Genomic DNA, 1153433 nt, shown 5'->3' with positions numbered 1-1153433 from the left:
CGCCGACGCGTAAAGTGACACTAGGGTATGTCGGGCGTGCATCCTGATGTCACCCCGCGTCATTTAGATTTTCAGTTCAGCGGGCACGCAGCCGATTCAGCTGTGTGCCCGACGAACTATCAATGGCCTGTTAAGGCCATTAAAAAACTAATTTAATTAACCTCATTGATGGACCTACCCATCCAACCTTAAGGTTGGCGGACAGACCGGGAGCCCAGGCGGCCTCAGAAAAAGCATGAAACCTCATCCATGGGCGGGATGAGGTTTCATGAGGGTATTTAAATTTATAAGAAAGGTTTCAATAAAGCTTATGGACATGTCCCAACTTATGTGGCAATGTCACATGAGGGGACATGGCAGGGAAAATTTTTAAACATGTTTATTAAAAGTTTTAAAATGGAGCCGATCTCCCTGGGGCAGCACTTTGCCTCAGGGAGATCTGTGCACTGAGGGAATCCATCCCTGCCCGCACAGGGAGCACATGGTGCTTCCTGGTGGGTTTCACGCTGGGTGGGCCTTAATTGACCCGCCCACTTAAACTGTCTGCGCCCTCCCATGACCAGGGGTGCCAATCAGAAGGCCACCCGCTGGCGCCCGCTCCTGCACGTCCTCCACTGACGGGGGGAAAATGTTGCCCTGTTTCTCTGAGCCTTCTGTTCACCAGGAGGTGAGCCAGGAGGGGTCAAAGATTTCCTGACATAATGGATATGAGGTGTTTATTGATTACAAAGAGGGCCTATTGATTTTCTTACTGTTTACAGTCTTTGGTAAAAGACAATTTCCTCTAGTGTATTAACTAACTTGGTGACTTGACTTCCCCTGTACACTTTGCTTTAACACCCTAACGTTTAAAATTAACTTTTTGGCAACTTTCTGTAGAAAAATTGTCAGAACTCACAAAACATATGTCTGGACAGTAAATTAGAACTGTCAGCTTGGCAAGTGATGTCAGCTTGCACAATAATAGTATAATTATTTCAGCAAAGAACAGTTGTTTTCAATTGTTATGTCCTTGTTGGTTGATAAATTACAGTATGAAATAAACAATCTCTTATGATTCCTGACTGTCCTCACAAACTTCTGACGGCCAGACTAGATATAAGTAGTGAGAAAAATAAAGGATGTAAGACAGAATAAAAACAAATGGTATTACTTTTGTCAGCATTTCACAACAAGTAAAGATATGACCAAAAACACTGTAAGAATAGAAGCTATTCTATATGCCTACTAATCACAATTTTTTATGTTTTGCTAAATATTTAATATTCTGAGATGCAACAATTTTAATATTGTCTCTTCATTTCCCACTGTAATATCTCCAAAAACTATTAGACATTTTGCCAAAGCTTTTCACCTTGAACTCATCAGGACAATCAAAAGAATACCAATGTCCTGATGAGTGCAAGATGAAAAGCTTCGACAAAATACCTTTTTTCAGCAATACTCAGGTTCTGACCTACTAAACAACAATTTAAAAACATAATAATTCTTTTTGCTACAAGTAATGGCACCAAAGTTTTTGTAACAAAGTAGAATAATGCTTAAAATGATATGTCTATTGTTTACAATTTCCCAAATAATATTTACAATAAACCATAGATATAACTGAGCAGAGATAATGTCAACAGAATTTCACCCAACTAATCCAAATTGGTCAAAGAAAATAAATGTTAATGTCTTATAATGATTATACTAAGTGTAGATTTAAATGGGATTACTGTGCAGATATTGTCAGAATATGGATAGATTTTGTAAGGCAATTGGATGAGACTTCTCTACCATTAACCTTAGTATCTCTATCACCCTGTAGTGTCTGCATTCACTAGTCTTCCATGGGCCACAAACCAGAAAAATACTACAAGCTATCCTATTTCCAGGAAACAATACACTGAGTATATAAACACGTACTTCTTTGAACACGATGCTTTATTCTAAGCAAAACACTTGTGCTAATGAGTTATATTCAGAAATTGGTTCGCAACGTTCCTAACTAACTGATGTTCAACCACATACAGACGAGCTTTTCTAGCCAGCCAATTTTACAAAGAGAGCTTCATATTGGTGTTAGGCATGTGTAGAGGCATTACTCTTTCAGACAGGGGTCCCAAACACTTCTTTTTGATTTTGGGCGGAATTTTCCATGCCCGCTGGTGGTGGGCGTGATAGGTGGCGTGAGCGGAAATATGGCGTGATCGGTTTCACAACGGCGGGAAGGCAGATCGCGATTGTCTGCTCAGCCCGCCGATGGCATGTCGCATTTCCCGCCATCAGTCGTCAGGAATCTCATTGTAATACATCAGCATATCATTATCAGGCCATCCTGCGAGGCTCTTACACACCCGCTGGATTGTTTGTCCACGTCAGTGGGAAAGCACGCCGATGTGTTTCGCAACAGCACAGAGGCGACGCGCACTTGGCGGCCTTCACTTTCGGTGAACTGGAGGTGAGTGCACAGCATCGTTTTACAGAGCTCGCCATGGTCGCATGTTACTTTGCAGGCTTCAGGGGCACCAGGGAGTCGGACTTAAGTTCCGCCCTGCCCAACTGGTGGCGGAGGTGGGTTTCAAGGGGCAAGTGCAGCCCTGCCTGTGGGGCGACTTTTGAGGGTGAGGGGAAGTGGGGGGGTGGGGAGGGGGGGCAAGTGCAGCCTTACATTGAGGCAACTTGTGAGGGGGTGGGCAAGTGCACCCTTGTCGTTGAGATGACTTGTGATGGGGCGGTAGGTGCAGCCTTGCTGTTGAGGCGACTGGTGGCGGGGAGTGTGGCAGTGGTACAGGGCAGCCCTGACTTTGAGGCGACTGGTGGTGGCGGGGGTTGGGCAAGGGAAGCCCTGCTGTTGAATATAGCGCACAAGCATTCAGGGTGGTGGGGGTGGGTTGGGCAGTCAAAGTGGCCATGCATTCAGGACACCTGTAGAAAGTGACCATTCCTCTGCAACTGAGACAGTTCTGGTCATGATATGATTGGGGTTGGGCTCCTTGCTTATCTGCCCACTCAAGCAACGCAGAGGCATCAAAGTGCCACCAAGTTCTGCAGAGCTACCCCCACCGGCGTGGCACAGACTGCAAATTCTTGAGCACTTTAGTGGACTGCAGAGCAGTTGGACTGCACACGTTTACAATCTCCTTGCTAAAGCTAGCCATGGAGCAGTCACTGCTGGAGGCGCTCACAACCGGCTTGCAATGTCATCATCCCAGTTTGGACCAGTCTCCCCCATGGATCAAGCTGATGGGGCAGCCATGCAGCTCACTAATCTCTTACCACCCAAGTAGTGGCCCGCACTCTCGGGGATGCATTAAGGGACCATCACACTTAACCAGGACAGGTTCTTAGTGCACCCATGCTAATCATGTGTCTGTCTCTTTCATCCTGCAGGAGGAGTCTTTCAGGATTATGGAGCCCAGTGAACTAGCTGTATGCCTGGTGGCCTACAGAGCATGAAGAAAATGGAGGAGAGAGCGATGGAGGTGCCTGGCTGCGCAGATGTAGGAGCAGCAACCTCAGGAAGAAGAGGCAGCTGGGACTCCCGCACATGCTGCCCAAGAGCCACAGCGAGACGTTACTGGTCAGTGCCTAGTGAGACCCAGGGTCTATAGACGCCGCCTATCATTCCTGCAGATGACCGAGAACCAGTGTTGCCGAAGGCTGCACATGTCTAGGGAACCGGTCGGTCACATCTGCCATTTACTACAGGATTTGGCACCACGGGGACATGGAGGGCATCCACTGTCAGTGGCTGTGAAAGTGGCCACGGCACTCAATTTCTATGCCAGTGGCTCCTCTCAGGGCTCCACGGGCCAGCTCTGTGGGATCTCTCAAGCCTCCACCCACAAATGCATCCATGAGGTCACGGATGCCATCTTCATGAGGGCACATAATTTTAAGCATTTTGCCCGGGATCAAGGCAGCCAGAAAACAAGACCAAAAACACAATTACCTGGGAAAACTCAGCAGGTCTGGCAGCATCGGCGGAGAAGAAAAGAGTTGAAGTTTCAAGTCCTTATGACCCTTCAGCAGAACTGGGTGAATCCAAGGAGAGGGGTGAAATATAAGCTGGTTTAAGGTGGGGTGGGGTGGGGGTGGGGTGGGGGTGGGGGGGGTGGTGGCGGTGGGGTTGGGTGGGGGGAGAGAAGTGGAGGGGGGTGGTGTGGTTGTAGGGACAAGCAAGCAGTGATAGGAGCAGATAATCAAAAGATGTCACAGACAAAAGAACAAAAGAACACAGAGGTGTTGAAGTTGGTGATATTATCTAAACAAATGTACTAATTAAGAATGGATGGTAGGGCACTCAAGGTATAGCTCTAGTGGGGGTGGGGGGGGCATACAAGATTTAAAAATAACGGAAATAGTTGGGAAAAGAAAAATCTATATAAATTATTGGAAAAAACAAAAGGAAGGGGGAAGAAACAGAAAGGGGGTGGGGATGGAGGAGGGAGTTTAAGATCTAAAGTTGTTGAATTCAGTATTCAGTCCGAAAGGCTGTAAAGTGCCTAGTCGGAAGATGAGGTGATGTTCCTCCAGTTTACGTTGGGCTTCACTGGAACAATGCAGCAAGCCAAGGACAGACATGTGGGCAAGAGAGCAGGGTGGAGTGTTGAAATGGGAAGCGACAGGGAGGTTTGGGTCATTCTTGCAGACAGATCGCAGGTGTTCTGCAGAGCGGTCGCCCAGTTTACGTTTGGTCTCTCCAATGTAGAGGAGACCGCATTGGGAGCAACGAATGCAGTAGACTAAGTTGGGGGAAATGCAAGTGAAATGCTGCTTCACTTGAAAGGAGTGTTTGGGCCCTTGGATGGTGAGGAGAGAGGAAGTGAAGGGGCAGGTGTTGCATCTTTTGCGTGGGCATGGGGAGGTGCCATAGGTGGGGGTTGAGGAGTAGTGAGTGACGGAAGAGTGGACCAAGGTGTCCAGGAAGGAACGATCCCTACGGAATGCTACCGGGGGGGTGAAGGGAAGATGTGTTTGGTGGTGGCATCATACTGGAGTTGCCGGAAATGGCGGAGGATGATCCTTTGAATGCCGAGGCTGGTGGGGTGATAAGTGAGGACAAGGGGGACCCTATCATGTTTCTGGGAGGAAGGAGAAGGCGTGAGGGCGGATGCACGGGAGATGGAGCGGACACGGTTGAGGGCCTTATCAACTACCGTGGGTGGTAAACCTTGGTTAAGGAAGAAGGAGGACATGTCAGAGGAACTGTTTTTGAAAGTAGCATCATCAGAACAGATGAGACGGAGGCGAAGGAACTGAGAGAATGGGGTGGAGTCCTTACAGGAAGCGGGGTATGAGGAGCTGTATTCGAGGTAGCTGTGGGAGTCGGTAGGCTTGTAATGGATATTGGTGGACAGTCTATCACCAGAGATTGAGACAGAGAGGTCAAGGAAGGGAAGGGAAATGTCAGAGATGGACCACGTGAAAATGATGGAGGGGTGGAGATTGGAAGCAAAATTAATAAATTTTTCCAAGTCCCAACAAGAGCATGAAGCAGCACCGAAGTAATCATCATTGTACCGGAGAAAGAATTGTGGAAGGGGGCCGGAGTAGGACTGGAACAAGGAATGTTCCACATACCCCATAAAGAGACAGGCATAGCTGGGGCCAATGCGGGTACCCATAGCCACACCTTTTATTTGGAGGAAGTGAGAGTTGTTGAAGGAGAAATTGTTCAGTGTGAGAACCAGTTCAGCCCGACGGAGAAGCGTAGTGGTGGATCGGGATTGCTCGGGCCTTTGTTCGAGGAAGAAGCTAAGGGCCCTCAGACCATCCTGGTGGGGGATGGAGGTGTAGAGGGATTGGACGTCCATGGTGAAGAGGAAGCGGTTGCGGCCAGGGAACTGGAAATTGTTGATGTGACGTAAGGTGTCAGAGGAATCACAGATGTAGGTGGGAAGGGACTGGACAAGGGGAGAGAGAAGGGGGTCAAGATAACGAGAAATGAGTTCCGTGGGGCAGGAGCAAGCTGACATGATTGGTCTACCGGGACAGTTCTGTTTGTGGATTTTGGGTAGGAGGTAGAAACGGGCCGTCCGAGGTTGGGCGACTATCAGGTTGGAAGCTGTGGGAAGAAGATCCCCAGAGGAGATGAGGTCAGTGACAGTCCTGGAAATAATGGCTTGATGTTCAGTGGTGGGGTCATGGTCCAGGGAGAGGTAGGAGGAAGTGTCTGCGAGTTGATGCTCAGCCTGCGCGAGGTAGATGTCAGTGCACCAGACAACAACAGCACCACCCTTGTCAGCGGGTTTGATGACAATGTCAGGGTTGGACCTGAGAGAACGGAGTGCAGTAAGTTCAGAGAGAGAGAAATTAGATTGGGTGAGAGGAGCAGAGAAATTGAGACGACTAATGTCGCACCGACAGTTCTCAATGAAAAGATCAAGAGAAGGTAAGAATCCAGAAGGTAAAAATACCTCTCCCTCCAGCAGCATCGCCATACCCTTTTTCAAAGCTGCACGTGCCCCCAGTTTCATTTTATTCTTCGTCTCATCCGACGCCTCAACAAGAAACTTTTTCTCTTTCTCTCAAGTGCTAAGGAACGCAAGCTCCAACAACTCATCGACACCAACACCCATCTAGCAACCTCCACCCCTGCCTGTCCCTCCGTCCCCACCCGATCTTCCAATCCCAGCCCCAGCCGTGTATTCACTATACCCCCTGACCTTCCCCTCTCCGCACTGAACGTTCAGTGCTCAGCAAAGGATTTCGTTTCATACCCTTACGCCCTCAACTCAATGAATTTCGGGCTCGGCACGATGCTGAACACTTCTTCCGCCATCTTCGTCTCCGGGCTCACTTCTTTGGGCAGGAGTCCTCTCCCCGTTCAACGGATCCTTTTACCCATCTCCAATATTCTCCCTCCACCTGGACCCCTCCCTCTGGATTCTTACCTTCTCTTGATCTTTTCATTGAGAACTGTCGGCGCGACATTAGTCGTCTCAATTTCTCTGCTCCTCTCACCCATTCTAATCTGTCTCTCTCTGAACTTACTGCACTCCGTTTTCTCAGGTCCAACCCCAACATTGTCATCAAACCCACTGACAAGGGTGGTGCTGTTGTTGTCTGGCGCACTGAACTCTACCTCGCGCAGGCTGAGCGTCAACTCGCAGATACTGCCTCCTACCTCTCCCTGGACCATGACCCCGCCACTGAACATCAAGCCATTGTTTCCAGGACTGTCACTGACCTCATCTCCTCTGGAGATCTTCCTCTCATAGCTTCCAACCTGATAGTCACCCAACCTCGGACGGCCCGTTTCTACCTCCTACCCAAAATCCACAAACAGAACTGTCCCGGTAGACCAATCATGTCAGCTTGCTCCTGCCCCACGGAACTCATTTCTCATTATATTGACTCCCTTCTCTCTCCCCTTGTCCAGTCCCTTTCCACCTACATCCGTGATTCCTCTGACACCTTACGTCACATCAACAATTTCCAGTTCCCTGGCCGCAACCGCTTCCTCTTCACCATGGACGTCCAATCCCTCTACACCTCCATCCCCCACCAGGATGGTCTGAGGGCCCTTAGCTTCTTCCTTGAACAGAGGCCCGAAAAATCCCCATCCACCGCTACTCTCCTCCGTCTGGCTGAACTGGTTCTCACACTGAACAATTTCTCCTTCAACTCCTCTCACTTCCTCCAAATAAAAGGTGTGGCTATGGGTACTCACATGGGCCCCAGCTATGCCTGTCTCTTTATGGGGTATGTGGAACATTCCTTGTTCCAGTCCTACTCCGGCCCCCTCCCACAACTCTTTTGATGATTGCTTCGGTGCTGCTTCACGCTCTCGTCGGGACTTGGAAAAATTTATTAATTTTGCTTCCAATCTCCACCCCTCCATCATTTTCACGGGGTCCATCTCTGACACTTCCCTTCCCTTCCTTGATCTCTCTGTCTCAATCTCTGGTGATAGACTGTCCACCAATATCCATTACAAGCCTACTGACTCCCACAGCTATCTCGACTACAGCTCCTCACATCCCACTGCCTGTAAGGACTCCATCCCATTCTCTCAGTTCCTTTGACTCAGTTGCATCTGTTCTGATGATGCTACTTTCAAAAACAGTTCCTCTGACATGTCCTCCTTCTTCCTTAACCAAGGTTTTCTACCCAGGGTGGTTGACAGGGCCCTCAACCGTGTCCGGCCCATCTCCCGCGCATCCGCCCCCACGCCTTCTCCTCCCTCCCAGAAACATGATAGGGTCCCCCTTGTCCTCACTTATCACCCCACCAGCCTCCACATTCAAAGGATCATCCTCTGCCATTTCCGCCAACTCCAGCATGATGCCACCACCAAACACATCTTCCCTTAACCCCCCCGGCGGCATTCCGTAGGGATCGTTCCCTCTGGGACACCCTGGTCCACTCCTCCATCACCCCCTACTCCTCAACCCCCACCTATGGCACCTTCCCATGCCCACGCAAAAGATACAACACCTGCCCCTTCACTTCCTCTCTCCTCACCATCCAAGGGCCCAAACACTCCATTCAAGTGAAGCAGCATTTCACTTGCATTTCCCCCAACTTAGTCTACTGCATTCGTTGCTCCCAATGCGGTCTCCTCTACATTGGAGAGACCAAACGTAAACTGCGCGACCGATTTGCAGAACAGCTGCGGTCTGTCCACAAGAATGACCCAAACTTCCTTGTCGCTTGCCATTTTAACACTCTACCCTGCTCTCTTGCCCACATGTCTGTCCTTGGCTTGCTGCATTGTTCCAGTGAAGCCCAACGCAAACTGGAGGAACAGCACCTCATCTTCCGACTAGGCACTTTACAGTCTTCCGGACTGAATGTTAAATTCAACAGCTTTAGATCTTAAACTCACTCCTCCATCCCACCCTCTTTCCGTTTCTTCCCCCTTCCTTTTGTTTGTTCCAATAATTTATATAGATTTTTCTTTTCCCACCTATTTCCACTATTTGTAAATCCTTTATGCCCTCCCCACCCCCACTAGAGCTATACCTTGAGTGCCCTACCATCCATTCTTAATTAGCACATTCGTTTAGATAATATCACCGACTTCAACACCTCTGTGTTCTTTTGTTCTTTTGTCTGTGACATCTTTTGATTATCTGCTCCTATCACTGCTTGTTTGTCCCTACAACCACACCACCCCCCTACTTCTCTTCCCCCACGCAAACCCCCTCCCACCCCACCCCCACCTTAAACCAGCTTATATTTCACCCCTCCCCTTGGATTCACCCAGTTCTGCTGAAGGGTCATGAGGACTCGAAACGTCAACTCTTTTCTTCTCCGCCGATGCTGCCACACCTGCTGAGTTTTTCCAGGTAATTCTGTTTTTGTTTTGAATTTCCAGCATCCGCAGTTTTTTGTTTTTATCAGGAAACAAGACCGATTGGATTTGCACAGATCTCGGGTTTCCCACAGGTGCAGGGTGCAATTGACTGCACTCATGTGGCGTTCAGCTTTCCATCGCAACACATGGTGGATGACATCAACTGCAAGGGCTTCAATTCACTGAATGTGCAGCTGGCATGCAACCACCAAAAACGCATCCTGCAGGTGTACGCAAGTTTTCCAGGGTGTTTGGACAATGCCTCCATCCTCAGTTGGTCACAGATCCCTGGAGATTTCCGGGCTCCACAGAGGTTGCAGGGTTGGCTCCTCAGGGACAAGGGCTGCCCGCAGAGGCCGTGGCTGATGACACCCATGCAGCGGCCTCAGACTGCAGCAGAGTGAAGGTATAATGAGACTCATGCTACAACTTACATCTTGGTAGAGCAGACCATCGGGATGCTAAAGATGGTGTTCTGGTGCCTGGACTGGTCTGGTGGAGCCCTACAATACAGTCCACAAAGGGTGTCATGCATCGTCGTCGTCTGCTGCACCCTTTACAACCTGGAGATGCAACAGAAAGAAGAGCTGGCTGAGGAGGAGATGGAGGAGCTGCACATCTCCAATGAGGAGGACGCCAACGAGGATGAGGCTGAGCAGGTCCTCGGAGATGACGATGACAGGGATGAGGCCCTTGCACTGACTAGATGAGGCAGGCGTGCTCAGGAGGCCGTCATAGCTGCTAGATTTGTGGAGGATGATGGTGACATGCAGTGAGGTGACCCCATAGATCCTCACATAGCATCTGTGAACATTTGACTCCAGTCTGGATTATGGCAGTGCAGATGCGCTCTGTGAGAATGCTCCTGTCATGGAGACGTGGTGGAGTCACTCAATTGCAGGAGGATGCTGATGACATGCATTGAGCACAATCCATAAATCTATAGATAGCCTCTGAGAATGTCCGACTCCTCTCTGGCTGGGGGCAGCTCACTTGCACTTCGTGATCAAGGTCATATTACAGAGATGCAGCCAAGAAACTTTAGAAGTTCTGATGCTTTGTTCGCCTTCAGCACCTGAGCCCTTCAGGAGCTGGAGCACAGCATTAGTGGTCACACTTGCTGAAGAGATGGGGGGGCAGACCCTCCATAAAGGTGCGGGGAGCATACCGAGAGAGAGTGGTGCCTGCCCATTACATTCTGGCAGCAATGACAAGCACCATCGAGGTGCAGACATCAGTAATGTTTCCAGGGGGTGTGAGGCCGGACTATCATTTTGGTCTGAAGGCTGCACAGAGCACAGGGAAGAGACCCTGGACTGAGACACTGGCCTTTATCTTGTGCAAAAAGGTTTCACTTCTGAGTGACAAGAACACTGTTCATCAGAACAAGGAGCCATAGGCAGGGGGACAATCTTGGGAGTTTATTGACAATAGTGAACTGTATGTACAAGTGATTAACACCCGTGCCTAGGCTGCGCAACTAATTCTCCTTTACCGTCCTAACCCTACCGCAACATCTTGGTGCTCCCCGGACATCCACAGTGGAGGTGAAAGGCAGCCTGCTGACTCTGATGCCCTGTTTGTGATGACTTTTGCGGGCGTCCTGTAGAGGGCCGAGACTTGGAGGGCTCTGGCCTGCATTCAGGGTCCTGCTGTATGGCAGTGGCACCCTCCTCAGCCTGTGAAGCTAGACCTGCTGATGTTACAGGAAGAGGGGAGTCAGATGACACTCTCGGAGTCACCTGGATGGGTGGGCCCAGAGGGAGCACCTACGGATCCTCCTCCCTATGGGTCCCCAGGGACCCCAGGCTGACTCTTTGAGGAGCAGGGGTAGCTGGAGTGAGATCGAGCTGCCCGGCACCTCTCTCGAGTACACGCTGTTGGAGGCCAACTATAGCACCAGCGATGGCGTTGAGCCCGTGCAGCAGTGCAGGACGAAGTCCTGGACCAAGGTCTCCATGGCGGCTGCCATCTTACAGGATTTGACCTCTGTGCTTTGGCATGCAGGCGCTATCACCTCAAACTGAAGGCGTATGGACTCCTCCATCGTGCCTTGCAACCTGAGGAGTGCAGCGGACATCCCTTCCTGATGTTCCTGAGTTTGCCTTTGCAGCTCCAGCAACTGTGACATGACCAAGTCCAGAGGCTCATCATCTGACTCAGGCTCAGCAATGTTCTGATATCCAGCAGTCCTCCGAGTACCAGACACCTGGGAAATCCCTGCCTCCACCTGCTGTGGATCAGACAGTGCGATGTGCTCACCAGATTGTGATCCCAAAGCTATTCTAAAGCTAGGTCCCACCAAGGTGTATGTCTCTGTGCTGGTGGAGGGTGTGGGTGAGCGCTGTGACGGGACCTCATGGAGGGTGCCTCCAGATTCCTCTTCAGTGGTTTCTTCGGGGCTTGATTGGAGGTCAAGGGCCCTGTTGACTCTTTGGCAGATGTGCCTGCGAAAGCAAGGAGAGATAGTTAGTGCATGGCAGTGGCCTGTGAAAGAGGACACATCATTCATGCATGGTTGTCTGATGGGTGTTGCACTGCTGGACCCTCACTTGGTAGAGCACCGCCAATCTCGCTGTCAGCACAGAACCAGCCCCTGTCATCACCGGCCAGCTGGATGGCTCTGTTTTCAAAGCCCGTGAGGACCTTGATTTCAGGCATTCCTCCACCGGTCTGCGACCTCCCTCTCTTGTGTGCTAGCTTGTTTTGCATGGATAGAGATGGAGAAAGTGTAAGCAGGACATCTGCCAGGTCAAATGACAAGTATGCCTGGCCGTGTGGGTGTTGAGTGGTCCCATGGACGGGATGAGGACAATGATCGTGAGTGTGAGAGAGTAAATGGAGATGTCCTTTGAACTGGTAGTGAGTGTGGGCCCTGTGGATGTGTGTCTGACAGTGAGTCTCTGAAGAAGATTCATATGGACTCAAAACATTAACTCTGTCTCTCCACAGATGCTGTCAGACCTGCTGAGTTTTTCCAGCATTTTTTGTTTTTGTTTCAGATTTCCAGCGTCCGCAGTATTTTGCCTTTACCCTGTGGATATGTGATGGGCTTGTGAGTGTGTGTGTTGAGTGATGAGATTAGTGACTTACACTGGTGGAACGGAGATCATTCATCCTCTTGCGGCACTGGGTGTCTGTCCTCTTTTGCAGGGCATTGGCACTAACCACTGCTGCCACCGCCTTCTAAGCCAGGTTGGTGCTGTTGCTGCCCATCCTGTGGCCAGAGCTGGGGGTAGAGGATATCTCGGTAGGCCTCTATGGCATCCAAAAGTCACCCAAGAGACAAATCGCTGAACTTGGGTGCTGCAGTCTTCTTCAGCTTCAGGGCCATGCCTTCCATGCAGCAGTGTGAGTTGGAAGCACTGAGATATGTGTTTGCAGCTGGACTTTAAACATGGTGCCCGGTGTGATTCACCGACGTGTGATGGTGGGCAGGCGAATGAGAGCCCGCCCGCCATGGATACAGCGTGTTTCCCGGGAGTGCATAAATAATTGAGGAGGGTTCTGGACCATATGGCATCTTTTTTCCCGCCCGCTACTGCATTTAGTGCAAATTTGGGAAAATTCCGCCCTTTATCATTATGACATATTTGAGCAGGCATGCCCTATTAAATACTAAGGAGCAATTTTGCATCTGAAAACTGGAAGTGGGTGGTGCCATCAAATTGCTAGGCCATGTCGTCTTAAAATTCAGCTCAGAATAATAGTGTCAATACCTAAAACACTTGTATGAAATTACTTTGCTGACTTCCTAGTGTTTTTAAACCATGCAAATTAATTGATTGAATTATCTCTCAAAACAGAAGAAAGGAACTTCATCCCAATGCATTAAATGTTCAGTGGAATTTGAAGGGACATATTCTACCTCAACAACCATTTGTATTTGCCTAGGCTTTGTACTTAACGCTCAAGTCAATACATTGGAAATGCTCCAGCTGTCAATGAAAATGTGTTGCAATTTTGTAAAGCTATTAAGAAAGTATCTGTAGTCAATAAAATTCTATAAATATCAAAGATTTTTCTCAGAAAATGTGGTATTCTACAATTGAGCAATATACATAATATTAAATTAGTATACATATATTATATATATATAATATATATATATATCCTGAACATATTGTTAAGCGAACTGCAAAGCCAAACAGATTCAAGAACAACCACCCGCCCAGACATTCATTTATAATCTCTTAGCAAATCAAACCAAACTAGCTATGCTTCAGCAATAGAACTGTAGAAACTTTCCATTTTCATTTTAGCAAATACTTATTTTTAATTAAATAGAGAATAGAATTGAAATGTTTTCCATTTGTTTATCAAATTCCTACAGATCTTGGTATTTAGGGATTAGCTGGGTATTAGTTAGCAGCACTGTATTACCCATTGCACGGAATCAAATGCCTCTGTAATGTATTTAAACTCCCAAATATGAATGATGACAAATCCATGAATCAATGCACGTTTTGTTCAAGAACATGTTTCTGAAAAATCCATAATATAAAGGCAAACAATGAGGACTGCATTTTCACAAAATTTAGTCTATTTGCTGTGTGACCTAGGTTCTTAAAATAGACTTTAGCAACTGAGCTTCAGCTGCTGGAGCAGAATGTGAATGAGGTTTCCCTGATAACGTGAGATCTAGACTAGCTCACTGACACCAATGAAATAAGAATCCTCAAAGGCGTGTGTTTGGAGGCATTTGCATTTTAATAGAAATCCTGACAAAAAATGTACTGTATAAAATCATTTTTGTGCCCAAAACAGATCATACAATGTTAATAGCTTATTTTTCTAAAGAATAAATTCTGTAATGTAGGCAGGAGTATTTATTACAATGTATTATTATAATGCTCTGTGTGACTCGGTGTCAGATTTTGTTTGATTAAGCTCCGGCAAAGCATCTTGGGGCATTTTACTACATTGCAGATGCTCTACAAATCCATGCTGTTGTAAATTGTTGTTGAAACTCTTTTGGGGGAGTGTTGTGTAGTTTTTAGATTGTTTGGCTTTCATACATTTATTATGAGATTGCTTCATAGGAGGTCTGAATAAAGTAATTTGTTTCTTCTGTAAATTCTATTGACTTTGTGAACACGCCTCTTCTTGGACCAAGACATCAAGTAATCCACAAGCAGTGGCTTCACTTTAAATGTAATTCATTGGATGGCAAGCACTTTGAGGCTGTGATGGGGCACAATGTAAATGTTAGCCCTTTACTCCTTTGGGGTGAAAAGTATTAAAAAGAAATAGTTGTATCCTTTTCAGGTAATCACACTTTTATCTCATACTAGCCTTATTGATTAGCTAACTTCATGTGCTTTTTTGCAAATGAGGCATTTAGGGTAATTTGCCAGTCTACTGAATTTGAATCAGAATTTTAAATTGGCATTCCAGAGGTTTTCACATTTAATTATTTAATGTTCCTTAAATTTCATGTCCAAGTTTCACAGACAACATCGAACTAATACTAAACTGGGGCACTTGAGGAATAGAGAGAATTCCCATCATACTATTGACTATTTGACCAGACCACTGAGGCTTTCAGTAGAGGCCTATTATAAAAGCAAATTGGAGTGAAATTCAATCACAGAGCTATGAAGGCCTACCTGGCTTTCTTGGGGCAGGCTGCTCCACTGGCTGCTATCTGTGCAACATTGTCCATTGATATGGGCATACACAGCTGTATCCCCCGCGATGCCCGAACACATTGAATTAGCATTAAGCTGCCAGGATTCTAAACTTCGTCAATACAGCTCCTGGTAATACTTGCATTGTCCACTCTTGGAAAAAGAAGCTTAAAATAGCGAGATGGGCCCTGCCCATCATTTAAAGGGCCAGGCAAGTTACAGTTTTTGAACTTTTTCTATTGTAAAGTGGGATCAGCACATGGGATTGGGAGGGGTTGGGGGGTGAGGGTGGCATCAGGCATGACTGTGCTGCAACTAGGCCAGGGTGAAAGAATGAACACACTCGGCCTCTCCCTCCAGCAGCACCGCCGCATCCTCTTTCTAAGCTGCGCATGCCCCCAGTTTCATTTTATTCTTCATTTCATCCGACGCCCCAACAAAAATTTTGTCTCTCTTTCAGGTGCAAAGGAACGCAATCTCCAACAATTCATTGACACCAACACCTATCCAGGACCCTCCACCCCTGCCTGTCCCCTTGTCCCATCCCATCTTCCAATCCCAGCCCCAGCCGTGTATTCACCATACCCCCTGACCTTCCCCTCTCCGATGCTGAACGGTCAGTGCTTAGCAAAGGACTTAGTTTCATACCCTTACGCCCTCATCTCAATAATTTTGGGCTCGGCACAATGCTGAGCTCTTTTTCCGTCGTCTTCGTCTCCGGGCTCACTTCTTTGGGCAAGAGTCCTCTCCCCATTCAATGGATCCTTTTACTCGCCTCCAATATTCTCCCTCCACCTGGACCCCTCCCTCTGGATTCTTACCTTCTCTTGATCTTTTCATTGAGAACTGTCGGCGTGACATTAGTCATTTCAATTTCTCTGCTCTTCTCATCCACTCTAACCTGTCTCTCTCTGAACTTGCTGCACTCCGTTCTCTCAAGTCCAACCCTGACATTGTCATCAAACCCGCTGACAAGGGTGGTGCTGTTGTTGTTTGGCGCACTGACCTCTACCTCGCGCAGGCTGAGCGTCAACTCGTAGACACTTCCTCCTACCTCTCCCTGGACCATGACCCCACCACTGAACATCAAGCCATTATTTCCAGGACTGTCACTGACCTCATCTCCTCTGGAGATCTTCCTTCCACAGCTTCCAACCTGATAGTCTCCCAACCTCGGACGGCCCGCTTCTACCTCCTACCTAAAATCCACAAACAGTACTGTCCCGGCAGACCGATCATGTCAGCTTGTTCCTACCCCACGGAACTCATTTCTTGCTATCTTGACTCCCTTCTCTCTCCCCTTGTCCAGTCCCTTCCCACCTACATCCGTGATTCCTCTGACACCTTATGTCACATCAACAATTTCCAGTTCCCTGGCCCCAACCGCTTCCTCTTCACCATGGACGTCCAATCCCTCTACACCTCCATCCCCCACCAGGATGGTCTGATGGCTCTCCACTTCTTCCTTGAACAGAGGCCCTAACAATCCCCATCCACCACTACTCTCCTCCGTCTGGCTGAACTTGTTCTCACACTGAACAATTGCTCCTTCAACTCCTCTCATTTCCTCCAAATAAAAGGTGTGCTATGGGTACCCGCATGGGCCCCATTTATGCCTGTCTCTTTATGGGATATGTGGAACATTCCTTGTTCCAGTCCTACTCCGGCCCCCTTCCACACCTCTTTCTCCGGTACTGCTTCATGCTTTCGACTGGACCTGGAAAAATTTATTAATTTTGCTTCCAATTTCCACCCCTCCATCATTTTCATGTGGTCCATCTCTGACACTTCCCTTCCTTTCCTTGATCTCTCTGTCTCAATCTCTGGTGATAGACTGTCCACCAATATCCATTACAAGCCTACTGACTCCCACAGCTACCTCGACTACAGCTCCTCACACCCCGCTTCCTGTAAGGACTCCATCCCATTCTCTCAGTTCCTTTGACTCAGTTGCATCTGTTCTGATGATGCTACTTTCAAAAACAGTTCCTCTGACATGTCCTCCTTCTTCCTTAACCAAGGTTTTCCACCCACAGTCGTTGACAGGGCCCTCAACCGTGTCCGGCCCATCTCCCGCGCATCCGCCCTCACGCCTTCTCCTCCCTCCCAGAAACATGATAGGGTCCCCCTTGTCCTCACTTATCACCCCACCAGCCTCGGCATTCAAAGGATCATCCTCTGCCATTTCCGCCAACTCCAGCATGATGCCACCACCAAACACAGCTTCCCTTCATCCCCCCAGCGGCATTCCGCAGGGATCGTTCCCTCCGGGACACCCTGGTCCACTCCGCCATCACCCCCTACATATCAACCCCCTCCCAAGGCACCTTCCCATGCAAATGCAGAAGGTGCAACACCTGCCCCTTTACTTCCCCTCCCCTCACGTCCAAGGGCCCAAACACTCCTTTCAAGTGAAGCAGCATTTCACTTGCACTTCCCTCAATTTAGTCTACTGCATTCGTTGCTCCCAATGTGGTTTCCTCTACATTGGAGAGACAAAACGCAGACTGGGCAACCGCTTTGCAGAACATCTTTGGATTGTCCGCAAGCATGACCCAGACCTCCCTGTCACTTGCCATTTCAACACTCCACCCTCCTCTCATGCCCATATGTCCATCCTTGGCCTACTGCATTGTTCCAGTGAAGCTCAACGCAAACTGGAGGAACAGCACCTCATCTTCCGACTAGGCACTTTACAACCTTCCGGATTGAATATTGAGTTCAACAATATTAGATCATGAACTCTCCCCTCCATCCCTACCCCTTTTCCGATCCCCACTTTTTTTTCCAATATCCCACCTATTTCCATTATTTTTAAATGTATTTCGATCCATTGTTTTATCTCTGCCTTTTAGCTTATTTTGATTCCTTCACCCCACCCCACCCCCACTAGGGCTATCTGTACCTTGCTCGTCCTGTTTTCTACCCTTAATTAGCACATTCCTTAGATAATATCATCACCTTCAACAACTCTTTGTCCTTTTGTCTGTTACATCTTTTGGTTATCTCCACCTATCACTAGCCCTCTATCCAGCTCTGCCCCCTTAAACCAGCTTATATTTTACCTCTTTTCTATTTTTACTTAGTTCTGTTGAAGAGTCATACGGACTCGAAATATTTACTGTGTTCCTCTCTGCAGATGCTGCCAGACCTGCTGAGTTTTTCCAGATATTTTTATTTTTGAAAGAATCGTCTGTTTGCCAGCTCGTTGGAAGATGATGTGGTAGACAAGTGTTAATGCAGGGGAGTGTTTTTGGAGATATTTTGGTGAATCCCTGCAATTGCCAGAGGACATTGCTGTAATTCACAGGGATGGCAGAGGAGTAGGTGATCTGTCTACACAAAGGCTGCAACAAATATAGGAGCAGCAGTGGCTATGCCTCTGGGTATACAGGACTACAATGAAATGGAGCAGAGGCTATGGAGGGAGCAAGCTCTGTGCCATCCCTTCTGTCAAGTTAGAGCCAGACTACTCTTTGCTCCCCAGCTGGCCAACCAACGTACCTAGGCACTTGCTGTGCATGCCCATTCAGCATTCACCTGTAAGCTGTCCATTGAGGTCGTCATCTGAGTCTCCTGCCTTAGCACTTGTCTACCACCTCACCCTCCAGTGAGCTGGCAAACAGACCATTCTTTCACCATGGCTTATTTGCAGCACATTTGTGCCTGATGCCATCCCCCACCATCCAACCCCACCCCATGTGCTGATCCCAACTTTATACTAACCTCCAAGATATGTGCGCTGCCAGTGTCTGAGCTGGTGGCTGCAAGTACCAAATCAACTGACAGGGTGTCTTCAATCATTTCTGCACTGTTTCTCTCTTTCCTCCTCCTACAGCTGGCCAGGTGACAATTCTATCGTGTCTGAAGGCAGGAACTCAGTAGGGAAAGATTGGGGCGAGGGTAAGATGTGGGGTGGGAATCAAGAGATTGATGGGCACACCATCAGCAATTTGGTCATAATGACAGACAGCAAAATGAGGGTGAACTGTGGGTTGAAAAGGGGCAAAAGGCAGGATTGTACCATCATCTACAATGTTTTGAGTGATGTCACACGTCACAGTCCTCACCGCAACTGGATCCACAATGTAGAATTACAGAATTGTTACAGCGCAGAAGGAGGCCATTTAGCCCATCGTGTCTGCACTGGCTCTCTGAATGAGCAATTCCCTTAGTGCCATTCCTTCACCTTCTTCCCATAACCTGTTCATTTTTCCTTTTCAGATAACAATTTAACTTCCTTTCAAATACTTCAGTTGACCCTGCCTCCACCACACTCTCAGGCAGTGCTTTCCAAACTCTAACCACTGACTGTGTGAAAGTTTTTGCTCATATTGTTTTTGCTTCTTCTGCCAATTGCTTTAAATCTGTGCCGTTTTGTTCTTGATCCTTTCACCAGTGGGAACAGTGTGTCACTATCTACTCTGCCCAGTCCCCTCATGATTTTGAATACCTCGATCAAAATCCCCTCTCAACCTTTTGTTCTGAGGAAAGAAGTCCCAACTTCTCCAATCTACCTTCATGCTTGTGTTTCTCATCTTTGGAACCATTCTCATGAATCTTTTCTGCACTCTCTCCAATGCCTTCACATCCTTCCTAAAGTGCGGCGCCCAGAACTGGATGCAGTATTCCAGCTGAAACTGACTATACCCCTATTAATAAAGTCTAGGATATTGTGTGCTTTACTAACTGTTCTCTCAAGCTGTCCTGCCCCCTTCAATGACTTATGCACATATACACCCAGGTCCCTCTGCTCCTGCAGCCCCTTTAGAATTGTACCTTTATTTTATATTGCTTCTCCATGTTCTTCCTGCCAAAATGAATCACTTCACATTTTTGCACATTGAACTTCATCTGCAACCTGCCTACCCATTCCATCAATGTGTGTCTATGTCCTTTTGAAGTTCTGCACTATCCTCCTCACAGTTTACAAAGCTTCATGTTTCAGAGAACCATCTCCTCTGTAGGGCTGTGTAAGGCTCAGGTGATGCAGACATCCTTTTCCCCCACTGTGCCTCCTTGTCCTGCAAGAAAGAGGGAAGAATGCCAGTGGTTGTATAACACTGTGTTTTGATGATACAAGAACACAAGAAATAGAAGCGGGAGTTGACCATGTGGTCTGTTGAGCCTGCTCCACCATTCAACATGATCATGGCTTCAAATCCACTTTCCCACCTGCTCCCCATACCCCTTGGTTCCCTGAGAGACCAAAAACCTGTCTATCCCTGCCTTAATTGTATTAAACGATGGAACATCCCTCTGGAGTAGAGAATTCCAAAGATTCACAACACTTTGAATGAAGTAATTTCACCTCATCTCAGTTCTAAATCCTCATCTCAGTCCAAAATGATCAGCCCCTTATCCTGACACGGTGCCCTCCTGTTTTAGATTCCCCAACCAGCAGAAACAACCTGTCAGTGTCTACCCTATCAACCTCTTCAGAATCTTGTATGTTTCAATGAGAATGCCTCTCATTCTTCTAAACTCCAGAGAATATAGGCCCAGTTTACTCAGCCTCTCATCATGGTTCTCATCCCAGGGACCAATCTAATGAGCATTTGCTGTACCGCCTCCAATGCAGATATATCATTCCTTAAGTATGGAGGCCAAAACGGCGCACATTATTCCAGATGTGGTCTCACCAAAGTCCTGTACAATTGTAGCAAGACTTCTTTATTCCTGTCCTCCAATCCCTTTGCAATAAAGGCCAAAATGCCAAAAGCCTCCCTTGATTTCTGTAGCTGCATGCCAAATTCCTGCATTCTTTTTATGAGCACACCTTGAACATCAACATTTACAAGTTCCACATCTTTCAGAAAATATACTGCTTTTCTTCCCTTACAACAAAAGTCAATAGTCTCACACTTACCCACATTATACTCCATCTGCCATCTTGTTGCCCACTTGCTTAACCTGTCTATATCTCCTGGCACCCTCTCTGTGTCCTCCTCATAGCTAGCATTTCCACCTAGCTTTGTATCATCAGCAAACCTAGATACATTGCTCTCTGTCTGTACATTTAAGCCATTAATATAGATGGTAAACAGCTAAGGCCCCAGTACTGATCCTTGCTGTGTTCCACTATTCACTGCTTGCCAACTTGAAAATGCCCTGTTTCTGCTACTCTTTGCTTCCTGTCCATTAACCTATCCTCTATCCATGCTAATATATTAACCCCAACTACATAAGCTCTTGTCTTGTCATGATCATGTCATTATGCCCGCAAATGTATGAAAACAATGGACATTTTTAGTTTTCCAAAAAAAACAACATGGCATACGGACAATTTATCTTCACCCAAGATGGAGCCCAGGGCATCAAGTGGTTTTTGTGACTTCTGCACAGACAAAGAACTAATTCATGTCTCTGGAAAGTCATTAAAATGTAAATATCCTTGTGTGGAGTAGCGTCTCCTTGAAGAAGCATTCTGGATATGAAACCACTTGTGGAATTTACAGCATCAATTGTCTGGGTATTTACAGAAACTCAAATTCAATGATTCCCCTGACTCAGTGTCTGTGAGATCAAAACCTAACAAAGAGATATAAGAAGAAAACAGTTTAGCACAAGCCAGTGTGAACAGCGACCAATCCATTCTCTATGGCGTATAACGTCTTATCATCTGTATGGTCACATGACTGATTAGGGATAACATATCTTGTTATTCTAGGACCAGCCAGGGGCAAGGCAGTCTGGACACTAATGGAACACAAGAGAGACCATCCTCCAGCAACAAGTAAGGAATCCTGCCAAGTACAAACATTCTTCCCAGGCAGTAAGAGAGAGGCTAATTTGTATTCACCTGCAAAATTCATCTCTACAGAAGCTCTCCCACAACTTCATAGGAAAAATCCAGAGACTTTCAATCTCCATTTGTTTCAAAGAACCACAAGAGAAAGCCCAATCAGGCCTGCAACACTTGCATCTTACATGACTAATTTAAACACATGATTTGCTTCTTGTTATTCTATTAGTAACCGAAATGTATGCTTCATCTCTAGAATTCATCTTATCTTGTGTGTCTGTGCGTGTGTGTGTTTTCATTGCATTTATGTTTTGAAGTGTTGTGTTCAATAAACATTTATCTTTTTTTCTGATTTAAACTTACCAGAAAGCCTATTTTGTGTTTATCCTTTAAAGACACAACACTTAGAAGGTTTAAAACACTCCCTCTAAAATGTACACCTTGTTGCGAACAACCGAGAGATGAGGACAAAGGGGGAAAGTTATCCCGCCATCTCTCCGCATCCATAACACTTTTTAATCAGCTTTTTGGTGGCCCTTTGTTGGTTTCTAAGACATTCCCAATTCTCAGACTTGCTACTGTTCTTTGCAATATCATACGCCTCTTCTTTTATTCTAATACTATCCTGAGTGAGCCACCTATGTGTCTTTCTTGCTGGATTTTTGTTTTAAATGGAATCTATTATTGTTGAACATTTTGAATTGTGATGTGCCTGCTGTAGCTGAATAATTGGAGGTATGTGGAAGTAGTAAGAATATTGGGACTGATAGGTGTGGGGGTATGCAGTGGAGTATCTGAATGTTAGGTATCTGCTCCCACTCATTATTGAGGATGGTCTTTGCAGTTCTTCGGGCTCCTGGTGAAACCATGATGTATCTTCTCCTGCCCACCTATACCACTAATGCCTTCAAATCTGCACCCATCAGTCTGGACCCCTCTGCCTTCCCTCACAGTCAGCTTGCAAGAATTTCATTTGCAGCGATTGTTTTGTGTTGCTTCCTTTTAAGAGGTAGTTTGTCTTTAAGAAAGAGCAGGCTTCCTTTACCATGCAGGCTGCAGCAACACTGCCTGGGCGTCTATCTGTGTGCAGAGCTTGTTTGTAGTGTTGAAGAAAGGAGCAAGAATGGAGGCACACCTAAATCATTCAGATAAGGTGGATAGACAAATTTTATATCTTACCACCCTCAATCTGAACTGGCACAGGCATGCTATGGATCATGTTTCCCTCAAAAATTGGAGTGAATAACTTTCGCATCCAATATCTCTTGTAAACATGCAAATAAAATAAAATGACTGCTTTATTTTATTTCAATTTTTATTTTCCTTACATTGTCATTATCTTTTTCTTTCAAAATTAAAGCCCATCTGATAAAACATAACACACTATACCACTTCCGCTTGGATTTTCCTGTCAGCAGCGAAGCAGCATTTGTCTCTGAGAGCAGGTTGCACAAAAGCTTCCTCTTCTTGCTGCAACAGGGCCTAGCATCAGGATTAAGAGTGAGGGCTTCCACTAGGTCGCATTGCTGACACCACCCCACCCCAACACCGGCTTCTCTTTCCCAACCCCCGAATCCTAAGTTCTGCCGTTGAAAGGGGAAAACCAAAGCCAAACCGCCTTTTTTTATGTTTGTCTCCTCTGATCAAGTGCTGTTTCTGACAACCACAGGACTGAGGAGGCAGATTTTGGGGTGGTGGGGGAGAGGAGCTGAAGGAACTGGAGGAGGCAGGTTTTACTTTTGAACTGTTTTTCATCCACAGCAGTGAATCGTGAATTTGAAGAACTGTGATTTTATTGCTGATATTTTCTTCTACACTGCCTGACAGATTTATTTTTCACCATTCTCTTGGTCCTTTTGATTGACCTGACCTGTGATTATCAGCCCAAGGGCAGAAATTGTCACTGAGCAGGCAGGCACACGCCCGACCCGCTCGAATGTAAAATAGCGCATGAAGATTTCGGGCAAGCGTCGCGACATCATCGTGCACTTGAGCAATATTTCGGTCAGCGGGCGCGCGCAGAAGACAGAGCCACACCCACCATGAGTTATGGGGCCAGTTAAGGCCATTAAAAATGCAATTAAGCTAGATTTTACATTGCCCATGCAATTTTATGCTTGTCGCATGGAAGCCGACATTTTGCAATCCAAGGACAGAATAAAAAAGATCAGCAGTGTGAGTAGTGAGGACTTTTGGAGATAGTTTGCTGTTGGTTGCTTATTGGTACTTGGCAGCTTCATCTCTGTTCACTGTTTGCACTTTCAGGCTTCATTTCAGAATTCATTGCTGTCTCCAAGGCCCCCGGAGGTTTTTGACCATGTGGACCCTTCCAGGTATCAGACAGCCTTCCCTTACCCTGGTAATGGGGATTGTGGTCTTCGCTGGTGGCACCTTATCTGAGGAGAAAGAGAGGTGCAAAAGGGAGAAGAGGCCAAGTGTCCCACTGCATCTTCCAGGGGAGGGACCTGTGGGAGGAGAGGCACAGTCACAAGGGATGCAGGACCAGCAGGAAGTCCAAGATGGAGGACACCACAGAAGACAACACTATCCTGCTGCCAGGGTTTACAGGCCACGATGTAGCTACCTCAAAATGCCCGAGATGCAATGCCAAAGGAGGCTCCGCCTCTTCAGGGAGACAGTGACCTCCATTTGTCAGATGATTTGGTTTGAGATCAGCTCCAACTGTGTGGGTGGACTCCCCATGCCAGTGACTCTGAAGGTCAGAGTGACCCTCAGCTTCTATGCGTCCGGCTCTTTCCAGGGGTCAGTGGGGGATCTGTGTGGAGTCTCCCAATCAGATGTGTCAAGTTGGTGACAGAAACTATGTTCAGGTGGATACTGACTTGCCTTCATTTCCATATGGACGAGGCCAGCCAGGGTGAGCGAGCCAGAGGGTTTGCAGTGATTGCTGGGTTCCTCCCTCCAGGGTGCCATTGACTGCACACATGTGGCCATCAAGGCGCTGGAAGATGAGCCGGATGCCTTCTTCAAGGAAGAGATTCCATTCCATGAACGTGCAGATAGTGTCTGACCACAGGATGCAGATTCCGCAGATCTGTGAAAGCTACCCTGGCAGCTCCCATGACACTTACAACCTGAGACACTCCCAGGTGCCAAGGTTATTCAGTGCTCCAGCGCGACTGGAAGGATGGCTCCTGGGTAACAAGGGCTATCTGTTGAAAAGGTGGCTTACGAAACTTCTCCGCCACCCAAGAACAGAGGCAGAACAATGCTACAATAGGAGTCATGCCTCCACAAGGGCAGCGATTGATAGGACTATACGTCTTCTCAAGATGTGCTTCCGATGCATGGACCATTCAGGGGGTGCACTACAATAACACCCACCCCCCCACCCCCCAGCCCCCACCCCAGATTGATTGATAGTGATTGCTTGCTGCACTCTCCACAATCTGGCACTGGCAAGGGTGGACCCGCTGGAGGAAGAGGATCTTGAGGCAGCTCCACAGGCCACAGACGATGATTCCAGTAGTGAGTCTGAAGAGGAACTTGGTGAGGAGAATGCTGAGGCGTGGAGACAGACCTTTGTAACCTTCAGAGAGGCAGGAACACCAGGGACGCCTTGATCGAAAAGGTAAAGCATACTCAGTCCATCAGAACCAAAGCATATTTAACGTTATTGTCACATTGAATGCATAATGACATACCATTACTGGTGTTGATGTCCACACCAGCAGACATACAAGCCAAACATAAATGAACAGAAAACCACCAGTGAACTGTCCCTCTTGTGCTCATTGTGCCGTTAACTTACGTATCCGAGTGCTACGCCTTGGTGCCCCTACCCCCCTCGTTGGCATTGGCATTGGAGACAGCCTGCTGACTCTGCTGTCTTGTTGGCCTTGATGACCTTGGCAGTTGTCCTCTGGCCAGTGGAGCCTGTGCTAGCCCTGCCTGGGAGGGAGCGGCCTGTGCCATGGCTGGCATCTTCCATCATCATCGCAGCCTCATCAGATGCGACAGTCACTGGCGGAGGGACAGATGAGCTGCTGCCGTCATTCAGAGTGCCCTGACAGGAGTCAGAGAGATGACAAGCAGCTCGTGCACAAACGTGAGGTTGTTCTGGACCTCCCTGCTCACCACTGATGGATAGGCACTTAGCTGAGATACTGGGTGCCTCATCCATCTCTCACACTGAATCTAACCACGTGAAGTCATTGCCTGTGTGAGGGCTTGCAGGTCTGAGTGCAACCCCAGGAACCCCTGATTCTGTCCATGGAGCTGCCTCTCTATGAGAGTCATCAATCTCTCAATGGAGGAGGCAAAGTGCTCGGCCATGAGGGTCAACGCAGTGCTCATGCTCCACATGGACTCCACAACAATGGAAACCATGGCATGCAGACCCTCATGGATTTCCACCAGATCCTCCTGAACATCCTGCTGGACATCCAGCATCTGCTGCCTAATGCCCCCGCCAATATGCACCAATATTTGATGAAGTGCCCTCACTGGTGTGCACTGACACTCTTGCTGCCAATCTAATGCCCACTGAGGTGCTGGTACCTGCGCTGGTGCCTGGTTCAGAAGGTGGGTGTGACGTAGGTGCAGCTGAAGCCGGTGGTACTCCAGCATCAGGGGTGGCCCAAGTGCATGCTGGCGAATCTAAGGGAGAACAAGAACATGTCATGAGTTAAAGTCATCATACTGTCACTGTGCATGCTAGGCACCCTGCTGAGACAATGGAGATTTGCATTATGGTGCCATTGTCTTGCAATGATCAATGGGGACTCCAGGTGCGAGGCTCACATCAATGAAAAAATTACACTAGAATGGTTGCACCAACCAAAACTCTCATCTCTGGGCACTGCACTCTTACCTTCTTCTGGCACCCACGCCTCTCCACGACAAGTGCAGCTGGAGACGCCAGGCAGCAAGGCAGGTTGGGTGGGCGCTCGGCCCCTCGCTTTTTGGATGAGTGCCTCACGGTCCTCCTGCAGGAGGTGTCATATTCACCGCATCACTAAGACCGCCTAACATTGTCTGACTTTAGCCATCTCAGCTCATCTGCTGCTGAAACCCTCACTCATGCCTTGGTTACCATGAGATCTGATTATTCCAAGCACTCCAGCCTGGTCTCCCACATTCTACCCTCCGCAAGCTTGAAGTCATCCAAAACTCTGCTGCCTGTGTTCTAACTTGCACTCAGTCCTGTTCCCCTATTACCCCTTTGTTCACTGACCTACATTGGTTGCTGGCCAAGCAACAGCTTGATTTTAAAATTCTCGATTATTCAAATCTCTCCATCTCTGTAATTTCCTGCAGCCCCACAACACTTCAAGACTTCTGTGCTCTTCTCATTCTTGGGCATCTCCTGATTTTAATTGCTCCACTATTGGTTCAGTTACCTTAGTCCCAAGCTCTGGAATTCCCTCAAATACCTCTCTACCTTTCCACCTCCTTTCCTCCTTCAGGACATTCTTTAAAACTGCTCTCTCTCTCTGACAAGGTTTTGATTATCTGACCTAATGGCTAGGATTTTATTGGGGCTAGAGAAGCATGCTGGGTGGTGCGGAAGGGCTGAAAAGCCAGGAGGGAGAGCTGGTTAAGGAATGTCCCTCACCTTCCAACAACCATGGCATTTTGCCAGCATTGGGGTAGATAGAGGTTGGCCCTCTTGGCAATGGCCACCGACATGACAACAACCCCATGCCCTTGCCAACCAACCTCCCCCCTCCTTGGGGCCTGCCTGACTGGCCCAGCGACCTCTGACCCCATTTACCTTGCTGCAAGGGTTGTGTCCACCACTGCGTCTGTTGACTGAGTCCAATCCAAGCTGTGGCCACCAATCCTGGTGGCGCTGCTGAGACTGAGGAACTTCTGGCCCTCCGAATGTCCAGGCACTCTTGGAGGTGGGCTTTCATCTTTTAAAGGGACAGGAACCCCAATAGCAACTCTTAGCTACAAAATTGACAGAAAATCCAGCCGGGGGTCCCCAAGTGGGCTAGGCAGAGTTGTGTCCAGCCTCCCCACTTATCGTTGGGGGCACCACCACACCGTCAAAATTCTGGCCAATATCGCCAATGTGGCTCGGTGTCACAAATGGTTTTCTAATGCTCCTGTGAAGCACCTTGGAATGTTTATTACATTAGAACTGTTGTATAAATATAAGTTGCTGTTGGGGGAAACAGAGTTTCTCACTGTCTTGTGGAGGAGGGGACCCAAAGAATGAATTCCAAAACCGTGACTGGTGGGACACAATTACCCAATGTAGCCCTACCAGCCAGCCTCCTTTCCTGAACTAACTACAGCCAGCTTTTGGGTCAGCAAGCATCCCTCCTTACGTTATTTTCCCCATCATCAGCCACTCTGTTCTTCTTTCTAGTTTACCTTAAACTAATGAGTAAATTGTAGTGAATTTGCAGACTTATACAGTCCTTAATAAATATAAATCCCCACACGAAACACCTCAGAAATACTCCATTGGTTATTGCTTTGTGTCACTCATTTTTTAACCAAAAAAAATTCTTGAACCTTCAAAAACAATTCAGAAAAGAAGATTTTTAACTGAATTTTCAACCTTTTGATTGAGGAAAGCCCATCCTTGATAATAGTAATATTTTTCGACAGTTAGAATGGAAAACAAAGACACAGCTGATAATATTTACTGATGTGTTAGTCAGAGTAAACATTTTATAATAGAAAAGTTATGATTATTTTCAAATGAGATTTGTCTGAAATCCCCTCAGGATGACAGGATGCAACTTTTTACTCTTCTCCTGTAGCCATAATGATTGCATGTGAGTAAATCTTCAAACTCCACATGTTCAAAATGTACAAATGTGGTTAGAACTTCTTCTGAAGTTTTCAATAAAAGTGTTCATTGAGACAGACAGAGGCCCTGAAATAAAAACTGTAAGGAAGATATTAAAAGATACAATATAACAATTCAGTAGGCAAATTAAGTCATTTTTTAATTTTCTTTTTATTCATTCATGGGATGTGGGCATCACTGGTTAGGCCAGCATTTACTGCCCATCCCTAATTCCCCTTGAGAAGATGGTGGTGAGCTGCCCTCTTGAATCACTGAAGTCCATGTGGTGTAGGTACACCCACAGTGCTGTTAGAGAGCGAGTTCCAGGATTTTGACCCAGCGACAGTGAAAGAACTATGATATATTTCCAAGTCAGGGAGGTGTGTGGCCTGAAGGGGATCTTGCAGGTGGTGGTGTTCCCATGCATCTGCTCCCCTTGTCCTTCTAGATGGTAGTGGTCGTGGGTTTGGAAGGTGCTGTCCAATGAAGTTATGAAATATTTGTTCTCTTAAAAAGTAGTTTAAACTTATTGTGCATGAAATTGGTTTCCGGCATTAATGCAGATAACAAATCAGCAGCGCTTTTACACCCCACACAAAATCTCTTTTCCATTGACTTCAAGCTGAAATAAAATGGAGTGAATTGTAAAGTGAGTAGCCATTTTGAAAATTTTGCCATTTTGCGCCATGACACAAGACCTCCAATGTGTGAATTAGGAATTTCTATATGAAAAATAAATGGAAGGCAAAGTTGTTTTTAAAATCATTTGGAGTGATTCAATTAGTTCATCAACAGATTGTGACATTCAAAGTTGACATAGCAACGTTGATTGTGCAAAGTTGACAAACCAATTTACAATAGAAAAAGCTGGCACAAGAATATGACCAGAAATCATGGTAACAAGAAGTAAGCTTTGCAGTCAGGAAGTGTATTCACTGTGCCAGATTTTAAATAATGTATAAATATTCAACATATCTATAGATTATATCCCGGTGACCATTTCTACAATGGCTTTGCATGCACTTAAATTTTAATTTTAAATCCATCCACAAGCATTCACTTCCTCTACCACGGACGCACAGTGGCAGCAGTGTGTATCATTTACAAGATGCATTTCAGGAATTCACCAAAGCTTCTTAGACAGCACCTTCCAACCCACAACCACTACCATCTAGAAGGACAAGGGCAACAGATGGATGGAACACCACTACCTGGAATATTCTCCTCCAAGCCAGTCACCATACTGACTTGGAAATACATGCCATTCCTTCACTGTCGCTGGGTCAAAATAACTGGAATTCCCTCCCTAACAACGCTGTGGGTGTACCTACACCACATAGACTGCGGCAGTTCAAGAAGGCAGCTCAGCACCACCTTCTCAAGGGCGACTAGGGATGGGCAAAAAATGCTGGCCTAGCTAACAATGCCCAAATCCAATGAATAAATAAATAAACAACAGCAAATTTTTGCTTTCTCTACAACCCTTCTTTCCATTCCTCAACAGCATTTTCCATTTAAATACCTTCTGTAATTTAGTCATTCAGACATTAATATTTCCTCTTCATATAAATGGAGGCCCATTTTTAATGCCTCCCTTGTGGAACAAAATCCCACATTGGAACCAAGATACTATTATGGTCATCCAGTTCCCTTTTCATTTTAAGTGCTGAGGTTTACCTTGTGTTGATGGCTTAGAGGGGAACTCTATCCTTTAAATGGTATTCACTTTCCAATGCATCAGGCAAAGTGATAGAAGTCTCTGTCTCTTTGCCACGCTACATTTCCAATTGGTTGACAATCAGCTGGAAAGATTGGTGTGTGAATTCAGTTGGAGACATAGCATCAACCATTTTTTTAAACCACTTTCAACATCTATTGAGTTAAACAAAATTAGTGACTTTGTATATAGAAAGCTTAAAGTTTGCTTGTAAGAAAAATGTTCCCTTTAAATATTACCATAAACCACAATGCTTTGTGTGAAGGTTTAATGACTATAAGCAGGAGAACCTCAATTCTAGATTGTGCTTGCCTAAATAGTAACAGACACTGCGAGCCTATTGATAGTATACGAAGCATATTGAAATGTTTCAGATAAAAAAGACTTGCATTTGTATGACATCTTTCATGACCTCCAATGTCCCAAATCATTTTACAGCCACATAAGTACTTTTGATCTGCAGTCACTGTTTTAATGTAGAAAATGCCACAGGCAAAATGCTCACAGCAAGGTTCCACAAACCAGATAATGACCAGGTAATTTGCTTTAATGATGTTCATTGAAGATTAAATATTGCCCTGGACACAGGAGAGGAAAAAACAATTTTGACACTGCAGCATATCCAGTACTGCACTGGAGTGTCAGGCTAGATTCTGTGCTCAAAATTCTGGAGTGACACTTGAATTCACAACCTTCTGAATCAGAGGCACAGAGGAGGGTGGAAAATATGATTCATGATACATAGGCATAATGCACTATATAAATATAAGTCTTTCTTTACAATTAGTCAGATACAAACTTAGTGGTAGTAAACTCGATAAAATATAGGAGGCATGGTGATGCACTGCATCAATGCTGTCTCCACAGCAACATATGAACCAACCATCTGAGGTTAACCACACTGTCTGTTGAGAGGAGATGTTGCTTGGAGGAAAGTATGATTTTGTTTCTGGAAAAAACTTCATTTTGCTTGATTGAGATTGGATTCAAAACATTTACCAGCAATTCATCATAAGTGTTACTTAAATTAACGGTGAATTTAATCAAACACTAAAGATATGCAACTCAGGCTACTGTAATAGAATTAACCCTTATTTGACATTTAAATTATTGTATTGATTTTCAATATTATGTAAAGCATTTACAAAATGTTTCAAATCGCTTAAAGTTAGTAAAACATTCCCAAAATATTCTTGCTGTCACTTTTATTGAAAGGGTTACTTATTTTCAGCCAGTCTGATTCATTTGATCCATGTTCTATTTATAGACTACCATAGCAACTGACGCACATGAAAGATGAGGGTTCTCCATGAACAAAATACAAATAGCTATCTGTGGAAATAAGGCAAAGCGTACACTTAAAAAGCATTTGGGAGCATAGAGTAATCAAATCTGTGGGTCATTTGTGAAAGCTGTGGAGATGTGAAGTGCTTCAAGCAAAACAAATGAAATCCCAATAGACTTATTATGTTACAGAAATGTTCCTAATAAAAACACTTCTTGTTTTTGAATTTGTTAAGAGACACATGTTTCATTTTGTTGCATTGTGTCAGATTTCCATAAAATGTGAATGTTTCTTTATTCAGTGGATCTATTTTAAAGATGCAGTAATCCTAACCTTCCCAACGATGAGCATTCAGATGTCAGCTTTAGCTTTGTTTCTGACTTCAGCTAAGGAAATATTATTTTGCTATTTGCTTGAGTAAATTTTATTGAAACCGAGTCCGAAACTTCACTGTGCGTTTATGCAATTTAGTAATTTGATTCAGTTGTCAAAAGCCAGAATTTGGCCGAACTAGTGCTGCGACAGTAGTTCTCCCCCTGCTACTGAGATCCTGATATAAAATCCATCACCTGTTCAGAGGCAGATAGCTTCCTAAAGGAAATGGGGAAAATAGGAAAATTTATCCCTCAGTTGTTGTGATGTGACTCCCGTTAACCAACAATGATGGAAGCTTTGGGGGAAATTATTCACCTTTCTCTTTTACATCTTGGCCTGGAAGACCAAGGCAACTTGGAATGAAATAGGACTTCTTACCTTTGTAAAGAAAAACAAAGAACTTCCTTAATTCTCGGTGAGATTTCCCAAAGATCAGCTGAACCACACGGACCTTAAGATCATGACGATATTAATAACATGAGTAGGCCATTCAGCCTCTTAAGCCTGCTACAACATTCAGTTAGACCATGGCTGATCTGCACCTAAACACCATTTAGCCATATTTGCCCCATATCTCCTGCCTAACAAAAATTTATCACAGTCTTGAAAATTTCAATTGACCCAACATACACAGTCTTTTGCAAGGGAGAGTTATACTTTATGTAACAAAGAAAAGTGCTTCCTGATTTTGCTTCTGGATGGCTGAGCTCTAATTTTAAAATTATGTCCTGTTGTCCTTTCCCCCGCTGAGGGAAATAAGGCCTGGTTTTCACTTCCAACGTTGGTAGCTTGAGTCGGGAAATTTCTCAACTTGGTGGACCGAACTTATTTAAAGTGCCCAGTCACACACAATTTTCACTCGGGTGTGGGGTTGAGTGGGGAGGTGGGAGTGTGGGGGGCTCTGTGCAGGATAGAGTCGAGCCTGCTGACCCACAACACAGATCCTGGGTGGCCATGGGGCGGGCGAGTGTCATGTGAGACTGATTAGAAGGCCTATTTTGGTTCTCTGGACTTCATCCCAGTTATGATAAAAGCATTAAAGCCCTCTAGTCTTCACCCTTCACAGCACCTCACACCCCTCCACTCCTCATGGCCCCTCATACCTTCCATGCAAACTCAATGCCAACTGATGTCCACCAGCCACTCCCCATTTTCTCCCATACTCTTCAACCATTCAGGAAAGTTCTTTGAAAAAAGACTGATGTTCCTACAACCCTATAACAGAGGCTTCAAACACTTCACACTTTTTAATCTTGTCCAAATAAACACTGAGACAAAAACAATCACAAAAAGAACAACTTATTATAACCACTCAAAGTTGTAAATTTTTTTAAAAATTCATTTATGGGATTTGGGCATTGCTGGCTGGGCCAGCATTTATTGCCCATCCCTAATTGCCCTTGAGAAGGTGGTGGTAGTGAACTGCCTCCTTGATCTGCTGCAGTCCATGTAGTGTAGGTACACCCACAGTGCTGTTAGGGAGGGAATTCCAGGATTTTGACCCAGCAAAAGTGATGGAACAGTGATATATTTCCAAGTCAGGGAAGTGTGTGGCTTGGAGGGGGAACTTCCAGGTGGTGGTGTTCCCATGTGTCTGCTGCCCCTGTCCTGGATGGTAGTGGTCATGGGTTTGGAAGGTGCTGCCTAAGGAGAAGATCAATCAAATAGAGTTAACAAATCACTTCACTTGTCAAAGCAAATGCTATGCTGAATTCATGCTTTTATTGGTCTGGGCTTTCAGCCAAGCATACATAATGAGGACAGGTGGAAAACCAGGTATCTGATTAACACTTTTATAGAGTTGTGGAAACAGCAGTTTTTTTTTTCAAAGAACACTTCTGAATGGGTGATTTTTTTCTGAGCAGTTCTACACTTGCCATTGTTATTACATGGTTCACTGGTTATGTAAATAGTGTATACTGGATAAATGGGCATGGAAGGGGCATGAGTTGGAAATGAGCTGGCTTGGAGAGTATGAAGGGACATGGCGAATGGTTGGGGAGCATGAGTTCGCATTGATTTGACAAGGAGAGTATGAGTGGACATGGGGAGTGGCTGGGGGCATGAGTTGGCATTGAGTTGACATGGAGAGTATGAGGGACAATGGGGAAATGCTGGGGGGCATGGGCAAGACCCTTTGGCTTACCTTTCAAAAGATTCCCAAATCGAGACTATGGTTCATGGCTCCAAACAAAATTGCGGGGGGCTAGGAGATGCCTACCCCACAATGGAGCCAGCCAGATCATGAGTGCAGGGTGCACATTGCTACTCATACTCTTACACAATGCTGGTGAAAATTGTTAGCAACGGGAATGGCGGTGGGAATTCCAGAATTGGGTCCTGCTGCCACTTTTAAATGGCTCCGAGCTCTTCCTGACTCTGTGAAAATCCAGCCCATGGTTCCTGTATCAAATTGTTTTATTACTCTAAACTCTTCAATTAGATTCGACCAAAAAATATTTCACATTTGGTCTTGAGTCTGTGTTGGTGTTAACTGTGGCAGGCAATGCCAAGGTTAGCCTCAGTACCCTGAGCTGAGAACGGAAGAATTGATTAGAGTGTTCACTTGTGATTGCTATTCAGTGATCCACACTGGAATTGCATGTGTATGGACATCAGTTGATGTCAGCCTTACGCTCAACTGGATTGTTGCCTCAATTGAATAACCCACTATTAAGCTGTTGTGGCTCTCAAATAAATAATAGCATTTGTGTAAGGTAACACAAAGTCATCAGTGCCTGTGCAGCAAGAAATAGCAAGGAAGAAAAAGAGCACTGACATATTCAATATTTATTAAAATATATCGGGCAAGTGTAAAAAAGAAAAATCTATTTCTTTGTTTCGTACCTTGGGTTAAATTTTAACTTCTACTGTCAGATGAGAAACAGGTAGCAGTGGATCATCTGTCCATTGTACACGATGGGAAGGTTAATCAGATGAGGTATGGGTGACTGATATGGCGCAGACTGTTTTCCACAGTGAGAGCTTAACTCTACCCTAGTTTTGATCATGGAATAAAACCTTACCTCATTTGTATTTGCCACATTGGTGGTCTCTCTTTACTGGCTTTCAGTACCATGTAATTAGCCAGAAAAATAGTCAGCTGTGAAGCATTATAATGTTATACACAATAAAAAAACTAATTAGCATTTACTTCAGGCAACAGCAACTGTCAGACTCTCAATATCTTAAACTCCAATCTGGCTCTGCACCTTAATGGCCCATATATCATCTCTTTCTGCTTTAGAGAAAAGCATTTCTTCACTTAAATTGGTTTAAGGATAGGAGATAACGATAACAGGCTCATTTTAATTTCTGGCAGTATCCATGGATTTACCACCTGCTGGTCAAATGGCCACTAATTATGTGTGGTAGTGCAAATATGTTGCTAGAAGTGTGTATGAATCACAATTTAAGCATCCAGCCAATGGCACATGTAGACCAAGCATGGTGCCAAATAAAATATTCATTTTACACTAGGCACTGTTATTAGCAACTGCCAATAAATTCTATCCTACATGTTTTAGGACCTTAGCAACTGAGCTTAAAACATATTTATTCATAGGCAGTATGTGTGGTATTTTCAACTTGCTGTCCTATGAAAAATAAGTTTCCAATAGTCCGTCATTGGTGTGAAATGAAAATTGCTTTGCACTTACTGTGGTTAGACAACTCTCAGATACATAGGATCCAGGTTTGTAAAACATCTGCACTTCAGGGAGTCACATCACCTGCAACTTTGATGAGTTCTTATTTTTTATCTGCTTTAGAGAAGAAGAGGCTTGAAGGGCACCCCACATAGCTCCAAGAGAAGAAAAGAGATAACCAAAAAGATTATTGCCTTGAGCGAATATTGCTGATATCCATACAGTCAGTTCATGATGGCATGAGGAGATGCCTGAAAAAGGTTCCCCACTTCTGCTTTCAGTTGTAAAATTATGAAGAGAAATGCTTAACAAATAATCTTAATCATCATAATTATTTCTTCCAATTCAATACAATTGTAGCCTTTAAATAATAGTTTAAGTTGTAAGTGGAATACAAAATGATAAAGGATTAGATATCCATTTGAACGTATATATTGTCATTCTCTATTATACTAACAAGAATGTATGATAATGCAGTTACTTGCTTAATGCATAATACATACATTAGCTTAATGTATTCCATATAGGAACAGGCCTACAGAATATGAGCATCTCAAAATATGAGTGTTCAATTGTATATATTGGTGTAATGATTCATTGATGGAAGAGTTCCAGAAAAACTTGAAAATATGTTTAGTGTCCAAGGGCAGCTTAGAAATACAACTAGGTGAAATAAATACAACACATATTAAAGGGAACTGTGGTAATTTAAGGTGCAATACACCTTAAAGAGAATGTGAGCAGATTGACCACGTGATTGTATTACCCAATTGCTGTGTAGTGCAGGCTACATTGTTGATCAGTAGTTTTAAAATAGGTTTTGATTTGAGAAAACACTTGTGCTAGTGTTCTGTTACTTAGCAGCAAGTGCTTCATCTTACAATGTTCTCTTCATCAGCATCATCTTGTTTACCAACTCACTCATCAGTAGATAGGTGTGCAACAACTGGCGACAAGACAAAACACGACCAATGACACCAAAGAAAGCCACGAAAATAATATAGATGCATATCAGCTGTACCTTGCAGGCAATTCAAAGTACAGCCTTCATCATAGCCGTTGAAGTTATCTCCCTCCAGTATGCTATGGTTTGGCCGTATCGAACTATTTGATCAGACCACCGATGACTGCGTTCTTCTTTTTGTCCAATGACATATCGGGGGAGGAGAAGAAGCGAGCATGGCAGTAAAACATATGGCCTAATTCGTATTCTAATGGTACTTGACATCCCAGATTCCAAAAGCTTTGATATGTTGGTAAGTCTTGTGAAAAGCCACTTTCAGCCGAAACCGTCAGTAACAATGTAGTGTTTTAAATTTAATTCGAGGTATCGCGACCCTGGAGAGACAGTTGCTTGCTATGCAGCAGCCTTAAAACAACTGACAGAGCACTGTGAGTTCAGGATGTCGATTAACGACATGTAAAGAGACTGATTAGTATGTGGGATTAATGAAGACGCCATTCAAAAAAGGTTGTTGTCAGAAACGAATGTGGACTTCAGCAAAGTGCTGGAGTTGGCGCTCACAATGGAGAGGGCAGTCAGGGATTCAGAAGCCATCAAAGGGGCACAAAATGGCACCATCCTTCACATCGGGAGGGAAGCACCGGTTAGAAATGGCGTGGAAGAGCTAGGCTCCGCGGAAAGGTGGGTAACAACTATCATTAACAGACCAGAAAAAAGCAATGGATTAACAGAGAAAACCTACAATAATAATGACAGAACTGGCACCAGCCAGCCAACAAATGAACAACAATTTAAAAGAACTGAATCTTTCTTCTGCCATCGTAGTGGACACATTATACGGTATTGTAAAAACAGATTAAGACAAAACTTTAAGCAAAAAGGTAGAAATCATGAAATCCACATAATAGAGGAACCAGAGGAAATGGTCAGATACATATTACATAACTTAAAAATGGGTAAAACAGGACCAATCTACGTGACAGTGAAAGTCAATGAGAAACCCATCCAAATGGAGATGGATACAAAGGCATCCACGACAGTTATAGGAGAACATACATTCAAATATCTGAATGGAGGAGACCACTCAGTAAATCGGAAAATTCAGATGCTAACTTAAAAACGTATACTGGTGAAGACATACAAGTAGAAGGTATATTCAACGTTCCAGTACATTATGGAAATAAGTCTGTTAATCTACCCCTAATAATGGTAGCAGGGGAGGGTCCAAGTCTACTTGATCAGAACTGGCTTAAGCAAATAAAGCTGGAGTGGACCGAGATTTTTCAACTCAGAATGAAAGAATTATTACAGAAATACACCTCTGTTTTCAGGGAGGAGCATGGAAAGAGTTAGGGGCTGCAAGCTAAAAGCCACATGGATCCTGAGGAAACCCTCAGATTCGTAAAGGCGGGGCCAATACCCTATGCACATTGAGAAAAAGTTGATGTCAAATTAGACAGATTTGAAAGGTTGGGAGTCTTTGGGAGTCTTACCAATCTGTACAATTTTCTGAATGGGCAGCACCTTAGTTCCAGTACTAAAGCCTAACCAGAGCATGTGAATATGTGGGGACTACAAGTTGACCGTTAACATAGTAGCTAGACTAGATAGGCATCCTGTACGGAAGTTGATGAATTGTACTCCAAGCTGTCAGGGGGAACCGTATATACAAAGCTTGATATAAGCCATGCTTACCAGCAAGTCAAACTAGAAAAGGCCTCTCGGGACTTTGTGACTATCAACACACATAGGGGGCTATACCAATATACCCTGTTACCCTTCGGAGTTTCATCAGCTTGTGCCATTTTCCAACAGACTATGGAAAATTTACCTCAAGGGCTGCCCCATGTTATGATTTATCTCGATGATGTCCTAGTAACAGGACCAACTGCTGAGGAAGACCTGGCTAACCTGGAAGAGGTGTTGAAGAGTTTCTCACAAGCTGGAGTACGTTTGAAAAGAGAAAAATGTATCTTCCAAGCAAAAGAAGTGATTTACCTGGGTCATAGCGTCGACACGCAGGGCCTTCAACCAGTGGAAGAAAAGGTGAGAGCTATTCGTGAGGCGCCAGCACCGAAAAACACCACAGAACTCAAGCCTTTCTTGTGAATGATTAACTATTATGGCTGTTTTCTCCAAAATTTGTCAACGGTACTGGCTTCATTGTACGGTTCACTCAGGAAAAACCACAGGAGCTCTTGGCAATCTCCACAACAAGAGACTTTTATGATGGTAAAGTAGTTGCTACATTCATCAGCCCTGTTGGTACATTTTGATCCAAAGGGGGAATTAATTCTGATCTGCGATGCATCCCCTTATGGAGTAGGGGCAGTACTCTCCCACTGGATGGTCCAAATGGTCCATTGGTTACGTCTCAAGAACGCTCAGTGTTACAGAACAAAGATACTCACAAATAGAGAAAGAAGGCTTTTATTTAGCGTCAAGAAGTTCCACCAATACATCCACTTTACCATTGTATCTGACCACAGGCCAAGCAAATACTAGGCTTTTCTTTCAGTTGGGCATCACTGACTAGGCACACCCCTATTTGCACTTGTTCAGAGGGCATTTAAGAGTCAACCATATTACTGTGGGTCTGGAGTCACATTGTAGGCCAGCAGATTTCCTTAGCTAAAGGATGTTAGTTTTTATAACAATTGGCAGTGGTTTTGATGGTCACTAACAGACTTTTAATTCCAGATTTTTATTGAATTTAAATTTCACCATCTGCCATGGTGGGATTTGAACCCAAAGCCCCAGAGCCTTACTCTGGGGTTTCTAGAATGCTAGTCAGTGACAATACCACTATGCCGCTCCTCAAGAAAAATGTATTGGCGAAGACAAGGCAAACCCGCAAATTGCCTCTGCACGCATGCAAAGGTGGGCACTGATTATAGCTGCTTACAACTATATTTTTATTCACCGGCCAGGAAGCCAGATTGCAAATGCCGGTGCACTAACCGATTACCTCTGAAAGACAGCAATGTGAACATCCCAATTCCTCAAGAACTTGTCTTGTTATTAAACTTTCTGGATTCATCACCAGTACATGCCAAACAAATAAGAGAGTGGACAAACTGCGATCCAGTTTTGTCTCACGTAAGGGAACAAGTCTTACAGGAATGGTCTAAGGAGCCAAAATCTGACAAAATGAGACTCTATTTTAAAAGGAGATACGAGCTCACCTGCAAGGATGACATCTTACTGTGGGGAACGAGAGTCATTTTGCCTCCAAGAGGAAGAAAGCCATCATTGATCGAATTGCATAGTGCTCACCCCGGTATCTCTAGAATTACAAAGCTAGCGTGCAGCTACTTATGGTGGCCAGGGATGGATACAGAAATCGAAAACTTAGTCAAGAGCTTCATACAGTGTAAACAAGTACAGAAATTGCCTCCTTCTGCTCCATTGCATCCCTGGAAATGGCCAGGAAAGCCATGGGTCCACCTCCACGTTGACTATGTGGGGCCCTTTTTGGGCACAATGTTCCTCTTGACCATATATGCCCATTCGAAGTGGATGGACGTATACAAGGTGAGATCATCCACACCTGACGCTACCATAGACAGATTGCGTCAGAGTTTTGTGATACACGGGTTACCAGAGATAATAGTGTCTGATAATGGAATGGCATTCACCAGCAGGGAATTCCAAAGATTTGCAAGTCTTAATCGCATAACACATGTTAAGACCTCTCCATACCACCCTACATCCAATGGGTTCGCCGAGAGGGCAGTGCAGACCTTCAAGTCTGGAATGAAAAAGGTGGATGGAGACTCTATTGCAACTGGATTATCATGTTTCCTATTCAACTATAGGACTATGCCACACATGACCACCAGTATTGTCCCCGCAGTGTTATTGATGAAGAGACCTCTCAGGATACGTTTGAGTCTCACGAGACTGAATTTAGAGGGGAGGGTAGAGAGAAGGAGGCCCAGAAAAATGAACATGATTACCACAGTCATGAAAGAAATTTCACTGTTGGAGACACAGGTTTTGTAAAGAACTTTGGAGATGGACTCAAATGGCTATCAGGTGAATTTAGTGCAGCAACATGACCCCCTTCCTATCACATATCGGTCAAAGGTCGGATAATTAGGCGATTCATAGAGCACCACAGGAAACGGGAAACAGATTTACAAGAAAGGATGCATCAAGAATTCTCATTTGAGTTTAGTTTGGAAGTACCTATAGGATCCGTTGAAACTGAGAGAGTTGAAGAAACAAACTTACAGGTTCCTGCTGGAGAGTCTAGTGGGCAGATGACTTCTGAGAGAGAGAGGCCTCAGATAAACTATCTGATGTCATAGAACTACAAAGTTCGACACATTTGAAGAAGCCTCCAGAGAGACTGAATTTGTAAATAGTATATTTATGTAAATAGTTGATGTATTGTAAATTGTACCTCTGACTAAAGGGGGAGGGATGTGGTAATCTGAGGTGCAATACACCTTTAAGAGAATGTGAGCAGATTGACCACATGATTGTATTAGCTAATTGCTGTGTAGCGCGGGCTACATTATTAATCGGTAATTTTAGGGTAAGGTTCGGTTTGAGAAGGCGCTTATGTTAGTGCTCCGTTACTTATGTTAATAAACAGCATGTGCTTCATCTTACACTGGTCTCTTCCTCTGCATCATCTTGATTAGCAACTCACTCATCAGTAGATAAGCGTGCAACTGTGTTTGCTGAACAAAGTGACCCGATAGAAGGAACATAACAGGAACCCACTGATCTCCCCTGCCGTTTAGTTCACTGCTTCTGTTTGCTTGTGTTAAACATTTACTGATGACCATGGATGAACACAGAGTGATGTTGGTAGGTGAATACATAGCAACAGAGAGTAACGTTGTGTATTAACTGCAAATCAATAGGCAGCACCGTCCTTTGGAGACTTGTGAGGCACATCAGGTTGAAAATGATCGTTTCTTCTTTGGGCAACATTATAGTTGGAATGCACCAGAAGGGCAGTGTGGCCAGAGTGTTTAGATTATAGCAGGATAACATTCATGCTATCTAAATACTTCAGCTGAAGTAAGAGAGGTTTTCAAAAAAGATTTATACTCCATGTTGGTCTGGATTTTCATTCCCAAATCGGGTAGCAGGAGTCATGAAATTTTCTAGCTCGTCGCACCCACCTTGAGGAAAAATGCCCCAAATGGCATGCTTTTTACTCCAGTGTGGGTGGGGCGCGGGTGCAGGAAGGAGAAGGGCCCACTACCCCCAGAAGCAGTAGCGATGTGGAGGTGGACTCTGCATGCAGAATGCATCTCAGGCAGACTATAAAAGGCCAATCCGTAATGAGTTCCTGCTGGAAGGACACAGAAGGCTCAGTAATGGATGATTTTTGAATGCTGCACCTATGGTGGGAGACTTGGCACATTCCTCTCCTATAGCATGGAGGCTTGTTTGTCCAAGGCTCTCATGTAGGTCCAGAATTACCTGGAAAAACTCAGCAGGTCTGGCAGCATCGGTGGAGAAGAAAAGAGTTGACGTTTCGAGTCCTCATGACCCTTCGACAGAATTCTGTCGAAGGGTCATGAGGACTCGAAACGTCAACTCTTTTCTTCTCCACCGATGCTGCCAGACCTGCTCAGTTTTTCCAGGTAATTCCGTTTTTGTTTTGGATTTCCAGCATCTGTGGTTTTTTTGTTTTTATCTCGTGTAGGTCCACCCAGTTGATATGTGAATTGCCACTGTGATGCAATGCCATATTCAAGAGCTTTGTCCCTGGCGACACTATATAAAAGGCTAACATCGCCTTGTATGTTGTATTTGCAGGACTACAGGGCCCACAAGGGAAAAGAGATGGCCACATTGGGGGTGTGTCTGCAAGGTTTCAGGCAGTTCAAAACATTGAGGAGGCAACCATGGGTGTATCCAGGGTGCCCTCATTGTCAGGGATGGAAAATTGCTGGTAGCAGGTGCCAAAGGCAGTATTAGAAGCACTTTGGAACATGTTGTTAATGGTGGAGGTTATCCTGTTAGTGCACTAAGCGGAAAGGGACATTGATATGAGGGGGAGTGCGAAGGTTGGGTTGCATGATAAAGGCATCACAATTATGGCTAAAGGCTTGTATCTGAGGTACATGTATCCGAGCATACTTTCAGAATGTCACAGGCTAAATCTCATGAACTCCTTTTGTGTTCAACACAGATCCCAGCATCACTCTCTCATCCCCCATTCCACAGGCCACCTCATCTCTTAGGCATCAGGAGGATGAAGAGGTGTCTGAGGAGGCAGTGTCACATCTGACCAGCAAACACAACACCAACATATATACGAGCACATCAGAGGGATGTAATGTGTATATAGTGTCAGTGGCACGTGGCCAAGGGTGCAAGAGGAAGAGGAGGGGACAGAGTCAGACATCTGTGCACAGTTCCCTTGGAGAAGGGAGGACAGTCATGATGATTCTCCAGTAGGAATTGAGGTTGGGTCTCAGGAGTCACCTTATGGGACACAGTACTTGGAGCATCAACAGCAGATGTGTGGTCATCTGGCAAAGTTCCCTGAGGCAATGCGAGCTCACGCTCTACAAGTAGAATAGTCCATCACGGTGGTGAGCTCTTCCTTACCTCGAGTGTTCGAATGCATGAACTCCAGCCATGAGAGATTGGCCACTGTCATGGAGAGACACATGCAGCATCACTCAGAGTGCATGCAAAAGCAGCATGACACCCTGCAAAGGGCTCAAACTCACTCTAGCCTGAAGCATTCTGTTCACAATATCTCCACAAAATACATGAGGAGATGCATTCCCATAATAGGATGTTCACACTGGTGGCTCAACAACTGCTGGAATTGATGAGATCTCCAGGGCTGTGAAGGTTGGCAAGGAGGATGGGGACTCCAAGAGCATCTTGGCACCCTCATCTTCGACTGCTTCCCCAGCCCTTCTACCAGAGCCCACATCTACAGTACATGTCCCAGTGACAGCACCTGCCCCTGCAGAAATGAAGATGCTGCAATCTCAGGTAGGTCCCCAATGGGTTACTGCACAATGAGGCTGCCACCAAGCTCCTTCATGCCATTTAGCAGGAGAGGTGAGCAGCCTGTCTCCACCTCGGACACCATACAGGAGTGCTCGTGAGTGCAGGGTGCCCTGATGATTCCATCACTGATGGGTTTACCATGGTTTTATTTAAGAGCATTGTGTCAAGATCATAATAATTCACTTTGTGCATACACATATCTTATGCTTTGAATGTTTTGGTCTGTCCTTGTATACCGATACCTTCAATTAACATGTTAACATAAAACATGAGATTCTTACCTTCGACACTGGAGAAGTCTATCTCTTCATCAGGAGCAAGGATGTGCCCATCCACGTTGGCCAGTGGAAGGCTGGTTCATTATCCAGACCAAGAGAGAAGATGGTAGTACACCGAGGGTGATGGATTGATAGGTTCCTTGCAGCATTTCTTGTCCATCAAGGATCAATGATCCAGTTCAGTGTTCAAATCTAGCTTACTTCAACCATGACTAATGTGTGGAAAGCAGTCATCCACACGTCCACAGCAATGAAAGTGGATGTCCTGCATGTCCAGATGTCATGTATGTTCCAGGGAAGCATGTTTGTTTGGTATCTCCCCTGCAACTGAAGCTTTTGTCTTCCGGGTAGTAGAGGCCTTGGGTTCACAGGGAGCCAAGGTGTTTTGCTGTACTGCATGTTGCAGATGTCACACACAGCTGACAATGGGTGCAGGTGTTGGATAGGTAACGTGAAAGGTAGTTGAAGGTGTGGTGACCAAACGTGTAGCATTGCCCTGCACAATGTGTAATTGCTGCAGCACTGTTGGCACATAAAGTCATATCTGTAGTTCATGAACCTTAAGTCATATTTCCTGTGTGCACTCTTGCCCTCATGGGCATGGTTTAGCCAGGCACAAGGTGAATTTTTCTCTGGTTCGTTGACAGCCTCATACAGAAATGTGCATGGTCCAATTTGTAAAGGATTTCTCAAGGTATATCTGTGGACCATGTTGAGCCCAAGGCTGATGGTGGTGCTGGATTCAGCCAAGCTGATGACACTGATTTCCAGTATGTCCTGTTGCTATTCTCTCTTGTTGGGGATGGACATTTCCTTGAAGATATTTGGCTTCCATGTAAAAGTTCAATTATGTGGCTCCTGCTCACTGGGGACTGACTAGTGGACTTGGTTTGTGATCATCATGTGCCGCTAAGTGAACCTCCTCTATATTAAGAGATTTCTAAAAATAACCCCTCATGCAATATAATGGCCAGGGGTACATGGGTCTGCCCCTCAGGTAATCTTCCATTGGCGCCCTCCTCCTCCTCCTCCGTGTCATCTCCATCGCCTTGGATGGGGGTCTCCCCCTGCACCTTCTCCTCCTCATTCTCCTCCTCCAGTGAGCTAACTCTTTCACTGGGGCCTGAGGATCTTGATGCACAGTGGCACATATCTCTTCAACTATTTCTCAGCGATGGTAAGCCTTCGTGTATACTGGGTCTTGGTCATGTTAGGATATGACCTTCTAATTGGTAGACCCTTACCTTGGGACAATACCTAATTGTCATCCTCCTCCTCTTGCTTTCTACTGCACTCTGCGATGACTCCACCAATTCCTGGCTATGTCCCCTCACTCTGGCAGATCCTCTTGCTGCCATGTCTCTAAGGCCCTTAAGAGATGGTGCCATACCCGTTTTAACAAATTGTTTGGCTCTTTGCTTACTCCTCACTGCTCAGCAAGCTGAGCATTCTATGCTACCTCCCACCTGGATGCCCGAGTCAGGGAATCATCTTGAAGGGCCAACCACTTACACCCTTCCAAGGTCACAGGCCCCACGCTCCTACTCTCTTAGGGATCAGCCACAAACCTGTCAGTGTGCTGGTGGACCATCTGTGGTATTTCTTTAAATTTTCTGCACTCTCCCAAATAAAAACACACCTTTCCAGAGACCTTCTGGGAGCTTTACAGCTTTTGCACAAAGTTGTAATCCCACAAGGCGGGGGGTCTGTCAGTGGCGTTCATAAAAATTCCTTCTGCTACACCCCAGCTGTTGTTTTAGATGTTCCAGCTGAGTCGAGAACCACGCATGAGTTAAATACATCCCGTCCCTGTTTATGCCTCCCCTCACCCGAGTCCAACTGGTTTCTGCTGGATATAGGGGCGGGACTTCTGGATCCAAGGACCATCCGTCATTTTGGAGTTGCCATGGAGTCTCTAGGACTACGCAAAAATCCAGGCCATTGTTCTCCACACACCTCCATTGAGAAATTTTTCCGCTGCGCCCCACCACCCCAGCCCCCACTGCCCCCAACCCTGCAGTAGCCCAGATGGAGAAATATCTCCCAGTCTGTCACTGAGGTGGTGTTTCTTCCCACAAACTTTAAGACAGCTTATCCTGCCCACCAAGGCATTATTTCCCCACCTTGTGTCAAGAGAGTATTACACTCTCTCATTTTCCCTCTCTCACATTCTCTCTGCCACTCCCTGGTCCAGTCAATCCCCCATTCTCTGACCTCGCTTGATCTGAGATTTCCCCAAGTCAGGGAAAATCAGCTACTTTTCTCAGTATATCCATTTCTAAGTTTTATATAAATATCTAATTTTCGAATCTTTGGCTGGAATTTTCCCATCCTGCCTGCTGCAAGTTTTGTGGTGGGCAGGACCAGAGAATCCAACGACTGGCCATGAGTTGCAAATCCACCGTTGTAAAAACAAATCGCAATTCTCCCAGCGGTGTATTCATGACGGGTCAGTTATCCTGCCGACTAGTGGCTCGAACGCCATTTGCATTCATTAGCATGTCATGACTGCTCATTAAAACAGCTGCTCATGGGATCTTGTCACGCTTTCCAATCTTCCATCATGCCAGTGAGAAATTACATTGGCCTTAAACACATTTGAAAAAGGGGTGGCGTGCACAAGTCGGACCTCAGTTCACAGGTAACTTCGAGCCAAGTGGAACATACCTGCCATAGTGCTGCGCTGGTCTTGTTGCGATGAATGCCACTCCATTGGGGCTGTAGGGTTGGACTGCCCCTCCTCTTTGCTTTCATTGTCCCGAGGAATACCACTGTGGTGTGGTACTCATGCGGGCCTCCACTTTCAGAGACTAGCACTTCAACTGGGGCGGGCTGTGAGGCAAGAGTGGGGTTGACAAACATGATGGGGGCAACAGGGGGGAAAAGGCTGTGGAATGGCAGTGAGAGAGAAGGGTGAACACAATGGGGGCCTTTCTAGGGTCACCCTCTAACCTCTTGCTGCCGCCGGAGTGAGCAGGAGACTGCTTAGAAAGAAAGGAGGAAGACCTCCTTGCGATGAAAACCACTTAAAGCCAATGGCTTCATTAGCACTGTTGAAGGGCTACTCAGAATTCAGTGGCTTCACATCACAGTCGCATCTCAAGAATAACACATAGGAATATAGAATTTGGGAAGGCAGGTGATAGTAAAGGAGACACAGCTGTATCATATATGGCATTCCATCAATGAAGGCCTGTCATGTGTTCACAAGATTTGACACTCCTAATGGGCCAAAGGGCATCCACTCATTGACCATGAGCAACTGATTGGTCATTAATATGCCACATCAGAGATTGGAGAACAGAGCTAGGTTGGGTCACTCATCTCACTTAAACTTTAGCATCCCAAGCAGGGCTCAAGATGTTATACATCTACGATGCCAGCTTGATGTGTGTGCTAGTGTCTCAGGGACAAGGCAGCATCAATCACCATGCAAGTAGGACAGGAAAAGCTATGGACCCTTACAGTTTCCAAACATTTCATCTTCTGAGCTTTGCTTTCTTGCCCCTTGAATCATTAATGTCTTCAATGTTTCCTTTCAGAGAGAAGGCAAAAGCACATATGGATCCAGGGCTCAATGCTGCCTTTGTCAGGGTCCTAATGCAATGGAGGAGGTGAAGGAGGGAGAGGCAACTCCGCGAGCAGCTCCAGCAGGAGGGCCATGGTCAAGCGGAGCCAGAGCATGAACAAGAGGGTCAGGAGGAGAGACCTAGACAACGGGGGTGAATCGCCAGACTTAGGGTTTATCATAGAAGAGTCTCCTATTTACAAATGAACGTGAGGCAATGCCATGCACGTCTGAGCTTGTCCTGAGATCTCGTACATCACATATACCACATTCTTCATGAAGACCTGACACCACGTGGAGTTGGAGGGTATCCACTGCCAGTGGCTTTGAGGGTGACCACTGGACTCAATTTCTTGGCCTCTGGTTCTTTCCAGGGATCAACAGGGGACCTGTGCGGCATCTCTCAGTCTGCAACACATTGATGCATAGTGGAGGTTACAGATGTCCTTTACAGGAAGGCCCATCATTCTCTGGACAAAGATAGCCAGGCTGTCTTTTGCAGCTATTTACCGGCTCCGCTCAGGCTTCCCAAGAGTGTAGGGTGCAATAGACTCACCCACGTGGCTATATGGGCTCCATGGCAGCAGCCCCTAATGTTTATGAACCGCAGAGGCTACCACAACTGGTGTGTGATTACTGGAAACACACACTGCACATTTGTGCACATTGATACCCTGGGAGTTGCCAAGACTCATACATCCTGAGTCACTCCCAGGTGCCTGAGATTTTCGAGGAGTCATTACATCTGCAAGGATGGCTGATTGGGGATAAGGGGTACCCACTGAAATGCTGGCTGATGACATCAGAGTGTCGTCCTCATTCTGAGGAGAGGTACAACGCTGCTCACAGCTCCACACGGTCCCTTATGGAGCAGACCATAGGAATTCTGAAGATGCATTTCGGAAGCTTGGACCACTCAGGTGGCTCACTCCAATACACTCCCGACAGGGTTTCCCGCACCATCACAGTGTGTTGCGACCTTCATAATCTGGCAATGCAAAGAGGTGACCCCCTGCCAGAGGATGACCTGGAGGAGGATGAGAGCTCATTGGAAGATGAAGATCCAGAGGCCCAAGAACTTCAGGAAGCTGCTGATGGTCAGTATGAGCACAATTATGCCATGGAGGAAGGAAGATGTGGGAGACATGCCTGTGATACGTTTAATTGCTGACAGGTTCCAGGAAGAGTAAAGTGAAGTGAGGGAATATTGCCACATCACTTCTAGCCCTCAATCCAATTTTATTTCAACTCAAGGGGATGTCCAGCCGCTTGCGGCGAGAACAAGTCCCACATTCACAGTTTCGCATTCTGGCCTCATGAATCACCAGGCCACAATCAGCTTTAGTCTGTGGGGCCCTGTGAGTGATCTCACTCTGGGAACTGAGAGGCCACTGAGGAACAAGAGCAATGTGAGAAAAGAGTTGAAGACTTTGTCGTTATCTAATGATGTAATCACTGCTGCAACTGAGATGTGGACATGCCTGGGGATCTCCTCCTCCCAAGCATGACTTTTCTTCTGCCACTATCACTGAGGAGATACAAATGCTGCTAGAATATCAATGCTGATGAGCTGCCCTCATTCAATTGTGTTATTTAAGGAAGAAGGGTTAGAAAAGCTTATAGCACACGCTTCAAATAAAGATTTAACCACATCTCCCTGACATCACACAAAGGTGTGGAGACTAATTCACCTGAGGTTGACATCACAGGAATGTGAATCTCACAGTGGGACATTATCACTGAGTGGGAGGAAGGCTAAACCTCAAAATAAGTGGACTCCAAAGTACAAAATCACAATGCCTTCAGTTGACAGGAACATTCATAAAACCATCAAATGTATTAACAAAAGTGCAATTTATTTACATATCTAACACACCTGTGACCCAAACGTGACATCAAATTTTCTTAACTTTTCTAACTCTAGCACTACACCTGGGTGCAGCCCCAACATCTGCAGCAGAGCTGGAGGCAGCCTGCTGACTGCTACGTCCTGATGTCTGTGATGACCTTGGCGGATGTCCTCTGGTGGCCCATGGCCTGGAGGACCCCGGTCTGCTCAGGGGCAGAAGAACTCTTGGCAGCCTGAGAAGCTGGAGTGGATGAGGTCACAGGCAGAGGAGGCTGTGAGCAGCTGCACATCCTTGGAGTGTTCTGAGAGTAGGCCCCCGGGGTGTCCAGCTGACGCTCATCCTCCCTGTGGGTGCCCTGACTCCTGCAGGAGATGCTGCACCTGGAGGGGGTGTCAAATTGCTTCTTCCTCATGTCACCTACATCCTGATGGTGCCCACCAGAGTGTGTGGCCATGGAGCGCAGGGCCGAGCGCAAATCCAGCAAGACCGGCTGGGCCAAGGTCTCCATGGTGGTTGCCAACCTTCCCATGGTGACCTCGAGGCGCTCACATATCAGACAGAATGAGGACGGACTCCTCCATTGTTCGATCTAGTCTGCTGAGTGACTGCCGAATCTCTGCCTGACGTTCCACTGTCTGTCATTGCATCTCCAGCATAAACTTGGCTGCTGCTTCCAGAGGCTCATCATTTGACTCGGACTGAGTGGGTGGCTGGTCTCCAGCAGCCCTCTGAGCACCAGGGACCTAGGCTGTCCCTGCCTCTGACTGCTGCGGGGACGTGTCAGTGAGCCTGAGCCTAATCTACATCTGTGCCCCACCGACATGTTTGGCTGAGTTGGTGGAGGGTGCGTGTGGGTGCCATGACAGTTCATCTGTAGCTCCCTCTTCAGATGTAATATGGGGGCTTGCACTGGGGTCTGACTGGTTGGGGGCCTCAATCTGCGGGTGCCTAAAAAATAGAGAATAGAGTTTCAGTGAATGAGCATGAATTATATAAGACTGCATGTGACTCACTGTGAATGTCAGGATTTGATGAGGTGAAGGAGCTGTGATCCGCACTGGGTTTCTGGGAGAGGCCGATCTCCCTTCCCCACAGGAGGGATCCCTGTCCTCCCCAGCCAGCTCGGCTGCAGCCTTCTCAGACTCAGTGAGGGTGATGATGTTGCTTTCCCTCCCCTGGTCTGTGCTCTCTTGCACCTGTTGTGCACCAGCTTGGCCTGTATGAAGAAGATAGGAAGGCATGTGATGAGAAGGGATGGAGCAGAGGTTGGGTGAGATGCATGTTCTCTGTGCATGGTAAGCCCTCCTCAGAAGAGCCAAAGGATGGAGTGTGAGCAACATGACAGATGTGATGGTGTTGATGTGAAAGTCTCGGTGAGAGAATGAGTGTTGATTTGTGTCTCCCGCTAATGGTTACGTAAGACCCCTGAAGAGAGTAGCCGTTTAAATGCATGATGCCCTGATGAGGGTTTTGATTTTGGAGGGGGTTGATAGATTACGACCTGCTTACCAAGCCAGAGCGGTGAGATCACTGGACCTCCTGTGACCAGAGCTAGGGTGATGGAGATCACGGCGGGCCTCCAAAAGGCATTTCAATGACGGGTCACTGAACTCTTCTTGGCTTTCAGGGCCATGTCTTCACTGGAGCAGTCCTGGACTGCGAGCATTGAGAACAGTGTGGTGACTGCAGTTTAGATATGGCACCCAGAGTAAGGAAACGGTCAGGCGATGGTGTGGCAGGTGATTCAGAGGCTGCCTGCCAGTGAGGCAGCATGTTTCCTGTGGCTGCATTATTAATGAGGCAAGAAGTGGAAGATACGGTGTAAAATCCTGCCCACTGCCGAACTTCATGCAATTCTGGGACCATTCCGCCCAACAAGCTGCATTGCACTGTTTGGGCCATTGACAACTCCCAACCAGTTCCCCTGCTCTTTTATTCAACATTTGCTGTTTAATTTTCTTTCCCCTGTTTTAACAAAACTGATTTCACACAGGTTTATAAGAATTCCTAAAAGGGTATTGATGTGTTCCTTGTTCCTTAGAGAATTTCAAAAACAGAATGCATGAACCTTGAAGTATTTGAAATATTTAAATATTGATGATTTCTCCCTCCACCTCATTGAGGGAGGCTCTCAATTCTGAACCTTAATACCCTAGAGTTCTGCTTTAATACTAAAATAAACACAAACTGTATTTTCAGAAGAAACTTCTAGATTTCAATATACTGATAGTTTTCCTCCTTCTTTCTCCAGCAGAGCAGCCAGTGCACCCGAGACGAGTGTCATTCTTGCCCTCATTGCAACACTGCATTTACTATAGCTGATTTTCTTCAGAAGTACATCAGAATAAATCCTGAACCCTGTGGACAAAGAGCTTTGCTTATGTCTGTCAGCTGAAAGCTCACATTAATTTTGATAGCTGCCATTATTGTGGGAAAGTCTTCAAGGATTCAGCAGCTTTCAAAGTTCACAGGAAAAAATGTTTTGAAACCTAAGGAAGAGAATGGTAACTAATTTGTAATTTTCTTAAGTTTGGATATTTCTTTTTATTTGAATTGCCTTGAATAATTACTATTTATCTCAGACTATTATTATCTATTATTATCAGACTTATCTATTATTTAAGCTCTTAACATTTCATCCTTGACAATATTTTTGTGTGGACAGCAATGGTATATAAGAGTAAATTCATGACTCCTCACTCCCATTGAGTGCTGGAGATTTGAAGCTATGTTGTGGCAGTCTAATGTCAGGCCCTCTCATTCAGACCGGGTTTTCAAATTGTTTGTTCTGATATAAACTGCAGCTTCTGAAGATTGTTTAATCTCCGTGGGCGGGATTTTACACTTAATGGTGGGGTAAGAGAGGCGGAAGAGAAACTGCGTGATCTGCGCTTTCTGCCCCCACTGTTACATTAAGTCGAATAAAGCGACAGTCGGCAATTAGCAGACAGTCAGTGAGAAGCTGGCCAATTAGCATGGTGCAGGGGACTCCGCGACTGATCAAGCACTTTGGGTGGGACATCCTGCAGGAGGGGAATCAGGCCGTCAACTGGAAGTCATCCGGGCCATCAATTTAAAGGTCCCCTGCCTTCTCCCTCCCTCCTTAATTGTTCTGTCAGCTGCAGAACCTGAACAAATGAAGTACACTAAGAACCAGCTGTCACCTTAGGCAGCAGACTCTGCTGCTACATTCACCCATGGACCCAAGTGCAGGCTTTTTCATGGACCCCTGTGCTACCCCCACATACCTGGCGTAACTCACTCCCAGTGCCTTCCCCATGTGCTTCCCATTAAATAGAGTGAGTCACAAAAACATTATGGATGATTAGGTTTTTAACAAGTTCAATGGCTGGTTAGTTGACTTGTTCGTAAAGGCAAGTGGGCTTCCAATTTCGTGACTCGCTCGCCTTCTGCATTATCAGGGACTGGCGGGATAACATCAGATTGCTGACACAATGTCATCATGCCATATTTTGTGTAGGCACAGGGGTTAGGGAACCTGATTTGCCTCAGTAGAATCCAACCTCATGGTTCTTTGTCACTGACTTGTCACAACCTCTTTATTCTGATGGCGAAAGGTTGCTGGGATCCATGCTATTTTTATATATTCTGGTTGCATTTGTGTCAGTGGGTAATCAGAAAATATACAATATATAGTGATGGAAAATGTAATGTTGCCACAAGTGTTGGAAACAATTCTGTGCTATGGGTTCATTATTCCAATTACTTCTCTCAGATAACTGTTCCCCACATATACATCTCACTCCTTAACCAAGAGATCTCATCAACAGGTGATCAGTAAAATGTTGTTGTAGCATTCAATGTTTAAGAAAGTGTCAACAAAAGTTTAACCAGAAGCTGAATTTGAAAATTGAAAAGTTGAATCGGATGAATCTAAGTTGAAAGTAATTTATTTGGCCCATGTCAGACTTGCCAAAATGTACTTTAATTTGTATTATTCCAAATTGTGTTTAAAATATTTCCTTCAAAATATTATCAGTGCCCCAAGTAAAATCTATGTTGATATTTGCACTATTCAAATGTTATTAAACAAGAAAAATAGGATCTGATTAATTGTCACTGAGCTGTTGATTCAACGCTAATGTATTTCATACCTAGCACAAAGGAAGATGGTTTTATTTGTTGGAGGGCAATCTCCTCAACTTCAGGACATCACTGCAGGAGTTCCTCAGGGTAGTGTCCTAGGCCCAAGCATCTTCAGCTGCTTCATCATTGACCTTCCTTCCATCATAAGGTCAGAAGTGGGAATGTTCGCTGATTGCACAATGTTCAGCACCATTTTCACAACTCCTCAGATGCTGAAGCAATCCATGTCCAAATGCAGCAAGACCTGGATAATATCCAGGCTTGTTCTGACAAGTGGCAAGCAACATTCGCGCCACATCAGTGCCAGGCAACGACCATCTCTAACAAGAGAGAATCTATCCATACCCCATTGACATTCAATGGCATTACCATCACCGAATCCCCCACTATCAACATCCTGGGGGTTATCATTGACCAGAAACTGAACTGGACTAGCCTTATAAGTACTGTGGCTACAAGAGCAGATCAAAGGCTAGGAATCCTGTGGCAAGTAACACACCTCCTAACTCCCCACAGAGGACATGGCTGATGACACCCTAGAGACGGCCTCAGACTGGGGCAGAAAGAAATAACAACAAGACTCATGCTGCACCTCGCACCTTGGTGAAGCAAACCATTGGAATATTGAAAATGAGATTCCAGGGCGTGGAGCCTTCTGGTGAAGCCCTGCAATACAGTCCACAGAGCCTGTCACGCATCGTCATTTTCTGCTGCGGCCTTCACAACTTGCTGCTGCAACATGGGGAGGAGCTGGCTGAGGAGATGGAGTAGCTGGAGGTTTCCTCTGATGAGGAAGACATCAACAGGGATGAGGGTGAGGAGGTCCTCAAAGGCGAGGATGGCAGTGATGAGGCCCTTGCACTGGCTAGACAAGGCAGACACTCAGGAGGCCATCGTAGCTGCTTAATACATGGAGGATGATGACATCATGTAGTGAGGAAACACCATGGATCCTCACATTGCATCTCTGAAGGTTTTACTCCGGTCTGGCTGATGCCAGTGCACATACCCTCTGTTATAAGGCTCCTGTAATGGAGACTCAGTGGAGGCCCTAATTGTCGCTTGATTCCAGGAGGACAATGAGGACACTCCATAGATCTTCACATAGCCTCTCAAAATGTCTGATTCTTGTCTGGCTAAGGACAGCTCACTTGTACTCTGTGATCTGACTCGGACTCAGCAGATTTCTGGCCTCCAGCAGTCCTCTGAGTGCCGGAAACCTGGGAAGTGCCTGCCGCCGCCTGCTGTGGATCAGACAGTGCGATGTGCTCACCAGATTGTGAGCCCAAAGCTACTCTAGAACTAAGCCCCACTGAGGTGTGTACCTCTGCACTGGTGTAGGGTGTGGGTGAGCGCTGTGATGGGTCTTCAACTGGGGTTTCAGCAGATTCCCCTTCCAAGGTTTCTTCACTGCTTGTGTTGAGAACCTGGGTCATGGATTCCCTCAGCTCTTTCCCAGATGTGCCTGCAAAAGCAAAGCAAGATAATTAGTGCATGGCAGTGACCTGTAAAACAGGACACATCACTCACAGCATGGTTGTCTGATGGATGTTGCACTGTTAGATCTCCACTTGGTAGAGCACTGCCGACCTCACTGTCAGCACAGGAATTGTCCAGATCTTTGCCCGCCAGCTGTATGATTCTATCCAAAGTCTGTTAGAAACTTGATGTCGGGCTGTGACCTCTCCCTCTTGTTGTATGCTAGCTTGTCCTGCATGAATACAGATAGAGAGAGTGTAAGCAGGTTATCTGCCAGGCCAGATGCTAAGGATGTCTGGTATATTGGGTGGTGAATGGTGCCATGGATGGAATGAGGACAATGAAGGTGTGTGTGAGAGTGAATGGTGATGTCCCTTGAACTGGCAGTAAGTGTGAATCTTGTGGATGTGTGATGGGTTTGTGAGTGTGTAGTTTGAGAGTGTTAAGAAGAGTGGCTTACCCTAGTGGCACTGGGTGTCTGTCCTCTTTACAGGGCATTGGCACTGGCCACCACTGCCACTAGATTGGTGATGTTGCGACCAGAGCGAGGGTAGAAGACAATATGATGGGTCTCCAAAGCATCCAAAAGGCATTCCAGGGACACATCACTAAATTGGGGGCTGCAGTCTTCTTGCTTTTCAGGGCCATGTCTTCTGTGCAGCAGTCCCAGGCTGGAAGCACTGAAAGGTGTGCATGCAGCTGCACCTTAAATATGGCACCTGGTGTGATGAAGTGGCCAGGTGATGGCGTGGCGGGCAAATGAGAGCTCATCCACCATCGAAACAGTGCATTTCCTCAGAATGCATGATTAATGAGGAGGGATTGGGGCAATACGACATGAAAAGCCACCATTGCGGCTGGCGGGTAAAACATTCTTTCTCCTGTCCGCTTTGGCACTTAGTGCAAATCTGGGGCGATTCCGCATATATTTAGCTATTAAAGTCATTTTTCAGTCTTCCAAGGCATTGCCTATAGGTTAGCAAATTAGATGAAGTTTTCTGAAGGGTAGGTCACATCTGGCTATTTGAGAAAAAGGAATTTGAGGATGTCACTGACATGGTGGAGAGGGAGTGACTATACATGTTGTCTGTATGGACTTCCAGGGATATTTTGTAATGGTCCACACAGGAGATTGTAATGAAAGTGAGGGTAGATGGAATTGAAGCTACCTTTGTGGCATTGGATGGTATTTAGTTGAGAGTTAAGGGTGTTGTGATCTCTGATTGACAGGATGTGAAAAATTGTGTTCCCGGGAATCTATACTGAGGCCTTAGCTTTTCATTATGTTATTCAATGAATGAGATGAAGGAATAAGAGAGCTGTTTATCTAAGTTTGTTGATGGCAATAAGGCAGGCGGCACAGTTAGTATGAGTGGGAGCAGAAAGTCAAAAAGGAACATTGATCGATTCAGTGGGCAAATGTGCATTCAATTCAATGTGGGGAAGTTGCAAAGTCACCCACTTTGGACCTAAGAAAATTGATCAGGATATTTTCTAAATGGTGAGGATCTGGGAACTGATGGACAGGCCAAAAAAAATTAAAATGCTAATGAAATCTTTGTTTTCATCTCAAAGAGGCTGGATTGGTTGAAAGCTGCACTACAGTTGTACAATGACATTATCTAAAGGATTGAGTTCAGTCTGGGTTCAACATTCTCACAAAGGATGTATCTATCGTTCTGGGGGCGGGTTGAGGAGGTGGGTATAGATTCACAAGAATAATACTGGAGATTAGAGATTAAATGATAAGGGCATGCTGCCTAGGCTAAGCTTGTATTCCCTTTAGTACTGAAATTTAAAGGTTAATCTAATTGAAGTGTTTAAGATTTAATCATGATATGATAATGATAGATTAGGTTGGAAGAAATTATTTCCTCCAGTGAGGGAGTTCAGAACAATGGACATTTTCTTAAAATTAGAGTTAGACTGTTCAGGGGTGATGTCAGGAAGCATTTCATCACACAAAGGGTAGGGGAATTTAGGTTAGGTTAATTGAAATCTTTAAAATTTAGATTTATGTTAATTAGGTTATTATGGGAAATGAAAGAAAAACTGAGTTAAGATACAGATTAGCCATGATCTAATTGTACAGGGGAACATGCTCAAGGAGCTGAACGGCCTACCCTTGTTGCTGTAAATATATACCACTAGTGAACATGGTGACAGGAGGCAAAGATTCCCATCACCGCCCACTACTCCCTGTTCACTGGGACATGATGACATGGAAGCCTGTTATATTTTGAATGAAGCCCAAGGGTCTAACAAAGAAAATTTCATCAAGATGTGGCCTCTTGAGCTGAGGGCTCAAACTGTAACATCAGACTGCAAGCCTCACCGTCACCAAGTTTATCACAGTGATATCAGACATCACAATACATTTGTAAACTGGGTAAATTTGAAGCAGGAGGCCGCACAATCAGTTGAAGTGAAGAAAATGAAGCTACCCGGACTGTTAACAAGCGGCTGCTCTATCTAGGAGTGAATGCGGTCAGCTTGAGGATCTCAATAAGTTTATCTTGTGAAGGGATTGTGAACAATGATAACAGTCACCAACCGGAAGGTTGCATGCATTGAAAATTTTGGCTTAACATGGTCATCTTGGATTGTAATTTGTGAAGGACATTACAAACTCAGTAATACTGCTACACAGTTGGGTGGAGTCGTATTTGTTGTCACGAGTGATTCTTTCATATTGTTGCTCATAGGTAGTCGGGTGCATGGAGCCTGATCTCTGATGGTTAGTCAACTGCACACTCAGGTCCGTCCCCGCAGACCCTGACTGACCCTCTCATTGTCTGTGAGTTTGGTTCTCATGCCCTGTTCAGCTACTTATATTCAGCTACTTAACATCATTGGTAGATCTTCCATGGCATTGTTCATAGGTTAGCAAATTAAGTCAGCACGACTTTGTGAAGGGTAGGTCTCCTCTGATTAATCTAGTAAAAGGAAGGTGGAGAGGGAGTGTCTATAGATGTTGTCTATTTTGAGGTAGTGACAGCGTGTTGGGAAAAGAGAAATTTCCCTGATTGACAAGATATGACAAGTGGTGTCCTCAGAAAACTGCACTGGGGCCTCAGCTTTTCACTATGCTTTTCACTGCCTGAGATGATGGAATTGAGAACCGTATATCCAAAGTTTCAGGTGGCACAAAGACAAGAGGTGCAGTAAGTAGTGTAGATGGGAATGGAAAGCTGCAAAGAGACATTGATAGACTCAGTGGGCAAAACTGCGGCAGATGGAGTTCAATGTGGGGCAGTGCAAAGTCATCCACTTTGGACCTCAGCAAGATCAATCTGAATATTTTCTAAATGGGAATCAATAAGCAGGTGATTTTGCAGCAGGCTTCACTTCATGAAATAGAAGGATCTAGTGCTTACTGTCAACAAATGGGAGGTAGATAAGGAATTCCAAGCCTCAGACCTGCTCTTTTAGCCACAGTATTTATATAGCTAGCCCAATTCAATTTCTGGTCAATGGTAACCCCCGAGGATATTGATAGTGGGGATTCAGTGATGGTAATGCCATTGAATGTCATGGGGAGATGGTTACATTCTCTTTTGTTGGAGATGGTTATTGTCTGACACTTGTGTGGTGCAAATGTTACTTGCCACTTGTCAGCCCAAGCCTGAATATTGTCCAGTTCTTGCTGCCTATGTACATGGACTGCTTCAGTATCTGAGGAGTCACGAACGATGCTGAACATTGTGCAATCATCAGTGAACATTCCACTTCTGACCTTATGATGAAGGGAAAATCATTGATAAAGCAGCTGAAGGTGGTTTGGACTAGGACACTAGTTATAGACTTTAGGAAAAAGCCAGTTAATGATATTGTTCCTGTGAATATTCATAATGTGGACGTTGAAATAGTTGCCAGCCACATAAGTATCTAGGCATCAAATCAGATGATAAGTTGAATTGGAGAGAACAGTGTGCAGATGTGTGGTCAAGGGACATGCATGATTATACTTGCTCAGAAAATTAAAATCCTTTTAAGTAGCTCCCACAATCATGAAACTCTTCTATACAGCTGTAGTTGAAAGTGCCATCCTTTTTAATGTGTAAAGTAGGCTCTTCAATGGTACAGAGATTGTTGTATGAGATGAGAAGGGTATTTTTTTTATCAAACAAGCAATGTACACGAAATGAATTTCCGGATGGACAAGAAATTGAAAATGAATTGAATTGAATTGATTGAGTCACACCCTTACACTGACCATCACACTGAGATCAGATATCACAGGTTCATTAACTTAGTAAATTTGGGAAGGAGGCTGCAGAACTAGTTTCAGTGAAAGATCTGGACTGTTACTAACTGGTTGATCTCTCTAGGAGTGAATATAATCAGCTGGATGAACTGAACAGATTTACTTTGTGAAGAGTCATCGGATAGTTCGTTTTGCAAACTGGAGGAACAGCACCTCATCTTCCGACCCACCCACGGTGGTTGACAGGGCACTCAACTGTGTCCGGCCCATCTCCCGCGCATCCGCCCTCACAGCTTCCTCTCCCTCCCAGAAACATGATAGGGTCCTCCTTGTCCTCACTTATCACCCCACCAGTCTCCGCATTCAAAGGATCATCCTCCGCCATTTCCGCCAACTCCAGCATGATGCCACCACCAAACACATCGTCCCTTCACCCTCGCAGCGGCATTCCGCAGGGATCGTTCCTTCCGTGACACCCTTGTCCACTCCTCCATCACCCCCTACACCTCAACCCCCTCCCACGGCACCTTCCCATGGAACCTCAGAAGGTGCAACACCTGCCCCTTTACTTCCGCTCTCCTCACCATCCAAGGGCCCAAACACTCCTTTCAAGTGAATCAGCATTTCCCTTGCACTTCCCTCAATTTAGTCTACTGCATTCGTATCTCCCAATGCGGTTTCCTCTACATTAGAGAGACCAAACGCAGACTGGGTAACCACGTTGCAGAACACCTTCAGTCCATCTGCAAGCATGACCCAGACCTCTCTGTCGCTTGCCATTTCAACACTCCACCCTGCTCACATGCCCACATGTTTGTCCTTGGCCTGCTGCATTGTGCCAGTGAAGCTCAACACAAACTGGAGGAACAGCATCTCATCTTCCGACTAGGCACTTTACAGCCTTCCGGACTGAATATTGAGTTCAACAATTTTAGATCATGAACTCTCTCCTCCATCCCCACCCCCTTTCCGATTCCCCCTTTTTTTTCCAATAATTTATATAGATTTTTCTTTTCCCACCTATTTCCATTATTTTTAAATGTATTTCCATCCATTGTTTTATCTCTACCCTTTAGCCCATTTTGATCCCTTCCCTTCACCCAACACCCACAAGGGCTATCTGTACCTTGCTTGTCCTGCTTTCTATCCTTAATTAGCACATTCCTTAGATAATATCACCATCTTCAACACCTCTTTGTCCTTTTGTCTTTGACATCTTTTGGCTATCTCCACCTATCACTGGCCCTCTATCCAGCTCTACCTAACCCATCCCCACCCCTTAAACCAGCTTATATTTCACCTCTTTTCTAGTTTACTTAGTTCTGTTGTAGAGTCATACAGACTCGAAACGTTTACTGTATTCCTCTCCGGAGATGCTGCCAGACCTGCTGAGTTTTTCCAGGTATTTTTATTTTTACTTTGTGAAGAGATTGTGACTAACGGCAACATCATCAATCTGTGGATTAGACAGGAGGCTGCAGACATTGAATAGTTTGTCTGAACGTGGTTATCTTGTATTGTAATTTGTGAATGTCATAACGAGCAATATGATCAGCTATAACACACCCAGTGATATTGATGCAGAGTCGGGTGGTTTAGTTGAGTTTACTGTTGAAATAAATCTTCAATTTTGGTTCACGTAGGTAGTCTAAGTTCTGGAGTCTGGTTAATGATGGTTACACAGCCCCACTCTCATGTACTTCCCTGTTGTCTCTTACCAAGTGGTTGCAATCTATCCTGGAATTTGATGCTCACTTCCTGTTCTGTAAATGTATAAAACTACTTAACGTCATTGGTAGATCCCTCTTGGTATTTCTGGTGTCAGTTCTGAAGGGTGAGCAGTAGTTACCAGACTTTACTGAGCCTCACATTAAAGTCCCAGGAAGGCATTTACCCAACCCCGGCTCACCCCCTCTACCTGCATTACATCATGGAGCCTAACAGAACTGGTTCATCAATCACGACTGTTCCCTCAGGCAACAACATGTTGAAAAGCCTCAACCTAAACAATACATATAGAGCAGCTGGGGAGGTCTTGTGGTGCAGTGCATCGCATCCCTACATCTGAGCCAGAAACTCTGGGTTCAAGTCCCACTTCAGGACTTGGTGGCCATGGAAGGTGCATTTATAACATGGACAAAAAGGTTGATTATCAGCCAGTAAATCCTTTCAATATGCCTGATGGCAGGCAATAAGAGCAGGAGAGTTTCCTGGCGAGCCATGCTGCAGAAGGCAATGGCAAACCACTGTAGTACTTTGCCATGCATAATCATGGACCAATCCAATGGAAGGCCATGGTCGCCAACACCCTCTCGGGGCATGGTACCTGAAGGAGGAGGAGAAGTGCAGCTGGAATTGGAATCAGCTTCATCTAAGATCTCAGCCTAAATCTATTAATTCCTCCACCTTATTGATACCAAACCAGCATCAGTGGATCCTGATCAGCGATGTCTGGCCATCGAACATCTGGAGTCCTCAGCTCTACAATGATCCAAAACCAAGAAAGACAAGCACTGTTTCAGAAGGACATTGGAGTGTTGGAACCATCCTCCACCAAGAGGAGGGAGTACTAAAGAGGCAAACATTCCTATGACTGTCCATTGCCCCTGGGCTCTGTTCTGTGGCTTGTAATCATATGGAAACCTGTTTCCACATTAACTCATTCTGTCATTGTGGCCTAAAAGAAACCCAAGGGTGTTTGGCCAAACATTTCATCAAGGTGAGGCCTTTAATTGGATGAGGGAAAGGGCGGGAATGCTTACTCAGTGAAACTGTCAGGCAGGGAAGACTTCAAACAGTGACACTGAAGAGCTGCAAGCATATCCAGGTGAGACCTGCTGCTTATAACACTTCTTAAAGTGTAATGTTATGGCCTAATAGGTGATTTCCAACTTCTTGGAAATCAGTTCTCCTGTCGTGATCTTCAACCTTGATCTGCATTTTATTGCAATCAGGCTTCGCCAGAGCACGGGAGCAGCTTATGTGGCACCAATTTCAATCTCTAACATGGAACAAGAAGAGCTGCAATACCAACAGTATCAGCAGCAGCAGGAGCAAAACCAACAGCAACAGCACCAGTTGCCTTCTCCTCAGCCACATGCTGCTCCACAGGGCAGAGGACTGGATACCGAGTTTCAGCTGGGAGGTGAATTGACCACCTAATATGGGGTCCACAGCAGAGAGTCAGCTCTTTCGACATGTGTGAGCCCCAGAACCAAACAGTTACACTTAATCAGGAGGCTCAGGATGTCATTGCAGGTTGTTGCTGACGCTGACATCTGCAGCCTTGTGGAATAAGAGCTCCTTCTCAGTGGAGCAGGTTGGGCACACATTGACAGAGGTCGTCAAGGTGCCTGTTATTGGAAGGCTAGCCTAGTTCTCTGCCTCTCTTTGCAGTTTTGCACTCCCTTCTTCCGTAAAGAGAAAATGAAGAAAATCATGAGTGCTGCCCTTGGGGAACAGTCTCCAGGTTTAAGGGACGACATTCCTGCTGCTCACTTCCTCGGCCACAACCATCCATCCCTGCTTGGCTTGATGGGCTGGCCTCTTCCTCTCATCCTTGTGAAGTATCACATCATTTCAGTCCGTCAGATCCCACAGCAGGACCTCCAGCTAAGTGGAAAGTGGTGTACCATGCACCTTTAAGAGAATACAAGTGGACTAACCAATATTGTACTGACCAATCAATGTACAGCGCAGGCTACTGGTTAACTGTAAGTCTAGAGCTGGAGGTGGTTTTGGGAGAACGCAAGGACCTAGCGGTCTCTCTCCTTTATTGAGAGTGAGCATCGACTAACGAGTGTATATGAAGGCGTGCAATTCGAGTATAATCGACTAGCGAACTCATAAACTCAAGACATAAAACTGGTGACAAGGGTGAAAATAGCAAAATTATAAGACCCCTGAGTGAGAATCCACAAGACAGGTGAGCAAAATATTAGAAAGGGGCGCTGTAGTTATGTTGCAAAATCGATGGCAATCAGAGCAGAAAACAGTGCTGTAGTTTTAAATTTGAAAAAAAGAGAAAAGGAAAGAAACCCCCTGCAGAATCGCGATCACAGGGATCCTGCTAAAACTCAAAAGGAACGCGAAACACAACATAGAAAAGCTGATAGCTGCAGAGAAGGAGTTGAAAAAAACAGTGACCGCTCTTAAAATGGCAATACATTTAAAGAGGTACATGCAAGAAAAATGGCTCTGGACAGAAAATTATAAGAGGCCCCAGTGAGAGGGCAACTCTGCAGAAAGCAAAACACAAATTGATCGACAGCAGTCAAGAAAGCCCGTGGTAAGCCAAACATCTGAATTCATCATTAACTGGGAAGCCATAGGAAGCGCAATCCCCTTGCAGTCATTCACAATGCTGCAGTTTGGATGTGTCAATCAATTTGACCCTATTTCAGACGACTGGTCTCAGTATCTCGAACACCTAGAGTTATTTTTTACCACTAACGACATTACGGGGGTAGAAAAGAAGAGGGTGATTCTTTTGTCTACATGCAGGGGCAAAACATATAGGCTGATCCGCAACCTCACGTTATCTAACACCCCCACCTTGAAGACTTTCAATAAGTTAATAAAAATTGTGCAACACCACCTGAGACCAAAGCCCTCAGTTACTATGCAGCACTTCAAGTTCAGTTCAAGGAATAGGCTTCCTAGGGAGAGAATAGCTGACTATGTTGCTGTTTTAAAGGCATTGACTGAACATTGAGCATTCGGAATGTCCATTCATGATATGTTGTGAGACTGATTGCTACGCGGAATTAGAGATTACATTACTCAAAGATGTTTGCTAGCCGAAGCTAATCTAAACTTCAGTAAGGCATTAGAATTAGCTTCAGCCATGGAGAGTGCTGTTAGAAATTCAGAAGTTATAAGAAATGCACAAAATGGTGCTGTCCATCTGATAGGGCAGGACAGACTGGCAACAAAAGGCGCAAAAACATCAGACCCCACAGAAAGGCAGGAAATGCCCCTACGTACAGATCAGTAAAAAACAGCAGTACTACAGTGAAAACCTACAAAATGAAAGAGAGATATGCATCCAGGCATCCAATGGGCGATTGACAATTCAAACAAGTTGAATGCTTTTTCTGCCACCGCTATGGTCACATAATGCGGCATTGTAGAGATAGGCTGAAACAGCATTTTAAAGACAAAGGTAGAAATTGTGAGATATGTCTCATGGAAAAACTAAGAGAAATAGAGTAGACATCGACTCAATATATCGCCTGAAAGTGGGTAGAACCATGCCAATCCAAGTAGTCATTATAATCAACGAACAACCTGTTCAGATGGAAGTTGATACTGGAGCATCGATGTCTGTCATTGGAGAACACACATTCAGATACTTGAATGAAGGAACCCATCCTTTAAGATTGGAAGTTTTGGACACCAAACTGAAAACATACACTGGTGAAAAAATAAGACCAAAAGGGATCTGTCAAGTCAAGGTGCAGTATGAGGAACAGTCTGTAAAATTACCCCTATTTGTAATGTCAGGCAGGAGACCGAGTCTCCTTGGAAGGAACTGGTTGGGAGAGATAAACCTTGTGGGCCGGCTAAATTCCCAATTGTAACCAGAAGTGTTACTGCAGAAAAGAATGAAGACCCAATGGGAGAAGCCCGTAGAAGTGTTACACCGGGACAAAGTTCAAGCTGAAGTCAGCATCCTTTAAAAAGAAAAGGAAAATCTATTAAGGGACTTTTGTGCGCTCCAAAATTCAATCAGCTCCCAATTTGTGCCACTGAAAAGATATGAAGAAGAAAAGGAAGAGTTAAACCTGTCTCTGGCCAATTTAAGAACGAATTAGCTGAGAAGGGGCAATGATATGCAGTTCTCCAGGAAACTGTTAATGAGAATAGGAAAGAATTGAAAGAGCTAAAGCAGCAGCTGCGTAAAAGCCCTGAAGTTTTTAAACTAGAAGGTCCTGAGTTCTCAGAACAGCTGTTGGAAAACTCAACTATTGAGCTCACTCACATTCAGTTCACACCTGAGTCTAGTCCAGCCAATAGCGAAATTAAAGAGAAGACGGAGAAATGGATCAGTGCTACCAAGAAAAGGACATACAGGAAGAAAAAGAGGAATTATTGAAATGAAAAACATTTTTTTTCTCTCTGTGTGTTGCTTTGTGCTTCTTGCCCTTCATCTGTTTCAGATTGGAGGGGAGGGGCAGCAGGAGTGAACATGACCATACCCGGAAGATGGTGAAATCGACAACTGTTCCCTGAAAAGGGGGTCTCGGAAAAGCCAGCCAAGTTTGTTGAACCGTGATGCTCAAAACGTCTGAGAAAACCTCCTGAGAGACTTGATTTGTAAATAGTTATTAGTGTAAATACATCACAAGTTTATCAACTGTATTTTTTAAGTAAAGGGGGATGGATGTGGTAAAGTGGAGTACCACGTACCTTTAAGAGAATGCAAGTAGACTAACCATGTGACTACCCTGACCAATCAATGTACAGCACAGGCTACTGGTTAACTGTCTGTCTAGATCTGGAGGTGGTTGTGGGAGCATGGAAGGATCTAGTGCTCTGTCTTCTGTTGTAGTAAACAATCACAGTTTGTTCTTATGTCAGTCTCCTTTATTGATAGTGAGCATCAACTAACAAGTGTATATGAAGGCGTGCAATTCAAGTTTACTCGGCTAGTGAACCCATAGATTCAAGACATAAAAGTGTCGGGAACCCAGGGGCAGCCGTCCCTTTCTCCTCTCCCTTCCTGTCATTGCTGAAGCCTCAGGAAGCAATGTACAGTTCAGCCATCCTAACCTCTGCCAGGGTCAAATGTTGTCCAGATCCTGTAGATGTCAGCAATGGCCTGCCATGAATGCCAGGGCCTCCTAAGAAATCCTTCCTTTGACAGATTCAGGGCATCAGCAAACCCAATCCCTCTGATTGGCCAGTAAACACGGAAGCAGGATGTTGATGTCATGTCTAAGTAAAATATCCTCGGTAAAACCCGCTACTGAATCAAACAGGTTCCCAACATGTTACTGACCTCACTGCTGTGTGCAGGTCCATTAGGATGCGATTCCACCCATTGTTACTTGAACCATGAAGTGAGATTCCTGGTGCCACATTTAGCCACAGTGGGATCACGACAGTCAGGGCAATCAGCTGCCCTGCAATCTATCTTGACCAGTGGATGATCCACCCTGATGGAGTCCAGATGCTGCAGAATATTGAAGCAGAAGGTGGTTCTAGTTAATACTTTACTGGCCCACCAACTGTGCTCCTCAGACTGCCCTGGTGTTGAATGCTGCCAGTCTGAGCTCAGGGACACACTGGTGATGCCAAGTCATTTGATGGATAGCCATCAAATGGATCAATAATGTGTTCTTCATGGGTGCTAGTTCCAAATAATTACACTTAATTGCTTGGATCCATATCTTGCAAGTTTCTGGCAGCTATGCCCTTCAGGCATCTGCCAGCTCAGTCTGTAGTGGTGCTACCTCTGGACATTGAAGGTCCCAGTCTCCAGGGTACCTTATGTGCCCTTGCTCAGTGCTTCGTCCAAGTGGTGTTCGACATGCAGGAGTACTGAATCATCAGCTGAGGGTATTAAAAATGCAGTAACAGAGAGATTTAGGGTCCAGGGGAATTAAGGAACAGCTGTCATTGGCTTTGCCTGTGGTTGAGTTAATAGACTGACACTTCATGAGGTATGAAGTCAAAATGTTGAAGTCTTGCAGGGTCATTCCCTCCTGATAGTCTGCTTTTTTCAGAGGTTTATTTAATTAACTAAATCCACAAAATGCACTGGTGGGATTTGAATTCACTTTTCCCAATTATGAGCCTAGTCCTTTGAATTATAAATCTACTAACATAGCCATTATACCACCATATCTGAGATTAATGCAATGGGATCAGAACCCAATGAATTCAAGGATGTTACAGCTGGCACTTTAAAAAAAGAAATTTTGAAAGAATTTTTGTTCAAGCTACAACAACACAGTAGTGGGAACTGTGAACAGCCATCAACAGCTTTCAAGTCATTGACAGATGTTCGAAAAGTGGCATCTGGTACTGAGCTAGACTGGAGATGGGTGGAATCCAGGATCTGAGGCCTAACTGTGTTCAGATGGTGTCTGCAAAGAGGAAAAGCAATCACCTTTTGATGCATGCCTTCATTAGGACCAGAGCAATAACATGGACTAGTTTCCAACTGCCTAATGGGATTGGAGAGCTTTTACCCCGAAATGTTTTCTACAAAATTAACCTCAGCTTTTAACCCGTTCATCACCTCATCCAGGAGATCAGACTGTCTCGACTGGACTGGAGAAGTCGATATATTTTGCTGCATAAGGCATTGCCATTGTTTGGGACAGGTTGGACAGACCAGAGAATCTTTTTCCTGTCTATCATATTTGGTATGCTCTTATGTTTTATTCCAATGATTTATATGTGAGAAGTTTAACATCTAGAAATAAACCTGGAAGGAAAATAATTAACTGTGTGTTGTCTGATTTGTGCACGAATCCTAGAGAGGAATAGAAGAAGAACTGAATTATCTAATGGGGGATTGCAGTCTGGGGATTGTCACTGGGTTCAACTACTGACTGAGTGAACCCTCTGGGCCACACACCAGGCAAGACCAAGATACAATTCACAGTCTACACATAGTCTTTACTTTGCCCATCATTTTGTGCATTTCTATCAGACCCACGAGGTTTGTCCAATCCTGCAGACACACACTGCTGTCCCACCACCTAGGAATGCTGTCTCTTGGAACATGGCCATTTCAAGAAAACTCTCAGCAATTCCACTCTCCACCCCCCAGCTCCCTGAGGCACCAAGAGAGTCACAAGACAATCTAATCTGACTTCTAAATCCCTGTAACTGGCAATGTTCTCTCAAGAAATGGTCAAATTTTCATTTAAGAGAGTGTAGTGACCCCACACTCACCACATATTGTCTACATTTCTTCTCGCACATGACAACTGTGTGACAAGTCATACCATCTTACCATCTTGTATCTATCAGCATGCCTGTCAAAATTCAAATAACCAGGCGGTGAATGACAGAACAATGATTTGACTTACCTATCAAGTTTTATTAGCAAAGCTACAGATTACATAACAAGAGTAACAGCACTCTTTCACCCTGTTCTTATATATGAGCACAAGTGAGTGCTGAATTAATACCTACCATCTGAGTACAATTAACACTCAATTAATGTGCAATTAACAGATTCTATTCTCTCACTTTAAATAAATTTAACAAAACAGACTGTCAAAAAAATTAAAGACTTCTATAGACTATTAGACTAGGCATATGGGAACATGTATACAAAAGTATAATGCCTGAAGGCATCAAAGCCGCAGAGCTGTGCGTGCGCTCTATTGTAAAGCAACAATGAAACTACAACAGGATCACAACATACTTCCTTTCTAGTGATGTCATGCTGCAATCCAATAAAGACATATTACAACACCATACACTGTGTAAAGTATTACATTGTGATGTAACCAAGGGGGAAATTTGTGGGAAGGGAGATTCAAGGGGAGAGGATTCATGAGAGGCAGATTCACAGAGGGAAGTTTGGGGGGATATTCATTGGTGGACAGTCATGAGGGGGAATTGGTGGGTGGAATTCACAGGGGGAGATTCCTGGGTGGGAGATTCACGCAGGGAAATTCATGGGGGAACTCACAGAGGGAGAGCTAGGGGGAATTGCGAGGAGAATTTACAGGTGCAATTCATGGAGAAGGGGCAGGAAAGATAGGATAAAGAAGAAAGAGAAAGAGGAAAGGGAGTGAAAAAAAGAGAGAAGCCTCAGAAAAGAGAGGGAGAGGAAAGGAGAGAAAAAAAGAGGAAAAAAAGATAGAAGAAGGAATCAAAACCCTAAAACTGACTCCCAGACAGCATTGCAGGAGTATCTAAATCACAAGGACTGCAGGGTTCAAGGTGGCTCATCAGAACCTTCTCAAGGGCTTAACTAGGAATGGACAATAAATGCCAGTCTTTCCAGTGTTGCTTACGATTTATAAATATATAATAAAGAACAGTGGATGAAGCAGCTATCGTGATGTTGAGGTTATATCTATCAGGAACAAATGATACCAGAACTGAGAGGTTACTAGAATTGAACAGGTGTGGCTTCTTTTCTTTAGAAAAGAGACTGTTTAGAGATGACTTGACAAATGTCTTTATGGTTATGAAGGTTATACTTGGGGAAGCTGTTCCATTTGTGGGCAAGATTAGAACTTGGAGACTATAAATATAAGACTGTCACTAATAAATCCAATTGGAAACTCAGGAACAGTTCATTGTGAGTATCAGCCCTGGCACAGTTGGTAGCATTCTTGCTTCTGAGTCATATGATCCCAGGTTCAAGTCCCAATTCTGGGCTTAAGCACAAAAATCAAACTTGATATTCCAGTGCATCACTGTCAGAGATGCTGTCTTCAGATGAAGAATTAAGACTGTGATGCCATCCAGTAGATGTTAAAGATCCCTGACACTATTCAAACAAGAGCAGTTGAATAATTCTCAGTGTCCTAGCCAATATTTATGCAAAAATCAACATTTGAAAAAACAGATTTTCTTGCCATTATCACGATGTTGCTTGTGGGAGCTTTCTGTGCTTGGATTGGCTACCACATTTCATACATTACAACAGTGACCACACTAAAAATACTTAATTGGCTGTGAAGAGCTTTGAGATGTCTGGAGATTGTGAAAGATGCTATATGAATGCAAGTTCTTCTTTACCCAGTGTGTTAAGAATGAGGATCTCTCTACCACAGAAAATGGTTGATGTGAATAACAGATTCATTTAAGGGGAATCTGAATGAGTGAATGTGGGAGAAAGGAGCAGAAGGATATGTTGATGGAGTGAGATGAGGCTGCACTGGTGAGGAACCAAGCAGGGAGGGTGGGGGGGGGGGTTGGGCAGGAACAGAGACACAGCTTCTCATGCAGAGCAGAACAGCAGCCACAGTCTCTCTTCCGCCTCTTTTGGTTCAATTTTCAATTCCACTATAAATAAAACTTACTCACATTGAAGCAAAATGTTGCAGGTGCTGAAATTTTTTCTTGTGCCAATTGAATTTTTTTTATTGAGTCAATCTTTGTTGTGTTATGGGCTTGTTTGGTGTCTCATTGATGAGATCTTAAAACTTCTATGTTTAAACATGAGCCATTTTTTAAATTCATTCATGGGATGTGGACCAGCAGGCTGGACCAGCATTTACTGCCCATCCCTAGTTGCCCTAGGTGGTGGTGAGCATCCTTCTTGAACCATTGAAGTCCATATGGTGCAGGTACATCCACAGTGCTGTTAGGAAGGGAGTTCCAGGATTTTGACCCAGCGACGGTGAAGGTAATCCTTGGTAATCCTTAACTATGTACAATCCCAGTTACTGCCATGCATGGTGCTGCTCCCCTGCAAGTTCCTTCTAGACTGTTCTCTGAGTCTATTACCATGTGACTCTATACATCATACCATGGCAGTGCTATTCTCCAGTCTAACGTTAACTCTTACTCTGTCGAGCACCTTTACATTACAATGGCATGCAGGCACACACAACTGCCCCCTTTCTTCTCAAAAGAAAACTTCCCTCCCTTCTAAAGGAATATAGCTATTTAAAATACAATCTTTACTTGCTATCCCTTCCCCACCACCACCTCAAAACTCTGACTTTATAAATTCAGACAGTCTTCAGGCTTAACAGTTCTTCTACACCTCAGTCTGTTTGGAGGAATGGTAATGGCACTCTGGTATTTGGTTATCCCCATTTGATTAGCTTTTTGAGCTCCTTCGAGTTGCATTTCTCTTTATTAGACACACTGTCTTTTTTCAGACACTGTAGGTTGGTCCTGTTCCTTCCGAAGGGAATGTGCACTCCGTTCATTCCTAGAGCGGACTTGAGTTTACTTTTTCCAGTGTGTCCGTCATGTTCTTGCTGGACATTGATGTTTCGCAAATGGAACCTTCATTTCGACTTGTTTCACAACTTCAGTCAAACATGCATTTGTTGTTTTATTTTGAAATCATTTTGCAAGCTGATGAATCTTTTCATTCAGCTCAGCAATTACTCTGGTGAGTTCAGTTGTCTTTACTCAGAGTTATCTACGAGATTTTTATTCACACTTAACTTCACCTGGGCATTCAGTTCCCCTCAGAATCTTTCATCCATTGTCATTCACAGTTCTTTATATCCTTCCAATTCACTCCTTAGACCATCAGTCTGTTTCTCAGGATTTTCCTTTTCGGCTTTTAAAGTCTGGATTTGCTCTTCCATACTGCGCATCTCGTCTTTCATTTTCTTTGGATTGGATCAAAGGCCAAGAATTTCATTGCTCTTCTCAGAATAAAGTTCCAAGGTTTCATCAAACTCACGTTCCGTACGTGAAAGTTTTCTACATTGATCAGTTTTTCCTTAGCAGAGTCTGATTCGTGTGTGCTATTCTTCAAAGCTCACATTCTTTAATTTTACTTCTGCTAGTTGTATCTGAGACTTTTCATGCTCCTTTGTGACAACAACTACTTTTCCTTGCAACTGCTCAACTTTTTCTTGACATTCTTAGTTCTTGATTTTCATTTCAGCCATTTCATTTTTCAACAACTCAATGGTTCTCAGTACATCTGAGACATTCAGTATTATTTCTTCTTCTAGTTCTTTGCGCTTCAGTGTCAGATTCATAATTCACAATCTTATTTCTGTCTTTTCTTTCTCTGTCTGCAACAGAACATTTTCCTTGTCTTTCATTTTGGTTTCACTGTGGCCAGGCCTATCTCCGGTGAAGTCTTAACTTGTTTCAGTTCTGTAATTGTGCTACTCATGGCTTCATTATCTGCTCACAGCTTGCAAAGTTCTACAGTTTTTCCTTTCAATTCCTCCTCTATTTATTCGGTTGGTTCTTCAGCTCTTCTGTCTTTTTCTTTTTCTTTTGGTTTCATCCTGAATACTGAACATTGCTGAATCTTATCTACCAACTGGCTCTTCAATTTGTTCAAAGTGACATTAAATTTACTTCGCTTCTCTTTGTAATTCTTCAGAGGAACAAACTTTGTCCTAGGGGGCTCATTGTAACTTGTGAAGATTCTTCAACAGCTTTTTTTCCTTGTGAAATTCACTTGCTTCATCTTGAGCTTTCCCGTAATTCAGCAGAGTCTCCTTGAGTCTCTTCTGATGTTCTTCCATTCTGCTGTTTAAGACAGCCTTCATTTCTTCATGTTGCTGAATGGTTATGCATTCCTTTTGTATTTTATCTGGAAGGTCAATCAGCTGTTCTTTCAACTGTTTATTTTCTTGTTGACCTCGTGCCAGTCTGGGCTTCAGTGCATTGTTTTATTGCTACTGATAGCTCCATCACAGCTTGTTCTAAAGTAATATTCAACATCCTTTTTAGCTGCTCAAGTTTTTCCATGGCTACGTATTGATTCTTCAAGACTCTGTGAGGGTCACAACTTCTTTTTGTGCCTTTTATGCCTACTATTCTGCCTGGCTCTACAGCTGGCTGAGTTTTCCCAACTCCTGCTTTGATTTGCCAACAGTGGAATTGAGGGTCATTATTTCCTTCTGATACCTTTGTTTGTCTCTGAAATTTGTTTGTTCAGAGCTTGAACAGTTTGGTTCATTGAAGACTTCAGTTATTGTGTGTTTTCAAAAGTATATACTCAGCTTGAATCTTCTGCTTCAAATCTTCCAGTTCAGCTCTGATGCGAACATTTTCCTGTAGCACAGCTTCATTTACTTTTTGCACATTTTGCTTCTTTTGAGTTACCTCAGATAGCTTTCCTTCATTCACAGCCATCTGCTCACTCTGCATTGTCACCTGCTGTTGCAGTTTGGGTACTGTGCCAGCATTTTCAAAAATTTCTATTTTTAAGCCTTTCATTTGTTTCTCAGCCATTTCTTTCTTCTGCACTAAACTCTTTGGCTTATGTTTTTCATTGAAATCTCATGCTTGGCAACCATCTTGTGGTTTACTTGAATATCGTCTCCCTTGCACTGCGGTCTTATGTCTCTCTCGCTCTGGGGTCTTTTGGCTCCCTCGCTCTGGGGTATTTTGTTACCCATGATACTTTATTGGGGATGTGCTAGACATTCTTCTAGGATCTGCAGTCTCTGCAACTTGGAGTTTAAAATATCTATCAAAGCCTTTTAATTTCTCATCAAATGTTGTTGAGTATTGATCTATACATTGGCTATGGAGTATTTCACTCACAAATGAACCAAACATGAATAAAAACTTGTCAACTTGTACTTCTGATTTCTTATTTAATCCTGTAATTCTCCTGTAAACTAAAAGTTCTCTTCTCCAAGATTTCCACTCTTGGGTCTGGTTTCACCATTTCTTAATCCAAAATGGGTCTAACTCTTCTAATTTTCTGTCCAAGGCTTTTTTTAAAAGTAGATGCAGCTTTAAATATTGTTGCCCCTCAAAGGCAGTAACTGTTTTTTTTTTCCTCTCAGGCTGTCTGCAGCCTTTCAGTTTCTTTGTTTTTGATTTTCACATGCTTTCACAAATTTGGCAGGGTCTTGGCTGATCAGCACCTCATTCCTTCCCAAAACTTTCAAACTTTTCTCTGCAGGCCTTCCTTTTTAAACTTTTTTTTTACTTGCAGCTGTCTTCCAGCTTCTGCAACCTGCTGAGCCTCTGGGATTGCCACCCTATTCAATAATGTAAATACAGCTTATTCTTTTTTTGTAGTTTTGCTCACCTGTCTTGTGAGCTGACCAGGTTCCCTCACTCTGCATCAATCAGGGTCTTGCAATGGACTTTCACTCTTCTGGTGGATTCCTCAACTTCCAAATCTGTAGTGAAGCCTCTTCAACTGCTCCTTCAATTTTTCTTCTTAGGCACATGTCTCTCTGATCAGGCTTCAGCTGCTTTTAGTTTTTCACATCTTGGGATTCTGTTCTGGGTTCATTGTTTAAATCCCACCTTTCATACCACTGCTGATCACCGTGTTGTATTATTGTTCATTTGCTGCCTCATTGATGAGATCTTGAGACTTTCATGCTTAAATGTGAACCATTTATTGGTAATCCTTAACTATGTACAGATCCCAGTTACTGCCATTCATGATGCTGCTCCCATGCAGGTTCCTTCAAGACTGTTCTCCAAGTCTATTAAGATGTGACTCTATACATCATACCGTGGGCGGTGTTATTCTCCCGTCCCACATTAACCCTCGCTCTACTGAGCACCTTTACATTACAATGACATGTAGGCACATGCAACAGTCTTCCTTCTATTTCCCCCTCCTAGTCACTGCTGTCAATCTCTCCCTTTCTGTCCCTGAGTCAGACAGATGGAGTTGAGGGTTCACAATTGGACAAGCCCAGCCAAAGGGCTTGGGTGGGGGGACAGGACCAGGATGAGGAAGCAGAGCCAGGTTCAGTACATGAACTGACAACCCCAAGGCCTCTGCTTGGCGGCTGCTCAGGAGGATGGGAGTGAGTCCCTTCTTGACCACCATGTGACCCGATATTGTAAACAATTCCCTCTCTTCAGGTTCTGTCCCTCTCTCCTTCAAATATACTGTCATCACCACCTGCCTCAAAACAGTAACTCCTGACCCCACCGAACTTGCAATCTAATATCTCATCTCCAACCTCCCTTTCCTCTCCAAGGTCCTTGGGCAGAATTTTCCGTGCCCACTGGCATCAGGCGTGTTTGGCAGCATGAGCGGACAATACGGCAAGAAGGACAGAAATCGGTGTCATTACATCATGAAACCAGTTTGCAATTGTCTGCTCTGCCCGTCAATGGCGGGCCGCGTTTCCCACCACCAGATATCAGGAACCTCATTGTAATACATCTGCATATCATTATAAGCCCAGCACCACGGAATCATCCCCCACATGCTGGATCATCCGAGCATTTCAGCATGATTGCATGCCGACGTGTTTCACAATTGTACGTAAGTAACATGCACCTGACAAGCTGCACTTCACTCAGGTCTTTGAGATTTGTTTGCCTACTTTTCTCTAGGCAGCACTCACAGTTATCAGCGCCAGGCTTCGAAGGCACCACCACACATCACCTTTAGTGGGGCTCACGGGCAGGTCTCTACCTACCAGACCAGCCACAAGGCAGGGTGGCTTTCCAATGGTTGCAGAACTATGGCTTGCTTGAGGAAGGGGGAGAAGTTGCTCAGGCAAGGGAAGAGGCTGCAAGGCAAGGGCTGTACTGGGGAAGGGGAGTATCCCAGGGTGTGTGTGGGGGCACAAGTTGATCTGTGAACGTGGCCTCAAGGTGGTGAGGGCTGAGAAAGCAGTCTCCAGAGAAGGTGAGGTCAGATGGAGAGGTGAGGGTGTGTGTGAGCGAATGAGTGGTGATGTCTCTCGAGCTGGCAGTGAGTGAAATGCCAGTGAATGTGTGATGTGTCATGAAAGTATAATAATTCTCATAATATTATTGTGATTTATTGTAAAAGTAGGCTAATAGGAGGGTTTGGATAGTTTGTGTGTGTGGGGGTGAGGATTTAGTTGAATTGGAGACAGCAAATCTGGAGGCTTTGATTCATCAAAAGAAGCTAGCTAAATACATAAACATGGCTGAAGTCTTAGAATGTAAGGTGAGGAGAATTTGCATTTTTAGATAAATCAGGGCAGTTTGAATTTCAAAGAGATGGTCAGATGTTTATACCTAGCCAGAGAAGCTAGGCCAAGCTGTGTGTTTATTTTTTCCAAAGGTTATTGATAATATTAGCACCATTAAAAGATTTATATTATGAGAAAGGTAATGTTCCAAAGACATATAGGAACAAGGGAATTTACATTAAAAGTGAGAAACAAGTATAAAGGAGAATGAGGCTGTGTGTTAGGGAAGGCATTGTAGGATCTAATAGAAGTTTGAGAAGGCTCCAGTATTTGTGCATTAAGCCTGCTGTCTACAGAAACCGAAGCTGGGAAAAGCTACTTTGAATTACAGGGTACTGTGTTAACTTGATGGAATGTTTAAAATCTACATTTTTTTTACCATTTCCTGAATGGGGGTGAAGGTGGAGGCCAGATTAATTAGGGGCTTTAGGAGTTATTATGGTAGTAACTTGTAGACATATGCACATGCTTGAAATCGTTTCTTTTGTTAATGTTTAATTTAGTTTTCTAAAAAAAAAAACTGAGGTCTTGGTGGACTTATTACTTCTGAATTCAGGGCATGCACATTGAAGTAAATACAAATTGCAAAACCATTGTGATAGTGGGATCAAGTTTCTCTCATGGATTTGATCCACCTGGCACACATCATCTGCCACTCCATAACAGCTGGGCTTGAATGTGTGAGTTTAGAGTGATGAGATGGTTGTCTTACCTTGGCAGTATGGATGAGATCGTTCATCCTCTATATATATTGGATGGCCAACCTCTTCTGTACAGCACTGGCACTGATCACCACTGCCATTGCCGACCAAGCTGGAGTTGCTGACCCCTCCTGTGGCCGGGGGTGGGGGAGGGGAGGGTGGTGGTAAATGATATCATGGTGGGCCTCCAAAAGGCACCCGAGGAACTCATTACAAAACCGGGGGGCTGCAGTCTTCTTGCAGCAGTCCTGGGCTAGAAGCACTGATAGGTGAGCACGTGGCTGCATTTTAAATGGCCGCCCAGCGTGATGAAGCGGCGAGGTGGTGAGTGAATTGGAGCTTGCCACCATCGAGACAGCACGTTTCCCGGGAATGCCTGATTAATGAGGTGGGATTGGGACAATATGGTGTGAAAAGCCACCATTGCAGTCAGCAGTTAAGACATACTTTTTCCTGCCTGCTACGGTACTTGGTGCAAATCTGGGATGATTCTGCCCTTTGAATGTCTTGTTATCTCCCAAACCTGTTCCCATCTTTCCTGGAACTCCATATTTGAAACCCACCCATCAGGTTTCTATCCCTGTCATGGTACTAAAACAGCTCTTATTAATGTCACAAATGACACCCTATGTGAATGTGACACAAATAAACATTCATTCCTCGTCCGTCTTGACCTAACTATAACCTTTGACACAGTTGACCACACCATTCTCCTATGCCATTCTGCTACCATCCAGATTGAAGGGACTGCTCTCACCTGATTCCATTCTTGCTTATCTAATCGTAGCCAGAGGATCACAGACAATGGTTTCTCTTCCTGCTCCCGCACCATTACCTCTGTTCCCCAATGATCTATCCTTGGTCCCCTCCTATTTCTAATGTATATGCTGTCCTTCAGTAACAGCATCCAAAGGCACACTGATAAAAACAAAAAACTGCGGATGCTGGAAATCCAAAACAAAAACAGAATTACCTGGAAAAACTCAGCATGTCTGGCAGCATTGGTGGAGAAGAAAAGAGTTGACGTTTCGAGTCCTCATGACCCTTCAACAGAACTAGGTGAATCCAAGGAGAGGGGTGAAATATAAGCTGGTTAAGGGGAGGGTGTGGGGGGGGGGGGGGATGGGGGGTTGGGGGGGGGAGAGAAGTGGAGAGGGGGGTGGGTGTAGGGTTATTTTTTTTCTCCGCCGATGCTGCCAGACCTGCTGAATTTTTCCAGGTAATTCTGTTTTTGGTTTGGATTTCCAGCATCTGCAGTTTTTTTGTTTTTATCTCTGTGTGTAATTGACTGCCACTGCTCTTCAAGAAATGCCTATCTTGAAAAAGTTTTGTTCGTCTCTGCAACAAGATTTCCATATCTCTCTTTTGCCTTGTTCACCTTCATTGCTTTCCATTTCTCTCCTGGTGTTTGACAAGGTGTTTACTAAAACCCGCTTTCACAGCCATATCTCTTTTCTCAGTCACTGTCTCCGTCTCCGACTTACCCCACGTGGATTTCAACTGAAATTCCACCCCTCATGTTTCGAACCCACCCAGGATTACAGGTCTCTCTGGGACATAAAATGTTTCTTGGACTGCTGTTCCCGTCACATTCTGAAATCCACACTCAGTGCCATGTGCCGCCATATGAACACACTTGACCTCTCCCTCCAGCAGCACAGCTGTACCCTTTTTCAAAGCTGCGCGTGCCCCCAGTTTCATTTTATTCTTCGTCTCATCCAACGCCTCAACAAGAAACTTTTTCTCTTTCTCTCAAGTACTAAGGAACGCAAGCTCCAACAACTCATCGACACCAACACCCATCTAGGGCCCTCCACCCCTGCCAGTCCCTCTGTCCCGACCCCATCTTCCAATCCCAGCCCCAGCCGTGCATTCACTATACCCCCTGACCTTCCCCTCTCCGCGCTGAACGTTCAGTGCTCAGCAAAGGACTTAGTTTCATACCATTATGCCCTCATCTCAATGAATTTCGGGCTCGGCACGATGCTGAACTCTTCTTCTGCCGCCTTCGTCTCCGTGCTCACTTCTTTGGGCAGGAGTCCTCTCCCCGTTCAACGGATCCTTTTACCCACCTCCAATATTCTCCCTCCACCTGGACCCCTCCCTCTGGATTCTTACCTTCTCTTAATCTTTTCATTGAGAACTGTCGGCGCGACATTAGTCGTCTCAATTTCTCTGCTCCTCTCACCCATTCTAATCTGTCTCTCTCTGAACTTACTGCACTCCGTTCTCTCAGGTCCAACCCTGACATTGTCATCAAACCCACTGACAAGGGTGGTGCTGTTGTTGTCTGGCACACTGACCTCTACCTCGCGCTGGCTGAGCGTCAACTTGCAGACACTTCCTCCTACCTATCCCTGGACCATGACCCCACCAATGAACATCAAGCCATTGTTTCCAGGACTGTCACTGACCTCATCTCCTCTGGGGATCTTCCTCCCACAGCTTCCAACCTGATAGTCGTCCAACCTCGGACGGCCCGCTTATACCTCCTACCCAAAATCCACAAACAGAACTGTCCCGGTAGACCGATCGTGTCAGCTTGCTCCTGCCACACGGAACTCATTTCTCGTTATCTTGACTCCCTTCTCTCTCCCCTTGTCCAGTCCCTTCCCACCTACATCCGTGATTCCTCTGACACCTTACGTCACATCAACAATTTCCAGTTCCCTGGCCCCAACTGCTTCCTCTTCACCATGGACGTCCAATCCCTCTACACCTCCATCCCCCACCAGGATGATCTAAGGGCCCTTAGCTTATTCCTCAAACAGAGACCTGAACAATCCCCATCCACCACTACTCTCCTCCGTCTGGCTGAACTTGTTGTCACACTGAACAATTTTTCCTTCAACTCCACTCACTTCCTCCAAATAAAAGGTGTGGCTATGGGTACCCGCATGGGCCCCAGCTATGCCTGTCTCTTTATGGGGGATGTGGAACATTCCTTGTTCCAGTCCTACTCCGGCTCCCTTCCACAACTCTTTCTCCAGTACATCGATGATTACTTCGGTGCTGCTTCATGCTCTCGTCGGGACTTGGAAAAATTTATTAATTTTGCTTCCAATCTCCACCCCTCCATCATTTTCACATGGTCCATCTCTGACACTTCCCTTCCTTTCCTTGACCTCTCTGTCTCAATCTCTGGTGATAGACTGTCCACCAATATCCTTTACAAGCCTACCGACTCCCACAGCTACCTCGAATACGGCTCCTCACATCCCGCTTTCTGTAAGGACTCCATCCCATTCTCTCAGTTCCTTCGACTCCGTTGCATCTGTTCTGATGATGCTACCTTCAAAATCAGTTCCTCTGACATGTCCTCCTTCTTCCTTAACCGAGGTTTTCCACCCATGGTCGTTGACAGGGCCTTCAACCATGTCTGGCCCATCTCCCGTGTATCCACCCTCACGCCTTCTCCTCCCTCCCAGAAACATGATAGGGTCCCCCTTGTCCTTACTCATCACCCCACCAGCCTCCGCATTCAAAGGATCAACATCCGCCATTTCTGCCAACTCCAGCATGATGCCATCACCAAACACATCTTCCCTTCACCCCCCCGTCGGCAATCCGTAGGGATCGTTCCCTCCGGGACACACTGGTCCACTCCTCCATCACCCCCTACTCCTCTACCCCCACCTATGGCACCTCCCCATGCCCACGCAAAAGATGTAACACCTGCCCCTTCACTTCCTCTCTCCTCACTGTTCAAGAGCTCAAACACTCCTTTCAAGTGAAGCAGCATTTCACTTGCATTTCCCCCAACTTAGTCTACTGTATTCGTTGCTCCCAGTGCGGTCTCCTCTACATTGGAGAGACCAAACGTAAACATGGGCGACCGCTTTGCAGAACACCTGCGGTCTGTCCACAAGATTGACCCAAACCTCCCTGTCGCTTGCCATTTTAACACTCCACCCTGCTCTCTTGCCCACATGTCTGTCCTTGACTTGTTCCAGTGAAGCCCAACGCAAACTGGAGGAACAGCACCTCATCTTCCGACTAGGCACTTTACAGCCTTCTGGACTGAATATTGAATTCAACAACTTTAGGTCTTGAACTCCCTCCTCCATCCCCACCCCCTTTCTGTTTCTTCCCCCCTCCTTTTGTTTTTTCCAATATTTTATATAGATTTTTCTTTTCCCACCTATTTCCATTATTTTTAAATCTTTTATGCCCCCCACCCCCACTAGAGCTATACCTTGAGTGTCCTACCATCCATTCTTAATTAGCACATTCGTTTAGGTAATATCACCAACTTCAACACCTCTGTGTTCTTTTGTTCTTTGTCTGTGACATCTTTTGATTATCTGCTCCTATTACTGCTTGCTTGTCCCTACAACCACACCACCCCCTCCACTTATCCACCACCCCCCCGCCCCCCCCCCCCCACACCTTAAACCAGCTTATATTTCACCCCTCTCCTTGGATTCACCTAGTTCTGTTGAAGGGTCATGAGGACTCGAAACGTCAACTCTTTTCTTCCCCGCCGATATTGCCAGACCTGCTGAGTTTTTCCAGGTAATTCTGTTTTTGTTTTCCAAAGGCACAGTGTTTGTTTTCACATGCACAGTGGCAAAACCCATATCCACCTTACCACCACCTCTTTCAGCTCCTCCACTGTTGCTAAATATCAGCCTGCTTATCCAACACCCAATACTGGATGAAGATAAATTTATTCTAATTAAATATTGGGAAGACTGAAGCTGTTGTCTTTGATCCATGCTACCAACTGTATTCTCTCATCACTGACATCATCCTACAAGCAATTGTTCAAGGCAGAACAAGTCTCTTTGTGACCTTGGTATCATATTTGCCCTTGGCATGAGCTTCCAATCACACATCCATGCCATCACTAAGACTGCCTATTTCTAACCTCATAACATCCCCTCACAGAATCACAGAATCACAAGAGGCCCTTTGGCCCATTGAGTCTGCTCCGACACGTGAGAAACGCCTGACCTACCTACCTAATCCCATTTACCAGCACTCGGCCCATAGCCTTGAATGTTACGATGTGCCAAGTGCTCATCCAGGTACTTTTTAAAGGATGTGAGGTAACCTGCCTCCACCACCCTCCCAGGCAGTGCATTCCAGATGGTCACAACCCTCTGGGTAAAAAAGTTTTTCCTCACGTCCCCCCTAAACCTCCTGCCCCTCACCTTGAACTTATGTCCCCTCATGACTGACCCTTCAACTAAGGGGAACAGCTGCTCCCTATCCACCCTGTCCATGCCCCTCAATCTTGTACACCTCGATCAGGCCGCCCCTCAGTCTTCTCTGCTCCAACAAAAACAACCCAAGTCTATCCAACCTCTCTTCATAACTTAAATGTTTCATCCCAGGCAACATCCTGGTGAATCTCCTCTGCACCCCCTCCAGTGCAATCATATCCTTCCTATAATGTGGTGACCAGAACTGCACACAGTACTCCAGCTGTGGCCTCACCAAGGTTTTATACAATTTCAACATGACCTCCTTACTTTCGTAATCTATGCCTTGATTGATAAAGGCAAGTGTCCAATATGCCTTTTTCACCATCCCACTAACATGCCCCTCCGCCTTCAGAGATCTATGGACACACACACCAAGGTCCCTTTGTTCCTCAGAACTTCCTAATGTCATGCTGTTCATTGAATACTTCCTTGTCAAATTACTCTTTCCAAAGTGTATCACCTCACACTTTTCAGGGTTAAATTCCATCTGCCATTTATCTGCCCAATTATCCATCCTGTCTATATCTTCCTGTAGCCCAAGACACTCAACCTCGCTGTTATCCACCCGGTCAATCTTTGTGTCATCTGCAAACTTACTAATCCTAACCCCCCACGAACACCCCCCCAAACCCCCGCCACACCCCCCCCCCCCGCCCAACGCCCCCCACCCCCGTCCCACCACCCCCCAAATAGTCATCTATGTCATTCATATAAATGATGAATAATAGGGGACCCAGCACAGATCCCTGTGGTACGCCAATGGTCTCAGCCTTCCAGTCACTAAAGCATCCTTCTGTCTTCACCCTCGGTCTCCTACAACTAAGCTAATTTTTAATCCACCTTATCAAAGTTCCCTGTATCCCATGTGCATTTCCTTCTTTATAAGTCTCCCATGTGGGGCCCTGTCAAAGGCTTTGCTGAAATCCATATAAACTACATCAACTGCACAACCCTCATCTACACACCTGGTCACCTCCTCAAAAAATTCAAATTTGTTAGGCATGACCTCCCTCTTACAAAGCTATGCTGACTATCCCTGATCAAACCTTGCTTCTCCAAGTGGAGATAGATTCTCTCCTTCAGAATTTCCTCCAAAAGTTTCCCTACCACTGACGTGAGACTCACTGGCTTGTAGTTCCCTGGTTTATCTCTACAACCCTTCTTAAATAGTGGAACCACATTAGCTGTTCTCCAGTCCTCTGGCACCTCCCCCGTGGCCAGAGAGGAATTAAAAATTTGGGTCAGAGCCCTTGCGATCTCCTCTCTTGCCTCCCTCAGCAGCCTGGGACACAAATCATCCGGACCTGGAGATTTGTCCACTTTTAAGCCTGCCAACACCTCCAATACCTTGTCACTCCCTATATCAGTTTGCTCTAGAACCTCACAGTCTCTCTCCCCAAGTTCAATACTTTCATCCTCCTTCTCTTGGGTGAAGAAGGATGTGAAGTATTCGTTCAACACTCTACCGATGTCCTCTGGCTCTACCCATAGATTGCCCCTTGGTCCCTAATGGGCTCTACTCTTTCCCTAGTTATCCTCTTCCTATTGATATACTTTCACCTTACCTCAGCTCATCTGCTGCTCAAATCCTCACCTGTGCACATGTTACCAATTTTATCATGCTCCTGGCTAGTCTCCTACATTCTATTCTATGTAAACTTGAGGTCATTCAAACCTCTACTGCCTGCCCATGGCCTAACTCACACCAAACCCTGTTCACCTATCACCCATGTGCTCGCTGACGTACATTGGGTCCGGGTTAAGCAATGCCTCCATTTTAAAATTCTCATCCTTGTTTTCAAATTTATCCATGGTCTCTAACCTCACTACCTCTGTAACCTCCTCCAGATGCTGCAACCCTCTGGGATCTCTGCGCTCCTCCATTTCTGGTCTATTCAGCATCTCCTGAATTTAATCCGTCCACTATTGGTGACTGTGCCTTCAGCTGCCTGGGCTCTAAGCTCTGGAATTCCCTCTCTAAACTTTTCTAGTTTTCTCTCTTCCTTTTAGGTGCTCCATAAAATCTACCCCATTGATCAAGCTTTTGTCACCTGTCCTAATAGCTCCTTATGTGACTCAGAATCACAGAATTGATATAGCACAGAAGGAAGCCATTCAGCCCAGCATGTCTGCATCAGCTCACCGTAGGAGCTATTTACCTAGTGCCATTCCCCTGCCTTCTCCCCCTAGCCGTGCACATTCTTCCTTTTCAAATCATAATCCAATTCTCTTTTGAATACCTTGATTGAACCTATCTCCACCACACTCTCAGGCAGTGGATTCCAGATCCCAACCACTCGCTGTGTGTGAAGAAGTGTTTCCTCATGTCTCTATTACCTTTTTTGCAAATTACCTTAAATCTGTGCTCTCTTGTTCTTGATCCTTCCACCAATGGGAATAGTTTCTCCCAATCTACTCTGTCTAGGCCCCTCATGGTTTTGAGCATCTCTATCAAATCTCCCCTCAACCTTCTCTTCTGCAAGGAAAACAGTCTCAACTTCTCCAACCAATCTATGTAACTGAAGTTCCTCATCCCTGGGACCATTCATATGAATCCTATTGGCACTCTCTCCTATGCCTTCACATTCTTCCTAAAGTGTTGCACCCAGAATTGGATGCAATACTCCAGTTGGGGCCGAACCAGGTTTTATACAGGTTTAACAATAACTTGCTTGATTTTATAGTCTTTGCCCCCATTAATAAGTCTAGGATACTGTATGCTTTATGAACTGAGCTCTCAACCTGTCCTGCCACCTTCAATGATTTATGAACATATACGCCCAGGTCCCTCTGCTCCTGAACCCTCTTTAGAATTGTACCCTTTATTTTATATTGTCTCATCACGTTCCTTCTACCAAAATGAAACACTTCACACTTCCCTGCATTAAATTTCATCTCCCACTTGTCTGTCCAATCCACCAACATGTCTATGTTCTTTTACAATTCTATACCATCCTCCTCACAGTTCACAATACTTCCAAGTTTCATATCACCCTTAAATTTAGAAATTTTGCCCTGTACACCAAGGTCTAGGTCATTAATATATATCAGAAACATCAAGGGTTCCAAAACCAACCTCTGGGGAACCCCATTACAAACATTCCTCCAGTTCAAAAACCATTACTTTCAATTTCCTGTCACTCAGCCAATTTCAAACCCGTGTTGCTACTTTCCCTTTTACTCCATGAGTTACAACTTTGTTCACAAGTCTGTTATGTGACATTTTATCAAATGTCTCCTGGAAGAACATGTATACCACATCAACAGCATCACCCCTCTCTGTTACCTCATCAAAAAACTCCAGAAAATTAGTTAAACATGATTTTCCCTTAACAAATGCACATATTTGCTCAAGTGACAATTAATTTTGCCCCCAATCTTTGCTTCTAGAAGCTTCCCCACCACCAAGGTTAAATTGACTGGCCTGTAGATGCTGGGCTTATCTTGTCAGAAGTGGTGTTTTTAGAACATTATAGAATGCATTTAGAATCAATATGAACAATATAAGGCCACCTAACAAAAGGCTGCTTTCTCTAGAAAAGTCAACATCTCCTGGTTCAGGCTTCCATGTTGACATTCCTAAGTCATTAGGATGGTGTCTTGTAGCCTCTTATCTATAGAAGTGTCCGGTTAAGGCTAGAAAATGGCTCCCAGCATGAGATGACCTTGAGCAAAAGTGATGAACAAGTGGCAGGAGATGACCTTCCGGCACGTTGGGCACCTGGCGTGCGGTCATTGGCCAGAGCTATTCAACCAAGTGATTGACATAGGGTAAACAACCAGCTCCTAGAAATAAAGTATATTAACTGGTGCTCAGAGGCGGAGGGCAGTCCTTGTCAGGCAACTGCCTTCTTAAGATGGAGGAAGACAGGCAGGGAGTGCTTCCGAACACTTTGGCTACTGAGCAGGAGGCTGCCACCACAGAATTCAACATACCCTCCGCCATCCATCTGTTCGTCCTCCAGATCAGTAAATTGATCGAGTCAATTGTCAAGGGTCATATGCTTTTCCTATCTAGTGAGCTTGTGGTTCACAATAAATTTAATAAATTACCTTAAAATCACTTAAGAGTTCTTAACTGCCTATAGTTGGATAATCCGTGACCCCCCAAGCCTTAAAACTTACAATCTTTACAACAGTTTTTTTAAACATGTGCAATTCTCCAGTCCTCTGGCACCACCCCAACTCTAAGGAAGTTTGGAAAATTATGGCCAGTTCATCGACAATTTCCACTCTTACTTCCCTCAGTATCCTTGGCTGCAAGCCATCTGTTTCCTGATTCCTTATCAACTTTAAGTACAGCCCAGGGATCAAAATGATCTTTTTTTCAAGGACTATTTTTGAGATTTTCTCAAGGGCTACTTCTTGGTTTTTGGGGGCTATGTTTTGGTTTTTGGGGTTCTTGAAGCAGGAATTTGAAAGCTCATTCGATGGCACCATTAGAGGATATTAAAGAAACAAGAGATTTAGTGCTGGGCAGGTGGCAAAGAATCTGTAAGTTAAACCTTTCCTTATTGTTAAGGGGATCATGTGACTGTACAGATGAATCAACCCTAAGCCCGAGGAATCTTAGGGGCGGAGCTTTTTAGCCTTGGTCTTGGAACAAGCATGTAGCTTCATCAGGAGCTCTATAAATAAAGTTTACTGTTTCTTACAAGAAACCAGCCCTGCATTCCAAGTTCATTACAATTGGCAATGAGGATAAATAGCGCCGACACAGCACCTCGCCTCACAACTGTGAGTATTTTGATTTTTTAGGGGACAAAAGAAAAGAAGTATACTAAACAGCAATGCCTCTCTTTGGCAGAATTGACCCGTAGGACTCATCCGTCGAGGACTGGAGTCAGTACATAGAGCACCTAAATTTCTACTCTGTGGCTAACAAAATAACGGCGGAGGAGAAGCAGTAGGCAATTCTCCTAAGTGTCTGTGGGAACAAAAGGTATAACCTAATCCATAGTTTGACTGCCCAAATGCACCAAATTCAGATCCTTCACCGAGCTAGTAGAAATCATGAAGGGACATTTTCAGCCTAAACCCTCATTGATTATGCAAAGATTCAAATTCAACTCTTGAGTAAGGGCCCCCGTTGAGACAATCACAATGTACATCTTGAAGTTAAAACAGTTAACAGAGCACAGTGGCTTCAGTGATAACTTTAAATGACATGTTGCGAGATCGTTAGGTTTGTGGCATAGTGCTGTTTGCTTGCAGAAGTTGAGATAGACCTGAAGCGCGCCATGGCAATAGCACCAGCAATGGATTGTGCTGAGAGGGACTCCCAGGCTTTGCAAAGTGTGCAACATGCGCCATTCTCCAGTTCTGGTGGAAGCTTGCTGCTGGGCGTGGCATGAAGATCAGAGAGGCAATGGTGAAGCGGGACATGGTTCCTACCATTAGAAAAACAAAAAGAAATGATGGAAGCAGCTTACCAGTAATCCAGAAGTTAAAGTGTTACCAAGGTGGGGGAAATCATGTACCCAAAACCTGCAGATTTAAAGAGATAGAATTCCACTACTGTCACAAAAAAGGGCATGTTGTTAAATAGTGCAGGGCTAGATCAAGACAGTCATTCAGACAGCAGGCCAAGTTAAGTGAAGTGCACAATATATATCAACCAGGGGCTGCTGTGACTAACATTTATTCCATATACACTCTGAAGGCTAGGAAAACTGAACCAATCACTGTTATCTTCAAGTAATGGAAAGTCTCTGCTCATGGAGGTTGACACAGAAGCATTGACCACAGTGGTGGGAGAACACATCTCTAACTACCTCAGAGAAGGTATTTGGAGAAAACTGCTGCTCAGTTAAAAACATACACAGGAGAAGAAATACAGGTGAAAGGCATCACCTCTGTACCTGTATCCTACAGGCAACAGACAGCCCAGCTGCCATTAATTGTTGGAACAAGAGAAGGACCTAGCCTTCTGGGCCATGATTGGTTGAAAGAAATTAAATTAAATTGGTCAGAAATTTTTCAGGTCAGAACAGGAGGAATTTCTAAGTTGCTAAAAAAGTATGACAAAGTATTCCAAGATGAGGTGGGGAAAATCAAAGATCTACGAGCTAAAATATACGTGGACTCTGAAGCAACACCCCAGCTTTTTAAGGCAAGACCTGTGCCTTACACTCTAAAAGAAAAGGTAGATACAGAATTTTGTCATTTGGAGAAGTTAGGAATAATACAGCTAGTCCAATTTTCAGAATGGGCAGCACCCATAGTCCCGGTGATGAAACCAGGCCAAATCATTCACATCTGCCAGAATTATAAATTAACGGTAAAAAAATGCTATGAAATTAGACAAATACCCAATCCCAAGGATTGAAGCTCTGTATGCTAAACTTGCAGGAGGAAGACCCTATACTAAACTGGGCAAGCTAGAGCTGGACAACTCATCAAGAAGTTATGTCACCAAAAACACGCACAAGGACCTTTACCAATATACATGCCTATCCTTCAGTGTGTCATCTGCCTATGCAATTTTCCAAAGAACCATGGAAAGCTTACTACGAGGACTCCCCTGAGTTATAGTATACCTGGACAATGTCCTGATCTCAGGATCGACGGAAACAGAAGATGTGGCCAACCTGGGTGAGTTTCTGAAGAGATTTCTGGAGGCTGGTGTTCGTTTGAAAAAAGAAAAGTGCACTTTCCAAGCAAAGGAAGTTACATATTTGGATCATCAAGTGGACACCCAAAGGTTGTATCCATTAGGGGAGAAAGTGAGGGTAATCAAAGAAGCAATGTCACGGAGTTCATGTATTTTTTGGGAATGGGAAATTATTACAGCCGATTGTTGCCTAATCTATCAATCTTTCTACAGTGTTAGCCCCTTTACGCTCATTATTCAAGAGGAATCACAGATGGTCCTGGAAGGCACAGCAAGAAGAAGCCTTCACAAGAGTTAAGAAGCTTTTACACTTGTTGTGTCTGCTAGTTCACTATGACCTGTCAAAGGAATTGATACTCACTTGTGATGCATCTCCCTGCACAGCGGGCACAGCATTGTCACACAAAATGGAGGATGGATCTGAAACACCGATAGGATATGTCTCCAGAACTCTTTCTGCAGCCGAGAAAGGTTCCTCACAAATTGAAAAAGAAGGCCAATCTATCATATTTGGAGTAAAGAAGTTCCATCAATGTTTGCACGGTCGACACTTTACCATAGTGTCGGATCACAAACCACTGTTAGGGTTGTTTAGTGAAGATAAGGCAATCCCACTGATAGCCTCTGCTAGAATTGAAAGATGGGCTTTAATTTTGTCGGCATACGAGTACACTTTCACACACCATCTGGGTGTGCATATATCGAATGCAGACGCTGTCAGTCATCTTCCTTTGCCAGATGGCATTACACATGTTCCAGTTCCTCGAGAGGTAGTACTTGTGTTGAATTTCCTGGACTCCTCACCACAAGACAGATAAAGAATTGGACAAACTGGGATCCAATTTTAGCAAGAGTCCGTGAACAGGTATTGCAAGGATGGCCAAATGCACAAGTCTCTGAAGAATTAAAACCATTCTATGCCTGTAGATCTGAATTAAGTTGTCAAGATGGTAACTTGTTATGAGGAGCAAGAGTCATCAACCCTTTGCAAGGAAGAGAACCATTTTCGACCGAGCTTCACAGTGCATATCTTGGTATTTCGAAAACGAAGATGCGTGCATGGAGTTATATCTGGTGACCACGTATAGACAGTGATATAGAAAAAATGGGGAAACACAGTGTCTCCAGTGTCAGCAACAGCAGAAGCTGTCCATTTCAGCTCCACTGCATCCGTGGGAGTGGCCTGGTCAACCCTGGATTAGACTGCATATAGACTATGTAGGTCCATTTCTAGGTACCATGTTTCCTGTGATCATGAACATACATTCAAAGTGGATGGAATTGAATGAATGAGATCACCTACTTCATCTGCACCAATGTTTCAGTGTTCATGGTTTACCAGAAGTTATTGTGTCAGATAACGGTAGTGCTTTCACTCGTGCTGAATTCCAAAGATTTGTGAAGTTAAATGGGATTAAAGATGTCAGAAGAGCACCTTATCATTCCTTGTCCAATGGATTAGCAGAATGAGCAGTACAAACCTTTAAAACAGGCGTGAAGAAATTATCAGAGGGAACATTAGCAACACAAATTTCAAGATTTCTGTTTGGCTATCGCACAGCTCCTCATGCAGCCATTGGTTCAACACCTTCTGAATTGCTAATGAAGCGCCGACTTCGTACAAGATTGAGTCTAGTATTCCCTAATTTAGAGGGGAAGGTGGAGAGAAACCAGGGTAGTCAGAAAGTGAATCATGATGTTCACAGTAAAGATTGAGGAGAGTTTACTGTGGGAGTCTCTGTCTCAGTCTTTATAAGAAATTTTGCATCTGGACTGAGATGGGTTCCTGATACAATTGTCTCTGAAACAGGATCTTTATTTTATCAATTGGAACTGGAAAACAGGACTGTTAGGAGACACGTGGATCATCTTAGAAGTCGGGAAACCCTCCAGCATCCAGTTAATCCACCTGAAATCAAAGTCGAACCTTTGACTCCTAAGGTGCTAGATAGACAAAGTATAGACATACCTGATGTCTCTGTTGAAGTAAATAATTCTGAACTGCCATTGTCTAGGGATGTCCCTGAAGCTGCAGTTCCTGTTCAAGCAGATGCAATGGAAGAACCTCCAGTTGTAGAGTTGAGACGCTCTACCTGAATCCGAAAACTTCCTCAAAGACTAAATTTATAATTGTATGAACTGTATATATTTGTATATGGTATGAGTTAAGATATTTTTGTAAATAAGAAGGTAAAACAAAATTAAAGGAGGAGTAATTGTAATTTAAATCTTTTCTTTCTGTTATGGGATCATGTGACTCTACAGATGCGTCAGCCCTAAACGCTGGTAATCTTAGGGGCGGAGCCTTCGAGCCTTGGTCTTGGAACAAACATGAAGCTTCATCAGGAGCTCTGTAAATAAAGTTTCCTGTTTCGTACAATAAATCAGCCCTGCATTCCAAGTTTATTACAGCATCCAACAACAGTTAAACAGTTTTCCTTCATTCATAGCCCCCAAACCGTCATCCTCCTCCCAGGGCTGATATTAAAGCAAGTTCAAGGCCTGGAAGGTCAGGCACTTCCGGATCGACTGGATTCTCAACTTTTGCTACCATCTGAGCATCCTTTTAAAAAAGAAAATACACACACACACCCACAATCTCTCTCTCACACACACACACACACACACACACCCACAATCTCTCTCTCACACACACACACACACACACACACACACATACCTACAATCTCTCTCTCTCACACACACACACACACACACACACACACCTACAAGCTCTCTCTTTCCAACACACACACACACCCACAATCTCTCTCTCTCCCACACACACACCCCCACAATCTCTCTCTCTCACACACACACACACCCACAATCTCTCTCTCTCCCACACACACACACACCCACAATCTCTCTCTATCCCACACACACACCCACAACATCTCTCTCTCACACACACACACACCCACAATATCTCTCTATCCCACACACACACACCCACAAACTCTCTCTTTCACACACACACACACCCACAAGCTCTCTCTCTCCCACACACACACACCCACAATCTCTTTCTCTCCCACACATACACACTCACAATCTCTCTCTCTCTCACACACACACACACACCCACAATCTCTCTCTCTCACACACACACACACCCACAACATCTCTCTCTCCCCCACACAAACACACCCACAATCTCTCTCTCTCCCCCACACATACACACTCACAATCTCTCTCTCTCACACACACACTCTCTCACACACACACACCTACAAGCTCTCTCTCTCCCATACATACATACTCACAATCTCTCTCTCTCACAAACACACACACCCACAACCTCTCTCTCACACACACACCCACAATCTCTCTCTCTCCCACACACACACACACCCACAATCTCTCTCTCTCCCACACACACACCCACAATCTCTCTCTCTCCCACACACACACACCCACAATCTCTCTCTCTCTCTCACACACACACACACACCCACAATCTCTCTCTCTCACACACACACCCTCTCACACACACACCTACAAGGTCTCTCTCTCCCACACATACACACTCACAATTCTCTCACACACACACACACGCTCTCTCTCACACACACACACCCACAACCTCTCTCTCTCCCACAAACACACACAACACACACACACCCACAACCTCTCTCTCTCTCGCACACACACACCCACAATCTCTCTCTCCCACACACACACACACCCACATTCTCTCTCTCTCTCCCACACACACCTACAAGCTCTCTCTCCCACACATACACACTCACAATCTCTCTCTTTCACAAACACACACACACACTCTCTCACACACACACACTCACACACAGCCACAACCTCTCTCTCTCCCACACACACACAGACCCACAATCTCTCTCTCTCCCACACATACATACTCACAACCTCTCTCTCTCACAAACACTCACACGCACACACACACACACACACTCTCTCTCTCTCACACACACACACTCACACACACCCACAACCTCTCTCCCACACACACATCCACAACCTCTCTCTCTCCCACACATACACATTCACAATCTCCCTCTCCCACACATACACACTCCCAATCTCTCTCTCTCGCACACACATTCACTCATACTCTTTCTCACACACACATATACACTCAGTGTCTCTCTCTCACACACACACACGGACACCCACAATCTCTCTCTCTCGCACATACTCTCTCGCATACACACGTAGTCACATTCTCTCTCCCACACACGCACATTTACTCACACTTTCTCTCTCACACGCACACTAAAACTCTCTTTCTCTCACTCACACTCACACACTCAATCACATTTTACCTCTGAATTTTACCTTTGGAAACTGTGGGACTGGTCTCATCCTGCAGTGATGTAATATCTGATGTGATGACATTGGGTCACGTTCCTGATGTCATCACACCGGTAGGCATTAACAAAGTAGATGGGCGGGACTCAAAATCAGCGGCCCACCCACCATTTTGAAACTGATAATTAAACTTCTTAGCAATCTAATCGACTGCAATAGTATGTTCTGGCTGCAATAATTCATTCCGAGTGTGTCAAAAACAACAGGTGGGAAACTGTCTTTGTTTCATGGTTGCTTGTCAGGGCACATATAAAAGCTAAAGCTGGGTCTGTGTGAGAGAGAGAGACTGCTGAGAGGTTTTTGACTTGGTCTTTGTGAAAGGTGCAGACTCCGTGGCCATTGCCAGGTTCTTAACCATTCATTTGTCTGGAAACCTATCGACGTTGTGATTTATCTACACTGCAGCATTGAGGAATATGGAGATAGTGTTCTCAGTGGAAGATACATCCTCCAGTGAGGAGGAGATGAGAAGGAGAGGGAGGAGGCTAGCTGTTCAAAGGCAGGAGGTGCAAGAGGTGCAAGGGGGAGTACAAGCCAAGGAGAAAGGGGCTGCTGAGGGCAGGCGCGGAAGGGGGCCTTACCCACTCAATCATATCTACAGGATAAGGATGTCCTATCTGCAGATGGCAGAGACACGGTGCCTGAGGAGACTCTGGCTTTCAAGAGTGGCTGTGATATTCTCTTTGTGAGATGCTGGCCAAGGAGATAGCATCTAACTGTGTGGGGGGATATCCAATGCCAATCGCTCTGAAAATCACTGTGCTCTGAATTTTTTTGCCTGAGGCCCATTTCAGGACATGTGTGGAGCTCTCAGTGACATTACACAGCCTACAGCACAGCATAAAGTTCTTTACAGATGCAAGGCTTAGACATGGAGGACAGTACCTCTCCTTCAGCACTGACCACAATAGTCAGATCAGATGGGCCATTGGATTTGCAGGTTTCCCCAGGATGCAAGACCATGAAGGCACCAGCTGGCCAGCCCAGGGCATTTGTTAATAGGAAGGGCTACCACTCAATGAACATGCAGTTAATGTGTGACCACCAGCAGTGCATCCTGCAGGTCTGTGCTAGGTACCTGGACAGCAGCTATGGCTCCTATATATCCAGGAACTCCCAGGTGCCAGCCATGTTCCCAGGACCTGATGTTTTGAAAGGTTGCATGCTGGGTAACAAAGGCTACCCATTAAAGAAGTGCTACTGAGTTCCTAGGATGGACGCTGAGTGCCAATGTAATGAGAACACAACCAGGGCCATCATCAAGCAGATGATTGGTTTCCTCAAGATGAGGTTTCGCTGCCTAGACAGATCTGGATGAACTCTCCTATACACCATCCAGAGTGTCGCTGATGGTGGTTGTGTGCTGAGCTCTCCACAACCTTGTGCTCCAGAGAAGGGATCCCCTAGAGGCGGAGGAGCCAGGTAAGAACATTCATTCCTCTGATGGGGAGATAGAGGAGGAAGTGGGGCAACTGGCACCTGCAGATGTGCAAGGGCTTGTCAAGAAGCAACTGCCTAGTCAGGTGGCACGGGAGACCTTAATCCTCTGGAGGGTCCAGTAGCCCCAACAATCGAATCCTTTTCTCATCTTCTACACTGCTTCCTTCTTCTCCTTCTGACCTCTCAATGAAACCAGTTCCTCACGTCATGTGAGCATAAACAAAACAACTGTCTTACTTCCCCTGGTTGCAACTTAACACATTCACATAAGACCAACCATGGAATCCATCACCATCAATCACACAGGAGAATTCAGCCACTCTCTATCTCACACAATCACAATCTCTCTCACACACACTAATAGACACACACTCTGTCTCTGACACATACACACTCACATACGCAATCATATTCTCTCTTTCACACACAAACACACACCATCACACACATTCTCTCACACAGACCCACAGACACACACTCTCACACTCTCTCACACACACAAGCACTCACACACACACTCTCATTCTTTCTCATACTCACACTCTCTCTCACACACAGACACACATATTCTCTTTCTCTCACAAGGACACACACACAAACTCACACTCTCTCTCACACCACATACACCCACACTCTTTCTTACACTCTCTCACACATGCACACTTGCACTCTCTCACCAACACACACACACACATGCTCACACTCTCTCTCACACACGCACACACTCATTCACTCTCACACACATGCACTCACTCACACATACTTTTTCTCACACCACACACACATACATTCACACTCTCACACATACATACACTCGTTCTCTCACACACACTCACTCACACATACTCACTCTTTCTCTCATCACACACACACGTTCACACTCGGTCTCACAGTAACATAAACACACACTCACACTCTGTCTCTCACACAAGCACACAAACTTTCTCTCCCACACACACACTCTCAAACACATGCCAACACACACCAAATCTCACTCACACTCTCTGCCACACACACGCACACTCTCTCTCATACACATGCAGACACATTCTCTGCCTCACAAACACACACCCATGCTCTCCCACACCAACGCACACATTCACATGATGTCTCTCTGACCCACATATGTAGACACTTACATTCTCCACCTCACACACACACTCACACTCCACCACCAACACACACACCCTCACACTCTCTCACACACACACTCATTCTCTCTCTCATACACACACTCACTCTCCCACACCAACACACACATTCACACTCCCTCATGCATACACACCACATTCTCTCTCCCACACACACACACTCACACACACAAAAACACACACATGCACTATCTCACTCACACTCTCTCTCACACTTACTCACACTCTCTCTCTCACATACACTCTCGTGCACACACACAGTATCTCGCTCACATGCACTCACACTCTCACACACACACAGACACATACACACATGCAGACACTCACACTCTCTGCCTCGCACACACACTCTCAATCACTCACCCACACCAACACACACACTCACACTCTCTCTCCCACACACACTCTCACACTCTGTCTCTCACACATACATTCACTCACACAAACACTCACTCACTCTCTTAAAACACACACACTCACACCTTTTCTCATACTGACACTCTCCCTCACACACACTGACAGACACACACTCTCTTTTTCTTACACACACACAAACACACACACAGGCTCACACTCTCTCTCACCAACACACACACACATTGACTCATGCTCTCTATCACACATACTCACACTCTCTCTCACACACACACTTATTCTCTCGCACACACAAATATTCACACTCTTTCTCACACTCACACAAAAACACACTAACACTGTCGCTGACACAAGCACGCACACACTCTCTCACACACACAATCTCACACATATGCAAACACACACCAAATCTCACTCACACTCTCTCTCACACACACACTCTCTCTCTTACACACATGCAGACACATTCTCTGCCTCACACACATTCACACCCATACTGTCCCACACCAACACTCACATGCTCTCACACACATACACACTCACACTCTCTCACACACACACTCACACTTTCTCTCACACACAAATGCAGACAATTACATTCTCCGCCTCACACACACACTCACAATCCCCCACCAACACACACTCACACTCTCTCACACACATACACATTCTCTCTCTCACACATGCAATCACTCACACATACTCACTCTCACACACAGTCACTCTCTCAAACCATACACACTCACACTCTTTCTCATACTCACACTCTCTCTCACACACACTTACAGACACACACTCTCTTTCTCTTAAACACACACACAGGCTCAATCTCTCCCTCACCAACACACACACACTCTCTTACACCACACACACACATTCACTCATGCTCTGTCTCATACACATTCACACTCTCTCTCACACACACACTCACACTCTCTCTCTCTCACATACATACTTATTCTCTCACACAGTCTCACTCACACATACTCACACACATTCACATTCTTTCTCACACTCACACAAAAATACACTCACACTCTGTCCCTCACGCAAGCACACACGCACTCTCTCAAACACACAATCTCACACACATGCAAACACACACCAAATCTCACTCACACTCTCTCTCACTCTCTCTCTCACACACACGCAGACACATTCTCTGCCTCATACACATACACACACCCATACTCTCCCACACCAACACACGCACTCACATGCTCTCACACGCATACACACTCACAATCTCTTTCTCACACACACAAACATTCTTTCACACACACACACTCGCACACACACACACACACACACACACTAACTCACTTGCACTCTCATACATACACTCTCTCTCTCATACACACATGCAGACACTTACATTCTCTGCCTCACACACACACTCACACTCACTGTCCCACACCAACACACACACATTCACACTCTCCCCACACACACACACACACTCACACTCTCTCACACAAGCACATACACACACTATCTCACTCACACTCTCTCTCACGCACACTCATACTCTCTCACAGACACACACACTTATACTCTCTCTCTCCCACACACACTCTCTCTTTCACACATACACTCACTCACACATACTCACTCTTACACACACACACACACTCACTCACTCACTCACACCACACACACTCACAGTCTTTCTCATACTCACGCTCTCTCTCACACACACTTACAGATGCACACACCCTCTTTCTCTTACACACACACATACACAAACTCTCTCTCACCAACACACACACTCTCACACCACACACACACGTGCACTCATGCTCTCTTTCACACACACTCACAATCTCTCTCTCACACACACACACTCACACTCTCTCTCTCACACATACATACACTCATCCTCTCACACACACACTCACTCATACGTACTCATTCTTTCTGACATCACACACACACATTCACACTCATTCTCACACTAACACTCACACTCACACAAACACACTCTCACACAATGCAAACACATGCAAACACCAAATCTCACTCACATTCTCTGTCACACACACTCACACTCTCTCTCACACACACTTACAGACACACACTCTCTTTCTCTTACACACACACAAACACACACAGGCTCACAATCTCCCTCACCAACACACACATTCTCTCTTACACCACATACACACATTCATTCATGCTCTCTCTCACACACACTCACACTCTCTCTCTCACACACTCACACTCTCTCTCACGCACACACATATTCTCTCGCACACACTCACTCACACATACTCACACACGTTCACACTCTTTCACACTCACACAGAAACACACTCACACTCTGTCTCTCACACAAACACTCACACACTCTCACACACACGCACACAATCTCACACACATGCAAATACACACCAAATCTCACTCACACTCTCTCTCACACACACGCTCACATTCTTTCTCTCTCACACAAACACATGCAGACACATTCTCTGCCTCACACACACACACCCCATAGTTTCCCACACCAACACACATACTCACATGCTCTTACACACATACACATTTACACTCTCTCTCACACACACACTCTTGCACACAGACACACACACTATCTCACTCACACTCTCTCTCACACACACTCACACTCTCTCTCTCACACACATGCAGACACTTACATTCTCCGCCTCACACACACACTCACACTCACTCTCCCACACCAACACACACACATTCACACTCTCTCACACACACTCTCTCTCCCACACATACATTCACACTCTCTATTACACACACCACACACTCTCTCTCCCACATACACACTCACACTCTCTCTCACACAAGCACACTCTCTCACACATACTTATCAGCCATAATTGAATGGCGGAGGAGACTCGATGGGCCGAATGGCCTAATATCTATTCCCACATCTTATGGTCTTATGGTCATACACTCACTCATACATAATCACACTTACACACACACACAAACACACACACACACTCTCACTCTCTCAAACCACACACACACACACTCTTTCTTATACTCACGCTCTCTCACACACATACTTACAGATGCACGCACCCTCTTTCTCTTACACACACACACACACACATACACACAAACACACACACACAAACAGGCTCACACTCTCTTTCACCAATGCACACACACTCTCTCACACCACACACACACATTCACTCATGCTCTCTTTCACACACGCTCACAATCTCTCTCTCACACACACACACTCACAGTCTCTCTCTCTCACACATACATACACTCATCCTCTCACACACACACTCACTCACACATACTCTTTCTCACATCACATACACATGTTCACACTCATTCTCACACTAACACTCACACTCACACAAACACACACTCACACTCTGTCTCTCACAAAAGCACACACACACTCTCACACAGATGCATACACACACCAAATCTCACTCACACTCTCTGTCACACACACTCAGACTCTCTCTCTTGCACACATGCAGACATATTCTCTGCCTTACACACACACACACCCATACTCTCCCACACCAACACAGACACTCACATTCTCTCACACACTTACACACTCACACTCTCTCTCTCACACACATGCAGACACTTACATTCTCCGCCTCACACACACACTCACACTTCCCCACCAACAGACACACTCACATTCTCTCACGCACACACATTCTCTCTCTCACACATACACACACTCACACATACTTAGTCTTTCTCACACTCACACATGCTCTCTCTTACACCACACACTCTCATGCTCTTTCTTATACTCACACTCTCTCGCACACGCTTACATACACACACAATCTCTTTCTCTCACACAGACACACACAGACTGACATTCTCTCTCTCACCTATACACACGCTTTCTCTCTCACACCACACACACTCACGCACCCACTCTCCCACACCAACACACATACATTCACACTCTCTCTCACACACACACTCTTTCTCCCATACGCACATACTCACACTCTCTCTCCCACACACACACACTCACACTTTCTCCCACACACACACTCTCTCACACACACACTCTCTCACACATACTTATCAGCCATGATTGAATGGCGCAGCAGACTCGACGGGCCGAATGGCCTAATTTCTGCTCCCACGTCTTATGGTCTTATGGTCATACACTCACTCATACATACGCACACTTACACACACACACACACTCACTCTTTCAAACCACACACACTCACGCTCTTTCTTATACTCACGCTCTCTCACACACATACTTACAGACGCACGCACCCTCTTTCTCTTACACACACACACACACACACAAACAGGCTCACACTCTCTTTCACCAATGCACACTCACTCTCTCACACCACACACACAAACACACACACAGATGCATACACACCAAATCTCACTCACACTCTGTCACACACACTCAGACTCTCTCTTCTGCACACATGCAGACACATTCTCTGCCAGACACACACACACACACACACCCATACTCTCCCACACCAACACACACACTCACATTCTCTCACACACTTACACACTCACACTCTCTCTCACACACACATGCAGACACTTAGATTCTCCGCCTCACACACACACTCACACTCCCCCACCAACACACACACTCACATTCTCTCACACACACACATTCTCTCTCTCACACATACACACACTCATACATACTCACTCTTTCTCACACTCACACACACTCTCTCTCTCACACCACACACGCTCATGCTCTTTCTCATACTCACACTCTCTCACACACGCTTACATACACACACACTCTCTTTCTCTCACACAGATACAAACAGACTCACATTCTCTCTCTCACCAACACACACGCTTTCTCTCTCACAGTACACACACTCATGCACCCACACTCCCACACCAACACACATACATTCACACTCTCTCTCACACATACACTCTCTCTCCCATACACACACACTCACACTGTCCCTCCCACACACACACACACACACACTCTTTCACACATACACTCACTCACACATATTCACTTTTACACACATATACAAACTCACTCACTCTCTCACACCACACACACTCACACTCTTTATCATGCTCACTTCTCGCTCACACACACTTACAGTCACACACACTCTCATTCTCTTATACACATATACACACACACACAAACACACACAGGCTCACACTCTCTCACACACACATACAGACACACACTCTCTCTCACACCACACGCAGTCACACTCTCACAAACACACAATCACTCTCTCACACACACTCACTCACACTCCCTCACACATGCTCACTCAATCTCTCTGTCACACAGACCCACACACAGAGTCACACACACTCACACTCTCTCACAATCACTCATACTCTCACACACACAAACATACTCACACTCACACACAGGTTCATACACTCTCTCTCACACACACATTCCCATTCTTTCACCACACATTCACTCACTCACACAATCTTTCATACATACACACATTCTCTCTCTCACTAAACACACAAACACACTCACACACTCTCACAGACGTGCACACACAATCACCCACATTCTCACGCTCATTCAAACTCTCTCACACAAAACATACTCTCTCACACTCTCTCACACACTCTCTCACACTCTCTCACAAATACATGCTCACACATTCTCTCTCACAGGCACAGACTCACACACTCTCTCACACACACATACAGACACACCCTCACTCTCATACACACAGACACACACAATCCCTCACACACCTACTCACACACTTTCTCTTTCTCACACAGACACTCACTCAGATTCTCTCTCACACACACTCCCAAACACAAATTCATACTATCACACACTCATACCATCACACACACATACAGACACACACTCTCTCTCACACCACACACACTTACACTCTCACAAACACACAATCACTCTCTCACACACACTCACTCACACTCTCTCTCACACATGCTCACTCACTCTGTCTGTCACACAGACATGCACACAGAGGCACACACACTCACACTCTCTCACACTCACCCATACTCTCACACACACAAACATACTCACACTCACACACACGTTCATACACTCTCTCTCACATACACATTCCCACACTCTTTCACAAACACAGACACTTACTCACACGCTCTTTCACAACACATTCACTCACTCACACACTTTCACACATACACACATTCTCTCTCTCACAAACACACGCACACACTCTCAGAGACGTGCACACACAATCACTCACACTCTCAAGCTCTTTCAAACTCTCTCACACAAAACATACTCTTCACACACTCACTCACACACTCTTACAAATACACGTTCACACATTCTCTCTCACACACTCTCACATACACACAGACACTCACTCTCTCTCACATACACACACATTCACACTCACACACACTCACACTCATACAGTCCAACTCTCTCACACATACACACACACTCTCTCTCTCTCACACACACTCTCTCTCACACACATACTCTCTCACACACATTCTCACACTCACACACACACACATACTTACACTCTGTCACAAATACACACTCACATTCTTACACACACTCTCTCACCAACACACAATTACTCACATTCTCTCACCTTACACACACAATCATTCACCCTCCTTCTCACACTCACTGTCTCACACAAACACACACACACATTCAGACACTCATGCTCTCTCACACACACACACATACACACTTACACACACTCACGCTCACACTTTCTCACACACCCACAATCTCTTCACACACACATACACATTCCAACTGTCTTGTCATACGTACACAAATTCTCTCACACCCACTCACTCACACTCTCTCAAACACACACACACACTCACTCACACTCTGTCTCAAACAGTCTCACACATACAGACACACTGTCTCTCACATGCAAACAGACACACACACTTATACTCTCTCTTTCACACACACATTCACACTCTTTCTTTCCCTCTCACACACACACAAACACTCCAATTGTCTCTCACACATACATACACACACACACTCTCTCAACACACACACACTCTCACACATGCACACACATACTCTCTCACACACACACACACACACTCCCACAAACACACATACACATTTATGAACACACACACACACAGGCACACTCATTCACACTCTCTCACTGACACACACACACACACTCACACTCTCTCACCAACAAACACATACTCACACTCTCTCTCTTACCAACACACACACACTCATACTCTATCACACATACACACACTCTCTCACACATACACTCACACACAGACACTCACTCACTCCCTCTTACTCACCAACACACACATTCTCACACTCTCCCTCATACACACACACTCTCTCACATATGCACTCTCTCTCTCACCAACAAACACACACACACACACCTACACTCTCTCTCACACATACAGACACACACACACACTCTCTCTCTCACACATACACATACAGACATATACTCTCTCTCTCTCCCACACACAAATAGACTCTCACACTCTCTCACACACATATACAGACACTTGCACTCTCACACACTCTCTCTCTCACACATACACATGCACACTCTTTCACAGACACACACACATACACTATCTCTCGCACACACACATACACACACTCACTCACACTCTTTCACAGACACACACACACATACTCACACATTGTCTCCCACACACACACTCATACACAACACACACATTCTCACCAACACACACACACAAACACACACACTCACACCCTCTGTCTCTCACACACATACAGACACTCACATTCTCCCTCTCACACACACATATACAGCCACTCGCACTCTGTCACACACACAGACACACACACTCACACTCTCTCTCACACACAGACTCACTCACACTCCCTTTCACAGACATACACACATACTCACACTCTCTTACACACACTCTCACACACACACACACTCACAGTCTCTCTCCCACCAACACACACACACTCACATTCTCTCATACACATACAAACACACACACACTCTCTCTCACACTCACACACTCACACTCTCTCTCTCACCAACACACACACACACACACACACACTTACACTGTCTCACACATATACACTCACACTCTCTCACATACACTCTCTCTCAAACATACATACAGACACAAACACACACACTGACACTCTCTATCTCGCACACACATACAGACGCTCACACCCTCACACACACGCTCACACTTTCTCTGTCACCAACACACACACACACACACATACTCTCATACACACACACTCTATCACACACATATACATATACAGACACTCACATACTCTCTCACACTCACAGACACACACACACTCTCTCTCACACGTATACACACTCACTCACAATCTTTCACAGACACACACATACTCACGCTCTCTCTTGCACACACACACTCATACACACACACTCTCATCAACACACCCACTCTCACCAACACACACACACACACACACACACTCTCTCTCTCTCTCTCACACACACATACAGACGCATGTCAGCAAAAAGCCATTGAAACTGATAGAACAGCTTTTTCAACTCTCACAAACACAGGCAGGTGTTTTTTTTTTCCTAATTTTTAAAGGGCTTTTAATGACTTGACAGCTTGACAGTTCTACAGACCTTATCAGCCCATCAGAGACCTTTATGACTTCTCTAAGATTTGTAATTTCTGCAGCGTGGAATAAGGCCATTGCCCCAGAGTAAGTGAGGTCTATTTGAACTCAGTACCCTCCCTCCCCATCCCACCCTCCCTGCCCCACAGCAAAAATAGGAACAGTCAGAAATGAGGGCTGGATTCTGGATCCAGATCTCACCCACTATTTTGGAAGGTCCCCAGAGCCTCCACAACACTAAGAAAATCAAGGCCACTGTGCTAAACTGAATAACTGAATCAGTGTTGGGATATTACCTCTAGACAGTCTCACTGCACTGCATTGCAGTTAACTTATGCACAGATTCTGGGTTTAGCAAGTTTAGCATGATGTGAGGAAATTGTTTTGCATTGATACTAAGGATGCAGTGTCAAGACACATTAGATGTAGAAGCTATTTCCATAAAGCATCTGTATTCCAAGGAGTCAAGTTATCTATCATTATGCTGGCCAAAGGTAAGCATTTAAATTTTGAATAAGTTAATTCCCTTTATCACTATAATTTAAAATAATCCTACTTGTTTTGTTTATTTCATGTTATCAGTTCCAGCGTATGCCGGTTTGAACACTGTCACCTGTCTACATCTTAGTAATTAAAGTGAAGCAGAATTAGTGCATACATTGTACATTGTAATTGCTGCTTTCTGTGTGGAGAAGGAACTGATGCATTTGAATTGTGCTATTTTTGCCAATATCTTGCTGTGCAGCTTGGTGACTTGATCAGTGAAGAACATTTTGTTCTCTAACTGTATAGAGGAGTTATGCTCCACAATGAAGTTCTCAAAGTTAATGTTACTTTTATTAATTACAATACACCTTGTTGGGAAAAATAACAGGAACAACCAAAGTTTTATTCATTTTGATAGCTTTTTATATACATTCAGTTTATCAGTGGATTGTGATTGTTTATTTCATACTGCATCTTGTAGTCAGACTCTAGACACAATACAATTTTAGAGTTTACATACACAGTAAAAATTATAAGTCTCTGCTGCACTCTGTTCTGGCATTCGCTGTCAAGTTATTCAACAACTAAGGTATTAGCAGCTCAATTCATAGCAGATAGCGGTTGATCCCTGTAATTAACTTGATATTTGAAGCACATGGTTGTGCCATGTTATTTTCTTAAGTAGTCTGATCTTCTCCTGACACAATAGAGGAACAAAATATATCTTCATGCTAATGTATATCAGTGCTACCCATGTACAGGAGAAATCATTGGGGAGCAATATTGCTCGTCTTGACAACCCAAATCTAATATTCCAGAAGTGCAGCAGGACCAATTTCTGCTGGATTTCCTGGTTTCTGCCTTTGGTTTAGGGCCTTGCTGTACATTACAACTGGGGGCTGGGTGAGTGACTAAAGAGTTCATCTGTAGCATCTGCAAATACTTCATTCCCAGATGTAAAATGGTGCACAGAAGGGCAGCAAGGCCAAATACTGGCCCAAATGCATGCTGGGTGGCGAACTCTCAGCAGTCCCAAAGGAAGTTGGTGGATAGGAGGCCTAAAGCTGTGGGTAAGGGGTCTCATCCTAAGGATTAGAGGCCTTAGGCTGTGGATAGGAGGCACCCAACAGTGTGTAGTAGGCCCTATGACTGGCAGAGCAGATTGGCCACTAAAAGGCCTACAGATTTTAAAGGTAGCTGGATTCAACCTTTTAAAAACCCAAGTCATTTGCTTTCATTTTTTTCCAGCAGGTTGTTAAGTTCTTATGAGCTTTGAAGCTAGATGCTTTTTATTTATTTTTTTGCCCCAAGGTTCCTTCATTGACATCAGTGTTTACTGCAAGAGAATCTGTAAGCTTTAATGTTTGGAGGAAGAGGATGAGCAACAAAGAGGATGGCTCCGCCCGCCTGCTTGCACCCACCCCCATCCCACCTACTGCAGTGAGAGGTGACATACTTCACATTGGCAGGTATTGGTGGAGGTTCTCTTCCTGAACGCGACAGCACCAGCATATCTCTGGTGATATCACAATGGAGTTTTAATACCTGGCCAGACATTCAACTCAAAGGTTCTTTAGAAGCATTCAATTAAATGGCAACCCATTCTTCATTCGATAGAACACACAAAGGTACTGACCTGTGCCACCTGCTGCAAGGGGACTTATGGCTGCAGTATAATGCATGCACACATGTAGGGGCAGTGAGGGGCAGTATGAAATCTGGTTGTATTTTCTCACAGATCTGCTTACAGTGCTAACCTATGAAATGATGCTGTGAAGTGGCATGGAGAAAAAGCTTCCAATTGCAAGCAGCACATGTGGAGTCACCTCAGCTTCAACAGTCATCATGGGCAAGACTGGATGCTGAGCTGCACAGGATTAATCTCCACTTGGAGAGGCAAGAATTAATCAAGGATTATCAGCATGGCTTTGTCAGGGGGAGATCATGTCTAACAAATTTGATTGAATTTTTTGAGGAGGAGATGAGGGTAGTGCAGTTGATGTAGTCTACATGGACTTCAGTAAGGCTTTTGACCAAAGTCTCACATGGGATACTGGTCAAGAATGTAAGAGGCCATGGGATCCAGAGCAATTTGGCAAATTGGATCCAAAACTGGCTTAATGGGGGAGGCAGAGGGTGATGGTTGAAGATTGGTTTTGTACCTGGAAGCCTGAGTCCAGTGGCATACCACAGGGAGCTGGGTCCCTTGCTGTTTGTAGTGTACATTAATGATCTAGACATGAATGTAGGAGGTATGATCAGTAAGTTCGCAGATTACATGAAAATTGGTGATGTGGTAAACAGCAAGGAGGAAAGCCTTAAACTACAGGATGATATAGATTGGCTGGTCAGATGGGCAGAACAGTGGCAAATGGAATTTAATCCTGAAAAGTGTGAGATGATGTATTTTGGGAGGACTAACCAGGCAGGGAGTACACAATGAATGGTAGGACCTTAGGAAGTACAGAGGATCAGAGGGACCTTGGTATACATGTCCATAGATCCTTGAAGGCAGCAGGACAGATAGATAAGGTGATTAAGAAGGCATATGGGATACTTTATTAGTCAAGGCATTGAATACAAGAGCAGAGAGGTTTTGATGGAGCTGTATAAAGCATTAATTAGGCCACAGCTGGAGTAGTGTGTGCAGTTCTGGTCGCCACACTATAGGAAGGATGAGATTGCACTGGAGAGGGTGTAGAGGAGATTCACCAGGATGTTGCCTGGGCTGGAGCATTTCAGCTATGAAGAGAGACTGGATAGGCTAGGGTTGTTTTCCTTAGAGCAGAGAAGCCTGAGGGGGGACCTGATAGAGGTGTACAAAATTATGAGGGGCATAGATAGATAGGAAAAAACTTTTCCCCTTAGTGAAGGGGTCAATAACCAGGAGGCGTTGATTTAAGGCAAGGAGCAGGAGGTTTAGAGGGGATTTGAGGAAAATGTTTTCACCCAGAGGGTGATTAGAATCTGGAACACACTCCTGAGGGGGTGGTGGAGGCGGGAACCGTCACAACATTTAAGAAGTATTTAGATTAACATTTGAAACGCCATAGCATACAAGGCTATGGGCCATGACATTAGAGTGGATAGGAGCTTGATGACCGGTGTGGACACGATGGGCTGAAGGGCCTCCTTCCGTGCTGTAAAACTCTATGACAGAATTTTACAGCCTCATTTCGGCAGGGACGGGGCCATAAAATACGGTGGGCCGTTATAAATCCCATTGATGACAGCGGGAATGTAAAATCCTGCTGTCGTAAAATTCTGCCCTATGGCTCTATGACCCTAATTGGTCTGTGGACTCAGAAGCATCTAAGCATCCATTTCTCTTCCTGTTGGCCTGCAGTTTATTAATCCCTTGCTCCCTCAGCCTTGGAAATGGCTTCAGATGAGTTAAGGCACCAATGGTCTCCAGAAGTTTATTAAATTTTATCCCCCTCCTTGTGACACCCTCTTTAACTATCCCTGTTCCTTTAAATGGGACCTGTGCATGTTTCCTCTCCTACCAAATGACAGACAGTACTGTCCAATGATTTCCAGGGCAGATTCAAGCACCTCAAATGCTTCACCTTGAGAGTTCCACAGAACCATTCATAAAAACACACACACACACAAAATATTATTAAAAATATAAAAACATAGATGGAGGAACACAAACATATCTTAAAATAATTTCACAGCTGTGGGTGTTATGTTTTGATTTTAGTTTAATTCTGAAAGGGAAACCTAACTCCCTCACACCCACAGTGTCCTTTGACAATTGTGAATTAAAATCACTGCTGTATTATCCTGAGCGTAAAATGTATATATCATTGTAGAACACTATTGTGCTGATCATTTCTACTTGAAGCAGAATTTTATTCATCTGAAGATGATTCATTGTGGTATTCCGTGTCACTTTCTGTTAATTGGATCTGATTATTGTGTGGCTAACAATTGTAGTTGAATTATCAAGGCTTTACATGTTGTAATTTATATATAATATATTGGAGTATGTCAATAAATCCAATCTGTATTGATTGGAATCTTTCTGGAGTACATCACTTTCCAAAACTTACATCTGGAGCATTCATACTATTATATTCTGCCCTTTATTAAATAGATTCCACTATAATCATCAACATAGGTGTAGTATAGCATTGATGATTACAGTAAAAACATTACTTTCATACATGGGCCTGGATACACAACACTCTGCAGATATAAATGTTGGAAGATGATGTACTCCAAGACCATGCCAGTCAATATAGATTGGATTTACTGAGATTCTGCAATATATCAATAGACTGTGATGGCAGTGTGAAAATATGCTTTGCAGTTGAGATACAAATTGAAAACTGATAGCCATGTAATTTGTAACATAATGACTATTCATTTTTATTTCAAAGTTAAATCGTCTGGTCAAAACTAATAAGAATAATAAATACAGGACAGTACAGGAAAGGTATGAAGGTTCTGAAATGTGATATATATTGTGGTGCAGAACAAAAGGCAATATTTTCAAGTGTTCTTTCAGAATTCACCCAACCCTCCTCTCCTTCAGGTACTGACTCACACTGGGAATAAACTCCAGAAATATCAGCTTAACATCTGGGACTTTGTGTTCAGCTGATTTTATCATGAGAGACATCAAGCCACCAATCTAATTGTGTTTCAATGTCCATGCATGTTCATGTTCTGACAGGGGTCAAAGCACAGACATTGGGGGGGGGGACCCCAGGAATGGGAAGGCTCGATAGTGTATGGAAAACCCAGAAGTGTCCCCCCACCATGACTATGTGGAGTTTTAAATTCATAGCACGCATGTGACATCACTGACAAGTTCCCTACCAGAGGTTAACCTAATTGGTAGGCTTGGTTTCTAGTCTGGCAGGGTATGCAGGGTGTAGGTAAATCCAGGCCCTGACCCTGGGTGTGGATGGGGCCAATCCTGAATCCATGGAGGGTGGGTTATTGGAGATCACGGTGTGGGAGGGGAAATCAGGGATTTTGAAGAGTCGGGTGAATGCCTGATGGGCTGGGGGGGTTAGTTCGTGTTTCTGAGACAGCTGAGCTGGTGCAAGCAGGTAAGCGCTCCTGGATCCAGCAGTCCTTGCCCCCGCCGCCGCCCCCCACCCCCACTCCCCCCCCCCCCCCCCCCCCCCCCCACCCCCGCAGCTGCTGTGCTTTCTGAGGCTCGGGAAATGACTGCCCAGACTTAAATTCCAGCACCACACAGTAGCAGTACAAAGGTTTTCAATCTCAGCCGTCTTAGTGTGGGGCAATAACAAGAAAGAGGATGTGAATATTTCCTTAGTAAAAACATTATCACTCAACTGAAATAATATTAATGTAATATTTCCTAGATTAATTGCTAGGCATTAGTTTTCCAGAGAACCTCTTTGTCCTTGTCTTTTTAATATTATTACCCAGACAATAAACCCTAGTGTAAGCCAGCTGCAGAAGTGTCAGCTATCTGTGTGGACCACTTATATTTTCTTTTATTTATGTTTTCTCTAACTTATCAGCTTATTTTGGTTCCAGACTATTTGCCCAATACCAGTATGATATTTCAAACATTGTGGTCCAGATTTTTGCCACAATGAATATGTTCTCCATCATGGAAAAATAGCAGAATTTGTCATGATGACTAAGTCCTGTCGCTGAACATGGCATGTCCCATTTTCATGGAGCGGGTTTGGAGACCAGCCAAGTTTTGCACATGCGCAGTTTGCGGTCATTTAAATCATCAGCCGCCTCCACTGATTTCGCATTTTGCATCCCTGCTCTGTGATCCCGAAGTGCACGGAGCAGACCATGTGTGCATTTGTTTAAGATAGCCAGGGTACCCCTTCGCAGAGGTGAGGTACCACAGTAGAGTTATACGTTAGTTTGTATTAACAACTTTGGGGAGATGTGATACCCCAGTAGAGTTATCTATTAGTTTGTATTTACCCTTTTGAAGAGGTGGGATACCCCAGTAGGGGTATCTATTAGTTTGTATTTAGTGTCCCAGAGTGCCAGGAATTTAACTCCTGCTGTCTTCTCGTGGCCCAAGGGAGTTGAAGAATTGGGCTGATGGTCTGCCAGGGCAATTTTTTGTTGCCCCCCCACTGACTGTTGCCCCTAGGCGCAAGGAAAAAATTAATGCTTCAGAAGTGCGCATAGTGCTTCAGCCGAGGGAACATTGGGGATGGGCATGGCACCCTCCCACATAGAGGATGTGGAAGCCAGTCAAAGTGAGCAGCCAGATTCCAGAGGGAGAGCCAAAGTTCAAGAGGAAAAGGCAGCAGCAGGAAGGAGGGGGAGAAGGAAAGGGAGGACAACCAAGTTCTACAGATTGAGAGCGTCATACCTCAGCATGACAGAAAACCAGTGCCAGTGCTGTGATGTTGTGACAGACATTTGTCACATGGTGCAGCAACTAGAGGCACAATCCATTGACCCCCATGCCCTGCAATGGCATTGAAGGCAACCGTCACACTAAACTTCTTTGCCTCAGGCTCTTTCCGGGCCTCAGCAGGAGACCAGACTGGTAAATCCCAGCCAGCAACACACACTAAGGAAGTGACTGATTCCCTGTTTGCTCAAATGGGGGAATACATTAGTTTCTCCATGGATCTTGAGTCTCAGACTCAAAGATCCACGGCCTTTGCCCAAATTGTAGGCTTCCCTCAGGTGCAGGGCATCATTAACTGCACCCAGATAAAAGTAAAATGCTGCAGATGCTGGAAATCTGAAACAAAAACAGAAAATGCTGGAAAAACTCAGCAGGTCTGACAGTGTCTGTGGAGAAAGAAACAGTTAAGGTTGTGAGCCCATATGATTCTTCTTCAAATGCTGCCAGACCTGCTGAAATTTTCCAGTATTTTCTGTATTGACTGCACCATGTTGCATTAAAGGCTCCAATTCAGCAAGTGGACACCTTTGTGAACCACATGTCTTCTCACTCAATCAACGTCCAGATGGTTTGTGACCACAATAAGGTCTTTTTTCAAGTCTGTGCAAGATTCCTGGGCAACATCCACAATTCCTTTGGTCTAAGGAGGTCCCAACTACCCCTTCTATTTCAGCCACCTACGCAGATGGCTCCTAGGTCCCCCAAAGGCTTCCTGTTAAGAACATGTATAATGAACCACTTTAGAAACCCACAATCCAAGGTAGAGTGCAACTACATAGCAGCCATATCATCACCAGGAGCACTATCGAGCAGACAATTGACATTTTAAAGATGAGATTCAAATGCCTCAGTCACTCAGGTGGAGCTCTCCAATATTCCCCAAGAAGGGTTTCAAGAACAGTTGCGAATGCTGCATACTGTACAACATTGTGCTGTGGAAGGGCCTCCAGCTAGATGACATGCTGTATCATATCACTGGTACCATGGTATAATTTGCTGTTGCGATGCTTGAAGGATATGGCTTGGACACCATGAAATAGTCTTATATAAGTCACAAGAAAATCTTCATTAATAGCACTTAACTTTGTACATATTCACAGTAGATTTGGAGAGGACTCCAAACTAGGTCCTTGCATTATTGCTATTCATCCCTAGACTGGCAGTAGGTCTAGGTCACGTGCCTTCTTATATCACTCTGCGGGCAGTACTGTACTCAGTCTCATGTTAACCCATTAGATACCAGATCCTTCTACTACAATGATGAGGCCATGGACAGAGCCTCAACTTCTGAGGAGGAAGAAGATGAGGAAGAAGAGGAGGAGGCAGGAGCCCATGTACATTCAGGCCATTCTGAAATGTTTGAGGATTATGAGCCTGCCAATGGCAGAGTAGCAGGGAAGCATAAACACGTTTCCAGGGCTGATACCATGTAGGAGGGGATCATTGCCAGACAGTTCCTTGTTCAGAATAGGTCCTTCAATATAACAGCTGCCAGCGGACAGTCCCTGGTGACATTCCTTCACATAAAGATCCTTGTACCTTGACGCCGCAGTCTCTGAAGGGCTGCCCCTGCCCGACAAAGAAAAAAATGAACACCAATGGATGGAAAAGCCCACCTCCCCCCACCAATGTCAGGTGTCGTGGTGGGTGGGGCAGACAACCCTATGGCAAATGAAAATCGGTTTCCTGATGGCAGGATTTGATGACAGGAATGTGTGGTCCCCACCATCGTGGTGGGATAATTGTATATTGCCAATCCTGCCACAGTCCGTCAGGAAACCCTTTTGTATCCCATTGACGGGATTCAAATTGACCCCAGACTGGGTCACCCCTGTCCAGTCATTCACCCCTTCACCCCCACAACCCACCCCCCACCCCCCCCCACCCCCCCGCCCCCCACCCACCCCAGCAGAACACATACGTACCAACAAGGGCCAGGATTTTCCATGCCTGCCGATGCCCAGGCGTGTTTGGTGGCGTGAGTGGACAATATGGACTTCACGACGGTGTGAAACCAGTTTGCGATCATCCGCTCAGCCCTTCGATGGCAGGCCATGTTTCCCACCATCAGATGTCGGGACCCTCTTTTACATCCCATTGGCGGGAGCTTCATTGTAATACATCTGCATTTCATTATTAGGCCAGCTTGCCGGAATTATTTCCCACCCCCCTCCCCCCCGCCACTGGATCGTCCGCCCACGTCGGTGGGAAAACACGCCAATGCATTTCACAACAGCATATAAGCAACGTACACCTGGCTCGGGGCTTCAAGGTTTGTTTCCTACCTTGCTTCGGTCAACACTCTCAGTCGTTAGCATTAGGCTTCACAGACAGCACCACATCACTTTTAGGGGGCTTAACGGGTAGGTCTCTACCTATCAGTTCAGTCATATGTGGGTGGCTTTTCAACAGCTGCAGGGCTAGGCCTTGCTTGGGGAAGGAGGAGAAGTGACCTCAGGCAAGGAAAGAGGCTGCAGGGCAAGGGCTGTACTGGGGAACGAGGGTATCCCAGTGTGTGTGTAGGGGCACATGTTGATCTGTGCAATGGCTTAAAGATGGTGAGGGCAGAGGATGCAGTCTCCAGAGGAGATGAGGCCAGATGGACATGTGAGGATCTGTGTGTGAGAATAGGTGGTGACGTCCCTTGAGCTGGCAGTGAGTGAGATGCCAGTTAATGTGTGATGGGCTTGAGTGTGAGAGTTTAGAGTGATGAGATGGTTGTCATACCCTGGTTGCACAGATTAGATCATTCATCCTCTATCTGCATTGGATGGCCAACCTCTTCTTTGCAACATGGGCACTGATCACCACTGCCATTGCCGACCAAGCCTGGTTGGGATAGAGGACATCGCAGCAGGCCTCCACGGCGTCCAAAAGGCATTCCAGTGACTAAACCTGGGGGCTGCAGTCTTTTTGCCTTTTGTGGACATCTTCCCTGAAGTAGTCCTGGGCTGGAAGCTCTGAGATGTGTGCGCGCGTCTGGAATGTAAATATGGTGCCCAGCATGATGAAGTGGCGAGGTGATGATGTAGCGAGAAAATGAGAGCCCACCCACCATCGAAACAACATGTTTCCGGGAATGCATAACTAATGCAGCGGGTTTGGAATGATATGGAGTGAAAACCCACCATTGTGATTGGAGGGTAAAACGTATTTCACCCACCCGCTGCCTCACTTAGTGTAAATCTGAGACGATTCCACCCGTGGTGTACACTTGTCTGGACTTACCTGGATGAAGGCCTGGCATGGCTCTCGGGCACTGGGAAAGACTGGAGGACTCTGAAGCTGTTGGTTTCTTGAGCACCATGTGGTCCATCGAATAGATAGACCATCGATCTGGTGGACTCTCCAGCAGGTAACTGGCAGCATGAGGTTGTGTGGCACAGTGGTGGTCTTCATGCTGTGCAGGCAAGAAGGTGGAGAGGATAAGGAAGAAGAGGTGGGGCGGGTGCAGAGGCTTAGAAAGGGAACAGTGGACGTTAAAGGTAGTAAGTTCGGGAAAAATTGAAAAGCTGCCGGGAATCTCTGAGTGATTTCCTGGACCACAATTCAGAGTGGGATAAAGCTGCATTGTCCCAGCACCTTTTAAGTTTGCTGCCCAGATATGACAGCGAGGCATGCAACTTCCTGCCTGGCCCACCACTAACAAGGTTGGGAAACTCACAGCTGCATTGTTAATAAGCCCAGCAGTGTGATTTCCCTGGGCTCGGTAGAGGGAAATACTCCCACTTCCTGCCCCTGGCACAGGAATTAGGCCCAGCAAGAAAATCCCGCCAATGAGTTTGATTCAGTCGCATTCAAACCATAGCTACCCTCTCCTTTATAAACATGGTCATCAGCACCTTTCAAGCACACATGGTAATCAGTCCCTTTCACCCAGATCCCCTTACATGAATGCAAATGACTGTGAATGAGGCAACCATGCTGCCAACTTGACTATAATCAAGCCATGCCCACAATGCAGATAATGACATAAATGAAGATGTAAAACCCTATACACGCTGAAATGAATGTATGTTGCATCACACATGCAGTTATGGCATCTCGCTCATGACGATTACATGACTGTGCCGTAACAGCTCACTGAAATAACTTGCGCTACATCCATTCTGGCCAGTGGTCTTGATTAAGAACTGGGAGCCACAAGCATTAATCCTGGCTTACATATACCTCTGCAAACCACACGAACCACATCCTGGGACACCAGAAATGACAACGCAGCCACTGTAGTGGCAACAGCAGATGACCTATATTAATTGTACAATACCAAGGCCAAAGTACAACACTGCAGTGTGGATGAATATCTAGCGCCCAGCACTTACACTTCACATATACTTGCTGACCAGCGTCTGGTCATGGAGTTGGATTATTAAGCCGCCCTTAAAGTCAGGCTTAGAGTTTTTATTCATTTGTGGGATGTGGGCTTCGCTGTCTGGGCCAGTATTTATTGTCCACCCCTAGCTAGCCTTGAGAAGGTGGTGGTGAGCTGCCTTCTTGAACTGCTGCAATCCATGTGGTGTAGATAGACCCATAATGCTATAAAGAAGGGAGTTCCAGGATTTTAACCCAGCAACAGTGAAGGAACAGAGAAATGTTTCCAAGTCAGGAAGGGTGAGTAACTTGGAAGGGAACTTCCAGGTGGTGGTGTTCCCATCTATCTGCTGCCCTTGTCCAAGATGGTAGTGGTCATGGGTTTGGAAGATGCTGTCTAACGAGCCTTGGTGAATTCCTGCAGTGCATCTTGTAGATGGTACACACTGTTGCTGCTGTGCATCGGTGGTGGAGGGAGTCAATTTTTATGGATGTGGTGCTAATCAAGCGAGCTGCTTTGTCCTGGATGGTATCAAGCATTTTGAGTGTTGAGGAAGCTGCACTCATCCAGGCAATGGGTATTCCATCACATGCCCGCCTGACTTGCGCCTTGTACATGATGGACAGGCTTTGGGGAGTTAGGAAGTGAGTTACTTGTCACAGGATTCCTATCCTCTGACCTGCTCTCCAAACCATAGTCTTTGTATGGCTAGTCCAGTTCAGTTTCCGGTCAATGGTAATCCCCAGGGTGTTGTTAGTGGGGGATTCAGTGATGGTAACACCATTGAACGTCAAGGGGCAATGGTTAGATTCTCTCTTGTTGGAGATGGTCATTGCCTGGCATTTGTGTGGTGCGAAAGTTACTTACCACTTGTTAACCAAAGCCTGGATATTGTCCAGGTCTTGCTGCATTTGGACGTGGACTGCTTGTGCTGAAATTGTGCTGAACATTATGAAATCATCAGCGAACATCCCCACTTCTGACCGTATGATGGAAGGAAGGTCATTGATGAAGCAGTTGAAAATGGTTGGGCCTAGGACACTACCCTGAGGAACTCCTGCAGTGATGTCCTGGAGCTGACATGACTGATCTCCAACAACCACAACCATCTGCCTTTGTGCTAGGTATGACTCCAAGCAGTGGAGATCTTTCCCCGCCGATTTCCATTGACTCCAGTTTTGCTAGGGCTCCTAGATGCCACACTCAGTCAAATGTGGCCTTGATGTCAAGGGCCATCACTCTCACCTCAACTCAGGAGTTTAGCTCTCTTGTCCATGTTTGAACTAAGACTGTCATGAGATCAGGAGTTGAGTGGCCCTGGCGGAACTCAAACTGGGCGTCAGTGAGCAGGGTTATTGCTAAGCAAATGTCACTTTATAGTACTGTCGATGATCCCTTCCATTACTTTACTGATGATCAAGAAGAGACTGATGGGGCGATAATTGGTTGGGTTAGATTGTCCTGCTTTTTGTGTACAGGATATACCTGGGCAATTTTCCACATAGCAGGGTAGATGCCAGTGTTGTAGCTGTACTAGAACAGCATGGCTAGGGGTGTGGCAAGTTCTGGAGCACAAGTCTTCAGTATTATTGCCGGAATATTGTCAGGGCCCATTGCCTTTGCAGTATCCAGTGCCTTCAGTTTCTTGATATCACGTGGATTAAATTGAGTTGGCTGAAGACTAGCATCTGGGGACCTCCGGAGGAGGCTGAAATGGATCATCCACTTGGCACTTCTGGCTGAGGATATAGCAAATGCTTCAGCCATTTCTTTTGCACTGATGTGCTGGGCTGCCCTACCATTGCGGATGAGGGTATTTGTGGAGCGTCCTCCTCCAGTGAGTTGTTTAATTGTCCACCACCATTCATGACTGGATGTGGCAGGACTGCAGAGCTTAGATCTGATCTGTCACCTGTTGCTAATACTGTTTGGCACACAAGTAGTCCTGTGTTATTGCTTCACCAGGTATGCCTGGTGCTGCTCCTGGCATGCCCTCCTGCACTTTTTATTTAACCAGGGTTGATCCCCTGGCTTGGTGGTAATGGTAGAGTTGGGGATATGCAGGGCCATGAGGTTACAGATTGTGTTTGTGTACAGTTCTGCTGTTGCTGATGGCCCACAGCCCAGTCTTGAGTTGCTAGATCTGTTCAAAATCTATCCCATTTAGCACAGTGGTAGTGTCACACAACACGATGGAGGATAAACTCAATGTGAAGGGACTACGCCTCCACAACAACTGTGCAGTGGTCACTCCTACTGATACTGTCAAAGGCAGATGCGTCTGTGGCAGGCAGGTTGGTGAAGATGAGGCCACTGCCTGCTTTCTGTCTCTCTCCTTTCTTGAATAAAAGTGTTACCTTTCAATCCAACCCACTGGGTCACTTCCAGAATCTCAGGAATTTTGGAAGATTATAACCAATGCATCCACTAGCTCTGCAGTCACTTTCTAGCATGCAGGCAAAGTAAGGACTGCAGATTCCCTTCTCTAAAGGACATTAGTGAACCAGCTGGTTTTAACAACAATCGACAATTGATTCATCATTAGACTTTTAATTCCAAATTTTTATTAAATTCAAATTCTACCATCTGTTGTGGTGAGATTCAAACCTGGGTCCCCAGAGGATTACCCTCCAGATTACTTGGACTCTGGATTTCTAGTCCAGCAACAATACCACTACACCATCACCTCCCCTAGAAACAGAAAAATACAAGGAGCATCTTAGTGCTTGGGCCCTGACCTCTGGGCTCTTATGTGCTACAACAGGAGAAGAAAGAAGCACTCACATACCTCACCAATCAGGCCACATCTTTGCTCCTGGTGAAGCCACATCGAGATGCAACTCAGCCGGAGTCACTGGCACAAGTGGAGCAGGGCTCTGGCAGAGGGGCTGGGAATGTGAAGGAAGATGAGGATGCTGAGGAGCGCTTGGCATCTTCACCCTTCTCAGTGACCTCCACAGCCCTCGTTTGGCCTTCAGGTGGGGTTGATGGAGCTGGCTGTCAGTGTGCAGCAGTCGTCCAATCCACAAACCGTTGGGCCAACTGTGCGACCATCCTGTTAAGGGTGCACAGCTCCTCATGTGATCCAGGGATGTCAGCACTCAAACTCTGAGTGGACTGCTCCAGGCCACTGAGGGAGGCTTGCACCCTTTCCTGGCCAAGACACTCCCCTTGCATCCACTCTGAGTGCTGCTGCATGAGATTGGCAAATCTCCCATGGTCAGAGCTCAAGCGGTTGAGCCCCTGAGACAATGTGGAGCTCATATCAGTGATGCAACCCTCCATTCACAGTCCAAGAGTTCCCACTGCCTCAGGGAACTCAGCCAGATATTCACACATCTGCTCCTGATTGGCCAAATAATACACCCCAAAAGGTGACTCCTAAGGTTCTATGTTCCTTCCCACTGGAACATCATCATGACTTTTCACCCACCTCCAAGGGGGACTGTGCACAGATGTTTCTGACTCGGACACCTTATGCACTCCGGTGTAATGCCCTCCTGCAGCGGGGGAACCGTCAGCTTTCCAGTCCGCTCTTGAGGCCACTGCTTCCCACATGAAATTCAGCCAATAGGATGACCACTACCTGCAAGTTCCTCTCCAAGCCATGCACCATCTTGACTTGGAACAATATTGCCATTCCTTCACTGTCACTGGGTCAAAAACCTGGAACAACCCTATGGGTCTACACCACATGGACTACAGAATTCAAGAAGGCAACTCACTAATACCTACTCAGGAATTTTTAAAAAAATGTATTTTAATCTCCAAGATTCAAATTACAGACATAACCAGCACAAATTAGTAGTGTAAGATGCAGTGAATGATGCCATTTGAAGACCCAGAGGGTTATAGTTCACTTATCTATTACCCTTTCTAAGTCATTTTCACCAAATGAAAACTGTTCAAATGGTATTCAGTGAGAACACCTGAATGATAATAGCACAAAACTGCGAATGCTGGAAATCTAAAACAAAAATAAAAATACCTGGAAAAACTCAGCAGGTCTGACAGAATCTGCAGAGGGGAACACAGTTAATGTTTCGAGTCCGTATGACTCTTCAACAGAACTTCAGACTCTTCTGTTGAAGAGTCATACGGACGCGAAAGGTTAACTGTGTTCCTCTCCGCAGATGCTGTCAGACCTGTTGAGTTTTTCCAGCTATTTTCATTTTTGTTTTGAATGATAATATCATTTGAACTTCACTTTTGAAATAGTACTACATGGACTTATAAAGGCTAATGGATAAATGAACTCTAATCTACTGAGGCTTTAAATGGCATCTTGTACTGCATCATATACCATTAAATGTGAACTGGTTATGTCCATAATCTGAACTTTTGAGATTAAAATACTGTGTCAAATGCATTTATAAATATCACTAGGCAGTGATTTTTCTTCAGTTTAAATTCTTCTTATGCAAGTGCATTCCCAAAAATCTGTTGGTTTTTCTGATGAAAGGAAAGCTGACAGACTTAGAACAAAACTGTGCCACATGATCAAGTAATCAGTATTACCATGTTTTCAGAGTACATTAGAAAAATCACTATAAATATATATTTTATGCTGTTATCACATATTTCAGATGTTCTGTGTCATACTAAATCACAATCAAATTTACTAATTTATAAATTTATGCTACAAACTTCTTGCAGTAGATTAGATTGCAGACAAATCTTAATCTCAAACAAATGTCCTCCAGTTGATTAGATGACATGTAAATTTATTTATTCAGATTTATTCATATTAGAAAGGCAGCCAAGCACACTAATCAAATTGATCAAAAGAAATTCCAAATACTTCCAGCTGCCATTTCTCCAGTAATTTGAATCTTTTATGTCCAAGATAATTCATTAATTTAATTTAAAAAAATGAAGATTAGATTTCTCAACAACATAATTTGACTTTACATATGAATTGAGTAATTTTGTGAATGTTTTTACATGAAGACTTGGTTTAAATTGGACCTAAAGCTATTAGTCTGTTTGATAACTATTGTAGTCACTTTGCCCTACTACACAGCGCTCTGAGGTAGCTTCCTGCACATGAGTACTATCTAACTGCTGGTTGTTATAAAACATTAACTTTTCTTTTATGAGGTAATTTTGGCACCAAAAAATGTATGTGCTTGGGATTGTAAATATATTAAATTTACAGTTATTAAAATAGCAATATTTTTCTTTCCTGTTAAGCTTAGATTTTCTGACATGGAGGCAGTTTAATGGAATTTGGATGGTGTAATGGAATTAATAGTGACCTGAGGAGAAGTGTGCCATTTATGCTCAATTTTTTGCTCATAATCATAATTATATACAGCTTCAGGTGAAGAGTTGAATATGTGATAGCAGCACATTTACAGTGAGAAAATGAAATGAAAAATAAGTTGCGCTTTAAATATTCTGTTTCAAAACATAACAAGAGTTTGATCATTCTCAACTTCACCACTTGGGTGAAACAGATTGTCCACCTCTTATTGAACTTGTCTGATATTTGGAATTTGGCCACTTATTTGCATCACAGCCAATCCCATACCACCTATTTTCCTCACAGCCGATCCAATGCCACTCATTTTCTTCACAGCCAATCCAATTACACTCATTTCCCTCACAGCCAATTCAATAACACTTATTTCCCCACCTGTCCAATCCAACACCAGCCTTTCCCCACCTGTCCAATCCAAAGGCATCCATTTCCCTCATAGCCGATCTCAAACCTCCTATTTCCCACAAGCCAAACCAATAACACACATTTTCCTCCATTACCAAAAATAAAAAGCAGCTCTATTAAGTGGCTGATATATTAACTGACTGAGACGGTGATATTTTGGCACCATTGGAGATTTATATTACTCAGCGCAACATGGCTTAGAGAACTGCCCTCCACTTTACACAATGGCAATGTCCAAGGAGTCATGCAGATAGATGTGTAAGATGTCTTAAGCTGAATTGATGGCTTGCAACATTTATTGGAAGTTTAGCTGGCACAAATTTTATTCAGTATACAAATTACCTTAACCTGCGTGGGACTGGTGTACAGTCTGATTTCATTGTTGGCTTCTCTAGCCTAGATACTGCAGTATAATTGGCCCATATTGATGGATTTGATGACACAGATCTGGAATACGTTTATCTCTGACTGTAGATTTGGCTGACATTAAGGACGATTGGCTTCCTGTTTGCACCATGAAGGATTAACAAACATGCACAGTATCAATCACACTGATCTCAACCATGTCAACAACCATCTGCCAACTCTTAAACATTCCTGTATAGCTTGATTTAGAAACTTTTAAAGCAGAATGTATCCAAGATAGTTTTCTGTAGCAATATGACATAAAACCAATAAGGGAACATGTCATATTTGATTCAGTAATGAATAACCAGCCCAGGTTTAGTTAACAACCAGCCTAAACATACATGAACATTTATCTATTAGCCCAGATTTTGCAGTCAGTGACACAGAGAAGGAAGCTGCCACAGATATTGAATCAACCTGCGCATGAACTTACCGCAATCCCCATGGCAAGAATTCCGATTGCCTTGAGGAAGGATTCCTTTCTAGCTGGGCTGTTCCCAGGGACACACACCGAGACAAACATCAACTGCAGCTGGAGGATCATCAACTCAGTGAAAGACGCTCTTTGGTCTGCCCGAAACTTGTTGGTCTTACAGTGCAAAGAGTTGTCCCCGACCGAGTGTTGCAGACAGGCACATTCCAAGGTCCAAGACTACATGCTGAGGGACACACTAAAGCTTGGAATAGCCACCGCAAAGGCCCAATGGGGAAAGGTCGCTGTCTAAGACCTTTCTGCCATAGTGCACTGAGGGGCTGGGAAAGGTATAGACCCGTCAGGCTGTCCGACTCGTAATGAATGCATGTAGTGAATACTAATTGTATTATAATTGTATTGAAGCACCTCAGAATGCAACATGATGTATGTTGACAACTCCAATACCATTGCACTGTCTGACTGTAATGACCATATTGGAATGATTGTAATATTCATTGATTTTATTGAAGCACCTCGCGATCCACGTGTAAAAGTTGAATATGATTGCACTTTTTGTGATGGCGATTTAGAAATATTTTGTAATGTTCTTTCAGATATTTTATGAATAAAGTATATTTTTCAAAAAAAAGGATTCTTTTCTAGCATAGGCTACAGCAAGGCCCAGCAATACAGTCTAGTGCCAGCAGAAATGGAGGCAGTAGTAGCCTTCCAATCACTGCTCACCCAAAATTGTATAAAGCAGGCTGCTGCAATAAGAAGGCATTGAAAAGTCAGATTTAGCAGAAACAACGAATTTTACAAAATCAAAATGTAACCATATTTTTACAACATTTAAACATCCATATTTTTCAAAATTAAAAATGCAAACATATTTTTTAAAAGTATGATAACTTTGAACAGATTACTCATTTTGAAAAGTGATATTTAAAAGGTCTGATAAATCATGCTTACATTTTAGATTTTACCTTTTAATAAGATTCATCAGACTTTCAAAAGGTTTCATTTTAAACGAAATCATTCATCTCCTCATTAATTATTCACAAATTGAAAGGAGGCCCCTCATGCTTGGAAATACAGGTGTAAAAGTGTAGTTAATTTCTACTTAATGGGCAATTAGCCCAAGTTCACACTGGTTCCACACTTTGCCTTAAAAGTAGCAAACACTTGGCAGTCGTGTTGGTTGGCTTGCCACGGCTTTTGGATTTCTTCGAAGTTGTGGAGTGTATGAGGGTCCCGAGTATAAGGGTCTGGCAATTAAAAGGTTAACATGGGACTGAATGGAGCACTACCCACACAATGGTGAAGAGAACACATGACCCGCAACTAAGGGTCAATGCAGAAATTCAAAAAGCAAAGGCGCAGAGGGATATCACCAAAGAAAAGTTCCAAAGAAAGGGATGGAAGCTAAAGGCAGAAATTAAATTCCTACCTGCAGCAGCAGATTCCATTGAATCCTGTGGAAGTCCAGCTTCAAAACCCAGAGAGCGCAGAGTCAGCAGACCTAGCAGGGGTGAACTAAAAAATTTTAAATTCCTAGACAATACAAGCTCTGAAAAAAATTAAACATGGCAGTGGTCAGAAATTGACATTTAATTCAGTCATAGAAACCTGATTCTCGAGTCAGCACCTGAACACGTGGTGGCCAAGCTTGCTCCAAACAAAGAAAACAGTATATAATTAAGATGATGGCGTAGTGGTATTGTTGCTGGGCTAATAATCCAGCGACCTAGGGTAATGCTCTGGGTTCAAATCCCACCACAGCAGATGGTGGAATTTGAATTCAATAAAAATCTGGAATTAAAAGTCTAATGATGACCATGAAACAATTGTCAATTGTTGTAAAAACTAATCTGGAAAGGAAATCTGTCATCCTTACCTGGTCTGGCCTAGCCTACATGTGACTCCAGATCCATAGCAATGTGGTTGACTCTTAAATAGCCTAGCAAGCCACTCAGTTGTAACAAGACGCAAAAAAGGAATGAAACCAGATGGGCCACCCGGCATTGACCCAGGCACCAGAAACAAAAATGGCAATTGCAGCCCTTTTGACACTGCAAAGTCCTCCTAACATCTGGGGGCTAGTGCCAAAATTGGGAGAGCTGTCTCACATCCTCATGGAATCATACTTTACAGATAATGTCCCAGTCATCACCATTCCTGGGTATGTCCTGTCCCACTGGCAGGACAGACCCAGCAGAGGCGGCAGCACAATGGTATACAGTCGGGAGGGAGCGGCCCTGGGAGTCTTCAACATTGACACCGGACCCCATGAAGTCTCATGGCATCAGGTCAAACATGAGCAAGGAAACCTCCTGCTGATTACCACGTACCGCCCTCCTTCAGGCGTTGAATCAGTACTCCTCCATGTTGAACAGCACTAAGGCTGGAAAGGCCGCAGAATGTTCTCTGGTTGGGGGACCTCAATGTCCATCACCTAGAATGCCTTGGTAGCACCACTACTGACTGAGTTGGCCGTGTCCTAAATGACATAGCTGCTAGACTGTGGCAGGTGGTGAGGGAACCAACAAGAGGGAAAAACATACTTGACCTCATCCTCACCAATCTGCCTGCCACAGATCCATCTGTCCATGACAGTATCGGTAGGAGTGACCATCATTGTGGAGACGAAGTCCCGCCTTCACATTGAAGATACTCTCCGTCATGTTGTGTGGCACTATTATCATGCTAAATGGGATAGATTTTGAACAGATCTAGCAGCTCAAGACTGGGCATCCACGAGGCGCTGTGGGGCAGCAGCAGAATTGAATAAACAGAATCTGCAACCTCATGGCCAGGCATATCCCCCACACTACCATTACCATCAAGCCAGGGGATCAACCCTGGTTCAATGAAGAGTACAGGAGGGCATGCCAAGAGTAGCACCAGGTATACCTAAAAATGAGGTGTCAACCTGGTGAAGCTATAACACAGGACTACTTGTGTGCCAAACAACATAAGCAGCAAGTGATAGACAGAGCTAAATGATCCCATAATCAACGGATCAGATCTAAGCTCTGCAGTCCTACCACATCCAGTCGTGAATGGTGGTGGACAATTAAACAACTCACTGGAGGACCTGGCTCCACAAATATCCCCATCCTCAATGATGGAGGAGCCCAGCACAGCAGTGTAAAAGATAAGGCTGAAGCATTCGCAACAATCTTCAGCTAGAAGTGCCAAGTGGATGATCCATCTTGGCTTCCTCCAAAGGTGCCCAGCATCACAGATGCCAGTCTTCAGCCAATTCGATTTACTCCACATGATATCAAGAAACTGCTGAAGGCACTGGATACTGCAAAGGCTATGGGCCGTGACAACATTCCGGTAATAGTACTGAAGATTTGTGCTCCAGAACTTGCCACACCCCTAGCCATGCTGTTCCAGTACAGCTACAACACTGGCATCTACCCAGCTATGTGGAAAATTGCCCAGGTATATCCTGTACACAAGAAGCAGGACAAATCCAACCCGGCCAATTACCGCCCCATCAGTCTACACTTGATCATCAGTAAAGTAGTGGAAGGGATCATCAACAGTGCTATCAAGCAGCACTTGCTTAGCAATAACCTGTTCACTGATGCCCAATTTGGGTTCCGCCAGGGCCACTCAGCTCCTGACCTCGTTACAGCCTTGGTTCAAACATGGACAAAACAGCTGACTTCCTGAGGTGAGGTGAGAGCATTTGACCAAGTGTGGCATCAAGGAGCCCTAGCAAAATTGGAGTCAATGGGACTCAGGGGGAAAACTCTCCACTGGTTGGAGTCATACCCAGTGCAAAGGAAGATGGTTGTGGTTGTTGGAGGTCAGTCACCTCAGCTCCAGGAGATCACTGCAGGATTTCCTCAGGGTAGTGTCCTAGGTCTAACCATCTTCAGCTGCTTCATCAATGACCTTCCTTCCATCATAAGGTCAGAAGTGGGGATGTTCACTGATGATTGCACAATGTTCAGCACCATTCACAACTCCTCAGATACTGAAGCAATGCAGCAAGATCTGGACAAAATCCAGGCTTGAGCTGACAAGTCACAAGTAACATTTGTGCCACAGAAGTGTCAGGCAATGACCATCTCCAACAAGAGAGAATCCAACCATTGCCCCTTTATGTTCAATGGCGTTACCATCACTGAATTGCCCACTATCAACATCCTGGGGGTTATCATTGACCTGAAACTGAACTAGACTAGCCATATAAATACTGTGGCTTCAAAGCAGGTCAGAGGCTAGGAATTGTGTGACGGGGAACTCATTTCCTGACTCCCCAAAGCCTGTCCACAAGCCACAAGTCAGGAATGTGATGGAATACTCCTCATTTGCCTGGATGAATGCAGCTCCTACAACACTGAGGAAGCTAGACACTGTCCAGGACAAAGCAGCCTGCTTGATTGGCACCATATCCAGAAACATTCACTCTCTCCACCACCGACGCACAGTACGCAGCAGTGTGTACCATCTACAAGATGCACTGCAGGAATTCATCAAGGCTCCTTAGATAGCATCTTCCAAACCCACAACCACTACCACCTAAAAGGGCAAGGGCAGCAGATACATGGGAATACCGCCACCTGGAAGCTCCCCTCCAAATCACTCACCATCCTGACTGGGAAATATATCACCGTTCCTTCACTGTCGCTGGGTAAAAATCCTGGAACTCCCTCCCTCACAGCACTGTGGGTGTACCTACACTAGATGGACTGCAGCAGTTCAAGAAGGCAGCTCATCACCACCTTCTCAAGGGCAACTAGGGACGGACAATAAATGCTGGCCCAGCCGGTGAAGCCCACATCCCGTGAATGAATAAAAAGTAATTTTTTTTTAAATTATGACTGAGTAGGCAGCTTTAAAACTCAGCAAAATCTGAGATTTGATGCTTCCACAACCCGAGAACATTGCGCTAAAGCAGGGAAGAAAATTTAAACACTGAGATCGCGAATGCCAATACCAGCAAGTGTGGGAAAACCCTTTATGAAGGAGCGTACATCGACAGCATCTTGGATTTTCGGAAATCTCTTAAAGCTGAACCTACAATTTAAAACCTTTAACCATGGATCAGAAATCCACTCTTCCAGATCAGTTTGGACTCATGCAAGAGCCAAACATGACAAAAAGTGGGCCTCCTGGAGAAGAACATTTTTAAATTACAAGAGTATATCAGGTCTAAGTAGGAAATCAGAAGAGGTCCACATTAATATGCTTTATACTTGTTCGGTGAGTTTGTTGATGAAATAATCCTAATGCAATTCATTGATGAAACCTCAACCAGCTTTGATGAAATATTAAAGGCCTTTGACAAATAAGTTAAGACCATAAGATCACAAGATGTAGGAGCAGAAGTAGGCCATTTGGCCCATCAAGGCCATTCCATCATTCAATGAGATCATGGCTGATCTAATAATCCTCAACTCACTTCCCTGCTTTTTCCCCATAACCCTCGATTTCTTTACTGATTAAAAATCTGTCTATCTCAGCCTTGAATATACTTAATGACCCAGCCTCTACAGCCCTCTGCAGTAAAGAATTCCACAGAATCACTACCCTCTGAGAGAAGAAATTCCTCCTCATCCCCGTCATAAATGGAAGCCCCCTTACTCTGAGGTTATGCCTTCTGGTCCTAGACTCTCCCACAAGGGAAACAACCTCTCAGCATCTACCCTGTCAAGTCCCCTAAGGATGTTATATGTTTCAATAAGGTTGCCTCTCATTCTTCTAAACTCCAATGAGCACAGGCCCAACCTACTCAATCTCTCCTCATAAGAAAATCCCTCCATAGCCAGAAGCAGCCTAGTAAACATTATCTGGACTGTCTCCAATGCCAGTATATGTTTCCTTTGATAAGGGATCAAAACTTGTTCACAGTATTCTAGGTGTGGTCTAACTAGTGCCTTTTAGCAAGGCTTCCCTATTTTTATACTCTGTTCCCTTTGAAATAAAGGCAAACAATCCATTTGCCTTCCCTATTACCTGTATGCTAGCTTTTTATGATTCATGCATGAGGACTCCCAAATCCCTCTGTGCTGCAGTTTCCTGCAGTCTTTCTCCATTTAAATAATATTCAGCTCCTCTATTCTTCCTGCCGAAGTGCATAACCTCACATTTTCCCACATTATATTCCATCTGCCAAGTTTTTGCCCACCCAGTTAACCTGTCTGTATCCTCCTGTAGGCTCACCACTTGCCTTCCCACCTATTTTTGTGTCACCCGCAAAATTGGCGATGGTACATTCACTTTACTCATCCAAGTCATTAATATATATTGTAAATAATGGTGGCCCCAGCACTGATCCCTGTGGCACTCCACTAGTTACAGGTTGCCATCCTGAAAATGCCCCCCTTATCCCAACTTTCTGCCTTCTATTAGTTAGCCAATCCTCTAACCATGCTAATACTGTACATCTAACACCATGTGCTCTTATCTTTTAAGTAGCCTTATGTGCAATACCTTATCGAACGCCTTTAATCTTCAAGTTGTCAAGTGCATTGAGCTTAAAAGAAGGGGTAGAAGACCACTAATAAAGCTAAGGAAGGACAGAAGACACTACCCAAGCAAACCACATGAAGATGCAAGAGAGGCAGGGAATCTTCTAGAAGTCTTAAAGATAAATCTTTTTGAAAATGCCAACTCATTTCCCAAACTGCAACAGCAGGTAGCAGTGATGAGCCACATGACTATAGCCAAGGGGAAAGTTGTGGACCATGCTATGCTACAAGCGATAGTGAAGTCACGTGCAGCACCATTACAGAACTGGAACAAGTTAGAACTTCACAGGAGGCAGACCAGGCTAACACTGAAACCGAAGTGAATGACAAGGACAAAGCTCTGTGGTAGGCAGAGAAAGAAAATGCAGAAGTAAAATTGGAAAATATTCGTATGAAAGCTGAACTGGAAAATTTAAAATGCAAGATTCAAGCTGACCATGTACCTTTGGAAACACATGATTAATTAAGGTCTTCGATGAACCAAACTCTTCAAGATTTGAACAAACACATTTCTGAGGTATCAGGAAAGCACAATGAGGCTTTGAAAGAAACAGAAAGGTTGAAGGTTGAGAAAGAATTGTTGATGCATCAGAACAATTGCTTAAAAGCAGAATTAACAACCAAAGCTGATGAAATTCTTGAACATCGATCTAATCAGAAAACATACAAGATGAGATGCAGCATGGAAGGACAAATCCAGACTTTGAAAGCAGATAAGGAAAATTTTAAGAAACAGACTGAAGATCTAACAAATGAAGTGAAAGAGTCTAAGAAGTAGTCAGCGACTATGGAACAAAGATTCAGAAAGGAACTAAATGACCAGGTGAACTTGTTAAACTTATAAAAGAGGTCCACAGATAACTCTGAAACAAAGACAACTGAATTTACCAGAGTAGTTGCAGAGCTGGATGTAAAGACTTATAAGCTCAAAAAACAACTGGAAAATAAGAGAGTAATCAAAGATTTGGATACAAATGTGAAACAAGTGGTATTGATGGTTCCATTCTTGAAACATTAATCTCAATGTGCACCACACCAGCCACATGAAGGGACAAATATAAAACACACTATACAGATGAGCTGAGAGTTCATTCTTCCTTTAAAGAATGCGATAAACCAACAACCATCCATAACAAAAAATGCGGAATCAACAAAGTGCAATTCAAGGAACAGAAAAAGAAGATGAAAAGGCACCAAGATGCCACACCAACCCCCGATTAAACAAAGTTTACCTGCTCTAACAGAGCCTACCATTCCTCTGACAATAGTGAGAACAAGATATAGAAGGGTTATAAGGTCTCCAGACTGCCTGAACCTGTGAACTCAGAGACTTGAGGAGAGGAGGTGGGGTGGTAGTAATAATGCAAATACATGGGGTAAACTGGGATAATTTATAAATACAAAAACAGAATTACCTGGAAAAACTCAGCAGGTCTGGCAGCATCGGCGGAGAAGAAAAGAGTTGACGTTTCAAGTCCTCATGACCCTTCGACAGAACTTGAGTTCGAGTCCAAGAAAGAGTTGAAATATAAGCTGGTTTAAGGTGTTGGGGGGGGGGAGAGAGAGAGAGAGAGAGAGAGAGAGAGAGAGAGAGAAGTGGTGGGGGTGGTGTGGTTGTAGGCAAAAGCAGTGATAGAAGCAGATCAACAAAAGATGTCACAAACAACAGGACAAAAGAACACATAGGTGTTAAAGTTGGTGATATTATCTAAACGAATGTGCTAATTAAGAATGGATGGTAGGGCACTCAAGGTATAGCTCTAGTGGGGGTGGGGAGAGCATAAAAGATTTTAAAATATTTAAAAATAATGGAAATAGGTGGGAAAAGAAAAATCTATATAATTTATTGGAAAAAAACAAAAGGAAGGGGGAAACAGAAAGGGGGTGGGGATGGAGGGGGGAGCTCAAGACTTAAAGTTGTTGAATTCAATATTCAGTCCGGAAGGCTGTAAAGTGCCTAGTCGGAAGATGAGGTGTTGTTCCTCCAGTTTGCGCTGGGCTTCACTGGAACAATGCAGCAAGCCAAGGACAGACATGTGGGCAAGAGAGCAGGGTGGAGTGTTAAAATGGCAAGCGACAGGGAGGTTTGGGTCATTCTTGCGGACAGACCGCAGGTGTTCTGCAAAGCGGTTGCCCAGTTTACGTTTGGTCTCTCCAATGTAGAGGAGACCGCATTGGGAGCAACGAATGCAGTAGACTAAGTTGGGGGAAATGCAAGTGAAATGCTGCTCACTTGAAAAGAGTGTTTGGGCCCTTGGACAGTGAGGAGAGAGGAAGTGAAGGGGCAGGTGTTGCATCTTTTGCGTAGGCATGGGGTGGTGCCATAGGAGGGGGTTGAGGAGTAGGGGGTGATGGAGGAGTGGACCAGGGTGTCCCAGAGGGAGCGATCCCTATGGAATGCCAATAGGGGGGGTGAAAGGAGGATGTGTTTGGTGGTGGCATCATGCTGGAGTTGGCGGAAATGGCGGAGGATGATCCTTTGAATGCGGAGGCTGGTGGGGTGATAAGTGAGGACAAGGGGGACCCTATCATGTTTCTGGGAGGGAGGAGAAGGCGTGAGGGCGGATGCGCGGGAGATGGGCCGGACACGGCTGAGGGCCCTGTCAACGACCGTGGGTGGAAAACCTCAGCTAAGGAAGAAGGAGGACATGTCAGAGGAACTGTTTTTGAAGGTAGCATCATCGGAACAGATGCGACAGAGGCGAAGGAACTGAGAGAATGGGATGGAGTCCTTACAGGAAGAGGGGTGTGAGGAGCTATAGTCGAGGTAGCTGTGGGAGTCGGTGGGTTTGTAATGGATATTGGTGGACAGTTTCTTGGACTCAAACTCAAGTTCTGTCGAAGGGTCATGAGGACTCGAAACGTCAACTCTTTTCTTATCCGCCGATGCTGCCAGACCTGCTGAGTTTTTCCAGGTAATTCTGTTTTTGTTTTGGATTTCCAGCATCCGCAGTTTTTTTGTTTTTATATTAATTTCTAAATACGTTGGATAAAGACTTGGGGGGGGGGTGTAGTATAAGGGTTTGGCAAATAAAGGGTTAATGTGGGACTGAGTACAGTACCACCGACAAAATGATGCAAGAGAACACATGACCCACACCTAGGGGTCAGTGTAGTGTTGGATAGAACTGTGAGTAGAAGCAAAGATATAGATCGCTCCTAGCTTAGATCTTTATCTATGTATATAGCTTCTAGTAGTTAATAAATACTTACTGTTGAACTACCTAAGACTGCAAATACCTGAATAAGACCTACCAAATTACACCCAACGCCTTGTAACATGGACCCTCTTCAATGTTCATGGTGACAAATGCTGAACACAGTACCCTTAATGGCACCACCAAATCTGATCCAATAAGGATCAAAATATAATTGAGTTCAATAGTGTTTGAAAGGGAGAAACAAGAAACAACTATTAATCTAGATATAGGTAAGGCTGATTTTAACATGTTGAGCTAGAGACTGTCCAGAGTAACCTGGTAAAGTCTGTTAATGAGTAAAATGGCAGGAAGTCAGTGGGAGATGTTCCAAAAAATTTAATGAAGCACAGAAGCAGTATATATTGCTAAGGGGCATGAGATCATGTTGCCAAAAAAACAGCTGTGGATGACAATCAAGGTAAGAGACAATAGAAGTAAAGAGGGTCATAAACTGAAAGGAAAAAGCATACAAAAATGCAAATAGCACAGCTCCAGGAAAATGGGAAAGATACAAAGAGCAGAAAAGGGTGACAAAGCTGATACTAAGAGCTGCAATAAGGCAGTATGAAAAATCCTGCAAAGGATATCAAAATCAAGACAATTTTTAAAAAATTATATTATGAAAAAGAGGATAGTCAGGAGCAATGTAGACTGTGAAAACTGACAAGAGTGATATTGCCAATGAAAATGAGGAAAAGGCAGATTATGCTGAATATTTACTAAGGAATATGCTGAATAATTACTTTGCTTCCTTATTTATTTACAAGTATTTACAGAAGAGGTCACCGTGCCAGATATCCTAAGGAAACTAATACTGAATCATGGTCAGGGATCAGGAATTGCCAAAACTAGCATAAGTAAAATAACAATAATGAAGAAAATAATGGCACTAAAGAACAACAAATTCCCAGGATTTTAAGGAAGGAGGTGAGAACATTGTAAATGTCCCATCTATAATCTTCCAAAGTTCTATTGATTTGTAAACCATTCCTTTAAATTTGAAAATTGCACATCTCACTCCACTATTTAAGGAAGGTGAGAGGGGGAGAGTAAACGTCTTACCTTTACAATTGTTGTTGGGAAATTACTAAAATCTATAATTAAGGATAGGGTGATTCAACATCATCATCATGAACATTTTCTGCTGAGCAGAGAAATCCAGCATGGATTTATATGGGTCCTGCATGATTTTTTTGAAGAGGTGACCAAAGTAGTGGGTCAGGGAAATGACCATGGATGTTATATATTTGGACTTTCAGAAGGCATCTGATAAAATCCTTCGTAAGAGACCGCTAGCTAAAGTTGAAGCCCATGGAATTGGAGTCAGATTATTGACCTGGTTCCAAAATTGGATGAGAACCAGAATAGGGCAGATACTGGCCAGATACAACTGTCATTTCCTCACCTGCAATTGTTTGCCTGCTCAGTGTGCACCTACCTATGCCAACCTCCGTCTGGAGCTACTTCACTACATATGTTCTCTAAATCCTAGAAGGCCAAGGGGTGTGGACTGTTAACAAACAGAATGAAAAGAGATGACTGCCTCCAAGGATACCGCTTTTGCATTGGCACTTAAGCCAATGAAGTTATCATGAGCCATCTCTCTGCTTCTTGCCCAAATTATCAAATCCTTGACTTCATCAGTAGCATATCACTTCTCACACTTGTCAACGACCTTAGTCAATCTCCTTGCAAGCCATTTATGGGAAGGTGAGCAGATGCTGCATGTTCAGCTGTGTCACATGGCCTTGAGAATATAAATCACACCACACACATTACCATCCAATAAAGACTGACCTCAAACAACGGCCACATTGTTGCCTACATGAATGAGATGTCCCTCAGTCTATATATCTGCACAACAGTAGTCGGAATTTTCGTCCCCATTGGCATCAGGTGTCACGGCAGGCGTTAGTGGACAATATGGCAGGAAGGCCAAAAATCGGTTTTTGAAACCGGTTTGCGATCATCTGCTCCGCCCGTCAATGGCGGGCCACCTTTCCCTCCATCCAACGTTGAAAACCTAATTTCAATGCAATTGCATCTCATCATCTTGTTTGCCCACTGGAATCACCCACTCCGTGCTGGATCATCCGGGCAAGTTTCACAACAATATTTAAAAGGCGTGCACTGGTGAGCTGAAACTTTGAGGGGAACTCGGAGGTGAGTGTATTGTAACATTGCGCAGTGCTCGTAAGGGTCACCAGTTTGACTTCAAGGAAGAGGTGCTGTGCATTCAGGTGAGGGCACAGACAAGTCACTTTTTCTTGACTGGCTGACAGTATGGTGCTAGGGCAAGGGCAGCCCGGCCTGACGGTAGTGCACCAGCGCATGCGGGTGGTGGGGAGGGAAGTGGCCTTGTATTAGAGAAATCTTGTATTCAGTGAGCATTCTTCTGCAACTGAGACAGTTCAGACACAGCCACATTGACATGTTTGGAGTCAGCCTCTAGTTTATCTGCCCACTCAAGTAACGCAGAGGCATGAAAGTGCCACCAAATTCTCCTGAAGTTTTCACTCCTCGGGTGCAGGCTGAAAATTAATGAGCATTTTAGGAAGATACAGAACAATTAGACAACTGGGAATGTTGTACAATTTCCTTGCGGAAACCGGCCATGGAGCAGTCACTGGTGGAGGTGCTCACAGCCCCTTGCAATGTCATCATTCAGGTTTGGACCAGTCACCCCCATGGTTCAAGCTAACAGTGCAGCCTTGCAGTGCAGGTTAGGAGAAAGACTATGCCTGACCTGAGAGCACAGCATGCAGTGCAGTGGACGAAGCCGCCGCCAATCAGTCAGGCGCAGTGGGGCGGAGGTGGGTGAGATTTCGGGCAGCCATCCAAGTGGTGGGCCAGTACTCTCTGGGATGTGTTAAAGAGCCTTCAGACTTAAACAAGAGAGGTTCTTAGAACAACGAGGCTAATCCACGTATCTCTCACTTTTATCCTGCAGGAGTACAACATCAGGAGCTGTATGCCTCATGGCTTACAGGGAGTGGAGACAAAAAGAGGAGAGCAACGGAGGTGCCTGTCTGGGCAGAAGGTGGAGCAGCACCTTCAGGAAGAAAGGGCGGCTGGGACTCCATGCATGCCGCTGAAGAGCCACAGCGAGCCATCGTGGGTCGGCGCCTAGCTAGATCCAGGGTCTACAGATGGCACTTGTCATTCATGCAGATGACCTAAAACCAGTGCTGCCGAAGACTGTGCATGTCTAGGGAACGCATTGATCACATACGCCACCTGCTGCAGGATTTGGCGCCATGGGGATTTGGAGGGCATCCACTGCTAGTGGCCATGAAAGTGACCGCGGCACTCAAAGTTTACACCAGAGGCTCCTTCCAGGGAACCACAAGTTACCTATGTGGAATCTTACACACACACAAGTGCATCCAGGAAGCCACAGATACCATATTCATGAAGGCGCAGAACTTTGTGCATTTTGCCTGGGATCAGGAAAGCCAGGAAGCAAGAGCACTGGGATTTGCGCAGATCTCTGCTTTTCCACAGGTGCACGTTGCCATCGACTACACTCATGTAGCGCTTAGATCTCCGTAGCAACAAACAGTTAACTATGTTAACTGCAAGGTCTTCTACTCGCTGAATGTTCAGCTGGTCTGCGACCAGACCAAACGCATCCTACAGGTCTGCACACGATTCCCAGGGAGTGTCCACAACTCCTACATTCTCAGCAGGTCTCAGATCCCTGATATCTTCTGGGGTCGACAGAAGCTGCAGAGTTGGCTCCTCGGGGACAAAGGCTACCCACAGAGAACGTGTCCGCACAGGGAGCTCATAGCACTTCCCACCAGATGTCACGCTGGGCAGGCCTTAATTGGCCCACCCACGTAAAACAGCGATGCGGCCCACTTCGCTGGCGGGGTTCGACTCCCCGGCCATCGCAGATTGGATCGGGCCCGACAGGCAGAAAATTCTGCCCAATGTGTTTATTTTTCTCAAAGATTACTGGTAAAATTGGTACTATGATAGATTTTTATGATTAGAGAGGTAAAGTCCAAAGACATAGCGAAACAATGGGAATTTGCATTCAAAAGGGAAAATATGTATAAAGGAGAGAAAGTTGTGTGCAAGGGAAGGTATTTTAAGATCTAACACAAGTGTGAAAAGCCTCCAGCATCTAAGCCTGAAGCTGCCGTCTACAAGGAAACGAAGTTGAGAAAAACTCACTTTGAATTCGACGGTTCAGGGTATTGTGTTACTTTGTCCAGCTCTTTTAAAATCCATGTGTCTTACTGTTGCCTTAAAAGAGATGCAACTCTGAGTTAGATTAATCAGGGGAGCTAGAAATTATTATAGAAGCAATTTGTAAACCTGTGTATGCATTTAAAATCATTTTTTTTTGTTAATAAAGGTTTAATTTGGTTTTGTAAGAAACCTATAGGACTCGGTGGTCTTATTATTACTGAGTTCAAGGCACGCATCTCAAAATATATACAAACTGCAAAATAGTTGTGGCAGTTGTTTTGAGTTCTCCTTTGGGATTTTAGCAGCTCAGCATTTACCATCAGCTGTGCCATAACAGTGCCTTCAGGGCTTGAGTCAGGACCTGGCTCTTGGCCCCCTTTGGCTGCTTCCCAGATGTGCCTGCAAAAGCAAATAGAGATAATTAGTGCATGACAGGGGCCTGCAGAACAAGGGAACTGACTCACAGCATGGTTGTCTGATGGATGTTGCATTGCTGGGTCCTTGCTTGGCTGAGCACTGCTGACCTCACCATCAACACAGGAATGGTCCATATCATTGCCGGCCAGCTGGATGACTCTATTTTCAAAGTTTGTGAGGACCTTGATGTCAGGCATTCCTCCACCAGTCTGTGACTTCTCCCTTTTGTTGTGTTCCAGCTTAACCTGCATGAAAATAGATGGAGAGCGTGTAAGCGGGACACCTGCTAGGCCAGACAAGAAGGATGCCTGGCAAGTGTTGGGGGATGAGTGGTGCCATGGATGGGATGAGGACATGATCCACAGGGCAGATGAAAGTGTGAGTGAGAGAGTGAATGGTGATGTCCCTTGAACTGGCAGTGAGCGAGATCCCTGTGGATGCATGATGGATTTGTCAGTGTGTGAGATGAGAATGATGAGAAGAGCGATCTAACCTGGTAGAATGGAGATCATTCATCCTGTTTTGGCACTGGGTGGCTGTCCTCTTTTGCAGGGCATTGGCACTGACCACAGCTGCCACCACCTCCCATGCTGGATTGGTGAACTTGCTTGCTGGTCTTTGCCCAGAGCTGGGGTACAGAACGTCACATCAGGCCTCCACTGCATCCAGTAGGTGCTCGATGGAGATGTTGCTAAATTTGGGGGCAGCACGTTTCCTCCCTTTGGCAGCCATCAGTTGCCAGCAGCTTCCTATCCCTTGAAGAGAGCTAGCTCTGTGCAGGGGCGGCCTTTAAATATGGTGCGCGGTTTACTGAAGGCCTGAGGTGACAACAGGGCAGGCGAATCAGTGGCCATCCTACCTGCGACCCAGTGTTTCCCAGGAATGCACAATTTATGAGGTAGGATGCGCTGGGAAGGGGATGATACGGCATGTGGCCAGCAGGTAAAACCCCCTTTTTCCCATCCACTACTCCAGTTAGTTCAAATCTGGGACAATTCCACCAAGTGTTTCAGCATCTGTGCCATCATTCTGTCCTCAATACTTTTTACTTTTTATCTTTTATGACCACTATGCTTTGATGTGATCTCAACAGCAGCAGCATTGTACGCATTGGTCACAGCACCAACATTCAAAACACATCGGGCAGCAGGCAAATTCATCTTTGAAGTCCCCTCCAAAACCCATGAAAAATCAAAAATGGTGCATCCATTGAGAGAAAATTCACCCCCTGTACATGCAAGTGAAAGAATTTGTGAGGAGCTGGTCCTCCAATCACAGATTCTGAGTCTCCTATGCTCACTGTTCCAGTTCCTCCAATCACAGGTTCCCTCTTTCTCACTCTTGCTGCTCCTCAGGAGACAGCATTTATGATTGCAGGAACATCAAGGGCAGGAGAGAAGGAACTTGCGATTGGAGGAGATGGAGCAATTATTCTGGTGGGTCCCACTGCCACCATCACTCATCACTTTGAGAGGAGGCCATTTCGAAGTGAGGTAAGAAATGGCTTCTGCTGTTAGGTTTAGATAACCTAGGTAAATTAGTGTAAGACAGTGCTTAGAAGCTGGCCACTTTCTCCTAGTACCTAGCAATGTTCATTGAAAGTGCTATAAAATACAAAAGCAAATTATTGTGGAACCAGATTGAGGGAAAATTGAGTCCTTTTAAGCAATACAATCAAATATTCACAGATAATTTCAGTAGTTTTGTCACCAATCTACAGCAACTGCACAGGATTTTTTTTATTCTAATGAAGAGTTAATGCTCTCAGAAGTGAACAGATTCTCAATGATAACATGAGCAGAGCTGGCTATTATCAAAAAATCCAACCTCTGCCTTTTCTAGTAATTTTGCTTATTTTACTATTTGCCATTCATATGCCATTAATTGACACCCATTTTGAGGAAGTAAGCTCCCTGACTTGCTCCCTGGGTCAGTGCTGTGTGAAGGCACTCTGGGATCAGGAGGAGGATGATGGCAGGGAAGGTGGGAATTAGGTCAGAAAGGGTGTTCCATTTGTTCTCCTCCTGACACTGCCTAGGACCACTGAAACGGCATCAGAGGAGGAGTCTTAGCCAATTAGGGCAGGTCTTTGATAGTATTTAAGAAGCAGTCAACACAACCAACCTATCTTCTTTTCAGGATTTGGTGCGATGACTATCAGGAAAGCGATCCTCAGGTTTTGAATTTATTCAAGCCTGTTTTACCCAGTATCTGCAAAGTTCATCTCCATCTCTGCTGTGGCTTTTGTTCAGGGATAATAAAGTTGCTGGGTAGCTTCTTTACTGCAAGTCTAGTTTTCAAAAAGATCATTGTAGGTAAGGGAGGCCATTCAGTCCATCTTGCCATAACACCTGCTGTTCCATTTTCCCCATTCTGTTCAGCAAGCCTCATTTTTTTATATATGTTTCAGGAGGTGGGATGTACAGCACAGGAATTTGATCAACAAGGTACTATGAACTCACTTAGTAATCACATATGTCAAATTAGAAGTTGAGATACATTTGCCCATGTTCACATTCTTTACTGTTACCTGCTGGTTAACACTCACAGACAACATATAGAACCCATCCAATTCAATAAATCTGTGCCTATTTACCAAATGAAGAGGCACTTTGTGAAATGAGTAGTTTCCATTAAAAAGAGTAAAACCCAAAACCAAGGAGCATCAGCATCTAGCTAACCTAATTTCGACAAATCATAACGTGTTCAATCTACTTTGATGATTGCAGCAGATCCCATTTTTATCCCAAAAGGGTTTCATTTGATGCAGGATGTTAGAAAGTATCTTTATTTTATGGTGGCTAATACAACCGTAAGGGGATTTGCTATAAACCCTGTGAAACGCTTCATGAGAAGGAACACAGACCGGCAGTCAGCTGCAACTTAAACTTATCTATGGACAGTGAAAATGGAATGTCCATCAGTCAGTCATGCAGTAAGACCGCACACCAGGCAAGTCCTTTTTACAATACATGTATTTTTAGAAAAATAGAACTAACAAACATCCCAAGGCACCTACCCATGCATGTGCAGGGGGTGCGGATGCCTACACTTTCACCTCCTTTCTTAGCAGGGCCCGAACCAGTCCATGGAAGGTGTGTTTTGGGTGATGGTTTTTTGTGTGTAGAAGTGCATGTCAGCCATTTTGAAAAAAAACTTGTTGCTAGATTATGCCTGTTATTTTCTTTTGACAATGTAAGTACCGGGGTGTCTTGGGAAATTAACACTTTCCTTGTGTATTGAGGCTTTAAATTTAATGGAGGGGGTGATGACTATTGAGGATATTGATAAATTCTTCTAATTCTACTTCTATGTGAGTCCAAATGCCCCATATGTCATCTAAATATCTGTAGTAACGCCTAGGGAGCCTGGTATACATTTTAAATACACTCTCTTCCCATTCTGTCATGTATGTATTGGCTATGGCTGGGTCAAATTTCTTACTCATAGCTGTGCCTTTGATTTGAAGATAAAATTCATTGTTGAACTCAAAGTCCTTTTTTTGTTAAACCTAAGTGTAGTATTGGGTTATAGCTTCATCCAATCTGTAAGGCTGTGGAAATTTATTAAACCTGTTTCAAACAGCCAGAATTTTTCTGTCTGTTTCTGTTTTGGGGTAGGGACTTTCAATGTCCATTGTAAACAGTATGGCATTAGGTTAGTAAGTTAACCACCTCTGTAAAGTGATAGTGTTTTTAACATAACCAGGTTGCTTCTGTTCTAATTTATGTCACATTGAAGCATGGATGATCATATATAAGTATATGTCAATTAAACCATTTGTTATCTGATGGTTTGCTTGGTGCTCCAGAATTATATTTGTGTGTATTCCCCTTATTGCACAGTTGGACCTTTGGAAGTCAGTATCCTGATGTGTTTATCAGTGTTCACTTTAAACAATAGTGCTGAGGGGAAATAAACTTGTAATTGGCAGCACAAAACTGAAGAATGATGGAGAACGTTAGTTGCTTGCAATTAATTTTTAAAAGGGGCTGCAGATATGAGACTCATTCCCAATAAGGAACCTTGTGTCAAGTAGTTAGAATTTTCATTATGGAAATGGAGTATGGGAGATTTATTTATACCAAATTAACAAAAACATCTCATTTATAGATTCCAAGTTAAAAGATTTAATTATTTCTACAATATTGTATTATGTATATATAGCATTTATGCTTTCTGTTATGAAGATGTGTTACATAAAATATTAATTTATAATGTCATCAGCTGACCATACATATGTATTGAACTTTTCTTGAAATGAACACTTTTCCTAACCAAAGAACACTGGCTTGCAGCAGCTACTATGTTGTATTAGCAAGAGACACAAGCTGCTTTTTATAGAGACGCAGATGGCAGAATTATTTGTCCCGCAGACGGGCGCATGCCTGATCCGAACAGGAATAATGTTGGGCAAGTGTCTTGACACCATCGTGTATTCGCGCAATATTTCACTTGGCGGGCAAGCACAGTTGCCAGATCGGCACCCGCCATTAATTAAGCGGCCAGTTAAGGCCCTTAACAATCCAATTGACTGTGATTTTATCTTGCCCGTGCGATTTTCTGCTCGTCGCACAGGCAAAACAGGCAGGCAACCAGCTGACATTTTCACAAACCTTATCCAAGGGTGAGATAAAAAGGGTCAGCAACATTGCCAGTGTGAGTATTGAAGAGTAGTGGAGATAGTTTGCAGCTGGTTGCTTTTTGGTACTTGGCAGGTTTGTCTCTGTTCAGGGCTTCATTGTTAGCATTTCCAGGCTTCATTTCAGGACTCATTGCTGTCTGCCAGGCCCCTAGAGGATTCAGATAGTGTGGACCCCTCCAAACAGTCTTCCCTCACCAAGGTAATGAGGATTGTGGTCTCCGCTGGAGGCACCTCCTCTGAGGAGGAAGAGATGGGCAGAAGGGAGAGGAGGCCACATGTCCTTATGCAGCTTCCAGGGGAGGGACCTGCAGGAGGAGAGGCAAAGGCACAGTGGGGGCAAGGCCAGCTGGTAGTCCAAGGTGGAAGGGACCACAGAAGACGTCACTATCCTGCTTTCAGTGTTTACTGGTGGTGATGCAGCTACCTCAATATGTCCGAGTTGCAATGCAGAAGGAGGCTCAACCTCTCAAGAGAGACAGCAGCCTCCATTAGCCTATTTGCGGGCAGCGGACAGTTTCACAGAAGAAGGGAAGATCCTGCCCCAGAAGACTTCTTTGCTGTAAGTCGAGAGTTTGTAAAGGAGAATTCCGAATCAACACCACTCTGTCCAGAGAGAACCACCAAGAACCAATAGTTACTGTGGACAGGGTGTCTTCAGCAATAAATAAGCATCTGGACACTCTATTACTATTTTTTTCTGGCTTTACTCGTTACTTGGCTGAGTTTTTAATAACTGATACCCTGCAGTGTTTTACTTATTTTATTGCATGCTTGGGGGCAAAACCCTCAAAAAATTAACTTGAATACAGAAGGTAGCGTTACTACGTGATTGTATCATCTAACAAAGGAGTTACTGAGAATGAAAAATTAGCCCCAGCAAACCAAAGAATAGCTGTCAAGAAAATCTCTAGAAGAACCACCAAAAAATATATATATATTTTAACCCCTGCTTGGTGCGCGTCCTCTGGTGATCCAAACCCTTGAGGGCCTAGCCTACTGCAGGACTCCTAATCAGGTGCAGACACATAGTCCTTGGCCCTGTCTACTGGAAGTTCTGGGGTCAGCGGCAGATTGGAGGAGTATCCACTCACCCTGGGAGTACCCTGAGAGGATGCTCCCAGAGTGGCTGAGTGGTGCTCCTCCTCTTCTTGATGTGCAATGGTGCCTCCCTGTATCCTCAAGGAAAATTGGCATCTGGAGGGAGGTCCAGGTGCCTCATTTCCCTCTCACCTAGCCATTGCTTTACTGAGTCCAAGGCCCAGGTGAAAGAATGTAAGATCTCAAGAATATGGGTTTTATGATAGACCTGGCTCTCCATGGAGGAAACCATGCACTCACATGCTGGAGCCATGACAGACATCAAGGCTTGAATGAATACCTTCACCGTGCACGCTAGGTTCCACACAGTCTCTAGCACCTCTGCCAGATTTTACCCAGCCTGTCTCTGCATCTCCAGCAGGCTTACTGTAAGCCAAGTCCAGAGGCCCAGTATCAGTCTGGAGCTCAGCATGGGCCTGATCTCCAACAGTCCTCCCACTGTCAGGGATCTTGGCTGACACAGCCTCTTTCAGCTGCTGGGACATGTCTGTGAAGTGATCACCAGCATGTGGCCCCAACTCGACACCTCGGAAAACCAGTGAGGTGAACTGCACTGATGGAGAATGATGGAGAGGCAGATGAGGGCATTAATAAACTTGCACAATGGGCAAATAATTGGCAAATGAAATTCAACACAGATCAATGTGAGGTAGTTCGTTTTAGTAGGACAATAGGAAGGTCACTTATTATTTGAAAGGTGCAAGCTTGGTAGGCCACAGGAACATAGGGATCTCACAGTACAAATACATCAATCACCAAAAGTTGCACCACAGTATGGCAAGGCCATAAAACAAAACAAACCAAACACTCAGCTTTAAATTTTCAAGGGATAGAACTGGGAAGTAGGGAGGTTATACTAAATCTGTAACAAACATTGGTTAGATGACACTTAGAGTATTGCATACAATTCTGGTCACCATGGGCAGAATTTTGCCCTCGTCAGGTGAGTGCAGAGGGAAGGCCTGGGAGCAGCCGCAAAGCTGACCACTGCCCTCGATTGGGCCCTGGCATGGATTTCACGCTGGCTGGCCAATTAACGGCCAGCCAGGGGGAATCGCGTGCTGCAGTGCTCAGCGCTGCCGGGGTGTGGGTGGCAGGAGAGCGAGTGCTGATGTTTGCACATGCATGCGAGTGCGTGCAGTAAAAGCTCCCTGAGGCGCAGAGCTGCTTCAGGAAGCTGAAGATTTTTATCAATATAAATAAGGAATTTTAAAATAATGAAAACATGTCCTCTCATGTGACTCTGTCACATGAGCAGGGACATGTAAAATATGAGTGCAAAAAGTTTTTATTCTTTATTAATCACTGGATGAAACCTCATCCTGCCCGTGGATGAGGTTTCATCAAAAATGCAAAGGCTGCTTGGCCTTTTCGCCTACCTGCCAACCGGATGGTTGGATGGGCAGCAAAAAATTCAAGTCAATTAGTTCCTTAAAGGCGTTAGTAGGCTGGTTAATTGGAGGTGGCGCTGCTGACTCCTGTGTGCACCCGCCAACCGAAATACAGCGGGTCATTTTACGTTTGTTGGGGTCGGGCTCACACCTGCCCGACAAGCGCAATATTCTGCCCCATATTATGAAAAGGGAATGGAGACACTGGAGAGGGTGCAAAGAAGATTTACAAGGATGATACCTGAGTTGGGTGGCTGTATATATGGAAAGAATTGGCAGGTTGTGTCATTCCTTATGAAAAAAGAAGGTTAAAGGGTGACCCATTCAATAGCAGTGTGACATGCACATTTTTTCTATCGACAGAAATAATTCACAAAATGACAAAGCTTTAAGAGACTATAATTAAGGCACTGCAATGCCCTTAATTACTTTCTTTGAAGTTTTGAGATGAAAACCACATGGTCCATGCTATCTGTCACTCTTTGATGACATTATTTTCTTTATCACTGTTATTTTGCTTACATTAATTCTGGTGAGGCCCTGGGCAGAATCGTTCCAGATTTGCACTGTGTGGTAGGGGGCAGGAAAAAGAACGTTTTACCCTGCAGCCACACTGGCGGTTTTTCACGCTGTATCATCCTAATTGCACCTCACTGATCATGCATTCCCAGGAAACACACCTCGCCGCATCCTCACACCAGGTGCCATATTTAAAGTGCAGCCACGCACACACCTCTCAGTGCTTCCAGCCCAGAACTGCTGCCCAGAAGACATGGCCCGTAAGGCAAGAAGACTGCAGCCCCCCAATTCAGTGATGCCCCCCTGGAATGCCTTGTGGTCACCACTGGAACCCACCGCAATATCCTCTACTTCCACTCTGGCCACACCTCCTGTGTCCCATCAGTGTCACCTTTCCGGCTTGGGAGGCAATGGCAGTGTTGGTCAGTGTCAACGCTGCGCATGATAGGTTGGCCATCCAGTGCAGAAAGAGGATGAATGATCTCATACCCTGGCCACCAGGGTAAGGGAACCATCTCATCACTCTAAACTCACACACTCATAAGCCCAACAGACATTCAGTGGCATCTCACTAACTGCCAGCTCAAGGGACCTCACCACTCACTCTCTCACACACACCCTCACATCTCCATCTGGCCTCATCTCCTCTGGAGACTGTCTCCTCAACCCTCCAGCCTCTTGAGGCCACTTGCACAGATCAACATTTGTCCCCAGACACACCCTGAAATACCCCCTTTCCCCAAGCAAGCCATAGCCCTGCAGCCCTTGAAAAGCCACCCCCATCTTACGGTTGGTCTGGTAGGTAGAGATCTGTCCATGAGCACCCCTAAGTGATATAGTGCTGCCTGCAAAGCCTGACGCTGATGACCATGAGTGCTGCCTGAAGCAAGGTAGACAAACAAGCCTCAAAGCCCCAAGCGAAGTACAGCTCGCCCGGTGCACGTCGCTTACGTTCAGTTGTGAAACACATCAGCATGCAATCGCACTGAAGTACTCGGATGATCCAGCGCTTGGGGATGATTCCGGCGAGCTGGGCTTATAATGATATGCAGATGTATTAAAATGAAGCTCCTGACATGCAGCAACAGGAAATGAGGCCCGCCATTGACAAGCGCAGTAGATGATTGCAAACTGGTTTCACGACTTGGTGAAACTGATTTTTGGCCATGAAGCCCAAGGCCAATGGGCACAGAAAATTCCACACCCTGTCCTGATTCAATTTTAGTTTCCTTGGGATGTTTTGGAATATTGACTCAAACATTGACTGAGTAATTATTCAACAAGTCCGCCATTTCCTTATTTTCATCGACAATATCACTGTTGTCAGTTTTCAAGGGGCCCATATTGCTCCTGACCACCCTCTTTATCCTAAAATGATTGTTAAAAAAAATTGTATTGATTTTCATGCTCCTTGCAAGTTTCTTTTTATATTTCCTTTTGGTAGCTCTTATTATATGTTTTGTCACCCTTTGTTTATTTGCTATCTGTGCTTATTTTTGCATTTTTGTATGCTTTCTCTTTTAGATTTATTTTGTCTTTTATCCCATGAGCCGTTTTTTTGGCGACCAGAGCTCTTGTTCCTTCAGGATATAAACTGCTTCTGTTTCAATTATGTTTGAACATCCCCCATTGACCTTATGTTGTTTTACCCATTAACAGATTTGCTCAGTTTGCTGTGAACATTCACTGGCTCATTACATTGAACTCAGCCTCACCAAAACCTAGAATCTGGGTAGTTGTTTTGCATTTCTCCCTTTCAAACACTAAGTTGAACTCATTCATATTATGATTGCTATTATATAAATGTTCATGCACCATTAGAGGCTGTTAACTAAATCTGGCTCATTAGTCATGACTAATATGGCATGTACCTCCTACCTCCACCGTTCTAGGATATATTGTTGCAGAAAACAATCCCAGATAAACATCCTTGTATTGTTCTCCATCCATATCCTGCCCTTTCCAACCCTACTTCCTTCTGTGTCCATCCCTGGAAAAGCTCTCTCCAAAGTCACTTTCAGTTGCAATTTCAAACTCCCAACAGTCTAATCTTTGTCCCTCCACTCAACACAACATCTCTGCAGCTACTGAACTGCTCAACCACATCCAGAACTCCATCTTTGATGCCCTGGTTTCCATTAATAACATTATATTCTCTCACCTTGACCCTCTCACCCTCAGTATGGTCCTCATCTTCACATCCTTAAGTACAAGGGGCGCCAACTTGATTGAAAGTGGCAGACAGCTGGTTTAACTACTCCCTGCCAGATCTGGCTAGACCACATAAAACATTATGAGCCCTGCTACGTAAGTACACAGAAACAGGAGTAGGCCATTACCCCCTCAAACCTGTTTCACCTTTCAATGAGATCATGGCTAACAAAAATCTATCAATCGCAGTTTTAAACTTAATAATTGGTCTGGCATCAAATGTCCATTTATGGTAGAGAATTCCTAACTTCTACCACCCTTTACCTGTAGAATTGTTTCTTATTTCACTCATGAAAGGTCTGGCTTAATTCTTTAGGCTATGCCCTCTAATCCTAGACTCCACAACTAGCAGAAGTAGTTTCTCCCAATCTGTTCTGTCTGTTCCCCTCAATATCTTGAATATCTTGTCTTCCTGAGCAGCCCTCTATTCTGTGACATCAACAATAATCCTGGCTTCCTTTCTCTACTCAAAACTTTCTTAAACCCCTCCCCCTTTTCTCCTCCACCCTCATGTGAAGAGTTTGTGGATTATCTTTTGTCACTAAGATTGAGACCATCTGATCAGCTACCTCTGCAACTCTCCTCCTTTCCCCTAGCCCACTGGGTCTAACTTCCTCTGAAGGTCCCACTTCTCAAAAACAAATTGTCCATGAAATCTTCCACTTGCTCCAAGGACCCTATTCCCATTAATCTATTGACCATCCAACTTTACTTCCTGGCTCCCATGTTGACTGACATAGTTAACAGTTCTCTCTCCTCACATACTGTCTGCCTCTCCTTCAAATCTGCCAGCACCAACTCTCCTCTCAAAAGATAACCCTTGACACCTCCATCATTGCAAACTACTGCCTCATTTCTAAATTCCCTTTCCTTTCCTTAGTCCTTAAATATGTTGTCACCTCCCAAAAACATGTCCATCTTTCCCAGAACTTCATTCAGGTTTCTGCCTCTGTCATTGTACTGAAACAGGTCTTATTGAAGTCACAAATAACATCCAATGTGACTGTGACAAAGGTAATCTATCCCTTCTCATACTCATAGCCAAAGAATCATATGCAATGGTTTCCACTCAGCCATCTAAACAAAATGCTAACCCATTGCTGACCATGGGGCTTGGATGAACATGAACTGAGGGCCTCAATGTGGATGTTGCTGCCTGGTGTTGCCCTGTGCATACGTCCACCACCTGGTCTCACAGGCATCTTTTAATTCATGCTGGGTTTCCAGTTTGCTGCTTTAAATGCCACTCAGCTTTCCGGACCATACTCACAGAATCACAGAATCACACAGTGCAGAAGAGGCCCTTCGGCCCATTGAGTCTGCACCGACACGTGAGAAACACCTAACCTAACTACTTAATCCCATTTACCAGCACTTGGCCCATAGCCTTGAATGTTATGACGTGCCAAGTGCTCATCCAGGTACTTTTTAAAGGATGTGAGGCAATCCGCCTCCACCACCCTCCCAGGCAGCGCATTCCAGACTGTCACCACATTCTGGGTAAAAAAGTTTTTCCTCACATCCCCCCTAAACCTCCTGCCCCTCACCTTGAACTTGTGTCCCCTTGTGATTGATCCTTCAACTAAGGGGAACAGCTGCTCCCTATCCACCCTGTCCATGCCCCTCATAATCTTGTACACCTCGATCAGGTCGCCCCTCAGTCTTCTCTGCTCCAACGAAAACAACCCAAGTCTATCCAACCTCTATCCAACCTCTCTTCATAACTTAAATGTTTCATCCCAGGCAACATCCTGGTGAATCTCCTCTGCACCCCCTCCAGTGCAATCACATCCTTCCTATAATGTGGTGACCAGAACTGCACACACTACCCCAGCTGTAGCCTCACCAAGGTTCCATACAACTCCAACATGACCTCCCTACTTTTGTAATCTATGCCTTGATTGATAAAAGCAAGTGTCTCATATGCCTTTTTCACCACCCCACTAACATGCCCCTCTGCCTTCAGAGATCTATGGACACACACACCAAGATCCCTTTGTTCCTCAGAACTTCCTAGTGCCATGCCATTCATTGAATACTTCCTTGTCAAATTACTCCTTCCAAAGTGTATCACCTCACACTTTTCAGGGTTAAATTCCATCTGCCACTTATCTGCCATTTGACCATCCTGTCTATATCTTCCTGTAGCCCAAGACATTCAACCTCATTGTTAATCACCCAGCCAATCTGTGTCATCCGCTAGGTCATGAAATCCCTTCCTGCACTGGATCCAGGTTCTTGCAACTAATCGCTGCTATTATTTCCTCAACCGCTTCCAACCATGCATTCTTCATGAGGTTTGCTGGCCTGCTCCTCCAATCTTCTGCAAACAGGGCATCTCTCCATTGCCTTGTCACCTGCAAGAGCACTGCCAAGGAGGTGTCACTGAATCTTTGGAGCAGCCCTTTCCTGCAATGAAGTGATTCCTCCAGAGCCTCCATTGTTCAGCACCCATTCCACAGGACCCTGTGTCCGCAGCTTGCCTCAAGACACCACACCGCCCTTTAAAAATGGTGACTTCCAGCAAGCTGACACACCCCAACCAGTCAGGCCCCCATATGACAGTCCCAAATTAACTTTTTCACACAACATCATGGCCAAAGTCCCACCACCTGCCTCTGCGGACTGCAGACCCAAATATCATCCCATCATTGTGTTACAAACCTGATCAGTCAAATCTGGAATTAAAAGCTAGTCTCGGTATGGTGACCATGAAACTATTGTCGATTGTCGTAAAAACCCATCTGGTTCACTGACATCCTTTAGGGAAGGAAATCTGCTGCATTTACCTGGTCCACATGTGACTTCAGACACAGTGCAACATGGTTGACTTGTAAATGCCTCTGAAATGGCCTAACAAGCCACTCAGTTGTATCAAACCACTTCAAAGTCTAAGAGGAATGAAACCAGATGGATCAGCCAGCATTGACCTAGGCACTGGAAATGACAATGGCAAACCCAGCATCATCAATCCTGCAAATTCCTCCTTATGATCATCTGGAGGCTTATGCTGAAAATATGAGAACAGTCCCATGGGCTAGTCAAGCAACAACCTGACAGAGTCATACTCACCGAGTCATGCTTTACATACAATGTCCCAGACACCACCATCACTATCCCTGGGTATGTCGTGTCCCACCAGCAGGACAGACCGACCAGAGGTGGTGGCACAGTGGTATACAGTCGGGAGAGAGTTGCCCTGGGAATTCTCAATGTTCACTCTGGGCATCATGGAGTCTTATGGCATTAAGTCAAACATGAACAAGGAAACCTCCTGCTGACTACCGCGTCCCCTCAGCTAATGAATAAGGACTTCTCCATGTTGAACAGCAATTGGAAGAAGCGTTGAAGGTGGCAAGGGCACAGAAGGTACTCTGGGTGGGGGACTTCAATGTCCATCACCAAGAGTGGCTCGGTAGTACCAAGACTGGATCATGCTGGCCGAGTCCTGAGGCAACTCCCTGCCTTCAGGGAGCTTTCAGCACATGCTCCCCTGCACATGCGCAGACTTTTGCGCTTGAACTCCTCCCGCCCCCACCCTGCCAGCACTGAACTTCTCAGCGCATGTTTCATGCTGGCTGGCTGTTAATTGGCCAGCCAGCGTGAAATTGCAGTCAGGGGCCATTCACGGGAAGCAGACCTTTTCTCGGCCGCTCCCAGGCCCGCCCACTGCATCCACCCGGCAACCTGAAAGTCCTGCCTCAGGAGGACTGCTATTTCAGTAAAGCTGCCCTGAGTGGTCATGGAAAAATGGCTGCCATCTAGCAGGATGCAGATGATGTTTGCGATAGCAACCCCACCAAAAGACTGATCCCAGGTGAAAAGAGAATGAGCAATAAATAAATAATTAGAAAAGCTTGAGCCTTATAGTTTAGAAGACAGCTGGTAATAGAGGACTTCATCAAATTGGGTAAGGCACAAAGGAGTTAAATTTGTCCTCACTGACAGCACAGAACAGAATGGGTTGATAGCGAATCAACAACCTTGACTTTTTTTTCTATTGATTTCACATGGGTATGGTGTAAACTGGGCTGCCAATTTGCTATGAGATCATTTCACATTACTGTGAAAGACCAATTTCACCCCTAAACTGCTAAGATAGTGCTAACACAGATTGTTACAAAGTCAAATCAGAGAACCGAAGTAAAAATAGCCAAAAGATAGAACAGCAATTAAGAAAAACATTTTTACGTACAGAGTTCAGTGTTTAAAATAATCCAGAAAAGCAGGATAATAAAGGCAAAAAACATCAGCATTCTTCAAAATAAAATAAAATGCCATGACTAAGTGTGCTTTTGAAATGGTGAGGTCAGCTTTGATTAGTCAAATTGTCTTTTCCTCATTTCTGATGTTTCTTACAGTCTTACACCATTGTCCAGTTCTCAGTACACACAAACTGAGGGCAGGACTTTCACTCCCGAGTCAGGAGCACAGAGTCAGGAAAAGTAGGGGCACGGGTGCGGTTGCTAACAGGAGTTAGGCCCGCTGATCTGAGAAAGAGTTCAAAGGCAGTCACAAGGGCTGCTGGCTGCCTAGGCAGGCTGGTTAAAAGGTCCGCCTCAGTGCTCTGGGACATCGTCCCAGTTATAATAAAAACAATAAAACAAAAAGCAGTCCTCTAGCCATCACCCATCTCTTGATCCCGCTTGTTTCTTAAACATTAAGCCCTCGAGCTCTCGTCCCTCACACCCCCTCCACCCACAAATTTACCATGTCCATACATGGCAACACATGCCAATTGATGCCTCCAAACTCTCCTCGTGCCCCAACCTTGCCACCTCATGCCCCTCACCTGTCCCCATGGCTCTTTATAGCCCCTATGCCAACTTACTGCCAATTCATGTGTTATGACTGGGTGATGAGGGGTCAAATGGCTCCCTCTTTGTTCTCCCCTCATTTAACTGAAAAGGATATACTTACCAATTCAGTGAATACTTAATTATTTACACACTCTGATCATAAAAGAACTAATAGAACAGGTTTCTTGAGTTTAACAAAGAAAGAGGTTAGCTTTATTACACTTAAACTGATCTAAGTAAAATAATAAAACACGCACCGACATTCACTTACACACAAACACAAATACACACATACCCAAAGATCACATCCACACAAATACAGATTACAGAGTGGAAAAGGATAGGCTGGCCAAATTAGAGTCTGTAAAATAAAAAGTAAAAGAGTATCATAGTCTGTAGTTTAGTAACTCGGCTAGCTTCAGAAGGTGGTGCTGGTTTGGATTCTTTTAAGAAATCTGTCTGCAGCAGGATGTCCCAGGATGATCACAGTCAGCAAACAGAACTTGAAGCTTACTGGGTGGGTTAGAGAAAAAAGGAGGCAGGTCCAAGATTCCACTTGGGTCTTCTCCCTAAGCTGCTTGATCTCAGTAATGCTGAGAAAACCTATGTTTAAAAGAGGCAAAGGGTTGGCTTGTCATGTGACCTTCCTTCTCCAACTGCGAGGATTAAAAAAAAATACATTGTCCATGTAGTCCATTAGCTCATGCCTGGAAGTTAACCTAGCCAGGGTCCAAGAAATTAGTTTTAATGGCCCATCTACAACAGTTGAATAACTCAGGTGATTGCTATAGATGTTTCACTAATGAAACAGGAAATGTGAGTCCTTCACACTCCCTTGATGTCATTGTCTTTGATTGGTTTTACCAACAGACTGACTCCATTTCAACGAATTAGAATGTGGAATGGATAGAAATGCAAATTAAGTTTAGCCATCTTGATCTGTGAGCTCAAATCGCTTTAGCCCCTGTGTTTTTACAAAAGTCTGTTTTCAAAAGTTAAATTTAGATTTCCAGCCCATGGAATAAAAATCATTATCTGGCATAAAGCGCACCTTCATGCCAACACATGCCTCCGCACACACCCTTTGCCCTTACACCCTCCATGATAACTCACCCAGTATCTACCATGGGCAGATGAAATAAAATAAGTGTCTATTCCAGACTTCACTATATTAAAAAAAACTCACATTGATAACATTTAAGTTCCTTCAAGTACTTAATCCTGTACAAAAAATAAACATTTCCTTCTAGTGCTTAATTCATTATGAAAGAAACTGTTTCCTTCAAGTACTTAATCCCTTATAAAAGCAAATGTTTCCTTCAAGTACATAATCCTTTATGAAAACAAACATTTATATTCCTAGCCCCACATCAATGATAGCTCATCATTTGGAGTTGTCAATCAAACTGTATGAACTTATAGGTCCTGCCCTCCAACTATGATAACCATAAATTGTGGAAGCAGTCAAGCAGCCACTAATCTTATAATGATAACCCTCAGGCTTATGTCAACAGACAATGAAATAGCAAGCATTGTTTTTACTGGACTACAGGCTGGAATTTGTTTCAAAAATTTAAAGGGGCTGGGTGATTTAAATAACTTGACAGCTTTGCAGTTTCATGGAGTTTATCCACTTTTTACATGCATTCATATCTACTCTTAACAATCCCAAAGGGTTACCTGACCTCTCCCAAAGGTGTACCTTGCTTCTCTAAAAGGGTACTTTACCTCTACAAATAGCTCTGGCAGCTTTAGATTTTCTCCTCAAATGTCTAAAGTCTACAAGCTGTGTTTTGGACATTCCAGTAATAATTGTTGCTTCTGTTTGAAGGCAGCTGCACTTTAACATGTAGATCTGTCTCCATGAACCATAGGTGTGCAAAATACGACCTGCCTACACTCCTTGCCATCAACCCCCTGCCCCCAATTGGCCTTAATAAACTATTTATTGTTGAATCATAAGAACAGAAAAAATAGGAACAGGAGGAGACCATTTGGCCCCTTGAGCCTGCACCGCTATTCAATAAGATCATGGCTGATCTTCTTATGCTTCTATTTCCACATTCCCATCTACCCGTGATAACCTTTGATTCCGTTGCCTAACAAGAATCATTCTACTTCTGCCTTAAAAATACTCAATGACCCTGTCTCCACCACATTCTGAGGCAGAGGGTTCCAAAGTCGCACAAACCTCTGGGAGAAAAAAATTCTCCTCATCTCTGTCCTAAAAGGGTGACCCTAATTTTAAAACAGTGCCCCCTAGTTCTGGACTCAACTACAAGAGGAAACATCCTTTTGATATCCACCTTGTCAAGGCCGTTCAGGATCTTGTATGCTTCAATCAAATCATCCCTCGCTCTTCTAAACTCCAGTGGAAAAAGCCCAGTCTGTCCAACCTTTCCTCATAAGGCAACCCACTCATTCCAGGTATCAATCTAGTAAACCTCCTCTGCACTGCCTCCAACACATTTACATGCTTCTTTAAATAAGGAGACCAAAACTGCACACAGTATTCGAAGTATAGTCTTACTAATTCCCTGTAAAACTGAAGCATAACATTCTTACTTTTAAGTTCAATCCCTCTCGTAATAAAGCATTCCATTAGCCTTCTTAATTACTTGCTGTACCTGCACGCTAACTTTTTGTGACTCATGTGCTAGAACACCAAGATCCCTCTGCACCTCAGAATTATGCCGCTGTTCTCCATTTAAGTTGTATTCTGCTTTTTTGTTCTTCTGCCAAAATGAACAACTTCACATTTTCCCGTGTTAAATTCCATTTGCCAGATCTTTGCCCACTCAACCTATCTATATCCATCTGCAACCTCCTCATGTCCTCTTCACAACATATTTTCCTACCTATCTTTGTGTCATCTGCAAATTTAGCTATTGTGTCTTCATCCCCTCATCTAGGTCATTAAATTAAATCGTAAAACGTTGAGACCCCAGCAGAGACCCCTGTGGAACTCCACTCCTCACATCCTGCCAATCTGAAAAAGACAATTTTATGCATACTCTCTGCTTCCTGCAAGATAGCCAATCTTCTATAAATGTTAATATGTTGCCCCCTAAACCGTGTGCTTTTATTTTCCTTAATAACCTTTGATGTGGCACCTTATCAAATGCCTTCTGAAAATCCAAATACAGTACGTCTACAGGCTCCCCTTTATCCACCACATGTTACTCCTTCAAAAAACTCCAATAAATTGGTTAAACATGATTTTCCTTTCTCAAAACCATGCTGACTCTTCCCAATTGCCGTGAGCTCTTCTAAGTTCCCAGCTACCAGCTATAACTTCCTTAATGATCGATTCTAATAACTTCCCCATAACAGATATCAAGCTAACTGGCCTATAGTTTCCTGTTTTCTGCTTCCCTCCCTTCTTGAATAGAGGGGTTAAATTTGCTACTTTCCAATCTGATGGAAGCTTTCCAGAATCTAGCGAAGTTTGGAACCAGTGCATCAACTACCTCATCAGCCATGTTTTTTAAGACTCTAGGATTTGCCAGCCCGCAGCTCCATCAAGTTGCTCAGTACCATTTATAATTTCACCAAGTTCCTCTCTCTCTTTCACCTCCTGATTTGCAGCTACTACTGGGAATGTTTTTGAATCCTCTATAGTGAACACAGAAACAAAATATTTGTTCATTTCTTCCATCATTTTCTTATTATCTACTACCAACTCCCCATTGTCACTCTCTAGAGGACCAACACTCACTTCACTTACTCTTTTCCTTTTTAAATGCCTGTAGAAACTCTTGCTATCTGTTTTTACATTTCTAGTTAGCTTCCTAATTTCTTTCTCCTGGTTAACATTTTAGTCATTCTTTATATTCTGACCAATCATCTGTCCTGCCACTCATCTTTGAGGAGTTGTATGCTTTTTGAAATACATTTGAGGCTTTCCTTAACTTCTTTAGGTAACTACAGATGGTAGTCCTCCCCTTCGAATTTTTCTTTATAATAAGAATGTACTTATTCTGAATGTTCTGAAATATCCCCTTAAATCTCTGCCACTGCTTCTCTATTGATCCATCTCTAGCTTAGTTTCCCAGTTCACTTCAGCTAGCTCAGCTTTCATCCCCACATAGTTGCCCTTACTTAAGTTTAAGATACTAGTCTTAGATCCACTCTTCTCCCTTTCAAACTGGATGTCAAATTCAATCATATTCAATCAGTCGACTACCCATTGGTTGAGGGATAGTAGCTTTGCATTTCCCCCCCACCTCGCCCCTATCCTGCTTCCAGGATAATGGCCTGGGGGCGGAATAGAGCTGGGGAACTATCATGCCTGTCAGCAGCAAGAATTTTCATCCCTGCCTGATTGCCCATTCCCCCAACAGAGTCTAAAGGTCCTCCCCTAAGTGTGTCCACAGATTTTCCAATCATTGTATGGCAACAACCATATACAATGGTTTGCCTCTGCGAATTCTCATTCACTGCAACAAAATTTTAATCAGATAGAACCTTTACTGTAATAAAACATTCCAAGGTGTGTCACAGGAGAGTTCTGAAGTAATAATTGACACTGAGCTAAAGATCAGAAATATTAAGGCAGATGACCAAAAACTTGGTCAAAGAGGTAAGATTTAAGGAGCATTTTTAAAGAGGAAAGAGAGGCGGAGAGGTTTAGTGAGCATACAAGAGAGGTAATTGTGCAGGAATGGGAAAGAAACCATTGTTAGTGATTTTCTGCTACACTTAGATAGATAAGAATGAAACCAGATGAGTGCAGAGGAAGCGGGGGCATCTTTAGAGGGAGTTTGACCAGATGGGCTAGGGGAAGGGACAGATGTGACAGAGTTAAATGATTACATGAACTCAATCTTAGTGATAAAGAAATCCATTAGCCCTTTGCAATTGTTGTTGGAGATGAAAGTGGAGGAGACAGGAGAAGTTGTTTACAAAGTCAATTTGCAGTAAAGATGTTGGGGTTTATATATGCATTACAGGAGGCTGGATTTTACTGTCGGCGAGCGGAGGCGTGGCCCACTCACCGACGCATAAAATGACGTGCGGTAACATCAGGCGGAACTCCTGATGTCACCACACCCCATTTAAATTTTCAGGAAGGCGGTAGCACAGCAAAATCAGCTGTGCACCCACTGACCTGTCAATGGCCAATTGAGGCCATTGATAGATCAATTAAAGTAATTAGTGGACCTGCCCGTCCAACCTTAAGGTTGGCAGGCAGGCCAGGAGCCCCGGTGGCAACTGGAAAAAACATGAAACCTCATCCATGGGCGGGATGAGGCTTCATGTAGGGTTTTAAAAATTTTAATAAAGTTTTTTTGGAAATTATGAACATTTCCTAACTCACGTGACATTGCCACATGAGGGAACATGTTAAAGAAATTTTATTTTTCTATTTTGAGCTTTTTCATATTTAGAGCCGATCTCCTTGAGGCTGCACCTAGCCTCAGGGAGATGAGTGTGCTCTTTCTTGCGCATGCACTACAGAGCGTACTCTCAATTTTGGGATTCCCCCCACCCGCCCACACAGGAAGTGCATAGCAGTTCCGTGTGTACGTCACACTGGGTGGGCCTTAATTGGCCCACCCACATAAAATGGCACTGCACCTCCGATCGGGGACGCCAATCGGAAGCACGCCCGCCCATCAACTTCCCCCAAAACGGGGAAAATTCAGCCCAGAATGATTGTGGAATAATGAACAGTTTTGACAGAGAGCAGGAATATAATGTGGAATATTGTGTGGAATATAATGTAGAAAATGTGAAGTTTCCATTTTGGTAGGAAGAGTATTTAAATGGTGAGAGATTGGGGACTGTTCATGTCCAAAGGGACCTGGTTGTCCTTGATCATGAGTCACTGAAAGTTAACATGCAGGTTGTACAGCAAGCAGTTAGGAAGGTAAATGCTATATTGGCCTTTATTGCAAGAGGATTTGAGTACACTGTGTAAAGAAGTTTTGCTGAAATTGTGTAGTGCCTTGGTGAGGCCTCACGTGGAGTATTGTGCACAGTTTTGATCTTCATACCTATGGAAGGGAGCCGTGGAAGGCATTCAACTAAAGTTCAGCAGGTTGATTCCTGGGATAGTGGGTTTGTCGTATGAGGAGAGATTGAGGAGACTTGGCCTGTATTCTACAGAGTTCAGAAGAATGAGAGGTGATCTCACTGAAGCATATAACATTCTTACTGGGCTTGACACAGTAGATGCAAGAAAGATGTTTTCCTGGCTGGGTATCTAGAACCAAGGGACACAGTTCCAGAATAAGGGTTAGGCCATTTAGGACTGAGATGAGGAGGAATGTCTTCACTCAAAGGATGGTGAATCTTTGAAATTCTCTACTCCAGAGGGCTGTGGAGGCTCAGTCATTATGTTCAAGACAGAGATCGATAGATTTCTAGATATTAAAGTAACAAGGGATATGGGGATAGTGCAGGAAAATGGCGTTAAGGTAGAAGATCAGCCATGGTCTAGTTGAATGGCAGTGCAGGTTCGAGGAGCTGAATGGCCTACTCCTTCTCCTATTTCCTATGACCTAATGGTGCTTTATGTGGTACAGCTAGATAAAGCAGTTGTCCACCATATCCATGCAATCTGTGTTCCTTGGACTTAAGGAAGCAGAGATGAGGATTCTACCAAGAAGAAAAGGCCAATATGAGAGAGAGTAATGGTTTTATTGAGGACAATGGCATCAAAAGTAGAGGTGAGGATCTGGCTGAGCAAATCAACAGTTGCAGGAATATTGTGGTGAACAGAGGTCCAACGATTAGGCAGTTAGGGAGGTTATGTTTCAGTTATACAGGGCATTGGTGATACCATCTTTGGAGCACTGTGTACAGCATTGGTCACCTTATTTAAGGAAGGATATAAATGCATTGGGAACAGTTTAGAGGTTTACTAGACTAATACCAGGAATGGGCAGGTTGTCTTATAAGGAAAGGTTAGACAGGCTAGGCTTGTATCCACTGGAGTTTAGAAGGGTAAGAGGCAACTTGATTGAAACATATAAAATCCTGAGTGGTCTTGGTGGGGTGGATGTGGAAAGGATGTTCCCTCTTGTGGGGGAATCTAGAACTAAGGGATCACTGTTTAAAAATAAGGGGTCGCCCATTTAAGACAGAGATGTGGAGAACTTTTTTCTCTCAGAGGGTCATGAGTCTTTGGAACTCTTCCTCAAAAGGCAGTGAAAGCAGAATCTTTGAATATTTTTTAGGCAGAGGTAGATAGATTCTTGATAAGCAAGAGAGTGAAAGGTTTTCAGGGATAGGCAGTAATGTGAAGTTGAGGTTAAAATCAGATCAGCCATGATCTTATTGAATGGTATAGCAGGCTCAAAAGGCCGAGTGGCCTATTCCTGCTCCTAATTCTTTTGTTCATAAGTGCAGTTGTAAGTGAATTCGTGGATTGGTTTTTCCAGAGGCTGACACAGAGGAAGTAAGGTGTGATGAGGAAGGAGGATGTGGGGAAAGTGTAATACAAAGGAGTGGTCAGAGATGACTTACCTGTGATTGATATCATGGGACTAGAAAGACCATGTTAGATAATAAGGTCAAGGGGATGGCCATGAATATGGGTGTGGAGTTTACATGGAAAAAGAGATCAAGGGAAGATAGTTCAGAACAGAGGGGATATGATGAGGTGAGATGGAGGTTGAAATCACCAAGGATAAGAAGTCACTCAGTGTAGAGGCTGAGGGAGGAAAGAAATGAAGATATGGGAAAATTTTATGGTACTTGGGCGGACGATAATGAATGAGAACTTTGAATGAGAGTTCAGAGGGGTGGGACAAAGTGAGAGGTTCAAAGGAGGAGAAAATGCCAGAAGAGTATGCGGCAAACCAAGATGTGATTCAGTGATATGAACCACACCACCTCTGCAACTGTTTTGGTGGGGCAATTGGTGAAAGGTATGGCCAGGCAGGGAAGCTTCACTTAGGGAAAGGTGTCATCACCCCTCAGCAAGGCTGCTTTGCCGATGCAATCATACACAATAAATTCATGGATGGCAAGAGTCTTGTTGATGCGTGTACAGATATTTTGCAGGGAGATGTGGAAAGGATGGTGATGTGTGATCCGGTGGCAGAATTCACAGTGTCAGCAGCAGGAGCAGTAAGTTGGACAGAATGGAGATTGGCAGGATTAGCTCCCAGTGGACTGCTGGACGGGGAGGTTGGTGAGAGAGTAGCATAAGGCAGTTGGGGTTGTTTCTTGTAACGAAATGGAGCTGTCTCGATGGGCCCTTCAGAAGATGTCAACGTGGTACAGAGGGAAGCTATAGGTGTATCTAAGGGACCCAAGCCTCGGGTGGCATAAGGAAAGTAGGAAGGTCGAGGAGTACTGAAGGGCTGATGTTGGAATTTTCAGAATTCACCATCAGAAGTTTGAGGCACTGCTGCTGTAAATAAAGGGCTGCAGCTGCTTTTTGTGATGCTTCCTTTTCCAGGAATCCTGGTAAGCCCAATGATGAGTGCTGCTTCTTGATGAATCTATACCATAATTATGCAAGTATGTTTTTGATAATGAAAACAGCTTCCTGTGGCTTGTCCTCAGATATCAGTTTCTTTTCATGAATAGTAACCACATTGTGTGGGTGCATGTTTATGCCGGCTGACTTACACCTCAGTAATTAGAATTTTTTTTGCAGTTCATAAAACTTTGTTAAAACCAATGTGTTTCTTTGTGAATGGGAATCCTGTGATATGTGACTGTGTGTACCCATTAAAAAGTAATTATTAAAACCATTCTAACTTATATTAAGTCCTATAAATGTTTTGTTGTGTGGTCAGGGGGCGCTTTGAGGATTGTCTATTCTCCCACAGTATGCTCCCCGAATCTGCAGTGTCTCAAAACCATTACTCTTTATTTACAGAAAGTATTTACACATTTGGGCCTCGATATGAGGTTGGTGCCTCTCCTCCTTCCAGATCTCTGTTACTTCTCAGTCATGTGATCTGACATCATTATTACATCAGCATCATGTATGCTTCTGATGTTAACCCATTACATCTCTCCACAAGTCTTTATCCTATCATATTTACAACCTCCTACATCTCCCCACAAAATCTCAGACTTCACACGGTTATTTTGAGGTGCCTTGGCCAATCTCCCTGATCTGGTTCTGATCCCTTTTTGAGGCTGAAGATATTCCATACTCTCCCTTCTGTTGGTGTGAATGATCTTCTCCTGGGTGGCTGTTGAGATTCTAGTAAGTTTTTCTTCTCCATCATCAGGATCTGAGTAATAATCCCAAGTTTCTATCGGATTTCTCTCTAAGGATAGTAAGGTACTGCGGTTTCTCCTAATGATACCCTGGTCTGTCACAAACCTGTATGATCTTGATTGTGGAGTATTTTTAATGATTGTGCCTTCTTTCTGTTGGTCTCAGACCCATACTGTCTCCCTGGGTTTTAGCACTGGTAACTTACATGCTCTATGCCTGTGATTAACGTTCTGAGCCTAGTTGCTTCTCTGTTCTCCCGTACAGCACATATCTCATCCTTTATTGTTCTCCATGTTGTATCAAAGTTCAAGAATTTCATTGCTCTTTTCATGGCGAAGTTCCAGTGATTCATCAGTCTCAGTTTTTAATTCCACATTCAACCAATTGTTCTGATTCATCAGCAATTCCTTTTCCTGTTCAAGGCATTTTTCATGATGCTTAATAGAGACTTCTGATATTTGAAGTTGATCAAGTTTTAATTGAATATCTACCTTTTTTGAAATTTTTGCTACAAGTTTATCACTTAGACATTTCAAGTCCTCATTTAATGTTCTACTCCCTGTGACCAACACTCCAGTGTTCTTAGAAGTTCTCATTTTTCATTAGTAAACTCATCTTTTGTATATGAAAGTTGGTTCTTACACTACCATTTTTATTGACTGGAACAGCTTCTCTTAAACCATGTAACTTAAGTTTTTCTTGAGCCAGTTCATACTGTCCGCTTTCTCTCTCATTGAACCTGTCTCTTTCCTTCTCTCTTTTTTTCCCTTGATAATTTCTCTCGCTGGAATGCAAGTTTATGCTTCATGTTTCTCCTTCTTTCTCCTTTTCGAATTCAAGATTTTGCTTTTCCATTTCTTTTTCAAGTTCAAGTTTGTCATTTCTTTTTCTGTTTCAAGTTATTTCATCTGCAGTTGAATTCTAGCTAACTCAGCTGAATTGCTATCTTGATTAACTTTTCCTTCTTCTGATCCCTGCTGCTATGCTATTACCTCAACTACTTCTGCTTTCTTAACCCCTGTAAACAATTTTGGGAATTCATTTCGAAATGTTCTGCTGTAGTTTTCATCAGCAACTTCATCCATTTACAGATTAATTTCAGTTCTAGGCATGCCTTTCTGCTTAGTAGAGAGCACTTTTAATTTTGAATGACATAGAGAGGCTTGAGGATTTCTCAGTCTTTATATTCAGCTTTGCCATGAGTTAGCCTTTCACTTTTAAAGTTGTCCCACCAGGATCTTGTAATTTAATAGATGAGGGTTACAAAGTAATCTGTTTGAGCCATTTGACTTCATCTGATAAAATGGAAACCCCTGCTCCTGAGTCTAGTTTGATTTCATTTTGAGTTTGATACTCGCATACTTGTTTTCAATATCATTTACTTCCCCCAGGAAGGTGGTTTCTTTGTTTGTGGTTCTTTCACTTCTTGTTTGTGGCTCAGTTTTAAAATTTTCTCCCCCTTTTTACAGCTTGTCTGCATTTTCAAGCGGCAGTTTTGAAGTGGTCTATTTTCCCACAGTTGTGGCACTCTGCCCCTCCCCAGCTGGACATTCTTCTCACTTGTGCAGTTTGTTCCTGTTACACCAAAGACATTTCAAAATGGCAGTTGGCACACTTTTTCCCGGTTTGCTGAGCTTAGGCTTTGTCTCATTTTCTCCCTTATGGCCTACAAACTGAATAGTCTCACTCAATCTTCTCCATGGGACCTCTCCTTCCCTATGAACAAATGCCCGATTCTGTTTCCTGAGTTCTTTTTGCCTTAAAATCTGCACTGCTCGAACTAGTGCTAAATCCTCTCTTATCTATAAGAGATCCAATAATGCTTTGTCCAGGACCTCAACTATGATCCTGTCGTGAATCAGCTCATCCTTTTAAGATTCCATAATCACAGTTCCCTGCCAACTTATAGAGATAGTTACTGAACAAATCCATGCCTTTGCCTGGTCTTTGCTTTATTTTATTGTATTCCAGTGGACACAAATAAAAATCGAAAGCTTGCAGAACTTCTTAAGAAGTTGAAGTCTCATCAACCCCATGCCTTGCTATAACATTATCAGTGATAGATCCTGCATAAAGTAGTGTACTAACTTAGCCTTGTTGATCTTTTTTGTGTAATCCTGAGGCAGTTCTGTACCTTTTGAACCTTTTTCTCCAGTTGTCCCAGTTCTGGGCCTGTTGCGAGCCTTTTTCACTCTGAAATGGTTCTGGGAGTGGTAGTCTGCTGACCTCTGGAATTGTTCCTGCTTTTATGCTGCTGCTTGTTGCTTTGGGTCTGTGCTCACTACTATCCAGTTTCCAGGTCCATGTCTCAGCTTGTATCTGCTACTCCTGTATTGTGTCAATGTCTTGATGAGTCTTAAATTTATTTTTGCCCTTCCTTCAAGGATGTCTTTTATTGCCAGCACTGTATCTTCTTATTAAAGGTCTACTGGGTCCCTTTACTCTTTGCCACCATGTTTTGCGTGTGGTTGGGATCTAGACTGGGGTTTTGTGGAATGCCTATTCTCCCAAAGTATGCTCCTCGAGTCTATAGTTTCTTAAAACAATTGCTCTTCATTTACAGCAAGTATTTACACATTTGGACCTCTGCACGAGGTTGGAACTTCTCCCTTCCAGATCTCTCTTATTTTCCGGTCATAGGATCTGATATCATTATTACATCAGCATCATATATACTTCTGATGTTAACCCTTAACTCTACAATAGATGGTACTCAAACATCAGAAATAACATCCTTCGCTCAAAGTTGAGATTTCTGCACAACTAAGTGTTGGCCACAAAATATCCATCTCCATTGCAATGTTCTTTCACTGTAACCTCAGTGGGCTAACGTCAGTACAACAGGAAATTAGGCTGGGACCCAGATACACCAGCTCTCTTGTAATTATCTTTATTCATTCATGAGATGGGCTATGACATTACTAGCAAGAGCAACATGTTTTGTCCACCCCTAACAGCCCTTGAGAAGGTGGTGGTGAGCTGCTTTCTTGAACTGCTATAGTCTGTTTGGTGAAGATACTCCCTTGGTGCTGTTTGGGAAGGAGTTCCAAGGTTTTGACCCAATGATGATAAAGGAATAACGATATATTTCTAAGTTAGGATGCTGTGTGAGGGACAGGAACTTGGAGGTGGTGACGTTCCTGTGTATTTGCTGCATTTGTCCTTCCAGGTAGACCCACTTCGGACCTTATGATGAAAGAAAAGGTATTGAGGAAGAAGCTGAAGATGTTTGGGCCCAGGACACTACCCTGAGGAACTCCTGAAGAAATATCCTATGGGGCATTTTGGCCTCCAACAACCACACCCTTTATGCTAGGTATGACTCTAGCCATTGGAAAGTTTTCTCCAAATTCCCATTAACTTCAAAATTACTAGGGCTCCTTGATGCCACACTCGGTCAAATGCTGCTCTGATATTAAGGGCAGTCACTCTCACCTCACCTCTGGAACTCAACTATCTTGCCCATGTTTGAACCAAAGCAGTAATGAGGTCAGAAACTGAATAGTCCCGGGCAGATCTGAGCATCGGTGAGCATGTTATTGGTGAGTAAGTATCACTTGATAAACTTGAGTGGGCTTTATTCTGATTTTAACTACATCAGAACCAACTATGTAAAACTATTGTCATGAAGTCATTACTAAGACAGGTTATGGTGTGTTATGATTGAACAGCATGAAAGCAGGCCTGAATCTTCCAAGCAGTGGCTATGTTGAGTGGATTGCCACTGTGCTTGTAGATTGTACTCACCAATAACATGCTCACCGATGCTCAGATCTGCCCGGGACTATTCAGTTTCTGACCTCATTACTGCTTTGGTTCAAACATGGGCAAGATAGTTGAGTTCCAGAGGTGAGGTGAGAGTGACTGCCCTTAATGTCAAAGCAGCATTTGACCGAGTGTGGCATCAAGGAGCCCTAGTAATTTTGAAGTTAATGGGAATTTGGAGAAAACTTTCCAATGGCTAGAGTCATACCTAGCATAAAGGGTGTGGTTGTTGGAGGCCAAAATGCCCCATAGGATATTTCTTCAGGAGTTCCTCAGGAGTTCCATTGCTGCTGCGCACTTCTTCTGGAATCTTCAGATCCTGGCTGTTAAAGAAATGTGCAGCATAGCATTCCTCAGGGAACTTGGTCAGAGTGGAGTATATTCAGGGATGACAACACATATCTTTTTTTTTATTACACTAGCTGCTGTAGGCTAAGTTTATGCTAAGGTCCATTCTTAGTGAATGGGTGAGTGATTGAATGGGTTGTAGGTAGGTAGGTGACTGAGTAAGTGGGTGGGATGTGTAGATGGATAGGTGGGGAGTGAGTTGGTGGGTAGAGTGTGTAGAGTAGGTGAATTGGGGAAGAAGGGTGAGTGGGTAGGTGGATGAGTGGGTGGGTGGATAGGATGAGTAGATGGGTAAGTGGGTAGTTGGGTGAGGTGGGTAGGTGGGTGAATGGATAGGTGGATGAGTGGGTAGGTGGGTGAGATATAAAGGTGGTTAGATGGGTGTGTAGGTGAGTGGGTAGGTGGATTGACGGATGAGTTGGCAGGTGGATTAGTGGGTGAGTAGGGAAGGTGGGGAGATGGCTGAGTTGGGGTTAACGGGTAGTCGGGTCGTGGGGTAGTCAGGCCTGGTTGGGGGGATAGTCAGATCTGGTCAGGGGGGTTTGATAATCAGGGTCGGTAGTCAGGGGTAGTCAGGTTGGGTGGGAGTTAGTTGAGTGCTCGGGAGTAGTTGGGTGGTCGGAGGTTAGTTGGGTAGGGCCAGGGTAGTAATCCTATGTTCGGATGGTTAGTTGGTGGATAGGGTGGGGTGTAAGTTGTGGAGTCACCCAACTGTCAAACTAGGTTTTAATCTGTCTAGCATTTCCTGGATAACTATCCAGGTAAATACCGTGAATCTCTCCTAAGTCTCTGACTCTAACTCAGAGTCGGAGGCATTCACATCGGGGCCCAAGTAGCAGGGGAATTTCTCATTGGAAGTTTAAACTTTCCAGGCAATTCCCACGGAGATCCGCACATCAGGGCTTCCACAGGGTCCTGATGCACATCTTCAATCATACATCCAGCCTCTAACAATCCTGAGACCGGATGAATTAGCCCTAGTGTTCTGAGGTATTAACTGGGAGCTTCAAAGAAATCAACAACTACTGACCTAGTACCTCACTTGCAGACAGGCCAATAATATTCTGAAAAACAAGTGTGCATAAAGATGGTTTAATTATTATTCACTGAAACCTTACAGATTTGATAGCCTGACTTTCAAGGCACATTAGTCAGTTTTATTCAGAAGGAATGTTTTCTATATATATGATTGCAATGCATATTTAAAGTTAAAGATTTAGAAGTCAATCTAGGCCCATTTCCAGTCTCAGGCTTGGCTCTAAATGATCAGTGCACACTGAAGCTGAAAGGCCAGAAGACTGATTGGTCCTTGGTCCTTGAACAGCACACATGGTACAAGCTGGTTGCACACTTGACCAAAGAGATTCAGACCGGCAGCCTAAATGGCAGCAGCTCTCGGGTAACTGCCAGAAGAGGGGGATTGGAGTGGGCTCTGGCGATGGTGCAGGGGGGGGCGGTTGTTGGGGAGTGTGGGGTTGGTGTTGGGGATGTGGGAGGACAACCAAAACTCCCATAGAGTCGGGGATCACTGTTTATTTTCATTAAGTTGTTTTTTTAAAGCAGTCTTTTATTTGGGCAGCTGTGGCAGGCTTAGCAGGATCAAGATTGAGTCTGACATGTAGCCCACTCATTGCTGATGAATTTTTCAATGGGATCTGAGGGTTATTAGGTCCTTAACTTACATATTTAAAGGCGCTAACCTTTTTAGGTATTTGCCTGGGACACCTAAATAAAGGGACCCATGAATTTAACTGTGGGATGATTGCCTGTGCAGATTGGTTTGTTTTACATCGGACTTATGTCTAAAAATGGAGACACAGCACACATATTTCTACCTCAAATATTGCATGGGGTGCATTCATCATAAAACTGTCCATTGCTATCAGTCTGATGAATCAGATACAGCTTCTTTGAAAATTGCATTAAAATGTGTGCTCTTGAATTTTAATTGGAAGTAAATGGTGTACTGAGTAGAAATACAGTGAATGCAGAGAGATCTGTTATGACTTACACAACAAACCATAACAAGCATGTTATAAAATACATTTTATAGGAGCAATAATGAAAGGAACAGAATAGTTTGCTCCTCCTGGGGCCATTTTTTCTCTGTGCATTAATTTTATGGAAAAGTACACACAAAGGGAATAAGATTGATAGAAAACTAGAATAGGCCTTATAGCAATTTGTACTGCCACCAGGCCTTATTTCCATTCTAAAATGTATTCATAGAAATTGCTAAGAAATAAACATTGCTTGTGAAGGACCAGTAAGTCCAGACTCATGCTGAGTTGCTTAGGAGGGCTGGGGGGTATAAATGAAAACTTAGTCCTGTACTCAGAACACACTAGCTAATGAAGGAATGAACTCCAAGTGTTAGCACAGTTTTTAGAAAATAAAATCATAAGCATTAAATCCAATAGTTTGTGCAGCATAACTTTTATTAAAGTGAATGCTTTAATCAGCTTCACAATTTTTGTTCCTTACCTTCAGGGCTGATGCTGCAAGATTGAGATTAATGGAGATAAAAAATCGTGAAAGAGGTTTTTGATCTATAAAGGAGTAAAGGGTTATTGGGGACAGGCGGGAAAGAGAAATTGAAACCGTGATCAGGTCAGGTATGATCTTATTCCTATTGCTCCTATTCCTGCTCCTATTTTTTATGTTCCTGAGGTAAAACAGGCTGTTATCATCTGATTCTATCACTCATTTTACAATGTCACACAAAGTCACATCACTCAAAGAGTCTTCAGCACCTGAACTGACTTCCAGATAGAGAGCAGAAATAAACAACTTGGAATCATCTAAAGAAACAGCTGGCTGCCACATTAGCATGTAGGCATTTTCTTAATTAGATGAACTAAGATGGTGGACTAGCCTCCTCATCATATTAACTGCTACAATCCTTTGAAATCTATCTAAATGTTCTGATCATTTGAGCTAAAACCTTGTACTAACGGCAGTTATGTATTAAAAATGTATTATGCATTGAAAAATGTGGAATATCTTATAAGGCCATAGGAGATTCAAAGTGGGCATGATATTGGAATACACCCATCATGCCCATGGCACTGTCAGGATGCCCAGGCTTGGACCTCATTTAAATTTTACTGGCACACTGTGTACAAAAAATGAGCATTCCACTTAGCTCAGTGGTTGGGTGTGAGAAAATTAGCCAGCGTCTGCACAGAGTGGGCCAGCAAGTAGGGCATTTTGTGGCAGGGGGTGGGGGTTGATGGGGGTGGGGGGTGGGGGGGGGGGGGTGGTTGTTGTGGAAGGAGTAGAGACCAGGGACAGATGAGAAAAGTGGTCAGAAATTTCTTGTGAGGCTCAGAAGTGGTCTCTGGTGGTCCTTTTAAGGACCGCCAGTTGACTACTCAATGCCTGGAAAAACTGGGACCAACATACATTTTACATGTTTAACCTATTTTTTCATGAGAGTTGCAACCAGGCTCCTGGCACAGACAACTGATATTCAAATTTAAATAGTCTCCTATCTATTTTTGGTGATGATGCTGGGCCCCTATTTAAAATCCTGCTTAAAAATTGAATCAGACAGGCACATGGATGTCCAAGGTTGCCTGCAGGTAAAACAGGCAAGAAATAGATAAAAGCAAAAAACTGCGGAAGCTGAAAATCCAAAACAAAAATAAAAATGCCTGGAAAAGCTCAGCAGGTCTGACAGCATCTGCGGAGAGGAATACAGGTAACGTTACGAGTTTGTATGACTCTTCAACAGATGTAAGGAAAAATAGAAAAGAGGTGAAATATAAGCTGGTTTAAGGAGGTGGGGGTGAGACAGGTAGAGCTGGATAGAGGGCCAGTGATAGGTGGAGATAGCCAAAAGATGTCACAGACAAAAGGACAAAGAGATGTTGAAAGTGGTAATATTATCTAAGGAATGTGCTAATAGGTGACATTAAGGGTAGAAAGCAGGACGAGCAAGGTACAGATAGCCCTAGTGGGGATGAGGTGGGGGGAAGGCTAAAAGGTAGAGATAAAACAATGGATGGAAATATATTTAAAAATAATGGAAATAGGTGGGAAAAGAAAAATCTATATAAATTATTGGAAAAAAGGGGGATCCGAAAAGGGGTGGGGATGAAGGAGAGAGTTCATGACCTAAAATTGTTGAACTCAATATTGAGTCCAGAAGGCTGTAAAGTGCCTAGTCGGAACTGTTCCTCCAGATTGAGTTGAGCTTCACTGGAACAATGCAGCAGGCCAAGGATGGACATGTGGGCAGGGTGGAGTGTTGAAATGGCAAGTGACAGGGAGGTCTGGGTCATGCATGCGGACAGACCGAAGGTGTTCCGCAAAGTGATCACCTAGTCTGCGTTTGGTCTTTCCATTGTAGAGGAACCAAATTGGGAGCAGCGAATGCAGTCTACTAAATTGAGGGAAGTGCAAGTGAAATGCTGTTTTACTTGAAAGGAGTATTTGGGCCCTTGGAGGTGAGGAGAGGGGAAGTAAAGGGGCAGGTGTTGCACTTTCTGCGGTTGCATGGGAAGGTGCCATGGCGAGGGTCGGGGGGGGTTGAGGTGTAGGGGGTGATGGAGGAGTGGACCAGGGTGTCAAGGGAACGATCCCTGTGGAATGCCGCCGGGGGGGGTGAAGAGAAGATGTGTTTGGTGGTGGCATCATGCTGGAGTTGGCGCAAATGGCGGAGGATGATCCTTTGAATGCAGAGGCTGGTGGGGTGATAAGTGAGGACAAGGGAGACCCTAGAAATAGATAGCTGGCAGTTGAAAATCCACCCAATATGAATTCAAATATTGTGATTGCACGAGGTGCAACACTATTGACTCCGTTTTCATTATCACAACATCTAATTAATGAGATATCCCATGGCAAACATTGAAGTTTCTTGCTATTTTTAATTGGAGGTTTAAAAAAAAAATGGTTATTATTGTTTTTCTTACAAAAGGAAAACATGGCCCTCAGTGAATGTGGAACTGCTGATGTGTTTAAACTGACATTGAATGTGAATATTTGTGCCTGTTGCTGAGAAGTGTTTGCGTGCAGAAAAAGATGAGGGTTGAGATGTTCCTTTTATCTTGGATTAACACATTATTTGCAGAGTTCATTGACATGGAGTGAGTTCAGCATGAACTTAGGAATCTGGCAGATTTTCCAAGTGGAAGTGAAGTATTTGCCCAGAGGGAAGGTTGTAAAATCATAATTTTTTCACCCCAGCAGCTGGTGGACAAAGACATGGGATCAGAAACATTCCATCTGCAAAACATTTTAGTGAAGAATGGTTAGTGAAGCATGGGACTTAAAATGGGAGGTGAGGTGGAAAATTGGGCATAAACTAGATTAATCAAAGCACAGAATTGGAATCATGTGAATTGTTCACTCATGCATAGTGCAAGCATACCCCAACTTGAGAATTGTAGCACACAAAATGGACCAAGTTAACGTATCTAATTTTACGCTGGCTGGATTTTACACTCCCAGCAAAATCAATGGACTTTTGAATTGAGGAATTTTACAGCCCCACCCCTACCGCGAGGGGGGCTGTAAAATTCCACCCAAGGTCTTAGCGAAGGAAAATCAAATTGTATAAAAGGAATAAAATAGAATTTTTAAAAAGCCGAGAGTAAACCTTTGTAAATGTTGCGGCATTTTTCTGTCCATTATTTTTAGTGACAAACATGAGTGTAGATTGACGGTACCGCCATTATGCTCATAAAAAATTTTCATGAAACATAGTGCGCAAAGAAAAATGTACCCGAGATATCACTCCATTTTTATCTTATGCACAAAAAAGCTACTTTCAAAATTGTTTGCACATTTAAACATGATTGGAAAACTTATTCTAGCAGAGTAAATACAAGGTGAAAAGCTACTACTTTGCAATGAAAAATTAGCAGGAGTTTTTAATTAATAGATATAAGAACCCATTGTTTTTGGGGAGAAATACCCAGCAACTTGGTCAGCATCTGGGAGAGAAAGATAGTCTGACATTTCATGTGTCACTCTTCATGAGAACTTCCTTTCTGAATGCTTTTGTATTAAACAATTCCTGTTAACGGATAAAACAATAGAAGAGTTATTTTTGAGATTTAGTGCAAATATAAATTATTCCAATTATCCTAAGGGCAGAATCATCCAGTCCCCATGGGCAGTGGGCGTCACAGTGAGTGTGAGTGGACAATATGGCGAGAAGGCCAAAAATTCGTTTCACGCCGACATGAAAGCAGTTTGTGGTCGTCCGCTCCACTCGTCAATGGCGGCCATGTTTTCTGCTGCCGCTGTACTTCCGGAACCTAATTTCAGCATCTCATTATAAAGCCTGCTGGCCAGAATCATTCCCCCATGTCAAATTTACCACCTACGTTAGTGTGAATTCAGAATGGTGTGCTTCACAACTGCTTTTCAAAGGCATGTACCTGATGAGTTGAACTTCCAGGCGAATTCGGCGGTGAGCGCAGACAACATTGCGCAACACTCTCGAGGTTCACCCATAGGACATCAAGGAAGAGGTGCCGAGGGGTGGAGGGAGGGCGCATAGGCAAGTTGCTTTTTCCTGGCTGGCTTTCAATGTGGTGCCGGGGCGAGGGCTCCAGTACAGGTGAGGCCAAAGGGAGGGGGAGGCAGGGGCAAGGCAGCATAGGCTAAAAGAAGTACACAAGCAGATACTGGAGGGGGGTTGGGATTGTGGACGAGGCAGCACAGACTGAAGGAAATGCACAAGCACATGCTGGTGGGGATGTGGTGAGGGAAGTGGCCATGCATTTAGAAAAGCTTGTCTAAAGTGAACATTCTTCCGCAGTTGAGACCGTTCAGCTGCAGTTCCACTGAGATGCTTGGAGTCGGGCTTCTGAAGTATTTCTGGCCACTCAAGCAATGCAAAAACATGAAATTGCCACAAAATGCTCCAGAGCTTTTCAGCCCTTGAGCACAGACTGCAAATTATTGTGCATTTTAGGGGGCAGAAGAACAATTGGCCGACTGGGCAAGTTGTTAGAATCCCCTTGTGGAAGGTGGCCATGGAGCAGTCACTGGTGGAGGCACCCACAGCCCCTTCCAATGCCTATATTAAGGTTTGGACCACTATCTCTCATGGTTCAAGTTAACAACACAGCCTTGTTGTGCGGGTTAGGAGAATGCCTGTGTCTAACATACCAGAAATGTTGGGGAACACAGGGTTTAGTGAGAGGGAGGAACTGAAAGAAATCAGTATTAGCAGGGAAATGGTGTTGGGGAAATTGATGGGACTGAAGGCAGATAAATCCCCAGGGCCTGATAATCTACATCCCAGAGTACTTGAAGAAGTGGCCCTGGAAATACTGGATGCATTGATGGTCATCTTCCGAGATTCTATAGACTCCAGAACAGTTCCTACAGATTGAAGGGTAGCTAATGTAACCCCACAATTTAAAAAGGAAGGTAGAGAGAAAACAGGGAATTATAGACCAGTCAGCCTGACGTCGGTAGTGGGGAAAATTCTAGAGTCCATTATAAAAGATTTAAAAGCTGAGCACTTGGAAAACAGTGGCAGAATCGAACAGAGTCAGCATGGATTTACAAAAGGGAAATCATGCTTGACAAATCTACAGGAATTTTTCAAGGATGTAATTAGTAGAGTTGATGAGGGGGAGCCAGTGGATGTGGTTTATTTGGACTTCCAGAAGGCTTTCAACAAAGGCCCACATAAGAGATTAGCTTGTAAAATTAAAGCACATGGGATTGGGGGTAGTGTTTTGAGATGGAAAGAAAACTGGCTGGCAGACAGGAAACAAAGAGTAGGAATAAACGGGTCTTTGTCCGAATGGCAGGCAGTAACTAGTAGGGTATCACAGCGATCAGTGCTGGGATCCCAGCTATTCACAATATATATTAATGATTTAGATAAGGGAACTAAATGTAATATCTTCAAATTTGCAGATGACACAAAGCTGGGTGGGAGGGTGAGCTGTGAGAAGGATACAGAGATGCTTCAGTGTGATTTGGACAAGCTTAGTGAGTGGGCAAATGCATGGCAGATGCAGTATAATGTGGATAAATGTGAGGCTATCCACTTTGGTAAAAAAAACAGGAAGGCAGATTATTATCTGAATGGCTATAAATTGAGAGAGGGGAATGTACAACGAGACCTGTGTGTCCTCATACACCAGTCGCTGAAGGTAAGCATGCAGGTGCAGCAGGTGGTAAAGAAGGCAAATGGTATGTTAGCCTTCATAGCCAGAGGATTCGAGTACAGGAGCAGGGATGTCTTGCTGCAATTGTACAGGCCTTGGTGAGACCACACCTGGAATATTATGTGCAGTTTTGATCTCCTTATCCGAGGAAGGATGTTCTTGCTATCGAGGGAGTGCAGTGAAGGTTTACCAGACTGATTCCTGGGATGGTGGGACTGACATATGAGGAGAGATTGAGTTGATTAGAATTAAATTTGCTGGAGTTCAGAAGAATGAGGGGGGATCTCATAAAAACCTATAAAATTCTAACAGGACTAGACAGGGTAGATGCAGGAAGGATGTTCCCGATGATGGGGTGATCCAGAACCACGGCTCACAGTCTGAGGATACGGGGTAGACCATTTAGGACTGAGATGAGGAGAAACTTATTCACCCAGAGAGTGGTGATCCTTTGGAATTTGCTACCACAAAAAGTAGCTGAGGCCAAAACATTGTACGTTTTCAAGAAGGAGCTAGATATAGCTCTTGGGGCGAAAGGGATCAAAGTATATGGGGAGAAAGCCGGAGCAGGCTATTGAGTTGGATGATCAGCCATGATCATAATGAATGGCAGAGCAGGCTCGAAGGGCCGAATGGCCTACTCCTGCTCCTATTTTCAATATTTCTATGAGCTGAGAGCACAGCATGTAGCCTGGAGGGCAAAACTGGCGCCAATCGGTCACGTGGAGTGGGGCGGAGGTGGGTGGGGTTTTGGACAGCCAATGAAAGCACTACACACTGACTATCCAAGTGGTGGCTAATACTCTCCAGCATGCATGAAGGGGGTTTCAGATTTAACTAAGAGAAGTTGTTAGGACACATATGCTAACCAACATGTCTCTCTCTTTGATCCTGCAGGGCATCACACTGGCCAGATGGGGCAGGCACACTCAGGCGGCCCTCATAGCCGCAAGATTTGTGGAGGATGATGACGACATGCAGTGAGGACTCTCCATAGATCTTCACATAGCCTCTGTTAATGTCTGACACCTGCCTGGCTGAGGGCAGCTTGCTTGCACTCTGTGATCAGGGTCATATCATAGAGACGCAGCCGTGAAGCTTTAAATGCACCTAATCCTTTGTCAGCCTTCAGTACCTGTCCCCTTCAGGAGCACAGCATCACTGATAACAATTGCTGAAGAGATTGGGGGGGTGGGGGGCAGCCTCACCTCAAAGGTGCTGAGAGCACGCAGAGAGAATGACAGAACTCTGTGGTGCCTGCCCACAACCTTCTGGCAGCAATGACAAGCACCACCGAGGTGCAGGCATCACTAATGTGTCCAGTGGGTGTGAAGCTGGTCTTTGGTCTGAAGGTTACTTTGGTCTGAAGATTACACACTGCAGAGGGAAAAGGTCTGAGACTGAGGCATCTGCTTTTATTTTGTGCAGGAATCAATGTTTCACATCTGAGTGACACAAACATTGCTCCTCACAACAAGCAGCCATAGGCTAGGAGACATTGTTGGGAGCTTATTTACAAGAGTGAACATTGTATACAAGTGCTTAACACCCGTGCTGTGCAACTACATCTTCTTAACTTTCCTAACCCTGCCGCTACGTCTTGTTGCTCCCCCGACATCCACAGTGGAGGTGGAAGCAGCCTGCTGACTGCTACACCCTGTCTGTGATTACCTTGGCAGGCATCCTTTGAAGGGCCAAGAGTGGGGTTAGAGGACTTTCAAAGACCAATGATCTTTGCATTATCACAAGACGATTCGAAATTCAAGTTTTTCCCCAAGAAAATGTCATTTTTTTCAAGTACACGAGTCTTTTCTAGGAATTCTGTGAACTGCAGAATTTCCTTGCCAAAGAGAACTTTCCTGCAGTCAATACCTGTTCCAAAGAAAACATTACTGATATAAATATATATTATAAAACAGAGAGAATAGAAATAAAAAACAAAAACAGAATTACCTGGAAAAACTCAGCAGGTCTGGCAGCATCGGCGGAGAAGAAAAGAGTTGACGTTTCGAGTCCTCATGACCCTTCGACAGAACTGTCGTAGTTCTGTCGAAGGGTCATGAGGACTCGAAACGTCAACTCTTTTCTTCTCCGCCGATGCTGCCAGACCTGCTGAGTTTTTCCAGGTAATTCTGTTTTTGTTTTGGATTTCCAGCATCCGCAGTTTTTTTGTTTTTATTTATAGAATAGAAATAAAGTTATATAAGCATGCTGATCATTGGAAATTTGCAACTTCAACAACATTTGCTGCAGTGCCAGCTGCAAATAGCTTTCTTTATAACACACATGGTCATGGAGGTTGTCCTCTTAAGTCTGCAAGAAAAGGTGGGAGGACCCTGGATGCTCATTTTTTTACTAGCTATGCAAAAGGTTAATTTTTAGTTTAACTAAAACGATGATATATATCACCTACAGTTTAGTGGACTAATTCTTGTTCAACTTCGCATACAGTGCAAAATCTATCCTGTGAAAGAGAAGAGGAACAAACCAGCAGCTGATAGGAGATTGCACGCAGTGATGCAAGTCAAGATTGTCTCCAAACAAATCAAACCATCCATATCTGGCATTGTTTGATGAGTATCTTCACAGTAATAAGAATTTCCACTGATTTCTTAGTTATTTAATAAATTCTATGTGGCATATGTGATTCACAGGATATCTCTTTTTCAAATCATTAACAAATTGATTATTCAGAATGGAAAAAATATGTTCTGCATTTGAAATAATTATTTGTGTGGGTCACACAAGGTAAGCTAACTGTGTATTAATGTGCAAAACAAATAACACTTGCCATTGTTTAGCTTTTAAGTGCAAAGTGGTTGTCACTCTTACATTTATTTTATCTTTACCTACAATTGAAAGTGAACATACACAACTAAGAATAGTGGGAAAGATAAGGAGAGAAATGTAAAAGTGATTGAACAACCATTTAAATAAGGGGAGGTATAGTTATTTTAATTCTCACTCAAACCCATCCTCTAATCTGATGGAACAGTCTGTTTCTTGACTGATTTTGAGTAAGGATTGGTTTTATTCCTCTCTGTATGTTCATTATTTGTATTAATTTTGTTCAGTGTTACATTTCGTATCTATGCAGGAGTCATACAAGAAATTTGTAATGCCCAACCAGCGAAGTCCACATCCCATGAATGAATAAAATAAGTATATTATTTCACACTTTGGTTGTCTGAAAAAAATACGTATTTTCTATAAATTTGTCTGTATGAAGAAGGTAGTATGTCTGCCTCAATAAAATCATTCAGGGCAAATAAAGTATTTTTAACTACATTCAGCTAACATCAGTGGATAATTGAGGTAATAAAAGGGATTGTAGAAAAGCAAAGGTAACAAAATTTGGAAACACATTATCGAGTATCTAATAAGATCCAAGCAGATCAGTAATGGAAATTCATAAGTACTCCATTTCCCCCATGACATATGTAAATGAAAATCATGAATGCTGGAAATGTGAATTTCAACACAACATCCAGGAAATATGCAGCAGGTAAAACCTAAAGAAAGAAGGCTTAGGTGTTACAGGCAGGAACTTCCATTAGAATGCCTTCATCAGGCCAGGTTTTATAGGAAGGGCCTCACCCAAAATATTAATGTTTCTTGCTCAAATGCTGATCAGCTTGCTATGCATTTCCAACAAATTGTCCTTTAATATGTCCTGGACAAGACATTTCCAGATTCAAAATTGCAACTTATTTCCCAACAAAGTTGCAGTAATTATGTCACAGTATTTAACCCTTCAGTGTAAATGCCACTATAAATCATTGTCTTAAGAGTGTATCTGCACTGGCAAGTGCTGATATCACAAAATCAAATACAAAACTAAAAATAACTTAGAAAGTTCACAAGAAATGGACCAAGCTGTATCTCGGACTGCTGTTCCCGTCACATTCTGAAATCCACACTCAGTGCCATGCGCCGCCATATGAACACACTCGACCTCTCCCTCCAGCAGCACCGCCATACCCTTTTTCAAAGCTGCGCGTGCCCCCAGTTTCATTTTATCCTTCGGCTCATCCGACGCCTCAACAAGAAACTTTTTCTCTTTCTCTCAAGTGCTAAGGAACGCAAGCTGCAACAACTCATTGACACCAACACCCATCTAGGACCCTCCACCCCTGCCTGTTCCTCCGTCCCCACCCTTTCTTCCAATCCCAACCCCAGCCGTGTATTCACTATACCCCCTGACCTTCCCCTCTCCGATGCTGAACGTTCAGTGCTCAGCAAAGGACTTAGTTTCATACCCTTACGCCCTCACCTCAATGAATTTCGGGCTCGGCATGATGCTGAACTCTTCTTCCGCCGTCTTCGTCTCCGGGCTCACTTCTTTGGGCAGGAGTCCTCTCCCAGTTCAACGGATCCTTTTACCCATCTCCAATATTCTCCCTCCACCTGGACCCCTCCCTCTGGATTCTTACCTTCTCTTGATCTTTTCATTGAGAACTGTCGGCGCGACATTAGTCGTCTCAATTTCTCTGCTCCTCTCACCCATTCTAACCTCTCTCTCTCTGAACTTACTGCACTCCATTCTCTCAGGTCCAACCCTGACATTGTCATCAAACCCGCTGACAAGGGTGGTGCTGTTGTTGTCTGGCGCACTGACCTCTACCTCGCGGAGGCTGAGCGTCAACTCGCAGACACTTCCTCCTACCTCTCCCTGGACCATGACCCCACCACTGAACATCAAGCCATTGTTTCCAGGACTGTCACTGACCTCATCACCTCTGGGGATCTCCCTCCCACAGCTTCCAACCTGATAGTCTCCCAACCTCGGACGGCCCGCTTCTATCTCCTACCCAAAATCCACAAACAGAACTGCCCCGGTAGACCGATCGTCTCAGCTTGTTCCTGCCCCACAGAACTCATTTCTCGTTATCTTGACTCCCTTCTCTCTCCCCTTGTCCAGTCCCTTCCCACCTACATCCGTAATTCCTCTGACACCTTACGTCACATCAACAATTTCCAGTTCCCTGGCCCCAACCGCTTCCTCTTCACCATGGACGTCCAATCCCTCTACACCTCCATCCCCCACCAGGATGGTCTGAGGGCCCTTAGCTTCTTCCTCGAACAGAGGCCCGAACAATCCCCATCCACCACTACTCTCCTCCGTCTGGCTGAACTTGTTCTCACACTGAACAACTTCTCCTTCAACTCCTCTCACTTCCTCCAAATAAAAGGTGTGGCTATGGGTACCCGCATGGGCCCCAGCTATGCCTGTCTCTTTATGGGGTATGTGGAACATTCCTTGTTACAGTCCTACTCCGGCCCCCTTCCACAACTCTTTCTCCGGTACATCGATGATTACTTCGGTGCCGCTTCATGCTCTCGTCAGGACTTGGAAAAATTTATTAATTTTGCTTCCAATCTCCACCCCTCCATCATTTTCACGTGGTCCATCTCTGACACTTCCCTTCCCTTCCTTGACCTCTCTGTCTCAATCTCTGGTGATAGACTGTCCACCAATATTCTTTACAAACCCACCGACTCCCACAGCTATCTCGACTACAGCTCCTCACACCCCGCTTCCTGTAAGGACTCCATCCCATTCTCTCAGTTCCTTCGCCTCCGTCGCATCTGTTCCGATGATGCTACATTCAAAAACAGTTCCTCTGACATGTCCTCCTTCTTCCTTAACCGAGGTTTTCCACCCACGGTCGTTGACAGGGCCCTCAACCGTGTCCGGCCCATCTCCCGCGCATCCGCCCTCACGCCTTCTCCTCCCTCCCAGAAACATGATAGGGTCCCCCTTGTCCTCACTTATCGCCCCACCAGCCTCCGCATTCAAAGGATCATCCTCCGCCATTTCCGCCAACTCCAGCATGATGCCACCACCAAACACATCTTCCCTTCACACCCCTTATCGGCATTCCATAGGGATCGCTCCCTCCATGACACCCTGGTCCACTCCTCCATCACCCCCTACTCCTCAACCCCCTCCTATGGCACCACCCCATGCCCACGCAAAAGATGCAACACCTGCCCCTTCACTTCCTCTCTCCTCACCGTCCAAGGACCCAAACACTCCTTTCAAGTGATGCAGCATTTCACTTGCATTTCCCCCAACTTAGTCTACTGCATTCGTTGCTCCCAATGTGGTCTCCTCTACATTGGAGAGACCAAACGTAAACTGGGCGACCGCTTTGCAGAACACCTGCGGTCTGTCCGCAAGAATGACCCAAACCTCCCTGTCGCTTGCCATTTCAACACTCCACCCTGCTCTCTTGCCCACATGTCTGTCCTTGGCTTGCTGCATTGTTCCAGTGAAGCCCAACACAAACTGGAGGAACAACACCTCATCTTCCGACTAGGGACTTTACAGCCTTCCGGACTGAATATTGAATTCAACAACTTTAGGTCGTAAGCTCCCTCCCCCATCCCCACCCCCTTTCTGTTTCCCCCTTCCCTTTTTTTTCCAATAAATTATAAAGATTTTCCTTTTCCCACCTATTTCCATTATATAAAAAAAAACCCCACTAGAGCTATACCTTGAGTGCCCTACCATCCATTCTTAATTAGCACATTCGTTTAGATAATATCACCAACTTTAATTTTAACACCTATGTGTTCTATTGTACTATTGTTGTTGACATCTTTTGATGATCTGCTTCTGTCACTGCTTGTTTGTCCCTACAACCACACCCCCGCCCCCCCCCCTCCACCTCTTTGTCTCTCTATCTCTCCGCCCCCCACACACACACCTTAAACCAGTTTATATTTCAACTCTTTCTTGGACTCGAACGCAAGTTCTGTCGAAGGGTCATGAGGACTCGAAACGTCAACTCTTTTCTTCTCCGCCGATGCTGCCAGACCTGCTGAGTTTTTCCAGGTAATTCTGTTTTTGTTCTGTATCTAATATTGCCAGTTTAAGTGACATTTCTAAATTGCTTGATGTTTGATATTGTGTAGTGTGATGTAATTTGATTCTCTCAATTAGATTATTAGTCTACAATCACTTCCATGAAGCCATTAACTCACTTGTACTTTAAAGTAACTGAACAATTATACAAATCTGCTCAGATAGTTAGATAGAACTGAATGTTGGCCAGGTTTATTTCAGGTATAGGGTGGTGGTGTTGTGTTACAGTTGATTCAGATAGGCAAGTTGCTGTAGCAACTTGCACATTGTAGTTTACAGGTATGGATAGTGATAGTAGAGGCTCCAGCTTTCTTTCTATCACTTGGCTGATCAGGGATCTCTCCAACTCTTACCACCTGCCCATTGGTATGTGTCGTAAGGGTTTGCAGGTTGATATTCAACCTGTCTGGTTGCGTTGTGAATGCACTTTCCTTGGGCATCAAATACTGAGGTAGGACTTGAATCCAGAACTTCTGGCTGTGGGACAGGGAGGCTACCAACTGCACCACAGGACCTCCCCTGGCATAGGGTATGTCTGTAATTATTTCCAGGTGAAGGTGCTGAGATGTTGCCAATTTAATTCAGGAGGTTTCTCCTGCCCCACCCCCCAAAAAAAGACACCAACCTGGACCTAAAAGCTACAAAAACAAGTGATTTTAATTAGCCATGAGCTTTTATGATAACTGTATTCTTAAAACCTACAACAGATCTCTTCAGTAATCTGCTCAGCTGAACTCCGTTAGAATTATAAAGCCCCTACTTTCCATCCTAATTAGCATGCATTTCCAGTTTCAGGTTTGGATGAAGATAAATTTTATGATATATGCTCCTGTCATAAGAAAAACTTGAAAAGTGTGATTGTGCTTGGATTTAGAAAGTGGAAAGGGAAGGGGAAGAGCCAGATCTTAAAAAAAATGGTTCACCATAAAAGAAGTTTGTTTTGTAAGAGAAAGAATGTCTGATTGTTTAAAACAGCATGGCAGAGACCTGTAGACCACACTTGTGTTAAATGCAAAAGACTGGGATGGCTTGCTGCAGGCGGTGTCCTAAAGGAGGTTAGCTTCATTGAGAGTTGTTACAGTTTCTCCATTTGGTCAGCAATCATAGATATGGGTAACATCCTAAGATCCATCCACCCAGTATCATGACCCTTAATTAATGTTGGCACTATGCATTGCCACGTAATGAAGCCATCATGGCTGCTCCCTGCGTAATGACCATTTCTGTCCCGATGGCCTTTTGAATATGGGGGAACCTTGCGTTCCTGTGGAAGCTGCGAATTCTGTCCAACTGTTTGCTCCATTCTTCAGGTAACATGAGCAAGCTATTGTTCCTCGTGAAAGTTAAAGGTAATTTTCAACTTTGGCAACTGGGCTGTAAATTGATTGAGTGGATTGCCTGCACCTGACTGAATTTCATTCCACAGAAATCACCGAAGATTAGATGAAAATCAGATGGGTGCTACAATGGGCAGGTGATAAGAACATAAGAACACAGTAAGGCATATGGCTCCTCGAATCTGCTTCACCATTCAGTAAGATCTTGGCTGATCGTCAACCTCAACTCCACTTTTCTACCCAATCCCCATATGCCTTGATTCTTCACAAGTCTGAAAATCTATGAATCTCTGTTGAATATATTCAAAAACTGAGCATCCCCAAAGCTCTGTGGTAGACAAGTCCAAAGATTCACACCCTTTGAGTAAAGAAAATCCTCCACCTCTGTCATATATGCGCAACCCCTTATCCTGAGACTATGGGTCAGATTTTCACCCAGTCGGGCTGACTCCAGAAGCCTTTAAAAATGGCAGGCATGAGCTGGATTTCCAGCAAATCCCATTTTTGCTGGCAAGGGAAAGGGGGCAGGGGGTGATGAATCACATTGGCAGGAAACCTGAATCCAGCAAGCCATTTGAAATTATACTGAGTTTAAACAGACCCCATTTTCGCTGTTCCAAGGCCCTTAACCCGCAGTGTGGGAACCATATTCTATGGAGGAGGCATAAATGCTTTTGAAGGGCAGATAAGGTCTCTTTAAGTGTCATGATCTGATATTTAAATCCCCAGCACATTCAAAATTAAAAAAGAAAGCACACTCCAGCTGTCAGTAGAGTAAACAAGCATATACTACTCCTGGAGTGTATTGATTGACAGGCCATCCGGTGTAGCTTAGAATAAACATTAGCCATCTATTCCTGATGTTTCAATAGATTTCACTGTTGACATTTTCCAAGTGTTGATATTACAGCTAAGCCCATTATGAACGCTTAGCCGTGTTTCAAACACTCCAAAATCACTTAATTCAGCAGGAGGCTGAGTTCACATTTTGATTGACAGTTTTAAGAGGCTATTAAATGGATTATCCATCTTTGATATGGTTAGTGAATAGAAGTTTATTAGATTTTACAACAGATTTATCATTTGATGGGATTTAAAATTTTTTGAATAGGTTTCATGAACGAGAGTTATTTTCAGTATCAATTATGTAGTGTGAGTTTTCTTAGATTGTTAGGGCCTAATAGCTTTTTAACAACTGGCTGAAGTCTCAGACAACCATGGCAAGCCTTCTAACCAGCTTGTCCAGGCACTTGCCTGCCTCCGTAGCCGTCTATGAATAGCCTTGGTGGGTGGCGAGCCTGACTCCATCCTGCCTCACTTCCCTGAAATGAAAATATGGCAGGAGAGGATCCTTTTAAAAGAGATGGATCTGCCAAGTCAGGACATTTCCAAACAGAACTTCCCACTTCAACAGCAAAAATCCAGCCCTATGTCTCCTGGTTCAAGGCTTTTCAGCCAGAAGAAACAACCATTCAGCATCTATCCTGTCAAGTCCTTTAGAATCTTGAACGTTTCAATGAGATCACCTCCCACTCTTCTAAACTCCACAGCTTGTGGGTCAATCTACTCAATTTCTCAAAATAGGAAACATTTTTTATTCCAGGAACCAAATTAGTGAACCTTTGCTGTACTGGCTCCAAGGCAAATATGTCCTTCCTTAGATATGGAGGCCAAAACTACACACAGTATTCCAGGTGTCTTACCAAAACCCTGTAAAATCGGAGAAAGCCTTCTTATTTTTATACTCCAATTCCTTTGTAATAAAGGCCAATATGCCATTTGCCTTAAATTGCTTGCTGTACCTGCCTTTTAACTTTCTGTATTTCTTGTACAAAGACACTCAAATTTCACTGAACATCAACACGTAAAAGTTTCTCACCATTTAAAAATATTCTGCTTTTATACTTTTAATACTAAAGTGAATAACCTCACACTTCTGTGCAATATACTCCATCTGCCATCTTGTTGCCCATTCATTTAAACTGTCTATATCTCTTTGTGGCCTTTATGAGTCCTTGAAGCTTACTGTCCTATCTAGTTTTGTATCATCAGCAAACTTGGGATATATTACTCATCTAAGTCATTAGTATAGCTTGTAAAGAGCTGAGGCCCAAGTTCTGAAGCCTTACAACATGCCATTGGTTATTTTCTGTTTATCCCTATATCTGCTTCCTCTCCCCTATGCGTGAGTCTAATATTGTGTAAAAACATTTTATAGAACCGTAGAAAAGCTACGGCACAGAAAGAGACCATTTAGCCCATTGTGTCTGCGCTGGCTGAAAAATAAAAAACTAGCTGCCCATTCTAATCCCACCTTCCAGCACCGGTCTGTAGCCTTGCAAATGACAGCACTTCAGGTGCAGATCCAAGTATCTTTAAATGAGTTGAAGGTTTCTGCCTCCAACACCAAATCAGACAGTGAATTCCAAACACCCACCATCCCGGGTGAAGACATTTTTCCTCAGGTCCCCTCTAATCTGCTTACCAATCACTTTAAATCTGTGCTCCCTGGTAACTGACCTCTACTAGGGAAGACAGGTTTTTCCTGTTTATTGTATTTAGGCCCCTAACAATCTTGTACACCTCAATTAAATCACCCCTCATCCTACTCTGTTGCATGGAAAACATCCTAGCTTACCCAATCTTTCCTCATAGCTGCAATTTTCAAGCTCTGGCAACATTCTTGTAAGTCTCCTCTGTACTCTCTCCAGAGCAATTATGTCCTTCCTGTCATGTGGTGACCAGAACTTTACACAAAATTCCAGCTATAGTCTAGCCAGCATTTTATACAGTTCCTACATTAGATCCCTGCTTTTGTATTCAATACCTCGTCCAATAAAGGAAATCATTTTATATACTTTTTTAAAATCACCTTATCCACCTGTCCTGCCACTTTCAGAGACCTGTGAACATGCACTCCAAGGTCTCTCACTTCCTCTACCCCTCCCAGTATTATCTCATTTATTGTATATTCCCTAGCTTTGTTTGCCCTCTCTGAATGCATTACCTCACACTTCTCTGGATTGAATTCCATCTGCCCCTTTTCCACCCACTGTGGAGTTGACAGTTATCCATTTCATAATCAACTACACGGCCAATTTTTGTGTCATCTGCAAATTTCCAAATCATGCCTCCTGCATTTAAGTCCAAATCATTAATATATCTGGCACCTTGTCAAATGCCTTTTTGAAATCCTAATATACTACATCCACTGGTTCGCTTTTATCTACCATGTTAGTTACATCCTCAAAAAGTACTAATAAATTTGTCAGACATGATTTCCCTTTCATAAAACAATGTTGAGTCTTCCTAACTGATAGAAGGGCCGAGTACCAGAGGACATGTATTTAAGGTGATTGGCAAAAGAAGCAATGGCAACATGAGGAAAATCTTTTTTATGCAGCAAGTCATTAATGCACTACCTAGGAGAGTGGTAGTGGCAGATTTAAGTATGGCTTACAAAAGGGAATTTGATAATCATCGAAAAAGGGGAAAAAAAAATCAGGGCTATGTGGAAAAAACAGGGAAGTGGTACCAGCTGAGTAGCCAGCATGGACAAGACAGACCAAATGACTGAATTCTGTGTTGTAAACATTCTATGATTCTAATCAGCATTTATTATTTTCTAACTGCCTTAATAACACCTTTTAATAATAGAATGCAACATTTTTCTGAAGACTGATTTCAGTTTAACTGGTCTGTGGTTCCCCGTTTTTTCCCTCTCTCCTTTCTTGAATAGCAATGTTCCATTTGCTGACTCCCAATCTGCTCGGACCGTTCTAGAATTTAAGGAATTTTGGAAGCTCACAATCAAGGCATCCACTATCTCTATAGCCACCTCTTTAAATATTTGGGATGTGAACCATCAGAGGATTTGTCTGCTTTTAGTTCCATTAGTTTCTCTGGTATTTTCCTCTACTGGTATGTACTTTAAATTCTTCACTCTCACTAGCTTCTTGGTTCTATTGTGAAGATGGATACAAATTATTTGTTTACTGTCTCTGCCATTTCCTTATTCCGCATAATAACTTCTCCCATCTCAACCTCTTAGGGACCAAAGTTTACTTTTGCACCTCCCTTCCTTTTTATATAAGTGTAGAAACTCTTAAAACTATATTTATATTTCCTGCTAGTTTATTCTGATATTCTACGTTTCCCTTTTTATCAATCGTTTGGTTGTCCTTTGTTGGTTCATAAAACTCCTCCACTGTTCTGCAACATTATAAGCCTCTTCTTTTAATCTAAAACTATCCTTAACTTCTTTAGTCAGCCATGATGGAGCATCTTTCCCACGCTGAGAAAAAGCACCATTAATCTAGCAGTTGCGCTCTCCCTGCACCTGCTCTTCCCCTTGCAGCTGCTGGCAAGAGCCCATTGAGTCTGCACAAAAGGGATAAAGATGCAAAGGCAGTGGCACAACAATTAGCCCCCTCCCCACAGACAGTAATTAGCCCCCTCACCCCAATACACAGTAATTAGTTGCATCTCTCACACACAGTAATTCATCCCCTCTTCCCCAGACACAATAATTGTGTCCACTCCCCCTCTCCCCACTCCCACACAAAATGCGAATGGGTGCAGAAAGTGAAAGTTTGACGCAGCTTCATTACTTCCCGGCATTGAATCAGTGGTCTGGATTTTTGCTCTTGAGATGGGTGCGCAGAGTCAGGAGATTTTCTGGCTCGCTACACCTAGCTCAGGAAAAAGTGCCCTGAATGCTGGGAGCTTCATTCTAAGGGGGTGCAGGGACAGGTACAGTCAAGCACGGAATGGAGGTGGCCGCAGGGGCTGCCGAGTGCCAAGACGGGCTGGTTAAAAGGCTCACCTCAGTTCTCTGGGACATCATCCCGCTTGTGTTGTTAAATATTAAGCCCTCTAGCCCTTGTAGCTCACAGTCCCTCACCCATCTCCCACCCAAACCCCATGCCCCATATATGCCAACTCATGCCTAATCATGTCTCTCCACCCATCCCAAATGGCCCCTCATACCCTCCATGCCAACCCAAACCCCCTCCCCCACATCCCCATGGCCCTTTACAGCCCCTATGTCAACTCATGATCCCCATTCATTCCCATAGTTTTATTGTCCCTATGCCAACCTAGTCCCACCTCATGACCCCCACATACCACACCTTACAACCTCGATGCCAACTCACGCCGTACCCACTATGGCTGACCTCAGGAGCCATGCTGACATGAAATGAATTTCTAAGTATCTATTGCAGGCCGCTGTATAAAAAACACTCTCATTCATAAAAGCCCATTCAAAACATTTAAATCCTCTCAAATGCTTAATTCTTTATAAAAATAAACATTTATTTTCATAGCGCCACATCAAAGAAAGCTAATACTTGGGGTTATCAATCAAACTGTGAGCTTACAGGCCCCCACTGTGATTATGACAGGTTGTAGAAGCAGTCACGCAGTAATAACACTATAATGACAGCCCGTAAGGTAACGTCAACAAACATCAATTGAAACTGCAAGCACAGATTTTTTTTTCCAACTCTCAGACACAGGCAGGCTGTTTTCTTAAAAATTTAAAGGACAGGGGATTTAAATAACTTGGCAGATTGACAGTTCCATAGACCTTATCCACCCTTTATGAGCATTTACATCTACTCTAAGAATTCGTAACTCACACATTGCTGGATAAGGCCCTCCTTTTGGTGAAAGCGGGGCTGTTTGAAGTCAGCAATAAGTTCAAACAGCCCTGCTGATTTTGGGCTTCCCCCATGTGTGAGTTACATCCTGCCCCCATTCCACTACCAATGAAAACAGGAACTGTTGGAAATGGGAGTGGTACTTCCAGATCCCAGCACCATTTTGTATACACTGTGGAGTCTCCAAGGCTCTGTGAAAATCTAAGCCCTTGAATCCAGGGCTGTTTCAGTGTCACAAGTGCCGAGCTTGAGAATTGTAGGGTGGCAAAAAAAAGTTCTGGACAATTGGTGCTTCCGGATTGTGTACGGGACGCAGAACAAATGTTAAAAATACAGGACAATCCTGTAAAATACAGGATGGTTAGTCACCCTTTGGGGAAGGGGAAGGACCATATGAAAATGGAACCCATCCAGGGAATCTCAAAACTGCATGGAGCAAACTGCATCCTATCATACATAAAATTGCAATAAACAAAAACAAAAAAAACAAACAAGGCTTCTCCATCTAGGGGGTCTCTTTGAGTACACAAGCACTCACTGTGTGTCTAATTTTTATGGGCTAGGCTTATTTTGGGGGTGGAACCACAAAAAAGTTAAAAATGTATTTGCATGTTTTAATAAGATTTGGCATGCCTGTAACATACCCTCATTCTTGGCCCCACATCATAGATTGAAAAATCAGGTCTTTGAGGTCAGACACCTAACAGTATAACCCACATCCCCACAGTCGCCATACTAGCAGTTCAAGGCTAAAAAAATGGCTGCATAAAATCAATGGTGCGCCATTATTTTGTCAGGTATTCAGAAATTTTACTTAGTATGTTAGATGGGAAAGCTGAAAATCACGTAAGGAACAGCAGTCACTTGAAATAAATTAAATAACAAGAACATGTTACACTGATGTGAAATCACAAAACCCAAAGCTATTATTGATTATAATCTTACCACTGATGTTCCATACTATTTTATCAGGTTCTATCAACACTTGAACATATTTTAAACCAGCATATAACAGAATAGCATAGTTTTTTAGTGAAATATGTCTTAATATTTCACAAAATAAAAATACACATGCACATTAGTGTTGTTTTTCCACAGAGTTTAATTATTAAATGCAACTTAATTTTATGAACCTGCAATTATTTTTGAATTGAAGTTATTATAAAGATTAAATACCAAGATATTTTGCATGTTAAAGAAAATCCTGCCTTGTTATTTTTATTTTTTAAGTGAAACTCACTGGAACAGCCATTTCCTTTGTTGCAATTGGGTTCTGTTTATATTTCAAGGCTTTCTGATGTCAAAGTGCTGGTGGGCTAGACCTAGTCAAGTCCTGTATGAGCAAGTGCTATATTGAATTACAGCATTACATTCTTCTGTTGCTTTTCAAAATACATTTGTTATTTCCCTGCTGTAAATACTGCAAATTTTAAATTGGCTATTAAAAATAAACAATTCAAATTTATCAGTGATTCACTTATAATTGTTTACAAAATTGGAAACAAATTAAAACTTAAATTGTATTTATCGCACTGTATTGAAATACTGGGTTTTGATCTTCTACCATAAGATTTTAAGTAGCTACAGAAGAAATATCATTGAACATGAAAGCACGTCATCAACTTTGAATGTATCATACACCCGCTGCTAAATAAAGCTCATGTTAGGTTTTTCTCCAAATTACTGTGTTGCACAAAGGGATCTATTTGAGTCTCTGAGGTAAAGCAACGAAGCATGTCTGTGTACAATGTGCCCTCATGTTTGGAGATTGCTTTTGGGGACATTAAGGGGATTAGCACTGGTATGCGTTGCAACCTTTAATTCTATCAACAGGAAAATGAAATTATATAATTTGCGTCTGCAACATTTTTAGAAGATTTGACATTGAATAACCATCAAAAGACTACAGCTGTGATAATGGTTTCTATAAGTAATTAAAATGCTGCCTGCAATTCATTTCAAAAATACCAGACTAAATGCTAGTTTACAAAAATATCAGAAAGTAGTACATAACCTATCGCATACTTTGTAGCATGAGTATCATTTTCCTCTGTATGTTATATCGCCATATTCCTTAACAGAAAAATAACATAACCTGTATGGCATCAGGATGTTTTATTACGCATATAAATAACTGAAAAGGTGTTATTTATTGGCTTAATTTTTCACACATTTTCCTGGCCAGAATGGAGATGACTGGCTAATACCCCCATCAATCAGAATTGGAGATTCCATTGCTTAAAGTGACTAGAATTGATTTTGTGAATAATTTCTGTTTGTTATAGTTTTTGGATTTTTAAAAATAGACTTTGTAAATAAACTTTGTTTGCTTTAAACTTTGCTGCTGTAAAATTAATTGTTTGCCTGTAAGGCCTGGTGGCTGTTAAGTCCCGGCTTGCCTCCAATTCATTTTCTGACACAGTGGTGTCAACAGTCACTCTGAATTTTATATATCTGTGAAATTAACCTTGAAAAGATCTTTATTGCAGTTGAAAGTTTTATGTTTCTTTTCCCCAAAAGACATGAAGTGCTTTTATTTTTATTATTTATATATATATATATATCACCTTTCACAATTCCTCCAACCCCTAAGCACCAACTGTCATGAAAACATGCTTTATGTCAAATAATGATTTTTAATCCACTGGCTGAAACCTGAATTGAACTTTTAAAAAAGAGACTTTTTAAATGGAGACTAAAAATGACTTGAGCTCATAGCCAAAGATAGATATCCCAATTTGCATTACTGTACATTTAATATCCCAATCCATTGGAATGTAGACAGCATGTCTGCAAAAGCCATCAAAGACAATAACATCAGGGGAACAAGAAGGACCCACATCTCCTGTCCCATTAGCTAGGCATTAAGCCAATCACCTGAGGTATTCAACTGTTGGAGACAAACCATTAAGACTAATCACTTGGATAATGGGGCCCTGGCTAAGGCAGCTTCTCAGGCATGATTTAATCAAGTTATCCTTGGAATACACTGGCAATGACTTACTTGGATCCCCTGGGAAGTTAGAGGGGGTGGGTCATATGACAAGCCAATCCTTTGTATGTTTAAGCACCTGTTTTCTCTACAGAACTGAGGACAAGCAGCTGAGGCACTGAAAGAGAAGACCCAAGTTAAGGGTTCCCCCTGCCTCCCTCTCTCTTCAACCCTGGCTGTTGTCTGTGACCATCCAGGGATTTCGCTGCTGCAGACAGAGATTTCTTAACATAATTTAACCCAGCACTACCATCTCCAGAAGAACAATCAAAGCAGACATCTACATATTTAAATTGGAAGCATCAGGACCACCAAAATCGTAGCACCACCTAATTCAAACTAAAATTAGCTGAGTCACCAAACTACAGACTGTATATTCCTTTTCCTTTTGTGGACTCTAATTATGTAAACAGTTAAGTACTCACTGAATTGGCAAGTATATCCTTTTTAAACTAAAAACCTGTTGTGGCCAAATGGGGAGAGGGAAAAGAGGGCCATTTGACCCCTCCTCACCTGATTATAACATAATTTATAGTTGGGCATAGTTTCATAAAAACGGTCCATTTTCATGCACGTTGCTCAACCAGAAATACATTTATTAGAGTGAAAATCTGGGGCCTTTTGATAAGTTGTTTCAAAAAGAGGCCATTGGACAACAATCACTGGTGATATTTGTTTATGACGTTCTTTTTTGAGACTTCTTGTTACATTTGGATTTTAGTTCCCATAAGATATAAATATTGCATGACAATGTCAGTAAAGAGCCCAAACTGAAATAGTTCTCAAAGGAGTTGGCTGGTGGTATTTTGACTCTGTACAGTACACAGTGCCCCATTTTTAGCACAAAAACAAATTACTGCAGGTGATGGAAATCTCAAAACAGAAAATGCTGCAAATATTCAGCACGTCAGGCAGCATCTGTCAAAAGACAATCAGAATTGAAATTTCAAGTCAATGACTTTTCATCAGAAACCATTTCTAAGGCGCAGAATCATGCTATCCATCATGATGTGCTTAGCAGCCACCTTGTTTAGGAGTATAGTTTGACCTGAGTTCATTTACAGTATGCTATAATGTGGACAGGCTGTATATATAGGGTACTGTGGATTCCACTGCAATTAAGAATACTATTGTTCATCTGCAAGCAAACACATCACACAACATATAGGTGCATGCAAAGAGCGGGAGAGACTTCAGTTCGAAAAGGGTGCGGAGAGCAGTGAGGACTTCAGTTTTATAAGGGCACAGAGAACGGCGGGGACTTCAGTTTGGGTACCTTGCTGGGAGTCAGAGCAGAGCGGAGCGAACCGCGGGAGACAGTCAGGAGCTGAGGAGCGCCTATAAACAAAAACAGAATTACCTGGAAAAACTCAGCAGGGCTGGCAGCATTGGCGGAGAAGAAAAGAGTTGACGTTTCGAGTCCTCATGACCTTTCGACCGAACTGAGCGCCTATAAATATGGGCTGGGGATTCAAGTGAGGAGTGGAGCTGAGGAGCACACTGTTTCAGCTGCTGTGGGGCTGTAGTTTGGGAAAAAGTAAAAAGCAATTGTGATGTCTTGGGAAGTTAGTAACTTGACTGGCCAGTCTAAGGGCCAGTGTGTGAGAAACCAGCTTAGGATAGGCATGTTAAGGTAGATCTATAAATAAAAAGAACCAAAACTTTAAAATAATAAACCAAAATTTGAAAACTTTAAAGTTAAAATTAAACAATAAACATAAAAAGAGCAATAAAAATGAAGTAATTTAAAAAACATCTAAAACACATACCTTGGAGTTAAGAAGCACATAACATTTAGTTGTTAGTGGTACGAGCATTCAATAAACACAGTAAATTGTACCATACATAGGAAGAAAGTAATTAAAGTAAATTAACTAAATAACGTAAATTAGAATGGTGGGACAGGTGTTATGTTGCAGCTGTGAGATATGGGAGCTTTTGGATGTCAAGGCGATCCATGACAAACTCATCTGCAGAAAGCGTAAGCAGCTTGAGGAATTTCGGATCAGGATTATTGACCTGGAAGCCAAAATGCAGACACTGCGCAACATAAGGGTGGGGAGAAATACCTGAATATTTTGTTCCTGAAGACAGTCACATCTATTAGAATAGGGTCATCTGTTTTGGTCAACAGTGAGGGACAGGAGGATATGACTGTCAGTGAGGCAGGTAATCGGACCGAGCAGACAGTAGTGGAGGAGCCTCAGGCTTTGCAATTGTCACATAGGTCTGAGGTGCTCACAGGCTGTGTGGATGAAAGCGAAGTCTGCAAGGTGGATGAGCTGGCTGGCCATGGCACTGTGGTACAGGAAGCCATTCAAGCAGAGGGAGCAAAAAGGAATGTAGTGGTAGTAGGGTACAGTATAGGGAGGGGGATTGACACTTCTCTGCAGCAACGAGTGGGAGTCCAGATGGAAATATTGCCTGCCCAGTGTCATGGTTCAGGATATCTGCTCAGGACTGGAAAGGAACTTGCAGTGGGAGGAGGAGGATCAAGTGTTCATGCTTTATGTAGGTACCAATGACGTAAGTAGAACTAGGAAAGAGATTCTGCAAAGTCAGTATGAGGAGCTAGGCACCAAATTAAGAGGCAGAGCCTCAAAGGTAATAATCTCTGGAATATTATCTGAGCCATGTGCAAATTGGCATAGGGCAAATAAAATTAGAGAGATGAATGCGTGGATCAAAGACTGGTGTGGGAGAAGTGGGTTCCAGTTTGTGGAGCACTGGTATCAGTACTGGGGAAAGTCGGGGCTGTACCGTTGGGACAGTTTACACTTGAACCGTGCTAAGACCAGTGTCCTTACAAATTACATAACTAGGGAAGTAGAGAGGACTTTAAACTAAACAAGATGGGTGAGGAATCAAGCTTGGTAGAGGTAGAAATTCAAGGTGTAGAGTCAAGACAGGAGAGCAAAATAGTAATATGAGAAATGAGGGTCAAAGAATGGCAGGAAGGGACAGAGAGAAAAGAACCAAAGAATACATCAGCAGTCAAGTCTAGATGTTACAAAGGTGACAAAATTGAAGGCTCTCTATCTGAATGCACGTAGCATTCATAACAAAGTGAATGAATTGATGGCCCACATTGAAGTAAATAAATATGATCTGGTAGCAATTACGGAGATGTGGCTGCAGGACAACAAAGATTGGATCCTTAATATTGAAGGGTACATGATATTCAAGGAGAATAGGAAGCTAGGTAAAGGAAGAGGAGTAGCACTGTTAATCAAATAGGGCATTGGTGCAAGAATTAGAGATGACCTTGGTTCAGGAGATCAGGATGTAGAATTGGTTTGGGTGGAGATGAGGAATAGCAGGGGAAAAAAAGTCACTAGTGGGAGTGGTCTACAGGCCCCTTAACAGTAGCCACAGTGTAGGTCAAAGCATTTAAGAGAAAATATTGTGTGCTTGTGATAAAGGGATGAAAATGATCATGGGTGATTTTAATCTACAAATAAACTGGAAAAATCAGATTGGCAGTAGTAGCCTGAATGAGGAGTTCTTAGAATGCTTTTGAAATAGTCTTTTAGAGCAGCACGTTCTGGAAGCAACCAGAGAGCAGGTTATATTAGATTTGGTAATGATCTTAGAGAAAAGGCACTCCTAGGTAGCAGCAACCACAATAAGATTGAATTTTACATCCAGTTTGAAAGCGAGAAGAGTGGGTTTAAGACTAGTATCTTAAACTTAAATAAGGACAACTATGTGGGGGTGAAAGCTGAGCTAGCTGAAGTGAACTGACAAAGCAGGCGAGAGGATAGATCAATAGAAGCAATGGCAGACATTTAAGGGGCTATTTAAGAGTATTCAGAATAAGTACATTCCTACTATAAAGAAAAATTCTAAAGGGAGGACCCACCATCTGTGGTTAACTAGAGACATTAAGGAAAACATCAAACTTAAGGAAAAAGCATACAACTCCACTGAGTGGCAGGACAGAATATAAAAAAACGGCAGAGAATGAATAAAAGATTAATCAGGAGAAAGAGAGTATGAGAGGAAGCTAGCTAGAAATGTAAAAATGGATAGCAAGAGTTTCTACAGGCTCTTAAAAAGGGAAAGAGTAAGTAAAGTGAGTATTGGTCCTCTAGAGTGACAAAGGGAGTTAATGGTAGACAATAAAGAAATGACGGAAGAAATGAACAAATATTTTGCTTCTGTGTTCACTATAGAGGATACAACAACATTCCAGTAATAGCTGCAAATCAGGAGGTAAACAGGAGAAAGGAACTTAGTGAAATTGATATCACCAGGGAAACGGTACTAAGCAAATTGATGGAGCTGCAGGCTCACAAGTCTCCAGGTCCCGATGGACTACATACTAGGGTCTTAAAAGAGGTGGCTAATGAGGTAGTTGATGAACTGGTGTTAATTTTCCAAAATTCGCTAGACTCTGGGCATTTAGAAGAGCTCGAGGCAATTAGGGAGAGTCAGCATGGTTCTGTGAAAGGAAAATCATGTTTAACCAATTTATTGGAGTATTTTGAAGGAGTAACATGTGCAGTGAGAGCCAGTAGACGTACTGTATTTGCATTTCCAGAAGGCAATTGATAAGGTGCCACAATCAAAGATTATTACTTAAATTAAAGCGCATGGTGTAGTGGGTAACATATTATCATAGATAGAAGATTGGCTGGCTAGCAGAAAGCAGAGAGTACAGGTCTTTTTCAGATTGGTAGGATGTGAGGAATGGAGTTCCACAGGGTTCTATGCTGGGGCTTCAACATTTTATGATTTCCATCAACGTTTTAGATGAGGGGAGTGAAGACATGGCACCTAGATTTGTAGATGACACAAAGATAGATAGGAAAGTATGTTGTGAAGAGGACATAAAGAGGTTGCAGGTGGATATAGATAGGTTGAGTGAGTGGGCAAAGATCTGGCAAATGAAGTTTCACATGGGAAAATGTGAAGTTGTTCACTTTGGCAGGAAGGACAAAAAAGCAGAGTATGACTTAAATGACGAATGGCTGCATAATACTGAGGTGCAGAGGGATCTAGTACATGAGTCACAAAAAGTTAGTATGCAGGTACAGCAAGTAATAAAGAAGGCTTAATGGAATGCTATCCTTTATTATGAGAGGGATTGAACATAAAAGTAAGGATGTTGTGCTTCAGTTATACAGGACATTGTGAGACCGCACCTCGAATACTGTGTGCAGTTTTGGCCTCCTTATTTAAGGAAGGATGTAAATGCATTGGAGGCAGTTCAGAGGAGGTTTACTAGATTGATACCGGGAACGAGTGGGTTGTCTTATGAGGAAAGGTTGGACAGACTGAGCTTGTTTCCACTGGAGTTTAGAAGAGTGAGGGATGATTTGATTGAAGTTTACATCTCAGTCCTAAATAATCATCCTGAGGCTGTGCCGTGTTCTGGATTCCCCAGCCAGGGGAAAACAACCTCTTATTGTCTATCCTGTCAAACGCCTTCAGAATTTATATGTTCCAATGAGATTACCTCTTATTCTAAATTTCAGAGAGTAAAGGCCCAATGTACTCAGCGTCTGATCATAGGACAACCCTCCTATCCCAGGAACTTGGAGAAGGTGGTGGTGAGCAACTAGGGATGAGCAATAAATGCTGGCCCAGCCAGAGAAGCCCACATCCCATGAATGAATTTTTAAAAAAATCATTTTCCATATCTAAGGAAGGATGTACTGGCCTTAGAAATTATTCAATGAAGGGCCACTAGGTTCCTGGGATAGGTGAGTTGTCCTATGATGAGAGGCTGAGTAAATTGGGCTTTTACTCTCTGAAATTAAGAAGAATACGAGGTGATCTCATTGCACAAAGTTCTCCAGGTTTGATCTCACCAAAACCCAGAATGCCTCTGCTAAATGCGCTAGACATCAACATTAAAACATGCTGGAATTAAATTATATTAACCTCCTAACCCACCTCATAGGATGTTCTATAGTATTTCACACCCTATTAATTACATTCTTAAGTACAGTCATTGTTAGGCTACCATTTTTCATACCTATTTGCATAACTGAGACAAATGGCCCACGTTTGATGGATTTGGTTGACAGGAGAAATATTGACTCAAGACATCATGATAACATTGTACAGTGGAAAGGGATTTTATGCATTCAGTTGAACAGGCAGACAGGCTCCAATTTATTGTCTGATCCTCCAAAAAGCAGTGCCTCAGACAATGCAATACTCCCTTACTTCTGCAGTGAAATGTTACATTTCAGGATTCAATCAAGTCCTGGAGTGAGTCAGGTAACAGTGATACCAATTGAGTTAAACCGACTTTAAAATAAATGTTTATGTCCTGGGAAATAAATGTATATTGTTGACATTCGCAATGCCAATGGATAGTTGAGGAAACACGAATTAATTTGATAACCAATTAAACATAGCATTTTTAGAATTATTTGCGAAATAGTAATTGGAAGTCACCAGTTCAGGAGGGTAAGAAGCATTTCCAAAGACTTAATTGCAGGTCGAAAACTTCACCGTATAATTACAAATGAAAAACTATCGAATAACTAATTGGGAAGGAGGTTGTTGGTAACCCGAGGTAAATGCAGTAAAGAGGCACGTTAAAAGCAGAATAACAAAATGTAAGAATTGCGCGTTGACCAATTGTAGGAGCAATAGCGGTAAAAGCGCTATTTTGATCATCGGTGGAATGGGTAAAATATATATAGTTATTCTGTACCATGTTAAGAAATTGTTCCTCAGCCATTTTATAACTACCTCCAGCAACATTCCCCTCCCCCTGCCAGGAGTTACTTGAGACCAATGCACCACGGCTATTGTAAATAATTTTACTTCAATCCTACAAGTTTGAGTACCAGGCTATGTTTACGAGCGAAAAAAGTTTAAATTTCACTCAGAACACAATATGCTTTATAGAAAGCTGATAGACACACATACAATGGTATAATTTCTCGGGATTAAACTCCACGTTTAATATGGACTTTTCTATAACTGCCAATACAGAAAAATACTTAACCTCGCAAAATTAGTCCAAACTGTTTTGCAAGGTGACTGTGAGTATTAATTTCTCAATAATTATGTTTCGATAATTATGTTATCCTTGTCCGTGAGGTAGCAGCACTGAGGCTCTGAGCCAGGAGGTGAGTGCAACTCGTCAGCAAATTCATCAGCCGCGGACACCATAAACCTGTTTTTGATTGCAGCCTCAATGTATTCTGTCACTTCAATTTGAATTTACAGAGCTGATGGAAGTGTTAGAATGCAACATTGCTTCCCTCTTCCTCCTCGAAATCGGAAATCAGATGGAAATGTGATTGATTAGTGTGGATGCATTCCCCTTGCAAGAGCAGGCAGCGAAACTCGTTTTTTCAAGCTTACGGTATTTTTAAACTTCCCTGGCCTCTGCAGCTACATTGCTGCACTTTGGAAAGTGTAAAAGGCTGTAGTCATGTCAGTTGGCGTCATTTCCCAAAATATATCGTTTACATTTAGATGAAGTCATAGCAACCAAGACAATCCTTCTGTTTACTTTGTATTTCTGTGATGGGGAACAGTTTAATACTGCAGCAATATTCCAGCGAAACAGTATCGAAAACTGGGTTTTGCAAACAATCGTTTCATTGCAATGTTACGAAAGGTTAGGATTTCGGGCAAGCACGTGTTGCTACTGTTTTACTTATTAGGATTAAATTATCTCGAATTGGGGGGGGGGGGGGATGTATGCGAAAGTCTATAGCATCAGAAATGCAACATGCAGGTTGTCGGCGCCCGTTCCACGTGTGTTAATGTTTATTTCTGCTGTAATCGGGGAAAACTGGAAAGAGACGGATGTCTGGATAGTTTTGCGCTCTACTTGGCGCTAAAATCACCAATCCTTTCCATCGTCCGCAATGAGTGATTTAACGACAAATATAAAAACTGCAAGTAACAATTGGCTGCTGTTGGTGGAAAGAGGGACAATTCCCAGTGAAAAGAGTGTATGGCAAAGATTTACCTTCCAACCAACATCCGCGCTGGCATGAAATCCACCAGACTGCAGTAGTGAGCCGGACACTCAACCCCGCTAGACTTACTGGAAATGGGCAAACTTTTTTCGAACAAACCTTAATGCCAACTGAATAATGGCTGTTGTGGGATCTTGCTGTGCGCAAATTACTGTCCTGGGTACAGCAGTTCACTACATATTTCACTGGCTGTAAAGGCGCTTTGAACCCACCTGAGAGCTGGAAAAGCCCTATCTAAATACAAGTCTTTAATTTATATAGTGTTTGGGAAGCGTTGAAAGCTGCCTGGAAAAAAAGTCCCTTGAGATGACAGGATCGGATGAGCAGCGGACATTCACGTTGTGGCCGCGTTCCTGCATCTTCCAGCAAACTCCCCGCTCCAGCTTCACTGTTTGTGCTTTCACTGCTGTCTACCGACAGCGCGCCGATACCGCCGGGAACGGCGAGCGGGAGGCTTCCGGCTCGCTCTCTGCCGCGCGCCCCCGTCGAGCGGGCACGAGCATCTTGGACAGAGCGCGCTCCCAACAGCAGTGATCAGAAACTCCTGTCCTACAAGCAAAACACCAAGAGAATCTTCGGCTACATTTAAATAAAAGTAAAAAAAAGGGAGAGAACATTTTGTCTTTGCACTGACCGGTCACGGAGCTAATCCTCTCATCGTCGACTCTCTGATAATTTTTTTTTTAAAAAAGGAAGAAAGATTACAGCTTGATAACTCTTGTTTATTGCGGAAAGAAGAACTGGAGCCGGGTGTGAGGTGAGTAGATAAGAATTAAAGAGAGGGAGGGATGAAGCAGCGCCGCTTGTGGAAATGCAAGTGTGTTTGTTTTTAATCAGACTTTTTTTTGGGGGGGGTGGGGGTGGGGGGAAGTGGTTATTGTTTGCCTGCCTGAATGGTTGGCAGTGAAAGGTGTAGCGCGGTGTTTGGGTTGTAGAGGGAGGTGTGGGAGAGGGAGCCTGGCGCCTTTTGCGAAGCCATCGCCTGCACCTCGCCCCTGTCACTCGGGCTGTGCTGCCGAAGCGCCCCCCTCGTCCAGGCGGAGGGCACGACACGAGCGGGCGCCGGCTACACTGCCCCAGCCTTGGAGGTAAATGCCACTCATACCCTGTCCAAGTCTGCAGCGGCATTTCTCTTTCTCTCTCTCTCTCACGCCCTATAAAGCGCACTTGGCTCTGCAGCGTCCTATTCGCACGTCAATCTCTTGATTTCTTGTGTGTCGATTTTAAGACATTTTGTTTTTTTTAAAAGTCAGCGTGTTGAGAGATACGGAAACCTCAAACATATCCCCCCCCCGCAAGTTGATAATTGTATATGTGACAAGTTGTGAGAGCTCGTCTGAACGTAGCTAAAAGTTACACATTGTGCAACAGCACAATGTTACCGCAGTTCTTAAGGAAACCCATGGACAGAGGGTTATAAACTCAACATGGGTATTTTACTTCCAGTGTTGTATTAAAAAACAGATGAGTAAAATGGACTGTTATGAAGCCAACTTGGTCTGAAGCTTTTCTGTAAAATGTTTATAAACTACTGGGATCATCCAATCCCAGAACCTAGGACATAAATAGTGGCCGACCCTATAAACTTTACATAGTTCCCGTTCCTCGAGTTCAGAATTGATAATTAGCAGTTGGAAAATGCTATATAATTCAGCAAATATTGATTAATTGTTCCATTCTGTAATACTAGAGTTGAAGCTGGAGTTTTAATGCTGCAAAAGGTTTTGACTATTTCAAAGTTATTTCTAATTCAACTGTATTGGTCCAGGGCAGAATTAGGCCAGTTTGAACCAAAGATCCCTAAGCGGCCCCCTCCAGGTGATGATGGTTAACATCTGAATCTACTATGTTCACTTGTGTAATATATAAAATTGGTTGTACGGTTAAGAACCTGAATTTTGGATTTAAAACCGGAAATCCAGATTAATTTCCTAACGTGTTCAAACCTGTCTTAATTAGGTGTCACCAGCCTAAACAAATGGCAACGATCGAATTACAGCCTAAAATAGATGGATTTCTGATGATGTAATATTGGCCTCCAGATTAACAATGGCCTTTTTTAGTATTCAGGAGTAAATCACAAAGATTGATCAGCATGATGTCACCGAAAACCCTCGAGTGAATGTCAAATTCATTGTTGACCATAGCGTTTTAAGATTGAGGCTGGAAGAATAGGTGGTTGAAATCTGAGAGAGTCTGCAAAGGTTTGGTTTACAGAATTAACAGAACTTTGTTTTCTTTTCTGTGGAGTGATAAAGGTTAAGATTCATAATAGAAATCTCATGTTGGTCAGATGAAATTGATTTTTCCAGTTAGATATTCATAGTTTGTATTGCTGAGATCTCATTTACTGTGCAAAACTCTGCCACCAAGAAAGTTCATCACATATGCTAGAGCACTTGCTTTTTCAGTGTTCCATTCAATTTATCAGCAGTCCTTGTGATGGTCTGTCCACTTTGTTACAAAATGGCGGCTTCCAATTTATTTTACATCTTGCTGCTCAAATCAGTATATTAAGCAGTATATTAAGACATTTTCTTATTTTATATTTTTTAAAAAAGCTGTAGTAGAGGCCCAGTTGATTTATGAGAAGTGTGACCTTTTGTTTAATAGCTTTTTAGCCACAGGCATTTAAATTGTCAGTTGAGTGATTTTCAGTAGCTAGTGGCCCTCATACTAGAGAGTGTCTTGATCTCGTGGCTTACATTAATATTTTGTGACATGGCTTTTTATTCTTTTGGCTCGTGTGGAAATGAGGGGATTTTAAAAACTGCAAACTTAGATGTCTGAATATCTAGTGTAGAATGTCATCTAAATGATTATGCATAGATATCGAAAGGCCTGAGTATTAACTCCTCCCATTCAAAAGGCATGTATTTGTGTTATTCTATACTTGGTATTAACAGACACCCATCCCAGCAACTGAAATTAAAGTATGAGAAAAAGATCATTAAGGTTTTACGTTGAAACCTTGCATCAGATGAAATACTAACATAAATTGTCAGACACTGAGAGACTACCTTTGCATTTCCAGTTTTTAATATTTTTGGCTGTACTTTTGTTTCCTTGCAGTATTTTCCTAAAGATATAATGTCTGGATAATTGTGAAATAAAATTTGAGAGGCAAAGGTATTTTGATGTATTACAGAAAAAACAGCTCTTTGGTAATACCCATCTGCACGCAAATTATAAGTACACTTTTTCTATGTAATATTTCAGACTTTATTAAACTAGCACTACTCGGCTTGGATAAAGTTAGCTTTTGTTCACTAAAATGTCCTTTGTGTCTATGCCTATTTTATCAAACAAAATAAATGTACAAGAGTTTGAAGCTAACATTTTCATTGCTTCCCTTGATGGTTCAGCTGAATAAGACGGGGTATAAATAAACCATAATGACAAAGTATGTCCCACCTGGTCAGTGCTGAGTTGTCTGAATTTAGTTCGGTTAGCAGTAAAGACAATCCATGGGCTCTGAAACCAACCATTTAAAAATGATAGAATTGTCTGTGTTGCTGCTTACTGTTCAGTGACCCCTGCTGGAAAATGCACTTTGGCCATAAGGTGAGGTTAAGGCTGAGTCTGGCTGTGATGTGCCCAGTGCTCGAGTAGCCTCGGGAATGGCCGTTTGGGCAAGTGCACCAGAGTCTGGAGAGCAGGAGGGGAGAAAGCTAGCAGAAAAAAAAATCTTAAAACCTTCACCCTCTTCTTCCAGTTGTTCAGATTTGTGTTGCGACAGAGTGAAATGAACAATAGAAATCCAATTCCCTCTGACTTTTAAAATGACGTTCTACATGAAGAAAAAAATCCAAAGTGCAGACTGCCACAGTTTGCTGTCTGTTTTTAATAAGGTAAGTCTACATTCCCCATGTCAGTATGACTTATTATTTCAAAATACTGACAAATATTTCTTGTTACATATCTTGCTTTTCAAGATCTGTGCATGAAAACTTATGTAAAATTTAAATATTGCAATGTGTTAGCTGCCCAATAACCGGTACAATTGCTACCCGCTCAGTGATTTGAATAGCATCAAAAGATCTTGATTCAGCTGAATGTGAAAGCTCCTGGTGAAACCTTATACACTTTCCTATGATTTTTCTTTTTCAAACATGTAAACATTGTGATCAGAATCTAAGCACAACACTCTGGAGGGGAGAAAATAGAGCATGTAGTTTTTAAGTGGACTGAGTTTAGCATCATGAGGTAGTGATGCTGGCATATGTTGGCTACTGTATCTGTACCTGTACGTTTTTCTTTTTATATTTGAAAAGCTTAGATTCCGTTGACATTTTGATTATTTGGCAGTATGAAGCAAGATGCCACAATGAAAGGTTAATACATTTAGAAATTTTTGTCAGATTGTGTTTGATAATGCTCCTGTGAAGCACCTAGGAATCTTTTATTACATTAAAGGAACTTTATAAATGCAGGTGTTGTAAATGTAATACAACTGTACAAAGCAATTAGAATTCCTGAAAAAATGTTAGGTACATCTAGCAAATATAAATTGATATTATATGCAATATATTCTTAGGATCAAAGAAATTTTTAAAATTGGTTTCACTTTCTCGCTGCTTACCTTCTTGATCTCCTCATAGCATGTAATGTTTCTAGTCGAAGGACCACTCACTGGATACATGAGTTGCCAGATGACACTCCTCCCTGTGAGGAATTGCTTAACCTTCAAATTAGAGCATTGTCATGATGATAAATCTGAAATTGATAATTCACCTTGAGGAAATGGTGAGCATAAATGCAGGCCCTAACAATGGTGCAGCACAATGGTGCTGTGATGCTCTATGATGCCTTTGTCCTATCATTATATGACTACGCCATGTAGATAAAGATTTCTCAAAAAATGTAAGATCTGAAAATATGACCTTAACCTTATTAAGCTAACACACATGTAGGTTATTTAGGAAGGAGGCATGTGAAAGAAACTTCCAGATATTCTTTTCTTTTTGTACTGTGACCTAAATCATGTCATGTTTGTGGTTACCAGAGAGTGAAGAGTAGAAGTAACATTTTTCCAGTAATTTTTTGTTCTTTTTTTAATCTACACAGTTTTGGGTTTATCTCTCCTCCTTCTGTCCCAACACCCTTTACTCTTGGTGGATTACCATTATCTTTCTTCAGGTTTTTTAGAATATGAAAAGTTCAAAGCGCTAGCATCCTTTTTTTATTTATCAGCTTCAGGCAAGCGACACTCACTGTTACATGTTTTGTGCATAACTGTAGAGCTGGTCTCACTACCATGTTTTATGCAAGTTGCAGAACTGGTCTTACTATGAGATGTCTTGTGAATTATCGCAGAACTAGCATCACCATGATATGCTTAATGCATGTCACAGAACTGTCCTTACTCTGACTTGCCTTATGCAATACCACAGAAGAACAGCAATCCAAAAATTAATAGGAAGGTTTACCTGACATCCAAAGTCAGTGTTTCCTACCAAGGAGATAGACCTGAGAAACCAGATTTCATTTAGTAGCTTGTTTCTTGCAACCAGGAAACTTTGTTTAAAAAATAGAATGCAAGAAAAGTTGATTTTATCAATGATTTGGCATCCTTTATTTCCTACCCTCTGGTCAGCCTATGTTAAATTAGAACTCTGCATGACATAGTCAATATATTAAAGCACTGCATGTGATAATAAACTTGTACAGGGCTTTTGAGCAGTCTTATAAAAACACATTTTTCATTGGTATAAAATTTAAATGTGAAAAATGTAAGTACTAAAAGTATTAAAATGTTTCAATTGCCTTCAACACTTAAATCCTAAACAGTTTAGCATTTAACATATCTAGGATACAGATTCAGCTCAATCTGCAAAGAAGCTACTTCTCTTCCATTGTCTCCTTTGTTTAACGTGCAGTTTACTGTGAGATGTCCATTACTTGCAAGGCACCTTTTGATGCATTTGACCATCTTTTTAACAATGCTTTTGGGAATATTTTGAAATAGTGGTATTACAAGTTCTAGAGAAATTAAGACATTACAAAGGAATTAATGTTAGAAAAATCTAAAAAAATTTTATACAAAGAATCTTATTGTAAATATTTTGATTTTCTTGTGTTTCATTTGCATTTTTTTCCTTGTTTTCTAATTCTTAGTAAAGATATGAATGGTGGTGGGGTGGCGGCTGGTGACACAGTGGTAACGTCACTGGGCTATTAATCCAAAGGCCCAGACTAATGCTGTGGGGCTGCTGGTTGAAATCCCATCATGGCAGCTGTTGGAATTTAAATTCAATTAAAATCTGGAATTGCAAACTATTCTAAGTAATGGTGACCATGAAACTATCATCCAAAAACCCATTCTAAACCCAAATTGTTCACTAATGCCCTTCAGGGAAGGAAATCTGCCATCCTGGCCTGGTTTGGCTTACATGTGACTCCAGACCCACAGCAATGAGGTTGACCCCTAACTGCCCTCAGAAATGGCCTAACAAGCCACTCATTTAAGGGCAATTAGGGATGGGCAACAAGTGCTGGCATTTCCAATGATGCCCACATCCCATGAAAGAATTAAAATAAATCAGCCATGACCATATAGAATAGCAGAGCAGGCTTGAGAGGTCAAATGGCTATCTCTTTCCACCCTCCCCCAACCCCAACCATTTCCTAAGAATTGAGAAACCGAGGTGATAGTTATCCTTATATCACAAATTCATTTTTTGTCAACACATTTATGATTTTGCTACAGATTTTAAACCAAAGAAGTATTCCTCCTGCAACTCGATAGTCTTGGATGTTGAATGCTAGTTAAATTGAGAGTCAGTGAAAACTAATGTTAGGCCCTGTAGTATACAGAAAATGTTACGACAGCTTACCTTTACCAGAAGCACTAGTGAATAGATTTTAGGTAAACAATATAGCTTGGATTGAGGTAACAAAAGTATGTTGATAGTTTTCCCTCTTGTACAGGTGTATATGGAATACTTTAAGTGAAATAGATTTTTGAGTGTATTTGTGTGGTGTAACATGGTAAGACAATGACAAATGGTTTGGATGAATTCAACATTTGTCTATGTTCAATTTCTCTCGCTATCCCCCAATCTTCACACCCATTCCAAGCTAATTTACTCTCATCAGTAGGATTTTGAATTTATCATTGCACCATAGCTGATTGTCCAGATATGTCATTACTCCCTTGTTCTTGATATTGTTAAAATAATGAATGCATTTACTTGTTACAGAAAATTCATAATGCAGAATTTTCTATTGAAGGACCAGAATCTCTCTCTCTTTGAGTAAAAGGTTTATTTGCTGCCCAAATCACAATGAATGTAGTACTTCAGGCCAATTCATTTCGTGCTTCTAGAGTATCTCAGCATCTTCCCATTATGGAATCAAGTCGTTTTGAAAATAAGCTCGTTGTCCTGACCTTTGCAAATCTTCTGGCAGGTCTTTTTAATCTGATTTGGATGTGCATTTGTTATATATTGTTTTGTATGCAATGCTTTCTGGTGATCAAGAAGATGGAGAGTAGTTTTTAGATATTGCAATGAATAAAGCAGTTTTGTTTTACTTCCAATCTGGGGCATACATCAGCTTGCAAATATATTCCACATTTTAAGCTTACATATGCTTGTGTTCATTTGGTCATTTTCAGAGTGATCCTACCACACATACATATAATATGGACTAAAACTACTTTTTCGTAATTAAAGAAATGGCAATATAAATGTAGCTTAAGGTATTTTTTTTTAATAAAGGCAAATGCATTTAAATTCCAACCAAAATGTCCAAGTCCAGTTTACCTGTTTGGAAAATGTGTTTTCAAACATTCTGTTTTAAGCAGCTTGAAGTTCCTAGATAATTTTGCAGGTTTAAAACCTAGCAGTGGAAAAATATATTTACGTTAAGGTAGTGCTTCACGGTCATTAGTTGCTTTTACAGAGTAGTCAGTGTTGTCATAATAGCTGATTTGTGCATTGTTGATTTTTTTTGAGATATAGATAAACTTTGGTCAGGAAAATCACCTTGCTGTTCACAGTGCCAAAAGTTTCAAATGTGCTGTCTTCATATGGCGCACCTTTGCTGCTGGCTGAAGAGGCCAATCCTTGAGAGGCAAATTCTGCCACAAGTGTTGCACATGAAGCTACCAGGTGTTGTTGTTTTCAAGGTTGGCATCTGTTGCCAAGCCATCATGGTGATGCATGCCTGCCCAAGGCAGGTGTCGCCAAATTCCTCTGTCATCAGTTAGTGACCTCCAGGTGCAATTATTCAATGTCTAGGGCCTTCATGTCATGCTTGCAAACATCCTTGAAGTGGAGCTTTGGGTATTCTACTGGTTGTATGGCTCCAACTACCTCACCAGACAGAAAGTCCTTGGGTATGCGACCATATATCCATCCTGTGGATATGCCTGAACCAAAGAAGCTGCCTCTGTTGCCGCCTCTGTTTGAATGCTAACAAACTTGGGAGCTCTGCCTTTTGTAGATCCCAGTTAGACATTCAAAACCATCAGCAGAGCAAGATCCCATGAAAATTTTGCTATCCACCAAAGCTTCTTGGTCTCATCCGCTTCTTTCATGACAGCATGCACTGTACTATACAGTTTGATGGCTCCACTTCTGACGCTTTGACTGAAGAATGGAGTTAAACAGGTGTTAGGCATTTTCTTGTCTATGCTCCTGACCTCTGCCCCCCTGCAGATATTGGTGGAATCTACTTGCATACTAGGTTATGTAGCAAGCTTTACAGTGTGTCAGGACTGTATGCGAAGAGAAAACACATTATGTCCTGATTAGAGAATGCTATGCTGATGCTGCTGCATTAATCGCCCACACGGAAACTCCACTACAAGGCCGTGGACTATCTCTCCCATACCTGTAACTTGTTCTCCCTGACAAGTATTAAGAGAACAATGGTTGTGTGACAAGCTGTTGCATCACTGCAGCTGGGGTCTCAGAAAATCAGAATAATAACATAAGAAATAGGATGAGGCTATTCCCCACCTTGAGCCTCCTTCACGCATTCAATAAGTTCATGGCTGACCTGATTGTGGCCTTAACTCTACTTTCCTGCCTAACCCCTATATCGCTCGACTCTCTGTAGATCATAAACCTGTCTAACTCAACCTTGACTACAGTCAAAGACCTAGCCTCTATTGCTGTCTGGGGAAGAGAATTTCAAAGCTTAACACCCCTCTGAGAGAAGACATTTCTCCTAATTTTGTCTGTGATCCTGTGATAAAGGGGAGGCTCCTTTATTTTGAAGCAGTGCTGCCTAGCTCTAGATCACCCCTACAAGGGCAAACATCCTCTAAGCATATACCCTGTCTGAAGCCCTCTCAGAATCTTGTATAAATCACCTTTCATTCTTCTAAACTCCACTGAGTATTGGCTCAACCTTTTTCACATAAGACAACGCCTTCATCTTAGGAATCAACGTAGTGAACCTCTGAACTGCCTCCAATGCAAGTATGTCCCTCCTTAACTAAAGAGACAAACCCTTGTTACAAATATGAAGTTTGTAAGATTGTAATTTTTTGAAATAAAATTTGCAGGTTGCCGTAGTCCCAGAGGACCATAGGTTGCTCTCTTACCAGAGAGAGACGACTGGTGGTGAGTTTAACTTAAGGTTTACCACACCTCAAGCGAGGTTGACTGTGGGTGACCTCGGCCAGTACGGGAATTGAACCAGCACTGTTGGTGTCACCCTGCATCAAAAGCTAGGTGAAATAAAAACAAGGATAGCAATGGGCAAGACCGTATTTGGTAAGAGGTGGTTGCAAAGCAGAAAGCTGAATAAACAACTCAAGAAGTGACTTGCAAAGAGCTGATTTGGAGTGTTGAAAACAAAATAGTGCTGTTACTGGAAATCTGAAATAAAAACAGAAAATGCTGGAAAAACCCAGGTCTTGGAAGCACTTGTGATTTGGAGTGTTGTTTTGTATGGATGTAAGACTTGGACTTTAGAGAAAGAGGAGACCAACTTGCTAAATAACTTTGGGTTTGGAGGAGAATGGAAAGGGTCAGTTGGGCAGAATAAGTAACAAATGATGAAGTGCTGTGGAGAGTGAATGAGTAAAGAAATTTGCTGAATGTAATTAGGAACAAAGACTGGGCAAAGCACATCTTAAGAGGTATTGTGAGAGACTTTATGGAGGGAAGATTTCAAAGCAGAGGAAGGAAGAGAATATCAATGTTGGATGGCTTGAAAATTGAAGGAAGCTATAGGCAAATGAAAAAAATAGCATAGGGTAAAGAGACATGGACATCCTTTGGGAAGAGAACACATGATATGTTTTGGGACTGTCTTTAATTTGTAGTAAAATAGAGGAATGATGGCGGTCATGTCATCAGTTCTGAATTCTGCCTGGTAACAAACCTGGGGCGGTGGGGTGGGGTGGGGGGGGGATTGGTTATTAAAACTTAAAGGGGCCCAAGTTGTTTTCCTGGGAACAAGGTGAAAGATATTTAGATTTATGAACAATGACCAGGGCTGATGGTGAATAGACTGTTTGTCTCCTAGGAGTACTAGATTTTGTAAACGTGTTATACTTTATACTGTCTATTTCTATCCAAGATAGAATGAAGCGGGGGTGGGGGGGTGGTTAGAGAATAGTTAATTATGATTTCTACCTGGATATAAGACCCATGTGCTTCATACTGCCATTGTGATGGAATTTGAAAGGAGAAAAATCCAAATGAAGCCATTGTAGGTTTCTATAAATATCACTGAACTCCACAGACAGGGTCAGTCTGCAAGAATCTGAGATAAAGGCAGCAAGTTTCTATTCACACAGGATGCAGGTAGGAGCTCATGCTTTGACTGAGGAGACAAGATTTCTGACAGTTTTGATGAAGCCAGAAGTTTCATCTAGCTTTGGCTAGAGGGAGGGATTTCCGATTTGTCTCTGGCTGTAAAAGTCAGTTCCGGAAGTAGGAGTAGAAGTTATCCAGCTGGAAAAGATAAAAGGAGCAGAGAAAAACTTTGGACTGATTTCTGGAGAATGAAGTGTCTACTTAAAGGACAGAGTAAAGTATTACCATGGAGGGAGATTTTCAGTTGTGTTAAATGGGGAATCTTTTCTGAAGTTCCAATGTTGATTTAGTTTTTGTTGCAAGTAAAAGTCTTAATTTGAAATCTTGTCGTGATCCTTTTGGTCAGTTATTGAAAGTTTGAATTTCTTTTCAAAAACTTATTGATCTCTAAGGGTATTGTATAACACTGTATACAATATCCTTGGTCTCACCAATGCTCTTCACAGTTGTAGCAAGAATTCCCTACTTTTATACTTCACCCCCTTGCAATAAAGGCCAACATTCCAGTTGCCTTCTTGATCACTTGCTGTACCTGCATGCTAACTTTGTGTGATTCATGTGCCAGGACACCCAGATTGTTCTGTCCTGCTGCATTCTGCAGTCTCCCTCCATTTAAATAATTTAAATAATATCCAGCTCTTCTATTCTTCCTGCCAAAGTGGACGACCTCCCATCTTCCCGCATTATACTCCATGTGCCAAATTTTTTGCCCATTCACTTAACCTGTCTGTATCTTTTTGCATACTTTGTGTTCTCCTCCTCAACATGCTTTCTGTAATAGCTAACCTGAAAGGTGACACCTTTGACTCTGCAACACTTCACCAAAGTATCAGTTTGCTGAAGTCCTTGGACTAGGGCTTGAACATCTTACCTTGTGCAAGGAGGGAGTGCTACCACTGGGCCAAACTGCCCCTAACACTAACTACATGACTAGTTTATGACCAGGCACTGCACAGTGCAAAATGTAACTGGCTGAGCTATACTATCAACTACTTTGCTGGACCAATGTGCAAGATTGTCGTATATGTTTGTAATTTCCAGTTGTCACTTTCCAACCTTTGTGAAGATGTGTATCAGTAAATAAACTACAGCTATCAAAGCAAAATGGCTTAAAAGGCTTTTTTTTTCCAAATTGAGAAAATATCTCCATTGTTGAAAAGGGTAGGCAAAGTGGGAACTAGTTGGTTACGTGACTGCTGAGGTTTAGTTTTAAGTGCCTAAAAGTTACCATTTGAGGAAGAAACAGCTGAGAGAGGCAGAACAAAGAATGGAGGTGTCAGGAAATAATGAATTGGAGTAATAGACTATTAAGGAACTTTGCTTTCAGCATAATGGGAATGAAGGCATGCACAATACATATTCAGTAAGAAACTATGCCCTCTTTTTTAGTATGAAAGCAGGGAGCATGCAAATCAAAGTTAATCAAAAATTAACACATTTGAAAGAAAGTTATCTGAGAGTACCCAGGCTGAGAATGATGAACCAAGTGCTGCAAAGTTCATCATAGAATTCAGTTAAATTTAGCAATTAAATTTAGCAGTTTGTGGCTCACTTTACAGCAACTGAGACATACCAATTTAAATGAATTTTTTGTGTACAACATTTGAATTTAGTGATTTATTCTTCTCCACTTTGAACTAATTTCATTGATTATTGTCACATAAAAAGCCTTTTCCTTTGTTTTCCTTCCTCTAATGCTTGCTGCAGTGGGTTGGTACTGAATTGACTGGGGTAATTACACTTGGAAAGTTTTATTGCCAATTTGTCTCCTGATTCTTCACTTTTAAAAACGTAGATGTCATTTTTTTTTAATAAAAGCTCTCCTGTGATATGATTCTGTCCTTGGGTTCAGGTACCCAAAATAATTGGATTTTTTTTACATTTCCACTTGGCTCCCCATTTACCCCTTGAATATTTGGTGGCAGTTGCAGACAAAAATGCTAAGTGCCAAATCTGTGTTGGATTCTAATCTTATTGTAAGAGGAAAATGATCCAAATGGATGGTAACCAGATCTACTTAACAGTAATATAAAAGCAAAATACTGTGGATGCTGGAAATCTGAAGTAAAAACAAAGAACTGGAAGTATTTAGCTCGTCTAGCAGCATCTGTGGAGAGGGAAGCAGAGTTAACACTTTGAGTTGAATATGAATCTTCAGAACTGCTCCTTTTAATAGTAACCCATGCAGCTTGACCTAGAGCAGAATCAGAGCTTGTTATATTCATTTTTGTTTATTTTCCCTAACAATGCAGAATGTTGATTAACTCTAACTCTTGGGATACTCTTACATTGGATTTAGAAACATACAAAAATAACATTGAATTTCTAATATTGATTTTTTTTAAATTACCATATGGTTGGTTGTCAAGTGGGTTTTAAACTTTTCTCTTGGTGATATCATTGAATACTTATTCACGCTATTTTAAAAAAATGTTTTAACTGACCTTCAAATAGCTTGCATTGAAAATAGCACCTTTAACCATGCCAAGCCACTTCAGAGAACACTTCATGAGCAGACAATATTTGGCTACAAGTTGCAGAAAAAGATATTAGGATAGGCGACAAGGTCAAAAAGGAGAGGGTTTTAAGCAGCATCTTAGAAGGGCAGCAAGGTTTAGGGAGGGACTTGCAGAGCTTAGGACCGAGACAGTTGAAGACTGCAATTGGAAGGGCAAAGGAAACCTGGACCACATGGACCAGAATTGAAGAAATCCAGGGTCTTTAGAAGGTTGTAGGAGGTTACAGAGGTTGGAACACAAAGGTGAGAATCTTAAATTTGAGGTGTTGCCTGTCAGTGAACCAATGTAGGTCAGTGAGTTGATTGATGCATGTCAGGATACGGGCATCATAGCTTTAGATGAGCTAAACTTTATGAAGGGTACAAGTTGAGAGGCTGACCAGAAGACGGTTGGAAATAGTTGAGTCTGGAGGTAGCAGAAGCATTGGAAGTTTGAGCAGTAGATGGGCACAGGGATGGGTGATGATGTGCAGATGATAGCTGGCAATCTTGGTGATGTAGCGGATTATGGAGTTGGAAGCTCAGCTCAGGGTTGAATAGGATATTGAGATTTTTAAATCTAGTTCAGCCTCTGACAATGGCCAGGAATGGGGTGGAACTTGGTGACTAGAATGGAGTTCATGGCAGAGTCCAAAGACAGTGGCATTGGTCTACTCCATATTTCATTGCAGGAACTTTTTACTCATCTGATACTGGGCAAGCAATGTAACACATCAGGCAGTGAGTGGTTAAGAGATGGTGGTGAAATAGAACTGGGTGTCATCAACATACTTGTTGAATCTGGTTTTGTGTTTTCGAATGATGATGCCAAGGGGTAGCATGTAGATGAGGAAGAGCAGGACAAATGATAGAACCTTGGGGGACTCCAGAGATCATGGTGCAGGAGTGAGAAGCGATTCCATCATTCTACTTGCAACCACAGTAGTCTGAATTATTCTATTTCCCACATCTTTAAATCACTCCTGATAATATACCCACAAGGACTGAGTTGAGGCCAATTCAATTTCACATGCGATCTTTTTATCCAGAGCAGAAAGGGAGAGAATTTTCATCTTACCACTCTGATATGAATTTAAAGTCCCATTTCTAGCAGTGAGAGATTTGCTAACCTGTTGCACTATGGAATTAAAAAAAAACTGTTCTCCTTTCTTCGTTCCTTTGATACCTTTTATTTGCCTATCTGTACTTCATCCTTCTTCACCATTGAATGTTTTCCTTTTAACCTTGCCCTATAGCAAGGATAATTTAATTCTCCTTGCCAACCTGCTTGTTGCCAGGTAAGATAAAGGATTCTAAAGCATGTTACATGTAAGGTCTTGAGGAATAAACTGATATGAAGATGGAGTTGGAAAAGTGGTCGCTATGGAGACACGGCCTTGCAGCCACCAAAAGCAACAAAATGAGTCATGGCCAAATTTATTGCACTCTACATTCAGTCCACAAATTCCATTGATGCTTGAAAGATTATGGCTGCACATGTTATAGCCAAATAGATGTTCTGAATATGCCCCACATATGCAATCTGATTTTAGTCAGGAGGCCATGACTGGCACATGCAAATCCTCTGGTCTAACCCCTTGACATATAAATATTTTCCACACATTAATCAAAAGAGATGATGTAACAAAAAAGGAAATTTTTTATAGTACTTTCCATTTCCTCAAGAAGCCTCAAAAGTAATTTAATACTTGTGAAGCATTTTGAAGTGTCGTCACTGTTTATCCGATAAATACCAAAATGATTTGTTTCGATGGTGCTAGAGTAAATGTTGGCCTTGACACTAAAACAACACCCTGCCGTAGCTCACTGGGTTGCACTCTTGTCTGAGTCAAAAGGCTGCGGGTTAAAATCCCACTCTGGAGGTTTGTGCACAGCTGACACTCCAGTGCAGTACTTAGTGTGCAGCATTGTTGGAGGTACCATCTTTCATATGTGATATTAAACCTAAGCCTCCTTGCACACTCAGATGAATGTAAAGAATACCAGGACACTATTACAAGGAATAGCTGGGGAGTTATTGCTGTTGTTTTGACTGATTTTAATAACCCTCTCAATCAACATCGCCAAAACAGATTATCTGGTCATTATCATATTGCCGTTTGTGGAACCTTGCTGTGTGCAAATCAGCTGCCACATTTCCTACATAACAATAGTGACTCCACTTCAAAAGTATTTAATTAGCTGTAAGCTGCTTTGAGATGTCTTGAGGTTATGAAAGGAAGGTGTTAAGGTTTTTTTTGAATAGTGCATTAGGACCTTTAGCATGTACCTATGCAAGCAGCTGGGTATTAGTCTAATGCTCCATCCTCTCATTGTGAGCTGTTCCAAAATTCTGCTCCCTATACGTCAAATCTTGCACTGAGTCCCACTCACCCACTCCTGTGCTCGCTGACCTACTTTGGCTTTTGGTTTACTAATGCCTTAATTTTAAATTTCTCATCCTTGTGTTCAAATTCCTCCATTCCTCTATACTCCTTCCTTTTGTCGGTAACACAACAGCTCCAACAACTGAGTTCCTCCTTCTCTGGCCTCTACTGCATCCCCCACTTTCGTTGCTGTTCCATTAGTGGCTGTGCTAATATCTTCTCCTTTGCCTCACGTCCATTTTTGCTTGATTATGTTTCTGTGAAGTGCTTTAGGGCATTCAAGGAGCTATATAATTGCATTATGTAGTTGTAGTATTAGAAGGAGGGAATGGAATGAGATTAGATGAAATGACTCATGAAGAGATAAGCATGAGGCAATACTTAATGGCCTGGAAGGCAATTTATGAACTGTCATCCTCTTTGATTCCATAACCATATCAACAAAATATCTTGTGTATCTCACCAGTAATTTGTCTTCATAAACAGTTTCTGAAATTATAGTTACTGAACAGGTTTTAACTGCTCAGACTCTCCCAAATATTTAAAGGAATTAATATTTTGCTGTTAGTGCCTCATGGTATTTGTGTAGGTGTTCATTTTATGTCATAACAAAATTTAACAAGTATCTGAATTTGCAGGAAGTATACTGTAATGGTACCTAACACTCAAATATTCCAACTTTTAGACATAGTGGTTCTGTGCAGTATTTTTGATTACAAAGCCGATTTGATTAAAAAGAGGGATGTATTTAAAGAAAACGCATGTACAGTGAGAACACTGATTCAGTTTTCCAACCTATTTACTTTTGATCCATGTTTGCAATACAGAACATGAATGAAATGACAGAAAAAACAAAATGGCAAAAAACCCTGACCTGAATAAGTTGGTGAATGTAATGTGTTGTTATACCTGCACAGACAGGTGCCTTTTTTTAAAAAAAGAAATGAATTTCCCAGCAACCTATGGAAAGAATCACATAAGATTTCAAGTTTTAAGACTTCTGTAACAATGTGACACTTGTGCAATATGGACTTATGAAGTATAAACTCAAAATGGACATTTCAAAACAAAATGGAGTTGCAAGGTCAGGTGAGCCTTTCTTTCCTGTAAGTACAAATGGTGTCACAAGACCCTCTGAACTAATCTTGTCTGGACAAGCCTTGACAAAGTCATTAAAATGCAAAAGACCTTCCTGGACATATCTTTAAGAAGTCGTTAAAATGCAAAAAAGCCTTCCTGTAGTTAATGGCTGCATTTCTCCAAATCATTAAAGAAACTGGTTTAATAATACTGTCTGCAAATGATTCGACTCCAGAGTTGAAATCCAGAGAATGGGTGTGAAAAAGCTCTCTTTTATCACAATGGTATGTGAATGGGTAATATCAGGACCCCAGTGTTTGACAAAGGTGAGGACAATGAAAAAAGATGTTCTGGTCACATAACAGACTAGGATTCTGATAAGGAGATTTAATATGGCACTTTTTTTTTGGGAGAGGGGAGAATCATTTAGACCAGTGAAGGAGCAAGACCTAAGAAACAGCGGTAGGCAGAGCTTTTGGGCTGGCCTTGACCTCTCTGCTTGGGAAACCAGACCAGGATTTCACTATAGGGCTTTGTACCTTGACTGGAGTGGAACAAGAGAAATCTGCTGCTGTGTACAATAACCAATTTGTCTTCCTAAAACCTCAACTTTCTTCAGTGCACCAAAAAGGATTAGATTTTTACTGCTGTGGCATGGGGAAAAGCAAGTGTGACAAAGAACTTTCCAACTCTTGAGACTTAAAACTTGTTGTTTTTCTGGTACTGACAGTTAACAGCACTCGGAGGTTAAACTTTTTTTAAAAAAAGAAGCAAGCTGCCTTCGGTCAGTCGACAGGTGGGGAATAAAGAGGAACATCCCTGTCATCTCTCCCCTGTCTGTAACACAACTTAAACTAAAATCAACATCGACTAAACATTACTTGATAGGTAACGATTATACCAAACTACATAACAAGTACTTCCTCACTATTTAACTCAAACGAAAATGCTTTATGACAAATTTGTACCTTACAGCACACTCTCAGATATGTAACCTTGTAAATTAAGTCCCATGCTCCTCCCGGCTTTTCAATAGGCCCCCCTTCTCCCAGTCGCACTAGGGCAAGTCTTTCCATGTCCTTTGAAAATCCCTTCACTTGAGTCTTCTGAGTATCCTCGAGCTGACTTACAGCTGCAAGGTTAGGTCTTTAAATCTCCAAATCCCATCACCCCGAATAGAAAATTGGTTCTCCTCAGTGTCTTATCTGGTGGCAAACACAAACTGCCTTTTCCTTTGCTTAGCAGTTTTTTTCAGTCTCCCTCTCCAGCTCTCTCGAGCCTGACAGCCAGAAAGACTAGTTGCCCCTCTTTTAGGCCAAGGTGTGAAAACTGGTACTTGATTTTCTGTAGCTTTCAGCCTTGCCTCTTTCCCAATGATAATCAAGGCCCATTCTGTTGAAGAGTCATACGGACTCGAAATGTTAACTATATTCCTCTCCGCAGATGCTGTCAGACCTGCTGAGTTTTTCCAGTATTTTTGTTTTTGACATGGGCCTGTGTCTTGGCAGAATTCATATGATCTCACCATTCTCCTTCCCAGACATTCTGCTTTACCTCAAAATTATAGAGGACAGTGTCTGATTAAGTGTCCCGTTCGTTTCGAATGGTATAAATGGGCACAGCACTGAGATCGACCAATGTGCTACTTTGCTTGGGTAAGGGTATTCATTAATTGCAAAATGTTACTAAGAAATAAATTTGGGCCCTCTCCCTTGTGTTATATCTCCCTCTTCCATAGCAAAATGTAGTAGGTTTAGGCAGATCAACACCTGCCATAATCTAATTGTGTGCTGAATGGAACGAGCATATCACAGCATTAATGATTCCATTTTTGCTAAATTAGTCATTTTGCACCAGGTACTGCATGGGCATTCCCTTTTTTTGACACTACACCATATTGTTCTGGTGAACACTAATAATTGAATTTATTTACAAGATTTATAATTACACAGTAACAAACAAACGAAACAAGAAACTGATAGCACAAGATCTTTTAAAACGTGCACAAACTGAGACATATCCACGTGGGTTTCAGTTGGTTATCCTGGATAACCAAGTCTGAGTCTGAATGTGCAGAATTTCTAGTTGATGCAAATCTCAAATTTAAAGATTCAGGATCAACATTTTGATCTCAGGATGGGACCTAATGATGTTGCAGTGTCTTTAGACCAAACAAAGCATTCCTGGTCACAGGTGCTAATCTTGAAATTTCCTTCACTTTCTCTTCCTTGAGAGCTGGCCTATGTTGGGGGTAAGCCATTGCAAATGATAGCTTTTCAATATTGCATACTGGTGAAGTAGACACACATGTCACTTCATGTCTTTTGGACAATGACTGGAGTTTAGAGGTTAAAATATCATTTCAGTTTTTAATAAATGACTTCTGATTTGATTAGTTTTAAGTCAAAAGGCTACTGAGACTCCAGCCAGATAACCCAATGGGATTCCTCGTGGTAGAGACCATCAGCTTCTCCCAGCGAGAACACTAAACACTCTTTTTAAAATTTGCAATACGTTTTCATATGGGAAAGTGCAATGATGTTATAGTTTGAAGGAAAATGATGCACTAATTCTATCATCGCTACAACTGCCCAACCTCCTTAGTCAAAAGAAAACATTATACACTCCAATGTCACATGGATTGATCAGTTAATTTTTTGCTAAATGCCCGTCAATTTATAATGGTGCATATTATAAAGTTATATTTAGTAGTTTAATAAATCTACATTTGCTAAGAAGCTCCCAAATAAACGAGGAGGGCATACTAAAGAATGTTGAGCAGAGAATTTAATAGAGGTGCTCAGTTATGAAGGGTATTACTGACTGAATTTTTTTTTATTCATGTGGGCATTGCTGGCTAGGCCAGCATTCATTGCCCATCCCTAATTGCCTTAAGTAAGGGTAAACTGTATCCATTGGTTGGAGGGTCAGTAACCAAAGGACATCAATTTGATGTGATTGGCAAAAGAACCTCAAGAGATGAGGAGAAATGCTTTTGTGCAGCAAGTTATGATGTGGAACTCACTGTCTGAAAGGGTGTTGAATACAGATTTAATAGTTTTTAAAAGAGAATTGGGTAGGTACTTGTAAGAGTAATTTTCAGAGCTGTGATTGAAGAGTAGAGAAGGGATTATTTGGATAGTTTTTTGAAGAGGTCTACTTCTGCGCTGTATGCTTCTAAGCCAAGTAATTTTATCATTGTGAACCTCTGTGAATGAATGATCCAGGTTAATTTAGTATAAGGCTGCTATCATCTGATATTTATCTTAATTACATTTATAGATTTATGGTGTATGTTTAAAAAATGATTTTGTTTGTAAAACACCATGAAAATCTTGATCTAGGCTGCACTCTTATCACATTTTTGAGGTTAGGAGGTAAACATGACCATTTTCGTTTATTTGATGTTAGCTCCCAGTATTTCTGCTTTATGAAAAAAAACATTAACCAGTAAGAGAACATATTCTGCGTGCAGAGGAAAAGTTTCATGTTTTCATGCATAAAAATGCTACAGGAGATAAGCTTTTTCATGATGAATTAAAATCAATATCATTTTTAGATATTAAACGTGCAGGTAAATTTCCTAAATGCCTGAAGATAAACATTTGTGCAACATTGAAGCTTGCATCAGTAAAAAGGTTGCTTATTAAAGAGCATTTGTTACAAGGTTTGTATGTATGGTATGTTGCATGGTTACTTTGTTAGGGGAGATAAGCATATTTTGATATAGTATTGTTTAGAATATATGAATACATGAATCATATACAATAAGCTCATACATGAGAAGACTGAATGAAGGCAGAAGTATGCAAAATGTAACTGACAAGTGAACAAAAGTACCTTCTGGCATATTGGCATTATCACTGGATTGTGCTTGGCCGTGTTATAAAAGCAGACCTAGGCCAGCAGGAGACCAATGCATCACAGTAGAGTGCAGAGAAACTTAGCTCATCTACTGAATTGTTTTCATACTGTTTGAACAAGGCTCAGACTCTTGTACTAAATGTGCGTTTTACATTGAAAATTTGATTTCAAAATTAAACAGCTGAAAATTCTGCGCTGAGGTGGTTGTTTTGATCCCTTTGTACATTGAAGGCGAATCTTTTGAAATTTAAAATTTGTAAGAACGCTAGTTTCAGTGCACTGGTTGGCACATTTGTATTAATCTCCTGTAAATGGTGTTTTAATAAACTTATTTATGTTTGATGCAAGCAACTCTAGTGTGGATGGGAATTTGAAGTAAAGTTACACAAAATGGCTCAAAAGAATCTTGAGCCTTTGCTGTTTAAAAAAGAATAAATTACTAACTACAGTAATTTGGTATTGTGAAAATAACATGCCTATCATTGTAGTTTTATCACTGAGACAATATTCTCCTAGATACTATGAATTCTCTCCCACCGATGCAATGAATCAGATTGCTGTTTCGAGCCTGACTCCAGGAACTTGTGTTTACAATGAGACCTGATATTTCTGCACAATTTCAGGACAGTTGAAGGTCCTGACTTTTGAATGAGTCAACAACTTGGATTTATATATAATCTTTCACATACTAAAATGCCACAAGGCTTTTTACATTAGTATAATCCAACCAAAATTGACACTGAACCAAAGAAGGAGATAATTAGACGGGATTAACTAAAGTTTTGTTCAAAGAGAGAAGTTACAAGGAGATTCTGAGATCAGTAGAGATAGTGGAGAGGGTTAGAGAGGGAGTTCCAATGCCTAGATCCTTGATGGCTAAATGTATGGCTGCCAGGTGGGATGAAGGAAGCTGGGGAAACGCAACAGGCCAGAATTAGAGAAACATAGAATTCTTGGAGAATTTTAGCGTTGGTGAAAGTCACCGAAATACTGAGGGCATGAAAGAATTCAAATATAAGGATGAAAATTGTAAATTTGAGAGACCGGGAGCCAATGTAAATCATTGAGTACATGGATAGTGGATGAGTGTGACTTAGTGTGGGCTGGGTTACAGGGAACAGAGTTTTAAATGAGTTGAAGTTTCTGGAAGGTGGGAAGCCAGCCGAAAGAGCATTGTGACAGTTGAACTTGGAAGTGAAAAGTGCATGGATGAGGGGTTTGGCAGTAGATGGGCTAAATCAAGAGCTTGATGTTACAGGGGTGAAAAGAGGCAGTCTTTTTGACTATGCAGTTCTGATGTTGGAAATTCAGCACAATATCCGGTAGGATACAGAAGTTGTGAACAGTCTGGGTTCAATCCCTTTTTTTCAATAAATAAATGTTTTAAAATTGTGCACTCTATTTCAGTTAGTTTGTGGCAGAAAATCACATTGTAGCCACCATCTGCAAAGAGATTGAGTGCTAAATTGGGCTATGTAGTGCTTGTTTTGTTTCGGGGTGCTCAGGCTTAAAATGAGGTCCAAGGTGTGTGTGTGTGCAAACCTCTGACAGGAAATACACAGACCTCAGTCTATTAAAGGGGTCTGAGCACGCCCACCTAACAATTGCTGGCAGTAGGTAGAGTAGCAAAATGATACAAATAAGTGTGCAATGCAGATTTGAAGCTACCGCTGCCATTTTTGAACTGTACACCCCAGCCAATGCCCTGTCTTAACCTCTCAAAGCTGAACACATGTTAAATGGACTCCCGCCAGTGCTATTTAAAGGGTTCATGACGTACTTGCAGTATAGTGGTCGCTGGATTATTTCTTATAGCTGGTGCAATTGTGTGCATTTTTGGAGCTTTCAGATACTTGGCTAAAGTTATAGGAATTGACTGAGTTTTGTGGTTGGAGTTTTTTCATCACTTAAAATATTGTAATGAAAGAAGTTGTATCCACACATAGATGGCCCGGCAGGGCTTTCTTTGGGAATTTACCGTGTATAACAGGACAAGCAGCTAGAAGAGTAGGAGGGAACTTGATAGGCAGCCATATCTGCTGAGGGTCAATTTCAGTGAAAACCAATGTGTGAGAAGATTTTTTACTTCACTAAAGAAATTGAGTGAAATCTATTTAATTGTTGCAACCACAACTGCATCTTCAAAGCAGGGTAAAAAGAGCATTGTTTGTGACTGTCAAGTGACAGTGGCCTTTAACTTTATATGTCTGATCCCTTTTGGGCTGTTGCTGGATATGAAAGCAGTGCTCTGTTCTATAAGGGAGTGTGCTAAGTCTGTGTACACAGGGAGAAACATATTCATCTCATTCCCTCTTGCTAAAGATGAGCAGGTGGAGTGAGCACAGGGTTTTGCATGGATTGCAGACTTACCCATGGTAGGCCATTTGCTGCACAAACGTTGCCTTGCAATCTTTTCATCTGAATTCTGCCATTTTCATTAACTAATAATCCCATCATAGGCAGCATATCATGCAGGCAAATGCACATTACCCTGGCAGCAGTTAATTCCTTCATTCTGTGGCCGTCCTCTATTCCACCTGTATTTAACCCACCATAGGAAGTCAAAGGCTGGCTACTGGGTGACCAAGGTTATTCCCTCGTAATATGGCTCATGACTCCAGTTAGGACCATGTGACAACAGGCCTGCTATGAGAACCATACTGCCACAAGGGATGTAACACATCATCCGTATCCTCTCTCAGTACTCTGAAGGCACCCTCTGGTAGACAGCTGAATGAGTATCAGGGTTTGTGGCAAAATACTGCATAAGGGAACGCCTGTTGCTGCCACTTATCAAGCGAGGATATGAGCAGCAGAAGCACAAAGAAGGGGAAGAGAGGTTGCAACATAGATGACTTATTTCTGCCTGGGCTCTGTGATCAAGTTATTCATGAATAATAACAGTATCCTCAACCACAGTTCTCTATTCACCAGCAGACCCGGCTCCTTACCTTTCCTCATTACTGTTAGCCTCGTCTTTTCAACAACCCCAACAAAGAGTGCCTGTTCAAATCCAATTTTATAAATTCATTCATTAAATAATGCACGCAGTATTAAACTGACACTCCTGTGCATTCTTTAATGCCTGTCTTCAATGAGCCTTTCTGTCCTCGGGTTCTTTCTGAGGGTGTTTCACCAGTGGCTGGTGCTTCTCCAGTGGCTGTAGCATGGGTGTGGAAGGCTGTTAACGTTAGAGGAGATTGCAGATGGCCTTTGAAGACAACTTTTGAGCAGCTCTGGGCCTAGAAGGAACTGGCATCAGACTATACCATCTCATCTGGGCTGGCAGACTGGTATCAAAGGCACTGGTGTTGTACAACACTGGTAGTAAGAATGCTGTTATCCCGAGAGAGAAAAGCAGGTTTGCGTACTGTCGAACCCATGTCACTATCCTGGGGCAGCATCTCGCAATTCTGCTGCTCTGTTGGATGATGCATTGATAGACGGCTGTGCTGCGCCAACAGTTGGTACTCAAAGCCATGGTGGCAGCAATATGAGCTTCTACTGCATCACTCTGATCTTAGGTGGAAGCTGTTTCTGCTGTGGTGTAAGTTGTAATATCATCCTTCAGACACTATATCGTTCTGGGTTCCACAGGTTTACTGTTGGAGATGGTCATCTTTTCCATGTCAAAAAGTCCTGTGCCAAGTTGGAGCTGATCTCCCTGCTCCTTGATGTTGTGCACAAGCTTTTGGCAGGGTTTACAATGTACCAAGCATTTGGCTGTTTACATCTATATCAGTATTGTTCTGCAGCCTGGCTCTTCAAAGCCATCAGTATGAAAGCAGGAAATGCTGGAAAAACTCATCAGGTCTGCCAGCATCAGTGGAGAGAGTGTTTTGCTTTCATTTTATCATTAAACTCACCATCTGACTCCTCTGGAGTGGAACCAGTGTACACCCTCGTTCTCCAGCAAGCTGGCACCTGCACTCTCCTCCCACCCTGGCTCCTGTGCACTTCTCAGTGTCGTATCATATGCAGATCCCTCCTATATCCCTAGCCTCTAAATTATAGGTGGTAAGATCAAGTGACAGTGTCTCTTTATGTTCACTGTCATCTTCCCCTTCCTCTTCTGACTGGGAAGGTTCCAGTTCTTGGATATCTGAAAAGGGACAAGATTGAGTTGTGTTAAGGGGAGAGGAGGAAGTCAGAAGTGCAAGCTTGCAGCATCTTCCAACTTCTGAGTGAGAAGAGATTGGGGCTTGGGGGAGAAGTAGTCTGAGAGAAAGTGGATTAGGTATGCAGATAATGCTCATCAATCTCTCCATCGTTGCCAATGCCCACAGCGTCAGCCCTTTCCCATGCAGGTCAACATGGTCCTCTCATTGGGCATCAAAACATGCTTGTTGTCCTCCTTTAGTCCTTTCGGCTGCCTCCTGTTAGGCACTACTTTCTCCTGCAAGAAAGAAGTAGTTGTGTCCATGATTGTTCTACAGTTAAGTTTGTGTGATGTAGCCGTCATGATTAAATAGCTGCCAATGTGTGCAAGCTGCGTTGTAGGTGCAAAACTTAAAATGGCGCTGAGCCTATGAAAGTGAGATAAACCATATGAATTGAAGGAACTGATGGAAATTGTGGGTGTAGTAAATTGAACAGTGGATTGAAGTTAGTCCTGCAGTAAGCATTATATGTCACTTGAAGATTTAGCTCAGTATCACCATGACAACTTGTCTCAGATTGTTAAATTCTTTCTGTTCTGTATCCATGTTCCTTAAGTTACATGCCTGGCATTAACCTCCACTGTAACTTCCCACTGCCTCTTGAGCATCTATCTGGGTGACCTCCTGCTCCTCTGCAGGTACAGGATGTGTCTCCTTCTCTCCGTGTCTTGCACCAAGACCTCCAGTAAGTTACGGGTGCATGGTCTTGAAAACCTTTTTTACAATTGGTCTTTAACTTTTTTGGGTCCTGAGGGGAGAATTGGGAGCTGGAGTGGACCTGGAAGAAATCTGGAGCACTGGCTTGGGGTCCAGGCTTGAGGCCTATTGCTCACCTGAGGAAAGAATTGGGAGCTGGAGTGAACCTGAGCATGCTGGAGTTTGAAAAAGTCGGGGTGGGAGCAGGGAACTCAAACTGTGATATCCAAGAAAGGCTGACTTGATTTGCTGGTGAGTATTGTTGCTGTGTTTCCATTTTTTCCAAAGTTAAGGAGTTAGTCTAAGCAGCTTGGAACTTAAATATTTTTAAGTCAAGGGTTAAGTAAAGCATTCAGTTTTCCTACATTTACGTGATTTCAACAGAAGGAGTGTAGCTAGTGAGTATTTCTGTTTTTTTAAATAGCAAGGTTTGGTTGTAGTATAGAAGAGCAATAGCAGTGAGATTTGATCGGAGAATAGACAGGTGTTTCTATGGCTGCAGACCTGAACCGGGGATGGTATGTTGCCTTCCTGATGCCAGGGTCAAAGATGTCACTGAACTGCTGCAGAACACCCCTAGGATCGGGTCAGGTGGGGTGAACAACCAGCAGTCTTGGCCCACATAGTACCAAAGACATATGTAGAAAGAGGAATGTGGTCTTGCAGTCAGAATTTGGGGAGCTAGATAGGAAGTTAGCAAGGTCCTGAAAAGTGATAATCTCACAATTACTCTTGGTACCATGCGTGAGTATAGAAATAGGAAGGTAAGGAAGATGAGTATGTGGCTGGAAAGCTGGTGCAGGAGGGAGGGCTTAAGATACCTGTGACATTTGGAGGAGAGTGGGAGAGAGGAGATGGAGAGAGGAGAGTGCGAGAGGAGGACCCTGGGACGGACAGTCTGCAACATCTGGAGGATCTAACCTATCTAGAGGATCTAGCATCTAGTCTATACTCAAGTAGGAGTAAGGGTAAGATAAAAGCAAGGATCTATATTCTATTCAGTCACTATTTCTGGGGAGCTCAGTCCCGTGATTTGCACATCCTGTGCTATATGGGAAATCCTAGATGCTCCTGGCAGTCTGGATGACCATGTGTGCAGGAGATGCCTCTGACTGGAGCAACTTGAGCTCTGGGCTTTGGAGCTTGAACGGTAGCTGGGAGCACCACGGTACATTCATGAGGCTGAGAGGTTCGTGTATAGCACGTTTCAAAATGTAGTACTTCGCGTAGCTTAAGGAAGTGCAAGCAGAAGGAAATGGGGATTGCTAAACAGAAGAAGGGGACCAGGTAGGCAGTGAGGGAATTCCCCCAGTGTATCGCACTCTCAAATCATTTTTCGACCTTGGAAAATGATGAGAGTGACAGTTCTTCCGTGGAGGCCAAGCAGAACCAAAGCTATGGCACTGTGGATGGTCCAGCTGCTCACGGTGGGAGGAAGAAGTGTGGAAGGGCAATAGTGGTAGAGGACCCATTATAAGGGGAGTAGACAGGTGCTTCTGCAGCCGTAGACGTGACTCCAGGATAGTATGTTGACTCCTGGATGCCAGGGTCGAAGATGTCATGGAACAGCTGCAGGACATTCTGAAGGGGGAGGGTGAACAGCCAGATGTCATGGTCCATGTTGGGACCAATGATATAGCAAGAAAGAGAAATGAGGTCCTGTAAGCAAACTTTAGAGAGTTGAGTAAGAAATTGAAAAGTGGACTTCAAAGGCTGGATTACTCTGGTGCCACGCAGTAATGAGTACAGGAAAAGAAGGATAGAGCAGATGAATGTGTGGTTGGAGAGATGGTGCAGGAAGGAGAGCTTTAAATTCCTGGGGTATTGGGATCGTTTCTGGAGGAGGTGGGACCTGTACAGGTTGGATGGGTTACATCTGAACAGGAACCAAATTAACATCCTCATGGGGAGGTTTGTTAATGCTGTTGGGATGGATTTAAACTAAATTGGCAAGGGGATGAGATCCTGAAAAGTAGTTCAGAGAGGAGAGAAGCTGAGATGGAATTAGAAGCTAAAACATGAGTAAATGAGTCTGAAAGGCAGAGGGAAAAATAGGCTAGATAAGAAAGAAGTGAGTTTAGCAAGGCTAAATGGAATATATTTTAATGCAAGGAGACTGAGGAATAAGACAGGCGAGCTGAGGGCACAGATAGACATGTGGGAGTATGATATCATAGCTATGACCGGGACTTGGCTAAACGGGCAGGATTGGCAGCTCAACATTCCTGGTTATAGGGCATTTAGACGAGATAGAGAGGGGGATAGATGAGGAGTGGGGGGGGTCACAAAATATTGATCAAGGAATCAATTTATAGCAGTGAGGACGGATGATACCCTGGAAGGATCAAATGAGGCCATATGGGTAAAAGTAAAAAAACACAAAAGGGGCAACAAACACGCTGTTGGGTGTGTACTTTTGGCTCTCAGGAAGAGATAGGGGATCAACTATGTAATCAAATTTCAGAGAAGCATAAGAATAGTAAGGCTGTAATAGTGGGGGATTTTAACTACCCAAATATTAACTGGGATAGTTTTAGTGTGCAAGGTAGGGATGGAGCAAAATGCTTAAGTTGCATCCGGGAGCACCTTTTTTTAGCATTTTTTTTTAGCTTTTTTATATAGAAAGGCCAATAAAGGAGGGGGCAATTCTGGACCTAATATTCGGAAATGAGCCTGGGCAGGTGGAAGGCAGGTCAGGAGGAGAGCATTTTGGAGATAGTGACCATAACTCAGATTTAGGATAGTTATGGAAAACGATAAGGTTGGGCCGGGAATAAAAGTTCTAAACTTGGGGGAAAGGCTAATTTTACTAAGATGAGAAATGATTTGGCCCAAGTGGACTGGGAACAGCTACTTGCAGATAAAACTGTCAGAGCGGGAGGCATTCAAGGAGAAAATAGTGAGAGTACAGGGCAAATATGTTCCTGTAAAGACAAAGAGGGGGATGTAAGTCTGAAGAACCCTGGATGTCAAAAGACATAACGGTTAAGATTAAGAAAAAAGAGAAGCTTATGGCAGATACCAAGGGCTCAGTAGAGCAGAGTCCTTATAGGAGTATAAAAATTACAGAGAGGAACTTAAAAAGGAAATTAGGAAAGCTAAGAGAATGCATGAGAAAGCATTGGTGGGTAGAATAAAGGAAAATCCAAAGGGGTTTTTTAAATATATAAAGAGCAAGAGAATAACTAGGGAAAGAGTAGGAACCATAGAGGTAATCTGTGTGTGGACCCAGAAGACTTTTTTTGTACAGTCCTCAATGAATACTTTGCATCCATCTTCACGATGGAAAAGGGCGACTTAGGTATAGACATCAGGGTGGTGGACTGTGAAAAATTAGAGGAAATTAACATAGAGAGGAAGTATTAGTGGATTTAGCGGCCTTAAAGTTGGATATATCCGCAAGCCTGGATGAGATGTATCCCAGGCTGTTGAGGGTGGCAAGGGAAGAGATATCGGTCCCTGGCAGTAATTTTCAAATTCTCTCTGGCCACAGGTGAGATGCCAGAGGACTGGAGGACTGTCAACGTTGTCCCATTATTTAAAAAAAGGGAGGAAGGGATAGACAGGCCAAACAGTCTAACCTTGGTGGTGGGGGCATTAGTAGAAAGAATCCTGAGAGACAGAATATATCTGCACTTGGAGAGAGACGGATTAATTGGGAATTGCCAGCATGGATTCATTAAGGGAAGGTCATGTTTGACGAATTTGATCGGATTTTTTGAGGAGGTAACCAGGAGTGTTGATGTGGTCTTCATAGACTTTATCAAGGCTTTTAGTAAGGTCCCTCATGGCAGACCGGTCAAGAAAGTAAGAGCCCATGGGATCCAAGGCAAAGTGGCATGTTGGATGCAAAATTGGCTGAGAGGCAGGAAGCAGAGGGTGATGGTAGAGGGGTGTTTCTGTGCCTGGAAGTCTGTTTCCAGTGGGGTTCCTCAGGACTCGATGCTGGGGCCCTTGCTGTTTGATTTAGACTTCAGTGTAGGGGGTATGATATCAAGAAGTTTGCAGATGACACGAAAATTGCTAGGGTGGTAAATAGTGAGGAGGATAGCCGTAAACTGCAGGAGGATATGAATGGACTGGTTAGGTGGGCAGAGCAGTGGCAAATGGAATTCAACCTGGAAAAGTGTGAGGTAATGCACCTGGGTAGAGTTAACAAGGCAAGGGATTACACAATGTATGGTAGGACCCTGGAAAGTACTGAAGATCAGAGGGATCTTGTGCATATCCCTGGAGGTAGCAGGGCAGGTAGATAAGGTGTTTTAAGAAGGCATATGGGATACCTGCCTTTATTAGCTGAGGCATAGAATATAAGAGCAAAAGAGGTTATGCTGGAACTGTTTAAATGCTTGTTAGGCCACAACTGGAGTACTGCGTGCATTTCTGGTCACAGTACAGGAAGGATGTGATTGCACGGGAGAGGGTGCAGAGGACATTTACCAGGATGCTGCCTGGGCTAGAGGGTCTGAGCTATGAGGAAAGATTGGATAGGCTGGGATTGTTTTCCTTGGAGCAGCAAAAGTTGAGAGGGGACCTAATAGGGATGTATAAGATTATGAGGGGCATAGATAAGGTGGATAGGAAGGCACTTTTTCCATTAGTAGAAGAGTCAATAACCAGGGGGTATAGATTTAAGGTAAGAAGTAGAAGGCTAAGAGGGGAGTTGAGGAGAAATTTTTTTCACCCAGAGGGTGGTGGGAGTCTGGAACTCTCTGCCTGAAGGATAGTTGAGTCAGAAACTCTCGTAACATTTAAGAAGTATTTAGATATTCACTTGCATTGCCATAGCCTCCAGGGCTATGGGCCAAGTGTTTGAAAATGGAATTAATGTAGTCAGATCTTTGACCGGCATAGACACGATGGGTCGAATGGTCTCCTTCTCTACTGTAAACGTCCGAGTCTAATGGAACCAGCTCAGAGGAGAATGGGACCTGTACAGGCTGGACGGGTTCAACCTAAACAGAGCCAGGACCAATTTCCTTATAGGACAATTTGCTAGTGATATTTGGAGGTTTAAAGTAACTGTGGGAGCCAGGAGATGATATTAGAGAGGAATACCAAGATGTACAGAATATTGGGAGAGACATAGCATTAGAATACACAATGGTACCCTGTTGGTTGAGTGCAGATTAAGTCTAAATTGGGGTTACTGTGCCTGTATGTGAATGTGTGGAGTGTGGCCTACAAGATTGGTGAGTTACAGGTGCGGATAGCTATCTGAAATATGATACTGTGGCTATAATGGAGATCTGTAACTCAAAGAAGAATAGGACTGGGTATTAAATATTGCTGGATACAAGGTGTTTAGGATAGATTGGAGAGGGAGGGGCAGCAGTATTGGTTAAGAAGAATATTGCAGTGCTGAAGAAAGATTATGTCCCAGGGGTCAAATAGAATCTATTTTGCTAGAGCCAAGGAATAAAAAAGGCATAATTATGTACGAGCGCACAAATTAGGAGCAGGAGTTGGCCATTCGACCCCTTGAGCCTGCTCCGCCATTTGAAAAGATCACGATTGATCAGATTGTGGCCTCAACTCCACTTTCCTGTTTACCCCCTATACCTCTTGTCAATCAAAAATCTACCTAAGTCAGCCTTAAAAATATTCAGTGACCCAGCATCCACTGCTCTCTAGGGAAGAGAATTCCACAGACTAGTGACCCTCAAAGAGAAAAAAAAATTCTCATCTCAGTCTTAAATATGAGATTCCTTATTTGTAAACTGTGTTCCTGAGTTTCTAGTCTTTCCCAACAACAGGAAACATCCTCTCAGCATCCACTCTGTCAAGTTCCCTCAGGATCTTTTATGTTTCAATAAGATCACCTCTGAATTCTTCTAAACTCCAATGGATACAGGCCCAACCTGCCTAACCTTTCATCATAAGATAACCCCTTCATCCCAAAAATCAGTGGGTGAGCCTTCTCTGACCTAATGTAATTATATCCTTTCTTAATTAAGAAGACCAAAATTGTACAGAGCACTCCAGATGTGACCTCACCAAAGAAAGCCCTGTAAAATGTAGCAAAACTTCCCTACTTTTATGTTCAATTCCCCTTGCAATAAATGATAACATCCCAATTGCCTACTTACTATACCTTTTTGTGATTTGTGGACTAGAACATCCAGATCCCTTCATACCGTATAGTTCTGAAACTTTCTCTCTTTAAATAATATGCTGCTTTTTATTCTTCCTGCCAAAGTGGATAAGTTCACATTTTCCCACATTATACTCCATCTGCCAATTTTTTTTGTCCATTTACTTAATCTATCTATATCCTTTTGCAGGCTCCTTATCTCCTTTTCACAACTTACTTTCGTACCAATCTTTGTATCACCAGCATATTTAGCAACCATACATTTGGTCTCTTCATCCAAGCATTGATATAAATTGTAAATAGTTGAGGCCCCATCACTGATTCCTGCAGCATTCCACTTGTCACAGCTTGCCAATCTGAAAAAGATTAATTTATTCCTGTTCTATGCTTCCTGTTAGCTAACCAATCCTCTATCCATGCTAATATGTTACCCCCTACACCATGAGCTCTTATTTTATGTAGTAGCATTTGTTGTGGCATCTTCTCAAATGCCTTTTGGAAATCCAGGTACACCACATCTACAGGTTCCCCTTTATCCACATTGCTTGTTACCTCCTTAAAGAACTCTAATAAATTTGTCAAACACTTCCTTTCACAAAACCATGTTGAATCTACCTGATTGCCTAAAGATTTTCTAGGTGCCCTGCTAATAACTTCCTTAATAATAGATTTTAGCATTTTTCCTATGACAGATGTTAGGCTAACTGGCCTGTAATTTCCTGCTTTCTGTCTCCCTACTTTCTTGAATAGAGGAGCTACTTTTGCTATTTTCTAATCTGAATGCACCTTTCCAGAATCTAGGGAATTTTGGATAATTATAACCAATGCATCTACTATCTCTGCAGCCATTTCTTTTAAGACCCTAGGATGCAGGCCATCAGGTCTTGGGGACTTTCAGCCTTGAGTTCTAATAGTTTTGTCTGTACTCTTTCCTTGGAGGTTGTTTTAAGTTCTTCCCCTCCCTTTCACCCCTTGATTTTCAAATATTTCTGGGATGCTTTGTGTTTTCTACAGTGAAGACATGCAACATATCCGTTCAACACTTTTTTTACCATTTTCTTATTTCCCATTGTTAATTCCTCATTGTCACTCTCTGGAGGACCAAGACTCACTTAAATAGTTATAAATGCTCTTACAATTTGTTATTAAATTTCTCTTTTAGCCATTCTTTGCTGGTATCCAAATTCTGTCCCATCTTCTGACCTAACACTAATATTTGCAGTATTTTATACTTTTTCAATTTGATACTATCTTTAATTCAATTAGTTAGCCATGGATGGTGTATCCTTCTCCTAGAGTCTTTCTTTCTCACTGGGATGCATTTTTGCTGAGTGTTATGAAATATCTCCTTAAGTGTCTGCCATTGCATTTCTACCAACCTACTCTTTAACCTAATTTCCCAGTTTGCTTTAGCCAGCTGTTTTTATACCTTGCTATTATTTAAGTTTAAAACACTCGTCTTAGACCCGCTCTTGTCTCTGTCAAAATGAAATGAAATTATATCATGATCATTGTTACCTAGAGGCTCCTTTGCTGTGAGATCATTAATTGATCTTGTCTCATTGCATATTACAAGGTCTAGAATAGCCTACTCTCTGGTTGGCTCTCGAATGTGTTGCTGTAAGAAATTGTCCTGAAAACACTCAAAAGAACACATCTTCCAGGCTACCTTTGCCAATCTGATTCACCCAATCTATTTGTAGATTAAAGTCACTTGTGATTATCGCCATCCCTTTCTTACAAGCCCCTATTATTTCTTCCTGTAAACCCCTTTCTAAGTGTGGTTACTGTTTGGGGCCCTATAAACTCCTTCCGCAAGTGAATTCTTACCATTGCTATTTCTTATCTCTATCCAAACTGATACTACTTCTTGGTTTTTAGAACTAAGGTCTTCTCTCACTATTGTACTGATGTCATCCTTCAGAGCTATCCTGCCACCTTTTTCTAGTTTCCTGTCCTTCTTAAACATCAAGTACCCTTGAATATTCAGGTCCCAGCTTTGGTCACTTTGTGCCACGTCTCTGTAATGGCTGTTAGGTCATTCATATTTATTTCTAAGTGAGCTGATAATTCATCCATTTTGTTACGAATGCTATGTGCATTCAGATACAGAACCTTTAGTTATGTCTTTTTACTATTCTTTTTCAAACTCTGGCCTTATCTGCTGTCGCACTGTTCAGTTTGTATGCTCCATCCTTTCCCGCCTAGATCTTGGTGCACAGGACACAATTTCAAAATTTACATATGATACAAAACTTGGAAGTATTGTGAACTATGAGGGGGATAGTATAGGACTTCAAAAGGACACAGGTTGGAAAGGGGGGGAAATGATGGATGAAATTTAATGCAGAGGAGGGTGAAGTGATTCATTTTTATAGAAAGAATGCAGTTAGTCAATATAAAATAAATAAAGGGTACAATTCTAAAGTGGGTGCTAGAGCAGAGGGATGTGAATGTATATATGCATAAATCATTGAAGGTAGTAAATAAAAGTACAGTATCCTAGGTATAATTAATAGAGGCAAAGAGTTCAAAAGCAAGGAAGTTATGTTAAACATATATGGAACACTGATTAGGTCTCAACTGGACTACTGTGTCCTGTTCTGGGCATCACACTTTAGGAAAGATGTGAAGGCATTAGAGAGGGTGCAGAAAAGACTCATGAGAATGATTCCAAGGATGAGGAACTTCAGTTACATGGATAGATTGGAGAAGCTGGGGCTGCTTTCCTTGGAGAATAGAAGGTGAGAGGGGATTTAAAAAGAGGTATTCAAAATCATGAGGGGCCAGGATAGAGTAGATAGAGAGAAATTGTTCCCATTGGTGGAAGGATCCAGAACCAGAGGGCACAGATTTAAGGTAATTGGCAAGAGATCTGGAGATGGCAAAGGTGGAAATTGTTCAGCCTTTTCTCTTGCCTAGCGTATGTTGTCTAGGTCGCACCACCGTAGTGGAGTGCGCTAAGGACTCAGACTTGAGACATTTGCAGTTTGGTGTTCAGTCAGGCTGCTGTTGTTCTACACTCTCGTGCATTGATTTCAGCTTCCAAGTGACAGATTATTGGTCATTATGGAGTCTAAATATGTGAAGCTATTAACAACTTCCAGTGTCACAATGTCAGTGCTGGTAGATGGCAGTATGACAACATTCTGGATCATGACCCTTGTGTTCCTGATGCTGATATTCAAACCAGACTCGAAAGACATGAGAGATTCTGTCCATTTGCTGCCGCAAATGTTCCTGCAATATAGAATGTTAGTGCATCATTTTCGGCGTAGAATGCTCTGATGAGGACTTGGCACAGCTTTTGTCTTGGATCTTCGGCAAGCAAGACTGTGAACAACTTTCCATCGGTTCTGAAGTAGATGACTTGAAGGCTTATGACAGTGTGCCAGAACAGATCCCTGTTTGATCCCTCTGCAGATCTCAAAAGGGTCCTGATGTTGCCCCGTCATAGCTCGCCTTTGCCATCATCTTGTCACAGAAAGAGGAGATCACATTGAGCAGCTTTGGCAGTCAACCGGTTTTCTCCAGCATCTTTAAATAGACTGCCTCTGCTCACATGGTTGAATGCCTTGGTGAGATTTACTTTGATCTACTTTGTTCATTTCACTTGCAGCTGCTTATCTGAAAAGATCATGTCAAATTATAGATCTTCCAGTTTTGAAACTACAATAGGATTCTGGGTAGCTGCATTCAATTAAATGTGCAGTCTGACAAGAACAATATGGACAAGTACTTTTCCCACACAACAGAGAGAAGCCTTGATAGTTGCAGTTGCTGCGGTTGTTCTTGTACAGGGTCATCATGTTTGCATCACCTGTATCCTGGTGCACTGCACTCTCCCTCCAGCAGAGGCAGTGAAGTTTGTGCAGATGCTTCAGAAGTGCTGATTTCCCATGTTTGATGCGTTCAGGTGGTATGACATCAGCACCTGGAGCTTTGCCCATGACAAGTGAGTCAATAGCTCCGCTAAGCTCCTCCACTGTGGGTTTGATATCCACCTCTGCCATGACAGGCAGGCTTTTTATCATGTCTCGAGCTTCCTTGTAACAGTGTTCTCACGAGAGTACATTCCAGGTATGTTCCACTCATCTCTCCAACTGTTTTATTACAGTCGGTGATGACCTCTTCTGTCTTTGTCTTCAATGGAGCCATTTTTTTGTCTTTTTGATCCCTTCATACTTATCCCTGACATTCCCTGTGTCGAAGGACTTCTGGATATTCTGGATATTCTGGTATTTGTTGACACCCAGAAGTCTGTTTGACTTTACTTTGAGCAGTTCTTTGTAGATTCAGGGTTTTCTTGATTGGACTCGCTTGTGATTAATGATAGCGGACTGCTTGGCTTCAATGACAGGTTCCATCATAGTAATGATGGCGTTGAATTATCAACATTTTTCTGCTCACGCTTCTATGCTCATACTGCATGCCTGAGGATAAAACCACCTTTGAGTTTTTCAATCTTATTCAGGGCTGCGAGGGACCTAGTTTCTGTGTGTCGCCACAAGGAGGCATAGTTGAGGACTTGTCGATTTGAAGAAGCTATATGTACTGACCGGGAAAGGCGTGCATATTTGGTGCGCTCTTTCGTATTGTTGCTTTCCAGCAGTGTGGGCTGAAAATGAGAAGCACACTAGTACACTGCGTGCGAACTTTCTTCACCCACATGCTGGATGCATTGCATTAACCTGTTGGATACACCTTTTATTGCAATGCCCAAAAATACATCATAACTGAAGTAAAATCTTCTACAAATTCAGTGAACCCTCTATTTGTCTGTATTCTGTGCTGAGATGCATAGTCAATGATTCTGTATGCCCTCTTTTCAATTTCCAAGGATGAAAACCAGGTCCAGCTCCCAACATCTAAATGGGCCATGGTTAAGCATATAACCGTTTAAATCGGGCTAATAGCACTAACTGTGTGAGACGATGAAGCATGCCAGCTCTTTTGGGAAGGAACTGGTGCACAGTGAGTCGTTTGCATCTCATAAGGGTGCAGTTACTCATTATGTTACTGAAGCTTTTCATCTTGTATTTATCAGGACAAAAGCAAGAATGCCAAATTTCAAACGACCATGACAATTTATACCACAGGAGAATTGTTGTGATTGTTTGAAATTTAGCATTCTTACATTTACCCTGATGACTGCAAGACAAAAAGATTCAACAACATGTCTCTCTTTTCAGCAGTAGTTAAGTTCTGTACTATCAAGCTTCTGTTGCTCATTATGCTTGGTCACCTTGAAGTGGTATTGGCTACATGTTACATTCTTTGTAGTATTCTCCTCTTGCTCTGGCTAATGATTTAGGAGTTACTCTTTGAATAAAACACTGGTACTTCTACTAATGTTTTGGAACTGTGATGTTTGGGAATGTAGGATTCCAGCATGCATATGTGTACATTTAATGCTGACACTGTGTGGCATAAGTACTCCATTTGTCAGCAGCAACAGTCTGCCATTTTTTTTAAAGCGTAAAAATGAGTTGTAGCATAGAAATCAATGTTGCTGGAATCTGAAATGATTGTGTAAACAATATATTTAAATATAAAGCACTTTAGACAGAGAAAAATATTTCTTCACATTACACACAATTATATATTTATTTTATTTACACAATTTTGGTACCCTGCTATATGAACTGATTTTATTCCCTTGTTTATGCTGTATCGTAGGACATTCTGTTGACCATCAGTAAAGAAATGCTTCCTTTACATGTCTCTTTGAAGGGAAGTAATGTTCTTATCACTATAATCAGGAATGGTGCAGAGCAGTGGCTGAGTGTGGTAGAATAAAACCCAAGGACATGTTGACTCATTCTATTGGAGTTTATAAATGCTGATGACAAGTCTGGCACACATCCAAGTAAAATGTTTCTACCATGCTGAGACTAAAGAGGACTAGAGGAGAAAATGCAACAAAAGAGCCTTCCTTGCCTCAATTTTGGAATAAAACTGATGCTATGGACAGGGTGAGAGAGGAGTACTGAAATCCCTGTTCCCTTCTCTACTGTCTGTAATCAGTAAGCTTTTGAAAGGAGGGTGTGTGTTTCCTAACCTCTGGTGTATGAATAATTTGAATGACCGGGTGCGAGCTTCTTGTGGTTTAAATAAAGAGGATTGTTTATTCACATGCTCACCCCAAAATCTAACTCTATGGCACTCACTCAAAGTCACACATACGAACACACTCGAGAAAGTACTTTTGAAGAGAGTGGTGTACTTTTACAAGTTATAAACAAAAGGAACAGCTCATACTTCATGTAATTGTCCTGCTTGGAAAAGATGCAAGCCTGATGGAAAAGACATCTTCACTCCTGAAATGCTGTTATGGTAAGTTGAACTGCCGGAGTTGCATGTTGAAGTGGTTTTCAGGATTCCCTCGAAGAGATATGCTTTCTGTGGGTCACAAACTTAGTTGTTTTGTAGTCTTGTAACCAGGTCAGTTGCTGTATTGGTGGACCTGAAAAGGAACAGGTTTGGAGACCTTGTGATGTTATAGTCTCCAGTTCTTAAGGCACAGGTGTTACTGCCCTTTCTGCTACTGCTGTGTCTTTCTGCAAATAAAATCTAAAGATTGAAAGGGCAGTCAATATGGCTGCCCTATCATGTGGCATATTTTAATACCAGGAGTCTGGCAACAGCTAATAGATTAATCAAGTAAGAAATTAGACAAGCCCAGTTGTGATTTCTCATTAACAATTTTGATCGAAGCTGCTGGTTAAAATGAATCTGAGATTTTTGTTCCTCAGCGGAATGAGCTGTAGAATTTTTGGAGTTATGCAAATACCATTTTGTGAAGTTTGGTATTATTCTCCATGCACCCATTAAGATGATAACTGCTCAACACACAACCTGTCTTTTTTAATACCAATTCTTTGGTCTGTACTGAGTACAGTCTTGGGCTGCATTTGAGTGGTTCAGTTGGAGCTTGGTGAGTGAGGGAGTTCGGTGAAGAAGGAAGGAAGGTTATCTTTCCATTTTCTACCTTTCCACAGAAAGAAGAGCAGCGACCTTGGTAAGAAGAACTTGGTGAGTATTCCTACTGTCCTTGATATTCTGTAAACTAGAGAAAGTAAAAGGAATAATTTAAGGGTAAGTCATGGCTGGGCAGCTCGGTCATGCAGAATGCTCCTCCTTTGGGATGTCAGGGACACTTCCTGCACCCATGGTCGCCATGGACACTAGTATCTCCAACTGCAGCTACTTGTATGGACACTAGTATCTCCAACTGCAGCTACTTGAAATCTGTTTTTCAGATCTGGAGCAATGGCTGGAGTCACTGTGGAGCATCCGCAGGGCTGAGATCTTCATGGATAGCATGTACAATGAGGTGGTCACACCGCGGGTGAAGAGTGCATAGGTAGTAAGGGACTGGGTGACCATCAAACGGAGTAAAGGCACTAGGCAGGTAGTGCAGGAGCCCCCTGGGTCTAACTCCCTTTCTAACAGATTTTCCGTTTTGGATACTCTGGGAGAGATGGTTTCTCAGGGGAATGCAGCAAGAGCCAAGTCCGTGGCACCTTGAGTGGCTCAGATGCACAGAGGGTAAGAATAGTGTTGGGGGATAATATGGCAAGGGGAACAGATAGACATTTCTGTGGCTGCAGACGTGACACCAGGTTGGTATGTTGCCTTCTTGGTGCCAGGGTCAAGGATGTCACTGAGCAGCTGCAGGACATTCTGAAGGGGGATGGTGAACAGCCAGAGGTCATGGACCATATCAGTACCAACAACATTGTTGAAAAGAGGGATGAAGTCCTGCAAGTGGAATATAGGGAGCTAGGGAATAAATTAAAAAGCAGGATCTCAAAGCTAGTAATCTGGGATTATTGCCAGTGCTACGTGCTAGTGAGATCAGGAATAGACCAGATGAATGTGTGGCTGGAGGGATTGTGTAGCAGGGAGGGATTTAGATTCCTGAGGCACTGGGATCGATTCAAATCTGGGACCAATATCCTCGCGGGGGTATTTGCTAGTACTGTGGAGGAGGGTTTAAACTAGATTGGCTGGGGGATGGGAACCTGAGTGGGGAGACACAGAGGGAAATAAAGATAGGAATGAAAGACAGAAAAGGAGGAAGCAAAAGTGGAAAGCAGAGGAAATAAGGGCTGGCAGCAAATGGGGCCATAGTACAAAAAAAAATCTAAAAATGTTAAAAAGACAAGTCGAAAGAACTGTATCTGAATGTGTGGAGCATTCGCAATAAGGTAGATGAATAACAGCGCAAATAGATGTAAATGGGTATGATATGATTGTGATTACAGAGACATGGCTGCAAGGTGACCAAGGCTGGGAACTGAATATCCAAGGGTACTCGATATTTAGGATGGACAGGCAAAAAGGCAAAGGTGGTGGTATAGCGTTGTTAGTTAAGGATGAAATTGGTGCACTAGTGACAGAGGATATTGGCTCAGAAAATGCAGACGTAGAATCAGTCTGGGTGGAGCTAAGAAGCAACAAGAGGCAGAAACCATCAGTGGGAGTTATCTATAGGCCTCCTAACAGTGGTGGTAAGGTAGGGGATGTTATTGAACAGGAAATTAGAGATGCATGTCACAAGGGTGACTTTAATCTATATATAAACTGGGCAAACCAAATTATCAATAATACTGTGGTGGGTGAATTCCTGGAGTGTGTACGAAATGTTGTTTTTATTTAAACCAGTACAACAAAGAACCAACTAGGGAACAGAATATTCTAGATTTGGTTTTGTGCAAAGAGAAGGGATTAATTAGTCTTTTCGTGTGGGGTCCTTTGGGGAACAGTGACCATAACATGATAGAATTCTTCCAACAGTTGGAAAATTAAATAGCCCAATCCAAAACAAGGGTCCTAAGGAAATGATGAAAGTATGAGGTGTGCGTTGGCTTAGATCGGTGAACTTAATTAAAAGGCATGAAGGTTGATAGACAATGGCTAATATTTAAGGAACAAAAGTATGCATTGCAACAGTTACACATTCCTTTCTGGCGCACAAACACAATGGGAAAATTGGCCCAACCATGGCTAACGAGAAATTGAGGATAATATTAGATTCAAGAAGAGTCATATGAAGTTGCTAGAAAAAGTAGCAAGCCTGAGGATTGGAAGCAGTTTAAAATTTGGCAAAGGTGGACCAAAGGATTGATTAAGAGCGGAAAAATAGAGTATGTGAGTAAACTTGCATATGTAAGAAGAAAAAGATTGGTGAAGACAACTATAGGTCCCTTACAGTTTGAAACAGGAGAATTTATAATGGAGAACAAGAAAATTGCAGAGCAATTAAACACGGAGGAAGACACAAAAAGAAGTTCCCAGAAATAATAGGGAATTGAGAGTCCTAGTGCAAAGGAGGAATTGGTATTACTAAAAAAAACAGGGCTGGAGAAATTAATGGAACTGAAAGCCGATAAAATCCCCAGGGCCTGATAATCAACATCCCAGGGTATTAAAGGAGGTGGCCATGGAAATAGTGGACTTGTCACCTTCCGAAATTTTGTAGATTCTGGAATAGTCCCAGCAGATTGCAAAGTGGCAAATGTAACCCCACTATTTAAAAAGGAGGGAGAGAAAAAAACATGGAATTACAGGCCGGTTAGCTTAACATCAGTATTAAGGAAAATGCTAGAGTATTTTATAAAGGATGTGATATTAGGACACTTAGAAAATATCAATGGGGTTAGATAAAGTCAACATGGATTTATGAAAGGGAAATCATGTTTGACAAACCCGCTGGAGTTTTTTGAGGACATAACTAGCAGAATAGATAAGGGAGAACCAGTGGATGTGGTATATTTGGATTTTCAGAAAGCTTTTGATAAAGTCCCACATAAGAGGTTAGTGTGCAAATTAAAGCACATGGGATTGGGGGTAGTAAATTGGCATGGATTGAGAATCCATTAGCAGACAGGAAATGGAGAGTAGGAATAAACGGGTCTTTTCATGAGTGGCAGGTAGTGACTAGTGGGGCATCGCAGGGGTCAGTGCTTGGGCCCCAGCTATTCACAAGATATATCAATGATTTGGATGAGGGAACCGAATGTAATATTTCCAAGTTTGCTGATGGCATAAAACTAGGTGGGAATGTGAGTGATGGGGATGTCAAGAGGCTTCAAGGCAATTTGGACAAGTTGAGTGAGTGGGCAAATACATGGCAGATGGAGTATAACGTGGATAAGTGTGAAGTTGTCCACATTGGTAGGAAAAACAGTACGGGAGCGTATTACTTAAATGGTGATAGATTGGGAAATGTTCATGTACAAAGGGACCTGGGCATTCCTGTACACCAATCACTGAAAGCAAACATGCAGGTGCAGCAAGCAAGTTAAGCAAATGGTATATTGGCCTTCATTGCAAGAGGACTTGAGTACAGGAGCAAGGATGTCTTACTGCAGCTGTACAGGGCCTTGGTGAGACCACACCTGGAGTATTGTGTGCAGTTTTAGTCGTCTTATCTAAGAAAGGATATACTTGCCATAGAGGGAGTGCAGCAATTGTTCACCAGTCTGATTCCTGGGATGGCAGGTTTGTCGTATGAGGAGAGATTGGACTGACTAGGCCTGTATTCATTGGATTTTAGAAGAATGAGAGGGAGTCTCATTTAAATGTATAAAATTCTGACAGGGCTGGACAGACTGGATGCAGGGATGATATTTCCTCTGGCTGGGGGGTCTAGAACAAGGGGTCATAATCTCAGGACATGGGTGGGTTATTTAGAATTGAGATGAGAAACTTCTTCACTTGAGGGTTGTGAACTTGTGAAATTCTGTACCACAAAGGGCTTTGGAGGCCAAGTCACTGAATATATTTAAGAAAGAAATAGATTTCTAGACTATAAAAGCTTCGAGGGGTATGGGGAGAGAGCGGGAGTATGGCGTCGAGAGAGAGGATCAGCCATGATCATATTGAATGGCAGAGCAGGCTTGAAGGGCTGAATGACCTACTCCTTCTGTTTTCTATGTTTCCAGAACAGTCATGTTCAAATTTGTCTTTTCCAAGTAAAGATAATTTACTCAATGTGCCAACAGTGCTTGCAACCAACATAAAGTAAGTAAACCACAAGATGTGTTGATTAGGATTGAGAGTATATATCGTTTGAGCAGTTAGACACAACTCAACCAACAACAGATGTTCAGTTCAGCTCATACTTCAAAGCTGTCTTGTTGAAGACTTGATATTAGTTAGTTTTTGAATCAGCGACTGTCTGTCAAAATATAAGGTAAAAGTAACATTCTTTCCTCCAAACAACCTATTGTCTTGCTATGGATGAGGAAAATTTTATAGATGCTGTTGCTTGCTCAGTCTCATTTTTTTCACTAGCACATTATCATAAGTGCATTCAGTGAAAGCTGCCTTTCAAAAATAATGTTTTCAAAGTGTTCAATACAATCTTCCAAAAACCTAGAATAATTGGTAATTAAAACTGGTGGAAGCATGTTATTCTTAGTTATTTTTTCCATTTGGCAGCAGTGGTATGAATTATTTTCCACTCAGCTTGTAGTTCTTAGCTCTCTCAGAATGCGGCTATATAGTGGACATGAAGGTGGGGCAATGAGCATAACCACATGATCTTTGGATGATTCCCTTAGTTTGGTGTTGCTGCAATCAGTTAGAACCTGATCTCATCTTCAGCAGTCACATCTGAGCTCATTACACGTTGCAGGCAACAAATGACCTGTAAAGGCTCTTGAATGTTTTACTTATTTCCTCCTGGAGCTTCAACTGGGCTCTTGTTTTTTTAACAAATTCCAAACAAAGAAACATACAAACAAAGAAAATCTATCCATAAATCCTTTGACATCAATATGGCCACTGCAGTACAAAATTAATTATGCTTAGTGTATGATTGCATTCACAAAATTAGCATAGTATTGTAATTAGATGGACAATTAGAATATGCAATGAGGAATTTCCTGCAGGGACTGTTTTGAGAGCAAAATCACCATTAGAAAGTTCCCAGGCTTTTTCTTCCGTTCTTGTTTTAAAGATTCATATGAAGTGTGATTGAAATAACATATGTGAGTAGAATAGTTCTATCACACTACATCAGGTTGATACTAATAGCCATCTCAAAATTGATGCCATCTCAAATTTTGCTGTAATTCAAAGAATTCATGTAAAACAACTTCAGTTTATTATTTTTTACAAAGGTCTATTGATTTTAGAATGCTCCACAATGGTTTCTGAAATAAACAAATTCAAGATTGAAAATGTTTTAATGTAAGGCATTTCTTTCCAAGCTTATTTAGGTAAGTTTTTTTAAGGAAGATGTCTTTTTTATTCTTTCATGGAATGTGAGTGACACCGCCAAGACCAGCATTTGTTGCTCATCCCTAATTGCTCTTGAGAAGGTGGTGGTGAGCCACCACCTTGAACTGCTGTAGATACATCGGCAGTGTTGTGTTGAGATTTTTGCCTAATTGGCCTCGAAGGCAGGCATTTTAGGTTAAATTTGATCATAAGTTAAATTTAGCTTGCAAAGGGTTAATTTGCAGAAACCCACAAGCTATTATGGGATGTTAATTAGGACAAATCTGTTGGTACTAACAGCCATCTCAAAATTGATGCCCTTTTGAATTTCAGATGGAGATCATCCACCACCTCGAAACATGCACATCGATGAAATAGTTTCCCTTCATTGAGCATATCAGGGGTCACAATTAAACAGGCAATACAGCTGCCATGATTCTCATTAGTCAAGGGAGATTCCTCATCTGAGATGGCAATTTGAATAGGCATTTAGACACAGAGCAAAGGGATTAAACAACCCTCTTGGGCTCCAATGCTCTCTTGTTCCAGTGTGCCAGTGAATAATTTAAGTGATGAGTTGAGTGCCAAGCAAGTGACTTGCTTTGTCTTGAACAATGTTGAGCTTCTTGAGTGTTGTTGAAGCTGCACTCATCTAAGTAAGTGGAAAGTATTCTATCACACTCCTGACTTGTGCCTTGATGAAGCTGGAAAGGCTTTGAGGAGTCAGGAGGAGAACAGAATGCCCAGCACCTGCCTTGGTCTTGGAGCAACAGTGTTTGCAGTTGTAGTCACAGTATTTGTGGTTGGCCCAGTTAATTTCTGGTTAGTGGTGACCAGGATGCTGAGGGTGTGGGGATTTTGATCATAGTAATGCCGTTGAATGGTTAGGCACTCTTGTTGGAGAGGGTCCTGGCCTGGTACTTGAGGTGTGAATGTTGTTTTCCACTTATTAGCCCAACCCTGATTATTAGCCCTACCCTGAATATTCTCGAGCTCTTATTGCATGCAAGCCCAGACTGCTTTATTACCTGAGAAGTTGTGAATGGAACTGAAAACTCTGCAATCGTCAGTGAATGTACACACTTCTGACTTTATGTTGGAGAGAAGGTCATTGACGAAGAGGTGTAAATGGTCAGGGTGAGGTCACTGCTCTGAGGAACTTCTGCAGTGATGTCCTGGAGCTGAGATGATTGGTCGCTAGCAACCACAACCATCTACCTCTTTGTTCGCTATGACTCCACCTTGTGGAGTGTTTTCCCCCTGATTCCCATTGACTTCAATTTTACTAGAATAAAAGCAAAAAACGTGAATGCTGGAGGTTTGAAATAGAAACAAAGTGCTAGAAAAACTCAGGTTTGGCAGCAGAGTTAACATTTCAAGTTCAAATGAACTCAGTTCCGAAGAAGTGTCTTATTGGACTCGAAATGTTAGCTCTGTTTCTCTCCACAGATGTTGCTTGACCTGCTGAGATTTTCCAGCACTTTTTTGTTTTTATTTCATTTTTATTCAATCTTCTTTAGTACCCTAAGCACCCTACACTATTATATTTTGAGGGGAAATGGGGTATTTCACTATTTAAAATGTGCAGCAAAGGCTTCATGTGTGACTTTCAAAAAAATCAGTAGCTAATGTGGAGGACAGATTGCTTTGTAAACAGGGTTCCAAAGTCGGGAGCTTGGTGTAAGTGGCAATTTAGTGCAGAAGGGGAAGAAGGTGCTGCTTTTTGTTTGTTTTACCTCCAGTCAATGCTGTTTCAATTTCATCTCTCAGTTAGGAGACGGGAACTTTTTATTATGTTGCTAAATTAGTAATGAATTAACTAAGCAAATGAATAAGGTTAGACAGATCTGGCAGGGAAGTTAGTGTGTGGTAACTGCAACATGTGGGAGTTTATGGAGATCTTTGCAATCCCGGACAATCCTAAGGTAAATGTCTGCAGTTTGCCCAACTGCAGCTCAGGGTTGCTGAACTGGAGTCTGAGCTGCAGACATTGCATCAGGGAGGGTGGGGGGTGGGGGGGTGTGTGTGCCTGGGCACTTTTTCTCCTAAGAGGCAGTCATGCTTAAATTAAGTAGAACTTTACAATTGGTCAGGGACAGAAGGGTGTGACTGCAAGCCGCACAGGTACGGGGATCTAGAATGTAGTGATGGAAGAGCCTCAGCCCTTGACTTTGATCAACAGTTGCTAGGTACTTGGCACCTGTGTGGATGAGAACAAAGCCTGTAGAGTGAATGGACAAACTGACATAACACTGTGATGTAGGAAGCCATTCAAGTGGGGGAGCTGTTAGAAATGTGGTAGTTATCGGGGACCGTATAGTCAGAGGGATAGTAGCTGTTCTTTACGGCCGTGACCTGAAGTTCCAAAGCTGGTGTTGCCTGCCCAGTGGCAGATTAAAGATATTTCACAGCTCGAGATGAACTTGGGAAAGAGGAGGATGCAGTTGCTGTGTCCATGTAAGAGTCAATGATGTAGATAAGACAATAAATGCTCTCCTGAGAGAGTTTGAGGAGTTAGGTTGAAAAAAAATTAAAAAGCAGACCTCAAAGATGATCACCTGGATTGTTACCTGAGCTGTGTGCCATTTGACATAGGCTGAAGCAGATTAGAGCATTAAAGGCATGGCTGAGTGGTATGGGGAGAAAGGGTTTCAATTCATGGGACACTGGCACCAGTACTGGAGTAAGAGGGAACTGTTTCATTGGCATGAGAACCACTTAAACTGGGTTGTGATCAGTATCTTGGAAATTCAGATAATAGGACCTTTAAACTAAAAGGGGTGGGGGCAGGGTCAAGTGAAGGATCTTTAGAAATTGAAAGAGAAAGGTCAAGGCAATTAAGCAATGCAACAATTTGGCCGGAGGCAATTAAGAGAGTGGGACACAGACAGAGTTGAACAGTAATAACACATTAGCAAGTAAGGGTCCATGCAAAGATTAGTACTAAAAAAAGGCTTTTATTCTTAATGAGTAAAGCATTTGTAATAAGGTAGACAAACTTGTGGCACAAATAAGAAATAAACGGTTTAGATCTAGTCACCATTTCAGAGACATGGTTACAATGTTGGAAATAAATGTTCCAAGGTGCACAACATTTTGACAAGACAAGCAGAATTGACAAGGAGCAGGAGTAGCTCAGATATTAAAGGATGATATCAGGACACTAGTAAGAAAGGACCTTGGCTCAGAAGATCAGGAAGTAGAATCAGTGTGGGTGGAAATGAGGAGTAATATGGGTCAGAAAACACTGATGGGAGTAGTTTGTAGAGCCCCCAGAGTTGTTAAACCATTGGACAGAGCATTAAGCAAGAAATTGTTGGAGCTTGTAACAATAGCAATGAAGTAATCTTAAATAGGCAAGATAGATCAGTCGGCACAGCTAGCCTGGAAGATTAGTTTGTAGAATGCTTTTGAAACAGTTCCAAGGAACAATATGTTGTGGAAACAGTTAAGGACAAAGCTATTTTAGATCTAGTGTTGTTCAGTGAGGCAGGCTATATTAGTAATCTCATAATAAAAGATCTTCTGTGGCAAGAGTGATCATAATACAATCAAATTCCAAATGAAGTTTGAGAATAGCATACATCAATCCCAAACAAAAACCTTAAAGCCATTTACAAAGGTATGACGGGAGAGCTGGCTAATGTTAAATAAAAAACAAAAACAAAAACAGAATTACCTGGAAAAACTCAGCAGGTCTGGCAGCATCGGCGGAGAAGAGTTTCTTCTCCGCCGATGCTGCCAGACCTGCTGAGTTTTTCCAGGTAATTCTGTTTTTGTTTTTGTTTTGGATTTCCAGCATCTGCAGTTTTTTTGTTTTTATCTTTTTATCTTAATGTTAAATAAAAACAGAAAATGCCGAGTATCATGTTGATAGGGTAAATAAATAGCGGGGAAAATTTGTTATGGCACGGCAGATGGCAAATGCCAAGCTACTCAAGTCCCAGAGGGAAACTTGAAATAGCTGCCAAAATGTTTTTTTGCATTTGTGAAGTATGAGAAGTTCTGAAATCAGGAAATGATGTTCCCGACTACTTGTGGCGATTTTATAGTAATGTTAACATTTTTTAATAGAATAAAGAAAAAAATACAATTACACTTAAACATAAGAATGGCTTTACACTGTAAACAGTGCTTTAAATCAGTTCCACAAGATCTTAACTACCCTCAGAACTAACTTTTCCCTTTTCTGTTCAGCAACTATCCCTATAGATTTTGAAATCTACAGAATTCCAGCGATTTTTACTACACAGTGCTTTTTCCTTGGGGTGTCCTCTGAGGCTGACAGCAACTGAGCCTTAACATCTACCTTGTTCACACTGTTTTTGGTGTTCTGACCAGCTACCTGCTGTCTTCTGGGAGATCTGACCAGCTATCCCTTCACAGGTTTCAGTGCTTCCTTAAATGCATTCCTTCCCTTTGATCTCTCTATTGTTTCAACCTTCAGAAATGCTTTCTTCCCAGAATTGATTAAACTTGGTTTGTTACCCTAGCTCTTCGACTCGTAAAAATAAACTTTACCCTATCTTTACCTCACTTATACCTTTTACGACCTGCAAATATCCATATAGATAAAAACAAAAAACAAAAAACCCAAAACAAAGACAGAATTACCTGGAAAAACTCAGCAGGTCTGGCGAACATCAACAATTTCCAGTTCCCTGGCCCCAACCGCCTCCTCTTCACCATGGACGTCCATTCCCTCTACACCGCCATCCCCCACCAGGATGGTCTGAGGGCCCTTAGCTTCCTCCTCGAACAGAGACCCGGACAATCCCCATCCACCACTACTTTCCTCCGTCTGGCTGAACTTGTTCTCACACTGAACAATTTCTCCTTCAACTCCTCTCACTTCCTCCAAATGAAAGGTGTAGCTATGGGTACCCGCATGGGCCCCAGCTATGCCTGTCTCTTTATGGGGTATGTGGAACATTCCTTGTTCCAGTCCTACTCCGGCCCCCTCCCACAACTTTCTCCAGTACATTGATGATTACTTCGGTGCTGCTTCATGCTCTCGTCGGGACCTGGAAAAATTTATTAATTTTGTTTCCAATCTCCACCCCTCCATCATTTTCACATGGTCCACTCTGACATTTCCCTTCCCTTCCTTGATCTCTCTGTCTCAATCTCTGGTGATAGACTGTCCACCAATATCCATTACAAGCCTACCGACTCCCACAGCTACCTCGAATACAGCTCCTCACACCCCGCTTCCTGTAAGGACTCCATCCCATTCTCTCAGTTCCTTCGCCTCCATTGCATCTGTTCTGATGCTACCTTCAAAAACAGTTCCTCTGACATGTCCTCCTTCTTCCTTAACCGAGGTTTTCCACCCACGGTCCTTGACAGGGCCCTCACCACGTCTGGCCCATCTCCCACGCATCTGCCCTCACGCCTTCTCCTCCCTCCCAGAAACATGATAGGGTCCCCCTTGTCCTCACTTATTACCCCACCAGCCTCTGCATTCAAAGGATCATCCTCTGCCATTTCCGCCAACTCCATGATGCCACCACCAAACACGTCTTCCCTTCACCCCCCCCCTGTCGGCATTCCATAGGGATCGTTCCCTCCAGGACACCCTGGTCCACTCCTCCATCACCCCTTACTCCTCAACCCTCACCTACGGCACCTCCCCATGCAAACGCAAAAGATGCAACACCTGCCCCTTTACTTCCTCTCTCCTCACTGTCCAAGGACCCAAACACTCCTTTCAAGTGAAGCAGCATTTCACTTGCATTTCCCCTAACTTGGTCTACTGCATTCGTTGCTCCCAAAGTGGTCTCCTCTACATTGGTGAGACCAAACGCAAACTGGTCAACCGCTTTGCAGAACACCTGCGGTCTGTCCGCAAGAATGACCCAAACCTCCTTGTCGCTTGCCACTTTAACACTTCACCCTGCTCTCTTGCCCACATATCTGTCCTTGGCTTGCTGCATTGTTCCAGTGAAGCTCAATGCAAACTGGAGGAGCAGCACCTCATCTTCCGACTAGGCACTTTACAGCCTTCCGGACTGAATATTGAATTCAGCAACTTTAGATCTTGACCTCCCTCCTCCATCCCCACACCCTTTCTGTTTCTTCCCCTTCCCTTTTGTTTTTTCCAATAATTTATATAGATTTTCCTTTTCCCACCTATTTCCATTATTTTTAAATCTATACCTTTTTATGCCCTGTTAGTCTTATTTCACCCCATCCCCACTAGAGCTGTACCTTGCTTGTCCTGCCATCCATTCTTAATTAGCACATTCTTTTAGATAATATCACCACCTTCAACACCTCTTTGTTCTTTTGTCTGTGACATCTTTTGATTATCTGCTCCTATCATTGCTTGCTTGTCCCTACAACCACCCCCCCACCCCCCCACCTTAAACCAGCTTATATTTCACCCCTCTCCTATTTTTACTCGGTTCTGTTGAAGGGTCATGAGGACTCGAAATGTCAACTTTGTTCTTCACCGCCGATGCTGCCATACCTGCTGAGTTTTTCTAGGTAATTCTGTTTTTGTTTTGCATATATCCATCCCCATTTGAACTACAACAGCTCAATCCAAAAACACCCTTGTTATTGCTTTATATAAAACTCTCTAATTGGACTTCCTCTTGACCGCATCAAAACCACTGTTAAGTGAGTTTAGACCCTTGCCTTCACTCTAGCCCTTAATCCAATTACAGCCTGACATCCAGTACATAAGAAATTATGCCAGGGTGATTACCAGAAGAAAAATATTACAATTTCCTGTTTTCTTGACAAAATTTAAAGAAATTATTCAATGTTGAATAAAAATATGTTCCATTAAAGAAAATAGATTCATTTGTGTGGCTTGCGAGGGATGTTTAAGATAGTATTTGATTAAAAGAAGAGGCTTATAGAGTTGTGAAGAATAGTAGTAATTAGTGAGGATTAGAAACCTGTAAAGGGCGGCCTATAGACTGATGAGGGAAACAAATAGCATAAGAGTAAAATGATCAGAAATATGCAGATTTTAAAAACTTTTACATATGAAAAGAAGAGGAGCTAAAATAAACTTTTGATCCCATGGAAGCAAAGACAGGAGAAGTTGTCATGAGGAATGAAGAAATGGCAGAGATATTGAACAAATATCTTTTCTGTCGTCACAGTAGAAGACACAAATTCCTTAGAAGAAACTGAGGGTTACTAGGGAGTTAATAAGAGAGAAGAGGTTAGTGTTGTGAAAATGTCATAGTCATAGAGGCCTACAGCAAAGAAAAAGGCCCATCGAGTCTGCGCCGGTCAAACAAGTACCGAACTATTCTGATCTCATTTTCCAGCACTAGGCCCCTAGCCTTGTATGCTATGGCATCACAAGACCACATCCAAATACTTCTTAAATGTTGAGGATTTCTGCCTCTACCACCCTTTTTCAGGCAGTGAGTTCCAGATTCCCACCACCCTCTGGGTGAAAAAATTCTTCCTCACATCCCCTCTAAACCTCCTGCCCCTCCCTTACCTTAAATCTATGCCCCTTGGTTATTAATCCTTCCACCAAGGGGAAAAGTTCCTTCCTGTCTACCCTATCTATACCCCTCATAATTTTATACACCTCAATCATGTTCCCCCTCAATCTCCTCTGTTCCAGGGAAAATAACCCCGGTCTATCCAATCTCTCCTCATAACTAAAACTCTCCATCCTGGTAAATCTCCTCTGCACTCTCTCTCATGCAATCACATCATTCCTATAATGAGGATTCCAGAACTGCACGCAATACTCTAGCTGTGGCCTAACCATTGTTTTATACAGTTCCAGCATAACCTCCCTGTTCTTATATTCTATGCCTCGGCTAATAAAGGCAAGTATCCCATATGCCTTTTTAACCACCTTATCTACCTGTCCTGCTACCTTAAGCAACCAGTGGACATGCACACCAAGGCCCCTCTGATCCTCGGTACTTCCCAGGATCCTAACATTCATCGTGTATTCACGTGTCTTGTTTGTCCTGCCCAAGGGCATCACCTCACACTTATCCGGATTAAATTCCATTTGCCACTGGTCAGCCCATCTGACCAGGCCGTCTATATCTTCCTGTAATCTAAGGCTATCCTCCTCACTATTTACCACCCCACCAATTTTTGTGTCATCCGCGAACTTACTGATCAACCCTCCTACATTCAAGTCTAAATTGTTTATTATAAACCACAAACAGCAAGGGACCCAACCCTGATCCTTGTGGAACCCCACTGGACACAGGCATCCAGTCCCAAAAACACCCCTCGACCATCACCCTTTGCTTCCTGCCACTCAGCCAATTCTGGCTCCAATTTAGCAAATTGCCTTGGATCCCATGGGCTCTTACCTTCGTTATCAGTCTTCCATGCGGGACCTTATCAAAAGCCTTGCTGAAGTCCAAGTAGACTATGTCATATGCATTGCCCTCATCTACACACCTGGTTCCCTTTTCGAAAGATTCAATCAAATTGGTCAGATATGACCTCCTCTTAACAAAACCATGCTGACTGCCCTTGACTGCCCTGCCTCTGTAAGTGTAGATTAATTCTGTCCCTCAGGATTGCTTCTAATAGTTTCCCCACCACTGAAGTTAGACTGACTGGTCTGTAGTTCCCTGGTCTATCCCTTCCTCCTTCCCTTGAATAACAGTACCACATTGGATGTGCTCCAGTCCTCTGGCACCTCTTCTGTGGCCAGAGAGGCATTGCAAATTATTGCCAGGGCCCCTGCTATCCCCTCCCTTGCCTCACTCAGCCTGGGAAACATTTCATCCGGGCCTGGAGATTTATCTACTTTTAAGTCTGCTAGACCACTTAGAACCACTTCCCTTTCTATGCTAATTTCTTCTTAATTATATCACAGTCCTTCTGTCTGATTTCCATACCCATGTTGTCCCCCTCACTTGTGAACACCAATACAAAGTATTCATTCAGAACCCTACCTACGTCTTCTGGCTCCACACACAAATTACCACTACGGTCCTTAATGGGCCCTACTCTTCCCCTAGTTATCCTCTTACTCTTAATGTACTTGTAAAATAACTTTGGACTTTCCTTTATTTTATCTGCCAATGTGTTTTCATGCCCCCTTTTTGTTCTCCTAATTTCCTTTTTAAGTTCCCCCTCGACACATACTCCTCTAGGGCTTCTGCTGTTTTGAGCCCTTGGTATCTGCCATAAGCTTCCCTTTTTCTCTTTATCCAATCATGTATATCCCTCGACATCAGGGTTCTCTGGATTTGTTGGTCCCACCCTTTATCTTTACTGGAATATGTTGGCCCTGTACTCTGCCTATTTCCTTTTTGAATGAGTCCCACTGCTCTGACTCAGATTTATCTAAAAGTAGCTGCTCCCAGTCCACTCTGGCCAAATCACATCGGATCTTATTAAAATTGGCCTTCCCCAATTTAGAACTCTGATTTCTGGCCCATCCTTGTCCTTTTCCATAACAACCTTGAATCTAACTGAGTTATGAACTCTATCTGCAAAATCTCCCCCACTGATACCTCTCCCACTTGCCTGGCTTCATTCCTTAAAATTAAGTCCAGGACTGCCCCCTCCCTTGTAGGACCTTCCACGTACTGGCTTGAAAACCTTCCCTAAGAATTCTGCTCCCTCTAAACCTATCAGACTATGACTAACCCAGTTAATGTTGGGGAAGTTGAACCCCCCCCCCCCTCCCCAACACACACACACACACACACACTATTACTTTTACTTTTATTATATATTATTTTTACACTTATCTGAAATTTGCCTATATATCTGCTCTTCTATTTCTCTCTGACTGTTTGCTGGCAGTGTACTATAGGCCCCCAATGTGATTGCTCCTTTTTTGTTTTTCAGTTCTACCCATATGGCTTCATTTGAGGAGCCTTCTAAGATGTCACCTCTCCTTACTGCGGTAATTGATTCCTTGATCAATATTGCGATATCCCATCCTCTTTTACCTCCTTCCCTGCCTCGCCTGAAGACACTATATCCTGGAATATTGAGCTGCCAATCCTGCCCCTCTCTCAACCATGTCTCTGTGACAGTGATGACATCATGCTTCCATGTGTTAATTTGTGCCCTCAACTCATCTGCCTTATTCGTCTGTCTCCTTGCATTAAAATAAATACCATCCAACCTTGCCAAACTCCCCGTGCCTTAATTGGCCTATAATTTCTACGCCTTCCAGACTCGCTTGCTCTCTCTTCTAATTTTAGCAGTGCATCTCCCCTACTGAACCTCCTCTCAAGATCCCATCCCCCTGCCAAGTTTGTTTAAACCCTCCCCAACAGCACTAGCAAACCTCCCCACAAGGATGTTGGTCCCATTCCAGTTCAGGTGCAGCCCATCTGCCTTGTCCAGGTCCCACCACCCCCAGAAGCGGTCCCAATGTCCCAGAAATCTAAAGCCCTCCCTCCTGCACCATCTCCCCAGCCACGCATTCATCTGGACTAACCTCCTATTTCTATACACACTAGCGCATGGCACCGGAAGTAATCCAGAGATTACTACTTTTGAGGTCCTGTTTTTTAATCTGTTTCCTAGCTCCCTAAATTCTGCTTGCAGGACCTCATCCCTCTTTCTACCTATGTCATTGGTACCAATATGTACCACAATCTGTCTGTTTCCGCTGCAGCCATTTAGTGACGTCCTTGACCTTGGCACCAGGGAGGCAACATACCATCCTGAAGTCACATCTAGAGCCGCAGAAACGCCTGTCTGTTCCCTTTACTATCAAATCTCCTACAATTATTGCTCTTCCCCTCTTTTTCCTCCCTTCCTGTGCAGCTGAGCCACTCACAGTACCATGAGCGTGGCTGCAGTCCCCAGAGGAACAGTCACTCTCACTGTTTTCCAACACAGAGCGAGATGCACCCTGCGGATTTCCTGACACCTTTCTTCTGATTGATGGTCACCTATTCCCTCTCTGTCTGCACTTCCGTAGGCTATGGGGTGACCAGGTCTAAAAATGTGCTATCCACGAAACTCTCAGCCTCGCGGATACACTTCAGTGCCTCCAGCTGCTGCTTAATCCCCGAAACTCGGAGCTCAAGTAGCTGCAGCTGGTGGCACTTCTTGCACACGTGGTCGGTCAGAGTGCAAGGAGCATCTAGGATTTCCCACATGTTGCAGGCGGTACATAACACGGGACTGAGCTACCCTGCCATGCCTCTAGTTGAATGTCTTATTTTGTTTCATATATTATAGGAATATAACTTTTTTAGTTTTGGGAAAATATGAATTGTTCAATGCAAGAAAAGTGGAAAAACCTGGGTTTGAGAGACTGGTAAATATCCCTAAGAAAATAACAATTCAAAGGGTAGCTCATGTATACTTAGAGTTCAGAGGTGAAAGTGTGAAAACAGTGGTTAACTCCTTCCAGAGTTTCTTGGTAGAGACAAGATGTCTGTAGCTGTCTTCATAAGGAGTTTACATTATCCATGTGGGTCCCACATCAAAGAGAGGTTGAAAGCAAAGGGTAATCAAATTCTTAAAGTATCCACATACTCTGCAGATCAGAGGATAGTTAATTACTTGAAATCTCTATTTGGGGCATCCCAGGTGTGCCACATTGACATGGGGACAGATTGTAGGGAGGCAGTCTTTTGGTTTTATTTGTGTGCTTTTCTCACACAAATTTAGTCAGCCGGAAAGACTGTGAGAAGGCAGTTTTGTATCTGCCAGCAGCCAGAACAATGAGCAGAGGGGCCATTAGGAACCGTGGATGTTCCTGTTGGTGTCACTAAGAAGGAATTTCAACTGTAGCTCATGCTTGGAATGAAAAGTCCAAATTCATGAATTCAAATTCTTAGATCTGGTAAAGCTAGCAGAGGAGATGAGCAGTCTAATCCTCAGAGAGAGAATGCGCTCAGGAAGTCTATTTGCCAAACTGGGAAACTGAGGAGAGTTGAAGTGAATTCCTGAGAGCCATGGCACACCTTGCTTTCATCTCAGCAGAAGTGAAATAACTCTCAAGATCCTGGAAAGCGTAGAGGGACTCTTGGGTGGAAATAACAGACCATTTACCGTTCTTTTAAAGATTTTTTGGTTTAAAGAATAAGGGCTAACAAGGTATTAAGTGTTAAATTAGTAGTATTTGATTTGTTCTTGTACACCCTTGGCTGAGAGGTGGTGATGTACTGGTAATGTCACTGAACTAATGCAGCGGGTCACTGGTTCAAATCCCACATCAGCTGGTGGAATTTAAATTCAATTAATAAATCTGGAATTAAAAAGCTAGTCTAATGGTGACCATGAAACCATTGTCGATTGTCATGAAAACCTACCTGGTTCACTTATGCCCTTTTGGGAAGGAAATCTTACCTGGTCTGACCTACCTGTGACTCCAGCCCTTGGCAATTTGCTTGACTCTTAAATGTCCTCTGAAATAGCCTAGCAAGTCACTGTTGTATCAAACTGCTATGAAGTCTAAAAGGAATGAGTCTTTTAGTTTTATTTGTGTTTTTCTCACATGAAATTAGCTGGAAAGACTGTGAGAAGGCAGTTTTGTAACTGCCAGCAGCCAGAACAATGAGCAGAGGGGCCACTAGGAACGGGTGATGTGACATTGAACAGGCACTAGAAGCAGCAACGGCAAACCCAGCCCTGTCGACCCTGCAAAGTTTTCCTTATAAACATCTGGGGGCTTGTATTAAAATTGGGAGAGTTGCTCCATAGAATAGTCAAGCAACAGCCTTGCATTGTCTGTAAGATATGATTCAGTGAGTACAACTATGTCCCAGACATAGCATCACCATCCCTGGGTATGCCCTGTTCCACCTGCAGAACAGACCCAGCAGAGGTGGTGGCACAGTGGTATAGTCAAAAGTGAATTGCCATGGGAGTCCTCAACATTGACTCCAGACCCCATGAAGTCTTATGGCATCAAGTCACATGTGGGCAAGGAAACCACCTGGTTGCCACTCTGGCCTCCCCCCAACCCACAACCGCGAGCTAATGAATCACTGCTACTCCATGTTGAACATCAGTTGGAAGAAGCACTGAGGGTGGCAAGGGCACAGAATATAATCTGGTTGAGGGACTTCAATGTCCATCATTAAGATTAGCTCGGTAGCACCACTACTGACCGAGCTGGCCAAGTCCTAAAGGACATAGCTGCTAGACTGGGTCTGCGGCAGGTGGTGAGGGAGCCAACAAGAGAGAAAAACATACTTGACCTCATCCTCACCAATCTGTCGCAGATGCATCCACCTGTCCATTACAGTATAAATAGGAGTGACCACTGCACAGTACTTTTGGAAACAAGGTCCTGTCTTCACATTGAGGATACCCTGCAACATGTTATGTGACACTACTGCTGTGCTAAATGGATAGATTTCAAACAGATCTAGCAACTCAAAACTGAACATCCATCATGCACTGTGGAACATGAGCAACACAATTGTATTCACCCACAATCAGTAACCTTATAGCCCAGCATATGCCCCACTCTACCATTGCCGTCAAGCAGGGGGATCAACCTTGGTTCAATAAAGAGTGCAGGAGGGCATGTTAGGAACAGCACCAGGCGTACCTAAAAAATGAGGTGTCAACCTGGTGAAGCTACAACACAGGACTATTTGCATGTCAACAGCGGAAGCAGCATGCAATAGACAGAGCTAAGTGATTCCGCAACCAATGGATCAGATCTAAGCTCTGCAGTCCTGCACATCCAGTCGTGAATGGTGGTAGACAATTAAACAACTCGCTGGAGGAGGCAGCTTCACAAATATCCCCATCCTCGATGAAGAGGGAGCCCAGCACACCAGTGCAAAAGAGAAGGCTGAAGCATTTGCAGCCATATTCAGCCAGAAGTGCTGAATCTATGATCCATCTCTGCCTCATCTGTAGGTCCCCAGGGACTTGATGCTCAGTTTGGGTTCTGCCAGGGTCACTTGGCTCCTGACCTCATTACAGCTTTAGTCCAAGCATGGACAAAAGAGCTGAACTCCAGAGGTGAAGTGAGTGTGACTGCCCTTGACATCAAGGCAGCATTTGACCAAGTGTGGCAAGAAGGAGCCCTTGTAAAACTGGAGTCAATGAGAATCAGGAGTGGGGGTAAAACTCCCCACTGGTTGGAGTCATACCTAACACAAAGGAAGATGGTTGTGTTTGGAGGTCAGTCATCTCCGTTCCAGGATATCACTGCAGGAGTTCCTCATGGCTGTGTCCTAGGCCCAACTATCCTCAGCTGCTTCATCAAATGACCTTCCTTCCATAAGGTCGGCAGTGAGGATGTTCGCTGATGATTGCACAATGCTCAGCACCATTTGCAACTCCTCGGATACTGAAGCAGTCCATGTCCATGTGCAGTAAGACCAGGACAACATTTGGTCTTAAGCTGACAAGTGGCAAGTAACATTCCTGCCACAAAGGTGCTAGGCAATGATCATTTCCAACTAGAGAAAATCATCTAGAGAGAATCTAACCATCAACCCATGAAATTCAATGGCATTACTGTCATTCAGTCCCCCACTATCAACACCCTGGTGGTTACAATTGACAGAAACTGAACTGCATCAGCTATATAAATACTGTGGCTACAAGAGCAGATAAGAGGGCAGGAATCCTGACTCTCCAGAGCCTGTCCACCATCTAGAAGGCACAAGTCAGGAGTGTAATGGAATACTCTCTACTTGCTTGATGAATGCAGATCCAACAATACTTAGAAAACCTACACCTTCTCAGGACCAAGCATCCCACTTGATTGCCACCCCATTCACCACCAACAAAAGTGGCACCAATGTACCTACAAGATGCACTGCAGCAACTTACCCAGGCTTTTTGATGGCACCTTCTAAACCCATGACCTCTGACACTTTGGACAAGGGGGCAGTCACATGGGACATCCTACCTATAAGTTCCTTTCCGGGCCACAGAGAATCCTGACCTGGAACTATATCACCATTCCTTCAAAGTCCTGGAGCTCCCTATCTAACAGCACTGTGGATGTACTACACCATATGGACCGCAGCGATTTAAGATGGTGTCTCACCACCACCTTCTCCAGGGCAGTTAGAGATGGGCAATAAATGCTGGCCCAGCCAGCATTGCCCACATCTTGTGAAAGAATATACAAAAAAGTTGAAAGCCATGAAACTTCAAAATGTGGATGTTCACAGAGACATGGGTGTATTTGTACAAGGAACACAGGAAGTTATCAGTCAGGTACAGCAGGCAATTAGGAAAGCAAATCTCATGTTGATTTTTATTGCAAGGGGATTGAAGTACAAGAATAAAGGTGCCTTGCTACAGTTGTACAGTGCTTTGGTGAGGCCATATCTGGAGTATTGTGCACAGTTTTGGTTTCCATTTAAGGAAGGCTATACTTGCATTAGAAGCGATACTGAAAATGTTCACTAGATTGGTTTCTTTAAGTGTTCCATGATGAGAGGCTGAGTAAATTTGGTCTGGAGTTTCGAAGAATTGAGAGGTAATCTGATGGAAACTTGCAAGGTTCTGAAGGGCTTGGCCTGAGAGATTGTTCTCCATGGCTTGGGAATCTAGAGCATGAGAGCATAGTCTGAGGAGGGGGTTGATCATTTAAGACTGAGATAAGAAATTTCTTCGCCCACAGGATTGTGAATCTTCTGAATTGTCTACCCCAGAGGTTTCTGGAAGCTCAATTGTTGAATATGTTTAATGCTGAGATAGATGATTGCTCTCTCAGGGTATAAGGGGAGCAGAGGGAAAGTGGAGTTGCGGCAGATCAGTCACGATCATATTGAATGATGGAGCAGGCTTGAGGGAATCTATGATCTATGCCTGATCCTATTTCTTAATTCTTAAAACGTTGCTCAAACAAAGCCAAGGGAGAGAGAAGTGGGAGATATAAGACTGAGATTGACTCCTTGTATGTATCAGATAATGGAAAAGTGAAACTAACTTTTTGGGAAAAGGTGAGTAATGCTCTGTAAATTTTATAAAGTATAAAATACCTGCTTTTAAAAATGCATGGAATTAGAACGCCAATAAAATAGTCTACAGTTGTTTTGACCTTCTCAGTCTATGTGGAAATATAAATCTCTCAAATTTCCAGTTATTCACTCTAGATTGACCAGATTTAGTTTAGTGGCCTCTGAAAGGATATCCTGGGTACATGTGGTGTGATTCAATATATCTATTAAACGCATTATGGATAAAGACTACATGTTTCAGGGAACTTTAATTTTGGAGAAAATAATTATTCTTTTTAAGTTCAACATGGACTGGTACAGAAACAGAAAATGCTGGAAAAACTCAGCAGGTCTGGCAGCATCTGCGGAGAGAGAGTTAACGTTTCAAGTCCATATGACCCTTCTACAGAGCTGAAGAGAAGTGGAAATATGATGAAATTTATACTGTTTAAGGGGTTGGGGCAGGTGGAGCTGGACAGAAGGCCAGCGATAGGTGGGGACAAAGGAGAGGTTGACAAAAATGTCATGAAAAAAAGGGCAAAGAAAGTGTTAATGGTAGTGATTAGTGCTTAAAAAAGGTGCTTTGTGGCATAAAGGTAAGAATGCAGCATGTGACAATAGCAGAACAAGGGTAGCATTGTGTGCAATTACAACATGGAACAAATAACAGATGGCCCTAAAGGACATGGGGTGGTGGGGGAAAAAAAATGATAGAAAATGGGATAGAAGGGAGGATAAAAAGGGGGATAAAACCACAGATAAATGAATAAAAATAATAATAATTGGATAAATAAAATGTATGTAGAAAAAAGGGGATTAGAGAAAGATGGAGGAGAGAGTTCATGGTCCGAAGTTGTTGAACTCAGTGTTAAGTCCAGAAGGCTGTAAAGTGCTTAATCGGAAGATGAGGTGCTGTTCCTCTAGTTTACATTGGGCTTCACTGGAACATTGCAATAGGCCAAGAATGGACATGTGGGCATGAGAGCAGGGTGGTGTGTTGAAATGGCAAGCGACCGGAAGGTTTGGGTCATGCTTGCGGACAGATCGGAGGTTTTCTGCAAAGTGGTCATCCAGTCTGCATTTGGTCTCCCCAATGTAGAGGAGACCACATTGGAAGCAGTGGATGCAGTAGACCAAATTGGAGGAGGTGCAAGTGAAATGCTGCTTCACCTGAACGGAGTGTTTGGGCCCTTGGACAGTGAGGAGGGGGGAGGTAAAAGGGCAGGTGTTGCACCTTCTGTGATTGCATGGGAAGGTGCTGTGGGAGGGAGTTGAGGTATTGGGGATGATGGAGTGGAGGACCAGGGTGTTCCGAAGGAAATGGTCCCTATGGAATGCTGAGGTAGGGGGTGAGGGGAAGATGTATTTGGTGGTGGCACCGTGCTCAAGGATGTTCTTTTGAATGAAGTGGCTGGTGGGGCGAAAAGTAAGGACAAAGGGGACCCTAACATGGTTCTGGGAGGGAGGGGAAGTTTTGAGGGCAGAGGCGCGGGAGATGGGTTGGACACAGCTGAGGGTCCTGTCAACCACAGTGGGGAGGAAACCTTGGTTAAGGAAGAAGGAAGACATTTCAGAAGTGCCATTTTGGAAAATGGCACCTTCGGAACAGATGCAAAGGAACTGAGAGAATGGGATGAAGTCCTTACAGGAAGCAGGGTGTGAGGAGCTGTAGTCGAGGTAGCTGTGGGAGCCGATAGGCTTGTAATGAATATTGGTGGACAGTCTATCACCAGAAATGGAGACAGAGAGGTCAAGGAAGGGATAGGAAGTGTCTGAGATGAGCCATGTGAAGGTGATAGAGGGGTGGAAATTGGAAGCAAAATTGATAAATTTTTCTAGGTCCAGATGAGAGCATGAAGCGGCACCGAAACTGTCATTGATGTACCAAGAAAAGAGTTGTGTGAGGAGGCCTGAGTAGGACTGGTACAAGGAATATTCCACATACCCGTAAAGAGACAGGCATAACTGGGGCCCATGTGGGTACCCGTAGCCATACCTATTTTTTTGGAGGAAGTGAGAGGAGTTTAAGGAGAAATTGTTCAATGAGAGAACAAGTTCAGCCAGACGGAGGAGGATGGTGGTGGATGTGGATTGTTCAGGCTTCTGTTCAAGGAAGAAGCGGAGAGCCCTCAGACCATCCTGGTGGGGGATGGAGGTGTAAAGGGATTCAACATCCATGGTGAAGAGGAGGCGGTTAGGGCCAGGGAACTGGAAATTGTTGATATGACGTAGAACAGCAGAGGAATCGTGGATGTAGGTGGGGAGAGAAAGTCAAGATAGGAAGAAATAAGTTCTGAGGGGCAGGAACAGGCTGACACGATTGGTCTATGGGACAGTCCTGTTTGTGGATTTTGGGAAGGAGGTAGAAGCGGGCTGTCCGAGACTGGGAGACTGAGGTTGGAAGCTGTGAAGGGAAGATTTCCAGAGGAGATGAGATTAGTGATAGTCCAGGAAACAGTGGCTTGATGCTCGGTGGTGGGGCCATAGGAAGAAGTATCTGAGAGTTGGCGCTCAGTCTTTGCGAGGTAGAGGTCAGTACACCCAGCAGCAACAGCACCGCCCTTGTCAGCAGGTTTGATAACAAAGTCAGTGTTGGACCTAAGGGAACGGAGTGCAGCAAGTTCAGAAGGAGACAGGTTCGAGTGGGTGAGAGGAACAGAGAAATTCAGACAGCCCGATATCACGCTGACAATTAGTAATGAAAAGATCGATAGCTGGCAAGAGGCCAGAGGAGGGGTCCAGGTGGAGGGAGAATACTGGAGGCGGATGAAAGGATCTGTGGAACAGGGGGAGGATTCCTGCCCTAAGAAGTGAGCACGGAGACGAAAACGGCAGAAGAAGAGTTCAGCATCGTGCCGAGCCCAGAATATATTGGGGTAAGGGGGCAAGGGCATCAAACTGAGCCCTTTGATTACAGAATGTTCAATATCAGAGAGGGGAAGGTCAGGATATGGTGAATACTCAGCAAAGGCTGGAATTAGAAGATGGGATGGGGTCAAAGGGGTGGAGGGTCCTGGATGGGCATTGGTATCACTAAATTGTTGGAGCTCGAGAGCTTGAGTTCCTTAGCATCTTAAAGGAAGAGAAAAAGTTTCTTGTTAAGACGTTGGATGAGACGAAGAATAAAATGAAACTGGGGACAAAGGCAGCTTTGGGATAGGATGAGTCGGTGCTGCTGGAGAGAGAGGTTGGGTGTGTTAATATGGGGGCATGTGGCACTGAGAATGGACCTTAGGATGCAGCGAGAACAGCAGTCTGAGGAACGTTGTATGTCCCTGAGTTACCTGTAATCCTAGGTGGATTTGAAGCATGAGGGATGGAACTTCAGTTGGAATCCACTGGGCTAAGTCTGAGATGGGGACTGGAAATATGGCTGTGAAAGTGAGTTTTATAAACACCTTGTCAAACACCAGGAGGGAAATGGAAAGCAATAAAGGTGAACAGGGCAAAGGAGACAAACTGAAACCCTGTCCAAGAGCAGAGCAGTACTTCTTCAAGGTAGGCATTCCTGGAAGAGAAGTGGCAGTGAATTGTACACTAAGATAAAAGCAAAATACTGTGGTCAGAAGGGTCACACAGACTCGAAACACAAACTCTGTTTTTCTCTCCACAGATGCTGCCAGACCTGCATTTTTCCAATATTCTCTGTTTTTGTTTCAGATTTCTAGCATCCACAGTATTCTGCTTTTATGGACTGGTACAGATTTATCTAATAGCCCTAGCTCCAAAGCTACAATAGGATTAAACCCCGAAGGGCAAAAAAGTTTCATATTATATGATATTCAAAAGCTAATGATGAAGTGTGAAAACTAATTATAACTGACAAAATCTATTGTTTTGAGAATATGGAATTACATAAATGGAGTACTGTATCTATTTAATAGTTGATGTATAATGGTTCAGATTTTGTGGTCAGCAGTGAAGGAAGGAAATTTGTTGATCATCATGTTTACAGCTGCCCACAGAGTTTTCGCGGGCAATGAGCAGCAGCTTTTGGCTCCTAGAGAACATTTTTAGTGGGGCTCATCTTTTGGGGATCTGTGGCATGTATGAAGAAAGCAAGCAATAGCATGGCATTTCAACCAGATTGAAAAATTTTCACTGAGACACTGTCTAAACCAGGAAGTATATGTTAGAATATTTAATTCATTGTAAAATCATGTACAGTAAGTAAAATAAAGCAAGGGAAAGAAAGATGGGATAAGAGAGAGAAATAAATATAGGTTTTATTTTCATTAGATTGCCCAACAATTAAATTCTGAGGGGATGAGACTCTGTACTCATTAAAAATTAAATGTTCACTGCCAGAGAGTTTGTTCATAAGTAATTAAGACTTATCCCGCCATTAAAAATTCGCTTGCCCATTAAATATAACAAAAAATTTAGGGCTGGTATATTCAGGTAACTTCATCTGTTTATATAGATTTGAATACTGAGTGCCTTAGCGAGGTACTGTTGTAACCAAGCTTGTGGAGGAGCAGGATAACATGGAGAGCAACTTCTGAACTTCTGTTTTTAATATCATATGCAGACTCTTACCATTGCTGTTTGATTCTATTATAACAGAATCTCATTTTGCCTCGATGCAAAACCCAGGACCATGTTTTTAAGCAATATGATTTTTGGTGCTGTTAAGCAGGATGTTTACTGTTGAATTGACTACATTTTTCCTCTTTTTCCTTTGTATGAATAAATGTGTGGTGCTATTTGAATCTTCCAAAGAGTCACTGAATCGCTTCCTACCACAAACTTGGTTCTCTAGCCACTGACTCCATCCTTCTCCCTGGCAAATGTCTGAGCCTGAGCTTGCAAGGTTTGCAACTTTGGTGTTTTATTTGACCCTGAGACGAGCTCCTGACCACATACCCATGCTACCTGTAGGATCGCCTATTTCCACCTCTGTAACATTGCTCGATTTCATGCCTGCCTCAGCCCATCTGCTTCTGAAATCCTTGTCCATGCCATTGTTACCTCCATACTTGATTATGCCAACTCCTGTTCAGCCTCCCATTTTCGTCACTAAGCTCATCCAAATCTCTGCCTGTGTCCTAATTTGCAGCAACTACCATTCACCCATCACCCCAGTGCTCACTGACTTACATTTGCATCACGATTGAGTAACACCTCAATTTTAATATTCTCATTCTTTTATTCAAGTCCCTTCAGGGCCTCCCAATCCCTGTAACCTCCTCCTCCAGCCCTACAACACTCAGCAATTGGTGGTCCTCCAATTCTGACTTCTGAGTCTCTTTGCCCTTGCTTGCTCCAGCACTGGCGGCTGTGCCTTCATCTGCCGAGGTCCTAAGTCTAGAATTCCTTCCTGAAGTCTTTGCGTATCTGCCTCTCTTTCCTCCTTTTAAGATGCTCCTTAAAACATCCTACCTCTTTGGCCAAGCTATTGGTCATTTGCCCTAACATTGCCCAGTCTGGCTTCATGCCCCATTTTGATAATGCTCCTGTGAAACACCTTGGGACTTTCCTTACTATGTTAAAGGTGCTATATAAATTCAAGTTGTTGGAGCAATTGCAAAAATTGTGACTGAACAAATGTGAAAAATAAATTTGAGTATTATTGTTTGACATTCTGGGGCTACTAAATCAACTGGGCTAATACCATGCAAGTATGCACATGTTATGTGTTCAGATTGTGCATTGTTTTGTGTACACGCTGTGTGTTTATGCTCTGCTTATAACAGGGATGACAAAACGCTCGGACATTGCATGTCAGATTTTTATTTTACTATGACGACCATGTTTAAGCATGCAGTTTGTCTTCTTCAATTTCTTAATACTGCACCTTGGTTACTGTTAAGTGACTGTGTAACTGAAGGGAGCATTTGTAATTTTAAGTTGGAAAGGAAGCATCTTCTTATGATGTTGAAGAAGTGGCTGTCAGCATTTAGAATGGAGGTGTTTAGTTAGAGCATTGAAATGGTTGACTTTGGAGGTAGCAGAGAGATGCAACAAGAGATGGGTTCAGGCAGGGATGGAGGTGACGGATGTGAGTGAGGTTGAAAAAGATGGTCCATGTAATGGAGAGGATATGGAATCACCTCAGCTAGGGATAAAATAAGATGGCAAGGTCATGGACAGTTTGCTTTAGCCTGAGGCAGATGGTGGGGAGGTGGGATTTTTCAGGGTACAGTCTGTGGTTGGGTAAATTTTTCAGCAAGCACAATTCAGCTAAGCGATCGTGTCGGTCTTTTTTATTCTGTAGTAGTATCATGAAACACTTGAGAAAGAATTGAGAATTCAAAGGCATAATTTGACCCAGAAGCAGTACAGTAAGGATATTTTGTATTTCTTTAAAATCCTGTGAAACCTATAATTGTTTTAAGAATATTTGAAAGTTTATATCCATTGTAAAGGGATCAATTTTACTTTTCTTGGATAATAAGAAATATTGGTTTACATGACCTGCTGACTCTGGACTTGGAAGCAGTATCAACAGCAAGGAAGTTAAAATACAGATGCTGAGTGGCCAGACACAAAGGAGAGCTACAGGCAGAGGAGCTGGAGGGCGAAGGCCCAGATGCAGACAAAGAGAAAGCAGACTGAAACAGAAAGGGGAACACATCGAATTCTTGTGAGAAGAAGCAAATCATGCTTGCGAAGTGGTCAATTTTTCTGTTTGGCAGAAAAAGAGGCAGGAGCTCTTGGAGGTTCTGTGTGAACTAGCTAAAACCTTGAAAGCTCTGTCAGAGACACTGAAGAGCTCAGTGTTTTCCCTGAAGTGGCCAAACCATGAACCAGGGTGTTATTGGTTAGTTGGTTGAAAAGGAACTCTGGAAAGGAATACCATCAGGACTGTTGTGACCTGAGGGAGAGGGGATTCATAGAGAGTGCCTTGCTGTTGATAATATCCGTGAAACTCAAAGGTGAAAATTGTTGTTGGATAGGACTCCTGAAGTTCCCTGAATGTATAAAGAACAGCATATTGTGGAACTGTAGCTGTGTATTGCCACATTTATGCAGTGAGTGATGCAGGTGTCTGTGGTTGTGTTAAGACGTATCTTTGTTGATTGACAAATTAGTGAAATTTACCCTTTTTGAAATGTCATCTGCTTGTTATTTCATGTGTAATTTAAATTGTTCTGATTTGTGTTAAAATAAAAGCTACAAAAAGTGGAAACCTCTTGGTAATTTCTTCATTTGGGGGTCATTTTGTAAATTTGGTTATTTTAGTTTATGGATTCCCCACAGGGGTCATAAGAAAGAGGCAACACTCAGCCTGAAAAGGTGTGGATATAAACCAGCTTATCTATATGTGGATGTCAGTGCATTTAGTGAGGTATTTTGAGGCTGTGAAAGGTCAGATTTCATCTCATGAAAATGGGGCCAACCTCTTTGGGGTCTAATCTGAAACACCATTTTCATTTTTATGATCAAATTGTTCAATGTATTTTTTTAATGTAAAGTTCATGTGTGTGGAATAAGATTTTTTTTGCTTCAGTTTGTTTTAATTAATTAAACAAATGGTGAACATATTTTTAAAAAATAAGCTGATCATTGACTTTCATCGGACTATTTTAGTCGATTTAATGGGTTAATAGAAGCACCATAAATATTTAGTGGCAATGTGTTAGAATGCATGTCTCACCATGAATGTCGAATATTCCACGTAAAGGATACAGCAGTTCTTGAAAAATAAGAGGATTATAAGCTGTGAAAAGCAGCTGAAATAATTTTGAGATGCAAATGGAAATAAAATAGTGCATAATTAACACAAGCAATATTAATGTTGGGTACAGTAACCCATCCCCCTGTTCTGGTGTGACTGGAGAGTTTAGCAAAGCTCCCAGAGCCTGGAACTGCTACAATCAGTTATAGCTGGCAGTGGTCTATGTAATTAACTTCATTTGATTTGAACATTAAACAAGTAGAGATTTGAGAAAATAACAAGCAGCTGCATAAAAATGGCAGTGCTAATGGAAAGGGATTCTTGCTGTGCCCACTGTAATGTATTCCCATTTTCCTTCATTCAAAAGGTTCTATGTCCAAATTCTCCTCCACTTCGAACTGAGGTACAGCGAGCCATTCATTAGATGGCCAGTTGTAAGACCACGGGCCCAGACGACTTACCGGCAGAATTATTTGAGGTGGGAGGAGAATGAGTAGTGAACAGGATGTATAGAATGTGCATGGCACTGTGGGAGACCAGTGATTAGCTGAAGGACTGGAATGATTTTACCTTTATCCCTCTACTAAAGAAACACTGCACAAATTAAAGAACAATTGCTTTGATCTCCCATGCTAGTAAAGCCTTGTTCAGGACCATCATGGAAGATGCAAAGTCTACCAAAAAAATGTCTAGACTTAACAAGGGTCATGGCATTCTGAACTCACCTTAAGGGTGTGGAGTTGCCACAGCGTCTCGATTACAATTAAAATTTGTCTTCTGAAAGCCCTTATGCGGCCAGTGACAATGGCTGTGAAAGCTGGGCCATCATGAAGAGTGATGAGGCTCGAATAAGAGCATTTGAAAGTAAAGGACCAGATAGACATTACGTGGGTCATTGATGGTCAAGTGGACAGACAATTGGGTGCTTGAGAAAGCTGGTGTTAAGAGGATCCTGTTGGAGGCAGCAACATCGAGGAAGCTGTCATATTTTGGACACGTGATGTGACGAGGACAGGCATGTTTAGTAAGAGAGGTAACGCAAGGCAAAACCACTGAAAAATGTGCAACAGGAAGGTCAAACATGACATGGATGGATAATGTCAGAACATGGGCTAGTCTTTCTATGGGACAGGCAGCGAAGGCAGCAGAGAATAGAAATCAGTGGAAAAAGATTGCTCACAGTGCAGCCAACCCTCAGAATGAGGATGGATGAAAGACAAGAGAGACATGTCCAAATCTCTTGGTAAAGTAAAAAAGCAAAATGCTCTGAATGCTGTCAATTTGAAATAAAAACAGAAAATGCTGGAAATTTTCAGTAGGCCTGGGCGCAATTGTGCAGAGAGAAACTGAGTTAATTGGCTGGATTTGTGTGGAGTTGGGTAGACTCCGTGGACCTTTTAAAAATTGTGGCTGGGGGCTCAGTCTGGGATTCCCAATCCCATTCCCAGGTTCACAACCCCTCAGAGGTATCATGAACCATAGTCTGCATGAGGGGACCTTGTGAAAAGTAAGTTCAAGAGGTCCTTCCCATGCCAAGGTTTGCCCCCCCCAATCAACCATATGGTCCCTTATGCCCCCATGCTAAGGTATACCCCCAGCCATCCCCTATGGCCGCTTATACCAAACTACGGCACTTCCATTCTCATTCATCCACCCTCCACCCTATATAACCAGTGAATCCTATAATGACGATAGGGTTCTTTTAAAAAGAATAAACAAATTAAAATAAGCATTCATTGATGACTTTCCACTTAAAGTGAAAAGCCTCTTATTACAGGTAAATAAAAGTGTCAATCGTCCAGACCTTTATATACAAACGTGCAAAATAGGAGCAGAAGTAGGCCATTCAGCCGTTCAAGCCTGCTCCACCACTTGATCAGGTCTTGGCTGACCTGTTTGTGTTTAGAATTCCACATTCCTATCTTTCCTGATAACCTTCGATTCCCTTGCCTAACAAGAATCCCATCTAACTCCGCCTTAAAAGTATTCAATGACCTCGTCTCTACTGCCTTGAGGCGATTTCCAAAGTCGCACAACCCTCTGAGAAAAAAATTATCCTCAAGTGCCCTAATAGGGCAGCCCTAATTTGAAAATAGTGCCCTCTAGTTCTGGACTCATCCAAAGAGGAAACATCCTTTCCAAGTCCACCTTGTCAATACCAATCAGGGTCTTGTATACTTCAATCAAGTCACCCCTTGCTCTTTTAAACTCCAGTGGAAATAAGCCCACTCTGTCTAACCTTTCCTCATGTGAAAAGCTGTTCATTCCAGGTAGAAACCAATTAAATGTCCTTTGAGCCACCTCCAATGCATTTATCTCCTTCCTTAAGTAAGGAGACCAAAATTGAGCGCTCTATTTGAAATGTGGCCGCACCAATGCTCTGTGTAATTCGAACATAACATCCTTACTTTTATAAGAACAAAAAAACTGCGGATGCTGGAAATCCAAAACAAAAACAGAATTACCTGGAAAAACTCAGCAGGTCTGGCAGCATCGGCGGAGAAGAAAAGAGTTGACGTTTCGAGTCCTCATGACCCTTCGACAGAACTTGCGTTCGAGTCCAAGAAAGAGTTGAAATATAAGCTGGTTTAAGGTGTGTGTGTGGGGGGCGGAGAGATAGAGAGACAAAGAGGTGGAGGGGGGGGGGGTGGGGGTGTGTGGTTGTAGGGACAAACAAGCAGTGATAGAAGCAGATCATCAAAAGATGTCAACGACAATAGTACAATAGAACACATAGGTGTTAAAATTAAAGTTGGTGATATTAACTAAACGAATGTGCTAATTAAGAATGGATGGTAGGGCACTCAAGGTATAGCTCTAGTGGGTTTTTTTTAATATATAATGGAAATAGGTGGGAAAAGGAAAATCTTTATAATTTATTGGAAAAAAAAGGGAAGGGGGAAACAGAAAGGGGGTGGGGATGGGGGAGGGAGCTTACGACCTAAAGTTGTTGAATTCAATATTCAGTCCAGAAGGCTGTAAAGTCCCTAGTCGGAAGATGAGGTGTTGTTCCTCCAGTTTGCGTTGGGCTTCACTGGACCAATGCAGCAAGCCAAGGACAGACATGTGGGCAAGAGAGCAGGGTGGAGTGTTGAAATGGCAAGCGACAGGGAGGTTTGGGTCATTCTTGCGGACAGACCGCAGGTGTTCTGCAAAGCGGTCGCCCAGTTTACGTTTGGTCTCTGAGGGCCCTTAGCTTCCTCCTCGAACAGAGGCCCGAACAATCCCCATCCACCACTACTCTCCTCCGTCTGGCTGAGCTTGTTCTCACACTGAACAATTTCTCCTTCAACTCCTCTCACTTCCTCCAAATAAAAGGTGTGGCTATGGGTACCCGCATGGGCCCCAGCTATGCCTGTCTCTTTATGGGGTATGTGGAACATTCCTTGTTGCAGTCCTACTCCGGCCCCCTTCCACAACTCTTTCTCTGGTACATCGATGATTACTTCGGTGCCGCTTCATGCTCTCGTCAGGACTTGGAAAAATTTATTAATTTTGCTTCCAATCTCCACCCCTCCATCATTTTCACGTGGTCCATCTCTGACACTTCCCTTCCCTTCCTTGACCTCTCTGTCTCAATCTCTGGTGATAGACTGTCCACCAATATCCATTACAAACCCACCGACTCCCACAGCTATCTCGACTACAGCTCCTCACACCCTGCTTCCTGTAAGGACTCCATCCCATTCTCTCAATTCCTTCGCCTCCGTCGCATCTGTTCCGATGATGCTACATTCAAAAACAGTTCCTCTGACATGTCCTCCTTCTTCCTTAACCGAGGTTTTCCACCCACGGTCGTTGACAGGGCCCTCAACCGTGTCCGGCCCATCCCCCGTGCATCCGCCCTCACGCCTTCTCCTCCCTCCCAGAAACATGATAGGGTCCCCCTTGTCCTCACTTATCACCCCACCAGCCTCCGCATTCAAAGGATCATCCTCCGCCATTTCCACCAACTCCAGCATGATGCCACCACCAAACACATCTTCCCTTCACCCCCCTTATCGGCATTCCATAGGGATCGCTCCCTCCGGGACACCCTGGTCCACTCCTCCATCACCCCCTTCTCCTCAACCCCCTCCTATGGCACCACCCCATGCCCACACAAAAAATGCAATACCTGCCCCTTCACTTCCTCTCTCCTCACCGTCCAAGGACCCAAACACTCCTTTCAAGTGAAGCAGCATTTCACTTGTATTTCCCCCAACTTAGTCTACTGCATCCATTGCTCCCAATGTGGTCTCCTCTACATTGGAGAGACCAAACGTAAACTGGGCGACCGCTTTGCAGAACACTTGCGGTCTGTCCGCAAGAATGACCCAAACCTCCCTGTCGCTTGCCATTTCAACACTCCACCCTGCTCTCTTGCCCACATGTCTGTCCTTGGCTTGCTGCATTGGTCCAGTGAAGCCCAACGCAAACTGGAGGAACAACACCTCATCTTCCGACTAGGGACTTTACAGCCTTCTGGACTGAATATTGAATTCAACAACTTTAGGTCGTAAGCTCCCTCCCCATCCCCACCCCCTTTCTGTTTCCCCCTTCCCTTTTTTTTTTCCAATAAATTATAAAGATTTTCCTTTTCCCACCTATTTCCATTATATATTAAAAAAAACCCCACTAGAGCTATACCTTGAGTGCCCTACCATCCATTCTTAATTAGCACATTCATTTAGATAATATCACCAACTTTAATTTTAACACCTATGTGTTCTATTGTACTATTGTCGTTGACATCTTTTGATGATCTGCTTCTATCACTGCTTGTTTGTCCCTACAACCACACACCCCCACCCCCCCCTCCACCTCTTTGTCTCTCTATCTCTCCGCCCCCCACACACACACCTTAAACCAGCTTATATTTCAACTCTTTCTTGGACTCGAACGCAAGTTCTGTCGAAGGGTCATGAGGACTCGAAACATCAACTCTTTTCTTCTCCGCCGATGCTGCCAGACCTGCTGAGTTTTTCCAGGTAATTCTGTTTTTGTTATCCTTACTTTTATGTTCAGTTCCACTCGTAATAAAGGATAGCATTCCATTAGCCTTAATTACTTGCTGTAGCTGCATACTAATTTTTTTGTGATTCAGTATTAGAACACCTAAATCCCTCTGCATCTCTGAATTCCTGCAGCCCTTCTCCATTTAAGTAATACTCTACTTTTTTTATTCTTCCTGCCAAGGTGAACAACTTCGCGTTTTCCCACATTATAGCCCATCAGCCAGATTTTTGCCTGCCCACTCAACCTATCTATATCCATCTGCAACCTCCTTATGTCCTCTTCACAAGGTACTTTCCTACCTATCTTTCTGTTATCTGTAAATTTAGCTATCATGCCTTTGCTAACTGGCCTGTAGTTTCCTGTTTTCTGCCTCCCTCCATTCTTGAAGAGGGGTTATATTTGCTACTTTCCAGTCTGATGCAACCTTTCCAGAATCTAGGGAATTTTGGAAAATTAACACCTAACGCATCTACTACCTCATTAGCCACCTCTTTTAAGACCCTAGGATGATGTCCATCAGGACCCAGAGACTTGTCAGCTTGCAGCTCCATCAGTTTGCTCAGTACTTCTTCCCTAGTGATTTGTAATTTCACCAAGTTCCTCTCTCCCACCTCTTGATTTACAGCTGTTACTGGAATATTTTTTGTATCCACTAATGGAGACGGAAGCAAAATATTTGTTCCTTTCATCTGCCATTTCCTTATTATCTATTAACTCTCTATTGTCACTCTCTAGAGGACCAAAGCTCACTTTACTTTCTTCCTTTTCAAATACCTGCAGAAACTGTTGCTATCTGTTTTTACATTTCTAGCTGACTTCCTCTCACATTCTAATTTCTTTCCCCGATTAACCTTAGTCATTCTCTGCTGCTCTTTATATTCTGACCAATCCTCTGACCTGCCAATCAGCTTTGCACAGTTATCTGCTTTTTCCTAAAGTTTGATGCTTTCCTTAACTACTTAGTTAACCACAGATGATGGGTCTTCTCTTTAGAATTTTTCTTTATATTAGGAATATACTTATTCTGAGTATTCTGAAATATCCCCTTAAACATCTGCCCCGCTTCTGTATTGAGTTAGCCCCTAGCCTAGTATCCCAGTTCACTTCAGCTAGTTGCCCTTATTTATGTTTAAAACGCTCGTCTTAGACCCACTCTTTTCTCCCTTTCAAACTGGATGTAAAATTCAGTCATATTGTACTCGCTGCTACCTAGGGATGCCTTCACTCTGAGGTCATTAACTAATTCTGTCACCTTACACAATACCAAGTCTAACATAACCTGCTCCCTTGTTTGTTCCAGATTAAGGCAGGAAACCATAATAGTAATATGGGAAATGAGGGTCATAGAATAGCAGTAAGGGACAGAGAGATAATACCTAAGAATATACCAATAGTGAAGATACTAAAATACTATCAAAAGCATCCTATGAACTGCTCATCCAGGCTACTACTGCCAAACTGATTTTTCCAATTTATATGTAGATTAAAATCACCCATGATTATTACTGTCCTCTTATCTCACACACCCAATATTTCTTCTTGTATACTTTGTCCTACATTGTGGTTAATGTTACAGGGCCTGTAGACCATTCCCACTAGTGACTTCTTTCCCCTGCTTTCCTCATCTCCACCCAAATCGATTCTGCATCCTGATCTCCTGCACCAAGGTCATTTCTAACTATTGCACCAATGCCATCTTTGATCAACAGTGCTACCCCTCCACCTTTACCTAGCTTCCTATTCTTCTTGAATATCATTTACCCCTCAATATTCAGGACCCAATCCTTGTCATCCTGCAGCCATGTCTCCATAATTGCTACCATCACATTTACTTGCTTCAGTATGTGCTATCGATTCATTTACTTTATGAATGTTACGTGCATTCAGATACAGAGTCTTTAGTTTGTCTTGTTGTCTTTCTAACATTTAATCTTCACTATTGGTATATTCTTAGGTATTATCTCTCTGTCCCTTACTGCTATTCTATGACCCTCATTTCCCATATTACTATTATGGTTTCCTGCCTTAATCTACCCCTTGATTGGCTGCATCTACTCAAGCTTGATCCCTTACTCCCACTTTGTTTAGTTTAAAGCCTTCTCCGCTTTCCTAGTTATGCGATTCACAGGGACACTTGTACCAGCACGGTTTAGGTATAGATGGACCCAAAGCTACAGCTCCCACTTTCCCCAGTACTGGGGCCAGTGCTCCATGAACTGGAACCCACTTCTACCACACCAGTCTTTGAGCCATGCATTCATCTTTCTAATCTTGTTTGCCCTATGCCAATTTGCACGTGGTTCAGGAATAATCCAGAGATTATTACCTTTGAGGTTCTGCTTCTTAATTTGGTACATAGTTTCTCATATTGACTATGCAAAACCTTTTTCCTTGTCCTACCTATGTCATTGGTTTGGCTTAGTTTGGTTTGGCTTAGTTTGGTTTGACTGAGCTTGAACACTGCTTAAAATAAGAGAGGAGAGTGATTTTTTTTTAAAAACTTGATACTTTTGTGTATTTTCTTAGCATTTGCAAAAAGGTGCCCTAAAAGAAAATAGCAAGAACTATTCATTTAAATTGTATGATGTAGCATCCTAATCTTCTGCCTCAGTTACCAAAGAAATCTCTGTTGTAATTCTGCTGCCCCAAAAAGCCATGTTAGGATTGGTTGACCCAAATCCTTTGGCCTCCGCTACTTCCGGTGGCTAGAGTGTGTGGTTCGCTTACATTGCTTTTCTGTTAAGTAATTTTGCATGTTTATATACTTGAAAAACTTTGTGTCTGATTTGCACTACTGGAGAGTGGTGAGGCTGCTTGTCAACTTTACATCAGGTTTTCTTGTTTTGTTAGATGGCAGACTGCTGACAGTGATGGCTTAGTATGATATGTATTGCACTTTCCAGGGGCAAAACAGCTTTGGAAGGGAATGTCTCATACAAGCCTTACTCTTGTTCCAGATTACATTTTGTGCTTGGTGCTCACAACTTTTTGAAATATATTTTTGCAGAAGCAGCAAGCACTTGAAACCTCATTATCTTGTGTAACTAAACATTGTGCAATTGACAACTTGGATCAGAGAGCCAGACCTGGAAATCGAGCAGTGTTTTCCCCAGACTCGGCTGTTACAACAGATTAATGGATGTCTGGGCTCTCTGCCAAGAATGCATGGGGTTTTTATTATAACTTGGACAAAGTCCCACAGCACCAAGCTGGGCCTTTTAAATAAGCCCGCCTTGGCATCTTCCAGCTCCTGTGGCTACCACCGAACTTTTTCCCAGACGGGCTAGCCTGAGTGCAGCCTGCAACCAACCTCTTTGCGGGCACTTCTGCCTGCCTCTGGAAAGCCGAGCTGGGAAATTTCCCTACTCCTGCCTTGAGGATGAAAATCCAACTCACTGTTTCAGGAATGTTGCTAATGCTGCCTCTCTTGGTAAAATGTTAACCCTGCAGGTGGAAAGGAATAATAAGTTTTAAGATCGGATTCCCTGTGTATGCTATCAGAATCCTGCAGATAATTTTGATAACTGACCCAGAAACTCCAAATGTGGCGAATGTAGAAAGGAAAGAACAAAGAAGAAAGTCATTTATGGCATAGAGAGGACAGAAGTAATTAAAATAACAAAAAGGGATAATTTTGGAGAATAATGGGACAAATAACTAAGCACAAAATGGGCCCAGAGGAGGTGTGAATGTTAACAGTAAATGAGCAGAGGGACAGGGAAGCATGGGAAAATCTGGAAAATAGAAAACTCCTGTGCTGCAGGAATGTGCTGGTGGAAAGTCAGGTAGAGTCCAGGGGAGGGCCCACCATGTAGGGATAGGGGATGACCCCCCCACCCCCCCAAGCACCACCTTGCATCTTCTGCACTTCCAGTGGGTCTGATGCAGTTAATTTTCTGTCGCCAACAACTGCCGAACAGAAGATTGGAGCAGTGGTTATGATTTAAATTTGTTGAACTCCATATTGAGGCTGAAACACCTTAAGGTGCCTAAAGGGAAGTTGGGATGCTTTTCCTCGAGCTTGTGTTGAGCATTGGTGGAACAATGTAAAAGGTTGAGGAAAGGGGGGTCAGGGTGAGATAGAGAATTCCTGCCCTCTATCACACAACTTGCCCTTTGTTCTTTCCTTTCCTCCCCTCTCCCTGACTACTTGCTTTAAGTACTATTAATCACTAACAATTTCCAGTTATGACAAAAAGTTGACGATCTGAGATATGTTAATTTTGTTTCTATCTTTGCAGATGCTGCCTGACCTTTTGAGTGTTTCAGCATTTTCGGTTATTTAAGATTTCTGGCATCCACATTAGTTTGCTTGTGTTGATTGTAACCCAACATTTGCTTTCTTTTTGCTTCTCTGCATTGTTTATATATGATAAATGCCAAGTCAATCCACACTAACTCATCTTTCTTTTGGATATGCGTACCTCCTAATTGTAGTTGCCATTCATGTAGGACCTTGGGTTTGCCCATGTTGAATTTTTATTCGCCTCTCATCAGCCCAGTTGCAATTGTTGTTGAGCTGTATTTGTAATCTCTCTGCTCCTAATTTGAATTCACAGTCCCTTTCTAACTTGGTGTTCTCTGTTCTGATGGCAAGAATTCATTTTGAATTCATACTTTAGAATATTTAATGGTTCCTGGGTGCTGATTCACTACGCTGACTAAGAAGAAAGGCAGATTGGGCTGTTGACTAATTCCTGAAAGTTTTCATCATGAGGAATGATACATAGTAAAATAAAGAATAACAGGAAATTCAGCAACCCCTTGCTCCCAGCTTTGCTAAACAGGAGCATGCGTCGGAGAATCAGGGCTTACTCTATGATCTTTGTAACCTTGTCCCCTGTTAGTGAAATGCAACATTGGGAACATGGGCTTGTGGAATAAATCCTACAGTGAGAAGTTTATCATGTCAATGTAGTCTGACAACTACAACAGCAACCTGCACTTGAACACCCATTAAATGAAAAGGTGATGTACAGGTTGTTTCACAGGGAGCAAGCAGATGCCAAGCAGTAAGAGGAGAATTCAAGATCTGGCTAGAGACGTGGCCAAGGAGTTAGGTGTTCAGCAAGCTTTTCAAGATGAACCTTTTGGACCATCTGAGAGATGCACTCAGTTATTAATTGTGGGGAGGAGAAGATACAAATGAATTGCAAATTGTCACAAATTGTTGGAGCACTCGTGCCTTTCTATCAGTAGCTTTGCAAAAATGGCATTTCACCCTTAACCTCCCTGTGATTTTCATGAGGTTGCTGCATTTGTGCATTAATTGTCCATTAAACACACCACAGAAAGTCTAGTAATTAATGGCAAGCTGATAATGTCTGCTGATCAACCTCTTACTCAGAATATAAAAATAAATGTGGAGTTTCATTCCTTCAGGTTGTTAATTGTTCAATATCTTTAAAATGTCAATTTTTTAAACTTTATTTTCTACCACTTCTGTCTCTTTTCTCAATAAATTCTTTCTCTCACCCTCTTCATTTCTCTTTCTGTATTTCACTTTACATTGAACTCACCCACTCTTATTCACTCTCTCCTCAGCCCCTTCTTTCTGTATTTCTCAAACCTTTAATCCCGTTGCTTAAGGGAATACGTTGGTTGTTCCATTGTTCACCAAGGTTGCAGAGGCCCTGTTGGCCTTGTTGCACTGTTATCAGCTCGCACTTCTAGGAATTTTGTGAGCAATTGTAAGTCTGTCTAATGGTCATGCTGTGAAATGCCCTGCTCCAGTGAAATATGGCCCATGAAAGGTTTAAGGAGCAGGGTTCAAAATAGACAGGGGCATTAGGTGAATTTGCCCCCAAAAAGCTTGCAAAAAATCAATGACAGTGGTGACAAATATTAGAATAGTTACCCCTGTATGTGAAAGTGGCAGAATCTGCGGGCAGCTGCTCCTCCAGTCACCCGGCTGTTTCTCTCCTTGAACTTGCTGCTGATAGGCTCTGTGACATCTTATCAGTGAGCCATCAGCAGCAAGTGTGGGAGAGAAACAGCCTGAGATTGGAAGAGCAGTGGGAAAATGAGTGGCGATGCATGAGCAGGGTTGGGAAGTGGGGTCATTTGTGTACTTACCCTGCTCCTGACCAGTAAATCTTTAGATTTTTGCTGTTTTTAAAAGCTAATGTTGTTATATTGGCTCAGTGATTTGACACCCCTTTTGTAACAATTCAAAATGATCCTTAACCACTTTATATGTTGGGTCATTGTGCAGTATAGTGGCCTTGGTGTTGACCTATTTTGTAACAGTGGGTTGACTAGCACTCTCAATGAATCAGACTTGATATGTCTGAGGAACCTTTTTGTATTTTCTCTGTCTTAATGCAGTAAAAAGGCTGGTAACTGCCTGGTTAAAACCTTCCAGCTTTGTGCGTTTGTGATGAAAATGCATTGCCCTCACCGGTGCGTAGAAGGTGTGTTTCGGGTGATGGCTTTTTGTGTGTAGAAGTACGTGTGCGCTATTTTGGAGAAAAAAAACTTGTTGCTAGATAATGCCTGTTTTCTTTTGACAATGTAAATACCGCAGTGTCTTGGAAATTAACACCTTCCTTGTTTGTTGAGGCCTTAAGTTTAATGGAGGGGGTGATGACTATTGAGGATCTTGATGAACTCTTCTAATTCTGCTTCTGTGTGAGTCCAAATGCCCCCTATGTCATTTAAATATCTGTAGTAACGCCGAGGGAACCTGGGATACTTTTTAAATACACTCCCATCCCACTCTGTCACGTATGTATTTGCTATGGCTGGGGCAAATTTCCTACCCTTTGATTTGAAGATGAAATTCCTTGTTGAATTCAAAATCATTTTTTGTTAAGCCTAAGTGTAGCAACTTGATTATAACTTCATCCAGTCTATCAGGCGAGGAAAATTTATTAAATATATTTTGGATAGCCAGCATACCTCTATCAGTATTTGTGTATAGACTTCCAGTGTCCAATATAAGAAGTTTGGCATTGGGAGGGTACGGTTAGTGAGTTAACCAACTCAGTAAAGTGGTTGTTTGTGTCTTTAATGTAACCAGGCTGCTTCTGTGCTAATCAGTTCCAATCTATGGGTGGAATTTTCCGTTCCTGCTGGCATTGGGCTTGTTTGGTGTGGACGGATAATATGGCGAGAAGGCCAGAAATTGGTTTCATGATGTTGTAAAACTAGCTTGCTCTGCCCGTCATTGGTGGGCCGCGTTTCCCTCCGTTGGACGTTGGGAACCTCCATTGTAATACATCTGCATATTGTTATAATCCCCCCACGCTGGACCATCTGAGCATGTCTGCATGATTGCACACACTGTTTCATAACTGTACATAAGCACCTGGCGAACTGCACTTCATTCAGGACTTTTGAGACTTGTTTGCCTACCTCGTTTCGGACTGCACTCACAGTCATCAGTGTCAAGCTTCGTGGTTAGTTCCACATTACTTTTGGCGGGGGGGGGAGCTCATGGGCAGGTCTCTATGTACCAGACCAGCCATAAGGCGGTGGTGGATTTTCAATGACTGCAGGGCCTGGGCTTGGTTAGGGAAGTGGGATATCTGGCCTCGGGCAAGGGAAGAGGCTGCAGAGTGAGGATTATGCTGGAGATGGAGGGCATCCCAGGGTGTGTGTGTGGGGGTACAAGTTGATCTGTGCAAGGGCATCAAGGTGGTGAGGGCTTAGGGAGCAGTCTCCAGAAGAGAGTGGGCCAGATGGAGATGTGAGGGCATATGAGAGTGATGACGTTCCTTGAGCTGGCAGTAAGTGAGATGGCTGTGAATGTGTGATGGACTTGTGTGTGTGAGTTTAGAGTGATGAGATGGTTGACTTACCCTGGTGGCACGGATGAGATCATTTGTTCTCTAGTTGCATTTGATGGCCAACCTGTTCTGTGTGGCATTAGCACTGATTACCACTGCCATCATCTACCATGCTGGAGTGGTAATGTTGCTACCTCTCCTGTGGCCAGAGCGGAGATATAGGGCATCACAGGGGGGTCTCCATGGCATCCAAAAAGCGCTTGACAGATGTGCCATTAAATCTGGTGCTGCAGCCTTCTTGCCTTTCAGGGTCATGTTTTCTTTGCAACATTCATGGGCTGGAAGCAGTGAGAGGTGCACATGCGGTTGCACTTTGTTACAGCCGGTGTGATGAAGTGGAGAGGTGAAGGCATGGTGGGTGAATCTGAACCCGCCTGCTGTTGAAATGGTGTGTTTCCCAGGAATGCATGATTAATCTGATGGCATTGGGATGATACAGCGTGAAAAGCCATTGTTGCGACTGGTGGATAAAATGCCCTTTTTCCTGCCCGCTACTGCAATTGGTGCAAATCTGGGACAATTCTGCCTTCATGAAAGCACAGATGATCATAAGAGAAGCTTGGAAAAAAAATCACTGAAATAAGAAATATATGTGAACTAAACCATTTGTTACCTGTTTGTTAGCTTGATGTTCCAGAGTCAGTTTGTGTGTATTCCCCTTGTTGCACAGTCAGAACTTTTGGAAGTCAGCATCCAGACATGTTTGGCAGCACTCACTTGAAACAGAAATATTGAGGGGAAGGAAACTTGGAATTGGAAGCATAAAACTAAAGAATGATGGAGAGTGCTATTTGCTTGCAATTAATTTTTAAAGGGAGCTGCAGGTGTACGATTCATTCATAAAATGTTACCTGTGTCAAGTAGGTAGAATTTTCATTTTGGAAACCAAATGGGAGATTTATTTATACCAAATTGCAAAAAAAAATCTTATTTCTATATTCCAAGCTAAAAGATTTTATAATAGCCAAGGTAATGTTACTAAGTGACTGCATGACCCAATAAAGGATTAGTGAGAATGAATAAGGAGCCCCTGAAAACCAAAAAATACCACCTGAGAGAATCTCAAGAAGAGTCCTCAAAAAAAATATATATTTTGACCTCTTTTAAGGAGAGAATAATGAATGCAGAAAGGAATAGTGAACATGAAGCCAGAGTGATTGTGAACATTTGAGGTGGAAATCTGGCTGGAAGATGCTCATGTAATTAAGGTGAGGACCTTAATGTTTTGGCATTATTTTCTACAAACTGGGCTAGCCATCCTACTTCTGGTAAATAAAGAGGTGAAAGTTAAGATTTAAATAAGATAAAATGTGTTCGGGTTCATTTTAGGTAAGATGTTTAGGTATAGACTGATGTGAGATAGTTATGATCACAAAAATGTTTCCATGAAGTAATTTATTTGAAGCATTTCTTATATCCAACAGATTGCATTCAACAATTCACATCATTACCTTCTTTCACACAATTATTTTAGTTAACTATTTTATATATAAATATGAAACATGCAACTTAATTCTCACAATTATTATACTCAAAAACATTATTTGACAAAAATATTTATTTCCGCAATGAATTTATTTGCTTTCCTTGGCCTGTCTCTGGTTTAATTAGATTTACAGTTTTAACTATGATTCCTATTAATCATTCTCTACATTTTTAGTGTCACACTCAAAATCCTCAGGATCAAAATCTACATCTACACCTATTTCCTCAATGTTAATGTTTTCAATATTTCAACATCAGTGTCAAAGGCAATACCTGTAATTTCACTCTCTACGTTCTCAATGTCACTGTCTGCATTTTCAGTGTTTTGTTCAATTATTAAATATTTCTACGTTAGAAGTTCTTCCTTGACCTTAAACAAATAGATTTCTTGGTGATCCTACTCAGCTATTTTCTGATGTTTTTCAAGAGGTGTTTTGATTTTATTGTTATTATTGTAAGAACATTCAGTGGGTCAGTTGGCTCTCTTAAGGGTTGCGATCGTACATTAACATTTGTACAACACATTGAAGGTAGCTGTTTTTTTCCACTTGTTGCACCATAACATTGACATGCCCATGATCTACTGTCAATATCATATTCTGAGTTGACTCATAATTATGATGAGGATCATAGATGAAAGCTTCCTTAAAGAGTCTTGGCCTCTTACTTGCAGCACTGGGGGTTCTCGTATTCTGTTGCATTCTGTCACTTCCTGCCAACTTTTTGCATTTTTGTTCTAGCCTCATCATCATCCTTGCCTTTGCATGCTGCCTGTCCTTAACAAGTAATGACATGTGTTTCAGAGCATAACTTAAGTGAAGCAAATAAAATATGAAGAAAATAAACAAAAAATATGAAAAAGTAAGTCAGGGATTCATTACATTTTTTTTTTTGAATGTATGGTTAAGGATGAGAGAGGTCGGGTGTCAGTGGTAACACAGTATAAGCATGTCCTCGGGATGTCAACTCCCCTACGAAATGCCCTTTGGTCTAAGGTATCATCCCACCAAGCTTGGTTGAAATTGGCCCAGAGTCTTGGAGGAGTTTACCAGCAGACAGACAGACACATTTCGCTTTTTTATGTATACAGATTTGGGCCAGAAGGGATGTAATCGTTTTAGGTTTTTCGTATAAAATCAGTTTAGTCATACCAGAAGTCCTAAAATGAATTAGCAAGTTGATTGTTGATTGTTGATGTTTCAAGTTTCTTTTCACACTGCCGTATAAAAAAAATTATTTCAGTATTTTTAAGGTTAGAAACCCAAAGGTCCATTAGATTTCTTCTCTAAATGCTGGAGTCACTGGAACAAAGGTTGATTGCATGTTGTTGAGTTCTCCCAACAGGGGACGGCAGAGTTATCCATATCAATTTGTGACCATGAGAGATAACATGTTCAATTTTGTACATTGGAATGGTTTCATTCATGTGACTGCAACAGGGAATTACCATTAGTTTAGCTGGTTTGATTGGCAGCTCAAATAGCCAATCCTAGTTACTGAGAGCACAGCAGGAATGTGAGGAGGATAAGGAGGGCATGGATTAAGTCTCTGGTTTTCTGTGCAGCAGGACAAGTAGAGACAGTCAGGAAAGTCTTTTCTGGTTGAGACCATGGAGTAAAAGGTTTGATGCTGATAGTTTGAAGAGAATTGCTAATCTGCAAAGTAAATCTAATCAGCTAACACAGTGGTTTGCTTTTTTTTTTGCATATGAATGTATGAATTAGGAGCAGGAGTAGGTCACTAGGGCCCTTGAGCCTACTCTGCCATTCAATAAGATCATGGCTGATCTGAATGTAACCTCAACCCCACATTCCTGCCCTGATAACCCTTCACCCCCTTGTTAATCAAGAATCTATCTAGCTCTGCCTTAAAAATATTCAAAGACTCTGCTTCCACCGCCTTTTGAGGAAGAGAGTTCCAAAGACTCTCAACCCTTAGAAAAAAATTCTCCTCATCTCTGTCTTAAATGAGAGACCCCTTATTTTTAAACAGTGACCCCTCTAGTTCTAGATTCTCCCACAAGAGGAAACATCCTCGTCACATCCACCCTGTCAAGACCCCGCAGGATCTTAAAAGTTTCAATTAAGTCGCCTTTTACTCTTCTGTATTCCGGTGGATACAAGCCTAACCTGTTCAGCCTTCCCTCTTTAGACAACCTGCGCATTCCTGGTATTATTAGTCTTGTAACCCTTCTCTGAACTGCTAATGCATTTACATTTTTCTTTAAATAAGGAGACCAGTACTATACTGTATTCCAGATGTGGTCTCACCAATGTACAATTGAAGCATAACCTCCTTACATTTGTAATGAATGAATACATTCTATTAGCTTTCCTAATTACTGCTTTCTCTGCAAGCTAACCTTTTGTGATTCATGCACTAGGGCTCCCAGATCCCTCTAGATCCCAGAGCTCTGTAATCTCTCACCATTTAGATAATCGTTTTTTATTCTTCCTGCCAAAATGAACAATTCCACATTTTCCCACAATTTACTCCATTTGCCAGGTCTCTGCCCACTCACTTAACCTATCTATGACACTTTGTAGCCTCCTTACATCCTCTTCACAATTTACCTTCCTACCTATCTTAGTGTCAGCAGCAAATTTAGCAACCATTCCTTCATTCCCTTCATCCAAGTTATTTATATAAATTGTAACAAGTTGAGGCCCCAGCACTGATCCCTGTGGCACACCACTCGTCACATCCTGCCAACCAGAAAAATACCCATTTATGCCAACTCTCTGCTTCTTGTTAGCTAACCAATCTTCTATCCATGCAAATATGTTACCCCCCCCCCCACACCATGAGCTTTTACTTTTTGCAATAACCTTTGATGTGGCACTTTATCAAATGCCTTCTAGATATTTAAGTACAGCACATCCACTGGTTCCCCTTTATCCACAGCAGATGTGACTCCTTCAAAGAACTCCAAAAATTGTTTAAACATGATTTCCCTTTTACAAAGCCATGTTGACTCTGCCTGATTGTCTTGAATTTTTCTAAGTGCCCTACTATAACATCTTATTAGTTTCTAACATTTCCCTGTGACAGATGTTCGGCTAACTGCTTTCCTACTTTCTGTCTCCCTCTCTTTTTAAATAAAGGAGTTATATTTGCTGCTTTCCAATCTAATGGAATCTTCCCTGAATCTAAGGAATTTTGGAAAATTAAAACCAGTACGCCAACTACCTCACTAGCTGCTTCTTTGAAGACCTCAGGGTGAAGTCCATCTGGACCTGAAAATTAGTCAGCCTGCAGCCCCAGCAATTTGCTCAATACCACTTCCTTGGTGATTGTAATTTTCTCGAGTTCCTCCCCACCCCCCTTCCATTTCCTGATTTACAACTGTTTCCGGGATGTTACCTGTGTCCTATATATTGAAGACCGAAGCAAAATACCTGTTTAATTCATCTGCCATCTCCCTACTTTCCATTATCAATTCCCTAGATACGCTCTCTATAGCATCAACGCTCACTTTGTTAACTCTTTTCTTATTTAAATATCCATGGAAAACTCTTACTATTCATCTTTGTTAGTAGCTAGCTTGCTCTCATACTCTAATTTTTCCCTCCTTATCTTTTTATCATTCTTTGCTGTTCCCTTTTATTCTTTCCAATCTTCTGATCTGACACCCATCTTTGTGTAATTAATTATATGCTTTTTCTTTAAGTTTGATACTGTCTTCAACTTTTTCCGTTAACCACAGATGGTGGGGCCTCCCCTTGGAATTTTTCTTTCTCATTGGAATGTATATATTGTGTGTATTCTGAAATATCCCTTTAAATGACTGCCACTGAACTTCTATTAACATATCCCTTAACCTCATTTGCCTGTTGGTTTTAGCTAGCTCTGTTTTCATGCCCTCATAATTGCTCTTATTTAAGTTGAAATATTAGCCTTGGATGCACTCATTTATGCCCCAAAATGAATGTAAAATTCAACCATATTATGATCGCGGTTACCTAGGGATGCCTTCGCTAGGAGTTATCAGTGAATCCTATCCTATTGCTCAATACCAGGTCTAGTATAGCCTGCCCTGTGGTTGATTCCAGAGCAAGCTGTTCTAAGAAACTATCCCGAAAACATTCCATGAACTCCTCATCCACACTACCTTTGCCCATCTGATTTTTCCAGTCTACATGTAGATTAAAATTCCCATTAATTATTGCTGTACCTTTCTGGCAACCTCTCATTTTCTCTTTTATATTCTGTCCTACTGTGTAGTTACAATTAGAAGGCCTGTGCAACACTCCCACAAGTGACTTCTTGCCTTTATCATTCCTCATCTCAACCCAAACTGCTTCTACATCCTGGCTTCCTGAACTTAGGCCATACCTCTCTAATGTGCTAATACCACCATTAATTAACAGAGCCACTCCTCCAGCTTTTCCTAACTTCCTGTCCTTCCTAAATGTCATGTACCCTTCCGCGTTTGGGTCCCAATTTATGTCATCCTGTAGCCATGTCTCTGTAATGGCTATCAGACCGTACTTATTTATTTCTATTTGCACTTTCAGTTCATCTGTTTTGTTTTGAATGCTACAAGTGTTTAGATACAGAGCCTTTAGTTTTGTCCTTTTTATTATTTTTGTAGCATCTAGTCTTATCTGCTGATTTACTCTTAGATTTGTACTTTCTGTCCCTTCAGTATTTTTATGATTTTCCATCTTAATACCTGTCTCTCTCTTGCCTTGTTTCTACTCTTTGGTTTACCATATCTTCCCAAATTTGATCCCTTGCCCTCACTATTCAGTTTAAAACCCTCTCTACTTCCCTAGTTAGGCAGCTCGCGAGGACACCAGCGCCAGCACATGTCAGGTGCAGACAGTCCCAATGGTATAGATCCAACTTTCCCCAATACTGGTGCCAGTGCCCCACAAACCGGAACTCACTTCTCCCACACCAGTCTTGAGCCACGCATTCATTTCTCTAATCTTATTTGCCCTATGCCAATGTGCGCGTGGCTCGGGTAATAATCCAGAAATTATTACCTTTGAGCTTCTGCTTCTTAATTTGGTGCCTAGCTCCTCATACTGACTATGCAGAGCCTCCTTCCTCATCCTGCCTATGCTGTTGGTAACTACATGGACCACGACTATTGGATCCTCCCCCTCCCACTGCAAGTTCTTTTCCAGCCCTGAGCAGATATCCCGAACCCTGGTACCAAGCAGGCAACAAAGCCGTCTGGACTCTTGCTCTTTCCTACAGAGAACAGTGTCAATCCCCCTTACTATACTGTCCCCTACTAACACTACATTCCTTTTTGCTCCCCTCACTTGGATGGTTTCCTGTACCACGATGCCATGGTCATACATCCACCCTGCAGCCCCCACTGTCATCCAAACAAGCTGAGAGAACCTCAAACCTGTTGGAAAATTTCAGAGGCTCACACTCCTGCCCTCTGGGTCTCCTTACCTGCCTGCCTTGTGGTCAATAACCTTATTAAAATATTTAAATGAGCAACTCAGCTCCTGAGAGTTGGTTTAGATTGGATTTGATATAAAAAATCAAAATAGTTATGGAGAGAGAGAGAATAAGTAAGAAGAGTGACTAGCAAGAGAAAATAAAGCAAAACTAGTATTTAAAATCTTAAGTTTTGTTTTTGTTTTTTGATTTTATCATACAGAGCCAACTTTAGACATTATCCTTACAATAAAGCAGATACTGTACTGATTGTTGGTGTTATTGTGTGTGTTGAAATCCAGATTAAATTGCTGCTGCTCCTACATTACTTTTCAATTGGTCTTTCCAGATGGAGATTGGTGCACATTTGCTGTGACATTTATTTGCAATCTTTTTAATTTAGAATACCAAAATATCCCAATAAATAGAATTTAAACCAATTTGATATGTTACTGTATATTTTAACCAATGAAGTAAAAGTAAGTATATATTCACAAGTGTGTTTGCCATAAAGTAGATTCAAATCTTTTCTTGGGCCAGAAACACTGATCAAACGAGCCTCCTTCAGTGATGTAAGTTTCTATGAAAAGCTTTGAAAATTACTTTCCAGTTGAAAACCTGTTGTCATCGTAAGTAGAATATTTCCATTATCTCTATTTTATGGGTAACCATAAGTCACAAATGTTTTCCGGTCAGCCTGATCTGTGAAGATGGTTATCATACATGTCTTAGCTGGCCACAACATATCCGCTTTTTATACAACAGTGCGGTCCCTAAACCAATGATTTTATCGATTTATGCCTCACCCAAGCGACCACCAGGACACACTTTCATTCTGCGTTCGTACTACGAAATGTTGAATGAGACTTTCACGTTTAGCAATTCCTGAATGCCCACCTTATTGTCAATTGAGCTGCACCAATAGTGGATTTTTACACCTTTTTAATGCATTCAGGTCTTCTGTATGCCTTACTTTCTGAGCTCCAGTCTCAATGTGTCACCTAAAAGGAAATGTATTTGACCACATTACCTGAACACAAAATAATAACATTTCATAGCCACAACAATAAGTATGCTTGAAAGCAATGTTTGGAACTGATCAAGCAGAATATATGTTAAGGGATGGACTCTTTATAGAAAACACAAACTTACAGGATAGTTACCATAACTCAGTTGTGTCTGAGTATGCGGTTAGTGCAATTCAGTGTTAATTTTCCATTATCAGCTACCCAGAACTTTTACTTAGGTTAGGATTTAGTGAACTTGTTGACTCTAGGATTATTTGAAGCCCTACAGCATGCCAAAGTTCCCACATGTCTCTGAATGTTTCCATCGATACTTAGTAACTGTTGCAACTTTGTGGAGATAGGTGTCCATGCTGGAAATTAACTTCCACATTTTAAAAGTGTTCTTGGTATTTTCAGCACTTTCATGACACTTGATAGACATTTTGTTATATTTCAGAAAGCCAGTTGAAGGATAGACCTGGAGCCCCTTTACACACTTTTATAAGTATTTATTTACAGAGTTACACATTGCAATCATGCACCTCCTTACCCAAGAAATACAGTTTCAGCCTGTGTCTATTATAAGGGCCCAAGTCAATCCCAAAGTAATGCCCATCACCTGCAACAGATTCCCTCCTCTCTCTTCCAAATAAAAATTGGAGTTTATATGGTCAACCAGAATTTCAATCAAAGACCTCCATACTCTGTACAAGGCATTACATTGTGAGTCACACCTCCTCTAGGACCCTTAAAGTTTTCATCATACTTCTTTTACAGCAAGAAATGCAATCAGATAGTTGATGACTTGCATCTACCCATTTAATTTAGATTTCTTTTCTCTCCATTTGTTTCATGCCAACAAGGTCAATCTATAACCACCTTCTCACTCTCTCTCTTCATAGAGTGTACATTATCCCATCATGAACATTCAATGGGTATACTATCCTCAGTATATCCTATGAACAGAATTTCACTTAAAATTTCTGACAAATAGAATCTCATATCCACTGTCTCCACAAGAGCCAGTGTTTCAGCAACCAAGGTGCTTTTAGCAACCCCTTTTATTTTCTTCTCAAGCTGGAGGACTATATATATATATATATATATATATATCAAATATATCAATAAGAAATATTGTGAAACTAGCTGCACTGAACACGCAAGAGCAGGATTAGCATATGAAACATAGCTAAAAATGTCAGGTTTTGTGTTCTTTGGATCACCTATGAATAGGAACTTTATGTATTTCCTCAGATTTAATTTTGTTCATGTTTTATTTACCCTTAAAACATGTTTGAGTTTGGGATGTTTCATCATAGTACTTAATTCAATCATATCAAAACTCGTATCTGATCTAGTCTGCATGCATAACTAGTTGAACTGACCGATCAAGCTTTGCAATTATTTTCTGTCTTTAGATATAACATCTTTTTGTGATGACCTATTACGATTAATCAAGATTGGAGTAACACACTCTAAATAGGATTGTTGATCTAAAGTTATCCCAAAACTACTTTACCTAATAACGAATCAGATATATTTAAAAGCCCCACAATCCTGACTCCCAAATTTAAATTCTACTCTGATCTTATTAGTAATGTATTTCTCAAATTCCACAGTACCATCCCATAAGAAATCATCTGTCTGAACATTTTCTTTAGGTTACCAATAAAACCTTGTGGGATCTGCTTTTAGCTGAACAAAACCGATTTTCAGAAAAACAGATCTCACTTCCAAGGCATGGTATTTTAAGTATCATTTAGGTAAGAGATGCATTTGTTTAAGTTTTCAGTTTTCCTTCTGTGTCTGCTGCCTCTCTTGGAGATTTTAGAAACACTTCTTTCTGAAACATATCACCCTGTAGAATTGCGGCTTTTATATTGATTGATCTACAGTCCAGTGAATATGTGGAGATAAGAGCTAAAAAGGTTTTCAGGATTACTTTTTCAGCTGTGGGAGAGTCCACTCTAATGTCTGTATCACTCAGTCACTCTTTAAAACCCTAAGTAACTGGTCTTGCTTTGGCCTTGTAAGTCCCATCTGCAAGCACTTTGTCTGCACAAATCCACCAATGTGACAAACTGGTTGCTCCCTACCTGGTCAGAATAAACTCCAACACACTCTAGCTATCTAGCTCCCTTTGTTTTGCCCCTCTCTTAATAACTTATCTTCAAGGTTTATTGGCAGCCACTGCAACCTGATGATAAGAGGCTTCCCTTTTCTAGTTTTGTTCTGTGATCTTTATTTCATTGTGTAATCTGTTAAAGCCATGGCCTCCCCTTGCATCTTTGTCTGTCAGGTTTACTGCTTCAACATCTCCCTATTGCACAATCGGAAGCTCGGGGTGTGATTATTTTCCAATGCAAGTGCCACTTCTGGATCCATTATCGATATTTGCTCTACATTTAATTTCACCACATCTGCCAGCTTATGGGCCTCACCCGTGACTGTACCTGGCCATCATTCTGAGCGTTTAACCAAAATTTAAACTTGTCAGCGGCTTTTTCTGCACACCCCACAATTGCATCTCTCCATTTAGGGCCATTCAGGAATAGATGTCACCCAAGTACCTACTCTGGGCAATTGACCTGTGGATTTGATGGGTTTATCGTGTACCATGATCACTCCCATTATCACTTCCAACTGTTGCTTAGGTCATTAACCACAAAACATATGAGCATTTGAGGTACAAGATGCTCCTTTTATGTCTATCAGCTGCTCAGATTCTGAGATTTTTTAATTCTGGTTAATTATGACTAATGAAACTTAACCATTTGATTGCCATGTTTGATAATTACTGTCTTCCCATCGCAATCCATTACCTTACCATTTCCATTCCCTATTACTCTCATTTATAATAGACAAGTCTCCTGTATTAAATTCTTGCTTGGGTGGTCTTATGATGCCTCAGATCTCTGAATTTTCTTCAAGCCCTGTGTGTAAAGCATTCAGGTGTGAAGGAAAAAGCAAACTAATTGTAGTACCTTCTAGAGCAGGAGAACTATCGCACAGCACAGAAGGCAATTTGGGATTTTGACCACAGACTAATTTGACAGGAATTATATCCTTCCAACCATCTGGAGTGAATTCTTTACATGAACTTCTATGCAAGGGTGGTTGTCAACTTGTAGTCTGGCTGCTCACCTAAAATTTTATGTAGCATTGCATCTATCACCATATGAATCTTTTCACATTGCATTTATCGCCAAATGAATCTTTTCACAGAGTCCATTTCTGAAAGGATTTTCAGCTGCAGTACTCATGACCATGTTGTTCATTTTTTCACATGTCTTTGAACTAGTCATTGGCAAATTGCTCTCCATTATCAATCAGAAACTTCACTGGTGCCTGAAGTCTAGTCCCTATCGATTTCTTCTTGATTTAGTCTATAATGACCCTTTTGTCCTTCCTAAGTATTATTATAGAAAGACTAAATCTGGTTGCAGGTCTACAAAATGTAGAATGAAAATATTTCTGTATTTGTCCTTACCTTTAAATCCATGGCAACTGCCTTGTTGAAGTCATGTGTCAAATGGAAGGCTTGAAGGCTTTCAATAGGACATGGTAGTGCCTTCATAGTTGAAGATGCAGTTCTTCAACGACATCTGCACCTTTTAGCTGGATTTTTAACCATTGACAAGTAGTGTGAATAAATTGTCTATGTAATCTTAAGACAATTTGTTTTTTTCCCCTCTGACTCTTATCACTTGATGCCATTGATATGTGCCTAACATTCTGATGAGAAACACCATTTTTTGTTAACAATAATATCCTGACTGGATAAACTGTAGATCCACTGACTTCACAAAAATAATTGCCTCATCACTCTCCGTGTGAAGTTTAATTTGTGCCTTTTTCATAAAAGGTGTACTCAACAGCACGGGTATCTCACTAGAGACTATTTTGGCATTTATAAAATGGGTTCAATTTAATGCATTCTCACCAGTTGAGATATAAAAATACATTTGGTGTAAACATTGATCGTTATATTATATGTCACTTTTAATTAGATTATCCAATATAATCTCGGATCACCACAGCAAATATCGATAAAGTTTAGGCCTCAATTGAGCATTCCTGCTAAGACAGCAGTTTTAAGTGGTGGTAGTAATAACTGACAAGTGGTGTTGATATTGCCTCATGTTCACAGTTCAAAACACTAAGTCAAACAGCTCAAATATTTTAGCGGAACAGATGACCATGAATTACAAGGCAGGAATAAAACTAGTGATTCTATAGACATTGTAAATTAAAATGGTAAAATTCAGTTTGTGAACATCGCTAGCTGAACTGAGACTCAATTATTGCTTTAAAATTACCACAAGTCATTCACTTTTAACTGCTCAATGTTTCACATGACAGTTAACTCATTCAGTATATTACTGGGAAATATGCCATATCTTATAAGAGATGTTTATATATTGTCATGACATCCATTGATCTTGTTTTCCTGGGTACTAAATTAGAAGCCTCTGGAGATTGTAACATTTAAGGTACAGGATGTTCCAATGCTTGTTGCATTGGTTCCTGCCTAGTAATAAGGTTGGGACCCTCTGGGAGTGTTTTGATAGGTTCCCAAATCAGTTCAAGGGTCAGTGAGCAGCTGTTCTTGAGGCAGTCAGTTAGAGGGCTGCAGGGAGCAGAGTTTAAGTAAAGAGGGCTGTTGAGGCAAAGGTACCCTTTTGGAGCAATGACGTTCAGCTTGGCATGGCCATAGATCTGAAAGTGTGCTTGTAAGCTAGTGCTTGAGTATCCTCTGGAATCCAGGGTGAAGGACTCTTGGGAGGCAGTGGTGTCAATGGACTGGTAATCCAGAGACCCAGGGTAATGGTCTGGGGACCTGGGTCTGAATCCCACCACGGCAGATGGTGGAATTTGAATTCAATAAAAATCTGGAATTAAAAGCCTAATGATGACCATGAAACCATTGTAGATTGTCGTACAAACCACCTGGCTCACTAATGTCCTTTTAGGGAAGGAAACCTGCAATTCTTACCTGGTCTGTCCTAAATGTGACTCCAGACCCATAGCAATGTGTTTGACTCTTAAATGCCCTCTGAACAAAGGCATTAAGAGATGGGCAGTAAATGGTGGCCTAACCAGAGATGCCCACATCCCATGAACAAATAATAAAAAAAGGCGAGATCGAAATCCTGAGGTGGGCCATTGTTAAAGTCGTCTGAGTGGGAGGTGACTTTTGGAGAGAATTCCAAGGAGAGATCTTCAAAGATTAAGCTGGGAATCCCTTGTGAGACAGAGTTTCAATGAGATTGTTTGACTTGGTGTTTACTGACATCTGGGTGGGTTCTTGAGAAATCCATGGAACCTGTCTTGGTTGCATCTGTCATTTAAGCTATAGTATGGTGTGTTCAATCACAGCTTGCCTGTTAATTCACATATACTCTGAACGTTAGAGTATAAGATACATAATGTAAATTATTTTATCTTTCTGAAGTTGTATAGTAAAGATTGTTTCTGTTAGTTCAAAACCATGGAATCTTGTGGCTTTATTTCCAAAGCAGATGTCTTGAATCTTAACCTTTATCTACTCTAAACAAAAAAATATTGGTCCCTAACAGCCCCATGTACCAGTGTCTGGCCAAGGATTCAAAGTAATTGGTTATCAATTTGTGAGACTGTGTGGGTGAATAAATAGTTGTAGTTATGGTTACTGGTATTGCTTATGAATTAGTAATCATGTAGAACCCAGGCAGAAAAGGAATTCTCTCTTCCTCCACCTCCTGTTTCACTCTCCCCCCGCCCTCCTTCTACTCCTCCTGCTCCTTCTCATGCTTCTGCTCCTCAACTTCTCACCTGGTGGGTGGCTGCAGGGACTGTTACCTCATAATAGCAAGGTCGTGTAGAATGCCAGATAAAAGTATGAACCTTGATTCACTTAGCCGAGTACTGCAGGGTCTTCCCGTGCATTCGATTGAGGGAGGGTTGACATGAGACACATGCATATAGTTGAGGGTACCCCTCATCAAGCAGAAGCCCGCATTCTGAGGAAAGTTTTGCCTGCTTGCCCCTGGCAAGGGAATGAGATAAGGATATCTCTCTTTTGATAGAGTGCCTCAGGGACTTCCCTTATTCAGCTGTGTGCTGCAACCTGAGAGGTTTTGGCTTAAATTTCCAGCAGCAGCCTGGAAGGAGCCAGATGCATAAAATCTCAGAGTCAAGGTCACCTTTACAGCCACATGCAGCTGGGTCGTTGTCTTGCTTTGAGTTTGCAGATGTGACTGTATTGACAGATTTCAATCACAGCCTCTTAATGAAACAAAAAAATGTTTCATGCATTGGCTGTTGCTGAAGTTCAGGTAAGATAATTCCTCTCTAAAGATCCTTAGCAGATAAAGCCTTCTGCTGAGAGCCCTTCTCTTCACAACACCCAACCCGACTCTTCCACCCCCCCACCGACCCCAAACAATCCCTGCCTTTCTCTTCAGTCAAATTCTCCTGCTCTGCATGGCCTTTTTCATTTCTCCCAGTCTACCTCAATTCCAGGAGAAAGGCCTATGGGACCACCCATGCCTGGAATCAACTGGTTTTTGCAGAAACCTCTAAATCATGAAAGGATGCTTCAGGATCAGCCAGACTACTTCCTGTAGACTATTGAAACTTTCAATGAGTATAGGAATGTTTGACAAACATGTAGAATTGCTTGAGCAGCCAGAACAAATAATTCAGCAACTAACCTGTAAGTGGTTAATCCCTTTATTTAGCATTGGTGAAGTGTCTTTCCACTGAGTGTATGTTCAGCTATGGGAAGTTAAGAGAGGACATAGGATGGAGCATGGAAAATGGCACCACTGGCATCAAATCAGTGTTGCGCACTGACATCATAACTTACCTTCTCTGCATGCTGCTGGCATGTGCAAGCTATGTACCAAGATGGCATCTGGCACACTTCCTGTCACAAGTATTGCTCTCCACCTAGCAGCAATTTTTTCCCCAACCTTTTAAAAAGACACTTAGAGCCTTCAAAAAGAATAGGTGCTGCAGAGCCAAGCTTCTTTCCCATATCTTTGAATTACTGTATGTCAAAATGTATCATTATAGGTACTATTTCTTTGTCTTAGTTGTGTGTGTGGAGACAGTCATGTGGATCAAGCTATTGGACGGTTTCCTTTCATGTCATTAGTTAACCTTTTTGGTACATTTTATTTTCATTTCCTGTCGGTCATGTTCCGTTTTTATTACTCACCAGACATATTCTGCAAAACCTCTGTCAGATTTCACTATAATAAAACTTTCTTTCCAGTCACATTGGAGTAAAAGCATTGAGATCATTCAGCTCTTAGGAGCCTTCCTTGTCCACTCTGTCATATAATCTTCAAATACAGTTTTTGTCACCTAGAAAATAAAAAGAAATCGCAAACTTTTGAATAAACCTGCCTCTAACAACTATCCCCACTTTCCCCTAAACAGCACAGTGCACCATGCTGCGTATGAGCATTCCAACTCTTGAGCACACTCTTCTACCATACTTCTCAAGCCGCACCCAAATATCTGACTGAAATGTCTTGAGTCCCTTTGTATGCTTCAGTACACATCCTTCAGTTGTCAATTTGAAATTCTTATTACACTTATGAAGTTATGCTCCAATGCTTGTGTAAACTGACCAGTTGACTTCCTGTGCATTTGTGAATCTTTATGGCTTAAGAAAATAAATATAGAATATAGCTAGTTATCATGCTGCTCTGGGACAAAGATGGAGAAATTAATGTAAGGAACATATCTTTTTATTTCTGTTGGACTGTGGTTTAGAATTATAACAGCTGCAGGGTTGAAAGACATGGCCACTGGGACAGGATAAGAGATATATACAATGTTGCAATTCTGGAACAGAGTATGCCATGAAAGACAGGATGGTGCTGGAAAGGAGTCCTGGATCAAGGGAGCTGTCTGACAACAGCATTTTAATTGGCTCCTGACCAGGTGACTAGGTTTTGTGAGAAGCAGTGCATCAGAAAGCTCCTGGCCAGCAAAGAGAAAACATCTAAATTCTCTTTTCCTCATATCTCTATAACCTGCTCTCTTTCTGAGCAAGCCCCTGTAAAAAGGAAAATGGGAGAACCACTGTTAGAGACATTGAAAAGCAAGTTCTGAACTAGTGAACGAAACACTGAAAGTCCTGGAAGACCACCTCGTGTCCTCAAGAACTGACAGGAATTTGGAAGACATCTACCAAAATCAACCCATGGAATCCTGTACTCTGGATTGGTGCTATTGAACTGTTTTATCTCACCCTTAAAGTCCACTTTTTGGTGTGTCTTATGTGGCTCGTATATGTGTGTATGGGGATTTAAGAAAGAAGAGGGTAGAGTTTAAGTTAATGTTAGAAATTAACAGTTCATATTTCTTCCTTTTGCCACTGGTCAATGATAGTTTGTTCAATAAACAGTAATTCACTTATTAAGTTTACAAACCTGGTGCTCGTATTCTGTTAACCTAAATTAAACAATTGGGTAGAATTGGGACAATCTGGTGGTTTGATCAAACTTTTTTCACATTTGTCACAGCTCGGGGAACAGTGGAGTTTGATGTTACAGCGCACTATCCCCAGTGAGTCGTGACACTAACGTATCAGAAATGGCAGGGAATGTGCTTACCCAAGTGAGAAGAGAACTTTGTAGTTGAAGGGATTTAGCTGGGAGGTTGCAAGTCTTCCTGATTTGACAGTAACATATTGGACACAGTCTGCCAGTAGTAACCTATCCACCTCCTAAATTTCCACTATTTGTAAGGCACAAGTCAAGAGATTGAATATTACCCACTTGCCTGGATGAATGCAGCTCTAATGATACTCCAGAAACTTGACATCATCCAGGATAAAGCAGCCTGCTTGATTGGCACCCCATCCACCACCTTAAATATTCAATCCATGCATCACAGGCACACAGTGGCAGCAGTGTGTACCACTACAAGTTGTAGTGCAGCAACTCATCATGGCTTCTTTTGATAGCACCTTCCAAACTTGTGAGATCTACTATCTGGAAAATAAGGGCAGCAGATGCATGGGAACATCATCACCAAGTTCCCCTCCAAGTCACATACCATCCTGACTTGTAAATACATCACTGTTCCCCCACTTTTACTGGATCAAAATCCTGGAACTCCATCCCAACAGCATTTTGGGAATATTTACATCACAAGGTCTGCAGCAATTCAAGAAGGTTTGTCAATACCACTTTCTCAAGGGCAATTAAGGATGGGCAATAAATGTTGGTCTCACCAGCAATTTCTACATCTGTGAATGAATTAGAAAAAAAAGTGATGAGCAGTGCCAGAAGTGATTGACTGGCAATGTATAACATAGCAGGTAATTGGGTAATCTGTGTCCTTCTCGGCCCTTCATTCTGAAACAGTCATGTAGAAAATAACAACAAAAATGCATTAAATATAGGACCAGATCCTGTTCACATCCTGTCCCAAGAGCCAACATAACATCTGCCCTTGAGACAGTTTGTCACACATCATTGGTTGACCAATGATCCTTACAAATAGCTCTGATTTGCTGCTGCCCCAGTGAACGAAGTTTGCCTGAAAGTCACAATTGAATTAGAACCTAACGTACTTCCAAACTTTATTTTATTTTGTGTTGCTTTTATATTTCAACATGATTCTTAAACAAGCAAACTTACTGCACTACATTTAGTGTGGTTACAGCAGTCGGTCTGTTGCAGGATTCTCAGTATAGTGTAGAAATACAAATTGCCCATGGTAGTTTGGCCAGTGCACCTGTGCAGCTTAGTAACATCATGATGCCACCGCAGAGGTAATTTGTATGTGTAATGACATGGTGGTGTATTGTATACTGCTACCAAAATGCATTGCAGGCCTGCCCTGGCCAGACAGTGTATTTATCAATAGAAAGATAGAAGTAGTTCAAAAAAAAGAGTTAAACAAAATGATCCTGTAGGGCTGCTGATCTTCAGCTTTGATGTGCATGTTTTTCTTTATCTTTGATTTTGCCATGATCGCCACAAGATCTGCTACATGCAAGTCAGCAGCTGAGGAGCAATACAAGAAACTTATTGTGATTTTTTTTCTTGTTTCTCATTAAAAACGTCCTTTTGTAAAGCACTCCTTGTAGGAAAAGACTGAATATGTTTTAAAATGAGGAAAATTATGTAACATGATAGTCTTATGCAACAGGAAGCTAAGCTGCATTAAAGTGCTATATTCAGAAACATTTTTTCAATTGGTCTTTTATTCACCCTAAAGAAGAGTGATTAATAGAATGTATAAAACCATTATATTAAACTGAATTGCATTAAAACTAAGACCTGCTTATCTTAGTCACATCACTTAGTCCTTTCACTTGTCTTCTGATGTGTTCGTTGGTTGCTTAGATTTCTGTGGTTAGTTTCCTGCCTCATGCCTATCTGTCCAGTCTATTATTTATAAACTGCAGTAAAATATTTGCAAAATACTGCAGATGCTGGAAATGTGAAATAAAAACAAAGTTCTGAAATACTCAGCAGGTCGGGCAATATCTGTGGGAAAGACAGAGTTAATGCTTCGACTCAATGTTAATTTTGTTGCTCTCTCCACAGATGCTGCCAGAACTCCTGAGTATTTCCAACACTTTGTTTTTATTGAAACTGCAGCCTTGGCTTACGGGGCAGAACTCTTGATACTCTTTTGAGTAAACCTGTTTCCATCTGTTTCAGATGAAGTTACATTGTTTCATAGTTTGCCATTGTGAGATTTGAACTCTTGATACTCTTTTGAGTAAACCTGTTTCCATCTGTTTCAGATGAAGTTACATTGTTTCATAGTTTGCCATTGTGAGATTTGAACTCTTGATCTTGGGGTTACAAACCCAGTACCATAACCACTTGGCTATTTAGGCCAAGCAAATGAACTCTTGATACTCTTTTGAGTAAATCCGTTTCCATCTGTTTCAGATGAAGTTACATTGTTTCATAGTTTGCCATTGTGAGATTTGAACTCTTGATCTGGGGGTTACAAACCCAGTACCATAACCACTTGGCTATTTAGGCCAAGCCCAAAGTGACAGTGGCAATTTATCAATGCAGGGCAGAGTGATGTGGTAACATTCAAATCATAGTTTTGCCATTGTGAGATTTGAACTCTTGATTTTAGGGTTACAAACCCAGTACCATAACCACTTGGCTATTTAGGCCAAGCTCTTACGGGGCAGAAGGGGAACTAGTTTTTTTTCCTCTCTAATTGGATAGCCAATGGGAAAGAAGACCATTAACTTAATTGTTGAATTGAGTCAAGGTGATCTGCAAGCCAAAGTGCTGCTGGTTCATACCCATGAACCTAACCACTTGCTTTATAGAGAGTTTCAGGAATGAACTCTAACAAATCCATTACCATTATTTGGTGTACTCATTAATATACTCTTATTCACCTTTAATCCTGTGCCTCTCCTCCTTGGAGCCTACAAAACAAAATCGGGGTATTTTGAAGAAAAAAGGCAGTCTTAAAAAATATGGTGCTTTTTTTTGTATCGCCATTTCATTTCTTGTGATGTTGTCCTCAGGATCAAGATCAATTGTACTCTTCAGAAGAAGCAGAATTGAATAATAGGGGGAAAAAAATTGAACCAACATGCACAAAACTAATTTAAACCTTACTTTAGAATCATGCATTCAAGTAACAGTTTTGTTAGATTTGATATTGCGTATGGTATACATAAAAAAAACTTGTAACTGCATTCACTCCTGTTAGTTATTTCCATTAGAAATTTGTGTGACCATACTTATAATCTGGGAAAAATAATCCCAAGGAAACAGCCATTGCTGTAATTACATCATCCCAGATGTCCTGATGACAGGTCATCGAACTGAAATATTAGCTCTTTCTCTCTTACAAAGATGCAGCCAGACCTGACTATTTCGAACATTTTCTGTTTTTATTTCCACTTTGCTTTGTTCAGTCCTGTAAAGGATCTTATCTTTCAGTTCCCAGTGTTGACGAATTTGCATTTAAAATACTAACTTTTCTCTCCTGGTTAGTAACATTATTTTTTATCAAAGAGAAGTAGGTGATGGATTTTAGATAATTAAAGGAAAAACCAATGCCACCAGCAACTCAGAATTAAACAGTCATGCCCACATTGGTTGGCATTACTAAAATACTGTAAAATTATTTCAATTTGTGCTTATTTCCTTGTAAACTCATTGTACTTTTTTATGCTTTTGCAGATTTGAAAAAAAACTTGTATGATTCACCCTTCAAAAATATGAATGGATTTTATTCGACGAATCTTGTTACTGAAACAATTAAGCAGAGAGTCTAAGCACAGCTAATCAGCAGAAATTATGAACGATTAATGAGCAGCTTCCTTGGGAGGAGAAGTGTGGTTGCCCAATTTAAAAGCAAATGTAAACCACATCAGCAAGAGTAAACAAAACATCAGAGAAGTTCTTCTGTCCATTTAAAAAGAAGAGGCCATGTCTTCTGGGACCATATCTTTCTAGAAGCACTTTGTGAATTGTTGTACTATCTTCATGAGTAACAAATTGGTCTAAGCAGATTTGTAGAAAATGAGTGATGGAAAGTGGGTTATCCTAAGTCCAGCAGAGTTTGCTCAGCTGCAACAGTATACAGAATGTAAGTACAATCTTAATTGTATTGCCACTAAAGCAATAATTATAATGAGCCTATAAAGAGAAACTGCAGAATGCAAGGGAGAAATGGAAGGTTTGTGTTGTAGTTATCTTTGAATACTTCCATATTGTACTATTCTAGTTAGTCTTCATGGTATTGCTGTTATTTAAATTTGCATAAGATTCGTATTACATTTTCCTTTGTGATGGTGGAAGAAAAAGTTATAGTGCGAAATTGAAGACCTGCATACAAACTGGTCGGGTAGGCCAATTTTATTGTCTAAATGGTGTTTAGTATAAATTCGAAATATGGAATTCCTAAAATCAGTCAATCCTTTCATGCTTACAAAGTGTTCCTTTAATGCTTTTCAAGCAGCTAATGACCAACTTAACCAGAAATGGACAAAGCATGTGTGAATCTAACTGTAGAGCATGCAATATTCTTGTGTATTGGTTAAACAGCCAATTTGTATGGCTGCTTATCCATGAAGAAATAATGATTGAACTGCACGAATCGTATCCCCTTTTGAAAGAAGAAAGCATAATGCGAAGACAGCAAAGTTAACATTGTCATTTTTATGGTTATGACAGAAAATGCATAACACAGTTTGCCATCCTGTCGGGGGGTTTTTCGGCATCACCATATAAAATGCCTAGTAATGACTTGAAGAGTCAGGTGCTGATTATTGCAGATGTTCCAGACTTAAATAAGTTTATATATGGAGACTATTGAATGGTACAGCCATGTTATTGTATAAAATCAACCCTGAGTTGCATTTATAAAGACATTCTTCAGTACTTGTTTGGTCAACTGTGCTGATTAGTGTACAGTGCCAGCAGGCTGGTGAGCAGTTCTGCAATTAAAGAAATACTTCACACTCTAGATTAATTCTACCTTGATATTGAGGTAAGCCCCATCTGGTGTTTCTAGCCTTTTGCACAATCTTGACTTTCTTTGCCCCGCCATGTCCTCATCTAAAACACTCTTCCTCTATACCTCTCTCCCCCTTTTTAAAATGCTCTTTAAATCCTACCTCTTTGTCTAAGCTTTTGGTTACCTGTGATAATGTCCCATTCTTTGACTCATACCAATCTTTTAGTCTGATTTATGCTCCTGTGAAGTACCTTGAGATGCTTTACTGTGTCAAAGGCACTATATAAATGCAAATTGTCCTTGGCATGTTCATATTTTCAACACTTTTTTTTACTGTTCCTATTTATTATTGCTGAGGCCTGCCTAGGACAAAAATATTTTCCCATTTTTCTTTTGACTAAAAACATAAGATGAAAGAACCTTCTGGAGTTCTAAAGTCAGACAGCATGACCCAGACAATTGAAGCATTGATTCCTTTACTGGCTGCAGTATGTAGTCACTGACCCTAGGAAGAATTAAACAACTTTACACTGTCAATTTAAAAGAATGTGACTGTAGTATTTTAAGCTTCAAAAAGTGTTTGAATAGATGGTGCAAATCAATTTCACATCTGCTCATATACATTATGCATTGCTTTTGGTTGTAGGATAACTGCATGTCTTGCATATATTTTTTAGGTTATACAATACTTCACAGTTCCTGAGGTTAAAAATAAAAACTATGCTGCTTGCATTGAGTAACATAAGTGCAATTTGTTGAAAATCTATTGCAAAAATATTGGCATAAAGAAAAAAACAATTTGTTGAAAATCTATTGTAAAAATATTGGCGTAAAGAAAAAAACATTTTACTTGCATTGAAGTTAAACATCAGTTACAGATGTGATAACTGGATGTGAAATCAGTTAAAATAGATATATAACAATACTGACCAGAGTACTGAAAGCTCATTATTTTACTCTAAATGAGTTATCAGCTTTTTCTTTTCTCCAGCTTTTAAGTAACATGCAAAAAAACTATTCAAAAACAGGATCTGTAGTTAATCTGTTTATGGTTTGTGCTTTCAATGTGACTATTTCAGGGATTTTGAAATGTGGCTCTTTGTTTGGAATGAATAAGTCCGCGTGCTGGTAGCCGAATTTGCTGTGTGTGGGGGATTCCAGCTTATTTGTGACAATGAGATGGACTTTGTGTGCCTGGAGACATATTGCAACTGATGTTATTTTCAGATAGCTTGGTAAAATTAAGTTGGTGAAATGAATAGTTGTTAAAGATCACACTTAAATGTTAGAAGGAAGTGTGGGGATAACTAGCAGATTAATGTTGGTGTAATTGAAACATGAAAGACTTGTAAAATGACATTGTTGAGTACAGCGCTGTAGATAATGTTTTGTGGTAATCAATGCTACAAATTAGAATTATTTTGGTAGCTTTTCTTTAAAATATGCTGTGTACTTAAACTGAAAGAAAGTTTACCAATGATTAATTTCTATTTTTAAATAATGTGGGTCTCAATCAGTTGTGTATTTTTTTTACAAATGTAATAGAACGCTTGTTAGACAATGTGGCTCGTTCCACACTTCCGATCTTTTCCTGATTTGTGTCTCATAATTGGATACGCTTGAACTATTTTTGCTTAGCTGTTGAATTTTGCAGTTAAAGTTTGACACATACCATCAGTAATCTTTCAATGTTTCTGTTACACTTTGTGGAAGTTTACTGTGCGTTTTGAAATGTGCACACAAATCAACTACTGAATGCCATTATACATCGTAAGATTCTGTGAAAAGCTCATGACAGTAGTACATATTCAAGAGTATTTTGCCTATCTGTCCCAATGTCACTTACCATTTTTTAACGTGCCTATATTTTGAAATTTTGGTGCAATTAACATGAAACAATCTTCAAGCTTGGAATCCCTTCAATTATCACCAGACTCTAGATTCTTTATTTTCTCTCTGCCACCTTAACTTTCATCAACACCAGTCCTGAATTCCTTCAGTCACCAGCAAGGCTTGACCCTTATTTGGTACCCACAAAAAGTTCTATCAAAGATACACACACAAATGCATAAGCCATCCAGTTTATTTGCCATCCCTAACCAATCCTCTGTGCCTGCTACATGGAAATCTGCTGCCTGTTCTGGTTTTACATTTTGATCACTTGTCCTACCGTCAATTTTTTTGTTTCCTGTCGCTTCACTTCCTATTTCTCACTCTGCTGCCCCTAGGTCGAAGCCTGGCTGAATGGGACTATGGACTAGCTTTTGATTTCATATAGGATTCTCGGTTCCGCATGCTCACATCACTGGTTCTTCTAAAGCTGCCTCATACATCTATCATATCATGAAGCCCATCCATCTCCCTCTCTGAAAAGAAACCTGTCCAATTTCTTCCATTGTTCCTTGCTCCTCATTGGTCTCTGACACATCCACTCCATGTCATTTTTCAAAATATTCACTCCCTTGCAAATAAGGAATGAATCACCACAAGACCTGTATAAATGAGTTCACTGATAACCTCAGTCTTACAGAACTTGACTTTTAGCTAATGATTGCACACCCTCCCACCCCCCCCCCACCCCCCACCACTTCCCCTTTAACTGAAGCTGCCCTTCCCAGCCAAACATTACTATATCACTTAGTCCAACTATCATGCCATGCTTTTCATTGTCCGGTTTCCTTTCCATTTATCCCCTTACTCTTGCTATTCTTTGTTTATCACTTCATCTTATAGTAACCCACCCATTTCTTCACCTCTACTTCCAAGGTCTCTCTTGTATACTACCGTACCTTTTGAAAATCTTTTTTATTTCCTAACTCAGCACCAAATAGCTGCTTATCCCCAGGGACTTTGTGGAATATCAGAGAGCTCATGGATTTCATTGTCTGAGGTTGAGACTATTTGCTTGGTTGTCTCAGTCACTGTCCACCTACTCCATCCAAGTACAGACTGCTTTTATACCTTCCCATCAGTGCCAAGCTTTTACCGGTTAATCTTGTCTGTGACCCACTTCCTGTGCTATGAGCCCCTGAGACTTGGCTCCTCATCATACAATGACCTGTGTTCAGCCAACTACTCTCTTACGACATCAATATCTCCCTGACTTCAGACTTTGTCTCCAACCTTTTGAAGACTGTGGTTATCAGCCATGGCTCAAAAACCCTAATTTTCATCCCTAGTCCTCTCAATCTACAGGCCTAAGTCCAAACTCTCATACCTCTTGCAAATTCTGAAACTTATTGTTGTCATGTAGCACCATCCCATGTAGTTTCTGTCCTGCCCTTAGCACTGAGACTGCCTTGTCATTTGAACAATCAACTTCTTGGAATCTGACTATGGAGCCTGCTCCATCCTGATGCACTTCGACCATTCCATTCTTGTCCAGCATTTCCCATCTGTGTTCTACCAATGTGGCTGTGTCTTGATTTGTTTAATGTATATCTGCCCCACTTAAGACCTGTCAATTCCTACTGATCAAGTAATATGAAGCCCTGGATGCTCAAGTTCACCTTTAATCCAACATCTGGAAAGCTAAAGTCATCAATTTTGAATCCTGCATAAAATCCATGTTGCACCTGCTTCTCCCAACCATCAGTCCCCCCTACTGACAGTTTCCTCAGCCTGAACTTGACCATGCCTAACCTCAGTATCATATTTGATCTTGAACTGAGCTTTAAGCTTCTGCCATCATCAAACCCACTTGTACCTCTACAGCATAGAATTTTACAGCACAAGACAGAAGGTCCATTGCGTGTGGGCACTTTCAAAGAGCTATCCAATTCATCTCACTTCCCTGCTCTTTCCATATGGGAGTGGGTCGTTTATCTCCTTGAGCTTGGTCTGCCATTCAGTGAGATCATGGTTGATCAGCTGTGCCCTAACTCCATATACCTGCCTTACCTCCTATCACGTTAGCTATCAAAGATTTATCAGATTTAAAATGAACAGATGAGCCAGCATTGTATCATTGGTGAAAGTGTTCCAGACTTCCAAAACCTTCTGTGTGAGAAGTGTTTCCTAACCACTATGAAAGATTTGGTCAAACTTTTAGACCATGTCCCCTAGTCCTCGACTCCCGAACCAGTGAAAATAGTTTCTCTCTCTCTCTCTTTCTCTCCACACTATCCATTCGCCTTATAATTTTTAATCAAATCATCCATTCATCTTCTAAATTCCAGGGAATACAACCTTAGTTTGTGTAATCTTTCCTTATAATTTAACCCTTGAGGTCCAGGTATCATACTGGTAAATTTACTCTGCGCTCCTTCCAAAGCCAATGTATCCTTCCTAAGATGTAGAAGAAGAACTGAACACTGCTCCAGGTGTGGTCTAACTAGGGCTTTGTGTAGATTTGGCATAACATTTACCCCCATGGGAACAATTTTCGGGTTGGCGAGGGGGGTGGCAGGGCCCGCACGCTGACGTGTAAAATGACGCACGGTGGCGTTAGACGTGCATCCCAATGTCACCACACATCATTTAGATTGTCAGTTCGGCAGGCGCGCAGCCAACTGTCAAAGGCCTATTAAGGCCATTAAGAAAGTAATTAAAGTTGTTAAGAAGGTAGTCTGTCCAACCTTAATGTTGGCGGGCAGACAAAGAGCCCAGGTGGCCTTTGCATTTATCATGAAACCGCATCCAGGGGCGGGATGAGGTTTCATGAAGCGTTTATTAATTAAATAAAAACTTTTGAATAAATTAATGGACATGTCTCAGCTCATGTGACAGTTTCACATGAGGAGACATGTCCTTAATTGTTTTTTTACCTTTATTCAAAGTTTTATCATTGAAAGTAATCTCTGAGGTACCTCTGTGCCCCAGGAATTATTTCTGCACTTCTCCGCGCACATGCAGAAAAGAACACAGGCCCCGACTCAGGGAATCCACCCCCACCCCGCACGGGGGAGCGCTCAGCGCTTCCGGGCACGCGTCACGCTGGGTGGGCCTCAATTAGCCCGCCCACGTAAAACAGCGGAGCGACCCCGAATGGGTTCGCACCCGCCCCCACACAACCCCACCCCCACACAACCCACCCCCACCCAGACGGGGGAAAGTTCTGCCCATGTGTTCTAGTCCTTTGTAAAGAAGCCAGAATTCTTTGTGCTTTTTTATTTTATCCTGATCCTATCCATTGATCCCTAAGTCTGTTTGGATCTCCAATGTTTCGAGATTTTCGCCACTTAGAAAGTACTCTGGTTTACTGCTTCACTTCTAAAGAGGATGACCTTACTTGCACATGCCTGCATTGAAATCTATTTGCCATAGGTTTGGCCATTCACTTCATCTATTAATATCGTTTTGTAATCTAATGCTTTCACTTAGGCTTCTGACAATGCTGTCTAACTTTGTGTCATTGGCAAAGTTAGATATGTGGCGCTCTACTCCACCATCTTAAGTTCATATACATGGTGAATAGTTGTGGAGCACCACCCTCTATCTCCTGCTGCTCAGATAATTTCCTAACCAGCTCAATATTTTGCCTTCAGTCTTATGAGCTTTAACTGAAGCAAACCGTCTCTTATGAGGAGTTTTTATCAAATGCCTTTTGGTGGTTCATAGAAATTCATAGGCATTTTCCGGTCTTGTTTTTAAAAAAATGAATCATCTTCATCAGACATTACCTACTGTTGACTGATCTGCCCTGGCTCTCTCCAATCAGCTGAGAATTTTCAAGTTGTTCAGTCACCTGGTCTTAATTAACATCTATTATTTCTTGAATTGTGGAGTCGATTGAATTGTGGAGGCAATTTTCCAATTTAAAGGAAAACCTCCTCAATTGAAATAACTTTGGAGGGTTATAATTAGGGCATCTGCAATATTCTCACCTACTTCCTCTCAAACTTTGGGAAGCCATTTGGTCCTGGGTATCTGTTACTCTTTGACATTATGTTCTTCATTACTGTTACTTTGCTTATATTAATTTTGGTGAATTCATGTTGTATTATCATTGCCGCCTACCATGTTGTGTTATGGTGCGCAGCGATGCCTCAATGATATCTTAGACTTGAATGTTTAAACGTGAACCATTTATTGTTAATATCGTTAATCATTTATTTTTAACTATGTACAGGTCCCAGGTTACTGTCATGCATGGTGCTGCTGCCGTGCAGGTAGGCTGCTCCTGGATTGTTCTCTCTAGGTGTTCTCTCTAGGTAATACTATGTGACTCTCTGCATCATATCATGGGCAGTGCTATTTTCCAGTCCCACATTAACCCTTGCTCTGCTGTGCATCTTTATATTACAATGGCCTGCATGCACGTACTAAAACACATGTCCCTGATTCGTTATTAGTTTCCTGGGGTTAATTAGCATGCTGACTTTTTTCTCCACCATAAATATTGATATAAAGTAACTATTTAATGTGTCCTCCATTGGCAATATCACCATTATCAGTTTTCAAAGGGCCCACATTGTTTCTGACTGCCCTCTTCTTCCTAATTGTAAATATTTTCTGTTTATTTTGATATCCCTTGCCTATTTCTTTTCATTACCCCTTTTTGTAGCTCTTGTTATCTGTTGCTCTTTACTATCTCTTGCTAATTGTCACAAAGAAACATAGGTTACAGCAAAAAAAGGGGCTATTCAGGCTGTCGTGTCCATGCCAGCTCTCTGCAAGAGCAACTTGTGTAATCACGTTTTCCCCACCTTTTCCCTGCAGTCTTGCAAATGTTTCCTCCTTGGATAATTATTCATTTCTCTTTTGGAGACTTCGATTGAATCTGCATGCACTGCACACTCAGACACTGCTTTCCAGATGCTAACTACTCACTGCATAAGAGTTTTTCCTCATGTCGCTGTTGCTTCTTTTGCTAATAACCTTAAATTGGCATTCTGGTTTTCATTCCATCAGCCAACAGGAACATTTTGGCCCATCTACTTTATCCAAACCCTTTATGATTTTGAACATCACTATCATTTTGTTGTTATTTGTGTCTCTCCCAGTTGCCAGGATCTGTTCTTTTTTTGTGTACTTTGTGTGTGCTTTTTTATTTGTTTTATGTTGTCATTTACCTCTACTGTTGTCCATGGCTGTTTTCAGCAAGTAGATCTCTTGCCCTTGTCCTATTCCACTCTTCCCCAATTAAACTTAGGCTCACCAACCTTCTCTTACTCCCTATTTTCCTATCTGTCAACATAAAGTTCCTTGGCTTCATCCTACAAATCTTATATATCTTCACCTTACACAACCCAACCTCCACAACTTCATTCAGTCCTCTACTTTTTTCAGTTCAGGTCAGGTAATGTTTTCATTTCACATTCAGTGACAAAGACTTCTGTCATTTTGGAAACATGTGTTTTGGAACGTTCACTAGTTTTCTGTCTGGTTCTGTGGTTATGGACTTGTACATTTCAATAAATATGTAGTAACACTTAAAATTTTGATGTATCCAACTTTCAGTAAAGGAGATTGCAATTTCAGTACAGCCACTTTGGTAAAAACATTCTCCAGTGCATATCAATCAGCTTAACTACTGACCATTCCAAAAGGCTTTGTAGCATTGGCTTCCTCATCTGTTGTTACACTGGTAGAAAATATATTTTGGTTACCTGTCAATGAGAAACTCCCTTTTTTATTTAAAATAAAACCAGAAAATGCTGTAAACCCTTAGCAATACAGATAACTTTCCACAGATGTTAACATTTCAGGTCGATGACTTTTCATCAGAACTTTTTTATTTATCTTTGCATTTTAGTAATAAAGAATGAAAAAATAGATTTCCAGCAATATTTTGGTGCATTACTGATGGAATGCTGTATTGTTTAAAGGATCTACCTTAGAGATATAGTAAACAAAGGCCCTTTGAAGAAATGGTGAACTGTTCATTAATGTAATTTGATATGTCTGGTACATTGCTGTATGCAAGTAGGTAGGTATGCTGGCCTACATAACAACAGTAAGTCCTTCAAAAGTATTCACTCTGCTTTGAAACATTGCTGAGGATATGAATGAGTGCTACATGAATGTAAGTTTTTTTATTTCTGTAGGTGAAAGGAATTTTGTTCATCACCTTAAATCTTTGTAAAGCTTAGACAATTTTTTTGTGGAACAGTACACATTGTGGGCACAATAGGATTTGTTTGCGGCTACAGACATTTGATTGGCATTGTCAGCAGAGTACATAGAGATAATATTTAATATTGCACTGCCTCTCTTTAATGAGTTTGAGGCAGTCTGAAAGTTTGCGTAATGGCAATTTCTGAATTGTCTTTAGTATTTATTCTACATTTGTTTAAATGCACTTTTATTAAGTACCCATAAACCTTTTGTTTTATTTTTCAGTATAGGCCATGGTGTGTCCTTTTTTAAATAAAATGTGTGCTTTAATTTGTTTTGAGTATTCAATTGTGCATGTGTGTTAATTTTGTTAGTGTTAATGGAATGAGTGCAAATTTCTGTTCACGCTAAAATGCTCCCAAGTATAAACAAGTGTGGCATGCGTTAACTACCTTGTATTCTCTTTTGCTTAATAAATAACATTTAATAGAACATGGGCAAATTTACATGGGATTGTATTATTTTTGGCCCACTGTACAAAACTAATCAAAGGTCAATGACTTGGTGAATCCAGCAGTATGCGTATACAGCACCAATCTCTCAGACATGAAAAGGAGAAATAGGGACTGTAGGGCAACAGTAATATAATTTGAGCTATTTTCAACGCTTTTGCTTTGTCTGCCAAAAAGAATCTGTTTCTATTCTGATCAGTTTCAACTATTTTACAAGTTGGCTGTGTAATTCTGCAGAGCTTCTCCTCATCTACTGCTATAACCTCAGTGGGCACCCTTCAAACCTTTCCGCTGGGGGCTCGGCCAACAAAGTTATGACAAGAGACTAAGGGAAGCTCGAATTACTGGATGGCATACCTTGGATTAATAGTTATTGTATGCTTTTCATTTTTTTATGGGATGGGGGTGTCGGTGACAAGGCCATTTTGTTGCCCATGCCTTATTGCCCTCGAGAAGGTCGTGATGACCAGCCTTATTGAACCACTGCAGTCCGTCAGGTGTTGGTACACCCACAGTGCTTTTAGGGAGGTAGTTCTACATTTCAGGCCCTGCGGTAATGATGGAAATGTGAAATACAGCTAACCCTTATTCAACACACCTAATATGTTCCCGAGAAATGGCACGTTAAAGGAAAATGTGCTAAATAAAAATAATTTTTCCATAAGAAATCCGGTTACATGGCGTAGTGGTATTGTCACTGGACAAGTAATCCAGAGACCCAGGGTAATGCTCTGGGGACCTGGGTTCAAATCCTACCACGGCAGATGGTGGAATTTGAATTCAATAAAAAATCTTGAATCAAAAATTTAATGATGACCATCAAACCATTGTCGATTGTTGTAAAAACCCATCTGGTTCACAAATGTTCTTTAGGATCTGTTGTCCTTATCTGGTCTGGCCTACATGTGACTCCAGACCCACAGCAATGTAGTTGACTCTTAAACGCCCTCTGAAATGGCCTAGCAAGCCTCTCAGTTGTTAAAACTACAAAGTCACAAAAAAGGAATGAAATTGGATGGACCACCCAGCATCGCCCTAGGCACCGGAAACCACAACGGCAATCGCAGCCCTGTCGACCCTGCAAAGTCCTCCTTATTAACAAATGGGGGCTAGTGCCAAAATTGGGAGCGCTGTCTCACAGACTAGTCAAGCAACAGCTTGACATAGTCATTCTCATGGAATTATACCTTACAGATGATGCCCCAGACATCACATCTCTGGGTATGTCCTGTCCCACTGGCAGGACAGACACAGCAGCGGTGGTGGCACAGTGGTATACAGTCGGGAGGGTTTTGCCTTGGGAGCCCTCCGCATCGATGCTGGACCCCATAAAGTCTCAGGGGCAAGGAAACCTCCTGCTGATTATCACGTACCGCCCTCCCTCAGCTGATGAATCACTACTCCTCCATGTTGAACACCATTTGGAGGAAGCACTAAGGGTTGCAAGAGTGCAAAATTTACTCTGGGTGGGGCCTTCAATGTCCATCACCAAGAGTGGCTCGGTAGCACCACTACTGACGGAGCTGGCTGAGTCCTAAATGACATAGCTGCTAGACTGGGCCTGCGGCAGGTGGTGACAGAACTAACAAGAGGGAGAAACATACTTGACCTCATCCACACCAACCTGCCTGCCACAGCTGGGAGATAGATAGTTTAAATAAGTTACACTTGTATGTGTAAGGAATGAGTTTTAACTTTTAACTTTAAATTGGTGATTTGTATTTCTGTATCTGTGGCTTAAGAAAGATCAAATGGAGTTTTAGTTTCACTTTAAAAGGCTGCTTGCATTTCTAATGAGCCATTTACGACCTTTATAAAGTGAAAGTAAACATAAGTAAGAAGAACAATGCTGTTGCCTAGCAACAGGGGGCCAGATAAGGCAGGTTCCTCCCACAGGCACACACAAACAAGAAGAAAGACAGTTCGTTTTGGAAGCTGTTTGAGTTCAGTTGGTTTGAAGGCAACTGTGAACCTAAACAGCCTAAAAAGGGACAGATAGCAAGTCCCAAGCTAAGGAAAACCCCAAAAGCCAAGGGGAGTGGAAGAAGAGAAAGTCCAAAGAGGACCTTCTAGTTAAAGAAAGGACAGCAACCTGGGAAAGGTCCTGTTAAGTGATGTTGAGTGGGGAGCAGAAAGACACCAAGCTTCAGATGTAAAGTGAGAACAACTTGCAAGAAGGTTCAAAGAGGCAACTGAAGGTCTGTAATTCTTTGCTATGGGCATGTGAAGCTGTGGTGTACTGTTAAGGCTGAGTTGATGAGAGAGAGTGCATGGAAGACAGCTTGAATGCATGTGGTGACCCAGGGAAGAGGAATATCAGAAATCCTGGAGGAGAACCCTTGTGGAAGGCGTCCGAGAGAAAACACCAGTTTGGCAATAGATTCCAAGGCGAGGTCCTGAAGAATGGAGATTGGAATCCCTCTTGTGAAGGATGGAGTTCAGTGAGACTGGTTGGCTCAGGGTGTGACAAGCATCTGGGGGGGATTTGAGGAGAGACATCATAGCATCTGTTTGAGGCGGCATCTGTCACTTGGTGTGGTGTTTGCATGGACACTGTACTTATGGTGAACATTTAAAGTATAAGATATAGCTTTGGTAACCAGCGTTATCCTTACAAATCTGTATACATCTGTAAAGGTATAGTTGTGGGTGAAGGAGCAATGTAATATAGTTCACCTTTTCTTGTTGAATAAATGTTTTATTCTTTTGTTAAAAGTTCATCAGCTGACTCCTGTGGCTCTGTTCAGTAGCTACTTTCCACTTTTCTAATCAAACAAATAAAAGTTAGGACCTATCAAGCTGGGTTCCACTCCGGAATCAGGCTTGTCCAAGGGTAACCTTAGCTTGGATCATAACACATCTGTCCATGACAGTATAAGTAGGGGTGACCAATGCACAGTCATTGTGGAGATGAAGCCCCACTGTTACATTGAGGACACCCTCCATCGTGTTATGTAGCACTACCACCGTGCTTTATGGGATAGATTTCTAACAGATCTAGCAACTCAAGACTGAGCATCCATGAAGCACTCTGGGCCAGCAGCAGCAGCAGAATTGTACTCAAACATAATCTGTAACCTCATGGCCTGGCATATCACCCACTCTACCTTTACCATCAAGCCACGGGATCAACCCTGGCTCAATGAAGAGTGCAGAAGGGCATGCTAGAAGCAGCACCAGGCATATCTAAAAATGAGGTGTCAACCTGATGAAGCTATAACATGCTACTTGCATGCCACACAGCATAAATAGCACATGATAGTCTAAGCTAAGCGATCCCACAACCAATGGATCAGATCTAAACTCTGCAGTCCTGCCCCAACCAGTCGTGAATGGTGGTGGACAATTAAACAACTCACGAGGAGGAGGCTCAACAAATATCCCCATCCTCAATGATGGAGGAGGCCAGCGCATCAGTCCAAAAGATAAGGCAGAAGCATTTGCAAGCGTTTGTGCTGAGTGGATGATCCATCTCTCCCTCCTCCAGAGGTCCCCAGCCTTACCGATGTCAGTCTTCAGGCAATGCGATTCACTCCATGTGATATCAAGAAACGGCCGAAGGCACTGGATATTGTAAAGGCTGAGGGCTCTGACAATATTCTAGCAATAGTACTGAAGACTTGTGCTCCAGATCTTGCCATTCCCCCTAGCCAAGTTGTTCCAGTACAGCTACAACACTGACATCTACCCGGAAAATTGCCCAGGTATGTCCTATACACAAAAAGCAGGACAAATCCAACCTAGCCAATTACCACCCCATCAGTCTACTCTCGATCATCAGTAAAGTAATGGAAGACAACATCAACAGCGCCATCAAGTGGCACTTGCTTGGCAATAACCTGCTCACTGACACCCAGTTTGGGTTCTGCCAGGGCCACTTAGCTCCTGACCTCATTACAGCCTTGGTTCAAACATGGACAAGAGAACTGAACTCCATAGGCGAGGTGAGAGTGACTGCCCTTGACATCAAAGCAGTATTTGACTGAGTGTGGCATCAAGGAGCCCTAACAAAACTGGAGTTAATGGGAATCAGGGAAAACTATCCATTGGTTGGAGTCTTACCTAGCACTAAAGAAGATGGTTGTGGTTGCTGGAGGTCAGTTATCTCAGCTGCAGGACATCACTGCAGGAGTTTCTCAGGGTAGTCGTCCTCTGCCCAACCATCTTCAGCTGCTTCATCAATGACCTTCCCTCCATCATAAGGTCAGAAGTGGGGATGTTCGCTGATGATTGCACAATGTTCAGCACCTTTAGCGACTCTTCAGATACTGAAGTAGTTCATGTCCAAATGCAGCAAGACCTGAACAATATCCAGGCTTGGGCTGACAAGTGGCAAGTAACATTCACACCAAAGAAATGTCAGGAAGTGACAACCTCCAACAAGAGAGCATCTAACTATTGCCCCTTGAAGTGCAATGGCATTGCCATCACTGAATTCCCCATTATCAACATGCTGAGGGGTTACCATTGACCAGAAACAGAACTGGACTAGCCATATAAGTACCGTGGCTGCAAGAGCAGATCGGAGGCTAGGAATCATATGACGAGTAATTCGCCTCCTGATTCCCCAAAGCCTGTCCACCATCTATAAGTCACAAGTCAGGAGTGTGATGGAATGCTCCCCACTTGCCTGGATGAGTGCTGCTCCTACAACACTGATGAAGCTTGACACCATCCAGGGCAAAGCAGCCCGCTTGATTGGCACATCCACAAACATTCACTCCCTCCACCACCGACGCACATTAGCAGCAGTGTGTACCATCTACAAGATGCACTGCAGGCATTCACCAAGGCCCCTTCAACAGCACCTTCCAAACCCATGACCACTACCATCTAGAAGGACAAAAGGGCAGCAGATAGATGGCAACACCACCACCTGGAAGTTCCCCTCCAAGTCACTCCCCACCCTGACTTGGAAATATATTGCTGTTCCTGCAATCATTGTCCTTTGGTGTCAGGTAAGGCACCAGCCACTGGAGAGTTTTCCTGCTGATTCCCATTGGCTTCAATATTGCTCAGTCAAATGATACCTTGACTGCCTTGACATAAAGTGAATTAATTCTCACCTCCTCTGGATTTCAACTCTTTTGCTAATGTTTGGACCAAGGCTGTAATGAAGCCGAGAGGTTAGGGGTCCTGATTTGTTCAGTTAGAAATGTGTATTAATCAAATCTACTGCAGCAAAACATTTTTGAGAGTGCAATATTTTAATCTCCTTTACCCTGTCTATGTTAAATCATATAAGGATATAATTTAGACATTTCTCTGTTTAGAACAATCACTGTCAAGAGGGTGCAAGAACGAAACAATTGGACCTTTTGAAAGATGCCATTACCCAAAGAAGCATATGTATTGCTGATGTGCTATCTCACTAGACGTAAGCAAAGAAAAAATATGTAAGGAGATAGCACCTCAACAGTAGTTGACTAATGTTAGCTCCAAACCCACGCCTGCAACCAAGGAGCAATAGTGAAAGTGAAAATGACATTGTTGCAAAATCTTTACCACAGCTCCTTGTGCCTGAAAGGGGTCAATCAGTCGAATAAATTAGTATGATTTCTATCAGAGTACTGAGAGTTTAGGGGAGGGGGGTTGGGGGGGGGAGGGGGTTGTGTAATATTGTTTTCCACAAAACAGCAGCACTGCGTCTGATTTTCACCCTGTAAGTGGGTGGGTTTTGAATGAGCTTAGGTTTAGTCCGTTCTGCTCGAGCAGAAATGGCTTTAGAGACGGACCCAGTTATTTTGGTCCTGTGTGCTGTTGATTATATTACTGTTTTGTGTGCTTGGACGTGAACTTGCCACCACTTTGGTGAAAATGAGGGAGAATTTATTGAAAGAAGCCTACATAGACTCCAGTACACCATGCAATGGAAGTTGCTTTGATCTGTCAAATTTTGTTAGAGTTATTTTAATATTCTAATTGTTCCAAAACTCTAAATGTGAGTACTTATGTTATCAGATGTATGGACAATTTATAATCACTGGAAGCAGTACAAACTTAGTGAATAAACTCCTGACATAGCAGCAAATTTATACGTATTTTTTCCCTTTTTTTTAAATGAGCTATCATTAGTTCACCTTAAAAACATTACTGGTCTTTGGGTCTTTTAAACTGTTTTTCTGGATTATATCAAGTGTTGAAAATGTTTTCTTCATGGGATGTGACACGCTTGAAAGGCCAGCATTTGTTGCCCATCCGTAAATGGTTGGCTTGCTAGGCCATTGCGCAGGGTAGTTAAGAGTCAGCCACTTTGCTGTGGATCTGGAATCAGATGTAGGCCAGGCCAGGTAAGCATGGCAGATTTCCTTCCCTACGGGGCATGAGTGAACCTGTCGGGTTTTTACAACAATTGTTGATGGTTTCATGGCACTGTTACTGAGTTTAGCTTTATATTCCAGATTTATTATTCAAAGTTAAATTCCACCAGCGGCCATGGTGGGATTTAAAGCCATGTCCCCAGAACATTAGCCTGGGCCTCTGGATTACTAGTCCAATCACATCGTCCCTACTCCCCCATCTCCCATAGATGAAGAGACTGGCTGCGATTTGTTTCACAACTTCATTGGAACTGATGGCAAGAAAAAGGAAGCAATATAATGGCCTAGATTTTCCTTTCTCAGTGGTTACGAGCGTATCATCGTTCACTGCTACTGAGGAACGCAACGGCACCTCAACTTCTGCTGAGCTCAGGGATACTGAAATCCGAAAGTTTGCAGTACACCTGAATGCATGCTGACTGTCCCACCATTCCTATTTTAGTGGTAGGGACCATTAGTCTGAAAAAATTGTCTGTTTGCCTTCAACTTGCACAAGTTTGTCTCGGCAAAAAGTGATGGCTATTAATCACAGGCATAGATCAAGGAGTCAGCCTCCAAATGCTTATGCCCCATCCATAAAATGAATAGATGGTTGCTAATTTAGATTAAAATGGTTATCATTTCCCCCTGCTCTTCTGCATCCATGGCTCCTCAGCCCTGTCGATGTTGGAAACAGAACCTGAGGGAGGGAGGGAGGGGGTGGTTTACCTTGTTAATATTTGCGGGACAGACCATGGCAGACATTTTTCAAAACTGTTTAAACTACTTAGAAGTATATAAGAGTTTTAAAAGGGACACTTAAAAAGCGTCATAACTGTTTGAAGATATTAAAATCTTATAAAGAGTAACTTTGCTGAAATGAGCTGAAGACTCACTTCGAGGAGCATATGTTCAGATTGTGATGCTATTAGGGTTGTGGCTGCACTGGTACATATGCCTTGAAAGCCCTCACTGCTTGTTCCAATGGTAAGCCCTGCTGCAGGATGACAGCAAGTTTTAGCTATGGACAAAGTAGGTAGGGAATTTCTAGGGCAGTCAACGATGAACACCGCTGCTTTGCTGTTCAGTAGATTTTCCAAGTTTCGTAAGCACATTGACCAAATGTTCAATGACAGTTAAAAACTTTTTCCCTTTTCAAAAACTGAAGTATTTTCTGCCTAGTTTTTGGTAGCTGTCACTTGAAAATGTACCCACTGCACACACACAGGAAGTTTAGCAGGTAACTGAAGTCGGTCCTAATACAAAGTTGTGAATTTCATTGTTGATAGTCTGCCTGGTTAAAAAGGATTGGGAAGTGTGAAACCTGCTTTTCTTGATCCTTGGCTCAGTTTATATTTTACTGATGAGGGCCATTTTTAAATTTGATTGGATTGACATTCAGAGTCCATGTTATCCCAGTTACACTCTTCTAGAATATGAAATGGATAGGTTTGTTCAGGTAAAAAAGAATAATTGAAGTTAAAGGATCCTCTGAGGAAGGTGATTCCTTAAAAGCCTCAGAAGAAAGGCTCCCTGAATGATAAGAACACAAAGTAATTTATAAAATTAAATTTGTAATTTCATTATTTTGTCAATTTGAGCTAGACTTATAAAAAGATAAGGTGTAAATAAATATTGTGTTAATTAAATCTTCCATTTCATTATTTGCATGATAAATTTACTTATCATCTTTAAAGTTTAAAATATGATCTACTGGAATTTACTGTTTTCAGAGACTCAAAGTGAGGCATTGGATAGACTAGTACACTATTAATTAACAAACAGGAATTACTGTTCGCTACCTGCAGGCACATTAATGAAAACTTTCATAGATTTCAAGGCAAGATAAACATTTCTGAGGATTTGCCACAGTTCGTCACCAACCTCTGTGTATGAAGGTCAGTGAGCCTGGGTCAAAATATAAATGACTGTTAGGCTGGAAAATTTGGCTAAAGCTGTTAATAAATATATCCTTAAGGCAACTGGAAGCCTTTAAGATGCTCCTTTAAAAACTAGCTCTGACCAAGCTTTTATTCGCCTGCCCTGATACCTCTTTCTTTGGCTCTGTTTTTCTCTGCATTTCCTGTAATGCTCCATAGGATGTTTTCCTATGTTAAAAATGCTATTTAGATGCAAGATGCTTTTAATGTAGGTATGTCGAAACTCATATCTTATATGTATAAGCACAAATAGGACAGGGTGGGCTGGATTTTGGAATCAATTGAGGTGGCAACTGGAGTAAGACAAGTTCTTTAGAGGCTGCCACCACAAATTTGCTGCTACATCTTAAAACCTCTGCAATAATTACCACTGTTAGCTAGCCGATTAGTTTTAGATGAGCTTGCTCAAAAATGATCTTTTTCACTCTGTCTCTTGAGTTTTGGTACAAAGCAAGCATTTATTTATGCCCGTTTATGTGCTTTAGATTAGTAACCCTTTCTTACCCATGTTCCTAACACTACCACTATAGTTGTAGGAGCTGCAGGAAGGTGTCCCTTAGGCAGGTAGTCCTTGTGAAGGCCATTTTGTATGCTGCCACCCAAGGTGGATGTTGTTCTGCCTTTATATCAATCACTTTAGTGATTGAGAAAAACTCGAGCTTTTGCTGCTATTTTCATTTAACTTTTGCATTAGAAACATAGATTTAACAATGAGAATTTCTCCAGGAGAAATGTGATTATGTAGAAAAGGTTATATTTTAGGCTGTTGGAGTCAGGCTTCACAAAAAGCATCGCTTCCCTACCTGCATATACCCATTCATCAGGATCCACAGACCAATAGAGCCTCCGATCTTCTGAATGCCAGTGCTTCAGAAGATTGTGTTTCCCAATGGAGGCTATTGCAGAATGATGTCAGCTGCTGGCTGAAGACCTGTAGCACTCTCCCACTAAGACAACAGTGCCCCCTGTAGCACTCAAGGTCAACGCTATCTTCAGTTCCTTTATGATCGATTTGTTCCAGGCAGCACCTGGTGATGTTTGTTATCTAAGGGAAATAGCATTGCATCAAGAAGGTCACTGATGTCCTTTACAGAAAGGCTGCAGGATTCATGTCCATTCCATTGAAAAAAGCCAAACAGAGAGAAACCAAACACAGAAAAAGATATGTCTAGTCCTACAAATTGGCCTGATTCTCAGAAGTACAAGGAACAACTGAATATCATAATTCCCCAGATTTTCAAATAGCTATGATTCTACCCTAACTCTTGACACAAATCAGCCAAGTGGCAGGACCTGTGCCACATTTACTCTCAACCCACACTCTGTCCGCTGGCGCATGTGTAGATTCTCCCGCTGTTGACATCACTGGTGCTCCCGTCATCTGGTGCCGGTACTGGTTGTACCTGAGTTGCCTAGTGCACCACTGGCCTGAGGCCTCACTCACCACCCCTTTGCCGAGCCTTCACCGTCTCATTGCCCCTCTCCCTTCCCTCTGCAGGCTCAGAGGTTGCCGAGTGTTTGATTACGGATCAAATAGTCCCAAATGGAACTTTGAAATCCTGTGCTAGTGTGGCTTTCTGGCTGTCTCAGAAGGCATCTTCCACTTTGGAAACCACCAATGTATTTGGAAGCTGTCCTTGTTGCCTTTCTACTGCGCTTGGCTATTCTGAATGTGGTGGGAAATTTGTTTCAATGTATTGGTAGATGTTGGTAGAGGATCCAACATCTCATTCATGCCAGCATGGAAACTGTTTCCACTGTCTGCATACAAGATTAATGCACTTCAATTGTAACTCTTTGAAGACTGAGGCCTGGCTCCCTAGGCTCCTCTGCCAAAGATGGCCATTTTACTATCCTCACTGGAGGAATGGCAAAGTCCTCCTCCCAATTCCAGCTTTTCATGCTCACCACTGCTCAGTGCATTGCTTGGTGAAAATACATGTGAGGGAGTGGCAGCAGTTGAGACTGAGAGCCTGGCAGCAGATTCGCTAGTGGAAAAGTCTGGCTAATTGTCATGGCCTGCTGGCCTGTTGCTGTAAGGGCTGTGAAATACAGAAAAGCTTGTTCAGCTGTTCACACACTGACACTCCCATTTTGAAGAAATAGTTGCTTAATTTAAGCATACTGCAATACTTTGTGAAAGTACCTATATGCTAAAAGTATGAGCATTTTCTAAGTTTTATGAATGGCTTTTCTCCAACCTTTCCCTCTTCACATAGGCCCTCCTATATATCTGTCATAGTTTTCAGTGTCTCCTCTTCACATTCACTCAATGAAATATTTCAATGAAGCTCCTCTCTAAGTGTAATTCAGTGCCACTGGTTATGCCAAGTTTTTCTTTGAAAGGAAGGAAGACCAATTTAAGGGTATGTGAGTGGAATGGGCAGTTTCTTCACTTGAGCACATTTGTCCCATGATTGAGATTTGAAGGTGCATTTGAACTTTAGTCGAATGTCTAAGACTGGCAGAATTTCTCTGACAATTTTGAATAAAGGAGGCCATATAGGCATTTACGGCTCAAAAGGTGGCCAATCAACCCATTGAATCTTTCCAGGCTCTCCATGGAGCAATCCAGTCAATCCCACCATCCATCTTGTTTCCTGTAGCCCTGCAAGTTTATTTCCTTTAAGTGATCGTCCAATTTCCTTTTGAAATAATTATTTCTGCTTCCAACATCCTTGTGAGCAGAGAGTTTAAAGTGCTTGTGTGTTTTTCCCTTTCTTAGAAGAGAGTGCTCTTGGCACGGGTGCTGAGTGAGAAAGAGTATTTTCCAATTTGTTCATGGGATATGAGTTTCGCTGGCCAGACCAGTGTTTGTTGTCCATCCCTAATTACGCTTGAGAAGGTAATGGTGAGCCACTGAAGTCCATGTGTTGTGGGTTTTCCCCATAGTGCTGTTAGAAAGGGATTTTCCATTTTTGACACAGCGATAGTGAAGGGATAATGATATATTTCCAAGTCAGGATGGTGTCTGGTTTGGAGGGGAATTTTCAGGTGGTGGTGCTCCCATTTGTCGCCGTCTTTGCCCTTCTAGGTGGTAAAGGTAATGGATTTGGAAGGTGCTGTTGAAGGAGCCTTGGCAAGTTGCTGAAGAAGGAAAAACCAGCTCAAAAATTTCAAATCTGTTATACTAGCACCAGTAGTACTCGAGTTCCATTTTAAGGTATGCAAGACCAGTTAAGACAAGTTTTACTGGTACCCTTCATTTCCAAGTTTTACTGGTTTTTCCTTGGTGTTTGTACATAACTGCTGACACTGTGTATTGGTAGTGGAAGGAGTGAATGCTTAAGGTGATATTTGGGATGCTGACCAAGTGACTGCTTTGTCCTGGATGGTGTTGAGCTTCTTGAGTGTTGGTGCAGCTGCACTCACCTAGGCAAGTGGAGAATATTCCATCACACCTTGACCTTTGCCTTGCAGATGGTGGACAGGATTTTTGGGAGTCAGGAGGTGAGTTACTTGCCTTGGGATTCCCAGTCTCTGATCTGCTTTTGTAGCCACAGTATTTACATGGCTGGTTCAGTTCAGTTTCTGGTCAATGGTAACCCCCATGATGGTTATGGTTGGGGATTCAGCAATGGCAGTGCTGTTGAACATCAAGGTGAAGACAGTTTGATTATTCTTTGTTGGAGATGGTCACAGCTTGGCACTTGTGTGGCGCAAATGTTACTTGCTACTTATCAGACCAAGTCTCATGCAAGTATGGACTGCTTCACTATCTGAGGAGTTATAAATGTAACTGAACATTGTGCAATCACCAAAATTCTCACATTATGGAGTGATTGTCAAACAATGAAGATGGTTGGACCTAAGACAGGACCCGAGGAACTCCTGCAGTGACATCCTAGGTTTGAGAAGAATGGCCTCCAAAAGCTACAACTGTTAGCCTTTGTGCTAGATATGACTCCAATCAATGGAGAGTTGTCTTCCTGATTCCCATTGACTTCAGTGCTCAGGACTCCTTAGTAGACCAACTTTGCTAACGGCTCCTTGATGCCACACTTGGTCAAAAGCTGCCTTTATATCAAGGACAGTCACTCTCACTTCACCTCGGAAACTCAGCTCAGTTATCTATGTTTGGACCACTGCTGTAATGAGCTCAGGAGCTGAGTAGCCTTAGTGGAAACTAAATGGAGCATTGGTGAGCAAGTTATTGCTGAGTAAGTGTCACTTAATGGCGCTGTCCATCCCATTGCTGATGATTCAGAGTAGGCTGATAGGGCATTAATTGGCTTGATTGGATTTGCCCTGCTTTTTGTGAACAGGACATACCTGGGCAATTTACCACATGGTCAGGTAGATGCCTATGTTGGAGCTTTACTGGACAGCTTGACTAGGACATGGTTAGTTCTTCTAGCACAAGTCTTTAGTACTACAGTCATGATGTTGTCAGGGCCTGCAGCCTGTCCACCATCTACACGGCACAGGTCAGGAGTGTGATAGAATACTCTCCACTTGCCTGGATGAGTGCAGCTCCCGCAATGCTCAAGAAGCTTGACACTGTCCAGGACAAAGCAGCCCACTTGATTGGCACCCCATCCACAAACATTCATTCCCTCCACCGCCAACAGTTGCAGCAGTGTGTACCACCTACAAGATGCACTGCAGGAATTCATCAAGGCTCCTTTGACAGCATCTTCCAAACCCATGACCACTACCATTTAGAAGGACAAGGGCAGCAGATACATGGGAACTCCCCTCCAAGTCACTCACCATCCTGGCTTGAATACATCGCCATTCCTTCACTATCACTGAGTCAAAATCCTGCAATTCCCTTCCTAACAGCACTGTGTGTGCACCTACACCACATGGACTGCAGCAGTTCAAGAAGGCAGCTCACCACCACCACCTCCAGGGCAACCAGGGATGGGCGACAAATGCTGGCCCAGCCAGCGAAGCCCACATCCCACGATTGAATTAAAAAAAAGCCATTGCTTTATTCATTGCCTTCAGCCACTTCTTGATATCACATGGAATGAAACAAATTGGTTGAAGACTGGCATCTGTGATGCTGGTGGTCTCAGGAAGAGGCTGAGATGGAACATCCACTAGGCACTTCTGCCTGAAGATGGTTGCAAATGTTTCAGCCTTATCTTTTGTGCTGATGTGCTGGGCACCCCCATTGTTTGAGATTGGGGACTTTTGTAGAGCTGCCTCCTCTGATTAGTTGTTTAATTGTCCATTGTGGTCTTGCAACAGCCAGTAATAAATGGTAGCGCTTTGATTTGATCCATTGGTTGTTGGATTGCTTGGCTCTATCGCATGCTGTTTCTGCTGCTTAGCATGCATGTTGTTCTTTGTTGTAATTTCCCCAGGTTGGCACCTCATTTTAGGTATGCCTTGCTACTCCTGGGATGCTTTCCTGCACTCCTCATTGAACCATGGTCAATCCCTGGAGTGATGGTCATGGTAGAATGAGGGATATGCCTAGAATTGATGTTACGGATTGCTGTTGAGAACAATTCTACTGCTGCTGATGACCTGCGGTATCTTATGGATGCCCAGATCTGAGCAACTAGATCTGTTCTGAGTCTTTCACGTTTAGCACAGTGGCACTATCCACAATATGATGGAGCGTGTCCTCACAGTGAAGACCAGACTTTGTTTCTAGAATGACTGTGTCATGGTCACTCTTGGACAGGTGTATCTGCAACAGGTAGATTGATGAAGATAAGGCCAAGTAGGGTTTTACCTCAAGCTGGCTCTCTCTCCATGCCCAGGCTCAGTCTGGCACACATGTGCTTAAAGACATAGCAAACTTGATCAGCAGTGATGCTTTGAACATTGAAATTCCCCACCCAGAGTACATTCTGTGTCCTTGCTACCCTCAGTGCTCCTTCCAAGTGGTATTCAACATGGAGGAGCATTGATTCATCAGCTGAGAGAGGGTGGTAGGTGATAACCTGCAGGAGGTTTCCTTGCCCATATTTGACCTAATGTTGTGAGATTTTATGGGTCTGGAGTCAACATTGATGATTCCCAGGGCCACTCCCTCCTGACGGTAAATCACTATGCCACCATATCTGGTATGTTTGCCCTTATGGTGGGATAGGACATACCCAGGGATAGTAATAGAGAAATGTGAGACAATTTGATGAGTATGCAGATGTCAGGCTGTTACTTAACTACTTCATGGGACAGCTCTCACAAATTTGCTCAAGTCCTCAGATGTTCCTGATGCGGACTTTGTAGGGTCAAATGGGCAGGGTGTGCCTTTGTTGTTTCGTGTGCTTAGTTTGATGCTGGATGGTTCTTCTGGTTGTCTTCATGTTTTTCTCTAGTGGTTTGGCACAATCATAGTGGCATTCTAGACTATTTCAGAGGATAGTTAAGAATCAACCACATTGTTGTGGGTTTGGAGTCATGTATTCCAGATGGGCTAAGGATGGTAGATTTTCTTCACTGAAGAATGGGATGTTACAACAATCTGATAGTTTTAGTATTATTGAGACTAGCATTTTGTTCCAAATGTTATAAATTGAAAATAAATTCCCCCTGCTGCAGTTGTGAGATTTGAACTCGTGTCTCTGGACCATTAATCCTGGTCCCTAGATTAATAGCCCAGTAGCATTATGGCTATGCTATCCTCCCTTTTGTCACTAAACCTATCTAATGTAGAGCCCCAGAGACAATTTGCAGTGCATTAATTGCAGATTCTCACTGGTTGAGAGAATTCCTGCTCCACATCTATTCCACCAATGAGAAAAAGATTCAACCAGTCGAATAATCAAAACAAACACCCTCACACTTAGTTCTGGGTTATTATTGGTGATTTGGGTAGACTTCAGTCCTCTTTCCATTTTGTAGATTAAGATAACACACCTGAGTTGTATAACTAGTTCTAATTTCTTTGTTTTGTAACACCTCTTAAGGTGCTTTTTGCATGTTGGTGCACTTATTCTAATTTGCATAATTTCGATCAATTATTAGGCTGCAGTTGCTAATTTATATGATTTTGCATAGTGTTAAAACACCATGGATTGCCAAAGCAAGGACCAATTCCTGTCTGCGTGAGATTGTTTAAAGTTGTGCTGTGCGTGCTTGGAGTTGTCTATTTTTCCTCTAATTTTTCATTCCTATTGCAAGGTGATTCATTGTCTGCACAATATCAGTAAATTTATCTCTTGTTCTATTTCCAAAAAAACTATTGGGGGAGGTGGTGGCATAGTGATGTTAGTAATCCAGAGACCAAGCGTAATGCTCTGGGGACCCGGGTTCGAATCCCACCATGGCAGATGGTGGAATTTGAATTCAGTAAATCAAATCAAAAGTCTATCAAAACCCATTTGGTTTACTAATGTCTGTTAGGGAACTTCTTATCTAGTTTGGTGTACATGTGACTCCAGACCCACAACAATGTGGTTGACTCTTAAATGCCCTCTGAAATGGCCTAGCAAACCACTCAATTGTATCAAACTGCTATAAAGTCTAAAAGAAATAAAACCAGACGGACCACCCAGCATTGACCTAGGTACCAGCAATGACAATGGCAAACTCAGCCCTGTTGACCCTGCAAAGTCTTCCTTACCAACATATGGGGGCTTGTACCAAAATCAGGAGAGCAGTCTCACAGACTAATCAAGCAACATTGCCTGTAAGGTATGATTCTGTGAGTATGACAATGTCCCAGACACCACCATCCCTGTCCTGCCAGCAGGACAGATCTAACAGAGATGGCGGCACAGTGGCTTACAATTGGGAGGGAGTCGTCCTGCGAGTCCTCAACGTTGACTACTGACCCCATGATGTCTCATGGCATCAGGTCAAACGTGGGCAAGGAAGCTTCCTGCTGATTACGATGTACTACCCTGCGCCCCTTCAGCTGATGAATCAGTGCTCCTCCATGTTGAACACCACTTGGAGGAAGCACTGGGGGTGGCAAGAGCGCAGAATGTCCTCTGGGTGGGGGACACCAATGTCCATCACCAAGAGTGGCTCAGTAGCACCACTGCAAACCGAGCTGGCCGAGCACTAAAGGACATAGTTGCTAGACTGGATCTCCGGCAGGTGGTGAGGGAACCAACAAGATGGACAAATGTACTTATCTCATCCTCACCAGCCTGCCTGCTGCAAATGCATCTGTCCATGGCAGGTATCAGTCATGCACAGTCCTTGTGGAGACGAAGTCCCACTTACCCGCATTGAGGGTATCCTCCATCGTGTTGTGTGATACTACCACCATGCTTTTTTTAAATTCAATTATGAGATGTGGGTGTCGCTGGCTAGGCCAGCATTTATTGCCCATGACTCATTGCTCTTGAGAAGATGGTATAGATTTTGAACAGATGTCGCAACTCAAGATTGAGGAACCATGAGGGGCTGTGGGCCATCAACAGCAGCAGAATTACACTCAACCGCAATCTGTACCCTCTTGGCCTGGTATATCACCCTCTCTACAATTATCACCGAGCCAGGGGATCAACCCTGGTTCAATGAAGAGTGCAGGAGCAGCACCAGCCATACCTAAGAATGTCATGGAATCCTCCATCATCATACCTGTCTCATCAGGGCAAACCCACCAGAAGTGGTAGCACAGTGGTCTACAGTTGAAAAGGAATGGTCCTGGGAGTCTTCAGCATTGACTCCGGACCTCATGGCATGAGGCCAAATACAGTTGAGGAAACCCCCTGCTGATTACTACCTACCTCAGCTGATGAATCAGTACTCCTCCATGTTGAACACCACTTGGAAGGAATATTGTGGGTAGCCAGGGCGCAGAATGTACTCTGGGTGGGGTCTTCAGTGTCCATTGCCAAGAGTGGTTTGGTATCACTGTTATTGACCGAGCTGGATGAGTCCTGAAGGATATAACTGCCAGACTGGGCATGCAGAAGTTGGTGAGAAAGACAACACAAGGGAAATACCTACTTGACTTCCTCCTCATAAATCTACTTGTTGCAGATGATTCAATGACAATATTGATAGGAGTGACCACTGCACGCTTTTCCCACAGCAGCAACAGAATTCACCCATAATCTGTATACTCGTAGTCCAGCATATGCCTCACTCTACCATTACCATCAAGCCAGGGGACCAATCCTGGTTCAATAAGGAGCATAGGTGAGTATGCCAGGAGCAGCACCTGGCTTTTCTATAAATGAGATGCCAAAGAGGTGAAGCTACAACACAGGATGATATGCATGATAAACAGTGGAAGCAGCATGTTATCAACATAGCTAAGCAATCCCAAACCAATAGATCAGATCAAAGCTCTGCAGTCCTGCCCCAACCAGTTGTGAATGATGGTGAACAATTAAACAACTAACCAGAGGGGGAAGGCTCCACAAATATCTTCATCGATGATGGCAGAGCACAACACAATAGTGCAAATGGCAATTTTAAGTATTTGCACCTTTAAGCTAGAAGTGCCAAGTGGATGATCCATCCCAGTCTCTTCTGAAGTCACCAGCATCACAAATGCCAAGTTTCAGCCAATTCAATTCATGATATGAAGAAACAGATGAAGGCGCTGGATATAACAAAAGCTGTGGACGCTGCCAACATCCCGGCTGTGGAGCTGAATACTTGTGCTCCAGAACTAGCTACATACTGAGCTAAGCTGTTTCAATACAGCTACAACATTGGCATCTATCCACCAATGTGGAAAATTGCATAAGTATGCTCTGTTTACAAAATACACAGCAATCCAATCTGGCCAATTCATGTCCCATCAGACTACTCTCAAACATCAGAAAATGGAAGATGTGGTCAACAATGCTATCAGATGGCACTTAGCAATAAACTACTTCCCGATGCTCAGTTTGAGTTCCATCAAGAGCACAAGGCTCAACCAGACCTCATTACATATAAATAAAAGCAAAACACTGTGCTAGAAACCTGAAATAAAAACAGAAAATGGTGACAAACTCGGGCCTGGCCGCATCTCTGGAGAGAGTAAACAAGAGTTAACATTTCAAATCCATATGACTTTTTTTTTTCAGAGCTCATTACAGCTGTGGTTCATTCATGGACAAAAGATGCCCATGACGTCAAGGCAGTATTTGATTGAATGTGCCATCAAGGATCCCTGGCAAAACAGAAATCAAATGGGAATCTGAGAGGGTGGGGTGTTGGGGAAAAAAAATTAATAGTTGGAATCATACCGAGCACAATGGAAAGCAGTTGAGGTTGTTGGAGATCAGTCATTTCGGTCCCAGGAGTGCTGCAGGAGTTCCTCAGGGTAGTGTCCTGGGCCCAACTATCTCCAGATGCATCAGTGATGTTCCCTCCAACCTAAGGTCAGAAGTGGGGACGTTTGTTGATGATTACACAGTGTTCAATATTATTTAAGACTCCTCAAATACTTAGCCAGTCCTTGTATATGTGCAGCAAAATCTGGACAACATTTAGGCTTGGGCTATTGTGTGACACTAATGTTCACTTGCATGCCAGGCAATGACCTTCTCCAATAAGAGAGTCTAATTATTTCCACTTGACATTTATTGGCATTACCACTGCTGAATCCCCCACCATCAACATCTTGGGTGTTATCATTGACCAGCAACTTAACTGCAACATCCACATAAATACTGCGTTCACAAAAGCAGGTCAGAAACTGGAATTCTGTGGAATTCATCTCCTTACTCCCCAAAGCCTGTCCACCATTATCCTGACTTGTGCCTTCTAGATGGAATAATTTCCCTTGCCTGGATGAGTGACCCTCCAACAACACTCAAGAAGCTCAACAACATCAAAGGAAAAACAGCCTACTTGATCAGTACTGTCCATCACCTCAGGCATTCACATTCTTCATCACTGGCATACAGTGGCAGCAATGTGTACCATTTATAAGATGCCCTGCAACAATTCACCAAGGCTTCTTCAATAGCACCTTCCAAATCCACAACCCCCGTCACCTAGATGAACAGTAGACACATTGGAACACTATCACCTGCAAGTTCCCGTCAAGTAACTGATTTGGAACTATCGCCATTCCATCATTGTCGCTGCATCGTAGACCTGGAACTCCCTCCCTAACGATACTGTGGGTGTGTTTCCACCATGTGGACTGCAGTGGTAGAGTATTTCTTAATGCAAGGTATTTCCTAAATGGTGAGAGATTGGGAAGTGTTGATGTCCAAAGGGACCTGGGTGTCCTTGTTCATAAATCACCGAAAGCTACTATGATTAGGAAAGCAAATGTTATGTTGACCTTTATTGCAAGAAGATTTGATTACAGGAGTAAAGAGGTCTTGCTGCAATTGTTTAGAGCCTTGGTGTGACCGCACCTGGAGTTTTCCATATAGTTTTGGTGCCCTCACCTAAGGAAGCATGCACTCGCCATAAAGGAATTGCAATGAAAGTTCACCAGACTGATCCCTGGGATGGTGGGATTGTCCTATGAGAAGAGGTTGAGGAGACTGGGCCTATATCCTTCAGCTTTCTGAAGAATGGGAGGTGATCTTATTGAAGCATACAAAATTCTTACAGGGCTTGACAAGGTAGATAAAGAAGGATGTTTTCCCCGGCCAGGGGGCCAATAGCCAGAAGGCACGATTTATGGATAAGAGATAGGCCATTTAAGACTGAGTTGAGGAATTCTTTCCACTGAGGGTGGTGAATCTTTGGAATTCTCTACCCCAGAGGGCTGTCATTGAGTATATTCAAGGCAGAAACATTAAAGATATAGAGGGATAGTGCAGGAAAATGGTGATGAAGTAGAAGACCAGCCAAGATCTAGTTGAATGTGGACCATGATTGAGGGACCAAATGGCCTACTCTTGCTTCTGTTTCCTATGTTCCCGTGTCCCTGTGCTCATCCCCACCCCTTAAGGGCAGTTAGGGACAGGTAATAAATGCTGCCATCACCAGTGATGCTCACATTCCATGAATGAATTTTTAAAAAAATTGTTCAATGGTGAGGTTTGTAACTGCCAGAGCAACAGTGTGCAAAGCGTAGATCATGTATGGATGATTCTGAAGAGGTGGAGGAGGAAGACTAGGAAAGCAATGAGGGCATGGCAGCACCAGCTGCTCCGGTTATTAATGCAAGGTTGAATTAGGTTGCTTGACCGATGTTGGAACCTCATGCTTTGACCATTCTACCAACAAAACCTGTCACCCCACCAAATATCATTAGCGCAAAGCAGTCTTGTAAACAACCAACCACCACTTGTGCTTTGTGTCCCCCGCTGTTAGTTTGTTTTTCCAACCATCAAGCAAGTTAAAAGGTGACTTGCAACCCAGCAACCAAGGATGGGCAAGACGTGCAAGTGGTGAAAACTTTAAGAAAAAAAGGTTGTACTTTTAAAGAGAGGAAACTTCATCACCATAACGTCTTCTCACATGCTTTTGTGCACCTACAAAGCTTTATAGTTTATAGTCCTACTCTGACATTGTGCAACCCTTGTTGCTTCAAGAGAGGTGGTTGCAGGCTGCTTAGATCACTGTTCTGGCTGAGATGTTTTTGGTTGATGACCTTTGTGTTATTGAGCTCATGAGGGTCCCACCAAAGATTGTAGCTATGCAGGAGCAGACCTAGATGTCATCAGACAAGGTAGTCTGTCGTAGCCTGTCGCTTACTGACTGGGGGCGGTGGGGTGGCCAACAGATTAGAAATGGAGGCATTTTGGGTGCAGTCCTACTTCTGTGTTCGCTTTTGCCACCATCTAAGAGCAAAGAACAAAGAACAGTACAGCACAGGAACAGGCCCTTCAGCCCTCCAAGCCTGCGCCGATCATATTGCCTGTCAACTAAAATATTTTGCACTTCCGGGGTCCATTTCCCTCTCTTCCCATCCTATTCATGTATTTATCAAGCTGCCTCTTAAATACCACTATCATACCTGATTCCACCACCTCCTCTGGCAGCAAGTTTACTCACCACCCTCTGCATAAAAAAAACTTGCCCCACACATCGCCTGTATAGTTTTCTCCTCTCACCTTAAATCTATGTCCCCTGGGAAAAAGCTTCTGGCTATCTACTCTGTCCATGCCACTCATAATTTTGTAAACTCTTTCAAGTTGCCCCTCAATCTCCTTCGCTCTAGTGAGAACAATCTGAGTTTCTCCAACCTCTCCTCATAGCTAATAACTTCCAGACCAGGCAGCATCCTGGTAAACCTCCTCTGCACCCTCTCCAATGCCTCCATATCTTTCTGGCAATGTGGTGACCAGATTTGCACACAATATTCCAAGTGCGGCCTAACCAAGGTTCTATACAGCTGCAGCATGACTTCCCAGCTTTTATACTCAATACCCCGATGAAGGCGAGCATGCCATATGCCTTCCTGACTATCTTATCCACCTGTGGACCTGTACACCTAGATCTCTCTGCCCGTCAATGCACTTAAGATGATAATTGATAGTTTCATGGCACTATAATTGAAACAAGCTTCAATTTCAGATTTATTAATTGGATTTAAATTCCATCAGCTGCCATTGTGGGATATGAACTTGTGTTCTCAGGACCTTAGCCTGGGCCTCTGGATTACTAGTTCAGTGACATTATCACTACGCCATCATCATTCTCATGGGCTGGCCTCACTTCATTGCTGCTGTTCTGCTGGGGAGCACTTGGGTGCAAATCAGTGTAATGATGGAAGGTGAAGACTAAGGTACTTGTCATCATATTTAAGGTGGTAGACATTTTGACATCCAGAATGTGCACGGCCCTGGTCAAGGCATGCATAGACTCATTTGGTTGTTGAGTTTGATGTTTCACAGATTTGGCTATTCTATCCATCCACAGGAACCTTGTCACAATTCCCTGCGACTTTATCTCACTCATGCTTGAAACATAGAAAGATTTACAGCGCAGGAGGAGGCCATTTGGCTTATAGTGTCCATGGTAGCTGAAAAAAAGCTATCCAGTCTAATTTTACCTTTCAGCTCTGTGTCCGTAGTGTCGTATGTTATGGCACCGCAAGTGCATATCCAAATGTTTTTAAATGCGATGAGTGAGTTCCAGACCCCCACCACTCCATAAATTAAAAAATTACCCTTCAACCTCCCTCTACTGCTTCTGCTTTGCTCTCTATGCACTGCAGGTCATTGTGTTTGAAAGACCTGTTAGTACATCATAAATTATCTGCTGTTCCTCAAAGATTCTCTATTTCACTCACAGTCCTTGAAATATAACCACTATGTCCAGCTAAACAGAGATTGGTGAGGCCTGTGCCCATTAGCACCAAGTCTCAGCAACTATCCTTGCCACCACCATCTGTACTTGCTGATTTGCAATGTGTATTTTTAAAATTAATTATTTTGCGGGATGTGGGCATCACTGGCTAGGCCAGCATATATTTCCCATCTCTAATTGCCTTTGAGAAGGTGGTGGTGAGTGGCCACCTTGAACCACTGCAGTCATGTGGTGTAAGTATACCCTCAGTGCTGTTAAGGAGGGATTCCAGGATTTTGACCCAGTGACAGTGAAAGAACAGAGATTGTTTCCAAGTCAGGAATGCTGAGTGGCTTAAAGAGGAACTTCCAGGTGATGGTGTTCTCATGGGTCTGCTTCCCTTGTCATCCTAGATGATAGTGGTCATGGGTTTGGAAGGTGCTGTCGAAGGAGCCTTGGTGAGCTCCTGCAGTGCATCTTGTTGATGGCACACACTGCTGCCACTGTGTGTTGGTAGTGGAGGGAGTGAATGTTTGTGGATGGGGTGCCAAGCAAATGGTCTGCTTTGCCCTGGATGATATCAAGCTTCTTGAGTGTTGTTGGTGCAGCACTCATCCAGGCAAGTGGAGAGTATTCCATCACATTCCTGACGTGTGCCTTGTCACTGGTGGGCAGGTTTTGGTGAGCCATGACGTGAGTTACTTGCCACAAGATTCCTAGCCTCTGATCTGCCCTTGGAGCCACAGTATTTATATGGCTAGTCCTATTTAGTTTCTGGTCAATGGTAACCCCCAGGATGTTGATAATGGGGGATTCAGCGATGGTGATGCCATTGAATGTCATGGGGCCGTGATTAGATCTTCCCCTGTTGGAGATGGTCATTGCCTGGCACTTGTGTGGTGCAAATGTTACTTGCCACCTATCAGCCCAAATCTGGATATTGTCCATGTTTTGCTGCATTTGGACACGGACTGTTTCAGTATCTGAGGAGTCGTGAATGCTGCTAAAGGTTGTGCATTCATGATTGAACACCCCCCTGTCCTGACCTATGATAGAGGGAAGGTCATTGATGAAGCAGCTGAAGATGGTTGGGCCTAGGACACTACCCTGACGAGCTCATGCAAAGATGTCCTGGAACTTATATGATTAATCTCCAGCAACCACAACCATCTCCTTTTGCGCTGGGTATGACTCCACCCAGTGGAGAGTTTTCCCCCTGATTTCCATTAACTCCAGTTTTGTTAGGGCTCCCTGATGCCACACTTGGTCAAATACTGCCTTGATGTCAAGGGCAGTCACTCTCACATCACCTCTGGAATTCAGCTCTTTTGTCCATGTTTGAACCAAGGCTGTAATGAGGTCAGGAGTTAAGTGGCCCTGGTGGAACCCAAACTGGGCCTTAGTGAGCAGGTTATTGCTAAACATGTGCTGCTTGATCGTACTGTTGATGACTCCTTGCATCACTTTACAGATGATGGAGAGTAGACTGATGGGGGCGGTAATTGGCTGGATTGAATTTGTCCTGCTTTTTTGCACAGGACATACCTGGACAATTTTCCACATTGTTGGGTAGATGCCAGTGTTGTAAAGGAACAGCTTGGCTAGGGGTGCGGCAAGTTCTGGAGTGCAAGTGTTCAATACTATTGCTGAATATTGTCAGGGCCCATAGCATTTGCAGTATCCATTGTCTTCAGCTATTTCTTGATATTAACTGGAGTGAATTAAATTGGCTGAGGACTGGCATCTGTGATGCTGGGGACCTTCGGAGGAGGCCGAGATACATCATCCACTCGGCACTTCTGGCTGAAGATTGTTGCAAATGCTTCAGCCTTATCTTTTGCATCACCAGGTGAAACCCAATTATCTGTCCAACTGGCCCCATTGAAGTCAGGTTTTTGAGCTGGTATGTGGTAAGCATGTGTTCTGTGATTGTGTGTACTCAGAAGGAATCTGTTGTTCTGAGGACTTGTCATCCAAGAGGTTTATAGACTCTTGCTGCAGTCATGAAGGCATTAACAGAAAACTAATACAGCAAGTCCTTGTTTTGCATTGCACCGATTTTAAGTAGATTTGCTATAAAATATTTGTATCAGGTCCCGTTTCCCCTATATAAATCCCGATTTCTTGCATTTTTTCTTGTGTCATTGCGCAGCCCATGTCGGTTCCTTTCAGGCAACATTGGGTTCTGTCGGCTCAGCACCATTGTTAGTAATGTGGTATTTGATGCAACATTATTTTTTTCAAAAAAGTGGCATCCAAATCCAGAATTTATTAAATTTTGGAGCTTTGCTGTGGGTGAGACCTTTAAATCACTTTTAAACATGCGTGAGAAACGCCCAGTAAATGGTGGGAGTTTGCCTGCAGCATCAAAGAAAACAAGCAAAGCCACCAGCCCAGCAGTGAAATTGGATATTTTAAAACACCTTGTGGCTGAGGAATGAGCAGTCGATATTGCTAGAGTGCTTGGGCTACCCCCTACGTTGCAACAGCCAGGTCTTCCCCCCAAACCAACATGCCCAGCATCAAGGCTCTAAATCACTCAAAGCCACCTCCACTGAAATACTTTAGGGATGGACTCAAAGCATCCCCAAATAAAATATCACCCCAACCCATCATCAGCAAGTTATTTCAGTTAGGAATGCACAGTGATGCACACGTATGGTACTGTATTTCAACTTGTACCTTGTTTTCTTTCAGGGCAAGAAATGTCTGACAGAACCCAACTCTAGCTTTAACATTGATTCCTATAGGAAACCATGATTCACTTAAAGCGGATTCACTTTAAAGTTGTGATTTTCAGGAATGCAACCACAACTTAGTGAGAACTGACTGTATATGGATCATATTTCAGAGCCTACTGAAATAAAGTCATCATGACTTGAGTGTTGTATAACTCGTGGATCACTGATATATAATTGTGCCAGCAGGTAGCTAGGTGGTCCCCATCTCCAATCTTTGATGATGAGGGACTCCAAAGCACCTGATCTGCCTCAATTGCTCTTCTGCAGATGTTAGCTAGGAATTTTGTGGAGGACTACCACCAATGTTCTCTCTATCCCCAGTGTTTGACGCTGTGCTTACCTGATAGATCTGGTGTTTTTGGATATGGGTGAATATCAGGGAGAGGCATCAAATTGTGTAAGGATGAGGGTGAGTGGCTATGGTGGAGATAGGGATAAGACATAAGACATAGGAGCAGAAATTAGGCCATTTGGCCCAACAGGTCTGCTCCGTCATTCAATCATGGCTGATAGTTTTCTCAACCCATTCTCTTGCCTTCTCCCCGTAACCTTTGATCCCCTTACCAATCAAGAACCTCGGTCTTAAATACACTCAATGACCTGGCCTCCACAGCCTTCTGTGGCAATGAATTCCATAGATTCACCACTCTCTGGCTAAAGAAGTTTCTCCTCATCTCTGTTTTATAAGGTCTTCCCTTTACTCTGAGGCAATGCCCTCGGGTCCTAGTCTCTCCTACTAATGGAAACATCTTCCCCACGTCCACTCTATCCAGGCCTTTCAGTATTCTGTAAGTTTCAATCAGATCCCCCCTCATCCTTCTAAACTCCATCGAGTATAGACCCAGAGTTCTCAAACATTCCTCATATGTTAAGCCTTTCATTCCTGGGATCGTTCTTGTGAACCTCCTCTGGACCCTCTCCAGGGCCAGCACATCCTTCCTGAGATATGGGACCCAAAATTGCTCACAATATTCTAAATGTGGTCTGACCAGAGTCTTATAAAAACTCAGCAACACATCCCTGCTTTTATATTCTAGTCCACTCAAAATAAATGCCAACATTGCATTTGCCTTCCTAACTACTAACTCAACCTGCAAGTTAACCTTAAGAGAATCCTGGACTAGGACTCCCAAGTCCCTTTGCACTCCAGATTTCTGAATTCTCTCCCCATTTAGAAAATATCTATGCCTCTATTCTACCTACCAAAGTGCATGACCTCACACTTCCCCGCTTTGTATTCCATCTGCCACTTCTTTGCCCATTCTCCTAACCTGTCCAAATCCTTTTGCAGCCTCCCCGCCTCCTCAATACTAACTGTCCCTCCATCTATCTTTATATCATCTGCAAACCTAGCCAGGATGCCCTCAGTTCCTTCATCCAGATCATTAATGTATAAAGTGAAAAGTTGTGGTCCCAACACTGACCCCTGTGGAACTCCACTAGTCACTGGCCGCCATCCTGAGAAGGACCCCCTTATCCCCACTCTCTACCTCCTGCCAGACAGCCAATCTTCTATCCATGTTAGTACCTTGCCTCTAACACCATGGGCTCTTATCTTACTGAACAGCTTCCTGTGCGGCACCTTGTCAAAAGGCCTTCTGGAAGTCCAAATAGGTAACATCCATTGGCCCTCCTTTGTCTAACCTACTCATTACCTCCTCAAAGAATTCTAACAGATTTGTCAGGCATGACCTCTCCTTGATGAAAGTATGCTGACTTTGCCCTATTTTACCATGCACTTCCAAGTATTCTGAAGTCTCATCCTTAATAATGGACTCTAAAATCTTACCAACGACCGATTTCAGGCTAATCGGCCTGTAATTTCCTGTCTTTTGCCTCACTCCCTTCTTAAACAGGGGGGTTACATTAGTGATTTTCCAGTCCTCTGGGGCCCTCCCTGACTCCAGTGATTCCTGAAAGATCACCACTAACTCCTATCTCTTCAGCTATCTCCTTCAGTACTCTGGGGTGTAATCCATCTGGTCCAGGGGATTCATCTGCCTTCAGACCTTTCAGTTTTCCTAGCACCTTCTCCTTGGTAATGGCCACCATACTCACCTCTGCCCCCTGACTCTCTTGAACTTTGGGGATGTCACTTGTGTCTTCCACCGTGAAGACTGACGCAAAGTACCTATTCAGTTCCTCCGCTATTTCTTTGTTCCCCACTACTACTTCTGCAGCATCATTTTCCAGCGGCCCAATGTCCACTTTGCCTCTCTTTTACCCTTTATATATCCAAAAAAAAGTCTTGCAATCTTCTTTTATATTACTCGCTAGTTTGCCCTCATATTTAATCTTCTCCCTCCTTATTTCTTTTTTAGTTGTCCTCTGTTGGTCTTTGTAGGCTTCCCAATCCCCTGGTTTCCCACTGCTCTTCGCTGCATTGTATGCTTTCTCTTTAGCTTTTATGCTGTCCCTGACTTCCCTTGTCAGCCATGGTTGCCTCGTCCTCCCTTTAGTATGCTTCTTCTTCCTAGGGATGAATTTTTGCTGGGTCTCCCAAATTACTCCCAGAAACTCCTGCCATTGCTGTTCCACTGCCTTTCCTGCTAGGCTCATCTCCCAGTCAATTCTGGCCAGCTCCTCCCTCATGCCTCTGTAGTTGCCTTTATTCAACTGTAGTATCGTTACATCTGATTCCAGCTTTTTCCTCTCAAATTGCAGGGTAATTTCTATCATATTATGGTCACTTCCTCCTAAGGGTTCCTTCATCTTACGTTCCCTTATCAAATCTGCCTCATTACACATCACTAAATCTAGAATTGCCTGTTCCCTAGTGGGCTCCACCACAAGCTGCTCCAAAAAGCCATCTCATAGACATTCCACAAATTCCTTTTCTTAGGATCCACTACCAACCTGATTTTCCCAGTCTACCTGCATATTGAAATCCCCATGATCATTGTACTGGCTGATGGCAATTGTGACATCGGAGGACCTAATGAGAATCTATTTTGCACAAGGACCTGTCAGGCGATGATCTCCTCCTGCACTCCTGGCTACATGGCCATGCCTTCCAGTTGCTCTGCCATTGGCGGCCTCCTCACCCTCAACCATTTTGGACAGGGTCTTCCTCCTCCTCCTCATCTCCCTCCTCCTCAAAGATTGGAGCTGTGCCCATGGCGTCACTGTCATTGATTTCCAGGCGCCTCCGCTGTGCAATGTTGTGCAGCGTGCAGCACACCATTACTAGTCTTGATACCCTTGCTGGGGCATATTGTAAAACCCTCAGTGATGGAGGCAACTGAAGCACATATTTAAAATGACAATGGCCTGCTCGATGGCATTCATGGTGACAATGAGGCTGCTGTTTTGGTTGTGCTCTGCCTCCATTTGTGGGTTACTAAAGAGGGTTATTATCCAAGTTCTTAAGGGGTAGCCCTTGTCCCCTAGAAGCCAACCATGGATCTGTATTGGTGGTTGAAGTAGTTGAGGGAGTTGGGAACTGCTTAGTATGAAGGAGTCATGTCAGCTGTTAGGACGCCTTGCACACACATGAAGGAAAACCTTATTTTGGTCACATACCACCTGATCATTGACTGAGTGGAAGGACCTGCCATTGATAGAGGTGTCCGCATGTTGAGTTGGGGCCTTTATGGTAATATGGGTGCAACCAATATCACCCTGCACCTGAGGGCAGCCTGCTAATTGGGCAAAGGTTGTGACTCTCTGTGTCTGAGATGCCAAATCTACAGGGAAATTAATGCAATCCTTCACATGAACAAACAAGGCATTAGTTACAGCATTAATGCCTCCTCCTCATCTCCCACCACCACTGCCCAACTCCCAACGTGAACTCAAGTTAGTATTGGGGCCAAAATTTGAGCCAAGGTCTTGAAAACTTCTTATATTTCTTCTGAAGTATTTAGAATTTTCTTTTTACCAGTCTCCAGTTTCTTGTTCCATTGTGGCTAAGAGGAGGCAGTCAACTCTTATTGTAAAACTGTGATGACTGAGGCAGCTGGCTGTATTTTCCCATTTATTGAATGCAGTCCTTGATTTTGGGAAACTGGTGACCAGCATTTGTTAATCAGCAATAAACTTTGCCCTTAAAAGATGGGTGAAAAAATCCTGATGGAATAGATTTTGGAGAAAAGTATTCCTCTTTCCTGGCACTTGCGCTTGTCTCCATTTAGGAACTTGCAAGAGATTGCAATTGAACATTTTTCATTGCTAACTCAAGTAAAATGGATGCCATCAAGTCTTCAACAGTGTCATGGTTACGTTGACATGAGTTCCGGTTACACAACATTTAAAGTTCCTACACAGTGATGTGTTTCTGTTTCATAAAATGTGATTAATTTTGTTTTTTTATATAGCTAATGGTTCAAGAAACAGTAGCAAATGTTTAGCCCTTCACATGTCACATGATCAGTACAATTCCAATTATATTTCTACAACCACATTCTTACATTATACTTTTAAAAAGAGTCATTTCATTCTGCCATTGATGGGCCCAGTACACCTTCGCTGTCTCACGTGCATTCCTGTTCATCCAATTTCTGCAGGGGATTCAGATTCAGTCTCAAACTACCAGTTTGCTAGCATGAAGGACTTCATCCCTTCTGCACATCCTGCACTCTTCATTCTTTCATGTTTATTTGTAATCATACTGCTCTGGCGTTGCAGAATGCCAACCGGCAGGTTTATATTCTTAGTTCTTAAGATGTAATATCCACTCCAGGCTGCTCAATAGGAAGTGATTTTGGGATAATGCTGGAATATGTGATCCAATGTGCTAAATGTGCCTCCATTTAAATCAGAAAAATGATGATGCTTTTCTTGCTTTTTGAAAATATCACTGCATCTTAAGCATTTGTAGATGGTTACGATGATAGGCATCATATGAATGGTACTTTAAAGAAAGAAAAGAAAGACTTGGATTTATAAGGTGCTCTTGATGACTACAGGACAGCACAAAACATTTTATAGAAAGTGAGGCACTTTTGAAGCACAGTCACTATTGCAATGTAGGAATCATAGCAGCTATTTTGCACTCAGAATGTTCCCACGAAGAGCAATGTGATAATGACCAGGTAATACATTTGTGTGATATTGATTTGAGAGATAAATATTGGCCAAAATCCCAGGGTAGCTGCCCAAGCTTCAAAATAGTGCCATACAATCTTTTACATCCCATCTGAGAGGACAAATAGAGCACTAAACTGAGGCCCAACATCTCCAACAGTTGGGCTGTTACTGCACAGGGTGTCAGGCTAGATTTTTGCACTCAAGTCCTGGAGTAGAACTTGAACCCACAACCTTCTGACTTGGAGGTGAGAGTGCTACCAACTGAGCCATGGCTGACACCTGTTCGGCTTTGCCTACTTAGTACATGTACCTGCATGTGTTATGCCTTTTGATAACCAAGAATTTACAATTTAGCCAACATAATGCACTCTTGTATTAATTCTGGGAATGAGATTAGAACCAACAAATTGCAGACCTACTGAGATCTTGGGAAATCTACCAGCCCAGCATCACCACACTGGCACATCCAACTTCCAGCATTAACCATTTGATCAATGGTGTGCGTCCACTACAGTCCCCACCACTTAAACCGTCACGTTTACAGCGATCAAAAAGCACAAACCATTTCTGTTCTTGTCAATCTAAAAAAAAGTGCCACTGTGTTAAATGTGCTGGATGCTCTGGGCAGAAAAAGGCTCAGTACTGTAGTTCACATCTCATTAAGGTGAAATTACCTTGTATTGACTGGTTCCTGGGTGCAGCTTGCACTACTCAGCCTTGACTGCAATAGAAAAGTAAATAACATTTTGTTAATGTTCAAAGTAGCCATCCACCAATTTCAACTCATGTCCTATGACTGTCATTGCCTATTCTTACATCTGAATTTCCACTTATTGTTTATTTTCCACTTTTTAATTATAACTATCTCTGGAATATTCTAAAATATCCAAAGTCATGATATATTGTGACAAAGGAGTCTTGATAAATTATTAATACATGGCTGTTGATATTTTAGCCTTAAATTAATTTCATTAATAATTCAGTTTTTTCTGAACATCAAATTTTCCAGATGGAGATTATAAATGATCCAGTAGATCTAACCAGCAAATCGAGTGAGAGCTAATTTGCCCGCTAGCAGGGGTATGAGAAGTACAAAAATTAAATATGAAAGCATTTGGTATTTATTAACATTTGTTTACACTTTATTTGTAGGACTGTTGAGAAGGGCAGATAAATGGGGCTAATTGGATAGCTCTTTCAAAGAGCTGGAACAGGCACAATGGAGTGAATGGCTTCTCCCTGTGCTTTCTGATTCTATAATTCTAGCTGTAATGGAGATTTAGCTAAGACTACAGTGTTTTTGTAATAAAATTATAATCCTACAGACTGTATAATGAAGTTTGATATTTTGGTATCTGATTATTTAACACATGGTTTCTGTTGAGGCTTATTTACTATTTTTTGATGGATGCCACACAATCTTAAATTTGCATGTAATTCACAAGATCACATGTTAGTTATGTATAAAGTTGACTCGAGATTGACATGAACTTAACTGACGATTGATACCTTTTGCTTCTATTCGGTGACCCACATTGCTTATACAGATAGGATACCTCAAATACAACTACCTGAAAACTGGTGGTGTCCGAAAACAGGACATTTTTTCCCATGCTCCAGTGAACCTTGACCCCACCCAACCCAGCTCGGAAAGGTTTAGTACTGATTGGCTTCACGCGCCTGTCATTGACCCCATCTAATCCAGTGCTGATGTGACAGAGGTGGTTGAACTCACCTAGGAAGAACAAAAGACTCTTGCAGAATGAGGTAGAATATTTAGCTATGTATTCTACTTGGGATCAGGACATATGTCTATTCTTTTTACAGTACAGGCTCATGCTTTAGGGTGTCACCAATAAGGCCACCCAAATAGAAGGCAGTTCCATGGGCACTGGTTGCTTTCTTGCAGCTGGACCAAGTCAGTTCAGAGAGCATTACTGAAGAATACTGTACAATCTTGCATGAATGAAAAAAAACATGGTTTTCAGTTACAACTACAGGGCATTTTTAACATCATCTTCAATTTGATTGATCTATTCTCATTTTAAACAGGGTGCACTGATGGGGGAGGCATGAAAGAGTTATTATATCCAATGTGTGAGAAGTGAATTAATATCAGTAGCAACATGGCCATTCATCAAAAGTGCTTTGCAGTCATATCAGTTTGTTTTTGTGTCCCCTATTCACTGAATTAAGGCGTTCTGGTTTGAATTGAGGCATTCTGCTTTTTTTCTGAAAACTGGCAAGTTCTGAGGTTGCCAGATTCTAGGTACCCTACCTATATTGGAATTTATCTCATTTTGAATTGAAAATAATCTTTCACGTTGACAACACCAAAATATGCTAATTTACTCTGTGGTTTTATGGTCTTTTGAGTGTGATTTTTGCATTCACGATTAACCCATTTTTAATTTTCAGAACTCGTGATAGTGACACTTGACTATGGATGGTTAACATGGATGAGCAGACCTATTCAAGTCCTACTCAAGTCAATGGGAGAGTGTTTAATATTTGTACCTATTTGTTTGGTTCCTTATTGTTACTGATGGCCATTAGCTCTAGATCATTAGTGTGCTGTGCAAGTACAATAACAAGCCTCACTTTGATAGCTGCTCTTTGTGTTTTCAGTGCTTCAGTGAAATGCCAAGGTTAAGTAAGGAGAAAACATGTCAATTTTATATTGCTTTGAAGTTGCCATTGCCCATATTGCTCTTAATCACAGATGGAGTGTTCAAATACAGTAAAAAAAAATGACGGAGTTCAGCTTTGAATTTAAATCATACTGGATTATATTAAATGATTAAAAATAGCAATTTCTTTTGATAAGATTGTGACATGCTGATTTCTATGTAGGATGATGTTGGATCAAAGCATTTGCATCACTGTGTAAAACATCTAATGTCAATTCAACTGTACAAGCTGTGGGGCATGGTTATCAGCTTTGCCTAGGTGGTAACCTGGCCAATTGGAATGCTGCCCAAATCTTTCAACCAGTGAAATTACTGGAAAACAAATTGGGCAAATTCCACAAAGTCAAGTGATCCATTCTACCAGGTTATAGCCCAGTTCGTGAACCCAATTACCCCAAATGTATTTTTCTTTATGATGAAATTATCATTTAACACGTTCAGGAAATGACAACCAACCCATATCAGATGATTGGCTGATGTACTTTCCTCTACTGTGAATGTGAAGTGCCAAAACAAGAAGTGCCACAGCATTTCAGAATTCAAGCCTAGGACAAAAATAACATTTGAGTGGCTTTAATTTTACATGAAATTTCATTTGCAGATTCCTCAAAGAAATTGAAAGATGTGCTGGAGGAGTTTCATGGAGATGGGGTGCTATCCAAATATAACCCAAAGCAGGTAACAATAACTTCTCTCTTTTCACTGTAAATATGTATATAATTATAGCACAAGTGCTATAATTGACCCACGCAGTGCTGAATGTTCTTTGTAGCTTTCCAAATAACTATTCCTAGAGTAGAACAAAATAAATATATGAAAGTAGAACATTTTTATTAACTTGCAATTTTCGTGAACTGTGATTATTTAGCCATCTGATATCTTGATTATCCTCAAATGATCCTTTTCCAATAGTAGTTATGAAAGTATTATTGTTATTGCTATATTCTCTGCATAGTATTGATTGCACTTACCATTGCTCCTATTCATAATGGTAATTTAACTTCTCATATAGTAAAGATTGCAGTTGTTAATTTTGCCCTATATTAATGTGTACCTTTATTTAATTAGTGGTACTAATGAAGTAATAAAACTGTCTATTTTTAGTGAAATAGCATTAGACTGTAAGGATGAACAGCAGATTGGGATTTTGAGTTATGCAGTTTATTTAATATTAATTATAAGTTAAACACACTGATGACTCCTGTCACATCAAAGTTCCAATTGTTCCACTTGGCACTCATACTGAATAACAGAGATTTTAAGACAAGGGCTGTTTTAATTAGTATATAGATAAAATATATTAAGTAGTATGCTGGAGTCATACTGCCAAGAAGGACTCCAGGTTTGACCCTGGTCTAGGCTGAGTAAACTAATCTCAGCCTGGCAATGATCAAGTTGTTACACTTCTCCTCTATTCCCCTGGGTTAGATGCTCTCTAGACAAGGTAGTAGAAGTTGTTTTTTTTTTTGGGCAGTCATGGGATATGGGCATCACTCACTAGGCCAGCATTATTGCTTATCCCTAGTTGCCCTTGAGAAGGTGGTGATAAGCCACTGCTTTGAATTGCTGCAGCCCAGGCACACCCACAGTGCTGTTGGGAAGGGAGTTCCAGGATTTTGACCCAGCAACAGTAAAGGAATATAGTTCCATGTCAGGATGGTGCGTGGTGTGCAGTTTGGAGGGAAACTTGCAGCTTGTGGTGTTCCCATGCATCTGCTGCCCATGTTCTTCGATGTGGTGGAGGTTGTGCATCTGGAAGGTGTTGCATTACCTCTTGCAGATGGTGCACACTGCCACCACTTTGCGCTAGTGATGGAAGGAATGAATGTTTAAGGTAGTGATGCTTTGAATTGGTTAATGTCGAGCTTCTTGAGTGTCAGTGGAGCTGCACTCGTCCAGGCAAGTGTAAAATACTCCATCATGCTCTTGATGTGTGCATTGTAAATGGTGAACAGACCTTAAGAAGTCAGGAGGTGAGTTATTCTCTGTAGAAGTCCCAGCCTCTGACCTGCTCTTTTAGCTACAGTATTTATATGGCTGGTCTAGTTCAGTTTTGGTCAATGGTAGCCCCCAGTATGTTGATAGTGGTGGATTCAGCAATAGTAATGCCATTGAATATCAAAGGAAGATGGTTAGATTCTCTCTTGTTGGAGCTGGTAATCATGTGGCGCAAATGTTACTTCCCACTTAACAGCCTGACTCTGACAGTAGCAACAATAGTGAGCCTGATGCTTGTTTTAGAAACAAGCCACCAAAAAGTTGATAAAATTGGAAAAATGGAATATGAGAGCCAACTAGCCAGGAATATAAAAACAGATTGCAAGGGCTTCTATAAATTTATAAAAAGGAAGAAAATAGTTGTTTGCCCTTGAGAAACAGAGACAGGAGAAATTATCATAAGGAATGAGGAAATTGCAGACAGAAAACAAATATTTTCTGTCTTCACAGTTGAAGAAACAAGTTTCATACCAGAAGTAGATGGTAACCTAGGGGCTAAAAAGAGTGAGGAAATTAATATCAGCAGAGAAACAGTACTGGCGAAACTTGAGACGAATCTCCAGGACCTGATGGCCTACACTCTGGGTTCTAAAAGAGAGAGCTGCAGAGACAGTGGATGTGCTGGCTATGATTTTCCAAAATTCCTTAGATTTGGGAATGGTCCCATTAGATTGGAAGTAGGCAAATGTTACAGCACTTTTCAAGAAAGGAGGGGGAGAGAAAACAATGAACTACAAGCCAGTTAGGGAGGATGCTGGAATGTATTATTAAGGAAGTCTTTAACAAAGCACTTAGAAAAGCATAGTATGGTTAAAACAAGTCAACGTGGTTTTACTAAGGGGAAATCCTGTTTGGCAAATTTATTAGAGTTTTTTGAGGATGTAACCAGAAGGGTAGATAAAAGGGAACCAATAAATATAGTATACATGGATTTCCAAAACAATTCGATGTGCTACACAAAAGGTTAATAGGCAAGATAAAGGACAAAGGCTCATGGAGCTGCGGGTAGTATTTTAGCACGGTATTGGTTATTGGATAGAAAGCAGAAAGTGGGCATAAATGGAGCTTTTTCAAGTTGGCAGGCAGTGACTATTGCAGTGTCACAACGATTAGTGCTGGCGCCCCAGCTATTTACAATCTATTATTAATGACTTAGATGAAGGGACAGTAATGCATCAAAATTTGCTGATGATACCAAGCTAGGTGCGAAGGTAAGTTGCCAGGAGGACACATGGAGGCTGCAAAGAGATATTGACAGGTTAAGCAAGTGGGTAACAAGATAGCAGATGCAGTGTAATGTAGGGAAGTGCAAAGTTATTCACTTTGGTCATAAGAATAGAAACAAAATATGTTTTAAAAGGTGTGAAACTTTTAAGTGTTGATGTTCAAAGAGACTTGGGTGTGCTTGTACAAGGCGCGCAGAAAGTTAGCATGCAGATGCAGCAAGCAATTAGCAAGACAAGTGGCATGTTGACCTTTTTGTAAAGGGATTGGAGTACAAGAATGAAGAAGTCTTGCTACAGTTGCACAGGGTTTGGATGAGACCACATCTGGAATACTATGTGCAGTTTTGGCCTCCACATTTAAGAAAATATGTACTTGCATTGAAGGCAGTACAGCGAAAGTTCACTAGATTGGCCCCTGAGATGAGGGGGTTGTCCTATGGTGACATGCTGAGTAAATTGGTCTTTTATTCTTTGGAGTTTAGAAGAATGAGACACGATCTCATTGAAACTTACAAAATTTTGAGGTGGCTTTATAGGATAGACGCTGAGAGGTTGTTTCTGCTGGCTGGGGAGTCTAAAACACGAGGGCACAGTCTCAGGATAAGGGGCCAATTATTTCGGACTGAGATGAGGAGAAATTATTTCACTCAAAGGTTTGTGAATGTTTGGAATTCTCTTTATAGGGTTGTGAACGCTCCATTGTTGAATACGTGTAAGGCTGGAGTAGACAGATTTTCAGAATTTTGTCTTTCCGAGAATTAAAGATCTGTGGGGAGCAGGCTGGAAAATGGAGTTGAAGCCCAAGATCAGCCATGATAAGATTGAATGACAGAGCAGGCTCGATGGATCATATGATCTACTCCTGGCTCCTATTGTGTTCTTATGAATGTTGTCTAGGCCTTGCTGCATGTGGGCATGGACTGTAAGCATCTGACGTGTTTCAAATCTAACTGAACAATCTGTGCAATCATCAGCCAACGTTTGATCTTATGTTGGAGGGCAGCTGAAGATGGTTGGACCGAAGACTCTACCCTGAGAAACTCCAGCAGCGATGTGCTGGACTGAGAAGATGGTTCTCCAGTAACCTCAACCACCTTCCTTCGTGTTGGGTATGAATCCAACCAGTGGAGCATTTTCCCCCTGATTCCCATTGACTTCAGTTTTGTTAGGCTTCCTTGATGCCAAACTTGGCCAAATGCTGCCTTTTTGACAAGAGCAGCCACTCTCACCTCAATCCAGCTCTTTTGTCCATGCTTACAGACCAAGGCTGTAATGAGGTCTGGAACTGAATGCTCCTGACAGAGCTCAAACCAAGCACTGAGTGAGCAGGTTGTTGCGGATTAAGTGCTGCTTGACAGCAGCGTCAATGACATCTTCTATAACTTTGCTGATAATTAAGAGTAGACGGATAGGCTGGTAATTGACCAAATTGGATTTGTCCTCCTTTTGTTGATGAGAGAATTTTTGATATTTTTGGGTAGATGTAGTGAAGCAGCTTGACTTAAAGGCTGCCTAGTTCTAGAATACAAGTCTTCAGTAATACAGCTGGGGTGTTGTCATGGCCAATAGCTGTTGCATACAGAATGTTCAGCTGTTTCCTGATATCATGTAGAGTGAATCAAATTGGCAGAAGACTAGAATCTATGATGCTGGGGATCGCAGGAAGTGGCCAAGATGGATCGTCCCCTTAGCAATTCTGGCTGAAGATGGTTGTCATTTGCACAAATGTGGGTGGCCTGTCTGGTTTGATACAACTGAATGGCTTGCTTGACCATTTCAGAGGGTCTGTTAAGAGTCAGCCACATTGCTATAGGTTTTGAGTCACATGTAGGCTTGACTGGTTAAGTACTGCAGATTATCACCCCTGAAGGCCATTTGTGAACCAGATGGCTTTTTACAACAACCTGGTAGTTTCACAAATGTTACTAACGAGACCAGCTTTTTTTATTCTAGATTTATGAATGAATTGAAGTTAAATTCCCCGAGCTGCCATGTTGGGATTTGAACTGATGCCTTGAGAGCATTAGTCTGAGCCTCTAAATTAGTCATTCAGTTACATTACCACTATGCTATTGTCCTCTTAAAATAGCCTCTGTTCTTGTAACAATTTGGTAAACAAATATGAATAAATTATTCACTATTTAGCTGTTTCTTAATGAACAATCAATGGAGTCACTCCTTTAATTACTGTTCTGGTGTAAACCTTTTCAGTTTGTAATTTTTTATTTCAGAAATGGTTCTTATGCACTTTTGTACCTGGACTTGAATTTCCTTTTTAATTGAATGAAGGCAAATATATTCATAACAAAAATCTTTCATTGGCAGAGTGTGTATGCTGTCTTTGAGGGCAGAGGGAAATTTTGAAAAAAAACTTAAATGTTAAGTAATAAAGTGCAGCAGCAATAGACTACAATGAGGTTATGCAGAGCACTCAAATTTTAGTGCAATAAATGGATTTTAGTTGGGGGGGTTATTCATTGTGTGGATATGGGTATTGCTAGCAAAGCCAGCATTTATTGCCCATCCCTGGTTACCCTCAGGATGACGGCGAACCAACTTCTTGAGCCACAGCAGCCTATGTTGTGAAGACACTCCCTGACTGCTATTATATAGGGAGTCCCTGGATTTTAACCTTGCAGCATGTGAACTTGGAGTTGGTAATGTTCCATTGCACATGCTGCCCTTGTCCTTCTAGTTGATGGAGATTGCAATTTTGGGAGATGCTGCAGAAGCAGCTTCGGTAAGTTGCTGCTCTGCAACCTGTAGGTAGTGTATATTGCCTCCACAGTATGGTAGTGATGGAGGGAATGAATGTTGAAGATGGTGGCTGCACAGCTGAGTATGTGGATTGCTTTGTCCTGGATGTTGTTGAGCTTCTTGAGTATTGTTGTATCTGTACCTCAGAAGGCAAGTAGAGAGTATCCTATCACACTTCTGATTTGTGCTTCATAAGTAGTTAAAAAAGGCATTGGAATGAAGGAGATGAGCTACTTGTCACATAGTCCCTGACCTGCTCTATTAGCTGTAGTATTTATGTGGTTGGTCCAGTTGAGTTTCTGGTCAGTTGGTGACTCCCAGGATGTTGACAATGGTGGGTATTCAGCTATGGCAATGGCATATATCTTGAAGGGAAATGGTCAGACTCACTCTCTTGTTGAAGATCATAATTGCACGCCACATTTGTTCAGGTTCATGATAATTTCCTTGCTTTTGTACTCTCTGCCTTCATTACTGAAGTCAAGGACTGTCTATCCCTCTTTAACCACTTTCTCAACCTGCCCTGCCACCTTCAAAGATTTATGCAACTATACCCTTGGGTGTCTCTGTTCTTGTGCCCACTTTAGAGTTGTACCTTTTTCATTTCTATTGCCTCTCCTTGTTCTTCCTACCAAAATGTATCACTTCAACATTTCCCTGCATTAAATTTCACCTGCCACATGTCCACCCATTCCACCAGCCTGTCTGAGTTCTCTTGAAGCCTATCATTATCCTCCTCAAAGATCACAATGCTTCGAAGTTTTGCTTCAGCTGCACATTTTGCAATTGTGTTCTGTATACCCAAGTCTAAGTCATTAATGTGTATCAAGAAAAGTAGTAGTCCTAGTGCTGACTCCAGATGAACCCCACTGGATACTTTCCTAAAGTCAGGAAAACAGCCGTTTACCACTCCTCTCTGTTTTCTGTCAGTCAGCCAACTTTGTATCTGTGCTGCTGCTGTTACCTTTTTTCATTGGGCTTCAACTCTACTGGCAAGTCTGTTACATGATACTTTATTACATGCCTTTTGGAAGCCTGAATAGACCATGTAACTGCATTACCTTCAGCCCTTGGTTATCTCAACAAAAACTCAATCAAGTTAGTTAAACTTGATTTTGCTTTAACAAATCCAGGCTGGCTTTTTGTCCAAGTGACTGTTAATTTTGCCCTGGGTTATTTGTTTTGAAAAGCTTTATCACCTTTGAGGTTAGACTGATTGATTGATTGGACTGGACTTGTTGGGTTTGTCCTTACACTTGCTCCAAACAGGGGTGTGAACATCTGTCATTCTCCAGTATTCAGGCATCACCCCTGCCTTGAAGGAAGATTAGAAGACTACGTATGGCCAGTATCTCCCCAGTTTCCACCCTTACTTCCCTCTGCATCCTCTGATGCATTCCATTCAGTCCTGGTGACTTATCAATTTTAAGTACAGTCAACCTTTCTAACTCCTCTATCAATTTTAGCCTATCCAATATCTCAACAATTCTTCATTATGACATGGACTGTATCTTTTTTCTTGATTAAAGACAGATGCAGAGTACTTGTATAGCATCTCCGCAATGCCTTCTGACCCCATGTGTAGATTTTTTTGTTCCTAATTGCCCTGCTCCTCCCACCCCCCCCCCTGCCCCTTACTACCTTTTTTGCTACTTATATAGCTATAGAAGACTTTTGGATTTTCATGTTTGTTAGCTCCCACCCTCTTCTGATACACTCTCTCTCTTTGCCTCACTTTCTTTTGTACTTCCCTCCTGAACTTCCTATATTCTGTTCTCACTTTTATTATCCATTTCACGTCTGTCATATGCACCCTTGTTCCGCTTCATCTTACTCTGTCGTGGGATTTTCCAGTCCTGGTCACCGCTGGGATCGTCTGGCCCTGCCAAAAGTCAATGGAATTTTGGCTGGGCTGCTGAATGTCCCGCAGCGGATCTTGCCATGACGGGGCTGGAAAATCCTGGGCAGTATCTCTTTCTTCAGCCAGGGAGAGACTTTGTCTCTCGGTTTTCCCTCATGGGAATATATCTTGACTATATCTGCACCAACTCTCCTTTAAAAGCAGACGATTGTCCTGTTGCAGTTTTGACTGCCAATCCATCAATCCAATTTACCCAGGATAGATCAGTTCTCAACCTCTGAAATTTATCCTCTTCCAATTCAGCATTTTCACTCTAGATTCAACAAAAATATACTCCATTTAAAAAAACTCAGCATGAAAAATCCGTCTGTGGCTTACTAGTGCAGTTAACGGTGGTATTAGATTAAAGGAAGAGGCAAAGAAGAGGCAAAGAAGTTGCAAAGAATAGTAGTAAGGTGTGTTTTAGAAGCAAGCAAAGGACAAACAAAAATTCAATAAAAAGGGAAAATGTAGAATATGGGAGTAAACAATCAGGAATATGAAAGCAGACAAGTGTATGAAAAGCAGGGGAGTGTCTTAAATAAACATTTGCCCCTTAGACAGGAGAAATTATCATGGTGATTGAAGAAATGGCAGAGATGTTGAACAAATATTTTATCTGTTTTCACAGTCGAACATATAAATTATGTACCAGAAATAGAGGGAAACCAAGGGGCTAATCAGAATGAGGAAGTTGAGGTAATTACTATCAGCAGAGGGAAGGTAGAATCATAGAATAGCTATATTACGGAAGAGGCAATTCAACCCATTGTGCCAGTGCCGCTTCTTTGAGAACGACTTGGCTAGTCCCACTCCCACGCCCTTTCCCCGTAGCTCTGCATTTTATTTCCTTAAGGTGTTGATCCAGTTCTCCTTTGAAAACTAAGATTGAATTTGCCTCCACCACACTCTGTCAGTGCATTCCAGATCCTAACCCCACATGCTTAAAAACCATGCTCCTTATGTTGGCTTTGATTCTTTTGCCAATCACTATTAATCTGCCCCCTCTGGCTTTTGATCTTCCACCAATGGGAATGGTTTCTCTCTTCCTACTGTATAGACCCATCATGATTTTAAAAATCTTTTTAGATCTCTTCTGTTGAGAGAAAAAGGTGATGTGTATTAATTGTCTTTGAACACATATAAATAGGCGATAGCTAGAACACTGGGTTGTGTAGGAGGAGAGCTGTGAGACTGAACAAGTCAATAAACTCCCTCAATAAATAAAAGCTCTGTCTTTGTTTTGGCTTCACCAACCGGCTTGGATCCTATTAACATACTCTCAACCTTCTTTTCTCTAAGCAGAACAGCTCCAACTTCTCTAGTCCATCTACATAACTGAAGTCCCTTATCCCTGGAACCATTCTCATAAATCTTTGCTGCACTCTTTCTGAGGTCTTTGCATCTCCAAGGGCAGTGCCCGAAATTGGACAAGTGAGCAGAATTTTCTGCCCTCTCTGGCATGCTCGGAGACAGGAACAGCAATTAGTTAGTGGGATGATGACATACCCATCACCACCAGAATTAAGTTGTGGGCGGGAAGGCCCATAATCAACCTTCCTGCCCCACACCCAATTGAGGCTCTTATATGGCCAATTAATGACTACTTAAGAGCCTCATTCCACCACCACTGGCATTAACCCAGCTGCAGTCACCATGTGGCATATATAGCAGATAAAACCATGTGGCCAGCTTGTCATCACCTGGTTTGGTTGGGGGGGGTGGTGGGTGGGTAGGAGGTGCTTTGATGAGGACTCCACATCAGGAAAGGGGGAGGGGGGACTGCTAAGAGCCACCCCCCCCCCGCCCTTACTGTTGAAACTCCACACCCTCTCTACATGACCCAAACCCCGTGAAACCCCCACTCCTCCACTTTACATACCTGTGGCCTGGGTTGATCTGCGATCCTGGGTCTCTGGTGTCTACCCTTCCAACAGCAGCCCTGGCCTCCCTAGTGGCACTGCTGGCTTCTGATAGGCTGGTAGCTGTCGGTAGGCAAGACTTCCACCGTTGTGTTCTTGAATCCAGGGGAAGGCCCACCCCTGGTCTCACCACTTGTGTGGTTTGGTGGTCCTTCCCGAAAAGCGGCTGTATGGGCTTCTCGCCGGCTCTCCAGTTTGCAGGTGAGACTCCTGATGCCTCAGCAAGATTCTGCCCATGATTGCAATTGAGAGTTGAGGCCAAAGCTCCTCCTTCAGAGTGCTGTGCAGTCACCCTGGCTCCAGGAAGGCAACATATCACTCTGGAGTCACATCTGCAGCCACAGAAGCAACTACCTGTTCCCCTAATTATAAAATCCCTTGTCACAATTGCTTTTCCAAATTTCCTTCTCCCCAACCTAACAGCTGAGCCACCGATGAAACTGTGGACTTGGCTTTGGCTTCACTCCTTCAAGGAACTATCACCCTCATTGGTATTCTGAATACTGGTTGGACAGTGTGATGCACTCAGGGGACTGCTGCACTACCTGCCTAGTGTGGCAGTCATTCATTCTCTTTCTGCCTGCACACCCTTAAGCTGTAGGGTGGCATCCTCCTGAAGTGTGTGATTCACATATCGCTCAGCCTCATAGGCCACAGTGACTCCAGCTGCTGCTCAAGCTCCAAAACCCAGAGCTTGAACTCCCTTAGCTGATGACTCTTTCTGTAGATGTGCTTGTCTAGGACATGAGAAGCATCCTGAAGCTCCCACATGGAACAAGATGCACAGTCCCCAAGACAGATGTCCTACCATGTTTCTATTTGTTATATTATTCAATGACTTAAGAGAAATAAACTTGTGAATTAAATAAACGCTTGTCATGTACTCACCAATCACTCACCAATACCCTTCTGTTGATGTTCGCGTTATTTTATAGGTAGATGAACTTAAATGTTTTAATTTGACTTTAAAATCCATGTCCCAGATTTTAATTTAATGAGCAAAGAAGCCTTTAATGTTATCGCTTTTTATTTAATATCAACGTTGTACTTCTATAGCTGATTTATCAATTGAAGACTGATCATAATTATATTATAAATTATTACTATGTACATCACAATTATTACTAGATTGTACAATGAAGGAAGTAAGTTAAAGTTTGTGTATTCAACCAAATTGGCTTATTTTTAATTTTTGTACAACTTACTTGATTTAACTTACTTTATAGCCTGTTTAAATTAAATCCCTGTAGATTTGACCCTGCAGGCACCCTGGTGCTGTGATGTCGTTCTATGTTGATCTTTCTCCAACTGCTCTGTTCACTGGTGCACATCCGGCCTTGTCCTTCATATTGCTCCACCTTGGCATTGCTCTCTCTGATCACCTCTGCTCTGCTCTTGGCTGCGCCCTTTAAATTGCTCTGCTCTGTTTTCAGCCTTGCCCTTCCTGATTGCTCAGCTCTGTCTTGCTCCCTTGGTGCGCTATACGTTGCTCTCGGGTCTCACTTTGTCTGACCGCTCCTGGCCTCACCCTCTCAGACCTACAGTTAGAAACCTGATGTTTTGAACTTGTCACTCATTGTGGAAATTGATCAAAATTGCAACCACATGGTTTCTGTAACTAGTGGCTGATCCACTACTTGAGTTTTAAGTCCAGGAGACAAGTTAAATCTGAACTTCAGCATGTTACTATGGCCATTAACTCATATGCTACAAATGTGGTATAAAATATTTTTTTATTGACAGTGGGACTCTTTCTTTCCAAGTAAACTCATTTCTGATTTTGTTTTGTGTTACACCAAGATGGAAAATTTGATGGTGGAGTGTAGACCTTTGACACTCAAGAATTCCTAAGTCAGGTCAGGCACAGAATAGAACTCTCCCTCCTCTGCTTTAACCGTGTACATTAACCACAACGTCAGTAAAGAATTTCCCAGTGGACCAAGAAAAATCTTTCCATTTCCCACAGCAGACGCTGCCAGTTTAAGTTTTAAAAAGAATTATAAATTTTAGTGTGTGGTCTTTGAACCTGGTTTGAGACTGCCAGTAGTGATTCGGTGAAAAACACTTGTTTCTAGATACAGTTATTAAAGTTCCACTTTTAACATTCAATCTGAGAAGAAATTGCCTCTTAATTGATGATGTAGTGACTGAGGCCGAGTTGACTCATTCTGTGCAATGGTGCCAAATAAGATGAAGAAACTGTTGCCACAAGTGATCATTGAGCTTCAGCACTGGCAAACTCTTCATTTCCATCTTTCTAATAATTTTTGCTGTATCTTGGGTTCTTTGTAAGGTCATTGCTCAAGATTTGCCTATGACAAAGTGGCACAAGGTATCCCTTTCCATCACTAGAGTTCCCTTTCAATACATCAAATTGTAAGAGGTGCCACAATTTAACCCATGTCTTTGAAACCACTAGTATTCGAGCAGTTCCCATGTATTTGAGAATTAAGTAAATAATATTTATGATGAAGTCAGTGTGTGTTTTCATTGAATGTAGTTTGCAAATTTAAGGACTATTTTCAACAAATGGAGGGATGCTGATCTTGTCAATATTGCCCTTTTTATGTTTAAGAAATCACTAATTTTAGGGACAAAGGAGCTCAAGACTCCTACAAAGTGCTTTCAGTTTACAGAACAGAAAGAATAGCATACTCCAGGGAAGGCCCATGCACACCAAGGAATCATATTTGCAAGCCTGCCTTTCTGTGATGTAAGCTACAGAAATGTGATGTCAATTTATACTTTTTGGGATACTTTAATTTTCATATATTCCTTGCTACCGATTTGGAGATAACTGTACTGCTGAAGTTTTACTGCAGATCAACTTGGAAGTTTAGTATTTTACAGATTAGAATCATACAGTCCCTAGTTCTGCACCAGGCCTATTGAGCACAAAATGTGGGGTGACACTTCAGTGCAGCACAGAAGGAGTGCTGATTGTTGGAGCTATCATCGTTCAGCTGAGACATTAAAACCTGTTGGGTGAATGTAAAGGTTTCCATGGCACTATTCGAAGATGAGTGGGGAATTTGCCCCGTGTCCTTGTGAATATTTATTCCTCAACCAACACCTAAAACAGCAGATCTGGTCACTTGTTTCATTGCTGTTTGTGGGATCTTGCCATGTGCAAATCGGCTGCCAATTTTGCAAGTTACTTCAAAAGTACTTAGTTGTATGTAAAGTGTTTTGATACACGGGTTTGTGAAAGGCACTGTATAGATGCAAGTTTATTCATTCTTTTGCATCAATTCATTACTCGCTCTTTTAAATTAAGTTGCTCTTCCAATGATAGCCCAAACTAAAAGATGCTCTTGTTACAGATTCAGCTCTTTGAAAAACATCAGTTTATTTCTTTGGGATTTTCAATTTCAATTTTCCTGTCATGTCAACCAATTAAATACCTATCTTTTACAATGCCAAGTTGAGTGGATCATCCCTTATGTCCTGTAGTTTTTGAGTTGTACCAAAATTAATAATAGTCCTGTAAAAGCAAAAGGCAGACAAATCACAGTGTAATTCTTTATCAGTAAAACAGAATGAAACTAACAAGATTAGTACTCACTGAATGCATTTTGCTCACATCAGAGGTCCTATTCTATGGCTGTAAGTATATTGCTGTCTACTGAGTGACAGACTTTTAAGGAAATTACTTTGGAGGAAAAAAATAAAAGTTATATTTCAGATGTGTGTGCAGAGTAATGCTTTATCCATTCATTTTTTGAGATGTCAGTTGTTGAAGCAGCTGTGAGGGAGGGATCCCGATTTAATTCTATTTTGTTTCTTTCTAATATTTTAGAGTAGGTTTCTGCAGTCTTAGGTTCAGAGTCTCAGGCAATTATTGCAACATAATGCTTCATTTTGGGATCTGTTACTTTACTTTTTATTTCTGTGACCTGGCGAAGTGACTCGACATGCTCAGATTGGTCTTCAGCAATAAATATTTTGTTCTTTGTGTAGTTTCATTGGCATGCAAAGATTTTCTTTTTACAATTACCAATGTCCATTTGATTTTCTATTATGGTTTTAATAACAGCAACCTGCATCTGTATTGCATCTTTAACATAGTAAAATCATCTCAAATTGATTCATAAGAGCCTCATCAGTGATAATTTGGCACTGAATCATTTAGAAATATTAGGTCAGAAGAGCATAAGATTGGTCAAATAGATAGGTTAAAGAGTGACTAAAAGGAGGACAAGAGGTGGAAAAGCATAGAGGTTTAGGGAGGGAATTCTAGAGGCTTGGACTTATATGGCCACGATGGTGGAGCAATGAAAATTAGGGATTTTTTTCTCTTCTACTTATTTATTCATCAATGAAATGAGGGTTTTTCTGGTATTTATTGTCCACCCTTCATTTTCCATGAGGTGTTGATGGTGAGCTGCCACCTTGAACTGTTGCAGTCCAAATGGTAAAGGCACGCCCCAGTTTGGTTAACTAGGGAGTTCCAGGATTTTGGCTCAGCAACAATTAAGGAATAGTGATATATTTCCAAGTCAGGATTGTGTGTGACTTGAAAGGGAATTTGCAGGTGGTGATGTTTCTGTTCCCAATTGCCTGCTATCCTTGTTCTCCCAGTTGGTAGAGGTTGTGGATTTAAGAAGTGCTGTTAAAGAAGCCTTGGCAAGTTTTGCAATGCAACCTTGCCTTATTGCACCAGAGGTGGAGGGAGTGAGCGTTTAAGGTGGTGCTTGGGATGCTGATCAAGTGAACTGAATTATCCTGGATGGTATTGAATATTTTTGCGTGTTGGAGCTGCACTCAGGCTGGCATGCTGAGAGTATCCCATCACATTTCTGATTTATGCCTTTATAGGTGTTGAAAAGGCTTTCGGTGGTTAGGAGGTTAGCCATCCACCATAGATTACCTACCCTCTGAGCTGCTCTGGTGATCACAGTATAAATGTAGCTAATCTAGTTGAGTCTCTGGTTGATAATGACCCCTATGATGTAGATGGTGAGGGGTTTGATGGTATTGACACTGAAGTTTAAGGGGAGGTGTTTAGACTCTCTCTTGTTGGAAATATGCATTTCCTGGCACATGTGTGGTGTAACTGTTGCTTATCAACCCAAGCCCTTATTGCATGCAGCATGGACTGCTTCATGAACTGAGCAGTCGCAATTGGTTCTGAACACTGCAGTCATCAGCGGACATACTGACTCCTAACCTTATGATGATGGGAAGATCATTGATGAAGCAACTGAATATAGTTGGGCCTAGGATGCAACCCTGAGAAACTCCTGCAGTGACATCCTGGGGCAGGGATGATTAACCCCCAACAACCACAACCATCTTCCTTTGTGCTAGATATGACTCCAGCAGTGAAGAGATTCCCTGATTCCTATTGACTTCAGTTTTACTCATGTTCCTTCAAGCCACGCTGTCAAATGCTGCCTTGATGTCAAGGGTAGTCGGTCTCACCTCACTTCTGAAATTCAGCTTTTTTGGCCGTGTTTGGACCAAGGCTGTCATGAGGTCTGGAGCTGAGTGGCTGTGGTCAAATCAAAGGTGAGCATTGGTGAGCACATTATTGGTGGGCAAGTGCTACTTGACATCACTGTCAGTGACCCCTTTTGTCACTTTGCTGGTGATCGAGAGTAGACTGATGTGCAGTAATTAGCCTAATTGTATTTGTCATGCTTTTTCTGGACAGGGCAATTTTCCACTTTGTCAGGTAGATTCTGGTCTTGACACTGTCAGAGGCCACAGGCCGCTCAAGAAAGATAACGGGGATAGTTCACCAATCACATTCACAGAGGATGTCATTTGAGTCTTTGGTAAGTACTGTGTCAAGGGTGGAATCCTGATGAGAGGAGCTTCAAATACTGAGTTGTGAGATATGTGGCCGCAGATTTGGAATGCTACAGCACATTGAGGATGTTGGAGAGGAAAGGGACATTGGAGAAGGGGTGGTTGTTTACAGGGAAAGAGGGATAGTGGGTGTTTCTGTTCAGAAGGGGTTAGTAAGGACAGAGTTGTAATAAGGAGGAGAGGAGATTCATTAACAATATCAGCTCATGGGAACCAAGAAAGACTAAGATAAAAGCAAAATGCTGCGGATGCTGGAAATCTAGAACAAAAACAAAAATACCTGGAAAACCTCAGGTCTGACAGCATCTGCGGAGAGGGATACAGTTGACGTTTCGAGTCTGTATGACCCTTCATCAGAACTAAGACATATTGAAGTGAGATGAAATATATATTTCATTTGCATTGCTCTGTTGAGTCTTGCATTCCCAAAGTGTACAGTGTTGAACTAATTCTACTATTGTCATCTGCCACTTCTTGTGCAATTTTGTCAATTTGTCTGCCTTGACTGCTGCATCCTTTATTCTGTTATTATATTCTAGAAGGAAGGTTTTCTCGTGTTCGACTTTTGCTTTTCTATTTTTGATATTTTTGTATGTATCTTAAATTTACTTACTGTAATTCAGCCTCTGGCAGTGATGGAGTTGACTTTAATAACAATAATAGTCTGCAGCAATGCGTAAAGAATTGGATAAATACTCGAAGGGAAAGCATTTTGCAGGGCCATGGTGGAAGAGTAGTTGGGAGTGGGGACTAATTTGACAGGTCTCTCTCCAAAGAGCTGGTACAGGCATGAATGGCCTTCTTCTGTTCTGTAACATTCTATGGTTTCTGTGATTTCAGACAGCGAACATACCTTGTTTATTTCTGTATTTGTGTACAGACTTTCAATGTCCATTCTAAAGTGATATTTGTCTTTAATGTAATGAGAATGCTCTGTGCTAAGGGTTCCAATCTATGTCTTAGTAAAGCATGGATGATCATATGAGAAGGTGCATTACCTTGGAAGAAATAACTGAAAAAGGAACCATATGTGAATTAAACCATTCATTATATGATGGTTAGCTTGGTGCTCCAGAATCAATTTGTGTGTATTCCCTTTGTTGCACAGTTGGACCTTTTCAAGTCAGCATCCTGATGTGTTTATCAGTGTTCACTTTAAACAGTAGTGCTGAGGGGAAATAAACTTAGCAAAGTACTGCAGTGGTTTACTGTTGGCTTCTACAGCATGGCTGATCAGGAGACTCTCCCACTCTCATCGCCTGCCATAGGCATATGGGAAGGGTTTACAGGCTAATAATCAACCTGTCTGGCCAGATTATGAACAGAACATCCTGGCCCTCAAGTCCTGAAGTGGGACTTGAACCTGGAGCTTCTGGCCCAGTGGTGGGGGTGCTATCACTATGCCACAACACCTACCATTTATACAGACTTGCATACAGAAGTACAAATGGACACACATACCTACATAAATTCCACCCTTTGTATTTATTTTCCAGCCCTTTTGGTGTCAAGTGTCATGGCAGGCGGGGGAGGGATAATATGGCGAGAAGGCCAAAAATCGGTTTTACACCATTGTGAAACCAATTTGTGATCGTCCACTCCACCTGCCGATGGTTGGCCGCATTTCCTGCTGCCACATGTAGGGAATATCATTTTAATACATTTACAACTGGATATAAGCCCTGCTCATCGCCCATGTCAAATTTACTACGTGACTTCACTGCATGCTTTACAATTGCCTTTTAAAAGCATGCACCTGGTGACCGGAACTCGGAGGTGAGTGCACACAAACCTTACGCAGCACTCGCGAGCATCGCCTGTAGGACATCAAGGAAGAGGCAGCGCGCATTCGAGGGGGCACAGGCAAGTTTCTTTTTCTCGGCTGGCATTCGGTGCGGTGCCATGTCAAGAGCTCCAGTGCGAGTCTGGTCGGGGTGGGTGTGGGTTTTGGGGGGCAAGGCAACACAGACTGAAGGAAATACACAGGCACGTGATGGGGGTGGGGGACAAGGCAGCATAGGCTAAAGGAAATACTCAGGCACACGCGTGAGGGGTGGTGTGAGGAACTTGGAAAAACCTGTCAAAAGTAAGCATTCTTTCACAGCTGAGACCGTTCAGCTGTGGCTCCGTTGACATGCTTGGAGTTTGGCCACTGAAGTTTTCCTGCCCACTCAAGCAACGGAAAATCATGAAAGGGCCAACAAATGCTCCAGAACTTTTCACCCACTCGGGCGCAGACTGCAAATTAATGAGCATTTTAGGGGGCAGCAGAACAATAGGCCGACTTGGCAAGTTGTAAAATCACATTGCGAAAGGTGGCCAGAGCACAGTCACTGGTGGAGGCGCTCACTGCCCTTCGCAAAGTCTTTAATAAGGTTTGGACCAGTATCCATTATGGTTCAAACTAACAGCGTAGCCTTGCAGTGTGGCTTAAGAGAATGCTTGCATCTGAGCTGACAGCACAGCATGCAGTCTAATGGCTGAAGCCGCTGCCAATGGGTCAAGTGCAGTGAGGCCGAGGTGGGTGTGGTTTCATATGGCCAATGAGCGCATGACAACCTGGCCATCCAAGTGGTGGCCAGCACTCACTGGAATATGTTAAGGGGCCTTCAGAGTTAACGAGGAGAGGTTCTTCGGACACGCAAGATAACACATGCGTCTCGCTCTTTGATCTGCAGGAGGAGGACATCAGAATCTTGGTGATTTAGAGGAGAAGAAGAAGATAGCAGTGGAGGTGCTGGCTCAGCAAAGGGAGCAGTACCTCCCTCAAGATGAAGGGGCGGCAGAGCCTGCTACACACCCAGCTGAAGATCCCCAGCATTGCTTGTAGGTGCCTCGCTAGACCCAGGGTTTATAGACGGAGCCTGTCATTCCTGCAGATGACTGAGAACCAGCGTTGCGGAAGACTGTGCATGTCTAGGGAACTGGTCGGTCACATATGCCACCTGCTGCAGGATTTGAGTTCACGGGGACATGGAAGGCATCCACTGCCAGTGGCCGTGAAAGTGCCCATGGTGCTCAATGTTTATTTAAGGGCTCTTTCCAGGACTCCACAGTTGACCTGTGTAGGATCTTGTGAGCCTCCACGTGCAAGTGTATCCAGGAGGTCATGGACTTTTTGTGAAAGCAGAGAACGTTGTGCATTTCGCACATGATCAGGAAAGCCAGGAAGCAAGAGCTCTGGGATTTGTGCAGACCTTGGGTTTTCCACAGGTGCAGGTGTCATCGACTGAACTCACTTGGTGCTTAGATCTCCGTGGTAACAAGCATGTTCAGCTGGTGTGTGACCAGCACAAACACAGCTTACAGGTCTGCGCATGATTACCAGGGAGAGTACATGACTCCTACATCCTGAGCAGGTCTCAGGTGCCTGACGTCTTCCAGCGTCCAGAGAGGCTGCAGGGTTGGCTCCTTGTGGACAAGCGCTACCCTCAGAGGATGTGGCTGATGACATCCATGCTGCGGCCTCAGACTGCAGCAGAACAATGGTATAATGAGGCTCATGCCTTTGGTGGAGCAAATGATAGGCATTTTGAAAATGAGGTTCCAGTGACTCGACAGGTCCAGTGAAGCACTGTAATACAGTCCCCAGATGTGCATCATTGTCACTTGCTACGTGATCCACAATTTGACATTGCAATATGGAGAGGACCTGGCTACGGAGGAGATGGAGGAACTGCACATATCCCCTGATGAGGATATCGAAGGGGAGGACGATGAGGTCCTCAAATACGAGGATGCCAGCAATGGCGCAGGTGCACTTGGGCGGGCCTCATTGCTACATGATTCATGGAGGATGATGAGCTGCAGTGAGGACAGTCCTGATATCCTCTCCTTGCAGCTGTGAATATTTTTGGAGCCCTGCTGTGTGGCAGTGGCACCCTCCTTGGCCTGTGGAGCTGGAGCTTCTGGGGTCACAGGAAGAGGGGATTTGAATAAGCTGGACACACTCTGAGTCACCTTGGTGGATGGCCCTGGGGTGTGCATCTGCTGACCCTCCTCCCCATGGGTATCCAAGGCCCCTGGCTGACTCCATGAGGAGAAGGTGGAAGCTGGAGTGAGATTGAGCTGCCCTGCACACCTTTCACCAACTATGGCGTCGCTGATGAAGTTCAGCCCGTGCAGCAGTATAGGACCGATGTCCTAGACCAAGGTCTCCATGGCGGCTGCCATCCTGCCAGGGCTGACCTCAGTACATTGAAATTTTGGCACTATCACCTCAGACTGAAAGAATTTGGACTCCTCCTTCGTGCCTTGCAATCTGTGGAGTGCAGGGGATATCCCTTCCTGATGTCCCTGAGCTTGCCTTTGCAACTCCAGCAACTGAGGTATGACCGAGTCCAAAGGCTTCTCATCTGACTGGGATTCGGCAGATTTCTGGTCTCCAGCAGTCCTCCGAGTTCTGGAAACTTGGGAAGTCCCTGCTGCCGTCTGCTGTGGATCAGACTGCATGATGTGCTCACCAAATTGTGAGCCTGAGGCTACTCCCCAGAACTAGGTCCCACTGAGGTATGTGTCCCTGCGTTGGTGGAGGTGTGGGTGAGGGTGTCATCTGATTCATCTTCCAAGATGTCTTTGGGGCTTGAGCTGAGGACCTGGCTTGAGGGCCCTTTTGGCCGCTTGCCAGATGTGCCTGAGAAAGCAAGGAGAGATATAATTAGTGCATGGCAGGGAACTGTAGAACAGGGGAACTAACTCTCAGCATGGTTGCCTGATGGATGTTGCACTGCTGGATCCTCATATGATTGAGTACTGCCAACCTCACGGTCAGCACAGTTGGTCAGCGGTGATCTGGACTATTCCTGCATGACTTTATTTTCAAAGCCTGTGAGGAGACCTTGATGTTAGGCATTCCTCCACCAGTCTGCGACCTCTCCTTTTTGTTGTGTGCCAGCTTGTACTGCATGAATACAGATGGAGAGAGTGTAAGCAGAATGCCTGCCAGGCCAGGTGAGAAGGCATGTGTGGATGGTGAGTGGTGCCATGGGCAGGATAAGGGCATGATCCACAGAACAGTTAAAGGTTTGTGTGTGAGAGAGTGAATGGTGATGTTTCTTGAGCTGGCAGTGAGTGAGATCCCTGTGGATGTGTGATGTGATGAGAGTTGAGAGTGATGAGAAGAATGACTTGTCCTGGCGGAACAGAGATCATCATTCATCCTGTTTCGGCATTGGGTGGCTGTCCTCTGTTGCAGGACATTGGCATTGACCACCGCTGCCACCACCTCCCATGTTGGATTGGTGACCTTGCTTGCTGGCCTCCCCCCAGAGTGGGAGCAGAGGACTTCATGGTGGGCGTCCACCACATCCAGTGGGCACCGAAGAAGATGTCATTAAATTTGGAGGCAGCATTTTTCCTCCCTTTGGCAGCCATAACTTTGCAGCAGCTTCCGATCCCTTAGGAAGTGCTAGCTCTATGCAGGGGTGCCCTTTAAATATGGCACCTAGGTTACTGAAGGCCTGATGTGATGGCAGGGTGAGTGAATCAGAAGCCACTCTTCTAATGATCTGGCCTATCTCCCGGGAATGTGTTGGGACATGCCGGGAATGGGATGATATGGCGGGAAAGCCACCATTACAGCTGTTGGGCAAAATACCCTTTTTCCAGCCCGCTATCGCACTTTGTGCAAATCTAGAAGGATTCAGCATAAAATCTTCGGTTGCTGTCTTATCTGTCTAAAGGAAACCCTAAAAAGAATTTGACATAAATACAGAAGGTAATGTGATTGCATCACTTAATAAAGGAGTTAGTGAGAATGGAAATAAGAGCCCTGAAAACCAAAAAGCAGCCCCCCCAAAATCTCGAAGAGTCCTCAAAAAAAAACCCACTGCTGAACATCTTAAAAATATTCAAAGGATCGAAGAACATGAGTTTTTAAAGGGTAGGTCAGGCCTGGTCAACCTGTTTTGAACTTTTTTCATTAAGTGACTAAAATCGGGATAGGGGAATGTCAGTGGATGTTATTTATATGGATTTCCAACAAGCATTGGATAACTCCCTCAGAAGAGACTGTTAGCTAAAGTTGAAGCTCATGGAAATGAAAATACAAACAAATTTTTGGCCTGTTTCGGAGGTTGGCTGACAGCAAGAGACAGAGTAGCGATAATTGGCAGGATGTCGCTGGTGGCATTCAGCTGCTTGATCATTGTTTACAACTGTGGATGTCTTGCACCTTCTCAAGCAAGAGTTGGAGCAGGTCACATGACTTCCGTACTCCATTTTACCTTAAACCATGCTCAAGCATCATAAACTTATAAACTTTGTATTGTAACAATGTAAACAGTGTAGATGGAAGCATAAATTACAAAGGCATATTAATATGTTAAGAGAATGGAGAAAACTGTAGCAAATATATTTCAATATAGGCAAGTATGTTATGTACTTTGGACCTAAAAAGGATAGAACTGCGTGCATTCTAAAAGGTGAAAAGCTGAAAACAGTGGCAGTCCAAACAGACTTGGGGTTCCACGTACATTGATTATTTAAATGTCATGGATAGATACCAAGATCATTGAAAATGCAAATGGGATTCAAGCATTTATTTCCAATGAACTAGAATGGAAGTAGATGGGAGTCATGTCATAGCTATGCAAAGTCCTGGTGAGATAGCACCTGGAGTATTGAGCTCGGCATTGGGCAGCACTCCTCAGGAAGGATATATTGACCTTGGAGGGAGTGCAGCTTAGATTTACCAGAATGATACCTGAACTTCAAGGGTTAATTTATAAGGAGAGATTACACAAACTAGGTTCATATTCTCTGGAATTTACAAGATGAAGGACTGATTTGCAAGGTATTTGGGGAACAGATAGGGTAGATAGAGAGAAACTCTTTCCATTAGTTGGAGAATTTTGGACAAGGAAACATTGCCTAGCCTAGAGCCGGAGCTTTCAGGAGTGAAATTTCTATGCTCAGAAGGATGGTAGAAGCTTGGAGCTCTCCTCAGCAAACCAATTGATGCTAGATCAATTAATTTTAATTCTAAGGTTAATAGGTTTTCAGTAAGAGAGGTATTAAAGGATATGAGACCAAAGCAGGCAAATGGAGTTAAGTCACAGATGAGCTATGGCCTCGTTGAATGTTGGAGTGAGCTCAAGGGGCTAAATGGCCTACTCCTCTTCCAGTTTTCCAAGGTCTCTTTATTATTGGAAGTCATTGCTTTTAGAAGTGGAGTAGAGAAGTGGTTGTTATCTTTGCATAGCCAGTTCTTGTGATGAATAGCTAAATCTGTTGTCCACTATAAGTGCTCAAGTCTACATCTCTTAAACTTAAATGAGCCAATCTAGGGAACAACTATAATGAGAGAGCTTTCCTTGGGATATGTGTATCAAAGGTGGAGCTGATGGGAAAATTCATCAGATCAGTAGCTACTGAAATGTTGTAGACCAAAGACTAGACAGTTGGGAATTTGAAATTGCAGGCGTAAGGGAAGTACGGAAGTAACCGGGGAAGGCACAGAAGTATAAAAGCAAAATGCTGCGGATGCTGGAAATTTGAAATAAAAACAGAAAGCAGATACTGGAAAAATTCAGGTCTGGCAACATCTGTGGAGAGAGGAACAGAGTTAATATTTTGAGTCCATATGACTCTTCAGAACTCAGGTAAAGGGTTAACTAGGCGTTGGAGAGGAAGGTCCATGTGAGTGGACAGGGATACAAGGAAGTGATCAGAATTGGCCTTATCTGTGATTGAGATGATGTAAGTAGAGAGGGAATGGCCATGAATCTGGATAAATAGGTTTATATGGAGGAAAGGGTTAAGGGAGGACAAGAGAGCAGTGAATTCTTAGGATGGAGGGCAGCAGGAGTTGAGATGAAGGTTGAAATTGCCAAGGATGAGACGTCATTCAGTGCAGAGACTGAGGGAGGAATACAATGAAAATATTTTGGTGAGGAAATTTGGCTTTGTACCTGGGTGGGCAATGGAGAATTAAGATTTTGGAGGAGAGGCAAAATAGGTGGAAAAAAGTGAAATGCGCAAAGGAGAAGATGCTGGAGGTGGGGGGGTTTGGCGGGGAGTGGAATAGACGAAGCTGAGATCTGGTGATATGGGCTGCAGTACTACCACAGCAGGTAGAGTAGGGCTAGTGCCGAAAGGTGGAGTTAGGCAGTTTTTCTTTATTAAGGGGAAGTTGCCATTACCTTTGTGCAAAGTTTCTGTTAAGGCTGTGATAAAGCAGTCATCCACAATAAGCTGATGGATGTCAAGGGCTTTGTTCACAGGTAAATGGTCATTCTTGAGGAAAATAAGAGAGGTGCTGATAGTTGATTTGCTGGCAAAGTCCAGATCCTCTGTGTTGGGAGGGACAAATGGGATGGGAAGGAGGATTTGGCATGATTAAGCCTTGATGAGCATGCTGGTCAGAAAGAACAGCAAGTAGAATAGGAAAGATAGAGTTGCTGCTCATAATGAGGCAGCAAAAAGTGGCTGGTTGGGTCTTTTGTAACATTGGGAAGGTGTGGGCTTGGGATGGTAGCAGGTGAGTAGAAGGAACAGAGGATTGGGTTGAGATTTTGGGGGTGGGGTGGGAGGGTGGAGTGCCTGAAAAGGGGGAAATGAAAGGAGTCATAATGACTAGAGGGAAGAGCGTAAGAAAGATAGAGAAAACAGGAAACAAGGGAAATAGAAGTGATGTGCTTGGGTCCAGAGCAAAAGCTAAAATGCACATGTGACTAGAAACAGGGACACATGGGTTAGCTTGACAAATATTAGGATAGATATCATGTTTTATATTTTTGTGATTTTAATATTGTGGTCAAAATATTTTCAAACTCTTGGATTCCACCAACATTGAAACACATTACAATGACTAAATTATGTTTTTAATAATTTCTAGGACTAGGGGTGATTCAACTATTGCCCTTGCAGATTTATTTATACATAATTTATAAATGTGCATTATTAACTTATTGAAACGAAAACCCTGCTAAAAGATTCTACCAAGTCATCTGCTGGAGGCTTTTAAAATTCAGAAGTAATGTTTTGGCAAATTGACATGTTGTCTTGGAGAATTTTAGTACAGACGAGGAACAAAGTGACTTTGATGACAAGCAACAGAGAAGAGATTTGAGACCAAGATTGTGAGTTTGGCAGAGAGAATCCACCTGTAATTATGAAACTCTCACAAGAGAGAAAGAAAGGCGTGTGTACAGAAGGAAGATCAAAGTTTCTTCCCATGTTCCCCATTGACTTTAAGATGATGCTATTATTGGCTTGAAACAATGATACCAACTGCACGACAGTTGACTTGGCCCTCTACAAGCTTTGCTCCCTGGCCACTATCTGAAACTAAATTGGGCTGTTCAGAATCTTGCTGTGCTGTTTGATCGTGAGCAGACTTTCTGACTCCATGCCCTCCCCATCATTAAGACTGACCACTACCACCTCCATAATATCACACGCCTCTGCCCCCGCCTCAGTGTACCTGCTGTTGAAGCGCTCACCCATACCTTTGTTATCTTTAGACTCAACTATTCTTGTGCTTTCCTGCAAGCCGTCCACCGTCCAGTCTTTGTCAATTTGACCTCATCTAAATCCCTACCAGTGTCCAAATTTGCATCCAACTCCTGTTCACCCATCATTCATGTGCTCGCTGACCTAAATTAACTCCTAGTATGAAAGTGCCTCATTTTTACAATTCTCATCCTTGTGTTCAGGCTTCTCAATGGCTTCCCTGTCCTATCTCCTGATATATTTCAAAAATACTCTTCAACCCTCCACGATCAAGTAAGCAGTAAAAGGTGATAAACTTTTGAGTAGAGCTCAAAACCCTCTGCAATGACTGGTTTACTTGTAATCTGCTGCTTGCTGTTCAGCGAGGACATTAGCTCAAGCTTGAGTGATCAAAATACAGTACAGCTTCCTTAATGTGTGCAGGCAGGGAATTTAAGTGGGAAGCAGCCTGTTTACTATGCTTTGGGTGGCTATGGTAATCAGCAGTTCACAGGATCGCAGAATTGTTATGGTGAGAAGGAGGCCATTTGGCCCATCATGTCGGCACCAGCTCTCCGAATGAGCCTTATGACTCAGTGCCATTCTCCTGCCTTTTCCCTGTAACCCTGCATGTTGTTTCTAGTTAAATAATCATCTAATGCCCTCTTGAATGCCTCAATTTAACATGCCTCTACAACACTTCCAGGCAGTGCATTCCAAACCCAAACCACTCGCTGTGTGAAAAAGTTTTTTCTCTCATCGCATTTGCTGCTTTTGCAAATCATTTCAAATCTGTGCCCCCTCGTTCTTGATCCTTTTTATGAGTGGGAACAATTTCTCCTCATCTGCTCTGTTCAACCTCCTCATGATTTTGAACATCTCTATCAAAACACCTCTTAGCCATCTTCTCTCCAAGGAGAGCAGTCCCAACTTCTCCAATCTGTCTTCATAACTGAAATGTCTCATCCCTGGATCTATTTTTGTAAACCTCTTCTGCACTTTCTCCAATGCATTCACTTCCTTCCTAAAGCGTGATGCCCAGAACTGTACTCACTACTCCAGCTGAGGTCTAACTATTGTCCCATACAAGTTTGGCATAACTTCCTTTCTCTTTTACTGTATGCCCCTATTAATAAAGCCAAGGATACTGTATGCTTTATTAAATGTTCTCTCCACCTGTCCTGCCACCTTTAATGCTCTTATGAACATATACACCCATGCCGCCCTGCACCTGAACACCCTTTAGAATTGTCCCCCTTATTTCATATGATCTCTCCATGTTGTTCTTATCAAAATGCATCACCTTACACTCCTTTGCATTGCACTTCATCTGCCACCTATTTGCCTACTCTAACAACTTGTCTACGTCGTTTTTGAAGTTCTACCCTCTCCTCACATTTTACAATGCTTCCAAGCTTTGTACCATCCGCAAATTTTGAAATTGTTCCCTGCACACCAAGATGTAGATCATTAATATATATCAGGAAAAGCAAGGGTCCTAATACCGACCTCTGGGGAACTCCACTACAAACCTTCCTCCAGCCCGAAAAATATCCATTAACTAATACTCGCTGTTTCCTAGCACTCAGCCAATTTTGTAGCCATGTTGCTATTGTCCATTTTATTCTATGAGCTACAACTTTGCTGGCAAGTCTGTTGTGCGGCACTTTATCGAATGCCTTTTAGAAGTCCATGTACACCACATCAACAACATTACCCTCATCAACCCTCTTTATTAATCTCTTCAAAATACTCCAGCAATTTAGTTAAACACGATTTTCTCTTCTGGTTCTTCCTAATCAATCTGCACTTTTCCATGTGACTATTAATTCTATCCCGAATAATTGTTTCTAGAAGCTTCCCCACCACTGAAATTAACCTGACTGACTGGTCTGTAATTGCTGGTCTTATCCTTACAAGCCCCCCTGAATTTAGAGAAGACTGAAAGATTATGGCCAGCACCCGTGTAAATTGCACTTTCACTTCCTTCAGTATCCTTGGATGCGTCTCATCCGATTCCGGTGCCTTGTCAACTATAAGCATCGACAGTCTATTCAACACTTCCCCCTTATCAATTTTGAACCTTTCTAGTGACAGAGTTTCCTCGTCTGTTGCCATGGCCTGGGTAGCATCTACCTGCTTGGTAAAGATGGATGCAAAGTATTCATTTAATACCTTAGTCATGCCCCCTGCCTCCATGTGTAAATCCCCTTTTTGGTCCCATATCAGCCGTACAACTCCTTTTACTACCCTTTTACCATTTATGTGTCTATAGAAGACTTTGACATTCCCGTTTATGTTGGCTGCCAGTCTTTTCTCATAATCTCCCTTCACTTCTCTTATTTGCTTCTACACCTCTCCTCTGAACCTTTGTATTCAGCTTGGTTCTCAGTTGGTTTCCACCTGACATCTGTCATAAGTGCACTTTATCATCTTTATCTTAATGTGTATCTCCTTTTTCATCCAGGGGGCTCTGTGTTTGTTTGTCCTACCTTTCCCTTTTGATGGAATATACCTTGACTGTGTCCAAACCATCTCCTCTTTGAAGGTACTCCATTGTTCAGCTACAGTTTTTCCCGCCAATCTTTGGTTCCAGTCAATCAGGCCCAGCTCTGTTCTTGCCTCATTGAAGTCAGCTCTCCCTAGTTAATTATTCTTACTCTGAATTGCCCATTGTTCTTTTCTGCCATCATCCTAAACCTTGTGACACAGTGAGCACTGTCTCCTAAATGTTCTCCCACTGACACTCGACCTACTTGGCCTACCCTCATTTCCAAGAATCAAGTCTAGTAGTGCCTCCTTTCTTGTTGGACTGGAAACATACTGCTGTAGAAAATTCTCCTGAACACACTCTATGAACTCTTTCCCCTCTCTTCCCTTTATGCTACCACTGTCCCAGTCTATATTTGAAATCCTCCATTATAACTACTCAATAATGTTTGCACTTCTCTATAATTTCCCTACTGATTTGTCCCTCTACATCCTTCCCACCAGTTCAAGGTCTATAGACTACACCAAACAATGTAATTGCACCCTTTTTGTTCCTTGTGCTAGCAAAATTGATTCTGTCCTTGAATCCTCAGGGACATCCTCTTTCTCCAGCGCTGCAATGCTCTCCTTAACCAATACCACCATCCCTCCTCCTTTTCTTTCTGCCCTATCTTTCCTGAATGCCTTGTACACAGGAATGTTTAACACCCAGTCCAGCCTTCCTTGAGCCAGGTCTCTGTTATTGCCACAACATCATAATTCTGCATGGCATTCTGCACCTGTAACTCACTAATCTTATTTTCAATGCTCAGTGCATTCACATACATGCAGTATTACCCTGATTTAGACTTCATTACTTTCTCCCTTACTCCGACTTTGCCTATTGACATACTATTCTCTATTCTATTGCCATCTGTCTCCCCCACTACTTTGGGCACTTTGGTATTCCTCTCTAATATTCTCTCCTGATTCCCACGCCCCTGCTGAGTTGGTTTAAAACTCCACCAGCACTAGCAAAATGTCCTGCAAGGAACTCAGCCCAAGCTCTGTTCAGGTGCAACCCATCGGCTTGTACAGGTGCCATCTCCCCCAGAGTCCGTCCCAGTGTCCCAGGAATTAAAGCCTTCCCTCCTGCACTATCTTTCCAGCCATGCATTCATCTGCCTTATCCTCCTATTTTTATGATCACTTGTATGTGGCACTTGGAGTAATCCAGAGATTACCACTTTTGAGGCGCTGCTTGCTAATTTTCTATCTAGCTTCCCAAATTCTGTCTGCAGGACCACATCCCCTTTCCTACCTTAGTCATTAGAACCAATGTGGACCATGACCTCTGGCTGTTCACCCTCCTCTAGAAGAGTGTCCTGCAGCTGCTCGGTAACATCCTTGACCCTGGCACCAGGGAAGCAACAAACCATCCTGGAATCACATCTACGGCCACAGAAATGCCTGTCTATTCCCCTAACTAACGAATCCCCTATCACCTATTGTTCTTCCCGCTTGTTCCCCTATGTTCCCCTAACTAACGAACCCCTATCGCTATTGCTCTTCCTGTCTGTTCCCCTAACTAATGAATCCCTATCGCTATTGCTCTTCCTGTCTGTTCCCCTAATTAATGAATCCCCTATCACTATTGCTCTTCCTTTTTTCTTCCTCCCCTACTGTACAGCCAAGCTGCTCGTGATGCCACAAACTTGGCTGTGGCACTCCCCTGAGGAGCCAATGCCCTCACCAGTATCTGAAAAGGAAAACTGATTAGTGAGCGTGACCCCAGGGAACTCCTGTACTACCTGATTAGGGTTCTCTTGCGCTGCTTGGCGGTCACCTACACTCTTTCTGCCTCTGCTCCTAACCTGCAGTGTGACCACCCCTCTGAACATGCTATCCAAGTAGTACTCAACCATGTGAATGTGACACTAACTCCAGTTGCCACTCGACCTCTGAAACGCAGAGCTCAAGTTTCTGCAGCTGACAACATTTTCTGCACCTGTGGTTGTCTAGGTCACCAGTAATGTCCATGTCTTCCCAAACATTAAAAGACGTGCATTCTACACGACTGAGCTGCTCTGCCATGTCTTGTCTTTACTTTCCTTACGTCAACTTTATTTTATCTTGGTTTACTTATATTACTTTACATTACCGGATCTGACTTCCCCTTATTCCTAGTGTTTCTTACTCAAATCCAAGTAGCTACTAATTTAAAAATAATATGCTTTTCTAACTTAAAGCTACTTAACGACACTCTCTAACAGCAGTTTTTTAATGAACCGATGAACTTATGGTTTTCCTGTGATGTCACTGTTTGATTTATTTTTTCAAACTCTGCTCCAAAGGTGAGGTTTACACCCAGGTCCATTTCTGCTCAGCTGCTCCTGTTCCTGACTTGGAATAATTCCTATGTATACCACATCTCTTTCCCCTGTGCACGGAATGCCCACGTGAGCCTAATTTGCTACTCACTCAGTCACTGTCTCACTCCGGCATAGTTGCCTGTCTCTTCGTGTGCCCCTTACTGATCAAAATTGGGACCAGAATTGTGTTCTACCTGTTGACTGAACATTTGGTCACCTGCATTAATGTCCATTTACATGGCTGCGAATCAGATTTTTGTCTGATGTTGTCTATGTTGTACCATGGGTCTTTTACCACGTCAGTGTACTATATAAATGCAAGTTGGTGGTGGTGTCAGGAAAATATGCAAAGTATAATTTCCTTATTACTTTACTGTTTTCCTTATTAGAAACCAAAAGCATTTAAGAGTATTTAATGAAATGCAAAACCAGGTACAATTTGTGCTGTTGGATTTGTCTTCATACTGAGAAATGATGTAGAAATTCCATTGTTCACGATTTAAAACCGTTGATGCTCTCTTGCAGTTGTTAGCGATGGGAGAAGCTGTCATCATCTAGAAACCAAGATTATAATTATGAATAGTCAGCATGGATTTTAAAAGGGAAAGTCTTGCTTGACCGCCCTCACTGAAATTTTTGAAGCAGCAACAGAGAGAATAGACAGGACAATGCTGTAGATGTAGGTTATCTAGATTTTTAAAAGGCTTCTGATAAAGTACCACTTAATAGACTAATGAATAATGTCAGAGAACATATTGTCGGGGGCAAGTAGTGGAGTGGATTGCTAGCTGGTTTCAAGCCAGAAAGCAGAGTAAAGGCAAAGGGTAGTTATTCAGAGTGGCAGACGGTGGGAAGTGAATTGGTGTTCCACAAGGATCAGTGCTGAGATTGCTGTTATTCAGAATTTATATTAACCATTTGGAATTCAGAATGAAAAACATAATTTCTAAATTAATGCATGACACCAAGCTGGGGAAGAGAGGCAATACTGAGAACGACGGCAACAAATTACAAGAAGACATTAACTTGCAGAATGGCATATAATTGACAAATGAATTTCAGGATAGATAAATAAGATATTACATTTTGGCTAGAGAAATGAAGAGTTTGGAAACCAAGAATTAGGGTTTATTTCTAAAGGGATAGAATTGAAAATTGGAGAAGTTATACTAAATTTGATTTTAACCTTTTTTACTCCGCATTTGGCACATTGTATCCAGTTCTAGTTGCCATAACATAAAAATGATTTAAAGGCACTAGAGAGAGTGCAAATAATGATTTACAAGGATGAAACCAGAAATGTAGGACTATATCAGGATAGGATGAGCAGCTTGGGTCTTTTATTTTGCCCTTGAAAAGGCTGAGACCTTTTAGAGGTCTTTAAAATAATGAAAGGTTGTGATAGAGTAGACACAGAGTATTTTCACTGGTGAGGAATGTAGAGGGTACTGCGCTGTGAGCAGTGAATACAGTATATTAAATTGAAAAATGCATAAGTGAGTCACTCTTTCACCTAGAAGGAGTGACTTGGGTACTTGACGGTGGGAAGAGGTGAGGTAAAAGGGCAAGTGTTGCATCTCTTCTACATTGGGGGTTCACCGTATTGCAGAATACCTCTGTTGTCAAGTGTGGCACCAAGCATCTGGTTGCCTGTCATTTTAATTCTCAGCTCCACTCCTACTTTGAGCTCTCTCAGCTCCGCCTCCTCCTATGTTCCAGTGAAGCTTAATGTCAGCTTGAGGAATAGCATTTCATCTTTCATTCAGGCACTTTGCAGCCTTCCAGACTTGGCATTGAGTTCAACAATTTCAGAAGTTGCTGGTAATGATTCTGTTTTTCCAGTTTACACCTCCTAGACTCATCACATTTTGATTCTTTATGTTTCTTATTACCATGTCCTTTTGCCTTTTGTCATTGAACCTTTCCTGCCTTCCTCATCATCACAATTATTCTATTTTGTTCTCCACCATCCCACCACCCACTTTCCCTGGCTCTCAACTAGCTTAAAATCTGCTATATCTCTTTTTCTAGTTCTGACAAAACATTACCGACTTGAAACGTTAACTTTAACTCTCTCTTCTTCGACGTTGTGTGACCAGATGAGTATTTCCTGCATTTTCTGTTTTTATTCCACCCAACCTCACCACAAAATCAGTCAACAATGCCACCACCACCACTAGTGGTACTGTCAAGCTTTCACTATCTCAAGAATTGATTTCTCTAATGGTTTTTTCACTGCTAAATACTTTCTTGGACTGGACTAGTATATTTTGTAATATTACGAGATTTAGAGCTGGAAAAACTGGTTCCATATAAAATCTTCCGATGAAAGGTCATAAACTTGAAGCATTAAATCTGTTTCTCTCTCCACATATGCTGCCAGACCTGCTGAGGTTTGCCTGCATTTTCTGTTTTGTTTCAAATAAAATCTGAATTGCTTCAATATACTCAACTTGAGTGGATCATGGCACAGCAATTATAGAAATTCTTAACTCTTGGTTAGTGGCAGTTAGCATTTATTTATGTATATGAGTAACATAAGAATATCCCTCTGCCAGTCTAGAATAACCCCTGCTTTATGATGATCAGAGTGTCCAGTAAAACTGATTTTATGTATCATTATTTATTCAGAGTGCTCCAGTAGCAGTCTGAATGCTTCAAACCTTGTCCTATGGCTGTGCTACATCATAGCTGGGGGAGAAATTTATTTGCATAGTGCTTTTTCTAACAGCACTACACTGACTTAAATACTTTGGGGGCTGGCAGCATGTAGGCTGCCACTTGTACAACCTCCTACCCCTGTGGTGTTTCAAAAAAATGTGTGGGGTGTGGGTCACATAAGTAATATTCTAATATTGTGTGCTTTGATGTGAGGGCACTGGATTGCCCCAACTTTACAGCTGGCTGAAAGCAAAACTGGCTGCCGGGAAGGGAAGTGCTACTTTCCACAAGGTGGAAAAGTAAACTCAAAGGATGAGTTACAGTTACCCTAGACTGGTCCCACCCACTATTCTGCATCTAGTTGCAGAGCAGCAGTGACACAGGTGTGGGAGATGATCATTTGCCTCTTTCTCAGTTGGGAGTGAGGCACAATGTCAGAATCTTAGAAAGTAACGATTTAGGGGAAGAAATAGGTAGGTAAAGTATTAATCTATTCAACACAGAATTTTAAGCATTTAAAATTAGGATTTTTAAATACTGGTGATAGTGTATTGTAGAGTTTTCAAGTTTAAAAGCCAGTGTTTGGTCATTTTTTTTTGTGTTATTTTGCCACAAGAAATAGCAGCAAAATTAGCTGCAAATTCAAAAACTATTTCAGAGACATCAATATCTTTCAGCAGCCTCCACAAAGAGAAAATATTTTACACTGATGTGGCTATGAATAAAAGTTGGATTACATTATTGCTTTGCACAACATTTTAGAAATGTAATATGTAATAATAATAAATGTCAATGCCCCCCACTGTACTTGGCAATAAACTGTACCAACTTCAACATTTTATCAAAGTTTATTATTATGGCATACACTTTGAATTCTGAAATCCATTGCTTGGTAAACTACTAAAATTTATCATGCTCTTAAAAAAAGGCATTGGCACATTGTTTTTAAATGATGTTAATAATCTGGCACCTTGTCTGCAGCATTAGTAAACAAAAGACCCATAGCTGTGCAACATTTTTCAGCTAATCTTAATATTTCTATTGTGCCCACAAGGCACCTCTCACTCTCCATAAGCCTAATATACACAAACATCTAGTAATGAAGTATTGCTCGGAGGCAAACAGGAATGCAGTGTTACTGAAGAAATTCAGAAAATGCTGGAAACAGTCAGGTCAGTCAGCATCTGTAAAGAGAACAGCATTCGCTCCATAAATTTTACTTGCCTGGATTAATGCTTCCTGTGTTTTCTACTTTTGTTTCAGATCTCCAGCAGCTGCAGTATTTTGCGTTTTACAGCGTAATTTGTTCAGACTCTTTTGCATCACAAAAATAATTGGTCAATTTGTTAGACCTTATGAATCAGATTTATTAAAAATCAAAATTGTAAAAGGTCAATCCAGCAGAATCCACTACATTGCAATTTAAATTTACACTTGAATGAGGTTCACAAAATGCTAAGATGCAAGACATCACCAATTCTCCCTTCTTCTTTCATGTGGCGTGGGTGTTGTTGGCAAGGCCAGCATTTGTTGCCCATCCCCACTTGCCCTTGAACTGAGTGACTTGCTTGGACACTTAAAAGGGCATTTAAGAGTCAACTACAATGCTGTGGATTTGGAGTCACATGTAGGCCAGACTGGGTAAGGGCGGCAGATTTCCTTCCCTAAAGGAAGGAATTACTGAATCAGGTGGGTTTTTACAACAATTGATACTTTTATGGTCACCATTACTGAGATTACCATTATATTACAGGTTTATTAATTGAATTTAAATTCCACCACCTGCCATGATGGGATTTGAATTCATGTCTCAGAGCCTGGGTCTCTGGATTACTAGTTCAGTGACATTACCCATAGGCCATCGTCTCCCCCTAAACCTGAAACTGGATCACTTGTATGTGCGATTGAATCCAAACCCAAATGGAACCGTTACATACTCGGTGTTATACAGGATGCTTCACATGAGAACAGGAAGAGCTAGTGAGCACTGATTCATCTCAGGGTTATAACAGAAGACCTCTCAGTAGATCAAATGGTGATTAGCAGATAGCATGGTTCAGCTGGCTGATATCTATCAAATTAAAGTGGTGATTTCTTATACCTCAATAGATGCTAGAAAAAAAACTGTACATGGCTAATTCCAAGCAATTTTATTGTGGTTATTTTGAAGAAAATTAAGCAGGCTATTCACAATAAGGTTAATTGCGAAATCCTAAGATTATTGCAGAAAGTAAAGGCTAATGGTGTAGGGGTAACATTGGCATGGAGAGAAGGATTGACTAGTTAACAGGAAACGGAGGGTAGGCATAAATGGATAATTTTCTGGTTGGCAGGATGTGGTGCGTGGTGTGCCACAGGGATCAGTGCTGAGGTCTCAACTCTTTACAATTTATATAAATGATTTGGATGAAGGGACCAATGGTATGGTTGTTAAATTTGCTGGTGACATAAGGATAGGTAGGAAAGTGAAAAGGACATGAGGCTACAAAAGGACATAAATTAGGTGAGTGGGAAAAGGTCTGGCAAATAGAATGTTATTTGGGAAAATATGAGGTTGTCCATTTTGGCAGGATGAATAAAAAAGAAGCTTATTATCTAAATTGTGAGAGTTTTCAGAGCTCTGAGATTCAGAGGGATCTGGGTGTCCCTAGCGCATGAATCACAAAATGTTAGTATGCGGGCGCAGCAAGTAATTCGCAAAGTTATTAGAATGTTATTGTGTATTGCAAGGGGAATTTAAAACAGAAGTTGGGAGATTAAGCTTCAGTTATACTGTTATACAGGGCATCAGCGAGGCCACATCTGGAGTAGTGTGTACAGTATTAGCCGTCTTGTTTAAGGAAGGGTGTAAGTGCGTTAAAAGCAGTTCAGAGGTTTACTCGACTAATACCAGGAATGGGCAGGATGTCTTATTAGTAAAGGCTGGACAAGCTAGTTTTATATCCACTGGAGTGTAGAAGAGTAAGAAGTGACTTGATTGAAACATATAAGATCTTATGGGGACTTGGCAGGGTGGATGTGGAAAGAATGTTTCCTCTTGTGGGAGAATCTAGAACTAGGGGTCACTGTTTAAAAATAAGGGGTCACCATTTAAGACGAAGATGAGGAAAACATTTTTCTCTGGGAGGGTTGTGAGACTTTGGAATTCTCTTCCTCAAAAGGTGGTTGAGGTAGAGTATTTGAATATTTTTAAGGCAGAGGTGGATAGATTGTTGATAAGCAAGGGGGTGAAAGGTTATTGGGGTAGGCAGGAATACGGAGTCGAGGTTAACATTAGATCAGCTGTGATCTTATTGAATGTCAAAGCAGGATCAAGGGGCAACGTGGCTTACTCCTCCTAATTGGTCTGTTCATATGTATGGTCATGTAAGCCAAGGAAAAAATTTCACAGAAATATACTTCCCTTATCAAGTTTCTAGGTTCCTCCAAATGTTAGACTATCAAAATCTCTTGTTGCTTCACAGGATTTCTATGGCTGTGCACCAGTGCACGTTAAATGTGTATTCTTTTTACTGTAAACAGGCCAAAGTAACCTAACGACACTGAATCGAATTTTGTATTCAATGATAACACCAGTGTGTCTTGGGTCTGGGCTTCAGGGGTGGGGGAGGCGGGGTGGATGGAAAGGATATTTTCATAATTTTTTGTAACTTATTGGCTTATTTATGTGTTTTGTTTTTGGCTTTCCCAGTAGATTACTTGCATCTGGGTGGGTAAGGAACATCATAATGGTGGAGCATTTTTAACACTGTGTGAGATGCCTGAGTAGCAGCCTGTAGTGCTTCCTGCCCCTGGGGAACAAAGTTAAGTTTGCTAGTGGTGCTGCATAAACAGATTTCTCCCCCAGTAAATCTATGACATTACGTTAAAAGGTCAGCGTATCAAAAACACCAGGTAGGAAAGACCAGCTAGTCTATCTAGCTTGTCCCATTCATAAGGATCTTAGACACTGTATTACAATAGGCCAATTTCCATAAAATTCACTTTTAGCACTGCAAGTCTTTGACCACCAATTTTAGGATACCCCACATGCTTTTAATGTAAGATCCAGTCTGAGTTATTAACAGATTATTTGGATTGATGGTGTACACTATTGGAATTTAAAATTGTGACTGTATTTGGTTAATTCAAGGAGCAACATTTAACAGTTGATTTATCAGAGATGGGGAGAGTTACCTGGACACTTTGTTCCAGAAAACAGTCAGACCTGTTAAATATAACTTGAGTTTGTCAGTGGTTATGGATAGGAGGGTGTGACTATGAGTCAGGTGGGTATGGACATTCAGGATATAATGATGGAGGAGCCTCAGCTTTGACTTTGACCAACAGGTTCAAGGTATTTGCTACCTGTGTGGATGAGAACAAGGACTGCAGAGTATTTGGACAAACTGACTGTTGCACCATGATGCAGGAAGCTTTTCAAGTGCTGGGAATGAGGTAATTGTAAGGAACAGTTTAGTCAGGATAGATACTGTTGTCTGTAGTCACAACCAGCAGTTTTGAAAATTATGTTGCCTGCCCTGTGTTAAAGTTAAAAACATCCTCTCATGGCTGGAGAATCCAGTTGCTGTGGTACATGTAGGAACAAATGACATAGGTAAAACTAAGAATGAGGTCCTGCAGAGTGAGTTTGAGGAATTAGGATCTAAATTAATAAGTGGACCTCCAAATGTCTCATAACCTCTTGAGTTACAACTTGAGCCATGTGAAAGTTGGGATAGGATCAAACAGATTAGAGAATTAAACATGTGGCTCAAAAGAATGGTATGTGAAGGAGGAGTTTCAATTCATGGAACACTGGCACCAGCATTGGGGAAAGAGGGAGCTGTTCCAGTGGGATGGGCACTACTTAAACCAGGCTGGGGATCAATGTTCTGGTGAATAATATAACTTGAGCTCTGGATAGGACTTTAAACTCAAAGTGGGGCTGGGGGGTGTGGTGGGGGGTAGGTCAGGGGAAGGGAAATTTAGAAATCCAAAGAGAAAATTTGAGGCAATAGAACACTAATGATTCAGGAAGGGACAGGAAGTTTAACAATAATGGTGCATCAATTAATAAGATCCAGGAAAAGAATAGTGGTAAAAAAATAAAATTAAAAGCTCTTTATCTGAATGCATACAGCATTCATACCAGAATAGATAAATGAGCAGCACAAATAGAGATAAATGGGTTTGATCCAATTGCCATTAAAAAGACATAGCGGAAATGAGACCAAGGTTGGGAAATAAATATTTCAATATACTTAATAATCAAAAAGACAGGCAGAATGGAAAAGAAGGAGGCCTTATAACAAAGAATAACATAGCACTGTAGTAAGAAACGATCTTGGCTCAGGAGATCATGAAGTAGAATTAGTTTGGATGGAGATTAGGACCAACAAGAGTCATAAAATGCTAGTGAGAGTAGATTTTAGGCTCCCAACAGTAGCTGTACTGTGGATAGAATGTTAAATAAGAGATAATTGGAGCTTGTAACAAAGGCAATGTGATAATCATGGGACACTTTAACTGTCATATGGACTGAACCAATCAAATTACCAAAGATAGTCTGGAAGATGAATTTGTAGAATGTTTCATGACCACTTTCTACAGTAATATGTTGTGGAACCAACAAAGGATAAAGCTGTTTTATGTCTAGTATTTTGCAAATGAGACAATAGTAATTAGTAATCTCATAGTAAAAAATCCTCTAGCAGAAAAATTGCTCGTAATACAAATTGAAGTCCATATTAAGTTTGAGAGTTACATACTCTAGTCCAATTCAAGAACCTTAATTATATAGGTATGAGGGGAGAGCTGTCTATTTTTGATTAGGTAAATAAACTAATATGCATGGTAAGTAAACAGTGGTAAACATTTATAGGAATGATTCAAAATATTCAACAAAAATACATTCCACTATAAAACAAAATCTCAGCAAGATGGTTACTAGGGAAGTTGAGGATATTAATAGACTAAAAGAAGAAACTTATAAAGTTATGAAGAATGGTAGTAAGCTTGAGTATTGGGAGAGTTTTAGGAGCCAGTACAGGGTGACCCAAAATTCGATTAAAAAATGAAAAAAAAAGTATGAAAGTAAATTAGTCAGGAATAAAATTAAAGGCTCTTTATCCTAATGCACAAAGCACTTGTAATAAAATAGATGTTGAGCCAGCAACACAAATAGGGTAAGTAGATTACATGAGCTTTTATGAGTATATAAAAAATGAGAGTAGCTAAAAGTAAGTGTTGATTGTTTAGAAACAGAGACAGGAGAAATTATCAGGGTAATGAAGAATGGCAGAAACATTGAACAAGTATGTTGTGTTTATCTTCACAGTAGCAGAGACAAATTGCATTCCAGAAATGGAGGGTAACCAAGATTCTAATAAGATTGAAGAGCTTATTATTAAATAAAGACGTTATTTACTTTGGACAGAGTAGGCAAGAAGAAGTTGTTACCATTGATGGAAGAGTCAAGAACCAGAGGCTACTGGTTCAAAGTGAATGGTGAAAGAACCAAAGGCGGCAAGAGGGAAAGATTTTGTTATGTAATGAGTGGTTAGGATCTGAACTTCACTGTCTCGGAGTTTGATGGATTCCAATTCAATCATGGCTTTCAAAAGGAAATTGGATAATTATCTTAAGAGAAAAAAAATGCAAGGCTATAGTGGAAGGGCAAGAGAATGGGACTGGCTGGGTTGCTCTTGCATGGAGACTAAGGGTCGAATGGCCTCATTTGTGCTGAAACCATTGTTACGACTCTATAATATCAGCAGAGAAAATGTATCCGAGAAACTTGAGAGACTAAAGCCTGACAAATTCCCAAGAACTTATTGTCTACATCCGATGATTCTTACAGAATTGGCTGCAGAGATAGTAGATTCACTGGTTTATGATTTTCTAATGAAATTCCTTAGATTCTAGAACAGCCCCAGTGGATTGGATGTTAGCAGGTGTAACACTGCTATTCAAGAAAGGAGATAAAGACAAAACAGGGAACAACAGACCAATTAGCCTAATGTCAGTCATCAGGAAATGTTGGAATCTATTACTAAGGAAGTCTTAACAATGCACTTAGAAAATCATTGTGTGACTAGAAAGAGTCAACTTGGTTTTATGAAAGAGAAATCACCTTTGACAAATTTTAGTGTTCTTTTTTAGGCTGTTAGATTTTTGGTGTCTCAGTGAATTAAAGGCTTTGGGGAGTGGGCTGGTTGAGGCAGATCGGTCATGATCGTTTGAATGCTGGAACAGGCATGAGGCATTGTACGGTCTATTCTTCCTTAATTTGTTCTTCCTGGCTGTTTCAATGGCAAAATTGTTGCTTGATGTAATATACAGTATAAATTAAGGAAGGTTTGATCCCTGCTAGTAAACTTCAACCAGAAGAGTCATGGGGATAGCACAGTTAAACATAGCATTTCCAGGCTAATGGAATGGGAAAGATGCTCAGTCTTCCTGTGTGCTCAGTATTCCTGTTTCTATCAAGTGACCTATGCTGTGCACAGGCATAGGCCTTCTAATGAGAAAGAGCAAAATTGACTTTGATAGCCTCATAGTTGAAATGGCCTGTTCAACCTCTAGGGTGAAAAGTTTTTTTAACGATGTAGATCTGTGAAATGTTGAACAAATCATTAGGTGTTGTCTTAAAAGAATGGTAGTGCCTTTCAAAATGATGTGCATTAAAACTGTTTGTCTCAAAGAAAGCAAGCCAAAAGAGCTTTGTTGCTTGACACTGCAATAAGCATGGCACAAAAAACAAGGCTGGCATTCCAGCGTAGTACTGAGGGAGTGCTACCCTATTGGAGGTGCCATCTTTCAGATGAGACATTAAATCAAGACCCTGTCTGTCCTTTCAGGTGGACTTAAAAGAACCCACGGTGCTACTTCGAAGAGCAGCAAGACATTACCCCCCTGGTGTCCTGGACGATATTTATCCCGCAATCAGCATCATAAGAATCAGATTATCTGGTCATTATCAGATTGTTGTTTGTGCAAGTTCGCTGTGCGTAAATTGGCTGCCATGTTTCCTACATTATAACTATGACTACACTTCCAAAGTATTTCATTGACTGTAAAATGCTTTGGGATATCTGGTGATTGTGTTGTAAATGCAAGCCCTTTATTCCTTTCATTTTCATTGGTGTTGTTCATGTGTACGTAAAGCAATAATACATCAACTTAAGTCATTATATTAAAAAGATTCTTGCCAAATATTTAGTGTGAGCTCCCCTTGAAGAAACAAAGGGTTATGGATGTGTTATTTTCTTGTAAGTAAAACATGGCCCTATTGTCCTACCATGGTTGGTACAAATCTGTACATATACAATGTAGTTAATGTTCTGAAACAAAAATCCATTCTATGAACAATTTCTATTCTTTTGCAAATCTTTATATTACTGTTCAATAACCTATTTCTTCCTTTGTTTCTTTCTGTCTGTCCTTCAATTTACACAACTCTGCAGAAGCAAGATATTCTAAATCAAGTAAGCATGTTACTATTATTGCTTTTATCTTCTATTTTGATGCCTACATTTTACCTTTCACATTGCATTTAATCTCTCAAAGTTATGAGGACTTACCAAAATTTCAATGCTATTGGTTTGAAATTTTCTTGGAAATGAATCATTGAAGCTGCTGCAAGTGGTAGAAAGACATGACATCATTTGTGATCCTTACTCTTTCCTAACTTTTAAATCATTGATTTTAAGTTGCACAATGGTAAGAAGTAAACCGACTGTTTAAGGCAGACAGGTTTAACTGCCACTAGCAGCTGAGAGTCCCATGCCAATCCCTTCCAACTAAATCGGAGGGAGATTTTGCCACTGCTGAGCGACCGACACGGGGCCTTTCCCGCGATTAAGTGGGCCTGGCCACTATGTTTCCTGCCATGACCGTCTGCATTAAATCTAACCCATGCTCTTTTATCTGACTGTATGAATAATATGATGGGATCATTGCAATTCTCATGAGACATAATTTGACCATTGCCTGTTCATTATTTTGGAGGGAATTTTAAACTGCATTTGTTCTGGGGAAAAAATATAATTTGCACACCTGCCATGGGAAAAGTAGGCTGCTTATGCCTGTGTTTTGAATGTAATTCATTGTTCTGGGTCTAAGTTCCAGAGGAGACAGTGGCATGGTGGTATTAACCCAGAGACCCAGGGTAATGTCCTGGGGGACCCAGGTTTGAATCCCACCACAACAGATGATGGAATTTGAGTTCAATAAAAATTAAAAGGCTAATGATGACCATGAAAACCCAGATAAAAGCAAAATACTGCAGATGCTGGAAGTCTGAAACAAAAACAGAAAATGCTGGAAAAACTCAGCAGGCTTGGCAGCATCTGTGGAGAGAGAAACAAAGTTAAAATTTCGAGTCCATATGTGATCCTTAGAGCAGTATTGGCCATGAAAACCCATTTGGTTCACTAATGTCCTTTAGAGAAGGAAATCTGATGTCCTTACCTGGCCTGGCCTACATGTGACTCCAGATCCACAGGAATGTAGTTCACTCTCAGCTGCCCTCTGAAATGACCTAGCAAGCCACTCAGTGGTATCAAACTGCTTAAAAAAAGTCAATAAGGAATGAAACTGGACGGACCACCCGGAATAAACCTAGGCACCGGAAAGAACAATGGCAAACTCATCCCTGTCGACCCTGCAAAGCCCACCTTACTAACATCTTTGGGGCTTGTGCCAAAATTGGGAGAGCTGGCTCACAGACTAGTCAAGCAACAGTCTGACATAGTCATCCTCACGGATTCATATCTTACCCACAATGTCCCACACACCACAGTCACCATCCCTGGGTATGTCGTGTCCCACTAGCAGGACAGACCCAACAGAGGTGGCGGCACAGTGGTATACAGTTGGGAGGGAGTTGCTCTGGAGTTCTCGACTTTGGGCCCCATGAAGTCTCATGGCATCAGGTCAAACATGAACAAGGAAACCTGCTGATTACCACATACCGTTTTCCCCCCTCAGCTGATGAATCAGTATTCCCCCATGTTGAACACCACTTGGAGGAAGCACTGAGGGTGGCAAGGGTGCAGAATGTACTCTGGATGGGAGACTTCAATGTCCGCCACAAGGAGTGGCCTGGTAGCACCACTACAGGCCAAGCTGGCTGAGTCCTAAAGGACATAGTTGCTAGATTGGGTCTGCGGCAGGTGGTGAGGGAACCAACAAGAGGGAGAAACATCCTTGACCTCATCCTCACCAATATGCCTGCCTCGGTGCATCTGTCCATGACAGTATTGGTAGGAGTGACCACCTCACAGTCCTTGTGGAGACAATGTCCCGTCTTCACGTGAGGATATCCTCCATCGTGTTGTGTGGCACTACTACCATGCTAAATGGGATAGATTTCGAACAGATCTAGCAACTCAAGACTGGACATCTATGAGCGGTGTGGGCCATCAGCAGCAGCAGAATTGTACTCGACCACAATCTGTAACCTTAGGGCCTGGCATATCCTCCAGTCTTACCATTACCACCAAGCCAGGGGATCATCCAGGCTTACCTAAAAATGAGGTGTCAAGCTACATCACAGGATTACTTGCATGCCAAACAGCATAAGCAGTAAGCAATAGACAGAGCTGATTCCACAACCAACAGATCAGATTTAAGTCCTGCCACAACCAGTCGTGAATGGTGATGGACAATTAAACAACTCACTGGAGAAGGAGGCTTCAGAAAAATGCCCATTCTCCATGATGGGGGAGCCCAGCACATCAGCAAAAGATATGGCTGAAGCATTTGCAACCAGTGCCAGGTGGATGATCCACCTTGGCTTGCTCTGGAGGTGCCCAGCATTACACGTGCCAGTCTTCAGCCAATCCGATTCGTTCCATGTGATATCAAGAAATGGCTGAAGGTACTGGATACTGCAAAGACTATGGGCCCTGACACTATTCCAGCAATAGTACTGAAGACTTGTCCTTCAGATCTTGCCACGCCCCTAACCAAGCTGTTCCAGTACAGTGACAACATTGGCATCTACCCGACAATGTGGAACTTTGCCCAGGAATGTCCTGTACACACAGAGCAGGACAAATCCAACCTGGCCAATTACCACCCCATCAGTCTACTCTCAATCATCAGTAAAATGATGGAATGGGTCATTAACAGTGCTATCAAATGGCACTTGCTTAGCAATAGCTCAGCTTGGGTTCAGGCAGGGTTATTCAGCTCCTGACCTCATTACAGCCTTGGTTCAAACATGGACAAAAGAGCTGAACACTAGAGGTGAGGTGAGAGTGACTGGCATTAAGGCTGCATTTGACTGAAAATAGCATTAGGGACCCCCTAGCAAAACTGGAGTCAATGGGAATTACGGAGAAAATACTTCGCTGGTTGGAGTCATACCTAGCACAAAGGAAAATGGTTGTGGTTGTTGGAGGTCAATCATTTCAGTTCCGGGACATCACTGCAGGAGTTCCTCAGGGTAGTGTCCTAGCCCAACCATCTTCAGCTGCTTCATCAATGACCTTTCTTCCATCATAAGGTCAGAAGTGGGGATGTTCACTGATGATTGCACAATGTTCAGCACCATTTGTGACTACTTGGATACTAAAGCAGCCCATGTCCAAATGTAGCAAGACCTGGACAATATCCAGGCTTGGGCTGACAAGTGGCAAGTAACATTTGCGCCAAACAAATGCTAGGGCAATGACATCTCCAACAAGAGAGAATGTAACCATTGCCTCTTGACATTCGATGGTATCACCATCACTGAATCCCCCCCAATCAACAACCTGGTCATTACCATTGATCAGAAACAGAACTGGACTAACCATATAAAGATTGTGGCTATAAGAGCAAGTCGGAGGCTAGGAGTCCTGCGGTGAATAACTCACCACCGGACTCCCCAAAGCCTGTCCACCATTTACAATGCACAAGTCAGGACTGTGATGGAATAATTGCTACTTGCCTCTGAGTGTAGCTCCAGCAGTTTACTGTAACCATAGCTGACAAGAAGAAAGCACCAATTTCCAAGAAGGGCACCAAAAAAGCCCAGAAGAGGGCACCACTGAAAGGCGGCAAGAAGAGGGTGGGATCCTGGAAAGAGTGTTACTCCATCTACATCTGTAAAGTGATGAAGCAGGTTTGCCCCGACACCAGCATCTCCTCCAAGGCCATGAACATCATGAACTTGTTCGTCAACAACATTTTCAAGCGTATCGTAGGCGAGGCTTCCCACATGACCCATTACAACAAGTGCAGCACCATCAGCTTCCCAGGAGATCCAGGCCGCCGTGCACCTGCTGCTGCCCAGAGAATTTGGCCAAGCACATCGACTCGGAGGGCACAAAGGCAGTGACCAAGTACACCAGCTCTAAGTGAAGTTCCACAATGCACTGAAAAACAAACACTCAAGCAGCTTGACACCATCCAGGACAAAGCAGCCCACTTAATTGGCACTCCATGCACAAACATTCACTCCTTCCACCACCAACCCACAGTGGCAGCAGAATTTATCTTCAAGATGCACTACAGAAACGCACAAAGGCTCCTTAGACAGCACCTTCCAAGCCCATGACCACTACCATCTACAAGGACAGCAGACACATGGGAACATCACCACCTGGAAGTTCCCTTCCAAGCCACTCACCATCCTGACCTGGAAATATATTGCTGTTCCTTCACTGTTGCTGGGTGAAAATCCTGGAGCTCCCTCCCTAACTGCACTGTGGTGGACTGCAGCAGTTCAAGAAGGCAGCTCACCACCACCTTCTCAAGGGCAATTAGGGGTAAGCAATAAAGGCGGGCCTAGTAAGCGACGCCTACCTCCCATAAATGGAAAAAAAAACTTTAATAATCCTAGTAATTCTGTATTCAGACATTCATGAATAATATCCTTGACTCTAGTTCCTGCAAAGGTTCATAAAATTATCCATGGCATAGTATAGCCTGTTTTCGTTGCATAAGTTATTAGGTTCACAAATCACTACCAATTTTCAGTAGTGGCTCCTCATCAGTTATTGATTGGTTCCTTCACATCACCATACTTATCGCTATAGTCCCCGTCTCGTTATCATGTGTCCAGACATAGTCATCACTCATAACCAGTGTAAGCATTACTTTGTCAGCACATATCAATCACCATCACTGCTGAATACAGTACTATTACTACTACAAGATTTCCACATGTCACAGCACATGTCCTAATTTATCAACTGATTTATTTTTCTAATCATGAATCTAACTGTGGTTCATTTTTTATTGAAGAAAGAACAAAAAATCAGTTAATTTAAGTTACAGAAAACATTTTCTTGCATTGGATGTGGTTAAGTTTATTTTTGTTAGCCTTTTATAGTAACTGTTTTAGGTATGTACACGAGAGAATCTCCTGTGACTTCCCTTAATGTGTTGGCAGATATATTTACATGTAATGAGCAATATATTATCATTGCTATGCATGATGAAAGAAGTTGAATTATATTTTATTACAAAGTAATATGGGAGTTAGTAATCCTTTTGGGCTCAAACTGTAATTGTTAGAGCATGACTATAACATAATTATAATATTTTACTACTATGTTATAGGTGATGTAATTAATTTCTGAAAGTCAGCCCTCTCTCTTTCACTCTGACATGTTTTCCGAAGCAAATGTGGGGAATTTCAATGGGAAAGAGGAGGCAGGTTTGGGTGCTTGAAGAGAGTTAAATTTTCTAAAAGTGACATTGGATCGGGATCCCAACATCATCCTCCCGCTTCCAGGTTTTAGTCAGGTGCCTGTGAAAGGAGCAGGGAACCAACTCTTGGGACTGTTAGGGACATAAAATATTCAAATAGGCCATTACTTTTATTTTAAGTAACCTGGCTTCAATAGCCAGAGCATCCATTTCTCAAGCTGTAAGCAAATCACCAGTGTAAACCAGTGACATGGCAGGGGGTGAGAGGCTGTAGCTTACAGCATCTCTTCTCAAAGTATACGTTCACTGCTTGACTGTTCATTGCCAAGTTCTTGGAAGTCAGTTCACCTGTCTTGCGTTTCTCTTAATTTTTGATCCCTGTTGTTAGCCTTCATCACAGCATCAAAGCAGCTTATGCAACTCTACATTGCACCCTGATGAGGAACAAGAGGAGCAGCTTACAGGGAAGAGGGGATGGACCCAGCTCGAAGAAAACAGGACCCCCACCACGTCGTCTACAGGTAGAGGATCAGCTCTCTTGATCTGAGAGAACTGATCAGGCTTCATGAGGCTCAGGCTTTCACAGCAAATCATTGATGGCATCAGCAGCCTCCTGGGCCAAGACCATCACCTCACTGGGCATTGGAAGCTCCCCTCCTCACTGCTGTGTGCTTCTTCCCAGGCTTGTGTACTCTCCTTTCTTGCAAGGAGGGATGACAGAGTTAAGAGTATTAAAAATGACTGGTGTAGAGAGGAGGGAAGGGCCACATCTTTGAAGTGTGACTGTGAGGCAAGGCTGAGAGAGAGAGAAATAAGATGAGGATGAAGGCGAGTGAGAGCGTTGGCTGTCCAGATGGGGATTTGAGGAGATACCTGAAGAGAGAAGAATGAGTGGAGATGTTTTGATTAGAAGAGCGCAGTGCAGAAGAATACTATGAAGATAAGAATATGGGTCCTGGCATCTGGAAGTGTTATGTCACTCACCTTTTTGGGTGCTTGAAGAGAGTTAAATTTTCTAAAAGTGACATTGGATCGGGATCCCAACATCATCCTCCCGCTTCCAGGTTTTAGTCAGGTGCCTGTGAAAGGAGCAGGGAACCAACTCTTGGGACTGTTAGGGACATAAAATATTCAAATAGGCCATTACTTTTATTTTAAGTAACCTGGCTTCAATAGCCAGAGCATCCATTTCTCAAGCTGTAAGCAAATCACCAGTGTAAACCAGTGACATGGCAGGGGGTGAGAGGCTGTAGCTTACAGCATCTCTTCTCAAAGTATACGTTCACTGCTTGACTGTTCATTGCCAAGTTCTTGGAAGTCAGTTCACCTGTCTTGCGTTTCTCTTAATTTTTGATCCCTGTTGTTAGCCTTCATCACAGCATCAAAGCAGCTTATGCAACTCTACATTGCACCCTGATGAGGAACAAGAGGAGCAGCTTACAGGGAAGAGGGGATGGACCCAGCTCGAAGAAAACAGGACCCCCACCACGTCGTCTACAGGTAGAGGATCAGCTCTCTTGATCTGAGAGAACTGATCAGGCTTCATGAGGCTCAGGCTTTCACAGCAAATCATTGCTGTCATCAGCAGCCTCCTGGGCCAAGACCATCACCTCACTGGGCATTGGAAGCTCCCCTCCTCACTGCTGTGTGCTTCTTCCCAGGCTTGTGTACTCTCCTTTCTTGCAAGGAGGGATGACAGAGTTAAGAGTATTAAAAATGACTGGTGTAGAGAGGAGGGAAGGGCCACATTTTTGAAGTGTGACTGTGAGGCAAGGCTGAGAGAGAGAGAAATAAGATGAGGATGAAGGCGAGTGAGAGCGTTGGCTGTCCAGATGGGGATTTGAGGAGATACCTGAAGAGAGAAGAATGAGTGGAGATGTTTTGATTAGAAGAGCGCAGTGCAGAAGAATACTATGAAGATAAGAATATGGGTCCTGGCATCTGGAAGTGTTATGTCACTCACCTTTCTGGCCCCCCCCCCCCCCCCCCCCCCGCCCCACCACTGAGGTTCTTGATCTTTGAGGTGCACTGTCTCAAGATTGGAAGGACCATACTTCCTCCCGCCCTTGGAAAACATCACCTCACTGCAGTCCCTCAGCTCCTGCACCAGGATTTTCAGGTAAGCATGAGAAATCTGGGAAATAACATCTTCTCTCCTCTGGTTGCTTTAGTTTTAGGAATCCTTGTCCAATTGAACCATTCTAAGGTATGCTGGAATCCCTTTAATGAGAAATCCTTTCTTTGACAGAGCTGATGCGTCTTCCTTCTTACCCTCTCTGATTGGCTGGAGAACCAGGGATGCTAATGCTGTGGCTCAGCTAGAACTATAGCTATTAACGGGTTCCTGACCTGTTACTGATCGTTCTAATTCAAAAGGGATCATCAATTGAAAATCCTGCCCAATGAGTGTCTTTTACTTAAAATCCTATTCATTCAACATTGTGTTTTTAATAAAATGTCAATTCTAAATACATACAGCCTGAAATACACTGTACAGAGATATCTTTAGATTTTTCAACTTATAAAATGGTCAGTTGAAAATGTAAATGGATTTCTAACACAAGTTGTTACAGATGTGTAATCTGTATTACTTCTCACGTTTGAGGTGGGTCAGCACTGGTTCTCATTCCCTTTTATCCTCACGCACAAATAGGCTTCTCTTTGAAAAGATGCATCCACATAATAGTTGCCTGAATAAATCAAAATTTTCTTTTTGGTTTTCCTTTGAATATTATTTCAAAAACAACCAAAGAAATTCTGTTAGAAGCTGAGAACCATTTTCTCACTTAGTCTGACAAAATACTACTCATGTATCTCAGGAAATTGTGTGCCTACTTTTCCATTAATACTTAATGGTGAGGACGCCTTTATAAGGTTCATGGACGAACCGTGACATAAGTGAATTTGTTTTCATAATTTTAATTTTGTTCTCTATTATCAGCTATCGAAAAGAAACCTTGTAGTTAGTTTAACCTTGTTATCCGTTCGATTTTACAGTTCTTTGGAGGCTGAAGTCATGATTTATTTCAGAAGGCAGTACCTAAGAGTTCAATTTGAGATTGTCATGTAAAGTTAGATGTTGGCCCATTGTAATCCATTAGTCACATTAAAATTATGTTCACGATGCTAACTGCAGGGCATATAACCTTTTGGAATCCTGTGACAGCTCATGCTTTTAAATAGAATAGACATGTCATATAAAAATATGTTGCATCAAATTTATTCAAATAATTTAAAATGTATGATGAGTTTTTTTACAGACGATCTGATAACATATAAATTTATCACAACTCAAAATTTCTTCTTGGATAGAGATTTCACAGTAATGTTATGACAGGATTTATTGTTTGATTTGAAAAGTCAAATTGGAATTGATACATAAGCAAAAAATTACAATGCCAACCTTGTTGAAAATCAAACAACAGTCCAAGTAAACTATCCTCTGAGTCAGTAGATAGTGAATGTTTCTGATTTAGGATCAGCTGGTTGGAAACCGGTGCTTGAACCATGAAACTAATCTTGCCATAGAGCAAGGATATGTGGATGGTCACTATAAATAGCTCCAAGAGTAGTCCAAGTAGGAGGTCCTCTGACCTGCTCAAACTACATGCTGAATGACCAAATATAATCGTTTAGGTGACAATTGTAACTAAAAACAGCAAATATGAAGAATGAAAAGGGATGGGGTATGATCGTTGAACATTTTCTGAGAGTTTCTAATCGCCGTAAAGCTAATGAAGTACGAGGATATATTTGAGTATGGCTACAAGAAGTTGTTCTAATTGTATAGAATACTGGTGGGGCCAAACTTAGAACACTTTGCAGCTTTTTGTAGCGGGCCTTTTCTGAAAGGAAGCTATTTATGATTCGGAGAAGAGGCTCAGATTTTAAAAAAGTTTAATTGGCACTTCCCTTGTACTTCTTTTGGATAGGGTGTATTTAGAATCTGTGGAAAGATTGAGTTAATCGTCTAATTGGTCTTTTGTCTCCATGCTTTTGGAAATTGTTCTGAACTTTGTTATGACCCTATGCTATTGGCCACCCATTTAAAAAAGATGCTTTGTACAGTCTATTGACTAATTTCTAACCACCAGTGCTTTTCAATATGGTACACAAAGCTCTTATTACACCCCTAGTAATTGTTACATTTAACTTTAGAATTTGTATCTCCGTTAAGCACACACCATTTATTGTTCATTTTAATATATGCCTCAGCCTCACTAAACATTGTTATGGTGTACATCTGGCTGTGATGGAGCCTACTTTATTGGAAGCAATTGTTGATGTAACTGCCACACTAATTAGTTACTTATTTTATCATTTAGTTACACTGAATATCCATGCCAGTTAATGAGAGCTCATTTCAAAAAATCAAAGAAATTAAAAGGTGATGAATAAATATGAATGTAGTTCTCAATTAGTGTGTATGTCATTGTGCTCTGGTGTCAGTTCAAAACTCCACTGCAATACATTGGCCAGGACGTGTGCAAAGTTGAGCTACATCACGAGATAATTGGCAAAAAGTACAGCACTCAAAACTGCGACTGAGCTGAGGCACTGTGCAAAATAGTGAGGTTTTGTCCATTTTATCTGTGGAAAAATGTGGATTTTTATTTACAAATAGTAACTAGGTTCCACTGCTCATGGAGCTGTTAAAAGTAGTAATGTGTCTTAGCTTCCAACTTAACCTGTAACTAGAGTATAATCTTGTGTATTTCCTACCTGATCTTGCGCTGCTGTAGCTCAACACTGAGTGAATCCAAACCACAATGTCACAAGTACAGTAATTCAATAAAACTAGTAATTTGACACGACCAACATCATTTAGCTCCGCTGATAAATTTGTTATAATGAGGCTTAATTTGTTAGAATTAATAGAGGCTTGCTCCATGAGGTGCGTTACTGAAATGAACATATAAGGAAGCTTTCAGGTTGGATCCAAGCATTTACTAGTTAGTTGGTGTTAGCTGGAGTGTAGTTGCTGTAGAATCAGTGTCCTTTAATTGGACAGCAAAGCAAGTTAAACTAGGTTTCTCTCTCCTGATTGTTATTCAGCCAACTTTAATAAGAATTATCTATGTGTGAACATCAGACAAAAACAAGATTGGGCTTGGTTACTTCCTGCAGCTAAGTAGCTTGTTGGAAATTGCTCCCTCATTTCAGACATAAAAATGGCTAATTTTTAAGGTAATAGAATGTTGTTGCCACTCATGAATTGTACCCCAGCATGAGTCATCAACTGCAAGAGAAGAAGCAAAAGGAAAAACTAGTATTAACAAAATATGCATGAAATGCTGTGTGCGTACAGGTACAGTGTCTCAAATCTAACAGCCTCGGAACTGAGTCCATGCCAGATTTCAGATCTTGCCTGTTTCACAGAGTTGTTACCGCTCAGAAGGAAGTCATTCAATCTTAATTTAATTAATAGACACGTGAAATCAAGTGAATAAATTTCTCTTTATTAAGGCTTATTAGGAAATAAAGTTTGGAAAAAAATTAACATGGTAAGTAAGGCTGATGGGTCGGGGTGGGCAGATCGGGCAAAGCCGGGTTGTGTGGGGTCAAAGGTCATCGGAGAATGGATAAGATCCCGTGAAGCTGATAAATAGTCAGGTGCACCATTGCAGCACCTAGCCAAATTGCCCTGGTATGTTATTTTACTCATTTAACAACAATTATAATTGATGCATGGCAGCATATCAAAAAAAAGTCCTGTTTTTAGACAACTCTGGTTTTCAAATAGCTGAATTTGAGAGACTGTACCTGTATATACAATTGTATATGTTTGTCTTTAACAGATTTTAATTGCAAATAGATAATTTATGGCTAGTCACAGATACTGGGATAGCACAGTTAAATCCATGATTTCAACCAAAGTAAAACCAGGGCTGTCTGTACCTTGCTTGTCTTGCTTTATACCGTTAATTAGCACATTCATTAGATAATATCACCACCTTCAACACCTCTTTGTCCTTTTGTCCGTGACATCTTTTGGTTACCTCCACCTATCACTGGCCCTCTAACCAGCTCTACCTGTCGTTTCCCCCCCCCCCCCCCCCCCCCCCCCCCCCCCACCAAACCAGCTTATATTTCACTTCTCTTCTATTTTTACTTAGTTCTGTTGAAGGGTCATTCGGACTCGAAACGTTAACTGTGTTCCTCTCCGCAGATGCTGCCAGACCTGCTGAGTTTTTCCAGGTATTTTTGTTTTTGTTTTGGATTTCCAGCATCCCCAGTTTTTTGCTTTTATCTAAAGTAAAAACTGACTTGGACTGCAATATCATTGGCTTTTATTTCACAGTAGTGTGCAGTACAGTGGAGTATCCTTCATTTGTAGCAGGCTAAGTGAGCAGGCAAGAACATGGCAGATGCAATATAATGTAGAAAAGTACAAAGTTATCCACTTCAGTTGGAAAAACAGAAATGCAGAGTATTTCTTAAATGGTGAGAGATTGGGAAGTGTTGATATCCAAAGGGACCTGGGTGTCCTTGTTCATGAGTCACCAAGCAATTAGGAAGACAAAGGTATATTGGCCTTTATTGCAAGAGGATTTGAGTGCAGGAGCTAAGAGGTCTTACTGCAATTGTATAGCACCTTGGCACCTGGAGTATTGTGTATAGTTTTGATTTACTCACCTAAGGAAAGATCCACTTGCCATAGAGGGAGTGCAATGAAGATTCACTAAATTATTTCCTTGGATGGTGGGATCGTCCTGTGAGGAGAGATTGAGGAGACTGGACCTATATTCTCCAGAGTTTAGGAGAATGAGAGGTGATCTCATTGAAACATACAATTTTTACAGGGCTCGACAGGGTGGGTGTTCTTACAACACATAAACTGCACCAGTTCAAGAAGGCAGCATACCACCATTTTCTCGAGGGCAATTAGGGATGAGCAATAAATGCTGACCTAGCCAGCAATGCCCACATGCCATGAGCGAATAGAAAAGGTAGATAAAGGGCAGGAAGGATGTTTCCCCTGACTGGGGAAACCTAGATGGGAGTGGTGTTGCTGGGCGAAGTTGGTTGTTCTAGAAATAGAGGACACAGACTCAGAATAAGAGGTAGGCCAGAAACAGGCGACACTGTGTCAGAATAAGAGGTAGGCCATTTAGGACTGAGATGAGGAGAAATTTCTTCACTCACAGGGTGGTGAATCTTTGGAATTGTCTACCCCAGAGGGCTGTGGATATTTAGACATTGAAAATGTTGAAAACAGAGATCGATAGATTTCTGTATGTTAAGGACTTCAGGGATATGAGAGAGTGCAGGAAAATGGCATTGAGGTAGAAGACCTGCCAAGAGCTAGTTGAATGGTGGAGCAGGCTCGAGATGAGCTCCCCACCTCCTCAGACTGCTATTTCCTATGTGCCTAGGTAAAATAAAGAAGGGGCTTAAGAATGCATTGTAAGATTGTGAGAATGAACCTACAGTCCTAAGATTGTGTTATTGTCTTCCTTCTTGTACATGTTATTGTAAAATTATGTTCAATTTTGAATGAATTCTTTGGACTTGTTTTAATTTGATGTCTTGGTATCATTGTGAATCTGATAGTTATAAAATACACTGTGTTGCATGCATTTTATAAGCATTAATTAAAAATATTAATTCTCATCACTGATTGTGTTTTGTAGTGGTTTATTTACTTTTTTTGCATACAGCTCAGGTTCCTAAGAAATAATTCAAATGAATTACCGCAGGAAACTTACATTAGAGCAGCTCTGTCATGTTAAAATGATTATCTGTACAGAAGGCGTAATTAGCTAATGGACTCTTGTGATCATAGCGGCTGCCTTTAACTGACTAGCTAGATAAATTAATAATCAATGCCTGATCCTTAGATTTAACCGACATTTTCAATACCTTTTCCTTGTATCACCTCTGTGTCATGCAAGCTACAATTTTGAGTTTTCTTTTGTTACCACATACATCATTAATTTTATGATAATGACTGGATTTTTTTCCTTACGTGCGTTATAAATACAATTGTACACTGTTCATACGAAAATATTGAGCATCATAATAATACAAGTCCCACGAACAGGAACATTTACAATCAGGTTTTTGCTTGTCTATTTCAACATCTAAATATTTTTGTGGAAGTAATATGGTGCATTAAAACAGTTGCCAAAAACTTTTGGCCCAGGAAAGGGATTTTTTTTAAAAATACATTTCATTTGTGACCCAACTTGTTACTATTTAATATTTTATATATATATGTTATTGAATGAATTGTTGGCATTATATGCTCATTGTTTAAATATAATTTTTCCTTGTTACCAGCCTATCGATTATGAAGGCTTCAAATTATTCATGAAGACATATCTGGAGGTGGAGATCCCAGGAGAGCTCTGTCAACACTTATTCATGTCTTTTAAAAGGAAGACATGCCAAAATTCACCAGAATCCCAGAGGCAAAGCTCAAGCAATTCACAGTTTAATCTGCTGGGTAAGGATTAAAGTTAGTGTGGCATCATGTTGACATTCAAATAGCTAGATTTGGTTTATCGGACCCAAATGCTGTTATAGAAAATGGGGATTTAGTTATTAGATTACAGAAATATAGAAAGCCTAATGTCTGCAAATGCTAGGGTAATGATACTGTTGTTTTGATACAAATTCATTAGTGCACCGTTAAGTGAAAAATTGCCATTGTGTGTAGAACCATCTCAAAATGCTCACGACAGCATTCTATCTCTCAAATGGTTAAAGGGCATTCGAGTTTGACCATATGTGTGTTATGGGCAGTTACTTTCTCCCTTTGTCCAGGGAAGAACCTTTTTTAATTAAAGGAGACGTTATCTAGAAGATAACTAAAGGTAAAGTGAAGAATTATTTTGAAAGAGCTTCTTAATTTAACATTTCCAGTACAAATGTGGAACTTTATTTGTTAGGGTCAGAGCACTCGTTTAGCAGACCTCTTGTTTGTTTGATATTACCACATAATAAAGGCCGACCTAGTTATTTCTGTGCTGTGACCATATCAATATTTTAATTATGATTTATTATTTGGCTGCAAAGCTGCTGTTTCAGGCTATTTTTTTACCAGTCAATGAAATAAAAGTTGCTTAAATTTCCAAAATAGGTACTACATTTGGGAGGATTAAAAGAAAGGGTCAGTAAAATGTTTTGAAATTGAGAAATGTGAGAGTAAAACATAAGGGCAGAAGCACAGGTTAAGGTGTGTCACCCGATTAAGTTGTTTATAAAAACACATGGGAGTATAAGGAATAAATTAAAATTAATTGCAGGCACAAATTCACCTTGAAGTGTATGACATGGTGGCCAATACTGAGATATGGCTGCAAGATGGTGAGGGCTGGGACCAAATGTACAAGGGTTATGAAGTCTACAGCAAAGATAATAAAATTGGTGAGGAGGAGGAATAGCCTTGGTGCTTAATGATAAATCCTATCCATAAGGATGTCAAGAAAAGACCTCATGAGAGGTAAGCAGGCAATGGGAAATTGAGAAAATAGAAAAGCACTTAAGCCTGTAGTGGGAGCGTGGAAACAGCTGTGAAGTGGATTAGACAGAAATTAGACAAACATGGTAAAAGCAGAGTGATTTTAACTTTTATATACAAGCAAGCTAGCACATGTCAGAAAGGTAATGAATTTCTTGAGCATGCCCGAGACAGTTTTCTATAATAATATGTCTTAGAACCAACAAAGGGGTGTGTTATATTTGAGTGAGTAATGAGGAATGACCAGATTCAGTTAAAGCTTATTAGTGTGTGAATGTTTATCTAATGGTGATCATTATATAATTGAGAGGAAGAAATGTAGAATAGCTATGGAGATTCTAGATTTAGGTAAGGCTGACTTCAATGTGATTAGGCAGAGACAGTCTGTAATAAACTGAGCAAATCTGTTATTGGTTGAAAAGGCAGAAGATCAGTGGAAGGCGTTAAAATAATGTGATATGGAACCAGTTACACCTCTAAATGTCAAGATCTTAAAATAGATGTGTTGATTAATTATTTGGCATTAGTATTTACCATAGAGGAAGAGGTAAGCATGCTGAACATCTGAAAGAAACTAATATTGAATCAGGGATAGGGTCGAACCCAAATTAATGTGAACAAAGTAACCATTATGAAGGAAATAATGGTACTGAAGATTGACAAATTCCCAGGTCCAGATGATTTCCATCCCAGATTTTAGCGAAAGTAGATGAGAACTTTGCAGATTCCCTAACTATAATTTTACAAAGTTCTATCTGTTTGAGAGCCGTTCCTTTATATAGAAAATTACCATCCATTCTACTATTTAAGAAAGGTGACAGGAAACCAAGGAATTATTGGGCAGTTAGCCTAACGTGTTGGGTAATTACTACAGTGTATAATTAAAGAAAGAATGACTGAACACCTCGAAAATGCTCAACTGATCAGAGAGTCAACATGGATTTGCAAAGGCTAGGCCATACTTGATGAATCTGAATTTTTTGAATTCAAAAAGTAATAGGTGAGAATGTCTATGACTGCTATTAAAGTGATCATGTAGTAAACACCTGATTAAAAAATCCCTCATAAGAGATTGTTAACTAAAGGTGAAGCTCGTGGAATTGAAGGCAAACTGTTGATTTTGGTTAGGATATTGACTGAGTGGCAGGAGACTGAGATTAAGGAAAATGGACAGATGCTCTTAATTGGCAAGATGTGACTAGTGGTTTCCTGTAAGGATCTGTGTTGGGTCTCAATGATTCACCACATTTATGAACAAGTTATGATAAAAAGCCACATTTTTGCCAATGGCGTGAAGATAGATGGCACTGTAAGCAGTGTGGATGGAAGCATAAAATTACAGATAATGATAGGTTAATTACACGGCAAATGTATTTGTGTATGCAAATATGAGGTCATCAACTTGAGACTGATGAGGGATATATCAAAGTACTTTCTAAGTGATAAACTAGAAAGAAATAGAGATTCATGGGGGGTCCATGTGCATCATTTAAATGTTGTGGATAGGTATAAAAATAATCCAAAAAAAATTAAAGGAATTCCAGTATTTTTATCTAGAGGACTAGAATAGAAGTGAGTGGAAGTCATGCTACAGCTATACAAAGTCCTAATTGGACCACACCTACATTATTGTGTTTAGTTGTGACATCACACCTTAGGAAGAATATATTGATTTACCAGAATAATGTCTGGACTCTAGAGGTTAAATTATGAGAAGTTACACCAACTAGGATTGCATTTCTTGAAATTTAGAAGGTTTAAGATTGTTTTAATCAAAGTTTTCAGAGGGTAGATAGAGAGAAACTATTCCTGCTGGTTGGCGAGTCTAGGACTAGGGACATATTCTAAAATTTAGAACCAGATATTTGAGGAGTGAGATGAGGAACCATATCTGCATCCAAGGTTCGGAAATATCTTCCACAAACAACAATTGACGCTAGATGAACTGTTAGGTTTAAATATGAGATTGATAGATTTTATGGTAACCAAAGGTATTAAGGGATCTGGGGAAAAGTTAGGTCACAAATCAGCTATGATGTAATTGAATAGTGGAATAAGCTTGAGGGTCTAAATGGCCCTGTTCCTATGAGCACACAAATTTTCCCATATCCACTTGCAGTAAAGGCATCAACTTGTTGGTTATGTACAGGTCCATAGGCATCAGGGATCCTCCTCACCTCAAATGACCATTACTGTAATTGTGTGCTCTTTGACAGTGACTTGAAAGGCTATTCTTTTGCAGGTGGGACATCCGCATCTTCCTATCCCCGCCTGATGTCCACCCATAAGTTCTGGCATTTACTTGCCGAATAAATTTTCTGAGTCATTGAAAATAATATTTTTAAATGGACTATAATTTCATTTTAAAACATTGCTTAAAAGGGAGACATGGTTAAAGCTTTTCATCTTGCGCTCATCAGGACATATGCAAGAAATGCCAAATTTCAAATCATCACAATTTATTCTACAGGAGAAAAGGGTGCTGATTGTTTGGCAAGTGGACTCTGATTGGCCAAGGCATTGCCACGGAGAAAGCAATGAGAACTTTAGACTCCCCAAACTCCCAGATTATTCAAAAAAAGACGTGAGACTTGAACATATTCCTTTGGTTACTGACTATGGATCCCTGTGTATGAATGTGTGTCACTTTTATAAAGTGTAAGTGAGCCATGTTGCAAGCTGGACTGATTGTCTTAAATTGGTTGTTAGTGTAGCTAATAGCGTACTCAGGATTGTTCTGCAAGTGTTACCTAATTGCAAAATCACATCTAACACTAGATGTTTTGTTTTGGGTTTTGAAAGTGTGGACTGGTTGAGTACAGTCTGTACTCTGTCTATTACGAACAGCCAAAGGAATATGTTGTTTGATTCACTCAGTCGCTGGGGGACACAGCCCATGTACCTGGCATCAAACCAATACTGAAATTCAGAAACAACATTGTTCAATTGTGTGGTAAGCAGAACGTCTTTTTGGACTGATGTCAGCATCATGATTGGAAAATACTAATTGCATAACCACTGCACTGTAGCAGCGTGAAATGACTCGCTCAATTGGTTTTTCAATTTCTTGAGATACTTTGCCTTTGCAGGGTAAGTTGAGGTAGACCCGGCACTTTTCAGGTCTGAACGTGGCAGCCTTTGCACCATTTGAGTTTGCTCACTATGTATTGTACAATGATCTAATCAGGATAGCCATTGCTCTGCAGGTTAACATTGATGCGCTTTACTTCTCCATCAATCTTGCAAGGTGAACAAATGGCTAGGGCCCTATTTACAAGATTGCTGATAAGGCCAAACTTACAGCACATGGAGCTATACGAATTCCAATGTGCATACTGACTGAAGCCAGACTTGCGATAGACAAGAGTGAAGAATCAATTCATGGATTTCTCAACTATCATGTTGAGGAAAGAAGCGTCTTAGACTGCTCCATCTCAGAGGTTCTGTGGAGACAATGGCTGTCCTGTTCAGATCGTTGTTTGCTGTATATCGTGCAAATTCACAAATGGGCCAAAGGCCGCCACTTTTAGGCCTGACAAGTGCCTGGTCTACCTCAGATTATCCTAACGCAAAGTATCTCCAAAATTTGAACAAAAGGTTAAGCAAGCAATTTCACACTGCTACAATGCAGTGGCTATGTGAGTGATCTTTTCCACTAACAGGATGCTGCTGTCAGTCCCAAAACACTTTCTATCTACCACACAATTGAGCAATGTGTATGAACTTCACTGCTGGTGCAATGCCAGATGCATAGACAAATGTCCCAACAATTGGCTGATCGAATCAAACAGCATGTTCCTTTGGCTGTTGTACTCAACCTTAAAAAACCCAAAACAAAAAGTCTACTTTTAGATGTGATTCCATGGTTAGGAAGAACTTGCTGAGCAATCCTGAGTGTGTTAGTGACTACACTAACAACCAATTTAAGATAATCAGTCAAGCTCATAACGTAGCTCATGTACACTTGCTGAGAGTGACACATTCATAGGCAGGGACTTGTTCTCTGCAAATAAAAGGAATATGTTCAAGTCTTGTGCCTTTTTGAATTACCTGGGAGCTTGGAAAGTCTATAGCTCGCCATTGCTTTCTCCATGACAATGTCTCAGCCAATCAATCAACACCATTTTCTCCAGCAATATAAATTGTTCTGATCATTAGAAATTCAACATTCTTGCATTTGTCCTGATGAGCGCAAGACACAAAGCTTTGGCAACATGTCTCTCTTTTCAGCAATATTCATTTTAAATGTTACTTTTGGTTGTTATGGGTTATCGTTATTACCATAATAGCATATGTTTGAATATGTGTGTTGAAAATATACAAAATCATTCAGCTCAGGAGCTTATGTTTGGGTAGCAATCTGCTAATCAAAAATAGGTTTGTTGCAGGTTGTACTAATATAAGGACCCAGAGATGTTCATTTTAAAAATGTTGAAATGTCAACAGATGACAAAAAGATTAATTAACAGGAGGATACTGAAACATTAAAGGTTGCTGGCAGTCAGTTAGTCAATAGTCTCGTATGCCTAGCCCTGGTAGCTCAATTAACAGGATTCATGATATGCCAGTTGTAATTGCAGTCTGAAAGTCTTGCTTATTAATAAGAATTATCAGCATAAATTAGTGGCTAAAGACATGTATATTTCAAAATGTGTTTTGCCTGCTGATGAGCATTGCCACAGATTCATACAAATTGCATGTTTAACTACCTATGCTCCCCCTCATAAAATGTGGTCCTAGAAAAGAACAAAACAACTTCCAAAATGGGATGGGGAGAAAAAAAACCTAATTCAATATAATGACTGAAATTTCCTAATCATTTTAAAGTTTGCAGTGTGCGTGTATAGTAATGGATGATTAATCAGTTATGTTTTGCCTGTGATATGAATGACATTGTGACTGTATTGCAAAAGCTTCTGTTACTGAGACATGGTGGGGTGAAATTGGTGATAGTGCAAAATAGCCAAGTGGTGAATTGAGAGCCTGTTTACAACCTGCTTGAATGTCTTTTCCATTGTCTGGTATAAATAATTGAATATGCATGTTTTGTAGAAGATTATTATCCTCAAAACACTTTTTTACACCATGCCTCGCCCTGTTTTCAGCATTGCTTGGTGTCTGGTTATTTTTTATCTATGAATCAAATTTGGACATGTTATCACATTCAGCTGCCATTTATGTTCAGGTTGTTGTGTTGGTAATATCTGATGATTTGATAAGTATTTTATTAAATAATGACTCTTTTTTGGCCCGAGCTTCTAGTAAACCTGCCATCAACAACAATGTTGTACCTCACTAAATCTAGAATTGCCTAAGTTCTTCGTGTGTAAGCTTTTACTTTATTTCTTGATCTTCTGATCTTCAAGTACATATTTTCTGAATTTGGATGAAAAAGAATTGGTAAAATCACCTGAAGTCAGAATGTCCTTTATCAGGTTAAAAAAGTACAAAGTATTTGTAGTCTGAAAATGTCTTAGTTTTGGAAACTTCTAAGTAAATCTTGAGCACTCGCAATGTACCATGCAAAATGTAATTGATGAACATGGTTAGCTTTATCTTGTCGCTCTGGAGCTTGACTGCACAAGAGGGGGTAAGCTGAAGAGGCATTTTACGTTGATGCTGCCTTGCAGTATGGAGAGAATATAAAGTGCTCTCTGCACAAAATCACTGTCTGTGTGTTACACTAGGTTTGCATTATGTTGAATTTAACTTGTTCACATTTTATAACATAATTTGGGAATGTGCTTTTAGCAGTTATATTGGGTTTAAAACTAAAATATGAGAGCTTAGTTATTTCCACACCATTTTTAAAAATTCACTTACGGGATGTGGGCATCGCTGGCTAGGCCAGCATTTGTTGCCCATCCCTAGTTGCCCTTGAGAAGCTGGTGGTGAGCTGCCTTCTTGAACCGCTGCAGTCCCAGTGATGTAGGAATACCCACAGTGCTATTAGGGAGGGAGTTCCAGGATTTTCACCCTGCAGTAGTTCCAAGTCAGGATGGTGAGTGGCTTGAAGAGGAGCTTCCAGGTGGTGGCGTTTCCATGTGTCTGCCATGTTAAAATAGTTGTCTTTTTGCATGAAAAATTAAAACCATAATCTTTTTTAACTTTGTCTTCACTAATGTTCCATTGTAATATGTTATGCTATTAATTTAAAATCTAAAAGATGCAGCTTAAGTCTCGAGACCCTGAGGAAGCCCCAATGAATGCACATGCACAGTATTTACATGGGAAGTTTAAACTTCTGATTGCCGGTTTTACACTGCAGTGGTTGCTGCATGTTTCACTGATAGTGGGATGAGATGGCCAGAACCACGCAGACTTGGGCTTTTTGCCTAATACTTACCCTGGTTTTTTTTTACATGTATTTACTAGCAGGTGTAAAACTTGTTGAGGAGCGCAGCTCAAAGTAACTCAGCTGGAGTGTCAAAGCACAGCAGCGACCACAACAATGTTCATCTCTGTTCTGGCTTTGTTCAGCACCCCCCCGACAATGTTCACCATCCCCATTTACCCCTCCACCGCCCTGGCAATGTTCATCTCTCTACCCGCGCCCCCCCCCCCCCCCCCCCAAACCCCCCAACTCCCTTCCCTGTTCTGGCACTGTTTAACCCCCACCCCAACCCAGCAATGATCACCAACACTACCCTCGACAATGTTCTCCTTCTCCACCCCACGATCTGGTGATGTTCGCTTTCCCCCCTGTCCCGGCAATGTTAACTCCCTTTGACTAGTCTCCTAGAACACCTGACTCCTGTCTGGTTGATGTTGGAAGAGTCAGCATTGTCAGAGTTAGGGAGGGTGAGTATTTATGTATGAGGGAGGGGTTTGAGCAGTGTCATGGTAGGGGTGATGAGCATCATTGGGGAGTGAAGAAAGGGTTGAGCGTTGTCGGAGTGAGGGGGTGGACATTGGGGCGTGAGGAAGGGCGTAAGGATTGTCAGAAGAAGGTGAGGGAGAGAAGAAGGATTGTTTGGGGGGAGGAAGGTGAAAGAGGGGGTGAGCATTGCCAGTGAGAGAAGGTTGTCCAGTGTCAGGAATGGTAACTCCATTTAAAGCAGTGCAAGTTAATGAATGCAAGACAGACCTTAAGGGGCATGTCTTCAGTTCATGATGAAAAAAAGAGGATGTGACTTTGCTGGAATTCCTCTCACCATTTGGCCTCACGACTTTGTTCTTGCATTCCTGCTGGAACCAGCATCGGAAGATGCAAAGGCTCCAGTGTAAAAAGATCAGTGAGCAGATTACATTGCAGTCTGCAGCAGGCGCACCCTCACCACCGTTGACCAGAAAATCTGGGCCATTGAATTTTAATTGCCTCTCGAAGCATCAGCTAAGTGAAGTTTGAACAGATTTTACACATAATAGAACTTGATCACAAAACAAACTTTAACAAAGACTTCTACTGAGTACCTTTTCAAAGTTTATTTCTTAACATCAAGATTCACAGTTAAATAAAAGCAAAATACTGTGGTTCACAGTTCAGAGAGGAAAACATCAGCTGATGGGCTAATAATGATTCTCTTTGGCCTTATTTATTTGAGGCTCAGACTGCGTGAATAGGATTCAACATTCCAGGTGTGTGTGCACACTCTGCCCTTATTATTACTATCCCAGTCTTTATTAGGATAATTAAAGTTCCCCATTGTAACTACTCAGTTTTTGTACCTCCCTGTAATTTCTTTGCAAATTTGTTCATCTATATCTTTCACAGTAGGCATTGGCCCATATAATATTCCCAGTAGTGTAATGGTACCTCTGTTGTTTCTTAAGCCTAACCAAATAGACTCTGCCCTTGATCCCTCTGGGATATCCTCTCTCTCCAACACTCTAATCTTATCCTTAATACTGCCACCCCTCTTCCTTGCATTCCATGTCTGTCTTTGCTGAATACCGTGTATCCAGGGATATTTAGCACCTTGTCCTGCCCTTTTTGATTCAGGTCTCCGTTCTCGCCACATGTGGCTATCTGCTCCTCCAGCTCACCAACCTTGTTTATCACACTTGGTGTGTTCACATACAATGAACCCAATTGAGGCCTTATTGAATTCCTGCTTGCTCTGACCCCACCTAATATCTTAGTTTTCCTACTGTGGTGCTATGTATCTCTCTCAATTCTTTGTGCACCTTGTTTTGCCTGATTCTCATCCCCCTGCCAAGTTAGTGTCATGGCAATGTAGGCATGAAGATATTACGTTCTTTGGAACAAAACTTCCTTTTAAAATTGACCCGGATGAACTGCAGGATGCCTGCCAAGAGGTCACCTGACTTTTGCAATTTTAACAGCTTAGCAAGCTTTCCGGAAAGTTTCAAATTGGATTATAATGGGCAAGGGTCTCCTTTGAATGGACATGCCTAAATAGCACTCTTCTGTGGAATTTCATTGTCAAGGCTTACTTCAAATGGCAGAGATAATAAACACCCTGACCCCATTACTCTGGGTCTGCTTTGTAACAAAAGAGGGTTATTGAGACTGAGTATCCACAATGAATTGCTAAAGACCACTATCTATCTTTGACCGTATATCAATGGCTTTTGACCATATGACTGAAACTCCTCCTTCACTATGAAAGGCCATCATTTGCCTTCCATTACATATCAATGGCCATTCATCATGTGATCAAAACTCATGTATGATTTTGAAATCTGAAAACTGAAAGAAAGAGACTAGACAGTCTGCAGAACATCAGCAACAATATCACTGTTGCAAAAAAGGCTGTGTCATCTTGTATTTTCAAGACTTGAGGCTTAAAGTCTTTTAAAAGCCTTCAACTTGTTCACCTGTAAGAAATTGGACCTCCGGTTACAACACCCATCAGAACCTGTCTACATGCCCTGCTAAACCATCTTTACTTCGAAAGAACCCTGCAGTTAATCTGGGTTTGAATCTAGACATTTGAACTTAGCTGTACTTCAATTCCAGTGCGGGAAAAGCTCCCTCCTTTACTAGACTCTCAAAGACACGTGAGCTGCTAATTATTCTGTTTGGTTTTAATATTTGTATATAAGTACACTACTGTCTTTAATTGGATTGATCTTGAGTGTGAGTTGTGTGATTAACTGAGTGATACTTTCTGGGGTGAGTGTGTGAATAAATGATACTCCTTTTTCTTATTAATTCACGGGATGTTGGCTTTGCTGGCTGGGTCAGTGTTTATTGCCCATCCCTAGTTGCACTTGAGAAGGTGTTGGCAATAAGAGCTGCCTTCTTGAACCACAGCAGTCCATGTGGTGTAGGTATACCTGCACTGCTGTTAGAGAGGGAATTCCAGGATTTACTTGTCGCAGGATTCCTGGCCTCTGACTTGCTCTTGTAACCACAGTATTTATATGGCTAGTCCAGTTCGGTTTCTGGTCAATGGTAACCCCCTCCCAAGATGATGATAGTGGGTGATTCAGTGATGGTAACGCTGATGAACGTCAAGGGACGATGGTTAGATTCTCTTTCTTGTTGGAGATGGTGATTGCCCGGAACTTGAGTGACGTGAATCCTACTTGCCGCTTGTCAGCCTGGATATTGTCCAGGTCTTGCTGCATTTGGACATGAACTGCTTTAGTATCTGAGGAGTCAGGAATGGTGCTGGACATTGTGCAATCATCCCCACTTCTGACCTTTATGATCCCAGCTGAGGTTACCACTGGACAAGCCTGATCCCAGTGTGGAACACAGCTTGACAGATCCTAACTTTTTATTTTGTTTGTTTATATATGTGGAAAGGGGCTACTGAACAGAGTCACAGAGGTCAGCTGATGAACCTTTAAGAAAAGAAAATATTTATTAAACAATGAAGGATGAACTATAATACAATACTCCGTCACCCACAACTATACCTTTACAGATATGTACATATTTAAGGATAACATAAGTTATAAAAGTTACCTTATGCTTTAATGTTCGCAGTAAATACACAGTCCATGTAAACCAATAGGCACCCTGTGGTCAGACACACTGCACTCTGAAACCAAGTGACAGATGCCACCTCAACCAGATGCTCTGGACCTCTCCACAACTCCCCACCCGACGCTTGTCACACCGTGAGCCAACCGGTCGCACTGAACTCCGTCTTTCACATGAGGGTTTCCAATCTCCACTCTCCAAGATCTCACTTTGGAATCTTCTTCCAAACTGATGCTTTCTCTCAGTTGCTTTCCTCAAGGATTCACCTCCAGGGTTTCGAACTCTCCTTCTGATGTTCCTCCTCCCTGGGTGGCCACATGCATCCAAATCTTCCACACACTCTATCTCACCCACTCAGCTGTCAACAGTACCACTACTGCTTAAATCCTCATAGCAAAGAGATACAGAACTTCAGTTGTCTCTTTGGACCTTCTTGCCTCTTGTAAGCTGTTCTCGCTTTAAATCTGCTTTCTGCAGCTTTTGTCTTTTTAAATCTGAAGCTTGGAGCCTTTCGGCCACTCACTCTTAACTTCATTAACAGGACTTTTTCCAGGTTCCCGTCCTTCCTTTGATTAGAAGGTCATCCTGGACTTTCCTCTCTTCCACCCCTGGATTTTGGGGACTTCCTTAGCTTGGGACTGGCTACCTGTTCCTTCCAGGTTGCTTCTGTTGCACCTGGCAGCCACTTTCAGAACCAACTGCCCTCAAACAGCTTCCAAAGCAAAACTGGTGTCTGTCTTGCGTGTGTGTCTGTGGGAGGGACCTGCCTCTCTGGCCCCCTGTTGCTGGGCAACAGTCCAATTCTTCTACCCTTGTACGTTTACCTTCTTTCAGAGACATAAAACTCCTCAATAGAAACATAATCAGCTTTTTAAGGTGAAATTAAAACTCCATTTGCCCCTTCTTAACACATACACATGCATACAGAAATACAAATCAAACTGAAACTTTAAAGCTAAAACTCAATGCTAACACCTACAATTAGCAATATAACTTATTTAAACCATCTCTATTTCCTAACCCCTTCCCTTTGGAGGAAAGAAAGCTTCACAACAGTGAATGTTTTTTTACAGTGGCCTTACATCCACCTCTCTCAACCTTATCATAAATCTCTAATAATAGCTTGCATATTATACAAATAAATTTTCCATTTTGTTTCACAATTAGACATGCTATCATACAATTACAAAAATGTACTCAAAAGTCAATAAATATAAGATTAGTAGAATTTGCACATCATAGTATTATCATAACTCAACTTTTATATTTCTTTTTCCTCTTATCCCCAGTCTTTAACTCAGTAAAACATGTTCCATTTAAGTCTACAGCCCAATCATCCTTTTCATTCACTATATTCTTAATTCCATCTTCAAGCTTATTTTCTGAACTCAAATTTGGTAAATTCTCATTTCAATTGAACAAAGTCAAAATGGCATTTTTGTGCATTAGCATCTCATTACTGATCAAAATCTCTTGTCATTTTAAGGGTGTTATTGAGATGCTTATGTTCACACAAAAGTGTTTCATACTTCTGCATGGTTGATATTTAAACTTTTATGATACTGTTGTTTCTCTGGATATCATTTTGAATAGATCTTTTCCACTTCCTTTTGAGCAGTATTAATTATACTCTCCCTGTGGAGTTTCGTAGCTCATTCCAGCCCTTCAATTCTTTTACATAACCTGTGAATTATATCATTCCACTCCTTTACAGTTTTTGCAACCTGTCCACTTGCCTGGATTCCAACTGCTGTATTTCATATATTAGCACCAGCAAACACTTTAAATCAGAGTCTCTGGTCATTGACTTGGAAAAGTCATTTTGCGATTTCAGTCCTATTTGTTGGAAATTCTTGATTTCCAATTCTGCATGCACTTTAGTTACTTTCACATTGTCCATTACTGAGGTTGATACATCCGTAATTTTACTTGGATCAGTTTTTTGCTCAGTTGGACCACAATTCAGCAAGAGTTTTTATTCACAGGAACAAGTATGGATCTGTGATACTTCATATCATTCATCTTTTCCTTCATCTTCTCCAGATTGCACTGAAGTTCGAGAATCTCATTGCTCTTTTCCTGATAAAGTTCTGATAGTTCACTGGTTTTGGTTTTTAATTCTGCATTCAACCAATTATTCAAATTTACCAACAATTCCTTTCCTTGTTCAAGGCACTTTCCCTGGTATTTCATAGCAACTATTGATGCTTGAAGTTCATCAAGTTTTAATTGAAGATTGACCTTTGTTAAGTTTGCTTCTGCAAGTTTATCATTTAGACATTTCAGTCAGGTGTTCTACTTTCTGTGACTGATTCTCATTTGATCTCACCAATTCTCTTTCATACGTGAAAATTGATTTTCTACGTTAATCAGTTTTTCCATCAATTGCTTGTTATTGGCAATAAGCATCTGATTTTTGGCCACAGAAGTTTTCTGAAGTTGGTTAAGATCAACATGATCAACCACCTGCTGCAACAGTCATTACCACATTACTGTCTCTACGAGCCAAATTGTTACCCAGAATAAAATCCACCCCTTGAAATGGTGATTTAGGAATAATTCCCTCTGTAACAATTCCATTTACAAAGTGACTTTGTAAATTAACTTTACACAAATAAACAGGTTCATAAATTCCTCATCAATACTTTTTCCCTTCATAAAACTATCTTGAACACCAATTATATTATCAGCCACCATCAATGATCTGTCCCTGTATGTCTCAAAATTTTAATCTCTTTACTTATTGGAGGAGTAAGGGAATACTTCTCCCTTCGACACAAAACACCCAGACCCTCTGTTAGCTTGACTTCCTTCACCTGTAATCAAAGAAGAATTTTCTGGGCTACCCTGAACCATATCCCCCTTTTCTGTACATTCTGAGGGAACACGATTCACCTGTACCACCATTTTCTTTTCTGATGCAACCTTTCCTGAGGACTTCTTTGGCATTCCTACTATTGTAATACATCAAGCATTTAATTTCCAGCAATCTGCCCTAAGATGTCTCACCTTCTTACAATGAAAACACTTAGGCCAGAATTTTTCCGTCGGTAAGGTGGGGGTGGGGCCCACTTGCCGATGTGAAAATGATGCGGGATGACTTCGGGGGGAACCCTGATGTCATCCCGTCCCATTTAAATATTCAGGAAGGCGGGCGGACAGCAAAATCAGCTGTCCGCCCGCCGACCTGTTAATGGCTAATTGAGGCCATTGACAGGGTAGTTAACCCAATTAAAGGCCCTGCCCGTCCAACCTTAGGGCAGCCCGCTGGGCGGGCCTTAATTGGCCCGCACAATCAAAATGGCAGTGGCAATTGGCTGCCCGCCCGCCGCCGAGCTGGTCGGGCTGCCCGCCCATCAAGGGCAAAATTCTGCCCTTAGGCCTCCCAATGTTACTTCCACCCTCAGCACCTTCCTTTCTGGTTTAAGGAGAAATTTGCTGAGAATTCCCAACTGTCACTTCTCTTCTCTGGCTACTTGCCTTCCTGCCACGTTCCCATCTTCTATCCTTTTTGGGTTTATGGGGATTACAGAAAACAAGTTTAGACTTATGGACCATCTCTGCTGCCTGTCTAGCTGTTTTAACCTTCTGGTCTTCAACATGGATTCTAACTACAAGAGGAAGTGAATCTTTAAATTCTTCCAAAGGAATTATTTCCCTAAGAATTTCATACGTCATCTCTACCTTTAATGCCCTTACCCAACAGTCAAAATTACTTTGCTTTACCCTCTGAAAGTCAATATAGGTCTGCCCAGGCTTTTTCCTTATATTCTGAAATTTCTGCTTGAATGCCTCAGGAACCAACTCTCATGCACTCAAAATAGCCTTTTTTTAATCACAACATAGTTCACATTTGTTCTGACAGTGAAACATAAACTTCAAGTGCTCTACCCACCAACCTGGATTTTCCTGTGGCCATTTCATCTGTTTAGCTATCTTCTCAAATGAAATAAAGAATGCTTCAACATCCCTTTCCTCAAACTTTAGAAACGCTTGTACATATTTAAACATCTCACCACTGGGTTCTGATCTGAAAATAAGTCCTTCCTCACACCCTGGCATCACTTTAACTGCCAGCATTTTAAGTTGGAAAGCTCTCTCTTTTTCTCTCTCCTTTTCTAACCTTGCCATTTCTAATTCCCTTTTCCTTTTCCTTTTTCTTTTGCTACTAGTTCAAGTTTTTCATTTCCTTTGTTCAAGTTCAATCTTCTTCATTTATAGCTGAAGCGTCACTACCTCCAGCTGTGACTCACTCCATGGAGAACGTGGTGTCTCTGTTATCCTTTCCAATTTTAAATGTTGTGCTATGATCTCAACCATGTCTGCTTTCTCACCCCTTCAGGTAATTCTAACTGCAGTTTATCTGTTAATTCCATGAGCTTACTCTCGGTTAATTTCTGTAAACCAGTCAGAGTTACATTTTCCATCTGTAGAAAAGTCCAGTGCCATTTTGAATTCCAACCCATATAACATACCTCACAGCAACAGCAATTCCTATCTCCAGTACCTCTTTACCTCCACATACTTGTTAAAAGGACTCTCAGATCCCACCAATGTTCAAGGATTTCCAATCCCGCTTTTAATAATAATCTGAATCAATTATTATTCCACGTCCAGTCACTCACTGTCCAAGTTTCAAATCCAACAAAAGCCCGCACCTTCTGTTATGGCACAGCCAATGGTAAATGCTGAGCTGCCCAAACCCCAAAGGGAAACTTCAAGCAACTGCCACAACTACCTTGCAATTTGTATATATTTCGAGATGCAGCTTTGAATTCAGTAAAAAGAAGGCCATCAAGTCTTTTAAGTTTCTTACAAAACTAAATTAAACTTTTATTAATAGAAGAAATGATTTTAAGCGCATACCTAGATCTACAAATTACTACTATGATAACTTCTTAATCCCCTAATTAATCTAACCCCAGTCACACTTCTGTTAAATTAACAGTAAAGCACACAGATTTAAACAGACTCAGGCAAAGTGCACATCCTGGACAGTCTAATTCAAAGTGAGTTTTCTCAGCTTCTGTTTCTTGTAGACAGCAGCTTGAGGCTTAGATGCTGGAGGCTCGTCACACTTGTGCTGGATCTTAGAATGCCTGCCCTCTCACACAGCCTTCTCTCCTTTATACATATTTTCCCCTTTGACTGCAAATTCCCATTGTTTCACTGTCTTTGGACTTTACCCCTCTAATAATAAAAATCTATCATTGTACCAAATTTGCCAGTAATCTTTGGGAAAAATAAACACACTGTTTCTTAACTTCTCCGATTAGGTGTAGCATTTCACCCCTCTTTTGAATTGAGGCTAGTCTGGTTTATTTAAAAATGCAAATGTTTCCTTCACACCTCACATTCTTTCCCCATGTTTACCTGTTTAACATTTCAAACCTAGCTTATCTTACACATCAAAGCCTTCAGACCTGCTGCATTTAATTCAATTAAGTCCTACACCCACATACACAGACCGCACTATTATTCTACAATAAATTCCAATAACATTATGAAAATTATTATATCTTCCTGACACCTTATGATATAAGGAAGGTCATTGATGAAGCAGCTGAAGATGTCTGGGCTGAGGACACTACCCTTGTTTAACTCCATGAAAATCTGCTGGTGACTTTTAAATTCACCACGCACTAACAGGAGTGGGGGCGGAGGTTACGCATCAAAACTACACTGATTACTCATACAAGGGGAAAAAAAAGTGAAGGTTTCAGTCTATCTCTCTCCCATGTCCTTAACATTAATTTGAACACTCCATAATGGCATTAGTAAACCAATCCAATAGGATGTTGGTTCAGGTTCTGTTCAGTTGCAACCCATCTGATCTTTACAGGTCCCATCTACCCTAGAAATGATTCAATGTCCCAGGAATCTAAAAATGCTCCCTCCCGCACCATCATTCCAGCCATGTATTATCTACACTATACTCATATACACTCTATATATTTTTGATAGCATGTGACACTGGGAGGAAACTGGAGATTACTAACTTTTGAGGTCCTGCTTGCTAGTTCCTTTGCTAGCTGCCTAAAATCTGCCTGCAGGACCATATCTCTCCACCAATGTCATTGGTACTGACACAGACTATGATCGCTGGCACCTGAGCACCAGCACCACCCCCATACAACCTCAAACCCCCAGACTGCTCTGTAGCTGCTCTGTGATGTCCCTGAACTAGGTTACCAGGGAGGCAACATAACATCCTGGATTCACTACTGCAGCTGCAGAAACACCTGTCTGCCTCCCTAATCACCATTGCTGTCCAAATCTTCCCCCTTCCTGACCCCTCCCCACACTGTACAGATGAGCACTCCTACTGCCATGTACCGAGATCCTAGCTCTGGCTAACTCCCCAGAGGGAGCATCACTCTTTCTAGTATTCAGAACTAGTCTGGCAGTCGCCAATTCCCCCTCTGTCTGCACACTCTTAAGCTGCGAGGTGACCACATCCAGAAATATGCTATCTATGAAACTCTCAGTCTCACGGATTCACCGCAATGACACCAGCTGCTGCTCAAGTTCCAAAACCTAAAGCTTGAGTTTCTCCAGCTGATAACATTTCTTGTATGTGTGGTTATTCAGGACACGAGAAGGATCCTGGAATTCCTACATTGAACAGGATGTGCACTCAATTGGTCCGAGATATCTTACCTTGCCTCTATTTATTGGACTATTAATTGAAATAAAGTTAAGACCAGTGACTCACCAATCAGCAGCTTCCCATGTGCTTACTTTCACTTCATTGAAATGTTTTTAACACAACTGTTATTATCTAAATATGTCAGATTTTAATTTACTGAAAAAATTAGAGCCCTTTAGTGTACCTTTCTTCATTATTTAGTTTTTAGGTTACTCACTAGATCTGATTGATTAATTGAACACTGATTTTAATTATAATGAATTATTAAAATAGCTGTAGATTACTCTACCAATTAATTGATCTAGTCTAACTTTATAGTTTAAATTATTCTCACCCAACATGATTTATTGTCCAATAATGTGACTTTGCGAATTTTTTCTTGCCTGGATCAAACTCTGAGTTCGATCACAGCGCTTCTCCTCTCTTAGGCTTCTCTATAGCTGTTGCTGCTCTCCTGGGCTTCTCTTTATCTAATCACCATTATTAGTGCTACATGGAAATATTTCCATCATCCCCTGCACTTTGCTGCCTTCCCTTGGGTCTTCTACAGTCCTTGCCCTTCTTGTTCCTATTTCAGCTAAACCTTTGTTTGCATCTATACCATTAGGCAATTTTTCCTTTTATTTGCCACAACAACTCTTCTCTGGGACTGAACAGAATCTGACATGCTTACTTACTGATATCTTTCTCTGAAATTTTTCTTACCTCTGAACTAAAGCATATGACTTTCTGAAATCTAGGGCAAGACATTTTTTTAGCTTAACAAAGTTATTTTGTTACTACAGGCAAGTTGATCCATTAAGTTACTCAAAACCAAATTTGCCATTTCCACTAAATATATTCAAATATGTTTATCCAATTACTTCAACATTAACATTGGTAATGAACAGTCACTACTTTTGTCAATAAAACTTGTCTCCATTTTCAGCTGTTGATGAGTAAATGAACAAGGAAGCTTCCTTATCTGATGAACACTTGCTCACCAGGGACCCAACAGGTTAACAGCTTTAGTGAAGATGCAAAAATGTTGTTCTGTCAGATTGATTAAAATGTACTCTGTGCTTATTCAGTAGGCTTTCAGTAAACATTTAATGTTCTAATTTAAAATCATACTATTTATGAGGTGAGGTTTGAAGAGCTGGGACAATTGCCATTGAGGCAGAGTAGGTTAAGAGGAGATTTCAGGGCTTTTGAAATGAGTGTTTTGTTAGTCTGAAGAGGAAAAGACTATTTCCTCTGGGGAATTGATGCAGAAGGATCATTAATTTATAAATGTCATTAATGAACAGAGAGGTGAGAAGATAATCTTTTAGACAGAAGGTTGTTGGAACCTGGAATGCTTTGTCTGGTGGAGTGGTTGAGGCAGAAACCATTATCTCCATTAGGGGAATGTTGGATGAATATTTGAAAAAGAAAGATGTAAAGTTATGAGAAAGGAGCAAGGTAGTGAATTTTGGAAATGGTCAATACAGAAGGCTATAGACTTCTGCGGTTCTATGTGCATGAAAAAAACAGCTCTATTGATTTTAAGTTAATTACTTTATTGTTCTAAAAACAGAAAATGCTAGAAACATTCAGCTGGTCTGGCAGCATCTAAGGAGAGAGCAAGAGTTAACATTTTCCGGACTGTTTTCACATTCGTCAGAACTGGGAAAAGTTAGAAATGGTCAGAATTGGACAAGCTCAGATATCTCAGAAGGTTGTAAGGCTGGAGCAGGCTGCAGCGATAGGAGGGCAAAGCCATGAACATATTTGAAAATGGGTAAGAATTTTAAAATTGAGGTGTTGCTCAATGGGAAACTTAAGCAGGTCAACATTCGCATAGGTGATTAATGAACAGGACTTAATGCAATTTAGGGTAGCAGAGTTTAGGATGACAGATTTATGGAGGGTAGAACACAGTTGGGTAACCAAGATTGGAATAGTCAAGTCTAGAGGTAACAAAAGGGTTGAATGAGTGTTTAAGGAGCAGAAGAGCTGAGGCATGAATGCAGTTGGGCAATACTAGAGGTGAAAGTAGGTGGTTTTAGTGCAAATATGTGGTCCGAAGTTCACCTCAGGTTAACAAGGTTGCGAGCAGTCTGGCAGTTGCCGGGGTGGGAGAGATAGAGTTGCTGGCTTTGGAACGGAGTTTGTGCCAGGGATCAAAGTCAATGGCTTTAGGAGTTCCATGAATAGGCATGAGAATTAAAAGTCACAATATAATCTTGTGTGTGTTCAAGTATTGCACTTGAAACCGTTTTGTGAAAGTTTGTTTTTTCTGTTGTGCTTTTTGATTTGACTAAGCTGGCACAGGATAATATTGCAACACTAATTATGTTTGGCACAAGCATCATTGTTATAATAATCTTTCATAACAATTTCACTACTAAAACTTCAGCTCAGCAGGAGACCAAAGTGATGTAGACAGATTGAGTCCATGTTACCAGATTCATTCTTTTGCACAATTTGTGAACTGGGCCACTTCATTGCATTTCTGTTCAAGGTACGACTTTTGCGCGTAATCTGTCATCTATCTGCTATATCCACGCATCTTTAATTTAGAATTTGTTTGCCTTGTAGATTTAATGCGTACAGCTGTTTTTTACTTTGTGTGGATTAGCAGGTGTCATTTGTTAGTTTCTTTATCTCCAGTGGTTATGTATATCTACATTAGTTATATGATTATGATTTGACTGTGGTTAAATAATTGAAGAAGATATGATTACCTTCCCCATTCTTACTTTCCGTAAAGTTGGATCACTGTCAACTTCAGAAATAAAAAGTTGAAGGCATTAACTATGTACAAAATAATTTGTCCTTCAGCTTATGCAGCGCATATTGAGTCTTCATTTGTAAATATAATTAGCTAAAAAATAGACAGCTGAAGTCTGCAGTATGTTAATGATGTTTAGCTGTGAAATTGCAACTGTATTGGACTTGCCACAAACTCTTAATAGCCCCTACACCGGTACTGCTTGTGGAAAAATGAGCTAAAGGGGAGGGGTAGGCAGATCAGACTGAGATTCCGGAGCTCTGACTGCACTAGAAGAATGATCCTTTAGTCTGGATGCAAAGGAAAAGCCAGGTAGAGAAGGGAAAGGGTAAAGAATCATGATGTCTATGAACGCTGGGATGCAAGGTTATGAATTCTGCCAGCCCTGGAGAGGGTCCCAAGATCTGGGAACACACAGGAGGAGGGGATCCTAGTGTCTGGCAGCTCAGCTTCCTCGTGCTGCCAGTTCCTGACCTCCTCAGCTAGTCCCTTCACCCTGACCTTCATCCACCATTATCCTCTTGTTAGTTCTGATGCCAGCTGGCTAATAGGCTTAGGCACAGCTAGTACCAGGTTGCAGAGTGGGAGGATAACTGATAGGAGGAGTAAGAAATCAGATGAGGTTCAGGGTGAATGACGAAGAAAATGTCTACAATTTGGCTACATTTCTGGGTTGGAAATGGAGTTTGGTGGAGGCCAACAGCTTTCGTACTACCACACACTGCTACTCCAGTGTCAGCTGTGATTCAGTTGGAATGTTCTCACCTTTCGAGTTAAATGGTTGTGCGTTAAGCACCACTGCAGGATTTGAGCACAGCAATCAAGGCTGACACTCAGTGCATTACTGAGGGAGCACTGCACTGTCTGAGGTGATGTCTTTTGGATGAAACATTTTCTGATCGTCCACTACAACATCGGCTTCCTCTTTGGGGAATTAAAATTTGGTTAAAGACGTAAGGACTGATTGTCCTATGCTCTTCTCTCAAGTAGCACCCAAAAAAGATGTAAACAGATGAAAATACTGTGTGCTGATCTTTTGCTCCCATTTTATCCATGATTAGCACTTCACATGAACTTGCTGTCTGACTTCTCTAATATCTGCACCTCAAATAGATTCAGAATTTACAGTAAATGAATATCTGAAACCCCTGCATGCAGCTTTCCTCTAATAGCATCAGATGAGGACAGACTATTTCCATTAGAAAACCTGGTGCCAGTGCTTCCTAATCTGGCACATATTTCTGATAGAAAACGGGCTGTCAAAAAATGGCTCAGCAAACAGTAAATTTTAGCTCAAAAACAAAAATACCTGGAAAAACTCAGGTCTGGCAGCATCTGCGGAGAGGAGCACAGTTAACGTTTCGTGTCCGAATGACCCTTCAACAGAACTAAGTAAAAATAGAAGAGAGGTGAAATATAAGCTGGTTTAAGGGTGGGGGGTGGTGGGACAAGTAGAGCTGGATAGAGGGCCAGTGATAGGTGGAGATAACCAAAAGATGTCAGAGACAAAAGGACAAAGAGGTGTTGAAGGTGGTGATATTATCTAAGGAACGTACTAATTAAAGGTAGAAAGCAAGGCAAGCAAGGTACAGATAGCCCTAGTGGAGGTGGGGTTGGGTGAAGGAATCAAAAAAGGCTAAAAGGTAGAGATAAAACAATGGATGGAAGCACATTTAAAAATAATGTAAGTAGGTGAGAAAAGAAAAATCTTTTTAAATTATTGGAAAAAAAGTGGGGGGGAGAATCGGAAAGGGGGTGGGGATGGAGGAGAGAGTTCATGATCTAAAATTGTTGAACTCAATATTCAGTCCAGAAGGCTGTAAAGTGCCTCGTCAGAAGATGAGGTGCTGTTGCTCCAGTTTGCGTTGAACTTCACTGGAACAATGCAGCAAGCTAAGGACGGACATGTGGGCATGAGAGCAGGGTGGAATATTGAAATGGCAAACGACAGGGAGGTCTGGGTAATGCTTGCGGACAAACCGAAGGTGTTCTGCAAAGCGGTCATCCAGCCTCTCTAATGTAGAGGAAACCGCATTGGGAGCAACGAATGCAGTCGACTAAATTGAGGGAAGTGCAAGTGAAATGCTGCTTCACTTGAAAGGAGTGTTTGGGCCCTTGAACAGTGAGGAGAGGGAAAGCAAAGGGGCAGGTGTTGCACCTTCTGCGGTTGCATGGGAAGGTGCCGTGGGAGGGGGTTAAGGTGTAGAGAGTGATGGAGGAGTGGACCAGGGTGTCCTGGAGGGAACGATCCCTGTGGAATGTCGCCAAGGGGGTGAGGGGAAGATGTGTTTGGTGGTGGCATCATGCTGGAGTTGGCAGAAATGGTGGAGGATGATCCTTTGAATGCAGAGGCTGGTGGGGTGTTAAGTGAGGACAAGGGGGACTCTACGGAACTCATTTCTTGTTATCTTGACTCCATTCTCTCTTCCTCGTCCAGTCCCTTCCCACCTACATCCATGATTCCTCTGACACCCTACATCATATCAACAATTTCCAGTTCCCTGGCCCCAACCGCCTCCTCTTCACCATGGACGTCCAATCCCTCTACACCTCCATCCCCCACCGGGATGGTCTGATAGCTCTCCGCTTCTTCCTTGATCAGAGGCCTGAACAATCCCCATTCATTACTACTCTCCTCCATCTGGCTGAACTTGTTCTCACACTGAACAATTTCTCCTTAAACTCCTCTCACTTCCTCCAAATAAAAGGTGTGGCTATGGGTACCTGCATGGGCCCCAGCTATGCCTGTCTCTTTATGGGGTGTGTGGAACATTCCTTGTTCCAGTTCTACTCCGGCCCCCTCCCACAACTCTTTCTCCGGTACATTGATGATTACTTCGGTGCTGCTTCATGCTCTCGTCTGGACCTGGAAAAATTTATCAATTTTACTTCCAATTTCCACCCCTCTCATCATTTTCACATGGTCTATCTCTGACACTTCCCTTCCCTTCCTTGACCTTACTCTCAATTTCTGGTGATAGACTGTCCACCAATATCCATTACAAGTCTACTGACTCCCGCAGCTACTTCGACTACAGCTCCTCACACCCCACTTCCTGTATGGACTCCATCCCATTCTCTCAGTTCCATCGCCTCCGTCACATCTGCTCCGCAGATGCTGCCAGACCTGCTGAGTTTTTCCAGGTATTTTTGTTTTTGTTTTGGATTTCCAGCATCTGCTGGTTTTTGCTTTTATCTTAGTAAATTTTAGCTCTCTGAAAAATGCAGCATCAGTTGCAATCTCTTTTATAAAAACAGGAAATTATGAAAATACTGAGCAGATCAGGCAGCATCTTTGCAAGTGGAAAAGAATTAATGTTTCAGTCCATGATTTTTCATCAGAACTTGGAAAAGTTGGAACATCATAGTCTTTGAGCAAGAGAAAGGAGCGAGGGTGGAAAAAGAACAAAGGAGAAGCTCTGTAAAAGGGTGAAATTCAGGAGAGATTAAATGACAAATAAGTTGATGGTTCAGAGCAAAAGGAAGTGTAATGAGGCAAGTAAAGAAACTAAAGATGTTCCCAGAGGAGGTAATAATGGCAGGATGGTGAACAGCTACCATCTGAAAGTAAAAAAAACTAGGGAAGAAAAATGAAATCAGCCAAGAAAACAAACAAAATGAGGGCAGAGGTTTTGGTTTGAAATCAATAACATGGATTTTCATTAGCAAGGCGGGTAGCAGGAATCGGGAAAATTGCAGGCTTCATGTGCCCACCTTGAGAGTTAGGGCCCACATAGAGGGGATTTTCATTGTATGTGTTTGGGGGGGGGGGGGGGGGTGCAGTGGGGGCGTGGTGCAGGCTGCAGTTGGGCCAGCCGACCCGGAAAAGAAGTCGGAAGCAGCTACATAGTTACCAGTTGCCGAGACACGCTATTTAAAAGGCCTGCTTCGATGCTGTGGGATTTCACCTTGTTATAATGAAAAAATGCCCCCTAGTGCTCACCTTTCACAATCCCCATGCCAGTCTGTCCCTCCATCCACCTCCATTGCCCTTCATGCTCCCATACCAGGCAATGCCCCCATCCAGCCCCCATGGCCACTCAAGCTATGGCACTTCCATGCCATTAGCCCAATATACATTGCATGGAACCAATAGTGCATAATGAGGCTTGGTTGAGAGCCCAGAAATCCATTGCTCCACTGAAATATCTAAGCACCAGGGGTAACATTTCTTGATTGATGACTCAGGCTCCCTGATTTCTGCTGTCAGTTGCGCAAGGTTGAGCTTTCAACTGCTTGCAGTTTCTGCTATTGATACGTTAAAGGGTCTGGATGTTTAATACTTTTACTGCCTTGTGGTAAAATGACTTTCTTTTAACATAGTGGAAAATAATGAGCGAATTTTAAAAAGCCTTTTTAACACATCGTTTTGTCACTATCGAGTTCATTAGTTCTATACAGTGCCAATGGGCATGGAAATGCCATAGCTTGGCATGGGGAAGCATTAGGGGCCATGTGGGTGGGCGGAGAGGCATAGCATGGCATGGGGAGGCATGAAGGGACTTGGGGGCGGGGGTGTTGGCAGGTAGGTGCAGGACCATAACCTGACATGGTGGGGGAGGGGGCCATAGCCTGGCATGCGGGGCATGAGGGGCCTTGGAGGTGGGTGGGCGGGGGCCGTAAGGGGGACCTTTTAAACTTACCTCTTTTATAAGGTTTCCTCATGCAGACTTTGATTCATGACACCTCTTGAGGTTCCATGAACACTGACCCTTTGAAAAGTTGGCCCAGCCCCATGAATATGAACAACAGCTGCAAATTTGGGGTCATGCTAGTGGACTGAACCAACTCATTCCTTTAATCTCTCCTGTCTTCCACCTAATCACAAACCTTCCCTTTGGGTTCTTTTTCCACCCTTCCCACCTACCCACCTACCACTTGCTTAAAACCTATTACATTTTTAACATTGCCCAATTCTGATTAAAGATCATTGACCTGAAATTTTAACCCTGTTTCTTCTCCAGAAATGACGTACCTGACCTGTTTTATTTCAGATTACCAGCATTCGCAATATTTTGCTTTCATCTTAGTTTCTTTCCTGGTCCCAGAATGGTGCAGATTCCAGTGACAGCTTCTATCCTGAGTTGTGTCTTTCAGGAGTTTTGACTCCTAAAAGTAAAGCTTAATCCTGAAATTCTTCAGAGATGTATCCTTTCTTTTTATTTGGTCATGGGATCTGGACATCACTAGCAAGGCCAATATTTATTGTCCAAGCCTAATTATTCTTGAGAAAGCGATGGTGAGCTGCAATCTTTGTGGTGTAGTTAGTCCCACAGCTCTGTTAGGAAGCAAGTTCCAGGATTTTGACCCAGTGTTTGTAAAGTAATGCTCATATATTTCCAAGTCAGGATAGTGTGAGCCTTGGCGACTTGCTGCAGTACATTTTGTAGATAGTACACAATGCTGCCATGGTGCGCAGATGATGAAGGGAATGATGTTTAAAGTGGTGGGTGTGTTGCTAATCAATTGGACTGCTTTGTGTTGTATGTTGTCGAGCTTCTTGAGCACTGTTGGAGCTGCACTCATCCAGGCAAGTGGAATTATTCTATCAAACTCTCGACTTGTGCCTTCTAGATAGTGGACAGGTGAGTTACCCACCACAGAATTCCCAATCTTTCTCCTATTTGCATGGCTGATCCAGTTTTGTTTCTTGTCAATGGTAACTCCCAGGATATTGATGATGGGGGAATTCAGTGATTGTAGTGCCATTGAATGTCAAGGGAAGATACTTAGATTCTCTCTTCTTGGAGATAGTCATTCCTTGCCACTTATCAGCACAAGCCTGAGTGTTGTACCTGCATGCAACAAAACTAGGATATGCTGCTTCAGTATCTGAGGAGTTGTAAGTGATAATGAACACTGCGTAATCATCAACGAATAATCCTGTTTTGACCATATGATGGAGAGAAGATCACTGATGAAACAGCAGAAGATGTTTGAGCCTTGGAAACTACACTGAGGAACTCCTGCTGTGATGCATTGTGGCTGAGAAGGTTGACCTCCAACAACCCACAACCATCTTCCTTTGTACTGGGTATGACTCCAACCAGTGGAGAGTCTTTCCCATGGTTCCCAGTGAGTTCAGTTCATGTCACACTCTGTCAAATGCTGCCTTGATGTTAAGGACTCTGGAATTCTGCTCTTTTGTCCACGTTTGGATTAAGGCTGTAATGAGTCCTGGAGTTGAGAAGCCCTGGTGAAACACAAACCGAGGGAATGCTGCTGGTACAACTAAAAATTTGATGGAAACAACCATTTGCAAATAAAAAGAAATACTGTACCTTTCCATCTGTATTCGGAAATAGAGTAAAAGATTTTTTGAGTTGGTTTTATGATTATTTTAATAATGCTTGAGATATTTTTTAATAAAAGGATGTGAAGCCATTACTGCTTGTTTCATTTCTGTATGTGGTGAATATAATCCTGAAATCTAGATTTGTGGGTTTGCGCATATGAAATTGTTTTTTATAGATCATATAAAACATTTTGTAACTGTCATTGAAAATGTCATCAAAATAATAAAAATTGGATATGTTTTGAGTAAATGTCATACAAAATGGTTACAACGGAAACCTGTGGTTTCTGCTGAGGTTAGGAGAGCGTTCCATTTCAGTTAAAATGTTGTAGTACTCCAAATTTTGTTTATTTGTTCATAGAATGTAAGCATTGCTGGCAAGGCTAACACTTATTGTCCATCCCTAATTGCCCTCGAGAAGGCGGTGGTGGTGGTGAGCCATTTTCTTGAACTGCTGCAGTTTGTGGTGTAAGCACATCCACAGCGTTGTTAGACAAGGAGTTCCTGGATTTTGACCCAGTGACAATGAAGGAACAATGTTATAGTTCCAAGTCAGAATGGTATGTGACTTGGATGGAGCTTGAAGGTAGTGGTATTCAGTTTGCATACTGCCCTTGTTCTTATAGGTGATAAAGGTTGCAGGTTTGGTAGAGGTTGCGGGTTTGGTAGATGCTATCTGCTCAGTGGCAGCAGTGTATCCTATCTACAAGATGCTTGACGAGCTGTTGCAGTGCATTGTGTACATAGGACATGCTGCTGACACTTTGTACTGGTGGTGGTGGGAGTGAATGTTTAACGTGGCGGATGGGTTTTCAATCAGGGGGCTGCCTTGTCCTCGAGGATGTTGATCTTCTTGAGTGTTTGGGAGCTGCACTCATCCAGGCAAGTGGAGAATATTCCATCACACTCCTAACTTGTGCCTTGTAGATGCTGGACAGGCTTTGGGGAGTCGGGAGGTGAATTACTTGTTGCAGTATTGCCAGCCTCTGACCTGTTCTTGTAGCCACAGTATTTGTTTAGCTAGTTCAGTTCAGTTTCTGATCAATGGTGACCACAGGATGTTGATGAAGGGGGATTAAGTGATGATAATGTTGCTGAATGTCAAGGGGAGATGGTTAGATTCTCTTTTGTTGGAGATGGTCTTTGCCTGGCACTTGTGTGACGCGAATGAAATGCCACTTATCGGCCCAATCCTGAATGTTGTCTAGGTCACGGACTGCTTCAGTATTCAATGATGGCCTGATTAAATTTGTGGATTTGCAAGGGGCCAGGTTGAGTGGGAGGAAAAAGACTCTTCACAAGAGGGTCACCTAGATACCTGCAACATCTCATCTTGCACCAAGGTTCCCACTTAGCTGCACATGTGGGCAGCCTGCAGCAGCCTGGAACATACTGCATGGACCTTGTTCCATGTTAAATATCATGCAAATAAATTTTAAAGTTATGCACAATGCATGGCCACACACAACAGCAAAAGCTCAAAGGGAACTATTGCTCTCCACATTTACAAGCCTAGAGAGTAGGTGCTGCATTCCTTAGACTCCTTTGAGGGACATAGGACCTGGTGTTTCATGATTATTGGCAGTTGCCTCCTGTGGTGGGGAAATTGCAGGTTGTATGACTGAAAAAAATCATTCGCAGCAACCGCAGGCCAGGCGAGTCTTGTGCATCTGGCAATAGTGTTGGTGCGGGAGGAGGTGACCCTGGGGACAGCTGCCTTCCTGCTTGTCAGCAGCATGTTTCTCATGATGCTGTAATGTGAATAGTGGCTGGTTGTTGCAAAGGAGAACATGCATATCAGCTGCAGTGCAGCAAGCAAGTTAATTTCCTGCACAATAACCTGGCACAAGTTGTCTAGCCCTGCTGTGACAATTTTGTACCGAATTTTGATAGGGCTCCCTGACAGAAGCAGGGAGTCTTTTCCATTATGTTAGTGGCCCTGTGGCTGGAAATGCTGCCAGTGGGCATCTTTGTAGCAAACAAAATTCTGATCCTACCAGCGATACATTCAATTGGAAAATCTAGGCTAAATTGCTGTAATCACATCTGTTTATAATAATGTCCGCTCCCATACAACAGGATTCTCTACCTCTTTGAATTGTACCTTTTTGAGAAAAACATGAATGTTTTTGATGCAGAAATGTTAAACAAACACATTTAGCAATTAACAAGTCCTAAATAAGATTCACCCCCACCCCGTCTTACCTTTAAATAAAGTAATTTGGAAATGAATGGACACATCTTTAGACTATATTAACTCGGTTTGTAAAAAAAATTTCAAAAACCTGTTCCCCATGGCATGTTTTTACAAAGATTTATATCATTAGTTTCCAAACTCTTAGCCATTGGACCATTTGCAGGCTGTAAGACCTTGCAGTTTGGTTCTTGAAGCTCTGATTCTACAAGTGCACTGCCCCTTTAAAACTTCTGTATCTACTTTCCTGATTTGCTCTCTTTTGAATTTTGTGGGCCTGGAGATTTAGAAAGGGCTATTGTTGCCTCACTGTTAGATAAGTATAAATCAGAATATCCAGATCTGTTGGTCTCAGCAGTTTGCAATTGTGCCAATTAATAGAATAATGGGCTAAATCTTTTCAAGTTAAATTCTGTGTTGCTTTCTGCTGACAAGCAGATGTTCAATAGGCACAGAGGAAATCACAGAATTGGGAAAGCAATTCCTGCACTGATTTCCTACCAAGTGACATTCTGCTGCATACAAGTTGAAGTGCTTCCACCCATGTTGTACCTTTTTGTCTTAAGGATAGATTATCTGCAAAAATACTTAAATGAATAACCAGCTGAATTGTGTGGTTTTTAATTGACACACGGATTTTTTTTTTACCTTGAGTACCAACCTGAGTGTGAAAGTTCAGGATTAAAGCATCTAAATAACCTGTTTAACATCAGCTAATGTGATGCTCACACATATATCAGTTAGGTGATTGATATATTGATCATCACTTTCCTGCTGAATGTCATGATATGGCTACCTTTGTGCCGCATGTCCACGATACCTTTTTTTTTAAGTGTTGCTGCCAGGTGTCCAATCTGAATCCCTTCCTGGTTGTCAGTAATTGCCTATATTTGTGGAAGTGGGTTGGCATGATGGCAAAGCTTTCAACTGTACATTGTAGTTTGAACTTATGGCTTACAATGGTATGGATATTTCATGAAGTGATATTAAAGTCTATAATGTTATTGGAAATTATTTTTTAAAATAGTGTTCTAGTGGGGTCTGTGTCTATGTGTATATCTTAATTGGATTAAAGTCAGCTAGTCTAGGTTCTTTGTTTAGTAGGTTTGAGCTGTTAATTAGGTAAACGTAAGGAGGGTAGAAGGTAAAGTGTAAATTTTCATTTGTTAAAAGAAACCATTCAAGACTGCAGGTGAAATCTTACATCTACTAGAAGACGCTAGCAATGTGTTTTTTTTTCAGTTTACTAATAAAATTGGTGGGATGAAAGGATGTTATTGTTAGAAGAGGTAAAATTAAAAGTCTAGTGATACCACGGAAAATTTACATTCAAAGAGAAATTTATGTATAAAGGAGAAAGAAGATTGTGTATAAGGTAGAGGCATTTTCAGATCCAACAGCCTATAAGCCTCAAGCTGCTGCCTGCAGGGACCCAGAGCTGAAAGAAACTCACTTTGAACGCAACTATCCAGTGTGTTCTTTGCCAGGTATCTGTTTAGATCTGAGGTTCACTGTTGCCTTAATAGAGGTGTAACTGAGTGTCAGGTTAATTTTGTAGTTATTATAGTAGTAATTTTGTAGACCTAGGTATAGGTTTACAACCTTTCCTGTATTAAACGATGTTTAATTTAGTTTTATAAAACCTCTTGAGACTCGCTGGAGTTATTACTACTGAATTCAAAGCCTGCATCTCGAAACATACAAATTGCAAAAAAATGAGTTATGATAGTTGTTTCAAGTTTCCCTCTGGGATTTGAACAACTCAGCTTTTACCATCGGCTGTGTCATAATAATATGTAATGAAAGAGGTGTAAGATTTAATGAAGGCCTGGCACGTGAGCTGTACATGTTGAACAGTTTATGGTAAGGTATTGTGGAGGAAATACCTGGCACTTAGTATTTTTGGGCTGTCTTACCCTGGCCAAATTCCTCAATGTGTATTGCTGAAAAAAGACATTGTATTGAAGCTTTTCATCTTGCACCCATCAGGACAATCACAATAATACCAATATCAGAAGAAGCAACAACTTTATACTGTATGAAAAGAGAGTGATTGGTTGTCAAGTGGACTCTGGTAGATATATTGCCATGGAGAATGCACAAGTTTCAGTGCCAGTGTGATGCTAGGTATGTAGGCCATATGTCCCAAAGACTGGCGGATTTGATACATGCTGTATCAAACAGCATGCCCCTTCCACTGTGCTCAATGGGCAAGGTACAGACTGTACTCATCCACCACTTGCTTGCAAAACTCAAAACACAGTGTCCAACATTAGATGTGATTCTGCGATTGGACAACATTTGCTAATTCATCCTAAGTGTGCTAACATTACGATGACAACCAATTTAAGATTGTCAGTCAGGCTCACAGTGTATTGGAAGCTACATTATATTAATACACAGGGCCCTGTTTTTTGCAGACAGAAAGAACATGTACACACATTGCGCCTGTTTCAGCTAAACAATAAGTGATAGCCATTTTCTGGTTCATTCCCTAGGGCCGTGCCTTGACTAATCGGAGTCAAGCTGCTTGGTTTAATATTCAAACAATGATTGGCAGTTAACTGTCAGCTGGCATTAACTGGTGCATTTTCCATGGCAATGCCTTTATTAATCAGAATCCACTTGCCAACCAATCAGTACTCTCTTCTCATATAGAACAATGTTATTGCTTCCCCTGACATTGGTATTCTTGAGATTGTCCTGTGACAATGGAAGGTTGCGAAATCAGTCATTCAGCACAAACTCAATAATGATAGCCCTCAGTTTTATGTCCATAGAGTGAAATAACAAACAATGATTTTTAACACCCCACACAGTTTTTTCAAAGATTTAAAGGACAGAACTTTTAAATGCCTTGACAGTTGCTTTTGACAGTTCTCTTGACAGTTCCAATGAGTTTGTGCACGTTCATGCCCACTTTTAACAATCCTAAATGGCACCTTACTCTCCCAAGGATGTCCTGGGACCATATCTCTATAGATACCCTACCTCTCCAAAATACTGTACAAAGTTCAGATTTGCTTTACCAGGTCTAATCTGCACATGTTGTTCTTTCCACTCTTGGCTAATGAACATTGGACATGACTGGAGGCAGCTGCTGTTTACAGTGGGCAGCTACCCCTGCAAAATGTGTATGCACAAATTCCAACCCGGGCCCCTCCCTGCTCCTGTGAAAATGGTAGATGCCATTGGGTGTTCATGGGTGGGAACTTCAGTATTTCAGCCTCTGCTATTTTCACAATGGAGAGGCTCAACATTAACACCATCATCTAGAGGAGGTGCTGCTTGTAGCTTTGTAAATTGCAACATTACTATTATTAATACTATGTATACATTCACAAACTTCTGTGAGAAGAAATGGTATCCTTTTTATGGAAATCCGGTATGTTGTCCATCAGAGTTTCCAGAATAAAGGGTGCTAAGACGTTCAAAAATATCTTCTGAGTTTTATTGCTATCTTGCTACTGTCAATTTGAGGCCTGTAAATTTGTTTGATTGTTTGACAAACTGCTAAATTTAATCTTCAAATGCCTAAAAATGCATCTTTTATGGTAATGTTCAGTGTTTATGTGAACTGTTTAATATGTTTGTATTTTTCTTGGTTCAACATTCTCGGCTTAATTGTTTGACCTTTCAAACCCAAAATTGATTTCCCCTAATTTGGTTTGAAGGCCTCAACTTGATCTATATTTAAATGTTTGGGTTTCTAAAAGAAGAGATGACTTCACACTAGCATGCACCATTTATAAATTAAAGACAATGAAAGAGGCTGCAGTCTTGATTGTGAAAAATCAAACCCTGTGATCTCAAGAGTTAGCCTGTTTTTACCAATTTATCGTGGTAGTTTATGTTGACCAGTATGTTGAATGAAAGTTAACTTAACTGTGCTCTTTTGTTACATGGCTTTATAACAAAAAATTGCCCAATGTACCTGACTACTCCATTTATCAGATAGTTATAATCTTTCTATTAGCACAAGAATAGCTTGTGTTTCAATTTGGTAACATAAACTTAATTGCCATAGCTTGTTTTTCTTGCTTCATATCTTGTTCTTTCAAACATAAATTTAAGTAATAATGTTAAACCGAAGCTACAACATGTTGTAATTAAGTGAAATTGTTTTTAATTATTATTTGTTATAGAACCAAAAACTATAGATGCTGGCATCTCCTTCCAGACAGAAGTAGCTTGTGCCCCTATTACAGGTACATCATGCATTCTTCTTTGAACCTTTCTGTTCCGTGAACCTTTTTTGGAGGTTGGCTGGAATTTTCTAACTATATAGTGGGTTTGTTCTTGATACAGCACAGACGTGTAAATAGAGCTAAATAACTCCCATTTTGCAAGCTTACTACTGTGAAGTGTTGTATAATGTATTGTTATCTGTGATTATGGTTGCCAATCTCACTTAAGTGATTCCTATGTAGTATAATCTTTATTAGATAAGTGAACAATGTGTCTTTATTGCTTCATGGATCTGATACTCTTTCAAATAGATACTCACTGTCATAAACTCAATACGGCTCTGTAACTGTACCACATTTCTCCATTGGATAAGTAGGATCTCAGAACAGGTGTCTAGCCTTGCTCTGCTTACAACATGGTGATAACAGAATGCAGTAAGTCTCATGATATGAAAAGCATTGTATGCTAAACTTGTTAAATTAATTAATTTTATGGTGACATTTTAACATCAATAGGACAGTCAAAATCATAACTCAGTACATAATGAGTTGCACTAGGGTTCTCGCCTTTCAAGTCAGAAGCTTGTGGGTTCAAATCTCATTCGTGATTGAGCTCGAAAATGAAAGCTGATACTCCTGTTTAGTACTGAGTGAGTGCTGCACTGTCAGTGGATGCTGTCTATCAGGTGAAACATTAAAGCAAGGTACATACTGTCTGCCATCTCGGGTGGGTGTAAAAGATCCCATGGCACTATTTTGAAGTAGAGCGGGAGTGTCATTGGTGTCTCGACTAATATTTATCACTAAATCAACATCAGAAGAGTCTGGTTATCTGGTCACTGTCACAGTGCTGTTTGTGGGAGATTGTTGTGTGCAAGTTGGCTGCTGTGCTTCCTATATTACAATAGTAACTACACTTCAAAAGTACTTCATTGGTTGTAAAGCACTTTGGGATATCCAGTGATCATGAAGGGTGCTATATAAATGCAATTTTTTTTTCTTAAAAGCAGACACCTATTAAAAGATATGAGGAAGTGGGCACATCCGAATTATGAGCAGGAGTTAGCCACTTGGCCCCTTGAGCCTGTTCAGCCATTCAATAAGATCATGGCTGATCTGGTTGTAACTTCAACTCCACGTGTCTGCCAACCTCCAATAACCTTTCATCCCCTTGCTTATCAAGATTCTATCTAGCTCTGCCTTAAAAATATTCAAAGACTTTGCTTCCACCTTTTGAGGAAGAGAGTTCCAAAGACTCGTGACCCTCTGAGAAAAAATGTCTGCTTATCAGTCTTAAAAGGGCATCCCCTTATTTTTAGACAGTGATTCCTAGTTCTAGATCCTCCCACAAGAGGAAACACCCTCTCCACCTCTCCACATGCACTCTGTCAAGACCCCTCAGGATCTTTCAATCAAGTCACCTTTTATTCTTCTTAGCTCTCTGTTGAAGGGTCACGAGGACTCGAAACGTCAACTCTTTTCTTCTCCGCTGATGCTGCCAGACCTGCTGAGTTTTTCCAGGTAATTCTGTTTTTGTTCCAGCGGATACAAGCCTAACCTGTCCAACCTTTCTTCATAAGTCAACCCACCCATTACAGATATGAGTCTATTAAACCTTCTCTGAACTGCTTCCAATGTATTTACATCCTTGCTTAAATAAGGAAACAAAACTGTGCACAGTACTCCAGATGTGGTCTCACCAATTCCAATATAAAAGAAGCATAACCTCCCTACTTTTGTTTTCAATTCCCCTTGCAATAAACAATAACATTCTATTAGCTTTCCTAATTACTTGCTGTACCTGCATACCAACCTTTTGTGATTCATGCACTAGGATTCCCAGACAATCTGCTTGATTACCTTGAATTTATCTAAGTGCCCTGTTATAATGTCTTTAATAATAGCTTCTAACATTTTCCCTATGTCATTGAGGTGATTGAGGGCTATTTTTGCAATGGCTAAATCAGCTGCAGAATCTTTTCCACTCAAGTACTTTGCTACACTCCTATCTAATGCAGCCGTAGTTTAGGAAAAATTGTCAAATGGACCCACTGCACAGCATGTTACAAGCTTTGGGAGACAGAATTGTCAATCACTGTATACCTATTTTTATAAACTAACTTTAGACAATGTAGTGCAGTGTTTTTTTTTGCCCCTCTGCAGCCCCCAGTCTCTCAACATCCTTCCCTAACTAGGAAGGTAAAACCAGCTGGGCTGCATACTTAACCATGAATACCCTCAAAGCTGTTTTGTAATGACTTGGCTATAGGCACAATTCAAGGAGGGCTTGCTTTGTATTGTGACTCTCTTGGCAAACACCGAGATGAAATGTCTGCCTTCTGTGCGATACTCCATCTTGCACATAAAAAAAAATAATTGGGTAATTTGGAAACTTGAACTTCTGTTTAGGAAGAAGTGTTTCATTACTTTCGATATTGGGCCACTATATGATTTGCACTGTTATCAAAATTGCATTGATGAATTGTTTTCTGTGTGAAATATTTATGCGTTTAGCATTGGAACTTCAAATGAAGTGCTCAGTGCAGAAGCAGGAATTTAATTGAGGTACAGTACTCAAATCAATTTGGTTATCAATACAGATGCTTAGAATTATGAAAACTTTTCTAGGGTAGCTCTACATACAATTTCATTTTGACGCACTTGAAAGTGCTTTTAATTTACCTTTTCAGAAATAATTTTTGATTTTCTACTAAGATAAAGATTCAATGTTTGGCACCGCCACTTGTGGCTCAGTTGCTAAATGTTTTGGGTTAAAGTCAAAAGACCCAAGTCCAATTCTTACTCAAAGGTAGGGATGCATCAATTGGGCTTTGTGACTGTGAGCTGGGCAGATTTTCACTCCTGCTCATTCTCCAATAACACCTACCAGAAGGAGCATGGGAGTGTGATTAAGAACAGAAAATGCAGGAAACACTCAGCAGGTCAGGTAGCATCCATGGAGAGAGAAATTGAGTTAGCATTTTGGGTCCCTGAACTTTCATAAGAATTGGAAAATGTTAGAGATGTAACTTGTTTTAAGCATGTACAAAGCCAGGGAAGGAAAGAACAAAAGGAAACATCTGTGATAGGGTAGAAAACAAGAGATTAAATGATTAAAGAATTGATAGTGAATGGCAGGAGATAGTAATGGGACAAGAAAAGAAACAAAAGCTGGGTCTAGAGGAGGTGTAAATTATATCATCACTAACAGCTGCTTTCTGAAAATAATGGGACCAATGGTTATGATCTGTAATTATTGAATTTATTGATGAGTCTGGAAGGCTGTAAAGTAACTAATTGGAAGCTGAAGTGCTGTTCCTCTATTTAGCTTCATTAGAACAATGTAGGAGATGTAGGATGAAGACAGGCTTGAAAGTCATACAAGTAAATCTGTTTCATCTGTAAGGCTAGATTGGGGACACCAAACGGATATTGGGTAATCGCTTTGCAGAACATCCCCATTCAGTCCTCAAGTGAGACCCTAAACTCTGGTTGCATGTGACTTTAATTCTCTGCCCCACTCTCATTCTGACTTATCTGACCTTTATTTTCCCCTCCCCACTTTCCTTACCTCTGGGCTTGTTTAAAACCTGTTACATCTCTAACTTTTCCCAGTTCTGATGAAAAATCATTGACCTGAAACATTAACTTTGCTTCTCTCGCCACAGATTCTGCCTAACTTGCTGAATATTTTCAGCACTTTGTTTTTATTTCCAAATTCCAACAGCTGCAGTATTTCACTTTTGCATGTGTGAATATAGATGTCTGGTGAGGACATGAGTGGGTTGAGTTGTGATGCTACCCATGAGCTGTCAACACTCACTAGGTTCACACAGGGAAAAAGAAACAATTTGGATAAGATGCTGGAGGGTGACTGTACCTCTGTGCGAATTGGCAACTTCAGGTGAAAAGTTGTTTGAAGTGCTTTATCGGTATATAGATATTAGGAATTTCCTCCAGGTGATACTCTGTTGTAACATCAACAGAATTCCTGAAAAAGATTTTCACAGGAGCAATGGTTGGAGAGTGGAAGTCACAAGAACATGTCTGGTGATTAAGCTCTTTTGTTTCAGTCAAAGCTGCTGCAAAATAAACACCTGGGGATAGTTGAGAATTTTTTTTTCCTCATTGGCTTTATACTAACCCTTATTATCTTTGTAATAACACTGCAGGAATTAATGGCAAAAGTATTCTGAACGCCATGAACAGACATACTCCGGATGGCCGGAATTCCCAGGTTAACCTCAGCGATCAGCAGTTTCCCAGCTTAGCTCCTGTTGCTACAGCTGCTGCTGCCACAGCAACTTGCTCTCCCGGTTCCTCTCGGTCTTCCTCCCAGAAATCCACTGTCGGTGCTCGCTCTGCTCATAACTCCTCTGGCTCCTCCAAGATTTCCTCTGCCTCCATGCTTAACTCCCAATCCCCAGGTAGTGGTTATACCTCATTTTCACTCTTTCCTGTGTTTTCAGCTGCTGTTTTCAGTTGATGTTTGCAGGGGATCCGGTGTTTATTTATCTTTCAAACTAAATCCTGCTTCCTGGACTTATGAATATGCTGTGCTTAATATTAAGCTGAGTTGATTTTTAATCGGCTCCTTCTTGCATGCTGCAAAAGACTGGACTTGCTTAGCATAAATCAGAATCAATGAAACCAGCATGAATTTCCTAAGTATTTTTATAGTCATGATATATTTCCTGGGGTCTTGATAGTTGGAACTGTCACTATCCTATCAGCAGCTACAATCAAATTCTAACCCATAATTTTTGCAACTAAGGTGCCTGAGTCATCGCAATGTCCAAGAGATAATCAGATTTCTATATTTTTTCTTTATGAATTGACTTCTTAACACGTTATTTCTGTTGTTGTATGTTAATTAAATATTTTTGTTACAACAACAGCCTGCTTTTCTTTTGATTAATAGACAGCAGCCTTTGGAAGTTAGGGCAAGAACCTTGGGTAGTTCATCCATGTTAGCATGGGTCTGTGGGACTGTCAGTGTTTTCAGGGGTCCTGCACCAGAAAAAAAAACACCACTGTTGCAGTCTTTCCTAATTCACTTTGAATTGTAGCTGTTTATTTGATCATTATTCTGTTTCGTTTCATTGTGCATGATGGTATTATAATAAAATGTTCACTTTACCATTCATTACTTCATAACCGTCTAAGCATTATACAAGAGAGGACTGCAACTTTGCTAATCGCTAAACTGAGGGAAATAATAGAGAACGTAGCAAATTGAATTCAAAAAGGTAAAGAAAAATGTAATAAATAATAAAAATTGATTTGTTATTTCCAGAAACGGTGTCCTGTGTAACTCCATTTTCAATTTAACAAATGGAATTTGGTTCTGTGGAGAATTTTACATGCACCTTTGTACGCACTCTTAATTTTAAAGGTATTTTGAGTCGGGAAAGTGGAAATTATGTTGGTAATCCTATAGTAAATACAGGCAACATAGAGGGAGTAAAAACAGGATATGCTAGAAATACTTATCCAGCCTGGCAGCATCTGTGGAGAGGGAAAAACTGAATTAATGTTCCATGCAAAAGACTGTTCAAAAACAGCCTGTAAGAAGCTTATATTTCTATATTTCTGTGCTGTAAGCAATGCCTTTTAAATGTCCCAGTTTTATTTTTTGATTTACTAAAGCAAAATTTTGTTTACTAATATGTACCTCAAGCAGAGCATTGATTTTTAAGTTTGCAGAGCTGTCTTCCTTTTGATGCAGACATAAGAGTTTCATATTAGAGAGGCACGATTCACACAATAGTTATGGGTGATGAAATCTATCTTGATTCATCTGTCCAGAGAGAGATCTTAATGTCATCCAATCCTTAAATGATTCCAGGTTTTTTTTTAATCTCCACCACTCTTATCTGGAAATTTATTCCATATGCACTTCTTTCCTTTGTAGGAAGTAGAATTTCTACATCACTGTCTTACATGTACTCTGCTCTAATTTGAACCTGACTCCTCCTGTTCTGCCCCTGCAGTTTTATTTAAAGTGATATTCCAGGTAAAATTCTTCAAACCCTGAGCAATATTCTAGACCTCTAAGATTATCTCTCGGATGACTCAATTATAGCCTGAAAGGCCCAAATGTCTTCACTTTTTTCCATAACTGGTGCCTCTGACTCGAAGGGTTAGCTTTGTGGTGGTTCTTTGCACTGCCTCCAGCGCCTGAATGCCTGTGTTTTAATAACCAAAACCGGATGTCATATTAAAAGTGCTTTCTGACCAGAGCATCATGAATTTTGATAATTGATCTATATTCTACTGTACTGCTATGTAGAATCCATGTTGTTTGGTGTTTACTGGATAATGGTCCTCAAGTTTACCCCTGGCGATCGATTCCATCATTTTACATGGGAGATTGATGGATTTGTAATTATCCATATCTGTTGTGTTCTTTTTTGAGTTGGAGTACTATTTTAGCCTGTTTCCAATCTCATGGTACATCAGTAGGGTTCAAAGAACACCACATAATCATTTTCAGTCTCTCCTCTTCACTCATCTCTTCTAATATCTAGTATAAGTATCATCTGCCCCTGTGGTTTATTTGTTTTGAATAAGCTGCCTGAGATATTTGAAACAAATCCAATGATTTTAATTGGGATATTTTTGGACAGGGAATGTTGCTCATGTCTTCCTTTCTGAAAACTTTGGATTTAGGGTACAAACTATTTGGTGCTCATTGTCAATTTTAAGGCTGTTTGTGTCTTTAATGGTTTTCACCTCTTCCTGCTCTTATGCTGTTGTGGCACTGATTTTGTTTAGCTGCTTAGTTTCATGTTATTCTTCAAATCTCTCTTGCCTCTGTCATCAATTTATTCATGTATTTCTGTTCTTTTAACTCTTTGGCCTGTAAGAATGGTACAAGCCATTTGTCCTCTTTTTCACGCTTTGTTTGCTGACGCATTTAAGATCACATTAGATTAATCTGTTGCATTTTAGAGTCAATATCCAGCATGCTAAGCATTGAGGGAGATGTCGCTGAAGTTCTCAGAATAACTTTAATCACTGATTCATAGTGGGAATGGCTTCATCTGATACTTAGGGGTGATTTTCAAGAATTGAAGCATTTTCATGCCCCCTCTTTGTTTAAATGGAAATAATCAAATCTTTGCCATTACCTTTGTTTACTGAGGATTATATAATCAGATGGAACTTTTTAAGGAAATGCCATCTCCTAAAAGGCAAGAGATACATCATGTTCATACATACAGTCAGAAGAGGAAAGGAGAGAGAAGTGATGGTCAAGAAGTGAATGAGAATGAAAGACAACAAGAAGAAGGGAGAGAGAACCAGAAAATGTAGTAGAAACACAGAAATAATTGAAAAAGGATTATTTGGGAGAATGGAAGGAGGGTGCAATTGAACAGAGAAGAATGAGTGAGCAGATGAATTGCCTCATATGATCTCACATTTTTCAGTTTCTTTTAAAATTAACTCTTTGAAAATGGGTTTCATTGGCAAAGTGAGTACTTTTTACCCAATCCTAGTTGCCCTTGAGAAGCTGGTGGTAATCTGCCTTCTAGTTGAACTGTTGCAGTTTATGTGATGAAAGTGCTTCCATGATATTGTAAGGTAATGAGTTCCAGAAACTTGATCTATCTATAATTAAAGAATTACAATGCATGTCCAAGTCAGAATGGTGTGTGATTTGGCGGTAAACCTGGGGGTAATAGTCCTTTGCACCCCCCTGCCCTTGTCGGTAATGGAGCACGTGGGTTTGGGAAGTTCTGTCAAAAAATCCTTCACGAATTGCTGCAGTGTATCTTAAAGGCAAGACACGCTGCAGCCATGGTATACCAGATGGACTACATTGTTTTTTCTGATCCAATCCCTTCCTACATTCCAGACACATGCCATTAAAAGGCATGAGGTACCCTGTTAGACTGGATCTGGCAGATAGAGGAGACCTTGATTTGGTGGTTGCAGATGGCTGTATTCGGAATGAGCAATCTCCCCTTTTCTCCGTGCTTGATCAGGGCTATAGAAATCTATAAGGATGTAAATTTATACTGCTTCAGAATCAATGGACGATGCATATTAATGCCATCATCTCTGGTTAACTTGCCAGAAGGAATGTATTAGTGGTGCAGGAAGCAATTCTTTTATGCCCCGTTTCTTCGTCTCTTGGGTAACTTAGAGAACCAGCCAACTTCATTCTGGAAGGGAAGCCCAAATGATTCCACAATTTAAATTCAGGGTAGAAATCTAATGCTTAAACCACATAGGTCATTATCCCTTGTAATATAAAAAAAATTGTTTTCTTGTTACCCAGTACCTATGCATTTATTTTTCTGTTAGTATATTGTGGCATTAAATATTTTTTACAAAAACCTTTGTTTGAGATTTAATTGATAGTAGCCCGTTGTGTGTGCATAGATTTCTTAACTTGGATGCAAAAGCTTGATTGTATTATTCAAGTTTGAAACATCAACACAGGAACAAACTTGCATACTGTAAATGTTTGAACGTTGGCATGCTTTGGTAGACTTGTCCATTATTTTTGGACAGGTTTCCTAAATAAATATACAGCTATAATTTACTTTTGATTTTTTTTGCTAAAAAGAAATTCCTTGGCAAGATCAGCATAAACATTGGCAGTTCTGAAATGGTTATTAGTTATTGGCAAAAAACATTAAAATACTCAATTTATTTTTTATAAAGAAAACCAGAATGTAACAGGGATGAAATTGGCCTGGTAGCAGCGCAAAGCAGGCTTGTAGTGAATAGGCAACTGATTTTTCATTGTGCCTGATCTTCTTTCCACTAAAGTTCACAGGGTAATAGTTCAAACTCTCTTTTGATACATATTTTCTAGTCTCACTTGGTTTGAAATTAAAAATCTTGGCAATATTTTCCAAGTTACTGAAAAATAAAAACAGGCAGAGTGAAAAATGGCTGTCAAAGCATTACCATGCCATTTCGTACTGCTGAAGCTGACAAACTTCACCCCCATAAGGTTCTTATTTGAATTGTAATATTTATTGTTAATTATGGTGAAAAGGTAGGGCAATAAATCAGCCTTAATGGGTGAATTCAGATATGCAGCAATATTAATTAATTGGTTATATTTTCTTTCTGTCTTGGTTTGGGCTTGGTTGTTTTTTCTGTCTGCTAAATGGAAGCATAAGTCTTTGAGGTTAAGGAAATAACATAATTAAATGACTAGTCTGGAAATTTATAATGGTAATAAAAGACAATGTTCCTGCTTTGAGGATTTCAAACAAAACTGAACTCCACAAAAGAAAAGATCACTGCAAGAATGTCAAAAGCATGCTAATTGAAAGTTTTTTCTTAAGTTTCAAAATCTTTGAAGAAAATGTTAGAGCAATTATTTAGGCAAGTATAAAGCATGACACTTTGTAAGGCCAAAGATGTTTCTGTTGATCAACTAATTTTACAACTAATTTACTTTAATGTTTCGCAAAAAAAAACTCTTCTTAATGACAAGTAGCATTTATTACTAGGTTACTAGTCCATCTCCAGTAGCATTCCTCAGAGATTTGTAAAGATTGACTTCTTACATCTGCCTTGCTACTCACACTGTTTTGCTTTACCTCAGTCAGTGTTTCAAAACCAGCATTTGGGTAATGTCTGCTTTGCAAGACCAGGGATGCAAGAAGTGTAACTTAAGTTTCGCTGACCAGCACCTCAATCCAGATTCTAATTTTAAACCGTCTTAAATGCCATCTGAACAAGGGCATTTAAAGACGGGCAATAAATGCTGGCCTAGTCAGTGCCACCCACATCCCATAAAAAAAGGAATAAAAAAAAGTAACAGAAAACCACTGAGCAAGCAATGAAGACCCAATTGATTCTTAGAGCAGCAAGTATTGTTTTCATTTATTCTTGGGATAAAAGCAACACTGGCAAGGCGGGATATATTATCCATCTCTGGTTGCTGGAAGCCATTAAGAGTAGGTCCTTAAAGGGAATTACTGAACCATTTGGGTTTTTAACAATCTGACAACCTTTATGGTTCTCCTCTGGTACCATCCCACAATTGACCAGATTTATTGAATTCAGTTTCCATAAGACCATAAGACATAGGAGCAGAAAATAAACCATTTGGCCCATCGAGTCTGCTCTGCCATTCAATCATGGCTGATAAGTTTCTCAACCCCATTCTCCCTGTAACCTTTGATCCCCTTACCAATCAAGAACCTATCTATCTCAGTCTTAAATACACTCAATGACCTGGCCTCCACAGCCTTCTGTGGCAATGAATTCCATAGATTCACCACTCTCTGGCTAAAGAAGTTTCTCCTCATCCCTGTTCTAAAAGGTCTTCCCTTTATTCTGAGGCTGTACCCTCAGGTCCTAGTCTCTCCTACTAATGGAAACATCTTCCCCATGTCCACTCTATCCAGGCCTTTCAGTATCCTGTAAGTTTCAATCAGATCCCCCCTCATCCTTCTAAACACCAACGGGTATAGACCCAGAGTTCTCAAACGTTCCTCATATGTTAAGCCTTTCATTCCTGGGATCGTTCTTGTGAACCTCCTCTGGACCCTCTCCAGGGCCAGCACATCCTTCCTGAGATACGGGGCCCAAAATTGCTCACAATATTCTAAATGTGGTCTGACCAGAGCCTTATAAAGCCTCAGCAGCACATCCCTGCTTTTATATTGTAGTCCCCTCGAAATAAATGCCAACATTGCATTTGCCTTCCTAAATACTGACTCAACCTGCAAGTTAACCTTAAGAGAATCCTGGACTAGGACTCCCAAGTCCCTTTGCACTCCAGATTTCTGAATTCTCTCCCCATTTAGAAAATAGTCTATGCCTTTATTCTTCCTATCAAAGTGCATGACCTCATACTTCCCCGCTTTGTATTCCATCTGCCACTTCTTTGCCCATTCTCCTAACCTGTCTAAATCCTTCTGCAGCCTCCCCGCTTCCTCAATACTACCTGTCTCTCCACTTATCTTTGTATCATCTGCAAACCTAGACAGAATTCCCTCAGTTCCTTCATCTAGATCATTAATGGAAAAAGTGAAAAGTTGTGGCCCCAACACTGACCCCTACGGAACTCCTCTAGTCACCGGCCACCATCCTGAGAAGGACCCCTTATCCCCACTCTCTGCCTCCTGCCAGACAGCCAATCTTCTATCCATGCTAGTACCTTGCCTCTAACACCATGGGCTCTTATCTTACTGAGCAGCTTCCTGTGCGGCAGCTTGTCAAAGGCCTTCTGGAAGTCCAAGTAGATGCACCTCAAAGAATTCTAACAGATGTGTCAGGCATGACCTCCCCTTGATGAAACCATGCTGACTTCGCCCTATTTTACCATGCACTTCCAAGTATTCTGAAATCTCATCCTTAATAATGGACTCTAAAATCTTACCAACGACCGAGGTCAGGCTAATCGGCCTGTAATTTCCCATCTTTTGTCTCACTCGCTTCTTAAACAGGGGGGTTACATTAGCAATTTTCCAGTCCTCTGGGATCCTCCCTGACTCCAGTGATTCCTGAAAGATCACCACTAACACTTCCACTATCTCTTCAGTTATCTCCTTCAGAACTCTGGGGTGTAATCCATCTGGTCCAGGTGATTTATCCACCTTCAGACCTTTGAGTTTTCCTAGCACCTTCTCCTTGGTAATGGCCGCCATACTCACCTCTGCCCCCCGACTCTCTTGAATTTTGGGGATGTTACTCTTGTCTTCCTCCGTGAAGACTGACGCAAAGTACCTATTCAGTTCCTCCGCCATTTCTTTGTTCCCCATTACTACCTCTCCAGCATAATTTTCCAGTGGCCCAATGTCCACTTTTGCCTCTCTCTTACCCTTTATATATCTAAAAAAAACTCTTGCAATCTTCTTTTATATTACTCGCTAGTTTGCCCTCATATTTAATCTTCTCCCTCCTTATTTTTTTTTTTAGTTGTCCTCTGTTGGTCTTTGTAGGCTTCCAAATCCTATGGCTTTCCACTGCTATTCACTGCATTGTATGCTTTCTCTTTAGCTTTTATGCTGTCCCTGACTTCCCATGTCAGCCATGGTTGACTCGTCCTCCCTTTAGTATGCTTCTTCCTAGGGATGAATTTTTGCTGTGTCTCCCAAATTACTCCCAGAAACTCCAGCCATTGCTGTTCCACTGTCTTTCCTGCTTATATTATCTGACTGTGGTAATTATGATTTTATTTAGTGTATAATACACCTTTAAGAATAATACTTGTTAAGGAAGATCACATGATCTTTAGTACCCCATAGGAGAGTAGCGTGGGCTACCTCTGTAGTTAGTAGTGTAGAGATAGAGTTTGAAGTGAAAGCATTTGTGTAATTGCTGCTGAGTACCTTTGTAAATAAACTATGAGTTTCTACCTAAGAAGTGTCAGCTGATCAACTCTATCAATAATACCAACCTTGGCCACATCTCACAACAAACTGGTGATGAGGATCCACAGGATCCAACACTTAATCTTTTGTTTAAACCATGATTTGTATCTACCTAAAAAACTGTCCATCTTTTTTGCGCTTTCTCCAGTAATTTTCCTTTATGTGAAGCCCCTTACTGTCAATTTTCCAGGAAAAGATGTTTGTATTTGCTGGAACATTGTGCTTCACCTTATCTTAACTCAAGGCCTAGTCTTCATAAACTAAAGCATTAGTGTCTCAGGCTGATCTGTGTTATCACTGTTGTTACCAGTGCGTATGGCCCATTTGTTTTGAGTTTCTCAACAAGTTTAATTTTAAAAGACTAACAAACTAGCATCGCTTCATCGGCATGCTGGTTGAATATCAAACTTTAAATTAAGTCAAAAGGTCTTTTTTGTCCTGTACCGGTATGTATGGCCCATTTTGGAAACTTTCGGATGAGACAATAAAGCTTGCCTGGAAGGTAAAGACTTACAAATGTGCAATCTCATTCCTTGGAGTTGTTATACATTTTAAAAGATCAAACTCTGATCTATTCTGTCAGATGGACAAAAAAGATTCCATGGAGCTATTTGGAAGAAGAGTCAAGGGAGCTATCCCAGGTGTCTTGTCAAATTTTTAGTTCTCATTCTAAATGACTAAAACAGGTTATCTGGTCATTATCACATGGCTCTTTGTGGGAGTTTCCTGTACACAAACTAGCTGCTGCATTTCCTACATTACAACAGTGGCTAAACTTGAAAAGTACTTGACTGGCTGTTAAGTGTTTTGGAATGTCATGTGGCGTGAAAGAAGCTGCAGAAATGCAACTCATTCTTTTTCTGTTCACAATTTGGCTGGGATTTTCCAGCCCTGTTGTTGTGGGACCTGCTGCGGGTGATGCAGCAGCTCAGCCAAAAGTCCATTGACTTTCGGTGGGACCAGATGATCGCAGCAGCAGGCGGGGCCAGAAAATCCCACCCTTAGATTCTTTTACTGATTATTCTCTCCACTGATATACAACATACTCATTGTACAGTGTGTCTAAAAGCCACAGAACGTCGGCTTCTTTGCTTTGCTATCTAAATATGTGCATCAAGAATTTTCTTTTTTAAAGTGCGTTAAAGGTCTATTTATTACATAACAATCAAACTTTTTAATTTCAAGGAAGTGAAATAGTTAAAACCTGTTTTTTTTTTAAATCTATTGGCTGGATTTTACTGAAGAAATAACAATGTGAATGATGCACGCTGTTTTTAATGCACAAATGACTCAGCAATTTGTGGTGTGAAAGAGATGCCTTGTGAATTGTGGATCATCAAAAGTTGCTGTTTTATTTACGCTGCTCCAGCGTTAGCTTTATGAAAACAACATTTCGTGCTTAACCTCCCTGTGATTTTCATGAAATTGCTGCATCTGCACATTACTTTACCATTAAACTTGCCACAGCCTGGCTGTATTTACAGAATAACTACCCTTTTAGTGACGGGATAATTGTTAATGACTGCCTATAAACTTTGCCTAGAAGGTAAAGACTTACAAACGTGAAGTCTCATTCCTTCAGTTTGTGAATTGTTACAGATTTTAATAAAGCAATTTTCTTCATTTCTATTCTGTCTCTTGACCCAATCATTCTTTCCCTCTCTTTATTTATTTCGGAATCTGATTTGATATGGAATTCACCCACTCTAATTTACCCTTCTTCGTAGTCCTTCCTCTGTTATCTCTCGATCCTTAAATCTCATTGGTTACAGCTACACTGCTTGTTCACCAAGTCCCCAGATTCTTGTTGCCCTCGCTGCACTGTTATCAACATACACCTCCAGCAACTTTTTGAGCAGAAATTTTGAAAACCTAAACACGTGAATACGTCTTACTAACAGGGGGCACTTGTAAGGTGCCCTAATGCTGTCCTGTTATCTTTTGAGCTTCTTCGTGTTTTGTCTTATAGCTGAAATTTGTTGCTAAATAATCGGACTTCCATGCTTTTTGAGCAAAAATTTCTCCCAATTAAATATTGGAAAGGCTGAAGACATTCGGTTACCGCTCTAAGCTCTCTAGCAACCAAATCTATTCTTCCCTCGGCAACAGTCTGAGATTGCCTGTTCATAACTATGCGTCATGGTTCCGCCAGGATCACTCAGCTCCTGACTTCATTACAGCCTTCGTTTGAACATGTGTGAAAGAGCTGAACACCAGGATGAGGTGAGAGTGACTGCCCTTGACATCAACGAACACTTCCAAAATCTGAGTCGATGGGAATCAGGGGGAAAGCTCTCCACTGGTTGGAGTCATACCTAGCACAAAGGAAGATGGTTGTGGTTGTTGGAGGTCAATCATCTCAATTCCAGGACATCACTGCAGGAGTTCTTCAGGGTAGTGCCCTCGGCCCAACCATCTTCAGCTGTTTCATCAATGACCTTCCTTCCATCATAAGGTCAGAAGTGGAGATGTTCACTGATGATTGCACGATGTTCAGCACCACATGTCACTCCTCAGATATTGAAACACTCCATGTCCAAATGCAGCAAGACCTGGACAATATCCAGGCTTGGGCTGACAAGTGGCAAGTAACATTCGCACCACACAAGTGCCAGGCAATGACCATCTCCAACAATAGAGAATCTAACTATCACCCCTTGACATTAATGGCATCACCATCGCCGAATCCCCCCACTATCAACATCCTTGGGGTTACCATTGACCAAAAACTGAACTGGGATAGCCATATAAATACTGTGGCCACAAGAGCAGGTCAGAGGCTAGGAATCCTGCAGTGAGTAACTCACTCCTGACTCCCCAGTGTCTGTCCACCATCTACAAGGCACAAGTCAGGGATATGAAGGAATGCTCACCACCTGCCTGGATGAGTGCAACTCCCACAACACACAGGAAGCTTGACACCATCCAGGACAAAGCAGTCTGCTTTATTGGCACCCATTCCACAAACATTCGCTATCACAACCATGGCAGCAGTGTGTACCATTTACAAGATGCACTGCAGGAACTCACCGAGGCTTCTTCGACAGCACCTTCCAAACTCATGACTGCTACTATCTAGAAGGACAAGGGCAGCAGATACATGGGAACACCACCACCTGGCAGTTCCCCTCCAAACCACACACCATCCTGACTTAGAAATATATCACCGTTCCTTCACTGTCGCTGGGTCAAAATCCTGGAGCTCCCTCCCTATCAGCATTGTGGGTGTACCTACACAACATGGACTGCAGCAGTTCAAGAAGGCAGCTCACCACCACCACCACCTCAAGGACAATTAGGGATGAACAACAAATGTTGGCCTCGCCAGCGACGCCCACATCCCATGAATGAATAAAAAAAACTTGTCATTTTTGACCCTGACTTGAGCTTCTGTCCTCATATCTGCACCATCACTATGTCTGCCTACTTCCACCTCTATAACATCATCTGACTTCACTTTGTTTCAGCTTATCCACTAATGAAACCCTCATTCATCCCTTTGTTACCTCTAGACCTGACAATTCCAAAGCACTCCCGGAAGACATTGCATATTCTACCTTCCATTAGCATGAGATCATCCAAACTCTGCTGGCCAGGTGTTAACTCACCCCCAAGACCCTTTCACCTATCACCTCTGTGATCTACATTGGTTCCTGGTCAAGCAACATCTTCATTTAAAAATTTTTATCTCTCCATGGCCTTGCCCTTTCCTATCTGAATTTCCTGCAGCCCCACAATCCTCTGAGATACTTGTGCTGCTCTCAAACTGGCCTCTTCATCTTTGATTTTAATTACTCCACCATTGGTGGCTGCGCCTTCAGCTGCCTGGGCCCTAAGCTTTGGCACTTAGTAGGGAATTTGGTACAAGTGGGATCTCTCTGTTAAGTATTTCTTAAGCTCTAACTACAATCTGACTAAAACTTTAAAAATGCAAAAGGAACTGCAAGCTAGTTAAGAATACCTAGTTAACAGAAACTGCCTGCCAGCAACAGTTAACTGTTGATCAGTGGAAAGCCTGGATAAGTGTTCATGACTCTAGCAGGAAGCTGACTTAGTTGTAATTTGGGTGTGAGTCAAATACTGTCTATATAAGTAAATGGTGTTTGATATTGTATACAGTGAGCTAGTTTTGTGAACAGTATTAAATTGGGAATTTGGCACAAATGGGAATTCAGTGCAGAGGAGGAAGGTGGTGTTGCTTTTTATTCTTTTTACGACCAATAGCTAATTGTTTTCTCTTTGCTTCCAATCTAGGCAACTGTAGCTTTCTATTGCTTTAGCTAACTAGTTACTAATTTAATAAAGTAATCAAATAACTAAGGTTAGACAGGCATGGCAGGGCAGGCATTGTGCTGCAGTTGCAACATCTGGGAGTTTCTGGAATGCATTCCAATCTTGGACAACCATATCTGCATTAAGTGTCTACAGCTTTGCAACTTTGGCTCAGGCTTGCTGAGTTGCAGTCTGAATTGCGGACATTAGACATAGGGCTTGCAGAGCATCAGGGACGGGGAGAGTCAGCTAGACACTTTGTTCTGGGAGGCAGTCACACCCCTTAGGTTAAGTAGAACTTTACAGTTGGTCAGTGATCAGGGACATGAGAGTGTGACTGCGAGTCAGGCAGGTATGGGGGATCCAGTATATAGTGACAATGTGGGCCTCAACCCTTGACTTTCACCAACAGGTATGAGAACCTGAATGGGTGAGAACACGCGACTGCAAGATGAATGAGCAAACTGACCATAATACCATGGTGCAGGATGCCCCTTGGGTACGGAATGTGGAATGAAAAGGAGTATGATACTGATAGAAGACAGTATTGTCAGTGGGCTAAATACTGTTCTCTGCAGCCATGACCAGGAGTTCCAAAGCTTCATATATTAGCATGGATAGAGAATTGGCTAACTCACAGGAAACAGAGCCAGGATAAATGGGTCATTTTCAGGTTGGCAAACTGTAAATAGTGGAGTGCCGCAGGGATCAGTGCTGGGGTCTCAACTATGTACAATCCATATTAATGGCTTGGAAGAAGAGACCAACTGCACCCCAATTTGCTGATGGTACAAAGATAGGTAGGAAAGCAAGTTGTTAGGAGGACACAAAGTGCAAAGGGATTTAGATAAATTCAGTGAGTGGGCAAAAATTTGGCAGATGGAGTATAACATAGGAAAATATGAGGTTGTCCACGTTGGCAGGAAGAATAGAAAAGTAGAATATTATTTAAATGGAGGGAGACTGCAGAATGCTGCAGTGCAGAGGATTCTGGGTGCCCTTGTGCATGAATCACAAAATGTTAGTATGCAGGTGCAGCAAGTGATTAGGAAGGCAAACAGAATGCAAGCGGTATGGAGTAGCCTTTTCGGGTAGCACTCTAATTCCCTTTTTAATGCTTCAATTGATTCTGCCTCCACCACACTCTCAGGCAGTGCATTCCAAATTCTAACCACTCGCTGCATAAAAAAGGTTTTCCTCCTATCACTTTTTTGCTTCTTTTACTAGTTACTTTAAATTTGTGCCCCCTCATTCTCGATCCTTTCAAGAGTGGGAACAGTTTCTCCCTGTCTACTGTGTCCAGACCCCTCATGATTTTGAATACCTCTATCAAATCTCCTCTCAGCCTTTTTTTCTGTAAGGAAAACAGTCCTAACTTCTCCAATCTATCTTCATAACTGATGTTCCTCATCCTTGGATCCATTCTCATGTATCTTTTCTGCACTATCTCCAATCCCTTCACATCCTTCCTAAAGTGCAGTGCCCAGAACTGGATGTAATACTCTGGCTGAGGCTGAACTAGTGACTTATACAAGTTCAGCATAACCTCCTTGCTCTTGTACTCTATGCCCCTGTTAATAAAGCTCAGGTTCCTGTATGCTTTATTAACTGCTGTCTCAATCCGTCCTGTCGCCTTCAATGATTTATACACGTGTTTGCCAGGTCCCTCCGCTCTTGCACCCCCTTTAGAATTGTATCCTATTTTAAATTGTGTCTCAATGTTCTTACTACCAATCTGAATCACTTCACATTTCTCCACTTTGAATTTCATCTGCCACCAGTCCACCCATTCCACCAACTTGTCGAGGTCCTTATGAAGTTCTACACAGTCCTCCTCACAGTTCACAATGCTCTCAAGTTTTGTATCATCCACAAATTTTGAAATTGTGCCCTGTACACCAAAGTCTAGGTCGTTAACATATATCAGGCAAAGCAAGGGTCCCAACCTTCCTCCAGCATGAAAAACATTAACTACTACTCTTTGTTTCCTGTTGCTCAGCTAATCCTGTATCCATGTGGCTATTGTCCCTTTTATTTCAATGAGCTGTAACTTTGTTCACAAGTCTGTTATGCAGCACTGTGTCATTCACTTTTTGAAAGTCCAAGTACACTACAACAGCGTTGCCCTCATCTGTTACCTCTTCAAAAAAAATTCCAGTAAATTAGTTAAACATGATTTTTGCTTAAGAAATCCATGATGGCTTTCCTTAATAAACCTGCATTTGTCCATGTAACTATTAATTTTGTACCAAATCATTGTTTCCAGAAGTTTCCCCACCACTAAGGTTAAACTGACAGGCCTGTAGTTGCTGGGCTTATTTTTGCAATCTTTTTTGAACAAAGATGTAATGTTTGCAATTCTCCAATCCTCCAGAACTGCCACTGAGTTGAAGGAAGACTGAAAAATTATGGCCAGTGCCTCCGCAATTTCCACACTCAGTTCCTTCAGTATCCTTGGATGCATCTCATCAGGTCTCAGTACCTTATCAAATTTAAGTACAGATAATCTATCCAAGGCCACCTCCTTTTCAATTTTAAACCCATCTCATGTCTGTATTGGCTCATCTTTTACCATGGCCTGGGTAGCATCATCTTCCTTCGTAAAGACAGATGCAAAGTATTCATTTAGCACCTCAGCTATGCCCTCTGTCTCCATGTATAAACATTTTTTTGGTCCTTAATTGGCCCCACTCTTCCTTTTACCATCTTTTTACTACTTATACTCCAATAGAAGACTTTGGGATTCCATTTTATGTTAGCTGCCAGTCTCTTTTCATACACCCTCTTTGCTTCTCTTATTTGCTTCTTCACCTCTCCTCTGAACCTTCTATGTTCAGCTCAGTTTTCAATTGTATTTTCTTCTTTTTCTTAATTTCTGTCTCCTTTGTCAGCCAGAGAACTCTGGATTTGTTTGCCCTAGCTTTCCCTTTCGAGGGAATATACCTTGGCTGTAACCAAATTATCTCCCCTTTCATTGATCAGCTGCAGTTTTTCCTGCAATCTTTGACTCCAATTTATTCAGCCCAAATCCGTTCTTACCCCATTGAAGTTGGCTTTCCCCCAATTAATTTTTCTTAATCTGGACTATTCTTTCTCCTTTTCCGTTGTCATCTTAATCCTTATGGTACAATGATCACTATTCCTTAAATGTTCTCCTACTGACACTTGATCTATTTGCCCCACCCCATTTCCAAGAACCAGGTCTAGCAGTGCCGCCTTTTTATTGGACTGGAAACATACTGAAGGGAATTTTCCTGAATGCACTCTAGGAATCCTTTCTTCTCTGTCCTTTACACCACTACTTTCCCAGTCTATATTTGGATAGTAAAAATAATAAAATATAAATAATAGAATATTGTAGTAATTTAGGTAAAGACAAGCAGAGTGGACAGGTAGGGACAGAGAGTTTAAAGTAATAGTGCATCAGCGCATAAGGTCCATGCAAATAATAGTAGTAAATAAAGTAAAATTAAAGGCACCTTACCTGAATGTGCAAAGCATTTGCAATACCATAGATGAACTATTGGCACAAATAGAGATAAATGGTTTGGATCTAATCACCAATACAGAGACATGGTTACAGGCTGACCAAGGTTGGGAAATAAATATCCTAGGGTACACAACACTTCAGAAAGACAGAATGGAAAAGGAAGAGGAATATCCCTGATAGTAAAGGATTACATAAGGGCAGTAGTGAGAATGAATCTTGGCTCAGAAGATCAAGAAGTAGCATCAGTTAGGGTAGAGACTAGGAATAACTAGCGTCAGAAAATGCTGGTGGGAGTAATTTGCATGCTCCCAAGCAGTACTTATACCATTAAACAGAGCATTAAGCAAAAAATAATTGGAATTTGTAACGAAAGCAATGTAATAATTGTGGGAGCCTTTAATCTTAATATAGACTGGACCAGTCAAATTGGCAAAGGTGATCTCAAAGATGAGTCTGTAAACTGCTTTCATGAAAGTTTCCTGTAGCAGTACAATATGGAACCAGCAAGGGATAAAGCTATTTTAAATCTAGTATTGTCCACTGAAGTAGAATTAATTTGTAATCTTGTAGTAAAAGATCTACTTGGGAAAAGCGATCATTGTACCATTGAATTCCATATTAAGTTTGAATGTGACATACTCCAGTCCCAAACATGAATCTTAAACTGAAAGCCAATTACACAGGTATGAGGGGAGAACTGGTTAAGGTTAATTAGGTAAATAGACTAAAAGGCATGGTCATAAATAAACAGTGGGAAATTAAATTAAAGAAGTAATTCAAAATTTTCAACAAAAATACATTCCATTAAAGAAACAAAAATTTAGCAAGAATGATCCATCCGTGGCTTACTAAAGACATTAGGGATAGTATTAGATGAAAGGAAAGGGCTTATAATGTTGCAAAGAATATCAGTGAACCTAAGGGTTGGATGTGTTTGAAAAACTATGTTTTTGTGCTATGACACAGCAGTTGGTAAAGCTGAGTTATTTAAAATCCCAGAGGGAAACCTTAAACAACTATCATAACCTATATTTTTAAATGGTATGTTTGAGAGGCAGCTCTAAGTTCAGGAATCAGCCCTCCAGTCCGCGAGAGGTTTTTATATCAAATGACATGAAACATTTATTAATTTACACAAGTTAAACATATACACATGACTACAAATTACTACTATCATAACTTTTAACAAATTCCCAAACTAATCTCCACTAAGGCAACAGCAACCCATAAGCAGACACCATGCAAAGCATTTTCACCTTACAGATTCAATATGAGGTTCCTTTGCAGACGCAGTGGTAGGCTTACAGGCTTTGACCTTACATTGCCTCTGCCCAGCGCACACACAACTGCTGTCTGTTATAACCAGCACATCTCACTGAATGTAAATTCTAATTGTATCAGCAGCCCCTTTGAACTCCACTTCTTGCAACAATAAAACCCCTTTCATAGTACCAATGTTATTAGTAATATAGACATTGCTTGGTCTCTGTTAGTTAGGTGCCAGATTTCACTCCCCTTCTTGAAGACTCTATTCGACAAAATGCAAATGCACTCTACCCCTCTTGATCTCAAAACTAGTACACATCAAAGCACCCAGACTAGCTGGCTTTAATCCAATTAAGACACACCCACAGACTAAACCTCTATTTAAAAAAAAAAATAATCTCCAACATTATGTACACTAATATCTTCATGACAATCTGAGAGTGAGAGAGAGAGAGGCAGGAGCCTGTGTTGGGGGGGATGTGCAAGAAGGAGAGTGTGTGTGTCTGCTTTACCCCTGCTTTACCTCAGGTTTCTCCCTTTCCCTCATCCCCACATCCCAACATATACTCACACCCATTCACACAGTGAGTGTGGGTGGATGAGTGAGTGAGCACCCTGAGACTGGGAGTGAACCAAACGTAGACATCTGACCCTCTTACACTCGAATGGTCATTTTTTTAAATTACTCTTAAAATGATCAATTTATTGTTTTGACATTGCTTTGTTTATGCTCAGCAAGTTGTTTCTTCTTACCTCAACTTTATTTTGAAATTCAGTTTAATGTTGTGCCAAACCTCATCTTGTCGGTCCCTTGAGTGAGGAAAAAAATGGACATGTGGTCCCCACGAGTGAAAAGGCTGACAAAGACATAGGTAAGAATTTCGGCACCAGATAGACTGAGGTTAGAGGCAGAAAATGTTATGGAGGTGTAGTAGGGGTTGTTTGTTACTGTGAGGATATAAGGTGGAAGTCAGCTCTGAATCGGAGAGGATGGCAAGATTGCAATCAGTTTGGGTCAGACAGTTGGCAATCCTTGTGCCCTTTCCGGCCCCATACTGAGTTTCTGACTCCATTCAGAAGTCAGCATGGTGAATACAAAGGATTAAAATGACCTGGTGATTCATCCATGTGTATGACAGAAGAGGGAATAGGTCTGTCAAAACCCTAACTACAGCATGAAGACTGCAATTATATAGTTGCAATGGTATTCAAGGCTGATTTTGGTGATCATCACTGGTTTTATTTATTTGTGAATACAGAACTAATTTTGTTTGAACTGAATATAAGTTAGTGTCCTGCTCAAAGCAGACTTTTCCACAGATTGGTGGTGAGGTCAATTTTGTTGCCCCTACTGTCAGCCTGGCTGTGATTATCTAACTGATCAATAATTTTCTAAAATTGTTGCATGTTTCCAATAGCCCACTTAAAGTTGATATCATTATTAATTCCCCAGGGCTATTCTGATGGAAGGGTGAAAACAGATGTTAAATAGGAGCTGTGCTAATAAATCACGTCTGTTTGAAAGTCTCGTTTTAGCACAAAATTTTCATTGTAATTGCTAATTACAACAATTTGAATTTTCATGGGTGTGCTAAAACCAACTCCTGCAGGTTTATCAGGCGAGCAATGATGGACACAATTTTCTAGGAGCAGTATGCATGGACTGCATGCACCAACTTCCGCTGAAGGCATGAAATGTACTGACTGAAGCACAGCAACTCATTTCAGGATGGCTCAGGTACAGAGTGAGATGGTGCAGAGGTTGTTGGCTGTTGCACTGGAGGTGTTGGTGGAGGAGGTCCAGAGGAGGAGGGGCATTTTATAACACTGCAGAGAAGGAATCCACCTCGCCCTCCTGTTCCTCTCTTCTGCAACAGCTGATCTGCTCTGCCTGGCCTTGTCGTCCTCCCATTTTTCTTGCAAAGCAAGACCCCTAACAAGATTCCAATGACTAAGCACTGCCTTTCCCCTAGTGATTCCTATAAAGTGTCCAATAATGTAGAGCAGCACAGCATTTACTCTTTTTAGGTGAATTTGCTTGATTTCAGGAATAGATATTGATATTATGTTGATGAAATCTTGCGGAAAATCTTGCAAGGTGTTTCAAAAGTTCTCTTTAAACCTCCAGCAGCAAGTGAACAGTAAGTTTTGGTAGCTGTGGGAAAGCTGACATACTTTATGTAGCACTCAATCCTCTGCAATGACTACTTATTCCCAATCAGCTGGTCACTTAAGAAATGGTGTTACTGCTAACTAATAAAATGCCATGCAGCCTCCTTAATGAATGCTTTAGGCATTAATGATCCTCCAGGTGGTCGTTCCTAATGTGCACTTCAACTTCTTTACCAAAATAACATCTTGCGTTAAACACAAGCTAAACTGTTTTAGCTTAAGACTCCCATCTTGGCCACCTTGGAGGCTCTTCCATGCCTACTGTGTCCAGGGAAAATCACCATCTCTGTCTCTCCACTTAGTTTAAAGAAGCCAGATAGCACAGATTGTGCTTCTAACAGTAACTCCAAAGGCAGTTGAGTGAAACTATCAATTGGCACTGCATGAAGTATTTTTGATGGAAAACTGGACCATGGATCTGCAACTCTCTTGGGGAAACAAAAATCATCTTTAGTCTTGCTAGATTGAGACTTGTTAATTTTTTGCCTCTGCCACTGAAGGTGGGTAAAGGTAATTATTTTGCTCCTGTTTGTTAATTCATTTTTGAGATATATTGTTTACAAACAAATAGATTTCAATGAAACTTGGTACACAGTGAATAAAGACAGGAAATGCTGGTAAAACGCAACAGGTCTGACAGCATCTTTGGAGAGAGAAACAGAGTTAATGTTTTGAGTTCGTATGACTCTTAAAAGCTACAGAGTCATACAGGCTCAACGTTAACTCTATTCCTATCTCCACAGATGCTGCCAGACCTGCTGAGTTTTTGCAGCATTTTCAGTTTTTATTTCATATTTCCAGCATCTGCAGTATTTTGTTTTTACACAGACAGGGTATGGCCCGAGGAATAATTAATTGCTTTTGGCGAAGATACAGATCCGGATCCTAGAATTTTTTAAAGGTTCCGTTAACATTAGGAAATGGGATGAATGAACTTCTTTTTAGAATGTTGTGGGTTGTTTTAATTAGAATGTTGTTGATTGTTTTAGAACGTTGTGATTGTATTAGCTGTTGTGGTGAAATTTGTCACAACTTTCAAAAGGTAAGCAGAGTTTTCAGAACAGGTCATTGGATGTGGATTGGTCTGAAAACACCTCAGTGAGATGGAAGTTCTTAATAAAAATTTTCTTTTACAGCTTTGTAGTTACACATCATCACCAGCAGGGAAAGGCCTCAAGGAAGAGCTGTGTAGTTGTGATAACATTGAGTTAACATAGCATGCAGAGGAATACACATTTCTGTACACTTCTCACTTGTTTACTGTTGTTTTCTGATAGCATACAATAGAGCAAAATTGTTTTGTTTGCTTGGAACAGTCCTGAAAAGCGCAAAGCATTATATTCAGCACTGTAGATATTCACGTTGCTGGATAAATACGTTCCAGCTTTTTTTTTAACAACTCTTTTTTCTTTGTTGAAGATTCAAAAAAGATACTGGAGTCTATTTGGTCTTCACTAGTAGCACATAATTTTAGAAAAGAAAATCGAATATGTGTAAAATGGGCCATCGACTTGTTACGAGTGTGTTCATATTTTTCAAAATTCACAATTATTTAAATTTATCAATATAGCCCAGTCTGCAGTGATTACATTGTGGATGAATATTGATCCCCATTGTTAGATTTTGCAATTCTCAGCTGGTCTTAATCTGCAGGGATGTTATTAAGAGTTCACTGCCAACAGCCTGGTCTATCCCTGGAATTGCTTGCTTGCCAGAAGTGACTGGTGAGCTGGCATAGGAGGTAGATTTAATCTTTGTTAGTACCAAAGTACGACTCAGAAAGGTCTGCAGAAAGGGATGTTGCAGTTTTAATTAGGACCTGCAAACATTCATCTCCTCACCAGGTTTGCCTTCCATAAACATCTTAATTAAATCTCAGCATGTTTGCTGAAGTCATAGGTGTGTTACTGAAGTGCCATTGCATCCGGACATAAGGAAGCATGGGAGGCTTTGCTGAATCACAACATCCCATCTGCCCAACTGTCAAGGTCACAGTACATTAAAACAAGGTGGTCTTGGACATCCACTAAAAGTGACTTTTCTTGTTTTCAGCTTTTAGTTGAGTTTGAAAGCACCTGTTGAATATCAGTCATCTCCTTAGTCAATTCAGGCAGAAGTGAATGATCAGAGAATCTAATTATCTCAATGGGGGAGGAGGGATGAAAGAGTCCCTGTGAGAAAACATGAATTATCTCCTTATAAGTGCAATAAATGACAATTGCAGGGGCAGTCTATTTACCGGAGTAAGAGACCAAAATCTTTTCTAAAGTATTTTGAAATAATTTCTAAGGTTTTTTGATCAGCTACAATCTGTGATTAAAGGGTCTCCACCTCAAGTTAAAGAAACTTTGGAGATTAATGGTATTGTTTCCAGATATGTCCTTAAATTAAACAATGTGAATGGTGCTTTAGGAATCTCCAAATGCCGTGACACCTTTCAATGTCATAACTTAGAGAATATAGTGCAGCTCATTTTACAAACTTGTGCATCCAGAATTTATTATCAATACAGCATTTCAATTTTAGTGTGATCTGAGCAATCAGTTGTCTCGTGTTTTATGGAACTTAACACTCATGCACGGTTATGGGTAAATTAAGTACTAGTAATAGCAAAGTGGTTATGAATTTCAGGAGAAATAACAAATGCAAGTAGAAATTAAAAATGTTTTCCCCCTATTTTTTTAAGCAAGCTATATTTATTAAAAATAGAAGGAAAATGGAATTTGTATATTAAACACGATTATTAAATGAGGGAAGTATGTATGCAGTAGTCAAACTATATAGAAAATGACAAAATATGGCAAGATAGACAGTATAAATGTATCCATTAAAAGTAAAACATGCTACTTAGTAGGAAGGTGTTAATGCATCTATTTCAGCTTTGCACCTAATCTAAATTTCCCATGTGCAATTAGTTTTGATATAATTAAATGTTGTTTTAAATTGTTATATTATGCCAACAAGAAGTATTGTTGATATTTTGGTGATTCATTGGCTAAATGCTTTTGGCAGCATGTTAATAAGTTTCAGGAAGAAACCAGGTTTGATTCTGGACTTTTATAAATTAAGAGATACTTGATTAACTATTTTTGAACAGCTTGCAGGCTGTGAACTAAAAGCGCCTTCATGCACCATGAAGCTTTTACCTCACTTTAAGCATTGCTTTGTTCACCTCAGCCAGAGACTCAACATTCTTGAGGTTAGGGAGATAATCAGCTAGGGTTCTAGCAACGTGCCCACTGATCCCTGCATGAATGCCAGCTGAAGACTAGATTATGCTCAACTGTGATGTCCCCCAAGATGAAGTGGCTTTGTAGGAAGAATAAGGAGTTAACTTGTTACTTGGAAGGTGCAAATCTAGGATGGGGCAGAGAAACAAAGGGATATTGGAGTTCAAATGCATCAATCACTAAAATCTGTGCCACAGGTTAGCAAAGCCATAAGCAAACCAAGCACTAAAGGTAAGCAAGTTATACTAAACTTATGTTGAATCCTGGTTAGACCAAGCTCAGTACTGCGTGCAGTTCAAGTCACCATATGGTAAAAAGAATATAGAGGCTCGAGAGAGAGGGTGCAGAGAAGATCTACAAGGATGATACCAGAAATATGTGGGTATACATGTCAGGAAAGAATTGATAGGCTGGGTCTTTTCTCCGTTGAAAAAAGAAGACTGAGGAGTGACCCAATAGAGGCCTTTAAAACTACAAAAGGTTTGATAGAGTGGATACAGAGAGAATATTTCCTCTTGTGGGGAGGAGCATAACTACAGACCATCAATATAAGACAGTCACCAAGAAATCTAGTAGGAAATTCAGGAGAAATTTTCTCATCCCAAGGGTAGTTAGAATGTGGAACTTGCTACCACGGGAGTAGTTGAATAGTATAGCATTTAAAGGGAAACTGAACAAGCATATGCAGGAGAAAAGAATAGTTTGTTGCAATGGTAGATTTAGATGAGAAAAGATGGGAGGAGGCCCGAGGGCAGCACAAACGCTGGCATGGAATCGTTGGGCCAAATGTCCTGCTTCTGTGCCGTACATCCTATGTAGTCCTATGTAATCCTCATTACCCAAGCTCACATCTGAAAATTGGCCACTTGAATGAAGTACAGGCAGGAAGTGCTGATCCATATTGATACTAACAGGTATAGCAGACCTTAGTACAGAAGGGGAGAAAATTGGAAGAAGAGATAATATTTATTGTGGAGAATAAGAGGAAAAAACTTGTGCATATGTATAGCATCTTTTACAACCTCAGGACATCCCAAAGCATTTTCTAGTCAATGGAGTACTTTTTAAATTGAAGTCGCTGTTGTAAGGTGGAAAATTGTAGGCATGTATGTATCTATTAGAAGGTCAGAAAAATATTCAGATGTGTAGGCTGGGTGATTAGAGACTAATTTACCCTAAAATAATATTTCCAATGTCTTCTGTAAATGAAGTGAACTAATCTAGTTGAAATTTCACAAGGAATCTAGCAAACCAACAAATGTTTCCTTCTGAGAGGGAGGGAAAATCACATTGCAAAATATCAAGACAATCTTTGCTTCATTTTCTGACAGCTTTCTCAGCAGTGACTTTGGTAAAAGCCTGAGAGCAAGATTTATTTCCTGTCCTGTTGGTAAAGCAGAGACAGACCTTGGAAAACTAAAGAAGAAAAATCACTGAATCATAGAATCATTATGGCCATTCAGCCTGTCATGACTGTGCCAGATCACTGCAAGACCAACTCAGCTGGTCCTATTCCCCTGCCCTTTACCCTTAGACTTGTATATTTCTAATTTTTTAAGAAGTAAAACTACATAAGAATATTGCTAAATGTTATTATAAACTTAACAGGAAATGTTTTAGCCGTTTTTGCCATCTGTGGTGTCATATGAAACTTTGTTTCATTTATCATTAATAGAGATTTTATTGGATGATCAGGATCTTCATTATTTTGCTGTAGTTAACTGTTAGCTATATGGATTCCTCACAAAACTCAACGTGAGCATTATTAAGGAAACCACAAATAGACAATCTGCCTTCCCTGAGGTGATCCAGCAGGGGAATTCTGCAATAACCCAACTGTTTCCAAAGACCAGCTTTTTTTTTTCTGCTTGAGTAAATGAATATGTTAAAGTTTAATATAATGCCATAAATTAAGTGTTAACTATTCATTTCAGAGAAAATCCCTGACACTGGCAAGGTATTGTAGTCATGGGTCTGTTCTAAAAATGACGTGGCTGAAGACACAAATTGTGAAGCTGTATTTACAGATCAGTGGTGTAAAGAATTTCAGTTAATGTTTCAATAAATTATTATAAAATATTAATTTGATTAATGGGAATTAAATATGTATTATTCCCTAAAATTTTGAATTGCTGTGCGAAAATATATGATGAAATGAAATAAGTTGCGGGGAACAGTTTTATTAATTTCCATGAGATTTACCTTCAGTGGTTAAAGCAAGGTTGATGAGTAGAGTTGGAACAGCTATGGAGATCATCAGGGAAGGAACCATGAGAATAATGGCAGATCACATAAAAGGCTTTAAAAACAATTGAAAAGGTGAGTAGGGAATAAAAACAACAGAGATGAAGTGAAAGTCGACAGCCAATAAAAAGATGATAGAGAAATAGGTGAAGATAATACAAATATTTTTTCTCCTTGAAAAAAGATGTCAATATGTAAAGAAGCTTTATTCTGGGCTGGTGCTGTACAGTTTCTGTATTAGTTAGAAACTTGATCAAGAACTGCTGGAAATGCTCAGCAGATCATTGCCTGCAGAAAAACTGACAAAGTAGCATTTCTACTCTCCAATTCTGGTGAAGGGTACATAATCTGAAACATGAGTTTATGTATGCTCCACAGATGTTGACTCACCTAAGTGCTTATGATGTTTTATGTTTTTGTATCAGATTTGCAGCATCTGCCCCTTCTTTGCCTTTTGGGGTTACATATTTACATATCTTAGTATTGATTTTTAATTTCAGTAATAGAATTGCTGTATGCCAAATAATTTTGACACCACAGATAAGTTTTACAATGATTGTCTATGCAATAATGTAAATGGCGAGTTGAGCCTGCTTATTTTTAAAAAATATTTTTCACTCCTAAAATTTGTCTGAAATCTCTTAAACTGCAAACTAAGACTGTCATTGCAAAAATGACAGTAAAATGCTGAATCAAGTTTCTGATCTGACTGGAGATCCCTTGTGGAGACTTGTTCATACCATTAGAGCTTAAGAGTGCAATGAAGTATGGCTCTCTAATTGTGTCAAAATGAATCTAAAATGTGCTAAGATGGTCCTTTGGACTTCCTGGGCATCTTATAAATTTGAGCAGCATTTTTGTTAAGATATGGTTTAAGAAAGGGACAATATGCTACAATTCCAAAACATTCAAAGCTTACCATCTAGAAGGATTGCTCTGGGCATGCATGGTCTGCCTTGGCAGCTAGAGTGCAATTTGAAAGCATTTCCACTTTAATGGATATTGATTGGAGACTAGTGGACCAGTAAAACAGCACAAAATTCACTCATTTTGTTCATGCAATTTCATTATTTGTGGAAATGGTTTTGCTAAGAACCAGGTATTTCTGAAATACTAAATCAAAATATTGTGGATGTGGAAAATCTGAAATAACAATAGTACATGCTAAAAATACTCAGCAGGTCAGGCAGCATTTGTGGAGAGAGAAACGGAGCTAATGGGCCCAAATCTTGTGGTCTTCGGATTGTCAGGAGACCGGATGTATGACTGAAGATGCATGTCGGTACTTTGCGAAAGTCCTAACACGCGGACCTATGTGGGAATTGCCTGGGAAGTTTTATCTCCAGATGGTATTTCCCTGCTTCCTGGGACCCTCCACAAATGTCTCCGACTCTGGGCTAGAGTTGGAGATGTCGGACAGCTCCACAGTACTTAGCTGAATAGTTAGCAGCAAGTGTTAGATTAAAGCCTTGCCCAACACCCTGGGTAACTATAAAACTGACCCCCCCACACTGACCACCCTCCTGATCACCCCACTGACCACCTGACTATCTGCCAACCCAACCCAACTAACTCTCCCAACCACCCGACCCAACTAACTCTCCCAACCACCCGACCCAACTAACCCCCCAACCTTACCCAACCCAACCCAACTACAGCCCCCAACATGACTACCTCTCCTGACCACCCGACCTGACTGCCCACTCACCCACCCAGCCACCCAATCATCTACCCATTCACTCACTTGCCCACTTGCGTGTTCATCCATTGACTAACATTATGACTGGACCTTTAAACTAGCGTATGACAGTTAGTGCCATTAAAAGGGTCCGTGTCCTGTCTTCCCCCGCTTCTACCCCACTCCGTTGGGATTCCCTGCAGGACACTGCACTTGCAGTCGCTTTCTGTGAAAGCCGGATCAGAAGACCGAGGATGAAATGCACAACAGCATTAAGTTAGGGAACTTTTGAGCGCAATGACAATCTGGCCATCATTGCCACTACTGGGAACATCTGGGCCATTGTTTCAGAAGTTCTGATGATAGATCATTGATCAGAACCAACTCCATATCTCTCTCATCACAGATGTTGTCTGGCCTGCTGAGTAGGTCCAGCATTTTCAGTTTTTATCTCGGAACTTGCTACTCTATTACCATCAGTAACAGGTTGAATTTATATAGTATCTATAACTTGGAAAACATCTTAAGGATCTTCATAGAGGTAAAACCAGAGTGGCCAACACAGGCTGTGTCAGGAAGGTAGATTTTAAAGATGGTTTGAAGACAGAGGTGGGGGTTTAGGACAGGAAGTTCAAAGCATGGTAAAAGCATTGATGCACATGGTGGGTAGAAGGGTTCACATCAGAAAAATAGAGATGGGACTTTGTTGGTTACAGGGCCGGAGTAGCTACAAAGATAGGGATGGTTGAAGCCATGGCAATATTTAAAAATATTGATGGGAATTTAAATTTGAGCTTTTGGGGTAATGGAAGCCAGTACAAGTCAGCGAGGACAGGGATGCTTGACAAGTAAGACTCTGCGCGATAGGATACAGGCAGCAAAATTTTGGAAGAGCTGAAGTTTAAGATCGGTGGAAAAGGGGAGGTCAGCTAAGGGATCATTGGAGCAACAGAGTCTGGGCCAAGGCATGAATGGAGGTTTATGTGGCTGGAGTAGATGTGGAGGTGCAAGTAGGTCATTATCAAGGAGTAGATATGTAACAGCCAAATTAGCTGTTCAAACAGAATGCTGTGGTTCTCCAAGGCCAGTGGCCAGGGAAGGATATGCAGTTAGTGATGAACGTGCAAAGTTAAAGCAATATGAAGAAGAAGGTTTTGACTAAAACTAATGTCTTCTGTCTTCCCAGTATTTAACTAGAGGAAATTACAGCCATCCAGATTGGATGTTGCCAAGTAGTTAGATAGTGCAGGATTAGTAGAAGGCTTGGAAGGAGTGATGGAGAGGTAGAGCTGGGTGCTATCGGCAAATAAATGAAAGTTGACCCATGTCATTAAATGATGTTGCCAAGGGGTAGCATGTAAATGAGAAAGAGGAAGGAAGGATGGATCCTAACTGACTTGTGAGAGTGTGAGGTGTGAAGAGAAGCTATTACTGGTGATGCTGTAGCGACAGTTGGGTAGGTAAGAGTGGAACCTAGTGAGGGCAGTTTGATGAAGCTGGACAATGTAAGAGAGCTTTGGAGGAGGATGGTGTGGTCAACTGTGTGGAAGGCTGTAAAGAAGGGGGAGGAGGAATATTGAATCATGATCAATCAGAGAATGCAGTTCATGACTTAAGCATGTTAAGAAGATGTGGTGGGGGCAAACCTGATTTTAAAGATTTAAACAAGGGGTTGTGGACAAGATATGGAAGGAGAAAACATGCTGTAAGTTTTTGGAAAATAAGGAAAGTTGAAGATGGGGCAGCAGCTGGTGAGGCCAGAGGGTTTAGGCTGTTTTAAATTTGAGGGGGTGATGATAGTGGTTTTAAAAGACAGGGGACTGGTGCTGGAAGAGAGGGAACCACTTAAAATTTTATGTAGTATCAAAGCCAAGAAGGGAAATTGGGTGGTCTATTTGGGTGAAAGTTGAATCAATGTAGCATTGTTTGTTTCAGGGATGTGATAAGCTTGGAAAGAAAATGAGGTTGAAATTCAAGAGCAAGAAGGATTCAAGCGCTGGAGGAGGTTTGGCTCATTGACTCTGGGAAGTGAGGGAAGCAGTGAGGATAGCTGATTAGATAGTATCTAATTGATGAAGCTATCCATGAGCCTTTCAAACTTATTTGAGATGAAGTTGGAGGGGCAGGGAGACGAATTTAGAAAGCAATTGATAGTGAAAAGAAGCTTAGGTTATCTTTTTCTTCCAAGATAATCTTAGAATAGTTGATGGTTTTAGCAGTGGACAGAGTCCCTAAGCCAGTCCCTTTGCTGGATGGCTAAAGCAAATGTACATCAGGCATCTGAAGTTTTCACTGTGTGGGTTTGCAAAAGAGGGAAAGGCCAGGAAGGAAAGCAGTGAAAGTTTTGCTTGGCATGAGGGCATCAAAACTAAAGGTGAGAGACTGGTTGATCTAATGAACAACTGCAAAGATGTTGTAATGAATGGAGGACCAAAGGTTAGACAACTGGGAGTTTGAAAGTGCAATTGTAAGTAACTGTTGGGAGAGATATTTTAAAACAGGTCAATTAAAATGGGATTGGAAGTAGGTAGGGGAACTTAGGGAGTCAGAGATATGAGATAGTGGTCAGAGGTGACTTGATGTCACTTGTGGCAGGCTGGTTTATATGGAGGCAGAGATGTAGGGAGGCCAGAAGAATAGCAATATCAGGGGAGAGAGCGAGAAGAGATGGGAAGTTGAAATGGAAACTGAAATCACTGAGAATGAAAAATCACCCAGTTCAGAGACTGAAAGAGAAAAACAAAGAAAGGATATCTTCATGAAAATTTTGGGAAGAAGCACAACAACAAAAATTTTAGAGACAAGAAGGTGGGTGGAACCAGGTGATACAACCAAAGAAGAGAATCGAGCCCAGGTAGCAGGGGAAGAGACCAAAGGGTAACTTGATGATAAAAAAAACACATTATCACTGCAGTAATGTAGGCAGGACAAGTGATGAAAAATACCATCACGCAGGGAGGCCTTGGTTAGTAGTAATTTGTCATCACCCAGAAGTCAACTTCCAGTTCAAGCCAAGTTATCAATACATGAAAGGGAAGACATGAAAGGTGACATGGCTAGGTAAGGGGAAGGAAAAGGGTGAAAGTAAAAACAAGAAACCCTATTTTGAAAAAAAAGGACAAATGTCTTTAACTTTGCTCCTGTCGTCATCTGTTGTTATTGGGTAGATGCAGTTAGGATGTTCTTGACTTCATGATACTTTTAAGACTATAGTTACACCATAATTTGTATTTATATTTATAAATAATAATGGTCAATTTGTCTAGGGAAGAGTGTGTAGATAACCTGGATCATGTTGAGATCAAAGAAGAGGAGGTGTTAGGCATCTTGAAGAATATTAAGGTGGATAAGTCCCCAGGGCCAGATGGGATCTACACAAGAGTACTGAGGGAGGCAAGGGAGAAGATTGCTGGGGCCTTGACAGAAATCTTTGTATCCTCACTGGCTACGGGTGAGGTCCCAGAGGACTGGAGAATGGCCAACGTTGTTCCATTGTTTAAGATGGGTAGCAGGGATAATCCAGGAAATTACAGGCTGGTGAGCCTTCCATCAATGGTAGGGAAATTATTAGAGAAGATTCTTCGTGACAGGATTTACTACCATTGGAAGCAAATGGGCGTATTAGTGAGAGGCAGCATGGTTTTGTGAAGGGGAAGTCGTGTCTCACTAACTTGATCGAGTTTTTCGAGGAAGTGACAAAGATGATCGATAATGGAAGGGCAGTGGATGTTATCTACATGGATTTCAGTAAGGCCTTTGACAAGGTCCCTCATGGCAGACTGGTACAGATGGTAAAATCACACGGGATCAGAGGTGAGCTGGCAAGATGAGTACAGAGGCAGGGGTATTGAGTATAAAAACTGGGAAGTCATGCTGGAGCTATATAGAACCTTGGTTAGGCCACACTTGGAATATTGCGTGCAATTCTGGCCACCACATTACCAGAAGGATATGGAGGCATTGGAGAGAGTACAGAGGAGGTTTACCAGGATTCTGCCCGGTCTGGAGGTTATTAGCTATGAGGAGAGGTTGGAGAAACTCGGATTGTTCCCTCTAGAGCGACGGAGATTGAGGGGCAACTTGATAAGTTTACAAAATTATGAGTGGCATGGACAGTGTAGATAGAAGCTTTTTCCCAGGGTGGAAGAGTCAATTACTAGGGGACATAGATTTAAGGTGAGAGGAGAAAACTTTAGAGGAGATGTGCGGGGCAAGTTTTTTACGCCAAGGGTAGTGAGTGTCTGGAATTTGCTGCCAGAGGAGGTGGTGGAAGCAGGTACGATAGTGGTGTTTAAGAGGCAGCTTGACAAATACATGAATAGGATGGGAATAGAGGGATACTGACCCCGGAAGTGCAAAATGTTTTAGTTTGACAGGCAATATGATCGGCGCAGGCTTGGAGGGCTGAAGGGCCTGTTCCTGTGCTGTACTTTTCCTTGTTCTTTGTTCTATAACAACTGATAACAGATCAATATTTATGGAGTACAGGAGCAGATCAGAATTCTGCCAACTGCAGATCTCATTGAGCAGCTCTGTTTTTGTGTCTCATTTTGGAGCATTCTTCCTCTGAGTGATAAGGTTGTGGGTTCAAGCCCCACTTTAGAGACCTAAGTACAAAACTTGGGCTGGCAGTCCAGTGTCAATGAGGGAGCACTGCACTGCTGCAGGTGTCGTCTTTTGGATGAGATGTCAAAGTGAAGCCCTGTTTGCCCTCTGAGATAAACAAAAAAGATTCCACGGCACTAATTTGAAGAAGAGCAGGAGAGTTCTCCCCAATGTCTTGGCCAATATTTATTCCTCAACCAACATCGTTAAAAGCAGATTATCTGGTCATTTCAAGTTGCTGTTCGTGTGAGTTTGCTCTGTGTTATTGACTGTCACATTCACTGCATCATAGCAGTGACTACACTTCCGAAATACTTAATTGACTACAAAACTCTTTGGGACATCCCAAAATCATGAAAGGCCCTCTAGAAATTCAAGTTCTTTATTTACATATGTGCTTGGATGTATTCCCCTGACTAATTCTCAGTGGATGGAGAGTGAAAATAATTGTACCTGAAGCCATACTGCTACATTGGTGTCAGTGCACACCAGAAGCTGCTATGGACTGATGTGCAAGGAGGAGGATAACTCTGGCCTAAGTTAAATTGGCTGATGTGATGAGCATTGACCTGGAAGCAGTACAGTAAGGAAAATTTTGGAATTTCTCTAAGAGTTTGCATCAGTTGTAAAGACATCAGTTGTAATTTTCTTGGATAAGAAATACAGGCCCATGTGACCTGGTGATTTTTGACCTGTAAGCAATACCAGCAAGAAGGAAATTGTGCAAGAAACTGTGGCTGGCAGACGCAAAGGAGAGGATCTGGAGGATGAAGCCAATCAGTGCACTGATGCAGACACAAAGAGAAAGAAGACAGAGTCAGAAAGAGGAACACATTTCTTGTGAGGGGAAGAAGCAAATCACTTTCAGGAAGCAGTCAGGTTTTCTGTTTGACAGAAGGAGGCAGGAGCTGTTGTAGGCACTGAGAGCTGGCTAAAACAGTTTAAAACCTGGAAAGCAGTGTGAATAGTTCAGTGACTCTAAAGAGCTAGGTATTTTCCCAGAAATGGCCAAACCATGAACGGGGGTGTTTATTGGTTGCTCGGTTGAAAATGAACTCTGGAAAGCTGCACCATCAAGGCTGTTGTGACCCAAGAGAGAAAAGGTTCATGGAAGTTAGCCTTGCAGATGATAATTGTACCCGTGATACTTGAAGGTGAAAGCTGTTGTTAGATAGAACTCCTGACTTACCCTGTGTGAATAAAGAACTTGTGGAACTGCGTTGCTATGTAGTGCCACATCTTTGCAGGGAGTGATGTGAATGCTTGTGTTTGCATAAGGCGTCTCTTCATTCTATTGACTATTTAAAATTTATTTGAAGTATCATTTGCTTGTTAATTCATGTTTAATTGACATTGTTTTGGATTCATGTTAAAGTAAATGTTGCAAAAAGTGAAATTTTGTTGGCAATTTCTTCCTTGGGGTCATTTGGTAAATTTGGTTATTTTGGCTTATGGTTTCCCCATGAGGTCATAACATTGAACTGAAGCTTTCTGATTTAAAAACAGCTTATCTCTCTTAATTTCACATACAGTAAAGAGCAGTACTGTAAAATACCACTGCTGGCTTCATTATTTGAACCAGTTGGCTGGTCTCAAGCCTGAAAAGCTTTTAGACTGCATTGTAGGTACAGCTTTGCATTGACCATCTGGCTTCATTAATTAGGATAAACCTAAAGGCAATAATAGAAATAATTATCCCATAGTAATACTACTGATGAATAATGTTTACCTAATTTAAAATTTAATATGAATGTATTATAGTATAAAACTGTAGCTGTCTCAGGCATTTCATTACATAGAGAAGTTATTGGTCTGCACATGTTTTTATATAAATGTTTCTTTGGGCATGTTTACACACACAAATGTTCTCCAGCTTGTTTCAAATAAAGTCTTGGCCACTGGAAATCTTACAGAAGTTGCTCAGAGATGCCAGTTGTTTGAGTTCTGTTTGGCATTACAGTAAAACAGTGCTTTGAAATAACAGCTATCTCAGTGCACTCACCATCAAATGATGTGGACCACTGGTCCAGGTTTTTTAATGGCTTACACTACCCAAAACATTGTGATAATATTCAGCTTTATGGGCTTGGTTTTTCAGCTCAACAAGGGTTGTTTTTGCTCCATAATTGCATCCCTAGTGCCTGCACGCAGCGCTTGCTTGTGTGCAGGGAGCATCCACTGGATAAATGTAGGGTAGGCAGATCATGAGATCAGTCAGCGTGTGACACCAGTTTGATGCCAGCACTACTAATTTGGAGCCCAATGCTCCAGCTAACGTCATCTCTTAAATATCCACACCTGAACTTGTTTTCAGCAGCAGGAAGGACCTCTCACCTGTGTTATTTAAAGAAATCATCAACTACTTAGACGTTCATTGTTGATTTTCTACTAGCTGTTGCTGCGATTGTATAAGTGTTTGCTGGTTCCAGAGTTCTTCAAAGTTGCTGAAGTCTACAGGGAGCGAAGTGGCACTTGCTGAAGGACTTTGTCTTAGTTTTAGAGATTCTGCACAAACCACTTGCTCCCAGACATGCGTGCAGTGCTATCCATCCCTCTTGGTCTACAGCATGATGGGGAGAATGAGCAGAGGTGACACAGCTGTATAAGCTATTGGATAATTGAAAAGTCGGAGGGGAGAGAAGGGCTCTGAGCAGGAGGCCAAATCCACCTCGGGTTCAGGAAACGGGAACAATGTGTCAGATATCTGCATTTCAGCAACAGTCCTCACTAAAATCTACCACCTACTACAGCTACAATTGTAGCCTCAGTGTAGGGTGAGGATGGCATTGCTGGTGGCTGTGAAGATGACCATGGCCAGGAACATTTATGCTTTAGGTTCCTTCCAGTCTGGAGCAGGTGATATTCACAACAGTTTGCCATCCACTGTTGCATAAGGGAGTCCACTGAGGCTCTGTGTTCTAAGAGACCTGAATGCATTCTCTTGCCAGAGAGAAGCAGACGGAGTAAGCATGTGGCTTCTTGAAGATTGCAGGCTTCCCCATGGTGTAGTATGCCATTGGCTGCGTGCACTGCGCTTTGAGTACCACATGTCAACCCCGAAGATGTACTACAACCGAAAAGAATACCACTACTTCATGTCCAGCTGGTTTGTGACCATTGGCAAGATACCACTGCCTGATATCCTGACAGTAGCTGATACCTTCATTCTGCAGCAGTCCGCATTTGATCTACCATGAAAAACCAGACAGCTGCTACTTGGTGACAAAGACTAATCTTTAATAATTTGGCTGATGCACATGCATTACGCACCAGAATAAAATGGGTAGCATGCCAATGAAATCCATGCTCCCACATGAAAAGTGATAGAGCTGACCATAGACATGCTGAAACAACACTTCAGCACACCACCCTGCTCTCATGCCCACATGTCCATCCTTGGCCTGCTGCAATGTTCCAGTGAAGCTCAACACAAACTGGAGGAACAGCACCTCATCTTCTGACTAGGCACATTACAGCCTTCCAGACTTAACATTGAGTTCAACAACTTCAGATCATGAACTCTCTCCTCCATCCCCACCCCCTTTCCGATACCCCTTTCTCCAATAATTTATCATTTTTTATATATTTTTCTTTTCCCACCCATTTCCATTATTTTTAAATTTATTTCCATCCATTGTTTTATCTCTATCTTTTAGCCTATTTCGATCTCTTCCGCCCACCCCACCTGCACTAGGGCTATCTGTACCTTGCTCGTCTTGCTTTCTACCCTTAATGTCACCATTAGCACATTCCTTAGCTAATATCACCACCGTCAACACCTCTTTGTCCTTTTGTCTATGATAGCTTTGGTAATCCCTTCTTTGCCTCCCCTATCTATCTAGATCTACCTGTCCCACCCCCTTCAACCAACTTATATTTTACCTCATTTCTATATTTCCTCAGTTCTGATGAAGAGTGATACAGACTCGAAACATTAACTGCGTTCCTCTCCGCAGATGCTGTCAGACCTGCTGAGTTTTTCCAGCTGTTTCTATTTTTACTTTCACTGCCTGGATTGTTCTGGAGAAGCCCTGCAATTCATGCCAGAGCTTGTTTTGAGATTTGTAGTGCTGTGCTGATTGCGGCATTACTTTTACATCATGAGGGCATAGCCCTTGCCACCAGCCATACACTGACGAGCTAAGGAGCAAGAGCAAATGAGGCTGTAACCAACACAGCTACTTTCTGGGCAAGGTGTCCATGAGCGACTCATTGAACTGCGATACCAGTAAATGCGATGCCAGTTCCCATTCACCAACAGTTCCACATCTTGCCTTCCTTCCGTTACTGACCATCTTACTGTCCGTGTGGCCGTAATGTCAATAGAAAAGCCAACATAACTATACCTTTCATGGCATATCAAACCATGCCATATTGCATACAAACATCAACTAATCACCCTTGCATACCCTTGGTGCATACCTTCCATGTGCCAGCAGGTTGCCTTGCAGAATGACTCTTCTTTGGTCTTAGAAGGCCTGGCATTGAACTGCACCACTTCAGCATGGGCAGCCGCAGTCTGGATTGGCTGGCTAATCAGCAGCAGCAAGAGGTGGGAGCACAAATGCTGTCATCCTGAGAGATAACAGCAGGTTCATGTTCCACGGAGCTACTGCTGCCCCTCTCATGTGGCACTTCAACAGTCCGAGTAATCTGTTGGAGCACAGATGCTGGGTAACTGTGACACCCTGCATGACCCTTTGAACACTGATATCCACAGTCATATGGCAGCAATATGAACTTGTCCTACAGCCAGCTTGTAAGACTTCAGTCTGAGCTTCCACTGCAGCACCCAGACATTGATTACCTTTTACTTGTGCTGCAATGGAAGTTGAGACATTGGTCATCATGTGCTGCATCTTGGTTGGGTCTCATTGAGTTGCCCATCACTTCCATGGTAGAAAGGATGGGCTCCAAGCTCTGCATAAAATCCTGTGACAGATGATATTGGACTCCATCATGCTCTCTGATGTTAACTGCAGACTTTCTGGCAGCCCTGCCAATGCATCAATGCATTAATTTTGCATGCACATCAGCATTCTTCTGTCATTGATTGACCAAAGTCCTCTAATGAGTCCTCTAAAGCAGAACTTGTGCAATCTTGCCCTCCAGCAAGCTACCACCTGAGCTTGTCTTGCTCATACCCAGGCTTCAGGCCGCCAGTGCCAGTGTCTCCCTATGTACAGATCCCACCTCTATGCTTTTCTCTAAACTGCACAGTGTCAGTATCTGAGCTGGTAGCTGAGTGTGTGAAATTAGGTGACAGTGTTTTCTTCTTCACTGTCTTCTTACTCTTCTACCTATTCCTCTTTCACCACTGCCTGGCCAGGTGGCAGTTACTCGATAAAAGCAAAAAACTACGGATGCTGGAAATCCAAAACAAAAATAAAAATACCTGGAAAAACTCAGCAGGTCTGGCAGCATCTGTGGAGAGGAACACAATTAACGTTTCGAGTCCGTATGACTCTTCAACAGAACTAAGGAAAAATAGAAGAGAGGTGAAATATAAGCTGGTTTAAGGGGGGGTGGGACAAGTAGAGCTGGATAGAGGGCCAGTGATAGGTGGAGATTGCCAAAAGATGTCATAGACAAAAGGACAAAGGGGTGTTGACGATGGTGATATTAGCTAAGGAATGTGCTAATAGGTGACATTAAGGGTAGAAAACAAGATGAGCAAGGTACAGATAGCCCTAGTGGGGGGGTGGGGTGAGGGGAAGGGATCGAAATAGGCTGAAATGCAGAGATAAAATAATGGATGGAAATACATTTAAAAATAATGGAAATAGGTGGGAAAAGAAAAATCTATATAAATTATTGGAAAAGAGTGGGATCGGAAAGGGGGTGGGGATGGAGGAGAGAGTTCATGATCGAAAATTGTTGAACTCAATATTCAGTCCGGAAGGCTGTAAAGTGCTTAGTCGGAAGCTGTTCCTCCAGTTTGCGTTGAGCTTCACTGGAACATTGCAGCAGGCCAAGGACGAACATGTGGGCATGAGAGCAGGCTGGTGTGTGTTGAAATGGCAAGTGACAGGGAGGTCTGGATAATGCTTGCAGACAGACTGAAGGTGTTCTGCAAAGCGGTCACCCAGTCTGCGTTTAGTCTCTCCAATGTAGAGGTAACTGCATTGGGAGCAGCGAATGCGGTAGACTAAATTGAAGGAAGTGCAAGTGAAATGCTGCTTCACTTGAAAGGAGTGTTTGGGCCCTTGGACGGTGAGGAGAGGGGAATTATGCGATGTTTGAATGGAGAAAGATACAAGGATAGAGTTGTGGTGAAGGTTAGCAGGAAAGTCAGAACTACAGCTTACACCATCTGCAGCTTGCAAATCTGAAGAGAATTGTTGGATGAGGGAGAAGTGGGGTGTGAGAAGGAGGATTAAATGTGAAGCTACCATCATATTCAATGATTTCAGCCCCACCACGGACACAGAAATGGGCATTCCCGTGATGATGTCATGTCCATTGCACATGCAACCATGTCAGTTGCCCACTGCTTGTGTGGTGTCGTAATTGAATAGCTGGCAGTGAGAGATGTAAGTCTGAAGCTTGCAGCATTGCTAAGTGTGAGGGTGAGGTGAGACTATTAAGCATGTTGTGACTGAAAGAGATTGTTGGTAAGCTTGAGAAGAATGGTGCATAGACCAGTCTGTGAGGCGAGTGGTTCAGTTAGTGGGATATTGCATTTGAAGTTGCATTCACTGGCCCGAGCCAGTCATGTGAGGTCTTTGAAATTTTTGTTGCACTTCATCCTAGTCCTTGGGTTTTGACTCTTGGCATTGATTGCCATGGCTATCTGGTCCCACCGCCTTATGAGTGTTTGTCTGGTCAGCCCCCTGCCCCCTCCCCCTTATATAGATCACATTTCTCCTCCTGCCCATCTCCTCCTTCAATGGGTTCAGTAGAGAGTCAGAGAATCTAGAAGCATGCTTTCTCCTGTGTGGCACCATAATTCTTGCTTTTCTTTCTGCTTTGACTCTCTTCCATAAACAGTCCTAGTGCCTGCTCCAGTCAGAGTAAACTTCCCCTTTAAGAAGTGCAGGCTAGCTTTAAGTGCCACTAACCTCTCTCACACCTGGCCCCTCGCTAAGGCATGTAGCCACTAAAAAGCATATTTAGCGCTGGCTGTACACGGCAATCATGCAAATTAGCAAACAACATATAGTTGGTGTGCTATCTGCATCGGAACCAACAAGCATGGGTTAGTTGCACATTGCGATGCCTGCACCTGTAGTTGGGGGTTATCAAATTTTTCTCCCTTGTAAATATCACATGAAATAATTAGAGCTGTAAGGCCCAATACTAACTGAGATTATACACCAAATATTATTCCTTAGCATAAGGATGCAATTACATTGACTGGTTAAATGCTCTCCTGCCTTTGGTGGAAGAGACAGGATGTTTTAATATGTTGTTTGAACCATTAATCAGAGACAGAGCTACAAATATGATTCTTAAAACCAGTAGTCTAGCCTGCTTACAATCAGTTTACTGACTAAAATGCGATTAGTGATGGGTTTATAAAAGTCAATGGACTCAAACCAGTATAGATACAGCTCAATACATCAGCATTGAAAATGAACACTAGATGCAAATGAATTCCCTTGTAGCCTTGTTACTTTACCATTTATATTATATTAGATGCTACATCTTGTAAAAGCCCCAAAACAACTTGTCTAATCAGCTAAGAACAACATTTTTCATAAGTGATAGGATCCAGCATTATTAATACACAAACTATTGTGACCCTGAAAATGGACACTGGAATCGCAATGCATAATTAACCTTCACCCTTTGCTTCCAATACAGGCATTATGCAAACTTTGTGCTCTCTGCTGATTTGCATGATAGCTGCATACAACCAGCATTATATGTGCTGTTGAGTGGCCACGTGCCTGAGCAGCTTCCTAAGTTTGTGTGGCACTAGCAACATTAAAGCTAGCCTGCACTACTTAAAGGGGAGGTGCACTATTGTTGGAGTAGCTGCTGAAACTGGCTGCAGAAAAGAGTGTGAGCAAGAAGAACACCAAATTATGATGCAACGGGTTCTCTGGACAGCTTGGTGGAGGAGATGAACAGGAGGAGAGAGGTCCTTTATTGACAGGAGGCCCTGCAATCAGACACCAATAGAGCCACAGGAATGGATTATTGTGGCACTCAATTCAGGAAGACCCAAGAACGATAAGACATAGGAGCACAAATTAGGCCATTCGGCCCATCGAGTCTGCTCCGCCATTCAATCATGGCTGATAAGTTTCTCAACCCCATTCTCCCACCTTCTCCCCGTAACCTTTGATCCCCTTTCCAATCAAGAACCTATCTATCTCGGTCTTAAATACACTCAATGACCTGGCCTTCACAGCCTTCTGTGGCAATGAATTTCATAGATTCACCACTCTCTGGCTAAAGAAGTTTCTCCTCATCTCTGTTTTAAAAGGTCTTCCCTTTACTCTGAGGCTGTGCCCTCGGGTCCTAGTCTCTCCTACTAATGAAAACATCTTCACGTCCACTGTATATACCTAGGTGCATTGCCACTTACAAGACTTCACATGAATATCAAGGTTATCTTCGAATGCCATATTCTACCAAATGCAACCCTAGCCTCTCACACTGTTCAATGCACCCTCAGCTTCACTCATCTGCCAATGATCTCTATCAATCATGACTCATACCTCACATTCATTACATCACCTCAAATGCTTAGCCTCACTACAAACCTCACACTCACATCTAACAACTTGTGCAAATTGCTAGCTAGTCAACCATGGTAACATATCACCTAACCTCCTGGCTCCACACTCGACACGCTTCCCTCTCTCTTGCAGGATAAGATGGTGCATAACCGGAGATAGCAGCAACTAACTTATAGGAAGTAGGCATGGCTGCATATCCTTACCTGATGAAGGAGGCAGTGTTGACCATTGGAGTGGCCATGACTGAGGCTGTGTCCAGTGTCGGATCTGAACCCATTGAAGATTACAGGAGGCTTTTACCTGATTCAATCCTCCTCACATTCCACTCCCCTCTCATTACACCATGTCTTCTGATTTATAGCACGGGTGGCTTAAGTGTGCTTTCTTCTCATCCCCTCACCACAGCCCTATCCTTGTGCTTTTCTTCTTTCAGATATCTGCCTGGTGGTAGTAGAAGAGGAAAATGGTGATGAAGAAAAAGTCATCATCTCCCTCATTCACAGCCACCAAATCAGATACTGACATTGTGTGTACTTTAGAGGGCAGCTTATTGTGGAGATCTGCACAAGTGGGCTACTGACAGGGCAGGGGAATAGGAGATCACAGGAGCTGGCTCGTCAGAGAGTGAGGTCACACATGAATTCTGCTGCAGTGAAGGCGCATAGGGACTTTGGGGCAATCTACAAAAAAAGGCTGATGCTATGCACACTGAAATGCATGGTGCATTAACAGGCCAGCCTAAAAACCAGCATGCAGTATCAATGAGTATGAAGGAGTAAAAAACCACCTTGGCCCAGGGCTTTACATAGTGTTTGGGCTCCATCTTTTCTAGCAAGAAAGTGGTGGCCAACTCCATGTGAAGGCTTGCAGACCCAACCACATGTGATGGTCCATGCCTCAGCTTCCACTGCAGCACTAGCCAATGCCCTGGATTGCCGTGCAAGTTCAGACTGCTTTCATGCAAGCTCAGTTTGCTGGCATGGAGGCTCAGACTGCTGCCATCATTATTGCAGCTAACAGGCAGTCCAGCAATCTATCTTCCAGTACGTTGCTGGGAGAGCTGAGACGCAATCCCGGAGTGGCAGTAATACCATGGGGCACAAACCTGATGTTTTCCCTCAGGATGACAGCGTTTGAATTCCCATACAGCCAGTCCCCTTGCTGTCACCATTCTGAGGTCCAAAGCCAGGTCTTCTAGGACCAGAGCATCTCGAGGTTGTCCTGCACAGCCATCTGCAGTGGAATCATCTCCGATTGCATTAGTCCTCAGAGTTGACAGTGTGCATGCAATCAGTGACACCCTGCACCATGCACCACAAGCCTGAAGTCCTCATAAAGTTAAAGTTGCATGTTCACTCAGCTGTTTCTCCTTCAGTTCTCTTGGAATACAGACCCTCAGTGACCTTCCTTCTGCAACAGTGGATGGCAAACTGCAAAATGTTGCAGATCTCATTAGCTTCAGTCTGGAAGGAGCCAAATGCATGAAGGTTCATTACTACAGTCTCCTTCACAGCTATTGGCAGTGCTGTCCTTGCCCTGCTCTGAGACTAGTTGTGACTGCAACAGGTGGCAGATTTCAGTGAGGTCCTCCTTGGTGAAGCATAGACATCTCACACATTGTTCTTCGCTGAGGTTCAGGTAGGAAAATTGCTTCCTGATTACTCTGTGCAGGAATGGCTGGATGTCTTGCTCAGAGCCCTTCTCCCCTCGTCAACCTTCCTCTTCCAGCAGTTTGCTCTGCTCTTTGCTCCTGCTTTTTTTCTCTGTAATGCTGCATTCCAAAGGGATTGCATACCATTGCACCCATGTCTGGGAGCAAGTGGTTTGTGCAGAATGTCCTTCAGCGCCTACCACACATTTTCTGTAGACTTCAGCAATTTTAAACAGGCCTAGAAACCACCAAATGCTTTTACAATTTCAGTAAGGTCCAGTAGTAATCAATCAATAACTAATCTGAAAGAAGTTGTTGATCTCTTTAAATAGCACTGGTAAGGAGTCTTTCCTGCTGCTGAATGAGGGTGTTAACAGGAGAGTTTTGCTCCAAAGGAGCAGTGCTGGAGTCAGATCAGCATTACGCACTGGCGTCACGATCTGCGTTTTCTGCATTATCCCAGTCGTGTGCTAATTCTCTGGCAAAAACAATGTCTGGCACTGCTAAAGTCAAATTATTCCCCGGTGGCACTGACACAATTTTTTACTCAAGTAGCCTCAAGCTCCAAAAAACTGTCCACTATGGAGCCAAAATTTGTGGCCTTTATGTTAACATAAGGATGCAATTGCATTGACTGACTAAATGTTTTCCTGCCTATGGTAGGAGAGGCAGGATATTTTAATACAAGAATTATAGTATTCGAGCCATTATTGGAAGACAGGCATGTCTTATGATTGTCATAAATGTATTAGTTTGTTTTCACTAGATCACAATCCGTTCCTTTATCTTAAAAAGTAGTTAGTGACAGCGCGACAGGTGGCAATGGACTCAGTTCAGCGCAGTTACATCTTGGGGTATCCATGTTGGAAATGAACACCAGACACAAATTAATTTCACTGTAACCATGTTACTTTAGCATTTATGCTAGAATATATTTTACATCATGTAACAGTTAGCCTCAGGACTGCTTGCCTGATCAACCAAGGAGAATAATTTTTCATAAGTGCTGGAAGCGCAGCGTAACAAATTTCATTCATATCCGATTCAATTTCCCTGTCTGCTACCGTGCAGTAGTGCTAAGGAAGGGAAACAAAATGCATTTGGAGAACCTGAGAACTTAATTCCTTTTGTCAGATTCCAAAATTCTAAGTAGTAAAGTAGCAAAAGAAATATAAAACCTCTGTTGTTCAATTGGGCATGGATCACCAATTAACTTTGCAATTTAAAATCAATCATTTAAAGCATTGGTTGTATTGCAATATGTCTTTGATGTTGTGGAAGCTGATCTGTAGTACAGACAGGATTGTTTTGCCATATTCCTGGAGGTTTCATAAAATAACATGCTGCCTTCAACCATTCCGCTCCCACAGTCTCACTATTGGTCACCCGATATGTTCTTCATCTTGCTGCACAGCCTTCCTGCACCAAGCGTAAAGCAAATGAGGGGATGAAATTTTGACTATTAGTCAACCAGCTTTTTTTCCATTTCAGCTATTTTTATTATTAGTAAACAAGCGTCTGAAAGAGCCCATCTTCTATAACATGCTGTTAATATCCCTTTGAGTTATCTCCTGGGTTGCTTGCAGCAGTGTCCTGGAGACTAGTCCTTCATTCCTGGAGACTGTGGGGTAATTATGGAGGATTGGCAACCCCATGTGCAGAGCAGGTTTATCATCTCCTGCTTTGGACTGTATAGAGCTCAGGAACAGTTGAAACTCACCTTGCAGCCTCAGTGACCATCGCGCTAGCTTCTCGGCTCTCCCTATTGTTGCAGATTCTGACGTTTCAGATATACTAACCATCACACATCTCATCTACGAAAGCAGCATGCTCTTTTCGGTTGAAAGCTTTGCTAATCCAAGGATTTGAAACACATTTGTTTTGATGCTGTTGTGAACAAGTGATAAAGGTAGTTTGAAAAGTTGATTTTTAAAAATGTGTATATATGTGTGTGTGTATATATATATATATATATATATATACACATATATAATTCCACATGTCCAACCTGTATTTAGCCACAAATGGAATAACATAGCCTATTCTGACAAGTTGCTGTAGAAACCCTATTTTTTGCTCGTTCTCTGTTCCACTCCAAACGTTCTATAACATCAGGGAAAAGGTAGCCAGGTCATCAGTCCACTAGAAGGTTGTCGGGGTCGTACTTTAGGCTGTTCCTTTGTGTATTAGAGGGAGCACTTTACATGCATTGGGGTCAGGGTCAGTCACGGTAGGAAAGAGATGCTTTAAATGCAGCTGGTGTTTTACCATTTTATCATTTGCAACTGTATAGACATCATAAATTAAGCTTTGAGGTGAAAACTGAAACCTGGCAATAGGTACTAAATTAAAACAGAATCATGTTAGGGTTAACTATTCCCCAAAATGTTCTGTTCATTTGCATGTCATTATTGTTGAAATTCCCATCAGATGTACATCGGGGTATTGCTTTTTTCAATAGGGGTTTTTGCAGATGCTATCAAAAAGACTTTAAGAAGCATCAAAATGTATGGGCCTACTCCATCTTGCATTATTTACTGATGTTCGCTTTTTTTTAAACATGTGAATGTACTCTTTGGCAGCTGGGCTCTCCCGGGAAGTCCCTGTTATAATTCTTGTGCCTGAATATTATTCACCACAAAAATGAAAAATAAATAAATAAATCATCGCCCTATGTGGGGCTTGAGACCATGACTCTGGGATTAAGAGCTCCATGAACCACCAAATGAACAGGCAGGGGTGTGGAGCAGCTGCCATTGGCCGACACTGAAGCTGCTGCGGCCTGGCGCGCATGCTCATTTCCGGTTGGCAGAGTCAGAGTGCTAATTCTATACGAACATTGGAAAAGCTATTGCAACTGCATTTCAGTGTTCAGCCACCTCAAGCAAATACACAGAATACCAGCAATGAATTGGATTGCTTACCACAAATGAATCATTCTCCCCGATCATGTCATTATCTGGTGGCAGAAATTCAAGGTAGAACTAACTACTTTACTTGCTGAACCAAAGTTTTTTGCATCATGAATTAGACTATAGAGCACTTGTAACCTGCCCATTAGTATCCGTTAAAATTTCTGCAATCCGTGCTCTCAGCAAGCAACAGGATCAAATCTGTGAGGCAGCAATCCTTGTTAGAGGTGCTTTTGTCTGGTTCCTGTGGTTATGGCACTTAACATGTGGAAAAAAAGCAACAAGCTCCAAGAAAACAAAGAGGACAAGCTAAAACTAGAATTAAACCTTCCCCAATTAAAGGGCAGCATTAGTAGATGGAAACCTGCTCATTCTCTTGGATCAGCAATGTTCCATACCAAGAGAGGAAGAAATAACAACAAAAATGATTAGAAACTACTAGTAAATTAAAATTTATGAACATAACAAAAACTAGGAGCAGGAGTAGGCAATTCAGCCCCTCGAGCCTTCATTACAATCATGGCTGATCTCATTTCGGCTTCAACTCCAATTTCCCGCCCTCTCCCCATTAGCTTTCAACCCGTTGCTAATTAAAAAATCTGTCTATCTCCTCAAATTTATTCAGCGTCCCGACATCCACGGCACTCTGAGGTCATGAATTCCACAGATTCACGACCCTTTGAGAAAAGTAATTCCTCCTCATCTCTGATTTAAATCTACCACCCCTTAGCCTAAAACTATGGCCTCTCATTCCAGAATGCCCCAATTTGTCTATCCCCTTTAGCATCTTATATACCTCAATTAGATCTTCTCATATCTTTTTAAACTCTAGTGAGTATAGGCCAAAACTGCTCAATGTCTCCTCATAAGGCAAGCCCCACATCTCTGGAATCAATCTAGTGAACCTCCTCTGAACCACCTCCAATTCAATTACATCCTTCCTCAAGCAAGGGGACCAAAACTGTGGAGAGTACACCAGGTGCGGTCTCACCAATGCCTTGTACAGTTGCAACAACACTTCTCTATTTTTATATTCTATTCCTTTAGCAATAAATGCCAAAATTCCATTTGCCTTCCTAATTACCTGCTGTACCTGCATACTAGCTTTCAGCGATTCATGCACGAGGACACCCAGATCCCTCTGCACTGAAGCATTCTGAAGTTTCTCTCCATTTAAATAATGTCGCCATTTTATTCTTCTGACCAAAATGCATAACCTCACACTTATCCATGTTAAACTCCATCTGCCAGATTTTGGCCCATTCACCTAACCTATCCATTTGTAACTTTCTTATTTCTTCATTTCAACTTATTTTCCCACCTATTTTGGTGTCATCTGCAAATTTAGCTATAGTACCTTCTATCCCTGAATCCAAGTCATTAACATAGATTGTAAATAGTTGGGGCTGAAGGACCGAACTCTGTGGAACACCACTAGTTTCAGAAAAAGACCCATTTATCCTGACTCTCTGCTTTCTGTTGGTTAGCCAATCCTCTATACAAGTTAATATATTACCCCTAACTCCGTGTCATCTTACCTTGTGTATTAATCTTTTGTGTGGCACCTTATCAAAGGCCTTCTGGAAGTCCAGATATACAATATCTACAGGATCCCCATTATCTACTTTGCTTGTCACATCTTCAAAGAACTCTAGCAAATTGGTCAAACTCGATTTACTCTTCATAAAACCATGCTGACTCTGATGGATTGCATTTTGACTTTCCAAATGCCCCATTACTACTTCCTTAATAATGGATTCCAGCAATTTCCCAATGAAAGACATTAAACTAACTGGTCTATGGTTACCTACTTTCTGCCTCCCCCTTTTTGAATAAGGGCTTTATATTATCATTTTTCCAATCCATTGGAACCTTTCCAGAATCCAGGGAATTTTGGAATATTATAGCCAATGCATCCACTATCTCCACTGCCACTTCCTTTAAGACCCTGGGATGTAGGCCATCAGGTCCTGGGGACTTGTCACCCTTTAATCCCAATAGTTTGCTCAGTACTTTTTCTCTAGTGATGTTGATTGTTCAAAGTTCCTCCTTCTCTATACCCTCTGCACTACTTGTTACTATTGGGGTGGTACTGGTGTCCTCCACCGTGAAAACTGAGGCAAAATATTGATTAAGCATCTCTGCCATTTCTGTGTCCCCCACTATTAACTCTCCAGTCTCGTCCTCCAAGGGGCCAACATTCACTTTAGCTACTCTCTTTCCTTTTATATACTTGTAGAAGCTTTTGCTATCAGTTTTTACATTTTGCGCTAGTTTTCTTTCGTAATTTACCTTTGCTCTTTTGATTTTTTTTTTTTAGTAAGCCTTTGTTGATCTTTAAAAGTTTCCCAATCTTCCAGCCTGCCACTTTTCCCCCTCTTGCCATCTTTCTTCCTCTTTGGAATATATTTTAGTTGGGAGGAATTGAATATCTCCTTAACTATCTGCTACTGTTCATCAACTATCCTACTTTCTTGTCTTCCTGCCCAGTCCACCAGGGCCAAATCTGCCCTCGTGCCTATGTAGTTACCTTTGTTTAACTCCAGAACACTAGTGTGGAACTCAAGTTTATCGCTGTCAAACTGAACTTGAAATTCTAGCATGCTATGATCATTCTTTCCTAGAGGATCCTTTACTATGAGATCGTTAATTAATCCCATCTCATTACACAAAACCAAATCCAGAATAGCCTGCTTCCTAGTTGGTTCCACAACACATTGCTCCAACAATCTCTAATACACTCTATGAACTCTCCCTCAAGGCCTCCCTTGCCAATTTGATTAGTCCAGTCTATATGCATATTAAAATCACCCATGATTACTGCCGTGCCTTTCTTACATGCTCCCAGTATTTCCTGGTTTATACTGTGCCCGACTGCTGAACTACCATTTGGGGACCTATAGATTACTCCCACCAGGGACTTCTTTCCCTTGCTATTTCTTATTTCTACCCAGACTGATTCTACATCTTGCTCTCCAGTGCCTATATCATTCCTCACTATGGCACTGATCTCTCCTTTACTAACAAAGCTACATCACCTCCTTTTCCTTCCTGCCAATCCTTCCGAAACACTGAGTACCCTTGGATATTCAACACCCAAACCTGTTCTCCCTGTAACCACGTCTCAGTAATCGCCACCAAATCATACCTATTTATCTCTATTTCCACTGTTAGCTCGTTAGTTTTATTCCGAATGCCAAGTGCATTCAAATACAAAGCCTTTAAGTTTGCCTATTTTCAATTTTCCCTACCCTTATATGATTCTTGGCGTTCAATATGGCATTCACACACTCTGTCCCTTCTTTTCACTTTTTGGTAACAATCAGCCTCGTCACTAACCTGCACTCTTACCCTCTCCTTAAACTTTGATTTTTTATATTTCCATGCAACTGAACCCTCCTCCCCACTATTTAGTTTAAAGCCCTATCTACAACCCTAGTTATGTGATTCGCCAGGACACTGGTCCCAGTACGATTCAAGTGGAACCCGTCTGAACGGAATACCTCCCTCTTTCCCCAGTACTGGTGCCAATGTCCCATGAATTTGAACCCATTTCTCCCACACCAACCAACCACACACTTACCTCGTTAATCTTATTGACCCTGTGCCAATTAGCCCATGGCTCAGGTAATAATCTGATGATCATTACCTTTTTTGCTTTTTAAGTTAGCCCCTAGATGCTCGTATTCCCTCAGCAGAACCTCTTTCCTTGTTCTACCTATATCGTTGCTACCTACGTGGGCCATGACAACTAGATCTTCCCCCTCCCATACCAAGTTCCTCTTCAGCCCACATGAGATATCCTTAACCCTGGCACCAGGTAGGCAACACAGCCTTCAGGACTCTCGATCCTGGCTACAGAGAATAGTATCTATTCCCCTAACTATACTATCCCTGACTACAATTACACTTCTCTTTTCTCCCCCCACTTGAATGGCTCCCTGTACCATGGTGCTGTGGTCAGTTTGTTCATCCTCTCTACAGTCCCCGCTCTCGTCCACACTTCGAGCAAGAATCTCAAACCTGTTGGATAAGGGCAAGGGCTGAGGCTCCTGCGGTGCTACTTCCTGGGTCCCTCTGTCTGCCTCACTCATTGTCACACCCTCCTGTCCCTGACCGAGTTTAAGGTAGTTAATCTAAGAGGCATGACTGTCTCCTGAAACACAGCGTCCAGGTAACTCTCCCCCTCCCTGATGTGTCACAGTGTCCGAAACTCAGACTCCAGCTCATCAACTCTGAGCCGGAGTTCCTCGAGCAACCAACATTTGCTACAGATGTGGTCATTAGGAATCACAATGGAGTCCACCAGCTTCCACAACACATCGCCTGGCCCTGCATCTCTATTTTATTTAATTAGTTTTTCAATTTGTTCTTAAACTAAACACCAGTAGGAAATTTATCAATCTGTAAATTATTTCTCCTATCTACCTTTAATCTAAAAGCAATTTAGAATAGAGATTCAAAATACACTTTTTAAATTGAACTGGAACTCGCACTCTCTGCTGAGTTGAAGCTGAAGTGTTAGGCCTCCAATCCTGGGCCCCAGTAGTCACCTTTAATCTGAAATCAATTTAGAATAGGTAGTTCAAACTAACAGTTACTTATCAACCAATGATCTTACAGTTTTCCTATGATGTCACTTTTTTTTTCTCACCCTGTGACAGTGACTGCAGAGGACACTCTTCCCAGACTAAGACCATCGATTAAACATGAAATACACAAAAACCCTTGTAAGATTCTTCATGTGACTTTAAAAGGACCTTCTGTACCTTTAATGAATCATGGATTTCCAACCTACTTGATGTTAAAATTGTGGTATAATCCTATTGTATAGTTCCTCTTTCAAAGCCAGCCTACATTAAACTAAATTGTATTGTATTCATTTTAAAGTGTTGTTACTTAGACTAATTGTGCTGGATCTTCACATACCTAAATACAGTAACAAAGAGTTAACTTGCCTTAGGCAGTAAATTTAACCAATTATTTTCAAAACCTTTACATTTTTTACCGTTAATTAGTTGGTTCATTGGATTTATGGAAATACACAACTTTTGGCACCCATGTCAAAGGGCATAAATTGAGTGATCAAGGACAGATTTCCTCTGTTCATTGTGTGGTGAAATTATAAACTCACTTTATATATATATATATATATATATATGTTTACAATTTCATTATGTACAACACATTTCAAAAATTTTCTCCCTGTGGTGAAACCTAAAATGTTTGATAAATAAGGCCAGTGTTAGATAATATCAGTTCACTCGGATGATATATTTTAAATAATAATTATGCTGTGCTTTTTAAATTAGGTAATTAGCACTGAACTAATGTTCTACTGTTGATTGGCTTCAGTTGGGCGACTGGATAAGTAATTCTGCAGTGTTACCAAGATCAAACTGGGAATTAGTAAGATTGTTCTTGAGACAAACAGTAACATCAGGACCTCCAAAAGCACAGTGGGCAAAGAATTACACTGAGTAATAAACCACATAGGCCAGAATGCCCCAGGTTTAATTCCCAGCCTGTGCTGGTTAGGGTGGGGCAGCACTTGTAGCAGTATAACTGATATCACCATCCCTGTTGGTTGCTATCCAGTTGTTCTTGCTGGAATATATTGGGCAGACATTGAGTAAGGATAAGCTTTAGGCTCAGTTGCAATACCTGCTATAATCAAATAGTCTGGTGTTTAGGATCACACTTCAAGAATGGCTTTTTGGGCAAGGTGCCAGAAGATTGCCAGTGCCCAGATTATCACAGCATAGCTTGTGCTTTAAGTAGAGATGGGGAACAAATTGAGGGAGGGAGGAAGGGAGATGAGAAATAGTAGCACAATATCTAATCGAAACACCTAATCTGATTGAAGATGACAAAAACAAAAAACTGCAGATGCTGGAAATCCAAAACAGAAACAGAAATACCTGGAAAAACTCAACAGGTCTGGCAGCATCGGCGGAGAAGAGTACAGTTGACTTTTCAAGTCCTCATGACCCTTCAACAGAACTGATTGAAGCTGGACTGCTTCTCTTGCATCAGATTACTCAAGTAAATTTTTCAATAAGATGGGTGTAACAAAAAATAATTGAGATTTGACACTGTGTGCACAATCAATTTCCTTTTATAAGCTGCGAAAATGACATTAAGCTGGAAGTGAGTTTCACACCATTGCAATGCCACTGTTATTAGATAAATATTCATGATGAGCCATTTTTAATATAACCATGACATGACTGAGTTGTGCTATCACAGTTACCATTACCACAGTCTTATGCAGCTTTTGATTCTATGTTTCATTTACCAAGAGGTCTGAACATATGCACTTAAACTAAATCATTGGAGTGTTAAGGTAGAAAGTAGACAGGTCACTATTCAAAAACAGGGAAGTTCTGTGGCACAGCTTTTTTCAGTGTTTGGAAAAGTTTATTTTTGCGCCAGATACAGTGCGACAAAGCAATTCATATCAACTTGTATCATAGTACTGCAGAACCAGTGTTGCACAACTTCTATTGGGTACCACAGCAACAGGGACTTGTTAGATGAGGCTGTGAGAGCAATAGCAATAGCCCTATAGCCAGAAGGAAAGGAAGCTATATGCAATGTTTGAAGTTTGGGAGGAGAGGGAGACTGCAGAGGCTGTTCTGATTTATATGGAAGTGGCTGGGCAAATATTACAGGCAACAAAGACCGAACCTTTAATTGGAAAAAGCTGGAAAAACTCAGGCCGAACAGCATCTGTGGAGAGAAAGACAGAGTTAACGTTTCGAGTCCTTATGACTCTTATACGGACTTGAAACACCAACTATGTCTTTCTCTCCACAGATGCTGTTAGACCTGCTGAGTTTTTCCAGCTTTTTCTGTTTTTATTTTAGATTTCCAGCATCCGCATTGTTTTGCTCTTAAACCTTTAATTGGGCTTAGTGTGACAATGTTACCACTGTCAATACATCTACTGAGTTATAACATTATTATTGAGATACTGTTACCCATTGGGGATGGAGAAATGCGAGAGAATTCCTTCATGGCCTGTCAGTGGTATTCCATTTTAATGATGAGGTCTGTATGCCATTACTCTTATTTATAAATTCTTCCTCTTTACAAATGTTTTAATAACCAAGCTAATGGTTTTAAAAATAGTTTTCAAGAAATGAAAGCATCTTTTCAAGCCACCTGTCTTGAAGATTAGAGAATAACAAGAGAAGTGTAGGTGCTGATGAGTGTTAAAAGTTGGCACAGGGTGGGGTTAGCAATAGATGACATCTATTGGCTGAAATGTGAATCAGATCTGTTGAGACAAAATTGGAATTTCGCATCATATGACTCTCTTGCTCATTTTCATGTGTCTGGGTCACAGGCACAAGTACTGGAGCATCTCCAGACATTTAAATCAGGGCAACATAGAAACCTTAGCAACTAAGAGAGTGCTACACAAAGTGGGAGAGTTTAATACAAATGCTAAAAAATGAAAGTAAGTGATGTTCATTGAATTGAATAATCATTCTTTAAAATTGTATTAAATAATGAGTCATAAAATCATTTATTTTAAACTAGCAACTGAACGAGTGATTATTAGATTCAGGGAGTCCCTTCATATTAAACCATTTCAAAAAAATTTATCCTCAACTTTCCTTTGTTGCAAGCAGTAGAGGATATTACCCCTGAAAGAGTCTCAGAACTTCATGTAAGAGCTTAGAAGAGAAGTGAAGAAATATATATAGTTGAATTAGATAAACAGCGAAGACTTCATTTTAACTGAATTCAATTTCCTCACCCCATCAGGCACGTTATGCCAGTTTAAGATCTCCACTTACTGCACTGTTGCCCTCCTTTTTAATTACTACCTTTGCCATGCTATTTTCTCATGGGATGGTGCAAACATTATCCATGTGTGAGGAAATGACACAGTTCAGTTACTTTGATCATGTACTTTATTGAAGTGGCCTGCTTTCATTTTGTGGGAAGCTGTGGCTGATAAATTGTAAAATTTAATTTGCCTCTAGATTGTTCCATTGCCATATTTTTTTGACAACAGGCTAATTCTTCCCAGACAATGGTCTATGCTTGGAGGTGGAATTAAATGTTAATGCTGCATAGTGCATTCATCTGTCTCGTTTATGCTGTTTATTAATCGATGCACTCATTTTAGCACAAAGCCATTTGTGGGCAGTGAAGTAGGAACTAAATAGAAAGACAGGTGTTTACAGAGTTGTGCAACAGTTGGTCTTTTATGAAATAATCATGTGCAAAAAGCAAACATTACATGCACTTTACTCTGACTATTGTACTCGTAGTGAGGCTTTGTGTTATTGATAGAAGTGGGTAGGGGGAGAGCTAGATTCACTTTTCAGCTGTGACATGTTCCAATCATTATCATTTTCCTTCTTGTTCCAGACAGCATTAGTAATTACTCCATAAACCTTCGGCAGTAGGGAAAATACTAGAATCTATTATAAAGGATGTGATAACTGGACATTTAGAAGATAATAGTAAGATTGGTCAGTGTTAACATGGAGTTATGAAAGGGAAAACATGTTTGACAAACCTGTTGGAGTTTTTGAGGATGTAACTAGCAGAATAGAAAAGGGGGAATCAATGAGTGTGGTGTATTTGCATATTCAGAAGGCTTTTGATAAGGTCCCACACAAGAGGTTAGTAAGAAAAATTAGAGCACATGAGACAGGGGATAATATACTGGCATAGACTGAGAATTGGTTAACGGACAGAAAACAGAGTAGATGGGCAGGCTGTGACTAGTGGGGTACCTCATGATTCAGTGCTTGCGTCCCAGCTGTTCATAATTTATATCAATGATTTGGATGTGGGGACCAAATATAATATTTCTAAGTTTTGCTGAAAAAAAAGACATGCCTAAGCTTTTCGTCTTGCACTCATCAGGACACTTTGTAAGAATACCAATGTAAGGGGAAAACAACAATTTATACCATATGTGAAGAGAGTGCTAATTAGTTGGCAAGTAACATTGCCATGAAGAATGCACCAGCGATAGTGACTGACAGTTAACTGCCAAGCATTATTTGGAATTTAAACCAGATAGCTTGAGCCTGATTGTTCAAGGCATTGCCCTGAGAAATGGTCAATGAATGGCTGTAACTTATTTTGTTTAGCTGAAACAGGCGCAATGTTTACATGTTCTTTCTGTTGCAAAAAACAGGGCCCTTTGTATTAATATATGTACCTCTCCATGGCAGTGCCACTTGCTAGCCAATCATACAGTATAAATTGTTGTTTCCGCTTTTTTTGGTATTCTTGAGTGTCCTGATGAGTGCAAGATGAAAAGCTTAGGTATTTCTCTTTTTTCAGCAATATTCAAGTTCTGTACTACCAAATGACTATTTCCAAGTTTGATAATACAAAACTAGGTGGGAATGCACATTGTGAGGAAGAGGTTTGAAGGGGATTTAGACAGGCTAAGTGAGTGGGCAAGAACATGGCAAATGGAATATAATGTGGAAAATATGAACTTATCTACTTGGTAGGAAAAATACAAATGCAGCGTATTTCTTAAATGGTGAGAGGTTGGAAAGTGTTGATGTTCTCGTTCACAAGCCACTGAAAGCTAACATGCAAGTGCAGCAAGCACTTAGGAAAACAAATTCAATTTTGGCCTTTATTGCAAGAGGATTTGAATACAGGAGTAAATAAGTCTCATCATAATTGTATAGAACCTTGGTGAGACTGCTCCTGAAGTATTGTTTTGGTCTCCTTACCTAAGGAAGGATATGCTTGCCATGGAGGGTGTGCAGCAAAGGTTCACCAGACTGCTCCCTGCATGGGATGTTGGGATTGTCCTATGAGGAGAAATTGAGGAGACTGGGCTCATATTCTCTATACTTTAAAGGAATGGGAGGTGATCTCATTGAGGCATACAAAATTCTTATAGAGCTCGACAGGGTAGATGCAGGTATGATGTGTCCACTGGCTGGGCAGGTGTAGAACAAGGGGACACAGTCTCAGAATAAGGGGTCGGCCATTTTAAACTGAGATGAGGAGGAATGTCTTCACTCAGAGGGTGGTGTAACTTTGAAATTCTCTACCTCAGAGGGCTGTGAAGATTCAGTCATTGGGCTTGAAATTCCACGGAGTGGCAATCAAAGTCAGATTGCCACTCTACTCCTAGTTTCTTGCCTCGAAATCCTTTTGATCCTATCTCGCCCAACATTCCAACTCAGGCTGTGTGAAAACTGTGCAGTGCAGTGCGCTCCTGAGGTCTTCTATTGAGGGTTGTAGAGTCGGGCGTGAGGAGGCCACACTGCCTTTTTACAGCACTTGTGATGTAAATCAGGCAAGTTTAAAGGTCCAGCCACTTCAAACCAGCGATATGGTAGGCTTTTAAGGTAAGTGGGCAGGGTTTGAGGTGGTTCAGGCAGCCTGTGGAGGTGGGGGTGGTGCTTTGCAGTCAGGGGATCCCATGGAGAGTCGGGGGGTGTGTAGTGGGGGGGTGGATTAACTGGTCAGGTGGGGGGGCTAGTCAGGGGGCCCTGTGGGGTATCAGTTACCCAGAAGCTTCTTCTAACTAATTCTCCTAACTTTATATGGGTACCCATTGTTGTATGACAGTCGAAACCACCCAAAGTTTGCGATTTAAATCAGCGCATCTTTGGGTAATCCCCAGCGCATCTTTTGAGGTACCGCCTCGCAGATGCATTGCCTTGGAACTTGGAAGTTACGGGCAATTGAGTATGTTCAAAGCAGAGATAGATAGATTTCTAGGTATTAAAGATATCAAGAGATATGGGCATATTGCGGGAAAATGGCATTGAGGTAGAAAATCAGCCATGATCTAGATGAATGGCAGAGCAGGCTCAAGGGCCAAATGGCCTCATCCTGCCCTTTTTCCTAAGTTCCTATAAGATATTAGCTGCCTGTTTAGAAATAGTGTAAACTAAAACTGTGCTTTTTAGTCTGCTGAGATTTGTGACGATAATCGAGGACAGGAATAATTGCTATTTAAAGTTGCTTTGTGCGTATATTGTGAAATATAATACACCTGAATAAGAGTTATTTAATATCAACAGAATATGGTAAGATAGCACTGTGGCCAAGGTTTAGAGCTGTGTTGCAAAGTTAGTCCCTGGGGCCCTGCTTATCAAACCAGTCTCTCTCCATTCTAGCAGTTGTTTCTTTTGGTAAATTATGTGAAAGCTAAAGGTGATTAATATATTATTACCGCTGGATAAGGATCCATAATGCTGAATACAAATTGGCGCAATTAAGTCTTGCATCTGTCCCATATGTAATGTTATACTTTTTAAATGCATCGTACTTAAAAGTATGGTCACGGAAGCATCATACCCCCAAACCCCCTCGCCAACCTCATTCTTTTGGGAGAGGGCAAAACTGTGATTGAATTAAATAACCACCTCTGTTTGACCCAGTTTACTAATTGACTAATTTTGAGCAGATCAACAACGGCTAAATGTACATGTGAAGAATGAGTAACCAGCAAAAAAATCTGAATAAGTAAATCAGTTAGTTTGCTTTACCACAAAACTGGCCAATCAGATTGCTCAATAACTTATTTGTTCCTGATGCTATTTCCCTCAGGTCTGTTCACCCAATTAAAAATGCAAGACAGAATTTTCCCAGCCAAATGGAGGTGGGGTCCAGTGCATGTGGGGTGGTAAAGCCCCCAAAATTGACATCAGGTAGCAATCTTGATATCATCCTGTCCTGTTCTGGCTTTCCTCAGGGTGGGTTAAGAGTCCAGCAGTGAGCCCTTTGGGTCTGGCTGAAAAGCAAATGATCCAATTAAAAGGGCAATTGAGAACCTTTTTAATCATAATTCCTTTTTTCAATTGTGCAACAGGTTGCATACCATGTCAGGGCCAGGGTCACTAAGTGCAAAGCGGTAAGAGCTTTGCCATTGAAACCAACGGGCTGGGAAGGCTTTGATCAGTTACATTGAAGAGACCCAGCCATGGCTAGTGAGAGGCTGCTGTTTGAAACACTGCTTCTCCATGAGAGTGCTGTCACTGCTCGATAGGTTGACAACTTCTTAGAAAGCAGTTCACCTGTCTAACATTTCATTCACCTTCAGCTGCCCTTCCCTACTGCCAGTCTTCAAAATGGCATGAAGTAGTTTATGCAGCTCTACCTTGCACATCTATTAAGGTTCAAGAGCAGAACCAGAGCACCGCCAACAGCTCCAGCAACACTAGTAGCGCCACCAGCTACCACCCTCAGCAGAATGCTCTTCCACAGGGCAGAAGGAATGGACACCAAGACCCAGCGTGGCATTTCACTGGAATAAGACTCCCTGGTGGACCAGATAGGCACTTACTGCCAGTGGCCAAAAATGCATCAGTGGAGGACCCTCACATCCCCAACGCCCCCCCACTCTCTGCCTCCAAGTTTTGTGTTCTCTTTCTGCGAGGAGAGAAAGCAGAGGTGTGAGTGGTTGTATTGGCTTGCATGTAGACGAGGGAAGGACACCATTTATGGAAGGTCACTGTGCAGCATTGGTGTAAGGAGGGCATTAAGTAGATGGTGAGTGAGGGTGTTGCTGTTTGGATGGAAATGGTGAGGTGTCTGCAGAGAGAGGATTGAATGGAGCTCTAAGGTCTGTTGGCCTGATGAGTGCCGTGCTGGAGAATGTTGAGCGAATACGATGTGGGGCTTGGCACCTGAAAATGTTATGCCACTCACCTGTCGTGCCTGAGGTCCTGGATCTTACTTGTGCACTGTCTCCTGGTCAGAGGGAACACACTTCTGCTGCAAACTTTCTTATCCACTTCCATCCATGTCTGCTTAGTTGAAGAACTTGTCCTCTTCCGCTCATCATTGGGAGCACTCTCCTCACTGCCATCCCTCAGATCCCACGGCAGGGCCTCCAGGTAAATGCCTTCGGGGCACAGTCTGCCCAGATCTTGTCTCAATTCCTGTGGTTGCTGCAACCTCAAAAATCCAAGTGTTGGCGAACCCTTGTAACTCACGCTACGGCCTCTTGAATTGGAAATCCTTCCTTTGACAGAATGGACATGTCATCCTGCTGGCCTCCCTAAAAGCTCCAGGAGCCCAGAGGCAGGGTGCTCATGTTGTTAATCTGGATAAGAGCCTTGGCAAAGGCTGTCCATTAGAAAAATGTGTTCTTGACCTGAAAGTGGTGGTGCCATTCCGACAGGAGCTGCCTGTAAGATTCCACCCACAGAAATGGCTACAAATGCTGAAAAAGTGACTAAACTATAAAATATGGCTGTACGATTCTTGGAGCAGCTTTGCGTTGTCAGAACATGCCTCATCAGTATCAACTGCAACTCATGAATTAAATAATTAGTTAATTTCTAAATGTGAAAATAAAGGAATTCACTCCAAAAAGAGGGTTGGTAGACAGCTTAATGACTGTACCTGTAATACTTATTAAACCTCTCATGTCAACAGTTAGTCAGTTGAAAACTGGAGTCATCTGTGGTGCTTTAGCTCCTAGCAGCAAAGCTAACTCCACAGGTAGACTCTTAAGTTAACAAGAACAGAGAGAGAGGTTGTAACTGAACAGTTGGGAGAAATAAGGCTGGAGAGAGGATACAGGACATCACTAACTCATTGCATTGCTTGACGCAGGAGGAGACTAATCCAGTGTAAAAAGAGTAGATAGATTGGTACTGAGAAAGAGACTAAGGTGCAGTTCAATGATTAACAGATTCATCAGGCTGGCAAGTGGGCAGTCTTATGATTGTAACCCAACAGTTGGGAGGAAAAGGGACTTTTTAAACTGTGAGTGATGCAGACTGCAAATAAAGCAATGCTTCTTTGTATTTAGTTGTTTATCCGTTTCTAATGTACTGAATGGACGTTTTTTACATCAATATGTTTGCATTAAGCTTATGTTATTTAAATGCTTAAATTATTTCATTATGCAAGTAAACCTACACCTCTGATAGCTTTATTGCATAATTGAGCTTATGCATGGATATCGTTCAATTCTGCCATATGCATTATAGATTACTACTAATGTTTAATGCGAACAATAAGTTAGTTTTAACTTGCTTTCCTTGTCATAAGCTATGATTTGGGCTGCTTTAAATTTATTTTTTTTTTAATCTGATTAGCTGATTAGCTTTCCATTTTAGTGTGGTGTACGCATAAAAACAAAATATTTTTTCAACTTAACATTCAACTATACTGTGCAGCACTTGGCTAAACCTATAGTGGCAGCTGTTGGTCAGTAATTGAATTACAAAAAGGAAGGAGTTTTTTTTAAATCCTCAAATTAGCAGTTTCTTAACTGACAAGTATCATCAATGTAGAACACATTTACCTCACTGAATGATAGGAGTTGCACATATGAAATAATGGCATCCCCTTAGATTTTACATTCTGAGAGGAAAGAATGAATGCGTAATTAACTTAATTTTCTTGATGACTTGTGTTACCTTTTCATTTTTTCTCCTCCTGTTTTTCTCCCTTTCTGATTATTTATAGATCACTGTGCATTTCTGCACACAGGGTGGACAAGCAACCTGCTCCACATGTGATTCCAGCAAACCATGTGCCTCAAAGCAGTGTTTTCTGTAAGCTGGAGACCATGGCCTAGATTTACTGATTGGCAGCCGTTGTTGATGAGCTGAGTCTTCTGCTCACCACATACAGCCAACCATTTCCAACTTTAGGATAATTTACATGGCTGGTGTGGTGTCCAGCTGGAAATGCGAGTTGATGTGGGACGCTTTGAGCCTACTGCAGTGTGAAAAAGATGGCAACCACCAAGGTGCCTGAAGGAAATCATCTTTTTAAAAAAATAGATTATCTTTCTTAGCCGTGGTACATCCTCTACCAATATTAGAAACTCCAGATTTAGTAACCTACTAGGCAACCACTGAATCCAGCATTCCGTCAGCGAAAACAGCGAGATGTGCGGTGAAGGCCCTCCAGCCCAGATTCACCAAAGAGGACCTGGAAAACCTAGGACTATGCCTAGGCTTTCATGCATCCAAATGAAAGAAAGGAAAAGACAAGCTGGTCCATCAGCCCCTGCCATCCCATTTTGATGTAACTTACAAACGCCATAAGCACTATCCTACTGTCTTACCTGCAGTCACCTAATCTCCTGTGAAAGGCAAAAAAAGAGAAAAAAGCCTTAAGAGCAATTTAGGGAAAAAATCTCTATGAAAGCAATTAAGCGAGCTCTGGGCAACCATAGTTAATGGCATCACTTGTCCCTGTTAACCATCTATCATCTGAAAAAAAAGACTCGCATTTATGTAGTACACTTCATGAGCACCAGATGTCTCAAAGCGCATTACAGCCAATGAAATACTTTTTGAAATAGAGTCACTGTTGTAAAATTGTGCTAACCAATATGTGTGCAACAAACTCCCACAAACAGCAGTGTGATAATCTGTTTTTCTTTTGTGGTATTGATTGAGGGTTAAGTATTGGCCAGGACACGGGATAATTCCCATGCTCTTCAAAATAGTGCTGTGGGATCTTCTACATCTACCCAAGCAGGCAGATGGGGGGGGGCTCTTGTTAATGCTTCGTCTGAAAGACAACATCTCCAACAATGCAGCACTCCATCAGTACTGCACTGTGTCAGCCTTAAATTTTGTACTCGAGCCCTGGAGTGGAGTTTGAATCTGGAATCTTGTGACTTAGAAGCAGGAGGTGCTACCAATTGAGCCATGGCTGACGGTGACAAAAAAGAAGCTCGACAAGATTCCTTTTGAATGTTTTTAGTGAACCTATGCTCTTTCCAATGTTGTCAACCTGTCCCATTTAGTATCTACTCTACTTGATGCTTTCATAACTTGTATTGATGATTGAAGCCCAACAGAATGTATAATCCCGATTTTCAAAAATATCAGGTTGGATAAAAACTTTTGCTTAAAAAGGGGAAGCTACTATTGCAATGAAACAAAATGCAGAAAAAGCTCAGCAGGGCAGGCAGCATCTGTAGAGACAGCAACAGAATGTTTCAGGCTGATGACCTTTAATCAGAACCAATAGCATGATGCTTGATCTGCTGAGTGGTTTACACCAGGTTCTGTTTTTATTTCAGATTTCCAGCAAGTGCAGTACTTTGCTTTGGTTTTAGTTATTAATGATAGTTGTGTGGGTCTGCGAAATTAACTCAAATAACCTACCTATTGGGATAGAATCTAATCTCTGTTATTCTAAAAACCTCAATCATATTTCCTTGAACAAATCTTTTTCCAGAATTAAAAGTTCAGCTCTCTAAGCCTGTCCTAACTAAGGGGCCTTGAACTAAGTATCAGCCAAGTGGGGTTCTCTTTTGAACCTTTCCTGGAGCTTTGATATCCTCCACTATGTGAGGGCAACAAAACTGAGCATAGTAATCCTGATGCAGCCAGACCAATGTTTGTATATGGAAATGATTATATTTCTAGTCTTATATCTAACATATGCCCAGGCATCCTATTAGCTTTCTCTGGTTAGTAGAATTTTAATGTTTTGTGGACTATAATCCACAAGTACTTTTGCTGCTCAACAACTTTGAGGTGCAACCTTGTATTAAGGTAAGATGGTGCAACTATGTATGACATATATTACTGGCCATGGTTATTTTGAACTGCCCCCCCTCAAGGGCATGAGACTGCACCTGTCTATATCGAAAGGTATCTTTCAGACACACTCCATTTTCTACATTGGACATAGAATTCAACTTTGGTGGGGGATTCAATAGGGTGTAATTCATACAGCTACCTTTGTCATTTACCCTACAAGGTTTTTGAAAATCTAGATCATAGAATTAAACAAGACAGAAGGAGGCCAATTGGTTCATTGTGTCTGTGCTGGCTCTTTGAAAGAGCTATCTAATTAGTTCCACTCATCTGCTCTTTCCCCATAGGCTATAGATATTCAGTATCAGCTGGTCTTCCATCATCTACCTACTTTTCCAATCCCAGGTTGGTGAGATAGCAACTCCTTTTCCAGGACTCATGCTGTGACTACTTAATGCACCTTTCTCTTTATTGATTATGAACACACCACTAATAATCTCTTCCAGCAACTTGCGTATAACTTAAATTAAAGTGGATCTGAATGAACTAGACTCACGTATGAAGAATTACCTCATGTGAGGCAAAGGGTGCAACACTTGTGGGACCATATGGGAGAATGAGTTATAAAAACAGAAAATGTTGGGAATGCTCAGTCCCAATCTGAAATGTTAACTCTGTTTCTGTCTTCACAGATGTTGCCAGACCTGCTGAGTTTTTCCAGCATTTTCTGTTCTCATTTCAGATTTGCAGCATCTGCAGTATTTTGCTTTGGGAGAGAGAGTTGGTGACTTTGACAGGGGGTAAATGGTGATTCATGTTAAATTTGCATAACAGAATACACTTGTTAAGGGCAAACTGTTTTCATCACAGGTACAAATTTGAAATTGCTTTGTAAATTCTGTTGTGCTCGAGGCATTTTTGATGCTAAATTCAAAACTTGGGAAGAATTTCCTTTAAAGAGCTAATAGCAGAAATGTTTCTGCTGATTATTGATCAGAAATGTTGTAAAAATAATGACAAGTTTTGGCCCCTGCCATTATTAATGTATCAAATGCCAGAGTTTGTGGTGAACAAGAGGTATGGCATGAGCTATGAATCGCCACGAATTGCTGGATAATTGGTGCTGCTCCACTATTTGCCTCAAAAAATAGCTCATCGTCAATCTCACCAAAATGCAAGAAATTGCTGGATTTGTGTGTAAGTACAATTTAAAAGTCCAGCAGAAAGTTAGGGCTGCTAGTTAATGGTAGAAGGACTCAGGAGTGATGTATGGCCAGGCACTCAACCTTGGAGGTCCAAAAGGGGAATAATTCAAACTGTGGTATCTCGTTCTTGCAGGTTGTAAATTATCCCTAGAGCTTTTAAAATGTCATATTTTTCCTTTAGTATGTGTTTTTTCTCTCTCTTAATTCAATTTTTCATACTCAGTTTCTTTCTGCATTTAATTGCATTTGAACATATTTTCTTCTTTGGCATTTGCTCGATTTATTTCTCTATTTTTAATTTTTATTCTTTCGTGGGATGTGGACATTGCTGGTTGGCCAGCATTTTTATTCCCCATCCTTAATTGCCCTCGAGAAGTTGGTAGTGAGCTGTTTTCTTGAACCACTGCAGTCCATGTGATGCAGGAACACCCACAGTGCTATAGACCCACAGACTTAAATGTCATTGCCTAAGGAGACAGACTGCTGATTTCATCATTCGCCAAGGTCCCAGAGGCTCCATTAACCCCAATGCCGTTATCAACTCTCATATCCAGCACAAAAATAATTAGATCTGAAGTGTGCAGGTGGTGGGCTGGGGGGAAGCCAAACTCGTGCTGCATGCCATGAGATGCCCCACTCCAGTAAAATCTGGAATAATGTAATCTCATGTTGTGACAGTTGCAGAAGGATGAGCTTGCATATGTTTAGCACCTTAACACATTTCTCAGCAATTCTTCAAGTCACTTCAGTTACAATGAATTACCTTGGAAGTGCAGTTTCTGTCTTTATGCAAATAATGTTTTGCACACTGCAAAGACTTCGCAGCAGATATGAATGACCAGTTAAGCTTTTTTCATTTGTGATTATGGCCAAAAGAAAAATATTAGCCAGAACATCTGAGAATTTCATGGTCATTATCAATAGTGGGATTGGATCTTAAATTTAGACCTTGTCCTTTGTTCAAATGGCCATTAGACATCCACATGAAGGATAGCACTTTGTACAAATCAGCACTCTGAATACTTTCAGTGAATTGTTAGTCACAGCTATATGCTGGAGATAAACAAGAATGATTTGATTGTAGTTTTTCACCCTTGCCTTCTCTGTCTATAATGCTTTTTTGCAACGTATACAGATGATGCTGTGATATGAAGAAGGGCATTTGATCCATTATAATTTCATCATAATTCCTTCAGCTAGAAATATCCTACAGTTTTCCCAATTGCTGGCAACATCTCATTGCATTTTATTAATTTAAACAAGTGTGTCCTTGTCCCACTCCCATAGTTTTAATGAATCTGTTTGCCCATGTGCAATTCCTATCTCAAATAAAAATCACATTAGATTTTTTTTCAAACTCCTATTACTATAATATATACTTTTATAATACCACCTCTCAGGTTCCTCCTTTCCAGGCTGAGAAGCCCGAGCCCCTCCAATTTGCCCTCGTGACTCAGCCCATCGACACTTAGGATCAACCTTGTGACTATTCTCTGCACTGACTCTAGGATTTAAAGATTGGAAAGATTTACCACTTTGTTACTTCCTGAAAAATTATCAGCAGTTATTAAGAAATACCCAGTTTTTTTCCTTTACTCTGCAAAGTCATGCAGCCAGTTAATAGGATTATGACTGAAAGTGCAAGTCTTGAGCCTTTTTGAAAGGTATTAATTTCTGATTAAAATTAATTTCTCAAAAAGCTGCAAATGTTATTTACATAGCAAACTGGGCATTAGCATTCACTTCAGCAAAATGAAGGGCTGTCTCTCAGTCTTCCCATAATTCACTTGTTGACAGCTCACTGCAGTGAGCATTGTCAGATGTGTTGAACTTTGGAAGGTTCTGCTTGAACCATTCACAGAGCCATAGTTTCAGATTCTATGAATTATGTTGCATAATTCAACAATTTCACAGCTTGTTTTTTTCAAATTTCAACTAAATTTTTACTTTCTAATGCAGTCCTCCCCTTTTGCTTCTTGTTTAATTTAGAAGTCCCTGAAGAATATAGCAGCCTTAAAATGTATTATGCCCTACTGCGGTGCTAGTTTGAAAAGAGTATTATTTTGATTAGTTACTCCGAACATACAGATGCCATGATCTACATGGGGAAAATTTTAAAATAGCTAGGCAATGCTGGTTTTTCACCACAAAAATATTCTTTGGCATTCTGTCATGCAGCCAACAGGATTATGACAAAGGACAAGCAACTCTCTGGATGCAATTCTTCAGCACACTGAAGAAATATTGGCTGGATGCTAAAAATATATGTTTACCAGAAAAAAATAACTGTCAAAAATGTGAAGTGTTTGTATTGCATTTGAATGAAAACATCCTTTTGATCTGTTGGTTACAGCTGTAAAAGAATAAAACATTCCAGTTAGCTGAACAGTACATATTGATTGTCAATTAGTAACAGTCATGTTTAGCTGAGGAAATCATGGCCTGTTTCAGTTCTTCGATAACCATCAACACCAGTAGAGAATTCTGTGGTACTGTTTGAACCAAATTTATTTCAAAGCTGCAAAAGATTAAATAAAACAAAATGACTAAAACTGGACCAAAGATAACAATGAGCCCTGTCGACAAGCTGCCACGGAACTGAGGAAAGGCAGCTTATTCAACATGTGTCTGGAATACTAAAGAGTGCTTGAAAATTCTGTAGCTTTGGGGGCAAGGACATGTTGAATGGAATTTTCTTAAAGTGTGATCCAGAGGAAAATTTTGTATTTTACTTGCATTCAGCACAATATATGATTTAAGAAAATGGTAATTGGCATGCTGTTTTACTGCAAAACCAAAGGAGTTTGCATAAAGAAAGAACCAACATTTTGAAAGTGGCTTTAATAGCTTCAGAACACCCAAAAAGCGTTGCATTTCAAAATGCAGTCACTGTTCTTATTCTAACAAACACAGCAACCAATTTATACACAGCAAGGTGTTGGACTTCTTTCTTCTTGTAATTTGTTTCATTATTTTAAACACCGGAGTACACAGGCACCAATTGTCATCTTTGATGCATTACACTTCTCGATTCCAGTATGACTAAATGGGTCTTTATTGAGTTTGCTATTCAGCATGAGAACTCAGATACTCAACAGTCCAACATGTGTGCTGATACATCACACTCCAAAATCCAGTACGTGTACAGCATACAGTTGTTCACTGACAACTTATATTAATTCTATCTTTGGTCTGTACCTTCCTTGCATATTCCTACTAAATAATGGTATGTGAAAAATATATAAAAGTGACATGAGTATAACAATGTGGAGACAACAAAACACACTTAGCTTTTCTCAGACTCTTCCAATCATTCTGCTACCATGATTATATGGCCTACTACATTTTATTATTATAAACACCAGTGACTAGACCATCAAAATATCGATTTGTGCGTTTCACGCATTCCATCAGCTCCTTAACCCTGCTGAAGACCCGCTCTATACATGTTCAGCTGAAAGTTGTTCAAACTCAATGTGTTGATCCAACAAAGAGCCTAGGGCATTGAGGTACATAGGCAGAATGAAGCCTTGTTCTTTCAAAAAGTACCCCAAATAAGAAATATTTTTGATGATGATCATTGGAGGGAGGAGTCTAACCTTATCACCAAACTTCTAATGTCATCTGCCATTAGATCTGTGTAAACTGCAGTTAATATTTGATTATCTGATCACTATATTGGGTTTTTCATTTGTTGTATATGCATCAATGAAATCCAGTCTCCTAGTTTTGCTATAATGCACCCATGACTTCGACTTCCCTGGTTTTAAAGCACAATGTTGCTGGACTAAGGGATATGCATCTGTGGTTTGTATCATCTCTTTTACCTAACAGGTTACTTCCAGCTTGCCACTGCTCTACATCTACAAACACAAATAGTATTTTTTAAAATGATCCTCTATAGGCAAGGCAAGTATCATAGAAATTACTTACATGGATAAATGCACATTTAATAAATGTAATTTAATAATCACAAGAAGAGACTGTCCAGATGCCTAACCCATTCTTTCCTCAATCCATGAGTGACTGTCTCACAGCATTTCATACAATTAATATTAATTAATTTCTTATGTTTCACAGGTACAAAATGCTTAGACAGGAAGATGAGTTTAGCACTTCGGAAGAGTCATAGCCCTCTGAAGACACCATCTCACATGCTACAGTCACAGGTGCCGCAAGTGGTCTATCTAAAGGATATTGTCTGTTATTTGTCACTGTTGGAGCGAGGACGAGCTGAAGATAAGCTGGAGTGTAAGTTACTGCAGGTTTGACTGAAACAACTAATTGGCAGATGTAATATTATGATTTTGTTCTGGGAACAACATCTTGGTAATTTTCCACAAGTTGCATCTATACTGCAGCTTATATGTAGCGAATATTCCGAAAGGGCTTCATACAGAGAGGCACGGAACACAGCAGAAAATGGGAAAAAGAGTTTACAATGATGGCTGAAGATATGGCAGAAGAGAGGGGCATTGAGAATGTGTTATGATCCAGTAGGAACCAGTATCTTTTTGTTTAAATTATACAAAAGCTGGTATTTTCCCGAACCGCCATGGGGGATGCAGTGGGCCAGCCAAAAGTCCATTGATCCCAGTGGTGGGCAGAGCTGGATAGTGTCGCCCAAATTTTTAAATCCCAGTTCCCACTAGGAGAATAGAGCCTCAAGATTCCACAGTTTTAAACAAAATAAACTTTACAAAGTCAGAAGTAAAACCACTTAGAATATCTATCCTATACACTAACATTCGGAATTAACATAAGAGAAATATGAATTAAAAGGCAAACTGTAGTCAGATACACCACACTGCACATTAAATGACAGATGCGACCAAGACAGATTCCACGGATTTCTCAGCAACTCACCCAGATGTCAGTGACCATTGTGAATCACACGATGTCGATAAAACTCTGTCACCTTCACGAGGCTTTCAACCCTTCACGTTGGAAGATCTAGCCTCTGAGTTCCCTTGAAAGACCCTCCAACTTGGCCTACCTCAATGACTGCTCAACTCCTGATAGTTCAGTCTCTTCTCCTGAGTCTGTGTTCCACAGAATTTATAAAGCTGCACTCCCCCTCTAATTACTGGCACACTTCCAACTTTTTCTCAGACTGCTAGCTTCACTAAACTGGCACTGCCCTTGGGTTTTACCAAACTCCAGTCGCCTGGCTATACTGAGCTGTAAATAGCACCTAGGGCTGCTTCTGAGTCCTCACCCTCTCTAGCACATAACTAGTGACCTTCCACCACCACCTCAGCTCACCAGGACTTCTCTGGGCCCTAACTGCCTGGTGCTGAAAGACAGCTCCCAAGGCTTCTCTGTGAGCTGAGAACTGCAGTCCAAACTGTGACCCACAGCAGCTCCAGTGGCTTCTGGAGCTTTGTCGAACCCTAATTTCCTGGAACCTACTAACAGCAGCAACCTTTCAGTACAGCCTCTTGCTCTGCTGCAGAACACTCAGATGAATTGAAACTGGAAAACCTTCTTAAGCTCTGCCCATCTGCATAACGATGCAGTCTTTTAGGGTTGACTGAATCCTTTTAAAGTAATTTAGCTGTAACTTTCATAACCAAAAATATCTCTCTGGACTGTACCTTTTTGCCAGTGTCGACATCACATCTGCAGCTAAGTAAGCCCGCCTGCTGTTTTATGGCTCTTACCTTGGCTGTAAACCCCTCAAATCAGCATGTCCCCAACCTTTTTAAGTGTAATGGACTGCATTTAGTTGCATTTAGGCTGCTTTAGTTGCATTTAACCCATTTTCTGTGTATTTCCCTAGAACTAAAAATTATTTCTAAATTATTAACATGGGCCATGAACCAGATATTAGTCTCAGATGCAACAAGATGTAGCAAGGTAGAGATATTGAAGAGAATTCCAAAGTGCTAAGATAAAATAAATGCTCACGCTAATGGGAAGGTAGGAGAGAAAATGCACAGTAATCCAATTCTAGATGAGAACAGGGTAAAATTGGGATGTACACCTGGAGGAGATTTCCGGAACAAATCCATGAAGGGATTCATAAATAGATTTGGAATCACTTAAGTGGGGATTATGCAATGCTGCAGAAATAATGGAAAGTAAGGTGTTATTTTCAATTCTGTGCCTACATAATTAAAATTTGCATCTGGTATGATAAGAACACAAATAAGTCTAATGCGTCTTTAAGTCAAGATATGTGAGATTTGGCTCATATTTTACTTTCAGTGAATAGCACATGATCAAAAGACACACACACACACACACACACACACACACACACACACATGGTTTCACTATCATTCAAAAAATCCCCTAAATGCACAAATAAGAAACCAGTCACATCCTGTTTAAAACAAAAAGAGAAAATATTTCGAAGCACTGTCAGTTTTCTACTATCTCCCCTTGTAAATCCCTTTCCCCCTCACTACCAACCTTTTAAGTATCATTAATATTGATATAATAGGAAATAAGGCCGCCATGGCTTTTATAATATTTTTGATTGGTCCTCATAACCCGAGTCTAGGCTTTTTACCAGCTTTTGTTTTGCATTTTACTCAGGACTTAGGAGCAGGAGTAAGCCATTCAGCTCTTAGAGCCCGCTCTGCCATTCAATAAGATCATGGCTGATCTGGTTATGGTCTCAATTACATTTTCCTGTCTACCCCCATAACCTTTGGCTCCCTTGTCTATCAAACATCAGTTTAACTCAGCCTTGAATAGATTCAATGATCCAGCCTCCACTGCCCCCTGGGTAAGAGAATCCCACATAGTCACGACCCTCTGAGAGAATAAGGCTCTCCTCATCTCAGTCTTAAATGGGAAACCTCTTATTCTTAAACTGTGTCCCCTGGTCCTCATCTTCCCTACGAGTATCCACTATCTACCCTAGCAAGTCCTCTCAGGATCTTCTGTTTCAATAAGATCACCTCTCATTTTTCTAAACTCCAATGGGTTTAGGCACAACCTGCTCAATTCACTTACTGAAATCTTTGCCTGATTTATAATCTAGGCTCTCTTTGCAGGCAGTGCCACAGGAGACCTATTAGAACTGAAATAAGTGCTATCCCTCGCGCTGAAACAGCAACAGGTGATCTCACTCACATCTGTGAACTGCAGTTTAGTAACAACAGTTAGAGCAGTCAAAGTCTAAAATATTATGAGGTTAATGTTGTCAGTCGTTTCTTTCAAAAGTTGTCAGATTAACTTGCGCCTATCTCATTGAACTGCACAATGTCAGAAATTAGACTCTTTAAAGGTCCTCGCTATTGAATCTGGCCTTAATTAATTCACTGATTAAGAAGTTAACGAGTTTACAATCCCCTTTCAGAAATAGGCCTGAGAAGATAAACCTGTTCTGTTCCAGAAAGGCATGAAGTGCAAGATAAGAGTAAGAGGCAACTTAATTGAAACATATAACAGGGTTGATGTGGGCAGGATGTTTCCTCGTAGGAAATTTTAGTACTAGGGGCCACTGTTTAAAAATAAGGGGTTGCCCATTTAGGACAGAGATGAGGAGAAACTTTTTCTCTGAGGGTTGAGTGTCTTGGGAACTCTGCTACTGCTGCCTTTTGAGGAAGAGTGTCTTTGAATAGTTTTGAGGCATAGATTGACGCAGTCCCCATGTTAGATTCTTGATTAACAAGGGGGTGAAAGGCAATCGGAGGTAGACAGGAATGTGGGGTTGAAGTTACATTCGGATCAGCCATGATCTCATTGAATGGCGGAGCAGGCTGGAAGGGCTGAGTGTGGCCTACTCCTCCTGAATGCATATGTTCATCAGAATTGTAGCAAATATTCACATGCTTTTATAAGTTTTTTTATTTTCAGAGAAGCACAATACAAACATGAGCCTCCTTTATTCTCTCATGGAATGTGAGCGATGCTGACAAGGCCAGTATTTGTTGCCCATCCCTAATTGAGCTTGAACTTAGTGGCTTGGTAGGCCAATTCAGAGGCCAGTTAAAAGTCAACCACATTGCTGTGGATCTGGAGTCCCAAGTAGTCCAGACCAGATAAGGATAGCAGATTTCCTTTCCTAAAGGACATTAGTGAATGAGATGGGTTTTAACAACAATCGATGATAGTTGCCATGGTCACCATCACTGATGCTACCTTTCAATTCCAGAATTTTATTAATTAGATTTAAATTCTGCCAGCTGCTGTGATGGAATTTGAACCCCAGAGCATTAGCCTGACCTTCTGGATTATGAATCTATTGACACTGCTACCACACCATCTCCCCCAGCTACCCCATGCCAACTTAATACCAACTCACAACCCCTGCCATCCACCACCCTTTGTCATTACACCCTCTATGCTGCGACCCACCAAGGACCAACCTCAGAACCCATGTTGAGATGAAATAAAATAAAGTTCTAAATATGCATTACAGTCTTTACTATATTAAAACAAAATCCCATTCATGAAAGCCCATTAAGAGCATTTAAATCCCCTCAAGTACTTATTCCTTATTGCATATAAACAGACTTGTATCCATAATCCCACATCAAAGGTAGCTAACTCTTTAATAACCTCTGAGCTATCAATCAAAATGTATACTTAGGATCCCCTGCTGAGATAGTGATAGGTTGTGGAATGCAGTCAAGCATTAATAATGACATAATGATAGCCCTTGGCATAATATCAACAAACAGCTATTGCAACTGCTAGAACAGATTTTTTTCAACTCTCTCTGACACAGGCAGCCTATCTTCTAAAGAAAAAAAGGGCTGGAGATTTAAATAACTTCCGAGCTTGACAGTTTTGCAGACCATACTCACCTTTTAAGAGCATTTACAACTATCCTAAAAATTCGTAACTCCCACACTAGGGGTTAAGGCCCTTGCTGCAAATGAAAATGGGGTTTGTTTGAACTCAGTTTTGAGTTCAAATGGCCTTGCCTAGTTTGGGCTTACCTCGTGTGAATCAGGCCTTCTCTCCCTTTCCCTGGCAAAAATAGAATCTGTTGGAAATAGGAGCAGGACTTCTGGATCTGGATCCTGGCAGCCATTTTTAGAGATCCTGGAGTCTCCATAACTCTGAAAATCCAGCCAGTTAGTTCCAGTCCAGCGAGAAAAGAGGCATTGCTAGACCCGGTTCTTTGGAAAGAGGTAGGCCAAGTGGATCAATTGTTAGTAGGGGAACATTTACGGGACAGTGTATCATAAAGTTTAGGTTGGTTATGGAAAAGGACAAGTAACGATTAAGAGTAAGAATAATTAATTGGGGGAAAGCCAACTTCAATGGTGTAAGAATGGATCTGATTCTGATAAATTGGAATAAGAGGTTGATGGACAAAACTGTAACTGAACAATTAGGGATGGGCAATAAAAATGCGAGCCTAGCCAGCAATGCCCACATCCTGTGAAAGAATTTTTAAAAGTCTTTAAAGAAGAAATAGTTTGGGCACAGTCAATGTTTATTCCTAAAGAGGGGAAAAGTAGAGCAAACATATCCAGAGCTCCTGGATAACAAAAGGGATCGAGATTAAAATGAAGATGAGTAAGTGTGCTTCTGATAGATGTTAGGTAAGTAATACAATTGAGAACCAGGCTGAATATAGAAATTTCAGAGGGGAATTGGAAAGAGCAAATAAGAGAAGCAAAGAAAGAGACTGTAAGCTAACATAAAAGAGTATGCAAAAGTCTTCTACAGGCATGCAGTTAGTAAAATGGTGGTGAAAGGAGGAATGGGGTTGATTAGAGACCAAAAAGACAAATTACACATGGAGGCAGGGGGCCTGGCTGAAAGATTGAATGAATACTTTACATCTGTCTTCACCAAAGAAGATGATGCTACCCAGGCCATAGTGAAAGAAGAGGTAATTCAGTCACTGGAAGAGTTTAAATTTGATAAGGATGTGGTATTGGATAGGCTGTCTGCACTTAAAGTTGATAAATCAACAGAAGCGGTTGAAATGCATCCAAGGATACTGAGGGAAGTGCGTGTGGAAAGTGCGGAGGCGCAGGCCATAATTTGCCAATCTTCTTTAGACTCAGGATTGGTGCTAGAGGGCTGGAAAATTGTAAATGCTACATCCTGATTCCAAAAAGGGTGTAAAGAAGAGCCCAGCAACTACAGTCCAGTTTAGTGAGGAAGCTACTAAAAATGATAATTCAGGATGAAGCTAATAGTCACTTGGGCAAATGCAGGTTAATTAAGGAAAGCCAGCATGGATTTGTCAAGGGAAAATTGTATTTAATTAACTTGCTTGAGTTTTTTGATGAGGGAACAGAGTGTTGATGAGGGTAATGCTGTTGATGTGGTGTACATGGACTTCTAAAAGTTAATTAATGAGTGCCACACAACAGACTTGAGAAAAGTTAGAGCTTGTGGAATAAAAGGGGCAGTAGCAACATGGGTAAAAAAATAGCTGAAGGATGGGAAACCGAATGTAGTGGCTAATGAATACTTTATGGACTGGGGAAAAGGTTTATAGTGGAGTTCCATGGGGATTGGTGCTAGGACCCCTGCTCTTCCTGATATATATAAATGATCTAAACCTTGAGTACAGGGCACAATTTCAAAATTTGTGAATGGTACAATACTTGGAAGCATTGTGAACTGTGAGGAGGATTGTGTGGAGCTTCAAAAGGATCTAGGTAGGTGGGATGGACAGACAGTGGCAAAATGAAGTGATTCATTTTGGTAGAAAGAACATAGGCAACATAAAATAAAGGGTACAACTCTAAAGGGGGTGCAGGAGCACCTTGATCCACATTTGCATAAATCATTGAAGATGGCAGGACAGGCTGATACAGGCTTTATCAGTAGGGGCATAGAGTACAAATGCAGGGAAGTTATGTTAAATTTGTAAAAGCACTGGTTCGGCCTCAACTGGAGTGTTGCATCCAGTTCTGAACATCATACTTTAGGAAGGATGTGAAGGCATTAGGGAGAGTGGAGAAAAGATTCATGAGTATGGTCCAGGGATGAAGAAATTCAGTCATGTAGATAAATTGCAGAAGTTGGGATTGTTTTCCCTGGAGAAGAGAAGGTTGAGAGGAGATTTGATAGAGGTGCTCAAAATCCTGAGGGGTCTGGACAGAGTAGATGGGGAGAAACTATTCCCATTGGTGGAAGGATCAAAACCAGAGGGCATAGATTTAAGGTAATAGGCAAAAGAAGCAATGGCAACATAAGACATAGGGGCAGAAATTAGGCCATTCAGCCCATCGAGTCTGCTCCGCCATTCAATTATGGCTGATAAGTTTCTCAACCCCATTCTCCCGCCTTCTCCCCGTAACCTTTGATCCCCTTACCAATCAAGAACCTGTCTATCTCTATCTTAAATACACTCAATGACCTGGCCTCCGCAGCCTTCTGCGGCAATGAATTCCATAGATTCACTACTCTCTGGCTAAAGAAGTTTCTCCTTATCTCTGTTCTAAAAGGTCTTCCCTTTACTCTAAGGCTGTGCCCTCAGGTCCTAGTCTCTCCTAATAATGGAAACATCTTCCCCACGTCCACTCTATCCAGGCCTTTCAGTATTCTGTAAGTTTCAATCAGATCCCCCCTCATCCTTCTAAAGTCCATCGAGTATAGACCCAGAGTCCTCAAATGTTCCTCATATGAGGGAAATCTTTTTCACACAGTGACTGGATCTGGAGTGCACTGCCTGAGAGAGTGGTGGAGGCAGGTTTAGTCATGGCTTTCAATAGGAAATTGGATTATTATCTGAAAAAGAAGAATGTTCGGGGCTACTGGAACAAAGCGGGGAGTGACAGTAGATGAATTGCTTCTTCAGAAAGCGAGCACAGACATGACAGGCCAAATGGCCTCCTGCTGTGCTGCAACAATTCTATGATTCTGTGATTCTAAGAATGCTGTTATGCAACGAATGCTTATAACTTGAAATGCACTGTCAAATAGGGTGATAGATACAGATTCCATAGTAACCTTCAAGAAGGAATTGGATAAATACTTGAAGAAAACGATTAAAGGGCAGAATAGTGGGACTAAGTATTGCTGTCCCAGAGAGCCAACTTGGACTTAATGGGCTGAATGGCCTCCTTCCGTGTTGTACTATTCTATGATTGCTGCAAGGTTGTAGTTATTCAATGGACTCACCTGGACAACTTGTAGACAGAAACTTTTTTGAATACAAATTTTAAGTACACATTTTCACTTGGCCATGACAAAATAAAACATCAAAAATAAAATGCAGGAAACAGGCTCAATTTTTCTAACATCTAAGTTATCTGGTACCTTTGTGAAAATAATTGTTTGCATTGTGAAAATGTGTCCTTGTTTTCAATGGACTTTTTTTAAATACAGTATAAATATAATCACCTTGGGGTGAGACCAAATTAAAAAAGGCCACCCCACTGTGCTGGATTCAATCTAAATTCAAACTGTTTTGATTTAAATCAAAGTAAATCAAACCCTGCAGTCCAAATGAAAAGTAATTTAGGTTCCCTACTGTTGGCTGCATATGGCACTGCCTTTGTTTAAATTGGCAAAATGCATGATCAATCTGGGGGAATATGAATGCTGGTCTATATGTGTAAAGGGCTGAATCTAATTAGCTGCTGTATCTTGTAGAGAAAGAGATACTGCACAGTCTCAAATGTCACTGCTACATCTTCATTCTTGATCTACTGTGCAAACACCCACCTTCAAGCTTATGAACATAACTCTACCCCACAATATCACCTGATCAGTACCCCTGACTACATGGACAGTCCGTTAATCCTTTTACACTACTCTGACTTGAATTTATTTTGATTTTATGACTGTAGTACTGTTTGGTTTGAAAGCCCCGGTGGTTGTGTTTTGACACTGAGCTATCAAATTCTGGACAATCACAAATGCATTTGCTAGTAATTGGTGGGTTGGAAAGGTAGAACAGTTTACATTTTCCTTTTTTGAAAACCTGAAATGGATTTAATTCATGTCAGAACTAAAAAATAGTCAAAGTCTTGTTCAGTGCCTCGCTGTACAGGGGGTGCTTGTACACATTTCCAATAACAAACCAGAAATATAAACTTACTTTTAAATAAACTCACCTTCTCTTTGAGTGTCCAGTACAACAGAGTGTACTAGTGCAATAGGGATTTCTTAGTAGGAATGCAATAAATATTCAATGAATTGAATAACTTAGGCAGGGTTGGCTGCTAGGAATTTTATTTGGAGCACTTTGCTGGATCCTTGTTTTTTTTTTAAGGGTTGTTGAGGATCTATATGGAAATATGTTGTAGTTAGTTATTGTGTTAGGAATATGTAATGGCACACTGGGGGGAAAAGAAAGTAATTAAACAACAGCAACAACTTGTATTTATGTAGCTTCTTTAACGTAATAAAATGTCCCGAGGCACTTCACAGGAGCATTATAAAGCAAACTTTTCCATTGAGCCACTTGAGATATTAGGGCAGATGACCAAAAGCTTGGTGGAAAGGAAGGTTCTAAGGAGTGACTTAAAGGAGGAAAGAGAGGTAGAGAGATGAAGAAGGTTAGAGATGGAATTCTAGAGTGTAGAGCCTCAATAACTAAAGGCATGGACACAGCGGTTTAGCAATTAAAATTGGGAATGCTCAACAAGTCAGAATTAGATGAGCACAGATATTTCTAAAGATTGTGGAGATAGAGGACAATACAGAGACGGAGGTATTTGAAAACGAGCATGAGTATTTTAAATTCGAGACATTACTTAACCAGTAGCATTAATATGTCTTATTTTGATTCCTGAACATTCTCATTGATTTTTTGTGTTTTAATCTTACTCAAATAGGTTTTATTAATATTTTTTATTGGGCAATGCAGTTTAATAGTGTGACAAGTTGGAGTTCATTGTGCAATTGCAATCCTTTGTTTGCAGAATGCACATGGAGTCATGAGATGGAGCACAGCTGTTGTGTGTTGTCTGTGCCTCAAGCTTATCACTGACTTCTCATGTAGGTTGAATAAATGCTGCTTTCCAGATATGTCAAGTAACCAGTATTAATTTAGCAGTTCATTGTAATATCAGCAATATCCAATGAATGCACAAGGATTCTATTGGAATTTATTACTCCTGCCTGATTTTAATGCACCTTGACTTCAAAGGATGGTTAACTAAGTTCTGGCAGTGGGACATTTTGCTGCCTGTGATTGTGCACTTCTTATGCTGCAACTTTTATGTTAAACCAATTGTAACTTGCGGCTAGGTCTGTATTTATAGCAGCAATGAAAACAACGTTTTCCACGTGGCCATTGATGACCAGAATTAAGTGTTGATCCAAACCAAGATGTGTAAACTAATATCTAGTTCTGATGACAGGTCATCAACCTAAAACAAACTCTGAGTCTCTCCACAGATGCTGCCTGAGTTTTCACAGCATTTTTTGTTTTCATTTCAGATTTCCAGCGTCTTCAGTGTTTTGCTTTTGAACTAATAATAGGACCAGTTTAGACAGGTGTATCATATTAGTTACCATTTCAAGTATGACTGAAATTTATTTGCCCTACAATACACCCCCACCTGGAGGGCAGGACAAATGTGGCTGGAAGGGTATGTAAAAAAATTGACTGCCTCCAGTCCACAGCCCACCCAGAATACATAAGGGCATATGCAATGTCTTGTTACATTTTCGTGATTTTCACATTAGATTCTAATTTTAGATTACCTATTTTTAAGGTAAATATTCAGGAATGATTTTACCTTTTGACTTTTGTGTAACATCCAATAACAGTTGCTACACTTCAAAAAAATATTTCATTGGCTGTAAAGCACTTTGGAATGTCCAATGGTTGTGAAAGGCTCTGTACAAATGTGTTTTTTAAAAAAAGATTTTGAAACAAATTTGCTATTTCTACTTGTAAATATATTTGAACACAAAATATTGCCTGACCTTTATGTGCAGGACCTTATTAAAGGCACAGTTGGTGTAGTGAAAGGAAATGAAGATGACTCATTTATCTGGTTTGACAAAGTACCACAGCTCTCAGCATGAGGTTATTGTGCTATGGAAAAAGACAAAACAGGTTATTGCACAAGTTACAGTTGTCAAGGATTTAAAGCTGGTTTAATGGGAACTAGAAGTATTTTAATCAAACTATTAGAATATTGATTTGGAAGTAAAATAATTCATATGACACCTGAAGGATGGCAGAAACTAAAAACCCTATGAAGTTCTGGGTCTTTTCTTCTTTGGGTGGATGTGGGAGCAGTTCAAAAAGTTTGACTTTCCTGGAAGACCAAACATTGGAATGGTTTCCATCATTATTAATTTTATCCAGACTTTCTCTTCAGGATGATGTTTCCATTTCTCCCTTCTTTCTTTGTCTCTTTATCTCCTTTCCTTCCACTCATCTTACCTTACTCATACGCACATAATCCTATGAAGTAATTGTTTATCCTAGTTTACTTTAAGTAATAATTGCATGCTCTCTGCTCATTTACACAGGATAAATATAATTCATTGTTCAGGGCAATTGAAAAGTTACATGATGAATTATGCATTTAAAAAAATAATATCCACAATAACAATTTGAATTTATGTAGCATCTTTAACATAATAAAATACCCCATGGTGCTTCACAGGAGCGTTTGGAAAGTTTGACAAAGAGCCACGTAAGGAGATATAAGGAGAGGTGACCAAAAACTTGATCAGGAGGTAGGTTTGAGAGAGTGCCCTGGGAGAGAAAGAGGTGGAGGGCTTCAAGGAGGAAATTCCAGAGAGCTTTGGCAACTGAAAACACAACCGCCAATGTTGGAGCAATAAGAATCAGGATGTGTAAAAGGCCAGAATTGTAAGAGACAGATCCTGGATGATCGTAGGGCTGGATGATTGGAAAACAAGGATGAGAATGTTAAAATTGGTACCGTCAGACAGGAAGAGAATTTAGGTCAGCAAGCACATGGGTGACAGGTGAGTGGGACATGGTATGAGTTGGGATACAGGCTGCAGGGTTTTTGATAAGCTTAAGTTTGCAGCATGTGTGAGATGGAAGGCTGACCCACGACTGCATTGGAATAGTCAAGTATGGAGGTAACAAGTGAATGAGAGTTTGAGCTGCAGATGAGCTGTGACAGGGGTGGAGATCAGGGATGTTACCAAGGTGGAAATAGGCAGACTTAGTGATGGAGAGGATAAGCTCGATGCAGGGTCAAAAGGGCAACAATATTGCAAATAGTTTAGTTTAGTCTCTGATAGTGACCAGAGAGAGGGCAAGTGATTTAATGGCTGGGACTAAAAATAATCATTTTGACCTTCCCAATATTTGAAAAAGCTGAGCTGAAAGCATGGTAGTTATAGCTAAGAAAAAAAGCAAGGGTTGGGGAAAAGAGGTATAAAATATTCAAGAAATTATATTGTAATTTTGTATGGTTGCAGATGTTAAGCTTCATATTTTTATTTAAAGCAGCCAATTTGTTTTAAAGCATTTTACTAATTTATAAAGAAGTAATGGGCAAATGGCAGACAAATTTAAAACTACGGGCTGAATTATCTGAAACTATTCTTGCTCTCTGATATGGGGACAATAAGGGATGCAGGCAAGCAGAAAAACACATCTTCCCTTCACCCCCCTTATCGGCATTCCGTAGGGATCGCTCCCTCCGGGACACCCTGGTCCACTTCTCCATCACCCCCTACTCCTCAACCCCCTCCTATGGCACCACCCCATGCCCACGCAAAAGATGCAACACCTGCCCCTTCACTTCCTCTCTCCTCACCGTCCAAGGACCCAAACACTCCTTTCAAGTGAAGCAGCATTTCACTTGCATTTCCCCCAACTTAGTCTACTGCATTCGTTGCTCCCAATGTGGTCTCCTCTACATTGGAGAGACTAAACGTAAACTGGGCGACCGCTTTGCAGAACACCTGCGGTCTGTCCGCAAGAATGACCCAAACCTCCCTGTCGCTTGCCATTTTAACACTCCACCCTGCTCTCTTGCCCACATGTCTGTCCTTGGCTTGCTGCATTGTTCCAGTGAAGCCCGACGTAAACTGGAGGAACAACACCTCATCTTCCGACTAGGGACTTTACAGCCTTCCGGACTGAATATTGAATTCAACAACTTTAGGTCGTGAGCTCCCTCCCCCATCCCCACCCCCTTTCTGTTTCCCCCTTCCTTTTTTTTTCCAATAAATTGTAAAGATTTTCCTTTTCCCTCCTATTTCCATTATATATAAAAAAAAACCCACTAGAGCTATACCTTGAGTGCCCTACCATCCATTCTTAATTAGCACATTCGTTTAGATAATATCACCAACTTTAACTTTAACACCTATGTGTTCTATTGTACTATTGTCGTTGACATCTTTTGATGATCTGCTTCTATCACTGCTTGTTTGTCCCTACAACCACACCCCCACCTCTCTCTCTCTCTATCTCTCCGCCCCCCACACACACACCTTAAACCAGCTTATATTTCAACTCTTTCTTGGACTCAAACTCAAGTTCTGTCGAAGGGTCATGAGGACTCGAAACGTCAAATCTTTTCTTCTCCACCGATGCTGCCAGACCTGCTGAGTTTTTCCAGGTAATTCTGTTTTTGTTTTGATAATTTCACACCATTGGTTGGTGTGCCAGTTTGCCAGCACCATCCCACCCACAGGCCAGTTTCCTGGGGGTGGAAGGACTACCCACCTGCAGCCAGCAGCTAGCCAGTTAAGGTAAAATAAAGGTTAGTTAAGGCCAATTCAGCTCTCCAGGATTGAGAGCCTACTTGCTGTCCTTAATTCGATGGGGAGCAGATCCGCCGACCACTAATTGGCCAATTCCAGGAAAAACACTGCTGGTGACTGCTCAAGGTCAGGAGCCCCACTTAACAACAAAGTCAGGGTCCTAACTGAAAACCCCAAAATCCTGCCCTTATCTTTGATTCACAGTGAATTAGTGCAAAGTGCTTTCTTATCACGTTGGTGGAACAAATGGAATGCAGGGTGGGGTGGAGCAAAGATGAACCTGAGACTCTCCACGGGATCATACTAACCCATCAATGTTCGTACATTAGCGATAGTGTAGGTCCAGTACTCCAACTGACCCTGGAGCCAAAAGGTGCAATTGCCTATTTGCTGGGCTTTACATGACATCATTTCCAGCATCAGCAAATCTGGACTGAGAATGCACTCAAGAGCTTTTCGGAACTTTATGACAAACTTTATAAAGTTAGACAGAGGTTTTTAAAAATGCTGTCAGAAAGTGGACACTTCCACGCAGACTCTTAAAACAGTGAGGGGTCGAAATCCATCTCAGACAGTGCTGAAAAATGGGTGGTATCAAGCCAGCCATTCATTAAATGCAACACTTGATATTCATTTCCATTGTAGTCACTGGAATGGAATATTAGGCACAGCTTATAAGGGGCAGCAAGTCCAATATTGCCCATTTTACATCATCACACATGACAAATTTCTGTCCCTGAAATGGAGATCATGAGATGACTATGCACGATTGTAAGCTCTCATGATAAATAGTCCTTTGGTAGAATGGAACTTGAGTATTGCTGAAAAAAGAGACATGTCTAAGCTTTTCGTCTTGCACTCATCAGGACACTCGCAAAAATACCAATATAAGGGGGAAAACAACAATTTATACCAAATGTGAAGAGAGTGCTGATTGGTTGGCAAGTGTTGTTGCCATGGAGAATGCACCACTGATGACGACTGACCGTTAACTGCCAAGTATTGTTTGAAATTTAAAGCAGGCAGCTTGACCCTGATTGGCCAAGGCATTGCCCTGAGGAATGAGTCAGCGAATGGCTGTCACTTATTTTGTTTAGCTGAAACAGGGGCATTGTATGTACATGTTAATTCTGTCTGCAAAGAACAGGGCCTTTTGTATTTATATATGTAACTTCCAGTGCGCGCACACGTGCCAAACTGTGAGACCGACTGACGATCTTCAATTGGTTGTCAGCGTAATTCTTAGCACATTGGACGACATTTGCCAAATAATCTGCAATCGTGGAATCACATCTAACGTTGGACATTCTGAGTTTTGCAAACGCTGGCTGGTTGGTTACAGTCGGTGCCCTGCCCATTGTGAATAGTGGCTTGGACATGCTGTTTGATACATTCCACCGGTCTTTGGGACATACGGCCTACATACCTAGCATTACACTTTGCACTGAAATTCATATACCACATTACTCATTTGTGTGATAAGCAGGAAGTCTTTTTGACTTGACTGCAGTATCCTGTTGGTGGTGAATTCCATGCATGTTGCTACTGCATAGGAGCAGCATGAAACAGCTAGCTTCACTTGTTGCTCAAATTTTTGAGATACCTTGCCTTTCCAGGGTAATCTGATGTAGACTGAGTAATTTTCAGGGCCATAGGTGATGGTCATAGGTCCGTTCATGAGTTTGCGTGATATACAGCGTGGAATGATCTGATCAAGGTAGGCATTATCCTGCAGAATGCCTTTTATTTCAGCATCGAGCTTGCATGGTGAGCAAATGACTCAGGCCTTACTTACAAGGTTGCCGATAGGACCAATCTTATGCATGGACCTGTAAGAATCCCAACGTGTATATTGACCAGTGAAGTTAGACTTGTGCTAGACTATGATAGAGAGCCCCCTGGTAGATCTCTCAACTAGTATGTCAAAGAAAGGGAGTTGATTTGACTGCTCCGTTTCATAGGTGAATTTGAGCGCAGGATGGAGCCCATTACGACATGTAAGGAAATTGTAACATGCAGCTGCAGATTTAAATATAGCAAACGTATCATCCACATATCGGAAACATGTGAGGGGTAGAAGGTTAGGTGTCATTCTATCCGTGACATGTTTCTCATGGAATCCAACAAAGATGTTTGCGAGAGCTGGGCCTCAAAGGGATCCCATGGCAACAGCATCTATTTGGGCATACATGATGTCATGAAAACTGAACTCAACTGTGTGAGTTGCCGAGCTCATAAGTTCAATGAATACTGATTCATGCTATGTAGTATACTGTGGATTTCAGTTCACAGTAAAGGATGCTCTCCTGGCTATATGGTATAAAGGTAACATTAAGACCAGGAGAATGAGACGAGCAAAAGTGAACTGGGAGAAGCCAGTGGGCAGCAACAAACCCTGATTAAGGTATGAGGAACTTAGGAATAAAAGCAAAATACTGCAGATGTTGGAAATCTGAAACAAAGAGAAAATGCTGGAAAAGCTCAGCAGGTTTGGCAGCATCTGTGGAGAGAGAAACAGAGTTAACATTTCGAGTCCCTATGACCCTTCTTCAGAGCTGAATTCCAAGGTGAAGAGGAATTTGGCAACTGACTATTAAACATGCAGAGGGAAAGTTGTTTTTCACAATGACCCTGTATAGCAATGTAACTTGTGCATTGATGTAGGCAGAAGAAAGAAGGTATTATTTGGATGTTTAATCATATTAAATACACACATGCAGAACCTGTTGTACTCAATTAAATCACGAGATTGCATAAAATCACCCATATCTACTGATTTTTAAATGAAAATTGATAGAAACTACCAAATATTAGCAAACATTGAAATAAACAGCCCAAAAGCTTTCGAATGCATAGACAGAAAGTGTCTGTATTTCTCCTGAGGTGCCACGATGTGCTATTATTGCACTGGAGCTATCCATTGATTTGAATCTACTCTTAGCACTATTGCCACTAGATAGAGCTCCAACACAACCAAAACAATTTGCCTAGATATTTTTATATAGCAGAGTATCTAATGAGGTATGTCCTTAGTTAAATTTGCCCCGAACCTTTCAGCTCAAAAAGGAAATTGTCTAGAAAGTTGCTGTTAACGGTGCAGTGAGGGAAAGAGGGGACCGGAGTGACAGGGCAACCTACAGAGCAACTCCTTACCCAGTCAGATGTAAAGATTGTGAAACAAACAGTGGGAGAAGTGAATTTAAGGGGGTGAATTCAATGCCAAATCAGATACAGAAAGGGAAGAGAGAAAGAAAAACACGAAAATTAAAAGTAAGAAAACAAAACTAAAATTTTAATATTTTTAATAAATCCCTTAAAAGCTCAAAACACGAATGATGAGACTGCGTTCTTGTACTAGTTAATTTTCAATTCCAGAGAGGTTGATTGTGAGCAACGACATTGTTCTTACATTGTTAAAAGGGGCACTATTGATAATTAGCCCTAAATATGCATGACAGTTTAATTTATACCTTTCACTCAACTAAAGCAATTTGACAACTCACAATGCATGTCAATGGTGAGATGCAAGTGGGACAAAAATGTTTGGGTGTTGGCATTTCCCATGTATTTTCCGTAATTAACTGTGGACATTACTAGCCTAATTGTTGCTTTGACAGTGAAACCTAGCCCAAAATAAAGCAAAGTATGAACAATTTGCTATTTAACAAAATCTAACATTTGTCAATATGCATCTCTTTATTAGCTACTGACTTAACTACTGAAAGTTAAAGTAATCTTAAAAATTCCAGTGTATAACTTTGAAAATGTCTCTACATGCTGGAAAAAATACAAGCATGAATTTTGTGAAAAGCAACAGCACTTGCTGTTAACCTCAAAGAAAGCTTTCCATAAAGACCTTATTGATTTCTGTGGCATGCATTTCCCCTTTCTCGACATCAGTTTGAACCTGTTGTCAAGTCAAAGGGTTCACCAGGCATTCAGTAACAATTTTATCATTGGCTCAAAACTGAGCATTGCTCAGACATTGCGGGCCATCAGCAGTAGCAGAATTATATTTCATCACAATCTGTAACCGTGCAACCAAGCATATTCCTCACTCTGTCATCAAGCTAGGGGACCAACCCTGGTTCATTAGAGAAAGCAGGAGAGCATGTAAGGCCCACAAATACCTGAAAATGAAATGCCAACCTGGTAAAGCTACTATACACATGCAAAACAGCAGAAGCAACATGCAATAAACAGAGCTAAGCAACCCCACAACCAATGGATCAGATTAAAGCTCTACAGCTGAATGATGGTGCACAATTAAACAACCAAGTAGAGGAGGAGGATCTAGAGACGTCCTCACGCACAATGGGGGAGTCCAGTCTGTTAATGCGAAAGATAAGGCTGAAGCATTTGCAGTCATTTTCAGCCAGAAGTGCCGAATTAATGATCCATCCTCCTCAGCTTCCTCCTGAGGCCCTCGGCATCACAGCTGCCAGCCTTTAGTCAATTCAGTTCACACTTTGATATTAAGAAATAGCTAAAGGGACTGGATGCAGCAAAAGCTATGGGCCCTGAGAGCATCCCAGCCGCAGTGCTGAAGACTTGTGTTCCAGAACTAGCCATGCCCCTAGTCAAGCTGTTTCATTACAGCTACGACACTGTACAGCATCTACCCGACAATATAGGAAATTTCCTGGGAGCGTCCTGTACACAAAAAATAAGACAAATCAGATCTGGCCAATTGCCACTCCATACATTTACACTCAATTATCAGCAAAGTGGTGGAAGGTGTCATTGACAATGCTATTATGCAACACTAAGACACCAGTAATCTGCTCACTGATGCTCAGTTTGAGTTCCACCATGTGTTTAGCTCCAGACCTCATTACAACCTTGGCCTAAATATGGACAAGGAGCTGAATTCCAGAGGCAAGGTGAGGGTAACTGCACTTGAAGCCAAGTCAGCATTTGACTAGGTGCAGCATGAAGAACCTTAGCAGAATTAATGTCAATGCAAATCAGGGGAGAAACACACCACTAGTTGGAATCATATAAAGCACAAAGGAATTAAGATGAAATAAAAACAAGAAATGCTGGAAAAACTCAGGTCTGGCAGATTCTATGGAGAGAGAAACAGAGTTAATGTTCTCGTTATCTTGACTCTCTTCTCTCTCCCCTTGTCCACTCCCTTCCCACCTGCATCCGTGATTCCTCTGACACCTTACGTCACATCAACAATTTCCAGTTCCCTGGCCCCAACTGCTTCCTCTTCACCATGGATGTCCAATCCCTCTACACCTCCATCCCCCACCAGGATGGTCTGAGGGCCCTTAGCTTCTTCCTCGAACAGAGGCCCGAACAATCCTCATCCACCACTACTCTCCTCCATCTGGCTGAACTTATTCTCACACTGAACAATTTCTCCTTCAACTCCTTTCACTTCCTCCAAATAAAAAGTGTGGTTTTGGGTACCCGCATGGGCCCCAGCTATGCCTGTCTCTTTCTGGGGTATGTGGAACATTCCTTTTTCCAGTCCTACTCCGGCCCCCTTCCACAACTCTTTCTCCGGTACATCGATGATTACTTCGGTGCTGCTTCATGCTCTCGTCGGGACTTGGAAAAATGTATTAATTTTGCTTCCAATCTCCACCCTTCCATCATTTTCAAGTGGTCCATCTCTGACACTTCCCTTCCCTTCCTTGACCTCTCTGTCTCAATCTCTGGTGATAGACTGTTAGACTGTCCACCAATATCCATTACAAGCCTACCGACTCCCACAGCTACCTTGACTACAGCTCCTCACACCCCGCTTCCTGTAAGGTCTCCATCCCATTCTCAGTTCCTTCGCCTCTGTCGCATCTGTTCTGATGATGCTACCTTCAAAAACAGTTCCTCTGACATGTCCTCCTTCCTTAACCGAGGTTTTCCATCCACGGTCGTTGACAGGGCCCTCAATCGTGTCCAGCCCATCTCCCGCACATCCGCCCTCACGCCTTCTCCTCCCTCCCAGAAACATGATAGGGTCCCCCTTGTCCTCACTTATCACCCCACCAGCCTCCGCATTCAAAGGATCATCCTCCGCCATTTTCTCCAACTCCAGCATGATGCCACCACCAAACACATCTTCCCTTCACCCCCCCTTTCGGCATTCTGTAGGGATCGTTCCCTCCGGGACACCCTGGTCCATTCCTCCATCACCCCCTCCTCCTCAACCCCCACCTATGGCACCTTCCCATGCCCACGCAAAAGATGTAACACCTGCCCCTTCACTTCCTCTCTCCTCACCGTCCAAGGGCCCAAACACTCCTTTCAAGTGAAACAGCATTTCACTTGCATTTCCCCCAACTTAGTCTACTGCATTCGTTGCTCCCAGTGTGGTCTCCTCTATATTGGAGAGACCAAACGTAAACTGGGCGACCGCTTTGCAGAACACCTGCGGTCTGTCCGCAAGAATGACCCAAACCTCCCTGTCGCTTGCCATTTCAACACTCCACCCTGCTCTCTTGCCCACATGTCTGTCCTTGGCTTGCTGCATTGTTCCAGTGAAGCCCAACGCAAAGTGGAGGAACAGCACCTCATCTTCTGACTAGGCACTTTACAGCCGTCCGGACTGAATATTGAATTCAACAACTTTAGGTCTTGAGCTCGCTCCTCCATCCCCACCCCCTTTCTGTTTCTTGCCCCTTCCTTTTGTTTTTTCCAATAAACTATATAGATTTTTCTTTTCCCACCTATTTGCATTATTTTTAAATATTTTAAAATCTTTTATGCTCCCCCCACCCCCACTAGAGCTATACCTTGAGTGCCCTACCATCCATTCTTAATTAGCACATTCGTTTAGATAATATCACCAACTTCAACACCTATGTTTGATGATCTGCTCCCATCACTGCTTGCTTGTCCCTACAACCACACCACTCCTCTCCACATCTCCACCCCCCCCCCGCAATACCTTAAACCAGCTTATATTTCACCCCTTTCCTCGGATTCACCTAGTTCTGTTGAAGGGTCATGAGGACTCGAAACGTCAACTCTTTTCTTCTCCGCTGATGCTGCCAGACCTGCTGAGTTTTTCTAGGTAACTCTGTTTTTGATTTGGATTTCCAGCATCCGCAGTTTTTTGTTTTTATTTAATGTTTTGAGTCCGTATGACTCATCAGAGCTCTGAAGAGTTATATGGACTCAAAGTTAACTCAGTTTCTCTCTCCACAGATGTTGCCAGACCTGAGTTTATCCAGCATTTTCTGTTTTTATTTCAAATTTCCAGCATCTGCAGCATTTTTGCTTTCATTTTAAGGAATTAAGATGGTTGTGTTTGTTGGAGGCTAACCATTTCTGTCCTCAGAGATCACAGCAGAAGTTCCTCGGGATAGTATCCTAGGCCCAACCATCTTCAGCAGCTTCATTAATGACATACCTTCCACCATGAGGTCAGAAATGAAGATTTTTGCTGATGATTTCAGAGTGTTTAGTACCATTTGCAACTTATCAGATACTGCAGCAAGACCTGGACAGCATTCGGCCTTGGACCAATCATTTTCAAATAACATGCCAAACAAGGGCCAGGCAATGACCATCCCCAACAAGGTCGAATGTAACTATCTCCCCATGACATTCACAGGCAAGTAACGTCTCTGAATTACCCCATCAATATCCTGGGGATTACCATTGACAAGAAACTTAACTGAATCAGCCATATAGATACTGTGACTGTGAGAACAAATCAGAGGCAGGAAATTCTGTGCTAAGCATCTCCCCTCCTGACTCCCCAAAACCTTTCCACCATCTACAAGGCACAAGTCGGGAGATTGACATAATACTCTGGACTTACTTAGATAAGTGCTGCTCCAACAATATTTACGAAGCTCAACATCATACAGGACAACTCAGCCTACTTAATTGGCACCAAGCCACCACCTTAAACATTCACTCCCTCCACCATAAGCACATCATGTACCATCTGCAAGATGCACTGCAGCAACACACAAAAGGCTGCTTTGACAGCACCTTCCAAATCCATGACCTCTACTACCCAGAAGAAAAAGGCCAGCAGACAGGAGGGAACATCGCCACCTGAAAGATCCCCTCCAAGCTGTGCACCATCCTGACTGGGAAATATATACCTGTTCCTTTACTGTAGCTGGGTCAAAGTCCTGGAATCCCCCCTCCAGTGCCAGGTTGGGTATACCCATACCACTTAGACTGCAGCAGTTCAAAAACATAGGTCACTATGACACTCTCGAGCAACTAGGGATAGGCAATAGATGTTGGCATTGCCTCTGACACCCACGCTCCATGAATGAATAACAAAAGCAGGGTAAACAGCGAATCATGTTGAACTATCCTCACAGACAGCAGACACTGAACTTTTCACTTTTCGTTAAAATTTTGTCAAGAACTAAATAAATGATTGGGACATAAACATGGGATTAATGTAGAAGCTGAAATATCAACAAAATTTTAGAATAAAAATATAATTTTTTATCACAATGAAGAAATTTGACATTACACAAATATAAAATTAGTTTTTCAGGCCAGTGTGGCTATTGAGCAGTAATTATGAATGTTGTACACTGTTAAAAACCCAATTACACTTGATGGTTGTGAGTTGCTTGTGTGTACTGCCTCCATTCTTACACCCAATTTCACCCCCTCCCCCTTTTGAGATGACCTCATATTTCCAAGATTTAGTGACTGAGCTGTTTGAACAGTGGGCAGGTTACTTCAGGTCATTTAATAGTGAATTGAATTTGCAAGTGCAAATCCTTTTGAATATATGGTTTTAACTTTCGTAATTTAATTCAAAATCAGTAAATCTGACTAATGTTAGATCACCAGAAGCTGATCCCTTTAGGCTAGATTTTCCTCTGCCAATGGAGGTACAAATTGGGTCACGAAATGAACTTAGTTTCTTTTTTTGCTGGAAAAACATTTGTCCCCTGTTGTCCCAAACCTGCACTGTTATTGTCAGGCTTTTTCGTGGCTCGGGAACGTATTGGGTGCAAAACATTGTCTTTTATTTCAAAGTCAGGGCCTCTATTGTGAGGACCACAGGAAAATTGCATTTCCTCCTGCACACAAATTTTGTGTGCTGGTGTGTTTTTAGGAAGCTCTAAGTAAGACACACCTCTTTGGAGTGTTTGTCACCACAGAGGGAAAACCTGCTGGGGAATTGGAAGCATTGTGGAAGGTAATTGTAAAATGGTTGACACCTTCAATTGTCACTATTTGACGCTGGTTAAAAATGTAGATGTGCTTTTAATGCAGTGATTCATCATAGGGATCTGTTCTGCAAAGCTAAGTTGACTCTTACACTGACCACCATCGTGTAAGTGTTGTCATGCATCACAGTACTTTTTCTATTGGAGAAAGTGCCATAAAGTATCATAATCCATTAAAAAGTGTAAAAAAAATGCTCTGTCAGCCTCTGCTGTCATGTTTGGTGCTCTGATTTAAATCGACTAATAGCCCTGGCTGTTAAAAAAGAACCCCCATTGAAAGTTACAAAATATCCCTGCGCCTGCTCTCCTGTGCTTTGAAAAGAAAATCCTGTTTTGTTAGTCTCAGACAAGGTAGATGTGGAAGTTTTTGTTATGGCAGCTGTAGCTACTGGAGTGCTTGGCTGGGTTTCAAAAGCTCTAGTGACTTCAACTCAGGACGTGGTCTATTGATCCAAGAAGGATTGAAACATTTAAGAGGCTAGATTAATAGAATATGCCTTTGATATGGTTTCTTGTTTGTAAGGCACTTAAAAGGATTACAATTTTTTTGCACTGAAGTAATTTTTATTTCCAGTATCAAATATAGCTTTTAATTCGGAGCTTTATTGGATTGTTAGGGATTTAATTTTTTCCAATGATTTTAAAATGATTCCCATCGCTAATAAATGGCTCCTGAGGACTGTACGTAGTGCACACTGGGTGAGTGGCTATGGAGGATACAAGGGGGCCATGGAGAAGGCATGGGGATCTGAGGGACCATGGAGTGGCATGGAGGTGGCATGGTGGACCTGTGGGGGGTATGAGGTGGCATGGTGGATTTGAGAGGGTATGGGGTGGCATAGGGTAGGTGGGGGGAGGGTTCATGGTAGATCTGAGAGGGCATGGGGTGGGTGGAGAATGAGGTGGCATGGGATTGCATGGGTGACCTGAGGGACATGGGGAGGGTGGGGTTGGCAGTGAGAGGATTGAGGGGAGAGATTTTGGGAGCTTTTAAATGATGTTGGGAGCTGAGCTGCTGTGTTGGAGAAGCAAGGCGGCCCTTCTAATAGGCCCATATCCACACCCACACCCCTCAGGAACATCGTTGCAGCTTGCAAAATGCACCGCAAAACCGACCACTGTGTGAAGTGCTCATAAACCTGTCAGAGGATAAGCTGTAAGCATGTTGACTGTCTTAAACAGATAAGCAACATTAAACAACATTAAACTATAAAGCCCTCCTAAAGTCATCCTAATAATCAGAAGAACTCTTTTCACCATCCTCAACCTTCACCCAGTCTTAAAAGGTTTAAGTAGCACAACTTTGATATGAAGCAAAGTGCATATTTAAAGCAATGAGGTTGATGTCACAAATGACCTTGTACATGCCTCCTACCATCCTGCCAAAGAGCTGTATTGATCATAGGATACCTAATCGTCATCTCAATTATGTTTTACACATGGTCCAGAAACACCTAGAGAAGGTGGTGACCAAATTTAACAATAGCCACTTGGAATGGAGTTACAGTGTAAATAACCTGTAACCTACTAAAGGCCATTAACATTAGAGTTTTTATGCAATAGGTTAACACATGAAGGATCATTAACCAGTAACGTATTAGTACCAAGAGTCACTCAGCATGTCATAGGATGGTGAGATATTAAAACCAGCTTGCAGATCTCACTTGGATTGAAATGTTTCCCATTTCGGTCAGCTTTTAAACTATGGGAGGTTTCCATGTTTAATCTTGCCCAATTGGCTGAATTGTGTACTTGCATCAAATCACAATCAGAATGGTAGCCTAAAACAGTTTTTTTTTTAAAAAGCAGAAAAGATTTTCAGGGTAGCATAATTATTTTTTGTTGAAGAGAAATGAAAAGAAAACAAAATGGTTGCAACACACTCCTGACATATTTTCTGAAGCCCTTCAGTTTTTAACAATATGTACAACTTCTTCAATTCTAGTTGGGAATGAGCAGAACATTTGGACTGAAATTCTGCTTACTTGGGCAATGGGTTATTAGAATGATCAAAAATAGTAAATATCTTTGCTTTGTTTATTTTATACTAACAGTTGCTGAAGGAGAGTTCTTGTAGTGCCATGTTTAGCATCGCTACCTCTGGGCCAAAAGTTCTGGGTTCAAGTCACACTTCAGGACTTGATGGTCATGGAAAATGCGTTTGTAACGTGACCAAACAGGTTGATTATCAGCCTATAAATCTTTCCAGTATGCCTGATGGCAGGTGGTAAGAGCAGGAGAGTTTCCTGGTCAGCCATTCTGCAGAAGGCAACGGCAAACCACTGTCATACTTTGTCAGGCATAATTACGGACTGATTCAATGGGAGTCTATGGTCACCAATGCTCTCTTAGGGCATAGTACCTGAAGGAGGAGGAGGAATTGTTGCTGGAACTCGGAAAAAAATCTTATGGATTTGGCTGTTTCTGCTTATGCATTTCTGAGCTATGACAATGTTAACTGAAAGGAATTTCGTTTACACCTGCACAGTAAGTGTTGGTGTAATGTTCACGTGTGATTTGCAGTACTGGGTCACTAATTACTGATTAGGAATGGGAACCCAGACACACCACCACACCACCACTGCCCCTATCCCTTTATCCTTGGCTCAAAGGTGAGAAGAATTATTCATTTACTGCACACAGACCAGTGTGTTTACCTACCTGCAACTTTGCTTCATGGCTGATTTCTAATATTGTTTTTAAGTTGCATCAGTATTGCAGTTAATCAGATATGCAAAATGTGAATTACTGGCTTCTTAATAAACCCTTTCCTCCAATATTACACCGACCAAAGATATTATAATTGCAGTGCAATTCCATTGCTTGATCAGTGGGGAACTGTAACTAGGATTTCAGGTTTAATCATTATGGCCCAGATCTTCCAGTCCCCGGATAGTCGGAGACTAGTCATGTACCCCCACAAGGTGTGCTACGGGTCCCCTCAGAAGTCCCAATACAAGGACTCAGTGGGAATTGTCTGGGAAGTTTGAGCTTCCGCTGGTCAATTCTCTGGAAAAAATCTCCAATTCTGAGTTAGATTCGGAAACTTTGGAGGGATCTGACTTACTTACCTGGATAGTTACCCAGGAAATTATAGACACAAAATGCATCATCTAACTCCTGTGCAACCGCAAAACTGACACCCCAGTCACTCACGTTGACCTCCCCGATCTGAACTCACTCCTTGACACCCCCTCGACCCCCGACTCCCCCCAACCCAACCTGAGCTGACCCGACTCCCCCTCAATCCCCCCCAACCTTCTGACTTCACCCGATTCATTTTAACTATTCCTCGCCAAACAACTCCTGATGCCCAACTCCCCCCTCCCACCAGTCCCAACCGACCAGCTGCGACCACCCCCAACTTGTACCGAGCCGACCTCACCACCCTTCCCAGCTGCCACCCTACCCCCTCCTCAGCCTACTCCCTCACCCACCATACCTACTGCCCCACCTTACCTACTTAATCATTTTACCTCTTTACCCACTTAGCTCACCCACTGTACCCCCTTATCCACTTACCTCACCCACCCTACCTGCTTACCTCATTTGCCCTACCCCCTTACCACACCCGCCCTACCCTCTTACTTCCTTACCACACACGCCCTACTGTCTTCCCTCCTTACCTCACCCACCCTACCCCTTACCCACTTTTTTCCGTATCTTTTCAAAGAAGCTTTAGAACATTTAAACTCTCTACTTACCAGAATACAGCAACTAGGACCGTAAAACGGGGACGTGGCTAGTCTTTCCCCACCGATTCAGCGCTACAAAGAAATAGTTCCATTTTGGGTACACTCTGTGTTTCTGGGGTAGCTAGGATTGGAAGTCCCATCCAGAAATCCAGAGCCTCAGCATGGTGCAGCAAAGTAGGTGCAGAGTGGCAATCTGAAAGTGATTGCCACTCCCCTGAAGATTTGGACCATTGTTTCCTTTCTCTCCATTACAGAGCTGTGAAATAAGATTTTCATACTGAGTTTGTTAGCCGCTACTGTGGTTTCAGAGTTGTACTTTTTAATCAGAAAGTGCTCATAATTGCATTTAATGTTAAATGCCTTGCTTCCTAGCACAAGGTAATTAGAAATGCTTATCTATTGTTGTCAACATTGGATTGAATAATGACTTCTGTTTAACAAAAGGTCTAATTTAATGCCTTCTGGTTTCCCTGTACTTGTTACTATAAGCTAAAATTTTACACTTTTGAGCTGAGCAATTAAACAAAGAGTTTTGTAGCTTGTTATCTTGAGAACTTAGAAAAATTAGTTGGGAATGGTTCTTTTCAGTCACATGTATAATTTATGGGGCACTCTTGTAAAGTGAGAATCTACATCATTTTAAATGTGGGAGTTCTGGATAAAGGTAGTTCTAGGTTCGAGTTGTTTCATCGCAAATCAGTTATTATCTCCATTTGTTTTTTTTTCTCAGAAAATGCATCCCCTTCATATCTGTCTAAAAAAAGTCACTACAACTGTGAGGAACATGCCATACAAAATTAGACCAGGGTCCATCTTGTTCTCTTCTACATCCTGGTGGTCATATGATACAATGATAATGGGAGTTGTTGACCAATCATTGGAATCAATCTGTATTAATTAGTCTCAGACATGAGTTAGGCAAAACCCTAGAGGTGGAATATTATGTGAACCATAGGTTCAAAGGTACCTGTTCCTCCCAAGCATGCTACATTCCATCATGCCTCAAATTACTCATGGACTGTATCTCAAAATGTTATTATCTATAAGAAATCGACTAATTTGTATTTGAATGAATCAATGCTAACTGCTACCATAATTTCTCCAGGGAGCCTGTTCCATAGATTTACCACTCACTCATTGAAATATTTCTGTAGATTTGTTTTGAATTTGCCCCGAGATAACCATATCTGTTAACATACCAGAGAGTCATAAAAGGAACTAGATTTGAATAAGATACCCAAATGTGGTGCTGGAACCCGTCTTCTCCTTGTAATAATTACTTTGAAATTGAAATTGCGGTATTAATGCAACTAACTTCACAGATGATGCCAAGCTAAGAGCGACTGTCGGCTCTGAGGAATTAACCAAGGAACCAGAATATGCTGCAAAATCCTGGGGTGATCTATGACATGTGAAGTTCAACATCAATAAATAAGGTTTTGCATATTGGAAGTAAGAATTGGAGGCACCTGTAATTCCTGGATAGAATAGAACTTGCTGAGAGGCAACTTAACAGGGACTAGGATGTTCTTTGGTTTGTTACTTCTTGTCCAAACAGCACAAGATGGCAATAAATAGAACAAGATCATGAGTTACATTGACAAACATTCCTACAAGTTTTTCTGAACGTATAAAGTATCTTAGCCAGGCTACACCTGCAGCACTGCTTAGAAAATTATTGTGATATAACGGAGCTGTCCAGATCCCAAGGCCAATAAAGACGTGGCCAATAAGACTGATCTCTGAGGACAATTTGATCATCTAGGGCTCTTCATCCCCAGATGATCCTTAATTAAGTTATCTAATGGAATAGAAACAGGAAACTGGAAACATTATTTTCAGATGTGTTCGGGCAGCAAGACAGATTCAAAGTTGTGAAGGCACCAGTTTTTCTCAAATATCAAGTACTTGTGTACATAGAGGATAAACTGTACTGGACTCATTTAAGAAAATGCTAAGTTGCTGAAATAAAGAGAAATGGTACAATTGATATTGTGGAAGGATGAGATCAGTAGGGCTGGAAGATTTACATTATCTGCTCCTATGTTGTGCAGTAAAATTGGCTAATTAAATGCCTGCACTGTATAAGAAAATGTTTGCATATGTAGATTTGTTAGCCAGGGTGTTGCGATGCTCAGAAGGAAGGTGTGCATATGACTATTGAAAACATTTCTGCAAAGGCTATCCCAGTTTTCTATAATGAAACCAGAAATGTTTTATTAAATCAAAACCAACATAACCCCCCAGATTGTGGTTAAAATGGTCCTGAGTTCTGTAGAATTAGGATGTTACAACATGATGGCAGCAGGTGAATGATCCCAAAATCCCTAAGAATGAAGAAATAAAGAAATTGTAGTCTGACCTAAGAGAAGTGCGTCTACCTTGAAGACCTCAAATACACAGCTGGAGATCACCCAGGAAGTTATATTACAGGTCTGGGGGTTGAAGGGCAGAAGAAAGATCCACCGTGCAGCATAAAAGGACTCCATCAGAGCACGTGGAGGTCCGTTGCGAGACCTGATTGACAGCAGAATCAAAGGACCTTACCAGATTGCAAAAGGGTGAGCAAACCCCAAACAAAAGCTGAACTAAGCTTTTAAATGCAGTGCAATAATCCGGCAGCACTGGCAGATCGATTGTTTCAACAAATGCAGCTAAAAAAACACTGCAGCCCAGATCCAGAGTTGGTGCCATAACTACGTGTGAACAAAAAAATAACTAAGCAAGAGTCAGAGCAAAAAATCAGTTTCAGTTTTTTTTTTCTCCAAGCTCAGAGAAACAACTAGCTGGCCAAAACTATTCATTCAAAAGATTTTCTGTAGAATTGATGAAGTTTAAAATGGCTCCATTACCACGACAGGAGCCTGCCAAATTGTGATAAGTGTGGGAAGAAAAAAAGACCACTGCGGCACCATTTTTTTTTAAATGAAAGCAATGTTCTCCTGTGCTAGTTGGTAAATCAACACTGCCACACAAATTAAGGCAGATGGATGGGCCCGACCAGATGCAAAATTGAGCATTATGGAGAAGAAGATTTTTAAGATATATGATAACATCAGGGGTTGAATAAGAAAACAGAGGCTGAACAAGTGAATACATTATTATATTCAGTAGGTCCAATAGCTGACAATATAATTGCCAGACAAGGAATTAGTGAATCTTCAGATAACTTTGGAAAGGTCATGAAGTCCTTTGACACGTACTTTAACCTAAGAAGCAATAACATTTTGGAGTGAGCAGAATTTAACAAGAGACTCCTAAAGCTCAGGGAACCCATAACCTTTATCATGAATTAGTTATTATAGATTGGCCGGCTGTGACTATGGTGACCTTAAGTCGGAGGTCATGAGAGACTAATTATTAGTGGGAGTGGCTGATACTCTTTCGGATATACTCCAATCTAAAGAAGATCTGACTTTGGAAAAAGCCATCCAAATCATCAGCCAATTGAAAGACCGCCAGCAAAACTGACCCATTTTGAGCGGTGGAGTTAAACCATGGTACAGACCAACCCTAACAGTTCGGCTTATAAAGCAGCAAAAGGGCACAGAGACTCCAGGGCAAAGAAAGCAATACCCAAGCAAACCACAAGATGGTGGCAGACCATGTTAGTGCTGTGGTGCCAAAAGACCTCACAGGAATGAGCAGTGTCCATTAGTTGCTGTGCAGTGCTTTCACTGCAACCATCTGGGACACTTTGGGAAGAGGTACAAGTCCGAAACCTCGAGAGGAGTGGAGGATCTCAAATGAGTCCATCAGATAGATGAGCCACACCAATAAGAAGTCCAACAATGCTCCTTTGGAGAAAGTAAGGATCCCTGATTCACATTTTGGAATGTTGACCTATCTGTAAATGGTCACAATGAGTTTCAAGTTAGACACACAAACCAGTGTGATGGTCTTGTCAGATCAGGAACCGTGGCTAAAAGACCTCTAGCTACGGATGACAGATAAACCATTGTATCGTTCCAGAGGAATCCAGCTACCAGTCATAGGCATGATTCACGAGCTGCTCTAGTATGGCAATAATCAAATAATCAAAATTCTGTATATCATTCGCAATCAACACTTTTCTCTCCTGAGCAGATACCTCTATTGCCCTCATCTTCCTCAAAATGGCAGAAGACACCTAAAACAACCATTGTAGTTAACTACACTGAATCAGAGACTCTCAAGAGGTCCACCAGTGCTGATGATCTCGACTGGGACTTCAGTTCGAAATTGTCCTCACTCTTTGCAGAGGCAGTTATTCCAGCCCTTTTGCAGACAGCAAAAAATATTCTTCTTCCCTCAGACCCCACAAACCTCCAGATGAGCGCCAACATACTTAAAGCAGAAAGTTGAGCCCGAACTTCAGGTCAAATGGTTGCTGTCACAAAACCAGTAAAAACTACAGCAATAAAACTGGAGCTTCAAGATCATATGCACAACGTGGGGCAGGATTTTATGTCCCGTGCCTGACCAAATCAGGCGTAAAATAGTGCACGATGACATTGGATGTTTGACGTTGGAGGGTCCTGATGTCTTCGTGAACTCATGCGATGTTTCGCTTGGCTGGCGTGCGTGGATGCCAGAGCCGTGCCCGCCATTGATTAACTGGCATTAATTAATTAAGGCCATTAACAGTCCAATTGACGGTGATTTTTCATTGTGCGTGCAAGTTTGCGCTCGTCGCATACGCAAAATGGACAGGTGGCCTGCCGACATTTTCAAAGACCTCATCTAAGGAGAAATAAAAAGGGTCAGCAGCATTGTCAGTGTGAGTAGTGAGGAGTTTGGTAGTTAGTTTGCTGGTGACTTATTGGTACTTGGCAGCTTCATCTTTGTTCAGGGCTTCATTCCCAGCATTTCCAGGCTTCATTTCAGGGCTCCTTGGTATCTGCCAGGCCTTCAGGGAATTCCAACTGTGTGGACCCTTCCAGGTATCAAACAGCCTTCCGTTACTCTGGTAATGGGGATTGTAGTCTCTGCTGGTGGCACCTCCTCTGAGGAGGGAGCGAGGGGCAGAAGGGAGAGGAGGCCAGGTGTCCCAGTGCAGCTTCCAAGGGAGAGACCTGTGGGAGAAGAGACGTGGGCGCAAGGGACACAGGGCCAGCAGGAAGTCCAAGGTGGAAGGGGCTGCAGAAGTCGCCACTATCCTGCTGCCAGGGTTTACAGGTGGCAATGCAGCTACCTCAATATGTCTGAGGTGCAGTGCCGAAGGAGGCTCCACCTCTCAAGGGGGACCGTGACCTCCATTTGTCAGATGATTGCCTGAGATCAGCTCCGACTGTGTGGCTTGACACCCAATGCCAGTGGCTCTGAAAGTCACAGCGGCCCTCAACTTCTATGCCCTTGGCTCTTTCCAAGGCTCAGTGTGGGATCTGTGTGGAGTCTCCCAATCAGCTGTCCACAGTTGCATCAAGCAGGTGACAGGAGCTCTGTTCAGGCGGGTACTGACCTTTATTCTTTACCATATGGACGAGGCCAGACAGGCTGAGTGAGCCAGAGGCTTTGCAGTGATTGCTGGCTTCCCCCGTGTCCAGGGTGCAATAGACTGCACATGTGGCTGTCAAGGCGCCAGCGGGTGAGCCCGGTGCCTTCGTCAACAGGAAGGGCTTCCACTCCATGAACGTGCTGATAGTGTGTGACCACAGGATGCTGATTCTGCAAGTCTGTGCAAGGTACCCTGGTAGCACCCATGACGCTTACAGCCTGAGACATTCCAAGGTGCCGAGGCTCTTCAGTGCTCCAGCCCGACCGGATGGATGGCTGCTGGGTGACAGGGCAATCCATTGAAGAGTTGGCTCATGATGCCTCTCCACCACCCAAGAACAAAGAAGCATCACAATATGAGCCATGGCTCCACAAGGGCAGTGGTAGAGAGGACCATAGGTCTTCTCAAGATGCACTTCCAATGCCTGGACCATTGAAGGAGAGCACTACAATACCCCCAGAGCGGGTATCACTGATAGTGGTTGCATGCTGCGCTCTCCATAACCTGGCACTGGCAAGGGGGTCCCACTGGAGGAAGAGGATCATGACACAGCTGCACAGGCCGCATCATGGCTGCTCACCATTGTTGCCACCTCCTCCCATGCCCTCTCAGTGAGGTGTGGTGGCCTCCTCCTCCCATCTCTGTGGACAAGGGTGTCCCTCCTGGTAGCCACGACCTCCAGGAGGACAGGGAGACACTTGTCAGAAAAGTGGGGGGTGGGGTGCCCACCCGAGCTGCCCTCCCGCCTGCTGTATCCAGCCTTACTCGACTCCATAACTTCGTTTTGGGAACGCAGGAGACATCCTTCCTTGGCAGCCTTCCAGGGGCTGCCTGGGCCACTTTTAATCCGGCTGCCGGGTCACATTGGACCCAGCGACCAACAGGCCCCCACCTCCACTCGGCCCTTCCTGACCAGTGCGGAGCTACATTTAATGCTGGGTGGGCCTTAACTGTACGCCAGGGTGAAATTGCAGTCGGGGGCGATCGCAGGCGGTGGACCTTTTTCCCGGCTGCTCCCAGGTTCGCCCGACAACCCAAAAATCCTGCCCATGAAGCCGATCCTGGAGTAGGAGAAAAGCAACCACCAACTCACCAAGACAAAACTCAGGGAGGCATGAGTGCACAAGAATGAACAGAGAGCATCATTTGAAGCTAAACTATAGGTTGAGCTCAAGGATGAGGAACATACAAACATAAGGGAGGTAAACCTTCAACTTCCCGGAGGAACATGGCAGACCCTACTGAGAAAGAAAACCAGAGTCCACTCAATAAATGAACAGAATGAACATTCCCTCTAGAAGGAGAGGGAAGAGCCAATGGTCTCTGAACAAGGAGGACAGATTGTCGAAAAGTAAAATGCAACACTAAGGAATGCAAGAAATGAACCAGATGTTGACGCAGAAGCAAGAGAGTGGAAGATCAGTGAGGAATATGGAACACTACTTCCTAAAAGTTCATGACCAATGCCTTGAAGCTATAGTTTAAACCAACCGGATTCTAGGCTGGATTCACAGGACAATTCACTGAAACAGACTATACAGTTTTATCAGTGTTCAAGACCTTGGCTAGAGTACAGTTCAAAAAGGATGCCCAGTTTTGGTGGTCTCATCGTGAGGGATTTTTGAAGCTTGTAAGGGGTGCAGAGGACGGTCTCAAGATTCCCAGTTTACAAAAAATCTCAGTTCATAACATCTTGGCTGCACTAAAAGGTTTAAAGAACTTGGTCTATATATTTCAGAGGAGGACAGAGATTTATAAGATAATGGAAAAACTAAATTGTCTTTGAGTGGTGTGGACCAATTACTTCAACTGGATACAGTAGGGAAGACGAGGTGTCATGCTTACAAGTTAAGTAAGGGCAGAACTAAGTTGCATGTTGAATCATTCTTTTCCTAGATAATAATGAGTTCGTGGAACATGTTGCTAGCTTGTGTGGTGAACACTGATTCACTAAATTTCAGGACCATAAAACATAGGAGCAGAAGCAGGCCATTCAGCCCATCGAGTCTGCTCCACCATTCAATAAGATCTTGGCTGATCTGTTAACCCTCAACTGCACTTTTCTGCCTTTCCCTCAACCCTTGAATCCCATACTGATTAAAAGTCTGTCTATCTCAGTCTTGAATATACTTAACGACCCAGCCTCTACAGCCCTCTGCGGTAAAGAATTCCACAGATTAACTACCCTCTGAGAGAAGAAATTCCCCCTTATTTCTGTTTTAAATGGGAGCTCCCTTAATCTGAGATTATGATCCCTGGTCCTAGACTCTCCCAGAAGGGGAAACAACCTCTCAGCATCTACCCTGTCAAGCCCCCTGAGAACCTTATGTGTTTCCATAATGTCGCCTCTCATTCTTTTAAACTCCAATGACTACAGGCCCAACCTACTCAACCTCTCCTCTTAAGAAAATCCTTCATCCCCAGGATCAACCTAGTGAACCTTCTCTGGACTGGCTCCAATGCCAGTATATCTTTCCTTAGATAAGGGGACCAAAACTATTCACAGTATTCTAGGTGTGGTCTGACTAGTGCCTTGTAAAGTTTTAGCGAGACTTCCCTATTTTTATACTCCATTCCCTTTGAAATAAAGGTCAACATTCCATTTGCCTTCCCTATTACCTGCTGAACTTGTATGCTAGCTTTTTGGGGTTCATGAACGAGGACCTCCAAATCCCACTGTGCTGCAGCTTTCTTCAGTTTTTCTCCATTTAAATAACGTTCAGCTTTTCTATTCTTCCTGCCAAAGTGCATAACCTCACACTTTCCCACATTATATTCCATCTGCTGTGTTTTTACCCACTCACTTAACCTGTCTATATCCCTCTGTAGACTCTTGTGCCATCTTCACCACTTGCTTTCCCTCCTATATTTGTGTCATCCGTAAACTTGGCAATAGGACATTCATTTCCCTCCTCCAAGTCATGAATATATATTGTAAATAATTGTGGCCCCAGCACTGATCCCTGTGGCACTCCACTAGTTACAGGTTGTCATCTTGAAAATGCCCCCTGTATCCCAACTCTCTCTTTCTCATTAGTTAGCCAGTCTTCTATCTATGCTAATATACTACTCCCAACCCGTGGGCTCATCTTATTAAGTAGCCTTATGTGTGGTACTTTACCGAACACCTTTTGGAAATCCAAATGTGTTACATATTCCGGTTCCCCTTTATCTTTCCTACTTGTTACCTCCTCAAAGAATTCTAATAAATTTGTAAGGCATGATTTTCCCTTCATGAAGCCATGCTGATTCTGCTTAACTATATTATGCATTTCTAAATACTGTGCTATTACATGCTTTATAATAGAATCCAACATTTTCCCAGTGACAGATGTTAAGCTAACTGGCCTATAGTTATCTGGTTTCTTTGTCTCCCTTTTTGAATAAGGGTGTTACATTGGCAGTTTCCAAACCTCTGGGATTTTTCCAGAATCTAAGGATTCTTGGAAGATTACTACCAATGCATCCACTATCTCTGCAGCTACTTTCTTTAATATCCTAGGATACAACCCATCAGGTCCCAGGTGACTTATCAGCCCTTAGCCGATAAGTTTCCCTAGTACTTTTTCTCTAGTGATAGCTATTGTATTTATTTCATCCCCCAATAGAGAGCTAAACCTGTCTCCATCTGAGTCAGAGATCCACCTCGCACAAGATGGGTGCCCTGTAATAAAAATCGGGGTTAAAATTGCCCCCTAAAGGGGTTGATGAGGAATTATCCTTTTTTTTTGCATAATTGACCTTTGTTTTTATCGGGTTATCATCTCTCCCAGGAGATTTAAGTTTCAGGTTGGTTGGGAGTAGTCTGTATCATAATTCATTAGTAATCTCAGCTATATGGGTCAGGCTTGATGGACCAATTAGCCTTTAATTGGCCATTTTTTTAATGTTCAAATATGTTGCCGTACTTCTAACGGTATGTTACTCCTATAAATTGAATTAAAATAGTCCACAATTACAATTGGGTGAGATTTATCGTTTGATTACGAGTAAGAGACTCTGTACCCAAGGTTTAGTTATGTTACTCCCAATCTGTACTGTGCTTTTTTCAAAATAAAAGTTGTTTTGGTGTTCCATATCATGACTTGAGTTCCATTAGTTACTTGGGGCTGGACTGTATATGATAAAAAGAGAGAAATGTTTGCTACTAAAATGAGGAGGCTTTCCATATCCATATATGCCATGAAGTATGTTCTTAAATGGCAAGTTTAGAGACAATCAAAAATGGTGTGTAGAGGAGAGAGTTGATGGGGGGTGAATGTAGTCCCTAGGTAAACTAGTCTCATCCCATTTCAGTTTGGCATCATGGGTGTAAGTTCAGTGCCGTGTCAGATCTTGATTTTGTGGAATCTCTTTAAACATACCATCAATTAATTTAAATATTTAGATAGTGCAGGCATCAGTGTTCACACCATCTGGATACCTAGATGTAACTCTACAAGTGGATCTTGTGAGCATGCATTTAATAACAAATGCACAAAACTCTCCTGAACATAGGAGCAGGAGTAGGCTATTTGTCACATCTGTCTGCTCTGCCATTCAATGGCTGATCATTTACCTCAATTCTGCTTTCCTGCGCTATCCCCATATCACTTGATGTCATTAGTATCCAGAAATCTATCGATTTCTGCCTTGAACATGCTCAGTGATTAAGCTTCCACTGCTCTTGGGTAGAGAATTCCAAAGATTCACCACCCTCTGATCGAAGAAATTCTTCCTCATCTCAGTCTTAAATGGCCTCCCCCTTATTCTGAGACTATGCCCTCTGGTTCTAGACTTAGCAGCCAGGGGAAGCATCCTATTTTCATCTACCCTGTCACGCCATGAAAGAATTTTGTAAGTTTCAATGAGATCACCTCTCATTCTTCGAAATTCTAGAGAATGCAGGCCCAATGTTCTCACCTCATAAGACAACCTTGGTTGCACTGCCTCTATGGTAAGTATATCCTTCCTTGAATAAGGAGACCAAAACTGTACACAATACTCAAGGTGCGACCTCACCAAGGCTCAACACAATTTCAACAAGACATCATTACTCCTATATAGAAGCAAAATACTGTGGATGCTGGAAATCTGAAACAAAAACCGAAAATGTTGGAAAAACTCAGCAGGTCTGACAGCATCTGTGGAGAGAGAAACAGGGTTAACATTTCAAGTCTGTTTCACCCTTCTTCAGAGCAAAAGAGAGGTAGAAATGTGATGAAATTTATACTATTTAAGGGGGTGGAGCAGGTGAAGCTGGATGAAGGCCAGCAATAGATGGGGGCAAAGGAGCGGTTGACAAAGATGTCATGAACAAAAGTGTTAATGGTAGTGGTAAGGGCTATAGGAGGTGCTGATAGTGGCATAAGGTAAGAAAGCAGAATGTGATAATAGCAGAACAAGAGTAAGCACTCTGAAAGGAACATCATGAACAAGTAACAGATGGCCCTTGTGGTGGTGGGGTGGGGGTGGGGAAGAAAGGATCGAAAATGGGATAAAAAGTGGGGATTAAAAAAAAGGGATAAAACAATAAATGAAAATAAATTAAAAAAAATAAAAAGTTGATAAAAAAAATAAAAATGAATTTTGAAAAAAGGGGTCAAGTTAGAGGAGAAAGTTCATGGTCTGAAGTTGTTAAACTCAGTGTTAAGTCTGGAAGGCTGTAAAGTGCCTAATTGGAAGATGAGGTGCTGTTCCTCCAGTTTGCATTGGGCTTCACTGGAACATTGCAGCAGGCTAAGGACAGACTTGTGGGCATGAGAGCAGGATGGTGTGTTGAAATGGAAAGCGACAGGAAGGTCTGGATCATGCTTGCAGACAGACTGAAGGTGTTCCGCAAAGCGGTCACCCAGTCTGTGTTTGATCTCTCCAATGTAGAGGAGACCACATTGGAAGCAATGAATGCAGTAGATCAAATTGTAGGAGGTGCAAGTGAAGTACTGCTTCACCTGAAAGGAGTGTTTGGGCCTTTGTACAGTGAGGAGGGAGGAGGTAAAGGAGCAGGTGTTGCACCTTCTACGATTGCTTGGGAAAGGGATGAGATGATGGAGGAGTGGACCAAGGTGTCCTGGAGGGAACAGTCCCTAAGGAATGCTGGGGGGGGGGGGTGAGGGAAAGATGTATTTGGTGGTGGCATCATGCTGGAGTTGGTGGAAATAGTGGAGGATGATCCTTCGAATGTGGAGGCTGGTGAGGTGAAAAATGAGGACAAGGGGATGGTATCATGGTTCTGGGAGGGAGAGGAAGGTGTGAGGACAGAGGCACGGGAGATGGGTCAGACACGGTTGAGGGCCCTATCAGCCGCAGTGAGTGGGAAACCTCCATTAAGGGAGAAGGAAGACATGTCAGAAGAGCCGTTTTGGAAAGTGGCATCATCAGAACAGATGTGACAGAAGTGAAGGAACTGAGAGAATGGGATGGAGTCCTTACAGGAAGCGGGGTGTGAAGATCTGTAGTTGAGGTAGCACTGGGAGTTGGTGGGCTTGTAGTAAATATTGGTGGACAGTCTATCACCAGAAATTGAGACAGAGAGGTCAAGGAAGGGAAGGGAAGTGTCGGAAATGGATCGTGTGAAGGTGATAGAGGAATGGAAATTGGAAGCAAAATGTACAAATTTTTCCAGGTCCAGGCAAGAGTGATGTGGTCCCCACATTCAAATCATTACTCCTATACTCAGCTCCCCTCGTATAAAGGCCAACATATTATTTGCCTTCGTAATTGCTTGCTGCACCTACATATTAGCTTTTAGTGACTTATGAATAAGGACACCCATGTCCCCTTGGCCATCAATACTTCCCAACCTCTCTCAATTTAAGAACTCTGCCTTTTTGTTTTTTTTCTACAAAATGGATAACTTCACACTTATTCCAATTATATTCCATCTGCCATGTTTTTGCTCACTGTGCAGGTCCCTTGAAGCCTCCTTGCATCCTCCTTGCAACTTACATTGCCAACTAGTTTTGTGTCATCAGCAAATTTGGAAATATTACATTTGATCCCGACATCCAAATCATTTATATAGTATTTAGTGAACAGCTGTGGCCCAACTGCTGATTCTTGTGGTACCCCTCTAGTAACAGCCTGCCAACTTGAGAATCACCCATTTATTCCTTCTCTCTGTTTTCTGTCTGTAGACCAATTCTCAATCCATACAAGTACACTACCCCCAATCCTATGTAATCTAATTTTGTTTACTAATCTCCTTTAAAATTTCCTTTTGGCAAATCCAAATACGCCACACCCACTGGCTGTCCTTTATCTATACTACAAGTAAGCTACTCAAAAACCTCCAACAGGTTTGTCAAACGTAATTTTCCTTTCATGTTGACTCTGCCCAATCATATCGTTATTTTCAAAGTGTCTAGATATCACATCCTTTATAATAGATTCTAACATTTTTCCCTACTACTGATGTCAAATTAAGAGGTCTGTAGTTCTCCGTTTGCCCTCTCTTTCCCTTCTTAAATAGCGGGGTTGCATTTTCTACTTCCAGTCTGCAGGAACCTTTCCAGTATCTACATAAGTTTGAAAGATAACCATCAAAGCATCCACTATCTATATAGTCACCTCCTTCAATACCCTGGGATGTAGCCTATCAGGCCCAGGGGATTTGTTAACCTTCAATCCCATTAATTTTTTGAGTACCAACTCTTTATTAATTTCTTTTAGTTCCTCATTTTCACAAGTCCCTTCATTCCCTAGTATTTCTGGGAGATTTTATGTATCTTTCTCTGTGAAAACAGACAAAAGCAAGTGTTTAGCTTCTCTGCCATTTCCCTATTCTCCATTATAAATTCTCCTGTCTCTGCCTGTAATGGACCCACATTTGCCCTTGCTAATCTTTTCCTTTTCACATACCTAAAAAAGCTTTTAGTACTTTTTCTGGCACCCTTATAAGCCACTCACTTTGATCTAATGCAATCTTTAACTTCTTTCGTTAGCCATGGTTGATTCACCTTTCCTGTTTGGTTTTTTGTACCTTGACGAATGTATATTTGTTGTAGATCGTATACCTAGTTTAAATACTAGCCTTTGCCTGTCTACCTTCAATTTTTTAGCATATTTTCCCAATCCACCGTAGCCAACTTGCCTTCATAGTTTCCTTTGTTCAGATTTAAGACACCTAGTTTCAGAATTAACTTTCAAACATAATGGGTGGAATCATCCTAGAATTGCATCAAGTGGTCGTGGATGTGAAAAATAACAGTTTACCTGCCGACCGCACTGAGGGGTTTTCATCCGCTTCCCACCTAATTAATTATGTAGCTACAGGATACACGCCGTCTCACGGGTGGCCTCTGACTCACCAATCCACCGTTACCTCACCATTTCCGCACTCTGGGTGCCATATCTAAATTGCAACTACACACACAGTTCTCAATGCTCGCAGCCCAGGACTACTCCAGTGAAGACTTGGCCCTGAAAGCTAAGAAGAATTCAGTGACCCATCACTGGGGTGCCTTTTGGAGGTCCTCCACCCCCTCTCTTGCCGCACAAGGTCCAGCAATCTCACCACTCCAGCTTGGGAGGCGGTGGCAGTGGTGATCAGTGCCAACGCTGCACAGCAGAGCTTGACTATCCAGTGCAGAAAGAGAATGAATGATCTCATCCGTGCCGCCAGGGTAAGGCAACCATCTCATCACTCTAAACTCTCACACTCACAAGGCCATCACCCATTCACTGGCATCACATTCAATGCCAGCTCACAGGGCACCACCACTCTCTCTCTCACACAACCTCACATCTCCATCTGGCCTCATCTCCTCTAGAGACTGCCTCTTCAGCCCTCACCATCTTGAGGCCACTTGCACAGGTCACCACCCACACACACCCTGGGATACCTCCACATCCCTAGTACAGCCCTCACCCTGCTTCCTCTTCCTTTGCCTGAGGCCACCTCTCCCCCTTCCCTAAGCAAGCCCTCACGCTGCAGCCATTGAAAAGCCGCCCCTGCCTTACAGCTGATCTGGTAGGTAGAGACCTGCAATGAGCCCCCCTAAAAGTGATGTGGTGCTGTCTGTGAAGCCTGGCGCTGATGACCGCGAGTGCTGCCCGAAGAAAGGTAAGCAAACAAACCAAGTGAAGTGCAGCTCGCCAGATGCTTACATACAGTTGTGAAACACGTCGGCGTGCAAACACGCTGACATGCCCAGATGATTCAGTGTGGGGAGATGATTCCGGCAAGCAGGGCTTATAATGAGATGCTAAAGTATTGAAATTAGGTTCCCAACGTGCAGTGGCAGGAAATGCAGCCCACCATTGATGGGAGGTGCGTACGATCGCAAACTGATTTCACGACAGTGTAAAATCGATTTCTGGCCTTCTCGCCATATTGCCCATTCATACCGCCAAACATGCCCGACACCAACGAGAGCGGAAAATCCTGCCCAACCTAAAATTCTGTTATATTATTGTCCCTATTTCCTAATGGCTCCTTTACAGCAAGATTATTAATTAGCCATTTCTCATTACATAACACTAAATCTAAAATAACCCACCCCTAGTTGGTTCCTCAATGAATGCTCCAGAAACCCCAGCTTGTTCGCAATCCAGGAGTTTATCCTCCACAGCATTAGTGCTATTTAGGTTTACCCAGTCTATATGTAAATTGAAGTTGCCCATTTTTAGTGTATTTCCCATGTTACATGCAGCTCTAATTTCCTGATTTATACTGTGTCCAACATTACCACTACAGTTTGGTTGCATGTAAACAGCTCCCACCAATGTTTGTTGCCACTTGCTGTTTCTTAGTTCCATCCAAACTGATTCTACATCTTGATCCTTCGATTGAAAATCCTCTGTCACAAATGTACTGATCTTGTCCCTTATTAACAGTGCTACCCAACCTCCTTTTCTTTTTTGCCTATCCTTCCTAAATAACGAATATCCTTGAATATTCAGTTCCCAGTCTCAATCATCCTGTCACCAGGCCTCCGTAATGGCAATTAAATCATACCTGTATTATTAAATCATACCCATTCATTTGAGTGCCAACCAGTTAGGAGTCCCGTAATGTAAATATGGGGGCATCGAGACCTTACCGTCAGTCTCAGATGGGATCTGAAGCCCAGACTGTATGAGGAGCTGTCGCTCACCTGTGATTTTCCCCAAATTGGCAGATTAGTGGCCAGAAGGTGCACTTGCTATCCAATTAAGGACAGTAGGTGAGCTCGCGAAGCTGGAGAGCCATGACCAGTAAGTGAGGGAGAGAATGCCAACTTATTCAAATTTAAAATAAAAAAGGCATTTGGAGCTGGGCCACCATTGTGTGTGTCGGGCGGGTGGAGGGGGTAAAACCCTTCACAGGGTGGCCTGCTGCTACCCCTGCCTCTGGACAGGCATAGAGGGCATCTAAGCCTGGCTGGAATGCTGACCCACTGTTCAGTTGCCGGGAGAACGCACCCTACCCCCAGCCCACTCGCCACCCTGCCCAGATCCAGATCTGAAAGCTGATTGTAAAATTCCAGAGGGCCTCTGACAAAATGCCTCAGTAGGCCCTTAAGCTGGTCAATTGACTATACACCACTATCCAGCAGATCGTCCGCTTGCCACCCCCCAATCCTACCTCCAGGAAAATGATGCAGGGCGGTATGGTGTGGGGAACTGGCCAGCAGCATGAAATTTCTCAATTGCCTGCCTCCATTCCTGCCTCCAGCAGGGCCAAACTATACCCAGGATGTCGTGTACCTGCAGTGTATATGTTGCGTAAATTTCAAGATCAATGACACAGTAACTAACAGACTATTTGGTTCAAATTGTATAATTTAAAAATTCTTGAAATGTTAAACATACATCTACTATATAGGAACTCAGTGGATCGACACCACTGCAAACTCGAAGTATTAAATAATATTGCAACAAAAATTGTAGATGCATTTAGATTGATCTTTGTCTCCTACCAGACAAACACGTTGATTATAAACATATCAACAATTTCCAGTTCCCTGGCCCCAACCGCTTCCTCTTCACCATGGACGTCCAATCCCTCTACACCTCCATCCCCCACCAGGATGGTCTGAGGGCCCTTAGCTTTTTCCTCGAACAGAGGCCCGAACAATCCCCATCCACCACTACTCTCCTCCGTCTGGCTGAACTTGTTCTCACACTGAACAATTTCTCCTTCAACTCCTCTCACTTCCTCCAAATAAAAGGTGTGGCTATGGTACCCCCATGGGCCCCAGCTATGCCTGTCTCTTTATGGGGTATGTGGAACATTCCTTGTTCCAGTCCTACTCCGGCCCCCTTCCGCAACTCTTTCTCCGGTACATCGATGATTACTTCGGTGCTGCTTCATGCTCTCGTCAGGACTTGGAAAAATGTATTAATTTTGCTTCCAATCTCCACCCCTCCATCATTTTCACGTGGTCCATCTCTGACACTTCCCTTCCCTTCCTTGACCTCGCTGTCTCAATCTCTGGTGATAGACTGTCCACCAATATCCATTACAAGCCTACCGACTCCCACAGCTACCTTGACTACAGCTCCTCACACCCCGCTTCCTGTAAGGACTCCATCCCGTTCTCTCAGTTCCTTCGCCTCCGTCGCATCTGTTCTGATGATGCTATCTTCAAAAACAGTTCCTCTGACATGTCCTCCTTCTTCCTTAACCGAGGTTTTCCACACACGGTCGTTGACAGGGCCCTTAACCGTGTCCGGCCCATCTCCCGTGCATCCGCCCTCACACCTTCTCTTCCCTCCCAGAAACATGATAGGGTCCCCCTTGTCCTCACTTATCACCCCACCAGCCTCCACATTCAAAGGATCATCCTCCGCCATTTCCGCCAACTCCAGCATGATGCCACTACCAAACACATCTTCCCTTCACCCCCACTGTCAGCATTCCGTAGGGATCGTTCCCTCCGGGACACCCTGGTCCACTCCTCCATCACCCCCTACTCCCCAACCCCCACCTATGGCACCACCCCATGCCCATGCAAAAGATGTAACACCTGCCCCTTCACTTCCACTCTCCTCACCATCCAAGGGCCCAAACACTCCTTTCAAGTGAAGCAACATTTCACTTGCATTTCCCCCAACTTAGTCTACTGCATTCGTTGCTCCCAATGTGGTCTCCTCTACATTGGAGAGACCAAACGTAAACTGGGTGACCGCTTTGCAGAACACCTGCGGTCTGTCCGCAAGAATGACCCAAACCTCCCTGTCGCTTGCCATTTCAACACTCCACCCTGCTCTCTTGCCCACATGTCTGTCCTTGGCTTGCTGCATTGTTTCAGTGAAGCCCGGCGCAAACTGGAGGAACAACACCTCATCTTCCGACTAGGCACTTTACAGCCTTCCGGACTGAATATTGAATTCAACAACTTTAGGTCTTGACCTCCCCCCTCCATCCCCACCCCTTCCTTTTGTTTTTTTCCAATAAATTATATAGATTTTTCTTTTTCCCACCTATTTCCATTATTTTAAAATATTGTTAAATCTTTTATGCTCCCCCCATCCCCACTAGAGCTATACCTTGAGTGCCCTACCATCCATTCTTAATTAGCACATTCGTTTAGATAATATCACCAACTTCGACACCTATGTGTTCTTTTGTTCTGCTGTCTGTGACATCTTTTGATGATCTGCTTCTATCACTGCTTTTGCCTACAACCACACCAACCCCCTCCATTTCTCTCCCCCCACCCAACCCCACCCCCCCACCATCTTAAACCAGCTTATATTTCACCCCTTCCTGGGATTCGCCTAGTTCTGTCGAAGGGTCATGAGGACTCGAAACGTCAACTCTTTTCTTCTCCGCCGATGCTGCCAGACCTGCTGAGTTTTTCCAGGTAATTCTGTTTTTGTTTTGGATTATAAACATAGATTTCTATATCATAGAACGATAATGTCAGCAAGAGTTGCCATTTATATACTAGTTTAAATAAACAAGGCAAGGGACTTCATAGTTGGGGTCAGACTAGGGGGGATAACTGAAGGCCCAATCGAAGCAGTTGGTTTTAAGGTGGATCTTGAAGGTGGGGCCAAGTATTTGGGAAGAGATTTCAGCGTGGGGAGGAAAGATGGCTAGCGACTGCCACTGAGGGAGCAAGTGGAGCAGACTTGGAAGAGTGAATGAGGGGTACGGCTATGAAATAATTGGGAGACAAGATAAGAATTTTGAAGGTGATGCACTGGGAACAGAGAGCTGTTGAAGGTTGGTAAGGATGATGGTGAACAGTTACAGGCAACAGAGTTCTGAATACATTGGAATCTGTGTGGGGGCAGGGAATCTTGGGGTGCCATTGAGAAGGGTATTGAAGAAGTGAGTCTGGGGGTGAATAAGACTTGTAACAGCAGTGTGAGTGATGCACAAATGAAGATGGGTGATGTTTCAAAGTTGAAGGTTTCACCAACCAAGTAGCATGAATCAGTTGATTTCCTTTTTATCATTTATAAATGAACATACGTTAGATTTTGTGCTTATATAGGATTTAACTTGGACTAATTTGGAGAATTGCAAAATTTTGGGGCATGGAATCGAGATGAAGTTAGAAAACCACCACAATTATTAAGCGCCAGCCCAGGCCTTGGAAGAAGCCTTCAAATTAAAACTCTAGTAAGCATTTAAGAAAATGCAAAAAACAGTTCAAAGAGTACATGTAATGTGTTATTATTGTAGCATAAATAGCATCTATTTTATAAAATCGAATTAACTTTAGTAGAAATTTCAGGCACTGAGGAAAAATAATGGCTGAAAACGATTCAAAAAACCGTTTGAGCCATTTGTGGGAACATGGTGTAAATCATGGTGCACAATCAAAGCGGGATAATTCTACATGAGTAAAACGCACAAAAATGGCCATGGGAATTAATATTAGGAAAATGCTTTGACTGAAATTGTATATGAATGTCATAACAAAAGGGAGCCAAGGTCTACCGACAGGATATACAAGTAGATGTTTAATATAAATAGGAATAAAACAAATATAGTTTTCCCATTTATTTAACTGTATGAGAGATTCTTTGTTACTTAAGGGTTTTAATGAAATGGTTGTTCTCCAAACTCAAAGCCCAGTTTGGTGGCACAGTACATATATACATTGGTGCATTTCAACAAGTAGTAGGATTGAGTTTTGCACCTGTTAAAATCTCACCTGTGGCCAAGTCTTCACAAACAGTATAAATTAATGTCTGGCATTCCCACATAAAACAGTGGAGACATAGTAAAGGCCATGTTCCATCAGCTGCTTTGATGCATCTCGTACCAGATGAACAATATGGGATTTGGTTAAGGAATAGTATGCAGAATCTGACAGAATTTTTATGGCTGATACTAATGAGGGATATAAAATTAATTTAAAAATGAAGCTGAATAGTGCACCCTCATCCACAATAATGAGTGTTCCATTCTTAACATTGAGTTCAGCGATTTCAGACGGTAGACTTTGCCCCCATTTTATTTCCTTTCCTTTGCATGTTTCGGTTTTTCTAATATTTTCCCTTTCAGACAGCAGCATACCTGCTCTAGGTACATCTTTTGTTTGTTTTATTTTCTTGCCTCATCATCATCCCTATAAAACAAACCCTTCTGTCATTCAGTCTCCCTGTCTTCCACCCTATCACTGATCTTCCTTTTGGCACATTTTCCCACCCACCTCTTGCTCAGAACCAGTTACATTGCTAACTTTTCCCAGTTCTGATGAAAGGTCATTGACCTGAAGCACTGGGCAGATTATTGTTGAGGCATCGGGGTATCACCTACTGGCTGGAGACCCGGCGAGAGACCGGTACTGCCTCTTTTCGGGAAAGCCTGCTGAACCACAAGCCAATCAGGCAGTGTTGAGGCCAGTGGTGTGCCTACTCCTGGAATCAAGACCCCAGGAGCAGAAGTCTCGCCTACCGAGTGCTGGCAGAGGTCGGCAGCTCTTATGCTCAGCAACACCGCTGGGGAGGCCATGGCTGTTACCGGACGGACAGGCACTGTAGTGCCAGGATCGCAGAGAGAGACAGGTAAGTTACATCAGTGGTGGAGGGTTTCACGGGGTGGGTTTGGGGGGGTGGGAGGAGGGGTTCGAGATCATAAGGGAGGGGTGTAGGGGGGGTTAGCAGCAAGGGCAGAGGGGAGGCTCTCAGAGGGTTCCCCTTTCCCAATGCCCAGTCCCTCAATCAGGCGCTAAGTGCCTTTAATTGAGGGATCCCCTACCACCCCCCCCCCCCCCCCCCCCCCCAAGGAGGTGACGAGCTGGTTTTAGCTGCTGTGCATGCTGCGTGGTGACAGGCCTGTCCACCACTGAGTTAATATTGGCGGTGGTGGGATTTGACCCTTAAGTATTCATTAATTGGCCACCTAAGGGCCTCAATTGGTGGCAGGGCAGGAAGGTCGAACGTGGGCTTTCCCACCCAGAACTTAATTGTGGCTGAGGCGGTGGGATTCAGGTATGCCACATTCCTGCCTAATTAAATGCCCTTCCTGCCTCCAAGCTTGCGACCAGATAGGGCAGAAGATTCCACCCATTAACTCTGTGTGTCTCTCTCTCCTCGGATGCTGCCAGAACTGCTGAGTATTTCTAGCATTTTCTGTTCTTATTTCACAATAATGATTAATATTGGTTCACATTGAAAATGCTGTTCAGAATTTATTTTCCACTTGATCTAGCTGCTCTAGTTCACTTGTTCTAGTTTACTTCTTCACTTATGTTTTCTGTGTCTTCCAGCAGAGAGCTACTTCCTCCATTTATATCATGTTTCAGAAATTGTATTGGAAAATTGATAACTATCTAGTCACTGACTTTTTGAACTAGTTCTATAAGTTTGATTTTAGATCAGCCAGTTGCTTCAAGTTGAAATTTTAAGATTACTAATCCACAATCTCATTGTTAGCCCATATATTTGTTGGGCAACAGGGTGATCCTAACAGGTTCTTTGTTCCAAGATAATAAAGAGATCAGGGGTGGGGGGCAGCAAGAGAGGAGTATGTTGCTCAAACATAACTAAACCACTTACGTGTGAAAACATTTTTTAAAATCAACTTCAATTATCAGCCTTGATCATGAAATATATCCCTTACCACCAGTTGGCTCCCACAAGTGCAATGATGGGAATAAGGTTCATGACCATGTGTCCAGACTACATGTGTTAAGGTACCAAGTCAGCACCAGATAAGGAAGAAGCAAAAAAAAAAAGATTTTTAGCTGCAAAAATAGCTAAATTAAGTGCTGAAGATAATTAACAACTTTGAAAACTTGTGAACGTTCTTGATGGATATCAAAATTATGTTGCTTTTACGACTGCTGAACATTGGAAGTAGAAGTAGCGAAATAGATGAGTCTGCAGCACCTTTCAGAAATTTGTAATGGTCTGTGAATAAACAAAACATCAGTTTCATTACTTGATGGAGAAATCTTGCAGTCCTTAAAAGGACTGGAACCAAGTTTTTCCAAGGGCACAGAAATAGAGGATGGGGTTGATATGATTTGATTTATAGGTCCACTGTAACAAGTGGTGTAATGTCTGTACTGTTTTAATTATATACTATCTGCAAATTAAACACTTCTGAAATAGTTACTTTGATTTTTAACCATTTTTGCCTGCCATATGGAGTAGTTTTGTTGCATCATGGCATACTTGCTGAATTATTTGAGGTGTTCCGCCATTAGACTACATTTTTCTTTCACAGGATATCATTGCTAATTATTTTGAGTTTAGTCGTATGCTGCAAGCATGCTCTGTTGTGACTAGGCCACCTTCTCTTGATTTAGTAATGAATGAAACTGGGCTCACTTTGTAAGTCCGTATCTTAATATCTTAATTCAAATTAGACTGTTTGGTTTTCACAGTCATCAGCTGAGACTTCAAATATATTTTTCAATATGTTCAGTGGTGATATTGGCTCCTTTTAATAAGATAGTACCGGGGAAAATACACAAGTGTTAGGACTACTATCTGCTTAACGCCAAACATTCACATGAGCATCTAGTCCATACAATTGAAGAATTATTGAGGTCATTCTTGCCATGAATCGGCCATTTTGCCACATAACCCACCCCATTTACCACAGAAGCCAATTTGAAAGCATGTTTACAAACGAGATATTTTATGAACTTTATGAATTATTAATATAAGGGAAAATATCAGATTTACTCAAAATCATTGAAGTAATTTCCTGCATTCTCACTATATAAGTATTAAAGGAAAATGTTCATTGTTGCATCTTTTAGGGAATTGTCAAATGTCAGCATTAACATTATGCATAATGTGACCATAATTGCAGCAGTGCATTATTCTGCACATTTACAGCGGATGATTGTTGACCAGGTGATAATTCCAGGGGGTACGTATGACAGTAATGATGCAAGGAGGGTGGGGAGTGGAAGAGATCCTGTAAGCCTTATAGGTTTTTTCAGGTACCCTGGACTAGCCTTTCTCGCAGTTTGGATCTTACTCTTATGAATCAAACTATCCTATCTGTAAGTAATAGTAGTGCCAAATCTCAAAGACCTTGCAGTACTTTCAAATGTATTGGTGCGTTAACAGTTCAGTGGATCCCAAACATTTCTGAGGTAAATCTGAGGGGAAAAAAAGCACAGCAAAGATCTTTCTGTCTCCAACCTCTCCTCATAAATTATTTTGAAGATGGAATGCCGCGTTTACCCATTCAAATAATTCTGAGAATTGGAACTGATCTCTTAAAATGCTAAATTACTGTTAATACTAAACTTCTTTTTTTCAAGTCACATAGAGAATAAAGATGATAAATTAGCTCATAAAAATAATTAATATCTAAGGTTCAGTATTGGAGTGCATCATTAGTCACTTTCTAATATTTCTTCTTTGACAGTTATGTTTCGACTCTATGACACAGATGGAAATGGTGTTCTGGATAGCTCAGTAAGTTTTTTTTTATTTAATAGTTTGCAGCTGTAATCCTTGAGACTCGCCTACCCAACAGAAATAATGCCCCTCGCTTTCCAAAGCCCATATTTTTCCTGAATTTCACAGCAGAAGTACCAGTAGTAGTTAACAAGTTTATGATTTCTTTTTCCTGCAATAATTAAATATTGTAAACTTCGATATTGTTTTCAAGGGGCAACAGGGATTACTTGTCCATGGTAAATTTGCAGCATATCTTGAGCTACAGCTGAGAGACTTGGGACCGCAATCTTGCTCTCAAGTCAGGTATGAAATTTCCTGACTCGACGAACCCTACTTTGGAGAAAGTGCCCCAAATAGCTGGATTTTCATTTCGGCAGTGTGGGGGTTGGGGGAGTGGGTGGGGGTATGGGGTGGAGGATGTTGCTAACTGGTGTCAGGCCCCCTGCTCCCGGAAACAATGCGGAGGCAGCCACAGGGGCTGCCTGGTGTCGAAGCAGGCTGGTTAAAAGGCCCACTTTGGTTCTCTGGGACTTTGTTCCAGTTGCAGTAAAAACAGTAAAACAAAAACCAGTCCTTTAGCCCTCTCCTTTCACCCCCCCAGCCCCCCTCTCACCCTCCACCCAATCCCTATGCCCCATCCACGCTACCCACCCACACACACACACCCCCCCGATCCCCCCGATGAAAATGATGGATGCCAGGTTCGGGGGTGGGGCTTTCGGAATTGAAGCTCTGGTGCCACTTTGGCTAAGGCGCAGAGCCCTTCCGACTCTGCCAAAGTTTGGGCCTTAAAAAGGAACCTGCGAGCATTTATAGTAATTGCTTTTGCAGTTTCGGTGTCCAGAAATGTGTTTCAGCTAAATTAAGCTGTTTAGCCAGAACAAGAGAATGTAAGTCCGCAGAATGTAAGCTGAAGTTTTCACAATCAGTGAACTAATAACAATTAGAGTATTGTATCAGCTTTCTTCGTGACCAGAAAATAAGCTACTCTCACTGGAAAGGCTCCAGCAATGAGGGTTCCAAGTGTAGTGGTGTAATTTTGTTTTAATTTATGTTTCATCTTTGTCTTTAATTTGTTTTTGGGGCTGGAGTGGAAACTTAAAATAGTCTGATTTGAAGCCAAGGTTTGTGCTATTTATACAGTGATTTGAATTGATCTTATAAATGTTATCTGTGAGATTCATGTTCTAAAGTATATAGGGCAGAATTTTGGGAAAACTTAGGAAGACCTGCTGTCAGGACAAAAAGTAGGTCCAAGCCGACATAGGTGGATGCAGGACCCTAGGTGGGGTATTACCGTCGGGGGTCAATTATAGATGGCTCATCTGAGAGCTGCCAGCCCTCTGGGCCGGCAGCCTCGGTATCACCACCAGTAGAGGTGGCTGCTGCTGAGGCTGCAGGGAGAAGGAGAGGTCACCTCCATGTTGAGGTGCCCTCGTAAGTGAGGTAAGTTTTTTTTTTACTGTGGCAGGCAGACCCTGATAATCAGAGGGGTAAACCCTCCAGCGGTGGCATGGAGCCGTGAGTGCGGCCATTGCTGCTGGAGGTCCACGCGATCGGCCATAAAGCAGCCAGAAAGGTAGGTCCCTTAACTACCCCTTCCCACCACCATCACCGGAAACCTGCCAGAAGGCCACCATGGTTTACTGGGTAGTCTGTTCACATGCCAGTAAAATGTTGGTGAGGGCTGGAAGTGGCCATTTGGTTGGCTGCCAGCCATTGTGCAACCATTCCTGCCTTTTGATGCCTTCCGCTGTCATTTTATGAGGCCTCTGTCTCCCAGCCTGTTTCCAGATGGCTGATAAAATCCAACCCATAGTGTCTTTGCAAACAAAAGATAAATTGTCGGTTGATTAACTTTTATTTTTACTTTAACTTCAGGAATTAGACCGTATCATTAACCAAATGGTCCATGTAGCAGAATATCTGGAATGGGATGCTACTGAACTCAAGCCAGTAAGTGTTGCTTTGAAGCAGAATTGTTTTATTAAGCAAGTGATGTACTGACCGTAGCTCATGATAGCATGGTGGTAAGGATATACACCACTGTCAAACATTTAAAAAACACATCATACTAAATAAACCCCCCATGCCCTCTGAAAACTTCATATTATGTTGCTTAGAAGTTACATACACATCTATTCTATTATTTTTGTTGGATTTATGCCGTTACTGAGCCACCATTAGCATACCCACAAATCATTAGGACAGAATTAGTTTAATATTTCACATACGGCATGCTGCCACATGCCTCCTGTTTATTTTAAAGTATACTATTTACAAAAGTTTTTTGAGAGTTTAGTTTCACAGAATCTTCACAATGCCAAAGGAGGCCATTTGACCCATCGAGTCTGCTGTAAGAGCAATCTACCTAATCCCACTCTCCTGTCTTATCCCCGTAACCTTGCACATTCTTTTTTCATATAGCAATCCCATTCCCTTTTGAATACCTCAATCAAACCCGCCTCCACCACTCTTTCAGGAAGTTCTTTCTAGACTCCAACCACCGTCTGGGTGAAAAAACTTTTCCTCACATTACTTCTCCTACTGCCCACTATTTTGAATCTCTGCCTCTAGTTCTTGATGCTTTCTTGAGTGGAACAGTTTCTCACTATTTACCCTATAGATACTCCTCAGGATCTTGAATAGCTCTATCAAGTCTCCCCTCAGTCTTCCTTTCTTCAAGGAAAACCATCCTAACATCTCCAATCTATCTCATAGCTGCAGTTCTTTGTCCCAGGAATCATTCTTGCGAATCTCCTTTGTACTCTTTCTGATGCCTTCACATCCTTCCTCAAGTATGGTGCCCAGAACTGGATGCAGTACTCCAGATGAGGCCTACCTAGTGTCTTAAACAAGTTCAAAATGACCTCCTTACTCTTATACTTAGTACCCTATTAGTAAAACCTAGGATACCATATGCTTTATTAATTGCTCTCTCAACGTGCCCTGCCACCTTCAATGACTTATGTACATATACAGCGAGGTCCCTTTGTTCCTGCGCCCCCTTTAGAGTTTCTCCCTTTGTTTTATACTGTCTCTCCACATACCTCCTGCCAAAATGAATCACCTCACACACCCCTACATTGAACGTCATCTGCCATTTGTCTGCCCAATCCACCAATATGTCTGTGTTCCTTTGAAGTTCAAGACTATCCTCATCACAGTTGACAATGCTTCCAATCTTCGTATCATCCGCAAATTTTGAAATCATGCCCTGCACACCTTAGTCTAAGTTATTTAATATATTTCAAGAAGAACAAAGTTTTTCATTGTTTTTTTAGCCACATTGCATTTATAATTCCACCAGACCTCCCTCTGCATCCACATTAGTGAAACTTACTAAGTTCATTGGAAAAGCAATTAGGAGAAAAAAAATTAAATGATTTCAAAAGATCGTGTGGTCTAAATTATGTAATGCAAATGTGAGAGTACAGTATGTAAAAATACATGCTGATATTTATAAGGGAGATTTCTTCACAACGATCTTTTTGTTTTCCTTGCTTAGACTTTGCAAGAATCTGTGCCCTCACCCTTTCTTAAAATTTCCCTGGTCCCATCCTTCAATTTCACCACCCTCCAATCATTACTTAACCTCCACCCCCACATGGCCACCAGTTCTTCACAGGAAATGTACTCCATAAGAATCCACGCTATTTCCTTCTTTGTATCAAAAAACAACTTCTGACCTAACATGCACCTTTCCTTTGCTCTGTGCTTTTCGACATTATTCCCTCATGCACTCTTTCACTTCCTTCAGAACTGCAGTTATTGTTCTGTCCTCAAAAAACTCACCTTCCACTGTCTCAGTCTACTCCTACTTACACCCCACCTCAACTTTCACATTCCTATATAAGGCAGTAGAGTGCATCCTCTCCACCCAACTCTGCGCTCATCTCACCCAGAACTGCCTGATCAGATCCCTTCATTCTGACTTCTACCAAGATGCATCGCTTCACATTTCTCTGCATTAAATTTCCTGTGCCATGTGTCCACCCATTACACCAGTCCCCTTGATGAGGGTAATGCAGCTGATGTGACATATACTGACTTCCAAAAGGTATTTGATAAAGTGCCACATAATAGGCTTGTCAGCAAAGGTGTGCCATGAAATAAAAAGAACAATAAATACAGTGAAGGAAACAGCGTGTAGTGGTAAAAGGTTGTTTTCTGGACTGGAGGGAAGTATCCAATTGGTTTCCCCAGGGGTTAGTATGAGGACCACTGCTTTTTAAAAAATTTATGTTAATGACTTGGGCATTTGCAGATGACAGAAAACTTGGAAGTATTGTGGACTGTGAGGGTGGTGGTGATGGACTTCAAAAGGTCATGGACAGGCTGGTGGAATGGGCAGACACATGGCACAGGAAATTTAATCCAGAGAAATGTGAAATGATGCATTTTGGTAGGAAAAGTGGGGAAAGACAATTAAACTAAAGGATACAATTCTGGGTGCATATGAACACAAACCATTGAAGCTGGCAGGGTGGGTTGAAGAAGTGGTTAAAAAGGCATTTGGATCCTGGGCTTTATAACTCGAAGCATAGAGTTATGATGAACCTTTATAAAATATTGGTTCGGCCTCAAGCAGAAATCCAATTCTGGGCACCGCTCTTCAAGAAGAATGGGAAGGCTTTAGAGGAGCTGGAGAAAAGATTTAAAAGAATAGTTCCAGGGAGGATAGAGAAGAGAAACTGAGGTTGTTGTTGTAGTAGTGTCTGGTAGATACATGGTTAATTTGGGACTGAATTTGGTACTGCCTGCACAGTGATGTAGAAGGCATATGACCCAGAGCTTGGGTCAGGCTAGAGATAGACAGAGATGTGTAAAGACCTAGGATGGAGTCAGCTCCATACCTGTACTCCCTACCTTATATATGTACAGAGTTATAAGTTGTTAGTAAAGAGATCTTGTAACTTTTAAATTGAACAGTAAATGCATATACTCAAGACTACGAAGCCTACTTCATGGTGTCCAGTGCAGGATTCTTCAGAGGTTCTTAGAGAAGAGAAGGTTGAGAAGAGATTTGAAAGAGGAACTAAAGATGATGAAGGGTCTAGGCAGAATAGATAGTGAGAAACTGTTCCCTCTGGTAAAGGAATTGAGAATCAGAGGGCATGGGTTTAACATAATTGGCAAAAGAACCAAAGGCTATCTGAGAAAACATTATTTTATTTGGGAGTGGTTACGATTAGGAATGCACTGCCTGAGAGAGGCAGATTCAGTCGTTGCTTTCAAAAGAGAATTGGATAAATATCTGAAGCCAAAAAATTTGCAGGGTTAAATGGGATGGGCAGGGGAGTGGGGCCACCTAAATTGCTTTTGTAGAGAGGTAGCTCAGACTTAATAGCCGAATGGTCTCCTATGTTGTAACTATTGTATAATTTTCTGATTCCAAAATTTCCAAGGCTAAAACAAACACTCTTAGCTGCGCCAAAGATGCTGCACGTGTTCCATATCCTTGTTGCAGCTCACTCAGATTGAACTTGATAGTGTTCACCCTCAGGATCCTACCCAAAAGCTTCAAACTGCATGCCTTATCCATTTATTTTAAGCCCCAAAATTTCACCTTCAGTTGCCCTGGATCCGTATCTTCCTTCCACTCCTCTAATGTTCTCCCAGACTCCATCCTACAAAACTTTTACTCATCTCAAATTCCACAGCTCCGTCATGTAGCACCCTAAATCTAGCTCACTATCACTTCTGTTATCACTGACCACCATTATTTCCCTGGCATCTAATCCTCATTCACAAATCTCTCCACAACCCTTGCCCCACTCCGCATTTTCTCTTCCTGCATTCCTATTTGTCAGCTCATGCCTTCAGTTTTTACAGCTCCAACTTCCTGTGCAACCCCTCTCATTTCCTTCAACCTTTAATGGCAATGGCTTGGCAACTATCTCACTCTGCACTCTAGAACTCCTCTACCTCGTTACATCTGTCCCCTTTCCCAAAAGCCTTCTCTAGATTTAATTATTCCACAATGCCTTTGGTCATCTACAAAGCTCTACCATTCGTGCTCAACATCCAATTTTTCACCTTTGATAAATATTTTGGAATGGTTATACAAAGAGTTGCATTATCCTATCCTGTAACTTTTAAAATGAACAGTAAATACATAAATGCTAACTTGGCATTTGTTTTAAAAGCAATGCAATGCAAAAAGCAAGGAAAATATCTTCAATATGTTCCATTGCAGATTCTTATGGAGATGATGGAGGAAATAGACTATGATCACGATGGTACAGTTACACTGGAAGAGTGGATAAGAGGAGGAATAACTACCATTCCATTACTAGTCCTCCTTGGCATGGAGACGGTAAGTAAAGAGCTGTGAGCATTCATCAGTAAAAATTACGGTGTCATTTAGAAGTAAAATTTTAAACAATGAGACAAGTTTTTAACAACCATCATTGATTTCTTCATAACAACTTGTGGCACTAGTTAATGACTTTATTTGACCATCTACTGAAGCTTACAGTATAGTACAAATAATGTTAATGTATCAGTAATAAAATTGCTAAAGACCAATGATGTTTCTTGGCTATTTACATAACTATGGTAAATAATCCTCCTTACATTGAAAAAATGACAGGATTGTAGGGGTGATTTCCCAAATAGTGACTATTAATTCCCTTTCACTTGTTGCTCAGTGGTCCATAATGTTTTGAATTCCGAGATACAGAATCTCAATTTATCTGCAGTTGAGCCATTTAATCAGTTATGTACTATTGTACATAATAAACTATTGTAATCCATTACCTTCATCGGTAATAGGGAAGTTTTTCTGAAATGTTATTGCATTCTAATGAATGTAATACTAAAGATTGCAAAGGGATGGAAGTGGACTCAACAGGCAACCATGTTTTGTGGAAAAACTAATTATCTTTTGCTCTTGTGCTGTAAGTTGTCCTTAATCAGATGGACCATCCTGTGGAAGATCTTTTCAGTGCAGACTCCTTACAAAGTGGTCCATAAGACACAGGAGCAGAAATTAGGCCATTTGGTCCATTGAGTCTGCTCCGCCATTCAATCATGGCTGATATGTTTCTCAACCCCATTCTCCTGCCTTCTCCCCGTAACCTTTGACCCCCCTACCAATCAAGAACCTATCTATCTCGGTCTTAAATACACTCAATGACCTGGCCTCCACTGCCTTCTGTGGCAATGAATTCCATAGATTCACCACTCTCTAGCTAAAGAAGTTTCTCCTCATTTCTGTTCTAAAAGTTTTCCCTTTACTCCAAGGCTGTCCCTCGGGTCCTAGTCTCTCCTACTAATGGAAACATCTTCCCCAAGTCCACTCTATTCCAGGCCTTTCAGTACTCTGTAAGTTTCAATCAGATCCCCCCCTCATCCTTCTAAACTCCATCTAGTGTAGACCCAGAGTCCTCAAACGTTCCTCATATGTTAAGCCTTTCATTCCTAGGATCGTTCTCGTGAACCTCCTCTGGACCCTCTCCAGGGCCAGCACATCCTTCCTGAGATACAGGACCCAAAATTGCTCACAATATTCTAAATGTGGTCTGACCAGAGCCTTATAAAGCCTCAGCAGCACATCACTGCTTTTATATTCTAGTCCTTGCAAAATAAATGCCAACATTGCATTTGCCTTCCTAACTACCGACTCAACCTGCAAGTTAACCTTAAGACAATCCTGGACCAGGACTCCCAAGTCCCTTTGCATTCCAGATTTCTGAATTCTCTCCCCATTTAGAAATAGTCTATGCCTCTTCTTCCTACCAAAGTGCATGACCTCACACTTCCCCATGTTGTATTCCATCTGCCACTTCTTTGCCCATTTTCCTAACCTATCCAAATTTTTCTGCAGCCTCCCTGCCACCTCAATACCACCTGTCCCTCCACCTATCTCTATCCTAGTCAACTAGTGCTTAATCTCCACATAACTCAAAAGAATACCATTTAAAAAATGTATGCTTTATAATGTTTTTAAATGAGGAAGATAGTAACAGAGAGCATACACAGTATAGTGGAATGGGAGGACACATGGCGGATGAAATTCAAAAAAGTGTGAGGCGATGCATTTCAGTCAAAAGGATGAGGAGGAACAAAATGTGTGCAAGATCCTGGAGACCCGGGGGTGTTTGTTCACAAATCTTGGAAAATGGCAGGACAGGTTAACAAAGCAGTCGGTAAAGCATATGGAAGCCTGAGGTTTATGAATGGAGGTATGTAGAACAAAAGCCAAGAGCTATGCTAAACCTATTTAGAGTCAGGGTCATTAAGGCACTGGAGGAGCTATTCAGCCCATCAAGCTCATGCCAACTCTCTTTAGAGCAATCCAGTCAGTCCCATTCTCCTGTCTATTCCTGCAGTCCTGCAAACTTATTTGTCTCTAATTTCTTTTTGAAATCATTGATCGTCTCCACTTCCACCAAACATTTAGTCAGGGAGTTCTAGGTCATTCCCACCCCCTCCCACCTTCCCCCTTTAACAAGATGTCACATTTACCACTCTCTAATCCTCAGGTAGTTCTCCTGCATGGAGGGAAGATTGGAAGATTATGGCATGTAGTTCTGTTATCTTGTCCCACACTTCCCTTATCAATCTAGGATGCAAGCCATCCGGACCAGGTGTCTTATCCATTCTAAGCACAGCCAGCCTTTCCCTTACATCCTGCCTATCAATCTTCACCCCATCCATTAACTCTACCATCTCCACTTCTACAGATATGTCGGCATACCCTTCCTTCATAAATATTGATACAAAGTACTTATTAGATATTCTAGCCAGGCCCAATAGCTCTGTGCCTATAATCACCTTCACTGTCACTATTAGCTACACCCTGCCTCTTACTACCCACTTACTATTCACATGCTGGTGGATGGTTTTTAGGTTACCTTTTATGTTAACGCCATTCTATTATATTCTCTCTTTGTCAGCCCTATTACCTCTTCATTTCCCCTCTCAACCTATTGTATTTGGCCTAGTACTCAATTGAAGAATTCACATCACATGCATCATACATTCTACAGCAGGTTAATGTCTTAGGCCAACGATCTTCAGTTGCTTCATCAATGAGCTTTCCTCCATTTAAGGCCAGAAGTGGGGATGTTCACTGATGATTGCATAGTGTTCAGCACTATATTCAACTCCTCAGATACTGAAGCAGTCCATGTCCATATGCAGCAAGATCTGGGGAACATTCAGGCTTGGGCTGATAAGTATTTATATGGTTAGTTCAGTTCAGTTTCTGATAAATGGTAATGCCCAGGATGTTGATGTTGGTGTGATTCAGTGATAGTAATGCCATTGAATGTCAAGGGGAGATGGTCAGGTTCTCTCTTTTTGGAGATGATCATCACCTGGCACTTGCGTGGTGGATATGTTATTTGTCTTGAGAGTACTGGTACAGTGAGGAATGTGCCAGGCCATGAGATTACAGATTGTGGTTGAATACAATTCTGCTCCTGTTGATGGTCCACATTCTCATGGATGCCCAGTTTTGAACTGCTAGATCTGTTCTGGGTCTGTCCCATTTAGATGAGAGTTCCACCTGTGAAGGATGTCCTCATTGTGAAGAAGTGACTTCATCACCTTAAAGACTGTACAGTAGTCTTCCCTGCCAGTACTGTCATGGACAGATGCATCTGCAGCTGGTAGATTTGTGAGGACGAAATCAAGTAGGTTTTGTTCCCCTCTTGTTAGTTTTCTCACCACCTGCCGCAGACTCAGTCTGTCAGATGTTTCTTTGGACTCAGCCAGCTTAGTGCTACTGAGCAACTCTTGGTGCCGGAGATTGAAGTCCCCCACCCAGGGTGTGTTTATTACTCTTGCTACCCTTGATGGTGCTTCCAGCTGATGTTCACCATGGAGGAGTACTAACTCATCAGATGAGGGAGGGTGGTAGGTGGTAATCAGCAGGAAGATTTCCTTGTGTTTGACTTGATACTGTGAAACTTCATGCAGTCTGGAGTCAATATTGAGACTCCCAAGGACACTCCCTCTCCATTGTAAACTACTGTGCCACCTTTGGTTGGCCTATCCTGTCAGTGGAGTCTGGGACATTGGTTATAAGCTATAATTAATTGAGTCTAATTCTGTTGCTTGACCAGTCTGTGGGACAGCTCTCCCAAATTTGGCCCAAGTTTCCAAATATAAGTGAGGAGGATTTTACAGAGTCAACTGGGCAGTGTGTGCCTTTGTCATCTGTTGCCTAGGTCAATGCTTATGATCCATCTAGGTTTATTCTTATTTTACTTTTCTGTAATGGCTTGAACAACTGAGGGCTTGCTGAGCCATTTCAGAGGGAAGTTTAAGGGTCAACCACATTGCTGTAATTCTGGAATCATGTAGACCAGATAAAGTAAGGATGGCAGCTTTCCTCCCCTGAAGAACATTTTTGAACCAGATGGGATTTTGGACAATCAGTGGTCTCATGATTGTTATTATAAATGAGATTAGCATTTTATTCCAGATTTATTAATTAATCACAGAATTGTTACAGTGCAGAAGGAAGCCACTCGGCTGCTGTGTCTGCACCGGCTCTCCGAATGAGCAGTTTACCCAGTGGCATCCCCCTCTGCTTTCTTCCCATAACCCTATACATTCTTCATTTTCAGATAATAGTCTAATTCCCTTTTGAATCGCTCAATTGAACCTGCCTCCACCATACTCTTAGGGAGTGCATTCCAGACTCCAGCCGCTTGCTGCATAGAAATGTTCTTCTCAGGTCGCTTTTGCTCCTTTTGCCAATTGTTTTAAATCTGTGCCCTCTCATTCGTGATCCTTTCATGGGTGTGAAAGGTTCTTCCTACCTATACTGTCCAGACCGCTCGGGATTTTGAATGCCTCTATCTAATCTCCTTTTAGCCTTCTCTTCTCCAAGAAAAACAGCCCTAACTTTCCAATCTATCTTCATAGCTGAAGTTCCCCATCCCTATAATCATTCTCTTTAATCTTTTCTGCACTCTCTCCAATGCCTTCACATCTTCCTATAAGTGCGGAACACAGGACTGGATGCAGTACTCCAGCTCAGGCTGAACTAGTGTCTTTTACAAGTTCAACATAACTTCCTTACTCTTAACAAAGTCTAAGATACTGTATGCTTTATTAACCATTCTCTCAACCTGTCCTGCCACCTTCAATGACTTATGTACATATTTACCCAGGTCCCTCTGCTCCTGCATTTCTTTTATATTGTGTCTCCATTTTCTTCTTACCAAAATGAATTACTTCATATTTCTGTGCATTGAACTTTATCTGCCATTTGTCCGCCTGTCCCACGAACTTGTCTATGTCCTTTTTGAAATTGTACACTATCCTCCTCAGAGTTTACAATGCTTCCACATTTTGTATCATCTGCAAACTTTGTAATTGTGCCCTGGACACCAAGGTTTTCGCCATTTAATATATATGAGAAAAAGCAAGGGTCCCAACACTGAACCCTGGGGAACTCCACTATAATCCTTCCTCCAGCCCAAAAAACATCTATTAACCGCTACTCTTTGTTTCCTGTCATTCAGTAAATTTTGTATCCATGTTGCTATTTTTTGTGAGCAATAACTTTGCTCACAAGTCTATTGTGCAGCACTGTATCAAACGCTTTTTGGAAGTTCATGCACACCACATCGACAGTATTGCCCTCATCAACCCACTCTGTTACCTCTTCAAAAAATTCCAGCGAGTTAGCAATGCACAATTTTCCTTTTAGGAAATCTATGCTGGCTTTCCTTAAGCAATCCACATTTGTCCATGTGACTATAAATTTTGCCCAGAATTATTATTTCTAGAATTTTCCCTACTACCAAAGTTAAACTTACTGGCATGTAGCTGCTGGGCTTACCCTTCACCTTTTTTTGAACAAGGATATAACATTTACAATTCTCCAGCCTTCTGGAACCACCCCTGAGCCTAATGAACACTGGAAAATTACGGTCAGTGCTTCTGCAATTTCCACTCTCACTTCCCTCAGTATCCTTGGATGCATCTCATCTGGTGGTTTACCAACATTAAGTATAGACCACATATTTAATACCTCCTTCTTATCAATTTTAAATCCTTCTAATGTCTGAATTATCTCCTATTTCACTATGACCTGGATAGCATCTTCTTCCAAGGTAAAGACGGATGCAAAGTATTCATTTAATAACTCAGCTATTTCTCTGGCCTCAATGCGTAAATCCTCATTTTGGTCCCTAATCGGCCCAATTCCTTCTTTTATAATCCTTTTACTATTTATATGCCCGTAGAAGACTTTGGGATTCCTTTTATATTAGCTGCAAGTCTCTTTTCATAATCCCTCTTTGCAGCTGTTATTTGCTCCTTCACTCCCCTCTGAAACTTCTATATTCAGCCTGGTTCTCCACCGCCATCTATTATTATCCACCGCCATCTGTTACAAGCACACTTTTTCTTCTTCATCTTAATATCTATGTCTTTTGTCATACAGGGAGCTCTGGATTTGTTTACCCCACCTTTCCCTTTTGAGGGAATATTCCTTGGCTGTGCCAGAACTATCTCTTCTTTGAAGGTAGCCTATAGTTCAGCCTCCAATTTTCCTGCCAACCTTTCATTCCAATTTGTTTCTCTGCATCTTTCCCACTAGTTGGTGGCCTATAGACTATGCCAAACAATGTAATTGCATATTTTTTGTTCTTTAGCTCTAACCACATAGATTCTGTCCTTAGCTCCTCTGGGATGCCCCTTTTCTCCAGCACTGCAATGCTCTCCTTAATCAATACTGCCAGCCCTCCCCCTTTCCTAGCTTTCCTGAACACCTTGTATCCAGGAATATTTAACACCCAGTTCTGTCCTCCTTTGAGCTAGGTCTCTGTTAAAGTCACATTATATTCCCACATGTCAACCTTCGCCTGTAGCATACTAATCTTATTAACCCTTCTCCAAGTATTCACATACAAGCACATTGATCCTGATTCAAGTTTATTACTTTCTCGTTTACTCTGACCCCACCTATTAATTTACTATTCCTTATTCTTGTGCTTTCTATCTCTCCCAGTATTCTGTGCACCTTGGTATTCCTCTCTGATAATTCCTCCTGGTTCCCACATCCCTGTCAAATTACTTTAAACCCTCTCCATTAGCACAAGCAAATCATAGTCAGTCCTGGTTCTATTTAAGTGTAACCCATCCGGCTCGCACAGGTCCCATCTCCTCCAGAACCGGTTCCAATGTCTCAAGAATCTCAAATCCTCCATCCCGCAGCATCTCTCCAACCACGCATTCATCTACTTTATCCTCCTATTTTTATGCTCAGTTGTGCATGGTACTTGTTAATTTCGTACCTAGCTCCCTAAGCCCCGACAGCAGGACTACATGCCCCTTTCTGCCTATGTTATTCACACCAATGTGTATTTTGACTGCTAGCTGTTCACCCTATGCCCTCAGTGTGCTGTGCAGCCATTCAGTGACATCCTTGGCTGTGGCACCAGGGAGGCAACGCACCATCCTGGAATAACAGCTGCAGCCGCAGAAACACCAGTCTATTCCTCTAACTATCGAATCACCTATCACTATTGCTCTTCCAGTCTTCTTTGTAGCCCGCTGTACAGCTGAAGCACTCATGGTGTCATTGACTTGGCTCTGGCTGCATTCCCCAAATGAACCATCGCTCTCATCAGTATTGAGAACCGATTAATGATTGGAGAGTGGAATGTACTCAAGGGATTCCTGCACTACCTACCTGTTTCTACTTTAATGTCTGATGGTCACCCATTCCACTCTCCCTGCATACCTTTAAGCTGCAGGGTAAACACATCTATCAATATACAATCCAGAAAGCTCTCAACCTCATAGATGTGCTGCAGTGATGCCAGCTGCTGCTCAATTTCCAAAACCCGGAGCTCAAGTTGCTGCAAGTAATTACACTTTCTGCACAAATGGTTTCCAGGGCACGGAAAGCATCCTGAAGTTCCCACAAAGCATAGATGTGCACTCTAGAGCTAGGAGCAGCCCCGCTATTCCTCTATCTGTTAGTTAATAACTTTGCTACTGCTAATAAGCCTTTACAAATACTAATAAGTCTTAGTAATACCAAATAATACTTAATACAGCTTACTACTAGTAGTAAGCCTCAATTTAAATAAAACAAAATATAAGTTTATTCCTTCCTTTAGATAAAATCGATAGGAAATACTCATTTTCAAATCACCTACCTACTTCCCTGTCATGTCACACCTTGATTTTTCTTTCCAAATGCAGGCTTTGAACCCACAGACTGGCTCCCAGTGGCGGTGGATAGCCCCACGCTGCTGTCACTGTTTCCTGCCGCTCACCAAGTTTAACTTTGGAGGAAAAAAAGCAGCAGAAATACTCACCAAGCCAATCACCTCTTGGCTTTTCTGTGATGTCACAGTTTGATTTCTTTTCTCTTTCACTTCAGTGATGCTGACCTGCTTCGCATTCCTCCTGGTCTCATTACAGTGATGCTGACCTGCTTCACACTATTCCCGGCTTGCTTCACAGTGATGCTGACCTGCTTCACACTTATCTTGGGAGGGATTTGCCAGAACAGTTTCAAAGATTACAGTTATGTGGATAAACTGTAAAAGCTAGGATTGTGCTCCTTGGAGCAGAAAAACTAGATGGCACAGATTTAAGATGATTGGCAAAAGAACCAGAAATGATATGAGAAAAATGTTTTAATGCAATGCATGATTAGGATTTGGAATGCACTACCTGATAGGGTAAAAGAAACAATTCAATAGTAGTTTTCAAAAGGGAATTAGATAAATACTTGAAGGAAAAAATACAGCAGGGGTATGAGGAAAAAGCAGGACAGTGGAAACAACTGGGTTGCTCTTCGAAAGAGCCAGCACAGACTCAATGGTGTGAATAGCCTCCTTCAGTGCTGCAAAGATTTGCAGGTTTTCCAGTGTAGGCACTGTTTGTTTTCATTGTGTATGTTTTTTTCACTGTAGAATGTGAAAGATGATGGTCAACATGTTTGGCGATTAAAACATTTCAACAAGCCTGCATACTGCAACTTCTGTCTGAATATGCTACTGGGTGTTAGAAAACAAGGTCTTTGCTGTTCTTGTAAGTAAATCCTCCACTTGTTTTACTACTAAAGTGTACACAGTTCAAGGAAACACTTATGTTTTAATGTTCCGTGGCATTTTTTCTGAGCATCCACACGATTGTATGCAACTATTTTTGATATGTTATGGAATACAGTATTTCACAAATCTGATTTCATATTTGCATTTTCAGGTTATGATAACTTAGCTGCTGTCATTATTATTTATCTGTTTAATCTTGAATGTATGCAAATTTAACCAACATAAAACAAGTGAAATCCTAATTACAAATTTCTCTGTGCATTATAGTTAGCACGTGTTAAACCTGTAATAACATAAGGCAATTTGGTGTGTTTCTGCTAATGCAATAGATACCATGTTGTTGAAATTAGTAATTTGAGGGATGGGGTGGTTTAGAGAGAGAAAAGAAGCATAATGCACAGATGGTATTTGTGCTTGTGAAGTGCTGAATAAGCACTAATTAAATGGTAAGACAAAATATATTGCAGAATACCACAGGTAATGAAATGGTTTTGTGCAAGTCTGCTGAATCTTACTGTAAACTTATTTTATTATGTTAATTGCTTGACGAGCTGGGTCTAAAACTGGGTGGAACTTACCAAAGTGAGCCCATAGATTTCATTCTAAATTTCAGCAGATCTTGGGCAGTTAAATTTCAACATGCTGTGGAATTTCCCATCCTATGATATAGCATTGGCCTTTCCTGAAGTTACTTTACCTTTTACAATTTGTTTTGAAAAAATCATTGTGGTTTTAAATGGCAGCAACATTTCAGCGAACTGTTTTTTCTTCCTGTGGAGCATATCATGTTATACCAGTCAGACATTTAGATGATTTGATGTGAATTTTCATAAAGGGGCTGCAAGAAACACAAGAAGATCAACTCCTCTGCACAGAAAGAACTTTGCTTCTCCAGGGACAGTGCCAAAACTTGGTCAAAGGGTAGCTTTTGAGGAGCATTTTAACAGAGAAAAGAGAAGCAGAGAGATTTACAAAAGGAATTCCAGAGCGTGGATCCTCAGCAGCTGGAGGCATGGCTGCCAGTAGTGTGGGAATTAAAATCAGGGACTTGCAAGAGGCCAGAATTGGAGGAGTGTAGAGATCTTGAAGGATTGTAGTGTTGGAAGAGATTACAGAGATAGAGAGGGGCCAGAACACCAGAGGGATTTAAAAACAAGGATAAAAGTGTTAAAAGTGAGGTACTGTGCAACCAGTGAGCAGTGGCTGAAGAGGACATGGAGCGAGTTGGGATACAGGCAGCAGAATGTTGGATGAGCTTAAGTTTATGGAAGGTGGAAGATAGGAATTTGGCCAGGAGTGCATTGAGATAGTCAAGTCCAGAGGCAGCAAAGTCAGGAATGAGTGCTTCAGTAACAGATGAACTGAGTTTGGTGGTTTTAGCAAGGTGGAAACAGATGGGATGGGATGCATATGTGGGCAGAAGCTCATGTCTGGGCCAGGCACAACATCAAGGTTGCTAATTGTCTGGTTCAACCTCAGATAGTTGCCAGGGAGAGGAGTGGAGTCAGTGGCTAAGGAATGGAGTTAGTGGCGAGGACTGAAGACAATGGCATTGATGTTCTCAGCATTAAGTTAGAGAAAAATTCTGCTCATCCAGTACCAGGTGTAAGATAAATAGTCAGACAATTTGGAGGTTGTGGGGGTTGTGAGGGAGAACTGAGTGCCATCATCATACTTGCAGAACCTAATGGATTTTAAAATGATGTTGCCTAGGGGTAGCATGTAGATGAGAAAAGGAGGGGGGTCAAGGATAAATTCTTGGTAAAATCCAGAGTTAACAGTATGGGAATGGAAAGAGAAGTAAAGCCATTGAAAGTGATTCTGTGGCTACGATTTGATATGTCCATGTCCAAGGCAGAAGGCAGATTGAGAAGTATGTGGAGGGAGGCAGCACCGTTCCGCTCACACACAATGCAATTTGTAACTTTGATTGGCACTTTCTGCCATGCTTTTTTATAAAAAATGTTTCTCTGTGGTTCATTGATTTCATGTGATAAAGGGTTTAATTCTACCTTTTAGCAAGGTTGCATACTTACTCTCATTTTCAATACGTTATTTTCTCCATGCTGATTTTCTAAGAACTTCAGTCCCAGTATGGAGCTTTCATATGCAGAAACATGGGTGAAATAAGCTGATGCAGAGAGCCAACCTTCCCAATTTTTAGAAAATTGATTATAAAAACCCATGAATCATTAGACCGATCACCATGTCCATTTCTCCTCTTCACATTCCCTTGATGTTTGAGCTTCTTTACTATATGTCACAGATATGCAATGGAGCTGCCACAGACATTAGCAACAGAACTTGATGGGGCGACCACGTAAGTTAAAATGCTGCAGAATTCTTTGATGCTGATTTAAATAGAAACTTCTCACTGAACTGATGAGGGGCAACTGTGCAGGTGCAAAGCTGCTTCCATGGTTCTGGTGGAGACTTTGAATGAGGAGCAAGAGCTCCAGGGAGGGGGAGACCACCAGCCATGGGAAACATTCCACTTGGGAGTCCGTTCTTTTTAATGGATTGTAAGTACCAGAGTTGTTTTAATTAATTCCTACCCAAACTGCAGGAAAGTTGGTTGAAATCTGTCTGATCAAGAAAACTATTGTGGAACTACACCATCTGACAGAATAAAAGCAACAACCCAACACCACGTGGATAAAGTCATGGCTGTTTTACGTTTTAATACCACCAGACCCTTTCAGACACCTTCAGGAGACATGCCATGGATCAAACAGTTTGTTTTGCACCTTCAGCATTATTGAAGTAACTGACACCCTATTTTAACATGGCACATGAGATTATTGAGGGGATGCTGCACTTTAAGTGCTGCCATCTTAAAGATCAAACATTAAACAAAGGCACCATTGACCTCTTAAGGTGGACATAAAAGATCCCACAGGGTATTTTTTGACGAAGATTTGGGAGTTTCACCACCAAAACAGCTAAATTGTTCATTCATCTCATTGCTGTTTACAGAATCTTGCTATGTGCATTTTGGCTACAGCACTGACAATGTCTGTGCTTCAAGACAAATTTATTGACAGTGTAGCACGGTAAAAAACTTGGGTACATTGTAGATGCATCCTCAAGTTCAGCTTCAGCAGTCTAACCATTTATTTCACTCGATGAGATATCCAAACAACAAATATGCTGCATTACCACACTTCAGCATTTCTCTTAATTTAAACACACTGGCTTCAAAATTTGGCTCGGCGTCTTTTTTGGTGCAGTGTGCACATTTTGGCTCCAAAATGGCATCCATAGTGCATGCACATACTTCTGGTGCAAACCACAATGGATGTCATTTGGTGAGGGCGTGAGCATGTGCACAGCAAGCATTCATCGGAATTATGCAGAGTAGGCGGATGGTGATGCCAATCAGTGTGTAACGTGGATTTGATGCCAACACTGTCATTTTGGAGCTCAATGCTCCAGCCAACATCCTCTTTTAAACATACGCAGCTGCATATTTATTGAGCAACAAGAGGGACACATCCACCAATTCTCTTTAAAAGATCATCAGCTGCTCAGGGACACAGTTTAAGAATAAGAGGTCTCCCTTTTAAGATGGAGATGATAATTTTTTTTTCTCTGAGGGTCATTAGTCTGTGAAATTCTCTTCCCCAGAGGCTGGGCTGTTGAGTTTATTCAAGACTGAGGTAGATAGGTTTTTGATAGATAAGAGAGTCGAGGGTTGGAGGGCCTGCCAGTGCATTGAGCATTTCATTGTGCATACCCAGCAGCCACCTTCTGTAGACTGCTCCATCAAAGTCCTCAATTGAGATCTCTGCACCGTACTCATGTGCGACCTTGCCCTTCTGGTGAGTAGGAACTTGCCTACTGGCTGTTTGCGCACAGAGTCTCACTATGTGTAGACCCCGTCTTTATGCTGTCCTCTAAATTACCAACAGTGTCAGCATCTGAGCTGGTGATTACAAGTGTGAGAGCAAGTGGCAATGTTTCTTCTTCACCGTTATCTTCCTGCTCTTTTACTTCTTTCTTTTCTACTACTGCCTGACCAGGTTACAGCTCCTGGGTATCTGAATGGAGAAAGGCACAAGGATAGGATTGATACAGGAGGAGTGGGGGGAAGCAAGAAGTGCATGCTTATGTGATCTGCAGCTTATAAATCAGAAGATTTTGTGGGATGAAGGGGAGCTGGGATGTGTAAGGAGGATTAGGTATGAGGATACCATCAACTTCAATGTTTTTAGCCCAGTTGTTGGCCACAGCCCCAGTGATGGCCACTTTAGTAATAGCCACTGCAATAATGGGGACCATGGTCTGCTTCATTGGGGTAAGACCATATGTCTGTTTTTGGCCCCATCAGTTAGCTCCTGCTGCCTCTGGTTATGCACCAACTTGTCTGGCAAGTGAGGGGGAAATGTGTCACTTTGTGTGGTGCAATGTTTTTGGATGGCCTACCTGCCTGTCATGATTGAATAGTTGGCAGTGTGTGCAAGTGCAAAATGTGAGGGTGTGAGGCTTGCAGCAGTGCTAAGCTTGTGAGGATAAGGCGAAACTATGAATGTTGGGGGATGAGTCATGATTGATAGAGATTGTTGTTAGTTGAGTGATGGGGATGTGGTGCATTGTGTAGTGTGTGAGGCTCATGGTGCAGTTGGTGGGTTCTGGCATTTGAAGATGCATTCACTGATCTTGACCATTCTTATGAGGTTAGAGAACTACTTGCTGCACTGCATCCAGGTGCTCAGGGCTAGAATCTGGGATGGACCACCATTGTTATTTTGAATAATGGATCACTAACTCCAGTTGTGTGTGGTACAGTGCCTGTTTGGTTTGTCGTATTTCCAAAGGAATTTGGAGTTTTATTTTGGATGGTGATACATTAAGACAGCAATCAAGTGAGGCTGTTGGGTATACAAGGCAAATCAGAGACTCTGCTGTAATGGCTAAACACGTAACAAAGCAAGTGACCATGTTTCACAATTTTATATGGAGTTCGCACAGAGAAATAGTTTTGTTTTTGATATTTCAAGGCACATGATGTACATCACGGATTATTATTTATCCAATCATAGCCAAAGTATCACCTGCAATGGCTTCTCTTCCTACTCCTGCACTGTTACCTCTGGTTTCCCTCAAGAATCTATTCTCAGCCCTTCCTGTTTCTCATCTGCATACTGCCACTGGGTGACATCATCCGAAAGCACAGTGTTAGTTTTCACTTTCATGATGATGACACCCAGCTCTACCTCACCGCCACCTCTCTTGACACCTCCACTTTTGCTAAAGTAATAGACTGCTTATCTGATATCTAGTACAGGATGAGCATAAATTTCCTTCAATCAAATATTGCAAAGACCAAAGCTATTGTTTTCGGTCCCTGCTCCAAACTCCACTCCCTAGCTACCAAATCTGTTCCAAAGCTACCAAATAGAAATCAGTCTATTCACAACTTTAGTTGATCCTGAAATGAGCTTCTGACCATATGTCTGTGCCATCACCATGACTAGCTATTCCCACCTCCATAGCATCGCCCTATTTCGCCCCTTTCTCACATCATCTGCTGCCGAAACCATCATTCATGCTTTTGTTACCTTTAGATTTGACTCTTCCATCACACTCCTGGCTGGTCTCCACCTTCTATACTCTGTGAGCTTGAAATCATCCAAAACTCAGCTGTCTGTGTCTTAACTCACAGCATTTATTGCCCCTGTGCTCTCTTACCTAATTGGCTGTCAGTCAAGCAATTTCTTGATTTTAAAATTCTCATCCTTGTTTTCACATCCCTTCATGGTCTCTCCCTTCCCTATCTCTGTAATCTCCTTTGGCCCCACAACCCTCAGTGATATCTGTGCTCATTAATTCTGGCCTCTTGTGCATTCCCGATTTTCATTGTTCCACAATTAGTGGCATTGGCTTCAGCTGCCTAGGGCCTAAGTTATGGAATTTCCTCCCAACACCTTTTGCCGCTCTACCTTGTTTCCACTTTTAAGATGCTGCTTAAAACCTGTTACTTTGACCAAGCTGACCTAATATATATCCTTTTGTGACTCAGTGTCATATTTTGTTTTATAATGCTCCTGTGAAGTGCCTTGAGACATTTTAATGTGTTGAAGTTGCCATATAAATAAGCTATTGTTTGCTAAGCCCCTGGGTCTCACTACATTTAGATAAATGCACATTTGGGTCATAAAAGTATGGCCTGTAATGATCTGCTTCCTGAAGAAGCTATCTAGCCCTTGATCAAAGCACTGAAGAAATACCACCAGCGGTGCATTCGCATGATCCTCCAAATCTGGTGGCAAGAAAGGAATTCCAACAGCAGCGTCCTCTCCCAAGCCAACTTGCACAGCTTCAAGGTGCTAATCACTCCAAACTAACTCCACTGAGACATGTCATCTGTACGCCTGACACCAGACACTTGCTGTACGCGGAACTCAGTGTCGGCCTGAGACTCACGGGAGGGTACCAAAAATGCTTCAGGGATGTCCTCAAATCATCCCTGAAGAGGTCAAAAATACCCACTAACTCATGGGAGACCCTGGCTTGTGACCAACTAAAATAGAGAAGGCTCATTCCGAAAGGCAACGAACACATCGAGAGACTTCATCAGGAACGTACAGAGGTGAATTTGAGGCGTTGGGAGGGAGAGCACTAACCTCCAAACTATCTACCTACCCAACCCTTTAAGCATCACATGTCCCGCATGTGGCAGTCTGCAGATCGCACATTGGACTCATCAACCATCTCCAAACCTATCGAATCGGAGTGGAAGCATATCATTTTCAATCCCAAGGAACTGATTAAGAAGATGGAGGAGGATCTCATGCAAGAATGTAACAATTTATAAGAAATTTTTAGAGCACAGACCCCTGAAATATATCTGCGCTTATCTAATTTGGCCTCTTGAGCTTCTCCAATTATAATTGTTCCATCATTGGAGGCCACGCTTTCAGTAGTCTAGGACCTAAGCTATGAAATTCCAAACTCTCTCATATTGGAGTTTTGCTCCTTGTTCCTAGATGCTGGCTGAGGGCAGACCCACATCCTCAGAATTCCAAATTTAATTACAGCTTGCAGAGCTTATTTAACTAGCTGTTGAAAGATTCCTAGTATGAATCAAATTAATATAGCTTACTCCTGTTAATTTGAAGTTGACTTTTGATGAACTCGATCTGAATTACCAAGAAATGCGAATTAAACAATTTTAATAAAATAACCCTTTATTGTTATTGAAATGCTTGATTGCTATTGAAACATAGCCAGTCTAAGATTCTGAGGGGGCTTGACAGGGTAGATGCTGAGAGGATGTTTTCTATCGTGGGGGAATCTAGAACTAGACTGCTCAGTTTCAAAATAAGGGGTTTCCCATTTAAAATGGAGATGAGGAGGAATTTCTTCTCTCAGGGTTGTTAATGTTGGAATCTCTTCTCCAAAGAACAGTGGAGTTTGGGTCATTGAATATATTCCAGGCTGAGTTCGGTAGATTTTTGATCGACAAGGGAGTCGAGAATTATGGGGACAGGTAGGAAAGTGGAGTTAAAACCACAATCAGATCAGCCATGATCTTATTGAATGGCAGAGCAGGCTTGATGGGCTGAATGGCCTACTTCTGCTCCTATTTCTTATGCTCTTGAGTTAACAAATAATTCAAATTAAGTAACTTCAAATTAAGCAGAGTAGACTGTCATCCTATAAATGAGAAGTCCATACTTGCTATAAAAACTGTTTGAACTCCCTCCGTTTTGTTTTTCAGTTTGCAAATACACAGTCCATGAGAGATGTGTTTCCAAAGAGATTGCATCATGCATAAGCACATATGTAAAATCCAAAAGGAATACTAATGTAAGTGTAATTTCACTGAACATTTACAATGCACCCAGAAGATAGATTTTTAAACTTGTGAATACTGTAAATCTGAAAATGGAGCATTCATTGATGTATTGGAACCTTGCTTGAAGCATACGTTACATACGTTTTGTAACAAATAAGTTAGCTGTTTGAGCAAATGCTCAAATAACCAACCTCAAGCGATGATAATCGGAATCTCTTGAGTGCTACTTCTTCAGGGTTATAAAGAGGTTTATTTGTAAGATTTTTGTATTTGAAAATTAATTGTGCTATTAAAGTAATTGTTTAAATATATTTAATATGTGTACCTAGGAAATACATATCTGGGGCAGGATCTTCAAAGTCTTGACCATAAGCCATTATAATATTTATGTGACCTATGTGTCTTTCAAGGCACTTTCAATGAATCAGTCTGATGAAAATACACCCCGATTACAAGTAAACTCCTCTGGTCTAGATTTTGTTAAAACATAGCAAGTGGTCATCAAATAAAATGGCCCAGATTTTCTGACTCCAATAGTGGCTGAGCCATTCGTTGCTATTGAGGGTGGCAACGGCATTGGAACTTCCAGGAGGTGATTAATGCTCGAACCCCAAACTTGCGGTTCGCTAGAAATGGCTCTGTGGGAGCCCTCACTGATGGTACCCCCCAAAACCTGTTGACGTGTAAACTTAGGCCATTTGCCCATTACTTAGGTAGTTTATTACCCAGATTTATTAACACCTTTCAATGCAGCTCTTTAAATTAGGAAGAGTGTGCAAGCACTCCAGCACCCCGGTACATCTGACACTGTTCACCTTGCACCCTCCAACACTGTTCATCCCCTCTCTCAACCACTCCCCACCACCCCCATCCCTGACACTGCTGAATGGCTGCCCCCCAAAAGCTGCTCAACCCCTTGCTTGACACTGCTCAATTTCCAAACACTGCTCCCACCTCCAGAAACCTAGGGTGCTGCACCCCTTACACTGCTCACCCCCCCAACATTGCTCATCCCCTGCACAGCTCACCCCCCTCCTTCCCGTCCCAAAAAACTGCTCAACCCCTGACACTGCCCACCCCCTCCCAAACCCAAAACATTGATTACCCCCTGACATTGCTCATCCCCTCCTGCACCCTGCAGGGTGCCAAGCCATGTTGGGGGTGGAGGGGGCCGAGTCGTGTTGGTGGGGTGGGGGGGGGGGGGGGGGGGGGGGGGGGCAAGCTGCATCAGAGAGAGGGTTCTGAGCCACAGCAGGGGGAGGGGGCCAAGCTGCTTCAGGGAGAGGGTGCTGAGTAAGGTTACAAGGGTGAGCAGTGTTGGGGGTAACAGGGTTGATTGGGGTGGGGGTAAGGGAACCTTGAATTACAAATGGTTAACAGGTATATTTAAAACTGTGAAATTCACTGAACTGCAGGCAGACCTCAAGGGGATGGGGGCATGTCTTCAATTCATGACATGAAAGGGGGCTTGGCATCATTGGAATTCCACCTGGACCACCTCATCGCTAGATTCAAACTGGAGCAGGACGGGAAGGTCCTAATGTGGTCAGTGGCATGCACTCCTGCTCTGCTGCTGACTCGAAGCTCCAGGCCATTAAAACTCACAGACTATTGCACTCCAAAAGAATGTCACAAAAATTAAATGAACACCACCATACAAGGTCATTCCTGCAAGAAAAAGGGCTGCTATCAAATTGGAAAACTTGTTCAGGATGGTGAATATTAAGTTTGAGATTGTGACCTCTGTTTTTCCCTGTGTGCCTTCCCCTAGCCCCATACAGACTTGACAGATGAAAAGCGTATAGGGTCTTTGAGCATCTTAAGATTTTAAAATTTAATCATTGTGAATGACTTTTGAAAAGATGGTTGTTCCAAAGATTCTTTTATGGTGATGATGTCATTCTGAAAATAGTGCCCTCTTTTTTAATTAATGTCAGCGAGGTAATTAACTTTTTACATTGGGATTATTTGAATTGAATCTGCTGGTGCGCTTGTTTGTGTTATGCAAAGGTCCTGTTTGATTCATATAAACTAGCTAATTTTCTGATTAATATATGTTACTGAACCTATGTTTTCTATGTTTTTTTTCTACTTGTTTACCTGCTATCAAGGTTATGCAGCATGTTTGGGTGGAAGGGAACTCTCCAACCAAATGTGATCGGTGCCACAAAAGCATTAAATGTTACCAGGGTCTCACAGGTCTCCACTGCGTTTGGTGCCAAATTACTGTAAGTACGGAAAAAATAAATGGTATTTTTTTGAATGAATGGACAAGGATTTTTGAGAAGACCCAGTACTATGTCATGAGCACTAGAGGGCAGGCTGATTTCTAGGCGCAGGCAAAGGCTTATTGTCAGCTAATGGTGAAATGTTATCCAGAAATGCAGTGTATGGAACAGGAGTGGTGATGACCATGAAAAAAAAATTGTTCTTTGCGAATTTCATAGTTCAGCACATGAATAAGATCTTTTCAGTCTGTGTTTTATACAAATCCAAGTGATGAAGATGAGTTTCTTTTTAAAATGAAGGGAGAGGAGCAAAACAGGTGATTCCATGGATTCGGTTAAGATCACAACTCTCGAGACATGGGGAAAATAAAAGAAATAGATATTAACCATTGATGTATTTCATGTTAAAAATCGCTCATTTTGTGTTGGATGTCATGCTGTTGATGGACTGTAAAACTACGGCATTTCAGTGTACAGCTCTTCCTTGTGTTGCTGAAACTAATTTTACACTAAATGCTGCCTCACTTACCTTTCAATTTACATTTTCCGAGGTGCTTCCACTGCAGTTCTCTCTACCAATAAAATAGTGGTTCATCTGCAGGAATGCTAATGTCTGATTTTTTAAATAATATAGTAATGGAAAGAGGGATTCTTAAAAAGGGAAAAGAAATGCTCACCTCACTTCATTGTCAAGTCCTCAGAGTGGGATCTCACTCTGGTGAAATTAAATTTCCAAAGAAGGGATCATAACTGCACAAATCCAGGTTGCTGCAGGAACCCAGAATGGGGGTGGGAACCAAGATCAATTATTGTACGCTCTAGCACAGTATTTCTGAGCTTAATTATTTCACCATAATTAATGCCCCTACTGACATCGTTAACTCAAAACAGATCTAAGCATGAAGATTAAAGATACTCCTCAGGTCCAAACACTATTTTCAGTGTTATTGATGCGTTGGCTTATGGACTTCGCCTCAATTTCTGTATTTAAAACTTTGCCCATACAAGAAAAGCAGAAAAGCTATTACATTTCCAATTTTTCCCAGGTTTATATTCATTCATGGGATGTGGGTGCCGGCCAGCATTTATCCCTAATTGCCCTTGAGAAGCTGCCTCCTTGAACCACTGTAGTCCCTGTGGTGTAGGTGCACCCACAGTGCTGTTAGGGAGGGAGCTCCAGGATTTTGACCCAGCGATAGTCAGGATGGTGAGTGACTTGGGGAACTTCCAGATGGTGGTTTTCCCATGTATCTGTTGTCCGAGTCCTTCTAGATAGTAGTGGTCATGGGTTAGGAAGGTGCTGTCTAAGGAAGCTTGGCAAGTTCCTACTGTGCATTTTGTAGATGGTACACACTGCTGCCACTGTGTGTGGTTGGCAGAGGGAGTGAAGGTTTATGGATGGGGTACCAATCAAGTGGGCTGCTTTGCCCTGGATGGTGTCAAGCTTCCTGAGTTCTGGGAGCTGCACTTATCTAAGCAAGTGGAGAGTATTAGATCACACTCCTGACTTGTGCCTAGTAGATGGTAGATAGGCTTTGATAAGTCAGGAGATGATTACTCGCCACAAGATTCCTAGCCTCCGACCTGCTCTTCTAGCCACAGCATTTATATGGCTAGTCCTGTTCAATTTCTGGTCAATGGTAACACCCAGGATGTTGATAGAAACTGAACTGGGCTAGCCCTACTGAGTATGCCTACATTTTATATTTTTAGTTCAGATTTCCAGCATCCGCAAGATTTTGCTTTGGCTTAACAAAGAAAGCAGATTATTTTTTAACATTTGAATTCTTAGTCGTCTTAACAGAAAAGTGCTACATTTTTTTAAATGAAAAGTTCATATTATATTGTGCATCATCAGGATATCCAGTTTGTTAATCTGTTTATCATTAACATTGCACAGCAGGATTTCAAATGTCAAAGCCAAGCAAACACTAAATATGTCTTTGTCAGAGTTCATACAAGGAATAACAATCCTGAGGTACTAAAATCACATGTGCTATATAATTATCAGTTCCTATTAAGTTGAGATAAACTATTTTAATACCTGTGACCTCTAGGCCGTGCAGGTTATGGTGCAATGTGTGCAATGTCTTATAGAGCACTGTAGAAATCTAAGGAAGTCAGACAAATAAATGCAAACGTGTATTTTATAAGTGGTGCACATAAGGAGTAGTTTTTGTATTTTGTGGTATGTCAGTTTAATGTACAGCTGACCCCTCATGACTATTGTCACTATGAGGAATGTATTAATTGTACTGATTAGTAATTGAATAGCGCATATTACATAAAAGCAAAAAACTGTGGATGCTGGAGATCCAAAACAAAAATAAAAATACCTGGAAAAACTCAGCAGGTCTGGCAGCATCTGCGGAGAGGAACATGATTAACGTTTCAAGTGCGTATGACTCTTCAACAGAACAGAACAGTGCATATTACATGTTTGCTTTCGAAGAAAACTAAATTGCTGGACATATAATTAGGTTCACCAAGGGGTGGTTTTTGTCTTTACTATTTGAATATTCTTACCTTTTATTCTCAATTTGATTATAATTTCTTTAACTTGTGTACAAAGTTAGGAATTTCTGTTGTACGTAGCGAAAGCCACCATCCCCAGAAGTGTCACGTTTCGGCAAAACTCAATATGAATTGTGTTTGCTGGTGGGTGGGTTGTTTACTCAGTTTGCTGTCCTATTGCAACTAATGCAGCTCTGCCAAGTCACTGATTTCCTTTAGTAATGATTAAAGCATAAGGTGTTTTACCTCATAAGTATGAGAAGAAATGTATTGGAAATGGGAGTATGATCTGTGCAAAAGTTTGAGTACATTTAGTGGACTATATTTTACCTAATTTTATAACAGAGAAAACATGACTGCCATCTGAATTACGATGAAAATTGAGTTACTGGTGTATTAATTATCACTTAAAAATGACATGGCATAAAGTTAAAAAATTGCATTTATACATCATCTTTTAAGACCTCAGCATGTCTCAAAGCACTTTGCAGGTAATCAAGTACATTTTTGAAGCATAGTCACAATTGTAATGTAAGGAAGAGGTGAGAGTGACTGCCCTTGATTTCAAGGCAGCATTTGACTGTGTGTGGCATCAAGGAGCCCTAGCAAAACTGGAGTCAATGGGAATCAGGGGGAAAACTCTCTGCTGCTGGAGTCATACCTAGCACAAAGTAAGATAGTTGGGGTTGTTGGAGGTCAGTCATCTCAGTTCCAGGACATCACTGTAGGAGTTCCTCAGAGTAGTGTCCTCAGCCCAACCATTTTCAGCTGCTTCACCAATGACCTTCCTTCCATCATTAGGTCAAAAGTGGGGATGTTCGCTGATGATTGCATGATATTCAGCAGCATTTGTGACTCCTCAGATACTGAAGCAACCCATGGCCAAATTCAGCAAGACCTGGATAATATCCAGGCTTGAGCTGACAAGGGGCAAGTAACATTTGTGCCAGGCAATGACCATCTCCAACAAGAGAGAATCTAACCATCTCCCTATGACATTCAATGGCATTACCATCGCTCGATCCCCCACTATCAACATCCTGGGGGTTACCATTGACCAGAAGCTGAACTGGACTAGCCATATAAATATTGTGGCTCCAAGAGCAGGTCAGAGGCTTAAAAACCCTGCAGCGAGTAACTCACCTCCTGACTCCCTAAAACCTGTCCACCATTTACAAGGCACAAGTCAGGAGTGTGATGGAATATTCCCCACTTGCCTGTTTGAATGCAGCTCCAACAACACTCAAGAAGTCCAACACCATCCAGGACAAAGCAGCCCACTTGATTGGCACCGCATCCTTAAACATTCACTACCTTCACCATCAACGCACAGTAGCAGCTGTGTGTACCATCTACAAGGTGCACTGTAGGAATTCACTAAGCCTCCTTAGACAGCACCTTCCAAATCCACGACCACTACCATCTAAAAGGACAAGGGCAGCAGACACATGGGAACACCACCATCTGGAAGTTCCCCTCCAAGCCACATGCCATCCTCACTTAGAAATATGTTGCCATTCCTTCAGTGTCACTCGGTCAAAATCCCTCCCTCCCTAACAGTACTGTGGGTGTACCTGCAGCAGCTTAAGAAGGCAGCTCACCACACCTCAAGGATAATTAAGGATGGGCGATAAATGCTGACCTTGCCCACAATGCTCATGTCCCAAATTCAATTAAAAAGAAAGTGCCACAGAATTCCTAGCCTCTGACTTGATTTTGCAGCCGAAGTATTTATATGGCTGGTCCAGTTACATTTACTGTCAATGGTTAGCCCCAGGCTATTTATGGTGGGGTTTCAGCAATATCATGGGGAGATGGTTAGATCCTCTCTTATTGGAGATGGCCATTGCCAGACACTTGTGTTGCATGAATGTTACTTGCCACTTAACAGCCCAAGCCTGAATGTTACCCAGGTCTTACTGCAAGCAAACACAGACTGATGAGTTGTGGGTAGTATTGAACACTCTGCAGTCATCAGTGCACATCCCACATTGGGCTGTATGATGGAAAGAATATCACTGATGAAACAGATAAAGGCCTAGGACAATATCTACAGTGGTGTCCTGCAGCTAAGATGATTGGCTTCCAACAACCACACCAATTTCTTTTGTGCTAGGTATGACTGCAACCAGTGGAGAGTTTTCTGCCTGATTCCCATTTACTTCAATTTTTCTATGGCTCCTTGATGTCACGCCTGTTCAAATGTTGCATTTATGTAAAAGGCAGCTATTTCCACCTGACCTCTTGAAATCAGCTCTTTTGTCCATGGTTGGACCAAGGCTGTAATGAGGTCAGGAGCTGAGTGATCCGGGTGGAACCCAAACTGAGCATCAGTGAGCAGGTTATTGCAGTGTAAGTGCTACTTGACAGAACTGTCAATGACATCTTCCATCAAGTGCTGATAACTGAGAGTAGATGGATATGGTGGCAATTGGTCAGATTGGATTCGTCTTGTGTCGTGTGGACAAGATATACCTGAGCAATTTTTCACATTGTTGGGTAAATGCCAGTGTTTTAGCTGTACTGGAACAGCTTGGCTAGGGGAGCAGCTAATTCTGGAGCACCATCTTCAGTATTACAGCTGGGGTTTGTCAAGTCCCATAGCCTTTGCTGTATCCAGTGCCTTCAGCTATTCCTTGAAATTCCCTGAACTGAATTGAATTTGCTGAAGATTGGTATCTGTGATGCTGGACACCTCAAGAGGAGGCCACGATGGATCGTCCACTCAGCACTTCTTGTTGGAAGATGGCTGTTGGTGATTCAGCTTTGGCTTTAGCTCTGAAGTGTGGGCTTCCCCCATTGAGGATGGGGAAGTTTTTGGAACCTTGTCCTCCATTTAGTTGTTTAATAGTCCACCACCATTCACGACCATGTGGCAGAGCTTTGATCTGATCTGTTGGTTGCGGGATTGCTTTGCTCCATTTATCGCATGCTGCTTCTTCTGTTTAGCAAGCAATTCCACAGTGCTACTATGCAGTGTCTCTGTGAGTGGTATTTTCCGTCAACAGGGTGCTGCCTCAGTCCAAAAAGGTGTTCTGCCTACCACACAATTGAGCAATATCATGTACGAATTTCAGTGCCGGTGTGATTTATAGGCTGTGTGCCCCAGTGATTGGCTGATCGAATCAAACAGCATGTCTCTTTGGTTGTTCATAATAAGCAGAGTACAGACTGTACTCAACCAACCTGTACTTGCAAAAACTAATGCAAAACATCTACTGTTAATGTGACTCCACATTTACTAAATAATCCCGAGTGTGCTAATAACTGCACTAACAAGCAATTTAAGATAATCAATCAAACTTGCAATGTAGTTCATTTATGCTTGCTAGAAGTGACATACATTCATACGCAAGGACCTGTTCTGTGCAAACAAAAGGAATAAATTCAAGCCTTGCGCCTTTTCTGAATTAGCCAGGAGCTTGGGGAGGCTATAATTCCCTGTTGCTTTTGCCATGGAAAATCCTCAGCCAGAGTCTACTTCCAACCAATCAGCACCCTTTCCTCCCGTAGTACAAATTGTTGTGATTGTTTGAAATTTGGCATTCTTGCGTTTGTCCTGATCAGTGTAAGAATAAAAGCTTTGACAATGTGCCTGTCTTTTCAGCAATATTCAAGTTCTGCACTACCAAGTGACTGTTTGAGATGTTAATTTTGTGCTGGCTTTTATTTTTGCACTTTGGCCAAGTGGGCATTGTGACTGAAGCAAGGTGAGGTGCAGGTGAACAGGATGTTGGTGTTGCAGTTACTGACATTACACACTCTTGGTAGTAACCTCGTACCTGTTGACAAAGGCTAAGGCTCCTCCACCACTTCATCTGCGACTCCCTTACCTGCCCAGGAGCAGTCTCACCCTCCATTTTCTGATCACTTTAATGAGATGTAACCCACTTTCTAACATAAGGGGTGTGACTGCCTGGGGAAAAATGTTCTGGTAACTCTCCCCTTCCTGATGCTTTTCAATTTTTGCATTTTGAATCCCAGCTCAAAAACTCTTAAACCAAAGTTCCTCGAGTTGCAGACATTTGCTGCAGATGTAGTTGCCTGGGATCACGCTGCTCTCCACAACTTCCCACATGCTGCATATATGGAACACTTTTGCACTGTCATCTCTGTCTAATCTTGCTTTATGCATTAAAGTTTTATGAAATTAACTCATTTGGTTGATTGTAAACTAATTACTTAAGGTAGAGAAACATATCCTTTCTCTGCACTGAATTCACACACTCACCAAATTCTTAACTGCTAACTGTCTTACCATCTTTAAAGTTTTAAGTTAAGTTCTAAATGTTAACCCTAAATTTCAATTTGGTCTACTTAGCATCTTACCAGAGAGTCCCACTCTGACCAAATTCTCAACTTCCCAATCTGTTTAATATCTACTTGGTTAAAATTGTGCTTAGTTTCTTAGAATATTTATACTCCACATCACGCTGAGAGATGTCAGTATTCAGGGTAATAATGCTTTTACTCAGCAACCAGTGTCAACATCACTTAATCCCAGGTAAATATAACACAGTTAGAGCAAAGCAAATACCCCTCAACTCTGTCTAAGCATTGTGCCAAATTTGGGGTAATTTATGCTGTGGGTTCATGGACACCCAAAGCTTGCTCATATTGAACCTTTGCAAAGAGAAAACACGTGCTAGTTTGTTCTCATTCTCAGGATAAATATGTGGTGTGAAACCCATTCCAACTCTCAATTTCCAAAAATATAGCTTTAATAAACAATATTAACTTTATATCTATGTGAAATTAAAATTGGCTACGGTGATACTTGGGGAGATTATTTTCCAGTTCCTAGTACCTTGACTAAGACAACGCAAGTATAACATTCCTCCACGTAACAAGCTCCTCAATTCAAGCTGACTTTTAGAAGGGTCCTTCTCCACAGTGAGGGAGGGAAATCAAAGGATTGAATCACTCCTGTGTGTCTGTGAGCAGCTGGCTCATGAGAAGCATTTTCAAAAGCCATTGATAAGGTCATCCAGTTACCATCTTTACTGGAGATTGGCACATAGCATTGAGGAGATTTACAGAGAAGAAGGAAAGGGATTATATAAGGCTGAACAGTGAAATGAAAAGAAAAGTCTCTTCAGCTCTAGAAGGATGCTTGAGAACATTTTGAGTGGGTGTTTTCATCAGTTGAGTGGGAGAGGGTTAAATATCAGCAGAAGTAGATCTAAGAGCTGCCTTGTAATTCGATTGAAGTCAAATAGATTCAGTTGTTTGTGCCAAGGGTGGCTCATGGAAACTGCAGTCACCAGAGCATTAATTATGTAGGATCCAGAGTTTGTTTTCTGTATTTGTGATCTTGGAGATATCTCTTTGAAGTCTGCACCTACAGTAACCCTTATCATATCCCAAGTGTGTTCACTCTTTCTGAAACTCTGATAGATTTTTTTTTAAAGTTAAATTATTGACAGCTAGTAATAAATACTCTGAATAAAATGTATTTTGTGACAATAGACATATGTGACTAATTTAAAAAAATCCTTTGTTGTGTCATTGGCCTACATATGTTAAAATTTTGAATCCAGGAATAATTAAGCCGGCTCAGAATTCAGTTTCAATTAATTCCCCACATTTTGTTTTTAAATCTTTAAATTATAAAGAAGACAGCTATGGCATAGTTGCCATCATTGTAAAAATAATCATCTATACATTGGATGGATGAATTTCAACTTGGAAAAAGCAACAATAAAGAAGAGGGAATCCTTCCAATGTACATATTTGTTTTTTATATAGGTCGAATTACTCTCATCTTATTCACAACATGATTCCAGTTTAGCCCAGTTTATGCAAAAAAGAATCTACAGCCAACAGCTGTTCCCCACAATGTCACACATGAACCAGTAATCTTGGCAGTGAGTGTCGTGCTATGTGGAAATGCACTGTAAACTTCCAAAGCAGACTCCAAGTGCATTTCCTAAATGAACCCTGGGTTCAGTCTGCAGTCAAAGGTTTTGATGCAGGATCAGGCCAAATATTCAGATCTCAGATGGAATCATGTAGAATATTCTAGTCTTAATTTGTCCAAAGCTTTGCCTGAAACATGAGTCTCACTGTGGGCCAGAAAATGAGATGCATATCCAATTTGTGGGCACCCAATTTTCCCATGGGTAATTCTTTTACTGATATACATGGGCCTCATTTCTTTTTTAAAATTGTGTTTCGAATGGGCCCCTGTAGAATTTTTTGGCTTTGGATGAACCACTGCCCAAGTAAACTGGGCTCTTGATAATTCAATGCCTTGGCCTGCTCATGCAGGCTTCTTGAAGCAGTCTTGTTGTTGATAAAAGTCATTTCTTACTGCAGTTTGAATTGGAATTTGCTCTATCTTTTAGTTGGTTTTACTGGATAGTCTGCAATTTTACCATTTTAAAGTTTTCTTCCTTGATTTCCTTCATTATTCTTGATTGCTGATGGCATTTAAATCACACTGTACAACGTGGTAAGGATGGGTATTTCAAACTCTTAGATAGGCATCATCCACTGAATCCAGTATCATGGGGCTAACTATAACTGTTCTAATGGAGTTAATATTCCTCAAGGTATTGAAGACAAAAAACCACTTCCTTTTTAAAGGGGTAATGATGGTGAGACTCGAGACTCATGTTGCCACATGCCCTTATTGCTTTTGATAAACTTTCACCGTATGAACTGCTGTGATTCAAGAAAAAGACCTGCCATCATCTTCCTGACAGTAATTAGGTAGACAAGGACGGTTAATGATGACATTGCCAGAAATGTTGACACCTTGAGAGAGAATTTCTTAAAAATGAGATTCTCATTACTGGTCCAAGCTAGCTTATCTCCTATTCCACAGGCCCAACCCAAACCATTGTGAAGCAGTGAGGGCCTTGCTGAAGTGCCGTTATTTTATTACCAAATATTATATTTGTACTTGATCATTTTTTGAAAATTAACAAATAATTTGCAGCATAAAAATGAACTTTCAGCCTCCATCTTGGGTAAATGTTGTTAGTTTTGCAATTAGTAATTTTTTTTTAACATGCCATGCTGGTCCTGTGGGGAAGAATGGTATTTTGCCACCAGAATGCTAAACTGTTTCTTTCAATCTGCCACTCTCTCTCCTGCAATCGTCCACACATTAAACGTGCTGTCTATTAACTTTAAAGTGTTATTACTGTGTCTTTAGCCACCAGAGCATGAAAGAATTTACCAGCAACATTATGCCTGTTACAAATGTATGAGAGCAGCTACAGGCTAATTGTCAATTCTCTTGGAAGCTTGCCTTAATGTTGGTAGTGAGTGCAAACTCTGTCAATGTAGCTTATTCTTTCTCTGAAACCTGCCTGCTCGTTTGGGAGGATGGCTTCTAAAATTAATTTTATCCGGTTAAGGGCGACCTGTTGAGCCACCTTGTAGACCATAGATAGATGGAACACTTAGTTCTTGGAATATTGGGCTGGTTTTCCTGGCTTTAGAGTGGCAATGACTTTTGAACAGCATCAGACTTCTGGGATTATCCCAGTGTCAAAGATGCTGGAGGCAAGTTTTCCAAGCTACATCCTTCCATTTGGACCCTGGTTCTTGAGGAATTTGGAATAGATGCCAATGATCCCAGTGGCGTTCCCAGATTTGGTGGCTGTCAGCACTGTCTACACTTCTTCAGTGGTGAAGGCAGCCAAAAAGGTGCATGGAGTGGCTTTTTACAGAGAGAGCTTAAGCAACTTTTGTACTCTACATTTGTTTTCAGTGTTGGTCATTGCCTTTGAGTTGGTTAGGATCTGCACTGACCTTTGGTGCCTCATGTCAGGGCAGTGAGGTAGCACCAAGCTGGTGAAGCAAGTTCCAGGGCTTCCTGCTGGATTGTGAAGAATCAGGTTTTAAGTGGTTTCTCACCATTGTGCTAATCTGCCTTCATTTTGGAAATCTTTGAATGCTGTTACTTTGCCTGGTTCTTGAGTGATATTTAACCTTTTGCTCTCCTGGAACCAACATGGCTTGTAGTCTTCCAGAAAGGCCAGCTGTGTCACCATCAAGCATCACCTATATGACCCCACGTAATAGCTGAGTATCACCCTGTACAGTACTCTCACTATCTGCCTCATCTCATCAAAGCTGGTCAAAAAATAAAAACCAGGCATGAGCCTGGTCCAGAAACTCCCTGAAATGTCATAGGGCAATGAAGCAGAACACACTGCAGCACTGGCCCTATTCTTCTCTGCTGCAGAACACTGCTCTGCCTCATGATCCTGCAGCCGCCAGACAAAGATTGTGGGCATGTAGCTAAACATGTCCATCAGGATGATATCAGGAATGCTTAACTTCACACTAACCAAGTAGCTTCCAGTGCTGTCCCACATTACCGCTGTGGCAAATGGCAGGGAAATCATTGTGCTGTATGAGATAGACAAAGCCATGAGCAACATTGACCTTCCCAATCACTATGACTCAAAAACCACCAAGAAAGCGCTTAAAACCATGCCATAATTCTGGGAAACAGCATTTTCATGCAGCTGGTTTAAACCCACTATTCAGATGGGCGAAATCATGGGATTCATGTAGGTTGAAGAAATAGCACCTCATCACTGACCTAACAGCAGAGACCCCTGGCTTCGACCTTCTTCGAAGATAAGGGAGTGTTCAACCGCTTCTGCACAAGACATGGATGATGCAGCTGCCTGCTCCATAAGTGGAAGATAAGGAATGGCCTGATGAGAGATTGTGGCTGGGAGTCCCAGACCGTCAAAGACATCACATTACATCAATGCACCCAAGGAGATCTGTTGCAAGAGGTGCCTCATTTCTCCATTTGGCATCTCAGGAGGCCATCAAACAGCCAAATTAGACATCCCAGGATAAGGTTTTCTTGTCATAAGAAAATAGAAACAGCTGTTAAACTTACATACTCTATGAAAAATGCCAAATGTGAAAATACGCTATTTAAACATTATTGCCAGCTGCATCTCTCGCCAGGATTGAAAGCATCAGAGTCCTTTGGCTATACTCATGTGTCTTGTTTGGCCTTTTTTTTTTTACTATTCAATCATATTCATTAACAGGTAAATTAAGTTGTAAAGTTATAGGCTTTGCCATGGGATCGATACTGGTAGGAAACATGGAAGGATATAAATTCAGGCATTGACATCGCAATTCACAATCTGCCCATACCCATTCAGATCGAGGTGAGCAGCAACAAAATTTTGCGCACCCACCTCGTCTAAATAATTATAGCATCAGATTGATGGGGTCCTGTGCTGCTGCCACCTTTTTTTTTTTACTATCAGCTGCCTCTGCACTCAGCAAGGATGCCCAGTACTGTTATTCACAAACCACAGTTCACCTAGCCTGCTATTCTTAAAGGCAGGCTGTCCCTCTTAAATGCTGGTGAGCACCAGGGAAGGGAGACGGTTCCAGGATGAAGGATGCAGCGCTAGAGGCATTTGTGGCAGAGGTGGGCAAGAGGAGAGGCACCATGGTTCTGCAAGGTGACTTAGGAGGCTTTCAAGGATCACACTCACAAGAAAGTAGGAGCTGATGGTCAGCGAGGTTAACTCCTAAGGATCTGGCAGCAATGTCACAAGAAGTCTAATGATCTCATATAGGTGTTTGTGTCTTCACATGGCATCACCTATTCACAAAATTACTAACCCCTCATACTGCTCAATGAACCAGGCTCACATCAGTATTCTGGAAGTACATCCCAGCACTCAGGACTCATACCTAAATCCAGATACTCCACCTCACCCTCACCCACTGCCAGTCTCTCACCTGCCTGTCACTACCTACACATATCTCCAGCTATTTCATCACTTCACCCAAACGTAGCATAACACAATCACTGGCATTCTGCCCTTTCTCTTGCAGAATACGTTAGTACACAAGGGAGCAGAGAAGAACCAGAGAGGGACAAGGCTGCTTGCATCATCCTGAGCCCTATGGCGGAGATGGTTGTCTGCACGTGGCGCCGGCTCCAACAGTGCCTGTGGTACCCAGCGTCGCTGAAAACATTTGAGGGTGACAATTTTCTGCCTTGTGTCTCTTTTCAACTAGCAGCACATCCTCATCCTGCTATCTGGCATGATGAGCAAGCTGCAGGGTGTGACCATGGTGGGTGAGGTCATGGGTGGGTTCTGCTGCAGAGGGCTTAGATGAGGACATCAATGGGTATTCAGAAGAGCACTGAATAGACAAACAAACAGATGCTGGGTGCATTGGTGGGCTTGCCAAATGGCCACCTGTTACTGTTAAGAAGCATGGAGGACTCTGGTTCCAGGTTGACAGAGGGCGTTGTGCAGAGATTGCCCCCTCTAACCTCTGCTGCATCATCTTGTTATGTTGAAGACCTAGAGGTTCAGCCACTGTTGTCCCTGTGCTTGTTGCAGCCTATGTGTGCGCAGGTCTCAGTGACTCCCTGCCAAATTCAGGAACTCACCACAACACCTCCAAAAATACTCTAAAGCACTGCCAGTCATTTTGCAGTCATTCTTCAAAATGGCCATACCTCCATTTTGTGTGCCAGGTGGTTTAAGTAACCCTAGTGCAGGACCAATCTTGCAGTGAAACACTCTTTTGAAGGTTGATCTATGAATTCGTGCCAAGACTAGCATTGGCCAAATTTAGCTGATTGAGTCTTCTGGTGCACATGGGAAACCCCTTCACCTCTCAGAGCACAGTGCAGGAATCAGCCAGTGGTGCAAGGCACCCAACTAAAGCAGCGCTACGCAAGGAAATTTCGTGGCCCGTAAACCATCCAGGAACTGGATGTCAAAAGATACATTTCACATTGCTTTTGATTTGCAAATAGAGGGAAAACTGATTTTCAAACACATGTCGCTCTGTGATTGTCTTTTGTAGTTAGTGATTTTACTGCCTCAAACTTCTGCCACATAAATAACTAACAAAAACTACCTTCTACACCAGCATATCAACTTTTCTCAAACTGTGTAGCAGCAAACACTAGCTTTACAGTTTGCTGTCATACCACAGAATGCATTTGTAATGTTTCCTGAGAACAGAGCTATTTATAAGAGTGGGCTGAGGGATATTTGCATTTTGTATCTCAGAACTTCCTTAAATTTTCAAGAAGGCACTACCTTTTGACCCCGAATCATAAAATAAATTTGTAAAATAGTTACCACGTGAATAACTCCTCCTTTTCCAAAAAATTTTACTTTTCCCCTCTCTCTTTTTGAATATTTTCTCCCGCTATCCTGAATGTTAATTGTATATCAGCTGCGTGTTAATTGTGTTCAGGTGCTGGGCATTAATTGGGACTTACCTAAGCTTATGTAGAAAACTGAACACTCATTCTTAAGTTAAATATGCACGATATGTAAATAAAGCTTTTAAGTGTATTTCCTTTTCTGTTTGACTATGAGTTGTAACATAATAGCAGAGAATTGTTGTCTAACTATGAAGGTTGGAAGCTATGTTTTTTTTTTGGATATAAAACCATAATGCTAGAGGCCATTATGGAAAATAGCAGAAAGCAAGTTTGAATTGTCAGGGTATCATTTCCCTCTGGTGTTCTGAGTTTGAAGCTTATGACCAGTGGAAGAATGAGATTGACAGTTGTACAAGGGTTACTACTTTACCAAAGACTTGGTATTTGGTATTAACCAAAGGCCTTGGTATTAACAACAAAAAAACTGCGGATGCTGGAAATCCAAAACAAAAACAGAATTACCTGGAAAAACTCAGCAGGTCTGGCAGCATTGGCGGAGAAGAAAAGAAAAAACTCTTTTCTTCTCCGCTGATGCTGCCAGACCTGCTGAGTTTTTCCAGGTAATTCTGTTTTTGTTATGGCCTTGGTATTGTTGTTTCCTACATAAAATAAAATAACTAGTTTTTCTGAGATGGATGCCAGTCAGTTGGATAATGATGAGGGTTTGGATTTTCTAATAGAATTAATTACTGGACATCTACAGGAAAGATAATCTGTTAGATGCCTATGAGGCCTGGTCAGAAGTTGATAAATTTCAGAAAACAGATGGCAATTCCATGGAAGAATGTATCCAAGGGTTTTAACAAATTAAGGTGACAAAGTTCATTTTGCATCAGTACGAGAGTTTAACATGCTAGAGTATGCTAAGGTTTCTCGTATGTACAGACAACTGGTTCTAATTAGTGTTCAGTTCTCAGAGAACGAGACCCTGTTGGATCAGATGTCTGCTCCTTTTGAAAAAAATACCTGCAGAAACAGCCATTTGTTTTAGTCTTCATGTAACAAATGAGGCATTAAGCTGTAAGAATAGAGGACTTAATGATTACTAGTGTTGTTAATGCGTGATTCATATATTTTAGAATATAACTTTTAATTTGGAGGTTGTTTGTTACACTTAAAAGGTTGGGGCCATGTTGACTTAAGAGGCTAACAGCTGGAAAGGTAAGACCATAAAATGGCAGGTGGGCTTAATTAGCTAAAGAACTAGAGACATGACATTGGTGTTACTCCAGTAAAAGGAGAAATTCACGTGGTTTCCTAGAATTAAGAAAAGATTTGTAAGTAAAAGGTGGTTCATTTGCATCTTCTTGAGAATAGGCAATGTTTTGTTCCATTCATTATGGAATGTAGGTTTCATTGGCTAGACCAGCATTTTTTTGCCCATTCCTAGTTGCCTTTGAGAAGGTGGTGGTGAGCTGCCTTCTTGAACCGCTGCGGTCCGGTTATGTAGGTAGGGATGGAGTTCCAGGATTTTGACACAGTGACAGTGAAGGAATGGCAATATATTTCCAAGTCAGGATGGTGAGTAGCTTAGAGGGGAACTTCCAGGTGGCGGTGTTCCCATGTATCTGCTGCCCTTGTCTTTCTAGATGATAGTGGTCATGGGTGTGGAAGGTGCTGTCTAAGGAGCCATGGTGAATTCTTGCAGTGCATCTTGTAGGTGGTACACACTACTGCCACTGTGTGTCGGTGGTGGAGGGTGTGAATGTTTGTGGATGTGATGCCAATCAAGCAGACTGCTTTGTCCTGGATAGTGTTGAGCTTCTTGAGCGTTGTTAGAGTTGCACTCATCTAAGCAAGTAGACAGTATTCCATCATATTCTTGATTTGTGCCTTGTGGATTGTGGACAGGCTTTGGGGAGTCAGGAGGAGAGTTACATGCTGCAGGATTCCTAGCCTCTGACCTGCTCTCGTAGCCGCAGTATTTATATGGCTAGTCCTGTTCAGTTTCTGGCCAGTGGCAACCCCCAGATTTTGATAGTGTGTGTCATATTGGCATAGAGATGGGTGGAGCTGAATGAGATTCTTTGTTTTGAGTTTATCACTGAACTCAGTTAGGACATAATCAGCAAGCAAGACTGGCCGAGAGAAGCAGCTGAGAGGCTGTTAGCTTTGGGTATTATATAAACGCAAAAAACTGCGGATGCTGGAAATCCAAAACAAAAACAAAAATACCTGGAAAAACTCAGCAGGTCTGACAGCATCTGCAGAGAGGAACACAGTTAACGTTTTGAGTCCGAATGACCCTTCAACAGAACTAAGTAAAAATAGAAGAGAGGTGAAATATAAGCTGGTTTAAGGGGGGGTGGGACAAGTAGAGCTGGATAGAGGGCCAGTGATAGGTGGAGATAACCAAAAGATGTCACAGACAAAAGGACAAAGAGGTGTTGAAGGTGGTGATATTATCTAAGGAATGTGCTAATTAAGGGTAGAAAGGACAAGCAAGGTACAGACAGCCCTAGTGGGGGTGGGGTGAAGGAAGCAAAAAAGGCTAAAAGGTAGAGATAAAACAATGGATGGAAATATACTTAAAAATAATGGAAATAGGTGGGAAAAGAAAAATCTATATAAATTATTGGAAAAAAAGTGGGGGGTTGGGGGAAACAGAAAGAGGGTGCGGATGGAGGAGAGAGTTCATGATCTCAAATTGTTGAACTCAATATTCAGTCCAGAAGGCTGTAAAGTGCCTAGTCAGAAGATGAGCTGCTGTTCCTCCAGTTTGCGTTGAGCTTCATTCGGACTCGAAACGCTAACTGTGTTCCTTTGGGTGTTGTATAACTTGTAGCTCTTCGGAAGTCAAGAGATAAAGCCAGACTTACACCTTCTGTTATTTGTGCTAACCCTTCTGCTATGGAAGGTACAACAATTACTTCCAATTTTTTTTCTAAGCACTTAACTGCTTTGAATGAAAGGGAACTAGCTTTATCAGGTGAAATTTGTAGAACACTGAGAGATCTTATCAAACCGTCTAAGACAGAGTTCAATTCAGGAGATTTGGTATACGATAAGAGACGATTGTGGAGAATGGAATGGCCCTAGTAAACTGACATGTCGTGATGGGATAATGCTTTACAATTATGACTTTCAAACTTTAAGGTTCATTCTTCGGGATTAAATGGAATTGATTTTATAATCTCAGACTTGGAACAGCTAATAGAAGTAAATCAACAGGCATCCTACAGCTCAGATGCTCACAGTTTCTTGTGAGGGTCCCAAAGAACAGAATGAGGTAGATTAAAGACTAGATAGTGGTAATGCAAGGAATCATGACACATGTGACAGGACTATCACATCCTCAGCACAATTGCCCACTGTGGGTAGGTGAATTATGTTCCAGAGGGGTGTAATGAATGGAGATGCAATGATTGTGGGTCGTGTAGGAGAAACCATGATAAGTTTAAATTTTGGTTGAATGTTCAGGATGATGGCCAAGAAGCATCCATGGACTAACAGAATGGAATGAAGGAGTGCATAAGTAAGAAGACGCAGTACAAGTAATGATAGCGGGTTCCAGTGTGACTCTTGGACCAGAAAGCAATCACAACTTACGAAAAAAACTGAGTGCAAGAAGGAGATCTCGCCGCAGTAATTCCTACAGGCATAAAAATTCAAGTAGTATCTGCAGCATGAAGAGATTACACAATGAAATGAAAACCACGGAACAGTCACTTAACAGAACTAAAAGAAGAAGTTATCTTGATCATGTCATTATTGGTGGCTGCCAATAAACTTGAAGATAAACTAATAACAGAAGCAAAACAAAGGGAGCTGGATAATTGTAGAGAGTTTTGAGTTTATTCTGCGGTACCAACTAATAATTCCAATAATTATATATTGTAGAAGAATGAATCCAAAGCTCAAGCAGGTTTATTCTTATGACAGCTTAGCAGGGTGGCAGTCAATTGCACCCTGGAGTGTTACTGCTGTACCCATTTATAGGTGAGCCTATGCCCATCGCATGTTTTAACAGTGCCATTGTCTTAACAATGTAATTGCTATATAATGTAATTGCCAGTCAAGATGATTGCTTTTGGACCTTGACAATGTAATTATTGATACATTGACACTAGCCAAGAGTCAACCAAATTTATCACCTTAGGTGGGTTTGTACTGAAGAAGTCCTTGCAAGTAGGACTTATGAGGCTAAAGTGAGGTTAGCAGTTAGGGATTTTGAAGAGAAACTGGATGACACAGATGTTAGCAAGGATACTCCCACCGCTGGAAAAGTAATCTTAACAATCAAGCACAAAATACTATGGATGCCAGAAGCCTGGAATAAAAAAAATGCTGGAAACACTGATCTGACGACATCTATGGAGAGAGAGAGTTAACGATTCAGGTCTGTGACCTTTCTTTTTTTGACTCTTTGGCCAGGTATTCATGGGAGTGTCAGTCAATTGACACCGAGGTTGCATTTCTGCAGAGTAAATTTCTCATAGGGAAGTGTTTCTGAAACTGCCTAAAGAGACAGCAGATGGGGGAGCAAAACTATGGAAACTAAACACGTGCATCTAATGGCTTGAATGATGTTTCCAGGTGTTTATTGGTGAGATCTGTTTTGTTGAAACTGGGACATGTTCAACCAAAAGCAGATCTCTCATGTTTTATGTTACCATAAAGGAACACTTTGAGGTATCCACATGATGCAAGTTGATGATTTCTTATAGAATATTACTATGGAATTTGAGAAATGTGTTAAGGAAAATTTAAAATTGGGAGTCAGGCTTGTAGGCTTTTAAATGATTTGGTTTAGAAAAGCCCATTATGTCTGATGTAACCTTAAGTCAGCAATCCAGTTTAGAGGATGTTGCTTTTATTCCAGTTGAACATGTTGCACATCACAGAAGAGTGATTTTATATCTACAGAAGAGTGAATTTTTATCTAAAGGAGAGAAAGAGCAATTGTAAAGCTTGATTGGCCAGTTGATCTGGTTGTGCATTCAGACTATACCAGAAGTTAGTTTTGATGTGTTGGTGTTCACTACTTTGATGAAATAGCCCAAAGCAGAGGATATTTTACAGGCAAACAAAAGATAATGAAATTTAAATCTGGAAAAATGTGTGTTTACATTCCCATATTTAGGTAATCCAAAAAACATGAAGCCAGTTATGTTTAGTGATGCTTCACATGCTAATCTCTGGCCATTTTAATGCAGCTGGTTTCTTCAGGGTGAGAATGAGAAATGCTGTCCTGGAACTCAAAATAAAAAGGATCATTAAAAGTACTCTGGCTGCTGAAACATTGGCTCCTGTGAAGGCAATGCATATGGTACTCTATTTGCCAAAAATTGCAAAATTTTGTGTAGTAGTGGTGCTGAGAATAGTATACCCTTTGAATGTTATGTAGATAATTGTTCATTGTGGGATAATATACACTCGACAAAAGTGCCAGTCTGAAAAGTTTACAGATTGACCTTGCCAGTTTGAAAGAAACAGGAAATCTCACAAATTAAATGGGCCAATTCAAGCAACAAAATGTCAGATTATTTTACTAAATAAAGTGCATTTCTCTTCCACCCTTGCCTCAAACAGCAAGTGAAAGAAACTTATGGACTTCTGTCATGGACATTGAGACCATCCTATCAGCTGCCCCGTCATTTCCTCCCTTCGCCTTGCCAAGTTTCCTTTAAGGTACCCGGCCCACTAGACCCACCATGCCTCCATGAGACCCACCTCCTATTCTGTTGACCTTATTCCTGCTAAACTACTGACTACAACTTCTTATCCCGGTCTCCGTGTTAGCTGATATTAATGAGTCTCCCTCCTCAGTTACTGTTGCCCTCTCCGTCAGATCCGCCACCGCCACCCTCTCCATCTGAGCCACCGCCGTCCCCTTCATCCGAGCTGCCACCATCGTCCTCCCCGCCACATCCACCACCACCCTCTCCGCCACATCCACCGCCGCCACCCTCTCCGCCACATCCACCGCCGCCGCCCTCTCCGCCACATCCACCGCCGCCGCCCTCTCCGTCGGATCCTTCGCCCTCTCCATCCAAGCTGCCACCATTGCCCTCTCCGCCACATCTGTCACCGCCGCCCTCTCCGCCACATCTGCCACCACCGCCCTCTCCGTCGGATCCGTTGTCCTCCCTGTCTGAGCCACCGCCGCCCTCTCCATCAGATTCGTTGCCCTCTCTGTCTGAGCCACCGCCGCCCTCTCCGTCGGATCCGTTGCCCCCTCTGTCTGAGCCACCGCCGCCCTCTCCGTCGGATCCGTTGCCCTCTCTGTCTGAGCCACCGCCGCCCTCTCCGTCGGATCCGTTGCCCTCTCTGTCCGAGCCACCGCCGCCCTCTCCACCACATCCGTCACCTCCGACCGAGCCACCGCTGCCCTGACCTCAAAAGCCAATCCTTGATCCCACCGCTTTTGCAAACTACTGCCCCATTCAGAATCTCTTTCTCCTCTCAAGTGCCTGAATGTGTTGCTGCTTCCCAGATATGTGCCTATCTTTCCTGGAACTTCCATGTTGAATTCCTCCAGTCAGGTTTCTCCCAGTGCCATAGTACTGAAAAATATCTTAGCATAGTCATAAATGGCATTCATTGTGACTGAGATAATGGTAAAGCATCCCTCCCGGTCCTTGATCTTTCTATAACCTTTGATACAGTTGACAACATCAAGCTCCAATGCCTGTCCAGCTATCGTACAGCTGGATGGGACTGCACTCACTTGCTTCCATTCTTATCTATTTAATTGTAAACAGAAAATCGCCTTCAATAGCTTCTCTTCCTGCTCCCACACCATTACCTTTGGTGCCCCAAAGGATCTGTCCTTGGACTCCCTTCTATTTCTCATCTACATGCTTACCCTTGGCAACATCATATGAAAACACAAAATCTGCTTCCACACATACACTAACAACTAGTTCTATCTCACCACCTCTTTTGCTGAAAGGTCATCGCCTTTTGATGAAATATCATTTACCTGAAACATTAAATCTGTTTTTTTCTCCACAGATGCTGCCTGACCTGCTAAGATTTCTAGTATTTCCTGTTTTATTTCAAATTTCAGCATCCACAGTATTTTGCTTTTGTCAAAATTGTCAGATCGCTTATCCAACATCTGTACTGAATGAGCAGGAATTTCGTCCAGTTAAATATTGGGAAGACTGAAGCCCTTGTCTTCAGTCTCTATCACAAATTCACTCCCTAGCCACTGACCCCACTCCTTCCCCTGGTAACTGTCTGAGGCTCAGCCAGTTTGTTTGCAACCTTGGTGTCATATTTGACCCAAAGATGAGCTTCCGACTGTTTATCCACACCACCACCTAAACTGCATATTTCCACCTCCATAACATCACCTGACCCTACTCCTGCCTCTGCTCATCATTGTTACCTTTAGAATTTACTATTCTAATGCACTCCTGGCTAGCCTCCTACATTCTACCCTCTGTAAACATCCAAAACTCCATGTTCACACTCGCATGAAGTCCCATTCACCCACCACTCTTGTGCTTGTTGACCCACATTGGCTTCCAGTGAGCAATGCCTTAATTTTCGAATTCTTATCCATGTTTTTAAATCCTTCCGTTGCCTCACCCCTACCTATCCCTGTAATCACTTCCAGCTCCATAACATTCTGAGTACTGTGCTTCTCCAATTCTGACCTCTTGAGCACCCCTAATTTTAATCACTCCACACCCCCCCCCACCCCCATCTTTCTTTCCTCCTTAACAGAAATGTTTAAATCTTATCTCTTTAAGCAAACTTTTGGTCATCTGTGCTTATCTCCTTTTGTGGCTTGCTGTTATATATTGTTTTACTATGCTCCTCTGAAACACCTTGGGGATGTTTTATTATGCTAAAGGTGCTATATGAATGCAGCTTGTTGATGTTGATAACTCCTGTGCAGTGTAAGGAGTCAAGCAATGCATTGGTGAGGTAGAATTGGTATTGTCAACTTATATTGGAAACTTATATTGGAACCTGACCCATGGCTTTGGATGCTGAGGCATTTCATGTGAGGAAATGGAGAAGACCAAGGATAGATTCTTGGGGGAAGTAATGTTGCAGAGCAGGAATAGAAGCCATAGCATGAGATTCTCTGGCTGTGACTAGATAGATAAGATAAGTGTGGAACTGAGTGCTATTCACACTCAGATCATAATATGGAGAGGTGTTGTTTGAGAATGGTATGGTCATCTTGTCTAAGGTTGAAGAGAGGTTGATACGAGGAGGGAAAGGTGACCACTTAATAATCATAGAAAATGTCACTTTTGACTTTGATTAGGATTGTTTGGATGTTGTGGCAGAGCCAGAAATCTAATTGGAGAAGTTCAAACATGGATTTGCAGGAAAGATGGGCACAGATTTGGGAGGCAACTACACATTCAAGATCTCTGGAGAGGAAAGGGGAATTGGAGATTGGGAAATAGTTTGCAAGGATTGAAGGGTCAAACAAGGGGATGATAGCTTGGAAAGGGAGGCTGATATTACCTGAGGAGAGGGAACTATACATTGTCAGCTAACATGGGGGCTAAGAAAGGAAGTTGGGTTGTCTGCTGTTTAGTAGAAATATAGTAAAGGGAATAGGGGGAGTTGGGTCTTGCAGATAATATGAGCTCAGACTGGGTATGAAGAAAGATAGGAGAAAAATTAGAGAAAGATGCAGGTTCAGGCTAGGGCAGTAAGGGGTGTTGGATTGTGATCTGCAGCAGCTGTAGAATTCTGGATATTAACATTTCCTTAATACCAATGAAGTACCATATATGAATTACAAATATAACTACATTTTAGCTAATTTATTCAGCAAAGTGTCAGTTTGGTATTGAAATCAAATAATGCAAGTAAAAATAAACTAGAGAGTTTTAGTACAGAAGTGCAAAAAGCACAAATTGAATTTTATACTTAGCACAGAGAATGTGCATCTGTTGAGCTATGTTCATACAAAAATGCCCTTTAGTGTTGTCAAATTTGCCTCAGATCTGTAAATTCACCTGTAAGAAACACCTTGCACTGAGTTATTGGCATTCATAGAGCACTGGTAATGCAGTCCTGGCTTTGTCCTGAGGCTGAAGTTATAGATACTGTAGATGGTACATTTCAGTGATTTCGGTTTCAATGGTACATTCCACTGAAACGTAGACTTCTCATACGCTGTTCATCACTCAGGCTAAGGTTGGAGAATTGCTTCCTGAACACCCTGGGCAGATCACCTCCTAAGAGCTCTTCTGTCCCACCAGGCCCCCTTGACCATATACCAGCACCTTCTCTAGCTGTTTTAACTCTGCACATTCTCCTAGGCGAATGCAAGCTACTGCACCAACATCTGGGAGCAAGCATTTTGTGCAGAATTGTTGACATCAAGGCAAAGTACTTCAACACCCTCCACATCACTTCATTTAAATTTCAACAACTTAAAATAACTTACAAACCACCAACTCTTTTACAAGCTCAGCAAGAGCCAGTAGAAATCAATCAGCAATTAACCTGAGAGTAGTTGATGATCCCTTTAAACGGGGCTGGTGGAGGTTCCTTCCTGCTGCTGAATTCATATCCAGCTGTGCACGTTTGAGAGAACAAAAGCTGGAGCGTTGAGCTCTGAAATGGCAGTGCTGGTATCAAATCACAATATAATGCTGATTGATGCCACTATCTACTCTGCATACTTCCGCAACACTGCTCTATCCAAGATGGTTTTTGGCGCACAGTAAAAGTATGCATGCTTGCTGTGGATGCATTTTGGAACCAAACCATAGCGCCCGAATAACTGCCAATGTGGAGACAAATTTTGTGGCCTCCATATCCAAACAAATCTCTGGATAAAGTATTTCTCCTCAACTGTCCTTTTGTTCTGTTGATGGTGATTAATTTATGCCCTTTAGTTACAAACTCATCAACCAGTGGAAATAAATTTTCCCTATTTACCTTATCAAAATACCTCCTTAATTGAGCACATTATAATATTCTTGGTCTCATTATGCTAATACAGAACATTGAGTCCGCTGAGGTAAGGAAGACACTAACTTTATTGAGAATCATCTTACAGTGGCTTTATCCTGCCATGTGGTCTACAAGAGGGAGCAAGATCATGTGACATTGCATCTCTTCCTGTGATTATGCATACTGTGTATCATTACCATATCGCACAATTAGAATTAACCTCTTATGCTACATCTTCCCACCCCCCCCCCCCCCAAGCCACTAACTTCAATGTCTTTTTTTCATAGGGACAACCGCTGTGGCAGTTTCACTAGTCTACCTGAACAGGTCCTTTGCTCCTTTGGGGATTTGAGTCCTGCATGTGATCTCTAAGACTCTGTTGGGCAGGAGGAGAATTGGCAGAAGACTCTGGTCCACCAGTCTTGTTGCCATCTGGATTGCTAAATGAATGCAACATCTCTGGCCTGTTCGATTTGGTACTTAACTGCTTCGACTGGGTAGAAGATTGCTTCTGTGTGGCAACTGTGCACATCTGTTCTGTTTCACCATACCATTATCTGTTTGGATGAGGTAGAACTGTGGAAGAGATATCTATTCAACTACTTGTCTTTAATGAGCTTGGTCTCAGGATCCAAACAGACTCTCCTGGTTGGAGGTCTGGCAGGTTGCGTGTTTTCTGATGTTTGTTGTTGTTCCACATCTGGTTGGAACGATATGCATCCTCTTTCTCCCTTACCTTGTCTAAGTCATCAATTTGTACCTATGGCATGAGTGTGTGAGAGAGAATAGGGAATTGAGTTCTCAGTATTCTTCCCATGTAACATTCATGTGGTGCTGGACCATTTTGAATGATAGAAGCTCAAGTTGGATGTCATTCTTCTTTAGCAATGCTTTCGCTGTACTCACTACTCTTTAAGCCTCACCATTGGCTTGAGAGTACCTTGGTGAGCTGGTGGTTTAGACAAATCCATACGATGCCGTGAACTCTCCAAAGTATTCATTGGCGAACTGCGGTCCACTGTCCGAGATGACAAGGTCTGGGATTCCATTTGTTGCAAATAGCTCCTTCTGCTTTTCCTTCTTTATTCTTTCATGGGAGGTGGTAGGACCAGCATTTGTTGCCCAATCCTCATTGCCCTTGAACTGAGTGGCTTGCTAGGCCATTTCAGAGGTCTGTTAAGAATCAACCACATTGCTGTGGGGCTGGAGTCTTATATAGGCCAGACCAGTTAAGGATGGCAGATTTCCTTCCCTTAATGGCATTAGTGACCCAGATGGGTTTTCTTTACAATAATCAGTGATAGTTTCATGGTCACCATTACTGAGAATAGTTTTATATTCCAGATTTATTAACTGAATTCAAATTCCACCAGCTGCCATGGTGGGATTTGAACCCATGTTGCTGCAGAATTAGTCTGGGGCCTCTGAATTACAAGTCCAGTGTCATTACCACTATGCCACCATCACCCCCGAAGCTTCAGAAGTGTGACCCTTCAGTGCTTGAGTGGTAGTCGACTATGATCAAGAACACCTTGCCTCTGTGTTTGAAGAGGTCCATCCCAAGAGATTCCCATGGATTTGATGGAAAGGAAGATGGCATCAATGGTTCTTGCCTCCTGACAATGAATAGCACAACTAATACAGTTTGAATCATAACTTCTAACAACTTTGAGACCTGGTCACTAAATAGAATATATCTCACTCTGGCTCGACATTTTGAGATGCCAAGATGTCCCCTGTGGAATCATTGCATTGTAAAAAGTCTCAGAACCCTCAGAATGACCACTCTCTCATCTTAGATTAGTAAATCATCAATTGACTTCTGTTCATAGCACTGCATGAGAATGCGATTGTGTGGCATGTATGCTGGCCATCCTTTGACACAGTACTGCCTGAGCTGAGTACATCCTTCATATGTTTTCTGTGCATCTCTGATTTCATTCAGTCGCTGAGTTGTTTTTGGTAACAAAGGTTTCTACCTCTTCGACAAGGGTACATCACCTTGTTCAGGCCTTGCCACTGGGATACAGGACAAAACATCTGCTGTTTTCCCAGAACATACTCTGTCTTTGCATCAAACTTTATCATCCATGGTCTGAATCGTACTTGTGGAGATATTTTTGCTAACTCTTTATTAATGGGCTGTGGTCTGTCTCTGTCTTGAAGTGGAGACCAAGAACAAATCTGCAAACTTTTCACAAGCCCATGTAGCAGCTAATGCTTCTTTCTCTATCACTCCATATCTCTAAACAGTCTCTATCAGTGAACAGGATGCACAGTAAACTGGTCTGCTTTCTATCCATCTGTATCCAAAAGAGTGCAGCTCCCAATCCTGTAGAAAATGCATTTGCAACAGTGATAATGGGTATAGCTGTGGATCTTAGTGAGCTAACAGCATCTCTCTGATTTTCTCAAAAGGCCTCTGCTGTGCTTCCTCCGAGCACTATGCATTGTCATGTCGCAACAGTTGACATAGTGACGCATTAATGACCGCTAGGTTGGGCAGGAACCTTCCAACTTTGTTTACCATACCCTTGAACCCTCTAGAGCTCAGTCACATTCCAAGGAGCTAGAAATTCCTTTTTTCCCTTGTGTTCTGGGGCTCAACTCTTGACACCAGATGCATCCCAAGGAACTTGACAGTAGGCAGCAAGAATTCATATTTGGTGTTGAGTGTTAGTCCTGCATCCTTTAGGCATCATACCACCGTTCACATTCTAGTGTCTAGATGGTTCTGCATGAGTGGATCCATGGATCAGGGCATCATCCATATGACGTGACTCCACCTGGTCCTTCTAGGATACTTGACATTGTCCCCTGGAAGATTGCTGGTGCCAATAAGATACCAAAGAGTAAGCTGTTCAAACAAAACCTCCCGAACAGTGCAATGCAGTTTGTGAGCAACTTAGACTCTTTGTTGAGGGGGAGTTGCCAAAATCCAGTATTTGCATCTAGCTTCGTGAAGATTGAAAACTCTCCCAATTTTTCTAAACTCTCATCCACAGATGACATATGATGAACTGCGTGTTCAATTACTTTGTTCAGCTGTGTAAGATCTATGCAAATTCTGATAGGTCTGTTGGGTTTTGGCACTGGGACCATCCCTGAGCACCAGCTTGTTGGTTCTGTCACAGATAAAATAACCCCTTGCTTCAACACAAAGTCAGTTACCTTCTTTACCTTTGGCAAGAATGGATGAGCAACTTCTGTGGTGTAAACAGACACATTGTCTTAGCTTCAGGACATAGTCATGTGTTATGCTGCCTTCAGCTTTCCTAGCCCTGTGAACAGCTGTGGAAGTTCAGCTCCAAAGATTTTAGGCTGATCTTCTCAGCTTTCCAGTTCCTCCACTCTGCAAATCAGATGTAAGTCAGTACAGGCTTTCCTGCTGAAGAGTGAACAGCTCTGGTTCAAGATCACATATATGGTTTCAGTCACTTTTCTCTCTCTATAGGGTCGCATTCAGTTCTCCTATGACATTGAGTTCTATGCCTCCTGCTTGTGTAGTTTTGTGCATTATGGCTGAAGATAACTTTTCTCCAGCTACAGTTCATCAGAAAAACTGAAACTGCTGCACCTGTGTCTAACTTGAAGCGTGTCTTGTTTCCCTCTACTAGGATATCAGCACTCCAGTAGTTTCCATTTTGTTCCTGGATCTTTCCAAGGAAAGACACCTCAGTACCATTGATTCGACCTCTGGCAGGACAGTTTTGATGCCTGTGCTTTTATTTCCTGCCATACCAATTACCGTTAGCTGAGGCGGTTGACAAGTGCTTTTCCTGCCTCCCCTGCTTTTGTACGACCACCCCTCTGATTTTAAATTTAGCATACTCCATTGAGTCAGATGTTTTTGGGATTTGGTTCTCTCTCTCACCCCAAAACATCAATCGATTTTGCCTCCTGCCCTCAGTTTTTCTGTTCCGTTGAATTGCCTTTGTTAAAGTTAAATCATCCACTGACTCTAAGTGTTCAGACAACGCTTCATTAAAGACTCCGACAGCAATTCTGTCCTAATTAGTTCATCTTTTGATCTGCCATCTATACAGCCTGTACAGATCATTGGGTAAGCTTGTTAAATTTAGCCCAATCGACAATGGTATTCTTTTGCAGGTTGAAGGAGGCATCAAATGCTTTTATTACTTAATCTTATGTAGCCTGTTGATCCCTTGCCTAACTTGGATATGCCCTCACAGACACCCATCGTGTATAATAACATACTGACCCGCTCACTGCTCTCCTTTGCAGCGAGGTCCAGTGCAGTACGATATCTGGCAAATCTGCAGCGGCAGTTCAGCCACACTTCTGCTTGGTTGACACCTGTGACCAGCTCGAAGCTTTTCAGTAATGGCAAAGACATTTCCTTGCTTGCTCTTTCGCTCGCTGCCACCACATAATATTTTTGGTCTCGTGCAAATATAGAATATTCACAGAGTCTGCTGAAGTAATGAAAACAGTAAATTTATTGAGAAACATCTTACAGTGGCTTCATCTTACCATGAGGTCCACAAGAGAGAGCAAGATCATATAACATTGCATCACTTCCTGTGATGATGTTTAGTGTATCTCAGTAGCATATCTCAGAACTACAATTAACCCCTTACACTACACACATGGCTATCAGATCTCCTCTTAACCTTCCCTATACTGATGAAAATTGCCTTAGTTTTAGAATCACGGAAAGAGGTCACTGGGTCTAATGTGTCTGCGCTGGCCACAAAATGAACCACCCAGTCTAACCCCACTTTCCAGCATTTGGTCCGTAACTCTGCAGGTTATGGCACTTCATGTGCATGTCCAGACCCCTTTTAAATGATTTGAGGGTTTCTGCCTCTATTAACCTTTCTGGATGAAAAAGATTTTCCTCATATCCCCTATAATCTTTTTGCCAATCACTTTAAATCCAAGCCCTAGTCATTGACCTCTCTGCTAAAATAAATAGGCCTTTCCCATCTAATCTATCCGGGCCCCTCACATCTCAGTCAAACCTCCCCTCAGCCTCCTCTGTTCCAAGGAGAATAACCCCAGCCTATCCAATCTTTCCTGATAGCTGCAATTTTCTGGCTCTAGCAACATCCTCTTAAATCTTCTCCATAATGAGGTGACCAGAACTGCACACAGTAGTCAAGTTGTGGCCTAACTAATGTTTTATATAGTTCCAGCATACGTCTCTTCTCTTATATTCTATGCCTCGACTAATAAATGAAAGGATTTCATATGCCTTCTTAACCATCTTATCAAACTGCCTTCAGGGATCAGTGGACGTTCACTGCAAGATCCCTCGCTTCCACTACTCCTCTCAGTGCCCTACCATTTATTGTGTAGTCTTTAGCCTTGTTTGGCCTCCACAAGTACATCACCTCACAATCCTCTGGGTTGATTTCCATTTAACACTTTTCTGACCACCTGACCAGTCCATTAGTATCTTCTTGCAGTCTACCACAATCCTCCTCACTACCTACCATGCGGCCAGTTTTTGTGCTGTCTGCAAAATTCTTGATCATTCCCCCTACATTTACGTCCAAATCATTAACATATATACCACAAAAAGCAGGGGACCCAATACTGAGCCCTGCAGAACTCCACTGGAAACAGCCTTCCAGTCACAAAAACAACCATCAACAATTACCTTTTATTTCCTGCCACTGAGCCAATTTGTATCAATCCTGCTACAATTCTCAGGACCCCATGGGTTTTTATTTTTTTAACCATTCTGCCATGTGGACCTTGTCAAAAGCCAGCTAAAATCCATGTAAACCACATCAACTGGAGTACCCTCACCATTCCTCCTTGTTACTTCCTCAAAAGTTCAGTTAAATTAGTCAGATATGACCTTCCCTTAACAAATCCATGCTAACTGTGCTTGATTAATCCACGCCTTTCTAAGCGACAGTTTATCCTGTCCCTCGGAATTGATTCCAGTAATTTGCCCACTACTGAGTAATTATTCGGTCTATCCCTCGCTTCCTTTTTAAATATCCCTTCATAGTTTTGAGAAGTTCTCATCCTTAATATTATCTTAGTGAATATGGCCTTGGCATCTTTCTAAAGTAGACAATACAAAATGGGGTGCAACTGTGGGATAATCAATAACTCATGTAGGTTTAACATCATCTCATTGCTTATGTATGTTGTGCCCCTATTTATGAAAGCTTATTGCATATGCAATTTTTACAAGTTTACCAACTTGCTCTCATATTTTTCAAGACTTGTGTATCAGAATCTCCAAAAAGCCCCTCTTCCTTTTAAATTCATCATTTATTGCTTATGTCCACACTCTAATTTGACCTTCTAAAATATATTTCAATTGAAAGCTGCACAATCTATTAGCCTACCTGTGCCTTTCTGAAGTCACTGACTGTCACAGTTAATCAGTCTCTTTTATTGTTGTCGGTAAATGTGCTATTGTGCCCCATAACTACCACTACTACTTCTTCTGATCTCTGCCCAAAGGCAGATCCAACCCACGGCACCACAATCTCCTCCATGGGTAGAGCAAGGGAGTAGGTCCTGAATCCACCCCATTCGGAACAGGAATCGAATCCCATGCTGTTGGCACCAATCTGATCCACACCGGCCATCTAGCCAACTGAACCAACCAACCCCCTCCATGGAGTCTGAGTTGCTGTGACAATGTACAGTTTTACATGCATAGTGTATGCATGGATAGTATCACAAGGATAGTGATGGTGGACCACCTTCCAAACCTGCAACCTCTACCACCTAGAAGGACATGGGCAGCAAATGGATGGGAACACCATCACCTGCAAGCTCCCCTCCAAGCCAACAACCATCCTGATTTGGAACTATTTAGCCATTCTTTCACTGTCACTGAGTCAAAATCCTTGAACTTCCTTCCTAAATATACTGTGGGTGTACCTACGCTACATGGACTGCAGTGGTTCAAGATGGCAGCTCACCCCTACCTCCTCAAAAGGCAATTAGGGATGGGCAATAATTGCTGGCTGAGCCAGCCAAGCCCACATCATGTGAAAGAATAAAAATAAAGCTCCAATTTCTTTCCATCACATGGCTGACCAGGAACCTCCCTTGCTCTTAGCGCCTGCCATTGGAGTATGTTGTTAGGATTTACAAGTTGATGCACAACCATTTAGCTGTGTTCTGAACACACCTTCCCTGGCCATCAAGTCCTGGAGTGAGACTAAATCCAAAGCTTATGGCTCAGAAGCAAGGATGCTACCCACTGCGTCACAAGACCTCCCCTACCTCATCTACAAATGAATAAAGGAAGTTCATGAACTCAACACAGACATTTGAGGAATTCTGGTGTTTATGTATCCCCAGTCCATTGGACATCTATTCATCACCACTCTGTTTGTAGTCCATGCTGCCTGAATTCATACAATACCATGGACTTAATTTTATCCACAAGCCTCCAATGTAACATCTTGTCATGCACCTTTTGAAAACACAAAGATACAGTATGTATTACATTCCCACAAATAACTGCAGACAGCATGCAAAATTTTTTTTTCACAGATACATCAGGGCTACCTCCTGAAAGAATCCAGCATGAGTAGGACCTTCATTTCTAAGCTAATGTGTCAATGCTAGCCTGAGTTTAGTTTTTTATTTGTCTATTGATTTTTGTTTTTATTTTTCAGGATATCCGATGCCTTTACTTTTCCCCTGGTCATATTTTACTTTGCACTTCAGAGGACAAGTGTGTTAGATGCTTGCAGGCCTCAGCAGTTTGTGCATGAAACCCTTAATGCACTTTCACTCCTTGTCTTTTGCTTTGAGAATATAATACTTTTGATAAAGCAATTGGGAAACGTACAAGTTGTTTTAATCATAGTGGCTCAGAACTTCTGTTTCCTGAGGGTCGTGTCCTGGAGGTACCCCAGAAGATATGCGGGGTGGACCCCTTGGAATTCCCCACACTTCTTCCTGGCATCTTAAAGTGGCTGGGACCTTTAAACTTGCCACTTTACGCAGCTAGTGCCATAAAAAGCGATTGTGGCTTCAATTCCCCCTACTACCCTGCCCTGTGTTGGAAGGAGTCTGGAGCTGCTGCATTGCAAATTTCTCACCGAGCCTGGGTCAGAAGTCCGGATGAGAAATGTGTAACTCCAGACTAAGTCAAGTAAGAAGGAGCAAAGTGGCAATCCAACTGTGATTGCCACTGCACGGAAGATCTGTCCCCACATATCAATATACAATCCTAGAGCTTTGATTCTTGACTTCGTTGAATTACATTAGAATCTATTTTGCTATATAGCCCTCCACCAGTGATTGCCATTGAACATTAAGGTAATCTTTAGCTGTTAGGAATTTCTTGTTTGAGTTACTAATTGCTTGTTTTTTTTACAGCTTCACAACAAATGCGTGTCGCATATCAAACCTGAATGTGATGGTGGCCAACTAAAAGACCACATATTACTTCCCTCCTACATATGCCCTGTAGTTCTGGTAAGACTTCAACAATTTAGAGTTTCTTGTACAATGCCTGAGGATTTCAAGTGTAATTTTGCTTTACTTTCCCCCTGATCCTTTAAACTTCCTCTGGTTTTTGAATTCCACTCTTGGCGTTCTCACTTATTACAAATGTTGACTTGATTGAAATATTTTAAAAAACACAGTGGACCATTTCTTACTTCAACAAAGAATAAAGGCATGCAGGTACACACAAAATCAGGCAGTGGATAAAAATATCCTGTGAAAACTTTGAGTGGCAGAACACATTGATCTTTATTTCATTTCTGTCTTTAAAACTTCAAGCATTGTTAGAAGTAAATAATTAAATTAGTCACCATTTATTTTAAAAAGGTTACCAATTTCTTCAAGTGTGTATATTTTACGTTCAGGTACCATTTGGGTATTGTGAATAAATAAGTGTTGCTGTCTGGCTGAAAAATTACTCTTAAAGTATAAATACTGTGAGCAGGTTTGAATATTTGCGACTTTTCTATTGGTATGTGATAAAGCAAGACATTAGTTTACAAATTGATCAATTCTTGGGTATTTTCATGACTAGTTGCTGGAGTAATAAGGGGATCATGACCTAACATAGGAATTCAGCCTCCCTAATTGTTGTTCCAAGTGTAAGATCCAACCTACACGTAAAGTGTTTAGAATATGGGAACTTAAAGGTGAAGATATTGTGAAATGATTACCATTTAAACTTACTGGTCAAGTATCTAATTGATAACATTAGGAGTACAGTGGCCTTGAATTCCCTAGATTGCATTCAGACAAAAAGTTAGGCCTACTTTTCTGTTAGTTTCTCTGTCGATATTGATGACAGAAACTTATGCAGAAATTTCCAATGTGTCTAATTTCCCTACACCAGAACATTTATAATGAGCATAAATGTAGTGACATCAGTAGGGGTAACAATGGGCAGAATGTAATGCTCCCCTCCACCTGAGATGAGCAGGGGGTGGGGGCAGTGCCACTTGATCAGGCAGGATGGTACAGGGTGGGCACCCCATAGCCGTCCCAACTCCCCACAGTCAAGCTTAGGGTGGGAAGGGTGGAGGGCGGCCTTCCTGTCCAGAGGCCACTTAAAGTTGAATACCAATGGTGGGTGGGAGACATGTCATCCGAGGAGTCCGCCCACCAAACCCTGTCTGCTTTGCCTGCAGCCCACAGGGATTGGGGGTAAGGGTCCCTTGTTGATGGGCACTGTATGCCTAATTGAGGAACCTGGCAATAGGAAGAGGGCTGCTCACTGAAAGCCACTCCTCTGCCCAAACTGGTAATCCCTTCCCCGTGACTTCCCTTCTACCCACTCTCACCTCTATCTAGGGTTCCATCTCTAATCCTTTCTGCAGGACCAAGTCTGGTATTGGCCGTGGCCACCGCTTTATGACAGTAAGCCGGCAGCTTGCAGGGGTGGGATTGTTATGACCAGGTAAGGAGAAGTGAACTGGCTTCCCTCTATTCAACCTCCTTGGTCGGTCCCAACAAAGGCTGAAGTTTCTTTTTCACAAGCATGTGCCTTTTCCAATTAAAAATGTATTTGACTATTTAACCTGTGGGCTACAAGGAGCCAATCAAAAAAGGTTTTCTTAAGCCAAAGAAAGAGCAAATGTATTAGCCACTAAACCAGAGGGAAAAAAATAATAAAAATGCAAGGTCTCACACACAGGTATCAGAAAAACAGGAAGGTAGAGCCCAATTGAAAAAAAGAATGTAAAGAATATACGGTTAGGTATCCTTTGATAACACTTGAGGCATAGATTTTTAAACGTTGCGGCCAATTTGGAGTAGCTTGTTTCGTGGATGTGGTCGTATGTAGAAAATGTTGTAATTATCATGCAACCTTGGTTCGCTGGTAGATTTCTAGTAAAGTTGGCTTCCAAACCAGGTAATACACTTGTTCTAAAAGAGAGAGAGAAAGCCTGTTTCCTCTGCTGAAAACTTTCCTGCAATCTCTCTGCAGTGGCTGTTGTACTTCACCCATTGTGTATTCCCAAGGAGTTTTTGGCTGGGTCTGTCTGTGGCAGCCATTGTTTCAATATCCAGCACTTTGCATTTTAATGTGTCTTCCTTAGACAGTGACCAGTTTCGATGGGTCTCTGAATTATAGGAAACGTCTCTCTCTTCACTCCCCTGAGTATGACCTGTTTGTTTTTCACTTTAACCTTGGAAGGTGGCCTTGTATATTTCAGTAGCTTGTTCTGTCTCATTTCAAATTGCAAAATTTCCAGTCAGTTTAATATTTTCAAAATTAAAGGGGCATAGCCTCGAGACAGGATTTCCATCCTACTGGGGGCTTAATCAACTGGGGGAGCCTGGTTGGTAAGGACCCCATTGCACTCATTAGTGAGTGGACTGCTGTCTTCTGTCAGGGTGCCTTGCTCTCAGAGCCTTTTGTTTCTGCTGCTCCTCTTCCTGTTCCTTTATCATGCACGACAGGGGTATTTCAGGTGTAAATCCACTCTTATGCTGCAGATGCCTGCAAATCCAGGATTTCCGGCTGGTGTGTCTAACAAAATAAAGATAAGCTGTTACCAGATTTAATTAATTGTTTTGGTTGTTTTTTTGTTTTAAAGGATAGACAGCCCAATCAGAGAAAGGCTGAAAGTGATTCACCAACAACCACAAGTTCAGATGATAACAATCAGGCTTTTAAATACAATTCGACAACAGTAGATGGGCAAGGACTGCAGGTATGTTGAATAGATCAATTTATCAGTAATCCCCATTCTGGAAGAGTGATAAAAAGCAATAAAGGGATGCAAAGGAGGTAATAAGAGGTGCAAAAAGAGGTAGGAGCAAAACCTTGCAAGGGATGTCAGGACTAACAGTAAAATGTTTCGCTTATTAAGAGAGAGTGTTAAAAGGGAATATGGGCACATTAAAGACAGATGCAGTTCATACAATATGGATTATAGGGAAAGAGCAGACTTGTAAAATTAACACAAAATACCAGGGAACCTAAAAAGAAGTCAAGAACTTTTTGGATTTAATATCAGTTTTTAAAATATGGCAATTGAAAAATTACAGGACATCAGATAGACATATCTCCAGGGCCTGACGATTGCTACCAAAGGTTAATAAAGAAGGCAGATGGGGAAATTTCCAGTGGGTTCATCATAATTTTCTAAAGCTATCTAGATTTGAGAATTGTGCCTTTTGTTGGGAAAATTGGCAATTTCAGTCCAATAATTAAAAAGGAAGGACAGAAAAACCAGAAAGCTACTGATCTGACAGCTTAATGCCAGTTCTGGGGAATTGACTGGAATCTTTCATCAGGAATGGAGTGACTGAGCACTTGAACATGCATAAGCTAATCAGATAGTGTGTAGATTTGGGAAGGGTGAATCATACCTGACTAAACTAGTTGAATTTTTGAAGAGGTCACTAGCATGATGAACAGAGGAGTGTATATGGATGTTGCCCATATGGACTGCTGGTCAGTATTAGTAAAGATTCCACACAAGAGGTTATTAAAAAAAATTGCAGGAATTGAAGGTTACCTTGTGATATTGATCAATAATTGGTTGGCAGGTAGGAAACAAATAGGGATAAAGGGAATGTACCCTGATTGACAGGATGTGACAAGTGATATAATATATATATGTATAGAAATAGATATATAAATGATTTGGAGCAAGGATTGGAAAATTGTATATCCAAGTTTGCAGATGACACTAAGTTAGGAGGTGCATTAAGTTGTGTAGATAGGAGCAGGAAATTACAAAGGGATATAGATTAAAGGAGTGGGATAACTGTGACAAATGGTGTTCAATGTGGCAAAGTGTGAGTTCATCTAAATTGGACCCAAGGAAGACAAATTTGACTAATGGTGAAAGGCTAGGATCGAAGGAGTGAAGGGATTTGGGTGTCCAGGTATATAAATCAATAAAAGTTAGTGTATCAGTGCAAAAAGTAACAATCTCAAAGGGGCTGAAATACAAAGGAGAAGAGATGATGCTTCAATTGTACAAAGCCTTTGTCAGACCCATCTGGAGTACTGCATCCAGTTTTAGGCACTCCACCTCAGGAAAGATATATTAGCCTTGGAGGGATACAGCACAGATGCGTCAGAGTAGAAGCTTAAAAATGTAAATTATGATGATAGGATGCATAAATTTAGTTTGTATTCACTTGAGTTTAGAAGGTTAAGGTTAATTGAAATGTTTCAAATGAGATATATATTATAATATACACATCAACACCTATCCAGCTTTGATTCACAGGCCTGCATTTTTGCTGTCAAGGCAAGTAGCTCAAGTTGGGAAATTTCCCAACTCACTGGACCTGTCTTGAAAAAAGGCCCTTGAATGTCATGATCTTCGCTAAGGGAGGGCATGGGTATGGGATAGAGACAAGCCCACCAATCCCAGAAGCAGAACATAGGCAACCATGGAGGCAGGCGGGCAGGCGAGTGCTGAGGTGCGCTAGTTAGAAGACCCGCCTCGGTTCTCTGGGACCTCATCCCAGTCGTGTTATGAAATTTTAGGTGTCCCCCCAGTCACCCCCCTGGCCTCATATACCCTCTTGCCAAATAAAGCCCCCAACACCCCATGGTCCTTTATACCCTGATGGCAACTTACCCAATACCCACTCTGAGCAGTCCCCAGGGGCTGTGTGGAGATAAAATAAAAGAATTCTAAAAATCTGATACAGATTTCACTATACAGACTTAATAGTTGGAAAACAAACTCCCATTCATGAAATTCCAGTCAAAGTTTATTTTTAAATCTCGGTATTTAATCTCTTATAAAAGCAAACAAATTTCTATTCATACTCCATATTGATCCTTTAATGGGCTCTAATCAGTCAATCGAACTATGACCTCAGAAATCCCTCTGCTGAGATAATTATTGCTTTTGGGAATAAGCCAAGTATTCATAAAGGGCCCTTAGGGAAATATCAACAAACAATTATTGCACCTCCTACAACAGAGTTTTTCTTTTACTCCACTGACGTCTGTAGCCTTTTTTCATTTTTAAAGGGCTGGGGATTTCAATAACTTCAGATTATGAAAGTTAAACAGACCTTATCCAACATTCAAGAGCGTTTACGTCTACTCCATAAATTTGTGTCTCCCATACTGCGGGTTCATTCCTTTGCAGCAGCCAAAGGCCCTGCTGAGTTTGGATTTTCCTTGTGTGAATTCTGTTCAGCCCCCTTTCCCCTACCAACGTAAGTGAGATTTGTTGGAAATAGAGGTGGGACTTGCACATCTGGACCTCATCTGTCATTTTTGAAAATCTGTGGAGTCTTCCCACTCCACAAAAATCTGGGCCATATTCTTGATAGCTTTATTCAACAAAACTTCTTGATCTCAGTCTTGAATTTTTTGTTTGACTCAGCATCAACAGCCATTTAAGGAATAATATTCTAACTTTCTACTATCCTTTGTGTGAAAAAATGCTTCCTGATTTCACTTCTGATTATACTATTCTTAATTTAAAATTTTTCCCCTTGTTCAAGACTTGGGCAAAGCCATAAGAACATAAGAACTAGGAACAGGAGTAGGCAATTTAGCCCCTCAAGCCTGCCCCGCCATTCAATATGATCATGGCTGATCTCATTTTGGCCTCAACTCCAATATCCCGCCCTCGCCCCATAACCTTTCAACCCATTACTAATTAAAAATCTCTCTATCGCCTCCTTAAATTTATTCTTGGCATCCACTGCATTCTGAGGTAGTGAATTCCACAGTTTTAACAGCCCTTTGAGAAAAGTAATTACTCCTCATCTCTGATTTAAATCCACCACCCCTTAGCCTAAAACTATGGCCTCTCGTTCCAGAATGTCCCACAAGGGGAAACATCCGCTCCATGTCTACTTTGTCTATCCTCTTTAGCATCTTATATATCTCAGTTAGATCTCCTGTCATCCTTCTAAACTCTAGCGAGTATAGGCCTAAACTGCTCGATCTCTCCTCATAAAACAAGCCCCACATCTCTGGAATCAATCTAGTAAACCTCCTCTGAACCGCCTCCAATGCAACGACATCCTTCCTCAAGTAAGGGGACCAAAACTGTGCACAGTACTCCAGGTGCGGTCTCACCAATTGGTACAACAACACTTCCCCTATTTTTATAGTCTATTCCTTTAGCAATAAATGCCAAAATTCCATTTGCATTCTTTATTACCTGCTGTACCTGCATACTAGCTTTCAGCGATTTATGCACGAGGACACCCAGATCCTTCTGTACTGAAGCATTCTGAAGTTTCTCTCCATTTAAATAATAAGTTGCCTTCTTATTCTTCTGGCCAAAATGGATAAACTGTCACTTATCCACGTTAAACTCCATCTGCCAAATTTTGGCCCATTCACCTAACCTGTCCATACCATTTGTATTGCAACAGGACTGTGAGTTTAAGGGTGGTGGGAATTGGAGTAAGCAGAGGTTACCTGGCAGGCTCCTATCCCATTGCTTTGTTATGATGTGGCAGATGAAATGTGCCAATTGGACCAAATCCACAAGAGAAACTTAGCCGTGCAATCACAACGGTTTTGCAATTTGTATTTACCAAGAGAAGCTGTGCACTGAATTCAAAAGTAACGAGTCCACCAAGACCTTTAGAGATTTAAAAAATTAACTTAAAATATTTATTAACAAAATAAAAGATTTCAAGCACATACATAAGACTACAAATTATTTATTACTATAATAACTCCTAAAATTCCTAATTAACCTGACTCCCAGTTACACACCACCTTTAAGGCAACAGTCCAAAATAGATTTTATATTTAAAACAAGACCAGCAAGTTAACATGGTGCCCATTTGAGAGTGGAATTCCAAATGGTTTTTCTCCAACTTCAGTTACTTTACATCGCAGGCTTATGGACAAATGGCTGGAGGCTTCTTGAAGGCTGTTTCACACACTCCTGTTAGATCTTACATGGCCTTCTCTCTTTAATATGTAAATTTTATTGTTCCACATGTCTTTGAAACTGATTCTTGTTCATAATATAAAAATTTTCATATTACCAATATTGTTAGCAACCTTTGGGAAAAATAAACAGACTCAGTCTTGCTTATCTGGCTAGTTGTAAAAAGACTAACATCCCTTTGAAATCCAACAATCCCTTCATTTATCAAAAAATGCAAATTCCATGCTACACCAGCACCCATGTGTACTCAATAGCATGTCAAGCACATTTCTACACCTAGCTTCTTTTGATGATTTTCAAGCTTGCAGCCTACTTGACTCCAAATGTAATTAAATCACACAGACAGACCCAACTACAATCACAATAAACCAGAAAAATTTATGAAAGTTATTATACTTTTGACACAAACTTTACACACACACAAGATGCAGAGTTACCTGGACAATGATTGAAACACACCTGGTTAAGCAAGGCACTAGCATATGCATGCAGTGTAGTGGACAGATAAAAGCAATATTGAGATTCATGTCAGCTATGCTCTAACTGAATGTTGGAACAGTCTTGAGGTGTCAAATGACGTACTACTTCTGCAGAGAGCAGATAAAATCCTGACTCTTGTCTCCACTATTAACCTACTCTCTAAACCCCTTTCCTCTAAATCCTCCACATACCTATCACCAAGTGGAAGAAACTAATGGGCTTCTTTGTCACTAGGTTGAGACCATCTGTTAAGCTCCCTCTATTGGTTCCAACCATTTGCTTTGCCCACTATGCCCTCATGACTCCTTGTGCTGACCTACTTATCTCTTGATTCTCTCTCACATCCCCTCATTCTTTCTCTGAGATCACCTCATCCAAGAGACCCACTTGAGCTCTCATGATCCCATTTCCAGTAAACGGCTGACCACTCAACTTCCCTTCCTGACTATCATGCCAGTAGCTGACGTGGTAAATGTCTCATCTGGTTTGCCCCCTCCCTTTATAAACTGTCATAACCATCCATCTTCTCAAAAAAAAAGCATCCTTGGTCCCACTTACCTTGAACACTACCATCCCAACCCAACGCCCATCTTTCCTGTAATTCCAGCTTTGAAGCATTCCAATTACATTTCCATCTCTGCCACAGCACCAAACCAACCCCAACTAACATCATAAGTGACATCCTCTGTGAAAGTAGTGCATTATTCATCCTTGTTCTATGTTGCCTTTCTGCATTTTTTGACATGCGGATCACCCCATTCTCATCTAAAGCTCCTCTTCTGTAGTCCAGCTCAGTAATATTACCCTTTCTTGGCTTTACTCTTAACTATTTGATCGTAGCCAAAATACTGCTCTCCATTTGAGATTAACGGGGAGAAGCTTTTGAAATACGCTTCACAGACCCACCTATTGGCCAGAGCATTCAACAACAATATAGAAAAGGCCAAGAAAAGACCAGCTGATCCTATTGTAATCCCTTAGAGCACGATTGAATAGAAAATATTGGCTATTTGCAATGGTAAATGTCGACAGTAAGGCATAACCAAAAGCTGTGAAAAAAGGAAGTAAGATCTGTGATCAGGAAGTGCATGTCCAATGCAGATTACATTCACTTTTGGTGTCACCTCATTCACAATTTTGGAGAGGTTTACTATCAGTAGTATTAGGCACATATAATAAAAACACCATAAATAAAATTTAACTTCCATGGCAAAATATATCCAGTTTATTTTCAGTGAAATGGCTCATGTAAAGTGACATTTCGTTTCTAACCTTGTGGAAAGCTAAACTTTGTGCTCCCGTCAGCCTTCAATCCTGGAAAGATAACATGTTTGGTTCAAGCACATAACCATAAAAAATAATTTTAAAATTGTCATGTATTAATATTTAATGTCAAGAAAAAAATGCACCTTTAGTGGCTGTACAGTGTATTCATGTGCAGAGTATAAACAACGTTTCTGTGTTAGAGGTCCAAAATAATCTCTGTCTAACACAATAAGTTTCATGTACTGATTTTAATCAGGCCAGCAAGGTTGAATGTTTTATACGTGGTTGTGCAGTACAGAAGGATAATTATATGGTTATTAAATATAGGTTGACAAACCAGTGACAACAGTTTACAAAAAAATTTCATGAGCCATTTATATTTAGAGGTTTTTTTCATGTTCTATATATATCTTGAGGGAATGTTTTTAGCATACACCTGAGGTCTTCGAATGGATGATCCACAATAGCGATTCAATAGTAAATTTGATTTCTTATTCAATTGCAACAAATTATCAGAACATTGGGTAATTAACTCATACAATTGTATAATAAAGGTATTTTGAAATGAAAGTAACCTGTTTATATTTTTACTGGTATTGCATGATGCATAAGAAGAAATGCAGTATACTGAGTAATACGGCTTTTCAGAACATGGTGGTTTAGATGAATGATAATGAATTATTTGAAGAAAAGTGGGGAGTTCTTCAAATTTTCTGGCCAACATTGCTCCCTTAACCAGTTACCAAAAACTGATTACTCATCTCCTTATTATATAATGCACACAATGCCTGCATTATTTAGCTATATTACAACAGTGGCAGCTCATGTTTTTAGATTCAGTGCTCTATTAGATTCAGTCACTGGGTTAAAATCCTGGATTGCCCTCCCCTAACAGCACTCTGGGTGTACTTACAGTACATAAACTGCAGTGATTCAAGAAGGCAGCTCATCTCATGGGCAATGAATGCTGGCCCAGCCAGTGACACCTACATCCCATGAGTGATTTTTATAAAATTTTACAATGCCAAGTATCTCATATGTTTTCTTAACTGCTTTATCAACTTGCCCTGCCATGTTCAAAGATTTGTGAATATGCACTCCCACGTCCTTCTGTTATTGCACGTACTTCAATACAGTACCATATATACTATACTGCCTCTCTGGCACAACCAGTCTTCTAAACCATGGATGATTAACCAAAAGCTTTAAAAGTAATAAGTTAGTTTTGTACATTTTAATCAGTTTTACAGTGCACAATTTAGAAAGAATAGTGATTTCAGATTATGATATGAAAATCAAGCTAATTAGATTAATTAGCTTACTTCACTACTATATTCATCTTAGGATAACAAATGTATTGTCTCCAAATAACTTGGAGAAAGGAATTACCTTTTTTCTGAGTAACAGGAGAAAATCTATTTAATAATTACCGAGGTTGCATATTGAAATTGCCTAATTAGTATATACATGTTATGCCACTTTTATTAATGTAACAAGTTTTCTTTCCAATTTCACAAAGACAGAAGTCAGTAGCTATTGTGAAAATTTACACTACCATTGTCACTGCTTTCACCCAGTCCAATACTTTATTGTATTTGCAAAGAAGTGTACAGAATGTGCTTTGAATGGTACAAAGTAAATATCGCATCCAGCATTAAACCCTACAGTTTATCTTCTATTGTGAGCAATTTGTACTATGGCTGGCACATACACATTCCACTAAACATTTGTTTATGCTTGCAACTTAGGACTGGATTAGGAAGGAGGGGTTTCATTTCATGAGACACTGGCACCAGTACTGGGCAGGAAGTAGCTGTACCCAGGGATGAGCTCCACTCAAACTAGAGTGGGACTAGTGACCTAGCGGAAAGGACAAAAAAGGGCTGTGGATAGGGCATACAACTAATAAGATGGAAGAAGGCTTCTGGTACAAATAAGTCTGAAGGTAAAAGAAATAAGAGATGAGAGCAAAGGTTAGACAAAGGTAAGGAAAACGATGGCATACACTGCCAGGGAACAAATACAGTTATAAAACAGATATATAAAAGGATTGTTAAAGTAAAGTAAAATAATAACTATTGAAGGCAAGTTAAACAACTTGCACAGCAATGGACATAGCAGACAAGTTAAATTGGGGAACTGGAAGCAGTAATCCAAAGCAAGGGACCAGATGTAATAGGGATAACTGAAACATAGATAAAGAACAGGGCTGATAACTAAATGTTGCGTGGTTTTACCATAGTTAGAAAGGACAGAGAAGGAGAGAAAAGGGCTTGAGATACTTTATTAATTAGAGATAATATCATGCTGTAGATAAAAAGGATATAACTAACAGAAGGATAGGAACAGAACCCATATGGATTAAAATAATAGATACAAAATCAATTACGTTAGTCGGGATAGACTACAAACCACCTGTGGGTCAAAAGGAGGTGTGGGAGAAACATGTAAACAAATATGTGAAATGAATCAAGTACATAAAATCTCCCATGATTGTTGTGCTCCAAAATAAACTAGCAAGAAGAGGTAGAGATAGGATTGCAGGGAATGGAGTTTTACAATGTGTGCAGGACTTCTGTATTACCAACATGTAAGGGAGCATTACTGGATCTAGTAATGGGAAATGAACCAGAACAAGTAGGAGTAGGGGAAAATATTGGCAATAGTGATCACATCACAATTGGTTTAAGATAAACATTGAAAGGGACATAAGTGTGATGAAGAATTTTTAAATTTGAAAGAAGTTGGATTTTATGGGGATGAGAATGGATTCAGGGGAAATAAACTGAAAACATTTACTGAGAAGCAACGAAATGCAACATTTAAAACCTTGAGCAATAGAGTCCAGGAGAAATATGCCCCATTAAAAGCAAAAATAAAGTAGCCAATAATGAAATATCCTGGATGAATGAAGAAATAAGAGCTAATCTGAGAGTAAAAATGAAGGCATACAGTAAGTATGTAGGAAAAAAGGAGAGGATGACAAAATGTAATACAAAAAGTTTGGAAACAATCTAACAAAGTAATTTGGAAGGCAATGAGAAACTACAAAATTAAATTATCAAAGACTATAAAAAGATATCTGAATTATTATTCAGTTCTTGTGTGTCCAAACCATTTTGATTGGTCTTCTTAAGGAGTGTATCTGCTGGTGGGTTTATTTGGTTGGCAGCACCTGGCACAGGCAGAGGCTCATAGAGTGTATGGATGAGAGCGCATGACGCATGTGTGGGTGATGATGGGTGTTGGAAGAGAACAAAAACAAGTGGATGGTAAGGGGAGCCCAACAACAAAGTTAACTTGGCTGCAGCGATTGTTTCTGTGAGGGATGAGATGGGATTGATGGGAGCAATGGGATGGTGATGGCACAGGGTTGGAATAGGAGGACTGGATGAGATTAAGAAATTGGTGAAGAATGACAAAATGGCTGGGACAATTATTTGAGGCAACTGATTATTCGCAAGCTATTCTCTATGCTAAAAATGAAGGCGAGTTAGATTTGAATGAAAAAGTTTTAGAAAAGCTGTCAGGTGAATTAAAACAATACGTTAACAATGATTCTGTACATGAAGGGGATAACAGTCTAAACTCTCCAGAGTTTGTACACAGTCCAACTCCAACCGCACAAACTTAGACTCAAGGAAGGAACAGTTATAATATTGCTACGAAACTTGAATCCTAAACAAAGCCTTTCTCATGGAACAAGATTGGTTGTTAGGAAGCTGTTCTCTCCAATGATAGCTGATGGAATTATAATAGGCAAATTTCAAGGAAAAAAAGAAGTGGACTTTTCAGCAGCATGGATTATTCTCCCCCTGAGCTAAAAGTCATTCGCCACCTCGCCAAATTGAAACCTAGTTGCCCTACAACAATTTACTTTGGGGGCAGCCTTAATTAGTATTAGTAATTGGACCTCAACCCTTCGGGGACAGAAAATCCCACCATAGAGAGCTGCTGACCAATCTGTTTGGCTGGCAGCTCTGTGGTCCCAGAAGTGGCCGCTGTTGGGACATAACCACTCTCTATGAAGATGTGAAAATGTCTCCTGGACTAGTCCGGGGATTTTGGGCGGGAACAGCTGGGAGAGGCCAGTGAGCAGGGGGAAGGGGAATAGGAGGTCAGGTTAGAGAGGCCAGGGGGAAGGGATGGGGGTGGGTTACCATCTTGGGGAGGTGGCCACAATGGGCAAAGGACCCCCAAAAGGAGATATTCCCCCTCTCCACTTACTGGTTGGCAGCAGCTTGCGCTGTCAAAGCTGCCAGGCTGCCAACCTTCCTTTAGTGTGCCACCAAAAAATAGTGATGGAGGCAGAATAAAGCCCTTAATTGGCAGCTAATTGTCCACTTGAGGGCCTCAATAGCCCTAAGGAAAAGCATACTGCCTGATGTCTTACCCCCTCCCTATCTAATATGAGGGTCAGGTCAGGTGTGGACGGGAAGGCAGCGGGATTGCCACCTGCTTTATTTTACATGACCCCACCCCCCACCTTCAGATATGGCAGCACGGGGCCATAAAATTTACTCCAGAGTATTTATTCCTCAAATAATATTGAACCCCTCAGATGTAAACTTGCCTTTAACATTCTGGAGAAAATGGTTCCCAATTAGACTTTCACAGAACTGTTACAGCGCTAAAGGAGGCCATTTGATCCATCGTGTCTGCACCAGCTCTCCAAATGAGCATTGATTTAGTGTCATTCCCCTGCCTTTTACCCATACCCATGCACGTTATTTCTTTGCAAATAATCATCCAATGCCCTCTTGAATGCCTCATTGAACCTGCCTCCACCACACTTGTACCCCCTCTGCCAACCCATGACCCCAAACCCAACCACCATGGCCTCTCATACTCGCTATGACTCCCCATGGCAACTTAGTGCCAACTCATGCCAACCCATGTTGCCCCCCCCACCCACCACCCTTTGCCGCTCTTCATATTTTATATTTTAACAGTTGATTGACAGTTCCTTGACCGTTCTTTGACAGCTTGACCGTTTGACAGTTCAAATCGTGTTTACTTTTGACAATCCCAAAGGGTGTCCTTACCTCACCTGAGGAGGTGGGGTTTGGGGGTGGCCTTACCTCTGCCCTAGTGGGGTGCCTTGGCTATACAAACAAATTCACCAACTTTAAACCTTTTCTTACCTGGAACTTCTATGACAAAACTTGTATTTTTATTTCTAGGCCTGTTCTACGCATTGCCAGTTGTCTATAATTTTTTCCAGAGTGAGAAGTTTGGATTCTGTTGAAGTCTTTGGTGAAAGAATAGCTAGAAATCCTGTATTTAAAGAGATACTATTGCAATAAAGTTCCTAATTTGACTGTAAATATTTTGCGGGTCTCAGCTAGGAGGAAAATATTCTGCAGGCACACAAATTACAAAAGAGAAGTCATGATAGGGAAAGGGCCACTAAGGGATGCACACGATGAACTCATAAGTAATAACAGTGGAATGGCAGAAGTATTAAATTATTACTTGACCAAACTGTTTACTGGGGAGATTAACATAATGGGTGTGATATTAAGAGAAGACATAATTAAGTGTATAAAGACTTTAAGATAGAAAAGGGGAAGATGATTTATAAACTAATCGAATATAGAGTGGCTAAAATCCCTGTCTGGGTTGATTGCATCTGCATATATTAAAAGAAGGAAAACGTTATTAGGGGAGGGAATAGTGCCAGAGGACTGAAAGACAGTTATTGTGATATCTGTATTTTTTGAAAAGGAGCTAGAACAAGTCAGGGTACCATAGATTAATTAGCTTAATGTTGGCAAGTGTAAAGATAATGGAATCCTTAATCAAATATGCAATAGAAAAGCATCTAGAAACTGAAAATGGAATAAAGAATAGTCAGCATGATTTCAATAAGGAAGGTTATACTCGACCAATCTTTTTGAATTGTTTAAAGATAGCAGAAAGAGTAGACAAGAGGAATGCAGCAGATATAAAGTAGTTGGATTTTCACAAGGTCTTTAAAGAAACCACACAGTAGATTCATGGCTAAGATCAGATCAGGTGGAGTTGGGTTCAAGTAAGAGAATGGTTATACTAACAGAAATTATGGGAAATCTAATGCCTGGCAGCATGCGGAGAGAAAGAAGCAAAGTTGTGACCTTTCACAAGAATGCATAGCAAACTGTCTACAAACAGAGTCAGGGCTAAAAGTAATTAATCAGACTCGCAAAATGTGGAAAGTGGTGTTCACAAGAATTGGTTCTGGTACCATGTTGTTCACTATTTGCATAAACAATTTAGACTCAGCAATCAAAAGCACAATTTTGAAAGTTGTGCATTATTGTACACCTAATCGGGGGCATTGTTTTACAAAGGAGTGCTGTGGCAAAATATAGGAAAACCTTAATAAATTTAAATAGTGGGCGTGTAAGTGGCAAATGAACTTCAGTATAGATAAGTGTGAGGCAGAGCATTTTGCTGGTAAGAATAAGGAGACCACATACTCCTTTGTCTAAATAGAGTTGGGAGCAGAGGGACAGATAAACAAATCACTTAGGGTGGAATTTTACAGCACTGTCGCGGCTAGGGTGGGACCGTAAAATGTGGCAAACCGTTCAAAAGCCCATTGACTTCGGCGGCACTGTAAAATTTCACCCTAGTAGTGAGCCAGGTTAATAAGGACATAACAAGGCAAGCAAAACACTCAGGCTCCTTTGTAGGGGAAGAGAATTGAAAAGCAGAGAAGTTATGTTAACCTTCGTTAGAACCTTGGTTAGGCCACACTTGGGAGTACTTTGAACAGCTCTGGTCTTCGTTTTATGAAAAGGAGACAATGTCAAATAGATTTACTGTGATGATGCTTAGAGATTATACGTATCAGGAAAGATTGAACAACTTGAGTTTCTTTTCTCTCGAAAAGAGAAAACTGAGGAGTGGCCTTTTCTTGTTCATTCGTGGGTTATGGATGTTGCTGACAAGAACAGCATTTATTACCAATCCCTAAATGCCCTCAAGAAGGTGGCAGTGAACTGCCGCCTTGAATTTTTGCCTTCCATGTGGTGTACTGAGGCCTGGCGCCAAGCAATCCTGGCAGGACATCATTCAGCAAGTTATTAGTGAGCAAGTGCCACTTGCTAGTGCTGTTGATGCCGCTTTTCTGATGATTGAGAGTAGACTAATAGAGCAGTAATTGCTCGGATGGGATTTGTCCTGCTTTTGTGGACAAGACTTATTGGGCAATTTTCCACTTTTCAAGTAGATGCCAGTATTGTAGCTGAATTGGAACAGGCTGGCTAGAGGCACAACCAGTTCTGATCAAACTTTTAAGATTATGAAAGGGTTGATACGTCAATGACGTGGAGAAGATATTTCCATTTGAGGTGGAGACCAAAACTAGTGATCAAAAATGTAAGGGAGTCACTAATAATCCAATAGTGAACTCAGGAGAAACCTCTTTACCCAGAGAGTGATAAGAATGTGAAACCCACTACCCTAGGAGTAACTGAAGCAATTAGCATAGATGTATTTAAGGGGAAGCTAAAAAATCACATGAGGGAGAAAGTAATAGAAGGGCTGTTGATTAGGGTTAGCTGAGGAAGGTTGGGAGGAGCTCATGTGGAGCATAAACAATGGCTTGGACATAGAAACAGAAAATGCTGGAAAAACTCAGCTGGTCTAACAGCATCTGTGGAGAGAAAAAAAACAGCTAACGTTTGAGTCCTTATGACTCTTCAGAGCGGAATCGTAAGGACTCGAAACGTTAACTCTATTTTCTTCTCTGTCCACAGATGCTGTTAGACCTGCTGAGTTTTTCCAGCATTTCCTGTTTTAGTTTCAGATTTCCAGCATCCGCAGTATTTTGTTTTTATCTTAATGGTTTGGACATGTTGGATTGAATGACCTGTTTCTGTGCTGCAAATGCTGTTATGATGAGTGGCAGCTTTTAGTTAAGCCTTGTTTAGTGTTCACTATGAGTCACATTCATATTCTTTGTTGTTCAGCTTTACTTTCCACAATATAGGGGAGAATTTTCTCCCCATCTGGGGGGAGTTGTGCAGGAGTGAGCGCAGGCGGGCGTGCAGCTGATCGGCGCCCCTGATCGGCTGGGCACCAATTAAGGCCCACCCAGTGTGAAGTGCGCCCGGAAGCGCTGAGCTCTGGAGGCATGTGCATGAAAGAGCACAGAAATCTCCTTGAGGCACAGAGCTGCCTCAGGGCGATTAGTTTTACCTATAAAACAAAGATTAAAGGGAGAAAAAAATTTTAAGGACACGTCCCCTCGTGAAACTGTTACATGAGTTGGGACATGTCCATGAATGTTAATACAAATTCTTCCAACACTTTAAAAACGTTCATGAAACCTCATCCCGCCTGTGGATGAGGTTCCATGATAAATGCGAAGGCCGCTGGGGATCTTCGCCTGCCTGCCAACCTTAATGTTGGGCAGGTAGCTCAGGTCAATGTTTTAATTGATTGTTAATAGGCCTTAATTGGCCGAGTTGGCTGCACACCCGTTGAACTGAAAATCTGAATGACGCACGGTGATGTCGGGACGCACGCCCAACGTCACCCCGCATCACTTTATGCCTCAGCGAGCGGGCCCCGCCCCCACTCGCTGAGCTGAAGATTCTACCCATAAAGTAGGAAATTTATGGAAAATATTGCACAATTACCTCTGACAACTTGTGAATGCTATACACTCATCAACATTGTTTTAATGTGTTTTTAATCTTTAATTGCATTTATTTTCAATGGCTATGTTCACAACATATGGTTATAGTTATGATCAAAGAGCAGAATATCTTCTATAACTCAGTGAGCACTGGGGATGAAGTCTCTAGCCAGAAGTGGTTAATCATAATAAAAGTTTATTACTTTTGGAAATATGAATATACCCAAAGTTAAATGGCACCCACTTGACAAACTGATACAGTGCATGTTTGTTATCAGAACTTCATATTTATTAGGACATTTATTTTACAGATTACATCAGTGCCTGGAACACATCCACTTCTCGTGTTTGTGAATCCCAAAAGTGGTGGAAGACAAGGGGAAAGGTAAATGAGAAAAATATCAGATTAGAAGAGCCTTTGTGCCCTGGTGAAACATAATTTTGTTTGTGGTTCATAATATCTGGTAACTCCTGTGAAGTACTACATAAAGGAAAATCTCTTTGACATAATAAAACACTCTGCACGGAAAAATTTCCTCCATCCACTTTGCAGCTAAACAGAATAATGTTTTTGAGATTAGTTCACAGTTCGATGAAAATCTGACCTTCCACTTTTGATATAGAAGCAACATAATAGATCGTAAAATAGTAGAAATAAATAATTTAACCTTACTGCACACTTACAACATTTTTCTATAGCTAGTAAAAGCAGTCATTTCAGCTTAACTACAGGAAAGTGTCTCCAAATGATTTTTGATGAATACATAATGGCCTGTGTTTTGCAGTAAGAATAACTGTGAAGTTATCAGTGTTAGCCATTATTAGAGTAAATCAAACAGCTTCTAGCAACCACACGTGTACATTTAAATGTGGAAGTCAGGGAGGTGCTATCTTGAGTTGCCCTGCTACTCCAGAAACTTCGCAATAACTGTCTCATTGAGAGACTCAGCATTGAAACATGAGCAGCGATGTGAAGTGGAGGCTGCTTACATGATAAATACCCATTAAACCTGACAGAAAATGCTAGGGCTTGTCCATTCCAGTCTAAATTAATTTTAACTGCATGATATGTGTTAATTACTAACAAACACACTCTGGCACTGGAAATTTGCTTTTGGAAGTCTGGCATGTCATCCCTTCAGATTTTAGTTACTGTTGAAGATTTTAAAGAATTTAAATAAAAAGTTTTATTTTTCTTTGTTTCTTTTATCTCTCTCTTAATCCCGCCTTTTTTTTCCCTGTCTTTATTTTGCTTTCTGCACATGATTTGGCATTGAATTAAATATTCTAAATTACACTTCTTGATCTAGATTCTGCAGGTCTCATTAAAGATTCTTCAGTCTGATTGGTTAAGGAGATATGCAGTTGCTTGGTGTGTTCACAGAAGCCTCAGATCCCCTGTTAAGAGCACTGTGCAGTTTTGGATTTCTAATTGGTGCAGTTTCCAGTGCAAAAATCCATAGTATGTGAACAAGTGTAGGTATAGTTAATGGCTAGTGCCATTCATTTGACACTGACTGCAAAATCCAGGCTTCAATTTCAGATGCTAGAGCTCTGATTTTAACTTTGAATACCCAGTAGGAAAAGGGCAGGTGAGCATTTCAGCAGTATTCGGCCGTATTTGAATTAAGTCTTAAATCCACAATCCTCTGATTCAGGTGAGAGCATTGCATCTGAAGCAAGACTGAAAGCAAACATCACCCAACTCAACACCTGCCTCAGCTCATAAGACCATAAGACATAGGAGCAGAAATTAAGCCATTCGGCCCATCACGTCTGCTCCGCCATTCAGTCATGGCTGATAAGTTTCTCAACCCCATTCTCCCGCCTTCTCCCCGTAACCTTTGATCTCCTTACCAATCAAGAATCTATCTATCTCAGTCTTAAATACACTCAATGACCTGGCCTCCAAAGCCTTCTGTGGGAATGAATTCCATAGATTCACCACTCATGTACCTGCTGAAATCCTCATCTCCGCCTTTCCTACCTCTAGACTTCAGCAACCCACTCCCAACCAATCTCCTACATTCTGCCTTTTGAAATTCTGCCATTAGTCAAAACTCTGCTGCCTATATCCTTACTCACAGAGGCCCAGCTTCTCGTCCCCGGGTCGGATTCGCTGAGTTGGGAGATTTCCCGGCTCAGTTAACCCAACCTTTAAAAATGATCACTGCAGGTGCAATTTTCAGTTGAGGGAGTGAGGTAAAATAGAAGTCAGGGTGGGTGGCCCTGCACTGTCTTGAAATAAATAAAAAATAATAATAAAACAAAAACACCCCTTCAGCTTCCACCCCACACTGCGCCCCCCCCCCAATCTCACAAACTCCCAATGCCCCACCCATGCCCTACATATGCCCATACCAACTTAGTGCCCCTCTACCCACTCCCCATGGCCCCTCACACCCTGTGCCAACTTAGTGCCAACTCATACCAATGCATGCCCCACCACCATTTCCCCCCAAGCCAACTAGTATCCTTGGATAGTTCCTTGACAGGTTGGGCACTTCCTGGACAACGTTGACAGCTTTGAGACTTCCTGGATATCTTTGACAACTTTAACAGATTTGAGGCTTCTTGGATATCTTTGACAGGTTTGACAGCTGGTCATGTGGGGTGGTGGTGGGGTAGTGGTGTAACTGGACAGGTAATCCAGAGACCCAGCATAATGCTCCAGCGACCTGGGTTCGAATCCCATCACGGCAGATGGTAGAATTTGAAATCAATAAAAATCTGGAATTAAAAGTCTAATGAAGACCATGAAACCATTGTTGATTATCGTAAAAATCCATCTGGTTCACCAATGTCATTTAGGGAAGGAAACCTGCTGCCCTTACCTGGTCTGGCATATGTGTGACTTCAGACCCACAGCTTAAATGCTCACTGAAATGGCCTAGCAAGCCACCCCGTTCAAGGGCAGTTAGGGTTGGGCAATAAATGCTGACCTAGCCAACGACGCCCACATCCCATGAACAAGTAAACAAAAAATCCCTGGACAGCTGGGCAGCTCCTGGACATTTGCTGGACAGCTGGGCTGTCCCTTGACAGCTGTGCAGTTCCAATGAGTTTGTGCATAAAAAGTTCACTTTTAACTATCCCAAAGGGTGCCTTACCTCTCCCAAAAGTGTCCCGGGACCCTATCTAAAGGGATACCTTACCTCTCCAAAGGGTTTCCCTGGCTATCATTAAGAATCTTACCTGTTCTAATCTGCAAACTCTGGATTCCACACATTTGTTCTTCCAAAATTCCACGTCATTGGAGGTACCTGGTGATTTAAATGGCCAGCTTCCTCCTCGAATCCCGCATGTGTGAACCCCAGTCTGACTCCATTTGTGCCCCTGCAAAGATGGGAAATTCCGGATCTGGGGCGGGTCTTAGAATTTTTGGCCATTTTAGGGATTTTCGCAATGACAGTGAGGCTTTGTCATGGCGAAAATTTGGGCCAAAGTCCTGTTCACCTATCACCTGTGCTTACTGAACAATGTTGGCTCCTGGTTAAGCAACACACAATTTTATCATTCTTGTTTTCAAATCCCTCAATCCCCTCTCTCTTCCTTACCTCTGTAATCTCCTCCAGCCCCAAAGCCTCCAAGGTAGTTATGCTTATCTAAATCCGGCCCCTTCAGCATCCCGATTTTAATCCGCCCACAATTCGGTACCAACAACATGGAGAGCTCAGGTATTGAGGTTCTATGCTCAGACTTTCAGGAGCTAGGGAGGAAGTTAAAAAATAGGACATCGAAGGTGATAATCTCTGGATTATTCCCAGTGCTGTGTGTTAACGAAAATTAAAAATAAGAAAATGGGGTATGGGAGGAATTGATGCGTGGCTTGAGGCATGGTGCAGGGGGGAGGACTTCAGATTCTTGGTGCATTGGAACAGGTTCTGGGACGGGAGCACTTCATCAAAAGAGACAGTTGCATCTCAAAATGACTGGGACCAATGTCTTCATGGGGTGGTTCACTCGTGTGGTTGGGGAGGGAATTGAACTAAATTGCAGGGGGGTGCACACCAGCTTATAGAAATAAAACAGAGGAATGAGGTGCATTAAGGAGTGTGTTGGGTAGTGCTAGAGAAGGAAGTAGTACCCATATTAGTTAAGAGCAGACTAAGAAGAACTGTGAGGAGTTCAAAGACAGGTTTACAATACTTAGATGGAATATAAATTCCCTCCCCTGAGTTTGGAGGCGGGGAGGGTGGCATTTAATCAGGAGGGGTGGGTGTTGTGTGAGGACCCATTAGAGGCCCTGGTTAAGTCTGGGGTGGGAAGGTGCCCTGCTGTCAACTGAGTTACTGAAGTAGGCAATTAATGCCCATTCAAGGGCCTCACCCCACCCTCACTTATATTCAACCAGCACCAGGTGAGGTGGTCACCATGCAGGGAGCCTGAAAAGCAAACTCTGTCAGCACTGCTTGCATTCTCCCAGGGCGTTGGGGATGGGGGGTAGTGGGGATGTTTTCAGACTAGATGATGGTAGCTGGTAGTGTTCCCAAGGGTCAATGCTCAGACTCTTACTTTTCTGAAACATATAGATATATATGATATATATTATAAAGCTCTGATTAAGCCACATCTAGTGTATTGTGAGTTCTGATCACCACACTTTAGGAAGGATGCAAGGTTCTTTGGAGGGTGCAGAGGAGATTTACCAGAATAGTTCCAGGGATGAGGGAACTTAGCTGCAAGGTTAGTTAAGGTTGAGGAGCAAGGGAGTTTGAAGAGCGATTTGATAAAAGTGTACAAGATTATGACAGGATTAGATAAGGTCAGCAAAGGAAAGCTGTTCTCAGCTGATTGTGCAAGGGCTAGGGGACACAGATCTAAAACTTTGGGCAAGAGATGCAATGAGGAAGTGAAGAGGAATTTTTTATCGCAGTGTGTTAATGACCTAGAACTCTTTGGCTACAATTAGCAATTTCAAAAGGAAATTGGATAGGCACTTGTGGGAAATAAATTTGCAGGGCAATGGGGAAAAGAGTGAGGGAATGGGACTGACTGGATTGCTTTACAGAGAATCAGCATAGTTTTGATGGGTTGATTTGCCGCCTCCTGTGCGGTTATGACTCTGACATTGACGACTGAGCCTTTAGCTGTCTAGGCCCTAAGCTCTGGAATTCTCTACCCCAAAGCCCCTGCCTCACTACCTCTCTTTCCTCCTTTAAGATGCTCTGTAAAACCTACTTCTGTGACCCAGCTTTTGGACATCTGCCCTAATATGTGGCTTGATGTCAAATATTGCTTTATAATGCTCCTATGAAGTGCTCTGGAACTTTTTATGTTAAAGGTGCTACACGAATAAAAGTTGGTGTTGTACCTAGGATGAAATATATAGATTGCATGCAAAATGCTTTGTTTCTTGAAAATTAAGAATAATTTCCGTTGTACTCTTTTTGATAGAGTTCTCCGAAAATTTCAATATCTCCTCAACCCAAGACAAATTTATAATCTTGACAGAGGAGGACCTGTGCCAGGGTAAGTGTGTAATATTTTAAACAATGGATAATACTTATGCATTATGTTTTTTTTCCATTTATGGAGGAAGCTACTACAGGAAATGTTAAGACCAAAAGCTCGATTGATACTGTTAATCTGCCTCAGATCAGCCAATTCCACATAGATGAGAGGTCAAATCTGAGATGCTCCTAGTTTATATGTCTCAGTGTTATCTAATTCACTATTCAGTACATGAAAAATAAATATTCAGGAGTATCGATAGAATGCAGAAACATAATTTATTATTGGAGTGGCAGATGTTAACACTTATGTGTTTGTCTAATAAACTTTGAGACAAAAGTTTAGTTGCTGTTAAGTTTGTTTGAGTCAGGTTCGACAATCTGGTTTGCATTAAGATGGAAACAGAAGAAATAAGATTGGTTATACAGTGCTATCACAGAAATAGTTTATACATAGTACAGCATATTTTCATGATTTCCATGATGATGATTTGATAACCATGGGATATTGTTGGGATATAAAAACTGATTGATCTTAAACAGCAAAAAATTGACTTGGGTTATAGTCAGGTTATGTTGGGATCACCATAGCAGCAAAACAAAATTAAAATATAATCATTTAATAACAGAGCATCCAACCCTTACATAGTTAACATTCAATTTATTGAAAAATCTGATCATCACCCTTTTACCTGTATTTGAAACTATAGAATGAAAGATTTCTGTATGTCTCATATAATTGTGTTCTATGCCATTTTGTCAGATATACCCATTACCTCTTTTGTTTTTCAATATAACAATAGTGAAGCAAATTACAATGGAGCAAAGTCCTAAGATTTAACGTTAGTTCATTTACAGCAATATTTTATTATAGATCTTTGATAGAGTTTCTTTTTAAAAGCAGCAAGTGCTAGAAGCACTCAGCAAGTTAAGCAGCATCTATGGAGAGAGAAACAGAGTTATGGCCCAGATTTTCATGCCTTTGTCCATGTCAGAATGGAGGTGAGAGGACATAAAAGTGGAAGGTGGGACTCAAATCTGGGATTTTTGCGCCTATTCCAGTGTGGGCTATTTTTGGCACTGGCATAAGAATGCAGGTACTGAGCCTATACTCAACAATCCTGCCTCTGCCTACTCGTTTGGGCAGGTGGGCATTTTGAATCCTCTGCTATTTTTATGGAGTCTGGCCTGTTTTGTGAGATGTGGTCACGGAACCTCAGAGGGTCATGATCAGGTGGGGAACCAAAAAATTCACTTGTTTCTGGAATTCGTTCATTGACTACCTTCGAAATATAGATTTTTTCCCCCCAGTTACCAGAATTAGAGGCAGTATTGTAACATAGATGTGTTTTTACTGCAGTGATTAATTATAGGGCTCTGTTCTGCAAAGGTAAGTTGACCATTACGTTGACCACCATTGTGTAAGTGTTGACATGCATTACAGTACTTTTCCCAATGGATCAAGTGCCATAATGCATTCAGAACTGTAGAAAAATGTGCTGGGAAACTTGCCTGTTGTGTTTTGGACTGAGATTTAAATGTCTAAAATTTAGTGTTAGCTTTGGAAAAAAATGATGCTGCTCTTGAAAGTTTAAAAAAAAAATCTAAGCACTGCCGTACTACATCAACTCACAGGCAACCTGCTTTGAAATGGAAATGAAACAGCAGTTGCAGCTTTTAAAAAATGGCCATCTGCTGTTTTGGTGAACTTCACTGTTGACATTTCCAAGGATTTGTTTTGATACCTGGGATTATTATAAATGCTTGGCTGAGTTTTAAAAGCTCCAGAACCATTTGTCCCAGCAGGGGGCTGTTTTCACATTTAGATTGACTGCTTTAAGAAGCTATGAAAAGATTATCTGACTTTGATGCTGAAAGTGGATAAGTGTTTGTTTTTACAATAGATTGGCCACATGAAGGGATTTACATCTTTTTGAGTGGGTTTGATGGATGAGGGTTTTTTTTCAGAACAAAGTCTCTTTGAATATGACAACTCCTTTCAGATTGTTAGAAGTTTATTTTTTAAATGTAATTTCAAAAATACTCCGAGGTCTGCCATGTAGTTACTGGGTGAGTGGCTATGGAGGATACATGGGAGATATGAGGGTTGTGAAAATCCAGCCCAAATTTTCAGTTGATAACCTTTCCAGCATAGGCACTATGGGTCAAATGGCCTCCTCCTGTGCTATTTCATGCTATGATTCTCTAAATAGGGTTTTGCCTATTTCAGCTGCACTGTTATGTTCTGCTCATGTTCTCATTGGTTGTAAACCATAAGTTTAATGTTTTTGTCTGGGTGCAAGAGTGTTAGGGATTATGACATTAAGATAGGGATCAGCTATGGCCTAATCGAATCTGGTACATGCTTGAGGGGCTGAATGGCCTTCTGTTCCTATTTAGCCAAATAGATGGATCAAGTAGTTTTATGTTAGCTCCAATCCGTCAATTTGGAATCCGGGTGTTAACCCCCGGAGTCCATACGATGAGTTGATATTGTTAGCTTGTATCAGTAATTAAATTTGGCTGAAAATGTGTGCGAGGTTTGAGACTTGGGTGTAAGGCTTGTTGCAGCTAAATGTGTGAAGGTGCAAGATATATAAGATATAAATGGCTGCTATGAATCCTAATTGATATTTAATATATGAGTCATAGTATGGTGCATATCCAGGTCCTCAAAGCTTGACCTCTTGCATTAACCTCCATGACTGCCTCAACCCACTGTCTTCTGAGCATGTGCCTGGATGGCTTCTTGGTCTACTGCGGGCATAGGCCTCCTTTGCACCTGTTCCATCAAGGCCTTGAGTGCAGCTTTGGAAAACTTTGGAGTTGGCTGTCTTCTATATTGTCTTCCCATGTCAGATTAAGCTTGCAAAGGACTCCCTGCATGTGCTCCAGCCACAATGCACCACCCCTTTAAGAAGTGAAGACTAGCTTTAAACAGCAAGCTAGCTTTAAGTGGTAGTAACCACTCACGTTACTGGCCTTTTGCTCAAACTCCAGCCAATCAACAGCGCAGTTCATGCTAGCTGGATACTGCAATCATGCAAAACAGTAGGCAGCGAAAACTTAGTGTGGTACCTGCATTGCAATCAATTGGTGTGGGTTAGTTACAAGCACTGTGCCTTGTTTCGGGGGCATCAATTTTTACCCCCAGACCATTTGATAACAGTAATAAGGCAGTGGCAACTAAATCCACATCGAGGAAAAATGGTAAAAAGTTATAACCGAAGACACTATAAATGCAGAAAATATTTATAATAAGGTAGATGAATTAATGGTAGAAAGAGATGAATACATTTGATCTAATAGCCATTATTGAAATTTGGTTGCGGGGTAACCCAAGATTGGAAACCAAATATGCTAGGGTGCTTGATAGGCAAAAGGTCATCAAAATGGACAAGGAGGAAAGGTAGCTCTGAAAATAAAGAAAGAGAAAAAGGTAGTAGTGAGAGGATCTGAACCCAGAAAATCTGGATGTTGAATCAATAAGAGTGGACCTACAAAATAACAAAGGGCAGAAAACATTAGTGGAAGTAGTTTATAGGCCACTTTACAGTAATCATAGTGGGCAGAATTTTCCCCCCGCTGGGGGGTAAGTTGAAGAGCGGATGCATGGAGGCATGCCTCCGATTGCTGACCCTGATCGGGGGCGTGCCGCCATTCTACTTGGGCGGGCCAATTAAGGCCCACCCAGCGTGACATCCGCACAGAAGCGCTATGTGCTCCCTGGGCCGGGGGGGGGAGGAATCCCTAAACCCAAGAGTGCGCTCTTTCACACATGCACACGAAAGAGCACCCCCCTTTCCCTGAGGCTAAGTGCTGCCTCGCAGATCGGCTCTACAGTAAAAGAAAAAGTTAAAAATAGAAAAAAAAATTCCCTGACATGTCCCCTCACTGTCACATGAGTTGAGACATGTCCATCACTTTTAAATTCAGTTTAATTACATTTTTTAAAACCTACATGAAACCTCATCCTGCCCGTGGATGAGGTTTCATGCTTTTTCTAATGTCCACCAGGGCTCCTAGCCTGCCTGCCAACCTTAAGATTGGACGGGCAGATCCATTAATTACTTCAATGACTCTGCCAATGGCCTCGATTGGCCATTGACAAGTCAGCAGACGCACAGCCTACTTGAAAATTTAAATGGGGCACGATGACATCGGGAGTTCCGCCCAACGTCACCGCGCATCATTTTGTGTGTCGGCGAGCGGGCCACGCCCCCTGCTCACCGACTGGAAAACCCTGGCCATAGTGTTAGACAGACTTTAAATCGGAAAATTAGAGGAGCATGTAACAAGGGTAATACAATATCCTGGGAACTTTAATCTTCATATTGTCTGGGTAAACAAAACTGGCAAAAGTAGCTTGGAGGCTGAATTCATGGATTATATTTGAGGCAAACTTCTAGAACAATATATTGAGGAATCAACTATGGAACAGCTCTTTTAGATCTAGTATTGTGTAGCGAGACAAGGTTAATTATTACTTCTACGGTAATGGAAACTCTGTGGAAGAATAATCACAGGATATGATTTCATACTAAGCTTGAGAATGATGTGGTTAAGTATAAAACTAGGGCCTTAAATTTAAACAAAGCCAATAATGAAGATACAAGGGGTATGTTGCCTGAGGTAGATTTGGAAATTAGATTGAAAGTTATTAGATCTAAAGATAAGCAATGGGAAACCTTTAAAGAAATAATTCATAATTCCCATGAATATACATTCCCTTGAGGAATAAAATCTCCACTGGAAAAATAACACAACCATGGCTAGAGATTTAAAGAAGTGGATTAAAAGAAGTTTACAATGTTGCCAAAAAGAGTAGTACCCCTGAAGATTGGTAAGGTTTTTTAAAATCAGCAAATAGCAAAATCAGCAAATGAGAGAGAGCAAATGGAATATGAGAGTAAATTGGCAAAAAATATAGAAACATCATGTAAGAGCTTTTGCAAGTGTGTAAAAACAAAGATTAGTGAAAGTAAACATGCATCCCTTAGAGGCAGAGACAGGGAAAATTTAATGGAGAATCAGAAAATGGCAGAGACTTTAAACAAATTCTTTGGCCCAGACTTTTGTGGACGCAGGTCCACTGAAGAGCCTTTAACAATGACAGGCAGGACCCAATTCTGGAATCCCACATCCACTCCAATTTCTGGCAATTTTTGCCAGTTGTTGGGGGGAAGTCAGGGTCTTGGTACTGTGCCTGCATCCTGCACTCTCAACCTGTATTTTGGGGGGTTTTTTCATGATCATTTCAAACACTTTTTATTGCCCTTAAATGGCTCATTGGGTTGGCACATAGTGCATACTACGTGAATGGTATCATATCTTCCCCACACTCCCCCACACAATTTTCATGGAGTCCGGCCAACTTCTTGAGGACCCCTGGTTCACAGCTCCTCAGAGGAGTTATAAACCATAGCCTGGATTTGGAAACCCTTTGATGGGTAAGTTTAAAGATCTTACCCATGCCCACCCATACTCCATGCTGCCCCCATGCCCCCTCCTATCCCCTTTGTTCCCTCTTCTCCCCATTCCCCTTCCATGGCTAGACATCTGTTGAGCCAGATGACCTTGTTATGAATGCTTGGCTGTGCTCCAAGACACTCTGATATAATCAGCTTAGTAGAGGGTCTGAAAATACATCTTAAGGGGGAATGTTAGCTTTGATTGACATCTTTATAAGGTGATAGTAAGTTATTTTTTTCTTTGTGGTGTTTCAATGTCTATTTATTTGGACAAGATTCGGTGGTATAAAGTAGGAAAAAACTTCTGCTATTGATGCTATGAATGGCTGTGTCTGATTAGCACTTTTGTTGTAAAAGCAGCGGTCTGTTTTAAAAGAGATTTCTTGTGTATATTTTTGGGGGGGTTTTCCCATGAGCATTTGCTATTGTTGTATGGTTCATTGGTTCTATACATTGTGCATAGAAGATGCAAGGAGCATGGAGATAATGGAAGGCATATAAGGGGGCATGAAGAGGGCATGGGGGATATGATGGGGCATGGAGAGGACGTGGGGGTGGCTGGGGGAGGTGAGGGCATGTGAGGGTTAGAAGGCTGAAAAGCCTTTAAACCAAAGTCCCAAAGAACCGAGATGGGCCTTCTAACCAGCCTGCCTCAGCACTCACACACCTCCATGGCCCCTCCAAACTAGCTCTGGAGGTAGCCGGCCTGACTCTGTCCCACCCCAGCCTCTCTGGAATGAAAGTTCGGCAGGTGGGCACATAATTAAAGGAGACAGGCCTGCCAAGTTGAGAAGTTTTCCAATTCGACCTTCCTACCGCCTCCACAAAAATCCGGCCCTTTGTGTCCCTCTACACAATAGAGAAAGCACCAGAAATTGTGCGGAATGAAGAACCTAATGTGGATGAGGAAATTTAAAATAATTAATATTAGTAATGAGGAAATGGTAGAAAAGTCAAAAAACTAAGAGTTGACAAATCCCCTGCTCTGATGGCCTACACCTAGGCTTTTTAAAGCACTGGCTACCGAAATAAAAGATGTATTGGTTTTGATCTTTCAGAATTCCTTGGGTTCTAGAATGATTGGAAGGTAGTAAATATCCCGACCATTTAATAAAACAGGGAAAGAGAAAACAAGGAACTATAGGCCAGTTAGCCTGATATCTGTAGTGGGGAAAATCCTAGAATCTATTATTTGGAAAATTGCAAAATGATTCGGCAGTCAGCTCTGTTTTATGGAAAGGTAATTGTGTTTGACAAATATAATTGCACTTGACAAATATATTTAAGTTTTTAGAGGTTGTAATTATCAGGGTAAATAAGGGGGAACCAGTGAATGTAGTATATTTGGGACAGAATCTTCTGTTCTGTAAAATGACGTGCCATGACTTCAGGCATGCATCCCAATGACACCGCGCATCATTCTGATCATCCATTCGGCAGGCATGCACCGGAGTCAGTTGCATGCCCACCGAACTGTCAAAGGCCTATAATGGCCATTAATGAACTAAGTAAAGCAATTGTCAGGGCTGTCCATACAACCTTAGGTTGGCGGGCAGGCGAAGAGCTCAGGCGGCCTTTGCATTTTCCACGGGCGGGATTGAGGTTTCATGAAGGGTTTATTAATTAAATAAAAATTTTAATGAAAATTCATAAACGTGTCCCAGTTCACGTGACACTGTCACAAGAGGGGACATGTCTGAATAATTTTATTTTTTTTATTTGTTCCATCTTTAACACTGAGCTTAATACCCCTGAAGCAGCTTTGTGCCTCAGGGAGATTTCTGCGCAACTCCGGTGCGCACCCGCCAAACGGAAGATCAGAATGATGCGCAGTGACATTGGGACACACACCCGCAAGTCATTTTGCAGAACAGAAGATTCTGCCCCAAATATACAACATTCACTGGTTCGCCCTTATCCACCCTGATAGTTACAACCTCAAAAACCTTAAATCTCCCCAAGAGAGCGCAGGCCCCGACTCTCCCTCTTCCCCCTGCCCACACAGGTAGCACTGAGCGCTACCGGGCATGTGTCATGCCCATGTAAAATGGCGCACAGCCAATCACAGGCGGCAATCGGCTCCGCACCCGCTCCTGACCAAGCTACCCGACGGGGAGAAAAATCTCCGCTTGGATTTTCAGAAGGCAGTCAATCAGGTGCCATACAGCAGGTTGTTACACAAGATTAGGGCTCATAGAATTGGGATTATGTGTTGGCATGAACTGAGGATTGGTTAACAGGCAGAACAGGAAAAAACAGGGTCATTTTCAGCATTGTAGGGCCTAATTAGTGGAATTCTGCAAGGGTCAGTGCTTGAGGCTGAACTACTTACAATCTGCATCAGTGACTTACAGGAGGGGACCAAGCTGAGAGGGTGTTTCCCTACAGGCTCAAGTCTCCGGATAAGGGATCAGCCAATTTGGACTGAAATAAGGAAAAGCTTCTTCACTTAGAAGGTTGCGAATCTTTGGAATTTTCTAATCCAGAGGGCTGTGGGTATTAAGTCAATTAAATCTATTCAAGACAGAGATCGATAGATTTTTGGGCACAAAGGGAATCAAGAGAAATGTAGGTAAGAGCAGGAAAGTGAAATTGCTGTAGCAATTCAACTGTGATCTTGTTGAATGGCAGAGCAGGCTTGGGGGCCATGTGGCCTACTCTTACTCCTATTTCTTATGTTCTTATCTACTGATTAATGTTCTCTTAAAATTTGGTTGAATGTGGCCAGTTTTTCTTTAAATGTGCAGCAACTTTGAACTTTTCTGCACTGCTGTACATCCTCAGTATTTATCACAGGAAAAGACTTTGCAGTACCTTCCAGGCTGCTGCACAGCCACACTTAGCCATAACTTAACAGGAACATTGGTACTGCTGAGTAATTTTCATGATTTCAAGCACTGTAGACCTCAAGCATTTTAAAATTACCCACAACATGAGAGAGCATTAGAGTCAAACCAAGTCCTACCATCTCTGTTTCTTGAAGCTGCATGCAGATCCGGCTGAATCTGATATTGTGTGCTTAAGCCATTTATGATATGGTATATATAATTTATGAAATTCATTACCATGTTTTTTTGTCAAGTATAGCACTTTTGATGAGTGATTCATAAGATAAATACAGGTACAGTACCTCAAATCCAGGTGTCTGAAAGCCAGACTTTTTTTTTTAAAGTGAACGCTTCCATGCAGTATCACGCGCCTGTCATGTCCCGCACTTCAAGTGGTCAGAGTGACCTTTGACCCTACTGGACCCAGCTCGGCCTGGACTGAACAGAGCCTTAGTTGAAACATGTTCCAGTCTCACCATTAGAGCCCTGCTGCCGGTAGCACTGGTTAATGAGGAGCACACTAGATGTTTGGTTTGAGTGCACTGGATAGCTTTGAGTGCACTATCAAATTTGATGTTGAATTCATTCCAAATTAGAGCTTTTAGTGTCAAACTGTAATTGAGAGCATTGAGTATACTTGAAAGCAAAAATGATGAAATTTTCAGGTAAGAAATATTGATACCTCCCTCCACTAACTAGTACTACTGGCAAACCAGCAGTATCCCCTGTTAGTGACAGGTAAGCAGCACCTATAACCACCCATGGAAACTATATCTTACATGACCGTTAGAACGAACAGAAGCAACATAGCAGAGGGAAACAGTTAGACCCTAGGGCTAAACAAGCCTCAAAAGGGAAGGATAAGCACACTCAAGGACAGACAGACATGTTGCAATATGCATGAGGCTGAAGCCAGTCATCACCTTGCCTCCAAAAACCAGCAAGATTCAAAATCTGGTACAGATTCTGTCCCATGGCTGCCAGTTTGGAGAGACACTATAAGATGTCAGCAATGGCTCAGTAATGCCACTATTCCCTACCCAAAAATGTTAACATCATTTTTGCTTTCAAGTCTTCTCAATGCTCTCAATTACAGTTTGATATCAGAAGTTCTAATTTGGAATGAATTTCACATCAAATTTGATGGTGCGCTCAAAGCTATCCAGTGCACTCAAACCTATATCCAGCGTGCTCAAAGCATTCAAATGCACTCAGCAATCTGCATTGAAAAATACAAGGAAATTAATTATTTAAATAATACCTGAATTTATTCAGTTTTTCATTTTATCCAAAAATTCTGTTCTGCTATACAGTACATGCATGAGAGCACCACCTGATCCCCAGCAGTTCTTAATTCATTTCAATCTCAGAATCTATACTTGCCACCCACCCATCCGCTCCCCGTGCACCCCCCCTCTCTCTCTCTCTCTCCTCCCCACCGCACCCCCCCCCCCAGGTCTCAGGGTCTAAACCCTCCCCTCTCTTCTCCCCCTCCCTCCAGCCTCCAAACTCTTCCCTTCCCTCCAGCCTCCAAAATCTTGCCCCCACCCCTTCCATGACGAACTTCCCCCACTCCTCCCGCCAGGCCTCAGGCTTCACCAATCTCCCAGGCCTCGAGCCTCACTGACCTTTGGGGCCTCCCAACCTCTCTCAACTCACCTGCATGCACCCGTTTCCACCCCCCCCCGCAAAAAAAACCTGGACTTCCCAGGGGCAAGGGTTGTGCTATACAAGTTATATGTTATAAAGAAAAACATAAAAATACTCATCAAAACAAGATCTGCTTTTTCTAAAGTTAGCTCAGTTTTACGATAATTGAAGCTATCGAAATGCAGAAATATGGAAAATAAACTCTGTTTTTGGTATCTGAATGCTTAAATGATGTTGCTAATCGCAAATGTTTGAGTGCTGGGGGTTGGGGCAGTTGATAACTTTGATGTCAGTTATGGTACATATAATATTAAATGATCGCTAAGTGTTTGGTTTTGAGCACAATTGATATAAAATGAGTGCAAATGAACGCTGTTGGACACAAATGATGTCAAACTGTTCAGGTAGGGCACCACCTCTGAGTCAGAACGTTGTGGGTCAAGGCTTGAGTGAATAATTTAGGCTGGCATATCATTATTGCAGAGATGGAGGTGCCATCTTTCAGACGAGATGTTAGACCAAGGCCCCAGCTACTGTCTCAGGTGGATGTTAAAGAACCTACAGCTCTATTTTGAAGAAGAGCAAAGGAGTTCTGCCTGGTATCCTGGGCAATATTTATCTCTGAAGCTACTTGCACTAAAAAACAGATTATCTTGTCATCATCTCTTGCTGTTTGTGAGGACTGGCTGTGCTGTCATGACTTCAAGTATTTGATTGTCTGTTACGTGCTTTGGTACATCACAAGTTTGGGAACATTCCAAATCAATGCATTTTCTATCTTTCTTAAAAATTACATGGGAATATTATCCTGATAAGCTCATCATGTATCCATTTCATTATGGAGCCAAAAAGACTAAAAACAATAGCTCTATTTCGCTCAGCTGCTGGAAGGCTTTAGTTCAAGTGCAGTTTGGTTGGTTTAGTGAAAGGTGCTACTTTGAGTATCATTTGGAAATGGATGTTTGAGGCAGTATTTTAGCAACAAAGCCCAGCTTCCTTGGTCCACATCAAGGAAACTCTTAATCTTCCCATTTTTGTTCTCTAGTCATCTGTTTTACAAAAATAAAGCTGAACCAATATGAAATCTGTGGGAAGTCCTCTTTGTCCATCCAGGAGGTTAATTTGGTTTGATAAATTAAACTGGTTTTATGAGCAGAATACTAATTGACAAGGTAAGGACGGTTTTGGGTATAGAAAAGGAGTTAAATTCCCCAAAAATCGCAGCAAGTCAGAGACCCAACATGATCCAGTGTTTACCAAGCATTTGTGAAGATGCATGGGGAACCCCCATGGAGCTATAATTTAAATATATTAAGAGCCAATTTATGCAGACTTTCACTAATGTGAAACCGTTAAGAGCATAACATGAGAAATAGGAGCAGGAATAGGCCATTTGGCTTCTTGAACATGCTCTCTCATTCAGAAAGATCATGGCTGACCTGATTGTAGCCTTAACTCCAGTTTGCTGACTGACCCATAACCCTTGAAGATCAAAAAGCTGTCTAACTCAGCCCTGAATTCAATGACCCAACTTCCACTGCTCTCTAGGTAGAGAATTCCAAAGATTGACAACCCTCTAGGAGAAGATATTCCTCCACAGAAGATATTCCTTCCATCTTAAATGGGAGACTCATTATTTTTAAACTGTGTCCTCTAGTCCTAGATTTTCCCATAAGGGAAAACATCCCCTCGCCATCCTTCCTCTTGAGCCCCCTCAGAATCTTATTTGTTTCAGTAAGGTTCTCATTCTTCTAAACCCCAAATGAATATAGGCCAACACTGCTCAACCTTTCCTCATAAGATAATGCCTTCATCTCAGGAAGCAACCAAGTGTACCTTCTCTGAGCTGCCTCCACTGCAAGTATATCCCTCCTTAAATAAGCAGACTGTATGCAGTACTGTAAGTGTGGTCTCACCAATACCCTGTACAGCTGTAGCTAGACTTCCCTATTTTTATACTCCACCCCCCTTGCAATAAAGGCCACCATTCCATTTGCTTCCCTAATCATTTGCTGTACCTGCATAATTTTTTTTGTGATTCAAGTATGAGGGCACATACGTATCTCTGTACTGCCGCATTCTGCAGTCACTTTCTGTTTACATAATATTCTGTTTTTCTATTCTTCCCTCCAAAGTGGACAATGTAACATTTTGCCACATAATACTCCATCTGCTAAATTTTTTTCCCACTCACAACCCATCTACATCACTTTGCAGCTGCTTTGTGCTCTTCTCACAACTTGCTTTCCTACCTATCTTTGTATCATCAGAAATTTGGCTACTATGCACCTGCTCCTGATCACTAATGATATGCACTTCACTATGTGACAACCTAGCTTGGAGGCTCCACCAAGATGTGGATATTGGAGTTGGTCAGTGGCATGCCTGAATCATGTGACGGTGCTTCCTCAGAATGCAAGAACTTCTCTAAGGTCCACATGGTCATCTTCTGCTCCAGCACCTGTGACGCGCTTATTTTGAGTGATTTGGAGGAAAAATACCGCATTCAGGATTCTAACCTATAGCTTCCCTCTGCTAAGAGATTTCCCAGTGCCATTGATGCAGAGGATAGCCTGGTTACCTAAGAACTATTAACCTCTGTCATCTCCAAAACTGCACCCTGAGCTACAGTTTACTGATGGTATCATAGCTTTATGCTTGGAGAACAGACATTGACATCCTTTTTGTGGCAAAGTGCTACCTGAGCATTGTGTGCAAACCCTTTATTTACATACCAACCATGAGGTTGATAAATGAGGAACCCTGATGCCTACTTGGTTGCCATTAGAGGTGCTTTTCACTCATTAAAAGCCTAAGAAGTCCTATGAGACCTCTATATCCTGTTCAGCTAATGTCTTTGCCAAATGGAGAAAGTGATGAAGGCCTTGCAAATACCATATTTGTCACTTGTTTGATACAGGTTGCCTGGTGTAGTGCATGTTCCTGAAGTGGTTTAGAGGGTTCTGGTAGCATACAAGTTTTGTGTTATGGTAACTTTCAGTTCAGCAGAAACAGCTGTCCATGTTCCAGATGTTCTGCAGCAGGTGGTACAATGACAGCTTGTCTTGCAAAGGGAATGTGACAAAGGCAAGTCCCCTCTAACATGCCAAGGTGCAAAAGGAGGGATGTATAGATGCAACAGGCAGACAGAAAGCCTCAGATATCATTGAAACTGCATTTAGATTTGGTAACCTCTCATGAACCTAATCCTAATCTGAAGCATCCTGTACGTTCAAAATTTGGTAACAAATGTTCATTTTGTACATTGCAATTTATATGTCAAGCAGCAACATAATAGAAACGCAGAAGTAAAGCATTGGCAGCAGGAATAAACCCACAAAAATGGCAAAGATCCCAGCAAAAATAACTAATGGATGGAGTAAAGTACATTAAACTTGTGCCAGAAATGGCAAAAAAATCCCTAATGTTTAACAACTAACAGGTCCTTTAAGAACTCTACTTGATCAAGCCAGAATATAATATTTCCAGTGTATGCAGTCATCTAGAACGATCAATATGCTGTGACAATCCTTCACTTGCATGTGAGGAATTGCAGTGAAGGAACGCATTTAAAAAGTTTTTCAGTGAACATGAGAACAGTAGCATGACTTCATTTCTGCACCACAGTCAGGAATTGACTGTGATTTGGGCACAGTGCCATGAGCCTAATTTCCTGAGGTCTGTCCATTTCCTGTGAGGCTATGTACTGCTGGCAGTGCCTTGGAAAACTTGCTTCTATTTATTAGTGTTCTCAATTCCTCATTACATTTGGTAGTGAGCAATGTAATAAGAGATGCACATATGTTAAAACAGCTTGTGTCCATCCTACATCTAAAGTGTCCATCACAAGAAGTCCGAATGGATTCCTGAGGATATCTCTCACATTTCCAATTCCAATTCCTGCCATGTGCACCTCTTCCCTACCCAAGGGCCTCTGCTCATTCTCTTTACAGCAGTCTAACTTCAACAACAGTACTCTTCCCAAGAAAGGAACTAAGTAACTTTTATCCAAGAAACATGTCCAAAAGCAACAGTAATTTGCTTTTTAAGCCTTACTGCATTTTTTTTTTCTGGGCATCTCACCACACACACTACCTGAGCACTGACCTTAAAGAGATAGGCCAGATTAGTAGCTAAACGTTATAATCATGTCCATACCCAAATTATCCACAAGCAATGCCAAGGGAGGTCAGGCTTTCGAGCATTGCACATGTCTAGGATTACCACTTTCATTGATTGGTAGCTCAAAGCATTTAATTATGCACGAGTGATAGACCATTTATTAAAAAGTTACGTTCAAGGTGAGTTTTCAAAATCTGTCAGGTGGATTTAGCGTGCAACATTTATTTCAGGCAAATATACATTCTAAGAATATCTAAGCTGCTGAGATTAATCTCAAGCTCAAATGTATGGTGTGATACAAGTGTAGTGAAATTTTAACACCATTTTGACAACCCAGGTTTGGAAATATTATAGCAATTGCAGAGGAGTACTGAAGTTCTTTAGTGCAGATGTAAAATGTTGAGATCACATGTTGAGTCATAAGGAAAACACTAACGCTTATAGAAGTATTACAGTACTGAGTACAAGTGACTGTGATTGCATGACTGCTATGAATATTTCAATCATCTGCAGAACATCCCTTAACCAAACCTCAAGATACAATGCATCATTCAGCTGTAATTATTTGAAGCTCTTCTGGTTGTTTTTCATAACACAGCTTGCAAGGACTGAGATAAAAGGGAAAACAGATACATAGGCTTTCACAGAATATGTTAAAGAGCCTTTGAACATCAACAATTCTTAAGACTTTGCCTGGCCCTGCAGAGAGTAAAGAGTTTATTTTAAATTGCTTTCCAAATGCCATTTCTCTAACAAATCTGTGCTTCTATTTTATCAGACTGTTCTCTATAGAAAACCTTTGAGCTCCATACAATCTAAATGCTATTGCTCCTGGAGTAATTTCCTTTGTTGCCACCAACTTGCATTTATACAGAGCCTTTAACATTGTGAAATCCCTTAACAAGTTTTCCTGAGATTTAATGAGAAGTCTAAAAATTATGTTGGTTATAGTATTACTAAACATTGGATTGAGTGAGATTCAGCCAAACAGAACTAAACCGAGTGATCACTTGCCAATTGTTGGACTACCTCTGCTATTGGTATTTTTGAAATATACTTAGACATTTATGATTATTTCTATCATCAGTATGCATTCAAAATTTTTTAATGTTACAGATTATTAGCATTCAGTGCTCTAAAGGTTTAAAAGTGTGTTCTAATTTCCGTTTTTTCAGGTTAAATACTTTTCGTGACATACCCGATTTCCGAATCCTAGCCTGTGGAGGAGATGGAACTGTAGGATGGATACTGGATTGTATTGGTATTTGCAATATTCAGAAAAATTCTAGTAAAATACAATTATGTTTTATGATCTTCAAAATTATATTTAACCCAAGCTTCTCTTACTAGTGTAAAAAATAACACTTTTGCTTCTTAACCATAATGCTACTTGTGTATTACATTTTATTATCAATCTGCCTTTCATTGAAAATACTTTGATATCCAGTGGATTGTAAAGACTGTACAGCTCAAAATATGTAATATTTCTAATAAAAGGAGCTAATAAACCTTTTCATTGTAAATGCCTAAATCTATATTCAAGACCCACATTTGTGTTATGATTGGTGATGACTGGTTTATAATCTTATCCTTGTGATGAACAGCAGTCTCTTTTGTGCCTCCTTTCCCAGCTTTCATTTTATCTGAACCACACATATCTATTGTCATTATTGCAGATAAAATCAACCTTATAAAACACCCACCAGTAGCTGTATTACCATTGGGCACTGGAAATGATCTGGCTAGATGTCTGAGATGGGGAGGAGGTAAGAATGAAACCCAGCATTTACTGTAGATCCAATGATGTGTTTCACCATTGAGAGTGACTCTTGGCTTTGTGTAAATAAACCATATATGTTACCCAAATTTAAATGAATATATTTTTTCGTAATATAATAAAATATAATTAAAAATCCTGTATTGTTTCCCTCTGGCCATAGCAAATAATACTATATCCATATTAAAGATTGTGCTTTGCTGCTAAGAAAGAGGTGGTTTGCTTTTATCATATTTTATGAAAAGCTACAGATTTAAATTGTGATTCGTAAGTGTGATTGTTTTGCACGGCTATAGAAAACTTTCAAAACAAAACACACCTTAGCCCCCCTGACTATCCAACTACACCCTCAACCGTCTAACTACCCCAATACCGCCCGGCGCCGACTACCCATCAGCCCAAATCCCGCCCCCACCCGACCACCTAACTACCCCAAACCCTCCCACCCCTACCCCGCCCAACATAGGCCACTGACACCCGACTTGCCCCCTGACTTGACTAGCCCCAGCATAACCCCTACTCCTCCGACCACCGATTATGCCCCTGATCACCAACTCCCACCCCGTCTCCGTCCCCCTCTCTTCCCCTGCCGACTCCCCTCCCATCCCCCCCGATTCCCCTCCCCTCCCCCCGACTCCCCTCTCCACCCCTGACTCCCCTCTCCACCCCTAACTCCCCCCAATTCACCCCCCCCCCCCGACCTCCTCCCCCCCCACCCCTCCGCCCCTAATTCCTCTCTGCTCCCCACACCAGCCCAAGTCCAAGTGACAAATGTGGATCTCCACCGGAAGGTAAGAAAATAGGAGCAGAGCAGCAATCTGATGCTGATTGCCCTGCTTTGGAAGCTTTACCCCATTTTATTGTGTCCAATATTTCCTGGGTAACTATCCGGGTAAGTAGGTTTGAACCCTTCAAATCTCCGACTAACAGAGTTGGAAGCATTTTTGGAGGGACCAAGGGAGTAGGGGAATTGCCCGTCAGAAGTTGAAACTTCCGAGGCACAGAGTCCTTGCATTGGGATATCCAAGGGGCCCGGAGGACATCCTCTGGGATAGGGCCGGTTTCCAACCATCGGGAGACCAGAAGATAATGGCCATTATGTTAAGTTTGTATCATTGTGCCTGAAAACAGATTGTTTAGATTACATCCATTTTACTAGTATCAAGCCTGTAATGTAAGTGGGATCCTATGAGGATAATTTTATCAGCTTTAACTGTAATGAGACATTGTCATTTTGTCTCAAGACTGTCTTTTCAGGTATGGCACTGAGAGTACACTTGCATTGACGGATTTGCTGACTTTCATGATTTTCATCTTTACTACCTCATGGCAGTTAATCTCATGGCAAGGGTCACCATTCTTTATAGAATGCACCAGATTTTCATTGCATTGAATTCAAAGTCAAATGGGTTCTACAAAGAGCGAACAATCTGTTCCTCCAGAGTACCAACTACAGAGGAAGGCAAAGATGTAGCCCATTGAATTGACATCCTATTTAGTTAGCCAACAAAGATCCCATGATACTATTCGAAAAAGGCTAGTAATTCTTCCAACATCCTTCCTTAAACAAAAATATCTTTTAAGTAAAAATAGTCCTATATCTCAATGGCTGTTAATGGGATCTTGCTCTATTTATGGGACTTGTTTAAAAATTAGCTGCTGGAGTTCACCTACAAAACAGCAAATACACTCCAAAAGTAATTTCAGTGTGAAGCAGTTTGGGATGTCCTGAGGATGTGATCAGGTGACAAATACATACAAATTGTCTTAATCTTCAGTGCAGCACTCAGAGAATGCTGCATTGCTGGAGGTGCTATCTTTCAAATTTGATGCTAAACAGAGGCTTCAGCTGACCCTCAACTGAATTCCATTCCACTTCTCAGAGAAGAGCAGAGCAGTTCTCCTGGTGTCCTGGGTCAACATTTATTGCTCATCTAACATCACTAAAAACAGATTATCTGGTCATATCTCTCACTGCTGTTTGAGCGACCTTGCTGTGTTTAAAATGACTGCTGTGCTTCCCACCATTACACAAATGACTACACTTGGAAAAAAATACATCATTGGCTGTAAAAGGCTTCGGGACATCCTGAGGTTTTTGAAAGGCGCTATACGTAAATTTTGTTCAAATTCATAATCAGTCCAATGTTCTGCTTCAGCAGTCTGAATAGCATTGTTACATCAGCCATGAAGAGTCAAAGATGAGTTTTAAACGTGTTTCTTTATGCTTATAAAAGGATATGAAGGTGGAAACTTAATGAAAGTTCTCAAAGACATAGAGAACAGTATAGAAATGATGCTGGACAGATGGAGTATAGAGGTGATACCAAACAACAAAGATGAAAAGGGGGATCCAGTGCCATACAGCATTGTGAACAACTATTTCTCTATAGGTGTGGTAAGTACCAAAGGATGTTCTTACCCCTTTATTTTCTAAAAAAAATTCTATTGCGTTTGCTAATTCTCGTATGACTTCTCCACACACTGTTTTTCATGGCCTTTATTTTAGTGCTCAAAATATTTGGTTTTGGTGCAAATCATATATTTCAGAAAACATTTTTGTCATAGGGAAGCAAGTCATAAATGTGCCACCTTTGCTTTACTTCTTTCATCAGTCACATGTGGCCAGTAGCTTTCAGTTCATTGGTTATCCAAAATGAGAGAAACTACCACCAAAGCAAGCATAGCAAGTAGAACTGATGTTTAGGTTTCATTAGAGGTTTAAGTATGGGTTACTGTTGTCTCATTCACTGTGCAGAGACCATGATATATTCTCATTCCACTTTGACAAAGGTATTGAAGAGTTTTTGTTCTCCAGTGTTCAGGGAAAGACCCACTAAGGAGAAGCAGTGTCAGGGTAATTCTGGCCATCCAGTATCATGCAGCTTCAGCACTTTTGAACCCAGCAGAATGTGTCAAAGCTGTGGCATTCCATTAGGTACATAATTTATTGAAGGAAACTATCTTTCAGAACCTTTTCCCCCAATGATTTCAAGAAATCTGATCCAGTTCAAGATCATTTAATTACATTAAGACTCAAATGAGCCGAAGTCACTTCCAGCAGTTGGGTTTCGGAGATAGATTTCATTACCAGTGTGCACTACCTATATTGACATTAAGTGCTTGTATTTTTTGTTCTATGGTAATGAGGTGCATTTTTGGAAATGTGGAATTTTTCTCTACAGTTATAATAAAATAGTTCTATTTGAGGTAGTGTCTAAAGCCCAAAGTCAGCAAGGGTCAGCTTTTTCCTCATTTATACCTTTTGTCTAACCTAATGTGAAAAACATCATTGGCTGTGAAAATACGAGCAACTGTTAATCAGTATAGATATACTATTGTGTCAGAAAAATCTGTTTGCCTAGTTGTATGATTATCTATTAAGGGTAACTTTCAGTGTTGTTGTGCACATGGGTTATGAGCACAGTAATGAATAATTTCAGATGACTATTTAGTTTCATTAGAAAATCTAAGACTCAGGCTTCTCATGATTAACCTTTATAGAAAAAATGCTTCAGATCAGCAATTAGTATTTATTCCAATGAAAAGTTTCTAAGGCGTTCATTGTCTGTGGTGGACCTTCTTCCCAAAATGTGTTTACACTCGCTGTTACTCAGTGGATACTATAACTTGGCATATTTGTAGTGTGCACTATGGCAGAGTGTTTGGGGTCATAGCTAGTTTTTATTATCAACAAAAGTTAAGTCAACTGAGAAATATACCAGAATTAAAACAGGCTAGGCAGCTCCAACACAGAATAGAATATATCTTACAGTGACAGAAATAAACTTTAGGGGCTCTAGAAATCATAGTCCCTCCGTATATGCTTGATTCTCATCATGTTCTGGACTTATTAGAAGCTAAAAGGATTGAGATCTACCTCAAAGTTACTAAAATGTTGCAGGATAAAGTGAGTTATCTTTCATGAGCTCTATATTAAGAATGTCATGCTCTATTTCACTGAGCATGATTTTTAATAGAAAAAAAGTTCAATCACGAGCATGGACTTTTACAGTTGGCGGAGCTGTAACTATGGGAAGTATCCATGGTATGTATTTAAAGGTCAAGGACTATGGTAAATTGTTGCCTTTTATTTCATTCAGGCAATGTATTTTGTCCCGAAACTTCTGACTTGGCTAGGTATTTGGAGTAGTAATTTGGCAGTTCTATTCTTGAATTTCTTAATATGTAATCCGTAAAAAGAATATGAATAGGGATTCAAAATTTTTGAGGGGATCATGTTCAAGGACTTAGGTCAATGTCTTTATCTGTTCCCTACCTGTGAAAGAGATTTTTCCTTTTATTTTTTTCTAATTCCCTTTTCTTTACCTTGTTCCTGATGACAATAATTAAGATTGAGAATAATTGTGTGTTGTCCAGTAACTAAGTGGTCATTGTTTATGTGTGTTCTGCAACAGTTGATGTTAATAGGCAGTTAAATCTTGGGCCATCACAAGTTCACACCCATGCCCGTTTGGGCATAGAGCACTGGATTTGTCTAATTTATAGTATCTTTTAGTACTTGCATGAATGTAGAGAATAAATTTGACAATCTAAAAGATGATCATTGAGCCAGATTTTCAGCATGAAAGTGGGAATTGGGAGTTAGAAATTTTCCCAAAGTCATAATTTCACCTCCAGCCCAGCAGTGTCAGCCTGCAGGGATTTTATCCAGGGGAGGAGGGGACACACAAATCTGGCAGCATGCCCGAGGCAGCAGCACAACCAATGCTGAAGCAACCAGGTTAAAAAGACCGCCCCCTTTCACAGAAACATCAAACCAGTTATGCAGATCAGTATAATGCTCCCCTTACCTCACCCCTTCACCCTAGCACCCTTCACATCACCACTACCCCCTCATCCCCACTAATCCACAAACCCAGTACCTACTTTATAAACAAAACTCATGAGCCCTATAATAACATTTGGAAGTCTTTTTAAAACCTCATAAATCTGTCAATATGAACAAATATCACTTGATTAGGCACTTGAAAACTATTATCCTCTTAGAAGCTCATAAATCTATCATAGTAAACATGCTCTCATTTCCCAAGCAGCTGCGTAAATAAACCCTATAGTGCAGATTCTATTAGAGGTTTGGAAGGTAGCCAAGCTATCAAACTCTCATTCCCCAGAACAACTGTATAAACAAAGCCTGCAGTACATAATCCATTAGTGACTTTGAAGACAGCCAAATTCTCAGACATCTGTCAAAGCCTTGAAACAACCAAACAGATGGTTGATCTTTTCTACAAAGACTAAGTGAAAACTGAGATATCTGTCAAACTTTCAAAAAACCAAACAGATGGCTGTTCTGTAAAGAATGAGTGAGAACCTTGTGAAAAGTTAACACAATTTGCTCTTGATCGCACGCTGGGCTGCACATTCCATATTGTAGAAGATGGAATAGCACTTTATCCAGTGAATAATCTATTCGGATGCATCCGAAGACTTATTCACTTTTACAGTGCTGTTCTTTCACTTGACAGATTGCCAGTTATCTGAAGTAGCAACCTGGCAACCACAATATTTAATGTCACCTTTTCCAATCATTGAACCATCATCAGTCACTTCAGTAAGTATAGATATAACTCATGCTACAGCATTTCATGATGAACTGTAAAGGGGGAAACATCATTTTTACTCAAGTTTTAGACTCTTCCTGCCTCCAATCCATGGTTCACCTCTCCACTCACCAGCTGCGCCTCTATGAAAATTGGAGAAATTCTAAAATGCCCATTTCCAGAATGATGCTGGAAACTTCTAGACAGAAGCATAAGGGGTTCCTGACCTGCCCCTTTTCCAGCTCTCTGAAAATAGCTGGGGGATGAAAATGGTGGAGGGGGTCTAAGGATTTGTATTCTGGCTGCCATTCTTTTTCTCCTGCCTGCATACATGTGGCCCTGAATTGGGACCACAGAATCTAACCCATTATCTCTGGGAATGCTGAGGTTTCTTAATAAATCTCTTGGAGCTAAATTGGGATATGTAACACCCATGTTTTAGGTGTTACACAGCACCTTAAAGCTTAAAGTGTGGTTTGAGGTCCACGTGCAAATGTCACAAAAGGAAGAATGCCAAATGTCATCTTGGTAAAGGAGTTTGCATACGCATGCACACAACAACGGCTGAAGCATGCAGAGTGTGGCATCAATCATTGTGTGACACCATTCTCCATACAACATATTGCCTTAACCTCACACAACTAAACACAACATTTAATGGAAAGAAGCAAAGCTCTATGCACCGCCCCCACCACCCCCCCACCCCCACCCCCACTTTACCTCAACTAGTGCTTTTAAAGGCATCATGAACTATGCTTACAAATTAGTTGCTGTATTATTTTGTTTGGTGGATGTAGCAATGGTATCCATTTTTGGAACATTCCTATATTTGCCTAAAGTTTCAGTACTGCAGAAGGAGTTGTCTGGCTGGTGCTGAAGTACTTTCTTCTTTATTTAAAAACTTGTGCTGAAAGAAATTGATTGTAGACATGGCTAGTCTTGGAATTGAGCATGGATGTGAGAATGAAGGGACTTCACACACAACCACACACAGGCTGGCAGAAGAGGGAGGATGGGATGGAGAGGGGGGCCATATATGCCCAGGGTCTTTAGAGAACAACTCTCTTACCTCAACTTTCAACAAAAACCATGCCATGTTTTTGCTTCAGGAAGGAGCTTGTGACCGAAACCTGCCAACTGTGGCAGCTGTGAAGTTCTTGGGAAGAAACAGTAAGATTTAGTAAGATGCATTCAGAATCAGAACTGCGTGTGCTGTTAAAATATGGATTTCTTTATTCTCCATCTAGACTCCCTCTGCTGGTACGTGTGTACGTTAACCTTAAGTGGACAAAATGCACAAGGCAATTTTCAATACACTACACCCTCTCCTTAGTAAATGAGAGGCATAGTGTGTCAAGGGTTTCTTTCCAAAAATGTAAAGAATAAGCTTAAGCATAATGCAAACATTCAACTTCACCAGTAACCCAGTTGCATATTCTTACTTTTCTATTGATTTAACAACACACTCAGTCAATGAAAGATTCACTCACCAACTGAAAATAGTTCACTTTGTAACATAATCCCTAAAGTATGGTGGACCTCTTCTGTCATGAGTAGAATATCATCTAATATTAGATGTGGTCTCATTTAACTCATGTTCTTCATCTGAGATGTCGATGTCGGAATCTGATTTAATGCTTGTGAATGGTGTTTTCAGTGCTTTGAAGAAAGACATGTTTTGATTGATGACTTGCGAACCATGCTTAGCAGTGATCGTTGATCATTTTGTATTGATCACGGCAAATAGCTTGATGTCGCAAGGCTTTGTTTGCTCTCTAACATGATTATCGCATTTCACAAGCGCTTTAGTGGTATAGCTCTGAATTACATGTTTTGCTCTGCATTTACTCTAATTCTATCCTTCTGTTCTCGATCACGTTCGTTTATATGATGATCATTAGCTCCACAGGGTAGCCCAGAAAGACGTGTGCATAGGATGTTCAATGATGAGCATATCTGTAGTCAAGTGAGGAGTCACTCTATAATTATTAACAAACGACACAGCTCTCGCCTCCATAACTTGCTCTCAACTGTAGCGGTCCTACCATATGGTCAATTCCTAGGAACCATACCTTTTTCCTAAGGAGTTGTTTGGTTTTGACAATTTCCTAGTGACCTTTATGTGCTAAATCTACAACACATTCAATGGTTGCAAAATGACAATATAGTTGCTGTGTAACACAAGCAATTGTAACAGTGAACTCATTTCAAATATTCTGAAAACCTTGTAGTGAGTGAGCGACTTCATTTGTAAACGCTCTCTCTCGATCATATCTTTCCAGTTTTGTGATTCCATAGCCACCGTACATATTGCAATGCCTCATCTTGTTTTGTTCTTGCTGTGATGTCAGCTAATTTTAGTGACTTTGGCACTACGTTTAGGCTTACATAGTCTTAATGACCATTAGGACTGATTGTTGGCAACAGATGCCGTTAAAGATAGTCAGCTGGGGTGAGGTTGCCTGGCTTATATTAAACATGGAACTTTACTCTTGTAGTTTAAGTATTCCACACTCTATTTGAGTTGGTGGTTTGCTATATGGATTGCTAAACAAGCTTATTAGTGGTCTATGCTCAGTTATTACTTCAAACCTGCTTCCATACAAGTAGAAATAAAAGTGTAAGATACCCCATGTGATTGATGGTGCTTCTCTCTCTCTCTCTCTCTTAGCAAATAACATTGCTCTACAGGCATTAACAATCTGCTTGCCATCGCAATGATTGATAGGTTGCCTGCCTTATCTTTCTGCATGAGAACTGCACCTAAGCCAATTGGGTTTGCATCCAGAACCAAGCTGAATGGTTGTCTTAGGGTCAAAATAGGCATTTATGAAACTTGGTGACAACCGTTGATTTGGTGTGCAGCCTGGTTGTGTGATTTAGTCTACTCCCCTTTGATTGTCTCCTTTGTCAGATCCTGTAAAGGGGTGGGTGGAGGGGGAGGGAGGAGGGGGTCATGGATAATATTGCGAAGTCAGGAATGAAATGACTACACAATGGATCAGCAATGTATGCAATGGCTTCAACTTTCTGTGGATCAGGTGATACTCCTTCACTGCTGAACACATGACCAAAGAATTCAATTCTGTTTTCATTGAAAATGCACCCGTCTTGTTTAAGGTGAGGTTACATTCTCTAATATGTTGTAGGCATGTTTTTTTTAATATATTCATTCATGGGGTGTGGGCTTCACTGGCTGTATCAGCACTTATTACCCATTTCTAGTTGCCCTTGAGAAGGTGGTGGTGAGCTGCTGCCTTGAACCGCTGCAGTCCATGTGGTTTTAGGTACACCCACATTGCTGTTAGGAAGGGAGTTCCAGGATTTTAACCCAGCGACAGTGAAGGAACGGCAATATATTTCCAAGTCAGGATGGTGAGTAACTTGGAGGGGAACTTCCAGGTGGTGGTGTTCCCATCTATCTGCTGCCCTTGTCCTTCTAAATGGTAGTGGTTGTGGGTTTGGAAGGTGCTGTCTAAGGAGCCTTGGTGAATTCCTGCAGTGCATCTTGTAGATGGTACACACTGCTGCCACTGTGCGTCGATGGTGGAGGGAGTGAATGTTTGTGGATGTGGTGCCAATCAAGCAGACTGCTTTGTCCTGTACAGTGTCGAGCTTCTTGAGTGTTGTGGGAGTTGCACTCATCCAGGCAACTGGGGAGTATTCCATCACATTCCTGATTTGTTCCTTTTAGATGGTCTCAAGTTCAGTTTCAGTGTGACTGTAGAGGAGACTATCATCACTGATGTTCAGCATGGCTTGAAGTCCTTGAAGTGCAGACTGAATCATGTGCTGAAATACCTCAGCTGCTGAACTGACTGCAAAGTTTTGAGCCTCTTGTATCGAAAAATTCCGATGCGAGTGGCGAATGCTATAGGATATCTCCATTCTTCAAGTTCGATTTGATGGTGTCTTGCATTGAGGTAAAGCTCAGCTAAGTGTTTAGCACCATTCACTTCCACTGTCATATAATTGATTTGTCATAGTCAAGTACCTTTCTTGTTGTATGGTTTGGTAACCACACATCAACCCAGATTCTAATCTTGCTGTTGGGCTTCTTGACAACTTTTATGAATGAGACCCAAGGGGTGGATTCATCCCCAACTTTCTCAGTAATGTCAAGATCAGGTAGAATCTGAAGTTCCTTCTCAATCTGCTTTCTGATGTGAAATGGCAGTTGTCGCTGCTGATAAATGATTGGAGGCGCAATAGGGCCTACATGCAGCTTGCATTAACATCTTTCAGTCTGTCGATATCAGTGAAGTTGTCAACTTACAATGCAAGAATGTTGTTAGTAAGCATCAGACTCGTGTATGTGACTGCAATCATGTATGTTGCTGTGTGTAAACACTCACCAGATTAGACATAGGATACATTAATGTTAGTCTCTTTGAATGAGACTGACCTTTCAAAAGTTTCAAGAATTTTCATTAGTTTGTCACTGTTGTAAGGGAAAATTTTCATATTCGCTGGTTGGCAGAGAATGGGGCAATCCTGAAGCTTGTTGAACGTTTTGTCTCCCATAACATGGACAGATGCTTCTTTATCTAACTACTTCGTGCAGTTAATGGTGACTGTCACATGTGGCTGGTTGCTGTGTACAAAAACGAGCACAAAAGTATATTCAGGGTCATCCACCCCTACATTGGTTACATTTTCTCGCCCTTTTGTTGTGATATTGGCCTTCGTCATTGAATTTGTTGATGAGTAACAAATGTGAGCAAAGTGGTTGAGTTTCCCACAGGCTTTACTTTGTTTACCAGCAGCAGGACATCCAGTGTGGGTAAGCAGCACCATGGTGTAAACATCGTTTGGACAAGTCGCAACCCTATTTTGGAGACTGCTGTTTTTGCTTCTGGGGTGGTTTCCTGGCACTAGCGATAAACAGTATTTACAGGAGTTGAGCTTAAGAATGCTGTTTACTGTTAATAGCCTTAACTCAGTAGCCCTGAACTCTGAAAGGTGAAAGCGATCTTGCTAACTCAGCAACTCTGACAGCCTTGTCTTTCTCAAGTGCCTTTCGGCATAGTTGGGAAGAAGCAGGTTTCCCATTCAACATGTTCAACATCGCCTAAGTCATATTTGTTTGCCAGTTGCCTCAATTTGTGCAGTACAAGTCAATTGTCTCATTTGCTTTGTGTGTGAAAAGACATTTTGTATATAGTATTTTTCTTGGACATAACATAGGCCTTCAGAACATTTTTTTGCTGACTCAGGCCTGCACAAGATGAAAACAACTAAACGTCTAAAATATATCTTGCAATTCTTCACCTCCATAGTGGAGAAGTAAGGCCTTTTCCCTTTTGTCACCTGTAATTGCAAAACCTGCTATCGCACCTTCAGGATGTCGCAGACACTTTTGCCAACATGGGAATACAGATGATGGCCCCACATGCACATCAAAACGTCTCCAGAAAGTAGACAAGCACCTTCCAAAAGTTGCACACTTGAAAGCAATCTTTCATATTTTCACCCTCTTCATCACCACTGCAAAGTTCTTGGGGAGAAACAATAAGATTCAGTAAGATGCATTCAGAATCCAAATTGCAAATGCTGTAAAACATGGATTCCTTTATTCTCCTTCTAGACTCCCTTAGCTGGCAGATGTGAATGGTAGCCTTAAGTGGAGAAAATATACAGTGCAATTTTCAATACACTACAGCAGCCGCAACTGCGACCACAGAGCAAGGATCACATTGTCTATGGCTGTTAAGATGACCGTAGCTCTTAACTTTAATGCACCTGGCTTTTTCTAAGCAGCTGCTGGTAATGTAATTAACATCTCTCAGTTTGCAGTTCAGTGTTGCACAAGGGTTATCACTGAGGCTCTCAATGCACAGAGCAACAGCTTAATCCAATCCCTCTTGCCAGAGGCAAGAAGGCAGCATGGGCACAATAGTTTGTAGGTACTGCAGGCATCCCCATTGTGTAGGGTGCCATTGCCTCGCACGTGCCTCATGTGAATTCACTCACTTTCATGAGCCGAAAGGGATTCCACTGCCTCGGTGCAAAGCTGGTGTGCAACTACAGGCAGCACACAGTCAGGATTTCTTCATTCTGCAGCAGCCCTCAGTCATTCAAATACAGCTGTCAAGATGAGAAGTTAAAGGCTGTCTACAGGATGACAGATATTATCCATTCATGACATGCCTCATGAATCTAGTCCAGAAGTCATTACATGGTGCACAGAAGCCTACAATGAGAGCCTTGCTGCCACAAGCAACATTAGAGAGCCCCCCATTGGCATTCTCAAATAACACTTCAGCTGCCAGACGTCTCTGGAGGAACCTTGTAGATCTCAGCTGAGTGGTACCCAAGATTTGTGGAAATACCCTGCATATTGCCCTTTATGAGGTTATGAGGGAACAATGCTTGTCATCACCTATCAGATTGGAAGCCAAGGAGGAGGAGCATGAAGAGGAGGAAGGCAGGCTAAAATGCAGACAGCCCCTTCCTGCTGGTGCGTTACATGATCAAATAATTCATGAGCAATGCCAGTAATCTCAACCCACTCATCATTCACTCAGTCTTTGTTATCTTTCCTCCTTCACAGACCATCACATTCCTCTCCTCTGAACAACACAAAAATAAAAACCACCAGAAAATGCACATTCTAATTGAATTTTGAAAATTCAATCATAGCGTGTAATGTTTGAACCTGAGCTATCCTTCCCCAATCCACCCCATGCCACCCCCTCCCCGCCCCACCACATCCTGTCCCCTGTGCACTTGAACTCAGTGTCTCATGTGTAGATTTCCCTATCTTAGCCTCTGAAATATGCAGTGTCAGTCTCTGAGCTGGTGGCTGTGAATATAAGATCAAGCGATAGTATCTCTCCATCTTCACTGAGTTCCTTATCTTTCCCCCTCCACTGAATAGGAAGGTTCCAGTTCCTGGGCATCTGAAATGAAAAAGTGACAAGGAACTAGGTTGTGGTGAAGGGAGAAGAGAAAGTAAAAAATGCTTGTGTACACCATTCACAGTTTGAGATTTGGAAGTGATGTTGGAATAAGGAAGTGGGATGAGAGCAGGAGGATTAGGTATGCTTATACCTTCATCATCGATCCATCCAGCCCTGCCATCCCATGATGGCCAGCACTGCCTCCCCCATTGGAGTTAAAACATGCAAGTGTGCTTGTTCTCCACCTGTGCTTTCGTGCTGCTTCCTGTTATGCACCATTTTCTCTTGCAGGAAAGAGGGAAGTGTCTCCTGCAATATGTTTGGGTGATATCAGTGTCATAGTTGAAAAGTTGTCATTGTGTCAAAGCTCCAAGTTGTGTTTGTGAAGTCATAACAGTGCTGTGCGTTTGAAGGTGAGGTAAAGCATATCAACTGAAGGATTGAGTACTGATTGCTAGACACTGGTAGTGGGTAGTGGGGATCTATTGAGTTGAGCAGTGTATGGAGCAGTGGTAGGACGTGCCATTTGAAGATGAGCATGCGCACTTTGACAAAGCCTGTCAGATCATTCAAATGTTGGAAGTACGTAGGTCAGATAGCATCTGTGGAAAGAAACTAGATTTAATGTTTCAGGTCAATGACCCTTCATTAGAACTTCTTCCTGCAGTCCATCCATGTTCTTGAAGCAACACTCCTGTCATTAACCTCTACTGCTATTTGTTTCCACTGACTTTCTGAGTATGTGTCCGTAGGGCCTCCTGCCCCTCTATGGATACGGGATATCATTCCTCCGTCCCACCTTTTCACCAAGACCTCCAGTGGTGCATTATGTGAAAACCATAGTGTTCATTCTCTCACATATTCAGCCATTGGTCAAAGTATCAGAGCCCATGTTCACTTTTCAGTAATCTTGCACCACTTCTTACAGCCACAATGCACCTCCCCTTTAAGGCTTCTTTTAAGTAACCCTAACCACTTGCAATATTGGGCTCCTGCTGATGCATGGAGCCAGTGAACAATGTGGATAAAGCACTGGCTGCACATAGAAATTGTTTGAAACAGCAGGCAACACCAATTTAACATGCTACTTGCAAAGCAGTAAATGGGCATGAATTAATTGTGTAACACAATCTCCACACCCTTTTTCAGGGATTAGTTAGTTCAACCTCCATACATTATAAAATGTTTAATTTTGCAGTCAACTCTTGTATTCATATATAAACACTTATAAAAGAAAACTGTATAATCTTTAATGAAATACTAAAACTACATTTATTCTACCACAGTAAATTTGATCATGTACTGAAATAAAACCATTTATAGTTGATGTATCCAACAGACTGAGCATTTGTTTTTAGAAACCCTACATTTATCTTCTTTTCAAAATAACTCGGAGCATTCTGTTTCTATCAGACTCTTGACTTGCTTTCATTTCTGCTTCATATTGATTAATGATGGATGAAAGGAACCTTTTGAATTCAGTCTCCAATATTTCTTTTTAATAGCTCATTCCACTAATGAACTGCCTGTTTCAAAGGCAATGCTACATCCCTTTCTTGTCATTATAGTATTGGCACAGATTGCCTGGTTTTGAATGGCATTTTATCAGAACAATACAAACTTTGCACCAACCATAATGTAAGACCATTCTTTTTTAACAAAAATGCACTTATTTGGTGTTCACAGCTATGAAAAAATAAAAAAGAACTTGCATTTACATAATCAGAATTTTCACAACCAATGGATTGTTTTTGAAGTGTACAAATAACAATGAAATGTGTTTTTTGTGATATAGACTGATTTAAATGCTGATAAGAACACCAATATAGCTCGCCTTCTGTTTTTGAGTAATGCCACAGGATATTTTACATCCAACTGAACAGGTAGCCAGGCCTCAGTTTCATATCATCTTAAAAGATGGCACTTCTAACGATGCAGCACTCTTCAGCAATGCAGTAACGTATCATCTTAAATTACATGCTGAAGTTCTTGGAACAAGGCTTAAATCCAAAACTTTCTGACTCAAAGCAAAGAGTGCTTTTACTGAAATTGTCATCATGGGGAAATTAACATTTTCACTCTTCACACCAAGAGTCAGCACCTGCAAGTCAGAATTTATATACCTGGGAATATGATTTCCTTTCTAGTGCACTGGTCAATATAAAATTCCTTTGTGTTGTTTTAAGTCAATCCTTAAACAATTCAAAATAAGCAGGTTGACAACTGAATTGGGGCAGGCAGTCAGCAGCATCTAGAGGAGAGTGCCAGAGGAGGACCCTGGAACAGGCAGTCTGCAGCACCTAGAGGAGAGTGAGAGAGGAGGACCCTGGGATAGGCAGTTGGCAACACCTAAAGGAGAGTGCGAGAGGAGGACCTTGGGACAGGCAGTCAGCAGCAATTAGAGGATCTAGCTTATCCAGAGGATCTAGTCTATCTAGAGGATCTAGCATCTAGTCTATACTCAAGTAGGAGTAAGGGTAAAATAAAAGCAAGGGTCCATATTCTATTTAGTTAAGGTGTGCCTGGGGAACTCAGTCTTGTGATTTGCCATCCTGCACTATGTGGGAAATCCTTGACACTCTGACGGTCTGGATGACCATGTGTGCAGGAGGTGCCTCCGACTGGAGCAACTCAAGCTCCAGGTTTTGGAGCTTGAGCGGCAGCTGAGGGCACTATGGTGCATTCACGAGGCTGAAAGGTTCATGCATAGCACCTTTCAGTGTGTGCTTTGGGAAGTGCAAACAGAAGGAGAATGGGTGATCACCGGAAAGAAGAAGGGGACCACGCAGGTAGCGAGGGAATATCCTGAGTGAATCTCACTCTCAAACCATTTTCGGCCTTGACAAACAGTGTGGGTGACAGTTCTTCTGTGGCGGCCAACCAAAGCAAAGGCCATGGCACTGTGGGTGGCCCAGCTGCTCAGGGCGAGAGGAAGAAGTGTGGAAGGGTAGTAGCGGTAGGGGATTCGTTAGTGAGGGGAGTGGACAGGCACTTCTGCAACCATAGATGTGACTCCAGGATGGCATGTTGCCTCCCGGGTGCCAGAGTCAAACGTGTTATGGAACAGCTACAGGACATTCTGAAGGGGGAGGGTGAACAGCCAGATGTTGTGGTCCATGTTGAAAACCAATGACATAGGAAGAAAGAGAAATGAGGTCCTGCAAGCAGACTTTAGGGAGTTAGGTAGGAAATTGAAAAGCAGGACTTCAAAGGTAGTAATCTCCGGATTACTCCCGGTGCCACGCAGTAGTGAGTATAGGAACAGAAGGATAGAGTAGATTAATGCGTGGCTGGAGAGATGGTGCAGGAGGGAGGGCTTTAGGTCCCTGGGGCATTGGGACCATTTCTGGGGGAGGTCGGACCTGTACACGTTGGACAGGTTACATTTGAACAGGAATGGGACCAACATCCTCGCAGGGAGATTTGCCAATGCTGTTGAGGCGGATTTAAACTAAATTTGGCACAGGGATGGGATCCTGAAAAGTAGTTCAGAGGGGAGAGAAGCTGAGATGGAATTATAAGTTAAAACATGAGTAAATGAGTCTGGAAGGCAGAGGAAACATAGGCTAGATAAGAAAGAAGTGAGTTTAGCAAGGCTAAATGGAATATATTTTAGTACAAGGAGCTTGAGTAATAAGACTGACGAACTGAGGGCACAAATAAGCATGTGGGAGTATGATATCATAGGTACGACCAAGGCTTGGCTAAAAGGGCAAGATTGGCAGCTCAACATTCCTGTTTATAGGCTATTCAGATGCGATACAGAGGGGTATAGAAGAGAGGGGTTACAATATTGATCAAAGAATCAATTATATCAGTGAGGACGGATGATACCTTGGAAGGATCATCAAATGAAACCATATCGGTAGAAGTAAAAAACACAAAAGGGCAAACACACTGTTGGGTGTGTACTATAGGCCCCAAGCTGTCATGGAGAGATGGAGGATCAATTTTCAGAGAAGCATAAAGTGTAATAATAGGGCAGTAATAGTAGGGGATTTTAACTACCCAAATATTAACTGGGATAGTTTTAGTGTGCAAGATACGGAAGGAGAAAAATTCTTATGTTGCATCCAGGAGAACTTTTTTAGCCAGTACTTAGAAAGCCCAACAAGGGAGGGGGCAGTTCTGGATCTAATGTTTGGAAATGAGCCAGGCAGGTGAAAGCTGTGTCAGTAGGGGAGCATTTTGGAGATAGTGGCCTTAACTCAGTTAGATTTAGGATAGTTACAGAAAAGGATAAGGTTGGGCTGGGAATAAAAGTCCTAAACTGGGGAAAGACTAATTTTATTAAGATAAGATGCGATTTGGTCCAAGTGGACTGGGAGCAGCTACTTGCAGATAAAACTGTCAGAGTAGTGGGAGGCATTCAAAGAGGAAATAGCAAGAAACTATGTTCCTGTAAAGACAAAGGTGGGGGGGAAACCAAGTCCGGAGAACATTGGATGTCAAGGGATGTAAATGTTAGGAATAAGGGAAAAAGAGAAGCTTATGGCAGATACCGAGGACTCAATATGGCAGAGTCCTTAGAGGAGTATAAAAAGTGCAGAGGGGAACTTAAAAAGGAAATTAGGAAATCTAAGAGAATGCATGAGAAAGCATTGCGGGTAGAATAAAGGAAAACCCAAAAGGGGTTTTTTTAATATATAAAGAGCAAGAGAATAACAATAGCAAGGGAAAGACTAGGGCCAATTAGGGACCATAGAGGTAATGTGTGTGTGGACCCGGAAGACGTGGGTACAGTCCTCAATGAATACTTAGCATCGGCCTTCACAAAGGAAAAGGACAATGCAGATATAGACATCAGGGGTGGAGGACTGTGAAATATGAGAGGAAATTAACATAGAGAGGAGGTACTAGTGAATTTAGAGGCCTTAAAAGTGGATAACTGCACAGGCCTGGATGAGATGAATCCCAGGCTGTTGAGGAAGGCAAAGGACGAGATATCAGGGGCCCAGGCAGTAATTTGCAAATCCTCTCTGGCCACAGGTGAGGTGCCAGAAGACTGGAGGACTGCTAACATTGTCCCATTATTAAAAAAGGGAGGAAGAGATAGACCAGAAAATTACAGGTCAGTCAGTCTAACCTTGGTGGTAGGGTAGTTACTAGAAAGAATTCTGAGGAACAGAATATAGCTGCACTTGGAGAGACATGGATTAATCAGGAATAGTTAGCATGGATTTGTTAAGGAAGGTCGTGTTTGACAAATTTGATTGAATTTTTTGAGGAGTTTTGATGAGGGTAATACATTTGATGTGGTCTACATGGACTTTAGCAAGGCTTTTGATAAGGTCCCTTTGATAAGGGTGGTTGAGTCAGAAACTCTCGTAACATTTTAAGTATTTAGATATTCACTTGCGTTGCCATAGCCTCCAGGGCTATGGACCAAGCGCTAGATAATGGGATTAGTGTTGTTAGATCTTGGTTGACCACTGCGGACACGATGGGCTGAATGGCGTCAACAACAAAATATTTTTTGCATAAGGATTGCCAGAGGAAATTAATCACTTGGTTTTGGTTCAGTTTCATATTATAGTCAATTTATATTTGGGTAAAATTTTATATTTCAGATTTTACATGTCATTTTTTATTGCCCAGCTTTAATTTACTCAGACCCACTGTAGCAACATAACTGGAATGGAACAAAGGCAAAACATTTTTGTCTTTTATGCGTGTTTGTTCCAAAAGATTATCTGTAGCCAATGCTACATGAACCTGCATAAAGTAAATTTAGTGGAGAAACAACTTTTACACCTTTCATTGTCTTTTCCAACTACTTTCTATGTACAAGATATTCATTTTGGTAAGAAGAATATAGAGACAATACAAAATAAAGGATACACCCTAAAAAGGGTGGAGGAGCAAAGGCACCTGGGCGTTTATGGGCATAAATCATGAAGGTGGCAGGACAGGTTGAGAGAGTAGTCAATAAAGCATACAGTATCTTGAGCTTTATTAATATAGGCATAGAATATAAGAGCAAGGAAGTTGTGTTGAATTTATATAAGTCACTAGTTCGGCCTCAACTAAAGTATTGTGTCGAGTTCTGGGCGCTGCACTTTAGGAAGGATGTGAAGGGATTGGAGAGAGTGCAGAAATGATTCACGAGAATGGTTCCAGGAACTTCAGCTATGAAGATAGATTGGAGAAGTTAAGACTGTTTTCCTTAGAGAAAAGAAGGCTGAGAGGAGATTTGATAAAGGTATTCAAAATCATGAGGGGTCTGGACAGAGTAAATAGGGAGAAAATATTCCCACTCATGAAAGGATTGAGAATGAGGGCACAGATTTAAAGCAATAAGTAAAAGAAGCAAAAGTGATATGAGGAGAATTTATTTACACAGCAAGTGTCTAGGGTTTGGAATGCACTGCCTGAGAGTCTGCTGGAGGTAGGTTCAAGTGAAGCACTCAAAAGGGAATTTGACTGTTATCTGAAAAGGAGGAATGTGCAGGATTACAGGGAGAAGGCGAGTGAATGCTATTCATGAGTTGATTATTTGGAGAGCCAGTGCAGACATGATGAGCCAAACTGCCGCCTCCTGCACCGTAATAATTCTGTGATTCTGTGATGTAACATAGGCACCAAGTCAGAAAATACCCGACCTTCGGTCGAGTTCTCAAAAATAGCTTCTGCTTAATGCAGCAACTATTTTTATGTAATAAAATTAATGGAAAAAATTGCTCATCATTAACAGCCATTGCTTTGCCCAGACCCACAAGCTTAGATTTTCCAATTGCTATTCTGACGCTGTGACCCATTCATTTTCAGTGAGTTCCCCAGACACTAAAGGAAAAAAATGCCGTGAAATATAAAACATAAAATTTAGAGGAAATATAAATCAACCAGAATGTAAAACTGAACCAACACAAAAGGAACACCAGCTAACATACTTTCCTCTGCAATCACTGGTTAGCACATGTGTAGAAAATTATTTTTTCAGCTATTTTATTGCAGTTATTAACTCTTTTATTGCAAGTTGTTTAAAAGTTAGATTAAAATATTGTGGTATCATTTTGAGAAACAAATTTTGCAATTGTTATGGTTGCTGCAACCATAATTTTATCTAAAGAAGAATCCTGTCCAGAAGGATTAGCTTTCGTTATGTCACATGGCTCAGTGTTAGTACTCTTGCCTCTGGCTCACAAGCCCTGCTGTGGCATTTGGATCATCTGGGCTGGAAATTCAGTGCAGTACTGAGGGAGTGCTGCATTGACTGAGATGCTGTCATTTAGATAAAACGAGGATTTATAAGATCTCAAGGCCAAACATATTTCATTAAATAGTGCCAACATTCATCAGTCAACCAAAACCACCAAACAGATTAACAGGCCACATATTTATTCCTTGATGTACCTTGCTGTGTGCCCACAATAGTGACTACACAACTAAAGTAATTCATTGATAGTGAAGCTTTTGGAATGTTTTGGGGGTGTGAAAATGCTATAAATGTAAGGTTTTGTTTAATTTGTTCTCATTTTGGGCTGGACTTTTGGTCAGATTGTAGGCTGGCAGCGCCAGAAAAGTAGCCTGGCCAGCCAGTGTGCCAGTTCCTCTGCTCCATCCCAACTCCTGGCAATTTATGCAGAGGCGAGGTCAAGGCTGGCAGGCTACCAACAGATCAGATTCAATAAATTCCTAACCAAAGCCAATGAAAGGAATTTTGCAGTCAGCCTCCACGTTCCCGCATCAGTGGAGGCCAGTTTATATACCAGGCAGTGCACACTCCATGGCAGGCCAAGTGGCCAGCACTCCAGGCGGCTCCTGCACCAATGAAGGAAGGAATGGCCTTTAGGAACAGCCTCTGTATCCTGCACCCAGAGAGGAACTCCAGCCCCTTATCAGGAACCTTGCCTGGAAGTCTGTAACTCTTGACACTGATTAATGACAAGCTATTTGATTAATGGAGGGTTATGGTACAACCCAATTTCATCATCAACAATGTCAAAGACTTGGAATCATAGAAGGTTTATGGCAGAGAAGGAGGCCACTTGGCCCATCATGTCTGCTCCAGCCAAAAAACAAGCCCCACAGCCTAATCCCACTTTCCAGCATTTGATCCATAGCCTTGCAGGTTAAAACTTCAGGTGCATATCCAGACCCCTTTGAAATGAGTTTAGGGTTTCTATCTCTGCCACCCTTTCAGGCATTGAGTTCCAGATGCCTGCAACCCTTTGGATGAAAAAGTATTTTGTCATCCCCCCTCGAATCCTTCTACCAATCACTAAATCTATGCCCTGTTGTCACTTATTTCTTCACTAAAATAAATAGGCCCTCCCATCCACTCTGTCCAGGCCCCTCTCAACTTTGTACAGCTCAATCAAATCTTCTCTCAGCCTCCTCTGTTCCAAGCAGAACAATCCCAGCCTATCCAGTCTTTCCTCATAGATGCAATTTTCCAGCTCTGGCAACATCCATGTAAATGTGATTGGAAGGTTGCTTCCGGTGGGGTTCCAATCCTCTGTACGCTCTTTAATGCAATTACACCCTTTCTATAATGAGATGACCAGACCCAACAATATTCAAGTTGTGGCCTAACGAATGCTTTATACAGTCCCAGCATAACCTCCCTGCTCTTATATTCTATGCCTTGGCCAATAACGAGAAGGATTCCATATGCCTTTTTAACCCCCTTATTGACCTGCCCTGCTACCTTCAGTATGTGGACATTCACTCCAAGGTCCCTCACTTCCTCTACACCTCTCGGTATCCTCCCATATATTATGTATTCCCTTGCGTCATTTGACCTGCCCAAATTCATCACCTCATACTTCTCCATTTGCCAATTTTTTGCCTACCTAACCAATCCATTGATATCTTTCTGCCGTTCATAATGATTCTCCTCTCTATCAACCACGCAGCCAATTTTTGTGTCACCTGCAAACTTCCCGTTCATTCCCCGTACATTTATGTCCAAATCATTAAACATCACAAAAAGCAGGGCACCTAGTACTGAGCCATGCGGAACCCCACTGGAAGCAACCTTCCAATCACAAAAACAATTACAGTTTCCTGCCACTGAACCAATTTTGTGTCCACCTTGTAATATTCCCCTGGTTCCCACTTTTTTAAACAGAGTGCCATGTGTGACCTTGTCAAAAGCCTTGCTAAAATCCATGTAGATAACATCAACTGCACTACCCTCATCAATCCTCCTTGTTACTTCCTCAAAAAATTCAATCAAATTTGTCAACATTACCTTCCCTTAACAAATCCATACTGACTGTGCTTGATTAATCCATGCCATTCTAAATGACAGTTTATCTTGTCCCTCAGAATTGATTCCAGTAATTTGACCACCAAGGTCAGTCTGACTGGCCTGTAATTATTTGGTCTATCCCTCGCTCCCTTTCTAAACAAATGTACAATGTTAGCAAACCTCCAACCCTCAGGTACCACACCTGTATCCAGTCAGGATTGGAAAATGATGGTCAGACCATCCGCTATTTCCTCCTTGACTTCTTTTAACAGCCTGGGGTACATTTCATCCGGTCCTGGTAATTTATCCACTTTCAAGGGTGCTAATCCCCTTAATACCACCTCTCTCCCTATGTTTAGCACATCCAATATTTCACACATTTCCTCCTTAACTCAATATTCACATTGTCCCCATCTGTTGTCAAGACAGGTGCAAAGTATTCATTAAGAACCATACACAGATTCTCTGCCTCCACACACAAGTTACCTTTTTCGTCTTTTATGTCTTTCCTTAGTTATCCTCTTACTCTTAATGTGCTGATAAGGTGCCTTTGTTTTCTCCTTGATTTTGCTTGCCAATATTATTTCATGCTCTCTCTTTGTTTTCCTAATTTCCTTTTTGATTTCACACCCTCTCTTTTTGTACTCCTTTCAGCTTTCTGAAAGAGTTCTTGGTGGCTGACATAAGCTTTCCTTTTCTGCCTTATCTTACCTTGTAAGCTCCTTGACATCCAGAGGACTCTAGATTTGGCCATCCCACCCTTATTTTTTTGTGGGAACATGTTTACTCTGTACTCCTTGAATCTCCCCTTTGAATGCCTCCTACTGCTCTGACACTGATTTACCTTCAAAATGCTGTTTCCAGTCCACTTTTGCTAAATCACTCCTCAGCTTTGTAAAATTGGCCTTACCCCAATTTCAAACTTTAAGTCCTGTTCTATCTTTGTCCTTTTCCATAATTATGCTAAAACTAACAGAATTATGATCACTACCACCAAAATGCTCCCCCACTGTCATTCCTTCCACCTGCCTAGCCTCATTGCCTAAAACTAAGTCCACAATCGCCCGCCTCTTGTTGGACTTGCTGCATATTGGCCAAAAAGGTGCTCCTGAATGTACCTCAAGAATCCTGTTTCTTCCATTCATTTTACACTAAAACTATCCCTGTTAATGTTAGGGTAGTTAAAATCCCCTATTACTGTCTATTACTGTCCTTTTGTTTTTGCACTTCTCAGAAAATTGCCTATATATTTGCTCTTCTATCTCCCTCTCACTGTGTCACTGTGTGGGGAAATATAGTACACTCCCAGTAGTGTGACTGCCCCATTTTTTTTTCTGTTTCTAAACTCAATCCATATGGCTTCAATTGATTATCTTTCTCACATGTTATCCCTCCTCACAGCTGCAATTTCTTCCCCAACTAAACTTGCCACCCTCCCTCCATTTTTATCCTCTTCGTCTGAAAACCCTGAAATCAGGAATGTTGAGCTGCCATTCCTGTCCCACTTTAAACCATGTTCTTTAATAGCTATGATATACTGCCACATTGCTATTTGTGCCCTCAGCTCATCTGCTTTATTTGCTATACTCCTTGTATTGAAGTATATACCCTTGAGCACTGCCAAACCTTGTTTTTTTCTGTCTTTTGTTTCCTCTGCCTTCCAGACTTACTGATTTTCTGCCTTCCATTACCATTTCTGACCTTGTTCCATCTGAGTCTATTCTCAGGTTCCCATCTCCCTGCCAAACTAGTTTCAATCCTCCCCATACTTCCATTCACAATACCTTTTTATTTTGAAATATGTCCCGTGGTGCTTCACAGAAGTATAATCAGGCAAAAAAAAGGACATCAAGCCAAAGGGAATATTTGGAATGTTGATCAAAAGCTTAGTCAAAAAGCTGGATTTTAAGGAGAAAGGGGGCTGAGTGGATTTGGGCAGGGAATTGCACATTGTCGGGTCTGAATAGCTGAAGATATGCTGATTGTTGGGGCAAAAGAAAGGGGGTGCACAAGTAAAGGGAGAATAGTCGCAGGATTTAAAAGACTAAAGAAATTAACAGAGATAGGGAGAGACAAGATCATGAAGAGTTTTAAACATGAAGATGAGAATTATAAATTGGAGCCAGGAACCAATATAGGGTAGTAAAGACTTGGGTAGGAAGGACTTGCTGCAGGATAAGATGCAGGCAACAGTTTTAGATCAGTTGAAGTTTACAGAGGGTGGAGAGTGGGACACCAACCAAAAAAAGATTGGAATAATCAGATCTGGGGGTTGCATTTTACCAACCTTCTGAGGATGGCTTTGGAGGTGGGGGGGGTGCCCTTCGTCTTCCCGCTACCATGATCATTTTATCAGCGACAGGGAAGATGGGGAATTGCCTTCCCACCCAGAGGTAAATTGTGCCACTTAAGTGGCCAATGAAGGGCCTCTTCCCATTGCCATTTGCATTTTACTAGCAATGGATGGGCCCTCTGCCACATGGGGAGACTACATGGTGAGTCCTGGTGAACTCATGGGTGTGTGGGGGAGGGCCTCCTATTTTGGCACTGTGACCCATGGTATGCCTCCCTGTGGCAATGGTTGCTTCCATGGCAACCAAACCCCTGCCATTGATCTCACCAAACCCCACCCCACCTCACCTCACCTCACTGGGGCCTGCCTAACTGGCTGCAATACCCCCAGACCCCACTTACCCAGTACGGAGGGCCTGCTTCCATGGCATCCTCTCTTCCAAATGTGACCCCCTGATTGGCCAGGAGCTCCTGGGGGCTCATTTCAAGGGAGGGGAGCCCTGGCATCAACTCATTAGTTGCCAGACAGCCAAAAAATGTGAATGGGGTTCCCACAAACAGCTGAGGCAGGATTGTCCCTGGCTTTTGGACCCTCATTGGACCCTGGCGGTGGCAAAGACAAGGATAAAGATTTCAGCTGCAGTTGGGCTGGAGGAGGTGTTGAGGTGTAAGATGTTATTGAGGTGGTAGTATTCAGTCTTAGTGACTATGAGACTCTAGCCATGGAGCTATAGGGAATCAGTGGCACAGGATGGGAACGGAACAAACCTTGGAAATTGATCAGGTAACATTACAAGATCTTTCGAATGAACAAGGTTGATGGGCAGTGTCAGTTTTTCTTGTGTTGGAGAGAGTACATAGAATTGTAAGTGTTGTGACAAGGCCCACAGACAAGTTACTTTGAACTTTTACTATTCAGCTGGTTCACACAAGTCTGGATGTTGGGCAAGTAGCCTGACAGCACAGAGGCTCAGGTTAGGGTTGCGGGAGGTGAAGGAAATATAAAGCTGGTTGTCTGCAGCAGTCTTCTTGAAGCTGACCCAGCATTGTTAGATGATGGCACCAAGCAGTAACAAGTCAATGAGCAAGAGAATAATGCCAAAGATATATTGATGGAGGAATCCAGAGGTGGCAGGTTGGGAAAGAAGCTATTGTTCAAGATGCCAAAGCTGTCATTGAATAGGTAAGCAAGGAACCAATCAAGGACAGTCCCACTGAATTAGGCAACAGAAAAGAGTTGTTAGAGCAATGGTTAAAAGCGTCAAAAGCTGTAGGAAGATCAAAAAGGGTAGTACACCACACTTCCAGTCCTAGAGCAATCATTTGTGACTTTGATTAGGTCCATTTCAGTGATATAGCAGGGGTAGAAATGCAATTGGAAAGGTTCAAGCTGGAGTTGCTAGATTTGGGAGCCAACAACCTATTCTGAAACTTTGGAGAGGTTGGAAATGGGGCTATAGTTAGCAAGGATAGAGGAGTTGAAAGATTGTTTTTTGAAAAGGAAGATGCTGGTGATGTTGAAATTGGGGGGGGGGAATCCATTTACATACAATATTACCTAGCATGGGAACCCCCAAGGTGAGTTTAGTAGCAATTTAAGGGGAATGGGGTCAAAGGAACACCCTTTATGCACACAGATAGTGTTTGAGCAGGAAACTGGGTCCATTATTTTTCCTTTCATAGCCAAAATGCACTGAGGTCGATTTAAGCACTCCTATTAAACCTGCGATCTTCCTGAACTATGTGGCTTCACTATTCACTGGTAAGCTCAATGAACTATTAAGGAAGCTTCTGGAATGGATCATTTTGGCAAAAATATTAAAAATAGTTTTCTTTCACAAAACATCATTCTGCAAACTACATCTGCCGATGGATTGTTATATATGTATAAATGTGCCTGTTTTCCAGTCCTACTGTGAAAGCGTGATATTCCCATTTCCGTCCATCCATCATTATAGTCACTTTGTCCAGTAATTACTAGATTGCAATTTATAGCATTAGTTTTGTCCGCTTCACTGAAAATAGAGTTCTAATGGAAAGATATCAATGCTTTAGCGAGAATTCTCAGAAGAGAATCAAGGATAATTCTATGTCTTAATGCTCTAAATTATGAAGAAAGATTCAATTTCATTTTTTTTACTGAAGCAAAGAAGATTGAAAGGAGACATGAATTTAACTTGAACATAAAGATTAAGAAAATATATGGAAAGTTAATCCACATTTAACAGCAGAGTTTAGACAAGCTGGATAGATATCTGATTAGGAATCGGACTCCAGATTATTATGGTAGATGGAGACAGAGACAGGAAAATACTCCATTGAAAATGATCATTTCTTGTTTATAGGGGCCATGGAAACAAATCTTGTAATGCAATCACTCATAATTGAGTTATGCAGGTTGGAGATTTGATATTTCTAAAATAATTCCATTACCTTTTGGGAGAGGATGGAACTAATCTCGGAAATTGATTGGGTAACATTACAAGATCTTTGGAAGGAACAAGGTTGATGGGCTGTGTAAGTTTTTCTTGTGATGTAGAGTACATGGAGTTGCAAACAGTCTGGTTCAGGCTAAGGCTACGTTCATGGAGGAGTGCAGAATCAGTGGAAAGGGCACATAACGTGTGCCTAAGGACATTGCTTTCTTATACATGTTAACTTATTTTGTTCAGAACCTTGAACAGACATCAAAAAGGAGGATACCTTTTTCTTGTCATTTTGCGTTTGATTCAGACCTATTTTTCAGAGGTGAAGGACATTATGCTACAAGCATTTCCAAGTAAAGTATTGTGTGCTTACAGGATGTTTGTTAATGAAGGTTATACAGTTGATGACAGGACTGGTTTAGTGCATGAGGCATGGTGTTAATTATTGTGCAGCTGGTGCCCTGATCCAAATTCGAACTGACTGGAAGTAATTACATTTGCAAATTAGAAACCCATCAATTAATGTAACTTGAAACTTTGCATTTCATTGGTTTAATTTCAAAGTCATCAGAAACAAAATTTATAAGGCTGATTTTCTTAAATATATTATGAACATCCAAGGATGCTGTTATAAGATTTTAAACTTTGAAGACAGCTAAAACAATTCAGTTTAATTGAGATCTAAGATAACAGAGGAAGCATTGAATTTGTTTGTCAGGTTACAGAATTAATTCCAAAATGGCTTTTATGGTTTCACAGCAACGTTCATGAATGAGGAAAAGGTTGTGTTTGGTGATTCATATTTAAGGGACCCTGTTGTATTGTACACAATGATAATAAGCCATAGAACATGAGAGACCATAGGCATCTCTCTCTATTAGAGAGAGACAAGTGGTTATGTGGCTTTAGGTGCATCACTCCACATCAAACGTGGAACAAGGCAAGGAGGCAGGCCTCCATGAAATATCACAGCTAGTACCAGGATTGAACCCATGCTTTTGGTGTCATCATGTGCCGCACTCTAGCCATGTCGCCAACTGAGTTCCATTGTGTTGTACACAGAAAATTGCTTTCTCAAAATGGGCAAAGCACAAATTTGAGGTCACTTAAAAACTAAATCAATCAATCCAAAGGAATAATGTATTAGCAAAGGAGTAGTTTATTAGCTGTTTTCAACAATGTCTTTTATAGTGCTACTGCATTTGTGTCTCTATCAGTCCTGTATGTAATTTTTTCTTGCCAAAATTTATTCTAAACATGATCAACTTTTCGACTTTAACTCTGCTGTCGTCCAGCCAGGTGGCTTGTGACAGTAAAATTAACTATGACATTTATTTTAAAAGGTGATTGCTGAACTGACGCTGATAGTCTTAAAGAAATAAAGCTAACTATCCTTTAATCCAATTCTAGATAATTTATCACTAAAAATACATACAGTGCTTCCCAATGAATGAAGTTCTTGAAGTGAAATACTGCTTTCTCTATGTACCAATTCTTGTTTTAGGGGCTTTCAAGTGAGCAAATGAAGGATTTTTTTAGTCAAGATAATACATTAATTCATCATTAAAACTGATGGTGTTTGTAATATTTGAAACCATCTCTCTACCTTCTTGCTGTTTCAGCCATTGACACACCAGTCTTCCAACTGTTTGATTTATGATCACTTACAAAGCATTGGAAGCTCAGAGAAAATCATAGAACCATAGAAAAGTTACAGCACAGAAGGAGGCCATTCAGCCCATCTTGTCCATGCCAGGTGCCCTTTCTAATCCCACCTTCCTGCACCCGGCCTGTAGCCCTGCAGCTTACAGCACTTTAGGTGCAGATCCAGGTACTTTTTAAAACAGTTTAAAGTTTCTGCCTCTACCACCAACTTGGGCAGCGAATTCCAGACACCCACTACCCTCTGCGTAAAAAAGTTCTTCCTCATGTCCCCCCTACACCTTCTGCCACTTAGCTTGAATCTATGTCCCCAGTTCTAGAATTGTCCATTAAGGGAAACAATTTTATCCTGTCCAGTATATCTATTCCCCTCATAATTTTGTACACCTCAATCAAATCACCTCTCAGCCTTCTTTGTTCTAAGGAAAATAACCCCAACCTATCCAATCTCTCCTCGTAGCTACACTTTTCTAACCTTGGCAACATTCTTGTAAACCTCCTCTGCACTCTCTCCAAAGCAATTACGTCCTTCCTGTAATGTGGTGACCAGAATTGCACACAATACTCCAGTTGTAGCCTCACCAGTGTTTTATACAATTCCAACACTATATACTTACTTTTATATTCTATACCTCTGCCAATGAAGGACAGCATTCCATATGCCTTCTTTACAACCTTGTCTACTTGAACTGCTGCCTTCAGGTACTTGTGTACTTGTACGCCAAGATCTTTCACTTCATCTACCCCTCTTAGTATATTCCCATTTATTGTGTAATCCCTGTAACTGTTTGACCTCCCTAAATGTATGACCTCACACTTCTCTATGTTAAAATCCATCTGCCACTTTACCGCCCACTCCACCAACCCACCTATATCGTTTGACTGTCTCTTACAATTATGGTAATTGTAGCACTGAGGCACTACATTCATAATAAGAAAGATGTCAGTCTTTCTTGTTCTTATAATCTATGCTAAGACCAATTTCTATTTTTTTCTAAATTTCTATTTTTTCTAAATTTCTACTTTTTCTGTGTAGCTGGGCAGTGCATCATCCTCTGTAACTGGGGAAAGTCCACTAAATAAAATTTAAGCATGACTTCATTTCTGAGTGTTAAGCGTGGTTATTTTAGGCTTGTAACTGAGGAATTGATTTGTTTCTGATGTACATCAGGTGGGCAGTGGGTAAGGGCTCCATTACACCCACCTGATGACATTGGTAAGAGGCCTGATTGCGCTTTCTGTGAATTAGCTCATTTAAAAACAGAATACTTCAGGTCACTTATAAGAGTTGCCAACACTAACATTCTGCTAATGTGCAATTTAAGAGAGCAGGAAATCTTGCAGGGCAGAGACTGAAGTGAGCCTGAGACAGCACCTTAAAGGAGAAGGCTGAAAATTTACTGGGCTGGTGTCAATGGTGTTGTAGAATGACATGGTAGGGAAATGTAAAGAGTACATCACAGCAATGATTTAAAGTTAAGGGTGCTTCTAAGGCTTAGAGGTCCCCAAAATAGTGAAGAAAAATACATTTCCAGACTACTTCCAACTTTACCTGATTAATTTATAATGCTTTTAATGACCGCTATGAGTGGTCACCTCCTAACCATGGATCGTAGATGGATTTCAGGTACAGTGGTGGTTGACACAAATATGGCCCTGTGGTCTTAATGTCATAAGACCCTCAATCAAGTTTATTAATTAGGCCCCACTAGTTTCAGGGAGGACATTGGCCCACCTGAAAATCAGAGCAAGCAGATTTTCAATTAATAAGTTGGCAGAATTTATTTGCAATTCTTATCACATTACCATCCCGCTCACTTCAAAAAATGGATATTTAGGGCAATGAAATTCAGCCCCAGTATTTCTTATCCAACCGTATTTACTCCCAACTGTTTTCCATCACAGGAAGATTATGTGGCAATGATGATGCCAGTTTGTGGAACAAACATGTCCTTTAATTGCAGAAATATTTACTGGTGTGATTTTGCAATTCTGATTCTGCGTGTGGGTGCCGTAGAAACCTTCCCTTTATACCGCATTTCTACAGTATCTGAACAACAGAAGAACAACTGTACAGGCACAAGCTAGAATGTGGGGAGTTGTTTTAAAATGACAACTTGTAGCTGTGTTGCTGGGCAGTGCATCATCCGCTGTAGCTGGAAAAAGTCCATGCAGTCTAGTGAGTGCAATAATTGATCTGTGACCTAAACAGAAGAGCTGAGCTATAAATTATTTTTAAACCCTCAAGAGTCATCCAGTTACATTTTACCATTGCCTTTAGCATTGCTGATTCCTGAAGAAATATGAACAAAGTTTTGTAGAGTTGATTTTTATTTTCTGAGTAACGCAGCATGTTGTTACTGAATTACTGAGTTACTGAATTGTGAAGAATCCTTATGAACTAGGAGTTCATATTGCGATGTTGGTGTTGGGATGCTGTTAACTATAAACTGTATGTATCCAAAAGTAGCACGTTTGTTTAAAATAAATTTGTATCTATTAATAAAAGAATTTGCTTTGCTGAAGGAGGTGACACTCAATTTAATATGTTAATCTTGTAGAATGCTCCTTTACCCTCACTGAGAATACCCAGTGTCTATAAAAGGAGTTTTAATAACAATTACACTTTTTGGCAAAAGTCTAAAGACAAAGATCAAAAAGATTTATTAAACCGTAAGTATTCTTAAAAATAGGCAAGTTTAATAGTTTAGGAGTAAGTTTCAGCTTTACTACATTCTTAAGAGATTGAATGTGTAAGCCGTTCAAGATTTACTTTTGAAGTTTTCCTGCTCATTTTAATCCCTTAAGTGTACTCAAGTTTGTAATATACTCTCAGCTGTCTTTTATCTTTTATTAAAAATATGGATGTTCAACTAGATTTGTAACTCCCCTCATAATTTAGTGAGCATATCCATTGAGCATATCCAATGAGCAGTCAAGCAGACTTGGAAGATCCCAGGACTGAGTGCTGAGTTAATTGACCTCAACCAGACTGATGCCAGGGATAATCCAATTGGCCTCCATATTCTTGGGTTAGAGTGAGGTAATCAGCTACATTTCCTACAGTGTGCAAGCCATGTGAGGATTGGGTTAGGCTTGATTTATTTCCACCATCCCCAACTTTCCCACCTTCCTCCATTACACCCGCCACTGTGGTTGTATGGCCTGTTCATAGCTATTGTCAAGGCCTTAAATTAATGTTCATGTGAGTGAAGTACAACAGGATCATTGATGCAGCTTTTTGTAAAGGATGCAGGAGACATTTCTACCCACCATGTAGCACTTATTTTTGGCTGCTAAAGAGTTCCTAATCTTCACAGGATCAGAAGATTGGTTTGAATAGGTTTGAAGGCGCTCCAGACCATTTGATCTATTCCTTGCAGAATATAGGCTGCTGGAAGACAATGTGCAACATATTACTAATGGAAACACGTGTTGTGTGGGCCTCCAGGGAGGTAGCCAGATTGCTTGGCACTTCCTCACTTTCCCAATTCCATATGGAAACAGTTCAGACTGTCAAATATTATGCAGCTGTCTTACCCACACATATGCTGCTGAGAGGGCTTTATTTCCCCTTGGTAAGCTGGCATCTTCAAGAACTGCACTACCCCAGATGCTGGAAGGCTTTCATTCCTTATTAGGCAGACTTAGCCAGGAGGAGCTAACTGGCTTTTAGAGAGGGAATTTAAGGTCACTTGTGGAGCTGAATTTTAATCCTGGGTTTGGGACCCCATCATCTGGACCATTTCTGGGGCCTAACCCCACATTGTATTGCCATCTGAAATCTGATTTAAACACTGGCCAATTAGCAGCCAGGTTATGTGCACACTGTTCAGTTAAGGATAGCAAGCAGGGTCCAATAGGACCCTATCGTCTCTCTATCTCTCCGCCCCCCACACACACACCTTAAACCAGCTTATATTTCAGCTCTTTCCTGGACTCGAACTCAAGTTCTGTCGAAGGGTCATGAGGACTCGAAACGTCAACTCTTTTCTTCTCCGCCGATGCTGCCAGACCTGCTGAGTTTTTCCAGGTAATTCTGTTTTTGTTTCCAATAGGAAGCCTGCTTTGGAAGCCTGGAAGATGCTTTGGTTCAAATAAGACTTGCCACGGCTTCCAGACTGCCACTATAGAGGGAGAATGTCAACTGCAGGATTGGGGGTGGGCTTAAAATGAAGTTGGAGTGTGGGTCCCCTGGTCTGCTGGTGGAAGGCCACCACCTCCATGCATCGACTGAATTTGGCCATCACAAGGAGCCCGCCAACCGACTGGAAAATTTGTATTGGCTTCATAAATTGGCCTTAATAGGTCCTCTACTCGTCTTAATAGGCAACCTACCATTGTAGGCCAGCAGCCATCACCACCCATCCCCCGCCTCCCACCAAAGCAGCATGTTCCAAATGGCCTGGAAGAGAGAACATGCTGACACCTCAGCCAGTCACAGGAAATTGTAGCCTTGTTTGATTAGTTCAGAAATCGACAATTCTATCCGTAGTCTTCGTGGCCTCCTAGACTGATGTTCAAAGTTATTGGAGTTGGGAAAATATTTGAATATGTGCAGCATAGAAGTAGGAGTAGGGCATTTAATCCCTCAAGCCTGTTCTTCATTCAGTGAAAGCAGGATTAATCTGTGACATAATGTCACATGCCCATATGCTTTGATGCCTTTAGTTAACAATAATCTATCAATCCCAATAAATATCAAATTCAAAATTAACGATTGAACTAGTATTAACTACATCTTGCGGAGGAGAGTTCCAAATTTTGCCCACCTTTTCTGTTTCCAAATTTCACTTCTGAAGGGCTTGGCTCTAACTTTTAGACTATGTTCCCTAGTCCAGATTCCCCAACCAGTAATTTCTCCATCCCAAAGGTACCCATTAATGTTTTGAAACTTTGATCAAAATCACCCCTTAATCTTCTAAATTCCATGGAATACAACTGCAGTTTGTGTAATTTCTCCTTGTAACTTAACCCTTGGAATCCAGGTACCATTTTGGTAAACCTGTGCTGCACTACAGGGCTGACAGCCCTACATTATACGGAAAATTTGGAAAAGTTAGGATTATTCATCTTGGGACATAAAATGTTAAGAAGTGACTAATTGAGGTTTTCATCTTGAAGCGAGGTTTTAATAAGAATAGACAGAGAAAAATTAATCCTCTGGCAAGGACATTAACTAGAGGTCCTATGTTTAAAATCATACATCGGCAAAGGTTCAAGGGTGATGTTGAAGAGAAGTTTTTTCACTCAATTGTTGTCGGCATCTGAAACGCTCTACTTGGAAACTGATCCTATTAATAATTTGTAAAGGCAATTGGACAAGTCTTGAGCACGAGGAAGGTACAGGGCTCCAGATAAAAAGTGGGAAGTGGGTTTAAGCGTGACTGCTCTTTCAAAGAGTCAGCACGGGCACAGTGGGATGAGTAGCCTCCTTCTGTCCTTGAAGTTTTAATACTCTAACTGCTGGACAGGAAGCTTGGAAGAACCCTGAGGCATTGGCTAAGGAAGAATTTGCATATATAGCTCCTTATCTCATTTTTCAAGAAAATCTCAAAGTACTTCACAGACAACGGCTGCTGTTATGTTTATAAACATAGCAGCTATTTTCTCCACGACGAGGTCCCACAAGTAGCAATAAGTAACTAGTCATTTTGTGTAAAACAAAAATAAAAATACCTGGAAAAACTCAGCCATTATGTGTTTTAGTTTGAGGGAGAAATGTTAGCTAGGTTACAAAGAGATTTCTGACATAAACACAGAAACTGCTGGAAATGCTCAAGGTCTGGCAGCATCTGTGAAGAGAGAAGCCGAGTTAAAGTTTCAAGTCATGATTTGTACCAAGAGAATTCTCTGCTCTTTGAAAGGTAATATGAGATTGTTGACATCTACCTGATTCACCAGAATAGATTATAGTAGTGACTTTTTGATTTAACATTTCATCAAAAGGATAGCATTTCCCTCAGTACTCCTAGCCTAGATTAAATGCTGAAGTCAAGCAAGGTGTGAACTCATAAACATCTGGCTTTAAGATGCTACCAGTTGAGCCATACTGACACTTGGAAGAGTATGTTCATTTTTCTGGGCCCAGATTTTAATGTAAAAGTACATCTAACAGTATCTGCCATTAGTTAGATTAGCTCGCACAAGCATAGGTTTTAACAGGTTTTATGTTGGCACGTTACTGAAAGTGCAAGCTGGTAATGGTGAAGTGAGTGAGGCAGGACATCTGGTACCTGAGTGACCAGGGCAACCAACTGTATATCTCCTGAACTAGATTGAAGGATTGAGAAATAAACAGTGGAAGAACTGAGAAGGCAGCACAAATTATTGGGTGAATTCAATATCAATTCGGGTACAGAAAGAAAAATAAAGGGAAAGAACGATTGTATTCAGATAAAGAAAAGAGAGACAAAGGAAAAATTTTAAAATAAATTTGACAGTGTTTTACATCTCCAGCAACAATTAATAACTGAGAGAATGTGACACCACATTTATACTGGCTAATTTTCAGTGCCATAATTAATGATTATTAGAAGGGTATTTACACTTATAATAGACATAGGGCAGGATTTTCAGGCCCCGCCCACCACCCAGGATCACCCAGGATCATCCAGTCCCTCTGAAAGTCAATGGACTTATGGCTGGGCTACCAAATCTCCTGTGGCGGATCCTGCCACAACAGGGTCAGAAAATCCTGGCCTTAGCTTTCTCTGCTGAGTTTAGTATGTATCTACCACACATGAATATGACAGACCAAATTGCCTCTTCCAAGTTCTAACCATTCTAGGGGGTGCAACTCCTTTGATGGGTGCCTTCTGCCCATCAGGTGCACGCAACCCCCTCCCCCCAAAGATATTACCCCATCTTTGTAGCTCTCTCCATGACCTCCAAAGCCTGACCCTCCAAACCTCCCCCCCCCCCCCCCCCCCCCCCTCCCCCGCCCCCCACCACCCCCAGATCCCCAAACCCTCCCAGGCCAAGAACCCCAGACTTAGCTCTAGGTCTGGTTACCACGGGTCATCTTCAAGAGATTACTTGTAGTCCCAGCAGCAGCCACTAATGAGCCCTGGCACTGCTGGGACTACTGAGCTGCCAACCACTCAGACTGGCCAGCAGCTCTCAAGGGCAGAGCTTCCTTTCCCTGAGGGGTGCTAGCCCCACAATTGCCTTGTTAAGGCAGCCCCCAGCATATTATCGTTGGGCAGCCCTTTAAAGTCAGTCAGCTCGCAACCAGCTCACCCCTTCACCCCTGTAAAATTCAGCTCCATGGGTTCCCCAAAATATGGTACCTTCACATGGGGCAGTTAGCGAAATACCGTTTTTTGTGAAGCTAAGCATGGATTGACACAACTCAGACAGTAACTTTTGGATATTGCCATTTAAATACCCATCTTCTCTTTGCCTGAAGTTGCTGTACCATTTAGGTATAAATAATAGTGAGGGCAGTTAGCCTCACTGTTACTTTAACAGCAATTTTTTGCCCATTGTGTTTGTCCTTCCAAATGGTAGTGCAGACAAAATCAAATTGGAAGAGTATTGTACATCTGAAATGAGTCTGTTTGTGGGGGTGGGGATAAGGAAGTGAGTATGTGTACATGAGTCACTCAGCTAATATGTCTACATTGTAGATTCACATTTATAATACAATTACAGTTCCTCAGAGAAGTATTAGTGTCTAATCTCAAGATAGAGAAAATTATGATGCAACAAAATGATTAACATGAGTCACTATACCAATGACATACCTGGAAGCAGTTAGATGTTTTTAATTAATTCAATCATGATTTTATCCTATAAAAACATCCACAAGCCTAAAATGTAAAAAGGAAAATCAGATCCATGCCAACAATAAGTATTCCTGCCTAGTACAAACACTAATTTTTCTTCCGGTTGTACTCATTAGCTGCCAAATCTTGTTTCTTTACACTACCTTCTTCAATTTTCCATCTCCAAAGTTTGTCAACAAACCTTTCCTCCCAAATCTGTGCCTATCTTTCCCACAAATCCAATGAACTGCTGAATCATAACCAGGAAGGTTGCAGGTTCAAACCCACACCAGAAGGGAAGAATTGATCAAAATTCCTAGTCCATATCCAGTGGTCCCTTCAAGAAATACGTGCCAGCTGGAGGTTGGGACCAGGCTCGGCTTTGCTGTTCCTCTAATTCACTTTCAGGACTCGCACATAGTCAATGCACTGGAGGGCAAAAGATGCCTGTGGGACAGCAAGCAGCCAAGTCAATACATTCAGGAAAGAAGGAAAGAGAGCTGGCAATGGCAGCAGGAGGAGGAGGAAGCAATTTGATACCCTTCTTTGCTTGTGCAGCAGTAATAATCTTTGCTAAATAGTTTATTGCCGCACATTTATTTATATTTAGGAACCAGCTGTTACAGTTGGAAAATTAATTACTTAAATCACAGGGTTACCTTTAAAATATAACATATAGCTTCATATAGCAGTGATTCAATTTCTGGTGTGCGTGTTTGCTATCAGTAACTTTTCCAATGTGTTTACTCCACTAATAAAACAGCCAAATAATATAGCACCAGCTGCTTACTGGCCTATTTTCTATCTTGAAAATAGCCTTTTTGATAATAAAGCAGCCCGTGCCAATCTACAGCAGGGCCTGGGGAACAGCAAAACATGGACTGACAAATGACAGGTAACATTCACGTATATAAATGTCAGACAAAGGGCATCTTCAACAAGAAAAAATTCAGCTCCTTGCCTGTCTTTCAGGAACACCCGGCATCATTGATTCCCCCAATATCAACATCCTGGGCATTCCCGTTGGCCAGAAACTGAAGGGGTCCAGCTATGTCAACATTATTACAAGAGCAGAACAGAGGCTGTGTATTCTGTAATGGGTGGCTCGCCTCCAAACCCTTCAAAGCCTTTCCGCCATCTGAGGCTCAAATTTAATATTTGATGTCCTCCTGGAGGAATGCAATGAAATGCTCACCACTTGTCTGTCTGGGTGGATGCAGCCAAAACAACATTCAAGAAGTTTGACACCATCCATAATAGAGCAGCCTGCTTAATCCTCCATTGTGCTATTAGATAAATTATTCCACCCCACCCCCACCAGCTGCATATTGTGGCTACAGTATGTGCAAAATACAGGTTGCACTGTGGCAACTCACCAAGGTCGCTTCAGTTGTTCATTCCTTCTGTTGAGAAGGTTTGTCATGGGAACACCATCACCTCCAAGTTCATCTCTAAGTCGCACATCATCCTCACTTGGACATAAAGCATTGCTTCATCAGTGAATATATTTCTTGGAATTCCCTAGCTAACAGCACCTTCAGCACATAGAATGTAACAGTTTAAGGGGAAGGCACACTCTCACGTTCTTACATCAATGTGACCCTGCCAACAATGCCCACATCCTAGAAGCAAATATATATTTTACAAATTGAACTCTACTTAGAAGGTAGGCCCACTGTAGTGACATATTTTAGTAATTTCAGATAGGTGCAAAAACCATGCAAAATCAGGAATAATTTGTATACCAGAATATCAGAAGTGCTTAGAATCAGATATGCTGACCCCCGTTGAGCCTAACTTGTTATTCCATGCTTGCATTCAATCAAAAGAAGCTTTTGGATCAGGACATGTTTCTCTTTTTAAAGTATAAACTTTCCCGTTCCATTCAATTTCCCATGCACCAACTGTAGCTGAGAAGGCAGCTGAATGGCCGAGACCAAGGCCTTCTCTGTGCTACTCATAAGCCCAGCTTCAGTGGTACGTGAGAACCTTGTGACCACTTTCAGATTTTTGCTACCTTTGTAAGCCCCCATCTGGCACCACTCCATAGCAGCATAGTTGAGCTTGGCAATTCAATGGAGTGGAACGCCAAAACCAGAAAATTTACATGTTACCACATAGTGGTACTTCATTATGCCACAGCACCACTTGGATTAAAAGGATTTTCTGCAAATTACTCCAAAAAGTAAATTGAGCAAAATGCTTGTTTTTTTATATAATGGCTTTTCAATTTAAAATTTTGTTTATTTTTATTCATATTGAAAAATTTGAGGTTTCCTTTCAGATAACATGGCAGTTTTCTTTTTTTTTCATTAATGTGATTATCCCACTTATCCATGAAGCAGAATATTTCCTCTCTGTAGTGAAGGTTCTTTTTTTATTTCTTTGCACCTGCACAGAAAATAAATCTCTTTATTACCAGCAGAGTTTTCTTCCTTATGCAATCTTCAAACAGCAGATAGACCCTTGAGCTGTGCTATACATTCTTGTGATGCAAAAGAATAGAACCACTTTTACAGCAAAATGGACAGGCTGAGAAAGAGTTACAATGCAGCAACAGCAATGTGGGATCAAATTAGATCAAACTCTGGAATTGAAGCTCAAGTAGTTTATGAATGACATGTGAATCATAAGGTCATGTAACTATCTTTAACTCCTTTCAGCCTGTCTATTTTGATAATGCTGAATGCATTTCAAATTTGATTTTGCCCTTTTGTAAATTCCTTCAGATCCTAGTGAAGGTGGATTGTCAGTACATATTACAATTCTGGATGATGCAAGCAAAGGTGTGATATCAATCTTGTAACTGGCAGAAAGAATTACTTATATGAAGGATAGGAGATTGGTAGTAGTAAATTACAGGTTGCTAATTCAGAGCTTAAGCCTGAGATTGAATTCTTAACCTTACCACCAGCTTTTTGTCACTCATTATGAAGTACTTTAAATTGTTTTTTTTTCATATTTATTTTGTTTCCAACCTTATTTACCATAATATGATCATATAGCAAAATGGGAATGAGTTCATGAAAGGGTGGTAAATATAGACCTGAAGATTTGTGGCATCACATGACAAATGTTCTTTTTTACCCAGCCACAGACTACCAGGAAATAATTTTACAATATTCGTTATGGCATTTATGTTCTTGGGCAGGCCTTATGAATGTTTTACATTGATATGGTTTTGTTTCCGTGGTTGTCCTTAATGATAGTTCCAGTCATTGCAGTCATATTCATAATTTAGCAAGTAACAAAAAGGTGGCTCTATTTATTGTGCAATTATTTCAATTTATCTTCAGCGTTTAAAAAGATTGAAATATCGTCTTTTTATGAAAAATCATCAATTTACTTTTCTGAATTCTTTTTAAACTCTTTATCCATTAAAAGAGGGAATTTAAGAAAATGCACAGTCACATTCCATGTTTTTCAGAGGTGCTCTTTACAAGCAGAATAAGGCAATTAGAGCTAATCGTATTAATATTTAACAATATTTTGCTCATACATTTCTTCAAAAACAAATATTTCTTTTGGCTCTTTATTTATTACATCAGAGATAGTGTTTGTGTTCACCTTTTGAACTGAACTGGGCTCTATCTCGATGTAAGTAGATCCAATGATAGTGACTCAGTGTTAAGTAGATCAGTTCTGTTATTTAAATGTTGGGCTTATAATTTTAGGTTTGCTTAAAAAAATACTAATCTTCAGTAGCATTTTGCATGTAGATATCTAGAAGATCATGTTGATTACATCTGGTTAAAAAAAAATTGCAAGCGTAGGATTAACTGTAAATGTATGCTTGTTACATCTTGAAAGATTTGCTCATCTGAAAAGAATTAGTGCTTGAATCTTTTTTTTAAGTCTGAGCACCGTCAGAGGAAGTATCAGTAACAGGACGTTGGTTACAGAGTGGTTTATTTTTTCCAAAACTAAATTTAATTCTTAATTTATGCTTAATGGCGCTCTAGTTTCAGTTACACATTCCATGTCGTCCAATATTGCAATTTACAAAGAACTAATGGCCTGAGGTTTACGGCGCAGGAGTGGGTACAAGATACTCTCAACGCGCTGTAAAATAGATCATGATGACGTTGGGAGGGGGTCTCGACACCATCACGCCACATCCCAATATATCAAGAGGCAGGCGTGCCCATAAGACGACAGCCTGCCCGACGTCAATTAAAGGGGTAATTGAACTAATTAGAGAGGCAATGCACTGCAATTTTAAGCAGTCCATGCAGTTTTACAGTTGGTTCAAGTGCAGGCAGGGACCTCACAGTAAGCACTTTCTCAATCCAGGGCAGGATATCAGGCTGCAGAAGGAGCAAAGTTTGTGGCAGTAGGAGTTAATATCAATTGGTTAAGTTTTGACTTGCTAGATTGTTCCTGAACCATTTTGTTCAAAATTGTTCAAAAACCTATGGATAAGAAGCTTTTTTGCCTTAAAAGAGCCACTAACAGACTGACCATAACATCAGTCAGTCTGCACCTCAGCAATCTAATTGCTTAAACATGAGGATTGTTATGTCAGGTGGAGGCTCTTCCTCAAATGAAGGGAGAGGAGACAGCATCAATGCATCTGCCAACAAAAGCAAGCAGCATACCCTAAAAGGGTTTAGGGCCAACTAGGTTTACAAAAGCGAAGGGGCCAGCAGAGGCACCGTTACCCTGCTGGCAGAGTGTAGAGTAAGATCCAACTATCTGGCCATGACGGAGTGCAGTACAGAAGAAGGATCTGCCTCTCAAGGGAGACAGTAATTTTCATATGTGAAATTATAGGCCCTGAGATTGCATCCAACTGTGTTGGGTGACACCCTCTGTCCAAAAGTGACTGTTGCCTTAGATTTTTATGCTTCAGGCCCATTCAAGGGTGCTGCAGGGAATCTCTGTGGCATGTCACAGTCTGCAGCACATCACTGCACAAAGCTTATCACAGATGCACTCTTGTGGAGGGTAAATGCCTTATACATTTCAAAACAAATGAAGATAGCCAGCAGAGCATGCTATTGCTGGCTTCCCACAGATTCAGGGCACCATTGGTTGCACCAATGTGGCGATCAAAGCACCTGCAGGGGACCCAGTCAATGGGTAATTGCTGTCGGCAGCCAGTGTTGGACATGACATCCACTTCTGATCCCGCCGATTCAACATGCACATGGCGAATATAACTCATTCAGGAATGGGACTTGCTGTTATATATGTAACACCAGACCCATAGCAATGTGGTGGACTTTTAACAGCCCTCTGAAATGGCTGTAGCAAGTTGTATTAAAACCACTACAAAAACTTTAATCCACATAGACTTGTGGTTCTAGAAGGCACCGCCATTTTCTCAAGGACAATTAGGGATGGGCAATAAATGCGAGTGTTGAGTGACACCTAAATCCCATGAATGAATAAGAAATATGTAACCTGTTTTCGATGTGAAATAGCAGAAGTGTGCTGATGCAATTATCTTTCCAAATTTAGCTACAGGTATATTAGTTTTGTATAAAACATAATGTTGTAAGAATGTTGTACCAATCAAAATTCTAGTTGTTGGCTCAGATCTTCCATTCTCAGGGGGGTGGTATCCTGGAAGTACCCCAGAAGATGCACTGGGGGACCCCTCAGAAGTCTGCACACACTGACCACAGGTGGCGCCAGCAGTATTGCTTCATGTGTTACAGATAGCCTGTGGTTTTCTTAAAGGCAGGCTGCCTCTTAAAGGGAAGGTGAGAAAGAGATTGCCGCCATGGAAATTCTTGAAAAATGAATATCAGAGGACACAAAAGGATCCATTTTGACCGAGGCAGTATTGGAGGCTAGTGGTGCAGATAAGTAGGAGGAGAGAAGCACCATGTTCACACAAGGGAACCAGCTAACCCTCAAACGCCACCCTCGAAAAGCAATGGGTGTAGGTGGCCAGGAGGGTTAATTCCTGGAGTCTGGACCCGTGGACCCGGCAGCCGATGTCTAATGACCTCACATGGGTGGTCAACATGACATCATCTACTCGCTGTACCAATGCACCAAAACTCCATCACTCACCAATCAGCACCATTTCCTGGCACTCGGGACTCATGCTGAACGTTCAGATACTACACATCATCCTCCTCGCATGTACCAATCCTGTTAATCCTACTCACACTAATCTCTCATTGCTTCCACATACCAATAGCTATTCAGCTAAAGCAGGCACTTTACCCACTACCTTCTAACTTGCAGGACAAGTTGGCACGTAATAGAAGGGAGGACAGCAGAACTGGCAGGGGACCGGTACACTTACAACTGCTGAGTCCTAAGGAGAAGATGGCCCTCAGTATCATGGACCTCAACGGGGCATATGGTATCCAACATCGCCAAGAAAAACAGGCAAATGGAATGTTGCCATTTATTGAAAGGGGAATGGAATTTAGAAGTAGGGATGTTTTGCTACATTGTACAGGGCGTTGGTGAGACCACATCTGGAGTACTGTGTACAGTTTTGGTCTCCTTATTTAAAAAAGGACATAATTGCATCAGAAGCGGTTCAAAGAAGGTTCACTTGACTTATCCTTGGTATGACGAGGTTGTCTCATAAAGAGAAGTTGGACAGGCTGGGCTTGTATCCATTGGAGTTTAGAAGAATGAGACATGATCTTAACGAATCCTATATGATCCTAAGGGGGGTTTAACAGAGTGGAGGCTAAGAGGTTGTTTCCCATTGTGGGAGAGACCAGAATTAGAGGACATAGTTTAAAAATGAGGAATCCCCCATTTAAGACAGAGATGAGGAGGACTCTTTTCCCTGAGAGTAGTGAGTCGCTGGAACTCTTTTCTAGAGAGTGGTGGAGACAGGGACATTCAACGTTTTTAAGGCAGAGGTGGATAGATTCTTGACTTTCAAGGGAGTCCGAGGTTATTGGGGTAGTGAGGAAAGTAGTATTGAGGCCACAGTCAGATCAACCATGATCTTATTGAATAGTAAAGCAAGGCTCGAGGTGCCATATAGCCTACACCTGCTCCTAATTCGTCTGTTCGTATGTATGTAAGAACATTGGGAATGATGGCATGTTCCTGATTATGCCCCTTATCAGCTCCCAGCTCATCCTCATCCTGCTATCTGGCATGATGGGCAAGTTGATGATGGTGTGACCACGGATCTCTTGCTTTCCACCCATCCCCTTCCCTCACACCAACCTTCCCCCATCTAATTTCCTGCTTTCAGACACCAAAGAACTGCCGTCTGCCCAACCACAGGAACACAAGGATGAAAAGGGACACAGTAACATATCACTGATGAAGCGGCCCTTGATTTGACACTCGCAGCCACCATCTCGGACGTTGGCATTGCATGTGACTCAAAGTATAGAAGGCTGCACACCACCACCTTCTCAAGGGCAATTAGGGATGGGCAATAAATGCTGGTCCAGTTAGCGATGCCCACATCCCGTAAATTAATTTTTTTTAAAAGGTGGGAACAACACACACTGACTTATCCGGGCACAACTGGACAGCAGGTAAAGGATGGTCATTTGCCAGGCCTCCTGAGGTTGAAGTGGCAGACTAGTTCCGCTGCAGAGGACTCACTTGAATGGGGCAGCATGCAGGAGAACATTGATGAGCGAGATTCTGAATGCATTGGCTAGCCTGGCAGACAGCCTACTGTCACTCTGAAGAGCCTGGCAGAGTCTGGCTCCAAGTGAGCAGAAGGCATGGTGCAGAACTTGCCCTCTCTGCAGCATCTGTTCCATCTTCCATTAGGTGTTGCAGATCGGGGGGCACCGTAACTGCTGCCCTGATACCTGTTGCAACCTTTGGGTGGACAGGTCACCAATTCCTCAGCCAACCCTGTGTGGATGCAGAAGCGTTCTCCAGCAAATACACCAAAGCACCTCCAAAAACATTCCAGAGTACTTTCAGGATCTTTTCAATTGGAAAAATTTAAAAGTCTTACTCACCTGCAACCAGAGTACCTGGCCCTTTATATAATGCTACTACAGGCCGCAAGTGCCATTTCATGCTTCTTTGTTCATTTCTAAAAACTTAGGCGTTGCGAGGATCTGCGTTGCCCAATCTTGGGATCAAGCATCACATCAGCTGGTTGGGATGTGTGACATCAGGACAGTACCATTTCCACATGTTTGGACACACACAGCTTTGTGCTCTCATATCAGTTTAAAACACCGTGCGGGACATGCAGGAAGCAGTGAGCGGGCTGCCCACTACAGGGAAATTGAGCATGTCTAGCAGCGCTATGCGAATGATTTCTCGCCTATAGTATTTGACGCATAATCAAATGTACAATTTTGCGATTTAATTAGTTGCAGCAGCTCCCATGCAGTCAGTTCGGATTAGTTGAAGCAGCTCCCACGCGGTTAGTCCAGGTTAGTTAAAGCAGCTCCAATGCAGTCAGTCCAGGTTAGTTGAAGCAGCTCCCACGCTGTCAGTCGAGGTTAGTTGAACCAGCTCCCATGCGGTCAGTCCAGGTTAGTTGAAGCAGCTCCCACGCTGTCAGTCGAGGTTAGTTGAACCAGCTCCCATGCGGTCACTCCAGGTTAGTTGAAGCAGTTCCCACGCTGTCAGAGCAGGTTAGTTGAAGCAGCTCCCATGCTGTCAGTCCAGGTTAGTTGAAGCAGCTCCCACGTGGCCAGTCCAGGTTAGTTGAAGCAGCTCCCATGCTGTCACTCGAGGTTAGTTAAAGCAGCTCCCATGCAGCCAGTCGAGGTTAGTTGAAGCAGCTCCCACGCTGTCAGTCGAGGTTAGTTGAAGCAGCTCCCACGCAGCCAGTCCAGGTTAGTTGAAGCAGTTCCCACGCAGTCAGACCAAGTTAGTTGAAGCAGTTCCCACGCAGTCAGACCAGGTTAGTTGAAGCTGCTCCAACACATTCAGTCCAGGTTAGTTGAAGCTGCTCCAACACAATCAGTTCAGGTTAGTTGAAGCAGCTTCAATGAAGTCTGACCTGGTTAGCAATGGCTCCCATGTGACCAACCAAAGTCAGCTTCATGAAATTCAATGATATAAGAATCCAGTACGATCTGATAAAAGCTTGCACTTCCAGTCACTGATCTTAGTGAATCCCAGCAAGATTGCTTTTGAATTCACCTCCTGACTCCCCAAAGTCTGTCCAAGGTATAAGTCAGGAGTGTGATTGAATATCCTCCACTTGCCTAGATGAGTACAGCGCCAATAACGCTCAGGAAGCTCAACATCATCCAGAGCAAAGCGAATGGCTTGATCAGAAGCTCATCCATCCCCTTAAACATTCACTCCTTCCACCACTGGTGCACAATGGTAACAATAGTGCACCATCTACAAGATGCACTACAGCAACTCACCAAGGCTTTTTCAATAGCATTTTCCAGACACGTGACCTCTACGACCTAGAAGGACAAGGGCAGTAGATGCATGGGAAAACCGCGACCTTCAAGTCCCCTCCAAGCCACACACCGTCCTTGCTTGGAACTATATTGACACATTGGTGAAGTGGGAAGATAGGTAGCAGATGAACGCGGAGAAGTGTGAGGTGATACAGTTTGGTACAAGGAACGTGGAGAGGCAGTATAAAATGAAGGATACTATTCTAAAGAGTGTAGAGGAGCGGAGAGACCTGGCTGTATATGTACATAAGTCATTAAAGTGACAGGACAGGTAGTAAGAGCTTTTCTAAAGCATTCAGTATTCTAGGCTTCATTGATAGGGGCATAGAGCACAAGAGCAGGGAGGTTATTATGAAGTTATCTAAGACATTGGATAGACCTCAGCTGGAGTATAATGAAAGGTTCCGGGCATTTGAAAGGATGTGAACGCATTGGAGAGAGTGCAGAAGAGGTTTACAAGAATCGTTCCAGGGATGAGACACTTCAGTTATGAGGAAAGATTGGAGAAGTTGGGAATGTTTTCCTTGGAGAGGAAAAAGCAAAGAGAAGGCTTGATAGAATTTTTCAAAATCATGAGGGGTCTGGACAGAGTAGATAGGGAGGAACTGTTGCCGCTCATAAACTGATCGAGAACCAGAGGGCACAGTTTTAAAGTGTTTTGCAAAAGAAGCAAATGCAAGGTGAGAAAAAACTTTTTCACGCAGTGAGTAGTTAGGGTTTGGAATGCACTGCCTGGAAGTGTGGTGGAGGTAGGTTCAATTGAGGCATTCAAGAGGGCATTGGATGATTATCCAAGTGGAAACAATGTGCGGGTTACGGGGAAAAGGCAGGAGATTGGCATGTTAAAATGCTCAGAGAGCTGGTGCAGACATGATGGGCTGAATGGCCTTCTACACCATAACAATTCTGTAATTCTATGAAATCACTTTCCTTCACTATCATTGAGTAAAAGTCCTGGAAATTCCTCCCTAACGGCAAATACTGGTGTACCAGCACCACACAAACTGCAGTGGTTCAAGAAGCTGACTCACCACCTTCTCAAGGGAAATTAGTAATGGTAAGTAAATGATGGTCTTAACAGCAAGGTCTACATTCCATAAACAAATTAAAAAATGATCCCATCTGTGATATCTTCTAAAGTACATGCGGTATCAGTATCTGAACTGGCCTCAGAGCAAATAACAGTGTTTCTCATTGTCAGTTTCTTCTTTTGCTATCACTTCTTGCTCCTGCACCTCTTTCAGACCAGGTTGCAGTCTTTCTGTATGTGAAAGGAGACAGACAAAAGGGTGGCCCTTTGGTGAGGGGAGGAGGGAAAAGCAGCTGGTGCATTCTTAAGACATCTGAAGCTTTGTAAATCAGATAAGATTGTGGGATGAAGTAAAGAGGGACATTAGAAGGAGGATTACATACGAGTGCACCAACATCTTCAATGCTTTGAGCCTTGCTGTTGAACAATGCTCAATTGTGGTCTCTCCACTGATGTTGAGTCTCCACCATTGGATGAGGATATAACATCCCCCATTCCTATCTTTGGCTGGTTAAGTACTGCTGTCTACAGTTATGTGCTACCTTGTCCTGTAAAAGAGAGGGAGATGTGTCAATGAGTGTGATGCAATATGTTTGGGTGATGTGGACATCGTGGTTCAAAAGCTGGAAATGTCTGCAAACTGAGAGATATGTGTGTGGTGCTTCCAGCAGTGCTAAGTATGTGAAAGGGAAATGAAAGTATGAATTTGAGGTATGAATTATGATTGATAAAGATTGTTGGTAGGTAGTGCAGATAGAGTTGAATTTACCAGTCTTTGAGGCTAGTTGGTAGGAGAAGATGTTTGAAGATGAATTCACTGGCCTTGACAACTCATGTGAGGTCATTGAATTTCTTGGAGCACTCAATCTAATTCCTTAGAGCTACAATGTAGCATTAACTACAACAACTCTCTGCTTCTATTGCCTTTTGAAAGTCTGTTTGAAGGGCCTCCTGGACCCTGCGGATAGAGGATATCTCTTCCCCTGTCCACCTCCTTCACCAAGGCCTTCATTACTATACCTGAGAACATTGGAGCATGCTTGTTGCTGTTGCACTACTTTTTTCTGTTTTTCCTACTCCCAGAATATCTTCTCCACCCTCTTCCAGCTGCTTTAGCAGAATGTGCCTCCTCTGTAAGATGCAAGGGGAGCTTTAAATGGTGTTGGCCTCACTCAGCAATGCATTTATCATTAGACTGCAAGTAATGTAATTGAGTAGGCAGCACCAAGATTGCTTGCTGCCTGAATGAGAAGGAAAGGGTGAGGGTTAATCGCAAATCGCCCCCATTTTCGGGGGCTATACGAATTATTTCCTCTCTTTCTGCTACATACAGTTTGTTGGTGCAAGCTAAAGAAAGTATTACTTCAGGGCAATTGATATCTAAATAAATCAACATAATATTAAATAACCATAAATGTTTTATAATTTAGTTTAAAAAAATGATAGTGAAGAATCTAATTTTGGAACAAAGCCAGGAAAATCAGCAAGTTGCTACAATATAATGAGTTGTCACTAGATGAATCAATGCAAGCAGAATAACATTAAAGGGTGAAGTGAGAAACTTCACTCTTTTATTGGCTTGGTTTTCTTTTCATCCCAGGGCTCAGCAAGTAAAGCAACTTGAAAATTACTTGTGTCCCTGAATCCGTAGTCTCAAAGGGACTTGGCTGGACTTGCAAACCACAATCATTGTAGACAGTTAAGATTTTAACCGAATGGATCAGTCCCAAGAATACTTTATAGGGGGATTTAAGAGAAATTAAACTTTGCCGTGCTGTTTTTAATGGATTAAATTGATATTTAAAAGCACATGAGCTGTGAATAAATATGTAAGTTGAGGGAAGTCAAATAACAAATGAGTGTTAAAAGTGACGCTCATTAGATGAAATGCTAATTGTGTGTCTTTTTTTTAATTAAGCTACATGTAAGGTCAAAAGACAAAACAAAATATAATGTCGAACTCACATGAAGAACTTTTCTGTGGTCATTCTAATTGCAAATTGGTAAAACTGAAATCTGAGTAATGTTGAAGTGATTTGCATTGCAGCAACCGTTGTAGGATACTAATGCTTTTCAGCTTTTCTGACAGTTACATTGAAAAATGAAGATATTTTTGTTTGATTTAATTCAAATAAAGTCAATATGGGTAATTAACAGTCATATGTAAAACTGGTCCATATGCTTCAAATCACCGTTTAGTGTGTTTATACAGTCCTGTTTTGAAAAAGTCATAATTATTGTCCTGTCCAATTTCATTACACCACTTCCATTGAAAGCCAAGCTTTTCGCAGCTGTAGTGGATGACAGGCAAAGGCAAATGTGAGCTAATGTTGCACAAAATAGGTGGGAGCCTAAGGCATAGTTAAGTTAGTTGCATGGATTTGAGCAAAAAGTTACAAAAGGACATCAACAAAATCAGGCAAGTGGAGCTTAGTGTGGTGAAATGTGATCTTTAGATCTGAAGAAGATAAGCCAAAATATTCTCTTGATGGTGCGAGACTAGTAGCTGTACAGGAGCAAAAGAATTTAGGTGCCCATATGTTATACCCAATTTGTGAAACTGCCCTTTTCATGAAATGGGCACTGGTAGAACCCATTCCATGAACTCAGGAAAGATTTACCAGAGCATTTGAGGACAGCTTATATAAACTTGGTTTGTATTCCCTTCTGCTTAGAATGGAGCAGAGGTGAACTCATTGAAAATGATAAAGGAATTTGATAGGATAGATGCAGATGTTGGGGAAATCCCAAACAACATGACCTGAGGCCATAACTTCCACGCTCCCCAGCATCGGATTTGGGGGGTACCCCAGAGATGTGCTGGGGAACCCCTCTGTGAAGTTCCCAGGTGAGGGTTTGCGTGGCAATTGTCCAGAGTTGCACACTGCCTCTGGACAATTGTACTACGCTGGGAACCATCCGAAAATACAGCTTAAGTCGCAAACTTCAGATGGTTCTGCCAGGGTTACAATGATAGTTACTCAGAAAAAGTTAGAATTAGAACCTCTTCTGACTTCTGGGTAACTATTGTAAAGACACAAATCGAGCCCACAGGACTACTGCAATATCCCTGACCCGACCCACACTCCATCCTACCTCTACCCCTTGACCTCCAAACCCCCACCTTCTCTCCAGCCTCTGAACCCCCACCCCCTCCCCCAACCTCCTCCCGACCTCCAATCCTCACACCTGTCAACCTCAGACCCCCCCCCAACCCACCCGGCTGGACCTCAGATTTCCACACCCCACCCCCCCAAGCCCACAAATTCTACCCACTTACCTTAGACACCTAGCTTCTCCTTGACCTGTCAATTTCCCTGGCCCTTTAAACTTACCTGCTTTACAGCAGCAAGTGCTGTCTAAAAAGGGGGTGTGGCCTCCTTGAACCCACTGGAGCTAGAGTTTGCTGGGGCCTGTGTGGAGCCTTTCGATGCAGGCCCCAAGCAGCTCCGGCGAACAGAAGGGTCAGCGTAATTTTCAAGACCAAGTAAGTAGGTATTTATTTCTTCTAATCCCTGCTGTACGGCATTTTCCGATATTAGTTGAATGTTACGGCCCATGGTCTTAAAATTACCTCTACCATTTCAGAATAAAATCAGTAAATACGTTTTGCACAACAGGTAGTGGAAATCTGCAACTTGATCACCAAAAGGCTTTTGCTGCTGAGTCAACTGAAATTTCGAAGACTACGATCAGTTTTTGATAGGTAAAGGTATTGCGGGCTATTCACAGGTGAATAAGTTGAGGGGTTGAGGTCAGATCCACATTCTAATTGAATAGCAGAACACAGTTAAAGGGTTGAATGGCCTACCCCTGTCCCAATGACATTTTACTCCCATGTACCTAATTTCCCAGGAGAAATAAGTACTCCTCAGTCAACTCTATTGATGGAATATTTTGACAGCTTCTGCTCAATAATTCTTTGAAAGGAATTGAAGACTAGAGGATGTACTTTAAAAGCTTTAGTCAGGTAATATTTATAATTTCTTTTTAAACAGACAGGAGGCTTTTTTAATAGAGAACTTTTAAAACCAAGTCTGTTGTGTGTGAGAAAATGAGAAAAAAAAAAGGCAGACTACTAATTACATATTTGTTGTGCTTTTGGCCTATAAACTTCAGAAAGTGCAGCATTATGTTCAGGGGGAATGAATTAATTGCTTTTTGTTGAATGTGGGGAAAAATAGGTTATGAAGCAAACCTGATATAATTGTTTCACATGATTTAAAGGCAATTTTGTTAACAATTCAGACGAGTATTTTAATCATCAGTAGCTGTCGGACACAGAGACAAACATATTCATGGTAGAAATTGAAATGTGTTGCACACGTGTTTCGGGCATGGAAAGGATGCAGAGCTTCCAAATTTAGAATTGGGTACCCTGCACCCAATCTTCCTCAGCATTAGTCCCACTGCTAAACTTGTGTGGACCTTTTTTAGGTGATCACACAGATGTTAGGCCCTTAGTATTTAAGCTGCCTGTTGCCCACTCTAGGACTAAATTGAGATATGAGTGGGGCAGGTGATAGGCCTGTACCACTCGGTGTTCTTCAATGGCCTTCATGGTTGCCAACTCCAAACAAGTTTTCTTTTTTGCTTTAAAAAAAACCTCTTCCTGCGGTACCAGGAAGAGCAGAAGTAAACCCCGACCTCTACAGAAGTCACTGTCACTCCCATTAGCCTGTATCAGTGCCCCGTTGAAATCTGCCATCAGCAAGGCAGGCAGTGCTATGGCAGGCAAGCTGCCTGTGGACGCGAGACCAGCAGCAAGTGTGTTGATGAGGCCTTTAACAGGCACAGACTATCTTTTTGGCTGTGGCTTTCCTCATTTCATTTGTTTTCTTCAAACAAAAAGCAAACTAGTTGAATTTTAAATGGCCTAATTACTGCCTGTGTTTCATTCATATTAATTAGAAGGACAGAGAGAGAAGCAATGACAAAGACGCAAGCAGAGTACACGCCGAGGAAACAGTCACAAAAACACCAAATACAGTTTTTACATGGATCGGTTACAACGTCACAAACCAATACTGCTAGCATGGAATCTCACCACACCATACCCTCCATCTTGACCACAACCAATAATATCAGGCTCTCTTTCTCATCCCTACTCCCTAATAACATGTAATACAATGAACCAACCTCTTCTTCAACCCTTAGTTGTGCCAAAATCCAGAACCACCACTTGCAGTTTAACTAAATCGTCCTCTCAAGAGATTCCCAACCAAAGTATTACCATTCTTGTTCCCAAATTTCAGCTCCTCAAGCTCTTCCAAATCCCAAGCCCATACCACAGTCAGACTCCAAAACTGCCCCCATTTGTTACCCAAGCACAACACTTCCTCAAGGGCAGTTAAACTCCATACCCAACTCAACTGCTGAATACTACATATCTCCAATCGATATATATTGCATACCATTTACCAATGTATTAAAAATGGAGAGTAAAAAATGCAATGCACAGGTAAAGAATAAAGTTGCAAAACTCAATGCCCAAAGCAGAAGGAAAGAATACAGAATAGGTTCAAAAAATGAAATGTGACTTGCCTCATCACCATAATTTAGTGATCCTAATGTTATCCGCTGGCTTAAACATCCCGATTCTAGCTGGTTATATTATGTTATGAAAAGGCTATAGTGGTAGTGGAGAGAGTGCAAAAGAGATTTACAGAAATTCGAGGTTACAGTGATCAGAAAAGGATGAAGGCTGTTTTATTACTCTTGAATAGAGAGGCTGTCATCCGCTGGTGGGTTCGCAGGTGAGGGCCTGTAAAATTCCCAAGATGGCCTGCCCACTGCCCTCCTGCCCACCCCTGACCCTGCAATTTTACATGGGCTTGCCCTCACCCAAATTGAGGCCTTTAATTATTGGCCACTTAAGGGCCGCTTCATGTCCGATATCAATTCTGAAGCTGGCAGGCAGAGTTCAATGGCAGAGGGAGCCCCGGCAGGTTACCCTGCTCGAGGCTCTGATGGGAAGACGGGTGTCTCTCCCCCCCCCCCCCCCCCCCCCCCCCCCCCCCCCACCCCCCACCCTGGTCCCCTTTCCATATTGGTTTCCCCCTCTCCCTCCACCCAGGTGCTCCCTTCTCTTCTGGCCTCTCCACTGAGGTCCCCACCCCGTCCCCTGGGCCTCAAGTCCCCTCCCCACCATTGGACACTTATTTGGTTCTGGACTCCGGGACTTAGAATTTCAGGACTTCTTGTCATCCCAGTCCTAGCCGCTGGTGCTGCTGAAGCTACAAAACTATCAGCCTATCAGATTGGTTGGCAGTTCTCTGAGGCAGGTCTTCACTCAACTGAAGGGCAGAAGACCTGTCTCCAGCCAATTGATGTTCCTCTGAGTGTTAAGTGGCTCTGGGACTGCTATGATTGATAGGGAATGCATCCCCACAGGTGCTGGGGCAGGAAACCCCACCATCCAAAAAATTCCTGCCCATAATCACCAAGAAATCAAATAGGGAATTCAGAAGTAACATCTTTGCTTAGAGATTGGGGAGGATGTGCAATTCACTACCAAATCAGCTGATTAAGTGGATTGTAGAGATATATTTAAGGTGAGGCTAGATAAGCATGCGAGGGAGATGGCAATAGAGGGCTATGCTGATGGAGTTAGGTGAGGAAGAGTAGGAGGAGCCTTGAGCAGAGCATAAACCATGTAGTGGACTGATTGGGCAAAATGGCCTGTTTTTGTTCTGTGTACTCTATGCAATTGCACCTATATAATGAAACACACGTCTTCTGACTCATTGTGAGCAATGTCACTAAGAGAGCCAATAGTTAATTTTTCTAAAAATCAGTGAAATGCATAACTGGTACCAAAATTTATGAAATATAGAATGAGGGACAGCCGAATGATATATCAGTTAAATTGTACTGATTATTGTCCTCTTTTCTTTGCTTCTTGTATAATACATTTTGAAATATTTTTGTGTAGGATGCATCAATTGCTCACAGATTTCACGTAATGAGAGAAAAGCATCCAGAAAAATTCAACAGCAGGTAAGAGTTATTTTCCTCTGTCTTCTTCTCCTTTTCTAAAAAGACTGCCTCACCAGACAGTCACACTGACATGATTTTATATCAAGCGATAAAATTGCACTGCACATTGAAAATTGGGACCGTTTTTGTTCATTTCAATTCATAACTGAATTACAGAAATTTAAGTACACATATTTTTGTTTCTGCTCATTATCTGTCTGGGTTACATATGACTTAAGAATAGTCACTTGGTAGCAGAGTATTGCTGAAAAAAGAGACATGCTGTCGGAGCTTTTCATCTTGCACTCATCGGGACAGATGCAACAATGCCAGATATAAAAGGGAACAACAATTTATACTGCATGAGAAAAGGATACTGATTGATTGGCAAGTTGACTCTGATTGGTCAAGCCATTGCCATGTAGAATGCACCAGGGAATTATTGTCTACTACGCTTTTATTTAATTCAAAAAAGGTGCAACGCTCAGGCATGTTGCTTTTGCTGCAGAGGATAGGTCCCTGCATGTGAATATATGTAGTTTCTAGCAAACGAAATGAGCCACATTGCAAGACTGACCAATGATCTCAAATTGGTTGTTACCGTAATTCTTAGAACATTCAGGATTGCTCAGCACATGCTGTCCAATCACGGAATCACATCTTATATTCTGAGTTTTGCAAGCATGGGCTGGTTTAGTACAGTCAGTACTCTGTCTATTCCTTCAACAGCATAGTTTAAGAATTTGTATCATGTATTCTAGTGTACAATAAAAGCAGAAACAGCAAGGCTTGAATGAAAGACCTATTAGCGATGCAATATGAGGTTTCCTGAAAGTGTTGTAAGAACCAAGTAGAGTGAAAAGTTAAATGGAAATAATTAATTTTTGTGAACTTTTATTCTGTTTGATTTTAAAATGTCAGTTGGGAAATTGTTTATATTTGTGACAAAATGATTACAACAGGCATTGTGGTATTTCCATTCCAGCAGATATCTATTTGAATGTTCGGCTACCTAATGATTATGAATATATAATTCAAAGTTAAAGAAACAGTTAATGAACTGATCTTTTTTATTGGTTTATATTTTCATTATTGAACCTTCTAGAGGTAATCCCTAGAACATTTTAGATCAGAAGAAAATAGTTTTGTAATATAACTTGATATTACTGTTGGCCATGTTAGCAGATATATGTTTAATACTTGGAATTCCTGAGTCTACTTGTTCAACAGAAACACGAATCCATTTATTTTAAATGCATTAGTATCTTACCTTTGTGCCTTTGAGAGCTGTTTAGGTGCATACCATGGAGGACTGTGGGCCACATATCAAGCTGAAACTAAGGTGCCTATTAATTTATATCTCAAGCTTCATATATGAACAAGTGTTCATCCTTCCAGTTCTGTAAACCCACAAAGTTCAAACAGAACAGGCCTGCAAGTAAGAAGTATAAGTTGATATAACATTGCTTTGCCTGGAGTTTGTGCACCAGATTCCCTAGCCTCACAGGCCACATAAGGCCCAAAGGCTTTACTTTGCAGCTCTTGAGTTCTGATAAAAGGTTAGGTGGAATTTGGTTGTGTTGACAGGGCCCCCGCCCACTGGTTGAAGAACTGGTGGTAGCCCCGTGTCGCCTTTCCACAGGAGGCCTGCCACAATTAAACAATAAGCATGCACTTACCTGGACTATATTGGGCCTCTCACTGAGTTAAGACCTCAGTAAAGCGGAAATCCCACCCTCCAAAAATCAAGCTACTGGCTGATCAGAGGCCGGCGGCTCTCCGTTAATAGCAGCTGCCAGTAATACTCCAAGGTCTTCATCAGTGATCATTGCTGGATTCCTGTAGAGAGGTAATTGAGGTGGGATGGGGGGGGGTCACTGAGACGGGATTGCCAACTAGGGGGAAGGAGAATGCCGGTGAGGAAGGTGGGAGAGCAGTCAGGCTCCCCCTTTCCGATACCAGATTGTTTTATCGGCTACTGAATGACTATGAATGAGGCCCCCCCGGTACACTGCCGGCAAACCTGGCAGGATTTGCTGGTCAGCTCTCTGAAGGTACAGGGGACCTGTGCGTTAAATACCTGTCACCATTAAATCCTGGTGAGTTTAGGGTAATTGGTTTCAAGTGGCTCGTTAACGAGACAAATTCTCTTCCCATCACCAGCAGCAATTTGCCTGCATTGGGCCCTTCCCACCCCTCACCAAATGCAGGATAAGTTTCCTGCCACCGGGAGTCGAACACATGACCCCCCATGCCATTCTCCGAGCCCTCCCGTCATCTTGTTCGCTCCAGCGGGCTCCAGGAAATTCTGCCCATTGACTCTGTTTCTCTCTCCACAGATGTTACCTGACCTGCTGAGTATTCCTAGCATTTTTTGTTTTATTTCAGACTTCTACCACCTGCAGTATTTGGTTTTCGCTTTTGGAACTCCTCAGTAGAAATATTCTTTAAATAGTGGGCAAAGGAATGTTATGCAAATGATTTAAGGAATCGCCCACTAGTATTGATAACAGTCATCACTATTACAGCTTTAAACATTGGGTGTCAGCATCTTTATTTTGGTTTTAATTTAGTATCCCTTTAACCTGGCTTCTGATACTAACAAACCATACCTGGAAGACAAAATGGATTCCACATCCCCTATGCCAGTTTTTTTTTTTAGGGAACATTTTTTATAGTGATTATTGAAATGATTTGGCATTTTAGTTCTTTGGTACTCTGTGTTCTAGTGTTTGCAAAGAGTATATTTACGCATCTGGATTAGGGATGAATAAACCAATCCAGATTCCTGATCCTAATCACTGTGCAGCAATTATTCCTGGAAATATATGTGGTAGGATACTGGGTGAGAAGGAGGTTTCTGCTAGTATTTGGTGACTGGGTTCACAGACGAAGAATCGCAACCTGATGAGAAATAGGAGGGCAGACTGTGCAACCGTGTCATAGCAAGGGATCGACATCTTCAGGAGAGGAGAAAATTGATGGAAAGAAAGAGAAAGGGTTCTGATTTGCTGAGTGTAAACTCAATCGAGATTAGTCAGACCTGTTTTGATGATCTTTTGAAGAACATCAATATAATTTGATGTCAATTAATTCCAGTTGTCAAAGTGGCTCTGCTACTGACAAACTACACGCTGCATCAATTGAGTGCATATTCTTATGATAAATGGCATAGAACCAGAAAAGCAAGCTGCAGTAATGCCCAAGATTATATATGAGCATAATAATTGTTCCACCTAATCTGTATTGGAGGTATCACCAAGAGATTTACTGAAAGACTCTGGCTGCAAAATTTGGCTCCAAATTGTCAGTAGTTTTGCCGCTATGTGTTAGGTGCTGCATTTCTTAATACTAAACCTTTAATAGAGGTCTCTTGCCAGGTCACTCTAAAAGTGGCAACAGAGGAAAATCTTGTTGTAATTTTTTTTTATCTGCAGAGTTCAGATATTCATGGCTTGAAGCTGGATTATTTTAGCTTTTTATATCTAGTGGTTAATTTGGCAACTACTTAGTAATTGGGGCTTTCTTCTTTGTTCAGATTGAGCTAAGAAGTGTGCTGGAATTTGGTGCAGCTGCATGTTTGAGTCATGCAGGAACCTAACACATAATGTTGATTGGTCTATGTGGATTGATCAAGAATACTCATGTCTGAGCAACTCCAAAATCTACACAGAGATCAAAATTGGCTTTCAAATTCCTGCTTCAAAAACCTGCAGCTGGGGAAATCCCATTGCTGTACAATATCAAAGAAAATTCAGTTTTCTACGCTGCTTTAATTAGCCTCCAAACTATATTTTGTTTTATAGGATGGTTTTCCATTCAGAGTTGTTTTTAGATTGGAGATGTAGGTCTTTTTTATTTTAGCAACTTACCTATGTTACACTACAGGAGAAAAATATTTAGTGTTTTCTTATTCGTAAATGGAAGTTTTGCCTTTAAAAAAGACAGGGCCTCAATTCAATTCTGTTTGATGCAAAGAACCCTCTCTACTTTTTGGTTGTTAGCTTGAAATGTTTCTATTTCATCTAAATGTGAACACTTTCCAGCTATTCAGAGCAGCCATTTCCTGCTCAGAATAGCTCTTTAGCCACCTTTTATCTTTGGGTGATGTCACAGTTTTTTTTTAAACAGCTGGATAAAATATACAGATAAGCTGCAGATGTCAGCTTTTGAGGGCTTTTCAGTGTATTTTTACCAATGAATGAGCAGAGAACCAAGTTTCTGTGTGTCTGTTACCATTATTACACACAAAACCACTGTTAGAAAATGTTGGAACTTCCCAGTAAATCACCCTGCATCTGAGAGCAAAAAGTAAGTGAACTCTTAAGGTGTGATCATTCATCAAAGCTGCTGAAGGACGTGGAGAAAGATCACACCCAACATGTTAGCGTACTTTTCATTCTCAGATGTGCTGTACGTAAGTGTCTTTTTCAGATTTCTATTTATTTTCCTTCGGTCTTCGATGTAATTTTATTCAATGAACCATTTGACATTGTCCTGTTGTCAGACATATCCAGTTTGAAACAACCATAAGGAATGTAATATGCTATTAAGTTTGGTAATAGAAGTTTGAGTCTGCAAGTACTTTCAACTAAAGATTATCACAAGCAAAGTTTCAACAAAAAATATTGAGATTAATGCTGTAATCATCAGCTATTGAAATTGCTGGCATCTGTATTAGTTACCAAGCCACGACTTATTTCATTTCCATGTTACTAAAACTCCTGTTTACTAAACCAGTCTGCAAATAATAGCAAGCATTTCACGTTGTAAATGTTTGCCTTCAAAATGTGTCGTACTTACTATTTAAGAGAAGCATAGCAATGCTGGAGCTTTAAGATAACTAGATTATTGGTGGATAAGAAATGAATTCTTCTGTAGTGTGTAACATTTCTTCTGATTTTTGAACTAATTTGCAGGGAAACACCAAAATTTGACTTCATGAAAATTTTCCATTTTCGCCACTCTTTTTGTTGCAAATCAGGGGTGTAGGATTTTGTTCAGATCATATATCTTTCTCTATATAACTTTGCATAAGACACACAATTCTGTCAACAAACCATACTTACTGTTTCCACAATATTTTGTTGTGCCTTGCTCTCAGTATTTCCCATTGAATTTTGCTATGTCTAGTTTCAGGCTTTACTCACTGTGATTCTATGGAGCAAGTTTCCAAAGTCTCCCAACTCTTATCGCAAACTAGTGCTTCAACAGAAACTGCTATTCATCGTTTGAATATAGTTCATATCACAAGCCATTTTCTAGTATTTTATACAATTATTACTAGCCAAGCAACAAAGCTGCTGTGAACCAGTAATGATTCCGTTATTCCATTTACACTGCCTCTTGACGCATCTTGCGTTTTTAATCTCTAGTCCGATGACTTTTGTCATTTAATCTCTTCTGCCCTCTCTTTTGTTTTTCTCTCCTCCCCCATTTCCTAAATCAGAAGAGATTGTGAAATGAGGAAGAAATAGGATGTTAAAAGAAAGATTAGACATGATTATATTGTCATCTTCGCTTGCTTCCTCCCAGTTGCAGGCCGTGACACCAGTTGTGGACCCTCCAATGATGGCAACTGCCGTTTCCTCCATCAGCATGAGGACATGTAGGCACAATCCCCACCATTGCAATCATGCACAATGACCTACAAGATAGAGGAAAGCATGTCAGTGAGTGTGGTGCAATACATTTGGATTGTTACGATCCAGTTAGGGACCAGTAACTTTGTTTAAAGTAGACAATGTTTGAAACCCCAATTATCCACTAGGAGAATAATGCCACAAGATTCCATGGCTTTAAACAAACAAAATAAGTTTTACTATACAAAATTTAAGGAAAGTCAGAAAAGTAAAGCAATTTACAAAACCTGTCTTATACTTTAGCATTCAGAATTAGCATGTGGTAAATATGAATTAACAGGCAAACCATGGTCAAACACACACTGCACATTAAATGGCAGATCTGACCAAGGCAGATCCCATGGTTTTCTCGGCAACCCACTTAGACATCAGTGACCATTGTGAGTCACAAAATCTTGTTTAAACCCTGTCTTGCTCACAAGGGATTTCTATTACTCGTTTTTGAAGAATCTACCCTCTGAATTCCCTCAAAAGCTGCTCCGACCCGGACTGCTTTAACGACTGCACACTTCTCGATCATTCAATCTCTTTTGAGACTGTGTTCCACGAGATTCACAAAGCTGCACTCCATCCTCTAATTACCGGCACGGTTCCAACTCTTTTGCAGACTGCTCACTTCATTAAGTCGGCACTGCCCCTAGGTTTCTCCAAACTCCAGTCTCCCAGCTATAAATGGCTTCTCAGAATCCTAACTGCCTGGGGCCCGCTAACAGCTCCCAGGGCTTCTCTGTGAACTGAAAACCACATGAGGTCCAAACTGCAACCAAACCCCCTCCCAGCAAAGACGCAGATAAATTGAAACCAGAGAACCTTCTTAAGCTCCACCCATCTGCATGATGATGTAGGCTTTCAGGGTTCACTGAAGGCTTTTAGACTATTTTAGCTCTAATTCCCAAAATGAAATGTCTCTCTGGACTGCACTTATTTGCAAGCAGTATGGATATCGCATCTCCAACTCTGCAGCTAAGTAAGCCTACCTGCTGTTTTAAGGCTCCATCTCTTCAACTCTGACTCCCTTAAACAAACAGGGGTAACTTTCTGAACTGCCATTTTCTTTTATGGGTTCTGCCAATCCCTAATGCCCAGTATTTTAGTTACCTTACCTTCGCAACAACAATCTTCCCAGAAATAAAATAATAACATGAACCATGAACTAGATATTCATCACAGGATGATGTGGCTGTCATGGTTGAATACCTGCCAGTGTATGCAAGTTGTGAGATGTGAGTATGAGGTTACAGCAGTGCTAAGTAAATGAGGGTGTGGTGAAGCTATGAATATGAGTTTGAGTCGTGGTTGGTAGAGATTGTCAGTTGCTAAGTGGGCACTGCTCAGTCATAAATCTTGCTGCTCAAAGGCACCTCTGTCCCAACATAGGTGCCCAATGACTTTCGTGCATCTGTCACCTGTGTTCAGATTTTTGACTAGGGACATCTAGATTCACTGCCCTGTCCCCGTCACCAATTCTCAGTTGCCACAATACTTGGTAAATGGATCCTGTTAGAACCCTTTAACATGGGGACCTTAGACTGCTGTTATTATTCACACAATCTTGACAGGTTGGCAGTCAAATTGCAGTGATGTGTCAAACCACGATTACCAGGACCACTTTGCCGCTACAGCTGCCTTCTGCCTTTGCAGGTGACCTGTTCTGCCGTTGAGGATTTTTTGGACCGTTCTTTGTGTGGCAACTACCCCTGAACTTGCTGCCATAGTGGCCCTACCAGGAGCAAGTAATTCCTCATGGTATCACTCAAGGATCGTCAGAGCGCACAAGCCTCTCCACTACTTCAAGGCGGTGATCCACAAAGGGTACATACATGGAACAGGGTGGTTAATTGAGCTGTGTGTGAGGCTCATGATTGTTATAAGGATTCCTGGACTGCATCCAGGTCCCCAGGGCTACGCTGCTTACATTGAGGTGAGGGGAGTGTGACCGCTCTTGACATCAAAACAGCATTTGACGGAGTGTGGCATCAAGAAGCCCTAACAAAACTGGAATCAATGGAGATCAGGGGGAAAGTTCTTTACTGGTTGAAGTCATACCTAGCACAAAGGAAGATGGTTGTGGTAATTGGAGGTCAATCATCTCAGTCCCAGGATGTCGCTGCACGAGTTCCTCAGGGGAGTGTCCTCGTCCCAAACATCTTCAGCTGCTTCATCAATGACCTTCCTTTCATCATAAGATCAGAAGTGGGGATGTTCACTGATGATTGCACAATGCTCACTGTTTGCGACAGTTCAGATACTGAAGCAGTCCATGTCCAAATGCAGCAAGACCTGGACAGTATCAAGGCTTGACTGACAAGTGGCATGTAACATTCACACCACACAAGTGCCAATCAATGACTGTCTCCAACATGAGAGAATCTAAACACCTCCCTTTGACATTCAATGGTATTACCATTGCTGAATTCCCCACTATCAACATCCTGGAAGTTACAATTGACCAGAAACTGAACTGGACTAGCCATATAAATACTGTGGCTACAAGGGCAGATCAGTGGCTGGAAATTCTGAGGCAAGTAACTCACCTACTGACTGCCCAAGGGCTGTCCACCATCTATAAGGCACAAGTCAGGAGTGTGATGGAATACTCTACACTTGTCTGGATGCAGCTCCAACAACACTCATGGAGCTTGACACCATCCAGGACAAATCAACTAGCTTGATTGGCATCCCAGCATTCACCACCTTAAACATTCACTCCCTCCACCACATGATGCACTGCAGAAACTCGCCAAGGCTCCTTAAGCAACCTAGAAGGAGAAGGACAGCAGACGCATGGAAACACCACCACCTGCAAGTTCTCCTCCAAGCCACAGACCAGCCTGACCTGGAACTATGTCACTATTCCTTCACTGTCGCTGGGTCAAAATGCTGGAACTCTCTTCCGAGCATCACAATGAGTGTACCTACATCACATGGATTGTAGCGGTTCAAGGAGGCAGCTCTTCTTATACCTTCTTGAGGGCAATTAAGGATGGGCAATGAATGCTGGCCTAGCCAGCGACATTCACACCCTGTGAAAGAATTTTAAAAATTGATAACAATTGCTATCTGCTCCCACAGCCTTTGCAATGTTTAGCTCCAGCTCCTCTGGCCTCCAAGGGCCCCAATGCTGCATCATAGAATCTTGGAACATGCTCTTTGCCTTGTAGCATCATATTTGATCATCTTGCAGATCAGACCCTTTTCCAAGTCATTTCGAGCACCTGCTGCAGCCACAGTACAACTCTCCTTTAAGAGATGAAGCCTGACTGCTAACCTCACACAAACTTTGGACCATTGCTGATCCACATGGCCAGAATTCTGCACAGTAAGAGTCCAGAGTGGAGGAGCAAAGATATGTATAAATCATTAAAAGTAGCAACGCACGTTTACAAAGCCATAAAAAAATTTAAACAAAGCATTATCATCTTCTTTAGAGGAATAGAATTGAAAATCAAGACAATTATGTTAAACTTGTGTAGAACTTTGATTAAACCACACTTAGAGCACTGTGCACAGTTCTTGCCTTCCAGTTACACAAAGCATATAAAGGCACTGGCGAAGTACATAAAATATTTACAAGGATGTCAGCAGAACCAAGAGGTTATAGCTGTTAGAAAACATTGAACAGGATGGGGCTCTTTTCTCAAGAAAAGAAGCTGAGGGGAAGCTAATAGAGATATTTAAAATGAATGTAGAACTTGATATCACATGGAGTAGTTGAGGTGAATGGACTTTTAGGGGAATCAAAGGTAAGTGCGTGAGAGAGAAATGAATGGAAGGATATGCAGATAGGGTTAAATGAAGGAGGTTAGGAGGGGGCTCATGTGAAACATAAACACTGACATACCAGCTGGGCTAAATTATCTGTTTCTGTGCTGTGAATTCTATATAATATTTACTAAACTAACAGGTTGAAGGGTCATGAGGACTCAACGTCAACTCTTTTCTTCTCCGCCGATGCTGCCAGACCTGCTGAGTTTTTCCAGGTAATTCTGTTTTTGTTTTGGATTTCCAGCATCCGCAGTTTTTTGTTGTTGTATTTTATAGCAGGGATAGATATTTGATGTTAGAGCTTTAAGGAAATTTGTGCAGAAATAAAAATGAAGAAGAGAGTAACCAAGAATGCAGATATATGTGAGCAATTTTTGTGTGTTTATGGATAAGTGATGGAAAAAATAACTTTTTTTTTTCAAAATCCCCATTAATTCAGTGAATAGTTTTCACCATCTAATACTGATACGTAAAGAGTTAACAAACTGAAGTAATTGGGCAGCTTGCATTTTCTCCTTATCCAGTTTTTTTTTTCCTTCCCCTCCTCTGTAGTAGCCATCGACTCGTAATTGTTGTACAGTTCCACTGGAGCCAATTGCCCATTGTTACCTTTGGCAGTTCAGTTATTTATATGTGTGCTATGATATTGAGTGTCATTGTGCAATTGTCTAATGGGGTGAGGGGGAGGTGGGGTACCACAGTGCCTTAACTCACACCAAGTCCCATTCACCACATACTTGCTGGTCTTTATTGGTTCTCTGTCAAACAGCATCTTGATTTTAAAATTCTCATCTTTGTTTTGAAATCCCTCCATGGCCTCACCCCTCCCTATCTCTGTATCTCCTTCAGCTTCCAAAATACTTGCGCTCATCTATTTCTGGTCTTTTAAGCATCGCCGATTTTGGTGGTCATGCCTTCAGTTGCCTAGAGCCTTATCTCTAGAATTCCCTCCCTACATCTCTCTCTACTTTGCTGTCCTCCTTTAAGACTCCTTAAAACCTACCTCTTTGCCCGCGCTTTAGGTTATCTTTTGTTTTATAATGCACCTATGAAATGCCTTGAGACGTTTCATTATGTTAGAGATGCTATATAAATATAAGTTGTTGTTGTTGTTGTTCACAGTTACACACTTTCAGCTGCAGTCTCTGGATAGTCAAGAGCAGGAACCTGGCTGATATTTCCATCCCTAACCCCAGTGGCAGTACAGCCAATCGTAGAGCCCTGTTGCTCTCCAGTTGTGATCAGCTAATTCAGCCCAGTCGAGGGATGGAACCTCAGACCTTCCTAGTTTATATGTCACATCCAATCAATGGGTAAAACTCACTTGAAACATGTTTGCCTTATAACTGGCCAAAACACCTTAATATGGTAATGGGAAGTACCAGTTATAATTCATATAACAGTAAAATGTCCTTTGGATCAATGTTAACTACAGTATTGCTTCTTGTATTATTTCTTGCAGATTGTGTTTAGTCTGCAAGTTTGGACCTGTAATACCCATAATGCGTTGCTTCCACTTAGGGATTCCAAATTCTCCTCTGGCTTTCTAAATTTACATGTTCAGGCATTTGTGAATGTCTGCCATGTAGGTGGGATATTTTCGTTAGCTATTTGAATGACTTCCTTTCAACTGCTGCACATGGTCCTTCAATCTTTTAAAATGTTGGTACGTACTGTAGCTATTTGAAGTTATGACTCATCAACACCACACTTTGTACCACAATCATTAGAAGCATTTATTATTTTAAATTATCAAATCATTGTCATGACTATAATCAAAGATCCAATAGGCCTGTTTAGAATCAGGGCCACAAAGTTTATTAAAGCATGGGTTGGGAACATACTGCTTCAGTCTTTCTTAGAAATGGTGTGGGAAACTGTTTCCATAAGCAGGAGGGTTGGTGACTAGAGGGCACAGATTTAATATAATTAGAAAAAAGCTAGGGGGAGATGAGTCTTTTTTTATGCAGCATCTTATGGGTCTAGAATGCACGGTCTAAAATGATCATGGAAGCAGATTCATTCGTAGCATTCAAAAGGCAAATGGATATATACTTAAAGAAAGAAATATTTGCAGGGTAATGAGGAAGTGGAACCAATTAGGTAGTTCTTTCAGAGAGCCAGTAAAGGCTTGACAGGCTGAATGGCCTCCTCCTGTGCTACAACGTTCTATGTCGTATTAAAGTTGCAGTTTAGAACCAAGTGGATCATTCAGTTCATGCTTGGTTCGGTATGAGCCATTGTTAGCACTTCCTTATGCAAACATGTTTTTTCCAGTTAACAGTTTTCAATTAAGAATATTGTCTCAGGTCTTCCGGTCTCTGGACGTACAATCCAAGATGCACGCTGGGTCCCAATGGAAGTCCAAATACACTGATCTATGTGGGAATTGTCTGGGAAGTTTAAACTTGTGACGGGAATTCCCCTCGTCGCTGGGACCCTCCATGTTTTTCTCCAGCTCTGAGTGAGAGTTGGGGACTTGGATAGTTCTGTGGTACTTACCTGAATAGTTACCCAGGAAATGTTAGACAGAAAAATCCTAGTCTAACTCCTGGGGAACCAAAGAACTGACCACCACCCCCCCCACCCCCACATCACTCACACGGACTCTCTGACCTGACCCAACTACCCCTCCTGACTACGCTAACCCCCAACCATCTGACTACCCATCCCCCCCGCCCCGACCAGTCCTAACTACACTTCCACCACCCGATTAACCCTCGACCTGACTATCCCCTGACCCCTGGCCATGCTACCCACTTACCTCGCCCACCCTACCCACTTACTTTACCCACCTATCCACCCTACCATCCTGCCCATTCACCCATTCACTGACATGCACACTGGGCATTTAAACTTAGCTTACAGCAGCTAGTGCTGTAAAAAGCAGGTGTGGCATATCTTCCCCCTCAACCCAATGGAGTTATTCGTGGGATTGTAGGCTCCACATTTCTGAAGAAGCTGATCTCGGAAGACCCAGCAGGAAATGTGGTGCATCGTTGGGGCATTGAAAAGTTCAAGCAGAGTGGCAATCCAACGATGATTGCCACTTTGTGGTAGATTTGGGCCATTGTATTCATTTTTTTCGACTGGCACTATTATACTTCCTTCTGATTAGAAAAAGTCTTTGCTACATTTTTATTTTGCTATTATATGTCATTCTTCCATTCAAAGGCATACACCATGAATTTATGATTATTGGTAATCCAACCTTTATCTTGGGTTCAACTTCATTGTGTATTAATGCAGTTATGGCGAATATCCAAGTATGTTTTACATTCAGAGCACACTTTACACTCTCTAAATCACTCAGTGCCTCATGCTTTAAACACCATTTTGTCCACATCTGACAGAAAAATGTTAGTGTCTGTTATTTAATAAATAGATTAAATTGGTGCAAAGCTCCTACACTGTAGCCATTGAGCTTGTTCTAGGAAATATAGGCTTTTATTATGCATTGGTGTCAACTCACTCAACCAATTAAACCTTTCATTTACAGTAATCTATCCACTAATGCACTTGGTTGACTTAATGGCAACCATGAGAAGCTTTTAGTTATTTTTTTCCTATTTCAGAGGGAGAAAAAACCTTAGAATACAAACACCTTCCTTTAGGAATTACAAGATTGTTTCTTCCCCCGAAAGAGAGAAATATTGCTCTGTTTTAGAAAATGTGGAAGTTGCATGAGGAAGGCTCGGCTTGTCAGCACATAGTCAAGGCTTATACAAGAATAACGACCACTTGGGCGAGATACTAGAGCCTGGGAACCTTACCCTTGTAAGGAGAAACAACTTTAACATCAGATTTGAAAGGAGACAATTGTCCAGAAAAAGAAAGGCAAATGTATTTTTAACAGGCTTGAGGGCCATCTGTTAACTAGATTGTCAGTAAGGAATGGCCGTACTGTACAAAGGAAATGATTTGAAACATTAATTTCGAAATGAAATAATTTAAAATCTCATGATCTTGCTTTACAGGCCTTTAACTATATTTTAGAAGTAGAAATGAAATTGTAAAGCATATTAACTTAGCCTGGTGGTAGCACTCTTTCTCTGAGTCAGATGGTCCTGGTTTCCAGACGTTTAACACTTCAAGCTCAAACTTTGCTGGAGTGATGTATCTCACATGCTTCATTATTTTGACTGTTTTTCTCACTCTTCAACTGGAAAAGCTTTTGCACTGCAAATACCAAAAATGCAAGTTGATAATGGTACCACAAGATCAACTGGGCATCTTGGACCTTGATGAACAATGGGGCCAACAGTTTATCTCTCCTTAACAAATGCTATTTAAAGGCTGAAAAGAAGCAAGAAATACGTTTTTGAAATAATTTTACATTTTGTTTTTAAGACTTCACACTTCTAATAAGTTAATTTTGTTACCAGCGAGGGTTGACTGGCAGTAATTAACATTTATCATGCTGTTAAAAGGATACTTGGACTTGAACTGACTTGACTTTCACTGACAAATTTACTTTGTAGCTATGTGCAAGCACAGGAACTTCAGACTTGCTCAGTAAAACTGAACAGGGAGCTAGACACAAGGTGCTTTTATCCCATAGCCAACAGCAGAGTGGTTCAACTCAGACAGCAGCTTCTCACTTTCTGCATTTAATTGCACATCTGCCTCACTTGAAGCTGCTGTGGTGTTTGCACATAACTGATGGTGAACACTATCACTCTCGCTGTTATTTTCACAGCAAAATTTGTGCCAATTAATTGTTTGCCCTATCTTTCACCTTGCAATCTCTGGCAGTGTCAGCACTGGAGATCATGGCTGTGTATCCTGGCACGAGCAACAAATTGCTTGCACCATTGATTTTTGCCCTCAATGAGACAGGCACTTATGATGAAGAATATTTCCTATTGGGGAAAAAAAAAGTGCTGAGTGCTTTGTCACAATCTTTGATAATGCTGTAGATATTTCTTCAGGGCTAACATTCTGGATTGCATTTAGGAATCCCTCATCTGACCACTGAGCCAGGCATAGAGCCAGAATCTTCCAACAAGTAGGAGCTAATCATCTTAGGTCACCACTTCTTTTAGATCCTTAGCTCATTAAGGATGTTCCAATGTGTGGTGGTGACTGTAAGCCCTTTGTTTTTTGAATGTCACCAGTTCACTTCATTTACACTCATAAAGCACTTTCTGTATTTTGGAAAGTAATTAGTTGTATGTAAAGATCTTTGGGCAGTCCTGCAGGGTTAATGCATGTTTTATTTCTTTCTGATGCTCACCTATAGTCACCCTCCTGATCCTTGCTTCATTTATTTCTCCCAACCTTTTGGCTTTATTGAATTTTCTCTGAACTCTACTTTGCCCACTGCTCCATCTTTGTACAAAATGTTTGCAATATTTTGCCTACTTGGAGTACTTGATCAAATGTACTTGTGTGTTTGAGCTGCCTGATCACTAACAGCTGAAACTATTGGTTACGTAGTGGTAAGCTGGTCCATTAGAAGTTGAAAATTGTAGCTAAGCTGTACTGCCAGTACAGCACTCGATGCCCTTACCACAGAAATATGTCAGGTGCTGGAGGGCAGGGGAAGGTGTAATGGATAAGCAATATCTAGGTTGTGCCATTCATATAACATTTGCTTTTTCTTCACTTCATTCGCGTCAGGAACCATATACAAGTACAACCCAAAGTTTCAAATTTGGTTGGCGGGAGTTGTTGGTTGAGGGGTTGGAGGTCATCGTGGTGATTGTGGAGCTGGAGTTATTGGTCATCATGGTAGTCATGTGCACTCACAGTGGGGAAGGGGTACGATCATGGATGGGAAAACAGGCTAGCTTAGTAGGGCCAGTGGGAAGGACTCCTATTTCTCCTGGTCCACAAGGAGTGCTGAGAAGGCATCTTCCACCCAGTAGTCCATGCCTCCTTTAGTTGCTGGATTTCCCAAAGCCCACGAACCTGGTTGGCCAGCATTTAAAATGGAGATCAAATTTGAGGCTTGAGGCACGCAAGCCCATTAAAATATTTAAATGGACACAATGCCTCCTAGGGTAGGGTTGGTTTCATGCCCTCCCACAAGTCCCACCCCATCTCAAGTCCCACCTATGTTAAATCTGGACAAGCTGGAAGTGGTGTGGACATTCAGGTTTGAAATTTATAAACTTTTGTATCCCAGCTGACCAAAACCTACCTATCTTTTGGGGGTTAAAATTACCCTCTTTATTTTTCTCAGTTTTCCTTTCTTCCCAGAAACTCCAATCTTTCCAAACACATGCTTGGTACCATCAAAGATAAAAGCAAAATACTGCAGATGCTGGAAATCTGAAATAAAAACAGAAAATGCTGGAAAAACTCAGCAGGACCAACAGCATCTGTGGAGAGAAAAAAGAGTTAACATTTCGAGCCACTATGACTCTTCTTCAAAGTGATACCATCTATTCTGATTTACTTTGTTGTCTTTTTCATACTTTTTCAACCTTGGTGGTGTTCTGCACACTGCATCTTGGTCCTTCACCTTTCCTCAGTCATAAAATGAAGAATCTGCCCTCTTTTTGTAACTTGGCATCTGCATGGTCCATGAGATTATGCAATTGCTTGTTATGTAACAATAGCTTCACCACCAAGATATAGATATAGATTACTTTAAAATTCTAAGTGGCATTGGGCCTTTAATTGGCAGCCCAGTTATTTACTTAAGTTCTTAAGGAATACAATTTGTACTGGTACACTCTATTTTCTGATTTAACACTGGGGACACGCTTTGCATATTTGGTTTTCAACAGATCTCATGTAAATTCTGAAGGATTGAAAAGACCTGTCTCTTTTTAGCTAATTATCTTTCATCTTCAAAGGCAAATTTACATGTCATTTAAAATTCAATCACTTGTTTTGAACATTTTGTTTGTAGTTCTAGGCAAAAGGCCCAGACAATCTTTCTGATGTTTTATTTATTAGATTTTTTTTTCTATCTCTGTAAAAAGCTTACCACAAAGAAAGCATTACCCATTCATACAGTGAAATCAAAACCTATCAGTCATCATCAGATATCCTTTTTTATTACAGGAAATGTTCGTTGACAAGTAAACTGCCTGTGTTTACTTCACCACGGCTGTTAAGAGACAGGTCAAATTAAGTTTGTAACTTAGATTTGAAAAAGATGGTAGCTAGTTCTTAGTCTCTACCACTGTTGCCACATGCTTCAGCAGAGGAGTAATTTAAGCTATAATACCATCTGTTTTCAGCCATGGATCACCTATCTATGCATAGTTACTTGTCTCATCAATAAATTAAAAATGTTTCATAACTGCAGCCTGTGGTTTCTTCAAAAATTGGGCGTACAGTCACTACTAAACTTCCTCTGTAGCTGTTTACCTATCTGTCTCTCAGTTAGTGAACACTATAAAATAGCAACTTGACAGTCAGGAGCCTGCAAACAAAAACCCAATCCTGCTCTCTTTGAAATGTATTCTTTGACATTCAAAAGAAAAGTAAAAATAAATTTTAATTTTGTTTTAAATTATTTGTATTCCAAATATATACATCTTGTCACATTCTGGCTAATAATTTCAGATTTCTAATAATCCAAATAAATACACAATGCAGAAAAAAAATTTGGTTCACAGTGACTGTGTTTATCAAAAATAGATGTGTGAGTATTTGTTACCACATTTGAAATATTTTTCACAAACAGTTTTTGTAAGCCCTGCTTAATTTCCAGATGTCCTATTAAGATTTTTTTCTGTGTCTTGTTCTATTTCCTTCCGCTCTGATTCTTCTATAACTGAATTGTTTTCTTAATTAAGTTATTATTTCTTTCTATGGCATTGTCTCAAAATTGGTAATGTCCAACCAGCTAGTATCTGCACTAGTGGGAAGTGCAAAGGTAAGATGTGACAGTACAGCCTCTGAGACATGGCTGCCCTCCTACTCAGAGGTGGACAGAGGGCCACAGATGATGAAGCAGACCATCCGTCCGGAAAGCGAGGATCTGCGTTGGAGATCACACCAAATTAGCTTCACGTTATTCACTCTCCCTCCTTCCAGCTCTCTGTGGCACATGTCTCCTTTCTGCCCAGTGTTCGGCACCAGGCTCGAGGCCTCGTCACTCGCTCCTCTCTGCACTCCTCCTTCGCTGTCTGCGATGGTCCAGCCACCCTGCTCTGTAGCTAACTCCACCGCCGCCTCCTCTGCAGGTGTGAGTGTCTTTACGTCAGGTGTTTGTCCACCTGACTTTGTCCATTTCTTGTCAATATGGGCCATTTTGTCCGACAGACAGAAGGGGAGAATGAATCTCATCTCGGTGAATGCCCTCTTTACCAGCGTGCGTCACTCTGACAGATAATGAGGCATCCCAGGTAACCAGTCCACACTCCAATTCTAGTGTTACTTGTACAGGGATGGAAGTAATACAGATCCTGGCCCCCGTATGTTCAGGCCTCATGATGCTACTTCTGCTGCACTGCATTCTACCCCCTGCCTACTCCCTTCCCTCAATGTCAGACATTGCTTGACATTGTCATAAGAGCCGCATTGATTACCGCCACGGTTGTATTCACCCTGGCGGTACAGAGTAGGCAGTTGACCCCTTTCCTGCACTTCACCCAAGTGCAGCTGTGGACCTCCCACCATAATCTGCATCCAGGCCCTCCTTGGTCAGGCAGGAGGATTTCCTGATGCATTTGGTGAAGAAGTGCACCTCCCGCTGTTCCTGAGCAGTGTGGAGGAGAACGGGCAAGGAGGCATCGCTGAACTGCATGGGCCACGTTGGCTGATCTGAGAAATTTGCCAGTTGAGTGTGAAGTCCAAGGTGATACTCCTGGGGTCAATGGCAGAGAGGAAGGCCGAAGTCAAGTTAAAGCTCCTGAGGTACTAACAGCTGTTGCCACTCTATTGCTGCTGTGGGTACTGGAGGCATGTCCGGGCACTACTGAAAAATGGTGCCCGGACCTCTGACCCTGTCAACTGACAGCAGGTTCAGCGACTTAATGCCTGCTTCCTTGTGTAATTGGCTAAACCCCGTGCCTATGTGTACTTTGTTGGCCGACAGACAATGATGACGACACCTCACCTTGTCAAAGAGCAGTACAGCAGAAGCTGATCAGCCACCTGTGGACAGAGGACATGGACAGATTAAGGGAAAATGGAAGCAAAAGGGAAGGTAACGCACCCTAAAACAAACACCACATGTGGAAGCCACAAGAGACATACCAGTGAAATCCATGTACAATGTGGAATTACCCACTGGTGACTTAAAAAGTCAAGTCCAAGTTTCAAATCTCAACAACCCAGCAGCTTAGATTCAGAGCCCATCGAAGACGAGGTGCCGGAGGTGAATCTAGACATCTTACCGGGATTTAAAAACAGGTTACAACCCACTGTCACCCTAGAAATAAGATTTGCCAATATGCCCAAAATGGGTTGGGGAAGTGGCAGTTGAAAGGTTAAAAGCTGTACAGACAGTACAACCAGGTAGTCAGAGACATTTGCATGGCACAAGCAGATCTCTTCAGCTTGTGGGCACAGCTCCTTCAAATGCAGAGGCAAATTTTAATCTCCACTACCCCCACGGTTATATGTCAGATGTCACATGTTAGCAAGAACGTACCCAGAGCACTACCACCAGATGTTAGTGAACACCCAGACATCCCCTGCCTCCCCCCAACCGTTGACATATGGGCAGGAGAACATGAGGTTCTGAAACAGCACCTTCCTTAAGCCCAACACTAAAGAAAATTCAAAACATTAAAGGAAATTCAGAACCCTAAATGTAAGGCTATTTCAATGAAGCCTGCTTTTGCAACCTTACCACCTAAAGATTTCCCACATTGCAAAGAAAAACAATGTGATAGGTGGTGCTTTATCCAGAGGTAACTCAGCACAGAATCATCCCGAAAGAAAATTTAAACAGAGCACAGTTGTAACCATGTAACATGGGAACATAGGGAATAGGAGCAGAGGAGGCAATTCGGCCCCTCAAGCCTGCTCCACCATTCACCTAGATCATGGCTGATCTTCTACCTCAATGCCATTTTCCCACAATAACCCCTTACTCCTGATATCTTTAATGTACAGAAATCTATGCATCTCTGTCTTCAACATACTCAATGACTGAGCCTCCAGAGTCCTTTGAGATAGAGAATCCCAAAGGTTCACCACCAACTGAGTGAAGAAATTCCTCCTCATCTCAGCCATAAATGGCCGACCTCTTATTATGAGACTGTCTTCCCTGGTCCCCTGGTAAGGTTGACATGTGTGTGTTTGAGGATGAATGTGTATGTATATATTTTATTATTTACAACCTTACAATGAAATGTTCCTATTGGTCGTCTTTCTTTTTGTATGGTGTGGAGGTGTCATGACGATGTGATTTTTTCCAAAAAAGTTTTAATTCACCAGCTGGAAATATGAATTGAACTTTTGAAAACATGAACACTTTTTAAAATGCGAACTAAAGTGAGCTGAACTTACCAGCAAGATGACTACCTAACTTGCATTACTGTACATTCAACATTCCAACCCACTGAGATAGAGATGGCATGTCTGAAAAAATTGTCTTCAAAGACAATTACCTCAGAGGAATGTGAACGAAACATATTTCCTATTCCATTAGGGCAACTTTCAGATACTCAGCTGGGTGGAGACAAACCATCAAACATAATCACTTGAAGAATAGGACCCTGGTCAATAGGAGGAATTCCAAGCCCTGATTGGAATACACAATGATGTTTGAATTACTGGCCAATGGGAGAGGGTAGTCACATGACAAGCCAACCCTTTGTATGATTTATGCACATGTTTTCTTAGCAGAACTGAGGACAAGCAGCTCAGAGAGATGCTCCCTCTCCATTTTCCTCTTCCTCTTTCCACCCAACTTGCAAGCTTGCAACTGCTATTGTTGAGTCTCATGTGCAGCAGACAGAAATTTTAAAGAAATAACTCAATTCCACAGCTATGTCTCCAGAATAAGAGAAAGGTCATCCACCTGCAGTTTTAAACCACCTCAACAGTGAAAGCAGAAGGCCACCAGATTCAGCCTGAAGCTAGCCGAGTCACCAAACTACAGATTGAATCCCTTCTAAATTTTATGGACTCTAATTTGGCCAACCTATTCTCCCCCACTTTGTAATCTGTACTTGTATATGTGCGAACTTCAAGAGCTGAATTTTAAGTTGATGTACGGGCGGTCTTCCGATTGGTGCCCCCGATCGGAGTCGCAGCGCCATTTTACATGGGCGGGCCAATTAAGGCCCACCCAGCGTGATGTCTGCACAAAAGTGCTATGCGCTTCCTGCGCGGGCGGGGAGAGAACACCAAAATCGAGAGTGCACTCTTTTGTGCATTTGCACGAAAGAGCACATTCATCTCCCTGAGGCTAAATGTAGCCTCAGGGAGATAGGCTGCACATGTAAAAAAGAAAAAAATAGAAAAATAAAACTTCCCTTACATGTCCCCTCACATGAGTTGGGACATGTCCATAATTTTTACAAAAGCTTTATTAAAATATTTTAAAGCCGACATGAAACTTCATCCCTCCCGTGGATGAGGTTTCATGTTTTTTCTGGTTCCCGCCGGGGCTCCTGGCCTGCCCGCCAACCTTAAGGTTCGACGGACAGGTCCATTAATTACTTGATTGCCTCTGAGGCCATTGACAGGTCGGCGGGCGCGCAGCTGATTTTACTGCACCCCCCGCCTTCCTGAAAATTTAAATCAGGCACGGTGACATCGGGAGTTCCCCCGACGTCACCGCATGTCTTTTTACACGTTGGTGAGTGGGCCCTGCCCCCACTTGCCGACTTGTAAAATTCTGCCCCAACTGAGTATATGTGCATGCGTAAGCTGCCGCATATTTTATTATTTTACTTAAATCAGTTTAAGTATAAAACAGCTAACCTCCTTGTTAAACTCGAAAACCTGTCCTATTGGTTCTTACATGACCACAGCACGTAAACAGTTAAGTACTCACTGAACAGCAAATGTATCCTTTTCACACACAAACCTGTTGCGGTCAAATGAGGAGAGGACAAAGAGGGGAACCATTCAACCCTTCCTCACCTGGTCATAACAATATGAACGTACAAATTAGGAGCAGAAGCCCCTTGAGCCACCTGCTCCATTTGATAAGATCATAACCGATCTGATTGTGGCCTTAATTTTACTTTCCTGTCTACTTACCCCCACAGCCCCCAGAACCTTTGACTTCATTGTTACTCAAGCATCTATCTAACTCAGCCTTAAAACCTATTCAATGACCCAGCCTCCACTTCTCTCTGGGGAAGAGCACTCCACATACTAACAACCCTCTGAAAGAAAAAAATCTCCTCATCCCTGTCTTAAATGTGAGATCCCTTATTTTTAAATTGTGTTCCCTAATCCTGGTATTTCCCAGAACTAGTGTCGAGTAACTTATCTTCTGCTAATTTCTTCACAGTTCATAATACCTTCTAGTTTATTATCATTTTCACTCCTGTTTTAGCTGTAATTCCCTCTTCCAAAATCCTATTAATTTATATGTAAAGTGCAAAGCTGTGCCTCCCATGCCCACTGTTGGGGATACTAATGTTATATGTTGATATTCTAGAATACCCCCTTGATCCTACTTGTCACTACCTCCCATTTGCTATCCAATTTCCTATCAATGCTATGAGATTCCCTCTAGTTCACTCGCCTCAATATTAGTTAGCAAGCTCCTACAGTGAATTTTATCAAATGTTTCTGAAAATTCACATAGGCCAGGATCTTTAGGTCGGTGAGTGGAGGGCGGGGCCTGCTCACCGATATGTTAAGTGATGCAGGATGACATCGGACGGAACTCCCGACGTCACCCTGCGTCATTTCAATTTTCAGTTCGGCGAGGGTGCAACTGATCCAGCTGTACACCCGCCGTCCTGTCAACGGCCTATTGAGGCCATTTAAAAAGTAATTGACTTAATTAATGGACCTGCCCGTCCAACGTTAAGGTTGGTGGGCAGGCCGGGAGCCCTGGCGGGCTTCAGAAAAAGCATGAAACCTCATCCACGGGTGGGATGAGATTTCATGAGCATTTTTTAAAACTTAATAAAGGTTAGAGTTAAAGTGATGGACATGTCCCAACTTATGTGACAGTGTCACATGAGAGGACGTGTCAGGGAAATTTTGTTTCTGCTCCTTGACCATTTTTAAATTTGGCACCAATCTTCCTGAGGCAGCACTTAGCCTCAAGGAGATGAGTGCGCCCTATCGCGTGCATGCACGAAAGAACGCACTCTCGGCTGAGGGATTCCCCCCCCCCCACCCGTCCGCACAGGGAGTGCATAGCAATTCTTAATTGGCCTGCCTATGTAAAATGATGGTGCGCCCCAAAATGCGGGCGCCAATCAGAGGCATACCCGATCCTGCACTACCACCACCCCCCCCCTCCAAACAGGGGGAAAATTCTTCCCATAAATGGCACCCATTGATCCTTTTCCTATTTTCCACCGGTGATTCTCCCAAAGAACTCAATAAGTTTAATGAGATATAACCTACCTTTCGCAAAGGCATTATAAAAACAAAAATTTGCTGAGAACACTTGGTGAATCAGTCAGTATCTGTGGACAGAACTGATGAGTTAACATTTCAAATGCGAACCCTTAATAAGTAACTCATTTATTCTCTCCACAACTACAGACTACTCTGCTGACTGTTGCTGTTTTGTTTTTGTTCTGCTTTTAGATTTTCAACATCTGTAGTGTTTTCTGTTTTCTTTTCATAAAATTACGCTAGGTCTCCCTGATCAGACTATATTTTTCATTGAGCTTACTGACTCAAATGTGAATAAGAAATTCCAAGAATTTTTCCATGACTGGAAGTTCGCCAGCCTGTAGTCACTTTGTTTAGTTCTTCTTTTTCATATGATGCAATATATGCTACATTACAATACCCATTTATTCCCATTTACATCTTCAAAATGAAATCAAGGAACACCCAACATTGGCCATCAATCCACCTTTAATCTACTATTAGCTGAGGTGTACAATTTCACTGCTCTCAAAGGTGTGCCATGTGATCTTTTTGAAAACTAATTAGTGCACGAAACTTTAAATCACTGTACTATGGAAAGCATTGTTGCTATCTTAATCCCACCACAGTGCCAGTTTGAATTCTCCCCTCCTTGAATCGAGTTCATCCCACTGTCAATCTAGACACATGCCAATACAAACAGAGCATTTGCCTAACTACCTGTCCTGTTTTGAGTGCTATTAAACATAAACCAACAGTTTCCTCAGCCTATTATGTAAAGGCCCCTCTAAGCAGAAGCATTAACCTGTGGTGACTACAAGATCCTGTGTTTGATTCCCCATCTCTGCTCTGTTAATTCCGCATTGAAGTAGCATCCTGGTTCTAAAGTTGACTTCAGTGACCCTGTATTATTGAGGGGGAAAAAAAATCAATCTAGACTCTATGGAAATCGTAGAAAGTTTATGAAACAGAAGGAGGCCTTTCAACCCATCCTGTCTGTGCTGTTCCTATCCCTGATAGGCAATTACTTTCGCTGGAAAGTATGCATGTGGACAATACTGGGCCTCAGCTGTGATGCTATCCATAATTGATTATCCTGCTAATAATCACTGTTTTTGGCTTGCAGGTCTCTTGCGTGAGGTGCATGTAATTACATAGGATATATGGCGCAGAAACAGCCATTCAGCCCAACCAGTCCATACCAGTGTTTATGTTCTGGCTGAGCCTCTTCCCATCTTTACCCATCTAAATTTATCATCCTAACAATCTATTCCCTTCTTATATACTTGTCTGGTTTCTCCTTAAATGCATCAATACTATTTGCTTCAACCACTTCCTGTGGTAGCAAGTTCCATGTTCTCAACACTCTCTGAGTAAAGAAGTTTCTTCTGAATTTCCTTTTGGGTTTCTTGGTGACTACTTTATATTGATGGCCTCTAGCTATACCCTTCATTCTGTCTGTATTAGTCTATCAAAATCCTTCATAATTTTAAAAGCCTCTATTAGGTCACCACTCAGCCTTCTTTCTTCAAAAGAAAAGAAGTCTAGCTTGTGAGTCCCTTCCTGATATGTATACCTACGCATTTCTGGTATCATCCTTGTAAATCTTCTCTGCATCCCCTCCAGTACCTAATTCACAATACTATCCCTCTAGAAATAAAGCCTAATGCTTGGTTTGTGTTTTGTAATGACCTTGCTAACATGTGGCACAACTTTTAGAGATTAGTGTTTTTGAACTCTAATCCACCTTCCAACTAACAAGTGACCTCCCTGTGGTACTACCTCTCACTTATCTGTGTTGAACTCCATTTGTCAATTATTTGCCTATTCTGCAAATTTATTGATATTCTCCTGTACTTTGCAGACCTCTGTAATATTGATTATCCCACCAAATTGGTGTCATCCACAAATGTGTAGAAATTGTTTTTAATTCCAACATCCAAATCGTTAATGTAAATTGTGGTTAGCAGTGGTCCCAGAGCTGATCCTTGTGGGAACACTACTTTCCCACCGTCTGCCATTCTGAATACCTACCCCCTATTCACACAAAATGCTTTCTATCCTGGACAGTTTTCACATCTCTGGAACTTTAATACCTTGTACTATAAGAATATGGTATGGTATTAGAAGAGGGAATGATTCCTTTGGAAGTTTTCAGCCTATATCTGTCAAAATTGTTTATCATTGTGAGAAACTGTTAAATGGACATTAACAAGTGTTTATATACTTTTTTAAAAATAACAGTTCACTTGGAAATGGCTAAAGATTGTTATGTGTTCTTTCCAAGTAAATAAATAGTTTAATACCCTGTTTTACACACAATCTTTAAAGAAATAGCAAGGTTACTTCACATCTTCATGCCACCATAAATCAGTGGGTGATTGTACCTTCCCTGCCTTTTCACCATGTCCTGCCAGCCATCTCAAGTAGTATTTTTGAAACCTTTAAGATGAAAATTCCCACAATTTACTGCAAATTAAAAGGCTCCAAACATTTATATTGCTTTGCCTGAGAACAACTGAGGATCTTTAAAATATTGATTGAATTTCTTACCTCGTGACTTGCTAAGATTACAGTGTTTGTTACAAAGGGACATAGATGGACTCCAAAACTCAAGAGAACTGTAAGGCTTCATTGGATTCCAGAAAGATCATTCAGAATATTTTCTTAATGGTGATAAACTAGGAGTTGTTGAAGAGCACAGAGATTTGGATGTCCATGTGTACTGACCACTAAAAACTTGTACATAGGATAATCAGAAAGCTTCATGGAATTTTGACCTTTATCTCAAGGGGATTGAAATTTATAAGCGAAAAAGTGCTACTTAAGTTAGATCAGAGCCCCTCTGGAGTATTGCTATGGAGATATGGAGTACAGGTAGGCAAATAGAGTTGAGATACAGATCAGCCATAATCTAAGGGAATGGCAGAATAGATCTGAGGTGTTGAATGGACTTCATCCTGTTGCATTGTTGGTGAACAGCACAAGAAGTGTTGAAAATAAAAACAGAAAATGCTATTAAGTCTCAGGTCTGGCAGCATCTGTGGAGAGAGAAACAGAGTTACGTTTATGACTCTTCAGAGCTAAAGAGAAGTATGATGGAAATTTGATGGATTTTATGCTGTTTAAGAGGGGGTGGACAAAATAGTCAGGCATACTCAGAAGCTCAAGAGAAAGGATTTCTGTGTATTGTATTAATGAATTGTGTCGAGGGACATAGTTTAAAAGTAGCAGATTCTACATTTATTAATATGCATGACTGTGTTAAAGCTTAGATGAATTACTGAAAGCAATGTGATTAACAGCGTAAATGCATTACCCAAATAAAAGGGATGTTTTGTACCTCATTGAGCTAGTGTTTCATATTTGAAAAGACACAAGTAAATGTTCGTCTTCACTGGGCAGTATTCTGGAAGAGTGGAGTACCCCCACACTTTATAGAAGTTACAACCAAATGGACTGAAATCTGGCACTTTCTATAATGAAGAGCTGATCCACTCTATCACAGTATCGCACAGCTGGTGAAGACAGAAATCTACCCCACAGTGTGCACGGATCACAACCAACAGTTGAATATTTGCTAATAGAGGTTGTCTTTTCTATATTGTAGCAACACAACCATAAAAGTCTTACTCCATCACACCAGCTTTTAGATTTTTCAGGATTTGTTATTCATGAATTCCAGAAAATGTTTTTATTTGAACCAGAATGTTCATTTTTTTCCTGCAGTAAAAATTGTCTCTTTGGTGAAATAAAACAGAACATGCACAAAGGGTTTAAGATTCTCTACTCCAAGTGATGGTTCTAAAAAAACAAACTTCCCATGGCCTGATATACCTATGTATCTCTCTCTATCTACCTTGCCCTCTTTATATCTAATCATCCAAAAGCATATACTAACTTATAAGATGGTGGTTCTCTAGGTCTCTGCAATGAGTCATTGTCCTCTTATTGTCAAGTTCACAAATTCTAGGTTGTAAAAATTTCAAAATTGATTGTTTACTTCTTTAGTTCCACAGAATATTCACCAGTTTTACCATCTCTCCGCCTGTAAAATTAAATGTCTGCGTTGTCCTTCACAATATTACTGTTTCTATTTTAACTTCCTTTTCTCAGCATTCTAAGTAAAGGTACATGTAAATACATAACTTCAATTATATCGTGTTGAAAAATGATCTTTTAATGTAGAGAATAGAACGTACCAATTAGTCTCGGTGAAGATATTTCTAACATTGGAGCATATGAATGGTAGCAAGTAGCAAGCTAATAGAAGAAATGTAGTAGCTATGTTGAATGTAAAGCTCCATAAAAGACAAAATATTATGTCCAGATTGAAGCACAAGCTCTTAGTGGATGGTTTCACATTTCTGCCATTACACACTTAACGTCCAATGTAAAGTAATCTCAGAGAATGATGCATTAAAGTTGCATGTATGTAATTACAGCCTGTGTTATAGAGATCTGCCTTTGATATCCCTGGGAAGCAGCGCTGACTGTCCAATTTAAGTCCCCTGCTTGCTGATCGCCTTCAAAGCCAGAGCTAACGTTAAAGATGTGAAGTGCTTTCGAGCTGCATTACAGTACATTAGTGCTTAATGTTTTCTAACTCTGGCCATGGATCAGAATGATGTAGTGGGACTGATGGAACTAATGTTCAAATTGCACAAAAACAGCAATTATTTTGATACCTTGGCAAAGCAAAGGTAATTGCTGCAAATTCAAATTCTCCTCTTGAGTATTCTGTGCCATGTTAGGAGCACATATTTTATTATTTTTAAAATGAATTTTAAAACTTCTTTGAACAGTACAACATTTCAAAGTGACATTTTTCTATTTGACTTACTGCTCTTGGTGGGTGTCTGACACGCTGCCTGAAAAAGCGACGAGACACCCACACTGATTCTGAGGAGGAAGGCCCATCCTATTTTCTGCCCATCAGGCAATTAAGTGGATAACAGTGGGCCTTCCTCCTGACTAAGGACCCCAGAAGACGAAATACCGCATGCCGAGAGCTGCCGGCCAATCAAAGGCCAGCAGCTCTTGCACTCAGTAGTCCCATGGAGCAGGCTGTAGCTGCTGCTGGAGCAACACCCCACAGAGTCCCAGTACCTTGAGGCAACCCAGGAAACAGGTAAGTGCTGTTGGGGGTGGCTCATACAGTGGGGATCACAGGGAGAAGGTGGCCATGGGAGTCAACAGCAGCCACATCCCAAGCCCATGTCTATGCCCTTGACCATGCACAGATTAGTGCAGATCAAGGGAACCCCAACCCCAGCTGACATGTACTCTGCACAGTTTTACCAGTACTGGAGGCTGCAAATCAGCAGGCCTCCCTGGAGCTGGGAAGATTGCAGCAGAGATGAGAAGAAGCCCTTAAGTGGTCGTTAACTGGCAACTTGAGGTGCTCAAGTGGAGACGGGGCAGGGAGGTTGACCATGCGCCTTCCCACCTAGAACTTCTGATGGAGGTGGGAAAGTGTTGGGTACTAGTCCTCGATGCCAGTCCACCAAATTTTCAAGCTGTCCTGCCTCTTTCCTCACCTCCTGCAGGGGCAGAAATTCTGGCCTTTGTGTTCATTATTAAAACATTTTGAATATAGCCTTTCACTTATGAAAGATAGTTTTACTAATAGTCATTACCTTAAATGTTAATAATAATATATACACAGAAAATGCTGGAAAAACTCAGGTCTGACAGCATCTGTGGAGAGAGAAACAGAGTTAATGTTTCAAGTCTGTATGACTCTTCAGAGCGAAAGAGAGATAGAAATGTGATTAAAATTATACTATTGGGGGGGGGGGTGCAATAGGTGAAGCTAGATAGAAGGCCAGCGATAGGTGGGGGCTAAGGAGAGATTGATAAAGATGTCATGAACGAAAAGAAAAGGGAGTGTTACTGGTCGTGGTAAGGGCTAAAGAAGGTGCTGATAGTGACATAAAAGTAAGAAAGCAGAATGTGATAATAGCAGAACAAGGGTAAGCACTCTATGAAAGAACAACATGGACCAAATAACAGATGGTCCTTTTGTGGTTGGGGTGGGGGGAGGGGCCAATGGTCGGTGAAAAAGGATTGTAAAAGGGAAATTAATGCATTTTTCAAAAAAACTGACAAAATTGGAGGATGGCAGAGTGGCACTGAAATATCAACATTTGGCAGCTAGTTCAGAATTGTTGTTTGATGATATTAAAATTCCATCATGGATTTTATTGTTAAACCTACAGGTGCTGAAATTCCTTTAGAATTTTCCTTAATTTCAGTGGGAGACCAGTAAAGCCCCTTGGAACATAGCAGCAATCCCCTTATGCCAGGTGAATGCAACTTCCAAGATTTTCGAATCCTCTGTATACAGGTGGGACCACCATCAGCCCTTTTCACAGCAAATGATACCTAGCAGATAGAGCCATGAGCAGAGATCTCCTGCATCAGATGCCCCAATCCAGTGCCTCGTTCGGGGCCCAGCACACCCTGTGGACAAGAGTGTGGGCAGTGAGATGAAACGTGCTGGTCTCCACATGGGAAGTTGTGGGCCCCACCAGTAGAGTTGTGACCTCAAACCCCAAAGAAACTTAATTGCTGTTTTCATTTTTCAAGGATAGCTCCCTTTGTGGGTTGAGTGAATTGTCCATTCACTACATTCTTTACCCCCATCTCTCCTGAAGACATGTTATAATTTTAATTTTAATTTCTATTTGTGGACTGAAGGAAAATCCGGTAATGTATAAAATTAGCTGTTGGTTCACAATCAACTGTTTTTCACCTGGAGATAAAGAATAAAATTGATCCCAGTGACTATGGCTGGAATCTTCCGTGCCTGTTGGCGTCGGGCGTGTTCAGTGGCATGAGCGGACAATATGGCGCAATTGGTTTCACGATGGTGTGCAACCAGTTTGCGATCGTCCCTGGCTGTGTTTCCGCTATCAGATGTCGGGAACCTTGTTGTGATACATCAGCATATCATTATAAGGCCAGCCTGCCGGGCTCATCCCCCTCCCACCGCCCCCCAGCTGGATCGTCCGCCTACGCCGACGTGTTTCACAACAGCATTTATAAGGCATGTACTTGGTCTGCATTTCACTATGAACTTCAAGGTTTGTTTGCCTACCTTGCTTCAGTCAACCCCCACAGTCATCAGTGCCAGGCTTCACAGACAGCACCACATTACTTTTAGGGGGGCTCACGGGCAGGTCTCTACCTACCAGATCAGCTGTAAGGCAGGAGCGGCTTTTCAATGGCTGCAGGGCTAGGGCTTTCTTGGGGAAGGAGGAGAAGTGGCCTCAGGCAAGGCAAGAGGCTGCTGGATGAGGGCTGTACTGGGGAAGGAGGGTATCCCAGGGTGTGTGTGGGGCACACCTTGATCTGTGCAATGGCTTCAAGATGGTGAGAGCTGAGGAGGCAGTCTCCAAAGGGGATGAGGACATGGAAGGGTATGTGTGTGAGAATGGGTAGTGATGTCCCTTGAGCTGGCAGTGAGTGAGATGCCAGTGAATGTGTGATGGGCTTGAGTGTGCATTTAGAGTGATGAGATGGTTGTCATACCCTGGCTACACGGATTAGATCATTTGTCCTCTATCTGCATTGGATGACCAACCTCTTCTGTGCAGCATTGGCACTGACCACAGCTGCCACCACCTGCCGTGCTAGATTGGTGATGCTGCTGTCCGTCCTGCAGCCAGAGCAGGGATAAAGGACATCACAGTGGGCTTCCATGACATCCAAATGGCATTCCAGTGATGCGTCATTAAACCTGGGGGCTGCAGTCTTTTTGCCTTTGTGGACATCTCCCCTGCAGTAGTCGTGGGCTGGAAACACTGAGATGTGTGCACATGGCTGGATTTTAAATATGGCGCCCAGCGGGATGAAGCAGGAGGTGATGGCATGGCTGATGAATGAGAGCACATCCACCATGAAAACAACGTGTTTCCCGGGAATGCATAAGTAATATGGCAGGTTTGAGACAATACAGCATGAAATCACGGCCAGTGGGTAAAATGTTGTTTTACCCGCCCACTACTGCACTTAGTGCAAATCTGGGACTATTCATTCCAATATTATAATTCCATAGGTCCCATCAGCTCTAGTATTGTAGCCAAATGGCCATTCTTTGTGCACAAGTCCAGCAGGTTTTTACAGAATATTTAACCACAGAATATTTAGCCATCCTATCTGAGCTGGATGATCCCTAATTGACATCAGCACATGCATACTTTCAGAAGCAACCTCAGGATTATATACTTCCCTCTGCTTTTCAAGGGATACTGAAACACGTACTTTTCGAACAACTGATCCTACCTCAAATGGACAAATCCAGTTCTGACAATGTCAGTATTATGATTTTCGCCTTCCCAATGTGTATGGCTCTGTGCAATGCAAGAGAGATATCCATCCACTACCCTATGGCATAAGGAATCATAGAATCAGATTATATACATGCAGTGTTTTTTTGAATGCATGACACATTTCCAAAGATACACTGCTATATTTCACGGGAGAGTGGAGTATTGTACAACATTGTACATTAAGTTAAATAAAACTGAATTAGTAGCAGCTGGACATACATTAACACAAGCTGTATCCCCTTCTGTTGTGGCATTGTACAGAAACAAAGCCTTAAGAAGTTATTAGGTTAGAATAAAGCAAATTATTTTCATTTAAGCAAAATGAGTATAACAATTGCTAGAATATTAAATTTTGTTGTGACAGTAAAATGAAAGGTAGTCTGTTTTTTGTAATATTTTCAGCGGCTAGCACCATAAAACCCATAAAACATTTGGTTCAGAGAATCTCAAGTTCACATTTCAGCTGGAATAGGAAAAATTTTGGGTGCAAAATTCAAATTATCACAAAGGCTTATCTGTCTTTGCCCAGAGCAGGCTGTGCCACTGGCCTCTACCTTTGTAGCCTGCGCGATGTTCTCCACGGATATCGGCTCATACATTTGAGCACGGTGAATTCGTGCTATCCTGTTGTCACACAGCCCAACCAGCTATTGTGATGCTAGGATTCCAAATTTGAACAATGCAGGTCCTGGCAATGCCTGTGTTGTCCATTTTTGAACAAATAAGTGTGAAACAGCAAGGTGGGCCCTGATGTAAGCATTATTTTAAGGGCTAGGCATCCTGATTGCAGGAAAGTAAAATTTTTGTAAGTTTTTTATTGCAAAGTGTCTGAAAACACTGCTCAATGGAATATATCTTTATTTGGGAGTTATGAAAAATCTCCTTAAATCTCTCCAACTTCTTCACTGCCATCTTACCTTTTAACCTATTTACCTAGTCCATCCTAACCAACTCTGTATTCATACCCTTGTAATTACCTTTATTTAAGTTTAATATACTAGTTTTGGACCCACATTTGTCAGTCTCAAAACAGAATGTGAAAATCTATAATGTTATGATCACTCTTGCCTAGAGAACCCTTTACTATAAGATCTTTAATCCTGTTTTAGTTCACATTACCAGCTCCAAAATAGCCTGGCCCCTGATAGATTCCATAATGTATTGCTCTAAGAAACTGTTCCAAATACACTGTTAACTCGTCCTCCAGATTACCTTTGCCAAATTGATTTGTCCAATTGATGTGAAGATTAAAGTCGCTCACGATTATTGCAGGCCTTTCTTGCAAACCTCTATATTTCTTGATGTATACTCTGTCCTACTGTATAGCTACTGTTAGGGGGCCTATAAACTACTCCCGTCAGTGACTTCTTTCCTTTGTTATTTCTGGTCCACTATACCGATTCTACACCTTGATGTTTTGAACCAAAGGATAGGAGGAACTTGAAACAATGTCACTAGAGAACAAGTAATAAGAGTGCTAATGGGGCTTAAGACGAATAAGTACCCTGGACCTCATGACCTGCATTTTAGGGCCTTAAAAGAAGTGGCTGCAAAGATAGTGGATGCATTGGTTGTAATCTTCCAAAATTCCTTAAATTCTGGAAAAGCCCCATAGGATTGGAAAATCACAAATGTATCACCTCTACTGAAAGAAAGGCAGAAAGGAGGTCTGCAAGAAAGAAGAAAAATGTCACTGGTTGTGTAGCATTGTGTTTGAGTGATGTGTCAGCCTTAACTGAATAACTGAAGGTATGTGGAGACAGTGAGAGATCGGTGTGAGGTTAGCAGCATTGATAAAAGTGTGAGGGTGAGGTGCAATATCTGAATATTAGGTGAGAGTCCTGGGTGCCAGGGAGTGCTGCTGGGTGAATGATGGGGGTGTGATGTATTGAGCAGCATGATTTACTGGCAGTGTACTGGGTAGGAAATGTCATATGAAGAAGCAGCTACTGACATTGAACACCCATGTGAGGTCATTAGAATTTTTGTGGCACTACTGCCAGATCCTCGGATCCAGACTTAAGGAGTTAACCTCCTGGGTCACCTGCTCCCATTCCCTTCTGTGGTGATCCTTAAGTGTCTCCTGCCCATCTCCCCACCCCACAGAAGCATGATGTGTCATGTATCAATGCCTCCAGGACCCTGTCTGTCGCTTTCGACCCTTTATCCTCCTTAGTGTCAATTTTCCACAAATTTCCATTGTAGCAATTGTTTTATGCAGCTTCCCTTTAAGGGACAGCCTGCTTTAAGAAAGAGCTGGCTGCCTGTACCACATGATTGACAAACAACCTTGCCAGCGCCACCTGCTGTATGCAGAGCTCGCTGGCAGCGTTGAAGATCAGGGAGCATTGTTGGAGGCGGACCAGCCAGTGCCACAATCATTCAGATGAGATGTATATACAAATTTTGCTTCTTACCCACCTCAACCTGAACGAGCGTGGGCAGACTGCAAACACAGTACCTGTGCTAAAAAATCGGGGCAGATGCATTTCTAGCCCTTTGTGTTCTATCTCATCAAATGACATAAGAAAGAAAGTTTGTACTTCTGCAAATACTTGGATGGAAACAATTTGATAGGACAAAGAAAATTCTGTTATAAATGGAAAGGTAAAATACCTTCTATAAAAAAATGTGCCCCATTTTGTATTACTGATTTTTTTTCAAAAGTAAGTAAATTACCATTGGTTTGTATGTCATGAGGACAGGAAAGGGGGTATGCTCCTAGATCCCCTGTGTTCAGATGGTAAACGATGTGAGTCACCTATTTTATCAGATTAAACTATCTTGTCCAATTGTCCCTTCTGCCTGAGGCACTACAGCTTCCTCCAGCAGTCCCCTGCTTGTTGGTGTGGCTCAGATCAGGAAGTGAGCAGAGTAACAGCTCAAACATATGTTTCTCACCTTGATACTTTCAGTGTTAGTGCTCCATACCACCTGTTTTTTTTTGTACAAATATGTCTGTAATAGATCTAACATAGAATGCTCATGCATTAATCCGAACCAAATTCAGATCATTTGGGGCTCAGTGTTCATCCTCTTTCTAAAATGTTTTATTTAAAATGCTCCTGTTTAAAACTGGGAATGAATGTAAGGATATCATTTAGTTAATTAAATTGATCGATGTTTACATCCATTTCTGAAGTGCTTTAATAGAATCATGTGTTGGTAGTCAGTAGTTGCTGTGTAAGCATCCAGTTAAAAATTTATATTGGCAATTTTCAATTATGAAAATTTATGAGTCTTTCTAATAGCTTTATCTGAACCCAACTAACCTACTATTTGATTATCTGTCAAAGAAATCCTGTTAAAACTTCCATCAATACTTGTCCTGAATGCTTTATCTTAGAAATACTTAAATATATTAATAATTACATTAATACAGCCTGATAAGGTGGACAGCATTCTCAAAAAAGTTCCTGGGATGAATTTTTAACATTTTTTAAAATTGCATCAGTATAGTTGTCAGCACAATGTGTTTCAGGAGTTAACACTTCATGAGCGAATCAAGTAAGACCAATTGAAATGAACGGAGTTGTGTTTATTATTTGGATTGGGATACAGAAATTAGTTTTGTGTTTTATTGATCAGTGAATCTCAGAGAAGAAAATTGTCTTCCATGAAGCATTTCATAAAGTACTGCAAAGACAGCTGTTAGAAAAAAAAAGATTAGTTAGGCTAGTAGCTATTACATTGGATAGATAACTAAGTGAAATCATCCAAGCAGTTTGTTGTATTAATGAGTGGATCTGATTGTGGTGTGGTCCTAGTAGAATTCCACAAGGCTCTATTGGAGCTGTTGCTGTTAATCATTTTCATTAAGGATTCGGAGGAGAGTTTAAAAGGCACCATTTTTAAATTCTATGATGATGCAAACATCTGTGCAGGAGTTAGTAATTCAGGCAAAATGAGTTGGCTGCAGGCCAATGGATAGGTCTATGCGAGTGACAGATGCGATTTAATGTGAATATTTATAACGTCATGCACTTTGGAGTTGGGAAATTCCAGGCAGGTTTATGCAATGCAGTAGTAACCGTTAATGGTAGAAAATCGAGAAAGAATCCTGAGGATAATCATTTTTTAGTTGATCATTTTTTAAAGGTGCATTAGTGGTGAGATGTGATTATTGAAGAAGGAAATAGTGTTGGGTTTGCATTAGTACAATCATGAAGTACAAAAAGATTATCATACTTAAAGTGTCCACTTGAGAGGAAGATGAGGCTTTGTCTCATTTGAAAGACAGCGTCTTCACTAGAACAGCATTCTCACAGCGCTGCACTGAAGTATCAACATTATCTGCTCAAGAGTCTGGAGTGGGGCATAAACCTATAATCTTGTGACTCAAAGACGAGACCACTCCTGCTGAACCAGGGCTCACAATATAAGGCTCGGATATGTCTGCACTCGGATTATTGTGTGCACTCTTAGTCTCGCGTGATGGAAGGTTGTTGAAGCTCTGAAGAAGATGTGAGAGGTGACTTGGAACTTGTTGTTTTACTATAGGCTGCAAAATGCAGTTTTGCTTGATTTAGAGAAATGCAGACTTTCAGGAGATGTAAGTAAAGTTTTCAAAATAATGAAAGGATCGGATTTGCCATGGTTAGATTTTTTTTCTGAGATAGATATGGATGCTAAGCCTCAATGTCATTTCATACATATAAAATCCCTAGACAAAATGTTAGCTTAGATGTCAGAAAATATATTTTCCAGCCTTTAGAACATGCTGCTCAAACATATAGTGAGTAAGGGGTTGCTGCAATCCTTCAAAAGGGAATTTAAGAAGATCCTGAGGGAAGAGGACATTTCCGTGTTATAGAGGATAAGTTTCTAGCTAATTACAAATGTGAGCAGTTATAAGCTACCATGGTCTCTTGAAGCTTTATCTGCCTAAAAAGGGAGAGTTGGTATCTCTGAATTCCTTGCTAAGTTCCTTGCTGGATTGGCTACAATCTTCTTTCACTCCTTTTTTTCTCCTTGTGAGAGAGATTGGGTGTGTCAGTGATACATGAGGTTGCACATTTCCTGGATGGTCTTTTCTATCCCTTTCTGTACACTCAAACAAGACTTGCTAGACAGTTCAAACATGAACAGTTCTCATAGGAACACAGGACAGTGCAGTGATGTGCGACAATTTTTGACCCGGAAGTAGTACAGCAAGGAAAATTTGTAATTTCTTTAAAAGGTCTGCGGAATCTCTAAGTGTTTTTAAGAATGCTTGAAAAAGACTTCTAAAAGTTTGCATCAATTGTAAAGGGATCAACTGTAATTTTCTTCAACAATAAGAAATACTGGTCCATGTCACATGGTGACCCTTGACATGGAAGCAGTACTAACAGGAAGGAAAATACAAAGAAGCCATGTAGCTGGCTGACACAATGGAGAGCTACAAGCAGAGGGACCTGGAGGGTGAAAGCACAGATGCAAATACAAAGAGAAAGCAGACAGAGACGAAAAGAGGAATACAGAGATTCTTGTGAGAGAAGAAGCAAATCACTCTCGGGAAGAGGTCAGTTTTTCAGTTTGGCAGAAAAGGACTCACGAGTTCTTAGAGGCAATGTGCGAGCTGGCTAAAAAGATCTACAACCTGGAAAGCTGCATGAATAGCTTGGAGAGTCTAAAGAGCTAGGTGTTTTCCCAGAATTGACCAAACTGTAAACTGGATTGCTATTGGTTGGTCAGTTGAAAAGAAACTCTGGAAACCTACAACATCTGACCTGTCATGACCCAAGGGAGAGAGGGTTCGTAGCGAGTGCCTTGCTGATGATAATCATATCCGTGAAAGCTGTTGATGGAGAGGACTTCTGAACTACCCTGCTTGAATAAAGAACAGCATATTGTGGAACTATGTAGCTACGTAGTGCCACATGTCTGCGAGCAGTGATGCAAATGCTTGTGGTTGCATGAGACGTTTCTTTGTTGTATTGATTATTTAAACTGTAATTTACCTTTTTGTTTGAAATAGCATTTGCGCCATTTCATGTTTAATTTATGTTGGTTCTGATTCATGTTGACGTAAAAATTACAAAAAGTGAAAGCTTGTTTGTAATTTATCCATTTGGGGGTCATTTAGTAAATTTGGTTATTTTGGTTTACAATTCCCCCACAGGGATCATAACAGATGTTACACTAGATGCCAAGTTGCCTTATGAGCAATCTGGATCTAAACTGAACACCAGTATTACTTTACCAAGAGGTAATCACAAGCTGGACAAGTAAACTAGCATCTACATGCAGCATTTAGACTGCATTCACCCAGCAGTAATTAAGCTTTGCGCTTAAGCATTGGTTATGAATATGAATAAGCAGTTGTTTTGTTCAGTATTAGCATGTAAATTTGTTTTAAATTCCTGAGTTAAATGGGCTGATATTTCAATTTTTAATTACAGTCATTACACAGAAAGGTAAAATGCTGTGGATGCTGGAAATCTGAAAGAAAAACTGAAAATTCTGGAAAGATTCAGCAAGTCGGGCATCATCTGTGGAGAGAGAAAATGAGTTAACTGTCCTGAAATGTTAATTCTGTTTCTCTCTCCATAGATGTATCCTGAGCTGCTGAGTATTTCCAGCATTTGCTGTTTTAGAATACAGAAAGGCCTTGTTTAATAACTAACCTCTTTGCCACATATGGCAAATTCCTCAAAAAGAATTTATGTTGATGAATGATTTTATTCTATAGGAAAACATTTGAAAATTTAATGTTGTCGAATGTAGATTATTTCATCAGTATGAAACTCAATGCAGATTAAAACTAAGTACTTGCATTTATATAGCTGATATATCTCTGAGGGCTTCACAGTATAGTGACTGTTGTTGTGGAGGGTTTCAGTGGAGCTGCCTTGAAACCTACTTGTTACACAATTCCATAATTTGGGTCTGATCCAAGTAGTCTATTTTTGGGGCTGTAGCTTCTGCCAAGTTAGTAATTCACCCCCATTCAAGATGCACAGAGGCAGATTATCTATGCTCTGAGTGTAAATCTCAAACAGCTTACATCCCCTATTAAGATACTTCTGGAATGCATGGGTAGAATTTTTCTGGCTCTGGATGGTGGGGTTGCAGGCAGGGGGCCAGGAAGATAGGGGGAGCTATGTCAGGACTAATCTCTGGCACATTCCTGTGACTGGGGAAGTTTCCCAGGAATACGGATCAGTTGCCTGCTGAACAGAGGTGAGCATCCAATTTAAATAATTAAGGCCCCAATTAGGGGTGATTTAGAGGACCCGGGTCAGTGGAGCATTCCCCCACCACATGGGGAGGCCACCACACTGCGCCAGGCTGGGGGGTCATTGGCTCCATCCACAAAGAGAGGACTGTCAACATCAAAGGCCACACCTATAGCCCAAATGGTGCAGTTGGATCAGTTTCCTCTCTAATCAGCCTTCATGGCTCATCTAAAATAATTATTTTTCTGCCTCTGAGGGGCATCTCCATTTTAGGCATTTTCCAGTTCTCCTACCTGCCTCAGGAGTGCTCACTTTGCCCATAGCGGCTGCAAGGTGCTAGAGCTGCTGGCCCCAGGGTTGTGCTCCACATCAGGCTCTCACACACAATTGGGCAGCGAACACAGAGGTGGGCAGTTAGGAGGGCACCTCTGGGAAAATAACTCCCCTGGTTTGCTTCCTGGCAAGGGCAGACTTGAGACCCCCATTTGGCCCCGGCATTGGAGCCTTCAGGGGAAAATCCTGTCCTATGTGTCAGAAAGGACTGAATTGGTGGTCATCATTTAAATTAATTTTATGCAGATAGCACCTCATTGTTTTTAGCTAGCTTTAATAAAGCTAGCCCATCTCAATTGGATCTTATTTACAATTTTAATTTCTTATCTGGTTGCCTGATTAACTCCAAGCAAATGCTTGGAGTTAATGACTTGCCTTTGGCATACACAGGGAACCTGAGGATCCTGTGTCATTGCATATTAGCCTCATTCTGCACCAGAGGGACTGCATTCTATTGCTCATCTCTTTAATATCTCTTTGGAATGGAGTGGATGTTATAAAGATTAATGCGATTCCTCAGGATCAGTTATATTAAAATGATGCTCTTGGTTCCTCTTATTCACTGCTTTATTTGAATGAGTTGTTTCTATCTATTGTTCCTTTTAAAGCAGCACAGATTATATTCGTACTGCCTCACTGACAACAGAGACAGGGATTGCAGCAAGATCAACTGGCATTCCAGATTTAGCTATTAGTGTATGGGTCCCCTTTCACAACCTGAAGAGGAGCCTAGCTGACTAAAAGTATAGAGCAAGTTGGCAAATTCATCGTTAATCTCTTCCTTTCTCTGTCCTGATCTGTATATAGCCCTGTAGTTTAAGTGTTACCTTGGACTTCAAATTGTGTGTTCTGATTTTAGGTTGTGGGGTAAGGGGATCTACTGAAGAAAAATGGTCTATTTAAATATCAGCTTTTGTTATCTTGTGCTTGTAAAAGGCGCTATATAAACCAAGCTCCCTCCTACAAAAGGATAATACTGCGAATGCTGGAAATCTGAAATAAAAACAGAAAATGCTGGAAATACTCAGCAGGTCTGGCAACATCTGTGGGGAGAAAAACATAGTTAGTGTTTCAAGTCAGGGTTCTGATAGGTCATTGACCCGAAACGTTAATTGTTTCTCATTTCACAGATGCTGGAAGGCATGCTAAGTATTTCCAGCAATTTCTGTTTGTCTTTCTTATATAGCTTTAAGTACAATACTCATCATTTTCTAATTACAGCCATATTCATCAAATGCATCTAATCACTGCAATATGCAAAAAAATGCAACTTGCCCAAGATCACAGGCTTGATTTTTCTTTCATTTGTTGGCAAGGTGTCCAAATAGAACTGAATGCACATTTACAATTAATTTTGGCTCAATTCCAATTTTAGCATATATGCAAAAGAGGTGGCACTGAAAGGAATTGAAAACCTTGTGGTTTATGCAAATTAGGGTCATATTATGGAATGTGCGGTGGAAATTAAATAGGACCCAGTTGTTAAAATATACCAGGCCTTAAAGTTAGGCCGACAAGTGTATTTCGCATTTACCCAACCCCGACCTCCTGAAACCTGCTCTGGGTTAAAATCGACCCCTTTGTGTCAATTTTTAGAAACAATAGTGAAGTGAGAATATGGATGTGCCTGAGAAGCTGTGATATAATTATTAGAGGTAACTACAGAAAAGAAATGGGCTTTCAAAAAAATACCATAACTCAAAGTGCAGAAGTCTCTGGACCTGGACTTGGACAGCATGCACCCAAGGCTGTTGAAGGAAATTGGAGAGGGGCTACCAGAGACACTGACGACAATTTTTCAATCCTTAGATATCCAAATTGTACATGGGACCAGGTGTGAAAATGCCTGTTCCCTAAGGAACGGAAAGATAAACTAAGTACCAGACTGGTTAGCCTAATATCCACCTTGGGCAGACTCTTAATGCCCATGATTAGAGATAAAACTAATGAGCATTTTGAGTTACATAGCATAATCAGGACAGCCATGTTTATTGAAAGCAAGATTAATTATCAGAAAAGCCAGAACCAGTAAGATCACTATTCTTTAGAAAAGAAGAAGACTGTGCTGTTAAAAGATCTTAAAAGGAGTATGAAGAGGTTTGGTAAGGTAAATGCAGAAGGGACATTTCCACTTGCGAGTCAAATCTAAAACTCAGGGTCATATGTGTAACATAGTCAGTAATAAATCCAGTTAGGATTTCAGGAGAAACTTCTTTACCCAGAGAGTGGGGAGAATGTGAAACTTTCTACAATAGAGTTGTTGAAGCGAATAGCATAGATACATTTGATAGAAAGTTAGATGTGAACATGAGGGAGAAAGGAATAGATAGTCAGTTGAAATAAGGTGAGTGGAGGCTGATGTGTAGCCAAATCAGTGAAAGACCAGTTGGGCTGAATGAGAAAAAGAATTGCAAGATTTTCATGTGCATGGCACCTTTCACAACCACCAGATATCCAAAAGTAATATACAGCCAGTGAAGTACTTTTGAAGTGTAGTCACTGCTGTTATCTAGGTAACGCGGCAGACAATTTGTGCACAGTAATCTCCCACCAAACAGCAGTCTGATAATGACCAAATAATCAATTTTTGTGTTGTTGATTGAAGAATAAATATTAGCTCAGACGCTGGGAATAACTCGATAAAAACAAAAAACTGCGGACGCTGGAAATCCAAAACAAAAACAGAATTACCTGGAAAAACTCAGCAGGTCTGGCAGCATCGGCGGAGAAGAAAAGAGTTGACGTTTCGAGTCCTCGTGACCCTTCAACAGAACTGGAAGTGTTGAAGGGTCATGAGGACTCGAAACGTCAACTCTTTTCTTCTCCGCCGATGCTGCCAGACCTGCTGAGTTTTTCCAGGTAATTCTGTTTTTGACTGGGAATAACTCACCTGCTGTTCTTCAAAGCAATGCCATGGAATCTTTTACATTCATCTGAGATGGAAGATGGGACCTTGATCTCATCCAAAAAATGACATCCTCAACACTGCAGCACTCCTTCAGTACAGAATTGGAGTGTGAACCTTGAATTTTGTGCTCAAGCTCTGAAGTGAGGCTTGAATCCACTACCTTGTGCCCTGTATCTGTGCTGTAAATTGATTGTAAAGTTGTGTCTGATAAATTTACTAGGGATTTGGTGACGAAGTGATTGATTGCAATAGATATACTGTATATAGATTTTCAAAAATCAAATCCAGGTATATAGTGTAAGATGATGACCAGTTTGTATCCCAGAGGTCAGTGCTGTATCCACTTTTATTCCCTCATATACATGGATAATTTAAACATGGGCATGGAACCATAATATTCACGCCACACAAGTGCCAGGCGATGACCATCCTACAAGAGATAATCTAACCATCACATTCAATGGCATTACCATTGCTGAATCCCCCACTATCAACATCCTGGGGGTTACCATTGACCAGAAACTGAACTGGACTAGCCATATAAATATTGTGGCTACAAGAGCAGGTCAGAGGCTAAGAATCCTGTGGCAAGTAACTCACCTCCTGACTCCCCAAAGCCTGTCCACCATCGACGAGGCACAAATCAGGAGTGTGATGGAATACTCTCTACTTGCCTGGATGAGTGCAGCTTCCACAACACTCAAGAGGCTTGACACCATCCAGAACAAAGCAGCCTGCTGGATTGGCACCACATCCACAAACATCCACTCCCTCCACCACCAATGCACAGTGGCAGCAGTGTGTACCATCTACAAGATGCACTGCAGGAACTCACCAAGGCTCCTTCGGCAGCACCTTCCAAACCCACAACCGTTACCATCTTAAAGACAAGGGCAGCAGACACATGGGAACACCACCTGGAGTTCTCTTGCAGGCCACTCACAATCCTGACTTGGAAATATATCGCCGTTCCTTCATTGTCACTGGGGCAAAATCCTGCAACTCCCTCCCTAACAGCACTGTGGGTGTACCTACACCACATGGACTGTGGCAGTTCAAGAAGGCAGTTCATGATCACCTTAAGGGCAATTAAGGACGGATGATAGATGCTGGCTTAGCCAGCAACACTCACTTCCAATGAATGAATTTTTAAAAATTGCAATTTGATGACAACATGAAAGGGGAGGTTTTGTCAAACAGTGAGGAGCTGTGTATAAGTCCTCAAGAGGCCAATGAAATGGATAGAAAGGTAACAGATGCCATTTAATGCAGACACACCTGATTTAATATATTTTATGGGAGGGAAAGAATAGAAATATAAACTAAAGAAAATACACTGAAGGGCGTAAATGAAAGACTAGCCTAGGGTGCAAATACGTAATTCCTTGAAAATGAGTACAGATAGATCAAGCCCCGAAAATGTCATGTGTAAATAGAGGTATAGTGTGCAAGAGCAAAGAGGTAATAAATTTGTATATGATATTTTGGTCAGAGTACGAACTATTGGAACTTGTGTTAATTAATACTATTATCTCTGCTATTATCTGTTGTGACATCTGATAAAATGAATATGTTTACATAAGACACTTCGTATATTACAGCCTAGAAATTTTGTTGGTAATATTAGCAGATGAGCATTTAACATATTTGTGACAGTTTTTCGTTATTATTTTAGTGACCATTAACCTGTTTATTTGAAAAAAATTAATGCAATTAGAATAATGGACAGAGAAATATAATATAATGGTTTTAAAGTTCGTATACTGAGATCATCAGCATTTTTTGGCTCATGTCTTTTGTAAATAAAATACAGGAAAAAAATCACATTAAAAGCTATGAAACATATAAACCGTTATGCTATAGCAGATTACATTAAAGTTATATTAATTTAGATAAAACTATATATAAATGATGTTTAGCCGGTGATTAAACAAGTTGAATGAACTTGCGCAAATGTTATAATTGACCCATACTCAGAGAGAAATTTGCGCTGAAGTCCAAATATAGTGAGATAAAAGCAAAAAACTGCGGATGCAGGAAATCCAAAACAAAAACAAAAATACCTGGAAGAACTCAGCAGGTCTGGCAGCATCTGCGGAGAGGAGCACAGTTAACATTTCGAGTCCACATGACTCTTCTGTTGTTGTTGAACAGAAAAGTCATGCGGACTCGAAACGTTAACTGTGTTCCTCTCTGCAGATGCTGCCAGACCTGCTGAGTTTTTCCAGGTATTTTTGTTTTTGTTCCAAATATGGTATTCAATATATTTTTAGCTCAAACATAAGACATTGCTAGAGAGTATAGATAAGCCCTGACTTTATTTCCATTGCTAGTTGTCCCCTTAACATCCCTCACCAGTCCAGGAGCTCATGGATTTCTTTGTCATTGTGATCAAGGTCATCCTTTCAACTGCCTCAGCTGCTTTCTCCCAACTCCTTTCCCGACCAAGTCAAACCTTCCCTAGTCTAGCTTACATCCTAGCCCTAAATCTGAGAGTCATTTAATTCTTCTCCTATATTGCCTCGTAGCTAGTCCAAGTTCAGCTTATCATCCTGCCCCCTTGCCCACCCATCATCTTTTTCTGGACCCTATGCTAGCTGAAATTGTGAATGCTTGCTTCTCTTCAGGTACCTCCCCGCCACCAGCCCCCCATCCTCTTTTTCTGAACTGTTTTCATCAACTCATTTCAAACTCACCCTCAATCAGTCTGTCCTTGCAAACTACTGTTCCGCCTCCAATCTCCCATTTCTCTCCAAAGTTCTTGAGAGTTTTGCTGCTTCCAGCTTAGTATTTATCATTTCAATCTCTCCAATCAAGTTTTCCATTCCTGCCACAACACAAATGGCATCTGTGGTGCATTACAGCTCTTGTCCCTCTTGATCTTTCTGGGTGTTTGGCACACTTCATCACCCTAATCTCCTTCAGTTTCTTTCCTATTTTGTCCAGCTCAGTGGAATTCTCCTCTGCTCTTACCCATCTGATCATAACCAGAACATCTCCAGCAAAGGCTTCTGTTCCCATCGCTCATGTTGTTCCCAGCACTGCCTCCGCACATCTGTCCTGAAACCCTCATCCTTAACTTTGTCACCCCCAGAGTCAGCTATATCAATTCTCTCCTGATCAGTTTCCCAGCATCTTCCAAGTAAACATTAGGAACTCGTATTTGAACCCCATCACAAATTCCATTTCCTAGACACCTATGGCATCCCCCAATAGAAAAACAAAATACTGTGGATGCTGGAATCTTAAATAAAAGCAGATAATGCTTGAAATGCCCAACAGTTAAGAAACAGAGTTAACTTTTCAAGTTGATGATCTTTTGTCAACCCTTCAAGCTATTTTTCCTGTGACTGACCTTTTAGGCATTCTCCTTCCATGGAGAAGCAAAAAAACACAATTAAACACAATCCGCAGTTTAGGAAGATAACCTGAAATGTTTTACCAGGTTAAAAGTCTGATAAAATAATCCAAATTGTTGTTCAGAAAAATGCGTGCGCTGTAGATGCACAAGTGTGTCCGCTTATGAGTAATGTATAATTTTATTGTGGCTCCAGTATTTTTAGTAAATAAATCCAAACTCGAAAAATTCCAAGTAATTATTAACATAATACATGATCTTTAAAAATTGTCTAACAGGTTTAAAGATTGTGTACTGTTTTTAACCCTCACAACATGCTGAAATGTAAATACCGTATTCACTCACGTAATGGTCAATCTGATGCAAAAGTCGACCCCTGACTTTAGGCCAAAAAATCCTTCATTTTTTATAAATCTCGTGTTTGTGTCAATCCCTGTTTTGGCCAAAAAGATCCAAAAATCAATCTACTTGCCACCCACGCCCCATTAAAGTCAAACTCGCCCTGGTGCAAACCTCCTCATTCATAGAATCATAGAATAGCACACTATTGAAGGCGGCTGTTTAGCTACTCATTAACATGTGCTGTCAAAGCTACCACCTCACTGGTATGCACTGCATTCCTGCCAATCTTGCCCTCTAATATGACAATGTGGTATCAAGAAGGTACAGCAGATACAGAGCACAGTTCAAACTTAAAGTTGTTGAGATTGCAGAGCAAACAAATAATTGTGCAGTAGCTAGAGAATTCAAGGTATCGGAGAAGAACATTAGAGATTGGATGAAGCTCTCTATAGAGATAAGGCAGATGCCTAAGAATAAATATGCAAACAGAGGAAAGCTTAGCACCTGGCCGCAATTGGAAACAAAGTTGCAAAATGGCCAGAATGGACTTTCAGTTTGTTGCAGATCTATCTGCATTGTCACCCTGAAACAAGCAAGAAAATCATGCATTGCAAATTTCAAACCAGCTCTGGATGGTGAACCAAGTTTATGAACAGAAACAATTTTGTACTGCAACAAAAGACCAAGATTTCACGGTGTCTCTCAGCAGGACTTGATGATAGGCTTATCATATTTTAGCGGTTTATAATCAAACATCGTCTAAAAGAATAGATGCAGTTTAGCCTGTATTGGGAACATGGGTGAGACTGCCATGGGTTTTGACAAGCCAGTCAATCAAATGGTGAGTAAAGTTGGAGAGAAAACAGTGTTCATGAAGACATCTGGCAGTGGAAAGAGTAGATTCATCATTCTGCCGCCGTGTATGTCTGACAGGACAAAGCTTAATCCAATGGTGATCGATAAGAGAAAAACCCTCCCAAAACAGCAACTCCCAAATGGAGTAGTCATCCACATTCATGATAAAGGATGGATGGATGGATGAAGGTGGCTGGACAATATGGCTGAGGAAAGTTTGGAGTTTCAGACCCAGAGGATTACGTAAGGAAAAACATCGTCTCATCATCGGATTACATATCGTCAATGATGCTGTTGCTGAAGTTAGATCGCTGAGCAGTGAAATTGCAGTGATTCCCACTGGTCTAACCAGCCTTGTTCAACCATTGGATGGCTCTCTAAACAAGCCCTTCAAGGATAGCGTAAGAAAAAAAGTGGAATAACTGGATGATCGAGGCGACAAGACATTTACCAAGGGAGGCAGCATACAGGTTCCGATGTTAATGACCCTGTGTGGATAGGTTGTAGAGGCCTGGGGTGAAATCAGAATGGCAATTGCCATCAAATCATTCAAGAAGTATGGGATATCCAATGCACTTGATGGCACAGAAGATAATCATTTGTGGAATGATATGGTGACATGGTTGCTGACGAAGATGATGTTGACTATCTATATGATCATGCAATTCAAGAAGGCAGTTTAAGAGGATGAATAAATAGAAAAAAGTGGATTGGGACAGGTTATTTAGTTCTGAAGACGAGGACGGTGATTTTTATGGATGTTAACATGTTCAGTGCGTGCTATGCTGCGAAGTAGTATTTTCTGTAATGTTGGGGGGTGTGGGGAACTGAATGAAATTGTATAAATTTGTATATTTGGCTTTGTTTTTGATGAAATTGATACATTTGGATTTAGTGTCATCATGGAAGTTATTATAAATATGGATTTGATAATACTTTTGGTTCTTTTTGCACTACTTTTGGGGGCAGGGTTGGCGGGAACAGTCTCCAATCTGGCAACTTGGTGATAGTGAGATAATGGGAGAGGGTGGATTTCAACCCCTCGAAAATATTACACGTGTAAAGGTTGATCCCCTACATTTTGGCTAAAAATTAAGTCTCAAACTCTACGTTTACACGGTATATACGGTACTGTTGGTTGGATTAGTGTATTTTAGATTTTGTAGGATTTTGATGACAGGTATATTTTTGTTTTGTAAGTATTAGCATTTTGTTTTTTTGTTGCTGTCGCAGCTACGTAGAACACGATGCAATTTATTTTTAGTGCAATGAGCTGTTGGGAGTCAGATGTGAAAATTGTGTGATTTATTGACAATAATGTGACTACACCATTTGGGAAGTATGTTGACATTGAAAGGAAAGCCTGACACCTAAAGCATTACCAGAACCTCAGGCCTTACATTAAACTGACTGTACCCACCCATTAGCACATCACAGGCTTGTGAACCATGGCGAGTATGAAAGAAGAAGACTATAATTCAGCATGTGTACGCATACCTAGATAATGTGCTTGGTATACAGTTACCAAAGAGGAAGAAACTGTGTTGTGCATCTTATTTCTGTATACTGTGCTATTTCTTTCCGCTTCAGCTTTATTTTGCTAAACTAATCAATTCAATATATTTTCATCTAGATTCTACATCACGTTGAAGAGATACCTCATTGAAAATAACCTTGAAGCACATTGCTTTTTTAACATATCAGTGAACCATTGCTTATTAAGGCAGTATTCAGTTTAAAATATAAATAATTATTGTTTACAGATCTTTATTTAGCAACTCCATTTTATAGATATATATTATTTTCCATGCTATGTACTCAGAAGGAGGAATTTGTTTCTAATGGGGATGGAAGACAGCAATCTGTTCCCAGAAGCTGTCAGTACCACCCAGCATGAGGTACGGATCAGCGATGCTCCTTTTCAATGGGGCTCCAAGGAACTTCTAACCCTCATAGGTTTAGCCAATGTTTAAAGCTCACGACACAGTAGCTAAACACCACTCCTAACTATACTGTGCTACAGCATGATTATAAGGAACATGGGAACAGGAGTAAGCTATTTAGCCCCTCAAACCTGTACCTGCCATTCAATGAGATCATGGCTGAATTGTGACCTAACTCCATTTACTCGCCCCTGCCCCATGTTCCTTAAAACCTTTAACAGTCTACCAATTTCAGTTTTGAAATTAACAATTTATCTAGCACTAATTGCCTTTTGTGGACGAGAGTATCAAACTTCTACCACTCCGCATTGTTATGATCCCTGACCAGACCCCCAAATTTATGATCCAGCTAACGACTAGTAATTTTGTTTTTAAAGTAGATGAAATTTGAAATCCCAGTTATTCACTAAAATAATAAAGCCACAAGATTCCATGGTTTTAAACAAACAGAAGAATCGTTCCTATACAAAAGTTATAAAAGCAAACAGTCAACATTATCTTATACTCTAACATCCAGAATTAACACGAGGTAAACATAAATTAATAGGCAAACTGTGGTTGAACACACCACAAACGGTACATTAAATGGCAGGCACAACCAACACAGGTCCTTTGAATTTTCTCAGCATCCCACGTAGATGTCAGCGATCACAGAGAGTCATCAAACCCTTTAAAACTCTTGTCTTCCTCCCAAGGGATTTAAGCTCCTTTCCTTCGAAGATATAGCTTTTGATTTCCCTCAAAAGCCTCTCCAACTCAGACTGCTCCAACGACTGCTTGCTTCCCTGTTGCTCAATCTCTTCTCTTGAGACTGTATCCCCACTGGATTCATAAGGCTGCACCCCATCATCTAGTTACCAGCACGATTCCAATTCTTCAGCTAATCTGAACAAAATCCACTTCTCATGGGCTTCCCTTTGCCCTTCCTGCCAGCTTAACTGAACTGATACTGTGCCTGGGCTTCTCTGAGTCCTAATTTCCCCAGCTGCACTGAGCAATTACTGCTCCTGGGCCTCTCTGCACCCCAACTGCAGGGAGCTAACCACAGCACTAAAGATGCATGGAGCTGAAATCTCCTAGCTCCACATAGTCTGCTGTCACAATGATGACTTCATTCCCTCCGAGTTTTGTGACCGAATCCACTGCATCATTGCAAGGAGAGCCCATTCAGTAATTGTGTCTCTCGGCCTGCTGCCTCTCCCGCTCTGCACTGAAAACTATTCTGTTAAATCTTCCAATAGAGTTAGTCCTGGTTCTGAGGCACTGATATATCAACCTTGGTACATTCTGTATTTTAAGTGTTAGAATCTCCAGCCAGCCGAAGGTCACTCCCACAGGTGAAAAATTACCATGGCTCTGCACACAAAACAAACAGACAAAAATATAGATTCCCTCAAAGCATAAAGAAGTGTTTCTCAATTTCATTTATAGAGATAGAGTCATAGCGGTCTACAGCCCTTCAGCCCATCGAGCCTGCGCTAGTCAAACAAGTACCTAACTATTTTCATCCCATTTTCCAGCACTAGGCCCATAGCCTTGTATGCCATGACATCACAAGAGCACTTCCAAATACTTCGTAAATGTTATGAGGGTATCTGCCTCTACCACCCTTTCAGTCAGTGAGTTCCAGATTCCCATCACCCTCTGGGTGAAAAAATTCTTCCTCACATCCTCTCTAAACCTCCTGCCCCTGAGCTTAAACCTATGTCCCCTGGTTATTAATCCCTCCACCAAGGGGAAAAGTTCCTTCCTGTCTACCCCATCTATGCCCCTCATAACTTTATACACCTCAATCATGTCCCCCCTCAATCTCCTCTGCTCCAGGGAAAATAATCCCAGTCTATCCAATCTCTCCTAATAACTGAAACTCTCTAGCCCAGGCAACATCCTGGTAAATCTCCTCTGCAATCTCTCTAGTGCAATCACATCCTTCCTATAATGCGGATTCTAGAACTGCACGCAATACTCTAGCTGTGGCCTAACCAGCATTTTATACAGTTCCAGCATAACCTCCCTGCTCTTTTATTCTGTGCCTCAGCTAATAAAGGCAAGTATCCCATATGCCTTCTTAACTACCTTATCTACCTGTCCCGCTACCTTAAGTGGACATGCACACCAAGGTCCCTCTGATCCTCGGTACTTCCCAGGGTCCTACCAATCATCGTGTATTCCCGTGCCTTGTTTGTCGTGTCCAAGTGCATCACCTCACACTTATCTGGATTAAATTCCATTTGCCACTGATCAGCCGATCTAACCAGCCCGTCAATATCCTCCTGTAATCTAAGGCTATCCTCCTCATTATTTACCACCCCATCAATTTTCATGTCATTCGCGAATTTACTGATCAGCCCTCCTACATTCAAGTCTAAATCATTTATTATATACCACAAAGAGCAAGGGACCCAACACCGATCCCTGTGGAACCCCACTGGACACAGGCATCCAGTCACAAAAAACACCCCTTGACCATTACCCTCTGCTTCCTGCCACTCAGCCAATTCTGGATCCAATTTGCCAAATTGCCTTGGATCCGATGGGCTCTTACCTTCGTGATCAGTCTCCCATGTGGGACCTTATCAAAAGCCTTGCTGACATCCATCAAATGCATTGCCCTCATCTACACACCTGGTTACCTCTTTGAAAAATTCAATCGAATTGGTCAAACATGACCTCCCCTTAACAAAACCATGCTGACTGCCCTTGATTAATCCCTGCCTCTTCAAGTGTAGATTAATTCTGTCCCTCAGAATTGCTTCCAATAGTTTCCCCACCACTGAGATTAGACTGACTGGCCTGTAGTTCCCTGGTTTATCCCTTCCTCCCTTCTTGAATTACGGTACCACACTGACTGTCTTCCAGTCCTCTGGCACCTCTCCTATGGCCAAGATTATTGCCAGTGCCCCTGCTATCTCCTCCCTTGCCTCACTCAACAGCCTGTAATACATTTCATCTGAGCCTGGAGATTTATCTACTTTTAAGCCTGCCAGACCACTTAGAATCTCTTCCCTTCCTTTGCTAATTTCTTTAATTATATCACAGTCCTTCTGCCTGATTTCTATACCCACATCATCCCTCTCAGTTGTGAACAGTGACACAAAGTCTTCATTTAGAACCCTACCTACGTCTTCCAACTCTACACACAAATTACCACTATGGTCCTTAATGGACCTTACTCTTTCCCTATTTATCCTTTTACTCTTAATGTACTCGTAAAATAACTTTGGATTTTCCTTTATTTTACCTGCCAATGTTTTTTCATGCCCCCTTTTTGCTCTCCTAATTTCCTTTTTACACATTCTGTACTCCTCTAAGGCTTCCGCTGTTTTGAGCCCTCCGTACCTGCCATAAGCCTCCCTTTCTCTCTTTATACAATCCTGTATATCCCTTGACATCCAGGATTCCCTGGATTTGTTGGTCCCACGCTTTATCTTTACTGGAATATGCTGGCCCTGAAAGATGGAAGGTTTGGCACTAATTCTTTGACTATACCCCCAGACCTAAATTCCCCAAATAGTAGAAGTGGTTTCTCCCAATCTCCCCAATAAGTTTTCCTTTATCTTGAAAGCTTCAATCACATCACCCCTCAACCTTCTAAATTCCAGGCAATACAACCTTGGTCTGTTCAATCTCCCCTCATAGCTTGACCCTTGGAGTTCAGCTATCGGTCAATCTATGCAGCACTCCCTCCAAGGCCAATATATCCTTCCACCTCACCCACAACCCCCAACTACCTGACTCCCCCAGCCCCAGACTAAGATTACCTGCCTAACCACCCACCTGATCCCTCCCACACCCCTGACCATCCCACCTCCCATCCTACCAACTCAGCTTACACATTTCACTTACGTTCTCCTTGGCATGTCAAAGTGGCATTTAAGCAAAGGGACATTTAAACTTAGCAGTAGCTGCTGTAAACCGCTGTTAAGAAGTGGCTTTACTTCTCCTGACACTGCTGCAATGCACATTTCTCAGCAGGCCCAGACCAGAAGTCACATGCTGCCAATTAGAGTTCCTGCCCATTTTACCTACACTCCGTCTTCTCCTTCCACTCAGCCAATTTTCTAACCAGATCAATGATTTGCCATTAATTCCATGTTCAACCTTAGTTAACTGACTTTTATGAATTCATCAATTCTGGATTTGGTTTTGTGTAATGAGATGGGATTAATTAATGATCTCATAGTAAAGGATCCTCTTGGGAAGAATGATCATAGCATGCTAGTATTTCAAGTTCTGTTTGAGAGCGAGAAACTTGCGTCCCACACTACCGTTCTGGAGTTAAACAAAGGTAACTGCATAGACATGAGGGCAGATTTGGCCCTAGTGGACTGGGCAGGAAAACTACAAGGTAGGACAGTTGATGGACAGTGGCAGATATTTAAGGAAATATTCAATTCCTCCCAGGTAAAATATATTCCAAAGAGGAAGAAAGATGGCAAGAGGGGGAAAAAGCATCCATGGCTAAGCAAGGAAGTTAAAGATAACATAAAGGCAAAATCTAAGGCGTACCAAATTGCAAAGGTCAGTGGCAGGCTGGAAGATTGGAAAACTTTTAAAGATCAACACAGGGTTACTAAAAAAATAATAAAAAGAGCAAAGGTAAGTTAAGAAAGAAAACTAGCGCAAAATGTAAAAACTTATAGCAAAAGCTTCTACAAGTATATAAAAGGAAAGAGAGTAGCTAAAGTGAATGTTGGCCCCTTGGAGGACGAGACTGGGGAGTTAATAGTGGGGAATGCAGATATGGCAGAAACGTTTAATCAATATTTTGCCTCAGCTTTCACGGTGGAGTACACTAGTACCACCCCAGGCTGTGCAGAGGGTATAAAGAAGGAGGAACTTTGAACAACCACCATCACTAGAGAAAAGGTACTGAGCAAACTATTGGGAGTAAAGAGTGACAAGTCCCCAGGACCTGATGGCTTACATCCCAGGGTCTTAAAGGCAGTGGCAACGGAGATAGTGGATGCATTGGCTATAATATTCCAAAATTCCCTGGATCCTGGAAAGGTTCAAGTGAATTGGAAAAATGCTAACACCCTTATTCAAAAAGGAGAGGAAGGCAGAATGTAGGAAACTATAGACCAGTTATTTTAACGTCTGTCATTGGGAAATTGTTGGAATCCATTATTAAGGAAGTAGAAATGGGGCATTTGGAAAGTCAAAATGCAATCCATCAGAGTCAGCATGGTTTTATGACGAGTAAATCATGTTTGACTAATTTGCTAGAGTTCTTTGAAGATGTGACAAGCAAAGTGGATAATGGGGATCCTGTAGATATTATATATCTGGACTTCCAGAAGGCCTTTGATAAGGTGCCACATAAAAGATTAATACACAAGGTAAGATCACACGGAGTTAAGGGTAATATATTAGCTTGGATAGCCAACAGAAAGGAGAGAGTCAGGATAAATGGGTCTTTTTCTGGAGGGCAAGCTGTAACTTGCCACAGGGCTCAGTCCTTGGGCCCCAAAGATTTACAATCTATATTAATGACTTGGATCCCGGGATAGAAGGTACTATAGCTAAATTTGCAGATGACACCAAAATAGGTGGGAAAGCGAGTTACAATGAAGAAATAAGAAATTTACAAATGAGCAGGTTAGGTGAATGGGCCAAAATTTGGCAGATGGAGTTTAACGTGGATAAGTGTGAGGTTATGCATTTTGGTCGGAAGAATAAGAAGGCGACTTATTATTTAAATGGAGAGAAACTTCAGAATGCTTCAGTGCAGAGGGATCTGGGTGTCCTCGTGCATGAATTGCTGAAAGCTAGTATGCAGGTACAGCAGGTAATAAAGAAGGCAAATGGAATTTTGGCATTTATTGCTAAAGGAATAGACTATAAAAATAGGGAAGTGTTGTTGCACCTATACAAGGCATTGGTGAGACCGCACCTGGAGTACTGTGCACAGTTTTGGTCCCCTTACTTGAGGAAGGATGTAGTTGCATTGGAGGCGTTTCAAAAGAGGTTTACTAGATTGATTCCAGAGATGCGGGGCTTGTCTTATGAGGAGAGATTAAGCAATTTAGGCCTATATTTGCTAGAGTTTAGAAGGATGAGAGGAGACCTAATTGAGGTATATTAGATGCTAAAGGGGATAGACAAAGTAGACGTAGAGCAGATGTTTCCCCTTCTGGGGCATTCTAGAATGAGAGGCCATAGTTTTAGGCTAAGGGATGGTAGATTTAAATCAGAGATGAGGAGGAATTACTTTTCTCAAAAGGTCGTGAATCTGTGGAATTCACTATCTCACAGTGCAGTGGATGCCAGGATGCTGAATAAATTTAAGGAGGAGATAGACAGATTTTCAATTAGTAACGGGTTGAAAGGTTATGGGGAGAGGGTGGAAAATTGGAGTTGAGGTCAAAATGAGATCAGCCATAATCATATTGAATGGCGGGGCAGGCTCAAGGGGCTGAATTGCCTACTCCTGCTCCTAGTTCTTATGTAAATGTCTTATGAAAGTCCATATAAATAACATCCATAGACATGTCCCTGTCCATTACTTTAGTCACCCCTTCGAAATGTCAGATTTGTCAGGCATGATCTATTCTTTACAAATTCATGCTGACCCTCTGATCAGTTGAAAGTTTTCAGTGTTCAGTCACCCTAATTACAGATCCAGCAATTTCTCGACAATAGATATTAGGCTAACTGGACTACAATTCCCTGGTTTCTCTCTATCACCTTTCTTAAATAACAGAGTGACATGCACAATTTTCCAAACTGACAGAATGGTTCCCGAATCAAAAGAACATTGGAAGATTATAGTTAGGGCAACTGCAATGTTCTCACCTACTTCTTTTAAAATCCAGGCATGGAAATTGTCTGGTCCTGGAGATTTGTCACTTTCTGGTGCCATTAATTTCTTCATTACTGTTACCTTGCTTGCATTTTATTATGTCCCTGAATCAATATTAGTTTTCTTGGGATATCTGTCATGCTGATGCAAAGTAATTATTTAGCATGCCTGCCATTTCCTTATTTTCAGTGACAATATCACTGTGATCAGTTTTCAAGGGGCTCACGTTGCTCCTGACCAACCTCTTTTTCCAAATGGAATTGTAAAAGTCTTTTGTGTTGATTTTTGTATCCCTTGCATATTTCTTTTCGTCACCCTATGCTACTCTTTGTATCTGTCCATTTTGCCGGAATCCGTGCTATTCTTTGCATTTGTATGCTTTATCTTATAATTTTGTGTTATCTCTTATCCCTTTAGTTGTCTATGGCTGTCTTTTCTGGCAAAAAGCACTCTTGCCCGTTAGGGTTATAAACTGGCCTATATTGCATTAAATTCTTTTTTTTAATACCTCCCACTGATCCTCTATTGTTTCACTTATTAATAGATTTGCCCAGCTTACTGCAAACAGTCTCTGCCTTACCCCATTGAGATCGGCCTTACCTAAATGTAGAATCTTATTAGCTGTTTCATGTTTCTTTCAAACACTACGTTGAGCTCCATAATAATTGCCCTGATCTTCCAAGCAGCGACAATAGTTGTTGGATTGCCGCTGCGGTTGAAAATACCCCCAGCTCAATGCTGCTGCACGTTTCTACCGGGGTCTTCCAAGCCAGGCTTCCACAGAAATGCGCAGTCCAGCGTCCATCTGTAGGAACAGATTAGAGTCAGGGGAAGACAGGACATGCCATCTTTTTACACACTGGCTGCCATATGGTAGGTGTAACGGTCCAGTCTGAATATTAGTGAGTAGATGAGTGAATGAGTGAGTCGATGAATGGATAAGTGGGAAGGGTATGAGATGGCAAGGTGGATAGATGGGTAAGAGGGTGAACTGTGCATCTTCAGTCATACGTCTGGTTGTTGACCGAAAGATTTGGCCCAATTTGATCACTATTAGATAAATGTTCACGCACTGTTAGGCTGTTAACTAAACCTGGCTCATTCCTCATTGCAATTTACTAAATCTAATATGGCTGCCCTCTTATTTTCTTTTATTCATTCACAGGATGTGGGCTTCACTGGCTGGACAATCATTTATTGCCCATTCCTAGTTGCCCTTGAGAAGGTGGTGGTGAGCTGCTGCCTTGAACTGCTGCTGTCCATGTGGTGTAGGTACACCCACAGTGCTGTTAGGGAGGGAGTTCCAGGATTTTGACCCAGCAACAATGAAGGAACAGCAATACATTTCCAAGTCAGGATGGCGAATGACTTGGAAGTCAGGTGGTGGTGTTCCCATCTATCTGCTGCCCTTGTTGTGGGTTTGGAAGGTGCTGTCTAACGAGCCTTGGTGAATACCTGCAGTGCATCTTGTAGATGGTATATACTGCTGCTACTGTGCGTTAATGGTGGAGGGATTGAATGTTTGTGTATGTGTCAATCAAGTGGGCTGCTTTGTCCTGGATGGTGTCAAGTTTCTTGAGTGTTGTGGGAGCTGCACTTGTCCAGGCAAGTGGGGAATATTCCATCACATTCCTAACTTGTGCCTTGTAGGGCAGTCTTTGGAGAGTCAGGAGGTGATCTGTTGGTTGTGGGATTACTCTGTCTGTCACTTGCTGCTTATGCTGTTTGGCACGCTCATAGTCTTATGTTATAGCTTCACCAGGTTGACACCACATTTTTAGGTATGCCTGGTGCTGCTCCTGGCATACCCTCCTGCATTCTTTATTGAACCAGGGTTGATACCCTAGCCTGGTGGTAATGCTAGAGTGGGGGTTATGCCAGGCCATGAGGTTACAGATTGTGTTCAAGTACAATTCTGCTGCTACTGATGGCCCACAGAGGCTCATGGATTGCTTCTAGGTCATATTGGCCAGAACGTTATTGAATTGGCATAAATTTTATCATGCTGTCCCACTAGGACTCAAGTTCACACTTAAGGGCGACGAGACCCTCGGTAACATTTTACCAGTGGCAGCCAATTAAGAGGCCACTTCCTACAGCTGACGACCCAATCGGAGACCCCGCAGCTTGGCAACCTCAGCAATGCCATCAATAGAGATAGCTTCCAGTGGGGAAATACAATAAAAACTGGGAAATAAGAGTACAGGTCTGAACTGGCATTCCATTTTAAGGTATAAAAGACCAGTACTCTTATTTCCAGTTTTTACTGGGGTTTTTTTCCCAATTCTGAGGCGCCAGGAAGAAGGGGGAGCTCCATGTTGAGGTACTTTCAAAGGCCAGACAAGTGTTTAAATTTGATCCTGGTGATCGGAGGGGTGAAACCTCTAGAGGTGACATAGGACCCACGTGGGTGGCCATTGCTGCCAGGAGAGGCTATTAATAAAGGTCCTCTTCTGCCCCCCCATTTGCTGGAAACCCACTACGAAGCTGCTAGAAGTTACCTGGCAGTTTCCCTTCCTGCCGAGGGCCTGTCCTGATGCTGGTAAAATGCTGGCAGGGGCAGGTCATGACCCTTAACTGGCCTATTGGTTCAATTGGCCACCCACCTCTGGTTGGCAAATATCCACGCTGCTGCCGTTCCCAGCATTCGGAATATCCAGTGGTGGTGGGAAGATATCGGGCTCCCCTTCCCATGTCTTCCGCCGCCATTTTACCACCCCTTCCCCCTTCCTGCCATCTCCCAAGGGCTGATAAAAATCCAGCCCATTGTTTCAGGAAACTATTCCAGATATACTCGAAATTCACAACCTTTCTAACGTGTGCTGATCTGCATTTGCCAACCTCTGTGAAAGTTAAAATCCTTCATTAAAACTATTCTGCCTTTACTACATACATGACCAATCTCAGCATTTATATAATCTGCCACTTCACAGCCTATACACATTCCCATTACAGACCTAACTGCTTTTCTATTTCTTAATTCTACCCATAAAATCTCCACTGCCTGCTTACCTCTCTTTAGATCCTCTCCTTCTATTGAAGTGATTTCATCCTTAATCACTAAAGCTAATTCTCCCACTGTACCATTTTCCCTATCTTTCCTGTAGACTTTATAACCTGATATATTTAGTTCCCAGTCCTGACCATCTTATAATCATTCGCAATAGCTACCATGTCAGATCGTCCCAGATGTGTACCTGCAGTTCATTCAATTTGTTCCTCATTCTCCACATCTGTATAAAGAATGCTTATTTCGGCCATACACCCAACCTGTCCTTTTGATTTATGTTGTATTCACACGTTTTTTATTCCTCTCAACTGGCTTATTTACTTTGTACCTTTTAGTTTTCCTTTTGCCTGCTGTAATTCTCAAACTGTGGGTCACAAGGCATAGTCAGGATGAGTGCGGTAAAGGACCTGGAGAAACAAAAACAAAAGTCGAAGAATAAACATAATTTGAATAATGCTGTTATGTTAGCAGTTATTTTGAATGTTGCTGTTACTTCACAGCTTAATTTGAATAATGTTTCAGTCCACAGTCCATGTTAATCGTGTCAAGGTTCTCCCCTCAACAGTCACGTGTGCATTTAGTTTTCTTGTGACATTGACCTGCACTTAGTGCTGCTTTTGCAGAAACCCAGGCCCGCTCCCTGCCAATATCTTGGTCCTTGTTCAGAGGCCCAAGTCTCTACTCTATGGTCCCTGTTAAGAGGCTACATCCCACAGTCTCCACAAACTCCTCCATAATTGTGAACATCCCATTAAATCTCTCCTTAACATGCTTTTTCCTTTGACGCTCCTCACAAGGAGAGCCTTGGTATCATCTTGCATGAAGAGGTCTAAAGTGATGTGATTTTTTTTTTCAGTGGACACTGAAAAGTTTGCAATGACTGGGCCCAGTCTGATAAAAATTTCAGAATATCAAACCACCTTGTTGGCCATTTGTTAGAATTAGGGAATATATTGGATAAAATTTATGAATAAACTTTGGATTTGTACAGAAATATGTTTTGTAATTGGCCTTGTAATATTTGCAGACTAAAGCAATTATAAATAATTTGACTACATTTATTCTTGAATCTCAGCATTTTTGAAACATTTTCTCTCTTGTTTAGCAACGATGTAATTGACCTTCAGGTCTTAGAAATATAGCAGCGTACAAGAATACTTTCTAGTACTGAGTCAGTTCAGGCTTACATTGTTCCTTCCATGGACCTGCATTTCTGTGGGTGTTATTGATTAGACAGTTCTATTTCTTCTGTAGTTCTTCCAGTTTGTCTAACTTATGGCGTATTTTTACTTTCGTTATTGTAATTATATGTTGACATTCAACTCCCTGTCTGGAAATGTTGTTCTGCTTTCTTCTATTTATTCTTCTTTAATTTATTTTGTTTACTTCTATTATGTTTCATATTCTGAATCTATGATGGTTGCATCAGTCACTCCCCATGGGCTATTTCAGCTGCTTAAGCACCTGATCTCTGGAATATTGATGGGAATTTAATGTGATCCTGGCAGAAGGAGAATATAATTTTCTGAAACTGGCTTTGATCCAGAAGACCATTTATCAAATACTCTCCACACTGGCCTCCTCTCCATTATTCTGTGAAACTATACTTGGATTTGAAACTGAAGCCCTAACCCTTTTTCATGGAAAGACTTGTACTCTTATTCCCTCTGCCCATGCCAAGCTCTTTTAGCTCCCTCTCCCTGGGATATCAACTTCAAGGTCCTCCATTGTTATTTTCAAATCATTCAACTGCACCTTATCCAAGCCATTTTCTCCGATCATGTATCCCAATCTACTTCTTCCACTCCTCTGACTCTGGATTACTATTTAAGGTTAAAGCACTTATAAATTAATACTCAAGGTGGTGATGATGCCAGCAGAAGAAGGGATCAGGGAATGGTATAAGCAGACTATGTTATACTGTGGAAGGGGGTACTCTTTGTGATGAGCAGGACATGGGGGTAGAAAACCCAATATAGGATTGAACAGATGATTAAGATTGCAGACCATTGGGTTCAGCTTGAGCAGCCAGCTCAGGAAGTTGATGGAGTCAGTGCCAGAGACAGGTAGATAGTTGTTGGTCAGCGCCTGTAACAATGTCTTCAGTTTCTCCAGTATTGGACTGTGGGACATTGCAACTCATCCAAGATCTACCGCCAGCTGGATAATCAGATGTGCGTATAAATTCTACCAACAAGGGTTGCCATGTAGGGGATGTAAGAGTAGACCAAGGTTAAAGCGCTGGAACACATCAAAGATGGTCATAAAGCCACAGGAAGAAAAAGAAGAATATGAGGGTAAATTCATCAGTTATGCACCGCCAGTAGCATACTACATTCAAAAGCAACACAGGACGAAGATGGGCCTACAATATTGTTGTGTGATTCCCTTACCTGCATTCCCTACTGGGAACATTTACTCAGCAATGATAACATTGGAATGGTTACAAGCAGAACACGGGTAGAGTGTCCTCATAGTGATAGAGGAGAAGCAGTTAAGGAAAATGGAGAGGTCAGCTGTGTCAAAGAAGGAGATTGATAAAAGCTCAAGTGGAGAGGCAGTCAGGAACCTGAAAACAGTGTGAGTGGAGAGGCAGTCAGGAACCTGAAAACAGTGTGAGTGGAGAGGCAGTCAGGAACCTGAAAACAGAGCGAGTGGAGAGGCAGTCAGGAACCTGAAAACAATGCGAGTGGAGAGGCAGTCAGGAACCTGAAAACAGTGTGAGTGGAGAGGCAGTCAGGAACCTGAAAACAGTGTGAGTGGAGAGGCAGTCAGGAACCTGAAAACAGTGTGAGTGGAGAGGCAGTCAGGAACCTGAAAACAGAGCGAGTGGAGAGGCAGTCAGGAACCTGAAAACAGAGCGAGTGGAGAGGCAGTCAGGAACCTGAAAACAGTGTGAGTGGAGAGGCAGTCAGGAACCTGAAATCAGTACGAGTGGAGAGGCAGTCAGGAACCTGAAAACAGAGCGAGTGGAGAGGCAGTCAGGAACCTGAAAACAGAGCGAGTGGAGAGAAAAAACAAAAATAAAAATACCTGGAAAAACTCAGCAGGTCTGGCAGTGTCTGTGGAAAGGAACACAGTTAACGTTTCGAGTCCATATGACTCTTCAACACAACTCTGTTGAAGAGTTATACGGACTCGAAACGTTAACTGTGTTCCTCTCCACAGATGCTGCCAGACCTGCTGAGTTTTTCCAGATATTTTTATTTTTGTTTTGGAATTCCAGCATCCTCAATTTTTTGCTATTATCTGAGTGAAGAGACAATTGAGAGATTGAAAACACAGTGACTGGAGAGTTAGTTGGGAGTTTGAAAACAGTGCAAGAAAACAAATAGTGACATCACAGCAAAGAAGCAGTTTGGTTAGTTGGAGAAGAAGCTGGCTGTTTCGTGAGTATCTAGTAAGTGGCTAAAGTTTATTCTGCTCTTTGGGTTTAAAATAGTATAGGCACTGTACATTTGTAAGTTGATAGTAAATTGACTGGCTGATAAGTGCATAGTGTTAGGGACACCAGCTTAGGACACAGGAGTTAAGGTAGATCTATAAATAAAATAGAACTAAAACTATACTTTAATTATTTTATTTTAATTTTAAATATTTAAAACACATACCTGTGTAGTTAAGAAATGTGTAATTTTTAGTTGTCAGTCGTTCTAGTATTTCATAAGCACAGTAAATTGTAGCATATGTTGGAATTACTCTAAGTTAATTAAGAAAGTAATTAAATTAATTAAATAACAAAAGTAACAATTGCAGGACAGATGTTATGCTGCATCTGTGGAATGTGGGTGCTTTTGGACACAAGTCAATCCAGGACAAACACATCTGTAGAAAGTGTAAGCAGCTTAGAGGATTTCTGAATCAGGATAATTGATCTGGAAGCCGAACTACATACACTGCACAATGTAAGGGAGGGGAAGAAATATCTGAACACTTTGTTCCAGAAGATGATCACACTTCTTAGAATGGGGTCATCTGTTTTGGTCAGCAATGAGGGACAGGCGGATTTTTAAAAATTCATTTATGGGATGTGGGCTCACTGGCTAGGCCACAATTTATTGCCCATCCCTAGTTGCCCTGGAGAAGATGATGGTGAGCTGCCTTCTTGAACCACTGCACTCCCTATGGTGTAGGTACACCCATAGTGCAGTTAGGAAGGGAGTTCCAGGATTTTGACCCAACAACAGTGAAGGAACGGCGATATATTTCCAAGTCAGGATGGTGAGTGGCTTGGAGGGGAACTTCCAGGTGGTGGTGTTCCCATGTATTTGCTACACTTGTCCTTCTAGATGGTAGATGTCGTGGGTTTGGAAGGTGTTGTCTAAGGAGCGTCGGTGAGTTCATGCAGTGCACTTCGTAGATGATACACACTGCTGCCACTGTTTGTCGGTGGTGGAGGGAGTGAATGTTTGTGGAAGGGGTGCCAATTGAGCAGGCTGCTTTGTCCTGGATGTTGTTAAGCTTCTTGAGTGTTGTTGGAGCTGCACCCATCCAGGCAAGCAGAGGGTATTCCATTACACTCCTGACTTGTGCCTTGTTTATTTATTGGTGGATAGGCTTTGGAGAGTCAGGAGGTGAATTACTCACTGCAGGATTCCTAGTTTCTGACCTGTTCCTGTAGCCACAGTATTTATATGGCTTGTCCAGATCAGTTTCTGGTCAATGGTAACCCCTGAGGATGTTGATAGTGGGGGATTCAGTGATGGTAATGCCATTGAATGTGAAGGGGTGGTGGTTAGATTTTCTCTTGTTGGAGATGGTCATTGCCCGGCACCTTTGTGGCGCAAATGTCACTTGCCACTTGTCAGCTCAAGACTGGATATTGTCCAGGTCTTTCTGCATTTGGACATGGAGTGCTTCAGTATCTGAGGAGTCGCGAATGGTGCTGAACATTGTGCAATCATCAGTAAACGTCCCCATTTCTGACCTTATGATGGAAGGAAGGTCATTGATGAAGATAGTTGGGCCGAGGACACTACCCTGAGGAACTCCTGCAGTGAGTAAAACAGGTAAAGGCAGACTGTACTGGAGGAGCCTTAGAATTTGCAATTGTCAAATAAGTTTGAGGTGCTTGCAACCTGTGTGGATGAAAGCAAGGTCTGCAAGGTAGATGAGCAGGTTGACCATGACACCATGGTACGGGAAGCCATTCAAGCTGGGGGAGCAAACAGGAATATAGTGGTAATAGTGAGGGAGGTTGACACTGTTCTCTGCAGCAAAGAATGAGAGTCCGGAAGGCTGTGTTGCCTGCCCAGTGCCAGGGTTTGGGACATCTGCTCAGGACTGGAGAGGAACTTGCAGTGGGAGGGGGACAATTTAGTCTTCGTGGTCCATGTAGGTACCAACAACATAGTTAGGGCAAGGAATCAGTATGAGAAGCTAGGTACCAAAGTAAGAAGAACTTCAAAGGTAATAATTTTTGTATTATTATCTGAGCCATGTGCAAATTGGCATAGGACAAATAAGATTAGAGAGATAAATCCGTGGCTCAGGACTGGTGTGGGAGATGTGGGTTCCGGTTCATGGCTCACTGGCACCAGTACTGGGGAAAGTGGGGGGTTGTACCATTGGGACAGTCTACACCTGAACTGTGCTGGGATGAAAGTTCTTGCAAATCGCATAACTAGGGAAGTAGAAAGAGTTTTAAACTAAATTGTGGGGGTAAAGGATCAAATGTGGAAACATGTGGTAAATTAAAGAGTAAAGAAAAGGTAAGAGAGGAAAGTATTAATTTGGGAAATGATAAAGACCATAACAGGAAGGGACAGAGAGTACAGGTCTAAGAGTAAACCAGTAGAAAAGGTTAAAGGTTACAAAAATAATAAAAGGACAAAACTTAAAGGCTCTTTAACTAAATGTACGTAGCTTTCGAAACAAAACAGAGAACTTATACTGCAAATGAAGATAAGTAAGTACGATCTAATAGCCATTACAGAGACATGGCTACAGGGTGGGATAAATTGGGACCTGAACATTGAAGGGTAGGTGATTTTTAGGAAGGACAGGAAGTTAGGAAAAGGTGGCGGGGTGGCTCTGTTAATTAAAGATCACGTTAACACAATAGAGAGGGATAGCCTAAGTGCAGACACCAGAATATAGAAGTGGTTTGGGTAGAGTTGAGGATTGATAAAGGTAAGAAGTTGCTTGTGGTAGTGGTGTACAGGCTCCCTAACAGTAATCACATGGTAGGACAGGGTATCAAAGAAGAAATAGTGGGAGTTTGTCAAAAATGTACGGTGATTATCATGGGGGATTTTCATCTACATGCAGGCTGGAACAACCAGATGGGCAAAGGTAGCATAGATGACAAATTCATAGAATGTTATAGGGATAATTTCTTAGATCACGTTCTGGAGCCAACCAGGGAGCAGGCTACACTGGACCTGGTATTGTGCAATGGGATAGGATTAATTAATATCCTCGTAGTGAAGGCACCCCTAGGTAGCAGTGATCATAATATGATTGAATTTTGCATTCAGTTTGAGGGAGAGAAGACTAGGTCTAACACTTGTATTTTAAACTTAATTAAGGGCAATTACGACGACATGAAAACAGAGCTAACGAAAGTAAACTGGCAGTTTAGGTTAATGGATAGGTCAATAGAGATCCAGTAGCAGACATTTAAGGAGATATTTCAGAATACACAGAATGGATGCATTCCAACAAGAAAGAAAAATTCCAAGGGAGGATCCATCATCTAAGGTTAACTAAAAATTTAAAGATAATATCAAACTTAAAGAAAAAGCAAATAATTGTGCAAAGATGGGTGGCAGGTCAGAAGATTGTACAGAATATAAAACACAGCAAAGAATGACTAAAAGATAAATAAGGAGAGAAAAATTAGAGTACGAGAGAAAGCTAGCTAGAAATATAGGAAGAGAAAATAAGATTTTCAATGGATTATTAAAACAGAAAAGAGTTAACAAAGTGAGGGTTCGTCTTGGAATTAATAATGGAAAATAAGGAGATGGCAGACGAATTGAATAGGTATCTTGCATCGGTCTTCACTATAGAGAATGTTTAACAGGTGAATATCCATTCACCAAATCAGGTAGCAGAAGACATTATGTGAATCATAACTGTTTTATTGTTAAACTATAGTTCACAAATACCTCTCTTGCCATCTGGATCCTTTCCCTGTTCAGAAGCAAAAAAACCTCATTACTAGGGAAAAACCTACCTCTTAAGTACAGGCTTCAATTTTTTTATTACTCGTTCATGGGATGTGGGCATCACTGGCTAGGCCAACATTTATTGCCCATCTCTAACTGCCTTCTTCAGAGGGCATTTAAGAGTCAACCACATTGTTGTGGGTCTGGAGTCACAAGTAGGCCAGACCAGTTAAGGACAGCAGATTTCCTTCCCTAAAGGACATTAGTGAATTAGATGGGTTTTTACAACAATCGGCAATGGTTTCATGGTCATCATCAGACTTTTAACTCCAAATTTTTATTGAACTCAAATTTCACCATCTGCCATGATGGGATTTGAACCTAGGTCCCCAGATCATTATCCTGGCTCTCTGGAATACTAGTCTAGTGAAAATGCCACAATGGCACCGCTCTGCTTTCATGCCCTCGTAATTGCCCTTATTTAAATTTGAGCACCACCTGCTCTCCATTCACTCTGAAGCTTGTCCTGGTTTATTCTTAAAGGGACCTGCATTTCTAACATTGTCAGAGAATGCACATAACATCCCAGAAATAGCTGTAAATCAAGAATTGGAAAGGAAGGAGGAACTCAGGAAAATTACAATCACCAAGAAAGTGGTACTTGGCAAATTGTTGGAACTGCAGGATGACAAGTCCCCGGATCCTGATGGATTTCGTTGTAGTGTCTTAAAAGAAGTGGCTAGTGAAATAGTTGATGCATTAGTTTTAATTTTCCAAAATTCACTAGATTCGGAGAAGGTTCCATTAGATTGGAAAGTAGCTAATTTAACTCCTTTATTCAAAAAGGGAGGGAGACAGAACGCAGGAAACGGCAGGTCGGTTAGCTTAACATCTGTTATAGGGAAAATGTTAGCTATTATTAAAGACGTTATAACAGGGCACTTAGGTGAATTCAAGGTAATCAGGCAGAGTCAACATGGCTTTGTGAAAGGGAAATCATGTTTAACCAATTTATTAGAGTTCTTTGAAGAAGTAACAGCCGCTGTGGATAAAGGGGAACTGGTGGATGTGCTGTACTTAGAATTTCAGAAGGTGCCTCAATGGCTACGGAGAAAGGAGTAGTTGGAATGAACTCAAATCCGCAGGATCAGTTCAGATGAGGGAATAGCTGTAGAGAGATGAGAAGCACACAAGATCAGCAGCGTGAGGATCTGCTTGTTCAACTCAGTTCAGCAAAGGCAGACAAAGAAGTTCTGAAGGGTGAGTGAAGTTTGCAGCCAGCAACCTGGAGAAACCCAAATGGCCGTTCAATCCTGGGTCCTGATGGATTTCCTGATGGTGAATTGTCATCTCAAATGCTATTGTGCAAGTAAAAGCTCATGGAATAGGGGTTAACATATTGGCATAAATAGATTGTCCATCTAACATGAAACAGAGAGTAAGCATAAATGGCTCATTTTCTGGTTGGCAGGATGTGATGAGTAGTGTGCCACAGGGATCAAAGCTGGGGCCTCAGCTCTTTACAATTTATATAAACGATTCGGATGAAGGGACTGATGGTATGGTTGCTAAATTTTCTAATGTGACAATGATACGTAGGAAAGTAAGTTGTGAACAGGACGTAAGGAGGCTACAAAAGGATATAAGTAAGTTAGGTGAGTGGGCAAAGACTTGGCAAATGGAGTATAATGTAGGAAAATGTGAGGTGCTCTTGTTTTGGCAGGATGAATTAAAAAAGAGGCATATTATCTAAAAGACCTCTGAGATGCAGTGGGATCCGGGTGTCCTAGTGCATGAATGGCAAAAGGTTAGTTTGCAGGTACAGCAAGTAATTAGCAAAGCTAATAGAATGTTATAGGTTATGGCAAGGGGAATTAAATACAAGAGTAGGGAGGTTATGTTCACTTATACAGGGCATTGGTGAGGCCACATCTGAAGTACTATGTACAATATTAGTCTCCTTATTTAAGGAAAGGTGTAAATGCATTGGAAGCAGTTCAGAGAAGGTTTACTAGATTACTACCTGGAATGGGTGTATTATCTTATGAGGAAAGCTAGAGAGGCTAAGCTTGTATCCACTGGAGGTTAGAAGAGTAAGTGGTGACTTGATTGAAACATAGATCCTGAGGGGACTTGACAGGATGAAAGTGGAAAGGATATTTCCTCTTGTGGGAAATCTAGAACTCAGGGTCACTTTTTCAAAATAATGGGTCACCCATTTAGGACAGAGATAAGGAAAGATTTCTTACTCTGAGGGTTGAAGCAGAGTCTTTGACTATCTCTAAGGCAGAGATAGATAGACTCTTGATAAGCAAGGGGGTGAAAGGTTATCGGGGATAGGCAGCAATATGAGGTTAAAATTAGATCAGCCATGATATTGAATGGCGGAGCAGGCTTGAGGGGCTGAGTGGCCTAATCCTGCTCCTAATTCGTAAGTTCATACGCGAAGGCAGCATGAACTGTGGTTATAATTATTCAGGACACTTTGCTCAGGACAATCTGGGTGTTTTGGACTGGTGGAAATCAGATCAGAGTGACTTGAACAGAGAGAAATTAATGCATAATTAAATGACAACAACTCTTGAACACTTCAAGAGAAAGAATTGTTGAATATAGGGCAGCCATTCATTAAAGTAAAGGGGTTCTCAAGAGTGAGCTTGGTCAGTTGGAGCTGTGTTTCCGATTTGGCTAAAGCAATATATTCAATTTACTTTAAACAAAAGAGTAAAGATGGATGTGTCAGAGAGGACAGATGGGCGTTCTCAACGAGCTTCAAGCAAGCTGGAGATAATGCCAGTTATGTAAAATTATGTGTGTTATTTAACTCACTAGACATCTATTATAAATTATTAGTATGCTTATTTTCTTATGAGCGTTGGATCTTTTTAATTTTTATGACATTGCTCAGAACTCATTATCATCAGTGTGATATTTTCTCATTCTTGACATCATATGTGCATTGTAATGATTTTAAAAGTCCCATTTTATGCAGTTTCTAAAGGCATTCCACTTGAGAACTCGTTTACATAAAATGAATAGTTGACACACACACTTTTGAATAAGAAACATAGGCTGTAATTGATGTGAAGTGATTTTGTATGTACATCAGCATCACTGTGCTAAAGTAATTCTGGAGGCAGCTCCAAGACTGCATCTGTTTCTGTTATACATTAACACAAAGTTTGTGAGAGATTATCTTGAGTAGCCATTTGGGCATCTCCAGGTTGGTGGCTGCTAACTTCACTCACTCTTCAGAACTTCTTTGTCTGCCTTTACTGAACTGAGTTGAACAAGTAGATCCTCATGCTGCTGATCTTGTGTGCTTCTCATCTCTCTACAGCTATTTCCTCTGAACTGATCGTGTGGACTTGGGTTCACTCCGACTGCTCCTTTCTCTGTAGCTATTGTATTGGAACTACTGATGCATATTATTAACATATAAAGACACTGTGCATCTCCACTGGACCCCTGGATTAGCCTCTACCGGTTTATGGTTGACTTTCCATCCCTCCTCAACTCTCTAATTCCACTGAACAGCTTCCAGCACTAACACACTGTCCCTCAAACAACTCCTAGATCCATTGTTTCTTCCCAACTATCTTCAAACCAATATATTGAGTTGCAGGCACTTATGTAACTTGGCTATATAACATGAAATCCATCTGTGCCCTTTCGCATGTGCATTTTGGTTGCTGCTCTGCAAACAGCTCACCCATCTTGCCCCACATTCTCAACACAATTCATCATTACTTCATTGCCCTCCTAATTTCCTGCTGCTATCGTGGACTTCAGTTACCCTTTCTCTGAAGGGGCCATGGAGCTACCCTTTCCTGCCCTCTTAAGAATAGAAATACCATTTGCCATTTCCTTCTCTCTCACTCTCTCCCGCCTTTCCATCTATTATGTCCTTTGGAGGCTAATCTTGCTAAACTTCTTCCCATCTCATTGAGACCAACCACAACTACCCCTTGGGCAGCTGGTGGATCAGCAATCCCCTGCATGTTCTTCCAGAATGTTCATACCTAAGTAGGCCCCTACAATATATGATCTTAATATGATGATTTCATTGGCATCATAGTTTTGACTGAAACTTGACGCACCGGTGGTGACGCCTTGTCCCTTATTGAAGTCACCTGGCTATACTTTCTGCCACCCTCCTCACCTAAACAAACACACTGTGGCCCTTAACATCAAAAAAAATACCTTGGGTCGTTCCCCCTGTCCCTCTATAACATTATAGACCTTTGAGCAGGTGATCTCACCTTTCATCCTTCTTTCCTTTAAAATCTCATTCTCTACTGCCTCCAAGTTTCTCAAAAGATATTCTCCCTCAGCCTCCCTCCTGTACATCCACTGTCCTCCCAAAACTTTTCTTTCCATATAAACTTTCCTACCCATTTGCACAGCCACCCCCTTGCCCCTGTTATTCCCATGGCTTCTCTTGGTCTCAATCATAGACCAGGCAATTTCTGACCATTTCTTTATATGCCTCACCACCAGCCCCTGGTAGAACTCTCCGGAGTTTCAAACTATAAACTGAAAACCTTTGGCCATCTATTTATTGCAACTCCAATAATGCAATTGATGTGCTCAACTATTTCCCCATCTCTAATTGATGTTGTCCCCGGCATATCCTTTACTCCCATCCCAATTGTTGTCACTGGTACAGCCCCTTCTTCATTTCCTCAAGACTTTGAATGTATTTGGTGTGCAATTGGTTTAGCCACTCATTAGCAGATTTGGCTCAACCATGCCAAGCGCTGTTGGATCTGGCTGTCCTCTGCCATACTTGCCAACCATTTCAGGAACCTTGACAAAGCTTTTGCTCATGCCTTCCAATATCTCCTTCATTGGCTCAGCATCCATTTTTTTCTGGGATATATCTGTGGGATACGTTGTATATTTATTTTACATTAGTAGTGCTACATAAATGTAAGTTGAAGTTTTTAAAAATTGTGCACTTCTGAATTCAATTTTGAGTCTAAGGGCCCAATTTTAACTCTGCAACTGGATGAGTTTCAAATGAATTCAAATCTCAACCTATAATATTGAGAAGGTAGCCCTTACCACACTCACCACCAAACATTAAAAAATTGCAACTGATGAGAGGATTTTTTCAAAATTGTCCAAAGGAAAACACAAACAATTCTCCCCGGCAGGCAAAGGTGCAGCTCCCAGCTAGGAGTAGGCCCTAGACTACTGCTAATTGAACTCAGCAGCTCAGTGTAGGTTAGCCAGAGTTGTGTGTATAGGGTTAACTTGCTAATACTAATCATTGTTCTATATCACAAACGATGACTCACTCACTGCCCTTGGCTGTTTTCAATTTGGTGATTGACAACAAGGGGGGAGGTCTTTGTGGCTGCATTCTCTCTCCTGCTGAGATTACTATTGATAAAGTATCTGCTGTTGCATTCATTTGTTGCAATCATAATAATAAAACCCATGGGGAAGATTTTTCAAATTAGGTCTGTTCAGTCATATTAGTTACTCAATTTTAAATAAAAGGTTATGTTTCTTCCTATTCTTTTCAGAATGAAGAACAAACTATGGTATTTTGAATTTGGAACAACAGAGACGTTTTCTGCAACTTGCAAGAAGTTAAATGAATTTGTAGAAGTAGAGGTAGGTACCTAATTTTCTCATTGCTAAGTTTAAAAAAAACCGTGGATCCTCAATCTGAGATAAAAACAGAAAATGTTGAAAACGTGCAACAACATTGGTCAGTATCAGGAAAAAGAAAGGTAGGTTACTGGTTCCATTGTAGGCCCTTCAAGCCATTCTGAGGAAGGGTCTGCATCTGAAACATTAATCTATCTCTTACAAATGTTGATAGACTTGCCATGTATTTGGTACTTTTTCTGTACTAAGAAGCTAATGTGCAATTTGTTGAAAATTAGAAAAGCAGCAATGAGCAACTGCAGGAAAATCATTCATGCTTTCTCACATGATTTTGTCTACATTCTAAATTTGAACAGAATGAAATTGTATACAAATCTTTTGCCATTTGCTGAAAATATGATTTACTGATGCATGAGAATATCAATAAGACTAAGAAATTTTTCCAATTTCCTTCAGCCTAAAATCATATTTCACTAGGTCTTCCATTTAATATGCACCATCTGGTGTAGGAATGAATATTCTAACCATAGATGTACTCAGCAAATACTGATTGTGTTCTCTCTAAGTATATGCTCTTGAATGGTTGCATTTCGGCAAAGGTGCTAATTAGCTTCAAGGAATAAAAAGCCTTATTTGAGCTCCTGCTTACGCAACACCAAGCAAACTCGTAACATTGCAATTGTACTCATTGAGTTATCTAGGAGTAAAAGAGTACAAAGAAAACCTTCATTTTATTAAATCAAAAACAAAAACAGAATTACCTGGAAAAACTCAGCAGGTCTGGCAGCATCGGCGGAGAAGAAAAGAGTTGACATTTCGAGTCCTCATGACCCTTCAACAGAACTAGGTGAACTTATTAAATCAAACTGTTTAACCTGGTTATCAATTTTAATAGAGCAATTTCTAGCTTAATTGAAATGGCCAGTTTATGTTGCTTTACTGGTCACCACTTCACACATTTCATTTCCACATGTTCAATCCTGTTATGAATTCATGATTTCATTTACCACCTGTTTCACTTCATGCAGTTACAAGTAAATCACAGTACAAATTGGTGTTTGCCCTGGTTCTAAGGAATTTTGCAATGCTCTGAACAGTAGTTTTTTTTATTCATTGACAGGATGTGGCTTCGCTGGCTGGGCCAGCATTTATTGCCCATCCCTAATTGCCCTTGAGAAGGTGATGGTGGGCTGCACCCTTGAACCGCTGCAGTCCTTGTGGTGTAGGTACACCCACAGTGCTGTTAGGGAGGGAGTTCCGGGATTTTGACTCAGCAACAGTGAAGGAATGGCGATATATTTCCAAGTCAGGATGGTATATGGCTTGGAAGGGAACTTCCAGGTGATGGTGTTCCCATCTATCTGCTCCCCTTGTCCTTCTAGTTGGTAGTGATCATGGGTTTGGAAGGTGCTGTCTAAAGAGTCTTGGTGAGTTTCTGTAGTGCATCTTGTAGGTGGTACACACTGCTGCCACTGTCTGTCAGTCGTGGAAGGGGTGAATATTTGTGGATGGGATGCCAATCAAGCGGGCTGCTTTGTCCTGGAGTGATCTTCCAGAACTGCAACAGATTTAGCTTGAGGAGGAACCATTTCCCCTCTCAGGTTTACATAACCATTCAGTTAAAGGCTTATATTGGAAACCATGATAAATCTTTATTGCAGCTGGTTAATTTCAAGTAATTGGCTTGATTCAGAGTTAATTGAAGAAGAGAAATATCTCTCAAAACAGAGGTATTGAAGGATAACGGAATGATTTCCGGTTCCCTAGTCTGGCTAGTTCTTGATGGTGAGAAAATGAGGCACCACAACTTTGGATTTGCAAGTTGAAACAGCAGCTTTGTACTTTTGAGATTTTGCTGCTTCTCAATACAAACGCCCAGATGAAACTATTACAAGTAGGACAGTTACTCTTGTAGGAAGAAGAAAAAGTCCCAGGCTTGTGTCGTGCACTCAGTTGGGGTAACAAAGAGGAGTGCAACAATTACCCTCAACTCCATTTGGCTATAGAGAGGGGAGGAAAAAATTTAGCCAGGGTTCCCACGTTTGATCTCTGGTCAATAGAACCCTGCTCAGAACTGTAAAGTTCAAATGAGAACAATAGCTGGCTTGCCCTGTCCCTGGGATAAATTAGCTCTCAGCAAACATTATCTAGGCCCACCGATGAAAAATTACCCATACAGCAAGGATTCAGAGTGTAGACAGCACCTGTGGAATTGTGACCCAGCAGAAGTTAATGTCTGAAGGTGAAGTGGAGAGTGAAGATTGTCAGTAAATGAGAAAGAAAAAGATGGTTATAGTGACCAAACGACGTGGTTTTTGTCAACTTCTTCCTTTCCGTCTGTAGCAATTTACCTTCTTCCCCAGCTATTATTGCAGCAATTTGGAGGCACTAATTTCTATCCATTTGGCTGCTTTGTGAGATTTAATGAAAGTGGTTATGAAAAAAAATGATACAAATAGAGGTTTTAAAAAAATTAACTCCCTTGATGGTCTAGTCAGTAAAAGCAACATGCATTTTAGCATGAACCATTAAGGCCACAGGATCCTAAGTTTGTTTCCTCGGTGTGTGCTAAGTTAATGAATTTATTTGCATGGTATTACTTAGATGGAACAGAGCACAAACTGTTGCTGTTGCAGTATTGACAGTTAGTAAGAGGGAAGGAAACCGCCATATGATTTGGCTTCACCAGACTTTATTTCCCTGCCACTACAAATTATGGCAGCAGTGAAAACAATATTAAAGTAATTTCAACTGCCAAATTTGAGGTATCCAGTGTAAAATGTGAACATCTGTGAAGTTTTTTGAAATTGTATTGTCTGTACTGCCACATGGGCTAAACTAAAAATAGACACACACTGCTACTTCCACGTAATGGAACCTGATTGAAAATGATAAATGGCTGCTCTCTCTCCTCTTGCCCCCAACCACACCAAAGGCTTTACAAGTATTTTTCATCAAGGTAATGTTCTTATTTTTCTTTTCAATGTGAATTTTGTAATTGTCAAGCCAAGCAGTATAAATGCTCTTTTGGGCATCCAGTGGGCAGTTGGATACAAACAAAGCTCCCCTTATTTTTTCCCAATAGTGTTCTTCAGCCTCAGCCTTAGAAGAGACTTCTACCTGCAGCAATGTGATGTTTCCCATTTCAAACACTAGCCATACTTTGAACTCTGAGCATTCTTACACCTGGCACACATACAAGACTTTCATCCCATAACACAGTATTCCTTTAACAAAATTTTAGCCAAGATCTTCAGTACTTAAATGAACAAAACATCTTTCCTTTTTTTATTGTATTGGTGAAACTCTAGTCTGTGAGTTTTCCAGATCACAAAAATTTCCTCAATTGTCTTTAAAATTGGCATTATTCCTGGTTTAACAATTCAGCGTATCAGTTGCACTTTTGGAAGAATTTATTGTCTCATTTGTATGTTTTTATGTCTGTACTTGTGACTGTGTTAAAATTTAATATGATGGGTTTTGTACTTCCTATGGAGTTGTCGTCCTGACAGCTCTGGCTGGCTCTTGATCAAGCTACAGGGAGGGAACGCTTTCTGATGTTGGACAGTATAGTAGACACAAGGAAATTCCCTTTTTTTCTCTATGGTCAGTTTCATATTTCCATTTTGTTTCAATGATTTGACAAATTAAAAGCAATCAGCTTACTTAGAATTTCAGCTAATTTGAAGACAAGCATTTTGACTAGATTCAATTCTTTAATCTCAATTAACCGTATTTTAATGGTGTTATGTACCAGAATTGCTGCAGATAGATTCACAAAATCATACTTCATTCCAGCCTATTATGTGGACATCCTCTATTCATGGCTTTTAATGTGTGTAATAAACAACATATGCCAGCCAGTGCCAAGTCATCATAAATGTACAGCTCACAACGCAACCATTTAGTAAAAGCATTCCTAATGAATGACTTTCATCCATTCATCGTACAGATCCATTTCTGGCAGCTTGCCAATTGCTGTAAAATCTGTCATCTGTTTCCATTGCAGTTTCAATTCAAGACTGGACTAAAGCAATGAAAAATAGTTTTTCCATTCCCTGTTGCTCCATACATGATTGCTTTGACCTTGTTGGAAGCAGTAGGAAAGAGAAAGCTCCCCTGAATAGAAGCCAAGGGCTATACAGAGTAAACACATGCAATGAAATGTGACGCTTTTCTTTTTAGACCTATTGCTATAATCTGCCTGTGATTGGAATTTTAAATTGTTCCTTCCATTTTGGAACAGACTACTTGCAAAAAGTAGTTAATTCCATGTCAGTTGATACCTTTTAGAGGAGCTGTGTTAGTATCTGTCAAGAAAGTTGATTGGGGGTTATATGGATCTGTTTGACTTTCATGATTAGAGAATTGATTAGAGAATGAGAGGTTGGGGGGAGGGCGCATTCATCATTATGATCATCATCCTTGGACAACGGAAGGAGTGGGCTTAATGGACCTTTTTTCATAATAAACTTTTTGCTATTGTAGGCATAAAATCTTATTTATTTTGAAAATGTTTAGGCTTTAGTTTAAGAGAAAACAGATTTTGAAAATGCTCAGCTTATCAAACCTTTTTATCATGACATTACAGTAGTGATCTCAGCCAGGGTAGTGAGAAAAAAGCTGCAATTGGCTTTGTACGCCAAGTTAGAGAGTAGTAAATCAGCTCATATTGTAGTATGTAACCACTATCTAGAAACCCCCGCTGGAAGTACAATGTGTGACCATCAGTTATCATGATCAGATTCGGCAGTGACCTCCCCTTGCTTAAATAATTTGCCAACATTCACTATCTAGACACAAACAAGATGAACAATTACTTTCTCAAGATATCAGAGGGTAATTTTTGTTGTGGAACTCTATCCTAGCAAGAAATCAATAGCTTTGTGGGAATGAGTTGAAAAACAATACCATCGGATTTTCTGTCTATTTGTGTCCACTCTATTTGACGCTGTACTTTGTTTCAGCTGCCTTCCACTTTTGTTTACTACTTTTGTGCTTCCCATTACCAGCTTTGCTTTCCTCCTATCTGAACTCTCTCTGGTTCCCATCCCCCTGACAAGCTAGTTTAAACTCTTCCCAACAGCACTAGCAAACATCCCCATGAGGATATTAGTCCCAGTCCTGCTATATAATCCATCCTCCTTGTACAGGTCCTACCTTCCCCAGAACTGGTCCCAATGCCCCAGAAATCTAAAGCCTTCCCTCCATTTCTCCAGCCATGTGTTCAGTTGTTCAATCCTCCTATTTCTATACTCAATAGCATGTGGTACTGGGAGTAATCCTAAGATTACTGCCTTGGAGGTCCTGCTTTTTTAAAATTCATTCATGGGATGTGGGTGTCGCTGGCTAGGCCAGCATTTGTTGCCTATCACCAATTGCCCTTGTTCAGAGGGCATCTAAGAGTCAACCACATTGCTGTGGGACTGGAGTCACAGGTAGGCCAGACCAGGTAACCAGGTAACGATGGCAAATTTCCTCCCCTAAAGGAAATTAGTGAACTAGATGGGTTTTTACAACAATCGACAATGGTTTCATAACCAAATTAAATTACCTGGAAAAACTCAGCAGGTCTGACAGCATCTGCGGAGAGGAATACAGTTAATGTTTTGAGTCCGTATGACTCTTCAACAGAACTAAGGAAAAATAGAAGAGAGGTGAAAAATAAGCTGGTTTAAGGGGGGGGTGGGACAGGTAGAGCTGGATAGAGGGCCAGTGATAGGTGGAGATTGCCAAAAGATGTCATAGACAAAAGGACAAAGAGATATTGACGGTGGTGATATTAAATAAGAAATGTGCTAATAGGTGACATTAAGGGTAGAAAGCAGGACGAGCAAGATACAGATAGCCCTAGTGGGGGCGAGACGGGGTGGGGTGGGGGGAAGGGATCGAAATAAGCTAAAAGGTATAGATAAAACAATGGATGGAAATACATTTAAAAATAATGGAAATAGGTGGGTAAACAAAAATCTATATAAATTATTGGAAAAAAGGGGGATCGGAAAGGGGTGGGGATGGAGGGGAGAGTTCATGATCTAAAGTTGTTGAACTCAATATTCAGTCCGGAAGGCTGTAAAGTGCCTAGTCGGAAGATGAGATGCTGTTCTTCCAGTTTGCATTGAGCTTCACTGGAACAATGCAGCAGGCCAAGGACAGACATGTGGGCATGAGAGCAGGGTGGAGTGTTGAAATGGCAAGCGACAGGGAGGTCTGGGTCACGCTTGTGGACAGACCGATGGTGTTCTGCAAAGCGGTGACCCACTCTGTGTTTGGTCTCTCCAATGTACAGGAAACCGCATTGGGAGCAGTGAATCCAGTAGACTAAATTGAGGGAAGTGCAAGTGAAATGCTGCTTCACTTGAAAGGAATGTTTGGGCCCTTGAACGGTGAGGATAGGAGAAGTAAAGGGGCAGGTGTTGTACCTTCTGTGGTTGCATGGGAAGGTGCTGTGGGAGGGGGTTGAGGTGTAGGGGATGATGGACGAGTGGACCAGGGTGTCCTGGAGGGAACGATCCCTGCGGAATGCCACCGGGGGGGTGAAGGGAAGATGTGTTTGGTGGTGGCATCATGCTGTAGTTGGCGGAAATGGCGGATGATGATCCTTTGAATGCGGCGGCTGGTGGGGTGATAAGTGAGGACAAGGGGGACCCTATCATGTTTCTGGGAGGGAGAGGAAGTTGTGAGGGCGGATGCGCGGGAAATGGGCCGGACACGGTTGAGGGCCCTGTCAACCATCGTGGGTGGAAAACCTCGGTTAAGGAAGAAGGAAGACATGTCAGAGGAACCGTTTTTGAAAGTGGCATCATCAGAACAGATGCAACGGAGGTGAAGGAACTGAGAGAATGGGATAGAGTCCTGACAGGAAGTGGGGTGTGAGGAGCTGTAGTCAAGGTAGCTCCATGAGTCGGTAGGCTTGTAATGAATATTGGTGGACAGTTTATCACCAGAAATTGAGACAGAGAAGTCAAGGAAGGGAAGGAAAGTGTCAGAGATGGACCACGTGAAAATGATGTAGGGGTGGAGATTGGAAGCAAAATTAATAAATTTTTCCAGGTCCAGACGAGAGAATGAAGCAGCAGCAAAGCAGTCACTGATGTACCGGAGAAAGAGTTGTGGGAGGGGGCTGCTTCATGTTCTTGTCATTCAGTCTCTTTCCTGTCTCCCTAAAACCTGCTTTCAGGACCTCATTCCTCTTTCTACCTGTGTTGTTCATACCAATGTGGACCATGACCTATGGTTGTTCACCATCCCCCAAAGGAACGTGCTTCACCAGTATCCAAAGTGGAAAACCACTTAGCGAGCGAGATAGCCTTGGGACTACCTGCCTGGTCCTCCAAGACCGCCTGGTAGTCACCCATTCCCCCTCTGCCTGTTCACTATTAACTTGCAGTGTGACCTCCCTAAATGTGCTATCCACATAGTTCTCAGCTTTGTGAATGAGCCACAGTGACTCCAGCCGTGGCTCGAGTTCTGAAACCCAGAGCTGGAGTTTCTGCAGCTGGTGACACTTGCTGCATATCTGATGCTGATTGCAGCTTCACAGAAAATCCAGGCCTATCAGTTTGGTTGGACTGTGGGACTGCAAGATCTTAAAAACAATCTGACGGTGACTTTCTTCCACTTTGAGTCATGCTCATGTTTTCAAATAAGCTAATGATTTCTGAGAGGTGCAATTAGTTAGTGTTCATTCCTGAAGTGATTACATACAAGCAGGCTGCCAAAATTCAATTTCTAAGAAAAAATGCTGTCAAAGGAATTTCATGGAGATGCCTGACTGTTGATCTGTGTGCACATTTTTCTTCAAGACCAATTGCAGAAACCTTTTTGAAGAACAAGGTTATTCTACTATGATTATGTTACTTGGCTTTTTATTTGAGCATTCCTGTCACTTACGTAAGTGTTAAGCTTTGAAAATAAAATTGGAATGGTGACAGGTTTGTTTAATTTATATTGCGATCCTTATATTCTGGATTTACTACATTATACAACCATGATGTATGATGCAGATGCTTGGGCTGTGTAGGTGAGTTATAGTAACTTCTGTAACTTTGAAAGCAGTTTGCACTTTGTTTACAAAGTAGTGGTTGACATCCCTTTTTGACCATTTAACTTTCAGGGGGTGAGCCCACAACATCCATAATAGAGGAGTCAGCATCCACAGGGAAATGTGAGGAGTAATATTAGTAATTGTTACATCATGCTTGTGAGCTGAATAGATTCCACACCCATGGCTAGAAACAGTCAATCAATGCAGTTTTTTTTTTACTGATTGCAAGGTACACTAGTTTTTCTTCTCACAAGGAGATGTACCTTTTTGACATAGTCAGGAATTACTATATGTAATATTGGAAAATGAATGCTTAAATGTTTGAATGACTTTGCTCCATTGCTATTTTCATGGAGAGCATTAACTCATTTATTTTAAATTGATAATTCCTCAATTAAAGTAGTAGTTAAAGGAATCTGTATGTGTGTATTAAGCATTCATCATCTTATATCATCAATGTCAATTACTAACTTCATGCATTAGAAAATGTTTGAAATACGTCGCAGGTTAAGCAGCTTCTAGTAGATGCAGGTTAATGCTTGACTGAGACCTCTAACAGAACTCACTTCCAAGATTTTGTTTCAGTGATCTGACTCACCCTAGTCCCTCATAAAGCCACAACTAGCTTTTGCTTGGTAGCCAACTGGCCCTCAATGTTAAGTTGTATGCTTCAGAAAGCCCTATTGCCATAAAGCCAGAGGGCTACTCAATGTTGAGACTGGCGGTTCTGCTGGGACTGGGATTCCACAAGGAGGCTCTTTCAGAATCTTTGAATTTTCTCTTGGAATTCAGTCTGCTGGTAGCATCATTTGCTTCCCCTTGGTCCTGATGGGGTGGCAATGTGAATGCTGATCCATTGATACAGTGCCTGCAATACAGTACGGCACACTAGCCTGCTCCTAAAGTTGTCCAGAGCACTTCCAATCTGGGTTGGGACAGTTGTCAAAATGGTCCTTCATAATAGACGATTCAGAGTCCACCTTGGGCAAGGCAGGAGTGCATTGAGAATACAGACCAACAGACTACCAGTGTTCAGTGCTAGCCCAAACCCTCTTCAACATATGTACAAATGACCAGCCAACAACCATATCTCACAAGTTCATCTATGCTAATGACACCTGTTGTGCCACCCAAGCTCCATCCTCCTGCACTCTGGAGCAGTGGACCAGATCGTTAACAAAGACATTACAAAGTTGACAGACTACTGCAGGACATGGTGTCTAACGTTGAATCCCTCTAAAACCATATCCAGTGTATTCCACCTCCACAGTACCAGTGCATATCCACATAGATGGCCAGAGACAAAAGCATGATCCCAACCTGACACACTTGGGAGTGATTCTAGATAGGACTCTGTCCTTCTGGGAACATTTGAAGAGAACAGCAGCAAAGGTCAAAACCAGAAACAACCTACTAACCAAACTTGTTGCATCTACTTGGGGTGGTGCTGCTAAAACACTCCACACCTCAGCACTTGCCCTATCATACTCAGCAGCAGAGTACTACGCACTGTCTGACAAAGGTCATCACACACACACACATCTTGTTGACACTCAGTTGAATGCAAAAATGTGCAACATAACTGGAACCCTCCATTCAGCACCCCTCCTTTGGATTCGTGTCCTTACAAACATTACTCTGCCACACATCCACCAACTGATGAAAACTGACAAGCTTATTTAAACCATTCATGTTGCAACTCATTTACCACTCCGTGATAAAAACAAAAACAGAATTACCTGGAAAAACTCAGCAGGTCTGGCAGCATCGGCGGAGAAGAAAAGAGTTGACGTTTCGAGTCCTCATGACCCTTCGACAGAACTTGAGTTCGAGTCCAAGAAAGAGTTGAAATATAAGCTGGTTTAAGGTGTGTGTGTGTGGGGGCGGAGAGAGAGAGAGAGAGAGAAGTGGAGTGGGGGTGTGGTTGTAGGGACAAACAAGCAGTGATAGAAGCAGATCATCAAAAGATGTCAACAACAATAGTACAAAAGAACGCATAGGTGTTAAAGTTAAAGTTGGTGATATTATCTAAACGAATGTGCTAATTAAGAATGGATGGTAGGGCACTCAAGTTATAGCTCTAGTGGGGGTGGGGAGAGCATAAAAGATGTAAAAAAAATAAATAAATTTTTTTTTTCTTTTTTTCTTTTTCTCTTTTTATAATGGAAATAGGTGGGAAAAGGAAAATCTATATAATTTATTGGAAAAAAAAGAAAAGGAAGGGGGAAACAGAAAGGGGGTGGGGATGGGGGAGGGAGCTCACGACCTAAAGTTGTTGAATTCAATATTCAGTCCGGATGGCTGTAAAGTGCCTAGTCGGAAGATGAGGTGTTGTTCCTCCAGTTTGCGTTGGGCTTCACTGGAACAATGCAGCAAGCCAAGGACAGACATGTGGGCAAGAGAGCAGGGTGGAGTGTTAAAATGGCAAGCGACAGGGAGGTTTGGGTCATTCTTGCGGACAGACCGCAGGTGTTCAACAACTTTAGGTCGTGAGCTCCCTCCCCCATCCCCACCCCCTTTCTGTTTCCCCCTTCCTTTTCTTTTTTTTCCAATAAATTATATAGATTTTCCTTTTCCCACCTATTTCCATTATAAAAAGAGAAAAAGAAAAAAAAAATTTTTTTTTTTACATCTTTCATGCTCTCCCCACCCCCACTAGAGCTATACCTTGAGTGCCCTACCATCCATTCTTAATTAGCACATTCGTTTAGATAATATCACCAACTTTAACTTTAACACCTATGTGTTCTTTTGTACTATTGTTGTTGACATCTTTTGATGATCTGCTTCTATCACTGCTTGTTTGTCCCTACAACCACACCCCCACTCCACTTCTCTCTCTCTCTCTCTCCGCCCCCCCACACACACACCTTAAACCAGCTTATATTTCAACTCTTTCTTGGACTCGAACTCAAGTTCTGTCGAAGGGTCATGAGGACTCGAAACGTCAACTCTTTTCTTCTCCGCCGATGCTGCCAGACCTGCTGAGTTTTTCCAGGTAATTCTGTTTTTGTTTTTGTTTTGGATTTCCAACATCCGCAGTTTTTTTGTTTTTACCACTCCGTGATGTTCTGTTCAACCCACCTATTTGCCCGCCTTCCATCTCAGTGCCCCATATGGAGCACCCTTCCTGAGCAAGATCTCCCAGCAGACATCCTTTGGTGCAAGGAATTGGAAACATGGGAAGTCATTAACACGTTCCTGATGATGAGCCCCATCTGTCAAATGATGGATTTTGAACTAATCGATGCAGGTTAATGCTTGATTGACACCTCTAACAGAACTCACTTCTAAGGTTTTGTTTCAGTGATCTGACTCACCCTAGTCCCTCATAAAGCCACAACTAGCTTTCGCTTGGTAGCCAACTGGAAGTCGGTAGGCTTGTAATGAATATTGGTGGACAGTCTATCACCAGAAATTGAGACAGAGAGGTCAAGGAAGGGAAGGAAAGTGTCAGAGATGGACCATGTGAAAATGATGTAGGGGTGGAAATTGGAAGCAAAATTAATAAATTTTTCCAGGTCCAGACAAGAGAATGAAGCAGCAGCAAAGCAATCATCGATGTACCGGAGAAAGAGTTGTGGGAGGGGGCTGCTTCATGCTCTTGTCATTCAGTCTCTTTCCTGTCTCCTTAAAACCTGCTTTCAAGTCCTCATTCCTCTTTCTACCTGTGTTGTTGATACCAATGTGGACCATGACTATGGTTGTTCACCATCCCCCAAAGGAATGTCCTTCACCAGTATCCAAAGTAGAAAACCGCTTCGTGAGCGAGATAGCCTTGGGACTACCTGCCTGGTCCTCCAAGACCGCCTGGTAGTCACCCATTCCCCCTCTGCCTGTTCTCTATTAACCTGCAGTGTGACCTCCCTAAATGAGCTATCCACATAGTTCTCAGCTTTGTGAATGAGCCACAGTGACTCCAGCCATGGCTCGAGTTCTGAAACCCAGAGCTGGAGTTTCTGCAGCTGGTGACACTTGCTGCATATCTGATGCTGATTGCAGCTTCACAGAAAATCCAGGCCTATCAGTTTGGTTGGACTGTGGGACTGCAAGATCTTAAAAACAATCTGACGGTGACTTTCTTTCACTTTGAGTCATGCTCACGTTTAGCTAGAATGGTCTTTGCTGAACAGGTTAGGGCCCCTGTGCAGCCAGCCTCCGCTGCTGGTGCCTCGCCACAAACCCCTTGTACACTTGTGGAGAGACACAAACAATGCTGCACATTTCCGAGTGTCTCTCTACGGACTAAGTGGCAGACTAATCACCTTAAACTCAGCAAATGAGGAGGCGATCGCTTAGCTTTGGGGATTTGCATTTGTTTTATTAAAATAAATAAAGCCACATTGAAATAATAGTTCAAGGTAAAAATACTGCAAATACGCTGGTAATCTAAAACGAAAACAAAATTCTGAAAATGCTCAGCAGGTCTGGCAGCACTTGTGGAGAGAGAAGTAGAGTTAACGTTTCAGGTCAGTGACTCTTTGTCAGAAATAAAAATTGTTTATTTAAATAGTTCAATCAGCAAACCTCAGTTCCATCCTGTGGGCTACCATGGGATGATAGACAGGGACAGATGTTCTGGCGACAATTTTAGTTTTTGCATTTGGATATGCTGTTGCTTGGGTTTATTGCAGGCATGTGCTGTTGAGGTTTCAGTTCATAAATTGTGTTCTGTTTGTAGTTTGACTTACTACACCCAGCTATGTTTATTTTTGTTTATTAATGAAATATTAGGGGACTTAAAAAGCCACATACCTGGGGACTTGCTCAAAATGCAAAGGTAGAGTATACCAAGTAACGTTCTCCGCTGTACTTACATGTGGGAAATGCAAAGCTGTTCACTTCGGCAGGAAGAATAATAAAGCAATGTATGATGGAGAACGGCTGCAGAATTCCAAACTGCAGAGGGACCTAGGTGTCTAGTACATGAGTCACAAAAAGTTATTATGAAGGGGGAGGTGGTGGTGTAGTGGTATTGTCACAGGGCTAGTAATCCAGAGACCCAGGTTAATGCTGTGGGGACCCATTCGAGTCCCGCCACGGTGGATGGTGGAATTTGAATTCAACAAATGTCTGGAATTAAAAGTCTAATGATGACTATGAAACCATTGTCAATTGTTGTAAAAACCCATCTGGTTCACTATGGCTCTTTAGGGAAGGAAATTGGTAGATTTCCTCACCTGGTCTGGCTTACATGCAATGTGGTTGTCTCTTAAAAAAATGCACTCTGAACAAGAGCAATGCTAGCCAGTAACACCCACATCCCACCAATGAATAAAAAAAAGGTACAGCAAGTAACTAAGAAGGTTCATGGAATGCTATCCTTTATTATGACAGAAATTGAACATAACGTAAGGGCACATATTATACAGGAAATGCAATGGAGACGGTTCAGAGGAGGTTTACTAAATTGATACCTAGAATGAGCAGATTGTCTTATGAGTATAGGTTAGACAGACTGGATTTGTTTCCTGGAATTTAGGGAGTGGGGGAGTTTAGAAGAGGGCAGTGTCATTCAATAGTTTTAAGGCGGAGGTAGATAAATTCTTGTTAGGCAAGGGAATCAATCTATTTCCACCTTAAAAATATTCAATGAACTTGCATCCAACATCTTCTGAGGCAGAGAGTTCCAAAGTCTCTCAACCCTCAGAGAAAAAAATTCTCTTCATCTTGTCCTAAAAGAGCAACTTCTAATTTTAAAACTGTGCCCCCTAGTTCTGGGCTCACCCACCAGAGGAAACATCTTTTCCATGTCCACCTTGTCAATACCGTTCAGGATCTTGTATACTTCAATCAAGTTGCCCCTCACTCTTCTAACTTCCAGCAGAAACAAGCCCAGTCTGTCTAACCTTTCCTCAAGACGTGCAGTTCATTCCAGGTATCAATCTCGTACACCTCCTCTGAACCGCCTCCAACGCATTTCCATCCTTCCTTAAATAAGGAAACCAAAACTGCACACAATATTCAAGATGTGGTCTCACCAATGCCCTGTACACCTGAAGCTTAACGACTTACTTTTATATTCAATTGCTCTTATAATAAAGGATAACTATCACTTGGCTTTGGAGATTTGCACTTGCTTAAATAAAATAAAGAAAGCCACATCACAGAACCTCACAGTGCACAAGAGGCCCTTCGGCCCATCAAGACTGCACCGACACATGAGAAACACCTGACCAACCTACTTAATCCCATTTACCAGCACTTGGCCCATAGCCTTGAATGTTATGACGTGCCAAGTACTCATCCAGGTACTCTTTAAAGGATGTGAGGCAACCTGCCTCCACCACCCTCCCAGGCTGCACATTCTAGACCGTCACCACCCTCTGGGTATAAAAGTTTTTCCTCACATCCCCCCTAAACCTCCTGCCCCTCAACATGAACTTGTGTCCCCTCGTGACTGACCCTTCAACTAAAGGGAACAACTGCTCCTGATCCACCCTGTCCATGCCCCTCATAATCTTGTACACCTCGACCAGTCTTCTCTGCTCCAACGAAAACAATCCAAGTCTATCCAACCTCTCTTCATAACTTAAATGTTTCATCCCAGGCAACATTCTGGTGAATCTCCTCTGCAACCCCTCCAATGCAGTCACATCCTTCCTATAATGTGGCGCCCAGAACTGCACACAGTACTCCAGCTGTGGCCTCACCAATGTTCTATACAACTCCAACATGACCTCCCTACTTTTGAAATCTATGCCTCGAATGATAAGGGCGTGTCCCATATGCCTTTTTCATCACCCTACTAACGTGCGCCTCTGCCTTCAGAGATCTATGGATACACATGCCAAGGTCCCTTTGTTCCTCAGAACTTCCTAGTATCATGCCGTTCATTGAATACTTCCTTGTCAAATTACTCCTTCCAAAGTGGCTCACCTCACACTTTTCAGGGTTAAATTCCATCTGCCACTTATCTGCCCATTTGACCATCCCGTCTATATCTTCCTGTTGCCCGAGACACTCAACCTCACTGTTAACCACCCAGCCAATCTTTGTGTCATCTGCAAACTTACTAATCCTACCCCCCACATAGTCATCTATGTCGTTTATATAAATGACGAATAATAGGGGACCCAGCACAGATCCTGTGATATGCCACTGGACACTGGCTTCCAGTCACTAAAGCTTCCTTCTGTCATCACCCTCTGTCTCCTACAACTAAGCCAATTTTGAATCCACCTTATGAAATTACCCTGTATCCCATGTGCATTTGCCTTCTTTATAAGTCTCCCATGTGGGACTTTGTCAAAGGCTTTGCTGAAATCCAAATAAACTACATCACTGCACTACCCTCATTGGCACACCTGGTCATCTCCTCAAAAAATTCAGTCAAATTTGTTAGGCATGACCTCCCTCTGACAAAGCCATGCTGACTATCCCTGATTAAACCTTGCCTCTCCAAGTGGAGATAGATTCTCTCCTTCAGAATTTTCTCCAATAGTTTCCCTACCACTGATGTGAGATTCACTGGCCTGTAGTTCCCTGGCTTATTTCTACAACCCTTCTTAAATAGCGGAATCACATTAGCCATTCCCCAGTCCTCTGGCACCTCCCCCGTGGCCAGAGAGGGATTAAAAATTTGGGTCAGAGCCCCTGCGATCTCCTCCCTTGCCTCCCTCAGCAGTCTGGGACACAAATCATCCGGACCTGGAGATTTGTCCACTTTTAAGCCTGCCAACACCTCCAATACCTTGTCACTCCCTATATCAATTTGCTCAAGAACCTCGCAGTCTCTCTCCCCGAGTTCCATACCTTCATCCTCATTCTCTTGGGTGAAGACAGCTGTAAAGTATTCATTCAACACTCTACCGATGTCCTCTGGCTCAACCCATAGATTTCCCCCTTGGTACCTAATGAGCCCTACTCTTTCCATGGTTATCCTCTTCCCATTGATATACTTATTGCTCTCCTAATTGCTTTCTTAAACACCACCCTGCACTTTCTGTACTTCACTAAAGCCTCTGCTGATTTGCTCCCCTTGTACCTGCTAAAAGCCTCTCTTTTCCTTCTCACTGTATCCTGAATATCTCTGGTCATCCATGGTTGTCTGGGCTTGTTATTCCTTCCTATCACCCTAGAGGGAACATGTTGAGCCTGTACCCTCCCCATTTCCTTTTTGAATGCCCCCCACTGCTCTTCTGTAGATTTCCCCACAAGTAGCTGTTCCCAGTCTACCTTGGCTATATCCTGCCTTATTTTACTAAAATCCGCTCTCCCCCAACCCAAAACACTTTTTTTGCAACTTGTCTATTTCTTTGTCCATAACAAGCTTAGAAATAAAAGTTCAAGGCCGTCTTACTTTATTCGCTGTACTTGCATACTAACATTTTGTGACTCATGCACTAGAACACCTAGATCCCACTGTACCTTGGAATTCTGCAGCCATTCTCTGGTAAGTAATACTCTGCTTTATTATTCTTCCCGCCAAAGTAAACAACTTCATATTTTCCTACATTTTATTACATCTGCTAGATTTTTGCACACTCAATCAACCTATCTATATCCATCTGCAACCTCCTTATGTCCTCTTCACAACATACTTTCCAACCTATCCTTGTATCATCTACAAATTTAGCTACCATGCCTTCACTCCCCTCATCTAAGTCATTGATATAAATTATAAAAAGTTGAGGCCCTGCGGGACTCCATTCGTCACATCCTGCCAACCAGAGAAAGACCCATTTATGCATACTCTTTGTTTTCTGCCAGGCAGCCAATCTTCTAACCAGGCTAATATGTTACCCTTACACCATGAGCTTCAATCTTCTGCAATAACATTTGACATGGCACCTTATCAAATGCCTTCTGGAAATCCAAGTATGGCATAGCTTTATCCATAGTGCATGTTACTCATTCAGCATAGCCATCTGTCTCCTCACACACTCCTTCCTGTGATATGATGAGAATATCAGAACCATGGCTGAATCCAAAGGATGGAAATAAATATAATATTCAAAGGTCTACTGTATTTTAATAAAAAAAAGTGGACAGGAAAAGAGGTGGTGTAATGTTGTTTTGTTGGGAATTCCTGGGAGATAAAAGAAGTTGATACTAAATGTGGTAGAAAGCTGCAAAATGAATCACTCTGGTTAGATGCTTCTAATGATAAACAATTACAAGTTAACAATTGGGCAATGCTACAGATCAGCATAAAGAGGAGAACATAATAATAAAGGCAAAATACTGCGGATGCTGGAAATCTGAAACAAAAACAAAAATGCCGGAAAAACTCAGCATGTCTGACAGCATCCATGGAGAGAGAGACAGAGAAAACATTTCGAGTCCGTATGTCTTTTCTTCAGATCTAAAGGGAGGTAGAGATGTGGTGAAATATATACTGATTAAGGGGGGGTGGAACTGGTGAAGCTGGATAGAAGGCCAGCGATAGGTGGAGGCAAAGGAGAGGTGGCAAAAGATGTCATAAACAAAAGGTAAAGAGTCGTTAATGGTTAAATGAGTTACTAATGGTGACATTAAAAAAGCAAAATGTGATAATGGCCGGACCAGGGTAAGCACTGTGGAAAGTGACAAATGGCCATTGTGGGGGTGGGGACGTTGGTGGGAAGAAAGATCGAAAATAGGCTAAAAGCTGGGGATAAAACAATGAATGAAAATGGAAATAATTTTTTTAAATAATAATGAAAATTAGTGGGGGAAAAATTAATAAAAATTAAAATAAAAAAAATGAATATGGAAAAAAGGGGATGAAAAAGCGGGGGAGGAGAGAGTTAATGATCTGAAGTTGTTGAACTCGGTGTTAAGTCTGGAAGGCTGTAAAGCGCCTAATCGGAAGATGAGGTGCTGCTCCTCCAGTTTGCGTTAAGCTTCGCTGGTACATTGCAGCAGGCCAAGGACGGACATGTGGGCCTAAGAGCAGGATGGGGTGTTGAAATGGCAAGCGACAGGAATGTCTGGGTCATACTTGCAGACAGACCTAAGGTGTTCCGCAAAGCTGTCACCCAGTCTGCGTTTGGTCTCTCCAATGTAGAGGACACCGCATTGAGAGCAGCGAATGCAGTAGACTAAATTGAGGGAAGTGCAAGTGAAGCGCTGCTTCAATTGAAAGGAGTGTTTGGGCCCTTGGACGATGAAGAGGGGGCAAGTAAAGGGGCAGACCTTGCACTTTCCGCGGTTGCATGGGAAGATGCCATGGGAGAGGGCTGAGGTGTTGTGGGTGATGGAGGAGACCAGGGTTTCCTGCAGGTGGGAGGGGAGAGGTGGGGGTGAAGGGAAGATGTGTTTGGTGGTGGCATCATGCTGGAGTTGGCGGAAGTGGTGAAGGATGATTCTTTGAATGCAGAGGCTGGTGGGGTGATAAGTGAGGACAAGGGGGACTCTATCATTGTTCCGGGAGGGAGAGGAAGGTGTGAGGGCAGAGGTGTGGGAGATGAGCCAGACACGGTTGAGGGCCCTGTCAACCACCGTGGGTAGGAACCCTCTTTAAGGAAGAAGGAAGACATGTGAGAAGCACTGTTTTAGAAAGTGGCATCATCAGAACAGATGCGACGGAAGCAAAGGAACTGAGAGAATGGGATGGAGTCCTTACAGGAAGCAGATTGTGAGGAGCTGTAGTTGAGGTAGCTGTGGGAGTCAGTGGGCTTGTAATGAATATTGGTGGACAGTCTATCATCAGAAATTGAGACAGAGAGGTCAGAGAAGGGACGTGTCGGAGGTGGACCATGTGAAAGTGATGGAGAGGTGGAAATTGGAAGCAAAATTGATTTAAAAAAATTTTCAGGTCCAGGCGAGAGAATGAAGCGGCACCGAAGTAATCATCGATGTACCGGAGAAAGAGTTGTGGGAGGGGGCCTGAGTGGGACTGGAACAAGAAATGTTCCACATACCCCATAAAGAGACAGGCATAACTGGGGCCCATGTGGACACCCATGGACACACCTTTTATTTGGAGGAAGTGAGACAAGTTTAAAGAGATATTGCTCAGTGCAAGAACAAGTTCAGCCAGACAGAGGAGAGTGTGGTGGATGGGAATTGTTTGGACCTCTGTTCAAGGAAGAAGCGGAGAGCCCTCAGACCATCCTGGTGGAGGATGGAGGTGTAGAGGGATTGGACGTCCATGGTGAAGAGGAGGCAGTTGAGGCCAGGGAACTGGAAATTGCTCATACGATGTAGGGTGTCAGAGGACTCACAGATTTAGGTGGGAAGAGACTGGACAAGGGGAGAGAGAACGGAGTCAAGATAGGAAGAGATGAGTTCCATGGGGCAGGAACAGGCTGACATGATTGGTCTACTGGGACAGTCCTGTTTGTGGATTTTGGGGAGGAGGTAGAAGCAGGCTGTCTGAGGTTGGGAGACTGAGGTTAGAAGCTGTGGAGGGAGGATCTCCAGAGATGAGGTCAGTAACAGTATTGGAAACAATGGCTTGATGTTTGGTGGCGGGGTCATGGTCCAGGGGGAGGTAGGAGGAAGTGTCTGAGAGTTGGCACTCAGCCTCTGCAAGGTAGAGGCCAGCACGCCAGACAACAGCAGCACCAAACCATCGGCTGGTTTGATAAAGTCAGGATTGGACCTGAGAGAACAGAGTGCGACAAGTTCAGAAGGAGAAAGGTTAGAATGGGTGAGAGGAGCCAATGTCACGCCGACAGTTCTCAATGAAAAGATCAAGGGCGGGTAAGAGGCCAGAGGGTGAGGTCCAGGTGGAGAGAGAGTACTGGAGGCAGGTGAAAGAATCTGTTTGAACGGGCGGAGGATTCCTGCCCAAAGAAGTGAGGACTCCTGCCCAAAGAAGTAAGCACAGAGACGAAGGCGGCGGAAGGAGAGTTCAGCATCATGCCAGGCCCGGAATTCATTGAGTTTAGGGTGTAAGGATATGAAACTGAGTCCTTTGCTGAGTACTGAATGTTCAGCATCAGAGAGGGTAAGGTCAGGGGGTATGGTGAATACGCGGCAAGGGCTGGGATTAGAAGACGGAATAGTGTCAGAGGGATGGGAATGGGTGGAAAGTCCTGGATGCACATTGGTGTCAATGAGTTGTTGGAGCTTGCGTTCCTTAGCACCTGAAAGAAAGAGACAAAGTTTCTTGTTAAGGCGTCGGATGAGACGAAGAATAAAATGAAACTGAGGGCAAGGACAGCTTTGAAATCGGGCAAGGAGAGCAATTTTCCCTGCAGAAGAAATCTATGTGAGAGCGGAAGGTACTTTCAATATGTCCTGCCATCTTAAAAAATCTATGCACATGAACAGCCTTGACCCTCTGTTCCTACACACTCCCTAGAACTACCATTAACTTTTTTCCACATCTTGGGAGCCTCCTCTTGATGAAGGCAAATATAGATGACAAAATTAGTCATTACCTCTAATGTGCCAGCTCAGCCTTTGACTGACTTAGGGAAAAACTATTTGTGGACCAGGATCTCAAACCAAGACTAAGGTCATGGTTTACCAGGCAGCAGTAATTCCCACGCTTCTATATGCTTTTGAGACTTGGACAATGTACAGCAGTCACCTCAAAGCATTGGAGAAATATCACCGGCAATGCCTTCACACAATCATCCACATCCAGTGGCAAGAAAGCTTGTCCAACAGTTGCGCCCTCTCCCAAGTCAACATGCTCTGCATTGAGGCACTAATCACCCAAAACCAGTTCTGCTGGGCAGGACAATGCCGTATACCCCACACTAAATTCCCAAAACAACTGTTCTGCTCAGAACTCAGTCGTGGCAGGAGACTCCCAGGAGGACAACAGAAACACTTTAGGGATGTCTTCAAAGCATCCCTGAAGAGGTCAAATATCTCCACCAACTCATGGAATCCTTGAAATTGGGGAGGTTCATTTGGGAAGGCACTGAACACATCGAAAGATTTTCTAGCATCACCTGAGCCTCAAGGGATTTTTCACTTTTATTTCAAGTATTATTAATTTCCCAAAAACTCACCTACCCCACCCTCTGTGCACCACCTACCCCATGTGGCAGTCTGCAGATCACACATTGGACTTATCAGCCATCTCAGAACCCATCGAACTGAAGTGGAAACAAGGGACCGCCTAAGAGAAAGAAGATTGCCTCTCCCAATCTCTTCTGCCAAAATGCATCATCTCACACTTAAATACCACCTGCCACTTGCCTGCCCATTCTGCTAGCCTATGTTCTGTTGCGGTTGATTATCATCTTCGCTGTTGCCACACCTCTAAGTTTGGTATCATTGGCGAATTTTGAAATTTGATTCTGTATCTCAATATCCAAGTCATTTGCTATATATAAAAATAAGCGGTACCGCCAGCACTGATCCTTGGGGAACACCATTGTCTACCAACCTCCAGTCTGAAAAACAACCATTTACTATGACTCTCTGTTTTCAGTCCTTAAGCCAATTTTTAATTCAACGTGGTGCCAACCTACCTATTCTATGAGCCTCAATTTCTTAACTAGCCTTTTATATGGTATGTTATCAATCGATTTCTTAAAATTCATATAGAAAACATACATTGCATTCCCTTCCTCAAACTTCTCTAATCATCAAAAATTAGTTTGATCGAGCACGATTTGCCCTTTACAAATTTGTGCTGGCTAGCCTTAATGAACTCAAACCTCTCCAAATACCTGTTGATTTTTTACCTGATTTTTATTTCTAAAATCTTACATACTATTGCTGTTAAACTGACCAGCCTGTGGTTACCAGGAATTCCTTTACACCCTTTCTTGAATAAGGGTGTCACATTTGCCACTTTTCAATCCCCTGGCATTACCCACCTATTTAGGGAAGATCGGAAGATTTTGGTAAGCCTTTCCACTATCTTCAACCGCACTTCCTTTGGCAACCTGGGATGTAAACCATCTGGACCAGACTACTTATCCACTCTAATCATAACTAGCCTTTCCAGTACATTGTGTCTATCAACTATCACCCCACCCTCTACCATCTCTGCTTCTAACAGCATCCTCTTCCTTTTTAAAAGCTGACACAATGTACTCATTGGGTGGGATTTTCCCCTCAGTGCATTAAGTGCCGTATCAGGTATGAAAATCAACGTTTTACCTGGCTGCCTCAATAGAACGTTTTCACGCTGTATCATCTGCTTCGTGCCTCATTAAATATGCACGCACGGGAAACACGCCAAATCGCTGGCGAGTGGCCTCTGATTCACCCACCCTGCCGTGAGCTCATCACTTCCTTACTCCGGACGCCCTATTTAACGTGCAGCTGCACACAGCATTCTCAATGTCTGCAGCCCAGGACTGCTCCACTGAAGACATGGCCCAGAAAGCCATGAAGACGGCAGCCCTCAAAATCAATGAAAACTCACTGGAACACCTTTTGGACGCAGTTGAGGCCCTCTGTGATGTCCTTTACCCCCGTTCTGCCGCAGGGGGTTCAGCAAGCTCACCAATCCAGCTTGGGAGGCGGTAGTCAGGGCCAACGCTGCACAGAAGAGGCCAGGCACCCAATGCAGAAAGAGGATGAACGATCTCATCCGTGCCGCCAGGGTAAATGAACCACCCTCGTCATTCTCGACTCTCTCACTCACAAGCCCATCACGCATTCACTGGCATCTCACTCACTGACAGCTCCAGGGACATCACCACTCACTCTCTTACACACCCTCACACCTCCATCTGGGCTCATCTCATCTGGAGATTGTGTCCTCATCCTGTCCATGACTCCCTCATCCCCCACACATGCCGGGCATCATTATCATCTGCCCCGCCATGCGTCTTGCACACACTCTCTCCATCTGTCTTTATGCAGAAGAAGATCTCTCACAATTGCAGGGAAAGATCCCAGACTGGGGTTAGAATTCAAGGTCTTCAGTTCAAAAGCCCGAGCCATTGAGCTGCCCAGAGAGGATGTGGACCTTGCCTGCAGCAACGGAGAGGTCAGCAGCAAACACCCAAATGAAGATCCTGCACTAACTCATCTCTCAGGCAACCATGCAGTTACTGCATTGTCCTGTTTTAGAGTCAACTGCCATGCACTAATTATCTCTACTCTCTTTCATGGGAACCTCAGCCAAGCGCTTAACAGCCTCAACTAGCCAGGCCTTTAGTTTGAGTCCCGACGATACCTCAGATGAGGATTCTGAGGACACCACAGTAGAAGAGCACAGCGCTTGCCCACACCCTACACCAGCACAAAGACATACACCTCGGTGGGACGTGGTTCTAGAGCAGGCTCTGGGTCACAATTTGGTGAGCAAAGCACACAATTTAGTCCACAGCAGGCGGAGGTCATGGCACACGGAGGACTGCTGGAGGCCAAGCTTCTGCTGAGTCCAAGTCAGATGATAAGCCTCCAGACTTGTCCTAAATCAGTTGGTGGAGCTGCAGCGACAACCTCAGTTACGTCAGGAAGAGATGTCAGCTGCATTCTGCAGATTGCAATGGACGATGGAGGAGTTCATCTGCCTTCAGCCTGAGGTGATAGCACGGGCATGCCAATGCACCGAGGTCAACACTGCAGGATGGCAGCCACCATAGAAACCTTGGTCCAGGACATCAGTCCTGCATTGAATACAGGAGCTACAATCCATCGCTGTAGCCATTGGTGGCATCCATCAGTGTCCATGTGAGAGGGGGATGGGGTACCTCAATCTCACTCCAACTTCCCTTTTTCCTCAAGAAGTCAGCCAGGGGCCCTCAGGCACCCATAGGGAGGAGGACCAGCAGATGGGCACCCCAGGCCATCCAGCCAGGTGACTCCGGGACCGTCCAGCCAATTCCAATCCCCTCTTCCTGTGACCCCATCACCTCCAGCTCCACAGGCCGAGGAGAATCCACCTACCCCTAAAGGGCAGGGCACCTAAAGCAGTCTCGGTCCTCCAGAGGACACCTGCCAACGTTATCACAGACAACAGGGTGTAGCAGTCAGCAGGCTGCCTCCACTTCCATTGTGGATGTTGTGGATGCACCCAGACATAGTGGGAAGGTTAGGAAAGTCAAAAATTTTAGGAGCACAATGGTGGCACAGGTGTTCACAACATGTAGATAATTTTCACAAATGTAAATAAAATAGCACCCATTTCACATCTCCTCTTGTGTATAATTTTATAATGAGCTATGTTCTGTCAATCAGGTTTGACACCATGGTGCCTCCCCCACTTATCACAGATGTCACTATGACGGGCCTCTTGTCTATGTAGTGTGCTTCCGTATCACCACAGTGTGTGCCCCTTTTTCTGATCATTCCCGACATCAGTGATGCCTCAATCTTAATGTGAAGTGTGCGTGTGGAAGGAACCTTGTTCACATGCTTTGCAGGGTCATGTCATGTTTATACTTGGCTGTGTAAGATTGAGGCAGGGGTGTTCTGCTATCTCGTCTGCATTCCTGAAAGGTAAAAGTGGAGTGTAGAAGTAGATGTGAGTTTATGCATGGAGAAGGGTCATATATCCTGGAAATCCATCTGTCTTCGAGCAAAGTTTTCTATGAGCCCAGCTGAAGGATTCCTAGCCTCTGACCTGCTCTCGTAGCCGCAGTGTTTATATGGCTAGTCCTGTTCAGTTTCTGGCCAGTGGCAACCCCCAGATTTTGATAGTGTGTGTCATACTGGCATGGAGATGGGTGGAGCTGAATGAGATTCTTTGCTTTGAGTTTATCACTGAACTCAGTTAGGACATAATCAGCAAGCAAGACTGGCCGAGAGAAGCAGCTGAGAGACTGTCAGCTTTGGGTATTATATAAAAGCAAAAAACTGCGGATGCTAGAAATCCAAAACAAAAACAAAAATACCTGGAAAAACTCAGCAGGTCTGACAGCATCTGCGGAGAGGAACACAGTTAACGTTTCGACTCCGAATGACCCTTCAACAGAACTAAGTAAAAATAGAAGAGAGGTGAAATATAAGCTGGTTTAAGGGGGGGGGGTGGGACAAGTAGAGCTGGATAGAGGGCCAGTGATAGGTGGAGATAACCAAAAGATGTCACAGACAAAAGAACAAAGAGGTGTTGAAGGTGGTGATATTATCTAAGGAATGTGCTTATTAAGGGTAGAAAGCAGGACAAGCAAGGTACGGACAGCCCTAGTCGGGGTGGGGTGGGGTGAAGGAATCAAAAAAGGCTAAAAGGTAGAGATAAAACAATGGATGGAAATACATTTAAAAATAATGGAAATAGGTGGGAAAAGAAAAATCTAAATAAATTATTGGAAAAAAGTGTGGGGGGCAGGCGGAATCAGAAAGGGGGTGCGGATGGAGGAGAGAGTTCATGATCTCAAATTGTTGAACTCAATATTCAGTCCAGAAGGCTGTAATGTGCCTTGTCGGAAGATGAGGTGCTGTTCTCCAGTTTGCGTTGAGCTTCACTGGAATACTGAGTTCAACAATTTTAGATCATGAACTCTCTCCTCCATCCCCACCCACTTTCCAATTTTCCCCCTCCTTTTTGTTTTTTCCAATAACTTATATAGATTTTTCTTTTCCCACCTATTTCCATTATTTTTAAATGTATTTCCATCCATTGTTTTATCTCTACCTTTTAGCCTTTTTCGATTCCTTCACCCCACCCCACCCCCGCTATCTGGACCTTGCTCGTCCTGCTTTCCTCCCTTAATTAGCACATTCCTTTAGATAATATCACCACCTTCAACATCTCTTTGTCCTTTTGTCTGTGACATCTTTTGATTATCTCCATCTGTCACTGGCCCTCTCCAGCTCTTCTTGTCCCACCCACACGCCCCCCCACCCCCACTTAAACCAGCTTATATTTCACCCCTTTTCTATTTTTCCTTAGTTCTGTTGAAGGGTCATTCAGACTCGAAACGTTAACCTCTCCACAGATGCTGCCAGACCTGCTGAGTTTTTCCAGGTATTTTTGTTTTTGTTTATGTGTTGGAGTGCCTGTTGTCAAGGAGCTTTTATAGACAAATGAGTGCAGTTGATGGCATTCTGCTCCTGTGGGTATAAAGAACTCGCTGCGAAGCCCACTGCTCTGGCGTCCTGGCTTGCTTGATCTCTGTCAAAGTTGACGTAATCATAGGCCTTGGCAAAAAGGAATTCTGTGACTTTATGTGTGCTTTTGTGTGTGGATGCTTGAGAGATCCCTGGAAATAGAGCCCATAAAGAGCCACTCGTAAAAATTCAGTTTAGCAGTTACTTTCACAGCCAGTGGCAATGGATTCCCTCCCAGTCCCTGTGGTGCCAATTCCTGGAGAATGTGGCAAATGTGAGTCACCAGATCCCTGGGCACGCAGAGACGTCAGCGACGCTGTCTCTCGCTCATCTGCAGGTAAGACATGCGAGTTCTGTACACCCTTGATCTGGCGAGTCACCTACACATGTCTCTGTGAGCCTCATCCTCTGCGTCCATAGGGAGCCCTGCTGCCCCTTAGTCTTGAGGGTTTAGCTGCTCCCTTTGGCAAGCCAGGCGCCTCTGTTGCAATCTTCTCCTTCTCTCCTACCTGTCCGCAGGAGAGCAATTATGCATGCAGCAATAAATCCAGCCTTCATCTTCCTGATGCCCCCTCTGCAGCATCAATGAGAATCAGACATGAGTCAGCATCAGTCTACAAAGGTCCTATTTCAGTCAATGACTTGTCAGTGAACGTTGGTTCAAGGGCTTTGTTCCTGTATTGGAAACTAATTGCCACAAAAATGTAGGCCAACGGAGGGTTTGTTTCAAGGTGTACATTTCACCACCCCTCCACCACTTTACATGACTGACTGCAATGAGATTACTTTGGCCAGGTGCTTGGATCCTCATTCACGGCACTCTAATACCTCACTCTTTAGAATACACAAGGGAAAATGTTTAGTCAGGAACTGAGATTACTTGAGGGGGGTCTGAGGCTTCTCTCTTGTGAAGCTGCCAGCGCCACAATTGTAACATGCATCTGAAGCTTGTCCAGTCGCTCAATTGGCCTGGAGTGTGATAGTACTCTGGGGAATCTCCATACTGCGAACAAGGCTTAATACAAAAAGATCAATTAGTGCCACTTTGCGGATTAGTCTCACATGAATACGCATCATAGCTTCATTTTCCTGATTCCCTGCATTGTCATTCAAAGGCTGCTAACATATCTCAGCTGTGCATTGCTCCTCATTTAGGAATGCGAAGTTCAGTTGGGTGCCCCTTTAATCGCACCCCCACCCCCTTTCCAGTGCATTCACCTGCCATCCAAAAGGCTCTCAGAGCCCTCAGCAGCACAGTTTCTCCTCCTTGTAATTTTGTACTGTGCCATCGCTGCAGGTTGAAAGATGGCGGTGCTGAGACCTCACTAACAATCCAGCCTGGATCCTCCCTGCATGAGTGTGGAAATCCCTCCCATCATCCTGGAGGAGTTTAATGTTCAGGTTTCCCTTCCTCCAAGAACCTCTGAATCCTCCCCCTGTATTCCTTGATCCCATTGTGATTGTGGTGGATATCCCATTGTTACCCCCTGAGCGCAGTGAGGCAGATGTGCCTAAGCCCCGTGTGGACCTCACCCCTCCCAATCTTGAGGACACTTGCACAATCTGACACATATCCCCCTCCCATCCGACACCCTTGAATGCCCCCACAATACCTTTTTCCCATCTAAAGGCTGCAGATGCCTCCCCTTACTGAATGTGCCAGCTGCAGCCCAGTATGATGCCGGAAAGCCACCTAACCAAAGCACATGATGTTACGACAATGCCCTCTGCGCACAACATCCTTGGCACAGTTGAGACTGGACTGACATGCCTTCCCCTGCCTGGGACAGTGTTTGTAAGCTGAATGTTGAAGTGCTTCTCGTTACTCAATGATCCTCCCATTCTGGCCCATAGTCACATGTCATTCTGTAACCGACTCTCTTCCCCCTCTCCCCACCCTGTCGCTGAGGACACTCCCCACTGCCCCCCCCACTTCACCCCAGTCAAATGTCAGAGTGCACCATCCTCTGTTACCCCCCCTCCCCCAGTGGCGGCCTTGCCCTGCAGCATCTTAGAAGCCACCCCCAACTTACCGCCGGTCTGAGGCAGAGGCCTGCCTCCGACATCACCTGAAAGCAACGTGGTGCTGCCTGCGAGGCCTGACGCTGAGTCCGAGTTGCCACAGGCGATGCACGATGCAGGGAAGGCGAAAGAACCTCAAAGTCAGGAACGAAGTGCAGAGCATGCCGCTTATATACCATTGTGAAACATGTTGGTCTAATTGGATGCCAACATGCCATCTTGATCCAGCATGAAGGGATGATTCCGACGAGTAGCCCTTATAATGAGATGCAAATGTATTAAAATGACATTCCTGACCTGTCGCGGTAGGAAACATGGGCCACCATTAACTGCTGGAGCAGACGATCCTGACCTGAGTTTTCCGCTCCTGCCCGCCATGACACCCGCGGGGCCGGAAAATCCGACCCATTAGTATTCTAGCCTTGCCCTGCAGCTCGAAGCATTTAATAATTTCCTTGTCCTTAAGAGGACCCACCCTGCTTCTTACTACCCACTTACTTCTGGTAGAAGATTTTTGGGTTACCTTTAATTTAAATTTCCTTTCTATTCTCATATTCTCTCTTTCAGTTTCATTTTCCTCTTCATGTCCCCCCTCAAGTTATTTGGCCTAGGTCCCACTTGAAGGATTCACCTGACATTTTTTTTCTTTTCATTATATGCCCTATCTTCCTAGCCATCCAAAGCTGTGGTTCCCCATTCTTTCACCCTTGGTGGAAAGTACCTAAAACGTCTATTCCTTAAAGATCAAACATTGTTCCATTACAGTTTTACTGTCCGTCTTTGATTCACATTTACCCTCAGCAGATCTCTTCATCCCATTGAAGTTAGCCATCTTCCAAATTACAAGTTCTACTTTAGATTGTTGCTTGCTCCCCTCCATTGCTAATCTAAACTTATGATACGATGATCACTCTTCCCAAGTGTTCCCAAAGACACTTGGTTTACGTGGCCCACCTCATTTCCCAGCAACAGATCCAGCAGTACCTCCTTCCTAGTTGGACTGAGAACACACTGGTCAAGGAAGTTCTACTGAACACATTTCTGAAATTCCTCCCCCTCCATTCCCCATACTCTAGAATTGTCCAAATTGATAATTGGATACTTAAACTCCCCACCCAAGTATTACGGTTCTTTCGTTCTCGCACATCTCTGTGATTTCCCTGTGGACCTGCTCTTCTATCTCTCTCACTAATTGGAGGCTAGTTGATTACTCCCAGTAGTATGATCATACCTTTCTTGCTTCTCAACTCTAACCAAATAGATTTTATCCTTTCTCCCATAAGGACAGCCTCTCTTTTCAATACTGCAATGTCTTCCCTAATACTACTGCCAGCCCACCCCATTTCTCCTTCGCTATCTTTTCTGAACACCTTGTATCCTTGCATATGAAGTGCCCAATCCTCACTGTTTTTAAGCCATGTTTCTGTAATTGCTATTACATCATATTCCCACACGGGTATTTGTGCTTGTGGCTCACCAATCTTATTCACCACACTTTGTACATCCAAATGGATCTGGGATTGGAAGCTCAATTGCTGATTGATCTAAAAAAAAAGTTGTCATGTCAGGAGATCCAACATCTTCAGCTGCTTCATCATTGCCTTTCCCTCCATCATTAGGTTAGAGGTGGTGTTCACTGACAATTAAACAGTGCTCGGTACCATTCGTGACTCCTCAGATACTGAAGCACCCTATTTCCATATCCAGAAAGATCAGCTGGATTGTTTCTGCACTTTTCAGCAAGGTACTTACATATTTGTTCTTCCAACTCCCACTGACTGTTAGGGAGCTCTATTGTATACCCTCAGCACTGTGATTGCCCCCTTTCTGATCCTCACTTCAGCCCATGTGGCCTCATTTGTTGATTCTTCTATCTTGCCTCCTGACAGCTGTGTTTCTTTCTTTAACCAATATTGTGACCCTGCCTCCTTTTCTTATCCCCCTGTCTGTGAAAATCCCCTGTGAAAATCCTATAAGCAGGAATGTTCAGTTGCCACTCCTGCCCTTCTTTAAACCAAATTTTAGTAGCAGCTATGATATTATATTCACAAGTGTCTATTTGTGCCTTCATCACATTTTTCTTCATCACTGGACTTCTTACATTAAAGTATATACCATTAGTCACTGAACAAGTCCTTTGTTATCAATTTTCTAGCCTTTGAATCTATAGAATTTATGTACAAATTTATTATGTCAATTGTTATTTTAACAATACGGTAACCAAAGACAAGTTATTCAAACGTCTGTCTCTTTATTGTGAGTATAGCTGGCATCGTTGGCAAGGCCAGCATTTGTTGCCTATCACTAACTGCCCTTAAGAAGATGGCTGTGAGCTGCATTCTTGAATTGCTGCAGTCTATCTGATGTGGGTTGGGCTGCTAATTGGCAAGTAACACTCACAAGTGCCAGGCAATGATCATCTCCAGCAAGTGAGAAGAAAAAGCGTGAGATTCCTAAATCTAGAACGCCCAAGAAGTCAAAGAGCACATGAGAGGAGGGTAAGGCAAAAAGGGGAAGCCTTGTATCAGGTAATGCAGAAAGCCCAGAGGAATATAGAAAGTGAAGAGGTAAAATTAAAAAGGAAATTAGGAAAGCCAAAGCAGGGGACAAGGTAGTTGAGGAGGAGGATTGTGAAATATTGAATGGAGTAAATGTAATGAGAGAGGAAATAACAAGGCCTTTAGCATTTTTTAAAGTAAATAAGCTGCCAGGCCCAGATAAATGTATCCCAATCTGTTTAGAAAAACAAGGGGGAAAATGGCAGCAGTTCTGACCAACTTTTTCCAATCCTTTCTGGCTACAGGTGTGGCACTGGAGGACTGCTAACAATGCACTGTATTTTAAAAAGGGAGTAGGGTATAGATCAGGTAGTTGCTAGTCAGTCAGCCTAACCTCAATGTTGGGAAAATGATTGGGCAAACATTCTGAGGAACAGTATAAATTGTCATTTAGAAAGGCATGGATTAGTCAGGGACAGTGAGCATGGATTTGTTTGGGGAGGGTAATGGCTGACTAACTTGGATGATTATTTTGTGGCGATAACAATAAGGGTAGCACATTTGGTGTAGTCAATGCAAATTTCAGCAAGGCTTTTGATCAAGTCGCATGTGGCAGACTGGTCAGAAAAGTAAAATATGGAATCCAAGGGAAAGTGCAGTTCGGATCTAAAATGGGCTCAATGGCAGGAAGCAGAGGTTAACAGTCAATGGATTTTGCTTGTCGTAGCATATGTGAACAATTTATGCTTAAATGCAATGGGTATAATGAGGAAGTCCGCAGATGAGGGCTAGAACTCTCTCCCTAACATTACTGTGGGTGTACCAGCACCACATGGACTGCAGCACCAAAGGCAGTCATTGATGGGCAGCAAAAGCTGACCTTGCCAGCGACGCTCACATCCGAAGAACACATTTTAGAAATTATTTCCCCTAACAGAGAGGTCATAACAAGGGGATAAGTGCAAAACACTGCAGCTGCTGGAAATCTGAAATAAAAGCAGAAAATGCTAGAAAAAATTCAGCAGGTCTGACAGCATCTGTGGAGAGAGGAACAGAGTTAATATTTCGAGTCCATATGACTCTTTAGCTCTGAAGAAGGGTCATATGGACTTGAAACGTTAACTCTGTTTCTCTCTTCACAGATGCTGTCAGACTTGATGAGTTTTTCCAACATTTTCTGTTTTCATTTCATAACGAGGGGATATAGATTTGGTGGAAGGATTAGAGTCTCTCGATCAAGTATTGGAAAGGGGAGTTAGACTGAATAACTCCCTTTTCAGTTGGCTTAGACCTGATGGATCAAATTAACCTCCTTTTGTGGTGTAAATTTTCTATGCTTCTAATTTTCTAGTAGATTGTAGTGAAGATATTGGCTATTTTCTGTATGCTGAGCAAGAACCATTGTTTTGAAGCCATTTTTTCCCGTTAGCCTTTCCTGAGGATTTGCATGTTCTGCACCTTCTAAGGACCAGAAGGTGGGATGACAGTTCACTCCTAGGCTTTACCCAGAGTTGACTTTGGGTACTTTTGAGCAGATGTGTTTATAACAGTGCAGAAAATGGATTGAGATCCCAAATAACAGAGCTGGTTGTAGTAAATCAAAGTAGAAAGCTGGCATCCATTGTCAATTTCCTGTGAGTCAAACTAAAGAGCAATAAATATAAAAACATCAGGAGACTTTCATAGTTTGCCGTCGTGAACGCCTGCTCAATGTCAGCATAGCTGGGATACATATAGCAATGCGTGGAAGGCTCCAGCTGCAAGCTTATATCTTCCATTTTATGTGCTAGAACTACAATTGCTCGCCCCTTCCGCATCCCCCGACATTTTGAATCAGTAGTCCTTGGTTTAGCGGTATTTGGAATATCAGATTGGCCTGTGAGGTTGCTTGATATTTTGCAGGCATTGCAAAACTCCTGCTTTGTTTGTAGTCATTGTCCAACCAAAAGCTTTTCAGCACCAAAGTACCTCTAAACCCCTCTACTGCTTGCAATTATTCTGATTTGTATTATGGGACTAGGTCGTTCAAGCAGCAGGGATGAAAAAAAGTTCACAAGCTGGGCTGGACTCCAGAAGTAGACATGCAATGAAAATGTATCCTATGCAAGGTTGTAACAGTCTACAACAATAACCTGACCAATACCTACTGAACTACGCAACACTCTTTTTATTTAACACAGTAAAAAGTATAATCACTCGACACAATTCAGCTAGTACGAGTTTGATGTTGAGTAGTATTTAACAGAGGCACAGTTGCTGGAAACATATCAATGTTTAGAACTGACTGTTAATAGAAAGCAAAGGGACATTAATCAAGATAGCTAACTAGCCTAAAAACAAAAAACTGCGGATGCTGGAAATCCAAAACAAAAACAGAATTACCTGGAAAAACTCAGCAGGTCTGGCAGCATCGGCGGAGAAGAAAAGAGTTGACGTTTCGAGTCCTCGTGATCCTTCAACAGAACACTGAAGGGTCATGAGGACCCGAAACGTCAACTCTTTTCTTCTCCGCCGATGCTGCCAGACCTGCTGAGTTTTTCCAGGTAATTATGTTTTTGTTTTAGCTAACTAGCCTTTTCAGTCATGTGAAAAGAACCCCATAGTTATCCCCAAGCTGGTAGCATATAAAGGAACAATATTGTAATCTTCCAAACTGTCCTCACAAGTTTGAGAAATCATTTTGCTATTCAAATTTTTATGCTCCTCAAACAGTATTTCTATACTGTGGCTAGGACCCAGTGATAAAACTGAGGCATTATGACCTTGGAGCAGCAGTTTACTGTACCTGTTGGAAGGCCAATAGGAAACAGTCCTCAATTTCTACACCACCTGTGATGCTGTTGAAATCCACCATAGTCAAGTTCTGAACACTATTGGAAGTGCCTAGGTCAATTTCTTTATGTTACAGTTACTTTCCACCAACAGCACACTATCAGTCAAAAAAAAGTCTTGCATAATCAGGTGTTGTCATACACCGCATTTAGCAGAGTTTTGGGGTGTGAAGAGATTTCGGTAACATCTTTGCCAGGGTGAACTTGGTGGGGGGCAGTGTGGTGGGGGTGGGAAATGTGTGAGAGTTGGAGAAGAGTACCATCATAAACTTAAGGAGAGGAAGGAGGAGATGAAGAACACCAGTATGAGCTGAACAGGTAGGAGTAAGTGTACCAGTATTATAGTGCCACTATGCATACGAACACACGAAATAAGATCAGAAGCGTATCATTCGGCCCCTGAAGCTTCTTCAGCCATTCATTAAGATCATGCTGACCTGTTTGTGTTTTGAATTCCACATTCCCATCTACCCTCAGTAACCTTTGATTTCTTTGCCTGCCTAACAAGAATCTACCAATGCCTTAAAAATATTCAATGACCCCGCCTCCACCGCCTTCTGAGGCAGAGAGTTCCAAAGTTGCACGATCCTCAGAGAAAAAATTCACCTCATCTCTGTCCTAAAAGGGTAACCCCTAATTTTAAAACAGCAGCCCCTGGTTCTGGACTCACCCACAAGAGGAAACATCCTTTCCATGACCAGCTTGTCAATACCATTCACGATAGCATTCCATTAGCCTTTTTAATTACTTGTGTACCTGCATACTAACTTTTTGTGACTCATGCACTAGGACACCTAGATCCCTCTGCACCTCAGAATTCTGCAGCCATTCTCTGCTTAAATAATACTCTGCTTCTTTATTCTTCTTGCCAAAATGAACAACTTCATATTTTTCTCCATTGTACTCCACCTGCCATATTTTTGCCCACTCACTCAACCTATCTATATCCATCTTTAGTGAATGTTAGTCCCTTGGAGGATGAAACTGGGGAGTTAATAGTGGGGAGCGTAGAAATGGCAGTGACGTTTGATCAATATTTTGCCTCAGTTTTCACGGTGGAGGACATTAGTACCACCCCAATAGTAACAGGTAGTGCAGAGGGTATAGAGAAGGAAGAACTTAGAACAATCACCATCATTAGAGAAAAAGTACTGAGCAAACTATTGGGATTAAAGGGTGACAAGTCCCCAGGACCTGATGGCCTACATCCCAGGGTCTTAAAGGAAGTGGCAGCAGAGTTAGTGAATACATTGGCTATAATATTCCAAAATTCCCTGGATTCTGGAAAGGCTCCAGTGGATTGGAAAAATGCTAATATAACGGCCTTATTCAAAAAGGGGAGGGAGGCAGAAAGTAGGAAACTATAGACCAATTAGTTTAATGTCTGTCATTGGGAAATTGTTGGAATCCATTATTAAGGATGAGTGTGAGGTTATGCATTTTGGCCAGAAGAATAAGAAGGCGACTTATTATTTAAATGGAGAGAAACTTCAGAATGCTTCAGTACAGAGGGATCTGGGTATCCTTGTGCATAAATCGCTGAAAGCTAGTATGCAGGTACAGCAGGTAATAAAGAAGGCAAATGGAATTTTGGCATTTATTGCTAAAGGAATAGACTATAAAAATAGGGAAGTGTTGTTGCACCTATACAAGGCATTGGTGAGACTGCACCTGGAGTACTGTGCACAGTTTTGGTTGCCTTACTTGGGGAAGGATGTAGTTGCATTGGAGGCGGTTCAGAGGAGGTTTACTAGATTGATTCCAGAGATGCGGGGCTTGTCTTATGAAGAGAGATTGAGCAGTTTAGGCCTATAATCACTTGTGTTTAGAAGGATGAGAGGAGATCTAATTGAGGTATATAAGATGCTAAAGGGGATAGGCATAGTAGACGTGGGGCAGATGTTTCCCCTTGTGGGGTATTCCAGAATGAGAGGCCACAGTTTTAGGCTAAGGGTGGTTAAATCAGAGATGAGGAGAAATTACTTTTCTCAAAGAGTTGTGAATCTGTAGAATTCACTAACTTAGAGTGCAGTGGATGCCGGGACACTGGATAAATTTAAGGAGGAGATAGACAGATTTTTAATTAGTAATGGGTTGAAAAGCTTATGGGGAGAGGGCGGGAAATTGGAGTTGAGGCCAAAATGAGATCAGCCATGATCGTATTGAATGGCGGGGCAGGCTCAAGGGACTGAATTGCCTACTCCTTCTCCAAGTTCTTATGTCTACAACCTCTTTATGTCCTCTTCACAACATACTTTCCTACCTATCCTTGTGTCATCTGCAAATTTAGCTATCACGCCTTCACTCCCCTCATCTAAGTCATTAGTATAAATTGTAAAAAGTTGAAGCCCCAGCACAGACCCCTGCAGGACTCCACTCGTCACATCCTGCCAATCAGAGAAAGACTCATTTATGCATACACTCTGTTTTCTGCCAGCCAGCCAATCTTCTATCCATGCTAATGCATTACCCCCTACATCATGAGCTTTTATTTTCTGCAATTATCTTTGATGTGGCACCTTTTCAAATGCCTTCTGGAAATCCAAGTACAGTACATCTACAGACTCCTCTTTATCCACAGCACATGTTAATCCTTCAAAGGACTCCAATAAATTGGTTAAACAAGGTATCCCTTTCACAAAACCATGCTGGCTCTTCCCGATTACCTTGAGTTTCTCTAAGTGCCCAGCTGTAACCTCTTTAATGATCGATTCCAACACCTTCTCCACAACAGGTGCCAAGTTAACTGGCCTAAAGTTTCCTCTTTTCTGCCTCCATCCCTTCTTCAATAGAGGGGTTATATTTGCTACTTTCCAGTCTGATGGAACTTTTCCAGAATCTAGGAAATTTTGGAAAATTAGCACCTACTACCTGTACCAAGCTCAGATTTAGCGAGAATACCACCAAAACATGTCCACACTACATGACGGGCTCTCTGCAAGAAATGAAGGTGAAGAAAGCGAAAATGTTGAGCCCCAGTCCTCCACAAGTGAGGAATGTTATACTTGCAGCTTAAGTAACAACAAGAACATGCCCTACAATGGCTGCAAGTCTCAGGCCACTTCTCTGAACTGTCATTTCTTTTGTGGAGTTTTTTTTTCAGGTTGTGCTGGTTTTCTAAGGCGGCCTGTATAGGGGAAAAGGTAAGTATTTGTCAGGCAATGCAGCAACCTTGTCAATTTGACAGCATGCAGCATTTTGCAACATTAAGTTTTAATAATGTGAACATTTTTAGAATGGTTGTTTATATTAGGAGTAATAAGTTTTGTTGGTGGATCAACATGCCAGCCAGCCACCATATACACTGGGAAAGAATTGTGTGTAAACAATTCTTTTCAGTAAATTGTACATAACTCTCATTTTCAAAAAGGTATTTTTGAACTATTTATTGTAGCTTTAGCTTTAAAACCATATGACACCAGTAGTCTAGTAACACAATTGGTAGTTGTTCTTCATTCCACACATTGTTAGGAGTGTTTATTCCAGAGGGTGTCTGGAATATGAACTCTAACCCACATCCTTCAGCAACATGAGATGAATTGAATCACAGCAAAAAAAGAAGCATTGACATAAAGTAATGAGATGTAGGTTTGTGCTTGTAAATTGTACTCAAATAGAGTGATGTGATACCCCAACAGTGAGGGAGGAATAGCCTCCTTCTGTGGTGTAACTGTTTGATTTTAAGTAATTAATCCTAGAACTGTTCATAGTTCTGGTTGCCTAATCATCAGAACAATATTTTTGTCCTTGACAGATGACAGGAGATAAGCAACCAACATGACTCCAGCTAGCAGGAACCTAGATTAGCTAACTCTCTTCTGATGGTTTGGGAATTAATCCAGTGACTAGCTGAGTCATGAAGACTACATTGACTAATCTCATCAAAGTTTGTGGTGAAGATCTGCAATTGGTCCCAGCACCTTTGGAATAGGGAATGGAAATTCAATCAAGATACCTTCTCCTGATTATTTTTCAAGGGTGCCTGCTTTAAGTGGATATGTGTGGATGTTAAATGAGCCCAGGATTGGGCTGGACTATGGTGTTATCCACTGCTGAAAGACCTGCAGACAATCACTGTCAGGGTTCAGATGTGAGAAATGGCCATATGAGCAAGGTGGCAGAAGACAAACAATGCCTGTGGACATTCAACCCAACTTATTGTCAGAAAACACAATTTGGGCTTAAGGAGTGCATTCTGTTAGTGTTGCATCTGCACATACTTTTCAAACAAACTGCTCTTTGTTAGCAGGTGGCTGAACACAGTGACAGATGAGTTTATTGGTACTAAGTAATGTAGGCACAACAGGTGTAGATATCATAGAGCCCCAATTCCGCTCCATTTCAGCTGTGATTCTTTTACTGTATATAGTTCAATGCATTTGCAATCTTCAAAATGCTACTTGTTAGTAGATTATTTCACTGTATGTGCAAAATGAAATCTGATCAGATCATTTAGATTAGGTGAAGTGTCATGTGGTTTTAGAAACAATTTATTTGCAGATGATACTGCAGCAGACTTTCTTATAAATACAAACTCTGCACCAAATATGGCAGTGAAGGATAAAAAAAAGTTAATCATTCTTAATGAGGAACATTTTTTGAATTAATGGCAAATTAATTAAGCTAGTGCAAACAATACAGCAGAGTTAAATTCAAGAATGGATAAGCTGTCAATTTGATATTTAAAAGAACGCTGCAAACATATGACAGTTAGTGCAAAGCGGTTACAAAATCCTTGCTGAAGAGCAGGTGACCTTTCAGAAATCGAGTCAAATGGAGGAGGGCAATTATGTTTATGTTATTCCTTTCAATTTTTTGTGCAAGATCAACAACAGATTGATTTTCCATCAAACTATTTGGCTTTGTGCCATGAATTCCATCCTTCCTTGCAACTGAACTCTGCCATTTTGTGACCATGGCAGTGCATGTGAACAGAGCCTGATTAAACAGCAGTTTTTCTTTCCCAGTCACACCACTGCTAAAAATATCCCAGGCTATTTACTGTTTCTCATGGCTTAGCCCCATCCTGACCTCTGAATTCAGCTCCATTTACCCCACCCTCTCCTTTGGATGGAGGCTTATCTGAAACTTTAGATTTATGGCAACTTTGTGTTTGACAAATTGTTTATACCAGGACTTCACACAAGGACATGCACTAAAATGAGAAACTTTCATTAATATAAAATAGCCTACTGCAGCTGAATGTTCATTCAAATGTGAACTTTATTGTTACTCTATTACAAGCATAATATCCTGGTAATTTAGAAACTATGACGCACTTAAATTTCACAGAACAGCTTTCCCACATCTGGTCAGCCACTGTACACAGTAAGGTAATGCTTTTGAATTGAGTCAATAATCAAATTTAGTTTTTCCTGGCATAATCGCACTTAAAACAACTATGTAGCATCACAATATGGTTATTATGCTATATCGTAGAGCACCTTATATTTGTATAACTGTCTCCATAATTGAATTTTGTCAGGTATTCAATTATTTTTTTCTCATCATTGCCATCTTCCTCCTTTTATTCTTTCATGGGATGTGGGTGTCCCTAGTAAAACCAGCATTTGTTGCCCATCCCTAATTGTCCTTGAATTGAACTAAGCCATTTCAGAGAGCAGTTCAAAGTGAAACACATTGTTGTGGTTCAGGAGTCACATGTAGGCCAGACCGGGTAAGGATGGCAGATTTCCTTCCTTAAAGGACATTAATGAATCAGGTGGGTTTTTACAACAACCGATGATAGATGTCATGGTCACCATCACTGAGACTAGCTTTATATTCCAGATTTATTAATTGAATTTAAATTCCACCACTGTCATAATGGGTTTTGAACCTGTATCTCCAAGGCATTAGCCTGGGGTTCTGGATTTGTTTTTATTTTTTCACAGGATGTGGCATTGCTGGTTAGGCCAACATTTGTTTCCCATGCCTAATTGGTGAGCTGCCTTCTTGAACTGCTGCCTTCTTGAAGAGCAGGTATGTGCATGGTGCTGCCAGGGAGGGAGGTCCAGGATTTTGACCCAGTGACAGTGGTAATATAGTTCCAAGTCAGGATGGTGTGTGGCTTGGAGGGTAACTTGCATATGGTGGTGTACCCATGCATCTGTTGCCCTTGTCCTTCTAGGTGGTAGAGATCGTGGGTTTGGAAGGTGCTGTTGAAAGAGCCTCAATGAGTTGCTGCAGTGCATCTTGTAAATGATATAAACTGCTGCCATTCCATGATGACGGTGGAGAGAGTGAATGTTTAAATTAGTGGAAGGGGTGCCAATCACACAGGCTGTTTTGTCCTGGATGTTGTCCTTGGATATTGTTGGAGCTGCAAACTCAACTTCAGAATCTCCTCTCTATTTATTGCACATTCTTCTTCCTTTCCAGACTAGAGCAGGTTAGTGGATATTCCAGAATGGCAGCCATCACTTTATAACTTATGAATCTTAGTGCCTCCAAATGCCCACATACGTTTTGCAGCAGCAGCCCCAGAATAGCAAGTTGGCACAGGAACCCTGAATAATTTTTATTTTTCCTGCCCATTTGGCTGCTTTTATATTACAGACTGGATCTTGTGATGATGAGCAGTGCACATGCACAAAGTGGCAATGTCACACCAGTGCCTTGTGGTATCTCCCCCAGTGAGTATTCTGCTGCAGAAGAAACAATGTTTTTAATGGCTCCAGGATGAATGGCGGCAGTTGGGAAGACCAGTTCTAAGAACACAGTCCTTCCAGGCCACTAGCCTTTTTTTTAAAGAAAATCATAGTAAATTTATCTTCATGTTGGAATACTGTGGATGTTGGTGGCTAGATGTAGCAGCTCAACTATAGCTTCAACAGCAATCAGCAGACCATGACTGAATCCATTGTGTGGCTGCAAGTGATACATCACAGTACTGAACCATGTGCAGTATGTTCTATCAGACTAAAAGAAAATATTGTATGTATTTCTGGAACAATGTCCCTTTCTCCTTTGCCATGTCAGCTGATCCTCATTGTATCCTTAGTTTAGGAAATCTGTTAGAAAGCTAATTAAATTCAGATTCCACATATGATGTGCAAACTATTGTCCAAGACCAAGCCATAAGAAATTGCACTATAGATTATAGATGTGTACATATATTTCCTGCCAGTTTTCATCCCTTTTCCTCTTATGATAGTGACTCATGCTGAGGTGCAGGCACTCATCTGCTACTGTAAACTGCCATAGAAATGCCATATAAATCAGTGAGGAAGTGGGGAAAAATTGGCATACTGGTAAAAGATGCTGAAGTTGGGGCCAAGTTCATTGTAGGTGGAAAATACAGGTATTGAAGGGTAGATAGGGGTTTACACTGTATGCTGTATCTAACACAAAGTACTTAATACTGACATTAGACTAGAATTTCATGAAGCCTAGTAGAACGAGGAGCAAATTGCCAGTGGGGGTGGGGGGGTGGTGGGGGGGGGTTGATGGGTGATGCTGCCGTGGGAGGCACCGTTTTGGACGCCCAACGGTGGGAACACTGGGCTGCAACAGGGTGGTGATGCCACTTGGAAGCAATGGGAAGGCAATTGATCTTGTTGGAGAGGGACTTAGGTCACTTTTCCATGCCTCTGAATGCAATTAAATGTTGCCTTGCTGATTATCTTGCAGTGCATGGGTATCACAGGCAGTCAGATCCGTGATCATTCAAAGGTGGCAGGATCCAGATGAGGCCTCAGATTCTGAAGGGAAGGTCAGCCACTTCCATTGGAGTGGAGACTTGAAGAAAGGGGAGAGGAGGCCAGCGAACTTGGGGCCTCGGGGTTTGTGGGGGGGTGGGGGGGGGGGGGCGATGGTGGGGTGGGGGCAGGGCCTGGAGTCAGAAGGGCAGAGTTGCAGAATGCTTAGAAGAGGTGAGGGGCACTGCCTCAGGCACCAGGTGCATTTGTAAGGCCCGAGTCCTACTGGAGGACATTGCCTGCAAGGGCAGCAACAATAAAGGGGAAGTGAAGCTGTTTTTAATTCATTCATGGGATGGAGGTGTCACTGGCTAGGCCAGTATTTATTGCCCTTCTGAAAACTTAATAGCTTGCTCGGCCATTTCAGAGGGCATTTACGAGTCAACTACAATGCTGTGAGTCTGGAGTCACATGTAGGCCAGACCAGGTAAGGATGGCAGATTTCTTTCCCTAAAGGACATTAGATGGGTTTTTACTTAATCAACAGTGGTCATCATTAGACTTTTAATTCCAGATTTTTTTTATTGAATTCATTTTCCATCATCTGCCATGATGGGAGTTGAACCCGGGTCTCAAAATTATCTAGTCTGGTGACAAAATCACTACACCACTGCCTCATCTGCCCAGTCCTCCTGGATCCCTGAGTGGAAGGGAAGAGGAAAATAGGGAGAGTGGACCAGGCACCGGAGGCACCAAAGCCAGCACAGCAGGAATAAGAAGCGCAGCCTGTAGCTAGGCAGCTGCAGAAGGATACCGAGGGTATGAGTCCAAAGACAGGTTATGCTGCATACCAAAGTGACCAGGAGTTGCATAAGCTTCCTCCAGATGGTGGAGTGCCAGTATCATCGAAGCTGCCTAGGGAGTTTATCACCGACCTCTGCAATGCTGCGGTAAGGCTTGTGATCGATGGGACTAGGTGGGTGCCCAATGGCACTGGTACTGAAAGTCACAGTAGTGCTGAAATTCTATGCATCCGGCTGCCTCCCTCCAGAAATCCACTGAGGATATGTGTAGGATATTCCGGACAGCCACTGCATTAAGGAGGTTACCAATGCCTTGTTGGAAAGGGATGAGAGTTTGTGCGCTATACACTAACTCTGATAGATCATAGACCATAAGACTTAGGAGCAGAAATTAGGCCATTGAGTCAGCTCTGCCATTCAATCATGGCTGATAAGTTTCTCAACCCCATTCTCCCGCCTTCTCCCCTTACCCTTTGATCCCCTTACCAGGGAATAGCCAGGCAGGGAGGAGCTTTGATGTCAGGCCATTGCATGTTTCCCACATGTGCAGCATGTAATCAGTTGTACCCATGTGATAGTTAAAGCTCCATTGGACCAACCTGCAGTGTCCCTAAACAAGAAGGGGTTCTACTCGATCAACATCCAAGTGGTCTGCGATTACAGCAATCCTGCAGGTGTGTGTCTGTTTCCCCAAAAGTAGGCACAATGTACATGCACTTCAACACTCCAAGGTGCCGCAACTGTTTCAACCCGGTGCCTGCCTTCAGAGATAGATCATCAGGGACAAGAGCTACCCATTTGAGACATGACTGTTAATGTTGGTGAGGAACCCTCACACTGCAGCCAAGGAATGTTAAGTACAGCCATGGGCCTCAATCAGGCAGGCAACTGGCCTACTGAAGATGCAATTCTGTTGCCCGATTGCATGTTGCACTATAACCCAGTGAGGGTTTCCAGGATCATAGTCATCTGCAGTGCTCTGCACAACCTGGTGCAGCAAAGAGGGGAGGCCTTGCAGCCAGAGCACTTGAATGAGCATCACTCCTTGTCTGATGTGGAGGAGGAGGCAGAACAGGTAGGACAGTATGATGAGCCACCTTTCTCTGGGATGCAGAGACACACAAAAGAAGCTCGTGAGAACCTCATTCACACTTCCTTCCAGGAGCCATGATGCCCTTGAGATGCCTGCCACAAAAGGCCCTCAACTCACATTGCCCCTACTTGTCATCGCACAGTACTTAGCAGCATCCATCACACAGCCTCTCCATGTGCATTGCCCCGTTCACGGAGAGGGCCAAACTCTGCCTTCCCTCTACAGACAGGCAGATGAGGGTGCAAAGGTTCACACTGCAACAGTCACTGAATAAAATTCACAGGAATAAGTTTACAACACACTATTTAATGAGACACAACCACCAATCAAAAGTATAACCACTTGTGCTAGCTGGTGCATCTAGATGCATTTTCCTAATGTATTTCTGAGCGCTCTGATGAGGTGCAGCTCCAGCACCTCCGGCTGCCTGAAGCTTGGAGGGCCTAGCACAACTACAGCTACCTTCTCCATGGCTACGGGCACTAGAGGCAGATAGGTCACTGGCAGAGGGGCTGAGGAGTGCCTGTCCACCCTTGGAGCATCCTGAGAGGACCCCCAGAGATTTTAGGAGGCTGATCCTCCTCTCTCTCAGTGCGCAATGGCACTTCCCTATCTGAAGGGAAAGCTGGAAGGAAGTCTAGGCCCTTCGTTCCCTCTTGTCTGGCAACAGCAGCATGGCCATAGCAATGGTATGCAGGTCTGCACACACAACTGGCAGCCACTGAGTGGTGCTGGATCTGCTCTCCAAGAGGGTTACCAGCCTCTACTTGGTGAAAGCCATGAACTGACACACCTGAGACATGGCAGAACACATGTCATGGATAAATTTCTTTATCATCAACACTTAACTTAGCATAGGTGCTGCGCATGCGCAGCATCCCCCCCCCCCCCCCACCCCCCCACCCCCCCCCCAAGTCCAACGCAGCAACTCCAACAGGTTTTATGTGGCTGACACCAAAAGCCCATCATCAGCCCTAGGGCTCAGCAAGGGCTTGGTCTCCAACAGTCCTCCAGTTGTCAGGGCCGTTGGCTGCAATAGCCTCCCTCAGCTGTTCCTGCTCATCTGTGAGGTGCTCACCAGATTGTAACCCCAAATCAAGTCAACCCATTTCCACCAAGGTGAAGGTATGTGCACTGGTGGAGGACGCAGGGGAATGATTTGATGATGGATCCTCTGAAGCTTAAATGCTCTTCTCCTCACAGGTGATCTGCAGAGTTCCTGTAGAGACAGCAACCCATCCATCCGGAATATGAAAACCTGCAAAGGAGAATGCAAACCTTCCCAGTCCCTCTTCCTATCCATGCCTAATCTGCACTTACTTTCTGCACAGCAGTAGATGCCAAGCTCGAGGCCTTCTCACTCTCTTCCCCCAGCACTCCAATCTCACCATCCGCTATAGCCCAGTTACCCTGCTCTAATCTAGGTCGAGAGATTTGGACTCTATAGTAAAATTCAAAGCAAAAAAATTCTTATCGAAGAATAACCATATTGGCAAAAAGGACAATCACTAATTTAGAATGCAATCTAACAAAGTTTATTGGGGGTTACCATTGACCAGAAACTGAATTGGACTAGCCATATGAATACTGTGGCTACAAGAGCAGGTCAGAGGCTAGGAATCCTGCGGCCAATAACTCACCACCTGATTCTCCAAAGCCTGTCCACCATCTATAAGGCATGAGTCAGGAGTGTGATGCAATAATCTCCCCTTGCCTATCTGAATGCAGCTCCAACAAAACTCATGAAGCTTGAAACCATCTAGCTTGATTCGCACCCCATCCACAAACATTCACTCCCTCCACCCCTGACATACAGTAACAGCAGTGTGTACCATCTACAAGATGCACTGCAGAAACTCATCAAGGCTCCTTAGGCAACACCTTCCAAACCCACAACCACTACCATCTAGAAGGACAAGGGCAACAGACTGGAAGTTCCCCTCTAAGCCACTCACCATCCTGGCTTAGAAATATATCACCATTCCTTCACCATCGCTGGGTCAAAATCCTGGAACTCCCTCCCTAACAGCATTATGGGTGTACCTTTGTTTTATTTATCCATGCGATGCCCAGCCCTAACTGCCCTTGAGCAGGTGGTGGTTAGCTGCCTTCTTGAGCCGCTGCCGTCCATGTGTTGTAGGTACACCACAGGGACTGCAGCAGTTCAGGAAGACAGCCCACCACCTTCTCAAGGGCAGTTAGGGCCGGGCAATAAATGCTGCTGTACCCAGCAAAGCCCACATCTCTTAAGTGGATTAAAAAAAATAAAGATTGATACTTATCATTTCATCAGTCAAGGCATGCCACGATGCACAAGTTCAGCATGTGTTGGCCTGTCTTTCCTGTGGATCCTGGGGCTTCTGGGTTCTTCTGTTCTTGGTTCCTCGAACCTGGTCTCTTGACTCACAATGCCTTTTGAGATTTTAATTAGCCAATTTAACTCTAACATATATACAAATCCCTTTGCAGCTTTGAGTTCGACCCCAGTGGATCCTTTTCCAATCCCCAACCTCTCTCACGCTCGCTCTCGCTCTCTCTCACCCTCCTTCCGATTACTTTAGCCATGGCAACCTGTCTATACTGGATTCTTATGGTATTACTAAGCCCAGCTACAGTGACTTTAGTCACTAACAAAGCCTAATTCTTGATTCATAAAGCAACCCCTCAGCCTTTAGCAAACACCCAACAACTGGCAATGTCCCACACAAATGCTAAGCTCCTAGCAAGTGCCGTACTCCTAGCAGATGCTCACCTGGCAAGTGCACTACTTATAGTTCTCTCTCCCAACAAATGCCCCCCCAGATACTAACCCATGGGAAGTGCAAAGACCTCAGTGATGCACCCCTATTTTTATATCATTTTTGTAGGTAGCTTTGCAATATTTAGCCCAAGTATGTACACCTAGATCAACACAATTAACAATTTCTAAGCCAAAATTGACAACTCTCCACCAATGGGAAGAGTGCTCCTGGCTTTCCCACAACAATCTTACCTTAATTTCTGTAGTAAACAGGGTTAACAAATGGGATATGCTAATGTATTACATCGATGATGCACCACTGACATCAGTAATATGTTAGACTCTCTTAGAGAGAGGCTGGAACCATGCCTAGGAATAATGCCTACTCTCTAACTTGTTTAAATGTAGTGCTAATAAACAAGTGTTAAACAGATATCAGAGTATATCTACAGTCTGTCTACTAACCAACTCCCACACCTAGAGTCCAAGATAGAAGGACCATCCCAGAACATGCGATGGCACGTTGATGTAAAAAAACTGCATCAGTGTTACCAAAGGAACCACAGAGTGAAGAAAATTTTGAAAGTAGCTCGTAAAAAATCAGTGGAAGAAGGAGGCACACTGGAGAGGGGTAACGACCGTTCCTGCCCTCTCCCTGCCTGTTTGACTGCCTCACAGGCTGCAGAAAGCCAACAATGGGAGTTATGTATTTATGAAACACAGTCCATCCAAGAAATGAAAAGTCAAGAAAAAGACTAAATTACAGAGTTCCTAGAGAAAGTTGATAGTCTTAGTCCAGTCTATCGGTCAGTTACAGTGCAAATTCAAGGCTTAGATACTACTTTTAAAATTGATACCGGAGCTGCTGTTAACATAATAGCAGATGACCCCAACTGGCTTCAGGCAATGACCCTTCATCGATTAGACATCAAAATACTAGGCAGCATAGACCTTCCAATCAAAGGCTGGATTATTGCTCCTCTCTGCTACAAGAGGCAACATATTGTTGATTCTCTCTCTGTTCTTCACAATCAATGTACATCCCTATTGAGCGGCGATATTGGCACACTTCTAGGAATCCTAGAAAAATCTGATAATGCTCATCATTTGAACAACCCACTGAAGTTCGTGCAACAATCTTCAACCTTTTATTTAGAAGTAGTAGAAATTCAGCCTTCAGAAGCTGAGGAAGTTTGTAAACTCAGCAGTTAGTTCCTTTCTTTCACAGAGACACCATCCAACAGACCAGGTGGAGATTATGTCATGAAGCAAGACCAGAGGTGGTGGATACAGAAGGCAGTAGATGCTGACCATCCCCATGAAGACCTGCTGGACCTGAACTGGCTCTTCCTAGAAAGCGACGAAGAATAATTACTTGCAGCACTGAGCGATCTCTTGGAGATTGAAGTCCTAGAGGATGATTTATCTTTCCAGTCGATAGACACATCATTTGAAGTCTCTTGTTATCTTCTTAGAGGAGTCAGCTGCGTTTCTAGTGGCTGAGCAGCATTCAGACCTTAGTTCCACTGAACCTACCAATGTATTGCCATGACTATCACTCGTTATCCATGAGGAGTCTTCCAGAGAGGATGCCTTGCCTGAGTCCAGGTCAGAGTCCATGGAGAATCATACTGCCAAAGGGCTGGTAGTTTCCAAGGATAAAAGTCAATTGCCATCCATACTTCAGTTCACACCAAAAGTCATCTTCCCTCCAGAGCTGGAGGTCAGTGCAGAAGCTGCAGCAGAATCTTTAGCACTTCTGAAGCTTCAGAATTCTGTACAACAATCTTGACCCCAAGTTAATAGCCTCCAGAGAATTTGTCTCATTACAGAAGATGAGGCTGTTTTGTCTCCATATCCTCAGCAATTCTTCCCATTGCCCAGAGTGAAGCAGCCTCACACAGAGAGAAGTATGGCTGTCTTACCACTGTCTACAGAGGGTAACTAGTCCCTCCAAAATATCATTGGGAAATCATGTCTTCTTTTTCTGACAGTCTTTCAGGAATTTAGTCATTGTTTTCTCCTTCATTATCTAAGTTCATTGAAATCTCGGATCCTCAATGCCTTTTCAGTCATTGCTACATCAGAGGTTGATACAGCTATGACAGCCTTCCTGAGAGCTGAAGACAATTCCTCTTCTGAAGGTAGTTCCCTTTGTGCTTCGAGGGTGCAAAGGTCAGTTCTCTTCACTCTTCTCTTGTGGATCAGTCTTTTGTTGAAAAGTTTTAATTGTCCTTGCAGCTCAGTCATCCTGCAACCTACACTCTGCTTCCCAGCTACGGTAACAGCAGTGCTGCTAAATTGCTGTCCTATTCTGCAGATGATGATGTCCTACCAGATGCAGAAAAAACTCCACACCTCTCCAAGGCGCCTTTCCTAAGGGCCAAAATACTCTGGGAGATTGAGTGCCCCAGGATTGTGACTTGAGAGGGAATAATAGGAGTTGGAGTTGTCAAAAGGGAGGTACAAAAATTTAATGTAAATAATTAAAGATGTAGTTTCATGTTGTTGTTGAAAATAGGATAGTAAATTTGCGGGGAGGTGTAGTATAAAGGGTTAACAGATGGGATATGCTAACATATGACGTAGATGATGATATACCACTGACATCAGTTAATCATGTGTTAGGCTTTAGAGAGAGACAGACAGACAGAGAGAGGTTGGAATCATGCCTAGGGGCAGCATGACTACTCTGTATTCTGTTTGGATGTTAAACAAATAAATAAGTGTTAAGCAGATACCAGAGTATATTTACAATCTGTCTACTACCCAAGTCCCACGCCTAGAGTCCAAGATAGAAGGACAATCCCAGAACAATTAGTATCTCTAACCAGATGAGCTCAGAACATTTTGGCCCTCCGGCACCTTTCAGGCCAATCGGCTTTGCAACTTTGGCTTCCTTTCTAACTGCTAAGCTATAACTTCCATCTTTTGACCTGAGGCCCTGGAATATCTTGTCATCAGGCCACCTTCCTGGCCAATCAGCATTGTAGCCTTAGCTTCTACTTACTGCTAATCTTGACTCACTGGAGCCCGAATGTGCAAATGTGTCCTAGTTATGACTACACATGTTAAAAGCTACACAGTATTTGGCACTTAGAGATGTCAACTTTAAGACTTTCTTAACAATATATCCCAAAATTCATGAATCATCCCAATAATGCACACAAATTAGGACTTTTCACCACTAAGCTTGTGTACAGTACAATTTGACAAATTAAGCCTTATTAATTGCACAAAAATGCCAATAAAGTGAAGTCTAACAGTTGCCGCCTCAGCAGGTGTCACAATTCGTATACCCAGCACTCCTCCGCTCATTTTCGTCATTTCTCTGGTGTTGGGTACTCTTTTCTCCTGCAGCCATATGGGGAAAGTGAATCTGCAAACATTGATCAACTGACCCCTGAATTAGCTGGCATCCCTCTGACACATGATTGGGACTCCCGGATATATGTCTCTTACATCCACTCTCATGGAACTCGGAGGATGCCGGCACCAAGAGGCAGGTGCCTTTCATCCACCTACAGCCATTCTTCATTGGGCAGCTTCTGTTGGGACATACAAACTCTTTCACCCACCTGGTCAATCCCTCCCCATGTTGAACCCCTCGTGTATTTCCCACATGAAATTTGCAATGCACTCAACTCACCCCGGTAGTGCAGAGGAAGTCATTGACCCTCTTTCAACATTGGATCCCAGGGATTCTAACCTTCACTGCCATCTCCATCCATGCTTCCTTAGTCAGGTGTCTTCTCGCCATCCATAGGGAACAGGACCTCCCGCCATTCCCAAGCAACCTGAAGGAGAATTTGCAGGAAGGCAGCAGGGAACTTTTGGGCAGCCATCATTTGTCCTCTGACATTTCCCTGTTTACAGCCTCCTGCTCCACTCCATTGATTGTGCAGTGGAGACACAAGAGCTGTTGGTCCTCGGTCCGGGAGCTGTTGGCCCTCAGTCTGTGCTAGAAGTTGGGGCCCTCGCAGGAAGATCAGAAGCACTGCAGTCAGGTCTGGCCACTGTTTGAAAATGGCACCAGCACTTGTGTTCCTGTCCTCTGACGCCAGATTCCTGCCCATCCTGACACTTTATTTACTAGGCCCCATGCCTCCATCTTATTAATTGGCTGGCTGCCACATGGTTGTTTTTGGCCAGCTGCTTCCACCTCAAACACCCACTTCTGGGTACACTGCCAGGACCCACACTGCTGACATTAAATTCCACCCAGGATGTCTTAATATGAAAAGTCCTATTTCTGAACACTAATGTTTCTCACCTTCATGTGCCACTTAGAGTAGAGTTTTCCCACTGTCCTGACCAACATGCCTCCCTCAACCAATATCACCAATAACAGATTAACTGGTCATCCATTCTTGAGAAAAGTGACAAACCAGTCTATGGCCAGGATTTCCCGGTCGGTGAGCGGGGCGGCGGGGGGGGGGGCGGGGCCTGCTCACCGACGCGTAATGACGTCGGGCAGAACTCCCAACATCACCCCGTCTCATTTCAATTTTCAGGTCGGCGGCGGGGGGGTCAGCAGAATCAGCTGTGCACCCGCCGACCCTATCACTGGCCAATTGAGGCCATTGACAAAGTAGTTAAAGTGTTTAATGGACCTGGCTGGCTCAAGAAAAAGCATGACCCCTCATCCACGGGCGGGATGAAGTTTCATGTAGGTTTTAAAATTTTTAATAAAAGTGTCAGTGAAAGTGATGGATGTAAGCCACAATTCATGTGACAGTGTCACATGAGGGGACATGTCAGGGGAATTTATCTGTTCTGTTTTTAAAATTTTTTCACACAGGAGCCGATCTCCCTGAGGCAGCACTTAGCTTCAGGGAGATGAGTATGCTCTTTCATGCGCATAGCACTTCCTTGCGGACATCACACTGGGTGGGCCTTAATTGGCCCACCCACGTAAAATGGCAGCATGCCCCAGATTGGGGGCGCCGATAGGAGGCGCGCCTCCACGTGCCCGCTCCTAAACTCTCCCCCCCCCCCCAAACGGGGGGAAGATTCTGCCCTATATGTCTATTTTTGACTAACTAGCACTACCAAACCATAGTGTATATAACATTATCTTGTTGATATTGGATGGTATCGATTATAAGGTTGTATACTTTCTTATTGTTTCACAGTGCTCGTAAAAACAAACATTGAAAATGAACTGATCCTAAGCCACAATTCTGTTACAAACCGTAATGAGCAGGAATGACCTTTACAGTTTTCATATAAATGGTGCTTCAACAAACAAAATACATGCTCTTGAATCCTTTCTGTACAAAACGTTTTGATGTGTCCGTGCATAAATTTTACTTCTGTTAAACATTCTCCAGAAAAAAATTCTATTCAAATTATTCTTGTAGCAGAACTCATGTTTGATTTATATGCCAGAGTTCCAACCTGTATAGACTTAGAACAGATCCCTGAACTTCATTCAGTAACACAGTTCAGATGTCCCAAGTTAATGAGCCTCAGCTGTAGGACATCCGAACCTGACAGCAAAATTTCTGATAATAGTGCCATTTTCCAGTTGTTCTCCAAGTGGAAGTGTTCTTTGAAGGTAGGAAATAAATGTTGCTCACTTTAGTACTTTATCACTGTACCTTCCATCAGATATTTGGGAATACCATTTGTATACCAAGCAGCAGCGAGATGTTTCCCCAAAGGAAGTGATGGAATAGTCAGAGGTTGAATTATCCTGACCATGCCCTGGTAGCCAGAGTGACATCCCCAGGGAGCTAGGAACAAGTTGCCTACTTAATCCTTTAGCTAAAATTTGGAACATGGTCAAAAAGTAATGTATGTATGGGAAGACTTGTTTAAAAGCCTTTTTGATAGCTTATTGTTCATTTAGATCTAACAAATCACTTCCTATTGAAACAGCTTACTTCAGGGTTGTTCATGCATGCCCACATTCTTGCACCACATACTGAATTGGCTGTATCTTTGCCAAGGGCAACTGCATAGATTGTAACAGGTTCAGTCGGTTCTAGGCTTGCAAGGCATCTTGTCAATCCCTTTCCATCTGTCGATGGTAGCACAATGAACAATGTTTATTGAATTTTTAACAAAATCCATCACAAACCAGCCAGGAGGAAATGTTTCTAAACTAGAAATAGGTACAACTGATGCTGTGCTACCTTTTTAGCACATATACAGTACAAAAGCAGAATCAAAAAGTGCCCCATTCTCCCTTCATTGGTTGTGCTCCAAGAGAAAAGTAATCCTATGTTGAAATTATTCAATAGTAGACTTACCAGAAAAATGGTTTCAAAATCTTCCACAGGGTTCTGGTAACCCAGGCAAAGTTGTGTAACAAGTCTCCTGCCATGTCATCCTTATTACAACCAGATCCTTTCATAACACAGCAAAGCCAAGAACAACTAGATATCAGTCTTCAGCCAATTGGATTCACTACACATGATATCAACAAATGGCTGAAGGAACTGGATACTGCTATGGATAAGGCTATGGGTCCTGATAAAATTCTGTCAATAGTAATGAAGACCTTTGTTCCAGAAGTAGCTGTACCCCTAATCACGATGCTCCAGTACAGCTACAACACTGGCATCTACCTGGCAATATGGAAAATTATCCTAGTGTGTCTTGTCCACAAAAAGCAGGACAAATCCATTCTGGCCAAACCACCCCATCAGCCACCTCCTGGATCATCAGCAAGGTGTTGGAAGGTGTCATCAACATCACTATCAAGCGCATTTACTCAGCAATAACCTGCTCATTGATGCTAAGTTTGGGTTCCACCAGGGCCACTCGACTCCTGACCTCATTACTGCCTTCATCCAAACATGGTCAAAAGAGCTGAACTCGAGAGGTGAGGTGTGAGTGACTGCTCTTGACATCAAGGCAACATTTGACTGGATGTGGCATCAAAGAGCCCAAGCAAAATTGAAGTCAGTGGAAATCAGGGAAGAAACTCCACCACCGCCTCCTCCTCCCCCCCCCCCCCCCCCCCCCCCCCCCCCCCCCCCCCCCCCACCCACCCACCCACCCGGTTCAAGTCATACCTAGCACAAAGGAGGATGGTTAAGTTTGTTGAAGGCCAATCATCCCAGTTCCTGGACATCACTGCAGGAGTTCCTCAGGGTAGTGTCCTAGGTCCAACCATCTACAGCTGCTTCATCAGAAGGTCAGAAGTGGGGATGTTTGCTGCTGATTGCGCAATATTCAGCACCATTCGTGACTCCTCAGATACTGAAGCAGTCCTTGCCAATAATCTGCAAGACCTGGACAACTTTCAGGCTTGGGCTGATAAGTGGCAAGTAACATTCACACCTACAAGTGTCAGGCAATGACAAGAGAGAATCTAGCCATCTCCCCTTGACATTCAATGACATTACCATCATTGAATCCCCCCCAATCAACATCCTAGAGGTTACCATTAACCAGAACCTGAACTGTACTAGCCATGTAAATATTGTGGCTACAAGAGCAGTTCAGAGGCTGGGAATTCTGAGGCAAGTAACTCACCACCTGACTCCCCAAAGCTTAACCACCATCTGCCAGGCACAAGTCAGGAGCATGATGGAATACTCTCCATTTGCCTGGATGATTGCGGCTCCACCAACATTCCATCAACCAATTTAAACATTGTCTCTCTCACCATCAACACAATGGCAGCTGTGTGTACCATATACAAGATACACTGCAGCAACTCACCAAGGCTCCTTTGACAGCAGCTTCCAAACCCACAACCTTTATCACCTAGAAGGAGAAGGACAGTTGATACATGGAAACACCACCACCTGTAAGTTCCCCTCCAAGCCACACACTGTCCTGACTTGGAAATATATCACCATTCCTTCACTGTTGCTGGGTCAAAAGGCTGGAACTCCTTTCCCAGCAGTATTGTGAGTGTACCTACACCACATGGACTGCAGTGGTTCAAGAAGGCAGCTCACCACCACCTTCTCAATGGCAACTAGGGATGGGCAGCATATGTTGGCCTTGCTCGCAATGCCCACATCCCATGGAAGAATTAAAAATACAGAAACTTAGTGAAAAACAAATGGAGAGAGATATACAAACACTTTCCCTAGACCAAAACATTTAAAATCAGTCAGTATTAAAGTGATTGAAATAAAACTAGATCCTTTATTGCAACATTACTCATTTTATAGTGCTAATTGTATGAAATTCTTGGTTATTCCACAGGATAGAATTTCAAAGTCAATGATCTTTCTTTGGCTTTGATCATTCAATGTGCAGTTTATTTTTCAAACAACCTTTTATTAATTTTAAATAGAGACCAAACAGTAGGTCATCACTGCAATACATCTCATCCAAGCATTAGAATGTTAAATGTCAGACATTCTCTAGAGAATAGTAACTCACACACGTACACCTTACTACCAATAAAAATTCATTGAGTTGGCACAGCAGAAAGACAGATATGATAAAACCAGACAAAAACCTAACACACAACCATCAAATACTGATGTGCAATCAGCAATTTCATCATATTTTACCAACAACAGCCCATGATCTCCACAACTTTAAAATCCAATGCGCTCTTTACCTCAACGGCTCAATTAATTTATCCAGTGTGTACTTGAATTACATTGACCATGTTTAGTCACAGTTCAGGCGGTGTGGGAGTGTTATATATGTCAACATGGGTTAAGGAGAGGAAAAATAAACACCTCATTCCTGGTAGCTCTTCAGTGGCCTCTTGCTATCAGTGTATTATATGGATTTCAGATGCAAATAGGATTGGCTATGATTTTATCTGCAAGGCTCAAACATGATTGTTACCTATTTAAACTAAGCATTGTAATTTTCAGCATTCTGTACAGTATTGCCTAATTGCACTGTGTAAACTTTTATCAATTTTTGTTCATACCCAAAGAACAATCCACATGTACCACTCATTCCCATTAACTTGTCAACAGGGGCTAGTCTCCACAGGCATTCTGATCTCTGGATGGAAATATAGCTGATCTTATGCGAATGCTTTGAGAGAAAAAGGAGCAAAAGGGACTCTTCAATTTTTGATCCTATTTGCTCTGTGAAAGGTCAAATGAATGTTGAGTCATATTCTTGATTAAAGTTCAATGCTTAGCCTTATGACAATTTCTATCCCATTTATGCTGGTTAGAATTCAGGAAAACTTAGAGGTGAAATTTGTCTTTTCTAAACTTGATGGAGTAAAACAGGCAGCCAGTTTGTTGTTAGCCATTTTCCACAGCGGCCTGAGACAAATTTTACCCTTGCCCCCACCTCGATGTCAAAAAGTTTGTAAATTCCTACTCAGACAGCTGATTTCAGTCAGGTTGGGGTCCTACAGTCAGCCACAGCACCCACGATTTAAGAAGGGGGACGAGCCAGGCTGCCTGTTTCACATCAGTGATTCCTGTTTGAACTGCTCTTGTTTTTGCATAGAGTGAGGACTGAATTTTGTTTCATTGCCAGTGCTTATTGTCAAGGTTCATATGAATAATTTTCTGGCCAAAGTACTAGGTTGAAAAGTGCCTGTAGAACCGTGTATAAGTATGTCAATGCTTCTAAGAGAGGGAGAAAATTTGCAAAGGATTGGATTTACAAATCTTGGTAATGGAATAGGTTTTAATGATAAAGCTCTTCAGAGAAGGGGACCTGATTAGTGAAGAAGTGGCCCTACCAAAATGCAGGATGGCAAATGATGCTAGCTGGAAATTGTAAAATTTATGTCGGATGATTATGAAAGAGTATGGTGAAAAAGGTAGGAAATATATCTTCATATCTGGGCTGACACCTTACACATCTGTGTTCCCCCTCAGTAGAAAATCCTGAGTGGTAGCAGGAAGCCACAGTTGGCCACAAAAATTTCCTTCCACATCTCCCTAGGTCACACTGACAATTTGCAAACTTTGATCTGAAGTAATTTTGTGGTGAAAATTAATCTCATTATCCTTTGAATATTGCTTATAAAACACTCAGTTTGGAAATTAGTAAAACTTTTTTGTGCCATTTATTACTAATTTTATTAAATTGAAAAGATTTTTTCTAATAGGCTCTAGATATGGCCTGTTACCCCTATTTTATTTATATGTATAATGTTAAATTGAAGATTTTTTAAACATTGTCCTCATGTTTAAACTTATTACTGGTACTTAGCTTCCAATTATTTGTATATATGAATCCCAGTCTGAGGAGAGAAGAAGAGGCAACCTGATCTCATGTTTTTGTTTTTGCCACTTTGGAAACATGGATATGCAAAAAATGTCCCAAATTGGTTATCATGTCAATTTTCCATTCATCCTTTTGAGGCCCATGCCAGGTCTTTGATCTCTCTTAATTGTATTTTCATTTAGGAATGTAGCTGAAAATCGTATTGCTTACCTATTAGCTGTATTCCTCCATTGTACCTATTTAAAGTCATAACCTTAAGTGTTTTGGATTCATTTGAATTATATTTAAATTACAATAGTGAGCTTAACATTTTCTCACAATGTGGATGAGAGCCAGATGGTTGACATAAAGTGAAACATATGCAAGTGTTCCTTTAGCCCCGAAAAGTACAATGGAGTAATGACCGGTGGTATGACAGAGCTTATTCCATGCCTCCCTTCAGACTTTGGAAGATTTGGTTAAGCAGTTCAGCTGAAAAAAATATGTATTATGATTTATATCTTTTAGTGCGATGGCATTGTCCTTGATCTAAGTAACACATCACTGGAAGGAATTGCAATCCTCAACATTCCAAGCATGCATGGAGGGTCCAACCTTTGGGGTGAGACAAAGAAGCGAAGGAATTATAATCGTATGAGTAAAAAAGTCCCAGAGAAACTTTCCTCAACAACAGTGATAGATGTGAAGGAGCTGAAGTTCTGTGTGCAAGGTAGGAAACACAAGCTATCATGCTATTTAGCTCATGGGTTTGTATCAGTGTCTTTGCCACCAGTAAATTTTCGAAGTGCTGTGAAACATTTTAATTGCATAACTATTGTAATTAGCATTTGAGGAAAGCTTGTTGCAAGCAGTACAGCATTGGTGAGCCAATGTTCAATATCTCAGCTACATTATCAACAGGGTACCATGATACCTATTCAAAGTATAATTCAAACACATATTAAGTTGGTTAGTTTGCTCTCCACTATTAAACTTACATTTTTTGTTAATAAATATAACAAGTCCCAAGTTTCAAACCATGTAAACAGCAGATAAGTGTTGACATTTTTTAAGAACTAAGCAATCATCATGGCTACAAAGACATTAGCTGTTGTAAATATTGAAATAATCCTAATTAAATATCGGAAAGGCCAAATCTATTGTCTTTATCCTTGTCACAAACTCCACTCTCTAGCTATTGACTCCATCCCCCTCCTTGGCAAATATCTGGGGCTGAACAAGAAGACAGTTCAGATTTGACCTGAAATGATCTTCCGACCACATAACTGTGCCATCACTAAGACCCCCTAATTCCACCTCTGTGACAGTGCCTGACTTAACCCCTGCTGAAACCCTCATCTATGTCATTTTTGCCTCTTGACTTCATAATTCTGACACAAACCTGGCTGGCCTATCACATTCTACTGTCTATAAACTTGACATCATTCAGATCTCTGCTGCCAATGCCCTAACTCACACCAAGCCCTGTTCATCCTTCACCCCTGCGGTCGGCTGGCTTCCAGTTAAGCAATGCCTTGATTTTAAACTTCTCATCCATGCTTTCAAATCCCTCCGTATTCTTACCTCTCCCTATTTCTGTAATGTCCTCCAGCTGCCTAAGGCTTAAGCTCTGGAATTCCCCCCCTCTAAACTCTGGAATTCCCACCTCAACCTCTCTACCTCTCTACTTTGCTCTCCTCTCTTTTAAGACACTTCATAAAACCCACCTCTTTGACCAATCTTTTCATCATCTGCCCTAATATCTCCTGATTAGGTTTTGTGTCATACTTTGTTTTATAATGGCTCTGTGAAGTTCCCTAGGGCATTTCGTTACATGAAGGTGTTATATAAATACAAGTTGTTGTTGTAAAGGACTGGTGCACTGCTGTGCCAGCAACAAAGAAAAACCATGGCAAAGGAAGGTTTTAATGGTAAGCAAGCAAATACACTAATACGTTATGCTTAATGTCAGTATTTATTTTCTTTCCCAAGCTTTCTAGTTGTGAAATGATAACCAAACATTAATGGAAATTTGCTTCCATTCAGGGAGATCACACTGTCATTACAATACCAATTATGGGTTACTTCCTTGTCATAGCTGCTTCACTCTATACATTCAGCACAAATAATTAATATATATGGTAGAAATCACTGTTAGCTGCTGAACGTTGTTGGTGTGTTTCTGTTATATAATTCACTGCTCAGGATTACCCAAATGAGAACACAGGCATAGCAAATGGATACTGTTACTTCACATGGAGTTGATTTTCTGAGAAGGAAACTAGTCCCATGTTTTTTTTCTGGTTGCACAAAACATTCTTGAAGCTATTTGCTGTGCTATCAGATACCCTTGATAATCTATCATTGGAATGCACAGAACTTGGAAAAAGACTATCCAGGCTCCAGGCAATACAATATTCTTCAATAATTCTTATAGCCCCATCAAATTTTTCTGCAGGTAGTAATCATATCTCTTCCAAATGTGTTGATACAGTTAGCCTCTTGTTGCCTGTCTTGACAGTCCATTCCATATATTCATTGAATTCTAAATAAAGTTGCAAAATCCAAATTGTCATTTTCTCACTTTTTTATGATGAAGCCTTGTTGTAGAATCTGTGATGGTGTTACATACATTGACATTTATCTTGTCCATACCCTTTGGAATCTTACTTTCTATAAAGACCACGCCTGAGTAGGCATTCCAGTCTGTTGGTGCTTAATCCCTAACTATCAATTTAATTGCTTTCACTGTACCTCCTTCAGTGCCTGTGTAGTATGGTGGGCAGAATTTTATGGAGCCCACCATGTTTGGTTACTTTTAGGAATGTAGAATTAGCAACATTACCACAGAATTCACCCAAGGCTGCTACAGTAGAATAGTGAAGTATGTTGCAGCAGTGTATGGTATTGTAACAGCCAGCCATCCCTCAACCAAGAGAAGGGAAAACAGAAAGGAAGGAGAGTTATTCCTGACCCACTCTTGCAAGCATCTTCCGAGCGGTATTAACAAAAGTCAGGTAGATCAGCCAACCCACCCCTCAATCAGTATATTTTATAACATAAGAAGACCAAGGGAGAAAAAAAACACTCAACATCTTGCCTGTATTGCTATGTTTTGAATACCTTAAATGATCTAATTCAAGTCATTAAAATGGTGGCTGTGGCTCAGTTGGTAGCACTCTCGCCTCTAAATCACAATGTTTCAGGTTCAAGTCCCATTCCAGGGCTTGAGCACAGAAATCAAGGCTGACAATCCAGTGCAGTACCAAGGGAACACTGTCCTATTGGAGGTGCTGTCTTTCTGGTGAAACGTTAAACCAAGACCCCCATCTGCCTGTGCTGGTAGATGTAAAAGTTCCCATGATACTATTTAGAAGAAAAGCAGGGAAGTTATCCCTGGTGTCCTGGCCAATATTTATCCCTCAGTCAACCTCCCGAAACAACAGAATATCTGGTCATTATCACATTGCTGTTTGTGGGAGCTTCCTATGCGAAATTAGCTGCCCTGTTTCCTACATTACAACAGTGACGACACTTCAAAAAACACTTCGTTGGCTGTAAAGCACTTTGAGATGTTTGATGGTCATGGAAAGCACTATATGAATATAAGTCTTTCTTTTTCTTTTCAAAGAGATTTGATAGCATGTTTACAGGGAAACTATCTTTTGAGGAATCCAGGGCAAGTAGACAAGCTGAAAAATTAGAGCTAAGTGAAATCAGGAAGCACATTTACACCCACTGAGCTGGATTTTACGCTCTACTGCGGGCGGGTTTGAAGGTGGGTGGGGCATGTAAACTCCTGAGGGTGGCCTTCCTGCTGCCCACCCAACCCAACACCGACCCCCCACACTCCCCACCACCACCCTGCCTGAAATTTTACGTGTAGGGCACAGGAGGCATCAGTGGCCCGTGCATCCTTGCATCTATTGAGCTCCTTAAGTAGCCAACTATTGGCCACTTAAGGGCCTCGTCCCTTCCCCATGGATGTTTTACCCATGCTGGATGCAGGCTCGCCCCGTGCAGGAAGTCCAGCAGCTTTAGCTGCACAGGCTGGTGTCGACTAAGGGGAAGGGGGACTTTCTTTGCCGATTCCCTGTGTCCATCAGAGGAACGCTGCCCCAGGTCATCTCCCTCTTTATCTCTCCCCCAACCTGTTGAACCTACTCCGCCCCCAACCCCCCTCGCTGAGACTCCCAACCTCAGACCTATCTGGGCTCCTCGGTGTGGACTACAGCTTATAGTCCCAGCTGTGGCCACTACTCCCGGTTGGCACTGTTGCGACGAGAGAGCTGCCAGCCATCTGAGTGGCTGGCAGATCTCTAAGGTGGGACTTTCCCCCAAGAAAGGGGCAGAAGTCTCAGTCTTAAAACAATTTAACACTCTCACAGCATTAAATTGCTGTGGGGTGACCATCAGGATTGTGGGCAGGATTCCCCCATCTTGACCTTTTTGCAGGGGGGAATGGGGACTGTGGCATCCTGTTGAACCCAGCCAAATGCTTGGAAATTTGGAACTCCAACCCCCCCCCCCCCCCCAAGAGGCTATCAATGCTGAGGGGTTAATTGATTCGTGTTAGGTAAGGCATCAAAGGGTACGGAACAAAGGAAGATAAGTGGAGTTTAAATACAGATTGGTCATAATATAATTGAATAGCAGAACAGGTTCAAGGAGCTGAATGACCTACTCCTGCTCCTATGTTCCAATGCTGACGGATGCAAAACTAGTTGTTGTTGGCAAACATTTATTTACTAGTGTGGTTAGTTTATCTAGTTATGCACTGCTGAGCTTGCGACTTAGTATTAATCCATGATAATGTGATGTGTTTTAAAGCAGATCATCATCCCACAGTTCTCTTCTGGAACAGAGATCAGTGTAATGCCATATAGTGAATGTAGTTTTAATGTCACCACAGGCTGATGAAGAGTTATTAAGAGCAGCCTCAATGACTGACTCTAGCGACCCCAAAAGAAAATAAACTTGTGGATTTTGGGTGAAAATAGTAAATGGCTCGACATTGTGCCCACTTGGGCCCAATATCTTCCCAACACACATGTTAATTTCAACATGTGAAGAATAATTAGTTTTTGCTTGAGATCCTGGAGGGCGGTCGGTTCTTGTAAAACTGTATTCAGCAGGAGTTGGTGCCTCCAGCAATTAGTAGGAGAGAGGGAAAGTGGGGGTGATGGTAGTGGGGCGGAACTCTGTTTATGGCATCTGAGTGCTTTGATGTGTTGCAATCTTGTAACATACCCACATTTCCTATTGAAGTGACCACATCTCTTAAAATCAAAGTGCTGAGTGCTGCTTTTATACAGAGTTTGGTTACATTTTGATATGACATTACAGCAACTTGTATTTCATTAACAACCTTTAACATCAAAAAATGTTGCAAAGTGCTACACAGAGATGTAATTTTAAAATGGGTGCCAAGTCAAAGAGCTATATTAGCAGCTTTTTCTGAGGTTGTGGACGTTGTGAATCAATCTTCCCATGGCTAGGTGTAATTCATTGTCATTTAAATACAATGTAAATCTTCAAACAATCAGAATTGCTGCACTTGGTGTAGTCTTTCACTATATATGCCAAAGGTTATACAAAGCTAAACATTTATTTCAGTTGAACCTTTGAAGCCTTTGAGGTAGAAGTCAATCTACCTGCAAAAGTAATTGACAAGCGCAATAATAGGAAATATCCTCATGCATTTTCCTTTATTCTCTATCAGAACTTTTGTACTCCTCACATGTTGTGTTTCCTGTGTGGTACCAATTCAAACCAATAGCAGAGGAACAGGCAAAATATAGCTGCACATCAAAGGCAGAGTGCACAGGGCTCAGTGGTTAGTTGAAGGCTGATTTTCAAGCAGATTTTCGAAAAAGCCTTTAAATGCTGTTCAGCTTTTTAAATTTGTATCAGTAGATGGAATAACACTTTGCCTGAAGGTTTATGTTTTACTAATTCACTGCCCATTGCATACTGCTCAAAAAGCACGTGTGCACGCAAAGGTAGAAGGCGGAATCAGGTTTACAGCCAAAAAACATCCTCCTCTTCGATACCAAGACTGGTAGATGAAGAATGGGTGTGTAGCCAAGGTTCCACAGAAGGTGAAGAAATGTATCAAAGCATTACCTGCAGTGTTGATTGTTTTTAATCAGTAAAATTAGAAATTTTCATATCAAGTATTAAATTGAATAAGCTATTTGATATAAAATAGAGCTCTCTTCCTTCTTCCTGTATTCTCACCTTCTCTCTTGAGGGTGTTGAACATCACAGGATTGTACAGAAGGTTTGAATGAAGATGGCTTTTCTACTCACTTGATCTCATCCTTCCACAGATTCAGTCCTGTCCTCTTCCCATTACAGCATCTGACTCTTTTTAACTGTGCCCAGTGTACTGGCCTTAACCACTCTTCATGTCAACCAATAGGGGCTGTTGATCTTGCTCTGTTTAAATGCATAAATATTTCCTGACATCCAACTTAAACTTGTCCTTCAGAATCCTGAACTTGTGCCCTAACGTATATGAAGGTATTCTTTTCGTTTTATGTTCTCCATCTTGTGTAGTTCAAAGATGTCCGCTGTCAGGTATCTCCTTTCAGTGTTAAAGGGCCCTAACTTATCATTTCTCATTGCCCTTCTCAGCCAGGTTATTTCACTGTGCACTGACTGGAAGGCATGCATGGCTCCTTGATGTTGAGATGATCGGGATTGTAAGCAGCATTCCAATGTGACCTTATGCATAGCAAGAGATTCATTCCTGGGGATTCAAACTCTACTGATATGTCAGTGTTGTTCAGCTGCCACAAACATCCTGTGCGTCGCCATCATTATTTCCATCATTGCTCCCCCAAAACTGTCAACCCTGCCCAACACCATTACTTCCCTCTACATCTCCTTTGCTCCCTTCATCACCACCATTTCTCTTGCATCACCTTCACCAAAACAACATCACTCTCCTCATAGTCATTGTTCCTCTCATAGCCGTCACTTTCCCCAACACTAATACTCCTTCCCCAGTTCCACTCACCCCAACCACAGTCACTGCGCCGCTACCATCACTCCCTTCATCTCTGTTGCTCCGTCCAAAGCTGCTGTTCCCCTTCCATCAGTGCTTTATCCATTCTATATATAGTTATGATCAATTTCAAAGAATTCTGCATTATTTATTGTTCAATGTTCACTTTTACTGCAGCTAAAATTCTCCATTCCTGGCAGCATCCAAGTGAATCACCACTGTACCTTCTCTGGTGCAGTCACATGCTTCCTCTAAGGTGATGACCATAACTGTACACAGCACTCTAACTGCAGTCTGACTAGTGTTTTATACAGGTCTATCCCAGCCTCTCTGTTCTTATCATCTATGCCTCAGCTAATGAAGGAAAGTATGCCATATGCCTTCTTAGCCACCTTAAACTACCTTTGTGCTACCTTCAGGGATCTGTGGACAAGCACCCCAAAGTCCCTGTGTTCCTCTACACTGTACAGTTTTCTATCCATTTGCCACTTTTCTGCCCACCTGACCACTCTATTGATATCTTTCTACAGAGTACAGCTTTCTTCCTCACTATCAAACACGCACCCAATTTTTGTATTAGCTGCAAACTTCTTCATTATTCCCCCTACTAAGGCTCGATCATTTATATGCACTAAGCAAGGCACCTTGTACTGAGCTCTACAGAAGCACATTGCAAACAGCCTTCCAATCGTATGAACACCCATTGACCATTATCCTTTGCTTCCTGCCACTGAATCAATTCTGGGCCCAACTTACCACTTTCCCTTGAATCCCATGATATTTACTTTTCTGACCAGCCTGCTAAGTTGGAACTTGTCAAAAGCCTTGCTATAAAATCCTTGTAGATTAAATCAAACACGCCATCCTCATCTACCCTCATCAGTGTCAAATTTGGTTTGATAATACTCCTATGGAACCACCTTGAGACTTTTTACTGCGCAGAATTTTGCCTTTGGCATGCAGTATCAGCAGGCGGGGGAGGTCGGGAAGCCGACTGTCACCTGCGATCGGCCACACACTGCAATTTTACGCTGGGTGGGCCAATTAAGGCCCACCCAGCGTAAGACATGGCTGCGAAATGAGTACATGGCGGGTACTCAGTGTCCACCGGGTCCAATGGTGATCTGACAGCCGATTCAAATGTGGCCTCGGCAGTGTTTGGAAGGCTGCCATCAAAGGACACAGCAGTCATGCTGGAGAACGGTTGTGAGTGGACAAGGCAGGCGGGAGGACAGGTTTGCCTTTCTCCGAGGAGTGCCTCACTGCCCTACTGGAGGAGGTGGCAGCGCAGAGAGAAACCCTTATCCCCGGGAGGAGGAGGAGGCCCCCCAACCTCACCAAAAATGCCCGGGAGGAGGTGGCATCCAGGGTCAGCAGCCACGATGTGGTGAGGAGCACTTGGGTGCAGCGCCGCAAGCGCTTTAACGATCTGCTGCGATCGGGAAGGGTGAGTACCGTGTTGGCATGGGTCACTTTGCACAGTAATTTAAGAGCTGCCCATCCCCTGTGGACCTCAGTGGTGTTAGAATGTGAGTGGAAAATGTCAATGAGACAGCATCTGGGCAAGTGGGTGAGCCCTGGCTGCTTGGACTGAGCGCTTTGCGGTTCCAGGGTCACGAATCGGCTGAGCCCTGCGAGGTTTTCCTCAGGTGGGGTTGGCCAGGCTGCAATGGCGTTGCAGGTAGAACCTGGTCTAATCAATGCTCCTCTCTCCTTTCAGGAGAAGACATCCCATAATGATGCAGAGAGGTCACGCACTAGCTGGGGGACCGCCACACCTACTAATCCTCAGTCGTTACGAACAGGAGGCCCTGGAACTGCAGAGGCGGCATGCACCTCGGTCAGGCAGCCATGGAGAGGTTGGGATGCCACAGGCAGATAAGAGTGCAGTGCACTGAGGTGAAAATGTCAGTGATTGCAACCATTCCACTGTAGTTTCTATATTGATGTGAGCCTCGAACCTGGAATCCCCATTGATAATGGAAAGACGAGGCACCCTGATGCATATCTCTGTCTCATGAGGCTGCCAGGCATGCACAGTATTAGTGTGATGACTTCAACTAATGACATCTCTTTGTTGCTCCTTTTAGGCTCAGCACCAGCCCTTCGGGATGAGGAGCCTGAAGGCCCACCCTGACCTCAGAGGACCACACTGATCAGAACGCACCTGCATCACACCCGCTGTCTGAAGCAGGCACCAGCGCAGATACAGATGGTGGGCATTAGATCGCCAGCTACTATCTGGGTGCACATTGGTGAGGGCACTTCACACTCATTTGAGGTGCAGGCAGTGGCAGAGGGGACCAGAAACATGCTCAGTCAATGGCTGATTATGTGCCTCTGGAGTCGCCCCTGAGGCAGCAGATGCTGGATGTGCAGTAGGGTGTGCGGGAGGATCTGGCGGAGATACATGAGGGAATGCGTGCCAGGGTCTCCATTGTGGAGAAGTCCTTGCAGAGCATGAGCAATGCAATAACCCTCATGGCCGAGTGCACTGCCTCCTCCATGGAGAGAGTGGCATCTCTCATGGATAAGCTCCTCCAGGAGCTGAATCAGGTGTTCTTGGGGATGCGTTCAGACCTGCAAGCTCTCTCACAGGCAATGACCTCAGCTGGTCAGTGTGGGAGATGGATTGGGCACCCAGTATCCCAGCTAGGTGCCCGTCCATCAATGGTTAGCAGGGAGGTCCAGAGCGACCTCACTTTGGCACACGAGCTGCCTGTCGTCTCTGTGGGCTCTTCTCAGGGCGCTCCAGATAAGGGCAGCAGCTCCTCCACCCCTCTGCCAGTGACCATGGCATCCAATGAGGCTGCACCTCCCAGGTGGGGCCAGCACAGGCTCCACATGCCAGAGGACGCCCACCAAAACCATCAAAGCCAACAGGACAGCAGAGTGAGCAGGCTGTCTCTAATACTGGTGCCAGTGAGGAGGGAACATCTTGATGCAGCACACTCAAGTGAAAACTTAAAGCAGCTTAATCACAGCCTGATCAAGGGTGATATTTGTTCCCCTCATTTTTCTATTCAGTGTTTATTGGTGTGATGGAAACACCTGTCAATGTTAATTTGTAGAATGTTTGCCAGGTACCAGTTAATTAAATGTGTTTTTGTGCAACTGGCCTTTGGCTGCTTCATTTGCTCTGCAGGTGCAGGGTAAGCCATTATGTTATAATGGACATGTTTCTCCTTACACTATGTGCCGTTTCAATAAAGTTTATGTTGTTGATCAAGGAACTGGTCCTGTCAGGGATCGAGTATGGAGCCTGCAGCCCTGGCAAGTGGTGGTGGCTCTTAGTTGGAGGCTAGCTGAAGAAGCGTTGGACCAAAGTGTCCTGAGTGTCCCTGCCTCCCTTGAGGTTGCCCAGGTCAGCATCTATGCCCTCAGCGTTCTCCTGAACGTGCTCATCCTCAGACTCACTACTGGACTCATCATCTGTTGCCTGTGCAGCTGTGTCAAGATCTTCTTCCTCCACTGCATCCCTCCTTTCCAGTGCCAGATTGTGGAGAGCACAGCATGCAACCACTATCAGTGACACACGATCTGGGGGGTATTGGAGTGCTCCCCTTGAATGGTCTGGGCATCAGAAGCGCATCTTGAGAAGACGGATGGTTCTCTCTACCACTGCCCTTTTGGAGGCGTAGCTCCTGTTGTACTGCTGCTCAGCCTCTGTTCTTGGAAGGTGGAGAGGTGTCATGAGCCACCTTTTGAGGGGATTGCCCTTGTCACCCAACAGCCATCTATCCAGTTGGGCTGGAGCACTGAACAGCCTCGGCATCTGGGAGTGTCATGGAGCTGCCAGGGTACCTTGCACAGACTTGCAGGATCTGCATCCTGTGGTCACACACTATCTGCACGTTCATGGAGTGGAAGCCCTTCCTGTTGATGAAGGCACCCGGCTGACCTGCTGGCGCCTTGATGGCCACGTGTGCAGTCGATGGCACCCTGGACATGGGGGAACCCAGCAATCACTGCAAAGCCTCTGGCGCACTCAGCCTGGCTGGCATCGTCCATATGGTAGTGAATGAAAATCAATACCCGCCTGAACAGAGCTTCTGTCACTAGCTTGATGCAACTGTGGGCAGCTGATTGGGATTCTCTACACAGATCCCCCACTGACCCCTGGAAAGAGCCAGAGGCATAGTAGTTGAGGGTCACTGTGACCTTCAGAGCCACTGGCATGGGATGTGGTGTCCATCTACACAGTTGGAGCTGATCTCGGGGCAGATCCTCTGCCAAATGGAGATCACTGGCTCCCTTGAGAGACAAAGCCTCCTTTGGCATTGTACCTCAGACATCTTGAGGTAGCTGCATTGCTGCCTGTAAACCTTGGCAGCAGGATAAGACCATAAGACATAGGAGCAGAAAGTAGGCCATCAAGTCTGCTCCGCCATTCACTCATGGCTGATAAGTTTCTCAACCCCATTCTCCCGCCTTCTCCACGTAACTTTTGATCCCCTTACCAATCAAGACCCTATCTATCTCGGTCTTAAATACACTCAATGACCTGGCCTCCACAGCCTTCTGTGGCAATGAATTCCATAGTTTTACCATTCCCTGGCTAAAGAAGTTTCTCCTCATCTCTGTTCTAAAAGGTCTTCCCTTTACTCTCAGGCTGTGCCCTTGGGTCCTAGTCTCTCCTACTAATGGAAACATCTTCCCCACATCCACTCTATCCAGGCCTTTCAGTATTCTATAAATTTCAATCAGATCCCCCCTCATCCTTCTAAACTCCATCGAGTATAGACCCAGAGTCCTCAAACATTCCTCATATGTTAAGCCTTTCATTCCTGGGATCGTTCTTGTGAACCTCCTCTGGACCCTCTCCAGGGCTAGCACATCCTTCCTGAGATATGGAGCCCAAAATTGCTCACAATATTCTAAATGTGGTCTGACCAGAGCCTTATTAAGCCTCAGCAGCACATCCCTGCTTTTATATTCTAGTCCTCTCGAAATAAATGCCAATATTGCATTTGCCTTCCTGATAGTGGCGTCTTCTGTGACCCCTTGTGCTTTGGACTTCCTGTTGGCTCTGCGCCGCTTGTGCTTGTGCCTCTCCTCCCACAGTTTACAACCCTGGAAGCTGAATAGGGATACCTGGCCTCCTCCCCCTTCTGGCCCTCTCTTCATCAACAGAGAAGCTGCCTCCAGCAGAGATCACAATCCCCATTCCCAGGGTAAGGCAAGGCTATCTGATATCAGGAAGGCCCCAAGTGGTATGAATCCTCCAGGGGCCTGGAAAACAACACTGAGTCCTGAACTGAAGCCTCTCATTTCCTTCTATCAATGCAGCTCTGAAGCAAAATGAAGATATCCTGTTCACACAAACAACCAGCAGCAATTTATATCCTAAACTACAAAATACTCGCATCTACAAGCCCACTGACCCCTCTTATCCCACCTGTGGATGGGGTTTTTGAAATTGTGGCCTACTCGTTTAGCCTGTGCGACGGCCTAAAAATCACACGGGCTATGTAAAGCCCAAGACAATTGGTGTCTCAAGGGCCTTAACTGGCCGCATAATTAATGGCGAGCGTGTCTCTGTTTTCATCACGCGCCCACCTACTGAAATATCATGAGAAGGTGTGTTGATGTTGGCACACTCAGCCAACGACAACACACTTTATTTCACGCTTGGGCATGTCAGGCGTGCACCCATACGCCAAGCTAAAAATTCTGGCCACTATGTCAGATGCATTATATAAATTCAAGCTCTTGTTGTTCTATTATGTATATGACTGGCACCCCCTTTTAGAATGAGACAGTTATTTAATTCCAACTAGCCCTGACAACTGATTGAGTGGCTTTTGAATAAGTTAATCTTCAAATCATTAAATGGTTGGATTATCTGGAGTAATAGTTTAATTAGGCTGGGCAGTTAGAAGGACTGTAAGGTGGAAAGCTGAGAATTTAAACATTATCTACAAAATTGACTTGGAAATATATTGCCATTCTTTCACTGTTGCTGGGTCAAAATCCTGGAACTCCCTTTCTAACAGCACTGTGGATGTACCTACACCACATGTACTGCAGTGGTTGAAGAAGGCAGCTCACTACCACCTTCTCAAGCGCAACTAGGGATGGGCAATAAATGCTGCCTTAGCCAGCGAAGCCCACATCCCATGAATGAATTTAAAAAATGTGTTAGGATTGCTCCCACTTGCTATTTTCATTCAAGTAACTGGCTAGTGTAATATCTACATTATGTTACTCATATATATTCACTTAATTATCTTTTGATCAATACATATTCTTGTTGGTTAAAATCTAAAATGAGTGCTGTTGTTATTATGCTCTCCCAACTTGGAGAAAGATTTTAATTCATTATCCTGGTCTCACTATTAGAAGTGATTCTTAGGTGCCAGAATTAATGGAGTTACAGTTAAGACTGTCAGGAGTTCAGACTCACCTGTGAGAGTAACGCAAAATATTAGCATAAGGAATAGGAGCAGAAGTAGAACATACAGCGGAGCAGGCTCAAGGGATTGTATCTGTATCTGGGATAAGAAGTTAAAAACGATGCAAAACCAAATTACCCCTTCCTTTGGTCCACTTATCCGCTAATTCTCACAGTCAGGACTCACACATCAACTTTGTTGAGGGACCAGAGAGTTATTGCTATCCATGGAATGATACCCAAGCCTGACAGAGCATTTACAGAAAAGGCAGGGAAAAGTTGTGAAAGGTGGAATTACGTCTTTTTTCCCATTAGGATGCACTTGGCTTTGGTAGAAGCAAAGGAAGAATATAATATAGAATTAAATGTACTATAACAATTAACTGAGCAAATTCTGTTAATTTGACATGCAATAGTACATTGAGTCTAGATTACAGCAATAGTTCAGAACCATGTAATTAGTGAAGAAATTTGTATGTAGACTGATAAGTGCCAGTAACTTAGGAAGCTTTCAAGTTTAATCAGGAAGTCACTTTTCTAAGGGTCATCATACCAATAAAATGTAATAAGCCATAATAGATTCCCCATCACATTCTCCGATCACAAGCTATAATTCTTTCATTATGGAGAGAGCACAGTAATGGAGTGTGATGATGAACCAAGATGATAGCTATTAACCAAAAACTTGCTGTATGAAACCTGCTGATTCAGTTTGCAAAGCTAGTTTGTTGCTGTGCTGTACAAACAAGTAGTTGGCAGACAGAAATCCCAATCTCAGTTGAGATTTGTGATCTCGTCCAGGAGATGATGGAGATACTGCAGCTGACATCAGTGTCTTGCACTAAGAAGGAGAAAAATCAGTGGATGATCTAGTTTCTTTCCACTATCGAATGATCCCTGTTGGGAAGTATATATGTGTGTTTGGGATAGAAACGGAATGGTGTTTGCATGTGATGTCATCTATAGTTGAATAGCCTATTAATATGCACTGTCCAGAATGGCCACTTGGATGAAGAATTAGATAACACACTTGGCACTGTAACTTATCAGGTACCACCATCATTAGGAAAGGAGAACAGAACAGAAAATTTGCAAAAACTGATAAAAGGAACTGTGTACCTGTATTCAGCAAAATAGTGCAAAGCTTATTGTTAAATGCCAAATCATAGTAACTCCCATGTAGTAAAAGAACAACATTAAGAACAGACGCATGGGGCTGGACTTTTGTCTCCCAGGGGAAGTACAAATCGGTCATGAAACACAGAACTTTTTTTTGTTGGTGAAACAATTTTCCCCTGTCTTCCCAACCCCACACCATTTTCATGTGGCCTTTTGATAGGTCAGGAAGGCCTTGGGTACAAAACACACGTGCATCTCTTCTGATGTCAGGGTCACCACTGTGAGCGCCACAGGAAAATTGTATTTCCTCCTGCAAAATATTTTTGTGTGCTGGTGTGGGTTTTGTCAGGCCCTGCTTTTGAAAGTTAAAAAAAATCTCTGCATCTGCTCCCTACCATTGATTGACAGGCACTCGGCTTCAAAATGGAAAGGGGACACCATCCTGTTCTGTCAGTTTAAGACATTGCAGCTGGAAGCTTTTGTTTTGACAGTTGTAGCCATTATGAATGCTTGCCTGCTTTTCAAAAGCTGTTAATTTTTTTCCAGTCATGGGATGTGGGTGTCTCTGGCTAGGCCAGCATTTATTGCCCATCCTAATTTCCCTTGAGAAGGTGATGATGAGTTGCCTTCTTGAACCACTGCAGTCTACAGTCCATGTGTTGTAGGTACACCCACAGAGCTGTTAGGGAGGGAGTTCCAAGACTTTGACCCAGTAGTAGTGAAGGAACAATGATATATTTCCAAGACAGGATTGTGAGTGGCTTGGAAAGGAATTTCCAGGTGGTGGGGTGTTCCCATGTGACTGCTGCCCTTGTCCTTCTAGATGGTAGTGGTTGTGGGTTTGGAACATGCTGTCTAAGGAGCCTTGGTGAATTCCTGCAGTGCATCTCGTAGATGGTACACACTGCTGCCACTGTGCATTGGAGATGGAGAGAGTGAATATTTGTGGATGGAGTGTCAATTAAGTGGGCTGCTTTGTCCTGGATGATGTCAAGCTTCTTGAGTGTTGTTGGAGCTGCACTCATCCAGGCAAGTGGAGAGTATTCCATCACACTCCTGACTTGTACCTTGTAGATGACGGACAGGCTTTGGGGAATCAGGAGTTCAGTTACTTGCTGCAAGATTCCTAGCCTCTGACCTGCTCATGTAGCCACTGTATTTATATGCTAGTCCAGTTCAGTTTCTGGTCGATGGTAACCTCCAGGATGTTGATAGTGGGGGACTCAGCAATGGTAATGCAATTGAATATCAAGGAGCGATGGCTAGATTCTCTCTTGTTGGAGATGTTCATTGCCTGGCATTTGTGTGATGCAACTGTGACTTCAGCTCAGCTGGCGGTCTACTGATCCAAGAATAATTGAAGCTTTTAAGAGGCTGTAAAAACAGAATATGCCTTTGACGTGGTTTCTGGTTTGTTTACAAACCTATTTTTTTTTTACATTGGAGTAATATTTTCCAGTATCAATGATAGTGAGTTTGAATTTAGGGCTTTTATTAGATCCTCAATGATTTTAAAATAATTTACATTGCTATTGCAAGGTTCTTAAGGACTGTACATAGTGCATATTGGGTGAGTGGCAATGGAGGATTCATGGGGGCATGGAGGTGGCATGGACGATCTAAGGAAGCTTAAAGTGGCATGGTGGGGTGTTGGGGGTTGAGGTGTAGGAGGCCTTAAAATGGTGTTGGGTGCTGGGCTGTTACGTTGGAAAACGGAAGCGGTCCTTCTGAACAGCCCACCCCCACACCCAGGCACTCCATCACGACTTGTAAAATGCACTGTGAACCCAACCCCTGTGTGAAAAGACAGAAATCACGGGCAAAGTCACACATGGGTCAGGTATGTGTTTCAGAAGGCACAGAAGTGTGCAGGTCAGGTTTTCGGGAGCCCACATGAAAGTCCAGGGCCTGGTTTCAAGTTACTTTCAATAGTGAACAGATTTTCAGATGCACTTCATCCATTGAAACTGCTGTGAAACAGTTAAGGAGAATAACTTCCTTGCTGCATCATCAGTTGCATGAGTAATTCACATCCATTTACAGTAACACAAATACATTAGTGAGAATCGGCATCAGCAAGAAAGGAGTAATTATTAAAATATATTGCTGTATTGTCAACCATTTATTATATCATGTAAGCACAGACTTGCAACAACTATGTGATCAGTGACTCCTATGTGTTTTTAACTTGATAGCTTGTTTAGGAATAAAATATTTATGGCCTTGTTTTAACATGGATTCAAAGATGGATTACTGACAGGAATATGCACACTCTACATTTGAACAATGCAGAAATGCACAAATGATGAATTAAGACTTGAGTAATTGAATACGACCAAAATAGCAACAATAAATAGCACACATAGATTTGGTAAAATGATGGTAAAATTCAACCAGAATTGTAGCCTACAACATGATCCACGCAGATGATGATTACTAAATCCCTTCAACAGTCATTAATATGACAGGTTGGCCTAAATGAAGATGAGAACCAAATCAAAGAAGGTTAAATTGGGTTGATTAGATGTTTGGATTTTGTTTGGTCCATTTTGTGGTTTAAGTGCAAATGCTTAAATGGCCTTTTCTTGTATGAAAAGTGTCACATGACATGTGAGATTTCTGGCATTTTCTCTATCATGTTCTGTATCATGGTATTGACAGCAATGTGGTGAAACAAATGAGGTGTCGCAGCTGCTTCGAGAGCCCAGACACATGAGTTAGAGGTTGTTTTTAGAGGCAGGGTTGTTCCAGGTGCCAGCCTACATGGAAGGTAGAGGCCTACCTGTACAAGTTAGTTAAGCACCATTGTGCTCACTGCCATTTGCAGACTTCCCAAAGCCAGTGGGGGTTGAAATTACAGAAGCCAGAGGTACATACAAAGTTACAAACCATAACTTAGAATCAGCAGCTTGCTCTCCCGTTGATTCAGTGCATAAATTTCACTTGCCTCGTGCAGACTGCCTGATGTGTGAAGAGTTGCCAACTCTCACGTATTGAAACTTTCATATTATCTCAAGTATCATAATTCATAAGCCATCTAATAAAAAGTAACCATGATGTCACTGAATCCAATTACAATTCCCTTTGAGATGACTGTGTAACACACTATCTTTAACGACCTTATATAAATGTAAGTAGTTCCTAATCTTGCAGGGTCTGACCAAGCAAATTTTGATAGAGGCATATGCGTATTGTTTCCTGCAGATAAAAGAATATCCTCTGTTTATTTAGGCCCCGTTGATTCAACAGGTTCTTACATGTCGTCCTAGGTAAGGAAGTGCAATGACTCAAACTTGCACTTCACTCAAATTGTAGCATATGTCTCCAGTCTTTGTGTCAGGCTCTACTTCTTCATCTACTGTTTGTCTAAATTAAAACATTTCAGTGAAGTCAGATTGGCCAACATAAAAACCTATTACTGTTAGCAGTGCACAAAGGCTTTTCTGAAAACCTTTATTTTAGCCAATAAACAATCTGCAGGCTGCTACATCCACAGCATACATCACCATTGCGCAAATCCCTGATGGTGAATGTATGTTTCCAAACGTCTTCTGCACTATTGACATCTCTCATTATGAACAAAAACAGAATTACCTGGAAAAACTCAGCAGGTTCGCAAACTGGAGGAACAGCACCTCATCTTCCACCAACACCCACCTTCTCTCATTATGATGTTAATGAATAAAACACTTCATCATCCTTACAATTATCACAAAAATGCATAAACAATGAAAAGACCTTTGGCCTCCAAAGCTGATTAGCTAATTGCACAGAGTGAGTTTGACACTGTCACATAGATGAAAGGGGTTCCTGTTTTCGCCAAGATCTGTGCTGAGCTACTTACTCTCACATATAATAAAAGCAAAAAACTGTGGATGCTAGAAATCCAAAACAAAAATAAAAATACCTGGAAAAACTCAGCAGGTCTGACAGCATCTGCAGAGAGGAACACAGTTAACGTTTCGAGTCCAGATGACTCTTCAACAGAACTAAGGAAAAATAGAAGTTGGGTGAAATATAAGCTGGTTTAAGGGGGGTGGGGGGTGGGACAGGTAGAGTTGGATAGAGGGCCAGTGGAGATTGCCAAAAGATATCATAGACAAAAGGACAAAGAGGTGTTGATATTAACTAAGAAATGTGCTAATAGGTGACATTAAGGGTAGAAAGCAGGACGAGCAAGGTACAGATAGCCCTAATGGGGGTGGGGTGGGGGGAAGGGATCGAAATAGGCTAAAAAGTAGACATAAAACAAAGGATGGAAATACATTTATACATTTCACATATTGTTATGGTGTTATTGACCTAAGCACCTACATTCGACACCTGGGTTCTAGATTCTGATCACTGTCCAGTGACTCCTGTTGGCCGCAGGTAAATTGGTTTGGCTCTTATTCCAGGAAATTGCCCCAATGGCACTTGAATGGAGTTCAATCTCTCCAAGTGCTTCTGTCTGTGTGCCTGTATGGACAACTGCACCTCATGTTGAGTTGCAGGTACACTTGAGACAGCATTTGGATTGTCTCCTACTTATTGCTGTAAACTAAACAATTGCAAAAAAAGCATAAAGCCCACCATTTTGAGAAAAGGTTTGACTTCGCTTTTCTGATGCTTTGGTGTTAATGAAAGCAAAATCCATGGTGGTCAAAAGAAATGCTTCTCATTACCTCCTGCCCACCTCAAACTGTCCTATTACTGCCCTTACTCCTGCTGTTTTTTGGGAGACTTGCTGGCTGCCTGCCTCTTCATTTTTCCTGTTTGGCATAAAAATGAAACCAAATGAAAACTGTCGTTGAAAAGAGTTTTAGGAGCCTATCCATGCACTAAAATGTTTCCTGTTGTTGGGACAGTTATTCCACAACTTCTTAACTCCCTCCACCCTCCTTTTGCTCCTTTTACACTAAATGCTAGAGCATGTAAATAACCCTTCATTTATGTGGTAATATTACCTGTACAGAAGGTTGTGTAGAAAAATTGTGGTTACGAAGACAAAGGCGGCTCTTTGTCCTGCCTGCAGCTGGTGAAAACCACTTTTACCATCAATCAGGTGCCTTTAAGCTCCTGTGATGTTGAGTCCAGTAGACTGTCAGCATCTCAGTTATGACCCCTGTTTCTTGCAGAACTAACTGATCTCAATAAAGGTGATTGTAGGCATGACACAGTGGGCCTCATTATCTCAACGAGCTATGTGTGTGGCCCAGATTTTCACTTCTGAGGCGGTTGGTGCAAGTTGGGAAATTTCTCGGCTCACCCGCCTCGAAAGAAACTTGCCTAAATGGTAGAATCTTTGTTGTGAGGTGGGGGGGAGGGCGGGTAGGCAGGTGCATGATGAGTCAGCCCACCACCCCCCGGACATAGATTGGAGGTGGTCAGAGGGGCTGCTGAGTGCTAGTGTGGGTTGTTTGAAAAAGTCCACCTCAGTTCGCTGGGTGTTTGTTCATATTTTAAGCCCTCTAGCCCTCACTCACTCATGCCAACTTGAGACTCCACCCACTCCAGTGGCCCCCATACCCTCCATGCTAACTTAATGCCAACCCACCCACCACCTCATGCCTTCCCACCCTCATGCCAACTCACCCAGTATCCACCATGGACAGATCTCAGGAGCCATGCTGAGATGAAACAAAATAAAGTTCTCGTTACCTATTACAGCCTTCGGTATATTGAAAACAAACACTCCCATTCATGAAAGTCCGTTAAATCCCTTAAATCCTCTCAAATACTTAATCATTATAAACACAGATTTATATCAATCCTATATCAAAGACAGCTAATTCTTTAATAACCACTTTGAGCTATCAATCAAACTGAATTTAGGACTCCCTGCTGGGATAATTATAAGTTGTGGAAAGCAGGCAAGCATTAGTAATGACAGAATGATAGCCCTTAGAGCAATGTCAACAAATAGCCTTTGTAATTGCTAGACCAGATTTTTTTCCTTTCTCTGATACAGGCAGCCTATTTTTTTAATGTTCAAAGCATTGGGGAGAGTTATGGAGAAAGTTGGCAAGAGCAAAAACAAGGCACAACTATCCTTTCTGCTGGGGGGCTGAAATGGCAAAAGAAACATTGTTTTTTCCAAAGTGACTGTATACAATAAACTGATGTAAGCAAGTTGTTTCTTTAAGCAAGACTTTATGCAAATCAAGTCTTTAATACAATGAGTGGCTTTATTAATCAATAGAGTTCAGTTGTCAGTTGGAGTGAATTCCACAGCTGTATTCAGAAAAGTTGTGTGAACTGAGGAGGGACTAGGATTTCAGAATTCTCTGTTTACACATCCATTGGGAACAGCAAGTCACATCCTTGAGAACCAAGTGACAATTCACACAATAGAATGCACAGATCACCCCCAGGATGTACAGTGTGGTTTTCTTAGCTTTTTATTGTGTATTTCAAATCTGTTAACTAGCCAGCAGCTACATATTTTAACAAAGTGATTCAGCTCACACAAAGAAAAAACTTACATTTTTATAGTGTCTTTCAAATCTTGAGGATATCCCATGTATAGTGTAGTCAATAAGCATTTTGAAATGTAGGCAAATAGGATTCAAAAGTTTTGTAGATAATCTGCCAACTTTTAACAATATCATAAACTGGGATGATGAGGACTAAACTTAGCCTACCCTTTCAGAAAGAGCTTGCGCTCCCCTCTTACCTGTATCCAATTGTTTCTTAAATGATGCAACAGTTTTTTGCCTCTAGTACTTTACCCAAAGTCTATTTCTATGTTAATCACCTTTTGCTGTGAAGTACTTCCTGAAATCAGCCCTCAATTTCAGTTATGCTAGTTTGAACCTGTCCACTTATTTTAACCATATCATGATTTAGTTTGAAATAATTCTCTATATTAAACATTTCTATTCTGTTTACTATCTTGTATAAGGTCTCTCAGATGCAACCTTTCAAAGCTGAGAAGCCCAGGTTTCTCCAATCTTTCCTCATACTTCATTCATTTACTAATTTAACTAGATGATGCTGGTAAGGCCAAATTTTTTTGCCCATTTCTAGTTGCCCAGGAAAGGTGATGGTGAATCAATTTCTTGAACCATTGCAGTACTTCTAGTGACAGTGCTTTCACAATATGGTTAGATAGAGAATTCCAGATTTTGAATCAACAGTTACCAAACCCAGGCAAGTGATGAAGATGCTATCAGACTCCTGACTTGAGTTTTAGCTGGGGAGAAGCATTGAAGGGTGAGCCATTCTTCATAGGACACCTCAAACTCTGACCAACCCGTGACTTCTGCTGTCCTTAAGTGCATCCAGGACTTGAATATCTCCTTTGCTTCTCAATGACCAGAGCTGGTGTGGTCTGGCCAGAGCATTAGACAGTTTGGCTTCCTTTGATTTAATGCTACTGTTTTGGTTAATAAGTTTAACATTCTATTTGCTTTATTAATTGCTGCCCTGTCATGTTGAGCATAATGTCAATTTCTGCCCTTGATTTCACATGGTTTCATCTTTAAATTTTTTCTTCACTATTTCTGAAGGGATTGTATTGTCCATTTTTCTCCCTTTGTGAAGTACTCTATATTTGGCCATATTAAATATCATTTTACAAACTCTGGCCCACATATATATTTTGTCCAATTCATCTTGTCATTCCCAACTGCCTCAGATTCCGTTGCTCCCCAATCAACCTTATCTTTGGTATCTTCTGAAAATGAAACCAATCTGTATTGAATTCAAAATTGGAAACAATGTTGATAGTGAGGTGTATTTTTTTTTATTCATATGGCTGAGGAAGCAGTTATAATTTGATATCCAGGTTAACATTTTCAGCAGTAACTTCTGGTCACCAGAACCAAAGTCAAGACGAGCGTGAATCTCATATGGAAACTGGCAGGTACCACCTGGGCAGCAGTACTAACATACTACGCATTGCTCCACTCGCCCTGCTCTACCCAACAGCAAGGCACTGCTGCTCAACCTGGATCAGAAGCTGCCACACAAACATAGGTGGATATCCATGTCCAGGAAGTCATGCGGATTATTTATGGGATGTTGAGACCAACACAGCTCAAGTGGCTTCCTGTATTAGCACATATTGAACTCCTGATGTCCACAAGGAAAATACCCTCCTCAAAAGAACACCATTAGTTGACAGGTAACAAAGCACTCCTTTTGACATAGGGCCTCAAAAAAAAAACCCACGCACTTGTCTGAATTCCCATAGCCCCTGCTGGACCACACTCCACACTGTACAAACTGACGGCAACCCCAGCTTTCAATGGCAGACCTCCTGGTTGAGCGCAAACATCACCAACTACAACCTGGTAACTGACCCGAGTGGTGAAGGCCCAGGTTTCAACCTTCTGTGTAAAATCTGGACAACCCTCAGCCACCTGAGGACGGGCCAGGAAAGATGTGGCCACCTGGTCCATGAGTGGAACATGAGGAACACCTTACATTGTGACTCTGGCCATCCAAGTCAGACAATCACCCACATACTGAATTTCTGCCGTGAGAGGTCCATTCCAGGTGGCATCGCAATCGTTCACACTGCATCACCTGAAGCTGTTGAATGGATTGTTAACCTCGTTGTACTAACACTTCGCAAATCAAACATGATTAAAAACCTTTAGATGAAAAAAAATATTGGATTAAAATAAAATTGTACCTGTTGTCTTGGATAAGGAACAATTTATTCTATTTGTTCCATTTATACCTTAATGCCAGTACTGACTACTTCAGTGCGTACATGGTCATGCAGTAGTCATGTGGATACTACTGCTTCAATTGGGGCAGGGAAAAAAGCTGGAAAATAAATGTAAAACTTCGATAGATAACAAGCACAAATCAGTGGCTGGGACTTGCACCCATATAGCTGTGCAACTAGGGGCAGAAGTTATTTTCAGTAAATTATGACATTTTTGAGAGGGTGTTTGAAGTTGCAGTGTGCGATTAGCAGCAAATACAAATGAGTTAAGATAATGAACAGGAATTTCATATGACCATGTTACTGTAATGTGTTTGTTAGTACAGTAATACTTTCAAAATGCAATTTCAAACCTGGACTAAGAAGGCATTTAGATTTAAGTCAGCTTGAGAACTCCTAATTTAATTGATTTTATTTCACATTAACTTTTGCCAATACAATTACCCTGCAAAACAACATATAATTTGTCCATGTACCAAAATTATTGGGCCGTCAGGCTGTTCTTTGATACAACGTAACTAAAACATTATAGTCACATTTCTCACATTTTATTCACTAATTAAGAACATTCAGTCATCATGGTTTCATTGCAAAGCATCAGTACTGCACAATTTATGCATACTTTCATTGTATGAAGATGTTCCAGATTGTAACTGAGCTCAATCTATTTGCTCCAGCTGGTAGCAGCTAGGCAGCAGTGATCTGTGCGTAATTTGGACTGTGACTAGAGCAGTGTAATGCAAGCGGAATCCTATTCTAACTGACCCATTTCTCTTTATGCCGTGATTTCCCTGCAATTCAGGAAATGAAGCATGAAATCTAGCTCTGGTTGGGTAGCCATATTGAGTTCTTTCTGAACTCTGTAAATTGGAACAAAGAAAATCAGCATACCTTACAGAGATCTCTACAGCTTGGAATAAGTCATTTCTTTTATTCCTGTTCCAATTTTCTTCTTTTTTTCAGTGTTACTCCTTTTTCTCTCAAACGTTGAGGTTCACATTGCAATTTGGATCTACTGGTGCCAGTAGCCTTTCAATACTTCATCCAAGGTGCTCTTGTTCATGTTCGAGCCTAGACAATGTGTTGATAGTTTCTTACACATTGGGGCATTATAACCGAGCCCAAGTTTGTCCTCCCGCTTCATCTATGCAAGTAGATGTTCCATTAGGGAACCCTTGATTGCAAGTGCATCTTTATTGTTCCTCTTGTTGACAAACTCATTCTGCAGTATAAACAGGGTGATTTCACCACATTCGAGCAAAGAGGCAGGAACACAGAACTGATTTACTCTCATCACTCATTGTAAATACTTATCTGAAACTGAGATCTTGTGACTTTTTCTGTGCCTGATCCAAGGTTTGAGAGCCTCCCAACCATCTCAATGACCACAACTGGACAACAACAAAAGCTTCCATTTATATTACACCTTTAACATGGTAAAATGTCCCAAGGTACTTCACATGAGTGTAATCAAACTAAATTTGGCTATGAGCCACATAAGGAGATATTGGGTGAAGTGACCAAAAGTTTGGTCAGAGGGATAGGTATTAAGGATTGTCGTAAAGGATAAAGTGAGGTAGAGGGACGAAAAGGTTTAGGGAGGGAATCCCAGAGCTGAGGGCCTAGGCAGCTGAAGGCACAGCCACTGACGAGCACAGTGTTCAAATTGAACATTGTAATCTTTTTTCTGCTCTATTGCTGTGTCATTATTTTTACAATGTCAACTTATACAATAAGAATAAACAAGAAAACAATAAATGCTTCCTTTGTAAATTTTTATTGTTTATCTTATTTTTAAATTCAATCCATAATCTAGTAAGTCACTTTCCATTGCTAGTTCACCAGTGATTATCATATTTCAGCACTCTTCAACTTTTCTTTTCCCTCTTGCAGTCCTATCCTCACCCAACATCCATACAAATACAATTTCTGAAAAACGAGATAGCAATCCAGAGTTGTAAATCTGGTCACATTTTTCCTCCCCCTAATTCAGATGCAGAGATTAATTATAATGCTTTCCCAACAAGCTGAAATGAAATAATTCAGCACAGGCTTATGATCAAAGCTGGGATCTTTGTTATGTATTTTTTATATAAACATGGTCTAACTAGAAGTGATCCCATGGAAGGAAGAAGAGAAAACACGACAGACAAAATAATGAGAATTAGTAACACTGATGTGGATCTTTCCCCCCGCCCAAATGTTAAATAAGTCTCAAAACATATATATATATATAATACAATAGAGCGCACTAATGATTTTAACTTTCTTCTTTCCGCACTATTTAACCCTATTCTTCTGAAGCTGCTACTTCATGTGGGAGTGTGGCCATTGGTACATCCGGTCCTCTGGGACCTTTCTTTGTATGTAAGGTTGGACGTTGAGTGTTGGCAGATTACTTGATCATGGAGTTGTTTGGTCTAATATAGTCCTTTGTTAACATGCACAAATGCATCATTTAACTGAGGTCACTGGATAATATTTATGAGCAGGAACTCTGATTTTTCCCCTTCCTAGCTCAGGTGCTGAGGCCATAGCATGTCAGCTGGAATGAATGTGTGAATTATTTATTCAGTGGCAGAGCTAGATTTGGCTGACTGGGGGTGGGGTTATAGGGTGGTGACAGCTGACCTCAAGATTTGACCAACATGGCAGGAAGGGGGACTAAGCTCAGAACCAGGCTATAACGACTTGCCAAGCCTGAAGGCTGAATCAGGAACTGCCCAGACTTGCCAGCCAAAGATAGGTGACAGAGATTCCCTGGAACAAAATGGATATAGCTCTCCAAAGCCGCCTTTGGCCAAGTTCAAAATGATTTTGGGGTCATGATGCCACTGGCCCTGCCACTGGAATTGTTCCAAAAGTTGTTACATAGCAAGTTAGCTGCATGTGGCCTGAGGCTGGAAGAAAAACTGCACTGAGGTCAGAAGAATACAATAGTTGAAAAAGTTAAGGTTAATGATATTACTTGTTCCTATAGCAAGGCAACTGGTGTAAAATGAAAAGTAACTAACAATTTCTAGGGCTAATTGTACATCTAGTTTCTGTGTCGTTAGTTCTGGACATTTTAAGTGAGAAATACAGTTCGAATGAAAACCAAACAGGCTGGGATTCTTTTCTTTAGAAAAGGAAAGGCTAAACAGTGACCAAGTAGAGGTCTTTACAATTATGATGGGGCTTGATAGAATGGACATGGATAAAATGCTTGCACTTCTGGGAAAACCAAAATTAGAGGTCATTAAGATAAGAGAGTCACTAATAAACTAATGACAAGTCGAAAAAAGCTTCTTTACCCAGCGAGTGGTTAGAATGTAGAGCTTACTATCGCAAAGACTAGTTGAGAGAAACAGATGTCTTTCAGAGAAAGCTATATAAAGACATGAGGAAGAAAGAACTAGAAGGATGCATTGATGGGGGTTAGATGAAGTGATATGATAGAAGACACGAGTGGAGCATAGACCAGATGAGCTGAATGGCCTCTTTTTGTGCTGTAAATTTTATGTAATTCTGTATAATTGTTTTAAAACTGTACCAGAAGTAAACATGTGTTGCTGAGCCACCAAAAGTTGCAAAGCTTTGGTTTAACAACAAGCAGAATTATCAACAAAGTTGATGTAACATCCTTAGTACTGCAAGACAAAAACAGAATTACCTGGAAAAACTCAGCAGGTCTGGCAGCATCGGCGGAGAAGAAAAGAGTTGATGTTTCGAGTCCTCATGACCCTTCGACAGAACTTGAGTTCGAGTCCAAGAAAGAGTTGAAATATAAGCTGGTTTAAGGTGTGTGTGTGGGGGGCGGAGAGATAGAGAGAGAGAGAGGTGGAGGGGGGGTGGTGTGGTTGTAGGGACAAACAAGCAGTGATAGAAGCAGATCATCAAAAGATGTCAACGACAATAGTACAATAGAACACATAGGTGTTAAAGTTAAAGTTGGTGATATTATCTAAAGGAATGTGCTAATTAAGAATGGATGGTAGGGCACTCAAGGTATAGCTCTAGTACAGCTTCCAACCTGATAGTCACCCAACCTCGGACGGCTCGCTTCTATCTCCTACCCAAAATCCACAAACAGAACTGCCCCGGTAGACCAATCGTCTCAGCTTGCTCCTGCCCCACAGAACTCATTTCTCGTTATCTTGACTCCCTTCTCTCTCCCCTTGTCCAGTCCCTTCCCACCTACATCCGTGATTCCTCTGACACCTTGCGTCACATCAACAATTTCCAGTTCCCTGGCCCCAACCGCTTCCGCTTCACCATGGACGTCCAATCCCTCTACACCTCCATCCCCCACCAGGATGGTCTGAGGGCCCTTAGCTTCTTCCTCGAACAGAGGCCCGAACAATCCCCATCCACCACTACTCTCCTCCGTCTGGCTGAACTTGTTCTCACGCTGAACAATTTCTCCTTCAACTCCTCTCACTTCCTCCAAATAAAAGGTGTGGCTATGGGTACCCGCATGGGCCCCAGCTATGCCTGTCTCTTTATGGGGTATGTGGAACATTCCTTGTTGCAGTCCTACTCCGGCCCCCTTCCACAACTCTTTCTCCGGTACATCGATGATTACTTCGGTGCCGCTTCATGCTCTCGTCGGGACTTGGAAAAATTTATTAATTTTGCTTCCAATCTCCACCCCTCCATCATTTTCACGTGGTCCATCTCTGACACTTCCCTTCCCTTCCTTGACCTCTCTGTCTCAATCTCTGGTGATAGACTGTCCACCAATATCCATTACAAACCCACCGACTCCCACAGCTATCTCGACTACAGCTCCTCACACCCCGCTTCCTGTAAGGACTCCATCCCATTCTCTCAGTTCCTTCGCCTCCGTTGCATCTGTTCCGATGATGCTACCTTCAAAAACAGTTCCTCTGACATGTCCTCCTTCTTCCTTAACCGAGGTTTTCCACCCACGGTCGTTGACAGGGCCCTCAACCGTGTCCGGCCCATATCCCGCGCATCTGCCCTCACGCCTTCTCCTCCCTCCCAGAAACATGATAGGGTCCCCCTTGTCCTCACTTATCACCCCACCAGCCTCCGCATTCAAAGGATCATCTTCCGCCATTTCCGCCAACTCCAGCATGATGCCACCACCAAACACATCTTCCCTTCACCCCCCTTATCGGCATTCCGTAGGGATCGGTCCCTCCGGGACACCCTGGTCCACTCCTCCATCACCCCCTACTCCTCAACCCCCTCCTATGGCACCACCCCATGCCCACGCAAAAGATGCAACACCTGCCCCTTCACTTCCTCTCTCCTCACCGTCCAAGGACCCAAACACTCCTTTCAAGTGAAGCAGCATTTCACTTGCATTTCCCCCAACTTAGTCTACTGCATTCGTTGCTCCCAGTGTGGTCTCCTTTATATTGGAGAGACCAAACGTAAACTGGGCAACCGCTTTGCAGAACACCTGCGGTCTGTCCGCAAGAATGACCCAAACCTCCCTGTCGCTTGCCATTTTAACACTCCACCCTGCTCTCTTGCCCACATGTCTGTCCTTGGCTTGCTGCATTGTTCCAGTGAAGCCAACGCAAACTGGAGGAACAACACCTCATCTTCCGACTAGGGACTTTACAGCCTTCCGGACTGAATATTGAATTCAACAACTTTAGGTCGTGAGCTCCCTCCCCCATCCCCACCCCCTTTCTGTTTCCCCCTTCCTTTTTTTTTCCAATAAATTTTCAAGATTTTCCTTTTCCCACCTATTTCCATTATAAAAAAAAATAAAAAAAAAACACCCCCACTAGAGCTATACCTTGAGTGCCCTACCATCCATTCTTAATTGGCACATTCGTTTAAATAATATCACCAACTTTAACTTTAACACCTATGTGTTCTATTGTACTATTGTCGTTGACATCTTTTGATGATCTGCTTCTGTCACTGCTTGTTTGTCCCTACAACCACACCGCACCCCCCCACCTCTCTCTCTCTCTATCTCTCTGCCCCCCCACACACACACCTTAAACCAGTTTATATTTCAACTCTTTCTTGGACTCGAACTCAAGTTCTGTCAAAGGGTCATGAGGACTCGAAACGTCAACTCTTTTCTTCTCCGCCGATGCTGCCAGACCTGCTGAGTTTTTCCAGGTAATTCTGTTTTTGTTTTGGATTTCCAGCATCCGCAGTTTTTTTGTTTTTATCCTTAGTACTGCACTGGAATGCCATACTATGGCTGCAAATGTTATATTTGGTATTTGAGCCTCAGCCGTTAAACCCACAAAGTCTAGACAACACAGGAAAATGTCCTACTCTCACTTAGATTTGTGGCCTGGAGATTTGGAAAGTAACTCTTTTGAACATTGCTACTAAAATAGTGGATAAATCTTCATCAGAAACCAAGATCTGTTTGTATCAGTAATTTGAGGAAAGGTGAAAATTGAAAGGACTGTGTATTAAAGTTTTATATATGGCCCTCAGGACCCATGGTATGCTCCAATGCTGCCCCACAAAACCAAAGTTTGAACATCACTAAACTTGATTGTATGTCCGAGTTCTGGCGTGGGCTTGAGCCTGTAACCTTCTAACTCAGATTTGGATTGCAACCACCTGAGATGAGCTGGTATTGTAAGAATATATTTAGAAGCTAGTCACAAGATAAAGTTGCACTTAATTCTTTCATCCAGCCTTTTGATTTATGAAAATAATCAACTTAAGCTCTGCCAATGAAAGCCCACTTCTCCATGTGTTTAGTCAGCACACATCTTTTGCAGCACTATCTTGACCTCATTACATGTTAATTTCCTTTGAACTGATGTTTGAATGCTGATAAGACAGTTGGTATGGTAACCAAAGCTGAGAGACTTGCCTGCCATAACAGGCCATGCAACATCAGTCGACATCATCACTTCGTCTGACTCATCCAGCTTGATAGCTTGTTGCTGAACTCAGGAGAAGGCGACAAGAAGAGCATGTAAGGCCTGAAGACAGATGCAGGTTCTGACAGACCAGCTGAAAATATCTCTGTAGTATACTTTTAATAATCATCACTGCGTAGGCTGACTAAATTCTGCTACGTTTCACTTAGCAATTCCAGTGATGTGCTTTGTAATTTGCTTTAATACCGTGTTTCCAAAAATAGAATATATAATGGAAATCAGATGTATACAATACGTTGAGGCAATTTTACCTAACCAACTAGACTCTACCATCTATACCATCACTGATTGTCTCAGAAAGAGGGATTTGCATTTCAAACACTAGGCACTAATAATATATGAAATTCTCTGTTCTGCAATCTAACATTGTGGGATCCTACAAAAGTCAATTTCAATATCCATTACCATTCTACTTCACAACACAAAAACAGACAACGTGTTTTCTGTTGGGGAGATGGTGGTAGGGCCAAAATATTGGGATGAAAAACTATTTTGGGGTAGAATTTTCACGGGAGTTCGCTCAATCTCTTATCAATGGAGGATCTGAAGTAATTCTGGACATATGGTGTAAACCATTCAAATTAGCAGCACATTTGGCAAACATCAAACTTAGGTTTTCTCATTTCCCCACCCTCGATATTCATTACCAATGGTCCACATAGATGATATTTTTTTCATTGCTGGCTTCAGCTCCACATCACCACCAGAGTCACCTTGGGTTGTAAGTAGCTGTGGTGATATGCCACTATCCTCAAGAATAATGCTAAGAAAACATATTGCTCCCAGTTTCTCATCTCTCCTGCACTGGAAATCAATAGCCCTTGACTATCTTAACTAGGAGGACATTCTTCATCTGAGTGTAGACAGCGAGAGCCGATAAGGTATTGGCCGATGAGGATCATCAAAACTTTGCCCAATCCCTGTCCTAGCTAAATTTCACTGAAGGAGTAGATGTAACCTTGGATATTTCTTTTCTTTATAGCTGAGTAAACCACCACATGCTAAGCTATTGAACAAATATTTTGTATCTGCCTTCACAGTTACTTATTTAGCAAATGCCTGAAGCCATGAGATAGCCTCCTCATTTGCTGACTTTAAGGTGATTAGTCCACCACTTAGTCTGTAGAAGGGACACTCCTCAGTTATATGAAGCATTCTTTTTCTTTCCACAAGTGCATATGGAGTTTACACTAAGGCCGCAGAAGTGGAGGTTGGCTGCACAAGGGCCCAGGCCTGTCCTGAACCTGTTTAGTAAGGACCAGTCTAACTGTGGTAGTTCAAAGCCTGTCGTTCAACAGATGGGGTTTGTCACAAGAAACTCGTGACCTCCTGTGTTTCCCATTCATTGATCCAAAGGATATCTGCTGATAGATCTTGCTCAGGAAGGATGCTTCATGTGGGGTGCTGAGATGGAAAGTGGGAAGTTAATGGGTTGAACAGGTCATCATGAAGTGGTAAGTGAGATGGTTTCAGCATGGATGGTTTCAACCAGCTTCTGAGTTTTTGTCAGTCAGCGGATGTGTGGCGGAGATGTTTGCGAGGACAGGAAGCCAGAGGAGGGGAATTGAGTGGAGGATCCCAGTTATGATGCACATTGTTGCATTCAATTGGGTGTCAACAAGATGTGTGTGTGTGATTACCTTTGCCAGACAGTACAGGACTCTGCTGCCGAGTATGATAGGGCAAGTGCTGAGGTGTGGAGAGTTTGGACAGCACTGTCCCATGTAGATGCAGCAAGTTTGGTTAGCAGGCTGTTTCTGGTTTTGACCTTTGCTGCTGTTTTCTTCAGATGTTCCCAGATGGACAGAGTCCTATCTAGAGTATGTTGGGTTGGGATCATGCTTTAGTCTCTGGCCATCCATGTAGATTTGCAATTCTTTTTTGGCACTGGCATTGCGGAGGTGGGATACATTGTATATGGTTTTAGAGGGATCTAATGTGAGATGCCATGTGCTGCAATAGTCTATCTTCACAGTAGAAAACACAGGAAGCATCCCAAGAATAGTTGCAAATCACTATAGAAAAGGGAAGGAATCACTCACTAGGAAAAAGGTACTGAGAAAACTAATGGGACTAAAGGCTGACAAGTCACCTGGACCTGATGACCTGCATCCTAGTGTCTTAAAGAAGTGGCTGCAGAGATAGTAGATGCATTGGTTGTAATCGTGCAAAATGTCCCAACGGATTGGAAAACCGCAAATGTAACACCTCTATTCAAGCAGGGAGGAAGCCAGAAAGCAGGAAACTATAGGCCAGTTAGTTTAACATCTGATATAGAAGTGCCTGAATCCATTATTAAGGAGATAATAGCAGAACATCTAGAAAATCATAATATAATCAGGCAGAGTTAACATGGTTTTGTGAAAGGGAAGTTGTGTTTGACTAATTTATTAGCGTTCTTTTGTGAAGTAACAAGCAGCGTGGATAATGGTGAACCAGAAGATGTGTGGTGTATTTAGATTTCCAAAAGGCTTTTGATAAGATGCCACATAAAGGTTAGAACACAAGATACGTGCTCATGGTATTGGGGGTAACATATTAGCATGGATGGAGGATTGGTTTGCTAACAGGAAGCAGACAGTCGGGATAAATGGGTTGTTCTTGTATTGGCAAATTGTAACTAGTGGAGTGCCACAAGGATCAGTTCTGGGGCCTCGACTATTTATAATCTATTTCAATGATTTGGATAAAGGGACCAAATATACAGTTACTAAATTTGCTGATGACACAAAGGTAAGTAGGAAAGCAAGTTGTAAAGAGGGCATAAGCAGTCTGCACAGGGATATCAGTATTTAAGTGAGTGGGCACAAACTTGGCAAATGGAGTATAATGTGGGAAAATGAGAGTTTGCTCATTTTGGCAGGAAGAACAAAAAAGCAGAATATTTTTGAAGTAGAAATCTGTGGTGTAGAGAGATTTGGGTGTCCTGGCACATGAAGCGCAGAAAGTTAGTATGTAGGACAGCAAGGGATTAGGAAGGCAAGTGGAATGTTGGCGTTTATTGGAAAGGAAATGAAATATATAAGTAGGGAAATGTTGCTACAGCAGTACCGGGCCTTGGTAAGACCACATCTAGTGTACCGTGTACTGTTTTGGTCTCCTTTGATCTCACCAGGAAGTGTCAGTTGGAATATTTAATTCCATGTCAAATCAGGTACAGAAAGCAAAATAAAAAGAGGAAAAATGGGATTAAGAGAGAGAGGGAGAGAAAAAAGACAATGGGCAGAATTTTCCCCCCGTTGGGGGGGGAAGTTGAAGAGCGGGTGCACGGAGGCTCGCCTCCAATCAGCACCCCCAATTGGGGCGCACCAACATTTTACATGGGCGGGTCATTTAAGGCCTGCCCAGCGTGAAGTCTGCACGGAAGCACTGTGCGCTCCCTGTGCGGGTGGGGGGGGCGGGGGTAATCCCTAAACCCAAGAGTGCGCTCTTTCGTGCATGCGCACGAAAGAGCGCACTCATCTCCCTAAGGCTAAGTGCTGCCTCAGGGAGATTGTCTCTACTGTAAAAAAAAAATTAAAAATAGAAAAAGAAAAATCCCTGACATGTCCCCTCATGTGACACATGAGTTGGGACATGTTCATAACTTTTAAAAACACTTTAATTAATTTTTAAAAAACTTACATGAAACCTCATCCCGCCCATGGACGAGGCTCCATGCTTTTTCTGAAGCCCACCAGGGCTTCTGGCCTTAAGGTTGGACGGGCAGGTCCAATAATTACTTAAATGACTCTGTCAATGGCCTCAATTGGCCATTGACAGGTCGACAGGTGCACAACTGATTTTGCTGAGCCCCCACCTAACTGAAAATTTAAGTGGGGCTCGGTGACGTCAGGAGTTCTGCCCAACATCAGCGCACATCATTTTACATGTCGGCAAGTGGGCCCTGCCCCCAGCTCGCCGACGGGAAAATCCTGGCCAATTAAAATATTGCTTTTAAATCTCTAATAATAATTACAATCTGAAGGAAATAGATTCCACACTTGAAAAGTTAATTTTTCGTGCCAGAGAATTGTTTGGCAATAATTCAGACTTATCGCACCTTTAAAAATAACACAGGAATGGACAAGCCCAAACTTGTCCCAGCATCTTTTAATCTTATCTATCACATAAGTACAGTATCTTTCATGCTGTTCCATCTATTTGAATATCAAGGCTATCAAGGAGATACCATTATAGCAAAGCTCCTGGAGGGCAGGGAAACTTGGACAGAATATTTTAGGGCGGAATTTTACAGCCTTTCCCACCAGCAGGATCTTCCGGTCCCACCAAAATCAATGAACTTTTGAATGGCTCCAGCATTTTCTGGCCACGCCCCTATCACAGTGGGCCCATAAAATTCCACCTTTAGATTTCTGCATTCGACTGCACAGGTGCAGGCGCTGGATATTGCCATCTTGTTGACACTTAAATAACACTGAGCACTGTTAGCCTTACCACTATTTGTACAGCAAAATCCACCCCTTAACAAAAGCACAGCAGAAATAGATTTCACTTTATTGGGGAATTTTAACTTGCACGAATTTCAGGACCATATAAAACATTTCAATTTGGTGATTTTGTGACTTCTTTACCACTGTTCATGAAATTGCATTGATATCTGTGTTAACACAAATATAAGTAGCACAAATAAAAGTTAGCCTGCTGAGTGAAGTATAGTTCCTTGAATCATATGCAGCTTTTTCCCTAAATTTTAGCAATATCAAAATAACCATAGTATCCTTCTGTGAACATCATTGTGCACAGCACTGAGACTTTCTAACACCATGAAGATGGCAAGAAATACTAGAACTTTCACAGGAATTCTGAAAGAATTTAGCTCCACATTTCACACACACAAAGTCATATTATGTAAAATAACAAACACCAGGAGTGACTTAAAAGTTCTAAACTAATCATAGAAGTCAGATGATACTCTCCAAACCTCTTGATCAGTTAACATGTGCAATGGTGAAGGCAGCAGAATGGCCCAGGGATGGGAAAACATGGCCAATCTTAACAAATGGGTCTTGTGTCCATAAATTTTCCCCAAGTCCCAGCCAGATTCACTAACTGGCTGGTGGGTTAGATTGGGAAATTCTGCAGTGAGTGCCACAGCTGGGGACCTATGGGAACCAGGTGGAGTGAAGGGAGTGTTTGCCATAGGGAAGGAGTCCAGGGTAAGGGAGACCCAAAGCTTCCTCATTGAGCTGGAGGAGCACTCTTGGCCCCACAAAGAATACTCAAATTAAAATTTCAAACCTAGCTACTTGGGCTGCTTCTAGCCCACAACTCACCTCCCGACAGGTTTGAACTGATGGCTAAACTTGGAGACTTTTGCCTTTGAGTCAGATATTTAAAATACTGACTAAAATGCACATACCCAACCAAAGTAAACATTCATTTCCATTGTACATTCGTATCTTGAAAAAATATAGCAGACAGTGTCATGGACATAAGCATTTTTAAGCAGCAAAATCCCTGCTCAAACCTCCTAGTTATATTGCATTTGGTCCCGACAATCCCATTGGCATCGATCTACATATTTAAAGAAAGGTGTTAACATCGAGATACAGCAAGAAAGTGGAGAGATAAGTGACTCCCCCGTTTTAGTTGCCTCCTGCCTGGTTTCCGCCAGGCATGGGGAGTTAAAATTGGGGCCATGGTGCATTAACATACCTCCTAACAAGAACATTAACCATGGAACACCATTGGTTTCATTTTAAATTACTATTTCAGGAGCTGGAGATTACTCTGCTCAATGGGTTTTTTGTTGCAACTGCTGCTGAAAAATGCCTGTGTCCATGACACTGCCACATTTTTTCAAGATACGAATGTACAATTGAAATGAGTGGTATTATTTATTTTGGTTGGGTATGTACATTTTAGTCAGTATTTTAAATATCTGACTCAAAGAAAAAGATCTCCAATTCATGCACTACCATCACAAAATAACATTTGCACTATAATGCTCATTTTCAACAGGGAAATTTTCAATCAGGAAATGTACTCAACAACATCTTGCTAGCTATTAAATTGGCCTAATTGGGATAGGCTTTTCAAAGGCAGCTCTTCACGGAATCCTCAGTTTTACTGACTTAGAAAAGATTGCAGATTAAACAATTTGCCCAATCCAAGATGTTGTCAAATGGAGACAGACCATTCTTCAAACTATACACTTCCATTTAAGTGGTGTCTCCTCAAAAAAAATACAAAGAACGCAGAGTTCTGAAGAGTCACATTCGACCCGAAACGTTAACTGTTTATCTCCCCACTGATGCTGCCAGACCTGCTGAGTATTTCCAGCATTTTCTATTTTTTTTTACAAAGAACACAAGATTTGTTTGAAACAGGAAAGGGCTGTTCAATCCAACAAGCCAACTCTTTTGCTGTAGAAACTGGATAAATACTTGAAGGGGGGGAAGAAAATCACAGGGGCTATCGAGAGAAAGCAGGGGGTTGAGACTAAGTGGATAGCCCTTTCAAAGAGCCTGCACAGGCAAGATGGACCAATTGGCTGCCTCCTGTGTTGTATCATTCTGTGATTTTATGATGTGCATTACTTTCCAGTTCCAAGTGCTTCAATGAAGAGCTGGCTTGGATGTCGTTAAGGCTTCGTGAGAACAGAATGGACAGAATTATCAGAAAAGTCTGGGAACTCCCCCTGTACACAAGCCATTGATATGTGTGGGAAGTGGGGGTGTTGGGGGTCGGGGAACATGGGCAGAGGTTTTGCACAGACCTCCCTATGGGAAAATAGCAGGATTTCAATAACAGTGTAGAATCCCAACAGAACCTGGTTCTACCCCATTTTCTGCTCCCCAAACTGTAGATCTAACAGACTTCCATCTTCACCCAGCTAACTTTCAGGACTTTCATTTATAAAAGGTTAAAACATAGATTGATAACCAGGGTTAGACAATTGAATATATTCAAAATTCTGCTCGAGAGGCTCAAATTCAAATTGTCAGAATTCAAAGCTCCAACAGCAGATATATGGATAAAGACGTAGACATATTTTGGTTCCCTGATTTCCCCAGGAGCAGCTGAGCCGTGCAAAGCAGGAAGACTCATAAAAACAAGAGTAGGTAATTTAGCCCCTTAAGTCTGTTCCACCATTCAATGAGATCGTGACTGACCTGTGACCTAACTTCATATACTCACCTTTGTGAAATATTTCTTAATACCTTTGGTGAGCAATCTTAAATTAAAATGAAAATTCTAACAGTAATCCTCTTTGCCATTTTGATTGACTGAGTTTAACTCCATTGCCATACTGCAATAAAAGCTGTGACAATCCAGTGAGATTCTTAAAATTGTATAACTTCTTCGGCCTTTGAGATCCTGTCTTCAGTAAAGCTTATTATCTGCTTGTGTGGTTTCAATAGGGATGAGATAGTTGGGGTTAAGATCTTTTCTTGTGTTCTGCTGGACGATTTGAGTTATCCTTTTGCTTTTTTCTCTTTCCTTCATAAGTAGATGCAGTGTCTCCTTCTCCTGTGATTGGCAAACAAAGGGTTATAACATAAGATGAATTTTGGTTACTTCTGTTTTCCCCAAGGATCATTTGCAAGCTCGCTCACCTCTGTTCTGTGATATGCCATTTCGGTGCCAATGACTTTAATTGAGCAAATAATCATAAAACACAAATGTAGTCAGTCATCTGTGCAGGGATATTCCAGTCTGTGCTAAGTGACATAGATTTACATTTTCCATGCACCTCCCACCCTCACTTCTCACTGCCTCCATAACACATTTCCTTTCTAAAGCCACCAGTGAACATGCTGAGTCAAATAAGGTGCAAATTACCACAAAGCCACATGTAACAAGGAACTGTGAATTTTAGGAAGTGCCCTAAATAAAAGCTTACAGATGTAAACTGCTTACCAAAAATTTAATTTACAAAAAAGACTAGTTAACAAGCCTCCATCCTTCCTTTTATGCACAATTCATGAAGCCCTTTGTAACAAATAACTGTATTGAGATAGGCCTAGAAAGTAAAAGAGGCTTTACTGAAATGTCAGAAATGAGGTTTAATGCTTTGCAGTTTTCTGAAGTTGTGACTGCTCTCTTTTAAAAAAAGGGCTATGATGATAACATACCAGTGAATCACTCACCAAGAGGGCAGCAGGGAACTATCTTAACTCCCAACCTAATGGAACCTAATACTACCTCTGGTCCTCCAGCCAGGCTGACCACAAAACAGGGATAGAGGTGGGGGGAAAGGGAGAAGGGCATCAGTGGACAGAAGAAAAGAGGCTTTTGATAAATGTCAGATTCTTATTTCAGTGGAGAACCAAGCTAAATGCAGAAAGTACAGAGCAAACCAAAAAAATGACATAAGGGTGCAGATAGTGTGAGAATAAACTTAACAAAGAACCCAAAAGTCATTTATAGACATATAAAGAGTAAAACAGTCATCAAAGAAAAGTGTGGGGTTTATTGGGGCTAGAAGGAAAATCATCTTGTGGAAGCAGAGGACACAACTGAGGTACTAATTGAGTATTTTACACATGTTGCCACTAATGAAGAGGATATTGCTAATGACACAGTGAAGGAAGAAGCAGTAGAGAAATTGTATAATATAAAAACAGATAAAGAGGAAATACTAAAACGGTTAACAACACTCAGTAGAAAAGTTACCTGGTATCGATAGGATGCAAGCAATTTTCTGCTTTCTGTTTCTTGGCCAATTTCATATCCACACTCTGACTATTCCTTCAATCCAGTAGGCTTTGCTTCAGTTTTGCTAACAAGTTTTTAACGTGGTCCTTTATCAAATGCTTTTTGAAAGTCCATTTACACAACATCAACCACACTAAGTTGATGAGAAAAATAAGGTTGGAAATTGTAAAGGCTGTGGCCATAATCTTCTAATCCTCTTTAGATATGAAAGTAGTGCCAGAGGCCTGGAAGATTGTAAATGATACATCACTGTTCAAAAAAGGGGAGAGGGATAAACCCAGCAACTACAGCTCAGTCAGCCAAATGTCAATGGTGGCAAAACATTTAAAGATATTAATCTGGGACAAAATTAACTGGCACTTGGAAAAACATGAAAGCCAGCCCAAATTTGTTACAAATGAATGATGTTTAACTAATTTGATTGAGTTATTTGATGAAGTAACATAGGGGATTGATCAGGGTAGTGCTGTTGTACATATAGACTTACAAAAGATAAAATACCACATAATAGACTTGTTAGCAAAATTGAAACCTATGGAATTAAAGGGACAGTGGCAGCTTAGATACTAAATTGACTGAGACAGAAAGCAAAGAGTAGTGTTAAACGGTTGTTTTTCAGACTGGAGGGGATTGCATTTATATAATGCTTTTCATACCTCAGGACATTCCAAAGTACTTTATAACTAGTGAAGTACTTTTGATGTAAAGTTACTGTTGTAATGCAGGAAGCATGGCAGTCAGTTTCCACACAGCAAGCTCCCAGAACAGCAATGTGATAATGACCAGATAATCTGTTTTAGTGATGTTGAATGATGATTGAAGGTTAAAATAGCTGGAACACTGAGGATAGCTCCCCTGTGTCCTTCTGGGGAAAAAAAGTGCCATGAGACCTTTTATATCCACCCGAGAAAGCAGACCTCAGTTTAAAATACTGGAAATCTGAAATAAAAACAAAAAGTGCTGGAAAAACTCAGCAAGTCTGACAGCATCTGTGGAGAGAAAGATGGAGTTAACGTTTCAAGTTTCTATGACTCTTCAGAACTAAAGAGAAGTAAAAATGTAGTGAAATATATACTGTTTAAGGGAGCTGGAACAGTTGAAGCTGGATAGAAGGCCAGTGACAGGTGGAGGCAAAGGAGAGATTGCAAAAAATGTTATAAACAAAAGGTCGAACCATCAACACACACCATCAACACCCCTTCGACCTTTTGTTTATAACATCTTTTGCAATCTCTCCTTTGCCTCCACCTGTCACTGGCCTTCTATCCAGCTTCACCTGTCCCACCTCCCTTAAACAGTATTTATTTCACCACATTTTTACTTCTCTTTAGTTCTGAAGAAGAGTCGTATGTACTTGAAACGTTAACTCTGTCTCTTTCTGCACAGTTGCTGTCAGACCTGCTGAGTTTTTCCAGCACTTTTTGTTTTTGCCTCAGTTTAACTCTCATCCGAAAGATAGCATCTCCATCAGTGTTGCATTGTCTAGATTTGTGGTCAAATCTCTGGAGGGGACTTGAACCCACAACCTTATAACTCAGAGGTGTGAGTGCTAACAACTGAGCTGTGGCTGACACGTAACGGTACAGTAGTGCCCCCAAAGGGTTGTTCTTTTGGACCACTGTTCATTTTGATTTATATTTATAACCTGGACTTAGGTAGCCAAGGCATAATTTCAAAGTTTTCAGATAACGCTCAAATGTAGTGAACAGTGAGAAGGATAGTAAACTTCAGGAGGACACAGAATGGTGAAATGGGCAGATACATATTTGACAGATTAAATTTGGCACAGAGAAGTGTAAAGTGATTCATATTGGTAAGAACAATGAGAGAGGGCAATATAAACCAAATGGTACAATATTAAAGGGAGTGACAAGGACAAAGAAGTCTTTGTACTTAGAAGACAAGTTGAGAAGGCTGCTAAATAAGCATAATCGATCCTTGGCTTTATAAATAGAGGCATAGAGTGCAAAAAATAGGAAGTTATATTAAACCTTTAAACAACATAAGTTAGGTCTCAGCTGCAGTATTGTGGCTAATTCTGGGCATCGCACTTTAGGATGCCTTTAAAGGCCATAGAGAGGGTACAGAGAGCATTTACTGGAATGGTATCAAGGTTCTGGGATTTCAGTTACATGGAGAGACTAGAGCACCTGGGTTTGTTCTCCTTAGAGCAGCAAAGGTTAGGAAAAGTTTGATGGAAACATTCCCAATCATGGGTGTTTTTATAGAGTAAATAATGAGGAACTGTTTCCAATGACAAAAGGGCCACTACCCAGAGAACACAGAATTAAGGTAATTGACAGAAGAACTGAGGTGACATGAGGAAAAACATTTTATGCAGCAAGTTATTATGATCTGCAACGCATGGTCAGAAATTGTGGTGCAAGTAGATTCAATAATAACTTTCTAAAGAGTATTGGATAAATACTTAAGTGGGAAATGGGACTAATTGGAAAGCTTTTCTGAAATGGTCCTTCTATCTGTCAACTCTAGGCATGGTACTTGGTTAGTAGACAGACTGTAGACATACAGAATCACAGAATCTTTACAGTGCAGGAGGCCATTCAGCCCATCGATCTGGTATCTGCTTAACGCTTGTTTATTATTTTATTTATTATTTATTATTTATGAAATTTATACTGTTTAAGGGAGAGTGGATCAGGTGATACTATCAGCACCTTCTTTACTCTTTACCATTATCACTCCCTTTATCTTGTGTCCATGACATCTTTGTCAATCTCTCCTTAGCTATCACCTATCACTGACCTTCTCTTTTGCTCCACCTGCTCCATCCCTTCTTAAACAGTATAAAATCCATCACATTTCTACTTCTCTTTTAACTCCGAAGAAGAGTCATACGGAGTTGAAACATTAACTCTGTTTCTCTCTCCACAGATACATTGCATTTATGCGACTCCCTTTTTACAACTACAGATTCTACCCAACCCCAGCTCTGCTCTTCCCCCTCTCCAAGTCACAATCCTGAGAGATACAATCTCCCACAGTCTTCTCGGCCCTTAGGGAAGATGCCTTGGAGAGATGTGGGGTTTCCTCTGCGTTTAGGAGGACATCATCATCTGCAGAATAAGACAGCAATTTAGCGGCATTGCTGTCAGTATAGCTGGGAAGCAGGGTGTAGGGCTCAGGATGACTGAACTGCAAAGACAATGAGGATTTCTCAGCAAAAGACTGAAGAGCATTGACCTTTGGATTCTCTGGGACTTGAAGCACACAGAGAAAGAGCTTCAGAAGAGGAATGATCTTCAACCCCAGGGAAGACTGTCATAGCCACATCATTCACTGTTGTATTGACAACAGAAGAAGTATTGAAGATCCAAGATTTCAATGAACGAAGGAAAAGACTACAAAATTCCTGTAAGCCCTTCAGGAAAAGATGATGATTTCCCAATGATATTTTGGGAGGGTTGTTTAGTTACTGTAGGCAATGGTAAGACAGACATACTTCTTTCTGTATGAGGTTGTTCCACTAGTGGCAATGGGAAGAATAGAGGATATGGATACAAGACAGCATCATCTTCTGTAATGAGATGAATTTCCTGTACAAAAACAGAATTACCTGGAAAAACTCAGCAGGTCTGGCAGCATCGGCGGAGAAGAAAAGAGTTGACGTTTCGAGTCCTCATGACCCTTCAACAGTTCTGTTGAAGGGTCATGAGGACTCAAAACGTCAACTCTTTTCTTCTCCACCGATGCTGCCAGACCTGCTGAGTTTTTCCAGGTAATTCTGTTTTTGTTTTGGATTTCCAGCATCCGCAGTTTTTTGTTTTTATCTCTAAATTTCCTGTAGACAGTTAATTCAGGGGTAAGATTGCTGTACAGGATTCAAAAGATTCAGAAGTGCTAAAGATTCTGCCGCAGCTTCTGTACTGACCTCCAGTTCTGGAAGGAAGACGACTTTCAACATGAACTGAAGTATGGGTGTCAATTGACTTTCACCCCTGGAAAGTACCAGCTCTTTGGCACTGTGATCCTCAATGGATACTGACATAGACTTTGGGAAGGCATCCTTTCTGAAATACTCTTCATGGACAATGTGAGGTAAACTAGGCAATACATTGGTAGGTTCAGTGGAACAAAGCTCTGAATGCAGCTCAGTCACTAAAAACACAGCTGACTCCTCTAAAAAGGCAACAGAGACTTCATATGGTGGGATTATTAATTGGAAAGACAAATCATCCTGTAGGACCTTAACCTCCAACAGATCGCTCAATGCTTCAAAGGCCCTCTTCCTCAACACTTTCTTCTGGGAAGAGCCAATTCAAATCCAACACATCTTCATGCGATGGTCACCATCTGCCGCAGTGCCTTCTGTATCTGCCACCTACAGCCTAACTTGGTAGAAAACTGAGATTCCAAGGTCTAGTGGATGGTGGCTCTGTGAAAGAAAGGAACTTGCTGCTGAGAGTATAAACTCCTTCAGCTTCTGAAGGCTGAAGTTCCACTGGTTCTAAATGAAAAGTTATTCCATGAAAGACAGGGAGTTGTTTAAATGCTGGGCATCATTCAGTTTTTCTAGGATTCCTAGAGGCATGCCCAAATTGCTACTTATTAGAGATGTATGCTGATTGTAGAGAAAAAGGAGAGAATCAATGATCTGTCACCCCTTGTAGCGAAGAAGAGCAATAATCCTGCCTTTGATTGGAAGGTATGTGCCACCCGGACCTTGTAGTTTGATCTCTGATGGATGGAGGGTCATTGGTTGAAGCCAGTCAAGATCATCTACCAATATGTTAACAGCAGCTCCAGTCTCAATTCTAAAGGCCGTGATGAAGCCTTGCACGATAACTGACCAATAGTCTGGACTAAGACTATCAACTTCCCCTTGGAACTCTGTAATTTCGATCTACACCCTCTGCTGGGCAGTCCTGGCATCTATGTTGGTTTCTCGCGCCACAACACAAGTATCTCAAAATGGCTGCCGGTGTGGAGTTCCCCGTCCAAGAACTGTAGTTATGTGGATAGGTTAAAACAGCAACAGTAACATCGACTGCTAGAGTTATTTAAGACATTTAAAAGACATTGAATTGCATGCCTATTGTTAGATTATTTCACTTTAACTATTTGGAAAGGACCAGGAGTCATGTAGTTCAGCTACATGAATAGAAATAATTTAGATGTTAGGCAGTTCTTCTGTCCCAAAGATTAATGGACCTTTGGAATGCATTACCAAGAAAACAGAATGTGGTCCATATCCATCCCTGCCTCACATCAAATGCTGCTGAAACCCTCCTTCAAGTCCTGTTGCCTCTAGGCTCAACTTAGTGCAATGCTTTTCTATCCAGCCTTCCACCCTCCATAAACTTCCATCCAAAGCTCTGCTGCCTGTGTCCTGATTCACACCATGTCCCTGTACTCATTAACCTGCATTAACTAACAGCCTGGCAACACCTCGATTTTTTAAAATTCTCATCTTTATTTTTGAATCCCTATAACTCCAAAGTCCACCCGATCAGTGTAATCTTTTCGAACCCTACAACTTCAAAATTGCTACATTCCTCCTATCCTGGCCTTTTGAGCCTTGCAGATTTTAATCATTCCACCATTGTCAGCCATACCTTCAATTGTGTTGGCCTTGAGCTCCAGGATTCCCTCCATTAAATTCTCTGTCTCGCTTCTCCTTTAGGACACTCCTTAAAACTTACCTCTTTGACCAAGCTTTTGATCACCTGTCCTACTATCCCCTTATGTGGCTCTGTGTCACATTTAGTTTGATAGCATTCCCCTGTAGTAGCTTGGCATGATTTACTACATGAAAGGCACTATATAACTGCAAGTTTTTATTGTTGTTACTGCGTTGCTCTCTTGTGTGGTGTGTGCTGACTTTCTACGCACCTTTCAAAGGGTGCTTGGACAGGTCCTTGCTTGCAACAGAGATTACATTTTATAAAATGACTGGTTTCACAGTTAATGTATGCATCATCATGTGATGTCCCAGACTGGCTTCAATTGTTTTTGTTTTGGATTTCCAGCATCCGCAGTTTTTTGTTTTTATCAATTGCCTGAGGCATCAGAGAGGAGTGTTTCAGATTTTTTCCCTTTTTTTTGACCCTGGGTGTCTTTTTCTTCTATGCGATTATATTGCAGCAGGGGGTTGCTTGTTTCTAGCCATAGTGCTCCAGGCGTCATGAGTGTGGGGCAGGTTTAATGCACCAGTTGGCCTTTGCTCACCTGCATTTAAATAGCACCTTTTATGACCTTGAGATGTCCCAAAGTGCTTCACACTAAATTTGGTACTTTTGAAGTGTTTGTAGGGATGCGCTGTTGCCAATTTACACATAGCCTGGTCCCAAAAAGAGCAATCAAACAGATGACCAGCTCATCTCTTTTAGATCTTAGTTGAGGGATGAATGTTGACCAGGGTACCAGGAGAATCCCGCTGCATTTCTCCTTATGGTGCCATGGGATCTTTTATGTTTACCTGAGAAGGCGGATAGGCCTTGGTTTAATGTCTCATTCAAAAGACAGCAACTTTGGTATTGCAACACTGAGCACTCCCTCAAGCCAAGTATGGAGTAGTAGCCTAGATTATGTGCCCAAGTCTGGAGGTGGACTTGAACCCACAACCTTCTGACCCAGAGATGAGAAGGTTACCACTGATCCAAGACTGCCACTTTTTACTCAACTTGTTCAAACTCACCTTTTCAGTTGCCTTCTCTTGTACTTCTCTCTTCCTACTTCCCAAACTTCAGCTCATTTCCTTATAAATGCTGGTAGTGATTAGTTGATTCAGTATTAAATTAAATGTCAACCTAACTACCCTAATTGACAAAATAATGAATATAATACATGTTTCCTGGTAGGCTGGAAACCTGGCATTATTGGGCATTAAAGTGGAGGAAAATAACCATCTTGCTCAACTGGATCAAAGAGAGGACTCCCTTATTTTGCCTTGACACAAGAGCCATATCACAGAAACTAAAAATCCCATTGATTGGAGCAGCGTGAACACATAAACAATGTAAGATGAAAGAAATTGCCCTACAGCCAATTCTTAGATATATAACAGCAACTTGTAGTAATATAGCACCTTTAACTTTGTAAATTCTCCCAAGGCACTTCTTGGGAGTTTTATCAAACAAAACTTGACATCAAGCCACATAACGAGATATGAGGTCAGGTCAACTTGGCAAAGAGGTAGGTTTCAAGGAGGAAAGAGAGATAGATCGAGAAGGTTTAGGGAGGAAATTCCATAGCATAGGGCCAAGGCAGCTAAAGACATGGCTGCCAGTGGTGGATTGATTAAAATTGTGGATGTGCAAGAGTTCAGAATTGAAAGAGTGCAGAGATCTCAGAGGTTTGGCGAGCTGGTGGTGTTGCAGAGATAGGAAAGGGCGAGGCCACAAAGAGACTTACAGATAATAATGAGAATTTTTAAATCAAGGCATTGCTGGACCAGAAACAAATGTAGGTCAGCAAGCACAGGGTAGCTGAGTGACTGGGACTTGGTGCAAGTTAGAATGGAGGCAACAGAGTTTTGACTGAGCTCAAGTTTCTGAAGGCTGGCTAGAAGAGCATTGGAATAATCAGGTCTAGAAGAAGCAAAAAGATGGATGAGAGCTTCAGCCATGATCTTATTGAATGGCAAAGCAGGCTAGAAGGGACGAATGGCCCACTCCTGTTGCGAAGTCTTATATTCCTATGAGTTGATGCAGGCATCAGTTTATTTTGCTGAAGTGTTCCTGCAATGCTACTGTGGTTTTAAACCTGCCCAGTTTTTGTTATGTTCTTGTCTTTATGATGGCTAAATCTACAGTAGACCGACATTTAAGGGCAACAGTGCAGCAAGACAAGATTTTGGGAGAATTCGCATTTCCAGTGGAGAATTTCACCCACCAGAAATTCAGGTGTTCTAATACATGATTTTCTGTCTGCTTGAGTTAATAGTCAGAAAACTATGTGCAGCATATACCTGAATTTTTGATAGTCGATTTAAACAGGTAAGTTGCCTACCCGAACGCAACATTAGAAAATTAACCTACCCTACCCCAATGGCTGCTCTGTGCTAAGTTTATTTAGCCACAATACAACTGAAGCAACATGCCTGGTTTTTGTGAGCCCACTCACTCTGCGTTGCATAAAATTGTTGCTCAAGTTCAGCACTTTAGGTGAACTATTCCCAAAGAAAAGCTCCTCTTCTGTGTACAATGATTTTTTTCACTTCACTCCCCATTATGCCACCACCACTTCCAAGAGCACTGCATCCTGTTTTTCATTCATGAATTCTTGGCAAGTCTGGCTGTCAGCTGTTTCTGTCCTAGGCAGAAGGTAGCTTGTTATGCGTTAGCTTATTACCACATATGGAATCAGGATCCTACAAGGTGCCAACAGAGTTACAAGGTTTTATTATGCATTTCTAGCAGATAGTATAAAAGCTGGCTTCATGAGGATTTTCGCTGAATTTTAAACAACATTTACATCCTAGTGCTTGCTCAGTGGGGAGGGATGTGGGAGAAGTCATAGGAATTTTTTACCCTCACCCCTCACACCTCTACCCACCCCAGGCCACTTTCTCCTGGTTCTCCCCACATCACACCGAGTTCTTCCCAGGTTCTTCCCTCATCTCCCCGTGTTCCCCTGAAGTGTGTGAGTGTGGGGGTGGGGTGTGTGTGTGGATGGGAGGAGGGGTGTGTGTGGATGGGAGGAGGGGGGTGTGTGTGTGTGTGGATGGGAGGAGGGGGGTGTGTGTGTGGGTGGATGGGAGGGTGTGTGTGTGTGTGGATGGGAGGAAGGGGGTGTGTGTGTGGGTGGGAGGAGGGGTGTGTGTGTGGATGGGAGGGGGTGTGTGTGTGTGTGGATGGGAGGGGGTGTGTGTGTGTGGATGGGAGGGGGTGTGTGTGTGTGTGGATGGGAGGTGGGTGTGTGTGTGGATGGGAGGGGGTGTGTGTGTGGGTGGGAGGGGGTGTGTGTGTGTGTGGATGGGAGGGGGTGTGTGTGTGTGGATGGGAGGGGGTGTGTGTGTGGGTGGGAGGGGGTGTGTGTGTGGATGGAAGGGGGTGTGTGTGTGTGGATGGGAGGGGGTGTGTGTGTGGATGGGAGGGTGGGGGTGTGTGTGGATGGGAGGGGGTGTGTGTGTGGATGGGAGGGTGGGGGTGTGTGTGGATGGGAGGGGGTGTGTGTGTGGATGGGAGGGTGGGGGTGTGTGTGGATGGGAGGGGGTGTGTGTGTGGATGGGAGGGTGGGGGTGTGTGTGGATGGGAGGGGGTGTGTGTGTGGATGGGAGGGTGGGGGTGTGTGTGTGGATGGGAGGGTGGGGGTGTGTGTGTGGATGGGAGGGTGGGGGTGTGTGTGGATGGGAGGGGGTGTGTGTGTGGATGGGAGGGTGGGGGTGTGTGTGTGGATGGGAGGGTGGGGGTGTGTGTGTGGATGGGAGAGTGGGGTGTGTGTGTGTGTGTGTGGGAGGGTGTGTGTATATGTGGATGGGAGAGGATGTGGGTGTGTGTGTGTGTGGATGGGAGGGTGTGTGTGTGGATGGGTGGGTGTGTGTGTGGATGGGAGGGGATTTGTTTGGGTGGGAGGCAGTGTGTGTGGATGGGAGGTGGTGTGGGTGTGTGTGTGTGTGTGTGGATGGGAGGGTGTGTGGTGTGTGTGTGGATGGGAGGGGGTGTGTGTGCGGGAGGGGTGTGTGTAGGAGGTTGGGGTGTCTGGGAGGAGTGTGTATGTTGTGGGTACGTGTGCAAGGGGTGAGTGGATGTGTGTGTGAGGGGTGAGTGGGTGTGTGTGTGAGGGGTGAGTGGGTGTGTGTGTGAGGGGTGAGTGGGTGTGTGCGTGAGGGGTGAGTGGGTGTGTGCGTGAGGGGTGAGTGGGTGTGTGCGTGAGGGGTGAGTGGGTATGTGTGGGGGATGAGTATGTGTGTATGGGGGGGTGAGTATGTGTGTGTGGGGGGTGATTATGTGTGTGGGGGGGGTGAGTATGTGTGTGGGGGGGGTGAGTATGTGTGTGTGGGGGGGTGAGTATGTGTGTGTGGGGGGGTGAGTGTGTGTGTGGGGGGTGAGTGTGTGTGTGGGGGGGGTGAGTATGTGTGTGTGGGGGGTGAGTGTGTGTGTGGGGGGTGAGTGTGTGTGTGGGGGGGGTGAGTGTGTGTGTGGGGGGTGGGTTGAGTGTGTGTGTGGGGAGGGTTGAGTGTGTGTGTGGGGAGGGTTGTGTGTGTAGGGAGGGTTGAGTGTGTGTGGGGAGGGTTGAGTGTGTGTGTGTGGGGAAGGTTGAGTGTGTGTGTGTGTGGGGAGGGTTGAGTGTGTGTGTGTGGGGAGGGTTGAGTGTGTGTGTGTGGGGAGGGTTGAGTGTGTGTTTGTGGGGAGGGTTGAGTGTGTGTGTGTGGGGAGGGTTGAGTGTGTGTTTGTGGGGAGGGTTGAGTGTGCGGGGGTGGGGAGGATTGAGTAGTTGTGTGTGTGGGGAGGGTTGAGTGTGTGTGTGTGTGTGGGGAGGGTTGAGTGTGTGTGTGTGGGGAGGGTGGGGAGTGTTGTGTGTGTGTGGGGAGGGTTGAGTGTGTGTGTGTGGGGAGAGTGTGTGTGTATGGGGGGAGTGTTGAGTGTGTGTGGGGGGAGGGTTGTGTGTGTGTGTGGGGTGAGTGTGTGTATGTGTGTGGGGTGAGTGTGTGTGTGTGGAGGGGTGAGTGTGTGTGGGGGGTGAGTGTGTGTGTCTGGGGGGGGTGAGTGTGTGTGTGTGTGGAGGGTGAGTGTGTGTGTGGGGGGTGAGTGTGTATATGTGTGTGGGGTGAGTGTGTGTGTGTGGAGGGGTGAGTGTGTGTGTGTGGAGGGGTGAGTGTGTGTTTGGGGGGTGAGTGTGTGGGGAGGAGGGGGTGAGTGTTTGTGTGTGTTGGGGGGGGAGGGTTGAGTGTGAGTGTGTGTGGGGACGGTTGAGTGTGTGTGTGGGGAGGGTTGAGTGTGTGTGTGGGGAGGGTTGAGTGTGTGTGTGGGGAGGGTTGAGTGTGTGTGTGGGGAGGGTTGAGTGTGTGTGTGGGGAGGGTTGAGTGTGTGTGTGGGGAGGGTTGTGTGTATGTGTGGGGAGGGTTGTGTGTGTGTGTGTGTGTGTAGGGAGGGTTGAGTGTGTGTGGGGAGGGTTGAGTGTGTTTGTGTGTGTGTGGGGAAGGTTGAGTGTGTGTGTGTGTGGGGAGGGTTGAGTGTGTGTGTATGGGGAGGGTTGAGTGTGTGTGTGTTGGGAGGGTTGAGTGTGTGTGTGTGGGGAAGGTTGAGTGTGTGTGTGTGGGGAAGGTTGAGTGTGTGTGTGTGGGGAGGGTTGAGTGTGTGTGTGTGGGGAGGGTTGTGTGTATGTGTGGGGAGGGTTGTGTGTGTGTGTGTAGGGAGGGTTGAGTGTGTGTGGGGAGGGTTGAGAGTGTGTGTGTGTGGGGAGGGTTGAGAGTGTGTGTGTGTGGGGAAGGTTGAGTGTGTGTGTGTGGGGAGGGTTGAGTGTGTGTGTATGGGGAGGGTTGAGTGTGTGTGTGTTGGGAGGGTTGAGTGTGTGTGTGGGGAAGGTTGAGTGTGTGTGTGTGGGGAGGGTTGAGTGTGTGTGTGTGTGTGGGGAGGGTTGAGTGTGTGTGTGTGGGGAGGGTTGAGTGTGTGTGTGTGGGGAGGGTTGAGTGTGTGTGTGTGGGGAGGGTTGAGTGTGTGTTTGTGGGGAGGGTTGAGTGTGTGTGTGTGGGGAGGGTTGAGTGTGTGTGTGTGGGGAGGGTTGAGTGTGTGTGTGTGGGGAGGGTTGAGTGTGTGTGTGTGGGGAGGGTTGCGTGTGTGTGTGTGGGGAGGGTTGCGTGTGTGTGTGTGAGGAGGGTTGAGTGTGTGTGTGGGGAAGGTTGAGTGTGTGTGTGGGGAGGGTTGAGTGTGTGTGTGTGTGGGGAGGGTTGAGTGTGTGTGTGTGTGGGGAGGGTTGAGTGTGTGTGTGTGTGGGGAAGGTTGAGTGTGTGTGTGTGGGGAGGGTTGAGTGTGCGGGGGTGGGGAGGGTTGAGTAGTTGTGTGTGTGGGGAAGGTTGAGTGTGTGTGTGTGGGGAGGGTTGAGTGTGTGTGTGGGGAGGGTTGAGTGTGTGTTTGTGGGGAGGGTTGAGTGTGTGCGTGTGGGGAGGGTTGAGTGTGTGTTTGTGGGGAGGGTTGAGTGTACGGGGGTGGGGAGGGTTGAGTAGTTGTGTGTGTGGGGAGGGTTGAGCGTGTGTGTGTGGGGAGGGTGGGGAGGGTTGTGTGTGTGTGGGGAGGGTTGAGTGTGTGTGTGTGTGGGGAGAGTGTGTGTGTGTATGGGGGGAGTGTTGAGTGTGTGTATGTGTGGGGAGGGTTAAGTGTGCAGGGGTGGGGAGGGTTGAGTGTGCGGGGGTGGGGAGGGTTGAGTGTGCACGCGCGTGTGAGGAGTGAGCATGTGTGTAAGCGTGCGTGAGGAGTGAGCGTGTGCGCGCACGTGAGGAGTGAGCATGTGCGTGTGCACGTGTGAGGAATGAGCGAGTGTGTGCGCGCGCACGAGGAGTGAGTGTGTGTGTGTGTGTGCAAGTGGAGGGTGAATGTGTACGAGTGGAGGGTGAGTGTATGTGTCTGTCTAGCTCACTCCCCTTCTCAGGATTCTCATTCACCCTCATCCCCACACATCAGCATTCTCACCTCTCTCATAGTAGGTGAGGGTGGGTGAGTGAGCACCGAGACTGGGAGTGAGCTGGGCACACACACTCTCATCCTTTCACATTCTAGTGGTCGTCTTTATTGATTACTCATTTTTTTATTTATCAATTTATTGTTGTGAATATTTTTGCTTAACAAGTTGCTTCTTTTCATACACCAGCATTTTTAAAAAATTCATATTTAATGTTGTGCCAAACCTCATATTTCTGAATTTGCTCAACACCACCCCCTCCCCCACCTCACTGAGTGTGAGAAAAATTGAAGTATGAAAATGTTGGACAAGCCTGTTTTAAAATGTCAGTCATACTGTGAACTCAGAACCTCCTGCTGAAGTAATTGTAGTTTTTGAAACTCAACCAAGCATTCATAATGACATAATGATAACCCTTAGGAAATGGCAAGAAAGACCTCTAGTGCAACTGCACAACCAGATGCTACTTTATTTTATAACCTAAGCCTGTCAATGAAAAGAGTCCAGCAAAGGCTTTTTTTAACTCTCCATAACAACTGCTGCCTATTATTTTAACATTTAAAGAGCGGAGCATTTAAAAATATTCAGACCATGACACTTAATTCAAATCTCATCCACCCTGCCCCTTTTCCCCTTCTGGCAAAAACTGGATGTGTCAGAAATGGGGGCAGGACATCTAGGTCCCGCTTGTAATTTTTCAAGGTCAGCAGACTTTGGACGAAAGCTTCTTGGGAATTCATTACTGCAGTAAGGCTAAGACAGTGTGCCAAGATACTTACCAGATCCTATTGTCTGTCATTGGCATAGGTACAGCATATGTCATTACTTAGATGTTAGCCTGTAAATGCTGAAAAAGTCTCTTGATGCCCACACAGAAATGATCAAGCAAGTAGCAAAGGTATGTAGATCAGAAAGGAACCACATTCGGTTCTCAAACTGCACTAATATATATATATATATATATATAAAAAAAAAACAAAAAAACTGCAGATGCTGGAAACCCAAAACAAAAACAGAATTACCTGGAAAAACTCAGCAGGTCTGGCAGCATCGGCGGAGAAGAAAAGAGTTGACGTTTCGAGTCCTCATGACCCTTCGACAGAACTTGAGTTCGAGTCCAAGAAAGAGTTGAAATATAAGCTGGTTTAAGGTGTGTGTGTGGGGGACGGAGAGATAGAGAGAGAGAGAGGTGGAGGGGGGGTGTGGTCGTAGGGACAAACAAGCAGTGATAGAAGCAGATCATCAAAAGATGTCAACAACAATAGAACAAAAGAACACATAGGTGTTAAAGTTGGTGATATTATCTAAACGAATGTGCTAATTAAGAATGGATGGTAGGGCACTCAAGGTATAGCTCTAGTGGGGTTTTTTTTTATATAATGGAAATAGGTGGGAAAAGGAAAATCTTTATAATTTATTGGAAAAAAAAAGGAAGGGGGAAACAGAAAGGGGGTGGGGATGGGGGAGGGAGCTTACGACCTAAAGTTGTTGAATTCAATATTCAGTCCGGAAGGCTGTAAAGTCCCTAGTCGGAAGATGAGGTGTTGTTCCTCCAGTTTGCGTTGGGCTTCACTGGAACAATGCAGCAAGCCAAGGACAGACATGTGGGCAAGAGAGCAGGGTGGAGTGTTAAAATGGCAAGCGACAGGGAGGTTTGGGTCATTCTTGCGGACAGACCGCAGGTGTTCTGCAAAGCATTCGCCCAGTTTACGTTTGGTCTCTCCAATGTAGAGGAGACCACATTGGGAGCAACGAATGCAGTAGACTAAGTTGGGGGAAATGCAAGTGAAATGCTGCTTCACTTGAAAGGAGTGTTTGGGTCCTTGGACAGTGAGGAGAGAGGAAGTGAAGGGGCAGGTGTTGCATCTTTTGCATGGGCATGGGGTGGTGCCATAGGAGGGGGTTGAGGAGTAGGGGGTGATGGAGGAGTGGACCAGGGTGTCCCGGAGGGACCGATCTCTACGGAATGCCGATAAGGGGGGTGAAGGGAAGATGTGTTTGGTGGTGGCATCATGCTGGAGTTGGCGGAAATGGCGGAAGATGATCCTTTGAATGCGGAGGCTGGTGGGGTGATAAGTGAGGACAAGGGGGACCCTATCATGTTTCTGGGAGGGAGGAGAAGGCGTGAGGGCGGATGCACGGGAGATGGGCCGGACACGGTTGAGGGCCCTGTCAACGACCGTGGGTGGAAAACCTCGGTTAAGGAAGAAGGAGGACATGTCAGAGGAACTGTTTTTGAATGTAGCATCATCGGAACAGATGCGACGGAGGCGAAGGAACTGAGAGAATGGGATGGAGTCCTTACAGGAAGCGGGGTGTGAGGAGCTGTAGTCGAGATAGCTGTGGGAGTCGGTGGGTTTGTAATGGATATTGGTGGACAGTCTATCACCAGAGATTGAGACAGAGAGGTCAAGGAAGGGAAGGGAAGTGTCAGAGATGGACCACGTGAAAATGATGGAGGGGTGGAGATTGGAAGCAAAATTAATAAATTTTTCCAAGTCCCGACGAGAGCATGAAGCGGCACCGAAGTAATCATCGATGTACCGGAGAAAGAGTTGTGGAAGGGGGCCGGAGTAGGACTGCAACAAGGAATGTTCCACATACCCCATAAAGAGACAGGCATAGCTGGGGCCCATGCGGGTACCCATAGCCACACCTTTTATTTGGAGGAAGTGAGAGGAGTTGAAGGAGAAATTGTTCAGCGTGAGAACAAGTTCAGCCAGACGGAGGAGAGTAGTGGTGGGATGGGGATTGTTCGGGCCTCTGTTCGAGGAAGAAGCTAAGGGCCCTCAGACCATCCTGGTGGGGGATGGAGGTGTAGAGGGATTGGACGTCCATGGTGAAGAGGAAGCGGTTGGGGCCAGGGAACTGGAAATTGTTGATGTGACGTAAGGTGTCAGAGGAATCACGGATGTAGGTGGGAAGGGACTGGACAAGGGGAGAGAGAAGGGAGTCAAGATAACGAGAAATGAGTTCTGTGGGGCAGGAGCAAGCTAAGACGATTGGTCTACCAGGGCAGTTCTGTTTGTGGATTTTGGGTAGGAGATAGAAGCGGGCCGTCCGAGGTTGGGCGACTAGCAGGTTGGAAGCTGTGGGAGGGAGATCCCCAGAGGAGATGAGGTCAGTGACAGTCCTGGAAACAATGGCTTGATGTTCAGTGGTGGGGTCATGGTCCAGGGAGAGGTAGGAGGAAGTGTCTGCGAGTTGACACAGTGCAGTAACTGCACTGTTGGCTGACCTAATCCTGGGTGTTGGGTAGTGGCAGCTACAAATGCCCAGTGCACTGGATTAACGAGGGGGAAAACAACCAGAGTTTGTGCTTCTGAGTGAAACCCAATGGCTTGCCTGCTACTAGTTTACACTTATGGGAGTTGGATGAGGATAGGATCAGGCTCAGCTGTAATGGTGAATAGCCTGCCAACATTTACTGTCAAGGCTCTCGTGAATAATGTCCATTTGGATGGAATACCAGAATACAGTTGGTACCTGTGAACCCATATCCACCCAGGAGTCAACACCCTTGAGAGAAAGAGGGGAGAAAATTCACAAGGAAGAGAATAAACTAAAAGCTCTATTTCATAAACTTTGTCCAAATCTAGCAAACACTGTTTGTTAAAGTTATGTATGCTGTGAGAAATCAAAACATTTGATTTCCACCCCCCCCAAAGGAATATATAAAATAGTTATTTGCTTCCTGACTAACTAATGCTTTTGGCAACTCCTGAATGAGTGCCTTGTTTACATTCCCAAGTGTGTCTCTAATAATCTGTTCGCATCATCAGCCCAGATGGTTTTAACTTTAACAACAAAGTAACTGCAGCGCTCAACAAATGCAGTATAATATTGTGAAAGAGTCTTGGGGTAATCGGAAAGGCTAACCTGCCTCTATTCCATAGTGGCACGGTAACAGTCCACACCATTTCTATCATTACATACTCTAGAATACATTAAGGCTGGCATTTCAGAGGGTACTGAGGTAGTGGTGCATTGCTGTTAAGTGCTGTTTGCTCCCATGATGGTTCGCTGAATTGATTCAATGAATAACTGAATAATACAGATTAGGTAGTGGCATTATAATTAACTTCAATGCTCTGGATTAAGGAGGAGGAAGTCATTTCATAGAAATCACTGCTCAAAAGAGGCCTTTCAGCCCAACTGGTCTATGCTGGTGTTATGCTCCACCTAAGTCTCCTCCCATCTTGCCATTAATACCATCTTTTCTTCTTCATGCGCTTATCTAGCTTCCCAATAAATGCATCTATGCTATTTGTCTTAATGTTGCTCCATGTTTTATTTTTATTCATTTCTCCAGTTTTTCTCCAATTTAAAATAGATTAAGATAAGGAAAAGTAAGAGTTCTAGTTTTTATTTAAAGTACATAAATAATTTAACTTTTTTTACCATATTTAACTTAAAATAAGGGTTTTTTTCAACTAGAGGCATGGCAGGGCAGTTCAGTCCCATGTTGTGTACCGCCAGCAACATGTGGGAAGTCCTAGACGCTCCTTGTGTTCTGACCGACCACGTGTGCAGGAAGTAACACCAGCTGCAGCTACTTAAGCTCCGAGTTTCGGAGTTTGAGCAGCAGCTGGAAACACTGAGGTGCATCCGCGAGGCTGAGAGTTTTATGGATAGCACGTTTTTAGACGTGGTCACCCTACAGTTTATGGAAGTGCAGACAAAGAGGGAATGGGTGACCATCAGTCAGAAGAAAGGTGTCAGGCAGGTAGTCAGGAAATCCTCAGGGTGCATCTCACTCGAGAACCGTTTTTTTGTATTGGAAACCGGTGAGAGTGATGGCTGCTCTGGGGAGTGCAGCCATGCTCATGGCACTGAGTAGGGGCTGCATAGTAGGGGAGGAAAAAGAGGGGAAGAGCAATAATGGTAGGAAACTTGGTAGTAAGGGGAACAGACAGGCATTTCTGCGGCCGTAGATGTGACTCCAGGATGGTATGTTGCCTCCCTGGTGCCAGGGTCAAGGATGTCACTGAACGGCTGCAAAGCATTCTAAAGGGGGAGGGCAAACAGACAGAGATCATGGTACATATTGATACCAACAACATAGGTAGAAAGAGGGATGAGGTCCTGCAAGCAGAATTTAGAGAGCTAGGAGGCATATTAAAAACAGGACCTCAAAGGTAGTAATCTCTGGATTGCTTCCGGTGCCATGCGATAGTGAGTATAGAAATAGGAGGTTAGTCCAGATGAATGTGTGGCTGGAGAGATGGTGCAGGAAGGAGGGCCTTAGATTTCTGGGACATTGGGACCATTTCTGTGGGCAGTGGGACCCATACAAGGCGGACGGATTGCATCTGAACTGAAATGGGACCAACATCCTTGTGGGGAGGTTTGCTAGTGCTGTTGGGGAGGGTTTAAACTAACTTGGCAGGGGGATGAGATCCTGAGAGGAAGGTCAGCAGTGGGAGATGCACAGCCAAAATTAGAAGAGAGAGCACGTGAGTCTGGAAGGCATAGGTATTAAAGGCCGGTTAAGGCTCAAGGCAGTTTGACAAGGTTGGATGGCATTTATTTTAATGCAAGGAATCTGACGAATAAGGCAAATGAGTTGAGGGCACAAATTAACACATGGAAGAATGATGCCATTGTTGTCACAGAGACATGGTTGAGAGAGGGGCAGGATAGGCAGCTCAATATTCCAGGATATAGTGTCTTCAGTTGAGACAGGGAAGGAGGTAAAATAGGAGGGGGTATCACAATATTGATCAAGGAATTAATTACAGCAGTAAGGAGGGATGACATCTTAGAAGGCTCCTCAAATAGCCATATGGGTAGAACTGAAGACCAAAAAAGTCAGAGAAAAATAGAAGAGCAGATATGTCGGCAAATTTCAGATAAGTGTAAAAATAATAGGGTAGTAATAGTGGGAGATTTCAACTTCCCCAACATTAACTGGGTTAGCCATAGTGTGATAGGTTTAGAGGGAGCATGATTCTTAAAATGCATCCTGAAGAGCTCTTTAAGCCAGTACGTAGAAGGTCCTACAAGAGAGGGGGCAGTCCTGGACTTAATTTTAGGGAATGAAGCCGGGCAAGTGGTAGAGATATCAGTGGGGGAACATTTTGCACATAGTGATCCATAACTCGGTTAGATTCAAGGTTGTTATGGAAAAGGACAAGAGTTCTAAATTGGGGGAAGGCCAACTTTAATAAGATCAGATGTGATTTGGCCAGAGTGGACTGGGAGCAGCTACTTTTAGGTAAATCTGCATCAAAGCAGTGGGACTCATTCAAGAAGGAAATAGGGAGAGTACAGGGCCAACATATTCCAGCAAAGATAAAGGGTGCGACCAACAAATCCAGGGGGCCCTGATGTCGAGGGATATATGATTGGATAAAGAGAAAAGTGGAGGCTTATGGCAGATACTGAGGGCTCAAAACAGTGGAAGCCCTAGAGGAATATAGAATGTGTTGGGTGGAACTTAAAAAGGAAATTAAGAAAGCAAAAAGGAGGCATGAAAACACATTGCCAGGTAAAATAAAGGAAAATCCAAAGTTATTTTAAAGTACATTAAGAGTAAGAGAATAACTAGGGAAAGAGTAGGGCCCATTAAGGACCATAGTGGTAATTTGTGAGGGGAGCCGGAAGACATAGGTAGGGTTCTAAATGAATGCTTTGTGTCAGTGTTCACAAGTGAGAGAGACGACGTGTGTATGGAAATCAGGCAGAAGGACTGTGATATAGTTAAAGAAATTAGCATAGGAAAAGGGGAGGTTCTAAGTGGTCTGGCAGGCTTAAAAATAGATAAATCTCCAGGCCTGGATGAAATGTATCCCAGGCTGTTGAGTGAGGCAAAGGAGGAGATAGGGGCACAGGCAATAAATGTCAATGCCTCTCTGGCCACAGGAGAGGTGCCAGAGGACTGGAGGACAGCCAATGTGGTACCGTTATTCAAGAAGGGTGGAAGGGATAAACCAGGGAACTACAGGTCAGTCAGTCTAACATCAGTGGTGGGGAAACTATTGGAAGCAATTCTGAGGGACAGAATTAGTCTTGGAGAGGCAAGGATTAATCAAGGACAGTCAGTATGGTTTTGTTAAGAGGAGGTCATGTCTGACCAATTTGATTGAATTTTTCAAAGAGGTGACCAGGTGTGTAGATGAGGGCAATGCATTTGACGTAGTCTACTTGGACTTCAGCAAGGCTTTTGATAAGGTCCCACATGGGAGACTGATAACGAAGGTAAGAGCCCATGGGATCCAAGGCAATTTGGCAAATTGGATCCAGAATTGGCTGAGTGGCAGGAAGCAGAGGGTGATGGTCGAGAGGTGTTTTTGTGATTGGATGCCTGTGTCCAGTGGGGTTCCACAGGGATCGGTGTTGGGTCCCTTGCTGTTTGTGGTATATATAAATGATTTAGACTTGAATGTAGGAGGGTTGATCGTTAACACGAAAATTGGTAGGGTGGTAATAGTGAGGAAGATAGCCTTAGATTACAGGAGGATATTGACAGGCTGGTCAGATGGGCTGATCAGTGGCAAATGGAATTTAATCCAGATAAGTGTGCGGTGATGCACTTGGGCAGGATAAACAAGGCATATGAATGCACGATGAATGGTAGGACCCTGGGAAGTACCGAGGATCAGAGGGTGTGCACGTCCACCGGTCCCTTAAGGTAGCGGGACAGGTAGATAAGGTGGTTAAGAAGGCAAATGGGATACTTGCCTTTATTAGCTGAGGCATAGAATATAAGAGCACGGAGGTTATGCTGAAACTGTATAAAATGCTGGTTAGGCCACAGCTAGAGTATTGCGTGCAGTTCTAGAATCCGCATTATAGGAAGGATGTGATTGCACTGGAGAGAGTGCAGAGGACGTTTATCAGGATATTGCCTGGGCTGGAAAGTTTTAGTTGTGAGGAGAGATTGGATAGACTGGGGTTATTTTCCTTGGAGCAGAGGAGATTGAGGGGGGACATGGTTGAGGTGTATAAAATTATGAGGGGCATAGATAGGGTAGACAGGAAGGAGCTTTTCCCCTTGGTGGAGGGATCAATAACCAGGGGGCATAAATTTAAGGTAAGGGGCAGGAGGGTTAGAGGGGATGTGGCGAAGAATTTTTTCACCCAGTGGGTGGTGGGAATCTGAAACTCACTGCCTGAAAGGGTGGTAAAGGCAGAAACCCTCATAACATTTAAGAAGTATTTGGATGTGCACTTGCAATGCCGCGGCATACAAGGCTATGGACCTAGTGCTGGAAAATGGAATTAGAATAGTTAGGTATTTGTTTGACTGATGCAGACTCGATGGGCCAAAGGGCCTTTTTCCGTGCTGTAGACCTCTGTGACTCTATGAGCATGTGGGAGCTGCTGTCAAGCACAACATTTATTGCCTATCCCTAATTGCCTCGAGAAGGTGGTCGTGAGCTGAGCTGTCTTCTTGAATACAACTATCTGGCTTGCTAGGCGACTTTAGAGGACAGTTAAGAGGCAACCACAGTGCTGTAGATCTATAGTCACTTATAGGCCAGACTGGATAAGGATGGCAGATTTCCTTCCTTAAAGGGCTTTAGTGAACAAGGTAGGTTTTTGCAACAAGCCCATAGTTTCATGGTCACCATTACTGATACTTTTTATTCCAGATTTATTGATCATCTGAATTTAAATTTCTTCAGTTGCCATGTGGAGGGATTTGAACTCAAGTTTCCTGAGCATTAGCCCAGGCCTGTGATTTGATAGTCAGGTATCGTAACATGATGCTCCCATACCTCCATATAGTTGCAAGTTCCATATTGTCACCACTCCTTGAAGAAGGAAGTTTCACCTGAATTCTGACTGTGTTTATTTGTGATTATTAGTCTGACCCTAGCTTTGGATTCCCCCACAAGTAGGAACATTTTCTCTATGTCTGCAATCAGCCCGCTCCGGAGTGAAATCCAGGGGCTCACATACACCGAACTGCACATCCTGTGAATGAAATGTTAAACCAAAGCCCTGTCTGCCTGTTCACGATTGTTAAAGATCCCATGGCACGGTTTAAAGAAAAGCAAAGAGCTCTTTCAATGTTCTGGCTGGCATTCCTACCTCAGCCATCACCAAAAGTCAATCATTCATTTCATTTACTATTTGTAGAAATTTGCTGTATGGAAATTGGCGACTGTCTTTGCTTGCACAACAATAGTGAATAATACATTGTGTAAGTAATTTGTTGCAAGTCTGGTGCCTTAGAATGTCTTAAGGATGTGGAAGGATGTTATATAAATGCTAGTTCTTTCTTTCATAGAAATAGAATGTAACAAAAACGGCATTTATCCTATCCTTACCTCAGAAACTTCTTTCAATTGTTTTTTCTCCTTTTAGGATTCTGGGCTAAGCATTTTCTTAACTATTCTAATACACTGCTGGCCTGCCTCCTATATTCTATCATCCATAAACTTAAGGCCATCCAAGGTTGACTGGGTCCAATTTGCAGCAATTCCTGTTCACATGACACCCCCCTGTGCTCACCTGACACCCCCACCCTCCAGCTCACCTGACCTACACTGGTCCCAGTTAAGCAAACCTCAACTTTAAAATTCTCATCCTTATTCCCAAGTTTCTCCATGGCCTGCCCCATCTCAATCTCTAATCTCCTCCAGCGCTAAAACCCAACCTACATGCCTGCGCTCCTCTAATTCTAGCCTCTTGAACATCCCGATTAATGAAAGAATTTTATAGGGTAGATGTAGAGAAGATGTTCCCATTTGTGGGAAATCTAAAACTAGGAGCCATAAATATAAGATAGTCACTAATAAACCCAATATGGGATTCAAGAAAAACTTCTTTACTCCAAGGGCTGTGAGAATATGGGACTCATTACCATATGGGGTGCTTGAGATGGATAGCATAAATGCAATTACGAGGAGGAAAGGAATAGAAGGATTTGTTGATACAGTGAGATGAAGTAGGGTGGATGGAGCAGTAACACAAACATAAATCAGTTGTGCTGAATGGCCTGTTGGCGTGCTGTAAATTCTATGTAAACACTGAGCTGATAACCTGATTTTATATTGTTGTAAGTCAGAAATTGCAGCTTATTTCTCCTAGAACTTCAGCACAATTGACAATGGTATACCTGGAAAATAGTTATCAGGATCTAACTTGTGCTCCTTTATGTAAGTATGCAGAGTGTTTGTTACTTATTCAACGCTGGTTGATGGAGACTGTTTGAGCAGATGAGCCAGAGAGCAGCAGTTTTCTCAGAAATTGCCTTTGTGTCTTGAGGAACTTTTGTAAGTAATTGCATTTCAATGATTCTTTTGGTATCTGACCTTGGCTTAAAGAAAGCCTTTCAATAAACACAGCATTCATTAACTTCACCTCTTCACAGAGGATGGAGAGTGACTCTGTCTGTCACAATAGGACAGGCAGATGTTAGAATTTTCGATGGCTTTCCGCTGGCCCTCAGAATCTATCTGAGCTTCATATGGTTGGGAGATGAAATTTGCAGTTTTAGTTAAGCAGATGACATGGTAGTTTGCTATTGGAATTTGACACAAATATATAATTCCTTGTCATCTTGTTTTTCCCTAACTGCCAAAGCATTTCCATTTTTTGGCTGGCATTACAGCACATCTTTCATTAAACCAGGGCTGTGAGCCAGTGCCATTGCTTAGCTGCTTGAATGCAATGTGGCACTCTGCAGCACCATTCCATGGTCTATTAATGATATGATTCTTCTGATTAAAAGTTCGAAATTGCAGCAAGGTTATTTACTCCAGCAATGTTACTTTCTAGCTAAAGCAAAATGCTGTAGATATGGAAAAATATTCTCCTTGTTCTGGATTTTTTGCTAATTATCATAAACCTGGTTACTGACCCTTCTACCAGTGCAAATTGTTTCTCCCAAATCTACCTTGCTTTTACTTTCTAAACACTCACTTCGAGCTACGAATTAGAGCCACAACAGTAATAATCCCAGTGATTGTTCCCTCCTGAACAGAAAACACAGGACTGCAATCGAACCTACGTTGCATAATTCCGTGACATCAAATGTTGGTGATATTGGCATTATGGCACAAGTAGTGCATTGTTTTTAGGCAGCCGTATAATGCACAGAAAGAAATCAGTGAACAAAACCTTATGGATCAGTAAAACTTATATTTGAAGTTATATATATTTAGTGATAAAATTGCTTCAAACAGGGCAGCAAAGTGGAAGCTATGGTTGGAAGATGTGTTTTTCAATCATAAAGAAACATTTGTCATGACTCAACACAGCTTGTGTATACATCTGTGTGGAATTTCAGATTTACAGTCAATGTCTTCGAAAAAGCTGAGTTTATCTTTATATTTGTTTTTAGAATTTAGTGATCAGCTGCTTGAAGTTGTTGGCCTTGAAGGTGCCATGGAGATGGGGCAGATTTACACCGGACTGAAAAGTGCTGGAAAACGCCTGGCTCAGTGTTCCTGCGTCACTATCAGGTAGTTTTTCAAATATATTGGTTTGCTCATGACTTCCAGAACAAATTGTGCAAATGAGCCAATACTATTCGAGTTTTGACTCAACCCTACGCAACACCATGTACCCCCACCCTCCCACCTCACAACATCAACATTAATCTGATTACTAGTCAGCCTGACAAATTTGCATGGCACAGAAAAGTACCCTTCAAAATACAGAGTTAACTGCATGTAATTGTTTACAGAACAACCAAGCTGCTGCCTATGCAGATTGATGGGGAGCCCTGGATGCAGCCTCCTTGTACTGTAAGTGTTAATTCTACCTATTTCTGTAGTTGTGCTATCGCGTGACTAATAATAATTGCCAGCATTGCCTCCCCTTTGTGTTATTTAATGTTTAGTTAAAAATACCTCCAGATAAACACAAATGTAAAACCAGCTGCATTTCAGGGCAGGAATTTCTCTCAAGGGCAGGAATCAAAGGTGGAGAATATTGAAAGCAGCAGCAGGGTGCAAAAGCGGATAAGGAAAGGAGAGGACTGTTCACATCTCTCCAACCTTTCTAAATCTTCAATTAAAAAATGGATCTTGCAGGCCAGGCCGCCATTTTTGGCTGGCAGGGGCAGGGGGTTGAGGGGTGCAGGGTAGCATTCTTATCGAGTGGCTTATGGCTGCTCCCACAGGCAGGTAGGCAATCTCTGGGCCTGCCTGGAGCACTGTACCCACCCCCCTCCATCCCCCACCCACCCCAGTCCCCCACCCACCCCAGTCGCCACCAGGAGACAGGCCCCAGGCACCTAAGATGGTCCCTGCTGCCTGCGGGAACCTGAAGACTGACTGGAGATTCCCATTTGGCCTCAACAGATTCTTTATGTGTGAGTCAGCCATCAGTGGGCAAGCAGCCATGCCATGCCCTCATCCCGCTTCTGCAAAAATGGTCTGGATGTGAGATTAAGACAAGGAACCAACCTACCAGCTCCTGAACACCTCCACCCCCAGCCCAAGCGGGGGACTCAAAATTCAGCTCTTAGAGATTAAAAAGAAGTTCTGTTTTGACCTTAAATGGCAATCATGAAATATCTTGTCAAAAACATTCTTTCTACATTTTCCATTTGTTTTCTTCTATAAGCAGTAATTTAGATCAATTGGTAGCACGCTCGTCACTGAGTCCTAGTTTGTAGATTCAAGCCCCACTTCAGGATTTGAGGACATCAAGGCTGACTCTTCAGTGTAATGATGAGGGAATGATGCAGTCAAAGGAACCATCTTCCTGACGAGATGTTAACTGTGGTTTGTCCAGTCAAGTGGATATAAAAATTTGCTGAGGATTATTGAATATTGTAGATTATGAAAAAAAACAGGGAATTTTGCTGTGTCCTGACCAAAATTCCTCCCTCAAGCAACACCACCAAAAAGCAAATTAATTGATTTTTTGCTCTGTTTACTGTTTATGAGATATTGCAGTGCACAAGTTGACTGCTGTGTTTGTCTATTTAAGAACAATGGTTAGAATTAATTGACTGTGAAGCACTGTGGAACATTCTGAGGATATGAAAGGCTTTCCATAAATGAAAGTTATTTTCTTCTTTCTTTCCTTCAGTGTTAACCACTTCCTAGGGTATGGTTCCTTAGTGGGGCCTCTTTGGAGAGCTAGATTTGACCCCCGAGTCAAGGAGGAGAAAGTCAGCCAGGCTTCCTGCTCCCAAATTTTTTTTATTCATTTATGGGATGCGGGCATCACTGGCTGGGCCAGCTTTTATTGCCCATCCTTAATTGCCCTTGAGGAGGTGGTGGTGAGCTGCCTTCTTGAACTACTGCAGTCCATGTAGTGTAGGTAGAACCACAGTGCTGTTAGGGAAGGAGTTCCAGAATTTTGACCCAACATTATTATCAGTGTAATTTGTTAGTGTTTTAGTTTGGATCCCGGGTGAAAGCAGAACCAGTCTTAGCTATGCCCACAGTTGAATAGTTTGTAAACACTCATTGTCAAGGGTTATTGAACAATAGTCACTTGGGTAGGAGATCAGTGTCACTGGAACAGTAGAAAGAATCAGTACCTTTAGGAAGAGAGAAAATTAGTGAGAACGTAAGAAGTGACTATTTCCCTATCTCAACTTTACATAATCCCAGTGATTTTTCAGGAAGATCTTTCAATTTCTTTTGTCACAGGTACTCAAAGTACAAGAAGACTTATGAACAGAATAAAAGCCAAGTATCACTGAAATGAAATCTAAGAAAATAGATATTTGTTTAGGAGAGCATACTTAAATAAAAATACAAGGTACAAGCACAATTAGCTGCACAGCAGACTGCCAACATGGATTTATTGGTTACCCCCACAGATGATAAATGTGATTAAAATTGAGCAACAGCCCTTTAAAAATTTGAAGTCATGTACCCTATTATTTTGAGTAGTGAAAGACACTTTTCATTAAAGTGCTTTTTTTTGTCTTGTAAATACCTGCAAAATAATTTTCCTTAAACATTTCACCTTTTCTTTGAAATAGATAGTTATGTTTAATCCCCCATTTTGGATTACACTCAGTCCTAGCAACCTGTTCCTTGGCTTCTGCCAAATCTGGGCTGGATCTGACCACCAGAACATGTGCAGGAGCAGACCTGGAGTGTGGGGAAGCAGTTTACCATCTGCTCAGTGCCTCACCTTACTGGCACACTCAAGGTCGGGAATCACCATGTGGGGAATCATGGGCATTAACCCATAATCCACCGCCCCATGTGCAGCACATTGAGGAGTTTAGCGCTACCACCGCAGAGCTTCATGTGATGGCAGCACAAAAGTGATCAGTGGAAGATCGTGTAGGCCGCAAATCAGGAATACTGACTTGTGTGTTCAGAGTTCCCAACAGAGGTTGTTGAAGCTCCCCCTTTCTGCTACCTTTTATTAAAAAGTTTAGTGAATAGTGGTTGGGGGCCATGGAAATATTTCTTGGTTGTAATTTCCTTTCCTTTGGGAATAATACCTCTCCTCACATCCCACCAAACCCTGAATAAAAGGAAAATGGTTGGAACAGAAGTGCCGTAGTATTGCGACAACATCTGTTTGCTTTTTATCCTTCCTATTTACTACTACCTAACAATTCAGATTTATTTTACTGAATCACAAATAGACAGGCAATTAAAAAACTGTCTTTTCAGATTGTGCGGGTTTTGGAGAAAAACAGAAATGGAATATCTGAGTTTCTGTGATTGGAAACCAATTATTGCATTATCAAGAATCAAAACAGAAATTCTGGACATGCAAATTGAGCAATGAATACAGTATAATAAAATCCTAGCATTATACAGCACAGAAGGAGGCCATTCAGCCCATCAAGTCTTTTGATGAACAATCCAGTTCTAGAATGAATCGTGGAATGGTTACTGCACAGGAGACCATTTGCCCTGTTATGTCTTTACCAGCCCACCGCAAGAACTCATCTTCTCCAGTGTCCTGCAAATTTTCTCTCTCCCCTTACGAAAGTCACAACTGAATCCGTCTCCATCACACTCTCGAGCATTGCATTCCAGATCCTAACCACTTGCTGTGCAAAAATGGTTTTCTTCTATTGGTTCTTTTGCCATTCAACTTAAATCAGTATCCTCTGGTTCTCAACCCTTCCGCCAACTGGAACTGTTTCTATCTATTCTGTCCAGATCCCTCATGATTTTGAATACCTCTTTCAAATCTCCCCTCAACCTTCTCTAAGGAGAATAACCACAGCTTCTCCAATCTGTCCACCAAACTGAAATCCCTCATCCCTGGAATCATTCTCATAAACCTTTTCGTCACCCTCTCCAATGACTTCACATTCTTCCCAAAGTGCAGTTCCCCAAATTGGGCACAACACTTCAGTTGAGGGCGAGCCAGTGTTTTATAAAGGCTCATCAAAACTTCTGTACTCTGTACCTCGATTTATAAAGCCCAGTTAGTCCCACTGCCGGCTCTTTTTTCATAACCCTGCAAATATTTTGCCTTCACGTATTTATCCAGTTCTATTTAAAGGCGATTAGTTAGTCTGCATTCACCACCCCACCAGACAGTGCATTCCACATCCTAACCAATCATTTCCAAACACTTTGGCCCAGATATTTGCTCTGGAGTCAGGTAGCGGGATTCAGGAAATCTCATGGCTTGCTGCGTCCGCCTTGGAAGAAATGCACCCAAATGGCAGGATCTTTGCTCCGGGGTGCAGAAGCGGGATAGATTCAGGCCTGCTGCCCCTGGACACAGATTGGAGGTGGACGCAGACTGGAGGTGGCCACGGGCTGTCAAGTACCAAGGTGGGCTGGTTAAAAGGCCCACCTTGATTCTCTGGGACTTTGTCCCAGTTGTTTTGTTAAATATTAGGCTCTCTACCCTTCACATCCCCTCACACCCCATCACTCCCCTTGTCAGATCCATGCCATCTCAGGCCAGCCCATGCCCCCATCTACCCAAATAGATCCTCATACCCTCCATGCCAACCCATGCCCCCCACCCAAACGACCCATGCATTTCATGCTAGCCCATGCCCCATGGGCCCACTCCCCCCACCCCCATGGGCCCATATAGCCCTGATGCCAACTTAATGACAACTCATGCCAACTCTCCCACTACCATTTGCCCTTGCCCTACCAACTCACCCAATATCCACCATGGGCAGACCTCAGGAGCCATGTTGAGATGAAATAAAACATGTCCTTCAGTAAAAAATACATCCCATTCATGAAAGTCCATTCAAAATATTTAAATCCCCTCAAGTATTTAATTCTTTATAGAAACAAACAAACAGACTTGTATTTGTAACCCCACATCAAAGTCAGTAAACCCTTTATTATCTCTTTGAGCTGTCAGTCAAACTGTGAACTTAGGATCTCCTACTGAGATAATGATAGTTTGTGGAAAGCAGCCAATCATTACTAATGCCAGCTGTTGGGATAATGTCAACAAACAGCATTTTAACTGCTCAAAGATCTGTTTCAACTCTCACTGACACAGGCAGCCTATTTTTTTAAAGTTTTAAAGGGCTGATGATTTAAATAACTTCAGAGCCTGACAGTTCCCTTATCTGCCCTTCAAGAGCTTTTACAGCTATTCTCAAAATGTGTGACTCCCACACTGCTGGTTAAGGGTCCTGCTACAGTGAAAATGAGATCTGTTTGAACTCAGCACCGAGTTGAAATGGTCCTCTGGAGTTCAGTTTCCGTCATGTGTGTCACACCCATCCCCTTTCTCCTATCGGTGAAAATAGGATCTGTTGGAACTGGGAATGGGACTTACAAATATGGGCTCCAAACCCCCTCTCCCCACCCCACTTCTTAAAGGTAGATGGATTCTCCATGAAAATCCAGGCTCTTAAATCTGTGCTGTCTGGTTATTGTGGTTATTGAGCCTTCTACCGTTGGAAACCATTTCTCCTTATTTATTCAAACTATTACCCTTCAAGATTTTAAGCACACCAATCAAATTTTCTCTTAATTTTCTCTGGTCCATGTAGAACAAGTGCAGCTTCTCCAGTCTATCCATGAAACTATAATCTCTCCACACTTTTGAAAACTTCCACATTCTTCCTAAAAGGTGATCCCCAGAATTGGACACAGTATCTAACTGAGGCCAAACCAATGCTTTATAAAGGTTTAGCTTGTTGGCTTTTGTACACTTTGCCTCTATTTATAAAATCCCCAGGATCCCATATGTTTTAATAACTGCTTTGTTAACCCGTTCTGCCACCTTCAAAGATTTGTGCACAAACAGCTCTGTTCTGGCACTCGCTTTAAAATTGTATCATTCAGCATGTATTGCCTTTCATCATTCTAACTACCAAAATGTATTGTCTCATGCTTTTCTCCATTGAGTTTCATCTGCCATGTGTCTACCCACTTCACCAGCTTATGTTTTTATTATAGATTTTCTATGCTTTTAGTGCACAGAAATATATACGCCTTCCTGTATCTAAATGAATCAGTTCTTCCCTTTGTTGTATTATTAACTTTGCTCCACCGTCCTTCTCATCTGCACATTCACTTTTTACCTATTCAAATCCAAACTCAATTTGGAATGGAGGGATAAAAGCAAAAAACTGCGGATGCTGGAAATCCAAAACAAAAACAAAAATACCTGGAAAAACTCAGCAGGTCTGGCAGCATCTGCGGAGAGGAGCACAGTTAATGTTTCAAGTCCGAATGACCCTTCAGCAGAACTAAGTAAAAATAGAAGAGAGGTGAAATATAAGCTGGTTTAAGGGTGGGGGGGGGGGGGGGGGGGGTGGGGGGGGGACAAGTAGAGCCGGATAGAGGGCCAGTGATAGGTGGAGATAACCAAAAGATGTCACAGACAAAAGGACAAAGAGGTGTTGAAGGTGGTGATATTAGCTAAGGAATGTGCTAATTAAGGGTAGAAAGCAGGACACGCAAGGTACAGATAGCCCTAGTGGGGGTGGGGTGGGGTGAAGGAATCGAAAAAGGCTAAAAGGTAGAGATAAAACAATGGATGGAAATACATTTAAAAATAATGGAAATAGTTGGGGAAAGAAAAAGCTATATAAATTATTAGAAACAAAAGAGGGGATCAGAAAGGGGGTGGGGATGGAGGAGAGAGCTCATGATCTAAAATTGTTGAACTCAATATTCAGTCCGGAAGGCTGTAAAGTGCCTAGTCGGAAGATGAGGTGCTGTTCCTCCAGATTTTACGTTGAGCGTCACTGGAACAATGCAGCAGGCCAAGGACGGACATGTGGGGATGAGAGAATCAGGTTAGATGAGAAAGAGAACGGAACATTTTCTGCATAAATTCTAATTAATGACTTTACTTCATAAGTGTGACCTTGTGTTTTAACTTGATGCTTAACCTGTGAAAAGTAGAACATGAAAATAAGCACTAATTGACAATACTGAGTTTAAGGCTTCTCTATTTCCTCATTTTATTTTTCCAGATCAAAATTACACACAGAAACCAGGTACCCATGCTCTTGGGACCTCCAGCAAAGGCAAGTTTACTTTTCTGGAAAAGGAGAAATCGCAGCAGAGATTAAGCATGCAGAAAAATATTACAGCTAACAATTCTAATGTTACAAAGAAGCCCTCTGGACAAATCAATACTTTCTTTTCACTTTGGATTGTTTATTTTTACTCTACATTTGTAGCACAGAGTCTTTGGACTCAAATACTGTATAATAGCAACACGTGATTTGGACTTGAATGAAGATAACTTTATAATATCTATTTTAAATGGACCTATGAAGGGAAGCCGTAAGCTCTCTGAGAATGAACAGAATCAAAAAATATTTGGGTAAATGTCAGACCAAGACGTTTCCATTTCCAAAGCTTTGTTCTTGTGTCGTCTTAGGAACAATGCAACAGAATCCTCAAAAAGTGGTGCAGTGCTTCATAATGTGATCCAGATCCACCAGTGCTACAATAATAGAACAATCCACTTCGGCTATCTCACTCAGACCATGCACATTGCCAATCAGTATATCATTTATTTCATGTAATCATCTCAGAACTGCAGGCAGTTCTGGGATAGCAAGAAGAGATTTGCATTTTGGGATTGTGAATAGTACTAATGTTCTGAAACTGTAAGCCCTGTGGCTTGCACCCTGATTAAATACCCCATAGTATCATGGCAAAAAATGACAATATCTAATGGGGAATCATTTCTTCTGCTGTGATATTATAGCAATAGAAAGTAATAGTAAAATATATTTAAATGGGTATATGTCAATATTCCTAATATTGGCAAAGACTGAGAAATCTACTAAATAACATAGTTGTACCGACATTCAAAGGAAGCTGTGCTTAGAGGCCAGACTTGTGTGTGTGTGTGTGAATCATATACATGGTTGCAGAACATCACTGGTATTCAAGTTAAACCTATGCATCAGCACTGGTTGTGTTTACGTGTAGACTATCATTTTTGATGTAGTATATTAGTGGCAAAGATAGGCTTGTGTGCTCTGTGTGTCAGTTTACAATCATCAGCCTTAACTATGTGTCTGGACATAAAAGGTGCAATAATTATTAAAAAAAAAATATAGGTCTTAAATGGTAAAAGAAGCCAAATACATAGCACTTGGTTTTATATTCTTTGTGTTTGCTACATGTAAAAGGTCCATGAATAGAAATGCCACTAACTACACTACTAGTATGGTGAGAAGGTCCATATCTATTTTGAATGTACTGTAAAGCTGTTAGAAGACATTTACTTTTAGCTGTTTGGATAACTTGGAGTTTTCTTACCTGTATATTGTTATGAGTTTGAAAGTTATGTAAAATAAAGTCTGCCTATGTAATGTTCTCCCTTGTCAATTGAATTGCTTTCGGCTGCTTGCACGGTATTGTGTAGATCTGTTGTCTACCATGTTTATATGTAATCTGAAATAGATGTTGTTTTAGAACAAATAAAAAAAGCAGCTGATTCTTGAAGAATGATATTATTATATTCCAGGGATGTAACAAAATCTGTTACCTTAGCTTTGTTGACTTACGAGGTTGTGATAGACTAAAGATTATTTCTGTATTGCTTTTTGAAGTCACAGTATTGACTGAATTGGCAATAGGTTCTTTCCAAAAACTTGAAGGATTCAATTTGTATTGTAAATGAAACCCCACTCTTGTTATTTCCTGATAATACTAAATTGCTACTTGAGTCTCTACAAGTTCTTAAGAGAGTTACAGCCCTCTGAGTTTCTACAAGTATTTAAAAAGGAAAAGAGTAACTAAAGGGAGTGAGCGTTGGTCCTCTTGAGGGTGAGAATAGGGAATTAATAACGGGAAATAAAGAAATGGCAGAAGTGTTGAACAGGTATTTTGTGTCTGTCTTCAGGTGTAGAAGGCAGAAATAACATCCCAGAAATACTTGTAATTCAAGAGGTGAAAGGGAGGGAGGAACTCAAAACAATTACAATCACCAGGGAAAGGGTACCGAGAAACTATTAGAACTAAAGTCTGACAAGTCTCCAGGACCTGACGGTCTGCATCCTAGGGTCTTAAAAGAAGTGGCTGTGGAGAAAGCAGGTGCCTAGGTTTAAATTTTTAAAAATTCCCTAGATTCTGGAAAGGTCCCTCAGATTGGAAAATAGTGAATGTAACCTCTCTTATTGAAGAAAGGAGGGAGACAAAAAGCAGGAAGCTACAGGACAGTTAGATTAACATCTGTCATAGGGAAAATGCTGGAATCTATTATTAAGGAGGTTGTAGCAGGACACTTAGAAAATATAAATACAATTAGGCAGAGTCAATATGGTTTTGTGAAAGGGGAATTACGTTTGACTAATTTATTAAAGTTCTTTGAAGAAGTAACAAGCAATGTGGATAAAGGGGAATCTGTACATGTGGTGTACTTGGATTTCTAAAAGGCATTTGGCAAGGTGCAGTATCAAAGGTTACTACACAAAATAAAGCTCATGGTGTAGGAATAACATGTTAGCAAGATTAGAGGATTGGTTAGCTAACAGGAAGAAGAGAGTAGGGATAAATGGGTCATTTTTAGGTTGGCAAGCTGTAACTAGTGGAATACCACAGGTATCAGTGCTGGGGCTTCAACTATTTACAATCTATACCAATGATTTGGATGAAGGAACAGAATGTATGGTTGCTAAATTTGCTGATGAAACAAAGATAGTTAAAAGAGTAGGTTGTAATGAGGACACGAGTCTGCAAAGGATATAGATAGGTTAAGTGGGTGGGCAATAACTTGGCAGATGGAGTATGATATTGGAAAATGTGAACTTGTACACATTGGCAGGAAGAATAAAAAGCACTATATTATTTAAATGGGGAGAGATTGCAGAACTCAGTGGTACAGAGGGATCTGGGTGTCCTGGTACATGAATCACAAAAAGTTGGCATGCAGGTACAGCAAGTGATTAGGAAGGCAAATGGAATGTTGGCATTTATTGCAAGGGGAATTGAATACTAAAGTAGGGAGGTTTTGTTAAAGTTGTACAGGGTGTTCGTAAGACCACATCTGGGGTACTCTGCACAGTTCTGGTCTCCTTACTTAAGAAAGGATATAATTGCATTAGAAGTAGTTCAATGAGGTTCACTTGACTGATTTCTGGAATGAGGGATTATTCTATGAAAGAAAGGTTGGGCCTATATACATAGGTGTTTAGAAGAATGAAAGATGATATTGAAACATGCAAGACCCTGAGCGGACTTGACAGGGTGATTGCCGAGAGGATGTTTCCCTGGTGGGAGAGACTAGAACCAGCGGACACAGTTTAAAAATAAGGGGTTTCCTAATTAAGACGGAGATGGAGAGAATTTTTTTCTCTCAGAGGCTAGTCTCTGAATTCTTTTTCTCAGACAGGGTTAGAGGTAGGGCCATTGAATATTATTATGGCTGAGTTAGATAGATACTTGATTAACAAGGGTTATAGGGGGCATACAGGAAAGATGAGTTGAGGCCACAAGCCGATCAGGCTCGAGAGATTAAATGGTCATCCACTGCTCCTAATTCATATGTTCATATGAGTCTTTACATCTGTAACAATGCTCTAGCAATCTTTGTGTCTTGCAATGTAATACTGACCAGTATTTATTTATCGGTCTCCAAAGCCAAATTATATAATCGCACACTAAGATGAAAGCAAAATGCTGCAGATGCTGGAAATCTGAAATAAAACAAAATGCTGGAAAAACTCAGCAAGTCTGACAGCATCTGTGGAGAGAGAAACAGAGTTAACTCTTCTTCAGCTCTGTTTCTCTCTCCACAGACGCTGTCAGAGTTTTTCCAGCATCTTCTGTTCGTATATAATTGCAGTTTTGGTGACTGTACAACACACTATAATGGTAATATTTACTCCTATTTCCAGAAAAAGAATTTTTGCTTTGATTTAGAGATATCCTTAATCTGCTATCTTTGATAGTTACCAACAAAATTGAGTACTTAAAACTCTCCTCCAAGCTTATTAACTGTTTTCCAGAAACAGAAACTACTCGAAGTGGTTACGTCAAATGATTCTGCCCTTGAATATGAATCTATCCAAGGATAGATATTTTGGAGGATTCCACAGGTAATGGTGGAAGGTTGGGAAGGCTTCAGAGAACATGAGGGGAGATAGGTGAGAAATGGAAGAAAGACAAGTTCAGGGCTGGGCAGCAGAGAATTTTGTTTTGGTGGGCAAAGAAAAAATGGATTTGAAAGAGGCAGCTGAGCAGGTGAACTGAAATTTCAATTTATACCTAACAGTGCCTTTTTCAAAGAACAGTGTTAAGTTAACAAAAGAGCCAGTAACTAGACTAATTTGGATTTGCCATCATTTTAATGAGATATCCCTAAACATTTTCATTTTGTTGTCCCTGATTTTTGCCTTTCCCCTCCTCTCCTGTCTTGAAGACAATAACCTGGACTTTGCAGTCAGTGGCAAAACAAGGATGCTTGCGGCTGACCTGAAAGAAAGCTGTCCACAACGATCTAGCAATCTCTGGCAGGAATTTTCCCTCTTGCCACAGCAGTTAAACCTGGCACTACATCAGGGAGATGTCAGCAAGCAGGTAGGCAACCAATCAAATTAAAGTATCCATCCATAGCAAATCAGCAGGAAGTTAAAAACACTTAAAATCCTTCGCTTTTAATTTAAATTTCAGCTACTGAAATAAATACATGAATATGTTAAGGTTGGAGCTAAAATAAATGTGAACAGACTTAGAAAAAGGTTTTTTTTTAAAATGTGCAGTTTTTAGTCATTTGTGGAGAGGTTTGAAATTCTACAAATATAATATTAACTTTCCAGAGCTGCTAAGGGCATTTAGCAGTAATTATGAAGTCAGTACACTGTTAAAAACCCAGTTACACCTCCTTCAACAAGATGTAACTTTTTCCAGGGCTTTTGCAATGAGACAAACAGCTTTATAGTGAAAATTCTCGTCAATTCATCATACAAGGGAGATAGCAGACCGTGGGAACCGCTGCAGCGTACCCTTTGAGGAGCACAGGTTCGCTGACAGTAACTTCTACATTTCCACGTTATTTTGAGCATGTTGGAACCTCCGAGGTTGCTGTCAATGTCAGAAAAGTAACGACAACGAATGCCGACAGTTTCGCTGTCATTAACACAACAAAACCTGGGCCATTGATTCTCTTGCTGGGGTGCACTTCAATTGGTGGTGGTTATTTATCTAATTGTGTAATCTAGTTGTTAAGAAAAGCTTTAAGTATATTATCCTGGGCGTGTTGCCTAAAGCCTGACTAACAGGGCTACTAAAGATACTTTTGAGATCATAGGAACAATCTAAAATGTAGAAAGCAAAGAGTATGAAGGATAGAAAAGAACCCAAGAGTCATAACCTGTCAGTTTTGTTTTGATTGATTGTTACCTTATCAATGGCTCATTTGAATTCTATTATTGGCAGTGTAGAGATTAACGGCCTGATTTTCAGAGGAGGCAGGAATGTTGAGTTGGGAAACTTCCAGACTCAACAGACCTGTCTCCTTTAGGAAGGCCCCTGCCATCATATTTTCATTCCAGGGAGGCAGAGGCGGGATGGAGTCCGGCATGCTGCCTCCGGAGGTAGGCCCAAGGCAGCAAAGGAGGTAGGTGGGATGGAGGGGGTTGGGGGGGTGGGTGGGGGGGGGGGGCTGTTGCGGGGTTCAAGGCCGGAAAACTCAAATGCCCACCTCAATTTACAGGACATCGGCCCTTTTGTAATGAAGAGTATCAATCCCTCAAACCCTCACTCCTCAACCCTCACTCACCCCTCATGCCCTTGACATGCTCCCTCATATCTCCCATGTCCCGTTATATCCTATGTGCCCCCATGCAAAGTACTCATCTCATACCTCAGCCATGCCCTCTACCTCCATACGTAAATTTCCTTTCTGGTCTCTCATATCTCCTGTGCCCCATCATATCTCCATACCTCCTCCATGTTCTCTCGTATACCCATAACCCCTGCATGCCCCGTATATCCCCCGTCACCCCTTCATGCCTCTATTTATCCCTTATGTCACTTCAATGCTTTCCATTCCCGCTCGCTTAGTATCCACTATGTACAGAACCAATAAGTCATTGGCAAGTCTGACAAGTCTTTGAAATATTCCTGAAACTGGCACAATTTTCTGTTCAGCCTTCTTTTATTGATACAGTTGCCAGATGGCCTCATTGTGAATGCCTGACTGAGCTCCAAGAATGACTAATGCACTTAGATCTCAACAAACTATGTTTATATAGCTACAGAGTGGGAGGGAAAGCATTGTTTGCTTGACATTTCTATTAACTTATAATAACATGCTGTTTCTTTAAAGAGCTTTTTTCACTGTGTTTATTTACACAAGATTAAAAGGTTTGGAGAAGAGCTTCTGACATTGATACTATGAATGGCTGTGATTGATTGGCAGCTTTATGAGAAGTGAGAGGGCCAGTGTATTTCAATGGGAATGTTGAAAGGCTATTTATTTTGGTTGATGACCTAGGACTGGGTTCCCCCTTGGTTCACAACTCCTCTGAAAGGCTATGAACCATGTCTACTAACAGAAGGGCCTGACTCCAACAAAATTACGGGGGTTGGGAAGTGAATATTTGAACTGCCTACTCTTACAATGGAACCAGCAAAGTGCTGCATTTGGGTGTGTGGGCTATCTGCATCCTTAACTCTCACCACTGAAAATTACCAGGAATGGGAATGGGGATCCCAGAATCAGGTCCTGAGTGCCATTTTTAAAAAGCTCCTGAGTCAGCCTGCATCCAAGAAAATCTGGGCTAAATGTTTTACTGTAATGACCCTCCACCTCCAGTTCCATAGATAAAATTGTTGACTGGCCAACTTTTAGGAAAATAATGAAATACTAACTGGAAAAAAATTAGCACTTATACAACCTCAGGACATGCCAAAGTGCTTTACGTTCAATTTGGTTGTCTTTATGAAGTGCAGTCAATTGCACCCTCAGATGCATCCGATTTAGTCCCGATCCCATAACCATTTCAAGTGCAGCCAGCCTATCTAATACCTCTTCCTTATCAGGTTATAGCTCACCCAGCATCTTAACAATCTCCTCTTTCACTATGATTTTGAAAACATCTTCTTTCTTGCCAGGGACAGGTGCAAAGTACTCATCTCATACCTCATCTCCATATGTAAATCTCCTTTCTGGTCCCTAATCAGTCCACCCCACTTCTTACAACGCTTTTACTGTTTATATGTCTATAGACTCCTTTTTGTGTTAACTGCCAGTCTTCGCTCATAGGCTCTCTTATTTAATTTTTTAACTTCTCCACTGAACTTTCTGTATTCAACCTGTATTATGAACGTGACATCTATCATACGCAACCTTTTTCTGCTTCATCTTACTCGATCTCCTTTGTCCTCCAGGGAGCTCTGGCTTTGATTATACTATCTTTCCATTTGTAGGAATGTACCTTGACTGTACCTCAACCATCGCCTCTTTCAGTTACAATTTTGTCTGCCGATCTTTGATTCAGATTTTCCTGGGCCAGATCTGTTCTCACCCCACTGAAATTTGCCCTCCTCCAATTAAGTATTTTTACTCATGATTGTTCCTTGTCCTTTTCCATAGGCAACCCAAACTTTATGATACAATAATCAATGTTCCCTAAATGTTCCCCTATTGACAACTAGGCAATTTGACCCACATCATTCCCCAGGGCTGAATTTTCTGGTTGGCGAGGGGGCGGAGCGGGCATGGACCTGATCAGCACCCGCGATCGGGACCACGCCACCATTTTATGCGGGCGGGCCAACTAAGGCCCAACATAATGCGCGGCTCCTGGGGATAGCGGGACATAACAGCTCTGGAGGGAGTGCGGAGGAGGTTTACAAGAATGTTGCCAGGGTTAGAAAAGTGTAGCTGCAAGGAGAGATTGGATAGGTTGGGGTAATTTTCCTTTGAACAAAGAAGGCTGAGAGATGACTTGATTGAGGTGTACAAAATTATGAGGGGAATAGATAGTTTGGACAGGATAAGATTGTTTCCCTTGATGGCGAATTCTAGAACCAGGGGACATAGATTCAAGATAAGTGGCAGAAGGTGTAGGGGGGACATGAGGAAGAACTTTTTTACGCAGATGCAGAGGGTAGTGAGTGTCTGGAATTCGCTGCCCAAGTTGGTGGTAGAGGCAGAAACTCTAAACTCTTCTAAAAAGTACCTGGATCTGCACCCTAGGTGCTGTAAGCTGCAGGGCTATGGGCTGGGTGCAGGAAGGTGGGATTAGAAAGGGTACCTGGGTGTCCTCGGGCTGACTTGGACAAGATAGGCCGAATGGTCTCCTTCTGTGCTGTAACTTTTCTATGGTTCTATGGGTGTGCGGCGGTGGGAGTGCACTGTCTGCCGAGTCCAGTGGCGACCTGGTGGCCTGTTTATCAGAAGCGCTGGCAGTCTTTGCAAGGCTGCTCACAACGGCAAGTGGAAGGACTCACCAGAGGGCTTCTGGTGAGCAGGCCAGTCTGGAGGGTAGGGCAGCGGGACAGGCCAGTCCGGAGGCTAGGCCAGCGGGACAGGCCAGTCTGGAGGGTAGGCCAGCGGGACAGGCCAGTCTGGAGGCTAGGCCAGCGGGACAGGCCAGTCCGGAGGCTAGGCCAGCGGGACAGGCCAGTCTGGAGGCTAGGCCAGCGGGACAGGCCAGTCTGGAGGCTAGGCCAGCGGGACAGGCCAGTCTGGAGGGTAGGGCAGTGGGACAGGCCAGTCTGGAGGCTAGGGCAGTGGGACAGGCCAGTCTGGAGGCTAGGGCAGTGGGACAGGCCAGTCTGGAGGGTAGGGCAGTGGGACAGGCCAGTCCGGAGGCTAGGGCAGTGGGACAGGCCAGTCTGGAGGCTAGGGCAGTGGGACAGGCCAGTCTGGAGGGTAGGGCAGTGGGACAGGCCAGTCTGGAGGCTAGGGCAGTGGGACAGGCCAGTCTGGAGGGTAGGGCAGTGGGACAGGCCAGTCTGGAGGGTAGGGCAGTGGGACAGGCCAGTCCGGAGGCTAGGGCAGTGGGACAGGCCAGTCTGGAGGGTAGGGCAGTGGGACAGGCCAGTCCGGAGGGTAGGGCAGTGGGACAGGCCAGTCCGGAGGCTAGGGCAGCGGGACAGGCCAGTCCGGAGGCTAGGGCAGCGGGACAGGCCAGTCCGGAGGCTAGGGCAGTGGGACAGGCCAGTCTGGAGGCTAGGGCAGTGGGACAGGCCAGGCTGGAGGGTAGGGCAGAGGGCCAGTGTGCCCCTCGTTTCTCGGATAGCTGCCTTGCTTCCCACCTCAAGGAGAGGCGGGAGGTGCTGATTCGCCAGGATGGGAGGAGGAGGCCCCCCCACCTGCCTCTTCTAATCTGCTGTATGCTCCTATTTCTGCATTCTCTAGGGTGTGGTACTGGGCATAATCTAGAGATTACTATCTTTGAGGTCCTTCTTGCTAGCCTCCTTCTACCTACCTGAAATATGCCTGCAAGACCTCGTACTTCTTTCTTCCTGTTCATTAGTACCAATACTCACTGCAATCATTGGCTGTTCACCCTCCTCCTACAGGGTGCTCTGTAGCCGCACAGGTGGCATTTTTAACCCTGGCACCAGGGAGGCAATAAACCATTCTGTATTCACGTCTGCAGCTGCAGAAATGCCTGTTTGTTCCCCTAAATATCGAATTTCCTATCATTTTTGTTTTCCCAAACCATCTCCTGCCCTACTGCACAGATAAGCCAGTCATGGTGCTGTGGACTTGGCTCTGGCTGCACTCCACAAGGAACCATCTATCTCGCCAATATTCAGAATCAAATTCCAGTTAAGAGAGAGATGCACTCAGAGGATTCTGCGTTACCTGCATGTTCTTCCCTCAGTGCCTGGCCATCACTCATTTCCCCTCGCCATGTGCCCCTCAAACTGCAAGGTGACCATATCCAGAAATGTGCAACCCATGTAGTTCTCACCTCCACAGTGATGTCAGATGCTGCTGAAGCTTCAAAACCCAGAGGTCGAGCTGGTCCAGTGACGACACTTTCTGCGCATTTAGTCGTCCAGAACATGAGAAGTGCCTGGAGTTCCCACAGGGTAGAACAGGATGTGCACTCCACAGGACTGAGGTTCCCTTCCATGCCTCTATTTATAAGACTAAATAAACTTTAACAGAAATAAACCAAAGACTTATATAACTCAGCAGCTAATCACCAATTGGAACTTTCCCTTGTGCTGAAGTCTTAGTTTTAGTTTTTGATTTATCTCATTCCTTGACTATTGTACTCACTCTACTCTGCTGCTCTGCTCCCCAGCTCCATCAGGTTGGCTCTCTTTATATCCAGACTCTCTGAACTTGTTAAAGCAAGAAATTACTTCATGTTTACTTACCCATTTTATAAACCCTCAATAGCTCCATCTGCATATTCGTCGTGACATCAATGTTGACGTGACTCTTTCAGTTCTGGGAACCCTGTGGTGTTTGTGCTGCACAGATTCTCCCTCAGTGCTCCACACTGACTGGGGATTCTCTCCCACTGCCGCTCCTTTGCAAGCTGGCTGGGCTCCTTCTTTGGGTGCTCTGTGCTGATTGACGGAAATGAAATGGCCTAAATTAGAAAGCCTCAATGGGTGCAGGATCACGATGTTTGTTTGAGATGCAGGCAGCTCTTGGTCCATAGTCCTGTAAGTTACAGTGCATACAGTACAGTACATAACCAAGTGTTTTTTTTTAAATACAGTGAATATTTCTGCTTCTACCACCCTTTTAGACAGTGAGTTCCAAACCCCCATCACCTTGAGCTGAAAACATTTCTCAACTCACCTCTAATCCTTTTATAAATTTACTATAAATCTTTGCCCCCTAGTTATTGACCTTTCTGTTAAGGGAAATAGGTTATACCTCACACTCTGCCTAGGCTCCTCATAATCTTAAACACCTAAATTTAATCACCCCTCAGCATCTTCTGTTCCAAAGAAAACAACCTCAACCTATATCCAGTCATTCCTCATAGGTAAAAAGTTCCATTCCTCATAAATCACCTCTTATTTTCTCTATCACATAATTCCTGAACTATGTTGACCACAACCATATGCATGACCTCCCCACTCTGTTATTTGTCACATTTCTGCCCACATGGCCCTTACAACATTTAAGAAGTATTTAGATGAGCACTTGAAATGCTATAGCATACAGGGCTATGGGACAAGTGCTGGAAAATGGGATTAGAATAGATAGGTGCTTGATGGCCGGCACGGACACGATGGGCTAAAGGGCCTATTTCTGTGCTAAATAACTCTATGAATCTGTGACAAGTCCATTGATATCTTCCTATAGTCTACAGATTTCTTCCTCACTATGAACTGCACAACCAATTTTTGTATCATATGCAAACTTTATATTTAACACAGGAGCATAGGAGCAAGAGTAGGCCACTCAGCCCTTCGAGTCTGCTCCGCCATCTAATAAGATCACGAGGTCCTGGCACTGAGTCTTGTGGAAAACCACTGGAAACAGCCTGCCAATCACAAAACCATTCCTTGACATTTACCTTTGTTTCCTCCCATTGCGCCAATTTTGGATCCAAATGACCACTTTCCCTTGGACCCCATGGGCTTTTACTTTTCTGACCAGTCTGCCATGTGGGACCTGGCTAAAATCCATGTAGACGAAACCAAACATGCTACCCTCACTGACCCTCTTTGTTACCTCCTCAAAATCTTCAATTGAGCAAATGTGATCCTTTAACAAATCTATGCTGACTGTCCTTGATTAATCCATGCCTTTCTAAATGACAATTTTTTTCCCAAATAGTTTGTCCACAACCAAGGTTAGACTCACTAGCCTGTAATTGCTTGATCTATCCCTTTCTTCCTTTTCCGACAACGATATAACTTTAGCAGTCCTCCGAACCACACCTATAGCCAGTGTAGATTGGAAAATAATGGTCAGAACCTCTGCCACTTGCTTGCTTCTCTTAGCAGCCTGGGATACATTTCAACCAGGCCTGTCAATTTATCCATTTTCAAAGATCCTATACCCCTTAATATTGTCCATCAGTTAATATTTCCTCCTCCACCTAACCATAATGTCTGCATCTTCCATTTCTTTTGTGAAGACAGTCACAAAATATTCATTAGGAACCATATCTACATATTTCCCTTCCACACACAATTCACTTTTTTGGTCTCCAGTAGTCCCTATTAGTTATCCCCTTGTTCTTAATATATTTAAAAACTATCTTTGGATTTTCCCTGATTTTGCTTGCCAATATGTTTTCATGTCCTCCCTTTGGTTTCGTAAATTCCTCTTTACTTTCACTCCTGCCTTTCTACACTCCTCTTGGTTTTCTGCAGTACTTTGCTCTCATTATTTGGCATAAGCTTCCCTTTTTTGCCTTATCATGTATGTATGTTCTTTGACATCCAGACGGGCCTAAGTTTGGGAGTCCCATCCATTTTCTTTCTCAGAACCTATTTGTCACCATCTCTTCCTTGAATGTCTTTCACTGCTTTGATACTGATTTATCTTCAAGTGGCTGTTCTCAGTCTACTTTTGCCAAATTACTTCTGGCTTAATAAAATTGGCCTTTCCCTGATTTAAAACATTTCTGGTTGTCCAGGACATGAGAAGAGCATCCTGGAGTTCCTGCATGGCACAGGAAGCTGCCAGGGTACAGGATATTGGTCATTGGCCTACATGATACACTGCCCTTGGTTACACAACAACTGGATGTTAAGAAACTGGAATTCCTTTTGGTTCCAGTACATCTCAGAGTTGACATGTGGTACTTGCAAAGCAATGTGCATGTTTTCAGTACAACCCTGTACCATGGGGAAACCTGCAATCCTAGTAAACCATTGTGCTCACTCTGCCTGCTGGTCTCTGGGAAGAGAGGACGAAATGTAGTTCGGTCTCTTTGAGTAGAGAACTTCAAAGACCTCCCTTATGCTGCAATATTCAATGGCAAACTGTGAGATGTTGCTAATATCTCCAGCCTGTAATGAGCCAGACTCATAGAAGTTCATAACCATGGTAATCTTCACTGACACTGGCAATGTGCTCATTGCCCTGCTCTGAGGTTGCAGTTGTGGCTGGAGCAGGTGGCAGGTTTCAGTTAGGATGTTCTTATTCAAGTGCAGGCATCTTACACATTCTTCCTCACTGAGGGTCAGGAAGGAAATTCGCTCTCTCAACACCCTCAGCAGATATGGTTTCCTGCTGAGGGCTCTTCTCCCTCTCCTTCTCCTCCCTCTTCTGGCAGCATGCCCTGCTGCACATGCCCTCTATTCTTTGTCCGAGTCATGCTCTACTTAAGGGCATTCATGTCTGGGAACAATTGGTTTGCACAGAAGCCTTGGAATCAGCAAAAGAAATCCTTGAGCACCTGCAACACAACTCCCTGTAGACTTTGACAACATGAAACAACTATGGAAAGCACCAAACATTTGTTGAATTGTACCAACAGCTAGAAGCAATCAAACAACAACTAACCTACAAGTATTTGAAGATCCCTTTAAATAGCACGGGTGGGGTTTTCTCCCTGCTGCTTAATGCATGTTCAGCTGTGTGAAGTTAAGAGAGATCGTTGACTGGAGTGTTGAACACCAAAATGGTAGTGCTAGCAACAAATCAGCATTGTAGGCAGACTGATGCTCTGCATAATTCTAGCGGACATTAGTTGTGCACATGGTAACACTTTCACCAACTGACATCTGGCACAATTCATGACAGAAGTGTGCATGTGTGCAGTGAACACCATTTTGGTCCCCAAACAGCACCAGTGGTGCCCAGACAAACAGGGATTACTGAGCTCAAATTCACACCCACAGCTTCTTGGGGCTTCATCTGCCAAAAAAATGGCTGCAAATAAGAACAGACAATCTAGATTTATCATCTGGGAAGGTTTTATTGTTGAAATCATTTTTTAAATTTAATTGAGACTTATTTTCTTCCTCTTTTTTGCCACTTTTGTTTCTCATAGCTTATCTCCAGCTGATGTTAATCTCAGCCTGCCTGCCTTTGGGATCACCGTAATTAGCTCCAGCACCTCTTGGCTAGGCAAAGGCAAATTGCAGCCTACCCTACTGATTCTTAACCCAAGCCTGTGACCCCTGTGGACAAGCGTAGATATAGAAATGATAGTTTTGAGCAAGAATGGACCTGACCATGATTCCTCAGGTGGACAAGTAGCTTGCTGATTTGAACTGTCAAGCTGACACAGGAGAATGTCAACTTGGGTGAATGGATCTCTAGATGGGTAAGTCAGCAAATCAGTGCCTTCGAGAGAGGAAAAGAGAGGAAAGGACACATTTCAATATCTCGTCAAAGTGGCCTTTTTCATGTGTGAAGCTACTGAACAGGTCAACATCACAACTGAGCCTAATCCTGGTGGCATCTTACATGCACCATTCCTACTTCATTGGACAGTGATCAGGACTGGAAATGGTAGCTGTTTTTATTCTCTAGCCAAGGAACACTGAAGCCAATTGTAATGCCTCTGCTGCGATCAGCTCACTCAGTATTGACAAAAAATGGATCCTGAGACCTTTCTGCTCCCAGTGATTCAATATCATACTGGACAGCAAAGCACCCACTGAACTTCATGGAGGTCCATCACATCTAGATGGTGGCATTTTATCTTCCACTGATAGTCCTTTTTTTAATTCATTCAAGGGATGTGGGCATTGTGGCAGGTGAGCATTTATTGCCCATCACTAAATGCCTTTGAGAAGGTGGTGGTGAGCTGTCTTCTTGAACCGCTGCACTCCATGTGGTGTAGGTACACCCACAGTGCTGTTAGGAAGGGAGTTCCAAGTTTTTGACCCAGCAACAGTGAAGGAGCAGCGATATATTTCCATGTCAGGATGGTGAGTGGCTTGGAGGTGACCTTCCAGGTGGTGGTGTTCCCATATATCTGCTGTCCTTATCCTTCTAGTTGGCAGTGGTTGTGGGTTTGGAAGGTGCTGTCTAAGGAGTCTTGGTGAATTTCCACATTGCATCTTGTAGATTGTAGACACTGTTGCTACTGTGCGTCAGTAGTGGAGGGAGTGGTACCAATCAAGTGGGCTGCTTTGTCCTGGGTGGTGTCAGGCTTCTTGAGTATTTTAGGAGCTCCACTCAGCTAGGCAAGTGGAGAGTATTCCATCACACTCCTGACCTGTGCCTTCTAGATGGTGGGCAGGCTTTGGGGAGTCAGGAGATGAGTTACTAGTTGCAGGCTTCCCAGCGTCTGACCTGCCCTTGTAGCCACAGTATTTATATGGCTAGTCCAACTCAGTTTCTGGTCAATGGTAACCCCACAGGATGTTGATGGTGGGGGATTCAGTGATGGTAATGCCATTGAACGTCAAGGGCGATGGTTAAATTCTGTCTTGTTGGAGATGGTCGTTGCCTGGTACTTGTGTGGCACAAATGTGCCACTTGTCACTTGTCAGCCCAAGCCTGGATGTTGTCCAGGTCTTGCTGCATTTGGACATGGACTGTTTCAGTATCTGAGGAGTCGGTAATGGTGCTGAACATTGTGCAATCATCAGAGAACATCCCCAGTTCTGACCTTATGATGGAGGGAAGGTTATTGTTGAAGCAGTTGAAGATGGTTGGGCTGAGGACACTATCCTGAGGAACTCCTGCATTGATGTTCTGGAGCTGAGACGACTGACCTCCAACAACCACAACCATCTTCCTTTGTATTAGGTATGACTCCAACCAGTGGAGAGAATTCCTCTGATTCCCATTGACTGCAGTTTTGCTAGGGCTCCTTGATGCCACACTCGGTCAAATGCGGCTTTGATGTCAAGGGCAGTCACCCTCACCTTGTCTCTGGTGTTCAGTTCTTTTGTTCATGTTTGAAGCAAGCCTGTAATGAGGTTAGGAGCTGAGTGGACCTGGCAGAGCCCAAACTGAGCGTCAGTGAACAGATTATTGCTAAGCAAGTGCCCACTTGTTAGCACTGTTGATGACCCCTTCCATCATTTTACTGGCAATCGAGAGTAGACTGATGGGACAATAATTGGCCGGTTTGGATTTGTCCTGCTTTTTGTGTGCATGACATACCTGGGCAATTTTCCACATTGCTAGGTAGATGCCAATGTTGTCGCTGTATTGGAACAGCTTGGCTATGGATGTGGCTAGTTCTGAAGCACAAGTCTTCAGTACTATTGCCGGAATATTGTCAGGGCTCATAGCTTTAGCAGTATCCACTGCCTTCATCCATTTCTTGATATCACATGGAGTGAATCGTCTTGGCTGAATACTGGTATCTGTGATGCTGGGTACCTCTGGAGGAGGCTGAGAAGGATCATCCACTCAACACTTCTGGCTGAAGATTGTAGCAAGTGTTCAGTCTTATCTTTTGCATTGATGTGCTGAGCTCCCCCATCATTGAGGATGGGGATATTTGTGGAGCCTCTTCTTCCAGTGATTTGTTGAATTGTCCACCATCATTCATGGCTGGATATGGCAGGACTGCAGAGCTTAGATCTGATACGTTGGTTGTGGAATCATTTAGCTCTGTCTATCACTTGCTGCTTATGCTGTTTGGCACACAAGTAGTCCTTTACCAGGTTGACACCTAATTCTTAGGTATGCCTGGTGCTGCTCCTGGCATGCCCTCCTGCATTCTGCATTGAACCAGGGTTGGTCCCCTGGCTTGATGGTAATGGTAGATTGGGGGATATGCCGGGCCATGAGGTTACAGACTGTGTTTGAGTACAATTCTGCTGCTGCTGATGGCCCACAGCGCCTCATAATTGCCCAGTCTTGAGTTGCTAGATATGTCTGAAATCTATCCTATTTAGCATGGTGGTAGTGCCACAAACACAATGGAGGGTATCCTCAATGTGAAGACGGGACTTCATCTCCACAGGGACTGTGCAGTGGTCACTCCTACCAATACTGTCATGGACCGATGCACCTGCAGCAGGCAGGTTGGTGAGAATGAGGTCAAGTATCTTTTTCCCTCTTGTTGGTTCCTTCACCATTGCTGCAGATCCAGTCTAGCAGCTATGTTATTTAGGACTCGGCCAGCTCAGTCAGTAGTGGTGCTACTGAGCCACTCTTGGTGATGGACGTTGAAGTCCCTCACCCAGTGTACATTCTGCATCCTTGCCACCCTCAGGGCTTCCTCCAAGTGGTGTTCAACATGGAGGAGTACTGATTCATTAGTATGTGGTAATCAGCTTGCCTGTGTTTGATCTGATGCCATGAGACTTTTTGGGATCCAGAGTTGATGTCGAGGACTCCTAGGGGAACTCCCTCCCAACAGTATTCCACTGTGCCACAACCTCTGCTCAGTCTGTCCTGCTGGTGGGACAGGATATACCCAGGCTTGGTGATGGTGGTGTCAGGGACATTGTCTATAAGGTATGATTGTGTGAGTATGACTCTGTCAGGCTGTTGCTTGACTATTCTGTGAGACGCTGTCCCAATTTTGGAACAAGTCCCCAGATGTTAATGAGGAGGACTTTGCGGGGACGACAGGGCTGAGATTGCTGTTGTCGTTTCCAGTGCCTTGGTCAATGCTGGGTGGCCCATCTGGTTTCATTCCTTTGAGAGAAAGGCATTGACTGTTTCTACGATTGTGTTTCACAGGTATCCTCCAGCAATTCACCAAGGGTGCCTCCAAGGTGAGTGTAGGAGGATTTAATGAAATCAGGGAATCAGCCTGTTCTCCATCTAGCCCTTGCAGACGTACCTTTCAGAAAGGGCCGGTGGATTAAAATCAGTGTCCTTGTTAAAGATGTCCCCTCAAGAACAGCTTGTATTTATATAGCACTACCCAACATAAGTTGACACACGCTCACATATTAGGACATGTGATCAAAAGCTTGGTCAAAAAGTCTTTAAGAAGTGCCTTAAAAGAGAAGCGCGGTAGAGAGGCAAAGAAATTTAGGGAGAGAATCCAAAGCTTAGGCCAGATTATTCTGGTCCTGCCTGCAGCAGGAAGCTGGTTGGGCAGCGGAAGTTAATTTGGCGTGAGGCCAAAAATCAGTTTCCTGATGGCAGGATGAAGTGTCGGAATTCTGCTCTCGGTACTCCTCCTCCAAATTAAGCTCCCCCCCCACTGGCAGAAATTAAAACGTTCACATTTATGGAAGATTGACTTCTTCCCATACTTTGGAGTGATTGGCCACTGCTTTGGCCTTCTTAGGGGTCACTCTGAAATGTCAGTTTCTTGATTGAGATCAGGTGCCAGTAGGCTAAGCTGCACAAAGGCAGGACAGGTAAGGAGGACCTGCGGGGAAAGGGGGAAGAGTGAAACAGAGGCTGGGCAGGAGAGGGGGTCCGGTAGGGAAGGTGTGGGGAAGAGTGGAGGGGAGGCTGGCCAGGTGAGGGAGGACCAGTAGGGAATGTGTGGGGAGGTTGTCTGGGGAAGGAAGCTAGATTGTCCCAGTCATTTTAAAAAGGTGTGCAGAGAAGTATACTAGACTCTCCCGGGCTTGTTTAGAAGGGTATCCATGTCATGCACATCTTGGTCCTGTTGTAAGGTGGTGGATGGACTCTCTGGGCGTGAGGATTTGGGGAGATGTGTCTAAAGGGCATGGTCCATGAGTTTGAGAATTTGGTTCTAGAGGTTTGAAGGAGGGAACTGGGACTCAGAGGGTACAGTTACAGTCAGAAGCGGGAGTTGGATCAGCTAGGGTGTAAGTGTTGGGGTTGTGGAAGGGTCATGGATGGTCTCACGGGGGAGGTCATGGAAAGTCAGGATGCAGCTGCACTCGGGAACAGGAGGAGTCAGGAGGGGCATGGGCTCATCGGCAATGATGGGAACAGGGGAAGAGCAGGATTGTCCACAAAAATGATAACTGGGTCGAGAGTAATGGCAGGGGCGGGGAGGTGGTTGAATAGTTACAGGAGGGAGAGAAATGACAAGGCAGTGATTGTGGAGGAGGATGGGGGTAACTTGGTGGGTAACAGGGGGAGGGTAGAAGTTTGACACGCTGGCAAACCTCACATGCATCATGCTGAAGTTCTCAAGGTAGTTGCGCAGTTCATAAAACCTCTCAAGCGTTTTATATACGAGGGGTCTCAGAACAGCTGGGCGGAGTTAATGCTTCAATTTTTGGGCCAAGTGAAGGAGCACCCTATTAATTATTAGCCCACTTCATGGGGAACCAGGTTCATCTGAGTTCCGCTTTCGAGGTTCCAATGCCCAATAAACCAGCATTGCCCCTCGAATAATGGGTCACCTTTCATCCAGAACCCAGCAAGGTCTAGAACTGCCATTCATTCTGTGTGATTTGGCATCTGCTGTTGTCAGGGCTAGGGATGAAAGGCAGTGAAAGAGTGGGTGGATGCCTCCAAGGGACATGGTGGTGAATGGCAGCGAACTCCCAACTTCAAACCTCCGTCCTCCCAGGTAAATGATCATGTCTGACAAGGGGTCACGTGGTAAGTCTTTCTATGGTGCCAGGGCAATTGTCTCTCTAGAGTCTTGAGGGTAATGGAGGCAAGCTGAATAGTGTCTGAGAGAGGGTTCTTGCACATGGCTGGCATCAACCTGGTCAATGTGCAATGTCTCCATGTACTGCCATGTGTGAGTGGGAGGAACACTCATCTCTGTTCCTCCAGGATGTCCTTCACCTGGGAGGGTTGGGGATGGGGATGCCATGTCTGGACAGAAGCCAGGCATAGGGTTTATGATGGCTTTGTGGTTCAGAGATGGAGGCTAATCTATAAAGAATATGCTCACTAGATGGATTGCTGCAATTCATTCACAGGTCCACTGAGGCCTAGATGATGCAGGCTCCAGGCAACCCTACCTTTCCACTGCCTCTGGTCCAGAAGAGGAGGGACTGATGCAGATAGGCCCAGGGCCAGGAGGAGCAACAGCCTGAGCAGCAAGAGGGCCTCAAGAAGGTCAGGATGCTGGCAGGTAGGGGCCAGTGTGCTGGCGAACACTGGCCCGAGCTTGGGTATATCACAGGCAGTGCACCTATCTGCAGATGAGCAAAAGGCAATGACAGAGGTGCCTTAGGATGGCCCGGAATATAGCTGCTCACATCTGCCAGCTTCTTCATGAGGACCTGCAGCCACAAGGACTTGGAGCCAGTGGCATTAAAGGTCTCTGCCATCCTAAACTTCTTTTCCAGTGGCTCCTTCTAGGCTTCAGTGGGGACCTGAGTGGCATTTCTCAGTCACTGACACACCAGTGCATCCAGGAGGTGTTAGATACCCTCTTTAGGAGAAAGCACTAATTTGTCAAATTCCACCTGGATCCTGAAACCCAGGCTGCTGGAGTGTTGGATTTTGCAGCAATCACAGGTTCCCCACAAGTGCAAGGGCTTTTGACCACACAGATGTGGCCTTGAGAGCTCCCTGGCATCAGCCAAACACATTCATCAACAGGAAAGATTTGAATGACCACAGAAGACAAAAACTGTATGTTTGTGTTTGGTTCCCAGGTAGCCCCCATGATGCCTGCATTCTTAGCCACTCCCCAGGTGCCACAGGTTTTTGACGGACCTTAGCAAATGTAGAGCCAGCTCCTCGATGACAAGGGATACACCCAGAGGACCTGGCTGATGATCAGGTTCGCTGTCTGCAGAGTGCCGCTGAGGAGAGCTACAACGCCGCACATGCCTCCACAAGGTCCATAATTAAGCAGAGGATAAACCTTAAGATGAGGTTCGTATGTTTGGACCGCTCAAGCGGGGCTCTCCAATACTCACCATAGGTGTTGTCTGCTGCACCCTGCACAATGTCTTGGCTGAGAGAGACATGGAGGACTAAGATGTCATCTCTGAGAATGGGGATTATGAAGGGAATGGTGCTGATGAGGGCCTGGAAGCTGCGGATGCACATACCGAGGCCATTGAAAGAGTACAGCGCGGCAGATAGGCCTGTGACAATCTGATAGCTGATAGAATTCAGGAAGTGTACGCGGCTGATACATTTCCTTTACTACTTGGTTTTCTATCTTCTGCTGGCTGGTAGGCTACAGTTCCTTTTTGGTAACACACATTATACTTTGCTGCCATGTACCTTGATTTATAACAGCTGAATTAATTTGCACTACTTAACATCTGCACTGCTGGTGGTTTGATCCTCTGCATGTGCCAAAGAGTAATAACTTACAGAGCCCTGGTGCTAAATGCGCGCATTAGAGCACTCCATTCTCCTGCAACCTCGGGCACCTGTAAGTATAAATGAGATTTGTCTCATGTTGTCACAATGTCTGTATGCATGGCACATTGAAAGCAACATGAAATCTTACCTCAACAGGGATACACTCATGTCACCCTGACACCTGCTGCCAATGAGGGACAGACCTTGTCGACAGCTCTTTCAGGTAGAACCAGGTAGATGCGCCCGCAGGGAGGATCAGCATGAGAAAACCATCTGACCCCTTGAGATCGCTCCTCCATGCAGATTGATGAGCGAAGACCATGTTCTGCCCACCCCCGTCAGCTTGGTCGATGTAAACTCACATCCCTTGACATCTTTATCATCCCAAAAAATTTCAAGGTTACTTTGGAGCTCACTCAATGACGGTGCCTTGCCTGCGCTATGAGTTGTTGAGTAGCAACCACTCCAGACCCTCCAATCGCAGAGACTCCTACAAATTGCAGTCCTAGATGGCCTTAGTGTTACTGCGAAACTGTGATCAGCTATTCTGAAAACCCCAACCAAGGTAAACATTTTTCCTGCACGGACCCTGCAGAGCCCTTTAAGAGATCTTGATGCTTTACATGGATGGCCTCACAGTCCTCACCATGGTCCAGCACACAGGCCCATTCTACTCTCTCTCACCTCATGGGATAATACCCCAGTCCTTTAATGAGGTCCAGTGCACTTTGGTTGCAATTCCTTTACGCGAGGTCCATTCCAACCCTTGGTAAGGAGATGAGCAGGCCAAACGATTCTCCATGTGAGGTCTCACAAAGGTTTCAATCAACTGCACACACACCCCTTCAGTCCTACACTCGGTGCCTCTTGCAGTCAAGGCTAACTTGCCCATTGCCTCCTTACTTGCAGCCTTCACCTGCAAGTTAGTTCAAAATGACAAATCACCAAGGACTGCCACTAATGATTGGGTGTGCCCACCACAATATTCTCCTAACATGTAGGGAAGCCTCTGGTTTTCTATTGTTAAGAACACAGTGTGAAGTTTCTCTCTCTCAGCCCTGAAACTGCATCTTGCCACTCACATAGCATGTTCAACTACCCTTGAGTACTCCTTGTATCTTCCCACATCTCACACCAGGGCAACAGCAGCAGGAGATGCAATGACCTCGCTGAACACTCTGCACAGACATCATTTTCAGAGCTCAGAACATGGTGAGCTGCAAATAATGGATTACATGATGTGTGCCCAAGCTGCACAATCGCAAATGATGACCAGTGCTTCAGCATGAACATGTGGGGTTATTGAGTAATCACTATTGTTACGTTTTAACACTGGTACTGCCAATAACTTTTCAAAGATTAATCAATGCTCACATAGGCGTGGAGGTGATTGAACATTGTGCTTCGGTTTAATTTTACTTCAGCAGCCGAACTAACAAACAAGATGGACTCTGCAAACCCATAAGGCACTGGCTTGCAAAGTATTGCAAACTAAACAAGACATACAGCACATAACATATTCCTCCCCCCCTTATTGAAATGTCAGCTTAACAAAATATTTTCTGAACTAGGGAAAGAGAGTAGACGGCCTCTGTTTCCGGCTGAACCCTGGGGATTATCCTGTCCCAAAAAAAACACATGGGTTCACCTTAACCATGACTCAGACACTCAGGAGGTCTTCTCTCCTGATGTGGGTTATGGTGGACTTCTGGTGCTTTTACAGAGTAATGTTCATTGGAGGCTGGTGACAACTTAGGACTTGTAGTAGAATCTGAAGTTGTGTCTAATGCTGGTGAAAGTGAGATGACTTTAATTTAGCTGAGGTATACTGAGGTGAGACTGGAGTCAGCATTCCTTAACTTGGAGATGGTTCTTCCATAAGAGGTGTATCCTTAGGATTGCGCTTGACTTGGCAACAGTTGACCAACATGTCTCTGCCAGGTGAGATCATTCACAAACTCAAACTCCTTCAAATGGACCAGTGAAATCAACATGGATGCGCTGCCAAGGGTTTTCTGGCCAATCCCATGGATGGAGAGGTGTCAATTGAGGCACATTTCTCTCACTCTGACATGAAGAACAAGATCTTGCCTTGGCTTCAATGACTTGGGCCTGGCAGGCCACCAAAAGTAGCTTCTTGCAATCTCTTTCATGTGAACTATTCCACAGTGTCCAGAATGCACTTGGTCCAACACTGGTTTCCTCAATGTTGGTGGAATAATAACCCTCATGCCCCAAAGCAAACATCCTGAAGTGACTGATAACTCCATCCTTCCAGTAACATAAGGATGAAGGTCAGGTGAGACTCAGAAGTTCGGGAAAGAGTTGCCAGGCATCACAAGGTCCATGACTTTGGACAATGTTGGGTCCACTCGAGTGGCCTTTTTGATTTGTATTGAAGTGACGGGTGTGTTCTCCACGTGTGCAAAGTAGAAGGTGTCTTTCTGAGCAGTGTCCACATGGCTCAATGGTAGGTGCAGCCTCGAAAGACCATCTGCATTGCCATGCAAGGTAGGTTTTCGATATTTGATGTTGTATGTAAGCACTAACATCAAAACCCAATTCTGCATCCTGCTTGCAGCTAAAGAAGGGTTGCCTGTGTTGAGGTGAGTGGTTGATGATCAGTCAGCGGCATTAATTTCCTTCCAAGCAGATACTGGTGAAATTTCTGGATTTGAAAAATGATTCCCAGTGTTTCGCGTTCAATTTGAGCATACTGGCTCCCTACCTTGCTTCAAGTCCGTGAAGCTAACGCTATGGGCCTCTCCACACCTGAGGGCATTATGTGTGAAACAATGGCCCCAACTCTATAAGGCGATGCATCACATGCAAGTTGTAGAGGTAAGGAGGGGTCAAAGTGCGTCAGTATCTTGGAATCTGTCAGCACTGCTTTAGCCTTCTTGAACGTAGCATCACAGGCTTCTGTCCATTTCCAGGCTTTGTTCTGACACAGAAGCCCTTGCAGGGGTTTCAGCAGGGTTGTCAGCTGTGGAATAAATCTCCTGTAATAATTCAGCAGCCCTAAGAATGAGCGAAGCTGGCTGAAATTCTGAGGAGCTGGAGCATCCACAATAGCTTTGACCTTGGAGGGTGCTTTGTGAAGCCCAGCAACATCAATGACAAGGCCCAAATACTCTACAGTGGGCTGAAAAAATTCACATTTGTCTTTGCGAACCCATAGGCCATACTCTTCTAGTCTTTGTGGGGTGGCATCCAAGTTCTTAAGATGATCCTCATCAGTCCTGCCCATTACCAAGATGTTGTCAAGGTAGCACTGAACCCCAGTCAAGCCACTCAGGATCTGGTCCATGGCCCTCTGAAACAAGGCTGGAGCTGATGTTATTCCAAAAGGCAAAAAGCAACATCTGTACAGTCGCTTGTGTGTTGTGATCGTCAGATGCTCATTGCGCATTTGTAAATAGGCCTGGAATAGATCTAGTTTGCAGAATTTCTGTCCACCAGCCAAGCCAGCAAAAAAGGTCCTCAATATGGAGAATTGGATATTGTTCAGCACATAAAATGGGGTTAACAATAACTTTGAAATCTGCACGGATGCATTTGAAGCCCTCTTTCTTGAGGACTAGAACGATGGGTGTAGCCCATTCGCTATGGGAGACAGGTACCAAGACTCCTACCTTAACCAGACTTTCCAAATCAGCTTCAACTTTGGTCGTATGTCATAAGGCACAGTTCAGACCTTCAGAAATTTTGGTTGCGAGTCAGCTTTGATATTCAATTTTACGGTAATTTGCTTCATGTTTCCCAAATCTTCTTAGAAAACAACAGCATGTTTTTTATAACAGCTGTCAGACCAGTTTCTTCTTTTACAACGCTGTGTATTCTGCCCAGTTTAACCGCATCTTCTCAAGCCATGTCCGTCCAACTAAAGCTGGGTAGTTGCCTTTCCCAACAAACAGTGGTAGCTTAGCAGTCTGTCCATTTAGTTCCACTTCCATTCTGCCCATTCCTCTGTATATATTTTCAGAACGATTTTTGTAGGCTTCAAGGGAAGATGTTTAAGCTTCTCCTTACACACAACATCTGGGCCCAGAGAAACTGCTGCCCCTGTATCCAGTTCCATATGTATTGGTTGGTCCTCCAGCAGTGGGGTTACACAGTAGCCCTGTGAACCACCTGTCACTGACAAGATGTAGAGGGGACCTTCTTCGGACTCGGTGTTACTCTGGCCCTCCTGTTCCTACTGTATGACATGCAGATTTTTCTTCTTGTTAAGCCAGACGGCAGATTCCTTTTTCTCTGGTTTGCCTTTCTGATTCACTGCTACTTTTTTGTTTTTATAGGCTTCTTGCCACACTGACAGAATTCAAGATCTCTGCACCAACATTCAGATAGCTAATGACCAGGCTTTCCACAACGATAACATTCTCGGCTGCTTGCTGACTTGTGTGCACACTCAGCTGTCACGTTTTGCACTCGAGTTGATGCACTCAGCTGCTGTGCTTCTTTGCAGCCAACTCCATGGAGACTGCAATCTCAATGGCTTTGTGCAAAGTGAGGTTAGCCTCTGTCAGGAGGCATTTCTGGACTGCTTCAGTATGAAGAAGGACTAACCTGTCATGGAGGTTATCTTTCAGTACTTCCTTGAATTTGCAATGTTCAGTGAGATTTTTAAGTATTGCAACACACTGCATAATTGTTTTCCCCTCTCCTTGGATTCTTTTGTGAAACATAAATCTTTCTCCTATGACAAGCGGCTTCAGGGGAAAATACATCTCCAGGACTTTTACAATGTCCTCATATGATATTGTGCCAAGTTTGTCAGGCTGTACCAAGCTTCTTAATAAGCAAAAGGTTTTAGCTGAAATCACAGTTAAGAAAGTTGCCACCTTTCCATTATTTTCAATTCCATTTTCAAGGACAAAAAACTGAAAGCGTTCTGTGGAGAAACTCCACTGTTCAACAGTCCCATCAAAATATTCCATTGGTCCAGTAAGTGTAGTCATTTTCCATGTTTTTATTTTCTCTTCTTCGTCATTTACTTTTTGTTCACTATCGTTTCTGGTTTTGTTTTACTAGCTCCTTCATTTTAGTTTCATTTTTCGAGTGGCATTACCACAAAGGTCCATTGTTCTCGTCACCAATTTGTTACATTTTAATACTGATACTGCTGATAACTTTTCAAAGATCAATCAATATACATATAGGCGTGGAGGTATTGAACATTGCAGCTTCTATTTAATTTTACTTCAGCAGCCGAACTAACAAACAAAATGGATTCTGCAATACCATAATGCACTGACTTGAAAAGTACAGCAAGCTAAACAAGACATACAGTACATAACAGCAATGTTGATAATGTGAGAGAAGTGACTGAATAGGAGTTTATCAGACTCTGACAGGGGCACAAATGCCACACCCTGCAACCATTGAGACAACTAGCAACAAGTTGGAACCCAGGAAACTTCCAAATGGTGCAAATGAACATATATTTACAAATACCAAAACTATTTATAATGCTGTACACCTGTGCTACCTATGTTCCTTCAAAACTTCTTTATCTTTCTTTTCCTATTATTATATCTAGGTGCAGCCCCAATATCCACAGCTGAGGTGGGGGCAGCCTGCTGGCTACTATATGCCCCATTGACTGTGATGACTTTGGCAGGTGCCCTCTGGTGGCCAGAGGCCTACTAAGGGTCTCCTGCACCCTCCTTGGCCTGACCTGCTGCAGGCAATGACGTCATTGGCAGAGGGGAAGCTGAGGAACTGGGCACCCTTGATGTGTCCTGGAATAAATCTCCTGGAGTGCCTGGCTGGCACTCCTCCTCCCTGTGCTTGCCTAATGCCACCTCCCTTACTCCTTGAGAAGAAGGGGCACCTGGAGGGAGGTTGAGGTGCCCCGTTCCCCTATCGCCAAGCAACTGCTGCACTGCACCCATGACTAGAGCAATGGAGTGCAGGTCCAAGCTCATATCCAGCAGCCATTGTGCGTCCTACTGGACCTGGGTCTCCAAGGCGGCCGTCATCCTTTCCACGAAGGCAGCCAAGCGCTCACATGCCAGAGCCATGACAGCAGACAGAACGTGGATGGACTCCTCCAGCCTTTGGTCCAATCTGTGCATAGCCTCTGGCCACTCTGCCTGATGTCCCCCTGCCTGCCTCTGCATTTCCATCAGGTTTCTTAGGGCCGGGTCCAGAGGCTTGTCATCTGCATGGGGTTGATCGAGGCCTGGTCTCCAGTGGTCCTCCGAGTGTCAGAGACCTCAGCTGTCACTTCCTCCATCAGCCGTGGACCCGTGTCAGTGATGTACTTATCAGAGTGTGACCCCGAGCCTACTCTAGAACATGCAACCACCAAGGTGAAAGTCTGCGTTCCTGGAGGGTGCAGCTGAATGCCATGATGGTGCATCTTCTGAGGCATTATCCTCAGTAGTGGAGTTGGGTCTGTGGATTGTCTACCTTCTTGGCCTCCCCCTTTTCATGCTGGTATCTGAAATGGTGAAAAGAAAGATTTAGTTGTCTGCCTGAGCAGACTTCCTTATCTATGTCTCACTCTGTGGTTGCACCTGACAACTACAGACTGGAGGCATCCTCACTGGCTTCCTGGGGCAGTCCTGTCTTACCTTCAGCACAGGCATGGTTCTGCTTCTCCCAGGCTAGTTCTGCGGTCTCCTCAAAGCTGGTTAGAATTCTAATATTGGGCATGTCGCTGCCAGTCTGACCTGCTCCCTCCTATTGTGAGCATTCTTGTCATGCAAATAACAGAAGAATTGACTGTCATCCCAATATGGTTGCATGAGCAGTTTAGGAGCATGCATACCTATGGCAGCTCCTGAGCCCTCTCAAGCAGGATGTCCTGTAACTGATAGAACATTGAGCATCAAATGCCTCAAACATTGAGCATCAAATGGCTCACACACATTCAGTGCACATGTCCCATCTGCTGCTGAATCCTGCAACTCAAACTCCTATCTGACATCGCTGTGCACTTGCACATTTACACTGCCTGATACCCTTATGAGTGTCACTTTGCAGTGACATGACAGTGCCACTTACCTGGTGAACACAGCAGATCGTTCACCCTTTTCCGACACTGCTGGCTGTTCTGCTGTGGGCCCCGCAGGCACAAACCTCCGCTGTGACCTCTGCTCAGGCTGCTGAGGTCAGGCTGGAGGACCTCTTGCTGTAATCTTTGGAAAACAGCACCTCCCACTTTTTCTGGGAAGCCTGGAGGAGAATATGCAGGGAGGTCGCTGAACCATGGGGCCAAACGTTGTCTTCTCTGGGACATTCTGGTTGATGCAGAAACTTGCATGACAGCCAGACTAATGCTCCTGGCCTGCAGTGAATGAATGGCTGTCCAGGTGCCCTTTAGATAAGGCACCAGAACCTTCGACCCCATGAGGTAACGGCAGAGACAGGGACTTCCTGCCCATCCCGCCGTGAGATTCACTGAGCTTCTCACGCATACATATGTAATGAGTTGAACAGCGCGAGATGGTGCGTGGCTAGCCATCTCACACCCCAACGGAAACCACTCTCACTTCCACGCCTGCCACCAAACTTTGTCTCCAGAACCGCCCTTAGGGTCCAGACAGCTGAAGGTGCAGCAAGCAATGATGGAGCAATTAAAATTAGGGATATGCAAGAGGCCAGAAGTGGAGCAATGCAGAGATCTCAGACAGTTGTAGGACTGGAACTTATGGAGACAGGGACGGGCCAGGCCAGAAATGATTTCTAAACAAGGATGAGAATTTTAAAAGCAAGGTAATGCCAGATCAGGAGCCAATGTAAGTCAGCGAGCACAGGGGTGATGGATGAGTGAACCTAGTGGCAACCCTTCGGAAACCAAAGGTTGCAGCATCAACACTGTCACCCAGCTGAGGTCAGCTGACCCAGCACCGACCAGGAATTAAATGTGGGGTCACCTTGTCTGGACCGTTCAGTTAGAGACTGCCTTTACTGTCACTGAATGTAGGATGTGAATTCTCAGCAAGTCACCTAGTTCACAAAGCCTGCGCTGGGCAAAGTCAGTGATGAAAATAATTAGCAGTGTGAAAAAGTATCGACGTTAATCTTAGCTCAGCTTTTAGTCAAAATCACTGAAGACTTTATAATGATAACAAATAACACTTTTATTTACTCAAAGCTAAAAGTCAAAGGAATGAATATTTTATGTAACAGGTCAGATTCTGTTAACAGTAACCTTGTATTAGTATTGACATTTTTCACCAGTGCTGTGATCCCAATACTCATCCCTTGCATGTTATCAACAGAAATGAGAGTGCAATCTATTGAATAATAGATAAATACTGAAATGGGCAGTGAGTTGTCAAGAAAAACTCAATCACCGACTGTGATAAAGGAACTAAATGACATGTGGATCGTGCAGGAATGTGGAGTTGAAGTAGAAGATCAGCCATGATCTTATTGAATGGCGGAGTAGCCACAAAGGACAAATCATCTACTCCTGCTCCTATTTCTTATGTTTTATAAGGTGGAAAATGGTATTGACCATGTGGGGGGCGGTGGGGGGGGGAGGGGGGGTGGCGGGGGGGGGGGGGGGGGGGGGGTGGGGTGCACATACAAATCCAGTTCTGTCCTCTCCTGATGTCCACACAAGGTGACAGCTAGCTAGTTAAACAATGTGGCTCAGCTGGTAGCACTCCATTTTCTAAATCAGAAGATTGTAGGTTCAAGCCCTGCGCTGGAAACTTGAAAATTTAAGTTGACAACCCAGTGAAGCACTGAGGCAATGCTGCACCGTTGGGGGTGCAGGTTTAGATGTTAAACTGAGGTCATGCTGGCCATCTCTGGTGAATGCAATAGATCCATGGCACTATTTTGAAGAAAAGCAGATTTCCCTGGTGGCTTGGCCAATATTTATTCCTCAACCAACATGACCAACAACCGACTATCTGATTATTAACACATTGCTGCAAATTTAGTTCCCTGGTTCCTACATTGCAACAGTGGTCACTTGTCAAAAGTACATAACTGGCTATGAAGTGCTTTGGCAGGTTCTTAGGTTGTGAAAGTTTCTATATAAATGCAATTATTTATGTGACAATAAGCACTCAATTACCCCAGTTGCTCCAGGAATAGGAAGGTTAAAACAAATCACCAGGGCTCCTATTCCTAATCATTGTTCAACAACTCTTGGTGGAATCATTGTTTCATAGAATCATAGAGACTCTCAGTACAGAAGGAGGCCATTTAGCCCATTGTTCTGTGCTGATTGGGAAAGATCTATCCAGCCTAGTTCCATTTGCAGCTCTTTGTCCATAGCCTCAAGTGCATATCCAAGTACTTTATAAGTGTGATGAAAGTTACTGCCTCTACCACTGTTTCAGGCAATGAGTTCCAGGCTCCCATCGTTCTCCAGGTGAAAGCATTTCTCTTTGATCTTCCTCTAATCCTTCTACCAATCACTTTAAATTGATGCTTCCTGGTTATTAATTTCTCTACCAAGGGAAATCGGTGCTTTCTATCCACTCAGCTAGACCCCTCATAATTTTATATACCTCAATTAAATGCCCCTTCAGCTTCTTCGGTTTCAAAGAAAACAACTCCAGCTGATCACTTCTCAGGAGGCGGTGGCATAGTGGTATTGTCACTGGACGAGTAATCCAGAGACCCAGAGTAATGCTCTGGGGACCTGGGTTTGAATTCCACAATGGCAGATGAATTCAATAAAAAAATCTGGAACTAAAAGTCTAATGATGACCATGAAATCATTGTCAATTGTCATAAAAACCCATCTGGTTCACTAATGTCTTTTAAGGAAGAAATTCTTACCTGGTCTGGCCTACATGTTACTCCAGAATCACAGCAGTGTGGCTGACTCTTAAATGCCCTCTAAAATGGCCTAACAAGACACTCGCCTGTCTCAAGGGCAATTAGGGATGGGTAATAAATGCTGGCCAATGATGCCCACATCCCATGAAAGAATAAAAAAGTCCCAACTTTGCTTCTAGGTAAAATTCCCAAGTCCTGTCACAATCCTTATAAATCTCCTCTATACCCTCTCTAATGTGATCATATCCTTCATGTAATGTAGCGAATGGGACTGTATGCAGTACACTAGCTGTGGCCTAACTAGTGTGTTGAGTATTTTCATCTTGCACTTAGGACAATCACAAGAATACCAATGTCAGGCAAAGGAACACTTTATACTGTATGAGAAGAGAGTGCTGATTGACTGGCAAGTGGCCTCTGATTGGTAGTAGCGTTGCAATGGAGAATGCACCAGTTAATGGTGACTGATGGTTAACTGCCAAGCATTGTTTGAAATTTAAACCAGGCAGCTTGACTCTGACTGGTCAAGGCATTGCCCTGAGGAATGAACCAACAAATGGCTGTCACTTACTTTGCTTAGCTGAAACAGGTGCAATGTTTTTTCTGTCTACAAAGAACAGGCCCTGTGTATTCATTTATGTAGCTTCCAGTACAAGCAAATGTGCCACACTGTGAGCCCAACTGACAATCTTAAATTGGTTGGCAACATAATTCTTAGCACACTGAGGATTATTTAACAAATGTTGTCCAATAATGGAATCACATCTGATGTTGACACTGTGTTCTGAGTTTTGCAAGCATGGTCTGGTTGGGTACAATCTGTACCTTGCCCATTGCAAACAGCGATCCACCAGCCTTTGGGACATATGGCCTACATACCTAGCATCATACTGGCACTGAAATTCATATACCACATTACTCATTTGTGCGATAAGCAGAACGTCTTTTTAGCTTAACAGCAGTATCCTGTTAGTGGTGAATACCACTCATGTTGCTACTACCCACATCCATGAAACAACTAGCTTCAACTGTTGTTCAAATTTTTGAGATAACTTGCCCTTCCAGGATAATTTGAGGTAGCCTGGATACTTTTCAGGACCTTCGCTATTTCTCTGTTTAATTCTCTTAATAGCTGGGGATACATTTCATCACAGCCTCGAGATTGATCTCCTCTCAAAGATGATAAATTTCTTGATTTTTTTTTCTGTCACTATATTTACAGCCCCCAATACTTCATATTCCTACTCCTTAACTACAATGTCTGCATTATCCACCTTTTTTGCGAAAACAAATGCAAGATATTTAGAACCATGCTCACATCTTCTGTCTCCACATACAAGTTACCTTTGGGTCTAATAGGCCCTACTCTCTTATCCTCTTGCACTTTATGCATTTATAATATCTTTGAAGTTATGTATGTGTGTGCGTGTGTGCATGTATCATATTAGATGAGAACAGAATCAGTCTTTGTTATTACCACCCCTAAAATCAAGACCCAGCAAGGAAAGGGTGCCGAAGAAGAAAGAAAGTAAAACCTTTCTTCCCAGCTTCCTTGGTGGAGAGGTGCCGTGATCCCGGACCTCTGTCAATGTGACTCGAGTTAACTATGTCCAACAACAGCCTAGGGTACCCTCAGCTAGATTTACCTTCACTCCTTGAAGGAAAGCACTTAGTCTATCTACTTCAAGCACCATAACCAAGCTCAGATGCCCCAACTATGAGAAGTGGAACCAGTGAGGGGAATCTACTATGTGTACTTTCAGGTAAAGCTACAAGAGACTCTACACAATGTGATACTAGCATGCAAACAATTACTAAATGATTGAGGGAGACTATCTGGCACCTCAGGCTGACTTTTGCTTTAAAATGCTGACTGATCTACTGTGAATTCCACATTTTCTATTATTAACTGAAAATTGGTGAGACTTGCATCAGGCACCACTTGTGGCATTTAAGCTTGATAGGCTGTAAGGGGGTTTCCATGCCAACTGCGGAATCTCTGCTCACTCAAGTTGTTACTAAGCCTCTGTTTTTGTTCTCCATGTCTAAACATAGAGCAGGAAGTGATCTGCTGCAGGAAGAATCTGTTTGAGGATGAGTCCGTTCAAACATTCCCCTACCTTCCTCAACAACAGTTCCTAAATGGATTAACAAATATTGGTGCCTCAGTCAGCACATTCATTACCAATATAATTAATAACCAGGAAAATCCTGAACGCAGTCCCTAATTTACACCAATGTAAGGTGATCTCAACCAACAAGAACTTGCATTTATATAGAACCTTTAATGTCGAGGTTTAATCAAACAAAATTGACTGCTTAAGTTCATCCAAGAAAGGGTGACCAAAGGTTTGACCAAAGAATTGGGTTTTTATGCTGGGCCTTAAAAGGAGGAGGGGGAAGCGGAGAAGTATAGGGAGGAAATTTCAGAGTTTAGGATTAGATGGCTGAGGTTGCTCAGGATGAAGGAACAAGTACACAGGAGGCCGGAGACAGGGAAAAGGAAAGTTCCAGGTCAAGGAGATAGGAGATAGGGAAGGGTGTGGCAATGAATAGACTTAAATATGAGAATGAGAATTTAAAATTGGAGGATCAGGAGCCAGTGTAGGTTACAAGGGCAGGAGTGAACGGTGAGCAGGGCTTGATGTGGGGTAGGATCCAAGCAGTGGAGTTTTGGAAAAGCTGAAGTTTAGAGAAGGTTGAGGGTTGAAGCAAGCCAAGAGAGCATTGGAATAATTGTTCTTAGAGGTGCCATAGCAATGGATAGGAGTTTCAGCAGTAGATGAGCCGAGACAGGGATGGAAACGAGAAATATTTTGCAGGTTTTGACAGGATATGAGGTGAGAAGCTCAACTGAGTTTCAAGTAGGATGCCGAAGTTATTAATAGGCTATTTCACCTAATACAGTGGCCGGAGAGGTGAGGGGAATCAATGGCAAGAGTACAAAGTTCAAAGTGAGGACTACAGACAATGGCTTTGGTTTTCCAAATGTTTAACTAGACTCTGAATTTTCAGGCACCCATACACCACCCCCCACCAATGTCAGGAATAGCAGAGAGGTAAAGCCTTCCTTTTAATGACTCTGAAGGCTCTGCACCATGCCCAGCAGAACAGTGTTGCAGCTCTGTCTTTGGCATCTCCTCCTGCCACTAGTGACATGATCATCACCCTATGCCATCCTATCTACATGGGTGTGAGCACCCACTGAGCTGAATGTATCTCTGCTGATAGATGCTGCACCTGTAAGGTGTGACCTCCTTCTTCAACTCCTCCTTTCTGCTCTGCGTCTGTGGAGCAAGGGGTTGACATCTGCACCTTGTGCACCTGAGACTCAGGAATAAATGATGAGAGCTAGCCTAGAAATGTAGAAACCTTTGCAATGCTGATGTTACTCAATGTTACTCACAACACGCTGTTGGATAATGGTCACTTTGCCCTCTGTAATCAACTGGTCGATGAAGAGTCCCTGTTTAGCCCAGGCCTGACTGCCTTCTCTTCCAGTATCCTGGCTATCTCCATAGCTGTCTGCCCAGTTGGGCTAGTTTGAGAGAGAAACGGAGCCTGTCCCTTTCCTGTGGGCCCTCTGCCTCACATTGTGTACACATTTCTCCTGCAAGGACAGAAAAGAGTGATATAAGGCACCGTTGTACTCTGCTTCCAATGCATGTCTCAGTGCTGACTGTTCCTCAGCAGCACTTAAGCTGTGAGCCACTCTGAGGAGTGAGGAAGTGCCCTCCCATGTTCAGGAGCAGCATGCGCCCTGAGGCTCCTCAGGTGATATGTCTATTGGACGGTTCCCTGAGATATTTCCACAGTGTTGGGGGTCGCAGTCAGCTCGACAGAACGTAAGAGGTTGTTGAATCTTTCTCAACACTGAATCCAGCTCCTTTTCGTCTCACTTCAGCCGTTGATACAGGCAGCAATCTGGACCCAGACCTCTTTGGTTTTGGCCACCAGCCTCCTCTTACCACCCTCCATGAAGGAGACCACTCTTATCTCCCTGGTGGCTTTGAACATTAGATCAAAGTCGGTATCAATTAACCGAGGGGCAGCGCCAACCTGAGGTGCCAGGCCTCTGGCTCTCCTGACTCAGGTTGCTTCACTGTGGTGCAGTGAAAGGCTCTGGCACAAACTGCAGATCTCTGCCTCAGGACAACCTCAGTGATGGCTGCCATGGGGAGTCTAAATCAGTCTCACACTCCATCTGACCCACCTCTGTTCCTATCCCTACTAGCTCTGATTGGACAGGGAACCCGTCTCCATGTTAATTAAGGGTTCTGATTGGACAGGAAACCCGTCGCCATGTTAATTAAGGGATTATCTACGTGAAAATCGTAATTGTGCTCAAGTTTCCCATGTGAGGCTCTTCCTGATCAGAAAAGACACCCCTGTGTCTTTTTCCCCTTTCTGCGATGAGAATTCAGTCCTTGATGTCTGACAAGCAGCCTGGTGACAGAAAGGCAGCTGAGTGATCGAGACACGTGCTGAGTGATAGAGCTGGGTATTGCCGGTGGATGTGTGGAACCTGATTCTACGGGCAAGAGTTTCCCAGCCCCGAGGCAAGGGGTGGGGGGGGGTGTGGTGGTGGTCCAGGGAAACAGCATGGAGCTACGTTGGGATGTTCCCATTATGCATTCAATGGAGGCGGGCAACCAATTCAGATAATGAAGGCCCCAATTATCGACAATATTTCTGGGTTACCAGCACTTTTAGCACCAGTGGCGTGCCTGCTACACTGTGTGAGGGCTTCAGGCTTCATGTCAAAGGCCGGATGTTGGCGTGAAGGAACCAAGGGATAGGGGTTTGAATGGAAGGCTTGATAGTGGAGAAAAGAGTTATCCTGATGTAGTAATCAGTTTGGCAATGGGAGCTGAGACTTGATGTGATCCAGCCAGATCAGTAATGGATAGTTAAAACCAATGCTCAAGACCACACAAGACCACAACCCTTGGGACTTAAAAAAAAAAGGGAACTACGCCAGGAGGAACATCCAGGATGGAAGCGAATAAATGTTTTACTGGAGAAGCAGGCATCAAAGGTGGGAGTGAGGAAACAGTTGAGCAGGGCGACAGCTGTAGAAGCATTGTGGTGAATGGAGCATCAAAGGCTAGGAACTATAGAGTTTGACAGTGCAGTCGTGAGTGAATTGTGCGGGAGTTTTTTCCAAGGGTGAATACAGAAAAAAATGGGGTTGGAAGAGGAAGGTGAGCTTGCAGTGATGAGAAATACATGGAAGTGGTCAGAGTGGTTTTAATGACAAGATAGGAGTGGGCCAGAACTTCCGTGGAGTGGCAACTACCTTTGATTACCATTTCACTCCTTTAAACTTAGCTTAATTGGGAGGTGCACAATTCTCAAACAGACTTCCGGCCTGGGCCTGGTGAGAAATGTGCAGCATAGCAGCTTCAGACTCCTTCCAGTACAGGGCAGCAACGGCAGGGGAGTGAAGCCATGCCCCCTTGTTACAGCACTAGCTGCCCCAAACCATGTAAGTTTAAAGATTGCAGCCACTTAGGGAGAAGGTAAGTGGGTAAAGGGGGTTAGGATGGTGGGGGATGTGGTTGGGTCAGGTGGCCAAGGGTGGGGTCAGGTGGTCAGAGGAGTCAGGTGAGGGAGATTCAGGTGGTCAAGGGAGGGGAGGCTGGGTGGTCACGGGTGTCAGAAGGGTAGTTGGGGATCAGGGAGTCGGGAGGGGTAAACAGGGGGATGAGGGTAGATGGGTGAGGGGTAGTCAGGGGGGTGGGGGATAGTCAGTGGGGTTGAGAGGGAAGTCGGGGTGGGGAGAGTTGTCGGGTGGTTGGGGAGTAGTTGGGGGCCCAGTGGTGTCTAGTACCATGGTTACCCAGGAGTAAGATGTGGTTCTAATCCTTCTAACCTTTCCTGGGTGACTATTCTGCTAAGACAATTGGAACCACCTGAAGGCTCCGATTTAAATCGGAGTGCTAGATGGTTCCCAGTACAGGGTAATTGCTCATCGGAAGTTTAAACTTCCCGAGCAATTCCCGTGCAGTCCTTGCACGGGAACTTCCGGGGGGTGGGGGGGGGTGGGGCTGCTGTGGTGGGGTAACATCTTCTGGGATACCTCCCAGGTACAACCCCTGGGGATCAGAATTCTGAGCCAAAGACTCATATTATATAAGAACACAAAAGATAGGAGCAGGAGGAGACCACATGGTCCAATGAGCCTGCTCCACCATTCAATGGCTGATCATGGGCTGATCTTGGGCTTCAACTCCACTTTCCCACCCACTTCCAATATCACTTGATATTCCATTGTTTTCCTATTTATTAATCATTTGAGTCTGCAGACGTCAGTAAAACTATGCTTTTTAAGTGAAATACATTAGTGCCGGAAGGCATTTTATTTCAAACCATGTGGTATTTCGAAACATTAGTCTTTGGCATAGCTAGAATGTCATTATGCACCAGTCTAATTATTTAATTCAATCCTATTAAAAACATGAATTACAGAAGAATTTACTTACTTCTGACTTGGGGATGGTACATTGAGGGAAAACTACTTTCCTTGATTTACATTTATAACCTAGAACTGGGTGTTTAGGGCACAATTTCAAAAATTGAAGATGATGCAAGACTTGGAAGCATTGTGAACTGTGAGAAGGATAGCGATAGACTTCAAGAGGATATAAATAGCCTGGTGAAATGGGCAGACATGTGGCAAATGAAACTTAATGTAGAGAAGTGTGAAGTGATACATTCTGGTCAGAAGAACAAGGAGAGGTGACATAAGATAAAGGGTACAACTCTAAAGGATATACAGGAGCAGAGAGATCTGGGTGTATATGTACATAAATCATTGAAGGTGGCAGGACAGGTTCACAAAGCAGTTAATAAATTATACTGAATCCTGCGTTTTATACATAGGGGCACAGAGTACAAAAGCAAGTAAGTTATTAACCTTCGAAAACACTGGTTCCATCTCAACCGGAAGGATATGAAGGTTTTAGAAAGGGTGCAGAAAAGATTTGCGAGAATGGTTTAGAGGATGAGAGGCTTCAATTATGTGAATAGATTGGCGAAGCTGGAGCTGTTCTCCTTGGAGAAGAGCGGGTTGAGAGAAATCTGTTAGACATGTTCAAAGTCATGAGGTGATTGGATAGAGTAAATGGGGAGAAACTGTTCCCATCGGCAGAAGGTCAAGAACACTAAGGTGATTAACAAAAGAACCAGAGCTGACATAAGGAATAACCTCTTCATACAACAAATGGTTTGGATCTGGAATGCACTGCTTGAACATGTGTGGAGACAGATTCAATTGCAGTTTTTAAAATAGAACTGGATAATTATCTGAAGAGAAAAGATTTTACAGGACTACAGGGAAAAGGTGGAGGAATGTGACTATCTGAGTTGCTGTTGCAAAGAACTGACACTGAGGACAATGTGCTGAATGGCCTCCTTCTGTGCTGTAACCATTCTATGATTCTATAGATACATTCAAGGAATTTGATAAACATATGAGGAAGAAAGAAGCTGAAGGTTACCCTGATAGCATGATCAAGATGGGTTGGAGGAGGCATATGTGGAACATAAACACTAACATAGATGTGATGGGCCAAATAGCCCATTTCTGAGCTTTAAATTCTATATAAAGTTGCCAGCAGAGAATACAAACGCTATACTGCATTTCACATCCTCGGGCCATCACAGCCAAGGAATTAATATTCAGTAGGCAAACATAGCAAGGTGTTTGGGAATTCTCCTTTAGATCTAAAGAATCTTGAGCTTCAAAGACCCTGAAATGCTTGTTTATGAGAAAACTGTGTACAGGGAGTTGTAAGTCTGTATTTTTTTTACAGTTACGGAGCTGTACAGAAGGGTTACTGCCATTGCTGAGGTTGCACAGTGACTCAGAGACATTCAAGAACAGCAGCGTGAGGCTTGGGACCCTGGGCCCGGCCTTCCCTCTGCCACCTCTTAACCTCCCAAGGCTCCAGATTTACAGCCACACTGCAAGATCCAGACATTCTGGTCAACTTACCTTCTGGCCTGAGCTCAAGCTCCAGGAGCTTATGGCCAACTTGCCGTAATGCCCAATAATGTTTATAAAACACCTCAGGAATTTTCTTGATTTTACTTGCCAATATTTTTTCATGTCCTCTCTTTATTCTCCTAATTTCCTTTTTAATTTCATTCCTGCAGTTTCTATACTCCCTAGGCTTTCTGCTGTATTGACTTCCTGGTATCTGATATAACCTTTGTTTTTTTGCCTTTGATATGAATATCTAGATCATGGTTCAGGTTAATACATTAGTGGTAATATTTAGTTCTGGGAGGATTGTTGTTATGATGGTTATGCTGGGCTCTAGAGATTTCCAGAACACCTAAAAGAAAATTGCAGTTCAGAAGGTTACCCATGTTTGTTAATGGAGCCAAAATAGAAGCGATGGAGCCATAAAGCAGCAGGTGGGCTTACTTAGCTAGAGAACTGGTGATGTGATGCTTGCAAATAAGTATAGTCCAAGGAGATGTTTTGTTTTGGAATTTAGTCACATTTGCTATTTAATGTGCAGTGCCACAGTTTGCCTGTTAATTCATATTTACCTCGTTAATTCTGAATGGTAGAGTATAAGATAGATATTGTAAATTGTTCTACTTTTCTGACTTTGTATATTCAAATTTTATTTTTGTTTGTTTAGAACTATGGAATCTTGTGGATCTACTCTCCTATTGGGTAACAGGGATTTCAAACTTTGTCTACTTTAAACAAAAAGTTATTGGTCCCTAACCGGATTGTGACACCTTATTCCACCTTGTATGCCCTTTAACATCCAGAGGGTCTAGATTTGGGTGTGCAGCATTTTTTTGTTATGGGGACAATTTGTGGTGAACCCCTGATAGTGGTGGGATGTTGGACAGGTTGAAACAAACTTGAAACTTGAAAGAAATTTTCAAACACGGTATAACAGAGGTACAGTGGCAATGTATTGACACCTGGCTCTGTCTCCATCGGGTACATTGACAAGCAATTTGCATTCTTTTTAATTAATATCAGGTAAGATAGCAGAGTCAAAGATACTCAGCTCAAAATACAATGAGTGCTGGGTGGATACGGTATTGGATTGCTGAGCTTCAATGGACAAAACAAGCTTCTCTTGTCCATGTTTTTTCAATGTTCTTCTGAAAATTTTGCTCCCTTTCTTTATCTGAAGCCTTATCCACAATTATTTTGCTTTTAAAAGGCATTGAGAATTTTTTAATCTCACACATTCTGAAGTGCATTTAAGCAATGATTACAAGTCATTCAAAAAAGTGTGTGTGATGCAAAGCTGTTAGAATCGACTCCCACAACAAATAGTAACTGAAGCTGTGTGGATTCCACTCAACATTCATAAATTTCCTATTTAATGCCTTTCCATTGAATATTACAACTGCACCACTGTTCAAGTAATGCATGAGAATTAACAGAGTGCAGTGGTGTAATACCAACCCACCATGTTCAGGAACATGTTTCATTTCTGAATCCTCTGCTGAGTTCCCAGTTGTACCTGTGCTGCTGTAGAGAGGCCAGTCACCTTCCCTCAGGAGGAGGGAAAATTAAGAGAGGCATCCCAAAGACATTTTAGAGCCGCATTGCTGGGCACTCTCCACACACCCCCACACCGACAGCCACCCCAACCTCTTCACTAGTGTCTCAACAGGTTATGGCAGTGCATGGCTGAGTTCCATTACAAATACAAAGTTTATAAGATTGTTATGTTTTGGGACTGTCTCTTTAAATTAGAGTAAAATGGAGGAATCAAAGGGTCTTGTGACCTGTTCTGAATTCTGCCTGACAACAAGTTTAGTTGGTTTGGCTGGTAAAGGGGAGCCCAGGCTCTTTTACTGGAAAGAAGTTGCAAGATGTTCGCACCTGTAGACAATGGCAAGAACATCTGGAGTGATTGTGGATAGACTGTTAGGCCTGTATTTTCGTGGGCCAGCTCCATCTTGCACCTGCTACCCCTGGAACGAAGATCCTGCCATTTAGGGGCATTTTCCCCAAGGCATCTGCAGCAAGCCAAGAGATTTCTTGATTCTGTGCACCTGCTTTGGGAGCAGAAATCCAGGCCTTAGTCTTCAAGTCTCACAGGGAGATATTACAAATGTCAGGTTTTATAAACAATTGTACTTTAAATTGTCTACTTACTCCAAATCCATTCTCTCTTGGAATTATCTAGAGGATAGCTAATTAGCATTTCTACCTGGATACAAGGCCCATGTGATCCATGTTGGGATGGGCTTTAGGAGGGAAAGGTCAGTAGAAAGACATTGTGATATCGGGTTGCAGGTTTCTTAAGATATCCCTGGACCTCAAGACAGGTCAGTCTGCAACAATCTAAAAGAGGAAGAGAGAGCATAGAGATAGAAGCAACCAATCTGGCACCTGAAGAGAGAATATGCTGATGCTATTATTCACTATGCAGAAGGCAGGTGGGAGCTCGCACTCAGATTGAAGAGACCAAGTTGGTGAAGATTTAGATGAGAATTTAAGATTCACTTAGCTTTGGCTAGAGGAGAAATCTCCAGGGTAACCCTCACTGTGAAAGTCAGTTCAGGGATTAAATGTTACTCAGCTGTGAATGGAAAAGGAAGTCAGCCATTGGAAGTGAAGAATGGACTGGTTCCAGGAGAATAAAGTGTCCCTACTTAAGAGCCAAAGTATAACTGTGATGTGAGATTTTTGATCATGTTAGAAGTCAAATGGGGGAACTTTTCTGTGGTTTAAAGCATAAGTGGCCAACAAAAATAATGTTAGTCAATGTTGCTTTTAGTTTGTTCATTAGAGTAAAAGTCTTAAAACTTGAAATCTTGTCATGTGATCTTTTAGTTCATGTGATCATGTTAGTCACTGGAATTAAAATATCTTTTTAAAAGCCATAAGGATCATAACAGAACAAGAAAGTTTCAGTTTTGAACACTGTGCTGGATTAGCCTACTCAGGTGTAGATGTCCAGCAATACACATTATTACCCCAGAGTTAGGGGAACGACAGGCAGTCCAGGCAGTGTCGTTACCCTTTGACTGTTATCCAGATAAACCTGCAGGAAGTAAGCACACACAAAGGCAGCACCTCATCACTGTATGCAGATAATTGCAGAGTCTGGACTTGGGAATTTGCTGAGTGAGGGAATTTTAAGGGTTAAAATTAAGGGTTAATCTCTTTCTAAACTCTAGTCTAGTTTGTATTTAGAATTTAACTACAATTTACTGTTAAAGTTAAGTTTCTTTCAGTCTTAGAACATAAGAAATAGGAGCAGGAGTAGGCCATTCAGTCCCTCAAGTCTGCCCCGCCATTCAATAAGATCATGACTGATCTGAACCAGGCCCAACTCCTTTTTCATGCCAGCTCCTCATAGCCTCAACTTCCCGATATTTCAAAAATCTACCTACCTTCTCTTTAAATACTTTCAGTGATCTAGCCTCCACAGCTCTCTGGGTTAGAGAATTCAAGACATTCACTGCCCTCTGAGAGAAGAAATTTCTTTGCATCTCAGTTTTAAATGAGTGTCCCCTTATTCTGTAACTATGTTCCCTGGTTCGAGATTCCTCCACTAGTGGAAACATCTTCTCAACATCTACTCTGTCAAGCTCCTTCAGAATCTTGTACGTTTCAAAAAGATCACCCCTCATTCTTTTAAACTCTAATGAATAAAGGCTTAACCTGTTTAGCTGTTCTTGATAAGTTAACCCCTTCATCCCAGGAATCAGCCTAGTGAATCTCTTTGGAACTACTTGCAATGCCAGTAAATCCTTTCTTAAATACGAGGACCAAAACCGTATACCGTACTCCAGGTGCGGCCTCACCAACACCCTGTACAGTTGTAACAAGACTTCCTTATTTTTAAACTCCAACCCCTTAGCAATACAGACCAAAATTCCATTTGCCTTCTTAATTACTTGCTGCACCTGCTAACTTTTTTGTGTTTCATGCACAAGAACACCCAGGTCCCTCTGTGCTGCACCTTTTTGGAGTCTCTCTCCATTAAAATAATAATCTGCCTTTTGATTTTTCCTATCAAAGTTCATGACCTCACACTTTCCTACATTAAACTCCATCTGCCAAGTTTTTGCCCACTCACTCAACCTGTCTATATCACCTTGCAGATTCCTTATGTCCTCATCACAACATGCCCTCCCACCTATTTTTGTATCATCAGCTAATTTAGATACATTACACTCTGCCCCCTCCTCCAAGTCATTAATATAGATAGTAAATAATTGAGGCCCTAGGACTGATCCTTGTCGCACTCCACTAGTTATGTCTTTCCAACCTAAAAAAGAACCATTAATCCTGACTCTCTATCTTCTGTATGTTAACCAATCTTCAATCCATGCTAACACAATACCCCCAATACTGTGAGCTCTTACCTTGTGCTCTTACCTTTTATGTAGCACCTTATCAAATGCCTTCTGGAAATTCAAATGCACCACATCTACCGGTTCCCCTTTCTCAACTCTGCTTGTTATATTTAAGGATAAACAATCTCACTATAGGGAAGGCAGTTGCAGTACTTAATTAGGTAGCTAGTTTAAACAAGTTTCCACAGCCAGCAGTTCTGACTCATCTCTGTAGAATTTCAGCTTGTATCAATAGAGGTGGTCTTGCTAAATACACTAAATAAGCAAGCATGAAGACAGCAGCTCAACACTGAATGCAGCTAGTCACAAAGTATGAACTTGGGAAGTTGGTGAGTGAGGGAATTCAGTGCAGTGAGGGAGAAAGGAAACAGTTAAGTGATTGGTTGGTGAATATTTTGCTTGTTTATCTTTCAAAACTCATGTAATTTATTAATAATTGTAAGGTTAAATTAGTAGTAAGGTTTACTAGCAGTAGTAAACCTCATTGGGAGTAGTAGGGTTTATTAATTACAAATCAATAAAGAAAATGATAAATTAATTAACACATAATAAGGATAGCAGGGCAGGTGATGTGTGGCAACCACAGAATGTGAGAATCCCTGGTCACCAGTGTGATCCAGGGCAAGCACTTTAAGAAGTGTTAGCAGTTTGATGAGCTTCAGCTGGAATGCATCAGGGAGGGGGAAAGTTACCTGGACACTTTATTCCAGGAGTTGGCCACTTAGGTTAGGGTCTTCCGATTTGGTCACTGGTCAGGGACAGGAGAATATGTGACTTCAAGTGAGGCAGGTAATTAGATTGATAAGGTAGAAGTGGAGGAGCATCAGCCTTTGCAATTATCCAATGGGTTTGAGGTTCTTGCAGCTTGTGGGGATGAAAGCAGGGGCTGTAGCGTGGATGGGTGAACTCACCATGGCACTGTGGTACAGAAAGTCATTCAAGTGGGGGCATTTAATAGGAATGTAGTAACAGTAGGAGACAGCATAGTCGGGGTGATTGACACAGTTCTCTCCAGTCAGGTTTGTTGCCTGCCCGTTTTTTATTTTATTCATTTACGGGATGTGAGTATCACTGGCTAGGCCAGCATTTATTGCCCATCCCTAATTGCCCTTGAGAAGGTAGTCGTGAGCTGCCCTCTTGAACTGCTTAAGATCACATGGTGTAGGTACACCCACAGTGCTGTTAGGGAAGGAGTTCCAGGATTTTGATCCAGCAACAGTGAAGGAACAGCGATATATTTCCAAGTCAGGGTGGTGAATGGCTTGGAGGGGAAACTCCAGCTGCAGCCCTTGTCCTTTTATTTGGTAGTGTTCATGGATTTAGGAAGTGCTGCCTAAGGTGCCTTGGTGAGTTTCTGCAATGCATCTTGTAAATGGTACACCCTGCCGCCACTGTTCGTCGGTGGATGTTTGTGGAAGGGGTGCCTATCAAGCAGGCTGTTTTGTCCTGGATGGTGTCAAACTTCTTGAGTCTTGTTGGAGCTGCACTCATCCAGGCAAGTGGACAGTATTCCATCACCCTCCTGACTTGTGCCTTGTAGATGGTGGACATGCTTTGGGGAGTCAGGAGGTGAGTTACTCGTCGCAACATTCCTAGTCTGTGACCTGCTCTTGTAGCCACAGTATTTATATGGCTAGCCCAGTTCAGTTTCTGGTCAATGGTAACCCTCAGGCTGTTAATAGTGGGGGATTCAGTGATGGTAATGCCATTGAATGTCAAGGGGCAATGGTTAGATTCTGTCTTGTTGGATATGGTCATTGCCAGGAAGAAAGTCGAGTATGAGAGAAAACTAGTTTGTAATATAAAATCAGACAGTAAAAGTTTCTAGAAGTATTTAAATAGAGAAACAGTAACTAAAGCTAGTGTTGGTCCATGAGAGAGAGAGAATCTGGGGAATTGATAACAAGGAAATGGCAGGGGCATTGAACAAATATTTTGTGTCTTCACTCAGGAAGGCTTAGAAAACTTTCAGAAGTTACTTTCAAATCAAAAGGTGAATGGGAGGGAGGAACCCAAAACAATCACCATCACTAGGGAAAAGATGTTGGGAAATTATTAGACCTAAAGGCTGACAAGTCCCCAGGACCAGATAGCCTGCATCCAAGGAAGTAGCTACAGAATTGGGAGATGCATTGGTTTTTTGTTCATTGATTATTCATTCATGGGATGTGGGTGTCACTGGCTAGGCCACGTTTATTGCCTATTCCTAATTGCCCTTGAGAAGGTGATGGTGAGCTGACTACTTGAACTGCTGCAGTCCATGTGGTGTAGGTACACACACAGTGCTAGGGAGCTCCAGGATTTTGACCCAGCGACAGTGAAGGAACGGCGATATATTTCCAAGTCAGGATGGTGAGTGGCTTGGAGGGGAGCTTCCAGGTCCTGGTGTTCCTGTGAGTCTGCCGCCCTTGTCCTTCTAGATGGTAGTGGTCGTGGGTTTGCAAGGTGCTTTCTAAGGAGACTTGGTGAGTTCTTGCAGTGTTTCTTATCATCTTGTAGATGGTACACACTGATGCTACCGTGTGTCAGTGGTGGAGGGAGTGAATGTTTGTGGACGGGGTGCGAATCAAGGGTGCTGCTTTGGCCTGGACGATGTTCAAGCTTCTTGAGTGTTGTTGGAGTTGCATTTATCCAAGCAAGTGGAGAGTATTCCATCACACTCCTGATTTGTAGGTAGGCTTTGGGGAGTCAGGAGATGGGTTACTCGCCACAGGATTCCAAGCTTCTGACCTGCTCTTTTAGCCACAGTATTTATATGGATAGTCCAATTCAGTTTCCGGTCAATGATATTGATAGTGGCGGTTTCAGTAATGGTAATACCATTGAATGTCAACAGGTGATGGTTAGATTCTCTCTTGTTGGAGATGGTTATTGCCAGGCACTTGTGTGGCATGAATGTTGCTTGCCACTTGTCAGTGTAAGCCTGGATATTGTCCAAGTCTTGCTGCATTTGAACATGGACTGCTTCAGTATCTGAGGAGTCATGAATGGTGCCGAACATTGTGCAATCATCAGCAAACATCCACATTTTTGACCTTATGATGGAAGGAAGGTCATTGATAAAGCAGCTGAAGATGGTTGGGCTGAGGACACTAACCTGAGAAAGTCCTGCAGTCCTGGAACTGAGATGATTGACCTCCAACAACCACAACTATCTTCCTTTGTGCTAGGTATGACTCCAACTAGTGGAAAGTATTCGCCTTGATTCCCATTGACTCCAGTTTTGCTAGGGCTCCTTGATGCCACATTCAGTCAAATGCTGCCTTGATGTCAACGGCAATCACTCTCATCTCACCTTGGGGGTTCAGCTCTTTTGTCCATGTTTGAAGCAAGCCTGTAATGAGGTCAGGAGTTTAGTGACCCTGCCGGAACCCAAACTGACTGTCAATTAGTTGGTTATTACTAAGCAAGTGCCACTTGATAGCACTGTTAATGACCCCTTCCAACACCTTACTGATGATCAAGAGTAGACTGACGGGCGTAATTGGCTGGGTTGGATTTGTCCTGCTTTTTGTGTATAGGACATACCTGGGCAATTTTCCACGTTGATGGGTAGATGCCAGTGTTGTAGCTGTACTATAGCAACTTGGCAAGTTCTAGAGCACAGGTCTTCAGTAGTATTGCCAGAATATTGTCAGTGCCCATAGCCTTTGCAGCATCCAGTGCCTTCAGCCATTTCTTAGTATCACATGGAGTGAATCAAATTGGCTGAACATTGGCATCTGTGATGGATCATCCACTTGGCGCTTCTGGCTAAAGATTGCACTAACTGAGCAGAACCTAAATGGATTTCATATCCTTAAGAGCAATATTCTGACGCGCAATAAAAAGTTAACATTTCAAGTCCACTGGATTTTTGGGAGCAAGGATACATGTGTATCCAACAAATATCAGTGTTGGAGGGTCAGGTTAAAGAATTCAATGGAAACTTGCACAAATGCCCTGCAAAGTTTACAGAAGCTCATACAATCTGACCTTTGTATGCATTTCCTGTCAGACCTGCTTTCAGCCACATAGTACCAGGGACCCACACCTTGATCCAGTTCCTCCCCAAACTGCCAATTTGAAATATATATATTTATATCTAGAGTGCTAATGAGTCACAGATAAAAATCTAAACTAGCGCTGTGACAATTTATTAATATAAGTACTATTTTTGGAGCATTAAGTGTGATAGTTTTGGTCTGAAACTAATGCAGGAAATCATTCCCATACCTGAATAAATTATGAATAGTCAATTAGAAATTATTGGTTAACAAAAGCCTGTTTCGCTCATACCCCTAGACAAGTGATATGAATCTATATTTCCATACGCAGACTACAAGGCTCATTCCCCAGTAGTACAGATTATAATTACAGAAGGGCCCAGCTTGTGTTTCCTTTACCAATGTATTCTTAGCAGTTATTAATGCATTTTTTAGTTTGTTCACAGGATGTAGTTAACACTAGCAAAGATACATTTATTACCAACACTAGTTGCCTTGAGAAGATGGTGATGGGCCTACTCCAGTCCCAATGTGATGTTGCTCCTACAGTGAAGCATTTGTTCCATAATATTGATGGATCAGTGGTATACATCCAAATCAGGATAGTCTGTAACTTGAGAGTAATGCTGTTCCCATGATATTACTGCTTTTGTTCTTCCCAGTGATAGAGGTTGCAGAGCGGGGAGATTCAGTTGAAGTAACCTTGGTGAGTTGCTGCGCTGCATTTTGTAGTTTGGACACACCACAGCCAGAGTGCAGCAATGATGGAGGGAATGGACATTGAGTCTGATTGCAGGACAAGCTGGTATTACAACTACACCCATCCAGGCGAGTAGTGAGTATTGCAGCACATCCCTGACTTCAGCCTTGCAATAACTGGAGAAACTTTGAAGCATCAGGAGGTAAACAACTCATCACCAAGTGCCCAGCCCTTTCCCTGATCTTGCAGTCACATTATTGATATGGTAGATTTAGTTAGGCTTCTAGTCAATTGTGACCTACAGAATGTTGATGGTGCTGGAACTTGATGATACAGCTGCTGTAATGGTAAGGAGGAATTATTTGAGCCTATTCTTGTTAGAGATAATCATTGGGTGATGCTTAATGTGACATGCCACTTGTCAGACCATGCCTGTACGTTAACCAGGTCATGATATAGGCTGGTAATTTTTTTATTATTCATTTACAGGATGTGGGCTTTGCTGGCAAGACCACATTTATTGCCCATCCCTAATTACCCTTGAGAATGTGGTGGTGAGCTGCCTTCTTGAACTGCTGCAGATCTCATGGCGTAGATACACCACACTGCTGTTAGGGAGGGAGTTCCAGGATTTTGACCCAGCAACAGTGAAGGAACGGTAATATATTTCCAAGTCAGGATGGTGAGTGACTTGGAGGGGAACTTCCAGGCGGTGGTGTTCCCATGCATCTGCTGCCCTTGTCCTACTAGTTGGTAGCAGTCGTGGGTTAGAAGGTGCTGTCCAGGGAGTCTTGGTGAGTTTCTGCAGTGCATCTTGTCGATGGTACACACTGCTGCTACTGTGCATCGGTGTTGGAGGGAGTGAATGTTTGTGGAAGGGGTGCCAATCAAGCAGGCTGCTTTGTTCTGGATGGTGTCGAGCTTCTTAAGTGTTTTTAGAGCTGCACTCATCTAAGCAAGGGGAGATTATTCCATCACCCTCCTGACTTGTGCCTTGTAGATGGTGGACATGCTTTGGGGAGTCAGGAGGTGAGTTACTCGAAGCAAGATTCGTAGCCTCTGACCCGCTATTATAGCCACAGTATTTATATGGCTAGCCCAGTTCAGCTTCTGGTCCATGGTAATCCCCAAGGTGTTGATTGTTAAGGATTCAGTGATGGCAATGCCATTGAATGTCAAGGGGCAATGGCTAGATTCTCTCCTGTTGGAGATGGTCATTGCCTGGCTCAAGGCCAACTAGGGATGGGCAATAAATGCTGGCCCAGCCAGCGAAACCCACATCCCATTACTGAATTACAAAAACATGTTACTTGCCACTTGTCAGTCCAAACCTGGATATTGTCCGGGTCTTGCTGCATTTGGACATGGACTGCTTCAGTATCTAAGCAGTCACAAATGGTTCTGAACTTTGTGCAATCAACAGTGAACATCCCCACTTCTGACCTTATGATGAAAGGAAGGTCATTGATGAAGCAGCTGAAGATGGTTGGGCCTAAGACACTACCCAGAGGAGCTCCTGCAGTGATGTCCTGGAACTGAGGTCCTCCAACAACCACAACCATCTTCCTTTGTAGGTATGACTCCAACCAGTGGAGAGTTTACCTTGATTCTCATCAACTTCAGTTTTGCTAGGGTGCCTTGATGCCACACTCGGTCAAATGCTGCCTTGATGGACTTTAACATAGAGAAGTGTGAGGTCATACATTTAGGGAGGTCAAACAGTTACAGGGTTTACACAATAAATGGGAATATATGAAGAAGGGTAGATGAAGTGAGAGATCTTGGCGTACAAGTACACAGGTCCCTGAAGGCAGCAGTTCAAGTAGAAAGGTTGTAAAGAAGGCATATGGAATGCTGTCCTTTATTAGCAAAGGTATAGCATATAAAAGAAAGGATATAATGTTGGAATTGTATAAAACACTGATGAGGCCACAACTGGAGTATTGAGTGCAGTCCTGGTCACCACATTACAGGAAGGACGTAATAGCTCTGGAGAGAGTGCAGAGGAGGTTTACAAGAATGCTGCCAGGGTTAGAAAAGTGTAGCTATGAGGGGAGAGATTGGATAGGTTGGGGTTATTTTCCTTAGAATAAAGAAGGCTGAGAGGTGACTTGATTGAGGTGTACAAAATTATGAGGGGAATAGATAAAGTGGACAGGATAAAATTGTTTCCCTTGGTGGAGAATTCTAGAACCAGGGACGTAGATTTAAGATAAGTGGCAGATGGTGTAGGGGGGACATGAGGAAGAACTTTTTTATGCAGAGGGTAGTGGGTGTCTGGAATTCGCTGCCCAAGTTGGTGGTAGAGGCAGAAACTCTAAAATCTTTTTAAGAAGTACCTGGATCCGCACCTTAAGTGCTGTAAGCTGCAGGGCTGTGGGCCGGGTACAGGAAGGCGGGATTAGAAAAGGCACCTGGGTGTCCTCGGGCTGGCATGGACAAGATGGGCCAAACGGCCTCCTTCTGTGCTGTAACTTTTCTATGGTTCTACGTCAAGGGCAGTCACCCTTACCTCATCTCTGGAGTTCAGCTTTTTTGTCCATGTTTGAACCAAGGCTGTAATAAGGTCAGGAGCTGAGTGACCCTGGTGGAATCAAACTGGGAATCAGTGAGCAGGTTATTGCTAAGCAAGTGCCACTTGATAGCACAGTTGATGACCCCTTCCATTGTTTTACTGATGATCGAGAGTAGACAGATGGGGCGGTGATTGGCCGGGTTGAATTTGTCCTGCTTTTTGTGTTTTGGACATACCAGAGCAATTTTCCACATTATCGGATAGATGCCAGTATTGTAGCCGTACTGGAACAGCTTGGCTAGGGGCTCGGCAAGTTCTGGAGCATAAATCTTCAGTACTATTGCCAGAATATTGTAAGGGCCCATAGCCTTTGTAGTATCCACTGCCTTCAGCTGTTTTTTGATACCACATGGTGTGAATCAAATTGGCTGAAGGCTGTCATTTGTGATGCTGGGGACCACCAAAGGAGGCCAAGATGGATCATCTACTTGGCACTTCTGGCTGAAGATTGTTGTGAATGCTTCAGCTTTATCTTTTGCGCTGATAAGATGGGCTCCTCCATCATTGAGGATGGGGGTATTTGTGGTGCCTACTTCTCCAGTGAGTAGTTTAGTTGTCCACCATCCGTGTTTGACCTGATGCCATGAGACCTTATGGGGTCAGAGTCAATGTTGAGGACTCCCAGGGTAACGCTCTGCCAACTGTATACCACTGTGCCACCACCTCTGCTTGGTCTGTCCTGCCTGTGGGAGAGGACATACCCAGGGATGGTGATGGTGGTGTCTGGGACATGATCTGTAAGGTATAATTCTGTGAGGATGACTATCTCAGGCTGTAGCTTGACTAGTCTGTGAGACAGCTCTCCCAATTTTGGTACAAGCCCCCCGATGTCAGGAAGGAGAACTTTGCAGGGTCGACAGGGCCGAGTTTGCCATTCTTGTTTCCAGTGCCTCGGCTGATGCTGGGTGGTCAGTTGGTTTTACTCCTTTTTATTGACTTCTTTGCGGTTTGATACAACTGAGGGGTTTGCTAGGCCATTTCAGAGGGCAATTAACAGTCAACCACTTCATTACTGAAGGAGTTGTGTATGGAGCTGAATGCTACATTCAGCTCCATTCAGCGAATATTCCCAATCTTAACTTTCTCCAAGAGAGGAGGCCCTTGATGAAACAACTGAAAATGATCAGACACTGTTCTAAGGGACACATACATTGATGTCCATGGGGTGCAATGCTCATCTTCCTGTGTGTTGCAAATGACTCAAGCCACTGGAGTGTTTTCCCTTTGATTCCCATTGACCTTGATTTACCTAGTACTCCGTTATGCTATATGTAGTTGAATACTACTGTTACGAAAGCGAGGCTTTATAAGATGGTTATGTTTTAAATTGTCTCTTTTAATTTAAGGTAAAAGCAGAATGCTCTGGAATGGGGTGGGGCTGGGGGTGGAGGTGGTGTGAAGTTGAATTAATTCTGCCCAGAGACAAACCCCATGTGACTTGCTTTTATGGAGACAGAAACCAAAATTGAAACTTATTCAAAGCCAGGTGAGAGCTTCAACACCTGGACACAAAGGAATAGGCAGCTGGCCTTACTGCTGCAGAGTCACAGAATGTCAGACTTAGCCAGGCTGAAGGAGTTGGGAAAAGAGAACCCACAACATGTGCAGCTATGCCAAGCAGAAAAAAAAGTCTGCTTTGGGGTTAATCGCCAAGTGAAGGGCTGGTGAGGATGGAACCCATGTTCAAGGAAACAATGATTGTGAAAAGTTAGAGACCACTGGAATACTGGGGCAATGGGGAGTCCATTCAATTATGCTCAAAATATTGAGTGAAAAAGGACTTTGTTTAAAAGGACACTGGATTTTCACCTTGATGAAGCAGAGAGGAAGGACACTGTTTACACTGGGAGAAGTTGGACTTTAAGCCAAGACTACATGTGTATAGGAAGTGCAGTATAATGTATACATGCAGGGTTTTCCATTGTGTTAAGAAGCTAAATGGGATATACCTTTTCTGCAGTTTAGTATATTAGTTGCCAACTAAGTAATGCTTGGTTTACGTTGATTTTAGTTGATTTGTTACAGTAAAGTTCTTAAATGTGAAATCGTGTCATGTGATCCTTAATTTGGTCATTGGGAAATTCCTATCTCTTTTTAAAAGTTATAAATCTCTACGGGGATTGTAATACTACCTTGATCTAAAAGATAGTTACATTCATCTTGTCTCTCAAATTCAGCTCTTGCATCTATATGTAGATCAAGGCTGTGGTGAGTTTTGTAGTTAAGTTGTTTTGGAAGAACCCAAACAGTGTGCCAGTGAACTCAAGTTATTAGATCCTTCTCAAAAAATATGTTTGAGCTTAATTCATAAATCACTGGGCGATAATTTGGTTTGCACTGTTTCTGGTTGGCATGGATGCTGCATACGTCAGAGAGGTCAATCCAAGGATCCGGTCCTCAGGCCTCATCTCAACACCTTGGGCCATGCAAGGGGTCCATCTTCTGGTTACTTGCCTCACCGCCAGTCCTCAAGTCAGTGCTGGAGGTACAGATAGAAGGGCGGTAGTGAGAGGAGAATGGGAGGGGGCAATTGTGGACCAGCAGCAGCCCTCAGTGGTACTGGAGAGGAAGGAATACTTATTGTCTTCCTGGCTTTACAGCCAATTTCTATAAACAGGCTTATTTACTTCTTTTGTCACTTGCTAGGCTGCATCCGCACCAGTATAAATTGAGCAGCCCAATTCCCAGAGATCCTAAAACAGAAATTATGCCTTAATTTTCATATGCTAGAGACACAATGCCTGATTTAAAAAAAATGTCCTGGAAACCTGAAAAATGTCCTGACCTAATCAGGATCAGGTGTCTTTCAGGTTTCCTTGGGCACACAGGCTGCTCATCCCCAACATTTTCTTTGTTATGCTAGTTTTAAAAAGAATGTAACAAGGACCAATTTTTAGCCCATTGTTTTTAGCTTTGAATTGCCCCACCTTTACATGTTCATTCTAATATTACAGTGGTATAGTGTTTATGTTACTGGACCCCCCCAGAGTTGGAGGCGCAGTGGTATACAAGCAAGAGAAAGTGGCCCTCAGAGTCTTCCAGATCTCATTATGTCTCATGGCATTGGGTCAAACAGGGGCAAGGAAACTTCTTGCTCATTACCACCATACTGCTCTCCCTCAGCTGATTGACCAGTATTCCTCCATGTTGAATACTGCTTGGAAGCAGCACTAGGGATAACAAGGGCATAGGATATACTCTGGGTGGGGGACTTCAATGTCCTTCACCAAGAGTGATTCAGTAGCACCACTACTGAACATGTTGGGAATCCTGAAGGATATATCTGGTAAACTGGGCTGTTGCAGGTGGTGAAAGAACTAACACAGGGGAAAAGCCCACTTAACCTCGGCCTCACCAATCTACCATTCATATTGACAGTATTGGTAGGCATGACCACTGCACAGTCCTTGTGGAGACGTCCCATTTTCAAACTGTGGCACTAGCACTGTGCTAAATAGGACAAGCTCAGAACAGATCTAGTAGCTCAAAACTGGGCATTCATCAGGTGTTGTAGGCCAGCAGCAGCAGTGGAAGTGTCTCCCACCACCATCTGTAACCTCATGGCCTGGTATATGTCTTACTAGCCATTATCATCAAACCAGGGAACCAATTTTAGTTCAATGAGGAATGTAGAAGATCATGCCAGGAGCCAGTCCTTTCCTGCTAAGCTGTGAAGGTGTATGTATCATACAGGACTTACTCCATTATGCATAGTGGGCATGAGCAGCCAAAAAAAAATTAAGCAGACTGTGCACTGAAAAAACTGGCTACACACAAAGATTACATTTTAAAGAGAACATTGGTGCCAACCTGGTGAAGCTTCAACACAGGCCAGCATGCATGCTAAACAGTGGCAGCAGAATGCTCTGGACAGAGCTAAGTGATCCCACAACCAATGTTCTGCAGTCCTGCCTTGAATGGTGGTGGATGATTAAACAATTGGAGGAGGAGGCTCCAAGAATCATTCCCATCCTCAAAAATAGTGGAGCCTAGCATGTCAGTGCAGAAGTATTTGTGACCATCTACAGTCAGAAGTGCAGAGTGGATGGTCCAGCACAAAAGTAGATGGTTGTAGTTGTTGAAGGCCAAACGCCTCAGCCCCAGGACTCATTGCAGAAGTTCCTTAGGACAGTGTACTAGAGTCAGGTATCTTCAGCTGCTTCATCAATGACCTTCCATCCATCATGGGGATTTTCGCTGATGATTGGAGTGTTCAGTTCTATTTACAACTTCATGGATAATAAAAGCAGTCTGCGCCCACATGCAGCAAGGCCAGGACAAATTCAAGTTTGGGATGATAAGAGGCAAGTAACATTCATGCAACACAAGTCCTGGGCAATAACTACCTCCAACAAAAGAGAGTCTAAGCATCTCCCCTTGACTTTCAATGACATTACCATCCCTTACTGTCAACATTCTGAGGGTGACTATTGGCCAGAAACTTAACTGGCCAGCCAAGTGAATAATTTGGCTGCGAGAGCAGGTCAGAGGCTAGGAATTCTACAGTGAGTGACTCACTTGATGACTCCATCAGTCGGACTCCACCATCAATGAGGCAGATGTCAGGAGCATGACAAAATACTCTCCACTTGTTTGAATGAGCTCCAACAATGCTCAAGAAACTCAACATTATCCAGGACAATGCATCCAACTTGATTGGCATCCCATCTACAACTTTAGACATTCACTCCCTCCGTAGGATGATCAGATTTTCAAAAGTCAAAACTCAAAACATTGAAAAGCCTAAGGAAGGTGGGGCTCTGTGATGATGCACATGTTGGACAACCAATGACAGTAGTCTGGGAGAGGGGCAGTTGAAGGTAGAAAGTTATGTGATTACATCTCCCAACATATGTCCAGCCAGAATTGGGATATCAAATTATTGAAGATGGCAGTTACAAGCCACAGGCTTCTGTTTTAATGACATTTCTGCCTCATTTCCTTAAAAAAATCTGAACGAAGGCTTTGTCAGTCACAAGATCCCAGCCAGATCCTTTATTCCCCTCTAACTTTACTGTGCATGCAAAATAGTAAGACCAATCTCCATTCAAAACTTTCTTTATTTGCATTTGCACACTGGGTTCTAATAATAGACATTTTCAGCCAGCAACTGGATTTTAAACTAGCAAATGTACCTCAAGCATGAGAGATTTTTGTTTGTACTGTTATGACGTGGCAGATGAAGTGTGCCAGGTGGATCAAATCCATGAGGGAAACTTGATCACATGGTCACAACTGTTTTGTAGTTTGTATTTTATTTCGAGATGTGTGCCTTGAATTAAGGAGTAATAAGTCCACCAAGATTTAGAGGTTTTTTTACCAACTAAATTAAACATTTATTAATAAAAGAAAATATTTTAAACACATACATAGGTCTACAAAATACTAGTATAATAACTCCTAAATCCCCTATTTAATTTGGCTCCCAGTTACACCTCCGTTATGGCAACAGTAAAAACAAATAGATTTAAATAAACCAGGCAAAGCACACAATACCCTGGACAGTGATATTCAAAGTGTGTTTTCTTGGCTTTGGTTCCTGTAGACAGCAACTTGATGCACAGAGGCTGAAGGCTTTTCACACTTGTTAGATCTTACAATGCCTTCTCCCTTATATATAACCTCATCTCTTTTATACATGTTTCTCCCTTTTAATGCAAATTCCCTTGTTCATATATGTTTTTGCAACTTTACTTTTCTCAAAATATAAATCTTTTCATGGTACTAATTTTATCAGTAACCTATGGGAAAAATAAACACTCTATTTGGCTTAGTTTCTTCTGGCTAAGTGTAACATCTTACCATATCTTTGAAATCCAAACTACTCTGGTTTATCTAAAGATGCAAATGTTCCTCACACCTCACATTCTAAAACTTCAGCCATGTATTTAGCATTTCAAACCTAGCTTCCCTCCAGACCAGCTGTCTCCAATTCAATTAAATCCCTCACTCATGCACACACACACTATCCAAACTCCACTATTAACCTACCTTTACAATAAATTGCAATAATATAATGAAAATTATTATATTTTCATGTCAGCATCCAGAGCCACAAGCAAGATATCTCATGATTTTTCAATGAGAAGTTTGGTGGAACGTGCCAAGACTCAACTGAACTTGCCTGCCACCTTCCTCAGCGCTGATTCGTGGTTTACCGATGGGTGCCATCCAGCTATCTCATCAAGAGAGGCTTGCAGCTGGCGGACACCACTGTCAATCCTCTTTCATCACCCACAGGTTGATTTCCTCCCAGCTCCAGGTGCCAGTGAGAAGGATTTCGGCACATACAGAAGCATCCTGATGCAGCCGCTTAACGGGCAGAATTCTGGTTTCCAGGATGCAGTGCAGGGTGAGAGGATTTTTTTGGGTTTGCCAACAGTAAATGAAACATGGTGCGAGTTAAAGGCAAAGGAACTCAGGGAAGATGAAAACTGGGATGTTTGAGCAATTTGGAGAAAACTGTCCTGACACTGGGACATTTAGTAAAAACCCCGGACTGTCCTGTCAAAACCGGGACACCTAGCCATCCAATCCCTCTACTGCCGGTGCATTGTGTCTGCAGCTTGTACCATCTACAAGATGCACTGCACCAAGGCTCCTTCGACAGCATCCCCCAAACCCGTGACACCTCCCATCTAGAAACACAAGGGCAGCAGATGCATGGGTACACCACCAAGGAACAAATTTAAAAAAGATCAAAACTAATACAGCTGCTGACTCCTGCTACAGCAGGACCAGTCAGTAAATTCATTAACAATAACATCAAATCTGTGTTTTTCTCAATTCCTGAAGGTGCCTAATAGCCTGCCTTTTTCTTCAAGATTGTGACTGACATTCTTGATTGTTATTTCCTATATCTGTGATTATTTTTTTTTATTTATAAGTGTACAATAATATCTCAATTCTACAGCAGATTAATTAACATCAATGTGTGCAGAAGCTGATGTGAAGCAGATTTGTTGAAATTAGTACTAATTGTGTAAATTAAATTATGGCCAGTTTTAGATGGATGAGTGCACCATGTTTCCATGAGTGGTAAGGGAACACTAAAATTTATCTCCATTAACAAGTTCCAATCGGTTTCTTCTCTTGCTCACATGCTCGTGTCTCTAGGAACTGAAACTGGATTTAGCTTTGCGTTTCATAGCAACATGCTATGAAACTGTCTGTTTGCATCATACAAGATCTCTAATCAAACTGCAATTCACACACAATCGTCCAAATAGATAAAAGCAAAACAAAACAAAAAACTGCGGATGCTGGAAATCCAAAACAAAAACAGAAACAGAAATACCTGGAAAAACTCAGCAGGTCTGGCAGCATCGGCGGAGAAGAGCACAGTTGACGTTTCGAGTCCTCATGGGGACTCGAAACGTCAACTGTGCTCTCCTCCGCCGATGCTGCCAGACCTGCTGAGTTTTTCCAGGTATTCTGTTTCTGTTTTTGTTTTGGATCCTCCAAATAGAAGTGGGTGACAAGGGTCCACATAAAAAGCACAATCCTTAGTTTTACATCTGGAGCCATGGAAGCAAAGCCAGCTGTTTGGCTGTAGATGGAATACAGTTTCATCCACCATTATAGTAGAAAGGTTATGAAAACAATTGAAAAAGTTGAGCATTGATTCACTGGTATATCACCAGGGTATTTTTACAGTTATTTTGGGAGAAGTGCAGACTTCATTCAACTGAAGTTAACTGGTAACCTAATAGAGATCTTCAAGATTATGAAGTTTTAAGATAAGGTAAATAGTGATAGATTGTTTCCACTGGCCTATGCGACAATGGCAAGAAGACAGACATTTAACTTAATAACAAAAGGAATTAAATGTGAGCTTGGAATAAATGTCTGTATGTGGAGGATGGTGAGAAAATGGAATTCTCTGCCACAAAATTTTGATAAAGGAGATAAAAGCAAAATACTGTGGATGCTGGAAATCTGAAACAAAACCAAAAATTGTTAGAAAAACTCAGCAGGTCTGACAGCATCTGTGGTTAGCTGAGTTTATCTTATTTTTCTGAATGACCACATTCAGGCTGAGCTAACCATAGACAATGAGTAATCAACAATCAACGGACATGTATAATCAAACACCGAACAATTGAACACCACAGGTCCACCTTTAAGATTAAGTCAGCAGCACACAGTAAATTTATGCCTCCTGTTTCCCAACAGCTTAAAGGTGAGGTTTTTCAATCTTTGGATATGAGGTGAGGTTTTGTCTTTGTCTAACTCAGTGGCACAGGGGAAGGAAGAGGGAGAATCAGCATGGTCCAGTAGCACAAGTTTGGGGGCTTTGGAGAGGGTGGTAGTTTGGTCCAGAGATGGCACAAAGGGGCTGGCAAGAAGGTGGTGGTCAGCTCTTCAGACAGCAGTACAATAAGGCACTAGCATGTGTGTGGATGGTGGGGAGGAGGAGGGGTTCAAAGGTAGCCGGTCTCCAGCCTATAGGGTGGGGTCCGTCGTTTCAGAGCTCTGGTCAAGGAGGCAACTGTACCACAAATGGCAGCTTAACAGTCAGAGAGGGGATATCAAGATTGATGGAGGGCATGTCCAACTAGAGGGATAGCAGATCATGGTCTCTGAGGGAGGGTCGAGGGATACCGAGGGCAGGTGTAGGCTAATGGCAGGAAGGTCGAGGTTGAGAGGTGGGGGGTCAAGAATGAGATGGAAGCCTGAGGATCACTGGCTCTGTGTCAAAGGTGATGTTTGGAGGCTCCAGGATAATTGGGGGAAGTAGCAAGGTGATGTTGTGAGGAAGCTCAAGGTTGATAGGGGGATGGTGGAGGTGGATTTGCTGCAACTGCAAGGTAACAGTGTGCGTGTCCATCAACATGGCTGCTAAGAAAGGTTAGCTCACAGATCAGGTTGTTGAGGGAGGATGCCACAATGGGGTGGGAGTAATTCTGGGTGTGAACTATGGGAAGCATTCCCATTGGTCAGACATAGCTGCTTTAGGAATGAAGGCCATGTAAACAGAGGTGCTCATATCTTTGCCTGCATTCTTCACACAGTTCACTTTGTAGATTTGCAATGGGTCCCATACATCCATTGGGCAGTGGAGGAGGGGATTCAACAGGTTGCACAACAACATATGCCACAAGGTCATCAGAAGCCACTAGTTAAGGGGAAGGGAGCTCAGGAGGAAGACAACTAGGACCATATCATCATCGTCGACAAGCGTTGGTTTATCAGTATATATCAGAACATGCACCAACTACCTCCGGATATCTGACAGGCATTGCCAGAGACAGCTAAGGCTTTCCCTGGAGGCAGTCACTGACCTCTGTGCACTCCTTCAACCACTGCAGCCCCACGGCTTTGGAAGGAATTCAATGCTAATCACACTAAATGTGACTGCAGCTCAAACTTTCTACACCAGTGGCTCATTTTAGGCCTCTACAGGAGGACACATATGGCACTTCCAAGGCTGCAACACATCGATGCACAAGGGAAGTGACCAATGCCCTGTTCAGAAGGACCAACGACTTCATTCTTTTTACAACAGATGTTAATAGCCAGGCTGCTTGAGCAGTGGCTTCAGGGGCATTACACGCTTTCCACAAGTACATTTGTGTCATTAACTGCACTCATGTGACCACCAGAGCTCCTTGGGAACAGCCAGCTGCCTATGTAAATCAGAAGGGGTTTCACTTACTTAAAGTTCAGCTAGTTTGTGACTAACGGAACAAAGTTATGCAAGTCAGTGCTCATTTTCCAAGGACCTTTCATGACTCATATGTTTTACACAACTCCCAGTGCTAGGTTAGATGCTAGGTGACAAGGCTATCCGCTCAGCCTGCAGTTCATGACACTAGTGCGTTAAACCCATAGCCCCGTGGAGGAGCATTGCAATGCTGCATGCAGATCAACCAGGGCAATCATAGACCAAACCTTTGGTTTGCTGAAAATGTGCTTCCAATGCCTTGACTGCTCCAGCAGAGTTTCACAACACATGCCACAGCGGGTGTCCAGGATTGTTGTAGTCCGCTGCGCATTACACAATGTTCCATTGCAAACGGGAGGGGAATTGCCAATCCAGGACATGAAGGATTTGCTCACCTCCTCAGATAAGCATGACGGTGAGGAATATCTGGAAGAGGCCAGAGATATCACAGCACCTCTCCAAGATGCCAGGGCCATGGAGAGACATGGCAGGGCTGTCAGAGACAGCCCAATTTTCAATTATTTTGCCCAGGTATGAGGCATCTGACCAGCAATCGCCTGCAAACCATTGCCTGCTCTGAATCTGCTGCTTCTCTGCCAGCCTTCACCTGGGGCTAGCTCACTGCCTGCCCCCTCTACACCCTAGAAAGCCAAGGCGAGCAGACCTTGTTTCTTTGCCCATCCCTAATTGCCCTTGAACTGATTGGCTTGCTAGGCTATTTCAGAGGGCAGTTAAGAGTCACATGTAGGCCAAACTAAGGAAAGGTAACAGATTTCCTTCCCTATGGGGCATTAGTGAACCAGATGGATTTTTGCAATAATCGACAATACCTGTCATGGTCACCATTACTGACACTGGCTTTATATTCCAGATTTAGTGGTTGAATTGAAATTCCACCAGCTGCTGTGGTGGGATTTGAAGCCATGTTTAAAAGAAAAGAGCATTACTTTCAGTCTAGTGACATTACCACTACGCCACCATCTCCCCACAAACAGAGGCAAAGGAGAAAACTGAGGAAGGAAAAATCCTAAAGACATTTTTATTTTAAGCAGGGGTGAATGCTACATGTCCGACTGGAATTATTTTAAGAGCCACTGTCATAAAGTGTCGAATGCTATTGATTTTGTGCTGAGTATTCCAATAAAGGGCAATTTGTGGCACAACTTATTGTTCTCTATCTCTTTGCCTCCAACAAATGCAACCTTTAATGGTATTTTAATGTAACTTTCCCTAACAATTAACATAATTGGTACAACTCTGAGGCAATTTTAAAATAATACTTAAATATAACCCTTCCCCCACCTCAGCACAACGCCACATTGCAGAGTGTGGAAAATTAAGGGATGAGAAACAAATGAGTTGTGTTATGGTAATTGATCCTATTCTGATGTAAAAATAAAATCAAGGAAAAAAATCAGTGACATTTGTACCCTGACACCTTTTGGCCAAAGCACTGGGGTCCTGGAATTCCACGTGCTGAGAAAAGTCAGATTAGCTGCAATGAGTCATAAATTGCTACCACCAATAGTCTGCAGAATCTGCCAGAATTCCATGGATCAGTTCATTTTATATTTATTGGAGCATCTCCAGTGTAAATCCCCTGCAAAATGGGTGTGATGTGCTGTTGGGTGTTTGAAAATTAGAGTGCAGTCTTCAAAGAGCAATAATGGCTACAGATTAAAGCATCATGCTGGGGAAGCAGCGGATAAATAGCAAATTAAATTTGGCTTACTTTTCATATAGTTTCTTTGGAACAGGCTTCCAGACATTGGTGGCCTGCGTTCAGGTTTCTGTCTCTCAGGGCTTTCAGGAACATGATGACTGTTATTAGACCAGTCAGCCTGTTGAACAGTGAGAGCAGAACTCCAGGGCCCAACGGAATGGCAACAGCTGCTTGAGACTTCCATCTCTCAAGACAACTTCTAGCAGGTTATCTGGCTTGCCACCACAGAGCCCAAGCCTGGATGTTATCCAGTTCTTGAGCATGCAGGCACAGAATGCTTCATTATCTGAGGAATTGCAAATGGAACTGAACAATGTACAATGTGTTCTTTTCTTAATTTACAGGATGTGGGCATCGCTGGCTAGACCAGCATTTATTACCCATCCCTAATTACCCTTGAGAAGGACGTGGTGAGCTGCCTTCTTGAACCGCTGCAGTCCCTGTGGTGTAGGTAAACCCACAGTGCTGTTAGGGAGGAAGTTCCAGGATTTTGACCTAATGACAGTGAAGGAACGGCAATATAGTTCCAAGTCAGGATGGTGAGCAGCTTGGAGGGGAACTTCCAGGTGGTGGTGTTCCCATGTGTCTGCTACTCTTGTCCTTCTAGATGGTAGTGGTCAAGGCTTTGGAAGGTGCTGCCAAAGAAGCCTTGGTAAGTTTCTGCACCGCATCTTGTAGATGGTACACACTGCTGCTACTGTGCATCGGTGGTGGAGGGGGTGAATGTTTGTGGATGGAGTGCCAATCAAGCAGCCTGCTTTTTCCTGGACAGCGTCAAGCTTCTTGAGCGTTGTGGGAGCTGCACACATCCAGGCAAATGGAGAGTATTCCATCAGACTCCTGGCTTGTGACTTGTAGATGATGGACAGGCTTTGCGGAGTTAGGAGGTGAGTCACTCGCCACAGGATTCCTAGCCTCTGACTTGTCTTGTAACCACAGTATTTATGTAGCTAGTCCAGTTCAGTTTCTGGTCAATGGTAACCCCCATTTCTGACCTTATGATTGAAGGAAGGTCATTAATGAAGCAGTTGAAGATGTTTGAGCTAGGACACTGCTCTGAGAAGCCCCTACAGCAATGTCCTGGAGCTGGGAGGATTGGCCTCCCACAGCAACAACCAGCTTCCTTTATGCTAGGTATGACTCCAACCATAGCTTTTCATCCTGATTCCCACTGACTTTAGTTTTACTCAGACTTCTTGATGCCACACTTGGTCAAAATTGTAAGAGCTATACAATTAGGCCCAATACTCTGCTCTGTCCCCATAGCCCTCTGAGTACATATCCATTCCCCTTTTCAAAGTTATCACTGAATCTTCTTCCCCCACCATTTCAGATGGTGCTTTCCAGATCATAATAACATGTTGCACAACATTTGCCAATTACCTTCAATTTGTGTTACTGACCCTTCTGTGACTGAAAACAGTTTTTCCTCATTTACTCTATCAAAAGCCATTCATGATTTTGAACACCTCTATCAGTCAGCAGCCCATCATTGCATAAAGGAGGTCATGGATGCCATGTATCATCAGGCTGGCCAATATATCAAGTTCACAATCAATCAGACCAGTCAAGCCAGGCAGGCAGGATTTCTCCAGGCGCAAGGGGCCATTGACCACTCATGTGGCCATCAAGGATCCCTCAGGCACCTTGGTGAACAAGAAGTGGTTCCACTCACTGAATGTTCAAGTTGTCTGTGACTATCGAAAGTGGATAATGAAGGTGTGTGCGAGATTTCTGGAAAGCTGCCATGACTCCTACATCCTTAGCTCTTCAGGCTAACCAAATGCCTTTGTGGTTGGATACTGAGGCACAAGGGGTATCCACTGAAGTCAGAGTTTATGACCCCTCTAAGTAGCACCAACACATAGGCAGAGGACACATACAAATGCTACAATGTGACTGCAAGGGCCAACTAGTGCATATAAATAAATACATGAATCGTTATATATCGAAATGTCAAGACCGTTAAGATGTGTTAAAGATGAAAGGCTTCTACATTTAACAAATAATTATTGTTCATAGAAACTCCATTGCAAGTCTATGCATTGACAAGGAAGTATTCAATGAATGGCATGGCACTAGGAAGTTCTGAGGAACAAAGGGACCTTGGCATGTGTGTCCATAGATCTCTGAAGGCAGAGGGGCATGTTAGTGGGGTGGTGAAAAAGGCATATGAGACACTTGCCTTTATCAATTGAAGCATTGATTACACAAGTAGGGAGGTCATGTTGGAGTTGTATAGAACCTTGGTGAGGCCACAGCTGGAGTACTGTGTGCAGTTCTGGTCGACACATTATAGGAAGGATGTGATTACACTGGAGGGGGTGCAGAGGAGATTCACCAGGATGTTGCCTGGGATGAAACATTTCAGTTATGAAGAGAGGTTGGATAGAGGTTGGATAGACTTGGGTTGTTTTTGTTGGAGCAGAGAAGACTGAGGGGTGACCTGATCGAGGTGTACAAGATTATGTGGGGCATGGACAGGGTGGATAGGGAGCAGCTGCTCCCCTTAGTTGAAGGGTCAGTCACGAGGGGACATAAGTTCAAAGTGAGGGGCAGGAGGTTTAGGGGGGATGTGAGGAAAACCTTTTTTACCCAGAGGGTGGTGACGGTCTGGAATGCACTGCCTGGGAGGGTGGTGGAGGTGGGTTCCTCACATCCTTTAAAAAGTACCTGGATGAGCACTTGGCATGTCATAACATTCAAGGCTATGGGCCAAGTGCTGGTAAATGGGATTGGGTAGGTAGGTCAGGTGTTTCTCACATGTCGGTGCAGACTTGATGGGCCGATGGGCCTCTTCTGCACTGTGTGATTCTGAGATTCTGTGATTTACACACTCACTTGCAGTGATTTCTATGGGTGCACCCCCTGCACCTGGAGTTGATGTGGGGAAGCCTGCTGTCTTTCTTGCTCCAGTGCATTAGATGGCCATGGCTTGTGTCCTCTACATATCTGAACACTCTGGGGGCCCGGCACATTAGGAGTTACCTGTATCTGTACTTCAGCTGCCTCAGTCATCAATGTTAGTGCCACCATCCAATGGGCCAAGGTTCTGCCTTCTTATAACAAAGTGCTTTGAGAGAAGTCTCCATTGGTTCAATCCTGCCATTCCTCATACTTTTCAGGCCCCACATGCACTCCCTTATTTGCCTGGAGTGGTGTGGTTCTTGCAAAGGGGTGATGCATAATTGACCAATCTTGCCACCCATCACTCTGGACATCTCATGGATGCCACCATGCTATGGAAATCTGTGAGAGCCCCCTGCATCGACTGGCTGTTCCGCTGCATGTGTTTCTCCATGAGGGTTGCCACCATCTCAACAGAGGGTGTCTTTTGCTCACATGCCAGAGACATGGCATCACTCTTGGCATGGATGTATTCCTTCATTGTTTGCGCATGGGACTTTATTGCCTCTGGAAACTCTGACAGATGTTCACACTGCTGCTGAAGCATCCACTATGACACCTGAGGCTCACCATCTGCATGAAGCTGAGCATCACTGGGCCTCTCCTCAGTCCTCCGAGGGGAAGTGGCGTCATTGTCAGTGCCCCTGTTACTTCCTTCTGTGCATCTGTGCAGTGCTCACCACATTATGCCACCCATTCTACATGTGCAACGAAGTCCAGCAATGTGAGTGTATCAACACTGGTGGAGGATGCCAAGGAATGAAGTGACACAGTGTGTTGAGTTGGCAGTGGAGCCCTTATCTCTTCCTCTCTGCTGCTGTACCTGCTGGAGAGACATGGCTTAAGTGAAGCAACCTCTCCTTCAACCAGCCTGGTGCCTTTCCTTGATCAGGAGCTTCCAGTGGTATTAAAGGTCTACACAGATGCCTCACAGGCCGCACATGATTGAGGAAATGCTGGACTGCTGGACTCACCTGTCCCTTTACTCATTACCCATAGCTTCCGCGCCTGCCTCACCCTCACTGACAGGTTCACCTGCCATCACCCATCCGATCTCCATCGGCGTCACCATGCTGATAAATGGCACTCCAGCTCCTGCATGCTGATGCTCCCTGGCATTGTGAGTGCGCTCTTCTTACAAGCACTGACATATTCGGTGTCATTCCTGTCTCATGGCCTATCTTTGCTGGTCACTCTGAGACACTGTAAACATGCAGCGCTGTGAGACAGAATGGCATGGTGAGGAGGCCATTCAGCCATCTAAACACAGAGTTCACCCAACCCTAACCATGGGCCTTGAGTGTGCATGAGCTGAGTGCCTCAATGTGAATGTGGTGCCTCACCTTGCCCCATGCATGAGTCCACCAGCCTCGCCTCACATTTCATGGATGCCTTTTAATTCATGCTGGGCTTCCAGTTTGCCTTTCTAAATGCCACTCAGCTTTCCAGACTGTACCAAGTCATTAAACCTCTTCCTGCAATGGATCTAGGTTCCTGCAATGACATCTCAGCTGCTCCCAACTCTGCCACATCCAATCATACCTGCTTGGTCTGGCCTCCTTCTCCCATCTGCTGGAAACGAGGTATCTCTCCTTTCTCTTACTGCCTGCAGGAGCAACTCCAGGGAGGTGTCACAGAATCGTGAAGTGATCCTTCCTTGTGCTGAAGCCATTCCTCCCCTGCCTCCGTTCCTGTAGACCTCCTTTTTACTTGTGTCTGCAGCCTACCTGTGCCTTTAAAAATGATGTCTCATAGAGAGCTGCTGGCACTAGGACTCACCTGCCGCCCTTAAATGCGCCCCCCCCCCCAACCCCGACAGCTGCTGGTCCTTAATTGACTCTTCCTTGTAAAATTGGTAAGGAAGTCCTGCTGCCACCCTGGTGTGTCACCAACCCGGATATTCGCCCACCGTGAGGTCATCGGTAAAATTTAGGCCACTGTTTCAGGTTATTGACCCTTCATCAGAACATGAAATGTTAATAGGCCCGATATTAACTCTGTGTAAGTGAATGTGTTTTGAGTTAGTTAAAATTGGGCCAATACTACATCTCTTTTTCTTTCCATGAATGCCTCCTTATTTGCTGAATCTTTCCAGCATTTCATAGTGGATTTCCGGTGTCTGCAGTATTTTCTTTTTGACTCAGCGGAGTCATTTTAGGAATCAGTGATGGTGACTTCAAGCTGCTCACCAGTGCTATTGACTCATGGGCACTTCATAAATGTGACTCCCAACAATGGGCAATGCACAATCATGCAGGGTCCTGCATCCATTTCTCTGAGGCTAAATGTGACAAAGCCATGGTGTTGACTACTTTACGATTTGAGTGACAAGCTGAGTTTAGTGAGACACATTCCATTCAATGAGAATGGTTGAGGGTGACATCGTTGCAAGAGATATCAGTAACAGAGCAGTAGATTTTTAGAATGTGCTGAGATTCATGTACAGGATGCAATCACTGGTTGACCGAAAACTGAATTACCCACAATGTCACCAATCACACCATCAAACTAAATACCTTGGTTGAGAGCTGCAGTGATTGACGGGACATTGGGTGGAATTTTCCCAAATTTGCACAAAGTGCGGTAGCGGGCGGGCAAATGGCATTCCACCAGCCGACAGCAATAATGGGCTTTCACGCTGTATTTTCCCAAACCCACCTCATTATTTATGCATTCCCGGGAAACACGCTGTTTCCATGGCTCTCATTCACCCGCCTGCCATCACCCCGCTATTGCATCATGCCGGCCGCTATCTTTGAAAGGCAGCTGCCAGCACACTGCTCATTGCCACTAGCTGACCACCACCACCCGGGAGACACAGCCAGCAAAGGAAAAAAGAATGTAGCCCCCCCCACTTCAACAACAGGTCCCTCGAGTGACCTTTAGAAGCAGTGGCGGCCCGCCAGACTGTCCTGTTTCCCCGCTCTGGCCACAGGAAGGACAGCAACATGACCAATCCAGCTTGGGAGGCAGTGGCAGCAGTGGTCGGTGCCAACGCCCTTCAGAAAGGACAGCCACCCAGTGCCGCAAGAGGATGAATGATCTCATCTGTTCCGCCGGGGTAAGTCACTCTTTTCATCACTCTCAACTCACAAACCCATCACACATCCACAAGGCCCTCACTCACTGCCAGTGCAAGGGACATCACCATTCACTCTCTTACACACACCATCATTATCCTCAGCCCATCCATGGGACCACTCACCACCCACACAGGCCAGGTATACTTATCATCTGGCCTGGCACTTGCTCCATCTCTATCCATGCAGGACAAACTGGCACACAAGAGAGAGAGGTCGCAGACCAGTGGCAGAATGCCTGAAATCAAGGTCTTCACGGACTTTGAAAACAGAGCCAGGTGATGATCTGGACCGGTTCTGTGTTGACTCTGCCAAGTGAGGGTCCAGCAGTGCAACATCCATCAGACAACCATGCTGTGAGTGATGTGTCCTGTTTCACAGGCCACTGCCATGCACTAATTATCTCCTCTTGCTTTCACAGGCACATCTGCCAGACAGCCGACAGAGTCCATGACTCAGGGCCTCCAATTAAGCTGTGAAGAAACCTCTGGAGAGGAATCTGGAGGTACCCGGCCTGAAGTCTCATCACAGCACTCACCCACAACCTCCACCAACGCAGAGACATACACTTCGGTGGGATCTAGCCTTAGAGTAGCCCTGGGATCACAATCCAGTGAGCACATCGCACTCCCTGATCCACAGCAGGCAGCGGCAGGAACTTCCCAGGTGTCCGGCACTGGGCGGACTGATGGAGGCCAGGATGTTGCTGAGTTCGAGTCAGATGAGGAGCCTCTGGACTCGGTCATGTCACAGTTGCTGGAGCTGCAAAGGCAAGCTAGGAAACATCAGGAAGGAATGTTCGCTGCACTCCTCAGATTGCAAGGCACGATGAAGCAATCCGTCCACCTTCAGGCTGAGGTGATTGTGCCAGCATGCCAACGCACTGAGGTCAACAACTCCATGGACACCTTGGTCCAGGACTTTGCTCCTGCACTGCTGCGTGGGCTCAACTATATCGCTGATGCTATAGTTGGCCTCCAACAGTGTGTACATGAGAGCATACCAGGCAGCACGGTCTCATTCCAGCTACCCCTGTTCCTCATGGAATCAGCCCGGGGCTCCCAGGCACCCATAGGGAGAAAGATCAGCAGGTGCACATTCCGGGCCCATCTATCCAGGTGACTCCGGGTGTGTCTGGCCCATCCGACTCCGCTCTTCTTGTCACCTCTGCAGCTCCAGCTTCACAGGCTGAGGAGGATGCCACTGCTGCATGGCAGGACCCCCGAAAGCAGGCTGGGGCCCTGTAAGTCTTGGCCCTCCACAGGACACCCATCAAAGTCATCACAGACAAGGTGTAGCAGTCAGCAGGCTGCATCCACCTCCGCTGTGGATGTCCAGGGAGCACCAAGACGTAGCGGCAGGGTTAGGAAAGTTAAAGAGAATTAGTTGCACAGCCTGGGCACGGCTGTTAATCACTTGTATATACCGTTCACTATTGTCAATAAACTCCCAAGAATGTCCCCCTGCCTATGGCTCCTTGCTCTGATGAACAGTGTTCATGTCACTCAGATGTGAAACTTTTCTGCACAAGATAAAAGCCAGTGTCTCAGTCCAGGGCCTCTTCCCTGTGCTCTGTGCAACCTTCAGATCAAAGTGATGGTCCGGCCTCACACTCCCTGGAAACATTATTGATGTCTGCACCTCGATGGTACTTGTCATTGCTGCCAGAATGTAATGGGCAGGCACTACAGAGCTCTCTCGCTCTTTTGGTGTGCTCTCAGCACCTTTAAGGAGGGGCTGTCCTCCCATCTCTTCAGCATCTGTGACCACTGATGCTGTGCTCCAGCTCCTGAAGGGCTCAGGTACTGAAGGCAAACAAAGCATCAGATGCTTCTAAACTTTCATGGCTGCATCTCTATAATATGACCTTGATCACAGAGCACAAGTGAGCTGCCTCCAGCTAGACAAGAGTCGGACATTCTCAGAGGCTATGTGAAGACTTATGGAGTGTCCTGTCTGCATGTTGTCATCATCTTCCACAATTCTAGCAGCTATGAGGGCCTCCCAAGCGCACCTGCCTTGTCTAGCCAGTGCGAGGGCCTCATCCCCATCATCCTCGCCTCCGAGGACCTTCTCACCCTCATCCCCGTTGGCGTCCTCCTCATCAGAGGAGACGCGCAGTTCCTCCATCTCCCCCTCAGCCAGCTCATCTCCTCTTAGAGCGCCAGTTTGTAAATGGCGCAGCAGATGACAACAATGCATGGCAGCCTCTGCGGACTGTATTGCAGCGCTCCACCAAACCAGTCCAGGCATCAGAACCTCATCTTCAGCATCCCAATGATCTGCTCCACTAAGTTGTGAGCTGCTCCATGACCTTCATTATAGTGTTGCTCTGCTGCAGTCTGAGGCCGCCACACGGGTATCATCAGCCACGGCCTCTGCAGGTAGCCCTTGTCCCAAAGAAGCCAACCCTGCAGCCTCTGTGGACCCTGGAAGACTGCAGGGACCTGTGACCAACTGTGCGCACACCTGCAGGATGCATTTCTGGTAGTCACATACTAGCTAAACATTCAGTGAGTGGAAGCCCTTGTGGTTGATGTAGTCCACTGTGTGTAGCAATGGAGACCTGAGCACCACATGGGTGCAGCCAATCACACCCTGCACCTGTGGGAATCCAGAGATCCAGGAGAATCCAATGGTCCTTGTATCCTGGCTGTCACAGTCCCGGGTGAAATTAACAAAGTTGTGTGCCCTCAAAATGGGTGCGTTTGTGGGTGGCGGCTTGTGCTATCCCACAGAAGTCACCTGTGAGGCTGTGAAAGGAGCCACTGGCATAGAAATTGAGCGCCAGGATCACTTTCACAGCCACTGGCAGTGGATGCCCTCTATGTCCCCTTAGCGCCAAGTCCTGCAGTAAGTGGCAGATGTGAGCCACCAGGTCCCTAGACACGTGCAGTCGTCGGCGACACTGGTTCTCAGTCATCATCAGGAATGGCAGGCGGCGTCTATAGATTCTGGGTGTTACTAGGCGCCAACCAGCCACGGATCGCTATTGTACCTGGGCAGCGTGTGCAGGAGCCCTTGCTGCCCCCTCTTCATGGGGTTGCTGCTCTTGCCTTTGTGCAGCCAGGAACCTCAGTTGCTCTCTCTTCCACTGCTCGTAGGCCATCAGGCATACAGCTAGGTCACCAGGATCCATGATCCTGATGTGGTCCTCCTGCAGTATGAAAGAGAGAGAGACGTGGTTATCATGGCTGTACTTAGCACCATTCCTGGCCTGTGTGACTGCCCCTTAATGCTTCCTGGAGAGTGCTGGTCACCCCTCGGATGGCCAGAGATGAGTGTGCTGCATGGCTGTCCTGTCAACCTGCGACATGGGGGACGCTGGTCCAAACTAGGATGCTGAGATTACAAGGGGCTGAGAGCACCTCCAGCAGTGACTGTTACATGGCCAGCAATGGCGAGGAGATTGTACAATGTGTGCAGTCCAACTGCTCCACGGTCCAGTAAAGTGGTGACGGACTCGCAGTCTGTGGGGGTGGGGGGGTGGTGGTAAAGGTCTGGAACACTTGGTGGCCCTTTGGTGCCTCCACGTTGCTTGCGTGGGTGGGCAGTCTAGGAAGCCGACCCCAATCATATCACCGTGGCTGTGCCTGATCTGTCTCAGTTGTAGAGGATTGGTCACTGTATACAGGTGTCCCTACTGTGTGGCCACTTCCCTCGCATACCCTGCCCCCCCACCTCGATTGCCTGTGCGTGGTGTCTAATGCCAGGACAGCAGTTGCCCACCCCCGACAACAGTCAACTCCTTGGCAGGGTGGCACTTTACCCTGGCCCCCTGGCCTCCTGAAGCCTGCAAAGCCACAGGCGACCCTGTCGATCTCTATAGAACAATGCTGTTCACTCTCCTCCAGTTCCCCCAAAGTGAAGGCCGCCAAGTCCACGTCACCTGTGTGCTGTTGTGAAACACGTTGATGTGCTTTCTCACCGACGTGGACGGACGATTCAGTGGGGGCCCAAGAGTCTGGCGGGATGGCCTTTAATGAAATGCTGATGTATTACAATGAGCTCCCTGACAACTGTTGGCGGGAAACATAGTCCACTGTTGGCAGGCTGAGCAGACGAACACGACCTGCCTTCCTGCCATCATGAAACAGATCGCGCCATATTGTCCACGCACATCACCTATCATGCCTGCTCTGGCAGGCCCGGCAATTTCCATCCATTGTGTGTGGGCGATGTCTTGTTAACAGGTTTATTGGACAGTAAGAATGGGCGTTGAGGGCTATCACCTTTTGCATTGGGAAATAATTAGTGAAGGTGCCATGCCTTCTGGATTTCATCCAGTCCAATGATGTCATTTGCTGCACACGTGCTGGGTTTCCTAAGAAATCAATTTAGCAACACTGACCATCAAGAGTATGATCCAGGTCTACACAGGATGAATGGGATGCAGGTGCGTAGGGGGTAGGGGGTAGGGGTCGGGTTTAGGGGGTAGGGGGTGGGGGTGGGGGGAGGGGGAGGGGGAGCGGGAGGGGGAGGGTAGAACATGATTCAGGTCTGTGGAAGGGGGAAAAGGTGAATGTGGACCAGATTTAAAGGGGTGGAGTGAAGAATGTGATCCAGGTCTAACAGAGGAGGGAGAACGTGATTCTTTTTCCCATCTGGATCACATCCTTCCTTTGTTAGACTGGATCGCATTCCCCCCTCCTAATGGTTCTTTTTACTTTCCCCATATTACTGGTCTTCTCCCTTCTGATCTCTTCTACTCCCCCCGACCCAATCTCTTGTCCCCCTGATCTCCAGTCTCCCCTTTATCTCTCTTCCTCAATCTCCTGTCCTTACCCCTTCTGATCCTCTCTCCTTTCTCTACTGATCTCCACTCTTCCCTCTGATCTCTCTGCTCTCCATCTCCCCTCTTCCCTCTAATCTCTTCTCTCCTCTCTGATCTCCTCACTTCCCTCTGATCTCTGACCCTCTGGCGAGAAGCATACAGAGCCTCGTGGGGGGTGGGAGACGTAGAGCAAGCACAGTGTTTCGAAGTGAAAGGCAGGAGGGATTCACTCTATCACAGACGTTTCACTCTGTTCTTCCTCCCCTCTTTACTTGATTAAAACCTGTTACATCACTAACTCTTTTCTAGTTCTGTCAAACCTGAAATGTTAACTCTCTTTTACTCTCACAGTTGCTGCCAGACCTGCTGAGTATTTCCAGCATTTTCAGTTTTTGTTATCGGCAACCACAAACTCTTACCACAAAATCTTACTTCCATTCAGTGTAAAACAACACATTTGATTATCGAGAGTAAACTTCAGGATTACCTGTGCAATAACAACCTAGCAAACAATAGTCAATACGGCTATAGACAAGGAAGACCCTGCCTGACCAACCTCCTTGATTTCTTTGAGGAAATGACAATGCAAGTGAACCACAGTAAACATTATGTACTCAGACTTCCAAAAGACATTTGATGAAGCCCACACAAAACAGTATGAATTAAGCTCAAAGCAGTGAGAATTTAGGGAATAGATAACAAACTGGCTGAAGATTTGTAAATAATAGGTAGCAGAGTCAGAGGGATAATGTCAGGTGAGGAAAAATACCGAGTGCTGTGCTGGAGGACTCAGTATTGAGACTACCATTGTTTATAATTACCATTGATGACTTTGATTCAGAAACTCAGTGCAAGTTGGTCAAATTTCCAGATGGTTTTGAACTGGGAGAGGGTGTGTAATAAAAGGGGGAACCCATGAAACAATTATGTGAGTTGGCCAAAATTGCAAATGGGAAGGAAAAATAGGTAATATGCACACAAACAGTGTTGAAAAAGAGATATTAAAGAGTGATTCCACATATTTTAATACATGGCTTAATGAGGAAGATCTCTCTAGATTTTTTCAAATTTCTCATTGCAACCATCAGGAATCACAAACCAATTACTACAAAACCAGACAGTCAAATACTGAAATTGTTTCTACCATCTAGTTTATGCCTCAATTTTCTTTCTTCCCTCAGGTCAGTCTATACAGCTAAAAATAACATTTATAACATTGTTAACAATTGCATTATTATAGGGGGAAAGCACTAAATTTACCCATAAAATTCTAAATTTAATCTTGGCAAGGTGTAGAAAAACCTTCCCCTCTAGCGAAGCCTTCAACCACTCCCGCTTGCCCTGACCGCCACTCTGTGGCTCCTGGTTTGAGTTTTCCTTCAGTCACATAGCTTGGATCTGGGAGCTTGGGAGCACCAGTTCCTGATGGTAAACTTACTGTGAGCCAGAGGCATGGAGGATTTGTTGTTTGTAATCTGTTACATTATCCAAATCTTATAAATCGGTTGTGAGAAGTACAACAATAGCATTACAATCTTCAGTATTGAAGACTTGTGCTCAAGAACTTGTCATGCCCCTAGCCAAGCTGTTCCAGTACAGCTACAACACTGGCATCTACCTTGCAATGTGGAAAATTGCCCAGGTATGACCTGTACACAAAAAGCAGTACAAATCCAACCCAGCTAATTGCTGCCCATCAGTCTACTCTTCATTTCAGTAAAGTATTGGAAGGGGTCATCAACAGTGCTATCAAGTGGCACTTGCTTAGCAATAACCTGCTCATTGATGTCCAGTTTGGATTCCGCCAGGGTCACTCAGCTCCTGACTTCATTACAGCCTTAGTTCAAACATGGACAAAAGAGCTGAACTCCCAAGGTGAGGTGGGAGTGACTGCCCTTGACATCAAGGCCACATTTGACCGAGCGTGGCATCAAGGAGTCCTAACAAAGCTGGAGTCAATGGGAATCAGAGGGAAAATCTCCACTGGTTGAAATCATGCCTAGCACAAAGGAAGATGGTTGTGGTTGTTGGAGGTCAGCCATCTCAGTTCCAGGACATCATTGCAGGAGTTCCTCAGAGTAGTGTCCTCGACCCAATCATCTTCAGCTGCTTCATTAGTGACCTTCCTTCCATCATAGGGTCAGAAGTGGGGATGCTCACTGATGATTGACCAATGTTCAGCACCAATCGCGACTCCTCAGATACTGAAGCAGTCCACGTCCAAATGCAGCAAGATCTGGACAATGTCCAGGCTTGGGCTGACAAGTAGCAAGTAACATTCACACCACACAAGTGCCAGGCAATAACCATCTCCAACAATAGAGAATCTAACCATCGCCCCTTGACATCTAATGGCATTGCCATCACTGAATCCCCCACTATCAATTTCCTGGGTGTTACCATTGACCAGAAACTGAACTGGACTAGCTATATAAATACTGTGGCTACAAGGGCAGGTCAGAGGCTAGGAATCCTGCTAGGAGTAACTCACCTCCTGACTTCACAAAGTCTGTCCACCACCTACAAGGCACAAGTCATCCACTTGCCTGGATGAGTGCTGCTCCCAGAACACTCAAGAAGCTTGACACCGTACAGGACAAAGTAGCCCGCTTGATTGGTACCACATTCTCAAACATTCACTCCCTCCACCACCGATGCACAGTGTGTACATTCTACAAGATGCACAGCAGGAATTCACAAAGGCTCCTTAGACAACACCTTCCAAACACATGACTGCTACCATCTAGAAGGTCAAGGGCAGCAGATAGACGGGAACACCACCACCTGGAAGTTCCTCTCCAAGTCACTCACTATCCTGACTTGGAAATATATCGCCATTCCTTCACCGTCGCTGGGTCAAAATCCTGGAACTCGTTTCCCAACAGCACTGTGGGTGTACCTACACCAAATGGACTGTAGCGGCTCAGGAAGGCAGCTCCCCAACACCTTCTCAAGGGTAACTAGGGATGGCTGACAAATGCTGGCCCAGCCAGTGAAGCCCACATCCTGTGAAAGAATTAAAAAAGAACATCAATTAGTCTTTGATGAAAACAGTTTCACCCTTCCAGTAGCTCAGTGAAAGTAATGTCCAATGAAACTACGAAAAAACAAAGATCCCAGATTTGAATCTTGAGAATGAGATACAGGTAGCATTGGTGATCCTACAACTGCCCTAACATCCCCTGGAGTTAAGAGAAAATGACTAGCCAAAGTTCAACTCCCAATTACTGTACAGTGTCCCCTGGAAAGTGCATATGTATGGCTGTGTAGTGAGTACAGTATTGGGCTCAAAAGTACAGTAGATGCTGGAAGTTTGAAATAAAAACAGAAAATGGAGGAAACACTCAACAATTCAGGCAGCATGTATGGGTAAGGCTAATATGTCAGGTTGACAACCTTTCATAGCATCATAGAATGGTAACTGCACAGATGAAGGCCAGTCGACCTGTCATGTTGGTGCCAGCTCACTTGCAAGAACAAATCAGCTGTAGAATTTGGAATATAGGATATTCAATTGAATATGCCCAGGAGTGTAATGGTTCCTCTATTGTTTCATAACACCAACCAAATAAATGTTGTCCTTGACCCCTCTGGGACATTCATTCACTTCAAAACTGTAATATTTCCCTTAATCAAACAGCCACCCCTCCCCCTTTCTTTTCTTCTCTTTGAAAATCTTGTATCTAGGAATATTTAATACCCAGATCTGCGTTTTTTTGAGCAAGGTCTCCGTTATTGCCACAACATCACATTCTCATGCCTGAAGCTCACCAACCTTATTTGCCATGCATCATGCATTAAGATACATGCACATGAAACCTAATTTAGACCTTTTTGACCCCACCTAATACTTTATTATCTTTTACGCTAATGCCATCTGTCTCTCCAACTGCTTTGTGCTCCTTGTTTCTTCCTTCTATTGCTACAATCTGGTTATCATCACCCTGCCAGGTAGTTTAAACCTTCCCCAACACCATTATTAAAACACCCCAACAGGACATGGGCTCCAGTTCTGCTGAGGTACAACATATCCAGCCTGTATAGGTCCCACCTGCCCCAAGGACCAGTTGCTATGTTCCAGGAAACTAAAACCCCTCCAGCACTATCTCTCCAGCCAAACATTAGTCTGTTCCATCATCTTATTTCTATACTCACCAGCACATGGCACAGGAAGTAATCTGGAAATTACTATCTTTGAGATCCTGCTTCTTAGGGCAGGATTTTGCCAGCCCGAGGAGATAAAGTGGTGAGCTCAGGGGGGCCAGTACCATCGCAGGGAGTCATTAGGACATTTTACTGGTGGAAGTGCAGCAGCTGATTTACATAATTAAAGCCGCCCTCCCTGTTCCCGCTAATGTGTGGGGAGGCTGCCACCCAAATGGTGTCGATTTTCCTGCCACAGCCCACAGGGTGAAACCCCATGGGCCAAAGAAGGGGCTGCAGGCATGCAAGGCAGCACACGCCACCCAAAGACCTCCCTGGAGGGGTTTCCTTATGACTATCAGTCACATGAGAGAAAAATTTTATTTTTAAAATTACCTCTCGGAGTCTCCAGATCTCCTATATACTTCAGCAGTGACCCCCCCCCCTCTCCTAGTGGCATTGCTGAGGCTCCAGAGTGCTGGCCATCTGGAGCCTGCATAGACAGCAGGCCCACAGATGACCAATAAGGACCAAGATTGCCGAGTGGGACTGTTATTGGCAAGTGCGGGCTTGGCATCTGCTTTTATGCCTACAGTGGGGACCTGACACACCTTGTAAAATTCAGTCCTTAGATTCTTTTCTAGCTTGCTGAACTCTGCCTTTAGGACCACATCCCTCATTCTACCTATGTAGAACCAATATGGACCACAACCACTGACTGTTCACCCTTGCCCCTTAGAGTGCTCTGCAGATTCATGACTGCAGCTGCAGACACAGCTATCAGTTCACCAGCAGCATTTCCAACATTTTTATATTATTTCAACATTGGGCTCAGCTGTGATACCCTCATGGTGGCATAGTCTGCTAACACATGCTGTGGACCTCCACAAATCAACAGTGAATGCCACTGGATAATTTGTTCAGGATTGTTGCTGATTGCTTTGGAGGGGTGTTTCACTTGAGGTGACAGCCTTGACAATTGATTTACTACAAGCCAATGACATTCCTTGTTACCTGGAGATACACAAAGAGATCAAAGTATCATACTTGCCATTGACATGACATTATTACCAGTATCCAACCTACAACCTCAGGGATGAGTTATGTATGGAGGATAATTTACAATCTAATGTCAACAAACTTGAGTGACTTTATACCATCAAATGTGGTGACACAGTGATCCATTCTAATTCAGGATGTATCCCCTGCTGTGAGCCTTGGCTCAGTGGTCGCATTGTGACCATGAGTGAGAAGGTTGTGGGTTCAAGTCCCACGAGATTTGTGCTCATGAATTAGGCTGACAATACAGTGCAGTACTGAGGGATTGCTGCACTACTGGAGGCGCTGTCTTTCAGATTTGGTATTAAACTGAGAGATAACTTGAATACCATTGCATTGTCTGACTGTCTGTAATGACCATGTTGAAATGTCTGCAATATTTATTGATTGTAGTGAAGAACCTCATGATCTATGTGAAAAAGTTGAATATGATTGCACTTTTTGTGATGGCCACTTTGAAATGTTTTGTAATGTTCTTTCAGATATTTTATGAATAAAGTATATTTTTGCAAAAAAATTGAACTGAGAGCTCTCAGATCACATGGCACTATTTGAAGATTTAGCAATTATCGTGGCACGGCATTGACCTCCAATATTAGCTAGGTTATTTCTTAATTACCTCTCACCAATTGCAGAGGAGATCCTTTCAAAGTCCCAGTGTGGATTTCATCCTGCCAGAGGAACAACCGACATGATCCTCACAGCATGCCAGCTTCAGAAAAAGTGCAGAGAGCAGAACGTCCTTTTGTATGTGGCTTTCTTCAATCTCACAAAAGCCTTTGACTTGGTGAATCGAATTGCCCTTTGGAAGGTGCTACAATGATATGGATACCCAGCTAAGTTCACAAACATCATCCATCTCCTATGTACAATATGCAAAGAATAATAAAGTGCAATGAAAAAAGAGTCATGTTGAAGGTTTTCACCTTGCACTCATCAGGACACTTCATAAGAATACCAACATGAGACACAGTCATACAATCCAGCGAGCGTTTATGTGAGATAAGATTGAACAGATTGGTAATAAGGCTACTAATTTATGCTGTGCCCTACACTGTGCTTGGTTTGAGGTGTGCAAATTTCTTTCAATTTTTGATTTCATCTGTTTATGCTGCTATATTGCTTCAACAGATGACCGCACCATAAACAGTGCCTATTTGAAACACATCTGTACCGTAAACTCACTTAAGCAGAAATGATTTGGCAATGCAATTAATGACACCACTAAACACATAACAAATCTCTCTGACCATGTACTCTCAGAAAGCAAGGAGTTTGTTCTTATGCATGGTTTCAATTTTGTTGTGCCTTCGTCCCAAATCAAACGCGAAGTGGTATTTGCTGAGTTTGAAGTCCTCTATTCCCAACCATCCCACCACAAACCAGCATCCACTGACAAAGCTGAATCCTTGAAAGTGTACCTAGCTGATCTACCGCACACATATTGCAGGATTCCAAATGACCTGTCTGATTTTCACATGCAATGTGAATGTCTTACAGCGTTGCGAGGCTTTAAGACCAACCCACCCATACGCATCAGTAAACCCAACAAAGGGACGGGAATAGTTATTCTTAACAAGTGTGACTATATCAACAAAATTCACACCCTTCTTAACGACAGGTCAAAATTCATATCCATTGTACCTGCCACTCAACATGACCAGACAGCCTTACTTGAAAGTAAGCTAAAAGAAAAGCTTGCTGGACTTGTGTAAGAGCGATGAACTGTTGCCTGATAGATATGTCAGGGTTTGTCCTCACAGTTCACTGCGTCTGCATATGTATGGGCTGCCCAAGGCAGACAAAATGTCCCTTTACGACCTATCTTACCTATGACTGGTTCTGCACAACAGGAGTTGGCCAAATGGTTTGGCAAATTGTTACAATCAGTTTTGAGCAAGTTTTCCACATAAACGATGAAGGACTCCTTCATATTGCTAAGATAACACAGGCCTTACATATCGATAGCAATCTGTGTTCATGTGCTCATTTGACATTGCTAGCCTATTCACCAATGTTCCACTTAAGGTAGCCATAGATATTTGCGCTGCAACAGTATATCATGGTGATCTAGACCTACCACCATTGCGTGAGTCAGTATTGACTGACTGTGTGAACTCGGCAACTCACTCAGTTGAGTTCAGTTTTAATGGCACCATGTATGCCCAAATAGATGGTGTTGCCATGGGATCTCCTCCAGGCCCAGCTCTCACAAACATCTTTGCTGGGTTTCATGGGAAATGTAACTTCGATGGAATGACACCTGACCTCCTACCCCTCACATATTTCCAATTTGTGGATGATACGTTTGCTGTATTTAAATCTGTAGCAGCATGTAACAATTTCCTTACATGTCTTAATGGGCTCCATCATATGCTCAAATTCACCTATGAAATGGAGCAGTCAAATGAGCTCCCTTTCCTTGACGTACTAGTTGAGAAATCTTCCAGGGGAGGGGGCTCTCTACCACAGTCTACTGCAAGCCTATCTTCACTGGTCAATATATGCGTTGGGATTCTAACAGTTCCATGTGCTATAAGATGGTCTTATTGGCAACCTCATAAATAGGGCCGGAGACATTTGCTCACCATGCAAGCTTGATGCTGAAATAGGCTGCATCAAAGGCATCCTGCAGGATAATGGCTACCCCGATCAGATCATTTCACACTGTATATCACACAAACTCATGAAGAGGCCTAAGGCCATTGCTTTTGGCCCTGAAAAGTGCCCAGTCTACCTCAGATTATGCTGGAAGGGCAAGGTATCTCAAAAGTTTGAGCAACAGGTGAAGCTAGCTATTTCACACTGCTATGATGCAGTAGCAATACACATGGCATGGTATTTGCCACTAACAGGATGCTGCTGTCAAACCAAAAAGATATTCTGTCTATCACACAAATGAATAATGTGGTTTATTGATTTTAGTGCCAGTGTGATGTTAGGTATGTAGGCCGTACGCCCCAAAGACTGTCGGATCATATAAACAGCATATCCCAGCTGCTGTTCATAATGGGCAAGGTACGGACCATACCCAACCAGACGTGCTTGTAAAACTCAGAACAGTGTCCAACATTAGATGTGATTCTGCAATTGGACAACATTTGCTAAATAACCCTCAGTGTGCTAAGCATTACCCTGACAGCCAATTTAAGATTGTCAGTCAGGCTCACAATGTGGAGTATTTGCATGTATTGGAAGTTACATATATTAATACACAAGGCCCTGTTCTTTGTGGGCAGGAAGAACATGTACATACATTGTGCCTGCTTCAGCTAAACAAAATAAGTGACAGCCATTTGCTGGTTCATTCCTCAGGGCAATGCTTTGACCAACTAGGGTCAAGCTGCCTGGTTTAAATTTCAAACAATGCTTGGCAGTTAACTGTCAGTCACCATCAAATGGTGCATTCTCCATGGCAATGCCCCTACTAGAGTCCACTTGCCAACCAATCAGCACTCTCTTCTCATAGAGTATAAATTGTTGTTTTCCCCTTATGTTGGTATTCTTTTGCGAAGTGTCCTGATGATTGCAAGACAAAAAGCTTTGACATGTCTCTTTTTTCAGCAATACTCAAGTTCCGTACTACCAAATGATTATTGCTATACAATGGCTTCACCACAGACACCTTCTGTGTCAAAGCAGGTGTTAAACAGGGGTGTGTCATTACACTACCACTATTTTCAATCTTTCCTGCAGCAATGCTGCAGCTTCCTCCTGACAAGATCCCCCAGGTGTGGTAATAATTTATCGCACTGATGGTAAATGCTTCAACTTCAACTGGACGAAGGCCACAACCAAGCCAACAACTACTTCTGTGATAGAACTACAGTATGGTAATGATGCACAAGTTAGTGCTCATTCTGAAGAAGAGATACAACAGATGGTTGACATATTCACTAAAGCCTATGAGAGCATGGGACTTGCTCTGAACAGGAAGACCAAAGTCCTCTACCAACCTACACCAAAAGTATCAAATTCAACATCTTCAATTGAGATTCATGGTGAAGCATTGGAAAAATGTCTCTCTGGACATTTCAAAACCCTAGAACAACATCATCTACACTCTCTTAGAAAGATCTTATGAAGCAAGTGGGAGGACAAAAGAACAAATATGAGCTTCCTCTAAGACACAGATAGTCTAAGTGTAGAGGCCATGATAATCTCACATTTCTGAGGCGGATGGAACATGTCTCAGAAAAATCAATTCAAAATTGCCGAAACAGGTGCTCTGCTCAGAGCTGGAGTCTGTTCACATAGGAGCCAAAAGACATGTTTCAAAGCCAATATCAAATCCTCCCGAAGGACTGCTCCATTAACACACACACACACATGGGAAACAGCTGAGCGATCACGACCACAATAGCAATCCACTATCGAAAATGGTGCCAAGATCTTCTAAAGGATGAGGGAGAAAATGGCAACAGAGACTGCTGCTGGAGTCAACAATCTGCCACCACTTCCACCAGGCCGCAACCAATGTCCTCACTGAGCAAGGCTAAATAAGGCTCATAAACCATCTACAGGTAATATTAACATCCCACTTCCACCTGACCATCTGCAAGAAACAATGGTCAAAAACACCAGAGATTGCCCATTGATAGAGGCTGTTTGAAGAAAGGAGACCTTCTGAGCGTTTCCAGTGCAATGAGTTTTCTCTGGTGTCTTGGCCAACATTTATCCCTTCACCAATATTGCCATAACAGATTATCTAGTCATTATTTCATTTCTGTAAGTGCGACTTGCATGTGTGAAATTGGCTATCACATTCCTATATACTTTCTTTAAAAAGCTGCGTTGGTAACCCCTCCGTATCGCTCCAAGTTCTTTCTCCCCTACATTTAAGAACTGTATGGGCGTCAAACAAAAACAGAAAAAGCTGGAAACACTCAGCAGTTCTCTCAACATCAGTGAGACAAGTTGACACGAGAATTAATGAAGAGCCCGTACCTGAAAAGGCAATGCGGGCTGTTCTGCAATTTGTTCCCAGTATTTTCTGTTTTTGTTTCAGGTCTCCGGCCGTTACAAGGGTTTTTTTTTGTTTTTTCTTTTGTTTACACTGTATAGGCTCCAGCTGTTACAGTGGAATCGAGACAGCGTCAATCCACAATCAAACCTCCATGTTTGGAAGGTCCAGCTGTACAGGAGCCATAAAACCGGTTTACAGAGGGATTATAGCACTAATTTGGCACTGAACTGTATTGATATCGATGTAATTTTACTAAGAGGCCTGCGATACAGAGATACAAACGGAGAGTTGACAAATTAGGGTTGTAGGTGTCTGTTTTTCTTGTTGACGATCGCTCCACAAGGGAACACAGCACAATGGGAAGGGAGGCGAGAGTAGAAATAAGGAAAAGGTTTTTTTAGTGTGGGAATTAATGAAGGATTTGAGAACCCGCTTTCCTCCACTCGCTGAGATTTTGCCATTATTCCCTCTTCACATCAGCTACAAGTGTGCGGCTGGAGAGAGCCCGAGGTTGTCTGATCCACCAGAAATAAAAATCCTTCCTTGCTAGCTCCTGAAAATATAGCTCGTACATGCAAAGTTTGTGGCGAGGGTATCGAAATACTTCCAAACGACTTGTCTGTGATGTAAATGCATTAAGCGTAGATCTTTACAGTAAATAACGGAAATGTAACTGTTAAATCGGTAGTTCGAAAAAATACATACCACATCCTAATGTTGAAAAAAAATCAAATAGGCCGTTTTCGTCTGTCTTTGGTGACTAACCAAAGGCAGAAAACATTAGCATTTCATTTATAATAAATAAGCATTTCATTTATGTTCATCTGTTTACTTTCACTTTTAAAGGATCGATTTATTGGTGCTGACATGTTAGCAACGCAAACTGCAGTGAATATTTCTTGAGGCCGCTGAGTTCCCAGCTGCGCATTTTAAACCGACCCCTTCCTGCTTAAGAAAGTAGGAGATGAGTTGGTTAAATTCCACAGTGCAGCTGATCAGGTTTTGGCAATCCTTTAGATTAGGGTTGTGTGTTTAAAATGCTGTTTGTGACCTTGCACGGGATCAGCTCTATTGTGATCTCTCGTCCTTCAATGGCGCAGTTACTCAGCCCTGACCAGATTTTCGTGAATGAAACCCCCGTCATCAAGGCCAGTTATCAATCAAGGGCACGCCCGACTTTCTGATTGGTCGACATCGGCCTTTTGTGTGTGTATGTGTCGAGCATGGTGCTGGAGCACAATCCGGGCCTTGACCAATCCAATTCATTAATTCCCTAATGCCGTTAGCCAATTGGCTCGCTTACTGTTTCTACACTGACTAATGGAACGGCTCGCACTATGATTGACAGGTCCATTGACCAATCGCAGCGCCGGTGAGGTGCGCGAGCCCGAGTTGCCTCTGGGGAAAATAAGTCGCGTTCACTTCAACTGAGCAAAAAAACCCATTCAACTTTTTTCAGAGCGGCGATTCGGGAGTCCAAGTGCGTGGTGTTTCTTTAATTGTTAGAAAGTGTATTTTTTTAAAAATTATTTTGTAAACGCAATACAAACCATTTCACAGGTAAGCAGAAGTGAAATCTGAAGGTGCAGGTTGCTTTGAATAAAGTTTATTTTTTATTAAAGAGGGGGGTGTTAAAATGTTGCATCTAAAAGCTAAACATAGATGCTAATGAGAGTTTGTGTTGCAAATGTTCGCCATTTTCTCCAACACGTCTATGCTGTCGGGAGAAATGAAGTACCGCCCGTCGATGTGATTTTGTGCAGGGCTTTTTTTTTCACTGAGGTGAGCATAGGGTGGTTGCCTTGAGTTTAAAGGCCGCTAGAAGAAGCGAGCTGCTTGTTTGCTGTGTGGGAGGCGATGGGCGACGGGGCTCAGCTGTGTTTTTGTGAATGGGGCGCTCGGATCCCGTTACGTTCCTACCTGTCGCCAGCCAGTCAGCCTCTCCCATTCATAATTTTCTCTGGTCTCTCTCAGGAGGAGCTGCAGAGGAAAGGGAAACAAAATAAGCCGAGAGAAAAACACCTCATCCGCGCTCTGCGAGTCCATGTTAATGGTTTGTAGCAGGACTTTTAAGAAAGGACCAGCTACAAAATGGACGGATTTTACGATCAGCAAGTTCCTTTTATGGTGCACAATGTACCGGTAAGCAAAACAAATATTCACTTTCCTTTTTTTGTTTGAAGAAAAATGTTACATTTTAGAAGTCATTCTTACGTGTTAAGAAAGTTGCACCCACCTGTGTTTTGGATGGAGGTTTTTGTTGTTCGTTAGTTCTTACTCAATTCTCCTCGTGTTTATTTGGTTTTCGCAGAAAACACGCGTGGATGAACTTCGCGGCCGACAACTGAACGATAGAAAAAGGAAATTTGTGGAGACCGACCTTGCTCACGATTCGGAAGGTAAATGGCTGCGGTTGAATATCTAGGTGTGGGTTCAATCGTTACTTTTCGGAATCAATACTCCGTATTGTAATGACTTTGTCTTGTTCATACTTCCGATCTATTTCACTTTTCCAGAATTGTTTCAAGATTTGAGCTTGTTGCAAGAAACGTGGCTTGCAGAGGGTAAGTGAAGCGTGTGGTTTTTTTAAAAAATCATCTTTAAGCTATGAAGCCTTAACTATGATTGCATATTTATATTTGGTAGCAGAGATAAAAAGTGCGCATGTAAAAGTGGCCGACACCTTTAAAATTATTAGAAATTATTTCCTTTTTTTTTCTTCCACAGCCCAAGTTCCCGAAGAAGATGAGCAGTTTGTACCAGATTTCCAGTCGGTTAACTGTGAGTATTTTTTACGGGGGTGGTAGGGGAGCGGTTGCTGATTTCGTTTCATGTGGTGACTATCTTCGTGCAAATACTGTGCTGGAGTAACCTTTTCCTTGCTGCCTAGAAGTGTCCTAAATTTAAGATTTGACTTTTTTTTTTACGGGGTCTCTGTTAATGGATTTCGCGAGTGTTAATCCGTTTTGAATATTCGGCGAAGATGTAATGGTACCTGATCCAGGCCTGGAAAGAATATAGTGCGCTTGAAATTACACTATGAGACTGTCTTACCTTAACATCAGTGACTAAATTATTTTTAGTTTTTTATTGGAATATTATAAACACCAGTTCTCTCTCTCTCTGTTTTGTTGAGGATTCTACTGAGATGCACGTTATTTGAAGAGTTGGAGATAATCTCGATCCATTTTACACTGCACGTTTAGAATCTTTTGCTCAAATGATAATTTACAGGTCATTGAAGCTTTCTAAAAGTTTTTATTTCTGATTTGATCCCTTTTAATGTTTTTCACTAAAACCTTGTGAATATATTAATCTGCAGGAAAAATTTAGGGGAGGCGTTGACAGTGGTATTGTCACTGGACTGGTATCTCAGAGACCAGGGTAATGCTCTGGGGACCCAGGTTCAAATGGCAGATGGTGAAATTTGAATTTGACAAAACTCTTGCCAATTATCATAAAAACCCACCTGGCTCACTCATGTCACTTTAGGGAAGGAAATCTGCTGTACTTAACTGGTCTGGCCTACATGTGACTCCAGATGCCCTCTGAACAAGGACAATTGGTGATGGGCAATAAATGCTGGTCTAGCCAGTGGTGCCCACATCCCAAACTGCTTGGGTCTTTATTTGCAAGTCTTCACCTGGTAGACGGGCAATATTTAATGGAGCAATGGTTTCAGTAGCTGTACATGGGTAGGAGGGAGCAGGTCAGTGAATTCCTGACCTACTAGGTGGGAATTACAGTTTAAACTATTGCCAGGTGGGCCCTGGGTGTAGATTTAAAGTAGTGAAGAACAAGATGAATCTTTGCGCCAACATGATAATCAAAATTTGAGTCCCGGAAGGGGATATGTTTTTGGTGTATATGTTAAAGATAGACTTTTTGATTGCGGAGGAGAATATCACCTTCAAGAATATCTCTAATATTTTAGCTGTTGTGTTTCATAAGATGACCAACATTTTACTTTCTCTTCCTGTCTTGCTAACCTGACAAATACCAGTTTATGAACATTTAAATGTCTTCTCTTTAGATCGCAGTTGGCGAACACTGTCAGAAAGTGACTGTAGATTTAGCTGGGATCCATGATCCAGTTCCTATGAACTCTTTCAATGACTTAAGTTTTTGTGTAAATAGATTCAGTGGAAAATGAGGATGAGGTTTGTTTTCCTTTCATCTTGTCATTTTTGGCTACTTAGGAAATTGTAGACTCCTGTAACAGTCATGTGACCAGCCTGACATTTTGGGTGCTGAGAGGAAGGGTTGGCACAAAGCCACCTGTTCATATTTATAATGGCCCCATGAGTGCTTGGTGTTTAACTCTGTGTCGGCTTAGTGACATGAACTGACCACAAATGTCAACTTGCTCTACCTTCATTTTATCTAAACCCTGGAGACCCTGAACATTCCTCTAAGAGGATAGTTCTGTAACATTTGATTATCTTATGACTCTGGATGATCAAGAATCTTTGCTGAAACTTGACAGTCTGGCAGCTTTAGATATTAGTCATTCTGATTGTCCCTGGCTTTGGATAGCTGCCTATGTATGTTTTGTTTCCTTTTTATTGTGGTGCCATTTACCACAATGCAACAGTTACAGTAGTAAATGTAAAGATAAAAGAGACACTTCTATTTAACTAGTGCATTTCATGACCTTAGGATATCCCAACTTTACAGCCAATGAAGTACTTAGTGAAGTTTAGTCACTGTTGTAATGTGACAAGTACAGTTACTGCTTTATGCAGTAATATTGGGCTTTCTTTCTATCTTTGCTTAATTGTGCTTACAGACTGCAAACGCTGTCCAAGCAGAATGTTTTTGCAATGGTACTGTGGCGTTTTCTTGTTGACTTTGTCTTGTCATAATTAACAACAGTCTAAGTATACCATTTAACTAAGTGGATCCCACTTTTAATATTTTGGATTAAAATAAACCAATGTGATGATTTAAGTCCAGAACATGTGCTTTTCTCACCTTTAAATGTAAACTTGTGTCACTGATGGAGGAATTACTGCAGGTGAACCTGCTTTACTCGGGAGCCTTGATCCTTGTGTAACATTGCAACTGCTTGGAGAACCTGACAAGCTGACTTAGTGAACATGCTGTTTATTGGAACTGCATTGTAGTGTGGAGTTGTGGGTATGACACTAGTGTGCATTTGACCCCTGTAAGAATTTCGGATCTTGGCTGTGCTGTTAGGCATTGCCCATGACTTCTGTATAATTCCTAATAGCATGTTGCAAAGCCACAAGGGAAGAATTGGGAACAGATAGTCTGACTGCTCTGTCAGGGAATAAAAAGTGGCGGAGTGCAGTGGTGCTGGCCAATATGGTCATTGTACTTCTTGTCCAAAGGCAGATACCAAAACTGATGTAGGTAACAAAGTTCCTTTTGCAGAAAATCCAGGAACACTGTACAGTGTAATAATAGCCCTATTTGCTTATAAATAGTGACTTTCACAGAGAACATTTGTTCTTTCAGTCTATTTTTAATTTGTCAAGTCAAGTAATGATAGAAGATATGCACATCTATGCACTGTTGTTGAAAATAACAGGGATGCAAACGTCTTATCATTTTCTACCCCACTGAGCCACCCCCCCCCCCCCCCCCCCCCCCCACACACACACACACACACACACACACACACACACACACACACACACACACACACACACACACACACAACACTACTCCTAGGTGAGATGATGTATCTTGACTATTCACTTCTTCCTTTTCCTTCTAAAACCTATTTTAAGCAAGAAAGTAATATTGCCACTCTAAGTCTCTCCAAGTACTGTCAAACAATGGATAATACTACTAGAAATAAAATGGCATTCTTCCAAAATATTTTGCTGTTGAAGCAAATTTTACCGAAGTAACAAAGCTGTCTTTCTTAGTTAAAACACCAATGTTCTCTTCATAAATTAAGCTGAAGCTTATTTTGTATGGAATGGAGTCTGTGGAATAAGGTATTTTTTTTATCCTCTCCTTCCCCAACCCTCTCAAAATTTCTTTGCCGTTGTTTGTGGAGTACGTGGAAGTCAGATGATCATCGATTTAAACCAGAGCTGGTAGCCTGGAAAGCCTGGCTTTGATTCATCATATGGCACTCCAGTTTAATTAGTTTTAATGAAGCATAGGAAGCCAACCTCAATTAATGATTCTGATAGGAAGGGAAGCCTTGTATTTGCATTGTAAACAGAGCATTTTGATCAGTCTAGGTGATGAGCACTCTGGAAGCTGCTGTTCAATGGCTTAGAGAGCGAGAGGTTCTTTAAAAACCTTGATTTTTCTTTATATTAGGTACGGTAATAAGTTTTGCAGAAGTTTACCAGAAAGCGTTATATTGAAAGAATGCAGGAGAAAGCTACATCCTGAGCTAGGCTGAATTCTGTTCTATGAAATCATCATTGCTAAAATATATTTCTTTGGATAGTATCCAAATATCTCTGTGCAGCATGTAACTTAACAGATAGCACTGAAGTTGTTAGCTAAAAACAACATAGTTATGAATTAAGTCAGTTTTCTGTAGTTGTGCCTTGTTGCAGTGTCTGAGGCAGGTCAGACTGCTCTTTGCCATTACAGTCCTCCAATCCCTTGGGAGCTGTGGGATTCACTTGGAACATCTTTTGCAGTGTGAATGTGACTTCAGTGATCTTTTGGTATAACTGTGCCAGGTTCAAATTCAGCTGTCGAAGGGTCATGAGGACTCAACGTCAACTGTTTTCTTCTCCACCGATGCTGCCAGACCTGCTGAGTTTTTCCAGATAATTCTGTTTTTGTTTTTGTTTCAAATTCAGCGGAGCTAGACCTACATTATTAGCTTGTAGGATTTTATGATGGTGGCATACCAGCTCCATTTATGATGGCGGGAGCTGGCACAGTGCTCCAGGAATTAATGCCCAGCATGTTCTCATTGCTCATAGAAACCTATTTATCTTTCTGCAATCCTCATGTGCATGGTGCAGTAGGCTTGTACTGGTAAATGGGCTGCAGTGCATGAGTCCAGGAGTGAATAATACATGAATGGTGGTACTGAGGAGATATTTTGGTCTGTGTGATGGATGACCATGCTTTATGTTGGTACAGGAGGGGTATTTTGTTTAATGAATCTCAATTCTTTCTGAAGAATTTAGTAGCCACAACAGTTTAAACAATGCACAAAAAAGACTGACTTAATGCACTTACACCCTCTAGAGCTGCCTTGAATCTTAAATGTTTGTACTGGTGTGTGTATGGCCACTTGTTGTTTGTGCTAATCATTATGTAGGTGAAGAGTTAAGGTTTTTGTCTTTGGAACTGTGCCAATATTTAAGCAGGAGGAGGAAAAATTCCACTCAGCTTGTAGCTTTCAGATAAAGCATTGTTGTGGCTTGGGTGATAGCCATCGCTGCCTGATTCAGTGCTTCTTTATTGATGAATTGATATGACTGGAGGCACAGAATAGGTTGGGGGAGATATAATTTTTCTTTTAAATCAAGTCATATGATTAGTGTGTTCTGCTTGTGACTCTGGCACTTCCTCAACAGAGCAATTGTATGTTATATGTGAAAACTATATGAGGAATAGTAAGGAAATGATTGATAGTAATAAGATGTTTATTAACCTTGGAAATATACCATTTAAGTTAAAACTATTAAGTTAATTTTTCATGCTTTGCAACTCAGAAGTCACGTACTGGTAGTATCTTCATGGTGCGTTAAGCATTCTAAAGTAAGAATTTTTTTTCTCAACTAGAGAATGGAGATTTTCAACTTTCATAATAATTTGCCTTTTGAAGATTATTTTTGTCACTTTAGCTCATTTTCCACATAATACTTGTAACCTCCTGAAGAGCCCTTTACTCCACCTATTGCTTTGTAAGACAGTAGAACATAAGCGTATATGTGTATTATGGTGGGCAGAGATGGCACTGGTGAAAAATGAAATTTCACAAGATCGGGTCTTCACAAACCTCCATGCTTCATGTGGTGTAAAAGTAGGATTTTGGTGAATAAAATAAGTCCATGTTTTATTGATCACGCTTGCCTAAGAGCACCTTAGTTTCAGAAATCAATAGAATCTCTGGTTATACAGTGAGAATTTCAGTTATGCAATTGCTTATGGGTGCACTGGTTTCAAAAAGAGAATATATGCTCGGTAAGTCCCCTTTAGACCATATATTCACCCAGAAACTGCAGGGAGTTTTGGTTCTGAGCTGGCCTCTATTATAGGCAATTCAGAAGTTATGCTGATTTTAATAATACTGTTTGCATGGAAATAAGCAGAGAGACACAATTGAATGCAGAATTAAATGCAAATTTTTTGTGATTTGAAATTGATCTATTACGAATGGAATAAGGGCTCTACTCTGACTTGCTGTTGAGCCTCTGGTTCCATCTCTGTAACATTGCATGGTCTCTGCCCCTGCCTCAGCCTGTATGCCAATGAAACTCTCACCCATGCTTTTTTTAAACTTATGGACTCCTTTCAATACTCTCCTAACCAATCTCATGTCTTCCAATATCCCATAAACTGAAAACCTTAGCAAAAACTTTATCCTAACTTGCACCAAGCCCCACCCACTCATCATCCCTGTGATTGCCAAACTAAAATGCCCCCCAGTCCTCAAATGCCTCCATTTTAAAACTTCTCATCCTTGTGTTCAAAACCCACCATGGCCTCGCCCCCTCCTTTATCTCTGTAATCTCCTCCATCCTTTCATGAACTCTCATTCTGACCGGCTGTCCATCTGCCCCTATCCTTAACACCATCATTGGTTACTATGTCTTTAGCTGTAAATGCCCAAACTCTGGATTCCCTCTGAACCACATCATCTCTCCCTCTCTGTCTCTCCTCCTTTGAGCTTATCCCCTGCACCACCCTTAAAACCTACCTCTTTCACTAAGTGTCTAGTTACTGTCCTATTGCCTCATCCTTTATCTTGATTTCAATTGTTTTGTCAGGTTACCCTCATGAAGTTCCCTGTGATGTTTAGCTACATTGAAAGGGTTGCAAATGCAAGCTGATATAATTTGCTAAATGGCTAGCCCCGTTATATTTATGGCATAAAATGTAGAAGTTTAGACTTTCATGACTTGATTGTGGTTTGGGACTAGTGAATTTGAATGTTTCAGTTGTTAGCTAAGAACCCATTAATGCTATGTTTGCCCCTCATCTCAGGCAGTGTTAATTAATCGCAAGTATTGGACTGGGCATGAAAACCTGGCTTGTGAAGTGTAAGCTAGTGATCTTTAAATTTCTGAAGTGTGATGCCTTAGCAGGTGTTAGAAAAATACAGAGCACAATAGTTGGTAAGTAATCTTTTGGCTTTTCTTTGCTGATGTCTGTGGTAGTGAAATGTGCTGTCGCCTAATGACATATTGTATTATAAATGTCACATTCTACCCACATTGACTGCAAAATAAAGGTCCAAAGTTGACACAAGTTACCACAATGACTAAAAGACAGCAAAGCATAAAGCACTTGAGAAAATACAACAGTAGCTCAGTCTTTACAGGACACACCGAGTACGTTAAATAACCCAATGATTCTACTTATTCATCTCATTACCTGTATTCTGCTCACTTGCAGAAAATTGTTTTTGAATGGTAAAATGCTTAGACATAGGGGTAACTTAAAGCAAATGTGGTTTCAGTTCCGCCATATGCTGAGTCGAGTTTGTTAAAAACGCATGTTGTCATTTTCCTCAACTTGCAGACTTGAAAAGAATTTTATATTTTATCAGCCACAGTTGTATATAATTACAAGGAGGATTATCATTTTCCCTCTGATAATTGTAAGTAGATTTTATTTGCACAGTTGAATTCCTGCAGTCAGCCACCAGCTGTGTTTGTGAAGCTTATCGGCTTATTCGTCTGTGGGGAAGTCATCCCTTAGTGAACTGTTGCATCATCTGCTTAGAAAAGATGGATGGAAGCAATTAGCCCAAGGCCGTCACCTATAATGTAGTTTGTTCTCTGGGTCCAACTCGGGTGATCCTCAGCTTGATTAGAGTTTAGGACTGATTTGCCCCACAATTCAGCCAATGTTGGTATGCTCTGGAGTTTGGTGGCTGTCCTTGGTAAGTTTTGGCTGTTTTTATTTTGTGCCAAAAAATTTTAAAGATAGCCTTAGCCTCTTGCAGATCGGCATCTTCAAATACCATGTTGCCAAAGGTAACACGGAAGCTGATGTCCAATAATATTAGATTTATTTCCTTCCATCTATTCAAATGATTATGCAGATGGTGCTGGGCTGGTCCCAGGCTGCAGTTCTTTAATTTAATCATTGTGATGAAATTCATTTTTTAAACCCACAGAATCCCATTAAATGTAATGGTGAAAATACCAACTTCCATTTTGCATCTGTTTGAGTATCACTTGTGTATAAAATGTGTAACCACTGATAGCCCATTCTGGTGAGTTTCAGCTGTGCACTGTTCTCAATTTGGGGATATTGAGCCATTGTGTAAAGCTATGGGAATAATTCTTTTCACTGCTGAGTGATAACTTTGCAAGATGATAGGATTTTTAACAGTATGGAGAGAAATATAGTTTTTATATATGTGTATCTGTATATGTATATGTGTATATATCAGAAAATGCCTTTATGTCACATGGGTCTCTGCTGAATACAGTGGTTACAATTCCACCTTCAGGAAACATAAAGCATATTAACCACACGTTTTAATGCCTACATTTTTAATCTTGGGCATTATTAAATTTTCTTATGCATTTGGTAATGAAATAAGTTGTATGACCTGGTCTTTAAAGACTTGAGTGGTAATCCTGGCATTACAGGTGATTTAAAAAAAAAAACTCACATTCCCTGGGAAGGGTTGAAATCTCTCCGTGGGGAGTGAAATTCAAACTTGGAAAGATCATTAACTTTTCCCACAAGGTGTAAGGGTCAATGTCTGGCCTTTTTGAACAGCCTCCATCTGTAAACCATTCACTCTCCCTGTGAAAATGTTTCTTCACAGTAAACTTTGAGCTTTGGAGCACAACAGCTAGCTCAGCCTTGTCTAGTAATACTGATTCACTACAATAAGAGAATTCATATTGGCTATCCACTGAATTTTGTGGAGAGTCATTTAATGTATCTGAAATAAAAGCAAAATATGGCAATGTTAATTGAGAATATGTATTTATACTGATATTTAAGGTTGTGTACTTAATTCATAATCTGCTATTGTGGAAGGTTATAAATTGGAAGAAATCTGACCATTGCAGACCCAAGTTAAATAAATGTGAGAGATTTAAGGTTCCATTATTTTTTTTCTGCATTTCTTTCCCTTCTCTTGCAAAAATCCCACAATAACATTTATTGCACATAAATAACATGGTTCTGTTTACAGCCTGCACCACCACCACCTGATTCCTTTCAACTGGACAATTATGGATGTCTTTTAACGTCCAGTCACGCTCTAGTTAGTGCGTATTCATCATTGTCTATCTTGGTGTCGCATCTGTCAGTTTCTGCAGCTAGAGTTACGATGTGAACTTATTTTATTTCAGTGGTATTTCATGGACCTCCTCCGGCAAAGATCAAGCGAGAATCTCACAGCCCTAATACGGATGTGGCCTGTCGTCACAAGCAGAGTCTCAGTTCTAGCTATGGAGAAAACTGCCTCTACAGTTATAGGTACGCAATGAGTTATTTTTAGACTTGGGCAATCCTCAACTCCTTTTATGTGTTTCCTTTTTTTTTTGTTGCTGCCACAACAACTGTCATTTCATTGGTTGTGAATTGCTTTAGGACATTGAGGACATCAATGATGTGTTATATAAATACAAGTTGTCTTCTGTTAAAGTTACCTCACTTTTATTTTCTCCTTTAGTCGACTCTGAGTCTTTACTACCCTCTCTGCTCCTCATCCTATGACTTAACACACTAAGTGCCCTTGGTTGTGCTGTAACTCTGGTCTGCCCTGCCCTCCCCTCCCAGCACCATTTTTCCCCTCCAAGTTTGTCTTGGTGTCATCACTGTAAGAACACATCTATTAGCAACTGATGAAATCGTACTTATGGCACACAATTCTTGCTCAAACCTGCTGAAACATTCTGATTTTGAGGCAAATATTCAGCAATCAAGTGAACATCCCTATCATCTATCCTGGTGCACATATGGATACAACTTTATTTCTTATGGTCTTTACATTTGTTCTGATAGTCACATGCTCTTTAGCACATGATTGCACCCCCAGGCTTGCAGTTTCAAAGGTTGTTGGGGTAGATGGAACATGGAGTTAAGGCCACAACCAGATCAGCCACGACTTTATTGAGTGCCGGAGCAGGCTCAAAGGGCTGAATGGCCTACCCCTGCTCCTAGATCGTATGTGCTGACGGGAGTAACCTAGTGTTCCATACAGTGTAGTGATTACAGATCTGCTTGGATGTAAGATCAACTGGAGAGTGAATTTTAGCATGGTAAGAAAAACATTGCAGAAAGATGCTGGCCAATTACTATACATACTAAATTACATAAATTAGTCCAGCCTAATTTATTTTTGTACATAGACCAATTTTTGAAGGAACCATGTGTTTTGAAAGGCATATCCTGCAAGGAAAAATAATGCAGGTGGTGGTACTGGTTAAAAGTTCAAGAGCTTGCTATGGGACTCCAATAGGTCGGTAATGTACTGAGCTGTTTTAAGAACCAGGTAGGTTTTGGATTTAATCCTTGGTTTGCGTCAGTTGTTGATTTTTTAGCCACATGTGCTATGAGGATCCTATAATTTTCTTCAGTGACTCTGGGTTAGGGCAGAGATATATCACTCCACTCCCTGTTGGAAAGTGGACCTGATAAAGCCTGAAGTAGCTTCAAGTGTGATGCCCTTCACAATCCCACACTTTGGCTCACAAGTTAAGGTTTTTCTTTAATGAAGATCATGAGTCATGGAGAGGTGGTAAGAAAAATGTGGCCTGGTAGAGAAACCGCTGTGATCCTTTTCAATGGACTTTGTAGTTTATGGGCCACCATTAAAGGTGATGCAAAAATCGCCTTGGGGCACATAGTTTTACATAAAGAGCTGTTAATTGTAACAGTTACGGCACAGTGTGTTGTATTTACACCTTTACTCACCAATGCTAACCTAAAATGCTAAGTGAAAGATGTGCTATGTGAAACACCAGCAAACTATCTAATCTTTGTGCTCTTTCTATTTGCAGTGCCTATGATAGGAAACCCCCCGCAGGGTTCAAGCCATTAACTCCACCAGCCACCCCGGTGTCTCCAGTCCATCAGAATTCCCCTCTTTCTCACCTTCCCCCTCCAGCAGTGCCAGCTTCAGCCCACGGCCCTATATCATCTCCAGTGCAGGCTTCAGCTCCTGTGTCAGTTCCACAACCGCAGCAGCAGCAACAACAAACCTTCGCAGTACCTCGACCTCCCCAGCCCCCACTTCAGATGTCGCAGACCCTGAGTGAGTCCCAGTATCCACCAGAGCACAGGTAAGAATACAATAAGCTGTGCTAATAGCTTATTGTGATCCCAACTTGGTGCTTAAAAGTGCTCTATGAATGAAGACTTCCAATTTGCAGGAAAATGCACTTTGTGGCCCCAGTTCCTAATCACTTTCTGACGTCCTTGGATCTGTGCATGTTGTTAAGTCTTTCCCAATCACTTTTGTTTCACCATGAAGCTTTTGATGCTTGGTCTGTGCTTCGTTCTACAATCTCTGTCAGGGCTGCAGGGTGGATGTCACAATTGATAATGGCACCCCTGTAATAGGGAGGAAAGAAACCAATTTCATTGCCAAGCAAAGCCCTGCACAAAGTGTATGTACATTATATGTGCATTCAGTTGTGATGGCCCCTGTGGTGGAATACCTGCCCAAACACACTCTCTCTCGGCTTGTGAAACTTGGCAGCTTGAGTGGAGAGGCTAACTGCAGCTGAGGAAGTGTACCCCAGTGTGAACCAATACTTTCAGTGGAGGTTGTAGGGCAAGCAACTGGTGTGGAAGAAGATTTACTGGAAAAGCTGATCTTGATGCGCACTACTCCACTTGAATTTGCATTATGAACAGGAGAGGGAAACCTTGCCCCCAGATGTCACTTGTTCAACTATTACATGCTGCATTTCCAAAATACAAACTTAATTTTTGTGTTTAAAATACCAACAGCACTAATTGGATGAGCCATCAGCAGAAATAGAATACACTGAATGTACTGGGCTCTTTGGTTTATATTCCCCTGCACAGGAGGGAAGGAATTTTATTCCTTAGGTCAAATCCTTTATCTCCCTTCTACTATGCGCAAATGGAGTTTTACTGGAGTTATTTTGGGTGCATCAGCAGAATAAAAGACCCATTAAGAGCTGCTGAGCCCCTAAAGGAGCGCAGAAAGACGTGTTAAAAGAGTGTGGTATTTTGGGCAATGGCAGCTCCCAGGATGGCACCTGCTTCCGTGGCAGCTCTTGCTTCCCACAACTCTTGGCTTTCAATTCTGCCAAGTGGTATGCACGGGATGCTGGCGCAGGACCATCTGGAAGTGTTTGTTCCGATGGAGACATACCAGTGGTGCTATGGATTTCAGCTTGGCAGGCAGTTTGATACAAAGTGGAAATGGGACTAATCTGACTGCTGTCAGCTGTGAAGGATCGCTTTACATGGAAAGTGGTGCCGGAGACCGAGATGATTTGCAAAGAGCTGATTTGTGTGGGATCACCTTTCAAGGTGCTAAAAGATTCTCAAGTGGTATATTTTGGAGATGTACTGACTTGCCTTCTGAAGGGAAAGTAGTTATGAGACCAAAACAAAATTCCTTTAATGTGAAAGTGCTATTCTATGATAATAGTGTAACCTCTATGTTCTGAGGCGTCCAGGTGTTCATTGAGCAACTGGTTAATGCATGACCTGTTAGCAAATCAATGCTTCTTTTCAAAATATACACTTTCAAACCCTGCCCCATCACACCCAGTACCCCCCCCCCCCCCGCCCCCCGACCTTAGTACCACCTGTATTGTACAGTGTGTGTCTAAACAATCACATACAAACTGTGTTTCATCTACACTGTATGCTTGGCCTTTCAAATGATAGCCCTTGTTTTAATGTGTGTACATATGATGTACAAGATTTTTAGCTATTTCTGGTACTTCATAATTTGCTTCCTGTGCTTGGTGTTCAGCCATCGTGCATTTGTGCCAAATTACGACAATTGCAGGCAATTTGAGCAAAGTCCATAGTATTATGGAGAGTGTGGAAACCGAGGGAGAAGAGCAGACCGCTCAGAAGATGTTTTTCAAGTTGCACAGTAGACATTCAACCTTTCTAATATCTGTTAAGCAGCCTGATTTTTAAAGAGCTGTTCTGTCCAAGCGTGCTATGTTTTGAGAGGTGATTGACCCAGACTTTGCTTTATCATCAAAGGTTCCACCGGCAGATGTCTGAGCCATGCCACCCATACCCACCCCAATCAGGAGTCTCCAGTGACAGTCGGCAAGTTTACCAGCGCCAGATGTCAGAACCGATGCCTTCGCCGTCTCCTCAGGGCTTTAAGCAGGAGTACCACGACTCACGTTATGATCATATCACAGGTGTCAGTGGTCCCAGCAGACAGAATTTCCAGCCTCCTCTCGGGATTAAGCAGGAGCCAAGAGACTACTGTTATGACTCAGGTTGGTTCCCTACTCGGGCCTGCTGCTACAACAAATGGATTGCATTGATCTGTTATTTTAGTAAATGTAAAATGCAGTCTTTCCTAACTGTCAAATGATGAGTTGTTGATGGTTTGAAGGAATGAATCTGGGCTGTCTTCGTGCCCTTGGGTATTCTGCATCACTTTTATTATCTTTGACATCAGCAAGCTGAGAGATTTGTTACCACGGCGATAGGCCTTGGTTGGCATTTCACACATTTACTTTATGGAGGTTGTTTGACAGACGTAGCTGAGCACATTCTACAAAGTGACCTTTCGTTTAAGTCTGCCTTTCATGGTAGGGGAGGGAGAAAGCTAGGTTTTGTGGTTTTTGGAATAACTCATTTCTAGTATTAATTTCTAAGGCAAATGTATTGTCCTATGTTGGGTGGTAGATCCTTTCTTTATTCTGTGCTTATAAACAAAAAAGAGCCTTTAACTATTTGATATTTAAAGGCCAAGTTGTTTCATGTAGTTTGCAAAACTGTTTCTTCAAGTGTGCTATTAATTTGATGCTTTGTTATGTCACTGTAAACTCTTCTAAAGAGCTTAGGACTAAAAATACCATAACCTATAAGAGGCTGAGAGTGGTGATCTGCAGTAAAGCTAAGCAGATGGTAAAGATTTAAAGCTAAAGGACAAGGTCTAATAGCATCCAAGGATTTAGGAGAACAGATTGTTTTATGTAGGTCATGATTTCATGTGCTTTTTTTTAAAAAAAAAAAAGTTTCCATTCCCTTGTTTGTGTTCACTGCTGAAACGTGTTATTGGTCCATCCGTCAGATGAAAAAATCCAAGAGACTCTAGTTTACAGGCAGAGGAATCTAACTGGACAACAGCCAAAAAACTGCTTTCTTTACATATATTGCTGTCACCTGTTAGTCCATTGGAACTGGCCACCTACTATTCTGACTTGATGCAGCTGACCAAGCTTCACATGCTGGTTGGAGATGAGTCAGATTGAAGAATTTATTTTAGTAGCTAGACTCCTCTTATGTCCCCTCCAAAAAACAAATTATCCTATTCCACTTGCAATAGCACAATGTAGGAATGCACAAAATATGAAATAATGCCAGTTCACTTAAATGGCTCACCTAAGATTCAGCAGTTATTGTCTGGTTTTCCTAAACTATCAGATGTATAATTGTTGCATATTGCACTGAGAATAGATTAACATGTAGATTCACAACAAGCGACCATGAATGTACTAACTTTATTTACACCACTGTAAATAATTTGGCCCAATTTAACTGTATCATCATCTTAAATCAAGCTCTTCCCATCGGGGAGACTTTATTCCCTCCTGACTTCTTGAACTCTCATTCTGAGATAACAGACCTGGCTGCAGCTGTATCAATGATGAAAGTAAGTTGAGTCTCCAACTTTCATTTCTACTGTGGGCACTAGCATTATATCTTCAGCCCTATGACTCTTATCTTCCTGCTTAATAATATCGATGACTTCTGTTTCCATATCCATCATATGAGCATTCATGGATATCCAGGCTCCTGCTTTGGCTTTAGATCTACCATGACCCTGACTTGGTGCTTGACAATGACTTAGAGCATTACTGTTTCCCCTACTCCCGTATGCCATCTTTGACTGGGAATGGGGGCATTTTAATGTTTAGTGGCTACCACGACAATGGTAGCATCTAAATTTTCGAATCGGAGACTGTGAACTTGGCTGCCATGGCTTGGATCCTACTGAAATCTGGTGGATTCCACAAGATCAGGAAAAGAATTCCTTTGCAATTTGCAACTATTTCTCTCAGCTGTTTCCATGGCTGTTGCCTCTTTCCACATCAGCTTATTGCCCTTGCTCAAAAGCTTGGCCTGGATTTTATTGTTCTGTAGGCCTCCTACAAACGTGTCTCTAAGGTTGCTCTTCCAAGTTCAGGCCACACCCACAATGACAAGAGAGTTTCTTTAAATCAAGAATATAATCTGCAACAATTTAACTTGGCACCTGCCTCCTTACATGGAATGCAACTCTCTGCAATCTCCTTCATGTCATAATAGAGTCTGGAATCTCATTTATTTCAAAATAATTCATTATACTGGGATCTCACAGCCAAAATTGATTAGACACCAATCAAATGCATCTGACCCCATCATGTTCACAGAATTGTTACAGCGCAGAAGGAGGCCATATGGCCAATCGTGTCTGCACCGGCTCTCTGAATGAGCATTATGACTTGGTGTCATTCTCCTTCCTTTCCCTGTACCCTTGCACACTGTTTCTATTGGAGTAATCATCTCCTGCCCTCTTGAATGCCTCGATTGAACTTGCCTCCACCACACTTCCAGGCAGTGCATTCCAGACTCGAACCACTCGCATCACTTTAAATCTGTGCCCCCTTGTTCTCGGTCCTTTTACAAATGGAAACAATTTCACCCTATCTACTCTATCCAGCCCCTTCATGGTTTTGAACACCTCTATCAAATCTCCTCTTAGCCTTCTCCTTTCCAAGGAGAACAGTTCCAACCTCTCCAATTTATCCTCATAACTGAAGTTACTCATTCCTGGAATCATTCTTGTAAACCTCTTCTGCACTCTCCAATGCATTCGCATCCTTCCTGTAGTGTGGCGCCCAGAACTGTACACAATACTCCAGCTGAGGTCTAACTAGTGTCTTGCATAATCTCCTTGTATTCTCTTGTATTCTATGCCCTTATTAATAAAGCCCAGGACACCGAATGCTTTATTAACTGCTCTTTCCACCTGTCCTGCCACCTTCAATGATCTATGAACATATACACCCAGGTCCCTCTGCTCTTGCATCCCCTTAAGAAATGTACCCCTTATTTTATACTGTCTCTCCATGTTCTTCCCACCAAAATGCATCACCTCACACTTCCCCGCATTGAACTTCATCTGCCACCTATCTACCCACTCCACCAACTTGTCTATGTCCTTTTGAAGTTTCACACTGTCCTCCGTTTACTATGTTTCCAAGTTCCGTATCATCTCAAACTTTGAAATTCTCCCCTGCACACCAAGATCTAGGTCATTAATATACATCAGGAAAGGCAAGGGTACCAATATCCTTCTATTTTATTCGCTTTCATCCAAATATATGTAACCTTCATTCGTAATTACACCAGTCCTCTTTGTTAGGATTGAATTCCCCCCCATTGTCCCCAAATATGCTTTCAGTGCCATTTTCACTCTACCTGAATACAACGTGTACACAGGGAGGAATCTTTCAAATTGCTCAAACTTGCTCAAAATCAACTTTGTGACTCTTGTTGAAACTCAATGTTCTTCAGTCCTTAACTTCTCAAATGAAGTGTTTAAAAAAATAATAATAATTCTACCCTCATTGCCAGCTTTCTCTTTCTTTGGTATTGCACTGAGAACAGATTAACAGGTAGATTCACAGCATGCAGCCATTATTGAACTAACTTTATTTACATCTCCCCAACAGAGAGGGCGATATAACAATATGCTCAGGTCTTGCAATTTTGGATTCTAGTGGATCCTCGTCGCACACTTGTTGTGAGTAATGACTGAGTTAGTCCTATTGAAAGTTAATCAGCTGACACTTCTTAGGTGGAAACTCTTAGTTTATTTACAAAGGTACTCAGAGCAACTAAACATATATGCTTACACTTCAAACTCTATCTCTACACTACCAACTACTGAGGTAGCTCTCACTGTTCTAGTATTGGATAGTAAGATCATGTGATCTCCTTTTATAACATTCTTAAAGGTATAATACACATCAGATAAAACCATAATTACCATGGTCACGGTTCCTTTATAATAATTGATCAGCCTGCTTCTACTAATGGAGTGTGGCTGGTCAGAAGAGGGTAGTTTAGAATTTGATTAGAAAGTACAGTGAAAGCCAAATTCTTGAACTGATCTCGTAGGAACATAGGAAGTAGGAGCAAGAGTGGGCCATTCGGCCCCTTGAGCCCGCTCTGTCATTCAACTAGACCATGGCTGATCTTCTATCTCAATGCCATTTTCCTGCACTATCCCCTTATCCCTTGATATATTAAATAACTAGAAATCTATCGATCTCTGTCTTGAATATACCCAATGACAGCCTCCACAACCCTCTGGGGTAGAGAAAACCAATGACTTGCCATCCTCTGAGCGAAGACATTCCTCCTTAGCTCAGTCCTAAATGGCCTACCTCTCATACTGAAACCATGTCCCCAAGTTCTAGACACCCCCCAGCCAGGGGAAACATCCTTCCTGCATCTACCCTGTTGAACTCTGTAAGAGTTATATGCTTCAACGAGATCACCTTTCATTCTTCAAAGCTCTAAAGAATATAGGCCCAGTCTCCTTGATCGCTCTTCATAGGACAGTCTTGCCAGCCCAGTTGAACCTTAGTTGCACTCCCTCTGTCCTTGGGTAAGGAGACCAAAATTGTATACAATACTTGTACTGTCTTAACAAGGCTCTACACAATTGCAGCAAGATTTCTTTACTCCTGTACTCAAATGCTCTTGCAATAAAGACCAGCATACTATTTGCTTTCCTAATTGCTTGCTGTACCTGCACGTTAACTTGCAGTGACTCATGAACAGGGATACCCAGGTTCCCACTTCATGTAAATACATAGAATGACATATATCATTGCTGTGGATTCAGCCTGATTTTTGAATATCATCAGCTTATTGGCACAAATTGGTGCAATTTTTTTTCTTTCCCCTGCAAGTATCCAAGACATTTCAATATATTGCCCAAGTGTCATTCTGCATGTGTTTGTAGATTATTTGATCAGTGATGGGTTCACTGCAACTGACTCCCTTTGTCACATAGAGTCCGCATAGGTACACTTTTTGCAGCATAAGTCACTATTTGGCAATCGGCAATGGATCTTTGGGGCAAGTGAAGGGGACAGATCACCAAATGGTGCATTTGTCGCACCTTAACTACTAACCCCGCTTAAAGACTGGCTAAGCCCCTCATACATAGCAGATTGAACTCGAGACCTTTCTGATCTATGTGAATCTGTTCTAAGTGAGTTCACACTTGAAGTTGGCTATATCTGGTTTAAAGTCCTCCCAGTTCTTTATATTGGTATCCATCATCTCTAGAGGCCTGTAGCTGTAAACTTGCAATATTAGAGCAATGTAATTGCTTGGGCTACTTTATACAATGGGAGTGCCTGCTGCATCCTTGTTAACTTCAGAATATGGTGAGACCACCTATTGGAACCTCAGTGAGCAGTTGAGCTCTGGTACCCCACACCTCTGGGCCACTTGCAAATGGCTTTTGAGGTAGTTTTACATTGCAAGGTGTTAACGAAACAAATATGTGGTACCCTCAGTATTATCAACATTCTGTAATATAAAGAATCTGGCTCCCAGAAATCTACATTTTCTCTGGTCTTTGAGTTATATCCCCAGAGTTGGGTTTTGAGCTGTTTAAATAGGAGTAAATCGGTTTGAGGGGGAGCAATCACACAGGTCACTGACTCTTCCCCATTCTCCACAGAAGCCTTAGCAAGAATATAAAAGTCCCTTCTTCTACGCTTAAAAAGTACCCTATTTATTGTGAGGCTTGGGATGCCCTGAGGTCTTGTTTCTCTAGTGATCAATTCAAAATGAAATTGGTCGAGGTCTGGGACTTTTTTTGTTCGTGTGTCACTGGCTAGGCCAGCTTTTATTGCCCATCCCTAATTTCCCTTGTTCAGAGGGTATTCTTAAGAGTCAACCATGTTACTGCAGGTCTGGAGTGTCATGTAGGGTAAGCCAGACCAGGTAAGGATGGCAGATTTCTTTCCCTGAAGGGAAAGGGAGAGAGCCAGATAGGTTTTAACAACTATCAGCAATGGCCTTGTGGTTATCATCAGAATTTTAATTCCAGATCTTTTTGTTGAATTCAAATTCCATCATCTGGTGTGGTGGGGCTTGAACCCAGGTCCCCAGAGCATTACCCTAGGTCTCTGGAATACTAGTCCATTATGTTACCTCCTCCCCAGCACACTTGCAGGTGTTCTGGCCATAGTTAAAACCTGACCCAGGATAATAAATTGAGGAGGATGGGAACAGAGAGCAAGAGGGGCAGTTCAGTTTGTACCATTGCAAAAAGTGAAGTTGTATACATTTTATTTGGATTCAATAGTACCCTATTTAGTGGCATTTTAAAACTTAAAATATTCATTTAAGTAGGTTCCTCCATGAAGAACACTAGTGCAAATTAAGTTCTTAATCAGGAGTGGGAGGAGACTCGTGTGGAACATAAATGTTGGAGTAGATCAGTGGAGCTTGTCTCTGTGCTATAGATGCAATGTTTATGTAGGCGATGTGTCTGTCTACACTGAGGCCTCAATATTTTTTGCTCCCAATGCATAATCTTAAAATTTTGGGATTTTATTGTTGACAGAGGCAAGAAACAACAGCCTTCAGAACAAGTACTCCTGTGTCCGTTTCTCCCATCTATCTCCAGTTGGGCAAGACTACACGAGACAGACACACTTAATTTCAGGGCCTAACTGTAGACTTTGCATTCTCTTCCTGTAAAGACAACCAGCACTTTAGATTATGCTTTCATGTTGGATGTGGCGACAGCTTGTTTTAAGGTTTAAATTTTCACTTGTCTTGGTGTGAATTATTAATGCACACCTGTTTGTCTTGCTTTGCTTGCCGAGTTGTCCAGAGTTGTTCCTGAGATGTTTGGGTTGCAATTCCCATGTTATTTTTCACTTGTAGACCGTTACAATAATTGTTCTGGTGTCCACCTGTTAAAATCCTTTTTTTTCCTCCTCTATTCCTGTACAGAAGTGCCTAATTGCCAATCCTCTTACATTTCGGGAGGAAGCTATTACACTAGTCCCAACAACCCAGAAGGTAAGTCACAGCATTTTGTTTTTCATGTTGTTTATTGTGGTAGTGTGTATTGAAGGACATGTTACCCCAGTCGCACCCAGCCATAGCTATTCTGAATAATTCTGGAGTGCACTGTCTTACAATAATCTGATTTTAATGGTTGAGGTACGTGGCAGAATTTCAAAGTCAGTATTTTGATTCTGCTCAAAGCAATTACTGGCAGCAGATTATTAAGACCACTAGTTTAGATACAACATGACAGATAAATCAGATTATAATATATTCGTCTTGAGGAAAGACACTGAAGTTTTGGCATGGCGAATGGCCATTTGGGTCAGGTGCTGGTTTGGCTGTCAGCATCTGCAGAACTACTTCAGCTGAGGCCTTCAGAAGAGACAAGACATTTGGGAAAAGATTTTTTTTGTGTGAAGACTATGCACTCCAGAAGTGAGCTGATAGTTGCAAATCTGTGCATAGGCCGGACATTTCCTTGGCACTATTCCCACTCAGCCTCTGTCACTTTGGATGTGCAGCGGAAACTCTTGTTTGCAGCATTTTGTCACACTTCTCGAAGCAGAGCAGGAGCAGCTGGAAGGCAATAGCCAGTCCTAAATTTGACTTGTTCCTTTGTGAGGGACGTTTACCTAGAAAGTTGGCAATTTTATTTTTTTAAACAAAAGTTAAATAATGAGCGAAAGAAGTGTTCACACACTAACCACCAGGCATTTCAATGTTCTATTTAATTTTCTAAAACATCTACATATCTGATTGAAAAGCGCAGGTGTAAAAATAAATCTATTTTGGAACTCTCGAGAGTTTAACAAAACCGTTGCCATTCTTACCTACTGAGGTCTCGGGCAGCTGCAGGTTTTAGCTGCTCGCTCGTGTTGCTTTTTGTAAGTTTCCTGGGTAGCAGTTTATGTGCTGTGGCTAATGCATCAGCTGCAACTGTACTGCAAAACTTCTGAAGAAGCATTGCTTGGTTATATATTTAAGAAAAAGCTAGGTTATTCAAAACCTCAAACCCAAAATGCAGGTGCTGCACCTTAATGGTGTCTTTTTTTTAATTGGGTGCTGTCCTACTTCAAACAGCCAGTTTTTCTGGCCCCTGTATAATCGCATACTCCTTAAACTTTAAGATCAGAATATGTTTTTTTTAAAATTATCTTTTACTAGAACTACCATTGTTTCATTTTTTTTGAAACCATTCCTTCCCCCCACTTGCTTGATCTCTTTCTCTATGCCCATGCCCTTTCTCCCATCCCCATGTTCTCAGAAGGCAAAAAAGCTAATCAATAAAATCCTTCCATTTGGGAACAGAGGGGTTTGGTATCTCCTTTGGTTACTGAGTGTAGGCTACAAAAATGTAGTCATGTCACCAGGATTTATCTTTAGGCTGTCCAATTTAGAATGCTAAGCAACATTGAAGGTTTATTCATTAGTAGATCATAGAATATAATCAAAAGAAACTGCAGCAGTACTGGAGGCCAGATAGATCATAATCTCAGTGTCGGTGCTAGTTGTTCAGTGTTGGTGCTAGTTGTTCAATCAGAAATAATAGAACTAAGATCAGCAGAGAGGTAAAATCAGCTGCCAATTTACTAGCACCCATTTTACATGGTTGCAGAAAGCCAAAATTACCCTGAATACTGAATACAAAAGGAAGCAATATTCCTGCATAGTGACCTTTTCTGCCTGTAGCACTAACTTTTTAAAAAAAAAATCTCCATGTCTGTGCTTCCAGATTGTTCTTCCATCTTGTCACTTATACATCCTTTAACAAAATCTACTATTCGCATTTCTCTGCACCACACTGCATTTGCCACCTATCGGCCCATTCTACAAAATTACCTGGAAAAACTCAGCAGGTCTGGCAGCATCGGCGGAGAAGAAAAGAGTTGACGTTTCGAGTCCTCATGACCCTTTGACAGAACTTGAGTGAGTCCAAGAAAGGGGTGAAATATAAGCTGGTTTAAGGCGTGTGTGTGTGTGTGTGTGGCCGGGGGGGGGAGTTGTGTTGGGGGGGAGAGAGAGAGAGAAGTTTCCTCCACTTCTCTTTCTCTCTCTTTCCCCCCCACCCACCCCCACACACCTTAAACCAGCTTGTATTTCACCCCTTGGACTCACTCAAGTTCTGTTGAAGGGTCATGAGGACTCAATGTCAGCTCTTTTCTTCTCTGCCAATGCTACCCGACCTGCTGAATTTTTTCAGGTAATTCTGTTTTTGTTTTGGATTTCCAGCAACCGCAGTTTTTTTGTTTTTATTTTGGCCCATTCTACAAACTTGTCAAATGCTCCTGTATTTGTTTATAATTCAATAAGCCTTACCTCTGTAACACACTAAGAACTATTGGATTTATGTTGCATCAGTGTCAGCTTGAGAGTTTTTAAAAAAAGCCAGCTCACGTTTTACTTAAAGTAACTTTCTGACTGAGTCTGAGTATGTTGGCAATGCAAGTCCATTGCTAGTTGATTAGTCAATTGAAGATGTCCACCTTTACTCTCTTTTCAGGTTTCCCTTATGAGAAAGATCCACGACTGTACTATGATGATACATGTGTGGTACCAGATAGGATCGACAGTAAGTAATGTGCTTACATGCTATTGTAATTCTGTTTAACTTTGGTTCCAAAAAAAAAATCCACGATGGTTCAGTGTGGAACTGAACCAAGGGAATCTGATTCGATCACCAGTCTCTGTTAAATTAGTTGATATCAACTGAGGGATTAGTAGGATTATGACAATTGGTGGTTCAAAGTTATCAACCAGGTCCTGCTTCTTATTACCATACAATGACCCTTGCTGGAAAATGCACATGCAGTTATATGATAAGAATTGGATTGGAAGCACATGTATGCACCTTTCCTGCCTCACTAAACCACCACCAGAGCCCAGCCTTTTACTCCTAGATTCAGACATGAAAAAATGGCTACTTGGAGTATTATGGAAGGCAAGTCACCAGGAAGGATAATATATTCCAGCAAGAACCATGGTTTTTCCAAAAGGAAAATATTTGGGGTGGGGTCGAGGCAAAACCTATCCCAAATAGAAGCCTATTGTTAATAAATTAAGATGCTTTTTAAATTTTATTTAATAATCTTAATATGTTCTTTACTAAGACTTGAAGTATTCTCAATGACGAGGTCTTCAGAATGGGATGAATTAATTGGGTTGGTGATTCACTTTTGGGCCAACAGTATTGACGTATGATTATGTCAACACAATTTTTCCATATCAAACACAAAAATATACGATAGAAGAATCAGGGCCTTGAATCCTGATCCTTTATGGTGGTCGAGGACTGAGGTTGGGGTGTGTGTTTTTGTTGAAAAGGATAAAATTGAACTATTCACTATTGCATCAGGTCTGAGCCAGCTGGTGAGATTGAGACTGAGAGTTTGAGCCAATAATGTTCAATGTGAGCCCCCCCGCCCCCCCCCCACACCCCCCTCGTGTTTGTTCAAGTCACTCACGCTCATCAATGGAATTTTAGTTGGTTCCTGAAGGAACCGGCCACATGGAAAAGGAAAGCCTTTATGCATTCTTCACACCGATATAAAATATACAAAACTCTCACATCTCCTCTGTTAAGCAGAGGTATGCACAGCTAAATATTTTTTGGTTGAAAGTGTGGGATTTAATTCTCTGAAAATCTGTTTGTTGAGATGGAAAGCAGTCCATAAGAAAAATGAAACCAGTTTTTCATTTTTGTCTTAATTTCTTCAACAGATAAACTCAAGCAGGAATCACCCGTGTACAGGGAAAATCTGCCATACCAGCGTCGTGGTTCTTTACAGCTGTGGCAGTTCCTGGTGACCCTCCTGGATGATCCATCTAATTCCCACTTCATCGCGTGGACAGGTAGAGGCATGGAGTTCAAGTTGATTGAGCCTGAAGAGGTATGTCAGGACCCTTCTGTTCTTATTTGGTTGAATTGATCTCTGCTCTTCCAAGTCTGGCTTCTTGCACATCTGATTTTCATTCCTCCACGTGGCCATGCCTTCAGTTGCCTAGGTCCTAAGCTGGTCGCAGTTGTTCCTGGTTTGGTTCCCCAGACTTGTCCATCAGTGAAAACGTGCATAAACCTATCACCCCGCAGAACATTGTTAGATTTTCATATTGAAGAGAGATTATGGCAAAGCAAGGGGTAAAATAATTAAGCCAGATCTATTTTTAAAGAAGTGGAAGTTAAAATAACTTACTGAACTTTGCATTTGTTCAGTTCAGCAGAATTATTTGAATAAGATGAACCGATTTTTTTCAGTTACTAGTAATTCAGTGGCTTTATCATGGTATCATACTGCTGAATGTTACGAGACAAAGTAACAAAACCTTTTTTAAAGAAAGTGTATGCTTTATAACCTTGTATCAGATTTAACTTGCCATTGTGGTGCAGGAAGATAAACTGCAATTGTCCCACATGTATTTCAAATTTACCTAGAAATAGTACATAATAGCTGGGACTTGGATTCAGTGGTGGTCTGGAACACAGAGCATGTTCCTGGAGTTCAAACAAGTTGAACAGTATTGACTGAAGCTGCATTTCCATGGAGACCAGGCCATTTTCTTGTTTTTGTGTATTAGGATTTCTGCTGTGCCCCAGGGTTTTAATAGAGCCATTCATCTGTATTGCTACGGTGTGGCCACAAGCCTTATTTAGAAGGAGCTGTGAGAATGTGCAACCATGTCTCCAGTAACTTCTTACATCTCTTGTTTGCCTGGAGCCACTGTCTGTGTTTTTAAATTGTGTGTGTGTGTGTGTGTGTGTGTGTGTCTGTGATGAGATAAAGGCATCAATCATCTTAATTTGCTAGTATCCCACAGCTACATGGTCCAAAAAGGCTATGTTCCACACACACTATTTATAAAGAAGAAATGTCAGTGTAATCTTGTTCCATTCAAAAAATATTTGCTCTTAAGAGTCTTGCACAGCCCAAGGGTATAGAAATGTGGCTGCCTAGCGTTTGCTAAGATAACTGAAAAGGAGCTATGGGGTGAACCAGATACAGGCTCCCACTGGAGCCTGGAAAGATTTTCGTTGAAAGCGCACAATATTTTTCTGACTTGTACAGACAGCTGTGCACAGGATGGAATTACTGAAAACTGGTGCTGCCAGGAAACAGATCCAGATCTCAGTGAAACTTGGAGATAAGCAGGGTAATCCTGCCTAACATAGACTGCAACAAATCCATCCTAGTATAGTTCTTTTAAAATCTCTTTGGAAAAGAAACTCCAAATACAACAATAAACTGACATGTACCACATTCCTGCTATTTACATGAATATTATTGGATGGGGCTTTGGGGCAAGGTGTCTAAGCTGTTTTTTTGAGAGCCCCCCTGTACTGTATAGGAGACAGATTTCAGAAAAAATAAATCTAATTTCCCCAATTATCTGCATATATCTCCATTTGTTGCTGCTAACAGATCTTGGTGTCATTTAGGAATAATTTAGTCAGTAGCAGAAAGAACCTCTATTCTTACAGAGCACAACCCAGGCTCTCCTGATCCATGGATTCCTTGGGATATAGATGTCTTCCTCACCCCTTTCTTTCCCCCTGAGACTGATGCATTGTATTAACCATGAAATTGCATAAATGTTTGCCCAGACTATTCATCAAAGTTGATAGTGTTACTTTGCATAGCCCATGCTACATTTCTTTGTTTAACACTTTAGATGGTGCATTTCCCTTTTAAGAATGAATGCAGTAAAGTCCAATATCAGTATGTTATGTCAGTGCTTTGGGACTTGCTACATCAGCAAGAACATATAGGAAAGTAAGAGGAGGCCGTGACCTGTAAAAGTGGCCTTTGTTATGGTTGGAATAACAAGGTAGAGAAACTCCACCTCAAGAACTGGATTATGTTGCTATGGTAACAGTGAAAATTAAGTGAATATGTGCAATACACTTGATGTGAGGGTTATGCATATTTGAGTTGCATGTTTTAACAGATTGTGACTGAAATCGCAGCAGCTTTAAAGACCTGAGAAGCCTGCTTGTGGCATTTGAAAATGCATAAAATGGAAGATTTTTAATTTCTGGCTAACTGAGGCAAGTTTGATTTGAATCAAAAGTGAAAGCTTTCTTTTAGCTTTAATTATACAGGGCATGAAGGGTGCTGTATTGGAAGTAGCCTTAGTTGTTCAATTCATTTATGACGAATACTTGGTTCATGTACCTTGTTCATTTGATCACTTGGAGATCTCCAAGGAATTTGAAGGACACCTATGTTGTAACATTTGCTGGCAAGCAAGCTTTTTTAGGAAGACTGATAGACAGTCACAAGCCACCTTGGATCTAGAGAACATTTATTACTCTTTTTTTCCTTTGAATGAACATCATGTTCTTTTGTCTCTGTTCAACCAAATTCTACAAATTCATATTTGCAGTTTCCAGTACTTGTGTTAAATTACTGGAGTGGATGCCCTTGGGAGCAGAAGTACTGTCATTTTTTTAAAAAGATGTGCTGGTGATAAGGACTCATCATTTTCTAAAATCTCATTAAAATCATGCTTGCCACATCAACAGCCCCATTAGCAAGCAGATGATGCACTATATTGTTACAGTGGTGACCTATGGGCCTTTCTATTGCCTTCTATCGATTTCTAAATTCAGACTCCTGCATTTACTGAAATGCCACTAATGGGATATAGATCAATAGCACACACAGTCTGTGGTCATTTTATCTTTGCATCCATTTAAGAGCTCATTTGTGCAGTCTCTGTATCTATGAACATAAACACAGATTTCCTTACCCCTTCTTTGTCCTCTTCTGCTGCAGGTTGCTCGACGCTGGGGCATCCAGAAAAACCGCCCTGCGATGAACTATGACAAATTGAGCCGCTCACTTCGCTATTACTATGAAAAGGGGATCATGCAAAAGGTGGGAAAGAGATCAAGATTCTTTTTTAATAAATCATAGTGGCCTCCATAGTGTCAAAACCTCCTGCCCTGTAGTGCCTTCTGTCCTCTAATAGCATCTGTGTGAAATCTGCTCATTTACTATCCAAGCAGCACAGCCCTAAATATCCACTCTATTTTAATCCCATTCTAATTTAATATGTTAAAGTGGAATTCTGATTTGGTTCTAAGTATACATGTTGGGTTATATCAGTCCTTCAGGATGACTTGGGTTCAAACATTGATTTGCAATTGTGTTTATGTAAATTATGCCCATCGCATATTCCATTACTGTGTCATGCCCTGTGGTTAACTGTTTTAACACTTTTTTTATAACTCCCTGAGTTTTGTATTTTATTTTAACATATAATTATAACTTGCACATCAGTTCTCTAGTCTGAAATGCTGCAGTTGATTGAGAAATATAAACTGGTTTTTCTGCTGTTTAGGTTGCAGGGGAAAGGTACGTGTACAAGTTTGTGTGTGACCCTGAGGCACTTTTCTCTATGGCCTTCCCAGACAATCAACGCCCCTTCCTGAAGACTGAAATCGACTGTCATATTAACAAGGAGGATACTGTTCCTCTCACGCATTTTGATGATAATGCAGCCTACTTGTTGGAGATGGATCATTGCAACAACCTCCAGTATCCAGAGGGCTTTGCGTATTGACTTAATCACAGCAGCCCATGTGACTGAATGCATCACTATCCAGCTGAAAAGAGCATCTTATGTGGTACTGTTGCACTCGGCTGTTAAGAAGCCAGCTCTTCAGAACATTCAAGAGCCTAAAAGTTGTACAGTAGCGTCACACTACTGAAAAAACTGCCATGTGCTTCACTGATGATGCACTAACAAGCGTGACTTAATATGGCTAAGTCCTCCACTTTGATAGTTATGGGGGTGGGGGTAGGGGGAAGCCCAACTACTAGGCTGTGTGTTATTATCAGAAATGCGTTCAGGTGTGGCATTTGTGATTGTTCAGTGTGGCATTCACAGAGCTTGGATAGACCGTGTGACTGTAGAGTTTGTAATGACAATCTGCTTTGCATTGAACACAGTTCTTTCAGCTGCCTTTCTGATGTTAAAGGGCTTCAACTTGCACAATCCCACAATTGTATCATGGGTCAGACTCAAAAAGAAAACAGTATGCACTATAGCATGTAGATCTGTCCCTTGGATTGGATACGAACTGGTGCTGTATTAAAGTAGCTAATGAGAGTCCTGTCTACCTGAGACTTCAATACAGTACAGCTTGTAGTTTATTTTGTGTTTTTTTTTAAAAAAGCTTAAAAATGTTTTAACCCTTTAAACTCTGAAGTTCTTTGACACCTGGCACGTTATTTTTCCTCTGACTCCTTTTCTAAACAACACTTGTATATGTAGCAGTTTTTAAATGTTTTAATTCCATTCTTTCTCAAGAGGATGAAGAGCATTATTCAGGTTTACCGCTGCCATTCAATTTTTTTCCCCCCTTCTCTCCTACCCCACCCCTCCTATTTCGTTACTTAAATCTTTCTACAAAAGAAAAGGCTGGAACCATTCTTTGGTAGCTCAATCCAGCTCTAGGGAAGGTGGTTCTATTCAGTACCTTTTGTGTATAAGTCGTCCCCATAAGTAGCTCTAATGAGGTAATATTCGTAACACTATCTTTGAGAGGGGAGGATGTGGGGTTGGGTAAAGGGAAGCGGTCGACAGGTATTTTTCAAAATAATTTCAAAAAAAAGTGTATTAAATTTGTAAGGTTTTTTGTCTTTCTATTTAAGGCAAAATCTTTTTGTTATTGGCACTGCACTCAAGTATAGAGTTCCAATATTTTGGTGGTAATGTTACAGCTTTAATCAGGGGGTTAGGGCTTTTACTGTGTAACACAGTTAATTCTGCTGCAGGTTTTACATGCCTGCTTCAAGCTTTGCACCGAACACCTTTTACAATTTAACGTTTGGAAATCTAAATATAGGTATGACTGTTTCTGCACATTGTATCTTACAATGGCACATTGCAATTGTATAATTACAATATATTCACACTCTTTCAGTTCTTTATATTTTATGTATAAAGTCCCCAGGGTTTATATTATTGGAAACAAAATTATTTTTGCACCAGATCTCAATTGTATTTTATTTTAGCAATTCAACTTTTTTTTTGCTTCTACTTTTAAACCACGTGCTGCAAAATCCATTTTAAAGACTATTAGATGCATTAGTTGAGATTTTACAACTTTCCTTTTCAAAACGTGTTGTGCATTTAAGGGAAACCCTGCCTTGTACACTAAATAAATGTTTCATCTCTAACGTGTACAATAAAGTTTTTGGTATTTTTTTGCCTCGCACTCATTTGTACCTTGTCTTTGTCAAATAATAGGGCGAGTGTATGGCGTGTTGATTCTGTTTCAAATTTGAGGAAGAAACTCTGCTAAAGTTTCCAGCTTGATTTTTATTCAGTGCTGTCTAGAGATGTATGTTGACCGGTGATCACTGTTGCATGCTGGAGCACCTCTCAAACTCAAGTACAAGTTTACCTACAAGCCTTGTAATGACATGGGTACACACAGTGGTGCTGCAAATTTTGGAGGAAATCAGTTCAGAAATAGGAGGGATCTGGTGGGGGAAATGTAAGACATAGGATGAGTTTAGAGTGGATAGGCATAAATGCATGGAGCATGGTAAGTAAGGTTGATAGGCTGGAGGCACAAATCGCCATTTGGGTTATATACTGGCAACACCTGGCTCAAATAAGGGAAAGATTGAGAACTTAATGACTGCAAAATTCAGTTGTGTTGTACCTGTATTTTTGGCCCTATGGGCCCCATTTTAGTTCCAAATTGACAACCACAGCATGCACACTTCTGCTGAGGGCGGTGCTGGCCACTATCTTAGGACAGGGGTGCAGGGAGCATATGCAGAAAGTAGGCGGACCATGACCTCAATTAGTCTGTAATGTTTTAATACCAGTGCTGCCATTGAGCTCAATGCTCCAGCTAATTCACCAAATAAACTTAAGTTGAACATGCATTCAGCAGCAGGAAAGACCTCCCACCAGTGCTATTTAAAGAGATCATTGTCTACTTTCAAATGAGTTGGTTGATTTTCTATGGCTTTTCCCAAGTATGTACAAGCATATGGTGATTTATATCATTTGCAGTTGCTGCAATCTACTGGGAGTCATGTGGCAGTTGCAGGATTTGGTCCTGGCTTTAAGGGTTCTACACTATACACCTGTTCCCAGACATGGGGGGGTGCAGTTGTTTGTATCCCTCTTGGATAAAGGAGAGGGAGATGGAGACATCTAGGGAAGGAATTTGTGCAGGGGACAGCCACCGCCACCAGTGGAGGGGTAAAGGGATTTGGGCTACTCAAGAAGCCCGTGTTGGAGAAACAGGGTTCTCAGAGGGAAGTAGAGTTGGAGAAGATTAGAGGGGGTGCTTGGCAGTCAAGTGTGGATTTGAACATGAGAATTAGAAGATTATCTGTGATCTACTGATGAAAGGTACAGGGAGAAGGGAAGAACAGAGAAACTACATTTATGCAAAACATTCCCCTTCTCGAAGCATTTTAAAACAAACCTTTGAAATGCAGTAAGCAAAAGCAACAACTGAGCCCCACATAATCTACTTTGTGTTGGTTGAGAAAGGAATGTTGGATAGGACACTTGCTGTTCTTCAATGGAATTTTTTTCTTAACATTTACCTGAGCAGGTAGATGGTGTCTCTCAGCCAAAAGGCAGCACTCGCTCACTGCTTCATTTTATAGTGTTAGCCTAATTTAAAAAGTAAATCTTATATTGGCCCTTGAATGTACAACCTTTTAATTCTGGAGAGAGTGCTACCAATTGACTGAGTCTGACATTTAGCCAATTAAAACCCAGTAGTATTCCTATGCAAATTAATGCCCCCCCCAAACTTTAACTCTCTCCAATCTGTACACATTTTCTGGGCTTAGATAGGCAGGGGAGTTCAGGTAAGTACATGAAAACTATGGATTCTTATGTTGTTTGTTTTGGAGGATGTTAAGTCTGATAAGTTTATGGATGTGTCAGTCACCTGGAGGATGAAACTAAATCTCTGTATAGCACTTCTAGTTGGTTCCTACTACTTAACCTTCAACAATGAATAAACCTAATAAGATTTTCTTGCTCTCTAATGACTGGATTATATGATTCACCTGAGTGTTTCTATTCATAATGTGGACACAAGCTGTATACAGTGCTAGGAATTCCCATGTGGGTTCTCCAATGGAAGATTAGCAGAACCCCATGGAAAATGGCGTAAAAGACTAAAAGTGGCTGTTTGCACCATATCTCTGTTATGGGGTGGAATTTTACGCTGGTGGGATTTTATGGTCCTGCCAAAATCAATGGACTTTTGAATGGTTCGCTGCATTTTACAGCCCCACCCCCACTGCGACAAGGCAGTAAAATTCTGTCCATGTTTAGAGATTGATCACAACTGTGCACCCCACCCCTTGCCTGCCTGTCCGCCCCCCACATGCACACACAATGCCAAATTTGCTAAATCAGCTGATTTCAGCTGTGTGTGTGATAGAGGTAGTACAATTGACCTTAGCCTTATGAAGGAAAAAATTAAGCCAAGTATATTATCCAGTATGTTCTTGCTGAATAGTGTGTACAGAAGTTAGTGAGACCAGCACCAGGCTTTGAGGTAATACCCTCCATGGAAAAATAGTCAACATTTCATTCACTCTCTAGGTCAGCTACCAAGGTGTGCCTGTGGAGCTGTGCTCTGTCAGGAGTTAGCACCTTCAAGAGGAAGGAAAAATAAAATTATTTCAAAAGCTCCTGACCTTTTATTATTAATCTGTGATCTATGGTAATGAGAGTCACCAGTCAGATGTCAGATTCCAGTTCAGCTGGAAAATGGGAAGGATCTCCAGTCACTCTGTTCCATTCATTCATCAACATCCATTTGGCATAAGTCTCAATGAGCTGGAAGTGATATTGATTAACTTTTGACCCTGGACATATCTTAAAGACACTAACAGGAGCATTAAGATTTGCTTTCCAATTTTTAGTAATAACTGATGCACATTATGTACAGTCTGATTTTATAGAGTTAAAGCTACTGTAAATGGATGTCAATTTGTTGTATCTACCTGATGTAAAGATTATTAAAGTACTAAATGGAAACAGCAAATTAAGTGTGTTTAAACTGCTGTTAACTAGACACCATAGCATTGGTTTGTTTCAAGTCTCTGACTCAAATTGATAAATGCATTGATAAAAACAAAAAACTGCGGATGCTGGAAATCCAAAACAAAAACAGAATTACCTGGAAAAACGTAGCGTTTTTTTTCTTCTCCGCCGATGCTGCCAGACCTGCTGAGATTTTCCAGGTAATTCTGTTTTTGTTTTTGATAAATGCATTATCCAGTTTAGAACTCCGATCACATGCCTTAGATATGTGCTACCTTCAGTACTGAGCAACATTAAACATTCTACATGCTACAAAATAGTAAATACCAATGCTTTGAATACATTTAAAATTTCAAGCATTAAAAAAGACAGTGCTGTCAATTTTTTTTAACAAAACCAATTATTTTGAACAGTTTATCTTTGAAACAGAATCATATGAGATTGCTTCTTTCACTTATTGCTGGACAAGATAATAGCTTTAGTCAAATTAGTCATTAGATGAGCTTATAATATCAAATGTCAGAAAGCATCTTGAGACAAGCTATTGGAATTGGAGGATCAGGCACAATGGCATCATTAAAATTCTCCCTTTCCTCACTAATTTGGTTATCTATTGAGAGGGGATGTCATTCAAACATATAAGATTCTGAAGGAGCTCGACAGGGTAGATACTGAGAGGTTGTTTTCCCTGATTGGGGAATCTAAAACACAGGGGTTAGTAACAGGATATGGGGCCGATCATTTAGGACTGAGATGAAGAGAAATCATATCACTTAATGGGTTGTGAATCTTTGGAATGCTCTACCCCAGAGGGTAGTGGTTGCACCCATCATTGAATATAGTTAAGACTGAGATAGACAGATTTTTGGTCATTCAGGGAATCAAGGGATATGGTCCGGAAAGTGTGAAGCCCAAGATCAGCTATGATCATACTGAATGGCGGAACAGGCTCTATGGGCTGAATGGTCTAGTCCTGCTTCTATTTCTTATGTTCTAATTCCTGCTTGGGTCGGCTCAAAGCTTTGAAAGAGGTTCAGGTTATCAAAAAGTCAACCCATTTATCGACTCCATGCTTTGAGCCAGTGACATCAGAAAGTTTTTTGTAGTCAGTATGATTGAATCACTGATGATATGTTTTTAGAATGCAATAATGTTATTAAAATTTTGGGTTTTAACCTGAAATGTGCTAGATTTTTTTTATTGGTCTCTGTTTCAGATCACTCTCATAAGCAAGCCATGGCTCACCTTGAACTTTTACCTTTCTAATATGAAGGCAACTCCTAGCTATCCCAGGGATCAAACTTGGAACTAATTTCTGTATTTTGACTCTGATTATTTCACATGCCCCAATGTGATTATCTTTAATTTTCGAAGGCCATTTAATAAATCCTTTGACTAGACCATAGTTCCAGACATAAGTTGTCAAACAAGCTTTTTAAAACCGAGTGCTATACTGTCAGAGGTGCCATCACTGGGAGGGGATGGTAAACCAAGGCACCATCTGTTTTCTCAGATGGATGTAAAAGATCCCATCAGAGAACAAGAGAGTTATCCTTGCTGTCTTGGCCAATATTTATCCCTCAAGCAACATTAAAAAATAATGATCCAGTCAGTGTTACATTGATATTCATAGGAGTTTGCTGTATTCAAATTGGCTGCTGCATTTCATACATTTCAATAATACCAATACTTCATTGACTGTAAACTGCTTTGTGACATCCCAAGGACAAAAAAAGTGCTATATAAATGCAAATCTTTCTTTTTTTCCTTCTTTATGAGTAAGTTACAACCAACAATGGCCCTGATCTTGCAGAGAGAGGTTGCATAGGTGGGAAGGTAAAGTTTTGGACAGACTTCACTTCCAGTCAGGTGGGAGCATTCTGGAGCAAGCCATAGCCACATGTGGAGAGTCTGTAGCTGCTTTTCAGAGCTTAGTGAGGTGGGTTTGACCCCTGACTCTGGTTGGGGGGAAGTCTGACACTGCGTTGGGGCTTATCTTGGACTCCTGAGGGAATCCAATCCCCTGAGAGGTTTGATGCCTGATCCCTGGGCTATCCAACCATGGGTCTTGACCTTTGTTTGGGGGGGTGGTGGCGGGGTGGGGGAGATCTGATTCAAGATATGGTGGTTAACATGAGGATGGGCCGAGGGAGTACTCCTGCTCCTCCCAGCCCACAGGAAGTGCTGAAAAGGCACTTATTTGTTTCTCCGTGAAGCTGTCCTCAACTGCTTTGAGCTGCCAGATTTCCCGAGACCATGAAGACCATTTGTCCAAGGTCAAACACAGAACCAAGAGTCCAAGATCAAAAGCAGGTTAAATCTGTGACTGCCAGCCTCATTAAAATATTTAAATTGTCAACCTGTTCCCTGGGAGTGGGTTGGCTGCCCACCCGCTAACCCCAACCCCCTTTCATTAAACCTGGAAATGGGCTGGTTGGAGATGGGTCAGAGTCAAGTTTGACATTTTTAAAACATCGATATTACACCTGACTCTAACCCAGACATTTTTGGGGATTAAAATTCACCTCATTTACACTGTAGATTTGCAGTAGATATAGGCTTCATAACAGAAAAGAATAGTTGTGTCTGCTGTAGTAAACTGTGATGAAAACTGGAGCAGACAGATGGGGCAGGATCTTGCACACTTTATAAATAAAAGCTGGTTGGGACGATTTCCAGATCCCAACCCCACACATGCCAGCAGCATGCCTGAAGGTGCGATCTTCAGGGAGATGGCCTCCTAATTGGCCACTTCCATGTCACCATCCAATTAAATAGGGCAGGCAGACTCTTAAGCACTCAGAGGGCATGCAACCTTTGGAAGGATATCAGCCCCAGTGTCAGACATATGCGCTGCTGCTGTAGGAGAGGAACCATGAGGGCACCTCCATCCTGAGGCGCCCTCTCAAGGCATTTCTATCTTTTAAAGACAATCTGTGACCACAGCTGCCAGACCGCCACAGTGAAACCCCTCCATTGGATGCCCAGTGGTCACATCTGTTACCCTCTGATCCCCATGGCTCTGTTGGGAGGTAAGTATAGAAGGCTTCACTGAGCCATTGACCAGCTGCCTTCAGGAACCTGCTGGGCTTTGGCCTCAGTGAAGGACCTTCCAGCTGCTGGGAAGGTCCCAGTAGCATCCCCAATTGCCCACAACTGGGCACTCACATGTTAAAATTGACTACCCAGCTACCTGTCAGGTAGCCCTGTCTGCTTCCACGGCAAGATTGGCCAGAGGCAGAAACTCATTAGCCTACCAACCTGACCACCACCCACTCCCCCCCAAATATCCACCTCCCGGTCCCACCATCAGAGCCAAATGGCAGAGAATTATTTTCAAAAGTTACATTTCAGTTTATCCAACCAGAATACAGGATACAGAGTCCATAAATGGATGTATCAACAGAATAGTTATAAATGGACATCGCTCCCACTTAATATCTTTCATGTTCCCTTTTGTTACACATGCAAACTTCTCTGGTTTTAACCAAATTCAAAACAGGCTTCTACTTTTAACCTCAATTTATTTGTTCTGAAGGACTGTGCTAACCCAGATGAGATTAAAAAAGGATTAAATCTGTAGCCTCATAACAGCAAGTGATATGAATAGACTGTGTTAGGTGTATATTGAACCATCTAGAACAGCTTGCATTTCAAAGAACACAGGTGACCTACATGTCAGATTTGTCTTGCTTAACATCTTATGCTTCAGCGCTGTCTGTGGATGATCTGCAAACTATCTTCAACAATAATAAAACACCATAAAGTCCTAAGATAATTATTGCATTATAGTTGAGATAAGACTATACTCATTTTCAGGCACATGACTCTGCTAGCACAAACCAGATGCCTAAGGCATTACATTGCCTACTGTATAGGTTTGCCTGTGCTTGGAGTCTTCCAACCACAGCATCACAGACACCAATCAATCTGTCTCACAGATACTAGCCATTAGGTTATCTATTATATTTGACCTGGATCATACTGTAAGGCTGACAGATTGAAATTGTGTCAGAGCCCATCTAAAATGTTCTTCTGTTATGTTGATTTATTTTTAAAACAATTTTCTTTAAGAATTAAATATAGTTTTACTCTACAGTTACTTTAGGGAGACCATATATTTCCAATCAGCTCAATAGCTCAATCACCGCTGTCACCCATACCATATCCAATGTGATCTCAACATCCTAAACAGTTGTCTGTATTGCTGTGATCAAGAGGCATTCTGGATAAAATGTGTACATCAAATTGGTCTGAAGAAAAATGATGAAGGCCAAAATGAATGATGTAGAAAACTAGCAGCTGTGTCCCTTATTCCTGTACATTTTTCATGTTACACACCTAAGTCATTCATTGGTTTTCTTGAAATATAGAACAGCGATGGCTCATTACTGTTCAGGATAAATAAAGCTGTACTTCTATACCTTTGCACATCATTTTATTAATAAGTTGTAAGCTTTAAAAGATGTGAGCCAAGAAGTGATATTTGAGACCCCAAAATGGCCATCTGAAGAACGTAAATTGCCATTTGGTAAGGTCAACAAAGAGGCACCATAGCCTACACCTAAAGCAGATATTAGGCACTTTGCATTTTCAAACAAGTAGCCCAACACACGTTTGATGTCCCTGCTCCAAGATTGGTTGCCCTGAGGCAGTGAGTGCCATCATTGGCTAAGTTTGCAGAAAACTGCCCTTGGAATGGCATGAAACAAAGAAGGTAAGTAACTTACCTGAATGCAAGCTGTTCTGTTCCTCATGACCCCACATTTATCCCCATTCGATTGTCACTGCTCCTGACCCCCAATTTCTCACATTGCTGGCCTGATGTCAGTTACTGTTCTCTCCCCACCACCCAGCCCCAACTCCATTGATCAGCCATCCTCTGCCTCCATAACTCCCGGTCCCACCACCATAACTCCCAGCACACCACCAACAGCCTGATCCTGACCCCTGGGCCTCACAATTCCAGGCCATCCTATAATGAAACCCCACCAGACTTGCTACTCCAGGAGCCCCGAAGTTGACCCCTATGATTTAGGACCCTAGACTTCTGGTCCCACATTGTTTTCCACCCCCATCACCTCCCCAACATACTCACCAGAGACCTTGATTTTTCTCTGTCCTTTGCTGGTGGGCTGTATCACATTCTATTGCAAGGAGTGCTGAGACCTACCTATTATCTGAGGAGGTTCAAGCCTCACCCTTCTGGCACAGGGTGTTCCCCTGTAAGAGGTAAATGCACCCAAATCTCTGAGCAATATTGTTGTTCTTGAATTTATAAAAGACAAGACAAGACACTGGTTATGCCACTGTTGAAATATTATGTGTTGGACACTGCATTAGGATACAGTGAATGATCTCATCTGTTAAAAAGGCCCAAACATTAGAAATAGATAATATTAAGAGGGGACATGATGGAGGTTTTCAAAATTAGGTGCAGTTTGAAATAGCTTTTAGTAAAGGTTTGTTTCTGTTGGTTGGTGAATTGATAACAGAGCTTATATATAAACAGGATTATCAATGGAGCAAAGGAAAAACATCAGAAGAATATCTCTCATACAGAAGGTTATAAAAGCACTAAATGCTTTACCACAAGCCTTTATTATAGCAGAAACTAAAAGCGTAATTTAAGAAAGAAACAAATAAATATTCAAAAGGGAAGAGTATAAAAAGATACGGGGAAAAGATAAAGAAACTGTTTTGAGTGGACAGTTCTTTCGACAGCTCAGGCTCACTTGGCTAAATGGCTTCCTTCTGTGCAATAATTTCTATGATTTCTATATTCTAAACAGATCATTTGGATAGTCTTGCAAATGGAGTTAATCTGGTAGTTAGTGACAATGGGCTGGATTTTCACTACTGAGATGGCTAGTTTGAGTGGGGAAATTTCCAGGCTTGATAGACCCACCTCAGCTTAAAGAGGCCTGTTAGATCAGATTTTTGCTCTGGGGAGGCATGTGCAGGATAGGGTTAGGCCCACTGACCCCTGAAGTAGATCTCAGGTGATCACAGGGCCTGCCTCGGTTCTCTGGAACTTTATCCCAGTTGTTTCAGAAGCTGTTAGAAACCCTAGCCTTCACCCCTCACACCCCCTCCCTCCTATACACCTTGCCATACCACCTTCATGCCAGTTCATGCTACCTTCCATTCCCTCATGGATTATCATAGCCCCATGACACCCTCTTTCCAACTCATGCCCCCACTCATCCCCCATAGCCACTCAACCAGTATACACCATGGGCAGACCTCAGGGGCCATAAGGAGATGAAAAAAATAAACTTCTAACAATCTTAAACAGATCTCACTGATATACACTAGATAGTGAAAAAAACTCCCTTTCAAGTAACCAATTCAAAGCTTTGAAATCTCAAGTGGCTAATCCCTCATAAAAAAAAACTTCTATTCAGACCCACCAACAAAGATAGCTAATTTTTTAATAGCCTCTTCAAACTGTCAATCAAACTATGAATTCAGAACCACCTGCTGAGATAAATTGTTTTTGAAATTCAGCCAAGCATTCATAATGACATAATAATAACCCTTGGGGAAATGTCAACAAAGACCTCTATTGAAACTGTATATTACCAGATGGTAATGCTTTTTCTAGCCTGCGCCAGATGGCCTGTCAATCAAAGCAGTCCAGCAAAGGAAAACAAAAACTGCTGCAAAAACTCAGCAGGTCTGACAGCATCTGTGGAGAGGAAGACAGAGTTAACAGAATCACAGAATCACAGTGCAGAAGAGGCCCTTCAGCCCATCAAGTCTGCACTGACACATGAGAAACACCTGACCTACCTACCTAATCCCATTTACCAGCCTTGAATGTTATGACATGCCAAGTGCTCAACCAGGTATTTTTTAAAGGATGTGAGGCAACCCGCCTCCACCACCCTCCCAGGCAGTGCATTCTAGACTGTCACCACCCTCTGGGTAAAAAAGTTTTTCCTCACATCCCCTCTAAACCTCCTGCCCTCACCTTGAACTTATGTCCCCTGGTGACTGACCCTTCAACTAAGGGGAATAGCTGCTCCCTATCCACCCTGCCCATGCCTCTCATAATCTTGTACACCTCGATCAGGTCGCCCCTCAATCTTCACTGCTCCAACTAAAACAACCCAAATCTATCCAACCTCTCTTTGTAACTTAAATGTTTCATCCCAGGCAACATCCTGGTGAATTTCCTCTGCTCCCCCTCCAGTGCAATCACATCCTTCCTATAATGTGGCGACCAGAACTGCACACAGTACTCCAGCTGTGGCCTCACCAAGGGTCTATACAACTCCAACATGACCTCCCTACTTTTGTAATCTATGCCTCGATTGATAAAGGTAAGTGTCCCATATGCCTTTTTCACCACCCCACGTACATGCCCCTCTGCCTTCAGAGATCTATGGACACACACACCAAGGTCCCTTTGTTCTCAGAACTTCCTAGTGCCATGCCGTTCATTGAATACTTCCTTATCAAATTACTCCTTCCAAAGTGTATCACCTCATACTTTCAGGGTTAAATTCCATCTGCCACTTATCTGCCCATTTGACCATCCCATCTATATCTTCCTGTAGCCCAAGACACTCAACCTGACTGTTAGCCACCCGGCCAATCTTTGTGTCATCCACAAACTTACTAATCCTACCCTCCACATAGTCATCTATGTCATTTATATAAATGACAAATAATAGGGGACCCAGCACAGATCCCTGTGGTACGTCACTGGACACTGGCTCCCAGTCACTAAAGCATCACCCCTGCCTCCTACAACTAAGCCAATTTTGAATCCACCTTATCAAATTACCCTGTATCCCATGTGCATTTGCCTTCTTTATAAGTCTCCCATGTGGGACCTTGTCAAAGGCTTTGCTGAAATCCATATAAACTATATAAACCGGAGTTTTGATGAATATTTATATGGACTTGAAACGTTACCTCTGTCTTCCTCCCCACAGATGCTGTCAGACCTGCTGAATTTTTCCAGCAATTTTAGTTTTTGTATCATTATGCATTCCTGGCTGAGAGTCCTGAATGGCCATTGAGGGTGAGTAGAGGGATTTAAGTAGGCATGGAGGACATGAGGGACCATTGGAGGTGAATGGGAGGGCATAGATTAGCATGGAGGGTAAGAGGGATTATGGGGTGGGTGCAGGGCATAGCTTGGCATGTAGGAGGGGCATGTGTTGGAATGGAAGGGATGAGAGGCCATGGGAGTGGGTGGAGGGGCATAGGTTGGCATGGGGGCATGGCTAAGACCCTTTGAACCTACATTTCAAAATATTTCCTCATTCAGACTACGGTTGGAAGCTTCTGGCCCCATTGGTGTTAGGCATCATGGCAGCTGGAGGGGGGACAATATGGTGAGAAGGCCAACAATCTGTGTTACGCCATTGTGAAACCAGTTTGTGATTGTCTGCTTGACCCGTCAATAGTGGGCTATATTTCCCGCCACCGCATGTCAGAAATGTAATTTTAATAAATTTGCATCTAATTATAAGCCCTGCTCGCCGGAATCATTCCCCCATGTCGGCATGACTTCAGATTGGCGTACCTCACAACTGCCTCTAAAAGGCATGCATCTGGCGAGGTCAACTTCAAGCTGAGTGCACACAACCTTGCACAATGTTCGTGAGTATCGCCTGTAAAACATCAAGGAAGTGGTGCAGCGTGTTGGTGGGGGACACAGGGGAGACGCTTTCTCCTGGCTGGCTTTCAGTATGGTGCCAGAGCAAAGGATCCAGTGTGGGTCAGACCAGTGGGGAGGAATGGGGGGCAGGCAGAACAGACAGACTGAAGGAAATGCTCAACACATGCTGGGAGGGTGAGGGGAGGTGTTTGAGGGAAGAGGCCATGCACTTGGAATATCTTGTCAAAAGTGAGCATTCTTCTGCAGTTGAGACCGTTCAGCTGCAGGTCCGTTGAGATGCTTGGAGTCGGGCCTCTGAGCTGAGAACACATGCATACAGCCCAATGGCCGAAGCTGCCACCAATTGGTCAAGTGGAGTAGGGCGGAGGTGGGTGTGGTTTCAAATGGCCAATGAGCATACTGCACAGGTGGCCATTCAAGTGGTCTCCTGCATATGTGAAGGATCCTTCAGGCTTAACCAAGAGAGGTTCTTAGTACACCCATACGAACCCACTCATCTCTCTCTTTGATCCTGCAGGAGGAGAACATCAGGATCATGGAGCCTGGTGATTTAGCGATATGCCTCACGGCTTACAGGGAGCAGAGGAGAAGAAGAAGAAAAAGAAATAGAAGATGAAGAGAAGATGAGAGAGCAGCAGAATTGCCTGGCTTGGCAAAAGGAGGAGCACCTCCCTCAAGATGAAGGGGCAGCAGGGCCTGCTGCGCACACAGCTGATGATCCACAGTGAGCTGTCGCTTGTATGCACCTTGCTAGATCCAGGATCTATAGACAGTGCCTGTCTTTCTTGCAGATGACAGGGAACCAGTGTCGCCGATGGCTGCACATGTCTAGGGAGCTGGTCGGTCAAATATACCATCTTCAGGATTTGGTGCCACAGGGACATGGAGGACATCCACTGCCAGTGGCAGTGAAAGTGACTGTGGTGCTCAATTTTTATGCTTTGGCTCCTTCCAGGGCTCCACAGGTGACCTGTGCGGAATCTCACAAGCATCTATGCACAAGTACATCCAAGATCACGGATCCATCTTTATGAAGGCAGAGAACTTTGTGCATTTTGCCCAGGATCAGGAAAGCCAGGAAACAAGAAGGCTGGGATTTGTGCAGATCTCAGGTTTCCCACAGGTGCAGGGTGCCATCAACTGCACTCACATGGCGCTTAGATCTCCATGGCAACAAACTGTCAACTATCTCAACCATAAGGGCTTCCACTTGCTGAATGTTCAGCTGGTGTGCGACCACCACAAATGCATCCTACAGGTCTGTGCATGATACCCAGGGAGCATCCATAACTCCTACACCCTTAGCAGGTCTCAGATCCCTGATGTTTTCCAGGGTCCAGAGAGGCTGCATGGTTGGCTCCTTGGGGATAAGGGCTACCCACAGAGGACATAGCTGATGACACCTTGCGGCGGCCTCAGGCTGCAGCACAATGACGGCACAACGAGGCTCAGGCCGCAACCCAGACTTTGGTGGAGGGATTTTGAAAATGAGGTTCCGGTTCCTTGACAGGTCTGGTGGAGCACTGCAACACAGTCCCCAGAGGGTGTCGCGCATCACCGTCACTTGCTCCATGCTTCACAACCTGGTGCTGCAACACGGGAAGGACCTGGCTGAGGAGGAGATGGAGGAACTGCACATATTCTCTGAATAGGGGGACATTGAAGGCCATGATGATGATGATGTCCTCGAAGGCAAGGATGCCAGTGATGAAACCATTGCACTGGCCAGATGAAGCAGGTGTGCTCAGGAGGCCTGATACATAGAAATATTTATAGAAACTAGGAGCAGGAGTAGGCCACTCAGCCCTTCGAGCCTGCTCCACCATTCATTATGATCATGGCTGGTCATCCAACTCAATAGCCTGCTCCCGCTTTCTCCACATATCCTTTGATCCTTTTCGCCTCAAGAGCTGTATCTAACTCCTTCTTGAAAAATACAATGTTTTGGCCTCAATTACTTTCTGTGGTAGCGAATTCCACAGCCTCACCACTCTCTGGGTGAAGAAATTTCTCCTCAGCTCAGTCCTAAATGGTCTACCCCTTATCCTCAGACTGTGACCCGTGGTTCTGGGCTCCCCCACCATCAGGAACATCCTTTCTGCATCTACCCTGTCTAGTCCTTTTAGAATTTTATAGGTTTTTATGAGATTCCCCATCATTCTTCTGAACCTCAGCGCATATAATCCTAACCGACTCAATCTCTCTTCATATGTCAGCCCCACCATCCCAGGAATCAGTAGGGTAAACCTTCGCTGCATTCCCTCTATAGCAAGAACATCCCTTCTCAGATAAGGAGACCAAAACTGCACACAATATTCCAGGTGTGGTCTTACCAAGATCCTGTACAATTGCAGCAAGACATCCCTGCTCCTGTACTCGAGTCCTCTGGCTATGAAGGCCAACATACCATTTGCCTTCTTTACCACCTGCTGCACCTGCATGCTTCACCTTCAGCGACTGGTGTATGAGGAAATCCAGGTCTCGTTTTACATTCCCCTCTCTCAATTTATAGCCATTCAGATAATAATCTGCCTTCCTGTTTTTGCTACCAAAGTGGATAACCGCACATTTATCCACATTTTACTGCACCTGCCATGCATTTGCCCACTCGCTCAGCTTGTCCAAATCACCCTGAAGCATCTCATCATCCTCCTCACAGCTCACCCTCCCACCCAGCTTTGTGTCATCTGCAAATTTGGAGATATTACATTTACTTCCCTCATCTAAATCATTAATATATATTGTGCATAGCTGGGATCCCAGCACCGATCCCTGCGGTACCCTACTAGTTACTGCCTGCCATTTGGAAAAAGACCTGTTTATTCCTACTCTTTGTTTCCTGTCTGCCAACCAGTTTTCTATCCATTTCAAAACACTACTTCCATGTGCTTTAATTTTACATGCTAATCTCTTATGTGGGACTTAGTCGAAAGTTCTGAAACCACATCTACTGGCTCCCCCTCATCAACTCTACTAATTACATCCTTGAAAATTTCCAGTTGATTTGTCAAGCACGATTCCCCTTTTGGAAATCCATGCTGACTGTCTGATTCTGCCACTGTTTTCCAAGTGCTCAGCTATTAATTGTTTTATAATGGTCTATGATTCCATTTTCTCTCTACCTTCCTTTTACAATAGTGGGGTTACATTAGCTACCCTCCAATCTGTAGGAACTGTTCCAGAGTCTATAGAATCTTGGAAGATGACCACCAATGCATCCACTATTTCCAGGGCCACTTCCTTAAGTACACTGGGATGTAGATTATCAGGCCCTGGGGATTTATTAGCTTTCAATCCCATCAATTTCCCTAACACCATTTCCCTGCTAATACTGATTTCTTTCAGTTCCTCCCTCCCACTAAATCCTGTGATCCCCAACATTTCTGTAATGTTATTTGTGTCCTCCTTTGTGAAGACAGAATCAAAGTATGTATTTAGTTGGTCAGCCATTTCTTTGTTTCCCATTATAAATTCCCCTGTTTCAGGCTGTAAGGGACCTACATTTGTCTTCACCAATCTTTTTCTCTTCACATACCTATAGAAACTTTTACAGTCAGTTTTTATGTTCCCCGCAAGCTTACTCTCGTACTCTATTTTCCCCTTCTTAATCAATCCCTTAGTCCTCCTGATAGCTGCAAGATTCGTGAAGGATGATGATGAGATGTAGTGAGGACAGTCCTGACATCCTCACCTTGCATCAGTGTATATTTGAATCATATGGTCTGATGGCTGCGCTGTCAGGAAGATATGAATTCATAATGTTATTGGAATTTATTGTAGAGTAGTAGTGAAGTCTGTGTCTATGGGCAGAATTTTCTGCCTGTTGGGTGGGCCGTGCAGGAGCGGGCACAGGCAGGCGTGGACCGGATCGCCATCCGCGATTGGGTCCATACCACCATTTTACACGGGCAGGCCAATTAAGGCCCGCTCAGCGTGAAACGCGGCTCCCGAGGGCAGCGGGCGGCTATGGCTGCCAGGTCCAGTGGCGACCCGGCAGCCTGTTTAAAAGTGCCCCTGCAGCCTAGGAAAGATGTCAAACATGGCCAGCAGAAGGGCTTCCCAGAGCACTGTTGGTGAGCAGGCCAGGCAGGAGGGACGGGCAGAGGGGCACTGTGCCTCTCATTTCTCAGACGATTGCCTTGTTGCTCTCCTCGAGGAGGTCACAGCATGGCGGGAGGTCCTCATTCCCAGGGACGGGAGGAGGAGGTCCCCCCACATGATCAAACGTGCCTGGGAGGCGGTGGCAGAGATAGTGAGCTCCTGCGACGTGGTGTAACACACCTGGATCCAGTGCTGCAAGCGTTTCAACAGCCTAACATGTTCTGGAAGGGTGAGTACCATGTTGGCATAGGTAACTTAACCCAGCAAGTAGGCTTTCCCCCCTGGCCACCTCCCCATACCAACTCTGAGTGCAGTTACTGCATTGAATCATTAACGGCATGTGTCCCTCGCTGGATATTGCCAGATATTGCCCATGTCAAGGTCACCCTGAGAGGGTGGTGATAAGATGGTTTCCGCACCCACAGCATGTGCTACAGTGATGCCGACACTACTGTTTTGGGGGCAACCTGGCGCAGAGCTGGAACTGCAATATATGTCAAAGTCAGGGTGCTGACATGCTGGGAGGAGAGCTTCCAGGTGGCGGGGCACTGATCCATCTGCTGGCCTTGGTATTCCACATGCTTGTGCCTCCTTGCTTTGCAAGGTTGGAATGTGTGGTGCCCAATGTGATGTAGACTGCATTTAGCCAAGTGGGGGGGACAGGCCTGGCATCTTTGTGTGAGTGTGCGGCAGCTGCAGGGTGAGGAGACACTGGAGCACTGAAATGTCCCACTCTGGCTGGGGTGGAACAGCAGCGAAGAGATTCCAGGTACAAGTTGCACTAATCAATGCTCTTTTCTCCTTCCCAGGAGACGAATACTCACAATGCCACTGAGCGGGTGAGGACTGGTGGCGGGCCAGTCCAGTTGGCCATCTTTACCAGGTTTGAGCAGGAGGCCCTCGATCTGGAGAGGCGCCATGCGCCCAAGTCCACCGGTGTCGGTTAGGCTAGGGGGCCACGGACAGATATGTAGCCCAGCACTGAGGTCACCATTAGTGTCCCAGCAGCCATGGCACTGCTGAATGTTCAGTGATTGAAGTTTGCAATATGGCTTGACCATTGCTTATGGAAGGATGTGCGCATAATGATCCGAGGCACAGGGATGCACATTGACATTGTCTCCACGTTAACTGATCCAATGTCCTTGTCCTTCCTTTCAGCATCAGCAGATCAGGGCCAGGAGGAGGAGGAGGAGGCACAAGGGCCCCCTCTCACACCTGAGGGCCCTGAAGTCTCTGATGGATACGTAAAGTTTTTCCTCAAACGTTGCCCTCTGTTTCTCAACCCTTCTACCAATACGAACATTTTCTCCCTGTGCTCTTGTCTCACAGTCTTGTAGCAGCACTCTGCACCACCAGCGTCACACCATCTCTGCCAGGCAGGCACCAGCATAGATAATAGTCCCTCGGTGGGAATTACATCATTGAATAATGTCCCAGGACATAGTAGTGAGGGCACTTCACAGTCGCTGGAGGAGCTGGCGGAGACAAAGAGTGCCTTTGGTTTGCTCTGTCTGGCTTGCCTGGTTCCCATGGTAGTGGATGAACATCAATGCATGCCAGAACAGGGCATCTGTCACCTGCTTGACACAAGTGTGCACAGCTGATTGGGAGACACCGCAAAGAGCACCCACTGAGCCCTGGAAAGAGCCAGAGGCATTGAAGTTGAGGGCAGCTGTGATCTTTAGAGCCATTGGCATAGGGTGTCCACTCATACAGTTAGAGGAGATCTCAGGCCCAATTCTCTGACAGATATAGTTGACTGTCTCCCTTGAGAGACGGAGCCTCCTCTGGCACTGTGCCTCAGACATATTGAGGTAGCTGCTTCGCTGCCTGTATTCTCAGCAGGATAGTGGCATCTTCTGCGGCCCCTTCCACCTTGGACTACCTCTTGGCCCTGCACCCCTTGTGCCTGTGCCTGTACTCCCAAATGTGGCTCCCCTGGAGGCTGAATGTGCACTGAAGATTGCACGAGCCCCAAAAAATTGCTGTCAATTGGTACCTCAAAGGCCTTAAGTGGCCTATTAATTAATGGTGGCCGTGCATCAGAGATCATCGCACGTCTGCCCACAGAAATATTGCGATGGCACATGGTGACATCGGGACGCTCGTCCGACGTCACTGCGCATAATTTTATGCGTCAGTGTGCGGGGCCCGTCCCCACATCCCAACAGGAAAATTCTGTCCATATGGGTCTGTGTGTGTGTGTGTGTGTGTGTGTGTGTGTGTGCGCGCGCACGCACGTGTGCATGCATGTTTGTGCATGTACGAATTGTAAATAGTTGTGGCAGCTGCTTCAAGATTCCCTCTGGAAATTGTGCAGCTTGGCATTTACCTTCCGCCTGTATAACAAACTTGGAGGCTCTTTGCAGGATATATTTGAAATTCCTTGATTGGTTTGGAGTTGGTGAAACTTAAGGCTATGAGTATGAGAAGCACTTTGAATTCAGGAGTTGGTGCGAGGTTTTAATTTGAAGTCGTGAGACTGCAACATGGCTTTGGCAATTGCTAAGACTTGCCTAAGAGTTGAAGTTATAACTTCGGCTGGTTTACAAAAGGTAAATAAAGTTAAGTTAATGGAATTGGCAGATAAATTGGGATTACCTGCAGGGGTAAGGAAATCAGACATGATTGAAAATATAGCACAGCATTTGAAATTAGAAGGAATACCCAAGAGACTGAGTTTTCCAAGGGGTGGTTCATTGGAATAGGCTCGAATTCAGTTGCATATGAAAAAAAATAGAAATAGAGGCAGCAGAGCAAGAAAGGGCATTTCAAAGGGAGCAAGCGGAAAGGCAGGGGAGAGAAAGGAAACAGGAAAGGGAATTGGAAATGGCAAGGTTAGAACAGGAGGAGAAAGAAAAAGAGAGAGACAGAGAATTGCAGCTTAAGTTGCTGGCAGTTAAAAAAGAGACATCAGAAGGTGAGGAAGGGTTAATTTCCAGATCAGAACCCAGTTGGGAAAAGTTTAAATTTGTACAAGCTCTTCCAAAGTTTGAGGATAGAGATGCAGAAGCATTCTTTGTTTCATTTGAGAAGGTAGCTAAATGGATGAAATGGTCACAGGAAGCTGGACAATATTGTTACAATCCAGGTTGGTGGGTAGAGCACACGAGGTTCACTGTCGGAAGAAATGTCACTGAACTATGATGTGGTAAGAAAGGTTATGAATATGAGTTGGCTCCTGAGGCATACAGGCAGAAATTTAGGAATAGGCGAGAACAACCTGGGCAAACTTATATTGAGTTTGAGAGAGTAAAATAAAGTAATTTTGACCAGTGGATACAGGCATTAAAGATAGAGACAACATATGCAACTCTTAGAGAGGTAATTCTTTGGAAGAATTTAAAGATTCAATTCCTTCGGTAGTGAGAACTCATGTGGAGGAACAGAGGGTTGAAACAGTGAGACAAGCAGTAGAGATAGCTGATGATTATGAGCTAGTTTATAGAGATAAATCTTTTTTTGTCACCCTTTTAAATCAGAAAAGGATAGAGAGTGGGAAGGTGAAAGGAAGGTGGGTAGTCAGGGAAGAAAGGAATAGGAATAGAAATTCCCAGGAAGTTTTTTTTTCAGAATAAAAAGGAAGGTGCTGAGGGTAGAGGTGACGTGAAAATTGAGATGTTTTCATTGTAATAAAGTTGGACATACAAAGTCAGTGTGTTGGAAATCACAGGGAAAATTTGTTGGAATTATAGGGGTGCAGAAAAGTACTGGAAGTAAAAGTACTGAGAGTTCTGAGATTCAGGCACAGGAAAATCCAATGGTTGTGTATAGGTAAAACAGGAAGAATCAGTGATAGGTAAAGAAATGTGAATGTGTTCACAATTTACCCAAGAGAGTTCTGAGGAGCAGGTTGCATAAATGTTTAAATATTATGTATGTGAAGGTAAAGTCTTTCCATGTGTACAGGGTGGAGGAGGTAAAGATGTTAAAATTTTAAGAGACACAGGAACTAGTCAATCCTTGATGTTGTGGGATAGTGACATGTGTTGTTCAAAAGGAGTATTGCAGGAACAGGTGATAGAAAGTAGGGTTCATGGAGATGCTAAACCTATTCCATTGCAGAAGGTGAATTTAAAGAGTAAGTGGAAAACGGGTGAAGTGATTGTTGGTGTAGTGGAAAAATTGCCCTTTGCAGAGGTTCAATTTATTCTGGGTAATGATATAGCTGGGTCCCAGATGTGGGTAATACGTATGGTAGTTGATCAGCCTGTAGACGTGTTTTCAACAGAAGTGTTGCAGATAGAGCATCCTGGATTGTTTCCAAATTGTGTGATAATGAGATCTCAGGTTGAAACAAGAAAAACAGGAAATTCAAAGGCAGAGAGAAGGTGTGGAAGTCCAATTAGTTGGCACTATGTTTGATAACATTGTTCGGTAAGAAAGACTGGAAGACAATGCAGCTGGAGTGTTTAACTCAAGGCAGTTGGTGGAGTTACAGAAAAAGTATTCTCAAATAAAACAGTTATATCAAACAGCTTACTCAGAAACAGAGGCAGAATGTATTCCAGAATGTTATTGCCTTAAGGGTAATGTTTTAATGAGAAAATGGAGGCTTTATCATGTTTCAGCAAATGAAAGCTGGAGGGAGGTGCATCAGACTGTAATGCCATTTGGATGTAGAAATGAGATTCTGAGAATAACTCATGAAATTCCGATGGGGGATCTTTAAGAATTAGAAAGACACAGGTGAAAATACAAAAACATTTTTACTGGCCTGGATTGCATAGGGATGTAGTCAAATTCTGTAGAACAAGTCACACAAGTCAGGTGATAGGGAAACCACAGCAGTGATTAATTTCTTTAATTCCAATTCCAGCATTTGAAGAATCTTTTACTAGGGTCATGATTGATTGTGTAGGACCCCTCCCTAAGACTAAAAGTGGAAATCAGTACTTACTGACAATAATGGATGTGTCTACCAGGTTTCCTTAAGCAATACCTTTGAGAAATATTACAACAAAGAAAATTGTGGAAGAGTTGACTAAATCTTTTATAAGGTGTGTAAGATCAAGGTTCAACTTTTATGTCACAGTTGTTTAAGGGCATAATGAACAGTTTGGGTATAAAACCATTTAAGTCAACAGCTTACCATCCTGAGTCACAAGGGGCTTTGGAAAGATAGCATCACCTTTAAAAGCTATGATGAGGGTGTATAGTAAGGTTTATCCACAGAATTGGGAAATGGGAATTCCATTCCTGTTATTTGGTATTAGGAGTGTTCCTAATGTATCTACTGGTTTTAATCCCTTCGAACTAGTTTATGGTCACGAGGTGAGGGGACCACTGAAATTGATGCATGAGAAGTTGGTGGGTCAAAATTCAGAAAGTATTCTCCTGGGTTATGTATCAAATTTCAGACAGACATTGGACAGAGCATGTGAGTTGGCTAGGGAACATTAATGATATCACAGCAAGTGATGAAAGTGAAGGCAGACAGGAAAGATACAGCTCGTAGTTTTGTTGCTGGGAAGAAGAAAGTGCTAGTTCTGCTACCGGTACTGGGTGACTCATTAAAGGCAAGATTTAGTGAGCCTTACAGGATGAAAAGAAACAGATATGCGAGGAGCATTTACAACATCTGTAAGAATTATTTACTTGATTAGAAGAAGCTAATTTGGTGGTGAGCTTGGCTAAAAGTGAATTTGCAAAAGCTCAGGTTATATACCTAGTCCAAACCATTGGACATGGTAAGGTGTGAAAGTCAAGGCAATCGTGGATTTCCTCGTGCCTACAACAATTGAGAAGTTTTGGGATTTCTGGGCATGAGTGTGTTTTATCGGAAATTTGTACTAAATTTTAGTAGTGTAGTTGCTCCATTGATTGAACTATTAAAAAAAGTTTCAATGGACACTGGAGTGTTAGAAGGCATTTGGCAGTTTGAAAATTGTATTAGCTATGACACCAATTTTGGCAGTACCCAATTACACCAAACAATTTAAGTTGATGCAAGCAACATAGGCATTGGGGTCGTACTGTTACAAGAAGATGACACTGGAATTGAAAAACCGGTAGGGTATTTTTCACGGACAGGAGTGCAAGGCTAATGAAGTCACACAGACAAGCACACACACAGCAAATGCACACACCCCAGAAGTGCAAGACTATTCAGATGGAATTTATTACTGCAACCATTTATTCTACAGATTATACATGTGACGGGATGAGAAAACCTGATTACAGGTGCATTGTCAAGGGTTTGAAGCTTAAAGCAAAAATTGGACATTTAAAACCTGGACACTGGACTGGAATGATTTCTGTTGATACGAAGGATTTGTATATATATCGTTATGTTAATGCATGCAACTGGTAATGTAGTAATGCAATAAATTTAGGAGGTAATGTAAGATGGGCTCAGAAAATGAAGCCGGCTTTTTAAATTATGACAGTTCATTTTTTAATAAGGAGGGCGATGTCAGGAAGATATAATAATGTTCATAATGTTATTGGAATTTATTGCCAAGTAGAGTAATAGTGGGGTATATGTCTATGGGACTGTGTGTGTGTGTGTAGGACTTAATTGAATTAAAGGCAGCTGATCTGAAGGCTCTGTTGTATAAGAAGTTAAGCTAGGTTTGAAATGTTAAGTAGGTAAACATGAGTGAAATTTTAGAATGTGAGGTATAAAGGAAACATTTGCATTTTTAAATAACCAGACTAGCTTGAATTCAAAAGAGGGGGTGAAATGTTTCACTTAGCCATGAGAAGTTAAGAAACAGTGTGTTTATTTTTCCCTAATGTTACTGGTAAAATTAGTATTATGATAGATTTTTATTATTACAGAGGTAAAGTCTAAAGACATAGTGAAACAATGGGAATTTGCATTCAAAGTGGAAATTATGTATAAAAGAGATGAGGTTGGGTGTAGGAAAGAAGACATTCTAAGATCTAACAAGTGTGAAAAGCCTCCAGCCTCTGTGCCCAAACTGCTATCTGCAAGGGCTGAAGTTAAGAAAACTCACTTTGAATTCAACTGTTCAGGGTATCATGTTGCTTTGCCTGGGTCTTTTAAAATATATATGTTTTTACTGTTGCTTTAATGGAGGTGTAACTGGGAGTTAGATTAATCAGAAGAGCTAGAATTTATTATAGTAGTCATTTGTAAACCTATGTATGTGCTTAAAATTATTTTCTTTATTTAATAAAAGTTTGATTTAGTTTTTTAAGAAACCTATAAGACTTGGTAGCCTTCTTTTTACTGTATTCAAAGCCCGCATCAAAAAATAAGTACAAATTACAACTAGTTGTGGCAGCTGCTTCAAGCTTCCCTCTGGGATTTGGGCAGCTTGGCATTTACCATCCGCCTGCCATAACAAGTGCACATACCCTCAGTGCTCAGGCTCCTGTCATGGAGATGCCGTAGAGGCCCTAGTAATTGCTAGATTCCATGAGGATGATGACAACATGCAGTGAGGACAATCCATAGATCTTCACATAGCCTCTGTGAATGTCTAACTCCTGTCTGGCTGAGGGCAGCTCACTTGTGTTCTGTGATCAGGGTCATATCCTGGAGACATAGCATGAAATTTTAAATGTACCTGATCCTTTGTCAGCCTTCAGCACCTGACCCCTTCAGGAGCACAGAGTCACTGGCCACAGATGCTGAACAGATGGGGGGTCCCGCCCCACCTCAAAGGTGCTGAGAGCACACAGAGAGAATGATGGAACTCTTTGATGCCTGCCCACAACATTCTGGCAGGAATGACAAGCACCGTCAAGGTGCAGGCACCAGTAATGCATGCAGAGATTGTGAAGCCCGACCATCACTTTGGTCTGAAGGTTACACATGGCACACGGAAGAGTCACTGGACTGAGATACCTGACTTTATCTTATGCAGGGACCAAAGTTTCACATCTGAGTGACATGAACACTGCTCATCATAACTAAGGAGCCATAGGCAGGGAGACATTGTTGGGAGTTTATTTACAATATTGAACATTAAATGCAAATGATTAACACCTGTGCCCAGGCTGTGCAATTACATCTTCTTAACCTTCCTAACCCTGCCGCCATGTCTTGGTGCTCCCTCAACATCCACAGTGGAGGTGAATTTGACAGGTGTCCTCTGGAGGGCTGAGACCTGTAGGGGCCTGGCCTGCTTTTGGGGTCTTGCTGTGTGGAAGTGGCACCCTCCTCGGCCTGTGGAGATGGAGTTGCTGAGGTCACAAGGAGAGGAGATTCGCATGGACCAGACATTCCTGGTATCAGGTGGGTGGATTACCCCAAGGGTGCCTGAGGGCCCCTGGTTGACTCCTTGAGAAGGGGAAGCTGGAGTGAGATCAAGCTGACCTGCACCCCCTTTGCATTGACACAGTTGGAGGCCAACTCAGGTATCAGTGATGGAGTTCAGTCCGTGCAGCAGTGCAGGCCCAATGTCCTGAACCATGTTTCGCTATCCTACCAGTGTTGACCTCGGTGCGTTGGTATGCCAGTGCTATTACCTCAGACTGAAGGCAGACGGGCTTCTCAATCGTGCGTTGCAATCTGAGGAGTGCAGCAGACTTCCCTTGCTTATGTTCCCAAGCTTGCCTTTGCAGCTCCAGCAACTGAGGTATGACCAAGTCCAGAGGCTCTTCATCTGACTTGAACTCAGCAGATATCTGGTCTCTAGCAGTCCTCCAAGTGCCGGACACCTGGGAAGTCCCTGACCCTGCCTGCTGTGGATCAAACAGTGTGATATGATGACCAGGTTGTAATCCCGAGGCTACTCAGGAACTAGATCTCACCAATGTGAGTCTCTGCGCTGGTAGAGGATGTGGGTGAGCACTGCGATGGGTCTCCAATTAGAGTATCATCAGATTCTTCTTCTGAGGTGTCTTTGGGGCTTGAGTCAAGGACCTGGCTCGTGGAACCCCTTGGCTGCTTCCCAGATGTGCCTGCAAATGTGACGAGAGATAATTAGTGTGTGGCAGGGGATGGCAGAACAGGGGAACTGACTCTCAGCATGGTTGTCTGATGGATGTTGCACTGCTGGATCCTCACTTAGTTGAGTGATGCCAACCTCATCATCAGCACAGGAATAATCCAAATCATCTGCAACCAGCTGGATGACTCTATTTTCAAAGTCTGTGAGGACCTTGATGTCAGGCATTCCTTTACCAGTCTACAACCTCTCTCTTTTGTTGTGTGCCAACTTATCCTGCATAAAAACAGAGAGATTGTAAGCAGGATGCCTGCCAGGCTAGATGAGAAGGAAACATGGCATGTATGGATGGTGAGTGGTGCCATGGACGGGATGAGGACACGATCCGCAGGGCGGATGAAGATATGTTTGAGAGACTGAATGGTGATGTCCCTTGAACTGGCAGTGAGTGAGATCCCTGTGGATGTGTGATGGGTTTGTGAGTGTGTGAGTTGAGAATGATGAGAAGAGTGACTTACCCTGGCGGAACAAATGAGGCCATTCTTCCTGTTGCAGCACTAGGAGGTTGTCCTCTTTTGCAGGATGTTGGCGCTGACCACCACTGCCACCGCCTCCCATGCTGGATTGGTGACCTTGTTTGCTGGTCTTCGCCTAGCGCGGGAGTAGAGGACTTCTCGGCAGGTCTCCACTGCATCCAGTAGACACTCAAGGGAGGGGTCGCTAAATCTGGTGATAGCATGTTTCCTCCCTTTGATAGCCATGACTTTGCAGCAGCTCCTGTCCCTTAGAGAGTGCTGGCTCTGTGCAGAGGCGCCCTTTTAATATGGCACCTAGATTATCAAAAGCCTGAGGTGATGGCACCGTGGATGAGTCAGAGGCTGCCCCGCCAATGATACTGAGTGTTTCCTGGGAATTCATTATTAATGAGGAGGGACGTGCCAGGAATGGGACGATATGGCTTGAAAAGCCGTCATTGCGGGCAGCAGGTAAAACGTCCTCTTTCCTGCCCACTACCACACTTAGTGCAAATCTGGGACAATCCTGCCCTATGGTTCATGACACATCTGAGGGGCCATGAACAATGGCTCACTGAAAAGATTGCCTAGCTCCACGAAAATTGTGGAGGGCTGGGGACACCTATTTCCAGATTGGAGCTGACCAGCTCAGGAGTGCGGCTGCAGACTTGTGAGTCACACCAGCCTGCACCCTTATCCTGTGCTGATGAAAATTGAGGGTGCTGGGAATGGGGCTGAGAATCCAATTGGGTCCTGGTGCTTTTTTAAAAGTCTGCAGAATCTCCCCAACTCTGCAAAAATCCAGTTTCTTATCTGCCCTTCAAGATTAACAATCTACTCCACCAATTCGTGACTCCCACACTGCAGGTTAAGGCCCCCGGTGTTTGTCTGAACTTAGAACAAAGTTCAAATGACTCTCCTCTTCCCCATGTCACATAAACTGGATCTGTTGGAAACGGGGGCAGGATCCACGTCTGGGTCTTGCTCGACATTTTTAAAGGTCCGCAGAGACTTCCAAATTCTGTGAAAATCCAGGCCTATGTGTCAGCATTTATAAAAGCTTAAAACTGTATGCCTTTTTCTAATGGGTTATTTTTATTGGCTGATCAATGGTTCAGTCTTATCATATCATTCTTATTTGATCAGGATTACAATTTCTTGACAGTGTGGTGTAGCAGAGTATCATTATCCGTCATTTACTTGATTTACAAGGAAATTACAAAATAGTGGACGGAATAGGTAGAAATTGCCTCCAATAAAATATTGATATAGCAAAGCCATTATTTCCAAAACCCACCACGAACCCCTTTCCATAGCAGATTCTATCCTTCTCCCAGGCCACTGTCTGAGGTTGAAGCATTGTGTTTGTAACCTCTGCATCCTATTTGAGCCTGAGCTCAGCTTCCAATCCCAAATCTTCATCACCAAGGCTACCTACTTCCATCTTTGTAATATTGTCCATCTCTGCTCATATCTCAGTACATCAGCTAATGAAATTCTCATCCATGCCTTTGTTGCATTCAGATATGACTACTCTAATGTTCTCCTGGCCAACCTCCCATCTTCCACCTTTTATAACCTTGAGTTCATCCAGAATTCTACTTCCTGTATCCTAACTTGAATCAAGTCTCACTCATGCATCACACCTATGCATGCTGATATACTCCTTGGTTGAGGAGGCGCAGAGGAGAAGAGATGTCATCCATTTCTTACACAAATTCTCAGAAGGCAGTGGGACCAGATAGCTGTTTTGGTCAATGCTAGAAGTCTAACCCCAAGGACTTGGAACAAAAAATTCAATGATCTCACACAAGTGGTCAAAGTCAATAAGTGCATTTTCAAATGCAATACCCCACCAACTGTATCACTAGCCTCACACTGCTCTATGCACCACACCCCAAACACTCACCTATCAACAATCACTATCAATCACACTTCATATCTAACATTCATAGCTTCACCTTACCCTCACACATGTAGTACTGCAGCAAGCCTCACACCCACATCTCACAGCTGGCACAGTTGACAGATACTTCACTGAAACACATTGCACCATACTCACTGGTTTTACATATGTGAACACTGAAACAATAGCTGCAGTTTGATCTGACTTGGATCCATTCTCTTTTGCTCTGGTTAATTATAAATTTCCACTTTCCATTGCAACATTCAGGGATTGAATTGTTCTCTCAAATCTGCCAATCTCAACAGTCTAAAGGGCATCGAACTTACAGGAATGTTTAAAGAATATCTTACTTCTCCCATCACATTGTTGTGACTACTACATTGAACCATAGAACCATAGAAAAGTTACAGCACAGAAGGCCATTCAGCCCATATTGACCTCACTTCATTTTTATAAATGTCATGTTAACATGTCATAAATTTATTTATTTTTTTGGTTATAGAAGGTTTAAACATCTTTCTTATTTATTTGCCAATCATTCAGTATGAATAGATTGCCCAATATAACAATCACTAAAGGAAAACTGAAAACTGGGACAGTAAAAAGTGGAGCAGGAAGCATGTTGGTGCGATCAGTATAATGGTCCAAGATCGATGGTTTTGCTCCCATATGGTTTAATTTAATCAAGAACATGTTCTTTGTGTGGATTAATCTGGCTTAACAATTTTGTAGGGATGAAGTAAATCCAGCCCACATATCTGGGTGTATTCAAACGCTGGCTCAAGTGATCTGACCCAGTCTGAATTGAGGGTTTGTCCCTGGTCATCCATGCATTTCCTTCAAGAGATTTGAAACTGTACCAAGTTCTAAAAAAAACTCAATGTGCGACCAAGTTTCCTTTATGTTGAGTTTAAAGCTTGGCTGTTACTAGATTTGATAAATTTGGTGAAATCTCAGTTAAGACTAGATTAATTTGAACAGAATCTCTGAATATAAAGTGATTCACTTCTCCTCTGCCTGTGATTAAAATGTCTCTCTCTATCTGACAAGCAAGGAACTGAGACTCATAGCAACCAATACAATAAACCAATGGAACCAAAGATGTTGCAAGAACATGCTATTACATTCGAGCATGGTAGAGAAGTATTTTTAAAAGGACTTTTACAATATTTTGCAAGCCATGTAAATGGTGACAGATAATTCCTGATCGAATTAACTGGGATGTTTTGTGACGTTAAAGGCGCTATATAAACATAAGTTGTTGTTGTTACTGATCTCACTCAGAGCAGAAGTTGGAGGTGCTATAATTGGCTCTTATGATTAGGGAGGGGATAAATTAGCCAGCGTACCTACTCCTGATTACTACAGAATAGCCTGCATGTGTGATCACAGGGTGTGAACAGAAGCAGGGCTGGCTGTGATTCCGTGTGTTGTTAAAACGCCTGCTGACATTTACTTGTCAGACAAACCTGACAGTGTCTGTGGAACTGCGCCCCAGCAAGATTCAGCACCTTCTGGGAAAAAAATGTAAATGACCCGTTCACACTAACGTGAAGTGTGAAGGTGACAATAGTTAACTGACAGAACAGTGAATGACATTACTAAGTCCTTATGTGGTGCAGCAAAAAATTATATCATATGGCAGGTCCTGCAGACGGATATTGGAAATGTAAAGGCAATAATGTTGCATTTATGTTATACAGAATTGGTTTAAATAGAAATTTGAACCATTTCTTTTAAAAAGTCAATTTATTTTTAAGATTTACAGTTTGTCCTTTTTATTCTAGCTTAAAATAATAACAGAGATCAAGCAGATTTAAATAACTGGCTGTTCAGATCAAAACTCTTCCCAATCAAATACATATTTGATGAAATCCCACAAAATGTCTGTACTTGAACCGAATAGATTGGCCCACCTCATTGGAGATCAGGCATAGACAAATGGATTAAAATCTTTACAGCTGCATAAAGTTAAACTGGAACATTTTTCTGAGTAAAGCTGGTTTTTAGCCTCTTAAATAACATGGCAGAATTAAAAAAAGAGGATACCATGTTAAATTTTAAACAGAAGTGTTCACATTTTAGTCTTGTATTAAAACCAACCTTTGACCTGAGACCTCACTCTGAATAGAAAAAAAGCTTGTTCTTATAAGAATAATCCTCCAATCATGACAGTTCAGTTTAACTCTTCAGCATCAGTGCTAACTTGATTGCAGTCCTACAGGGTGAAGACATTGCCAGTGTGTTGTGACAAGCACAGTAGGATGCATGAATCAGTGGCATCTGCTACTGTGAAGAGCACACTAATCTTATATATTGGAGAGCTGGAGTAACATTTTACTGTTTTTCCTGGTTAGGATGACAGATTTCAGGACACAGCCAAGGGGTGCATCTGGTGCTACAAACATTCTAATGATATTCCTGTAACTTACTGGGAAAACACGCTGAAGTTGGAGCAAGAATGAAAACTCCAGTTTAACAGAATCTCGGATCCTAGTGCTTTTATCAGATTTCAAAATTTTTGCTGGAAATGACAGTACAGGTTGTGTGTGTCAACTCAAAAGGTACCATGTATTTATTAAGTCTCGAGGGTAACAGGGGGTAATTTTCAACTTTAAGTGGCTATCTGGCAGAGCGCATCGTCTGCTCAATGGAAGGGAAATAGGGTGGATTATGCAAACACATTAATTATGCATCAGCGAGCTGCTCGTTACATCATAGGGTCGAAGTTCCTGGCGCCATATTTAAGCAGCACCCAAACACACAATCACTCTCTGCAATCCAGCTGTGTGATGTCACCAAATGAAGCACCAGGAGAAGCAAACCCTGTGTGCCATGATTCACTCACGACTCCCTGGTGCTCTTTTCCAGGCCGTGTGTGAATGCTTAGGTGTCTTCTTCCTGAGGGATAGCAGCAGGAGGGCAACCAACCTGACTTCGCCAGCCTGGGAGGAGGTCGCCAGGGAAGTCTGTGCCCATGGCACACAGAAAAGAAATGTGCTGCAGCATGGGAAGAGGATGAATGATCTCATCTGCTCTGCCAGGGAAAGTCTACCTTCTCTTCACTCTAGACTCGCACTCTCATAAGGACATCAGGGACTCTAAGGGTTATAGTCCACAGGGACTTCACACACTATTAGCAGAAGGGACATCTGCATTGAATATCTCACACACACTTTCACTTCACCACTATCTCATGTATCATCCTGCACATTCAACGTCTGCACTTACTGGGGAGGGCCCAGTACACACAGCTGCCATGCATGCTCCCCAACTTCTCTTCCACCCATTCTCATCACATTCCATTCCATCTGTCTTGATGCAGGCAAAGTTAGCCCACAAGAAGAGGGAGAGATCCCAGGCTGTTGGAGGAACCCCTGAGATACAGGAGCTGACTCCCTTTGAGCAGGAGGAAATTGAGTTGGCAGGGCAGAACAGGGATCGCTCCTGTGGCAAAGGCGAGATCGGCCCCCCCCAGCAAAGCAATACAGATGAACTCTCCATAGTCAGGCACATCATGACCTTCACAGTGAGTTAAATGTAATGTTGGATTCTGCCTACTCAGGAACTCTCTCTTCCAGGCACCAGCAGGAGCAGGCCGAGACAAACCTCTAGCCAGCCCCTCAGTCCCAGCCCCCAATCCACCTTGGATGGTGATGCTGAGGACCCATTAGATGTAGAGTTGTCACTGTGTTCACCTGCACCCACCACCGGCATGGAGACACACACCTCGGATTAGGCTCAGGTTCACTATTTGGAAAACAGGTCACTGACAAGTCTCCCCAGCAGTCAGACGCAGTGACAGCCCAAGTCTCTGGCACTCAGAGGACTGCTGGAGATCAGGCACCCACTGAATCTGACTCAGATGATGAACCTGTGTAATTGGCCATTACACACATGCTAGAGATGCAAAGACAGGCAGGGGAGCATCAGGCAGAGTTGTCAGAGGCAGTCACCAGATTAGAGCAAAGGCTGGAGCAGTCTGTCCACATTCTCTCTGATGCCAGGGCTCTGGTGGGATCCATCAGTGGCTCAGTGAGAGCGAGGTGGGGTGCCTTGACCTCTCTCCAGGAGCCCCTTCTCCTCAGGGAGTCACACAGGAGCCCCCGGGCACCCAAAAGGTGGAGAAGCATCTGCCAGACACCATGGGGCCACCCACACAGGAGACCCCAAGAGTGTCCAACTGCTCCCCATCTCCCTTGCCTATGACTCCATCAGCTCAGGCCAAGGAGGGTATACCTGCCCCACAGCAGGAGATGCAAATCAGTCTGGGGCCCTCCATGGATGCTCATTCACTGTATATATAATGCACCTTTGTAAATATCACTTGATTTTATGGACTCAACATCTCAATGTGAATGGCTCTTGCATCTTATTCTATGTGCCATCTTATTTCAAGGGAGACCTAAGCTCCCACTTCTCAATGGTCTGCATTTATGTCCCTCAGATTCATGTAATATTTAGCAAAGTCATGTTCTTCACTTGCCCTTTGTGTCACAAAGGGAGATGTGTCAACCCTGAGCCTGAAAATGCAAATACAGTCTTGCATCACACAATTGAATTATGTGTGCTCCTGTGTCTTCAAGGGTGTGGTATGAGGACTGAGCTGTTCCCTTGTGAGTGTGAAAGCACACTTTCTGGATGCATTATGTTCACTGCAACCAAGTAAAAATCTAAATGGCTGCTAAAAGTGTTGCATGCTGGTGCAGGCAAAGACTGCACAATGTGCAGTTGATTCAGGCTGTGCACTTGGTGGCCTGCCTTTCACATTGCAAAGGTGCCACATGCAGCACTGGATGCAGACCTTTCCAATGCAGGCACCTTTGTGATCCCTGAGGGCTGCTGGTCCCAGCTGAAAGATGAACTTGCTTGAGATGCTGACAATTAGAAGGACTTCCTAATCACTTCCATGCCCCTAAGGGACAGGAGAAATGTGCACTTGTCACCTTGTGACAAGTTACTCCTGCTGGAACCTGGTGGCAATCAGTGTGTCACAGGCATATCTTCTGCTTTGTTCCACTGCAATGACATCCTTATGTGGAATGTTTCCATCCTGGCCCTCTTCAGGTTCCAAACCTTCCAAATCCTCCTTATCCAAGAAAATCTCTGCCTCCTCCATATCTCCCTCTGACAAGTGATCTCCCCTTTGAAGCACCAGGCTGTGCAGTGCACAGCAGATCTTGATGATGCAGGACACCCTCTGTGGAGGGTACGTCAGATCCCCACTGGAATGGTCCAAACAATGGAAGTGCAACTTCAAGTTGCCAATGGCTTGCTCTATGATGGACCTTGTCACAGAATGCGCTGCATTGTATCTGTCCTCCAAGGCACTTTGAGGATGATGCACGGGGTGTCATAAGCTAAGTCTTCTGTCGGTACCCCTTATCACCCAGCAGCCAACCCCTGTAAGTGGGCCCTCAAAGATCTGTGGCATCTGGGAGTGAGTCAGGATATAGGAGTCGTGAGAACTTCCAGTGAACCTGAAAGAGACATGCATGATCTTCTGAATATCGCGTTGTGAGTGGAACTCTTTCCTGTTGATGAATATCAGTGGCTGCTCCCTCGAAGCTCTTAAGGTGACAAGTGTGCAATCTATGACAGCCTGCAATCATGGGAAGTTAGACATTGCTGCAAATCCCAGAAATCTCGTGGCCTGGCTGGCTTCATCCATTGTGAACTGGGTGTAACGATGTGCCCTACTGTAAAGGGTATCTATAACTTCCCTTAGATATTTATGCATGGAAGACTTGGATATGCCACATAGGTCCACAGTGGATCCCTGGAATGAGCCGTTTTAAAAATTTGTGTGCAGCGGTCACCTTTACAGCCACTGGCAAGGGATGGCCTCCCAGTCTATGTGGCATCAGATCCTTCCTAAGAATGTGGCAGATGTGACAACCAAAGGCATCTGCCACACTCTTAGTTACCTCCAAATATGACAGTGTTCTTTGTCACACCAGCCGCCTCCGTGGGGTGGGTCTCAGCTCCTCAGCCTCTGGGTTTTCCTGGGCACCCCTGGACCATGCACCTCAGGCCGAGGCTCTTCACTAAGCCATGTCAGACAGCAACAGACTCTTCTTTACCTTATTCGGGACACAGCCATCAAGAAGGCAGCCTCCATTCTGTACTCCTCCACTGGCAATTTTTTCTAAGGATCTTTAATAACAGCATCATTCCACTGGGCAGTCAACATGGTGGTTGTGCACTTTTACTTGGAAACCAGCTTCCATCCTCCCTTTGCCACTGTGGATCATCCTGGAACCCCAAGATGTGCAGGGAGACCTGCCCCCAGTCACCCTCCTGCCTTTCCCAGTAACCCTGGAGCCCATTGTAATCATCATGGACATTTGTGCCCTCCACCAGAACTCATCACTTTTGATGTACCTATGCACCATGCGGGCCTCACCACACCATCCCCCCTCCATCTTGAGGCCGTGTGTACCGTCACATAGAGAGATCACTCCCACCAGAGCTTCGAGTACTCCCTCCCCCATATTACGTATTCCCCATTTACAGGCTGCAGATGCCTCCCCTGGCCATGACAATACCATTTGCAGCCCAGTACCGAGCCATGCACCCCCAGGATCCCCAATGTGCATCCCATGCATTACCCTGTAGCATGGCCCAAAGATCCCTAGGACTGGCTGTGATTTCTAACTCCAACAATGTGGTCAAATAAGCAAAACTTATTGAGTGACTGCCATTTACCCTCTCGGTTCCATCAAACCACTCCTTCCCCAAGTCATGAGTCTGTGTGATTCCCCTCCCTCTCGCCCAAAACTAACCCCCACCCAACCCTTCATGAGTCTGCGTCCACTCCATCCGTGTCAGCCTCCAGTTCCCCCAGTCCCAGTCATTCCTCGGCACGCCAGTCCTCCCCTTCCTTGTTCCTCATAACCCCACCCGCCCCCAATCATTCCTCTGACTGACATCCCCTTCCTCACTCCCTTGGTCATCTGAAACCCACACCCAAGTCAAATCCTGGCATGACACTGCCTGTTTACCCTACCCCTTCCCCAGACTGGTCTCTCCGGGTATGGTGCAGCCCTGCCTGCGCCCCGCACAGTATCTCTGGATACGATGCAGCCCTGCCTGTACCCCACAATTTCATCCGGTACGGTGCAGCCCTGCCTGTACCCCACAACAGTCTCTCCAGGTACAGTGCAACCCTGCCTGTGCCTCACAACAGTCACTCCAGGAAATGTGCAATCCTGCCTGCAACCCACAACAGCCTCTCTGGGTAGAGTGCAGCCCTGCCTGTGCCCCACAACAGTCTCTCCGGCAAAGTGCAACCCTGAATGCACCCCATAGCAGTCACTGTGGGTACAATGCAGCCCTGCCAATGCCCTACAACAGTCTCTCCGGGCAAAGAGCAACCCTGCCTGCACCCCACAACAGTCACTGTGGGTGCAGTGCAGCCCTGCCTGCACCCCACAACAGTGTCTCCGGGTAGTGCAGCCCTGCCTGTTCCCACAATCATCTCTCCGGATATAGTGCAGTCCTGCCTGCACCCCACAACAGTCTCTCTGGGTACAGTGCAGCCCCCTCTGCACCCCACAACCGTCTCTCTGGGTGCAGTGCAGTCCTCTCTGCTCTCTGTAATAGTCTCTCTGGATACAGTACAGCCCTGCCTGTGCTCCACAGCAGCCTCTCTAGGTGTCGTGAAGCTATTAATGTATATTATTGGAAATTATTTTTCTTTTAAAATAGATGTTTAGTCTGTGGATGTGTCATATTTGGATTAAAGCCAGCTATTCTGGGCGCTTTAATGTATACTAGTTTTGAGATGTAAGTAAGGTAGAGTGCATTTGCATTTTGTTGAATAGGGCATTCAAGAAGAGGAGTGAAATCTGATATCTAGCTTTCAGAGACTAATAAAATTGGTACTATGAAAGGGGTTTTATTGTTAGAAGAGGTGGAGTTCAAAGGGGCTAATGATACAATGAGAATTTACATTCAAGGCTATGCTGGGTATAACTTACAGCAGTTTTTGTGTGTGCAGGGCAGAGGCAATGTAAGACCAAAGCCTGTAAGCCTACAACTGTGTCTGCAAAGGAACCAAAGTGAAAGGAACCTCATTTTGAACTTGTAAGGTGAAAATGCTTTGCCTGGTGTCTGCTTAAAGTCTGTGGGTTGCTATTGCCTTAATGGAGATTAAGTTGGGAAATTGTTAAAAGTTATGAAAGTAGTCATTTGTAGCTATGTGTATATATTTAACTTGTGTGAATTAATAAATGTCTCATGTAGTTTGATATAAAAATGTCTCAAGAACTGGTGGTCTGGTTCCTGAATTTAGAGCTGCATCTCAAACATACCACTTTAAATATAGGTTATGACAGTTGTTTAAAGTTTCCTTCTGGGATTTTTTAATAACTCAGCTTTACCAACTGCTGTGTCTTAACACTGGGTATGGTGCATCCTTGCCTGTGCCCCATAACAGTCTCTCTGGGTATAGTGCAGCCCTGCCTGCACCACAAACCAGTCTCTCCGGGTACAGCACAGCCCTCTCTACGCCCCACATCAGTCTCTCTGGGTACAGTGCAGTTGTGCCTGTGCCCCACAACAGTCTCTCTGGATACAGTGCTGTCCTGCCTGTGCCCCACAGTAGTCTCCCTAGGTGTCATGAAGCTCTTGATGTATATTATTGGAAATTATTTTTCTTTTAAAATAGATGTTTAGTCTGTGGGGTGTGTCTTAATTGGATTAATGCTGAATTTAGAGCTGCATCTCAAACATACCACTTAAAATTATAGGTTATGACAGTTGTTTAAAGTTTCCCTCTGGGATTTTTTAATAACTTAGCTTTACTAACTGCTGTGCCTTAACACTGCGTACAGTGCAGCTCTGCCTGCACCCCATAACAGTCTCTCTGGGTACAGTGCAGCCCTGCCTGCACCCCACAACAGTTCTCCGGGTACAGTGCAACCCTGCCTGCACCCCACAACAGTCTCCCCGGGTACAGTGCAACCCTCCCTACACCCCACAACAGTCTCTCGGGGTACAGTGCAGTTCTGCATGTGCCCCACAACAGTCTCTCTGGATAAAGTGCAACCCTGTCTGCACTCCATAACAGTCTCTCTGGGTATGGTGCAGTCCTGCCTATGCACCACAACAGTCACTCCAGGTACACTGCAGACCTGCCTGTGCACTCCACTCTGATCTTGCCTGAGAGTGCAGCTTTGCCAGTGGTCAGGTGTTGGAGCAACAGCAAGAGATGGCAGCCATGCAGTAAAAGGTGGGTGATCCTTGAAGTTGTACGTGAAGTGAAGGTGGGTAGATGCCCACTTTTATCTGGTTGTAAATCAGACCTGTCGAATTACTCACTGATGTTTGCTCTAAGTTAGGAGGGATAACGTGAATCCGGCAGCTTGAGATTTTAATGAGTATTCATGACATGTTAACGCATGCAAATGTGGTTCCCAACATGGATCAGTGGGAATTTCGACATGCCGTGAAAATACTGAGGGGAAAAATCCAACTTATTTTCCTGCCGACTTTTGGCCTCATGCCCAATTTGTGCTCCCGAACGATTCCCACCCATGGCTAAGTGGAAAATTCCAGCCGAGTGGAAATCCGACTCTGATTGCCACTTCATGGAAGCTCAGGCCCATTAATGTTTTTGAAATTCAGCAGTTTCACCTATATGCAGTAGGAGTCATTTTTAGCTTCACTGTTGCAAATCACCCATGAGAGAAACTGCCCAATTTAATTTACATTAAGATAAACAGAGGTGAAAATTCAGCAGTTTCTATATTGACTAGCTGATCCTCCTTGCCAGTAGACCGACCAACTGGTGAAGACAAACATTATCTTACTGAAGCAAAAATAGAAGTTTCTGGAAAATCTCAGCAGGTCTAGCAGCATCTGTGGAGACAGAAACAGAGTTAACATTACGAGTCTGTATGACCCTTCTTCAGATGGACTCAAAACATTAACTCTGTTTCTCTCTCCACAGATGCTGCTAGACCTGCTGAGTTTTTCCAGCATTTTCCGTTTTTGTTTCAGATTTCCAGCATCCACAGTATTTTGCTGTTACCCCATTGAATCTTGTTCTTAACAAGTTTCTTCCTGTGTTTCTGCAAGTGTCATGACAATCCTATCTGACCCACACGGTCATTATTTAAATGTGAACCCTGGTAATGAGTGTCATCAGGCAATGCAACCCATCTTAGCCAAGCCATCTAATGTCCACACACTTCACTGGATAGTGATTGGAAGTCAGGAATGATAATACCAGTGGGAACGATATGATCAACGCTGGATGATGTCACTATCCCCAATTCAAGGGTGTTGAGGTCAATCAGAGCGCTTTTGTTGTCACATTGGCTAAGGTCAGTTAATGCAGCATAGAATGGGAGGTCAAAGCTTGTGGGATTGTCCTGATCTGTATTGCTCAAGCAATAAGAGAAGCCTTGTGTTAAATACTGAGAAAAGTGAAGCTATTGTTTTCAGTCCCTGCTCCAAACACCGTTCCCTAATCACTGACTCCATTCCTGTCCCTGGTAACAGTCTGAGATTCAGCCAGTCTGTTTGTATCCTTGGTGTTAGTGTCCTGAGATGCGCTTCTGACCTCATGTTTATAGCATCAATAAGACCACCTATTTCCACCTCTATTTCCATCACCCAACTTTATCCCTACCTCAGCTCATCTGCTGCTGAAACCCTCATTCATGTCTCTGTTACCTCTAGACATCCAAAACTCTGCTATCTGTGACTTAATTCAGTGTCACAGCATCTTTAGTGCAGAAGGAGGCCATTCGGCCCATCGAGTCTGCACTGACTCTCTGAAAGAGCATTCCACCTAGTCCCACTCCCCTGCCTTATCACCGTAGGCCTGCACATTCTCTCTTTTCTAGTAGCAATCCAATTCCCTTTTTAATACCTCAATCGAACCTGCCTCCACCACCCTTTCAGGAAGTTTGTTCCAGGCTACGATCACCCTCTGAGTGAAAAAAATTTTCCTCACATCACATTTACTCCTTTTGGCAATTAATTTGAATCTATGCACTCTAGGTCTTGATGTTCTCTTGAGTGGGAACAATTTCTCACTATTTACCCTGTCCATGCCCCTCAGGATCTTGAATATTTCTATCAAATCTCCTCTCAGCCTTCTTTTCTCCAAGGAAAAGACACCCAACCTCTCCAATCTATCCTCATATCTACAGTTCTTTATCCCTGGATCACAGCAAATCCCATTCCCCTAGCACCCCTGTGCTCGCTGAACTACAGTGGCTCCTGGTCAAGAAACATTTTGATTTTAAAATTCTCATCCTTGTTTTCAATTCCCTCCATGGCCTTGCCCCTCCCTATTTCTGTAATCTCCTAATCCATAACCATAACATTTCGAGATACCTGTGCTCCTCTAATTCTAGCTTCTTGTTCATCCCCAATTTTAATTGATCTACCATTTATGGCTGTGCCTTCAGTTGCCCAGGCCCTGAGCTCTGGAATTCCCTCCCTTCACTTCTTTGCCTCCCCACTTCATCTACTCTTTTAAGACATACCTTAAAACCTCCCTCTGACCAAATTTTTGGTCATCTGACCTAATATCTCCTTATGTAGCTCAGCGTCATACTTTTGTTTTACTGTGTTCCTGTGAAGTACCTTGGGGCTTTTCATGGTTTTAAAGACAAAACATTGTTAAAGATGCTATATAAATATAAACTGTTCCATTTTTAATAATCGCATAAGATAAGCAGATCTGTAAATATTTGAGAGCAATGTAGATAATTAGCACAAATCAAGGACTTATATAAGTAATGGGTTAGAAATTGGTTTGCTTTGATTTTTAGGCACAGTGATCATGATTCACAACCTGCCCATGCCTGTTCAAACTGAAGTCAGCAACAATGTTATGGACCCACCTCACCAAAATAATTGTGGAATTGGCTCTCTATTCTTTAACAGTGCCTGTGGCCTCTAGGTACAATGGGAGGGCCTGGCAAAGTTTGCAGATCACATGATACAGCCAGCCTGCTCATCTTGAAGGCAGGCTGTATCTTAAAGGGAAGCTGCACTCAACAATATTATTGCAATATAAATCATTCCAAGGTGAACACCAGGACAGTCAGAGGTATATAGAGTTGTGATTAAATGTATTCCTGGGGGGTTTCATCACATGACTTGCCCACACGGTCCAGCTATTAGTCAGCCAACACATCTATCCTTGTGATGCACCGCCTTCCTAAACCAATTGGAAAGCAAAAAGATTCATTACCCAATTGGATGATGCTTGACTGTCAGCCAAACAGCATTTTTTAAACTCATTTTCAATATTTTTATAATAAAAGCAAGATGCTGCAGATGCTGGAGATCTGAAATGAAACAGAAAGTGCTGGGAAAACTCAGCAGGTCTGGCAGCTTCGGTGGAGAGAGAACCAGAGTTACCGTTTAGAGTCCAATATGACTCTTCTTCAGAACTCTGATTTCAATATTTTTATAACTGTTAAAGAGAAACGTCCAAAGGAAATAACAAAAAAATGTTACTGTCCAAATTATTTTTCTGCAGGGTTGCACACAACAGTGTGCTGGAGATTGGTCTTCAATTCCTGGAGATTCCAGGTCAATCCTGAAGGGTTGACAACCCTACAGATATTGAGGGATCCATAGATATGGATGCAATGCTGGAGTCAGTAGTGGTACATGTGGTCAGGAATGGAGATGCCATCAGTCCACGGGCTGATGGTAGGGTGTGCCAGGAGAACCTCAAAGTCCAACCTCAGAAAGGAATTGGCAGGCAGCCAGGAAAGTCAACACAAGGACCTGGTAAATATGCCACAACAGGTCTAATAACCTCAAGTGGGTGTCTACTTAAGTATATGCATCTTCTGATGACATCTGCTACCCACCACACCACTAACCTTCTACACTGCTCAGTACACACCACATTCACTCACCTATCAGCACTCCAGGGCCTGCAGGACAAAAGCTGAACATCCAGTTACTCCACCTCGCTCACACACTTACCAATGCTGCCAGCTTCACACTCACCTCCTACTGTCTCCACATACCACCAGCTATTCAACTACGGCAGGCACATCATCCAAAAAACAGTGCAACACAACGACTGATATTCTGCCTTTTCTCTTGCAGGCCAAGGCCATACAAAATAGAGGGAGCAGAGCAGAACCAGCGAAGGAAAAGGATGCCGGCTTCTCCTGAACCCTACAGAGAAGATTGCTCTCCACATCATGGAGAAGGCTGTGATGGGATTCATGGCATCCAATGTCACTGAGAACATGAAGAACAATATCATGATCCTGACTTTTCCCATTCTCAACTCCCAGCTCACCCTCATCCTGCTATCTGAAATGATGAGCAAGCTGCTGATGCTGTGACCATAGACCTCTTGATTTTCACCCCACCTCCTTCCCTCACCTCAACTCTTCCCTCTGAGTTCCTGCTTTCAGACACACAAAAACTGCTGCCTGCAGTCCCAGGGGCGGGAAAGAGGGTGGCAGCACAGCATTGATAAAAGGTCCTTTCACTTAATCTGACACTCGCAGCCACCAGCTCAGATATTGCCACTGTATGTACCTTGGAGGCAAGTATAGAGCTGAGATCAGCATGTGGTGAGTCATTTGGGTATAAGCAGCCTGCAGCCAGGTCTTTGGTAACAGATGGTGTATGAGCCAGCTCACCAAAGGGCAAGGTGGCAGATGAGTAATTCTACTGAGGACTCAGATTAGAACCTCAAGGCAGCATACAGGTGAATGCAGAATTGGCATGCACACTGAGATGCTGCGTGCATTGGCTGGCCAGTCAGACAGCCTCCTGTCACTGTCAAACAGCAAAGAGGCATCCAACTTGTTAAAGAGAAAGGACAAGGCCATACTGCACGGTAATGATACGGATAATGATAACTAGAGTGTGGCAGGAAGAGATAGAGCGTACAAACATAAGAGTGCACCAATAAATAAGGTCAGAGTGGGCAAAAACTGTAGAAAGACAGAATTAAAGGTTCTTTATCTGAATGCTTGTAGTATTCATAATAAGATGGACGAATTGATAGCACAAATAGAAATAAATGAGTATGATATGATAAACATTACGGAGACATGGTTGCAAGGTGACCAAGGCTGGGGTAGAAATATGAATATTGAAGGGTATTTGACATTTTGGAAGTACAGGAGGAAAGGAAAAGTGGGTGGGGTATCCAGGTTAATGAAGGATGAGAACAGCACAATAGTGAGAAATGATCTTGATTCAGAAAACCAAGATATAGAATCAGTTTGGGTGGAGATAATAGCAAAGGAATGAAGTCGCAGGTGGGACACTAGTTCATAGGCCGCCTAACAGTAGCTACAAAAGTAGTCGAATATACATCAAGAAATAATGAGGGCTTACAAGAAAGGTACTTCAATAATCATGGGTGACTTTAATCTTCACATCGATTGGCCAAAACAAATTGGCAAAGATAACCTGGAGGATGAGTTCATAGAGTATATTTGGGATAGTTTCTTAGAACAATACATTCTGGAATCTACCAGGAACATGCTATTTTGGAATTGGTAATGTGTAATGAGTCAGGATTAATGAAGACCTCATAGTAAAGGATCCTGTAGGCAAGAATGATCATAACATGCTGAAATTTCACATTCAGTTTGAGAATGAAAACTGTGTGTCCGTAACTCGTCTTTTAAACTTAAATAAAGGCAATTACAAGGGTATGAAGGCCGAGTTGACTATAGTGGGCTGGGTATATAGGTTGAAAGGGAATACAGTAGGGAAACAATGGCAGACATTTAAGGAAATGTTTCATAACTCTACAAAGGTATATTCCATTGAGGAAGAAAGACCTTACCAGAAGGATATACCATCCACGGCTAACTAAGAGGGTTAAGGGTGGTATCAAATTGATAGAAAAGGTATACAATGCTACAAAGGTTACTGGTAGGCCAGAAGATTGGGAAGGTTTTAGAAACCAGCAAAGGATGACCAAAAATAAAAGACGGAGGAATTAGGATACGAGAGAAATCTAGGAAGAAATATAAAATTGGTGTGTAAAACCTTCTGTTAGTAAATAAAAAGGGATACAGTAGTTAAAGTGAACATTGGTCTCTTAGAGAGTAAGACTAGGGAATTAATAATGGAAAACAAGGAAATGGCAGAAGCTTTGAACAAGTATTTTGTGTCTGTCTTCATAGTAGAAGACACAAAAAGCACCCCAAGAATAGTAGAAAGTCAAAAGACAAAAGGGAGGAGGAATTTAAAAACAATCACTATCACTAGAGAAAAAGCAATGGGAAAACTAAAGGAAAATAAGGCTGACAAGTGCCCTGGACGTGATGGCCTGACTCCTAGGGTCTTAAAAGAAGTGAATGCAGAGATAGTGGGTGCATTGGTTGTAATCTTTCAAAATTCCCTAGATTCTGGAAAGGACCCAGCAGATTGGAAAACTGCAAATGTGGCACCTCTGTTCAAGAAAGGAGGAAGACAAAAAGCGGGTAACTATATGCCAGTTCGCCTAAGGTCTGTCAATGGGAAATGCTAGAATCCATTATCAAAGAGGTAGTAGCAGGACATTTAGAAAATCATAATATTATCTTGCATGAAAAATTTATTAGAGTTCTTTAAGAATGTAACAAGCAGGATGGATAAAGGGGAACCAGCAGAAGTGCATTTGGATTTCCAAAAGGCATTTGATACGGTGTCACACAAGAGGATAAAAGGTTACTGCACGAGATAAGAGTTTATGGTGTTGGGTGTGATAATATTAATGGATAGAGATAAAAACAAAAAAACTGCGGATGCTGGAAATCCAAAACAAAAACAGAATTACCTGGAAAAACTCAGCAGATCTGGCAGCATCGGCGGAGAAGAAAAGAGTTGACATTTTGAGTCCTCATGACCCTTCGACAGAACTTGAGTAAATCCAAGAAAGGGGTGAAATATAAGCTGGTTTAAGGTGTGTGTGTGTGTGTGTGGTGGGGGGGGGGGGGGGGGGGGGTAGAAAAGTGGAGGGGGTTGGTGTGGTTGTAGGGACAAACAAGCAGTGATAGAAGCAGATCATCAAAAGATGTCACAGACAACAGAACAAAAGAACACATAGGGGTTAAAGTTGGTGATATTATCTAAACGAATGTGCTAATTAAGAATGGATGGTAGGGCACTCAATGTATAGCAAACTGGAGGAACAATACCTCATCTTCCGACTAGGCACTTTACAGCCTTCCGGACTGAATATTGAATTCAACAACTTTAGGTCTTGAGCTCCCTCCTCCATCCCCACCCCCTTTCTGTTTCTTCCCCCTTCCTTTTATTTTTTCCAATAAATTATATAGATTTTTCTTTTCCCACCTATTTCCATTATTTTTAAATATTTTAAAAACTTATGCTCCCCCCACCCCCACTACAGCAATACATTGAGTGCCCTACCATCCATTCTTAATTAGCACATTCGTTTAGATAATATCACCAACTTTAACACCTGTGTTCTTTTGTTCTGTTGTCTGTGACATCTTTTGATGATCTGCTTCTATCACTGCTTGTTTGTCCCTACAACCACACCAACCCCCTCCACTTTTCTCCCCACCCACCCCCCCCCCCCCCTCCCCGCCACCTCCCACACACCTTAAACCAGCTTCACCCCTTTCTTGGATTCACTCAAGTTCTGTCGAAGGGTCATGAGGACTCGAAACGTCAACTCTTTTCTTCGCCGATGCTGCCAGACCTGCTGAGTTTTTCCAGGTAATTCTGTTTTTGTTAATGGATAGAGGGCTGGCTAACTAACAGCCAACATAGAATGAGGATAACTGGATCATTTTCAGGAAGGCAAACTGTAACTAGTGGAGTGCCAATATTGGGGACTCAAATATTTACGATCTATATTAATGACTAGAATGAAGGGACCAACAGTATTATAGCTAAATTTGCTAAAGATATAAAGATAGATAGGAAAGCAAGTTGTGAGGAGGATACAACGAATCTGTAAAGGGGTATAGATAGGTTAAGTGAGTGGGCAAATAATTGGCAGATGGAGTTTAACGTGGGAAAATCTGAGATGGTCCACTTTGGCAGGAAGAACAGAAAAGCGGAATATTATTTAAATGGAGAGAGACTGCAGAATTATGCAGTACAGAAAGATCTGGATGTCCTTGTACATGAATCACAAAAAGTCAGCATGCAGGTACAGCAAGTAATTAGAAAGGCAAGTGGAATGTTGGCTTTTTTTACAAGTGGGATGGAGTATAAAAATAGGGAAGTCTTATTCCCTAAGACAAAGACTCATTCCCTAAGGTGTGAGACCACACCTAGGGGAGAATTCTTTCCCTGTCAGGAGGGGCTGTGTGGAAGCGGGCGCGGGCAGGCGCGCAGCCGATCGCTACCTACAATCAGTTGCGCACCACCATTTTATGTGAGCGGGCCAATTAAGCTGAGCTGAGCGCTCCCTGTGCAGGCAGGGAGAGGAGGTTGAATCAGGGCCTGCGCCCTTTTGCGTGCAAAAGAGCGCAGAAATCTCCCTGGGGCACTGAGCTGCCTCAGGGAGATTAGTTTGATTTTGAAAAGTTTAAATAAAGAAAAAATAAATTAAGACATATCCCCTCATGTGACAGTGTCACATGAGCTAGGACATGTCTATGAATTTTATTTAAAAATTTTATTAAAGTTTAAAAACCTTCATGAAACCTCATCCCGCCCGTGGATAAATGCGAAGGCCGTCTAGGCTCTTCGCCTGCCTGCCAACCTTAAGGTTAGACGACAGCTCTGTTAATTATTTTAATTGATATTTAAATGGCCTTAATAGGCCTTTGACAGTTCGGCAGGCACGCAGCCGACTCCGGTGCGTGCATGCCGACCTGAAAATCTGAATGATGCGTGGTGACAACAGAACGCATGCCCAATGTCACCACGCGTCATTTTATGCATTAGCTAGCGGGGCCCGCCCCTGCACGCCGACCTGAAGATTCTGGCCCTAGAGTACCTCATACAGTTTTGGTCACCTTACTTAAGTGGGGACATACTTGCATTCAAAGAAGCTTCATTGGGTTGATTTCTGGGATGAGGGGTTTGTCTTATGAGGAAAGGTTGAGGAAGTTGGGCCTATGCTCATTAAAGTGTAGAAAATTGAGGTGATTCTGAGGGAGCTTGACAGGGGAGATGCTGAGAGGATGTTTCCTCTCATGAAGAATCTAGAACTAGAGGGGCACAGTTTAAAAATAATGGGTCAAGACGGAGATGAGAAGGAATCTCTTCTCTCAGAGTGCTGTTAGTCTGGAATTTTCTTCCCTAGCAAGCAGTGGAGGCTGGCCATTGAATATTCAAGGCTGAGTCTTGATTTTTGATTGACAAAGGAGTTAAGGGTTATGGGAGGAAGGCAGGAAAGTGGAATTAAGGCCATAATCAGACCAGTCATGATCTTATTGAAAGACAGAGCAAACTCAATGGGCCAAATGGCCTAATCCTGCTCCTATTTCTCACGTTCTAACTTGGAAGAGGGGAAGGTGCAGAGCTACTCTCTCCTCAGCCTCAGCTCCCTCTCCCCATAGGTCCAGAGGCACTGCCACTGCTGCTCTGCATACCTTTTGCAGTCTTTGTGTGGGCAGGTCACTTACTCCTCTGGCCCTGTGAGGATGTGGGAACAATCACTGGCAAATCCAGGAACTCACCAAAACATTTCCAAAAATACTCCAGAATACTTTCAGTTGCTTTTTAATAGAAAAAGTTCCAAAAAGTTACCTTTCCTGCAATCAGCATGCCTGTTCCTTTAGATAACATAATTGCAAGGCCCACCTTGCAGCTTTTCACTTGTTTTTTTTCTGAACATCCCTTATGCAAATTTGGGAGCTTTGTATCAAATCAACCAGTTGGGCTGCGCAACATCAGCTGGCAGCAAATCAAAACTTTCCAACCCATGCAGTGGATGCACCTGTGTGCACCATTATTCTTGGAGAAGGCTGCATGGAAGTATTTGGTGGTCTGGGGGACATGGGTAGTGACACAAGGTCTCCGGATCCACACAACGCAATTTCTTGTACATTTAGACAGAGCTTCTCTGTTATCAATTTTAATGATACTGTTTTGTATTACCATCAAAGGTAACTACAAGACCGTTGCAATGGCAGATTACCACTTGGCCTGACCCCCTACTCCTCTGGCACTTTCCCCTTCTTTGAGCAACTTAATTGGTTCCATCCCTCTCACTTCCCTTACAAAATCACCATTCTGTACTGCCCTCTCAAGTATTATAAAAATTTTATCACCAAGACATTGTCACTGCTTTCCTCCCTTAACCTCTACACTGAATGACCTCTCGTTCTTGATGATTTCAACTACTATCTCCTCATGTTCCCTGTCCTCTGAGTTCATTGCCCTGTTAGGCTCCCTAAGCCTCTCACTCCTTGTAAACTCCCCAACACATATTCATGGACACCACCTTGACCTTACCATCTCACGTGGTCTGGTTAGTCCCATCCTTTCATTTGCAGTTAAACGCATTTCTGATCACTTCCTGGTATCATTCACTTACCCCTTCCAAGTCCAAATCCTACCTCACTGTGTATTCACCCCTGGAAAAAATCTAATCCCCACTTCACTTACAACTGCATTTTCAAAACCCCAACTATTTAGTCTTTGGTCCTCCACTCACCACAACATTTCTGCAGCTACTGATTTATTCAACAGCACCCTCACATCCACCTTTGTTGTCTTAATCCCCAATAAAACTATTACTCTCTCTCACCCTGGCTATTCCCCTTGGTATGGCCCTCATCTCCACTCGTTTAAGTCCAAGGGATGCAGACTTGAAAGGTTATGGCAGACAACTGGTTCAGCCATCCACCGCCAGATCTGGCTGGATCACTTAAAACACTGTCGAGTCCTGAAACTGCTCACTATTCCAGGATCATCCTGGAACACAAAGATGACCCCTGGCTTCTTTTCTCTACTGCAAACCATCTTCTTAACTCTTCATCCCTTCACCCTCACCTCCAAAAAGTGTGAGGAGCTTATGAACTTCTTTGTCACTAAAATTGAGACATAGAATTACATTGGATATATGGAACAGAAACAAGCCATTTGGCCCAACTAGTCAATGCTCCACTTGAGCTACCTCATCTAAATCTACTATTGTAACCACATGCTTGTCTAGTTTCCCTATAAATGCATTTATACTATTCTTTTCAATCCCTCCCTGTAGTTGTGAGTTCCACATTCACACCACTCTTTGGGTAAAAAAGTTTTCTCTGAATCCCCTATTAGATTTCTTGGTAACAATCTTATATTGATGGCCACTAATTATGCTCTTCTCCCCAAGAAGGAACAATCTCTGTGTATTCACTCTATCCAAACCTCTCATAATTTTAAAGAGCTCTATTAGGCCACCCCTCAGCCTTCTTTTTTCAAGAGAGGAGACCCAACCCGTCAACCCTTTTCTGATATGTCTTCTTCAGTTCTCTTCCTGAAGACAGGTCCTTTGGCAATTTTTCTCCAAAGCACAGCAAAGAGCTGTGATCTTATTTACTACAGGTAGGGTGCAGAGCCAGGCCCTGAATTTGCCTCAGCCTGAACCATGCATTAATCTGATCCACACACTAACAATCTAGCCAACTGAGCTAACCAGCCCCCATTCCTGATATGTATATCCACACATTTCTGGTACACAGCACTCTTAAGTGTGGTCTAACTAAGGTTCAATACAGGTTCAGTATAATTTCCCTACTGGATGCTGACACATGACATAGTCGTAGACATGTCCAACAACTGGCTGTGGAGTGGAGTGGACAAAACTGACTAGGTTTTGGTTATTCCACGACATCTTGGGGAGGCATGGATTGTGACTTCAACAGGATCTGGAAAACAAAGAATAGGATCCCAGAAAGGTACAAGCAGATAGTGGAAAGTAACAGGGAAGGATCCGATGTCCTGACCTCAGAAACTAGTCCTCCGAGAGGAGGACCCTGGGACAGGCAGTCAGCAGCACCTTGCGGATCTCATCTATCTAGAGGGTATAGCATCTAGTCTATACTTAAGTAGGAGTAAGTGTAAAATAAAAGCAAGGGTTCATATTCTATTTAGTTAAGATATGTCTGGGGAGCTCAGTCCCTTGATTTGCACATCCTGCGCTATCTGGGAAATCCTAGACACTCCTAGTCTCTGACTGGGGCAACTTGAGCTCTGGGTTTTGGGGCTTGAGCAGCAGCTGGGGGGCACTATGGTGCATTTAAGAGTCTGGGAGGTTTGTGGATAACATGTTTCAGGACGTGGTCACCCTAGGATTTAAGGAAGTGCAAGCAGAGGGGAAATAGGTGACTGTCAGACAGAAGGAGGGGACAACGCAGGTAGTGAGGGAATCCTCAAAATGCATCTTGCTCGCAAACTGTTTTTCGGCCTTGGAAAATGGTGAGAGTGACGACTCCTCTGTGGAGGCCAACCAGAGTCAAGCCTCTGGCACTGTGGGTGTTCCAGCTGCTCAGGGTGGGGAGAGGAAGAAGTGTGGAAGAGCAATAGTGGTAGGGGATTCGTTAGTGAGGGGAGCAGACAGGCGCTTCTGCAGCTGTAGATGTGACTCCAGGATGGTTTGTTGCCTCCTGGGTGCCTGGGTCAAGGATGTTATAGAACAGCTACAGGACATTCTGAAGGGGGAGGGTGAACAGCCAGATGTCGTGGTCCATGTTGGAATCAATGACATCGGAAGAAAGAGAAATGAGGTCCTGCATGCAAACTTTAGAGAATTAGGTAGGACATTGAAAAGCAGGACTTCAAAGGTAGTAATCTCTTGATTACTCCCGGTGCCACGCAGTAGTGAGTGTAGGAACAGAAGGATTGAGTCGATGAATGTGTGGGTGGAGGGATGATGCAGGGGGGAGGGCTTTAGATTCTTGGGGCATTGAGACCATTTCTGGGGGAGGCGGGCCTTGTACAAGTTGGACGGGTTACATTTGAACAGGGATGGGACAAATGTCCTCATGGGGAGGTTTGCGAATGCTGTTGGGATGAATTTAAACTAAATTGGCAGGGAGATGGGATCCTGAAAAGTAGTTTAGAGGGGAGAGAAGCTGAGATGGAATTATAAGTTAAAACACTAGTAAGTGAGGCTGAAAAGCAGAGGAAACATAGGCTAGATAAGAAAGAAGTGAGTTTAGCAAGGCTAAATGGGATATATTTTAATGCAAGAAGCCTGAGGAATAAGACAGATGAGCAGAAGGCACAAATAGGCACATGGGAGTATGATATTATAGCTATGACTGAGACTTGACTAAAAGGGCAGCTCAACATTTCTGGTTATAGGGTAATCAGATGAGATAAAGAGGGGGATAGAAGAGGACAGTGGGGAAGGAATCACAATATTGATCAAGGAATCAATTATAGCAATGAGGAGGGATGATATCTTGGAAGGATCATCAAATGAGGCCATATGGGTAGAAGTAAAAAACACAAAAGGGGCAAACACGCTGTTGGGTGTGTACTATAGGCCCTCAAACAGTCAGGGAGAGATAGACGATCAAGTATATAATCAAATTTCAGAGAAGTGTAAGAATTATAAGGTAGTAATAGTAAGGGATTTTAACTACCCAAATATTAACTGGAATAGTTTTAGTGTGCAAGGTAGGGAGGGAGCAAAATTCTTAAGTTACGTCCAGGAGAACATTTTTTGTCAGTACATAGAAAGCCCAACAAGGGAGGAGGCAGTTCTGGACCTAATAGTCAGAAATGAGCTCGGGCAGGTGGAAGGCATATCAATAGGGGAGCATTTTGGATATAGTAACCATAACTCAGTTAGATTTAGGATAGTTATGGCAAAAGATAAGGTTGGGCCGGGAGTACAAGTTCTAAACTGGGGAAAGGCTAATTTCACTAAGATAAGAGACTTGGCCCAAGTGGACTGGGAGCAGCTATTTGCAGATAAAACTGTGTCAGAGCAGTGGGAGGCATTCAAGGAGGAAATAGTGAGAGTACAGGGCAAATATGTTCCCGTAAGGACAAAGCGGGGGCACCAAGTCTGGAGAACCCTGGATATCAAGGGGCATAAAGGTTAGGGCTCAGCAAACAAAAAGAAGCTTATGGCGGATACCGAGGGCTGAATATGACAGAGTCCCTAGAGGAATATAAAAAGTGCAAGGAGGAACGTAAAAAGTAAATTAGGAAAGCTAAGAGAGCGCATGAGAAAGTATTAGTGGGTAGAAGAAAGGAAAACCCAATGGGTTTTTTAAATATATAAAGAGCAAGAGAATAACTAGGGAAAGAGTAGGGCCAATTAGGGACCATAGAGGTAATCTGTGTGCAGACCTGGAAGATGTAGACACAGTCCTCAATGAATACTTTGCACGGTCTTCACAATGGAAAAGGACGATGCAGGAAAGGCATCAGGGTGGAGGACTGTGAAATATTAGAGGAAATTAAGAGAGAGAGAGGAGGTACTAGCGGATTTAGCGGCCTTAAAAGTGGATAAATCTACAGGCCTGGATGAGAGCATCCCAGGCTGTTGAGGAAGGCAAAGGAAGAGATATCAGGGGCCCTGGCAGTAATTTTCAAATCATCTCTGGCCACAGGTGAGGTCCAGAAGACCGGAGGACTGCTAACATTGTCCCATTATTAAAAAAGGGAGGAAGAGATAGGCCAGGAAATTACAGGCCAGTCAGTCTAACCTCAGTGGTGGGGAAGTTACTAGAAAGAATTCTGAGGGACAGAATATATCTGCACTTGGAGAGACATAGATTAATCAGGGATAGTTAGCATGGATTTGTTAAGGGAAGGTCACATTTGACAAATTTGATTGAATTTTTTGAAGAGGTAACCAGGAGTGATGATGAGGGTAATGCATTTGATGTGGTCTACATGGACTCTTGATAAGGTCCCTCATGGCAGACTGGTCAAGAAAGTAAGAGCCCATGGAATCCAAGGCAAAGTGGCACATTGGATCTAAAATTGGCTGAGAGGCAGGAAGCAGAAGGTGATGGTAGATGGATGTTTCTGTGACTGTGGCCAGTGGGTTTCTGCAGGGCTTGGTATAGGACCTTTGCTAGTGTACATAAATGATTTGGATTTAAATATAGGGGTATGACCCAGAAGCTTGTGGATGACATGAAAATTGGGATAGTGAGGAGGAGAGCTGTAAACTGCAGGAGAATATCAATGGGCTGGTCAGGTGGGCAGAGCAGTGGCAAATGGAATTCAACCTGGAAAAGTGAGAGGTAATGCACTTGGGGAAGGCTAACAAGGCAAGGGATTACACTATGAATGATAGGACCCTGGAAAGTACTGAAGATCAGAGGGATCTTGGTGTGCATTCAGATCCCTGAAGGTAGCAGGGCAGGTAGATAGATACTTGCCATTATTAGACGAGGTATAGAATACAAGAGCAGGGAGATTATGCTGGAACTGTATAAAACACTGGTTAGGCCACAACTGGAGTACTTCATGCAGTTCTGGTCACCACATTATAGAAAAGACGTGATTGCACTGGAGAGGGTGCAGAGGAGATTTATCAGGGTGCTGCCAGGGCTGGAGGGTCTGAGTTATTTTGAAAGATTGGATAAGCTGGGGTTGTTCCCTTGGAGTAGCGAAAGTTGAGAGGGATTCCTGGGAGATGTGTATAAGATTATGAGGGGCACTGATAGGGTGGATAGGAAGACACCTTTTTCCATTAGTGGAGGGGTCAATAACCAGGGGGCATAGATTTAAGGTAAGAGGTAGAAGGGTAAGATGGGAGTTGAGGAGAAATTTTTTCATCCAGTGGGTGGTGGGAATCTGCAACTCACTGCCTGAAAGGATGGTTGAATCAGAAACTCTCGTAACATTTAAGAAGCATTTAGATATTTTCTTGCATTGCCATAGCCTCCAGGGCTATGGGCATAGCACTGGAAAATGGGATTAGTGTGGTCAGATTTTTGCTGGTGGGCCGAATGACCTCCTTCTATCCTGTAAACATCTATGAGAGTCAAATATATCTTTTGGAAGACACAGAAAAAGACCTGAACAAGGTGGTAACATTGTTGGTAGAATAGGGAATCTTGAGACCTTTGGCTATTCACGTAAGTTCACCTATTTGGGCTGTTAGGAAACAGACATGTCATGGCGAATGGCCATTTACTATAGTCCTTAACAAAAAAATTCTTGCCTGTGCACCTACTGTAACTGCAATAGGTGTTCTAATTGGTACTATACCAAGATCAGCAAAAGTCTTTACCATGTTGGGTATTTTAAACTGATTCTGGTCAATCTTCCTCCATCCAGAGGGTCAGTACAAGTTTGCCTACAGTAAGTATACTACAACTAGCCTCAGCATCCCTTTACTTAGGAGCTGAATGTTTAGCCAGAGTTTCTCCCTATTATGTAATTCCTACTGGAAAGTGAATGTGAATGGTTGCTGGGAGAATGCTGTAAGTTTTTCCACATCCTGTTTGTCCACCATTGACCTCTGCCTCAATCTCCCATCACTGTGAGGTGAGCTCATACTTTGATCTCTACCGTGTGTATCCTTTGGCTGTGGTAAACTACACTAAACTAGCAGATGCTTATAAAGACTGAGACATTTTTATTTGTCCATTTCTGCCTGTCTCAGCTTATCTGCTGTTGAATTCCTCATTCATGCCTTTGTTACCTCTAGACTATTCCAATGCACACCTGGCTGGTCTCCCACATTCGACCTTCCATAAACTTGAAGTCATCCAAAACTCTGCTGTCTGCGTTCTAACTCAGACCTGCTCACCTGCCATCCCAGTGCTCACCGGCCTACATTGGTAAAGCAATACCTTGATTTTAAAATTCTCATCCTTGTTTTCAAATCCCTCCATGGCCTCACCCTTCCTGATATCTGTAATCTCCTCCAGCCCCACAACCCTCCAAGAAATCTGCACTCATCTAATTTTAGTCTCTTAGCCCCTAGATTTTCTTTGCCAAATATCTTAAATCTGTGACCTCTGGTTACTGATTCCCTAGCCAGTGGAAAAAGTTTCTCCCTATTTACTCTGTCAAAACAGCTCATAATTTTGAACATTAAATCTCCCCACAACTTTCTCTTCTCCATGGAAATAATCTGAGCTTCTCTAGTGTCCCACATAACTGAAGGTACTCATCTTTGGTAACTTCCTGGTAAATCTCCTCTGCACAATAAAGTCTTGATGGCCTTCCTAAAGAATAGTGCCCAGAATTGCACACATTGCTCCAGTGAAATGCAGTTATGATTTATATTCAGTAGGTATGCAACACGTTTTTGATTATTTTTTTCTTGGAACATTATAAACTGTCTAAACAAAGATGACAGTAGCTCAGAATTAATGTATATTTAAGGGTGCACTGCGACTGAAAACATACATCAATGAGTAATGAGCCTAGCACATACCTAAACAAGAGGAAAGAATGCACTACAATCTATAAGTGATGAAATTCAGTTTTAAAGTTATTCTCAAAGATCATGAATGACTAATCTACCAGCATCTGTGGGAAGAGGGATGTTTCAGTTAGCATATTTCTATATTCAGCTTTAACAAGTTTTGTATAAAAGATGTACTTCCTTTGTTGTAATTAAGAATGTGAGTGATATACTTAAATTCCTAACTATTTTTTGGTGAGGAGCTTGAAATGACTGAAGGTGATTCATTTGCCTTTATGCTACAACTCTGAATACACATTCTGATGGCATTATCTCTCAACACCATCCCACACTATAGCACCACTCAGCTGATGACATGTGGTCCAAACTTATAGGAAGTGTCAGGTGGCTGAAGATTTATTATTAATAATAATTAATGATAATAGTAAAAAAGTGTTCTATGAATGAAGAAAGACTTCAAGAGGACATGGGCAGGCTGGTGGAATGGGTGGGCATGCGGCAGATGAAATTTAGTGCAGAGACGTGTGAACTAATGCACTTTGATAGGGAGAATGAGGAAAGGCGATATAAAATAAAGGTCTGATGGCTCTCCACTTCTTCCTCGAATAGAGGCCCGAACAATCCCCATCCACCACTACTCTCCTCCGCCTGGCTGAACTTGTTCTCTCACTGAACAATTTCTCCTTAAACTCCTCTCACTTACTCCAAATAAAAGGTGTGGCTATGGGTACCAGCATGGGCCCCAGTTATGCCTGTCTCTTTATGGGGTATGTGGAACATTCCTTGTTCCAGTCCTACTCCGGCCCCCTCAAACAACTCTTTCTCCATTACGTCGATGATTGCTTCGGTGCTGCTTCATGCTCTCATCTGGACCTGGAAAAATTTATTAACTTTGCTTTCAATTTCCACCCCTCCATCATTTTCACATGGTCCATCTCTGACACTTCCCTTCCCTTCTATGACCTCTCTGTCTCAATTTCTGGTGATAGACTGTCCACCAATATTCATTACAAGCCTGCCGACTCCCACAGCTACCTTGACTACAGCTCCTCATACCCCGCTTCCTGTAAGGACTCCATCCCATTCTCTCAGTTCCTTCACCTCCGTCGCATCTGTTCTGATGATGCCACTATCAAAAACAGTTCCTCTGACATGTCTTCCTTCTTCCTTAACCAAGGTTTTCCACCCACTGTGGTTGACAGAGCCCTCAACCATGTCCAGCTCATCTCCCGCGCATCTGCCCTCACACCTTCCTCTCCTTCCCAGAAGCACGATAGGGTCCCCCTTGTCCTCACTTATCACGCCACCAGCCTCCACATTCAAAGGATCATCCTCCACCATTTCTGCCAACTCCAGCATGATGCCACCACCAAATACATCTTCCCTTCACACCCCCGGTGGCATTCTGCAGGGATCGTTCCCTCCAGGACACCCTAGTCCACTCCTCCATCACCCCCTACACCTCAACCCCCTCCCACAGCACCTTCCCATGCAACCGCAGAAGGTGCAAAACCTGGCCCTTTACTTCCCCTCTCCTCACCGTCCAAGGGCCCAAACACTCCTTTCAAGTGAAGCAGCATTCACTTGCACTTCCCTCAATTTAGTCAACTGCATTCGTTGCTCCCAATGCAGTTTCCTCTACATTGGAGAGGCCAAACGCAGACTGGGTGACCGCTTTGTGGAACACCTTTGGTCTGTCCGCGAGCATGACCAAGACCTCCCTGTCACTTGCCATTTCAACACTCCACCCTGCTCTCATGCCCACATGTCTGTCCTTGGCTTGCTGCATTGTTCCAGAGAAGCACAACGCAAACTGGAGGAACAGCACCTCATCTTCCGACTAGGTACTTTACAGCCTTCCAGGCTGAATATTGAGTTCAACAATTTTAGATCATGAACTCTCTCCTCCATCCCCACCCCCTTTCCAATCCCCCTTTTTCCCAATAATTTATATAGATTTTTCTTTTCCCACCTATTTCCATTGTTTTTAAATGTATTTCCATCCACTGTTTTATCTCTGCCTTTTAGCCTATTTTGATCCCTTCCCCCCACCCCCACTAGGGCTATCTGCACCTTTATTATCACATTCCTTAGATAATATCACCAGCTTCAACACCTCTTTGTCCTTTTGTCTATGACATATCTTGGTTATCTCCACCTATCACTGGCCCTCTATCCAGCTCTCAGCTCTACCTGTCTCATGCACCCACACCCCCCCACACCGCACCCCCCCACCCCCCCACCCCCCACCCACCATCAACCAGTTTATATTTCACCTCTTTTCTATTTTTCTTTCGTTCTGTTGAATAGTCAAACAGAATCGAAATGTTAACTTTGTTCCTCTCCATAGATGCTGTCAGATCTGCTGAGTTTTTCCAGGTATTTTTGTTTTTGTTTTTAATATTTCTACACCATTTAAAAAATACTTTTTATTCTTCCCAAAGTGAAGAACTTCATATTTCCCCACATTATGCTCCATCTGCCACCTTCTTGCCACTCATTTATCCTATCAACCTTCTGCATACTCTTTGCGTCCATTTATATTCCCATGCAGCCTTGTATCATTCACAAACTTGCATAAAATGCACATGGTCCTTTCATTTAAGACATCAGCCAGAGTTTTCCGGTCCACCCGCAGCAGGATCCCCACGGTGATGCAGTGGACCATTCAAAATTCTATGATCGGGTGGTCCTGCTGGCAGGAGGGACCAGAAAATCCCACCCATCATACAAATTGTAAATAAATTAGGGTCCAACACTGATCCTTGTGGAACCCCCTAGTTACACTCTGCCAACCTGAAAATTGCTTGTTTATTCCTACTGTCTGCTTTCCATATTTTAACCAAGTCTCTATTCAGTTTAAAATAACACTCCCAACCCCATGAGACTTAATTTTGTACAACGCCTTTTCATGTGGCACCTTATCAAGTTATCTGACACTAGACAATGAATGATGCTCGTCTGATAATCAAAAACTTGATCAAAGAAATAGGTTTTAAGGAGTACATGAAAGAAGGAAAACAAGGTAGGGAGCTGGAGAGGTATAGGGGGGTAGTCCAGAGCTTAGGCCTAGACAGCTGAAGGCACAGCCACCAACGCTGGAGCAATTGAAATTGGGGGTACTCAAGAGCCCAGAGTTAGATGAACACAGATATGCTTGTCTAATACTCTCTGGAGAATAGTTTGTCTGACACTACTGGAGAATAACACTTGTCTGATACTAAACAGAGGATTATGCTTGCCTGATGCTACCCATGTTAAAAAAATATTATTTGGTGTTCAGTCATTCATGAAGGCATTCTTGTTTTTTGACATCCACTCTTCAAAGGATTGTGCCTTAGGATTTAACATTAATGTTAGATCCTTGTTGCGATGAGGTTGCTTCAAATAAAACTGGAACATTTTGGTAAGTTCTTGCACTCCTGGAAAATTCTGCTCCTCATAATCCTTAGCTGATATCTGAAATAATAATGGAAGTTTGTTACCTATGTTCAAATCCATCATGTATACCAATGCAAGAAATGCTGTGTTGTACTTAAAACTGATGTTAAATTAATACTGCACAACGCTGGATTTGATCATTAACAAGAACAAGAACCTCTCATTAAAGGAAAAAAAACTGCATTTAAAAACTGACAGAAATCAAGACTATATTTTTATAAATCAATTTAATTTATGTCAAGAATGTTTTTATGAAAAATCAAATCAGTTCTTGAATGTCCTGTGATTCAGTAGGATAATATAAAGCAGCTCTTCAGGTCTTCATGGTGACACACACATCCCAGATCTGTTGATAAAATCTAACATTTATCTGAAGGAGGATTGCATCAAACTATTGTACCCAATCTGGGTCTGTGTTACACAACAGGGCAATCAGCAGCTATTTGAATCAAGCTACTTATGTGAGTGTAGTTCAAAATACACGATTTACCATAGCTTTGAAGGAACACAAATTGCAAAGATAAAGGCCATGAAATTGAACGGGGCTCGAAAATGGTCAGCAAACTTTGTGCTCTCTGCTTGTTTAAAGTATAGTAGTGTGCAGCCAGCGCTAAGAGCACTGTTGAATGGCTGCACCCCTGAATAGGGAGATCAAAACAGTGAGAAGCTAGCAAGAGTTAAAGCTTAACCACCACTACTTAAAGCCAATATCCCAATAACTGGACCACTAGAGCCTCAAACCCTGCTCAATATGCCACACCTCCATTCACCAGTCAACAATGTCTATTATCACAGTTCATACCTAACATGCATAGCTTCACCTCACGCTTATACACTTTGTACTGCTACACATCTCACACCCACATCTTACAGATTGTACACACTGCCAGCTACTCAACCATGACAGGACATAACATTGCCCCACACCTCAATGACATACTTCCCTCTCTCCAGCAGGACCAGATGGCATGTAAGCAGAGGCAGCAGCACCTAACCTGGGAAGACAGGAGGGGCCATGAGTGAGGCTGTGGCCAGCAGCGGGGTTGAAGCCAAAGATGACTGTACCCTAATATCTAATCCTCCTTTTCTCATCTCACTTGGCCCTCATCCCACAATCTCTTCCAGTTTAAAATTGGAAATGGTGTAAGCATGCACCTCTTGCTTTCCCCATTCTCTCTTCCCTTACCACAACCCTACCCATGTGCTTTCCTCCTTTCATATACCCAAGAACTACAGCCTGGCCTGACAAGAGATGGAGCGCAAGAAAGAAAACAGTGATAATGAAGAAACACCATAACTTACTCACACACTTGCAGCCACCAGCTCAGATACTGACACTGCGTGAACTTGAGAGTATAGTTCAGAGGTGGTATCTGTAACTGGTGACACAGGTCACAAATGGCCTGCAGCCAAGGCAGGGGACAAGGATAACACAGGTACCAGTTCATTGGAGAGCAAGTTGCACATGAGTTTTACTGCAGAGGATTCAGGTCAAGACTTTGATAAGGTGGCCTACAGGTGAAGTTTGATGGGTATGCACAATGAAATGCTCGGAGTATTGGGAGGCCAATCAGATATCTTGTGTTCAATGTGATGGAGAATGGGGAAATCAGGCACCAATTTGGCATAGAGCTTTGTGCAAAGCTGGGAGCTCATGCTTTTCAGCATAGAGGTGGTGGCTGATTGATTGGATAAATACCTTTGTACACTGTGACTTGCCATACTTATGAGGCTTCTGATGCAATTATATGTAAATAAATGCTTCAGAAACAGCACAGATTAATTAAAACATCAGTCTGCAACTTTGCACAGGACATTGACAACTGGCTGGATCATTATGGCTTTGAATATTCCTGTATCTGCTTCTATGGAGATAAAGGGAGATTTGAGTGGGAATTGGCAATCCTTCTAGACTCAATGGCAAAATTATGAGATTGCCACAGGGTTGGACAAGAAACCTAAACAGATAAGAGTAGCAACTCTGTTATCAGTGATGGGAAACGAGTGCTACAAGCTGCATTGCACTGTAGACCTCACTGAGGAGCAAAATAGCCAGAGTTGTGAAATTTTGGAAGTCTTGCAGACCCATTTTGAGCTCTCTATTAATGTTATTTATGAACGGCGTGTGTATAATATTAGAGCTGAGGAAGAGAGGGAGAGCATTGGTTAATATGTGACTGCATTGAGATGTCTAGCTGAATCTTGGGAGTTTGGGTAACTGAAGATGATCTCATCAGAGAAAAGATTGTCTTAGGAACAAGAGATCTTGTTGCGACAGCACATCTGTTGAGGCAAAGAAACTTAATTTCAAGAAAGCTATTGATGTGAGCAGGACCTCTGATGTAACTACTCATCAGCTGAAGAGTATTCAAATACAATAACTATCATTAGAAAAAAAGTATTAGGTAAATTAATGGGGCTAAAGGCTGATAAGTCCCCTGGACCTGATGGGTTGCATCCTAGGATATTAAAGGATGTAGCTACTAGTAGCTACTAGATAGTAGATGTACTGGTAGTAACCTTCCAAGAATCCTTAGATTCTGGAAAAGTCCCAGAGGATTGGAGAACGGCCAATGTAACACCTTTATTCAAAAAGGGAGGAAGACAAAAACCAGGTAACTATAAGCCAGTTAGCTTAACATCCGTCATTGGGAAAAGGTTGGAGTCTATTATAAAGGATGTAACAGCAGAACAAATTTATTAGAATTCTTTGAGGAGGTAACAAGCAGGATAGATAAAGGGGAACCAGTAGGTGTAATATATTTGGATTTCCAAAAGTTGTTTGATAAGATACTGCACATAAGGCTATTTAATAAGATAAGAGGCCATGGTATTGGGGGTAGTTTATTAGCATGGATAGAGGATTGGCTAACTTATAGAAGACAGACAGTTGGGATAAGGGGGGCATTTTCAGAATGGCAACCTGTAACTAGTGGAGTGCCACAAGGATCAGTGCTGGGGCCTCAATTATTTACAATATGTATCAATGACTTAGATGAGGGAAGTGAATGTACTATTGCCAAGTTCGTGGATGACACAAAAATAGGTGGGAAGGCAATGATGAGGGTGACGCAAGGAGTCTACAGAGGGATATAGACAGGTTAAGTGAGTGGGCAAAATGTTGGCAGATGGAATTTAATGTGGGAAAATCTGAGGCTATGCACTTTGGCAGGAAGAATAGAGGAGCTGAATATTATTTAAATGGAGAAAAACTACAGAAGGCTGCAGCACAGAAGGATTTGGGATTCCTTTTGCATGGATCCCAAAAAGCTAACAAACAAGTTCAGCAGGTAATAGGTAAGGAAAATGGAACATTGGCCTTTATTTCAAAGGGAATGGAGTATAAAAATAGGGAAGTCTTGCTAAAACTATACAAGGCACTAGTTAGGCCACACCTAGAATACTGTAAACAATTTTGGTCCCCTTATCTAAGGAAAGATATACTGGCAGTCCAGAGAAGGTTCACTGGGTTGATCCTGGGTATGGAGGGATTTCCTTATGAGGAGAGGTTGAGTAGGTTGGGCCTGTACTCATTGGAGTTTAGAAGAATGAGAGGCGACCTTATTGAAACGTATAAGATTCTTAGGAAGCTTGACAGGGTAGATGCTGAGAGGCTGTTGCCCCTTGTGGGAGAGTCTAGGACCAGAGGGCATAATTTCAGAGTAAGGGGGCGCCTATTTAAAACAGAAATTAGGAAGAATTTCTTCTCTCAGAGGGTAGTCAATCTGTGGAATTCTTTAATGCAGAGGGCTGTAGAGGCTGGATTGTTAAGTATATTCAAGGCTGAAATAGACAGATTTTTAATCAGTAAGGGAATCAAGGGTTATGGGGACAAGGCAGGAAAGTGGAGTTGAGGATTATCAGATTAGCTATGATCTCAATGATTGGCAGAGCAGACTTGATGGGCTGAATGGCCTACTTTTGCTCCTACGCCTTATGGTCTATTCATGGGAGGACCGACATGCTTTGCACTGCTGAGAGGCAGTCCAAGCCTCCTAGACTCAATTCAATGGAGGAAAGAAAGGGCAACTTACAGAAGGGCCAGGAGAAAGATCAAGGCCAGTACTGGATGTAAATACCGTGGAGGAAGGACACCACAAGAAGGAAAAGGAAGCATGTCCAGCTTGGGGAAGACAGTGCTCCAACTGCAAGAAACTGAACCACTTTACGTACAAGTGTTTTGCGGGAAAGAAAAAATGCAAGCCTATAAAGGTGGTTGCTGGAAAGATGTCAGGTGATGATTCTGACAAATCACTCTACACCATAGAAAGGGTTGGCCCTATAAAGTTTTGAGGTAGAAAATGGTTTGTTATTGTTGAAATGATGACCACAGAAGGAAGGCATCAAGAGATTGTGAAGTTTCAAACAGACACTGGTGCTACATATAACATCATGAGCTTCACAGACTTGTGTGAAGTTGCTCATGAGGTGACCCTGTCAAAAGTGAAGTTGAGGATCTAGGATGAAAAGGGGATAAACTGAGAGTCCAGTACAAGGAAGAAAGGAGATCAGCAGTTCCAGGTAGTGGGTGCGAAGCAAAATCTCCTAATCTCAGCTGAAACAAGTCAAAAACTTGGACTGGTAACCCTTCGCATACCAAAAGAGAGCTGCAGTTTGCCTGACACCAAGCCATTGACCACTGAAGGGATGCTGACAGACAAGGGTCTTGTTCAGATCAACAAGCTACACAACAAGATGCAACTTTCCAAGTGTTACAGGAAGTTGTGATGAAAGGATGGCTTGAAACCGTCATGGACACACCTGTTGTTGTAAGACAGTATTTGGGCATACAGATATGAACTGATCACACAAGATGGCATCTTGAACAAAGAGACTAGGGTCATTATCCCTAAAGAGATGAGAAAAGAGATATTAAAGCGCATCCACGCAAGCCATCAAGGAATCGAGTCTAGCCTGAGGAAGGAAAGCTGTACTGGTCAAACACAAGCAATGAGATGAAGGAACACATCAGCCAATGCAATGCTTGTAATGAAAGTAACATTCGCACCACCAAAGTGCCAGGCAATGATCATCTCCAATAAGAGAGAATCTAACCATCGCCCCTTCACATTCAATGGCATTACCATTGCTGAGTCCCCCACTATCAACATCCTGGGGGTTACCATTGACCAGAAACTGAACTGGATTAGCCATACAAATACTGTGGCTACAAGAGCAGGTCAGACGCTAGGAATCCTGCTGTGAGTAACTCACCTCCTGACTCCCCAAAGCCTGTCCACCATCAACAAGACACAAGTCAGGAGTGCGATGGAATATTCCCCACTTGCCTGGATGAGTGCAGTTCTAATAATACTCAAGAAGCTTGATATCATCTAGGCAAAGCTGCCTGTTTGATTGGCACCCCTTCCACAAACATTCACTCCCTCCACTACCAACGAACAGTGGCAGCGGTGTGTACCATCTACAAGATGCACTGTAGAAACTCGCCAAGGCTCCTTAGGCAGCACTTTCCAAACCCACAACCATTTCCATCTAGAAGGACAAGGGCAGCAGATACATAGGAACATCATCACCTCCAAGCCACTCACCATCCTGACTTGGAAATATATTGCTATTCCTTCATTGTCGCTGGGTCAAAATCCTGGAACTCCCTCTTTAACAGCACTGTGGGTGTCCCTACACCACATGTAGTAGTTCAAGAAGGCAGCTCACCACCACCTTCTCAAGGGCAATTAGGGATGGGCGATAAATGCTGGCCTAGCCAGTGATGCCCACATCCCGTAAACGAATAAACCCATCAAGCTCAGCAAGCTCATGACATCCTAGACAGTCCAAGGGTGAAGCTTGGAGTAGACCTCTTCACTCTCACTGGTACTGATTATCTTGTCACAGTCAATTACTATTCAGACTACTGGGAGTTAGACCAGCTGACGTCAACGACTACTTGTGAGATCATAGAACACCAGAAAGCACACTTCAGCTGTGATGGCACTCCTGATATTGTGATCAGTGACAACAGCCCTCATTTCAAAAGTGAAGAATTCAGACTTTCATGAGCGATTGGGAAATTCAGCACTACACATCGTCTCCACACTATCCCCAGTTAAATGGAAAGGCTGAGGCAGCAGTGAAAATTTCTAATAGGATCATCAAAAAATTGACTAGATCAAGCACAGATGTGAACAAGGCAATCGTGGAGTAAAAAAGCACACCTACTGTAGGCATGGAAAATATTCTAGTCCAGACACTAATGTCATGCCACACCCAGACTATTATACCAATAGCTAAAAATCTACTGAAGCTAGAAGTAGTAACTGGAGTGACAAGATCAAAGGGAAAAGACAGCTAAATTTCATTTTGATAAAGCTGCCAAACTGTTGCCAGAGATGAGGGTTGGAGAGATAGTCAGAGTACAAATGTTCAACATACTCAACAAGTCAGCCCTCTTCATAATTTGTGACCTGTGCAGAGAAGTTGGCACCTCAATTAAACACAATGAAAGTGAACAACCAGGTCTATCATCATAACCACAGACATCTACGTGCAACCAGAGAAGCTGCTCCTTCACAGCGGGCAGCTGATGAGACAGATCTGATTTCACCAATTGAACAAGGAACCAAATGATCATCAGTCCCAGAGGTCAATCGTTTCCCAACAAATGCAACAGATCAGCAGCAATAATTAATGCAGCAGCAACACTCACCACGGCAACAACATTCCGCAGAGAAAAAACATCATCACAGGAACCAGCAGACACCAGATGAACAGTCAATAACAACTCGCACTTGTAACATAAAAATGTCAAAGTGAACACATTAGAGGTTGTGTGTGCAATGCGTGTGCAGGGACAGATGAAATTGGAACAGAATAGAAAAAGCATGTTTCGTCCATACATGATTTTTTTTATGGACTATGTATACGAGGTAACCTGTAAACAATATTGCACGCAATTTTTTTCTTTTTTATGAAAAGAGGGGTTTTTGGATAAATACCTTTGTACGCTGTGGCTTGCCATACTCATGTGACCTCTGATGTCATTATCTATAAATAAAGGCTTCTGGGCAGTTGCTATTTTACATTCCAGTGGCCATGTATATTAGCACACTTACATGATGCAGCAACTCATGACCAATGTCTCAGGTTCCTTTACAGCACAAGCTGAAGTCACACAATATCTTGGTGTTGCAGGCTCAGACTGAAGCTCCGAGTGAAATCAAGCAAGATCAACTTGCTACCACTCAAGCTCTGGGTACCAATGTTCAAAGGAACTTACAGGAAGTCACAGCAGTCCAGCAATTTATCCTCCTATGCATTACAAGGATTTTTGAGATGCTGCCATGGAGGAGTGGCAATGGCAACGTGAAGTACAAACCTGCTGTCCACTTTCAGTGTAACAGCACTCGTCCTCCCACCACTGTCACTCAACTAGTGCACTCGCTGAGTGACAATCTGACAGCTAGCCCAGACTGCTGCAGCCCATGCCAAGATTGTGCAGTCCAAAAGATGAGCATTTCAGGACCAGAGCTGTCGAGATTGTCTTCCAGCCATGCTTCAGCCACAGGAGTAGCACTTCGTAGGAGCATTAAGACAAGCAAAGGTACATGGAACACAGACAATAAAGGAATGCATAACGATGATTAGAGGGCTTTGGTATGTAATAAAGCATGGATTTATAAATTTAGTTTATTTCTTTTACAGACAGGAGGGGTTTTAAGTTAACAGCCCTGACATCTCCCCTCACCACCCATCTGTGAACAGAAGGGTGTTTTTTGATTTTTGACTTCCCCTTTTATAAGCAGCAGTGCATTTTCCCCATCCCTCAGTTTTGGAGTGATCCAATCCTCTATTCATAACCTCACAGCAAACTCAAGATAGGGTAGAATCAGAGGGTTAGTTTATTTTACACATACTCAAAACGTGGGGAGGGGCTGTTGCTACGCAACCCCGGTACAATCACATAATAAAAGCGGGATAAAGGAATGAAACACATACAGGGTAAGGACCACTGACAAAGTAAGAATTATTGTTACACAAAGGTCCAGAGTCCAGAATCAAAAGTCCAATGGTGTATTCCTTCAGAGAGGTTAGCGGCTGAAGATGATGTGGAGTAATCCAATTTTCCAGCAGCGCTGACTTCCACAATGGGAGAAGCACGTAGAGGTGAATTAGTCATGTAGTAGGCACTATTACAGAAGGTTAGCCCTTCCAGTAGAAACAGTGTAGATGAGGGCCAGACAATTTAAACCTGGAAAGACCTCTAGTTCTGCAGCAGCTTGGTTGATGGAAGATGGCAGGCTGCCTTTGTTCAGCTCCACAAGGCAATATTACAGATTCTGGCAGTTTGGGTGGGGGTTGGGATCATGTGACATGACTCTCTCTTCTTCCCCTTGGCTTGGGCAAAGAACTTATATTCCTGTTCTGGATTCTTGAGATGGTTAATGTTTCATCCATTAATAAGTTTAACAGAGATTACAGGGTCCCTTTGTCCTTGTAGATATATTGTCTCTGTTGACCAGAGTTCTGCCTTAAAAACATAAAGGGTCTTTGCGTATTTTCTTAGAATTTGATTTCTGCCATCACAGGGGGCATTGGTGCCTCTTTAGAGATAACGAGGCCCCTTTTGTTTTCTGAAGGCTAGACATTCCTTTTGTGAGAGTCATCCATTAAAAAAAATATAAAGTAGCCAGATAGATATATATATATATATATATAATATATATATATTTGTTTTCCTTCATGTCTCCCGGGCATGACAATAATATAGCATGGATTTATAAATTCGGTTTGAAATGTTTATTTTCTAATGACTCTTATGTTCGTATTGTAGCCAAGCGGACACTGTGATAGTAACAGTGCGAAGGTGTGGGTGAATGAGGAATTGGGATTGTGGTTACTGGTATCGCAGACAGATGCGTTCATCATGGACAGCCAGTCAAAAATTCTGTTATGGTCCATGTCCAACACCACCTCCACCACCACTACCACAGAACTTGTGGTAAGGACTGTGTCCTCAAGATGATGAGGTGATGCAGCATGAAGCAGACCACCACAAATCTTGACAACCACTCCATTGCATACTCCAGTGCGGTCCAGGTAGCAGAAGCATTAACCACACCAATGATCTGCTGTTATCACATTTCATGTGGCAGCATGACTTTCATTGTTTGCATGCAGTCCATACATGAGTGGGTTGCACACAGCACTCTCTCAGTTACTGCACTGGAGTGTCAGCTGTGATCTTTTTTGTGCTCAAGTCTCTGGAGTGGGACTTAAACACATAACCTTCTGATTCAGAGGCAAGACAGCTACCAACTGAGCTACGGCTGACACTAGCAAATTGTCATTTGCAACAATGGTAAATTAACTCTGGACAGGAAGGCAATACAGTTTTCATGTTGCTGGCCTTGACATTGGGAGTTGATGTTCTAAAACGTTTCCTTCAAGAAGTGATAGCATGTATGCTGAAGTCCACAATTCCTCACGTGGATCCTAACCCTGCCAGAAGTAAGAGATATGGGAATAATGCATGCTAGATATTTCTCCAGGGAGCAAGGATCAGTCAACATAGTCCAGAAGTGATAGTGGGGGCTCAATTCAATAGCACATGATAATGGGCACTTGATCACAATGCACGCAGCATGCCAACTTCATGCTATCAGCTCATTTAAATGATTTCAGCATCCAGCCTACTAACCACACAGTTGATTGACTGCACACATCAGCGGAGTGCAAATATCATGAGCGGTTAGCACCACTTCTAACCCACATAAGAGGTTAGTGTGCAAAACTAAAGCACATGGGGGCAATATATTGGAGTGGATTGAGAATTGTTTAGCAGGTACAGGAAACAGACAGTAGGAGTAAATGGGTCTTTTTCGGAGTGGCAGACGGTGATTCGTGGTGTATCACAGTGCGTGGCCCCAGCTATTCACAATATATATCAATGATTTGGATGAGGGAGCCAAATGTAATATTTATAAGTTTGCTGATGACATGAAACTTGGTGGGAATGTGAGTGGTCAAGAGGATGTTGAGAGGCTTCAAGTTGATTTAGACAAGTTGAGTGAGTGGGCAAATACAGGTAGATGCAGTACAACGTGGATAAGTGTGAAGTTATCCACTTCGAAAGGAAAAACAAAATGACAGAGTATTACTTAAATGGTGACAGATTGGGAAATATTGGTGTACAAAAGATCCTGGGTGTCCTTGTACATCAAATACTGAAAGCAAGCACACAGGTGCAGCAAGCAGTTGAGAAGGCAAATGGCCTTCATTGCAAGTGGACTTAATTACAGGAGCAAGGGTATCTTATTGCAGCTGTACAGGGCCTTGGTGAGACCAAGCCTGGGGTATTGTGTACAGTTTTGGTCTCCTTACCTAAGAAAGGATATACTTGCCATGGAGGGAGTGCAGTGAAGGTTCACCAGACTGATTCCTGGGATGGCAGGATTGTTGTATGAGGAGAGATTGGGCCAACTAGGCCTATATTTGCTGGAGTTTAGAAGAATGAGAGGAGATCTCATTGAAACATATACAATTCTGACAGGGCTGGGTAGACTGGATGCAGGGATGATGTTTCCTCTGGCTGAGGGGGTCTAGAATAAGGGATCACAGTCTCAGGATATGGTGTAGGCTATTTAGGACTGAGGTGAGGAGAAACTTCTTTACGCAGAGGGTGGTAAACCTGTGGAACTCCCTACCACTGAAGGCTGTGGAAGCCAAGTCATTGAACATACGTAAGAAGGAAATAGATAGATTTCTGGACTCTAAAGGTGCAAAGAGGTATGGGAAGAGAATGGGAGTATGGTGTTGAGATAGAGGATCAGCCATTGAATGGTAGAGCAGGCTCGAAGGGCCAAATGACCTATCCCTGCTCCTATTTTCTATGTTTCTAAGTGCAGGCTAGCTTTAAGGTGGGATGTAGTGTGGCCAGAGCAGGTGCTGGCAGTGTTGCAGGAAGTGACTCTGAACTGAGAAACATGGTAGAAAGCAGGGTCCAAGGTTTTTGGATGCTTCTCTAAAGGCCTTGGTGGAGAATGTGAAAAGGTGGGACGTCCTATATCCATGGGATTTCAGGAGGCCTTCCAAACACACACTCTGAAGGGAAGGGAAGCAGATAGTCCTGGGGGTCAATACCAGGAGTCAAGCCCCAAGAATTTAGGGGCAGTGCCACAAGAAGTTCAATATTGCATCCAGTTCTGGTCACCATGTTTTAGGCACGATATGAGATGGTGCAGAGGAGATTTACCGGAATGGTTTAAGGGATGAGGGAATTTAGCTACAAGCTTAAGTTTGAGATGTTGGGCGCTGTTTTCCGTGGAGCAAAGGAGGTGGAGGGGAGATTTGATAGAGGCGTACAAGATTATGATAGGTTTAGCTAAAGCAGACAAAGCAAAGTTGCTCCGATTAGTTGATGGTACAAGGACTGGGGAACACAGATTTAATGTTTGGGCAACAGAAGATGGGAGTGGGAGGGGAGGGGGTGAGTGGATGTGAGGTATAACTTTTTTTATGCAGCGAGTGAGAATGACCTGGAACTTGCTGCCCATGAGTCTGGTGGATGCGGAGACAATCAATGATTTCAAAAGGAAATTGGTGGACATTTGAGGCAAATAAACTTGCAGGGCTACGGGGACAGGGTGGAGAAATGGGTCTGACTGGATTGCTCTACACAGAGTTGTTATGAACTAGATGGACCGAATGGTCTCCTTGTGATGTAATGATCAAGCGAATGTTCAAGGTCAATGATCTATCTTCAAACACTGTTCAATTCACCACATACCCATCACTCACCTATTAACAATCTCTATCAATCAGGACTTATAACTGATATTCAAATGCTTCACCACACCCTCACAACAGGGGTGCAGTAAACCTTACACCCACATCTCACAGGTTGCACACACACTCCCAGATTTCAATCATGACAATCACATCACCCAAACAGATTGCACGATACTGAGTGGTTAAAAAAGCATAAGGGGTCTTGGGCTTTATAAATAGAGGCATAGAGTACAAAAGGAAGTAGGTTATGATGAACCTTTATAAAACACTGGTTCGGCCTCAACCGGAGTATTGCGTCCAATTTTGGGCACCATACTTTAGGAAGGATATGATGGCATAAGAGCAGAAAAGATTCCCAAGATTGGTTCCAAGGGTTGAGGGATTTTAGTTTTGTGAACAGATTGGAGAAGCTGGGGTTGTTCTCCTTCAAGAAGACTGAGTGGAGATTTGATAAAGATATTCAAAATCATGAGGGGCCTAGTCAGACTGGTTACAAAGAAACTGTTGCCTTTGGTGGAAGGGTGTGAACCAGAAGACACTGTTTTAAGATGAATAGCAAAGGGACCAACATGAGGAAAAACATTTTTACCTAGTGCATGGTTAGGATCTGGAATACACTGCCTGAGAGGGTGGTAAAGGCAGATTTATCTATGGCTTTCAAATGAGATTTGGATAAGCAACTGCAGGGAAAAAATTTACAGGGCTGCAGGGAAGGAGTGGGACTAGGTGAATTGTTTTAGCAAGAGCCAGCACAGCCACTATGGGTCTAATAGCCTCCTTTTGAGCTGTTACCATGTTCTATGATTCTAACAAGCATGCAGCTTAGCTACGGTTGCAGGCTTCCCTAAGCTGTAGAATGCAAATGACCTAATAGGGGTCTTTAAAACCATGAAAGAATTCGATAGATTAGATGTAGAGTGTTTCCACTTTTAGGGAAGAGCTAATCTGGAGCCATCAATATAACATAGTCACCAAGAAATTAAATAGAGAACTCAGAATAAACTTTTTTACCAGAGGAGTGGTGAGAATTTGCAACTCAATACCATAGGAATTGGTTGAGGCCAACAGTATAGATGCATTTAAGGGGAAGCTAGATAAACTCGTGAAGGAGGAAGGAATAGAGAAATAGTATGATAGGGTTACATGAGGAAGGACGAGTGGACCATAAATGGCAGCATGTATTGTTTGGATCAAATGGCCTATCTCTGTTCCTGTATTCTACGTGAAAACCAGATCAACTATTGCCAGCAATCCAGCTAGTGTGTCAGGATGAGACTAAGTCATGCTCAACCAAGTCAACTCTACAAACTCCTCCTTATTTTCTTTTACTATTATCTGGGAGTCGATGCCCAAATTGTTAGAGCTGATCTATAGACTGGTCGAATCTGATATAGTCGCACTTATAAAATGATATTTATTAATTAACTTTCCACACTTGTTCAGCACTCTTCCTGAGTTGGTCTTCTTCCATCAGCAGTTTCAAGGCTTCAGGTCAAGCAAGGTTAAAGAAACCATCTGATCATCACCTACTAATCACCGCTTCTACTCCCTCAATTAATGAATCAATAGCCCTCCAGGTTGAATATCACTTGGAGGAAACTCTGCACATAGAGAGCATAGAACACACTACTAGTGGGGAATTAATGCCCACCAAGAGTCTCTCAGTAATGCCATCACTGGCCATGTCCTGAAAAGCATAACTGCCAGATCGGACCTGTATCAGATGATAAAAAACCCATGCAAGAAAGTAACCTACTTGACTTCATTTCCATAAATCTACCTGGTGCTGGGATGTCTGTTCTGATAGCACTGATAGTCCTTGTGAAGCCAAACTCTTGTTGTCTCTGTGAGAACATCCTCCATGTGCAGCAGCCCAAAACTGGGGATCCACAAGGATCATTACCAGCAGCAGTACTGTATACCAGCATCAGCAGATTTAGAGTTAATCATCAAATCAGAACAAAGCTCTGTAGCCCTATCATATTGAGTCAAAAATGATAGTGAACAATCAGGCAACTCACAGGAGGAGAAGGCTCTATGATCATCCCTATCCTAGACCATGGTAAGGCCTAGCACATGATGTTTATAAAATAAACACATTTTCTTTTGACCTTGAACACTGGTGTTTGTCTAAATAAGAAACTTCCAAGCTTTTAGTGCTCATAGGCCACAAAACATTCAGCCCATTGAACGTTTAAGTCTGAAGAGTTTGCAAGTGTCTTCAGTCAAGAGTAGATTACCCTAGTTGGCCTCTTTCAGAGCTTCTCACAATCCTAGATACCAGTCTCCAACTATTTGGTTCGCTCCACATGGGGCTAAGAATCAACTGAGTGCACTGAACACAGCAAAGGTTATAGCTGAAGATCTGTGCACCAGAGCTGCACTTCCCAAGTCAAGCTGTTCCGGTCCAGTTATGATAACTGACACTATGGAAGATTACATAGGAATGTCCGACACACAAAGAAGGATAAAACTAACCCAGTCAATTACCACCCGACCAACCTCCTCTCAGTCATCAGTAAAGTGATGAAAGTAGTCATCAATGTTGACATCAAGGCTGCAGATCAAATGCTCTGGTGGAGATGCTCCCTTTAATTATTGATCAATTAGCTTAGAAATATTTTTTACCAACCTTAGAGTCTCTGATTGTTTTCCCAGTATGTTGGGACATAACTGCAGCATACTCCTCAATCGTAAGCCTGTCAGTGCTGAGGCCTATCTCTTTCCCAATATACTTTTCAGGGCTTTTCAAGATGGCCAGCACAACTCCACCCAAGTCTTTGACTGACATCCCATCCATTGGAACTCCTCCCATAGGAATGTCTAGGAATTGATTATTCAATCATTTAGAAAGATAGCAACAGAAGGTTTGATAAGAGACGCATTGACGACAGACAAATTCAAAGGCTTCACGGGTATAGATGAAATCTAACAACACCTAAAAGATTATTGTTATTTGTCTACTTTTCAACCGTTCTCTTCAATTTTCTTACATGTTCACCAGGATTTAAATTATACATTTTTTAAAAAATATTAGCAGAAATTGAACTGAATGAATCAGCAAATACAATTAATCAATCCGTAAAAGTCCTGCTATAAGGAATTTAACTCATTTAACTGTAATATTTTTTCTTATTCATCACCGTTACAGTGAAACTTTGTTTGAAACATGACTATCAAGGCTTGATAAAGTGAAATACTAAAGTCTGTTCTACTTGTTGCTTAATAACTCAATTTCACAGATAGTTATCTTTACCTTGTTTGCATCGACAACCTCTATTATTTCAATATGAATTCTCAATACATCTGAACTGAAAGAATAGAATCAGTATTGGTGTAAATGAACATTAGGAATATAAATCTGCATAATCAAAAAAAATCAGAAAATGTTTGACTTGAAGTTCACATTCAAAATTCAGAAGGCTTATCATTTAAGTTTATATTGTGTAGCTCAAGAGGTAACTGCACCACAGGTCAGGAATATGTTTCGTTAAATCCCCAGACTGTACTACGTTAGCTGATTTCAGCTAGGCAGTAGTTGGGATTCTAAAACTGGCTTTAGTGCCCCTAAGTGCAGAAAGGAAAACTAGCCAATGTCTAGCTCCTGGTTCCTCTCTAGGCTGCGTAATTTTAGATGCCTGGAAGAATTACTCATATGCCATCATGCTCTCCATAATTTAATAGGCTGTTAAGATTTATTGCCTATACTTGCACAAAAAGAATATCATTTAGGTGAGGTGCAGGAGAGCTGTTGGCTCTCATGGACCATATCCCAAAAAGAATCCATGGCTTCAAGAGAGGAAGAGGAAAACTGGGGAAAAGAAAAAAGTAAATTGTACTTCAAAGTGTCTTTAATCTCCAGAGCAGTAGAGAGAATTTGCTTATAATACCAATTGTACAGCTGTTACAAAACCCATTTTAGCTTTCTAATAACTTACCTAAAACATAATAGCCTTTGTCTGATTTAACAGGTTTAAGCACATCAAGGAAATTTTCAAAGTAGCCAGGCATTCTAACACATGTCATGGGAGAACCAAGTTCCCTGAAATAATCTTCGATCTGTCCCTTCCCATCAAAATGTGGCACATCCAGCTTTCCATTGGTCAGCTTTTTTACATTCTCTAGTCCACTGAATACAATGTGCTTCACGCCAAAGTGGCTGGAAATGTCAGCTACTCTTTTACCCTGGCAAAGAAAAACAGCAAAACATTACTTTGTCAGTAATCCATAAATTAAAATCACTTGTATAGCTTTTTCAATGGTCTGTTCCAGGAGAGTCCAAGGTTCTATCCCTGGTCAGTATCGACTTAGCTGATCACAGTTGCCTTGGTCATGGTGGCTGGATCTGGGACAGAGGGGAAAAAAGTAAGCACAGTGCCCATTCCTGGTTGTTTTCCAATTGTCAATCTGGAAGTGTGCAATTGTGGGTATCAGGCGAAGTCAGCATCCAATTCAATGAAAGAAAAATACTGCGGATGCTGGAAATCTGAAACAAACACAGAAAATGCTGGAAAAACTCAGCAGGTCTAGCAGCATCTGTGGCGAGAGAAACAGAGTTAACGTTTTGTGTCCATATGACTCTTCTTCTGAGCTGAAGAGAAATGGAAATGTTATGAAATTTATACTGTTTAAGGGGGTGGAGCAGATGAAGCTAGATAGAAGGTCAGCGATGGGTGCGGACAAAGGAGAGATTGACAAAGATGTCATGAACTAAAGGACAAAGGGAGTGTTAATGGTAATGGTAAGTGCTAATAAAGGTGCTGATAGTGGCATAAAGGTAAAAAAGCAGAATGTGATAATAGCAGAACAAGGGTAGCATTGTGAAAGAACAATATGGACCAAGTAACAGATGGCCCTTTTGGGGATGGGGTGGGGGAGGGGGCAGTGGTGGGGAAAAAAGGCTAGAAAATGGGATAGAAGTGGGGGATTAAAAAGGGGATAAAACAGTGAATAAATGAAGAAAATAAAAATAAGTGGATAAAAATAAAAATGAATGTAGAAAAAAGGGGATTAAAAAAGGGGTGAGGATAGAGGAGAGAGTTCATGGTCTGAAGTTGTTGAACTCAATGTTAAGTCCAGAAGACTGTACGGTGCCTAATCAGAAGATGAGGTGCTGTGTGCGTTAGGCTTCACTGGAGCATTACAGCAGGCCAAGGACGGACATGAGGGCATGAGAGTAGGATGGTGTGTTGAAATGGCAAGCAGCAGGAAGGTCTGTGTCATGCCTGCAGATAGACCAAAGATGCTCCACAAAGCAGTCACCCAGTCTACGTTTGGTCTCCCCAATGTAGAAGAGAAATTTCTTCCAAGCTCAAGCTGATATCGGTAACCCTGTGGTCCCTCACATGTAGAACTGTTATTTGACCGAATGACCTCACTATATAGAACTGTGCTCCAGCACAACTGAGTAGCTTCAAGAAAGATCCAAGATAATTGAGAAGGAGGAATTACTCATATAAAGAAGATTCAAAATAATGCTGTGCAACTTCATAACTTAAAAATAATTAACAAATCATGTACTAAATATTATTATGATAATATATGCTGTGCAAGGAAGGCCCTAGCGCAGTGCAGGCCATGTCCATCCAGGTAGTCACACAGAATCACAGTGCAGAAGAGGCCCTTCGGCCCATCGAGTCTGCACCGACACGTGAGAAACACCTGACCTACCTACCTAATCCCATTTACCAGCATTTGGCCCACAGCCTTGAATGTTATGACGTGCCAAGTGCTCATCCAGGTACTTTTTAAAGGATGTAAGGCAACCTGCCTCCACCACCCTCCCACACCGTGCATTCCAGACCGTCACCACCCTCTGGGTGAAAAAGCTTTTCCTCACATCCTCCCCTAAACCTCCTGCCCCTCACCTTGAATTTATGTTTGAACTTAAGTCACATTAGTCCAACGCAGAGGAGATGGCATGGAAACTACAGAGAAATTATCTTCAGGACAAAATAACAAACACACAATCACTGAGAACACAAAACAATCATTAGAGTTGTAGGGCTGTCAATAACAGAAAATCTCCTTCAGTACCATGTCATCTCTGGAAACAGCATTTTATACCTCTTAAACAGTGTTCATAGAATCTTTCTTAATTCTTTTTTCACAATATTTTATTTGTTTGCTGAAGCTACCTGAACATGAAATAAATTACATTTCCTAAGTAGTGAGTTCCCAATTTCAAATGTGCTATATTGTGAAAAAGCAGTACATATACCAAAGATTTTCATATGAGAGTGAGACAAATCAGAGACTATAATTCATCCCAAATTTCCTTGGAGTTTCTGGCTTCTATCCCTTTTGAATTCCCTCCCTAAACCACTCTGTCCCTCCAACTCCCTCTCTTAAAATCATTTTCAAAATCCATATCTTTGACAAGCCTTCTTGTCTCAGCAGTATTTTCCTTATGCTCAATTGTAAAATGCCTTGGTGTGTTCTTTACATTAAAGCCATTATATAAGTGCATATGTTTGTCACTTTTGGCATTCTTCTTTGGAAAAGGCCCAAGATTAAGCTACATGCCTTCCCTCTCTGCTATGGAACAATGCTTGGTAAAATCTAAAGAAAAGAAATGTGAGTAAGAGAAAATTAAAAATGTGAGAAAAGATGTGGAACAAAATTTAATTATATACGGTTCAGGGAAGATAGATATTTTTGGATTCTAATTCTATTTTTATAATATTCAGACTTAGCAAAGCATTGTTGTTATAAATGGTGATTAAATTTATGTGTGCACATCAAAATCTGCTGGGGTTTTTCAACAGTCTAAGGGCGAAATCTAAACTGAATCAATACAATGGTGTGATGTGGCCATAGATAGTGCGTAATGTCTGGGGAATATAGCCAATGGATGATGTTAAAGATCTTTCTGTAACAACAGAATTAAAATTAAGAGAACAATGTTTTGACAATCTGAACAATTTTTCTGAGCTGTGTAGTTCTAGTTTGAGTTCTAGAATAGAATGGGTTTAGTGCTAGTTCTTTTAGAGCTGGTATTCAGTTGGGTTTTCAAATATTACCATTTCACTTGTGTTACAAATTTATACAAAACGACTCTTTTTTTCTTCTATACTTTGGTAACATATAAACTAAACAATATACTCTGTATACTGTGATCTTTGTGAGATATAGCACTGTTTGTATCTTTAATTCTAATTCTTTCTGTAGAGGTTCTAAAGAGCTAATTTATTCTTATCAGACATCTATTTTAACAATTAACACATTTTTGTTTTAAAGAAGACCAATTTAGGGGCCCAACTAGTTCTTTTTTATTTGATGTAATAGATAGAACTTTATATTTGCTCTTGGAATTTCCAGCAAACCTTGCCATTGTGTTATATGCCTTATCATTCTCAGCTACATATCATTAATGGGAGATGTGGCTCACCCATATCCGACAAATAGATTCAGGCCTCTAGACCTACTGATTATATCATACATTGTGATAATAAGCAGGTTTTGCTGAGTGGCTAGTGTTGCAGATAGCCCTTGGAAGTAGTATTGGTGGTGTATTTGCTGTGTCAGAAGCTAATGGGTTTCAATTATGTTATCAGAGCTTTGGGGTTACATTGTTCAGATAAGATAGTATGCATAGTAGGTGCTTTGTGAAAATTATTTTTCCCCAAAATAGCTGTTTGAATCCAGCTCAAATTGACATAAATCCCTCATGATCCAAATATGGAAAGCAAAATGGTAGATTCCTAGAAAAGCACCATGAACAAGCTATATGGCTTTTGCCAACTCATGCCAAAATCTGGAAGATCCTTGAGATCAGTTGATATGGTAAAGTGACTAGCAGTGCGGAGCACAAGTGACCAATCAGCAATTTTTAAGCTATCACAATGGAGTATGAAACCTTCCAGATATTTACAAGACAACATGCTATACAACAAACACATTGAAATCCGTGAGAGTGCTGACTTCTTGTAAGTAAGCTTACATTGCCTATCTGTTGTTGGAAATAGATCTGTAGCCTATAGCTTCAGGAAGTATAATTCTGTGTTCAGCAATGGATCTACAAATCTAACGAAGGATCATGCAAGCTGCTGAATACTTAGCATTGTAGCATATGTATGAATGACTGCATACAATCTTGTGTAGATGAAAAATAGATACAAATGCAAAATGGTTCTTCTTTTACCTAATTAATGCCCACCATTATCTCTCTCTCAGGTCAAATCTTCTTCCAATTTCTGTACCTTGAACCACTAAGCAAAAAAGCATTTTAGGTTGAAATTTAAGCATTTTTGCTAGCCTATGGATTTGGATGGGAAGAAACCTGAATCTATTTGTTGGATATGGGTGAGCCACATCTCCCATTAATAATATGTAGATCCAGAGATTTAGCTGAGAATGATAAGGCACATAGCATGATGGCAAGGTTTGCTGGAAATTCCAAGAGCAAATACAAAGTTCTATCTATTACATCAAACAAAAAAACTAGTTGGGCTCCTAAATTTGTCTTATTTTAAAACAAAAACGTGTTAATTGTTAAATTAAATGTCTGATAAGAAAAATATTAGCTCTTTAGAATCTCTACAGAAAGAATTAGAATTAAAGATGCTAACAGTGTTATATCTCACGAAGACAGTTTGTTAATTTTGTAGAGTAAAAAAACAAAATTTAACTCCCTCTGAGTTAAGTGAAGTATTTTCAAATCCAAACAGGAGATAATCAATGTAGGTGACACTTTCATACTCTTTGCATTGTGCACAGATTGAATTTCCACACATTTTGTGGTGAGCAGATATATATTGCATGTATGTTAGTGAGAGAAGTAACTGCCTTAAAATTATTACAAAGAAGATATAGACTGGAATTTTCCAATCCCGTTGGCATTGGGCATCATGGCGGGTGGGGGAGGGGGGTGGGAGGACAACATGGCGAGAAGGCCAAAAATCGGTTTCACGCCATTGTGAAACTAGTTCGTGATCGTCTGCTCCATCTATCAATGGTGGGCTGTGTTTCCCACCGCCGCATGTCAGGAACCTAATTTTAATACTTTAGAATCTCATTATAAGCCCAGCTCGCAGGAATCATCCCCCAACACTGAATCATCTGGGCATGTTTGTGTGATTGCATGCCGATGTGTTTCACAACTGCAGCACGCACCTGGCAACCTGTACTTCGCTCGGGACTTGAGGTTTGTTTGTCTACCTTGCTTTGGGCAGCACTTGCAGTCAGTTGCACCAGGCTTCGCAGGCAGCACCACATCACTTTTAGTGGGGGGCTCATGGGCAGGTCTCTACCTACCAGACCAGCCGTAAGGCAGGGATGGATTTTCAACGGCTGCAGGGCTAGGGCTTGCTTGGGAAGGGGGAGAAGTGGCTCAGGCAAGGGAAGAGGCTGCAGGGCGAAGGCTCTACTGGGGAAGGAGGGTATCCCGGGGTGTGTGTGGAGGTGCATATTGATCTGTGCAACTGGCCTCAAGATGGTGAGGGCTGAGGAGGCAGTCTCCAGAAGAGGTGAGGCCAGATGGATATGTGAGAGTGTATGTGAGAGAGTGAGTGGTGATGTCCCTTGAGCTGGCAGTGAGTGAGATGCCAGTGAATGTGTGATGGCTTGTAAGTGTGTGAGTTTAGAGTGCGAAGATGGTTGCCTTATCCTGACGGCACAGATGAGATCATTCATCCGTTTTATGCACTTGACACCAACCTCTTGTGTGCAGCGTTGGCACTGACCACCACTGCCACCACCTTCCAAGCTGGAGTGGTGAGACTGCTGGGCCTCCTGTGGTGTCAGAGCGAGAGTAGAGGGCATCGCGGCAGGCCTCCACGGTGTCCAGGTGGTGTCCCAGGGATGCATCACTGAAATTTCTTAGCTTTTGAGGCCATGTCTTCACCGGAGCAGTCCTGGGCTGCAAGCATTGAAAAGTGTGCGCACAGCTGCAGTTTAAGTATGGCACCCTGCATGAAAGCAGCGAGGTAACGGCGAGGCAGGCAAATCGGAGGCTGCCTACTAGAGATATGGCGTGTTTCCTGTGGGTGTACAATTAATGAGGCGGAAATGGGACGATACTGTGCAAAAAGCCGCCATTGCAGCTGGCAGTAAAATATCCTTTATCACACTCACTACTGCACCTAGTGCAATTCTGGGATGTTTCTGCCCATAGTCTTGGAGGTGGGGAAATACATTCACTCTAAACAAGGGAAAAGTCTCTGTCTCCAGTTTGAAAAGATTTTCAATGGATAACATACAGCCATGTAAACTGGCTGAAAAGAATGAGTTAAAATAACAAAATTGTATATCATACAGTGGTAGGATCTAGTGCAACAGTCAATCAATTTACCTCCTCCCATGGTCCTGAATAAGATGACAGTTATATTCCTCTTCCTGTTGAACATCAGTTAGGACATCATCAACATTTTGCACTAAATAAAAGAAACATGTCCACTCGTCTGTAATTTTATTTGCTATTCAATCTCAATTATTTTTCCTTAGGTTTTTTTAATGGGATTACAGTAAACTTCCTAACTGATAAATGTGCTGCCTTGCTGTCCAAGAAGCCCTGAGATTCAATCTATGATGAGTTAGCTGATCTCACCTGTGTGGCAGTAAGGGTAATATATGTGGCCATTTCATCCCAGACTAGGATAGAGAAATATGAGACATGGTCTTCGATGAAGTTAGAAAAATGAACAACCTCTACACTTGAGCAGTGAGAATACAGCTGCTGCTGCTGTGTCTGTGCAGTTTGCTACTTGCCAATTCTTTTGACTGATCCCATTTTTCTGATCAGCAAAGTGAGGTTACATTCCATCACTATTCTGCAAAAATCATCAAAAGCAATTTGGAAGACAAAATAACACTGCCAATTATTGCAAGAGCAAATTTATTGCCTATGAAAAATACATTGATTTCAAGAGGAAAACAAAAATGACTTTGTATATAGGTCAAGAGTGAGAGAGACAGAGGGGCAGTTAGGTATTAAGACTGTCACTCTGCCAGTGATTTACAGCATTCATACTATAAACAAACCTGATGAAACAGCTCAATAGCATTAAATGTCACAAAGAACCAGTGACTTAATTGTGCTATTTAGGTCAAAGGTGGCACTATCAAATTGCTCAAGTAAAATTGAACAACTTTGACGAATAAAGTATGTAAAATAGAGGAAAACTTTACTTCCGTGAGAGGTATAATTATTCCTATTAAAATCATGTGATTGGGTGACATGTGATTGGATGAAAGGAACAATCTGGTGGACATTTTATAGAAGGGGGGACGGTTTGCTCATGTGAACCACATAAATTTATGGCTCATGCTTTATATTTCTACCATTGTTATAATTATCTTCAATGGGTATTTTTAACACAATTCTGATTATATCTTAACAGCCAACAATAAGGAAATTGAATCCTGCTACCCAAAAGTCCATTCAAAAAAGTAATCAACTCAAAATATATGTAACTATGTCCTACTTCTCTGTTATTACATACCTCTGTGCATTTTCCTTAGCACAGGGAAGTTAATGCTTCGTGTTACTGTATATTCAAATGGAAATGTCACTTTATCTGAGAATACAAACGCGACCTCAAGATGAACAAATGTTCGTCTTGTGAAACCTACAGATGAATTTCTCAAGGACAAATACCTAGTTCCATTCTGTTCTTCATCTTCAATGATCTATTACTAGCTATGTTTTTAAAGTAGCATGATGACAGAAGGGGTCAGGGCATCAGGGCACTGTGCCAGGCAGGTAGAATGCATTTGCAACTGCAATTCTCAAAGTGCTGAGGTGTCATTATTAAACTGTGCTACCATGCAGAGATGCTGAACACAGCCAAGTATTTCCCAGTGGGGCTATTTTGTGGTAATCCAGTACCTGAATTTGCTTTCATTTAAAAGTCACATTTATGGATCGCCTTTCCTCGCTATGAACTTTGCTTGATGTTAAAGGCATGCCCAGATACAAATTCGCATTGCGAAAGAGTCTCACAGATTTAGCTATTTTAGATTTTTCCAAGGCTTTCGACTGTGTACCACATGCAAAGCTACTGGGCAAACTAGATCATTATGGAGTCTGAGAGAACACAAAGCAATGGATAAGAATATTTCTTACCAAACAACAACAAAGAGTCACAGTGAATGGGGGACCCTCAAACTGGGAACCAGTCTTAAGCAGCATGCCGACACGGTATCGGCCTGGGCCCGCATTTGTTTCTGCTCTTTATAAATGACATCCAGGATAGAATATCAAGCCAGATAAGACTCTCTGCAGATGACTGCCTAGTCTTTTGGAGCCATTACTGGAGCAGCAAATGAGGTTAGCCTTCAGGAAGAACTAAATAATCTCATCAATGGACAAATATATGGGAATGAAATTCATTAGAGAGAAACGTAAAATCATGCGAATCAGCAATGCTCAATGTCCATCAATATTCAACTACACAATGCATGATTTCCCCTTGAAGTTACTAAAGAACGTCATTACTTAGGAGGCCACATCCAAAATAATTTAAAGTGAAATGTAAAGTCAACATGCGACCTCCAAGGCATCCAAAATGCTTGGGTTCGGAAAACAGAACTTCCATCACTCTTTAGCTACAATTGGTGAAGCCACACTTAGAGTATGGTATAGCCGCTTAAGACCCATATACTGCTAAAAACATTACCCTCCTTGAGAAAGTTCAAAACTGAACAGCTTGCTTTGTTACAATTACTTGCAATATACTAGTATCTCCCAGTTGGTCATGTCAATAGGTTGGCAAAGTCTCCAGAACCAAAGAAAAGCCCACAGATTGACATGCCTCTATAAAATTTTGAATAAATGGTTAAATATTTCCAAGCAGTATATTAAGTCCAAATGTGACCTAGCTCAAAGAGTTCATAACCAACAGCTCTAACTGTATACAATTCAACATGCATCCTTTGCTAACTCTTTTTTTTCCCCCCAAGAACAATTAAGGACTGGAACAATCTTGTGCAAACCTCAATCTCCATCCCCTCTAAGGATTCATTCAAAGAAAATCTGTTGAACTTTTCTAATTAATGTGACCATCGACTGCACTCATTGTTCCACCCCTTGTGAAAATTCCCTAGAGGAAGACGGTCAAGGGAAATCTTACCAAGTACCAAGTCCCAGCCCCGTGCAGTGGTGAAGGGAGAGCTAGTGTCATTGGCAGTATCCTTTTACATTTGCAGCAGCAGAGCTGCCATCCCTGGAGGATCTTTGAAAAACGACAGCCTAAGTGTCATACTCGGTTTCTCCAGCAGCAATATCACCACTTAATTTATATTACAGCATTGTCACCAAAGTTAGGATGCCACTAGAAACCACACTAATATAAAATGCCACAAGGCTTGGATTCACTTCAGCTTTCCTGAATTTTTATTCAAGTGAAAATGGGAAAGTGATGAGAAATGTCTGATCAAAGAATATTTAATTGGATTAATAAGGAAACAATTTGCATTTATATAGTATCTTTCAGATCCATGGGACTATCCAAAGCAAGTTATAGTTGTAGCATGTAGGTGTAACATCAGTTAGTTAAATTATTTGAGGTCTACAACAGTAAGTGGGAGGGCTTTGCTACTAATCTTGTGCAGGCAAAAATAGGAAAAAGGTATTAGCAGGGGCATTCTAGGGTGGGCAGTCCTAAAAAGAGACAGGGGAGATGGAGAGGAATTTCAGAGTGTAGAAATAAAGCAGAATATCTAGGCAGACACTGTAGTTTGAACAAAATACATTTTCAACAAATAAGCTATTCTATACATTGCATTTTTTATGACCCATTGAAAATAATAACTTTAAAAGCCTACATTCCCATTTCAACAAGAAAACATAATTAACCAAGAAGATTTCTGACACAGCTCGAAGGCTGATTTCCCCAATGGCAATCTGCACATACTGTACAAGACAGTTTTGCATATGTTCCAGTTGTATAAAGTACTCTCTTGAGATCAGAAAACTGTCTTACAGCTGTCTTGGATCTTGTGTTTAATTTACTTTAACCCAAAATGACCCCAACCTATCATACTAATTGCAGGATTCAAACCACTATGATTGAAGAGTTGAATTCAATATTATAACTAAAAACATCTATATTTCTTGTAATATAGACAATTCAACTATTGTGTTTTAAAGGACACCTGACCCCCAACCAAAGACAACTGACAAAGCTTGATTTAGATTTCTGCAAATTCCTAGCGCAAGGCAGAAATCTTACAAAAAAAAAACACAAGCTGGCAAGATCTTTGACCAAGTCCAAGTCAAAGATGATGCTATCTAATTCCTGTCTAAAAGAAGCGTTGTGAAGATGACATGTGACACTGCTAGTTATAAAACACTGCCACCAAATAGTAGAGTGCACTTTTGTGGCCACGCAGTATATAATTTCTTGATTTCAGCCATGCCAGTGCAGGAAGAAAGTCATTTCCACAAATCTCTTTACACAGAAGGAAGTTACAATATGGAATTCTCTGCCACAATCAGTTGTTAAAGCTGAGTGCATAAATTATTTTAGACAGGAATTAGATAGCTGTTTCTAAAAGTGGAAAATTGAAAGGGAATTGGGGGCAAACAGAAGGGTAAGAATGATAACTAGATGGCTCATGTAGAGAAAAAACACCAGCACAGACAAGATGGAACAAAGGACCTGTTTCTAAACTGTCACATTCTGTAGTTCTAGGTTATAGAGTCATAGAGTCATAGAGGTCTACAGCACAGAAAAAGGCCCTTCAGCCCATCAAGTCTGCACTGGTCAAACAAGTACCTAACTATTCTAATCCCATTTTCCAGCACTAGGCCCATAGCAAGTGCACATTCAAATACTTCTTAAATGTTATGAGGGTTTCTACCTCTACCACCCTTTCAGGCAGTGAGTTTCTGATTCCCACCACCCACTGGGTGAAAAAATTTTTCCTCACATCCCCTCTAACCCTCCTGCCCCTTGCCTTAAATCTAAGCCCCCTGGTTATTGATCCCTCCACCAAGGGGAAAAGTTCCTACCTGTCTACCTTATCCATGCCCCTCATAATTTTATACACCTCAATCATGTCCACCCTCAATCTCCTCTGATCCAGGGAAAATAACCCCAGTCTATCCAATCTCTCCTCATAACTAAAACTCTCCAGCCCAGGTAACATCCTGGTAAATATCCTCTGCACTATCTCTAGTGCAATCACATACTTCTTATAATGTGGATGCCAGAACTGCATGCAATACTCCAGCTGTGGCCTAACCAGCGTTTTATACAGTTCCAGCATAACCTCCCTGCTCTTATATTCTATGCCTCAGCTAATAAAGGCAAGTATCCCATATGCTTTCTTAGCCACCTTATCTACCTGTCCCACTACCTTAAGGGACCGGTGGACATGTACACCAAGGTCCCTCTGATCTTCGATGCTTCCCAGGGTCCTATCATTCCTCGTGTATTCCCATGCCTTGTTTGTTCTGCCCCAAGTGCATCACCTCACACTTATCCAGATTAAATTCCATTTGCCACTGATCAGCCCATCTGACCAGCCTGTCTATATCCTCCTGTAATCTAAGGCTATCATCCTTACTATTTACCATCCCACCAAATTTTGTGTCATCCGCGAACGTACTGATCAACCCTCCTACATTCAAGTCTAAATCGTTTATATATACCACAAAGAGCAAGGGACCCAACGCCGATCCCTGTGGAACTCCACCGGACACAAGCATCCAATCATATACCCCTCGACCATAACCCTCTGCTTCCTGCCACTAACCAATTCTGGATCCAATTTGCCAAATTGTCTTGGATCCCATGGGCTCTTACCTTTGTTATCAGTTTCCCATGCAGGACCTTATCAAAAGCCTTGCTAAAGTCCAAGTAAACTACGTCAAATGCATTGTCCTCATCTTCACACCTGGTCACCTCTTTGAAAAAAAAGGCTGGAATGATAAATGGCTCCTTGTCCCTTTCACATGGGTTCATCTCAGAAGGTGCATTGCAGAGTCCCTAGAGCAAATCATTTACCTCATGGCCAGACACCAGTATGTGTCTCAGTGAGTATAAATTTGACAAGACAAAAATATTAGGGGAGGAGAAAGAGCATTTTGCTATGAACAGTCACATCTTACAGTGCCACTTTCAGTGGAAGCATGTCTCTTTTTGAGGTCACCAGAATTATTGCAAGTCTTGTATGTGTACAACATGTTGTGATGAGTTCGGGCTAAAATTCCACCCCAGGTGTATTTTCAGCACTGGCACATGTTGTACTATCCCCAAATTTTGTAAACAAACAGCAATATTCTGCAGGAGCCGAAAATCTGAAACAAAAGCTGAAAATACTGAAAACACTCAGCTGGTCAGGGAGCTTCTGTGGAGAAAACGCACACCCTTCTTCAGAATCAGTTTGCACCCTAATATAAGTGCAGCTGGTGTATTCCCAGTGAAATTTACATCATGCAATGAGAACACAAAGGTTTAGATTTCCTATGCAGGAGCAGAAAAGCATGGCACAGTTTCTCAAAATGGCACTTGCAGTCCCTGCTAACAGTAAAGTATGAAATTGGGCAATTTTGTTTGTTTGGGTATTTTTGTGCTCAGATGTCTGGAGAACAAATAAGACAAAGCTTATGCATTTTGAATGCTAGGGTGCAGAAGCAAAGATAATATCAAACAAAAGGAGACCAATAAATATCCCATCCAAAGAGACAAACAATGGTGCAGTGCCAATAAGCCAAACTCAGAAAAAAATGCACACTAATCTCATGAAAAGGTCAGTCTTAAAAGATATTTCAGGTTGTTGTGTGCCTGAAGGAGTCTACTTGGTATTACTTTACTAAACTAGTAACTAATCAGCTAGTCAAATAAATAAGATTAGACAGACATGGCAAGGCAAATAGTGTAAGCTTGTGGAGAGCACTGCAATCCCAGATAAACAAATCTGCGGTAAGTTGTTTAAAATGTTGTGCTTTCACAGAGCGCTAACCCTTGTGTGCTATTAACACATTCTGCCATCTTACCTTTAACCACTATCAGCACCTTCTTTAGTCTTTATTACCATTAACCCTTTCTCTTGTGTCCATGACATCTTTGTCAATCTCCTGAGCTCCCACCTATCCCTGACCTTCTATTTTGCTCCACCCCCTCTTAAATTGTCTAAAATCCATCAGATTTCTACTTCTCTTTAGATCTTAAGAAGAGTTATATGGACTCGAAAAATTAACTCTGTTTCTCTCTCCACAGATGCTGCCAAAACTGCTGAGTTTTTCCAACATTTTCAGTTTTTATTTCAGATTTCCAGCATCCACAGTATTTTGCCTTGATCTGCAGCAACTGTCTGCAGGTTGAGGAGCTTAGGCTCAGAATTGTTAAGCTGGAGCCTGAACTGCAGATATTGCAGGGAGGAGGAGAGGTATCTGGACACTTTGCTTCAGGAGGCAGTCACAATATTTAGGTTAAGCAGAGCTTTAGAGTTGGTCAATTGTCAGAGACAGGAGGATGCAACTACAATACAGCCAGGTAAGGGAATCCATGATGTAGTGATGGAGGAGCCTGAACCTTTGACTGTACCCAACAGGTGCAAGGTACTTGCTAGCTGTGTAGATGAGAGTAAGGCCTGCAGGGTGGATGAGCAAACTGACCATAGCACCATTGTTAAGGATGCCATTCAAGTGTAAGGAGTATGTGGTAGTGACAGGGGACAGGATAGTTAGGGGGATAGATACTATTCTTTGCAGCAGCAATTGGGAGTTCCAAAGGTTATATTGCTTGCCTGATGCCAGGATCATGGACATCTTTTCGGAGCTGGAATTAACCTCAGAGTGGCAGGGGGTGAATCCAGTGGTTGTGGTCCACATAGGAACCAACGAGATAGATAGGACTAGGAATGATGTTCTGCTGAAAAAGTTGGAGGAGGCAGGGTCCAAATCAAAATGTAGAAACTTGAAGGTAATAATCTCTGGATTGTTATCTGAGCCACGTGCAAATTGTCATAGGATCAAACAGGTTAGAGAATTAAACATGTGGGTCAAAGAGTATTGTGGGAAGAAGGAGTTTTGATTCATGGGGCATTGGCATCAGCAATGGGGAAAGAGGAAGCTGTTCCATTGCAATGGGCTTCATTCAAAGCAGGTTGGAATTAGTATCCTGGCATAGGGCTGTGGATAGATCTTTAAACTAAAAGGGGGGTGGTGTAGAGGGGTTATGTGAAGAGAGATTTAGTAATCTAAAGTGAAAATTTGAGGCAATAGAGCAATGTAGTGATTTGGGTAAAGACAAGCAAAGTGGGACAGGAAGGTATAGAGAGTTTAATGTTAATAGTGAATCAGCAAATAAGGTCCATGCAAAGAAGTAGTTAAAAAAAAACCCTCATTCAAACATAAGTGTTATTTAAAATAAGGGAGACAAACTAGCAGCACAAATAGAGATAAATGTGTTTGATATAATCGCCAATATACAATGGTTACAATGTGATCAAGTTTGGAAATAAATATTCCAAAATTACACAACATTTCAGAAAGGCAGGATGGAAAAGGAGCAGCTATAATAATAAAGAATGATGATAAAGAATGACATAAAGACAGTAGCAAGAAAGGATCTTGGCTCAGAAGAGCATGAAGTAGAATTAATATGGGTGGCGATTAGGGATGACAACGGTCAGATAACATTGGTATGAGTAGTTTGTAGGCCCTGTAGCAGAACTTATACTTATACATTGAACAAAGCATCAAGCAAGAAATAATTGGAAAGGCAATGTAAAAGTAGTGGGGGACTTTAAGCTTCATAAAGACTTGCCAAATCAAATTGTCAAAGGTAGTCTGGAAGATCAGTTTGTAGAATACTTTCATGACAGCTTCCTAGAAGAATATGTTGTTGAACCAACTAGGGACAAAGTTATTTTAGATCTAGTATTGTGTGGTAGCGCAGGATTAATCTCATAGTAAAAGTGCTGGGAAAAAGTGATCGTAATACAAGTGAATTCATATTAAGTTTGAGAGTGACATATCCAAGTTCAAAACAAGAAACTTAAACAAAGCCAATTACAAAGCAATAAGGAGATAAGGTAAATTAAGTAAACAGACTAAAAGGTATGGTGATAAATAAACAGTGGGAAACATTTAAAGACACAACTCAAAATGTTCAACAAAAATACGTTCCTTTTAAAAAACAAAAGTTCAGTGAGATGGACCCATGCATGGTTTACAAGAAAAGTTAAGGACAGTATTAGATTAAAAGAAAAGGCTGGTAACGTTGCAAAGAATAATAGTAAATCTGAGAATTGGTAGTGTTTTAGAAACCAGCAAAGGGCAACCAAAAAGTTGATAAAAAGGGAAAAAATAGAATGACAGTAAACTAAACAGGGATATAAAAATGTACTGTAAGGGCTTTTATAATTGTATAAAAAGTCGCTAAAGTGAACTTTGGTCCCTTAGAGACAGAGACAGGAGAAATTATCATGGCAAATGAGAAAATGGTAGAGACCTTGACCAAATATTTTGTGTGGTTCTTCAGTAGAAGACACAACTTATATATCAGAATAAAAGGTTACCTCAGGGCTTAATCAGAAAAAGGAACTTAAAGTAACTAGTATCAGCAGGAAAAAGTATTGCAGAAACGTGTGGTATGAAAACCCAAGAAAGCCCCAGACCTGACTGTCTACATTGTAAGGTTCTAAAAGAGGTAGCTGCAGAGAAAGTGGATGCACTGGTTATGATTTTCTAAAATTCCCTAGATTATCGTAGAGTTCTAAAAGAGGTAGCTGCAGAGATAATGGATGCACTTGTTATGATTTTCCAAAATTCCCTGGACTATAGCCAGTGGCAAATGTAACACCACTATTCAAGAAAGAAGGGAGAGTGGAAACAAAGAAGGAACCATAGGCCAGTTAGCCTGACATCAGTCATCCAGAAAGTGCTGGAATCTATTCTTAAGGACATCTTACCAATGCACTTAGAAAAATCATACCTTAATTAGACAGTCATCATAGCTCTACAAAAAGGAAATTGCATTTGGCAGATTTATTGAAATTTTTTGAAGATATAACTAGTAGGGTAGGTAAAGGAGATTTGGGTGTAATATACTTGGATTTCCAAAAGTCATAAGGTGCCACCCAAAAAAGTTAATATGTAAGCTAAGGGCTTATGAAGTTTGGGGTCATACATTAGCATGGATGAAGGATTAGTTAATGAATAAGAAGCAGACAGTAGGGATAAATGGGGCATTTTCAAGTTGGCAAGCAGTAACTGGTAATGTGCCATAAGGATCAGTGGTGAGCCTCACCTATTCACAATCTATGTTAATAACTAAGAGACTGAGAGTAATGCATCTAAATTTGCTGATGATAAAAAGCTAAGTGGGAATGTAAGCTGTGAGGAGGGCACAAAGAGGCTGAAGAGAGATATAGACAGTTTGAGTGGACAACAAGATGACAAATGGAGTAGAATCTGGGGAAGTGTGAGGTTATTTACTTTGGTAATGATAAAAACTCAGAATTTTTTTTAAAAAGGCATGAAACTTTTAAATGTTGAGGCACTTGGGGGTACTCATACCACAAATTCATAAAGTTAGAATGCAGATACAACAAGCAATTAGGAAGGCAAATGACATGTTGGCTCTAATTGCAAGGGAACTGAAGTACAAAAAAAATATTTAAAATGATGTGGAGGTGCTTTTTTGTACATCATTTCCTTCATACCTGCTGCACTTCTCTATCAATGTCCATATATTCCCAGTAGTCTGTGACTAAGAAGACTCCATACACATCTTTCAACGCATCAAACAGGCTCTTTTCATTGTCCAGATCAGCTTTCACTATTTCAGCTCCAAGACGTTTCAGTTCTTTAACTTCTTTTTTTCTTGGGTTTCTGGTGATAGCTCTCACCTTGAATGTACCATCCTTCAACAGGGCCATCGCCACTGATCCACCTTGATTTCCTGTGTAAGGTTAAAAAATTCCATTTAGTTTACTGATGGAAAATGGTTTCATCTTGATAGACCTCTCTTAATACATTTAAAGGAACTGCCTTGAAATTCTATTTAATTGTTCCTGTCCCTTTAAGGCCACCAAGTCCAATTGAATAGAAATCTGATCTTCTACTTGCTCAATGTTCCCTGGGTAGAAAGTGCTGTAAATAGACACATCCTAAGGTTAAGTAGAGGCTAATTATTATTCCTCAGGAATGTATGTCTGTTTAAAAAAGTGAGGTTTTTTTTATTGTTCATTGATGGGCTCGCTATCTGTTCGGTTAGGATTTGTTAGTTTTATTAACATGATTTTTCATCTAATGGGTGAAAATGCAACATACAGTTTATACATGTGACACTTGAGGTGCAATGTAAGAGTTAGACCCAAGACTTATATGTATAAAAATTAACATTGATCAGATCTTTTCACGTGAGTCATATACAAAAATTATTTATTTTTTATTTTTTTGCCTCATTATTTATTTGATCCTGTAATGTGTGATCAGAAGTTGTTTGTAACAATCTTAAGAGATGAAACCTGTAGATAAAGCTTTCACTGGATTATTCTAAGACAGCACTACATCTCCGGAATCTCTGACAGAGTTTCCTTGATCATATTGTCAGAACCAGAAATGTTATAGGTTTGATCCTCTGGCAGCTAGGCACTGCATTTAGCCTCAGTGCCAGGAGTTACCATGGGGCAAATCAGGCAGAGTTCCCACTCCTGTGGCTGAACTTTACAAGCCCCTCTGGGGACAGGCTGGGTGGCAGGAGTATAAAGTAGCAAGTTAAGGCAAGTGGTGGCATGCCTATTGCCTTCCGACCACCATAACATCTTGCCAGCAATGGAGAAAGTGGTAGATGGCCCTCCCGCCCAGAGCCCAATTAAGCCACTTAAATGGCCAATGAAGGCCCTTTTCCCACCTCTGCTGGCACTTGACCAGTTTTAAGGGAAGAGGGGTCCCTGTCGCCTGGGGAGACCGCCAGGTAAACCCTAGTGGCCTCCCAATGGCCACGGGGGAGGATCTCCTTTTCCGGCACCCTTTGGTCCATAGACGGGCGTCTGATTTGGATGATCATAGATGGCCTTCTGATTGGCCAGCAGCTCTTGGGAATGGGTGGCTGTACTTCACAGAGCTGCCTTGGCAAAGGCCAATTAATCAATTGGTTAGTTAATTAGCTGCCACTGAAAAGATGTGGCCACAGGTTCTGCTGACTGCCGAAGTGGGGTCACCCCTACTTTCAGGTCCATTGGTGGGATCCGCACTGCCTGCACTAATTTCCAGCCCTGATCTCTAAATGGTCTCTTTATGTAAAGGTGCCTGATGAGAATAGAATGTGACCAATTCTCCACCCATCTGCATGTCATGCCACCCTGCCCAAACTCACCCATCAAATACTGGCAACCATCAAACTGTGCCCAGCTTGAACCTATTCCTTCAGAAGAGGAGAGAAAAGGAGAAAGCTGGGACAAAAACAAAATTACTGACTGATTTAAAATTAGTGAAACTGAAAGGTAAGTACATTTAAAACAGTGGCAGATTCCATTTTAAGCGTGTACTTGACTTCTTCAGGATTTTCAGACTTTTCTTCACAGCAGCTTGCCTCAGCCAAGATATTCAACAAGCTGCTTTGCTCATTTCAAAGCGGTAGTCTGATTTTCAACTAAAGTTATTTTAGGTGTGATAACAACAATCAATAACTCCTTGTCACTTTGATTACACAATCTCAGTCACTTGCTGTGTTGCAGTGTTTGTATCCCCAAATGTAATGACTGTTATAACTCCACTGTAAAGCTAACCAAATAATAACTAATTTAAATGCTGCTTTCACATTTTACATAAAAATTAACAAGAATACATGATTTCCTTGACTCACTGAAAAGCTGTGAACTGATAGATGTTGGATGATTGGATAAATTTTGCACAGTTTTCCTTGACTGAGGCCGGGATTTTCCATTCCCGCTAGCGTCGGGTGTGTTTGGCAGCGTGAGCAGACAATATGGCGAAAAGGCCAAAAATCGGTTTCATGACATCGTGAAACCAGTTTGCAATCATGTGCGCAGCTTGTTGATGGTGGGCTGCATTCCCCCCATCATACATTGGGAACCTCATTGTAATACATCAGCACATCACCAGAAGGCCAGTCCACCGGACTCTTCCCCCGGACTGGATCGTCCGCCCACATAGGTGGGAAAACACACTGATATGTTTCACAACTGCATATACAAGCTGTGCACTTGGCAGGCTGCACTTTGCTTGAGACTCCAAGGTTTGTTTGTCTACCTTGCTTCGGTCACACTCGCAGTCATCAGCACCAGGCTTCACAGACAGCACCGCATCACTTTTAGGGGTATTGATGTGCAGGCCACTACCTACCAGGTTAGCTATATGTGGGTTGCTTTTCAATGGCTGCTGGGCTAAAGCTTACTTGGGGAAGGGGGAGAAGTGGCCTCAGTCAAGGGAAGAGGCCGGAGGACGAGGGCTATACTGGGGAAGGAGGGTATCCCAGGGTGTATGTGGGGGCACTGTGCAAGTGGCCTCAAGATGGTGAGCGCTGAGGAGCCAATCTCTAGAGGAGATGAGGCCAGGTGGACATGTGAGGGTATGTGTGTGAGAATGGGTGGTGATGTCCCTTGAACTGGCAGTGAGTGAGATGCTAGTGAATGTGTGATGGCCTTGAATGTGAGAGTTTAGAGTGATGAGATGGCTGCCATACTCTGGCTGCACAAATGAGATCATTCATCCTCTATCTGCATTGGATGGCCAACCTCTTCTGTGCAGCACTGGCATTGCCTACCAAGCCAGAGTGGTAATGTAGCTGCCCCTCCTTCGGCCAGAGCAGGGGTAGATGACATCTCAGCAGGCCTCCACGACATCCAAAAGGCACTCAAGGGCTGCAATCTTCTTACTTTTCAGGGCCATGTCTTCTTTGCTGCAGTCCTGATCTGGAAGCACTGAGTGCGGCTGTACTTTAAATGTGGTGCCTAGCGTGATGAAGCGGCAAGATGATGGCGTGGCAGGCAAATCGGAGCCCGCCCACCATCGAAACGGCGTGTATCCCAGGAATGCGGCGAGTTTTGGGCAATACGGCGTGAAAAGCTGCCATTGTGGCTGGAAGGAAAATCATAAGTTTTTCCCACCCACTATCACACTTAGTGCAAATCTGGGACAATTCCGCCCTGAGAGGATAATTAGGTGCTAAAGCTTCTACTCATGTTGTTCTATAAGCAGTAATGTGGTAGAGGCTTTAACAGCTAATTGTCCAGCCTGAGGTGACTGTCATTCATGAGAGGAAGTACTTGTTTGTTGCCTTTTCCTCATTTGCAGTATGGCTGTGATTTGTGTGAGAAATTGCAGGCTTTAAACTACACACTGGCGCTTGTTGGGGATAACATTGATACCTATAGTTACTAGCTATTCTTAACAAATTACTTGTGCTATATATTGATGTCAAGATTATTGACTATAAACATGATTACATGTTATTTTATCAATCTTCTTGTGTCACAACAAACACTCTCTTCCAAGAAAAATAGGTGTCGTATTTAAATTTTCTCCATGTCAGAAAATGATTTTACAAAATATTAAGGCTTTTTATATTGTTATATTGTGAAAACAGAATATTTCTGGAAGATTGTCTTGAAGCCAGTCTGAAGGAGGCTTTTCTTATTTGTCCCACTATCTAAAAGATGACAGACAACCTCTGTGTGGGTCAATTCCACAATATGTAAAGAAAGATTTTCATTTGTAAAGTGTCATTCATGACCTCAAGACAATCCAAAGAGCTTCACAGCCAATACACTGCTTTTGAAATGTAGCCACCACGCCACTGCAATGTAGGAAACACAGCAGCCAATGTGCCAATCCATGAACATTTAAAGATGAGAACAAGGATTTAAAACTTGAGGCATTGGGGGATGTAGGTTAACAAGAGAATCATGACATCTATCAGCCTTTATTTTGCAGCAATTGATTTGTCACCATTAATTGAAGAACCAGGAAGATTGCTGCTTTGGGGCCAATGTTATCCTTTTCAGTCATTGTTCATAGTCCCATGATACAAGTGAGAACAAGAGCTGAAGAACAATGAGTTGGGCAAAGGCATGCTGAGGCATATCAAGGAGTGAGTTAACTAGCACTGTGAAAGTCCCCATAACCAACGTAGTCTGCTGCCTCTTGCAGGGCTTTGCCATTCAAATAAGTACTGCCATGGAGCCTGCGGAAGAGATCCAGCAGCACCTAATATCATAGGAGGACAGCAACCAGGGCTCTGAACAATTCTGTACATAGTCTTATTGGAAAACAAGGAAAATCCTAAAGCAAGCAATCATTGCAAATGCCTTCTCTTAAATGTATGTCTCCAAATAATGCAGCCATCTTCACTTGTCCAGTCAAATGGAACAATGAAATTCACTATCATCAAGTACCATGGATGTTCCTCCGTTCTTCAACTATTATTTTGTGGTACCTCATCCCAGATGAGCTCACAGGCCACATTTAAAATACATATACCCCAATTTTAACTTCCCTAGTGTATACAGTCCCATGCCTGTAAATTGTTCTTCCTGTCTATAAGCGTCAAAAACCACATGGTCATAATAGAAGGATGCGGATGATGACTGTATGTGTGGCCAACGTTTTGTATTGCACTATTTCCCTTTTGTGCAAGCGAATGATGTATGTGTAATACTTACTGGTAGCCTGATTGTGCATGCAATCTGGTACATTTGGAATTATTTAAGCAGAACACCTTGGTGATAAAGATTAGTCATTGCCCTGAGACATTGCCACTTGTTCCTTCTTACTTCTGAAATCACCGAATGCTTTTCCCTGAAACTCACTAAATGTATCCTCTGGACCATGGAACTATCAAATTGTCATAAAAATCCATCTGAATTTTTGGAAAAGAAATCTGCGAACCTTACACGTTCTGGCCTACATGTGACTCCAGACCCACAGCAATGTGTTGACTCTTAATTGCCCTCTGAAATGGCCTAGCAAAGCATTCACTTGAATCAAACCATTACAGAAAAGTTAAAGAATAAAACCGGACAGAACACCCAGCATCAACCTAGGCACCAGAAATGACAAATACATCCTGCCCAGTCAATCCTGTAAATTCTTCCTCACTAACATGCAGGGGCTTGTGCCAAAATTGGGAGAGTTGTCCCATGCATTTGTCGAGCAACAGCCAGGAGGGAGTGGTCCTGGGAGTCCTCAATATTGACTCCAGACCCCATGGTATCATGCCAAAATGGGCAAGGAAATCTGTTGCTGATTATCACCTACTGCCCTCCCTCAACTGATGAGTCAGTACTCCTCCATGATAAACACTACTTAGAAGAAGCAGTGAGGGTAGCAAGAGCACAGAATGAACTCTGAGTGGGTGACTTCAAAGCCCATTATCAAGAGTGGCTCAGTAATCACTACTGACTGAGATGGTCGAGTTCTGAAGACTATCTGCCAGACTGGGCCTGCAGGAGGTGGTGAGAGAACTAACAAGAAGGAAAACCCTAATTAACCTCACCCTCACCAATCTACCTATCACAGTGTCATGAAGAAATATTAATGTCTATAATGTTATTGGAAATTATTTTTAAAAATAGAGTTCTAGTGGGTTTGTGTCTCTGTGTGTGTCTTAATTGGATTAAAGCCAGCTGGTCTGGGTGCTTTGATGTATAGTAGTTTTGAGATGTTAATTAGATAAATGTAATGAGGGTAGGAGGTAACGAGTAAATTTAGATTTGTTAAAAGGAACCATTCAAGACTGCAGGTGAAATCTTGCACCTAGCTAGAAGACGCCAAGCAAGGTGTTCATTTTTTTCAGCTTAATAATAAAATTAAATTAAAGGATGTTACTGTTAGAAAAGATAAAGTTAAAAGCCTAGTGATACAATGGAAATTTTACATTCAAAGAGAAAGATATATATAAAGGAGAAAGGAGATTGTATGTAAGGTAGAGGCATTTTAAGTTCCAACAAGTGTGAGAAGCCTCCAGTCTGTAAGCCCCAAGCTGATGTCTGCAAGGGCTCAGAGCTGCAAGAAAATCATTTTGAATGGGACTGTCCAGGGTGTGCTTTGCCAGGTGTCTGTTTAAATCTATGAGGTTTACTGTTGCCTTAAAGGGGTATAACTGAGATTCAGATTAATTAGGGGGATTTTTGTAGTTATTATAGTAGTAATTTTGTAGACGTATGTATGCATTTACAATCTTTCTTGTATTAATAAATGTTTAATTTAGTTTTATAAAAAAACTCTTGAGACTTGGTGGTCTTATTACTACTGAATTCAAAGCCTGAATCTCGAAACATACAAATGGCAAAAATAGGTTATGACAGTTGTTTCAAGTTTCCCTCTGGCATTTGAACAACTCAGTCTTTACCATCAGCTGCATCATAATACACAGATGCATCAGTTCATGACAATACTGGTAGGAGTAACCATGACACAGTCCTGTCCCATCTTATACTAAGGACACACTCCAATGTTGTTGTGTGGCGTTACTGCCATGCTAAATGAGATAGATTCAGAATAGATCTAACAGCTCAAAACTGGCCATCCAAAAGATGCTGTGGGCCATCAGCAGCAGAAGAATTGTATTCAATCACAATCTGTAACCCCTTGGCCTGGTATATCCCCACTTTACCATCAGTATCAAGCTGGGGTCAACCTTGGTACAATGAAGAGTGCAGGAGAACATGCCTGGAGCAGCACCAGGCAAAGCTAAAAATGGGGTGCCAACCTGGTGGAAGTACAACGCAAGACTACTTGCATGCTAAGCAGCAGAAACAACATGCAATAGACAGAGTAAAGCGACAAAATAAAGTTCTGCAGTCCTGCCGCATCGAGTCGTGAATGTTGGTGGACAGTTAAACAACTAACCGCAGGAGAAGTCTCCACAAATATTCCCACCCTCCATGGCGCAGCAGCATGACACATCAGGCAAAGCTGAAGCATCTGCAATCAGCTTCAACCAGAAGTGCCGTATAGATGATCCATCTTGGCCTCCTCCTGAGGTCCCAGCATCATAGATGTCAGTCTTCAGCTAATTCAATTCACTCCACGATATCAAGAAACAGCTGAACACATTGATACAGCAAAAGCCATGGGCCCTGACAACATCCCAGCAATACTGCTAAAGACTTGTGCTCCAGAACTAGCCACATCACTAGCCAAGCTGTTCCAATACAACTACAACACTGGCTTCTACCCGACAATATGGAAAATAACCGAGGTATGTCCTAACTAGAAAAAGCAGAACAAATCCATTCTAGCCAATTACCGCCCCATCAGTCTACTCATGGTCATCAGAAAAGTGATGGAAGATGTTGTCAACAGTGTGATCAAGCAGCACTTACTCAGCAATAACCTCCACATAGTTGCTCGGTTTGGGTTCCACCAGAGCCACTCGGTTCCTGACCTCAATACAGCATTGTTCCAAGCACGGACAAAAAAGCTGAATTTCATGGATGAGGTGAGGGTGATTGCTCTTGACATTAAGGCAGCATTTGACCAAGTGTCGGATCAAGGAGCCCTGACAAAATTGAAATCAATGGGAATCGGGGGAAAATGCTCCGCTGGTTGGTAATACAGAATGCTGAACATCCATTCCCTAAGCCCTGAAGCATCTTTGATTCATGGTGTTCTCTTGTCATCACTGCTCCTCCTCCAAAGTACCTAGGGTAAATGCAACACTCATGCTATAGGGTTCACTAAAAGACTCCTCCTTTGATTGAAGTCTCACAGTCTACTCACCAGTGACACCTTGCAAAGTTTCTCGAGTACTTTAATACTAGCTTTAAATGAGATAAATTACTGCAATATTGGAAACAGGAAAACCCTAAGTAAATTTATATGCTCCACGTTAATTGCTACTTAAGGAGATAATAAACAAATTGCATTAACACGGTTCTATAGTTAACATGCATTAGAAATATTTACACCTGGGAACTGATTTAACATCATAGATGGAAGTTAATGCGAGTTCCATTGATAGTAAATTAGAAAATTATGATAGTCAGTCCCCATTTAGTGTATCATAGTCCATCTATGTAACATAGTTTCACTTCAACGTCGGTAAGTTAATGGGGTCTGTATTATTTTTTAGCATTGCAAGCTTTGTTCTAAACTAGTTTCCTGCTAGTCTGATGTAGGGCCACATGGCCAATGGGTGCCATTTTGGAGAGGCCTCTCCCATTCTCTGATCCTTTCCCTTGCTGCCGACCCTCCGACTTGCGGCCTCATCCACTCACCGATCCTTGTTCTTGCTGAATCTTCCACTCCCCACTTCCCTGAACCAGCATTCTCATTCAAGGGAGGTCCTAAATCCAGATCCAGGTTGGAACTGAAGCCGGAGCTCCTTGGTTGTGAAAGTGCAGGTCTTGACGCTGCAGAAGTGCTGAGCTGGGGCTGTTATAATCAATGTTTTGTTTCAAATGCATACAATAAAATGTGAAACCAGGAATGAGTTTGCTTTCATTCCATATCGCTGCCTGACGTACACACTTCCACCACTCCTTGCTGCAGTCGCGTCAACAAGGGTCCTAAAACTGCCACGGTTACTTATTTCTAGGAACATACCTCAAAAGTCCTCCTGCCCTGTGCAAACCATCTTTCTCCTTTCAATATTCAAGGTTAAATATGCGCAGGGTTCTTTTTTTGAAGTAATTTGAGTCAAACACTTAAGTTGCAGCTGCTCCTTCTGTCTCTCGCCACTCATCTGCAGAACAGGAGAGGGAAGGAGCAAGCAGAAACATTTAAAAAAAACATTGATTATAACAGCCCCAGCTCAGCATCACCAGGACCTACACTTTCACAACCACAGAGCTCTGGCTTCAGATCGGATCTGGAACTGGATCTAGGATCTTCCTTGGACAGGAACACAGGTTCAGAAGAGGGAAGAGGTGATCAGGAGGGTCGGGGAGTAGGAGGTTCAATGAGACAAAAAATTGGCAAAAAGGTAAGTTTGGAAGCAGCAGATGCTGAAAGTCGGAGGGTCAGCAGGAAGAGGGTGGGTTAGGTTGCGGGAGAGGGTCAACAAGAAGAAGGCTTCGCAGCAACCAGGAGAGTCAGAAAGCGGGATATGTGGTGAACAGGAGGTTTGGGAAGCAGGGTTGGTGGCGAGCCAGATCAGCATCAAGCAGGATGTAAATAGAAAGTTATCATCTTTAATATTTTAAAATTTATTTTAATTTTAAAAATTATTTCATTCACCAATATAGGAATTTAGTAGTATTAAGTATTTCAACTTACAGGGTATAATGTGTTAAAGTTTTTTTCTTCCTGATGAAAAAGGACCTACAGAAGCTAACTACCGCTTTTATATTGGTTTTAATGGGAAAATCCGATTCACTTAAAGTCATTTCACTTGAAGTCATAGTTTTCAGGAATGCAACTATAACTTTAAGTGAGGGCTTACTGTGCTCCACATTAGCATGTAGGCTAGCACCATCACACAGCCCTCACAAAATAGGCCCTTAAAGGAGTTAAATTCCATTATTCTGTAATACAACGATGTTGCTTTGAAACATGTCCCTGAGTAAATCTGAAGTTAATGGAAATCAGGGGTGAAACTCTCCACTGGTTAAGATCAATACCCAGCACAAAGCAAGATGATTGCAGTTGTTGGGGGGGGCAATCATCTCTGTCTCAGGATATCGCCGTAGGAGTTCTTTCAAGGTAGTATCCTAGGCCCAACCATCTTCAGCTGCATCATCAATGACCTTCCCTCCATCATAAGATCAGAAGTGGGGATATTTGGTAATGGTTGCACAGTGTTCAAAATCATGAGGGGGCTAGACAAAGTAAATAGGGAGAAACTGGTCCCTTTGGTGGAAGTGTCAAGAACCAAAGCACACTGATTCATCTCCATTGACAAAAAAAAGCAACAAGATGAGGTTGTTATGCAGTAGGTAGTTAGAGTCTCAAATGCACTGCCCGAGAACGTTGTTGAGGTAGATTCAATTATGGTTCTCAAACGGACCTGAAGAAAGAAACAATGGCCTACAGGGAAAGACAAGGTAGTGGAAATAGCAGAATTGCTCTTGCAGAGAACTGGCACAAACATAATGGGCCTCCTACTCTGCTATAGTAATTCTATGGTTCTATGTTCAGTTCCATTAGCAACTGCTCAGGCAGTGAAGCAGTCTATGCCCAAATGCAACAAGATCAGGACAATGATCAGACTTGGGCTGATAAGTGCCAAGTAACATTCGTGTCACTTAAGTGCCAGGCAATGACCATCTCCAACAAGAGAGAATCTAAACATCCTACCTTGACATGTAAAAGCATTACTGGATGGAATTTCCCATTCCGGAACCAAACCCAATTGCGGGAATGGGAATGGGGAGTGTCTCCTGCCGCAGAGGCCGCTGGGAATTTGCATGGTATCACATGACTCTGGCCTCATTAATTATGTAGTCGGGTGTTTCCCAATGTAACACGAGACAGAACGGGCTGGATGGCAGGTGCTCTGCCATCATAACCACGCACCATTTTTAAAAGAAGCCTGGACAGCAATCTACACAATGTGAGGGAGGAGATGACCCATAGAGGACAGGGAGTTCCAGTGCCCAAATTCAGCGATGCCTTCCTGGGCATCCTGCTCGATGAAGTGGAAGCCAGGAGGGATGTCCTCTACCCAGAAGATGGGAGGAGGAGACCGAGTAGGGAGGCAAATTCTTCATGGGAGGACATCTCCAGCGCAGTCAGTGCCAAGGAGTGCACCGGAGGACTGCCCCACAGTGCAAGAAGTGGATGAATGACCTCACCTGCTCCGCTAGGGTAAGTGAGCCCTCAATTGCTCTGACTCACCTCACTGAATGGTAGAGGGGACATAAGCCTCAGTGGCAATGTGATAAGGCGATGCCTCATAGCCCTACTGCAGTACATCTACTCTGCAGGGGGAGAAGCCACTGTGTATCCCTGACCCTTCCACACAGAGAGCTCACATGCAGTCTGAGAGGTGGGGGGGAGGGGGGTCAGACATTGAGGATACGAGCAAGCACTGCTAACGACATTGCCTTATCCTCATATTTGCATGGGCTCACCTCTCTGGAGGGTGCCATCATGCAGTGCATCAATCACGTGGCACACAATCAAGTGGGTTATTTGTAAGACTAGAAGCATGAGAAAGATATATGAAACCTAATTGCTCTCAACTCCGTCATCTCTCAATGCACAGGAAAAGTTAAGTCATAATAGGAGAGAGAGGGAAAAGATGGGAGGGGCCAGCCACACTTCAGAGACCTCACCAACTTCAAGGAGCTGGCAGCCCAGCTGGCAGGGATGGACTGGGACAGAGCCTGCGGAGATGGGGGGGGTCGGCGGGCGAAATAAGGGTCCATGTATATTACATTGCAGCCTAAGGGTCACACGTTCCTCCATGTTGGAGGCAGCTCATGCAGTCACTCGCTCTCTCCTCTCTCATTTAAGGCGTCAGCAGGAAGAGGGCAAGGCTGGTAATAGACAAAGCCTATCCAGCACTCAGAAAAACCTGGAGAGGACTGAGGGCATTGCAGAGGAAGAAAGTGCACCTGTAGAAGCATCACAGTAATCACATGCACCTTCCATCAGTCCAGAGACAGGCACCACGGTGGGTATTAAATCTAGTTTAGGAAGGGTCTCACATTCTGGTGGTCACTGCACGCACAAGTGTCCACAGCATGAGGCAGGGTCAACCAAGCTCACTGACACTTGGAGGACTGCTGGGGAAGTGGAATCTGTGGGGTTCGAGTCCAATGACGAGCCTCTGGAATCAATCAAGGAGATGCAGCAAGAGATGGGGGAGCAACAGGCAGAGATGTTGGAGGTCCTCAACAATAGAAGGGCAAATAAGAAAGTAATGGTTGGGTGTTACTAAGCTTAAACTTAAGTCTGAAAATGTTGAAAGAAGGGAAATATTCCAGGAAGATGATAGTGCCTCAGTTTTAAGGTCCTGAAAAAGAATTTGAGTAGGAGGTGAGTCTTGATTTCACCATCGCAGAAGGAAAGAGAACACTACAGTAGAACTGACCAAAAGTCTTCTTGCAATTCAATGCATCCTAAGCTAAATGTATTTTATGAAAGGACAACACACCAAAAGCTAATATCATAATTCATCACAATGCCAAGTTAAGTTGAAAGATCTCTAAACCGTTTTAAAATTCTAAAAACAGCTACTCATTCATTAATATATTTTTTCAGTTAAAGCCCTGATAAAACTAGCTTAGAACATTAAAAATCTCTCAATGGAGACACCCTTAAAGCTGAGTGCAAAATCGTCTTTTCCATTTGTTTATGATTAGTAACAGCCATTAAAACTATGCAATGATCCTGGTTTGGAGCAATAATTTTGTAAACACTCAAGGATCAGCCATTACCTTTTTCCCAAAAGCTGGATTATAAATCATAGACCAGTTTAATCCTGTTCCACTGAGCTCCTTAGGAATCAGTGCATCAAATAGCAGTGGTACTCTGATTACGCTATCTATATTTCATCTGTTTCTGAAAAGCTATTACTTATTCCAATGGGTTATGAGTAAAGGTGTCATTTTTCAACATGCACATAAAATTCCCAGCTAGCCTTCAAGTTACTAATCAAACAAGATTTGGCTATGTTTGTACCCATGAAATAACATTTCTTGATGGCAGGTAAGCCTTTGCGCCCACGATAATAATGGTTAAGATGGCAATCATGGAGCATCTTCACCATGATATTGGTAGTGGCTCAAGAAGGCAATCACCACCACTGAGCAACTAGGCATGACAATTAATTCAGCCTTGCCAGGGTTACCTACATCCTCAGAACAAATAAACAAAAGGTACCAAGGGTACAACCATACCCCAGCTTAAATACAACACCTTAAGGAGAGAAAGGAAGAAACTGGCTAGGGAAAAAAGAATGAAAATATACTTTATGCATATACATACATACATATACCCAATATACAGTAACTAGGTTTTTATTGAGTCTCATTGGAGCCATAAGTGGCCTATGACATTAGCAATTTCTCCACTCTTCTAATGGTCTCATCAGATTTCTTTTTGTGCATCAAAAATCTTCATTAATGATTGACTTTTGGCAGCAAGCTATTACATGCACACACTGTATCCATGATGCATGTAATTTGAGCTATTACCTTCTTTCCTAAGTGGCCCAGATGGATGTGGCTTTTTAAAACTAAATTAGTATTGATTACATCACAATTAAAGCCTATCACAACAATTCACAGTTACAATCAATAACAAAACTACTCAGCAGATCACAAACCTGCTTTTTTACTATTAGATTAATTCCTAAAATTCAGCTGGAGACATACAGGATTAACACACACATGAATCATTCCATCCAATTTAATATTACTGCTCACTCTGCGCCACTGTCAATAGGATGGTTATTTTGATGCTCATCATATTTTTGTCAATTATGCTATCTTTATTGTACTTAACACAAACTTGAATTTTCCAGGGTGAATTAAATACTGTGCTAATACAACAGCATATGGAGCAGGCCTAAAATGGTCATTACGCAGTGATTTTCATCAGTCAAAAGGGTTATGGGACCCCAAACCCATCTATCTGACCAGCTGGTATCCATGGTTGCAGAAATTAACAGTAGAGGTCAATCTGGCTGGATTACCATGGATGCATGACCCATGGATAGGATATACAATTCAAGAGTTAGATATAGATGGCCACATTGGATATTGAAATGCTCTGCCATGCAGCGTGAGTGATCTTGCTATTGTGGCAACTGGCATGTCCCTAAATCAGTACAACAAGCCTTACTGAGGTTAAGGAGATTCTGCAGAGCTCTACTGATGTGGGGGGATACACCTAAGCTCAATCAGGCAGGTAAGAAAGGTACCATCTTCAATTAGTAGGGAACCAAAGTGTGCACCAGTTGGTAATCAATAAACAAATCTTCTTACGGCTAGTTTTGTTTATAAATATGAGTATTTATCAATAATTGTAGCATATGCCGGATGATAAAAGACAAGTTCTACAGATATCTCCAAGCAGCCATCATGACAGTACCACAGCAGGACCTGTCTTCCTATTGAGGAACGTTAATGCTGAAGTTGAAGCCAACAGATCAAATCTTGCTCAGACCATTGGAACAAAGGGACTCAGTGAACAAAATTACAATGGTGCATGATTTGTTAACACTTGTGCTGTTTAATGCTTCAAGATATGAGGGAACCTTCTTTCCCAAAAAAAAATCACCATAGATACACATGATACAGCAATGATGGAACTACCAAAACAATAGCCCACAATATGACGATAGTATGTTAGGGTCTTTAGAAGCATTAAGTGTGACAACTCAGATCACTGATCTTTTGTAATTTATGTAGCTTTTGAGGTTAAAATAAAGTTTTGATCTCCCTTTAGCTGCTAGAAGCTCAAATCAGTATTAGTAAAATATTGATCCAGATCTTTCACAAAGTGGCAATGATCGTCGGATTGCTGCTCCACTCGAACGTTTCAATGCTTTGACAGTTCTCCACAATTCTGGATGGGTCTTCCGAGGCCAGCTTCTTCAGAAATGTGGAACATACAGTCCCACAAATAACTCAATCACAGTGCTGTAGCATCAGGGGAAAACAAGCCATGGCCCCTTTTAAGGCACTAGCTGCTGTAAGGTAAGTTTAAATGTACAATGTGAATGTTAGTGAATGGGTGAATAGATGAGTGGATGAAGGAGTGAATGGGCAGGGCAGTAGGGTGGGTAGTGGGTGAGGTAGGTGGGTGAGTGAGTGGGTAAGTGGGTAGGAGAGCAAGTGGGTAGGGTGGTAGGTAGATGAGTTGGGTGATGCGACAGGTGAGTGGGGCAGTAAGTGGTTGAAGCAGCAGTTGGGTACGATGGTAGATAGGTAGTGTGGCAGGTTGGTAGGTGGGTCGGGGGCTAGTCAGGTCTGGTCGGGGGGGTTGGTCGGGTGGTCAGGGGTTAGCGCGGTCAGGAGGAATAGTCAGGTTGTGTCAGGGTGGGGGAGTCAGGGGGGCTACTCAGGGGCTGCTTGGGGAGGAGAGTGGGTGTCGGAGCATCATTATGACTGATTGGGGGGAGAGGGTTGGGGGTCCTGTAGTTAGCCAGGAGTTGAACTGGGATTTTTCTGTCTAACATTTCCTGGATAACTACTCAAGTCCCATAGAACTGTCTGAAGTCTCCCACCCTAATCAGAGTCATTGGGCATAATTTCCTGTGCAGGTTGGCATCAGGTGTCTTGGCAGGCGTGAGCGGACAAAATGGCGGGAAGGCCAAAAATCGGTTTCACACTGTGAAACCAGTTTGCAATCGTCCACTCCACCCATCAATGACAGGCCACGTTTCCTACCACGGCATGTCAGGGACTTCATTTTAACACATCTGCATATCATTATCAGCCTGCTTGCCAGAATCAACCCCCAACGCTGGATCATCTGGGCACGTTGGCGTGTTTCACAACAGCATTTGTAAGGCATGCACCTGGCAAGCTGCACTTCGAGAGGAACTTGGGAGGTGAGTAATGTTGCACAGCGCTCACGAGCATCGTCTGTTGGACCTTGAGGTTGAGGCACCGCGCATTCAGGCAAGGGCACAAGCAAGTCAGATTTTCTCAGCTGGCTGACAGTGTGGTGTCAGGGCAAGGATTGCACTGCAGTTGATGGTATTGCACAAGCACATGTTTGGTGGGGTTGGGGGGGCGGGGGAAGTAGCCACGCATTAGGGAAACCTTGTATAAAGTGACCATTCCTCCGCAGTTGAGACAGTTCAGGCACAGCCACATTAACATGCATGGAGTTGGGTCTCGAGCTTATCTGCCCACTCAAGCAACACTGAGGCCTGAAAGTGCCACCAAATGCTCCAGAGCTTTTTACTCATTGGGCAAAGACTGCAAACTAATGAGCATTTTAGGGGACTGCAGAACAATTGTACAACTAGGCACATTGGACAATCTCCTTGCAGAAGCTGGCCATGGAGTGGTCACAGCCCCTTGCAATGTCATCATTCAAGTTTGGGCCAGTCTCCCCCATAGAGACTAAACTCTGGCCATTCAAGTGGTGGCCAGCACTCTCAGGGATGCATTAAGGAGCCTTCAGACTTAACCAAGAGAGGTTCTTAGTACACCCCATGTCTCTCGCTTTCATCCTGCAGAAGTACATCAGGGTCATGGAGCCTGGTGACGTGGCTGTGTGCCTCATGGCTTACAGACAGCGGAGACGAAGGAGAAGAGACTGATGGAGGCATCTGGCTGGGCAGAGGGAGGAGCAGCGCCCTCAGGAAGAAGTGGTGGCTGGAGCTCCCAGGCACACTGCTGGAGATCCACAATGAGCCATCACTGGTCAGCGCCTAGCTAGACCCAGGGTCTATAGATGGTGCTCATCATTCCTGCAAATGACCAAGAACCAATGTTGCTGAAGACTGTGCATATCCACGGAACTGGTCGGTTACACCTGTCACCTGCTGCAGGATTTGGCACTACAGAGACATGGAAGGCATCCGCTGCCAGTGGCCGTGAAAGTGACTGTGGCGCTCAATTTTTACCCCAGTGGCTCCTTTCAGGGCTCCACTGGTGACCTCTGTAGGATATCGCAAGCCTCCATGCACAAATGCATCCATAAGGTCATGCACACCAACTTCACAAAGCCACAGAACTTTGTACATTTTGCCTGGGATCAGGAAAGCCAGAGAGCAAGATCACTGGGGTTTGCCCAGATCTCAGGTTTCCCACAGGTGTGGAATATCATCGACTGCACTCACGTGGTGCTCAGCTCTCCGTGGCAACAAGCGGTTAATTACATCAATTACATTATTGCAAGGGCTTCCACTCGCTGAATGTGCAGTTGGAGTGCGGCCACCACTAATGCATCCTGCAGGTCTGCGTACCATTCCCAGGGAGTGTCCATGACTCCTACATTCTGAGTAGGTCTCAGATCCCTGACATCTTGAAGTGTCCACAGAGGCTGCAGGGTTGGCTCCACAGTGACAAGGGATAACCACAGAGGATATAGCTAATGACACCCGTGCGGCGGCCTCAAGTGTAGCAGAGAGAAGGTATAATGAGGCTCATGATGCGACTTGCACCTTGGTGGAGCAAACCATCAGAATGTTGAAAATGAGGTTCTGGTGCCTGGTCTGGTGGAGCCCTGCAATACAGTCCACAGAAGTTGTCATGCATCGTCGTCGCCTGCTGTGCCTGGTGCTGCAACAGAGAGAGGAGCTGGCTGAGGAGGAGATGGAGGAGCTACACATCTCCTTTGATGAGGAGGATGTCAATGGGGATGAGGGTGAGGAGGTCCTCGAAAGCAAGGTGATGCCACCATCGCACTGGCCAGATGAGGCAACGTGCTCGGGGTGCCCTCATAGCTGCGAGATTTGTGGAGGATGATGACAACATGCAGTGGAGACACTCAATAGATCCTCACGTAGCTTGTGTGAATGTCTGACTCCTGTCTGGCTGATGGCAGCTTGCTTGCGCTTTGTGAACAGGGTCATATCATGGAGATGCAGCAGGGAAAGTTTAACTTCTCCTGATCCTATGGCATCCTTTGTGAGCTGAACCCTTCAGGACCAGACTGTCACCGGACACGGATGTTGATGAGTTTGGTGGGGGGACGGCCAGCCGCAACTCAAAGATGCTGCGAGCGCACACAGAGAATGATGGAACTCTGTGCTGCTGGCTCAGAACATTCTGGCAGCAAAAGCCCCTTTGAGGTGCAGGCACAACTGCTGTGACCATGACAATGAAGATGCACCATCAGTGTGCTGGGAAGGTTGCACAAAGCACAGGGAAGAGGCCCTGGACTGAGACACCTGCCTTTATCTTGTGCAGTTACCAAGGTTTCACATCTGAGTGACAACCACGGCTCATCAGAACAAGGAGCCATAGGCAGGGAGATATTGTTGGGAATTAATTAACAAAGTGAACATTTTGTACAACTGATTAACATCTGTGCCCGGGCTGTGCAACTATATCTTCTTAACCTTCCTAGTCCTGCCGCTACGTCTTGGTGCTCCTGCAACTTCCACAGCAGAGGTGGAAGCAGCCTGCTACGACCAGTCCATGATGACCTTCACAGGTTTCATCTGGAGGGGCGAGACCTGGAAAGCCCTGGCCTGCTTTCGGGGTCCTGCTATGTGGCAATGGAGCTGGATTTGCTGGAGTCACAGGAAGAGGGGACTTGGATGAGCCTGACACTCCCAGAGTCACCTGGGTGGATAGCCCCAGGGTGTGCACCTGCTGATCCTCCTCCCTATGGGTGCCCAAGGGCCCCTGGTTGACTCCTTGAGGAGAAGAGGAAGCTGGAGTGAGATCGAGCTACCCTGCAGCCCTCTCACGTACACACTGTTGGAGGCCAACTATGGTGTCAGTGATGGAGTTCAGTCCGCGCAGCAGTGCAGGACTGATGTCCTAGATGAGATCTCCATGGCAGTCGCCATCCCACCAATGTTCACCTCGATGCATTGGCATGCCAATGGTATCACCTCAGACTGAAGGCGGATGGACTCTTCCATCGTGCCTTGCAATCTGAGGAGTGCAGCAGACATCACTTCCTGATGTCCCCAAGCTTGCCTTTGCAGCTCCAGCAACTGAGGTATGACCGAGTCCAGAGGCTCCTCATCTGACTCGGACTCAGCAGATTTCTGGCCTCCAGAAGTCCGCCAAGTGCTGGAAACCCAGGAAGTCCCTGACGCCGCCGCCTGCTGTGGATCAGGAAGTGTGATGTGTTCACCAGATTGTGATCCCAAAGCTACTCTAAAGCTAGGTCCCGCCGAGGTTTGTGCTCTGCACTGGTGGAGGGTGTGGGTGAGCGCTGTGATGGGTCTTCAATGAGGGTTTCAACAGATTCCTCTTCTGAGGTTTCTTCAGGGATTGAGTCCAGGACCAGAGTCATGGACTCCCTCAGCTGTTTCCCAGATGTGCCTCCGAAAGCAAGGAGAGATAATTAGTGCATGGCAATGGCCTGTGAAACAGGACACATCACTCACACCATGGTTGTCTGATGGATGTTGCACTGCTGGATCCTCACTTGGTTGAACACTGCTGACCTCATCGTCAGCGCAGGAACGTCCAGATCGTCACCAAGGCTGGATGACTCTATTTTCAAAGTCCCTGAGGACCTCGATTTCAGGCATTCCTCCACCAGTCTGCAACCTTTCCCTTTTGTTGTGTGCGAGCTTGTCCTGCATGAAGATAGATGATGAGAGCGTAAGCAGGACGCTTGCCAGGCCAGATGATAAGGATGCCTGGTGTGTGTAGGTGGTGAGAGCTCCCATGGACAGGATGAGGACAATGAAGATGTGTGTGAGAGAGTGAATGGTGATGTCCCGTGAATTGACAGTGAGCGAGATCCCTGTGGATGTTGTCACGACTCACAGGGGATAGTGCGCTGTAATATCAAGCCCCACTGTTCCCCAAGCTGCGACAAATGTTAAAAGTTTGACCAAACCACCAGATTGTCCCAATTCTACCTAACTGTTTAATTCAGGTTAACAGAATACAAGCACCAGGTTTGTAAACTTAATAAGTTTAATAAACTTAATAACTGTTTATTGAACAAATTGCCTTCAACTAGTGGCAAAAGAAAGAAATATGAACCGTTAACTTCTAACTCAATAACTTGAACTCTACCCCTTCTTGAGCCTCTATAAACAAATACACACACACACACACACACAAGGCACACAAAACATGGATTTTAAGAGTGAGATAAAACAGATCAGTAGCACTAATCCGGAGTACAGTATTAGATGGGTTGATTTTGACTGATGTCTTCCAAATTCCTTGCAGTTTGTTGATGATGACACAAGGTGGTCTGCCAGCACAGTCTGTGGTTCACTGGTTGAAAAACTTGTTTTTTGATGTGTCTCCTGGTGATTTTTCCCATTTTCTCTTGACAGGGGTTTTCAGAGAAAGCAGGTTACAGGGGTGTGAGGGATAGCCAGCTAGCTATTATGGCAGAATTGCTGGAATCTTACAAACACAGGAGAGAGAAGTTTCAGGTCTTCCCTCTTTCCAGGCTAGGAACTGTTCTGCCTTCACTGTTGCCACACAAAACCCTGGTCACCTGGGCAAGAGCCAACTAAAATGCTGTCGTCAGGCAGTTCCCCTTAGTCCAGAACTCCTTTCCTGTTCTCTTATGGCACATTATGTTCTAGGATAGCAACATTATAGATATTCCTCATCCTGTTCCAGTGAGCATGTCCTTCGGCTGCAGCCATGGTGGTTTTTAAAGCCACAGTCCAATGTTAAAGCAGTCCAAGAAAAATAAAAAAAAAGGTTATTTACAAAGTGTGATGGGTTTGTGAGTGTGTCAGCTGAGAGTGATGAGAAGAGTGACTTACCCTGCAAAGAGGAAGAGATCATTCATCATCTTTCTGCACTGGGTGGCTGTCCTCTTTTGCAGGGTGTTGGCACTGACCACCATTGCTACCGCCACCCAATACGGATTGGTGATGTTGCTGCCCCTCCTGCGGCCAAAGCAGGGGTAGAGGACATCATGGCGGGCCTCCACGAGTCCAAGAATCATTCCGGGGATGCGTCACTGAATCAGGACCATGTCTTCTGTGCAGCAGTCCTGGGCTGAAAGCGCGGCTACACTTTAAATATGGTGCACAGCATGAGGAAGCAGCAAGGTGATGGTGTGATGGGCGAATCGGAGGCAATCCACCAGCAAAACAGTGTGTTTCCTGGGAATGCATGATTAATGAGGGGAATTGGGACAATATGGCATGAAGAGCCGCCATTGCATCCGGTGGGGGAAACGTTCTTTCTCCCACCTGCTACTGCCCACGGACTTTGACGGAGGGTTCCAGGAAGCAGGGGAATTGCCCGTTGGAAGTTCAAACTGCTCGGGCAATTCCCACGAAGTTCAGCATTTCAGGACGTCCGTGGGGTCCGGTACTATTCAGAATCTACCTGATGGTGGCTATTCTCCTCATCAAAAATTAACTGCCCTCTGTTGTCAGAATTAGATACCATGCCAAAACTAAACTGACCACCATAGATATACATGATCTATAGTTTGTAGGTGACTGCAGTGTCGTTGCCCACACTGCAACAGATTTGCAAGCCACTCTCAATCTCTTCAAATCTGCACACAAGGAACTTGGCCTGCCCCTGAATGTTGCCAAAACAAAACTCATTTATCAACCCACACCTGGTGAGCCAAATATTCCATCTCCCATAGATGTTGAAGGAGGGACTCTGGAATATGTTGAGCACTTCCCATACCTCAGCAGTCAACTCCCTCAAAAGGCTACCATTGATGACGAGATCCAAAACTGGATCAGCTGCACCATTTCAGCCAACTACAAACTACAGCAATGAGCGTTTGACAACAAAGCCCGCCACAAGTGAACAAAAGTCTTAAGTGTACAGAGCAGTTGTCATCACCACACTCCTGGACTGTGCATCAGCACCACAGAAAAGCACCAGAGAAACTTCATCAGCAATGCCTCCGCCACATCCTCCAGATTCAATTGGAGGATGGTTGAACAAGTGTTAAAGTCCTTCTTAAAACAGGTCCGCAATCATTCAGGCAAAACTTATGCAAAATCAACTTCGATGGGCTGGTCATTGTGTCCATATGGCTGGTGGTTCTCCTTTCCCAATGTGTCTTTTCTACAGATCCTATAGTCTGGAATACTTAGCTCTCAATCATGCCCAGCTTTTATCTCTGTACTGACTACTGTATTATACTGATTAAGCTGAATTTGTGTATCTAACTCACTTGTTTTACTTTTTGCTATATGAATTTGTGTAACCAAATTTGTGTTGGGGAACTATACCTCATTCTGCCAATATGTTCTACTAGACTCTCGCTCAGGGTGTTTGGCTTACAATGGGAGAAAACTGAAATAATGGGTGAAATCTTCCTTTATGGGGTCTAAGTCCGGTGGACGGGTGGGAAAGTCAGCACAATTTTCCGTTGTTCAGCTCATTAATTATGCATTTGCGAGGAGCTCAGCGAATCTTGTGGTGGGGCAGGCAGGAAGTCACCTGACCTCTTTTTTATTCATTCACAGGATGTGGGCTTCGCTGGCTGGGCCAGCATTTATTGCCCATCCCTAGTTGCCCTCGAGGTGATGGTGAGCTGCTTTTTTGAACCGCTGCAGTCCACATGGTACACCAGTGCTGTTATGAAGGGAGTTCCTGGATTTTGACCTGCCATTGCCTCATGGGTTTGAAGGTCGTGGCGCCATATTTAAATAGCACACAAGCAGCCATTTGTTCAATGCAGGCCAGGGTTTCCACATTACTCCTCCAGAGTCATCGTGGCTGCAGCTCATACTGGAGAAGTTGACAGATGTGAGCTACCAAATTGCAGGAAATATGAAGGCACTTCTGGAATTGCCTTTCACTCATTTCTAGATAAGAACACTGCCTGTGATACACCCATGGTCGGGCCAATGCTCACTACTGCAGTGTACCCTGTTCGCCAGCATCTTGACCTTCATGAGGCCCCACTGTCTCTTGCTGCTCAGGCCCTTGCTCCTCCTGGCCCTATGTCAAACTGCGATGGGCCCTCCTTCTCCTCATTAGGATGAGAGCCATTACCAAGGTAGGTTGCCTCAGTGGATATGTGAACAAATTGAAATGAGCATGTTCTTTTACAGATTTCCTTCTATCTCAAAGCCAACAGGCAAGCGCTAAGCCGTCCACCTGGCCTCTGTCTAGACATGGCATCCACACTCCACCCCTTCCCTGTAAAGGACATCCTGGAGGACCAGGGATGGGTGTTCCTCCCATTCACATATGAATGCGTATGGGGACATGGCTCTCATCACCCAGGTCATAGAGCAATGTGCAAGAAGCCTCCTGCAGACACTTTTCCACTTGTCTCTACTACCCCCAAAACTCTATAGAGAGATCATTGCCTTGGCAGCATAGAAAGACTAACAACATGATCCACGTGGCCAACCATGACCATTAACCTGGGAGGATGGAAGTTTGAAGATGCAAGTTGGCTGCCCTCCACCCATTGGAGGCATCCACCTGCCTCCCTCCCTACACCCTGCCACTGACTACAGCCCATGGCAAATGGCACAGAATGAACGGCAGCTCCACAACTTGCTGGGATCTCGATGTTTTGAGACCCACGGGTTGGAAACAAATCTGCAGCAATGCAGGCTTCACTTTAGAAAGGACAACACAAGTGAGCATCTTTGACATCCAGTTGCCTCATAATTATTAGAGTGTTCCTTTTGTCAGCCACTTGTGCTGACTTTGAACTCCACCCACCCAAAAAGACCCTCCAACCACTTGGAGGAATCATACTGACTGTGAGGTCAAGGTCAGTTTGGAAAAACAGTGCATGTTTTCATTCTTTCACTTTTTACCCTCCCTCTGACCCACCAACCTACCCCATCACCACAGATCTACCTAATATCACCATTCTTCTCCCCTCTGTAACCTTTGAACCTCCCCTCGTTACCCTGACCCTATCATGATGCACCTCCATGTCTTTCCTTCCCTCAGAGCCAACACCCATTACTGTCCCTATGCCCATCCTGACCCTACCCCTCCTGTCATCTGAGCCACCCATCTTGTCCCTTTCTATGATCCCTCTGATGAGACCTTCACCTACCAGACTCTTACCCTGGACCTGCCACCCTACTGTATCCCGTTTCCCCCCTCTGACTGTGACTGTTCCCTCCTATCACCAGTACCATGAGTTTTCCCCGCAGGACCCCACCACCGACGCGGCCAACCCTGACCTTTAAGACATTCTCCTCTGCCACCCCCTTCCCCGGACTCTCTTCCCCCCTCCCAGCTTCCCCAACCCCTTCCAGCCTTCGCCTTTGCCTCCCTTGTCCAGCTTTGGCCAGCATTTTCTAACAGCACTCGAGTGAAGTTATGCAAGGTCCCCAAGAAGAAGAATTCAACATCTACAGACCTCAAAGTCATGGATGGGGTGAAGCTCGCCAGTCATACGCCACTTACATACAGTCGTAAAAGTGAATGTTCTAATTTCCGCTGGTGGAGAACTTAAACACAAGGTGCAGTTCCCCACATTACCCTTATCTGGTAAATGCATTACTGTCCGAGGTTCAATATGTAGACTATGCTGAGCGAGCGAGAACACCTGTAAAAATGCTATGGTTAAAACAGTATCCTTAGATTAGGAACTGGGGAAATCACAATTTCTGATCACTGTTAAACTTCTGACAGCCAGGTGGTGAAGTAGGAGACCAGAAGCTAATCTTTACTCAGTTTTAAATTTGTTCACATAGTGAAACACTGGAAGTGTATAACTCCTAACTCTACACACCCAACAGTGTCAATATGTGTCTCTTTATACTCTTTTGAGTATATCAAAAGAAAGCTAATTAACAAATTAACAGCCTCTTAAAGAGAGTGCCTCTTTTTCTGTGCTCAAGTAATCAATGCCCATTTATACAATTAACAATCAATAACTAAGGATGCCTGTCAAAAAAAAATGCATTTGCATGTCATGTCAGATCAAGACAAGATTGGGTTTAACAATGATGAACGCATGGTACCGCAATGCCTAGAGACAAACACCATTTAGATTTACACATGAAGAATGGTCATCTGGACAAAGTACAGAAGAAAGGCGACCATGAAACTGTATCCTTACACCTTTAGGAGAGGAAGAGAGAAAATTTGCAAAAAGAACACTTGCTGTCAACAGCAAATTAACATGCAATAAAGTGAAAAATGTTATTACTTATAATTACAGTATAGATACCAAGTAAGTCGCCTTAGTGCCTACAGGCATAGAAATTACAGAGCACATCTTATGAGGGAAGGATATTATTCTAACTGTGGAGATAGCGAATAAAATAACTTATATGAAGTGTCAGTACTTTCCACATCATATCAGTCAAGATTGGCAGAACATCACTGTTCTCCAAAGGTTTGGTTAGAAAACCCACAAAAAGTACAAGATAAGTTCTTAGATCCTCTTCACAGTATGTTATACATACCTGATACTGAACAAAAGCCTCATTTTCTGCATAAACAATGATCTATCAGCTAAACTGTACATTTCTAAACCACATATTCCTGCATTTTGCTAGCAGATTGTTAACTGTGGTGTGAAACAGGTATTATTTTGTTTTCACCATAAGAAAGTTTTAAGTACCCATCTCTCAAATTATTTAGCATCTGTGCATGCTCACTGGTGCTTTTTATAGATATATTGTTAAAACTTAACCTTCATCGTTCATTCCCCATGCAGTGGCTAATTGAAGTTGAAAATAATCACAGCACGGCCCACCCCACTATGAAATACCACACCTCAATGCTGGCCATGTTTTTACACATGCAGGATTTGGCAGTGAGTTTGGTTGGGTGACAGAGCAAGATCTTGTGTTTATCTTAACAAATTTAAAGTCTTAATCAATTTGGCAATTTTGTTCACTTAACATCCCAAGGGGAGATCAGATTCAATAACAGAAGGATATAACTACACCATCTCTTTGAAATATTAAACAATGTATTAACTAAAAATGAAGAGAGTACCAGAAAAAATAAGGTTCTTTTTAAATTCAATATCCTGTGGTCCTAAGGGATGCAGTCTAATGTATCACAAAGTCCTTTGGCTTGGTATGGAGTGTTCCTTACTAAACGTGCATGTTTCCGGATCTTATATATGAAGTGAATCAGGCTTAGTTGGAATAGCACCTACGATTTCATAATCTAAAGAAACTCATTGTCAAGGCTGACCCATGAATAAGGGCCAAATGGATGAGGTGACTGAGGGAGGATGACCAGGACCTGTGATACCATACTCCAGCAAAGAGTTAAGGCCTTCATGAGAAGAGTGAATCACAGAATCACACAGTGCAGAAGAGGCCCTTCGGCCCATCGAGTCTGGACCGATATGTGAGAAACACCTGGCCTACCTACCTAATCCCATTTACCAGCACTTGGCCCAGAGCCTTGAATGTTATGACGTGCCAAGTGCTCATCTAGGTACTTTTTAAAGGATGTGAGGCAACCCGCCTCCACCACCCTCCCAGGCAGTGCATTCCAGACTGTCACCACCCTCTGGGTAAAAAAGTTTTTCCTCACATCCCCCCTAAACCTCCTGTCCCTCACCTTGAACTTCTGTCTCTGGTGACTAACCCTTCAACTAAGGGGAGCAGCTGCTCCCTATCCACCTTGTCCATGCCCCTCATAATCTTGTACACCTCGATCAGGTCGCCCTCAGTCTTCTCTGCTCCAAAGGAAACAACCCAAATCTATCCAACCTCTCTTCATAACTTAAATGTTTCATCCCAGGCAACATCCTGGTGAATCTCCTCTGCACCCCCTCCAGTGTAATCACATATTTCCTATAATGTGGCGACCAGAACTGCACACAGTACTCCAAGTGTGGCCTCACCAAGATTCTATACAACTCCAACATGACCTCCCTATTTTTGTAAAATGGAGAAAATTATCAGAGCAAAAGGAAAAAAGGACATATTTGAAGTAGGTAGGGAGGAACACTACAAGCAAGAAGATCTGAATAGCTTTTGCCGGTGCATAATGATCTGTAAATTTATTATCTTAAATCCCCTGCATCTTACGAGTCATTTATTTGTGTTGGCATGCAGGATAAATTTGAACATACTAGTACGAAAATAAGATACAGAATATGGTACAGAGACTTCCTAGATAGTTAATTATTCAAGTATAATTTCTATTGCTATAATAAAGAATGGTGCCTTGGATGGTGACTTCTCAGTAAGTGATAGATCCTCCATGTAATAGGTAAAGGTCAAGAATGTCTGGCTGCCAGTGGGACCAATGCCAGGATTAGTTTCTCTGTAACTTGATAAAAAGGCGAGAACAACCAGAGTGAGAGAATTGTAAATTGTACTTATTACTTCTACACTGTATATTAAGTGACAAAAATTGTTTTAGTTAGGTAGGGCCACTCTCCTATCCTATAGTTGTATCTGGAGGTGTGTAGGGTGAGGGTGATAGGAACTCTTGAACTTATATTAGTGTATAAATCACTTTCCTATATTTAAATTATATAGAATATACATACATGCGTTGAATGTATACTAGTGTACATTCTAGTTTACAGTATAGACATTAATGATTTTATCTTTTACATTAATTATAGGGAACATAGCGGGTATGTATTTCTTCTGTTGTTCCATTTCGACACTGAGATTTAACCTTTCCCAAATGCCACAAATGTTGTTTATCTTTAATAATATCTCTTTGAAGAACCTGTCCATCTCTTCCCATCCATTTGTGTGGGTGCATATCTCTACATCATACATGGATGACGTGCAGCAATTGAGAATAAGTGGGAAACATAATCTTTGTCCAATCTGTGCTAGTTCCTTCTGGACTTTGCAGGCCTTTTTTGCTGTTTATAAAAAAACAAAGTAAAAGTGGGGCAATTTCACCCACATGTTTCTGATTATTTGTACCCAGATCCTTATTGGGCCCGAGAATAAATTAAGTCTAAATGGAAGAATAATAAACTGAAGCAAAGTTATGAGATCAGGACATGGAAAATTCCATTTAAAACTAACCTGGGGTGAGCTACTTTATAGGTTTGGTGAACTGAATGAACAAATCAATTCCACAGCTTGCAAACACAGCATGTTTATCTCTCCATCTCCAAACGTTCACTTGATTTTCACTTTTTTATTATTTGTTCATTTCTGGTCCATCTTTATTTTCATATATCAGCAGTGTTTTATTTATCTGGAATCCTATGATTAACTTTGCAATAGAATATTGGTCCATCTTTTCACAGATGCCAACAGACCTGCTGCATGTTTCCAGCCTTTCTTTTCTTTCCTGATTGTTAACTTGCATCAAGTTTCATTTACCCATCCCCCTTGTACTCAGTGACCAATTCTAATTAAGTGAAGAGAAAAAGTGACAGCCACTACAGCCAAACTTTCAGAATCAAAGCACACTTGTTGAAGCGTGTGAAATTACTTACTCTTTAGCTTAGAGTGTGAACTACCACATCTGATTATCATTTTAATGGCACTACCACAGAGTGGGCGGCAGATATAATTGCTAACACCGGGATTCTCTGATCAACAACCTTCTAATTAGAAGTATCTACATTTTTGTGGGGAGTAAATTTGACTGGTAATAATTAACTAAAATACGCACATTTCAAAAAAAATGATCAGACTGATACTGAACCATACACAATAAAAGTCCCACCCTGACCCTTATTCTGTGTGAGCTTTCCATACATAACCATTATGCATGCACTCTTCCTACTGCAAAGCACTCTTGTGTCAATATAAGGTGAGAATTGATATGTCTCATTTGCAATACCCATTCTCATGATTGAATGGCTTGCTGGCAATCGCTGTCTCGCCAATTAAAGGATGGTGCCAAAGGGCTGCTGTATTGCACTGTGTCCCACCTTTAAAGTGGAAGGAACTCAGTGGAGTAGGGGGGGAGGTGGTCAGAGAAAGTAGAGTGTTACATTTTGTTTACACACTGCAAATTGCTGATAATAGAAGTGCTGCAATTTGGAATTACAAATACTTGTTGATAACTATTTATTTTGTAGAAGAGATTTACATGCTCTCTCAGAACATGGTTTGATGCCAACTTCGTTCTACAATTGTTCCCATAATGCCTGCAGGTATAGTTCCCTTTTGAATCTGTATCCACCACCCAATCAGCAGCACATTCTAAATCCTAACCACTCACTGCGTGGAAACGTTTCTCCTCAAGTCACCTCTGATTCTTTTTCCAATCATCTTAAATCTGTGCCCTCTGGTTATCCACCTTCCAGCTGCTGAAAACAGTTCCTCTATATTTTCTCTACCTCAACAATTCATAATATTAAATACCTCTGCCAAATTTCCTCTTAACCTTCTCTGCTGCAAGAACAACAACTCCAGTTTATCTAGTCTTTTTATGTAACGGTAATCTCCGATCGCTGGAAACATTCTAGTAAATCTCTTCTGTATGCTCTCCAACGCCTTCACACCCTCCCTAAATTGTGGTGTTTAGAATTGGACATAATACTCTTGCTGGGGACGAATTTAGTGTTTTCTGTAGATTTAGCATAATTTCTCATCTTTTGTGCTCCATGCCTATATTTACAAAGCCCTCAATCCACAGACTTTGCTGACTAATTTGTTAATCTGCCCTGTTATTTTCAAATAAAAACAGAAAACACTAAACTCAGCAGGTCTGGCAGTATCTGTGGAGAGAAAATGAGTTAGCATTTCGAGTCTGTAAGAGTCATCACAGATGCTGCCAGACCTGCTGAGTTTTCCAGCATTTTCTGTTTTTGTTTCAGATTTCCAGGATCTGCAGTATTTTGCTTTTATTTTAATGCCATATTCAAAGATTTGTGCAAAACAACCCAAGTCTCTTAGTTCTTGCACAGTCAGACTGCAAGGTTTAAATCATCAAACGTGGTTAGGTGTAAAACAGGCATTTGAAATGGAGATGGGTAAGCTAGGATGAAGTCTCAGCAGATACAGTGTGAATGGAATTTGCATTTTTAGATAAGTTGAGAGGCTGCTTGATTTTCAAAGGGACATGATAAGATGTTCACAACTGGCAAGATAAATATGGCAAAGTTATTAAGTTTATTTTTCCCAAAAGTGCTGGTCATAAAGACATGAAAGATTTTTGTATTCTGGGAAGAGTAACTTCCAAAGGCAGGTTGAAACAATGTGAGTTACAAATCAAATGGGAGAAAATATATTTAAAGAAAGATGGAACGCTGTGTTGAATGGTTGGGGGAGGCGGGGGGAGGTGGTGGTCATGTGAGATCTTGAACGGTGCACTGGGTGAAAGAGACCTGTGGGAAACAAACCTTTAGCCACCCAGGAGAAACTTGCTGTTCCAGAAAGCAAGGTTTTGTTAAAAGCTTTGGAATTCCATTGTCAAGTGAAAGGGAGAGAGAAGCTGTGAAATACCTCCCTCATAGCAACCGTGGGTGCTTGTGGTAATTTTTCTGGATGTTTTATAGATTAAGAATCTATTTGAACTGTTGCCTGAAAGGGGTGTGTAGTTGGGAGTCTAGTTAAGTAGAAATCTTTTAAGAACTGTTATAAAACTAAAAGTAACTGTGTAGCTGTAGTCTTGTGTTAATAAATGTTTTAATTTAATTTTTAAAATCTCAAAAAGTGGTAGTGGACTCATTACCTCTGACTTCACTGCACAAACTTTCTGGTAATAAATACAAATTGCAAAATCACTGTGATAGCGTGGTTAAGTTTCCCTTTGAGATTTGGACAGCCTGGCAAATACCACTGCCATAACAAAACACTGTTTTCCAACACTTAGCCAATTTTGTATCCATGTTGTTCCGACATTTATTCCATGGGCTTCAATTTTGTCATCAAACCTAATGTGGTACATTATCGAACATCTTTTGAAAGTCCATATACCTATAACATCAATTACACTCCCCTCAGCCACCCTTTCCATCAACTCATCAAAAAATTCAATCAAGTTAGCCAATTTTCCCTCATCAGGTCTGTGCTGCCTCTCTATTAGTCCATGTTTGTCCAAGTGGCTGTTAATTTCTCCTGCATTATGGTTTCTAAAAGCTTTGCCACCACACCCATTAAATTGACTGGCCTGTAATTCTCGGGCTTATCGTTCTCCCATGTTTTAAATAAAGATGTTACATCTGCAGCTCTCCACTCCTCTTGCACCACCGCCATATCCAAGGAGGATTGGAAGACTGTGGCAAGCACCGTCACAAGTTCTTCATGTACACTGTACTTCCCCTGCAATCTAGGATGTATCCATTTTATTTATTCATTCATGAGATGTGAGCATCACCAGACTGGTAAAGTCAGAGTTTATTGCCCATTCCTAACTGCCCTTGAGAAGATGGTTGTGTTACTGACAGGAGGAGAGTTAATTTAAACAGCCCTCACTTCTTTCATCAAACATCTGTAAACAGAAAGCTGTCTTTAACTGCTTCCCTTTTACAAACAGTGATTTCCCAACCCCTTGGTTTCAGTATGATCCAATTTCTGTTAATAGCCCCACAGCAAACTATTGCTAGGATAAACTCAGACTGTTAGTTTATTTGCACACACTCAAATGCAGGAGAAGGATAGCAACGTGGCCTCCTTTTCACTCATGCAGTAAAAGAGGGATAGAGAAAGACAGATTTACAGGGCAAAGACCACAGAGAAAAGAATTAGTGTTTCATGTGAGTCCAGAGTTCAAAATTGAAGTCCAATGATGAATTCCTTCACAGAGGTCGGCAGGCTAAGCTGATGCTAGGTAATTCACTTTTCCAGTAGAGTTGACTTCCACGATGAGATAGGCAGGCAGAGATGAGTCAATCTTGTAGGCAATGGTACAGAAATGAGAGCCAGGCATTCAAATCTGGGCAGAACCCTTTTTCTTTGTTGCTGCTTGGTAGATAGAAAATTGGCAGATTGAGCTTTGCAGTATAGCAAGACAGTGTAACTGGTTCTGTTGAAGAGTCATACTGACTCGAAACGTTGACTGTGTTTCTCTCCGCAGATGCTGTCAGACCTGCTGAGTTTTTCCAGGTATTTTTGTTTTTGTTGTAGTATAACTGGTTCTTCCAGCTAGAGATTCATGTCACATGACTCCCATCTTTCCACACCACCTTTGACAAAGGACATGTATTTCTTCTCTGGGTCCCAGAGGTTGTTAAATGTCCCAACCATTAATAATTAAGGAAAGTTGCAGGGCTCTTTGTCCTAGCAGATTAGTTGACTCTGGTTGGCCAGCCTGGGTTCTGAAATGCAGATGGCCTTTTGTATAGTTCCCTTTGAACTTGGTCTCTGCAGCCCATGGGGGGAGTCGTTAAGGTCTCTTCAGAGATAGTGAGGTGCCCATTTATTTGATACTGCCAAATAGCCCCTGTTGTTCAGGTTCACAGACAGACAGATTTCAGCCCTTTTAAAAAGTCATTGTCCAGTTTTTAAATTTTTTACAGCCTTGGAGAAAAATATCAATTCCATTTCATTTTTTTAACGTGGTCTTACGAAGCAAGAATAGGAAGTAAAAAAGTATATACGCATTGTCTCATTCACACTGGCACATCAGGCATATAGCTAGCAGGGGCAATGGCAGTTCCCTGCTGCATTTTCTTTTTAACCCTGGGTCAGCAAGGACATTGTCCTTCCCTAGGATATGGAATGGGTAAATTGACTTGGGAAGGTTCAAAAATCATCTTTTGGTAAGTCTATTCAAGGTTAGGGTTTTGAACTTTCCTCTGTTGGGGGTCAGGCATAAGCAAAACCCTCGGTTTCAGAACTCTGCCTGTCAGACTCCTGATTAAGTATCCTCAAAAGGGTCTGAGGGGTTTTACAGGGTGAATAGCACTCAGGGGGTGAGTGACAGTCAAGTTGCTCGGGCAATCAGCAGGGGGATGCCAGGCATCTCTCTCTATGTGTGCCAGGGCTGTTGAACATAGGGCTGAGCTTACCTCCTGCCTGTCCGCCTTGCTAACCTGTGGGTGCAGCTGTTCAAACCCAGGGACAGTGGTTAGGCTGATTGTCAAGAGATTGGGTATTTCAAAGGCACTTTGGCCTCTTTAGGGGATTTCGGTTCAGTGTCCAACTTGGGCACCAGCATAACTGAAGTGTTCCAGCTTCTGTTGCTAAGTCATTTGGGTTGGCACGGCAACAGACCGGCAGTGTGCTTCTGAACTTGGGCCAGCCTTACTGGGCCCGGATGATAGGAGGATGATTCTTTCTGGGAGGAGCTTCTCCCGCAACCATACCAGGTAAGGCTACAGTGCTGTAGCCTGATGGGTTATTATGGAATGTTTTAAATGTAGGGGTTAACCGATAAGGTTGCTTTGCGATTCCGCATTAAGGTGGGTGGGTATGGGTTCCAATCTGGTTGGAATCCCTCTGCAATTGGGTGGTAGGCTCCGGGTCCTTTGGAACACTGCCACCCTCGTGGTGGCTAGTCAGCTCTCGCTGTGCCTCCACGTGACTTTTCCGCTAAGTGAAGCATCATCCTCACTCTTTCTGAGCCAATTTGGGAACTTTCCTGGTCCCCATTAAAATTCGCCATAAAGCTACTGGCTGGACTAATCAATGGCTTCACTGCTGGGACCGTTGGCTTTGGAGGGGGTGCTTGCCTAACTTGTTCCTTGTCCTCCTGGAACACCTCTGCCCTCAAGTGGAGATGGAGTTCCAGCTACACTCCCTTATGGCTTTTTGACTGGGGGAGGCATCTCCCTCACCATCTGCTCATTCATTTGGGAACTCCCTTTGTCCCTATTTAATGTTGGAAAGGTAGTTTCTGATAGCCATACTTCAGGCAAGTCCTTAACCTTTGTTTTTCCTGGCTTAATAACCTGCCTTCAGGCTCTTTGATTATGTGGGACATCTCCCCCACTATCTCTTTCCCTGCTCTGGGACTTCTCTGGTCCCTATTTAATTCTGGGATGCTCTGTGAATCTATTTTAGATTCTATTGGCCTTTCCTGCAACTCTTAACTTTACTGGCCTGGCTTTAGCCTTGTTACATTCAAGCAGCCCACGCTCAATGTCTATGGGTACTATTTCACCCTTTTGGACCTCTGGGCCTTCCCCAGCTTTCCGCTCTCCTGCAGATTTCTGCTGGTTGGCATTGGTCTCTTTTCTTTCGCTGGCTAATGCCTTGGTGTCAGCCAAATCATTCCCAAGGAGGAAATCGATGCCTGCTGCTGGTAATTCGGGGACAATTCCTACCAGGGCAGGGACTGAGACAAGGTCACACTCTAGGTGGACCTTACTGGGGGGGGGGGGGCGTGCAAACACAGATCCTCCCCCCATTCCACTGATCAGTGCTTTTGCCTTCCGGGAGGACTTTGGAGGGGTGAGGGGCAGGTTTAAGTTTTCCTCCAACATTAACTCTTAGTGACCCCTGGGTCCTGGACCATTAGGACAGACTTGCCCACATTTTGGGATGGGTAGGTGGCCACTGTTCCTGAAAGGACAAGACTCTGGGAGTTTGTCCAGCTCAGACATGCCTAATCCCATGCCCTCCAAGGAGTATGTTTCTATAGCAAGGATCTCTGTCTGCTCTACTGCACTACACATTGGGGCGTCCTTTGAGCTCTACATCTAACTGCTCTCCCAGCAACATGAGATCCAAATGTTCTAACAACAATTGGATCAGTTCATTTCTCTTCACTTAACTGGGCAATTTTAACTGTACCTCCCAAGCTGTAGCTTTCAGTTGCTCTGTGCTAAGGCGTGCCAAAGTTACACCGTTCAAATTTTCTTGTTGACCCACATCTGAGCAACAAAATTTGCCATTTGCTTAGTGTTAGGGAAAATGAATTTGCTGTGATAAGTTACCTGTGTTTTAAAATTCATTCCAGCCACCAAGTTTTCCCGTTTGGCTTCCAATTGACTCTTATGTCAGATTTGGCTCATCTCTTAACTTAACTCTGGTCAAATTCAAATAAGTTATCCCAGACTTGAGCACCAATTTCTGTTACAGACAAGAGGCAGGTTAATTTAAACAGCCCTCATTTCTCCTTTCACCATCCGACCATAAACAGAATGATGTCTTTGATTTGCGTCCCTCTTTTACAAGTGGTGGCATATTTCCCAACCCGTCGGAAACCCTACAGCAAACTCATGATAAGATGAACTCAGAAGGTTGGTTTAATTGCACACACTCAAACATGGGAGGAGGTTAGCAACATGGCCTCCTTTTCACTCATGAAGTAAAAGAGAGATAGAGAAAGACAGATTTTCAGGGCAAAGACCACAGAGAAAAGAATTAGTGTTTCATGTGAGTCCAGGCTCAAAATTGAAGTCCAATGGTGAATTACATCACAGAGATCAGCAGGCTGAGCTGACGCTGGGTAATTCACTTCTCCAGGAGGGTTGATTTCCACGATGAGATAGGCAGGCAGAGATGAGTCAATCTTGTAGGCAATGGTACAGAAATGGGAGCCAGACATTCAAATCTGGGCAGAACCCTTTTTCTGTGTTGCTGCTTGGTAGATAGAAAATTGGCAGATTGAGCTTTGCAGTACAGCAAGACAGTGTAACTAGTTCTCCCAGCTAGAGATTCATGTCACATGACTCCCACCTTTCCACACCACCTTTGACAAAGGACGTGAATTTATCCTCTGGGTCCCAGGGGTTGTTAAATGTCCCAGCCATTAATAGTTGAGGCAAGTTGCAGGGCTCTTTGTTCTAGCAGATTATTTGACTCCGGTTGGCCGGCTTGGGTTCTGAAATGCAGATGGCCTTTGTATAGTTCCCTTTGAACTTGGTCTCTGCAGCCCACGGATTTTGCGGGGGGGGGGGAGGGGGGGGTGGAGATGGGGGTTCGTTAAGGTCTCTTCAGGGGTAGTGAAGTGCCAATTTCTTCAAAACTGCCAAATAGCCCCTTTTGTTCAGGGTCTGACAGACAGACATAGTTTCAGCCCTTTTAAAGGTTCATTGTCCAGTTTTGAAAATCTTAGAAATTAGCTATGAGGGTATATATGAGCCACATTCTTAAACCACTGCAGTCCATGTGGTGTTAGTGCACTCACAGTGCTGTTTGGAAGTAAGTTCCAGGCTTTTGACCCAGCGATAGTGAAGGAATACCGATATAGTTCCAAGTCAGGATGGTTTGTGGCTTGGAGGGGAGCTTGCAGGTGGTAGTGTTCCCATGCGTCTGCTACTCTTGTTTATCTAGCTGGTGGTTACAGGTTTGGAAGGTGCTATCAAAGGACCCTTGATGAATTACTCGCCTCAGAATTTGTAGCCTCTGAACCTGCTCTTGTAGCCACAGGTTGGTCCAATTAAATTCTGGTCAATGGTGACCCCCAGGATGTTGATGGTGTGGGATTCAATGATAATGCTATTGAACATCAATAGGGAGATGTTTAAATTCTCACTTATTGGAGATTGTTATTGAGTGGCACTTGTGTGGCACAGATATTACTTTCTACTTATCAGCCCAAGCCTAAATATTGTCCAGGACTTGCTGCACAAGGGGCACAGACTGCTTCAGTATCTGAGGAGTTGCAAATAGTATTGAACACTTTTATTCCTTTCTCTCGCGTGTTTATCTAGTTTATCATTAAATGCATTTATGTTATTTGCCTCACTGCTTCTTGTAGCAGCAAATTCCACATTCAAAACACTTGATTGTAAGGAAATTTCTCCAGAATTTTGTATTGGATTCATTGGGGTTTTTTTTACACTTAAGACCGCTTGTTTAGAATTGTTGCAAATTGAAATATTTTCTCTCGGTCTACCCCATTAAAACCTTTCTTTCATTTATGAGATGTGAGCATCGCTGGAAAGGGTGGCATTTGTTGCCCACTCCTAACTGACCTTGAGCAGTTGGTGGTGAGCTGCCTTCTTGAATACAACTGAGTAGTTTGCTAAGCCATTTCATAGGACAGTTAAGAGTCAACCACATTGCTGTCGATTTGGAGTCACATATAGGTCAGATTGGGTAAGGATGGCAGATTTTGTTCCCTAAAGGACATTAGTGAACCAGATAGATTTTTATGACAATCCATTAGTAATGGTCACCATTACTGAGACTAGCTTTTTAATTCCAGAATTATTTATTTAATTGAATTCAAATTCTCCAGCTGGTGCGGTGGGATTTGAACTCATATCTTTGGATAATTAATTCAGGCCTTTGGATTACTAGATGAGTAACATAATCAATATGACTTTGTTTCCTATTACACATTATCTTAAAGGCCCATATCAGGTCATCCCTCCTCCCACACCACAGAAAAACAAGCCCTAGCTTGCCCAGCTCACCCCAACTCGCCCAGCTCACCCCAACTCTCTCTCTGGTACCATCCCCGCAAATCCTCCCAGCACCCTTTCACAGGAAGAAAGGGAAAATAAAAGGTCTGCTGTGGCACATCACCAAGGAGCAAGTTCAGAATGCCAATTCAAACACCATGAAAGTAGATCAGCCGGCTACACTCAGGACCATGAAAACCATGGAATTTGCTGCTACAAGATGCAGCCCTTTTAAAAAAAGAAATGAGGACATAAGGAATCTGCAAGGGAATATAGATAGGTTGAATGAGTGGGCAAAAACTTGGCAGATGGAGTTTCATGTAGGAAAGTGAGGTCATGCACTTTGGTAGGAAGAATCAAAAGGCAGACTATTATTTAATTGGTGAAAGACTCCAAAAAAGTACAACACAGAAGGATCTGGGTGTTCTTGTGCATAAAACACAAGAAATTTGCATGCAGGCACAGCAAATAATTAAGAAGGCAAATGGAATTTTGGCCTGAATTGCTAGGGAGTTGGAGTTTAAAAATAGGGAAGTCTTGTTACAACTTTAGAGGGTGTTGATGAGGCCGCACCTGGAGTACGGTATACAGTTTTGGTCCCCATGTTTAAGAAAGGATATACTGGCATTGGAGGCAGGACAAAAGAGATTTACTAGGCTGATTCCTGGGATGAAAGGGTTGATTTATCAAGAACAGCTAAACAGGTTAGGCCTTTATTCATTAGAGTTTAGAAGAATGAAGGGTGATCTTATTGAAACATACAAGATTCTGAGGGGGCTTGACAGAGTAGATGTTAAGAAGATGTTTCCACTAGTGGGGGAATCTCAAACTAGGGGACGTAGTTACAGAATAAAGGGACACTCATTTAAAACTGAGATGCAAAGGAATTTATTTTCTCAGAGAGTAGTAAATGTCTGGAATTCTCTACCCCAGAGAGATGTAGAGGCTAGATCACTGCAAGTGTTTAAAAAGGTGGAGGATAGATTTTTGAAACATTGGGGAGTTGAGGGTAATGAGAAGCTGGCATGAAAGAGGAGTTGAGGCCTGGGGCAGATTAGCCACGATCTTATTGAATGGCAGGGCAGGCTTGAGGAGCTGAATGGCCTACTCCTGCTCCTATTTCTTATGTTCTTATGTAAATACAGACAATGTTTAAATGTCCCATATGCTACAAAATTAACAAAAACAAAATCAAAGTATGCTGTCATTTTAGATACTTTATGCAGTTCTTCAAAGTCTGTAGCTGTAGTCTAAATCTTTCTCTGGGAACTCATTTCACCCCAAACTAAACTAGCCATAGATAACTGCTGTTAAAATGAAAAACTGAATAAAATTTATATCCTGTAAATTGTTAAGCATCTAATTTGAAACAGCCAGATAGTAACGAGCAGTTTATTTATTGTGTACACTAATTAGCGTCATGCTCCAACATTCATGAAAGGGACTGACATCCTGGGATTTCTTGCTGCTTCCTAACAAGCTGTTTCCATGACTAGCAGATATCACAAACATAGGGAGGCAAAAATCAGTATCCGAGGAAACCAAAGCACCCAACTCATCTGATCTCTGCTGCTATAGTAACAAAACTGGTCAACTGAGTGCTTGCTGAAGGCAGATCAATGGGATTGAGATGCTGAAAGATGACATCTGTTTAATTTGCCTTCTATTGCTCACGTTTCATTTCTAAAGGCAAGATTTAAACCTCAATGCATTCACTATGTACACTTTGGATACAAAACAGTTGTAGACATGACTGCCAATTGGCCATTTAAGGTGTAACAAAGCCTTCCTAAAGCACACTGGGCACTCAACACTTCGATCAATGAATTCTCTGCAATAACATACCTCATTTTAACAATGCATGTGAGCCAATAAACAGCATAAAATCCAGAACTCCTAAATTGGTTTGTACATAAACAGAGGTTTCACAATCTAGAGCTTTTCTTTATCATGACATGATGAGTGAGGTGATTGTAGCTGGCTTGTGGGTGAGGGAAGAAAATATGAAGTGCATTTGGGTTTATCAATGTAAACAGCCTACCTATCCCTTTATAAAATATACAGGTAAATACTATATACAGCTATTTTAGGATTTGTTCATAATCAAATGAACAAACAAACTGAGCCTATTAAGAAGCACAGAATCCTCTTTGCACCATTTTGTCAAATAATGAGGGAATAGTTCTCCATGATTTAAGGCTATACCCCAGATAAAGCCTTGATCCACTAGACCAAAAGAGAGTAATCAAATTTGCAGCTTGGGCAGTAACCTGTTGAAGAAGTCTTGTCCGCCCACTGGACCTGTCCCGTTATCATTCCTATGGCTAATTCTACAATAAGATGTTCTGACATTAAGCAATGTTAAAATTGCAGCACTGTGCTTAGACCGATGAAAGCACCCAGGATCCATAAAGCAGAGCCACTTTCCATTAGCATACATTTTTGCCAAGTATTTTATCTGCAGATTAAAGTGGCTTTTCTTTATTGAATTGTCAACTTAATTACCGTTAAATATTGCTGCCCAAAATCACAAATAAAGGTTTGTCAAAAATATTCTGAAAGCTGTCACCTTCTAGTACCATACTATTAGTAATTGCAAAGCTAGCATGATAGCAGAAGTAGCAATGACAACTAATGACTAATTATTTTCATTTTTACTGATAACTTATTCAGAAATTCCATTTTAAAGTATGTAACGGCATTATTTAATACTACTTTTTAAGAGCTGTAAGATTTTATTCCTCAAAATTACTATCTTCACTAACAAACTAAACTTTAGAGTAATCATAGAAACAGAATACTTACAGCACAGAAGGAGGCCATTCAACCCAGCGTGCCCTGCCAGCTCTCTCCAACAGCAACTCAGTTAGTCCCGCTCCCCCCTAGTCTTTGCCCCATGGCTCTGCAATCTTTGTCTCTGTTCAGATAATTATCCAATACCCTTTTGAAAGCCACAATTGAATCTGTCTCCACCACACTCTTAGGCAGTGCATTACAGATCCTAACCACTTGCTGCTTAAAAAAAGTTTTTTCCCTCAATCACCTTTGGTTCTTTTGCCATTCATCTTAAATCAGTGTCCTCTGATTTTTGATCCATCTGTCAATGGGAAGAGTTTCTCTCTATCTACTCTGTCTAGAGCCCTCATTAAATCTCCACTCAACCTCATCTAAGGAGATCAGCCCCAGCTTCTCCAATCTGTCCTTGTAATTGAAGTCCCTCATCCCTGGACCATTTCACATAAACCTTTTCTACACCCTCTCTAAAACCTTCATATTCTTCCTAAAGTGTGGCATCCAGAATTGGACACAATACTGCAGTTGAAGCCAAACCAGTATTTCCTAATGGTTCGACATAACCTCCATGCTTTTGTACTCAATGTCTCTATTGACCCAAGACTCTGGAAAGCTTATTGGTATGATCAATTCCACAAGGGAATTGATCATGTTATCACAACCGTTTTGCAATTTGTATTTATGATGAGAAGCTGTGTACACCGAATTCAGAAGTAATAAGTCCACCAAGACCTTTGGAGATTTTTAAAAATTAAGATATTTATTAACAAAATAAAAGATTTCAAGCACATACATAAGACTACAATTACTTACAACTATAATAACTCCTAAAATTCCTAGTTAACCTAACCCCCACTTACACCCCCTTTAAGGCAACAATCCAAAATAAATTTTAGATTTAAAACAGAACCAGCAAGTTATCAAAATACCCACCTGACAGTGGAATTTCAAATGGCTTTTCCCCCACTTCAGTTTCGTTATAAGACAGGCTAATGCACACATGGCTAGAGGCTTCATTAAGGCTATTTCACACACTCCTACTAGATCTTGCATGGCCTTCTTCCAGATAGCCTTACATTTTCCTTTATATATGCTTCTCTCTTTTAATATGTCAATTCTACTGTTCCATATGTCTTTGAAACTGTATCTTCCTCATAATATAGAAACTTTCATGTTACCAATATTGACCACAACCTTTGGGAAAAATAAACAAACTCCTTAGTCTTGCCTATCTGACTAGCTGTAAACAGACTAAGATCCCTTTGAAACCCAAATCCCTTCATTTATCTAAAAATGCAAATTCCCTTCACACTTATATGTTATGCTAGTAACTGTAATTACTCATTAGCATGTCAAGCACCTAGCTTCTTTTGATGATTTCAAGTTTGCAGTCTACTTGACTCTAAATGTAACTAAATCACACAGACAGACCCAACTATACTTACCCCCATAAACGTACTTCACAATAAACCAGAAAAAAATATGAAAATTATTATACCTTCATCATATTATTAAACACTTTCTCAACCTGCACTTCCACTTTCAACAATTTGCGCATATATACTCCAGGTCCCTCTGCTCCTACACCCCATGTAGAATTTCATTCTTCCTCCCAAACCGTATTACTTCACACTTCTCTGCATTAAGTTTCATCTGCAACATGTCTGCCCATTCCACTTATGTCCTCTTGAAGTCCATCTCTATCGTCCACACAGTATTTTCAAGTTTTGTATCATCTGCAAATATTGAAGTTGTGCTCCGCACACCCAAGTCTAGGTCATTAATCATAGATCAAGAAAAGCACTGATCCTAATCCATGGAGAACACCCACTATAAACCAGTCTGGAAAAAAAATCTATTCACCACTACTCTGTTTCCTGTCACTCAGCCAATATATGTATTCTGCCACTGTCTCTTTTATTCCATAAACTTTAACTTTGATGACAACCTGTTCTGTGGCACTTTATCAAATCCTTTTAGAAGTCCATGTCCACCACATCAATCACATTACCCTCAACAACCCATTGTTACCTCATCAAAAAAATTAATCAAGTTAGCTAAACACAAAACAAAAACATCTTACCCCATTGAAATTGGCCCTCCCCCAATTAATTATTTTCACTCTGGATTTCTTCCTGTACTTTTCCATAGCTAACTTAAACTTTATGATACTATGATCACTGTCTCCTAAATGCTCACCTACCGACACTTGAACCACTTGAGCTGGTCGCATTCCCTAGAATCAGATGCTTCCTTCTTCATTAGACCAGAAACATACTGATCAAAATTCTCCTGAACACAGTCTAGAAACTCTTCCCCTTCTCTGTCCTTTACCATCCCAAACTTTATGAGGAAAATTAAAGATCCCATTATAGCTACTATACAGTTTTAGCACCTCTGTAATTTCCTTGCAAATGTGGCCCTCTATATCTTTGCCACTAATCAGTGGCCTGTAGAATACAGCCAGTAGCTTAATGTTACCTCTGTTGATTCATGGCTCTAACCAAGCAGATTCTCTCCTTGACCCCCCTAGGACATATTCTCTCTTAAACACTGTAATATTATCCTTAATCAATATTGCCACCCGCCCTCCTTTCTTTCCTTCCTTATCTTTCCCAAACACCTTGTATCCAGGAATATTTAGTGTCCAGTACTGTCCTTTTTTGAGGCAGATCTCTGTTTTCAACACAACATCATCTGCACCTGCAGCTACTAACTTTATTTACCACACTGTGTGTTCACATATATACATAGTAAATCTAATTTAAACCTTATTGCATTCCATATTACTCTGGCCCCACTTAATGTCTTTCCGTTTTCTACTCTAGTGCTAGCTATCTCTCCCAATTCTTTGTGCACCTTGTTTTTCCTCTCTTCTGTTATCTCCTGGTTCCCAAAACCCCTGCCATTTTAGTTTAAATCCTCCCCAACAGCAGTAACAAACCACCCCACAAGGGCATTAATCCAAGCTCTGTTCAGGTGCAACCCATCCAGTCTGTCCCAACTCCCCCGGATCCGGTTCTATTGTCGATAGAGATGAATAACATTTTAAGTAAAATGCCATATTTATTTTTTGAATACTCTAATCATAAATTTCCACATGTTGCTAACAATGCTCAGATCACATTTTTAAATGCAGTTTGATGTCCTCTATTTGGCTCAGTAGTTTTTCCCCTCCAGCAGCTTTCCTGAAACCATGACTCTTTGCTCATGGTACTGCTTCCCTTAAGTATCTTGTCCCATGTGGCCATTATCCATTTAGAAGTTGGGATAGTGAGTACAGTGCCAGGAGACATCTTCACTGAGTCTGAGCCTGTCCTCACACAACCTCAACATGCACACATGCACTTCCAGAAGGAGCCACTGGCTATTAATCTGGAGCAGGAGTCCTGGCCAATTTTCCCTTCCTTACAAATTCTACCACCACTGCCTTCACTCTGTTGAAGATCACCTACCTCCGCAGATACTAGGGATCAAATCTGGGGTATGCGTTTCAGCTACTCATTCATGTAAACTCACCCATCCCTGGAAGGAGTGAGGGGTTCCTATTTATGGTTTGATGTCTTGTCATAAAGGATAGAACTGGAGCCAATATTTACGCACTTTAATAAGCATTTATTTACAGAGGTACACATTACAAGCATAAACCTCCTAGCCCAAAGTTTTAGTCTGTTCTTATTTATAGGGAAAGGAATGAATCCCCAGATAATGCCCACTACTTACATACACTTAAATACAATCAATAGATTTCCTTCTCACTCTAAATAGAAATTAGAATTTACATTACAATTAAAATTTCAAAACAAATTAAATCAAATATTCAGTACAAGGCATTGCATTGCATGATGTCCCTCTTCTAGGATCCCTAACGATTTCTTCATATATGCATAGTTTGGTAAAACAATCCAATTGTTGATGACTTGCCTATAACCATTTAATTTTAAAGATTTCCTTTCTCTCTCACATTTGTTTTATGCCAGCAACATCAATCTGTAACCTTTTCTTACTCACACTTTTCATTGAGTGAACATTGTCCTACAAGGAACCATTGCCCACATAACATTCAATAGGTATACTATCTTCAGTACACCCATACTTTTTAACAGTCCCTTTTATTTTCTTAGCTGCCCAAGCTAAATTAAGAACAATATTTTCTATTCTCACCTATCAGCAGTATTATGAAACCAGCTGCACTAGAGTACCCATCAAGAACATTACCACGTGAGGCATCACTAAACATATTCTTTGGGTCATTTAAGGATGAGAACTTAAGTTTGGATAAATGCATACTTAACTTTCTTAATATTTTATTTGTACTTAAAACATTCTTTACTTTAGGGTGTTTCATCATAGTACTGAACTTCAACACATCAAAACTAGCATCTGGTTTAGTCTGAGTGCACAGCCAGTTCAACTGACCAATCAAGTTTCACAATTGCTCTGTCTCTTATTTAGATATAAAAGCACCTTTCTGTGATGATCTAGTATGGTTAATCAGGATGGGAGTTACACTTTCTTAGTAGGATTATTGATTTAAATGTTTTCCAGAACTACTTTGCTCAATATCTAAATCTGCTTACTTAAAAGCATCACAAGCCTGGCTCCCAATTTTAAATTCTACTCTCACCTTATTAATAACACATTTCTCAAATTCCACGGTAAAACCCCATTAGAAATCAACATGCATCATGCAGATGGCTGGAAGTATTCTTTATTATACCAATAAAACATTGCAGGCTCAGCTTTTAGTTGAACACAACCTCTCTTCAGCAATACAAATCTTACCAAAAAAAAACCTTGAAAACATCATTCAGGCCATTGACAAAGGTGTTTAGTTTCCAAATTTTCTTCTGTATTTACTGCCTCTGGGCTGTTTCAGAAACATTTCTCTCTGAATAGTACTACCCTGCAGAAATGCGACTATTATGTCAATTGACCAACAGTACTATGAATATGCAGCCAAAAGATTTAAAAGGATTTTTAACATTACTTTTTCAGCTGTGGGAGAATCCACTTTAACATCTGTAACACCCGGTTGTTCTTCAAAACCCCTAGCACTAGCCCTACTTTAGCCTTATAAGTCCTATCAGCAAGGATATTTTCAGTGTAAATTCATTTATGTGACAAAAGTGGTTGCCCCTTATCTAGTTCCTCAGAATAAACTCCAAATTCTCTCTAACTATCTAACTCAGAGACTGTTTTGCCTATTTCTCTCCTCTTGAGTTTATCCTCAAGTTGATTGGCAGCCACTAAAACTTCATGATCTTAAGGGCTTCTGCTTTGAGTTCTGCTCCTAGGTTGTTCTGTGACCTTTATTCCATTGTCCAATCTATTCAAACTATGGACTCTACTTCCACTTTTCCATCTGCCAGGATTATTACAGTGAGATCTACCTCATAAGCTAACAGAGGCTCTTTATCCATTAGATAGCCGCAACAGGAAATTCCAGACCTACTGTCATACTTTCAGAGTGCTTTCTTACTCTCCATCCTTTCCCTTCGTTCTGCCAATTCATGGACCTCATATCTTGACCGTCATTTTGAACATTCAACAAGTATTCAAACTTTCCAGTAGCTTTTGCTGCACATCCTACGATAGTCGCGTCTCTCCGTTCACTATATCCCTCTGGAATATACATCACCCCAGTGCCCAGTTTGAACAATTGGCCTGTGGATGTGTTCACTCTGTCATATGTGTCATGATCACTCATAATACCACTATCCAGCCCCTGATCTACCTCATTCTGTTCCTCAGGACCCTCCTCACAAAAGACATGAGCATTTCAGGTACAAAGTGCCTTATTTACTTCTATTAGCTTCTCAGAGTCCAAGATTTTCTAATTAATTCCAATTAATTGTGAGGAATGAACTTTAACTGTTTGAATGCTAAGTATAGTCTTACCATTACAACTTATAACCTTACCAAGTTCTTTCCATTCCCTATGACCTTCTGTTTTATAATACACTAAATATCCTGAACTAAATTCTGTCTCAGATGGTCTTGTATGATGTCTCAGTGCTCTCCAAATTTTCATCATCAGCATTGATGAAAGGCCGTTTCCCTGCAAGTAAAGCATTCAAATGTGCAGAAAAAAATTGAACTAATTTAATTTAATCTTCTTCTTCAGGACGACTAACGCACAGCACAGATGGCAATTTGGGATTTTGCCCACAGACTAATTGATAGGGACGATACTTTCCGACCATCTGGACTGAATTCTTTATATGAATCAGCCATGCCAAGGCAGTTGTCAACTTGCAGTCTGATTGATCAGCTAAAATTTTGTGCAGAATTTCACTGATCACAGCGTGATTCCTTTCACAGATTCCATTGCTGGAAGAACTTACATCTACAGTATTTATTAACATGATGTTCATATTTTCACACATGTCACAGAAGCCCCTTCTTTTATCAGTCAGAAACTTCACTGGTGTCCTAAGTCTGCTTCCTAACCATTTCTCCATGATTTTGCCAATAATTACATCCTTATTAAGTATTGTTGCAGAAAGACTAAATTTTATCACCAGGTCAATAAAATGCAGAATAACAATATTTCTGTCTTTGTCCCCTAACGAAAACTATCTCAATGAAGTCATGTGCCAGCGGAGAGTTTACAATGGATGTAGTGGCATCCTCCAATACCTCTTACAAATTTCACAATTCTCACTAAACTCTTCTGTTAGCCTCATATATTCTTCATCAACCATCCTTAAGCAGTATTTAAATCTTTCACAAGTAAAATAAGCAAATTGTTTATGTAACTTTAAGACAAGTTTTTTTCCTCCCTGAATCTTGTCACTTGATGCTATTAATATCTGTCTAACATTCTGGTGAACAACAATAGGTTTTGTTAAGGGGATACAATAACGCCCTAACTAGGTAAACAGCAGATCAACTGACTTTCCAAAAATAACTGCCTTATCATGACCCATGTTATGTTTCATTTGTGTTTTTCCATAGAGGGTTTACGCAATAGTATAAGTAACTCACTGGAGATTACATCAGTACTTATAAAATGCTTACTTCAGCTATTTTATTCTGAGTGACCTCAATGCATTGTCATCACCAAAACTAAAGCAAGAAGTGCTTTTACATTCCTTAACCTTGCATCAATCCTCACTACTTAGTAATCATGGTAACATTTTAGCCAATCTGTTCCACATTCTGTTGAAGTACAAACACTATTTGGCAATGCAAGTTAAAGGAGTCTACTAACACATTCATCATGGGGCTTTAATTTGTTTCAGATTCAAATTGTTTTTGTTCAAATTCATCATCATCTTCATCTGCTTCTTCAGGATTCTCTTTATCATTGTCATTCAAGCCCCGGCTCTTTACTTTGGGCAATTCAGTACATGATACTTCAAATCATACCTGAAGCATGTACTAATTATTCCATGATTCAATTCCTGTTATTTTTGTTTCAATTTTTTCTTCTGCTGTAACAGCAAGATCAGCTAGAGGTGCTTTCATCCTCATTCTGCCTGTCTTCAATCCATTCATTGTACTCATGCCTGTAGCCAGTATCTGGACCATTTTGAAATCTGGCAATCGCTGAGTCTTTAATTCTTTGTGTCATTGCAGAAACTCATTTGTGCCATGAAAGCTGAAGGAAAGACTGTTACTCCAGAAGTTATTTTAAGGCAGCTAACATCTGATCCAACAGGGTCTTCTTCTCCGAGAACCAATTAGAACCAGTTGCCTGCCCATTTGAAACACCAGCGATTTAAATGCTAGTAGTCATCCAGGGATCTTCAAATTGAATTTTGCCCATCTTTTGTACAAGTTGTGAAAGTCCATCATACATTCTCCCATGAATGACCATCTGTTTTCCAAAATCTATCAAATTCTGGCCATGCCTGATAGGCATTCAACTGATCATCTTGTACGTTTCATCCAAAAACTCTAATAGAGTCCAAACTTTCTCACTATTCAAATGAAGGGTAATCATCTCACAAAATACTTTATCTCTGATTTTACTTCTTGTAGGAAGTGACAACGCCAAGCCAATTGCTTGTTTCTTAACCCATATCCACATACCCACTTCATTCTTCTGCTGGTCATATGGTTCAGACTCTGACGATATCAGAGAGTAATCATACCCCAGCAATTTACACTCGGTTTTTTGCCATTTTCCACAATGGTCACGAGGATTTTAGTTCACCATCCAAAAGAAAATCTTAGTTTCTAACCTTCATCTTTAGGCAACTATTCTTGTCTGCATCTTATAACCTAGAAAGCCAGGTGGTAAAGGATAGAACTGGAGCCAATCTTTACACTCTTTTGTCTGCAATTATTTTCAGAGATACGCACTACAAGCATGCACCTCCTCACCCAACAATCACAGTTTCAGTCTGTTTCTTTTTATAGGAGCATAAGTGAATTCCCAGTTAATGTCCACTACCTGCATACAACGAAATACAATTAATAATCAATTCACATGGCTGACTTGAAATTAACTTTATTCTCCTAAAGCTTTATTTTAATTATTAAAATATTTTGTTTCCTCTTCCAACACAAATAGTATAGTAACATGAAAGAGTTTAAATGAAATGTTTTATAACTATAGTTTGCCTGCAATATTCATTACACTGAAGAAGCTACAATGGAAGAGAAGTTCATCATTGTAGTAATTTAAATGACAATTATATGGCAATGTAAAGATAGATTTCAGCAAAATGGTCATATAAAGCAAGAGGTCTGCACTCTCAACAATAAATTGCAATTGCACTTCACAGACTAGGGCTAAGGCAGCTGAAGGCTCTGGCAACAAAGTGGAACAAGGGAGAATGGGTGATGCACAGCAGCTCAGCATTGGAGGGCCTAATACTACAGGAGATTACATGTGGTCAAGGTGTAAAAGGATTTGGAGGTAACAAAGGGAGTTTAATTTTACCACGATGGTGAACAGAGAGTGATAACAGATAAATAAGGAAAGACTGTCTTAGGGCTCAAGGGGATGGGGATGATATATTAGCTGGGATTGAGGATTGGTTAACAAATAATTAGACATTTTTGGGATGGCAGAGTGTAACGAACGAAATGCCACAGGGATCAGTGCTTGGATCAGCCATTTACAATTCATATCAGTAACTTAGGTGAGGGATTAAAAACAAAGAATGCTGGAAAAATTAGCAGGTCAGGCAGCATCTGTGGAGAGAAACAGGGCTAACGTTTCAGGTCGACAACCTTTCATTAGAATGGATAGATAAGGGATAATGTGCTCAAGCTTGTTATCATAGAAAATTAACATGCATGTACAGCAAGCAATTAGGAAGGGAAATGGTATATTAGTCTTTATTGCAAAGGGATTGGGGCATAAGAGTAAATAAGTATCATTGTAATTATATAGGGCTTAGGTGACGCCACGCCTGGGTACTGTGTAGAGTTTTGGTCTCCTTACCCTAGGAAGGATAATTGCCTTGGAGAGGTTGCAACTAGGCTTCTGGAATGAGGTCTTCTCATGAATTGAGCAGGATAGGCTTACATTCTCTGAAGTTTAGAAGAATGAGAGATAATTTCATAAAAATGTATAAAATCCTGAGATGGTTTGGTAAGGTGTGTGCCGGAAGACTATTTCCTCTGACAGAATAGTCATAACAACACAGAAGCTGTCACCAGCCATGGCTCAGTTAGTAGCTCTCCATCTCTGAATCTTGAGATTCCAGGTTCAAGCCCCACTCCAAGGTTTGGCATAAAAATCAAGATTAAACTAAAACTGCTTGGGTGACATATGAAATCCCATGGTAGCATTTCAAAGAAGAGTAGGGGAGTGATCTTCAGTGTTCTGGCCAATATTTATTCCTGTTTGTGGGAGATCACTATCTGCAAATTGGCTGCCAGGTTTCCTACAACAGTGACAGCTCTTCAAATTGGCTGTAAAGTACTTGGAGACATCTAGAGGTCATGAAAAGCATTATATAAATGGAAGTCTTTCTTTTCATCTCCATGCCAACTCTCTGTAGTGCAATCCAGTCAGTCCCTTTCACCTGCTCTATCCCCATAGCCCTAAACTTTTATTTCCTTTATGTGTCCACCCAATTGCCTTTTGATCATCTTCACTTCCAACACCCATAAAGATAGTGAGTTTGAAGTTATTACCATGCACTGTGTAAAATGTTTCTTCCTCAACACCCCAATCTCTTGTCCAAAACCTTAAATCTAGGTTTGTGAAGTTAATCAAGTTGTTTGTTGTTTAAATGTTAAGCACTAAAACCCCATGTGCTCTTGTCATCCTGTTGTAAGGTTACCAATTGTGTAGTATTTAAATTCAGTTACATGTTGAGCAATTGGAAAGAGGCAGGTTTCGTTTTCATACATTCCCTTTAGCTTAACAGGGTTCCCTTTGGAAGGGCGCTGAGATGTGGGGGAGGGTGTGAATGTTCCAGGAAGGTAGAGAGTGTGAAAGAGAACCCCAGAGGTGAAGTGGTTCCATTGGTGGGGGGGGGGGGGGGGGGGAGAGCAGATCCGGGGAGAGAGAGAAGAGGGAGGGAGAAGATCCAGTGGGAGAAGGGATCCGGGGGTGGGGTGGGGATCATGGGGGAGCGGATCCACGGGGGAGGCGCTGATCCGTGGCGGGGGGGGGGGGGGGCGGAGGAGCAAATGCGCGGGGGGAGGGGGGGAGGAGCGGATCCGTGGTGGAGGGGAGGAGCGGATCTGCGGGGGGTGGGAGGATCGGATCCACCAGCGGGCAGGGGTGGGGGGAGGGAGGAGCGGATCCGCGGGGGAGGGTGTGAATGTTCCAGGAAGGTAGAGAGAGTGAAGGAGAACCCCAGAGGTGAGGTGGTTCCATTGGTGGTGGTCGGGTGGGGGGAGAGCAGATCCAGGGAGAGAGAGAAGAGGGAGGGAGACGATCCAGTGGGAGAGGGGATCTGGGGGTGGGGGGGGGGGGGGAGGGGAGAGCGGATCCGCGTGGGGGGGAGAGTGGATCCGGGGAGGGGGAGCGGATACGTGGGGGCGGAGCAGATCCGGGGAGAGAGAGAAAGAGGGAGGGAGACGATCCAGTGGGCGAGGGGATCTAGGGGTGGGGGGGAGGGGAGAGCGTATCCACGGGAGGGGGAGGAGCGGATCCACGGGTGGTGGACCGGATGGAAGGGCAGATCCGCGAGGGGGGGGGGAGGAACGGATCCAGGGGGGTAGAGCGGATCCGCGGGGTGGCAGGAGTGGATCGGCGGGGGGGGGGGGGGTGCTGGTGGAGGAGCAGATCCACGGGGGGGGGGGGGGGGGGGGGAGCGGATCCGCGGGGGGGTGGGAGCAGATCCATGGGTGGTGGACCGGATGGAGGGGCAGATCCGAGGGGGGGAGGAACGGATCCGAGGAGGGGGAGGCGGGGAGAGCGAGTGTGCGGTGGTGGGGGGCAAGGAGCGGGTCCGCGGGGGGGAGTATACACCAGGGTGGAGCTGGAGTGGATTTCGGGGAAGGGAAGTAGATCCCGGAGAGTTGGGAGTGGATCCCGGGGCGGGTGATTTCCCGGTGGCGGCCGGGCCCTGCTCCACATTCAGAAGATTAAAGTGGGAAAATCCTGTCGCTCCGTCTCCCGGTGACAGGTTCACACTCACCAGAGGCGCCAAAAACACCAACTGTCAGCGGAGCCGCCATGACAGCAACTCCGAGAGCGGCCTCCGGGCGGCCTATCCGCCCGCCGCCTCCTCCACTCAACCGCCGCCTCCTCCTCCCTCCGCCGCCTCCTCCTCCACTCAACCTCCTCCTCCCTCCGCCGCCTCCTCCTCCACTCAACCGCCGCCTCTTCCTCCACTCAACCTCCTCCTCCATTCAACCGCCGCCTCCTCCACTCAACCACCGCCTCCACCTCCTCCTCCACTCAACCTTCTCTTCCTCCACTCACCCTCCGCCTCCTCCACTCACCCTCCGCCTCCTCCTCCTCCACTCAACCTCCCTCCTCCACTCATCCTCTGCCTCCTCCACTAACCCTCCGCCTCCACTCAACCACCGCCTCCTCCTCCACTCAACCTCCTCCTCCACTCACCCTCCCTCCTCCACTCAACCTCCTCACTGCTTCACTCACTCCCCTCCTCCTCCCTCCACTGCCTCCTCCACTCACCTCCTCCACCCTCCTCACTGCTTCACTCACTCTCCTCACTGCTTCACACTCCCTTCCTCCACCCTCACCTCTTCACCCACTCATCTCACCTCTTCACCCACTCATCTCCTCCTCCTCACTTTCACCCACTCCCCTCTTCTACCCTCCTCATTGATTCACTCACTGCATTTCTCCTCCTCACTGCTTCACCCACTCCCCTCCTCCACACTCCTCACTGCTTCACCCATTCCCCCATCCTCTTCACTGCTTCACATACTCCCCTTCTCCACCTTCCTCACTGTGTCACCCACTCCCCTCCTCCACCCTCCTCACTGCGTCACACACTCCCCTCCACCCTCCTCACTGCGTCACGCACTCCCCTCCTCCACTCTCCTCACTTCTTCACCCGCTTACCTCCTCCACCCTACTCATTGCTTCACCCTCTCCCTTCTCTGCCCTGCTCACTGCTTCACCCACTCCTCTTCTCCTGCCTCCTCACTACATCACCCACTCCTCTCCTTCACAATCCTCTCCTCCACTGTTCTCACCGCTTCACACACTCCCTTCCTCCACCCTCCTCACTGCTTCACCCACTCCCCTCCTCCACGCTCCTCACTGCTTCACACACTCCCCTCCTCCAACGATCATCGCTAAACCCACTCCCCTCCTCCACCCTCCTCACTGCTTCACACACTCCCCTCCTCCGCCCTCCTCACTGCTTCACCCGCTCCCCTCCTCCGCCCTCCTCACTGCATCATCCACTCCCCTCTCCTCACTGCTTCACCCACTCCCCTCCTCGGCCCTCCTCACTGCTTCACCCACTCCCCTCCTCCGCCCTCCTCACTGCTTCACCCACTCCCCCCTTCCGCCCTCCTCACTGCACCATCCACTCCCCCCTCCCCTCTCCTCACTGCTTCACCCACTCCCCTCCTCCACCCTCCTCACTGCTTCACCCACTACCCTCCTCACTGCTTCACCCACTACCCTCCTCACTGCTTCACCCACTCCCCTCTCCTCCCTGCTCACTGCTTCACCCACTCCCCTTCTCCACCCTCTTCATCCTCACTGTCACTCACTCCCCTTCTCCACCTTCCTGCTCCTCACTGCTTCACCCACTCCCCTTTCTCCACCCTGCTCCTCACTGCTTCACCAACTCCCCTTCTCCACCCTCTTCATCCTCACTGCCCCACCAGTCCTGTTGCCAACCCTCCTCTCAATCTTCTCCTCTCCAACCCACTCTCACTCCATCCCACACTTCCACATCCTCTTTTCCTGTTCTGCCCCACCCGCACTCTTTCCCATCTACACCTCATCCTACCCCATTACCACCTAACCCCGCTGTCATTTACCCTAACTTCCTGTCCCTCAACCCCTTTCCCTTCCTCTCATCCCCTCTCCATCACCTCAGACCCCATTTACCCCCTCTTTTCCTCACCCCATCTCCCTCACATCCCTCCCTATCTCCCTCTTATCTCTCCCATCCCCTCTCACCCCCATCCCCTTCCTTCTCTTGCTTCCTCCTTCATCACCCACACTCCTCCATCATTCACACTCCCCCTCCCCCTCATCGCATTCTTCTCTCTCCCCACCTCCCATCTCTTGCTCACCCCTCACCATATCCCCATCTCCCACTTTCTCCCTCTCCCCCTTGCCATCCCCCCTCACACATTCCCCTGTTTCCCATCCCCTCTCTCATCCTCCCCAACCTTTTCTCCCCATCCCTTTCTCCCCTTCCCCCCCTCAACTCATTCCCTTCCCAACCCTCTCTCTTCCATCCCTCTGTTCCCCCTCTCCAACTCCCTGTCCTCTCCCCATCCCCTCTGCCCTTATTCCCCTTCCCCAATCCCCCTTCATATTTCTCCACCTCCCCTCTCCTGTTATTCCCCTTCCTCTCCCCTCCCTCCTCTTCATCTTTCCCTCTCCCCTATCCCCACCCTTTTCCTCCCAGTCCCTCCTTTTACCCACCTCCTCATTTCCCACCTCACCCTTTTCCCGGCCCTTTCCCCTTCTCACCTCCCTTTTTCCCCCTTCACCTCTTATTCAACCCTGCCTCCATCTTGACATCCCATCCCCTTTTCCCCTTCCCTTCCCTTCCCCCCTCTTTTCCTCTTCCACCTCTTTCCCTTCTCTCTCACTTCTTCATCCCCTCCCTTCTCCCTCTCTCTTTACCCTAAAACCACCTCTTTTCCTCACATTCCCCTCTTTCCTACTCTCCCATCTTTTCCCCAGCCCCCTCTTGCCCCCAACATTTTCTCCTTCCCCAGTCCTTTTCCCCACCCCACCCTTTTACTTTGCTCTCATTCTTCCCCATTCCTGTTTCCCCCCCCAATTCACTCTCTTCCCACCTACCTATCCCCATTCACTGTCTCTATAACCCCACACCATTCCCCTGCTCTCTCCCTCCTCACCATATTCACCCCCTCTTTCCTATTCTTCTTCTTTGCCCACTCTCTGCCATTTCCAATCCCCTCCCTCTTCACACTTCTTCCTCTTCGCTCCCCCTCCCCCTCTTCCCCCCTTACCACCTCTCTCCCCTCTTATTCTCACATCCTACCCTGTCCTTCTAACTCTGTCATCCTCCTTCTACCCCGCTCTCTTTTTCCCCATCCTACATTTCTTGCCTCGTTCTTACCCTATTTATACTTTTGCTTCACCCACTGTTTTCAACCTACACCTTCCTCTTTGCTCCTCTGTCAGTGTCTGGTCCGATTATTCTGCACCCTCTAACTCCACTTCACCTAAAGACTGCAATGCTTTACTTGGTCAGGTCTCCCATGTGGAATTCCAGGGAGATTGACAAATTAACATATATATAATAACTACACAGATACTGCATCAATGATTTAATTATAAAGCATCCTACTTTGGACATTATGGCCAGAATCTTCGGGTCGGTGTGCGGGGGTGGACCCCGCTTGCCGACACGTAAAATGACACGCGGTGACATCACTGCGCATCATTCAGATCTTCAGTTCAGCAGGCAGGCACCAGAGTCAGCTGTGCGCCTGCTGAACTGTCAAAGGCCTATTAAGACCATTTAAATATCAATTAAAATAATTAACAGAGCTGGCTGTCCAACCTTAAGGTTGGCGGGCAGGCGAAGAGCCCAGGCAGCCTTCGCATTTATCATGAAACCTCATCCACGGGATTAAATTGATGGACATGTCTCAGTTCATGAGGGGACATGTATTTTTTTCCTTATTTAAATATGTAAAAATCAAACTAATCTCCCTGAGGCAGCTCTGTGCCTCAGAGATTTCTGCACTCTTCCATGCATGTGCGCGGAAGTGCGCAGGCCCCAACTCAGCCTAATCCCCCCGCCCGCACAGGGATCGCTCAGCGCTTACGGGTACACATCATGCCAATCGAAGCCCGCCCACACAAAATGGCGGCGCCCAGCCGATTACAGGCAGTGATCAGCTGCTCATGCACCCGTGCCCACTCCAGTCCAACCCCACCGACAGGGAGAAAATTCTCCCCTATGTCTTTTGTATGAAAAGTTAGATATCACACTAGCACCTAACGGGCTGGAGTTTAGCAATCCTCTAGGGACACGTTGGGAAGCAGGCAGGCCCATAAAATGGCAAGGGAATGCAGTGGGGGGTGAAGGACCCATTTCCAGCTGTCATGGTATTCTGCCAGCGGTGGGGAAGGTGGGGGAAGGCTCTCAAGCCAGAGCCATTCAAATGGCCAATTAAGGGCCTCTTCCCACAACTGCTTGCTTTGAGCGAGCGAGGACCCTCAGCTGTCTGGGGAGACTGCCTGGTAAACCCTGGTGGCCTCCCTGCATTCTCGAGGAGGGAGGGGGATGCCCTCCAAATTGAGAATTCTATGGCCTCTGGAGGGGTTCTGCAGCAGCAGTGACCACCCCTTATGACAACACCCCTGCCCTTGTGTCCTCACCCGCCTTCAACACCTCAACCCTATTTACCTTGTTACAAAGGCGGCATCCATTGCTGGATCCCAGCAGTGGCTACCACTCCCGGTGACACTCCTGAGGCTGAAGGACTGCCAGTCCTCCGATTGGCCAGCAGCTTGCGGACAAGCTGCTGTTTTTAAAAGAGACGGAGCACTGATGGCAACTGATCAGTTGCCAGATGAGCGTAAAATGCGACCAGCGGTCCCCGAAACAGCCATGGCGAGGTTGCCCCTGGCTTTCCAGACTGACATCAGGGCCTCCATTCTCTGGCAAAATTCAACCCACTAACCTAAATTTCGTATTCATAAAACATCAACAAACCACGACTGAATAAGTAATGTACCAATCAATAAGTAACAAGCAGAAATATAACCACTAATCATGAAATTCAAAGTTATGAATCAAAAATGAATCAACAGCTACCAAAAGGAACAGATAAGGTAAATCACTTAAGTCATTCAAAATACATTTTTTAAAATCTTAGGTTGTCTGCTAGCTGAGGGGTTATAAAAATCACATTATAATATAATACTTAAACACATAACATCTACAAAAATAGTTAAACTTATCTAAACAGGGAATTTTCTACTGATAATAATGTTCGGCAGATTTTTTTTTGGTATGATACATCAAATGGTATAGGTTCATCAAATGTTTAGATAGCTTTGAAAGCAAAATATGTATATACAATATACCACTGACTTTATGCAAATACAATCAGCAAGTGGGTTAAGAGAGCTCAACAAAGATATAGCTGAGAAGAAACTCTCCTCAAGAGAAAACAACTGAAAAAAATTTGAGGTCCTATCCTTAAGCAGATTATCACTATTACTTAGAGCTCAAAAAACATTTACTGATTCTATTAACCAGTAGCGAGTTCTGAAAGAACGGCACTGCAATTCATATTCATATATTCACCTGGGAAAAGGTGCTGTGTAACGTCCAAATTTAATTCTGTATATTTGGGTGAAATATTTTGGTAATAAGAAGCATTACTGTAGAAATATTTGGGAAAGGAGGAAAGATGTAAACTGGTTTAAAGTTTATGTTTTATATATTTATTCATGGGTTTGACCATGGGAAGTCAGGACAAATGATCTCTGAGTACATTGGGTTGTTGTAAGTAAAGATAATGGGAGGGGATATAACATTAATTGAAATAATAATAAGAATATAAGCACAAAGCAGGCCTGGAGGCATTAATTAAAATTTAATTAAGGAATTAATTAATTTGTTAATTAAAACATAATAAGGATAGCAGGGCATTTGATCTGTTGCAGCTGTAGTATGTGGTGTCTGGTGGACACCAGAGTGATCCACAGCAACCACATCTGCAGTAAGTATGTGCAGCTCAAGGAACTTCAGATCAGAGTTAAGAAGGTCAAGCTTTGGATATGGCAATGCATCAGGAGGGTGAAAGTAACATGAACACTTTGGCCAGAATTTTGCCCTTGATGGGCGGGCGGGCCCCATCGGCTCAGCGGCGTGCGGGCAGCTGAACTCCACCACTGAAATGGGGCCTGCCGCCATTTTGAGTGGGTGGGCCAATTAAGGCCCACCCAGCAGGCTACCCAATGGGAAGCGCTATGCACTTCCTGTTCGGGGGGTGGGGGAAGGGATTCCCCATCTGTCAAAGTGCACTCTTTCACATGCGTGCGAAAGAGCGCACATCTCCCTGAGACTAAGTGCTGTCTCAGGGAGATTACTGACAGTATAAAAATCTTTAAAAATAGAAAAATATTAAAATTATTAACATGTCCCCCTCATGTGACAATGTCACACGAGATGGGACATGTTAATAAGAAGCGCATAAACTTTATTGAAGTTTTTAAAAACGGACATGAAACCTCATCCTGCCAGTGGATGAGGTTTCATGTATTATCAGAAGCCCGCTGGGGCTCCTGGCCTGCCCGCCAGCCTTAAGGTTGGACAGGCAGGGCATTTAACAAGCTTAATTATCCGGTCAATGGCCTTAATTGGCCTTTGATAGGTCGGTGGGCAGACAGCTGATTTCACTGTCCGCCCGCCTTCCTCAATATTTAAATGGGCCGGGATGACATCAGGGGTTCCTCCCGACATCATCCCGTGTCACTTTCCTGTCGGCGAGCAGGATCCGCCCCCAAATCGCCGATGAGAAAACTCTGCCCTTTGTTCCAGATGGCAATCACACCCCTTAGGCTAGTGTCTTCTGGTCCATAGCCAGGGACAGGAAGGTGTAACTGTGAGTGATACAGAGATGGGGATTGAGAAGGTAGAAGTAGACGAACCTCAGCCTTTGTAGTTGTCCAACAGGTCGGAGGTTCTTGCAGTTTTGATGAACATGAGTGGGGGCTGCAGGGCAATGAGTGAACTGACCATGGCACTGTGGTACAAAGAATCATTCAAGTGAGAGGAGTAAATAGGAATGGGGTAATAGTAGGGACAGTATAGTCAGGGGGACAGATACAGTTTTCCATAGTCAAGAGCGGCGTGAGTCCAGATGGCTGTGTTGCCTGCCTGGTGCCAGCATTCAGAATATCTGCGCGGGACTGGAAAGAAACCTGCGGTGGGAGGGAGAGTCCAATGTTTGTGGTACACGTGGGTACCAGTGACATAGACAGGATTAGGAAAGAGGCTCTGCTTAGGGATTATGAGCAGCTAGGGGATAAATTAAAAAGCAGAACCACAAAGGTAAGAATCTCTGGATTACTCCTGAGCCACGAGTGAATTGGT

At 42.6% G+C, this 1153433-nt stretch overlaps 3 protein-coding genes across 12 annotated transcripts; 2 read left to right on the top strand and 1 right to left on the bottom strand.

Moving 5' to 3' along the window:
* The first annotated feature begins 197320 nt into the window (after positions 1-197320).
* LOC121284866 (diacylglycerol kinase beta) lies at positions 197321-893264 on the top strand. Of its 9 annotated transcripts, none has more exons than XM_041200700.1 (27): positions 197321-197592; positions 235393-235426; positions 296963-297371; positions 340109-340185; positions 380506-380526; positions 393968-394133; positions 427087-427149; positions 497452-497622; positions 547066-547115; positions 548982-549056; positions 553300-553419; positions 562001-562118; positions 569865-569953; positions 572054-572170; positions 604095-604193; positions 606782-606898; positions 621773-621846; positions 626859-626933; positions 642161-642246; positions 642662-642751; positions 645000-645160; positions 695873-695937; positions 766451-766541; positions 822692-822893; positions 884765-884885; positions 885110-885170; positions 891776-893264. In XM_041200700.1, exons 3-27 carry the CDS (start codon positions 297305-297307, stop codon positions 891872-891874), a joined length of 2475 nt encoding a protein of 824 aa, XP_041056634.1. In that variant the 5' UTR covers positions 197321-197592; positions 235393-235426; positions 296963-297304; the 3' UTR covers positions 891875-893264. The 9 variants fall into 9 exon arrangements, with proteins under 9 accessions (XP_041056634.1, XP_041056633.1, XP_041056632.1 ...); XM_041200698.1 differs by lacking the exon at positions 197321-197592 and adding an exon at positions 197830-197923; XM_041200705.1 differs by lacking the exons at positions 197321-197592; positions 380506-380526 and adding exons at positions 197830-197923; positions 304312-304393.
* Positions 893265-975922: 82658 nt separating this feature from the next.
* LOC121285261 (ETS translocation variant 5-like) lies at positions 975923-1006133 on the top strand. Of its 2 annotated transcripts, XM_041201650.1 has the most exons (13): positions 975923-976048; positions 976463-976630; positions 976800-976887; positions 977005-977052; positions 977216-977269; positions 985987-986113; positions 987640-987921; positions 989840-990087; positions 996854-996922; positions 999414-999482; positions 1000631-1000800; positions 1003684-1003785; positions 1004252-1006133. In XM_041201650.1, the coding sequence occupies exons 2-13, from the start codon at positions 976580-976582 to the stop codon at positions 1004471-1004473; spliced, it is 1530 nt and encodes a 509-aa protein (XP_041057584.1). In that variant the 5' UTR covers positions 975923-976048; positions 976463-976579; the 3' UTR covers positions 1004474-1006133. The 2 variants fall into 2 exon arrangements, with proteins under 2 accessions (XP_041057584.1, XP_041057585.1); XM_041201651.1 differs by lacking the exons at positions 975923-976048; positions 976463-976630 and having other exon boundaries at positions 976861-976913.
* A 38518-nt stretch (positions 1006134-1044651) lies between these two features.
* LOC121285117 (nmrA-like family domain-containing protein 1) lies at positions 1044652-1146442 on the bottom strand. Its single transcript, XM_041201280.1, has 6 exons — positions 1146321-1146442; positions 1095054-1095292; positions 1078376-1078622; positions 1077070-1077260; positions 1062494-1062710; positions 1044652-1045163 (listed from the first exon to the last, which is right to left on the bottom strand). Exons 1-5 carry the CDS (start codon positions 1146358-1146360, stop codon positions 1062531-1062533), a joined length of 897 nt encoding a protein of 298 aa, XP_041057214.1. The 5' UTR covers positions 1146361-1146442; the 3' UTR covers positions 1044652-1045163; positions 1062494-1062530.
* Between the last annotated feature and the right edge of the window lie 6991 nt (positions 1146443-1153433).

This window comes from Carcharodon carcharias, chromosome 12, assembly GCF_017639515.1.
Source record: "Carcharodon carcharias isolate sCarCar2 chromosome 12, sCarCar2.pri, whole genome shotgun sequence".
Taxonomy (NCBI): Eukaryota; Metazoa; Chordata; class Chondrichthyes; order Lamniformes; family Lamnidae; genus Carcharodon; species Carcharodon carcharias.
This window is presented reverse-complemented; position numbering and strand designations above follow the sequence as displayed.

Coding starts and splice junctions, on each gene's coding strand:
- LOC121285261 (XM_041201650.1), top strand. CDS start 976,580: ATGGACGGATTTTACGATCAGCAAGTTCCTTTTATGGTGCACAATGTA. Junction 996,923..999,413: donor TAGTCCCAACAACCCAGAAG/GTAAGTCACAGC, acceptor CTCTCTTTTCAG/GTTTCCCTTATGAGAAAGAT. Junction 1,003,786..1,004,251: donor AAAAGGGGATCATGCAAAAG/GTGGGAAAGAGA, acceptor TCTGCTGTTTAG/GTTGCAGGGGAAAGGTACGT.
- LOC121285117 (XM_041201280.1), bottom strand. CDS start 1,146,360: ATGGCGGCTCCGCTGACAGTTGGTGTTTTTGGCGCCTCTG. Junction 1,095,293..1,146,320: donor TGGTGTTTTTGGCGCCTCTG/GTGAGTGTGAAC, acceptor AACCTTACACAG/GAAATCAAGGTGGATCAGTG. Junction 1,078,623..1,095,053: donor TTGATAGAGAAGTGCAGCAG/GTATGAAGGAAA, acceptor TTTCTTTGCCAG/GGTAAAAGAGTAGCTGACAT.
- LOC121284866 (XM_041200699.1), top strand. CDS start 297,305: ATGAGTGATGGAAAGTGGGTTATCCTAAGTCCAGCAGAGTTTGCTCAG. Junction 642,247..642,661: donor ATGGATACTGGATTGTATTG/GTATTTGCAATA, acceptor TCATTATTGCAG/ATAAAATCAACCTTATAAAA. Junction 695,938..766,450: donor CCAGAAAAATTCAACAGCAG/GTAAGAGTTATT, acceptor TATTCTTTTCAG/AATGAAGAACAAACTATGGT.